The 1,153,433-nt window shown below is 43.5% G+C and overlaps 2 protein-coding genes and 1 long non-coding RNA gene across 8 annotated transcripts; all 3 read right to left on the bottom strand.

Moving 5' to 3' along the window:
* Positions 1-301: 301 nt before the first annotated feature.
* On the bottom strand, positions 302-350,373 carry C6H8orf34 (chromosome 6 C8orf34 homolog). Of its 6 annotated transcripts, XR_013217047.1 has the most exons (16): positions 349,982-350,348; positions 249,441-249,585; positions 230,361-230,492; positions 208,768-208,896; positions 207,010-207,038; positions 205,460-205,632; positions 188,963-189,129; positions 133,496-133,631; positions 119,944-120,029; positions 103,982-104,055; positions 66,220-66,340; positions 49,424-49,929; positions 33,894-33,987; positions 33,620-33,679; positions 4,493-5,458; positions 302-4,437 (listed from the first exon to the last, which is right to left on the bottom strand). XR_013217047.1 is itself a non-coding variant. In XM_077270640.1 (15 exons), the coding sequence occupies exons 1-14, from the start codon at positions 350,048-350,050 to the stop codon at positions 33,642-33,644; spliced, it is 1,890 nt and encodes a 629-aa protein (XP_077126755.1). In that variant the 5' UTR covers positions 350,051-350,373; the 3' UTR covers positions 302-5,458; positions 33,620-33,641. The 6 variants fall into 6 exon arrangements, 5 of the variants coding, with proteins under 5 accessions (XP_077126755.1, XP_077126753.1, XP_077126754.1 ...); XM_077270640.1 differs by having other exon boundaries at positions 302-5,458; positions 133,505-133,631; positions 349,982-350,373; XM_077270638.1 differs by having other exon boundaries at positions 302-5,458.
* Positions 350,374-392,738: 42,365 nt separating this feature from the next.
* PREX2 (phosphatidylinositol-3,4,5-trisphosphate dependent Rac exchange factor 2) lies at positions 392,739-880,705 on the bottom strand. The gene is made up of 40 exons (XM_077270643.1): positions 880,365-880,705; positions 747,424-747,495; positions 738,060-738,182; positions 731,051-731,155; positions 718,088-718,189; positions 705,604-705,765; positions 697,138-697,271; positions 691,906-692,009; positions 675,873-676,022; positions 670,714-670,858; positions 666,060-666,160; positions 639,339-639,442; positions 624,448-624,497; positions 611,777-611,852; positions 608,723-608,795; positions 608,379-608,521; positions 605,349-605,441; positions 597,317-597,465; positions 582,823-582,908; positions 579,649-579,785; positions 577,076-577,196; positions 576,797-576,981; positions 572,664-572,825; positions 563,456-563,678; positions 559,669-559,876; positions 536,869-537,042; positions 532,657-532,751; positions 529,923-530,005; positions 528,921-529,011; positions 525,901-526,029; positions 519,190-519,231; positions 512,187-512,404; positions 509,126-509,228; positions 500,210-500,353; positions 494,869-494,983; positions 482,820-482,886; positions 479,027-479,217; positions 429,835-429,937; positions 422,115-422,182; positions 392,739-393,344 (listed from the first exon to the last, which is right to left on the bottom strand). The coding sequence occupies exons 1-40, from the start codon at positions 880,503-880,505 to the stop codon at positions 393,299-393,301; spliced, it is 4,818 nt and encodes a 1,605-aa protein (XP_077126758.1). The 5' UTR covers positions 880,506-880,705; the 3' UTR covers positions 392,739-393,298.
* An 896-nt stretch (positions 880,706-881,601) lies between these two features.
* On the bottom strand, positions 881,602-932,559 carry LOC143781300 (uncharacterized). Its single transcript, XR_013216652.1, has 3 exons — positions 932,234-932,559; positions 882,654-882,831; positions 881,602-882,083 (listed from the first exon to the last, which is right to left on the bottom strand). It is a non-coding gene; the product is annotated as an uncharacterized LOC143781300 (long non-coding RNA).
* Between the last annotated feature and the right edge of the window lie 220,874 nt (positions 932,560-1,153,433).

Here is a 1,153,433-nt window from a genome sequence, read left to right on the forward strand (position 1 = left end):
CCGCAGAGTGAAGGCAAAAGGGCCAACAAGTGCTAAGCATCTCTGGAAACTCCTTCAAGATTGTTGGAAGACCATTCTCGGTGACTACCTCTTGAAGCTCATCAAGAGAATGCCAAGAGTGTGCAAAGCAGTCATCAAAGCAAAAGGTGGCTACTTTGAAGAACCTAGAATATAAGACATATTTTCAGTTGTTTCACATTTTTTGTTAAGTATATAATTCCACATGTGTTAATTCATAGTTTTGTTGCCTTCAGTGTGAATGTACAATTTTAATAGTCATGAAAATACAGAAAAATCTTTAAATGAGAAGGTATGTCCAAACTTTTGCTCTGTACTGTATGTTGGAAAGCGCTACATCCATCAAATATTTGGGCCACCCTGAAAAAATCATCGGGTTACTCCGTCACAAGTTACTCTACAGGGGAGATGAAAGTAAATATATTAAATGTCCATCCACCAATCTGAATCTTTACAATCAGCGTGAGCTGTAAAAGTTGGATGATGTAGACAATTATCAGAATATAAAAATACTATAATTTATCAATGGTGATACCTGTAGAGGTAACAGTCTAGATTGAAAGGAAAAACAAGCAATGTCACATTCTTTTGTATAGTGTACATCACATGACATAAAATATTTGCAATAAACCACAGAAACAAACTAATAAATTGCTTTAAACTAGTCTAGTGCAAATAAATAAAAGCTAAACTATTTTACACTTAAAGGATATTTTCTGCATTCCTGTAATATGCAAGTTGTGCATTTAATAAAGCAAAGTTGTTTCCTATAATCATTTTTGGTTGATACTGTTACATACTTTATCAGCAAATCAAATTCTAGAGTGATACACCTTGGTGTGAAAAGCATATATATAACATTGGAAAGCATGCAAAGAAAGCGCAATCTTCAGCACTGCAATGCTAACTCATACGAAATACATACAAATGAGTGCCTAACATTAGGGACCGCTGAAACCTCCTGTTGTCTCAAGACTAGTAAAGGTGCTTAATGAATTCCTCTGACTGACTGAGGCTAGGCTCACCTAGTCCTCACTATATAAGATGGTGAGATAAGGGGCAAAAAGAAATTCTTAGCTTCCCAACTACTCAACCACCTCTGCATAAAGTTATACTGCTTATGAAGAAACAGTATTAACAGGACATGTCATGTTTCAGATAGAAGAAAAATAGATCAGAAGGATACACAGACCAAACACTAACTGGTCACATCATTTTAATAAATTTTGCATAAATCAATAGATCCAGCAAATACAAGAAACTGTAATGTATCTTATCAGGGTAATATGCTTCTTTCTCCATTTTGAAGCCATTGCTTCATCTGCCTCCTGAACTCTGAAAAACTGTTGAAATCATTTTTTGTCATGACAAGAATGACTGCCAGAACAGTGAGGTGTCAGGTTAAACAGTATATTACACTTCATAGAGAGCAGATGGCGTAAGAGGAGAGAGGTGCTTATCCCAGTGCTGGATTCACAGTTACACTGCTCAGTGTGCTGTATATTTGTCCTCTGTGCATCTGCTGCTTCTGTCTATGTGCTATCAAAAGAGAAAAACAGTGATTCCTCTCACTGTGTATTTTGTGTATGGAAGACATCATAGTTGCTTATCTCCACTCACTAGCTTAGAGTCAATTGCAAATTAGAGACAGACTCTACAGAGGGGAAAACTGGTGAAAATGCAGAATACAAGTTATATAATTACAAGAAATTGCATTATTCCTCATGTACACATACGGCAAGTTATTCTGAAAAGTTACATGAAAGTATAGTTTGTCTTTTAGGCCTGGTTCCTGCGGTACACTGCAGATTTGGCCATTCAGTGTACAGAATGAGCACATGAAAAAGTACACTTTAATAGCAGAGTGATGCCAATCCCATTGCATATGTCTGCCTTTAAGTTTATTTTAAAAAAATACCTTAAATTGAACCTGTCAGCTCTTATTCTTGTAACTAAACCGCCACTATGTCTCATTTACATAAAGTGATACTTTTCTTTATAAACATGAATGTATAACAAATCCTTTGGCGCTAATCTTAGAAATCGCTTTTTAAAAGCTGTGCACTATATGTAAGATACCACTAAAGGGAATCTGTCAATAAGGTCACCCCAACCAAACTTCATTTATGGGCATACAGAACAAGTACAAGTTGATGGATTTACATTTCAATCTGTTCCAGATTTCATATGTAAATGAGGTATTAAGTGCTCTGGCCATGACATAAGGCGCCAGGCAAGGAAATCAGTCAGTGATAGATCAACCAAGCCAAAGAGACTGGTGCTGGGTGGGGAAACAGCCTTAGAAGCCAGTGGCATGTTAAGTGCTCTGTCACACCCAGAGCACTTAATGCATCATTTGTGAATGAATGAAAAGACTAATTACTCACAAATATAATAACAGATAAAAGATGTTAAGGTATTAAATTATTTATATCTCAAAGGCTTGTAAGGCCATGTATTGGGGTATGGGTTTCGGTGGAGGAGGAAGCTGATCTTACTGACAGATTCCCTTTATAGAATCATCTGAGTGGTGTCCAGATCAAATAGAGTAACGCAATTCTGGCTTTAACCCTACCCAACCAGACCTAATTGCCATCCCTTGGCACATGTGCCATTACCGGCAACTTTTACTAAATCTTTTGCAAACGCTGTTAGTTATGTGCAGTGTGTTCATTTTACCTCCGTACTGTACATGCATCTGTAGAAAGAAACATAGTGGCAAAGTTGGGCACAATACACCCCTTGTATTTCTTTTTTTAGGCATAACTGCAGTACAGGGGTGAAGCTGGGCAAAGTACAGGTTACTACATATGCCTACATGTACATGCACATGATTTGGTGAATGATGCTGATGATATCCAGAGGGTGATGCCAACCAGGCCAGAAAAGATGAGGCTGGAACCAAAGTTTACATATGGCAGAAAGCATTTAAAAAAAAAATTGTTTGGCTTCATCAGATTTAACACACAGAAACAGTGATATTTTCTTATTATAGCTTCTTGTTATATCAGTAATAACTCCTTATGATATATACATATACATTGGTGCTTAAACATTTCTGAACCATTCAAAATCTTCACTGTTTCTGCAAAAGTTTGACCAAAAATGACACAAAATTTCACAATCCCAAACGTAGAAGCTGTAAAAGCTTTCAAAATCATTTCTAAAGAGTTTGGACCTCACCAATCCACAGTGAGTTAGACTGCATGCAAAGGGAGAAAATTCAAGACCATTATTATCATCCCCAGGAGTGGTCGACCAACATAGATCTCTCCCAAGAGAAAGGCATATAATACTATGCGAGGTCACAAAGGAACCCAAGTATGACCTCTAAGCAACTTAGGGTCTTCCTCACATCCGCTAATGTTATTTTTCATGAGTCTATCATCTGAACGACACTGAACAATAATAGTGCATATGGATGGGTTGCAAGGAAAAGAACAGTGTGCTTCAAAAAGAACATTGCTTCCAATCTGCAGAACGCTACTGGGACAATTTTTTGTGTACCGATGAGACCAAAATGGAGCTTTTTGGTTTAAATGAGCAGTATGATGCTTTTAGACTATGAAATAAAGTGGTGGTAGTATCAATAGATTGGGCATGTTTTGCTCTATCTGGGCCAGGACAGCTTCCCATCATTGATGAAACAATTAATTCTGAATTCTACTAGCAAATTCTAATGAAAAATATCAGGACATCCATAAATGAGCTGAATCTCAAGTGAACGTGGATCATGCAGCAACATAACGACCAAAAGCACCAAAGCTGTTCTACAAAAGAATAGTTAAAGAAGAATAAAGTTAAAGTTTTGAAATGGCAAACTCAAAGTCCTGACATTAATCTTATAGAAATGTTGTGACAGTACCTGAAGTGAACAGTTAACAGGTAAACAAAACACCAGCATAACAAAGTCGTAGCTGTTTTTGAAGGGAGGAATGAGCTAAAATTCCTTCAAGTTGATGTGCAGGTCAAATTATCAAATTACTAGAAATCTTTAGGATATGGTCACATCAGTGTATAGTCTTTAATCTGAGAGAATCTGGCCAAATTATGCAATTTACACTCCGATCAAACTGATCAGCGTTTGATCCAATCTTCCCAGATGAGGAGAAGGTGGAAAAAAAATTCTCAATCTTCTCCATTCTATTAGTGAGTTGAAATTGGACTGCACCCAGATGTAAAAGTAGAAAAATATCCAGCTTGTTGAGTAAAATCCAGAAGTCCTTATTGAAGAATTAAAAAGTTGGACCAGTGTACACGGGCAGAAAAGGTATGCAAATCTAGCATACTCGTTTCGGAATTTAATCCTTATTCATTGCATCTGATGTCATCCGAGTGCAGTGAAAAGGACTTATTGACTTGCATGGCCAAGTTCGATCTGATAATCAGATTCAACTTGGGCATGTTGTAATTTTTTCCCTTGGACTGGCCAGATCAGAGGAAAAAAATTGGACATGGCACAGCACTCAGGAACAAGATTGGTCCAAGCGCGATCCGATGTTTCTTGGATCGTGCTCGGACCTAAAATACGGTCATGTACACGAGCCCTTAGATGTAGTTATTGCTACACAAGGGTTACACCAAACATTGAGAGCAAATATCTACATACTCTTGCCACTCACAGATTTTGAATCATTTTACTTAATAAAAAAAGACAAATATTTGTGCCTCGTATGTTTGATTTAATTCTCATTATCTACTTTATGACGTGTAAAAATCTGATAAAATCTGATATAGTTTTAGGTCAAATTTATCCAGAAACATGCGAAGGGTTTACAAACTTTCAAGCAAGCACCACTGTAGTGTCAATTATATGGCAAAACATTCTGTGGACCCAACACTGGTAACTGAAAAGGCAATGCAAGATGGATAACACCAGTCACAGTTATTATGAATGGACAACAGTGTAGTGGATAAGCCTTTGTACAAAAAAATCTTTCACTCCTTCTGATAAGGCCTGGTACCTTTTGATTATATTAGTACAAGTAGTATAAGTGCAGCATGCAAAGGACAATTTTTGTAAGTCTTTCTTAAAAAAAAAATTGCAAAGTTACCCTCCCCCCAAGAAAAAATTTGTATTCAATTATTATATACAGCATCCCAAGTATCTGAGGGACTGAACGTTTTCAAGAACACACATTAAAGTGTGAATTTTCTTACAAGAAAAACATTGAAAATATCATGTAAAGGTAAGAAATAAACTTGGAAGGTGCAGAAATGTGGCCAGTTACAGTAGAATAAAAGTTTTACCATAACTGCAATGTACTGAATAAGAAAATTAGTTTTACTTATGATTAAGACATTAATTCTATTACTAAACACTCTAAAAAAATAATCATTCTTGCAATTTATTGCAGTCAAATACATTGGGAAAAAAATCATCTTCTGTCCTAGTAGATTTTGTTCATTGGTTCACAGTTTGTCTTGTGGCATCACAAACCTAAAAAAAGAATAAAAAAGGTTACATTATTTATAGTAAAAATGTATTTCAACCTCAAGCATTGATCCAAGATGTTAAATTAAATTTAGCGTTTACTTTTGGTGACATTTTTATTTACTTTAACGCAAGTTTTTGGGGCTAAAATAATTTATGCAGTTGGGTTTCTTTAAAAAAAAAAATCCCTATAGCTTCTATAGCCACTTTGTTGTATCGTCTATTGCTGGTTGTAGAATGAGTTATCTAAGAATTGGGCAGGGTGGGTCCGATGATCTGAAAGATTTTTTTAAGGGTATGTGAACACAAAGCTTTATTGATTTTTTTTGCTAGAAAAATACAGGCTATTGCTAGAAAACTGCAATGAAAATTACACGCATTTTGATGTGTTTTTGAATTGTGTTTTATGCTTTTTTTGGTGCATAGTCAATTTGGTAACAGACAGCAGTAAAAACGCTGAAAGAAAAAACATTATGCTTTTTTATGAAACACAGAACAGGTTAAAAAAGAAAAAAAAAACACTCACAAGGTGTTATAAGATTTTATAAATATCATTAATACTGTAATTACTGTAAAATACTGCAATTTTTTGACAAAAAGAAAATGTACAAAAAAAGCATAAAAAAATGCTACAAGTGAACAAGTCTTATCTCTTTTATTCATCTTTTTTTCACTCCTTTTTCTGACCACAGACCACATAATAGTTGACTCTGCAGGAAAACAGAGTAAAAGGCCATAGGGTGAACATTTTTTAATGAATCCCAATTGTAAAAAAAATGTTTAGTTCCAAATACATGCATTTAAGTAAAAAAAATGTTTATGTCGATTAAAATAGTAATATTTTGTAATAGGGTCTACAGTGTTGTTTCTTTAAGACAGATCATTTTTAGGACACGTTCTGTATTTGGTCAGTATTTTCCATCAGTATTTGTAAGCCAAAACCCGGAGTGGAACAATCAGAGGAAAAGTATAAAAGAAACAAGTCACCATTTCTGCATTTTTCACCCACTCCTGGTTTTGGCCATTGTTATGTACAGTCTTGACAAAGAAAAGTAGGTTTTTAACCCCTTCCCGACATTTGACGTACTATCCCGTCGAGGTGGGGTGGGCCCGTATGACCGCCGACGGGATAGTACGTCATCACCGATCAGTGGCGCTCACGGGGGGAGCGCGGCCAATCGCGGCCGGGTGTCAGCTGCATATCGCAGCTGACATCCGGCACTATGTGCCAGGAGCGGTCACGGACCGCCCCCGGCACATTAACCCCCGGCACACCGCGATCAAACATGATCGCGGTGTACCGGCGGTATAGGGAAGCATCGCGCAGGGAGGGGGCTCCCTGCGGGCTTCCCTGAGACCCCCGGAGCAACGCGATGTGATCGCGTTGCTCTGAGGGTCTCCTACCTCCCTCCTCGCTGCAGGTCCTGGATCCAAGATGGCCGCGGCATCCGGGTCCTGCAGGGAGGGAGGTGGCTTACCGAGTGTCTGCTCAGAGCAGACACTTGGTAAGCCTGCAGCCCTGCACAGCAGATCGCAGATCTGGCAGAGTGCTGTGCACACTGCCAGATCAATGATCTGTGATGTCCCCCCCTGGGACAAAGTAAAAAAGTAAAAAAAAATTCCCCACATGTGTGTAAAAAAAAAATAAAAAAATATCCTAAATAAAGAAAAAAAATATATATATTATTCCCATAAATACATTTCTTTAGCTAAATAAAATAAAAAAAACAATAAAAGTACACATATTTAGTATCGCCGCGTCCGTAACGACCCAACATATAAAACTGCCCCACTAGTTAACCCCTTTAGTAAACACCGTAAGAAAAAAAAAAAAAACGAGGCAAAAAACAACGCTTTATTATCATACCGCCAAACAAAAAGTGGAATAACACGCGATCAAAAAGACTGATATAAATAACCATGGTACCACTGAAAACGTCATCTTGTCCCGCAAAAAACGAGCCACCATACAGCATCATCAGCAAAAAAATAAAAAAGTTATAGTCCTGAGAATAAAGCAATACCAAAATAATTATTTTTTCTATAAAATAGTTTTTATCGTATAAAAGCGCCAAAACATAAAAAAAATGATATAAATGAGATATCGCTGTAATCGTACTGACCCGACAAATAAAACTGCTTTATCAATTTTACCAAACGCGGAACGGTATAAACGCCTCCCCCAAAATAAATTCATGAATAGCTGGTTTTTGATCACTCTGCCTCACAAAAATCGGAATAAAAAGCGATCAAAAAATGTCACGTGTCCGAAAATGTTACCAGTAAAAACGTCAACTCGTCCCGCAAAAAACAAGACCTCACATGACTCTGTGGACTCAAATATGGAAAAATTATAGCTCTCAAAATGTGGTAACGCAAAAAATATATTTTTTGCAATGAAAATCGTCTTTCAGTGTGTGACAGCTGCCAATCATAAAAATCCGCTAAATAACCCGCTATAAAAGTAAATCAAACCCCCCTTCATCACCCCCTTAGTTAGGGAAAAATAAAAAAATTAAAAAATGTATTTATTTCCATTTTCCCATTAGGGTTAGGGTTAGGGCTAGAGTTAGGACTAGAGTTAGGGCTAGGGTTAGGGTTAGGGCTAGGGTTAGGGCTAGGGTTAGGGTTAGGGCTAGGGTTGGGGCTAGGGTTAGGGCTAGGGTTAGGGCTAGGGTTGGGGCTAGGGTTAGGGCTATGGTTAGGGTTGGGGCTAGGGTTGGGGCTAGGGTTAGGGCTAGGGTTAGGGCTAGGGTTAGGGCTAGGGTTAGTGTTACGGCTAGTGTTAGGGCTAGTGATAGGGCTAGGGTTATTGCTAGGGTTAGGGTTAGGGCTAGGGTTGGGGCTACAGTTAGGGTTGGGGCTAAAGATAGGGTTAGGGTTTGGATTACATTTACGGTTGGGAATAGGGTTGGGTGTGTCTGGGTTAGAGGAGTGGTTAGGGTTACTGTTGGGATTAGGGTAAGGGGTGTGTTTGGATTAGGGTTTCAGTTATAATTGGGGGGTTTCCACTGTTTAGGCACATCAGGGGCTCTCCAAACGGGACATGGCATCCGATCTGAATTCCAGCCAATTCTGCGTTGAAAAAGGAAAACAGTGCTCCTTCCCTTCAGAGCTCTCCCGTGTGCCCAAACAGGGGTTTACCCCAACATATGGGGTATCAGCGTACTCAGGACAAATTGGACATCATCTTTTGGGGTCCAATTTATCCTGCTACCCTTGGGAAAATACAAAACTGGGGGCCAAAAAATAAGTTTTGTGGGAAAAAAAAGATTTTTTATTTTCACGGCTCTGCGTTGTAAACTGTAGTGAAACACTTGGGGGTTCAAAGTTCTCACAACACATCTAGATAAGTTCCTTGGGGGGTCTAGTTTCCAATATGGGGTCACTTGTGGGGGGTTTGTACTGTTTGGGTACATCAGGGGCTCTGCAAATGCAACGTGACGCCTGCAGACCAATCCATTTAAGTCTGCATTCCAAATGGCGCTCCTTCCCTTCCGAGCTCTGTCATGCGCCCAAACAGTGATTCCCCCCCACATATGGGGTATCAGCGTACTCAGGACAAATTGAACAACAACTTTTGGGGTCCAATTTATCCTGATACCCTTGTGAAAATACAAAACTGGGGGCTAAAAATCATTTTTGTGAAAAAAAAAAGAAATTTTATTTTCACGGCTCTGCGTTATAAACTGTAGTGAAACACTTGGGGGTTCAAAGTTCTCACAACACATCTAGATAAGTTCCTTGGGGGGTCTAGTTTCCAATATGGGGTCACTTGTGGGGGGTTTGTACTGTTTGGGTACATCAGGGGCTCTGCAAATGCAACGTGACGCCTGCAGACCAATCCATTTAAGTCTGCATTCCAAATGGCGCTCCTTCCCTTCCGAGCTCTGTCATGCGCCCAAACAGTGGTTCCCCCCCACATATCGGGTATCAGCATACTCAGGACAAATTGGACAACAATGTTTGGGGTCCAATTTATCCTGATACCCTTGTGAAAATACAAAACTGGGGGCTAAAAATCATTTTTGTGAAAAAAAAAAAAGAATTTTTATTTTCACGGCTCTGCGTTATAAACTGTAGTGAAACACTTGGGGGTTCAAAGCTATCAAAACACATCTAGATAAGTTCCTTAGGGGGTCTACTTTCCAAAATGGTGTCACTTGTGGGGGTTTTTAATGTTTAGGCACATCAGGGGCTCTCCAAACACAACATGGCATCCCATCTTAATTCCAGTCAATTTTGCATTGAAAAGTAAAATAGCGCTCCTTCCCTTCCGAGCTCTGCTATGCACCCAAACAGTGGTTTACCCCCACATATGGGGTATCGTCGTACTCAGGACAAATTGCACAACAACTTTTGTGGTTTAATTTCTTCTCTTACCCTTGGGGAAATAAAAAAATGGGGGCGAAAAATCATTTTTGTGAAAAAATATGATTTTTTATTTTTACGGCTCTGCATTATAAACTTCTGTGAAGCACTTGTTGGGTCAAAGTGCTCACCACACATCTAGATAAGATCCTTAGGGGGTCTACTTTCCAAAATGGTGTCACTTGTGGGGGGTTTCAATGTTTAGGCACATCAGGGGCTCTCCAAATGCAACATGGCGTCCCATCTCAATTCCAGTCAATTTTGCATTGAAAAGTCAAATGGCGCTCCTTTCCTTCCGAGCTCTGCCATGCGCCCAAACAGTGGTTTACCCCCACATTTGGGGTATCATCGTACTCAGGACAAATTGTACAACAAATTTTGGGGTCTATTTTCTCCTGTTACCCTTGGTAAAATAAAACAAATTGGAGCTGAAATAAATTTTGTGTGAAAAAAAGTTAAATGTTTATTTTTATTTAAACATTCCAAAAATTCCTGTGAAACACCTGAAGGGTTAATAAACTTCTTGAAAGTGGTTTTGAGTACCTTGAGGGGTGCAGTTTTTAGAATGGTGTCACACTTGGGTATTTTCTATCATATAGACCCCTCAAAATGACTTCAAATGAGATGTGGTCCCTAAAAAAAAATGGTGTTGTAAAAATGAGAAATTGCTGGTCAACTTTTAACCCTTATAACTCCGTCACAAAAAAAAATTTTGGTTCCAAAATTGTGCTGATGTAAAGTAGACATGTGGGAAATGTTACTTATTAAGTATTTTGCGTGACACATGTCTGTGATTTAAGGGCATAAAAATTCAAAGTTGGAAAATTGCGAAATTTTCAACATTTTCGCCAAATATTCGTTTTTTTCACAAATAAATGCAAGTTATATCGAAGAAATTTTACCACTATCATGAAGTACAATATGTCTCGAGAAAACAATGTCAGAATTGCCAAGATCCTTTGAAGCGTTCCAGAGTTATAACCTCATAAAGGGACAGTGGTCAGAATTGTAAAAATTGGCCCGGTCATTAACGTGCAAACCACCCTTGGGGGTGAAGGGGTTAAAAGTGTAAGGGTTCATTCTGATGTCAAAGTAGTCCACGTTTTATTGTGTGTTTTTTTTACCTTCGGAGTTTGCTCAGAGTTTCATTAGTTATTCTAGGATGAAAAAAAAGACAAAAATGATGGAGGTTTCTCAATCGTCTCATAATAAATATTCTATGAAAAACAGATTGCACATGGATGGCATCCAATTTTTTCATAGACCCACAGACTTGCATGGACCAATAGACTTGCACTGGCGTATTTGATCTGAGACATGGATCAAAATTGGATAAGTCTCCATGATTTGGTGTGGACTATTTGGTCAGTAAAAATGCACGGCTATGTAAACAGTTCCATACAAGGAACAAGTTCTATCCGTGAAAACCATTGATTGATGCAGGCAATAACTGACCTCAGCGTGTGATGCACAACTATATTGGGTGCAGGTATTGCAATTGTATCTGGGTATTGGAGCTTGGGTATGAAGGAAAAGGATCGTTTGGTCCATAGGAAAAGACCAATTCTAAGGGACACACTTGGAGATTTTGCATTGGGGCCAACAAACTTCCAAGCTACCTCCCTGATCAGCGGTGATATTTTGATGGACAGTACATGACCGCTCAGAATTGTAAACTGTTGCAACAGTCATGAAAGATAGGTGTGATGTCATCTAAGACAGGGCAGTCCATCTTATTGGATAGATAGGCAATGGCTATATTCTTATTTTAAAACATTTATAGTGGCTAGAATTTTTTTTAGATCCTGAGATAATCCCTCATTGTGCAGTCAGACGGCCATATTACATGGCCAACAATCATATAGAAATGCTTGGACTGGCTGGCAGCTCTCCTGACCTGATTGTGACAGTATGTATTTCTATTAAGCTGTCACACTGGGGTCAGAAGAGCTGCCGACCAGTGTGTGCACTGCCATGAGATCATTCTCCATGTTACAGGGCCATCTGACTGCACCCTTAGGATTATCTTATTAGAGACAACACCTTTCAGATGGTAGCCATGATACTGATCAGATGATCACCAATGGTCTGACTCTCAGTACACCCAAGCAACAGCTAATTTTGACCATGTAAGCTTTTTCTGTAGTGTTACATGGCGGAAATGTAGTGTTATATGGCAGCCATTCACGTTTTTTTTTCGCAGACTTTTCATTCTGGCTCAAGTTAACAGATACCAGATAAAACCCATAGACAAAAGTGTTAGTTTCTTCAGTGAGTGATTTAATGCACTGCCATGTTGTGACACTTGCTACAAAAAATATATTTTCCAACATGGATGATCCCTTTAATTCATTGGGCAAAAAAGTGGCCAACAGAGATAGCTCCATGTTACATTCGGCTCTGCTCCACCTGCACAAAGGCTTTCTGTGCACTGGATTAGCACATCTATCCTATTATAAAAACAGCAAGTGTCTCTTTTATTTTGATAGTGTTTTTCAGATTTGAGAAATACGCAGTGTCTGTAATGGGATTAACATGTGAAAACAAACTCTGCGCTTCACACTTTGCTATGAAATTAGAGCATATTAAGCACAGTAGCTGTAACCACTTCCATGTGAAAAGTGTGTGGGAAAGAAAGTCCTCCAGGATTCCTAACCACAACTGAAGGGGGAACATTACGTATCTGAAACAAATGACATGTTTACTTAGCAGGTTTTACTTTCCCATAAGGGGGCTGTAGGAGCGCCAAGCACGGATTCATTCTTCTTACATGAAGGGAAAATAAGACAGTGATTTGGATGGTGCAACCACAGGAAAGAAGCGTCATGTGAAACTACTTGTAAAACTCTCGTTCTGGCCGCCACAGCTTCCATCTCTCGAGCTGTGCTATATCACTCCAAAGACTTACTTTGGACTCCCTGTAAGTTTGTTCGTTGGGTAATAATTTGGCAAAAACGTGTTTGTATGAATTTGCGATGGGCAGTAAATTATATAGTACATAAGGTAAGTGGTCTACACAAGAACTTCCACAACTTTAACTGATAACAGATCTGAAATTATTGAAACATGTGTAGGACAATGTCCATATTGTTTGTAGATAGACACTATTGTGGTTGGTGTGGAGGTGCTCAAGTAGGGTTTCCAGCCTGTATGTACTAACAAAATGAAGAACTTTGGACTCAATTAGAGATGTGGTGAAATAAGGTGTTATGATAGGGCTAGCGGAACGCACCTAATGAAAGTATATATTTTATTAGGATAGATGCGTTCGCAGCCCGGGGTCCACCGTGCAGGAGAACCTGCTGCTAGTAAATAGCGGAACTAATGGCAGTGTTAGCTAACTCTGTTACTTCACAGAGCAGCCATGAACACAAAGCGCTGCACCCTGTTAGACTCCACAGAGGCACAGGTTAACTGTCTAAACAAGAGCAGTCAGTGGTCTTGCACGCACACGAAACTCCTCGCCGGAGGTGCCAGCATTCTAAGGGCTTATTTCGGCCAGGTCCCTGAACACACAAGCATACGAACTCCTCGCTGGAGGTGCCAGCATTCTAGGGGCTTATTTCAGCCGGGTCCCTGAACACTCTCATAAAAGACCACACTGGCACAAAGTACATAAATGAAAGCAATACTAGCGCATGGCCGTGCGGCCATGCGAGCCTTATATAGCTGCAGCAAGTAAAAGACCTTCCCAGAAGGACCAATGAGAGGCTGCCATACCTGAGCATGTGACCCTAAATCTCTACTGAGATCTTGCCCTGGGCATGCTCAGTGTGTGGCAAGCAGGACTTAGTCCTAGCACCTACAGGACCTTCCTGAAAGGACCAATGGACTTAGCTGCAGTATCTGACCATGTGACCCTCGATCTCCACTGAGAGATCTTACTCAGGGCATGCTCAGAACGAGAAGAGCAGGACTTAGTCCCAGAAGCGTCTGCTCGACGCTGCCCAGCACTGACTTCAATGGCAGAAGCAGGAAAAGCAGCAGTAACTCTTTGTACAGAGTGGGACTGAGCAAGACGCTGAGACTGACGTCTCCGCTGAGCAGGCTCCACTGCGGCAGGAGAAGAATGGGAGACCGCAGCGGAGATGGCCCGAGATTCCCCCTGTGCAGAGGCGGGAACTTGACCCCTAACATAAGGTTCCTTTGATTATTGCATTCAAGGTTGTGTTAAATGTTTTCAGTCTTACATTAGACCTTCATCAGAACTGAATGCCTTGAAGGAGGAACCACAGAAGGTCCACGCTTGTGTACTGCGACCTGCATCATTTGTGAAGGTGCATTCATTTTTGAAGAAAGGAAGGGGGGATATGCGACTGTTTGATCACCTATTGTCATGTCCCATGATTTGGGAATCATACAGACAGTATAGAGCAGGCCGGAGCGAGCCGTCCCCTCCCCCCACAGATGGCGTATGTGCAGGCCGTCATGACAGGGGTTTGGGAGCAGAAGGGCTGAGTAAGTAGGGGTTAATTAGGGGTGGGGGGTTGTATTCATGAGGAGGGGGATATAGGGTAGAGGAGGGGTGGAGCTTACCAGTTCCCGCTCTGGAAGCTCCAAGAAGATCCTGCCCTCCCGCCCTGTTTTTGTGTTTTGTACTCTTTTATTTTATGGGTAGTTGTTTTTGGGTCATGGTGGCTCGAGGCGGTGGGAGGGGTCCTTGGAGTTGGTGATAAATTGGCCTGGGGGATCCGTCGGGGTACGGATTCTTCAGTGGTGTAAACTTTGGTTTCGGGTCTGGTGGTTCGGGGGGGATCTTGGCAACGGTGGGCCGGATTCCCAGGTTAATATGTGGACATGGTTAACCCTTCAGGGTATTTGGTGCTCCCGAGCCTGGGTGGTAACGGCTGGGAGTAAATTTATGGTATGTTTTTGTCCACTAGTTATATTATGGTTAACCACCAATTTGGAGCTTCAAGGACTCCTCCCTACGTTATTTTACTGTTATTGTATGTTTATAATAAAGGCCACTGTGGCCAATTATTATCCAAGTTTTGAGTCTGTCGTTATTTGGAATGGGTCATTTTGGCAAGAATATGGGGTTCGCTAAACAAAAGAAGGGGTGATCCTTCTGGATATCGACCAATAGCAATGTCATGTATTGTCATTGTGTTGTTGTTATGTTGCTATGTAAGAAGGTTTGCTCTTATTTACTATCTATCAGTCATCTTAGAAGCTCAGGTGTTTGCAGACCTGTTTGTGAAAAGCCTTTTTTACCTGCTGTATGTGTGCAAATCAACAAGAATTCAGCTGGAAAATACAAATTCTTCTTGAATCTTCATATGTGCCTCTTACAGTAGAGTTTCAAGCTATCTGATTATATATCTACGTGTGAGTACTGGTTTTATACAGAAGCAGCCTAGAAATGTTACTTCAAGAGCCCTACACTTGCAGCCTAGCTATGGAGTCAGAATACCTATACTATATGCTGCAATACTACAGTACAGCAATAAATAGCAAAATTTAAAAAAAAAAGTTTTTTATATGAAGCTTTACAATAGGACCTCCTTTAGCCTTCAGGATCCATTCTGCTGCATTAGTAAAAGAAGAACTCCTATCAAAGGTTTTGTACTCTTTAAAATATATTGAAGTCATCATATTATACTATGTATTTACAATTGCTCATTTTGCCTTTCAACCCAATAAATTCTTCTGTTTCCTGTGCTCTATGTAGAAACAGGAAGTCTCTTTTCATTGCAAAAATCATTCCCCTCGTCAGTGACTCGTGAGTCATGCAGGGAAAATTTACTTCCTGTTTCTACGTGATGCAATAGAGATAATGGAAAAGAGAAGAATTCGCTGGATAGAAGGGAAAAATGAGCAATTGTAAGTGCACATTGCTATATATGATGATTGCAATATAGTAAGAGTTTAAAAACTTTGAGATCCTCCTGTACAAAAGAGGCCACCACTGGACAAATGTGGTATTACATGCTTCCTTTCAAAACGATTACATGGGTGGCTCGAATTTGAATACTGTAGTATCTTCTATAGCTTATATAGAAGGGTTGTGATACAGTCAGTTCATATTCCCTAACTTTGTAATGATAAGTTCTATCTATCTCATTGATAGATATCTACGTTTGTTTCCCCCCTAATAATATTTTCTTGAATTTCTAAAATGCATAAAGTAAAACTGATTGAGCAATTTAAAGGCAGAAGACTTGACACAAGTCTCCACCACTCCTTAATCGACAGTGACAGAGAACATGACATTATATTTTTCTAACACTTCATTGAAAGATTTCCTTGGCAAGCCATTAGAATTTTAATCTGATTTGAGTGGTGAATTTCCTTTAGGATTAGTCAGAAACTTAAATCTTTGTTATGATGAAATGGGAGAAATGTTTGGAACCTCTACCCTCCAGGAATAAGAAAAATATTGCACCTCGTGAGATATTTACCCAATGATATGAATAAAAAAAACCTCATCATATCTGCCTTAGGTACAAGTACTTACAAAGAGGCATACAAGGGGTGTTCAACAATTTATCTATCTGACTATGAAAACAAAATTTTCAGAGAAAATTGAATCTACTACTTTTCAATATAATCCCTCTCGACTTCAATACCCTTATTCCACTTTGTGTCCAGCGATCGGATTCCCTCAGAATAGAACAAGACTTCTTGCTGCTGCAAGAATCCTACAACTGCCTCTTTGACTACATTATCATCATGCAGAAATTTCTTCAGGTTCAGAAATAATAATAATAATCTTTATTTTTATATAGCGCTAACATATTCCGCAGCGCTTTACAGTTTGCACACATTATCACCGCTGTCCCCAATGGGGCTCACAATCTAAATTCCCTATCAGTATTTTTTTTTGGAATCTGGGAGGAAACCGGAGTACTTGGAGGAAACCCACGCAAACACGGAGAGAACATACAAACTCTTTGCAGATGTTGTCCCTGGTGGGATTTGAACCCAAGACCCCAGCGCTGCAAAGAAATAGAAACTAATCACGGGGAACCAGGTCTAGACTGTAGGGTGGAAGGTTTATCTCCAGGAAACAGCATTCCCTGATTGCAGCATGTGATTTGCGATACTTTTAAGATGGAACATTGTCGTGAAGCAGCAAAACACCTGCCAATTTCTCACAGCATTTCAGTTTGATTGACTGGAGGTGTCTCCAGTAATTGTTGTCTTGTGTGGCATGAATTCTAGTCATAAACCGCCTTCTCTATCCCAAAATACTGTTGCCATGATCTTTGGTGGGTTGGTGATCCATTGTGCTTCCATTGCAAGGAATCTAGTTTGGTCTCTGGAATATTAGGTGGTGTGGCCATGTTTTATCATCCATAATAATTTGAGAATAGAAGTTTCCTGGATTTTCTTGTCTAAATTCTCTTGGCTAAATTGTTGGCGAGATGTTTTTGCTTAGTTGTCAACATTTGTGACACCCACCAGGAACTGATCTTTGAAATCATCAAAACATTATTAAAGATACAGAAATCTGTGCCGACTGAAATGCCTAATTCATGAGCTATAATAACGACTCTGACCCGACGATTTTCCAAAATCATAGTCTATAGTCATAGCTATAATGACTTTGACTCGACGATCTTCCAAAATCATGGCCTCCAGTTTATGACACTTTTCCTCTAAAAATGTTTTGACAGGTCACCCTGAATGGGGTGATCTTCATTTGATACACTACGTCATTTAGTAGTAGGAAGATGCATCATCATCATATACAGCAATCATCCTGGGGTAGATAACTTATTGAACAATCCTTGTACATAACTTAAAATGTTAAGTCTCTTCAGATTCCCTGTGTGACGGCTGCAGATGATAAACTACACAGAACTCAATGCAATACAAGCTATCTTGTGTTCTTACGGTATATATTCACTGCTAAAGTGTAGTGTCCATACTGTAGCACTTATGGGTAGTGTTGAGCATTCCGATACCGCAAGTATCGGGTATCGGCCGATACTTGCGGGTATCGGAATTCCGATACCGAGATCCGATACTTTTGCGGTATCGGTATCGAAACAACATTAATGTGTAAAATACAACATTAATGTGTAAAATAAAGAATTAAAATAAAAAATATTGCTATACTCACCTCTCCGACGCAGCCTGGACCTCACCGAGGGAACCGGCAGCATTGTTCATTGTTTGCTTAAAATGCGCACGTTTCCTGCCTCCCGCGACGTCACGGCTTCTGATTGGTCGCGTGCCGCCCATGTGGCCGCGACGCGACCAATCACAGCAAGCCGTGACGTAATTTTCAGGTCCTGGATGCCTAATTCTAGGCATTCAGGATTTTAAAATTACGTTCCGGCTTGTGATTGGTCGCGTCGCAGTCACATGGGCGACGCGACCAATCACAAGCCGTGACGTCACGGGAGGCAGGACACGCGCGCATTTTAAAATTACGTCACGGCTTGTGATTGGTTGCGTGCCGCCCATGTGACCGCGACGCGACCAATCACAGCAAGCCGTGACGTAATTTCAGGTCCTGAATGCAGAAATAGGCATTCAGACCCTGGGAACCATCAGGAATACTGTCCGATACTTGAGTCCCATTGATTTGTATTGGTATCGGGTATCGGTATCGGATTAGATCCGATACTTTGCCGGTATCGGCTGATACTTTCCGATACCGATACTTTCAAGTATCGGACGGTATCGCTCAACACTGCTTATGGGCTATTACACTGATTTTTTCAGTTTAGTTTAATAAATATATGTTCAGATTAGTGCATTTCTTATCAACACTAGTATTTTTATCCCTAGCTTTTACTGTCATCGTAGAAATAAAACGTAATTTAAACCATTAAAAAATATGAATGAATTCAATTTACCTGTATGGATAAGGCATGGTAAAGTTCAATATGACCAATCAAGGCAGAGGTGTCTGACAGCAACTTTCTAACCCTCTGGTTAATCAGAACAAAAAGGCCTGCTGCTCATTTGCCCTCACGATCCCTTTAGATGACCTTTGTGCCAACCTTCTCAATGAAAACTTTACAGTGGCTTTGAAGACCTTCACATATTTTTAAAGTGGTTTTCCAACCCTGGGGACATTTTTGTTGTGTGCTAATGGCTTAATAGAAAATTAAGAGAAGCCGATGAGTAGCTAGTTGGCACGTGACCGCAAGTATGCAATTCACATACCTATGATCATGTGATGACCATTGAATCCTAACAATGTGTATTGTACACACTATTAGGATTGGGTAAACGACAGCGCTTGCCAAAAAATTCACAGGGCTGGACAACCCCTTTAATACTCAGTAAGAATGTGTTGTGACAAATCTTTTCTCCAAGTGCAGCATGACCTGACTGTATGGTACACAAACAATACAATATCAATTATTTTTCCTAGTCTAAGGACTTTTTAATGACAGCACAATATGTATAGTAAGTTCAATTTAATCTATTTAACTACTATGTAAAAGTCTCAGATGCCTATTTGACTTTCACAGTGTATCCAAAATAATTGATATTCTAAGCATCTCTCTAAACCATAATGATGGTCTGAAAACAAAGTGGAACTGTCTTGTGGATTTATTTCTGCCTCCATAATTAGGCATTACCATGCTTTGAATGCCTGAGAAGTCATGTGAGGTGCTGTCATATAAATTGCATTCTCTTCCTTTGAGTTGACATTAAGCTAAACTACATAGCACTCACTGTCTGATCAGTTGACCCAGAATCCTCCTACACAAAAATCTGATACCATCTATCAATCTATGGGATTACTCGGCTGCAAAGATTATCAATGAGTGAAAACCTATTAAGGAATTTACAATGAGTCTTAAGGTACCTTCACACGAAACGACATTATAACGATATCGCTAGCAATCCGTGACGTTGCAGCGTCCTCGCTAGCGATATCGTTTCGTTTGACACGCAGCAGCGATCAGGATCCTGCTGTGATGTCGCTGAATAAAGTCCAGAACTTTATTTGGTCGTCCGATCGCTGTGTATCGTTGTGTTTGAAAGCAAAAGCAACGATACCAGCGATATTTTACACTGGTAACCAGGGTAAACATCGGGTTACTAAGCGCAGGGCCGCGCTTAGTTACCCGATGTTTACCCTGGTTACTAGCGTAAAATGTAAAAAAAACAAACAGCACATACTCACATTGCGTCCCCTGCAGTCTGCTTCCTCCTCTGACTCAGCGCCGCAAAGTGAAAGTGAAAGCAGCACAGCGGTGACGTCACCGCTCTGCTCTCACTGTACGGCGCTCAGTCAGTCAGGAAGTGGACGCAGGGGGACGTGAATGTAAGTATGTGCTGTTTGTTTTTTTTAGATTTTACGCTGGTAACCAGGGTAAACATCGGGTTACTAAGCGCGGCCCTGCGCTTAGTTACCCGATGTTTACCCTGGTTACCAGGGGACCTCGGCATAGTTGATCGCTGGAGAGCGGTCTGTGTGACAGCTCTCCAGCGACCAAACAGCGACGCTGCAGCGATCGACATCGTTGTCGCTATCGCTGCAGCGTCGCTTCGTGTGAAGGTACCTTTAGTGACGTTCTTATTCACACTTGGAATGCTGGAGTCTCCTATAATTATCACCTCACTGCTCGCTGACATCTCAGTCATTTGTGGTTTCCATTACTAACACCCATTAAACATAAATTTTCAATTGCTCATATCGACTGGGGAGGCCAAAAGACTATACCAATATATCTGCCTTTTTATCCACATACCCACTTTAATGTTTTATTTCATGAGGATATATATTATATGAAAACATGATATAGATTATATATATATACAGTGGGGCAAAAAAGTATTTAGTCAGTCAGCAATAGTGCAAGTTCCACCACTTAAAAAGATGAGAGGCGTCTGTAATTTACATCATAGGTAGACCTCAACTATGGGAGACAAACTGAGGAAAAAAAATCCAGAAAACCACATTGTCTGTTTTTTTAACATTTTATTTGCATATTATGGTGGAAAATAAGTATTTGGTCAGAAACAAACAATCAAGATTTCTGGCTCTCACAGACCTGTAACTTCTTCTTTAAGAGTCTCCTCTTTCCTCCACTCATTACCTGTAGTAATGGCACCTGTTTAAACTTGTTATCAGTATAAAAAGACACCTGTGCACACCCTCAAACAGTCTGACTCCAAACTCCACTATGGTGAAGACCAAAGAGCTGTCAAAGGACACCAGAAACAAAATTGTAGCTCTGCACCAGGCTGGGAAGACTGAATCTGCAATAGCCAACCAGCTTGGAGTGAAGAAATCAACAGTGGGAGCAATAATTAGAAAATGGAAGACATACAAGACCACTGATAATCTCCCTCGATCTGGGGCTACACACAAAATCCCACCCTGTGGGGTCAGAATGATCACAAGAACGGTGAGCAAAAATCCCAGAACCACGCGGGGGGACCTAGTGAATGAACTGCAGAGAGCTGGGACCAATGTAACAAGGCCTACCATAAGTAACACACTACGCCACCATGGACTCAGATCCTGCAGTGCCAGACGTGTCCCACTGCTTAAGCCAGTACATGTCCGGGCCCATCTGAAGTTTGCTAGAGAGCATTTGGATGATCCAGAGGAGTTTTGGGAGAATGTCCTATGGTCTGATGAAACCAAACTGGAACTGTTTGGTAGAAACACAACTTGTCGTGTTTGGAGGAAAAAGAATACTGAGTTGCATCCATCAAACACCATACCTACTGTAAAGCATGGTGGTGGAAACATCATGCTTTGGGGCTGTTTCTCTGCAAAGGGGCCAGGACGACTGATCCGGGTACATGAAAGAATGAATGGGGCCATGTATCGTGAGATTTTGAGTGCAAACCTCCTTCCATCAGCAAGGGCATTGAAGATGAAACGTGGCTGGGTCTTTCAACATGACAATGATCCAAAGCACACCGCCAGGGCAACGAAGGAGTGGCTTCGTAAGAAGCATTTCAAGGTCCTGGAGTGGCCTAGCCAGTCTCTAGATCTCAACCCTATAGAAAACCTTTGGAGGGAGTTGAAAGTCCGTGTTGCCAAGCGAAAAGCCAAAAACATCACTGCTCTAGAGGAGATCTGCATGGAGGAATGTGCCAACATACCAACAGCAGTGTGTGGCAACCTTGTGAAGACTTACAGAAAACGTTTGACCTCTGTCATTGCCAACAAAGGATATATTACAAAGTATTGAGATGAAATTTTGTTTCTGACCAAATACTTATTTTCCACCATAATATGCAATTAAAATGTTAAAAAAACAGACAATGTGATTTTCTGGATTTTTTTTTCTCAGTTTGTCTCCCATAGTTGAGGTCTACCTATGATGTAAATTACAGACGCCTCTCATCTTTTTAAGTGATGGAACTTGCACTATTGCTGACTGACTAAATACTTTTTTGCCCCACTGTATATATGTATATATTCAACAACAGAACCATATAAAAACAAATAGTATGGCTCAAGGAATGTAAAATATATATCTTTATTCACAAAATTGACAAGTGACAATAAAAACACAAAAATACCTCATAACACAGCTCAGCGTCACCCACGCCTAGGCAATACAATAAATCGTTGCTATGCCACACTGTTGTTAACTCCGTATTTGGACATTATTGATACATAGTAAGAGTGAACCAGAACTCTAAATCACATGTGCCCACTGGTATAACTATACCTAAGAGGGAACACAATAAAAGGAGCGCTCTCACGAGTTATAAGTCCAATCAGTGTCTAATGAATTCCGAAAAACATGTGCATAGATGACTGCAAGTATATTTACCGAGTGGCGTGCCACAGCCTGGATGAACGTCCCACCCCCGGGAGAAAAATCAGACAAACTGAACATTTTGCAACAGTACCTTAATTTTTGCCAGAGCCATATATATATATATATATATTCATACAAAAAAGGAACAGCACAACACTTTAAGACTTATCTTCTGGGTGCAAAGCCTTCAGGATGCCCGTCCGCCAGCTATCCAAAGTCCATAGAATTAAGCAAAAACCAGGCAGCACTCCATTATTTCTTACTTCAACGTGCAGTGTTCGTAATGAGAATTTACCTCATATAATATGGCCGACGTAGAATGCCACTATAAAGATGGCATATAGAGAAAATAATGGTATGCACTCTGATCAAAAGTAGTGCGAGGTGCTGGTAAGACAGACCCGAGGGTCCAAAGAGTCATGTAGCCAGGAAATTACCGCACACTCTGATTGGGTATGATGCAAAAAAGTGTTCAATACGTTTATTACAGAGAAAAGATTGCCATGCAGTGAACAGAGATACAATGATATCAGATTCGACCAAACCCAACGTTTCGACCCACAAGGGTCTTATTCATGGGATTACTTGGTTTCCGAAGGTGCGCAAATAGATAAGAAAGCAGGTAGGCAATTTTTTCAGTGTAAGTCCTGTCGCTAGTGTATCCAGGGGAGGCACATCCATGTGGATAAAGAACGAATCACTAGGGAGCCAGAGATAGCCTTTTAGCCCATATGTTCTGCCTGTTAAGGCTTGGGGCAGTGGTGCTTCTGTATAGAGTTCAATGTGGTATATAGAGGGAATGGGAGAGCCCAGAATGGATGTGTTGTACCTGAGTAGTCCTGGAACCATATGGTAGGTATGGTAGATGGTATAGACCGACAAGGCTCCCGGAAAACTGAATGATCTGGTGCACTAGAATGTAGGAGCGGCACTCCCGTGCCTTGCCTTGCACGGGAGTGCCGCTCCTACATTCTAGTGCACCAGATCATTCAGTTTTCCGGGAGCCTTGTCGGTCTATACCATCTACCATACCTACCATATGGTTCCAGGACTACTCAGGTACAACACATCCATTCTGGGCTCTCCCATTCCCTCTATATACCACATTGAACTCTATACAGAAGCACCACTGCCCCAAGCCTTAACAGGCAGAACATATGGGCTAAAAGGCTATCTCTGGCTCCCTAGTGATTCGTTCTTTATCCACATGGATGTGCCTCCCCTGGATACACTAGCGACAGGACTTACACTGAAAAAATTGCCTACCTGCTTTCTTATCTATTTGCGCACCTTCGGAAACCAAGTAATCCCATGAATAAGACCCTTGTGGGTCGAAACGTTGGGTTTGGTCGAATCTGATATCATTGTATCTCTGTTCACTGCATGGCAATCTTTTTTCTGTAATAAACGTATTGAACACTTTTTTGCATCATACCCAATCAGAGTGTGCGGTAATTTCCTGGCTACATGACTATAAAGATGGCAGTCATATGGTTAAATAAGGGACTTTGTAAGAGGACATATAGCACTGTGTGCGCAAGTGCCGTCCCATCCTAATGAGGATTTTCCTCACACAATATGGCCGATGGAGAATGCCACTATGAAGATGGCGGAACACTGTGTGTCTGCGCATGCGCGGACGTGATTGATTGGCTCTGGGTCCTACACAGTGATCTGACGTCGCGGACATGCGCAATAGAACTCAGGGAACGCTGAGAGACATGAGAACGTCCTCCATTACAGCCATGCAGCTCCGGGGGTAAGACACACGCAATAAGACAATCTGTTAAAGATTTTTAATATATGTACAAATAGATACACAATGAGGCACTTTATAAAGCACAAAAGCACTTTACTATAGTAATGAGCACAATCAATATATGTATACTGTTACACATGGACTGTATTAACCACCAATGGCAATAAGGTTAGTTATGGTTTTTAACCTATATATATGCACTGTAAAAGCTTACCCACTGCTTGAGAAAGGCTCATTTAGAGCCGAAACGTCGGACAGACATGTGGGTGTAATTAAACACTGCACGTTGAAGTAAGAAATAATGGAGTGCTGCCTGGTTTTTGCTTAATTATATATATATATATATATATATATATATATATATATATATATATATATATATATATATACATGTATATATATATATATATATATATATATATACATTTATATATATATATATATATTCTAACGCATCGGGTATTCTAGAATCTGTATGTAGTTTATATTTGAAGATTTAAGAATAATGCAATGAATACACAGGATTCGGCCAGCCGGCCGGGAGCGACCAATCAGCGAAGCATGGTTCAAATCCCGCGCCAGTTCGTGGCTGAGCGCGACCAATCAGTGCAGCCAGTGATGGCTCCAGGCTTTTGAGGGCCCCGGGCGAAAGAGTCTCAGTGGCCCCCCCTTTAATACATACCACAATTCATGATGCCAGATACAGCAGAGAAATTTAGCACAGCCACGTAGCATATAACACAGCCATGTAGTACATTGCACAGCCCACGTAGCATATAACACAGCCACATAGTATATAACACAGCCCACGTAGTATATAACACAGCCCACGTAGTATATAGCAGTCCACGCAGTAAATAACAGCCCACGTAGTATATAACACAGCTCATGTAGTACGTAGCACAGCCACGTAGTATATAACACAGCCACGTACTATATAGCACAGCCACATAGTATATTGCACAGCCACATAGTATATTGCACAGCCCACGTAGTATATAACATAGCCCATGTAGTATATAGCACAACCCACATAGTATATAGCACAGCACACGCAGTATATAGCACAGCCCACGCAGTATATAGCACAGCCACATAGTATATAGCACAGCCCACATAGTATATAGCACAGCCCACATAGTATATAGCACAGCCCACATAGTATATAACACAGCCCATGTAGTATATAGCACAGCCATGTAGTATATAGCACAGCCCACCACGTAGTATATAACACAGCCCACATAGTATATAACACAGCCCACATAGTATATAGAACAGCCCACGCAGTATATAGCACAGCCTACGCAGTATACAGCACAGCCCATGTAGTATATAACACAGCCCATGTAGTATATAACACAGCCCATAAAGTACATAACACAGCCCACGTAGTATATAGCACAGCCCGCATAGTATATAGCACAGCCCATGCAGTATATAACACAGCCCACGTAGTATATAACACAGCAACGTAGTATATAACAGTGTGGGCACCATATCCCTGTTAAAAAAAAAATTAAAAAAAAAAATTGTTATATAGTCACTTTCCGGTGGCCCCCGGATCCAGCCCAGGCCTTGCTCCCAGCAGGTCCGTTCACAATGGTGCTTTGCGGCAATAACCCGTGATGATGTAGCAGTCTCGTGAGACCGCTATGTCATCTGGGGTCATTACCGCAAAGCATTACTGGGACTGGAGCATCGCAAGGAGCTGCCGGGGACGCCGGAAGGTGAGAACATCACAATTTTTTTTATTATTATTTTTAACATTATATGTAGGCAGCGTTTCAGGGTCCGTCACTGAATGACGGCACATTGCTAGCGCATGCCCAGTATGGCATGCATTGGTAATGTGCCCGGTAACAGGGTTAACAGCAGCGTTAACAGACTGCGTTACACCATATTATGCCGCGGTTTAACGCAGTCCATTTAACGGAATGCTAAAATGCTATGTGGGCGCTGACTGGAGGGGAGTATGGAGGGGCACTGACTGGAGGGGAGTAGGGAGGGGCCAATTCGTGTCCGGACTGTGCCTGTCGCTGATTGGTTGTGCCCAGCCAGCTGCGACCAATCAGCGACGCGGGATTTCCGCGACAGACAAACAGACCGAAGTGGACTTTAGACGATTATATATAGAGAGAGATATACAGTATATATACTGTATATATATATACAGAGAGAGAGAGAGAGAGATAGATATATACCGTATATACTCATGTATAAGTCCACCAGAGTAGAAGCCAAGGCACCTAATTTTGCCTCGAAAAGCTGGGAAAGCTTATTGAATCGAGTATAAGCCGGGTATGCATTCTCCCCTGATCCCTATTCTGGTATGTATGGCTACTTGTCCCCATCCTGGTATGCATGACTCCTTGTTCCCATCCTTGTATGCTTGGTTCCTTATTCCCATCCTTGTATGCATGGCTCCTTTTTCCCATCCTTGTCTGCATGGCTCCTTATTCCCATCCTTGTATGCATCTTCCCTACATCTAAAATACCTTTTATGCTTGGGACTATTTCTGGCATTGTGATCACTTTCTAGATTCTTGTATGTGGCAATTGACTTTATAGCTTACATTTTACTGCTAATGCATAGCAAATGATCTCGTGATGCTCCATACTAGGACAAGTGTAGGTTAGTTGTCAGCAGCTTGGGATAAATGTCTATCTGCTGACCTATTCCTTGTGGGTATTTACTCTTTACTCACTTAGCCCTATGCGGGTGTTTACAGTGAGACATGTGTTTTATCTTTCCGGTGCATAATTATTTTCATCTACCGTATATACCTTTGCTAGCACCGGTCATTTAGCTGTTATTTTGTACATTACCTCACCTGATTACCTGCTTTTTGTCTTTTTGCTTGTTATATATGAGTAATAAAATTTATATTGACTTGCTAAAAATCCTCTGGTTTCATTGGATCTTGGGCTAAATATTTTCTATATCTTTACTAAATATAACTTTAAGATTTGTTCAAAGTTATTTAGAGCTTTATATCAGTAGATCAGTACTTTTAATAATTTGTTCTTTATTTCCATCCTTGTCTGCATGCTTCCTCATCACCATCCTTGTATGTATGGCCCCCATGAGAAAAGCATTAAAAAAAAAATCCTACTTACCTTCCATGCGTGCCCTCGCAGCATCTCGCTATGGCTTCCAGCAGCTCTTCCAGCAGGGCAATCACATGTCCCCGATCATTATTATTCACCTCTCTCCAGTCTATGGGAGTGGATAGAAGTGAATATTCATTACCTTAATGAGCGGGCACCCGTTAGAGCCCGGCAGCCACTGAGAGCTGGCGGCTGCCGCTGTAAATGTGCGCAATGTAAGAGAAATGAATATTCATTGCCAGTGCAGTGAATATTCATTTTTCTTAAGCAGTGGGCACAGGCTTTAGCTGCAGCCGCCAGCTCCTGCCTCCTGTGACCCGCTGCTCCGCCGCTCCCCCTCCCCTGCCATAAACTGGGGCAATTGAAACTTGAAACGCTTTGTGGTTTACACCAATATTTTTGTCCTGGCTTCATTTCAGCGCTCCTGTGATCGTGCTTGGTTTTTCAAGTTTCATTTGTTCCTTCTCGAAGGTGCACGGCTGGAGCTGCGTTAAATCCTGCTTTCTCTTTTCAATTCCCTTGCTGTCCTCACAGTGCTCCTAAGTAGTGTTGAGCATTCCGATACCGCAAGTATCGGGTATCGGCCGATACTTGCGGTATCGGAATTCCGATACCGAGTTCCGATACTTTTGTGGTATCGGAAATCAGAATCGGAAGTTCCCAGTGTATGGTTCCCAGGGTTTGGAGGAGAGAATGAGGAGTTTAGGACCTGCGATGACGTCGCGGCCTGTGATTGGTCGCGTGAGTGGTCACATGAGCGGCACGCGACCAATCACAAGCCGCGACGTCATCGAAGGTCCTAAACTGCTCATTCTTAGGAACGGAGGCTGCCGTTTACAATCGGTAAGGTCCAGGGGCCTCCGGAGGGGTGAGTATATCCATATTTTTTATTTTAATTCTTTATTTTTTACATGAATATGGATCCCAGGACCTGAAGGAGAGTTTCCTCTCCTTCAGACCCTGGGAACCATCCAGGATACCTTCCGATACTTGAGTCCCATTGACTTGTATTGGTATCGGGTATCGGTATCGGCGATATCCGATATTTTTCGGGTATCGGCCAATACTATCCGATACCGATACTTTCAAGTATCGGAAGGTATCGCTCAACACTACTCCTAAGAGACCGCTATTTTCCTGACTTATAAACTGGGGCAATGACTCGTGTATAAGCCGAGGGAGGCATTTTCAGCACAAAAAAAGTGCTGAAAAACTCGGCTTATACACAACTATATGTGGTATATATGCACACAGCGGGTGAAATAAGTATTGCACGCATCACCAATCATCTAAATTGTCTAAGCAAATATATTTCTAAAGGTGCTATTAACATGAAATTCTTACCAAATGTCAGCAACCCATCCAATGCACACAGGAAAAGAAATAACACCATAGATGCCCATAAATTAAGTTATGTGTAATAATGTGAAATGACATAGGGAAAAAGTATAGATTAAGTGGTAGTTTGCATGTGACATGTGTAGGGCCTGCAAACACTAATTTCATTGTGTGCATGATATTGTGACTCACCGCACAGCAGCATTGAGCGACTTGAGAGTGTGGACTGGTTGGGGGTATGTTCTCTGTTTAATCTTTAGTCTGAGTGAGAGGTGAATGTGAGAGCTGTAGAGTGATGTAGTCACCACCACCCCCTGTCATGGCAGCTAAGTGAGGGTCTGACTCAGAGAACTTCCATTCCAGCCTTCATTCCATCTTGCTCTCCACTAGGATTGCCTTTCAGAGCAATTGGTGAGGTAGATGGAACATCTGTAGGCGGACGTCTGACTGGTAGCCCAATGTCGTACAAATGCCTTCTGATGGTTTGTGGAGACAGTTTGGCATCTTAGGCCTGGAAATGACTAACTTCACTTGTAGACTTTGTAGTACAGAATGGATCATTATGCACCATTCTCGAAATTGCATGATACCACATGGGCAATGCCAAGAAAAGGCCTTCACGAGAGAACATCACACAGCTCAGTGTTTTATTGATTTGGTGGTGGAATCAGTGGCACAGCTTCTTTTTCAAGGTGTCTTAAGAGCCATCTTTCAAAACGACAATACCAAGCTTCATGTTGTTTGTGCTACCGTGAGTAGCCTAAGTGGCGTAAACGTGCTACAATGACCTGTAGCATCTCCGACTTTTTTCCCATAGAGCACATCTGGGACGTCATTGATCGACAATTGCAAAGGGAGCTAACAGCAGCACATCTTGATGATTTTCATGCACAAATATATTCCGCATGATAATTCAGCTATTAATAACCTTCTTGATAGCAGTCAATGTGAGTGTATATACTGTATATATATATATATATTTTCTCTTTATTATTATTTGTTGCTGATTGCTGATCGTGGGAGATCCTGATTCTGAGACTTCAACTGATCGCTGAAAGTGCACTTCTCAGGAGGCTGAAGATACACAGGAGTACTATACACAGGATTTGTAGACTTTCTATTGAGGCAATGCACTATGTGCATGCTCTAGCATCATAAGCAGCAAACTTTAGAGCTAATTTCTATTTGATCACTTGAGGTGTCAGGACATTGACCCATAATGATCAGCAGCAAGTGAAATGGAGTATAATAAATTAACAAAAGAGGTAGCTGCTCTTTAAGCACTACAGCTTCTTCATGTTTTTTAGCTGTATCGCAGGAAAATACAATATTACGGATGAGCGAACCTAGTGTCCGGTGCTAAACACCAAACACACACTTCTAAACGGAAATCGGTGTCACTGTTCTGGCTCTCCAGCAGAATAAAGCTTGTTGACAGGCTGAAGTGTAGCCAATAAAGAAGCTTTACGGCTTTGGGCACTTCTGGTCAATATTTGGCATGACTGTAATTGTCCGGCGCAATACGTGACCTGGCCTGTATAACAATGTTAAGGAAATAAATAAATGATTTAAAAAAACACTTGCGATCCCCTCTATGTTTTAAAACCAGTCAAGGGAAATCAGGCCCCTTCCTAGCCTAATAAGACCAGCCCTCAGCCACCCCAGAAATGGCGCATCCATTAAATGCACCAATTATGGCACTTAGCCTCTGCTCTTCGTAATTGCCCTGGTGCATTGGCAATCAGGGTAATAGTTTTGATGTAATGGGGTTGTCTGACAGACCTCTCTCCATTACTAACCCCTGGGGTTGATGTCAGCACGAGCCAATGCCAATGCCTCAGGACAGTCAGGGAGAGCCAAGGCTAAGTTGCAGATTTTGCACATCTAATAGATGCGCCATTTCTGGGTGGTAGTAGGCTGGTCTTATTAGGATGGGAAGGGGCCAATATCAATTGACCTTCCCAGCCTATTAATAACTGTCTGCTTTTGCTTAGCTGGTTATTAAAAATAGGGGGGACCCCATATTGTTTTTTAGATGTATTCAATAGGTTAAACAAGGATTAAAACACCCTGTAGTATCACATGAAAGGCGGCAAAGGGTGCTAATTTATTATATGTAGGGGATTATGACATTAAATATATAAAGAACATCTATCCTATCTGTTCTATCTATCCATCATTTACATATTCACATTTGTTTGTCCTGATTTTACCCCATTTTGCTTCATTTTGCATCCCTCAACACCTTACTACCCCCATTTTACAGCAACAAACTTCGAGTCCCCATTGCCTTCTATGGAGTTCAGGGTCAAGCTTGGGCCCCCGAACAAACGAGACCGAACTTTCACTGGTCCACTCATCCCTATCCAATATCAGTTACTATCTGTTCTGTTAAAGGACCTCACAACTGATGATATCTCTGCCATGATTCCAACAGATAACATTACGAGGGGCATGAGATTAGGAAAAAAGGACTGTTATTTTCCACGTGATGTACATGATGACGTAAAGCCATTTGATGTATTATGAAACTTCATAAATGCTGTATCCTTCAACACTAAGCATCATACACCTGCTTGGAATAGTAAAGCCATAATTAATTATATTCTTTTATTGGCTGTAATAAAGGAAGAAGCTTTCTCACTTGTAGAACAAAAAGAAGAATATATGAGATTTTTCCACTGCATAGATCATCTTAGAAACATCTTTGAGACTTGGCAATTCCAGTAACATTCAGATACTTTGACAAATGGTATAAGATGCTGAGGATAAGCCTTGTAAGGTGGATCTAGTTAGCATTATATAAGCAATCCCATTACTGCACTTATGTAAAATATACATTTTATAGGATGATGACATTTTTTCCAGCTGCAAGTTTAGATTTTGCCGTTATTATTGAACTCCACCATTATGAAGTCTGTATTATTTCCACAGAAATCTATGGCTCGCAGAGTCAGAAAACAGGTGTTAGTTAATGTTTATTTTTTTCTGAGCTCATAAATTGTGCCGGCCTGGCTTCCAGAATGGAAGATCACTAAAAGAGTGTTGTATGCTAACTCCAAATACAAGACTATAATGTATGCCAGGTGACATATTTATCAGCGGGCTGTTACACAAGCATGGCAAAAGCTGGCAAGACAAATGCTGGCCGGGCATCTTTGAACTATTTCTTTGGCCACAATAAGCACATTCTAATTCCAGGTGGATCCTATTACTAAATAATTATACTTGATGCCTAGTAATTCCCTGTATTTACATGCCACCTGCAACAGGACCGAGTCATGTTCCCCTCTAATACCTCCGTACAGATGATGATCTATCAGAAATATTCACCACATGCTTGGGACTCTACAGTGCTGTATAATGACTAAAGATCTCCTTCTCACCTCTGCGGACGCAAAGGAAGATTCTTACAAATGGTAGAACTTTCTACACAGAGCCTGTATGGCAATGTGATGGACATATACAGCTCTGTGGACTGATGTACAGGCCAATCAGAAAGGGTTTAACGGACTTTTCACTATATTATAACCAGCTCAATTTATATATCGCTAGCGTAACTATAACAGGTGCAGGAGCTGCAATAGCACCTGGGCCCTGGAGACTAAGGGACAAAAAAAAGTCTCTTTGAGCCACAGGAAAAGACTATTAGTATTAAAGACTTACATTAGTTGAAGGCCCTGTTGGAAATTTTGTGGTTGGGCCCACAAGCTTCAAGTTACGCCACTGATCATTACACAAAAAATATATCATAACAGTTTTCACCTATTTATTATTTCATTTCATCAAAAGAATGGTGATAAGTTCTGATCACACAGAAGACTTCCATATCTAAGCCATTCAGCCTTTCAGAACTTAGCCAGGATCCCTATGAGGGATTAGTGCATAAAGAGAATATGATGCATTCAAACAGATCCCATAGATTTAAAAGGGTTACCCGCTACTTTTTTTTTACAATGTGCCTAAGAATTAACAGGCAGGTAGTTTATAACCACCTGCCTGCTGTGCCTGGCAACGATCTCTGCCAGCACATAGTGGTCACAGACCGCTCCTGCCGGCGATTCAGCGTCTTCCACTAATGTAACGTTGACAGAGCAGCTGCTTCCCTTCATGACTGCTGAGTTCATGCTAATTGACAGCAGGCTAACTGCGGGGAGTCACCTGTCTGTCAGCATGACGTTGGCAGTCTTGCACTGTCAACACAGCAGCCCACAAGAAGAAGTGCTGCTTTGTTAACATGGAGCAGCTGAAACGCTGGCAGGAGCAGGAGTTGTTAATGACGGCACAGAGCTGGCGCCATGTACAACAGGCAGTTGCCTCTCTTAGCAACTACATGCCTGTTTTTGTCTGGTTTTTTTACTATATGTTTAAAAACAAAGTTCTGGACAACCCATTTAAAAAAGTCTACCAGCAGGAAAGGACTATTCAAACCAAGAACACCATTCATGTGGCCAAACTGTTATATGCACCACCACACCTACTTGTTTTCCATTTATCCCCTGCCTCCTCTTCTTTGAGTGACAACGACTTGACAGGAGCCAGAAAATGGTAGCGATAGATGCAAAACAAGTAGGTGGGAAAGTACACTGAACTGCTCAGTCACACCAAGAGTTCACAGAGCGTCTGTGCATGGTTTGAACAGTCATTTTTTCCTGACAAGCATCCCTGAAATTGACTCCTAGCAGGCTTCTGTCTGAATTTTATCAGACTGAACTGAACTGTTCGAATCAAATTTTCAAAATGGAGACTAAGACACGATTATGGTACACTGGGTGTAGTTACCAATTTTTTGTTTATATTTTAAAGTCTGCTCTGCTGCAAAAGCATTACAATCTTGCTGTCCTGTTTCCTATAGAATTAAAGTTCCATTAGTCTTACACCTACCTATAGTAAATTTCCATTAGTTCTACATCCAATGTTCAGTAATTCCCGATAGTCCAACATCTGTGCAAGAAAGTCCCAATATAACTGGTTAAACTCGTGGATCTAGAAAAGTATATCATATGCTATTATCTGATGAATAGTGTTATATGCCCCGATTTTCTCCTTGAAGCGTGTTTTTATGGGAGAGTTTGCAGAGAGAATGAACCTTGAGATTTTTCACTTGAATATGAAATGTGGACTTTCATACATGCATACAAAATAGAGTAAAACTTACGTTTTTCCTTTTCTGTCTCCACACCTTCACTCTCTGTGTCACTTGGAAGAGTCCATGGTTGACGAGAACCTTGCAGTTGTTCATAAGATTCCTCCTATCATGAAAGAAAAAAAAATGTGCTAAAATGGTTTTTCAGCACAAATAATAAATCCTTAAATAATTCCCACTAAAGCAAAATGCCAGCAAACATATGTATAATGTATGTAACATTATACTTCAAAATTCATTAAGTCAATGCTGGAAACAACGGCTATACAGTTATGGCTGTCTAATTGCAAAGCCTCCTGCTTGGCATCAGCCATCAAGATTCTTATAGCAAGTTGCTCACAATTACCGTATCTATCTAGATTGCCAGGCTGACTACTTTAGAGCCTAACTGTGATACTTAGAAAGTTGCTTTTGAAAATAAATCTGGCCTGTAATATTACCAAGTCTGAGGTGTTAAGAGCATAATGAGATTTCTAGGTTTTATGAGGACCCTGGAGACCTCGAACTCAGATTAAACCCCTGTCGTAATGTTCCTTATATTTCCCTTTTTCATATCGGCATCACTATTACATCACATAGCCCAGAAATCTCATAGACATTTCAGAAGCTGCATTGCTGGTTTTTAGGTTAGCTGCATTAGAGCAGAGTTATGATATGTGACTACAGTTTGGCTACAGTGTCTATAGGGAGTCTGTGGTAGTCTGAAACACACCTCTTGCCTCATCAATGGTTCTGGCTTCTACTCTACCTCTACTCTGTCCTTCCCCTGAAGCTACACCTTTACTGGATGGCTACTGTGTATAAATGTAAGTCAACTGCTTGGCCACCAAGACATTGGTGAATGTACAGCTGATTTTCATTGCAGAAAGAGCAGAATGATAATGGACAGACCAGGGCTGTAACAATGGTAGGCTAAGGGGTTGCAGTCGCACTGTAGACTTGGAACCTTTGGAAGCCCTAAAGGCCCCTTTGACCAATACTATTAAAGACACATTATATTTGTGGAACCTGTTAGAGATTCAAGTTGTGCTATTGCTACAGAGTACCGAACAATCAGAGATAATTATCAGGTAAATGGCTCATACATATTGAGACAAATCAAATTTTTAAGGGGGAGCCTAGATGGTGTCATGTCCTACGCCTAATGTCTCATTCATGAACATTCTGAACATACTGCTACCATCTCTGCCTTTGTCACATTGTTTCAGTTATGCTTTAGGAGAGCAGGGATTTGGTAAACTCCCTCCAGTTCCTCTGTGTTTTGCTGCAGAAAACTGGTTGGTAGATTAATTAACTCTCTGCTGGAAGCCATGACCAAAACTGCTTCCTATTTAAAGACCAACAGTCAGTCTCTGGTTGCCAGTAATAAGTTCTATTATCCTGGTTTACTCCTGTTACTCTGTATCTGCTAAGTTAATTTAAATCCATTACTGATCCTGGCATCTTCCCAACTACATCCCTGTCCTCTGAATTTGTCCCTGACTTTGACTTCAACAGTATGATCGGACTTTATGACACTTCTTTCTGCTGGCTTGCTCCACTGGCCAGCAGCCACTCCATGGACTTAACCTTGGGGAGCTGAGTAAGTCCTTATCCCTGTACATTGGTTAAAGGGTGAAGAACAGGATTCTCATGGAAAGTACTACATACAATGGATAGCTGAGAGTCTGTCTGTGAAAGCCTTTTTAAGAGTTACCAGTCTTTTCAATTTGTGGTGTGCATTACGCCTAATGACAGTTTGTCTAAAACTTCACGTGCCAGGTCCCACAGAGTTGGAGACCATTTTTGGACCCATGATGTTGGTATATAAATATATAAGTCTTTGCCAATGTGTAGGGTATGATGTGGTCATGTGGTTTTCAGATGTTGGCACCAAAATGCAGGAATGAATAGTGCATACATTGCAATAAATGAAAGTACAGTGTTTCTCACGAACACATGTAAATAAACACATTGCACATATGATAAATACCAGCCTATCTCCTCTTCAGTTCCTCTAGATTCCTGCAGTTAAAGGACTGTTGGTGACATTACGGTCTCAAAAAGGTCCTTAATCAGTCTTAACCCCAGAACCGAAATGCTGGAGGCCCTTAAGAGAATGGTGGCAATTGCCCAGTTTGTTTCCCATAATGCTGGTCCTGACTGTAACTAGGGCTTATTTTTGGAGTAGGGCTTATATTTCAAGCATACTCTAAAAAATCCTGTAAACCATGCTAGGGCTTATTTCAGGGTAGATCTTATTTTTGGTACAAGTAGGATAATCAAACGAGTGTGTACGTATTTATGTATTTGAGGGTTCCATTAATTTAGAATTTAAGAATAGAAGAAGAATTTATATCTTAATTTTGCAGCAGTTTACACTTTTACTGAATTCCAATTAATGAAAAAATATAGATGCAGTAGAAAGTAGAATATCCAAGTCTTTAAGAAAGATTTACCTCATCTATCATAAGAGACATTTTTGTGGCAGCCAACCCAAAAAAATTTGCAATTCGGAGATAAAATAGGATATGAATCTGAGCCAGGTAACATCTCACAGAGGACAATTTCCATGTTTTAGGGCCTTGAAAAATATGCCTGTGTGTGTTCTACCTAATCTTTAAATGAGATCTTGGCATATGTTTTAAAAAATAATTACATTTATTTAATCTCAGCTGGAAGGAGTTGCGTGGAGGAGTCGATTCAGGAATTCCACAATTCAAACCCTAAGTGAATATGATATCTGCATTTTTATGCAAATTTAATTAAAAATAAAACAGTTGCTGCTTCCTCTAGCAGAATGCAATCAGCTTCTAACTGTTTTTGGATGGTCAGGGAGATAAACTGTATCTCCAGTATGAAATAAGTAAGACAGCATGACATAATATATAAGGTTGAGAGACTGTGGTATTAGTGGGTTCTGGTTCATCGACGGGTCAGTAACTAAGGAAATCAAGAACATTTAAGTTTATCTACCTGAAATATTTTTTTATTCCTTTAACGAACTTGCCAAAGAAAGCAATTTTTGTGTATAATATATGTAGAAAAATTACATATTTACTGTATAATTAAAGGAAAAAAGAAAGTTATCCCATATTTACTTGCAAAGTCAGTTGTCAGGTGCAGATACTTCATGACTTACATAAGCTCCAACCACAGCAGAAAAATGTAAAAAAAAAATACATAGTTACACAGTGATGTTGACAAAAAGATTCATGTTATCATCATTCAATATTGGTCTAGGAAAAATAAAACAATATTATGAGGTCCTCAAGTTACAAGAAAATATACTCCCAAAATGGCAAGGAGTCAAATTCCTGGACCCATTTTGAATATTTTTTTTTACAAATAGCCTGTAATATAATAGGTTTCAAGAAAAGTATAAAGCTCTTTTAGAATCATTTGACGGCGACATCCATCGAATAAATTGTGGCACAACGTTCCGAAGTGTTACTAGCTTTAACCCCTTCAGGATACGGCCAATTTCCATTTTTGTGTTCTTGTTTTTCCTCACCTTCTTCCCAGAGCCATAACTTCTTTATTTTTCAGTCCAAAGATATCCATTTTTTGTGAAACGAGTTATAGTTGTGAATGACTGTTAGGGCTGGCGGAATGCACCAAATAAATATAAAGATAACAATTAGATGCGTTCGCAGCCCGGGGTCCACCGTGCAGAGATGGAACCTGCTGCTAGGTAATGGCGGAATAAGATGGTGGATGAACGCTGAACACACGTGGGTTAAACGTCACCCGGTGTGAATAGAAATTAATTTGGGATTTGCTCCCTTCTTGGTGAGGGCTACCAAGGGAGCTACCAATGTTGAGAAGTGAGGAATGAACTGGCAATAATAATTAATGAACCCCATAAAGAGCTGCACTGCTTTGAGAGAATGGGGTTCCTGCCAGTCCATCACAACCTGTAGCTTGGCAGGATCCATAGCCAATCCCTTGACAAAGATGATATAGCCCAGGAAAGGCAAAGACTCCTGCTCAAACACACACTTCTCCAACTTGGCATAGAGGGAGTTTGCCCGTAGGAGGTCGAAGACTTTGCAAACATCTCTCCGGTGGGAGTCTATATCTGGAGAGTAGATGAGAATATCATCCAGGTAGACTACAACCGAGGTGGAGAGCATATCCCGGAAGATGTCGTTTACAAAGTCCTGGAAAAGGGCTGGGGCGTTAGAGCCCAAAGGGCAAAATCAGGTACTCGTAATGGCCATCCCTGGTGTTAAATGCCGTTTTCCATTCGTCCCCTTCACAGATGCGAATCAGGTTGTATGCACCCCGCTGATCAAGTTTAGTAAAAACCTTCGCTCCCCGCAACCTATCAAACAACTCAGATATCAGGGGCAGAGGGTACTTGTTCCTAACGGTAATGGCGTTAAGACCCCTGTAATCTATGCATGGATGTAGTTCTCTGTTCTTCTTTTGCACGAAGAAGAACCCCGCCCCTGCAGGTGATACTGACTTCCTAATGAATCCTCTTACCAGATTCTCCTGGATGTACTAAGTCATTGCCTCTGGCTCCAGGAGAGATAGTGGATAGACTCGACCCCGGGGAGGCTCAGCACCAGGCAAAAGGTCAATAGGGCAGTCATAGGGGCAGTGAGGCAGAAGGGTCTCCGCGAACTTCTTGGCCAACTCCTCCGCATAGGGCCAATAATGTTTGAGGAGAGAGGAGAGATCTGCAGGTACCTCTGTAGTAGAAACCTGAACGCAATCCCTATGACATCTACCCTCACAAGATTTACTCCATCCCAGAATTCTCCCTGAGGACCACTCTACAGTATATGAGGAGAGTGGTAGCGTAGCCACAGTATCCCTAAGAGAACCTTATCAATTCCCTCGGGAATGACTAGGAGGGAGATGATCTGATGAGATGGAGACATGGATAGAGTAAATGGGATGGTCTGATGAGTTATCTGTGAGGGCAGTGTCGACCCATTTATCACTCGTACATCATCAGAGGAATTGTGTGCTGTTGGGCAAAGGCAGAAGACATAAAGGTGTCCTCTGTCCCGGAATCCACGCAAAGCTCTACCGTATGAGTGGATGGGCCAATGGTAATTGTCCCCTTGAAGGACAATTTGGAGGAAAACACCACTGTGTCTAGTGAGCCACCTCCTATGGTCACTAAATGAGGACATTTTCCCAACCGAGGACATCTGGAGGCAAGATGTTCTGACTGCCAGCAGACATGACAGACCTTGAGTGCACGAGCAGTTCGGGACTTAGATCCCGCTCGTGACACCTCCAAGGCCTCATGTCCGGACACCTGGACCGGAGATTCCAGAGGTTGGCAAAGGTGGGAACCAGCCGAAACCTCTGCCTACACTGGGCTTGCTCCAACCTTCGCTCATTAAAACGAAGGTCGATGTTAGTTGACACCGCTATTAGCTCCTCCAGTGTGGCGGGAATCTCCCTAGTGGTCAAAGCATCCTTCACATGGTCAGCCAGCCACCTCCAAAATACAAGGATGAGGGCTTTATCTGGCCACTCCAGCTCATGTGCTAAAGTCCGGAAGTGGAAAGCAAAATGGCTGACCATGGACAAGCCCTGTGTCAATGCCAGCAGTTGGAGCGCCATATCATGGGTGACTCGAGGTCCCAAAAAGATGTTTCAGAGTGCTCAGGAACTGCAGAGAACTCTGCACAACATGATCATCACGCTCCCACAGCAGCGTAGCCCACTTCAATGCCCTGTCCGACAGGAGGGATATTATGAATCCCACCTTTGCCCGCTCTGTGGGAAAATGTGCAGCCAGGAGCTCAAGGTGTATTGCACACTGGCTCATAATTTCCCTACACAGCTTCCTGTCACCAGTATACTTATCTGGCAACAGGAGGTGGGATAAGGTTGGAACAGAGGTGGCAAGGGACAAACTAGCTGCAGCCACGCTAGCAGCTTGAACAGCTACTGCGGTAACATCCACAGCTAAGGTTGTGTGCTCAAGAGCCGCCAACCTGCCCTCCAGTTGCTGGATGTACCGCTGCAGTCTCTGTTCATCTGCCATTACTAGCCAGACCCTGGCGCTAGTATAATGTTAGGGCTGGCGGAATGCACCAAATAAATATAAAGATAACAATAAGATGTGTTCGCATCCCGGAGTTCACCGTGCAGAGATGGAACCTGCTGCTAAGTAACGGCGGAATAATATGGTGGATGAACGCTGAACACACGCGGGTTAAACGTCACCCGTTGTGAATAGAAGTGGACTCTGTTACTCCACAGAGTCGCAATAGAAACGCTGTGCCCTGTTAGTCACAGGGTGCAGCAGGCAGATGCTAGTGGGATCCCTAAAATTCACCCCCAGTATGCTGGTGGTTGGACTCGATCTGACCCTTGGTGGCTTTTGAGCCTGCCCCTGAGGACGCCCTGAGCAGATGCTGAGTCCAAGCGGGAATTTCCACCCTATGATGAAAGAAGTGTGAACGCAGCTGTGAAGCCACTATTAGGCGCTTACTTATTTGCTCCACTCACATAATACCCAAACAACAACCAGAGGGAAGGGGATCATTTAGGAACATTCACCAGAGTCAATCTAACAGTATAGAAAAGAAAAAGATGCGCACTCTCGCTACAGTGGTGCTGACTGAACGTGGAGTTATTCCACAAAATGTAATCCCAAGGATAAACAGTCACACTCAGTATTCCTTTAAGTTTCAAACAATTTAGAATTTTATTTTCAAAACACCAAAATTAAATGATTCAGCGCATTTGAGACAATAAGGTATTCCAATGGTATAAGGTAATGTTTCGACCGACTGGGTCTTTATCAAACCTTACTCATAGTAGAAAGGCAAGGAGAGGAAATATTTCATGAGAGGTGCTGCTGGAGTCCCATTAATGGCTACTTGTATGCTGCATCTGGAGACTGCAGTGGTTGGAATCTCACAGCATACACATAAATTGTCAGGTCTATAGTAGCACATGGCCGAGTGGCCATGTGAACCTTTTATAGTCGAAGCCTTCCGGGACCTTCCTGGTGGTCCAATCGGAGCCACAACAGGACCTGAGCATGTGACCTCCGATCTCCAATGAGAGGTCGTCCCACGGTCATGCTCAATAGACAAAAAGCAGGACTTAGTCCCTGGAGCATCTGCTCGCCGCTGATTAATGCTGGTTACAATAGCTGGACCTGGAACAGCAGCATTAACCAGACAAACAGCATCAGTTCAGCAAGATGCTGGGACTGACGTCTCTGCTGAACAGACACCTCTGTAGCTGGGGAAAAATGGGAGACCGCAGAGGACATGGTTCGAGATTTCCCCTGTGCAGCAGCGGGAACTTGACAACTAACAATGACAGCATTCATTTTATCACATAGCGTATCGGAAAACAGGAAAAAATTCAAAGCGGGGAGAAATTGTGAAATAAAACACAAATTCTGACATTGTTTTTTGAGAATTGATTTTACAATGTACATAGTGTGGTAAAAAAGACCTGATATAATTCTCCTCATCAGTATAATTACGGTAATACTAAATATCCAGTTTAATCTATTATTTTAGTGCTAAAAAAAATTCAGAAGTTTTTTTAAAAAAATTTTTGGGATGTTGTATCACCATTTTCTGAGACCTGTAACATTTTCATTTATTTGGTCGATGGTGCTCTGGGATGGCTTATTTTTTGCAAGGCGAGACAATGTTTTTATTGATATCATTTTGGGATAGGTAGGACGTTATGAAATTTGGATCGCTTGTTACAGCATTTTTTGTGGTATTTTAGTGACCAAAAGAAAGGAATTTTGGCGATCTTGAATTTTTACCATTTACCAATCAGGTTTTTTGTGCTGAAAACGTCCCCCTCAGCTTATACACGAGTCACGGTCCCAGAAAACAGGCGAGGGAGGGGGAGCGATGGAGCAGTGGGCTGGAGCTAAAGCCTGTGCCACTGCTGTAATAGCGCACATTGCCAGCTCCCGGCTTCCAGCACTCATCATACTCACCTACTGGCGCGTCCTCGGTGCTGGCACTGCATCTCGTTCCGGCCGCCGGCGCCTGCAGCAGTTCCAGCTGAGCAATAACGTGGCTTCGCTCATTAAGGTAATGAATATGCACACCTCTCCACTCCAATAGGTTTGGCGCTCCTATTCATTACCTTAATGAGCAAAGCCACATGATCGCTTAGCAGGAAGAGCTGCTGGAAGCCGGAGGAACAAGATGCAGTGCCACCGAGGGCGCGCATGCAGGTAAATAATATATATATATACTAGATGGCAGCCCGATTCTAAAGAATCGGGAGTCTAGAATCCATATATACTTTATTTATTCAAATGTAAGAATAATACAATTAATAAATAATAGTAAGAAAGAACAAAAAATGGCTGCACTCACCAGCTCTTGACAATTCTTGACAGTACGGCACATTTCTGATTGGTCGCTCGCGGCAGGCGGCAACCAATCAGAAAAGTGCCGCGCACCACGAAGGCATATATCTTTGTCCACCCTGAGCGGGTGTGGGACGCTGGTGACGTCACTTATCTCTGGACATTATCTCCGGACAAAGCCACGGAAGTTGGCACAAATTGCCGGAAGTAGTATTCTAGGCAATTATATATTAGATTTTAATGTTATCAGTGTTTACCTTTGAACGTTTATATTGTATTGTCCTGTCACCAGCCATGTGTACGATTATCGTCCGAAAGCCTCTCTGGAACCAATAATCACCCCATGTAAAGAGGTATCTTTATAAGTTAAAGATTCAGAATACTATGACTTTTATCATATCCTGAACAGTCAAGTTTTTTATGAACCGTTAAGGTTTTCTGGTTGAAGTAAAAAAAACTCTGAGTGTTTACAGTTTGAAACCATAAAATGTTGAAAAATTATGTCATTCTTGAGTATATCACTCAATGGTGCTCATAAACGTGTCAAATTTGATCTATAATATACTTTAATATACGTTACTTTAATCTTTAATATACTTAAGAACAGGGCCCCAGACATCACACAGGGGGTCTGAAACACCGCACAGTGGTCCAAAATATCGCTGTGCTCTGCCTGGGGCCCCATATGCTGTCTGGGGCCCCTGTGCTCTGCCTGGGGCCCCATATGCTGCCTGGGGCCCCTGTGCTCTGCCTGGGGCCCCTGTGCTCTGCCTGGGGCCCCATGTTCTGCCTGGGGCCCCTGTGCTCTGCCTGGGGCCACTGTGCTCTGCCTGGGGCTCCATATGCTGCCTGGGGCCCCTGTGCTCTGCCTGGGGCCCCATATGCTGCCTGGGGCCCCTGTGCTCTGCCTGGGGCCCCATAGGCTGCCTGGGGCCCCTGTGCTCTACCTGGGACCACTGTGCTCTGCCTGGGGCCCCGTATGCTGCCTGGAGCCCCTGTGCTCTGCCTGGGGCCCCTGTGCTCTGCCTGGGGCCCCATGTTCTGCCTGGGGCCACTGTGGTCTGCCTGGGGCCCCATAGGCTGCCTGGGGCCCCTGTGCTCTGCCTGGGACCACCGTGCTCTGCCTGGGGCCCCATATGCTGCCTGGGGCCCCTGTGCTCTGCCTGGGGCCACTGTTCTCTGCCTGGGGCCCCATATGCTGCCTGGGGCCCCTGTGCTCTGCCTGGGGCCCCATATGCTGCCTGGGGCCCCTGTGCTCTGCCTGGGGCCCCTGTGCTCTGCCTGGGGCCCCATGTTCTGCCTGGGGCCCCTGTGCTCTGCCTGGGGCCACTGTGCTCTGCCTGGGGCCCCATGTTCTGCCTGGGGCCACTGTGCTCTGCCTGGGGCCCCATAAGCTGCCTGGGGCCCCTGTGCTCTGCCTGGGACCACTGTGCTCTGCCTGGGGCCCCATATGCTGCCTGGGGCCCCTGTGCTCTGCCTGGGGCCACTGTGCTCTGCCTGGGGCCCCATATGCTGCCTGGGGCCACTGTGCTCTGCCTGGGGCCCCTGTGCTCTGCCTGGGGCCCCTGTGCTCTGCCTGGGGCCCCATGTTCTGCCTGGGGCCCCTGTGCTCTGCCTGGGGCCCCTGTGCTCTGCCTGGGGCCCCATATGCTGCCTGGGGCCCCTGTGCTCTGCCTGAGGCCCCTGTGCTCTGCCTGGGGCCCCATGTGCTGCCTGGGGCCCCTGTGCTCTGCCTGGGGCCCCTGTGCTCTGCCTGGGGCCCCTGTGCTCTGCCTGGGGCCCCATATGCTGCTTGGGGCCCCTGTGCTCTGCCTGGGGCCACTGTGCTCTGCCTGGGGCCCCATAGGCTGCCTGGGGCCCCTGTGCTCTGCCTGGGACCACTGTGCTCTGCCTGGGGCCCCATATGCTGCCTGGGGCCCCTGTGCTCTGCCTGGGGCCACTGTGCTCTGCCTGGGGCCCCATATGCTGCCTGGGGCCCCTGTGCTCTGCCTGGGTGTAGGACACTGGTGACGTCACTTATCTCCGGACATTAGCTCCGGACATTATCTCCGGACATTAGCTCCGGACATTACCTCCGGACATTATCTCCGGACATTAGCTCCGGACAAAGCCACGGAAGTTGGCACAAATTGCAGGAAGTAGTATTCTAGGCAATTATATATTAGATGGGCATTTCCTGAAGGAAATACATGGTGCTTGAACAGCGCTACCAGCTTTACAGCAGCACTTTTCACACACGGGACTGGGGGGCGCGCTTACTTTTGCACACGGGGCCGGGGGCGTGCTTACTTTTGCACCCGGGGGCGCACTTACTTTTGCACCCGGAGGCGCACTTACTTTTGCACCCGGGGGCGCACTTACTTTTGCACCCGGGGGCGCACTTACTTTTGCACCCGGGGGCGCACTTACTTTTGCACCCGGGGGCGCACTTACTTTTGCACCTGGGGGCGCACTTACTTTTGGGGCCGCACTTACTTTTCGTGGGCGGGGCTCCTCGGCCTCCGATTTGGTTGGTGGGGCCCCTCGTCCTCCGATTTGGTGGGTGGGGACCCTCGGCCTCCGATTTGGTGGGCGGGGACCGGCCTCCGATTTGGTGGGCGGGGACCCTCGGCCTCCGATTTGGTGGGCGGGGACCCTCGACCTCCGATTTGGTGGGCGGGGACCCTCGGCCTCCGATTTGGTGGGTGGGGACCCTCGGCCTCCAATTTGGTGGGTGGGGACCCTCGGCCTCCGATTTGGTGGGTGGGGACCCTCGGCCTCCGATTTGGTGGACGGGGCCCCTCGGCCTCCGATGTGGTGGGCGGGGCCCCTCGGCCTCCGCTTTGGTGGGCGGGGCCGGGCCCCTCAGCCTCCGCTTTGGTGGGCGTGGCCGCTCGGCCTTCGATTTGGTGGGCGGGGCCGCTCGGCCTTTGATTTAGTGGGCGGGGACCCCTGGCCTCCGATTTGGTGGGTGGGGACCCCTGGCCTCCGATTTGGTGGGCGGGGCCCCTCGGCCTCCGATTTGGTGGGCGGGGCCCCTCGGCCTCCGATTTGGTGGGCGGGGACCCTCGGCCTCCGATTTGGTGGGCGGGGCCCCTCGGCCTCCGATTTGGTTGGAGGGGCCCCTCGGCCTCCGATTTGGTGGGCGGGGACCCTCGGCCTCCGATTTGGTGGGCGGGGACCCTCGGCCTCCGATTTGGTGGGCGGGGACCCTCGGCCTCCAATTTGGTGGGCGGGGACCCTCGGCCTCCGATTTGGTGGGCGGGGACCCTCGGCCTCCGATTTGGTGGGCGGGGACCCTCGGCCTCCGATTTGGTGGGCGGGGACCCTCGGCCTCCGATTTGGTGGGCGGGGACCCTCGGCCTCCGATTTGGTGGGCGGGGACCCTCGGCCTCCGATGTGGTGGGCGGGGCCCCTCGGCCTCCGATGTGGTGGGCGGGGCCCCTCGGCCTCCGCTTTGGTGGGCGGGGCCAGGCCCCTCAGCCTCCGCTTTGGTGGGCGGGGCCGCTCGGCCTTCGATTTGGTGGGCGGGGCTTCTCGGCCTCCGATTTGGTTGGCGAAGCCCCTCGGCCTCCGATTTGGTTGGCGGGGCCCCTCGGCCTCCGATTTGGTGGGCGGGGACTCTCGGCCTCCGATTTGGTGGGCGGGGACCCTCGGCCTCCGATTTGGTGGGCGGGGACCCTCGGCCTCCGATTTGGTGGGCAGGGACCCTCGGCCTCCGATTTGGTCGGGGACCCTCGGCCTCCGCTTTGGTGGGCGGGGCCCCTCGGCCTCCGATTTGGTGGGCGGGGTCCCTCTGCCTCCGATTTGGTGGTCGGGGACCCTCGGCCTCCGCTTTGGTGGGTGGGGCCCGTCGGCCTCCGATTTGGTGGGCGGGGCCCCTCGGCCTCCGATTTGGATGGTGTGGACCCTCGGCCTCCGATTTGGTGGGCGGGGACCCTCGGCCTCCGATTTGGTGGGCGGGGACCCTCGGCCTCTGATTTGGTGGGCGGGGCCCCTCGGCCTCCGATGTGGTGGTCGGGGCCCCTCGGCCTCCGCTTTGGTGGGCGGGGCCGGGCCCCTCGGCCTCCACTTTGGTGGGCGGGGCCGCTCGGCCTTCGATTTGGTGGGCGGGGCTCCTCGGCCTCCGATTTGGTTGGCGGGGCCCCTCGGCCTCCGATTTGGTGTGTGCTCTGCCTGGGGCCACTGTGCTCTGCCTGGGGCCCCATATGCTGCCTGGGGCCCCTGTGCTCTGCCTGGGGCCCCATATGCTGCCTGGGGCCCCTGTGCTCTGCCTGGGGCCCCTGTGCTCTGCCTGGGGCCCCATGTTCTGCCTGGGGCCCCTGTGCTCTGCCTGGGGCCACTGTGCTCTGCCTGGGTGTAGGACACTGGTGACGTCACTTATCTCCGGACATTAGCCCTGGACATTAGCTCCGGACAATAGCTCCGGACAATAGCTCCGGACAAAGCCACGGAAGTTGGCACAAATTGCAGGAAGTAGTATTCTAGGCAATTATATATATATATATATATATATATATATATATATATATATATTTATATTTATTTTTTAAACAGGAATCATACAGTACATAGTGATAAGGGGATAAAGAGCCATGCAAACCAGGACAGGGACTGGGGAACCATGCACACTAGGACAGGAACTGGGGAGCCATGCACACCAGGACAGGGACTGGGGAGCCATACATACAAGGACAGGGACTGAGGAGCCATGCACACCAGGACAGGGACTGGAGAGCCATGCACACCAGGACAGGATGGAGAGCCATGCACACCAGGACTGGGATGGGAGAGCTATGCATACAATGATAGGGACTGGGGAGCTATGCATAGAATGACAGGGATGGGGAAGCCATGCATACAATGACAGGGAAGGGGAAGCCATGCATACCATGATAGGGATGAGGGGACAATGCATACACAGCTTATACTCGAGTCAATAAGCTTAGCCAGTTTTTTGTGGCAAAAGTAGGTGCCTCGACTTATACTCTGGTCAGCTTATACTCGAGTATATAAGGTAATTATTTTTATATTAGATAAGACTTTTCTGGTCATAGTGATACCACATACAATCTGATATTTTTTTATTTTTATTTTTAATGGGGGGAAAAGGGGTTGATTTCATCTTCTATGTTTTTTCTTTTTTTCATATTTTTTACACTTTTTTTATTTTTCGAAATGTCTGCATTAAGAAATTGAGACAGTTAAAGCTTCTAGATTTGTCATATCCAGTAAGCCACCCGGAATACAAACTGAAAATTATACTTCAGTACTTTCATCCAGGTGAAAGTGCTTTAGCAATTCAATCATTTTCAATAGGAAAATTGCTGCAAACCATTTGTTTTAAAATGTCAATGTGATCATGAAGTCAGTCCAAAGCTGTATGTGTCGGTGCAAAGTGAATCACATTAGTGTTGACATTTTCTCTTAGTTAGACAGCCGCCCCAAGGTTATAAAGTCCATTGTACTCTTTTGCCTAAATTCCAGGTTTATTTCTATTACATTAACATCATGATAAGTTACGCACAGGGTTTGCATGTCACAAAGATTCCATTCTATGTTTGGTGACCATTCTATCATGCAATATGTAACAAGTCAGCGCTATTTTTCAGTGTTTACATTAAATTAAGAAACCACAAGGTTTCAGTGTATAGTCATTGATTGCTTCAATTACAATACTAAAATATAGCTAAACTGGGGTCATTCAATTTAGTTTTGCCGAGTGAAGACTGTTCCCAACTGTTTAGAGCTGCAATATCAGTATTAAACACTCACACAAGTCCTGTGGACTTGCTCTAAGAATAATATTTACACTTCTCAGACAACCTTGACTCAATCATAAGTTATATAACAACTATACTCACCTCTGGTGCCGACACCATTCCAGCGGTGTTGGCACTTGCTCTACTGTGGCTCGTGTGATATAACAATGATCGCTATGGCCAATGACTGGCCACTTCACTCTCCCCTTCTTCGAACATAAATGACATCCAAAGGAGGTGATGGAGCAACCACAGCTGTGACTTCCTCCAGATGTCAGTTACATAAGATGGGGAGAGTGAAGTGGCCCTGATTGTCCACAGGAATTATGGGACCTGACAATGTACCGCAAGCCCCAGGAGAGCCAGTGCTGACATTGGAGGTGAGTATAGCTGCTATTATTTTACTTGGGGAAACATAGTGCTTGAGAATAGGTTGTCCGAGTAATGGACAACTCTTTAACACTGTATTTTCTTATTCCTAACTTGTTCCTCCACCTAAAAAAAATTGAATAAATAGCTGGAATTTGGGCTGGCATTTCAAATCTTAAGTAAAAACTGAATTTTTAAAAACTGAAAACACATCAGTAGTGGGGATAGTGATGGCTGACATTTTGGGCCTTCCAACAATATGACTGAGTTTGTATAACTGCGAAGGAACATGACTGACTCACATAAAGATGATTGGAGCTTGTGCCGTTTTCCTATAAATTTGGCAAAGAAAAATATTTCCCTTATCTCCTACAAAGTTGGCAAATATTTTTTTTTTCAAATTATGGATGACAAAATGTTTATGTTTATGAAATGTGAACACAATATAAGATCAAATTTAGGCTCCCGCACTTTCAAGACTATCATATTATCAATTCTGACAGTCTTGACAATAGCCAGTCCACTTATGTTCCAAACTCATCCTAGTATGCACCCTTTTACTGCTATACAAGGAAATGGCGTTCGCTGCAGGGGTGCCTGGCTTAAATCAGAGGAGTAGCTGCTGTTCCAAAGGGCAAGAAGATCCATGAAGCAGAAAGAGTAATAAAAAAGTCTATGGGCAAATCCTAAAGGGTTAATTAGAAGACTAAATGCAAAACTAAGCCACATCAGTCAGATGCAATGCTTAATCTGATAATAAGCACACCCGGGTAGTGTGGAAATATGATAACTGACAACTGCAAGGAATGGTATAGGGTTCTAAATGGGATATTGTGCACCTCTATTGGCTGCAAACCCATCCTTTAATCGATCTACCGGTAGATGACCGACCAGCATGACCTAGACTGACATTCTGCCTACTGATATTATTGTCAATCACACTGCTCAGCATGGGCGAAACTGTCACCTCTGATGTCAGCACTGCACTCGGAACTGCATGTGGCAACCAGCAGGATAGACAGGCCCAGGTAAGTATGTTTCTTATACAGCAGTCAAATGAACTAAAAAACAATTGCTCTATTGAAACAGAAATAATTTTCATCATATAAATTTAATTGTACCTCTGCAACACTGTTTCGATGAGATGCCATTCCTAAAGTGTCAGCAGGAAGATGAACAGGAACTCCTGATAGTGTACTAGAAGTCCACCCAACTTGACTTTTAACAGTTACAGATCTACTTCTGTGTCCTGGGGAGATTCCTTCTTTGTTTCCCTGATTACTTGGAGTGAGGGGTCTGTTCAACAAGCTATTAGGAGTTCCTGGTCTGGTCAATGGAGTCACAGGTGTTTGAAGTTTACTTGTCTGTGAATTTGGAGTCTGTGGTCTACTGTTTGGTGCATTTGAACCATGAGTTCTGCTGTTACTTAAAGGAGGTGACTTGTTCCCTTGAAGTTGAAGCTGTAAGTTTTTTGTAGTTTGGTTTGGCACTTGTGGTTTTGTGTTTTGTACATTTGAAACTTGGTAAATTCCTTGATGGTCACTTCCAACTGTGCCAACTCCTTGTTGGTTAGCTGGGCTCCGTGACATACTTACTTCAGCTATTAGTGCCAAGTCTTTCTCAATATCTGAAACATCAAAAGAAAATTAACTTTTTTTTATAGAAGCAGTGAAAATAGTTTGAAATAACTATTTTTATTTCAGTTTCCTTTTCTATCACTTTTTAAACTTTGTTCTTCCCACAGAGCATGTCTTTGTTGTCTCTGCCACAAACCACTAAAGTCTGGTTAAACATGAACATTCTGGTAGTATTGTCTTTTAGTCTCTAAAAAAGTCAATATCATAATTGATAGCATATGAAGTTAAACAATTCAGAATTCAAGTAATCATCTAAAATCCCAGTTCCCGAATTCAAAAACTCTACGCCATAGAAATTTTGCCCAATCGTTTGACCTAAATTACATTATCTAGAAATTTGAAGCAATACATTGTTGTACACGGTGGAAATGCTAATTATGATGGAATAAATAAAACAATTTGTAAAATAAACAACTCAGATTCAGAAATGTGACAATTTACTGTTACGGTATAAAGTGTGCAAAAAAATAAGAACATAATACATTTTTTCTCACATGATTATTTATTGCAAAGGACTAATTTTTTCAAGAACTTATAAATCAAAAATAGTAATAGAATACATTTGAGTGTACATACCCCACATACAAGTCCAAACAAAGATTTAACAACGATGGGGTGGTGAAACTACTTTGACTATCTTGAGTGAGCATGGTGTGTCTCCGTGAAGCCATTTAATAATTTTAACAATTAAATAGGTAAATGTAAGAATTTATTATATGGGATTGTCCTGGGGAAAAAGGAGGATAGGCACCAAAACATAGTCCAGGAGTTTGTGATTATTTAACAGCCCTTTTAATCTCTTCTTAACAATTGGGGTTTCGAGATTGTTGGACAGTCCAGAACTCCAAAACTTATCAGTGACTTCTTATAGATACGATTATCCTTGAAACTACTACAGTGAACATCCCCTAATAGAGTCATCTACTGCCTCAGTGAAAACCCCGTCCCCGCTAATTGTTGGTGAGGCACACCTGGGGAGACAGTATTCACAATTGTGAACAAAAGCTGCACAATCCTTTATATGGCTGCAGCAATTTTACGTGATCAAAAACAAAAGACCCATTTTGCACACGTAATGTAGATTTCATGAGACAAATAAAAGGTAAATTGAGGAAATATTTTCATTTTATCATGGATTTCCTAATGTCAGCCAAACGCATCATCTTAGTCTGTGTGGTAAGGCTCAGTCACCATTTTGGTCTATCTGGCGAAGTTCCAAAAGTAAAACTTTGAGAAGCCTTATCTATTGTGATAGTCTTGGTACTTCTTCAGAGGAACATTTAGCAGCAAGACCATTGACCTAAATTAAACTAAAAATGGCTAATAAAGGAGGACATAAACTGTGGAGAAGCCTGTTAAGTCTCCTCCTCAAGATAAGATGGTAAAGCTTTTTACTGTATTTATGAAGATGACAAAGAGAATAAAGTGAGCTGCACAATTTTAAAAATAGAAAATATAATTAAAACTCTTAGGCCCAAACATGTTAGGCTGACTATTTCTTAAGGCCCCTCCATACACATTAGAGTAATGTCAGCCAAACCAGGTTTGGATGACACTCTAATGTGTATGGGGGTGCTAGCAGACTGATGGTTTGGGGAGATGATGATCATGCATGTCCAATTTCAGATGTGTCAGCCAGCGGCATTCTCGTAGGGAGCACATAAGTTTTGACCGACTGATCGCCCTTACGATCGTTCAGCCGACAGCCATCTTATGTTTCCTAATTACTCTCCTAAGTACATAATGGATTGGCAATATGACTGTCTTTGTGTGTTAGACTACAGTGGCATGTAAAATTTTTGGCACCCCTGGTGAAAATTACTGTTATTGTGAACAGTTAAGCAAGTTGAAGATTAAATGATCTCTAAAAGGCCTAAAGTTAAAGATGACACATTTCCTTTTGTATTTTAGTCAAAATATATCTATATATATATTTTCATCTTTCACATTTTAAAAATTACAAAAAAGAAAATGGGCCAATTCAAAAGTTTCGGCACCCTTGGAGATTTGTGTGCTCAGATAACTTTGACAAAGGAGGTTTCAAAATAACAGTAATTTTGACCAGGGGTACCCATCTTTTACATGACACTGTACACTGTATAAAATCTTTATAATTTTTTTTATTGAATTTTTAACAAAGGTGGAAGGGGAGGGGTATAACATTGGGAAAGGGAGTGAGTCAGTAAAAATTAGAGAACTCACACAAAATATCTCCAAATGGCTTAGTAGCAAAGTTACCGCAATAAACTATACTCCTGAACAGGTACAAAATGTAATTATGGTTAACAGAAGATGTAGACAAAAGAGAAAGTATAGGTAAATAAATCTACTCGTCAAAGTTCATCCACAAAGATCTTACAGGTAACTCGCGAATTACAAAATTTTAAGTTCCATATCTCCCACTTCTTATTGTATTTATTTATGCCATTATTATTAATAGCGAACCTCCACTCTAGAGAGCTGTGTAGGTGAAGTTTATCTAGTATGTCTGTAAATTTGGGCGTTTCGGGTTTTTTCCACCAATAAGCTAAGGTATTCTTAACTACTAAAAAAATGTGGATGATGATATATTTGATTGAAGAATCAAAGTGCTCCATGAAGATAGAGAGAAGTGCCCTTTGAGGGATTATCAAAAAGCTATTGTTAGAGAAAGAATTAATATGTTGTGAAACGTGCGTCCACAGTGTTTTAACTTTAGAGCACCCCCAAAATATGTGGTAAAGGTTGTCCTGCAGTCCGCAGTTACTCCAACATAATGGTGATTGATCAGGACTTATATGTGATAGTCTAATAGGGGTATAGTACCACCTTGACAACAGTGAGGAAAGACTCATGTAGAGTTATTGAGATATTAGAAGCATAGGTAGCATTGATAGCACTGTCCCATTGATCAGTCTGAAGAGTAATATTAAGGTCAGCCTCCCACCTTTTCATATATATATTCTTAAGAGTGGTAACATCTTTGTTAAAGTTGTTGTATATTTTTTAGACTCCAAATATTTTTGTTGCTTGTGTTATACAAAAGCAAAAAGAGGCTTTCAATATTCGTTGTTTTACTATTAAAAAGCTTTCAAATACAGTCCTTTACGAATGTGAATAACACCAACTCAGAGGAAGGAAGTTTGTACTTGGTTTTGATTTCACTAAAAGAGAGAAAGTTGTCACCGTAGTAAATATCCCCGTTTTTTTTTATCCCTGACTTGGTCCAAATATCTCGTAGAGAGAAACTGTAAATAGAAGAGAGCAAAGGTAGAGGAAGTTTTTTGATTTGTTCAACCTTAGTGAAGTTTTTAGAAGGTTTAATGAGTATTTTCCAGGCATGAATTAAAGCTTGAAAAATTGGGTTTGAAGATTCTTTTTGCGGAGTGTGAATTAAGAAATTTAAAAACATCTCTCGAATAGACATATGGCCGCTGTAAACAGATTCTAAGATGAACCACGCAGAGTGAGATTGGTCGTTGAACCAATGCCAACTTTGTTTAACCAGGGATGCAAGGTAATAAGCATATATATTTGGTAAACCAAAACCTCCAATACATTTATTGTTTGTACAAAATGTCAACCGCCACTCTAGCCCTTTTCCCGCTCCAAATGAAGGAGTTGATCATGCCTTGAATCTTAAAAATAAGCCGAGGAATAATTATTGGAAGAGTCCTAAATATGTAAAGGATTTGGGGTAGAATAAAGGATTTAACTGCCAATATTTTGCCTAATGGAGACATCTGAGTGCCCAAGATTAGTAAAGTCAACAGAGATAGTTTTATAATATTGCCTAGATTGGCATCAACAGTAAAGTGTAGCTTATTTGTAACAATGATGCCCATATAGACAGTTTCTTTCTCTTCTAGTGCAAAATCCGTTTGCTCCCTTGTAGAAGGGGGAAGTGCCCCAAAATGTATATCTTTACGTAGAGATGTGTTTAGTGATATAATTTTGCCATGTGTTCCACATGAGGCCCCCTCCTCCATCTTGCTCCATTTGCTGGTACAACAGGTTTCATTCAGGATTGAGGGGATGTACCTTTGCTAGTGGACAATAGACTTGTGACCTGATCTCCACACACCTGGGGCTGGACACACCTCTTCTTGGCTGGACATAAAAGGGACAACACATGTGCTTGGGGGTCTCTCTTACCTCTTGCTTCCTGGGATGGACACACATGGCCATGGCTGAGTATACTTTACTTACTAGGAAGCGGTGAAGACACAAGACGCGAAACGCGTGTTGGGGTAGCATTCCAGTGTCCAGACGGGTCATTACAGATATTTATGGGTAATTAACCCTTTTCACTTTTGCACCTTATCTTTTACATATTGTGGGGTGTTTACTTATGATGCACCACATGGTCAGTGCGGTTGTATTATCGCAATACTTATCTTTAGTTGGTATGCATCTACTTTCATTGCACATGTGTAGAGATTGGTAACACTCACGGCCACAATATATGATTTATTTTTGTCCCGTTCTGTGAACCTGCAGTACTAGATGCACTTTGGATATAGTCATTTGTTACTATTTATAACATGATGTTGTACTATATATGATGACATTTTAGGTTGAAATTGAAGTTTTCAATAAATTTGTTCTAATGTTACTCATATGGCTAGTTTTTGACTCTTGCCTCTCTAATATTAGCTAATTGTTAATTGAGTCGCCATGTGCTTTTAACTAACTGACGTTTATATCTGTATTTACTTACTAGGCCGTAGGGATAGATGAGACATAGGTGGGAGGACTGATATTGTATGTGTGATATGGGTGATTTGGGCAGTTAATTGTGGGTTTTTACTGTATGATATTGTTGTGATATTACTGGACATTGTGGGTTATTACTGTGTGATTCTGTTGGGATATCAGACAACACATATCAACACATCAGACTCTCGCCTACCATCGAAACCTTCAAAAAGACCCTGAAGACCCACCTCTTCCGACAAGCCTACAACCTGCAGTAACCACCGATCGACCAAACCGCTGCATGACCAGCTCTATCCTCGCCTACTGTATTCTCATCCATCCCTTGTAGATTGTGAGCCTTCGTGGGCAGGGTCCTCTCTCCTCCTGTACCAGTTATGACTTGTATTGTTCAAGATTATTGTACTTGTTTTTATTATGTATACTCCTCCTCACATGTAAAGCGCCATGGAATAAATGGCGCTATAACAATAAATAATAATAATAATAATATCACTGTATACTGTAGTGATATTACTGTATTAGAGTTGTAGTATCCGTATATTTGTATATATATATATATTTATAGTCGCCAGCTTGGGTATAAATATATATGTATGTTAGAGACTGCAGACTTGTGTGAATGTACTAAATATTCTTTATTGTTACACTGTTTTGTCTCAGTTAGTATATAGTATAAGGATAAGATAACGTTGAGGCATATTAAGTGGATATTAATTATTAATAGTCAAGTTTGGCGTTAATACACTGTGTTCCAAGTTATTATGAAAATTGGATTTAAGTGTCATAAAGATTTAATTGTTTTGTTTTTCAAATAAACTTATGGATGGTATTGTGTCTCAGGGCTCAATGGATCACTGAAATCAATCTTAAACACATGTGATAATTAGTTTTCCAGGTGATCCTAATTAAAGAAAAACTACTTAAAAATGATGTTCCACATTATTAAGCAGGCCACAGTTTTCATGTAACATGGGAAAGAAAAAGGATCTCTCTGCTGCCGAAAAGCATCAAATAGTGCAATGCATTGGTCAAGGGACGAAAACATTAGATATTTCCCAAAAACTTAAGCGTGATCATAGTACTGTTAAGAGATTTGTGGCTGAATCTGAGCACAGACTTGTTCGTGCTGATAAAGGCATAATGAGGAAGGTTTCTGCCAGGCAAGTTCATCGGATTAAGAGAGCAGCTGCTAAAAAGCCATTACAAACCAGCAAACAGATATTTGAAGCTGCTGGTGCCTCTGGAGTCCCTCGAACCTCAAAGTGTAGGCTCCTTCAAAGGCTTGCTTTGGTTCATAAACCTACTATTCTGCCACCCCTAAACAGTGTTCACAAGCAGAAACGGTTGCAGTGGGCCCAGACATACATAAAGTCTTGTTTACTGGTGAGTGTCGAGCAACCCTGGATGGTCCAGATGGATGGAGTAGTGGATGGTTGGTGGATGGCCACCATGTCCCAACAAGGCTCCGACGTCAGCAAGGAGGTGGATGAGTCATGTTTTGGGCCGGAATCATGGGGAAACAGCAGGTAGGGCCCTTTAAGGTTCCTGAAGGTGTGAAAATGACCTCTGCAAAGTATATAGAGTTTCTGACTGACAACTTTCTTCCATGGTATAAAAAGCAGAAATGTGCCTTCAGGAGCAAAATCATGTTCATGCATGACAATGCACCATCTCATGCTGCAAATAATACCTCTGAGTCATTGGCTGCTATGGGCATAAAAGGAGATAAATTCATGGTGTGGCCACCATCTTCCCCTGACCTCAACCCTATAGAGAACCTTTGGAGTATCATCAAGCAAAAGATCTATGAGGGTGGGAGGCAGCTCACATCAAAACAGCAGCTCTGGGAGGCGATTCTGACTTCATGCAAAGAAATACAAGCAGAAACTCTCCAAAAACTCACAAGTTCAATGGATGCAAGAATTGTGAAGGTGATATCAAAGAAGGGTCCTATGTTAACATGTAACTTGGCCTGTTAGGATGTTTTGGAGTTAAATAGCTTTTTTGTTCAGTGAATGTGACCTCCTAATGCTGCAAATTCAACAAATGAGCATTTTCAGTTCTTTAAAACATATCAAATGTTTAGAAATTCTACTGTGCCTAATAATCTGGAACAGTGCATTCTGAGTTTTTATTCATTTTGGAGATTATACTGTTATCATTGGGAGGTTTCTTCAATAAAATTCGATGTATACTCTAACGGATGATGAATTTTATTAGACTGACTGTCATTTGCACTGACCATTTAGGAAAATCGGAGAAAAATATCATTTGCATCATAATTTGGAACATTGTGTAGTTACTATTGGACCACAATAGAGGTGCAAGGAGAGTTCCCCCTTTGGACACTATAAGCTTAGTATATTTTTAGGGGGTAACCTGTCCTTTCACATCGCTAAAATCACCAATCTCGGCCTCGTTTATATTAAAAGTGATTTTGGACTTTTGAGAATTTATCTTGAAGTATGAAACTATAGAGAACGTCTCCAACTCTAGAGTTAGGGCTCTGATGGAGTTTATGGGATCTCTCATTGTTAGGAAAGATCGTCGGCAAACAAGCTAATTTTAAAAAGACGATCGGGAAAATTGAATTTGACCTATTCAGCCTAATTCTTTCTGCAAGGGGTTCTATGGTGAGAATGAACAGAAGAGGAGATAGCGGGCACCCCTGTCTCGTGCCGTTAGTGATGGGGATAGATTTCAATAAAAAATTATTTGCGTACATTTTTGCACTATGGCATGAATATAAAGCAAAAATTGTGAGTGGCTTTTAGGTATGCCCAGTTTAGCCTATGAAAGGCCTTTTTGGCATCTAGTGTTAGGAATATTCCTTGGGAGTTTGTAGATTTCAACAGATTTATCAAGTTTATTAACCTCCTGTTCCCATCTGGTGGCCCTTTTATAAATCCTATTTGGTCGTCTTTTATTAGGTATGGGAGTATACTTTTTAAACGTTCTGCCAGAATCTTTGAGTAAATCTTGATGTCAGAATTAGAGAAATGGGCCTATAATTTTGTATTGTCTCTGGATCCCCTTTAGCTTTCAGGATCATGATGATATTGGCTTCAAGCATCTCTTTAGGAAATGAGCCCAGAGAAGAAGCCAAATTAAAGACCGGAACTAAGTGGGGTGCTAAAATATTTGAAAATGAAATAAAATATTAATTGGAGAATCCATCTGGACCTTGGGATTTTTGGGGTATTAGTTTGCGGATGGTAATAACTATTTCCTCCTCGGTAAATGGTCTATTGATAAAGTCTCCAAAGATCCAATAGATCTATTTTGGGAAGGTTTAGACTGGAGAGAAAAGCATCTATAGAATCCGGATCTACAATAGGAGTAGAGAGGTTATCTTTCAGATTATACAAATTTTGAAAAAATTCGGCAAATTTGCCAACTATATCTTTTGGATGAACCATGGACTCACCTGAGGGGGATGTTATCTTGACAATTTTATTAATACACTCTTTTTTGAATCTCAACATCATAAATCTTGTTGGCTTCTTGATAGAAGAATACATTTTAAACTTTGAAGATTTAATAACTGTGTCATATTCAAGAAAAATTTCAGATCTCAGTTCCTGTCTGAGTTTTAAAATTTCCCAGTGAGTGGCAGAAGATGGTAAATTATTTTGCTGATCTTCTTTAATACTAATTTGTGTCTGTAAGTTAATGATTTTTTCTTTATTTCTTTTTTTATATCTGGATAAAATTTACACTGTATAAATTCTAAGCCAGTTTCACAATCTATGAGATAAAACTGAAGCACTACTATAGGGTCAATGACTTAATCAATTACCGTACTTAATCCTTAAGACTATTTCTGGTTTCTGAGAACTCATCTTTTGTGTTGAACTCAGTTGTCAATGTTTTTGAATACTAAAGGTATATTTTGATTCCCCTGTTTCTGCTTTTAAGGTAATTATAATCATATTCATAATCAAGAAGATTTTTCATTTTTGTGCTTTACTTTCCGATCTATAGTGTGTGAATGTATACAAATCCTAATGTCTAAGTTTTCACCTGTTGTATAGCAAAAATAGCTATTACTGTACAGTCTAAAATGTTAGTTTTTCTTCATCCCAACTCAACTGTAGTCAATAGGACACAATCCCAGAAGTCTTCTCACTTGGAAAACCATTCTGATACTGCCAACTGTAGTTTTTATTGATCCATGTGTAAAATTCTCAATTGTAGCTGTAAAAACTACAGTAAGAGCCAAGAATAATTTTTAAGCTTGTGCAATAAATTTGAAGACAGATGGAACATTGGTCCAAAACAATCACTAATAAAAGCAATGATTACTGCTCAATCTATTAAACTTGTGGTTAGATAAGCTGACCTAACTTAAAGGGACACTGTCACCCCCCTCCAGCTTTTATAAACTAAAAGAGCAACCTTGTGCAGCAGTAATGCTGCAGTCTAACAAGGTGACTCTTTTAGTTTTTGTTGCTGATATTCCCGGGTCATTCCACATCAAGTGGACCAGTTTTAAAAATCGTCCCCACTCGACCTTCTCCGATTTTGCTGAAAATTTATAAGGATGTACATGTATGTTTGAAAAGAGGTTCTGTACATTTTTAGGGCCAGATCTCAAATACATTGGGCACTGTTGACCTTTCACTGGAGGTTCCACCAAGCCTGCGGCTTCAGCTAAGAGGATTTTGCAAACTTTGGCACATAGCTATTAGAGTTCTATACTGGCTATGATGCTGAAATTTGGCATACTAGCTCAACTTTTGCTGCTAAACACGATTAAATTATTACCGGCTATGACAAAACAATATTTTGGCCGCAATTTTGTGTCAAAGTAGCTTGAAAAACGCGTCGCATAAAATTTATGCCAAAATTTGCCCATATATAACTCAAGACCAAAAACCAATAGTAACTGGTGCTTTGCCCTGTACACCAAACATCTACATGACTTTGCATTGCTGCAATATCACAATCAAAGCATATGTATTTGTGGAAATATTCACACCCACATATGATGAAAAACGTAAAAAAAACGAATTTTACCTATTTTTAGGTCAAATTTCTCAAAAAGGGTACCCCTAAAATATATTAATTCTGATATCATTAGAAAGAGCACATTTTTCTCTACAAGGATCATTGGGTTTTTTTTTTGGAGTCTCTCAGTTTAAGAAATGAAAAATGCCACTGAACATGGTGTTATTTATTAATACGCAATGAATGGTAACTGCACTATTCAAACCCTTGCGTTGGTCCATGGTGGTTATACCACAACCAATTCCCTAAGAATTGGTATTATAATCCTATTAAGAGTTGTAATAATGATGTCTTTCGAGAATTGGCAGCCCCATCGCCTAGGAGCCATGGCCGATAGCCGTGCAAGGCGAGCCTCGGGCGGTCTCTTTATCGCAGGTTCCGAAGCCTGAGGGTGGGTGTCTTTGCCTAGGATCCCAAGCCTAATATTGGGTATCTTTTGTTGGTTCCCAAGCCATAATGTTCAGTCTAACACTGTGTTATGCATTATGCACAGTGCGGGGCGGGGATTCAGTAACAGGGTGGCCGCACTGCCCGCACAGGCGCAGACCGGAACCCGGCATCAGAGCTAGGACGGCCAATGCTCTATGCGCCTGCTCCAGGCAGAAGAGCAGAGCGCAGGCGCCGGATTTAGGACGAAAACAGCGCTGAGGGGGTGGCAACAATCGCCCCAGAAGAGATGACTGACGGCAGTTGAGCGCTTCAAAGAGGAGGCTTCAGACCCGCCTCCAGGTACAAAGCTAGGTATTTGAGCAAAATTATAAATACCTTTATTGTGGGAATATCAGCAACGAAAACTAAAAGAGTCACCTTGTTAGACTGCAGCATTACTGCTGCACAAGGTGGCTCTTTTAGTTTATAACGGCTGGAGGGGGTGACAGTGTCCCTTTAAAAACGCATGTCCCTCCAACAGAAATTTACCTACATGATAGAACAAGAGGGAAATATGCAAAAGAAGGTACAATACATAATAGCACGTGTTCCGAAAAGAATGACTTCTAATAGTACATGAGAGTTGAGGCAAAGTAAAAGTGAGGGTGATATTTTACACCTGAAAGGAACTTCTGAATCTACCATAATTAGTTGTTAAGGTGACACGTAGTCACCGAAAACATGGCAATATTTAGGTTAAAGTTATATGCAAGGATTTTTTTAAATAAACTTTGCAGAAACTCTCCAAATCCTCCTTGAAATCTCAAAAGCCCTGAAAACTGCTCAGTTTCTCCTCTGACAACTCAGTGAGCACATAGCTTAAAGGAGTTTTCCCCTTCAAGCTTTTTCAGCCTATAAGCTTGCAATATCTAAAGATAATTAAATCAGCATTTTTGACCTTTCCTGGTTTCAGGATCACTGCATCCAGTGATTGTTCAAATTAAAGGGAATCTATCACCAGGCTTTTACTACCCCATCTAAGAGCAGCATGATGTAGGGGCAAAGACCCCGATTCCAGTGATGTGTCACTTACTGGACTGCTGTTGTCATTTTGATAAAATCACGGTTTTCTCTGCTGCAAATCTAGCAGTTCTCTGAATGCTGAGCTCAGTATAACCCCGCCCACACCATTAATTGACAGTTTCCTGTGTACACTGTGCATAAGCAGAAAGCTGCCAGTCAGTGGTGGGGCAAGTTTACACAGAGCTCATGAATATGGAAGACCACATGGTAGCGGGTTTACCAGTTTAATGATAATTTCCTGCTGCAAAAACAGTGTTTTTATGAAAACTACAATAAGCAGCTCAGTAATTGACACATTGCTGAAATCAGGATGTCTCACTCTATATTGTGCTGTTCTCAGATTAGATGGCAAAAAACTGTCTGAAAAGACATTGGTGCAGGATATATGAATATGAATCCCACTGCTACAGGGCAAGTGGGAAGAGCCAGGCAAAGTGCCAGAATTGGTGCATCTAATAGAGGTGCCTTTTCCGGGTGGCTGCAGGCTGCTATTTTTTAGGCTGGAGGGGCAACATCCAAGGCCTCTTACCAGCCTGAAAATACCAGCTCCCAGCTGTCTGCTTCAGCTAGGCTGGTTGTAAAACATAGGGGGACCCCACGCCGTTTTTTTATTTAAATAATTAAAAAACATAGCAAGGGGACCCCTCTATTCTTGATTAGCAGCCTTGCTGAAGCTGACAGCTGAGGGCTGCAGCCCAAAGCTGTCAGTTTACCTGGCTGGTTATCAAAAACACAGGGGAACCCTACATAATTTTTTTATTTATTTATAGAGCAGGTGATGGCTGATGAATACTCCCATCAGCCACCACCTGCTCTTGCTGTTAACAGTTGAATACAACTCTCAGCATTCTTCCCTGCTAGCTCTGATTGCAGTGTGAGCAGGGGACAGTGATATGAGCTGTCTTCACTTCAGCAACCAGCGCCGGGGAACAGCACAAATAGTACCACTGATTAACAGGCATCACTGTCACACAGGGTCAGGGATGTCATCCGTGTGCTATCAGTGTGCACATGTGCGGGACGTTTTGCAACCCATGCTGCAACCGGAAACACTGATGTCTGAAAGAGCCCTTAGTGAACGCGTCATTGACTGAACTTTGGCCAACTTTTGCCAATTTTTAGGAAAAAAGCTCAGGAATCTGAACACAAATCCGAATGTGCAATGCTCACGCTGAATTTGAGATTAGCAAATGTTTTCTGAACAAGTTCGCTCATCTCTAACCACCAGTACAGAACAAATTTGGCACAAATAGCTTTTCAATAAACTTAAGGTGTCATAGGCATATGCCTCCTTTATTTTGAGCAGCACTGGTTAAAGGGACTCTGTCACCCCCTCCAGCCATTATAAACTAAAAGAGCCACCTTGTGCAGCAGTAATGCATAACACACTGCGGGGCTGGGATTCACCAGCTGGGTGGCCGCACAGGCGCAGTCTGCGAGACTGCATCTGAGGTCAGACGGACAGCGTTCACTGCGCCTGCCCCAGGCAGAACAAAACAGCGCAGGCGCCGATTTTGATTTGAAAACAGCGCGGAGGGGGCGGAGCCCGGCGCCGAAGCCTTGAGTGACGGCAGTGTGGCGTGTGCAGCAGAGGGGTTAAGACCTGCCTCCAGGGCTAAAGACAGGTATTTTTGCGAAATTATAAAACGCTTTATTTCTGCTTTGACTGCACCAATAACTAAAAGAGCCACCTTGTCAGAATGCAGTATTACTGCTGCACAAGGTGGCTCTTTCAGTTTATAATGGCTGGAGGGGGTGACAGAGTCCCTTTAACATACATAGCATATTGTATATTTCACAATTTTCCCAATACTATTAAAAAAACAAGTTCACAGTAGATCTTACTATATATTGGAGTATGGCTGGTGCCTACAGGTGTTAAATCAGCTTGTATAGAAAACCAATGTTATATGATATAAAATAAAATGTCACTTTTTCCATTAGCTATTAAATAACTAAATAGAAATGATTACTGAAAACGATGCAAGCATCAAGACTTTTTATGATAATATTGTTGCACAAAACTGAGAAACTGAGAAATGCTCACGAGCTGACATGGCAGCAAAAAATGTGCCACTGTCAAACTCTTAAGTCTTCATGTGCTCACATTTCTTGCAGTGTGATGGCTCTCTAGGGCACAACACTACAAGCAATTCACTAGCAGGCAGTCAAGTCAAATGGAAAGGAGAACATGGTGTTTTGCCCATAGAGGGAATAATGATTCATGAGCGTAACCCACATACTGTTTAGTCTCGTCCCTGAGCAGAATAATTCAGGAAGTAATAAAAAGTGTGAAAATGTCATAGTTTAGAAAAGTTATATATTTTTATATTAGAATTCTTTTTAAAAATAAAATATATATATTCCCTATTCGACATTACTCTGTCATTAAAGACTGGCAGTATGCTATCCACAATTAACATATGACCTGAGCGCATCTACAAACCTTGCTTCTAACATGAGTATGGTGTAAGTGCAGGATGCTAAGCAGGGAGCCACTCATTGCTTCATGCGGCATCAAAAAATATATTCAGTTACTTTCTGTAGTGCAGTGGATTACTGTTATGCTCCCGCCTGCCTCGCCGCATGTGTCTCATACTTACCTCACTGCGGCCACCCGGCGCGTCCCTGCTCGCTTCTGGTCTTCTGCTCTTCCTGTGCGCTCGGCTCCTGGTCCTCCTCGGGTGCGCGTGCGCTCTGGGTTCTACGGCGCACGTGCACATATCACCCACTGATCCTGGCCATGCCTTCTGCGCCGCTCTGTGGACTCTGACCCGGAAGGTATGCCTTCGCTCCCCTTATCAGGCCGCCTCTTCCTCTCGGCGGTGTCTGATTTTCAATTGTGTTTCACACTTGCTCCTGGCCCCTCGTCCTTCTGGCTCTCTGCTCCTGCGGTTTTCCCTATTTGCCTATAGCCCTTTGTTTGCCTCGTTGCCTATTTCCCCTTTGTTCCTCTCTCCTTCGTTTTTCCTTATTGTGCCAGTCTTCCAGTTTCCCCTGTAAGTCTTTACTGCTGTGCCTTCATCGTTTCAGCCTGTCAGCTTCTCAGCCCTCTCCTGCCAGTCTCCCATGCTTTTTCCATTCCTGTCAGTCTGCTTCCTTATCCAGTCTGTGTGTCCTGTACTCTTCTGGTCTCCGCCAATAATACCTTCGTCTCAGTCCTGTCCGTCTTCCCTGTGCTCTTTCTAAATTTACCAGTAACTCTGTCCACTTGGTATTCCTGTGCCCCTGCCGTGTTACATTCTCTCCTGTACCTCTCCTCTGGGTACTAGCTGCCGCGGCAGTAGTCTCCCTTGGTCCTGCCCCAAACGCTCCCTGTATAGGGGGTGGTTCCACTGGGTCTACTCACCCTAGGAGGGTTCGCTGTCGTGTTCCAGCGGGTCCACCTTTGGAGTTCCTCTAGCGTTCTCACAATTATCCAGCCTGTCACTTTTATACTGGCAGGCTGCAAGATCTAGAAAGCATTGATCTATGGCAAAACCAGAGACCGTTGTTAAGCCTCCAGCTGTAACAGCAATTGACTCTTCATGATCAAGTTGTAGGGAGCCAGTGGAATGATCTCCCTCAGTGAATCTCCTTACATGCTGAGATCGTTACTGACTGCGGTATGTATGGAGTTATTTGAGCTTCTGCAAACACCTGAGAGTACTCATTCCCCTGTGTTATATCTAAGCTAGCAAGGAAGAATTAATGCTGCTGTAACACTGCCAAAGCCAAGAAGGCAAAAATTCTGTTGGGTATGTAAACTTTTGAGCACAACTGTATATGTCATTATACAGGAAAAAATGTTTCTTAACATTTTTTTCCTGTAAAATGCAATTTCTCGTCGCTTTGGAATGTTTTATTGTCAATCCTTAAAGTGGAGCAAAAGTCGGACTCCATTGTTCTTAGCAACGATCTCGGAGTCAGAGATGCTTCCAGGGGTCTTCTCCATGCTGTTCTCCTTCTATTCCGCACTTTTCCCATCCATGTTAGCATTTTCACTGCCCCCGAGACCTCCTTGTAGCGTTTGCAGGAAAAAAGCTTGGCTCTCCCATTGACTCCCATTAAGCTAGTTATTCGAAATGGGCATGCAAGAATTGGGAAATGCTCAGTTTGAGCAATGAGTAACCAAACTTTTTAGTGCTCACTCACCCCTAGTAAGACCCCACTCCTAGGATGTGAATATGATGTCACTTTGTTAAAGACTTGTGATTTTTGAGGGCCGACAAAAAAAAATGTCCCACACCATTTCCTCCGGTGATCATACATTTATCATCTCTGCTGTCGATTAGTGGTAAATGTATTTAGTGGGAAAGCCCAAGCTTCAGTGAAGGATCTGAATATCGAGATTCAGCGTGGTCATGTGAAGGAGAGGTGGACAGGGATAGAACCATTTTCTTAAGACACAGATAAAATTAAGGACACTGAAGTATAAGTTAATAAAATACAACCTGTCACATATGAATCTGTAGCATGGTAGTTTCAACAAAGACAAAGAAAAGGAATTTCCTTTAAAGAGAATCTATCACTAGGATCAACCCTCCTTAGCCATATATATTTGCATGTAGGTCATAGGAAGTTGAATAAAATTAGAGAAATCCACATTTTCCTTAATATGTAAATGAGCTCTTAGGATCTATGGGCCGGACATAGATCTCCCTAAGAATCTGCCTCCGCAGCTTATTGTAAATAAAAGGGAGTGTCGCCAGTCTGAGATATGTAATGACTGACAGTCTGCTCCCATGATCTACATGTATCACACTGATAACATGCCCTTTCATGTAAAATAGGAGGCAGAGTGTCAGGGAATCTATGTCCCACCCATATACCTTAACATCTCATTTACATATTACGAAAAAAGCATGGATTTCTCTGGAATAAGACATTGGATCGCAGATATTAAGGTATCATTTCATCCTACTTCCTATGACGTACGTGCCCATATAGACAGCTTAGGAGGCTTGATCCTACTGACAGATTCTCTGTAAAATCTAGCAATAGTCTGAAATTTGTGGGTGTTTTAAAATGAATTGTTCCCAGATATGCAGCTGGATGGGTTACTGAGCTCCCGCCTCAGTTTCAGCCTGATGAAAGCTCTCGTACACCTCGCACACTAAAGTGTAGTTTTCAGCACATACCAGCTAGATGCTTTTCCATGCTCTGCAGTTCCTTTGCGGTTAAAGCTTCTTTCAAGAGTTTTTGGTTCGGTGAGCCCCCACTTCTGGCAGACAAGACATCCAAGTCCCAGACTGGTTGACGCTAAAGAAGTTCAAAAAGTGAGAAAATGTACTTTTACAAACAAGTTGAAAATGGAAATAGGAAAGCAATAATTATATGTTCCTTGCACACTGAGATTTTTGGAAACAAGTTGTTTCCTATTAGAAGTGTCTGGTGTCCTGAGCACTTTCAGGAATAGGATGTTAACTGTGTAAAGCATCAATAATAAATCTTCCATCGAGCTACTCTGTAGATTTATCACACATTGAAAGCCAGGAATAAGTTACAACACATCTATGTCAGACAATCTCCATCGTGTGCCTTACTCAGATATCATTTTTTAGCTTCATTTCTATTAAATCAATTAGTTCAGTGTTGGATCTGGAGATTGCTATACTTATAAAGGCCTTGGTTTTAAAATGAGACAAATATGTATATGTCAACATTAGAGGTAACTCACAAAAAAGTGTTTCTTAATTATTGTCTCATTTCCACAACACTCCTCCATGTGTCCTTAAAGGGGTTTTCTCATTTCAGAAAATTCCTGTACCCCAGCTGTAGTTTGTTTACAAAACAAACTGTGCTTTACTCACCCTACCTGAGTCTCTCATGTACCGGTGATTGTCTGCAGTGCCGATGTCACATCAACAGTGCTACCGCCAGTAACTGAGCTCAGCGGTTCAGCCCATGTGACAACAGAAGCCACTCAGAACCGCTAAGCTCACTGATTGGCTGTCACGCTCTGTCAATGTGACATCAGCACTGCAGACAATAACAGACACTGAGAGCAGTGGAGGAGAGTCAGCACTGGACCCAGGGAGGGCGGGTAAAGATCAGGGTTTTTTGTTTTTTTTTAAAGAAAACAGCAGCTGGGAGAGAGACAGGTTTTTTTTAAACAGGAAAACCCATTTAAGGGCATATGGAAAGCTGTTGATTATTAATATAGGGAAAACCTTTATAATAGGTCATATAGATGTCATGGAATGGCTAATGATATTGTGGTTTTTAGTGCATATGAAGCCACTAAGTAGTGCCACACACTGTCCAGGTTCTTATTGATGCCCTGATTTACAGTGCCTTGAAAAAGTATTCATACCCCCATGTACTTTTTTAAAATTTTTTATGTTATAGCCACAAACTTAAAATGTATTTCATGTGATATACAAAAACAAAATAGCAGGTATTTAAGTATAAAAGAAATAATACATGGATCTTTAATTATTTTAAAAATATAAATCTGAAAATTATTACGTGAATTTGTATTCAGTCCCCTGTAGTCGGATACCCAAAATAAAATCCTGAGTGACCAATTGCCCCAAGAAGTCACATAATTAGTAAATTGAAATCACCTGTGTGTAATTTATTTTCAGTATAACTACAGCTGTTCTGTGAAGGCCTCAGAGGTTTGCTTGAGAACATTATGGATCAAACAGCATCATGAAAACCAAGGAACATACCAGAGTGGTCAGGGATAAAGTTGGTGAGAAGAATAAAGCAGGGTTAGGTTATAAAACTAAATATCCTATGCTCTGAACATATCACAGAGCACTGTTCAATCCCTCATCCAAAAAAGGTAGGGGGTATACCGCGACTGCAAACCTACGAAGACATGACCGTCCACCTAAACTGACATCCCAAGCAGGAGAACACTAATTAGAGAAATAGCCAAAAGGACCATGGTTACTGTGGAGAAGCTGCAGAGATCCAAAGCTTAGGTGGTAGAATATGTCGACAAGACAGCTATTAGTCACATACTCCACAAATCCGGCTTGGAAGAGTGGTAAGAAAAAAGTAATTTTTGAAAGCAATCCATAAGAAATTGTGTTTTCAGTTTGCAAAAAGCCATGTAGGGAACACAGCTAGCATGTGTAAGAAGGTGCTCTGGTCAGATGAGACCAAAGTAGAACTTTTTTGGCTAAATGCAAAATGCTATGTGTGGCGGAAAACTAACACCCTGAAAATACCATCCCCACCAGCAAACATGGTGGCGGCAGCATCATGCTGCTGGATGCTTTTCTTCAACAGGCACAGGTAAGCTGGTCAGAGTTGATGGGAAGATGGAGCTAAGTACAGGGCAATAATGGAGGGAAACCTGTTAGAGGCTGCAAAAGATTTGAAACTGGGGCATAGGTTCACCTACCAGTCAGATAACGACCTTAAACATACTCCCAGAGCTACATTGAAATCATTTAGACCAAAGCATATTTTTGTGTTTGAATGGCCGAGACCCAGACTACACCTAAATTCCATTGAGAATCTGTGGCAAGACTTGAATATTGCTGTTCAGAGACTATCTCTATCCAATCTCACTGAGCTAGAGCTAGTTTGCAAATAAAAATAAACAAACATTTCAGCCTCTAAATGTGCAAAGTTGGTAGAGACCTACCCCAAAATACTTACAGCAGTAATTGCAGTAAAAGGTGGTCCTACAAAGTATTGACTTAGAGGGGCAGAATACAAATGGACATCACAATTTTCAGATATATATTTTTAAAATATAAAAAAAATGTATTATTCCCTTTACTCTTCACAACTACCATATTTTGCGGTTTATGAGACGCACCAGATTATAAGACGCACCCCAAATTTTAAGGAGAAAAATAGGAAAAACCTTTTTTTAATAAAATGGTGGTGCTTCTTACAATCCAGGCGTCATATTGCTTACCGGGGGTGGTGGCTGCGATGAAGCAGGGACCCAGGGTCGCTGCTGGTGGAGGCAGGAATGGGGCGAAGCTGCAGACCCCAGACTGGGAGAAAGGGGTGTTTGGATGTGCAATGCTGCGGGTGTTCGGTCGTGCACACCGCAATGGAGCAGGGTCCCAGGGTCGCTGCTGGAGGAGGCAAGAGTGGCACTGCTGGTGGTTGCTGGTGTGGGGGCTCTGCCGACATTTTGTGAAAGTCCAGAGCCCCCGCACTGTTTACTATGTGGTGGACCCCGGGAAAATGGCTGCTGGGGCGGTGTATGCGCAGATGGAGATCTTGGCACTGAGATCTCATCTCCCGAGATCTTGGTGCCGAGAGCGCCGCATCCGCGGTCATTTTCTTGGAGACATCTCGTAGAGTCAGGCGCGGATGGATATCTTGGCTTTCCTCATCTGCGCCTGTGCCGAGTGAGAAGCCGGAAGCTGGATGCCGGACCCAGGAAGAAGAATGGCGGCCGCCATATGCCGCTGCCGCAGGGGTACTGCTCGCCACTGTACCATTATCGCAGGATCACCGCTCGCCACTGTACCACCACTGCACACCGCAGGACCACCGCACCACCACCGCAATACCCCCAGCTCCAGGCCTGCATTGACTCCTCGGTAAGAACAATGTTTAGTTTATAAGACGCACCCCTATTTTCCCCCTAATTTTGGGGATTATTAAAGTGCGCTTTATAATCCAAAAAATACGGTGCTTGCAATTTTGTGTTGGTGTATTACATAAAATCCAAATAAAATACATTTACGTTTGTGGGTTTAATGTGAAAAAATGTGGAAAAGTTCGTATGAATACTTTTTCAAGTCGCTTTAGGTCTGGGAGATCTCGCAAGACTAGTGTTGAGCATTCCGATACTGCAAATATCGGGTATCGGCCGATATTCGCTGTATCGGAATTCCGATACCGAGTTCCGATATTTTTGTGATATCGGAAATCGGAATCGGAAGTTCCTATAAGTTCCCAGGCATGTGCGGTGCGTATGGTTCCCAGGGTCTGGAGGAGAGGAGACTCTCCTTCAGGCCCTGGGATCCATATTCATGTAAAAAATAAAGAATAAAAATAAAAAATATGGATATACTCACCCCTCCGACAGACCCTGGACCTCAGCGGTGCAACCGGCAGCCTCCATTCCTAAGAATGCATTCCTAGGTTGCAGCGGTGACAGCCAGGGCTCGTCCGAGGGTGAGTATATCCATATTTTTTATTTTTATTCTTTATTTTTTACATGAATATGGATCCCAGGGCCTGAAGGAGAGTTTCCTCTCCTTCAGACCCAGGGAACCATCCAGGATCACTTCCTATATTTGTGTCCCATTGACTTGTATTGGTATCGGGTATCGGTATCGGCGATATCCGATATTTTTTGGATATCGGCCGATCCAATCTGATACCGATACTTTCAAATATCGGAAGGTATCGCTCAACACTACTCAAGACACTATCAACCATATCATCAGAAGTATGCCCAGTCATTGACAGGAGTAGCTACAGGCAGGTGAGGGTCATACACTCTCCTGAGTCACAGTATGAGTTGCTGTAATGAAATGCACAAAAGTGGGATCTACCTGTGCGTTCAATTTATTACTTGATTTTCAGCACTATTTGGAATCCAGCTCTCAAATAATTGATGATTTTGACTTCCATTGACCATTGATACATAATATTATTTGTAATGAATTACACAACTTTATAATCTCTAATTCATTGAGATCTGAGGTGTGAGACAAGTGTTCCCTTATTTTTCATTTTGAAACAGTGGTCTTTAGGTAAGCTCTAAGAGTGCAGCTCTACTTTAAGTGAAACGAGTCATTAGAAGATTATCTATTCTTCAAAGCAGGTTTTTAAGTTAAATGTGATTTTTAAAAAGCTTGATAGTGCTTTTCCTTGTTTTTATTTCCATGCTCTAGAGTTCCTTTGTGGTTAAAGCTCTTTTTTTTCAAGAGTTTTTGGTTCTGTGAGCCCCCATTTCATGTAGACATAACAACTAGGGTTGAGCGACCTTTAGTTTTTTTAGAGTCGAGTCGGGTTTTGTGAAACCCGACTGTCTTAAAAGTCGAGTCGAGTGAAATCGGCCGACCACCGTGAAAAGTCGGGTTTCGGCCGAAACACGAAACCCAATGAAGGATTTTTTTTTTTTCTCTCTCTCTCTCTCTCTCTCTCTCTCTCTCTCTCTCCCCCTCCGTCCCAGCACAGAAAATTTCGTTTTGCACATTCCAAATCCCTACTGCGCACAAGCGATAACATGACGATAGGCGTTCACTCCCCTAAGACCTATGTCATCACTCTGCCCACGCTCATTCATTGGCTGTAAAAATGGCGCTAAACGCGTCATACGAAACGCGACTTTGGCGCCAAGATCGCGTACCGCATGGCCGACCCCGCACAGGAATCGGGTCGGGTTTCATGAGACGCCGACTTTGCCAAAAGTCGGCGACTTATGAAAATGAACGACCCGTTTCGCTCAACCCTAATAACAACCAATCTTTAGGGTTGCCAAGAATTTCCAATTTTCCTATTTTTGCCTCAATGACTTACCATTAGACGGCAGACTGCTGCTTTTTTAATTTTCCAGATCACCATCTTTTTCTAAAAACACTAAACTCATTCTTACGGTTTTATTCAACAGCCAAATCTTACGGTTTTGTTCAACAGCCAAATGGCCATAGGCAGCAATATTCTGGTTCCAACTTTCTAGCCATGCTTTGATCTGGGCAACAGTCATTGCAAAGGGAGGAAATGAGCTGTAACATCTCCTATGGGGACCAGTGGATCGTGTTTTATCTACTGTATATACTAGTACTGTGTGTAATTGTTATTCTGCCTGTAATGATAATGGAACTTATGAACAGAACAGGAAATATAAGTCTAGTATTAGTGGCCAGTGGAGAAAACAATACTTGAGCCCTTTGAAGTCCAATAGCTCATCATAAAGCACAGGTCTACCTTGTATGGAGGTAGAAGTCGTCCCCTTACCTCTTGGGCCCCTGCACATATTGCACCAATGTTATGTCTGCTTGTGCAATCATCTTTCAGAACAAATAAACATTTGCCAAAATTGCAAACAATTTTATTTTTCATTTTCCTGTAGAAATAGCTACATGTGCTGAATGATCAAATCTAATATTGGGCAAGACATAAAAGGAATACTGCATAAATGATTTTCCTACTTACATTGATAGAAACCATACATTTCAACTCTATCAATCTTCACATTAGTCAAAACCATAATGTAGATCACAAACACTACGTGGAATTGTCACGATATTTGCAATTAATTTACAACAGAAAAAGTTTCGCTTTGATTTGGTTAAAACTTTTAAGTAGCCAATTGATTGCAAGAAGAGCAAAAAAGTGGATCCCTAACAAAAACAAATCTATTGTCCCAATTAAAGGGAATCAGTCATCAAGTCTTGATTACCCTTTGTGAGAGCACCATGGTTAAAGGGCAGAAATCATTATTCCGACGATGTGTCAATTACTGGGCTATGAGCTGCAGTTTTGATAAAATCATTTTTATCTACTGCATGTAGACCAGTTCACTGAATGCCGAGCTCTTTATAACCCCGCCCACACCACTGATTGACAGCTCTCTGTGTACACTGTGCATAGGCAGAAAGCTGCCAATGTGTGATGTGGGTGGAGATAAACAGAGCTCATAAATATAGCGGATGGAGGTTTATTAGTAGTGATGAGCGAGTGTACTCGTTGCTCGGGTGGTCTCCGAGTATTTATGACTGCTCGGAGATTTCGTTTTCATCACGGCAGGTGAATGATTTACAGCTACTAGCCAGCTTGATTACATGTGGTGATTCACTAGCAACCAGGCAACCCCCACATGTACTCAGCCTGTCTAATAGCTATAAATCATTCAGCTGAGGCAATAAAAACTAAATCTCCAAACACTAACAAATACTCAGAGACCACCCGAGCATTCTCGGGAAAAACCCGAGCAATGAGTATACTCGCTGATCACTATGTACTCGTCCTCTAATGTCTAATGGTAATGTCCTTCTGATAAAAGAGTGATTATATCAAAACTACAGCAAACAGGTCAGCAAGTGACACTGGAATCAGGGTCTCTGTCTTATGCTGTTCTCAAATAACAAGACAAAAACCTGTTGACAGATTAAATTTAAAGCACATACAATTGGGCTTAAATAAACTTGTACACAAAAAATAAGCAATTTTGCAAAGTATCTTCATTAAAATATCCAGTTTTGTGTACATAAGTCCTATGTAGATGGATGTGTCTCCATGGCAACAGAATACAAACAAACTCAGGGTAGGGTCTGATTCAGCAGTCAGATTTTAGGTTGTTAATACTGGTGGAAATGGAGTATAAATGGAGTATTCAGAAGTGCAATGAAGGTCTAGTCTGCTGTGCTTCACAACAATAGAAAATTTGGATTATCAGTCACGAGGTTGATGCTCTGCAGCTAGTTTTGTCTACAAATTGAACCAGAAGTTATTTTCCTATTTAGACTTGTCATGGACCTGATAACTCTAAATAGGAGCAATTGGAGGACCAATAAATTATAGCTTTGAGCTCAATTTGAGAGTATTAAAATTAAAAAAATAGTAAATAAAAGGTGCTTCCAGTGATTGTGGGAAGTTGGAACACAAGCCAAAAGTGTTTTTAGTGTTCAGCACGCAAAAATATAGAGTCCTCTATTGCCCTAGCCTGAAAAACCTTTACTAATCAATAAATAAAGATACATTTTAAAACAAAAGTTCCCAGGATGAGTTTTTGATGTTGCTTATTTTCATTGTGAAAAAATGAAGCGTCTTACACTTCCAGCAAAGTGGATGGAATTTCTACAAATTTCACGCATATTGTGATTTTTGTTACGCCGCGTAAACTAACCTACAATGCAAGTCTGAAATTTTTGTGGGACAAGTTGTAGTTTTAGGCTCTGTGCACACGATGCAGATTTTGCTGCGGATCCGCAGCGGATCCGCAGCTGCGGGTCCGCAGCAGTTTCCCATGAGTTTACAGTACAATGTAGACCTATGGGAAACGAAATCCGCAGTGCACATGCTGCGGAAAAAAAAGCGCGGAAACGCAGTGGTTTACATTCCACAGCATGTCACTTATTTGTGCAGAATCCGCAGCGGTTTTACACCGGCTCCATAATAGAAAACCGCAGGTGTAAAACCGCAGTGGAATCCGCACAAGAATCGCGGTAAATCCACGGTAAATGCGCAGGAAAAAAACGGTGCTTTTGCCCTGCGGATTTATCAAATCCACTGCGGAAAAATCCGCAGTGGACCATTCTACGTGTGCACATACCCTTAAAGAACACCAGTTTTAAAGAACACCATTAGTTTTTTTTACAGTGTACTAGAAAATGGGGAAAAAATCCAAGTGCAGTGATGTGGCAAAAACACAAAACACAATTTGACAATGTTTTTTGTGTTTTGTTTTAATGGCACTCATTGTGCAGTAAAAATGGCTGGGCAAAATGATTATTCAAGTGGCTACAATAGTGGTGATGCCAAACTTTTATATATTTTTTTTACTTTATTTATTTAAAGAAAAATCAGAAATTTGCTAATATAATTTTTTGTCACCATTTTCAGTGTAAAAAGACAATGACAGCACTGTTAATAGCTTATAGTGATACATTTTGCCGTCATGTTCCCTTACCTGTAGTCTGGGATAACAAAGTAAGGCTAAGTTCACACAATGCCTTTCAAAAACATCTCGAATGAAAGAACATGAGCACTTACATGGAAAAACAACTTGGTGTGCATATATTCAGGCTTTTGAATGTCTTCTATCACTTCAAGTTTCTAAAGGTACCTTCACACTAAACAACTTTCCAACGAGAATGACAACGATCCGTGACGTTGCAGCGTCCTGGATAGCGATCTCGTTGAGTTTGACACGCAGCAGCGATCTGGATCCCGCTGTGCCATCGCTGGTCGGAGCTAGAAGTCCAGAACTTTATTTGGTCGCTAGATCGGCGTGTATCGTCATGATTGACAGCAAAAGCAACAATGTCAGCAATGTTTTTACATGGAGCGTGAACGATAAGTGAGTCGCCGTTACGTCACTGGGTCACTCCTGCATCGTTCTGGAGCTGCTGTGTTTGACGTCTCTACAGCGACCTAACAGCGACGCTCCAGCGATCTAGTTTAGGTTGGATCGTTGTCTGTATCGCTGGAGCGTCGCTTAGTGTAACGGTACCTTAAGACACCAAGCTGTTAAAAAAAGTGAATCTGAGGTTTTCTGCTCGAAAGACACTCTACACTTTGTATTAAAAGTCAATGGGAAAGCTCAAAAGATGTTCAGAAGACTGGCAGATGCTTTTTGTAGCGTTTTGCCATCATTTTTGCTCATAAAAACACTAGTGGTTTCCTCATTATTCAATGGAGTGAAAAAAACAACTGAAAAACTACAGTAAAAAAAGGCTTCACAAGAACCATGAGAAAGCTCTCCAAACCAAAGCCACGGATGGCTTATACCCTAAGAAAACCTTCAAGAAACTATTGAAAAAAAATAGACAGAAAAGACACATCAAGAAAGGAAATACGCCAGAGTTTCTGAAGCGTCTTCTGCTAGAAAAACTAGTTGGAGTCGCCTTATTTTAAAAGACTAATGTAAAAAGGTAATCAGCGCTAAAATGCACCGGCAATGAAATGGCACAACACTGCTGGAATGAATCCTGCATTAAAAATGTAGGTAGGTGTGCAGATAAATGTCCTAACTACAGTTGTGTGAAAAAGTGTTTGCCCCTTTTTTTATTTCCTATTCTTTTGCACGTGACACTTAAATGTTTTAGATCGCCAAACATATTTAAATATTAACCCATTCATGACCAGAGATTTTTTCAGTTTTGCGTTTTCGTTTTTCATTTCCCTCCTTCCCAGAGCCATAACTTTTTTGTTTTTCCATCAATATGGCCATGTGAGGGCTTGTTTTTTTGCGGGATGAGTTGTACTTTTGAACGACACCATTGATTTTACCATGTCGGGTACGAGAAAAAAATTTCCAAGTGCGGTGAAATTGCAAAAAAGTGCAATCCCACACTTGTTTTTTTGTTTGATTTTTTGCTAGGTTCACTAACTACTAAAAATTACCTGCCATTATGATTCTCCAGGTTATTACGAGTTCATAGACACCAAACATGTCTATTTTATTTTTTATCTAAGTGGTGAAAAGAAATTCCAAACTTTGCTAAAAAAAAAAAATCGCCATTTTGCAATACCCATAGCGTCTCCATGTTTCATGATATCGGGTTGGGTGAGGGCTTTTTTTGCGCACTGAGCTGATGCTTTTAATGATACCATATTAGTGCAGATACGTTCTTTTGATCACCCATTATTGCATTTTAATGCAATGTTGCAGCGACCAAAAAAAGGTATTTCTGGCATTTGGACTTTTTTTTCTCGCTACGCTATTTAGCGATCAGGTTAATGCTTGTTTTTATTGATAGATCGGGCGATTCTGAATGCAATGAAACCAAATATGTGTATGATTGATTTTATTTTTATTGTTTTATTATGAATGGGGCAAAAGGGGGGTGATTTGAACTTTTATATTTCTTTATTTTTTAAATATTTTTAAACACATTTTTTTACTTTTGCCATGCTTCAATAGTCTCCATGGGAGGCTAGAAGCTGGCATAGCCTGATCGGCTCTGCTACATACAGGTGATGATCAGATCGCCTCTATTGCGGGCACAAGTCAGCTGTTCAAAACAGCTGATATGTCCCGGGAAAGATGTTGGCTCACCTCCGGAGCCCACATCAAAGGGAGGGTATCCAACATTGGCATACTATTATGCCCGATGTCAGAAAGGGGTTAACAACACTTAAATTTAGTCATATTTAAATATTAGACAAAAAGTACTCCAATATGTGGGTAATCCGGTTTCCAGTGAAAGAAAAATAGAAGTAAACGCATTTGGCCGTCGACTGTCGATTTCCTAGTGTGTGGATTATGGGCTTTCCAGGTCTATGGATGGTAGGGGTCTATATTAGATTTTTTCTGGCTTTTAGCAAGTTGAAGCAGATAGCTTGCTGCTTACTGCACTTGTGTGTACCTAGGGGTGGGAGTGCCAAAATATCTACATATATATGAGTTTAAAAGACAAAGTGCGAACATAGCCTAAATTTTGCTAAAACATTAAAAAAGTTGAAACTTTCACACAAGCAATAAACTTATTATTAAGGTAAATATAATTTGTATTGATTTCACATATTATGCCAGAACTTTAATACTTTTGACATTTGTATCAGGTGTCTGATTATATTACCCTAAATTTCACTTTATATGCAGAATTACAAGGTAACATAAATTCTCTCTGACATTTGGGTTATTTCTTACATTTCATTTTGAACATATTCTGCAGTAGAATACATTTTTACTCCCACACATACTGGATGATCTCCAGTCTGGCGTTGAACTTACATTCCCTTCTCGGTTTTGTATTGTCTGTACTAGCAACCATCTTCACAAAACAAAGCACAAGGTTTCCACATGCAAAATTGGAATTGTGGAAAAAGCCACGTATAAGAAAAAAACTTTCTTTGTTGCTTTGATTTGGCTAGGTGTGAGACAGTTGAATACAGGTCCATGGGGGAAAATTTCTCCTTGTGGACAGTCGGTGTAATAAGGCTTAGATCCCCTGCCAGAGGATGCTAACCTATCCAAATCAGACCTCCTGGTTTGCACTGTGAAGGGGCAAAAACCCTGAAACATGTGTCTGCAAATGGAGTGTCTGGTTTGGCTGTTTATCCTAAGTCATGTGGCAAGGCTCATTAAAGGGTCAAAAATAACCTTTAGGCTAAGTGCACACGTTGCAGAATTGCCACGGAAATTTCTGCAACTCTGCCATGGGTATATCGCATGTGGAATTGGCATGCATATTCCTAGCATTTTGCACGCATAATTAGCTTGCAGAATGCTAGCGTTTTCCAAGCGATCTGTAGCATCGCTTGGAAAACTGATTGACAGGTTGGTCACGCTTGTCAAACATAGTGTTTGACAAGTGTGACCAACTTTTTACTATTGATGGTGCCTATGCAGCATCAATAGTAAAAAGATATAATGTTAAAAATAATAAAAAAATTAAAAAATGGTCCTGCGATGACGTCACGGTCACGTGACCGCGACGTCATCGCAGGTCCTTCACACAAAGCATCTATAGGAACGGAAGCACCGCTGAGAGGCGGGAAGACTTCGGGGGCCATCAGAAGGTGAGTATATCACTATTTTTTATTTTAATTCTTTTTTTTACCAATTATATGGTGTCCAGTCTGTGGAGGAAAGTCTCCTCTCCTCCACCCTGGGTACCAACCGCACATGATCTGCTTACTTCCCACATGGTGGGCATAGCCCCATGCGGGAAGTAAGCAGATCAAAGCATTCCTATGTGTGCGGAATCCCCGCGTTTCCGCAAATTTAATGAACATGCTGCGTTTTTTTCTGGAAAGTGCTTCCGCTCAGGAAAACGATGCAGGATGTACACAAAAAAGGCAGATTGCATTCTATTAAATAGGATGTTTTTTTTCCGCGTTTTTTCGCTATAGAAAATGCTATAAATCCAAGAAAAAAAACGCTCATATTAAGCATCCTACTTAATAGAATGCAATCTGCATTTTTTGTGCACATGCTGCGTTGTTTTCCTGAGCGGAAGCGCTTTCCAGAAAAAAACGCAGCATGTCCATTAAATTTGCGGAATCGCAGGGATTCCGCACACCTAGGAATGCATTGATCTGCCTACTTCCCGCATGGGGCTATGCGGTAAATATGACATTTTGATAGCTTCTTATTGCAGCTTATTGCAATGTTGCAGCAGCCAAAAAAACTTAATTCTGGAGTTTCGATTTTTTTTCTTGTTACAGTGTTTATTGATCAGATGAATTTGTTATATTTTGATATATCAGATTTCTGCAAGCAGAGATGCCAAACATGTAATTTTTTTGTTTGCCTGTTTTATTTTCAATGGGGCAAAGTGGGGGGGGGGGGGGTGATTTGAACTTTTGTGTTTTTTTTATTTTTTCATATTTCTAAAAACTTTTTAAATATGCAAATTGCCTCTTCTGAGAAGAAGAGGACTTAACTCTATAGCGCCACCTGTTGGAAGTAGCGATCCTACAGGTGGCGCTATAGAGTTAAGTCCTCTTTTTCTCAGAAGAGGCAATTTGCATATTTAAATTCCCAGAGGAGCATTGTACGGAAAATAAGCCTCCTTACCTTGACAAGCCAGAGATGGTATGTCACTCTCCATAAGGAGAAACGTTACCCCTTAAAAACTTTTTTTCACTTTTGACTTTAATAGTTCCCTTAGGAGACTTGAATCTGCGATAGTCCAATCTTCTTTGCTATACATTTCACACTCAGAAGCATTTTTTTCAGGTGTAAGTCCTATCCCTCCAAAACCACCTTGATTATAATATCAATACTGTATGTTGTTATGTTAACTCCTTGAATTTAAATCCTTACATTTTTTTTCAATTTGTAATGATCACAGAAGACTGTCTCCAAACTAGGAACACATGCAACCTACAGAGTAGTGTCATCTTGCAGAAACACCATTACATAAATACCACATACACTAGGAAAATCATATTTCCAAAAACAGGAAAGGACCTGACATCATGTTTTAAACCATAGTATACACCTAGAAGAAAACATTTCTAAAGCACATATTTGCTTAACTACACACTCTAATGTACATGTGTATGGGTATAAAGTGCCCATTGGCCCTCTAGTTTACTGGTTTTTTTTTATAAAATTCAGCATCAAATGTAAAAAATTAAAAAAATCTATACATAGTTATCATGATGTTTCATAAATTTTTGTACTCTTTATTTAAACTATTATATTGCCAAAACCTTGGATCTAACCGTAACCCTAACTCTAGTTAGGGTTAGGAAAAGACTGTAAAAATGTAAAATTTATGATAAATGTGTATGTTTTTTCATCCACAGGAAAAACATTCATGCATTGGGTACAGCTCTCCATGGACGCTCCAATCTTCTCACAAAATTCCATTGAAAGGAAGGTCCATGCCCCAGCTGTAATGTAACAGAGTAAGGAGAATCTAGCACTGGTTGCTACCATCCTATCAGAAGAAGTCATTAAAACTTTAAAAGAATTTTCCAGAAATTAGACAATAATAAATTCACTAATAACTTTATTATGTAACTGATGCACACTTATTCTGGCTGGGGGTAATGTCATTACAATTGAGAAACCATCCTTGGAATATTAAAAGGAACGGTTGTGTGCCGCTCGAGGATTGGTGGTGAATATTACATTATTACACTGACGACAACACCCACCTCTGACAGTGACATACTGGAGTAATAATGACAATGGTAATTTTTACGCACCCTCCCCAGACAAAAGATTGTTTATTTGTGAATCTACTTTAGAGTCTCTCTTGGTGGACATTCACTTTAAAGCACCACTCCAGCTTTTTTTTTATTTCAGCTCTGGAGTGGTATCACTAATCTAAGTTCCCTGACGCTAGTTGATACTCACCAGCTGCCATCTTCAGCTCTTCCCGGCACCACTCCAGTCACGTACCACTATCTTGTGACCACAACTTCTGACTGACTGGAAGTCAGAGGTAACGGTAACAAGTGCTCAGTGTAAGTCTATGAGAGCCTTGTCCTGGCCTCACTCTGACTCTCAAAGATTTACATTGAGTTGTGATTTCCAAATAGCCCAGCAAACACTTGATTGATCCGTCAACTCGCAAACTGCTGGAGACCAACTGTAACAGCTTGGATAAAACATGAAGACCAACTGACAGAAATGTTAGTGAAACTAGGTCATCATTGCAGCTCAAGACGTGCAGGACCAGGGAAAGCCGTTGTGACCAAATGTTGTGATCCAGGGAAAAAAAGGAGAGATTCCAGCTCATTCTGTCAAGATCACATCTCACCACTTGCACGCTTGACCCGCTCCCATCCCACCTCATCCCTAACCTCGCAAAAGTCTTCATCCCAACCCTAACACAACTCTTCAACCTCTCACTTACAAACGGTGTGTTACCCTCATCCTTCAAACATGCATCAATCACATCTATCCTCAAAAAACCCTCCCTTGACCCATTCTCTGTGTCCTGCTATCGCCCAATATCCCTTCTCCCCTATGCCTCAAAACTACTGGAACAGCATGTCCATCTTGAACTGTCCTCCCACCTCTCCTCCTGCTCCCATTTTGACCGGCTACAATCTGGCTTCCGATCACATCACTCAACTGAAACTGCCCTAGCTAAAGTGACCAATGACCTACTAACCGCCAAGAGCAAGCAACACTACTCTGTCCTCCTCCTCCTGGACCTGTCTTCTGTCTTCAACACTATGGACCACTCCCTCCTGTTACAGATTCTCTCATCTCTTGGCATCACAGACTTGGCATTATCCTGGATCTCATCATGTCTAACAGACCGGACATTCAGTGTCTCCCTATCCCACACTACCTTCTCATCTCGCTCTGTCGGTGTTCCCCAAGGCTCAGTTCTAGGAACACGTACTATTCTCCATCTACACCTTCGGCCTGGGACAGCTCATAGAATCCCACAGTCTACAATATCATCTCTATGCTGATGACACGCAGATCTACCTATCTGGACTTGACCTCACTACCTTACTGGCCAAAATCCCACAATGTCTGTCTGCTGTTTCATTTTTCTTTTCTGCTCGCTTTCTAAAACTGAACATGGACAAAACAGAATTCATCATCTTTCCCCCACCTCAATCTACCCCTCCACCCTACCTATCTATCAATGTCAATGGCTGCTCACTTTCCCCGGTCCCGCACACTCGCTGCCTCGGGGTGATCCTTGACTCTACCCTCTCTTTCAAGCCACATATCCAAGCCCTTGCCTCCTCTGGCTGATTCTAACTCAAAAACATTTCCCGGATCCGAGCATTCCTTGACCATGAAACCACAAAAACACTAGTACATGCCCTTATCATCTCCCGCTTCAACTACTGCAACCTCCTACTCTCTGGCCTTTCCTCTAGCACTCTGGCACCACTCCAATCCATCCTAAACTCTGCTGCCTGACTAATCCACCTGTCTCCTTGTTATTCCCCAGCCTCTACTCTTTGCCAGGCCCTTGATTGGCTTCCTATTGCCCAGAGGCTACAGTTCAAAACACTAACAATGACATACACAAGGCTACAGTTCAAAACACTAACAATGACATACACAATCACAACCTGACTCCATACATCTGTGACATGGTCTCCCGGTACCTACCTACACGCAACCTTCGATCGTCTCATGATCTCCTTCTCTCTCATCTCTTCCTCCCACAACCGCATCCAAGACTTCTCCCGTGCTTCCCCTATACTCTGGAACTCTCTACCCCAACACATCAGGCTCTCGCTTATCATGGAAACCTTCAAAAGGAACCTGAAGACCCACCTCTTCCGACAAGCCTACAACCTACAGTGATCCTCAGTCTACTGAACCTCCACATGAGCAGCTCTACCCTCTCCTAGTGTATTCTCACCCATCCCCTTTAGACTGTGAGCCCTCGCAGGCAGGGTCCTCTCTCCTTCTGTACTTGTGTGTGCCTTGTTTTACTCGTGTTTATTGTATGTTAGGAATCGAGTTTCCTCTGCTGCACAGGGGGAATCTCGATCCGTCTCTGCTGCGGTTTCCCATTCTCCTTCAGCCGCAGTGGAGCCTGCTCAGCGGAGACGTCGGTCCCAGCGTCTCACTGAGTCTGATTCAGTGCAAAGGGTTTTTGCTGCCTCTCCAGGCTCTGCTATTGTACCCTGCACTGATCTACGGTGAACAGGCTTTTCTGGGACTAAGTCCTGCTTTGCACACACTGAGCATGCCCAGGGTAAGATCTCTCAGTGGAGATCAAGGGTCACATGTTCAGGTTCTGCAGCCAAGTCTATTGGTCTTTCTAGGAAGGTCCTGTAGGTACGCAGACTCAGTGGCAATCTCTCATTGGTCCTCTTCTTTAAGGTCCTGTACGTGCTGCAGCTATTTAAAGCGCTAGTATCTTCTAAAGTTACATGCTTTGCGCCACTGTGGTCATATGCGTGAATGTATTCAGGGACCCAGCTGAAATAAGCCCCTAGAATGCTGGCACCTCCGGCGAGGAGATTGTGTATGAGAATATTCAGGGACCCGGTTGAAATAAGCCCCTAGAATGCTGGCACCTCCGGCGAGGAGTGTTGTGTGCATGCATGACCACTGACTGCTCTCTTCTGGGCAGTTAGCCTGTGTCTCTGTGAGAGTTAACAGGGCACAGAGCTTTGCTTTCTCGGCCGCTCTGTGAAGCTAACAGAGCTGGTTAATACCGCCATATAGTGCTGCCATTTACTTAGCGGCAGGATATTTCCTGCACGGTGGATCCTGGGTTGCGAACGCACCAATCACATCAATAAATATATTCGGTGCGTTCCGCAAACCCTAACATTGTACTTGTCTAAATTTGCCCCGTTCACCATGTAAAGCGCCATGGAACAAATGGCGCTATAAAAATGTATAATAATAATAATAATAATAATTAATATTAAAAATTAAAAACTTTATTGGGAAAGATTAAAAATGGATAGCATTAAGCTGCGATATTGTTGAACTATGTACTTAAATTCCTCATGATATTGCCATTAATGCTTTGGAATTCCATAGTTCCAAGTATATCACTGTCCTGATTTATGTTCTTATATTGTTCTTGTTACACAGCTTATGAGTGACTCAACTTTTTCTTTTGATAATCAATTTTTTCTACAATGTAGGGAAGTATCCATGGATGCGAAGAACTAACCATCATTAGCGAATCTGGTAATATACTTTTAAGAAGAATGTTATGTTTATTCCAGTGACAATCCGTTTGCTTCACAATTGCTCTAGTATGTCAGATACATTGATGATAAGCTCTTCATCTGGAAGAGCGATGTATCTGTCATACCAAAATTTACACATCTCAATAATAATCATTGCAGCTTAACTTTTCTACCCATAGCCCACCCCTGACAGATTTGTTTTTGGATCTTCAGTTGGAGGGTATTCGTGAAACTCCCATCTCTACTTACACCTTTTTCAAACTATTATCAGGTAATACTATTCTTCATGCACATAGCAGTCATCACAAACATACAATTAAAGCAAAACACGCTAGTGAGGATGAGGTCATTGAAAAAAGTATCTATTATTTAGGATCAAAATCACACACCGCTTTTCGGCTCTGGACAGGAGCCTTCATCAGGTACTGAGCCGGAAATTGGATTGTGATTTTGGTCCTAAATAAAATGTACTTATTTTACTTACCGCATCCTGACTAACGTCTTTGCAAGCACAAACATAAGATTTATATGTATTTTTATCTTTCCCAGTTCCCATTAGTGTACCATGGATACTGTCTGGTGCCGCATCTCAATGCCTATGCTACAACCCTGCACCACTGGAAATAACAAGCCATTTTAGCACCACCGTCCCCATCTAATACAGTTACATCGATCCCAGTAGAGGAAATCACATGTATCAAGAGAACTTGTAATGATGGTGACAAATTATCCCATGAACTAAAGCTTTCTCATGATAAACTTCAAAAAAAGGGGGTTATCTTACTTGGATTTAGGCCTCCCATATTGTGCAACATAGGAATCACCAAGGTCTCATTACCTTTAATCATAATGTTAATCCCAGTATTGTTACGAAACCTGTATTAACCTTACAGTTCAGTCCTCAATTCAATCAAATCCATCATTTTGAAAAAATTACCGATGCTATATGGAGATGCTACACTCTACTCTGCTACAATCCGGTTGTTCAATTGTAGCTGAGATGGCTGTATCCCTTGGCAATGCAATTTTCTTTCTCCTAGCCCTTTTCACTCCAACATTCAACATAGAATATGGTTAAACTATTCAGGTTTTTATAAATGTGGCATGAATCGATGTAGAACCTTCAAATACTCTTCAGTTACCCATTTATTTACCAATCATGATGAATCACAGCAATTCACGATTGCACCTCCAGAGAATTAAACATATGTATCTCTGAACATTTAAAGGGCCACTGTCACCCCCCTCCAGCCGTTATAAACTAAAAGAGCCACCTTGTGCAGCAGTAATGCTGCATTCTAACAAGGTGGCTCTTTTAGTTTTTGGTTCAAGTATTCCCAAAATAAAGCGTTTTATCCAAAATACCTGTCTTTATCCAGGGAGGCGGGTCCTCACTCTCCAGCTTGAATCGCTACTCTGCCGTCACTCAAATCTTCAGGGACTTTCGGCACCACCCTCTCCATGCTTTTTTCGCTTCAAAACCGGTGCCTGCACTGTGTTTAAGCTCTGGCCGTCTGACGTCCCAGCCAGGCTTGCAGACTGCGCCTGTGCGGGCATTGCGGACACCCACCTTGGGAATCCCAGCCCCACAGTGTGTTATGCATTATGCACAGTGCGGGGCTAGGATTCCTGGGCATGCGCACCAGCTAGCAGGAAAGTTTCCAAGGTTGGTTCTTTCCCGGCGATTGCTAGGAGTAGGAGGCACGATCAGCAATACAGTATACAGACGCTGTAAGGCGGGGGACCTGTGTGACAGGCTGACACACGCAGTGCGCATGCCCAGGAATCCTAGCCCCGCACTGTGCATAATGCATAACAAAACAAAGTCCAGCTCACCATGATCGACTTCCCTGAAGATTCGGAGCACGGAACCGCTGTGTCAAGGCATGAACAAACAGGAAAAGGAAGGAGATCCAGCTCAACGATGTAGTGAAAAAATCCGTAACTTTATTCACTTCAATTCATATAGTGTGAAGGATAAAACATCAGCAAGCAATAAAAATAAAAACAAGAACCAAGATCAACGCGTTTCTGGTGACAAAGCACCCTTAATCATGATACCTGGTATATGTCATGTCTCATACTTTTATACTGATATCTGGTGAAAACACCGGTATTACAATTAGTTGACTTAATTAACCAGCGAGGTAGAGACACATGAGAATGAATACAAAACAGACATGATTATAAAAACAAGGCAAATATTTTAACTAGATGGAAATGCAGAGATGACAGTAATGCAAATGTGCAAAATTACATGCAAAAATTTAGAAAATTTAAAGATTTAAAGATATGCAAAATTTATTTAATTAAATTTAGTTCATATGATTATGCAGATCTGGAATAATCCAATGTGATAATTTATCTGATAGAGAAAATTATTAATTTATCTGATAAAAAATGATAAATGTATTAAATTTAGGTAGCAAGAAAATAAGAATCTAAAAACCAAACTCAAAAAATAAGAATAATTGATAATTTTGAGAGTTTATTGAAAAATAGTAATTTTGAAGCATGGTAATAATGATGATGATAATACATTGGTTTATACCCAATTTTAACCTATACCTGTGCCATTAAAACAAATGATGGCAGGTATGGTATTGTATGCCATGACTTACATTGTAAAAAGGAAACAACATACATCGTTCAATAAATTTGTATTTTAAATATTATTGTGGGTTTTGTTTTATTTTATTAGATTTAAATTTAAATAAACTAAGACATAAGTTCTCCAAGAGAAGCTACCTAAAATTAGACGTGAATCCTTGCAGATAGCGATATGCGCTTTCTTTATTCAGGAGCGTTGTATATAAAACCTCATAAGCAACCAAGCTGTAGACTTTTTTAGTTTGAGAATCACCCTTACGGTATCCATGGACTTATTGGTAGAAGAGCAAGACAGGCAACGGAAAAGCTCTCGCAAATTAAAGGCTGTCATATCCAGGATAAGTTCGAGCACAGCTGCGAGCGCCATCACAATGCCGATGCGGCCGGTTGGCAAGAAGGAATAAAAAGACAAATAGGTGGGTATACCATGAATAAGTATAATCAAGGGACCGATGATACTAGAATAATTTTATTTATGGCATCCTAGGGAAAGACATGTCCCTCCCTATAGATAAAACTACTAGGGTGGTGAAATAATTAAATAATTTTTTAAAAATTTTTAAATAATTAACTGGAAAAACACAACCAATATGAACTACAGACTTAATAACCAAATTAACGGGAAAACAACCCCGGTGCCCAAATGATGCCAAAAAGCTAGTAAAAAAGCATTATATCCTTCCTTTTGTTCAAACCATGTGGTATTCTGGTTCCGAGCTTAAAAATCCACCAGGTTTCTCTGTTTCTTATGGTTACCTCAATATCTCCTCCTCTGAATGGTCTGTGAGTTTTTTCAATCGCATAAATTCTGAGTGACTCAAGATTAGACTGGTGTTGGTTGATGAAATGTTGTGAGACTTGTGATGTATTTCTATTAATATTGATATTCTCAACATCATAGATGTGTTCCCGAATTCTTGTTTTTAAGGAACGTATAGTACTGCCAACATATTTAAGGTGACAAGCTATACACTCCATAATATAAACCACATTTTTGGTATTACAGTTCAGGAATGTCTTAATAGAGTACGTATTTTGATTGCCAACATCAGTGAAATCACAACATTTCAACGAAAATTTACAAGTTTTACATGCTACAGCGCCACATTTATAGAAGCCTTTTGTACTAAGCCAATGAGAGGGCTGTGCAGAAGGAACAATAAGAGAACTTGGTGATAAACTAGAGCCTAAGGAGGGCGCTTTTCTGGACACAATTCTGCATCCACTTTTCAATATTTCGGCTATGTCAGGATCCTCTTTTAGGATAGTGAGGTTATTTCTAATTAATTTTTTGATGGAAGCAAATTGATTACTAAACTGGAAGACCACAGTAATTGGATTTTGAAGAGATGTACTTTGATTTTGTTTATTTTGAAAACGTGGTCGTCGTGCGACGATTTTTTCTGCTCTTTGTAAATGCCATTTACTGTAGCCTCTCTGTGTGAGTCTTTCTTTTATGCCCTCAACTTCTTGGGAATAATCTTCCTGTATGCTACAATTACGTTTTGCTCTCACCATCTCACCTACAGGAATACTTTTAATTGTATGTTTGGGGTGGTGACTATTTGCACGCAATATCGTATTTCCTGCTGTAGTTTTACGAAAAGTAGAAGTGACAATAGGAGTGTTGGATATGCCCTTCAATTTTAGATCCAAAAACTCTATGCAACTGTGGTTTTGACGTGAAATAAATCTAAGGTTAAAAGGGTTGCAATTAAAGTAATCCGTCAAATCCTGCACGGTAGATACATCGGAATTCCAGATAATGATAATATCATCGATGTATCTACCGTACCAACATATACAATCTTTAAATGGGTTCTCAACATTGTAAATATATGATTCTTCCCACCAACTCATTACCAAATTGGCAATGGAAGGCGAGTATTTAGCGCCCATTGAGACACCACTGATTTGCATAAAATACATCTGGTTGAAACAAAAAAAATTAGTGGTCATGAGGAAAGAGGTAACCTCTATGACATAGTACTGAAGGTCCAAAGAAAAATCACTGTATTTTTGCATGTGGAATTTAAGTGCATGCAGCGCTACCTCGTATGGTATGGATGTATATAGCAAGGTAACATCTGAGGCAATCCATGAGAAGTTAGGCTGCCATATAAAATCCTCCATGAAATTGAGGACATCAGTACTATCCCTGAGATAGCCAGGTGTTCTCTGGATGAGAGGCTGGAGGAGCAGGTCCAGCCACTCCCCCAGCCTCTCATCCAGAGATCCAATACCCGACACAATTGGCCTCATAGGTGGTGGATGTTTATTTTTGTGGGTTTTGGGTAAAGCATACAATATTGGGGTCACCGGACTAGAAACTTTCCTTTTTATTAAAGAAACCCATACTGAAGCCATCATCTATAAGATTATAGATTCTGTTTTTTATTTGTAAAGTAGGATTAGCTGGCAGGCACTTGTACACAGTCGGATCCGAAAGCATGTTGTTAACCCATGAGATATAATCATCCTTGTCCATTACGACAATGGATCCCCCCTTGTCAGAATTTTTGATGACAAGGTTATCATTATTGTGTAATTCACGTAATGCTTGCTGTAATCTGGGTTTAAGATTATTACTGTCCAAGTGTCTGTCCCGCATATCCTCTGAGAGGCTTCTCAACTGGGATTCCATAATATTTTGGAATCTGTCCATAGCAGGTTTACGTGCTTGAACGGGATAGTAATGAGGGTTAGGCACCTTCATTAGATTTTTTGGAGTGGTTAAATCATTACTCACATCCAAATTTTCATTCTGTAGTTCTAATAATCACATGAGTGATAACTGATCTGCAAAATCAAAGGATTTAAAGACATTGTCATGGGAGTTAATGTTACATTTCGCTTCTGTTGGATCATCCTTAAAATGTAATTTGAGAGCAATATTTCTGATAAATCTATTCACATCGCATATGGTAGAAAAAAGGTCAAAATTACAACTTGGTACAAAATTAAGACCATATGACAAAAGTTCTTGTTGGTCATCTGTAAGGGAAATAGAAGAAATATTTACAACATTGAAATGTCCTAGCGTTGGTGTCTGAGATGATATCTCGGAGGATTTCTGTTTGCTTCGATGTTTCCTTCCTTTTCTCCGGTAAACCTTCTTTTGTTTGTTAATGGAGGTTTGCTTTTTTTGAAGTAGGAGTTTTTTGAACTTTGTGCAGGTTCAGAATCTGAGTCCTCTGTGACTCCAGTCAAAGTATCCAGATCTGATGAGCTGAACGTGACCTGTCTCTGCATACGATTTCTGTAAGTGCGGTTTTAAATATGCATAATGCATAACACACTGCGGGGCTGGGATTCCCAAGGTGGGTGGCCGCAATGCCCGCACAGGCGCAGTCTGCAAGCCTGGCTGGGACGTCAGACAGCCAGAGCTTAAACACAGCGCAGGCGCCGGTTTTGAAGCGAAAAAAGCGCGGAGGGGCGGCGCCGAAAGCCCCTGAAGATTTGAGTGACGGCAGAGTAGCGGTTCAAGCTGGGGAGTGAGGACCTGCCTCCCTGGATAAAGACAGGTATTTTGGATAAGTTTCAAAATGCTTTATTTTGGGAATACTTGAACCAAAAACTAAAAGAGCCACCTTATTAGAATGCAGCATTACTGCTGCACAAGGTGGCTCTTTTAGTTTATAATGGCTGGAGGGGGGTGACAGTGGCCCTTTAACTTATATTATCTGTTCCACCAGTTCTCTCCATTCTGCTTCTTATGCATCCAGGCATTTCATCACCTGTAGGTTTGCATTGAAAGAGTTGGAAAATCAACCAGGGGAAAAGATATCATGAGACGCCTCCTAACACGTGAGGCAACTGAATATGTAACCTCGGCAATTGCCATCTCAATGGTCTAAATTTACACAAAGAAATCATGTTTCACTATTAATTTTGTATTTCCCTTCCCCTCTCTTGTGATTTGTTTACTTGGTTCATGTTTTTAATCATGTGACTTCTATGACCATATTTATTGGATAGTCTTGTATAAAATGTGGGACTCGTTGTTACTCAGTTCAGACAAAGAACTCTGAAGTGGGTTCAAAACGTGTCGCCAATTAAAAGATGAAGACGGCGGTGTGTAAGTATGAGACTAAGGCCAGGGAACTTACATTGTTGGTACCACTCAAGCCCTGCATTACAAAATAAGCTATAGTGGTACTTTGAGTGAGGGAATATGCTCCATCAAAGTTTTCCATAAAACCACTTACCACGGTATTCTCACCCACTCATTTTTCATTGTGACTTATTTATTCTATTTTCCCTTCTGGTAAAAGAAAAATAAAGTATATTGCAAGTAAAAATGCAGCTGCCAAAACATGCTCTAAAAGTTGTGATTTCTGAGATTCCGCCAGTAAAGACGACAAGCAGCTAATAAAAGTGGTACAACCAAAACACTTCCCATGCATTAAAACATGAACAGAGCCTCCTCTAAATTATGGAAAAGGCTTTGAACAGTACTGGTGGTGTGAATAAGTGAGACTGCTAGTGAAAACAATGTACATGTAACATATAGGACTGTAACTTTTTAATTGGCGCCAAGATTTAATGAGCTTCTTGCCTACATTTTTACAAATAAACAAAAGATATTTCTACAAAGAGTGAAAGCCAATTGTCTGTGAATGCTGCAAATCATAGAGGAGAAAGTTCAAGAATTTACAGCCCTCTTTGATTCCATATTAGAAGAATGTATTAGTACAGCTGGAGCGCAGATGAAAGTTTTTATAATCTATTTCTTTTGAGCGCCATTTCAATATGCTTTGTGCTGTCTCCAACCACCAATTTAAAGGTACAGTAAATACAACCCTCTAGACAACTATTACATGCAGTCAGTGGAAAGTGCGTTTCTCATCGTCCCTTTTTCTTGTTTTATGCCCACATTTATTAGTTTACATAAATCAAAATTTAAAGAGCGATTTTTTTTTTAACAGAACTGGCAAGAAAAGTTGAATTAAATAGATAAGAAAACGGGAAGGTGTCATCAGAAAATGACCTATTTTTTCAATCAGGTTTTTATGTTCTATGCAGTTTTTAAAATGTTTTAATTTGTTTCAGGCTATTCTCATGCAGCTACATGTGCATAGGCAGCAACAGATTGGCTCGGACTCTCTGACTTCTACAACAGGCATGTTCTAATCAAGTCAGAGGTCATTGTGAAGACAGGAGGGGGAGGAGGTGAGCTGTGACCATCACTTATTGTGAATGTTGTATCCTGTGTTATCTACTGCATATAGAGGCTTTATCTGTGTTTTAATTAAATCATGCCTGTAATTATAATGAGGCTGTTGAATTCATTTGTATAGAACAAAGAAGGATGAATTGAATAGTAGACTTAATCTCCTTTGTGAAAACGGAGGAAAGATTTTAGAACTTATTAAAATAAATATTATATATATTATACATCATATAAGATTTAACCTCATCTCTCGGCATTTTATTGTTTGCATTTATATACCAATATGAGGTTGGGGTTTTTTCGGAACAAGGTGTACTTTTAAGTGACCCCATTCATTTTACATTATAATGTCTGGGAAAAATGGAAAAAAAATCCAAGTACTGTGAAATTATAATTTATAATAGTGATACATAAGTGCTTCTTTCTTCCTCTGAACGCTAAGTAGCCAGTAGACGAGAAGACAGAAGTGGTAATAAACCACTTCTCCCCATTGTCCTTGCCTGCATCTTATAAATGGGGACTGGCCTCGCTCCTGCTAGAATGTAGGTGCAGGAGCTTTAAGCCCGCACCATAAATTTACAATGGTGTGGGATTATGGTAAATATCTAGTACAAGCACCGTTAATTTATCAGGCAAGATAACAGATAACAGACATTTCTCAAAAAAAATAAAAATGACATCTTAGGCCTGAGGCACATGACTGAATTATGGCTCCATTTTGCATTTAGTAATTTTAAGCAAACATAGTTCATGTTGCTTTACTTTATGTCACTGTAACTTCAAAATGAAAAACTGAATACAAAAACAAAAATGATTTTAAAAAAATACCGTAGTAAAGTTGGAATTCATGTATTTGTTTATTACGTTTTTAAGTATTACTTTTAGCACATTAAGTGTCATCATGTCATCAGTATTTCCACATTCAGTGAGGTCACCTGGAAAAAAAACTAATTTATTTGCAAAAACAAGATCAAGTTTCAAAAGTCATAAAATTACAATACTGGCATTAGTTCCATGTCTGCTTTCGAAAATACTGTCCTTATCTAAATAGTGCAGTTTCCTTTAGCTGAGTCTTTAATGAACTGTGACAAACGCCAACACTGCTTTATTGATTTCTACACTTAAATCTGAAAGTTTAAAGTTTATTTCAAGTTTTGATAGGCATTGAGATTCAGATGAACACCTGCAGCTTCATGTTTCTTCCCATTTTATAACTGGCATGTTCCACCTCAACGTTAAAACGTGTCCAATCATATGGCCTCATTTAAACAGGTCAATTTATTAATTTGGTTGCTTAAAATATGCCAACTTGTAAGGTCAGCCATGTGTCAGTAAATGAAAGAATTTTAGTGCTCGGCTTCAATGATTGAGTGAGATCTTTAACATTTTAAAATGAATTCACATGATTATGATGGAATGGCGTCTTGCATATCATTTTGGCGATTTTTCAATTTAGCCATTTTGGACATTTGATGCATTTCTGACCTAACAGTTCTTTTCATAGCATTAGCTAGAAGTGAGCAGACATATAATAAGAATACAAAAACATGTTATATATTAAAGCAATAAATAAACAAAAATAAAAAGGTCATGTGACCAATAATTAAAAATTACATTTATTCTGATATCTAAAGGGGATGTCTAGGCATATAATATTGATGATCTATGATATCAGATTGGTGGGGGTCCGACGCATCAAATCGGTGGGAGTTTGACATTAGATATGTCATCAATATCATATCGTTGGGGGTCCAACACTATATTGGATCAGTGGAGGTCCAACACAACATCATATCAGTGGGAGTCCAACAGCTCCGATAGCTGTCAGATATGACTAGTAAATGAAACTGAACATGACCGCTATACGCAATGTGTGGAAGCCTTTTTTTAAACACTTTGGGGACATTTTTTTTTCTTTCAGCTTAAATGCATTCATTTTTAGCTAAAAATCATTTTTGCAATTAGCTTTCAATATAAATTTTGCACCGTTTTGCTTACAGGCTCTTTTTTTCCTGCAAGTTCAATTTTAGTGTGTTTAACTATATTTGGCATTTCAACTAACGCAAACAACACAAAGGAACTGCAGATTAATTAAATAGCATGGCAATTTATATAGCATCAGAGCATGTAATAGTAACTTCCTGACATATTAAAGTAACACACGATATCTTGGTACGACATAAATGTCAACAGATGACCACCTGCTCTTGCAGCTGCTTTGCTGTGAGGTGCTGCCAGCTTCATCTGACTGTAACTTAGTTTTATTAAGCAAACAAAGACCATAGGAAGTGCATCATATTGCATTAGCCTTGAACTCAGGGTCGGACTATTAAAATCCCAAATAGAAAACACTCAGGACCTGAAAATGAGTAAGGGCTCTTCTATCATGAGACAACATGAGCATCACGCTTCATCAAGCTGTCTCCCAGGGGTTGGCATTTTGCTGCTCTCCGAAGTGGAACTCAGCTGGTTCTCCTAGCCGGCTTAGTTACACTGACAGCAAACTCGGACAACAGGGATGCTCTCTGTATTCAATTGCATATGCATCATACGTAACTGAACACATCAGTGGTGCGTGTACTCCAAAGGAGGAGTGGTCAGCCCCTTGCCCTGATGTTCATCAGAGTGATAAGGTGCATCATGCTGCTGATGGAGCTTCAAATCTAATTTACCTTCCCTGGGTGGGATATTGCCTGGGGAACTTTTTTGTCAGGTAAAAGTAAGAACAAAGTGATGGTAACTTGATGGACCACAATGAAACCAAGGGTCTGTTTGTCAACATTCTTGTGAGTTATGAAATGATCCGGCACTGGCATTAAAGGGAATCTGTCACCTACTTTTTCATATTTAAGCTGCGGCCACCGTCATCAGGGGCTTATCTACAGCATTCTGTAATTCTGTAGATAAGCCCCAGATGTATCCTGAAAGATAAGAAAAACAAGTTATATTATACTCACCTGGGGGGGCGGTCCGGTGTGGTCTGGGTCCGATGGGCATCACGATCCGGATCCGGCACCTCCCATCTTCATGTGATGACGTCCTCTTCCTTGCTTTTGTCACGGCTCCGGCACAGGCAAACTTTGTCTGCCCTGTTGAGGGCAGCGTAAAGCACTGCAGTGCGCAGGTGCTGGGCTTCTCGGAGCTTTCCTGGTGCCTGCGCACTGCAGGACTTTACGCTGCCCTCAACAGGACAGACAAAGTACGCCGGCACAGGAGTCACGACAGAAGCAAGGAAGAGGACGACATCGTATGAAGATGGGAGGTGCTGGACCCGGACAGCGATGCCCATCGGACCGCACAGGGACCGCCTCTGGGTGAGTATAATCTAACTTGTTTTTCTTATCTTTCAGGTTACATTGGGGCTTATCTACAGCATTACAGAATTACAGGAGAGTAGTGCTGCATTGCCTGCTGGCTTTCTGCTTACTAAGGAGCGGGGTGTCTTGATCATTGACAGGTGGGACCAGCAACAAGGTTGTGTCACTGGCACGGGTATCAGATGCTCTTTTTTTAGAGCAGGTAGCTTTACTTTTGCAGCATTGTAAGCGTGCAAGGGGTTGGCTCCAGACTGCTTTACAGCAGTGCTTTTAAGCTCTATCTCAATGAGCGTGCATGAGATGGCCTACTTGCCTAAGAGACTGGCCACCTCTGATAGTCTGCAGAGGATGTTTAATAAGAGGTATTTTACAAAGCTGCTTGCTTCAACAAGCACTATGCAATTATACCCATTTAAGAAATTAAGGCATTACCTTTAATTGTCCGAGGTTGTAAACTATACTTACTGTATTTCCTTGCTCGGCCAGTGACACTTAAGTGGGCTTGTATGTCACACCTCATGCATCTACATTCCTGAGATTAAAATGTCACATTTCATTATGTCAACTGGCAGCATTATATCTTAAAGCAAAGACTGCAAAAGCAACACAAGATGAAATGCCATCCTGGAGTCACTTCAAAGCCAGTATACAATGCAGAAATCATTACAGAGGTTGCTTGCAGTTCTGTACTATGCAAATTGTGTGCCAGTATTTTCCATTACTAGAATAAATTCCAGAATGTCTTATAAATTATAACATCACAAGTGTAATATACATGTGAAAGTCTAACATAACTGCAAACACTTAAAAATGCGACAAGGTCAAATAAACAAATAATAAAACCTCTGTAAACGACACTGGCCTTCAAGAAGCGCTCCCATTGATTATTTTATTCATTGAATGTGTATGTATATGCATGTTATGTGGTGTGATTATAAACATACTTACCTACCACCGCTTTCTCCAGTGTCTAGAGCCTTACTGCTCCTCTTCTTAGTGACGGTACCGCAATTCTGACTAGTCGGCTCTTTCTATGCATTATGAATGATCCGCAAGTTATTTTTTCAATGAAAGCCTATGGTGCCTCGTTCAGATTCTCCTTACCGCTTCCGTTGTAAAGACTACTTCCAGGTAAAATGGAGCACAGTATGGCCTGGCCAGTCTGCAGAGTGGTGACATCACAGAGAAGTAAAGAAGAATAGCGCTGGACACCGGAGAAAGCGGCGGTGTGTATATTAAACACTCTCACAGACAATTTACCCCAAAGCTTGTTTTCACCTTGCTGACCAGTAGTGTTGAGCTTTCCGATACCGCAAGTATCGGGTATCAGCCGATACTTGCGGTATCGGGATTCCGATACAGAGTTCCAATATTTTTGTGATATCGGAAATCGGAATCGGAAGTTCCCAGTGTATGGTTCCCAGGGTCTGGAGGAGAGGAGACTCTCCTTCAGGCCCTGGGATCCATATTCATGTAAAAAATAAAGAATTAAAATAAAAAATATTGATATACTCACCTCTCCGGCGGCCCCTGGACCTTATCGATGTAACCGGGAGCCTCCGTTCCTAAGAATGAGGAGTTTAGGACTTGCGATGACGTCGCGGCTTGTGATTGGTCGAGTGAGTGGTCACATGAGCGGTCACACGACCAATCACAAGCCGCGACGTCATCGCAAGTCTTTCACTCGCTCATTCTTAGGCACAGAGGCTGCCGGTTACAGCGGTAACTACCAGGGCGCGTCAGAGGGTGAGTATATCCCTATTTTTTATTTTTATTCTTTATTTTACACATTAATATGGATCCCAGGGCCTGAAGGAGAGTTTCCTCTCCTTCAGACCCTGGGAACCATCCAGCATACCTTCCGATATTTGTGTCCCATTGACTTGTATTGGTATCAGGTATCGGTATCGGCGATATCCGATATTTTTTGGATGTCGGCCGATACCATCCGATACCGATACTTTCAAATATCGGAAGGTATCGCTCAACACTACTGACCAGGCCAATTTTTACAATTCTGACCATTGTCAATTTATGAGGTCATAACTCAGGAACACTTCAATGGATGTCAGTGATTCTGAGAATATTTTCTCATGACATATTGTACTTTATGATAGTGGTAAAATTTCTCTGATATGACTTGCATTTATTTGTGAAAAAAAACGAAAATTTGGTGGAAATGTTGAAAATTTTGCAATTTTCAAACTTTTAATTTTTATGGCCTTAAATCAGAGAGTCATATCGCACAAAATAATTAATAAATAACATTTCCAACATGTCTACTTTACATCAGCACAATTTTGGAAACATATTTTTTTTCCAGGAAGTTATAAGGGTTAAAAGTTGTCCAGCAATTTCTCATTTTTACACAATTTGCAATACCATTTTTTAGGGACCACTTCACATTTGAATTGACTTCGAGGGGCCTAAATGACAAAAAAATACCCCAAAATTATACCATTCTAAAAACTGCACCCCTGAAGGTACTCAAAACCACATTCAATAAGTTTATTAACCCTTCAGGTGCTTCACAGGAAGTTTTGGAATGTGGAAGGAAAAAAATAAACATTTACATTTCTTTCACAAAAATTTTCCTTTAGACCTAATTTTTTTTACTTTCGCATGGGTAACAGGAGAAAGTGGACAATACACTTTGTTGTGCAATTTCTCCTGAGCATGCCGATACCCAATATGTGGGGGAAATCTACTGTTGGGCACACGGCACAGCTCGGAAGGAAAGGAGCACCATTTCACTTTTTGAATGTAAAATTTGCTGTCATAATTACCAGACGCCATGTCATGTTTGGAGAGCCCCTGATGTGCATGAACAGTGGAAACCCCCTTACAAGTGACACATTTTGGAAACTAGACCCCTTGGGGAACTTATCTAGATGTGTATTAAGCACCTTGAACTCACAGGTGCTTCACAGAAGTTTATAACGTAGAGCCGTGAAAATAAAAAAAAAAAAATTTTCCCAAATCTTTTTTAGCTCCATATTTTGCATTTCATAAGGGTAACAGGAGAAATTACTGCATACAATTTGTTGTGCAATTTCTCCTGAGTATGTTGATACCCCATATGTGGGGAATACTACTGTTTTGGTGCATGGCAGGGCTCGGAAGGGAATGAGCGCCATTTGACTTTTTGAATGCAAAAATGTATGGAATAATTAGCAGACACCAGGTAGTATTAGGTCATGTGACTAAACAGTGTAACCCCCCCACAAATGATGCCATTTTGGAAAATAGACCCCTTATGGAACTTATCTAGATGTGTATTGAGTACCTTGAACCCACAGGTGCTTCACAGAAGTTTATAACGTAGAGCTGTGGAAATAAAAAAATCACATTTTTTCAAATCTTTTTTAGTTACAAATTTTGTATTTTCACAACGGCATTGTATTTTCACTGTGCTAGCATCAATCGTGGGTGTTGCTGTGGGGCGTCAGCTGCCACATACAGCTGGCACCCGCATCCGATCTCCGCCACGCTCAGCTTGAGGCTGTGCAATCGGTGCACCATACTAGTACTGCTGTTTGCGGGAGCGCAGTTCCTGCAGAGCAGTTCTAGTACGGCGCATATTGGGAAGGAGTTAATGGTTGATTATAATGTTGATGCTATATTGTGTATAGCTTTTACTCCTTATTTATAGTATCTATCTCTTTATATATACTCATCACTTTTGAGGTAATTGTAAGTGGGTTTAAGAAATTGTTACTGCACAGCACAGCTACTGTACACAATGGTGGTTTCTAGAACCCAAAACTGTGAATTGGTGAATTATTTGGGCTGGTTACAATGCATGCAGTATAATAGATTTTTGAGGCATGACAGATGTCATTATACAGGTAGTCAGACTGTGGCTACCCCCTTTATTATGGTGTACTTTTCACATTTCCCACTATGGAATCCTCATTGCAGAATGTTTTGCGACTGTTATTTTGATTTAGTTACTGTATTATCAATCACAATTTGGAGGAGTTACATTGTTAAAATGAATCTGTTGTAGCCCTCAAATTTTGTTACTTATATGCACAGTCTTTCCATAGCATGTGTAACTGGTTGATGGCTTTATTAGGCATGGATGATGGTGATCGAGTCCATTAATAGCGTCAAATGGCCTCTTGGTGGCAGTTTAGGAATCAGGTGGAAGTTGCAGACAAGATAAGGTGGACTCATTTTAACTAATAGAGGATGTAAAACCTCATGGTGGTGAACAGGCTCGGCTTTGGTGGCCAGCATTAAGGACGTTGTTATGGTAACATCAATCAGTGGTGGGCATGGTGGTTAAGCACAGGAGTGAGGATAATAGGGTCATTGGTTTACTGGCTTTGACTGAATTGCAAGCCAGTGCGTGCCGCCCCTTTATGGCTGTCTGTCCTGGTGCTGTATGTCAGACAGCTGGGGATATCACAGTACTAGCACTTCACCTGAATCCTACTGTGAATGTTTTAATCCTGTAATTTAAATAAAGTTGTGGCCATTTTGACAACCAAAATAATGTGTTTTGTGTATTTATTCCAGTGTCTTGGTTTACTGTAGTTATGGTTGTTTTAAGATGGAGTGGAGGTCCATCCCATATCCAAAAGTCATGACTGTATAAGCACGTTTTTCGGCACTGGAAATGGACCTTTAGTCAAGGTGGAAGGAATTATCAGTCAATTTTTTCAAAACAACTTTCAGTCCTGTGCAAAAAGCTGAAGATAAAGAGTAATTTCACCTTTCTGCAGGGCAACAACCCAAAGCATGCCTCCAAATCAACATAAGACTTTGCCAACAGAAGTTTTGGATTGGCTAAGCCAAAGCCCAGACTGGAACCAAATTGAAAATCTGTTGCTTGACCTGAAGAGGGTGCGATGGACAGGAGATGCTGTCATAATCAGACAGATTTCGAGGGCTACTACAAGGAAAAATGGGCAAAGATTGCAAATTCTACATGTGCCATGCTTATTGACTCCCACTCTAAACAACTGAATGCTGTTACAAATCCATAGGGTACCTTAACAAAGTATTACCATATATACGGTACTCGTTTATAAACCAAGTTTTTCAGCACACTTTTTTATGCTGAAAACTCCCCTCCTCAGTTTATACACGAGTCATTGTCCCAGAAGCTGGCGGGGAAGGGTGAGCTGCGGGTCACAGGAGGCAGGAGCCGGCGGCCCACTGCTAAAGAGAAATTAATATTCACTGCACTGGCAGTGAATATTCATTTCTCTTATAACATGCACAGTGTCAGCCGGAGCTGTCAGTTTCCAGCAGCGGCCGGGCTATCATAGGTGCCTGCTCATTAAGGTAACGAATAGTCACCTCTCTCCACTCCTATAGGCACGGAGAGAGAGATGAATATTCATTCCTTTAATGAGCGGCTTATAATCGGGTCGGCTTATACACTAGTACATACGGTATTTTATGTGTGTGCATATTTATGCAACCAAATTAAATTTAGTGCTTTAGTTTTGGTTTTCTACAGAAAAGGATTTCAGTTCATTTTTCAAATGAATTGTACGGATTATAGGCGACATTAAAGGTGGAAAAAGTTCGGAAATTATTCATCTTGGTATAATTTTTTACATGACAAAAATCAGACATTTTAACAGGAGTTAAAATTTGCCATTTTTCTTTTAATGTTGACATCTTCACATCCTGTATCTATTTCTAGTGTAAGAATAAAAGGATCAATAAAATATTGTAATTTCCATAGTTTTGACACTGAAGACGAGAGCAAATAAAAATTTAATTCAGAATGAAGATCACATGAATAAACTTGTATCTCATTATTTTGCTTTCTTAAGCATTTTTGATACTGTACCAAGATTGGGGGGAAGAAAGTCAATAAAGAGTCTTGTAACATCCTAGTGAACATGCTTTAAAGTTCTTTACAATGTAGATCCTTCAAGACCACTATCAAAGAAAATGTTAAACATAATAGTCCATAAAAGAAAGAACACCCCCTGGCTGGATATTACTTAACATTTGGTTCTAATCTAAGTAGACTGATTCGAAAGGCAGTGATATATCAAGTAGTCAGATGCATTGTGCATGCTTCTAATTGGATAATTACAGAAATAAGCTATAATAATGTACAACAATAACATCAAGGCGATGGATGTTCTACTTGCTTATGTTGGTTCTACTACAATGTTTAATTGCAGGAGGCACAACGGAAGGAAAGTGAGTTGTTTAAGGTCACAAAGTGCCATGAGAAAATCCCCAGAGATCTAATCACCGATTCCTGTTCTGGCTTTAACCTGCTCACCCTGCTGAACTATTCAACTGAATACTTTCTTATAAGTGGCCGTTCCCACAATCAAGTGTCTTCTGTACATAAAATGCAAGTCCCAGACAAGACAAATGCGACCATCCAAAGTAAATGCCAATTACATCGTGCAGGCCCCTATGTGGGATATGATTAGCCCATTATACAAGGTCACTTGTCATCAAATGGTACATGAGCTCAGATTTCCCTTACAAACATCAAAAGATATTGGACCCTTAAAGAAGCTTGATGCCAATAATTACATGGAGATAATTGTATGTCAGTCGTCTGTCATTTTCTACTCCGCACTGATCAATTTTAGAGTTTCCTTTACCAAAAATGTTTTATGAGAAATATATTTGAGAGTATTTTATGTGAATAAACCATGAGTTCTGACGGCTCAGCTAAAATACTTCAGAAAGTGCTCCAAGAAAGCAGTGTTAATCACCGTACTACACCAAAATCCTGCAGAAATGGGAATTTTTTTAACTTTCAGAAGTCACATCAGCAGCCTCCAAGGCCTGTATGTTTTTTTTAAGTAATAAAAGCAGCTTGGACATGAGGCCTCATATGGAATATGCAGTTCTGTTAACCAGTTAGAAAAGGTACAAAGAAGAGCCACAAAAGTGATTAATGATATCATGATATGAGGAAAGATTATAAGAATTTCAGTTTGTCTTAGAAAGGGGCAACTAAGGGAGGACATGTACATAAAGGGCCCATATGAAAAATATGGTCAAAATATTTTTTCATGCAAAACCCTTTCAAAACACATAGGAGGCACTACCCCCTTCTTGTAGAAAAGAAGGATCAATCTCCATAGGGGGAAAGCTTCCTTTACCATGAGAACTATTAATCTGTAAAATAGCCAAACTCAGGAGATGGTCACAGTGACCATTGATGTTATCAAAAAAGGCCTTGATGATTTCTTAGAAAAAGTCAATACATACTCTTATGTACTGTAAATGGATAAAAAATGGATAAAAGTGTTATTCTGATTGTTGATCCAGTTATCAACACTTGGGAACAGTAGGGAAAATGTGCTCCTTTCAAGCAGATTCATTCATTCCTTATGATTAGTGTTGAGCATCCCGATACTGCAAATATCGGGTATCGGCCGATATTTGCTGTCTCGGAACTCCGATACAGAGTTCCAATATTTTAGCGATATCGGAAATCGGAATCGGAAGTGTGCGGTGCGTATGGTTCCCAGGGTCTGGAGGAGAGGAGACTCTCCTTCAGGCCCTGGGATCCATATTCATGTAAAAAATAAATAATAAAAATAAAAAATATTGATATACTCACCGCTCCGGCGGACCCTGGCTCTTAGCGGTGCCTCCGTTCCTAAGAATGCAGGGAGTGAAGGACCTTCGATGACGTCGCGGCTTGTGATTGGTCGCGTGAGCGGTCACATGAGCGGTCACGTGACCAATCACAAGCCGCGACGTCATCGAAGGTCCTTCACTCTGCATTCTTAGGAACGGAGGCAGACGCTTGGACCGGTGAGAACCGGAGCCGTCGGAGGGGTGAGTATATCAATATTTTTTATTTTTAATCTTTATTTTATACATGAATATGGAACCCAGGGCCTGAAGGAGAGTTTCCTCTCCTTCAGACCCTGGGAACCATTCCGATATTTTGTGTCCCATTGATATGCATTGGTATCGGGTATCGGTATCGCGATATCCGATATTTTTTGGATATCGGCTGATCCAATCCGATACCGATACCTTTGCATATCGGAAGGTATCGACCAACACTACTTATGATCGTTAATGTATTTCTTCTTTTCATTCAATATCCTTTCCCACCCTTAGGTTGAAGTTTAGGCCTTTTTCCATCCATACTAATTATGGATCTATCCCTTATCCATTTTCCTCCTTACTAATTTATGTGACATCACACAATTAAATGGTCATAAAACGATGAGGTAATTTGTAACACAATTACGGAATCAATCACATGATAACCACAAATGTATTGATAATCCTAGGGTAGAAAAATGGCTGTCCAATGGCAGGGTTGCTAATTGTCCAGAAATTCCAGGACAGTCTGTAAAAATAGGGCACTTTGTTGCCTTGTCTGTAAAAAAATGTAAGGCGTCATCGATTTTTTGGAAGCTGAAGAAACTTATACGGATTATTTTGACTGTGATTATCATTTTACAATTTTCAGTAAATGCAGTTAATTTCTTCATATCAGAATTATGAGCTGTAGACATGTATCACTTATAATCATAATGATATATAATATTTTTCCCATGTGTCCATAAAAAATATTGGCTGCCTGTGATTTTTTGGTATGCTGTCCAGAAAAAATAAAAAAGTCAGCATTGGAAACCCAATCTAAGGGTTGTCTAACTGTATAATAATTCACTGCTAATGAGCCACTAATAATCTAGAGCAGTGTTTCCCAAACTCTAGTCCTCACGACCCCCAACAGGTCATGTTTTCAAGTGTTGCACAGGTGAGAGAATTTCTTATACCTTGATAATAATTCCATCACCTGTTCAATACTCCGGAAATCCAGAAAACATGATGTGTTTGAGACCTGTTAGGACTGGACTTTGGGAATCACTGATCTAGAGTTTAGATATCATTGGGCTCCGGAGTGGCCAGTGGGTAACTTCCTGCCAGTACAGGAAATACCCTGACTTCCTCTTATTCTCCAAAACCATACTAGCATCCATTTGTCCGTACAATTCTGAAACATATTTTACAGCAACTCCACTTTTTTCTATCATGTTGTAGTCATTAGCAGCATAGTAATTGTCTGTGTCATCCCCATTCTCAATACCATTATTTCAAATGTTATCCTTGTCAGTACCAATGTCATTTACTTACAGGTCCTGTCACTTGAGATGCACTTTCAAATTCTTCATCATCCTCCATTAATGTTTCTGCTCCAGGCAATGAATCTGTTCCAAGGAGACAAAAAAGAAATAGCTTCATGTTCATGTAATTACTTTGGAATAATTAATCTCTTGAAATATGTAAACCTCTAAATTTCATGCCAAGACTATATAAATAGGTTTAAGAGCAGGTTTTGAATTACAACGGTAATATGTTTTATATCTTTTCTGCCACGGAGCCTATTTTGATGAGTGAAGTCTTAATGGATTGAGGCAGCCTATCTTATTTGATCATGATGAAAACAAAAAAGGCAGTAGCGCCAAGAATTACCAGTGGGTAAGCCCAAATATTGTGATATAATAATTGATGCCTGCGGGATATTTAAGGTAGAAGAAGTGGGGCCCTTACTTTTAATGACAGCCTATCATCTGTCGTCTTTCACTTGTGATAAGTATGTATTCCATCTACAAATAAATGCTGTATGTATCCCATATATTTAATCACTATGGTACACAGATCTAAACATGCCTGTAATTTAATCACCGTGTTTACCTACTGTAATTGAATTTAATGGCTAGGAAAAGCAGATCTATTATTTGGCCCTTGACATGACAATATCCCCAGATGCTCGGGGCAAAACTTGCATGTTGTATTGTATCTACCTTGTATAATGGATAACTTGATTATAATGGAAGATGTTACAAGAAAATTTCAGAGAAAGACATCAGGAACACAACAGAGAGCCATGGAAGAACATGTCCACACGATTCATTACTGAGGGATCATAGTCATTCCAATGAAGGCTCAGTATAAATATTTTTCCATAGAAGCAAAATCCCTAGGAGATAATACCGTTGTAATACAGCATCCAATGGAGGATCACAGAATTCTGTATGAAATCAGAGGCCTCCAGAAGTACACTAGAACCTTCTATGGGTACTATTATTACTCTGTACAACTCACAGGTTGTACTAAGTCATAATTCCAAACTCTGAGTAAAGTCATATCCAAACCATAGCTATTTGTAACTAAACGAGTTGTTGGTTCAGTTAATCTATTTTACAAAGTGCTGAGAATGAAATAAACATTAATAAATAAAATGAAGTTATAATCATCTCAATAATCCTCTATCTCTCCCATTCTGACGCTGCCAGTCTCTACTGTCTGCTGCAACTCCCATTCTGATGACAGACACCACATTCTGTTGCTTCAATTCTGACGGCTACAAGGCTCTATGTTCTGCTGCAGCCAGTCTCTTTCTGCTGCAGCTCCCATTCTGACTATGACAGTCACTACTCTCTGCTGCAGCTCCATTTCTGATGCTGCCAGTCCACACTTTCTGCTGTAGCTGCTATTCTGACTGCTGCCAGTCTCTACTTTCTGCTGTAGTTTTCATACTGATGCTGCCAATCTCTACTTTGTGTTGCAGCTCCCACTCTGATGCTGCCTGTCTCTACTCTAGTTCCCATTCTGACGCTGTCAGTCTCTACTTTCCGCTGCAGCTCCCATTCTGATGCTGTCAGTCTCTACTTTCTGTTGCAACTCCCATTTTGATGCCACTAGTCTCTACTTTCTGCTGTAGTTCCCATTCTGACACCCCCAGTCTCTACTTTCTGCTGTAGTTCCCAGTCTAATGCTGCCGGTCTCTACTTTCTGCTGTAGTTCCCATTCTAACACTCCCAGTCTCTACTTTCTGCTGTAGTTCCCATTCTAACACTGCCAGTCTCTACTTTCTGCTCTAGTTCCCAGTCTAATGCTGCCAGCCTCTACTTTCTGCAGTAGTTCCCATTCTGATGCTGCCAGTCTCTATTTTCTGCTGTAGCTCCCAATCTAATGCTGCCAGCCTCTACTTTCTGCTGCTGTTCCCATTCTGATGCTGCCAATCCCTACTTTCTGTTGCAGCTCCCAAACTGACAGTTATAGAATTTCTACTGCAGTATTATATTTCAGTATTATATATAACAAATTACATAATTTGCTGCATTTCATTATTTTATTTAGAAATGTACCCCCATTATTTCGCAGGTTGTAGAACGCAGGCACAAAGGTTCTGTAGGTAATATAAATTGTCTACTCTGATGAATTAGTCAACTTCATTAATGTTTTTAAAAGCATTTAAATATATGTCAATGTTTAAAATGTAATATAAAAAGTTAAAAAAACACATGAAAGTAAAAATTTACAGAGTAGAAACTTCTAAATGTTTGCTCTTGAGGTGTCAATACTTAAATAAGCTATTATATAGCTACATCAACCACAAGTCTAAAAAATGACAGCACTTTTCACACGTAGGTCTATGTTTAGTCACATTGAGGAATATTCACTACCTAGACATGCTGCATCTAATCTTTGACTAGCAATCTAAAATTAAAACAAGACAGCTAATGCTGAATATTTTAACATTTGGGACTGATTATGATAAAATAAGCACATGTGAACATGCGCAAATAAAATTGTATATAATCAACTGAAAATTCTGCTTTAGCTATTTTTTATTCCATCAGAGATAGAGTATATGTTAAAAAATTTTTGAGGAGGAAGATGGGAGGCGCCGGACCAAGACCAGCGACACGCATAGGACTGGAACGTCCCCCAGGTGAGTATAATAAAAGTTATTTTTCTTCTTTTGCAGGTCGGATTGGGGGCTTATTATAGAATGCTGTAGATAAGCCCTGAAAGGCGGTGGCCGTAACTCATATCGGCCAAACCTGGTGACAGGTTCCCTTTAATATTAGCTCATAGATATACTTAGCATTTACTGGTTATTAAAAAGTGGCACCCCCACAAAAAATGATGTAGGTCCCCCTATAATTAATAACCAGCAAAGGCTCCTGTTAGCATCCCAGCCTGTTTACCAGCTTTGTTTGAGGTGTCCATTCATAGCTCCGGCTTTGATTAGTAAACCTGTGCTGCTTGCCCCGACCCCGGACAATCTGACTACGCTTCTTTCTCGTCCTTATGTACCTTGTACCAATGTCTCTGACCCTCCGGTCAGCTGCTGCTGACTCAAGGACTGCCCAGGATTGGTACATGGTGACGACCAGTAGCCCAGCCTATCCTCACCATCATAAGCTCTACTCAATATCTGGTAGTCACTTAGTTACGCCCCTCCAGGGTAAGCCTGGCCCATGGTGCAGTGGGTCCACACCCACCAGCGTTATAGTCTTTCACACTAAAACATAAAGCTACTATTTAATATAGGCCCAACAGTTCCCTTTTTGTGTGAAGTTTTTTCATCGTATTTATTCTTAAAGGGAATCTGACAGAATGATTCAAGTCCCCAAACTGTTAATATGGTCATGTTTCTCTCTCAAATATATAATACATGTTTTACTTATGCAATCTGTGGCTTCATGACTGACATATCTCTGTTTTAATGCATATTGTAGTGTGGCAGTGTTCACATCATGCGGTACTGAGGCAGTGACCCAGTAAACTTCAAAGCAAAATGTCTTTAATGTCCAAAAACACACAAATGAAAAGCAAACAGTATCCTCCAGATCACAGCCAAAAATAAAAGCCCATGCTGGGTTTTCTTAATTTTGCCTTGGGCAAATAGCTTGTTCAAGACGAAACTTATTTTTATTCTGCACTGCAACCACAGCTATGACTGTGACTGCAATGCACTCCAGCGGCCGTAATACCCTTCTATGCGCATCCTGGGGGACACATAGCGGCCCTCGCATATAACTTCCCTCACTGCCTCACAATATCTAAATTAATTTTAAGTGTTTTGTGCATATGAAAACACTTTCTAAGTCTGTCTCTCTTCCCCATCCAACTTCATCTTCCTCTAATTGACTGACAGCTGATAGGCTTGAGTACACAACCAGTGAGCTGTCGGTCAAGCAGAGGAAGACAGGGCTGGGTGGAGAATACAGCCAGGGAGGCAGAGGCTTGGGAAGGGCTTTGACACATACAGAGCACTTAAGGCTCATTTGCATATTTATCAAAACAGCTAATTTTCTGCTTGCAGCTAGCAGAAAATGTGCTTCCTGCATCATAAGAAGGGGCAAGAGATATATACGGTATATATACAGTGGGTACGGAAAGTATTCAGACAGCTTTAAATTTTTCACTCTTTGTTTCATTGCATCCATTTAGTAAGTTCTTGACTGAAAACAAACAGAAGTGTAGACATTTTTGCAAATGTAATAAAAAAGAAAAACTGAAATATCACATGGTCATTCAGACCCTTTGCTCAGACACTCATATTTAAGTGGCATGCTGTCCATTTCCTTTTGATCCTCCTTGAGATGGTTCTACTCCTTCATTGGAGTCCAGCTGTTTTTAATTAAACTGATAGGACTTGATTTGGAAAGGCACACACCTGTCTATATAAGACCTCACACCTCACAGTGCATATCAGACCAAATGAGAATCATGAGGTCAAAGGAACTGGCCAAGGAGCTCAGAGACAGAAATGTGGCAAGGCACAGATCTGGACAAGGTTACAACAGAATTCCTGCAGTACTCAAGGCTCCTAAGAGCACAGTGGCCTCCATAATACTTAAATGGAAGAAGTTTGGGACCACCAGAAGTCTTCCTAGACCTGGCCGTCCAGCCAAACTGAGCAATCATGGGAGAAGAGCCTTGGTGAGAGAGGTAAAAAAGAACCCCAATATCTGAGCTCCAGAGATGCAGTAGGGAGATGGGAGAAAGTTCCATAAAGTCAACTATCTTCACAGCATAGAAGATGTGAAGCATGTGAAGATATGAGATGTGCAGCATCTGAAACAACGGATACTGGAAGCCTGTGCTAGCATTTCTTCTGCGGTGTTGCTGTCAGTGTGTCAAGAGTGGGAGAAGAGGGTTGCATTGACAATCCAACACAATGGGCAGCACTTTGAACTCATTTTATAAGTGGTCATAAACTTGTAATTAACTCACAAAAGAATAAAGTTACGTTAAAACCAAGCACACCATTGTTTTTCTTGTGAAATTCTCAATAAGTTAGATGAGTCACATGACCCTCTTCTCATTGAAAAAAATAAAGTTGGATCCAAAATGGCTGACTTAAAAATGGCCACCATGGTCACCACCCATCTTGAAAAGTTTCCACCTCCTATATACTAATGTGCCACAAACAGGAAGTTGATATCATCAACCATTCCCATTTATTTAGATGTATCCATATAAATGGCCCACCCTGTAGAATAATTTTCCGGGCGATTAGAGGTTTTCAGTATTCACAAATAAATTTGCCAGAAATTGAATTAATTTGGAAAATTCGGGGAAGCCCGCGAAATTGAATTTCAAACAATCCGCTCATCTGTACTGTCAACATTTTCTGTTGAAGGTCTGGAAAAGTCCTTTACCCTAATAAGGGAACTTTACATATTTAAGCTTGACTTTCTAATCCATAATATTTGGCACCAAATATGAAACAAACATCATATGGCTGCCATTAATGTGGAAAATCTATTCAAAACAAAGGTCTTGCAGATAAAATGGAAATTCACTTTTCCAAAGAATGAAAAAAATATGGTTGACAAGCTCATCTTCAAGTTCCAAAAACATGTCATGAAGAAGACAAATGTAATCTATTGTTTTATATTGCAAGAGAGGCATTGATAGTAAGTCATCCATACTTATTGTCTTTGCTTTTCTTCAACTACTTCAGTTATATAAATCTACTCATAAGTGCTGACCACCAGTGCCAGGCTGATATACCAGAGATCAGGATATCAGCTCCCTGGGGGCCATCGATAGCAATCCAAGATGAGTGTCCTCAACATGTGCGGATGGCAGATGATATTCTTATCACAGGAGGTGATGGTCAAGAGAGGATTTGAAGACACTGATAAAGGGTAAGGACTTGTTTGATGTGCTGGTTCTGCTTTCTGTTTAGTTACAACAAAATGTATTCTATTGATCCTGAAAAGTGTCAGCCATCTCTGAAGACAAAAACTGTTTCCTAATAGCATAAATTACTTGTCTGGAAAAATTGAGTTGTTAAAGCTACACTCCAGCGTTTTGGTTTATTGCAGCACTGAAGTGGTGCAACTAATGCAAGCTTCCAGACCCTAGTCTCATACTGATCAGTCACCTTCTTCATTTTTTACCTGCGCTGCTACGGTTGTTCTTCAGTAGCTTGTGACCTGCTGGATCGCTCCAGTGTTTGCTGGGCCATCTGGAGGTCACTTTTCAATGTAAGTGAGTGAGAGACAGAACGAGGTGAGGATGAGGCTGCTAAAAACTTACATTGAGAGTTTGTGATTGCTACCTCTGACTTCTGGTCAGTTAGAAGTTGCGGTCACAAGATGGCACCGCGAGACTGGAGTGATACCGGGAAGAGCTGAAGATGAGAATTACATCATCACTCCAACACTGAAATTATGAAAAATGCTGGAGTGGTGCTTTACAATAGTGGCAAAAAAGTTTCTACCAGTATATGCATGTCATGAGTGATATTAGAAGTGATGGAAGCTATGACAAAAACAAATAAAATTAAACTAACATAAAGATCACCCTTGAAGGAGCCCTCACGTGTTGACATTTTCATTACCTCCCTAGGAAAGAGTAGCCCTATTTACACTGCATCACACATTGACACATACAGGTGCTTCTCACAAAATTAGAATATCATCAAAAAGTTAATTTATTTCAGTTCTTCAATACAAAAAGTGAAACTCACATATTATATAAAGCCATTACAGAGTGATCTATTTCAAGTGTTTATTTCTGTTAATGTTGATGATTATGGCTTACAGCCAATGAAAATCCAAAAGTTATTATTTCAGTAAATTAGAAGAATTAACAAAAACCTACAAAGGCTTCCTAAGTATTGTGACGTTTCCACAATCAGGGATGGTTTGGGGAGCCATGTCATCTGCTGGTGTAGGTCCACTGTGATTTATCAAGGCCAAAGTCAGTGCAGCCGTCCACCAGGAAATTTTAGAACATTTCATGCTTCCCTCTGTCAACAAGCGTTTTGGAGATTGAAATTTCATTCTCCAGCAGGACTTGGCACCTGTCCACACTGCCAAAAGTACCAATACCTGGTTTACAAACAACAGTATCACTGTGCTTGATTGGCCAGCAAACTCACCTGACCTTAACCCCTTAGAGAATCTATGGGATATTGTCAAGAGGAAGATGAGACACCAGATCCAACAATGCAGATGAGCTGAAAGCTGCTATCAAAGCAACCTGGGCTTCCATAACACCTCAGCAGTGCCACAGGCTGATCACCTCCATGCCACGCCGCATTGATTAATTGATGAAAAAGGAGCCCTGACCAATAATAGAGTGCATTTACTGAACATACATTTTAGTAGGCCAACATTCCAGATTTTAAAATAATTTTTCAAGCTGGTGTTATAAAGTATTCTAATTCACTGAGATAATGGGTTTTCATTGGCTGTAAGCCATAATCATCAACATTAACAGAAATAAACACTTGAAATAGATCACTCTGTTTGTAATGACTCTATATAATATATGAAATTCACTTTTTGTATTGAAGAACTGAAATAAAATTAGAATATCATCAAAAAGTTAATTTGTGAGAAGCACCTGTACAAACATTCTATGCATGTGCATTTTCAATTGGTAAAAATTCCTGACAATAGACATCAGGAGAATTTCTTGGTGCTACCAATCGAGATTTTGTCTTACAAAAAATCCCTTAAAATATAAATCTATATTTTAAAAATGAAAAAGAATACTAATCCACAAGCGAACATACAATTAACCCCTTTCCAACCTTGGGCATAATAATACTTTCTCAGCACATGTCAGCTGTTTTGAACAGCTGACATGTGCCTCTAACAGCCGCGGGTGGAATCGCGATCCACCTGCAGCTGTTAACCCATTAAATGCCGCTGTCAATAGCTGACAGCGGCATTTAACTTGCGCTTCCGGGAAGCGTGCCAGAAATCTCGTCCATCGGTGACCCCGTCACGTGATCGCGGGTCATCGATGGGTTGGCATGACAACCAGAGGTAGCCAGCAGACCTTTATGTTGGTCATAGCCTGATTGCTATGAGCGCCACCCGGTGGTTGGTGCTCATAGCAAGTCAGCATTTCTGATCATCGCCTGCGTGCAGCAGTGGAGATCAGAGTACTGCAGCTTCTAGACTCCCATGGAGACTATTGAAGCATGCAAAAAGTAAAAAAAGTTTTTAAAAATATGATAAAAATAAAAAATATATAAAAGTTCAAATTACCCCCCTTTTGCCCCATTCAAGATAAAAAAAATTAAACAGACATATTCAGAGCCAAGTTCAGAATTGCCTGATCTATCAATATAAAAAAAGATTTAACCTGATCGCTAAACGGCATAACGAGAAGAAAAGTCAAAACGCCATAAAATGCAATAACGGGCGATCAAAAGATTGTATCTATATCAAAATGATATCAATAAAAACATCAGCTCAGCGTGAAAAAAATAAACCCTCATCCCGCCCCAAATCACGAAAAATGGAAATGCTACAGGTCTCCGAAAAAGGCACAATTTTTTTTTTACCAAAGTTTGGATTTTTCTTCACCACTTAAATAAAAAAGAACCTAGACATTTTTGGTGTCTGTAAACTTGTAATGACCTGGACAATCTTAACGGCATTTAGCATTTAGTCAACATGGTAAAATAACAACAAAAACAACTGTGGAATTGCCCTTTTTTTGCAATTTCACCGAACTTTGGATGCTTTTCTTGTTTTCCAGTACATGATATGTCAAAACTAATGGTGTTGTTCAGAACTATAATTTGTCCTGCAAACAACAAGCCCTCACATGGCCATTTTAACCGAAAAATAAAAATAAGTTATAGCCCTGGAAAGAAGGGGAGCAAAAATGAAAACGCAAAAACGGAAAATTGTTCGGGGTTAAGGGGTTAAATACATAAGTATATGATCTGTTCATCAGCAGTTGCTTATACCTAACACATTCATAAGCAGATGATTAAGAGGATGCTATCCTTCTTTTCCTACTTTCTACCCTACCTTACCATGCACCATAAAACCATAATGGAATGGAGCGCCCGCTCTTCGATGACTCACCCTCCATTTCCCTGTGTAGTACTAATCGGAACTAGATAAACCCAGGGCTATCAAAGGATACAAATGAGAGGTGTGAGAGTTATATGTAGCTAATGGATGACACAGGAGGGAACAAGGGGAAGTTCGTATCCCAGGTATGAGTCATCATAAATTTAAAATGATAATATTAATAGTGTAACATGACTCATGCAAAAAATATTGCAATCTGGTTGTAATTATATGTAGTTGGTTAACTTAGTATAGCCAATTTATTGCACTAATACTAAAATAACGTCTGCTTATAGTTCTAAATAATGATTATACAACTGTTATGTAAAAAAAAATATTTTTTATATATGCAGCGCCCCAGGGTCTGAAGGCAATAAAGGAGATCTTCTTACCAAGCATCACAAACCACACAACACACTTCACACTCCAGCCCACCAGGGGGAGTTATGCTCCATTACATCACCCCAGCGGACCCCTAAGCAGCGTCGGTCACCCTGACCGAATACCACAGGTGGCGTCACGAACATACGTCCTTGAGGACGTGTCTGTCAGCAGCCGGGATCCGCCTCCTGATCCTCAATGGCGGGCGGAGACAAAGAAAAGGAAACCGCCCCAGGAGAAGAGAGCGGAAAAGGATGAGGAAGAAACAGACATGGCAGCCACCAGATACCGGAGTGGAGTCGCCCCGACCCAGCGCAGACCCCCGTCACCGGAGGAGTGTGCAGATATGCTGCCGCTGAAGATGGACCTCTTGGAGCTGCCAGAGGAGTCGCAATCTCTACCGCCGCTGATTCTGGCACCTTCCTCGAAGGAGCGGAATGGCGTCGGCGGAGCCACCTTGCGTGCAGGTACCAGATAGAGCTGCATCCCAAGTATCTGCCTGCCCCCCGTGGCGTTTATCCCGCACCGGGTATAATCCTGGACCTTACCCTTCCCAGGCCAGGGAGGATTACGTGCCAGGTAAAGCCCTGGAAGTCGTCTAAGTAGAGAAAAACCGACAAGATTGTAAATAGTTCTTAAAAACATTTCCTTTTCCTGCCTTTAAACCCGTCCAGGGTTATTCCTTAAAGGGGTCCTCAGTTTAAGGAGGATCCCATGTTTTGCACAATTTTTCTTATTATTACAACGAACTGCAGAATCAAGAACTGTGCATGATCACAAACTGTCCATTGTACATAGTTGGCACCTTCTTAAAGGTGCGTCCTACTGGTTTTACAAAGGAGGCTTTTGCAGAGACTGCCTCTTAACAGAAACTGCTGTTAACTTTGCTGTAAAAATAACTTTGCCATATAGACCTGAAGAAAAACCCATTGGTCTGGCAGAATTCCGGGTCAAAATTACATCTTGTAGCCCACCGAAGACCAACGTGGGGGTTCGTCACGGGACCCTCGCATCACGTCACTTTTAAATTGACTTGAATCTTGATGTGATTAATATACCTCATTGAGAGACTTGGGTTTCCTCGTAAAGGGAATGTTGAAGTATTGCACTTTTGCTAGACAAGTTAATATATCATAAAGTTGCTATAATAGATAGTGAGTTAATGCAATAAAGAGAATTGTTAATAATGTTTACATAGTTAATAGTATGAAGCCGGAAAGTTAGTTGATAATGTACTAAATGGGGCTTGTCTAGGAACATCAGCTAGGCGGAGCTGGTACGTAAGGAGAATAGCTGAGCAGACGTGGGAGTCTGTAGCTCCTGGTAAAAGTTGAGAATAAAATGTATATGATGTACTTTTGAATAAAATGCAGTGAGCCCGTGGGGGGTTAATAGACTGTTCTGCATTTAAATGAAGTAAGCCCGTGGGGGTTAGTTAATAAAATTATCACTTGAATAAAGATAAGATGTTTGCTTATGCACTTAGTAAATAGTATACCTGTAAGGGTAATTGTGTTCCGTAGCTAGATAATAATTGTTTTCTACTTGACTTAAAGTCGTACGCACAATGTAAATATGTTTTGTCTGTAACGTTCAAGTGTCCTCACCTCCCATAAAGGGAAGCAATAGTTAAATTAATTTGTTTTATAGCATTTTAAAAGTTTGCATGTCTTGTTGCTAATGTATTGTTGTTTTCTTTTCCCTGTCCGGGAGTACTGGATTTAACAGGGGGGCAGTGCAGCGCCCCAGGGTCCTGTTCATTGCAGTAATGTCGTTCTTCCACCAGGAAGAGTGATGTTATGTCTGAAGGCTATAAAGGAGATCTTCTTACCAGGTATCACAAACCACACAACACACTTCACACTCCAGCCCACCAGGGGGAGCTATGCTCCTATCTACTAGGGCACTCCTCACAATTAGGTAAAACTGGTGGTCTGGATAGGAAGTTAGGCAGAAGCTGACTGGGCTTCACCCAGGCAGCACCTGTCAGGCAGACAGAGAGGGAGGAAGACCACCTAATAGCTGCTGACAGAGTGGGTCCCTGACAGGGGTGGGATCATGTCAGAGGCCTAGTCAGAAGGCCACAGAGCTGCACCTGCCCGACGTGCGGCAGCATCCTAAGAAAGAGACATTAGAAGAGAATTGTATTGTGGAGGGTGAGAAATGAAGTCATAGCAAAAGGAGAGGAAACCAGAAGGAGTTCTGCCCTGCAAAAGGCTGCCTCCTTTCTGAGGCACAGGATCCGGTAGCCAAAACACCGAGGGAGTATCGTCTCCAAGCTTTGCTCCAGACACCGGCAGGACAGTTAATTCCATATTAGCTGCCCGACCCATACCCAGGAGGCACTGTGGCAACTTGTGGGGGCCGGGGCGTGCTAGAGTCCCTGTAAAAAGCCTCAGGCCACCAGTCATATGGGTGTGTCCTATCCATTCCATCAGGGGGACAGAGAGAAAGAGAAATAACATCTAGCACACCAACATCAGTTGTGAGGAACTTACCCAGATGCTCAGCAGGGAGGTACTACAACACCCAGGCGCTAGAGGAAGGTTACTGATTTCCACCTGGATAAGGGGGACTCTGGATTTGCCTTCAGACCGGCCGGACCCTGCCTACCCTGTGGTCTGTACCCAGGACTGTGGATGCTGAAGCCTTCAGTAAAGGTAAAGAGACTGCAACCTTGTATCCTCGTTCTTCACTGCGCCTCACACCATCCACCATCTACACTCTGGGAAGCCCTGGGGATACACTTCACCTGTGGGAAGGTATACCATCTAGTTGCCATTACATCTCCCCAGCGGACCCCTAAGCAGCGTCGGTCACCCTGACCGAATACCACAGGTGGCGTCACGAACATATCCCTTTAAAGACCTTTCTCCCATTTACAATGGACATCCCTAGGGCCACAGACCGGGTCAGCCACCGTGACATCCCCACTGAGAACCGAAGGATCCGGTACCGAGTACCCCATAGCCCTACTGGGGGCGCTCCATATATGTGTAATGTATTCCATTACCGTGTAATCTTGTTAATGACTTCCATGCATATATTTATTATTTTGAACATTATCACTTTATTATGCACGTAAACACCTACTTAGTCTTTCATCCCCTTTTTGTCATTTATTCTAATAGTGTCTGCACAGCATCTTGTCACAGAACCATAAAAACTTACACTTAAGCCCGTTATTCCTACGTACTATCAGCACATTAATATGGATGTTCCCGTCCTTTAGTTCACCTCCGGCAGTGTGCACTCCTGACGGCTTCCAGCCTGGCGTTGCCATGGAGACGCGTCTTTCCTGGTGCCTGTTCCGCCTTCCCCTCTGAGATGTTCTCACATTATGTGATGCCGGTCTGCGGTGACATCACGCCGGGTTGCTAGTGGAAGCACTGCTAACCAACCGCTGCCACCACTGAATTATACAGAGTATATAAGACTGACCTGTCAGTACACATACACTCCCCTGGATAAAGCAATAAGCGAAACGCGCGTCGGGGTTTTGCCAGCCACCTGCAGGTATTATTCTAAATCTATTTGCATTGTCTGCACTTTTTATGCCAATGACTTAGCCCTTTTTCTGCCCATTATGTCTAATTTAAATGTACCTTTAGGAAGCTTTTGCTCCAATACAGTTTTATGCACACATTGTCAATTAGGTCCCTACTCATGCTCATGTGATTACCACTTTTAAAGGGGACTTAACCCATTAATACTTACTCTTAGATGCATTTGAGTTTATTTATATGGAGATACAACTTCTTGAATATAACCTTTATTGTGTTTAGTTTTTTGGCATTAAATACAGCATAGATGTTGGATGTGACATTTAATACTACTAATTATAAAAGTACAGCATGCAAAAAATTTTCTCTTCCTTGAATTCTATTTAATTTAATAAATTCATTGTTGAAGTTGTACTACAACTTAGTATATATCCATGTATTTTGAATCCTCTATAGAGTTTGGCATTTCAAGGTTTATATATATTTTTTGTTTATAAGTATATCCCTGCTACAAGTGGTTTTTGTATGCACTAAGTATCCCTTTTATTTTAAACTTAAAACTCTTTTTAAATATTGTTGTGTAAATAAAGCTCGTGATTTCACGGCAATTTTTGCTTCCTCTTGTGATTTTTGGTTTATATATTGTTATGGAAGTGCCGCATATCTAGGCTATATATGAAATGTTGGGTTAATCTAGTTGTAATATAGAAGGGCACCCACACTATGTAACATACTGTGTCCCAGTATGTTTGTATCAAGAAATTCTAGAGAAACATGATTACAGTGTAAAGGTTTTTTCAAGTGCGGCAGTACTGATTGTAGTATGTGTAAGCAACTAGTAACACAAAAGTCTTTCCTAATCATAATAATACTCAAAGCTATAATATTAAACAGTTTATTAATTGTAATTCAAATGTAATTTATAAAATGAATTGTGCTCTCTGCAACCACGCTTATGTTGGTTGTACATCCTGCACACTCAAAACGCGGATTTCTGAACATTTACATGTTATTTCTAATATTACCAATTCTTTCACCAGCTTCCAAACATTTCATTACACTTCCCCAACAGAGTATTACATCCTTACAAATATGTGGGCTAGAACAGGTAGACAAACCTTTACGCGGAGAGAAATTAGAGGAAACATCTCCTTTCACGTGAGGCTTTCTGGATATATAAAACTGGGCACTATTAATGGTCTTAATGTCACAAAGAGGTTTTTGCAAATATCACCGACTATCGTGGCAGTGTCAGGGTGTATGGTAACCACAGATTTTTGCACTCTTCCTTGTAATCAGACCAGTGAGACTCGGGAGTCGACTCTAAGACTTGTAGCTCCTAGATAGGTTAGCAACAGTTACATCTCTGCTGAGCTAGGTTGTTAATCTCCTCTAGTCACATGTTTTGGGAGAACCAGTCATATCTTCTAACCGCCTATATATGCTGGCTTGACATATCCAAGCTTACCTAGTGTTGTTTCTAAGTTTGTTGCAAGCGATTTTTGGTGTAGCCTTTCCTCTCCTTTTGGTGTTTTTGTGTTGCTGTTTTGCCTCACTGGCTTTACACTTTTTGTTCTTTATTGTGTATTCCTGTGAGAGTGCTGTGTCTGTGCTTCTGTTTTGCCCTGTCTATCTTGTTTGTGTTTTCCCATACACTTCTGCCCTACCCCCCTGGGAAGTGAGGGGAGGGGGAAGAAGAAACAGATGAGCATTATTTAGGAGCATATCGATGACCCAGGCATCCCCACTATCAGGGGTAATCCTGGAGACAGTGATATCCTAGAGTTGCCTAGCCTGAGGTACAGATGAGGAGCCAGTTGTCCCTTGCTATCCCACAGTTCCACTGTGACACTTAAACATAATGAAATTTAATTTCATAATTTTAGTTTTTCACTTATTCCTCTTTTTTTTAACATTTTTTTACATTTTTGCTTTTATCTATTATATACACACATGTCATTCTGATTATGTGCAATATTAGTACCTTTCATATGGATGTCATGTGATTTGTCTGGGATTGATTTATTGGTCCTGCACCATATTTAAGCATTGCAGGTATTGAGGACTTGTAGGCTTTGATAAAGATCAGTGATTAAACCACGTTTCTCCTCATATGAGTGTTTTTTTAAAGGACTCATCTAATTATATATTATGGACTAAATAAACTTTGAATTTTTAAGGAGCTTGAACTAATCTTGCTTTTCCGTTTGCTTAATCACGTATCATCAGGATGGAGTTCCGTGCACTTGCCTCACGTAGATTGCTTGGGTGAGGTGGCTTTTTTTCTTTTCAGTAAATAAGTACACTTGTAATTTCTATGGATTTTTATAATAGTGCAATTCCAAGTGCAGTAAACTGATGAAAAAAAATATGATTTCTTCATTTTTCATGGCAGTAAAATGACCTGGCAACATGATGTAAAAGGTCAGTACAATTACATCAATACCAAACCAGATACTGTTCTTTTTTATATATACGTGATAAAAAAAATTGGAGATTTTCTAAGACATGCAATACTTTTATCTTTTTCAGCAACCTGTGTTAGGGCTTACATTGTGTGTGGCAAGTGTACATTATTATTGATATGAATTTGGCGTACAAGTTTCGATCGCAGTTTATTGCATTTTTTTAGGGACATGTAGCACCCAAATAAACAGTTTTGATTTTTTGTCTCTTTACAGAACTTACCATACTGGTTGATTAATTTTATATCTTCACAAATGAGATGTGTATGGATGTGGCAATGCTAAATATGCTTTTATTAATAAAGGGGGATGAGTGGATGATTAACGTTCTTTTCCTTTTCTATGTTTTTTAAAACCTTTTTTACTTCCTTTTTAAGTCCCATTATGAGAACTCAGATCATTTGATCACATCTTCTATGTACTTCAATACCATAGTATTTCAGTATATAGTAAAAATGTTCTCCCATGGACCCCGCCATAAGATCATAAGATCACATTGTAGGGGGACAATGGGAGTCCAGTGATCAAGGTAGATAATGAACCAACATTTTAACTTGCAAATGCTGTCTAAGGCTGTAATTCTGCTTAAGCTGCGGCTGAAGATCCATACTCACCACTTGCATTTGCTGCAGCTTTTACAGGAGCGGAACCCTCCTTTGGCACCACCTCTTCTCCCTGAGCTAGATTATCCCCTTGCAATCTAAAACACAGAAGCAGGGTTATAGAGCAGACCTGTGACTCATAAATGATATAGGTAAATATGACATGAGGCTCAGCATTAACATTAGGACTTGTTCACACATTGCAGACTTACTGCAGAGTCTCTATCTGGATTTACAGATGGCAAATCTCAGGCAGATTACAGTAGAAGCCGCAACAGTGGTTCATTGTTTAAGAAAACCAAAGAAAAAAATGACCCAAAAAATGTCGATATTCAAGATATAGCACAAATTGTGGACTAAAAGTTAGCATTAGAATTGTTCCAATGATAATACAGAAAATTACAAAGACACACAAATATCACAAGACAGATTGGAGTAACGCACAACTCCAGATTATTAGTGAATATGTCACAAAAAAAAGTGCATGCACTTTATCCCCTACCAGATATGGACTTACAATTCAAAACATGCCCCAAATCAGTCCATGTAACAATCAAATGCGGTTGTGAGGGACACTGCAGCTGGAATATTCCAGCTGCTGTCTCCTGACTGCTGGGCCCTCCTTCCATGCTGATAAGAGGTCTCCCATGAAGTGATGCAGGAGTGGAGGTGGCTTCCTTTCTGGGGTTGGCCCTGCCCCGATGGTTTATATCCACCTCTGTTCAGTACTTCTGGCCTCTCTGCTGAGACCCGGACCTGTTCCCCGCCCTCCCTCCCTGTTTATTGTGTGTTCTCCAGTAGCAGCTGCAGAATGGGTGGAGATTTTGGTGGTGATGAAACCTGCACCGGAAGACATATAATCTTTCTACACCCCGTTGGTAGGCAAACTATTGCCTGGCTTGAGCTGCGACCATAAAATTGTTGCCACGTTAAAAGATGAGAGTCCTTGTTACATCTCTCCAAAATAAAGCAGTTATGTTTTGACAAATAGTGTGGTGTCGCTTCATGGGAGTCAGGGGGTTTGGGTCGCGGTAGTCTATATTTTATATAAACAGTCAATATAGGAAAAGTCTCACCCAATTCCTTACAGTATTTACAGGTGCCTCAGATAGGTCTTCTGAACTAAATTATAGATAGGGCACAATTCAACAGCCCATCTGTCAATCTGTCATCCTGATTATAAATGAGAGACCGTGGACTATTACCAATACCTGTTCTCCTTATCTGGATTCATCAGGGGAGTACTACATAGTCATCTATCTCCTGCAGCTGAGTAACCCAGCCGTGTATCATCGTTATATGGAGCTTCCTGGCTATACCTTACCAATGACCCCATCTATTTCAATACACGCACGCCGGGCAGTCCATGTCACTTCATAAGCACCAGAGCACATCATACCAGGTAAATGGAATGCACCACTTAGTTGTGGTGAACGTCTGTTGCATCCTTATAAACCGCTGGCGTCACAGAAGGTTCGTGGAACGCAAGCTAATTTGTAAGTGAAGAACAAGGGAAGATCATCGGCACAACCATCCATATTATAATAAAAATATATCTTTATTGAAAGAGAACTGGTTAAAACATTAAAAATGAAATCCCAGAATCTGATTCATTTATGGTGTGAAAACCACCCTTAGGCTGGTGTCACACTTGCGAGAAACTCGCGTGAGTCTCTTGCATCAATTCCTGGCACTGCCACTGGTGGTTTGAACCGGAGCGTTCAGCTGCATAGAAATACATGCAGCCGCACACTCCGGTCTCGAGTGCCAGCGGCAGTGCTGGGAATTGATGCAAGAGACTCGAGTGAGTTTCTCGCATTGCACTCGCAAGTGTGACCCGGTCTTACTCATAGGATAGCTGATCTAAGGTATCAGCTTCTGGGGTTTCACTTTTAATGTTTTAACCAGTTCTCTTTTAATAAAGAAATATTTTTATCATCACCTGGACGGTTGTGCCGATGATCTTCCCTTTTACTTCACTTATTCATCTGTGATCACCAGTGGGTGCGGCACCCTCAGGAGGAACTCAGGTTAGAAGCTTTAGCATTTGATCTACACTGTGGTAAACTCCACAATCCCTCTCCCTTCTCCCCTACATTTAAGCTAATTTGTAGTCACCATCCCGCAGCAGCTCAATAGGGGACGAATATGGATATACAGTGGGTACAGAAAGTATTCAGACCCCTTTAAATTTTTCACTCTTTGTTTCATTGCAGCTATTTGGTAAATTCAAAAAAGTTCATTTTTTTCACATTAATTTACACTCTGCACCTGACTGAAAGAAACCAGATATGTAGTAATTTTTGCAAATATATTAAAAACGAAAAACTGTCGTTCATCCGGCCTCTTTAGGGTATGTGCACACGTTCAGTAATTGGCAGCGCATTGGACGCAGCACATGTCCACTGCATCCAAAGGACTGCTGTCTATTGTACGCAGGTGAATCCACATGTGATCACTGAACTGAGTGGATTCACTGCATCCAATACATTGCATAGGTAAAATTTATCTTGCGGAGGCTCACATTTCCGCAAGATAAATAGACATGCTGCGGTCTGGAGAGACAAGCCACATGTCCATCTCCGCGAGTGAGCTGCGGGCGTCTGTGCACGCATAGCGGACATGGGATTTTTTGAAATCCCATCCACTGCGCTGTAACATCTGGATGCTGCACAAGTACGCATCATTTACTGGCTGCGTGCACCTACCCTTACTCTGGCTGAGGAAGAATGATTGGTACAGATAGTCCTCGATACAGTATAAGGCAGGTGCCATATAGTACGTATAGTCCGGGTACTCCGGTTTCCTCCCACATTCCAAAGACATACTGATAGGGAATTTAGATTGTGAGCCTCAATGGGGATAGCGATGATAATGTGTGCAACCTGTAAAGCGCTGCGGAATATGTTAGCGCTATATAAAAATAAAGATTATTATTATTATTATATAGTAGAATGCACTCCTCATGGTCCTTGATAGAGTGTACTGCAGCCCCACTCATAGTATAATGCAGCCCGCCTCATAGAGTATAATGCAGTTCCCTCAGACTATAATGCAGCCCCCTCAGAGTATAATGCATCCACCTCAGAGTATATAATGCAGCCCCCTTAGAGTATACTGCAGCCCCCTCATAGAGTATAATGTAGTCCCCTCATAGAGCATAATGCAGCCACTCTCAGAGTATAATGCAGCCCCCTCAGAGTATAATTCAGCCCCCTCAGAGTATACTGCATCCACCTCAGAGTATATAATGCAGCCCCATTAGAGTATACTGCAGCCCCCTCATAGAGTATAATGTAGTCCCCTCATAGAGCATAATGCAGCCACTCTCAGAGTATAATGCAGCCCCCTCAGAGTATAATTCAGCCCCCTCAGAGTATAATGCAACCTCCTCAAAGTGTAATGCAGCCTCCTCAGAGTGTACTGCAGTCCCCTCAGAGTATAATGCAGTCCCCTTATGGAGCATAATGCAGCCCCTCTCAGAAAATAGTGCAGCCCCCTCAGAATATAAAGCAGCCCCCTCAGAGTATAATGCAGCCACACACACAGTATAATGCAGCCACCTCAGAGTATAGTGCAGCCCACCACACACACAGTATAATTCAGTGCCCCCAAACACACAGTATAGTGCAGCACCACCCACACAATATAATGTAGCCCCCCACACACAGTATAATGCAGACCCCTCAGAGTACAATGCAGCCACACACAGTATAATGCAGCTCCCTCAGAGTATAGTGCAGCCTCCCACACACAGTATAATGCAGCCCACCACACAGTATAATTCAGTGCCCCCCACAAACACACAGTATAGTGCAGCACCCCCCACACAATATAATGCAGCCCCCACACACACAGTATAGTGCAGCCCACACACACACACAGTCTAATGCAGCCCCTCCACAAACATTATAGTGCAGCAGACACACACAACACACAGGCAGTATAGTGCAGTCCTCTCAGAGTATAATGCAGACCCCTCAGAGTATAATGCAGCCCCCTCATAGAGTATAATGCAGCCCCCTATAGAGTATAATGTAGTCCCCTCATAGAGCATAATGCAGCCACTCTCGGGAAAAATGCAGCCCCCTCAGAGTATAATGCAGTCTCCTCAGAATATAATGCAGCCCTCTCAGGGTATAATGCAACCCCCTCAGAGTATAATGCAGCTGTCAGGACTCTGAACATTTTTTTTTACCTTTTTGCGCATTACTGCCCTTTTCCAAGATGGCATCTTTGGTCTCATGTGCACTGTGTTTTCCTGCTATAAAACTCCACCCCAGCCTTCAGTCTGTGCTAGAGTATTCTGCCTTGTACGCAGCTCCTGACCTCTGGTGACTCCCTGTCTATATACCTGCTCCTGTGAACCTGTGTGGTTATCCTGCTACTCTGCTCTGAGTTCCTGCTGCATACACCAGTTCCAGTAATCCTCCTTCATCTGCTGCTCGTGTTTACTTCCATCTGCATTTGCTGGACATGTAAGCTGTTGCTGCTTTGCAAGAACCTGAGACTGTTACCCAGACCTCCCTGGTTGAGCTAAGATATTGTTTGAACTGCCTTATAAGCATATCTATCTGTGTTTTGGACTAAGCAAGGACTTATTCGTGTCAAGTATCCTCAAGAATAATTGTGCTTCATAGACTTTCTGCGTGATTGCATTTTCCTCTGAAGTTTCCTATAGACTGCTGAGCTGCATTTGGTATTTGCACAAAGTGTTGTGGACTTGAGTTTCTCTCTGCACCTGTTTGAATCACCGTGTGATAATATAGACTTTACCACTTATAAAACTGTGTCCTGTAGTTGTCTTGTTCCACGCAAAGAGTCTCCTGAGTTATCCCCTATAATTATTACAGCAGCCCTCCCATGGAGTATAATGCAGCTCCCTCAGAGTATAATGCAGCCCCCTCAGAGTATAATACAGCCCCCTCATAGAGTATAATGTAGTCCCCTCATAGAGCATAATGCAACCCCTCTCAGAGTAAAATGCAGCCCCCTCAGAGTATAATGCAGCCTCCTCAGAGCATAATGCAGCCCCCTCAGAGTAAACTGCAGCTCCCTCATAGAGTATAATGTGTTATGACCCCAATGGTGAGGGTCTCAGAGGTACGTGGAAGTCTGCAGAATACAAAAATCCAGCTCATAGGGCAGTGGTAACTGGGTTGACCATATATCTACTCCTAACGCCAACACTAGAAGTAGCCGGGGATCATTCCTACGTTGATTCTAGATGACACGCTCCAGCCGGAGAATCTAGCTACCCCTAGTAGAGGAAAACAAAAGACCTTTCTTGCCTCCAGAGAAGGGGACCCCAAAGCTGGATAGAAGCCCCCCACAAATAATAACGGTGAGGTAAGAGGAAATGACAAACACAGAAATGAACCAGGTTTAGCACAGAGAGGCCCGCTTACTGATAGCAGAATAAAGAAAGGTAACTTATATGGTCAACAAAAACCCTATCAAAATCCACACTGGAAATTCAAGAACCCCCGAACCGTCTAACGGTCCGGGGGGAGAACACCAGCCCCCTAGAGCTTCCAGCAAAGGTCAGGATATAGATTTGGAACAAGCTGGACAAAAATACAAAACCAAAACAAATAGCAAAAAGCAAAAGGCAGACTTAGCTGATATAACTGGAACCAGGATCAGTAGACAAGAGCACAGCAGACTAGCTCTGATAACTACGTTGCCAGGCATTGAACTGAAGGTCTAGGGAGCTTATATAGCAACACCCCTAACTAACGACCCAGGTGCGGATAAAAGGAATGACAGAAAAACCAGAGTCAAAAAACTAGTAACCACTAGAGGGAGCAAAAAGCAAATTCACAACAATAATGTAGTCCCCTTATAGAGCATAATGCAGCCCCTCTCAAAGTATAATGCGGCCCCTCAGAATATAATGCAGCCCCCTAAGAGTATAATGCAGACCCCTTAGAGTATAATGCAACCTCCTCAGAGTGTACTGCAGCCTCCTCAGAGTATAATGCAGCCCCCTCATGGAGCATAATGCAGCCCCTCTCAGAGTATAGTGCAGCCCCCTCAGAATATAAAACAGCCCCCTCACAATATAATGCAACCCCTTCAGAGTATAATGCACCCCTCACAAACAGTATAATGCAGCCCCCTCTGAGTACAATGCAGCCACACACAGTATAATTCAGCCCCCTCAGAGTATAATGCACCACCTCAGAGAATAGTGCAGCCCCCACACACAGTATAATGCAGCCCACCACACACACAGTATAATTCAGTGCCCCCCACAAATACACAGCATAGTGCAGCACCCCCACACAATATAATGCAGCCCCCACGCACAGTATAATGCAGCCCCCCCACACACACACTATAGAGCAGCCCCCCACACAGTCTAATGCAGCCCCTCCACACACAATATAGTGCAGAAGACTCACACAACACACACATACAGACAGTATAGTGCAGTCCCCCCACACACAGTATTGTGCAGCAGACACACACACACAAACAATACTTACATCTCCTTGTCCCCCTGCTGCTCTGGCTTCTGCAGAGCATATCAGTGTCTGATCAGCTCCACTGCTGGCATACGCTGAGTCAGAGGCACAGGGGGAGTGCTGGGAGAGGGAGCATCCTTTGATGCTCTCTCCTCCATCACTGCCTTCAACTGTAGCAGCACCTATGATGCTGATAAGTTGAATGGGTGATGCTGTGGGGGAGCGGCGCAGCACCGGACCCCTCTTACTCAGGGGCCCTAGGCAGCTGCCTGGTCTGCCTGCCCGTAACGCTGGCTCTGAACTGTTTTTGTCCTATCCAGAGAAATACAACATGTCTCTAGCAATGTACTGTATATTCAGGAACAAATGCAAACACTAAAATCCTTCTTCTAGCTCATTTTGAGCCCATAACTCATTTCACTTAATTATCTCTATCAATCCACCAGTAGTTGTGCGCTACAAATTTTATTAGCCAAAGCCCTTATGTGCAATCTAATTCATAGAATGAAACTGCTTTTTAACAATACCAGTGGGCCGCTTAAACTACTGGGCCACTGTGCAGGAACACAGAGTGCAGCAACGTTACGTCTGACCCTATGTATGTGTGACTTTAATGACCTCTATGATATTAAACAATATGTCGACAATGTTTTTATAGGGTGCCTGCAGACGATCGTATGAAAAATTGTCCATAAAATTCATCCAGAAAACTCTTAAGATGTTTCCCTTTTTAACATCCACGTGACGTCTGCGTGAGATCCGTTTTCATACAACTGCATTAAAACATGTACATGATCACATATATTTCCTAGGTTTATAATATAAATCTCTCTGTAAGAATCGGATGCCACTCTGATGGTCCGTGTGGTATCTAATTTATTTCTTATACCCACAGACTTGAATGTTGTCCATGCAAAAAAAAATTTCTCACGGACACTTGGACAGAGGAAAAAAATCATTAATCATTAACATGGTTCAGATTAAAAGTCAGATAGCACATGCTCGTCTGCATGAACCTTTAGGGTATGTGCACACGTTCAGGTTTTTTTGCATTTTTTTCATGTTTTTTCACGTTAAAAACACTATAAAAACTCATTAAAAATGCATATATTATGCATCCTATCATTTAAAATGCATTCTGCATGTTTTGTGCACATGGTGCGTTTTTTTCAGCAAAAAAACCCCATCGCGGTAAAAAAAAGCAGCATGTTCATTAATTTTGTGGATTTTACATGTTTTTCCCGCAATTCTATGCATTTGGAAAAAAATGCACAAAAACGCGTCAAAAACGCATGAAAAAAACTTGAAAAAACGCATGCGGATTTCTGGCAGAAATGTCCGTTTTTTGTCAGGAAAATTTCTGCTAGAAATCCTGACGTGTGCACATAGCCTTAGACTGGGGATTCATACCGACAAGTCATAACTTCAATATCTTACTGCACCCACACTGGTTTACGAAACAGAGATGGGAATGTTTGCCAGGAATCTGTAAATTCATAGACAGTCTGTAAAACTAGGAAACTTCTGGTCGGTCTGTAATGACGAAATGATGCAGACATGATTTTGTTTTATGCCAAGGGGCTCGTATTAGCTATTGTACTTCTTAGTAAAGATTCTGCTTGACAAGTTCTGAGCTGTTTTGTACATTCCTTACACGCGAACTGTAGTGTAGATGTCCCCTGGCCTACTTATAACACTGAGAGTACATGTGATTAATATTCATGGAGATTTTTTTGGGGTGCATAGTTATAACACAGGGAATATATGTAAAAAGAATGTGGAGGTGTGAATGAGGAAAGAATGATGGTGAGGAAAAAGAGGGATAGTGCAGAGGGGAGGGAGACGGTAGGGAACAAGGGCTAATGTAAATCCTACTTTTGAGTTATTACTTTTACATACAGCTCTCTTACTATGTCTTTTTTCTGTTTTAGTTAATACTTGTGTTTTCTATGAAATAACAATTTTGTAGCATCTTTCCCCAGGATTTGTCATTGTGCCATTCCTCTATTTCCGCACATATTATGAGTGCAGCACAGAAGGAACACAGCCCTAAAGGGTATCAGTCACCAGAAAAAAAACGCTATTAAAATGCAGATATGGGGATAATCTGTAGGTTAATAGTGTTACTAACCTGCAAAGACTGAACCAATGCCGGTGCCGCCCTGTGACTGAAAATCAATGCTGAGAAGGAGAATAAGGCCGGATTCACACTACCATATAACACGGTTGAGCGCTATGCGATAAAACATATACGTGTGATTTGCATACATGCAGTCACGCGCCAACTAATTGGGCATGGCCTCGCTCAATGAAAGTGTATTAAGCAAAGCCGGAAACAGTCTAGTCAGAATGTGGCCGGGAGTCCACCTTTAGTCTGTTTTTGACATACGTATGGCATCCACTTCAATCTCCTATATAATCTTTGCAAATGATCAATTATTAATGGATACAGCATGGATGGTGTCAATATGGCATCTGTTTTATATTACGCTCATTCAAAGCTATGGGTGAGCATCATTAAAAAAAACCAAAAAGACTAATTCATAGTATATTTTTTTCACATGGGCAACTCGGTCTGTGTAGAAAAATACTTGTTTGAGCTAGCCCATTCACTGACATTGTTCCATAGGTTATTCATTTTGCACACAGCTCTCTGATCGCATATGCACTATATGCTCGTCTGAACTCTGCCCTATGGTTAGGCTTTATTACCTATCTACTAGCTAACATAATCTTCCCAAAACAAATGGAAAAAGATCTTAGCAATATTAACGTGTTGCAGTTTCGAATAATATTTTGTCAGAGTCAGAAAGTGACAGACTCAGCATTTATGACTGTTGGAATAAAAAATAGAAACCATAAGGAGCTTTTCTCAGAACAAGTCAATTTCTAATAATTTTAAACAACCATTAAAACTTTCAGAGAAATTGAAGCATGATCCTATATTATAGCAATAAAAACATTTAACCCCTGAATAGCTTGGCCCGTGTTCAGGTTGATAACCATAGAAAATATACAAGTTAGTTACCATTATGTGGGTAGGTTTACAAGACTTTGATAAGAGTTTGATCAAATTGTCATCAGTTTTTCTTGGACGTGGAGAGAAAAAAGTAGAAGTTTCTCCACCTTCTCCATTCTGTGAAAATCAGACCGCACTCGAATGTCACGGTCCGATTTCTTTCACAGACCCATAGACATGCATTGCCGATATTGATTGAACACTTTGATAAAAATTGGACATGTTTCTGATTTTTTTCTCAAACCACTCAGTCAGATGAAAAATAATCAGACATGTGCACAGCCCCATAGAATATCATAGTTACAAGTACTATCCGTGAAAACCACAGATAGCACTCATACGAGAAATTCAGTTGTGTACACAAGCTTTACTGTGAATTGGTGTCCAATTTGTCTTCACATGGGCAACAAACAATAAGAAAGTACAAGACTCTAATCAGGGCTGGATTGGCCATCTGACATTTCATCAATTAAGATTCTATTAATGGTATCGGCATCCTCCAGACACCAGTACTGTTAACAGCTGTGGCAGAGCATGTGTCCTCAGCTCAGAGTTCCGTCACTTACTCCAGTAGGCCACAGGATACTTTCAGCCTGCAGCCTTCTGGAGGCCAGCGCCGCAAAGGTGACATTGGCAGCGCGATGATATCACTGCATTGTGCCACCGGTGTCCACTGCAAGACATGATAAAACAGAAAGCAGCATGTGAAGTGGACGCGGAGATTGGATTAGGTGAGCATAAAGGATTTTTGTGAGCTGTGGTGTACATAATACTGTGGGCGACATCATACAGTATTGGGGCTGCAAAGGGGACAATCATACAGTATTGGAGCTGTGAGGGGGACCATCACACATCTATTGGGGCTGTGATGGAGACCCTCATGCAATGTGGGGACTGCAAGGGAGCATTGGGGCTGTAAAGGGGTTCATCATACTATTTGGTGGTTGTGGGGACTATCATTCTGTATTGGGGGTTTGAGGGTGACCCTCATACTATGAAAGGGCACTGGGGGACCATCATACTGTATTGGGGCTTTGAGGGGGACGATGATACTGTATTTCAGTAAGGGGGACTTTTATATTATATGGAATGCTATGGGGTGAAATTCATACTGTATAGGGGCTGTGAGGGATCATGATATTATATGGGAAACTGTAGGTGGACCATCACACTGCATTGAAGCTATGAAGGACCAGCATACTGTATTGGGATTGTGGTGGACCATCATACTATATTTGTGGACCATCATACTGTTTGGGGCAATGTGGAGGAACCATCATACTTTGTGGAGGGCTGTAGAAACCATCATGCTGTGGGGGCACCATCACACTTTGGTGAAACTATAATACTGTGTGAGGAACCATTATACTGTGTGGGTGACTGTGTTTGGACCATTATCCTGTGTGGGGGAACCATTATACTTTGTGGCGGGCTGTGAAGACCATCATTCTGTCATGGCACCATAACACTGTATTGGGGCTGTGGGGGACCATCATACTATTTGGAGGACTATCAGGGGACCATCAAATTATATGGGGAGGCTCCATCATACTGTATTTGGGATGTATGAGGGACAATCACAATACACATAGGGGGCAGTGGAGTAAACATTATGCTGTGTGGGGCTTTGTGTGAGAACCATCATACTGTGTGGGGTGCTGTGGAAACCATCATACTCTGGAAGGACCATCATACTGCGTGGGGAGAGCTATGGCGAACATTATACTGTGTTGGAATCAATGGTGGCAATCATAATGTGTGGGGGCAGTGGTGACTATCATAATTTGTGGGGGGTTAGAATGACTTATTGTCTGAAGTTTCTGTGGCCTTCATGCTGTGTAGCTGGAAGAATGTGGGAACATCATTCTGTAGAGGAGGCATCATACTCTATGGGGGCCATAGAAGGGGTATCATAGTGGGCGAGTACACTAAGGGGCTTCAATAGGGGCAAAATAAATGTGTAAGTCCGGCAACACATATCCTTCTCCATGTCTGAAAAGTTTGGAAGTATGACCTTCTGTGCCTATGTGCCGTGATAGGCCTTTTCACTCACTAGTCCAGCTCATGCAAATATTGAATGGAGGAGATGAAAATAGAATAAAAATCGTGTCCTTTATTAGTGCATCATAAAAACAAGATGATGCGTTTCAGGCAGTAGTGCCCTTAGTCTTAGCACAATGTTAGCCAATGGAGCCAATGGAGGGTTAGGGAGATTCAGAGAGAGTCCATAAAGTCCATTTGTCGTATATCAGACAAGAACAAGATATGAAGTTATGTTCTATATGACTAGAGATTATCAAAAGGATTTCCAGGACTGAAGCCCAGCAGCCACATCCGAGCCCTGCAAACCTCCTACTACCTGACAAACTCCCCAGTGCCCAGAGACACATTAGTGCAGCTTCTGCAGCCGCATAGCAGTCCAAGAGGTATTGTGGTCCAATTCTACTTCCAATGCTGTCAATTGCTTCTGTCATGGACTTTATTAGAGTGCAGTGGTTGCATGTAGCGTTCTTGTACAGGGGCCCTCTTCTGTCTATGTCAGCAGAAAAAGGGCACAAATCATAAAGAAAGTCACAACTCTATGCCACACAAGCCCTGGCATATAAAAAAAGTGTCATGATTTTAACCAGTTAATGGTAGTGGCACGGGTTATAGCGGAAAAAAAGTGCAACAAAAAATGTGTAACCACACACGTCAATGAAGTAGTCAAGCTTTAATAAATGTGTTCTTTCACTTGTAAACATCTTGCACATCGTCAGGAGTAGGACATGTCCTGCTGCAAAAACCCACTGCCACTTGGGAATACCAATGCCATAAAAGGGGGTGTACGTGGTCTGCCATAATCTTTAGGTATGTGTCAAAGTACTGTACATCCACATGAATGCCAGAATTTAAGGTCTTACAGGAGAACATTGCCCGCAGCCTTCTTCCATTAGTGCATCCTAGTATCATCTCTTTTCTAAGGCCACGTTCACATGTTCAGTATTTGGTGAGTATTTTACACCAGTATTTGTAAGCCAAAACCCGTAGTGGAACAATCAGAAGAATAGTATAATAGAAACACGTTAGCACTTCTGTATTTATCACCCACTCCTGGTTTTGGCTCACAAATACTGATGTAAAATACTGACCAAATACTGATAGTGTGACGGCAGCCTTAGTCACCAGTTATGTCCATAAAGTGACATAAAACATGATTTATCGGACTAAGAACAAACACTGTAGCAATTCCACATTTAGCACAATAGGAAAGAATAAGCTGGGGGAAGTAAATAGAATGTACAGGAAGTAGACAAAGTTCCTTTTGTACTCTGACCGCTCAGGGTGCTCCAGCTTATCTGCATGCATTATGCAAAATAGGGCAGAAGACTGAAATTGGAGGGATACTTTTATAAACCAGATGGCAGCACCTATGAGCCATGGCAAATGTTGACAATTAGTTGCTTCCACCCATTACATCAAGATTATTCACATATGTATAGCCAAGGCTTTACGAAAAATGATTCATATGTTAAAGGGGTATTCTTATCTCCAAAATATTATCCCAATATGTAGACGGTGTAATATTAATAATATTATCAAATACTTCCAATAAGAAAAGTAGTATAGTTTTTCTGATTTGCTATGTTTCTTTCCTCATTTGCAGGCATTGCAGGACCTTAGATACGTATGGTTACGACCACTAGCAACTAGCAAACTATCACTATATCAAAGGTCATAACCATGGATACCTAAGGTCCTGCAATGCATGCACATGAGGAAAGAGACTTAGCGAATCAGATAAACTATACTACATTTCTAATTGGAGATATTTGCTAATATTATTATTATTATTATTATTATTATTACACCTACTACATATTGGGATATAATCTTTAAGTTGTATTTTTTACTCTTTTATTCATACTCCTTAAAAAACAAACTCCAAATCATTATTTAACAACTTTACAAGTGCCATGAAAATGTTAAAATGTAAGAACAAATGCTTAAAAGGATAAAATATACTGGAGTGAAATCATTTGTTTTTCATGGTTCAAGTAATGCTGTTCTGCCAGATGCTATCTACTATGTTTACCTTGCACACCTTGAGCAGATGTTTAGAGTGACTTTTGCTTGAGGTTCAGTGGTGTAAGTGCTACGACCTTGGCTAAATTTGCTTCCAGATGGCATAAGACTGGTAACACCTTCCATTCGAAGATCATCAAGGTCCTCTGGAATATAAACACCCAAGATTACATTTCAATGATGCCTTATTAAAGCCAGCAAGTAATAATTTCCATGAGTAATCGTTTGGATTTCTATTCCTAATTATTTGTGTTCATGCATAATCTGGATGCGGAAGACTAGAACTAGGAACATCACATACAACATTGCATCAAAAAAGAACTAAAAACAAATTCCATCCATTCAATTGCACAATGAAATCATGCAAGTAATACATGGTATCATAAGATAAGTCATTACATGATGCATGTAACATAAACAACCCATTAATGGTATTGGGTAAAATAGGAATCTGAAGTTTTACAATGTTATCACACTATATTACACATATGGTGATAGCAAAACTTTAGACATCACAAAAGTAATCTTAAATAAAATGATAGTAAAAGTTATTCAATAGTCTGTGTCCATGGGATACAGTAGGTCACCAATATCAGATTAGTGGGGGGCAGACACCTGAACAGCTGTTTTCATTTCTACTCATGGCAGGATGTAGATGCCAAGGAGAACTGCTCTGCGCAGCTCTGTTCAATGCCTAGCAGCTGCTGCCAGATAGAGTTTTTTCAAACTTATTAAAAATATGTACCAAAACTTTATCTTCTGGGGAAGAATCATTACCATAAAAGCAGTAAGAAAATGCTTTTATTTCATAGTTGAATCAATTGACAGGTAAACTATAAATATTTACAAGTACGAAAGGGAATCTGTCAGCAGGTTTTTGTCTATAATTTAAAGGTTGCATGCTGTAGGGGTTAAAACACAGATTTCAGCAATGCCCCTCTTATCAATCTCTGTCCTGTTGTTTACTTGTAATGATTGTTTTAGCACCAGGAGTTATCAATGCTGGGACACAGCAGAATGTGCCTGGTAGTCCGACTCCACCCCTTCTGTGATAAGCAGCTAAGTGTTTATAGATTTTTTATATACAGAGCTTGGTGTGGGCGGGGGCAGCTTTCTCAGCTCTGCTGTGTTGGAAAATCTAAAAATTCAGATTGGCTGTACCCTGTAAACTACAGTGGCATGTAAAAGTCCAAGCACCCCTGGTCAAAATTACTGATATTGTGAACAGTTAAGTAAGTTGAAGATAAATTGATCTCCAAAAGGACTAGAGTTAAAGATGACACATTTCCTTTATATTTCAGGCAATATATATATATATATATATATATATATATATATATATATATATATATATATATATATACTGTATATATATATATATATATATATATATATAATTTTTTTTTTTCATTTTTTTACATTTTAAAAATTACAAAAATGAAAATGGTCCTATGCATAACTTTGGGCACCCTGCATGGTTAGTACCCAGTAGCACAGTTTGTAAACACTTTTTATAGACAGCCAAGAGTATTTCAATTCTTGTTTGAGGGATTTTCATCCATTCTTCTTTGGAAAATTCTTCCAGTTCTGTTAGATTCCTGGGTCATCTTGCGTGCCCTGCTATTTTAAGGTCTAGCCACAGATTTTCAATGACGTTCTGATCAGAGGACTGTGAGTGAGGGCCATTGTAAAACCTTCAGCTTGAGCCTTTTGAGGTTATCTCTTGTGGATTGTGCTTGGGATCATTGTCCGTTTATAGAAGCCATCCTCTTTTCAACTTCAGCTTTTGCATCAAGAATTTGTTGAAATTTCATTTAATCCATTCTTCCAACTACCCGTGAAATTTTTTCTGTGTAATTGGCTGCAATTCAACCCTAAAACATGTTTGATCCTTACTCAAGCTTATTAGTTGGAAAGATGTTCTTTTCCTGAAATTCTGAAATTATGTGCCCTTTTTTCTCCACACATACCTTTGATCATTGTGGCCATAGAGTTCTATTTTAACTTCACCATTAACCTCATTGTTTCCAAAATGCATCAGGCATCTTTTGCATACTTCTGAGGCTCAATTTTATTGTAAATGTGCAGAAGAGGTTTTATTCTAATAACTCTTCCATGAAAGTCATATTTGTGCAGGTGTCTCTGAACAGTAGAGCAATGTACCACAACTTCATAGTCTGCCAAGTCTTTCTGAAGGTCTTTTGCAGTCAAGCCGGGGTTCTGTTTTGCCTCTCTAGCAATCCTAAGAGCAACTCTCATTGAAATTTTGCTTGGTCTTCCAGACCTTATCTTAACTTCCACTGTTCCTGTTAACAGCCATTTCTTAATTACATTTCGATCTTAGGGAATAGCCATTTAAAAACACTTTGCTATCTTTTTATAGCCTTCTCCTGCTGTGTAGGCCTCCACCATTTTTTTTTCAGAGTGCTAGGCAGCTGCTCAGAAGAACCCATGGCTGTTGATTTTGGCACAAGCTTAGAGAAGGCTGGGTATTTATAAAGCAGAGAAATTTGTATCACCTGGCCTTTCCTAAAAGTGATAGGGAACAAACCATAAGCCCTAACAGGCTAATTAAGGTCTGAAACCTTGGTCAAAGTTATCGGAGCACACAAATCTCCAAGTGCCCAAACATTTGCATTGGCCCATTTTCTTTTTTGTAATTTGCAAAATGAAAACAAAATGACAATGTATATATTTTGCATAAAATATAAAGGAAATGTGCCATCTTTAACTTTAGGCCTATTAGGGATCTTTCCTTATCAACATGCTGAACTGTTCACAATAACAGTACTTTTGACCACAGGAGTCAAACTTTTATATGCCAGTGTAAAGGTACCTTCACATTAAGCGACGCTGCAGCGATAGCGACAACGATGCCGATCGCTGCAGCGTCGCTGTTTGATCGCTGGAGAGCTGTCACACAGACCGCTCTCCAGCGACCAACGATGCCGAGGTCCCCGGGTAACCAGGGTAAACATCGGGTTACTAAGCGCAGGGCCGCTCTTAGTAACCCGATGTTTACCCTGGTTACCAGCGTAAAATGTAAAAAAAAAAAAAACAGTAAATACTTACATTCGCGTCCCCCGGCGTCCGCTTCCTGCACTGACTGAGCGCCGGCCCTAACAGCAGTGCGGTGACGTCACCGCTGTGCTGTGCTTTCACTTTCACTTTACAGCGCTCAGTCAGTGTGGGAAGCGGACGCCGGGGGATGCGAAGGTGAGTATGTAGTTTGTTTTTTTTACATTTTACACTGGTAACCAGGGTAAACATCGGGTTACTAAGCGTGGCCCTGCGCTTAGTAACCCGATGTTTACCCTGGTTACCAGTGTAAAACATCGCTGGTATCGTTGCTTTTGGTGTCAAACATGACGATACACGCCGGTCTGACGACCAAATAAAGTTCTGAACTTTGTTCAACGACCAGCGATATCACAGCCGGATCCTGATCGCTGCTGCGTGTCAAACTAAACAATATTGCTAGCCAGGACGCTGCAATGTCACGGATCGCTAGCGATATCGTTTAGTGTGAAGGTACCTTAAGAGATACATTGTTGGATTCAGGGTCTCTTTGCTCTCAGATGAGGTAGCAAAAACCTGCTGACAGATTCCCTTCAAAGAACTGTTCAGAACTTAGATCCTGAGGACCACTCTAGTCATGAGTAAGACTGCCTAGTGCAGTTGAAACGCGTTGACTGGGTCATGTTGACCATGTAAATCTTTCTTTTGTATGCACTATATTTTCTTTTGAAAAATTAAAAGAAAAGGAAAATCCAGTCCTGTTGAGCTGGAATCCACTTTTTTCTATAATCCTCAGGATAGGTTATCAATATCAGATCGGTGGGGATCTGATATCCACCATCTCCACCAATCATCTCTTTGCAGCTCCTGTGGCAGCAGGAAGTGCAGATGTAGCCAAATTTAACTATGCAAATAATGCACCATCTTAAGAATAGTGATGAGTGAACATGCTCGGATAACGTCTTATCTGAGTATCTTGGGCATGCTCGTATATTATGTTTGAGTCCCCGCGGCTGCATGAATTGCGGCTGTTAGACAGACAACACATGTGTGGATTGCCTGTTTGTTAGGGAATCCACTTGTGTTGAGGCAGTCAAGCAGCCACAAATCATGCAGCGCAGCAGCCACAGGGACTCGAGCATAATATGCGAGCACACCAAAGACACTCGGATAACACCAGATTATGCTCACATAAGACGTTATTCAAGCACATTCACTCAACACTACTTAAGATCTTTTCTCTGCAAGTTCTCTTACTTAATCATTTTAAAGTGAACCTGTCACCCCCAAAATCGATGGTGATTCACCATCATCAGGGGCTTATCTACAGCATTCTGTAATGCTATAGATAAGCCGCCGATGTTACCTGAAAGAGGAGAAAAAGACATTAGATTATACTCACCCAGGGGCGGTCCTGCTCCGATGGGCGTCTCAGGTCCAGTACAGCACCTCTCATCTTCATTCCATGACGTCCTCTTCTGGTCTTCATGTCGCGGCTCCGGCGCAGGCATACTTTGTCTTCCCTGTTGAGGGCAGAGCAAAGTACTGCAGTGCACAGGCACCGGGAAGGTCAGAGAGGCCCAGCACCTGCGCACTGCAGTACTTTGCTCTGCCCTCAACAGGGCAGACAAAGTACACCTGCGCCGGAGCCGCGGCGTGAAGACCAGAAGAGGACGTCATGGAATGAAGATAGGAGGCGCCGGAGCGGACCTGAGAAGCCCATCGGACCGGACCACAGCGGGACCGCCCCTTGGTGAGTATAATCTAACCTCTTTTTCTCCTCTTTCAGGTAACATCGGGGGCTTATCTACAGAATTACAGAATGCTGTAGATAAGCCCCTGATGAAGGTGGGCTTACCTCATCATCGATTTTGGGGGTGACAGGTTCCCTTTAAGATAAATCAAAGGAGTTGTTACCTACTTGGACAAACCCTTCTGCCTCTACTCACATCCAGTCACGTGATCCCTGCAGTCAATGTCATGCCAGCCCCAGGAGACCCAGCACAGACATTGCTGGAATGGTGCCAGCATTGGAGGCGAGTACAGGCTGTCTTTATTTTACATGTGGGAATATAGTAATTAAGAAGGGATTGTATGAGTAGTGCACAACCGCTCTAACATTGCCAAAGCCATTGACTGATCTCAAGTTAGGCGTCAGATATCCTTTTACTGGTGCAGTGAAAAAAATCACCAGAGTGGTGCTTTAACCATGTAAATATCATTCAGAGACGGGACACCATATCTCCATATGCTGTGTAGTGGCTACTCTCAGGTGCTGCAGCTCAGTTTATATTTAAGTGAGCAATTGTGATGACTGAAACTATTCTTTCTGCTTAATGCTACGTGTTCCCAACACTGTACATCTGGACCAAAACATCTTGGTGAGCTTGACACGTAATTATTACATATACACTGCTCAAAAAATAAAGGGAACACTTAAACAACAGAGTATAACTCCAAGTAAATTAAACTTCTGTGAAATCAAACTGTCCACTTAGGAAGCAACACTGTTTAACAATCAATTTCACATGCTGTTGTGCAAATGGAATAGACAACAGATGGAAATAATTGGCAATTATCAAGACACACTCAATAAAGGAGAGGTTCTGCAGGTGGGGACCACAGACCACATCTCAGTACCAATGCTTTCTGGCTGATGTTTTGGTCACTTTTGAATGTTGGCTATGCTTTCACACTCGTAGTAGAATGAGACGGACTCTAAAACCCACACAATTGGCTCAGGTAGTGCAGCTCATCCAGGATGGCACATCAATGCGAACTGTGGCAAGAAGGTTTGCTGTGTCTGTCAGCGTAGTGTCCAGAGGCTGAAGGCGCTACCAGGAGACACGCCAGTACACCAGGAGACGTATAGGGGGCCGTAGAACGGCAACAACCCAGCAGCAGGATTGTTACCTCAGCCTTTGTGCAAGGAGGAACAGGAGGAGCGCTGCCAGAGCCCTTCAAAATGACCTCCAGCAGGCCACAAATGTGCATGTGTCTGCACAAATGGTTAGAAACTGACTCCATGAGGATGGTCTGAGTGCCCGACGTCCACAAATGGGGGTTGTGGTCACAGCTCAACACACTGCAGAACGCTTGGCATTTGCCACAGAACACCAGGATTGGCAAATTCCCCACTGGCTCCCTGTGCTATTCACAGATGAAAGCACGTTCACACTGAGCACATGTGACAGAGGTGACAGAGTCTGGAGATGCCGTGGAGAGCTATCTGCTGCCTGCAACATCCTTCAGCATTACCGGTTTGGCAGTGGGTCAGTATTGGTGTGGGGTGGCATATCTTTGGAGGGCCGCATAGCCCTCCATGTGCTCACCAGAGGTAGCCTGACTGCCATTAGGTACCGAGATGAGATACTCAGACCCCTTGTGAGACCATATGTTGGTGCGGTTGGCCCTGTGTTGTGAATTTACCTTTTGGCTCCCTCTAGTGGCTACTAGTGATTTTACTCTGGGTATGTCATTCATCCCTTGTATGCTCACCTGGGTCGTTAGGTCAGGGGTGTTGCTATATAAGCTCCCTGGACCTTCAGTTCAATGCCTGGCAACGTTGATATCAGAGCTAATCTGTAGTGCTCTTGTCTACTGATCCTGGTTCCTGCTTGATTAAGCTAAGTCTGCTTCCTTGCTTTTTGCTATTTTGTTTTGGTTTGCATTTTTGTCCAGCTTGTATATAATCTGTTTCCTGACCTTGCTGGAAGCTCTAGGGTGGCTGGTGTTCTCCCCACGGGCCGTTAGACGGTTCGGGGGTTCTTGAATCTCCAGCGTGGATTTTGATAGGGTTTTTGTTGACCATATAAGTTATCTTACTACATTCTGCTATTACAATTTAAAGAGCACCAGAGTTGTTTTTCTAAAAGGATATTTTATTAAACACGAATATTAGAAATATACCACACAGGGTAATAATAACAAAGAATTATTATTTCAAACACAAATAGTAAATATATTAACATGGACTAATTTGAGTATGTAATCTCGTAGGTTTCTCAGTTACATCTGATGCCTTTAAATCTATATGTCTGATTGCTGCTATATGAGATCTGGACCGCTGTGCGTACCTTAGCACATTTCTTGGGATCAAATTACATACTCAAATTAGTCCATGTTAATATATTTACTATTTGTGTTTGAAATAATAATTCTTTGTTATTATTACCCTGTGTGGTATATTTCTAATATTCGTGTTTAATAAAATATCCTTTTAGAAAAACAACTCTGGTGCTCTTTAAATTGCTATAGTTATTATTGAGTTGATAGATGTAACTTCTCATACTGCTGGTCTCCTTATATATTATATGCTTTTCTGTGTGTTTCCACAGCAAACAAATCCAGCCCTAACATGGACTTCAAAGCTAGAGAACAAACATGGCTCACACAATTAAAAAACGTATTTAGTGACGATCCCAAGGTGCCACTTTCAGGAGATGGTAAAAATTCCAGGGAATTAATTAAAAAATTGAAAGGTTTGCTCAATAAACGAACAAGAATTTGGTGGAACAAAGCTTTCCTCAATAAATACTTGGAAAGAGGCCTAATACCACGAGGCCTTAGGGTCCAAGTATTCCCATCTTTCGAAGTGGAGGATGTGATATTTAGGGAAAAATGGGAAGACCTGGCTAATGTCTGTTCGAGAGGTTTTATGGGTCTTTTAGCCCAAATGAACCAGACATCGTTGATTGATTTGGATTTGGAGATTGAGGGTATCCAAACACAATTAAAACAGGACTTATCAAGCGACACCATGATCTTACTAAACAAAGACTTAGACATGGAATTTACCAAATGGGAGAAAACCATTTGTGAGACAAAGACTAGAAAGTTCCAACGTGATGTCTTAGACCTCCAAACTAATTCAATTTATAGGTGGAACAAAAATCAGAAATATTATAGGAGATCCCCGCGTACTCGGTCTGCTTCTGCAATCTCTTTGGCATCAAGTGAGGATTCAATTAAATCTAAAACCGAGGTGCCTCAGTCCAGAGACATGAAGTCTAGCGGTGAGAGAATGACAACTAGGTTCAACAAATCCCACTCAGGTTTCCAGGAGAAGAGAAATAAATACGGGTCAGAGGTAATTAATTTGTCCAATCATATTTTGACTAAAGCCCACGTGGAGGTACTCCAAAAAGGGCTATCTTTTTCTCCAACCAATAACTTTAATTTATTTACAGCTACCAAAGACCTCTTTCTCTTCTCACGGAAACTAGTAATGAAGAAACTCATGTCCCGTGATGGACCACCAGATACCCTTACGGATGATCAGGTAGAACAGGAGGCATTAAGGGACTTGGAGGATCTCTTACGGGAGCAGGAATTGGATAAATTGGGTAAGTTTCCACCAAATGTTTGTCCTAAATCAACAAGGTTTCCCCCCTTGTCGGCAGTACCTGCAGTAGACATTTTTACACGTTTAGTTGCCCAGGATTTCAAAGAGATTGAAACAAAGCGTAGATATGATAATCTAACTCTTCGGCAACGACATGCCTTGCAGGAACTGCGGGACTTTGATGACATTGTCATCAAGCCAGCCGACAAGGGGGGTAATGTTGTCTTATGGCCACGGCACATGTACGAACGGGAGGCTAACAAACATCTGAGGGACTCTAACACATATAGGAGATTGGATAGTAATCCGGTCAATAAATTCCAAAGCCAACTTGAATCAATCCTTGAAGATGCGGTGGAACAGGGAATTATTCCCAAAAAAATATATGACGGACTAATAACGAAATTTCCCAAAATACCAACGTTGTATTTCATTCCAAAGGTGCATAAAGACCCTATGAATCCACCGGGGCGCCCTATTGTCTCTGGCATAGGGGGGTTGAATGACCCGGTATGTAAATTCATTGACTATTATCTGAAACCTCTGGTTGAGTCACTCCCCTCCTATGCCAGAGATACATCGGATGTTATAACCAGAATTAATGGCATACAGTTGGAGGATGACATGATCCTTGTAACTGCAGATATAGAAACCCTGTACACATGTATTTGGCATGAAGATGGTCTGGAGGCGGTCCGCTTCTTCCTGGGGACGAGCAACTGGGATGGCCAAACCTGCAATCTTATTTTAGAACTATTGGATTTTATTTTAACAAAAAAATTTTTTGTATTTAAAGACATTTTTTATTTACAAACACGCGGCACTGCCATGGGCGCGGCCTGCGCGCCATCCTTCGCCGGCCTCTTCCTAGGTTACTGGGAGCGGGGGATTTTTGGTGGGGATGGCGCCCGGGGCGCGGACCATGTGCAGTGCTGGTTACGTTATATCGATGATTTGTTTATTATTTGGCAAGGAACAGAGATACAGCTTCAGGAATTCATGCGGCAACTAAACCATAATGATGTCAACATCAGACTAACATATGACTGTAGTAAAAAATCAGTCAATTTTCTAGACATCAATATTTTTGCTGATCAGGAACTTTTTTTACAGACTGATGTCTACAGAAAGCCTACAGCAACCAATTCATTGCTGCATGCAAGCTCCAGCCATCCTTATAGTACAATTAAAGCCATCCCAGTTGGTCAATTCCTCAGGATGAGGCGGATCTGTTCCTCCGAACCTAATTTCCAACTACAGGCCAAGGACTTACGTGAAAGGTTCCTAGATAGGGGTTATTCCAAAAGATGTATAAAAGCAGGATACAATCGGGCTAAGGGATGCATAAGAGAAGACCTGCTATGTCCTAGGGCTAAATCTATTAAAAAGGAAAACCAGATTCGATACATTTCTACTTATAATAGCCACTGGCAGGAAATGAGAACCTGCATTCAAAAACATTGGAACATATTAAAATCAGATCCAATAGTGGCTAAAAATCTTGGTGATACCCCCCTTATGACATCTAGACGTAGCAGGAATCTGGGGGATATCTTAATGAACAGCCATTATGTACCGGCCATAGACCGTAACAGTGCCTTTTTTCCAGGTAGTCCCACAAGAGGATGTTTCTCTTGTGGGAATTGCGTAGCATGCAAAAATATCTTCCGTTCAAGGAAATTTCAATCTGCAGACGGAAAGAAACAATTTAACATTCGTCAATATATTACTTGTAATACAACTCAAGTAATTTATTACGCCACATGTACCTGCCCAAAGATCTATGTGGGTTTGACCTCTAGAAGACTAGGCACTCGTACTCGTGAGCATGTCTTGGACATAATGGCAGCAGAAACAGAGACTGATATCTCCCTTTTGAAAACCTTGCCACGTCATTTTCGCCAGTTCCATAAATGCAACCCAAAAGCTCTCTCTGTAAGAGGTATAGAGCATGTACAAAGCGGAGTGAGGGGCGGTAATATCAAACGCCTCCTAGCACAGAGAGAATGTTGGTGGATCTTTACCCTTGGATCCATGACACCTATCGGCCTAAATGAGGCCATGGGTTATGCTTCCTTTTTATAATTGTCTGATATTGAGCTTTCCCTTAGATTAAAGTAATATCACATATGATCTTCCATCTCCTGTTACGTTTTTAATGTCTCTTTTTAAAAATGTCCTTTTAATCTTGTTTTTGTTGTTGTTCTTTTCACTTTAGTTTTTATTAACCTTTCTGGCAAATCATACGAGAATAAAAATTGCAGAACAACTGACCCTGCGGATGACAATTCTTGGGAATATCCATTTAACAACTATTGGGGCTCTGCTTGGTGTTCTCACACAAGTATAGTGTGAAATCCACAATCGGTCTCTAATTTTCACTTTATGCACTTAATTGCACTGTTTCACTTTATAATGATTAGCGTGGCACCTTATCTTTATATATATAACTATTCAGATGTATTTACTCAGGTATTTTTGAAGCAACTGCTTTATACATTTTCTATGTATTATTTTTATTACAATATAATTGATGACTATGTATTTATTATGTAATTATGTATGTATCATATGTTAGCAATATATCACTGCTGTCACACATCTCTAAAATTCATTTTGTGTAACAATATGCGTGTTCTCATGCACATATACATCGCTTTACCCTCCTTAAAACCAATCACTATCATTGACCGATCGCATCCCCTTCTGTATTTTATATATGTTTTTAGTATTTATTTAAAAATATTTTTTCCCCTCGTTTGTCCTCTGTCTCGTGTGCGGGCGCTGCCATCTGGCGCTAATTGCGGTCCTTGCGCTCCCATGTTTCATGCCCGGTAAAGTGCGGTTGGGCGCCCGCCGCCGAATCGGACATGCGCATTGGGGGTGTGGGATCGTAGGTGCGGCGCTGGGGACAGCGTCCGCGCGTGCGCTATGACAAGTAATGCAATTGGCCTCTTACCGGTCAGATGACCGGAACGGCTCTGCATTTAAGACGGACAGCTAGACTTGTGAGACCACGCCCCCTTGAGGAAGTGAGGTTTATCCTCACGAAACGTGCGTCGGGGATAGCGGTCCGGTCCTTTACCATCTCACAGACTTCATGGGTAATTAACCGCTGATTTTTTATTGTTTATCTGCGATTTCTTATTGGCAGCAACTTCTTAGACTTAGGTACATGGTGACACTCCACTAAATTACTTTACTGGTTGCGGAAGGTGTCTCTCCCTTCCCTTCATTGTTATATAAATTCGGGGCTGTCTCTCGTAGGTTTCTCAGTTACATCTGATGCCTTTAAATCTATATGTCTGATTGCTGCTATATGAGATCTGGACCGCTGTGCGTACCTTAGCACATTTCTTGGGATCAAATTACATACTCAAATTAGTCCATGTTAATATATTTACTATTTGTGTTTGAAATAATAATTCTTTGTTATTATTACCCTGTGTGGTATATTTCTAATATTCGTGTTTAATAAAATATCCTTTTAGAAAAACAACTCTGGTGCTCTTTAAATTGCTATAGTTATTATTGAGTTGATAGAAGTAACTTCTCATACTGCTGGTCTCCTTATATATTATATGCTTTTCTGTGTGTTTCCACAGCAAACAAATCCAGCCCTAACATGGACTACAAAGCTAGAGAACAAACATGGCTCACACAATTAAAAAACGTATTTAGTGACGATCCCAAGGTGCCACTTTCAGGAGATGGTAAAAATTCCAGGGAATTAATTAAAAAATTGAAAGGTTTGCTCAATAAACGAACAAGAATTTGGTGGAACAAAGCTTTCCTCAATAAATACTTGGAAAGAGGCCTAATACCACGAGGCCTTAGGGTCCAAGTATTCCCATCTTTCGAAGTGGAGGATGTGATATTTAGGGAAAAATGGGAAGACCTGGCTAATGTCTGTTCGAGAGGTTTTATGGGTCTTTTAGCCCAAATGAACCAGACATCGTTGATTGATTTGGATTTGGAGATTGAGGGTATCCAAACACAATTAAAACAGGACTTATCAAGCGACACCATGATCTTACTAAACAAAGACTTAGACATGGAATTTACCAAATGGGAGAAAACCATTTGTGAGACAAAGACTAGAAAGTTCCAACGTGATGTCTTAGACCTCCAAACTAATTCAATTTATAGGTGGAACAAAAATCAGAAATATTATAGGAGATCCCCGCGTACTCGGTCTGCTTCTGCAATCTCTTTGGCATCAAGTGAGGATTCAATTAAATCTAAAACCGAGGTGCCTCAGTCCAGAGACATGAAGTCTAGCGGTGAGAGAATGACAACTAGGTTCAACAAATCCCACTCAGGTTTCCAGGAGAAGAGAAATAAATACGGGTCAGAGGTAATTAATTTGTCCAATCATATTTTGACTAAAGCCCACGTGGAGGTACTCCAAAAAGGGCTATCTTTTTCTCCAACCAATAACTTTAATTTATTTACAGCTACCAAAGACCTCTTTCTCTTCTCACGGAAACTAGTAATGAAGAAACTCATGTCCCGTGATGGACCACCAGATACCCTTACGGATGATCAGGTAGAACAGGAGGCATTAAGGGACTTGGAGGATCTCTTACGGGAGCAGGAATTGGATAAATTGGGTAAGTTTCCACCAAATGTTTGTCCTAAATCAACAAGGTTTCCCCCCTTGTCGGCAGTACCTGCAGTAGACATTTTTACACGTTTAGTTGCCCAGGATTTCAAAGAGATTGAAACAAAGCGTAGATATGATAATCTAACTCTTCGGCAACGACATGCCTTGCAGGAACTGCGGGACTTTGATGACATTGTCATCAAGCCAGCCGACAAGGGGGGTAATGTTGTCTTATGGCCACGGCACATGTACGAACGGGAGGCTAACAAACATCTGAGGGACTCTAACACATATAGGAGATTGGATAGTAATCCGGTCAATAAATTCCAAAGCCAACTTGAATCAATCCTTGAAGATGCGGTGGAACAGGGAATTATTCCCAAAAAAATATATGACGGACTAATAACGAAATTTCCCAAAATACCAACGTTGTATTTCATTCCAAAGGTGCATAAAGACCCTATGAATCCACCGGGGCGCCCTATTGTCTCTGGCATAGGGGGGTTGAATGACCCGGTATGTAAATTCATTGACTATTATCTGAAACCTCTGGTTGAGTCACTCCCCTCCTATGCCAGAGATACATCGGATGTTATAACCAGAATTAATGGCATACAGTTGGAGGATGACATGATCCTTGTAACTGCAGATATAGAAACCCTGTACACATGTATTCGGCATGAAGATGGTCTGGAGGCGGTCCGCTTCTTCCTGGGGACGAGCAACTGGGATGGCCAAACCTGCAATCTTATTTTAGAACTATTGGATTTTATTTTAACAAAAAATTTTTTTGTATTTAAAGACATTTTTTATTTACAAACACGCGGCACTGCCATGGGCGCGGCCTGCGCGCCATCCTTCGCCGGCCTCTTCCTAGGTTACTGGGAGCGGGGGATTTTCGGTGGGGATGGCGCCCGGGGCGCGGACCATGTGCAGTGCTGGTTACGTTATATCGATGATTTGTTTATTATTTGGCAAGGAACAGAGATACAGCTTCAGGAATTCATGCGGCAACTAAACCATAATGATGTCAACATCAGACTAACATATGACTGTAGTAAAAAATCTGTCAATTTTCTAGACATCAATATTTTTGCTGATCAGGAACTTTTTTTACAGACTGATGTCTACAGAAAGCCTACAGCAACCAATTCATTGCTGCATGCAAGCTCCAGCCATCCTTATAGTACAATTAAAGCCATCCCAGTTGGTCAATTCCTCAGGATGAGGCGGATCTGTTCCTCCGAACCTAATTTCCAACTACAGGCCAAGGACTTACGTGAAAGGTTCCTAGATAGGGGTTATTCCAAAAGATGTATAAAAGCAGGATACAATCGGGCTAAGGGATGCATAAGAGAAGACCTGCTATGTCCTAGGGCTAAATCTATTAAAAAGGAAAACCAGATTCGATACATTTCTACTTATAATAGCCACTGGCAGGAAATGAGAACCTGCATTCAAAAACATTGGAACATATTAAAATCAGATCCAATAGTGGCTAAAAATCTTGGTGATACCCCCCTTATGACATCTAGACGTAGCAGGAATCTGGGGGATATCTTAATGAACAGCCATTATGTACCGGCCATAGACCGTAACAGTGCCTTTTTTCCAGGTAGTCCCACAAGAGGATGTTTCTCTTGTGGGAATTGCGTAGCATGCAAAAATATCTTCCGTTCAAGGAATTTTCAATCTGCAGACGGAAAGAAACAATTTAACATTCGTCAATATATTACTTGTAATACAACTCAAGTAATTTATTACGCCACATGTACCTGCCCAAAGATCTATGTGGGTTTGACCTCTAGAAGACTAGGCACTCGTACTCGTGAGCATGTCTTGGACATAATGGCAGCAGAAACAGAGACTGATATCTCCCTTTTGAAAACCTTGCCACGTCATTTTCGCCAGTTCCATAAATGCAACCCAAAAGCTCTCTCTGTAAGAGGTATAGAGCATGTACAAAGCGGAGTGAGGGGCGGTAATATCAAACGCCTCCTAGCACAGAGAGAATGTTGGTGGATCTTTACCCTTGGATCCATGACACCTATCAGCCTAAATGAGGCCATGGGTTATGCTTCCTTTTTATAATTGTCTGATATTGAGCTTTCCCTTAGATTAAAGTAATATCACATATGATCTTCCATCTCCTGTTACGTTTTTAATGTCTCTTTTTAAAAATGTCCTTTTAATCTTGTTTTTGTTGTTGTTCTTTTCACTTTAGTTTTTATTAACCTTTCTGGCAAATCATACGAGAATAAAAATTGCAGAACAACTGACCCTGCGGATGACAATTCTTGGGAATATCCATTTAACAACTATTGGGGCTCTGCTTGGTGTTCTCACACAAGTATAGTGTGAAATCCACAATCGGTCTCTAATTTTCACTTTATGCACTTAATTGCACTGTTTCACTTTATAATGATTAGCGTGGCACCTTATCTTTATATATATAACTATTCAGATGTATTTACTCAGGTATTTTTGAAGCAACTGCTTTATACATTTTCTATGTATTATTTTTATTACAATATAATTGATGACTATGTATTTATTATGTAATTATGTATGTATCATATGTTAGCAATATATCACTGCTGTCACACATCTCTAAAATTCATTTTGTGTAACAATATGCGTGTTCTCATGCACATATACATCGCTTTACCCTCCTTAAAACCAATCACTATCATTGACCGATCGCATCCCCTTCTGTATTTTATATATGTTTTTAGTATTTATTTAAAAATATTTTTTCCCCTCGTTTGTCCTCTGTCTCGTGTGCGGGCGCTGCCATCTGGCGCTAATTGCGGTCCTTGCGCTCCCATGTTTCATGCCCGGTAAAGTGCGGTTGGGCGCCCGCCGCCGAATCGGACATGCGCATTGGGGGTGTGGGATCGTAGGTGCGGCGCTGGGGACAGCGTCCGCGCGTGCGCTATGACAAGTAATGCAATTGGCCTCTTACCGGTCAGATGACCGGAACGGCTCTGCATTTAAGACGGACAGCTAGACTTGTGAGACCACGCCCCCTTGAGGAAGTGAGGTTTATCCTCACGAAACGTGCGTCGGGGATAGCGGTCCGGTCCTTTACCATCTCACAGACTTCATGGGTAATTAACCGCTGATTTTTTATTGTTTATCTGCGATTTCTTATTGGCAGCAACTTCTTAGACTTAGGTACATGGTGACACTCCACTAAATTACTTTACTGGTTGCGGAAGGTGTCTCTCCCTTCCCTTCATTGTTATATAAATTCGGGGCTGTCTCTCGTAGGTTTCTCAGTTACATCGGATGCCTTTAAATCTATATGTCTGATTGCTGCTATATGAGATCTGGACCGCTGTGCGTACCTTAGCACATTTCTTGGGATCAAATTACATACTCAAATTAGTCCATGTTAATATATTTACTATTTGTGTTTGAAATAATAATTCTTTGTTATTATTACCCTGTGTGGTATATTTCTAATATTCGTGTTTAATAAAATATCCTTTTAGAAAAACAACTCTGGTGCTCTTTAAATTGCTATAGTTATTATTGAGTTGATAGATGTAACTTCTCATACTGCTGGTCTCCTTATATATTACATTCTGCTATTAGTAAGTGGGCCTCTCTTTGCTAAAACCCAGTTCATCTCTGTGTTTGTCATTTCCTCTTACCTCACCGTTATTATTTGTGGGGGGCTACTATCCTACTTTTGGGGTCTATTCTCTGGAGGCAAGAGAGGTCTTTGTTTTCCTCTTCTAGGGGTAGTTAGTCCTCCGGCTGGCGCGAGACATCTAGCGACCAACGTAGGCATGTTCCCCGGCTACTGCTAGTGTTGGCGTTAGGAGTAGATATATGGTCAACCCAGTTACCACTGCCCTATGAGCTGGATTTTTGTACGTCGCAGACTTACTTGTTTCCCTGAGACCCTCGCCATTGGGGTCATAACAGTTTGCCAGGCCAGTATTAAATGTTAAATGCATTGCAGAAGCGGGATTATAAGAAAGAAAGCTCTGAGTTTTTTTTTCTCTCTCTCATTTTTTTTTTCTTTTCCCCTTTACCTCTGAGTGGCTTGTGTTTGCTGCAGACATGAATGTCCAGACCTTGATTACAAGTGTGGACCAGCTTGCTGCTCGTGTGCAGGGCATACAAGATTATGTTATCAGAAGTCCTATGTCAGAACCTAAGATACCGATTCCTGAGCTGTTTTCCGGAGACCGATTTAAATTTAGAAATTTCAGGAATAATTGTAAATTGTTTTTGTCCCTGAAACCCCATTCATCTGGAGACTCCGCTCAGCAAGTAAAAATTGTTATTTCTTTTTTACGGGGCGACCCTCAGGATTGGGCCTTCTCGCTGGCGCCAGGAGATCCGGCATTGGCTGACATTGATGCGTTTTTTCTGGCGCTCGGTTTGCTTTATGAGGAACCCAATCTTGAGATTCAGGCAGAAAAGGCCTTGCTGGCTATGTCTCAGGGCAAGGACGAGGCTGAAGTGTATTGCCAAAAATTTCGGAAATGGAGATTCCCTGCCCTTGTCTATTGCTTCTTCTATGCCTTCGGAAGTTCCGGCGTATTTGTCTGATTATCAGGATGTCTTCAGCGAGTCTAAGTCCAGTGCACTGCCTCCTCATAGGGAATGTGACTGTGCAATAGATTTGATTCCTGGCAGTAAGTTTCCTAAGGGGAGACTGTTTAATCTGTCGGTACCTGAACATACCGCGATGCGTTCATATATCAAGGAGTCTCTTGAGAAGGGGCATATCCGTCCTTCTTCTTCCCCTCTTGGTGCGGGATTCTTTTTTGTGGCCAAAAAGGACGGATCTTTGAGGCCTTGTATTGACTATCGGCTTTTAAATAAGATCACTGTCAAATTTCAGTATCCTTTGCCGCTGTTGTCAGATTTGTTTGCCCGGATTAAAGGTGCCAAGTGGTTCACCAAGATAGACCTTCGTGGTGCGTACAACCTTGTGCGCATTAGGCAGGGCGATGAATGGAAAACCGCATTCAATACGCCCGAAGGTCATTTTGAGTACTTGGTGATGCCATTCGGTCTCTCTAATGCACCTTCAGTTTTTCAGTCCTTCATGCATGACATTTTCCGGAAGTATCTGGATAAATTTTTGATTGTTTATCTGGATGATATTCTGGTTTTTTCAGATGATTGGGACTCGCATGTGGAGCCGGTCAGGATGGTTTTTGAGATTCTGCGTGAAAATTCTTTGTTTGTAAAAGGCTCAAAGTGTCTCTTTGGTGTACAGAAGGTTCCCTTTTTGGGGTTCATTTTTTCCCCTTCTGCTGTGGAGATGGATCCAGTCAAGGTCCGAGCTATTCATGATTGGACTCAACCCTCGTCAGTTAAGAGTCTTCAGAAGTTCTTGGGTTTTGCTAACTTCTACCGTCGTTTTATCACAAATTTCTCTAGCGTTGTTAAACCGCTGACGGATATGACCAAGAAAGGCTCTGATGTAGCTAACTGGGCTCCTGCTGCCGTGGAGGCTTTCCAGGAGTTAAAACGCCGGTTTACTTCGGCGCCTGTTTTGTGCCAGCCTGACATCTCACTTCCCTTTCAGGTTGAGGTGGATGCTTCGGAGATTGGGGCAGGGGCCGTTTTGTCGCAGAGAGGCCCTGGTTGCTCTACTATGAGACCTTGTGCCTTTTTCTCTAGGAAGTTTTCGCCGGCAGAGCGAAATTATGATGTGGGCAATCGGGAGTTGTTGGCCATGAAGTGGGCATTTGAGGAGTGGCGTCATTGGCTCGAGGGTGCTAAGCATCGTGTGGTGGTCTTGACTGATCACAAAAATCTGATGTATCTCGAGTCTGCTAAACGCCTGAATCCTAGACAGGCCCGCTGGTCATTGTTTTTCTCCCGTTTTGACTTTGTGGTCTCGTATTTACCAGGTTCTAAGAATGTGAAGGCCGATGCTGTGTCTAGGAGCTTTGTGACTGATGCTCCTGGAGTCGCTGAACCTGTGGGTATTCTTAAGGAAGGAGTTATCGTGTCTGCTATTTCTCCAGATCTGTGACGTGTGTTGCAGAGATTTCAGGCTGGTAGGCCTGACTCTTGTCCACCTGACAGATTGTTTGTGCCTGCTAGATGGACCAGCAGAGTCATTTCCGAGGTTCATTCCTCGGTGTTGGCAGGGCACCCGGGAATTTTTGGCACCAGAGATCTGGTGGCCAGGTCCTTTTGGTGGCCTTCCTTGTCAAGGGATGTGCGGTCATTTGTACAGTCCTGTGGTACTTGTGCTCGAGCTAAGCCTTGCTGCTCTCATGCCAGCGGGTTGCTCTTGCCCTTGCCTGTCCCGAAGAGACCTTGGACACACATCTCTATGGATTTCATTTCTGATCTTCCGGTGTCTCAGGGCATGTCTGTCATCTGGGTGATATGTGATCGTTTCTCCAAGATGGTCCATTTGGTTCCTTTGCCTAAGCTGCCCTCCTCTTCTGATCTGGTTCCTGTGTTCTTCCAGAACGTGGTTCGTTTGCACGGCATTCCTGAGAATATTGTGTCGGACAGAGGATCCCAGTTTGTTTCCAGGTTCTGGCGATCCTTTTGTGGTAGGATGGGCATTGAGTTGTCGTTTTCATCCGCTTTCCATCCCCAGACTAACGGACAAACGGAGCGAACTAATCAGACTCTGGAGGCTTATTTGAGGTGTTTTGTCTCTTCTGATCAGGATGATTGGGTGACCTTCTTGCCGTTGGCTGAATTTGCCCTTAATAATCGGGCTAGTTCCGCCACCTTGGTTTCGCCATTTTTCTGCAACTCTGGTTTCCATCCTCGTTTTTCCTCGGGACATGTGGAGCCTTCTGACTGTCCTGGGGTGGATTCCGTGGTGGATAGGTTGCAGCGGATCTGGGGGCATGTGGTGGACAACTTGAAGTTGTCACAGGAGAAGGCTCAGCGTTTTGCCAACCGCCGCCGCGGTGTGGGTCCCCGACTTCGCGTTGGGGATTTAGTATGGCTGTCTTCTCGATTTGTTCCTATGAAGGTCTCCTCTCCCAAATTTAAGCCTCGCTTCATTGGTCCTTACAAGATATTGGAAATCATTAATCCTGTATCCTTTCGCCTGGATCTTCCGGTGTCGTTTGCCATCCACAACGTATTTCATAGGTCCTTGTTGCGGCGGTACGTTGTGCCTGTGGTTCCTTCTGCTGAGCCTCCTGCTCCGGTGTTGGTTGAGGGCGAGTTGGAGTACATGGTGGAGAAGATCTTGGATTCTCGTCTCTCCAGGCGGAGGCTTCAGTACCTGGTCAAGTGGAAGGGCTATGGTCAGGAGGATAATTCCTGGGTGGTCGCCTCTGATGTGCATGCGGCCGATTTAGTTCGTGCCTTTCACGCCGCTCATCCTGATCGCCCTGGTGGTCTTGGTGAGGGTTCGGTGACCCCTCACTAAGGGGGGGGTACTGTTGTGAATTTACCTTTTGGCTCCCTCTAGTGGCTACTAGTGATTTTACTCTGGGTATGTCATTCATCCCTTGTATGCTCACCTGGGTCGTTAGGTCAGGGGTGTTGCTATATAAGCTCCCTGGACCTTCAGTTCAATGCCTGGCAACGTTGATATCAGAGCTAATCTGTAGTGCTCTTGTCTACTGATCCTGGTTCCTGCTTGATTAAGCTAAGTCTGCTTCCTTGCTTTTTGCTATTTTGTTTTGGTTTGCATTTTTGTCCAGCTTGTATATAATCTGTTTCCTGACCTTGCTGGAAGCTCTAGGGTGGCTGGTGTTCTCCCCCCGGGCCGTTAGACGGTTCGGGGGTTCTTGAATCTCCAGCGTGGATTTTGATAGGGTTTTTGTTGACCATATAAGTTATCTTACTACATTCTGCTATTAGTAAGTGGGCCTCTCTTTGCTAAAACCTAGTTCATCTTTGTGTTTGTCATTTCCTCTTACCTCACCGTTATTATTTGTGGGGGGCTACTATCCTACTTTTGGGGTCTATTCTCTGGAGGCAAGAGAGGTCTTTGTTTTCCTCTTCTAGGGGTAGTTAGTCCTCCGGCTGGCGCGAGACATCTAGCGACCAACGTAGGCATGTTCCCCGGCTACTGCTAGTGTTGGCGTTAGGAGTAGATATATGGTCAACCCAGTTACCACTGCCCTATGAGCTGGATTTTTGTACGTCGCAGACTTACTTGTTTCTCTGAGACCCTCGCCATTGGGGTCATAACAGCCCTGGGTTCCTCCTAATGCAGGATAATGCCAGACCTCATGTGGCTGGAGTGTGTCAGCAGTTACTGCAAGATGAAGGCATTGAAGCTATGGACTTGCCCACCCGTTTCCCAGACCTGAATCCGATTGAACACATCTGGGACATCATGTCTCGCACCATCCACCAATGCCATATTGCACCACAGACTGTCCACGAGTTGGCGGATGCTTTAGTCCAGGTCTGGGAGGAGATCCCTCAGGAGACCATCCGCTGCCTGATCAGGAGCATGCCCAGGCATTGTAGGGAGGTCACACAGGCACTTGGTGGCCACACTCACTACTGAGCATCATTTCCTTGTCTTAAGGCATTTTCATTGAAGTTGGATCAGCCTGTAATTTGATTTTCCACTTTGATTTTGAGTATCATTCCAAATTCAGACCTCCATGGGATATTAATTTTTATTTACATTGATCATTTTTATGTTTTATTGTTCTCAACGCATTCCACTATGTAATGAATAAAGATTTGCAAGTGGAATATTTAATTCAGTGATATCTAGGATGTGGGATTTTAGTGTTCCCTTTATTTTTTTGAGCAATATACATACAAGTTCTATGTGTGTCTGCAAAACTTTGGTGACAAGTATTATTGGTTCTATTATATTTTTAATTTCCAAGCAGTATATAAAGCAATTGGTTTACCAAGTTTTCGGAATACGACCTACATAACTTTAGAGCTGAAAGCTGCTAACAAAAAAATCCCTAACTCTTGTTGCCCAGGATTATTCATGTGCTATATCGTGGACAACATATAAGGCTGGTAGACGTTTTTCCTGGTGCTATTGCTGGGTGATTCTGAATATGATTTGATGAGAAAAAGGATTGTCCTAATCAATTCGACTGCATAATTGGGTAGAATATCCACTTATTCCCTGGGATCTAACGGATATTGTTTCTCCTTGTGGAGAGTGACATGCCAGGTCTGGCACACCAGTAAGAGGAGACTTAATTGCCTTGCATGCTACTCTGGGAAATTAAATATGCAAAGTGTCTCTTCAGAAAGGAAGAGGACTTGATTTCTAGTACCACCTATTGGAAATAGCAATCCTACAAGTCATTGTTGACTCTTTGACAAGCCTTGCAATAGGACTTAGGATAAAAGCCAAATCAGAATCTCAATTTTCAGACACGGTGTTTCGGGATATTGTCCCTCGTCAGTGCAAAGTATGAGATTTGATTTGGCTAAGTGAGAGGCTAAGACTGGGATCTAAGGGGAGAGTGACATGCCAGGTCCCTGGAAATTCAAGGACATGGAAATTGTAATAAGATTAGATTAGTTAAAATTCTCGGTATCTAAATAAATATTGCAACATATTGGTAATGATTTAAGGATGACCATGCAAAGATGTATGTTCACTGGTGACTTTAATACTACCAGTACAAGAAATGTAACTTTTTGGTCCCTCAAACAGATATAAAACAATAGCTGAAAAAGTAAAAATCAATTAACAAATCCATAAAAGTATTTGCTGTGTCAGCACACATTATGCATAGGGATCACAGAATTTGGACAGCTCTTGATGGATTACTTGATAATTTGTTGTTTCTAACACAACTGCTCTTCAACTAGGTAGAACAATGAAAGACCGCCACATTCTTGAGTTTATAAGCCCTGCTAAGAAAGTGCAGAAATCTAGACAGGTAAAAAGACTAAATCGGAAAAGGCTGCTAATTAACAAAAATAAATAAAAAAACAAAAGTCGGCATTCTATAGCTGTAAACATTTTAAATCACAACTGTCCTTTAAGGGATTGTGAAGCTCCTGAAAGGGCTTGTAAGCTCCTCTTTTCACAGCATATAAGATATCCTCTGGACCTGTGCCCTCCGCAGCTATATGAATGTCTCCAAACCACGTCACCTTGGTAACCTATCGCCATGCATCGTGAGTGCCCTCTTCTCAACACTACAGAACAAGGAATCTTTTGGCAATACCAGTTTCCCATGCTTCTCTATCAATTGAAATGACCTGGCTTTTTGACAGACACTGTTTAATTATGAATGGGCCTGAGACTTCTTTAAGACCCGACAATCCCATTACCTTACACTTGCACCAAAAAGGAAGAAAAAAAAACAACTTTTTTACTATTATGTATTTGTTCTCAGTCGCAAGATTTATAGCAGCATGTGATTTTTTTGTTGGATGGGTAAATATTAAATTCCGCTTTATTCTTATTTCCATAGGTTGGTGGAAAACACCATCACGTTCATGGTTCCTGGTTTGCTGAGAAAAGTTGCAGAGTACGTTGTGAACATGCAAATTGCACTGGTGAGACCCTTCTGTATGGTGTGGCTGACAGGAGGAGAAAAGATAATCCAGGTCCGAGACAGGAAGATTCTATGGACCGAATACAGCTGACAGTTTCTTTTGAGTTTGGCCTCTAAAATTAGCGTTAAAAAAAGTTGAATATGCGTCTTTGGAAAAAAAACAGATATAGTTGTTGATCCGTTAAAAAATATAGAGTTATATTACCTAATTAGCAAACTACGCAACTTACTAATATACTGTACATTTATAAGGTGCCCCATTTAAAAATTGAACAAAGTTCCTAAGTTCTGACAGGTTCTCATCCGGTTGTGTACGACAGAGAACATCGTTTCCTGTGTGAGGACATATTCAGAGTTGTTTGCGAAGTGGGTGGGCTGACTGCCATATTTCATTACATAAAGCCAGGTTCCTTCTTGGTCTATACATCGGCTTACGCTTAATTAGTGAGCAGTTAGTCAACCACGTAACTCATGTGGATGATGTGCCAACACAGGAATCTTTCTGGTGCCAAGAACAAACCAAAAGACGAACTACCGGAACTTGTGATTGGAGCTTGCAACCAAATATGGTGGCACCTTTAAGACATAATGTATATTAGTCATTTACGTAACATAATAAAGCTTAGTTATCTACATTTATTTCTTTTTTATATATGGACAACCCATTTAAAGGAAGTCGGTCATCTCACAGTGAGGCTGCCGTCACACTATGTTACTTTATGGAGATAACTGGTGACTAAGGCTGCCGTCACACTATCAGTATTTGGTCAGTATTTTACATCAGTATTTGTAAGCCAAAACCAGGAGTGGAACAAATAGAGGAAAAAGTATAATAGAAACAATTTCACCACTTCTGTATTTATCACCCACTCCTGGTTTTGGCTTACAAATACTGATGTAAAATACTGACCAAATACTGATAGTGTGACGACAGCCTGATCGTGATATTAGGGCACAGAGTCACTATCAGCTGCACGCACCAAATTGGGCCATGATCGCCAGAATAGGGGACGACAAGTGTTGATAGCCATATACTAATTACAGTATCCAAACCCGTTAGATGTGCTCAGGTAACAAAAGTTTGTGTATTTAGAGATAATTTGCAATCAATTGCATCTTGGTAGAGACAGGTCAGAGGACACAATTGGCATATGGGTTGTCTAACTAGCTTCCTCTGGACCAAGGATCACATCGGTCACCTGGACCGTGTACTAATGACTGATGATAAAACCGGTCACATGGACCGTATATTAACCATATACTAGTGACTGATGGTAAAACCGGTCACATCGTCTGTATACTAATGACTGATGGTAAAACCGGTCACATGGACATACACTGATGATACACTCATCCAAAACACTGATGACACTGGTACAAATTATTCGTGCACATGTTTAAACACCGACGTTTGAATGATGACTTACATAAAGGGTACTGGGCCAACGTGTGAAAATGAAGAAGTACTGTATGTGTAAACTGGCTGCTGAAATAGGATAATTGCCAGACAAAAGATTTTTTATTTTACAATATGCTCCTCTAGCCTTTGTCACCTACGTTACCTCTACTTATTCACAAATTTTTTAAAAATTGGCTGAATCAAAAATAAGTTTAATTGCAATAGTGGTAAAATCCAGCTACGCCTTCACCCTCTCTGCCTTCACTAATAAACATCTTTTGCTCCCAGTTTCCAGTTGTCACTCTAACACCTGTCCTTTCATTCCAATTGCCACATTTTTTTCCATTTGGAAAACCCAAATATTTCATACCACAAATATACAAACACTATTTTTTTTATTAAGCACATTGTGTTGTCATAGCATTGCATTTAATTATTTTGTAGTAACAATTGCCCTAAAGTGATCCACGAGCAGTCTGCATCATGGCAATTGTCACTTAATAATATTTATACGTTTTTGAAAAGGAATAGATTTTTTTTTACTGAAAATACCTATTTTCATTACCATTGCTAGAATTTTAGAATGTGCGAGAACTACTCATACACAAAGTGCTGGGAAAACAGGTGTGAAGCCAAATGTGACAACTTCTCTTTAATCGTTCCAAAAAAAAGCCCGACACTTAAGGTTAGGCTCATATAAAAAGGTGCGAGAAGCCCTCATTGTGGAAGAATATAATCCAAATTAACTCACATTATTCAGTTTATTTTTTTGTTTTTAAACAGGTCACATACGTTTGTACAGCACCGGAGAACAATATGGGAGACGTCCACTTTAACCACACACGGGCATGAATACAATTTTGAAGAAAAAGAGGGGGCTTTATTTTATCCAAAGAGTTGCATCTGAAAAGTTCCGCACATGCTGAGCTCTGCATAAGGAATAACATACACCTGTGATATGCACCATTGTGAATATTAGGGGTCGTCGTAAAGACCACGTTCACACATTCAGTATTTGGTCAGTATTATACCTCAGTATTTGTAAGCCAAAACCAGGAGTGGGTGAAAAATACAGAAGTTGTTGCTATTATATGTTTCCTCTGATTGTTCCGCTCCTGGTTTTGGCTTACAAATACCAAGGTAAAATACTGACCAAATACTGAACATGTGAATGGGGCCTAAGTATGCTTGACCTGGAACGCCTGGGTGATTTCTAATTTTCTTAAAGGGAATCTGTCACCCCAAAATTGGCCTATAAACTAAGGCCACCGGCATCAGGGGCTTATCTACAGCATTCTGGAACGCTGTAGATAAGCTCCCAATGTATCCTGAAAGATATGAAAAACAGGTTATATTATACTCACCCAGGTATAGTGCCTGGATGACACAATGGATGGCATCTGATTACGCGGACTCATTGAATTGAATGTGTTATCCTCTTCTTTTTAGGTTTTTTTTGTGAACAGCCCTATTGACTATAAGGGGTACACATTCTATTGCAAACCCACAGCAAAAGGACTCAAAAAATACAACAGAAAAAAAGGCAGCCATATCTACCAACACAGGTCACAAAACTAATGCACTTACAGAATGCTGCAGCCCCCCTTGATAAAGGCGAAGAAAACATAGGTGCAAAACACTTATGAAACAACCACTCACAAACTACTAATTCATGGAGGAGATGGTTGCTTACTTTTAGCCTTGCACATGGATAAGGCTGGTATAAGGCGACAGTCACACAGATGTAATGCAGAGTCTGCCTTACGTCATGTTAGTGATGCCCATACTATTAGATCAGGCGGGCTGCGGAGCTTGCGTACTTTGGCCAAAATATCAACCAATACCTCATGCATAGTATATATATATTTTATTGCACTTTTTTTTATTTTTACATAGGATGCAGCCAGGCCCATCAATATCAGCTTGTAAACTAAGGTGTCTGTCCCTGTGAGGTGCACCAAGTGGTCAGTGGATATTGTGTAGATATGACTGATTGCAGGATCAAAATCGGCAATGCAAGTCTACGGGTCCATGAAAAAAATTGGACCACACTTGTATGACATCCGGAAAGGAGAAGGTAGAGATATTGTTTTTTTTCTCCATGTACCAGAAAAACTGATGACACTTGGACCACACTCTGATCAAAGTCTGTTTTTCTCGCAGGTGAGAATATCGGGATGTGTGAATGAGGCCTTAGGAATAGTTCTCTTTAGTATATTAAAAATGAAGCTGACATTTCACACAATGATTTCTCTCTTTCATATTAAACCGCTAATACACGACAATAAAATAAAAGTAATAAATATTATTTCCAATGAACAGAAGATCACTGCGTCTGACAGTAAAATCACCCAGAAGAGAGCGTGTTTGCATTCCTGGTGTGTGTACTGGCTCATCCAATATCATTTTACATTTAAATCCAATTAGTGGCCTGTGATGGTCCGACGTTCCCCGGCACAATGGAGGGTGATCAATGACATGCGTGTTGCTTTGTGCAGCACAGATCACAGGCAAAATAGGGGTGATTCATTGCACTTGTTATTCTATTTGCTGTCCACTGAACCGCGCACATTAAAACGAGAGGAGGCACCCTGATACTATTGGATTATTGAACCATCCTAATTTCTTTTCAGCTCTATGCAGCCCACACACACACAGCACAATAAAGTAACAGCGGCTCAGGCAGATGTATGGCGTTAAGAATCCTTTAAGGCATAAACCAATCAGCTAAAATATGGAGCATTTCAAATTTTTTTAGTATTAAACCAATCTTTTTCATTTGCTTACCCATTATTGTGGTGAAACCTCTATGTAGGATATTGACAGCACATTACAGCGGTGACGGTGACCATCAGGCAGCCGCCCCAAATAAATGCACTACTGCCCCCTTGTGGAGAAGCGGTTTCTATACAAGTGAATTCCCAAGTATTAATAATAGTAGCATACCTAGACTGATACACAAGACATAGAGCACTTGTATTAGATAACTCTGATCCTCAAAAAAATTGAGGTTCACACATTGCGGATTTGCTGTGGATTGTAAATTTGCAAATGTCTGGAGACGTTAGGAGCGGCAGATCTAAACAAAATAGTACAGATCTTGCTTCAGATCTCCCTAAAGATTAACAGCATATTAAAAAAATCAAAACATATGTGCAGGTAAATCTCAGGTCTCAGAGGACCCCAGCCTCTCTGCCAGCGTTCTGTCCTATGTGACTGATTTGCTTCCGCCTCCGATTGTCAGGAAGTTCTGAACATGTTGAGAGGCCATCATAGAAGCCCTTCTGGAACCAAAGGAATCACCATGGAGGTGAGGGGGTTTTCTCTTTTTAAATTTACTTGTAGATTTTGCTGTGAGTCCAAGCCACTGTACTGCGTGTTTATCGCAGATTGTAGCTACTGTGATGAGTGAGCGGGCTGGGATAAGGTGTTATCCGAACATGCTCGGGTTCTAACCAAGTGTCTTCAGTGTGCTCGGAAAATATGATGGAGTCCTAGAGGCAGTTAGATATCCGAAACACATGCAGGGATTTCCTGTTTATTAGGCAATACCTGCATGTGTTGAGTCTGTTGAACAACAGCGAGATATACGGGCTCTAGAACATATTTTTCAAGCATGCTAAAGTCACTTGGTTAGCAGCAGACCATGCTCAGATAACACCTTATCCCCACACATGCTCATCACTGTTAATCCCCCATTCTTATCTATGGGGAAAATTTACAATAAACAGTACTACAGTACATTATTTATGCAGGTGAAATTGATGTTCTGCGGAATGCCCATGGCAAAACCAACACATGCAAATGTACGCTTAGGATTTTCAGAAGTGATTAGTGCAGCAAATTCTATCCAAGTCTTCGTCAAAATCTGCATGCGTTAGAGATTTTCTCACAGGAATTGCAATGTGCGAAATTCACTGCATCAACTGACAACTGCAGATTTATAATTTGCATTGTAGGTCAATTACTGCAGCATGTGAGTGACATTTAGCAAATTCTTAGTGGTTAGCACTGTTGCTTTGCAGCGCTGGGGAATATGATGGCACTATGTAAGCAAAGCAAAATAAATAATCTTCTTTGGTGTGTATTTTACGGCCACAAGCCCAAGCAAAAGTCATGATTACCCACCTAGCAGACACTAAGGCCTATGCAAGGCAGTTAGTTAAGTTCAGGATACACGTCGGTCCGACTGGCCATTGCAATCCGAGCATGGAACATATATCACAGGCGTGATAATGCGGTCTAACGCTTTTCACTAGTTTCTAGATAAGCTTGCTCTTCACTAGAGATGAGAGGACCCATGACAGTCTGGGTTCTGGTGCCTGATCTAAAAAATTTTCCACAGTTTGGTTCTGGTATCAGAACTGTATCTGAACTTGAACCAGAATCCGAACCCAATTGAAAAGAAAGAGAATCCGAACTTTTGAGCTGGAAATTTTTCTCTCTTTGCAAAGTATTTCCAGGAGAAGTCCCTGACATTATCTGTCCGGTAAGAACCCCGAGCTTTTAAGTTCGGGTTTGGTTATCTCTACTCGTCACTGATTAATTTACACTAACACCATAGAAACTGCATCAAAAGTGAAGATAAGGGCTTATTCAGATGTCAACAATTCTTCTTGAACATAAGAAAAACAGTCAGTTTCCAAGACTAAACATTATTAATGAGGTCCTTTCCACCTATATTCTGGGTCTGTTCTACAACTTTGCACGTATTTCTTCGACCTACATTTCTACAGAGGACACCCGGCCTGAAGAATGCACAACAGCCTAGGCTTAAGGCAATGTCTCCATTGTAAATGTATCTCACATGAAGCCAGCCAAACATCCCGCCATTGTATAAGTTCTCATCAAGATGTCATAAAACCGTCTTTTAAATGCAGCATTTTCTATACATTTAATTAACACTTTTACTAAAAATCAGATTAAAAGGCAAATTCCCAGAGTCTTTTTATTTCTTTTTTGTTTTGGTCCAAGTGAAATCTGCCAAAATGTGTTTTATCCATTAAGGAACCCTGGCAGGAACACACAATGACACTAATTTTACTACCGACCTTACAAAAGCCAAGAAATCCTCTGAAAGCAGGGGGGCATGCCAACTACAGCTTATGTGAAACATTTCCAGTACTAAGGGGCTTGTAAAATGGGCAATTTTACTTTGAAACAGTATCAAACTTGATGAGCCGTGTGAGACTTCCAACACAAACAGGAATTCTGCTTTTGTCCATTTTTCAAATATATTAAAGGGGACAAAACACAGAATAGGTCACTATAAACTCATGGGGACTTTTAGATGTAAGTAATCAGCATTCCATGTTCCCCAACCATCCATGTGCTTCATGTGAACATGTGGGGAAAAAAGGCAAATACTTTTACAAAGTGATAATGACCACTGGGAATTTACACTTAGGCCTGGGTTACACATTGACTATGGTCTGAGGTTAAGGAAATGAGGCACTTAATCTTTAAAGTCCAGGGATTGCTATTTCTTCTTGTATAGAGGAGACTGGCATAGGGGAACTTATAGACCAGTCAGATGGAGGGCTTTTCTTTTTTGGAGAGGACTCTGGTTTAGCTAAATAAACTAGGCCCTGGTGACAAGGACTGGTATAAGATTGACAATGACGTAAAGGGAGACTGTCTCCAAAAGGTGACCGTAAAGGGTCAAGTTTGATCTTTTTGGACGAGAGACAATTTGTATTTTTTAAAAAAATAAACATAACTAGACATTGAAAAGATTGGGAGATGTACTTGACTATAAGTGCCATAATCCATAATTTTGGTGCACTTTGTGATAAAAAAAATGATTACATGGCTTAAACCCCATTTATAATCTGTTTTAGACAGGCTTTGTACCTTGCTCAACAAGGATCTTGGATTTAAAGGATCAAAATTTTGACCAACATCTTTGTTGCAAAGTAAGCAATTAAATAAGCAGTAAAAACTTGGATAAGTCATTCTAAAGACTCACCAAATATATTGAGCTGCATAAGCCACTGGAATAAAATTTGATGCACTTTGATATTGTCTAGTCTAAGGTAAATGTACATGACATATTTTACAATTATTCAGTAGGGAGATGCTTCTGGACATGCTAGAATCTTTTGCCTGAGGCATCATTTGGCATCTTTTGCCTGAAGTAACACTTGGTGTCTTTTGCCTGAAGCCTCATTTGGTGTCTTTTGCCTAAAGCATCATTTGGTATCTTTTGCCTGAAGCATCACTTAGTGTATTTTGCCTGAAACATCATTTCAGGTAAAAGACAACAAACAAGTATTTTCTTTTGTTTTTTGCAATGTTTTTAGTTACCAGCTTAAAAAAAAAAAAAAGTTATATTGAATAAATAAGGAAGTGCCGCCAAGTGGAAATTGCCAGAAGATGAGTCAGCACACTTCTTTTAATCACTTTGTATATTTGGAACCCGAAGTGGTTAAAAGAAGCTCAAAAGACTGTACATATGAACAGCAAGTCATTTTTACAGTGCAATGCATAGGTTTGTTATTTTAAGGCCATGTTCACACTTTGAGGGTTTTACCGCGGACCCGCAGCGTTTCTGCAGCTGCGGGTCCGCTGCAGTTTCCATTGCATTTACATTTACATGGAAACCCTATGGAAACCGCAAACCGCTGTGCACATGCTGCGGGAAAAACCGCGCAGAAACGCAGCGGTTTACAACCCGCAGCATGTCACTTCTTTGTGCAGAATCGCAGCGATTCTGCACACATAGGAATGCATTCATCAGCTTACTTCCCGCATGTGGCTGTGCCCACGATGCGGGAAGTAAGCAGATAATGTGCGGTTGCTACCCGGGGTGGAGGAGAGGAGACTCTCCTCCACGCCCTGGGAACCATATTTGTGGTAAAAAAAATAATTAAAATAAAAAATAATGCTATACTCACCTCTCAGCGCTGCACGCGGCCGTCCGGTCTCAGTTGCTGTGCGAGCAGGACCTGCGGTGACGTCGCGGTCACATGACCGTGAAGTTGCGGTCACAGCATCTTTGGAACCGGACCGCCGCGTGCATCGCTGAGGAGATCGGGACGTCAGAGGGTGAGTATATAACCATGTTTTATTATTTTTAACATTACTATTGATGCTGCATATTGCTGCATATGCAGCATCAATAGTATAGGAGTAAACCCGCAGCGGAAACCGCAAGACAAAACGTGATAAATCAGCAGGGATAACCGCAGCGGTTTTGCCCTGCAGATTTATCAAATCCACTGCGGGAGAACCCGCAGGGACCCGAACCTACGTGTGCACATGGCCTTAGTGCTTTTTCGGGTAGGTTATGCAACAGACCCACCTGAAAAATACATTGTTTGCATCTATAAGGGCTTTCATTGTCTAGAAATTAGGCAGTTTTAGTAAATATGCCCAGTGTCTTTTTTTCAATTGCCTGTTGTTATTATTATTATTTATTTATATAGCACCATTCCATGGTGCTGTACATGAGAAGAGGTTACATAAAAATTACAGATATCACTTACAGTAAGCAAACTAACAATCACAGACTGATACAGATGGGCGAGGACCCTGCCCTTGCGGGCTTACGTTCTACAGGATGGTGGGGATGGAGACAATAGGTTGAGGGTTGTAGGAGCTCCTGTGTTGGTGAGGCAGTATCTCTGGTAGTGGTGAGGAGGCAGCGGGGTCAGTGCAGGCTGTAGGCTTTCCTGAAGAGGTGGGTTTTCAGGTTCCGTCTGAAGGATCCGAATGTGGTTGATAGTCGGACGTGTTGGGGCAAAGAATTCCAGTGGTTGGGGGATATTCTGGAGAAATCTTAGAGGTGGTTGGGTGAGGAGCGGATAAGTGTGGAGGAGAGAATTATTCTGTTCTTAGTTTGAAGATTTTGAAAATGGTTATAGAGGTTATATTGGTTTATAATAGTTATATTGTTTATCTACATGGTTTAGGGCATGTTGGAGCCAAATTTTCATGAACTGTTGGGTCAGTAGACATTTATAACTTTGTGCATGGAGTTTGTGCATGTAGACCATCATTATTCAGTATGCTCCTTAGGGCTCGCTCACATGAGCATATAACTTGGACGAGTGCTAGCTGATGTTTTATTGGATTGCATTTGGAAAAATGTTATTCTATGGTGCTGATCAGAGTTTTTTTCTCATGCCAATTCAGCAGCAGAGCAAAAAATAGCATCATGTGGCAAATGGCTCCACAAATTGTATCACGTGCACCCTTTCATGTCTGTGGGTGCGTGTTAAACATCGGACTGCACTCGATATGAGTGAGCCCTTACTGTGCAAAAAGAAACCTCAGTACCTGCTGCTAATAGATCTTGCTGCAGGTCTTTTGCAATCACTCAAGGACTTTTGAACACTTGCCTCTTTAGGAATCTGGTGGCAGCCAGTGATCTTACACCTACTACATACTGTTGTTACTTCTCATGTAGATTAGTCTCCTCTCACAACACCCTATTCTGAACTCTGTTGCCTATTTAAAGGGAACCTGTCACCAAGTTTTTTCAATATAAGGTAAAAATAGTGTTCAATAGGGCCTGAGCTGTGCTGTACAATAGTGTCCTTATTATCCCCTGATTCCCCACCTTTGCTGCCAAAATACCTTAGTAAAGTCCCATTTTCGGCTGTCAATCACGCAGGTCTGGTCAAAAGGGTGTGGTGAAATGACTGTTTCTCCCTCACGTTTTGCTTATCTTCCCGGCATTGGCGTAGTGTTTTGCGCATGCGCAACAACCGAATGCACTGCGCAACGGCAAAAAAAGTGCGTGATCTGTGTTATTCAGAGGTTTATCGGTGGGGGCGGCCATCTTCCTGAGGCCGCGCGTGCGCAGATGGAGAGCTCTGCTTCCCGGGGCTTCAGGAAAATGGCTGTGGGATGCCGCACGTGCGCAGATGGAGATCGTGGCGGCCATTTTCCTGAAGCCGAGATGCGAACTCAGCTTCAGGAAAATGGCCGCCGCGATCTCCATCTGCGCCAATGCTGGGAAGATAAGCAAGAGGTGAGGGAGAAACAGCCATTTCACCACGCCCTTTTGACCAGACCTGCGTGATTGACAGCCGAAAACGGCGACTTTACTAAGGTATTTTGACGGCAAAGGTGGGGAAACAGGGGATAATAAAGACACTATTGTCCAGCACAGCTCAGGCCCTATTGAACACTATTTTTACCTCATATTGAAAAAACAGGGTGACAGGTTCCCTTTAAAGTCAATGGCTCAGTGGGGGACACATCTGAACCCTGTTTTTTGGGAATTTACATGGCAGCCCCTGAAGAAGTCATGATAGGGGGCACAAACGCAGACTAATCCTAGATTTACACAGACATCCCATTTACTGCCAGTTTTTTTCTTACCTGTAAAAGCTTAACACTGGGTGATTTAGCAGAGAGGACCCTGTTACTTTCCTATTAAGGGACCCATCTAACAAGATGCTCTGCTATCTTTATAAATTACATATGCCTTGAACTTTTGTGTGACAACACTAATGAACTGAAAATAGTAGTAAAGTAAGGCTTTCTTCACTTTTTCTTGTGGCTTCCATTTTTAAAAAGAACACAATGCTTTGTTAAATGCCTGGCATTAAAAGTAACCTGTCACCAGAAACAAAAACGCTATTAACCCGCAGATATGGGGTTAACCTGCAGGTTAATTGTGTTACTAACCTACACAGCACCCACACTTAGCCGAATGCTGCGGGCAGAAAATGAGCTTTATTCCCCCCCGGCAGCCTTTGGGTGTGGTGAATAGCGAGAAATAGTAGACATAGAGACCAATAGAGAAATGAAGGAAGGAAAGTGTGTGGAATATGTTTTGAGTTGTAAAGGAAATGTTCATAACATTGTGTACCCTCTATCCCTTGTATATATTTCCTACCAAGTTCCCATTCAGGAAAAAGTTTTTTTTTGAATGGTGGTCTCCCTCATTGAACTGTGAAACTTCTGGTCCTGGCAAATCAGCAACATCGGTTACATGCGGCCTGTACGGGCATGGAGCCCTCACAACACAAGTCCACACAACCAGACAGGGCCCCCATTTTCATGCAGCATGCCGGGGCGTGGAACACGAGTACCTCACCCATGGCTACCTCCCGGAGCCACATTACACTACAATGTGTGCACAATTACTAGGCAAGTGGTATTTGGACCATTTCATTACTTTTATGTAGATTTTCCAACTCCAAGCTGGATACCCTTGAATACTTATTGGATGAAGCAGATCAGGTGATGCAAATTTGTATAATGTGAGAGGGTGTGATCTAAGGATATCTACACAATTTGTACACGTGTGAAGAATTCTTAGGCAGCTTGTTTTCCCCTTGGTATAATGGGCCAAAAAAAAGATTTAATTGGCTCTGAAAAGTCACAAATTGTAACACGTCTTATAGAAGGATGCAGCACTCTTGATACCGCTAAGACATTGGCACGTGATTACAAAGACATCAAAACTTTTGTTGCAAATCGTCACAGGTTCACAAGAATGTGCTGAGAAAAAAAGACGCACATTAACTGCCAAAGATTTGAGAAGAATGAAATGTAAAGCAAGTAAGCCATAATCCTCCAGTGCTGACATATTCCAGAACTACAACCTCCCTAGAAAGCTCCAAAGTATAAGGTGTTCAGAGACATGGCCGAGGTAGGGAGGGCTGAAACCCGACCACCACTGAACAAAACACTTTGAAAAGAAATATCTGAAGACAGATTTTTCAACACCTTCATGGATTGATGAGATGAAAGTGCCTTATGATGGACCAGATGGATGGGCCCGTGGCTGGATCAGTAACGGCACAGACCTCTACTTCAACTCAGACACCAGCAATGTGGAGGTGGAGTTCTGCTATGGACTGATATTATTAAAACTGAGCTAGTTGGACCTTTTCAAGATGTTAATGGAATCAAAATCAAATCTCAAACCTTCTGTCAGTTTTTAGAAGACACTCTCTTCAAGCAGTGTTACAGGAAAAACTTTGCATCTTTAAAAAAAAAGAGAATGAGAGGAAGAAAGAGGAAACTTTAATTTTTTCTTAAATATTCAGGTTTATTAACCGTTTGGTGTGACCGACAAACATTGCAGTTGTTCAATAATAAAATTAATCATCAAAAATACAACTTGCCTACTAAATGTGCACACGGTGTAATTCTCCCATCAATATAGCGGAATCTGATGGGAAGGTCCGAATGGAGCTTTCGACACAGATCTGAACAAAGCATAAGGCCGGAGTCATACTTAGCGTAGGGAAATATGATCCGCTTTTTTTACAGGCGTAATACGCAGAAAAGTTCCTGAACAGTGATACGTATTCAACACGAGGATGCGATTTTTTCTCAAAAAATTATCCGTGTCATCCGTATGGCATCCGTGCGGTGAGATTTTCTCGCCGACTTGCGAAATGGACATAGAATGGATCCATGGGCTCAAATATTCGTGAAAACATATATACAGTCACATATATATGTCAGTGAGACACATTATATATATATATATATATATATATATATATATATATATATATATATATATATATATATATATACACTTTTATTTAATACAGAGCTAGATAGCAGAAAAGCCGGTAATTCAATTGCCGGCTTTTGCTATCTCCTTATCAAACCCAACAGGATATGAGACATGGTTTACATACAGTAATCCATTTCATATCCCTTATATTTTTACATATTCCTCACTACTAAAGTGTCTGTATGCAAAATTTGGGAGCTCTAGGTGTTAAAATAAAGGGTTAAATCACGGAAAAAACTGGCGTGGGCTCCCGCGCAATTTTCTCCTCCAGAGTGGGAAAACCAGTGACTGAGGGCAGATATTAATAGCCTAGAGAGGGACCATGGTTATTGCCCCCCCCCCTCGGCTAAAAACATCTGTCCCCAGCCTCCCCAGAAAAGGTGCATCTATAAGATGCGCCTATTCTGGCATTTAGCCACTCTCTTCCCACTCCCCTGTGGCGATGGGATATGGGGTAATAAAGGGTTAATGTCACCTTGCTAATGTAAGGTGATATTAAGCCTGGTTAATAATGGAGAGGTGTCAATAAGACACCTATCCATTATTAATCCAATATTAATAAAGGGTTAAAAAACACACACACATTAGGAAACAAGTATTTTAATGAAATAAATACACATGGGGTTGTAATAGCTTTATTACACGCTCAATCCAAATGATGAACCTTGTCTTCTGAAAAAGAGTTAAAATAAAAAAACACCAATATCCCATACCTGTCCAGCGTACAGTCATGTCCCACGATGTAAATCCATCTGAAGGATATTGTTTACAGTAAACAGGTTTACAGTGACTGACTGGTACAGAGGGGAGAGGACCCTGTCCTTGCGGACTTACATTCTATGGGATAGTGGGGAATGGACAGAAGGTAGGGGTAGGCGGCGGTTCTGGCCGTGGTGAGGCGGCAGCTCTGGCCGTGGTGAGGAGGCGGCTCTGGCCGTGGTGAGGCAGCGGCTCTGGCGGTGGTGAGACGGCAGCTTCTGGCGATGGTGAGGCGGCGGCATGGTTATTGTAGGCTGTAGGCTTTCCTGAAGAGATGGGTTTTCAGGTTCTGTCTGAAGGATCCGAGGGTGGTGGATAATCGGACGTGTAGAGGCATGGAATTCCAGAGGATGGGGATATTCGGGAGAAATCTTGGAGGAGGTTGTGTGAGGAACGAATAAGTGTGGAGGAGAGTAGGAGGTCTTGGGAGGATCGAAGATTACGTGAGGGAAGATATTGGGAGATTAGTTCAGAGATATAGGGAGGGGACAGGATGTGGATGGCTTTGTAGATCAGTGTTAGTAGTTTGAACTTGATTCGTTGGGGAATTGGGAGCCAGTGGAGGGATTTGCAGAGGGGAGAAGCAGGGGAGTAGCGAGGAGAGAGGTGGATTAGCCGGGCAGCAGAGCTGAGGTCAGACTGGAGTGGTGCAAGAGCGTTAGCTGGGAGGCCACAGAGGAGGGTGTTGCAGTAATCGAGGCGGGAGATGATGAGGGCATGCACAAGAGTTTGGGCTGAGGAAGGAATGGATTCTGGCAATATTTTTGAGTTGGAGGCGACAGGAGGTGGCAAGAGCTTGGACGTGAGGTTTGAAGGACAGGGCAGAGTCGAGAGTTACCCCGAGGCAGCGGATTTCAGGTGCGGGAAAGAGTGTGATGCCGTTTACCATAATAGATAGATCGGGTAGGGGAGATACGTGAGGTGGGGGAAAGATGATGAATTCGGTTTTGTCTACATTGAGTTTTAGGAAGCGAGAGGTGAAGAAGGAGGATATGGCTGACAGACACTTCGGGATTCTGGACAGCAGAGGTAGATCTGAGTGTCGTCTGCATACAGGTGGTACTGGAAGCTATGGGACTTTATGAGTTGTCCTAGGCCAAGGGTATAGATGGAAAAAAGTAGGGGCCCTAGGACAGAGCCTTGAGGGACACCAACAGAGAGAGGGCGGGGTGAGGAGGTAGTGTGGGAGTGGGAAACGCTAAATGTGCGGTTGGACAGGTATGAGGCAATCCAGGACAGGGCAAGGTCTTTGATGCCAAGGGAAGAAAGAATCTGTAGCAGTAGGCAGTGATCGACTGTGTCGAAAGCAGAGGACAGGTCAAGAAGGAGGAGGATGGAGAACTGTCTGTTAGCTTTGGCTGTGACTAAGTCATTAGTAATTTTTGTCAGGGCAGTTTCGGTGGAGTGGTGGGGGCGGAAGCCAGATTGGAGGTTGTCAAGGAGAGAGTTAGATGAGAGGTGGGAGGAAAGTTGAGCATGGACATGCTGCTCAAGGAGTTTTGAAGTAATATTTATTCAAAAATCTTGCCAAAAAATACTGCTTTAATTTCTGAAGATCTCACAGAATCAAAGTCTCTGGGGATCATTTTTTAGTTAGATATAATTAAGTCTCATGTAGCTAATTATATTCAGGCTATACGGCTGAGTAGTGCTGCCCTGGATGTCAGGATCATGGCAGGGTGAGCGAGCATAGGCCGAGCTTGTATATAGGAGACTGGGCTTAGATGGATGGAGCATCGCTCGGCCGACAGCCATCTAATGTGTATGGCCAACCTTAGGCTATGTTTGTTCATTCCACCATATATCTTCAGCTTGAATAATGTCCATGATAGAACTGACAGCACTCAGACCAATGTTATTCCATAGGGTAGATGACTTTCTTTTTCACAGTCAGAATGTCAGCGTGAAAAATCGCAGCATGCACTAGTCTCTTCTGTATGTCGGATGCGACTTGTATACTCAAGTGTACGGCTGCACAAAATAAAATCGGATCCCATTACGGTTCAACTGTATTCCATGTGCTTTTTACAAATATTTTGCAATTCTTTGAAAAATTGTCACATTTTCTGGAATAATTATTGACTACTGTGGATATAGTAGTAGAGAACAAATGTATGCTGGAGAAAGAAATACAATAAAAAGTAAAAAAGAAAAAAATTAAGAAATATGTGCATATAAAAATTTAACATAACATACCAGCCAGTAAAGGGAGCAGAATACACAGGAGGGCACAGCAAAGACTTTACAATCTTATCTTTCACATATGTTCAATACACGTGTAGCGCCCCCACTGCCGCAGGGCCGAGGGGTACCCGGTGCCGGGCCTCTGCGTCTCTGCTCCGGGGTTGTCACGGTGGCTAGGCCCGGTCCGTGACCCTGCCGAGGGGCGCACAGCGTACTAGGTACAACGGATGATGGTGATGAGGCTGTAGTGGTGCAGTGCAGTAAATAACGAGGACACCAGGTTGCAGTCTCTTTACCTCTTTACTGAAGATCTCTGGGTCCTCAGTCCAGAATACGGTTCACCAGGCTGCGCAAGTCCGGCCGGTCCGATGGCACCTCCAGAGTTCTCTTCACAGGTGGAAATCGGTGCCTTCCTTCTAGTGCTATGTGCTGTGGTCCTTCCCTGCTGTGCTTACGGAAAGTCCCCACAACTGTTGTGTCTGTTTCTTAAGTTCCCTCACAACTCAATTAGATGATGTTCTGCTAATCCTCCGTCCCTCCCTGGTGTTCTGGTTGGGACGGCACCCGTTTGACGGGTAGGCTCAGAGCTCTTCCGGGACCCTAGAGTCGCCCCTCTCCACAAGTTGCCCCCCAAGACTGCATAGGTGATTTAAGTTAGACAGCCCGCCTTAGACTGACTGTCCTGCCGCTGTTTGGAGTATTGCTTGAAGCTGAATGCTATTATACTCCCTCGGCGTTCCGGCCACCGGTAGTGCGCCTCAGTAGGATGTTGCCTCGGTCTTACAGCACGACCCCTACTGGTATTTCTCCTTTTGCGTGATCTCGTTTCTCACTCAGCACAATCTATCTCTCTTCTAGTCCTTCCTTGGGCACCGCCGCTACCCGGAGCAGGCACGGTCCCGTTACGTTCGTTCAAGTTGCCAAGCCTCTGTCAGGATCCCACCCCTGACAGAGACCCTACTGTATCTTCCCCCACAACACCCTCTGCCACAAGGTGTTGCCTGGTTCCAACCCAGTCAGCTTTCTGATCTAACTTCCTGCCTGACCCCCAGTTTACCCACTATGGTGGGGAGTGGCCTAATGAATAGAACCCTTAGCTCCCCCCGGAGGCCCGACTGTGAAATGTATTGGTGTCTGTGATACCTGATCAGATGAACTCCTTCAGTGCCATCAGACGCACTATAGCTCCCCTTAGTGGCGGAGCCATAGTACTGCAACGACCAGGACTCTGGGGCGCTGCACTCCCCCCTGATTAAACACAGTACTCCGGGACTGGGAAGAAAACAACAATACAAGTTAGCAAAAAGACATACAGTTTTGTTGAGTGCAAGAACATTAAGTATACTTAAACAGAGCTTCTCTTTATGGGAGGTGAGGACACTTGAACGTTACAAACATGGTTAGATATCATAGCAACATGCTATAATTAACTTTCCTTTTACCCAACCGGGTATTCTACTAAGTGCAAAATTGTTGAACAATAATTTAACATTGCCTTTAAGGACATACACTCTGCATCCACTAAAGACCTTCTTATAATCACATTATAAGGCCATTTAACTTTTTTCATTCTCCTTCTTTAAATCTGCAGGACCGCCTGTCCTAACGGCGCCAGACCTACTGCCTCTCCTTTCTTACAGGACCGCTCCTTTCAGCCCGAGCCTTCTGTCTTTTCAACTACTATACACAGTATAGAACATAACATACTTTCAGTTTAAGAGCACTGAGCCATCTCTACATGACTCCTATGAGGACTCAGGGTTTACCTTCTATCCTAATTATCTACCAACGTTATCAACCATTTTCTTTACACAACATCAAACCTTCTCATTATTTCTCTCACTAACATGCATGCTGGACACCACGTCTACCCCTACGGGCCCACTGCATCCTTCTACTATCTTTCACTTTTCCTTTTTAGAGAACATCATCAGCATTTCTTCACAATTAACTAGTTGAACACATATAACTTACTCATGTAAACATTATCATCGTTTTCTTTCGTCAAACATTATTGCTACCTATCTTAAAGCAATATCATCGTTTAAGTGCGACAAATGAACATCCCCTTTAAGAGGGGACCAAGTCTCTATGAGGTAGCACGCCTTCTCAAGCTACCAGTCCATACTCAACAAAGGTTCCAGTGTGGTATCTTCACAAAGAGTCCTTCTTTAAGTAAAACCAGTAGGGAGCACCTTTAATAAGGTGCAAACTATGTACAAGAAGTTCGGATCATGCACTGTTCATGATTTCAGCAGTTCTGGAAACTTTGTGCAAAAACTTGGAAAAAATCAAACAAAAAAAACAAAACAATAGGGATCCCGGGTCAACAGAAGGATCCCCTTGAGAGTTAACCCTGGACGGGTGTTAGCAGCATCAGAAATCAACAAACCAACAGTTAAGAACTATGTACATATTTAAAGCAGTCATGCTTACTCGGTCTCCGGGGAAGAAGGTGGTTTCCTCCCGGGCCTCACCAGACCAACGGGTCGTCCGGCTGGTTCAAGGATCGGGTCCCGCCCCAACAACGACAGGATCCCTCGCCGGGATGTTCTTTTCACCGAGGCTCCGGCGTGCCCCCAAGGTACATGGTGGGTCCGGGTCCCCCGCTGCTCCGCAGGATCAGGTTCTGTTGTCTTTTCGGCGGGATGTTCATCTTCGGGAGTTGCAGCGGCGGCCTGGAGCGCGACGCACCGCTGGATGCCCTGCGCCATCCAGCCAGCTTCGCCGGTTGCTCTCCTCCACCTGGTGTAAGTTACGGCATCACCTGGCACCAGGTCGCGAGCGAACCTTCCGCGGCAAGGTTCCACCTCCTCTCGGTCCACGTGGACTTGTAGCGGCTCCCCGATCTCCTGGATAACCCCTCTCCCATATCGGGGGTTAAAGGAGACCACTACACCCCAGTGGGACGATGGGATCTCCGCAACGCTGGTCAGATCAATCTGAGCTGCAGGCTGGGGCCGGCTCCGCCACGCCGTCATCAGGTGCCGCAGGTGTTCGGCCTCCGGCAGGATCCTCATGCCCTGCGTTTGCAGCGTATCTTCAGCCGCGGCCGGGTTGGGAGGAGTCGGGGACACTGGAGACAGACGGATCTCCGTGGGCTGGCCCAGCCGAGCGAGCACGCGGGCATCAGCCTCTAAGCGGCGTGCTATTTGTTGGGCCTCGGCCGCGGCCACACACTCCTCGGACATCCGCCAGTTGGGTCGACCCATCGGTGGTTCCGTAAGGGCCAGTTCCCGCAACGATGGCGTCTCCGAGGCTGTGTCTGGTGATGCGGCTCCATGCTGAGTCAGGTTATCCCCACGCGGGGCTCTCGGCGTCGCCATCTTTATCTCCTCTCCAGTGTCTTCTTCCCGCGGTCTCTTTCGTGGGCGGCCCCGTCTCCATGGTCTCCACCCTCCAAACAGGATGAGGAGGCGGACCTCAGCTGTTGACGGACACGTCCTCAGGACACAGAAATATTTAGACTGGGCGGCCATTGTTGTTCGCGCTCTCCAGCTTGCCTACGCCCACTCCACGCCCCTCTCCTTCTCCTGCGCTCTCCTTAGTGCTATAATGGCGGCGGATTTTGGCGGTAAATGGCGCAGCACAGTCTTTGTAATAAAGTACAGTCTAAGCACAACAAATCACAGTTCCAAGGCACACATGACCTGATTCTTCAGGCTTAAGTAGATCCTGTTCGTGACGCCAAATTGTAGCGCCCCCACTGCCGGTCCGTGACCCTGCCGAGGGGCGCACAGTGTAATAGGTACAACGGATGATGCTGATGAGGCTGTAGTGGTGCAGTGCAGTAAATAACGAGGACACCAGGTTGCAGTCTCTTTACCTCTTTACTGAAGATCTCTGAGTCCTCAGTCCAGAATACGGTTCACCAGGCTGCGCAAGTCCGGCCGGTCCGATGGCACCTCCAGAGTTCTCTTCACAGGTGGAAATCGGTGCCTTCCTTCTAGCGCTATGTGTTGTGGTCCTTCCCTGCTGTGCTTACGGAAAGTCCCCACAACTGTTGTGTCTGTTTCTTAAGTTCCCTCACAACTCAATTAGATGATGTTCTGCTAATCCTCCGTCCCTCCCTGGTGTTCTGGTTGGGACGGCACCCGTTTGACGGGTAGGCTCGGAGCTCTTCCGGGACCCTAGAGTCGCCCCTCTCCACAAGTTGCCCCCCAAGACTGCATAGGTGATTTAAGTTAGACAGCCCGCCTTAGACTGACTGTCCTGCCGCTGTTTGGAGTATTGCTTGAAGCTGAATGTTATTATACTCCCTCGGCGTTCCGGCCACCGGTAGTGCGCCTCAGTAGGATGTTGCTTCGGTCTTACAGCACGACCCCTACTGGTATTTCTCCTTTTGCGTGATCTCGTTTCTCACTCAGCACAATCTATCTCTCTTCTAGTCCTTCCTTGGGCACCGCCGCTACCCGGAGCAGGCACGGTCCCGTTACGTTTGTTCAAGTTGCCAAGCCTCTGTCAGGATCCCACCCCTGACAGAGACCCTACTGTATCTTCCCCCACAACACCCTCTGCCACAAGGTGTTGCCTGGTTCCAACCCAGTCAGCTTTCTGATCTAACTTCCTGCCTGACCCCCAGTTTACCCACTATGGTGGGGAGTGGCCTAATGAATAGAACCCTTAGCTCCCCCCAGAGGCCTGACTGTGAAATGTATTGGTGTCTGTGATACCTGATCAGATGAACTCCTTCAGTGCCATCAGACGCACTATAGCTCCCCTTAGTGGCGGAGCCATAGTACTGCAACGACCAGGACTCTGGGGCGCTGCACACGCACTGCTGATGAAGGCAATCCTATTCCAAGTTTTAACATGGGGTCAGCCGCCCTACAGACACAGGCCGCACCAATCTGCAATAAATGAATACTTTTTTCTGTATTAAGTTCCTTAATGGAAACCTGTCATCTTGGAAAACACTATTTACCTGCAGGTACTAGCACTGCAATGCTGCCCGACAGCCTTACTAAAAGTGAGAGAATGACCTCATTTCCTCTTGGAAGACACACCAGCTTTCAGTAATGAGGGTGCGCACAGAGCAGCTAGTCACCAATCACAGATCACATTACTGTAAGCACGCTCCGACACTTTCATTGAAGACTGTCTCTGCACCGCATCTGTGCAAAGCGGGCTGTCAATCAAAGTGTCGGGGCGACCTTACAGCCGCCACTCACAGCATGGTCAGCGGAGCTGTGAGAGGTGAGAATAGCCACCCTTTACACACTGCTATAACCAAAAGCGCTGCAGAATATGTTGGCACTATATTAATCAAATAATTTTTATTATTATTATTATTATTATTATTATTATTAATAATAAAAGCCGGTGGCTCCCAGGAGGATATAAGTTCATTTTCTTATAGTATTGTGGTTGTGCGAATACATATTAATATGTATGTTTTTTCCTGTTATTTAAAGTGAACCTGTCACCTGTTTGACCGATATGAGATACGGCCATCACTTTTCAGGCCTGATATACCACATTCTATAATGCTGTGTATATGTCCCCAACCCGACCTGCAAGACAAGAAAAACAGCTTGTATTATAGTCTCCCTGGCATCGCGCTCCTGCGCAGTACTCTGACTAGGACAGAGTAAAGTACTGCAGTGTGCATGCACCGGGGCAGCAGTGCGTATGTGCAGGGGCCCTTTGACCTTTCCCGGCCCCTGCGCACTGCAATACTTTGCTCTGTCCTCAAGCAAAGAAGGAGGAAGGCATCGCAAGAAGAATGGACACGCCGGACCAAGACCAACAACACCCGTCAGACTGGACCGCCCCGCAGGCAAGTATAATGAAAGCTGTTTTCCTTGACTTACAGATCGGCTTGGGGGCAGATATACAGCATTATAGAACTTTGCACTCTGTTCTTAGACTCTAGTCACCTTAACTGGCACCAGCTGTGGCTGCTTTTTAGACATATTGGAATATGGTCTTGTAGCAACCACTGAGACTGTAATCATTGAAATTTACTCTTTGTAATACACAACTTGAAATTTACACATTCTTGTGCATTGATATGTATCTCCCTGCGGTCATAGTGAGTCAAATAGAACATTAATGTTAATATACTCATTGTGATTCCTATGAGGTTTTTAGTATTTTACATGTGTGTGTGTCTGTCCACTATTTCATCCTTCTTCTCTGCTAGATTTCTGAAACTTAACATGGCCAAAACAGAATTCATCATCTTTCCCCCATCTCACACGACCCCCCCAACGAACCCGTCCATTACAGTAAATGGCTGCCCACTCTCCCCAGTCCCACAAGCTCGCTGTCTCGGGGTAATCCTTGATGCTGATCTCTCCTTCAAACCACATATCCAAGCCCTTTCCACTTCCTGCCGACTTCAACTCAAAAATATTTCACGAATCCGTACATTCCTCAACAAAGAATCTGCAAAAACCCTAGTCCATGCCCTCATCATCTCTCGCCTTGACTACTGCAACCTCCTGCTCTGTGGCCTCCCCTCTAACACTCTCACCCCCCTCCAATCTATTCTAAACTCTGCTGCCCGACTAATCCACCTGTCCCCCCGCTATTCCCCGGCCTCCCCCCTCTGTCAATCCCTTCACTGGCTCCCCATTGCCCAGAGACTCCAGTACAAAACCCTAACCATGACCTACAAAGCCATCCACAACCTGTCTCCTCCTTACATCTGTGACCTCGTCTCCCGGTACTTTCCTACACGCAACCTCCGATCCTCACAAGATCTCCTTCTCTACTCCCCTCTTATCTCCTCTTCCCACAATCGCATACAAGATTTCTCTCGTGTATCACCCCTACTCTGGAACTCTCTACCACAACACATCAGACTCTCGCCTACCATCGAAATCTTCAAAAAGAGCCTGAAGACCCACCTCTTCCGACAAGCCTACAACCTGCAGTAACCACCGATCAACCAAACCACTGCATGACCAGCTCTACCCTCGCCTACTGTATTCTCACCCATCCCTTGTATATTGTGAGCCTTCGCGGGTAGGGTCCTCTCTCCTCCTGTACCAGTTGTGACCTGTATTGTTCAAGATTATTGTGCTTGTTTTTATTATGTATACCCCTCCTCACATGTAAAGCGCCATGGAATAAATGGCGCTATAACAATAAATAATAATAATAATCATAATGTGTGGTATATATTCACAATCATTTAAGGTCTCTTGGACAATTTTCTCATTGTGATCATATATAGGGTGATCGATTAGCATCCACATTTGGCATGAGGCATCCTATTATGTTTTGTATTTTATCTATGCTATACTAATAAAAACTGTTTTTATTCTTATTTAATAGTCTTCTTGACCCAGGATTACCATATGGCGTCAGGGCATTTGATATGTTTCTTGAAGTGTGACCTTGCTAGTTCAAGGAAATAGTGACTGGTATGTTTGATGATTACTATGGTATATATAAAAATACACAGCAGTGAGATATAAGGTAAGACTAAGTAGTCATAATTAAGATGTTAAAGTAGGAATTAGTCATATATTACAAATACTTTAACAAATGTTCAGGTCTTAAGTCATCATATTAATAATGTAACTGAGGACAAAACATTCATTTTGCCAAATAAATCACTAGTTTTCACAGAATTATTTGATTATTTGCTCCAAGTAGTGTCAGGGTGGCAGTCATTTAATTACAAATGTTAACCACAGTAACGTTATAGAGTTCAGTATATTTTATTATGTATGCCGTTCTAGCAAGACTTTGCAAGTTGTCATGTGATGTAATATATTATTTGGTCACAAGATGGCAGTAGTGTATTTATTTTTTGTTACGACCTAGACGTCAGTAAGAAACATGATGTACATGCAATAATACCAACAGCCCAAATGTATTATATTATTATTATTATTATTATTATTATTATTATTATTATTATTATCATTATGGTGCCATTTGTTCTATGGCGCTTTACATATTGTGTGTATAATAAAATATAATAGTTGTTGATGGATGGGCAGCCTGTAGATCAAAATCGAATAGTTCTGAGTATATCACTTAAAGGGGTTATCCAGGAATATTTATTTATTTTTTTTACTATGGGCCTCAGAACTAACAGGCAGCTTAGTTGCTACCTACCTGTCTCGCCACGGACCACTCCTACCGGTGGATCAGCGGCTCCCACTGAAGTCCTGTTGACAGAGCAGCGGCTGTTCTTCTGCTCTGTTGATGGGACGTGACTGTCGACATCACGCTGAATGACAGCCAGCTTTCCACTACTAATCGTCAGGGAACAGGCTGTCAATCAGATGATGTCCCCCGTCACGTCGTAACGACAGAGCAGCCCGGAAGAGGAAGAGCTGCACTATTGACGTGCAGCAGCTGAATCGCCGGCAGGAGCAGCGGTGACCGCTCGCCCTGAGCTGACGCTGGGTAGAACAGGCGGGTATTTAGAAACGGTCTGTCTGTTAATTTTTAGGCCCATAGTGAAAAAAAACTAGTCCTGGACAATCTCTGAGTCTTACATGTACAATAAGGAGGTTTGAATCCACTTGTCTAAACTTTGGTTACATTCCTGTATCTTATTAGAAAAGCTGCCCACCTCTGGCATATACAGCGTAATCTTTCATCTACATAAGTCAGTAGGTGCACATGCAACAACAACTGATCCGCATATATTACAGCTCCACAAATGAACCATATACTCCTTCTTGATATATGTACACCTATCGGTTTGGTGCTATGCGCCACAATTGGGTGGGAGTGTGATATGTTTTAAGGAGCTCAGGCCCCTCTGCTTGCACTGGACGCTGTATATTTACCGGTATGTGTTTTTTCATTATGATGTCAATGTACGAATTTGTGTGCCATCTTTGCATCTCGTGGTGGCCTGTTCACCTAGTTTGGTACTGGAATATTTCTAATGTCTGCACTTACCTTTCTTTTATTCTGTTTTCCCACTACCAATAAAATCAAGAAAAAAAACCCCACACAAATAGGATTGTAACATTATTACCGCGTATTGCAGCAGCCTAAAAGCAGGCACAATCCAGGATGATATCAGCACTGTGGAGTCACCACAACAGTAGCAGCAGCATTGCACCAGCGCTCAGCCTATAAATCCTATACACTACGCTGTCATCATCACAATGGAGCTTCGCCTACGAATAAACACACACTATGGTAACATCGCCACAATACGGCTCACACATAAATCCACACAAACTATTTTGACATTGCAAAGAAGAGTCTATAAACATCTATAGAAACAACTATGACGCCACAACAGAGTATTGTCTAAAAATAACAAAAAGCAATTACCACACATACACAAACTAGAAAACCACACAAATACTGATGTCATGACAACATAGGTCAGCACTACAAAGCACAGCCTTCTTCTAATACAAAACACAGCCTACCGGTCATAGAGACAAATTAAAATCCATAAAGACATATCACCCTCACATTGAACATCTGTGATTAATTATAACTGGGGAAGTGAGAAAGAACTGACATTTCAACCTCCATTGAAGTAGGGACCTATTGTCATGAACAGGCAATTACAGCAGAGAACTGCTCTGAGAAGCAAGACTCGATTCATTTACACAGAGGCGGAGAAGTACACATCCAAGGCAAGAGCTTCCTCTGATCAAAGCACCGTTCTCAGACTTTCGTGAGCCAGTGGTCAGTGATGCCGGCTCAAATTGACAGTAGAAATAGCATACAGCCTTGTATTAGTAACATCCTCTATTAAAGAAAAAAAATGCGCCTTTAGTTTTCTTACCATTACCTATGTTCAGCAGAAACACAGAAACTGAAGTGTACTAATTAGGGTGTTTGGTGCACCTCTGGCATGGCTAAGAGGCTCGGGTCACCATTCCACCCACTGTTTGGCGTACCGTCACCTCCGTTTTATAATACAGGTGTCAACTATCCCCCAAAAGTAGCACTATATTGTGGTATCTCTGCATGAAATTTTATCAAAGCCGACAATAAGCTTATATAGTGCTCTCTACAGTGCCCTGTAATGATGCCCCTTTACAGTTTACTGTTAATGTGTGATGGGAAGAACTTAGAGAATATAAAAGTGGGGGACTAAAAATAAAAAAACAAATTTTGAAAGAAACATGGTTGACAATAATAGCATTTCCTTATATCCGGCCTTTGAGTTACATTAAAGAAGCACTCCTATAAAACTTTTTATCCCCTTAATATATTGCAGTCAGGATATTATATAGCACTGTGTACTTACAATTGCTCACTTTCTTTCTAACCAGCTAATTCTTCTCTTTTCCATTAGGTCTATGATATCATGTGATTACAAACTGACTAGCCAAATGCTCCTAAGCTCTATGTAGAAACAGGAGGTCAATTTTCCCTGCATGAGTCATAAGTCACTGCAAAAGTCAATGGCGGGGAGGGGGGAGTTGGGTCAGGAGTTGAAGAGGGGAATGATAAATGCAGGTAAAATACACTTCCTGTTTCTACATAGAGTAGAGAAAAGAGAAGAATTAGTTAGGAAGGAAGGCAAGATGAGCAATTGTAAGCATACAGTGCCATATAATATGATGCTTTCAATATATCAGGAGGTTAAGGACTTTTATTTAAAAAAATACATTAAAGGATATAAAAGAGCTTTCCCTAAGTGTGGGATGGAAAATACTAAAATGGTGTCATGAGTGTGTCACGTCCTCCTGGAAGATCTGCATCATTTCAGCTGCTTCTTATCTGGTCATTACCTTTCCCTATAAATCCTGGCCAGACCTTTTTTCCTTGCCAGTGAAAGCTTTGCTATCTAGCTCATTGGAGACGCTGTGCTGAATTGGAGATCATTGTTGCTGCTGAAGATTGTTGCATGCTGTTTTGGGTGTATGCTTTCCTCATTGTTCTATTCCTATTTGGTTGGTACATTCCTATTCTTCCCTATATCCCTCTCTAATAGGGTTGAGCGACTTTTCCTTTTTTGAGGTCGAGTCGGGTTTCACGAAACCCGACTTTCTCAAAAGTCGAGTCGAGTGAAATCGGCTGATCTTCTTCAAAAAAGTCGGGGTCGGGGATCGGCCGAAACATGAAACCCAATGCAAGGTAATGGAAAATCTATATATTTTTATATTTACTTCAGCGCGATATATGTGAAAAGCCGGTAATTCAATTGCCGGCTTTTCATTTCTCCTGCCTAAACCCGACATGATATGAGACATGGTTTACATACAGTAAACCATCTCATATCCCCATTTTTCTTGCATATTCCACACTACTAATGTTAGTAGTGTGTATGTGCAAAATTTCGGTGCTGTAGCTATTAAATGTAAGGGTTAAATCGCGGAAAAAATTGGCGTGGGCTCCCGCGCAAATTTCTCCACTAGAGTGGTAAAGCCAGTGACTGAGGGCAGATATTAATAGCCAGGAGAGGGTCCATGGTTATTGCCCCCCCCCCCTGGCTACAAACATCTGCCCCCAGCCACCCCAGGTGGATTGAGAGAACAATAAAATATTACAACAACCGCTGTGTTTATTTCATTAAAATACTTTGCAATATTGTGTGTGTGTTTTTTTAACCATTTCATACAATTGGATTAATAATGGATAGGTGTCATAATTGACGCCTCTCCGTTATTAATCTGGCTTAATGTCACCTTACAATAGCAAGGTGACATTAACCCTTCATTACCCCATATCCCACCGCTACACGGGAGTGGGAAGAGAGTGGCCAAGTGCCAGAATAAGCGCATCTTCCAGATGTGCCTTTTCTGGGGTGGCTGGGGGCAGATGTTTGTAGCCAGGGGGGGCCAATAACCATGGACCCTCTCTAGGCTATTAATATCTGCCCTCAGTCAGTGGCTTTACCACTCTGGCGGAGCAAATTGCGCGGGAGCCCACGCCAATTTTTTCCTCGATTTAACCCTTAAATTTAATAGCTACAGCGCCGAAATTTTGCACATACACACTACTAACATTAGTAGTGTGGAATATGCAAAAAAAAAGTGGGATATGACATGGTTTACTGTATGTAAACCATGTCTCATATCATGTCGGGTTTAGGCAGGAGAAATGAAAAGCCGGCAATTGAATTACCGGCTTTTCACATATATCGCGCTGACGTAAATATAAATATAAATATATATATATATATATATATATATATATATATATATGTCTCAATGATATATATATATAAAAAAAACGAAACCCGACTTTGGAGCGAAGATCGCCAACGGCCGACCCGATCCCACAGTGAGATCGGGTCGGGTTTCACGAAACCCGACTTTCCCAAAAGTCAGCGACTTTTGAAATTGGCCGATCTGTTTCGCTCAACCCTACTCTCTACCTTTAGTGAGTGTTTGTACGTTTGTTGCTTTCTGTTATCCCTGACTCTTACGTGTTGATACACTAGCATTTCTGTCCCAGGCATCCTGGGGGAGGGGAAGGGGACAGCGTAGGGAATATTAGGAGAACAATAAGTCTGGTGGCCCAACCTCTTCACTTTTAGAAGTACTTTTGGCAGTAGGGATAGTTAGGGCCCCAGTCCTAGGGACGATTCAGGGCCCCTTTCCCTAATCATGAACAGTCACAGCGTGACAAATGGTGAATGGCCTTTGGAACTGTGCTCAGATAACCAAATGTGGGAAGAAGAATTAAAGATGTCATACAGTAAAAAAGCTATTAAAGTGTAACTACATTTTTTTTATTATTTAATGTATCCTCCAGAAATTGCAAAGTTATGATATATTGTAATATCCTGTACTTCATTAGAATATTTTACATCTTCTCTTCCTGCTCCTTAGAAGCCGCCTTCAACCCTATTTTGAGACTTTCCCTGTCTGAGTCTCTCTGCTCTCCAACCTGGTACTCAGACATGGAAAGTAATAAAAACGAGTGTCCATAGAAAAATAACTGCAACTAACAATGTTTTGCATTTTCAGAGTGCTCACCCAAATCACACGTTAAATAGCATTCCGTACAGCCAAATGGTAAGGCTGAGAAAAATCAACAATTGTGAGGAAACCTATAAAAACCAAATTCATGATTTAAAACAGCGGTTTAAAAACAGGGGATATCCAAATCACATCTTGCAAGAGGCGGAATCACGAGCGGCTAATTTATCCCAAATGGACCTTTTGAAAAAAGGTAGGAATAATAAAAAATCAAAAAATTTTAATAGGGGAGATTGCCGCAATGAAAATGAGATTTTCAATTTTACATTCAAGCATAGTCCGCTTGATAACGAGGTTCACGCAGCTATACGCAAAAATTGGCACGTGCTGACAAATGATACGGATTTTCGGAATTTACCGGTGTGTATCCCTCAGTTTGCTTATAAGCGCTCGGTCAATATAGGGGATTTAGTGGTAAAAAATCGCCTTACGGCTAGTAACAACAACTGGATGAAAAAATCGTTACCGCAGGGCAATTTTAAATGTGGTGGCTGTAGTATGTGCCACCTACATAAAGTTGATAATCCTTTAAAGATAGGCACGCTGTTTCATACTGTGAGCAACTTTGTGACCTGTAAAAGTAAATTCTTGGTATATGTAATTTTTTGTCCTTGTAACCGATTTTATATCGGGAAGACAATAAGACCCCTAATGGTCCGTTTTCGCGAGCACTTTAATTCCATTCTTACAGGGAAGGGAAGAGTGCGCCTTGTAAAGCATATACAAGATACGCATGGTGGTGATCCCGCTTCTCTAAGCTTCGCTGGCTTGGAGATAGTTAAATTCCCTCAGCAAGGTGGTAACCACAATAAACTTTTGTTACAATGCGAAGCTAGATGGATTTTGAAAACAAACGCACAAGGACCATGGGGACTCAATGATAAATTAGACATGGCAGTGTTCATCTAATCCGTATAGAATTCAGAGGTAGAAGTATGAGTAATGTTGTTTTTAAATTAATTTTGTATGTTATATGTATGGTGTCTAGTCCTATAAAAGGAAATGACATCACGAACACAACTCACATGGACCCATAGAAGCGCGTCTAGCGCGAAACGGCCGTTGTCTGTCTCGTCTCTGCACGCTCCCGCACTGCTCCCTTCTCATGCCTTAGCCTGTATTGTACCAAGTCTGAAATGGTATGCCACGTTCAATAAAGGACATTTAAGAAGTGAAGACTTTGGGTGAGTGCCGCATTCTTTCTATTTCTTCGTTTATATATATATATATATATATATATATATATATATATATATATGTGTCTCAATGACATATATATATATATATATATATATATATATATATATATATATATATATATATATATATATATACTGTATATATAAAAAATGAAACCTGACTTTGGAGCGAAGATCGCCGACGGCCGACCCGATCCCACAGTGATATCGGGTCGGGTTTCACAAAACCCGACTTTCCCAAAAGTCAGCGACTTTTGAAATTGGCCGATCTGTTTCGCTCAACCCTACTCTCTACCTTTAGTGAGTGTTTGTACGTTTGTTGCTTTCTGTTATCCCTGACTCTTACGTGTTGATACACTAGTATTTCTGTCCCAGGCATCCTGGGGGAGGGGAAGGGGACAGCGTAGGGAATATTAGGAGAACAATAAGTCTGGTGGCCCAACCTCTTCACTTTTAGAAGTACTTTTGGCAGTAGGGATAGTTAGGGCCCCAGTCCTAGGGACGATTCAGGGCCCCTTTCCCTAACCATGAACAGTCACAGCGTGACAAATGGTGAATGGCCTTTGGAACTGTGCTCAGATAACCAAATGTGGGAAGAAGAATTAAAGATGTCATACAGTAAAAAAGCTACTAAAGAGTAACTACATTTTTTTATTATTTAATGTATCCTCCAGAAATTGCAAAGTTATGATATATTGTAATATCCTGTACTTCATTAGAATATTTTACATCTTCTCTTCCTGCTCCTTAGAAGCCGCCTTCAACCCTATTTTGAGACTTTCCCTGTCTGAGTCTCTCTGCTCTCCAACCTGGTACTCAGACATGGAAAGTTCTGCACACAGACCGATTATAATGTAGGAATCTTGCTAAGCAGCATCTAAAGAAAACTGAACTGGGCATTGAAACAGCACTCCAGCATAGTGACTGGGAGTAAAGGAAGCAAAATTTGGTAGTGAAGTATAATATAAAACTTCATAGCATTGTAAAGCTTGGATGATAGTTAAATAAAAAAATAGTTTAGCTAACATGGGTTATTTGGTATTTACATTACTGAAGGTGGTATACACATTGAGAAAGCAGGTGAGCAGATGGAAAAATGGTTTACTCTGATCAAGAATCACAATATTTTCCTGAATGCAACACATTATACATTGTACAATTGATAGGTGAAAAACTATGGGTAGTTCAGGGAAGCAGGGGGTGGAGGGGTTACTATATTCTAATATGGTGGTGATGTATTTTGGAAACATGTATGTATGAAATAAGATCATTTTTATTAATGTTAAAGGGAATTTGTCAGCAAATTGCTGCCGTTTAATCTTAGAGCAACAGAAAAAAACTTTTTGAAAGTGAGGGTGATCAATGAGTTGAACAGGCTGCCACAAAAGGTGGTGCATCCTCCTACAATGGAAGTCTTCAAACAGGGGCTGGACAGACATCTGTCTGAGATGGTTTAGTGAATCCTGCATTGAGCAGCGGGTTTGACACGATGACCCTGGAAGTCCCTTCCAACTCTAACATTCTATGATTTTATGATTCTAATATAGGGCAAGAGAGCCTGATTCCAGTGATGTTTCACTTACTAGGATGTGTGTTGCACTTTCAATACAATCAGAGTTTTATTAGCAGGGGATAATCCCTGCCTGACTAGGTCTCACGTGCACACTAGTCCATCTAATCTGTGTAACTCCACACCCACGACTGATTAGCAGTTCAATCAGTGGAGTAGGTGGATTATACACGCTTACCATTATGAGTACCACGACATCCCTTTGTAATCTATCAGCATGCTGTGGATCTGCCTTTCCATATGTTTGGACAGTAAATTAGGGATTGGGGTGCAAGCTCGATGTACAATTATCAGCAGTGACAGGCGATGTACCAGGTAGGATGGCATGTATTACACACCTCTAAGGTCAGCCTGCAATTTATAGACCCAATCACAATATAAAGTATTTACAGCACTAGAAATAAATCATCTTGTAGAGTCTACAGTGAGTGCAATATACACCCGCACAAATCAGAGAGAAGGGATCAGTCAGCACCCTATGACCCCATCCTGGACTTTACTCACTTAACAAGAGACTCAATCCCTCTCCTATCTATGCACATTATAAATAAATGAGTGCGGCTGTAAGTTACCTAGCAGTTCCATTGCATCATCCTCATTATCAATATCTTCCTCTGTGACAGACGCAGGGGTGCTGTGTACGGAGTCAAAGGAGTCTTGAGAAAGCATGGCTGCCAACAGCTTCTTATGTTGCTGCTGCTGTTGTTTCAGACCTTTGTTCTTTGGCTCCATCTTCAAACTAGAAAAGTAAATAATATTAGTGGCCGGTACATGGACGTCATTAGCAGAATGATGACCATAGACGGAATACAGAGCCAAGATCGGGTGGGAGGTTTTCACAACTTCTTAGAGTTACCATGTAACCTACACCCAGAAGCCACTCGGTGTTCAAACAGAATCACACAGTATAATGTATTACAAAGTGAGCGCACGGCCTGTGCTATAGTGAACAGAGCGCTGGCTGCTAATACTGCCCTGTGGTTTGTATAATTTGACATTTTAACAAAAAAGTAAAAAATAAAAATCTCTTTTGCTTATAAAGGTTTCTGGAGAGTGATTTTTATTTTTCAAAATGAGCTAAAAAAATTACCCACTGCTTGTTTTGCCACCAATGCCTGGTCCTCTGCTTGTTTCTGCTCCCTGCTACAGCAATGACATCCCGCTACAAGGAAATGTGACCGCAGACGTCAATCACGTGCTGCAGCAAAGATCCGCCATAGACAATAACAGCTCACATGTCCCTGAGATAGGACGTCACTGCTACAGCAGGAAGTAGAGATTGGTGGTGAATGAGCAGCACTGGAACGAGAGTTGTGGGGGACATGGTCGGACATAACAGTGGTGCAACCTGTGCAGTTGCATAGGGGTCCAAGAGGTAAAGGGGGGCCACTTCTACCTCCAAAGCAGCAAGTAGCACCTGTCACAGTCACATAAGCCAGTGCATTATTAGACAGCAAATTGCCCATATGCTATTCTTGCACAGAGACCCTCTTTTGTCTGTGTATGTCCCATTTTTTTACCTATTGCGCATATTTAAAAAAAAAAAATCAAAAAGTTCTTTATGTACTGTGCGATGCATGTGTATAGAGTCGGTAAAGAACCTTATTTGTATATAGATTAATAATGTGCAGCAGTCTGTTGCAGCTTTTGCCACATTTCCAACCACAGCAATGTATGAACTTCAAAATCCACAATCAACACATGCAGGTTTCATCACCATTTTCATATGGATTTTGGGTATAATTTAGTAGTGCTTTATACATGTGGTGCGTGATCCAAATCCTATTCTTTAGAAAAGAGTTCCTGCAGCAGCTGAGGTGTATTATACCAAAAGTACGCCACTTTTATAATCTAGAAAGAATGTTGGCAGTTACCCGAGGGTTTTGTGATCGGTAAGCATGCAATTGGCCTTGTTTTCATGTGATCACAAACCTCCTTGGTGACTTCTAATACTCCAGTTGTACCTCATACATTATGCATTTCTTTATTGGCAGACGTATTTAGAACACACGAGTTAGAAGAATCCTGTAGTTACATCAGTTATGTCTTTCGAGCATCTAGGGCCCTTCTCCTAGCTTGTAAATGGCCAAAACAGATGGGTTCATGTATTAAATCTCATAAAATCTTGCTATATGTGTGAAGACATGCCATCTGCTTGAAGTATAAATATTCAATGTTGCAGAATCTGGAGAAGGACCTAAATGACATCCTGCGTGTTACCTGGGCTGAAGTGCAAGGCGATTCTCAGCCTCACAAGGCAGATACAAATCCTGCGGCTGTAAACTAAAGCTTCAAAAGACTTTTTTTTTTCATGAACATTAAGGTTTATACCATGAATGGAGGAGTTCACAATCACACATGACCAATTTGGGCAGATTTTTAATACTTTTTTGTTGAGAATTGTTCCAAACCTTTTTTTTCTGTGTTTTCAGCAGGTAGCTGCTTTACACACTAATGTATAAGATGCAAATACTGATACATCTTTTGGGGGTCAAAGTTCTGATACTAAGACAATTTTAACCTAAAAAAAACCAGTTAGATGATAATATTAAGCTCCCTGTGGTAGTATGTGAAAAGGTATGTGCGTTTAGAGCGCCCCCACGTTAAGGGCAATGGGGTACTCGGTACCGGGTCTTTCGGTACGGGGAATGTCACTGTGGCCTGACCCGATCCGTGGCCCTTTGAGGGGCGTCCAATTAAAAGGTCTTGTTTGTCTAGTGTTCATGACTAGTGTTGAGCATTCCGATACCGCAAGTATCGGGTATCGGCCGATACTTGCGGTATCGGAATTCCGATACCGAGTTCCGATACTTTTGTGATATCGGGAATCGGTATCGGAACCATATTCATGTGTAAAATAAAGAATTAAAATAAAAAATATGGATATACTCACCTCTCTGGCGGCCCCTGGATCTTACCGCTGTAACCGGCAGCCTCCGTTCCTAAGAATGAGCGCGTGAAGGGCCTTCGATGACATTGCGGCTTCTGATTGGTCGCGTGAGCGGTCACATGAGTGCTCACGCGACCAATCAGAAGCCGCGACATCATCGAAGGCCCTTCACGCGCTCATTCTTAGGAATTTAGGAGTTTCCTCTCCTTCAGACCCTGGGAACCATTCCGATACTTTGCGTCCCATTGAAATGCATTGGTATCGGATATCGGTATCGGCGAGATCCGATATTTTGCCGGTATCGGCCGATACTATCCGATACCGATACCAATGCATATCGGAAGGTATCGCTCAACACTATTCGTGACGACACCTGTGGTATTCAGTCAGGGTGACCGAAGCGGCTAGGGGTCCGCTGGGGTGATGGAATGGCAGCTAGGTGTTGTAACTTCCCACAGGTGAAGTGTGTCCCCAGGGCTTCCCTTGATGAGTGGATGGTAATGGTGTAGGTCGCGGTAAATGACGAGGACACAGGGTTGCAGTCTCTTTACCTCTTTACTGAAGGCTTCGGCATCCACAATCCAGAGCACTGCTAACAGGGCTGGCTGAGACCGGCCGGTCTGAAGGTACATCCAGAGTTCCCTTTGCAGGTGGAAATCAGTAGCCTTCCTACTAGCGCCTGTGTGTTGTAGTACCTCCCTGCTGAGCACCACGGGATAGTCCTCACAACTGTCGTGTATGTTTCTGTTCTTTCTCTCCGTCCCCCAGATGATATGGATAGGACGCACCCGTATGACGGGGTAGGCCTGGAGTTATTTTATAGGGACCCTAGAGATGCCCCTCTTCCAAAATTGCCTCCGTTGTCTTCATTAGGTATAAAGGTGAGACAGCCAACCTAGAGTTAACTGCCCTGCCGTAGTTCAAAGTAATGCGTAGAGTCTATTACTTCCTCGGCATTCCGGCCGTCGGCTACGCGCCTCAGAAGGATGTTGCTGATCTTGGGGCACGACTCCTTCTGGTTCTATCACCTTTGTGCTGTGATCTCGTTTCTCACTTCTCCACAATTTACTTCGCTTCGTGTCCTTTCTTAGGATGCCGCCGCAATGAGGTGCAGGCACGGCTCCGTAACGATCTGTCTTGTGCTAGGCCACTGCCAGGATCCCACCCCTGACAGGGACCTCCCTGAATCTTCCCAAGCAACGCTCTCCTCTCACTAGATGTTACCTGGGCAAAACCCAGTCAGCTTCTCTCTAACTTCCTATCCAACCCCCAGTTTTACCAGAGTTACCAGTTTTGCTCCCCCTGGTGGCTGGAGTGTGAAGTGTAGTGTGTGACTGTGATACCTGGTCAGGTGAACTCTTTTAGTGCCATCAGACGTACCATCACTCCCCTTAGCGGCAGAGTGACGTTACTGCAACGACCAGGACTCTGGGGCGCTGCACAAACATTGTGTATTTGCCAAAGATGAAAAAATATGTGGCACTCCATGATGTAATAAAACAATCCTTTCTTTATTCAATACAAGTAGTACATGGATGGAGGGGAGCAAGTGCAGTGGAGCACGACGGCCGTTTCGTTTCAATCAGACGTTTCAACGGGTCCAGGTCACCCGCTTACTTGCGTTTTTTTCTCATATTTATTTGAATGGATGAAAAACGCTGAAAGAATTGACAAGGTGCCGATTTGAAAAAAAGATTTGATAGTTCGCGAGATTATAGAAAGCTCTTTCACTGTGCTCGACATGTAAAGCACAATCCTTGAAAAACATGCAGGAAAAAAAACCTGCAAAAACGCATGAAGAAACCCTAACAGAAATGGTGTTGCACTTACAGAAGCAGTCCAGCACTAATCTATAAGGGACATAGAAAGCTATCTAGTCAGGAGAATGGACAGTTGCTTAGAAGGAACCGGTCAGGACCCCGACGCCCCCAGAACCACCAGCAGTTGTGTCTGCATATATGGACACACTGCCTATCAGTCCCTGTGTTACATTACACACAAACAGATCTTTAGACAAAGCAATTCTAAACTCCATTTATGATATATAAATGAGGCCTCTGACCCGCCGATGGGGCTTTATTGTCCCCAGACTAGTCGGCCCACTTAGCAGGCTACAAGCGTTGGGGTAATCGCCAGCGGTAGACTTACTTCGTGCATGCGCGGCTTCTTTCCCTCACTGCATTGATCCTATTCAGCCAGGTGTATGCATGCCGGTTTCAGAGAGGCGCAGTGCACATGATCAGAGGTCTTCTAGACTTCCAATCGTGCGCCCAGGGACCTGACAGGATCTCTTTAAGTAATCTCTGCTTTTTGTCTTCATTTATTTACTGGAAGAAGCATTATAATTGGATACAATAGACCACACTATACATTGTAAGATATATAGTATACATGCAGCTGGGTAGGGTATTCTGCATGGATAAGTGTTGCAACTTTCTATGGCGTTCACTAAATTGTTAATTTTTCAGCTGTCATTTCTGGTGTATTCTTCAGGCCCTAATAACCAACCCTATACTCATCTTAGCAACAGTGTATCTGATATCCTCTGGAGCAGACACGGGTGAAGTGCAAATTCTGCCCTCTGGCTGTTCCAGTCCAGCCTATGGACCGAGAGAGCAAGATGAGTATGTGTTGTTTTTTTTTTCAGATGTGTATGGGATGTTTGCATGTATATAGGAGGTTATGTGGGGCTCACACTATAAATAGGGAAGCTATGTGGGGGCTCACACTATAAATAGGGAAGCTATGTGGGGGCTCACACTATAAATAGGGAAGCTATGTGGGGGCTTATACTTTATATAGGAGGTTATTTGGGGGCTCATACTGTATGTTGGGGGCTGATACTGTATATAGGTGGTTGTGTGGGAGTCTCATGCTGTATATAGAGGGTCTATGTGGGGGCTCATACTGTATGTTAGGGGCTGTGTGAGGGCTCATACGATATATAGGGGGGTGTCAACATACCTAATTTTGCTCAATATTAAGTGATACATATAAATATTAAGTGATACAATTAATATTAATATGACTATAATTATAAGAAGGGGGTGATAAAAGCGTTACTGAGTGTGGCAGACAGGCAGATAATATCTTAAGAAGAATTTAGTTAAAAGAATAAGGGATTCACATTTTAAATTCAGACAGATGTCTTCAGGCCAGGCATGTATAATTTTTTAACACATTCAAATGTGGGACTTATTATTATCATCCCAAGATCTATTGATTAAAATGTACTTTGTTTGTGGGGGAAAACCCTTTAAGGCTATGTGCACACGATGCGGATTTTGCTGCGGATCCGCAGCGTTTCCGCAGCTGCGGGTCCGCAGCAGTTTCCCATGAGTTTACATTACAATGTAAACCTATGGGAAACAGAAAACGCTGTGCACATGCTGTGGAAAAAAAAGCAGCTGTTAACATTCCTCAGAATGTCAATTATTTCTGCGGATTCTGCAGCGGTTTACCCCTGCTCCTGTAAGGAGGTTGCTTTCCCTGCTCCTTGCCTGGAACCACTTAGTCAGACAGCTGGGTTGTTGGGGGGAAGACTATCTGCCCTGGACAGAGGGGACCAGGTGACTGCTGGGAAGAGAGAGGGGTGTGGTCAGAAAAGAGGGGGAGAGCAGAGAGAAGGCAGCGCGCCAAAGAGAGGGCAGGCTGCAGCGCCGTGCTCCCCTAAAGGTAGTGCTCCCCGTGAGGGCACTGAGGCTGAGATACCCACCAGAGTGAAGGCTGGATGTGAGGGTGTAGACTCGGAAGCCTCCTGAATCAGAGACAGTGACTTGGGTGCAGCCCTGGTGACCGCAGTGACAAGCAAAGATCCCTGAGTGTGATAAGTAACTGCCCAGTGTGTGTGTGACATCGTTAATACAGAGAGACTGTCAGCCTGGTGCACAGAGGCTTGCAGCAAAGTGGCTGTGTGATTTCCTGCTTGCAGCTTCACTGGGAGAAAAGTCTTAACCCCGGAGTTTCCAGGAAACAGAGAAGAGACTTCTATTCCTTGGTCCCCGAAGTATCAGTACAGAGACTGTGTTTCTTGGTGAGAGACTTAACAGTGTGGAGCCCCTGATTCCTGGCTGTGCTGTAAAAGCTAAAGACTTCATCTTGTGAGTACATGAAAGCGGACTCTGCTGGTGACTGTACCCACACTGGAATTAGGACCCTACAGTCAGGACCTCCCTGGACTGATAGGTTACAAGAACACTCATTAACCCTTTTGTTCTCGCTTAACTGTTTACTGTTTGATTTACCTCTATTAACCCCCTGTTTACTCGCTGCGAGGAGAATCTTACTCCTGTTAATAAATTCCCCTCAACAGTTGGTCTGTCTGTTCCGTGGTGACATACGCAACCCTGCACCCTATTACACTCCAATAGAAAACCGCAGGTGTAAAACTGCAGTGGAATCCGCACACAAAAAGCGCAGTAAATCCGCGATAAATCTGCAGCAAAAACGCAGCGTTTTTGCCCTGCAGATTTATCCAATGCGCTGCGGAAAAATCTGCAGTGGACCATTCTACGTGTGCACATAGCCTTATGCTTCTGCATACAAGACAATATGCAGACAATTGCATGCTTCCATCCTTGAGGGCCACAGTTTGGGGAAAGCTGTTTTCTGTACTTATTTATTTATCTCACTTATCTAGCGCCACTAATTCCCTAGTGCTTTCCATCATCACAATCTAAATTCTCTATCAGTATGTCTGTGACGTGTGGGAGAAAACCCAAGCAAGAACATACAAACTCCTTGCACAAGTTGTCTTTGGCGGGATTCAAACCCAAGATCCCAGCGCTGCAAAGCAACATAGCTAACCCCTGATCCACCGTGCTGCCCATGTACCAGCATTAATGTGCCAAGTGCACAAAGCAAGGTCTATAAGGCATGGTTGGGGAGTTTGGTGTGAAAGAAGCTTAACTGCCCCCCCACCCAATAGGGCTTTCACCTCAACCCCATTGAACACTTTTGGGATAATAAAGAATACAGATTAAAACATAGGTCGTCTCATCCAGTATCACTCTCTGACCTCACAAATACTTTTCTGGATAAATGGGCAGAAATTCTCACTGACATACTCCAAAACCTTATAAACAAGCAAGATGGACTAGGGCCTACTCAACAGGACCTACTGAAATGTCTACACCCTATTCACCCCCGTAATCCCTCCCAAAAGTCCTTTTACACAAAAAACACTTGAAGCTATTTACTCTATAATTATTTGCTGCTCCTTTTTATGAATAGCTGAACCTCTTGTAGATACTATCAGAGAATCGTTTATTGCTCCATTTTTACTTACAGCACAACTTTTTGTGCTCCGGGATGTGAGAATGGAGATCAAGCATTCACTACAGACTTATACATTTATTTATTTCAGCAATTACAATACCTGCACCAAAGACTAAGCTTTCTTATTTCTGCTGTGATCATGTATTTGAAGTGTAATAGTTTTTTTAATCCCTTTGCCAAGCTTTTCCCATTAATGTGTGCTCATAGGATTTGACTAGTAACCTCTCATTTATCTCTTTTTATTGTTTCTCTTTTTGTGAAAGCGCCCTAGTGTTTTACACAAAGCCTTCAAATGTTTGATCTTGTAGTCTGTCACCGATATTGATCTCATCTAGAATTTCTAATGGAAATTCGATTTCTTTTGGGAATTTAGGTTTGTAATAAAAATATTTTGAGATCTTTTTAATCAAAGGATTCTTCTTTCCTAATAGTCCTGAGATATTGATCTTAACTATAAAGTCACGCAAACCTTTTGTAACATATTTCACTTATAAAGTGCAGAGGTTGTGATTATTACATATTTTATGGTATCAAATATTGATATACAATATTACTTAGCACACGGAACGTGATTTTCTGTTCCATGTGGTCACTTTACACAGCTGTCTTTCCTTAACTTTCCTATGAGATTGACATTTACTAAGGCAAAATATAACTAGCTTTATAAAAAAAAAGAACAAAAAAACATGATTTTGTAATATTCTGTCAGGAGTTGTTTATGCTATATTTGTAGCCAGGCAATGGTTGTGATCTGTATTACAGCCTGTAAATAGGAGGTTGTTATAATTGTTTGCTAAGTTAGGGAAACAGAATTATGGCCCGGTCATCGGTCTCCGTTTACTAGCTAATCTGTTACCAGGCGATTGTTATGTAAGCAGCATGATGTAGGACCAGAGACCCTGATTACAGTGATGTGTCACTTACTAGGCTGTGTGCTGCTTTTTCAATACCACTATTTAATAAGGAGGAGTTGATCATTACAGGACAATGGGCCTAGTGCATCCTAGTCCAACCTGACCCCACCACTGATTAGCATTAGTAATGAGCGAGTGTGCTCGTTAATTGGGTTTTCCACGCATGCTCGGGTGTTCTCCGAGTATTTTGGGGGTGCTTGGAGATGAGTCACCGCAGCTGCATGATTTGGGGCTTTTAGGCAACCTGAACACATGCAGAGATTGTCTGTTTGTTAGGGAATTCCCTCATGTATTCAGGCTGTCTAGCAGCCACAAACCCTGCAGCTGCAGCGACTCAAACATAATCTCTGAGCATGTCCAAAATACATCCCGAGCATGCGTGGAAAGCCTGAGTAACGAGCACACTCGCTCATCACTAATTAGCATCTCTATCTCTATACAAAGTACCCAGAAAGCTGTGCTGTGTGCGGGGTTATACATCTGAGCTCGGCTAAATTTGCAACAGAGGAAATTCTGACTCTCATAACTGCTGCACCCAGTAAAGTAAGTGACTGACTAGTGATGAGCGAATATACTCGTTACTCGAGATTTCTCGAGCATGCTCGGGGGTTGCCTGGTTGCTAGAGAACCCCCACATGTACTTATGCTGGCTAACAGATGTAAATCATTCAGCTGCGGCAATGAAAACTAAATCCACGAGCACTAAAAAATACTCTGAGGACCCCCGAGCGTGCTCGAGAAATCTCGAGTAACGAGTATATTCGCGCATCACCTTTAGTGACATTTTGCAACTGTCAAAGCTGGAACCTTTTCCTTTCTTAAATATTTTCTGGTGGAATACCAAAGTAATCTCTCACCGGATTTGACAATACAAATTGCATGCATTACTAACAATACATATCGCTAAGATCTGATGAAGCTGGTATACTTACTCCTTATTGTCTGACGCAGCTGTCAGTCATCCTAGACGGATGGAAACTGAATACACTTGTACCTGTGATCTCTCTCATTCTTTAGGTGGATTAATATCAGTGTTAGGCCACGGTCACACTCAGTATATGGTCAGTATTTTTATATCAGTATTTGTAAGCCAAAACCAGGAGTGGAACAAATAGAGGAAACGTATAATAGGAACACGTCACCACTTCTGCATTTTTAACCCTTTCCTGGTTTTGGCTTCCAAATACTGATGCAAAATACTGACCAAATACTGAACATGTGAACATGGCCTTAGCCAAGGGTCACACAAGCATATATTTTCTCATCCAAGAAAATTGGGTCAATTATGTGAGTCACACTCTGATCAAACACTGATCAGAGTGTGATCCGATTCACTCGGATAATGAGAAGATGGATAAAAAAAGTCTCCATCTTCTCCATTGTGTTAGTCTGTGGAAATCAGACTGCACTCAGATGTCACGCAGTACTATGGTTTCCACAGACTCATTGACTTGCATGGCTGAGTGCGAACCAAATATTGGATCAAGCTTGTGCATGCGGTGATCTGACATGGGACAACATTGGTTCGGGTGCGATCCAATGTTCGGTTAGAACCAATAATACGGTCGTCTGCACAAGCCCATACACAGTCATTCTAATATACATTCAAACTAAGTACACCAGCCTCTTCAGGTCTAAGAGATCCACTTAATAACATGCAATTTGCATTGTCAAATCTGACGACAGATCCAATTTAACTATTTAAATGTTTAGTGCTAAAACATTTGCTCTTAAAGTAAAGAAAAGCAACAAATATATTGCAACAACCCAAGTATTAAAAGTCATATTAAATGATAAGGAATCCATAGTCTAGTAAAGTTCTATTTTATCAGTGTGTTTTAAAAATTAATTCTCGTGTGACTAATCAAATTGATCTCCACGTCACTATTGTGCATATCACAACACATTTCTTTCAATGCAGAAAATATTGGTAGTTTTCTTTACAGGAAATAAACCCAGGGGGATAATGAACCGTGTTTGCTATAGTCTCAGGGCCATATAAACACGTAGCAAACCAGCCTCAGATTCTGCAGAATTATTTTCAATAGGGATACTCTATGAATATTTCATATTTGCTGTTGTTTGTTATCTGCTTATTTTGCCATCCGCTTGTACTAACGAGGGTGGGAGAACTTTCATTTTAGATTGAGTCTACAGGTCTTTCCATTAGAGTCAGCCTCCAATAATTGTGTTGTGGTTGAATTCATTATTAAATATTCTCCTTCAAAGAAGACCTTGGATACATTGGGGTATTTTAATATTATTTTCTGTTTTTGCTGCAGCACAAGATGATCCTGGCACTGGTATCAATGATTTAAAATGAATCCATAGTTGCATAAACCTGGTAAACATGTCAGCCGGGGAAATAATGAGATGGCGGATGGGATAGGTAAAAACAGTATAGTTTTTATCTAAAAGAAAAAAAAAAGTCAACTTCTATAGTGATTGTAAAGGAAGTTATTTCTATTGATTACCAACATCATAATTTACATTAATTTTAAATTGTTCTTAAAAAGGAACGTGTCATCAGAAAATTACCAATTATTTAAATCCCGTCTTTATGTAAAACTAGCTGTACTACCCGGCTTCGCCTGGGGTAATAACTGCTGTTAGCAAAATAGAATGTGTTAACAAAAATTTATTCTGCACAAAAAAACCACAAAACAAATAGATAGAAGTGTAATTATTAAAAGGCAAAAACTAAGCTAATAGAAGCATTTTACAACATATATTTCAACACCAGAGATATTCCATACAGATTTAACTAAATTGGCCAAGTAATGTGAAGTAATCTTCTACTACTTATTCGAGAGCCTTTTGATAAACAACATTCTTAGTTTTTCCTTCAGGTGCAAAGACAAACAGATTTTTGGCTGTTCCAACTCTTGAACAGGCCACATAAAGTTGACCATGAGAAAAGCATGGAGATTGTAAATCTAAGCTAGCTGAAGAGCCCGGCGTTGCCTGGGCATAGTAAATATCCGTGGTTAGTTATAGCACCTCACTTCTCTTATTTTCCCATCACGCCTCTCATTTTCCCCATCACATCTTTCATTTTCCCCCTCACATCTCTCATTTTCTCCCTCACACCTCTCATTTTCCCCCTCACTCCTCTTATTTTCCCCCTCGCTCCTCTCATTCCCCCCTAACACTTGTCATTTAGACCTCACATCTGTCATTTTCCGATCACTCCACTATTTTCCCTCACTCCTCTCATTTTGCACTCACACCTTTTCATTTTCACCTCACACCTCTCATTTTCACCTCAGTATATACATGTTTGTCATCTTCCTTATATATAGTATACACCTGTATGTCATCTCCTGTATATAGTATATACCTGTATGTCATCTCCCCTGTATATAGTATATACCTGCTGTGTGTCATCTCCCCTGTATATAGTATATACCTGTATGTCATCTCCTCCTATATATAGTATATACCTGTATGTAATCTCCTCCTGTATATAGTATATACCTGTGTGTCATCTCACCTATATATAGTATATATCTGTGTGTCATCTCCTCCTGTATATAGTATATACCTGTATGTCATCTCCTCCTATACATAGCATATACCTGTATGTCATCTCCTCCTATACATAGCATATACCTGTATGTCATCTCCTCATGTATATACTATATACCTGTAGGTAATCTGCTCCTGTATATAGTATATACCTGTGTGTTATCTCCTTCTGTATATAGAATATACCTGTATGTCATCTCCTGCTGTATGTAGTATGTACCTGTATGTCATCTCCTCCTCTATATAGTATATACCTGTGTGTCATCTCTCCTGTATATAGTATATATCTGTGTGTCATCTCCTCCTGCATATAGTATATACCTGTGTGTCATCTCCCCTGTAAATAGTATATACCTGTGTGTCATCTCCTCCTGTATATAGTATATATCTGTATGTCATCTCCTCCTGTATTAGACCTCGTTCACACGTTATTTGGTCAGTATTTTTACCTCAGTATTTGTAAGCTAAATTGGCAGCCTGATAAATCCCCAGCCAACAGTAAGCCCACCCCCTGGCAGTATATATTAGCTCACACATACACATAATAGACTGGTCATGTGACTGACAGCTGCCGGATTCCTATATGGTACATTTGTTGCTCTTATAGTTTGTCTGCTTATTAATCAGATTTTTATTTTTGAAGGATAATACCAGACTTGTGTGTGTTTTAGGGCGAGTTTCGTGTGTCAAGTTGTGTGTGTTGAGTTGCGTGTGGCGACATGCATGTAGCGACTTTTGTGAGATGAGTTTTGTGTGGCAACATGCGTGTAGCAACTTTTTGTGTGTCGAGTTGCATGTGACAGGTTAGTGTAGCAAGTTGTGTGCAGCAAGTTTTGCGCATGGTGAGTTTTGCGCGTGGCGAGTTTTATGTGTGGTGCCTTTTGAGTATGTGCAAGTTTTGTGTGAGGCAACTTTTGCATGTGTTGCAACTTTTGTGCATGTGGCAATTTTTCAGCGTGTGCAAGTTTTGCGTGTGGCGAGTTTTCCATGAGGTGAGTTTTGCATGTAGAGAGTTTTGCGCGTGGCGAGTTTTGAGCGGCGACTTTTGTGTTTCAACTTTTATGTGGCGAGGTTGGTGTATGTGTGGTGAATTGTGCGCTGAGGTTGGTATATGTGTTCGAGCACGTGGTAGTGTGTGGCGCATTTTGTGTGTGTGATCATATCCCCGTGGTGGTGTGGTGATTATCCCATGTCGGGGCCCCACCTTAGCAACTGTACAGTATATACTCTTTGGCGCCATCGCTCTCATTCTTTAAGTCCCCCTTGTTCACATCTGGCAGCTGATAATTTGCCTCCAACACTTTTCCTTTCATTTTTTCCCCATTATGTAGATAGGGGCAAAATTGTTTGGTGAATTGGAAAGCGCGGGGTTAAAATTTCACCTCACAAACATAGCTTTGACGCTCTCAGGGTCCAGACGTGTGACTGTGCAAAATTTTGTGCCTGTAGCTGCAACGTCTCCAACACTTTTCCTTTCACTTTTTCCCCATTATGTAGATAGGGGCAAAATTGTTTGGTGAATTGGAAAGCGCGGGGTTAAAATTTCACCTCACAACATAGCTTTGACGCTCTCGGGGTCCAGACGTGTGACTGTGCAAAATTTTGTGGCTGTAGATGCGACGGTTCAGATGCCAATCCCGGACATACACACACACACACATACACACATACATACACACATTCAGCTTTATATATTAGATTTCTTTTTTTTCTATAATTTTAGGCAATGTTTTTTTCCCCATATCACAATCTGTATTAAAAATAAAAATGAGAAATCTGGCAAGTTTTACCACTGGCCACTGGAGAAATTCTGTGCTCATCATCTGTCAGGTAATCCGCATGCATGTTAGTAGTGTAACATCCATATTTGTACCTGCGAGCACTACTTCTGTGGATGAAGTGAGGTGACAAAGAGCAGTGCTGGAATTTCTGGAACTTATAGTGTTATATAGGCAGGGAGCTTGTGGGTTAATACCTTAAAGGGGTTGACCGGCCTAAAGCTTCAAGCCTGCGGTCTTTCTGTTTGACTGCAGACTTGTGAATCTTCACATCGCACACACTGTGAGCTAGTATAGAAGAATAGGAGACAAAAAAGCGCATATAGGGTCTTATCCTCAGGACTGCTCTTAGAGAATTATGAGAGAACTGCTCACCTGATGGTGCAAAGTAAAGGCGTGTAATTTGTCAGCTGCTGCAGATCCACAGGTCGGCGCTGCGACCTCTTAGAGACGTTATAATAGATGAATGTGGATAAAATCTGCGCTGCTGTGACAAATACTGAATCCAGATATAGTTGTAAGGTGTTCAGGTGGTTTATTCAACGCGTTTCGAAGCTCATGGCTTCTTCTTCAGGAAGTTTCCACACAAAGATATCTTTGTGTGGAAACTTCCTGAAGAAGAAGCCATGAGCTTCGAAACGCGTTGAATAAACCACCTGAACACCTTACAACTATATCTGGATTCAGTATTTGTCACAGCAGCGCAGATTTTATCCACATTCATCTATTGTAACACACTGTGAGCTGTGAGGATTGTCCAATGCTGAGAGTGCTCACATTCTGATTACACTGTCAGGCCTCGCTCAATTACTTACATTAGGGGACGCCGCACACATCTACTTGCTGTCACCCACTGTGAGGATTCACAAGTCTGCAGTCACACAAAGTGCTAGGACAACCATTCTAACACAGTTTATCCAATTAGGGCCTTGGGCAGGGCCACACTCTGTGTTAACCACCTCCACACTGTCTGTGTTGCCAGTTATAGGTTGTACTTACCCTGGTTAATATTCCTGTTACTCTTCTCTGATTCCTGACACTAATCTTGGCATCCACTTGATGTCGTCCCTGACTTTTTACTTTGTTCCTGACTCTGACTTCCTGGACATGATCTTTAAGGCTACGTTCACACGTTCAGTGTTTGGTCAGTATTTTACATCAGTATTTGAAAGCCAAAATCAGAAGAGGAAAAGTATAATACAAACACGTCACCACCAGTATTTTTCACCCACTCCTAGTTTTGGCTTACAAATACTGACCAAATACTGAACGTGTGAACATGGCCTTACTGTGCCAGCTTGCTCCACTGGCTCTGCCATGATCCACTCTATACACAACCCAGGGAGTCATGCGTAAGTCCAGATCCCTGTACAGGGTTAAAGGTTAAAGGCCAGGGTTCCCTGTGCCCAGCTAAACAAAGTAGCAAAACTAGTCCATGCAATCCCTATTAAGAGCAGCCAGCCTTCTCTGTCAGTGCACTGTTACATGCAGCAATAGACTGACTCTGGCCCTATCTTTTATATTATAGAATATAATGAGCATGTGTAAAGGTCATTGAGAAGGGAGGGGGAGGTCGGATGTGACATGACCTATTGTGACTGATGGATCCTGTGTTATCTGCTATGTATCTGTGTTTGTTACATGTCATTATAATTCTGTCTATGATAGTAATGAGCACACTGAAAACTAACTCGTTCTGAAAGGCAAGATTGTCTAAAACAGCTGCAGTGGTGAGGGTGAAAACTGCAACATTTTTATTTTTTAATACAGATTGCGACATGAAAAATAAAATTGCCTACATTTAAAATAAAAAACAAACAGTAGGTCGTTTCCTGATAACATTCTCTTTGAAGGCATTGTCTTTGAGATGCAAGTCCTCTCCAGACGCTCTACCAAGGATACACACTTATATGCATATCACACTTTAGGAAGGGGTTATCCTGTGTTTTGATGCATGGGTCTTAATGAGTAAACATATAAAATATGTGTTTTACATTTTTCGTGACTTTTTCAAAATTGAAATTATTCTTTATTTCTGGCATTTTATGTTCTAACTAATGCTATTTTACATTTAGTTTTTAAGCTTACTTTACATAAGGTGGCAATTGCTGTGGGTTGGCACCAAGTACAAGCTCCTGGCACCATACAATATACACAGCTTATATCAAGAAATTCAAATAATTCAAGTAAAATAAAACAAACCATCCATGGCAAATAAACATCTTTCAGTTGATGTAACTCATATAGTCAAGTTGATAAAATCTATTTGTTTGCTTCTTTAAATTCCATCATTTCTCAATTACAACGGCTTCTTCCTTCTCATTTTCTAGAGGTGATACCAGGTAAAGGCCGCCATTACCGGTGTCCCCAAATGACAAGTTGACTCATTACGATGTAATATGATAACATAATATATTTTACTCGGTAGACTTGCCATTCCCCTTCTTCTCTAGTGTTATCGCTCTGAAGGTTACTAATGTAACATGCAGGTTCTCATCTCTTGCCATGTAAAGAAAGACTGTCGGAGGAACACTGGAGCCAACACTGCAAGAGCATGTATTATCCAGCCTCTTTTTAACATCTAGACAATCCCTTTAAACTCAATAATTGCAGCATGTGATATTCATTGCCTTTAACACTGAGAATATGCACTAGCTGTAAGCATTGTGCAGTGATACCGACCTCCCAGCAGGACTTGCACTGCCTTCATCCCCTTCACATTGTTCATTCTTATTTCTTGGTACAGGAGTTTGTATCATTTCTGAAGCTAAAGGGTCAACGTCATTGTCTTCTCGTCCAACCCATTCTCCAATCACGCAGGGTCTCAGAAGTGAGGAGTTAAATGCTCGTGTGTCCTTAAGATACCAAAAATGGAGAATTTATTTTAGTGATAACGTATAGTATCGTTAAAAACAGGGATGGTAAAGGTTGAAGTATGGGACTGAGGTTGCAGGTTAGTGACAAACCTCAATATAACCTTATAACTATACAAACCTGTGTCCATAGCTCGTCGGCCACATGCTGTACTACTGGCATCATAGCTCTGCTCTGGGCTGTGATGCTTATAAAGTACAATGGAAACACTGCAGCTACTGATTGGCTGAAAGGGTCACATGATGGCTGCTCATAAGTAAAGCTCAGACGGACCGCCAGAACTTTAGCTCTTGATCACCGGCGGAGGAAGAGATCAGTAGTGCTTTTTTTTTTTTTTTTGGTAGGGGGATTTAACATTGCCATTTTATTTATTTACATATAATATCTAACCCATTCTCTGCCCTAGGCTACTAGGAATACTGACATTAAAGGAAACCTGACAGCTGACCCATGCTGCCCGATGTAGGCAGCATGCATCAGGAAATGGCTGCCCGATCCAGGTGCAGCATGCATTAGGCACCAGCTGCCCGATCCAGGGGCAGCATGTATCAGGCACCAGCTGCCGATCCAGGGGCAGCATGTATCAGGCACCGGCTGCCCAATCCAGGAGCAGCATGTGTCAGGTACTGGCTGCCCGATCCAGGAGCAGCATTCATCAGGCACCGGCTGCCTGATCCAGGAGCAGCATGCATCTGGCACCTTCTGCCAGATCCAGGAGCAGCATGTGTCAGGCACAGGCTGCCCGATCCAGGCTGCCCGATCCAGAAGCAGCATGTATCAGGCACCGGCTGCCCGATCCAGAAGAAGCATGTGTCAGGCACCAGCTGCCCGATCCAGAAGTAGCATGCATCAGGCACCGGCTGCCTGATCCAGAAGTAGCATGCATCAGGCACCGGCTGCCTGATCCAGAAGTAGCATGCATCAGGCACCGGCTGCCTGATCCAGAAGTAGCATGCATCAGGCACCGGCTGCCTGATCCAGAAGCAGCATGTGTCAGGCACCGGCTGCCCGATCCAGAAGTAGCATGCATCAGGCACCGGCTGCCTGATCCAGAAGTAGCATGCATCAGGCACCGGCTGCCCGATCCAGGTGCAGCATGTATCAGGCACTGGCTACCAAATCTAGGAGCAGCATGTATCAGGCACTGACTTCCCGATCTAGGGGCATCATGTATCAGACACTGACTGCCCAATCCAGGGATAGCATGTATGAAGCACTGGCTGCTTAAACTCAGCGTGGTATATCATTAGAGGGTCTCCAGGGCCTATTAACTTTTAGCTACACCCTTGGATTTACATGCATTTCCAAAACATAGAAATAGTGAAAATAATACTACAATAAAAGTATTAAAAAGATACCTGTTCCAATTCATCTGAAACAGCAATACCTGTGAAAAAAAAAACAAGTTTAAAAAAATATTAGTTAAACCATGCAATATCTCTCATGTTTTGTAAAAAGAAACAAGTTACCCTAGAAATAATTTAAAGGGAAATATGTACACCAGGGGTCCCCAACCTGTAGCTCACAGGCCACATGTGGCTTGCAGTCCCATCAGTTGTGGCTTACGGTTGTAGCTTGGTTACCAGCTTGGTGCATGAGCTCCAGGTCTACCAAACAGGTAAAGAGAGCACATCTGAAAATGGTGAATTTCGTGAATGCATATGTAATGGTCTTAGGGGTTTAGAGATAATTTAAGCATACTAAGCTGTAGACAGGATGATACAACTGGTCAGAGGAGGTGCTTTGAGGACATGTGCACACGTTCAGTATTTTTCGCGTTTTTTTTCGCGTTTTTTCGATATGAGGCCATGTGCACACGTTCAGTATTTTTCGCGTTTTTTCGTTATAAAAACGTGATAAAAATGCGAAAAAAAACGCTAAAATATGCCTCCCATTATTTTCAGGGTATTCCGCATTTTTTGTGCAAATGTTGCATTTTTTTCCACGAAAGAAAAGTAACATGTTCATTAAATTTGCGGAATTTCCGGCATTCCGCACACCTAGGAATGCATTGATCTGCTTACTTCCCGCACGGGGCTGTGCACACTATGCGGGAAGTAAGCAGATCATGTGCGGTTGGTACCCAGGGTGGAGGAGAGGAGACTCTCCTCCACGGACTGGGCACCGTATAATTGGTAAAAAAAAAGAATTAAAATAAAAAATAGTGATATACTCACCCTCTGATGGCCCCCGGAGTCTTCCCGCCTCTCAGGTGCACGCTGCCGCTTCCGTTCATATAGATGCTGTGTGTGAAGGACCTGCAATGACGTCGCGGTCTTGTGATTGGTCGCGTGACTGCTCATGTGACCGCGACGTCATCAAAGGTCCTGCACACACACACCATCTATAGGAACGGACGCCGCTGAGGAGATCAGCTGTCTGCAGGTGAGTATAACCATTTTTTTATTTTTTTTATTATTTTTAAACATTTTATCTTTTACTATTGATGCTGCATAGGCAGCATCTATAGTAAAAAGTTGGTCACACTTGTCAAACACTATGTTTGACAAGTGTGACCAACCTGTCAATCAGTTTTCCAAGCGATGCTACAGATCGCTTGGAAAACTTTAGCATTCTGCAAGCCAATTACACTTGCAAAATGCTAAAAAAAACGCGAAAAAAAAGGGAAAAAAATGCAAAAAAAATTGCGGATTTCTTGCATAAAATTTCCGGTTTTCTTCAGGAAATTTCTGCAAGAAATCCTGACTTGTGCACATACCCTTAGTTTGTTGTGAGTGCTTGATGGGAGAATACTGAATGACGGTAATGTGGGAACCCCTGGATCTTGATTTTCGGCTTCGGGCTTATTTCTGTGGAAAAGATTTGGTTATCATCATACCCATAATGGGGCTTTGATTGCCTTTACTGTGAGGGGGGCGAGAGCTGGACGTGGCTCACAACCCTCTCTCAGAGCTTAATGGGGCTCTTTGAAAAGTTGGTGACCTCTGATGTACACTGTAAAGCCACACTCATTATATACTGTTTCCCATTGTACAAATGCGGGGAAATGACACTTAGGATCATTATCATGAATTGATGAGGAAAAGAGATTTATAATATTAGCACAAATTTTGTATTTACCAACTTTGCATGTTACACATCTGTTTGTGACTTACTCCTTGACAGATTCTCCAGAGCTTTCCCCAGTTTTTTGCTTTCCTGAAGAATGTGGTTTAACTCATCAAAATCTCGACTTTCTGGTTTTGTCCGCCAGTCCCATTTAGGGTGTTCAATAGATCTGGGCACTAAAGAAATGTAAAGAATTTATATTTAATTACTCTGAAATTAAACTCCTTAAAAAACATACAGTAGTATGTAAAACCATATAATAATGAAGACTTAATAACAATGTGATTAATTACAAAAAGATGTCTGAATCTGTCTAGACATATTACCATATTGTTATAATTTTATCATTGGTTTTGCAGAGATTTTTGTGAAAACTAATAGCTATGATCACAGCCTCTCAGATGGCAGATGCTGCAAATCAGGGATATTCTGCCCTAGGAATACTTCCACTATGGGAGAATATTTCCATTCTAACTTCAAGCAACTCTAAGATTGGTACAGATTGCTACAGGAAAAATAATACATGAGTCTGTAAGTCATTAGTTACTGTGGAGGCTTTATGTAACCCCTAGGATTTCTATTACACCTCCTATGGACTGAGGAGTTCAGGGGTCTTACATTGTACTCAAATGGCTACTTAAGTATAGGTTTATCTACACTGCGTTAAAGCGCCACTCTGGTATTTGTTTCATTTCAGCACTGGAGTGTTGTCACTAGCGTAAAGTTCCCTGCTCCTACTAATATACTAACCAGCCACTACGTGCCGCTCCACTTCTCGGCTCCAGTTGTCTTCTGCTGGATGTGACCTGCTGAATGGCTCGAGTGTTTGCTAGGCGAGCCGGCGTTCACTTCTCAATGTAAGTCTATGAGAGCAAGAACGAGGCCAGAAGAAGGCTCTTATAGACTAACATTGAGAGTTTATGACTGCTACCTCTGACTTCCGGTCACACAGAAGTTTTGGTCAAAAGAAGGCGGAGCATAGTCGGAACAAAGCCGTGATGAGAAGAAGACAATGGCTAGTAAGTATATTACTAGGGACAGGACAGAGCTAGAAAATAAATACTGGAGTGGGGCTTTAAAGTATCTATTCTGTGTCTATCAACTCTAAAGCAGAAGGGTACATCCACACAAGGAAAAGTCACACCATCAGCATGAGACTAGTCAAAATCAATAAAACACATTTTACATGCAGCTTTTTATCTCAGCACAGGAACATTTTATTTTAAACACCTCCAATTGAGGAACTTATTTTTATTCAAAAATCTATTGATTAAAACAAATTTTGTTTGGGGGAAAATCCCATTAATGGTATTTCTTTTGTTCATTCACTTTGCACTTTGCTAATTGAAAAAAAAAATGAACTGTTAACACTTTGGTTTTTTAAAGCATACTTAGTTTGCAGCATTTTTGCTTTGCACACCTGCCTATAACCTATATGATATACACCCACACACACATACAAGATATCTAGCAAAATATACTGAGAAGGGTCAATAAACTGGACAAAATTGATGTATGTTCTCAAGACTGAAAGTTGGGACCAACTCCATGTAACTCAGACTGCGCCTTTTTCCTAATTACTAAATGCAGGTTCACCCGGGGCAGTCTGCACGATACACTTATCAGTGTGCTCATTCAGTTACACAACAAACAGGTCTCTTTCATAAATATATTAATGACCTGCATCGCCAGGAACATGATAATCTCAGTAGAAGCCACTTCACTGCACAGCTAATTCATCTACTAGAAGCTGCCAGCATGTGCCAACTGGGAAAACTTCACCGACTAGCAGACTGTGGTCATAACAAAGCTTAACCATTCATGGTGCCACTGGTGGCAGCTTTGACTTTATAACTATAGTGCGTGGCTTTGAATTAACTATACAATATTCTTATTTCCAAAAGAGAACTACAGATGGGTATGGTGAGTAAATAAAAGACTACATAACTGTAATTAAATCAAGAAGAAGAAGGCTCCTGTTAGGGCTAGCGGAACGCACCAAGTAATAGAGAGATTGATACGAGGTGCGTTCGCAGCCCGGGCTCCACCGTGCAGAGATACCTGCTGCAAAGTAATGGCGGATGGACACTGAGCTCACACGTGGGTTAAACTTCACCCTGTGTGAAATGAAAGCGAGGTCTGTTGCCTCACAGAGTCGCGCTGTACACAGAGAATAATACCCTAACGAGGGTTGTGCTTGCTCTGGAACTCTTCTGGGCTAACCGCACACAAGAAGGAACCAGATGCTAAGCCAAGGCTAATTGCCCCCACTGACGCTAGCTGCCTGCCTGAGTGTACAGCACAAAGCTAAACAGACTCACACCACATATAAACTTAGTGGTAGACTATCCACTGGCAACAGCCAAACACAAATGATACTAGTGCATGGCCGTGCGGCCATGCAAACCTTTTATAGTTGTAGCTCTCCAGGACCTTCCTAGTGGACCAATAGGAGCTGCTACAGGACCTGAGCATGTGACCCCTGACCTTCAATGAGAGGTCTTCCCTTGGGCATGCTCAGAAGGAGAAAAGCAGGACTTCCTCCCAGGAGTGCCTGCTCACCGCCGAACAGTACTGGTTATAATGGCTGAACCTGGAAGTGCAGCAGTAACCAAACGTGCAGTATCTGTCCGAGCCAGGCGCTGGGACCGACGTCTCCACTGAGCAGGTTCCACTGCGGCTGGAGAAGAATGGGAGGCCGCAGCGGACATGGTTCGAGATTCCCCCTGTGCAGCGGCAGGAACTCGACACCTAACATTACCCCCTTCCTAGGCCCCCTGTTGTGAATTTGCTTTTTGCTCCCTCTAGTGGTTACTAGTTTTTTGACTCTGGTTTTTCTGTCATTCCTTTTATCCGCACCTGGGTCGTTAGTTAGGGGTGTTGCTATATAAGCTCCCTGGACCTTCAGTTCAATGCCTGGCAACGTAGTTATCAGAGCTAGTCTGCTGTGCTCTTGTCTACTGATCCTGGTTCCAGTTATATCAGCTAAGTCTGCCTTTTGCTTTTTGCTATTTGTTTTGGTTTTGTATTTTTGTCCAGCTTGTTCCAAATCTATATCCTGACCTTTGCTGGAAGCTCTAGGGGGCTGGTGTTCTCCCCCCGGACCGTTAGACGGTTCGGGGGTTCTTGAATTTCCAGTGTGGATTTTGATAGGGTTTTCGTTGACCATATAAGTTACCTTTCTTTATTCTGCTATCAGTAAGCGGGCCTCTCTGTGCTAAACCTGGTTCATTTCTGTGTTTGTCATTTCCTCTTACCTCACCGTCATTATTTGTGGGGGGCTTCTATCCAGCTTTGGGGTCCCCTTCTCTGGAGGCAAGAAAGGTCTTTGTTTTCCTCTACTAGGGGTAGCTAGATTCTCCGGCTGGCGCGTGTCATCTAGAATCAACGTAGGAATGATCCCCGGCTACTTCTAGTGTTGGCGTTAGGAGTAGATATATGGTCAACCCAGTTACCACTGCCCTATGAGCTGGATTTTTGTATTCTGCAGACTTCCACGTTCCTCTGAGACCCTCGCCATTGGGGTCATAACAGCCCCCCCTCCTTGGGCCTTGCTACGTTCAAAGACTGCAATGAGCAGTGAAGCCTGAATGTGCTCCACAGGTTCCCAGGTTCTGTCCTGTCCACCAGTCCACCAGATAGTATTTTTTGCCACGTACCACCTTGCACCCCAAGATAGAGTTCATCTCATACTCATTCATGGACGAACCTGATGTCCCGGCAGATGACTCGGAAAACCGGGACATATAGACGGGCTTTAAGAGGGATACATAAAAAGTGTCGATGATACCTAGGCGCGGAGGAATAGCCAAACGGTAGACCACAGCGTTAACCTGTTCCAGAACCTTGAAAAGGGCCTATGTAGCGAGGTACAAACTTAGTGGACTCAACTCGCAGCCTGACGTTATGGGCCGAGAGCCACACTACGTCGCCAGGAGCAAAGGTCGGAGCTGGGCGCTGGTGTGCATTGGCAGAAACCCTCATTCTTGCCAGCCCAGATGGCATCCTGCATGTGGTCGTAAATGTCACGTGCCTCCACCGCCCAGTCTGCCACCCTAGAATTGGTGGATGACACGGGCATGGGCACAGGGACACGTGGATGCTGGCCGTAATTAAGGAGAAATGGAGTCTGCCCGGTGGCGTAGGCTACGGCATTGTTCAAAGCAAGGTAACAAAGATGCCCAGTCATCCTGACAAAATGTCGCAGGTATGTGACCAGAGTCTGGTTGGGCCTCTCTACCAACCCATTCGTGTCAGGATGGTACGCAGAATAGAGATTTAGATCAATGCTGAGTAAACGACAGAGCTCTCTCCAAAACCGAGACGCAAACTGGGGACCCCGGTCACTGACAATTTTGTCAGGCATGCCATGTAGACGGAAAACATGTTTAATGAACAACGCCGCCAAGGCCCGTGCAGAAGGTAAACTTGGAAGGGGCACCAAGTGCACCATTTTAGAAAAATGGTCGGTGACTACCCAGATAATGGTGCAGCTACGAGAATTGGGTAAGCCCACAACAAAGACCATCCCGACCATCTCCCAGAGCCTGCCTGCCACCGACAGGGGGTAAAGTAGCCCAGCTGGCCGTTGCCGAGGAGACCGATTCTTAGCGCAGGAGACACATGCCCAAATATAATCCCCGACATCACGGGCCATACACGGCCACCAGTACGTCCTCGCCAGAAGATCAGATGTCCTCTTGGTCCCAAAATGTCAGCCCACCCTGGACAAGTGAGCCCAAGAGAGAACCTCCAGTCGCAAATTAGATGGTACAAAAGTCTTGCCAGGGGGCACAGACTCTAGCGAAACTGGGGCCACGGTTCTCAGGCTCTCAGAAGGGACAATTAGCCGAGGCTCCTCCTCCTCCTCTTCTGAAGACACCACTGAGCGAGAGAGAGCATCAACACGGATGTTCTTCTCCCCGGAAAGATAATGGAGAATAAAGTGGAACTGGGAGAAGAACAGGGACCACCTAGCCTGGCGAGAGTTTAGCTGCTGGGCAGTCTGCAAATAAACCACATTTTTGTGGTCGGTAAACATTTGGAAGGGAAAAAGAGCCCCCTCCAGGAGGTATCTCCATTCTGAGAAGGCCAATTTCATAGCTACCATTTCCCTGTCCCCGATGGAGTAATTCCTCTCTGCCGGTGTAAAGGTCTTGGAGAAAAAAAAGCAAGGATGCTTCCGACCTTGAGCATCCTTTTGGAATAGGACTGCTCCTGCACCGACAGATGAGGCATCCACCTCCATTATAAACAGCTTATCTACATCAGGACGATGTAGAATGGGAGCACTAGCAAAATGGGACTTAATAAAGAGGAAGGTTTTGGAGACCTCCTCTGACCACAATTTGGGATTTGCTCCCTTCTTGGTGAGGGCAACCAGGGGAGCTACTAAAGTTAAGAATTTAGGAATGAACTGGAGATAATAGTTGATGAACCGCATAAAGCGCTGCACCGCTTTGAGAGAATGGGGTTTCTGCCAGTCCATAACAGCCTGTAGCTTGGCGGGATCCATAGACAATCCTTGGGCCGAGATGATATAGCCCAGGAAAGGCAAAGACTCCTGCTCAAACACACACTTCTCCAACTTGGCATAGAGGGAGTTTGCCCATAGGAGGTCGAAGACTTTGCAAACATCTCTCCGGTGGGAGTCTATATTTGGAGAGTAGATGAGAATATCATCCAGATAGACTACAACTGAGGTGGAGAGCATATCCCGGAAGATATGGTTCACAAAGTCTTGGAAAATGGCTGGGGTATTACAGAGCCCAAAGGGCATCACCAGGTATTCATAGTGCCCATCCCTGTTGTTAAAAGCTGTCTTCCATTCATCCCCCACATGGATGCGAATCAGGTTGTAAGCACCCCACAGATCTAGTTTAGTAAATAGCCTTGCTCCCCGAAGCCTATCAATGAGCTCAGATATCAGGGGCAGTGGGTACTTGTTCTTAATGGTGATGGCGTTAAGACCCCTGTAATCTATGCATGGACGTAATTCTCCGTTCTTCTTCTGAACGAAGAAGACCCAGCCCCTGCAGGTGACACTGACTTCCTAATGAATCCTCTTGCCAGATTCTCCTGGATGTACTGAGACATTGCCTCCATCTCCGGGAGAGATAACGGGTAGACTCGACCCCGGGGAGGCTCAGCACCAGGCAAGTGGTCAATAGGACAGTCATAGGGGCGATGAGGCGGAAGGGTCTCCGCAGCCCTTTTGGAGAACACGTCCGCATAGGGCCAATATTGCTTGGAGAGAGAGGAAAAATCTGCCGGTACCTTAGTAGTAGCAACCTGAACGCACTCCCTCTGACATCTACCCTCACAAGATTCACTCCATCCCAAAATTCTGCCTGTGGACCACTCTATATGAGGGGAGTGGTACCGTAGCCAAGGTATCCCTAACAGGACCTCATCAATTTCCTCAGGAATGATGAGTAAACAAATAATCTCATGATGAGATGGTGACATAGATAGAGTAAAAGGGATGGTCTGGTGTGCCATCTGTGAGGGCAGTGTCGACCCATTCACCACTCGTACAGTCACTGGTTTGGCGAGCATCACCAGGGGTATTGTGTGTCGTTGGGCGAGGGCAGATGACATAAAATTGCCCTCCGCCCCGGGATCCACGCAAAGCTCTACCGAATGAGGGGATGGGCCTATGGTAATTGTTCCCTTAAAGGACAGTTTGAAGGAATGCCATGTCTAGTGTACCTCTTCCTACAACCACTAGACGCTGACGTTTTCCCGACTGCTGGGAACATCTGGAAGCAAGATGACCTGACTGCCAGCAGACATGACAGACCTTAAGTTCACGAGTGGTCCAGGACTTAGATCCTGCTCGTGACTCCTCCATGGCCTGATGTGACTCAGGCGCCTGGACTGCAGATTCCAAAGGTTTGGCGAAGGTGGGAGCCAGCCGAAACCTCTGCCTACACTGGGCTCGCTCCAACCTTTGTTCATTAAAACAAAGATCTATGCGAGTAGATACAGCTATTAGCTCCTCCAGTGTGGCAGGAATCTCCCTAGTGGGGAGGGGCCTCTCTGACCTTTCCTGGCCCCTGCGCACTGCAGTACTTTGCTCTGCCCTCAACAGGGCAGACAAAGTACGCATGCAACGGAGCTGCGGCATGAAGACAAGAAGATGACGTCATCATAAGAAGATAGGAGGACCGGACCGCGATGCCCATCGGACCCTGACCGCAGCGGGACCACCCCTGAGTATAATATAACCTGTTTTTCTCACCTTTCAGGTTACATTGGGGCTTATCTACAGCATTACAGAATGCTGTAGGTAAGCCCCTGATGCCAGTGGCCGCAGCTCATCTTCGATTTTTGGGGTGACAGGGTCCCTTTAAGAATCCAAATTAAACCATACTCACATCATCGCTCAGTCCACAGAAGCAATGATCTCCTGTAACAGAATTAAAATAGTAAACCACAATATTCCTTACCTGTCCACTGAGAAGATAATAATCAATTTGTCCCACAACAGGTCTCGCTCTGCTACATCTAGATGGCAGGCTGCATTGTTGCATGGCGTGACTGTACAGCCTGCCATCCAGCAGAGACATTGAGCAGCTTGTGCTACCGCTGCTTAGTATCTCGCGTTGAACTCCTATGACCTGACTGATGTCACTGCTAACATGAGAAAGTTCTCATGCTCGCACTGCCATCAGAAAGGTTCTGGGAGTTCACAGCCAATGTCAGCGTGAGCGCCATGGGAAAAAATATCACGCTGCAGTCCTGAGTTCACCGAGGTCACCACAGTTCAGGGTAACCTCGATGACACCGCTAGTCACTGAGGCTGCATTCGCAGCTCATTCCTCAGTGGTTCCCAGCCTGGACAGTTGATCTTGGCACCATCCAAGTTAAAAACTGTTTAACCCCAGACATGAGTTACGGAGTCAGGAGACCTTTACTTCAGTAGAATGGGTGATGATGCAAGTACGGTTTAATTTAGATTCATTAAAAGGAGTCTATGTAAATCTTTCAAATAAAGAACTTTATTTTGGATGTGTGTTTATTTACAATATAACTATAGGATTAGTAATGCATAGGTGTCTTGTAGATGCCTCTCCATTGCTAAGCCATGGGCTTGATGTCACCGGACAATACAAAGGTGACATCAACCCCACAAATATGAACCCTACTTGCCTCCGCTACAGGGCAAGTAGGAAGAGCTGAGCAAAGCGCCATAATTGGTTCATCTAATAGATGCACTTTTTCTGGGCGGCTGTGGGCTGCTATTTTTAGGCTGGGGGGCCAATATCCATGGCCCCTTACCAGCCTGAGAACACCAGCCCCAGCTGTCAGCTTCAGCTTGGCTGGTTGCCAAAAATGGGGGGGGCTCACAATCTAAAAGATGTGCCTTTTCTGGGATGTCTGCGGGCTGCTATTTTTAGTTTTTAGGCTGGGGCCAATATTCATGGCCCCTTACCAGCCTGAAAATACCAGCCCCTAGCTTTCTGCTTTATCTTTGCTGGTTGTGAAAAATGGGGGGTATCACACCCCATTTTCTTTAAATTATTTATTTAAATAATTAAAAAATACAGGGTGGGGACCTCTCTATTCTTGATAACCAGCACTGGTAACGCTGACAGCTGAAAGTTGCAGCCCTCAGCTGTCAGTGTTGCCTGGTTGGTTATCAAAAATACAGGAGAACCGCACATCATTTTTAAAAATATTTATTTATTTATAGCTTAAGCTGCGGCTGTTAACAGTTGAATAAAACACTCAACATTGTCCCCTGCTAGCGGTGATCGCAGCGCGAGCAGGGGACAGTGATGTGAGCTGCCATCACTTCAGCTCTCAGAGCTAGGGAACAGCCCCAAGAGTACCACTGATTTTCACACAGGCATGTCACCTGTGTGTCATCAGTGTACACGTGTGCGGGACCTTTTGCGGCCCGTGCTGCTACCGAAAACACTAACGTCTGAAATAGCCATTACTGAACTAGGTCATTTAACGAACTTTGGCCGACTTTTGCCGAATTTGAGATTGGAAAACGTTTTCCAAACAAGTTTGCTCATCTCTAATTAGTACTTATCTACAACAGTTTCTAGGGTTAGGCCATGGTCACAACTATCAGTATTTGACCAGTTTTTTACATCAGTATTTGTAAGCCAAAACAAGTGGAAAAATCAGAGGAAAAGTGTAATAGAAACACGTGCAACACTTATGTCATGTGTTTTTCACCCACTCCTGGTTTTGGCTTACAAATACTGATGTAATGTACTGACCAAATACTGAATGTGTGAACATGGCTTCATAAACAGTGTCAGATAATTCATCTAGTGTCCAGCATTACTAATGACATTGGAAGATAAAGTTGATAATTTCTGAAATGTCATTTACGGCTAAAATAACAAACAAACAAACAAAAAGATTTAAAATGGGATTGTCACATGAACAAATTTCATTGTAATCAATAGATCTTGGAATAATAATAATTTCCACAACTGGATGTGTTTAAAAAAATGTTCCTGTGCTGAGATAATGTTATACATGTGCCCCTGCTGTGTACTGTGTAATGGCTGTGTCTGACCATACAGGAACATGGTCTGATCATACCACAGCTCCTAGGCAGGGGAGGAAGTAAAAGGGTATACAGACAGGACGGCATGAGATCGCAAATAATTCTTTCTTTGAAGGAAAACATTTTTTTAAAACAAAAAGAATGAGCTGTGATCCCATGCTGTAATGTATATATATACCTTTTTGCATCCTCTCTGCCCATGAAAGGTGGTATGATCAGACCATGTTCCTGTACGGTCAGAAAAATGAAGCCACAGTCAGTACTCCTGCTGGCTTATGTCAGAACCCACTGTTTCTGGCTTGTAGAGATGTGAATCAAGATAGGAGGCGCATGGGACTACATGACTTCTAAGAAGACTGGGACAACCCACATGACTCTTCAGGACCTCTCTTTAAATGCTGGAATGCTCCATAAGATCGACTCATGGCCTGGCCGATCTGGGCAATCTAAACTATTAAATAGATGGCCAGTCATTTTAATTTCCACCATGTAATATTACATTTCCCCTGCAATTGCCCATAGCACCCCTTGCTATAATAGCGATTATCGGAAGTTAAAGAAGCCAGACTCAGTTCCTTACACTAGTTCCATTTTAAAAGAAGACTGTATGATTTACATTTATAGAACGCTATACAGATAAGAGTCACTGACCCTTTATAATATACAGTGCGTTGCGAAAGTATTCAGTCCCCTGGAACTTTTCAACCTTTTCCCACATATCATGCTTCAAACATAAAGATACCAAATGTAAATTTTTGGTGAAGAATTAACAACAAGTGGAACACAATTGTGAAGTTGAACGAAATTTATTGGTAATTTTAAATTTTTGTGGAAATTCAAAAACTGAAAAGTGGGGCGTGCAATATTATTCGGCCCCTTTACTTTCAGCGCAGCAAACTCACTCCAGAAGTTCATTGTGGATCTCTGAATGATCCAATGTTGTCCTAAATGCCTAATGATTAGTGTTGAGCATTCCGATACCGCAAGTATCGGGTATCGGCCGATACTTGCGGGTATCGGAATTCCGATACCGAGATCCGATACTTTTGTGGTATCGGGTATCGGTATCGAAACAACATTAATGTAATAATGTGTAAAAGAAAGAATTAAAATAAAAAATATTGCTATACTCACCTCTCCGACGCAGCCTGGACCTCACGGAGGGAACCAGCAGCGTTCTTTGCTTAAAATTCGCGCGTTTACTTCCTTCCGTGAAGTCCCGGCTTGTGATTGGTCGCGTCTGTCCATGTGGCCGCGACGCGACCAATCACAGCAAGCCGTGACGTAATTTCAGGTCCTTCAGTGATTTTAAAATTACGTTCTGGCTTGTGATTGGTCGCGTCACGGTCACATGGGCGACGCGACCAATCACAAGCCGTGACGTCATGGGAGGCAGGACACGCGCTCATTTTAAAATGCGCACATGTCCTGCCTCCCGTGACGTCACGACTTGTGATTGGTCGCGTCGCCCATGTGGCCGCGACGCGACCAATCACAGCAAGCCGTGACGTAATTTCAGGTCCTTCAGGATTTTAAAATTACGTTCTGGCTTGTGATTGGTCGCGTCGCGGTCACATGGGCGACGCGACCAATCACAAGCCGTGACGTCATGGGAGGCAGGACACGCGCGCATTTTAAAATGCGCGCGTGTCCTGCCTCCCGTGACGTCACGGCTTGTGACACACGGCTTGTGAAGAGAAGAATGTGCTCACATTTCAGATTAAAAAATATAAAAACAAGACCATAAATGTGGGTGTTTTCCGGTAAAGCCGAGGCTGCTCATGTGACACAAAATGAGTTTGACGCATCCTAGTAGATCAAAGAGCACGTGGGTTATATCGGCCTTTGATGTGCGGCGCCCGGAGGATGACGATGATGCGTAAATGAAGACAGGAAGCAGATAAAAGGTTACCTACTACAGCCGATTTTAAAATTACGTTCTGGCTTGTGATTGGTCGCGTCGCGGTCACATGGGCGACGCGACCAATCACAAGCCGTGACGTCATGGGAGGCAGGACACGCGCTCATTTTAAAATGCACGCGTGTCCTGCCTCCCATGACGTCACGGCTTGTGATTGGTCGCGTCGCCCATGTGACCGCGACGCGACCAATCACAAGCTAGAACGTAATTTTAAAATCACTGAAGGACCTGAAATTACATCACGGCTTGCTGTGATTGGTCGCGTCGCGGCCACATGGGCGGCACGCGACCAATCACAAGCCGGGACTTCACGGAAGGAAGTAAACGCGCGAATTTTAAGCAAAGAACGCTGCCGGTTCCCTCGGTGAGGTCCAGGCTGCGTCGGAGAGGTGAGTATAGCAATATTTTTTATTTTAATTCTTTCTTTTACACATTTATATGGATCCCAGGGCCTGAAGGACAGTTTCCTCTCCTTCAGACCCTGGGAACCATCAGGGATACCGTCCGATACTTGAGTCCCATTGACTTGTATTGGTATCGGGTATCGGTATCGGATTGGATCTGATACTTTGCCGGTATCGGCCGATACTTTCCGATACCGATACTTTCAAGTATCGGATGGTATCGCTCAACACTACTAATGATGTTAAATATAATCCACCTGTGTGTAATCAAGTCTCCGTATAAATGCACCTGCTCTGTGATAGTCTCAGGGTTCTGTTTGAAGCACAGAGAGCATCATGAAGACCAAGGAACATAACAGGCAGGTCCGTGATACTGTTGTGGAGAAGTTTAAAGCCGGATTTGGATACAAAATGATTTCCAAACCTTTAAACATCCCAAGGAGCACTGTGCAAGCGATCCTATTGAATGGAAGGAGTATGATACCACTACAAATCTACCAAGACCCGGCCGTCCCTCTAAACTTTCATCTCGAACAAGGAGAAGACTGATCAGAGATGCAGCCAAGAGGCCCATGATCACTCTGGATGAACTGCGGAGATCTACAGCTGAGGTGGGACAGTCTGTCCATAGGACAACAATCAGTCGTACACTGCACGAATATGGCCTTTATGGAAGAGTGGCAAGAAGAAAGCCAGTTCTCAACGATATCCACAAAAAGTGTTGTTTAAAGTTTCCAACAAGCCACCTGGGAGACACATCAAACATGTGGAAGAAGGTGCTCTGGTCAGATGAAACCAAAATCGAACTATTTGGCAACAATGTCAAACGATATGCTTGGCGTAAAGGCAACACAGCTCATCACCCTGAACAAACCATCCCCACTGTCAAACATGGTGGTGGCAGCATCATGGTTTGGGCCTGCTTTTGTACAGCAAGGACAGGGAAGATGGTTAAATTTGATGGGAAGATGGATGGAGCCAAATACAGAACCATTCTTGAAAAAAACCTGTTGGAGTCTGCAAAAGACCTGAGACCGGGACGGAGATTTGTCTTCCAACAAGACAATGATCCCAAACATAAAGCAAAATCTACAATGTAATGGTTCACAAATTAACATATCCAGGTGTTAGAATGGCCAAGTCAAAGTCCAGACCTCAATCCAATCGAGAATCTGTGGAAAAAGTTGAAAACTGCTGTTCACAAACAATCTCCATCAAAGCTCACTGAGCTCGAGCTGTTTGCCAAGGAAGAATGGGCACGAATTTCAGTCCCTCGATGTACAAAACTGATAGAGACATACCCCAAGCGACTTGCAGCTGTAATCGCAGCAAAAGGTAGAGCAACAAAGTAGTAAGTTAAAGGGGCCGAATAAAATTGCACGCCCCACTTTTCAGTAACCAAATAACCAATAAATTTAGTTTAACTTCACAATTGTGTTCCACTTGTTGTTGATTCTACACCAAAAATTTACTTTTGGTATCTTTATGTTTGAAGCATGATATGTGGGGAAAGGTTGAAAAGTTCCAGGGGGCCGAATACTTTTGCAAGGCACTGTATTTGGAATATATCTAAGCTAAAATGCTTCTCAGGGTCATTTAATGATTAGCAATAAACAAACCCTGGACCACTAGATTAGCTTCTTCTGCAGAGTACTCAAGCACAATATTAACTGACCCTTCTTTGCAACCTCTGCCCTTAATTTAGTTCTGCATCTGCAGTTTATAAATCCAAGATCTGGAACAGATGTATGGTGTCTGTTAAAAAAGACTCAATTTCATCCTCATAATCATTGATAAATTGGTAGACTATGCAAAGAATACATTATTAAAGGGAATCTGTCAGCAGGTTTTTGCTATGTAATCTGAGAGCAGCACAAGGTAGGTGCAGGGACCCTGATTGCAACGATGTGTCACTTACTGGGCTGCTTGGTGATAAAATCACTGTTTCTAGCAGTTCTCTAAATGCTGAGCTTTGTATATCCCCGCCCACACCTCTGATTGGCAGCTTTCTGTGTATTCAATCAATGGTAGGGGTAGGGTTAGACAGAGAAGGAAGACTACATGGCACGAGACAACTAGTCCTCTACTGATAATTCCCTGCTGATAAAACATTGATTTTATTGAACCTATGACAAGCAGGCCCAGTAAGTGACACATCACTGAAATCAGAGTCTCTGCCCCTCCATTATACTGCTCTCAAATGTATAGGAAAAACATGATGACAGATTCCCCTTAACATACATACGTGAAAAATAAAAGTATCATACTGAGAGTTAGAAAGGATATCTCATTAAAAAAAAGTCTTTGCTTAAGGCCGGTTTCACACATCAGTGGCTCCGGTACGTGAGGTGACAGTTTCCTCACGTACCGGAGACACTGACACACGTAGACACATTAAAATCAATGCATCTGTGCAGATGTCATTGATTTTTTGCGGACCGTGTCTCCGTGTGCCAAACACGGAGACATGTCAGTGTTCGTGGGAGCGCACGTATTACACGGACCCATTAAAGTCAATGGGTCCGTGTAAAACAGGTACCGCACACGGAAGTTCTCCGTGTGCAGTCCCTGTGCCGTGCAGGAGACAGCGCTACAGTAAGCGGTCCCCCCCACATGGTGCTGAAGCCGCCATTCATATCTTCTCTGCAGCAGCATTTGCTGCATAGAAGATATGAATAATAGTGTTTAAAAGAAAGATCTATCTATCTGCCGCCCCCCACCCCCTGTGCGCCCCCCCGCTGTTCTGAAAATACTCACCCGGCTCCCTCGTTGGCTGTCGCGGCTTCCTGTCCTGGCCACACCTTCTACTGTATGCGGTCACGTGGGGCTGCCGATTAGAGTCATGAATATGTGGCTCCACCTCCCATAGGGGTGGAGCTGCCTATTCATGACTGTAAATGAGCGGCCCCACGTGACCGCATACAGGAGAAGGTGCGGCCAGGACTGGACACTGCGAGGGAGGCGGGTGAGTATTTTCAGAACAGCGGTGGGGCGCACAGGGGTTGGGAGGGCGGGGGACAGATAGATCTTTCTTTTAAACACTATTATTCATATCTTCTATGCAGCAAACGCTGCGGCAGGGAAGATATGAATCGCGGATTCAGCACCAGATGCTGGTACGTGTGGTACCCAGCACTGAGTGTGGTACCCAGTGGGCACATGGGCGGCACACGTGTGCCGCACATGTGCCACACTGATGTACACCAGAAACGTAGGGGCACACGGACACGGATAATTCCGGTACCGTTTTTTTCCCGTACCGGAATTATCTGGACGTGTGAGACTGGCCTTAAATTGCACCCAGTCCAGCAATCAACTGATTGATAGAAGTCCAGCTTTTCAAAACTCCAGGCTACGGCCAACAATACATTTTCCTTGGAGAGACAAATAATGCAATAAAAGAACTGACTGGTCTACCAGAAGTAAAGCTCTTAACTTTAATAGAGGAGGACTTAAATAAAAGATTCTGCTCTATGACATCCATATGCCCTGACATAAGATCAGCCCTTTAATTCTTGTCCAACATTTAAGCTTATGAGTCCTATCAATGTATCAGCCCTAGTTGTCACAATCCACTAGTGCATCAGGTCATGTAATAATACCTAAGGTCTCATTCTTTGCCCTTTATATTAGTAGACCAGTATAGAATCATGGCCATTCCCCTGTAGACACAAACTACGTACGTATATATAACACTCCTTACACTCTATCTTGCACTTTATAAAAATAGCGTACAGCACAGCTCATTTATTCAAAGCAATCACAGCACAGAGCTATTCCACGGGAAGCTGACAGTTTCCTTTATTGGGTTGTCAGATTTCAAGCTCAATCCAGAGTTAAAAGGAAGAGCAGTCACAAGATACAAGAGATTAAAAGTGTCACGTGCTATCATGTATCAGTTTCTACAATCCAAGAAGAAATAATGATCGACTTGCCTGGTACATCATGAAATAGTAAGTGATGAAAACATGATGGAAACCATGATTATAGGATTACATTACAAAACACTATTGTTCTACCACATTGATTAGAACGGTACAAACTGTGTATGTAATTAGGTTTACAATATAATAAATCACACAGAAATCATCTATAAAAGGTTACATAAAGCTAGTCTACCGGTACTGGAAAAGGGCACATTACATTGTTCTAATAACGGAGATCCGGCAGTTCACCATGTTATGAAACGCTTTTATTCTTAATAAATAACAATTCGGGAACAAATTTGCTTGAGAGTCTGCATGTGGTCGTCTGTTATTCCTCCTGGGAAGTTAAGGTGGTACCAATCTCCTTGTCAGAAGGGTGCATCCCAAAACGCCCTGGCACAGTCCAATCAGCCAGACCTCCGTAAAAAGACACCTTAACCCCTTCACAACATGCGTCGTACTAGTACAGCACATGTTGTGTCTCCCCCTTTGATGTGGGCCCCGGCGCTGAGCCAGGAACATGTCAGCTGTTTTGTACAACCCACATGTGCCCGCAATAGCGACGGGTGGAATCGCGATCCACTCGCCGCTATTAACTAGTTAAATGCCGCTGTCAAACTCTGACAGCGTCATTTAACAAGCGTTTCCGGCCATAGGGCCGGAAATGCGCGCACTGGTGACCCCCGGTGATCGGGGGTGATCTGTGCACTGGCATAACAACCAGAGGTCTTCTGAAGATCTCTATGGTTGTTGATGCCTGATTTCTGTGACCGCCACCCTGTGGTCGGCGCTCATAGCAATACAGTAATTCCGGTACATAGGAGCGATCTGAGTATCGCTCCTAAGAAGCAGAGGCAATCGAGTTGTGGCAGCTTCTAGTCTCCTATGGAGGTTATTGAATCATGGCAAAAGTAAAAAAAAAATGTTTTAAAAAATATGAATAAAGTAAAAAAAATAAAAGTTTTAATCACCCCCCTTTCTCCCCATTCAAAATAAAACAATAAAAAAAATCAAACTTACACATATTTGGTATTGCTGTGTTCAGAATCACCTGATCTATTAATAAAAAAAAGAATTAACCTGATCGCTATAAGGTGTAGCAAGAAAAAAATGTAAAACGCCAGAATTATGTTTTTTTTGGTTGCCTCGACACTGCATTTGTATGGAATAACAGGTGATCAAAAGAACGTATCTACACCAAAATGGTATCATTAAAAACGTCAGCTCGGCACACAAAAAACAAGCCCTCACCCGAGCCAAGATGCTGAAAAATGGAGACACTACGGGTCTCGGAAAATGGCGCAATTTTTTTTTCTTTAGCAAAGTTTGGAATTTTTTTTCACCACTTAGATAAAAAAGAACCTAGTCATGTTAGGTGTCTATGAACTCATAATGACCTCATGAATCACAGTGGCTTGTCAGGTTTAGCATTTAGTGAACCTAGCAAAAAAGCCAAACAAAAAACAAGTGTGGGACTGCACTTTTTTTTGCAATTTCACCACAATTGGAATTTTGTTCCCATTTTCCAGTACATGACATGGTAAAACCAATGGTGTCGTTTAAAAGTACAATTCATCATCACGCAAAAAACAAGCCCTCAAATGGCCATATTGATGGAAAAATAAAAAAGTTATGGCTCTGGGAAGAAAGGGAGCGAAAAACGAAAACACAAAAAAGAAAAACGGCTGCGGCGTGAAGGGGTCAACTGTAAGACCACATTGACACGTTCCGTATTTTGTCAGTATTTTACATCAGTATTTGTAAGCCAAAACCAGGAGTGGGTGAGAAATGCAGACCTGGCGATGTGTTTCTATTATACTTTTCTTCTGATTGTTCCACTTCTGGTTTTGGCTTACAAATACTGAGGTATCCCCAACGTTTTACTTTTGATGCTGCCTATGCAGCATCAATAGTAAAAAAATCTAATGTTAAAAATAATAATAAAAAAGAAAAACCTGCTATACTCACCCTCCGTAGTCCGAGGATGCGCTTGCGCCTTCCGCCAGCTTCCGGTCCCAGAGATACATTGCGAAATTACCCAGAAGACTTAGCGGTCTTGCGAGACCGCTAAGTCTTCCGGGTAATTTCGCAATGCATCCTGGGAACGGAAGATGGCGGCAGCCGCGCGCACTTCGCCAGCGCGCCGTTGGATCCCAGGAGGTGAGTATGTAACTATTTTTTATTTTAATTATTTTTTTTAACAGGGATATGGTGCCCACACTGCTGTATACTGCGTGGGCTGCGTTATATACTACATGGGTGCTATATACTAAGTGGGCAGTACTATATACTACATGGCTGCTATATACTACGTGGGCAGTACTATATACTACATGGCTGCTATATACTACGTGGGCAGTACTATATACCACATAGCTGCTATATACTGCATGGGCAGTACTATATACTACATGGCTGCTATACACTATGTGGGCAGTACTATATACTATATGGCTGCTATATACTACGTGGACAGTACTATATACAGTACTACATGACTGCTATATACTACGTGGGCAGTACTATATACTACATGGCTGCTATATACTACGTGGGCAGTACTATATACTACGTGGGCAGTGTTAGATACTGCGTGGGCTGCGTTATATACTACATGGCTGCTATATACTACGTGACCAGTGTTACATACTATGTGGCCTGTGTTTTGTACTGTGTGGACTGTGCTACATATTGCGTGGCCTGTGTTATATACTACGTCGCCTGTGTTATATACTACGTGGCTGCTATGTACTGCGTGGCCTGTGTTATACAGTACGTGGGCTGTGTTATACACTGTTTGGGCTGTGTTATATACTGCGTGGCCACTGTTATATATTGTGTGGCCTGCATTAACGCATCGGGTATTCTACAATATGTATGTATATAGCAGCCACATACTATACAGCACAGGCCACGTACTATTTGTCTGCTATATACTACATGGCTCCTATATACTACGTGGCCTGTGCTACATACTATGTGGCTGCTATATACATACCGGTACATACATATTCTAGAATACCCGATGTATTAGAATCGGGCCACCATCTAGTTTTTAATAGCCAGCTAAGGGAAAGCAGACAGCTGTGAACTGGTCTTAATAGTCTGGGAAGGAGGAAATAACCATGGAGCTTCCTAGTCTATTATTAGCAGCTTACAGCTGTATGCTTAACATTTACAGGTTATTAAAAGGGGGGACTCTGAAAAAAAAAAAGGACATGGGGTCCCACTTATTTTTAATAACCAGCAAAGGCTAAGCACACAGCTCTGGGCTGATATTAACAGACTTGGAATGTCCATGGATATTGGTCCCTTGCCAGCCTAATAAGACCAGCCCTCAGCCGCCCCATAAATGATGCCTTTGATTCTGGCGCTTAGCCTCGACGCTTCCTGATTGCCCTGGTGTTGTGGCAATTGTTAATGGTTTGGGGGTTGATGTCAGCTGTGTATTGTCCAATGAATTCCCTGACTAAGAATAACAAAGAAATCGTTAGTTTACAAAGACCAAGTAGTGGCCTTAAATGATTGCCAATCATTAAACAATCAGTGGTCGCTTAATAGCCTTTTTATACAGACAGAGCAAACTAAACTGTCTGTAATAGATTGGTCAGTGTGCATAGGCTGCCATTACTCTCAACAGACAAGGAATAATGATGCGCACACAGTCTATGGCATGAGGTGCTGGTGGATGGGATGTGGGATCCCAGCAGTATATGTGGAGAAATTCACTGCACACTCTTTGCTTCAAGATGCAAATGCTTCTTTATTTATTTCAAATGTGTAGTAAATACTTCAATAGACATCAAGGTGCAGGAAGAAGTGTGACAATAATAACACGTTCCGACTACTGATGAGCAAATATACTCGTTACTCAAGATTTCTTGCGCACGCTCGGGGGTCCTCCAAGTATTTTTTAGTGCTCGGAGATTTACTTTTTATTGCCGCAGCTGAATGATTTACATCTGTTAGCCAGCATAAGTACATGTGGGGATTCCCTAGCAACCAGGCAACCCCCACATGTACTTATGCTAGAAAAGCATAAAAAGCAAGAAAAACTAAATCTCCAAGCACTAAAAAATACTCGGAGGACCCCTGAGCGTGCTCGAGAGATCTCGAGTAACGAGTATATTCGCTCATCACTAGTTCCGACTCTTCCTGGGTCTTGTTCACAGCATCACTTACCATATATTCTAGTGTATAAGCCGAGATTTTCAGCAAAGTTTTTTTGTGCTGACCCACGAGGCATTGTCCAGAAAGCCAGCGGGGAGGGGGAGCGACGGAGCAGCGCTAGGAGTCGGCAGCTGTGACATCATACTCATCCTCCTCGTGTGGTCACTGCACGTCCCTGCATCTCCATTGTACCATTGTATGCATGGAGTGCATATTCATTACCTTAATGAGCGGTTCCACGTGACCGCTCAGCACAGGAAGAGCAGCCATACTGGGACAACAAAGATGCAGGGACGTGCAGTGACTGCGCGAGGAGGGTATGATAGGGGAGGACGCCGAACCATGCATACAAGGGGAGGAAGGGGGAGGACACTGAGCCAAGCATTCAAGGGGGAGGATGAGGGAGGACTCTGAGCCATGTATACAAAGGGGAGGATGCTGAGCCATGCATACAAGGGGAAGGACAGGGGAGGACGCCGAGCCATGCATACAAGGGGAGGACGGGGGAGGATGCTGAGCCATGCATACAAGGGGGAGGATAAGGGAGCCACACAGAGCAGGACAGGGATGAGGGGACAATACATATCTGGCTTATACTCGAGTCAATAAACTTGCCCAGTTTGCTGTGGCAAATTAGGTGCCTTGGCTTGTACTAGGGTCAGCTTATACTCAAGTATATACGGTATTTTAATGTGGAGCATAAGCGCTACTGTGCCTTTGACTCGTAGACAGGTCAACGCACAGAAATGCAATGTATCGTCCCAATACACTTGTATCGTTGGACATCTAGCACAGGCTCAATGGGAGGCTGCAATGTATTTCATCCATCTTCTATCTTTTGGACAGTAATGATTGTCAACAGCACAGACGACTGAACAAGCTGTATATCTGTAAAGATGCCATATTGGTATATTAAACAATGGTGAATATTGGTTTTGATGTGGCCAACCCCTTTAAGTTTTCAAGCTCCTGGTTTGCTTTCATTAAAAGGAAAGATACACAGTTTACTTCCGGAGGATGCAAACGCATCCTGCTAATACAATGATAACACAGGTTACCATGTATCACCAATGTTTTTTGTATATTAGTGTTTTAGACATGAACAGTTGTCCCTGTGGTCAGACTTTCATCATTTAGATGTTTAGTGTAAGAAAATCCTTTTTAATCTGAAAAACCACTTTAAAAATGTTGTCCGAGACTTTTATGTTGATGGATGATCCCTAGGATAAGTTGTCAATATATGATCAACAGCGGTTCTTGAGGTTGCTGCAACCAACGCTGGCGGCAACTGGATGTACAGAGCTGAATAGCACAGGTCTGTCAACTGCATACAGGCTGCGGCCATGTACTGTAGTTCGAATAGGGGGTGGATCTGCAGTACCTGGCCATTCACAGAGCTGTGCTGTGCAGATCTGTAACTCAGCATGGCACCAGAAACAGCTGATCGGTGGGGATGTCGGGTGTTGCATCCCCACCGATCAGATACTCATAACCTATCCTAAGAAGTATATTGTTGTAGTTAAACCTATAGCAGGAAATAGTATATATTTCTAATTCAATACTATTAGTGGCATAAATCCGAGCAGGATCCCTCTAATAAAACAACAGAACATCTAGCAGCAAGATAACAATAGCACTATAACAGAAGACAGGCACAGTCAATTTACTTTTTGTTTATACTTACAGGATTTCGATTCAGGAGAAGGTGGTGAAATATTGCAAACTGCAAGATCGCTCTTTGACTTTTTTGGCTTCTTTGCATTTACTTGCCAGGGTTTGTCATAGCTCCTGAAATCCCTCCGAATCCCTTTGTACTCTGTAGGGGAATAAAGTGCATAGTGAGACATTCTTGTCAGCTACATTAATGTCAGCAGAATCAATGTGAAGAAGATGAAGCCAATCGTCACTACTCTCTATAGCAGTAATGCAGCTCAATATTCATTTATTCAATGTTCTCATATATCTAGGTGCTCTGAGACTGCAGCTGTATCTGTCTTTGTGCTAGCGTAATGCACCTATACATTAATTTTGCAAGGAGGTGCTTTTTGTAGTGTGCATTTGATGTTTAACTGATCTACACCATATTAGCCAAGCACTCCTTATATGTGCCAGATGTGCTACGGTGAGTAATAACTGGATCCTACCTGCCCTTTAAATCTGTAGGCCTAGGCCTAGTAGAAAGTTGATTAGTTTAGATTCCCAACTAACGAAGATGATTTTCCAGTGGTGGATGAGGTCACACAATTTGATTAAAATGTGTGATAAGTGCCTCAATTATATAAGTAAAATCTTTGGTTAGGTTCTGAAATACTTGGCCAGTGACATAAGTCTTGGCAATTTAGCTGTTTACCAAAACATATTCAAGATATAATTATATAATCAATAGTAAGGTATTCACATCCTAATTGGAGTAAAGGTACCTTCACACGAAACGACTTTGTAACGATATCGCTAGCGATCCGTGACGTTGCAGCGTCCTGGCTAGCGATATCGTTTAGTTTGACATGCAGCAGCGATCAGGATCCTGCTGTGATGTCGCTGGTCGCTGAATAAAGTCCAGAACTTTATTTGGTCGTCCGATCGCCGTGTATCGTTGTGTTTGAAAGCAAAAGCAACGATACCAGCGATGTTTTACACTGGTAACCAGGGTAAACATCGGGTTACCAAGCGCAGGGCTGCGCTTAGTAACCCGATGTTTACCCTGGTTACCAGCGTAAAAGTAAAAAAAACAAACAGTACATACTCACCTGCGCGTCCCCCAGTGTCTGCTTCCTGACACTGACTGAGCGCCGGCCCTAAAGTGAAAGTGAAAGCACAGCGGTGACGTCACCGCTCTGCTGTTATTGGATGTTTTCCTTTATTGGATGCTGCCCTTCCCGTGGTTGTTCCTTCCCGGGGAAAGGCCTGGCTGTTCACTGCTTGCGTTGAGAAACACGTGATGGTGTCTCCGCAGATATCCTACATGCTATTACAATGTAAGTCTAGGGAATGAAAACAAGACTCCATAGACTTGCATAGTAAGCTCACACGTAGAGCCCATTGTGAGCCTGAGAGTCGTAAAAGCCGCCACATGACCCAGAGGAGGATAAGTGAGAATATTACCACATTTCACTACTTTACATATACATTTACACAGGTTTGGCCAATGAAAAGCTTAATGAGAGTGCTTCCTTAAGGATTGGGAATTGTCCATTACTTTATTTTGCCTGCCGTCGCGCTGCAGGGAAATTTGGTGCTAGAATGCCATAATTACAGCTAATCAGTGTAAGGCCAGGGTCACACTTGCGAGAGCAATGCAAGTAACTCGCACGAGTCTCTCGCATCAATACCCGACACTGCCGCTGGCTCTGGGGAACGGAGTGTTCAGGTGCATAGAAATACATGCAGCTGCACACTCCGGTCCCGAGCGCCGGTGGCAGTGCCGGGTATTGATGCGAGAGACTCGCGTGAGTTTCTTGCATTGCTCTCGCAAGTGTGACCCCGGCCTATGTCCAAGCAGCAGGACATCTTATGATCAAATCATTTTTAATAATAATAATAATCTTTATTTATATAGCACCAACATATTCTGCAGCGCTTTACAGTTTAACAGTTTCAAATGCAAGTCATAAGTAACAACGTTAACAATACAATAATTAAAGCAAAATAAGACAACCCTGCTCGTGAGAGCTTACAATCTACAATGAGGTGGGGGAGATACAAAGTACAGGAGCTTATTTACAATGATGGTCCCGCCATCTTGAGGGAGTGGGGGATAGATGGAGATAGTGAATGGGCTACACACGCACCCTTACACATAAAATGACTTTGATAGGCCACTCTGAACAAATATGTTTTGAAGGCGCGCCTAAAACTATGCAAATTTTGGATGGTCCTAATTTCTTGGGGTAGAGCATTCCAGAGGATTGGCGCAGCGCGGGAGAAGTCATGGAGACGGGAGTGGGACGTACGGATTAGTGCAAAGATTAGTCGAAAGTCATTTGCAGAGGGCAGCGGTTGGTTAGGCCAATAGACAGAAATAAGGGAGGAGATGTAAGTGGATGCTGCACTGTGAAGAGCTTTGTGGATGAGAACAAGTACTTTGAATTGAATCCTATAATGAATGCGTAGCCAGTGTAACGACTGGCGAAGAGTGGTTGAATCTGAATACCGATTAGCCAGATAGATGACCCTGGCTGCTGCATTAAGGATAGACTGCAAATGGGAAAGTCGATTGAGGGTGAGGCCAATTAATAGAGTGTTGCAGTAGTCCAGGCGGGAGTGGATCAGGGCAACAGTGAGGGGTTTTTTTCGCTTCCATGGTGAGAAAAGGGAGGATTCTAGAGATGTTCTTTATGTGTAAGTGGCATGAGCAGGCAAGAGATTGAGAAGGAGAAGATTGGTGTCAAAGGTAACACCCAGAGAGCACGCCTGCTGCCAGGGTGTTATTATGCTGCCACCCATGGAGAGGGAAATGCCAGATTTAGGGAGGTTAGTAGAAGGTGCGAGCAGAAGAAGTTCAGTTTTGGAGAGGTTGAGTTTCAGATAGAGGGCGGACATGATGTCGGAGACTGCGGACAGACAGTCACTGGTGTTCTGTAGTACAGCGGGAGTAAGGTCAGGGGATGACATATATAGTTGTGTGTCATCGGCATAAAGATCGTACTGAAAGTCAAATCTGCTGATGGTCTGTCCAATTAGGGCTGTGTAGAGAGAGAAAAGAAGTGGGCCAATGACTGAGCCCTGAGGTACCCCGACAGTGAGAGGAAGAGGGGATGAAGTGGAGCTAAAGAACAAAACACTGAAGGAGCAGTCAGAAAGATAGGATGAGAACCAGGAGAGGGCAGTATCCTTAATCCTAGTGACTGGAGCCTAGAGAGTAGAAGATGGTGGTCAACAGTCTCAAAAGCTGCAGAGAGGTCGAGAAGAATGAGCAGAGAGTGGTCATCGTTGCTGTCAGAAGGTCATTGGTCACTTTCAGGGCCGTATTTAGAGCTTATGCCGCCCTAGGCACTTTTAGTGCTGCCTCCCCCATTGGCATGACTAATGCAGATACTGTCGACAGTGACTTAAGGTACCTTCACACTGACCAACTTTCCAACGATAACGATAGCGATCCGTGACGTTGCAGCGTCCTGGATAGCGATATTGTTGAGTTTGACACGCAGCAGCGATCTGGATCCTGCTGTGATATCGTTGGTCGGAGCTAGAAGGCCAGAACTTTATTTGGTCGTCAGATCGGCGTGTATCGTCGTGTTTGACAGCAAAAGCAACTATGCCAGCGATGTTTTACAATGGTAACCAGGGTAAATATCGGGTTACTAAGCGCAGGGCCGCGCTTAGTAACCCGATATTTACCCTGGTTACCATTGTAAAAGTAAAAAAAAAAAACACTACATACTCACCCTCTGATGTCTGTCACGTCCCCCGGCATCCGCACTGCTGCTCAGAGCTTCCTGCACTGAGTGTGTCAGTGCCGGCCGGAAAGCAAAGCACAGCGGTGACGTCACCGCTCTGCTGTTAGGGCCGGTGCTTACACAGTGCAGGGAAGCGGACGCCGGGGGACGCGAATGTAAGTATGTAGTGTTTGTTTTTTTACATTTAACACTGGTAACCAGGGTAAACATCGGGTTACTAAGCGCGGCCCTGCGCTTAGCAACCCGATGTTTACCCTGGTTACCCGGGGACTTCGGCACAGCGATCGGCATCGTTGTCTAGATTGCTGCAGCATCGCTAAATGTGACGGTACCTTTAGAGTTAAATCAGACTTTTTTGGGGAGGTGGAGAGGCACTAAACTTTATCAACATGCAGGAGAGACAAAACACAGCAAAGACTGCTTTTTGTAAGCAGCTTAAATGCAGCTTTAAATTTGCATTAAAAAAAATGCAACATGTGAACATAGACTAACAGTTCCATACATCCCGTCCCCACTATGTACAGCGCTGTCTAAAAGAAAATAGTGGACAAGTTGCTAAATATCAGAAATGTCACAATAAAAATCAGTCATAAATACTGACAACCCCACATGTAGGCGCAGACCATATGCCAGGGTAGTGTCATTATGGATGGCAGGGCTCATATTGGACCTGTCTATGACCTTCTAGGGACCACCTAGTATTTTCCCCCATAATGACCCTTAGGCTAAGTGCACACGCTGCGAATTCCATTATGGAATTTTCTGCAGCGGATTTCCAAAATCCGCAGTGAAAAACAGCTGCGTTTTTTACTGTGGATTTACCGCGGTTTCTTTTGCGGTTTCCTCTGCGAGTTTTCACCTGCAGATTTCTATTGGAGCAGGGGTAAACCCGTAGCGGAATCCGCAGAAAGAATTGACATGCTGCGGAAAATAAACCGCTGCGTTTCCGCGCGTTTTTTTCCCGCATGTGCACTGCGGATTTCATTTCTCATTGCTTTACATGGTACTGTAAATGCATGGGAAACCGCTGCAGATCCGCAGCAAAATCCGCAGTGTGTGCACATACCCTTACATGACAGGCGGCTGCAGACCATCTGCTGACGGTACAGTGACATGATGAAGGTGCCAGGACTTGCAGGCATTGGCAACCCCTGGAGGTGCACAGAGCAGTATCAGCCCCCATTCCTCCCCCAAGACGTTTCACACATCATTACCTTTCTCTCCAACACATAGACTCCTTTGATCAGTGCTCCCCGGCTATACCGCCCCCATCACAGAGCAGCCCCGAGCCCCTGCCGTGCACTTACACTATCCACGTCCCGGTAAAGAGAAGGCTGGCAGCATGATGGGCAGGATCACCCAGCCTGGATTCCTGGAGAGAGGCATGCTGGTGCCAGGTCTGTGCTGCCCTGCTGACCGCTGTCCTGGGCTTCAGCACTTCACAGTAAATTGCCGGGATCCAGGAGGAGGCTTCTCCCAACTCCAGAAGTTTCAGCTGCTCTTCTCCTATAGCCCAGGATGGTGCCCCCCACCGCCAGCCGCTCGCAGGTCCTGATGGGCAGAGGGCTTCTGCCTTTCCGATCCCCGGGTGAAGGCACCAGCAGTCCGGCCGGGGTACAGCAGAGGGACGTGATCCAGGATGTGATCCCCAGCAGCCAGGACACTGAGGTGGGCGGGTGCACTGTCAGGCAGCAACTGAATTTGGCGCCTGAGCGAGGAGGGGGCGGGCCCTATGATTTGACGTGTTTCCGCTTCTGGCTCCCTGTGCAGTACATTTAACTGCGTGGGATCTGAGACCCGCCGCAGCCAGAAGACGTAGGTGGGTGGAGGCGAAGGGAGCAGGGAGGTGGGCGGAGGTGGGCGGAGGTGGGCGGAGGTGGGCGGAGGTGGGCGGAGGTGGGCGGGCAAGCCCCGGACTATTGAAAAAAAAAACAAAAAAAACAAACCTTGTTCAGGTGCCGCCCCCCCCCCCGCATCCTGCCGCCCTAGGCACGTGCTCTCAAGTGCCTAGTGGCAAATACGGCCCTGGTCACTTTGATGAGTGCTGTTTCTGTCGAGTGTAGGGGCAGAAGCCGGACTGTGAAGAGTCTAGGAGGGAGTGAATGGAGAGGTAACAGGTAAGGCAGGAGTAGACTAGGCGCTCCAAGAGTTTAGAGAAGAAGGGGAGGTTGGAGACTGGTCTGTAGTTATTTGTGCAGGATGGATCGAAAGAGGGTTTCTTTAATAATGGAGTAATGATAGAGTGTTTGAAGGAGGATGGGAAGATGCCCGAGGAGAGGGAGAGATTAAAGATTGTAGTTAGATGAGTTGTGATGCCTGGAGAGAGCGACTGGAGGAGATGTGAAGGAATGGGTTCGGTTGTGCATGTAGTCGGATGAGAAGAAGAGAGGAGCTTGGAGACTTCTTCTTCTGTGATGGGATCAAATGTGAACAGTGAGCCAGGGGAAATGCAGGGAGGGATGGGAGTCACAGCACTTAGTGGCTGGGAGCGGATTTCCTGTGGGATATTATCTATTTTCTCTATAAAGTGGGAGGCCAGGTCATCAGCACAAATGTCTGTGATTGGGGCTTGTGATTTTGGCTTGAAGAGGGAGTGAAAGATGTCAAAAAGTTTCTTGGGGTTGTTGGATAGTGAGGAGATCAGGGTGGGGAATTTTTGGGGAATGCTACAAGAAAAATTGTTTGCCAAGCGTGGAAACAGCGGAATATTAAAGGGAATCTGTCACATGAATTTGGCGGGACCTGTTTTGGGTCATATGGGCGGGGTTTTCGGGTGTTTGATTCACCCTTTCCTTACCCGCTGGCTGCATGCTGGCCGCAATATTGGATTGAAGTTCATTCTCTGTCCTCCGGAGTACACGCCAGCGCAAGGCAATATTGCCTTGCGCAGGCATGTACTCCGGAGGACAAAGAATGAACTTCAATCCAATATTGCGGCCAGCATGCAGCCAGCGGGTAAGGAAAGGGTGAATCAAACACCCGAAAACCCCGCCCATATGGCCCAAAACAGGTCCCGCCAAATTCAGGTGACAGGTTCCCTTTAAAGTACCAATCCTCAGATACATCACTGCTTATTGCTCAGTCTCATCCATAAATGAACGGTGATCTCTTTTGGCTTTTCCTAGTTCAGTATTAGCAAGCTAATATAGGCACTATAGAAGATGTAATGATAAAATCAATGTAAACTAAAAATACAGAGCTAGAGTTGTAATTATTTGTATTAGTGCCCTTTGCGTGGCAGGGATCCATGTCTGTCTTTCCCTAATATGATGTATTATAGCTTGCGCTGGTTAAGACTTTAAGAAACAATTCCCCTCTTTCTTTCCATGTTATACTACACCGTTCACCTGTAAGGCAGACTATATTAGGAACTTAGCCTAATACATACATTAAAAGATAATTTTATTCTAATACCCAGTGGCAGAATACTTATATGATCATTTTCCTATCATCACCCAGTGATCATAGGTTTAGCATTGCATTAACTAGACATGAAAATGGGTCATTTATGCACTCCTATTACTGTGGACACTGTACATTTCATTGAAACCACATTTTATAATGTAAAGAAATTCAGTTTGTGTAATTGCTTAACCCAAAGTATTCAGCCAGCTATGTAAGCACATTCAGGTTATTTCATTTACAAGTTTCAATTTGCATAGTGAATGTCGGCAATGCAGCATGAATAGACGTAAACTGACCATGACCATGTACCACTGCCGTCATTTATTTTACTTTTCCCTCTTCATTAATTGCTTAAATTGAACATTTAAAGGCACCTTGACTGCAAAAGCTTTTATGAAAATTAATTTATAAATTCAGGAACAACAACAAATTCAGAAAATGCTTTTTTATCACCAACCAGTAGTAAGCAAAGTACAATGAACTGAGCATTTTGAGGATTTTTCAATGCCAGCGGTCATGTGACTGCAAATATGATATGCATACTCCAGGCCACATTCCCACTAGACTGATTCTGGCCTCTCTCTATACATTTGCATTGACAATGCAAAGTCAGGCACATCTAGTCAGAATGTGGCCAGGAGTATGCCTATCGTATATTTGCAATCACATGACCGAGAATCCTCACAGCGCATACGATATGAGAATTCATAGAGTGACTGCAGACTTGTAGTTTAAGACAGGACAGCCCCTTTAAGCTAGCCATACACATTAGATACGAGAGATAGCTGTCCATTGTAAGCTATATCTCCTGATTCCCCCATACACAGGAACACCAAGCTCTGCTGAACATTCCTGTGCTCTCTATGAGATAGCCACTATCCAACTTATTTGGTACCTGATTGTCTCCCTGATGAATAAAAACATTGGGTAATTGATTTCCAGCCACCTAATGCTTATGTCCCCTGACATAATTGTAGCGCCCCCACTGCCGCAGGGCCGAGGGGTACCCGGTACCGGGCCTCTGAGTCTCTGCTCTGGGGTTGTCACGGTGGCTAGACCCGGTCCGTGACCCTGCTGAGGGGCGTACAATGATAGGTGTGCGAGATAGTGATGATGTTGTGGTGGTAATGGTGCGGTGCAGTAAATAACGAGAACACCAGGTTGCAGTCTCTTTACCTCTTTACTGAAGGCTTCTGGCTCCTCAGTCCGGAATACGGTTAACCGGGCTGCGCAAGTCCGGCCGGTCCGATGGCACCTCCAGAGTTCCCTTCGCAGGTGGAAATCTGTGCCTTCCTTCTAGCGCTTGTGTGTTGTGGTCCTCCCCTGCTGTGCTTACGGGATAGTACCCCACAACTGTTGTGTCTGTTTCTCGTGTTCCCTCACAACAACTCGATTCTGATGTTCTTCTTAATCTCGTCCCCCAGATCTTATGGTAGGACGCACCCGTATGACGGGAAGGCTCGGAGCTCTTCCGGGACCCTTAGAGTCGCCCCTCTCCACAAGTTGCCCCCTATGTCTGCGTAGGTGATGTAGGTGAGACAGCCAGCCTATAGCTCTCTGTCCTGCCGTTGGTTTGAAGTAATGCTTAGAGCTCTGTACTTCCTCGGCGTTCCGGCCACCGGTTATGCGCCTCAGTAGGATGTTGCCTCGGTCTAACAGCACGACTCCTACTGGTATTTCTCCCTGTTGCATTGATCTCGTTTCTCACTCAGCACAATAAATCTCGCTTCTTGTCCTTCCTTAGGGCACCGCCGCTATGAAGTGCAGGCGCGGTCCCGTAGCTTTCTCTCTGATTGCCAGGCCTCTGTCAGGATCCCACCCCTGACAGGGACCCTACCGAATCTTCCCCCTACAACACCCTCTGCCACAAGGTGTTGCCTGGTTCCAACCCAGTCAGCTTTCTCACTAACTTCCTGCCTGACCCCCAGTTTTACCAGACTGTGAGGAGTGGCCTAATGAATAGTACCCTTAGCTCCCCCTGGAGGCCAGACTGTGAAATGTATTGGTGTCTGTGATACCTGGTCAGATGAACTCCTTCAGTGCCATCAGACATACCATAGCCCCCCTTAGCGGCGGAGCCACAGTACTGCAACGACCAGGACTCTTTGGCGCTGCATAATCTATCAGGGAACACATGGGAGGCCCCCATGCACATTAGATGGCCAGCTGACCCTGCCAAAATTGGTGGGTTCAGCCAACTTTTCTGTACAGAGAATAGCGTCCTTTAGGCTCAGTTACATTGCATTGTAACACTACTCTTGGCATTTGCACCAAGAAAGCTCTCGGCTCATACAACAAAATATTCATAGAACCCCATTGAACCAGAATACAGTATTGTTAGCATATTGGGCAAGCATGCGTTGGCATATCTATTTCTAATATATCTGTAATGCTCAAGGGCAAGAAGACTTAAATGTGTTGTTGGCCAACTCCAAGTAGTATGTGTCTCTTACCAGACTTACTTCTAAGTGTCGATAAAAAATATCCATATTTACCCCTGAAAAGCAGAGCTCTACGGCAGTATGTCTTGTTTAAGACTGTAGACACACAAGGTGCCTCAAGATGGATCAGTATTACAAGGATGGATATAATGCCAAGTGCATGATCCTTGAAGTTGGCAATACTCAATACATTTTCTACAGAGATGCCAATATTTGTTAACTCTCAGAAACTGACAAAAAGTCTCTTAAACTTCCTGCAGATTGCCAAGAAAAAAAGTAATGAACTTGTCTGTAGATTGGGCTGCAAACACTCAATGTACTGTATGTATGAAAAATTATTTAGGGTCACATTAGAGCCAAATAGTGAAATATGAATGAAGCTTCATATTCGATAATAAAAGAATAAAAGAGTCAGCTGTATTTCAGATTTAATAAAATATATTTACCGTATATACTCGAGTATAAGCCGACCCGAGTATAAGCCGACCCCCCTAATTTTGCCACAAAAAACTGGGAAAACTTATTGACTCGAGTATAAGCCTAGGGTGGAAAATGCAGCAGGTACCGGTGAATTTCAAAATTAAAAATAGATGCTCCATACCGTTCATTATGGCCCCATAGATGCTCCACATAAAGCTGTGCCATATATACAATGCTCTGCACCGTTGCCCCATAGCTGTGCCATATATATATAATGCTCTGCACCGTTGCCCCATAGCTGTGCCATATATATAGTGCTCTGCACCATTGCCCCATAGATAGCTGTGCCATATAGTGCTCTGCACCGTTGCCCCATAGCTGTGCCATATAGTGCTCTGCACCGTTGCCCCATAGCTGTGCCATATAGTGCTCTGCACCGTTGCCCCATAGATAGCTGTGCCATATAGTGCTCTGCACCATTGCCCCATAGCTGTGCCATATAGTGCTCTGCACCGTTGCCCCATAGCTGTGCCATATAGTGCTCTGCACCGTTGCCCCATAGCTGTGCCATATATATAATGCTCTGCACCATTGCCCCATAGCTGTGCCATATAGTGCTCTGCACCGTTGCCCCATAGCTGTGCCATATAGTGCTCTGCACCGTTGCCCCATAGCTGTGCCATATAGTGCTCTGCACCGTTGCCCCATAGCTGTGCCATATAGTGCTCTGCACCGTTGCCCCAAAGCTGTGCCATATAGTGCTCTGCACCGTTGCCCCATAGCTGTGCCATATAGTGCTCTGCACCATTGCCCCATAGCTGTGCCATATAGTGCTCTGCACCGTTGCCCCATAGCTGTGCCATATATATAGTGCTCTGCACCGTTGCCCCATAGCTATGCCATATATATAATGCTCTGCACCGTTGCCCCATAGCTGTGCCATATATATAATGCTCTTCACCGTTGCCCCATAGCTGTGCCATATAGTGCTCTGCACCGTTGCCCCATAGCTATGCCATATATATAATGCTCTGCACCATTGCCCCATAGCTGTGCCATATAGTGCTCTGCACCGTTGCCCCATAGCTGTGCCATATAGTGCTCTGCACCGTTGCCCCATAGCTGTGCCATATAGTGCTCTGCACCGTCCATTATTGCCCCATAGCTGTGCCATATAGTGCTCTGCACCGTTGCCCCATAGCTGTACCATATAGTGCTCTGCACCGTTGCCCCATAGCTGTGCCATATAGTGCTCTGCACCGTCCATTATTGCCCCATAGCTGTGCTGCTGCTGCTGCAATAAAAAAAAAAAAACACATACTCACCTCTCTTGCTTGCAGCTCCTCACGTCCCGTCCCGGCGTCTCTCCGCACTGACTGATCAGGCAGAGGGCGGCGCGCACACTATATGCGTCATCGCGCCCTCTGACCTGAACAGTCAGAGCGGAGAGACGCCGGGAAGATGGCGCGGCGCCCGGAGTCTGGAACGAGGACAGGTGAATATGCGATACTTACCTGCTCCCGGCGTCCCGCTCCTTCCCCCGGACAGCTGGTCTTCGGTGCCGCAGCCTCTTCCTCTATCAGCGGTCACCGGCACCGCTGATTAGAGAAATGAATAGGCGGCTCCGCCCCTATGGGGGGTGGAGCAGCCTATTCATTTCTCTAATGAGCGGTCCCACGTGACCGCTCAGGGGAAGAGGCTGCGGCACCCAGAGACCGTGGGACGGGCAGGGGGAGCGCCAGGAACGCCGGGACTAGGTAAGTATGCCTCAGCGCCCTCTCCCCCTCACCACCGATCATGACTCGAGTATAAGCCGAGAGGGGCACTTTCAGCCCAAAAATTTGGGCTGAAAATCTCGGCTTATACTCGAGTATATACGGTAGTTATGTATTTGTATCACCTAACTCTATAAACTGTATTAAAAGAGAACATCTCACCTGTCATAGATATACTGTATAATTTCTAATGTACCTTATATATTTGCCACTGTTCTCCTGAAATAGGTTTATTTTGTTCCTGAGTCTCTCTTCCTGAAATATGGCCCCCTCTGCTCAGCTTCAAAATTTAGTCTTGTTAGTCAAGCAGGGGGTTGGACACGATGACCCTTGAGGTCCCTTCCACCTCTAACATTCTATGATCCTAAGTGGTCATTGTCCTCAAGAAAAGCTAACAAGTAGATTTACATACAGAGAAGTGCAGGTCCTATGTCAGGGACAGAGAGGGGCAGGAGCAAAAAGAAAAACAAAGCCAGATTCAGGAGAACTGTTGTATTTATACCAGGTAAAAAGATTACAACTCTATAGCAAATAACAAGGTCTTCTGCAAGGCCTATTTTGGCCTTCGGGATGACAAAACAGTTTCATTTTATTCTACAAGGTGTTCATTAGCGCTAGATATACAGTATAGCTTTAAATTCTAATGCTTGTGAAATATATAAAGCTTGTCAAAAAGTTGTAGAATATATATGTATATTTACTACTTTTGTGCAAGAAAAGCCTTTTTCATGGAAAACTTTTTGCATCACCGCATTCTGTGAGCCATGATGTTTTAGTTTTTTGTTAACGTTGCTTGATTAGTATTTGTTTATGCATATTTTTGCAAAAAAAGTTATTTTAGGGTATACATAAAACGAGGATGTCACATGGTGCCCCAGAATTTTATTCTGGGGCGCTATATTGAGGACATCCTCGTCCTTTGGTCAGGTGATGGCCCTTCCGTTGAGAACTTTGTGATGTATCTGAATGACAATGATTTGGGACTTAGATTTACATGTGAAATAGGAGGGGACAATATTCCTGGATGTGTACATCTTGAGATGTCCTGATGGGCACCTCGAAACATCTATTTTCCACAAACCAACAGCATCTAATAAATCCAAACTGGAGAAATATCACATCTGCACCACCGTAATTGGTTAGACCCTTGCACCTCAGGAGTATGTAATGATACACCGTATAAGCCTTTTTGTCAAACAAAAATCTTTTATCACCATAAACGTTCCACCTGGGTGCCGCTTTTAAGAAAAAAACAGTTCATATGAGAATACCAAAAAGGAAAAAGTAAAAGCGCACTCACCGGTGATGAAAAAATGTGATTTATTCACACATAATTATGTGATGCAGGGAGGGTGGTGAACGCACGCGGAAGACAGCCGTTTCGTGCTATCAAGCACTTCAACAGGTCCAATGAACCTGTTGAAGTGCTTGATAGCACGAAACGGCTGTCGTCCGCGTGTGTTCACTACCCTCCCTGCACCACATAATTATGTGTGAATAAATCACATTTTTTCATCACCGGTGAGTGCGTTTTTACTTTTTCCTTTTTGGTATTAACAGCATCTAATAGTTTGCTGAGATTGGAGAGTTACCATCCGTTTACCATAAAAAAGGGGATCCCAAAAGGGCAGTTTTTAAGACTTAGAAGAAATTGCTCATCTTTCAGAGATTTTGAGTCCATATCCAACAATCTCAAGAAAAGATTTAAAGATCGTGGATACCCTGGAGATTTAAAGATCGTGGATACCCTGGAGATTGTGAATGAGGGCTATAGACATGCGGCTGGTTGCAATAGATCGGAACTCTTTATACCTAAAATCAGAAACGATAAAAACCAAATAACACGATTGATCGGGACCTTTGATGACCAAAATAAAAGGGTCATGGGAATCCTTAAAAGGTACTGGGGGGTTCTAAAAGCAGAGCCTGATATTGGTGGTGTCATTTCATATCAGCCCCCTGTCACATATAGGAAGGGGAAATCTGTCCGTGATTTTGTGTCCCATAGTCATTTTAATGCTCCCAAACCGTTAGGCACATGGCTGGATGTCAGAGAATCAGGCACATTTAGATGTGGTTCATGTAGCTTTTGCAAATATGTTAAACCTAGCAAAACCTTCACCGGTGCTGCTACAGGTAGAACATACCAGAATAGATGTTTCGCTAATTGCAAGACAATAGGGGTGGTGTACATGTGCACCTGCACATGTCCACTTGATTATGTGGGCAAGACAAAACGACAATTGAGAGTGAGAATTGGGGAGCATATTGTAGACATCACCCACAAAAGAGATACCCCTTTGGCTCGCCATGTAAATGACATACATTTGGGGGAACTCAAATCTATCTCGTTTAGGGTGATTGAGACTGTGCCACAGTCTGATAGACAAGGTAACTAGGACAAAAAGATCAACCAGAGGGAGACAAGATGGATCTTCTGGATGGAATCTACTAGTCCTGGGGGCTTGAATGAGCAACTCAATTTTGGGTGCTTTATCCGACATGGTTAACGTCGTCAAAAATGCTTCTTGCCAATGTTATATTGGTCCCTACAGACCATGACAAAATGTATCAGCATGTCACCCATATTGGGTGACCCCTTTTTTCTTTATGTGTATACGATTTTGGGACCATACGCCTGTTGATCTGTAACTGCGGTCTATTTAAATAGGGATCACAAAGTTATGCGGGATTTGAGCATGCCCTTAATCTTATGAATATGTGATGATAATTAAATACTTTACATATGATACTATGTACGCCATGTGTTTCTATCATCGTTATGATTTGATTTTAGGTCATCATATGCCGTTTTCTGTATCTACATTTAGGGCTCACCTAGGCCAAAAAAGGTTTTTCCAGCATTACATCATATCGTTAGCTTAGGAGCGCAATCGCGAGTCACTGATATTAAGAAGTGACGTGTTGGATATGCGCTCCACTTCAGCATATTATTCAGTGTTTATCATGGAACGTATTTAGCATTCCATCGCTACCGGAAGTGACGCACATTGCGTTCCACCGTTGCTTGAGGTGATGCCAAGGAATGCGCTCCAAACCAGGCACCATATCCATTACTGCATCTCAATAATACCGGAAGTCATTTGGGCACTTCCAGGGTTACCAGTATTTACCGCTGAGCATAACATGCTTTCAGATCCACGACTATCTGACCGCGTGCAGCGTCTTTGTATTTCTTGCTGCACATCGCCTATCACTGGCATTCCCCTGATGAACCCCTTGGGATCTCTTATGGGGGAAACGCGTCGGGATGGGATACCATTCCCTTGATATAAGTGTATTTTGACTTTATAACGGTGCTGTGAGTTTGGCTGCTTTGTATTATTTTTCTGCTTTACCATGCCGACCAGGTACATCACCATCTGTTTATTATGATGATTCTTTGCTTACTTTATCTCTGGCGATGATGCCATCATATTTATATATTTGGAATTTATTTTGATCAGTGACTCCTTTCTGGCGATGATGCCGATATACCTCTGGTTTTGATGCCTATATATTTCTGGCGTGGATGCCCCTGTGTTTCTGGTGATGATGCCATTATGTCTGTAATAGCCTATGATTTTTTTTCTGGTGATGATGCGGTCTATCTACAAATTTTACTAGTAAGAGGACACCTATAATACTGCATATGTGGTTTTGGACATTAAGGTTGAAATATCTCGTTCATATTAGTCCTCTTTAATATCACAATCAGCGGCCTACAGATATATTAATCACTGCTCTTCTCCACTGTATCATTGTATCCTGGTGAACAAGATAAGTTATAATGGCAGAATGATTTACAGATAGTTATATACGTTGATTTGTATTATTGATCTCTCATCACTTAGGCTATGTGCACACGTTCAGGTTTTTTCGCTTTTTTTTTGCGATAAAAACGTGCTAAAAACGCATAAAGAACGCATACATATGCATCCTATCATTTAGAATGCATTCTGCAATTTTTGTGCACATGATGCGGTTTTTTCTGTGAAAAAAACCGCATCGCGGTAAAAAAAAGCAGCATGTTCATTAATTTTGTGGATTTTTCGCATTTTTCTTGCTATTTAATGCATTATGAAAAAATGCAAAAAAACGCACAAAAAATGTGCAAAAAACGTGCAAAAAACGCATAAAAAATGCGAAAAAAACGCATGCAGATTTCTGGCAGAAATGTCCAGTTTTTGTCAGGAAATTTCTGCAAGAAATCCTTAATGTGTGCACATACTTTTATCACTATTATATTTTACATTCTATAGAGCTTATTGGGGCTCAATAACGTTATACAGATTGATACTACATTGCAGCAGCAGCACATTTTGATTTTTCTGTGGTGTGTTTGGTGGTGGCTTTTTTGGTAGGGATATCTTTTTAGGGCTTTTTAGGGTCAGTCTACATTGAGCGGGGGAGCCATTTCGTATCCCAGTGAGCCAACCTGCGCTGCAAGGATGGGACTTTATTAGGGAAAGGCACCACTATCTTCTGTAGTCCATTTTCCTAATAAGTTTCCATTATATTTATGGGAATATTATTATTATTTGACCCTATTATCATGTTCCCTGCCATTGGTTTCTTTATGTTTGGTTTCTATTTTTTGATATTTTAATCAGGAATATTAAAGATTTTTGTTTTTAGGTCTTCATTTGTAATTGTTGGTTCTCCTATACATAAAACACTTTCATTATTTTTTATGGGGAGTTAAATGGAACCGTCACCAGAAAAAAACACTATTAACCTGCATATATGAGATTAATCTGCAGAATAATAGCGTTTTTATGCTGGCTGGCGACTGCACATAGCTGGGCGCTCCGGGGAGAGAATGACCTTTATTCTCAATAGCTGCGCTTGGGTTTCAGTCATGGGGGTGGCACCGGGTCAATCACAGTGGCATGGCAGCTATAACCGCGCCCCGGCCCTAACTGACAGACGGCCCCAATGCAGAGCCAGTGTCAGTCAGGGCCAGGGCCTGGTTTCAGTCACTGTGTAGAAGCATTGGTTCACTCCCTGCTCAGAGTATACAGAGTGGTGGCTATAACTGCGTATTAGGACTGGCTTGCAGTCAGGGCCGCCGTTCTATATACTCAGAGCGGTGACTGTACCAGCACAGGCGCCCCCCCGTGACAAAAACGAGAATGGTGCTGGATGGAATAAAGTTAATCTTCTAAGTGCAGATACCAGCCAGAATAATAACATTATTAACATGCAGATTAAGCCCATATCTGCAGGTTAATAGCGTTTTTTCTGGTGACAGGTTCCCTTTAAGAGGAAAAAAAACAGCTATTTAGAAATTGTATTTGTTTTTTTCAAATGACTATTACGATGCAGTATAAATTTTAAGTTTTATATACAGTCATTATAGATGCAATAATCAAATGTGCACCTTTTTATTTTAAGCCCTCCATGACCGGAGCTTTTTTCAGTTTTGCATTTTCGTTTTCCGCTCCCCTCCTTCCCAGAGCCATAACTTTTTTATTTTTCCATCAATATGGCCATGTGAGGGCTTATTTTTGCGGGATGAGTTGCACTTTTGAACAACACCATTGGTTTTACCATGTTGTGTACTAGAAAATGGGAAACAAATTCCAGTTGCGGTGATATTGCAAAAAAGTGCAATCCCACACTTGTTTTTTGTTTGGCTTTTTTGCTAGGTTCACTACATGCTAAAACTGACCTGCCATTATGATTCTCCAGGTCATTACGAGTTCATAGACAACAAACATGTCTAGGTTCTTTTTTATCTACGCTAAGTGGTCTCCATTTTTTGTGATCTGTTGTCGGTGAGGGCTTATTTTTTGCGTGCCGAGCTGACATTTTTAATGATACCATTTTGGTGGAGATATGATCCCTTGGTCACCCATTATTGCATTTTAGGGCCAAAAAAGCGAAATTTTGGCGTTTTGATCCTTTTTTTCATTGATGGATCGGGCGATTCTGAACGCGGCGATACCAAATATGTGTGTTTGATTTCATGTTTATAGTTTTATTTTGAATGGGGCAAAAGGGGGGGTGATTTGAACTTTTATTTTTTTTTATATTTTTATACCCTTTTTTTTTTACTTTTGCCAACCTCGGGTTGTCATGTCGACACACCGGTGACCTGCGATCACGTGATGCAGGTCACCAGTGTACGTATTTCTGGCATGATTGCCGGAAGCGCCATTTAAATGCCGCTGTCAGAATTTGACAGCGGCATTTAACTACCGTAGTTAAAGGGAACCTACCACCTCGTTTTTTAAAAATTAGATAAAAATAGTGTGAAATAGGGACAGAGCTGGGCTTTACATTAGTGCCTCTTTGGTGCCTTTACACCCCCGTTAGGCTGCCCAAATACCTTTGTGAAGTGGCCGTTTTCTGCTGTCACTCAAGTGGGTCAGGTCGGATGGGCGTGGTCACAGCGCAGTTTGTCCCCCAGGATCCTGCTCATCATTACGTTGGTGGCGTAGTGGTGTGCGCATGTCCAAAGAAGATCCACTGCCCAGGAGATGAATAACGGCGCGGTCTTCGCTATTCAGCCGTTTACCGGTGGGCGCGGCCATCTTTCCTGTGGCCGCGCCTGCGCAGATGGAGCGCTCTGCTGCCCGGGACTTCAGGAAAATGGCCGCCGCGATCTCCATCTGCGCACGCGCGGAATCCCGCGGCCATTTTCCTGAAGTCCCGGGCAGCAGAGCGCTCCATCTGCGCAGGCGTGGCCACAGGAAAGATGGCCGCGCCCACCGGTAAACGGCTGAATAGCGAAGACCGCGCCGTTATTCATCTCCTGGGCAGTGGATCTTCTTTGGACATGCGCACACCACTACGCCACCAACGTAATGATGAGCAGGATCCTGGGGGACAAACAGTGCTGTGACCACGCCCATCCGACCTGACCCACTTGAGTGACAGCAGAAAACGGCCACTTCACAAAGGTATTTGGGCAGCCTAACGGGGGTGTAAAGGCACCGAAAAGGCCCTAATGTAAAGCCCAGCTCTGCCCCTATTTCACACTATTTTTATCTAATTTTTAAAAAACGGGGTGGTAGGTTCCCTTTAATAGCCGCGGGTGGACCATAATTCCTCCCGCGGCTATTGCAGGCACATGTCAGCTGTTCAAAACAGCTAACATGCCCCGGGAAAGATGTGGGCTCACCGCCAGAGCCCACATCAAAGGGAGGGATACTGACATCGGCGAACTATTACGCCCGATGTCGGTAAGGGGTTAATATCTTTGCAGTGAAATTTTGATTAGTAAAAACAGAATGCAGAAGCTTTTCAAGGCTTAAATATTCAGCAAGTTATTTAAACAATGAATTTGTGCTAATTATCAGCATCACATCTAGTAACTTACCTGATTCACTTTCTGCCCAAAGAGCAGCTGATCCAGACAATGTCCTAGGAAGTGGGCCAACATTTCCCAGCTTTGATTGGAGATGGTTAATTAAAAATGGAATTGGCTGGTCGGGTGTCTCTGTAATCAACTTAGTCATTAATTCCTAGAGGCAAAAAAAAAATAATAATAATAATTAGACTGCAGTAGAAAAATCATAATTAGGCTCCAATTTCAATGGTCTTCAAAAAAAGAATGTGCTTAAAATCAATTAAAAGCAGTAATGTATTAATTTGACATTGTGTAGTTTTAATAATATTATTGTATTACAAAAAGATATAGCATCCAAGATCAATATTGTATATCACTCCTTCACTGAACATCAAAATTTTAATGGACTGGTTTAATTGGATTTTGGAAGCTAAAACAAGACCTAGAGAGTCAGAAATGCCACATGTGAAGCAGATTCAGATGAAATGCAGTCTGTGTGGTCCGTCTCTGGATTCAAACACACAACTAGCAGCATGGCAGGCGGCAGCTTTAGCAATGAGCCACAGACAGAGATGTTGAGTAAAAAAGGATTATTCGTGTCTAAAGAGATATAACGGATGCTTCCTCTCTTCAGGTACAATATATACATACAGTACAGAGCAAAAGTTTGGACACACCTTCTCATTTAAAGATTTTTCTGTATTTTCATGACTATGAAAATTGTAAATTCACACTGAAGGCATCAAAACTATGAATTAACACATGTGGAATTATATACTTAACAAAAAAGTGTGAAACAACTGAAAATATGTCTTATATTCTAGGTTCTTCAAAGTAGCCACCTTTTGCTTTGATGACTGCTTTGCACACTCTTGGCATTCTCTTGATGAGCTTCAAGAGGTAGTCACCGAAAATGGTCTTCCAACAATCTTGAAGGAGTTCCCAGAGATGCTTAGCACTTGTTGGCCCTTTTGCCTTCACTCTGCTGTCCAGCTCACCCCAAACCATCTCGATTGGGTTCAGGTTTGGTGGGTGTGGAGGCCAGGTCATCTGGCGTAGCACCCCACCACTCTCCTTCTTGGTCAAATAGCCCTTACACAGCCTGGAGGTGTGTTTGGGGTCATTGTCCTGTTGAAAAATAAATGATGGTCGAACTAAACGCAAACCGGAAGGAATAGCATGCCGCTGCAAGATGCTGTGGTAACCATGCTGGTTCAGTATGCCTTCAATTTTGAATAAATCCCCAAGAGTGTCACCAGCAAAGCACCCCTACACCATCACACCTCCTCCTCCATGCTTCACGTGGGAAAATTGTAAATTCACACTGAAGGCATCAAAACTACAGAAAAATCTTTAAATGAGAAGGTGTGTCCAAACTTTTGCTCTGTACTGTATATAACTCGTTTATATAAATACAGGTGAAACTAGAAGTTTACATTCATTATATAAAAAGACACATATGCATGTTTTTCTCAATATCTGACAAGAAATCAGAATAAACCTTTCCTTTTTTAAGGTCAATTAGGATTCAAGTCTATGTCCCATCCCCTGATGATGCCGCTAACATGGTGAAACATGTTGGGGGGATGTTTGTGCTAAAATCTACAGTCCTATTCTGCCAGATGTGTTAGCATCCCGGGTGCCATACATGACTATTCTAATACAGAGCAGCAATCACTCTGTTAATTTCAAAATAATTTAGGCAGATTAGGGACTGAATTTTATACCCTTATTTTTCACATTTTAGTTTTCAAAATTAAAAGTTAAATTTTAAACTGAGGGTCTATTTGGGGTTCTCACCAATTTGTTAATTGAGATATATGTATTGTGACAGGGTCACTGACATAGTATATGAGGGGAGATATGTGTTACTGCAGAAAATGGCATCAGTTATGTGAAACCAGGATATTTTCCTCCAGCACACTATGTGTCGAGAGGGTGAAATTTTGAAAGTTGCATACATGGACTGGTTTTATGAGAGCACCAATAGAGCAGGTGGGAGGGTCCTCACCATATCTCCAATTGCCGCGCCTACACCGGCAGGTGTACTGACAGGACAAGGGGTGATGTCTCGGTCAGGTGATCATCACATGGTCTGGCTTAAATAGTTTGTCTATAGAGTCAGTGTGGGTTGTGTATTGGGAGAGGAGGAAGTCCCACCTAGCTCCAGGAGGAGCTGAAGACGTGCTACCTGTGTAAGCAGGTTGCGGGATGCAGTGACAGACAGGCGGCAGAGCAAGGGTTAACAAACAGGGTATTAACTCCTCACAGGGAGATAAATGGTTAAAGAATAGGTAGAAGAAACAACAAGTACAAAATATTAGCAGTCCAGTTAGTAAACTTATTGTGTCCTTAATGCTCCTTCACTGCAGATGATTCCCTAGGGGTTGTAGCACCAGCAATGGCTGGGAAGAGGTCCACAGAGGGGGTTTTTTGAACAATGATTCATCTTCTCAGCGGTTGGTCTCTGGTACCTTCCGCTGAGCCCCTAGTCCATCAACTTGTGCCGCCAGAGCAAACCAGGCCACAGCACTGTCGTGGTGGAACGTGGGTTGTCATCCAGCAAATGACAGGGTAGGCCGCAAACAAACGTCCGATACTCGGCTGTCTCTTCTCCGCACGTGTGCAATGCTTACAGTCTCTGAGTGCGCAACACCTCTCTCCTTCTCGGCCCTGCTGTTCCCGACAGGAGCCGACAGCATCAGCCTATCGCAATGCCGGTGCTCAGCAGGCGAAGCACACTGCTCACCCTGCTGCACGCTGTCTGTTCGCGCCAAACTGACAGCCACTGCGTGCGCTTTTACTTTTATAGCGCCCCTCCTACCAGGGTCATGAGGTTAGTCCGGTCCCTCATTCCTTCCCCCAGGCAACATGGGAGGCAGCCTCAACAGTTCCGGACCCAGCTCGGTACAGGTACCCGCAGCCCGGTCTTCCTCCTTACACCTGCAGGTGAATCCGGCTGGCAACAGACTGTTTTGGACGGTATCTTTGTTTTGTTTTACAGTTATGCCAGAAAGGCTCTGTTTTTTGTGCTGAACCCTGCTAAGGTTTTAAGCTGTCCATAATAAAACCAGCAGATTCCTGTGTCTACCTTGTGAAGCAGCCGAGTGTATCAACCCCTCACAGTATGCATGGCCTAATATTAGAAAGTAGCTAAAGGTAATTTGTCTGTCAGTCACAGGCAGCATGAATCAAAGCGTGGCTGCATAAGTGTGAAGAAAGTTTAAAGGGAACCTATCACCCCGTTTTTTTCGGTATGAGATAAAAATACTGTTAAATAGGGCCTGAGCTGTGCATTACAATAGTGTAGTTTGTGGACCCCGATTCCCCACCTATGCTGCCGAAATACGTTACCAAAGTAGTCATTTTCGCCTGTCAATCAGGCTGGTCAGGTCGGATGGGCGTGGTTTCTTCCCCCAGATATTGCGTAGTTTTCCGTTGGTGGCGTAGTGGTGTGCGCATGTCCAACGTCCCCAATCCTGCACGGGGGGGTGAAAATAGCAGCGATGTCCGTTATTCCATTGGTGGTCGGTGGGCGCGGCCATCTTCCTTTGGCCGCGCGTGCGCAGAAGCGGCCTCTGCTGGCCGCGGCTTCAGGAAAATGGCCGCCGCGATCTCCATCTGCGCACGCGCGGCATCCCGCGGCCATTTTCCTGAAGCCGCGGCCAGCAGAGCGCCGCTTCTGCGCACGCGCGGCCAAAGGAAGATGGCCGCGCCCACCGACCACCAATGGAATAACGGACATCGCTGCTATTTTCACCCCCCCCGTGCAGGATTGGGGACGTTGGACATGCGCACACCACTACGCCACCAACGGAAAACTACGCAATATCTGGGGGAAGAAGCCACGCCCATCCGACCTGACCAGCCTGATTGACAGGCGAAAATGACTACTTTGGTAACGTATTTCGGCAGCATAGGTGGGGAATCGGGGTCCACAAACTACACTATTGTAATGCACAGCTCAGGCCATATTTAACAGTATTTTTATCTCATACCGAAAAAAACGGGGTGATAGGTTCCCTTTAAAGATTGAGCCAGGACCACAGGGAGAAATGTGACTAGTCCAGCACTGCTCCTGACTTGTTTATCCCTGCTCCATTCTCATTGATTCATAGATCTCTCCCATGTGTGTATACAGGTAGAGATCTGTCAATTAACTTGAGTGCTATAGGGAGAAACCAAATGGGAACGCGCTGGACTAGTTAGGTCTATTCCTATAGCTCATGGCTGGATCTTTAAAATTATGTTTTTTCTCAGAGAAAATCATACCTGGCTTGAATCTTGTAGCCAGGCGCTGACTCATGCTGCCCGTGGTTTGGAAAGTATGAATCGACTGACAGGTTCCCTTTAAGACCATTATTTAATCATAACTTATTTTCAACGTAAACCGTCGGCAATTTATAAATTGCCTCTAAATGAATGTGTATTAAAAAAATAAATTCTTCATGCAAATGTGTAGTCTAAATACCCTCATTAGGGACTCTTACATAACAATAGACCATTAAGCGGCTTTTTAAAGTGCAGCTTGGATACAAGACTGTGGCTGTTTACAGATTTGCATACACATTCAATTAATCATGAATGTCAAGGCTGAATGTACAATTTCTTATAGTGAACTTCTGCAATCCACCTTCATTATAGGCTGAAATTATACATAACCACAATTGAGCGGTCATGGAGAGACAAGTAATTGTGCTTTGGAGGCTGCATATTTATCAGCTTAAAAGCAGCTCATTTTTTAAGTATAAAAGTAACATTAATTAATTCATCTCTTTGTTATACAGTGAATATCAATATCACAGTTTAGAGATTAATGCTTATTACATACAATGAATCAGATTCTCATCAGATCGTTCGATGTTTGAGGTCATATGCAGAAAAGGAAGAGAGGAAAATGGAGAGACAGTGCGGATATATTCACCACCCTGTCTGGTGATCCAGGACTGATTTTCTACTGAGTTCTAGAGACCCATATGTATGATCAGCTCTGCGGGAAAAGGCACACAATTCTCAGGGTCAGGGATGGACCAGCAGATGGAGTTAGTTCATTAGTTGCTGTTCTATAATATCCTTATAATGAACAGAATAAGCTCTGAGATAAGAATTTATTTTGCACCCCATAGAGAACTGATTGAATTTTTACATTCAGATTGGCTGATCAATAGCTCAGCACAGGGCATCGTTGCCTAGAGCGATGGTCTCCAGACAGTGGCTCAGGAGCCCTTGCTATATGTTTTGTCTTTGGATTTCAGAGTTGACAATATTAAAGGAGTAGTCCGGTCCAAATCGATAAGCCTGGAGCCACTCTGAGTGACTTCAGACCATCAATCTAGACTGGCCAATCCCTTTAAATGGACACTGGTAAAAATTGGAAAGTTTGTGTCATATATCTGTGCTGCCAGGTGATGAAGAAACATCAAATGCCAGAGATAATGTAAAAGAAGTTTTTTTTTTTCTGTGTGTTTCGAAGTGTAGCCCACTTCTTCTTCAGGAAACAAATAATCCATTTGTACAGCGATGGGTCTAGCTCTGCTACATTTAGATGACAAGCTGCATGGTTGAATGATGTGACTATACAGCCTGTCATCCAGCAGAGACACTGAGCATTGTGTGCTAGCTCTGCTTAGTGTTTTGCGGTAAACTGTGACCTGACTGATGTCACCGCGAGCGTGAGAACCAGTTTTCCCATGACGCTCAGCTGACTTCAGTGAATTGAACTGAGTTAATTGGCTGTGAACTGCGATGACCATTCTGACGGCATCACAAGCATGAGCACTTTCTCACGCTCACGGTGACATCAGTCAGGTCATGGGAGTTTACCAGGAGACACTGAGCAGAGCTAGCACATGCTGCTCAGTGTCTCTGCTGGATGGCAGGCTGTATATTCACATCATGCAACAATGCAGCCTGCCATCTAGATGTAGCAGAGCTAGACCTGTTTCAGGACAAATGGATCATTATCTTTTTGGAGGACAAGTAAGGAATACTATTGTTTATTATTTTATATCTGTTACAGGAGACATTGGCTTCTGTGGACTGGGCAATGATGTGAGTATGATTTCATTTAGATTAATTAAATGAGTCTGTGTCATTCTTTCAATTAGAGGACTTTTTATTTGCTCTGTGTTTATTTACAATATACCTATGGGATTAGTAATGGAGAGGTGTCTTATAGACACCTCTCCATTACTAACCCTTGGGCTTGATGTCACCGGACAAAACAAAGGTGACATCAACCCCACAAAAATGAACCCCGCTTGACACCACCATAGGGCAAGTGGGAAGAGCTGGGCAAAGTGCCAGAATTGATGCATCTAATAGATTTGTCATTTGTGGGTGGCGGCTGGCTGCTATTTTTAGGCTGGGGAACCAATATCTATGGCCCCCTTACCAGCCTGAGAATACCAGACCCCAGCTGTCAGCTTTAGCTTGCCTGGTTTTCAAAAATGCGTGGGAACCCCACATCGGTTTTCTTTAATTATTTATTTAAATAACTTTAAAAAGCCTGGGGATCCCTCTATTCTTGATAACCAGCTGAAGCTGACAGCTAAGGGTTGCAGCCTGTAGGGAACTCACGCCAATTTAAAAGAAAAATGATTTATGTATAGCCCAATTGATGAGTCAATTGATGCCTATTTTCCTGGTGTTTGCCCCTAAATGGAGATGTTTTGGCAGCTTTTTGGCCTCCCTGAAGACGTTGTCTACACGTTTGGTTTTGCCTCCCATTGAATTCAATGGGGTTCGGACATGTTTGTTGAACTGTGCGCCGAACATGTTCGGTGAACATTGGGACATTCATCGAGCCGAACCGAACTTTGAAAGATTCGCTCATCTCTATTCAAAACCAACAAATTGGCTCTTTGATACATGGATGAATTATTACATGGAAGTGATGAACTGTCATTCAACTATTGAAATGTAAAATTGCTATTAACTAATTTGAATTTATTTTTTTTCCACTAAAAACATGTCTTTTATATTTTTTTAGGATTACTTCATCTCAATAATAATGCACTTTAGACTTATGAATTAACTATATTTTTTATATAATAAATGAAAAGATAGAGATGTTCCTTATTTTTCTTGTTCTTTGGACTGAGATGTTTAATATTTACTTTTAATGGGTTGGTTGTTAAGTTCCCTTATAGCGATTGTTCTACATATTTTAACCCCTTCATGACCGGAGCTTTTTCATTTGCGTTTTCTTTTTTCGCTCCCCTCCTTCCCAGAGCCATAACTTTTTTATTTTTCCGTCAACATGGCCATGTGAGGGATTATTTTGTGGGACGAGTTGTAGTTTTGAATGACACCATTGGTTTTACCATGTTGTGTACTAGAAAACGGGAAAAAAATTCCAAGTGTGGTGAAACTGCAAAAAAAGTGCAATCCCACACTTGTTTTTTGATTGGCTTTTTTTAATTAAATGCTAAAACTGACTGGCCATTATGATTCTCCAAATCATTAGGAGTTCATAAACACCAAACATGTCTAGGTTCTTTTTTTTTGTGAGTGGGAAAAAAAATTCCAAACTTTGCTAAAAAAAAAATTAAAAAAAATTGCGCAATTTTCCAAATCCCGTAGCGTCTCCATTTTTTGTGATCTCGGGTTGGGTGAGGGCTTATTTTTTGGGTGCTGAGTAGTGTTGAGCGATACCGTCCGATACTTGAAAGTATCGGTATCGGAAAGTATCGGCCGATACCGGCAAAGTATCGGATCCAATCCGATACCGATACCCGATACCAATACAAGTCAATGGGACTCAAGTATCGGACGGTATTCCTGATGGTTCCCAGGGTCTGAAGGAGAGGAAACTCTCCTTCAGACCCTGGGATCCATATAAATGTGTAAAATAAAGAATTAAAATAAAAAATATTGCTATACTCACCTCTCCGACGCAGCCTGGACCTCAGCGAGGGAACCGGCAGCGTTGTTTGTTTAAAATTCGCGCTTTTACTTGGTTACGTGAAGTCCCGGCTTGTGATTGGTCAGGGCGGCCATGTTGCCAGGACGCGGACCAATCACAGCAAGCCGTGACGAAATTACGTCACGGCTTGCTGTGATTGGTCCGCGTCCCGGCAACATGGCCGCCATTAACCAATCACAAGCCGTGACGTCACGGGAGGCTGGACACGCGCGCTTTTTAAAATACGCGCATGTCCAGCCTCCCGTGACGTCACGGCTTGTGATTGGTTAATGGCGGCCATGTTGCCGGGACGCGGACCAATCACAGCAAGCCGTGACGTAATTTCGTCACGGCTTGCTGTGATTGGTCCGCGTCCCGGCAACATGGCCGCCCTGACCAATCACAAGCCGGGACTTCACGTAACCAAGTAAAAGCGCGAAATTTAAACAAACAACGCTGCCGGTTCCCTCGCTGAGGTCCAGGCTGCGTCGGAGAGGGGAGTATAGCAATATTTTTTATTTTAATTCTCTCTTTTACACATTATTACATTAATGTTGTTGCGATACCCGATACCCGATACCACAAAAGTATCGGATCTCGGTATCGGAAATTCCGATACAGCAAATATCGGCCGATACCCGATACTTGCAGTATCGGAATGCTCAACACTAGTGCTGAGCTGACACTTTTAATGATACCATTTTTGTGCAAATACCATCTTCTGATTGCCCATTATTGGATTTTAATGCAATGTCGCGATGACCAAAAAAAAAGTAATTCTGGTGTTTTGATTTTTTTCCCGCTACGCAGTCTAACGATCAGGTTAATTTTTTTTTATTGATAGATCATGCGATTCTGAATGCAGCGATACCATATATGTGTAGGTTTGATTTTATTTTTATTGTTTTATTTTGAATGGCGTGAAAGGGGGGTGATATAAACTGATATTTTTTTTTATTTTTTTCATATTTTTAATCACATTTTTGTTTACTTTTGGCATGCTTCATTCAATAGCTTCCATAGAAGGCTAGAAGCTGCCACAACTCGATTGGCTCTGCTACATAGAGGCGATGCTCAGATCGCCTCTATGTAGTAGAATTACAGCATTGCTATGAGCCTGACCACAGGGTGACACACATCAATCCAGCATCAACAACCATAGAGGTCTCAAGGAGTCCTCTGGTTGTCATGCCGATGCACCTCTGACCCTCAATCACGTGACAGGGTCAGTGGTGTGCGTATTTCCGGCCCGATGGCTGGAAGCGAGCGTTAAATGCTGCTGTCAGAGTTTGACAGTGGCATTTAACTAGTTAATAGGTGCGGGCGGATCGCGATTCCACAGGCGCCTACTGCAGGCACAGGTCAGCTGTTGAAAACAGCTGACATGTCGCGACTTTGAGGTGGGCTCACCACCGGAGCCCACTTGTAAGCGGGGCTTCTGACGTCAGACGTACTATCCCGTCTGACGTCAGAAAGGGGTTAAGCTTCTTGTCCCTAGTCTTATACTTACCACCGCCATCTTCACCTGTTATTGAAAACAGCTGACATGTTGCGGCTTTGAGGTGGGCTTACCGCCGGAGCCCACCTCAAAGCAGGGCTTCTGACGTCGGATGTACTATCCCGTCTGACGTCAGAAAGGGGTTAAGCTTCTTGTCCCTAGTCTTATACTTACCCACCGCCATCGTCACCTGTTATTGCCACCGCTCCGGTCAGTTTCCACCAGTTTTTGACCTGCTGGTGTTTCCTGGAGCGAGCTGTAGGTCATTTATCAATACAATACATTACAATACAATTTATTATACAATACAATGTCAGACTTGCATTGAGAGCTTGTGACCATTACCGCTGGCTTCCAACCAAAAGTTGCAGTCACCAGATGGCGCTGCGGGCAGAGACAGGGACCTTAGATGTCCACTCCAGTGCTTGTAAGAAAAACACTGGATTGGTGCTTTAACTGTGTTTTCCAGGCTTCCAAAAATGATGACCTACACTTGGTACATGATTCAAAATTTGATACTGAACACATTGAGATGTTTTGAAAATTTAATTTTCATTTTTCACCATTTCCATATATTTAACATTACTGTCAATATTATAATTTCCATAATTCCATATCTTTTTATTCTTGGTGTTGCAAAATCAATGTCGAGGAGTATGCATATATAAAAATGAAGGATTGATGAAGTCTTTAGTTGGGAAGCTGAAATGTTGCTCCGAGTCGGGTGAATAAAACTCCACATTTTCTTCACTTGGGCACCTTAAGTACTGCCTCTATTTTTGCTTTTTTTGTATATCTGGAGGACTTTCTTGGCTTTCCAAGGATGAATTGCACTACTGACTGAAGGTAGGTTACCATTTTTTGTTTGTTATGTCTTTATAGATTTAAAGTGAACCTCTTACATCAGATAAGACTATTAAATTGAAAATATAGGGTTAATCTGTAGGTTAATAGCACTAGGAAGATGTCAGGCCCCCGTTTTGAAGTGGACTCAGTTGTGCATTTGTGCACACGTGCTTACAGCTGCCACTCGCAGTGCTGTGAGCTATGACTGTAGCTGTGCCGACACGCTAGTATGACTGAAAGCCAGCAGCTCTCGGAAGGAATAAAGGCCATTTTCTCCCGGGTTTCACACTTTCAGTTCAGTGGCCAGGCACCACCGAATTAACCCCATATTTGCAGATTAATAGAATTATCCGATGTGACACATTCCCTTTAAAAAATGGCAGCGCTCATCCATAATATATGACTTACAGCCCTAATATTCTGGTTTTCTCTAATAAATAATTCATTTCTTTAATTATCTGCAAATTGCAGGTAACAGATTTGGATGGCCTTCAGATGCCATTATGCATGGGAACATTGATGGAAGAGATTCAATAGTTTGAAGGTTATAAAAGCATTTACATTCCTATATAACAAAGCAAACATCACAGAGTGTGATAGCATTGACCCCTCGAAGAGGCTGATTGTGCTAGAATAACATTTCTGCTCTTTTCACAGCTTGCACTTGAGAGTTATACATTCTCTGATTAAAGCTGACATAGATACAATAAATGTTTGAGTATGCAAATGAAAAAACAATAATAATCCAGCTAAGTATCAATGCCTGTTCCCGAGGCCACATCAGCATTACTTGCACATAAACTTGTGGGTTATAGAAAATAACTCTTGTATTCAAAATCTATGTACACCTTCGTGCAGATATTGAGTAATAAACTCCCACACATATTGCACATCAGTATTTAGGAAATGTAAAATAAATATTTTTTCTTGATACATATAAAAACACACAGAACAAAATGGATAATATGGAGAGTACATCCACAGACATATGAGCTACAAACTACTTGGGAAAGTATCCAAGATTAGTAGATCGATTCATTTAGCCTCGGTCAACAGTCCCGGTCAGTGCTCTCTGGCCATGGACAGGAGTTGCAGAAACTTCCTGAGCTTCCTGGTTCCCCAACACTGTGTTAGATTGATGGCTTGGCGTGACTTCTTCTGTGCGGTGTCCGGTGGACAAGTGACATCTTGCCAGTGCCTAATCATAAGTCCAACCTGAGACTCCAGAAGGTAAGGAAATGTGTGCAGCTCCTGTCCACGGCCAGAGAGCATTGACCTGGACCATCGACCGAAGTTGTGGGAAATGATCCACTAATCTCTAGCAGTAATACGTAATGAATAAATGATTAAGCTACAGTAACAGGTAAAGCATACTATATAAAAAGCCAGCAAGAGGAATGGAGTGTAAAGATGCCTAGAATATACAGTACAGTAACGAGCCAGTAAGCATACAAAGCAGTAGAGGTACATGCCAACTATGAGATCAGGCGTGGACAAAGCACTGGAGAATCACCAAAGGGCCCATATAATTGCTTTCACATGGGCCCTCTTCTGTCTGGTCCACAACTGCATGAAATGCAACTCAAATTTGAGCCACAAAAAAAAACACAAAACAGATAAGTGGTAATACACAGTATTGATTATAGGGTTAATATATAGTGACACAAGGATGCAAAAGGGGCAGTATAAAGGTAAACCCAGCAATAAACAGGGAGTGTAGCAGCGCCAAGTACTCATAAAATAGCCAACAAGTATAAAAAGCAATGCACAAAGGTAAATGCAAACCATGAGATGCAGCACAACTCTGAAGTAGGCTTGTAAGTCTCTGCACCACAGGCATATGCCGAGCAAACATTTGGTGCCAATAGCAACACTTGTGTGCCCATTCCAACTACACTTATCAGGATATCAGAGCGTGGACCCACAATTCTTTACTTACTCACATAGGGAGCCTTATAAACAATACCCTAATCTGCTAGACCCATCAGGATATGGTGTCTGCCGCTGCACCATCACTGCTACCATTCCATACATCATGAAGGTTAAAATAAGGTGAGCTATACTCAAGGGCAACCACTGTTATCAACCTGTTGTGAACTCCATTTTTGGGCTCCCTCTAGTGATCACAAGCGGTACTGTGTAGTGTTGTATTTCTGCAGGTTGGCTGCATCAGCTGGTTCGTTATCCTTGGTTGATTTCCTATTTAGCTCACCTGGATACTCAGTTCCTTGCCTGCTATCAATGTATTCAGTGCTCTTCAGATTCCTTGTGTCTACCTTGCTCCCAGTCTCTCCAAGACAAGCTAAGTTTTTGTTTGATCATTTTTTGATTATCAGCGTTCATCATGTTTTTATTCCAGCTTGCTAAAATGTGATTTCCTTGCTTGCTGGTTGCTCTAGGGGACTGAGTTTCTCCCCCCACACCGTTAGTTGGTGTGGGGGTTCTTGAAATCTCAGCGTGGATATTTTGTAAGGGTTTTTTACTGACCGCATAGACCCACTTTTCTATTTTCTGCTATCTAGTATTAGTGGGCCTCATTTGCTGAATCTGCTTTCACCCCTGTGTATGTGCCTTCCTCTTACCTCACCGTTATTATTTGTTGGGGGCTTCTATATCTTTGGGGATTATTTCTCTGGAGGCAAGAGAGGTCTTTCTTTCTCTCTAGGGGTAGTTAGTTCCTCAGGCTGGCTCGAGACGTCTAGGATTTTTAGGCATGTTCACCGGCTACCTCTAGTGTGTTTGGATAGGTTCAGATTTGCGGTCAGTCCAGTTTGCCACCTCCCTAGAGCTTGTCCTATGTTTAGTTTCTTAGCTGGAGTAATTTGTGATCCTCAACCACTAAGGATCATAACAGTATAGCAGGCCAACAAGTGTTTAATGCATCGCAGAAGTGGGATAAAAAGAAGACCTGAGTACATTTTTTTTTTTTCCTCCCGCTTTTCCTTTGCTGCAGTCTGTTTAGCTTCTTTCATCCCCTTGAACTCTGGGTGGTTTTGAGCTCAGCTGCAGACATGAATATTCAGACTCTGACTTCTAGTGTGGATCATCTTACTGCACGGGTGCAAAGTATTCAGGATTTTGTTATTCATAGCCCTATGTCAGAACCAAAGATACCCATTCCTGAGTTGTTTTCTGGAGATAGATCTAGGTTTCTGAATTTTAAGAATAATTGTAAGTTATTTCTATCTCTGAGACCTCGTTCCTCTGGTGATTCCGCTCAGCAAGTTAAAATTGTTATCTCCTTGTTGCGTGGCGACCCTCAGGATTGGGCTTTCTCTCTGGCGCCAGGAGATCCTGCATTGCTTAATGTAGATGCATTTTTTATGGCTCTTGGACTGCTTTATGAGGAGCCTAATCTTGAGAATCAGGCAGAAAAAGCATTCCTGGCTATCTCTCAAGGTCAGGATGAAGCAGAGGTGTATTGTCAAAAATTTCGGAAATGGTCTGTGCTTACTCAATGGAATGAGTGTGCCCTGGCTGCAAATTTCAGAGAAGGTCTTTCTGAAGCCATTAAGAATGTTATGGTGGGGTTTCCCACCCCTACAAGTTTGAGTGATTCTATGGCTTTAGCCATTCAGGTTGATCGGCGTTTGCGGGAGCGCAAATCTGCTCATCCTTTGGCAGTATTTTCTGAACAGAGACCTGAGTCTATGCAATGTGACCGAACTCTGACCAGAATTGAGCGACAAAGTCATAGACGTCAAAATGGGTTGTGCTTTTACTGTGGTGATTCTACTCATGTTATCTCAGCATGCTCTAAACGCCTAAAAAAAAATCGCTAAACCTGTCACCATTGGTACTATACAGCCTAAATTTATTATGTCTGTTACTTTGATTTGTTCTTTGTCGTCCTACTCGGTTATGGCTTTTGTGGATTCGGGTGCTGCCCTGAATCTGATGGATTTGTCGTTTGCCAGGCGCTGTGGTTTTGTCCTGGAGCCTTTGGAATTTCCTATTCCTCTGAGGGGAATTGATGCTACGCCATTGGCTGAGAATAAGCCTCAGTATTGGACGCAAATGACCATGTGCATGACTCCCGTACATCAGGAGGTGATTCGCTTTCTTGTTCTGCATAATTTGCATGATGTTGTCGTTTTGGGTCTGCCATGGCTGCAGGCTCATAATCCAGTTTTAGATTGGAAAGCTATGTCTGTGTCAAGTTGGGGTTGTCAGGGAATTCATGGCGATTCTCCGTTGGTGTCTATTGCTTCTTCCACTCCTTCTGAGGTCCCTGAGTTTTTGTCTGACTACCAGGATGTATTTGATGAGCCCAGGTCCAGTGCCCTGCCCCCTCATAGGTATTGTGACTGTGCTATAAATTTAATTCCTGGTAGTAAATTCCCTAAGGGACGACTTTTTAATTTGTCTATACCAGAGCATGCCGCGATGCGGAGTTATATGTATAAAGGAGTCTTTGGAGAAGGGACATATTCGCCCATCCTCTTCCATTCTTGGTGCAGGATTTTTTTTTATGGCCAAGAAGGACGGTTCTTTGAGACCTTGTATAGATTATCGTCTTCTGAATAAAATCACAGTCAAATTTCAGTATCCTTTGCCACTATTGTCTGATTTGTTTGCTCGGATTAAGGGTGCCAGTTGGTTCACCAAGATAGATCTCCGTGGTGCGTATAACCTTGTGCGCATTAAGCAGGGAGATGAATGGAAAACAGCATTTAATACGCCCGAAGGCCATTTTGAGTACTTAGTGATGCCTTTTGGACTCTCTAATGCTCCTTCTGTGTTTCAGTCCTTCATGCATGACATCTTCCGAGAATATCTGGATAAATTTATGATTGTTTATCTGAATGACATTTTGGTCTTTTCTGATGATTGGGAGTCCCATGTGAAGCAGGTCAGGATGGTGTTTCAGGTCCTGCGTGCTAATGCTTTATTTGTGAAGGGCTCAAAATGCCTCTTCGGAGTACAGAAGGTCTCCTTTTTGGGTTTTATTTTTTCTCCTTCTACTGTGGAGATGGACCCAGTCAAGGTCCAGGCTATTCATGACTGGACTCAGCCTACGTCTGTTAAGAGTCTTTAGAAGTTCTTGGGTTTTGCTCATTTTTACCGTCGTTTCATCGCTAATTTTTCTAGCGTGGTTAAACCTTTGACGGATTTGACCAAGAAGGGTTCTGATGTGACTAATTGGTCTCCTGCGGCCGTGGAGGCCTTTCGGGAGCTGAAGCACCGGTTTTCTTCAGCTCCAGTCTTATGTCAGCCAGATGTCTCTCTCCCCTTCCAGGTCGAGGTTGATGCTTCTGAGATTGGAGCAGGGGCTGTTTTGTCGCAGAGAAGCTCTGATGGCTCTGTGATGAAGCCATGTGCTTTCTTTTCAAGAAAATTGTCGCCTGCCGAGCGGAATTATGATGTTGGTAATCGGGAGTTGTTGGCTATGAAGTGGGCATTTGAGGAGTGGCGACATTGGCTCGAAGGAGCTAAACATCGTGTGGTGGTCTTGACTGATCACAAAAATCTGATTTACCTCGAATCTGCCAAGCGCCTGAATCCTAGACAGGCTCGTTGGTCGTTGTTTTTCTCCCGTTTCAACTTCGTGGTCTCATACCTGCCTGGTTCGAAGAACGTGAAAGCTGATGCACTTTCTAGGAGTTTTGTGCCTGACTCTCCGGGAGTTTCTGAGCCGACTGGTATTCTCAGAGAGGGAGTGATTTTGTCTGCCATTTCCCCAGATTTGCGACGAGTGCTGCAGAAATTTCAGGCGGATAGACCTGACCGTTGTCCACCAGAGAGACTGTTTGTCCCGGATAGATGGACCAGCAGAGTTATTTCCGAGGTTCATTCTTCGGTGTTGGCGGGTCATCCTGGGATTTTTGGTACCAGAGATTTGGTGGCTAGGTCCTTCTGGTGGCCTTCCTTGTCGCGGGATGTGCGTTCCTTTGTGCAGTCTTGTGAGATTTGTGCTCGGGCTAAGCCTTGCTGTTCTCGTGCCAGCGGTTTGCTTTTGCCTTTGCCTGTCCCGAAAAGGCTTTGGACGCACATTTCCATGGATTTTATTTCGGATCTTCCAGTATCTCAGAAAATGTCTGTCATCTGGGTGGTGTGTGATCGTTTTTCCAAGATGGTCCATTTGGTGCCCTTGCCTAAGTTGCCTTCCTCCTCCGATTTGGTTCCTCTATTTTTTCAGAATGTGGTTCGCTTGCACGACATTCCTGAAAATATTGTGTCTGATAGAGGATCCCAGTTTGTGTCCAGGTTTTGGCGGACATTTTGTGCTAAGATGGCCATTGATTTGTCTTTTTCGTCGGCCTTCCATCCTCAGACTAATGGCCAAACCGAGCGAACTAATCAGACTTTGGAAACTTATTTGAGATGTTTTGTTTCTGCTGATCAGGATGATTGGGTGACTTTTTGCCATTGGCCGAGTTTGCCCTTAATAATCGGGCTAGTTCTGCTACTTTGGTTTCGCCTTTTTTCTGCAATTCTGGTTTCCATCCTCGTTTTTCCTCGGGTCAGGTTGAGCCTTCTGACTGTCCTGGGGTGGATTCTGTGGTGGCTAGGTTGCAGCAGATTTGGAACCATGTGGTGGACAATTTGAGGTTGTCACAGGAGAAGGCTCAGCGCTTTGCCAACCGCCACCGCGGTGTGGGTCCCCGACTTCGTGTTGGGGATTTGGTGTGGCTGTCTTCTCGGTATGTTCCTATGAAGGTCTCCTCTCCTAAATTCAAGCCTCGTTTCATCGGTCCTTATAAGATCTTGGAAATCCTTAACCCGGTGTCTTTTCGTTTGGATCTCCCAGCATCGTTTGCCATTCATAATGTGTTCCATAGGTCTTTGTTGCGGAGGTATGTGGTACCTGTGGTTCCTTCTGTTGAGCCTCCCGCTCCGGTGCTGGTCGAGGGCGAATTGGAGTACGTGGTGGAGAAGATTTTGGATTCTCGTGTTTCTAGACGGAGGCTTCAGTATTTGGTTAAGTGGAAGGGCTATGGTCAGGAGGATAATTCCTGGGTTGTCGCCTCTGATGTTCTTGCGGCCGATTTGGTTCGTGCCTTCCATGCGGCTCATCCTGATCGCCCTGGGGGTCTTGATGAGGGTTCGGTGACCCCTCCTCAAGGGGGGGGTACTGTTGTGAACTCCATTTTTGGGCTCCCTCTAGTGGTCACAAGCGGTACTGTGTAGTGTTGTCTTTCTGCAGGTTGGCTGCATCAGCTGGTTCGTTATCCTTGGTTGGTTTCCTATTTAGCTCACCTGGATACTCAGTTCCTTGCCTGCTATCAATGTATTCAGTGCTCTTCAGATTCCTTTTGTCTACCTTGCTCCCAGTCTCTCCAAGACAAGCTAAGTTTTTGTTTGATCATTTTTTGATTATCAGCGTTCATCATGTTTTTAGTCCAGCTTGCTAAAATGTGATTTCCTTGCTTGCTGGTTGCTCTAGGGGACTGAGTTTCTCCCCCCACACCGTTAGTTGGTTTGGGGGTTCTTGAAATCTCAGCGTGGATATTTTGTAAGGGTTTTTTACTGACCGCATAGACCCACTTTTCTATTTTCTGCTATCTAGTATTAGTGGGCCTCATTTGCTGAATCTGCTTTCACCCCTGTGTATGTGCCTTCCTCTTACCTCACCGTTATTATTTGTTGGGGGCTTCTATATCTTTGGGGATTATTTCTCTGGAGGCAAGAGAGGTCTTTCTTTCTCTCTAGGGGTAGTTAGTTCCTCAGGCTGGCTCGAGACGTCTAGGATTTTTAGGCACGTTCACCGGCTACCTCTAGTGTGTTTGGATAGGTTCAGATTTGCGGTCAGTCCAGTTTGCCACCTCCCTAGAGCTTGTCCTATGTTTAGTTTCTTAGCTGGAGTAATTTGTGATCCTCAACCACTAAGGATCATAACATCAACCATCACAATAAATGCAATGCAATGAAAACAGCATTTACTTAAAAAAAATTTTTTCCCTTTTACAAAGTACCGGTATATAAAAAGTCAATTTTTTTTCATATCACAATTTTTATTTAAAAAAAAAAAAAAAAATCTTGCAATTTTCACACTGGCCATTGGGGTTATTTTATACTCATACTTCCTGTTATTTCAGGAAGAGGTTTCAGCAAGAGCATTACAGGCAGTGCTAGGACGCACTCAGGTGTGAATGTTTTTCACATACGCAAAAAAATGGTGCCGGTGTCATCAACGTTTGGTCAGTGTCTCACAGGTGATCCTGTTCCCCATCTCCTCAAAAATGACCCTTACATATGGATTCCCTTAAAGGACAGGAAATAGGAGTCTAAAATATCCCCAGGGAACAGGGTGAAAATTGCAAGATTACTAATTTTTACTTTTAATTTGGATTGTTATTTAAAAAAAAAAAATGTTTAAACACAAAAATCTGATTTATATAATAAGTAGTGTTGAGCATTCCTATACCGCAAGTATCGGGTATCGGCCGATATTTGCGGTATCGGAATTCCGATACCGAGTTCCGATATTTTTGCGATATCGGGAATCGGGATCGGAATGCATATTCATGTGTAAAATAAATAATAAAAATAAAAAATAGGGATATACTCACCCTCTGACGCGCCCTGGTAGTAACCGCTGCAACCGGCAGCCTCCGTTCCTAAGAATGAGCAAGTGAAGGACCTGCGATGACGTCACGGTCTTGTGATTGGTCGCGTGAGCGGTCACATGAGCGGTCACGCGACGAATCACAAGCCGCCACATCATCGAAGGTCCTTCACTCGCTCATTCTTAGGAACGGAGGCTGCCGGTTGCAGCGGTTACTACCAGGGCGCGTCAGAAGGTGAGTATATCCCTATTTTTTATTTTTATTCTTTATTTTACACATGAATATGGATCCCAGGGCCTGAAGGAGAGTTTCCTCTCCTTCAGACCCTGGGAACCATCCAGGATCACTTCCGATATTTGTGTCCCATTGACTTGTATTGGTATCGGGTATTGGTATCTGCGATATCCGATATTTTTCGGATATCAGCCGATACAATCCGATACCGATACTTTCAAATATCGGAAGGTATCGCTCAACACTAATAATAAGTCATTTTCTAATGACATATTACCTTTAAATGAGCATCAGAGATTTAATTATCACCCAAATTTTGAGTTTTTCCTGGAAAAAAATCCCTCTAATGCTTTGCTTTTGATCTAGTAAATACTTGTGGTCACAAATGTTACAACAAACTTACCGGTACATTTCAGTTATAAACTAATTGAACCTAATGAAATTAGCAAAAGTGTTGTTTGAAAAGGTAATTTATATTTTTCATTGCGGCGATTGTCCAGTAATTGGAGAACACCTTTTTTACGCCATTAGCAATAAACGTATATTTTTCTTTGATGCTAAATATTGATTTTCCATTTACTATGATTTTGACTGTGTAATGATAGATAACACTGGTCTACAAAAAAAACTAAAAAAAAAAATTCTGGCATGGACTTTAAGAACAGTTTTAGACTAATTTGAGGGTGCTGAATTCAAATCTGATCCTATAATTTCTGTATCACATCACATTTTTGCGCTATAGGTATATAGCCCATTTTCATGAATTCCATGATAAATATAAGTATTATATGAAAAGTGTCAGTTTATACGGTTCACTAAGGTAAATTTAGTTTAATTTGGGTGGTTAATTTGTGTTGATTTGAAAATGGTTAACTTTCTTTTGGGTCTGCAAGGAGGGTACACAAAACACCCTTGTTTTCCCTGCTACTGGGACAGTAGAGCTACAGCAGAGCATTGGGTGAAAACTGAATGGCCTCAGCGACAGAGTTTGGCATCTGGCGATAAGAATGTCATCCATGATCCTCTAGTGGATAGGAAGGACATTGTCTTTCCTCCCTTACACATAAAACTTGGATTGATGAAGCAGTTCGACAAAGCTCTCAATCACAGTGGAGAATGCTTTAACTATATATGTTCAACTTTTCCTGGTCTTAGTGAAGAGAAGAAAAAGGCTGGAATATTTGATGGACCTCAAATAAAAACACTTATGAGAGACCCAAATTTTATCACATCAATGAATGAGACAGAAGAAAGAACTTGGAATGCATTTTGTAATGTGGTGCAGAATTTTCTAGGGAATACGAAAGCAGACAACTATGAAGAGATTGTGGAAGAGCTACTAATGAGTCTGCGAAATCTTGGATGTAGAATGAGTATCAAGATTCACTATTTACAGAGCCATTTGGACTTTTTTCCAGAGAACCTTGGGGATGTGAGCGAGGAACAAGGGGAGCATTTTCATCAGTACATTAAAACAATGGAAGAACGGTATCAAGGCCGGAGGGACTCACATATGATGGCTGACTATTGCTGGAGCTAGATGAGAGACAACCCAGAAGCTGTACATCACAGATCAGCCAAGAAAAGAAAGTTCAAATAACTGCCATTTTGTCATTCATCTGTGTGCCATATATATGTGTTTTTATATTTTGTAGTTTAATTCTGTAAGTATATTTGATTTGCTGTACATAGACCTTGTAATCTTTGTTATTCCTTGATTAAAAATATACAAAATGTAGTACCGAAAATCATGTGTTTTTATCATAAAACATTAGGTGTAATTTTCATCAAAAATTGAAAATATCTCGAAATCCTGATGTGATAGCCAAAAACAGAGTTCATATTCGTAATCAGCAGCCAAAATTGACTTAAAATATGTTTTAAAACCTTTTGCCAGAAAAATTGCGTTGACCAGTGTAATAAGAGATCATAATAAAACAACAAGCAGTGAAAATGAATACATCAGTACTTCTGTTTCTACAAAGAAGTAGCAAAGAATAATATTGCCTTCTTAGGGCTAATGCACACTGCATTGCCATGTGCCAAGAATCTTCACATGGAGGCTCTCTGTGCAGCCATATGCTGCTTTTGTGAAACTCTAAAAATAAAAAAGCCAGAAACATAATAAGCAAATACCCAGCAATGAATAAGTAAACAGCAATAGTGCATGAAAATAATATTGGGCACTTAGTTTACATAATTTTGATTTAAAAACATGCAAAAGGCATCCCACCACTTTACGGTGACCCTAATCGTGATGATCCTAACTCTAATATGAAAACCTATGTGCTGCATACACACCAATTTATATCCCAGCTCATTTCTTTAGGCTTTTATCAGTCTATTTGCACCATGTGCACATAAAGGTGTGATCTGCCTTTTCTTTGAGCTGGACATTATATTGATGTGGATCCCCATGGCTGTGATTTTGCTGGACAGGCTCAGTTTTTCTCCGCCCTTATCCACATTCATGTCATTTGACAAACGGTAAGGTTTTAATATTAGAGTTAAGATAATCCTGATTAGGTTTTCTTTTGTGAAACTCTGAATACCTAAATAGAAGCAATGAATTAACAAGTGTACATCTTGTTTTCTAATTTCTTGAATAAAAAGCCTTTGGGCATTTTCAAGTCACATTGAAGGGTGTATCAGCTTATAGATGTCTATCTTCATCAGACTACAAACCCTTTCCAAATACCGTAGATCTGTGGTCATGGGCATCGGGACTTAGGGTTTTTGAGGAATTGAAGGGTAGTATGTGTGATAGAATAAAAATAATGTTCAAAACTCACTAGTTGAATGCATCACCACTCCAGGACTGCCACCTCTAGTGGCCACTGCTAGTCCTGTAGTGATGATGTCCCTTTAATCAGACGCAAGACTGCTGCAGCCAATCACTAGCCTCAGCAGTCATGTGATGTATATGCAGACAACATAGCTGACAGAGATCAAACAGGGGTGTTGGCTCATTCTTCCATGCAGATCTCCTCTAGAGCAGTGATGTTTTGGGCCTGTCGCTGGGCAACATGGACTTTCAACTCCTTCCAAAGGTATTCTATGGGGTTGAGATCTGGAGACTGGCTAGGCCACTCCAGGACCTTCATATGCTTCTTACAAAGCCACTCCTTCGGTGCCCTGGCAGTGTGCTTGGGATCATTATCATGCTGAAAGACCCATCCACGTTTCATCTTCAATGCCCTTGCTGATGGAAGGAGGTTTGCACTCAGAATCTCACGATATATAGCCCCATTCATTCTTTCATGTACACAGATCAGTTGCCCTGGTCCCTTTGCAGAGAAACAGCCCCAAAGCATGATGTTGCCACCCCCATGCTTCACAGTAGGTATGGTGTTCTTTGGATGCAACTCAGCATTCTGTCTCCTCCAAACACGATGAGTTTTGTTTCTACCAAATAGTTCTACTTTGGTTTCATCAAACCATATGACATTCTCCCAATACTATTATGGATAATCCAAATGCTCTCTAGCAAACTTCAGACGGGCCAGGACATGTACTGGCTTAAGCACGGGGACATGCCTGGCACTGCAAGATCTGAGTCCTTGGCAGCGTAGTGTGTTACTGATGGTAGCCTTTGTTACGGTGGTCCCAGCTCTATGCAGGTCATTCACTAGGTCCCCCTGTGTGGTTCTGGGATTTTTGAACACCGTTCTTGTGATTATTTTGACCCCATGGGGTGAGATCTTGTGTGGAGCCCAAGTTCGAGCGAGATTATCACTGGTCTTGTATGTCTTACATTTTCTTATTATTGCTCCCAGAGTTGATTTCATCACACCAAGCTGCTTGCCTATTGCAGATTCAGTCTTCCCAGCCTGGTGCAGGGCTACAATTTTGTTTCTGCTGTCCTTCGACAGCTATTTGGTCTTCACCATAGTGGAGTTTGGAGTATAACTGTTTGAGGTTGTGGAGAGGTGTCTTTCTATACTGATAACAAGTTCAAACAGGTGCCATTACTGAGTGGAGGACAGAGGAGCCTCTTAAAGAAGAAGTTACAGGTCTGTGAGAGCCAGAAATCTTGCACGTTTTTAGGTGACCAAATACTTATTTTCCACCATTATATGCTAAATAAATCTTGACAAATCAGGCAAGGTGATGTTTTCGATTTTTCTCAATTTTGACTCTCATAGTTGTGGTCTACCTACGATGGCAACAACTGGCCTCTCTCATCTTTTTAAGTGGGAGAACTTGCACAATTGGTGGCTGACTAAATATTTTTTTCCCCACAGTACATTTCTTTTTTTCCTTTTTAGAAAGTGTTTAAGTTATGTGTTTATCCATCCTGGTCTCTTCAGATGCTTTCAGTTCTTTTTTTCGGGATTATTATGGATTGTCCAGTGAGAATTTCATTTAGCAAAATCTCCCATCCTTCTTGGACATCTCTGTCCTTTAGAACATCCAACCATTGGACCTTTCCGAAACTTTTTCTGGGCCCATTAAAATATGCCTTTCTGAAGTCCAATCTTAAAGTCTGAGTCCTCTTGTAATCCAAAATTTGAGGATAGCATAATCGCTGCCTCCTAATTTCCCAGCCACCTTTACTACCTCAACCATTTCCTCCCTGTTGGTAAGAATTAGATCCAAGATGGCAGATCTTTTTGTTCTCTTTTTTCTCTTGAAAGATAAAGTTGTCAGTGAAAGATAAGAGTTTTCTGGACCCATTACTTTTGCCTGAGAGAGATTCTCAACAAATATCTGGATAGTTAAAATCTTCCATGATTACGATGTTATATTTTTTTTAAGAACAAAGACATTTGATGTAAAAAGTATTCATCCATATCTTTAGTCTATCCAGGTGACCTACAGTAAACACCTACAATAGTGTAATTTCTGTTCTTCTCTCATTGTATTCTTACCCAAACAGTTTCAATAGAGCTACCCTTCTCTGAAGCTTGGATCTCTGTGGAGATATATGCTTTCCTAACATACAATGCAACACCTCCTTTCCTCTTGTTAAGCTTGTTTCTTATAAATAAGTTGTAGCCTTCAAGGCTTGTAGTCCAATCATGTGTATTATCCCATCATGTTTCAGTGATGCTTATGACATAATATCTCTCTGCATGTTAGCAGCTCCAATTCTCCTTGTTTGTTTACCATGCTCTATGCATCTGTATATATACATTTTAGTTTGTTTTTTATTTTTCTCACCCCTCTATTTTAATTCAAAATTAGTTGTTTATGTTCTTTATTTCTACTTCTAATAGCAGGATTCTCAAAAGAATTCATTAGCTGCATATTTTTTCCTGGCGGTATACTCATCATCCTATATTACTCTAGTTTAAAGCTCTCCCGATGAGTTTAGCAAGGTGTCTATCAAATATGTGTTTTCCGGTTTTCGTAAGATAAAACCATTCTCTAACAAGTTCATTAAACAAGCAATTCACTCTGTGGTCTAGAAATGCAAATGGCACCATCAATATAGCCAGTTGTTCACCTGTAGAATCCTTTTCAATCTTCACAGATTTTAACATTCCGTGTCTAGAAGTTCCGTGTCTAGTACCGTAGTTTTTTATGTTCAGTGTATTCATTTTTGCATCATACAATATACAAAAAAAATATACAAAAAAGGTTGCACTCTATCGTGCTAAAGTATGTCGAATATGAAATACATGAAATATGAATAGCAAAATGGCTTTTGAACATTAGGAAAAATATTTATGAGACGCTTTGCACAGAATTTGGCCAAATAGTGTGCAAAGCGTCTCATAAATATTTTTCCTAATGTTCAAAAAGCCATTTTGCTATTCATATTTCATGTATTTCATATTTGACATGCTTTAGCATGATAGAGTGCAACCTTTTTTTGTATATTGTATATGGAGGTAGCTGCTCTTGGTATGCATCTATTCACACTAGTTTGGATGTGCCAGTCGTTTTTCTGTCATTTCATTTTTGCATCAACCATGAATTTTAGGCAAAAAATGTATATTTTCATCTTTTACATTCTAAATATTGCAAAAAAGAAAATGGGCTGATGCAAACGTTTGAGCACCCTGCATGGTTAGTACTTAGGAGCACCCCCTTTTGCAAAAATCACAGCTAATTCTTGTTTTCATCAATTCTTGCTCAGAAAATTCTTACAGTTCTGTGAGATTCCTGGGTCATCTTGCCTGCACTGCTATTTTGAGGTCTAGCCACAGATTTTCAATGATGTTCAGATCAGGGGACTTTGAGGGCCATTGTAAAACCTTCATCTTGTGACTTTTGAGCTAGTCTATTGTAATTTTTGACATGTGTTTAGGATCATTATCCATTTGTAGAAGCCATCCTCTTTTCAACTTCAGCAGTATTACAGGTGGTGTTATGTTTGCATGTAGAATTTGTTGAAATTTCATTAAATCCTTTCTTCTATCCACCTGTGAAATGTTCCCCATGCCATTGGTTGCAACACAACACCAAAGCATGATTGATCCACTCCCATGCATAATGGTTGGTGAGATTTTCTTTTCCTGAAATTCTGTGCCTCTTAATCTCCACACATGATCATTATGGCCAAAGACTTCTATTTTAACCTCATCGGTCCAGAAGACTTGTTTCCAAAATGTCTAAGGCTGGTTTAGATGTTCTTTTGCATACTTCTGATGCTGAATTTTATGGTGAGGATGCATGAGAAGTTTTCTCTTGATGACTCTTCCATGAAGGTTATGTTTGTGCAGGTGTCTCTGAACAGTAGAACAATGTACAACAACTCCAGACTCTGCTAAATCTTTCTGAAGGTCTCTTGAATTCAAGAGGGGGTCCTGATTTGCCTCTCTAGCAATCCTATGAGCAGCTCTCACTTAAATTTTGCTTTGTCTTCTAGACCTTATCTTGACCTCCACAGTTCCTGTTATGTGCCATTTCTTAATTACATGTCAAACTGAGGAAAGGGCGCCTTGAAAATGGTATGGTATCATCTTATAGCTTTCTCCTACTTTGTTGGACTCCACAATTTTCATTTTTATAGTGCTAGGTAGCTGCTTACAAGAACCCATGGCTGCTGTTTTATGGCACAAGGTTAGAGGAGGCTTGGCTTTTACAAAGCTGGGAAATTTGCTTCCTGTGGCCGCCCTTGCAAAGGGTGTCCAAACTTTTGCATCGACCCATCTCCTTTTTTTCTAATTTTTAAAATGTAAATATCTATCTATCTATCTATCTATCTATCTATCTAATACTTTCAAAAACGAGGCAGCACTCCATCATTCCAGTGTTAGATGTGCAGGATTTTAATCAACCCACTTGTCTGAGTGACGTTTTGGCTCTAAATGAGCCTTTCTCAAGCCTTGAGAAAGGCTCATTTAGAGTCGAAACATCGCCCAGACAAGTGGGTTGATTAAAATCCTGCACATCTAACACTGGAATGATGGAGTGCTGCCTCGTTTTTTGAAAGTACTGGGAAGCTAGGATATATGAGATGGATATCCTGGGGGCCTTGCACCCGAAGATAAGTAGAACTGTGCTGTTCCTTTTCTTAAACTTATCTATCGATCGATCTATCTATCTATCTATCTATCTATTAACTAAAATACAAAGGAAATGTGTAATCTTCAACTTTAGGCCTTTTAGAGATCCTTTCATCTTAAACTTGCTTAACTGTGCACAATAACAGTAAACAGTAATTTTGACCAGGGGTGCTCACATTTTTACACATACTCACAAACATCTACTATATAATTGTCTAAGGGTCACTTCCATCTGTCTGTCCTTCTGTCTTTCTGTCATGGATATTCATTGGTCGCGGCCTCTGTCTGTTATGGAATCCAAGTTGCTGATTGGTCTCGCCAGTTGCCTGTCATGGCTGCCGCGACCAGTCAGCGACGGCCACAGTCCGATTAGTCCCTCCCTACTCCCCTGCAGTCAGTGCCCGGCACCCGTTCCTTACTCCCCGCAGTAACCGCTCACACAGGGTTAATGCCGGCGGTAACGGACTGCGTTATGCCGCGGGTAACTCACTCCGTTACCGCCGCTATTAACCCTGTGTGACCAAGTTTTTACTATTGATGCTGCCTATGCAGCGTCAATAGTAAAAACATCTAATGGTAAAAATAATAAAAAAAAAAAAAAAATCATTATATACTCACCTTCTGCCGCCTTTCCCGCTCCTCGCGACGCTCCAGGCAGGTTCCGGTGGCAAGGATGGTCTGCGAAAAGGACCTGCCATGACGTCATGGTCATGTGACCACGACGTCAACACAGGTCTTGCGCGCCTGCGCGAGAAGGACCTGCCATGACGTCACGGTCATGTGACCACGACACGGTCATGTGACCGTGACGTCATCACAGGTCCTGCAGCCTGCGCGAGAAGGAGGCGACAGAACTACAAGGGTACCCTCGGAAGGTGAGTATATGTTTATTTTTTATTTTTTAACCTGTGACATACGTGGCTGGGCAATATACTACGTAACTGGGCAATATACTACGTGGCTGGGCAATATACTACGTCACTGGGCAATATACTACGTAACTGGGCAATATACTACATGGCTCTGTGCTGCATACTACGTCGCTGTGCAATATACTATTTAACTGGGCAATATACTACATGGCTGGGCAATATACTACGTCACTGGGCAATATGCTACGTAACTAGGCAATATACTACATGGCTGGGCAATATACTACATGGGCTGGGCAATATACTACGTGGGCTGTGCAATATACTACGTGGGCTGTGCAATATACTACGTGGGCTGGGCAATATACTACGTGGGCTGGGCAACATACTACGTGGCTGGGCAATATACTACGTAACTGGGCAATATACTACGTGGGCTGGGCAATATACTACGTGGGCTGGGCAATATACTACGTGGGCTGGGCAACATACTACGTGGACATGCATATTCCAGAATACCCGATACGTTAGAATCGGGCCACCATCTAGTCATATATATAAATATATATATACCGTACATACATAGCACAATATTCAACAGTTTTTCATTCTTAAGTAGCAGGAAATGAGCTAGCGTTATCATGTGTGAAATATAATCTTCTTGTGCAGGACTATTACTTACAAAATAAAATTGACACACACCTAACAATGGATGAAATATTTCCCTAAAGCCATAACCACCGTAGATTATGCAACATAAATGTATCTCCTATTATTCACAAGTGAAGAATATTGATGGACAGCATATGAGAGCCCTTATTTTACTATAAGCCCAGGTGACAGAGCCGTGTACTACGTATCAACAATAACGACAGCCTAATTGTGTAGAACATGGAGGTAATTGCTGGAGGCCATCAATTCTTCACACATCATTACTCATCAGTGATGAACGTCAGACACTACCTTCTTTTTTAGAATTCTGCTTTAGGAAAATGGCATTTTGAAATAAATAGACCTTTTAAGAAAGTGCACAGCATCAGTTTACAGTATAATGCTGTGGTTAAATGATTATTCTGAGGATGAGGAACTGATAAATGGTCAAAATTGTGAAGTACTTATTAAAACTAGCATCTTTGCAATTTATTCGTTACTAAAAATCTTCTACTTTCTCAAGAATATACCATAGTTGTTTTTTTTAGTTCCATAGTTTAATTCTCCTTGCTTAGTTTCCAGCCACAGCTGCAGTCTATCAGAGGTGGCCTGTCTCCTAGGTTAGGAAAGCAATGCTTGTAGTGCTACGTTAAATAGTTTGAAAGCGCTGCTCTGAATCTGGCCGAATCCCTGAATCTGGCCAGCTTTAATGCTTCTGTGCTCCTGTAAGGGTGTGAAAGGTGATGCCATTTGCCTCTCCCCCTAACATAGCAAGGAGTATATTTAAATGTGTTGTGACCTGGTTTTTGTATTTTGTGATTCTGCCTACAGTTCTATAGGCATTAAGTGATACGGTTACTGAAATGCAATGTGATTAGTGTGAACAATCTATAGCATATCGGGAAAGTCTAGGGTTAGGTTTAGAGTATAAGGCATATCATAGGACTTAGGGATTAAGTTAGAAAGGGGAATGTTTCAGTTGTGGGCATATTAAATATACAGAGAGCTGGGGCAGACAGAGTGAAGAGACAGTAAATCATTGGTTCAGCCCAAAGTGGGAAGGCCTAGAGCCAGTAGAGGGCAACCACTTCCTGGTTTAGTCTGTTAGTGAAAGCATTTGTTGGGAATAGTTGCTAGGCAAGTTTAAGGTGCAGTGGGTTGCTATCATGTACAATTTGTGCTGGGTGGTATGAGGCCTTATCAAACTGCCTGCGGATATTCCTGGAATGACTGAAGCTCAAGGCTCGAGTGGGTGGCTACACTCCTTCCCTCCTTCCATACAGAGGAAGTTGGATGTGGTGTGCAGGGTCAGCATTAGTGGCTGGCAGACTAGGCAGCTGCCTAGGGCCCCTGCTCTCCCAGGGGCCCCCAGTCAGTGGTGTGTCGCTAATAGCGGCACACCACACAGTCGCTATGGGTCCCATGAGTGTTCTCAGCAGCACATCACCCGGTGAAAACTGCAGATGTGCTGCTGATAACATGATACTTTACAGGGACAGATTGATCTATTAGTGTTTGTTCTTTCCCCTCATTATTCCTCAGCCGGTAGAAAGAGACCGGGAAACAAGCGTCGAACAATTTCAATATTGTCGATCACACTCGTTTAGCGGCCTGAACTCAGCGCACGTAAATACAACCGAAATGCTTCTGTGAGATGTGCAATATGTTAGCATTTGGGGCCCCATTTTAATCTTTTGCCTAGGGCCCCACTTTGCCTAAAACCGGACCTGGTGATGTGTGCTGAGGGTGCTGTGCCTGATAGTGTGTGATACAACCTAAAGTACTTCAATTGTCAAGTAAACTTTTAAATGTTAAAACCGGGTGTCCCCAGAGTTGTATGTGGCTGTTTTCTAAATATGCAGAACAGAAGACAGGAGAGTCCTATGGCCGGAAAGTGAGAGTGATCAACCCTACACGAGATAGCACACTGGGACAGGGACACAATATATTTGTAATGTGCCAGAGTGTGGGCACATAATACGCAGCCCCTCAATCATGACTATCGCCCTGCGCACCTTTCACTCCTGCAATTCTGCAGAGGCAAAACTGCCATGGCGTGCAGAAGGGGGTTCTCAAAGCATGGGCAGGTGCCTCATGCTGCTTCTGGACCAAATTATCAATAAGAAACGCACCGCCCCCAACAAGAGCAAGAGGCCAGAAGGCAGAGGAGACGTTGAGAATAACTCCAACATATAATATTGAGTAATACACAACAAAACTATTAGGACTCAATCACACATCAGTATTTTTCATTGGTGTTTGTATACCAAAGCCTATAGTGGAACTTACAAAGAAAAACTATAATTGAAAGACCGACAGCTGTTCTGAGTTTTGTGGACACCTCTGGTTTTGGCATTCAAATACTGATAAAAAATACTGATGTGTGAAAGACGCCTTACACCCAGAGAAGTTCAAAGCACATTATGCCTCTCTAAACACTCCTACCATGCTGTTCTGCAGAGGCCGGTGTAGAGTTCTTATCCACCATTGGCATATTTGGTAAATATTTTTTACTGTGAACCAGCAGCAGTAAAACGGTGTAGATTATGCTCCAACCATGCTGGGGATCTTGTCATTATAAAGGGGAAGAACTGCAGTGAAAATCTGCAACGTAAAATATTGTCAAATTTTCTCTGCATTGTATGAATGAGATTTCATTGCATCATATTGATAAAATAGAAAGCACTTAGTGGGACGCATGACAGTCAATAATAGCATTAGATGATCTAAGTATCAATGATATATGACTGACCAGGACCATCACGGACAAACTGCATATTCATGAAGAATGCAAATCTCAGAGAAAACGCAGTCAAAAAGTCCCAATATATAGAAATGTATAAACTTTATTGAAAAGATAACAATAAATACATACCGATGGTAGAAAATGAGTACACGTGCGCATCAAAAACCTGTAGGTTTTTGATGCGCACGTGTACTCATTTTCTACCATCGGTATGTATATATTTTGACTTTGTTATGTTACCATTGATATATGTTTAATTGTTTATATACATGCTGTGTATTGATGGGGGTATGATACCTATTACATTAGTCAGTGTGCATCATTACCTGTCCATTTGTGCATGTTGTTTTTGTCACGGGGGGGACTTCTCCCACTTTTACTGTGCACCTGTTGTTATCTTTTCAATAAAGTTTATACATTTCTATATATTGGGACTTTTTGACTGCGTTTTCTCTGAGATTTGCATTCATCATATTGATGCAACCAAGTCACAGCACTTTGGCTTCTTGCTGTATGACTGTGACATTTCCAATTCAACCGGTCATGAATGATTGATGAAATGTATGCCATATGCAAACTGCAAACACCGTGATAACATAGGACTGCTAAAAAACTTTTTTTTTTCAGGTACAAAGGTTTTTTGAATGGGTTTAGGGTATTTTGAGGGGGCTGAATTCAAAAATCTCATTACTTTTGCTGAATTGGTTCTAGTTTTATAGATAATTCATCCATGGAAATAATGCATTCCCCAGATGTGACTTGTGGGATAACAATTGCCATACCTTTTGGTCTTTTGATTCTTAACAGCATCTTAGGTAATGATAATGAAATATCCCATATAATTATTTTGTACTTCCATTTGCAGGCTTACAATACTATAAAAGTGCCTTTTTGAAGCCAGAATTCTACTGTAATTAATTAACTACTAAAATATATCAGAAACTAGAACCAATCTGGCAAAAACGAAGTCATATTCTTAATCAGTACCATAAACTTAATATAAAACAGTTCAGACATCGATGGCACCAGAATCACTGTATACCAGTATAATTAACATAAAAGTGCTACAATATTTCAAATTAAGTTGAGAACCTGATACGGATACAATTTGGACACCAGAAGGCAATAAACATCATTTTTTAGCTTTTTGTTGGATGCATCTGCAATGCATATATTGGACTCCTCCTATATTACAGCTCCCACAGATTCGTGCACCTGCAGGCTACAAGACTGCATCACATCATACCAAAATAGACAGCAAATCCTCGTACCGTGCTCTTCAGGATAATTAAATTTTGAGTAGGAATGCAAATTTATGACAAAATAAACCTCCAAACAGTTATATTGAAGATACATTTATGATTTTGTGTTTTCCTTGTAACCTATTATCTCATATGTAGTCATTTAATACATGATTTACATGTTTACTTAACCCCTTAATGACAGCCAATACGTCTTTTAAAGGGAACCTGTCACCCCGTTTTTTCGGTATGAGATAAAAATACTGTTAAATAGGGCCTGAGCTGTGCATTACAACAGTGTAGTTTGTGGACCCCGATTCCCCACCTATGCTGCCGAAATACGTTACCAAAGTAGTAGTTTTCGCCTGTCAATCAGGCTGGTCAGGTTGGATGGGCGTGGTGTCTTCCCCCAGATCTTGCGTAGTTTTCCGTTGGTGGCGTAGTGGTGTGCGCATGTCCAAGGTCCCGAATCCTGCATAGGGGTGTGAAAATAGCAGCGATGTCCGTTATTCCATTGGTGATCGGTGGGCGCGGCCATCTTGCTTTGGCCGCGCGTGCGCAGAAGTGGCGCTCTGCTGGCCGCGGCTTCAGGAAAATGGCCGCGGGCATCCGCGCGTGCGCAGAAGGCTAGCGCGGCGGCAATTTTCGTGAAGCAGAGTTCGCATCTCGGCTTCACGAAAATGGCCGCCGCGATAGCCATCTGCGCACGCGCGGATGCCCACGGCCATTTTCCTGAAGCCGCGGCCAGCAGAGCGCCGCTTCTGCGCACGCGCGGCCAAAGCAAGATGGCCGCGCCCACCGATCACCAATGGAATAACGGACATCGCTGCTATTTTCACACCCCTGTGCAGGATTCGGGACCTTGGACATGCGCACACCACTACGCCACCAACGGAAAACTACGCAAGATCTGGGGGAAGACACCACGCCCATCCGACCTGACCAGCCTGATTGACAGGCGAAAACGACTACTTTGGTAACGTATTTCGGCAGCATAGGTGGGGAATCGGGGTCCACAAACTACACTATTGTAATGCACAGCTCAGGCCCTATTTAACAGTATTTTTATCTCATACCGAAAAAACGAGGTGACAGGTTCCCTTTAACTGACCTGATATATAAGAGAATAGCCTACCCATACAGGTGACAATCCAGCAGCTGTTGGCTGTACACTATAGCTGACAACGTGCTGTATCAGCCACGATCAGTGTTTGCACTGTCCAAGTCTATTTAACCCCTTAGATGCTGCTGTCAATAGTGACTACATCATAAAAATGGTTAACAGAGTGTGAGGGTCCCCTCTTTATCCAAATTGGTGCCCTCAGATCATGGTTTTGTGGTCCTGATGTTTGCCGTGGCAATTCACGACCAAATAATGGCCTTAGAGTCTGACTGCTATAGTAATCTGATCAGAAGTTAGAGACATTTAGGTGCTAAAAAAACACATTTTCATTTCTGTCATACCATTTTGCATTAATTCCTGTAAAGCACCTGAAGGGTTAATAAACTACCTTACAGTAGTTTTCAATATGTCAGGGGGTGCTGTTTATTAAAATGGTATCATGTTTGGGGGTTTCCCAATATATGAGACCCCTAAAGTCACTTCAAACATGGATAGGTCCCTAAAAAAATAAATTTTGTAAATTTCCTTGAAAAAAATGAAAAATTGCTGCTACATTTTTAAACCTCCTAAAATGCTAACAAAATAAAATAACATAAATGTTACAAATGGTGCTGATGTAAAGCCGACATGAGGGAAATGTTATTTATTAATGGTTTGCTGTGGTATGACCATCTGGATTAAAGGGATAATCATTCAAATTTTGAAAATTGCTAATTTTTAAACATTTTTCTCAAATTTTTGATATTTTTAGTAAATAAACACAAAACATATTGACCTAAATTTACCATTACCATAAAGTATAATGTGTCACGAAAAAACAGTCTCAAAATCACTGGGATTTGTTGAAGCTTTGCAGAGTTATTACCACATAAAGGGACACTGGTCAGATTTCAAAAATTTGGCTCCGTCACTAAGGGGTTAAAGCACCCCAATTATTTCACACAAAAACAGAGTAAAAGCATGATCTTTCAACTCTTACATCCCACAAGTTACTGCTTTTGGTGAACAGACCAGTCTAGTAAGTGTAGGAACTGTCCAGATCCTAATGATTTGTAACTTTTAGTGGGTAGATTCTGGTAGGATTACATTACAATAATCTAAAAAGTGTAGTATAAATGACTTATTTGCTGATCCATTTCTTAGGCCATTATACTAAAATATTCTACTTATTTTAATTAGTAAAAAGGTAGCAGGTTCAGGTGACAATCTCTATTGACCGAGGGAACCAACGACTAAAGTTTTCTGTTTTTTTTTCATATTCAATTTTCAAAGCATAGACATGTATACATTACAAATATAAGGCGACAGTGACAGTGTATAAAGGCTCTATTTCTCTTGTTCTTTGTCATTAAACCTGTCGATGCGAAAACCCATACAAAAATATCCATAAAATTCCGAACACAAAATACCTACAGTATCATTTGAATTAATCATTTATAATCACAGGTACAAACATGTAGCAACCAGAATAGTTAAGTAAAGAAAATAAAAATGTACCATACATGCATAATTTCAAGAGAAAAACACAGGAAATGTTACAGTATATATGTTTAAGAAGTAAAAAAAAAAAGGATGTATCTAAATTACATCCAAGTGAGGTGTTTGGAAAGAAATATGATAGTTAAGAATCGCCACTATCATTTATACTGGTTGTCATATAAATTATATCATTTATTAAGCAATCCATGTTTTATTTCATGCAAATGGTCTAAAGAGTGTAAAAGTAAAATTATAAAATTATTGAATTTTAAAGTTAATTAAAAAATCGAATGTGATGCTCTGCAAGGTGTTCACTATCGAAAACTCAAAAGTAGTGGTGTGCACAAGTAAAAAAAAAATCGTAAAAAAAAATCAGCCACATGAAGCTTTTATTCATATACAGAACAAACACATAACTTTATTTACTCCAGAGTATGGAAACAGTAGATTATTTCCAGCATGTTGAACAAAGTAATTTTATTTGATTCCCAAGAAAATAGTTTTCAAGAAAGCCATAAACAGAAATAATATTGATACAAAAGCTTCACTTCTTGAAAAATCCATCTTTAACCTTGCGTGGGATGATAATGGCGCTGTTTATAAAACACTCTTCATTATTAAAAAAGGAAAATTACTTTTGAAGCAACTCTGAGAACATTTGTGAGATAATAGAATGATACTTTTTATCTTCTATTTCATAAGGACACAGAAAGTGGCCATACACTTTATACAGCTGTCGGACTAACGCTCCTTCGGCTGACAGTTATATTGAGGGGCGTATCTTACAAGGCATGATGTGTTATACTGGGCTTAGGGGGCTTTCAAAGAGGGAGTTACTAAAAGCCTAAAAGCAACAGTTACCAATAAGACAACAATCCATTGAGCAACTGAGATACTTACTATGTAGCCAATACCTGGGTTCAATCTTTGCAAAGGAACTCCCACTCACCAAATGTTCTAATTAGTCCATACCCTCTGGCTTATTAGAGACCCGTATAAAACACCCTTGGAAATACCTATCCATACCCTCTCTGAGGAAGCTGATGCAGCGAAACACGTGTAAGAGGGATAGTGGTAAACTAAATATGTGATCTCAATCTATATGTTTGCTTCTGGTTTTGGACAGGTTGTTGTGATCTTTGTTTTATCACCATGCTCATGATTTGTATGGCATAGCACTAGCATATACTGGATATTGCGTGACCATTTTCCCATGAACAGGAGGTTCTGATTACTAATGCACTTGCTCTGTGTCCTCATATTCTGTTAGAAGTTACTGTGACTAGGGTGCCACACTAGCTGATTCATCCTTAATGTTTTAGCCTTGGAGCTATAATTTGTACATATATACATATATAGATTATTATTCTTTATACATCAACAAGTGTGGCATACAATTGCCCCATTTCTACATTTACTTGTGGGGCAGCAAGTTTTTATTATACCTACCTCCACTATTGTATTTTTGCACACAATCACTAGATAGTACCTGTGCTCAACTTATCTATGCCTACACACAGATTGTTTGTGTAATGTTTTATGCAAGTATTGCCAAAAATTATGGAATATGATTAACTTTACATCTGTGTATTTATTAATTTATTTATTTGTAAATGGATTAATTACCACTTTTGTCTTTGTTGGAATTTCCCCTTTCCCTTATCTGTCTTTTATTTTAATGTTTTTACAATTTGCATAATAAAGATGAATTTATTTTAATATGTATACTTTTGTATCTGGGTCCCATATACTGTAACTGTTTCACCCCACCTTATGGAACCTAATTCATTGCGCACTATATTAAAAATGCACACAAATAAGGCTTGCACCCTATTGATGACGCCCATACCTTTACATCAGGTGGGCTGCCCAGCATCATATCAGTGCACCCCACAAGACGTACCCTCCAAGTCACACAACCAAAGGGCTAAACTAAAGTGCCTGTTGCATCTTGCATAAAATGGGCTTGGCTGCATTCTGCATAAAAATGGAAAAATGTGCAATAAAAAGATGAAAACTGATGTACAAAATACATGAGGTACAGATTGATATTTTGGCCAAATTACACAAGCTCACAACCCACGTTAAGGGTCCTCATACGTGCAAGAACCTACACTAAATGTAAAAACAGCTCACAGAAAAAAGTCATACCAGTAAATTAAAAAACATACAGAATAGAAATGGCCTTATCAACACCACTTCAGCTTACCATTGCACTAGCAGGATGCACCAGACCTCCATGATAATGGTGAGGACAGCACAGGTGTAAAATATTGATGAAACAATCACTCACAGACCTACTAATTCATGGACGGGGGGTTGCATTGTATTGAGCTCTGATGTCCTATCACTATTCTAAGTCACCCTAAAGTAGTTGCTGCATTCCCTGCCTAGGATTTTATATAAGCTATGATAGTCCCTTCTGATAGGCTTCACTACATCATGTGCTGTGAATATCTGTAAATCTCTGAAATACGTGATTCATACGGAACCTATGGTGGAAGATTCCCTATAATGAGGAAGATGGAGGCACTGTTGAAGACGTATGACCTGTGATCCGGCGGTGTGCGTCTTTTTAGGCATGCACAAAAGAGTGTCAGCTTTGTGCACTTCGGAAAAGAAGAACATCGCTGAACAGAGGCCACACGGAGTCAAGAGTAACTCTGCTGCCTCATTATAGTAAATGGCTCCCTCAGGGGTTTCATCTGAATCACGTCACTCAGAGATTTCGATGGAAATTCCAAAGTAAGTGCTCAGCGTAGAGAGCCGGATAAATGTGATCTCAAACGTTATGTGAAATGTTCCCAATAAAAGCTTCATCTACATCCACAAAAAAAGCAAGATCTCACTCCAGTCCGTCATCTCTTAAAGGAAATATAAGGGGCTTCCTCATTACTGGTAGCACAAAGGTTCTGGAAAAGCAAAATAGCTCCTCACTCGCCAAAAGAAATTCAGCAAATTCCCCTCTCCCAAATCCAAATGCCCCCTCCCTTCTGAGCCCCACTGTGTACCTAAACCACATATTGCCTCCACGTTTGGCATTTCTGAAGTGACTTACGGGTGCACACCTCCAGAAGCATGGGCTGGGCATAACGTACTTTTGACTGGAATGTACTAGTTACCAGTTACTGGGTACTGGTTTCTGTGACACACCCATGGTGTCAATATGATCACTGCACCCCTAGATGAATTCATTGAGAGGTGTAGTTTGTAAAATGGGGTCACTTATGGGGCGGTTCTGCTGTTCTGGCACCTCATGGGCTCTCTCAGTAGATCATGGCACCTGCAAACCGTAACAGTAAAATCTGGCGCTCCTTGACTTCTGAGCTTTGCCCTGTGCCTGAAAAATATTTCCCGATTACATGTAGGGTATTGGCACACTCAGGAAAAAATGGACCTCAGTTTGTTGCAAATTAATTTCCTATTAGTGTTGAGGAGAGCCATAAGATCAAATACTTAATTAACCTCAACACATAAGGTAATTGAGGGAAGCAACCTATAACATGTATTGTTTAACCTTACATAAGTTTTCCTCAGACAAAGTAAGACACTTAAGATGGCTGCCATCTCCTATACCAGAGCCATGCGGTCTGGTATCCAAGATGAACAATGAAGACACTGAAGATGGCTGCCATTTCCTGTTTTAGCAGACCATGCGGTCTGGTATCCAAGACGACGCCCACACTGATGACCTCATGGATCCACCCACAGCGACGCCCACCCTGATGAGCTCATGGATCCGCCCATGGACTTGCTCATGCCCAACCCACTAACCAATGGAATACATCCGATCACTCCCATTTTAGAGCTAACCGAGCCCCCTTACAGGAGATATATAACATTGTGTTTTCACTAATAAAAGCCCTTCTTGGAGCTGAGCCACACATTGATCAAGGAGAGTTACAGCTGACTGTGTCTGGTGTATTTCTTTAGTGCACATGATCAATATCCATTAGGCCAGGAGTAGGCAACTAGAGAATTGAACATTATATTAATTGTTCAACCCTAATATTTGGCCGCCCAATGTGGGGCCAGCAGAGGAGAGCCCTGAACCCTGTAAAACCGGCGGGTGGAACGGCTGGATGCACTGAGTACCCCGAATCTGGAGACTGATCACCTCTTTAACAGAACACGGTAAGTCTGCTGATTTTTTATAATCTGTAGTCTTTACCTGTGTCTTTCGGGGTATCCTGTGCAGATTGCCTGACCGTGTCCGGTTTTCTTGGTATCTGTAAGACGGCAGAAAGGGTATCTCCGCTGCTGGTCATTTAATTGCAAGAACCGTCACGTTTTAGTTGCCTACTGCCTGTTACATGTTGTGAAGAGGGGAGATGACTTAAAAGTTAAAAAGATGCAAGTTTTTTTTCTCTACAGAGGGCTAGAGGCAAGTGATAAAACATGAAAAACAGTTTTTTTCAGAGGGAGATGACTGGTAGTTAGGAAAAGCATTGTGTTTGGAACAGGAATAGCAGGATTCTAGGAAAGAATGAGCAAGTGTTTACAGAAGGAAAAGCATTGTGTTTGGAACGGGATATACAGGTTTTTTTGAGAAGCAAGCAAGTGTAGAAAATATATAAATAATTTTTTGTCTGTGGTATACGGTTGTCGCCTGTGATAAGATTTTCAGTTCTGTACAAGAGAGACTAGGACCTGGAGTAATTGACTCGGCCTAGGGGGGCCCGGTAAATCTTGGAGCAATTGGCTCAGTTCAGGCATAATAAATTGTGTAGCGGCTCATTGAAACTTGGAGCAATTGGCTCAGTTTGAGCCAATTAAATTTATAGTTTTTCTTTTTTTTTGCCCCGTAACATCGAGTAATTGACTCTGCACGGGGACCGGTAAGTTAGGGAGCAATTTGACAAAGTAGGGAATAATTGGTTTGTAAAGTACGGAGCACGGAAGTCAGACAGGGACCACGTGACAAGAAGCAATAGGAACTGGGTACTGCAGACTCAGTTCCCTTTAGAATCTCAGGTTTGAGTCATCTCCCCCGTCTTATTGTTTGATTGGTGTTTGTTATCTTGATAGATAGATATATATATATATATACTGTACATCTATAGAAAGATGGAGAAATTAATGCAGTTCTGCCGTATGGGCACTAAGCCAAATTCAGATGGCAAGTTAGACTCATGCACATTAGTGGAAATTGTGTGGAATGCCAGAAGGGGGGATGGTTACAGCCCCTGGAGTGGAAGATTGTCTTAGAAAAAAAAAAAAAAAAAAGGAAAGAAAGAAAAGGTATCCTAGAAGATAATGGATTGTTGTCTATTGCTAGGGCAGGAGAAAGAGTCTCTGAAAGTCTGTATTTAAAAAAAAAAAAATAAAAAAATAAATAAATAAATAAAAATTGGAAATTGGGTAGAAGAGAAAAGGAATAGAAAGAATAGAGTTTTGAGTTGTGTATTACAAAACCATTTTGTTAATGGCGAATGTGTTAAATGTGATAGCAGCCAAAATGGTGGCCCAGAGCCATGTGCTAAATGTAATGGCGGCCATCTTGTTGGTGGTAAATATAATTCTAATGGCGGCCATCTTGTTGGTGGTAAATATAATTCTGATGGCGGCCATCTTGTTGGTGGTAAATATAATTCTGATGGCGGCCATCTTGTTGGTGGTAAATATAATTCTGATGGCGGCCATCTTGTTGGTGGTAAATATAATTCTGATGGCGGCCATCTTGTTGGTGGTAAATATAATTCTGATGGCGGCCATCTTGTTAGTGGTAAATATAATTCTGATGGCGGCCATCTTGTTGGTGGTAAATATAATTCTGATGGCGGCCATCTTGTTGGTGGTAAATATAATTCTGACGGCGGCCATGTTGTGGATGGCGAATGTGCTGGTTCTGGTGGTGAACATCTCAGACTAAGGCTACACACCACTTCGCTAAATCCTTGTTACCCAGTAATGACCACTGATGGCCAATACTATATTCCTTCAGGAAATAAAAAGGCTTTACCCATGTTTCCTATCTCAGTGTTTCCAATGGGGCACCAACCCTTTCCCCTATCACTCCTGATGTGAATCCAGCAGTCCTCCCACCTGGATCGTCCCCAGCACCTACCCTTTCTACTGTCACTTCCACTGCCAATTTAGCCACACACCCACATGAGATGCTCCAAGCAGCGGCCTCTCCTCCCAATGCTTCCACAACAGCACTCTCACGCAGCCTACATAACCCTATGCCCGGTACCTCACAGGCTGTCTCGCAGCCAAGCGCACACCTGTATGGGACGGTGGCGACTGTATCAAGGGGGGGCTCAATCTGGGAGGGGGATACCAATAGCACAGGAAGCACAAAGGGGAGGGAATGTTGGCAACCTATTTTTGAAAAAGAACTTCCTGAGGGACCCTTGTTAGTGGTGGGAAAGGGTGACATGACATAACAATAGAGACAGACGCTATTGTTAATGCTGCCAATTCTCGGTTAGAGCACAATGGAGGTGTAGCTAGAGCTATAGTGGAAGCAGGAGGGGCGACTATTCAAGCTGACAGTCAAATCATTGTTGAGTCACGTGGTCAGATAGCTGTTGGGGATATAGCGGTGACTAAAGCTGGCAATCTCCTGTGTAGAATGATCATACACACTGTGACCCCTACTTATGACCCTATTCATCCAGATGTTAGTGCTCAACAACTTCATGCAGCAATAACTCGCATTAATGAGGACAGGACTGTTAAAGCTTTTAAGACTGCCTGCGTCACCTGGAGCCCATACCATGATACTGGAGCTGCCCAAATAGAGCCCCTCATTCCAGGACTGTTACCTCCTCCTGCTCCTCATAAACAAGGGACTACATCTGCACTCCCGGTGCCATCTCTACTCCCGCCTCAGGTGCCACCGCCAACAGTGCCAATGCTCATGTCTGAGGAGCCCACCATCTATGTCAAGTTTACACCCCAGCAAGCTGCTACTCTGTTGAACCAAGTTCTAGATCCAGAAAAACAGCTGATGCCTTTCTACAGGAGCATGACGAGACATGGGACTCTGGTGTTGAGTTCTGCCAAGAACCTAAGACAAGGGCCTCGGATGAGTTGGCTGACCTATCAATTATTATTGTCGCAAAAGGTTTCCAGATGCCTCAAAGCTGATGCAGCCATTGTACGATGACCTCAAGATGTCAGCGTTTCCACTATGAACAAAATCAGTGGAAGCTTTCTACGCTCTTAAACAGGCCATACAGTCTGCACCAGCTCTTGGAATCACAAATCCTGATATCATCTGAGGACATCCAGTTCTCTTAATGGCTCCACATGACATAATTGCTATTCTTGGAACCTAAACATCTGTTGGTGCAGCATCATATGAGACTCCAATGTTTGCTCTTGGTTCCGGACAATGTCACTCTTGTCCGCTGCAGCATCTTCAAACCCGTCCACGCTGCTTCCTCTTTCCAGGGGGGATGTGGATGATACTGATGCTCTCGGAGAAGATGCCTCTACACACTCAGAGGATCATGACTGTCTTCAACAAATGCATGAAGAAGTAGCCTCCCAGAAAAGCGTGTCTGAAGACCCACTCCCACATGCTGACCTGACGTTCTTCACTGATGGTTCCAGATTTGCAGATGAAACTGGAAGATTCCATACGGGGTATGCCGTGGTTACACATGACCAGGTCATCTCAGCTGGATCGCTACCACCGCACATGTCTGCACAAGAAGCGGAACTTAAAGCTTTGACGTTGGCTTGTCAGGAAGCGACGGAGAAGGTGGTCAACATCTATACGGATTCAAGATACGCTTTTGGAGTGGCTCATGACTTCGGCAGTATCTGGGCAGCCAGAGGATACCTAACGTCCAGTGGAACTCCTGTAAAACATGCTGCTATCATACAAGAACTTGTGGCCGCTCTAGATCTACCTTTGGAGGTTTCAGTAATCAAGATCAAAGCTCACGGGAGATTGGATTCTCCAGAAGCAAGGGGGAACTTCTTTGCTGACAAAACAGAAAAAAAAACCTATGCTGTGGATCCATTTGGGAAAGAGAAAGCAGCGGTGTACGTGTCACAAGACACTGAAGAAGGGACTAAAGGCTCTCTTATGAGGATCATCCATCTACATCAAGACAAGACATCAGATGATGAAAAGAAGTCATGGCAAGAAGGAGGAGCTAAAAAAAGGATGAAGATGGAGTCTGGAGGGTGAACACAAAGGTCTGTCTACCCCGTAATCTGTACCCTTCAGTGACAGAATGGGCACACGGTATCACCCACAGAGGCAAGAATCGGATGAATGACCTGATTTGGAAGACCTACATGGCACCTGGGATTTCTACTGTCACCCAAAAATATTGCAAGTCCTGCCTTGTGTGTGCAACATGCAATCCAGCACCGCCTCAGAAACATTTGGCTAAACCACTCTATCCCTTTCAGAGAGTTCAGATCGATCGTATTCAAATGCCAAAAGTAGGGAAGTACGAGTATGTACTGGTAGTGACTGACATGTTCTCAGGATGGCCCGAAGCCTATCCAGTAACCAACATGACTGCCAGAGTGACTGTTAAGAGACTGATGACTGAAGTAGTCTGCAGATATGGGGTCCCAGAGGTAATTGAGAGTGACCAAGTACCCGCATTCATTGCAGCACTGTCTAAGGAACTATGAACATTGGTTATTTGGGTTTACATACTCCATATCAACCCCAGAGCAGTGGGAAAGTAGGAAGACTGAATGGCACCTTCAAAAATAAAATACTGAAAGCCAGTCAGGAGGTCAGACTTCCTTGGACAGACATTTTGCCCATTGCCTTATACTCAGTCAGAAACACTCCAAGGGGTCCCACTAAACTCACACCATACGAGATTCTTTTTGGGGGGCCTCCGAGGTTGGGTCAATATTTTCCACAACAGCTAGCCTTAGGAAGTGATACTCTTGTAAAATATGTAATTGTTGTTACTAAAGAACTGTCAATAACACATGTACAAGTTTTATCATCCATTCCAGGTCCAGATTCCAGTGACGGTACCCATACTTTCTAACCTGGTGACTACATGCTGGTAAAGACGTTCATCAGAAAGACATTCCTGGAGTCGAGATTTGAGGGTCCCTACCAAGTGCTCCTGACTACTCCTACTTCAGTCAGGGTTGCTGAGCGCCTCCTGGATCCATCTCTCACATTATAAAATTGTTAGACAGTTAGGGACAGAGTAGGATCTGACCTGCTTGTCAAAGTCCAGCTACAAAGGGAGGTTTTCCACAAGGGAAAACTTGTCTCAAACTGGTGAAAACTCCAATTCCCCCCCTCCCGGGCAAGACGGTCAGATCTAGGATGTGTACATCAGGGTTAGTCACATGTGTATTTTAAGGAACCATGGAGATGGGAGATTGGAGAGTAATAGATCCAGCAGGTTGGGAAGTCCCGAGGACACTGGTAACACGCTCCGATATACCTCCTCAGTATACCCATAATTAGTCACACATTCTCTGGTGTCTATAGCATCCATATTGTCATGAAGCCTCTGATGTCATAATAACACTTAACATCGGTGGGTTAGGGAACCACGGTGGGATCAAGATAAAAGAAAAGGTTAATAAAGTATTTAGGGGGGACTGTTGAGGAGAGCCATAAGATCAAATACTTAATTAACCTCAACACATATGGTAATTGAGGGAAGCAACCTATAACATGTATTGTTTAACCTTACATAAATTTTCCTCAGACAAAGTAAGACACTTAAGATGGCTGCCATCTCCTATACCAGAGCCATGCGGTCTGGTATCCAAGATGAACAATGAAGACACTGAAGATGGCTGCCATTTCCTGTTTTAGCAGACCATGCGGTCTGGTATCCAAGACGACGCCCACACTGATGACCTCATGGATCCACCCACAGCGACGCCCACCCTGATGAGCTCATGGATCCGCCCATGGACTTGCTCATGCCCAACCCACTAACCAATGGAATACATCCGATCACTCCCATTTTAGAGCTAACCGAGCCCCCTTACAGGAGATATATAACATTGTGTTTTCACTAATAAAAGCCCTTCTTGGAGCTGAGCCACACATTGATCAAGGAGAGTTACAGCTGACTGTGTCTGGTGTATTTCTTTAGTGCACATGATCAATATCCATTAGGCCAGGAGTAGGCAACTAGAGAATTGAACATTATATTAATTGTTCAACCCTAATATTAGCACTTAGAAAAATTAAAAACTTGGGGCTAAAACAACATTTTAGTTGTAAAAATGTAATTTATTTTTTCTTCACCGCTCAGTGGTATAAAATTCTGTGAGGCACATGTGGTGTAAATATGATCACTGCACCCCTAGATTAATTAATTGGGGAGTGTAGTATATAACATGAATTCACATAGAGGGTGGTTTCTGTTGTTCTGGCACCTCAGGGGCTGTGCCAATGTGACATGGCACCCTCAAACCATTCCAACAAAATCTGAACTCCAATATGGTGCCTCTTCTGAGCTTTGCTCTGTGCCTCAAAAGTAGTATTCCTCCTCATATGTTGTATCGGCGTACACACATCTAGATCAGCTCCCTGGGGGGTCTAGTTTTCAAAATGGTGTCACTTGTGGGGGATTTTCACTGTTTAGGCACATCAGAGGCTCTCCAAATGCGACATTGCATTTGACAATTGTTGCAGCAAATTTTGCATTCAAAAAGTCAAATGGCACTCCTTCCCTTCCGAGCTCTGCCGTTCACCCAAACAGTGATTTTCTCCCTCATATGGGATATCGGCATACTCAGGAGAAATTTCACATCAAATTTTTGGGTCCATTTTTTCCAGTTACCCTTGTCAAAATAAAAAATTTGGATCTGAAGTAATTTTTTTGAGAAAAAAAGTTAAATGTTTATTTTTCTTTAAAACATTCCAAAAATTACTGTGAAGCACTTGAAGGGTTAATAAACTTATTGTAAGTGGTTTTGAGCACGTTGAGGGGTGCAGTTTTTAGAATGGTGTTACTTTTGTATCTTCTATCATATAAACCCCTCAAAATGACTTCAAATGTGATGTGGTCCATAAAAAAAAATGGTGTTGTAAAAATGAGAAATTGCTGGTCAACTTTTAACCGTTATAACTTCCTAACAAAAAAAATTTTGGGTTCCAAAATTGTGCGTATGAAAAGTAGACATATGGGAAATGTTACTTATTAAGTATTTTATGTAACACATCTCTGTGATTTAAGGGCATGAAAATTCAAAGTTGGAAAATTGAGAAATTTTTAAAATTTTTGCCAAATATCCATTTTTTTCACAAATAAACGCAGGTAATATCAAAGAAATGTTACGACTAACATGAAGTACAATATGTCACGAAAAAACAGAACAGTCTCAGAATCACCGGAAGCCATTGAAGTGTTCCAGAGTTATTACCTCATAAAGGGACAGTGGTCAGAATTGCAAAAATTGGCTTGGTCATTAATAATAATAATAATAATAATAATAATAATAATCTTTATTTATATAGTGCCAACATATTCCGCAGCGCTTTACAGTTTAACAGTTTCATTAACATGTCATTAACATGCAAACCACCTTGGGGGGTAAACGGGTTATTGATCAGGCCAATTTTTTTAAATCTGACAAGTGTCACTTTATGAGGTAATAACTCTGGAACACTTCAGCGCTGAGTCTGACATTGTTTTTTCGTGACATATGTACTTCATGATAGTAGTAAAATTAGTTTGATATCACTTATTTTATTTCTAAAATTATCACAAATTTGGAGAAGATATTTTAACTTTTATGTTATTAAACCAGAGGGTTATGTCACACAAAATAGTTAATAAATAACATTTTCCACGTGTCTACTTTGCAGCTGCTTTATTTTTAAAAAACATTTTTTTTAGGCACCACATCACATCTGAAGTGACTTTGGGGGGCCTATGTGACAGAAAATACACAAAAGTGACATCATTCTAAAAACTGCACCTCTCAAGGTGTGCAAAACCACATTCAAGAAGTTTACTAACCTTTTAAGCGCTTCACAGGAACTAAAGAAATGTGGAAGGAAAAAAAATGAACATTTTACTTTTTTTAACATTGTTTTCACAAAGATAACAGGAGAAAATACACCCCAAAATTTGTTGTGCAATTTCTCCTGAGTACGCCGTTATCCCTTATGTGGGGAAAAACTACTGTTCGGGCACACAGCGGGGCTTGGAAGGGAAGGAGTGGTGTTTTGGAAAGGAGACTTTGATGAAATGGTCTGTGAGCGTCATGTCGCGTTAGAAGAGCTCCTGTCAACTGAAAACAGCACAAAACCCCTAAAAGTGACCCTATTTTGGAAACTGCACTCCTCAAGAAATTCATCTAGGAGTGTACTGAGCATTTTTAACCTACAGGTGAGTCACAAAACTTTATAACATTTTAGATATGAGTACAAAAAGTACATTTTTCCACTAAAATACTAAATATACTGTTTTAGCAGCCAATTTATCATTTACACTAGGGGTAATGGGAAAAATTGGACCGCACAATTTGTTATGCAATTTCTCCCGAATGTGGCAGTATGCTATATGTTATAAAATTAAAACAAAAAGTGGCGCAAAGTATCACAAGGAAGTATCCTGCAGCGAAACCAACAATTCCCCACAACAGTGAATTGAAAAATAAGTCTAAAAATAATAATACATACACATGGCTGTGTAAGGGTTCGCGCTGGAAATGTGGCCGTATGTAGAAAATATATATATAAAATGGAGGAAAATACTAATGGTTTAGATAGAGGAAGATGATCGATAAGTCCAGAAACAGAGTTCATAAAAGCAAGGACACAGTGAATAAAAAAACGCTCACCCTACTTGTGGAGATGGTAGAGCGCATCCAATAGTCCCGCAACTGCTGAAAGGTGTCCGTCCGGAAAATCCTTTACAGATGAATAAGTCCAGGTGGGACAGAGTCCGTAGATGCAGGGAAAGTCGTGGCTACCCCGGCCGGTAGCAGCCACTCTTCACCTTATGGCAGAGAACGGCGAGGTCCAGTTGTGCCGGCGCCGCGTGTGGAGCGGGTGGTGCGCACAGCTACACTACAGGACCTACGAGACGTATCTGTTCACGTGACCGCCGCTAGTGCCGGGTGATAGGTGTACGGAGTGCGGTAAGGACCACTATCCTACGCGTTTCGGAGACGCCTGTCTCCTTCTTCAGGGATGGTCCGTTACCCCACTAGGAATCTTTATATACCGCCTCCCATAATCGGTTCCTTTATTGGAACCCAAATAGTTCAGCTCCCGCATTGAGGCCTCTTGGTGCAACAGTGTCCAATAGAAATATCCACTTGGTCTCTACTCTGGACATTGCTTTAATAAAGTTACCACCTCGCCAATGTTTTTGTACCACCGCAATGCCTGTGACTTCCATATCTTTGACCTGTCCCCCATGATATTCAATAAAGTGCTTTGAGAGTGGGTGGCCCATGAACTTAGTTTTTATATTTCGGATATGTTCATAAATCCTAATTTTCATTGGGCGTTTTGTTCGACCTACATACCCTTTCCCACAGGGGCACTTGATCATGTATATTACCCCTGTAGTGGAGCATGTAATAAAGTCTTTAATTGGAAATATTGTATTACCCTTCTCAATATCGGTTTGTTTATGTACTTTAATTTGTTTACACATTTTACACTTGTTACATGGGAAAAACCCTTTCAATATCCTATGGAAAAAGGAGGATGGTTGGTATATTGATTTTTCCTGGACAGTAGATGCAATACTATTGGCCAGGTTACGGGCTTTTTTGTAAACAAATTGTGGATGATCAGCTATTCTGTCCCCCAAAATTTTGTCATCCTTGAGTATATGCCAGTGTCTATAGACTATTTTACGGAGGATATTGGTATTGGCATTATATTGTACAATAATAGGAATTGAGTCCTCCGTATCCTTAGATTTCACAGTGTTGTTCCTAATAAGTTCTTTTCTAGATTTTTTCAGGGCAGTGTTTTTGGAATCTTCTAGCATCTTAGCATCATATCCTTTCTCCACAAATTTCTTTGTCAAAAGTTGGGCCTCACTGTTGAAATCCTGGGGTCTCGAACAGTTGCGGTGAATCCGCATATACTGACTCTTCGGAATATTTAACAGCCAGCTAGGGAGATGGCAGCTGTCAAGGGGGATAAAGCTGTTTGTGTCGGTGGGTTTTATAAATGTACACGTCTGGATTTCTGAATTTTTAATAAAAATATTTAAATCTAAAAAGTTTATATTAGTGGAACTGGTGGTTGAGGTAAAATTTAAAAAATATTCATTTTTATTAATATCAGTTAAAAATGTATTAAGAGTATCCAAACCACCAGACCAAATAAAAATGACATCGTCAATAAAACGCTGCCAGAGGACCAGGTTCGCGCGTAGATGCCCGCCGGGGTAGATGGTGGAGTCTTCCCACCTACCCACATATAGGTTGGCATAACTAGGCGCGAACCTGGTCCCCATGGCAGTACCCCACTGCTGAGAGTAGTGGTTCATCTGATACTGGAAATAATTGTGTGTTAAAATAAAAAACATAAGATCACCTAAGAAATCGATCTGTTCCAATGGTACCTCAGATAATTTGTTCAAGAAATATTTGGCCGCATCACATCCCTTTGTATGGTCAATGACCGTGTAAAGAGAGGTGATATCAAGGGTGCCCAATAGATAGTGATCTTGCCATTCAATATTCTGTAAGAGGCGCAAAACATGTGAGCTGTCCTTTAAGTAAGATGGTAACAGGGGTACAATTTTCTGTAAGTGGGAGTCTACGAATTTAGACATATTGGCTGTCAGGCATTGAATGCCCGACACGATCGGCCTCCCGGGTGGATTATTTAGATCTTTATGTATTTTGGGCAGATAATAAAATACTGCTACTCTGGGGGGCCCATCGTTTATGAATTCGAACTCCTGCTTATTAATGAAACCCCTATCTAAACCCAATTTGGTCAAATTTTTCATTTCCTTTAGGTACTCTTCGGTAGGGTCCCTATTTAACCTGAGATACGTGCGTGAGTCACTAAGTAGGCGCATAGCTTCTTTATGATATGCATCCTTGTCTAGTAACACAACCCCCCCTCCCTTGTCGGCTGGTCGAATGACCAATTCCCTATTTTCTTGTAGGGACACAATAGCTTTCCTTTCTCCATTTGTTAGATTATATTTATATTTTCTACACTTTCTATCATTAATTTTACGTATCTCATCGATAACGTTAGTCTGGAACGTTTCCATATGTTCCGAGTATTCATTCATAGGGTGAAAATATGATTTTTTCTTTAAATTAGTGTGGACAAAGCCATTGTCAGGGGTTGTGAGAGCAAGATTGGTCTGAGGATTTTTAATAAAATGTCTCTGGATGGCCAGTTTCCTCATGAATAATTTGATGCCCACATAGGCTCCGAATTTGTCCAAACCCTTAGCTGGGGCATACTTTAAACCCTTTTTTAAAATGGAAGTTTCCTCGGTATTCAACGTATGCTTGCTCAAATTAAAAATAACAGATTCATTAACATTGGAAGTTTTTACTTGCCTTTTCTTTTTGGAGAATTTCCCGCCTCTACAGCCCCGTTTACGTGTTTTTTTACACCCACTTGAAAAAAAGTATGTTTATTGATGTTTTTATTTTTATTTTGAGGTAGACTCAATGAGTTCCTGGGTCTACCCTTTTTAAATTGAGGTCTGGGTGCTAGAGTACTAGGACTCTTAGGGGGTCTTAGTGGCGATTGACATGTATTAGAAAGGGTCTGATAACGGTTCTGAATACCTGTAGAGGTGGAAGGGAGAGCGTCCTGGACACACTGTTGTTCGTTAGAATCAACTATTAAAGAATTAGAAATAGTATCTGGTGCTGTTTCATTAGAGTTCATAAAAGCAAGGACACAGTGAATAAAAAAACGCTCACCCTACTTGTGGAGATGGTAGAGCGCATCCAATAGTCCCGCAACTGCTGAAAGGTGTCCGTCCGGAAAATCCTTTACAGATGAATAAGTCCAGGTGGGACAGAGTCCGTAGATGCAGGGAAAGTCGTGGCTACCCCGGCCGGTAGCAGCCACTCTTCACCTTATGGCAGAGAACGGCGAGGTCTGTATAGAGGGGAGTGATTCTACTTTAGAAAGCTTTTCCATTCATTTGACACCTTCTCCCCCCTCTAATGAAACAGCACCAGATACTATTTCTAATTCTTTAATAGTTGATTCTAACGAACAACAGTGTGTCCAGGACGCTCTCCCTTCCACCTCTACAGGTATTCAGAACCGTTATCAGACCCTTTCTAATACATGTCAATCGCCACTAAGACCCCCTAAGAGTCCTAGTACTCTAGCACCCAGACCTCAATTTAAAAAGGGTAGACCCAGGAACTCATTGAGTCTACCTCAAAATAAAAATAAAAACATCAATAAACATACTTTTTTTCAAGTGGGTGTAAAAAAACACGTAAACGGGGCTGTAGAGGCGGGAAATTCTCCAAAAAGAAAAGGCAAGTAAAAACTTCCAATGTTAATGAATCTGTTATTTTTAATTTGAGCAAGCATACGTTGAATACCGAGGAAACTTCCATTTTAAAAAAGGGTTTAAAGTATGCCCCAGCTAAGGGTTTGGACAAATTCGGAGCCTATGTGGGCATCAAATTATTCATGAGGAAACTGGCCATCCAGAGACATTTTATTAAAAATCCTCAGACCAATCTTGCTCTCACAACCCCTGACAATGGCTTTGTCCACACTAATTTAAAGAAAAAATCATATTTTCACCCTATGAATGAATACTCGGAACATATGGAAACGTTCCAGACTAACGTTATCGATGAGATACGTAAAATTAATGATAGAAAGTGTAGAAAATATAAATATAATCTAACAAATGGAGAAAGGAAAGCTATTGTGTCCCTACAAGAAAATAGGGAATTGGTCATTCGACCAGCCGACAAGGGAGGGGGGGTTGTGTTACTAGACAAGGATGCATATCATAAAGAAGCTATGCGCCTACTTAGTGACTCACGCACGTATCTCAGGTTAAATAGGGACCCTACCGAAGAGTACCTAAAGGAAATGAAAAATTTGACCAAATTGGGTTTAGATAGGGGTTTCATTAATAAGCAGGAGTTCGAATTCATAAACGATGGGCCCCCCAGAGTAGCAGTATTTTATTATCTGCCCAAAATACATAAAGATCTAAATAATCCACCCGGGAGGCCGATCGTGTCGGGCATTCAATGCCTGACAGCCAATATGTCTAAATTCGTAGACTCCCACTTACAGAAAATTGTACCCCTGTTACCATCTTACTTAAAGGACAGCTCACATGTTTTGCGCCTCTTACAGAATATTGAATGGCAAGATCACTATCTATTGGGCACCCTTGATATCACCTCTCTTTACACGGTCATTGACCATACAAAGGGATGTGATGCGGCCAAATATTTCTTGAACAAATTATCTGAGGTACCATTGGAACAGATCGATTTCTTAGGTGATCTTATGTTTTTTATTTTAACACACAATTATTTCCAGTATCAGATGAACCACTACTCTCAGCAGTGGGGTACTGCCATGGGGACCAGGTTCGCGCCTAGTTATGCCAACCTATATGTGGGTAGGTGGGAAGACTCCACCATCTACCCCGGCGGGCATCTACGCGCGAACCTGGTCCTCTGGCAGCGTTTTATTGACGATGTCATTTTTATTTGGTCTGGTGGTTTGGATACTCTTAATACATTTTTAACTGATATTAATAAAAATGAATATTTTTTAAATTTTACCTCAACCACCAGTTCCACTAATATAAACTTTTTAGATTTAAATATTTTTATTAAAAATTCAGAAATCCAGACGTGTACATTTATAAAACCCACCGACACAAACAGCTTTATCCCCCTTGACAGCTGCCATCTCCCTAGCTGGCTGTTAAATATTCCGAAGAGTCAGTATATGCGGATTCACCGCAACTGTTCGAGACCCCAGGATTTCAACAGTGAGGCCCAACTTTTGACAAAGAAATTTGTGGAGAAAGGATATGATGCTAAGATGCTAGAAGATTCCAAAAACACTGCCCTGAAAAAATCTAGAAAAGAACTTATTAGGAACAACACTGTGAAATCTAAGGATACGGAGGACTCAATTCCTATTATTGTACAATATAATGCCAATACCAATATCCTCCGTAAAATAGTCTATAGACACTGGCATATACTCAAGGATGACAAAATTTTGGGGGACAGAATAGCTGATCATCCACAATTTGTTTACAAAAAAGCCCGTAACCTGGCCAATAGTATTGCATCTACTGTCCAGGAAAAATCAATATACCAACCATCCTCCTTTTTCCATAGGATATTGAAAGGGTTTTTCCCATGTAACAAGTGTAAAATGTGTAAACAAATTAAAGTACATAAACAAACCGATATTGAGAAGGGTAATACAATATTTCCAATTAAAGACTTTATTACATGCTCCACTACAGGGGTAATATACATGATCAAGTGCCCCTGTGGGAAAGGGTATGTAGGTCGAACAAAACGCCCAATGAAAATTAGGATTTATGAACATATCCGAAATATAAAAACTAAGTTCATGGGCCACCCACTCTCAAAGCACTTTATTGAATATCATGGGGGACAGGTCAAAGATATGGAAGTCACAGGCATTGCGGTGGTACAAAAACATTGGCGAGGTGGTAACTTTATTAAAGCAATGTCCAGAGTAGAGACCAAGTGGATATTTCTATTGGACACTGTTGCACCAAGAGGCCTCAATGCGGGAGCTGAACTATTTGGGTTCCAATAAAGGAACCGATTATGGGAGGCGGTATATAAAGATTCCTAGTGGGGTAACGGACCATCCCTGAAGAAGGAGACAGGCGTCTCCGAAACGCGTAGGATAGTGGTCCTTACCGCACTCCGTACACCTATCACCCGGCACTAGCGGCGGTCACGTGAACAGATACGTCTCGTAGGTCCTGTAGTGTAGCTGTGCGCACCACCCGCTCCACACGCGGCGCCGGCACAACTGGACCTCGCCGTTCTCTGCCATAAGGTGAAGAGTGGCTGCTACCGGCCGGGGTAGCCACGACTTTCCCTGCATCTACGGACTCTGTCCCACCTGGACTTATTCATCTGTAAAGGATTTTCCGGACGGACACCTTTCAGCAGTTGCGGGACTATTGGATGCGCTCTACCATCTCCACAAGTAGGGTGAGCGTTTTTTTATTCACTGTGTCCTTGCTTTTATGAACTCTGTTTCTGGACTTATCGATCATCTTCCTCTATCTAAACCATTAGTATTTTCCTCCATTTTATATATATATTTTCTACATACGGCCACATTTCCAGCGCGAACCCTTACACAGCCATGTGTATGTATTATTATTTTTAGTATGCTATATGTGGTTATACACTACTGTTTGAGCACACGCCAGGGATCAGATGGGAAGGCTGCGGTGATGCCCCATATGTAATCAGAAATGACTAGCCACACGTCAGGGATGAAAAGGAAGGAGCACTATTTGGCTTTTGGAGCACATAATTTGGTAGAATAGTTTACGGACATTCACGGAGCCCTGAAGGTGCCAGAATGTCAGAAATTATTCTATAGATGCAGTGACTATTTTGTAACATCTACGCCACGCTTTTTTTCTGGAGAACTGCAAATACATTAAGCCAGTTTAGTGCCCATACACTTGGGCCCCAATATATTTTAGCACCCCATACATTGTGCCCAGCTTGTATTTCTGGTGACAGGCACCTCGTAAGTTAAGTGCTCTGTCCACACTACAATAACACCAAACATGTGGCCAATTACTGTGGTTTAGGAACAGTGGGGCTCCGAAGGAGGGGGCATTTGGATTTGGGAGCGCATAATTCACAGGATTTTATTTGAGGGGGCGGGAGCCATGTCGCTTTTCCAGAGTCTTTGTTCTGACAGTAACGTGGGAACCCCCTATAGTTCGAGTGACAGATGACAGACATGAGTAGGGGCTGGATTTGTGCGGGATAAATTAAATTTTTTAACTGTAACATTTTAGGGTACATAATATTTTTCAATAGCTTCCAGAATAAAGCTGGGATCACATTCTTGTGTTCTACACTGAGCACTTATGCCTGGGTTTCTGTGTAGATCCCACAAAAAATGTTTAGGCATGAACAGATCTGTGTCGCCCACACTTGTGCGCTAAGAGGACACCTAAAATCATGGGACACTGTCAGAACACAGACCAGTCCAAAGTGATCCTATCTGCCTCTGCCTGCTTATAGCTGGATATCACAGGCCACCATACCCTGGGACATCACATGACCTCAGGGTACCATGGTAACCATCGGCATCCACATATTGCAGCCCCCTTGTAACTAAGTAAATACCGCTGTCAATCACGACTGTATTTAAGGAGTTAATCCGGCCGATTTTGAAGCCGATCAGGGACGATATCACAGGGTGTCGGCTGTCATTCACAGCTGGTATCTGCAGGAATGGCGCTATTTCCTTATTCCTGATTACTGTTTTAAAATGGCAGTGAGGCAATAAGGCCAGGTTCACATTGCATTAACAGCAGTCCGTTCAACACATGCGTTAATGGGCTGCTGTTAACGCAAGTGCCGATATGTCATCACGCTAGCGCAGAGAGAGCTAGCAGATGCTCTATCTGCACTAGCAGTGATGGACACGGAAACGCTGCAGCCCGCGTCCCAGGGTCCGTCACTCAATGACTGCACATGACTAGTGCACGCCCATTGTGGGCATGCACTAGCGATGCGTCCGACATAGGACATAATGGCTGCGTTAATGGACTGCATTACACCGCGTTATAACGTAGTCCGTCTAACAGACGCCTATAACGTAATGTGAACCCAGCCTAAGGCCACTTAACAACTGCCGTTTTAATGCCTATTGGTGGTTGTTAAGGGGTTAAAGTGGTTTCCCACTAAACCTACAGTAAATCTAAATGTGTGTACATGGTAGGTGATCAAATCAGAAGAAGTACCAAATGCATCATAAAATTGCAATAAAAGCTGAGTGATCTTTGGTCATCAATAAGTTATAGCATTACAAACTGGCTCCCATCATATGATGCCATCTGCCATCCTGTGCCAGGTATAGTGCACTGCTGCCAAAACTGTAAAATGACAATGTTGCTGGGACTACATACTACGTAGGAAGGAACACTTATAATCTCCTAATAGAGTAAATATTTCAGAGTGAGGACTTTGTTCTAGACTTCATTAACACAAATGACTCCACTTGATATAAAACTCCATCCGACACTAATTAAAATGATAGCGCTTTATAAACTCTGCTGAATACATGTGTCCGTATGTTTATCAGTTCTGAAGATAATGGACTAGCCATTAACTTCCAGAACACCTTACAGGTAAACTTAGACACAGCGAATTAAAGCTTCTTTGTAATTGAATTTGTGATTAAATGTCTGAGACTGACTCCATATTTTATTAAATGCCTGGACAGCCATCAGATAATTCCAAAAGCAATATTTGCAATGGATTAGATCTGAGAGCAAATGGAATGGTATTAAATATCAGAGCTAGATACTAAAATCACGACAGCTCATGATGACTAGTAAATAATAAGACTTCCTTTTGTTGCAAATCCCCAGATTTTGAATATATAAGAATTAGTAAAATTGCTCCTACTGTTTACATGTAAGAATACGGCCATAAAGAATAGCAGTGCAGCGCCCCAGAGTCCTGGTCATTGCCGTAATGCCATTCCTCCACCAGGGGGAGTGATATTACGTCTGAAGGTAATAAAGGAGATCTTCCTACCAGGTATCACAAACCATACACCACACTTCACACTCCAGACCACGAGGGGGAGCCTTGCTCCTATCTACTAGGGCACTCCTCACAGAAGGGTAAAACTGGTGGGCTGGATAGAAAGTTAGAGAGACTCTGACTGGGCTTTTCCCAGGCAAAACCTGTCAGGCAGACAGGGGGAATGGAGGAACATCTGAGCTGCAGACAGAGGGTCCCTGTCAGGGGTGGGATCCTGACAGAGGCCTAGTGAGACAGAAAGCTACGGAGCTGCGCCTGCCCCACGTGCGGCAGCATCCTAGGAAAGGACACGAGGAGAATTGTATTGTAGAGGGTGAGAAACTAAGTCATAGCACAAGGAGAAAACACCGGGAGGAGTTCTGCCCTGAAATAGGCTGCCTCCTTCTGAGGCGCGTAGCCGGTGGCCGGAACACCGAGGGAGTAATTGACTCTACGCATTACTTCAGAGACCAGCAGGACAGTCAATTTCAAGTTGGCTGCCCGACCTTAATACCTAAGAAGACACGGTGGCAAATCGTGGGGGTCGGGGCGTCTCTATGGTCCCTATAAACAAGCCTCAGGCCATCAGTCATAAGGGTTTGTCCTATCCATACCATCTGGGGGACAGTGAGGAAGAAATAACATCTAGAACATCTGCGAAAGTTGTGAGGACCTTACCGAGTTGCTCAGCAGGGAGGTACTACAACACACAGGCGCTAGTAGGAAGGCTACTGATTTCAACCTGGATAAGGGGACTCTGGATTTGCCTTCAGACCGGCTGGCTCTGCCTGCCCTGTGATTCGGTGCCTTGGACTGTGGATGCTGAAGCCTTCAGTAAAGGTAAATAGACTGCAACCTCGTGTCCTCATTATTCACTGCGCCTTGCACCATCACCATCTCCACTTCTGGGAAGACCTGGGAGTACACTTCACCTGTGGGAAGGTATACCATCTAGCTGCCATAACATCACCCCAGCGGACCGCTAAGCAGCGTCGGTCACACTGACCGAGTACCACAGGTGGCGTCACGAATAGTGTTGAGCATTCCGATACTGCAAGTATCGGGTATCGGCCGATATTTGCTGTATCGGAATTTCCGATACCGAGATCCGATACTTTTGTGGTATCGGGTATCGGGTATCGCAACAACATTAATGTAATAATGTGTAAAAGAGAGAATTAAAATAAAAAATATTGCTATACTCACCTGTCCGACGCAGCCTGGACCTCAGCGAGGGAACCGGCAGCGTTGTTTGTTTAAATTTCGCGCTTTTACTTGGTTACGTGAAGTCCCGGCTTGGGCGGCCATGTTGCCGGGACGCGGACCAATCACAGCAAGCCGTGACGAAATTACGTCACGGCTTGCTGTGATTGGTCCGCGTCCCGGCAACATGGCCGCCATTAACCAATCACAAGCCGTGACGTCACGGGAGGCTGGACATGCGCGTATTTTAAAAAGCGCGCGTGTCCAGCCTCCAGTGACGTCCCGGCTTATGATTGGTCACGGCGCCATGTTGCCGGGACGCGGACCAATCACAGCAAGCCATGACGAAATTACGTCACGGCTTGCTGTGATTGGTCCGCGTCCCGGCAACATGGCCGCCATTAACCAATCACAAGCCATGACGTCACGGGAGGCTGGACATGCGCGTATTTTAAAAAGCGCGCGTGTCCAGCCTCCAGTGACGTCCCGGCTTATGATTGGTCACGGCGCCATGTTGCCGGGACGCGGACCAATCACAGCAAGCCGTGACGAAATTACGTCACGGCTTGCTGTGATTGGTCCGCGTCCCGGCAACATGGCCGCCATTAACCAATCACAAGCCGTGACGTCACGGGAGGCTGGACACGCGCCCATTTTAAAATGAGCGCGTGTCCAGCCTCCCGTGACGTCACGGCTTGTGATTGGTCAGGGCGGCCATATTGCCGGGACGCGGACCAATCACAGCAAGCCGTGACGTAATTTCGTCACGGCTTGCTGTGATTGGTCCGCGTCCCGGCAACATGGCCGACCTGACCAATCACAAGCCGGGAATTCACGTAACCAAGTAATAGCGCGAATTTTAAACAAACAACGCTGCCGGTTCCCTCGCTGAAGTCCCGGCTGCGTCGGACAGGTGAGTATAGCGATATTTTTTATTTTAATTCTTTCTTTTACACATTTATATGGTTCCCAGGGCCTGAAGGAGAGTTTCCTCTCCTTCAGACCCTGGGAACCATCAGGAATACCGTCCGATACATGAGTCCCATTGACTTGCATTGGGATCGGGTATCGGTATCGGATTGGATTCCGATACTGTGACGGTATCGGCCGATACTTTCCGATACCGATACTTTCCGATATCGGAAAGTATCGCTCAACACTACTGGCTGTCCCTCAAGGATTCGGAGGGAGCCCCACGCAGCCCCACCTTGTCCAGTACATCTTGTGCACTCCATCCCGCCTGAGGAAGAGCTACCACCACCCCCACCAGAATGGACCACTGACCACGGCACCATAGATACCCCTCCTGGAGTGTACGGACTGAGGCCTTTGGCCCTCAGAAATACAGAGCAACGGCATTGCCACCTGCAGGATGTCTTAATTGATAGATACAAAGTGTCGGGATTTAGAGACACGGGGGCATTCCTGACTATCGCTGACCCCGTGTGGTTCGACCCGAGGCAATTCACCAGGGCCCGGGAATTCCCATTGTCCTGGCGGGGGGTGTCCGCAAATATATACAGCGATCTTTGGTACATTTGGGTTATGGTTTTGGAGAAAAACTGTGTTGGATTGGAGTTATGGGAGGACTTCCTGCAGATATCCTCCTTGGAAATGACATTGGGGAGTTACATAGTCAAGTTTGTGGGAGCAGAAGGTCCGTGGGCCTCTCACACTTCTGAAAGAACAATTTGAGGGAGATATCGCAGATACCGTAATGCCCATCATTCCCTACATTCTAGAGTTCAGGGACTGTCTCGCCCAGCTAGCTACCTTGGCTAATGAACATCAGCGTACAGCCCAGTCCAGTCAAAAAGCCTGGTATGACCGTAATGCCAGGACCCGGGAATTTGTGGACAACAAGTGCTCATGATTATTGCAACCCCTGCCACTGTACAAGGAACTATAAACTATTGAGCAATGTGGACTAAAGTGAGCAGGCCAGAGGTCTGTGTAGGTCTCATGGCATGCTCACTTATTATGAGGGGGGAGAAGTTGTGATGGTGGGATATGTTATGTGGGTATCATTTTGTGTATATTTATATTTTACTGATTATCATGGTGTTCTCTTGTAGGATGAGTTATTTGCCAAATTGATGAATTGCTATTATTTGCCATTTGAAATCAGTCCCCACATTCCTGTACTGTTATCTCTCCACAGGGTCAGTGAATAATGTTGTTTGCTAATATGCTAATGACATATTGAACTAGCTTGTTGAAACAATGAGCCCCTGCGACCCATCCCCCTAACCTGTGAATGAGGAGAGGGACTTGTAAATATCAAGGAGGTGACACACAGATGAGTCCTGTGTGGAATGATGATGGGTTCACAGCATATCAGTGAGAAAGAAGAGTATATGGACTATATTATCCTCTGTCTGCTGGATTGTTGGACTTTTATCCTGTGTGGTGCGGTGACCCACGTTACAGCCAGGGGGAGCTGTGTGTGTGCTTCAAGATGTGCTTGGATGCATAAATGTGATGAGACTAAATCCGGCAGGAGTGTTAATGGCCGGTGTGTGTGTTGCAGAAGAAGACACTCTGTGCTGTCAATCTGAAGTTTGGTTGGTGTGCTGGGACCTGTCGTCCCACAAGTAGTTGTGTAATGCTAATGGGAGATTGGCAGCGCTAGTTATGAGAGATGGGAGGGTCAGACTAGCCACACACACCCACACTCCCACCCAGGGGAGTGGTTACAGGTATGTAATGTGACCAGGGTGTGGGTCACATGTGCCTGTGTGGTTCCTGTGTATGGATCCGTTGGGTCCATGTGCAAGGTCCTGGACGGTCGGTGTTGGAGACTCCTGGTATTGGAGAAGTCCTGCAAGCACCTGAGACCGTGGACCTGATGTACGGTCAGTGTTGGATTGTCCTGGTATGGGCTGGAGACCTGGAGGCACTGAGACTGTGAGTCCTGCAATAGCCTGGGTGTTGGATTGTCGTGAAGTGGGCTGGAGTCCTGGAAGTACTGCTGAGGCTATGGACTGAATGCTCGAGGTGTTGGATTGTCCTGCTATGGACTGGAGTCCTGCAAGTGCCTGGGAAGAGTGAGTCCTGCAATAGCCCATGTGTTGGATTGTCCTGGGATGGACTGGAGTCCTGGAAGCACTGCTGAGGCTATGGACTGAATGCTTGAGGTGTTGGATTGTCCTGGTATGGGCTGGAGTCCTGCAAGCACCTGGTAAGAGTGTGAGTCCTGCAATGGTCAGAGTGTTGGATTGTCCGCTGATGGACTGGAGTCCTGTAAGCACTTGGTAGATCATGGACTGATGGCCTGTGTGTTGAAAGTGCCTGTGACTGGACTTCCTGAAAACACATGGAGAGGCTGTAACTACAGAACCTGTGACGGCGTCTGTATTGGGAAGGCTACAGTTCCTACTGTGGGTCTGGACTGTCTGAGGTGCCCTGGTCACAAGGACGGTGATCCCAGTGAGGCAGCTTTCCCCTGTAAACCAGCACTGGCAGAAGTCAGTGTGTGGAGCCGAAGTTCCTGTGAGGTAATCCCTGGTATGGGAAAAACCTGTGATATATGGCAGAGACGTATCTGCCATTGGAACAGACTGTTGGGGTTTAATATGTTCCGTTGATGCATGTAATGAACTGTAATGGAGAGAGATACCAGTGTGACCACTGAAGGCAATGTAAAACCGTATGTGATATGCTGATATGGCGGTATAATGAACTGTTTGTGTTATGGTTTATGACGTTTAATAAACCGGAATAGACTGTTTAAGTGGAGAAATCGTGCCTGAGTGCTTAAATCCCATGCCAAGCGAGTGTCCCCCAACACACTCAGGTAGCATTTCACCACACCTGTTACAGAACAGCATTTGTGTTCTGGACTATTTTATCCTTTGTGTGGGGGATCTTATATGGATCTTTCATATTTTTGCCTAAATAAAGGTCTTGGAATTGTTTACTATACTCTAGCTCTGGTGAATGTGTGATATCGAAGAAGGACTCTGTGACCTGCCCCTTCCTCAGTTTGAAATGGAATTAAGAAATGGCAGTTAATAGGAACAGTGAACGTCAAGATAAGGTCTGGAAGACCAAGCAAAATTTCAGTGAGCTGCTAACAGGATTGCTAGACAGGCAAATCAGAACCCACGCTTGACTGCAAAAGAGCTTAAGAAAGAGTAACCAGACTCTGAAGTTGGGGTACATTGTTCTACAGTTCAGAGACACCTACACAAATATGGCCTTCATGGAAGAGTCATCAAAAGAAAACCTCTCCTGAGTCCTTACCATAAAAGTCAGTATCGAAAGTATGCAAATGAACATCTAAATAAGTTTGGTGCATTTTGGAAACAATGAGGACTGTTTTTTCCAGGAGGACAATGCGCCATGCCACGCAGCTAGGTCAATCAAGGTGTGGATGAAGGACCACCACATCAAACCCATGTCATGGCCAGCCCAATCTCCAGACCTGAACTCAGTTGAAAACCTCAGGAAAGGAGTGGCATAAGGTCACCCAAAAGCAGTGTGAAAGACTGGTGGCAAGCATGCCAAGACGCCTGAAAGCTGTGATTAAAAATAATTATTTGATCCCTTGCTGATTTTGTAAGTTTGCCCACTGACAAAGACATGAACAGTCTATAATTTTAAGGGTAGGTTAATTTTAACATAGAGAGATAGAATGTCAAAAATAAAATCCAGAAAATCACATTGTATAAATTCTATACATTTATTTGCATTTTGCAGTGACAAATAAGTATTTGATCCCCTACCAACCATTAAGAGTTCTGGCACCTAGAGACCAGTGTTCATTGGCAAACTTCAGATGGTCCTGCACATGTGTCTTCTTGAGAAGGGGGAAAAGGGTGAAACTCGGTCAAAGGAGCGCCGAAAGGAAACTCTGACACCAGAATGGGGTTTAAGCCACAATGCGTTTCAACGGAAGTACTGTCTTCATCAGGTAGACAGACAGTACTTCCGTTGAAACGTGTTTTGGCTTAAACCCTATTCTGGTGTCATTCTGGTGTCATTCAGCCCTCCTTTGACCGAGTTTCACCCTTTTCCTGCTTCTGTCCTCCTTCGGAGGTGTTCGGCTGGAGCTGCGGGGGGACTGTGCGCCCTCCCCTCACTAGGGCTACCTATCCAGCGCTCCTAAAGAATCCACCTTTTACTGACTTTGTTCTTGAGAAGGGGGACCTTGCGGGCACTGCAGGATTTTAAACCTTTACGGAGTAATGTGTTACCAATGTTTTTCATGGTGACTGTGGTCCGAGCTGCCTTAAAATCATTAACAAGTTCCCCCATGTTGTTTTAGGCTGATCTCTCACCTTCCTCATGATCAAGGATACCTCATCATGAGGTGAGATTTTGCATGGTGCCCCAGATCGATGTCAACTGACAGTCATGTTGTATTTTTTCCATTTTCTTACTATTGCACCAGCAGTTGTCTCATTTTCACCCAGTATCTTTGTAGCCCATTCCAGCTTTGTGCAGATCTATGATCTTCTCCCTGACATCCTTATAAAGCTCTTTGGTCTTGCCCATGTTGTAGAGGTTAGAGTCTGACAGATTAATTGACTCTGTGGACAGGAGTCTTTTACAAAGGTGACTATGTAAGACAGCTGTCTTTAATGCAGGTAACAAGTTGGTTTGGAGCATTTAACTGGCCTGTAGGAGCCAGAACTCTTAATGGTTGGTAGGGGATCAAATACTTATTTCTCACTGCAAAATGCAAAATAAATTTATAGAATTTATACAATGTGACTTTCTGGATTTTATTTTTGATATTCTATCTCTCTATGTTAAAATTAACCTTAAAATTATACACTGTTCATGTCTTTGTCAGTGGGCAAACTTACAAAATTAGCAAGGGATCAAATACTATTTTCCCAACTGTATTTTTTTTTATTTTTCCTAAAATACAAAGGAAATGTGTCATCTTCAACTTTAGCCCTTTTGGAGATCATTTCTTCTTCAAATAAAAGGAAGTTGTCCACTACTTGGACAACTTGTTCTCATAACCCTCGCTTCGCCCCAACAAAATAATAAAGCTCATACTCACCTCCCATGCAATCGCCATTTCAGCGGCGTTGGCACTCCGTTTCCCGGACTCGCATGTGGTTGTTGTGAGCACTGTCGTCACTTTCTCCACCTTCAGACAACTGAAACATTAAGAAGTCTGGGCTGCAGCTGATCTTTGACTTCTTCTTCCTGCTCAATTTGACAGAATATGGGGACAGTGACACCAGCACTGATTGGGCGCTAGCATCACTTGTCCCAACAACCGTACGTGAGGCCCAGGAGAGAGAGTGCCAAGACAAGAGAACGGCGCTGGCATTATTTAATCGGTGCCAAACATTCTGATCAAGAAGGGGTTGTCCTAGTAGTGGACAATCCATTTAACTGTTCACAATAGCAGTAATTTTGACCTGGTGTCACCAAACTTTTACATGCCGCTGTACTTGCCACTGTAATTGCTAGAATCAGGGCTCCTGCTCTTAAATTTTGCTGATCTCAGAATGGGTAGCAAAAACCTTGTGATTCCCTTTAAAATGAAAAGAGGAGACTAAACGGACCGAATACTATCTACAAAGTTTACATACAGGACTTTCTGCAAGGTTCAGGTACAAACCTAATTATAGGAATCTGTAAGAGAAACAAGGTTCTTTTTTTTTTCTGGCTCTCTTAATTTCTGGCAGTTGACCATCAAACTGGATAGGTTTAAACCTTGCTTTCTTTCCACTGATGCTGTATGAACATTCCCTCGAAGGTGTCAACACACATAAAAAATATATATATTCACAAATGGATCCAGGTAAGAGCCTATTTAGCAGTCCTTTAAAATTAATCCAGCTCTGTATCTGTATAATTATTGAATACGTCACCAATTTTCTGAGTAAATATATTTCAAAAGGTGCTATGGAAAATAAATTATCACCAGATGTTGGTAACAACTCATTAAATCCACACAGGGAAAAAAGAAATCAAACCATATATGTCCATAAATTAAGTTATGTGTAACAATGAGAAATGACACCTGAAGAGAGGAGCAAAAAGCCACCGAAAGTCAGGACACCTGCTGAAATCTATCAGTAATTAGAGAACAATCCTGTCACTTAGTGAAAAAAAAATATCAGCTGGTTCAACTGATGCCTATAAAAATCCATCTCATTACCAAGATGCCACACAAGAAACATCTCATGATGGGTAAAACCAGTGAGCTTTCTCAAGACCTCCGCAATCTTATTGTTGTAAAACATACTGATGGCATTGTTAATAAACCAAACGGATATATATATATATATACGGTCAAGTATCTGTCAGAACATACAATACCTACAAATATGATACACAAACCAAAGAATTTTTATAAAAAGTAGTAAGTAGTAATTAGGCTTTACTCCATTTGTTATTCCCCATCTTTATATTTATTATTGCTTTATTTATTTATGATTGTTTATTTATTAAAATTTATTATCAATTTGATGTACATATTTATTATCCATACCCCCTGATGGAACCTTGCACTCTATTGCCACCTGGTGGTCTGTTCCCTAATTTTAATGTTGTGATTATTATGTAAACAATAAACTATATACTTTTTATAAAAATTCTTTGGTTTGTGTATCATATTTGTAGGTATTGTATACTGATGGCATTGGTTACAGAAGAATTTCTAAACAACTGAAGGCTCCAGTGAGCAAAGCTGGGGCCATAATCCGGAAGTGGAAAAAACATAATTTCACCATAAACTGTCCATGACCAGATGCTGCCATGCTCCTCACAAGATTTCAGACAGAGGTCTGAAAAGAATTATCAGAACAGTTGTCCAAGAGCCAAGGACCTGGAATCAGCAGGCACAATAGTGTTAAAGAAAACAATAAATAATGCACTCAACCTCCATGACCTATTTGAACGCTCACCACACAAGACTCCATTGCTGAACAAACATCATGTTCAAGCACGTTTCAAGTTTGCTAAGCAATATTTAGACAAGCCTGTGATATATTGCTAGCATATAGTCTGCTCAGATGAGACAAGATTTGAACTCCTTGGATGCAATAATTCACACTATTTTAGAGGCCAAAAGGCACTGCATATCACCCCAAAAACACCATACTATCAGTGAGTTTGGAGGTGGGAACATCATGGTGTGGGGCTGATTTTCAGCATATGGCACTGGCAAACTTCATATGATTGAAGGAAGGACGAATGGCCAATTCTACTGAGATAGAGATATTCTTGAAAAAATATCTGCTGCCACCTACCAGAATGATGAAGATGAAATGAGGGTGAACATTTCAGAAAGACAATGATCCCAAACACACAGCCAATTTATCTCTGAAACTGTTTCAGAGAAAGAAAATTAAGATGCTAGAATGGCCAAGCCAATCACCTGACCTGAACCCAATAGGAAATATATGGAAAGAACTAAAGCTCAGAGTTCACAGAAGGAGCCCACGGGACCTTCAGGATTTGAAGAGTGTTTGAGTGGAAGAATGGTCCAAAATCACACCTGAGCAATGCGTGCGACTAGTTTCTCCATACAGGAGGCGCCTTGAAGTTCTCATCACCAACAAAGGCTTTTGTGTGAAGTATTACGGTAATTCAATTTCAGTAAGTGTGATCAATACTTTAACTTACTGTAACATAGGAAACTATAAATGGTCCTGTAAGTGGCTAATAGCAGCTGAGTAAACATGCGGATTGCATACGGACAGCACATAAAGATCACACTGATGACAAGTGAGAGAAAAAGTGTACCACTTTTCTGGATGAAAATTGGACCGATATTTTATACTATTTTGTGACCCTAGGCTGACAGTGTACATATCCTTTAACGTATGGATACGTCCAGGCGATTTTGCACGCACAGGAGCTATGTGTGCGAGATCGCCGCCGAGTGATCAGATGATATCACAGCAGACACCAGGCACTCACTGCCTGCACCGCTCCAGGCAGATTAACTAGCTAAATGTTGCAATCGATGTCGATCGCAGCATTTAGAAGGAAGGCAGAGGGAGCGAGACACCTCTGCCCTCCAATCGGCGTCCCCGCAAAGTCATCTTTGGGCCCAATCGTTACTATGGTGACCTCATGACAACATCCAGGTCACCAGACTCAAGCAAGTTAGTTAGATCATGCACAGTGCATGTTCTAACTAACTTGTGTCAGTGAAGCACTGACAGTTACAAATCATAGCAATGCTCCTGCATTACTATTCATTATAACTCTGATCAGAGTGCTGAAAGTGAAAGTCCTATAGTGAAACTAAGTTAAAAAAAAAGTTGTAAAAGTGTTTTGTTTTTTTTTAATCAAAAAATAATTAAAAAAATACAAATATATTGTACCCATAAATATTTTTATGAAAAAACAAACAAAAAAAGTACACATATTTGGTATTGCCGCATCTGGAATGACCCACCCAATAAAAATGTTACACTAACCCATTCAGTGAACACCATAAAAATAATAAAAGAAAAAAAACGATGCTTTATAATCATTCCCCCAAACAAAAAGTGGAATAAAATACAATCAAAAAGTCAAAATAAAAATGGTATTTCTGTAAAGTTATCTTGTCCAGCAAAAAAGAAGCCACCATACAGCTCCATCAGCAGAAAAATAAAAAAGTTATAGCTCTCAGAATAAAGCGATGCAAAAAAATTATATAAATATAGTTTTTATTGTGTAAAAGTGCCAAACATGAAAAACTATACAAACGTGGTATCGCTGTAATCGAACTGACAGAAAGAATAAAGTTGCTTTATCAATTTTACCACACACAGAAAGGGATAAAAAAAAATCCTGAATTGCTGAATTTTGTTCATTTTGCCTTCTGAAAATTGTAATAGAAAAAATTGAAAGTTTGGAAATTGCTAAATTTTTACCATATTTCTGATTTTTCTCAGAAATAAACGCAAGTCATATCGAACCTATTTTACCACTATCATGAAGTACAATATGTCACAAAAGAAACAATCTTAGAATCCGTGGGATCCGTTGAAGCGTTCTAGAGCTACAACCTCACAAAGTGACACTGGTCAGAATTGTAAAATTTGTTCTGGTCATGAAGGTGAAAACAGGCTTGGCGGGCAAAGGGGTTAAGGTCCTTTTAGGCTTGTTCATTAAGGGATTAAGAATCATGTGTGTATGAAAAAGTATATGGCTCCCCACAATCACTGTTTCTGTGTTTCTGTGGGTGTTTGGAATGAATATATTTTGGGACAGGTTCTACATGGTCTTTTTATGTAGCGAGCCAACCTGCATTATGATGGATTAAATACGTGCAAGCTGCTGACTATGGAAAATCCAGTGGAAGATGTTTAAGGCATAAATTATATAACTTACAATTAAAAAAAAGAGAAAAAAAATCACAATTTGTAACTAAAAGCTGAGAAATGGAGAATTAAATCATTATGGCCTATAAAGAAAGGAGAGTAGAAGAACTTCCTTATCTGCTCTTCATCCCATCTGCAATGCTCCCTAAGGAGCAGAATTTAAATTCATATTACACGGAGCATAAAAAAGCACTTGTGAAGTATGAAATATTGATGTTTCCAGTAGGGTAGTATTCTCTCATTTCAGAAAAGTGATATACAAAGCTAAACAGAGTGTGGTAAACCTGTCTGTTTCAAGATAAATTATCTGTTTTCATTAATTAGATGCACACTTTGTTAAGTTCACACCAAGTGCCTGTTTCCTCGAGTCTTGGAATGATGATTCGGTTGGAGCGACAGTCTATTGATTCAGAGTAATTCGTTATTGACACTTTCCTAATATCCACTACAGTTGATAATCATGTTATGTTAATGGAACAGATACCCATCAGTCTTGCTCCTCAGACCATGAAAGGACTGTGGGTGCACAGATGCTCTGTTAACCAAGACATCTATAGGGTCATGTTTAGGGATTTACTGGTGGCCATCAATGGACCTTTTGTCTTTTTATCTTCTAAGATACAGAATAGTTTGCTTCTGTCTCTTTTCACTATATGCAGAAAAATAATGCACACCCATTTCTTAATCATTAATGTTTTTCATTCAGTCCTAGCCCCTCTCCATGTAGAACAAACATTTTGGGAAAGAATGGCTCATTCTATAGAGATCACTGAATTCGAGCCTGGTCCTCCAATAGGAGCCACGGTTGTAGCAAGCTAGTTCATGAAATGTCTTCTCTCCTAAATATTCCAAATCAACTGATATCAAAATGAACCTGTCACCATGTTTTTAGATATTAAACTGGTACCAGTGTGGTGTTAGTGAAGCAATGTGCATCACTAACTTGTAAAATAAAAGCTCCAAGTATTAAGTTTAAAGAACACTTTATATCATTAGATGATTCCCTCACACACCTTTTCTTTCAGTCATATGGGTGGTGAGTTTATCTTTTCAGTCACGAATTATTCAGTGTACTTTTGAAATGATGTACGCCCACAGCATTGCATTTGATTGTCGTGACTGGACCAAAGTCACAGCAACCATGTATCAAATCCCGCTTATGCGCACTGCACATCCACTCCCCGGGCATGTGCACTGACTCTGGGTGTACAACCCCAGCTTCATGTCAGATGCACGCATGCGTCGGAGTGCAGAGTGGAGGGGGACATAGTAGCGCTCACTCGTCAAACGTCCACTGACTCAGAGCGGCTTGAGCACATGCATGTATCTGACATGAAGCTGGGGCTGTACACCCATAGTCAGTGTGTATGCCCGGAGAGCAGATGGGAAGTGCGCACGCACAGGATTTGATATGTGGTTGCCGTGACTTTGTGGGAAGAGTTTGGGATAAGCCCTTTTCTGTTCCAGCACAACTTTGCCCCAGTGATCAAAGCAAGGTCTATAAAGGCAGAAGTTGGGGGAATTTGGTGTGGAAGACCATAACTAGACCATAACTAGCTGCACAGAGCCTGACCTCAACCCAAATAAACGCCTTTTGGGATGAAGCAGAACTAGACTTAGAAAGTTTCAACAAAATCAGAATAGTAAAAAGTAGATTTTCAATATGTCCAAAGCTATATATATATATATATATATATACATATATATATATATATATATATATATATATATATATATATATATAAATACATACATACATACTGTATATATATATATATATACATACATATATATGTATGTATATACAGTATATATATATATATATATATATATATATATATATATGTTATTTATATATATATTTTTTCCTCTTGGTACATTAATGGTTCAGTGTATTAGGCATTTCCAGATTTCATGGTTAATTTGACAAGTGAGATTTGCCCCATGCCTGTTTGTCTGTCTCAGTATGGTGAGAGGAACCAGAGAAGACTAGATGTACTTGTTGTTTTTTTTGCTCTTTATTTTGTAGGACCTCATCTTCTTTATTCAGACAAACAGAAGATAAAAATGATAGAATTTATAGCCCTACATAGCACATCAGCTATAGCACTGACCATAGCTATAATTCTGCTTTACTTGCTTTGTGCCGCTTACATGCTTATGGGATACACTAGATAAAGAAATAAATTGAAGTGCCTAGACTGTTATCTAAAAAACGATTTTGTCGCTCTCATCTTATAAAGAGATTGTTATGCAAGAAATCAGTAAGGAACAAAGCAAGGACGACTATTCCTAATAAACAGATTCAGAATTCACAAACTGCGCAAATTAAGCACAAGAGGAAGAATCTGAAGAACCAAGCTAATAAAGAATTGCGCTCTTTAACAATAAATCTGTACTGTAACACCAAAGCAGCTTATTTCCCCATGAATGTAAAGGTGCACGAGTCCGAGATTCACGGGAAAAAATGCAGCGATGGCAAGATGTTCATACAAAGCGTGTGTTATATTGCTCAAGAGCTGAATTGGTAATGCGGCCAAGGCTATACAACGACTCTGGTCATGTGACATAAAGATAATGGCGAGGCACTGCTTTGCCATAACTATAGTGGATGCAGGGGTCGCAATTGCACCCGGGCCCTTGAGAGTTGGAGGTGGCAAAAGGTCACTTTGACACATACGAGACCGGTAATATTAAAAACCTGTGATAGTTGGGTATCAAGATATTTGCATGCTGCCTGCACCTTGTGACCCTCCAGTCATGGAGATGCAGCTGTGAAAAACAAAAAATTTTTCCCCCTAGACTTTATTCCTGTAAGGCCCCCTTCACACATGCGTATATAAACACAGCTGTGTGGGATGATCTGTTTTGACCATCAATGCGTTTTATATCAGCATCCGTGTGTACAGTTTTTCAATTCGTCATCCGTGTGTGCGGCATCCGTGTGCAGTATGTGTTTTACATGGATCCAAAGACTTGTATGTGTCCGTGTGATCCGTGCTGCCGGTAAAAAACAGACATGTCTCTGTGCACTGCGTGGCCCCCTGTGGTGTCATGGATGTGGCTTGTTGTCATGGTGATATGATGGATGATGTTAGTCCTCCTTCCCATCATACATGGCACCTGCTGCCCGCATCATCATGAGAGGGCGGAACATCCTGTGCAGAAGAGCGCCAATTTGCTGTACTCCCACCTGGCGCTGACATGTTCCAGCATGCGATGCCTGACCGTCCCTGGTTGTGTGGCTCACCTGTTGCTGCAGTGATGCATTGGTGGACCGCCCCTCTTCCCATCATGCTTGGCTTGTGATGTTAGTGTCGTCACAGGGGGGTCAGGCTTTGCATGTATTTTGGGCTTTGACTGATTGCAGTTACTAACCTATATAAAGCACCCAATTTGTACTAAGCCACTCCTCCTGACAAAGCCCAGTGTGGTGAAACGCGCGTCGCGGTGCTTGCGCGTCCCCTACCCTATTCTCTCCCTGACATTCATTTTACCGACTCATCGTGTCTTTAGGTAATGGCTGTTTATGATACTTTCAGTTATGGAACTTATCTAAACTATGTATGCAGCTTGTAACATGATGTGAAATGGTGCCATTTGATAATTGTTTAGATGTAGGATCTATTGATAGGTGTCCATTATAATATTATTGCTGAATGCAATTTTAGATCAATTGGTCAGATATTTATCTGCATTTGAATACTTTGTCATTCATTGTATGCCAGTTTATATAATAATACTATATTATTGCTGCTATTATTGTTTTATTAAATATGTTTGCACTTTCTGGGAGAACATTTTCTTGGGGTATACTGTACATTGTCTCTTCCTGTCAGGAATCTATTGTTTTTTTCCTTTATCACCTTCCACCTTTATCCTGACAATATATTTGTCTTTTCGCAGACCTCTTTCACCTACTGTATATGTAATGTTTTTTGATAATTTAATAAACTTTATATCATATTACAATATTGGTTGCTCTTTCATGTCTTTTTGTCTTTTCTATTGGTATTTTTTCTTTTTTTTTCTCCATTAGATAGACTTTTTTGTTTTTGTACTTAGTTTATAAGGGGCTTCTTCTTGGTAATTACTGTTGGAGAACTTTTTGCAGGTTACTATGAATTGACATGCCATCGGTTTCAAAACTACATCACAGGACAATTTCCATTGTGGGTGTTTTTTTGCGCAGCATAAGGATGATCTCTTTAAAACCTCATCCTCAATAGTGGTAGCGCAATACACCGCAAATTGTCAGCATCCAGATCCAGGGATTCATGTCTACATCTTACGAGTCATGGGACAGGTGTAGACAACTGTAGATTCTCTCATCCGAGAGAATGGGGTCAATAAAGCAATTCACACTCTGATCAATCTCTGATTCAAATTTGATCACAGTCTGATTATAGTGTGACCCATTTCTCTCAGATGCGGAGAAGATGGAGAAAAAAAATTCTCCATCTTCTCCATTGTGTCAGTCTGTGGATATTTGGCTGCACTCAGATGTCATCCAAATGTAGTCCGATGGTTTCCACTGACTCATTGACTTGCATGGCTGAATGCGATCTGATTATAAGATCCAACTTGGGCATACAGCGATATAAGAAGAAATAAATCAGACATGTGGACAGCCCCATAGACTAACATGGGCCTGAATACAGTCTGTTTTGCTGGATGACAATCGAACAGAAAACGCGCTCGTCTGCGCCTGTCCTAAAAGTGTGCTAGCGGCCTCCAGACTTCACATTCTCACATGCTGCATAACTTACTAAACTGTGAAAGCCTCCAGCTCAGCAGGAACTGTTTTCAGACAATTGAGCATCTAATAGTGTGGACTATATGATCTTGCTATTTTCAAGCTCACCGCCCATGATACCGGGTCATTGAACACTTGTCTATAATTCATAAAACAAGTGACAGCAGTGGATTCTTGCTAAATAGATTTACTAATCGCATAGAAATGGTTTTTATCACTGTGATTTTACCTCCCACCAGTCACAATGATGAAGTCTATTTCCACAAATATACTGTATTTTACTCTCACTTCGTAGAGTAGAAAGGGACTCATGCCTCTGGGAAACATCAGTTATCTGGCAAATTGCACTAATTCCACCATCAGGAAACACAACTACATAAGACCATGCCACCTTAACTTCTTATTCTAAAAGGAATATGGCAATTGTCATGATCCAGGTCAGGGTTTGCTTCTTGCTTTTCCTTCCCGGGCCTGGTTATGGTGGGGTTAACCTTTCCTGCCTCTCTTTGGTTCGTGGGTGGCTATTTATTGGTGCCACTCCTGGTAGCATTTGTCAGTGATAGTTCCAGTCCCTGGCTTGAACAGCTGACCCATATACCCTAGTGGTCCTTCTGCCTCTGATTACCCGTATTTGTGCCTGACCCGTTCCCTATCCCTGACTTAGTGTGTGTTTGGTGGTTTCCTACAGTGTATGACTCGGCTTGAATTCTGAACCCTGCCTCCTGCTTTCCATCTCTGTTACTTCATTTCCTGTCTGGCTTTGACTCTTTGGCTCGTACCCCGACTACGTCTTTTGTCTTACGTTTTGTATCCTGCTCTCCCATCTGGTTCCGATTTGTGGCTTGTCTCTGACCACATGCATTGCCGTGGCTTCTGGTACTTCGTCTTCCTGTTTGTTGCTGAACGGCCTGTCTGACTACTATGCCGCCTCCTGGTGGCGCTCCTTGCTTTGCACTGTGGTGATACACGGTGAGTGCTACCTTTTTCCCCTTACCTGCACCCCCTGGTGGATGTTGCATTACAGGAATAATCAGAAACACAGTACATTACTTACTTTATAGCAGTTTTTGCAATTTTTTTAATGTTTTTGTGGCATGTGTTTTGTCTTGCAATCAAATCAAGATTTTGCTAAAATGTGACATGATCAGCATGTAAAAAAAACACATCCTAAAACACCTGAATACTGTGAGACTAGTGGTACCATAGGGCGTCAAAACAACCCCTGTAAGTGGTAATTGGAGCAGGAGGAGAATGTTAGAAGGCATAATCATAGGGGCAGGAATGACTAATATTTTTATTTTATATGTCGAATGAGGGACAATTTCAACCCCACTTCTGTTCGGTCTAAACTGGTCTGTCTGGTCTATGGAACAGTCCTCTGAATAAACAGGAGCTCATAGGTCCCTGTTTAAAAAAATAATTATTTGCTACGATCACCTATGTGCTGTGTGTACAGATTCACTATGGTGTTTTCACTGTGGGAAGATGCATCCGTCTATGGACAGATGTTGTATCACATGGCGACCTTTTATAAGAACTGGATCCATCATAACAGGATCTGCTTTTACATAGTAGCTCTCCATTCAGACTCATAGATCCATTACCTCCCAATACTGTTTATGAAACATCCCCTTTAATTCAGGAGTGGTCAAGTCATGATGTTTGAGACCATTCAGAACTGCTCAATGGTCAGTAAGAGCTTGTAAAATATCACATATGCTACATCACTCCATCAATTCTCACTTTGTTTTTTCCTCCCTTTCATCCAAGAGCCCAAGCTTTTTTTAATTTTTCCATCATCACAGGACTTGTTTTTTTATGGAGTTAGTTTTATCATATAATGCACTTAAAATAAGGAAAAAATGTCAAGTGGTGAATAATAATAATGATAATAATGCAATTCTGTACTTGTGTTTGACTTAAAATTTTACTGTTTCCTGTGTGGTAAAATAGATCTGTCAACACGATTCTTCACGTCAGTATGATTATGGCATTATCAAGTATGCAAGTTTTTTCAATTTTAGAAGTAAAAAACAATTGTGAAAGAAAATGGGTTGTGTCACCATTTTCTGAGACCTGTACCTTTTTTCTGCCAATGGATTTGGGTGAGGGCAATCTCTAGTTTTTATTTGTAGCATTTTGAGGGTACATGTGATATTTTAATTGCTTTTCTATTTTTTGGGAGAGGAGAAATGACTACCCAGTGGGGGCAGAGTGAGTATTGAAATGTGGAGCTGTGGGGTTCAGTGAAGGTTTTAACCTTTAAAAAAAAAAAAAAAAAAAGAACAAAAAAAAGAATAAAAAAGGAAATTAGAGCCCAATAAAAAGTAATTTTAACACCTAGGCACACAAAACATCAGTTATTAAATTAATTTAAAATTTGGAGTGTTAGTGTCTTATAGTATTAACCCCATAAACCCCCACCCAACCCCACCCCCCACACACTTCATGACCAGGCCAAATTTTACAATTCTGACAAATATCATTTTATAATGTAATAACTGTGGAACACTTCAACAGATTCCAGTGAGTCTGAGATTGTTATTTTGAGCCATATTGTACTTTTGATTGTGGTAAAATGTTTGATATGACTTGCGTTTATTTGTAAAAAAAAATTGAAAATTTGGAAAAAAAATATTGATAAATGTAAGACTTTCATTTCTTATGTCCTTAAACCAGAGAGTAATGGCACACAAAATAGTTCATAGATAACATTTCCCACATGTTTACTCTACATCAGCACAAAGTTAAAGTTGACCAATGATTTCTCATTTTACCAACAACATTTACAAAATCATTTTTTTGGAGACCACATCACATCTGAAGTGACTTTGAGGGGTCTTTATAACAGAAAATACCCAAAAGTGACACCATTCTAAGAACTTCACCCCGTTCAGCATCTTGAAGGAAAAATGAACATTTAGCTTTTTTTCACAAAAAATTTCACTTTAGACCCCAGGTTTTTTTTATTTCCACAAGGACAACAGGACAAAATAGACAACAAAATTTGTTGTGCAATTTATCCAGAGCACACTGATACCTCTAATGTGGGAGAAATATATTGTTTGGGGGCAAGGTAGAGCTCGGAAGGGAAGGAGTGAAGTTTTGGAATGCAGACTTTGATGGAATAGTCTTGAGGCGTCATCTTGTGTTTGGAGAGCCCCTGATGTGCCTTAAACAGGGGAAACCCCACAAGTTATCCCAATTTGGATCTAGACACCTCAAGAAACTTACGTAGATGTGTGGTGAGCACAAGTGCTTCACAGAAATTTTATAATGTTGAGCCGTGAAAATAAATAATAAATGCATTTTTGAAAAAAAAAAAATCACATTTTTCCACAAAAATGTTCTTTTAGTCCACATTTTTATTTTCACAAGGGTAATAGGAGAAATTAGACCCCAAAAATTGTTGTGAAATCTACTATCTACTATTTGGGTTCACGGTAGGGCTCGATGGCTGTATGATGCCCACACAGATGTGATTATTTTTTTCTGCACTATCTGACATTAGCCCCGACTAAATTTAGCAAAAAATACTGTAGTGGATGCTGATTACTATGGTATATTTTAAGTTATTTTTTAAAATCTTTTTTCACGTTAAAAAAAACAGTGATATGCATCTGATCAGCGGCTCGGTGTGGGGGGAATAGACAGGGAAAAATAGTCCTGGAAAACAGTGAGCACGGGTGTCAATTGGTAATTTGTGTCACTGATCAACGCTTGGCAGCTGCAAGATGCATGCATGGAGGTCATGCAAAAGGGGGTGGGAATAGACAGGGACTAAAAAAGTTTTGGAAAACAGCGAGCATGGATGATGATAAGTGATTTGAGTCACTGATCAGCGCTTGGCAGCTGCAGGATGCACGAACAGAAAAAAATGGCAAAATACCAGCGATTAAGTACTGATCAGCACTCGGTGGCAGAAGGGCGGCGGGGATTAGGTAGAGGGAAAAATGGGTGAAAAGAAGGAGAGGGGGATGGGGGTGGATTAGGAAAGATCAGGGATCAAGAACGAATCAAGGAAAGATCAGGAACTTTCTTCAACAGCAACACCTGTAGAAGTGATGGCACAGGCTTCAAAAAGTCTGTGGTACCACAATGCCCAGCAACAGAATGACATCATGAGGTCAGATCACCCCTGTGTGCACTCTGATTGGTGTAATCGACATCATCATCCGATCATACCAATCAGAGCTGGGCCTCGTAATGCTGTTGTTGCTAGGCTCCAGCATATGATTTAACCTAGGCTGAATATCACTGTTTCAAGAAATTATATTTCCTGAAGCACTGAAAACGCTGTGAGTGGTTGTTCAGAATTGAACAACCAATCATAGTGATCATAGTTGCGGGGGGTGGCGCCACTCCTCGGGATGACAACTCCAGGTGTCCTGCTACAAAATTCATCAAGCACCTTAATGCGGTAAGGGGTGCCATATTAAAGGTATGATGAATCCATACGTCCAAGGTCGAGAAGTACATACGAACCAGGACATGTGGATATGTCCAAGATTGTGAAGAAGTAAGTATACTACTCTAGAATAAAATGCAGATGCATACCAAATATTGTCTGTAGTTTTAGCATTATATAATTAAAACATTCATCTTAGAAATTAAGCATCTTTTACTCTTTTCGGGTCTTGACTGATGTGAACGTGAGGATATTTTTAAGTCATTCTCAGCGAGAGTGATTTTGACATTTCTGCATACGAGATGAAAACTTTAATTAACTGCAAGAGCCAAACACAGTAATAAACATGGTAATAGAGGCTGGATGCTGAGCCACATGAGAAAACGCCATGGAACATCCCTCGCTGAGCAGCGCTACAACTGTGAGCAGAAATGCTGTAAAGTAAGGGCAAAATCCCATACACTATCTCATTAGAGCCATGCTTTGCCTGTCACTCACTTACAAGCACGTACAACATTAGATCATGTATTTAGATGGAATTAATATAAATAGATATTATACCACTGGGTATACCAAAAACAAAAAAACACAAATACATACATCAGATCATCATAATAGTATAAACAGGAGAAAAAAAATAAGTCTATGGCCCTGATATTCAACTTTGTTATGCCGATACATGAGGATTTAAAGGGGTTGTATGGCTTTTGGTTACAAGCCTGCAGTTACTATATATGACTGGAGACTTAAAAATTTTCACAGCATGCACACTGCATCGGGTGCATGTGACCGCAAGTATGCAATATGAACACTTCTGGCCACATTCCAACTAGGCACATCCAGGCTCACTCAATTCTCGCATTAAGCAACACCGTGCATGTCTAGTTGGCATTTGACAGCTTGTATGCAAATCACTTACCACAAAATAGAATTCTTTTGGTTTTGTAAATTGTCTTGCAACATTTTTCCTGATGGGGAAAGTCAACAATTCCAAGAGGTTGGCACCCATCTGAGCACTGGCACTGAACACCCATGTTTTCAACACCCATACAGAACGTTTGTATGTGATATTCCTTGTTCAGTGTAACATCCCTGCCGGCATTGCTGCATGGCTTCCTATCTCCCCTCTTACTCACCACTCCAGGCCATGCTGTGAGTTCTGTCCTCTGCCAGCTCCATGCTCTGGGCCTCATGTCCTTGCTTGTTGCATACCTCCTGGCTGTATGCTTAGGGTGGTGGCCCCACCACTTCCTGTTTCTTATAATGACTGTGTGCACCTTGCTAGGGTGCCCCCTTACAATTGCCAAGAGGCATCAGGTACTTAAGGCATTCCTACCCCTAGGGGGATGCCTGAGCAATGTACTTCCTCAGTGTCTTGCTGCTGTGTTGCAGAGCCTATCTTGCTTTATCTCTCGTTTCAGCCACCCAGGGGGCTTTGTACCCTGGCCTGTACCTGTGTCCTGTGTCTCTCGTTTCTGCCTTCCCAGGGGGCTGCATACCCTGGTCTGAATCCTTGTTCCTGTACCTTATCCCATGCCTGACCTTGTCTGACCTAAGTCCTATACCTGTGTCCGTTTGTATCCCTGTCTGTAGCCTTTCCTATCCCCCTGTGTGTTTCCTTGTGTTCACTTCCTCTGCTCTTTGCTCCACATTCTGCGGCTCTGCACTTTGCTACTCAACTTGCGGCTCCGCTTTTTGCTCTGCAACCTGCGGCTCTGCTCTTTGCTCCACAACCTGCAGCTCAGCTCGCCGCTACCTGCAGCTCTGCCCTGCTCTCCACTACCCGCGGCTCTGCCCTGCTCACTGCTACTCTGCCCTGCTACCTGTGGCTCTGCTCTACGTATCCTGCGACTTTGCTCCTGCTCTGCGCCATGTGTGTCCCTGTCCCTCCTGTCTAGTTCTTACCTGTTCCTTTATGTCTCTAGTCTGAACTGGTTCCTATCTGTTTTGTTATACCACATGTACCTGCCTATGTTCCTGTCCTCCTGAACCTGTTCCAGTCCCTCTAGCCGTGCTGTACCTGCCTAGAGTGCCAGTCGTGCCCACCTGCCTGCCTATAGTGCCTATCTTAAAGAATTTTGGTATAATAGTAAGAGCACCTGGGCATGAAACCTGTCCTGGGTCAATGGATTCCCTTTGGCTCTGTATCACAAAGATGTATTCATACTGTATGTGTTACTAGGGTTGAGCGACTTTTATTTTTATAGGATCGGGTCGGGTTTCACGAAACCCGACTTTCTCAAAAGTCGGGTCGAGCGAATTCGGCCGATCCTATAAAAAAGTCGGGGTCGGGGTCGGCCGAAACACGAAACCCAATGCAGTGCAATGGGATACTATGGTTCCCAGGGTCTGAAGGAGAGGAAACTCTCCTTCAGGCCCTGGGATCCATATTAATGTGTAAAATAAAGAATTAAAATAAAAAATATTGATATACTCACCCGTCCGGAGGCCCCTGGACATCACCGCTGGTAACCGGCAGCCTTCTTTGCTTAAAATGAGCGCGTTCAGGGCCTTCCATGACGTCACGGCTTCTGATTGGTCGCGTGCCGCTCATGTGACCGCCACGCGACCAATCACAAGCCGTGACGTAATTCTCAGGTCCTAAATTCCTAATTCTAAAGTCTAATGATGAAACATAGATAAATAGGGGGACAACAGCGTAATATGGTCTTATCTTGGTATAAAAGTAAAAGGTGAAGGAACAAGTAGCTGCTCACTTTTTGGGTTTGTGCAACCCACAACTGAGGAATCAAGAAAAGGTCAGTTGCGGCAGCACCCTTCAGACAGGAAAACCTACCATGTATAGGATGTACTTGGATAGTAGTGGTGATCTGCACTGCCAGTGAGGTATTCCCAATAAAAATCCAAAGTACGTGATATAAGAAGGACAATTCATTAGAACCACTAAAATAATATTATTGTTGTTCTCCTGATGAAGACGTTAGTCCAACTTTGAAACGCGTTGAGAATTAACTGCATTGTCCTTCTTATACCACGTCCTTTGAATTTTCATTGGGCATACCTCATCGGCAGAGCAGATCACCACTCTTGTCTTCCAAGCAAGTGATGAAACATGACATTACTTTTTTCCTCATAGATCCCAAAAGAGAAACTTCATACAGAGGAACAAGTATGGTTTCTAGATTTCTAGAGGAAATATTTTGAGGGCTTGAATCATTATTAATATTAGGAAGTGCCACTGTGGACAGGAGTTTGTACGCTAAATAAGGGTACAGAACCTAAAACAAAAAAGTTAAAATAAAAATCAGAAGACCTTGCATGTAAGAAGGTAGGAGACAGTATAAGGCAGTAAGGTGCATGCTATATTATGAAAGTATTTTTGCCTAACAAGATTGCATTTATAAAATCAGTGACACCATTTAATGGCAAACAAACCCTGAGGGTATGTGCTCACGATAAGTAAACAATGTGGGTTGGATGCTGCGTTCTTGTGCAGTGTCCAACCCGCATCGTCCAGCTGTTACAGCATAGTGGATAGGATTGTCCACTATGGGTCCGTGGATGTCCGTGGCTCACCCACGGAGATGGACATGTGGCCAAACCGCAGCATGTCAATTTGTCTAATGGAGAGATGTATCGGATGTAGTGAATCCACATGGTTCAGTGAACAAATGCAAATTCACCTGCATTCAATAGATGGCAGCGATTTGGATGCACCAAACATGCGCTGAGTCGAAAGTGCTGCCAGTCCCGGATCATGGGCACATACCTTTAGGCATTCTGAGCACCAAAGTACAGGTCTGTGTACACAACATTCCTGTGTACATGAAACCTAAAGACCAATGTAAATTGTATAGCTGTGTGCCAATCATTCTACCAAGAGCTCTCTCCCAAGTCCCCCGCACACATGAATGTTGGTGCTATGATTGTGCTCACACACTAACACGGATAAAGGGAGGAAAAGAACTACCTAAAAGAGAAGCTGCACAGACTAGGAAAGGCCCTAGTCACAAAGCTAAATACATCTCCTAGGACCCGGCTCCCCAACAGGCCGTCGAGGGGTTTCACATACCTCCCGAGGAACCAAAGGGGAGGTTGCAACACAAAACCAAGAAAAGATAGACGAAAGTGTGAAGGAAGACATGCGAATGCAGGGTGAGAAACTAATACACGTTCAGAAAGGATAGACAGGGATAAATAAGGTGAACCAAAAAACAAACTGAATAAATTAAACCTCTCAAGACTCTCAAAAGTGGAAAACAAGGGAAAGGTGCTGGGGAGGAAAACTCATGGATTTGCAGCAGGAAAAAACAGCTGGAGCTTAACGGACAAGGAAAAATCCTACCTGAAGAGCTGGCTCTCCAAACACCTATCTAAATGGAAGTATAGGCAACAAGTGAGGTAAGTGAAAGGTGAACATATAAATCCACTCCCAAAATGTGATAAGACAGAGTCAAGCAGGAAAATGGAAATCGCCAAGCATCTGGACTGAGATGAAAAGGACGGTAGCCCAGTAGAGAGAGAAACTGACCACGCAGCAAAAGGTCACAGGTACGAATCCCGAAACCGAGTCATAACAGTTGGATTGGCCAAATGTTCAGGTGTTTTCAAAAGCGAAGAGAGGAGAAAGCCACTGTCAGACATCTTTAGCAGTGGTTTATCTCCTGAACAACAAAAGGGACAGGGGTTAAAATTCAAACTGTCCGGCCGTCATCTTCATCAACATCATGTCAGGGTAGAGTAGGAAAGTCTCATACACAGACTGTTAGTAAATCCTTCAGGTATTAGCGGATTGAACTGACTTTAGTCTTGTATACATGTGGTCCTTAAGGTTCTGCTAAAAAAGTGCATACACCAAACATTGGTCAGCTAGACTTTCCTGTGCAGAGGGATACTCTGAGGTTCATCAGCTCACACAAGCCTCTGTAGGTCTAAATGGTGTCATTCGCCAAAGGATTCCTTCAGAGGAATATATTGGGGATTGTTTCTCATCTATACCCCCAGCAGTAACAGAAAATGATATATGAACAGACTCTGAAGGCAGCTCAAGATATCTACTGAACATTTTGCTTAAATCTACAAAATCACACCTGGTCTAACTATCAAAGGCAATATGAGGTTTCATTCCTGGTCACCAAGCATAATCGTTCTCCAGAATTTTGCCAAACAATAGCGCCATAACAATAAGAATATGTCGAATCCCCCTGTTTAGTGCAAGTTCTGGCACTGAGCTTGCACCTTTCCAGGCACATGACAACTGATCTATACAGCTGACATGTGCCTGCAATTGCCGCAGGTAGAATCGTGATCCACCCGTGGCTTTTAACTACGGTAGTTAAATGCCGCTGGAAAAATCTAAATAACGGTAATAAGGTTTTAGTAACTTAAATTGCTCAAATTAAATCTAATATATATAAAATATATCCATTATTTTTAACAATTTAAAACACAGCAAACATATACTCATAACGCCTTACCAGGCAAATTGTCAAACCTCAAATTGTCAAGTAAATGGTGAGGAGAAAACCATAGAAAATCCTAGGTGACCCTATTTCACCCTAGTTCATCCCTTCCTTGCTGTGGAGGTTGGCACCCTAACTTGATCACAAAGTGGCGCCCCTGCTCACCGTCGACTAACCCTAGATACTTCCTGGAAAACCCTGGCTGCTACAATAAATAAAAGGGTCCCAAAGCACCAACAATCACACTTATCCCTTTATGGGTTACATTGCCCCCACATAGCAACCAGTGCTTGATGGATCCGAGGTGTTGAGGGGAAGATAAAAGAAGGGTAGGCGTACAGAGTGTCAATAAGATGAAGCCAAAGGAGGGTGCCCCCATGTGGGCTGACCATGCAGTTTTCAACCAAACCTTTGGAGCCTGTATCCTTAATACCATTTACATAACAGAAAATAAATATTCTATACAGTATAAGGTGCCAGATCCAGAGGCCAGTGGCGGCTGCCACTCTTTATCCATCTTATCTTTTATCTAGCCCAAGGCGTAGCCAGTCACCAGGGGGCAGTCACCCATGAGGAGAGTATAGTGACCTTCTGGTATAATGTCTCCACCCCAAGAGTAACATATCAATTTGACTATTGCCTCATAGTAGAATGCCCAGGACCTATGGCACAGTTTGACATCTGGTTATGCAAACAATTCATCTGTCACCACTGCTGAAACAGGGAAAGGTCAAACTGTGAGGATTGGTCACTTGTTGGATGGCACACTGGTGAAAGTGACTGGGGATATCAACCAGTCCAGGCCCTGCAACGCAAAAACAAATGGGGAACGAGCCTATTAACCCGCATGACCCTGACCAAAGCCCCCTTTAAGGGCCAGAGGGGCCTTGTGGGTTCAATATTCCCCATCTCTGACACTCATTGTCCCAAGGATGGATTCATAGTACCTCACCATTGACAATCCCTCAGATAATGACCAAGGGTTGCATGTACTAGGCTCAAGTACTAAACTTGGGAGAAAGGGGAATGGTGACAAAATGGGTACATTTTGGTTAAGAAACATAGACACCATTGGGGTCCCACAGGGAGTACCAAATGAATTCAAAGCCAGAAACGAGGAAGCAGTTGGATTTGAATCCATCATTCCCATGATTGGGATAAACAAGAATGTAAAATGGACAAACTACCTATACTATAATCAACAACAGATTGCAAAATACACTAGGGATGTCATAAAGGGACTTATTGGCCTATTAAATTTGCAATAGCTATTCTATGTGTTTTGATTGTATTAGCCTTAATTCTATGCTGCATAGCTCCATGCCCTAAGAAAATTATGATGAAAACCATGGAAACCACCATGATGACCATGCGCGCCAACTTCTAGATGCTGCTGTGCAACCATGAGAGGAATACCATATCCACCTCCCCTGGAATATGTCTGCCTCAAACATACTGATGAGGGAGAGAGTAGGATCTTGCTTCCTTCTGCACAAGTCCGTTAAGAGGGGTCCATCTACTAGAGATGGGTCATCTTGTACGCGGTGAAACAACCATCGGTGCCTGGGACAGAACGATGGGCTCAACGAGATTAGAGTTTGATTTTGCATATCTCCAAAGCACCGGGACTGTTAAGGATATGTATTTGATTTTGAAGATATCCAAAATGGACGCTTTGCTGAATATATACAGTACAATTATGTACAATTTTCATAGTCATGAAAATACAGAAAAATCTTTAAATGAGAATGTGTGTCCAAACTTTTGGTCTGTACCTGTATAAGATCCACAGAGACTGATTAATTTGTGTACGCACTAAAAGTCATACCTGTCAACAGGTTATACAACACTCAAGTGCACTCTGATATGATGGTTTGATCCACTGAGCTAATCAAGAATGAAGTAATACTTAGGATAAAAACAGGATAATAAAAGATAGCTGACCATATTGATTGACTTTGAAGATTATGTTCAAGACATGTCAGCTTGACCTAATTGATCAACCATTAGAATGACATGGGCAACAGACGTCAGCAATGATTATAAGCAATAATTATGAGATAAGGCAATGAGGTAATGTGTGGTTAAAGCCCCTCATTGTTTCCTATAAAATGTTGTACATTTCAACCAATAAAGCAGAATTCATTTGAAACACGACGCACTGTCTATGTCTTGTGATTTCTCCAGCCATAAACCTCCAATAACAATTTGGCGGCAGACAACTAACACGAGAACACACACATTTCGTGTGCACTAGCATTTGTCTCACTAGTAACTCCCCTTCATGTATAATAAGCTCTGGGGACAGAGTTATCTTCCAGGCACCATCTCGCCAGAGCCTGGAAGAGGTCACTTATATAAAGTAATAAAAGAGGATTTCTCTGCAACAACACAGCTGATATGAGACACACAGGTAGGACTGTTTTCAGCATTCTTTAGCCTGTGTGCCATCTGAAAATTGTGACATACATTTATATTCTGCCCCTTGTAGTCCAACATACCTAAATAAAATCCTAAATTACTAATTGCTTCCTGAAGTCAAATAATTACTACATTGAGTCTACCTGTGTGAAATTTATTCTCAGTATAACTACAGCTGTTCTGTAAAAAACTCAGAGGTTTGTTAGAGAACATTAGGGATCAAACAGCATCATGAAACCCAAGGAACACATCAGACAGGTCAGAGATAAAGTTGTGGAGAGACGTACAGCAGGGTTAGGTTATAAAAAAAAAAATAGCTCAAGCTCTAACCATCTTAGTGAGCACTGTTCAATTCACCATCCAAAACATGGCCGTCCACCAAAACTGACATCCCAAAGAAGGAGAGCACTAATTAGAAAATAATTCAAGAGGTCCATGGTCACTCTGCAGAGATCCACAGCTCAGATGGGAGAATCTGTCCACAGGACAACTATTAGTGTATTCAACAAATCTAGCCTTTATGGAAGAGTGGCAAGAAGAAAGCAAGCCATAAGAAGTCCTGTTTGCAGTTTGCAAAAAGCCATATAGGGGACACAGCAAGCATTTGGAAGAAGGTGCTCTGTTCAGATGAGTCCAAATGCAAAATTTATGGGCTAAATATAAAACAAACATTGCATATCACTCTGAAAACATCATCCTCAACGTTAAAAATGGTGGAGGCAGAATTAAGCTGTGGGGATGCTTTTCGGCAGCAAGGGCGGGGAAACTGGTCATAGTTGATGGAAACGTGGATAGAGCTAAATGCAGGGCAATGCTGGAGGAAGCCCTTTTAGAGGCTGGGGAAAATTTGAAACTGCCAGAGCTAAAATGGATGGTGATAAGTAAATAGCTGTAAAGTGTTCATGAAAGGCAGGAAGTAAGAATCTAAGAAAAGTTCCAGTGGCTTGTTTGAAAATAGCAAAAATTACCAATTTAGTTTTTTTTTATTTGAAGATATGCAAAAAAACATTTAAAGATACATATAACACACAAACCTGATTTAAGCAATAAGATTATACACTGATGATACACTCCCTTCACAACAGTGCTACAGATAGAGCATCTCTCTGGCGTTTTTGTAAAGATTAGTGAATTAGTCTTTGTGTGAACACACAGAACATTCCTAGTGCTGACGAGAAGAACGTGGCCTGTAATGAGGGGGCATTATTCAAAATGTGTCACCATTCTGACAACAGGGATGACTTTGGCAGTGAGCCACAATCTAAGTACAAGGCTGTTGACTCGCAGGAATTAATTAGAGAAGAGGAACAGAATGGTTGCAGATCGAGTCATGTGAAAAGCGCAAATTCCAAAATCTATGTGAGCATTTCCATTTCCAGTGCCAGAAATATTTTCATGCACATACTGAATAAATCATTGCAGTGCCATTCACATCCACAAAATATTTTCTCTATGTATCAGATTTGGATTTTTTTTAGAAATAGATCACAAATAGTGATGAGCGAGTGTACTCGTTGCTCGGGTTTTCCCGAGCACGCTTGGGTGACCTCCGAGTATTTGTTAGTGCTCGGAGATTTATTTTTCATCGTGGCAGCTGAATGATTTACAGCTACCAGCCAGGCTGAGTACATGTGGGGGTTGCCTGGTTGCTAGGGAATCCCCACATGTACTTAAGCTGGCAAGTAGCTGTAAATCATCCAAGCGTGCTCGGGAAAACCGGAGCAACGAGTACACTCGCTCATCACTAATCACAAATCATCATCTTATTTTGAAGCCGACTAAGGTGCCTACCATGTGGTCGCATTATGACACAGACCTGGAACTCAGGCGGTTCATCTGAACCAAAATCAAAATCACCAGAGAACCTATTTATCTCTGTAGTTCTGTTTAACATCACCAACAGAGTTCAAAATAAACCAGTAGATGGTGTAAAAAACATTATCCAGTCATTAATGACCATCACACTATTCGGGAGAATCCCATCATTAAACTTGTCAGATGTGAACCCAAGTGAATAATTCTATGCCGCATATGGTGACGTTGGCTGCAGCAGTGGCGGCGCCGGAGCTGTAGGGGCAGAAGATGTGCAGGTGGTGAAGGGAGGAAAACGAGAACGCTGCGTCCGCCATGGCCAGGCACCGAAACGTGCGCGGGTACAACTATGATGACGATTTTGATGATGATGATATGTAGTATGGACAGTCCGTAGAAGATGACTACTGTATCTCACCAGCAACAGCTGCTCAGTTCATATATTCTAAGCGGGACAGACATTCTAGCTTCACTGAGCCTTTGGAAGAAGAAGAAGAGGAAGATCAATATGAAGATGATAAATCCAAACCTTCCTGCTCGACCTTTAGATCAAGCTCGCTTATATTCCTGCCTGGATCAAATGAGAGAAGTCCTAGGAGAATCTGTGTCGGAGCAAATCATAACCGATGCAGTATTGCAATGTGGCTTTGATGTAGCAAAGTCCCTGGACTTCGTCTTCAAGCAAGATAGCAACACTAACAAGAATCCTGTTACCCAAGACTCCTCTATTGAAAGACCAGGAAAAGATGGAACCTGAAAACCCATCTCTTCAGGAAAGCCTACAGCCTACAATAACTGAGCCGCCGTCTCACCACCGCCAGAGCCGCCACCTCACCACCGCCAGAGCCCCCACCTCACCACCGCCAGAGCCGCCACCTCACCCCTACCTTCTGTCTCTTCCTCACTATCCCATAGAATGTAAGTCCGCAAGGACAGGGTCCTCTCCCCTCTGTACCAGTCCGTCACTGTAAACCTGTTTACTGTAAACAATATCTATAACCCTGGATGTAACCCTTTCTCATGTACAGCACCATGGAATTAATGGTGCTATATAAATAAATAATAATAATAATAATGTACACTGATGAGCAAAACAACGCAGTGACATGACAAGAATCTGCATAACTAATCACATGCAAAATAATTTTAAGTCAAAATTATGTATGAGATAGCAAAGATGATTGTCTATAAAATGATGGTAGTCTCATGTTCAAAGCAGTAGTGGATGGTTAGATATGGAGCCTGAAAGTCAAAAGTTCAAAACATTGCTACCCTTTTGCTCGTCAGTGTATTACAAATAGTTAGCAAAGGGGTCGTCTTCTCTTCACTCTATTAGGTCACATAGATGTCAAAGACTGAAGTACCCCCACACAGGACCCCCCTTATTATACAAGACAAAGGAAATGCCCTTCCATAGAAGAAGTTATTCAAAACTCAAGTCAGGTGGTAATGACTGAGCATGCCACATCAGCATTTATCTTTTATTTGTGATGATATGCCAAATTTAATTTCCAACTATAAATTTACTGTATCAAAATTCTATTTGATGTGAAGTTCTGCTGTGCTGTCTATGTGGTTTGTCTTTAATAAAAGTGGCTATAAAGACCATTTTATTTATTTTTTCTATGGACCTAAAAAACTAACAGGCAGGTAGTTGGTAACAGAGGCTAACAGAGTTCAACCTGGCGCCGGACAGAGAGAAAATGTGAGGACCTTGTGAGCGGTCTAAAGCAGCAAGGGACTACACCACAGCGCTAGAAGGAAGGCCTCCAACCCCACCCGGTAAGGGGGACTCCCAACTCGCTTCCAAGCTGGCCGGACCCTACCTTTACCTGTGATCTGGTGCCCTGGACAGTGGCTGCCCGAATTCACCAGTAAACCAGGTAAATAGACTGTAAACCTGTGTCCTCCATTTCTTGCTACACCACCCACCATCTTTATCTAAACACCGGGAGCCCTGGGGACCCAGATTCACCTGTGGGAAGCCATACCATCTCAGCTGCCATAATCACCCCAGAGGACCCCTTTAACCCATTCCCGACATCGGACGTACTATACCGTCCGATGTCGGGTCCCCTGCTTTGATGTGCGCTCCGGCGGTGAGCGCACATCAAAGTCGCGACATGTCAGCTGTTTTTTACAGCTGACATGTGCGCGCAATAGCGGCGGGTGAAATCGCGATCTCCCACCGCTATTAACTAGTTAAATGCCGCTGTCAAACGCAGACAGCGGCATTTAACTACCGCATCCGGCCGGGCGGCCGGAAATGAGCGCATCGCCGACCCCCGTCACATGATCGGGGGTCGGCGATGAGTCAGGAAGGTAACCATAGAGGTCCTTGAGACCTCTATGGTTACTGATCGCCGGTGGCTGTGAGCGCCCCCCTGTGGTCGGCGCTCACAGCACACCTGCATTTTAGCTACATAACAGCGATCTGATGATCGCTGTTATGTAGCAGAGCCGATCGGGCTGTGCCTGCTTCTAGCCTCCCATGGAGGCTATTGAAGCATGGCAAAAGTTTAAAAAAAAAAGTTAAAAAAAATGTGAAAAAAATAAAAAAAATATAAAAGTTTAAATCACCCCCCTTTCGCCCCAATCAAAATAAATCAATAAAAAAATATCAAATCTACACATATTTGGTATCGCCGCGTTCAGAATCGCCCGATCTATCAATAAAAAAAAGCATTAACCTGATCGCAAAACGGCGTAACGAGAAAAAAAATTGAAACGCCAGAATTAAGTTTTTTTGGTCGCCGCGACATTGCATTAAAATGCAATAATGGGCGATCAAAAGAACGTATCTGTACCGAAATGCTATTATTAAAAACGTAAGCTTGGCACGCAAAAAAATAAGCCCTCACCTGACCCCAGATCACGAAAAATGGAGACGCTACGGGTATCGGAAAATGGCGCAATTTTATTTATTTATTTTTTTGCAAAGTTTGGAATTTTTTTTCACCACTTAGGTAAAACATAACCTAGACATGTGAGGTGTCTATGAACTCGTACTGACCTGGAGAATCATAATGGCAGGTCAGTTTTATCATTTAGTGAACCTAGCAAAAAAAACAAACAAAAAACAAGTGTGGGATTGCACTTTTTTTGCAATTTCACCGCACTTGGAATTTTTTTCCCGTTTTCTAGTACACGCCATGGTAAAACCAATGGTGTCATTCAAAAGTACAACTCATCCCGCAAAAAATAAGCCCTCACATGGCCATATTGACGGAAAAATAAAAAAGTTATGGCTCTGGGAAGGAGGGGAGTGAAAAACGAAAATGGAGAAACGAAAAATCCCACGGTCATGAAGGGGTTAAGCAGCGTCGGTCATCCCTGACCGAATACCACAGGTGGCGTCACGAACAAATTTTATTCACAAAACCCCTTTAAAGACAATCCCTATTACATGGGCGCCCAGGGCCACAGACGGGGTCGCTGCTGCCATGACACATCCCTTTAAGTACTGAGTACCCCACGGCCCTGGTGGGCGTTCCAATAACATTTATAGATTGTTTGTGTAATGGGACAGGTCCTCCAGAGCGCTGTATTTACCCTCAATTCTGGCGTAAAGATAAAGATCATTAAGAGACGGCCCCCATTACTAAGAGTTTACTCTTCGAGTGCATGAGTTTTTTCTTACATCAGACTCCCCTTCACACAGCAAAGGCATTTGAAAGATCATCTGGCAGACAGTACGGGGTTACATCAGACAGAGTATGATTGACATTGATTCCTAAAGCCGCGGATGGAGGAATATTACTAATCCCATATTTATATTTTGCATATTCGTACAGTATGACATGTCTTTCATTCTTTGCTTGTGAGCTTTACAAATGTGATATGTTTCCTGGACACTGTTGCTGCTCCCATTGTATAAAAGGTTTGTATGATTGAGGGATATCTCTTTTTTTGTTCGCTGAATTCTCTTCATTGGCAAAGCTTACACACTGGTCCATCTGTGCCCTGGCAAATGTCTTGGTTGCCAGCCAAGCATCGCTAATAACTTAGAAAGTAGACAGGCGTTTCAGAGAGGATCTAACTGCCAGACATTGTACTGCAAATCAAGAGCTAAAGGTAAGCACCAAGTGACGGCGTTGCTTCTTGCCATCAATTTTACTGAACACATCAATTTTATAAAATAATAAATATGAAAATAACAATAAAAACAAAGAATGTTACACCCTGACTTACTTGTTTTGCATTAATACAATGTGCAGCACAAGTATCAATATTCTGAAGTACACAAATGTATCATTCATTAACTATCCTGAGCGCTGTGCCCATTAACTTCATTCTCTTCAGGTAAGCGCTGCCAACAATCCCTGGTTAATATTCAAAAGGCAAACGAATCTCAATAAAATACATAATGAAGTTTGATTGAGGTAAGTCCTGGCCAAAATGCTGCTGATTTAATTTGTAGAATTCCAAACTCTAATTATTCTCCTAAGCCAAATCAATAGGGACGGCGGTAAGGAAGGGAAGTTTGCTCTTGAAAGGAAAATTTAATGAGGGAGAACATTTCTGCAGTGATATATAATAGCTAATATAATATGTGTTACCAACGCACTGGACAAAAGCAAAGGGAAATATAGAAATATAGAAATCTCTTACACGGGTCACAAGAGCTTTCTAAGGGGATCGGTCAGTAGATTTTTATAATGAATATGCATTTGTCTTACTGTTACATCCTAAATGCTGATCTAATGTGACAATCTAAGATGCATGGGGGCCTCCTGATTGCCCCTCAACTGCCAATTCTGGTGAAAAAGCTGAGATGACACATATGGAATCTAGAATTTAAAAAAAAAAAAAAAGAATAATCCGAATAAAATGTACAGTATACTTTATAGCGCCTGGGTGGAATATGACAAGGTGGAGCATGGATCCACAGAATACAAAATGGTAATCAAAATGTAATGCACTTTTACCTTTGTCACTTCACTAGCATAACACAGTTAGTCAATTTTGTCTGGGTTATCGCTTTAAAAAATCCAAGAGGTTGTATAAAACAAACAAACCAAAAAAAAAAAAAACGGAAATCAGAAAGGGTTTGCACTGTGGCAAATGATCGACCACGTTCTAGAGGATCATACAATGCACTTGTATTTTCAGCTTGCATTGGACAATAAAAAAATCAGCCTGACGGAACACGTCATAAGTAGACCGTGTCCACCGTCAGATATTGTGAAGGGTTGTTGGCATATTTTCAAACAATGGTCGGACAAACTGATCAAAATCTGCAATTTCCGAAGACCTTTACCTTAGATGTGAGGGCAGCTCGTAGAGCAGGGGTCCCCAACCTGTAGCTCGGGAGCCACATGTGGCTCGCGGTCCCATGAATTGTGGCTCGCGGCTGTCTGTCAGCTTGGTGCATTAGCTCCAGGTCTAGCAAACGGGTATGAAGAGCACATCTGAAAATGGTAAATTTTATGAGCAGCCCTGTACAGTAGCGCAGATCTGGATGCACATTTACTGGTCTTAGGGGTTTTGAGATGATTTAGGTATGGTACGCTGGAGACAAGATGACACCACCCGTCAGAGGAGATGTTTGAAGCTGCATGTGACAGTGTCTTGGGAGTGCTTTATAGGAGAATACTGAATAGGGGGTATTGTAGGAACCCCTGGATTTTTGTATACTGCTTTGGGGTGATTGGTTTTTGTGGAAAAGCTTTGGTTACCATTATACCTATAATGGGGGCTTTGGTTGCAACTATTGTGAGGGGGGCAGGAGCTGAATGTGGCTCGTGACCCTCTCTCAAGGCTGGATGTGGCTCGCGACCCTCTCTCAGAGCTGAATGTGGCTCTCAAGGTCAGAAACGTTGGGGACCTCTGTCGTACAACCAAGATTACATAATTGTGTCCAGTATTCACAGTTTTGACACAGTGGTCATATGAGACAAAGAAGTTATTTCCTTAGAGAACTTTTCTGTTTGTGCTAAAGCTCCTGCCTTATGGAATAAGCTCTAATAGAAAAACTCCTCCAGCTGAAAATCCAGGTAAAAAATAGAACTATATTCCAGTACAATTAAAGAATGAATTACATCTTCAATTTCATCCAGCAATATAGTCTAAATTTCCTACGTGTTTCTGACTGTAAACCATCTCCTCCTCCTATTAGGCGCTTGCCTCGAGACTTGTCGAGTTTATAAAGAGTCAGTCTGCTTATTTGGGGAGCCACAATGCTCCTAAGGTGTCGACTGACTCTTCTAATGCACAGATAAGGAGATGAAATGCAATTATATTGGGGAACTAAAAAGGTTTCAAGACCATTTTGATACGTTTTTGCGATGGAAATGGAGCCAAATTGCCTAATGAAATGCTTTGCAAGTGTGTCATATCTTTAAATGCTGGACACAACTATGGAAAAAAAGAAAGTTTAATTAGTCTTTAAGGGTAAGTTCATGCGTTCCAGATTTGGACACTTTCTACATCAAATGCCCAAGTATCTGCAGTAGTCAGTAGTAGCAGATCCCCAAATCATGTCTTTCAGCAGACCTCCATGCGGATGAAAAGTATGAGACACTCACCCCTGTAGGTCATACTCCCGTTCAAGTGCAACTCGGTCTTTCGTGATACCATACTGTCTCATGTAACTGCTACAGCCTCTGATTGGGTGCAGTTCTCACACGGAAAGACCATCTGGGATGTGCATAGAAAGGCATAGAAGCTCAGCTGGAAGAGGTATATCAATGGGGAAACTTCACAACGAATACACATTATTTACACAGGTGAAGAATCTGCAAAACTGGTCAATTTCTAACATAAAAATAAAAGCAGCATATGGATGAGATTTGTAAATTCATGTTGGAAAATCTGCACCAGATACATGTGCGAACGTTCCATAACTGTCACGGGTTTACCATGACAGAGAGGAGCTAAAAGATTGCAGCGTCTGATTTCTCCTTTTCCTGCAACAATTAGAAGCGCTTCACCTTCTTATTAAACGGTGTCAATTTCTTTTGGCAGTGCAGGGGTTAATCTGCTCTGTTGAGCGCTCCTGGAGCGTGTAGGCTTTGAGCTGTGCACTGTTAGCCACTCCCATCTTCTATATAAACTAGGCTTTGGCTAGCACTCATTGTCAGAGCTAGCTTATACTGCATGGTTGGAGGCTGTTGTTGGTTGTTATTGGAGAAGGCATTTAGTGGATTTATCTGTGACTGTTGCTAGGTCTCGCGTGTGTGATAATTTCCTTTCTTCTTCTACTTTGGTTTAACCTCATTCTCCACTCCCCGGTGTTTTCCTCTGTTACATGTGTGAGTATATTTGCATATTTAGTATTTTTCGCTACTCCTGTTTGTATTACCTTCTTAGTCTGGTTGGTGTATTACAGTAAACTATTATTTCCCTCTTCCCTGGGTGGGGGAAGGGTACGGAGGGTATCAGGAGCTAAGGCAAGGTACATGGCCCCGGCATCTTCACCATCAGAAGTAATCCAGGGAACATGGTGAGCTAGGGCGCCCTTAGCGTTAGGGACAGGGAAGCAGCCCTTAGTCCCAGGACACAAGACAACAGTGTCGTGACACTAACATTATTCTATGACTTTCTTGTTAAAGAAAATGTTATCAGTTACATGTATTACCTCCATGAATGTCATGTTCAACAACAGAAGTCTTAACCTCGAGTATTTAGATTACAACTGAAAAAAGACATTTTGGGAGAATCCTGCATGCTGTGAAACAACCTGGTTAATATTAATTGCCCAATACACAGTAAACTATATTTCTGCTCTACGGGTAATTTCTAATCTTCAACTTTATGAAGTTTTAGGTCAGTGACATTTAACGAGTTTGTTTCAGGTTTTCCCTTATCAGGGAGCTATGGGTAACAGTTTATCAATGAGATGGGTCAAACGCTACTTGGAAAGAGTGAACCACTTGTTTATCTTGACACAAAGTAAGGCATTTTAACAAAGATTAGAAATTGATGACACACGCTTAAAAAAATAAATAAATTAGTGACTGTAAACTTTGTTCCTTCTTAAAATTCTCTCAACTCAACTTGGTCATGGCAGGCCAGGATAAGAGCTCTGATACACATCCAATTTTCTCACATACGAGAAAAATGGACTCTGATCAGAGTTTGGCTCGAGTGTCATCCCTTTTTCACATGTGGAGAAACTTGTATTTAAAAAAAGTTTCTTCACCTTTTCCTTCCTGATAGTCTTTCATCTGAGTGCGGTCTGATTTTTTTCACTGACTCATTGCCTTGCATTGCCGATTTTGATCTATCTCCGCGATTTTCCTGACATGTGAATGGCCCCATAGACTATCACAAGAACGAGTGATATCTGTGAAAAACATGGAAAACACTAGTATGTGAAAATCAGATATCTGAATGAGCCCTACGTATAACATTTGTAAATCTCACCAGTAAATTCCTTCCTTCCCTCTCTCCAAACCTTCATCCATTACTGCAGAATATACATGAACCTTGGCTGACACAGAACTTCCATACATGTACAGAAAGTTACAGCCAGCATTGAATGAATCTCCAGCATGGAGAGCTCACATTCTGCTGACTGAATCCCCCTCACATACTTGGTATCGTTTGTGTGTTTTATATGTTTTCATTGCAGACAGGAGAAAATGAGCCAATATATCACCTCTTTTCTTCCTAGAAAATGAAATCTATTGCAATAGTAGAAGAAGGAATATATAATAAAAACAGGAAAATAAATCACTGGAACATTCCAACACTATGCCATCGCCAATGGCTGTCCGACATTGTTGAGGTGCCAGCCCTATGATTACAGAGGTAGATTAACGGCCAACCACAAGCAAAAATGACAATATCGGAAATGTCAACATTTACAATTATTGAGAAAGTTTCATGCAAATGGTCATTATTGACATCAGCACATCTCCTGTGTACTTGGAAGGATATACAGCTTTGAACGCAGCACACGCCTTTTGAATGCAGCTGATTCCGCATGTATTCACTGAACATTGTACGCGAGTCTCCGCAAGATAAATTGACATGTTGCAGTCTGGAAAGACGCGCTGTATGTCTGTCTCCGCAGGCATCGGTGCAGGCATAGTGAGCATGGGATTTCTTGAAATCCTATCCACTATGCTGTAACATCTGGACGCTGCAGGTTGGACGCTGTGAAGGTACACAGTGTCCAACCTGCAGCGTTTACTGATCATGTGCACCTACTGTTAGGCGTCGAGTTCCTGCCGCTGCACAGGGGGAATCTCGAGCCATGTCCGCTGCAGTCTCCCATTCTTCTTCAGCCACAGTGGAGCCTGCTCAGCAGAGACGTCGGTCCCAGCGCCTGGCTCGGACAGATACTGCACGTTTGGTTACTGCTGCCCTTACAGGTTCAGAAATTATAACTAGTGCCGTTCGGCGGCGAGCAGGGGCTCCTGGGACAAAGTCCTGCTTATCCCCTCCCGAGCATGCCCAGGGGAAGACCTCTCATTGGAGGTTGGGGGTCACATGCTCAGGTCCTGTAGCAGCTCCTATTGGTCCACTAGGAAGGTCCTGAACTGCTACAGCTATAAAAGGTTTGCATGGCCATGCGCTAGTATCAGTTGTGTTTGGCAGTTGCCAGTAGATACTCTGCCACACTGTATATAAGTGGTGTGAGTCTGTTTGGCCTTGGGGCTGTACACTCAGGCAGGCAGCTAGCGTCAGTGGTTCCTTCATGTGTGCGGTTAGCACAGAAGAGTTCCAGAGCAAGCACAACTTTTAATTAGGGTTTTAGTCCCTGTGCACAGCGTGACTCTGTGAGACAACAGAGCTCGCTTTCATTTCACATGGGGTGAAGTTTAACCCACGTGTGAGCTCAGTGTCCATCCGCCATTACTTGCAGCAGGTATCTCTGCACGGTGGACCACGGGCTGCGAAGGGACCTCGTATCTATCACCCTATTACTTGGTGCGTTCCGCTAGCCCTAACACCTACCCTAAGGGGCTTGTACAGGATTACAGGATGCTTTCTTCTTCTGCAGGTTATTTGTGGTATCGCATCTTCGCATCTCAAACCCATTTATTTAAATGGAGATTCATTGAAATACCAAACATAACCTAAGGAGATGTGTGGCGCTGTTTCTGTAAAAAAGCAGCCATGTTATTCCGATCTCGCATAACCCCTTTAAAGATAGTAAATATGGCTGTACAGAAATACAACAGCCAGGAAATTACAGGCCAGTGAGCCTTACTTCTACACCAGGAAAGATCTTTGAACTATTAAAAAGCATGTATGTAAATGCTTGGATAAGAATACAGTAATTAACCAGAGCCAGCATGGGTTTGTAGCAAACAAGTCTTGCCAGACTAATCCAATTTCCTTTGATGATGGAATCACTGACTCGGTGAATGAGGGAAATGCAATAGACATGGTATATCTCGACTTCAGCCAAGAATTTGATAAGGTATCTCACACTATCCTTATTGAAAAATGACCAAGTATGGGATTAACAAGGCTATGGTTAGGTGGATTCATACCTGGCTCAGTGATCGTACTCAAGGAGTGGCAATAAATAGTTGCACATCCAATAGGAAGAGTGTTTCAAGTGGGGTACCACAAGCCTCTGTCCTGGCACCAGTGTTGTTCAACATTTTTATAAATTACCTAAATAAGGGAACTGAAGAAAAACTAATCATATTTGCAGATGATGCAAAGTTAGGAGGGACAGCTAACAATAGAGAAGACAGAGAAAAGATTCAGAAGGATCTAGATAAGCTTGAACAACGGGCAAAGACTAAGGTTGGTTTAACACTTACATTGGGCAGAGCTGCGGAGGGCTGCGTAGTAACTCCGTTAAGCCCTGCCCACTGCCGCACTTCTTCCATTCAGCTTCGCCTATGTCGGCATGCATCCTGCGTACCTATCTTTATCATTGGGTACGCAGGACATGCGAATGTATTTGAATGCCTCCCCATACGTCTTTTTAACGCTGTGTCGAACTGCGTCGAATGCAACATGTTGCATTTTGTTGCGGTCGGCGCAGTGTCAAAACAACGCATGCAGAGGCATCCGCATACATTCGCATGGGCTGCGTACCCAATGTTAAAGATAGGTACGCAGGACACATGCTGATGTAGGTGGAGCTGAATGGAAGAGGTGTGTCAGTGGGCGGGGCTTAGCGGAGGAACTACACAGCCCTCCGCAGCTATGCCCAACGCAAGTGTGAAACCAGCCTAATAGAATGATATTTAACAGGGAGAAATGCAAGTTCTACATCTGGGCAAGAGAAATTAAAATTACATCTACACAATGGGAGGAATAGAATTAAACAACAGTATGTGTGAAAAAGACTTGGGTATACAAATAGATCAGCAACTACACATACTATAAGTCAACAGTGTGATGCAGCAGAAAAGGCAAACACAGTTCTAGGATGTATTAGGCTGCCGTCATACTTGCAGTATTTGGTCAGTATTTTACATCAGTATTTGTAAGCCAAAACCAGGAGTGGAACAAATAGAGGAAAGTATAATAGAAACATTTGCACCACTTCTGCATTTATCACCCACTCCTGGTTTTGGCTTACAAATACTGATATAAAATACTGACCAAATACTGCTAGTGTGATGGCAGCCTTAAGAGAAGCATAGAGTCTAGATCACATGAAGTAATTATCCCCCAGATCTCAGCTGGAATACTGTGTCCACTTCTGGGCACCACATTTTAAAAAAAGACATCGATAAACTGGAGAAGGTTCAGAGAAGAGCTACCAGGATGGTGAGCGGACTACAAAGTATGTCCTACGAGGAACGGGTAAAGGATCTGGGAATGATTAGCTTACAAAAAAGAAGGCTAAGAGGAGACTTAATAGCTGTCTACAAATATCTGAAGGATGTCACAGCGTAGAGGGATCATCCTTATTCTCATTTGCACATGGAAACAGGAGAAGCAATGGAATGAAACTGAAAGGGAGAAGATACAGATTAGATATTAGAAAAAAAACACTTTGGCCATGAGGGTGACCAAGGAGTAGAACAGGCTGCCACGAGATGTGGCTAGTTCTCCTTCAATGGAAGTCTTCAAACAGAGGCTGGACAGACATCTGTCTGAGATGGTTTAGTGAATCCTGCATTGAGCAGGGGCTTAGACAAGATGACCCTGGAGGTCTCTTCTAACTCTAACATTCCATGAGTCTACTAAATCCAGTTGGGGCATAGTATTGGCAATTAGTGGGTTGTAATTGTCGTTAATTTTAATTTATTCACCCAACACTGAATATTACAATTGTCTGCTGTGAAACTACAAGTCAGAGAGTAACCCTAGACTAAATAGGGAAGTAACTCCATGTGGTGCCAAATAAATGCATGAATTTCCATAGCAGCATTTGGAGAATTAGTGGTCCTCATTTTACAAATCCCCAGCACAGTCAGTTTTAAGCCACATTCACATGTTGAGCATTTGGTGACATTTTTACCTCAGTATTTGTAAGCCAAAATCAGGAGTGGAACAGTCTGAGGAAAAGTATAATAGAAACATATGCACCACTTCTGTATTTATCACCCACTCCTGGTTTTGGCTTACAAATACTGAGGTAAACTAGTACTGACCAAATACTGAACGTGTGCACTTGGCCTAAGGGTGAGTTCAGACAAACATAATTTCTGCTCATGTGGAATACCAAGTGCAATGGTATCCGATGTGATAGAGGACATTAGCGATTTTCTCCTCAGTCCACAGGTTTGGGTGGAAAAAAGTTTGGTCTGGTCTGATATACGGACCGGACCAGGGTATGTAAAGCGCGAGCAGCTGCTGCTCCCGTCCGCACACAGAGACAGTCACATTGGAGTTTTGTGGATGTGACTGGTAATAATTTTACAATAACTGTCTGAAGTTAGGCCTCATTCATGTTTTTTGCAGATAGTACACGCACCCATTACAGTCTTTGGCACTGTTCACATGGTCATTTTTTTTGTCATACAAGAAAAACTGATGAAATTCTTATAGTAAAAACGGACACATGGACCAAACATCGATGAAACTGTGATCAAGACCATTGATGATTATTGTTCTGTTTTTAAGGTAGACTAGTAAAAAAGAAATGGAGGTGTAAGCAAGGTGTTAGGAGGTGTAGACGGCGGGGAGGGTCGGGAACAGACATTTATAGGAGAACACAGGAGTTTGAAAAAACTTTCCCTAAAAATAAAGCTGCTGATATGTCACATGTAGATACGTTCACACCTTCCTGTCAGAGAACGCTGATGCACCTGATAATGGAGGCTGCCATCTATTTCTTCACCCCGGACGTTCTGTCATTTTTAACATGGAAGTCAATTTTTATTACTTTTACATTTGGAGATTAAATTACCCGGGCCGTCACACTACGACAGCTCCGGGTGTAAGTGAACTCGGCCGCAACGCAAAGGATTCCCTCCATATCAGAACTGCTTTTAATAGATCTATGAAAAACAAATCTTTTCTCACACATACTTTGCTTGAAAAGAGAAAATGAAGGAAGAAAAATGAAAAAAGGTGAAAATGACCCTATCTGCAAGAAGTGAACTACAGTGATGATTATGAAGCTTACATTTTTATTAAGTAAGAAAAAAAAGCTAAGCTGGCAGATAACAGAGAACACTGTCTTCACAGAGCCTGAATATGAGGTGACACTAGTTGGGCTCTCCCACACTACACAGGTCACTGTCCCCACATGGCCGCTGGGGGCGCTGCCGAGGCTCGCACACACCTGGGCGCTGCTTGCTTCGCTATGGCAACAAGCAGGACGCTTTGGAGTCAGCATTTTCCTGCACACAAAGGCTCCATATAACAGAACCTCCCTGTGCTGTGCCCTCCAGAAACTGACAGTGGGCAGCAGCAAGACAGGAACCGTCTCTGCCAGCTGCACCCTCAGCACACAGTCTATCCATTACTCAGTGCCCAGCGCTGTGCATAGCAATCCCAGCCCACTGCATGTACAGGCTGCCCCATAGTGATCGCTGCTGTCATGGCTCTGCCATGTGATGTGCCGGCTCACACACAGCACATGTATGCCGGCACACATTCCCCCTGCACGGATCACTCACCTCAAACAGAGGACCGATTTTATTGGTCTCCAGGTAGATCTGAATCCGATTCTGCTGTCGAGACGCCATCAGGATCCCCCTTCCCCAAATGTATCCCGATCTCCAGCTGGAGGGGTGCAGGGCTGTCACCCCCTCTCCTGTGTCCCAACTTCACCAATGCAATCTAGTCAGTCAGATGGAGGAGGAGGAGGAGGAGGAGAGCCATTGCTCTGTGAGTTGCAATAAGGATGCAGAGCAGGGAAAGTGCATGGTGACTCGGAGAGAGCTGTGTGCTGCTCTCCCCGCCTCTCCCTCTTATTCTAGGTGCTTGGTTACAAGAACAACAGCAGCAGCAGCAGCTCCTGCCCACTCCCTGGCTGAGCCCTGCTGGTCCTTACAGGACAACTTCTGGCAGCACACAGCCCTTCTAGTGCAGCCTGTAAAGCAAGCCCTGATTGGGTGCTGGGGCTGAGCCCAGGATTGCCAGTGATCACCTGCTTGCCATTGGTTTGCTGCTCTTCCCCCTATCTGGCATTGTGTGTAAGGCAATATCATGAGTAATATCCATGTATTATGCACCTGTGAGCAATGTGCTCTGCAGGGAGAGGCACTCTGTGCTATGGGGCCCCAGGTAATCGCCAATACAGCAATGCCCCGACATGGAATCTGCATCACCTTAGAAGAGGTAGTGATAAAAAAATGACATTCAAGGGGCAGATGCAGGCGAGCGTATGTCTGGTCTGAGTGCGATCCGATAAAACATTGGATCCCATTTGAGACATCGGGGCCATGGACATGCCCTATGTTTTTCCTCGGACAGTCTTGAGTTGGATCCAATATATTCACATCGTACTTAGCCATGCAAGTCAATGAGTGCGTGGAAAATATCGGACTGCACTCGGATTGCATGATTTCCATGCATTGGAGAAGATGGAGACATGTTTTTCTCCATATTCTCATCTGCAAGAATCAGACCAAACTCTGATCAGAGTTTAAATAGAATGTCATTTGCATAATCAGCACTGATGAAAGTATGTCTGTTTGCACCTCCCCTAACAATGGGGCTTCATGGAGACCTGTGGTGCGACAAAAACATTGTTGCAGCGTTGTCTGGAACTCGCTGTCATGTGACTATTTTGGAGCTCTGATTTTGCTGTAAATACTGGTTGCAGTTAAGTCTCAGTCAAGCACAACTTGCATTGAAGTCTATGGCAGGTGTGCTGCATGTGACTTTCACTAGCTGAACCTCCATAAGTTCTTTTTTTGCAAGGGGAGGTTCCATTTACTGACACACTGATGGTAAAGTCTGAACACTGACCAATCTCTGCTGAAAATCTCATCCATAAAATTAAGTTCAGACCAGCGTATAAAAAATTGTCCAATTTTCATTCAGAAAAAAATAAGCATTTTTTTCCTCTGTTATCTATTTTTATACATCAGCAGTTATTAACACTTACAAGACCAAATACCGTTTCATGTGCTAATAATGGCAATGTATCCGGTTGTTCCATATAAGAACACATTTTGGGGGTCACCCAAAGACTTGAAAAGCTGAGTCTCATCTGAGATATGTATGAGAATAGTACACGCAGAGATTTTCTTCATGCCGATCTATAGTCCGTGTGAAAAACCAGTCATCTGAACAGCCCTATAGAATAACATTAACAATCCGAGTGCTGTCAGTTTTCCTTTTCCAAGGATAGCACTCAGACCACACATAGGGTAAGGCCAGGTGCAAACAACCCAAGATTCGGTCAACTGACGACTCAGGCTGAGCACGCAAATGACACTCTGATCAAAGTGTGATTACAATGTGCTCCGATTTCCTCGGATGAGGAGAAGATGGAGTTAAAAATGTCTCCATCTTCTCTATTATTTAGGGCTGAAGAAATTGGACTGAGGTGATCCGTAGACGGCTGTGGAGGCCTGGTGGGCATGGGATTTCTACATACACCATCCACTATACTGTAACAGCTGGTCGCTGCGGGTTTAAGTGCGCTGCGTTAAACGTGCAGCAACCCCGTAAGGGGTCTCAACATGCCAGGTTTTACCAAATGAAGGCGTCGAGTGGTCGCAGGGACAGAGCAAAAAAATACACGTGTCCATCTGTGTACAGAGCCAGTCTGATAGGCCCTAAGACAATCATGCTTTCTATTAGCAATACTGCTATATGCATAGAAGAAAAGATGCAACATGCAGAACTTTTTCTTCTGTTCTCAACACTAAAATTAAAACAAAAACAGTCACATCTCCTGCGGGCGCTGCTCCTGCGACGTCCTGCGACCAGGCTCCACCATAATCATTGTGTTAGTGGTGGTTGTGATTGGGGAGATGCGAAGACCAAAAGCTCTGGGCAGCGCAAGTGGAGCGCCCCCACTGCCGCAGGGCCGAGGGGCACCCGGTACCGGGCCTCTGTGTCTCAGGTCTGGGGTTGTCACGGTGGCTAGGCCCGGTCCGTGACCCTGCTGAGGGGCGTCCAGTGAAAGTTGAGAATGTGAGGATGTTGTGATGTGGTGTAGGTCGCGGTGAATAACGAGGACACCAGGTTGCAGTCTCTTTACCTCTTTACTGAAGGCTTCAGGATCCTCAGTCCGGAATACGGTTAACTGGGCTACCTGAGTCCGGCCGGTCCGATGGCACCTCCAGAGTTCCCTTTGCAGGTGGAAATCTGTGCCTACCTTCTAGCGCTTGTTTGTTGTAGTCCTTCCCTGCTGTGCTTACGGGATAGTCCTCACAACTGTTGTGTCTGTTTCTGAAGTTCCCTCACAACTCGATTATGATGTTCTTCTTCGTCCCCCCAGATGATATGGCTAGGACGCATCCGTATGACGGGTAGGCTCGGAGGTCTTCCGGGACTCTAGAGTCACCCCTCTCCAAATGTTGCCCCCTGTGTCTGCTTAGGTGATTTTGGGTGAGACAGCTTGCCTAGAACTGACTGTCCTGCCATAGGTTTGAAGTAAGGCCTGGAGCTCAATACTTCCTCGGCGTTTCCGGCCACTGGCTACGCGCCTCAGTAGGATGTTGCCTCGTCTTACAGCACGACTCCTACTGGTGTTTCTCCTTGTTGCGTTGATCTCGTTTCTCACTCAGCACAATAAACCTCGCTTCTTGTCCTTTCTTGGGGTACCGCCGCGATGAAGTGCAGGCGCGGTCCCGTAACATTCTTTTCTGCTCGCTAGGCCTCTGTCAGGATCCCACCCATGACAGGGACCCCCCCTGAATCTTCCCCTGCAACACCCTCTGCCACAGGATGTTGCCTGGTTCCAACCCAGTCAGCTTCTGACTAACTTCCTATCTAACCCCCAGTTTTACCAGATTGTGAGGAGTGACCTAATACATAGTACCCTTAGCTCCCCCTCGAGGCCAGACTGTGAAGTGTATTGGTGTCTGTGATACCTGGTCAGGTGAACTCCTTCAGTGCCATCAGATGTACCATAGCCCCCCTTAGCGGCGGAGCATCAGTACTGCAACGACCAGGACTCTGGGGCGCTGCACTCCCCCCCGGTTAAATCCAGTACTCCTGGACTGGGAAGAAAACAACAATACATGTCAGCAAAAAGACTACAATTTTTGAAATGCAATAACAAGTAAATTTGAACAGAGCTTCCCTTTATGGGAGGACACTTGAACGTTACAAACATGGTTAAATATTTTAAATAACATACTATTCTCTTACCCAACCGGGTATTCTACTTAGTGCAATTTCTGAACAATAATTTAACATTGCCTTTAAGGACGTATACGCTGAATCCACTAAAGACCTTCTTATAAAACACTATAAGGCTAATCAACTTTTCTTCATTTTCCACCTTTACATCTGCAGGACCGCCTGTCTATCTGCCCCAGGCCTACTGCCTCTTGCTCTGTTGCAGAACCGCCCCATTCCTCATCCGGGCCTACTGCCTTTCTGCTACTATACACAGTATAGAACTTAACAACCTTCTCTCAGTTTAGGATCGCTGAGCCATCTCTGTACGGCTCCTAGGAGGACTCACCGACTAACCCCCTACGGGTTCACTTCCTGTCCTCATTCTCTAACACATTATTAAACATTTCTTACAATTAACTAGCTAACTACATATAACTTCGACATGTAAGCATTATTCGACTTTAAGTGCTATTGGTGGACGTCCCCTTTAAGAGGGGACCAAGTCTCTCGGAGGTAGTGCAACTTCTCAAGCTGCAAGTTTGTATACAGCAAGGACTCCGGTGCTGTTTCCAAGAACAGTTTCTTCGCAAAGAGTCCTTTTCTTTGTAAAACCAGTAGAGGGCACCTTTAAGAAGGTGCGAACTATTTACAATAAGTTTGTAATCATGCAGTGTTCATGATCCAGCAGTTCTTTTCAACAATGATGAACAAGAAACAAAAGCAAAAAGGCAAAAATAGGGATCCCGGGTAAACTAAGGGATCCCTTTAAGAGTTAACCTTAGTCGGGTTGTAGCAGCAGAACAAAAAGATAAACAATCAACTATATACATTTCCGTGGTATCGAGGTTTATCCCTCTAAGTCTGGGGGTGGCTTCCGTGGGTACTGCCCACCACCGGCTACCACATAGAGTGCATCCGCACCCTTAATGGGGGTCTGTGTACTCACGGTTCTCCTCGGGGTGATGGTCCGCAGGCATTTGGCACACAAGGAGATTGGAGCAATGACCGCCGGTCCCGGGGAATCACAAGAAGGTGGCACAGTCACTTCTGGCTTGTACTTGCGCACGTGCAAAGCATACCACCCTTTGTCTCCCCAGTGGCGGGTGTACCGAACGCGGTCCCCCGGGTAAAGATCCCGGCCCGGGTGTCCCTCGATGAGGTGCGCCTCCACATCCCACCAGTTCACGAATACCTCCAAAGCGAGACCGGGCTCTTTGATGAAGCCCCAACCTCCCTGCAGCCGGAAGGTGCTGATGACTCCATGGCGCTGCGGGCCCCAGTCCTCCTCAGCCGCCCGCCTAACCTGGATTTTGGCCTGGAGGTCCTTTTCCTGCTCGGCCCGTCGTCGGAGTTCCTTCTTACGGGCCCACTCTTCCTCCTATCGGCGTAGCTGCTGGCGATATTCCCGTTGGTGGATAACCTCGATGCTCTCCCCCTCGGGCTGAGCCTCTCCAGGGAACACGATCAAGTTGGTGGTAGTGCGGGTCCACTTGAAGGTCATTCACTCACCCTGGAGGTTCACGGGCTGTGCAGCGGGCCGTAAGGGGGCATCGGTGGTCTTTAGCATCTGCAACGGCCGCTCGCATTCAAGGCGGCTACACACCCGTCCGGGTGGTCTGGGTGGAGGGGAGTCTATGTCCACAAGCAGGGGCTCTTCGGCCGCCCGGGCCGGGTTAATGGCGCCATCCGCCTCCGCGGTATCCCCGGCGTCAGCCCTCTTCTCCTCAGATTGCGGTACCAGCGCTTGGGGGTGGCGCGGCTCCTCACTGGTGGTGGCTTTTCGCCGACACAGACTCCGAAGCTGACGGCACAGCTCCTCCACTTCCGCCCCGAGAATTTCCCGGTCCTCGCAGCCTGGTGAGAGTTTGCTCAGCTCCCATTGGCTGGGACTGGTGCGGGCCTTCTCCCCCTCTTCTGGGCGACCTTCGCTCGTCATCTTGCCAATCTGGCTCTGCCCCGCGTCGTCCAGGGCTTCCGGCCTTCCCCCATCCGGAGGGCGGTTCCCGTTCCCGCCGCCGTCCCAGACTAGGAGGCGGACCTCCCTCATTGAAGGGCTTATCTCCTGAACATAGTAGAACTTGTGGGGGGCTGACTCAACTTTCGCGCCATTCCCCCAAGCTACTCCCACGACGACATGCCCCGCTCTTCCGGCACGCCACATGGTGCCGCAATGGCGGCGGTTTTGGCGGGAACTTTTGGCGGCAACTGGCAATGCACAGTCTTTGCAATAAGTCACAGTCCAAGTACAATAAATCACAGTTCCAAGGCACACATGACCTGATTCTTCAGGCTTAAGTAGATCCTGTTTGTGACGCCAAGTTGGAGCGCCCCCACTGCCGCAGGGCCGAGGGGCACCCGGTACCGGGCCTCTGTGTCTCAGGTCTGGGGTTGTCACGGTGGCTAGGCCCGGTCCGTGACCCTGCTGAGGGGCGTCCAGTGAAAGTTGAGATTGTGAGGATGTTGTGATGTGGTGTAGGTCGCGGTGAATAACGAGGACACCAGGTTTCAGTCTCTTTACCTCTTTACTGAAGGCTTCAGGATCCTCAGTCCGGAATACGGTTAACCGGGCTACCTGAGTCCGGCCGGTCCGATGGCACCCCCAGAGTTCCCTTTGCAAGTGGAAATCTGTGCCTACCTTCTAGCGCTTGTGTGTTGTAGTCCTTCCCTGCTGTGCTTACGGGATAGTCCTCACAACTGTTGTGTCTGTTTCTGAAGTTCCCTCACAACTCGATTATGATGTTCTTCTTCGGCCCCCCAGATGATATGGCTAGGACGCACCCGTATGACGGGTAGGCTCGGAGGTCTTCCGGGACCCTAGAGTCGCCCCTCTCCAAATGTTGCCCCCTGTGTCTGCTTAGGTGATTTTGGGTGAGACAGCCCGCCTAGAACTGTCTGTCCTGCCGTAGGTTGGAAGTAAGGCCTGGAGCTCAATACTTCCTCGACGTTTCCGGCCACCGGCTACGCGCCTCAGTAGGATTTTGCCTCGTCTTACAGCACGACTCCTACTGGTGTTTCTCCTTGTTGCGTTGATCTCGTTTCTCACTCAGCACAATAAACCTCGCTTCTTGTCTTTTCTTGGGGTACCGCCGCGATGAAGTGCAGGCGCGGTCCCGTAACATTCTTTTCTGCTCGCTAGGCCTCTGTCAGGATCCCACCCCTGACAGGGACCCCCCCTGAATCTTCCCCTGCAACACCCTCTGCCACAGGATGTTGCCTGGTTCCAACCCAGTCAGCTTCTGACTAACTTCCTATCTAACCCCCAGTTTTACCAGATTGTGAGGAGTGGCCTAATACATAGCACCCTTAGCTCCCCCTCGAGGCCAGACTGTGAAGTGTATTGGTGTCTGTGATACCTGGTCAGGTGAACTCCTTCAGTGCCATCAGACGTACCATAGCCCCCCTTAGCGGCGGAGCATCAGTACTGCAACGACCAGGACTCTGGGGCGCTGCACTAGCTCAGTCCATTCACTCACTACCTTCCAGTCTGTGCCTTCTAGTCTGCCAATATTGGTGTGTGAAGCTCCCAGCCTACTGACCATTCTGTTGCCCGTTGTTGTATCTTGTGTGCCTTCCTAGTTTCCACCAAGCTACTTGACCATTCTTGCGAACCTGCACCACCAAACATCATCAGACCCCTGTGGCGCCAGCCCAGAGGTCCCTGTGTAACACCACATCCCTGTTTATGAGTTCAAAGGAGAAGCCCAGGGCAACCCTTGGGATCTGAGGAATGGAGTGGCTAGTGCCAAGCTTGTTTGTGGTGTCTTTTTTTAAAGATGCCAGGTGACTACGAACCGTGCTCCCCATTACAGAATTCAAGACAGGTCACATAATATATAAATTGCTGTGCGGTTGCACGCTCCGCTCCGGAGTGCCGGCGCCAGGGCCGGTTTTAGGCAAAGTGGGGCCCTAGGCAAAGTTTAAAATGGGGCCCCAAATGCTAACATATTGCATTTCATACAGAAGCATTTTGGTTGTATTTACATGCGCTGATCTCAGTCAGGCCGCTAAACGAGTGTGATTGACAATACTGAAGTCGTTGGACGCTTGTTTCCCGGCCTCTTTCCACCATCTGAGAAAGAATGAAGGGGACAGAACGATCACTAATAGATCACTAACAGATCACCATACAGTATCATGTTATCAGCAGCACATCTACAGTTTATACCGGCGATGTGCTGCTGAGAACAATGATTTTTATTCCGGCATAAACAATCCAATCACCCAATGAATATGCAGCATTTTGCTTGTTTAGTATAATACACCCCATAGTCCTCTATATAATATAATGTGCCCCATAGTCCTCCATATAGTATAATACACTCCTCATAGTCATCCATATATTAAAACATACTCCTCAGTCCTCCATATAGCATAATACACTCCTCACAGTGCTCCATATAGTTTAGTGCACCGCCATAGACATCCATGTAGTACAATTCACTTCCCATAGTATAATGCACCCCATAGTTCTTCATATAGTATAACGTATTCCCCATAGTCCTCGATACAATATAATTCAGCCCACATATAGTATAATGCAGCCACCACCCCACAGAGTATAATGCAGCCACCCCAGAGTATAATGTAACCCCCCCACAGAGTATAATGTAACCTCCCCATAGAATATAATGCAGCCCCCCATATAGTATAATGTAGCCCCCTCAGAGTATGATGCAATCACCCCTCATAGAATATAAATATAATACAGCCCCTCCCATAGAATATAATGTAGCCCCGAACAGGATATAATACAGCCCACCTCCCCATAGAATATAATGTAGCCCCATCAAAGGGTATGATGCAATCATCCCTCATAAAATCTAATAAAGCCCCCCACAGAATATAATGCCGCCCCCTCCATAGAATATAATGTATAATGTACCCCCCAAATATATAACACAGCCACATAGTATATAACACAGCCTCCCCCATTGAATATAATATACCCCCATAGTATATAGCACAGCCCACATGGTAGTATATAGCACAGCCATGTAGTATATAGCACAGCCCACACAGTAGTATACAGCACAGCCCACACAGTAGTATACAGCACTGCCCACAGTAGTATACAGCACTGCTTACAGTAGTATACAGCACTGCCCACAGTAGTATACAGCACAGCCTACAGTAGTATACAGCACAGCCCACAGTAGTATACAGCACAGCCCACAGTAGTATATAGCACTGTCCACAGTAGTATACAGCACAGCCCACAGTAGTATACAGCACAGCCCACAGTAGTATACAGCACAGCCCACAGTAGTATATAGCACTGTCCACAGTAGTATAGAGCACAGCCCACAGTAGTATATAGCACTGTCCACAGTAGTATACAGCACAGCCCACACAGTAGTATACAGCACAGCCCACACAGTAGTATACAGCACTGCCCACAGTAGTATACAACACAGCCCACAGTATTATACAGCACAGCCCACAGTAGTATACAGCACAGCCCACAGTAGTATATAGCACTGTCCACAGTAGTATATAGCACTGCCCACAGTAGTATACAGCACAGCCCACAGTAGTATACAGCACAGCCCACACAGTAGTATACAGCACTGCCCACAGTAGTATACAGCACAGCCCACAGTAGTATACAGCACAGCGCACAGTAGTATACAGCACAGCCCACAGTAGTATACAGCACAGCCCGCAGTAGTATACAGCACAGCCCACACAGTAGTATACAGCACTGCCCACAGTAGTATACAGCACAGCCCACAGTAGTATACAGCACAGCCCACAGTAGTATACAGCACAGCTCACAGTAGTATACAGCACAGCTCACAGTAGTATAGAGCACAGCCCACACAGTAGTATACAGCACTGCCAACAGTAGAATACAGCACAGCCCACAGTAGTATATAGCACTGTCCACAGTAGTATATAGCACTGCCCACAGTAGTATACAGCACAGCCCACAGTAGTATACAGCACAGCCCACACAGTAGTATACAGCACTGCCCACAGTAGTATACAGCACAGCCCACAGTAGTATACAGCACAGCCCACAGTAGTATACAGCACAGCCCACAGTAGTATATAGCACTGTCCACAGTAGTATACAGCACTGTCCACAGTAGTATACAGCACTGCCCACAGTAGTATACAGCACTGCCCACAGTAGTATACAGCACAGCCCACAGCAGTATATAGCACTGCCCACAGTAGTATACAGCACAGTCCACAGTAGTATATAGCACTGTCCACAGTAGTATACAGCACAGCCCACAGTAGTATACAGCACAGCCTACAGTAGTATACAGCACAGCCCACAGTAGTATACAGCACTGTCCACAGTAGTATACAGCACAGCTCACATCCCCCTTCCCTCCCCGCCTCTCTCCTCCGAATGGCCGCACAGTCCAGTAAAAAAAAACAAAAACACAAGCTCCTTACCTCTCCCCGAGCCTGCTCTGCTCCCTGCTCCTGTGTCTGCGGCTGCCGCCGCACTGCCTGACACACAGTGAGTCCCGATGATGCGCACCCGCTGTGTCAGAGGCAAAGCTGGGAATGATGAGAGAGGGAGCGTCAGGTGACGCTCTCTCCTCCATCATTGCTTTGAACTGTACCGGCAGACGCCAGTATAGTTCAATGCGACGGGGGAGTCGGCGCTGGTGGCAGGCTGGCCCCCCTGCCTCACAAGGGCCCCATAGCAGCTGCGTGACTTGCCGCTAGCTGGGGGCCCCTGGGGGAGCGGGTGCCCCAGGCAGCTGCCTGGTTTGCCTGCCCCTAACGCCGGCCCTGGCCGGCACCAGAGCTGGGTTTTCACCTGCGAGACTCGGCCGTATCTCGCCTATGTGTGATCCCGGCCCAATAGTCATACTCACATCATCTCCAGTCCCCAAAGGAGCTCACAATGTAATGTCCTTCTCTGATACATACACTGGGGATAAACTCAAAGGATGCCAGTTAACTTATCTGCATGTAGTTGGAATGTGAGAGAAACCTACTCCTGGAAACTTAGGGAGAAGACAAAAATTCCATGTATACAGTGCGGACGGAAAGTATTCAGACCCCTTTAAATTTTTCACTCTTTGTTTCATTGCAGCCATTAGGTAAATTCAAAAAAGTTCATTTTTTTCTCATTAATTTACACTCTGCACCCCATCTTGACTAACAAAAAACAGAAATGTAGACATTTTTGCAAATGTAATAAAAAAGAAAAACTAAAATATCACATTGTCATAAGTATTCAGACCCTTTGCTCAGACACTCATGTCTTCACAGCAGATCATTGTGAAAAATTCTCGGTGTGGTCTTTAAAAAAAAATTTACTCCAGCAAAATGGTGCCGGTGGTGGCACATGCGCAGTTAGCATCTATTGCTTGCTTAACCAGGCATCATTTTAGTCAGTGTAACAGCGCCAATCTGACAATGCCTGTACTGTAGTTTACTTAACAAAATCATGAAGACAGGTTCACTTTAAGGGAATTGTCTCAAGTTGTTCAAAAGGAACGCACTGATTATATGAATTAGGCTGCCGTCACACTAGCAGTATTTGGTCAGTATTTTACATCAGTATTTGTAAGCCAAAACCAGGAGTGGAACAAACAGAGGAAAAGTATAACAGAAAAATTTGCACCACTTCTGTTTTTATAACCCACTCCTGGTTTTGGCTTACAAATACTGATGTATAATACTGACCAAATACTGCTAGTGTGACGGCAGCCTTAGAGTACCCTTAATTCATATAATCATTGAGTTGCCTGTCCAGCCTCTGTTTGAAGGATTCCATTGAAGGAGAACTCACCACCTCTCATGTCAGCCTGTTCCACTCATTAATTACCCTGACTGTCAAAAAGTTTTTTCTAATATCTAATCTGTATCTTCTCCCTTTCAGTTTCATTCCATTGCTTCTCGTGTTTCCATGTGCAAATGAGAATAAGGATGATCCCTCTACACTGTGACAGCCCTTCAGATATTTGTAGACAGCTATTAAGTCTCCTCTTAACCTTCATTTTCTGATTAGCCTTCTTTTTTCATTGACTGCCAGTTTGGGCCAGCTGTTTAGTTGCACCGCTGTTGAGAACTGTGAATCTTCTATTTTGTGAACCAGATGCTGCTTTGCCACTGCAGCATTGGAAAAGGTGAGGTGCACTAAAACTGGTCAGATCTAGAAATCTGGCCAGCTTCACAGCAGAGCTTGCAAGCTCTATTGCAAAGAGCTTGTAAAAACTGCACTCCTTGCTTAGGAGACCAGCAGCATTGGCCGCTAACCTTGGCAGCAAGGAATAAAATTAGAAAATCCCTCTATTCTTGAGATAGAAGAGGATTTTTTAATAACATGTACACAGAAAGGGTGAGAAACATAAAACATTACCTTCTTTATCGATATGGGAAGTAATAGTGATGCAGTTACAAGACATAATTGCAAGGATTCTATAATTTATCTAAAATAGTTTTACACATAAATAATAACTATAAATTGCAATTGCTACTATACTTGTTACAAATGTTATATTTTTGCCTAAGATTTTCCAGTGTTTTTAATAGTTTAAATTGGTTTTAAAGCTGTTATACTTTAGTAGGAACACATGAGATTCTTTGATCCATGACAGTAATATGTCATCATCTGTACTTCAAATAAGAACATTTTGATATCAATGCAGCTAAGAAGGGCAAATATACTGAGGAATACCTTAGGTTTGAAACCCACTTTGAGTCACATTATTTTACAAGTATTAAGACAAATGCCCTAATAAAGTGATTTGAAAAGTTTTAACAACTTTATCATAAGTGTAGTTACTCTTTAATTCGTATTACTAATCATTGTTATATGAGCTTGGCATAACATTTGTTTGCCATTCTACGGAGCAGAAATGATTGTGAAATTTTCTGGAAATTGGCACCGGTAAATATATAAAAAGGAACATAAGGGTAGAAATACACTGTTTCTCCTATACTACCAGCAATTCTGTGTAAAAAATGTTACTTTGTAATATCAGTACAAACACATTGTTAACTTCAAGATGACATTTAAATGTCAAATGGTTTTCTTTTTAATAGAAACTGGCGGTCTAAAATTGATTTTCACCTAGAAAATGAAATACAAGTCATCCATTTACACGCTTGTTACCCTTCAGTAATTTATGCCACAGAAATGATTACAAAAAAATAGACACAAATTTGTAAAAAAAAGGCATAACCTTTAATACAGAATCCAGTCCATTAATGAAGCTTACACCGGGGTGCATAACTATAAATAACAGAGGGTCAAAATCATAAGAAAATGTGCAAAAGTTCCTTTGCTGTAATTTGTCATTACGGTGTTAGAGCTCAGCTTCAAGAGGTGTTTATTAAAGCTTCAATAAATCTGCTATTATCCAATCTTCTATAGTAAGAGACTTACCAGAATACATGTACACATCAAATCATAATGCTGTAACGGGTATTTGCCTACTATGGTCTCTGTTCTAAAGTCTGTTTGAGGGAATGTTTATCATCATCCCTCCATTTTATGACATATTTTACTTAAGTTCACTATTGCAAAGATTTGGGTAATCCAGCATGGTTATGTGACTATTCTTCTCCCACTAAGGCCAGCGTCACACTCAGTGTATGAAAATACGGTCCGTATTTTACGGCCCTAATACGCAGAAATGTTCTAAAAATAGTGATCCGTATGTCATCCGTAGGCAGGGTGTGTCAGCGTATTTTGCACATGGCATCCTCCGTATGTAATCCGTATGGCATCCGTACTGCGATATTTTCTCGCAGGCTTGCAAAACCGACATCTAATGGATTTATGTGCTCAAATGTTCGTTAAAACATATATACAGTATATACTGTATATATATGTATATGTCATTGAGACACATATATATATATATTCTGTATTTATATTTAATTCAGCGCGAGACATGTGAAAAGCCGGTAATTCAATTGCCGGCTTTTTCTTTCTCCTTCACAAACCCGACAGGATATGAGACATGGTTTACATACAGTAAACCATCTCATATCCCTTTTTTTTTGCATATTCCACACTACTAATGTTAGTAGTGTGTATGTGCAAAATTTGGGCGCTGTAGCTGGTAAAAATAAAGGGTTAAATGACGGAAAAAAATTTCTCCACCAGAACGGTAAAGCCAGTGACTGAGGGCAGATATTAATAGCCAGGAGAGGGTCCATGGTTATTGGCCCCCCCGTGGCTACAAACATCTGCCCCCAGCCACCCCAGAAAAGGCACATCTGGAAGATGCGCCTATTCTGGCACTTGGCCACTCTCTTCCCACTCCTGTGTAGCAGTGGGATATGGGGTAATGAAGGGTTAATGTCACCTTGCTATTGTAAGGTGACATTAAGCCAGATTAATAATGGAGAGGCGTCAATTATGACACCTATCCATTATTAATACAATGGTATGAAATGGTTAAGAAAACACACACACATTATTACAAAGTGCTTTAATGAAATAAAGACACGGGGTGTTGTAATATTTTATTACACTCTTAATCCACCTGAAGACCCTTGTCACCTGAAGCAAAGTTAAAAAAAACAAAAAACAACAATATTCCATACCTTCCGTCGTTCTGTCTCATGTTGTAAATCCATCTGAAAGGGTTAACTAATTTTACAAGCAGAAGCCTGTTAATGCAGCCGCAACTGCCTGTAAAAACCCGGGGAATGAATGGAAAGCAGGGTGACCTGTAGTTACCTTGAGTCGCGGTGATGCGCCCCCTGCTGGATGTCCTCATATGAACTCGAGCGTGGGAAAAATTCATGATCAAAGGAATCACAAAGGAATCATGAGGCCCCATTTGTTCTTAAAAATCATTAGTCCTAATATTGGGGTTCAGCCTGGAGCCCTATTTGCTAATCTAAATCTTTTGGAATAAAACTGTGTTGCAGTGAGGAATCAGGAGGCTCCATTTGCTCATTAAAATCGTTAGGCCTAATATTGAAGTTCAGCCAGGAGGCCCTGTTTGATAATCCAAATAGTTTGTGATAACACTGAGTTGCAATAAGGAATCAGGAGGCCCCATTTGCTCTTAAAAATTGGAAGGCTTAAAATTGGGGTTCAGCCTGGAGACCCTATTTGCTAGTCCAAATCATTTGGGATAAAACTGTGTTGCAGAAAGAAATCAGAAGACCCCATTTCCTCTTAAAAATCTTTAGGCCTAATTAGGCCTAAGAATTGCCTAGCCTGTGCCTTTTTTTTGAGAAAGCAATGGATCACCCAAACTCAGTAGAGGCAAAAATTGCAATAATTTGACAACTACATACATGAACTAGCACATGCACATTCAACATGCCTTAGTCTGGAAATCTCACTGCACTAAAATGCAGACTAGCAGGCCTTGCCAACCTCCGGCCGTCCCATCAACCACATCTGCTGCTTCTTTCTCATCCATCACCTTGCCAAGTCTTTTCACACAGGTCTCCGGCCACAGAAACTCCACTTGTTTACCCCCTAGATTTGGGATGAGTGAGAGCCCATTGGCTGTTACGGAAGTGGACATGTCTGCTGTTTTTGTGTCACTTTGCACAAAACATCTTTCTTAACCCACCATAACATCTCCGCCTGCACCTCTCCCAGTACAGCAGCCAGCCCTCGGTCCTGCAGCTGTGGTCACATAAAATAATGTATCCAACACATGCCAAAGCTAAGAGCTTGAAGTCAATTATCTCCAATCTGTTGGCCACGGAAATGCTGCTTTTCCGGCTGGTGGATACAGATGGTTTCTGAAAGCTGATGGCCATCGCAATCCCCCAGTACTCAGTAACCATTAATTCTCTGAGAAAACTATGCCTGATCTACATGAGCATGCCACAGACATCACCCGTTCCCTGTTGTGAATTAGACTTTTTGGCTCCCTCTTGTGGTCACTAGTGATATGACTCTGGGATTTTCTTTCTTCAGTTTGGCACTCACCTGGGCCATTAGTCCAGGGGTGTCGCTATATAAACTTCCTGGATCCTTAGTCCAGTGCCTGGCATCGTTGTAATCAGATCCTTCTGTTGCTCCTGTCTGCTGGTCCTGGCTCTTGCAAAATTAAGCTAAGTCTTGCTTCTTTGTTTTTTGAGTTACTTGCTTTGCTACTATTTTTGTCCAGCTTGTACTAAATGTGATTTCTGACCTTGCTGGAAGCTCTAGGGGGCTGGGGTTCTCCCCCCGGCCGTTAGTCGGTTCGGGGGTTCTTGAATATCCAGCGTGGATATTTTAAAAGGGTTTTTGCTGACCATATAAGTCATCTTACTATATTCTGCTATTAGCTAGTGGGCCTCTCTTTGCTAAATACCTAGCTCATTCTTATGTTTGTCTTTTCCTCTTGCCTCACCGTTATTATTTGTTGGGGGCTTGTATCCAACTTTTGGGGTCTTTTCTCTGGAGGCAAGAAAGGTCTTTCTTTTCCCTTCTAGGGTTAGTTAGTTCTCCGGCTGGCGCGAGACGTCTAGAACCAACGTAGGCACATTCCCCGGCTACTTCTATTTGTGGTGCTAGGATTAGATATATGGTCAGCCCAGTTACCACTGCCCTATGAGCTGTTTTTTTGTGTTTGCAGACTTGGTATTTATTCCTGAGACCCTCTGCCATTGGGGTCATAACAGTATGCCAGGCCTACATTGAATGTTTAATGCATTGCAGAAGTGGGATTATAAGAAAGGAAATTCTGAGGTTTTTTTTTTTTTTTCCTCTCTTCCTCCCCTTTACCTCTGAGTGGCTTGAGCTTGCTGCAGACATGGATGTCCAGACCTTGATTACAAGTGTGGACCAGCTTGCTGCTCGTGTGCAAGGCATACAAAATTTTGTTACCAGTAATCCTATGTCTGAACCCAAAATACCTATTCCTGAACTGTTTTCTGGAGACCGATTTAAGTTTAGAAATTTCAGGAATAATTGTAAATTGTTTCTATCTCTGAGACCCCGTTCATCTGGAGACTCAGCTCAGCAAGTTAAAATTGTTATCTCTTTTTTACGGGGCGACCCTCAGGATTGGGCTTTCTCGCTAGCGCCAGGAGATCCGGCATTGGCAAATATTGATGCGTTTTTTCTGGCGCTCGGATTGCTTTACGAGGAACCCAATCTTGAGGTTCAGGCAGAAAAAGCCTTGCTAGCTATTTCTCAGGGCCAGGATGAAGCTGAAGTGTATTGCCAAAAATTTCGGAAATGGTCCGTGCTGACTCAGTGGAATGAGTGTGCTCTGGCCGCAAATTTCAGAAATGGCCTTTCTGAAGCCATTAAGAATGTGATGGTGGGTTTCTCCATTCCTACAAGTCTGAAAGATTCCATGGCGCTGGCTATTCAAATTGACCGGCGTTTGTGGGAGCGCAAAACCGCTAATCCTCTGGTGGTGTTGTCTAAACAAGCACCTGATTTGATGCAATGTGATAGAATTCAGACCAGAAATGAGCGGAAAAATCATAGACGTCAGAATGGGTTGTGTTTTTACTGTGGTGATTCTACACATGTTATATCAGCATGCTCTAAACGCCTAACAAGGGTTGTTAGTCCTGTCGCCATTGGTAATTTGCAACCTAAATTTATTTTGTCTGTGACTTTAATTTGCTCATTGTCCTCTTACCCTGTTATGGCGTTTGTGGATTCAGGTGCTGCCCTGAGTCTTATGGATCTGTCATTTGCCAAGCGCTGTGGTTTTGTTCTTGAGCCGTTGGTAAATCCTATCCCTCTGAGGGGTATTGATGCTACGCCATTGGCGGAAAATAAACCGCAGTTTTGGACACAGGTAACCATGTGCATGACTCCTGAACATCGGGAGGTGATTCGTTTTCTTGTTCTGCATAAAATGCATGATTTGGTCGTTTTGGGTTTGCCATGGTTACAGACTCATAATCCAGTCTTGGATTGGAAGGCAATGTCTGTGTCAAGTTGGGGCTGTCAGGGTATTCATGGTGACTTCCCACCGGTGTCTATTGCTTCCTCTACTCCTTCGGAAGTTCCGGAGTATTTGTCTGATTATCAGGACGTGTTCAGCGAGTCCAGGTCCAGTGCTCTTCCTCCTCATAGGGACTGTGACTGTGCCATAGATTTGATTCCAGGTAGCAAATTTCCTAAGGGAAGACTATTTAATCTGTCTGTACCTGAGCATACCGCAATGCGTTCATATATCAAGGAATCTCTGGAGAAGGGGCATATTCGTCCATCCTCTTCCCCTCTTGGTGCGGGATTCTTTTTTGTGGCCAAGAATGACGGATCTTTGAGACCTTGTATTGACTATCGGCTTTTGAATAAAATCACTGTTAAATTTCAGTATCCTTTGCCTCTGTTGTCAGACTTGTTTGCCCGAATTAAAGGTGCCAAGTGGTTCACCAAGATAGATCTTCGTGGTGCGTACAACCTTGTGCGCATTAAGCGAGGAGATGAATGGAAAACCGCGTTTAATACGCCCGAAGGTCATTTTGAGTATTTGGTGATGCCTTTTGGGCTCTCTAATGCTCCTTCAGTGTTTCAGTCCTTTATGCATGATATTTTCCGGAAGTATCTGGATAAATTTATGATCGTTTATCTGGATGATATTCTGTTTTTTTCTGATGACTGGGACTCGCATGTAGAGCAGGTCAGGATGGTGTTTCAGGTTTTGAGTGAGAACGCTTTGTTTGTTAAGGGCTCAAAGTGTCTCTTTGGAGTACAGAAGGTTCCCTTTTTGGGGTTTATTTTTTCCCCTTCTGCGGTGGAGATGGACCCAGTCAAGGTCCGAGCTATTCATGACTGGACTCAACCCACGTCAGTTAAGAGTCTTCAGAAGTTCTTGGGTTTTGCTAACTTCTACCGTCGTTTTATTGCTAATTTTTCTAGCATTGTTAAACCTTTGACGGATATGACCAAGAAAGGTTCTGATGTTGCTAACTGGGCTCCTGCAGCCGTGGAGGCTTTCCAGGAGTTGAAGCGCCAGTTTACTTCGGCGCCTGTTTTGTGCCAGCCTGATGTCTCACTTCCCTTTCAGGTTGAAGTGGATGCTTCTGAGATTGGGGCAGGGGCCGTTTTGTCGCAGAGAGGCCCTGGTTGCTCTGTGATGAGACCTTGTGCCTTTTTCTCTAGGAAGTTTTCGCCTGCTGAGCGGAATTATGATGTTGGCAATCGGGAGTTGTTGGCCATGAAGTGGGCATTTGAGGAGTGGCGTCATTGGCTCGAGGGTGCTAAGCATCGTGTGGTGGTCTTGACTGATCACAAAAATTTGATGTATCTCGAGTCTGCTAAACGCCTGAATCCTAGACAGGCCCGCTGGTCATTATTTTTCTCCCGTTTTGACTTTGTGGTCTCGTATTTACCAGGTTCAAAGAATGTGAAGGCTGATGCTCTTTCAAGGAGCTTTGTGCCTGACTCTCCGGGAGTCGCAGAACCAGTTGGTATTCTTAAAGAGGGAGTTATCTTGTCAGCCATTTCTCCGGATTTGCGACGTGTGTTGCAGAGATTTCAGGCTGGTAGACCTGACTCTTGTCCACCTGACAGACTGTTCGTTCCTGATAAGTGGACCAGCAGAGTCATTTCCGAGGTTCATTCCTCGGTGTTGGCAGGGCATCCGGGAATTTTTGGCACCAGAGATCTGGTGGCTAGGTCCTTTTGGTGGCCTTCCTTGTCACGGGATGTGCGGTCGTTTGTGCAGTCCTGTGGGACTTGTGCTCGAGCTAAGCCTTGCTGTTCTCGTGCCAGCAGGTTGCTCTTGCCCTTGCCTGTCCCGAAGAGGCCTTGGACGCACATTTCCATGGATTTCATTTCAGATCTCCCGGTGTCTCAGGGCATGTCTGTCATCTGGGTGGTATGTGATCGCTTTTCTAAGATGGTCCATTTGGTACCCTTGCCTAAGCTGCCTTCCTCTTCCGATCTGGTTCCTGTGTTCTTTCAGAATGTGGTTCGTTTACACGGCATTCCTGAGAATATTGTGTCTGACAGAGGATCCCAGTTTGTTTCCAGGTTCTGGCGATCTTTTTGTGCTAGGATGGGCATTGATCTGTCGTTTTCGTCTGCCTTTCATCCACAGACTAATGGACAAACGGAGCGAACTAATCAGACACTGGAGGCTTATTTGAGGTGTTTTGTTTCTGTGGATCAGGATTATTGGGTGACCTTCTTGCCGTTTGCTGAATTTGCCCTTAATAATCGGGCTAGTTCCGCTACATTGGTTTCGCCATTTTTCTGCAACTCTGGTTTCCATCCTCGTTTTTCCTCGGGACATGTGGAGCCTTCTGACTGTCCTGGGGTAGATTCTGTGGTGGATAGGTTGCGGCAGATCTGGAATCATGTGGTGGACAACTTAAAGTTGTCACAGGAGAAGGCTCAGCGTTTTGCCAACCGCCGCCGCGGTGTGGGTCCCCGACTTCGTGTTGGGGATTTGGTGTGGCTGTCTTCTCGATTTGTTCCTATGAAGGTCTCCTCTCCTAAATTTAAGCCTCGCTTCATCGGTCCTTACAGGATATTGGAAATCCTTAATCCTGTGTCCTTTCGCTTGGATCTTCCGGTGTCGTTTGCCATTCACAACGTGTTCCATAGGTCTTTGTTGCGGCGGTACGTTGTACCTGTGGTTCCTTCTGTTGAGCCTCCTGCTCCAGTGTTGGTTGAGGGCGAGTTGGAGTACGTGGTGGAGAAGATCTTGGATTCTCGTCTCTCCAGGCGGAGGCTTCAGTATCTGGTCAAGTGGAAGGGCTATGGTCAGGAGGATAATTCCTGGGTGGTTGCCTCTGATGTGCATGCGGCCGACTTAGTTCGTGCCTTTCACGCTGCTCATCCTGATCGCCCTGGTGGTCTTGGTGAGGGTTCGGTGACCCCTCCTTAAGGGGGGGGGTACTGTTGTGAATTAGACTTTTTGGCTCCCTCTTGTGGTCACTAGTGATATGACTCTGGGATTTTCTTTCTTCAGTTTGGCACTCACCTGGGCCATTAGTCCAGGGGTGTCGCTATATAAACTTCCTGGATCCTTAGTCCAGTGCCTGGCATCGTTGTAATCAGATCCTTCTGTTGCTCCTGTCTGCTGGTCCTGGCTCTTGCAAAATTAAGCTAAGTCTTGCTTCTTTGTTTTTTAAGTTACTTGCTTTGCTACTATTTTTGACCAGCTTGTACTAAATGTGATTTCTGACCTTGCTGGAAGCTCTAGGGGGCTGGGGTTCTCCCCCCGGCCGTTAGTCGGTTCGGGGGTTCTTGAATATCCAGCATGGATATTTTAAAAGGGTTTTTGCTGACCATATAAGTCATCTTACTATATTCTGCTATTAGCTAGTGGGCCTCTCTTTGCTAAATACCTAGCTCATTCTTATGTTTGTCTTTTCCTCTTGCCTCACCATTATTATTTGTTGGGGGCTTGTATCCAACTTTTGGGGTCTTTTCTCTGGAGGCAAGAAAGGTCTTTCTTTTCCCTTCTAGGGTTAGTTAGTTCTCCGGCTGGCGCGAGACGTCTAGAACCAACGTAGGCACGTTCCCCGGCTACTTCTATTTGTGGTGCTAGGATTAGATATATGGTCAGCCCAGTTACCACTGCCCTATGAGCTGTTTTTTTGTGTTTGCAGACTTGGTATTTATTCCTGAGACCCTCTGCCATTGGGGTCATAACAGTTCCATATATCTACCAGGGTGCATTTCACCACTGACACCTTGACGAGCAAACATGGTCAAGGGCATTACATCTCGCTGACTGGTCACTGGGTGACTCTAGTGGCTGTGGGCCAGGCGGTCAAGGGACTGCTCCTCAAGTCTTTAAATCCCCAAGGCTTGAGGGACAAACCTATGTATCTAACAATTTCTCCACTGTTTCTGGCTCCTCCATCTCCTCTAGGGCCTCCACTTACACCCTCAACCTCTCCCTTAATGAGACCCGCCTTTCAACAGTGCAGAGAGAATCCCCCACCCCCCTACTGTGCAGCAAGGGCTCACTTCAATCTGGCAGTGTTAAAATTAATACTTGGTGATTGCAGTCACACAGCTCAAGAGTTGTGGACAGCTATCCAGGCCGAGTTAAAGCAATGGCTGTCTCCACTGAACCTGGATCCACGGAAGGCCATGTGCGATAATGGTGTTAACCTGCTGGCAGCCCTATGCTGGGGCAACCTCATACATTTGCCTTGCATAGCTCACATGCTCAACCTGGTGGTACAGCAATTTCTCCACCACTTTCCCAGCCTGGATGCACCGCTGCAGAAAGCACGATGGCTGTATGCTCATTTCGCGACCGCACCTCGCAGGTTATCGACTTGCATCGCTACAGAGGTCTTTCGGACTACCAGTTAACAGTTTGCAATGTTCGGACACAGTGGAATTCCACACTTCACATGTTACAGAGACTGTGGCAGCAGTGAAGAGCCCTGGTGCAGTATGACCTTTTGCATAGCCAGGGCCCACACAGTACAGACTTGATACAAATCACACTTGCGTAGTGGGCACAGATGAAGTACCTCTGCACCCTCTGCACAGTTTTAAAACTGCCATCATCAGCTTCACTATTCCGGTCATCTACATGCTGGATCACACTTTGAATAGTCTAGGGGAGGAGGTGGTGGTCCCAAAGGAAGAGGTGGAGGCAGAGGAGGTTGTGGAAGAGATAACAATATTTCTAAGTTCTGTACTGTCAATGCACAGGTGCAATGGAAGGTTGGATTACAGCAATCAAGGGAGGATCAAGGTACTAGACAAACTGTTAGTGAAGGTGTAGGAGCCAAGGAACAAATTGATGAGGAGGAAGAGGTGATGGAAGCGCAACAGGGCTCTGTTGTTTTGGGTTGGTGGGAGGAGATGGAGGAAGCAACCTTGAGGGTTACCCTGCCACCAACACACCATGGACTTGTACCTAATAGGAAGCGTCTGACACATGATCACCTTCCTGCTGCGCTATCTTCAACATAATGCCCATATTCGTAGGGTTAGAAATAGTGCTGACTACTGGGTTGCATTTCTGTTTGATCCATGGCACAAGAATACATTTTGCCAGATGCTTCCCTCCCTGAAAAGGGACGCGCACATGCTGGAGTATTGAAACACTCTTGTAGACAATCTTAAAGGGAACCTGTCACCCCGTTTTTTCGGTATGAGATAAAAATACTGTTAAATAGGGCCTGAGCTGTGCATTACAATAGTGTAGTTTGTGGACCCCGATTCCCCACCTATGCTGCCGAAATACGTTACCAAAGTAGTCGTTTTCGCCTGTCAATCAGGCTGGTCAGGTCAGATGGGCGTGGTGTCTTCCCCCAGATCTTGCGTAGTTTTCCGTTGGTGGCGTAGTGGTGTGCGCATGTCCAAGGTCCCAAATCCTGCACAGGGGTGTGAAAATAGCAGCGATGTCCGTTATTCCATTGGTGGTCGGTGGGCGCGGCCATCTTGCTTTGGCCGCGCGTGCGCAGAATCGGCGCTCTGCTGGCCGCGGCGCTCTGCTGGCCGCGGCTTCAGGAAAATGGCCGCCGCGATAGCCATCTGCGCACGCGCGGATGCCCGCGGCCATTTTCCTGAAGCCGCGGCCAGCAGAGCGCCGCGGCCAGCAGAGCGCCGCTTCTGCGCACGCGCGGCCAAAGCAAGATGGCCGCGCCCACCGACCACCAATGGAATAACGGACATCGCTGCTATTTTCACACCCCTGTGCAGGATTCGGGACCTTGGACATGCGCACACCACTACGCCACCAACGGAAAACTACGCAAGATCTGGGGGAAGACACCACGCCCATCTGACCTGACCAGCCTGATTGACAGGCGAAAACGACTACTTTGGTAACGTATTTCGGCAGCATAGGTGGGGAATCGGGGTCCACAAACTACACTATTGTAATGCACAGCTCAGGCCCTATTTAACAGTATTTTTATCTCATACCGAAAAACGGGGTGACAGGTTCCCTTTAAGAGTGGTTTTCCCCAAGACAGCAGTGAGGCTCACTGTGTGTATCATAGTTCTAAATTTCTAACCAACAGAACATCAAGGCATCACAGCAAAAACATTAGCAGCAGCAGTGTATGTGGCATAAGCAATTTCTGTGAATCATTTTAGCCATTTTGTAGACCAGCCCATGCACTAGCAGAACAGATTACAAGTCTGAGATGTTGTGAACGACTTGAGAGGATAGTACAGGAGTATCTCAAGCTCAATATCAATACCATCAGGGGGAATTTGGACCATTTTGCATTTTGGTCTTCAAAAATGGAAGAGTGGCCTGAGCTTGCCTGTCATGCCTTGGAGGTTTTGTCAAGCCCGGCAGCCAGGGTTCTCTCAGAACATGAGTTCAGTGCTGCTGTTCGTGTCCTGAGCACATCCCGCTGTCCCCTGAAAGTGTAGACTTTCATCAATATGAACAAGTCATGGATCTCCAATGACTTTTACACCCCAGTCGCAGACTGGGCAGCCTAGGCGATGGTGTTGTTTTTAGTGTTATGCATTGATCTTGTGTTATTGCAGTCTGTGGCACCTTTGTCGTGGCTTCTGTGCCTGCTGTTGCTACAGCTGCTGATGAAACTTTTTTTTGAACTGTGGAGACTCCAAATTGGGTCCCTATCTGGTGGGTTGCCTGTAGTGGAAGGGGTGTCAGAGGCCTGTTATACTGTTTCTACTCTGTGTAAATTGATGCCACTTTAGTAGTGTTTGACAATATATATTTTTTTTAAATATGGAGAATCCAAGTTAGGTCTCCTTCTTGTGTTCTGCCTGTAGTGGAAGGTGTGTCAGAGGCCTATTATACTGTTTCTACTCATGTGGAGAATCCAAGTTGAGTCTTCTTCATGTATTTTGCCTGTAGCAGTAGGGCTCTCAGACAGGCATGCCTGCACTTACTTTCACTCAACTACCTGTGTTACTATCCTTACATTTTTCTACCAATAGTACTTTGTGAAACTGATGTTTGTACCACCTGAATGTGGCTGGAAAAAAAACATTTGAGCTGTTGCATGAGATACCAGTGCTCCCAGCAAAGAAGGCTTACATTTCTCCCTTAACCACCAGGTCTTAATTGAAACTTCAATTCAAAGCTCTAAATGCTGGCCCAGACCCTGGTACCTCATGCATGGCCAATGGCTGACAGCTTCTGTGCCATTATAAAATATTCTACTGTGGGTCAATTGATGCCACTTTTCATGGTGTCTGCCATTAATTTGAACGGTTTGGAAAGCTTTTCGTCACCCCTTAAGGTGGTATGTATACGTTTGGTTTGCCTCATATTGAATTTAATCGGGTTCGGGTAAGTTAGTCGAACTTTTCGGCAAACATGTTCGGTGAACTTCAGGACATTTGGCAAATTGAACCGAACATCAGAAGGTTCGCTCATCTCTTCTCACCATTTGTCCAGCGCTACTAGTGCCTACGAAATTATGCAGAACGTTCTGTTGCCTGCATGCACCAGAGGAAGGTGTTTTATTTGGGCAAGCAGCAGACACAGATTGTCCATGTCCTCTGTCTCCCTGAAGCAGCTACACCAACACCAGCAGCAACATGCCCATGCCTCCTATTTGATGCTGTCCTAATTGCTTTTAACCCAAAAAAGTGCAGAATATTACACAGCTTATGTATAGAGAGACAGTGGCTAGCAGATTATTACACTGCGTGTTTTCAGAGTACCCCCCCAAAGAAAACACAAATCCAGTGTTGACTACCTCCTCCTTCTCCTACGCCTCTTCCACCTACACCTCAACTTCTTCCTCCACTTCATCCTTCTCCTCCTCTTGGACCTCCGCCTCCTGGTTCTAATATAAGCAGGTGGTCTGAATGCGACAGCAGATACAGCAGGCAGGGATCAACAATCTACTGGTATTTTATTTACTTAACAGGGCAAATACAAGAAAGATTACTATCGTAAATAAATCACATGGACTAAGCATTCACAATAGTTTTCACAGGCAATTATATATACAGAGATACATTAGTTAATGCACAGCATGAAATATGTCTTCAATGGCAGTGCAGGATTTATTGGCCAACTTGTGACTGGCATGGAGATGACAAGCACTGTATTGGCAGGAACAGTCACTAAGGCACCCCGTGCGACTGCTCCGTCTTACTAGTCGCACGTTTTCTTGACAAAGTCTATCTGTCTCTCTGTGGGCCACTCTAGCATCAGCAGGACCCTGTCTGGCCTACAGTCCTCCCTCTGCCCATGCCGGTGTAATAATCTGCAGATATTGAGGATGTCGCCACGGATTTGAGGCAGACCAAGAATTAAAGGTTTATTTACAGGAATAATCACTCCACGCAGGGAGCAGCACTTGGGGGAGTAAATGCAACAGGTGATAGGTTAAGAGCACTTGGGGGTGTGAATGCAACAAATAATGGGTTAAACAGTATTTTTAGAAAATAAACAGAGGCAGATGTAAACTTATCAGTCAATAGAAGACTTGATTGAAGGGGTTTAATTCTCCAACGTTGGCACCGTCAACAGCGGCACATCCAGTCTTTCGGGTCCCAGTCTACGGCAAAGATACGGTTTCCAAAGCAGGTAACAGGACGGCATGGGGTGAGGCGAGGTCCTGCTCTCATCTGTCTTAGTCACAAATCTTTGTCCAGAACTAGTTACCACAGGAATGGTACTGCGCTCCTTGGTCAGTCCAAATACTCCTCTATGGGGCTCATGCCTACTACTTAGTTCACCGGGCCTGCCTACGCCAGCGTCTGCCTCTAACCTGTCAGTGGAGTCTTCTCCAGCCACGAAGGCTGACGGGTAAGTGTCAGTTTGGAGGGCGCTCACAGTTTCAAGCCTCTCTGCTCGAGTCCTCAGTCGGGGGGCCCTCATGCTCAATGACTGCCACGCAGCTGGCAGCTCACTTTCATGCACTCTGCACTTTCCTGCTCGGACTCCTGTGAGCTCCCCGCACACAGCGCCTTTTGACCAGTACCCGCCCCCTTCTATCACATGGGAAGGTCAGTCCAGGACAGGTAAACTTCCCCCCAGGAACACTGGTATCTGCCACGGTGGTTCCAGACATGGAGCAGAAGAGGCAACCCCATTTGAGTCCATCCTTCTCTTCATCCCCTTACACCAGTACCGTAAGTCTGTGCTGAAAGTGACAGCTGATCTCACACGTCACCAGACTTGGGTCTCTGGCTGGATGGCCTCAGGGCCTCTACGATTGTCACAAATGGGGAGATCCCCCACACTGTTTTTTTTCCATTATTTATTTAAATAAGTGAAAAAATCAGCATGGGGACCCCTCTATTCTTGATAACCAGCCTTGCTGAAGCTGACAGCTGAGAATTGCAGCCCCCAGCTGTGAGTTTTGGCTGGCTGGCTGTGAAATATACAGTAGAACCCATGCCATTTTTAAAAAAAATATTTATTTACAGGCCAGGTGCCGAATGATGAATACTCTTATCAGCCACTCCTGCTCTTGCTGTTATTAGTGGCTGCAGGCATAGGCTGATGGGAGCAGTAGTCCCATTAGCTGACACCAGTGACAGGAGATAAACTTTATACCTCCAATCACAGCTGATGATTTTACTGCCGATCAGAAGAAGTGTTTGCCACATTGTCATGCACACCTGGTTTTCGGGGGGCTGAACCTGAACAGTAACACAGACTTCCTGGTAAGGTCTGTGTTCGGTGTCTGTTAATGAACAGTAGGTGTTCAGTACAGATGCTGAAGTTTACTGTTCAGGTTCACCCATCTATTGTAGCGATGTTCTTAACTCTTGGTCAGGCCTTTGTCCCAGAGTAACCCACTTTCCTTACATCTGCAAGTTCATAGTCAGACTGCTGCAGCTTGAACCCACTCGTCTCTTGGACACCCCAAGATCTGAGCGGGCTTGCGTTCCCCTTCTATTTCTTGAGCTGACACCACAGCGGCTGTGAACCTGCTGAAGTCTAGGGTTTCATCGCCCTCAAGATCTTCATCTTTGTTTCTCTGCAGACCAACTGAGGTGATAATGCATCTGCATGTGAATTCTGGGCTTTTGATTGATATGAGATTTTGTATCGGTATTTGAACATCCCTGCAACCCACCTTTACTCCATTGCACTCAGCTTCACATTCTCCAGATCAGCCAGGGGACTGTAATCAGTCCATACCTGAACTTCTGATCCTGACAAGTATTCTGCAAGCTGCTCAGTCATGTCCCATACCAGCACCTGTAGCTCTAGCTTAAATGAGCTATACATAGTTACATAGTTATTGAGGTTGAAGGAAGACTTTAAGTCCATCTAGTTCAACCCATAGCCTAACCTAACATGCCCTAACATGTTGATCCAGAGGAAGGCAAAAAAACCCCATGTGGCAAAGAGTAACTCCACCATGGGGAAAAAAATTCCTTCCCGACTCCACATACGGCAATCAGACTAGTTCCCTGGATCAACGCCTTATCAAGGAATCTAGTGTATATACCCTGTAATATTATACTTTTCCAGAAAGGTATCCAGTCCCCTCTTAAATTTAATTAATGAATCACTCATTACAACATCATACGGCAGAGAGTTCCATAGTCTCACTGCTCTTACAGTAAAGAATCCGCGTCTGTTATTATGCTTAAACCTTCTTTCCTCCAGACGTAGAGGATGCCCCCTTGTCCCTGTCTCAGGTCTATGATCAAAAAGATCATCAGAAAGGTCTTTGTACTGTCCCCTCATATATTTATACATTAAAATAAGATCACCCCTTAGTCTTCGTTTTTCCAAACTAAATAGCCCTAATAATATAGTTATTGGGATTCTTCTCAGTTTCCCTTAACGACCGACTGGCGTATGTGATCACTCTTTCCTTCCCTTTCTGAACTTTAGCCAGCACTGCCCCTAATCCGTACAGACTTCCATCCATGTACAACATGAAAGATTGGGAAAAATGGCATAGGCCAGTATGGGAGCATTGGTCAGTGCTATCTTTAGAGCGTGGAAAGCTTCTTGTTGCCAGGGGGCCATTGGATAGTCCACTGTTTGTGCCCTCCTGCTGTCCATCTTAGGAGTTCATGGAGCGGAGCTGCAACCTTCACAAAGTCTTTGGTGAACCTTCCGAAATACCCCGCCAGACAGAGGAACTCTCTGAACTCTCTCAAGTTCGTAGGAGGGGGCCATTTCTGGATGGCCGCTACTTTTTCATGGGTAGTGTAAGCCCTGGCACCAGAAATGGTGTGTCCTATGTACTTGATCTCTCTCTGAAACAAGTGGCATTTTTGGGGGCTTATCCTTCAGCCCATGCCTTTGGAGCAGCTCCAGCACTTGCTCTAACCAAATGAAATGCACTTCCAAGGTAGGACTATGTCATCCAAGTAAATTATGGTTGCTTTAAAATTCAGGTCCCCAAGGCATCTCTCCATTAGCCTTTCAAAGGTCCCAGGGGCATTGGTCAGGTCAAAGGGCATCTGGTTACATTCAAATCTTCCCATTGGAAAGTGAAGGCAGTTTTCAGTCGGTACTTAGCAGTCATAGGAACCTTCCAGTAGCCACTGGCTAAATCTAGGGAAGAAAAGCACTTGTATTTTCACATAGTGGACAGGGATGTTTCAACCTTTGGCAGGGGGTAGGTGTTCCACGTGGAAGAGGCGTTCAAACGTCGGTAGTCAATGCAAAACCTCAAATTTCCATCTTTTATTTCGGACCAGCAGAATAGTCACGGCCCAGGGGGTCTGACTTTCCTGAATTTCTTTGCAGAATATGTGACAATAACTCTTTCACCTCTTGGTACATCTGGGGAGGAATCTTACGATAACTTTCTCTAATGGGAGCAGTGCTTCCCATGGGGATTTAATGCTGAATGGCCTCAGTGCACCCAAAGTCATTCTCATGACGGTCAAATACTCTTTAATAGTGCTGCAACAAGTTTTCTATTTGCCCCACATGTCCAGGGGAGAACTCTGTGAGATTAGCCTCCATTTTCTCCAGAAGGCGGCAGCCAGCCTTTCTTTCCCCTTCATTGTCTTTCACAATGAGGGAGACTGACAGGATCCATGGTTCTCCCTTTACCAGTGTCAACTCAATTGCATCATCCTTGGTGAGTGATTCCGCCATTACATGTACCTGAGTGATATCTTTTTGGGGGTTAACTGCAAGTTCGTTTCTCTCTAGTTGACACAGCGTATGGGCACATGCCCCTACTGCACTATGGTCAGAGTGCAAGAGACTAAGAGTCCAAGAACTGTCTCATCTTCTTCTATGGGATAAGTCTGTATTTCTACACCTTCTATTGGTAGACAGGCCTGCACCGGCATGATGAGCATGCTTTGTCTGGCAGGCAAGGTCATCGTAGCTTCCAAGGGCATGACTACTTTGCAGAGGAGCTGAGAGGTGTTAGGTAATTTATGGACTTGACTTACTTGCATAAGTTGCACGCATATTCTAATATGGAGTACCATAGCAGAAAAGAAGTGAAGAATTGATAATAATAAAATAAGTTTATTAACCAATTATTAAAAAATTGACAAACAATTGTAATAAAAAAGGGGGAGGAAAAAAACACCAGTACTTGAAGGAAAAAACTTAGCAGAGTACAAATCCAACTATAAGGTATCTAATAACCAGTAACCATATATTTTAAGAGAAAAAATGGCGGTTATATAATACAACAATAAATGCACAGGGATGTATAGAGGCGTCCATACAGGATTCGCTATGGTATGTATCAGTATATCCCTCCTTAAGCAAAGGGCAAACAAAAAGGTGTTATAAATCCAGAGACTGCAACATCCGGTTGCTAGTAGACTCAGGAATACCTATGTCTGTAAAGCCAGAAGGAAAGAGGGAGAATGTCATATCCCAGTAAGTTTTACCTGTAGGATCGCCGTAAAGTGGAAATCGCCGTGCAGCAAAGTGGGAGTACCAGTGTTAAGTTGTCCCTGGAGCCCGACAAGCGCCGTTTCGCAAATGCTTCTTCCGTTGGGGCTGAACAAGTTTCGGAAGGTATAAAGGGGTTTTTATGCGGTAAGCTCGAAGGATAAACCCGGAAGTGTTACTGTGAAGTTCATTGATGCGCGCGCATACAGGGCCGTCCCACCTTACCAAAGGACTTACAGGCATGCGCACCGTGGCACGCAGTGGAGCGCACTGCGGTCACGTGTTTCGGCGCTACCGAAAGTCAGAGGGGGCGCGGACCCTGCGCGTGCGCAAAGAAATCACAGGACATGCCAGGAGGAGATAGGACTCGCGCAGGCGCTTTAGCAGTAATGGGACACTTAGGGAATGGAAAGAGAAGTAATATTAGGATGGCCGTATATGAGGGGATATGGGAGGGGCTCGAAGGAGGGCTCACACTGCCAAAGCTGAAGTGATAATGAAAAAAGGAAGCAATTGCTACAAACACATACAATTATCAATTATCAATACGATATAACGCATTTACCATCCAAAGGAATGGGACATAAAGTGTTAAAAAATATTGATAAAAAAGTGTGAAAGTGGGAGAAAAAACATATGAATTAATCAGACAAAAAAAAGGAATGCTGTCCTGGAAACAATGATAGTGCTAGGGCGAGGCGTATGAATCAAATGGTGGTGATGCTCCAAGAAGAGGACGTGAGTGCGATGAGGGAATTAATGGTAAAGAGTGCAGTGCTCTAAATTAGAAAGACCTGATGGGAGTGTATATAGATTGAAACCTAAGAGGGAAGATAAGGTAAGAGGGAATGAGGCTGAACAGACAGCCAAAGGTTATACGGTAATGCACAGTCTATTATAGAATCAGTTTGTAAAGTGCTTTCACAGAGCAGACCCTCAAAATAATAATACTAAATAGGGAATACTAAATAGAAAATAAACAGGTAAAATATGAAATAAAAGTGAAAGGAATGGAGATGAATGAGCAAATAAAGGTTATACTAGGGTGTAAAGACCATTATAAAGTCAGTTTTTAGGGTGCTTCACAAGGCAGACCCTCCACTTTGTCTTTTTCCCTCCCAATAGCGAGCCAAACATTTTCCGAGAGAATCATCTAGAACTAGAAACCGGGTGTTGCAGTCTCTGGATTTATAACACCTTTTTGTTTGCCCTTTGCTTAAGAAGGGATATACTGATACATACCATAGCGAATCCTGTATGGACGCCTCTATACATCCCTGTGCATTTATTGTTGTATTTTATAACCGCCATTTTTTCTCTTAAAATATATGGTTACTGGTTATTAGATACCTTATAGTTGGATTTGTACTCTGCTAAGTTTTTTCCTTCAAGTACTGGTGTTTTTTTCCTCCCCCTTTTTTATTACAATTGTTTGTCAATTTTTTAATAATTGGTTAATAAACTTATTTTATTATTATCAATTCTTCACTTCTTTTCTGCTATGGTACTCCATATTAGAATATGCGTGCAATATTGTTGAAGTGACTTCAGCCAAAAGCTTTTTTGGACTATGGGAATAATTACTTGCATAAGTTGTTGGAACACTCCCCAGCATGCTATCTAGTCACACGATTCCAGTCACTCCATTGCCGTTCGTCAGCCAGAAACTATCCCACCTCCTTGAGGACATTCAACTCCAGGGTCTTGATGGATCCTGGGCCCATGAGGCCTTTAACCAACACAATTCCTTTTCTTCCCAACTTTTTTCCACAAATTCGAATGGCCATCCGCACCACCCTGGCCGCTGGCATGGGCAATTGGTTGGCAGCCACCAGTCTAATATACTGCCCCTTCGTACACCTGCATCAGGAAAGTGACATTGAAGGTATTTGTCTGGCAATGTGGTTACCTTTGACCCCGTATCCATCAAGCAGCAGATGCGCTCTCCTTCAAATTCAGCCAAGGTGATAGGCCTTTCAGAAGCAATATCTTTGGAGTCATCCTCTGCTTTTTTCAGGGTACTGGGCCCCATGGTCTGCTCCTCAACTGTGGGGCACATTAGTTTAACTGACAGCTTCTGCCTCTAGGGCCTCAGCTTGAGCAATCTTGGGATATGTGTCCCCTGCCGCTGCAGGTCCAACACTCCATTCTGCATTCTTCCGATAGACGACAAACTCGAGATGACAGGCCAGGTGAGGGAGGATATTCCCCATCATGTCTCCCTTTGTTCAGAGTTAGGCTGTCACATCTCTGAAGGTGACCAGAAGATCTGTTATACTGCAAAATTTCCCTCAGATGTCCCTTTTCTCATAACGTAATTCTCGGGCCCAGTCCGGTTTCTTGTTAGCTGCTGACGAAGGTATGGCCACTTAATAGCTGTACTTCTTTTTCTCAAGCTCAAGTCTCAGCTTTGACCTCCAGAAAACTCATGTCAAGGTTAGACTGCTGACGCTTTTCAGGGTCTGTCTCAAACAGGGGTCCCTCAGTCCGGCAACTAATTGGTCTCACAGCATTTTGTCTAAAGGACCCAGCCCCCGGCATTTTTCATGAGTTTTCTTGGCATTATGGGCCGTCACTTCCTGCAGGGTGTTGACATACTGCGCTACTGTCTCCCCTCCTCTTGGACTCGGCAAATTTGTAAATCGTCAAGGTTTGTAGTGTTTCTGTGCATGTCCTGTAAGATCTTAATCACCTTCTCTACAGTGTCACGATCTTTGGTTGTCGGTACATATCGGTTGCTTGCTCCTCTCTGTTGAGAGTCAGTAAGGCCTGCTTGGCCTTACAGAGGGGTCATGGGATACATACGCAACATGCTCCACAGCCTCCCCACCCAATCCAACAACTGCAAATTATTCCCTTTGACCTTTGGGAGGTTACTAAGCATTGCCCTCAAGGGAATACTTCCCCTGGTGGAGCTGTTTCAACCTGATCCACCATTTCCACACTAGAATGTTGCATCCTGATGACTACGCCAAATGTAAACAGGTAATCTGAATGCAACAGCAGATAAACTAGGCAAGAATCAGGAATCTACTGCTACTTTATTTACTTAACAGGGTTAAAACAAGAAAGATTATTATTGCAAGTAACTCTCATGAACAAAGCATTCACAATACTATTCACAGGCAAGTATATATACAGAGATACATCAGTTAATGTGAAATGTGTCTTCAATGGCAGTTCAGGATTTTTGGGTCAACTTCTGTCTGGCATGGAGGTGACCAGCATTGTATTGGTGGGAACAGTCACTAAGGCACCTCTGCGGCTATCTGGCCCCTGTCAAGGGCCAATGCTCCGTCTCACTAGTCACACATTTTCCTGACAAAGTCTATCAGCTCTCTGTGGGCCTCTCTAGCGTCAGCTGTACCCTGTCTGGTCTGCAATCATCCCTCTGCCTACGCCTGGTAATGTAAGGCTGCCGTCACACTAGCAGTATTTGGTCAGTATTTTACATCAGTATTTGTAAGCCAAAACCAGGAGTGGAACAATTAGAAGAAAAGTATAATAGAAACATATGCACCACTTCTGTATTTATCACCCACTCCTGGTTTTCGCTTACAAATACTGATGTCAAATACTGCTAGTGTGACGGCAGCCAAAGTCTCATGGCTGTTGACTGGCGGCATCTGGGTCAGGAGCCTTGACTATCATAGCTCTGGTCTTCAGTGCTTGACAGTCATCTGGGCTTTGCTGGCTGCGGCCAACTGTCATGGCTGATGGAGCTGCAGGAGTAACTGTCACCTCCCTTGGTGACAAATTTTCTCTCTTTTGGTGTGCTGGCCTTTTGTATCAAAGGCTGACTTCATCACCATCAGCTGACCAGGAGCACTGGCTAATTCCATCCCTCCTGCAACTTCTCTCCTTCGGATCAGTTCTGCATAGTTTTGTTCAAGCGTGCTAGCTGCACAGCATTGCAGTGTTTAATCCCCTGCACTCCGTTCTCCTACAATAGATTGTTTTTTTTGTTTAACTCTATGTTCTTTTCAGTCAGTTCACTAACACAGACAACCCCCTTCCCACAAAAACAGTGTTGGATTCCTCCTCCCCTGTCTCTTCCACCTACATCGCCAAGTAAACCTTCTCCTCCTCCTCCTCCTCCACTTGGACCTCCACCTCCTTGTCCAAGATTACATATTTTTCTTTTTTTTTATTCTGTGATATTTTAAGTAATTTCCCTATCCAAATTTGTTTTAAGGGCAATTATCCTGCCTCTACCCCGATTTAGCTTCCATTTGCAGCCTCCTAGCCCTGACTATGACCATTTTAAAGCACCAAAGTTCAGGTCCCCATTGACTTTCTGTTAGGTTCAGGTCCGGGGTCAAGTTCAAGATCCAGATCAGACCCAAACCAAACTTTTTACTGTATGTTCATTGAATCCGGTGAACTTGAACATCCGTTGGTCCTTTCCACTACCTGTTCAAGGTGCACAGTGCAGATCAGCTCCTGCTGAAATTAACACATATTCAAGATTAATGAGCTACGTGTTATTGATGTATAGACTCAAAATCTGTCCTTTTATGAGCAAATATATCAAAAAGGATTCCTTCGGATATATTTCCGCTGCTGTAGGGAAGGGCAGGAGAGCAGCACAGCTACAACGCAGCCGGAATGTCCCTCCACGTGCGTCCTGTTTCCAGGTGGAAAAATAGCGTGACGGACAGGGAGTCTCTGGTGAGGAGAGAATAAAATCACCAGAGACTTCCTGTCCGTCACTCCATTCCTCCGCCCGGAAACAGGACGCTCGTAGAGGAAAGTTCCGGCTGCGCTGTAGCTGTGCTGCTCTCCTGCCTCGTCCCTACAGCAGTACGGAAATATATCCACAGGAATTATTTTTTATATAAATACCAACGGTCACTCACTGACAAAACTTAATTCAGTTTACAGGATAAGACCATATTTGCGCAGTTTTTTCCATGGATTCTTTATCGCGAATCAGCAGATATAATTACATGGTGTAATGAAAAGATCTATAATTTTACACATCAGTATTTCTTTCAATTGCTTTTTGTTTCCTGGTGGATTTTTTACCTTCCATTTCTTTCATCAGTGTGACATCAATTCAATAAAGCTAAAAGCAGCAGCCATCAGTGTAAGGCTAGTTTCACATTTGCGGACGAGGGCTTTGCGGAGTACTGCTTAGTTCCTCAGTTAAGCCCCACCGACTGCTGCGTCCCTTCCTTCAGCTCCGCCTACATCGGCATGCGTCCTGCGTACCCTATCTTTAACATTGGGTACGCAGGCCAGGTGGATGTATGCGGATGCCTCCGCATGCGTCGTTTTTCACGCTGCAACTACTGCAAAAAAATGCATGTTGCGTTTGACGCAGGTCAGGGAAGCATGAAAATGACGCATGCGGAGGCATCTGCATACATCTGCATACATCTGCATGGCCTGCGTATCATATGTTAAAGATAGAGTACGCAGGACGACGTAGGCGGAGCTGAAGGTAGAAGCGCGGCAGTGAGCGGGGCTTAACAGAGGAACTACGCAGTTCTCCGCAAAGCCCTCGTCCGCAAATGTGAAATCAGCCTAACCAAGGACGAGCACTACTCATAGGGAAGGCATTTCCAAGGAATCTTCAGGTGCTCACTTAACCTTTGCCAGTTGTTTGAAAAAACAGCCAGAACAATTCCCTTTATTCACTTCTGCCTAGTTTCCATTCACATCATAGATCAGAAGAATTACGCAAAACACGCAAAATGTAATTCCAATACTCAAACTGTAATGTTACTTTTATCTCCAGAAGGCCGTTGCCGCTGCTCAGTGGGATGCTATCCAGAACTAGGGCAGTCTGTATATCCTGCATGAGTCCTGGCAGGATTCTGCAGCTAGTTGTTTTATGATGTTGCTTTTTATATACAATACCATTTTTCAGAACAAACTCGCATTTGTTTTCCTGTTCCAAAATTAATGATGTTATGCATTAGTTATTATGACTATTTACAGGCAAAAAAAAAGAATCTGGGCTGGGCGCAAGAAGCAATAGAAAAAATCCTTTTGGTTTGTTCACATACCAGATTTCTCTAAAATTCCATCATGGAATCCTTGACAGAAATTTCTGCTGGCTCTTTTTGCCTTGAAATTGCAGCGTGTCAGGCCTTTGCTTTGCACCCATTTGCCCCATTTTTAAGGCTACCTGATGCTGTTTCTTCACAAAATTAGCATAAAGCAGTGAATTGTTACTTCGTTTTCATGCACATGAATAAAAGAACAATAGAAGACACTGCAGATGTGGAATTCACATGGATTTTGGCACAGAATATTCACTGATTCCGTGAAATTCAAATGTAAATCTGTGATATAAACATATCCAAAGGGCTCATTCTTATGTGAATGCTTTTTCTTATAGGCAAACATTTTCACCAGTGTTTTGGATCATATTTTCATGAATATTTGGAGTTTCATCAGTGATTTTCTCATATGAAAAAAAATAGATACTGAATTGCAAATCTTCTCCTGCCCTTTCACCCATTATTAAGGGGTTGTCTACCATTGGATACATTTATTTTTACTAAAAATATTTTTTGCAATTTAATTTCATTAAAGGGAACCTGTCACCCCCAAAATCGATGGTGAGGTAAGCTCACCGTCATCAGGGGCTTATCTACAGCATTCTGTAATGCTATAGATGAGTCGCCGATGTTACCTGAAAGAGGAGAAAAAGACGTTAGATTATACTCACCCAGGGGCGGTCCCGCTCCGATGGGCGTCTCAGGTCCGGTACAGCACCTCCCATCTTCATTCCATGACGTCATCTTCTGGTCTTCACGCTGCGGCTCCGGCGCAGGAGTACTTTGTCTGTCCTGTTGAGGGCAGAGCAAAGTACTGCAGTGCACAGGTGCTGGGCCTCTCTGACCTTTCCCGGCGCTTGCGCACTGCAGTACTTTGCTCTGCCCTCAACAGGGCAGACAAAGTACGCCTGTGCCGGAGCCATGGTGTGAAGACCAGAAGAGGACGTTATGGAATGAAGATAGAAGGCGCCGGAGCGGACCTGAGACACCCATTTGACCGGACCGCAGCGGGACCGCCCCTGGGTGAGTATAATCTAACGTCTTTTTCTCCTCTTTCAGGTAACATCGGGGGCTTATCTACAGCATTACAGAATGCTGTAGATAAGCCACTGATGACGGTGAGCTTACCTCACCATCGATTTTGGGGGTGACAGGTTCCCTTTAAAACAATTTGCATTGTTTGACTTTTACAGAACCCCTACAGACAGCACACAGCATGACCCATGAAGGAAGGAGCGCTATTTGACTATTGGAGCACAAATCTTCCTAGAATAGTTTGCAGGCTTCATTTGCAGAGCCGCTAAGTGCCAGAAAAGCAGCATCCCGTCTGAAGTGACCCCATTTTGGAACTGACACCTCTCTGGGAATTCATCTATGGGGGTAGTGACGATATTCACTCCATTGATGATTTCCAGAAACAAGCATGCGGTGGATGTTTTAGAGCAAAAACTGCAAATATGCCATTGTGGCGCCCAATATATTGTGCCCAGCTTGTGTCTCTGGAGACATCTGAGTTGCCCGCCAGGGCCGTGGGGTACTCGGTACCGGGTCTGGTACTTGAAGGTGATGTCACGGTGGCGGCAACCAGGTCCGTGGCCCTGGGCCCCCAAGTAAAAGGGAATGTCCTTAAAGGGGTTTGGAATAAAGTTTGTGTTCGTGACGCCACCTGTGGTATTTGGTCAATGGGGACCGACCCTGCTTAAAGGGGTCCTCTGGGGTGATGTTATGGCAGCTAGATGGTATAACTTCCCACAGGTGAAGTTGGGTCCCCAGGGCTCCTGGTGTGTAGGTGAAGATCGTGGGTGTTGTGGTAAGAAATGGAGGACACAGGTTTGCAGTCTCTTTACCTGGTTTACTGAAGGCTTCAGGCAACCACAGTCCAGGACACCAGATCACAGGTACAGGTAGGATCCGGCCGGCAGAGTCCCCTCTACCAGGTGGAGATGAAAGCCTTCCTACCAGCACTTTGGTGTAGTCCCTTGCTGCCTGTGGCTTCTATCAAGGTCCTCACAGTTCTCTCTGTCCTCCATAAAGGTGGGACACAAACCCGTATGACAGGTGGCTCGAGCCTTTTTACAGGGTCTCTATAATGACCCGGGTTCTATGTGCCACTGTGCCTCCTGGGTGTTAGGGCGGACAGGTTACATGTAGTCCAACTGTCCTGCCAGTTTCTGCTGTGCCACTTAGAGTCCGACACAACCTCGGTCTTCCGGCTACCAGAATCTGCGCTCCGTAAGAAGGCAGCCCAATCGCATCTGTCCTCCCCAGTTGTCACTCTCCTGTGCTTCGCTCTCCTGCACGCTCACTATAAATCTGTTCACTTTTCTGTGTTATATCTGTCCAGGAGCTGCAGCTCTTTCTTGTGGATGCACGGCCCCTCAGTCCTTTGTCTCTCTTTCTGCCAGGAGCTGCAGACTCCCATGTCTGCTCAGCTACACTCCTCTCGTACCAGCTCCGTCTAGCTGATGTTCCTTGACAATCTCCCTTCTGGCAATCTCTCTCTAGCCCCCTCTGACAGGGAGCTCCCACTTAGCACATCTTCCTGCTTCACTGTCCTCTGACCAACTGACCTTCCCTCCAGACCAGAATGTATATCTAGGGAAGTTCCCCTTAAATCGGGTTAAGAGCTCACCCTTCTGGCCTGGAGTGTGAACATGTTGTATGCTTGTGTTTACCTGATGAAAGAGATCTTTGCTCGCTTCCAAGCGTGACATCACTCTCCCTGTGAGGAAAGCAATGCCACTGTAACAACCAGGACCCTGGGGTGTTACACATCCACCCGGGGAATTGTCAAGCGAGCTCTACCCGAATGTCTCATCACTAAATAAACCATAAGCTTGAATATTTCCATGGAAATTTTTAAAGCCATCCTGTCACCAGGATTTTGCTAAGTAACCTATAGACACTATCAAGTTGGCAACTGATTAAAATGATAGCTAGGTTGATGAAATCCCTCCTGTGGTTCTTGTGTAATTAGTGTTAGAAGTTTTCAGTTAATGCTATGCCTGTGCTCTGGGGCGGAACTGTAGGCAGAGTCTTATCTTCCTGCTCTTTGCCAGAGAAAGCAAGGAAAACCTGCCCACAGCCATTAAGTGTGGGGAAAGATGCAGGCTCAACGTGTGAGACCGCTCCACAGTTGATGAAATACATGGACGTTATCGATCGTTAAGGATACAAGCCAGGGGGACCATTACTGGCACTGAGTTAATCTCAAGTAAAGTAAAAAGAAAATTGATTAAACTGTATTCATTTTTCTTGACTTACAAGATTAAAGTTATAAAATAAGGTTTCTATTATTCATTTTCACCTTAGAAGTACCAGAAGCTGGATCAGCGGCATATTCACATGCTATTCCCTATACAATCATAATGTTTTTGCCACAGATCTCCATGTATCCTGTATCTGGCTGTCTTTTTCATGCAGCTATCACGTTTTTGCAGCTGTGAATGAAATCTAATAAATAGAACAGGGCATCAGACAAGGACAGATGACTCACATCGGAAAGAAGATGTTGGTCAAATTCATTACAATTTTCAGTTCTTACAGATCACTATGAGGACATTGAACAAACAGGAACAAAATACTTAAGAAAATCCATACTCCTCATTATTCTCACAGTGGGTGAAGGGCCTTTATCCTATCTTTCTATAAAGCAGTAACAATCTGTATGCTAAGAAGATCTCCCTCCTTGTCTATGTGACTGTTTAAGTAAATACTTACCATTTCTGCTGCACATCTTCATAGTTTTTCTCTTTTCTTATTCCTCCTTGAAATGTATGAATGAACTATCAACTGGATGTTCCCATTTGTCAATATGGTGAGCACAGTATCACAATGTCAGTATTAATGGAAGTGTGAATGAATGTGCCTCTTTGACCTGGGAAAAACCTCTGTCCCATTAACAAGGGCCAGGGAATATAACTGTAGTGGGTACAGGGGTTGCAATCGCATCCATGTCCTGTAGTCTAGGGGGCAGAAAAGAATACCAATACTAATAAATACTTGTGTTAGGTGGGGGCACTGTTGAAGATTTTCCATTAGGGACCACAGGCTTCAAGTTATGTCACTGACATCAGGTTGTCAATTTATTTATGCATTTACTGGAGGAATAACAAAGGAACAGCACAATGTAGATTTTTTAAAGAAATTATGAACCAAAATTCTTATTTTATGGAAATCAAGAATTAGCTGAAATGGACCTGACAGGAGAGCTGAGTGATCCTCCTTAGCTATGTGCTTCCAAAAAAAGCATTTGCTTTATACTTCCCTGGTTACTGGAGATGAGCAGATTTGCCAAGATTCAAATTCAGCAAATCACGTGGATTTTACAAGGAAATGCTAGCAAACTATCTGCAAATTCAATGTTCCTTATTATGATCTGCTGTCTCTCCAGACCCCTTCAGTCCAGTGCACCTAGGCCTCAAACATCATTGCATGACTTGCTGTCACTTCAGTGAAGCAAGTCACAACATCATGGCATGCAGACCAGGAATGTCAGAAGAATAGTTGTGCTGGAAGTCCTGGCCTGAAGTGAAGAGGCTGAAGAGGATACACATGGCAGGGAAAAGAGAAAATAAAAAGTGTGGAAGATGAGATTCAGGGGTGGCGGGACTGGAGAGTATTATTATTTTTTTTAACTGTTTGCCTGGCCTGATTCAACAAAATGGCTGACACTGCAAATTACAAAAAAAAAAATAATATTCTGGAGAACACACATTTTTAGAATTTATAAAATGAGCTAATCTCAACTAGATAACTTTCCATTTCTCTTCTAAACACACTGCAGTCAGTAGCCTTAGATTGTATGGGGGAACAAGGAGTAGACATTTTGCTGGCTAGTCTACTTCTTTTGCACTAATGAAAGTAGCATCATTGGTGGTCGGCAGTCTATCTTCTATTAGGGCTGCTAACCATCAGTGGACAGCTTTAAGCATACCCAGGCAGTCAGTCCCTCATCAATGTGATGACCTTAGCAATAAGCCTTCACAACCGGTGATGATAAAGTCCCATATATAACAGAATATAAAGCTGCCCTGCATTTTTTTATGGCATCATTCCTGTACATTCTATAAATGGTGAAATGATACCACTTGTTAAATGCAAGGAGAGGTCAAGACTTAATCAAGCACCGATGCTGTGTGGTGACACTAACTGCTGATCTATGGTAGAAACTTTAATTAGACTATCTATTCTAATTAATTGTCATTTAGAAAAATTTACTGACAAACTAGAACATCCCTTCATCACTTCTCCAACATATTGACATTTCAGACAGTTAGTTGCAAGATCCTTAATAACCATGCATCATTAAATCTACGATCACTTGTTCAACCCATGGAAATCTGGACTTTAGGCAGCAGACAGATGAATTTATTTATTTTTGCAGATGTTGTCCTTGGTGGTATTAGAACCCAGGATAACAGCACTGCAAAGCCGCAGTGCTAACCACTGAGCCACCATGCTGACCACAGTCAAAAAATTATGATAATTACTAATGTATTAGACTGGTTACAGATGTTCATAATATCTGTACATTTTTGGCCAATGTTATGGCCGCAGATCCTGGCCATGACCACATTTCTAATGACCCAAAATATTAGCATATCATTTTATTATTAGTGGAGAGATCATGGAACCTGGGCAGTGCTTTGCAAAAATGAAGAATCCTCAGTGGTATACAATGAAGGTTTTTTATTATCCAAAGCGTTTCGGCGCCAGACTGGCATCTTTTTCAAGGTAAAGAAACAAGAATATTATAAAAATAGGTATCTGATGTTGTCCATTCCGATCACTATTATTACGTTTGGACAGGATTTTACACTAACACTTTCACTTGCATAATATAAATCAAGTCCTCCAAACCCCCACAATTCGCAAGAGATGGCATATCCTTGTAAAATGCAAACAATTTCTACAACTATAATAGCCTTTTAAAAAGAACCAGACAAATTCACGATACCTGAACCACGAAGCAACTATTCAAACAAAACATACTTTGAATAGCCGACTGGGGAATATGAGAATTTGAGGGATGAGGCTTTTCTCTGCCCAATTCCCTTTGACTGACAGGTCGCTCTATACGTGTGTTTAAGGTCACGGTCACACCTTGAGTATTGGTGAGTTTTTTACCTTAGTATTTGTAAACCAAAACCAGGAGAGGAACAATCAGAGAAAGAGTGTAATAGAAACACGTCACCACTTCTGCATTTTTTACTCACTCTTGATTTTGGTTTACAAATACTAAGGTAAAAAAACTCACCAAACACTCAACGTGTGCACGTAGCCTAATTCCTCCCAAACAAATTCAGTATGTTCTATAAAACAGCTATCAAGTTCATTAATTAAAATTGTGAAAAAAGCTACACATGGTGTAAGTAAAAAGTGCAGTTTTTGGCACTTGTACAGAGAGACAGATGAGCCAAGCACAATGGCTGCTTCTTATACCACACTTAAAAAATAATGGAAATTTCAGAATTAATAGTAAAAAATTACAAATTGTTTGTTGTCAATAATATCAATCTATTTAATGTATTGCCCAAATATTTTACATTATTCATGGGTTAATTAGTTATAAAAAGTCTATTTCTTCCATTTTTTTCTCTATAGCAAAGTCATGTCTTGAAGGGAAAGTCCACATGGAGTGATAATGAACTGTGCTTTACGTTCTACAGAATTATGACATATATTATGTATGTAGCAGTTTATTGATAGCAAAGTAGATATAAATGTTTCCTTTAGAAATATATTTCCTTTTTCACTGACATAATTAATACAAATATTAAAGTAAGTCTTGTCTGTACGTGGAAAAAAAAGCTTGAAATGAAAATTTAAAAAAACAAAGTCCTTGTTGATTTTTTTTACAACACGTAAGTGCTTCATCCAGTGGGATTCCAGTGTACAAAATATGCCGCTGACGAATAGTCCTCATAGCTCGTAATGAAGTGTCTTGTCCGCTGAAGAGGAGTTTCAGGTTCTTATATACTGAATATCCACATTGACAAGAGCAGTCAAAAAACAAGTTCTGTTAAAATAATCCTCTCAGAATCGATGGTGGGTACATTCAGGGCTCATCATCAGCAGGGGGCGGCTGGCACAGCCGGTACAACCTAGAAAAAAACACATAGACAGTATTAGTATTTCACTTGGGGTCATGCTTTATGATTAGGTTCGTGACAATAAATTCCTCATAATGATGTAAAAATTGCCACACGAACTGCTTGGTTAGCATTACTTCCTAGCCTTGCTAAGTTAGAGTTGAAATTACCAACACTTTCCATAGTGATGCCTAAATATTGTCATTGACTTTCTCAATCCCTCTCCTAGATGGTGACTACAATGAAAAAGAAGACACTTTTAATTGCAATTTAAAAAAAAAATATGGATTTTTTAAATTTAACCCCTTTCTGCCATCGGATGTACTATCCCGTCCATGTGACCTGGGACTTAATTCTCATCGACGGGATAGTACGTCATACGTGATCAGCCGCGCTCACGGGGGGAGTGCGGCCGATCGCAGCCGAGTGTCAGCTGATTATCACAGGTGACATCCGGGACTATGTGCCAGGAGCGGTCACGGACCGCTCCCGGAACATTAACCCCCGAAACACTGTGATCAAATAAGATCGCAGTGTTCTGGCGGCATAGGGAAGCATCGTGCAAGGAGGGGGCTCCCTGCGTGCTTCCCTGAGACCCTCTGAACAACGCAATGTGATCGCATTGTTCCAAGGGTATCTTCCGTTCTCCTCCCTGCAGGCCATGGATCCAAGATGGCCGTGCGGTCCTTCTGGGTTCTGCAGGGAGGTGGCTTGTCAGCTAAAAATCATTTTTGTGAGAAAAAATGATTTTTTATTTTCTTGGTTCTGCGTTATAAACTGTAGTGAAACACTTGGGGGTTCAAAGTTCTCACAACACATCTAGATAAGTTCCATGGGGGGTCTACTTTCCAATATGGGGTCACTTATGGGGGGTTTCTATTGTTTAGGTACATCAGGGGCTCTGCAAACGCAACATAATGCCCGCAGACCATTCCATCTAAGTCTGAATTCCAAATGGCGCACCTTCCCTTCCGAGCTCTGCCATGTGCCCAAATGGTGGTTCCCCCCACATATGGGGTATCAGCGTACTCAGGATAAATTGGACAACAACTTCTGGCTCCAATTTCTCCTGTTACCCTTAGGAAAATACAAAACTAGGGGCTAAAAAATATCATTTTTGTAGGGAAAAAAATGTTTTTTTTTGTTTTCACGGCTCTGCGTTATAAACTGTAGTGAATCACATGGGGGCTCAAACTTCTCACAACACATCTAGATAAGTTCCTTCAGGGGTCTACTTTCCAATAGTTGGTCACTTATGGGGGGGTTTCCTCTGTTTAGGTACATCAGGGGCTCTCCAAACGCAACATGGCGTCCGATCTCAATTCCAGTCAATTTTGCATTGAAAATTCAAACGGCGGTCCTTCCCTTCCGAGCTCTGCCATGTGCCCAAACAGTCGTTTACCCCCACATATGGGGTATCAGTGTACTCAGGACAAATTGCACAACAACTTTTGGGGTCCAATTTCTCCTGTTACTCTTGTGAAAATAAAAAAATGGGGGCAAAAAGATCATTTTTGTGAAAAAATATGATTTTTTCTTTTTACAGCTCTACATTATAAACTTCTGTGAAGCACTTGGGGGTCAAAGTGCTCACCACACATCTTGATAAGTTCCTTAGGGGGTCTACTTTCCAAAATGATGTCACTTGTGGGGGTTTCCACTGTTTAGGCACATTAGGGTCTCTCCAAACATGACATGGCGTCCTATCTCAATTCCAGCCAATTTTGCATTGAAAAGTTAAACGGTGCTCCTTCCCTTCCGAGCTCTGCCATGCGCCCAAACAGTGGTTTACACCCACATATGGGGTATCTGTGTACTCAGGACAAATTGCAAATCAACTTTTGTGGTTCAATTTCTCCTGTTACCCTTGGTGAAATAAAATAAATTGGATCTGAAGTAAATTTTTTTGCAAAAAATGTTAAATGTTCATTTTTTTAGGGATCCAAGAAGTATCATTTCTCCTTCCGGAGAGTGACATGATAAGCATGTCGAGGTGAGGAAACTTAAAGCAGCAATACTCCTCTGGGAAATATGCAAATTGTTCTCCTCCTCTCTGAAGAGACAATTTGCATATTTCCCAGAGGAGCTTTGCGGCTTTAAGTCTCCTCACCTTGACATGCTGATCATGTGACTCTCCGCAAGGAGAAATGATACTTCTTGGATCCCGGTCAGATGCCTCTCAATCAGCCAAACCAGATCTCCACTTTGCACTGACGAGGGGCAGTACCCCGAAACACAGTGTCTGCAAATTGAGATTCTGGTTTGGCTTTTATCCTAAGTCATGTGACAAGGCTCGTTAAAGGGACGACATTGACTGTTAGGATTGCTACTTCCAATAGGAGGCACTAGAGTTCTAGTCCTCTTCCTCTCTGAAGAGACAATTTTCATTTTTTTTTTAAACATTACAAAAATTCCTGTGAAGCACCTGAAGGGTTAATAAACTTCTTGAATGTGGTTTTGAGCACCTTGAGGGGTGCAGTTTTTAGAATGGTGTCATTTTTTGGTATTTTCTATCATTAGACCCCTCAAAGTGACTTTAAATGTGATGTTGTCCCTAAAAAAAAATGGTGTTGTAAAAATGAGAAATCGCTGGTCCACTTTTAACCCTTATAACTTTCTAACAAAAAAACTTTTGGTTCCAAAATTTTGCTGATGTAAAGTAGACATGTGGAAATGTTACTTATTAAGTATTTTGTGTGACATATCTCTGTGATTTAAGGGCATGAAAATTCAAAGTTTGAAAATTGCGAAATTTTCAATTTTTTTTCCAAATTTCCATTTTTTTCACAAATAAACACAAGTAATATCCAGCAAATTTTACCACTAACATGAAGTACAATATGTCACGAGAAAACAATGTCAGAATCACCAGGATCCATGGAAGCATTCCAGAGTTATAACCTCATAAAGGGACAGTGGTCAGAATTGTAAAAATTGGCCTGGTCATTAACATGCAAACCACCCTTGGGGGTGAAGGGGTTAAACTGAGCACCTCTTCCAATTGCCTGTGTTCTACTGATTGCTTGTGAGAACATAGTAATATATATTGTGAAGTACTCTGTGAATACTGATATGCATCTACCATCACAGGAAGGAGAGCCTGAAAGAGATAATGGAAAACTTGTATGTAGGAAGACAACTTAAACTGCTCAGCCACGCCCAGGGTCCACCGAGCACCTTATTAACAAATTTGAATTAAGAACGATTTCTAGCAAATGAAGCAATGGACTTAGACATTTAAGGGTAGGTGCACACAATCCAAAGTTGCTGTGAGTTTGACGCTGCATACTTATGCAGTGGCAAACCCACATTGGTGAGAAATCCCATGCCCACTAAGCGTGCACAGATGCCTGCGGATCACCCCGTGGAGATGGACATGCGGCACTTCTTTCAAGACTGCAGCACGCCAATTTCTCTTGTGGAGACGTGAGTCTCCGCAAGAGAAATTACATCAATAGAATGTATTGAACGTGGTGAATCCGCACAGCTCAGTGAACTCTATCGGAATCACCTGTGTTCAATAGAAGGAGCGCTTTGGATGAAGTGAACATACGCTGCGTCCAAAGCGCTGCTACTTCTGAATCGTCTTTTATTAGGGCTAAGTCCTCCGCAAGGTGCTGTCCTTGGTTTGAGTAGTCATTTTGTGATAACAGACTCCCTTTAGCACATAGAGGCCAATTCATCCAAAGTTTTTCACTACAGTTCCCATAGATGCACGCAAATTTGCAACTTTTGGAGTTTTTACACCAGTCCTAGCCAGCTCTGCCATCTTTTTGGAAAGTGTGCAAAGCTTAGAAGGAGAGTGTGGTTGACTAATTAATCATAATTTGCACTTTAAATTAAGACAGAAATATGCTACAATCCCTGACTGGAGTACAATGCTTGTGGCGGTGCACGGCAGCTGAAAGGGGCCTCAAATTTGTGAGCTCAGAGAGCAGGAAGAGTAAGTAAGGTTACAGGAAGGTGACTATGGGCCGGTCCCTCCAATTTCCAGATAGCCATCTACACAGTATGACTCGACCTGCCCCAATCCACAGTTTGCTGACATGTGTGCTAACATTTTTCTTTATTTTCACTGAAGGAAAAGCAAAATTTAGGAATATATTTATTATGTCCCCTAAAATAACATGCAAGAATATAACTTATAGCATTGATTTTAATGCCTTATTTAATTCTCACTTTTAAATCTGCTTTTACTTTTATATAACTGTGGATTTGATATTCTTGATGAATGAAGCGGGGATAAGTCAGTCACATGCAGGTGACAGGAAATAAAAGTAAAATAATCGCAAAAATACTTCTTTAGTCAGAGTGAAACATGAGCTCGGAGGTTCACTGGTCTCAGCCATGACATTATTACTGAAGAGATTCATATTGGTGTCTCTGATAAATACTGCTTTCTTCTGCTACTTCTGAAGTGATAGACTATAGTGTGAAGACATGAAGCGCTCAGATGCACTAAGCAACAAATGGCTTATCCTAAAATATCTACATAGTGGCTCCGAAGGGGAGGCAGAGGGAACTACTGGCTGCAGCATATGACGGGCCAGTAACTGACATCCAGACGAGGTGAGAGCAGCTGCTGCTCTCTAACTTCATCCGGACGTCCAATTGGTTCAAAATAGAAGCGAGTGAATCCAGCGCTGATTGGCCGCAGGGATCGTGTGACATAACAATACTAGGCGAGGCTCGGCAGAGGAAGTGCTGACACCGCTGAACGGTCCATGCAATAGAGGTGAGTTTAACCCCTTCGCGCTCGAACAGCTGTGGGCAGAGCTATTAACCTGTTAAATCCCACTGTCAATCTCTGACAGTGGCATTTAACACATGCCAGCAAGGAAGGCGCGTCGTTCCACACTCCCATCAGCGAGCTTATGGGGTAATCATGGGGGCGCAGATGGGTTGTTATGACAGCCGGGGTCTGCTGATAACCTCCGTGCCTATTATTACGATTCTCCTGTGAGAGCCAGTACGTAGCCGGCGTTCACAGGAGATCGCAGTTTCCTCTATACATAGTAGAAAAACAACACCACTTGGAGCTGTCTTAACAGCTACTTAAAGGTCATCGACAATCTATATTATACCAATAGGAACCCTTTATGTACTAAAGATAACACAGATAAAATATAGCTTTTAATTAATATACCAATTAAAACCATGCCACAAATACAACCAGATAAATACATAAAACACACAACCGTGTACTCTGGGATAACCCTGCCAGACAATACCTCTTAGTACTGCCTACCTATCAGTGGAGGTTGGCACCCTAAACACAGATACGAGATTGGCGCCCCCACTCACCGTCGGCTGTCCCTATATCTCCTAGTATGGATCCTAATATAGGTGTCACATACAGACCAGCACGTGCACTAGACAGGAAAAAGATAGGCAGACTAACTGACTGATTGTATATATATATATATATATATATATATATATATATATATATTTATGAATAATAATATATATAAACTAGGTTTGTGACAGGGTGAGATACACGGACTAAAGACCAACAATGTGCATAACAAAAAAGTGCTCGTGTATTAAAAATAGGCCTCACTACCTCTGTCCCCTACTGCTGTGCAGCCTGCCTAGCTGTGGGGGTTGGCACCCTACTGGTCAGCGGAATGGCGCCCCCACTCAGCGACGACTGGCCCTGGGAAGCCCTAATATCAAATCCCAGCCTGATAATAATTGGACACAGATGTGTAAATACACAAAAAAATGGCAAGGCACAAAAGCATATATAGCTACAGCCGAAGATAGCCTAGTGCTTAGATAAATGCATGGTATACAGAGGGTGAGACCGATACTTATCAGTGTTGATATTTCATACGCCTCTACGCGTTTCACCTCAGCGGATCATCAGGAGGCCTTGATATGTAGATGCTGCATGGAATCATGCTTGGTGCACTTAAATACATGTCATAATGAGCTTACTAATAATGGGGCGGTGTGAGCATACCAAACACCAGAGCATGGGACGACGCCATTTTGGAGTAGTCCTAATATGATAGAGGGATAGCTAGAGCCTATAGACTAATTGATGGCCGCTGCCTGTCATCGCAGACATGTTAGGGAGCGCGCTATAGTATATAGATTAGCCCCTACCATAGCGTTCTGCTCCATACAGGCAGGAAGTACCAGTGTGCATTGCAAAAAAAAAATAAAAAATTTTAAATTAGCACACCAAGCACTCAGATTTACAGGGAGGAGGGGTGTGTGCTCTCTCACATATGTAACCGGCGCCTGCGCACAGGAACCCGGAGTAAACAGATTACACTCACCAGCGCCGAACAGTGACGTCACCCGGCCATTCCACCACTAGCCCATACATACGCTAGATGTCCAGATGGGGACAAACCTCCATAATAGCGGCATGTGCATGAGCATGACCGTGTCCACAGTACATGCGCCAGGTACCCCCAGACGTGGGATTGATGCCAAAGACATACTATACAAATGCGCCACCACGCATGCGCGGACTGCGCGAAACCGAAACCATGGCAACGGCACCACATTTACCGCGCATGCGCCTACCGCTGCGTGTCTCAGAATGGTGCAAGCATAGCTCATAGGTCCTGCCAGTGCAGCATACTGTGTGCACAGACACAGCCAATGGCCGCATTGCTGATAAAGACAGCCATACTGCTGAAGATATAGCATACCCCACTTAGGGGGAGGAAAAGAAAGGGTTAAAGGCAATACGCTAATACCTATCACTTTATTATATATGGACGTATTCCTACCAAAAACATGTACAGCTGCTTTAGTTGTGGGACAGTTGTAATTATATACACCGCCAAAGATAGAACATTTAAATGACCGTAATATTCTGCCCTTATGCTGCACCACCATGTATATAGTATATATCAATACAATGCATATCATCTCAGATGCTATACCACATGACAACACATGGGATTTGATATATATTAGATGGCCACAGTCAATCCTGTCTATCCCTGTGAACTCACAGGGTATATAATGGTGGCATGGTCAGCCGCGATTTAGTTTGTCGGTGCCCGAAGACTTAGAAAACGAAAGACACCAATGCTAGAGTCTCACACATCCAGAGGGAAAGAGAGCATGGGTATATCAGGTCATAGGAAGCATGTATATGAGACATATTCATTGAGGCCTAATGGGGCCAAACAATTGACCCGATGGATCCAGGCACATTCTTTCTGTAGTAGAAATCGGTCGAAGTCACCACCTCTAGGGTTCGGTGTATATACCTCAATGATACTGAAAGTTATTTCATGGACATTACCACCATGTTGGTCATTCATGTGTCTTGCTATCGGGGTGTCACGTTTGTGCTTGATATCGCCTATGTGCTCCCCTACACGCCTCCTAAACTCCCTCCTCGTTTTGCCAACATAGTCCATAGGACAACTGCATGTAGCCATGTAGATGAGCCCACTTGTCTTACAGTTAGCAAAGTTACGTAGACAGAATTTTTTGCCAGTTACGGAACTGATCACAAATTTACCTGGTTTCATAAATTTACAGTTAACACATGCTCCACATTTGAAAAAGCCACACGTCCTACGGTCCAGCCAGGTACCCTCTGGGGTAGATCTCTTAAAGTGGCTATGAACCAGATCATCTTTCAGAGACCTACCTCTCCTGTATGTGATCAGAGGCCTGGGACCCACCCATTTGTTCAAATCAGGGTCAGATGTCAAAATGTCCCAGTGTTTAGCCAACACTTTGACCACTCTCTCATTCTGACTGTCAAAGGTCCCTATGATTCTAGTCGGGTCCGGATCACTGGCTGCGGGTCTACTACATGATTGTAAGAGAGTACTTCTATCCAGAGAAAGGGCATGTTTATATGCCGCTTCAATAACCCCTCTGGGGTAACCTTTTTCTAGAAATCTCATCTTCATATCTCCTGATTGTTGGATGAACGTTCCTATCTCCGAGCAGTTCCTTCTCAGCCTTATAAATTGGCCCCTGGGGATACCACGTTTTAGGGCTCTGGGGTGATGGCTATCCCATCTTAACAGGCTGTTGGTGCTAGTGGGCTTCCGGTAGATTTGTGTGCTAAGGCAACCATCTTCGTTTTTTTGGATGTGTACATCCAAGAATGGCAGGGTCTTATCATTGATGTCAAAGGTGAACATCATGCCGATGTTATTCGTGTTAAGTTCTTGAATAAACTCAGTAAAGCCCTGTTTTGGACCCTGCCAAATGACGAAGATGTCATCGATGAACCTATACCAGACCCCCACAAATTGATGCCACCACTTCCTTTCATCGGTAAAGACTATGGTTTCCTCCCACCAGCCCAGGAACAGATTAGCATACGATGGGGCACAGGGACTCCCCATTGCGGTGCCCCTGAGCTGGTGGAAGTACTTCCTGTCAAATATGAAAAAGTTTTTTGTGAGAGTAAATTGTAGAAGGTCTAGTACAAATCTACTGTGGGCCCTATGTTGAACTGCTCTAGATCTAAGAAAGTGGTCCACCGCTTTTAATCCCAGATGATGTGGGATATTGCTGTAGAGGGCCTCCACGTCTATGGAGGCCAAGAAGGAACCCTCAGCAAATTGTATCCCCTCAAGTTTGAGGAGTAGGTCAGATGTATCCCTTATGTATGAAGGAAGGGCTAATACGAATGGTCGAAGTACCTCATCAATGTAGACACCGCAATTTTGGATCAGTGAGTCCGAGCCAGACACTATAGGACGACCTTTTAGTGGTTCAAGCCCCTTATGTACTTTAGGTGTGGTATAAAAAGTAGCTGTAAGGGGGTGGGTTGGTAAGAGGAAATCATGTTCATTTTTAGAAATTAACCTCTCGGTGTGTGCTGCTTCAAGTAAATCCGTCAATTCAGTTTTGTATTGAATCATGGGGTCAGAGCTTAGGATTTCATATGTGGTTGAGTCACTGAGGATGGCATTACACATTTTGATGTAATTAGTTTCTATCATAATCACCAGGTTGCCCCCTTTATCAGAGGGCTTGATTATCAGTTTATTAACTTTCATTAATTTTTGTAATGCCTCGTATTCACCCTTAGATAGGTTGAAGTCTCTTGGGCCCGTAGGTATTTTTTTCAGGTCCCTTTCTACCAACTTCAGAAAAATGTCTATGCTGGTAATATCACCCTGTGGTGGCATTTTTTTACTTTTGTTTTTAAGGGTCGTGAATGGGCCCTCCCCTTCATTACGGGTGTTTTCATCTAGCAAGTCAACCAAGGCTGAACATGCATCCATATCCTCTTCACTGAGACCCAATTGATTCAGTGTGATCTGGTTATTATGTGCAAAAAACTTTTTCCATTTCAGCTTCCTGCAAAACAAGTGTAAATCCTTCGTCCAACCGAAGCTATCATATTTATTAACGGGAACGTAATTAAGGCCCTTTTTCAATAAACTATATTCATCACTTGATAAGACATAGTCAGATAGGTTTATAATCTGGCCCTGATTTAGGCCACCTTGGGTCTTAGGTAATAGCCTGTATTGGCACTCCTCTCTAAAAAAGAGGAAGAGGGCGCAGAAGAAGGTGCTGAGGAAGAGGGACCATTTGCAGTGTTGGGGCCTCTGCCATCGTATTGTGACTGTACATTTTTGGGGGGGCCTCTGTGGAAGTTTCTGCCCCTGCCTCTCCATCTTTGCCTGAACCTTTTGCCACCTCTATAGGGGGCACTTGTTTGCAGTCGCTCAGTATCGGAGTTATCAATATCCGAGGTTGAAATATCAGAGATACTGTTTTGACTAAATTTATAGGCCTGATTCTCACTAAAGGCTTTCAGATCTCTTTGAAATTGTGACTGTTTTCTCTCTTTAATGAAAGATTGATATTTCTCTACTGACGTCTGCAACAAGCCCTCCCGTCTGTTGAAATCTGGATCACTTTTTAGTCGTAGGATGTTATCTATTGATTGATCTGGCTCGGACTCACTGATCCAAAATTGCGGTGTCTACATTGATGAGGTACTTCGACCATTTGTATTAGCCCTTCCTTCATACATAAGGGATACATCTGACCTACTCCTCAAACTTGAGGGGATACAATTTGCTGAGGGTTCCTTCTTGGCCTCCATAGACGTGGAGGCCCTCTACAGCAATATCCCACATCATCTGGGATTAAAAGCGGTGGACCACTTTCTTAGATCTAGAGCAGTTCAACATAGGGCCCACAGTAGATTTGTACTAGACCTTCTACAATTTACTCTCACAAAAAACTTTTTCATATTTGACAGGAAGTACTTCCACCAGCTCAGGGTCACCGCGATGGGGAGTCCCTGTGCCCCATCGTATGCTAATCTGTTCCTGGGCTGGTGGGAGGAAACCATAGTCTTTACCGATGAAAGGAAGTGGTGGCATCAATTTGTGGGGGTTTGGTATAGGTTCATCGATGACATCTTCGTCATTTGGCAGGGTCCAAAACAGGGCTTTACTGAGTTTATTCAAGAACTTAACACTAATAACATCGGCATGATGTTCACCTTTGACATCAATGATAAGACCCTGCCATTCTTGGATGTACACATCCAAAAAAACGAAGATGGTTGCCTTAGCACACAAATCTACCGGAAGCCCACTAGCACCAACAGCCTGTTAAGATGGGATAGCCATCACCCCACACTGGGACATTTTGACATCTGACCCTGATTTGAACAAATGGGTGGGTCCCAGGCCTCTGATCACATACAGGAGAGGTAGGTCTCTGAAAGATGATCTGGTTCATAGCCACTTTAAGAGATCTACCCCAGAGGGTACCTGGCTGGACCGTAGGACGTGTGGCTTTTTCAAATGTGGAGCATGTGTTAACTGTAAATTTATGAAACCAGGTAAATTTGTGATCAGTTCCGTAACTGGCAAAAAATTCTGTCTACGTAACTTTGCTAACTGTAAGACAAGTGGGCTCATCTACATGGCTACATGCAGTTGTCCTATGGACTATGTTGGCAAAACGAGGAGGGAGTTTAGGAGGCATGTAGGGGAGCACATAGGCGATATCAAGCACAAACGTGACACCCCGATAGCAAGACACATGAATGACCAACATGGTGGTAATGTCCATGAAATAACTTTCAGTATCATTGAGGTATATACACCGAACCCTAGAGGTGGTGACTTCGACCGATTTCTACTACAGAAAGAATGTGCTTGGATCCATCGGGTCAATTGTTTGGCCCCATTAGGCCTCAATGAATATGTCTCATATACATGCTTCCTATGACCTGATATACCCATGCTCTCTTTCCCTCTGGTTGTGTGAGACTCTAGCATTGGTGTCTTTCGTTTTCTAAGTCTTCGGGCACCGACAAACTAAATCGCGGCTGACCATGCCACCATTATATACCCTGTGAGTTCACAGGGATAGACAGGATTGACTGTGGCCATCTAATATATATCAAATCCCATGTGTTGTCATGTGGTATAGCATCTGAGATGATATGCATTGTATTGATATATACTATATACATGGTGGTGCAGCATAAGGGCTGAATATTACGGTCATTTAAATGTTCTATCTTTGGCGGTGTATATAATTACAACTGTCCCACAACTAAAGCAGCTGTACATGTTTTTGGTAGGAATACGTCCATATATAATAAAGTGATAGGTATTAGCGTATTGCCTTTAACCCTTTCTTTTCCTCCCCCTAAGTGGGGTATGCTATATCTTCAGCAGTATGGCTGTCTTTATCAGCAATGCGGCCATTGGCTGTGTCTGTGCACACAGTATGCTGCACTGGCAGGACCTATGAGCTATGCTTGCACCATTCTGAGACACGCAGCGGTAGGCGCATGCGCGGTAAATGTGGTGCCGTCGCCATGGTTTCGGTTTCGCGCAGTCCGCGCATGCGTGGTGGCGCATTTGTATAGTATGTCTTTGGCATCAATCCCACGTCTGGGGGTACCTGGCGCATGTACTGTGGACACGGTCATGCTCATGCACACGCCGCTATTATGGAGGTTTGTCCCCATCTGGACATCTAGCGTATGTATGGGCTAGTGGTGGAATGGCCGGGTGACGTCACTGTTCGGCGCTGGTGAGTGTAATCTGTTTACCCCGGGTTCCTGTGCGCAGGCGCCGGTTACATATGTGAGAGCGCACACACCCCTCCTCCCTGTAAATCTGAGTGCTTGGTGTGCTAATTTAAATTTTTTTTTTTTTTGCAATGCACACTGGTACTTCCTGCCTGTATGGAGCAGAACGCTATGGTAGGGGCTAATCTATATACTATAGCGCGCTCCCTAACATGTCTGCGATGACAGGCAGCGGCCATCAATTAGTCTATAGGCTCTAGCTATCCCTCTATCATATTAGGACTACTCCAAAATGGCGTCGTCCCATGCTCTGGTGTTTGGTATGCTCACACCGCCCAATTATTAGTAAGCTCATTATGACATGTATTTAAGTGCACCAAGCATGATTCCATGCAGCATCTACATATCAAGGCCTCCTGATGATCCGCTGAGGTGAAACGCGTAGAGGCGTATGAAATATCAACACTGATAAGTATCGGTCTCACCCTCTGTATACCATGCATTTATCTAAGCACTAGGCTATTTTCGGCTGTAGCTATATATGCTTTTGTACCTTGCCATTTTTTTGTGTATTTACACATCTGTGTCCAATTATTATCAGGCTGGGATTTGATATTAGGGCTTCCCAGGGCCAGTCGTCGCTGAGTGGGGGCGCCATTCCGCTGACCAGTAGGGTGCCAACCCCCACAGCTAGGCAGGCTGCACAGCAGTAGGGGACAGAGGTAGTGAGGCCTATTTTTAATACACGAGCACTTTTTTGTTATGCACATTGTTGGTCTTTAGTCCGTGTATCTCACCCTGTCACAAACCTAGTTTATATATATTATTATTCATAAATATATATATATATATATATACAATCAGTCAGTTAGTCTGCCTATCTTTTTCCTGTCTAGTGCACGTGCTGGTCTGTATGTGACACCTATATTGGGATCCATACTAGGAGATATAGGGACAGCCGACGGTGAGTGGGGGCGCCAATCTCGTATCTGTGTTTAGGGTGCCAACCTCCACTGATAGGTAGGCAGTACTAAGAGGTATTGTCTGGCAGGGTTATCCCAGAGTACACGGTTGTGTGTTTTATGTATTTATCTGGTTGTATTTGTGGCATGGTTTTAATTGGTATATTAATTAAAAGCTATATTTTATCTGTGTTATCTTTAGTACATAAAGGGTTCCTATTGGTACTCTATACATAGTAGGGCTAATGTATAGTACAAACGGTTAGATGATCACAGCTACATGTCCGCTAAGAGGACTATTAAATGCACTAAAAAGTGAAAAAAAAAATGTTTTTCAGAATATGAAAAAAATTAAAATACACAAAAGTTCAAGTCACCCTTCTTTTCCCCCATTGAAAATAAAACGAAAAAAATGCACACATTTAGTATCGCTGCATTCGTAAAAGTCTCATCTATCAAAATAAAAAATAAATTAATGCAATCGGTAAACGGCGTAATGCAAAAAAAATAAAAAAATGCCTGTATTACAGGTGTTTGACTGCCGCAACATTTTTTTTTTTTTTACAAATTTCACTACTTAAAGTGGTCCACAACATTGTATATTTAAACCTTTCAAATAAGACTTTTTCTACATACCCTATGTTGACATATTTGCCTCTGAGCGGCGCTACCACTGCTCGATCAGTTCAGATCACATGACCCCCAGCTGCAGCCGCCGGTGATATCCGGTGATTTCATGTCAACTTCTGGACTCTAGTAGTTAACTTTGCATTACTGAGGCATGACCCAGTCTCACTTACCCCCCGAATGCCTGGGCTGCAGGCGGTGTTTCACCACATGTCACAGCCAAAAAGCGGTCTGCACAATATTTAAATAAAAAAAAACTATACATGTTCATTATCTGCATACTTGTAGTGTTTGTAGAATTACATTGCCAGGTTAGTTTAACTACGGTATATAGTGAACATGGTAAAAAATTGCACTTTTTTTGTTATTTCTGTGCACTTGGAATTTTCCCATTTCGGCCACTACATTATGTGATAGAATAAATGGTGTCACTCAAAAGTACAACTCATCCCACAAAAAACAAGCCCTCATACAGCCATATTGATGCAACAATAAAAAGGTTATGGCCATGTTTTGAAGTGGATAAGCGAATACTGATGACCATGTGATATTTCAGTTTTTCTTTTTTTAATAAATATGAAAAAAATTCTACATTTCTGTTTTATTTCAGTCAAGATGGTGTGCAGAGTGTACATTAATGAGAAAAAAATGAACTTTTTTGAATTTATCAAATGGCTGCAATGAAACAAAGAGTGAAAAATTTAACGGGGTCTGAATACTTTACCTTAAGCTTAGCCTTCATCTGCTATGTCAAAGTATCAGGCAGGAAAATATCCTGATGGTAAAACTAGATGAGCAAAAATTCTCCTTCTCATAAAAAACAAACAAACGTGCAAACAAGAAATGTAAATAAGAACTTGGAACTTGAAATAATAGAAAAGTATTGAATATTACAGAAGAGCCTTGAAAATGACAGTGCTATCCTGGCAATGCTTTAATAATGATCGCTGAAGTAATATCAACATTTCATTCTCCTAGCTGGTCAGTTTCCCGTCATTACGGTCAGGACCCCGCTGATTTCCTGCTGTTTTATTGCACTGTTTGTTTACCATGGTTATAAGTAATCGTATAATATCCTGTCCCCTGACTTTCTGTAATGCGACCTCTCGCACACAAGCTGGGGCGGCCATAGATCTTGTAATGCCGTCCTGTGATTCCTCTCGTTATATAATAAGATGTATGTCATCTCAGCTTCACCGAGGCATTTATTGTTCCTGCTGTCTTTTACAGCAGAAAATCGTAGTGCAAAAAACAATCACTCATCTGTAGAAATACTTTATCGGAGATGAATACAGTAGGATCGGCTGCAATGTTTAATATTAGTAAAGCAAATCCTCTGAATATTTAGGATCTAGTTTACACCTGTGGAAATTGCATCTAATATTGCACCAAAATGGTGACATTTGTCTTTCTAGTTTTATTAGTGGCAAAGAAGCCATTACTAGGCTGTGTTCACACATGGTCAAGATGGTTTGACCAACAACATGTAAATGTCGCCTTAGGCAATGTTCACATGATGCAATTTTCGCTGTGCTTTTTTTCTGAATAATGATAAAATTGCTGCATTTTCACAGCATTTCCATTTGCTTTCCACTATGTAGGCTTTCCATTGCAGGAGCATAAAGCTTATGGACCTCTTTTGTCTAAACTGTCCTACAGAAAAGCTGACCTGGAGGACAGATTGGGGCAACAGACTGGAACGTTTTGCTGGAAGTAGTCACCAGTGGATGTGGGGGTTGTGACTATAAAATGTTCTCCTTGGTCAGCACAATGTGTGCCAGCCATAATATTAGACCACTGTTAGCCTAAATGGTGGACACAAGGCAAGAAGTATCTGTAAATTGTGATAATGCATGCAGCATGGAGCAGTGGTCGCAGCAACTTGCTGGTCACAATGTGACCACATTCACTTACATTGTGCCGCGGCCAAAGTCGCCATTTAACCCTGGCATTGTGTAGTATAGAACTGGGTTCATACCAAGTTTTTTCATTTTGCTGATAGAAGCTGGACCATATTTAACTAGACTGTCTTATTTTTAAACAGTGAAAACTTATACAAGACAGTCATAAAGGGAAGCTGTCACCGGCAGAAAAGCTGCAGATATAGCAGCAATCTGCAGATGAATAGCATCATAGTCACGTCTGGTCGGCTTACTGTAAGTGCGGCTACAGATCTAGTCTGGTCGGCTTACTGTAAGTGCGTCTACAGATCTAGTCTGGTCAGCTTCCTGTAAGTGAGCCTACAGATCTAGTCTGGTTGGCTTACTGTAAGTGCGTCTACAGATCTAATCTGGTCGGCTTACTGTAAATGCGGCTACAGATCTAGTCTGGTCGGCTTACTGTAAGTGCGGCTACAGATCTAGTCTGGTCGGCTTACTGTAAATGCGGCTACAGATCTATGCTGGTTGGCTTACTGTAAATGCGGCAACAGATTTAGTCTGGTTGGCTTTCTGTAAGTGCGTCTACAGATCTAGTCTGGTCGGCTTACTGTAAGTGCGTCTACAGATCTAGTCTGGTCGGCTTACTGTAAGTGCGTCTACAGATTTAGTCTGGTCGGCTTACTGTAAGTGCGTCTACAGATCTAGTCTGGTCGGCTTACTGTAAGTGCAGCTACAGTTCTAGTGTGGTCGGCTTACTGTAAGTGCATCTACAGATCTAATCTGGTCGGCTTACTGTAAGTGCGGCTACAGATCTAGTCTGGTCGGCTTACTGTAAGTGCGTCTACAGATCTAGTCTGGTCGGCTTACTGTAAGTGCATCTACAGATCTAGTCTGGTCGGCTTACTGTAAGTGCGGCTACAGATCTAGTCTGGTCGGCTTACTGTAAGTGCGTCTACAGATCTAGTCTTGTCGGCTTACTGTAAGTGCGGCTACAGATTTAGTCTGGTCGGCTTACTGTAAGTGCGGCTACAGATCTAGTCTCGTCGGCTTACTGTAAGTGCGGCTACAGATCTAGTCTGGTCGGCTTACTGTAAGTGCGGCTACAGATCTAGTCTCGTCGGCTTACTGTAAGTGCGGCTACAGATCTGGTCTGGTCGGCTTACTGTAAGTGCGTCTACAGATCTAGTCTGGTCGGCTTACTGTCAGTGCGGCTACAGATCTAGTCTCGTCGGCTTACTGTAAGTGCGGCTACAGATCTAGTCTGGTCGGCTTACTGTAAGTGCGGCTACAGATCTAGTCTCGTCGGCTTACTGTAAGTGCGGCTACAGATCTGGTCTGGTCGGCTTACTGTAAGTGCGTCTACAGATCTAGTCTGGTCGGCTTACTGTCAGTGCGGCTACAGATCTAGTCTCGTCGGCTTACTGTAAGTGTGGCTACAGATCTGGTCTGGTCGGCTTACTGTAAGAGCGGCTACAGATTTAGTCTGGTCGGCTTACTGTAAGTGCGGCTACAGATCTAGTCTCGTCTGCTTACTGTACGTGTGGCTACAGATCTAGTTTGTCGGCTTACTGTAAATGCGGCTACAGATCTAGTCTGGTCGGCTTACTGTAAATGCGGCTACAGATCTAGTCTCGTCTGCTTACTGTACGTGTGGCTACAGATCTAGTCTGGTCGGCTTACTGTAAATGCGGCTACAGATCTAGTCTGGTCGGCTTACTGTAAATGCGGCTACAGATCTAGTCTCGTCTGCTTACTGTACACGTGGCTACAGATCCAGTCTGGTCGGCTTACTGTAAATGCGGCTACAGATCTAGTCTGGTCGGCTTACTGTAAATGCGGCTACAGATCTATGCTGGTTGGCTTACTGTAAATGCGGCAACAGATTTAGTCTGGTTGGCTTTCTGTAAGTGCGTCTACAGATCTAGTCTGGTCGGCTTACTGTAAGTGCGTCTAAAGATCTAGTCTGGTCGGCTTACTGTAAGTGCGTCTACAGATTTAGTCTGGTCGGCTTACTGTAAGTGCGTCTACAGATCTAGTCTGGTCGGCTTACTGTAAGTGCGGCTACAGTTCTAGTGTGGTCGGCTTACTGTAAGTGCATCTACAGCTCTAGTCTGGTCGGCTTACTGTAAGTGCGGCTACAGATCTAGTCTGGTCGGCTTACTGTAAGTGCATCTACAGATCTAGTCTGGTCGGCTTACTGTAAGTGCGGCTACAGATCTAGTCTGGTCGGCTTACTGTAAGTGCGTCTACAGATCTAGTCTTGTCGGCTTACTGTAAGTGCGGCTACAGATTTAGTCTGGTCGGCTTACTGTAAGTGCGGCTACAGATCTAGTCTCGTCGGCTTACTGTAAGTGCATCTACAGATCTAGTCTGGTCGGCTTACTGTAAGTGCGGCTACAGATCTAGTGCCATGCCCTCAGCCACAGGTCCGGTCTCCGCTGCGCAGGGAGACCGGCGCCTATTAAACAGCCTTACTCACCCGGTCCATGGCTCCAGACGATCAGCGGCTTCTTTCTCTGCTAGGAACCTGTATCCTCTTGGCAGGTCTCCTGAATATGCTCTTAGGAGCCGCGCCCCGCTTTCTGCACATACTTGAAACAGCAGGGCACCTGTTCGCTATTAGGGCTGTCTATTTTATGATGCTCTGTGCATAAAAAGCACCCTCCTCTTAAGGGAGGTGCCTGGGCAACGTGTCATTCTCTGGATTGTTGCCTCAGCTTCAGGCCATGCTCTTCTGTGCTCTGCACTTTACTTATACCTCTATTTTCACAGAGTCCTCTTCTGGCGATTCCCATCCTGGACTCCTCTGGTCTCTCCAGTTCCCACTCCAAGTTGTCTTGCCTCTCCTCACGGAACCCTCCAGACCCTGCTACTAGAGTTGAGCGACTTTTACTTTTTTAAGATCGAGTCGGGTTTCGCGAAACCCGACTTTGTGAAAAGTCGGGTTGAGTGAAATCGGCCGATTATTGCGAAAAGTCAGGAATCCACCGAAACACGAAACCCAATGTAAGTCAATGGGGAATCAAAGTCGGCAGTGAGTGGAGGACAGGAAAACACCAACCGTGCCAATTTTAATGTCAAAAACATCAATTCTTGTCACTTAAGCTTGTGAATCTTAATTTACCTTATAATAATAGTTAGGCATTGAAAATTGGGGGTCATTTGGCTAAAGTTGTGGGGAGAGGGTAGGGCTGGCTCAAGTTTTTTGTGGGCCCAGGAAACGCGTACTACGTCTCGGCGGTGGAGCCGGGAAAGGTAAGTATTAAAACTTTGCAAGTGCTGTGATCCCGAGCAAGCAGGGGGGGCCCACTCGTTCGCATTGGCACTAGCACAGGGCCCCTCAAAGTACGGCGGTGTGTTTGACGGCGGGGGCGCCTCTCACCGGCAGAGACACTTTTGCATACTATGAGGGGCCCTGTGCCAGTGACGTCGCCAACGAGTATGCTCCCCCACCTGATGAAGGAACCTGCACTTTCATCTGCACCTTCCTCTTTGTCCCCGTGTAAGGTGGTATAGTATGCGGGACGGAGAACCTGACTTTCAGCAGGGTCAGATTCTGGCTGTGTAGAGTGCAAGGGGAATGTAGTGGTCTGGGTCAATGTACCAGCAGACTCATCTAGCAGTGGCTGGTCAATGGGCAGGATGAGGAGGGAACAGAGATATAGTCCCAAAGAATAAATTAGGCTAAATGCAGTTCAAAATTGGTAACAGGAGTAAACAGGCAGCACTGCTTTGTTCATTGGAGGAGAACACCAAGCAGCGGCAGACACCGTTATTAGGCCCAACCAAACAAGTAGGCCAAATGCAGATTAAAATTTCCTATAGGCGGGAAGCCTGAAGACTGAAGCTCAGCTTTGTTCAGTGGAGGAGACAAGCAAGGAGCGGCAGACACCGTTACTAGGGCCCAACCAAACTAGTAGGCCAAATGCAGTTTAATATCTGATATAGGCCGAAAGCCTGAAGATTGAAGCTCAGCTTTGTTCAGTGGAGGAGACAAGCAAGGAGCGACAGACACCGTTACTAGGGCCCAACCAAACTAGTAGTCCAAATGCAGTTTAATATCTGATATAGGCCGAAAGCCTGAAGATTGAAGCTCAGCTTTGTTCAGTGGAGGAGACAAGCAAGGAGCGGCAGACACCGTTAGTAGGGCCCAACCAAACTAGTAGGCCAAATGCAGTTTAATATCTGATATAGGCCGAAAGCCTGAAGATTGAAGCTCAGCTTTGTTCAGTGGAGGAGACAAGCAAGGAGCGGCAGACACCGTTACTAGGGCCCAACCAAACTAGTAGGCCAAATGCAGCTTAATATCTGATATAGGCCGAAAGCCTGAAGATTGAAGCTCAGCTTTGTTCAGTGGAGGAGACAAGCAAGGAGCGGCAGACACCGTTACTAGGGCCCAACCAAACTAGTAGGCCAAATGCAGTTTAATATCTGATATAGGCCGAAAGCCTGAAGATTGAAGCTCAGCTTTGTTCAGTGGAGGAGACAAGCAAGGAGCGGCAGACACCGTTACTAGGGCCCAACCAAACTAGTAGGCCAAATGCAGTTTAATATCTGATACAAGGCCGAAAGCCTGAAGATTGAAGCTCAGCTTTGTTCAGTGGAGGAGACAAGCAAGGAGCGGCAGACACCGTTAGTAGGGACCAACCAAACTAGTAGGCCAAATGCCGTTTAATATCTGATATAGGCCGAAAGCATGAAGATTCAAGCTCAGCTTTGTTCAGTGGAGGAGACAAGCAAGGAATGGCAGACACCGTTACTAGGGCCCAACCAAACTAGTAGGCCAAATGCCGTTTAATATCTGATATAGGCTGAAAGCCTGAAGATTGAAGCTCAGCTTTGTTCAGTGGAGGAGAACACCAAGCAGCGGCAGACAATGTTAGTAGGCCCAACCAAACAAGTAGGCCAAATGCAGTTTAATATCTGACATCGGATGAAAACTGAGGCTCAGCTTTGTTGAGTGGAGGACAACTGTAATGGGAGGCAGACACAGTTAGTAGGCATAAATAAGAAAGTAGGCACAATGCAGTTCAAAATTGGTTAGTGGAGTATACAGGCGGCATAGCTTTGTTCAGCGGAGGACAACTGTAATAAGTGGCTCAGACAGACAGAGTAGGCCTACAATTAAAAAAGGTGGCTAATTGCAGTTCAAAATTTGTAATAGGAGTACACAGTCGGCATAGCGTGGTTCAGCGGAGGAGGACAAGTGTAATTAGTGGCGCTGACACACTGAGTAGGCGTAAAATAAAAAAGAACGATATATGCAGTTCACAATTGGTAAGAGGAGTACACAGGCGGCCTTGCTGGGTTCAGCGGTGGAGGACAACTGTTGTGAGAGTCTGACACAGTTACTAGGACAAAATATAGAAGTAGGCTATATGCTGTTCTATATTGGTGAGAGCAGTACACAGGCGGCCTAGCTTGTTTCAGGGGGGGACAGTTGTAATGTGTGGCGCCGACAGACAGACAGACAGAGGCCTAACCTAAAAAAAGGTGTCTAAATGCAGTTCAAAACTGCTAGCAGGACTAACCAGGCGGCCTAGCTTGTTTCAGGGGGGGACAGTTGTAATGTGTGGCGCCGACAGACAGACAGACAGACAGAGGCCTAAAATAGAAAACGGTGGCTTCATGCAGTTCAAAACTGCTAGCAGGACTAACCAGGCGGCCTAGCTTGTTTCAGGGGGGGACAGTTGTAATGTGTGGCGCCGAAAGACAGACAGACAGACAGAGGCCTAAAATAGAAAACGGTGGCTTCATGCAGTTCTAAACTGCTAGCAGGACTAACCAGGCGGCCTAGCTTGTTTCAGGGGGGGACAGTTGTAATGTGTGGCGCCGACAGACAGACAGAGGACTAACTTAAAAAAAGGTGTCTAAATGCAGTTCAAAACTGCTAGCAGGACTAACGAGGTGGCCTAGCTTGTTTCGGGGGGGACAGTAGTAATGTGTGGCGCCAACAGACAGACAGACAGAGGCCTAAAATAAAAAACGGTGGCTTCATGCAGTTCTAAACTGCTAGCAGGACTAAGCTTGTTTCAGTGTGGGAGGACAACTGTTATGAGAGGCTGACACAGTTACTAGGCACAAATAAGTAAGTAGGTTACATGCAGTTCATAAGTGGTAACAGGAGTACAGAGGTGGCATAGCTTTGTTCAGCGGAGGTCAACTGTTAGAAGTGGCTGACACAGTAGGCCAAAATACTAAAGTGGGCTAAATGTCAGCCAAGGAATTGGTCATAAATAAACTGGTGGCATAGCGAGGTACAGGGGTGGGCTCCTCTGCAGAGTTGCAGACAGGGGTAGTTGGCGCAAAGTATTAAGGGGTCTAAATGGAGGCCAGGGCCCCTGTATATTTTTACTATCATCGATCATTGCAACAAATTTGTTATTGCAGTGCCATTTAAGGATTTAACAGCACAGACTACACAGTGGTGGGGCAGGGAAAGGTAAGTTTTGCAAGTGGTAGAGCACAGTTCGAGCTGGGGGGCAACACTCTCTCGTGGGCGGCGGTACTGGCCTAGGGCCCCTCATATTACGACGGTGTGTCTGACATTGGTTGTGCACCACCACCATCAGAGACACTTCATTGTACTATGAGGGACCCTGTGCCTGTGCCATGGCCCAAGAGTGGGCACACCCACCTGTCCAGGCAAACGGCACTCGCACGGGTGCTTGCGCCACGTTGTGACCACGGCCCTGTGGGGGGAGTCAGCCCATTTAGGGAGGTATACAAATGGCCTATGGTGGACATTCGGCACCTGCAAATGGCGGAATTGGAGCAGTCAGTAAGAAGAGGCCAAAAACAAGAAATTTTTCTGGCAAGCTACGTGTCAGCAGGGGAAGGTGGGGCAAAATAATTCAAAATCCATGATTGGTTCATTTTAATGACGGTTAGAACATCAACATTTCGGGGAGCCAGACGAGTCCTTTTTTCGGTCAGTATTGAAACTGCACCACTGAAGACTCTTTCTGAGAGCACACTAGCAGCTGGGCAAGCGAGCTCCTGTAATGCATATTCTGCCAATTCGGGCCAGGTGTCTAGTTTAGATGCCCAGTAATCAAAGGGGAATGACCTGTGAGGGAGAACATCGATAATGGGGAAAAATAGTTGGTAACCATACTGGACAAATGCTGTCTCCTGTCACTTTGAATCGATGCAGCAGTACCTGCCGTGTCTGCGGTCATTGCAAAATCACTCCACAACCTGGTGAGAAATCCCCTCTGTCCAATGCCACTTCGGCTTTGTGCACCTCTAGCACCTCTGCCATGTTGCCCCCTACAGCTCGTGTGAGAACCATCAGTGCCGCTGTGTGCTAGGAATGCCTGAACCAAACCGTCTACAAGAGTTGCTTGTTTGGTAGCTAATATTTGCTCAAGGTTCTCATGTGGTATGATATTTTGTAATTTGCCTTTGTATCGTGGATCCAGGAGGCAGGCCAACCAGTAATCGTCATCGATCATCATTTTGAAAATGCGGGGGTCTCGTTTTAGGATACGCAAGGCATACTCTGCCATGTGGGCCAAAGTTCCAGGTGTCAATGCACTGCTTGTGCTTGGTTGAGGAGCACTTTCTTGAAAATCTACCTCACTTGTGGCCCGCAAAAACCCTGTACCTGACCTTGCAATGCCACCAGTTTCTATTGCCCCCTGAGAAGCATCCTCCTCCCACAAATATTCAGCCCTATCATCCTCCTCCTCCTCCTCCACTTCATCCGCCACCCTGTCCCGGAGACTTCCCTGACCAGACAATGGCTGACTGTCATCAAGGCTTCCCTCCTCCTCGGCCGTAGACGCATGCTCCTTGATGTGCGTCAAACTTTGCATCAGCAGACGCATTAGTGGGATGCTCATGCTTATGATGGCATCGTCCGCACTGACCAGCCATGTGCATTCCTCAAAACACTGAAGGACTTGACAGAGGTCTTGGAGCTTCGACCACTGCACACCAGGCAACTCCATGTCTGCCATCCAACTGCCTGCCCGTGAATGTGTATCCTCCCACAAATACATGACAGCACGCCTCTGCTCGCACAGCCTCTGAAGCATGTGCAGTGTAGAGTTTCACCTTGTTGCAACGTCTATTATTAGGCGGTGCTGGGGAATATTCAGTGATCGCTGATGGTTAAGCATACGGCTGCAGTGGACGGGTGACCGGCGGATGTGGGAGCAAAGTCTGCGCACCTTCAGGAGCAGGGCTGGTAAATCAGGGTAATTCTTGAGGAAGCACAAGGTTCAAGGTGTGAGCCAGGCAAGGTATGTGTTTCATTTCGGAAAGGGCTATGGCAGCCATAAAATTCCTTCCGTTATCACTGACTATCTTGCCTGCCTCAAGATGTACACTGCCCAGCCATGACTGAGTTTCTTGCTGCAAGTACTCGGTCAGTACTTCCGTGGTGTGTCTGTTGTCGCCCAAACACTTCATTTGCAGCACAGCCTGCTGATTCTTACCACTAGCTGTTCCATAATGGGACACCACGGGTGCAACACTGGCAGCTGCGGATGGAGTGTTCGTGCGACTGAGCTCTGTGGACGAGCTTTCGCTTCTGGAGGAGGAGGAGGAGGTGCAAACACCTACAGCCAACAGTTTCTTAGACCGTGGGCTAGGCAGAACTGTGCCAATATGGCTGTCCCCTGTGGACCCTGCATCCACCACATTAACCCAGTGTGCCGTGATGGACACGTAACGTCCCTGGCCATGCCTACTGGTCCATGCATCAGTTGTGAGGTGCGCCTCTCTAATGACCGATTGCCTCAGTGCATGGACAATGCGTTCTCTGACATGTTGGTGGACTGCTGGGATGGCTTTTCTTGCAAAGAAGTGTCAACTGGGTAGGTCATAGCGTGGTACTGCGTAGGCCATCAGGGCTTTGAAAGCTTCGCTTTCAACCAACCGGTAGGGCATCATCTCCAACGAGATTAGTCGAGCAATATAGCCGTTCAAACCCTGTGTACGCGGATGAGAGGAAGAGTACTTTCTTTTCCTATCGAGAGTCTCCTGTAGGCTGAGCTGGACTGGAGAGCTGCATACGGTGGAACTAACGGGGTGGTGGTGGACATGGCATATTGCGAGAGGCTTGGTGATGGTATTCTTGATGTGGGCCTACCTACAGGGTTTCCAACCAAGAACCTTGTGATTCCCTGACTACTTTGGCCTTGCGACAATACCTCCACATTTGTTACTGGTGGTGTCATAACTGGTGGGCTTCCAGTGAGAGAAGCAATGTTGGGTTGCTGACTAACTTCAATTTGAGCAGGTGCATCAACGGTACGGGAAGTTTGGTAGTTAGTCCATGCTTCCAAGTGCCTGCTGGTTAGATGTCTACGCATGCACGTTGTATTTAAACTTTGTAGATTCTTCCCCCTGCTAAAGGTCTTGGAGCATTTCTTACATATAACTTTGGACTGATCATTCGGATCTTGGTTAAAAAATTGCCACACTGCACTCGTCCTACTATGGAATACCTTTTCAGGCTTTGCACGCCGTGCTACTGTCACCGGATTGCAACGCTGTCCTACACCTGTTGTGGTTTTCGGCACACGTCTTGGGCCTGATGCGGGCCTGCCAGATGATAGCTGTTGCGATGTTGATGCCTGCTGCGGCTCATCCTCCTCCGCTTCAGAGCTACTTCCAGCAGCACCCTGTTCCCCCAATGGCTGCCAATCGGGGTCAACAACTGGGTCATCTATCACCTCCTCTTCAATGTCCTGTGCACCTTCCTCTGTGTCAACATGTAAGGTGCTATAGCGTTTGGGACAGGGCACCATAGTCTCATCAGGGTCAGATTCTGGCTGAGTACACTGCGCGGGCAATGTTGTGATCTGAGTCAATGGAACAGCATAATAATCTAGCTGTGGCTGTGCATCTGTACACTCCATGTCCAATTCATCTTGTAATGGGCTGTGAACTATTTCCCTTTCTAACCCTGGCATGGTATGTGTAAAGAGCTCCATGGAGTAAACTGTAGTGTCGCCTGCCGCATCCAACACTTTTGCTTTGGGTGAAGGACACAAGGAAGTGACTTGTTCCTGACCGTGATCATCCACTGACGACTCACTGCTTTTAAATTTGGAACTTTCGGAAGAGGAGGCGAAAGAGCTAGAGGCTGAGTCAGCAAGGAAAGCCAAAACTTTTTCCTGCTGCTCTGGCTTTAAAAGCGGTTTTCCTACTCCCAGAAAAGGGAGCCTTCGAGGCCTTGTGTAGCCAGACGATGACGCTGGCTCAACAACTCGAGCCTTAGGTGCTATTTTGCTTTTCCCACTACCACCAGATGCTCCACCACCACCACCACCACCACCACCATCATTACCAGCTGGCAATGACCGCCCACGGCCAAGACCTCTTCCACCAGACTTCCTCATTCTTAGGAAAATGTAACCAAACTAACAACCGTTATATGGTACTGTAAAACAAGGTAGAAGGTGTATGTAAACTTGTTGTGAATTTAAATCTCCCTTTCTATATGTGTGGGGGACTGCAGCAAAATTCAGGCCCACTGTATTACACTACACAGTATAAGTGGCAGAAAGTGACTGGCAGATATACGCCAAACAGGACTGACGCAGATGCACTTAGTGGCAATATAAATCTCTCTTTTTATGTGTGGGAGACAGCAGAAAAATCAGGCCCACTGTATTACACTACACAGTTTGAGTGGCAGAAAGTGGCTGGCAGATATGCCACAAACAGGACTGACGCAGATGCACTCAGCGGCAATATAAATCTCCCATTTTTATGTGTGGGAGAATGAAGGAAAAAATCAGGCCCACTGTATTACACTACACAGTTTGAGTGGCAGAAAGTGGCTGGAAGATATATCAAAAAATACAAGGGCTGTAGTAGAATTTCAATCTCCCTACAATGATCAAAGGACAAGTATGGCAGCAATAAAAAGGACTGCTGCACACAAGAGTGTGGACAAAGAAACAAGAGAACTGTGCAGAAAGAAGCAACAGGATTTTTGCTTTGAAAAAAGCAGTTGGTTTGCACAGCGGCGTACAAACAGCAATGCAGCTATCAGGGAGCCTTATAAGCTACAGAGCTGATGCACAGAAATCTAGCCTCCACTGTCCCTGCAAAGAAAAGGTGGTGTTGGACAGTGGAAATCGCTACAGCACAAGCGGTTTGGGGGTTAATCTTTCCTCCCTAACAATATCCCTGCTTCTGACGAAGCTGCAGCAACCTCTCCCTATGCTCAGATCGGCAGCAGTAAGATGGTGGTTGGCGTGCACGCCCCTTTATAGCCCCTGTGACGCCGCAAAAAGCAAGCCAATCACTGCCATGCCCTTCTCTAAGATGGTGGGGACCGAGACCTATGTCATCACGCTGCCCACACTCTGCGTCCACCTTCATTGGCTGAGAAATGGCGCTTAAAGCGTCACACGAAACGCGACTTTGGCGCGAAGATCGCCGACCGCATGGCCAATCCCACGCTGGGATCGAGTCGGGTTTCACGAAACACGACTTTGCCGAAAGTCGGCGATTTTTGAAAATGTCCGATCCGTTTCGCTCAACCCTACCTGCTACCGGTGGGATCAACCTTTCTGGATTTCATGGAGCTTCTGGGATTCTCTCCACCACCAGGCCCAAGTATTCTACAGTGTTGCTAGTTTGTCAGTACGGGTTGTCCTCCGGTCCCGGTTTCATGGAATTCAGGCCACCTGGTGTTGTGACTGGGGAATCCCTGTATAGGGGTACACCTTGCCCGGTGCTCCACTACGTGGTATATTGTTGCGATCCAGAGGTTCTTTCCCTCTGACACCTTTTTCCCTTTTTGTTTTTACCTTGTTAATAAATATCTTTTGGTTTATGAGATCCACTCTTCTGTCTTTTGAGTATCGGGTATACAGCCGCCACTGCACCATCAGTGGTCTAGTGAGTCCAATATACCTTGTCACACCCTGTGGGCGTTACATCTAGTCTGGTCGGCTTACTGTAAGTGCGGTTACAGATCTAGTCTGGTCGGCTTACTGTAAGTGCGGCTAAAGACCTAGTCTGGTCAGATTACTGTAAGTGCAGCTACACAGAGAAAATGAAGTTATATTCTCCCTGCAGTTGCTCACTTCCAGTCGTTGGGGTGCTGTAATGAGCTGTAACACTCACAACTCTCTACACAGTGATAGTGCTGTTATCTTTGCCCGGCACATTGAATGACAGCTATCACTGCACACATGCGGCATAGCAGGCTGACAATCAGTGTGCGGGGGGAATGATGACACTGCACTCTATGTGTAGTGAGTGGTGATTGTAGCAGCCCCCTGCACCTCCCCGATGACTGCAAGTCTGTAGCTGCAGGGAGAATATGACTTCACTTTTTCCCTATAGCCATGCCTCCAGTAAGCCGCCGTACTATATCTGCAGGTAAGCAACGTATTTAAAGGTGACAGGTTACCTTTAAAGGGACTCTGACATCTAAAAATGACTGTTCAGACCAAGTACAGGAGCTCGGTGCGCCTTTGGTGTTGCCCAACAGTTCAGTGCACCTTCCCACCTACTTGTTTTCCATTTGTTTTCCGAATGTGGAAAACAATGGTCTGAACATTAATTTTATGCTAACAGACTCCATTTAAAATGCGCAAAATTTATTAAAGTGATTCACGCTGTTTGATGATCTTGGTAAATCTCTCTGTGTGTCCCTTAGGCTTATACCACTTATTAGTTGGTGTCCCGTGTCACATTTAATCAACGAGCGCTCTCCAACAGGTCATGCCCCATTGTTGGACAAGACACAGACAGTTTTGTGGTGTGATACGTGTCCAGGTTGGGCTCCCTGGTATTGAACATGCGCCCCTGTGTCCATTGAGACTTTATTACCTGCAAAGGATAAGGGTGGGGTTTTGTCTTTTTTTGTTTAAGACACAGACAGTGTCTAAAAGCATAATAAATATTGCAAAAGTCATGAAGGACAGTTTTTGGTACAAATTGTGGCACATTTAGCAATTGGACCGAAAAATGAATCAATGTCCTTTTCTTCTGTCCAGTTGAAGGGCAGTATCCAGACAGATTCAGTTTTCTCTACTATAGAAGACAATTGACAACCGGATACAACTCACCTAAAATGTATAGTTTCCTAATGAATGCTAAAGCTCTGCTCATACGTCCCTCTCCATTGGGATAAGATCCCCCCCTCATAAAGTCGTTATTTCCACCAAGACATAGGAGCCTGATCAGTACATCAATACATTTTATCTTCATTAGTTATGTGTATAAAATCATGATTTTGTTTCCTGGGACCTAAGTTCAAATGACCACACCATATGTAAGTGCCTATGATATCAGTTCTAGTGCTTTTATACTGTACCTTGGAGCAGATGTTGGTGTCCTGTCCCTAACACCCAAATTCTTAGCAGTGTTCTGAACCCTTGCTCCCTGCAATGTAAAAGAAACCAAAACAAGATAATAATGTACATGACATAATCATTAATATACAGCAAAAGAGCACAATTTTATCAGGTCTAGTAATTAAAGTTTTCAATGATCGCAGTCACAGATTGTGCCATTGCAACCGGGACAGTGAGTGAGGGGGCTCATTGGGACTTCCAGTTGAAAACCATTGTAGAGCAGAGAGCCACTGTCTCCCTACCCCACACTTACTCTACTGTTGCTGGCCTAGCAGAGGCCCACAGCTGCAGGGCATGCCAGGGGGCTTATACTGTGACAACGGCACGGCGTGACATCATTAAGTCGCCTGCAACAGGATATCGGCATGCTCTACAGATTTAGACCCCACAAAGGGGAAGTGTGGGGTGGGGAGCCAACTGGGACAAAGAGGAAAACAACAATAAAACCATTTGGCGTGTGTGGGGACAGGTGAGAGATTTGGTCTTTTTTATTTAATAGTAGTGGAGCACTGTGGGAGCAGATCGAGGGGGCATAATGGGGGCAACATAGGAGAAGGGCAATGGTACTTAATGGGACCATAATAGGAGTACAATATCAATTTATGAGTGTCAAAATTGGAGGACATTATTATCTTATGGGGGCCAGAATTGTAGGATATCATTAATATGTGACAAACAGATAGGGGATATTATTACTATACTGGGGGCCACATAGGGGAACATTATACTAGATGGGGCCACAAAGGGAAATATTATATACTATTGCTATAATACTATTATATTGGCACCAAAATGAGTGAACAATACTTTTGTAGGAGTGCCATGGTGGAGAAATGTAACTGGACATAAAGGAGACATTAGCATTACTACTGTACAACGGACACATAGGGGAACATCACTACTGTATTGTATTTTATTTTGGGGGATTCTGCTACTGTGAGAAAAAGAGAGTTAATGTTACTGTAGAAGTGGGGATGGTGCTCTAGAAGTGATCAGCCATAGATATCTGTGTGTTACATTTTGCAAAGACATGTCCTGGCTAGAAGAAGCCATAGTTGTCTACATGGATGAAGAAGAAAAGCGGAGATGAAGGACTTCAATTCGAGACATCACTGGTGAGTATACGGAGTTACCTATATGTAAATACTGATACCTTTGACCAGATGGTCATTGTATGGGGTAACATTATGTTAGTATTGCAATTCTTAATAATTAGAATGATGATATTATTTGGTCACTGTGTGGTGGTAATTTGTGGTCTGGTCATGGTGTGGAGGTATTTTTCCATCAATGTGGTAATATTGGTATACTGGTCTTAGTACAGTGGGTTTTGTTCAGTAACAGGATGTGGTTACATTCAGACACTATGTGGTAGTAATATATGATAATGGTGTGGTAGCATTACTTGTTTCTTACATATAGAATTATTGGTATATTGTTCTTGATATAATGGGTTTTGTTCAGTATTAGTATGGGGATAAAATCTATTATTCTGTAACTATATGACTAATATTTAAGCATATTATGTGAAAAAATATCTTATTGTCATGATTTTGTCAGATTTCTTGGTATCTGGAGCCTATGAATCTGATCAAAATGCTAGTGAGAGATGGTTGGGGGTAGTCCAAATCTTGCCCTGGGGCAATTTTCTAGTTACAGAACTGCTTAGAAGAATATTACTAGTTAAAGAAAATGACTTTCTGCTTGACAGAGAAGGAGTGATTGGAGCAGGAGTACATAACTGATGAGAATTCACATGCATTATACATTTTCTTGAATTAATGGAGCTTTTCCAAGGACATGCTGGCAAATGATGAATAGCAAGATACCCAACGGGTCATATGATAGACTTGTTCCTTATATTAACATTGTAGTGGAAAGTGCAGATTCCCTGTTATGTATGGTTAGAATAAAGTCTCTACTTAGTCCACTTCCATAGATGACACTAGAGATGGTAATGCTTTTTATAATGCACTTTAACTAACTAACATTAAGTTTAATGAAATATAAGCCTCAAGTATTCAGGTCGTAATCAGCTCAACTGCATGTGTAATAACCCAAATATGGCTATTACTCATTTACTGTTCTTTACAGCTGTTATTAATAGTATTTAAGGTAATAATGTTTATGTTCTTTTAATTAATATGACTTTGCAGATTACACATATCCATGGTTTTCTTAGTTAGTTAATTAAGCCTTTGTTTTAAATTGTATTTCATGAATCAATAGTAAACCTGAAAAGCAGATAAACTTGGTGACGTCACTGTATATGGGGGCTGAGAGGACTGTTGTTCTATAGGATGGGCATGTATAAAGAGGAGCTGAGAGGATTGATGTACTGCAGGATCGGACTGTATGTATAGAAGGCTGAGAGGAGTAGTGTGCTGCAATAGGCTGTACATAGAGGAAGATTAGAGGAGTGACATTCTACAGGAGGATACTGTATTCAGTGGGGCTGAGAGGAGTGATATATAATTACATAGTTAATATGTCCATCAAGTCCAGATAAAACTGTATGTCATTGCGGGTTTAACAAAGGGAGTAGGGGGAGCTGAGCTTTCTTCAAACATGTCTGATGCCGGCCATTTTTTCATTGCTGTTGACTGTTTAAATACCACTGTCAATCTCTGCCTTCAATTTTAAAGGGCCAGGCTCGACTCCAATCATCCCCTGCAACATGATTATGGGGCATTGATGAATTACCATGGCAACTGGGGGCCTGTTTGATTTTCACCTAATTGTTTTCACGGGTTAACCGTAACAGAGAGGGGCCAAAAGACCATGGTGTCTTCTTCCACATACTACTGCACTGATTAGAAGCATCACACCATCATATTAAATGTTGAAGGGTTTTGCTAGCAGTGCAGGTTTAATCTGTTTAGTTGAGAGCTCCTGGAGCTTTCCTGCTTTGATGATCTCAGCTGTTCGGTGTTGGCCACTTCCCTCTGCTATATATACTCACCTCTGGCAATCAGAATTGCCAGCATTAGTTTTATACTGCCTGGTGTTGAGTTAGAGGCATTGTTGAGGAGGAGTTTGGAGTGTTGTTCAGGAGACTGTTGCTTGATGACTTGTCTGTGTGCATAGACTCATCCTCTCCTATTTGGTTGTTCTTTCCTTTTACTTCCCAGTGTTCCACTCTGTTGTTTGTGAGTGCATATTCGTATGATTGGTATATTCATTTATCCCTGTACGTCTTCCTTTGTTAGTCTGGTTTGTGTATTCTTATATACCACTACTACCCATTTCCCTGCGTGGGGGACAGGACAGATAAGGGCGGATTCAGGAGCTCAGCATCGTACGTGACCCAAGCATCTTCACCTTTACAAGGAATCCAGGGAGCAGGGATAGCTAGGGTACCCCTAGCTTTAGGGATAGCAAACTACAGTCCCTACAGCAGTTTGGTGTTTGTGTAATTTTACTGATCTGGAGAATCATATTGCCACATTATTACATTGAATTATTATTGCCACACAATGCATTCTGTAAAAACAAAACCCAAAAGACAATTGTGGAATTATGTTTTTGCGCAATTTCACACCATATGGAAGGGTTTAAAAATAAATGTGTATTTACTGTGCTTTGTGAAAAATAATGCGATTTTGAGACTAAACGTTTAAGTGCAGGAACCTGCAATAACATTGACCTGGGAGGATGACCCATGCAATGAGATGCTGTAGGGCCCTGGAAGTGATGCTAACATGGTTGTGATGTCACTGTTCTCTGGAAAGCATGATTGGGATTTTCTATGGCAGATGTTATTAAGGGGTCACTGTGACTATAACAAAGTGCTGATACTAATTATTCCTGATTGCTCTGTGGCTTCATTCAGGATATATAGATGACAGTTTCTAGTAATTAAGTGAAACAGTTAAACTCTGTACTAAAATATAAACCACCCAAAGCCTCGCTGCTTTTAAAACAGATTTACTAAAGTATGTTTTGATCAAAGCCAAGACTATTGATTAAATGATCAGCGTTTACAGACATTGCCAAAAATTGCATTAGTGGTGTATCCATTACAATAAGTGCTGATGTCAGCAGGATGTTCTTTTCCAAAGATTCTGAACCAGTTTTATAATATAAATCACTAAAATGTCCAATTAAGTTGTCATGGATAGAGGAAACTCCACAGGCACAACTGTTTTGGGGTTAAAGTAAATTGGACGCTAAATGACTGTTTGAAATATTAAAGATCGATTTTCTTGAGGTTTTACAGTAGCTTTATATTAGTCAATTAAGTCAAATAATTTATTTTATTTAAAGCAAAATGCACCAGTAGTAGTTATTACATTGGGGTTATTTAACCCCTTAATGACTGGGGGTATTTCAGTTTTTTACTCCCGTTCTTCCTAGAGCTATAACTTGTTTTAGTTTTTGGTCAATATGGACATGTGAGGGCTTGTTTTGTGTGGAACAAGTTTTACTTTTTCTATGACACCATTGGTTTTAACATATTTTGTACTGGAAAATGGGAAGCAAATTCCAAGTGTGGTGAAAAAATTGCAATCCCATAGTTTTTTTTTTTTTTTTTTACCATGTTTGCTAAATGCTAAAACTGATCTGCCATTATGATTCTACAGCTCATTATGAGTTCATTGACACCAAACATGTCTAGGTTCTTTTTAATTTAAGTGGTGAAAAAAAACTGTAAATGTAAAACTTTGTTTAAAAAAATGGCGCTATTTTTCGAGACCTGTAGCGTCTCTATTTTTCATGATATGGGGTAGAGTGAGGGATTATATTTTGCGTGCCGAGCTGACGTTTTTATTAATACCATTTTGGTGTAGATACAATATTTTGATCGCCCGTTATTGCATTATATAGCAATGTAGCAGCAACCAAAAAACGCAATTCTGGCGTTTTGAATTTTTTCTCATTACACCGTTTAGCGATTGGGTTAATTCTTTTTTTTATATTGATAGATACCAAATATGTGAATATTTGATTTATTTTTTATTGTTTTATTTTGAATGGGGTGAAAGGGCATTGATTTGAACTTTTCCTTTTTTTAATTTTTTAAATATTTTTAAGAACATTTTTTTTTTACTTTTCGCATGCTTCAATAGTCTCCATGGGAGACTAGAAGCTGCAGCATTTCGATCACGTCTGCTACATACTGGCAATGATCAGATCACTTGTGTGTAGCAGAAATGCTCACTTGCTGTGAGCGCCGACCATGGGGTGGCGCTCATAGCAATCCGGCCATGGCAATCATGGAGGTCTGCTTCAGACCTCTTGTTATCATGCCGACCCATTGGTGACCCGCGTTCATGTGACAGGATCACCGATGGGTGGGATTTATGATGCGCTTCCTGTAAGTGCAAGTTAAATGTCACTGCCGGAGATTGACAGCAGCATTTAACTAGTTAATCGCCGTGGGTGGATCGCGTTTCCATCCACGGCTGTTGCGACCACATGTCAGCTGTACAGATCTGTTGTCATGTGCCTGGAAAAGTGCGAGCTCAGCCAACACCACCAACAAGGGTAAATCGTGAAATCCCCTTCCATATGCCCCAAAAGACCCGGATCCTCCTCTATAATGTTACCCCAACCACACAGTGGCTTTCACTTTGGCAGAAGAAGTACTTCCATATATTGCTTGGGCTTGGTAATAACTTAATCTATTATTTCCTTTTCATCAAAATGCCACCAAATGCAAACGCTACCAATTTCAGCGGTAAAACACTTTTTTCCTCCCTATCATAAAGGGAAACTAAATAAAAACAGATAAGTCACAATTTTCCTTATCATACATCATAAGACCTCCTTCACACGTCCTGGTGATTCCTGTACAGGAAAAACCAGTACCGGTGAGATCCGTGGTCTGTGTCCATGTGTGCGTATGCGACACCTTTGTGCAGTCTGTGTGCTGTTAGTGTGTCTGTGTTTGCTGTCTTTGTGTGACATTCGTGTGCCATCTGTGTCACATGCACTGATCTCAGCGTGACCAGGAGACAATGTTTGGAGCAGTACTTAGCAGCAGCTGTGCACCTCCTGTGTAAAATAAATAATTCAATAAAAAAACTATAAATAAAGAAAACTCATGGTGCTCCTGATGATCTCATTGAGGTCACCGCAGTTCATTGTGCTGCTCACAGTGAAGTGAGGGAACACAGCTAATGAACGGCAGTAAACTCTATGGCATCACTGCTCTTCACTGTACCTCAGTCTATCCTGCTCTTCATCCTGGATGGTCAAATCATGGCACTGTCCACATTGTAAAGCACTTATCTCTTGGGTGGATAACAGCGTGGGACAGTATGTCGGACAGCTGAGGGATATGGTTGTTTATTTTTTGCTTTTTTTTACAGGGGATGTGGGCTTCAATAGAATGGGTGTAGGCTGACTATATGTTTGTTTATTATTTTTTGTTTTATTACAGAAGACACAGGCTTCAATGGAATGGGCGTAAGGTGAGTATAAATATGTTTTTTATTCTTAAATGAATGTGTTAAACAGGGTGTTTTGTATTATTTTAAATAAATGATTTTTATTCTTGCTCTGTGTTTATTTACAATATGACTATGGGTTTAGTAATGGAGAGGCGTCTTATAGACACCTCTCTATTACTAACTCCTGGACTTGATGTCATCTGTCAATAGAAAGGTTATATCAACCTGGGGGGGCAATATCTCTGACCCCTTCCCAGGCTATTAATATCAACCCACAGCTGTCTGTTTAGGCTTTGCTTGCTTGAATTTATAGGGGGACCCTGTCACTTTTTCTGGGGTCCCTCGTAACTTCTCCAGGAAAGGTTAAACAAACCGATGTGGGCTGTTATTAATAGCCTAGGAACAATATGGGTTATTGTCCCTTGTCCCAGGTTATTAACATTAGCCCTCAAACGTGGGCTTTCCCTCTGCTGGTGATGAAAATTGTGTGGGAGCCCACAACAATTTTTTCTTTATTTATTTTACACAGGAGGTACCCAGCTGCTGTTGAGTACAACTCGCATCATTGAGATCAGCGTGACCAGGAGACAATGATGAGGGCTGCCTACAGAAGCCAGCCAGAGCCAGGGAACAGAGAGAACTGTACCGCTTGTTCCCAGGGGTTGATATGTGTCAAGCTGATGACACACAGATGTCATCTGTGTGTCATCAGTGTGCACATGTGCATCACACATTTGTCTGTGCTGCACAAACAAAATTGACATGTCTGCAGTTTTCTCACATGGACACACAGTCCGTATGAAAATCCTGACATGTGCATCACCGTTGAGTACAATGGGAGTGTATATGTTCGTATTTACGATCCTTAAAAAATGGACCGCATACGGACAATATTTACAATGCTATTGTCCCCTGCCATAATAATGCAAAATCATACTGAATAGATGTCTCCCAGCACCACAAAAATAATCCACGCTCTCCATTTTTGCACCTTTTTTTGCCCATATATATTTTTGTCTCTATGTGGCCTTAACCCAAGCCAACCCAAGCAGATGCCAAGCGAGTGCTTATTCTGATAATAAATCAGAGAACGGTATTGCTTGATGAAAGTGTAATGGCATTGAAAAATATTGTTTTGTATCAAAAGTGAGCAGGTGTGCCTTTAATGTCAGCACAGCTTTTTTGGACAGCGAACTCCTTACTTAGATGAAGCTGGCATGGCAATCTGGGAATTAATTATCAGCAGGGAGCTATTGTCGATCAGTTGATTGAATGTCTAACAAACCTGTTTTCTCATGACATCTGTTGCTTGCATGATGTACCGGGGAGGCAGCCCGTGACTCCGTGCGAGAATAAGGGCCTGTTCAAGGGTGACACTCAAAGTGCATCTGGAAGAGAAGGAAATCATAGATCATGTCAGTCTGAATCCGACACAGAAAATAATGATTATAGCAAAGAAAAGACATTAGGACACATCCAATCATTATATCTGTAACCGGAGGAATATAAATCTTGTCACATATATTTTGCATTAAACAAGAAGCCTCTTCCGTAATGGAGTAATAGTTAGGTAGTGGATGCTTACAAGCTGCTCCATAGTTTTATATGAAAACGGTCAATGCTCACACCAGTCTACAAACAAATCATATATATTATAAAAGTCAGTGTTTATTTCATAGCTGCTCTTGGCCAAGATGTCACCTACACAACTAGCAAAGGCAGGCAACTCCTGTGCTATACAATGTATTATCTTCTGGGCTGAAACAGTTGGAAAGTCGTGGCGTAAAGGAGATTGAAATTGTCAATGTTCACAATACAGGGTGGGCCATGTACAGGGTGGGCCATTTATATGGATACTCCGAAATAAAATGGGAATAGTTGGTGATATCATCTTCCTGTTTGTGGCACATTAGTATATGGGAGGGGGAAAACTTTTCAAGATGGGTGGTGACCATGGCTGCCATTTTGAAGTCGGCCATTTTGGATCCAACTTTATTTTTTCCAATGGGAAAAGGGTCATGTGTCATCAAACTTATTGAGAATTTCACAAGAAAAACAATGATGTGCTTGGTTTTAACGTAACTTTATTTTTTCATGAGTTATTTACAGGTTTCTCTTTGCTGACATAATGTTCTGTGTAAACTGAGGGTCCTGTACCAATTTTTGTTTTGCCCATTCTGCAAATTTAGCGTGCCAATCTGTCATCAGTCGAACATCCCTTCGGCTGATATTAGCTACTTACAAATGGCACCCTTACAAAATCCAGCTGCTGCAGCATCTCAACGAAGATGACCCAGATCGGCGCTCTGAATTTGCAGAATGGGGAAACAAAAATTGTAACAGGACCCTCAGTTTACGAAGAACATTATATTCAGTGATGAGGCAAAATTTTTTGGGTGGGCCATTTATATGGATACACCTAAACAACATGGGAATGGTGACAGGTTTCTTGCGTAGTATTCTGCCACTGATATACGTGGATGAGATGTGTCTGAGGGATGTGATCACGAATCTCTGTATAAACAATGGCGGATAGCGTTACTCGCCAACCTGTGCTCCTAGTCCTTATCAGCTGCGCGTGGTGGTCCGGAAGGATGATGCAGTGATGAATTTAACAGACTTTATTTACAGTACCTTGATGAGATGAGATGAGAAGTCAGGGAAGATGAAGGAATGAAGATGAGGTAGGAGTGAGGACTGTAGGTTAGAGCTGTTATAGAAGCACCAGATTAGAGATAATAGAAGCTCCAGGTTAGAGGTAACAAGAGAATCCTTTCTCCAGCTCTGCAGCACATGTGTGTTCTAAGATGGCACAGAGTACAAACAGGAAGAGAAGGAAAAAGATAGGAGGAGCTATAGACAGAGAGGCATTATGGGAAAGTACCATAACAAAATATTGCAGTGTAATACAGCAATGGCCAGTAGATGGCAGTAAAGTATAACAAATACAATAGATGATAGAACTAAGTATATTACCATTACATAAATGTCCATGTATGGCTGAAAGTCTATCAGAATAAACTGAACAGCACATGTAGGGTGTCTTGCGATGAAATCTGATGCAATGACCCGGGTACTGTGTTCACCAGACATCAACACAATTTCTATCCGCTCCTCACGTGTTAACGACTTTGACATGTCAATGGTTGTAAACAAAGAGAAACTTGTAAATAACTCATGAAAAAATAAAGTTATGTTAAAATCAAGCACATCAGTTTTTCTTGTGAAATTCTCAATAAGTTTGATGTCACATGACTCTCTTCCCATTGGAAAAAATAAAGTTGGATCCAAAATGGCCGACTTCAAAATGGCCGCCACGGTCACCACCCATCTTGAAAAGTTTTCCCCCTTCCATATACTAATTTGCCACAAACAGGAAGTTGATATCACCAATCATTCCAAGTATTGTAAAAAGCATCTTTAAAAATTGTCCACTGTTCTTCAACGCTGGTCTCGTCTGACTGCAGTGTGTCTAACAGTTTGCTGTCAGGTGAAATTTTTCTCACAGCTGAGATGTGAGAGTAACAGAATATTTAAATCCAACGTTTCGGCATTGTGCTTTTTCAAGGATATCTGTGTCATATCTGCAGTGCCGAAGGTTTTTTTTTTTCTGGATTTGATCTCTTATTCCTTTAGTGTCCCTATATCTGTCTATCAGGAATGTGAAACTTCTAACTCCACATATTGAGTCTGCCATCAAGGTCATTTGAAAATTCCTCTGCAGCTCTGCTACTTTGCAGCTTGGAAATATTGAGCCTCATTGTAGTCTTCTGCCCTTGGGGTCTACTGAACTTCAGAAGGCGAAGCCTGCACTTAGACACAATGAGTGAGTGGTTGGACCAGCAGTCAGCACCACACATTGCTCTCGTTACTCTAAAGTCCATCCTATCCCTCTTTCTGGAAATGACATAGTCAATCAGATGCCAGTACCTTGAGCGTGGGTGCATCCACAATGTCTTCTTGTGAGTGTGTAGACAGAACAGAGTGCTGGTGATAGCAAGGTCATGTGTGGTACACATCTTGAGGAGCAGAAGGTCATTACTGTCACCCTTGCCAATGTCGTGTCTCCCAATGACTCCTTCCCAGTTGATAGTCTGTTCCCATTCTGGCACTAAAGTCTCATAGTAATGAGCTTGCCTGACTCTGGGATTACTGAGATAACTGTGTCAAATTCCACATAGAACTTTTTCTTAATGTTATTTGGGTAGGTCATAGTGGGAGCATAGACACTAATCAGCGTTGCACGCTGCTTATTTGTAAGTGGGAGCTGAAGTGTCATCAAGCGGTGATTGATGCCCCCGAGAAGCTAGTCAAGTTGACAAACAAGGTGAAATTTGATAGCAAATCCCACGCCTGTTTCTCATAATTCAGTGCTACTTTGACCACTCCAGAAAAGTGCGTATGCACTACTACTACACTCTGATAATGCCTCTCCATTACTAAATTGCAGCCTTGATGTAATAAAACAGCTAACATCAACCCCACAAATAATAGCCCCACTTGCCACAGGGCAAGTGGGAAGAGCAGGGCAAAGCATCAGAATTATTATTATTATTATTATTTATTTATATAGCACCATTGATTCCATGGTGCTGTACATGAGAAGGGGTTACATACAAGTTACAGATATCACTTACAGTAAACAAACTAACAATGACAGACTGATACAGAGGGGCGAGGACCCTGCCTTTGCGGGCTTACATTCTACAGGATTATGGGGAAGGAGACAGTAAGTTGGGGGTAGCAGGAGCTCCGGTGTTGGTGAGGCGGTAGCTTCAGTAGTGATGAGGAGGCAGCGGGGTCAGTGCAGGCTGTAGGCTTTCCTAAAAGAGATGAGTTTTCAGGTTCCGTCTGAAGGATCCGAATGTGGTTGATAGTCGGACGTGTTGGGGCAGAGAGTTCCAGAGGATGGGGGATATTCGGGAGAAGTCTTGGAGGCGATTGGATGAGGAGCGAATAAGTGTGGAGGAGAGAAGGAGGTCTTGGGAGGACCGGAGATTATGTGAGGGAAGATATCGGGAGATTAGTTCAGAGATATATGGAGGAGACAGGTTGTGGATGGCTTTGTAGGTCAGTATTAGTAATTTGAACTGGATACGCTGAGGGAATGGGAGCCAGTGAAGAGATTTGCAGAGGGGGGAAGTGGAGGAGTAGCGAGGAGAGATGGATCAGTCGGGCAGCAGAGTTAAGGATGGACTGGAGAGGTGCAAGGGTGTTAGCAGGGAGGCCGCAGAAAAGGATGTTGCAGTAGTCAAGGCGGGAGATGATGAGGGCATGCACAAGCATTTTAGTAGATTGAAGGTTGAGGAAAGGACGGATTCTGGAGGTATTTTTGAGCTGGAGGCGACAGGAGGTGGAAAGAGCTTGGATGTGCGGTTTGAAGGACAGGGCAGAGTCGAAGGTTACTCCGAGGCAGCGGACTTCTGGTACGGGGGAAAGCATTATGTCATTGATTGCGATAGATAGGTCAGGTAAGGAAGATCTGTGGGATGGAGGAAAGATGATGAGTTCAGATTTGTCCACATTGAGCTTGAGGAAGCGAGAGGAGAAGGAGGATATGGCTGATAGGCACTCTGGGATTCTGGACAGCAGAGCGGTGAAGTGTGGGCCAGAGAGGTAGATCTGAGTGACATCAGCATAGAGGTGGTACTGGAGTCCGTGGGACTTTATGAGTTGTCCCAAGCCAAGTGTATAGATTGAGAAGAGTAGGGGTCCTAGAACAGAGCCTTGGTGGACTCCAACATAGAGAGGGTGGGATGAGGAGGTAGTGTGGGAGTGGGAGACGCTGAATGTGCAGTTGAAATGGTACGAGGCGATCCAGGATAGGGTGAGGTCTTTGATGCCAAAGGAGGAGAGGATCTGTAGTAGGAGGCAGTGGTCTACTGTGGTCGAAAGCGGAGGACAGGTCTAGAAGGAGGAGTACAGAGTATTGTCCAGTAGCTTTGGCGGTAAGTAGGTCGTTAGTGATTTTGGTCAGGGCAGTCTCAGTTGAGTGATGGGGCGGAAACCAGATTGTAGATTGTCGAACAACAAGTTAGATGAGAGGTGGGAGGAAAGTTCAGCGTGGACGTGCTGCTCCAGGAGTTTGGAAGCGAATGGGAGCAGCGATATTGGGCAATAGCTGGACATAGCAGTTGGATCGAGAGTTGGCTTTTTAAGGATAGGCGTGATTGTGGCATGTTTGAACGCAGAAGGGAAGGTGCCAGAAGTTAGTGATAGGTTGAACAGGTGGGTTAGGGATGGGATAAGTGTGGTGGTGAGGTTGGGGAGGAGGTGGGATGGGATGGGGTCGAGCGCACAGGTGGTGAGGTGCAATTTGGAGAGAAGACAATTAAGCCCCCCTTCAGTGATGTTGGATAGGGAGGTTATGGGGTTTGGGCATTGGTCTGGTATACAAAGGGGTTGTGGTGGTTGAACAATAAAGACTTGCTCTGTCTGGTCGATCTTATTTTTAAAATGTGTGGCAAAGTCCTCAGCAGAAATGAGGGAGGTTGGAGGGGGCAGTGGGGGGCGGAGGAGGGAGTTAAAGGTTTTGAATAACTGTTTGGGGTTGTAGGATAGGGAAGATACGAGGGTTGTGAAGTAGGCCTGTTTAGCAGAGGTGAGAGCATATTTAAAAGCGAGTGTTGCTTGTTTGAATACAGTGAAGTCATCTTGCGAGTGTGTTTTCTTCCAATGCCGCTCCGCAACCCTGGATACTTGCAGGAGCTTTTTAGTGGTGTTATTGTGCCAAGGTTGTCTATTGATACGTCGCACTCTGCCATGGACCAGAGGGGCAACCGTGTCAATAGCTGATGCGAGAGTGGCATTGTAGAAAGCAGTGGCAGTGTCTGTGTCGTGAAGTGAGGATATGGATGCCAGTGGTAGGATGGAGTCAGAGAGTGTGTGGGTGTCTAGGTATGAAAGGTTTCTGCGGGGGTGCGCATGTTGCTGGACATGGCTGACCGGTGAGGAGGACAGGGATGAGAAGGTGAGCAGATGGTGGTCGGATAGAGGGAGAGGGGAGGTGGTGAAGTTAGATAGAGAGCAGAGACGGGTGAATACCAGGTCTAGTGTATGCCCGTCTGTGTGGGTGGCTGCGGAGGACCGTTGAGTAAGTCCAAAGGATGAGGTAAGGGACAGAAGTTTGGAGGCTGTTGACTGAAGGGTATCAATGGGGATGTTGAAGTCACCCATGATGATGGTGGGAATGTCAGCAGAGAGAAAGTGATGAAGCCAGGTGAAGAATTGGTCAATAAAGGCAGTGGCTGGGCCTGGAGGTCGGTATATGACGGCCACTTGGAGGTTGGAGGGAGAGTAGATGCGGACAGAATGGACTTCAAATTGGTGCATCTAATAGTTGTACCTTTTCTGGGGTGGATGCGGGCTGCTATTTTTAGGCTGGAGGGGCAATATCCAAGGCTCCTTACCAGCCAGAGAATACCAGCCACCTGGTATCTGCTTTACCGTGGCTGCTTGTCAAAAATGGGGGGACCACATGCCGCTTTTTAAAATTATTTATTTTATTTATTAAAAAATTGGCTTGGGTACCCCTCTATTCTTGATATCCTGCCATGATAAAGCTGACAGCTGAGGATTGCAGCCCACAACAGTCAGTTTTGCCATGCTGGTTATCAAAAATACAGGGGAAACCACACCGTTTCTTTTTAAAAAATGTATTTATTTATTGCACAGGTGTCGGCTGATGAATACTCCCATCAGCTGCAGCCTGCTCTCGCTGTTATTAGTGACAGCAGGCGTATGCTGATGGGAGTAGTACTCTCTCTTGTCAGCTGACACCTCTGTGACTGGAGGTAAACTTTTTAAAGTTAGGTAAAGTTTTTTAACCATTTAGCTGAACCCACAGTACTCGTACATCTAAGGGTTTGCCCATCACTAACAGCGTGTATTGCAGCGCACGGACCCCAAAACAGTTCAGTTGAATGTGCATCAGAGGATGCACATCCAGTTGAAGTTTGCACTGGTGTCGGCGGCCCCTCACTCGCACAGGTCCAGTCACGACCTCTGCGACTGCGATCGTTACATCCGTGCCAAGGGCGGATCCCAAAGTCAGGCCAATTTTAGGTTTACCATTGCTTTTACCTGAGGTAAAAGATGAACCTACAGAGCAAATATGACAGTGACAAGGACACAACAGTAACATGACAGTCAATGATGATATTCTGTCATTAGGCATCAAATTGGATCAAAATGTTGTAATTTTTATTGCCATAGTGTAACATTACGCAGTCAATTACTTTAATTTATGATGCGTGATATACAGTACATTTTTATTTCCTTACTGTTTATATCAATGGATATGATCATATAATTCTCATTTATGACCCCTGTATTGTAAGAAGCAAGTAGTAGAGTTGGTTTGTAGGAGTAATGTTGACAGATCCATAATAAACAGTGATGACATAAAATGCTGAATTAAACCTTCTGCTGTATATTTCTTTATAGCACGTAATTTCTTGAACAAGCAGGGAATAAAAGAACTAATAGCAGCATTTTGCTTAGGCAAGTGAACTTAGGAGAGGATTTTCAAGATGTGAATTACACTGCAGCACATAAAAAGTATTTTCCAAAGATTAGATTGTAAGGCTTTTAGCTGAATGAAAAAAGGCTGGCTTGTGCACAGCTACCTCCGAGAAGACCTGATTCAGTGCACCCCAGACACTGGCAATACTTACTCAATTACTTTCCTCAGGCTACTGCAGACTAAATGCTGCACATGTTCCTGCTGTTAAGGGGAGCAGAACAGAACACGGTTGTAACAAATTCTTGAGCCCTCTCTGGAAATATATTACTGAACAAACATCATTCCCCCTTCGCGTTCTCTGTGTTATCGCCTGATTTTTTTTTATCAATATAGGAGCTTTTAAGATTCTGAATATATTATACAAATTATCCTTTGCTGGGAATATAAACCTGAAAAGCTGCAATATCTACACTTAATTATATATTCTTTTTATAAAAGCATTTACACCATCTGGAATAAAATAACTATTGCATCCAAAAACTGAGACTCTGTAGCATATACAGCTCAGTTGTATCTCAGCTTACAAATAGGGTCTTATGTATAGAGACAACGGCACACAGATGTGCAAATAGAGCCACATTCTTCATTTTAGGGCTGGCTCTGGGGGACATATGAGGGGCTGGCTATGGGGGACATATGAGGAGCTGGCTTAAGGAGACATATGAGGGGCTGGCTATGGGGGAGATATGAGAAGCTGGTTTTGTGCGACATATGAGGGGCTGGCTGTGGGGGACATATGAGAGGCTGGCTGTGGGGACATAAGAGGGGCTGGCTGTGGGTAACATATGAGGGGTTGGCTATGGGGACATAGGAGGGGTTGGCTGTGGGGGATATAAGAGGGGCTGACTGTGGGGGACATATGAAGGGCTGGCAGTGGGGGACATAAGAGAGTCTAGCTGTCAGGGACATATGAGGGTCTGGCTGTAGGGAACATTAGAGAGGTTGGCTGAGGGGACATAAGAGGGTCTGGCTGTGGGGAACATAAGAGGGGCTAGCTGTGGGGGACATATGATGGTCTGGCCATGGGGTAGATATGAGAGGCTGCCTTTGTAGGACAGATGAGAGGCTGGCTGTGGGGGACATATGAGATGCTGGCTGTTGGGGACATATGAGGGGCTGGTTGTGGGGGGACATATGAGAGGCTTGCTGTGGGGGACATAATAGGGTCTAGCTGTCAGGGACATATGAGGATCTGGCTGTGGGGAACATTAGAGGGTCTGGCTGTGGGGAACATAAGAGGGGCTGGCTGTGGGGGACATATGAGGGGCTGGCTATGGGGGACATAGGAAGGGCTGGCTGTGGGGGACATATGAGGAGCTGGCTATGGGGGACATATGAGGGGCTAGCTGTTGGGGACATATGAGAGTCTGGCTATAGAGTAGATATGAGAGGCTGCCTTTGAGGGACATATGAGAGGCTGGCTGTTGGGGACATATGAGATGCTGGCTGTGGGGGCATAAGAGGGGCTAGCTGTTGGGGACATAAGAGGGGCTGGCTCTGGGTAACATTAGAGGGGTTGGCTGAGGGGGACATAAGAGGGGCTGTCTGTGGGGGCCATAAGAGAGGTTGTCTGTGGGGGACATAAAGGGCCAGTCCAGACGAAATCATAAAATTAGAAAAACACTCAGGGTATGGATTTTCAGATATGTGATGTGCACATCACCACAGACACTCGCCACACAGGACCCGCAGCTCCCACCAGGACTATCGTCCCTTTCCGGATCCACTCATATATTGCCATCTAGTTCCACCTGTGAGTCCCTATACTCTACTGCGGTTCCTTTCCCCTACTCTTATCTTCATTAAAAGTGAGGTTTGATAAAGGCCCATTACGGGGTTGAAACATTACCTTGACACTTTTTTACTACTGTGGTGACTCCAATTTAAAAACAGTAATATGTATCCATATCTCTTTTCATCTATATTGGGGTCTGTTTAGTTTCCATTAGGGCATCGGCCAAATGTTTGACACTTTAATTGAAACCAAATGGCCCCAATTATAGTTAAGTTATATTTGTCTCCATGACCATCCTTGAGTCTGACATTTAAAATAGGGATGAGTATCTCTATTTATCCCTTGCATTGTGTAAATGGTCTGCAAACAATGAATAATTCTATGTCTAACATTGAAAACACACTCTCTGTTGAGCCTCACCCCTAAAGTACATAATTTGTTTTTACTTTCGCTAGTAATTTTTGGTGAAAATGATGAGGTACTTTAGGGGCCCTGTTGCCTTAGTCTCTGACCCATTACTTTACTTGGGTGCTGAGGGCTCATCACGGTGGGGTTTGCTATCAACTTCATCTACCTAGACCACCAAAATACTTTGTCCCGGCCCTATGACCGCTATCTATTGGAATAAACTATATTCTTATTACAACCATCTTATGATGTCAGTCATTCTTAGAATGCTATATAATGTTAGAATGTTAGAATATTGTTGTGGTGGTAAGAATAATAAATTACACATTTGGTATCCATTCAAATTAGATTATGAGCCTCAATTTGTAACCATATGAATAACTACGATCTGTGTAGATCACAATTGTACATGCTAGCTCTATAAAAGTGAGAGAAAAAACCCTAATAGTAAATGATACATTTTATTAATGGATCTCTTTATGACTGCCATTCTTAATTTCATCATGTATTTTAGTTTGGTGAGAAGCTTAGGAAGCAGTAACGTAATAAGAAGCTAAAATGTTTTTCATGCTTGCAGCAATTCCAGTTTGTTTCCCTGTTTTGTGCTCTACACATGGCAACTACCTAATTACTGAAAGATCTGTACTCTATCAATCAGCAATGAAAAGCCCCTAAATGTTCGTGGCTCATTACATTAGATTTGCTTTATATCCACATTGGCAATGTTTCAGCCAAAGTATTTCACAGGAAACTATTTCCTTTACTTAATTTTATTTAGAGGCAATATGAACACTGAAATAAACTTTTCAGTAAGTTGTAAAGGGAATCTGTTATTAAGGTAACCCTCACAAACTGCAAATATGGACATGTAGGTCTTTGAAATGAAAATCCATGAACAACATTATAGCTTCTAACTGTTCCTGCATTCCTGTGTAATTAGTGTTTACCTTCATATGCAAATGAGGTGTTGAGTGCTCTGAGTGTGACAGAGCACTTAAAGGGAACCTGTCACCGGAATTTGGCGGCGGCGGCGCTTGCACACTAATGCTTTTCAGCTTTGCCCGCAGTTGGGAAAAGCATACTGCGCGTGCGTAAGGCAAGATTGCCTTGCGCAGGCGTGTACTACGGAGGACAGAGAATGAACTTCAATCCAATATTGCGGCCAGCATGCAGCCAGCGGGTAAGGAAAGGGTGAATCAAACACCCGAAAACCCCTCCCTTATGACCGACAACCGGTCCCATCAAATTCAGGTAACAGGTTCCCTTTAACAAGCCTCTGCCTCTAGAGGTTGTTTCCCCACCCATCACCAGCCTCCTAACTTGATTGACAGCTCATGTCTAATTTCCTTGGCTGTTGCCTGACATTACGCAGACAGTCACGCCAAGAGCATGTAAATGGGTATTCTCAAATTTGTAAGTTATCCTCTGTCCACAGGATAGGAGGATAACTCTCCAACCACTGAGGGTCTAACCAGGGACCTACTTAGAAATCTTTGGGCCCAATAGCAAGAGTTCTAATTTCCCCTGCTCCTGCCCCCTTCCAAAAAAGAATATTTGGTGGGGTCACAGAAGAGCACATATCACAATTTTGCAGCCCTTATGAAGAAATTTTCACACTATTTAAGCCTTTAGATTTCCTTCCATTGCCCCCATAATGTATAATGCCAACACAAGTGCCCCCCAAATATAGTATCATACCCCCACAGTGAATTCCTTCACAGTACCCTCCACACGCATCATAACTCTACTTTATACCCTAGCAAAGTATGGTGACCCCAACACAGTATGATGTCCCAACTAAAGTATAATAGCCCCAACATAACCCTCCATACAGTACGACAACCCCAACACAATCCACACAGTATGATGGCCCCTACTAGCCCTCCAAAGAGCATAATGGCCCCCACACAGTCCCCCAAACAGCATAATGGCCCTCGCATAGTCCTCCAACTGCATAAAGGCCCCACATGGCCCTCCATAAATGATAGACTGCACACAAATCTTCACACTGTAACATTGCTCAGATACTATATAATGGCCACTATCATGGCCCTCCAAACAGTAAAATGGCCCCCTCAATAGTCTTGCAAACAGTATCATAAACCCCCACATAGCCCTCTAAGCTGTATAATGTCCCCCCACATAGCCCTACGTAAAGTATAAAGGCTTCCGCATAGCACTCCATGTAGTATATTGGCCTCCCATATAGCCCTCAAAATAGTATGATTGCCCCACATAGCCCTCCAAATATTATAATGGTCCCCACATAGTATAATGGGTCCACATAGCAATAAAAATAGCATAATGAACTCCCACATAGCCTAACATATAGTAAAAGGGCCCACATAGTCCTCCACATAGTATAATGGCCCTCACACAGGCCTTCAAATATTATAATCGACCCCATATTACCTTCTATATTGTATAATGTGACCCACATAGTCTTCCATGTAGTATAATGTGCCCCACATTACCTTCCATGTTGTATAATGGGCCCCCATTGCCTTCCATATGGTATAATGGGCTCACACAGTTCTTCATACAGTATAATTGCACAACAGTGTTCTCACTGATAAATAAAAGGACAAATAAATACCTCTCCCATGTAGGCTGAAGCGCTGCACATCTCAGTGCTGAAGACTCCATGTAGGGATGTCATTGTGCCCACTGCGCTGAGACTTCAGATCTCAGACGCTGAGTGAGAATGATGAAGGAGGGAATGGACAGCCCCCTCCTTCATTATTGCTTTTAACTGTATCGGTATCCAGGATGCTGATACAGTTGAATGTATGATGCTGGTCGGGGTGGTGCCGGCACTGGCCCCCCTCCCCCCACCTCCAAGATCCAATAACAGCCGCGTTGCCTGCCGCCACTGGTGGTACATCACTGGGTCGAAACGCTTAGGCCACCAGTAATCCAGAGAACTGGGGTTCTGAAGAGCATTGTGTGAATGGAGCGGTGATCAATCATGCGCACTGCTGTTCCATTCAATCTAATGAGAGCGCCGAAGACCAACTAAACCTCTCTGATGCCCCCATTAAAAGTGAAGAGAGCTGCAATGTGCAAGATTGACTACTGCTCCATTTATGGTTGTCGGGATCTCTGGAGGTGCCAAAGGTCGGAAAGTTATGCCAAAACTTTTAAACTTGAACATATCGCTTTGACACCTCATTTGCATATGAATGAAAACGTTACTTATCTGGGAATGCAGCAACAGATAGCAGATACAGATGTAGCGCCCCCACTGCCGCAGGGCCTGAGTCTCTGCTCTGGGGTTGTCACGGTGGCTAGACCCGGTCCGTGACCCTGCTGAGGGGCGTACAGTAATAGATGTGGTGGGTGGTAGTGGTGCGGTGTAGTGCTGGTCGCAGTTAATAACGAGAACACAAGGTTGCAGTCTCTTTACCTCTTTACTGAAGGCTTCTGGGTCCTCAGTCCGGAATACGGTTAACCGGGCTGCGCAAGTCCGGCCAGTCCGATGGCACCTCCAGAGTTCCCGTTGCAGGTGGAAATCTGTGCCTTCCTTCTAGCGCTTGTGTGTTGTGGTCCTCCCCTGCTGTGCTTACGGGATAGTACCCCACAACTGTTGTGTCTGTTTCTCGTGTTCCCTCACAACTCGATTCTCATGTTCTTCTTCTTCTCGCCCCCCAGATCTTATAGTAGGACGCACCCGTATGACGGGAAGGCTCGGAGCTCTTCCAGGTCCCTAGAGTCGCCCCTCTCCAAAGGTTGCCCCCTATGTCTGCGTAGGTGATGTAGGTGAGACAGCCAGCCTATAGCTCTCTGCCCTGCCGTTGGTTTGAAGTAATGCTTAGAGCTCTGTACTTCCTCGGCGTTCTGGCCACCGGTTATTTACGCCTCAGTAGGATGTTGCCTCGGTCTAACAGCACGACTCCTACTGGTATTTCTCCCTGTTGCATTGATCTCATTTCTCACTCAGCACAATAAATCTCGCTTCTTATCCTTTCTTAGGGCACCGCCGCTATGAAGTGCAGGCGCGGTCCCGTAGCTTTCTCTCCGTTTGCCAGGCCTCTGTCAGGATCCCACCCCTGACAGGGATCCTAACGAATCTTCCCCTACAACACCCTCTGCCACAAGGTGTTGCCTGGTTCCAACCCAGTCAGCTTTCTCACTAACTTCCTGCCTAACCCCCAGTTTTACCAGACTGTGAGGAGTGGCCTAATGAATAGTACCCTTAGCTCCCCCTGGAGGCCAGACTGTGAAATGTATTGGTGTCTGTGATACCTGGTCAGATGAACTCCTTCAGTGCCATCAGACGTACCATAGCCCCCCTTAGCGGCGGAGCCACAGTACTGCAACGACCAGGACTCTGGGGCGCTGCACAGAGGTGTCAATGAATTAACATTTCAAAGACCTGCATGCAAGTCTATGCAACTTCGGGTGTTTATCTTACTGATATATTTCTTTATAAGCTTTGGTTCTGCCATGTTAAAGTTTCTGCATGATATGTAAAAATCTGTACAACTTCTCACAGTCTCCTTAGCAACAGACAAAATGTTTTATTTGGTTTGGATCAACACTAAGGCCATTTTGACACTTTCATGTTTTTGTCAATACTAAACCAGGATTGGCTCAAAAACTATAGACGTGCAAATTTTTCCATTTTAGTTTTACTCTGTGTGGATTCCACTCCTGGTTTAAGCTAAAGAATAACTTAACTTTTTTAATATGATATTGATCAGCCTTTGCAAAGTTTAGATTTTTTTGTAATATACGGTATATAATTATCTTATTTTACTCCCTTCTCTCCCAAAGATTTATGCTGTTTCAAATCCCAATTCAAATTCCTTTTGAAGCTCCTCTCAATTGCTGCTCAGCAAGATCCATACACTGCATTCAATCAATCTGTTTAGGGGACTTTACATATCTCAGTACAGAGGAGGAGTGTACAGAGGTTCTGAGAGGGAACATCTCCTGCACAGATATTTTTAATGTAGTGTATACATGTTACTGAGCAGTGGTTGAAAGGAGCTTCCAAAAGAGTTTCACCTGGGGACTGAAATCACATTGCAGCATAACGTTGAAGGCATAAAAGCTAAATAAAGTAATTAAGTACAGTACAGACCAAAAGGTTGGACACACCTTCTCATTTAAAGATTTTTCTGTATTTTCATGACTATGAAAATTGTAAATTCACACTGAAGGCATCAAAAGTATGAATTAACACATGTGGAATTATAAACTTAACAGAAAAGTGTGAAACAACTGAAAATATGTCTTATATTCTAGGTTCTTCAAAGTAGCCAACTTTTGCTTTGATGACTGCTTTGCACACTCTTGGCATTCACTTGATGAGCTTCAAGAGGTAGTCACCGGGAATGGTTTTCACTTCACAGGTGTGCCCTGTCAGGTTTAATAAGTGGGATTTCTTGCCTTATAAATGGGGTTGGACCATCAGTTGTGTTGAGCAGAAGTCTGGTGGATACACAGCTGATAGTCCTACTGAATAGACTGTTAGAATTTATATTATGGCAAGAAAAAAGCAGCTAAGTAAAGAAAAACGAGTGGCCATCATAACATTAAGAAATGATGGTCAGTCAGTCCGAAAAATTGGGAAAACTTTGGCAGTGTCCCCAAGTGCAGTTGCAAAAACCATCAAGCGCTACAAAGAAACTGGCTCACATGAGGACCGCCCCAGGAAAGGAAGACCAAGAGTCACCTCTGCTTCTGAGGATAAATTTATCCGAGTCACCGGCCTCAGAAATCGCAGGTTAACAGCAGCTCAGATTAGAGACCAGGTTAATGCCTGCCACACAGAGTTCTAGCAGCAGACACATCTCTACAACTGTTAAGAGGAGACTTTCTGCAGCAGGCCTTCATGGTAAAATAGCTGCTAGGAAACCACTGCTAAGGACAGGCAACAAGCAGAAGAGACTTGTTTGGGCTACAGAACACAAGGAATGGACATTAGACCAGTGGAAATGTGTTCTTTGATCTGATGAGTCCAAATTCGAGATCTTTGGTTCCACCACCGTGTCTTTGTGCGACGCAGAAAAGGTGAACAGATGGACTCTACATGCCTGGTTCGCACCGTGAAGCATGGATGAGGAGGTGTGGGGGTGCTTTGCTGGTGACACTGTTGGGGATTTATTCAAAATTGAAGGCATACTGAACCAGAGTGGCTACCACAGCATCTTGCAGCGGCATGCTATTCCATCCGGTTTCCGTTTAGTTGGACCATCATTTATTTTTCAACAGGACAATGACCCCAAACACACCTCCAGGCTGTGTAAGGGCTATTTGACCAAGAAGGAGAGTGAAGGGGTGTTACGCCAGATGACCTGGCCTCCACAGTCACCAGACCTGAACCCAATCGAGATGGTTTGGGGTGAGCTGGACAGCAGAGTGAAGGCAAAAGGGCCAACAAGTGCTAAGCATCTCTGGGAACTCCTTCAAGATTGTTGGAAGACCATTCCCAGTGACTACCTCTTGAAGCTCATCAAGAGAATGCCAAGAGTGTGCAAAGCAGTCATCAAAGCAAAAGGTGGCTACTTTGAAGAACCTAGACTATAAGACATAATTTCAGTTGTTTCACACTTTTTTGTTAAGTATATAATTCCACATGTGTTAATTCATAGTTTTGATGCCTTCAGTGTGAATTTACAATTTTCATAGTCATGAAAATACAGAAAAATCTTTAAATGAGAAGGTGTGTCCAAACCTTTGGTGTGCACTGTATATTACAAAGATTTTAAAATTTGCAAAGGCTGACTCATAATTGTATAAAAAAAAAGTTTAGTTTTTAAATACCAAAGCAAATTAGTCAACAAAATACACAAATGTAAAATCAGCCAAAAATTGGCAGAAATTGGCAAACATTTTAATTAAAAAAGTATTAAAAAGTATTAATTAAAAAAGTATCATGTTTACATATTGTAGCTATATACTGTTTAATTCATACATAGTCCACTCGAGATTGTCGTAAATGCCGTCATGCTCTGCCTAAAAGGGAAATAGGCAGATATCTCATTGACAATTGGCGCTGGTAAGCTATAATGGGTACGAAAAGTATTCATACCCCTTTAAAGTTTTCACTCTTTGTTACATTGCAGCCATTTGGTAAATTTAAAAAAGTTAATTTTTTCCCATTAATGTACACTCTGCACCACATGACTGAAAAAAAAACAGAAATGTAGTCATTTTTGCAAATTTAATAAAAGGAAAAATGAAATATCACAATATTTACCAAATGGCTGCAATGAAGCAAAGAGTGAATAATTGAAAGGGGTCTGAATACTTTCCGTACCCACTGTATATAATTTATTATTTGACCATATGAAAATTAAAGGGGATGTCTGGTGAAAACAAGTTATCACCTTCTCAGGATAAATGATAGCTTACAGATCTGTGTTGGTCTGACAAATGGGTTACCCACTGATCGGCAGAACAGGGAATTTTAATCTGCGATAGGCCACCTATATTCCTATACTCACCCAGCAATTATACCCATCACTGCTGAGCCACCTTTCGTAAACTATAGACAGAAGGTTCTGAGCCACTACCCTAGGCAACATGTGTTTCTATTATTGATACTGCTTCATTATAAATGAAATAATATATTATAAAGAAAAATTAGGATCCATTTGTCCTCTTGCAGATATAGCAGTAAGGATATCTGCTTTGTAAACCTAGGGGAATGGTTTAATACTCACAGTTCATACTGATGCTAAATAATAATAAAAATAATAATAGACAATGAGGCCTCCATTGCAAGGTGTTCAGGGTCACATATACAGATACAAAACAATATTGCTAAAGTCATTACAGTTCCATTGTATTTGACTACACAAAGCATATATTTGATCTGAGTGTGTGCAAACCAAATTCCAGCAAATTGAATTTTCTATCTCTTGTTATTTAAACTGGAAATTGTTCTCCATGGAAATATCCATATACTAAAAGACTATAAATAGAAGCTGCAGGGACTCACTATAAGATGTCTCTGTGCTTCACATACAGCCAGTGTAACTATGCAGAGTTATATTTAAAATTATATAAAAATTATATATTGAATCAATGCTATGCTGTATGCAACTCTTCTATTATATATTATGCTCTGTGATATGTTCAAGAAGGTATCAGAATAATACCACATTAGTATGCAGGGCCAGGCTTCCATATTTACAGTAAAATGGAGTTTAAAGGGTTGTCCACTACTTAGCTATTCAAAATCTATTTGTAGGATCATAAATATCAGATCCATCTGACACCCAATCATCTGTTTGCAGCGTTAGTGGCAGCCGGATAAAAACGAAGCTCGGAACCAGGACAGAGTGGCTTAATTCACTAGGTAGTTGCCATTTTCTGCAGCTTGAAGCCTACTCACTTCAATATTTAGCAGCTTCCTCTTCATGATGACCACTATTTGGCCTGTTATGGAATGCTACTACTGGATGCTACCTTACAGGATGCTACTATGGGATGCTACTTAGCTTTTAATCTCATTCAAATATGGAAAAATATTAAAATGATGTATAAATCAAACAAACTAAAAATAGACTAAAAAACAATATAGGGACTAGTGATGGGCATACCCCTAGATGTTTGGGTCCAGTGGGTTCAGCCGAACAGTTCAAAAAAGTTTGGTTCAGGTACCAGTATAGTACCTGAACCTGGACCCCATTAGATGAATGGGGAGCCAAAGCATCTGTTGTTTGCGATGCTGCATGACAGTGCAGCAAACACTGCCTCTGATCGGCTGTAAGACCATTACCACTAGTCAAAGAGCTGCGGTTCCCATGCTGTCAGATGACAAAGTGAGCCAGAAGCTGTGACAGGCGGTAAAAAGTTTACTTTTGGTAACAGAGGTGTCTGCTGCTGAGAGAGTACTACTCCCATCAGCCTACGCCTGCTTCTGCTAATAACTCCGCAGCCGCACCTGCACTATAAATAGATATTATTTTTTTTAAATGACATGGGATCTTTCTATTTTTGATAACAACCATGGAAAAACTAACAGCTGTGGGCTGCAACCCTCAGTTGTCAGCTTTATCATGGCTGGTAATCAAGAATAGAGTGGTCACCACACCATTTTTTTTTAATTATTTAAAATAATGAAATAATTGAGTTTACTTAAGTTCACTGTGAGAAATTTCTTACGGTGAACTGTGGTGAACACACTGAGCTCAGCGCTGCACCATGAGACTTTTCCTCATAATGTTAGCGGTGATCTCACAGAGGTCACCACAGTTCAGCGGCCTGGCTCACACTGGAGTGAGCTGGGAACACAGTCTCAGTGACCTGCAGTAACCTTGATGACATCACCACTAGTCACTGACGCTGCGCTTGCAGCAGCTCATTCTCCCATGGTTTTCTGCCTCAAAAGTCACATCTTGGCACTATCCAGGTTGAAAACCAATTATCACAGACATAGATTACTGCATGGAGTAAGCTATAATAGAAACACGTCACCAAGTCTGTATTTTTGACCCACTCCTGGTTTTGGCTTACAAATACTGATGTGAAATACTGACCAAATACTGATAGTGTGACTGTAGTCTTATTTGCAGCAGCAGGCATAGGGTGATGGGAGTAGTACTCACATCAGTCGACGCCTCTGTGACTGGAGGCAAACTGTTTATTGCTGGTCACAGCTGCTGGCTCTCTGGCTGGTGGTAAAGATCTTACCGCTGATCAGAGCCAGCAAAGTTTGTCACGCAGTCATGCAGATTACAGCATGGGAAACACCCGGTCTGATGTTCGTGGGGCTGAACCCGAACAGTAAGGCCACGGTCACACATTCAATATTTGTTTAGTATTTTACCTCAGTATGCACAGTGACACCATCTGCAGCAAGTTGATGCTGCAGATCTCTGGAGGTGGCCTGAGGATTGTCCTTGACTGATCTCACCATTCTTCTTCTCTGCCTTTCTGATGCTTTTCTTGGCCTGCCACTTCTGGCCTTAACAAGAACTGTACCTGTGTTCTTCCATTTCCTTACTATGCTCCTCACAGTGGAAATTGACAGGTTAAACCTCTGAGACAGCTTTTTGTATCCTTCCCCTGAACAACTATGTTGAATAATCTTTGTTTTCAGATCATTTGACAGTTGTTTTGAGGAGTCCATGATGCCACTCTTCAGAGGAGATTCAAACAGGAGAACAACTTGCAAGTGGCCACTTTAAGTAGCTTTTCTCATGATTGCATAGACCTGGCTATGAAGTTCAAAGCTCAATGAGGTTACAACACCAAAAAAAGTGCTTTAGTAAGTCAGTAAAAAGTAGGTAGGAGTATTTAAAACAAGAAAATGATAAGGGTGCCCATACTTTTGCACCTGTCAAATTTTGTTTGAATGCAGATTGCACATTTTCTGTTAGTACAATAAACCTCATTTCAAGGCAGAAACATTACTGTGTCCAACAGTTATTAGATATATGAAACTGAAATAGCTGCTGCAAAAAAAAAACATTTTTATAAAACATTAAGCTTAAGATTAATGGGGTGCCCAAACTTTTTCATATGACTGTATGGTTCCCTGGGTCTGAAGGAGAGGAAACTCTCCTTCAGGCCCTGGGATCCATATTAATGTGTAAAATAAAGAATCAAAATAAAAAATATTGATATACTCACCCTCGGACGCGCCCTGGTACTAACCGGCAGCCTTCCTTCCTAAGAATGAGTGCGTGAAGGACCTTAGATGACGTCGCGGCTTGTGATTGGTCGCGTGACCGCCCATGTGACCGCTCGCGACCAATCACAAGCCGCGACGTCACCGCAGGTCATTCACGCGCTCATTCTTAGGAAGGAAGGCTGCCGGTTAGTACCAGGGCACGTCCGAGGGTGAGTATATCAATATTTTTTATTTTGATTCTTTATTTAACAATTAAATATGGATTCCGATACCGATTCCCGATATCGCAAACATATCGGAACTTGGTATCGGAATTCCGATACCAGATTCAGAAGATCGCCGACCTCATGGCCGACCCCACACAGGGGTCGGGTCGGGTTTCATGAAACCCGACTTTGCCAAAAGTCGGCGACTTCTGAAAATGGCCGACCCGTTTCGCTCAACCCTAATTCTGTGTGGTCTGTATGGTACCTCATTATTAAGCCAAAACCAGAAGTGGAACAATCAGAGAAAAAGTATACAACCCCTTACAATAATTATGTAATCACCGGCCTTGGAGGATGTTCATTCAGTTGTTTAATTTTGTAGAAAAAAAGCAGATCACAGACATAGCACAAAACTAAAGTCATTTCAAATGGCAACTTTCTGGCTTTAAGAAACACTAAAAGAAATCAAGAACAAAAAATGTGGTAGTCAGTAATGGTTACTTTTTTTATCCAATCATAGGGGAAATATTATGGAGTCACTCAATTCTGAGGGAAAAAATTATGGAATCACCCTGTAAATTTTTATTCCCAAAACTAACACCTGCATCAAATTAGATCTGCTCATTAGTCTGCATCTAAAAAGGAGTGATCACACCTTGGAGAGCTGTTGCACCAAGTGGACTGACATGAATCATGGCTCCAACACGAGAGATGTCAATTGAAACAAAGGAGAGGATTATCAAACTCTTAAAAGAGGGTAAATCATCACGCAATGTTGAAAGATGTTGGTTGTTCATAGTCAGCTGTGTCTAAAATCTGGACTAAACACAAACAACATGGGAAGGCAAACATACTGGTAGACCAAGGAAGACATCAAAGCATCAAGACAGGAAACTTAAATCAATATGTCTCCAAAACAGGAAATGCACAACAAAACAAATGAGGAACGAATGTTTGGAAACTGGAGTCAACGTCTGTGACCGAACTGTAAGAAACTAAACAAAATGGGATTAACATACAGAAAAGCTAAATGAAAGCCATCATTAACACCTAAACAGAAAAAAAACAAGGTTACAATGGGCTAAGGAAAAGCAATTGTGGACTGTGGATGACTGGATGAAAATTGTATTCAGTGATGAATCGTGAATCGGCATTGGGCAAGGTGATGATTCTGGAACTTTTGTTTGGTGCCGTTCCAATGAGATTCATGAAGATGACTACCTGAAGAGAACATGCAAGTTTCCACAGTCATTGATGATATGGGACTGCATGTCAGGTAAAGGCACTGGGGAGATGGCTGTCATTACATCTTCAATAAATGCACAAGTTTATGTTGATATTTTGGACACTTTTCTTATCCCATCAATTGAAAGGATGTTTGGGGATGATGAAATCATTTTTCAAGATGATAATGCATCCTGTCATAGAGCAAAAACTGTGAAAACATTCCTTGAAAAAAGACACATAAGGTCAATGTCATGGCCTGCAAATAGTCCGGATCTTAATCCAATTGAAAATCTTTCGTGGAAGTTGAAGAAAATGGTCCATGACAAGGCTCCAACCTGCAAAGCTGATCTGGCAACAGCAATCAGAGAAAGTTGGAGCCAGATTGATGAAGAGTACTGTTTGACACTCAGTAAGTCCATGCCTCAGAGACTGCAAGCTGTTATAAAAGCCAGAGGTGGTACAACAAAATACTAGTGATGTGTTGGAGGTTTTTTTTTGTTTGTTTGTTTTTCATGATTCCATCATTTTTTTCCTCAGAATTGAGTGACTTCATAATGTTTCCCCTATGCTTGGTTAAGAAAAGTAACCATTACTGACTACCACATTTTTTGTTCTTGATTTCTTTTAGTGTTTCTTAAAGCCAGAAAGTTGCCATTTGAAATGACTTTAGTTTTGTGCCATGTCTGTGATCTGCTTTTTTTCTACAAAATTAAACAACTGAATGAACATCCTCCAAAGCCGGTGATTCCATAATTTTTGCCAGGTGTTATAATAGAAACACGTCACCACTTCTGTATTTATCACCCACTCCTGGTTTTGGCGTACAAATACTGATGTAAAATACTGAACGTGTGAACATGGCTTTCACACTAATAATGGGGCTATGCAGCAGTTTTCCTGCACAGGTTAGGTGAATGAGGCTGAATGGCTGGGAGTGTCAGGACTCTGAACATTTTTTATTACCTTTTTGTGCATTACTGCCCTTTTCCAAGATGGCATCTTTGGTCTCATGTACACTGTGTCTTCCTGATATAAAACTCCACCCCAGCCTTCAGTCTGTGCTAGAGTATTCTGCCTTGCATCCAGCTCCTGACCTCTGGTGACTCCCTGGCTATATACCTGCTCCTGTGAACCTGTGTGGTGATCCTGCTACTCTGCTCTGAGTTCCTGCTGCATACACCAGTTCCAGTAATCCTCCTTCATCTGCTGCTCGTTTGCTTCCATCTGTATTTGCTGGACATGTAAGCTGTTTCTGCTCTGCAAGAACCTGAGACTATTACCCAGACCTCCCTGGTTGAGCTAAGATATTATTTGAACTGCCTTATAAGCATATCTATCTGTGTTGTGGACTAAGCAAGGACTTATTCGTGTCAAGTGTCCTCAAGAATAATTGTGCTTCATAGACTTTCTGCGTGATTGCATTTTCCTCTGAAGTTTCCTATAGACTGCTGAGCTGAATTTGATATTTGCACCAAGTGTTGAGGACTTGAGTTTCTCTCTGCACCTGTTTGAATCACCGTGTGATAATTTAGACTTTACCACTTATAAAACTGTGTCCTGTAGTTGTCTAGTTCCATGCAAAGAGTCTCCTAAGTTATCCCCTATAATTATTACAGGGAGGTTCGCTGCATCCGGAAAGTTTAGAAGGGGTTGCAGCTCTAAGGGTATGTGCACACGTTGTAGATTTACCTGTGGAATTCTCTGCGCAGATTCTTCCTCTCTTGGCAGAAAACGCAGGAGAAAATCTGTGTGGATTTGATGCGTTTTTTTAATGCGTATTTGTATGCGTTTTTGTAAGCTAAATAAAAATATATATTTAACAAAAAAAAATAATTGTGATGTAATTTCTTTGTCCAACCTCTTCTTTTACATACTCCATTGAAGAATAATGTTTACACACATAGATAGATCTATAGATAAATAGATAGATAGATATAGATAGATAGATAGATCTATATAGATAGATATAGATAGATAGCTAGATAGATAGATAGATAGATAGATAGATAGATAGATAGATAGATAGATAGATAGATCGATACATAGGTGCCAAGTCCTGCTGGAGAATGGAATTTCCATCTCCAAAAAGCTTGTCGGCAGAGGGAAGCATGAAGTGCTCTAAAATTTCCTGGTAGACAGCTGCGCCGAATTTAGTCTTAATAAAACACAGTGGACCTACATCAACAGATGACATGGCTCCCCAAACCATCATTGATTGTGGAAACTTCACACTGGACTTTAAGCAGCTTGGATTGTCTGTCTCTCCACTCTTCCTCCAGACTCTGAGACCTTGATTTTCAAGGTCTAGTGTGAAGTTTCCACAATCAGTGATGGTTTCGGGAGCCATGTCATCTGCCGGTCTTGGTCCACTGTGTTTTCTCAAGACCAAAGTCAGCGCAGCCGTCTATCATGAAATTTTAGAGCACTTCATGCTTCCATCTGCCAATGCACAGCCACGCAGACCACGAAAAATAAGCGCGGATTTGCTGCATTTTGTTTTCCACAGCATGTCAATTCTTTTTGCGGATCTGCAGCATTTCTGCACCCATTGACTACCACTGAGTCAGGCAAATCCACAGCAAAACAGCAGGTTTAAAAAGATCTGTGGTTTTGCTGCGGAGCTGCGTGCGAGAAACACTGCAGATCGGGAGGAAGAGTGTGTGGGTGGAGACTATGTGTGTGCAGTGAATATGTGCGGGTGTCTGTGTATATGTGTTTGTGTGTGTGTGGGGGGGACTGCGAGGATGTGTGTGTGTGTGCGGGTCTGTATGTAGGCAGGCATCATCCGATGGGACTACTATGTTGAGAGCAATAAAACCTAAAAATGATCAACGTAAATCACACCTAATATCCCACGAAGGTCTGGAGTTGGAATGATGCTCAAAATCAAAGTGGGAAAAGAAGTTACAGGCTGATCCAACTTCAGTGGAAATGCCTCAAGAAAAGGAAATGATGCTGAGTAGTGTGTGGCCTCTATGTGCCTGTATGACCTCTCTACAACGCCCGGGCATGCTCCTGATGAGGCGGCACATGGTCTCCTGAGGGATCTCCTCCCAGACCTGGACTAAAGCATTCGCCAACTCCTGGACAGTGTGTGGTGCAACGTGACATTGATGGATGGTGCGAGACATGATGTCCCAGATGTGTTCAATTGGATTCAGGTCTGGGGAATGGGCGGGCCAATCCATAGCTTCAATGCTTTCATCTTGCAGGAACTGCTGATACACTCCAGCCATATGAGGTCTGGCATTGTCCTGCATTAGGAGGAACCCAGGGCCAACCGCACCAGCATATGGTCTCACAAGGGGTTTGAGGATCTCATCTCGGTACCTAATGGCAGTCAGGCTACCTCTGGCGAGCACATGAAGGGCTGTGCGGCCCTCCAAAGAAATGCCACCCCACACCACCATTACTGACCCACTGCCAAACTGGTTATGCTGAAGGAGGTTGCAGGCAGCAGATCGCACTCCATGGCGTCTCCAGACTCTGTCATGTCTGTCACATGTGCTGAGTGTGTACCTACTTTCATCTGTGAAGAGCACAGGGCGCCAGTGGCGAATTTGACAATCCTGGTGTTCTGTGGCAAATGCCATGCATCCTGCATGGTGTTGGGCTGTGAGCACAACCCCATCTGTGGACGTCGGACACTCATAACCATTTGTGCAGACACATGCACATTTGTGGCCTGCTGGAGGTCATTTTGCAGGGCTCTGGCAGTGCTCCTCTTGTTCCTCCTTGCACAAAGGCTGAGGTAGCGGTCCTGCTGCTGGGTTGTTGCCCTCCTACGGTTCCCTCCACATCTCCTGGTGTACTGGCCTGTCTCCTAGTAGCACCTCCAGCCTTTGGACACTACGCTGACAGACACAGCAGACCTTCTTGCCACAGCTCGCATTGATGTGCCATCCTGAATGAGCTGCACTACCTGAGCCACTTGTGTGGGTTTTAGAGTCTGTCTCATACTACCACGAGTGTGAAAGCGCAACCAACTTTCAAAAGTGACCAAAAGTTCAGCCAGAAAACATTGGTACTGAGATGTGGTCTACGGTCCCCACCTGCTGAACCACTCCTTTATTGATTGTGTCTTGATAATTGCCAATAATTTCCATCTGTTGTCTATTCCATTTTCTCAACAGCATGTGAAATTGATTGTTAAACAGTGTTGCTTCCTAAGTGGACAGTTTGATTTCACAGAAGTTTGATTTACTTGGAGTTATATTCTGTTGTTTAAGTGTTCCCTTTATTTTTTTGAGCAGTGTATATATTCACCTTTGGAACTGTTTCTTATTGCTCCAATGTACCAATGGATCTAAAATGAAAAATGAAGGAATTATAAAATATTTGCTACTGTAAATAATATGTTGCTGTTGTCTTGTGCCTTAAGAGCCATTGCATGCCAATGTGTCTACTTGGTTACAGACTTTTTGCACTCCTACCAAAAGATGATCAGAAGTAGGGGATAGATTTAATGGAGCATAATTGTGAGATATGACGAAGCACATTTTGATTGAAGCCTTTAATCATGAAAACAGATAGGTCTGCATAGGAGCTGTATATGAAATAGTAAAATATGTTCAGTGGTTAACATTGCAACCTTGCAGAGTTTGGGTCCTGGGTTCAAATCCCACCAAGGACAGCATCTGCAAGGAGTTTGCATGTTCTCTCTGTGTTTTCCTCCGGGTTCTCCAGTTTCTTCCCACATTCAAAATATGTAACGATAGGGAATTTAGATTTGTGAGCCCCAATGGGGACAGCGATGATAATGTATGTAAAGCGCTGAAGAATTAATGGAGCCATATAAGTAGCATGAATAAATATACTAATAATTTGTAAAGTTGTTTTTTTCCTCTTTAGATTTGACAAACTGCTTGTTTAAACTAAATTAACAAACTAAATAAAAAATATGAATTTTCCTCATATATTTTTCTTGTTTGAACTGGAAGAACATTTAGATTACCCTGGTCTTATTTTGTTAAACTGTTATAAGAAGCACGAATGCTGAGGTTTTGCTGTCTGTAACAATACTAGTAGTTTCCGGGTCATAACACTACAAGGAGGGTCTGTACATAGGAAGATAACCCTTATCATTCCAATTTAAGATAAATTGTTATTGCCTCAGAAAAAGATTTCTTGCAATTAAATAAATAGTAACAAATATCCAGTCACGCTCAGCCTCAGAGATCACCTGACAAATGTATATGGGTCAATGACAACTCGCTCATAAAACTGCTTTTCGATGTCATAAAGCAGAAGAGCCATAAACCATGCTATCGCCGAGGGGGCTACTTCTAAGTAGTAATGCCACATCTCTTGTTATATGAACTCATGCAGTGAGCCAGGAATACTGGAAAAGATTCAGTTGACAAGCCTGCCGGAGAAAAAAAGTGATACAAATCTGGATTGTTTATTATGTGAATTGGCTTATACGGTATTTGATTGAGGAGGTGGCCTGCCACAGTCTTTATTAAAAAAGAAACCCTTATGTGAATGCCTTGTAATGATTCCTATATGAACTTCACTTTTTAGCACAGTGAAGCCTCTTTGAGAAAACTATCCAAAATTGCAGAAGCAAATGGTATTTTAGAGGAGTTTTCTTCTAATATATTGGAAAAATTTAGCAGATTTATCGGTACTAATTCTTAGACAGCGCAAGCTTAGAACAGAGAGTCTTAAAATGCTCCAAATTTATCAAAGAGGTTCATGCTTTTTGAGAAATCTAATTTTTAAGATGGTCTAGTCTTCAGCTGCATTTACACTGCAAGATAATTGTGAACAAGCGGGTACTGATGTCACCACTAATCAGAATTGCCGGCTCCCGCTGGGCTCCACAAAGCCTGGCGGCACTGAACAGCGGTGACATCACACTACACCGCTCATCGAAGCTATCAAGTCTCATAAAGGGCAGCATGACTTGGTAACTCTGATGAGCGGTATAGTTACTGACATCACGGCCGTTCAGAGCCGCAGGGTTTCACTGACAACTTTGATTAGCGGTGACATCAGTACCCGACGCCTGTGAATAGAAGTATCGTTCCTGCTAGTCACAGTCGTCGGCACCGGATTTAAGGAACACTGGACTATGTCAGATCTGAATGGCAACATTTTATGGAATTAACTGGTGAACGATGAAGAGTGTATTGTCTATTTTCCTCTCTTTTTATGTCTTTCAGGTTTCCATTTGTGGACTACAGCAGACTCCCTGGACTATGGCGGATCTGCATGGCTTTTTAAAAAAAAATAAATTGGTGAACCAAATGTTTATTTCTCTGTGTCTGTCTATTTATTTGTAAATACTGGGTTAGTAATTAGTGATGAGCGAATATACTCGTTACTTGAGATTTCTCTAGCACGCTCGGGGGTCCTCTGAGTATTTTTTAGTGCTCAGAGTTTTAGTTTTTAGCGCCGGAATGATTTACATCTGTTAGCCAGCCTGTGTACATGTGGGGGTTGCCTGGTTGCTAGGGAATCCCCACATGTAATCAAGCTGGCTAACAGATGTAAATCATTCAGCTGCGGCGCTAAAAACAAACTCCGAGCAATAAAAAATACTCGGAGGACCCCCGAGCGTGCTCGAGAAATCTCGAGTAACGAGTATATTCGCTCATCACTATTAGTAATAGGGGTGTCTGACAGATGCCTCTTCATTACTAACCGTAGGGCTTGATGCTGGCAGTAAAATTTGACAAATCACCGCTGACATCAACCCCAACTACCATTACCCTGATTGCCACCGCACCAGGGCAATCAGGAAGAGCTGTGCAAAGCGCCAGAACTGGCACATTTAATGTGATGCGCCACTTCTAGGGCTGATATGAGCTTGCATTTTTAGGCTGGGAAGGACCCAATATTCATGGACAATATCAGCCCCCAGCTGCCTGCTTTTCCTTTGCTGGTTATAAAAAATAGGGGGGCCCCCACATCATTTTGTTTTCTTTATTTAGTTATTTATTAGGTTAAACAAGACTAGTAAACCCCCTTTAGTGTCACATAAAAGCCAAAATTTATCCAGAACTTTGTGAGAGGCCGATAAAAGCAAACAGTGAAAAACCACTTCTAGTTATTTCTGTAAGGCTGGTTCTACAAGATATAGATTAATTGGGTGTACTGTTTTTTCACACACTGTTACTGAATTTTGGGCTAGTCTTTAGTAAATAAATAATGGCACAATGTAATTTGTGTTAATGTTCATGTGAGGTTGTATGTTCTTATTTTAAGATAGTCTAAGAACCAGTTGTTATTTAAAGGGAACCTGTCACCCCCCAAAATCGAAGGTGAGCTAAGCCCACCGGCATTAGGGGCTTATCTACAGGTTAGATTATACTCACCTGGATGGTCAGTCCGATCTGATGGGCATCGTGGTCTGGTTCGGGGCCTCCCATCTTCATAGGATGACATCCTCTTCTTGTCTTCACGCTGCGGCTCCTGCGCAGGCGTACTTTGTCTGTCCTGTTGAGGTCAGAGCAAAGTACTGCAGTGCTCAGGTGCTGGGCCTCTCTGACCTTTCCCGGCCCCTGCGCACTGCAGTACTTTGCTCTGCCCTCAACAGTACTCCTGCGCAGGAGCCGCATTGTGAAGACAAGAAGAGGACGTCATCATAAGAAGATGGGAGGCCCCGGACTGGACTGAGATGCCCATCGGACCGGACCACAGCGGGACCACCCCTGGGTGAGTAAATCTAACCTGTTTTTCTTATCTTTCAGGATACATCGGGGGCTTATCTACAGCATTACAGAATGCTGTAGATAAGCCCTTGATGTCGGTGGGCTTAGCTCACCTTCGATTTTGGGGGGTGACAGGTTCCCTTTAATATGTTCTAATATATGAAAGAATGTATACTCAGTTGTTATTATGACTGTAGGCATTTTGTGTGTGGGTGCCAGTTTTCACTATATTATAGTTGTTTTTAAACAATTTTGTGTCATCCTTTGTACTATTGCTTTAAGAAATAAATAAATAAATAAATAAATGCTATTTAAATAGACCAGCTCTCTTTTTAATGGTGCACAGATTAATATCTGACTTGCAAAACTGCAATAGTCAGCAGCAATGTGCATCCCATTAAATGTTTAGCTGTGCCTTTCACCTCCAACCAAAAAAAAATCAGTCGAAATTCCCATATAAAAAGAAGAAATTCCCATATACTTAATCCTAATTTAACAATATTGTTCTACCTAATGAATCCTATATTTGCTAATCATACAAATCCGCAGAGATACGAGAGTAAACATACTGAAATGTTCATCACCAAACATTATTTTAAATGATGTCTAAGCAGTTTCGCACAATCACAATGATGTTTGTCTGTGCAGACAATTGGAAGTGAATTGCATTTGGAAATACATACAGTATACAGATCTCCACTAAAAACAAATGACATGATGCAACTACTAATAATTCAGAGGCACAAAGCCTATGCAACCGGCACAGAATCCGCACAATCCACAGAATAGGCCCCTACTACTCAAAGCAATTTCCATTCATGCAGAATTTCTATTCAATTTATTTTCAAAAGAAACCCCCAGATCCCTAAATAATCTGATGTATCAATGAAAATGTGTGATAATAAGCGCAGAGCACGATGCAGTCACTTGGTAAAATACAGCAGGGTCTCCTGGGTAATAATGTCAGGACCACAAATGTGTCCACAGGTCCCTTCCAGCCCCAAGCAATCTATATAAAGCTCCTCTTGAAATCTTAGATCATTCTGAATTGCTGTGCTTGCTCTGCGCCAAGCATAATCAATTTAACATAAGTATCGTGGTAGGGAAGAAAAGGCAACAAACATAAACTGACCCTCTATTGCCTACTGAAAGCGCAAGTTTATTCCCGCTCTGCAGAGGTCTCGCTTCATATTCACTATTTATGGAGATTAAATGTATTTCCCTCACCGGCATCGCAGTCATCTACATTATGTAACACACTGTCAAACTTCACTGTCAAAGTTTCCATTTCTTTCTTAGTGTATCAAATAATAAACCTATTACTGTTCTATAATTGAAGAAGGGAAATATGTCTGTAGGAAAATGCCTCCCATAATTAAAGCATCCATAAGATGAACTATTAAACAGTGATATTCTTCCTGGAGGAGGTACCACTGCAGTATTAAAAATGGAGCCTCCCTCTTAGCATTGACTGTTAATGGGAATCTTTCAATAGGGTTTGCTATGAAATGTCATGGCAGCATAAGGTAGCAGCTTATACACTGATTTCAGGGATGTATCACTTATTAGGCTGTGTTCTGATATTTTAATACAATGAATGTTTAATCAGCAAGAGATTATCTTTGCCCGGATTGGTGCTCGCATGAATCCTGGTCACGCCATACCCTACCACTGATTAGCAGTATGCTGTGAATATACAATGTACACAGACAGCGGTGGTGTGGGTGGATAGGAAAGGCTGGAGCCCTGGGCTTGCCCAGTGGTCGGAGGCTGGCATGGTGATAGTTTAGAAGAAGGCGGGGCAAGGATTAATTAGTGATAGGGCATTTATAAAGGGGGTTGGGGGAGGAGTTTATTACTTTTCCGCTTCTTGGTCACATAGCAAGCCACCCCACCTTAGAATGTCGTTCATGGACCAGTTCCTAAAAGGCCTGAGAACAGCGGCCAGCGCACACCCTCTGGGATGGCTTCATCTCTGCAGGAGCAGTGCTCCATGGCATCAGCGCAGGAGCCCCTCAAGGGACCCTTCAACCTGAGTGCTACGTTCCGGTTGGTCTGCCAGGTCCTGAGCTGGGAGGAATTCAGATGTGAGGCCTAGCTGTGAGGTGGTTAGCAGGCCTCTGCTTGTGACAGGGTGAAGCCTGCTACTGAGGCACCAAGAAATATGGGCAGCTTGCTTCTGCCATCAATAAGGATCTTCTCCAGAACCAGGCCTTGGCAGTATCTAACTGTGGACTGGCTTCCTGAGGTTCCCCCTCTTTATATCTCAGTCTGCTGGTTCACTCTCTCCATCAGCGCAATTTCCCAGTATCTCAGGGATATGGTCCCCCTCCCTTATCCCCACCTGCTGAGGATCCATCTGTCAGCAGTTCTGTCACTGATGTACATGACAGCCATCTGGATGCTGGATATTTGGCTAGTGGGACCACTGCTCCCATGTGGCCTGATGAGTATTATTCTATGTCTTGACCATTTCCCCTTATTCTTATGTTCCAGGGTGTGTCAGTAGTCAAAATGCAGGTGTGTTAGTCGCATTGTTGGGTACAGGGAGTGTTTTGGCTTCTCCTTTCCCCTTTAATTTTGTCTCAGGGCACAGTTGGCATCACGATGTGTCACAGAGTGGATTAGCAATCAAAGTACGTTGCAGCATGTAGTCAGTAGTCAAAGTGTGGGTGGTAATTTAGTACGGATCGGGGTTAAAGATATATTAGCTAATGTCAAGGAAATTTTGGCAAGACTGGAAGGTGGCGGGTGATCCCCGGCACAATTGTCTGCATGGGTCAGGTCAGTGGTGGGCACGGCCATTGATGTTAATAGTAGTTTGGGTAGGCCATCACAGGTGGTGGGCAGGTGTCAGTAACAGTACAGAAGGAAAGAAATAAAGGCAATAAAATTCATTTCGATGACAAGATGGGAACAAAGTGTACCTTTGCTTCGAAGGCCTGTCCACCTTAAAAAGAAGTGAGGGATTAGATTTGGAAAGATCAGTATGTCAATTTCTTTCCCTTTTGCCTCCTGAGAAGTTTAATTTAGGCAAAGGGAAAAAGGATGATAGTAAACAAAGAGTATGAGCAGAAGCGCAGATGGCCATTGGTACCACAAACGTTCAATAATTTAATGCAAGCAGTTGTGATTTTGGCAAGTGTCATAGGTAGGAAAGCACCTGAGAATTGTTCCCCCCTTTTTTGTTATTTTGATTCCATAAGTGAAACACATAGGGTTTATGGGGGTCAGGCATGTCTGAGGTATGACAAACTGTTTAGTCAGCGAAAGGCTATCATTCCGCCACTAGGTGAGATCAAAAAGATATTGGTCTTAATTTAAGAGTGATGGCCCCATCTAGGCATCCTTTTCAAATGAGGGCCGGTTCGGCCAGCCAATCAGGGAGTCAGGGAATGGGTAGCCAATCTGGATAGTAGGGAGGGAAGAAGCAAGGTTTGTGCTGGCAATTTAATGAGGGCCAATGTAAATTTAGATCCAGCTGTAAGTTTAAGCATCTCTCCTCCCATTGCAGCGGGACTTCGCATGGGCCGGACAATGTTTTTAGTAGACCAAGGGAAAGGTTACTCCCAGTAATTCCAAGGGGAGTGACACCGGTGAAGTTAACCACGATGCTTCCCTCTCTAAAAAGGTTCCCCAATAGGGAGAAGGCTGATTTACTGACATCAAGTTTCGATGTTAGTTTTCGGATTCCACCGCCTTCGTTTGAGATTCCTTGTAATTTAACCCCTTCACCCCCGGAGCTTTTTCCGTTTTTTCGTTTTTCGCTCCCCTCCTTCCCAGAGCCATAACTTTTTTATTTTTCCGTCAATATGGCCATGTGAGGGCTTATTTTTTGGGGGACGAGATGTACTTTTGAACGATACCATTGGTTTTACCATGCCGTGTAACGGAAAACGGGAAACAAATTCCAAGTGTGATGAAATTGCAAAAAAAGTGCAATCTCACACTTGTTTTTGTTTGGCTTTTTTGCTAGGTTCACTAAATGCTAAAACTAACCTGCCATTATGATTCTCCAGGTCATTACGAGTTCATAGACACCTAACATGTCTAGGTTATTTTTTATCTAAGTGGTGAAAAAAAATTCCAAAATTTGCTAAAAAAAAAAAAAAAATTGGCGTGATTTTCCGATACCCGTAGCGTCTCCAATTTTCATGATCTGGGATCAGGTGAGGGCTTATTTTTTGCGTACCAAGCTGTCATTTTTAATGATACCATTTTGGTGTAGATACGTTCTTTTGATCACCCGTTATTGCATTTTAATGCAATGTCGCGGCGACCAAAAAAACGTAATTTTGGCGTTTTGATTTCTTTTCTCGCTACGCCATTTAGCGGTCAGGTTAATCCTTTGTTTTTATTGATAGATCGGGCGATTCTGAACGCGGCAATACCAAATATGTGTATGGTATGTTTGATTTTTTTTTAATTGTTTTATTTTGATTGGGGCGAAAGGGGGGTGATTTGAACTTTTATATATATATATATATTTTTTTATATTTTTAAACACTTTTTTAAAAAATTTTTGGCATGCTTCAATAGCCTCCATAGGAGGCTAGAAGCATGCACAACTCGATCGGCTCTGCTACATAGAGGTGAAGCACAGATCACCTCTATGTAGCAGAAATCCAGGTGTACTTTGAGCGCCGACCACAGGGTGGCGCTCAAAGCGATCGGCCATCAACAACCATAGAGGTCTCAAGGAGACATCTGGTTGTTATGGCAATGCACCGCTGACCCCCGATCATGTGACGGGGGTCAGCAGTGCGAGTACTTCCGGCCGCACAGCCGGGAGCGCTAGTTAAATGCCGCTGTCAGCGCTTGACGGCGGCATTTAACTAGTTAATGGGCGCGGGCGGATCGCAATTCCGCTCGCGCTCATTGCGCGCACATGTCAGCTGTACAAAACAGCTGACATGTCGCGGCTTTGAGGTGGGTTCACCGCCGGAGCCCACCTCAAAGCAGGGGATCTGCCAGCTGACGTACTATTCCGTCAGCTGGCAGAAAGGGGTTAAAGAATTTGTGATCTGCTTACCATCAGTCTGCAGTGGTTTCAGAAACAGTGGCGAAGGAGGTAGCACTCGGCCAGATGGCGGGACCTTTTGATATGTGCCAATTCCTGTTTTGATAGTTTACAATGGTGAAAATGAATATCGAATCTGCCTTTAGGTTGTTTAGGTTACTTGGTTGTTTTTGGAACAACTTTGTTTATCCATGGGTTGATCACTTTCTTGTTCTTTGTTTGAAGTGTTTAGTACTTTTTTGGAGTGGGTGGTCCGTGATGTTTCTGTATCAATCATTAATTATTTGGATGATCTTTTGTGTTTTGGTCCTATGGATTCCCCGTTATGCGGGTCCACGCTTCATACCATGGAATGGTTTGCTAAGCTTTTAGGAGTCTCTTTGGCTCCAGGTAAGACGGAGGGGGCAACTATGTGTATTTGTGTTTTGGGCATGGCCACAGATTCTGAAAAATGGGAATTTCGACTCTTGGAGGAATACGTTTCCGCTCTTAGGTTGGAATTGGCTAGGGCCATGCGTCTAAAAAAGCTCACCATCCAAGCCATCCAATCTCCTTTTGGAAGCCTTAACTTTGCATGTACAGTGATGCCAATGGAGCGGGTTTTTTCAAATAGGTTAGCTAGTTTGACATCAGGGTTTGGGCCCTGCATAACTAGGTTGGATGAGCAAAAGGAGGATTTAGCAGTGTGTGAGAGTATTTTGAAATGTTATAATGGTTGCTCATTGTTAATGGATAAAGTTGTTGAAAGTTTGGACCTGGACTTGTTTACGGATGCAGCCAGCAGTTCAGGCTTCAAGGCTTATTTTTAAGGGCAGTGGTGCTCTGGTATGTGGCCGGAAGCATGGCGATTGTCAAGTCTAATGAAAAATGTGGCTCTACTTGAGATTTTTCCAATACTGATGGCAGTGACATTGTGGGTGCAGCACTTTAGGAAGAAATGTATTTGTTTTAATTGGGATAATATGGGCCTAGCATTAGCAATTAACAGTGCTATCGCTTCTTACCTTCCTGTGGTTCGGGTTCTTCGGTGACTGGTGTTGGAGTGCTTACTGTTAAATGCTTGTGTTGCAGCATCACATGTGCCATGTATTCAGTATTTGATTGTGGATTTCCTCTCTCATTTTTAGTGGGATCACTTCCATGCACTGGCTACGGACACGGAGATCAAAGGGTTGGACAGTCCTCCTTGGGTATAGATCTTGTCTTTCAAGCAGCTGAACCATTGATTAGGGCATCCCTTTCCGCTGGCAAATGGGCAGCATATCAGTCAGTTTGGGAGTTGTGGAAGAATTGGATAAGATCATTTAGTCGCGTGTTGTCTGAAGATGATCAGGCAGGATTATTGTTGCTATAGTTAAGTGAGGGAGAGTCTAAAAGGAGGTCAGCGTCAAAAGTATATAGTTCGGGTTGGCTTTTGTTTTTAAACTGCGTGACAATAGGGATTTAACAATATATGTTTTTTGGCAAAACAGGCCATTAGTGGTTTTCGCAGGGTGGGATGCGGAGAGATAGCAGTCCATTTCTTTTGGTTTGCTTGAATGTTTGGGTAAGGAGCTGTTGGTAGTGTGCAGTTCTGATTTAGAGGTAAAATTGTTTAAATTGTTTTTTTGGCATTTTTCGGGGGCTTTAATGGTCAGTGAGTTGGTCAACCCACTAAAAAGAAAAATGAAGTTCTTTTGGCAAAGGATGTGGTGGCTGCAGGTAGAGTGTTGGAATTTTGAATTCAAAAGTCAAAAACGGATCAGATTGGAAGAGGGAAGCGGGTGTTTTTAGGGGTTGCTCATGACTCGGTTATGTGCTCTTTACGTACCTTTGTGTGTTTTAGGAGGCTTTGCAATAAAGTGTACAGCCCGTTGTTATGTCATGAGGATGGTGCATTTTTGTCAAGGTACCATTTACCAGAATTATTTACGAGGTGTTGTTTGGGTTAGGATCCTTCTAGTTTTGCTCTTCATTCATTCCATATAGGTGCTGTTAGCCAAAGCTGCAGTTTGCAGTTTAAGTTCTGAAATAGGCAGATTTGAAGTTTTTTTATTGTATGCTAGACCTCATCCCTTGGTTGTGGTTTATTCAAATTTAGGAAATCACTTTAAGTATCTTAGAACTCCTTATGCCATTGTTTTTAGATAGGTTCCCCCCTTTTGATATGGATTATGGACCATGCCTGTCCAACATGTATTGGGGTGCTGCTCAGGCAAGTGTTAGAAGAGATGGGAGGCAGAACAGTTTTCTGAGAATAAGGCCGGAGACACACTGCTGCGAGATACAGCCGAGTCTCGCTGGTTAAAAGCAAGCTGTGGCACCTGCACTCCGGAGCGGAGCGTGCAGCTCCATGTATTGCTATGCAACTGCACGCTCCGCTCCGGAATGCAGGTGCCACAGCTTGCTTTTAACCAGCGAGACTCGGCCGTATCTCGCACCAGTGTGTCTCCGGCCTAAAGGCGGTTATCAGGTGGCTTGGTTTCATAGGGATGGGGTGGAACAGGGTTTTGAAAGAAGTTCACTGGTTTATTCGTTTATATCGGCCCTCAGATATTTTGTTTTTGCACATGGAGGGTAATGATTTAGGGGTTCACCCATGCAAGGCTTTGGTCAGAGATACTAAGCATGATTTTTAAAGCTTCAGACATCTTTTTCTGAGATTATTATAGTTTGGCCTGAGATCGTTCCCCATAGTGGAATGCCTGCTCAGTTGAGAAGTTGAATAAGACTCAAATAAAGGTGAAAAGGGCAATTTCACAAATGCTGCACCCAGTAAACTAAGTGATACATCACTGGAATTAAGGTCTTTTTTCCTACACTATGCTGCTCTCAGATGAGGTTGCAAAAACCAGGTGACAGATTCACTTTAAAGGGTTATTATTACCATTTCATTAGTTTAATTTATGGTATATCCATAACTCTTTTCTCGGGGAACAGTGTTCAGCACATGAAGAGAGAAGGGACTCTAGTGCCAACTATTTTTAATAGGAATCCTAAAAGTCAATACCGACTGTTTAAAAATCCTTGTCACATGATGTAGGATTAAAGTAATCTGCTGTCCCTTCCGCATAGCATAATAAACACCGCCATGTCTGTAACATGCACTCATGCAATAATCATCCCCCCCTGAAATTATACCCACACAACACCTGTAGTATAATTAACCCCCATCCCAGATTATAATCTAGTCCCCCACACATAGCACCCATCTTGTGTAAATATATACATTACACCAAAATTAATTGTTATACCTCCCATCCCAAAAGATCCAGAGTGCTGCCACATTAAGAACATAAGTTTAGTGCTGCCATCTGTGTGACACAACAAGATGCACAAAAACAAGTGGCAAACAAAAAGCCGTGCTCAGCAACCGGAGTACTACAGTGTGGGTGATCAAGCTCACCTGGTTGTGTCACAACCAGCCATGCAGAGTGGAATCTCCGAGTCCACAAGCACTGTGCTCCTCTTCAGTATGAGGCATCTAGAGGGGTGATGCTGCATGCAGAGACATATCTAGGGGGGTGAGCAGCCAGGGCACGTGCCCCGGGCGCAGACGACAGGGGGCGCAGTCGGGCCGCCTAATGTGGCGGTCTGACGTGTCTCCCCCTGCGGCTTCATTCTGTCACACCCAGACTGGGAGTCGGCCGTTCTTTGTGTCGGCTGTCAAGCTGACAGCTGGCACAGAGAAGCTGCAGCTCGCTGGTTCCCAGAGATCAATTGTACTCACAACTTACAGACACAAATACAATTGAAGCTTTGAATGCTGGGTCAGAGTGATGTCAGCAGTGTGATCATGTCATATGATCATGCTGCTGACATCACTCTCTGGCCCTGCAGAGGCGCAGATTGATGGTAAGATAAGGGGGATTGTATTTACCGCGTGGGGGGAGTATTTACTAGGTGTATGAGGTGTTTACAGGGGGTGCATTTACTATGTGTGTGTGTTTGGTTGTATTTAGTGTGTGAGGGTATTTACTGTGTGTATGGGGGGGTATTTACAGAGTGTGTAGGGGTAATTACTGTGATGGGGGTATTTAGTGTAACAGGGCTGGGGGAGATTTCGTGTAACGGGGGATGATTTGAGGACACAAGTTTGGGGAGTAAGGAAAGGACAGGTGCAGAGTACCTGGGGAGTAATTTGAAGACACAATATGAGGAGGAAGGTATGAGATGGGGGCATGTAAGGGGGATGGGTGCAGACACGGTATGGTGAGTGATGGTATGGGTGCGGACACAGATTGAGTAACGAGGGAAAAATGTATGCAAACACAGTATGGGGAGCGAGGGTGACGGGTTGGGTGCAGACACAGTATGGGGAGTCGGAGGGATGTGAAAGCAGGCAGTATGGATAGTGAGAGGGTAAATGTATGAGCAAGGAGGGGAAATATGTGAAGATACTATTGAGGGGAATAGTGCGAGGAGACAGTATGGGGGAAAAAAGTGTGAGTGGGCACAGAATAGAGACTGACTAGTGGGGGGTATAGCATGGGGAAACAGTGTAAAAGCATAGCCAGGAGGTCAACAGTATACCAAGCAGAGGGAGTGTGATGAGGGGGCACAGGTTAGAGCAGAGGCTGGCTGGCAAATTTTAGCCTGTGGGGCAAGCACACAGCAGTGGCCCATGAGTAGCGGCCCATCCTTAAAAGAGTTGTCAGATCTTAAGCTACATGTCTACAGTCACTCTGTGTGAATCCTCATATCGTACGCACTGTGCGCTGTGAAGATTCTCTGGTGCCGGTGCCGGGAACAGGTGGTCTTGTGACCGCAAGCATGCGATATATATTCCCTGCCACATTCTGACTAGATTGTTTCTGGCCTTGTTCAATACAGTTGCATTAGGCCATGCAAGTCTAGTCAGCATGTGACCCACATGTTTGTAAATCACAAACTTGCAGTCACACACCCTATGAATAACCACAGCACTGTGAGCAATGTAAGGATTCACAAGTCTGTAGTCACATAGAATGACAGAGTGAATGCACCAATGACACACACACTGTGACACAGATGCACAGCCCCACTGTATAATGACACACACACGCACAGCCCCACTATATAATGACACACACACACACAGCCCTACTGTATAATGACACACACACACATGCACAGCCCCACTGTATGACATATGCACAGCCCCACTGTATAATGACACACACAGCCCCACTGTATGACACACACATGCACAGCCCCACTGTATAATGACACACAAATGCACAGCCCCACTGTATAATGATGCACACACACATGCACAGCCCCACTGTATAATGACACATGAACAGCCCCACTGTATAATGACACACACAGCCCCACTGTATGACACACACACGCACAGCCCCATTGTATAATGACACACACAAATGAACAGCCCTACTGTATAATGACACATGCACAGCCCCACTGTATAATGACACACACAAACGCACAGCCCTACTGTATAATGAAACACACACACAGAGACCCACTGTATGACACACACCCACAGCCCCACTGTATGACGCACACAAATGCACAGCCCCACTGTATAATGACACACACACGCCCAGCCCCACTGTATAATGACACATATACACACACACAGGAAAACACACATACACACAGGATAACACACCCACACACATAGGAAAACACACACACACACACACACATAGGACAACACACACCGGAAAACACACACACACACACAGGAAAACACATACACATGCATACACACAGGAAAACACACATACACAAACATAGGAAAACACACAGAGGAAAACGCACATACCCAGAAAAAACACATACTCTGACCTGTCATTTTAAATTTGTCAAATGCCCCCTCCCTCTGCTACTTAGCACAGCAAAAGTTGAGATGGGCAGCTGGAGAGGTTACCCAGAGTGTGCTGGGCAGTGGGCACACAGGACAGCTACCTCTCATCTTCTCCTGCTGTCCTGTGCTGCTGCCCTCTGCAGGCTGATGCTCCTCCCCCTCGAGGTCCTGGCTGAGCGGACATCGGAGACAGATCTGCACACAGAAGAGGAGGATGCTGTGTGCCATCACTATGTAAGTAATGCACCCTCCTCCTCTTCTTAGTTGTGTGCCAGGAGCTGCCCCGTCTCACCGCTGCATGCACATTACTGAAGCCGGCCATGGCTCCAGCCACAGGTGCAGGCTGCACGTCCTTCTCCTTCTGGGCCTGCTCATCACATACTGCTGCAGCCTGCATGTTGGGGCAGCTGGCGGGATGACGCAACCGCACACTACAGGTGCACTATGTATTAAAATCACTGCCGGACCTCCAGCGGCCCTGTGCAGCTGCTTAGGCACCGGCCCGGGGGGCATATGCATTCCTGCCACCCGGCCCAGCCAGCCCCTGGTTTAGAGACTGGGCCCTATAGGGGGTCTCAGTGTGAGAGGACAGTGTGAAGAGGGGACCCAGTATGGACAGGAGGGGGAAGTGTGGAGGGCATGTCCTATAATAGAGACAGTGTGGGGTAATATTTTGTGCAGGGAATATAGAAAGGGACAATTATTAATTCAGGGGCTCAGCATAGGGCAGATATTTTCATTCAGGAGCATAATAATTACACTGCTATCTTTCAGGGCATCATGTGGGGATGTGCTGCACAAGACCGGAGAAAATGGAAGTCTGTAGCGCCCACTGTGGATGAGAAAACTCATGAAGTCTGGACAAGATGAAGAAGAAAAGAAAGAGAATGACTCTAGAGACAATATAATTTATAAAGTACTTGGATGGGAATGTTATTTGTGATACTGACTAATTCTCATGCTTTTATTTATTATATGAGCAATAAAGAGGTTGTCTAAGTTTGTGATGAATTTGTAGTCATTCTATGTGACTGCAGACTTCTGAACTCTCACACTGCGCATTAAACGCTGTTAAGATTCTCTCGTGCCAGCGATTTGCATACATGCGGTCACATGCTGACTAGACATGCGTAACTTCACTCAATGAAAATTAATTGAGTGTGGCTGGACAAGTCTACTTGGAATGTGGCCAGAAGTATACAAATCACATACTTGGCAAAGGGAGAATCCTAAAAGTCTGCCTGCAGCCACCTATAGTGACTGCAGTCTTTCATCTGAAACCTGAATGCAAACTTTAATTATAAAATGAAACCCTGCAGCTAATCCTAACAGCGTGTAATATCCTCACTGTCATTATTCAGTTTTGCTTGCAGATCCTATCACATGACCACTGCACTCATATGCGATTTTCAGCTGTAAAGTGACAACGAGCTTCTCTTCCTGCTTCTCTCAGTTTTTCACTGAACATTGAATTAGGTCGAGCAGCTCGCCGGCATGTGACTAAGTGTGCAAATCGCATATGTTCTCGGGGGGCTCCAAACTGAACTCTTGCCTCGGGTGCCAGAAAACCTAGATACGCCTCTGGCTGCATGAGTCCGACTTACAGATTGTGATGCGATCACAGATGATTTACTCATTTTGGCCCTCTCCATATAATATGCCATGCAGAAGTACATCGCTTCTGAGCACTGGTGTAAACAATCCCATCCTGTAATTCATTGCTCCTCTGTCTCTCTAGGTGCAGTCTCATCCTGCAGAATATCACTCCACTCAGTCTCTCTAAATACAGCTCTTCCTGCAGTATTTCAGTCCTCTCAACCCCTCTATACATCCTTTTGTGAGTTCCTTTCAAACCCTCTATATTTAGCCTCATCCCACAATATATTACTCCTCACATCTTCCTCTATATACAGTTGCAACATGCAGTATATTACTTCTCGCAATAAATATATCATTAGAAAGGGTAAAGAGAGGGCGCAATAGCGCAGTTGCCAACATAACAATTAGTTTACTGTAAGGTAAAATTCTCACCTTTACATGTTGTGGGTATGCACAACACATATAGTAAGTATGATAGGAGGGCTGCAGATGGCACCGAACTCGCAAAGGATCTTCAAGAAATTCTGGATAGGATATTCAAGATGCCGACAATTCCGCGCTCCGCCAAAATCAGGCAAGGGAATCACAGAGTTCAGAAGAGTTGCATACTTTATTTAAGGCTATAAAACTATGCATTTCGTGGACGTCCTGTCCACTTCCTCAGGTACATAGCCTATGTAACGTGTAGTTTTATAGCCCCGAATAAAGTATGCAACTCTTCTGAACTCTGATTCCCTTGCCTGATTTTGGAGGAGCGCGGAATTGTTGGCATCTTGAATATCCTAGGCATCTTGAATATCCTATCCAGAATAAATATATAATCTAATGTGGCTGCACCATAGCCAGCCCGGTCCATGCACAATGACATCTCCTGAGTCCAGACCATAGTCGCCTGTGCTCATGTTTGGTGGGTGGCAAAAAGTGCATTTTCAACACAAGCGCACAACATGCTACTGCATTAGTGTATATTATAGATTCTGATGCAATTGCACATTTAAAGGTACTGTGCTGCTAAAGAATAGGTGGCTGGATGATCCTGAACAATTCCTGTACTTGTACCTATTAAGGCTTGTCATAGTGCTTTAGCAGCGCTATACTTTTCTTTAACTTTTAAGACTTAAGAAACAGAGGGCATCGCTAATACATAACTGAACTGAAGGGGTTCTCCTAAAGCATGCTGCATGGCAATGGAGAAAATAGAAAAGAAAAAGATGCATGCTAAAAAAATAGGGAACTCCCAGGAAAATATATAAAATTTGAACTTTATTAATGTAAACAACAAATCACGTGCAACAAGACAGACTCATAAAAACATTTAAAAAACAAAAACCGGTTCAATAGCTGGTTATGAGGTTGGTACGGCAATAACCTACCTCCACAGAAGTTCACAAAAATCCAAGTGGCAGTATATCAGTATATAATACAAGCAGAAAAATTTCATATAAACAAAGATTCATGAGAAAACAGAACATTGATATGTACTCTTAGTAAGTGGTTAAACCCATGAACCCATAGATGCGAAAAAAACATGCACAATATGAAGACAGTAGAAGGCTAAATAACCCTATTCACAACACCATATCAGGATTTAAGGAACAGCAGCTGTGACTGAAATCCAAAAATGGCAGCTGGTTGTGGACTACCAGAAGGTTTAACCCCTGAAGAAGACACGTATTTAAGCATCATAATGGTTTTCAGCCCCACAAAAGTAGTTGACTCAACTGTTTTCATCTCTGAACCAATCTGGCTCTAGAACAGTGTATTTGGATCGCACTTGGCCATGCAAGTCAATGAATAATTATAAAATCTCGGACTTCTCTCGGATTACATCTGAGTGCATTCGAATTTCCTCACACTGAGACAATGAAGAACATGGAGAGCTTTTTTCTTCAGCTTCTCCTTATCCTAGAGAATCAGATCGCACTATGCTCACACTCTGACCGGAGTTTGATCTGAGTTTAAATTTCCATAATGGACCCGATTCTCCTGGATCAGAAAATTTATGGTCATGTGCACCTGCCCTCAAAGCTATATTTTCACAATTTCTCTGCATAAACAATGTGCGGTAAAATTTATGACTTTTTAATACCAAAAAACTGGCACAAAAGACCAGATATACTGTATTTTCCCCAAAGTGCACACTCTACAATTTATTACAATTTAGTAGCTTGCACCACAAAAAGTCTCAACTCAGTTTCTAATGGGAACCTCGTAAAATTTGACAATAATGTAAAATAAAATGCAGCTTCTTCCTAAAAAGTTGCCTTTTGTTCCTTTGTCTTTTACATTCTGCGCACACTTTCTGTGTTTCTCCCTCATAATAGCTTATAATAACTGAATCCCACTTTAAATTGACACTTCTGTTTAGAACCACGTTACTAATCTCCTAACACAATCTTGTACAACCTATTAAAAATTACAATGCGGTGAAGGTTTATTTGAATCTTCTTGTGAAAGCACAGCATATTATAGGAATAGGTCAATTTCTCTTTTATTGAAGAAGAACATGGCATATTTTAGTCAGTAGTAACGGGACCAGGAGGAGGAAGGTAGAGAACGTTGCCCTCATTAATACACTGGACCCATATAACTCTATATCCGCTGTATTCTGGGTCAATCATTGCATCCCAGATTTCACTACCACTGTCCACCTAAACAAGTGATGTTACGAAACACATCATTTACCATTATGTTCGTCATCTAGCTTTCCCAAAACGTGACAAATCGTCCAAGAGAACTCTAGAGAAACATTATACAAGATTACGTTCACTTATCTTCATTAACCACACAATTAGACCTCATTACAATAATTATTGCTTACATAATTACAACCTACTTTTCTTTAATCATGTTTTACTGCAGCCTTAAACAGGCAATTAATTCCTTCCATATCATTTACATTAAATATGCAGATTTTAGCATTACAGTTATTAACAATTAGCATATATGTTTTTCAGTCTAGTTAATCCGAGTACATCTGTTCACTGCCATTCATAAGAGAGTAGATGTATTAGCGACGAATCCATCTCCCGATGCCCCTGTGTACAGTTAATGAGCTGAAATTGGCACTACATATGTTGAGTGCGGGAAGAAGCTACACGCAGCTATTAGCTTCCACATATTCACTACACTCCTGGGTTACAAAGGGTGACTGACTAATAGCCAAAGGTTTTCTACCAAGTTGGTTAATTATTACAGTAAATTTCCAAAGTGAATATATTTTATCCATTGGAGATTTGCTTGAAGAATCATTGTAGGATGCCCCAAAGACTGCAGTTACTGATGCAGCATCTCTCATTTAGAATCAAATTAACAAATAAATGCTTTGTCTACCACTTCTAATAGCAAAGAAATGAAGCAATGCTGCAAATATTTCTTAGCCGTTATTTAAAATGCCCTACCACTTTCTGCATACAGATTCCATAAGGACCTTTATGCACCAGGTTGATGCAACTGCCGCTCTTTGGTAAACACTGCATGAACTTGTTTGGTAGTTTGACCTTCCAGATTGTATTCCTCTTGCCCTTTTGTCGCATTATTCTTCTGACCTATATCAGAGCAATGTGTAGGCATCTATGGTCACTGGAGGTCAGTGTTCGTCACACACAGCATGTGATATGTTATAGCATGTTTTTATAAATTGTAGCACACGAATAGCCATGTCAGTGTATGAATGTCAAGACTGAAGAGGCAACCTCACAGGCTAGAGAAAAGAAATCATGCTTCAAAGGTAACACCCACTGAGCTCTGAACTTGCAGCTTCACAAGCAGTAATGTCATAGGAAGCAGGTCATAAAAGATAAAGAAACAACACAGAACCTAATGGAAAAAAAGGAACCTTTTCAAGTACACGGGCTGGAATCTAAATTCCTATATGACATTCTTAACATAGTTGTCCAAGTTAAAAGAGTATTTTCATGTTATGAAATCGGTATACTCGAAAGCTTAATAATAAGCAATTGAGTGGCTTTATCTATCAGGTGTAATTCTCCTGCAATGAGCATTCTTACATAGCTTACAGCTTGTTGAAGGTGAAATGATCTATGTAATTCCTAATATTAAAGAATAAAGATGACACATTTCTTTTGTATTTTAGGCAAAAAAATATTGTAATTTGTTTGCATTAAAAAAATTACAAATAGGGAAATGGGCTGATGGAAAAGATTGAGCACCCCGCATGGTTAGTACCTAGTAGCACTCCCTTTTCAAAGTGTCATAGCTAGAAAATGCTTTTTGTAGCCATCCAAGACTCTTAATTCTTGTTTGAGGGATTTTCATCCATTCTTCCTTGGAAAATTCTTCCAGTTCTGTCAGATTCCTGGGTCGTCTTGCATGCACTGCTATTCTGAGGTCTAGCCACAGATTTTCAATGATGTTCAGTGGACTATGTGGGCCATGACAAGCCCCTCTGCTATTGTGTGTTAAATTCCAGTGTTAGAGATTGACAGCGGGATTTAACATGTTAACAGCTGTGGGTGGAGCTCCATTCTACCCACAGACCTTAGAGGCAGATGGTGGCTGAATAATTCAGCCATCAGCTGCCGGTAAAGATAAAAGCCCGCATTGAAGTCAGGGACCCGACATATGACATAACAGAAGACAGGGGTTAATTTATAAACATATATATTTTCATCTTTTACATTGTAAAATTTTAAAAATTACAAAAAGGAATATGGGCCAATACAAAAGTTTGTGCACCCTTTAGAGATTTGCATGCTCAGATAACTTTGACCAAGGCTTAATTAGTCAGTTAGGGTTATGTATAAAGATGTTGCATGTAATTAGAGAACAGTTCATGAATTTATGCACCCGCTATCTGCTGTATGTAATTCCCACCAAGTTATTGTTCAGTAAAATACAGTTTATTCTTAAGTGGTGGGTTCCCTCTTTGAACTTTGCAAGACCTGTCTTGGCCAGCCAAAGTCACTGGCAGCATGCAGCCTACAGCAAGAGGCGCCGACCTAAAGAGAGTGAAGTGGAAAGTATGATGGAGAACAACAGGAGGAGATGCTAGAAAATGGGAGGCGCGACATAGTAGACCCACACCCTGTGAAAGGAGGAGCAGAGACCCATGATGCACGGCAACAAGAAAGTCAGCTGAATAACAGGGTGCCAGGTGTTGCACCCCCACCGATCTGGTATTGATGACCTATCCTAAGATAGGTCACCAATATTAAAAACCTGGACAACCTTTCAAGCCTGGTTATGAGTGCTACCTTTGGACCCACTGTAGCTACACCTCTGACAGCTCACATAAATCATAGAAACATAGAACAAGGGGAACTAAATACATGAAGGTGATTTTTTTTTAAGACAGAGCCTTCATTAAAATTTCCTTGATTGATAGTCATCTTTTTCTTATGACTTGAACATATCCGTCAGATGGTCAGCCCTTATGTTAATTGGTAAGCACACTGTCACTGGCAATCTGAAGGTTGAGCCTTATTATAGCTAATAGGAAGAAATAAGAACACTTACAAACAATTTTAATCCAGTTTGAAAAGCAATCTCATTTTAGAAATTAGTATAACTTCAAAACAGACTTAATTACTGCGTAATTTTACAATTATAATGAGCACTGATGGCAAAGAGAGCTCAGTGCATGCGGATATGCTTACTGTGTGGGTAATGGGCACTGAGCCAAACTCAGAGGAAGATGTCCTACTTGGGCAGTAGATAACTAACACAATGATATCAAACAAACAGATAATATTACTCTATCTACTTTTTTATATATTTCTAATTTGAAAACTATATCACCGAGGCCAGAAAGTTTCCTATTTTTAGTTTGTCGCAATCTGTATCATCTAGTAGCACAAAATCTCATATTAGGATTATGTAAAGACTTGACTTTTGAATTGAAAAGGTTAAAAAAGTAAATTTGTCATCAAGGAAAACAAACAAAAAAAACCTACACAAGTAATTTGTGAGAATAAAAGATTACTAAAGTAATGAATCACAAGAGAAACATTGTGGTTACACTTGTGAATGTCCATTGCTAATAGTCCAACAAATTCATTAATTCTAAACGTCATGTTTTCTATTGAACACATCTTTTTTTATGCCTAATTAAGAGTTAAATGAGACATTCCGAAGATTTGTATTATGTTTGTCAGCTTTGTACTTTTAAAAGTCAGCTTGGTCTAAAATCTACTTTCCCATATAAATTGTGAAAAAAATATATTTATTTTTCAAACAAAATGTCATTCTGCACTTAAGAATAACAACAAGCATAGCTATTTTTTAACTCTACTTTTGGTATGTCAAAGACATACGGTATATAAAAAATTGTCATTCATGGTGGTCTATGTTGGAGACCCCAGAATGGAGACGATGCATTGCTCTCGTGAGCACCGTGCTCCATGGGCTCTGATCAGAGTCATTTAACCTTTTTTTGGATTGGGTGAAGAAAAGCCATAGAATGTAATGTCCAAAGCCTATTTTTTACATTTGTCAATTTTTTTATAGGTAAAAAACAGAAGTAAAGCCTTTAGGAAGGACATTCATAGCTCAAAGGTAAACATATATGGTCCAAAATGGGTTATAAAAAAAATTAAGCAAAATTTCACAATCCCACCACTCCCCACTGCCTGGCATTGCGCTCTCATTTTTGGCACTGCCTGGTCCTCTGGTCGCTACTTCCTACTGCAATGATGATGTCTCCAACTTAAATACGTGTGTCCACTGTAGCCAATTACTGGGTATAGTGGTCACAAAGACATTGTTGCACCAGGAAGTAGAGACTGGTGGGGAACCAAGCAACATTGAAATGGGAGCATCTGGAAAATGGTGAGTTAAGGATTGCTCCTTTTATTTTTTTTCACACATTTTGAGATGGATGTAAAAATTCCTCCCCTCCAATTTCCTATCCCTGGAAACCATTGTTTCGCTCTTCTGAATCTAATCCCCATTAAAAAATTCAATGTGTTAAATGGACCTTACTGTGCAATGATAATGTACCTGTTATGCTGCTGCAATGTAGGTAGGTGCAGGCTTCACTAGATGGCAGTAGAGAGGACGCAGGAATGCACTTAAACAGAGCTGACCTGCAGTGCAGCAGTGAGGCTACCACAGGTGGCAGCAGAATAGTCAAAACAAGCCTGGTCATATCCTAGACTGAAGTGCAGTACCAAAGGAATAAGCAAACGCGCGGTCAGAGACAAGCCAGGGGGTCAGTAACGGTCAGGAGTGGATAAGCCAAAAGACAAATGACAGAAACGGGTCAGGATACAAGCCAAGTCAAACCAGGGAGTCTGCACACTAACAGGAAACACTGAGTCAAGACGGGAACAGGGGAAAACAGAGACACGGGTTCAGGCAGCAAATGCAGGAGGGCCAATCAGAGCAATCAGAGTCAGCGACAGCAGCACTAGTCAGAACCTATAACTGACATCGCCTGCAGGACACATCGGGGATAAATAGCCAACCTGAGACTAGATTGAGGCTGAGAAAAGTTAACCCCTGACATGATCAGACCGGGAAAAGGGGAGACAGGACTCAAAATCCGGTCTGGATCATGACAATACCATTCCAACTATTTATCTCCATGGGTTCTCATTGCTTGTATGTTTATTTGCATCAGGATTCAGGAAGTATATAATTATTAACATATGAAATATTGTTGTTATTTTGTGTGTTCAGCAACTGATAATTATTTCTATCATAACTACAAATATAAATGTAATAACAGAGAAGATCAAATCAGTGGTTTTACATACCTGTGCACCCCACTATTGCACATTATAACATGGCATGCTCCAAGCCGGTTGCTAAGTTCTGAAGACACTGAGAGCAGACCTACGCCTGAGGCACTGCAGGCTGTGTAGGCGCATGCTGCTGTACGCTTTGAGTGTATGAATGAATCCACCAGCCGATACAGTTCATCCAAAGCATTGAGCGGCCTCATCAGCTACAACATGGAGACATAAAAAAGGTGATTTTCTTGTAATATGTGGCAGTATACATCATACATGCAATACATGTGAACGTAAGGTATTGTAGTCAGAAAATATGTAGACCATGGAGTCATTAAACTCACTAATTATTTTATTCATGGAAGTATATTGAGATAATGTTTGCTATGTGACATGATTGCTCAAGATCCAAGAAGTATTGTTTCTCCTTGCGGAGAGTGACATGTTAAGCATGTTGAGGTGAGGAGTCTTAAAGTCGCAATGCTCTGTTAGGACTGGTGGAACGCACCAAATAATAGTAATAGGGAATATGAGGTGCGTTCACAGTCCGGGGTCCACCGTACAGAGATGACACCTGCTGCTGAGTAATGGCGGACGGACGCTTGCTCACACGTGGGTTAGACCTCACCCAGTGTGAATAGAAGCGAACTGTGTTGCTTCACAGAGTCGCCACAAATATGCTGTGCCCTGTTAGCAGTCACAGAGTGCAGCTGAAAGACACTAGTGGGATCCCTATGAATCACCCCCACTATGAATCACCCCCACTAAGCTGGTGATTGGACCCGCTCTGACCCTCGGTGGCTTTTGAGCCCGCGCCTGAGGACACCCTGAGTCAGATGCTGAGTCCAAGTGGGAATTCCCACCCTACACTGACAGGCTGTCAGGAAAGCGCCCTGATTGTGCATGGTGCCGTAAAAGCGGGCACTGCAAAGGCACTGCAACGTGTGCTTAGTGTGCAGATCGCACTGTCGGGCGCTAGATAGAAAACATCCACCATACAGAGCAAACAACACTAGGAAGGGAGATGATTAAAGTGCGACTTTCACACATCTACACATACAGGATTTCAAGTATACACTAGCGCATGGCCGAGCAGCCATGCAAACCATTTATAGCAGTAAGTAGTGCTACGGGACCTTCCAGATGGTCCAATAGGAGGTGCAACAGGACCTGAGCATGTGATCCCCGACCTCCAATGGGAGGTCATCCCGTGGGCATGCTCAGTATGGAAAAAGCAGGACTTAGTCCCAGAAAGACCTGCTCGCTGATCAGTGCTGGCTACAAAGGCAGAGCCTGGAAAGGCAGTGGTAACCAGTTGCACAGTATCAGGTTGAGCCAGACACTGGGACCGACGTCTCCTCTGAGCAGGCTCCACTGAGGCTGGAGAAGAATGGGAGACTGCAGCGGACATGGTTCGAGATTCCCCCTGTGTGGAGGAGGGAACTCGACACCTAACATGCTCCTCTGGGAAATATGCAAATTGTCTCTTCAGAGAGGAAGAGGACTAGAACTCTAGTGCCACCTATTTGAAGTAGCAATCCTAACAGTCAATGTCGACCATTTAACATAACTAAGTCATGTGACAAGGCTCGTTTAAGGGTCAACATTGACTGTTAGGATTGGTACTTCAAATAGGTGGCACTAGAGTTCTAGTCCTCTTCCTCTCTGAAGAGACAATTTGCATGATTGCTCAAAGCAGTCACTGGTAAACAAATGTGCATGGTCAGCAACAATATTTAGGTAGAAATTGAAGTGATAGGGCTTTAAAAATCCTATTCTACCACAATTCAAGCAGGAGCCATGAATTCATATTTTATAATGCATAAATGTGGCAAGGCTTGTTAAAGAGTCAATATTGACTCTTATGATTGCTAACCACAATAAGTGCCACTAGAGTTTAAGTGCCCTTCTTACCTATAAGTCTTATTTTGCTGGCTTCGTACTCTCCACAAGGAGAAACATATTCCTTAAACCATATGCCAGAGACCTCTCATCTAGCCAAACCAGAACTTTTGCTTTGCACTGATGAGGAGCAGACACCATGAAACATGTATATCTGTAAATGGAGTTTCTGGTTTGCCTTCTTATTCTAAATCATGTGACAAGCATTGTAAAAGGGTCTATATTGATTTTTAAGATTTCTTCATTCACGTAATGGCACTAGTTTTCTCTTTCACTCTGAAGAGGCTATTTGTATGATACAGAAAGAATCAATGATCCTCTGTCATGAGGGTATCACATCCCCCTGGGAGACTTGGAGTTAGAAGGTCACTACAGGCAAAGAATCGCAGATCCTCTTTAGAGACGGTATGATTCATGTCCCATTTTAAATGTATTTCCTTTCCATCAGAGCTGAAAGGGTTAAGGACTCATTTCATGCTGGCTGGGAATACACAACATTGTTGATCTCAGCTGCCGCTGCTGATATAATTTTTCTCCCTATAGACACTAGGTTTGTGCGCTTCTTCCTTGCCGGTAAAAGAGTATTCTTCCTGGCAGTGTTGAGTTGTGTAGTGTTGGAGTTCAGAAGTGTTTATCTCCTCGTCCTTATTTCTATTTAGTTTGTTTGTTCCTCCCTTTCCCTATCCCCCTCCCTATTTTTGGTGAGTGTTTTGTATGACAGTGGTTTCCAGTTACCCCTGTCTGTCTTTGTGTCTTTCACTTACATTTCTGTCCCCTGCCACAAGGGGTGTGGATGGAACAGATTAGGGTTTAACAGAAGCATAGTAAGGTAGGAGACCAAGGCCTCTCTACCATCAAGAGTACGACTGGGACAGGGCTATCTAAGTTCCCCGTTTCAGGGACAGTTTTAGGTCCCTTTTCATTACTTCAAACCATCACATCGTGACATCCTCAATCCATTTTCTAGCCAGCAACTTTAACTTGAGGTCTCTGTAACAAATCTGGTATTTTGTCTAGAGCTACATGACCACTTCAGCTGCAACACTTTTCAGATGGCTAAAACTGACATGACGCTGGTGGTACTTCGCATCATAATTTAAGTGAATATGGTAAAATTGCCATCATGAAGTTGCTGCAGCTTCAACACACAAGAAGCAAGAAATCCAAATCTGCAGGACTCTTTGTAACTTGCATGTCACGGTAAGTTGATGGTTGCAATGCCACTTATACTATGGAGCTATGAAGCATCGGCAGTGTGTGATCTTTTGCTATGGGACATGCGATGTGGTCAAATTCGCTGTATAGCCGAAGCCTTCAGTTGTTAACACACTGTTGTGCGAAGGTTGTCAGTTTCTCACATACGGAACAAACCAAATTAGTTACTTTGTTCACATGTTCGTATTTCATCTACATAACAGCTTATCATGTTATTGTGCATTAAGTAAAAAAAAATGATTGATTAGTTATTTTATTTAGTTGATTAGGCAAGTGCATTTTTATGTTGCCATAAGGCAAAAAAAAAAAAAAAAAAATCAGAAAAACAAATTGGAAATCACCCTTATTTTGGTGAATTTTTAAAAATCAACATTTTATGTGAGTTTCCCATAACTATAGAAATGTCCTCCATATTTATCCATTAGGCCACTGTGGATTACATTTACCTATCATGCTGACTTACTTTTGGTTCTCTACCAACCATGAAAGCAGAACTAGCAGAACATCACACAAGCATGCTTAAACAATTGATTTCGGGAGCCTGACACATTTATTCAATAGAATGGAACAAATTGTGCAGGTTTAGACAGGTTTTTATTGTCGGTATTACATTGAGATCTGCATATATATGACTTCTTATCATGCCATTACTCTAAATTGTGATATGTAAATGTTCTCCTTAGCAACATAAATGATTTACCTTATCAATGTATGCAGCTTTCGATGTGGTATTTGGAGGCAGATTTGTTTTATCCAAGTAAAAGGCTCTAAAAAAATTAATACATATTAGACATGAATAACAATGAATTGACAGAACTAAAAAAAAAATTACGGGTGGACAGGTTTGTGCTACTGTAATAATGATATAAAATTGGAGTAGTGAATCCAAAGCAGCAGCTGGATGAGCCTATACCTGGGCTGAAGATGCTGCTTGTTGTTTCTCTGTCCCTGTGACTATATGACCCTTATAAAGTAGACTAGCTTGTTGGCACCACCTGGCATCCAGCACCTTGGGCACTTGCCTTACCACTAGTGTTGAGCATTCCGATACCGCAAGTATCGGGTATCGGCCGATATTTGCGGTATCGGAATTCCGATACTGAGATCTGATACTTTTGTGATATCGGGAATCGGTATCGGGATCGATATTAATGTGTAAAATAAAGAATAAAAATAAAAAATATTGATATACTCACCTCTCCGACGCAGCCTGGACCTTACCGATGTAACCGGCAGCTTCCGTTCCTAAGAATGAGCGCTTGAAAGACCTTAGATGACGTCGTGGCTTGTGATTGGTCGCGTGAGCGGTCACGTGACCGCCACGTGACCAATCACAAGCCGCGACGTCATCTAGGGTCTTTCAAGCGCTCATTCTTAGGAACGGAAGCTGCCGGTTACATCGGTAAGGTCCAGGCTGCGTCGGAGAGGTGAGTATATCAATATTTTTTATTTTTATTCTTTATTTTACACATTAATATGGATCCCAGGGCCTGAAGGAGAGTTTCCTCTCCTTCAGACCATGGGAACCATACAGGATACCTTCCGATACTTGGTGTCCCATTGACTTGTATTGGTATCGGGTATCGGCGATATCCGATACTTTTCGGGTATCGGCCGATACTATCCGACACCGATACTTTCAAGTATCGGACGGTATCGCTCAACACTACTTACCACCTTTTTTAAGTTATACCTCTGGGTTAACAACCCAAACACAGAGAGAACATACAAACTTCATTCAGATGTTTTCCTTGGTCAAAATTGAAGGCAATAGTTCCGTCATGGTGCTGCTCCCTTTTCCATGAAGGGGTATTCCCAACTCCAAGATTCACTCTATCACAATATGTAGTAGGAGTAATAATAATAATATTAGCAAATACCTCCAATTAGAAATGTAGTATATTTCTTCTGATTCGCTATGTTGTTTTTGCCTCATGTGCAGCACATTGTAGTAACTTAGGTTTCCTTGGTTATGACCACTTATACAGTGACAATTACTTAGTTGTTAGGTGTCGTAACCATGGATACTTAAGCTGCTGCAGTGCCCTGCAGATAGGGTAAAGGACATAGCGAGTCAGAAGAACTATACTCTACATACCTACTGGATGAACGATGGCTATACTCAATGATCTGACAGATGTCAGAGGCACGGATGATCAGGCATGCCGGATTTTAACATGCCCAATCCTTTATTTTTTCCAAATTTCCTATTTCCCACTCTCATTTGAGAACATATGCATCTCGGACAAACAAGTGTTGTTTTAAGTATGTGGCCAGCTTGTAATGTTTTTCATATCTCTTCATCTATTCAATGATGTGCCTTATAACATACGGTATACTGTAAAGCATCGTATTAAAAAAAAAAAAGAAAAAAAAGAAAACAAAGCTCGCACATGCGGTGTTTGCTAATAGTGTGACTAACTCCAAAGCCACTCACAATATCAATAATCAAAATGCTTTACATAAACACTTTACAATATTTTTTCTAAAGAATTAAAGAAAACCTGTCATCGGGTCAATAGTGGACAGTTCTTAGCCTTATTTTAATCCCGAGGCTTCCTTTAGCATTCCATTTTATTTATCAGCCATGCAGTCTCCGAAATATGGACCTTTTTATTTAGTGCTAATTTTATTGTATTTTCCAACGGTGAGCAGCTCAAAGGATTCTCTGGGAGCACATCTTTAGTCAGCTCTGCATTATTACCCTGTGGTCAATTTCCCCCTGGGTACAGACCATGGGCACTAATTAAAAAGGCCAATATCTATGGAACCGTAAGGTGGTTTAAAAAGAAAACAAATAACAGAACACTCAGGGGAGCAGCGGGAAAATGAGAACAAAAATTGTGCATTACTATCCCTCAGTTCAAATGTATTTGTGTGTTTTTTAGTATTTATTTTAATGGCTGTTAAACAGATTATCTTGGTAGATTTTTTCCATTCATGACAAAAGTGTTAAAGTATTCTGCATAGTACTTTAAGTGGTGGCATGTAATTTTGTCATTTATAGTTATGACACATCAGAAGATGTTTTTCAACTAGATTTGGTCTTACTTACAATTCTTAACACTTCATGTCAGATCACCACTGACACCCATATACTAATTTGCATTTAAATGGAATCGATCAGCAGGATTTTTTAATGTAATTCTTGAGCAGCACAACACAGGATCAGAGGTCCTGATTCCAGCGATGTGTCAATTAAAATCAGTGTTTTATCAGTAAGATAATTTTGTAATGTCTATGTAGTTTAAAGCTAATTTACAAACTAATAAAGAAATATTACATACGGAGATAGATAGATAGATAGATAGATAGATAGATAGATAGATAGATAGATAGGAGATAGATAGATAGATAGATAGATAGATATGGAATCGATAGATAGATAGATAGATAGATAGATAGATAGATAGATATGGGATAGATAGAATATATAGACATCCTGTAGACATATAATTTCACAAGCCCCCTACATATAATAAAATCGTGCCCTTTAGTGCCTTTTATGTGGCACTAAAGGGTGTTTAGCCTTATTTATCCTATTAAATAAATACATTATTTTGAAAAATGATGTGGGGTCCCCTTTATTCTTGATAAACACTCAAGTTTTGGGTGGCTGAGAGCTGATGTTTGTAGGCTGGAAAGGGCCTAATAACCAGGGACCTTCACAGCCTGATAATTTTAGCCCTAAGCCGTCTGCTTTAGATTTGCTGGTCATAAATAGGGGGGACCCAAGTCGTTTTATTTATTTATTAAGTTAAACAAAGCTAAACACCCTTCAGGGCCACATTAAAGGCACAAACCTGTGTAAGTTTGTTATATGAAATTATATATCTACAGAATATTTCTCTATTCTATTTATGTATTCTATATATCTATCTATGTATCTATCCATCCATCTATTCATCCATGCATCTACCTATTATCAGGGTTCTGACTGTGATTTGACTGTATTTGGCTGATGAAATTTGGTGGTTCCTTTGTGATGTGTGCATAAAAACTTTCTCACACCCATTCACCTGCATTGGCGAGTGGGGTATGATTCTCACATCCACTTGCAGCATGCTGCGATTTTTTCCTCAGTCCGATTACAGCTGAGGAAAGACCGTATTTTTTGGACCATAAGATGCACTTTTTTCCAAAAAAATTTGGGAGGAAAATGGGGGGTGCACCTTATAATGCGAATGCAGGCTTACCGGGGAGGTTGCTGCAGAGGTGTGGCGACGCTGTGGTGGTGCGGAGTGCACCTGAGCAAGGTCCCTTCTTCAGGATACTGGTGGCAGAAATGTGGCGATGCCATGGCCCAGTGTCCACAGTGAGCAGAGCCAAGTGCATCACCGGTTTCCCTGCGGCCATCTTCTTGAAGCTGTGGGCTGCCGGAGGCTTCAGAAAAATGGCTGCCGGAGTCCGTGCATGCACAGATTGAAATCTCGGCGGCACTCGGCTTCAGGAAAATGGCTGCCGAGATCTCAATCTGTGCACACGCGGCACAGATTGCTCCTGCTCCATGCTCTGCCTCACCACCGACACCAGACCTGCAACATCGCACCCCAGGACTGCAGCATTGCCCCACTTCTGCCGCCGCCGGCTTCCTGAGGAAGAGACCATGCCTTCTGTGACCCCGCTGTACCACCGCCGACCCTAAGGTAAGATACTTTAAATTCGAACAATAAGAAGGTCGCCCATCCTATAAAAATCTTTTTTCTGCTATTTTACACCCCAAAATTAGGAGTGCGTCTTATGTTCCGGTGCGTCTTATAGTCCAAAAAATACGGTACTTTCAAATGAGCACTGAATCACTGTATAACATTGGTCAGAGTGCAATGCGATGTTTTCTCGCTTTGCACTCGTATCGCCCAGAGCGGGGTACTCAGGTCGCTGGGCAGCGTTGGATTCAGGGGGTCATGGGGATGGCAGCTGTGCCCGATGCCTGTGGATTAAAAATAAAAAGAAAAAAAGTAAAACAAAAATTAAAAAGAATAGTTTGTGATGCCAGTTGGAGTGTTTGGCTGTAAGATGGCAGGCATTGCAGATGATCCCTGGGGGGTAGGTGATGATGGCAGTGCAGGTGTTTAACCCCCTCCAACTAGGGCTGGCCCCCAAGGATAATGATGGAAGTAGATGGTGCAGAGTAATAAGGCAGGAGACAGAGAAAGTCAGTATACCATTTAATGAAGTCCAGATGCAGTTTTAGAGGATGGACTACAACTCTCACTAGGTATACAGTCATCTCTGCACGATGGGAATTATCTCCCTCTTTTTTGATTCAGTATAAACTCCCAGCTGCTCTAATCCTTTGTGGGACAAAGATTTCCTGGAGTCTGAAACTTCCAGTACAGCCACGTACTCAATGTGTTTTCTCCCCTGGCAGCCAGCAGCGTAAATTCTATGTGAAGCACATGTTTCTTCTTGCACAATCCCCTCACTGATTCTCTGTTGCTATGGAGCTCCTGGGAAAAACACTTCACTGCTGGTTATGAAAACCACACAGCATCTCAGCTTGCCACCCGACTCTGGAAGCCTGGATGGCCTAGGGGCTGATGCCCTGATCCTTCTCAGCACTGTCCCTGGAGAGAGCACATGTCTCTCCTCCATGAACATTCTCCATTTTCATTTCACACACTGTCTCCTCACAGACTAACTATGCTCCTCCCAGTTAGGGTATCTCTGCAAAGTTCTAAGCTTCAGACAGAGTAAGGGAGCGGGGTAAATTGTGTGGGCAGTTGTCCCCAGCAGAGAAAGCATAACTCCCATAATTTACAATACACATATAAAATAGTACATGTTTGACCATTTTGTGGCGACACAGACACAGGGCGTCACACACTCGTCCATTTTATATGCTCGTATGAGCGAGCCCAAAAGCTGCCAATCTGTGGTGTGATCGGAGTTATGCACAGCTCAGCATTCAGAGATCTAGTTGATCTACAGAAGAAAAATAGTGATTCTAGCAATATGCTGTTCAGAGATTACATTGCAAGAAAACCTGGTGACAGATTCCCTTTAATCAACAAATGATTGTGGTGTTATAGTTTTAAATCAAAACGTTCACCCCTTGCACACTATCCCAGATACAGAGAATACTATCCCGGATAGACAGAGAATACATTTCAATGCACTTCACTTAATTACAAGAAGCATATGCTGCCGGGTTAATCACATTTTATGAGAAATTCCTAATGGAAATGCTGGCTTCATGCCAATTTCGACTACTGAATAGGAAGCAAGGTTTTCAAAGTGTTTCTATAATAGTAAAAGAATAGAATAGATTAATGGAAGCCTGACAGGAGATTTATTCTGCCTGAAATACAAGCAGCATGAGACCGGAACAGCCTCCTTTTAGAGACAACAGTTAAAAAAGGATTCAGATATGGTGAGAAGAGTTAAACGAACAGTAGTGTACGGATTCTCACAGCCTGTCTTGGCGTAATTACCAGGGGTCCACCATGTCCACCGAGTGTAGCTAAATGAGGACATGACAAATGCGCGATTACCTCATTCTTCACTATGCCCGTATATTTTCTTCTCTCTTTCCAATGATTTGCATTGAATTTTCTACTGTCTTGTTAACTCACTTGTTACATTTTCCACCATGATTACTAATTGATATTCTACTGTGACTCCATGTTGGACCTCAAGTTGCCAGGTCTCACAGCATCTGCTATGCCTACGATCCTGGTAATGACTAGACATGAGTGGATCAAGCAAAATTTGATTTCACCTGTTCATTCCAATTTTCCCTGGGAATCTGATTTACAGAGAAGTTATTCTCCACAAATTTAATGGCCCGTATTACATAAACATTGGATGTAAAAAAATGCATACAAAACATTTATACTCCCCTTAATGCTCAGCTCATTGGCTCCTCTACTCCTCATCATCACACGTCCAGTCCTTGTCGCATCTTCTCACCCCCATGAGTGTTGAAATGCCCACCTCTTACACCAAGCCGGTAAATAAGTCTTTGAAGAACCCTGGGAGGGTTGTGCGCCAGCACGCGAAAGGCCACGAAGTCATAAAGTCATGTGGTGCACTGTGAACTTTGGATTTCAGCAGTTGTGGTGACAGTAAGAAGATGCAATGAGGACCAGAACAGTAACAGATAGGAGTGCAGGGGCCAGAGAAGTGCTTGATAAAGTGAGAACTGTTTATTTTACATTTTTTAACCTTCTGATGGGTGTTTGTGGATCAGAGAAATAGTGGACATTTAGCTGAAAAAATTGTGCAACGCAGATTTGTGGAATATTTGTGTAGAATTCAATTTCACTCCAATATATATTCTCACCTCAAGTAGTGCATTTTACAATTGATCAGATTGTCCACATTTATTAGATAAGTGTCTTCAATGGTGCAATGGAGTAATCCAAATTGTCACCAAGAGCGATGTTCCTATACACAAACCCACTTAGATTCCACCAGTTTATAGAATGGACAGGTACATTCTATAATTCAGTTTGAAAGTGTAAAAAAATATAAAGGTTATGATCCTGAATCATTTTGCATTTCCACCTTTTTTATCTACTTTTTGATGTTTTTTCCACTTGTAGTCACTAAACATTGGCACAAATGTGCTCCAGTCACTCCTTGGAATGATTTTATCTACACCTGAAACTAGCACATTTTTACATCATTTTAGCGGAACATGCAAGTAATTGTTCCTCTAAAATGATGTAAAAATGTGCTAGTTTCAGGTGTAGATAAAATCATTCCAAGGAGCGACTGGAGCACATTTGTGCCAATGTTTAGTGACTACAAGTGGAAAAAGCATCAAAAAGTAGATAAAAAAAGGCAATGAATTCCACAGAACAAAAAAAAAGTGAGTAAAAAACCTCTATAAATGATGAATCATGTATGCACCCATAAAACCCAGCCACAAATTACTAGACACATAACACGAACCAGATTTGATGCTGTGATACCGACAGCTCTTCTTATACTTCATATTCCTGAATTACGCTATGTTTCTCAGTTTACTGCAGGACCCAGGAATAATCTCTAATCAGAGCTATAAATCTTAACCAAGACAGATCTCTGATATATCCTCGGCCAGGCTACATGTCATAAAGTACTCTGTGCTATGTATAAATACATACAGTAAATGTCCCTCATCTATTTACTGCTCCCACTGGCATTTTATTAAGACAAAGTGAATCCATGGATTTTATAATTTCATTCTGAGCGCATTAAACGGATTACTTTCGGGAGTAATAAGTAAATTAATTGTAAAGATCTCCTCCACTTCGACTTTTAATTTAAAAGAATCATTTTTATTGTTTTTCACAAACGCAAAAGACGTTCATTTATCTCCAGAATGTTTAGTTAATCAGAAGAGCAACATCCTTGACGTGCATGTCGAGGTTCTCATGGGGCCTTTTAGGAGTAAAGAAGCCGGCGTCACATTCCGAGAACTGGGGGACAGCTCTCCTCTTGTAGTCTTATGCATTTCATTAAGAATGTTCACACTATCTTAAGTTCTCATTAATCATTAATATTTAATCCATTCCTTACCAGAAGCTTAACCAAGGCCTGTTCTAGGAATTTGAAGCCCACTGAGACCACTGAAACCCCAAGTCTTAAAGAAAAGCTTACTTGTGCCCATTATTTAATAGAATTACAACTAAAAAGATGTAAAAAAAAAGTTAAAATGTAATAAAACATTAAAGAGGCCAGCTAAAAGTCAAGAGTGGCCAGATTGTGCTCTTATTTTACTCCCACTGCTTTACTGAGTATTTAAATTTTTGCCATTTTTAAATTCGGCATACAATTCTACAGCTATGTGCCATTTTATTCAGAACTCATTTTTATGATTTTTAAAGGGGTTGTCCATCCTTAGGATTCAAGTCCACAGTAAGTCTCTATGATTGCAGACTTCTGAATCCTCATAGCACTCACTGTGAAGATTCTCTGGAATGGTGCAGAATGTAGCGGGTGCGTGACCGCAAGTATGCAATTTGCATACTTGCAGTCAAGTGCCAACTAGATGTGTGTGGCCTCGCTCAATATAAAAGAATTGAGCAAGGCTGGACACGTCTAGTTGGAAAGTGTCGGAAAGGGTGAAAATTGCATACTTGCAGTCACATGTCCACCTGCTCCAGTGTTTGCAGTGGAGAATCTTCACAGTGCATTCTGCAATGATTCACAAGTCTGCAATCACATTCGGTGACTGCAGACTTGTATCCTAAGGCCGGACAACCTCTTTAAAGTGAAACTGTCATTTGAATTAAGTTGGCGCAGTTACACTGATTAAAATGATACCTGGGTTGATGAAATCTGTCTTGTGGTTCTTGTTTAATCTGTATTTGCAGTGTTCAGTTAATGACATTCTTGTGCTTTGGGATGGACCTGCGGACGGGCCTTTATTTGGTGCTCTGTTCATCCTTATGGACTTAAATCACGGGTCACTGAACTTTCAGTGACCTGCTTCATATTTTAAAAACTTTGCTTGTGCAGTTCATATTGTGGTCTTTGGAAAAAAAGAATGAAATACAGCAAAATGGCACCAGCACATGCACAGTAGCATCTATCGCTTTCCGATACATGATACTGAACATGCACCACTGGCAGCTCCATGTGGTTGGAGGAAAAAAGATTTGGCTGCAGAAAAATGGTGCCAGTGGTGCATGCGCAGTAGATCTATCGCTTGTCAATAGATGCTATTGTGCAAGCGCTGGCGTCATTTTGCTGGAGGAAAAAAAATTTGGCTGCAGCAAAATGGTTTCGATGGCAGTGCTTGCACAGTAGTATTTATCGACAAGTGATAGATGTTACTGCGCATGCAACACCGGAGGCGCCATTTTGCTGTAGTTACATCTATTTTCTTAAAGACCACAATATGAACTGCGCAAGCGCAGTATTTAAAATTGGAGGCAGGTCACTGATGGTTCAGTGACATGTCATCTAAGCCAATAAGGATAAATATTAGAACAGACCACCAAAAAAAAGACCAGCACGCAGGCCCACTGCAAAGCACGAGAGTCTCATTAACTGAAAACTGCAAATACATATTAAACAAAAACCACAAGACGGATTTCATCAACCCAGGTATCATTTTAATCAGTGTAACAGCATCAACCTGACAGTGCCTGAAATTTATTTAGCAAAATCCTGCTAACAGGTTCGCTTTAAGGGGATGTGGCTCCCAGGATTCTCTGGAGGCATATTTTTAGGCTGATCTAAATAATTACTCTATGACCACCGCCCCTTTGTAAAGACCATAAAAACTTACACTAAATAAAAAGGCTCATATCCCCAGAACCATATGGCAGATTTAAAAAAACAAACAAATAAAAACAACCTAATTACTCAGGTGACCAGCAAGAATAAAACAAGATAAAAAAAATGGAAACTTTTGAACTGCTGATGACAGTGATCAACAGATACAACCTGGGACAAAATTGCGCTGTTTCCTAGAGTTTCCTACATGATTCCCAAATATTTCCTGGGATTACAAAAAAAGGTTGCTGCCTATCTTAGAAAATGTACACTTTTGTCCATGGCTGTATCTGTTCCTGTAGCACATCCTCATTCTATTAAATGGGATCGAGCTGCAATACCAAAAACAGCCATTTACAAATGGAGTACTGCCTCAGGAAAAAAGCAGACATTTTTTTCAAGTCCTGGACAACTTGTTTACGAGCACTTGTCATTACTTAACCCATCATGGACATCTTGTACGTGTCTCCCCACCATGGCCAGTGCTAGGCTGCAGTGGTCTATGTCTCGTTAAAGCTGCAGACAAGCAAACAGTGACCTGCACAGAGGCAGCACTGGAACAATAAGTGGTTTTAAAAAGTTTGTATCATTTTAGTACATTTTCCACTCTTGGTCAAATTTTGTCCATTCTCAGAAAACATCTAAAGTAAAATATGTTCAGCTTTTCATCTCCATAAAAGTGTTGCTTAAAACTACAGGTACCGGTAAGTGGCAGATTGGCAGAATGCTCTGTACAGATTGTTGGCTTGATGCATGGTAGCATTGCCAGTGATGTCCTAGTTATTCCATATGCTAGAGATTTTATACTTGTGGCAGAATGTATTTGGATACTTTTGAAAAATGTTTTTCTGTAATAGAAGATGAATATATTATTGCATTGAAATCTTGACAAGAGATGGGCGAACCCGAACAGTAAACACCTACAGTTCGGGCACAGACAGCTAACACGGACTTCACCAGGAAGTCCATGTTACTTTTCGGGGTCGGCCACCCCGAACACCGGGTGTTTGTCACGCAGCAACACTGCTTTTGATCGGCGGTAAAATCATTACCGCCAGTCAAACAGCTGCAGTTCCTACACTGTCAAATGACAGCGTGAGCATGCAGCTATGATCGGAGGTATAAAGTTTACCTCCTATCATTGGTGTTGGCTGATGGGACTACTGCTCCCATCAGCTGCCACCTGCTGTCTCTAATAACAGTGAGAACAGGAGTGGCTGATGGGAGTACTCATCAGCCACAGCCTGCTCTGTAAATACATCATTTAAAAAAACACGGTGTGGGTTCCCCTGTATTTTTGATAATAGATGCACATTTTCTGGGCGACTGTGGGCTACTATTTTTAGGCTGGGGGGGCAATTCCATGGCCCCTTACCAACCTGAGAATACCGGTCCCCAGCTGTAAATTATTTATTTACATGGCAGGTTCCGGCTGATGAATACTCCTTGCTCTCACTGTTATTATCAGCAGCAGACGTTTGCTGATGGGAGCAGTAGTCCCATTAGCTGACACCAATTACCGGAAGTAAACATTATACCTCCAATCACAGCTGCATGCTCCCGCTGTCTTTTGACAGCATGGGAACTGCGGCTGTCTGACCGGCGGTGATGATTTTACCACCGATCAGAAGCGGTATTTGCCGCACTGTCATGCACATGACAGCAGGGGAATCACTGGATGTTCGGGCCCCCTATTCAAAAGTGAAAGGGTTCATGTACTGTTCTGGTACCCAAACTATTCGGCCAAACCCACCAGACCATCCAGATGTCTGCCCATCTCTAATCTTAAAGGAGTTCTTTGAAATTGAAAGATTATAGGGGTTGTTTGGCGTTAGGGTACAAGTCTGCAGTCACTTTATGTCACTGCAGACTTATGAATCCTCATAGTGAGTGGAATATGTGTTGTGATGATTCTCTGGTGCTGACGCCGGGAGAGGGCGGTCATGTGAGTTGCATACTTCTGGTCACATTCCGACTAGATGTGCCCATTCTTGCTTAATGCACTTGCATTGAGTGAGCCGTGCACGTCTAGTCGGCACGTGACAGCATGTATGCAAATCATATACTGTATATTCAGTCAGCCACTGCAGCTCCCGACGCCAGCGCTGGAGAATCCTGGCAGGTTGCAAAGAGCACTCTGTGGGGATTCACAAATCTGCAGTCACATAGAGTGACCTGATGCCATGGCTTAAAAATACTGTATATGGTGAAAGAATACTAGAGTGCCATACGCAATGTAGTGGCTATTCTTTATTACTACAGCTCAGCTCCAATTCCAGTGAATGTGATCTGAGCTGTAGTATATGCGCATTGATTGACTAAGCCAAGTGACTGTAATTGGAAGTTGAGAGAGAAAGGTCCGAGTGATTACAGAATGTCTCTCTAGTGTAATGTTATGGGGCTGCTAAATTACAGGGTCGCTTTCCATTTACTACCAGTTAGTAAAGCTGAAACATCTTTCATCATCAGCTTAAGGAGTGAGAAGAAGCAGAAGACATGAATGGCTGCAGATGAGCGTAAATCACTGGAGGACTCACCTTAGCTTCTGATTGTACTGTTTAACTTTCTCGAGTGAAGCAGCATTAATCTGGGCCTGAAATTCTTCAATAGAAACATTATCCTTGTAATAATAGCCATCCATACTCTCCAGAGCTGAAATAGGAAGAGATATTGCTCTTATTTTTTCTCCATTGTAGTCTGGAACATTGCACAGTTTCATGCTATTCTGATTTTATAGTCTCAGTGAGATTTTTAAGAAGAGCAGCCATCAATTGTAGGGATCATTAAAAGAATAGACATGGAAAGCAAGAAATAGGATAACATCTATAGGCAACTTCTCAATGAAATGTACTAGAATATGTAATGTCCAGAGACGGCTAATAATAAAGATGATAGGATAATTAATCATTTTATGTCACTTGCACATCCATACTCTACACTTGGTCCAGTCATATAAACTATGGTTGCAGGATTTTTTCACGGAGTTCACAGACCTTTTGCAGCCCTTTGTAAAAAGTCCTATTAGGGCAAGTTTAGGTATTTAAGGCTCCCAACATGTTTTAACATCCTTTAAATTGGCATTAAACAAGATGGTGCCACCTTATGCCTATCCTGTAGCACCCTCTTGTCATAGATGTGCACTGCACAAAGCAAAAAAAAGATCTGTTTAACAACAGAATAATTAGTCTCCTTTCAAAGCTTGCTGCCAAGGCAACCGGCCTCCCTAGGGTCCCAGAGTGGCTGGTTACCTAGGTAAGGAGTGTGCACCTCTACTAGGCTCTATGTTTTAGAATAGTGCTCCCCAACTCCAGTCCTGAAGAGCCCTCAGCAGACCATGTTTTCAGGATTTCATTAATAATGCATAGATTATGAAATTATCACCTGGGCAATACTAAAGAATGTCTGATGCCAAGACTCAACTTGTGAGGTGGATCCTCTAAGCTCCCAATCTGGGTGGGCACATGGATCCTGAGAGTTGATGGAGCAGCAGGAAGGCACATGGAGTGAGGACTTGGAGCACTGGAGGCCGCAGGTAGACAGGACACAGGAAAGCAGGGATGGAGCAAGGACTTGAAGCAGTAGAGGCCGTAGACAGACAGGATGCATGAAATTCCAAGACAATGCAGACAGAGGTAGGGCAGGAACAGGTAATAGTGCACAGTAAAACTAACAGAACCAAGAGACTTAATACCATGACACATGTCTGTGTCTTGATGAACCTTTTATAGGCCTAAGCAAATGAAAACATAGGAGCACGCCAGGTCACTTGTAAAACCTGACATGGAGCCAGGGTCGGTTTTAGCCAAAGTGGGACCCTGCACAAAAGGTTAAAGTAGAGCCCTAAATGCTCACATATTGCACCATCACACTCAAATATTTTAGCTGTATTTACATGCGCTGAGTTCAGATTGTTAAATGAGCACGATCGACAATATTGAAGTCATTTGGTGCTTGCTTCCCGACCTCTTTACACCGGCTGAGGAAGTATGATGGGGACAGAACAGTCACTAGTAGATCGATAAGTCCCCATACAGTATCAAGTTATTAGCAGCACATCTGCAGTTTACAGCGGGAGATGTGCTGCTGAAAATACAATCCAATCACCCAATGAATGAGCAGCATTTTGCTTATTTGTTGGGTAATTGCCAACATGTTTACACCTATGAACTCTCGTCTACACTGCCAGATTTTATAACTTTACATACACTGTATGTGATACACACAAAGTATGTTACTTAAACATATGCATACACACATGTATACACACATGTATACACATGCATGCATACACCGAGCACACACACATAGGTATACACACACATAACACACACGCATGTATCCATAAACACACATATATATGTATACACAGAGCACATACAAATATGTATACAGAGCACATACATACACAGATGTCTTCACACATAGCTATATACACCATCAAGAGTCCATACATTCTAGGCTAAACCACATCCACAGAGACAGACAGAGACACACACATATCCATTCACATCATTGGGCTGTCTGTGTCATACAGGTCAGGTCCTCCAGAGAGAGAAGCTTATACTCTGACCAAGAAATGAGGATTCTGAACACAGAACTTCTTATATTAATTAAGAATGACCTGAAAAAGTTTAATAAAATAGGTTTTACAAACTGGTCAGTAAGAAAAACGTTTTCATAGGATCATCTACTTCAATTAAGTTAAATTTGAATTGTTTAGCCCCTTCCCGGTGTTCCAAAATCCTGGGCTATTTTCTGTTTTTTCCTTCCCTTTTTCCAAGAGCCATAGTTTATTTTTCTGTCCACATATGAGGGTTATTTTTTTTGAGGGACAAGTTATACTTTTAAATGACAACATTCATTCCATAACATAGTTTAAACTTTGTTCAATATATAGTAAAACTAATCTAGTAATATGATTCTCCAAGTCAGGATGAGTACAAAGATAACAAATATACCGTATTTTTCGGCATATAAGACGCACCGTAATATAAGACGCACCCCAAATTTGGGGTGAAAAATGCAGAAAAAAAGATTTTTTTATAAGATGGGGGTCCGTCTTATTGTCCGAGTTTAAAATCTCTTACCTGAGGGCAGGCAGTGGCAGAGCAGGGTCACAGGAGGCATGGTGGTGGCAGAGGTGAGGTGATGCTGAGGTGCGGTGGGCGGAACGGCATGCACCTGAGCAGGGTCCCATCCTGCTTAGGTGGGCGACGCCATGGCCTGGTGTCCATGGGGAGGTTGCTGTGGCGGTGGCAGACATGCGGTCACTTCCTCAGGTGGCAGCGGCCAGGGTCCCTTTCACATTTGAGGTGACGCCACAGCAGTAGTGAAGGAGAGCAGCAGAGCTGGGTGGTTTTCCTGGTGGCGGCGGGCTTACCGGCATTGTGGCGGCGACAGAGGTGCGGGCATGATGTGGCACGGTGAGCTGTATGGCGTGAGCAGGTCCCATCCATATTTGAGGTGAATCCGCGGCCCGGTATTGATGTAGAGCAGCAGCGCTGGTGAGTTACGGTATTTTCCGGTGGCGGCAGCCATCTTGCTGAGGCCGCGCGTGCGCAGATTCACTACTCTGCGTCCCAGGGCTTCCGGAAAATGGCCGCCGCGATCTCCATCTGCGCACGCGCGGCCTCCCGCGGCCATTTTCCTGAAGCCCTGGGACGCAGAGTAGTGAATCTGCGCATGCGCGGCCTCAGCAAGATGGCCGCCGCCACCGGAAAATACCGTAACTCACCAGCGCTGCTGCTCTCCATCAATACCGGGCCGCGGATTCACCTCAAATATGGATGGGACCTGCTCACGCCATACAGCTCACCGTGCCACATCATGCCCGCACCTCTGTCGCCGCCACAATGCCGGTAAGCCTGCATTCCGAATATAAGACGCACCCCCCATTTTCCGCACAATTTTTTTGGGGAAAAAGTGCGTCTTATATGCCGAAAAATACGGTATATAGTTTTCCTTTATTGAAGAGTTGAAAAAAATTCTGAAATTTGTAAAAATAAAATTAATTTTTGACGCCATTTTCCAAGACCTGGAATGTTTTAATTTTTCGGGATATGGAGCAGTGTTTTGACTTATTTCTTGTGCCCTTAGCTGATGTTTTTAGTGATACAATTTTGGGACAGATACGATGTTTTAACCTCCTGTTATTGAGTTTTATTGCAATGTTGCGGAGGCCAAAAAAATGTAATCATTTCGATTTTTTTCTTGTTACGCCGTTTACTGATTGGATTAATTTACTTTTTATATTGATAGACCTGACTTTTATGAAAGCAGCAATACCAAATATGTGTATTTTTTATTTTTGTAATTGCTTTAATGCTATAATCAGTGCATCTCTTGTTGTAGAGGCAGGGGGCCCCCAAAGGTGTGGGGCCCTGGGCAATTGCCCAGTTTTCTTTCCCCTAATGCCAGCACACCATGGAGAATAACAGAGGGCAGTGGCCATAGGGGAAGGTGATAAAGTCCTGGTGACGTGTAACACCTGAAAACATGATCTGTTTGTGGCTCTTGAGGAATATTTGTGCCACTATGAAGATGGCCAGATCTCTGTATCTGACCAGCTTCAGTCCCCTGTGCTTCTCCCATGCTGAAGAGGCAAAGCTGTCTCTGCTAAAAGTCTGGGAGAGCATATGGATTCAACCAATCAGGTGACCATGTTACTGGTACAAACTGCCAATCTTCAGGAGTGCACCATACCCAGCAAAGCAGGAAACTAGTTGCGGGGGAGAGTGAATTCCTGAAAATAGAAGATTAGAAGAACCCTTTTACTATGATGGGTGCCGGGTGCCCAATTGAAAGTCTTTGATACGATCGATTTGTTGGTCATGTTCAAAAGACCAATCCTGATGGAAACTTATGAAATATAAACAAATGGATATTTGAAGGAAGTCCCATTGAAAATCCACAGTTACGATAATTAATCTATTTGAAAAAATAATCAAACAGACATTTTACAAGGATACTAAAATATGATGTCAACTTAGCTTAAATACATGATTACAGCAATTTTCACAAAATGTTCTCAAAAATTCTGCTTTAAAATCAGGAGATCAACTTTCCTTGCTAGAGATTATGGTAGTAGACCTCTAGAGGACTATAGTCAGCTAGTAGATTGTATGAATGATGGCTATAGAAAACTATTTCAGCATTTTTTATAATGAGCTGAGGAAGATTAACAGCTCTGTGCTCATTTGGGCTTTAACTTTACTATCCCCTGACACATGTGTGCTAGACTTGGTGAAATTTGATGTGTAATGAATAGAAGGAGAGAAGTAAAGAACCCATGAACATTAGAAAACGGCCTGACAAACTATGGTTTGTTGGTAGAATGGTCATTGGTTTGGCGATGGCCTCAGTGACATTCCAGGCTATATCAGACAATGTTGGAATTTTTTTTGGCCAATTACACAGCCAGTGTAGAACAAAAAAAACTAACACAATGTTTAACAACTTTCATTAGTTTGTAAGTGGTCAAAAACAAAAGAACATTTGTCTCATCAACTTTGATATAAAGTGTATGGATTCCCTAAGTTGCTACCTGATACCTATGGAGACAACTTGTCTTCCCAGTAAGATAAACAATATCACCGTCAACATTCTAACCCCTGACATCATCGATCATCTATTGTCGGCAGGTCCATTTGGAATTGTTGGGTTTGGCAAACCTTTCTATAATTTGAAGGGGTCTTTTGTCAGTGCAGCAAATGTTTGTTTGTTTTTTACATGGAGTTAATATTTCTTACCTAAAAATGTAGTTTGTTATTTTATAGTTACAAGTAAAGTGCAAATCACAGGAAATGATAATCCAATTTTCAGAATACAAGCCCTATCTTTTTTTTGTGGCACGAAAATATAAAAACAAAAAGTGTTCACCTTGAGAAAAAAGGACAGGATGAATTTTAAATCCTCCTCCGTTCTTCAGCCTTTGTGGAAGATGCTCAAAATGATAAATATCTAGGTAGAAGTAAATTTTCAGAGCTTGTCGGCTACCTTCTGCCTGATAGGTAATAGGAACATCTGAGAATACAAGTGAAATGCGTTAGTAATTTCTCATACAAAAGCAGAGTGTGATAGTTTATCGGCTTTATAGTCCAGTCACGCTGATCTCCAGATTGATTGTGTAGCACCAAATGGATGTCCTATAAGAGGACCTCTTTTATAAATGTTTGCATTATGGTGCATGCAATAAGTGCATTGGACTTTAATAAGCTCTATCGGTTAAATGAAATTCTTTTTCATAATCTTTACTTATGAACTATTATATGCAGTATGGTATTTACAATCAAAGATGGTGATATGCTCAGTAATTATCACAACTTATTCCAGTACCGGAATAGAGAATTTGGTGCATTAATGCCGCCATGTCAATTAGCCAATGGGAATAGAAGAGTCTTTCATTTCACCCAGTAAACTCTTTATATAACCTCAGTAATGAGGTCTAATCGATTTTCTGTTACCACTCGCACTTACAAGACATTTTGACATTTAAAGGATATAAGGACCTTTGTAACCTTGCAACCTTTTATTCTTTATTACAGTGCATAATATATAGACAGTGCCTTGCGAAAGTATTCGGCCCCTTGGAACTTTTCAATCTTTTCCCACATATCATGCTTCAAACATAAAGATACCAAATGTAAATTTTTGGTGAAGAATCAACAACAAGTGGAACACAATTGTGAAGTTGAATGAAAATTATTGGTTATTTTAAATTTTTGTGGAAATTCAAAAACTGAAAAGTGGGGCATGCAATATTATTTGTCCCCTTTACTTTCAGTGCAGCAAACTCACTCCAGAAGTTCATTGTGGATCTCTGAATGATCCAATGTTGTTCTAAATGCCTAATGATGATAAATATAATCCACCTGTGTGTAATAAAGTCTCCGTATAAAGGCACCTGCTCTGTGATAGTCTCAGGGTTCTGTTTGAAGCACAGAGAGCATCATGAAGACCAAGGAACACAACAGGCAGGTCCGTGATACTGTTGTGGAGAAGTTTAAAGCTGGATTAGGATACAAAAAGATTTCCAAAACTTTAAACATCCCAAGGAGCACTGTGCAAGCGATCATATTGAAATGGAAGGAGTATCATACCACTGCAAATCTACCAAAACCCGGCCAATTTTTGTGGACATGTTGCGTTTTTTTCCGCGGCGGAATCGCATTCCGGAAAAAAACGCAGCATGTTCATTCTTTGTGCAGAATCACGGGGAGGAATGCATTGATCCGCTTACTTTCCGTATGGGGCTATGCCCACCATGCGGGAAGTAATTGGATCATGTGCAGTTGGCACCCAGGGTGGAGGAGAGGAGACTCTCCTCCAGGCCCTGGGAGCCATATAATTGTTAAAAAAAAAAAAGAATTAAACTAATAAATAATGATATTCTCGCCTTCTGGCATCCCTCGCAGCGTTCCCGCTCCTCGCGATGCTTCCGTTCCCAGTGATGCTTTGCGGCAATGTCCTGTAATGACGTAGCGGTCTCGCGAGACTGCTACATCATCACAGGTCATTGCAGCGAGGCATCGCTGAGAATGGAAGCTGCCGGGAGCATCGTAAGGAGCGGGAATGCTGCGGGGGACGCCGGAAGGTGAGAATATCACAATTTATTATTTTTTTTATTATTTTTAACATTAGATTTTTTACATTGTATGTAAAAATTAATGTAATTATGTTAATTGTTGCCAGGAAAAACACAGCATAAAATATGCACATTATTACAGCATGTTTGCTCTGTCTATGATTTTTTTTTTTACATGCATCTTTGATGCATTTTTTTCCCCATTTATTAGAATAGGTGAAAAACACTACAAAAACATTGAAAGAATTGATATGCTAGAGATTGGAGCTGCTTCAAATCTGCAAGGTAAAATAAACAATATGCGAATGATATTTCAAGAATCTAATTGATTTTTCTGGTAGTAGGAAATCCTTAAATTTTCATGACAAAACTGCGCTGGGAAAAAATGCAGCAAATACTTAAAGGGATTCTGTTAGTAGGATCAAACCTTCTAAGTCATCTATATGGGCATGTAGGTCATAGGCAGCTGAATACAATGATAGCTTGATAAATGAGATCTGATGTCTTGTTCCATAGAATTGTTCTTTCTTATATGTAAATGAGCTATTTTGCACTATGACATGCACAGTGATCTGCATAAGAATCTGCCACCAGGGATTATTTTACATGTAGGGGTCTGTTATGGATCCCAATGGCTAGGGGATCGCACTGGACAAGCAAAAATAACTAAAATAACGGACGAGCTCTAGGGTGATGGAACCTGGGCTGACCGCTGCCCTACTCTTGACAAACACAACTAGAAATAGCCAGGGAGCGTGCCTACGTTGATTCTAGATGCCTCGCGCCAGCCTAAGAGCTAACTAGCACTGCAGAGAAAATAAAGACCTAACTTGCCTCCAGAGAAATAAACCCCAAAGGTATAGTTGCCCCCCACATGTATTGACGGTGAAAATGAGAGGAAGGCACGCACATAGATATGAAAATAGAGTTAGCAAAACGAGGCCCGCTATAACTAGAAAGCAGAAGGATACAAAAGGGGTCTGAGCGGTCAGCAAAAAACCCTAATCAAAAACCATCCTGAGATTACAAGCACCCATGTGCCAACTCATGGCACATGGGGAGCACCTCAGCCCACTAGAGCTTCCAACTAGCATAGAGTAATATTTAGCAAGCTGGACAAAAAACAAAACAACTGAAAAGCATAACTTAGCTTATCCTGAGAGATCTGGAAGCAGGTAGTCAGAACCAAACTGAGAACACCTGAGAACATTGATAGCCGGCAAGGGAATGACAGGGAAGCCAGGTTAAATAGGAAACACCCAGCCTCTGATGGACAGGTGGAAACCAGAAACCGCAACCCACCAAAGTCACCCAGTACCAGTTGTAACCACCAGAGGGAGCCCAAAAACAGAATCCACAACAGTACCCCCCCCCTTGAGGAGGGGTCACCGAACCCTCACGAGAACCCCCAGGGCGATCAGGATGAGCTCTATGGAAGGCGCGGACCAAATCAGTCGCATGAACATCAGAGGCGACCACCCAGGAATTATCCTCCTGACCATAACCCTTCCACTTAACCAAATACTGGAGTTTGCGTCTGGAAACACGAGAATCCAAGATCTTCTCAACAACATACTCCAATTCTCCCTCCACCAGCACCGGAGCAGGAGGCTCAACCGAAGGAACAACGGGCACCTCATACCTCCGCAATAACGACCGATGGAACACGTTATGAATAGCAAACGATGCTGGGAGATCCAAACGAAAAGATACAGGGTTAAGAATCTCCAAGATCTTATAAGGACCGATGAACCGAGGCTTGAACTTGGGAGAAGAGACCTTCATAGGGACAAAACGAGAAGACAACCACACCAAGTCCCCAACACGAAGTCGGGGACCCACACGGCGACGGCGATTAGCAAACTGCTGAGCCTTCTCCTGAGACAACTTCAAATTGTCCACCACCTGATTCCAAATCTGATGTAGCCTGTCCACCACCACGTCCACTCCAGGACAATCCGAAGGCTCCACCTGACCAGAGGAAAAACGAGGATGAAACCCCGAATTACAAAAGAAAGGAGAAACCAAAGTAGCAGAACTAGCCCGATTATTAAGGGCAAATTCGGCCAGTGGCAAAAAGGCAACCCAGTCATCTTGATCAGCAGAAACAAAACACCTTAAATAAGTGTCCAAGGTCTGATTAGTACGCTCCGTCTGGCCATTCGTCTGAGGATGGAATGCAGACGAGAAAGACAAATTAATGCCCATCTTAGCACAAAACGTCCGCCAAAATCTAGACACAAACTGGGATCCCCTGTCAGAAACGATATTCTCCGGAATCCCATGCAAACGAACCACGTTCTGAAAAAATAAAGGGACCAACTCAGAGGAGGAAGGCAACTTAGGCAAGGGTACCAAATGAACCATCTTAGAAAAGCGGTCACACACAACCCAGATAACGGACATTTTCTGTGAGACAGGGAGATCTGAAATAAAATCCATGGAAATGTGCGTCCAAGGCCTCTTCGGGATAGGCAAGGATAACAACAACCCACTGGCCCGAGAACAGCAAGGCTTAGCCCGAGCACACACTTCACAAGACTGCACAAAGGTACGCACATCCCTTGACAAGGAAGGCCACCAAAAAGACCTGGCCACCAAGTCTCTAGTACCAAATATTCCCGGATGACCAGCCAACACAGAAGAATGGACCTCGGAGATGACTCTACTGGTCCAATCATCCGGAACAAACAGTCTTTCTGGTGGACAACGATCAGGTTTATCCGCCTGAAACTCCTGCAATGCACGTCGCAAGTCTGGGGAGACGGCGGACAATATTACCCCATCCCTAAGGATACCAGTAGGCCCAGAGTCTCCAGGAGAGTCAGGCACAAAACTCCTGGAAAGAGCATCTGCCTTCACATTCTTTGAACCTGGCAGGTATGAAACCACAAAATTGAAACGAGAAAAAAACAACGACCAACGAGCCTGTCTAGGATTCAGACGCCTGGCAGACGGCAGATTCAAGGTAAATCAGATTTTTGTGATCAGTCAAGACCACCACACGATGTCCAGCACCCTCAAGCCAATGACTCCACTCCTCAAATGCCCACTTCATGGCCAAAAGCTCCCGATTACCCACATCATAATTGCACTCGGCGGGCGAGAATTTTCTAGAAAAGAACGCACATGGCTTCATCACCGAGCCATCGGAACTTCTCTGTGACAAAACCGCCCCCGCTCCAATCTCGGAAGCATCAACCTCAACCTGAAAAGGAAGTGAAACATCTGGTTGACATAACACAGGAGCAGAAGAAAACCAGCGCTTAAGTTCCTGAAAGGCCTCCACAGCCGTAGGAGACCAATTAGCAACATCAGCACCCTTTTTAGTCAAATCAGTCAAAGGTTTAACAACACTGGAAAAATTAGCAATGAACCGACGATAAAAATTAGCAAAACCCAAGAACCTCTGAAGACTCTTAACAGATGTAGGTTGTGTCCAGTCACAAATCGCCTGAACCTTGACGGGATCCATCTCAATAGTAGAAGGAGAAAAAATGTACCCCAAAAAAGAAATCTTCTGGACTCCGAAGAGACATTTCGAGCCCTTCACAAACAGAGAATTGGCCCGCAGGACTTGAAACACCTTCCTGACCTGTAGAACATGAGACTCCCAGTCATCAGAAAACACCAAAATATCATCCAAATACACAATCATAAACTTATCCAGATATTCACGGAAAATATTGTGCATAAAGGACTGAAAGACTGAAGGAGCATTAGAAAGTCCAAAAGGCATTACCAAATACTCAAAATGGCCCTCAGGCGTATTAAATGCGGTTTTCCACTCACCACCCTGCTTTATCCGCACAAGATTATACGCACCGCGAAGATCTATCTTAGTGAACCACCTAGCCCCCTTAATGCGAGCAAACAAATCAGTCAATAATGGCAATGGATACTGATATTTGACTGTAATCTTATTCAGAAGGCGATAATCTATACAAGGCCTCAGGGAACCATCCTTTTTAGCCACGAAAAAAAAACCTGCTCCCAGAGGGGACAAAGATGGACGAATATGTCCCTTTTCCAAGGACTCCTTAATATAATTCCGCATAGCAGTATGCTCTGGCACTGACAGATTAAATAAACGACCCTTAGGGAACTTACTGCCAGGAATTAATTCTATAGCACAGTCACAATCCCTATGAGGAGGGAGCGAATTGAGCTTAGGCTCCTCAAAAACATCCCGATAGTCAGACAAAAACGCAGGGACCTCAGAAGGAGTAGATGAAGCGATTGAAATCAGAGGTGCATCATCATGAACCCCCTGACATCCCCAGCTTAACACAGACATTGTTTTCCAATCCAGGACTGGATTATGAGTTTGTAACCATGGCAGACCAAGCACTAGTACATCATGTAAATTATACAGTACAAGGAAGCGAATCACCTCCTGATGAACGGGAGTCATGCGCATGGTCACTTGTGTCCAGTACTGCGGTTTATTCATAGCCAATGGTGTAGAGTCAATTCCCTTCAAAGGAATAGGAACTTCCAGAGGCTCCAGACTAAAACCACAGCGTTTGGCAAATGACCAATCCATAAGACTCAGGGCAGCGCCCGAATCCACATAGGCATCGACGGAAATGGATGACAGTGAACAAATCAGAGTTACAGACAAAATGAACTTAGACTGCAGAGTACTAATGGCAAAAGATTTATCAACCTTTTTTGTGCGTTTAGAGCATGCTGATATAACATGAGCTGAATCACCACAATAAAAACACAATCCATTTTTCCGCCTATAATTTTGCCGTTCACTTCTGGACTGAATTCTATCACATTGCATAGTCTCAGGTGCCTGTTCAGAAGACACCGCCAACTGGTGCACAGGTTTGCGCTCCCGCAAACGCCGATCAATCTGAATGGCCATAGTCATAGACTCATTCAGACCTGTAGGCGCAGGGAACCCCACCATAATATCTTTAATGGCCTCAGAAAGACCATCTCTGAAGTTTGCAGCCAGGGCGCACTCATTCCACTGAGTAAGTACCGACCATTTCCGAAATTTTTGACAATATACTTCCGCTTCATCATGCCCCTGAGAGAGGGCTAATAAAGCCTTTTCAGACTGAATCTCCAGGTTAGGTTCCTCATAGAGCAATCCCAGTGCCAGAAAAAATGCATCCACACTGAGCAATGCAGGATCCCCTGGTGCCAATGCAAATGCCCAATTCTGAGGGTCGCCCCGCAGGAAAGATATTACAATCTTGACCTGCTGAGCAGGGTCTCCAGAGGAGCGAAATTTCAAAGAAAGAAACAATTTGCAATTGTTCCTGAAATTCAGGAAGGTAGATCTATCTCCAGAAAAAAACTCTGGAATAGGAATTCTAGGTTCAGACATAAGAGTGTGAACAACAAAATCCTGTATGTTTTGAACTTTTGCAGCGAGAGTATTCAGGCTGGAAGCCAAACTCTGGACATCCATGTTAAACAGCTAAGGTCAGAGCCATTCAAGGGTTAAGAGGAGGTAAGAAGCAGCTAGACAGCAATTAAAGGCTAGGCAGCAAAACTCTGAGGGAAAAAAAAAAAAAATTTCCCTTCAACACTTCTTTTTCTCCTGCTTCAGCCCAAACAATTAACACTTTGTAGGCCGGCTATACTGTTATGGATCCCAATGGCTAGGGGATCGCACTGGACAAGCAAAAATAACTAAAATAACGGACGAGCTCTAGGGTGATGGAACCTGGGCTGACCGCTGCCCTACTCCTGACAAACACAACTAGAAATAGCCAGGGAGCGTGCCTACGTTGATTCTAGACGCCTCGCGCCAGCCTAAGAGCTAACTAGCACTGCAGAGAAAATAAAGACCTAACTTGCCTCCAGAGAAATAAACCCCAAAGGTATAGTTGCCCCCCCACATGTATTGACGGTGAAAATGAGAGGAAGGCACGCACATAGATATGAAAATAGAGTTAGCAAAACGAGGCCCGCTATAACTAGAAAGCAGAAGGATACAAAAGGGGTCTGAGCGGTCAGCAAAAAACCCTAATCAAAAACCATCCTGAGATTACAAGCACCCATGTGCCAACTCATGGCACATGGGGAGCACCTCAGCCCACTAGAGCTTCCAACTAGCATAGAGTAATATTTAGCAAGCTGGACAAAAAACAAAACAACTGAAAAGCATAACTTAGCTTATCCTGAGAGATCTGGAAGCAGGTAGTCAGAACCAAACTGAGAACATCTGAGAACATTGATAGCCGGCAAGGGAATGACAGGGAAGCCAGGTTAAATAGGAAACACCCAGCCTCTGATGGACAGGTGGAAACCAGAAACCGCAACCCACCAAAGTCACCCAGTACCAGTTGTAACCACCAGAGGGAGCCCAAAAACAGAATCCACAACAGGGGTCGTTATCAGTGTGCTGAGTAATGGCCGCTCTCTGCTCTCCTGATCTCGCTGCGGAGCTGTGTGTGATGATACCTGACACAGCTGAAGGTTCCTCTCAGCTTCCATCTCACAGGCAGACAGGGCTGCAATATTGTTACAGGAAAGCAGAGCTCAAGAGCTGCAGCAAATGTGTTTGTTATGTGACAAAGTTCAGTTGTACAGTTCTGTGCTAGTTTCACATCTCACACGGGTAAATCTCCCTTTCATTTCAAATAATCTCTGGAGGCAGATTCCCATGCAGATCAGTGTCCGGCACATAGGCTGAATAGCACATTCACACATAAGAAAAACATGGATTTCTCAAGGAACAAGACATCAGATCGCAGATATCAATGTAACTTTTTTTTCAACTTTCGATGACATACATTTCTGCTACCATAATTGTTCTCTTGTGTCTACAAGACTGGGGAGTTACCCACCACTCCTCTTGGGCTATCTGCACAAAAGCTGTGCCACTCAGCATGTCCACATGGACTTTTCCTCTCTGAACCCTGTTCACACAGGTAATATACAGATGATCAGGTTTTAAATATATCAGATAGGGATTGCATACATCAGATAGGACTGCTCTGATATGGGTATACCTTGACATATGGTGGAGCAGCTTAGTATACATTTTTTGCAAAAAACGCATCAACCAAATACCCTGTTCTTTACATCTTTCTACTAGCACTTGCGGATTACTGTGATTTTTTTAAACTGAGTGTTTTTGGTTATACTATGCTCTTTTGTGTCTTCATATAGATGGCTTAGTAGGGTTGTTCCTTTTAACATGTGCACATACCCTATTACTGATTTTTCATCTTAATACATACTTGCAATTTGTGGCCCGTTTTCTGCTTTTCTAAAGTAAAACATGACCTTCTCCAAATCGAACAGAGCAACAAGTGAGTCCTCCAGCATAGCTTGTTCATCTGTCTATAGAAGAAAAGAAACGTCGGAAGCAGGAGATGAAAAACGACTGCATAATACGCCCACACAGCAATGCATATAAAGAATTAATATAAATCCAATAACACAAGCACAATCAGCATAATAAATGGCAGTGTGGAAGTGAAGATTAGAAGAACCGTATTACATTATAGGGCATTTCATAATACGCACAATGGAGGCTACCAGAACAATGAAATACAAGATGAATACTGCCATTAGGTATCAGTTGGTACACGTGCTTATCGAACGCAACAGTCATTTATTTGCTCTTCTATCAATCTCTCATTTTTTTTACAAACTGCTTGTTGAAACATTCACAACATTATGAAGAACATCTGCCAAATCCAACCAACAAAAGATTTCATTTCAGTCAAAAGAAAAATAAAAAAATCTATTATCATATATTACGTTAAGGGAAAAAAATATTCCCTAAACTAGAAAAACGGTAGCAAAACCCTTTTGCTTGAAAAGTGTTAAAGAAGTATTCCACCTCAGTAAATGATGATGTATCGTTAAGGTATATGATCACTTAAAACAGAAGTGTCTCAAACAAAAGTATATTTTAATGAATAGATCTTGGATTAATAATAATTTCTACAAATGGATGTGTTTAAATAAAATGTTCCTGTGCTGAGATAATCTTATACATGTGTCCCTGCTGTGTGTTGTGTAATGGTCGTGTCTTACCGTGCAGGGACATGGTCTGATCATACCACAGCTCCTGGGCAGGGGAGGAAGCAAAAGAGAGGATATAGACAGGACAGCAGGGAATCATAAAACATTTCCCAGCCTGTTTTTAAACAATATTTTACCTCAAAGAAAGAGTCAGCTGTGATCCTGTGCTGTAATGTCTGTCTAGTCTTTTGCTTCCTCCCCTGGCCAGTAGCTGTGGTATATCCGACCTGTTCCTGCACAGTTGGACACAGCTATTACACTCGGCACATTTTTAATATTATAAGATTTATAAGATTATCTCATCTCAGCACAGGAACAGTTTTTTAAACACATCAAATTGTGGAAATTATTATTATTACAAGATCTGTTGATTAAAATGTACTTTTGATAGTGACACAACCCCTTTTATGATCATCCGACCTATGGGAACTCCATTTTTGCTGTGAATGAAATGCCTATTCGCTACTGAGTACAATACAAACTTATCTCTCTCACCCACAAAGCGCTCCACAGTTCTGCTCCGCGTTATATCTCCTCCCTCATTGCTGTCCATCACCCTACCCATACTCTCAGTTCTACAACTGATCTAAAACTACCATCCTGCATAATCCAAACGTCCCACTTCTGTCTCCCAAGATTCTCTCATTCTGCTCTAATTTTCTGGAATGCACTATCCCAGCCCCCATATTTTTTAAGAGTGTATTTAAAACACACCTCTTTAGACAGGCCTACTAATCTCCCCTGTCCCCTCTGTAAATGTTCCTCAGAATCTGGTCCTCCTATTCTTCTGTCTCCACGTCCGCCATGCGCCCAATAGCACTTGGTAACCATTTAGATCCTGGCTGGTGACCGGATCATGTAGCCTTATATGATAACCTCTATCTATTATAATGATGGCTGGACTGCACATAACAAGAACAATCCATATATTGTGTTCCCCCTATTTCCTTATAGATTGTACGCTTACAAGTAGGGCCCTCCCTCCTACAACTGCTGAGCTATGACTTACTTTGTATTGTCATTAATGTATGTACATGTCCTCGCTAAATTGAAAAATGCCGCGAAATATGTTTGCGCTGTATAAATAAAATTATTATTATTATTATTATTATTGGTCCTCAGTGCTTCCTCGGGGCTTTGTCTTCTTCACAGTTTCTCCCAGCTAGTCAGCTTTGCTGAGATCTACAGCCAGTCCCATTCACTTGAATAAAGCAGCGCTGCAGTAGATGGTCGGGAACAACATCATGCAGTCCAGGAGGTTGGATTTCTACCAAACATTAAAGGCATTTGCATTTTCAGAAAACCCTTGTCCCCAGGAGCAGTTTGTGTAAAATAAATAAATAAAATGCACTTTGCTCTACTAATCCGGGTCCGGTGCTGACTCTCCATTGCTGCCTCCATTTCCTGTTATTATCTGCAGCACTGACATCATATTGATAGCGCTGCAGCCAATCAGTGAGCTTAGCAGATCATGCCGTCTGCTCAGGAAGCGCTGCTGAGCTCGCTAATTGGCTGCAGCGCTATCAATGTGACTCAGGGCTGTAGACAACAACACACAACAGGAAGAACGTCGCAGAGACAACCCTGGACCCGAGGAGTGTGAGTAAATAAAAAGCCCCTTTAATTGATTGCATATCCTATTGATAAGCCTCCATTTACTGAGTCAGGAATACCCATAATGCTCTCCGTCTGTACAGCAAATCTTTTCAAAACAAACTTAAAGGGGTTTCTGGTACTAGAGATAGTAGAACCCTATACTTGATATTTCACTGATTGCTCAGGGTCCCACCGCTGCTGCACCTCGCACCGATCATAAGAATGGGGGTCTTGTGTATGTGAATGGTGCAGTATTTGAGCATATGAGATGGTGATTCGCGTCCATTCTGGGAAAAACATCTCAAAATATTGATGACGATACAATTTGATTCTAGACGTTCTGACCGTCTTGCTTACACAGATACAGCACCATACATACAGTTGTGCCTTGTGCTGCAGCTGTGTTAGCTTTATTTGAGCAACACTATCAGATTCACAGCCACCATAGCCAATCTAATGTGCCTGTGCAAAAAAAATGGGGAAGGAGCACCCCCTTTATTTTGCTCAAATGCCTCCCACCAGTCACATTTGAATGGCTTATCCATAAAAGGTTCTTCCACTCTGCGGACTGACAATGGTTCCTGGGCTTGGACTTTACTATAATTTTGGAAAGGTCATCTTCAGTAACAGCATCCAGTTATTAGTAACACGCAGGGAAGTAATAGCCATTACCATGTTTGGGGAGAGAAGAGACTGGAAGTGGAAAAGAACCCCGGCATTAGCAATCTGCTCCAGCCATCTTCTACTGGCTTCTTGTGTTTCCACTTCATATTCTCGGTTGCTGTCATACATGTGATTTAATGCAGCCATAAGCTGTTCAGAGAAGGCACAGATGGTGGCCACTATACTCTGACAAAACACCATATCTCTCCTCAGCTGTACTTCACTATCTGCAGAGACAAATGCAAGAAAAATCTGTCATAAATCACACAACTCTCAATAAAGGGAATGTGTCATCAGAAAATGATCTAATGCTTAAATCATATTTTTATGTAAACTATATATAAAAAATAAAAATGTTTGCAATTTTTCATATTACCAACTACCGTACATTAAAAAGAGTTTTGTGCTTTAGTATGAGAACAGCATGATGTAGGGGCAGAGTCCCTGCTTCCAGTGATGTGTCACTTGCTGGGCTGCTTGCTGTCATTTTGTTTCAATCACAGTTTTCTCTGCTGCACATCTGTTAGTTCTCAGAATGCGGAGACCTGTTTTACCACACACACCATTGATTGGCAGATTTCTGTGTACACTATACATGGACAGAAAGCTGTTAATCAATGGCAGTAGGACCAAGAGGCACAAGGCGGTTTGTCCTGTAGTGATAATCTCCTGTTGATAAAACACTGATTGTATTGAAACAGCAATATACAACCTAGTAAGTGACACATCATTGGACTCAATGTCTCATCCCTTACATCGTGCTGCTCTTAGAGTACATAGCAAAAACCTGCAGCCAGAATAATTTGAGCACTAATATTTGCCCATATCAGATCATGCCTAGAAATCTCTACTATAGAAATGAATGAGTCAGTCTCGGTCTATTGCTGATGTGGCTGCTGAAAAGAACAGGAAATGTCACTAAGTATGTTTTGCCTCTGCTTCCTCAAGGATCCACCCCTTGAGGAAGCAGAGGCATACGTAGACAGCAGTAGGGTATTAGTCTGATAAATATCACCATTTCCTTAGTATAGTCTAAAAGATTACACTTTATAAAATCTAATCCTACAGTGTCTCATAATATATATAATGAATTAAGCGCTTATGGCCTAATATATTTAATCATGCTTTATGTATGCATTTTTTTTAGAAATGCATTTGCTATTTTCAGTGTAAGTTTTGCTTACCTTGCATTATGCACTTAAAAATGTGATTTATCTGAATCGATGAACATGTGAGACGACTTTTATTTTGTGATTGTCTTGTGCATACAGAGACATTGTATATGTATATACAATCCATATAGAATAAAATCCATCTTTATAATGCATATAAAATTGTATATATGGATCACTTACCCCTTTAGATTATCTTGTTTGGAGTGTTCCTTTTCCACTTTTTTAATTGTGCTTATTAAAGGTGCATAATAACATTTATTTTGAATTATTGGGGTAATGGGAGTGGCTGTTTCTTGTGGGGTGAGCAATTATCATTGACATCAAATAGAATTTTGTGTTTTTTGGAAGCTCTGTGGCTTTGGCCAGTTACGTACGTTCCATCTATAATACCGTATATACTGTATAGTACAATTCATATATAGTGTTAGTCAAAAGTTTGGACACACCTGTTTATACAGTAGTTTTCCTTGTTCTTATTCTGTTGGAAGTTAATATTTTTTTTCATTAAATGTGTGTATATGTGTATGGTGTGTAGTGTGAGTGTGTTAATATACTCACCTACTCCGGCTTTCTCCAGGATCCAGCCCCGATCCGCCCCTCTGCTCTGTGACGTCTCTGAGCGTGACCTGGAAGTGGCTTTTACCGTGTAAGTCTCTGGAGTGTCAGGATGAGGCTCCATTGCTTACATTGTAAAAGAGGCTTTCTGCTGACACATAGATAATAGAGCCATCCTGGGCGTCTGGATCGCAGTGACGTCAATGAGAAGAGGAGCAGAACGGCGCTGGAAACTGGAAAGAGCAGCAGTTGGTGATTATATTAATGCAGTCACACTACATTACCTACATATATACACACATTTAAAGAAAAAAACTACCATGGGAAGCTTCTTTAACTAATATTTAAATGATTAGTTGGATAAAATTCAGTTTTTATGTACTTTAGTCTGCAAAGGGATACATTGTATTCATACATGATGCGACAATGTCGATTTTCAATATGGTCCCATGCTTCAATGTATTTAGGCTATAGCACAGGGCACTTTGCGTGACAGAAACTGATCTGTTACCCATGTAGAATACTTTTTATGCATTTTACTGGAATTCTCAAAGGTTTGGACCCATCTACTCATGCAGTAGATAACTTGTTAACTTGTTGAACATTGTAGATTCATACTTAAAGAAGCAAAACCACAAATTAAATTTATATATATATATATATATATATATATATATATATATATATGTATATATATATATATGTATATATATATATCCAGAACACTTGAAGTTATCTTCAAGAGCAGTCATGAAAATCATCAATGACTATGAAGATACTGGCTTTTATGAGGGCTGCCCTAGGAAATGAAGACCAAAAATTACCTCTGCTGCAGAGGATAGGTTCATCACAGTTATTAGCCTTAGAAAATGCAAATTGACAGGATTTCAGATAACAGCCGTTATAAATGGTACACCAACATCAAGAATCAGACATATCTCAACATCAACTATCCAGAGGAGAGAATGAATGAAAAGTAGACCTTTATGGTCAAACTGGTGCAAAGGAGCCTCTATTGGGGACCACAAACAAGAATTATAGACTTGTTTGGGCCAAACACCACAAGGAAAAGACATTAGTTTATTGGAAATCTGTACTGTGTTCTGATGAGTCAAACTCTGAGAATTTTGGCACCAACATCCAATTACAAGCAGAAAATGAAAAAACAGAACGTGTCACAGACAGTGATGTGTTAATTAAAATTTGGAATCCAACATATTATCTATTAGAATCAAGGGATTCATTGCAATACACACCATGTATTGTATTGTGTAGAATGTAATCTATGCACGGTGCGTTATATAGGTTCCACATTTAGAAAATTGAAACAACCAATTTTGGAACATCTTGCCAATATATATAAGGCCGGTTTCACACGTCAGTGGCTCCGGTACATGAGGTGACAGTTTCCTCATGTACCGGAGCCACTGACACACGTAGACACATTGAAATCAATGCATCTGTGCAGATGTCATTGATTTTTTGCAGACCGTGTCTCCGTGTGCCAAACACAGAGACATGTCAGTGTTCGTGGGAGCGCACAGATTACATGGACCCATTAAAGTCAATGGGTCCGTGTAAAACACGTACCGCACACGGACCTTGTCCGTGTGCAGTCCGTGTGCCATGCAGGAGACAGCGCTACAGTAAGCGCTGTCCCCCCCTCATGGTGCTGAAGCCGCCATTCATATCTTCTCTGCAGCAGCGTTTGCTGTAGAGAAGATATGAATAATCCTTTTTTTTGTTTGTTTCTCGTGTTTAACATAAAGATCCATGTCCCCACCCCCCTCCCACCCCCTGTGCGCCCGCCCGCTGTTATTAAAATACTCACCTGCCTCCCTCGTAGTGTCCTGTCCTGGCCGCAGCTTCTCCTGTATGAGCGGTCACGTGGGGCCGCCCATTACAGAAATGAATATGCGGCTCCACCCCTATGGGAGGTGGAGCCACATATTCATGACTGTAATCGGCGGCCCCACGTGACCGCTCATACAGTAGAAGGTGCAGCCAGGACAGGAAGCAGCACCAGCGAGGGAGCCGGGTGAGTATTTTAATAACAGCGGGCGGGTGCACAGGGGGTGGGAGGGGGGTGGGGACAGGGATCTTTATGTTAAACACGAGAAACAAAAAAAAAAAGGATTATTCATATCTTCTCTACAGCAAATGCTGCTGCAGAGAAGATATGAATGGCGGCTTCAGCACCACGTGGGGGGGACAGCGCTTATCTCTAGCGCTGTCTCCTGCACAGTGCATGTGGTACCCAGTCGGCACACGGGCGGCACACGTGTGTCGCACGTGTGCCACACTGATGTGCCACAGAAACGCACGGGCACACGGACATGGATAATTCCGGTACCGATTTTTCCGGTACCGGAATTATCTGGACGTGTGAGACTGGCCTAAAAAGGATCCTACTCTGGTGCTGTGATGCATTTTGTCACCATGCACAATGGTAACACTACATATTTAAGATTTTATGGCATGCAGTGAGTTGCATGTCCTACCAAAAGAGGCAGCTGACAGAAACGCCTCACTTTAAGTGAAGCAATTTGGATATATTAACTCTTGAAGCAAAATATCCACAGAGCATGAATATAAAAAATTATTTATTCTATATGTATATTGCTTTTGATTCAAATTTGATTAATGTTTGTATATAGATACGGTGTTTTTCACTTATTGGTTGAATATACTTTTTTTTAATATCGTTTGTAATTGGTTCCACCCAACTTAAAATGAGAATCCCCTTATTCGTTCGATACACTATGAATAAAGGCGTTTAACACACCAGAAACGCGCCCGTGTTTTAGGGTAAGTTCACACAGGGCGCTTTTGTTGCTTTTTTTTTCTGCAGCAAAACCTGATCTTCTTGGCAGGAAAGAAACTACGTCAAAAATACAGGGTTAGGTGCGTTTTTGGTGAGTTTTGTTGTGTATTTGGTGCATTTTTTTGGTTCATTTTTTTTCTCTTTGTCCATGCTAATGTCCTTGGATTTTCAGCAGCAAAAACCCAGCAAATAATGATACCTGCGTTTTTGGTGTGGTTTTTCAACACTCATTCAAGTCAATGGGTGAAAAAATGCAGCAAAAACGCTCTATGTCCAAAAAATGCAGCAAAGCACAAAATACTGATCAAACAAAAAACCAATGTGTGTGCATGGGATTTCTGAAATCTCATAGGCTTTGCTGGTACTGTAAAAAGCAGCTGAAAATTAGCATAAAAAAGCAGCAAAAAAATGCAGCAAAAACGCCCTGTGTGAACTTACCCTAAATCTTCCCTTGCGTTCCTTCATTTTTAATGGATTACCAATAAAGGATTACTGGCTTTTTAGATTTCCGGATGGAAGTGCTAATCTCTCCTTCTTCTGTTTCGTAGTGGGATCATAGTTTGTGTTGCAACAGGACAATGACTCAGAATGCAACACCAGGCTGTTAGGCCACATTCACACATTCAGTATTTGGTGAGTTTTTTACCTCAGTATTTGTAAGCCAAAACCAGGAGTGGAACAATCAGATGAAAAGTATAATAGAAACATGTCACCAGTTCTGTATTTATCACCCACTCCTGGCTTTGGCTTACAAATACTGAGGTGAAACACTCACCAAATACTGACCGTGTGCATGGAGCCTAAGGGCTACAGTATGTGACCAAGAAGTAGAAGGACAGAGGGCTGCGTCAGATGACATGACCTCCACAATCACCAGACTCAAACCCAATTGAGATATGTTTGAAATTAATTTGATGCAAAATGAAGGCAAAACAGCCACAAAGTGCTCAGCAACTCTGGGAACTCCTTCATCACCGTTTAAAAGCCATTCCAGGTGACGACCTGCTTCTGCTGCTTGAGAGAATGCCAGGGGGGTGTAAGCTCATATGGGTTGCATCCTAGTGCCAGTTTTTGGCCTAGGAAACGGCTTCTTTTGCAATGAGTGTCTTTTTTATTTGTGTTGTCTAGATATTTGTGTTTATCACAGACATATTATTTATTATAAGAGCAGTGAGATAATGGACCCCATGCCACACGATGCTGTAATGGATGCTTCACTAAAAAGATTCAAAGAGGGCCTGGTCACCTTTCTTGAAAAACATAATATTACAGGTTCTGGGTACTAGATTCTGTTATGGGATGTTGATCCAGAGAACTAGTCTGATTGCCATATGTTGACTTCAGAAGGAATTTTTCCCCTAATATGGGGCAATTAGCATCTGACTCATGTGGTTTTTGCCTTCTTCTGGATCAACATGTTAGGGTATGTGTTGAACTCTTACTTATGTCTACCTTCAACCATAAAAAGTGTGATACTGTAAAACAATTATTTTATTACATTTTAGGAAGTGTAGCTCTTCATTTGTACCTGTATTTCCTTTTTTGAATTGTTAGGGGGTGTAAAGCTGTCAAAGAAAAGGGGGGTACTTTACTAGGTTTAACACATATTCTACGAGTTTCTTAACTGCTTATTTCCATATGTGTCCTTTGCGGTTTTGCTGCCTTTAGTCTGATTCTCTAATGTGCACATTCCAAAAAGAACAAGGAAAACCACTGGATGAACATGTGTGTCCAAACCTTTGACGGGTACTGTATATACAAAGAAGTGAAAACGTGCGTTGGGGAAGCGGGGACGCCACACAAACCAGTGTTTCATCCATGTAAGTACTGTCTTCTAATTAATTTATTCACTGCCAGACATATAATTCTACAGGGACATAACTATTTATGTACTACTGGCCTCACGTGCACTAGATTTTGTATGCACTTTTACCACTCTGTACTCCACATTTGTGTTGGCCACCCCTGCGTGGTTAGCAGTCACCTTGATTATACTAGTTATTTGCATATTTTTTAATTATGTTGAAGAAAATCTGTTTTTATTGGCAATTTACACTGCTGTTCTCTGTTGTTTATACGATACTGTACATTTATATGTCACTTTGGTAAAATATCACTGATATAGCAAGTATAATATATTATAATTACCACGTAAAAATCTATGAAAGTCATATTTCTAAATTATTCTACCTACATCTTACTCATTTCCTCATGGGATTCATTAGTTCTTATTAGTTCTCTGATCTTCACATTAGTTTATCTCTTGATACACTTTCACGCTTCTTTGAATAGACGTCAGTGGCTTAAAGCCATTTAAAATATCAATATAAATCCTTTAAAAACCTAAAGAAGTGTAGACTTCAGTAACGTTATTTAATGTTTTTTATATAAATATGCATAGCTTCAACTTAGAAATTACTGATCGAAATTACATCATAAAAGCCGCCATTATTCTTACCTGTATATTCCAGGAGGGCCAATAGTATCCGTGTCTCTACCTCTGAAATGAATAAATGAGTTATTAAGTCAAGCAAGCCCTTGCATCAGATTAAATAATCATGGGATTGTTAGTGCGAACAATCCCACCAGCAACAAAAGAGGTAACACTGGCCAGTCAGGAAGCCAATTTTAAAAAAAAAATAAACTCATGTTCTGCAAAGTGGAAGATCATCGAACTGAGTTCGGCCAAGACAAATGTAAGTAGTTTCAGGCAAAATGTTACAATCTGGCAAATCTAATTTTTTGTCTTATGTCGGCCATTCCATAAAATGTTCAAACAATGGTTGTCCAAATACGAAAAATCTGCTCTTTTGGTCAAATTTTATCTTACCCCTGTATTTTCTACAGTTCTCCTTGGTGTATTTATTCATCAAGCAGTTATGTTTCTCATCAAAATTCAAGATTGTAACCTCTATAAACTTCTTGTACATTAGTTGAATCTCATGCAATTCAGATGACAGAATCAGCTAGATACTCTTTAATGACAGACTAATCAAAAGCAACTTTTTAATGGTTCAGGGCATTTTTTTCCAATTGGAGATCTAGAGCTGTGGGAAATCAGCTAATGTGAGACCGCGGAAAGCTGCTTTAATCTCTCTTGGATTTCGGTAAAATAAACATACTCATAAATCTTCTAAAGAATCATTTCCTTGCTACCAAAATGCATTACAGTAAGTGCTGACACTGCATTCTTCTTGGAATTACACTACAGTGTTATACGTTTGCATCCAGCAATGAAATCTCATTCTTCATATAAAATGATGCTGACCAATCATAACCAGGTAGCACTACCGTAGCTTAGAACAGGCTCAGTGTGAGAAATGTGTTGACAAACAGTACTGATGTGCAGTAGGGCTCTTTTTTGTAACCTGGCTCAATTGGCTCCACTCACCAAGAAGAGCCACCTCTTTTGGATCCTGAATAGATCCCTTTTAAATATGTGTTCACGCCTGGTAGACACATATTTAAAGTGAACGTGTCAGCAAGATTATGTTAAAAAAAACTACAGACACTGTCATGTTGGAGTTGTTACACTGATGAAAATTATACTTGGGGTGAAGAAATCCTTCTTGTGGTTCTTGTGCAGTCAGTGATAAAAGTTTTCAGTTAATGATATGCCCGTGCTCCGGGGCAGGACTGTAGGAAGAGTCTTATCTTGGTGCTCTAGGCCAAAAAAACAAGGAAAGACCAAGGAGAGACCTGCCCACAGGCCGCCCCGAAGCACAAACATGTTCCTCATCCTAGAGACTGAGAGACAGATAGACTGTGTCTCTCTCTCTTCTAGATCAACCACTAATACAGACACAGCCCCTTCCATAGACCCTGCCACAGCAGCACAGAGTATGGTCAGCGACCCAGGCCACAGAATCTCTCTCTCTCTCTGTCTGTCTCTCTTTGTCTCTCTGTCTGTATCTCTTTGTTTCTGTCTGCGTATCTGTCTCTGTCTGTATGCCTCTCTCTGTGTGTCTCTCTGTGTCTGTCTCTATCTGTCTGTCCTGTGTGTGTGTCTCTGTCTGTCTCCATCTGTCTCAGACATGGGTCGCTGACATATTCTGTGCTGCTGTTGTGGAGTTGCTGGCACTCGGTGCTGCTGTGGCATGGGTCGCTAACATACTCTGTGCTGCTGTAGTGGAGTCACTGATGTACTGTGTGCAGCTGTGGCAGGGAGAAAGAGAAAGAGACAGATAGAGAGAGAGCCAGAGATAGAGGGACAGAGAACGAGACAGAAACACACAGAGAGACACACACAGACAAATATAGACAGAGACAGAGAGAGAGACAGACAGAGAAACAGAGAGACAGACACATACAGAGAGAGATAGACAGAGAGAGAAAGACACAGAGACAGACAAAGAGACAAAGAGAGACAGAGAGAAACATGGACAGAGTCACATACACAGACAGAAAGACAGACACAGACAAATAGAGAGGGATACACAGAGGAATAAAGAGAGACAGACAGAAAGAAACAGAAAGAGAGAAAAATTCTGTGTGAAGAGACTTCCGACCATGAGCAGTGCGCCTCTCTGAAGCCGGGACGTGTACACTAGAGATGAGCGAATATTTAAATGTTTGGTTCGGCTCACGATCACCAAATTTGCCATATTCGCCGATTTAATCATCGACGAATATAGCCGAACATACACAGCACAAACGTCTGTGTTTCCCAAGCTGTGTGATAGCATGGGAAACACCAGCATATCGCTTCTGATTGGCAGTGAAATCATCCCTGCCAGTCAGAGAGTTGCGGTTCCCACGCTCAGCTGTGATTGGAGGTATAACGTTTACCTCCAGTCACTGGTGTCAGCTGATGGGACAACTGCTGCCATCATCCGACATCTGCTGCTGCTAATAACAGTGAGAGCAGGATCAGCGGATGGGAGTATTCACCAGCCGCTCCTGTGCTGTACATAAAAACCTGGCGTAAGTTCCCTTGAATTTTTGATAACCAGCCAGGCAAAACTCACAGCTAGGGGCTGCAACACTCAGCTGTCAGCTTCAGCAAGGTCGGTTATCAAGAATAGAAGGGTCCCCATGCCGTATTTTTAATTATTTAAATAAATAATTAAACAAACGGCATGGGGTCCCCCCATTTAAAAAAAAAAAAACAGCCTTGCTAAAGCAAACAACTGGAGGCTGGTATTCTCAGGCTTGTAAGGAGCCATGGATATAGCTCCCCCAGCCTAAAAATAGCAGCCCGCAGCTACCCAGAAAAGGCACATCTATTGGATGCGCCAATTCTGGTGCTTTATCCGGTTCTTCCCACTTGCCCTGCAGCGGTGGCAAGTGTGGTTCATATTTGTGGGGTTGTTGTCACCTTTGTATTGTCAGGTTACATCAATCCCATGGATTACTAATGGAGAAGTGTCTATAAGACACCTATCCATTACTAATCCTATAGTTACATGGTAAATAAAGACACAGCCAGAATAAAGACATTTAATTGAAAAAATGACACCGACTCTTTTAATAATCTTAATTAAACCATACTTATGACCTCGCCTAATTCCATTGAAGCCCTCTTTCTCCTGTTCCCAGCCTGGCTGAACTGCTGTGACCTCGGTGAGATCCCCGCTAGCATCGTGGAAAAAAGTCACTGAGTTCACTGCAGTTCAAGCACAGTGGCTGACATTACCACTGACTTTTTCCTATGTTGCTGAGGTCATGGCAGTTCAGCCCTTCTTGGAATGCAGCCTCAGTGACCGGAGGTAACCTCAATGACATCATCGCTAGTCACTGAGACTGTGCTCGCAGCAGTTCATTCACCATTGGTTGTCAGCCTGGATGGTCGCATCTTGGCAACGTCCAGGTTGAAAACTATTAATCCCCCAAACATGGATTACAGCATGGGACAGAATGACAAACAGGTATGGTATATTGTTGATTTTTTATTTTAGTTTTATTACAGGAGAACGAGGGCTTCAATGGAATTAGGCAAGGTCATAAGTATGTTTTAGTTAGGATTATTAAAAGAGTCTGTATCATTTTTTCAATTAAAGGACTTTATTCTGGCTGTGTCTTTATTTACCGTGTAACAGTAGGATTAGTAATGATTAGGAGTCATACTGATGCCTCTCCATTACTAACCTCAGGGGTTGATGTCACCTGACAATACAAAGGTGACATCAACCTCACATATATGAACCCCACTTGCCACCGCTACAGGGCAAGTGGGAAGAGTCAGGCAGAGCACCAGAATAGGTGCACCTAATAGAGAAATAGTTTCTAACCTGGACGGTGCAAAGATGCGAACATCCAGGCTGAGAACCACTGGTGAATTAGATGCTGCGAGCGCAGCCTCAGTGACTAGCGGTGACATCACTGAGGCTCTGTTTCCAGCTGGGTGTAACTGCGGTGACCTCAGTGAGATCCCCGCTAGCACTGTGAGAAAGTCGCATGATGCAAAGTCGAGTTAACTGCAGTTGAAATTCACCACAGTGAAATTTTCCCGGTGAACTCGCCTCTGCACCATGTGACTTTCTCACAGTGCTTGTGGGGATCTCACTGAGGTCACCACAGTTCAGATCGGATGGGAACAGAACCTCAGTGATGTCACTGCTAGTCACTGAGGCTGCGCTCGCAGCATCTCATTCACCAATGGTTCTCAGCCTGGATGGTCGCATCTTAGCACCGTCCAGGTTGAAAACTGTTTATCCCCAAGACATGGATTACAGTGTGGGACAGAACAACAGACAGGTATGGTATATTGTTGTTTTTCTATTTTAGTTTTAATACAGGAGATCGAGGGCTCGGGTGGAATAGGCGTTTGGTGAGTATAACTGTGTTTGTTATTTTAAAATAAAATGAAGGTGGGAAGAGAGAGGCTAAGTTCCAGAATTGGCGCATCTAAGAGATGCGCTTTTTCTGGAGTGTGTGAGAGCTGCTGCTTTTAGCTGGGGGGAGTATCCATGGCCCCTTCCTAGGCTTTTAATATCAGCCAGCAGCTGTCTGCATAGCCTTTGCTGGTTGTTAATTATAGGGGACCCTATGTAATTTTTTTTTTAAGTCCTCCATTTTAATAGCCAGTAAAGGCTAAGTATACAGCTGTGAGCAAATATTAATAGCCTGGGAAGCTCCATTGGTATTACCCCCTTCCCAGGCTATAAACATCGGCCCCTCAGTCATCAGCTTTCCATCTGCTGGTTACGAAAATTATGCAGAAGCCCAGGCCATTTTTTTCAGAAAAATAAACTTTTATTAATTAAATACATGTACAGTAAGCTGCACACACACTGTGCCAATAGTGTTTGTCACTGACATCTATATATCTACCAATTCTATTTGTATTTACTGTGTGTAATCCATCTCTTCTATCCTGTCGGCTTCTGCTATGTTTTTACACTACCGCTGCTGCTAAATTGCCGGTTTTTCTTCTATCTATCTATGTATGTAATATATATATATATATATATATATATATATATATATATATATATATATATATATATATGTACATATATGTGTGTCACTGACAGCTGTATGTTTATGTGTATGTATCTAGTCTATCTATTCTATTCTAACCTGTCACGCTGTGATTTTACTGAAGGTGGCACATGAATTACTAGCATTTATTCTATCTTTCACCGAATGTTAACAACTTTTTCTAATTTTAAGAAAAATGCTCATGTTACCAATCACGAATCCGAATGTACCATATTAGTGCCGAATTTATGTTTGGCGATCATTTTTTGAACATATTCGCTCATCTCTAGTGTACACCCAGCTTCAAAGGATCAATCATGAGAGTGGAAGATGCCACACGCCTGCTTGAGGTAAGCATAGCGCTTGCGATGACACAGACGCTTGTAAGTTATGTTATCAAGACCACAGTGGCATGATAACATCTAAGTGGATTGACTAGTCTGAGGACACTAATGCCACCTTGACTAATCAAAGCCCTCAATTTCATATCATAAACGGACTTTAGAAATACGGTTCTCTTTCTAAAGGTCTGTGTATGTGTGTAATGTAATACAGAGATTGTTAGGCAGGGAATTTATATATTCAGACACAACTGTTGGTGGTTCTGGGAGCACGGGGGACCTGAAAATTAATGTTTAGGTGCCAAATAATTTAATACCTCTGCAATGGAGAGGTAAAATTTAAAAAAAGAAACATTTCCCCCACACCAAAAAACCCTAAAACATTGTATTTTTGCATTTTGCTCTGCAGCCACCTTTTAGATGTGTCCAGTTCAACATGAAACATTTGATGAAAGGTCCTCTTTGAGTCAACAGTGAAATGTACGGTACCTTGGTGGCCCAAATAAATGTTTGTGCCTGATCATTAACTGTGTAAAGAGGCCCTGTGATGAAAGGAGCACTGAACAAAAAAAATGATTTTTGCTAGCGTTTGCATACTTTATGTAGACATAAAAATTGTTTTTTGTCAGTAGCACTTTGCCCAGTATAGACAACAATATAAAAAGCGTGATAGAAACGATCATGCAATTCATTGTTCTTGCATAGGCCTCCCAACCATTGCCACTCGTAAAACACTAATGAACAAGTGCTGAGAAATATGAACATCATCATTCGTTGTGGCAATCTACCCACCTGTGTGAACCATAAAAGTCCTTTTAAATGGTCCGATAATGATTACCCATATCGAGTGCTCATCAGCAATCTGGCATGCCATTGGCGCTCGTTTATGCCCCCATACAGTTGCCCATTCTTGGCAGCACATTCTCTGTTTACACAAAAGGATGTGTTGCTAATCAGCATTAATTTTGAATTGCATAAAAGAAGCGATTTGCCCAAATAAGCGAGCATTTTCCCTTTTATCAGCTGGTTGATGCCATGTTTATACTGGCAATGATCGGGAAAGTGCCAACCTATAAACAGTTATTTGGCCAATCACTAGCATGTTAAAATGGGCCTTAAATACTTTTTTCCTGTGATGGACATCAGATATATACAGTATATAACAGATACAATGGGGAAAGTCAATTCAGAGATAAAAAGATTGGACAAAAAGGAAAGCTTGACCAATTTATTACAAGGATATAGGACACAGCATTGCAAAAGAGAAGAAAAATATACAAAAATACAGCTGTCATCATCACATCAGGAACTGTCCAAATGGTGTCACTGTTTCTTTAATGGGAAAGATTTGATTTATACTTCATTGTAGTCAAAGAAATAGCAAAAATTCACAAATGATAGCTCACCTTCTACAAACTTTCTAATGTTCTGTGCAAGAATGCGAACACTACTGGGCAAATTCCAGGGGTCCTGTTTAATGTGAAGTCGTAACCGCTTTGGACAGCTTAATTTAGGTTCCATTTCCTGTTGAAATTCTACAGAATGCAAGAAACAAACGAGTGATCGGCATGTAAACAAGAAATCTAAGCTGAAATCATTAATCATTTTAACTCTGTATGAGACCTGAGTAAAGTGCACTCAGAATTGGAAGAACAGCGCTCCAGCCGGGTGTTATGGTCCAGTAGAAGAAATCTTTATTTCAGCCATGATAAAACAGCAACGTTTCGACCGCAATCGGTCTTTTTCAAGCAATGCTTGAAAAAGACCGATTGCGGTCGAAACGTTGCTGTTTTATCATGGCTGAAATAAAGATTTCTTCTACTGGACCATAACACCCAGCTGGAGCGCTGTTCTTCCAATTCTGAGCATAGGTTTTACCCAGGAGGGTTCCCTGGTTTTGGAACGAGTGCCCTAAGAAGTGAGTGCTGCTAGTCACCTATACATTGTAACTGAGTAAAGTGCACTGTGAAAACAGTGGAAAACGGGCCATGTCCTCCCCCTGGCTATCTGCACGCTCAGGACAGGACAGACTCACCGACTCCTTCTCCCACCAATCAGCGGGTACGACTGAGACAGCAGTCACGATGACGTCACTACATCGTGTCTGCTGTGTGGAGAGTCAGTGCACTGGTGACCGTAGCAAAATGCCAGGGGAGCGGGAGTGAGGTGAGTATGTGCTTTTTTATGTGTGTAGGATATGTGCCTATAGAGGGATGTGTGGAGGCTTAAACTGTATATAGGAAGGCTATGCGAAGTCTCATTCTGTATTTAAGAGGCTATGTTTGGGCTCATACTATATATACAGTGATGAGCAAAAGGGAAACAAAGTTTTGAACTTTTGACTTTCAGGCTCCATATCTCACCATCCACTACTGATTCCAATTTGAGACTGCCATCATTTTATAGACAATTATCTTGCCTATCTCATACATTTGACTTGCAACTATTTAGCATATGATTAGATATGCAGATTCTTGTCATGTCACTGCAGTGTTACTGTTTTGCTCCTGTTGGTGGAAAAATCTTTTTCTTCCAGTATACTACAAAATACAACCTGTCCTCACATTCCCCAATAGCTCAGTGTCTTATTACGTTGATTCTGGAGAAAAAGGTCACTGGTTTGAATCGAGGAGTAGCCAGGAAGAAGATTTTCAAAGAAAAGAGAAACAGCATCATCCAGCTCACTGATAGCAGTTTATCAGCCAAGAAAATTTCTAAACTGCATCATGTAAGTATCATGACAGTTGGAAAACAATAAAATGAGTCAACAAGTCTGCACATTACAAGGTCTATCAGTATTGGTGCAACAAACACTGCAAGCACCGTGCAAAACACACTACACAAGTCTGGATTGGTGGCTCGAAAACAGGTAAAGATAAAGACACCTCGACTTCAATATTGTCATAAGAAAAGTCAGACTGAGTTTGTAAAACAGTATGAAAAGTGAACAGTAGAAGATTGGAAAAAGGTAATTTGGAGCGATGAGATAAAAATCAATAGGCTAGGCTCTGATGGGTGCAAATGGGTCTTGAAAAAAAAAAAGAAATTGAAGGAACTGTCAAGAGGAACCTGATGATATGATTTTGTTTTATAGCCAAAGGCTTTGGATACTTGACCAGGATCGATGGTGGTCTCAGTGCTGAGCTATATCTGAGTATCTTACAAGATGAGTAAGTTCATACACTCAAGTATTGTGAGTATGAAAAGAATGACATAGTGTTCCAGCAGGACATCGACCCGAAGCATATTTCAAGATTAGTGAAGAAATGGTTCAATGACAATGAAGTTGAGGTGCTGGATTGGCCCCAACAGTCCCCAGATCTCAATTCATTTGAACACTTGTGCGTAGAGTTAAATAAAAAACTGTATAAATACCCAAGTGAGGCAACCTGTATGCACCAACTTTGGGAACGTGTAGAAGAGACCTGGCATTAGATTTCTGGCGAGACATACTTGAATCTGATTGAGAGCATGCATAGAAATATTCAGGCAGTGTCAAAAGCCAAAGGTAGAATTAGAAAATAATAAAAATTAAAATATAGATTTTTAGAAACAAAACAGTAACAATGCAGTGACGTGACAAGAATCTGCATAACTAATCATATGCTAAATAGTTGCAAGTCAAATTTATCTATGAGATAGCCAAGATGATTTGCTATAAAATGATGGTAGCCTCAAGTTTGAAGCAGTAGTGAATGGTGAATTATGGAGCCTGAAAGTCAAATGTTCAAAACATTGTTACCCTTTTGCTTGTCACTTTATGGGACTATGTGGGAATTCATGCTGTATATAGAGGACAATGTTGGGGCTCATGTATGTAGGGGGCTATATGGGGGCTCATATTGTATACAGAGGGCTGTGTCAGGGCTCATACTGCATACAGGGGATGTGTGTGGTCTCATACATATATAGGGGTGCTGTGTGTGGGCTCATACCATATGTAGGGTGGTGTCAGTATACTTAATTCTGCTCAATATTATGTGATACAAATAATATTAATATAGAATAATGACTATAATTAATATATAAATATTGAGCAGAATTATGGTAATTATAACCTATTGATTTGGCCCTGCACAACTATCACAGTCTCTCATATGGCCCTTACGGAAAATTAATTGCCCACTCTATAGCATTGTAGAGTGTCCGTTTCTACAATTCCCTCAGTCTGTCAAACAAATGTATGGACAATCTTGTAACACATGGTTGGACCAATCCCAACATTCTCCAGAATAACTTGAGGCTCCCAGGCCCTGACGCAAAATATTTAGCATCGTTTTAAAGTTGATTCATCCATATCCCATTCACCCTTACTGTTTATGTGTTGTTGACTGGACACAATAATGAGAGGTTTCAATTGGAAATCATTAAAAAATGTTTTTTCTAGTTCATAAGAGACAAAATGATGTACTGTGGGTATCGGCACCTTGTAAACTTCGTCCAGGTGTGAAATATTTTGTTTGTTCAAATGCTCTGGCCACAGCCGGTCCTCTGAGAAGATTAGTTATCGATTCCACCTAGAAGAACACAAGGTTTTCAATGTAAAAAAATAAGGAAGGAAAATTATAATCTTGTTTATTAAAATGTGGAAATGCTAATGGTTTACAATGCGTATTGGTATTCATGGATATTTTTATCATTGTTTATAGTTATCTTGCAGAACTATTACCAGGTCTGATCCCAATCACCTCACCCCCAAAAGACATAGGGTTCTCCCTATTATGGCGTATAGATGTCAAAGAAGGAGGTGTTCTATTCAGGTCTCACTCAATGGCCCAAAGTGAAGAGGTACTGACAAGGGCCGTCCAGTTAATTAACCTTATTCCCAGAATTGTTTGGTAGCTTGCTGACAATGCACAATATAGACAAAAAGCTGTCAAACGGTGTGGGCGTTATACACAGTCCAGAAGTCTTAGCTTTGCTACAGCTACATCCCTTTAAATGTGTCATAATTATTAACTATAAATAAGGTTAATTTGTGCCAGCAATTTGCTGTTAAGCATTGGTGCTTTTTTGACTTGCTCTGTCACATCTTGGGCTAGTACACTCTCTATTAAGCCACATCCCTTTGCAAAAAAAGTCAAGCCCACTTGTCAGACAAGACGCTGAAAATTGTCTAAAATAATTTCACGCTGCAAGTAAAAAAGGACAATTTTTTGAACGCAAATTGATCCAAAATTCTGCCACATTCAGTTTAATTTATCTTCTGTGCCTTGTGGTTTCTTATATGCGATTCCATAAATCAGTTTTGTAAGAGCATTTTCTAAAGCTACTTATTTATTGAAGAAAACAAGGCAAAAACTACAATAGAACCAGATATAGGTGACATTCGGTTTCTTATATTGGTGATGCGGCTTCAGCCTTGGTTTTTCATCACATGTAAATATTGCCATATAAGAATAAATTTGTTACTGTCCGTATTACGCACCTGGCTGAAAAGATGTTCTAGGCAGCTGTGTAATTTGTCCTGCTTCTCATGAGAAATCCGTACATTTAAGGGCATCTCATCTCCTAAAGTAGAAAAGTTTGAGATGCTGTAAAAACACTAAAAATAGCAAATCTATTTTTTTTAACTCTTATTTATTAACAGGGTTTCCTCATGAAGACTACTAAAGACATACAGTAATAAGAAAATACCGGTATACCAATGTATAAGTTTTTATAGATACTAAAAAAAAATAACACACATTACTTAAAAAATATATTTAAAACACTCCATAAAAAGCACAAAAATGCAGTGTGATCCCATTATGACAGAATATAGTATGTATTAAGAAAGTCTAACATCTCAAATCGAAGAGAACCATTACAATACCCACCTCTAGCCAAAATTAGTGGACCATATGATTCACACTGCCCAGTACCCCAACGTGCGTTTCACGTATAGTTTCATCAGGTATTCACAAAACACGTAGAAGGTTACTGGGCAGTGGTCCAGTAATTATGTGTGGTTGGTATTATAATGGTTCTCTTTGATCTGGGGTCTTTTGGCAATTTTGCTACTTTTGTGTTTCACTCCTTTTGGGGCAGTTCCTAATTAGTGAGTCCATTTTATATTATTGATATTATTGTTTGGTCTCTTGATTCAAGGCATTCCTCTGTTGATATTATAGTCAGGATCTCTAAGAAAATTATTTTATCATACTTACTATCATCTATTATAATCATGGATTGTAAAAAAAAAATTGTATTTTGTCTGTTTAGGTTAGTACTGTTATGCACGTACCACATTCACACACGGGTAAAGGGAGTAAGAGAGAGGGAAGAGAGAGAAGATATAGAGAGAAGTCATACCTACACCCAACTGCTCCATGTACAAACTAGTTAGTCCCTATCTCCACAAGTGAAAAACACCACTTCGGGCCTGACTCCCTAAAAGGCCGTGGAGAGGTTTCTCGTGCCTCCCGAGGAACCAGAAGGGAGTCCGTAACACACTGCCAACATGGGGAGAGGAAGGTGTGCAGGTGGACAAGAAGACCCAGGGTGGGAAACTTAAAGCACATTCATGAAAATGGAGAGAGGGAACAGTAAGGATAACCAAAAAAAAAATAAAACTAGAATAACCTCCCAGAAACCTAAAAGCGGTAAAAGGAAAAGCTGCTGGGAAGGTAGACAAACAGAAACACAGCAAGAATATAAGCAGTGTAAGTCTAGCAGGGTAAATCCTTTCACTAAAGGGCTGGAAGTACTTAGCACAAATCCACCTTGAAGTGTAACCAGCAAAGAAGTGCAGTGAAGCGATAATGTATGAAACCCCATCCTTAGGCTATGTGACCACGCTCAGGATTTTTAGCTTTTTTTAGCGTTTTTTGGGTGGTTTTCTGCTGCAAAAATGCTTTAAAAAGCTTACATTACGCATCCCATTATTTTAATGCATTCCGCAAATTTTGTGCCCATGTTGCGTTTTTTTTCCGCGAAAAAAACGCATTGTGCAAAAAACGCAGCATGTTCATTAATTTTGCGGAAAAATCTGCGGATTTGCCGCTATATTATTGTATTGGGAAGCTCTGGAAAAGAAACCCAAAAAGTGAGGAAAACGTGCAAAAACAGCGCAAAAACGCGATAAAAACGCGAAATAAACACGAGCGGATTTCCTGCGAAAGGAGTCCGGTTTTGATCAGGAAAATTCTGTGAACAATCCTGAACGTGGGCACATAGCCTTAATGTGATAGGGCAAACAGAAATGGGAGAATGGAAAACATCTGGAAAGTTGCAAATCGAAAAGGGAGAATAAAGACAATAGGAACAATCAGCATTTGGACAGGGAAGAAAAAAGCAATAGTTCAACAGGCAGAAGAACTACGAAAGCAACAGATTCCATGATCAAATTACCAAACCGAGCCATGACAAGTACTTTTTATTATACCCTTACTGCACTATTGATATAGGTTATACTTTCAAAATGTATACTATATTTTGCCATCATGGGATTTACCACTGGTACACTGCCTTTTTGGATTTTTATGGGGGTTTTTTAATAGATTTTTTTTTCCATAATTGTGTGTTATTTGCTATTGTGTTCCTATTCCTAATAAAAAATTATACATTTGTAAATGGGTATTTTCTATTATTTGTTTGCTTTAAGAGCCATTTATAGGTAGTTTCTGTTATTTGGTACTTTTTTATTGCTTTCTATATTTCAGACATGGGTGTCAGACGCCAGCCCAGCCATAATGTGCTGATATAGCAGAGGTGACTGTCTTTACAGATTTTCTGTAATTAGAATTTTATCAGACGGAATAATGTTTTAAATCAAAGTATTTTTGAGTCTCCTTTCATCCTGCATTGAGCAGGGGTTTGGACATGATGACCCTGGAGTTCCCTTCCCATTCTAACATTCTATGAGTCTATGATTCACAGCAAAAAGTATACATCAAAATGGCTTCCTTACCATCATTTTGCCACAGTCCGAATCTTTATAAAAGGGTACTGCTTTTACTTTTATGCAAATCTAACGCCGAGACACAGGTATAAGATACAAACTTTTTTGTTACATAATTCTTTTCAGCTATTGAGCAGGAAATGAAATACCCAAATATCACCGGAATGATCTAGATTTGTAAAATTGCAGATTATCTAGAAATGATATCATAGAAACCAGTTCTTGAATTTTCTAAACGATCAGTCTTTGTATTTATAGAACAAAAAGAAAGTGGGTTTACCAGAATCCATGTCATCGCTGTGAAGGTAAGAACTACACTGGCTGCTGCAGACACTTGTGAACGAGGCAATGGAGTTTCTATTGCTGTTGCAATCACTATAAAATGAATGGAAAACATATCTAAAATGACGTCTACTTAATTCAGCAATTAAATTGTTATGTTAAAACCAGATACGTGCAATATTTTCTTAATTCATGTAAAGCAAAGTTTAACACTTTAAATTGCCGCACTTGCTGAAGAGTAATTGTCCATGTGACACTATCACTAGTATCAATATTTCTGTGCTTAAAGGGGTTGTCCACTTTCAGGAAAGTGGGCCCAATACTGTTTAAAATACAAAGAATAAACTTAGCATGTATTCACCCTCCCTCGGTCCAGTGCCAGCTCTCCACTGCTAATCTAGTCCTGGTGTTTTTTCTAATGTGGTGGCGTCACATCATCAGGGCGCGTCACTGCTATAGCCAGTCCCTGAGCTCAGAGGGGCACGCTGGTAACCACAGCATAGCTGCTGAACACAGGCAATGAAAACTCTACTTTTATTTTTTGTCTGTAAATATTGTAGCTATAGATATTACTGCATCCATGTGTCTCCAGGTAAATGATGCAGGCACAGATATTACTGCCTTCATGTCTCTCCAGGTAAATTAAACAGGCAAGGAAAACTCTGCTTTTATTTTTTTTCTGTAAATATAGTAGCTATAGATGGTACTGGCCCCATATCGTGCTAGTTAAGTGATATAAAACCATCTTCATGTTTCTCCTGTAAATGATGAAGGCACAGATAGTACTGACTCCTTGTTTCCCTTGTAAATTATATCATTTTACATTGTATTGCCACTATGTCTCTTCTGGTAAATTTTATAGACACAAAAACTAAGCTACCTAAAAGAAAGAATATTCATATAGCACTGCTTTCTTTTCACTAGTTATAAATGATGTTGGCTTATGCTCATGTTTACACTTGCATTTGTTAGCTCTGGTGTAGGAGCAGAGAAATGCAATTCATGTGGAACATGAATCCTTTACAAATGGATTCAAACTACACTGCTCAAAAAAATAAAGGGAACACTAAAATCCCACATCCTAGATATCACTGAATGAAAAATTCCAGTTGTAGATCTTTATTCATTACATAGTGGAATGTGTTGAGAACAATAAAACAAAAAAAATTATCAACATAAATCACCACTAAAATCCCACGAAGGTCTGGATTTGGAATGATGCTGAAAATCAAAGTGGATAATGAAGTTACAGGCTGATCCAATTTCAGTGGAAATGCCTCAAGACAAGGAAATGATGCTCAGTAGTGTGTGTGGCCTCCACATGCCTGTATGACCTCCCTACAATGCCTGTGGGCATACTTCTGATGAGACGGCAGATGGTCTCCTGAGGGATCATCTCCCAGACCTGGACTAAAGCATCCGCCAACTCCTGGACAGTCTGTGGTGCAACGTGACATTGGTGGATGGTGCGAGACATGATGTCCCAGATGTGTTCAATCGGAGTCAGGTCTGGGAAACGGGCAAGCCAGTCCATATCTTCAATGCCTTCATCTTGCAAGAACTGCTGACACACTCCAGCCACAAGAGGTCTGGCATTGTCCTACATTAGGAGGAACCCAGAGCCAACCGCATCAGAATATGGTATCACAAGGGGTCTGGGGATCTCATCTCAGTACCTAATGGCAGTCAGGCTACCTCTAGCGAGCACATGGAGGGCTGTGGGGCCCTCCAAAGAAATGCCACCCCACACCATTACTGACCCATTGCCAAACTGGTCATGCTGAAGGATGTTGTAGGCAGCAGATCACTCAACACGGCATCTCCAGACTCTGTCATGTCTGTCACATGTGCTCAGTGTGAACCTGCTTTCATCTGTGAAGAGCACAGGGTGCCAGTGGCGAATTTGCCAATCCTGGTGTTCTGTGGCAAATGCCAAGCGTCCTGCACGATGTTGGGCTTCGAGCACAACCCCCAACTGTGGACCTCGGGCATGCAGACCATCCTCATGGAGTCAGTTTCTAACCATTTGTGCAGACATATGCACATTTGTGGCCAGCTGGAGGCCATTTTCAGGGCTCTGGCAGTGCTCTTCCTGTTCCTCCTTGCACAAAGGTGGAGGTAGGGGTCCTGCTGCTGGCTTGCTGCCCTCCTACTGCCCCCTCCACATCTCCTGGTGTACTGGCCTGTCTCCTGGTAGCACCTCCAGCCTCTGGACACTACGCTGACACACACAGCAAACCTTCTTGCCGCAGCTCGCATTCATGTTCCATCCTGGATGAGCTGCACTACCTGAGCCACTTGTGTGGGCTGTAGAGTCCGTCTCATGCTACCACAAGTGTGAAAGCACAACCAATATTCAAAAGTGACCAAAAGATCAGCCAGAAAGCATTGGTACTGAGATGTGGTCTGTGGTCCCCACCTGCATAACCACTCCTTAATTGAGAGTGTCTTGATAATTTCCAATAATTTCCATCTATTGTCTAATCCATTTGCACAACAGCATGTGAAATTGATTGTCAAACTGTGTTGCTTCCTAAGTGGACAGTTTGATTTCACAGAAGTTTGATTTACATGGAGTTATATTCTGTTGTTTAAGTGTTCGCTTTATTTTTTTGAGCAGTGTATATTGGGGACCACGTCGTTTCTGGACGGAACAAGATGCACAACATGCTAGCCCTTTTAGTCTATTCAAGGGACGGACACATGACGAAAACCAGACTCCTCATAGTTAATGGGCCATGTCTGCCTCAGTTTGCTTCTTTTTGTTATGGATCTGTATTCCACATGAATCCTGTTTCAGCAAAACAGAAATCAAAACAGAGGTGAACAGAATATTTTTTGCATCAGAGCATAATTTTGCAGCACCCACTTGGAGATGGCTATGCCAAAGTTGACAGCATGCAATGCTGAGCTCAGTGACTGGGTATAGAGGTGAGTAGCTTTGTTGATGTGATGTCACCATTGTAGCCAAAATACTAGGTCTATAGTAATGGCAATGAGCCGCCGATAGACCCAATGAGGGTGACTACCTGCTATGTTTGTTATTCTAGGCAATTTTACACAATGTAATGGGAGATGCCATTATAGGCTAGAGAAGTGTAAGAGCATATGTAGCATAGGGGCGGTGTGCTATGTCTGCTGGGCAGAGGTAATCTTATAAGAGGCAGGTGTTCCCATTAAAGAATTCAATGCATAGGCTGTGGCCCTAAAAGATAACAAGGTTTGGCAAAGACCCACAGAGAGAATTAGACCTGAGCCTCCCCATGCTCGACAGTGAATAATTGGAGACTTGTAGAAGGTTTAGCAAGCGTTAGAGCTATTGTCAGATGGAGGGTTTGCACTTTACCTAGGGTTAGGGCTTTGATAGAGACCTACATTGGACGATCAAGAATTCGGGTCCCTTCAGCAGAGAGGTCAGTATGTATGTATCAAGAATTCGGGTCCCTTCAGCAGAGAGGTCAGTATGTATCAAGAATTCGGGTCCCTTCAGCAGAGAGGTCAGTATGTATGTATATATGCCATGAATGAGGAAAGACACACAGTCCAAAGAAGTAGTGCAACAGTAACCATTAACTTTTATGGCCGTTAATGAAGAGTCTTTGTCCCTGTGCCCTCCTATGAAGAGATCCTTGAGTATAGCAAAATTTGTTTCTCAGTACCCGGCGGTGACAGGAACTTGTTCATGGTGACCCCTCCTGCTATAATATTGCATTTGGGCAATATCTTACATAAGTACACATAGTGCTGCTTCTCCGTTTAAGGCCACAGTCACACGTTCAGTATTTGGTGAGTTCTTTACCTCAGTATTCGAATCGTAAGCCAAAACCAGGAGTAGGACAGTCAGAGGAAAAGTATAATAGAAACATATGCACCACTTCTGCATTTATCACCCACTCCTGGTTTTGGCTTACAAATACTGAGGTAAAATACTCACCAAACACTCGACGTTTGCATGTGACCTAAATCATTCACACAACACTGAGCCGTAATGGGGAACTTCATAATGGAGAAAACAGTGAGGAAAAGCATTTGTAATAGTAATTTTATAGTTTCTAATCTATGGAGGAGGGAGATATTACTTGTTTGTATAAAATATGCTCATTCATACAACTGAAGAGGGCTGAATATATTAGATAGATTTTATGCCTACAGTATACAGCACACCCAGAAGCCTTGCCTCAGTCCTAGACTCAGTAGAAGTAGGAATTACCTGTAGGAGTCCCTGTTGCTGATGGTATCATGTCCCGAGTCCTCCTGCTCCTCTCCTGCAACATTGAAGCAGACTCTCTTGCCGTTCTTCTCTCCCTTCTCATCGCCATCCAGTGCTATTACGTTTTCTGTTTTTCTCTCACATTTGGGAGAGCAAGTTATTGAAGACAACAGTCTGCCATAAAGACAAAAAATGTATACTTTCTTAGGAAAGCTTAATTTTTTTTCTAAAGTGAATGAGTTTATTTTAGTTTTTGCCACTGCCCAAATCTGTCTGCATGACCATAACATTCAGTATTTGGTCAGTATTTTACATCAATATTTGTAAACCAAAACCAGGAGTGGAACAATCAAAGGAAAAGTATAATTGAAACATATGCACCACTTCTGCATTTTTCACTCACTCCTGGTTTTGGCTTATAAATATTGATGTCAAATACTGATCAAATACGTGTGAACGTGGCCTTAGGACTAAATGACTAAATACATGAAGAAGCTGTTTTCTTTACTGAGGGCCAAAGTGGTTGATTTATCAATACAATGGTGAAGGAGAAGACAAGATCAACTAGATGTTTTCCTCTGTCAACTTATCTCACTGAAGAACCCTTATACACTGGGCACCATCAGAACCTAGTGAATCCTACTATATTGGGTCCATCACATTTTTGTCATGTTGTCCAGTATTTGACCAGACAACATAGTACAACAGAATAACTCATTTTTGCCTGATAATTTTGAGAGGAATCCAAAGCATCCAAAGTGAACAGAAACTTCCTCTTTGGGTATGTTTGCATGGGCACAAACTGGCAGCACTTTGGACTGTCTGCTCCGTCCAAAGCACTATCAGCTTTTGTAGGCATGGTGATTCCGCATGTGTTCATTGAACCATGTGGAATCACCGCGTCCTATAGGTATAACGGTGCTATTTATCTTGTGGAGGCTGAGCATCTCTGCAAGATAAATAAACATGCTGCAGTTTATAAAGACGCACCACATGTGCGTATACACAGGGAAGCCAGAGGCGTCCCTGCACGTATAGTGGAGATGGGATTTCATAAAATCCCATCCACTATGCTGTAACGTCTGGCCTCTGCAGATTGGACGCTGCAGATGTATGCAGCGTCCAATCCGCAGCGTTTGCGGACCTTGGAAACATACCCTTATACTTATGTGTGCAGAGTTGCCAACTATCCAGAACATTCTGGAAACATAGGGCACTTTATTCCTCTGACCGTAAAAAAAAAGGTTGATTCATCTGTGATTTGTTGAAAGCTTAAGAAACTGATACAGATTTGAATTACTTTTTTCAGTTCACAGTGAAGCAGTTATCCCCTTAGGCTAGTTTCACACTAGCGTTTTGAGGAGCTGCGGAGGACTGCGGACTTCCTCCGTGAAGCCCCGCCCTCGGCTGCACCTCCACCGCTAGCTCCACCTACTTCTGCATGCAGCCCGCATGCGGCCTGCGTGCCTATCTTTAACATTAGGTACGCAGGTTGAGCGGCTTTATGTGGATGCTTCCGCATGCGTCGTTTTGACGATGTGGGGAAAAAAAGAAATTGCAACCAGCTGCGTCCTACGCTGGTCACTGCATCGTCAAAATGACGCATGCAGAAGCATCCGCATACAGCCGCACGACCTGCGTACCTAATGTTAAAGATAGGTACACAGGCCGCATGCAGGCCGCATGCAGAATTACGCGAAGCTAGCCACGGAGGTGCGGCTGAGAGCGGGGCTTCACAGAGGTAGTCCGCAGCTCCTCAAAACACTAATGTGAAACTGGCCTAAGTGATGGAGCCAATTTGCATCTTAATGACGAGGCCAATTTTTACAATTCTGACCACTGTCACTTTATGAGGTTATAACTCCGGAATGCTTTAACACATCCCGCTGATTCGGAGAGTGTTTTTTCATGACATATTGTACTTCATGATAGTCGTAACATTTCTTTGATATTACTTGCATTTATTTATGAAAAAAAAAACAAATATGGCAAAGCATTTTAAAATTTTGCAATTTTTAAACTTTGAATTGTTATGCTCTTAAATCAGAGAGATATGTCACACAAAATAGTTAATAAATAACATTTCCCACATGTCTACTTTACATCAGCACAATTTTGGAAACAAAATTTTTTTTATTAGGAAGTTATAAGGGTTAAAAGTTGACCAGCGATTTCTCATTTTTACAACAAAATTTACAAAACCATTTCTTTAGGGACCATCTCACATTTAAAGTCACTTTGAAGGGTGTACATGACAAAAAATACCTAAAAGTGCCACCATTCTAAAAACTACACCCCCCAAGGTGCTCAAAACCACATTCAAGAAGTCTATTAACCCTTTACGCGCTTCACAGAAACTGAAGCAATGTGGAAGGAAAAAAATTAACTTTTAACTTTTTTTTTACAAACATTTTTCTTCAGAACTAATTTTTTTTATTTTCACAAGTGTAAAAAGAGGAAATGAACCAAAAAATGTGTTGTTCAATTTCTCCCGAATACACCGATACCCCATATGTGGGGGTAAACCAATGTTTGGGCGCACAGCAGAGCTTGGAAGAGAAGGAGTGCTGTTTGACTTTTTCAATGCAGAATTGCCTGGAATTGAGATCGGACGCCATGTCGCATTTGGAGAGCCCCTGATGTGCCTAAACAGTGGAAACCCCCCACAAGTGACACCAGTTTGGAAACTAGACCCCTTAAGGAACTTATCTAGATGTGTGGTGAGCACTTTGAACCCCCAAGTGCTTCACAGAAGTTTATAATGTAGAGCCGTGAAAATAAAAAATCTTATTTTTTTCTACAAAAATGACCTTTCGCCCCCAAATTTTTATATTCACAAGGGTAGCAGGAGAAATTAGACCACAAAAGTTGTTGTGAAATTTGTCCTAAGTATGGTGATACCCCATATGTTGGGGGTAAACCACTGTTTGTGCGCATAGCAGAGCTTGGGAGGGAAGGAGCGCCATTTGACTTTTTCAATGCAGAATTGGCTGCAATTGAGATCGGAAGCCATATCGCATTTGGAGAGCCCCTGATGTACCTAAACAGTAGAAACCCACCACAAGTGACCCCATTTTGGTAACTAGACCCCCAAAGAGCTTATCTAGATGTGTGGTGAGCACTATGAACCCCAAATGCTTCACGGAAGTTTATAACGTAGAGCCGTGAAAATAAAAAATCATATTTTTTCCACAAAAATGATCTTTTCACCCCCAAATTTTTACTTTCACAAGGGTAACAAAGGAAATGGACCATGAAATTTGTTGTGCAATTTGTCCTGAGTACGCTGATACCCCATATGTGGGGGTAAACTACTGTTTGGGTACATGGCAGTGCTCGTAAGGGAAGGAGCTAAGTTTTGGAATGCAGACTTTGATAGAATGGTCTGCGGGCGTCATTTTGCATTTGCAGAGCCCCTGATATGCCTAAACAGTAGAAACCCCCCACAAGTGATCCCATTTTGGAAACTAGACCCCCAAGGAACTTGTCTAGATGTGTTGTGTGAACTTTAAACCCCCAAATGCTTTACAGAAGTTTATAACGTAGAGCCATGAAAATAAAAAAACTTTTTTTCTCACAAAAATGGTATATTAGCCCGTAATTTTTTATTTTCACAAGGGTAACAGGAGAAATTGGACCCCAGTAGTTGTTGTTCAATTTGTCTTGAGTACGCTGATACTCTATATGTGGGGGGACAACTGTTTGGGCACACGTCGGGGCTTGGAAGGGAAGTAGTGATGTTTTGGAATGCAGACTTTGATGGAATGGTCTGCGGGCATCATGTTGCGCTTGCAGAGCCCTTGATGTTCCTAAAGAGTAAAAAACCCCCACAAGTGACCCCAATTTGGAAACTAGACCCCCCAACGAACTTGTCTAGATATGTTGTGTGAACTTTGAACCCCCAAGTGCTTCACAGAAGTTTATATCGCAGAGCATTGAAAATAAGAAAATCTTTTCTTTTCCACAAAAATAATTTTTTAGCCCCCAATTTTTTTTATTTTCCCAAGGGTAACAGGAGAAACTGGACCACCAAAGTTGTTGTCCAATTTGTCCTGCGTACGATGATGCCCCATATGTGGGGGTAAACCACTGTTTGGGGGCACAGCAGAGCTCAGAAGAGAGGGAGCACCATTTGACTTTGATTCCAGCCAATTTTGCGTTCAAAATGGTGGAGCCATGTCGCGTTTGGAGACCCCCCTATGTACTTAAACAGTGGAAACCCCCCAATTCTAACTCCAACCCTAAACCCAAAACACACCCGTAACCCTAATCCCAACCCTAACCATAATCCTAATCGCAACCCTAACCCCTACACACCCTTAACCCTAATCCCAACCATAACCATAACTCTAATCACACCCCTGACCCCAACACACTCCAGCCCTAATCCCAACCATAACCCTATTCACAACCCTAACCCCAACTCACCCCTAATCCTAATCACAACCCTAACCCCAACACACCCCTAACCCCAACCCTAACCACAAGCCTAACCATAATCCCAACCCTAATCCCAACACACCCCTAACCCTAATCCCAACCCTAACCATAACCCTAATCCCAAACCTAACCCTAATCCCAAACCTAACCCTAACCCAACCCTAACCCTAACCCTAACCCCATCTCTAACCCTAACTTTAATTTTAGCCCCAACCCTAACTTTAGCCCAACTCTAACCCTAATGGGAAAATGGCAATACATTTTCTTTATTTTATTATTTTCCCTAACTAAGGGGGTGATAAAGAAGGGGTTTACTATTTTTATTTTTTATTTTGATCACTGTGATAGGGTTTGTCACAGTGACCAAAATGAACCAATAGGAAAAATGTTCCTATTGTTGCTGGGTGTCGGCCGGCAGATCTCGGCGGGTGCATGCATTCCCAGGCGGCGCCCATGTGGGGAGGGAAGCAGGAGGGCCGAGGAGCACTGGGAGATACCGGGGGGGATCGGGGACCCTATTTCTCTTCTCTGATGTGTGATCACATCAAAGGAGAGAGAAATTAAATGGCACATCGGCCTTTTTTGTGGTCGCCGCTATACGATTAATAGCGGCGATCGCAAAATCGGGGTAGATAAAACCGACCCGAATCATGTTCTCTGGGGTCTCGGCGACCCCAGAGAAAATCTGACTCTGGGGGCGTTATACACTTTTTCCACAGCGCCGTTAATTAAGTACCCTTAACTACTGACGTTAAAAGGTGTATCGGTGGTCTTTAAGGGGTTAAAGAGGTTGTTCAGGCATACATACTGAACACCGCTAGGATTCTCTGGTCGCTGTGGTGAAAGTGGGAGGTCATGTGACCACGAGAATGAAATATGCACACTTCTGGACACATTCCGACTAGACATGTGCATCCTCCCTAAATACAAGTGAATTTTGTAAGGCTGCGTATTTCAGGTCAAAATGAGGCCAGATGAATACATATTGCATACTTCCGCTCACATGACTGCCCGCTCTTTCTGCCGACACTGGAGAATCCTGACACCGTGTCACATAGAGTGACTGCAGAGTTTTATCAAAAGACCACATAACCCTCACAGCAGTTATGGGCTTTACTGTAGACACATAGCACTTAAAATTTTAATGATTTACTGTGATAATCCAATTTTCTGTAAACAAATGGAGGCAATCCATGATTTTTTGGAAAAAAAAAATATAAAGTTGGCAACACTAGATGTGTGCAATATCTAAGACATTAAATATTTATAGATGGTGCCACTCAGGGAAAGTAGATATATGTAAGCCAGGAATACAGTAAGTACATTCTGCAATGTCAATGGCTGTGGTGTGAGACCAGTTATTAGAGAACTTATGACAGATCAGCTCTGGGTAATCTGTGCACTGGAGCCCAAGAGATTTAATCAAAGTGAAAGTCTGCGATTGGCTACCCTGTGTCCTCGCAGGCATATGTAGACAGGATGGCCTTATTCAAAGCCTTAGGACTTGAAATTAAATATGTCACATGTTATTGTGAACTTGCTAATTAATCAATATGTAACGATTCTTCTTTCCTTTTAAGCAAACTTTGTATAAAAAACAAACGTCACCAGAATTATTTTTTTATGCATTGAATATTAGTAGGCAGGTGCCCTTTAAACTTACACATATAAAACGTGCTTGTGTTCGCCAGTCCTCGAAGCTGTGAAGAATATGTGCTAAATCAACACTTCACACCCTGACTGCTGTGAACCTCGATTTTCCTGTTTGCCCTTTGCAGATCCTTTAACTAGATCCTTTGGGGCTTTCCATTTCCTTAAAACAATTTGATCCAAGGTAATTGCCAGACAGATACAACTTACAAGCTGGCACCTAGTCTCAACAATCCTGACTAACGCGCAGATATGACTAATACTATATGTATACATTTCATAATACTGTGTGTGTGTGTGTGTGTGTGTGTGTGTGTGTGTGTGTGTGTGTGTGTGTGTGTGTGTGTGTGTATATTTCTATTTATGACTAGTGTTGAGCATTCCGATACCGCAAGTATCGGGTATCGGCCGATACTAGCGGTATCGGAATTCCGATACCGGGATTCCGATACTTGGCGCGTATCGGATACCGGAATCGGAAGTTCAATGATTCAAAATTCAGAAATTCAGCCAATGAGAAAGATTCCAAGTGTGGGCACATCCTGTTTAGCATGGAGGGCATGAAACTACTGGCAAGGCGGAGTTGCTCAGGAATAAGCACACAAAGCCGTTAGTACTTTTCTGCTTATCTTTATCAGTCAACCAAGATGAAGAAGGCAGTGAGTAAGGCACGTGGGCGTGGGCGTGGGCGCGGAGCAGGGAGGGGACGTGGGGATTCTGTGCCTGCTGCGGGCACCGGTGAGTCATCAGCACCCACTTTCACAAGGGAACAGTCGTTCATGCGCAGCTTTGTCGCCGAGCACCGTACACCGCTGCTGCGTGAAGACCAAATTGAAGCCGTTGTGGGATGGATGGCAGCTAATGCATCAACTTCCATTAGTGCCACATCCTCTCAGACACAGAGCACTGGAGAGCAGCCATCTGTCTCTTCACCACCTGCAAAATTGCCCAGGCAGACAGAGATCCCAGGACAGGAGCAGTCTCTACTTCTGTTCTCTGAATCATCTCTTGGCTTGGAAACAGGGGGCCAGCCAAGCAGCATTGGAGAAATGGAAGAAGAGGCAGGGTGCAGTGATGCCCAACAGCTTTTTCTGTCTTCCTCTGAAGAGGCGGGTGGGCCAGTGGCTCCGGTCACCACCTCGCAGGCCGCATCAGCTGGCATCATTTGGTGTCAGGCTGGCTGCGCCTGTGCGGCCACGCTGGCCGAGAGCCCGCCTCGCAGTGTCTTCTGATTTAATCCCACTGGGGGCCTGGGATCTATGGACATGCGCAGTGCATATCTGAACCTCCACCTCTCACTCATCTCCCTATGGCTTCTTCAGACTGTTCGGTGTCAGCTGGTCCCTAATAGCATGCCACGGCCGTGACACCGCACAGTCTGAAAAAGAAGCCGTAGGGAGGGGAGTGAGAGGCGAGGATATGCACTGCGCATGGCCATGGATCCCAGGCCCCCAGTGGGATTACATCAGAAGACACTGCGAGGCGGGCTCTCGGCCAGCGCGGCCGCACAGGCGCAGCCAGCCTGACACCAAATGATGTCAGAAGATGGGCAGCGCTAAGTGTGCCTGGCCACGGGATAACATAACAGCGCAGGCTCCTCTCCTCTCACTCCCCTCCCTACGGCTTCTTCAGACTGTGCGATGTCAGCTGGTCCCTAATAGCATGCCACGGCCGTGACACCGCACAGTCTGAAAAAGCCGTAGGGAGGGGAGTGAGAGGAGAGGATATGCACTGCGCACGGGCACGGATCACAGGCCCGCGGTGGGATTACATTAGACGACACTGCGAGGCGGGATCTCGGCCAGCGCACCCGCACAGGCGCAGCCAGCCTGACACCAAATGAGGTCAGAAGACGGGCAGCGCAACATGTGTGCATGGCCAAGGGCTAACCTAACAGCGCAGGCTCCGGGACAGATTCAAACAACGCTGAGGAGGCGGCGCACGGCGCCAAGGGGGTAAAAATGATGGCTGTGCTGCGTCACACGACAAAGGAAAGTTCCACCTACCGGACGGTTTAACGCTGTGAGGAGACACATTTCATAAATGTTAGGTTCCGCATGTACAAGGACCATAATTAAAAGAGCTAAGTTTACCTTTTCCAGCATTAGTGCTGTACACAATGGCTCTTTCAGCTACAAACGCCTGGGGGGGGGGGGGGGTTAAAGGTTTCCTTTCAACTTGCTCGAGTGCAGGCTTCGGCCTACACTCCGCTCCCCCTGCTCCTCCTGCTGACCCTGGGCTCTAACACCGCCAGTTTTTGCCCAGATGTGCTAGCTGCACAGAGAAAAACACCAGCCAATGTGTCAGTGGGGTTCAGCACCGCCAGCTGTTCCCCTGCTGTGTAGCCGGCAACGTGTCCTGCGACCGCCACGCAGACACAAGAACTGAAATTGAAGGGAACCTGTCCCCCCTCCCCCAGGTGTTTCTATGTTTTACAGCTACCTTGAACAGCAGTAATGCTGCATGTGTTCAAGGTGGCTCAGAAACGTATTCTCCTCGCACATGTGGAACTGAAAACACGTCTGAAATGTGTCCTCTGTGTGACCATTTAACCGTCCCGGTGGTGTGACTTTCCTTTGTAATGACACGCTGCAACCCCCTTGGTAGCGCTGCCCGTCTTCTGGCATCATTGTTTGGCTGCCTGCGCCTCCGCGGCCGCCCTGACCCACACAACGCCCCTCGTTGTCTTATTTATTGGGACTGCGAGGGTGTGATTGACGGGCATGATCAGTGCATCAGTTCGCCTGTCCCTCATCTCCTTCCGCCTTCTGCGGACTGTGCGGCTTCATGGCCGTGGCATGCGATAAGGGATCAGATGACGCCGCACAGTCTGAAGCGGGTGTAAGGACCCGAGTGTCAGAGGCGAACATATGTGCTGCGCCAGGCCCTGAATCCCAGCCCCGCAGTGTTTTAACAATGTTAAGACACTGCGGGGCTGGGATTCATGGTCATCGCGAACCGCACCGGCCGACATTAAATGATGCCAGAACATGGGCAGCGCTAACAGCGCTAGGCCAGGGGATCACACGACAGCGCAGACTCCTGTACAGCAAATAACATCGCTCGGGAGGCTGCACCCAGCACCAAGGTGGGATTCTTGACACCTGTGCTGCGTCTCATTACAAAGGGAACTCTCGCCTCCATTACACAGTTTGACTGTATAAAGGGCTAAATGTTATACGTGTTCCATTCAGCGTGTGCAAGGAGAAAAATTACAAGAGCAACCTTTGACTTGTGCAGCACTGCTGCTGCATAAGCTGTGGCTCTTCTACTTTGTAACCCCTGAGGGGGGGTTAAAGGTGACTTTTGAAATCGGTTCAATTAGGCTTCGGCCTACACTCTGCTCCACCTGCAGAGCCCGGGCTCCAACAACGCTAGTTGCTGTCCGGAAGTGCTGGCTGCACAGAGCCAAACACCTCGCCAATGTGTCAGTGGGGTCCAGCACCGCCAGCTGTTCCCCTGCTGTGTAGCCGGCAACGTGTCCTGCAAAAGCCACGCAGACACAACACACCCAAAGCTGCCGCCTGTGCAGGCTTCGGCCTACACTCCCCTCCCCCTGCTCCTCCTCCTCCTGCTCCTCCTCCTGCTGTCCCTGGGCTCTAACACACCGCCAGTTGGGGCCCAGATGTGCTAGCTGCACAGAGAAAAACACCAGCCAATGTGTCAGTGGGGTCCAGCACCGCCAGCTGTTCCCCTGCTGTGCAGCCGGCAACGTGTCCTGCAAAAGCCACGCAGACACAAGAACTGAAATTGAAGGGAACCTGTCCCCCCTCCCCCAGGCGTTTTTACGTTATCCAGCCACCTTGTACAGCGGTAATGCTGCATGTGTGCAAGGTGGCTCAGAAACGTATTCTCCTCGCACATGTGGAACTGAAAACACGTCTGAAATGTGTCCTCTGTGTGACCATTTAACCGTCCCGGTGGTGTGACTTTCCTTTGTAATGACACGCTGCAACCCCCTTGGTAGCGCTGCCCGTCTTCTGGCATCATTGTTTGGCTGGCTGCGCCTCTGCGGCCGCCCTGACCCACACAACGCCCCTCGGTGTCTTATTTATTGGGACTGCGAGGGTGCGATTCATGGGCAGGATCAGTGCATCAGTTCGCCTGTCCCTCCTCTCCTTCCGCCTTCTTCGGACTGTGCGGCTTCATGGCCGTGGCATGCGATAAGGGATCAGATGACGCCGCACAGTCTGAAGCGGGTGTAAGGACCCGAGTGTGAGAGGCGAACATATGTGCTGCGCCAGGCCCTGAATCCCAGCCCCGCAGTGTTTTAACAATGTTAAGACACTGCGGGGCTGGGATTCAGGGGCATCGCGAACCGCACCGGCCGACATTACATGATGCCAGAAGATGGGCAGCGCTAACGGCGCTAGGCCAGGGGATAACACGACAGCGCAGACTCCTGTACAGCAAATAACAACGCTCGGGAGGCTGCACCCAGCACCAAGGTGGGATTCTTGACACCTGTGCTGCGTCTCATTACAAAGGGAACTCTCGCCTCCATTACACAGTTTGACTGTATAAAGGGCTAAATGTTATACGTGTTCCATTCAGCGTGTGCAAGGAGAAAAATTACAAGAGCAACCTTTGACTTGCGCAGCACTGCTGCTGCATAAGCTGTGGCTCTTCTACTTTGTAACCCCTGAGGGGGGGTTAAAGGTGACTTTTGAAATCGGTTCAATTAGGCTTCGGCCTACACTCTGCTCCACCTGCAGAGCCCGGGCTCCAACAACGCTAGTTGCTGTCCGGAAGTGCTGGCTGCACAGAGCCAAACACCTCGCCAATGTGTCAGTGGGGTCCAGCACCGCCAGCTGTTCCCCTGCTGTGTAGCCGGCAACGTGTCCTGCAAAAGCCACGCAGACACAACACACCCAAAGCTGCCGCCTGTGCAGGCTTCGGCCTACACTCCCCTCCCCCTGCTCCTCCTCCTGCTGTCCCTGGGCTCTAACACACCGCCAGTTGGGGCCCTAGGAAGACAAGCTTGAATAGGTCCCCATCCGGGTTCCAGTACCGTCAGCTGGTTCTCGGCAGTGTCTTTTGCTCTTGTACCTTCTGCTCCCCATCCTGGTTCCAGTACCGTCAGCTGGTTCCGGGCAGAGCCTTTGGCTTAGGTGCCTCCCTCTGGGTATCCGAGTTCCACCAACGTCAGGTGGTCCTTGGTAGTGCTTTCAGGCACGGGTACCTCCTGCTTAGTAACCGGGTTCCAGTAACGTCAGCTGGTCCTCGGTAGTTCCATTGGCTCTTGGACCTTCGGCTACCCATCCGGGTTCCAGTACCGTCAGCTGGTTCTCGGCAGTGTCTTTTGCTCTTGTACCTTCTGCTCCCCATCCTGGTTCCAGTACCGTCAGCTGGTTCCGGGCAGAGCCTTTGGCTTAGGTGCCTCCCTCTGGGTATCCGAGTTCCACCAACGTCAGGTGGTCCTTGGTAGTGCTTTCAGGCACGGGTACCTCCTGCTTAGTAACCGGGTTCCAGTAACGTCAGCTGGTCCTCGGTAGTTCCATTGGCTCTTGGACCTTCGGGTAGCCATCCGAGTTCCAGTTCCATCAGCTGTTTCTCGGCATTTTCTCAGCCTTCTTGTACCTTCTGCTACATTTCCAAGTTCAAGACCCGAAAGACGATGACCCGGAAGACCACCCCTAAGATGATGACGACACCAGAGACGACAACCACCGAGATGACGACGACCCTGGAGACGATGACCCTGAAGACGACCCCGATGACGACGACCCCGATGACGACGACCCCGATGACGACGACCCTGGAGATGACGACCCTGGAGATGACGACGACAACCTGGAAGACCGAGAAGCAGAAGAACAAGAGGCTGCAGAACAAAGAGCAGAAGAACATTAAGCATAAGACTAAATATCAGAGCAAAAGATATTATCTAAATTATAAGCAGAAGAAGACTAAGCAGTGTATGGGGGTGAGTCCGTTCCTCCTCGTGGTGCCCCTGGATAAAGCCTGATGCTGCAGGCCAAACTGAACGCGGACAAATGTAACTGTTTTGTGACAGGCAGAACGGAAGGTGTAATCTTCAAACTTTTATAGATAACAACTACGGGAATGCCTGTCACAAATAAGAATATGATGAAGAAGTTGAATATAAAAAAGATAATAGTTAAATAAAAAGAATATGAACAATGTAAAAAAAAAAATATATATATACGTAGAAAAGAAGAAGATGAATAAGGTGAAGAAGTTGATGTCACAGAAGCTGATGATGAGGATAATGAAGAAGAAAGTGTGGGAGAAGTAAAAAATAGGGTGAAGGGCGTGGAAGTAGTGAAACATCAATATCTGACAAAATAAATAAAAAATTAACATAGTCAAATTCTTTCTAACGCCGAACGTCATAAAAAAATTAAAAATACTGCTATTCTATTTGATTGGGATAAACCCCTGTGCCTTTAATGTCTCCGCCACCTCCCCCAATACATCCTACATTATTCTTAGTTGTTTTCCTTCATGTAGAATTAACCTACAAGGAAAGAAAGGGTTTATTTTAATTCCGATATTTTCGTCCCATTGACTTGCATTGGGATCGGGTATCGGTATCGGATTGGATTCCGATACTGTGACGGTATCGGCCGATACTTTCCGATACCGATACTTTCCGATATCGGAAAGTATCGCTCAACACTATTTATGACATATGTCACACATTGCTAGATTATGGATAAAAGGGAAATAATGTACAAAAAAATAAAGAGCTGTAGAAATATATTCATGTGTTGAAAAATACAAAGACAAGGGAAGAGCAAAAGAAAAATCAGTAATGGTACATAATGTCCTGTCTGATATTAAAGGGATTGTCTGCTCCAAATCAATAAGTCTGCAGTCACTGTGTGTAGCTGCAGACTTATGAACCCCCCAGTGCATTTGCCAGTTTCTGAGCAGGGAGGGTATGTATCAGTTATACATACTCCCTGCCCGTGGGCGAGCCTTGCTTCCATACACTTGTATAGTTGGCCACGCCCACTAGATGGTCGCATCTCTACACAGGGTGCCGCCTCGCTCAATACAAGTGTATGGAATGAGGTTACGCTCACTAGATGTACTCCTTCAAACACCAGACTGGCACTGACTCTGAACCTGACACCTTCAACCACATGGAAAACCCGGCCAGGAATAAAACGGACTGTAACACCACCACCCTGTAGTCCATTTCAAAACGCAAAAGCCTAGAACAGTTTTCTTAAATCTGCCTTGGACAAATAGTTTGCCCAAGACTAACACTTTCTTTTATTCTGCATTCACGCCGGTGACTACATTGCACTCCCATGGCCTCAATACACCTCCGTGCGGATCCTGGGGGGAACACACAGTGACCCCTACATGTGACACCAGTCACTGCCTCACCATACACATATATACATACTGTGAGGAGTTGACTCACTCAGCTCCTCCCAGAAGTAGACACAGGAACAATTCTTGTGGTAAATCAAATGCTAGTTTATTATGGAACAGCATAAACTATAGCAGCAAAGTAAACTCAGACCACCATGTGTCTCTTCAGCTCTACCTGGAGCCACATCTGGAGTCTCTCCTCTGCAAACCACAACCAGAGAAGAAAAAACAGTGGCTGTGCAGTCAACATCCCAGACACACCCTTGAGGTGGCAATAAGGTGAGTAGACGTCCCGTCCATCTCTTACCTACTCACTTACAAACCCGTTCCATAACATGGCTGATTAACTCCTTCAGCACATAGCATGCTGGAGAGAAACTTATGGGTTTCTAGATGACGGAAGAAAGCAATCTTCGTGACACATATCTCCCTTCACGTACAGTGTCAGTGACCCTATCACAATACACACACATATATATATATACATATATATATATATATATATATATATATATATATATACACACACACACACAAGCATGCGTGTGTATATTGAGTACATCAACTGTTGTACACCCGTCCTACATTTAATAGTATACACAGAGTGGACAGGACACGGTAATCTATTCTAATTATGGTATGCACACATATTGTAACGAGGTTCTGTCCGTGGCCACCTGGTATCTGTAAAAATGGCTGCCATGGACAGGCTTAGTCATTCTGTTTACCAGATCCAAGGGGTTGCCCTGGCTTTCCCCCTTTAATCCCTGTACGTACAGAGATCTCGACTTGCACATCTGTATTACAGTTTATGGACACCTCTTGACTTCATTAGTCAGATGTAATATTACATATTTCACTGGACATGTGGATGTGCCAGCAGCTGTGAGCTAAATGGGCAGATATTATGCTAACGCTTACTAAGGGGCTCTGTAAAACTATAGCGGCTCCATTAGACTCCATGAGGATGGAGACACCTTCTTCTACAAGTAAAGCTAAAGTAATTCAAATTACATGAAATCTATCACCATAAAATGCATTTTAATCTGCAGGCACCATGTTATAGAGCTGGGAGCACGGAATAGACCCATATATAGTTTTGTAAGAAAAGATTCAGTATAACCTGTTTTTCATCATTTAATCCTCTGCTCTTTCCTGGATTCTCGCTCCTGTGGGTGGTCCTATCAGTGATTGACAGTTGTCTCTCTATACACACTTATACATAGACAGCTGTCAGTCACTGATAGGACCACACACAGGCCCCAGAATCCTAGAAAGAGCAAAAGGATTAAATGATGAAAAACTGGTTATACTGAATATTTTCTCACAAAACTACTGTATATACTCATGTATAAGCCGAGTTTTTCAGCACATTTTTAGGTGTGGAGAGAGGTGAATATTCATTCCCTTAATGAGTGGGGACACGTGATAGCTTGGCCGCAGGAGCTGCTGGCACCGGAACGAGATGCTGCAAGGGAAGGTAAGTAGGATGTTTTTTTTTATATTTTTCTCATGGGGGGCCATACACACAAGGACCGGGATGAGGAACCATGCAGACAAGGATGGGAATAAGGAACCATGCATACAAAGATGGGGATAAGGAGCCATGCATACAAGGATGGGAATAAGGAACCATGCAGACAAGGATGGGAATAAGGAACCATGCATACAAGGATGGGAATAAGTAGCCATGCAGACAAGGATGGGAATAAGGAACCATGCATACAAGGATGGGGATAAGGAGCCATGCATACAAGGATGGGAATAAGTAGCCATGCAGACAAGGATGGGAATAAGGAACCATGCATACAAGGATGGGGATAAGGAGCCATGCATACAAGGATGGGAATAAGGAACCATGCAGACAAGGATGGGAATAAGGAACCATGCATACAAGGATGGGAATAAGTAGCCATGCAGACAAGGTTGGGAATAAGGAACCATGCATACAAGGATGGGGATAAGAAGCCATGCATACAAGGATGGGAATAAGGAGCCATGCAGACAAGGATGGGAATAAGGAGCCATGCAGACAAGGATGGGAATAAGTAGCCATGCAGACAAGGATGAGAATAAGGAACCATGCAAACAAGGATGGGAATAAGGAGCCATGCAGACAAGGATGGGAATAAGTAGCCATGCAGACAAGGATGGGAATAAGGAACCATGCAGACAAGGATGGGAATAAGGAGCCATGCAGACAAGGATGGGAATAAGTAGCCATGCAGACAAGGATGGGAATAAGGAACCATGCATACAAGGATGGGGATAAGGAGCCATGCATACAAGGATGGGAATAAGTAGCCATGCAGACAAGGATGGGAATAAGGAACCATGCATACAAGGATGGGGATAAGGAGCCATGCATACAAGGATGGGAATAAGGAACCATGCAGACAAGGATGGGAATAAGGAACCATGCATACAAGGATGGGAATAAGTAGCCATGCAGACAAGGTTGGGAATAAGGAACCATGCATACAAGGATGGGGATAAGAAGCCATGCATACAAGGATGGGAATAAGGAGCCATGCAGACAAGGATGGGAATAAGGAGCCATGCAGACAAGGATGGGAATAAGTAGCCATGCAGACAAGGATGAGAATAAGGAACCATGCAAACAAGGATGGGAATAAGGAGCCATGCAGACAAGGATGGGAATAAGTAGCCATGCAGACAAGGATGGGAATAAGGAACCATGCAGACAAGGATGGGAATAAGGAGCCATGCAGACAAGGATGGGAATAAGTAGCCATGCAGACAAGGATAGGAATAAGGAACCATGCAGACAAGGATGGGAATAAGGAGCCATGCAGACAAGGATGGGGATAAGGAGCCATGCATACAAGGATGAGGATAAGTAGCCATGCAGACAAGGATGGGAATAAGGAGCCATGCAGACAAGGATGGGAATAAGGAACCATGCAGACAAGGATGGGAATAAAGAGCCATACAAACAAGAATGGGAATAAGGAACCATGCAGACAAGGATGGGAATAAGGAGCCATGCAGACAAGGATGGGGATAAGTAGCCATGCATACAAGAATGGGAATAAGGAGCTATGCATACAAGGATGGGGATAAGGAGCCATGCAAACAAGGATGGGAATAAGGAACCATGCAGACAAGGATGGGAATAAGGAGCCATGCAGACAAGGATGGGTATAAGTAGCAATGTAGACAAGGATGGGAATAAGGAACCATGCAGACAAGGATGGGAATAAGGAGCCATGCAGACAAGGATGGGGATAAGGAGCCATGCATACAAGGATGAGGATAAGTAGCCATGCAAACAAGGATGGGAATAAGGAGCCATGCAGACAAGGATGGGAATAAGGAGCCATGCATACAAGAATGGGAATAAGGAGCCATGCATACAAGGATGGGGATAAGGAGCCATGCATACAAGGATGGGAATAAGGAACCATGCAGACAAGGATGGGAATAAGGAGCCATGCATACAAGGATGGGAGTAAGTAGCCATGCAGACAAGGATGGGAATAAGGAACCATGCAGACAAGGATGGGAATAAGTAGCCATGCAGACAAGGATGGGAATAAGGAGCCATGCAGACAAGGATGGGGATAAGTAGCCATGCATACAAGGATGGGGATAAGAAGCCATGCATACAAGGATGGGAATAAGGAACCATGCATACAATGATGGGAAAAAGGAGCCATGCATACAAGGATGGGGATAAGTAGCCATGCATACAAGGATGGGAATAAGGAGCCATGCATACAAGGATGGGAATAAGGAGCCATGCATACAAGGATGGGAATAAGGAGCCATTCATACAAGGATGCGAATAAGGAACCATGCATACAAGGATGGGGATACGGAGTCATGCAGACAAGTATGGGGATAAGTAGCCATGTATACAAAGATGGGAATAAGAAAAAAAGCATACAAGGATGGGAATAACGAGCCATGCATAAAAGGATGGGAATAAGGAGCCATGCATACAAGGATGGAAATAAGGAGCCATGCATACAAGGATGGGAATAAGGAACCATGCATAAAAGGATGGGAATAAGGAGCCATGCATACAAGGATGGGAATAAGGAGCCATTCATACAAGGATGCGAATAAGGAACCATGCATACAAGGATGGGGATAAGGAGCCATGCAGACAAGGATGGGAATAAGGAGCTATGCATACAAGGATGGGTATAAGGAGCCATGCATAAAGGATGGGAATAAGGAGCCATGCAGACAAGGATGGGAATAAGGAACCATGCATACAAGGATGGGGATAAGGAGCCATGCAGACAAGGATGGGAAGAAGGAGCTATGCAGACAAGGATTGGAATAAGGAGCCATGCAGACAAGGATGAGTGTTGTGAATTAGACTTTTTGGCTCCCTCTGGTGGTTACTAGTGATATGACTCTGGGATTTTCTTCCCTCAGTTTGCACCCACCTGTGCCGTTAGTCCAGGGGTGTTGCTATATAAACCTCCTGGATCCTTAGTCCAGTGCCTGGCATCGTTGTAATCAGATCCTTTTTGTTTGCTCCTATCTGCTGGCCCTGGTTTGTGCAAAATTAAGCTAAGTCCTGCTTCTTTGTTTTTTTCAGTTATTTGCTTGCTCTCATTTTTGTCCAGCTTGTACTAAATGTGATTCCTGACCTTGCTGGAAGCTCTAGGGGGCTGGTGTTCTCCCCCCGGGCCGTTAGACGGTTCGGGGGTTCTTGAATTTCCAGCGTGGATATTTTTGATAGGGTTTTTGCTGACCATATAAGTTATCTTACTATATTCTGCTATTAGCTAGTTGGCCTCTCTTTGCTAAATACCTAGCTCATTCTTACGTTTGTCTTTTCCTCTTACCTCACCGTTATTATTTGTTGGGGGCTTGTATCCTACTTTTTGGGGTCTTTTCTCTGGAGGCAAGAAAGGTCTTTCTTTTCCCTTCTAGGGTTAGTTAGTTCTCCGGCTGGCGCGAGACGTCTAGAATCAACGTAGGCACGTTCCCCGGCTGCTGTTATTTGTGGTGCTAGGATTAGATATATGGTCAGCCCAGTTACCACTGCCCTATGAGCTGGTTTTTGTGTTTGCAGACTTAGTCACTATTTCTGAGACCCTCTGCCATTGGGGTCATAACAGATGAGAATAAGGAGCCATGCAGACAAGGATGGGGATAAGTAGCCATGCAGACAAGGATGGGAATAAGGAGCCATGCATACAAGGATGGGAATAAGGAGCCATGCATACAAGGATGGGAATAAGGAACCATGCAGACAAGGATGGGGATAAGTAGCCATGCAGAACAGAATGGGGATTAGGGGACAATGCATACCCAGCTTATACTCGAGTCAATAAGTTTTCCCAGTTTTTCAAGGCAAAATTAGGTGCCTCGGCTAATACTTCAGTCTGCTTATACGCAATTGTATACGGTATACATAAATCTTTTCAGCTCGCCCAGCTCTATTACATGATACTTGCAGATTGGACAGCATTTTCATGGTGACAGGTTCCATGTAAAGGAAATTTATCAGCCCAAAATGACTGCTCAAACCAATTACAGGTGTTCGGTGCACCCTTGGTGCGGCCAAACAGTTTAGTGCACCTTTTACCAATTATCTCCACCTTCCTCCTCTAGCTCCTGCAAATTCAGCAATATTAAGGAGGAAGAGAGGAGAGACAGAAGCGAGAGAGATAGGTGGGAAGGTGCGCTAAACTGTTTAGCTGCCCTGAGCACCTTTGGTTGGTTTCAGTACGGTAATTTTGTGCTGACAGACTCCCTTTAAATTGAAAGTTTACAGTCAAATTCTGCAAACTGTGTGAATGAGCCTGTAAGGTTAAATGCACACTGAGTCTTTTTTGCTTAGTGGTCGAAGTCTTTCTGGTAATATTTTTCCTTCCATTAAATAATGATGAAATTACTATTATTTTTCTAAGCAAAAACTATGACAAATGACGATGACGATCATCTTTTGAGCTTTCCTATTGACTTGTATTGCAGACTACAGAGCACCTTCAGAGCCATAAGCAGAATAGACATGTCACTTCTTTTAAATGCTCGGTGTTTATACAATCCTAAAGTGGTTAAAGGATGGTCAAAAGCCTGAACATATGTACAGTAAGTCATTTCTACATACAAATGCATGTGGTAATTCTTTCCAACGTTGTTTGATGTTTTTTCAGGCACTTTCTGTCTGCAAATGATGTTGTGTGCACATAGTCACTGCATAGTTACTGCATCAAAAATGTCTCAAAAACCTTGGTGCGCTCGTATTCTAAGGATGTTTTTAGAATGTGGAAAGACCAAGTCTAACACAGCAATAATGTTGCCATGGTATGGTAAGATTTATATCAGACTCCCCACTGATAATACATGCTATATATTCGGCTTGCTGCATCATATTACAACATTTATCAAGCTACAATAGTGTAACAAGCAAAAGTGTAACAGTGACCTTTTTTACAGAAAACATAAGCATAGGAGTGTACTGGAGAGATAAGAGTACGGCCATTCATTAGGAACAGTTTTTGTCACACTGTAACATGTTCTGCTCCTGCAGTTTTGTCCTCTGCTCTTATCTTTAAAAATACGGTAAATCAAGAGGATTAGTAATGACTGCTGTTGACTCAAGGAAAAACGAACATATATCTATCTATGTATCTCTCTCTATATATATATACAGTATATATAGATATATTGATTTGAAACAGGAAAAATGGGTAAAGATGGCTAAATGACTGGGTTAGAGTATTTCCAAATTGCAGAACTGTAGCTAGGCATTTTACCTGGGAAAAAGGTTCAGTTTTCTTCTCTGGCCCATTCTTCAAATATACTTTGGAGACTCAAGAGGACGGATATTGTATTCTCGTTTGGAAGTTGTCCCTTATTCATAAGATAGGGAATAACTTCCTGATCACTTGGGGTCCAACTGCTTGGACCCACACTGATTCTGAACACCGGTGCTCTGAATGGAGTCATGGTTGATCATGTATACTTCCACTCCATTCATTCTTATAGCAGTGCCGAGGACCAGCAGATCAGAGTATTTGGCTACCTCTGGCAGTCCCACTAGAAATGAAGCAAAGCTGTGCATGATCCACCACTGCTCAATTCACAAGGTGTTAGGTGTCGAGTTCCCGCCGCTGAACAGGGGGAATCTCGAACCATGTCCACTGCGGTCTCCCATTCTCCTCCACCCGCAGTGGAACCTGCTCAGCAGAGACGTCGGTCCCAGTGTCTGGCTCAAGCTGATACTGTGCACTTGGGTACTGCTACCTTTCCAGGCTCTGCCTTTGTAGCCACCACTGTTCAGCAGCGAGCAGGCGTTTCAGGGACTAAGTCCTGCTTTTCCCACAATGGGCATGCCCACTGGACGGTCTGGTCACATGCTCAGGTCCTGTTGCGGCTCTTATTGGACCATCAGGAAGGTCCCAGAGTGCTACTGCTATAAAAGGTTCACATGGCTGAGCAGCCATGCGCTAGTGTAAACTTATTAACGTGTGTGTGGAAGAATGCCTGTTGATGGATGAAAGCTCCGATCATTCCCATCCCTAGTATTGTTGCCTGCTCGCGAATGGTAGAGCTACCTAATGCCCGACAATGCTATCCTGCACAATTGCACAAGTTGCTGAATCCAGTTAGCAGCGACCGCCAGAGCGGCGCCGTGTGCAGATAGTGCGCTTTCCTGGCCCTACTTAGGGTGGTTAGTGGCGTCCGCCAGAGCGGCACTGCACGCACTCCTGTGCGGTTAATATTTACTTTACTTTGTTTCCCTGGCACCGCAGTAGCGGTGTCGAGCACAAGAGATCTCTTGGGGCAGAGTTGTGTGTCGCCTTGCTTGCGCTCTCTGTGCGGTATCGTGGCCCTGTGACGCAATAGGGTTCACTTCCTTCATACCAGGTGAAGCTAACCCGTGTGTGTACTCACATTATACCGCCATATAGTCTTGTCTGTCATTACCAAGCAGCAGGTGTCTTAGCTGCACGGTGGACCCGGACTGCGAACGCACCTTATATCATCCCAATTATTATTTGGTGCGATACGCCAGTCCTAACACAAGGGATCTTAAGTTTGGTGCAGGTGCCATTGGACCCACAGTAACCACCACTTTAATTTACAAATTATTATGAAATATATAGACATATGACAACTCAGAAACAATAGAGTATAATTAAGATTGAGGCAATAAATATATTTGGAAACCAGGCAAATAAAATGGACAGAAATAACATTTACCTAACACATTTTAATCCAAAGATTTAAAAATGTGGCCATTGATTGATGTGTCTTGGGAAATATCTTTGTTCCTGTTTACTCAGCCATGAAATGTCCTGGGAGTGTTCATATCAGGAGACAGGTCACTTTGTGGTGCACACTTCCTACCTCCTAACAACTTAACATGAAAAATGTATGTGTGACCGGACCTGCAAGGAAATCTAGTATATCACCCCATATCCCAGGGTCATAATCATAGGTATGCAGTGAGGAGTAAACTGAAGAAACTCTCTATTGAGCAATAGCTATTAATTGTGAGGACCTTGAAAAAAAAAAGGTCTTGGTTCAGCATTCTACACTTACATGAGCTGAGTGGGAATTTAAGGCTAAAAGGGGTATTCTTGTCTCCAAGATCCTATCCCAATATGTAGTAGATGTAATAATAATAACATTGTAGGACCTTAGGTATCCATGGTTACGACCACTGATATAGTGACTTAGTTAGATAGTTGCTTGATGGGGGGTGTGCTGGAGTCAGACGCTCCTGATTCATTGAGAGGTGCAAGCCTCTTATTGAATCTGGTGAGTCTGGAATGTGGCATGCGCCTCACCACAAATTTTACTCCAGTTGATGACTGAAGCTACGATTTGTAGAGTAAGGAACGCCACCGCTCATCATGAAATTGAAAAGGGTTTACCACACTTCATTTTGCCCCAGCATTTCCAATTTCATCAGAGCTGGGGTAAAAATGGTGTGAGACTGTCACTAAATTTTTGTGTGGCCTCGTTTTGCTCCACAATTGTGCAAATGTACTTAGCTTTGTTGAATTGGGCGACAAGTATCTACCCACAAAGACATTTTTATAAGTCTGTGAATGAATTCTAATGCCAATGAAGGATTAATTTTGGGATGCAGTTGAAACTTTTTTGTGGATGGTGAAAAATATAGTCAATAGAATCAGGTAAAATGAGGCGCTAGGTGACTACTTTACTCATGGATGTGATTGTCAAACTAAACATATGAGCTTTTGTTCAACGCTTAAACTGAGAGGCAAATCTAGCCATTTTTGGCCAGCATGTGGACCATATTGTCCAAGCAAGAAGTCATTTCATGGAAGTGAATTGGCTTTTATGATATCTGATCAAGATCCAAAATAGATACTAAATATTGTATGGATTACTTACTCATCAATTTGAGATACACATGTTTCCACCTCTGCCAGCGCGGAATGGAGTTTGCATAGTAATTTGTGATGGATATCTTGTGTTTCTAAATCTTCATTGCTTAGCAGGTATCTCAGTCCATGACCATCTCTTTGACCCAGTGAATGTCCCGATGGTGCAGCCATTGTGGTTATGGTATGTTGTATATATACCATAGGATTTAGCTTGCCTAAAGAGTATTAGCGAAAGTCAAATGGTAACATAGTAACACATTTACATTAAAATATTCCTAAGAAGAACAAACTACACAATAGTAATTATTACAATTTGGATTAAAGGGAACCTGCCACCTCGTAAAACCCAATTTACTTGCAGACGTAAATCCACCTGAGGAAGGTAGCAGTTCGCTGCCGAAACGCGTAGTGGTTCAATAAAAGGATTGTTTACCACTAATCTATTGCTGTGTGCTCTATAGCCATAGCGCTCCTTAAATTGACCACATTTTTTCCAAAAAAAGGGTTTACATTCCCCTTGAGGGATTGTGGCTGGAATAGCTTGGGACCATAAATCTCACCTCCAGGCAACAGGACCTGAAGTGAAGTCACATCCTGTGAAGTTGCATCACGTGACTGGACCTTGGGCCCACATGACCAGACAAAGAAGCACAGCACAGGAGCAGTCTCAGAGCAACAGAGCAGGATTGCATGGAGAGGTCCGCTACCGGAGTTGTGCAGGGGTGCACAACCCTTCCAGGTGAGAGGCTAATCCCCCCACCTTCCATTGCAACATCCCAATCAAACCACCTGGTGCTTCTCATGCTGCGCTCTTCTATGTTTATTGTATTAGGCTGGTTTCACACTTGCGTTTTGATCTGCAGCGTTTTTTAAAAAAACGCATGTGGTGAAAAAACGCATGAAAACGCATGCAAACGGTGCATTTTTTTGATGCATGCGTTCTTGCGCCAAAAAAAGCGGCAAAACGCGGCGTTTTCACGCGTTTACATGCGTTTTTTCCCGCGTTTGCGTTTTTGAAACGCATGCTGAGAAGTGTGTGACAGCTGCCAAACATCAAAATCAACTAGAAGACACACTATTAATAGAATTAGCTAGGGTTAGGGTTAAGATCCCTAGGGTTAGGGTTTGGGGTAGCTTTTTATTAGAATGTCCTGGTCATCAGGTCACTGATAAGCCACCCCCCACCATCAAGGTGATAAAGGGATCCAAACCCTAACCCTAACCCTAAGCCACCCCCCCACCATCAAGGTGATAAAGGGATCCAAACCCTAACGCTAACCCTACCCCTAACCCTACCCCTAACCCTAACCCTAACCCTACCCCTAACCCTACCCCTAACCCTAACCCTACCCCTAACCCTAACCCTAACCCTACCCCTAACCCTACCCCTAACCATAACCCTAACCATAGGGATCCAAACCCTAACCCTAACCCTAAGGGTTCGGATCCTAACCCTAACCCTAAGGGTTAGGGTTAGGATCCATAGGGCTAGGGTTAGGGTTAGGATTCCTAGGGTTACTAGGGATCCTAACCCTAACCGTTACCCTAGGGATCCTAACCCTAACCGGGTTAGGATCCCTATGGTTAGGGTTAGGGTTTTCTTGTTTTTTTGTGTTTTCTTGTGTTTTTCTAAAAAACGCATGCGTTTTTAACGCAAATAAACGCATGTGCTTAAAAACGCATGCGTTTACATAGACAGCAATGCATTTTTTTGCCGCAAAAAAACGCATGCGTTTTTTTGCGGCAAAAACCGCCGCTACTACAGGTTGCATTTCTGCAAATGAACGCACGCGTCAAAAAATGCATGCGTTGCCGAAAACGCGTCAGAACCCATGCGAAAAAATGCATGCGTTTTTAATGTTAAGTATAGGAAAAAAACGCATGCTTTTTTTGCATTTTTTAGCTCTAAAACGCAGCTTACAAAAACGCAAGTGTGAAACCAGCCTTACATGACCATCTATTTGACCCAGTGAATGTCCCGATGGTGCAGCCATTGTAGTTATGGAATGTTGTATATATACCGTAGGATTTAGCTTGCCTAAAGAGTATTAGGAAAAGTCAAATAGTAACATAGTAACACATTTACATTAAAGTATTCCTAAGAAGAACAAACTACACAATAATAATAATTACAATTTGGATTAAAGGGAACCTGCCACCTCGTAAAACCCAATTTACCTGCAGACGTAGGGATAATCTGCAAGTTAATAGTAATAGTATGCCAGTGGGCCTCTTCACTGGAAATGAGGCTACCAGGAGAAAATTAGCTTGTTTCCTCCCAGGAGCTGCTGGCTTTCAGTCATGCGGGCGTGCATGAAGTGTCTACAGTCACTGCTCACAGCACCACTCACTATACTGTAAGCACATGCCGATACATTGACAGCTTGCTCTGCACAAATGCTCTGCAGAGCCGGCTGTCAACCAAAGTGCCTGGGTGTGCTTATAGTATAATGAGCGGTGCTGTTAACAGTGACTGTAGACGCTCCATGCACACCCCCATGACTGAAAGCCGGAGGCTCCCGGGCGGAAATATGTACATTTTCTTCCTGTAACCACATGTTCAGTGGAGTTCAACCATTGGGAGCCCCACTGATTCAGAGAATGGGGCTCTAAAATGCTTTGCTAGAATAGAGTTATACTTGTCTGTGTTTGGCAGTATTGATTTGATAAATGGCATGCATGCCCAGTAGTTGATAGTTGTATAGGTGGGAATAATCCCTAAATATAATGATCTGTCTAGGAAAGAATTACATTTATAGTACAAAACAACATCATGGCGCATAAACAAAAAAAACAGAATTGTGCTAGGTTTTTAGTTGATTTATGCTATACTGTGTTATGAATGATAACGTCATCTGTGTATAACTATAGGATGGATAGAAATGCTCTTTTATCATGCTATCTAGTCTTTCTGTTGTGGAATATATGACCACTGTATACATAAAGCTTATCATTATTATTATCAGCATCAAATATTTATTCTCAATGGTCCCTATAATCAGATCAGTCACTCAAAATGTCAAGATCATCACTACTAGATATAAATAACTAGTGGCAAAATGTATATTACTTCTAGGAAATCTTCCCCGTGAAGCATGTGTGATGCATTATATCGCATTACAGGCTGCACCATGCACTTAAGGCAGCAGCTCATAAGTAAGGCTCCAGAATTGTAATCCTAGTGAGAAACAATTTCAATAAATATTGGTCTCGTATGAATTTCAGATATTGAGAAGTCAAAAGGTCAAGATAAATCCAATTTACATTCCTCCAAGTGTAATGTACTTGACTCACAAAATCAATATATACTCAGTTAGAAATGGTAGGAGCAGACAGATGTTCTCCAGACTTCATGAATGGCAACAACCCACAAAACATTCTGCAAAGATGTGATTTTTACTATACATAATATGTTTTGGGTATTAAGAAATTAAGAAATGTAATATTTTAAAAAATTCAAAGGAGTGGTCAGAAACAAGAAAATATTTTAATCCTAAATCTCTATCTACTAAATGTCATATTCTAATCCTTTTTTTCTATATACTTTAATTAAATGTTTAATTAATGTTACTTCAGGTGGTGGAATGCAGCAGGTAGCTTGTGGCCACGCCAAGGAGCTCCGATTGACATATTAAAGCATGTTTTTTATTTCCTTGTCAGCAAATGCAGTAAAATCTATAACACAGGAATTATTTTTGTGGAGGCAAAGTCCCCCTACATGACTGAACAAGCAGTATAATTCGAGTTTTCGAGGTGACAGAATCCCTTTAACACTCAAAAGTATCCAAGGTCACCTTGCTCTGTATTTTTATTTTCTTTGTCTTGCAATGGTTGTTTTCTACTGTCAAGCTGGACCCCAAATGCGCTCCCAAGTGACGTCAAGGTTTTGGGGTATGATACCTCCATTACATTGAAATGACAGTTAGTTGGGCAGAAGTCACTGCTATGTAGAGGCGAAATTTTGGACTTGGCTTGTTTGAATGTAGGCCATGCTCGGTTTTTCAGGACCCTTGAAAACTAAATGCAAACAAATAAAAAAATAAAAAATAATATGAAGCAGTTTTATCAAAGTTATTACAGTTATTATCAATATTCTAAAGTAGAGTAGGCTGTAGGTAATAGACATTTCTGTCTTGCATGTGGACATCCTAGAGGTGGTGCCGCTCAGTATCTCTCGCTCGGGGTAACTGGTCTGTCCATTTATTACATGGACGGTCATTCATTTGAACACACACATCTAACATTACATTTTCACTGTTGTGACTGTAGTGGGGAATAAAGAAAACCAAGCAACTGTGACGGCTCTCATATCAAAGGGATTGTCTGTGATGAGAAAATGTCTCTCTAAATACCTTCTAGTTAAACCAGCAGTAAATTGTCTCCATTTTTACTAATGAGATTTACCATTTGGGACACTGGTGATAACCAATGTGGGAGTAGTAATAGAGACTTTTAAAAAACCGACTGGAGAAACAGAAAACTAAGAAATGGATGAACATACTAATGAATTGGAGAACTCACAATTACTGACAAGTGATAGGTTTTTTTTTAATAAGAAATAAAAACACCATGATAAAAAATAGGACAAATATTAAACACACACAAGATTAGGAAAAACATAAGTGCACAGAGATTAGAATAAGGAAAACCTTGTAGAGCCTTAGGGCTTAAAGGAGTACTCCGGGGAGATAAAAAAATATCCTAATGCTCATACCTTCAAAACTATTCAGATAACATGAATAGTGCTGCTTTCCATCCACACAGTGGAAGTAATTATGTGAACGTAAAGCTGCTCCTTGGTGCTCCCCCTCCATTTTGGGACATTATGTCACACATAAGGGGCGGGGCCTACTGGCTGTTAGCAGCAGCCTGCCCCTGATGCCATATGCTTCTATTTAGTCCGATATCAGGGGGCATAGCCTACTTCTTGCTGCTAGCAGCAGCCTGCCCATGATACCATCTCCTTCTATTCAGTCTACTATCATCTTCCAGTCAGATAAGACCTCCCAAAGGTCCAAAACTGGCACCCGGAGGCACACTCGGAGCGAACAGAGCTCTCCCATAGCCTCCCATGACACATCTAACCATGCCCCTTGGATCAGTTTGGCATCTGGATGCGGGTCACAGGGGAATAGGATGCGCCCACAGCTAGGATTCAAATGCGAACGCCCCTCCATGCGATGCGTCTGGCCACGTCCATTAAACTCTTGGACCCCCACCAGAACAAAGGGAGGCACATCCTGATTTGCTGCTTTTCTAAGGATGTTGTTATTGGAATATCCCACACTCTAAAGCAGGGGTCCCCAACAGGTAGCTCGGGAGCCACATGTGGCTCGCGGTCCCATGAATTGTGGCTCGCAGCTGTCTGTAAGCTTGGTGCATTAACTCCAGTTGTAGCAAACAGTTATGAAGAGCACATCTGAAAATGGTGAATTTTGTGAGCAGCCCTGCACAAAAGAGCCGATCTGGATGCACATATACTGGTCTTAGGGGTTTTGAGATGATTTAAGCATGGTACGCTGGAGACAAGTTGACACCACTTGTCAGAGGAGGTGTTTGAAGCTGGATGTGACAGTGTCTTGAGAGTGCTTTATAGGAGAATACTGAATGGAGGTATTGTAGGAACCCATGGATCTTTGTATACTGCTTTGGGGTGATTGATTTTTGTGGAGATTGATTTTTGTGGAAAAGCGTTGGTTACCATTATTGTGAGGGGGCGGGAGCAGAATGTGGCTCGCGACCCTCTCTCAGAGCTGAATGTGGCTCTCAAGGTCAGAAATGTTGGGGACCTTTGCTCTAAAGTAACCAAATTCCAGAATCTAGATCAGGTCATTTTTAAGAATGCAAGGGCTTTCAATGGGAACTGCACAAACATCTGGAACATTTTTACTTAAATGCAACTTCTGAAAAGTGCACAATGTACAGATAAATATACGGTGAATGGATTATTTATACAATTCACACACAAAGCGTTCAAGCTTTCTTTGCAAATTTGGCTGCTATGGTTACGTTTTTACCTCTGATCAAAAAGTCCAGTACAGAGTCATAGCAACTTCCAAAATTTTTCACAAACTATAATAATATAGACCTTTTTGTTTCCATTGATCAGTAATTATATATTCCGTACATATAAAAAGATCTTTTTATGTAACAAAAAGTAGTTAAACAAACTAGTTTAACCGTTTAAGGATGCAGCATACTTTGGTGCTGAATGACTGCAATTTTTTTTTACCTCTGCATTGAAAATCTATAACATTTTTTCCCTCCAATATAGTTTTATGAAGGCTTGTTCTTTTTGTAAGACCAATTGCATGTCTCACTTTAAGGGCTTGTTTCCATTTGCGAGAAACACGTCCGTGTCGCGCATGTGGAAACCAAGCTCTGGTGCCGGCACTTGGGAGCGGAGCGTGCGGCCACATAGGAACACATGGAGCCGCACGCTCCGCTCTGGAGTGCCGGCACCAGAGCTTGGTTTCCACATGCGAGACACGGACGTGTTTCTCGCAAATGGAAACAAGCCCTAAGGTTATTTATATGTTGAGGGAGTAGGGTAAAAGCAGTGACTGTGCCATTGTTTTTTAGAGCTTCGTTTACTGTGCATTATATAAGATATCATAATTGTTAGAGATGGGCGAACCTGAAGAGTAAAGTTCGGTGTCCGTACCGAACACCTACTGTTCAAGCACGGACACCGTAGACGGACTTCACCAGGAAGTCCGTGTTACTGTTTGGGTTCAGCTGCTCAAACACCGAGTGTTTGTCACGCTGTCATGTGCATGGAAGCGCCACAAACACTGCTTCTGATCGGAGGTGAAATCATCCCCGCCGGTGAGAAAGCTGCGGTTCCCACCCTGCCAAAAGACAGCGGGAGAGTTCAGCTGTGATCGAAGGTTTAAAGTTTACCTCTGGTCACTGGTTTGAGCTAATGGGACTACTGATCCCATCATCTGACACCTGCTGCCGCTAATAAACAGTAAGAGCAGGAGCAGCGGATGGGAGTATTCATCAGCCACTCCTGCACTGTAAATAAATAATTAAAAAAAAGGGATGGGTTCCCCTGTATTTTTGTTAACCAGCCAGGTAAAATCACAGCTGTCAGTTTCAGCAAGTCTAGTTATCAAGAATAGAGGGGCCCCCACGCTGTTTTTTAATTATTTAAATAATTTAAAAAAACGGCGTGGAGTCCCCCTCATTTTTGACAATCAGCCTTGCTAAAGCAGACAGCTGGGGTCTAGTATTCTCTGTATATTGGGGATATACAGATATATACATAAGAAAAACAATGGACTAGCTCATAAGGAAAACATAAACCTATGCTCTTGCTATAAACTATGATATTGTGCTTAACTATGCACTTATCTGCAGCCCCCGCATTTAATATGCAGCTTCCGCCCCACTCAACAAAGTGCAGATGCAGCTGAATTGCTGAGAGAAGCAATTGGTAACAACTCTGATCCGGCACAGTGTTTAACAGATAGGTAGTTACCTTTGTTATCACCTATCTACCTGCCTAGTTTTTAGGCCGTTAGTAAAAAAATAAATTAAATGGTCCTGGACAACCCCTTTAAAACTAGCACTCTTCATTAGTGATGGACAAACCTATGGATGTTTGAGGTTAGCGCGTTCGACTGAACAGTTAAAAAAAAAGTTCGGTTCGGGTACCAGAAAAGTACTCGAACCCGAACACAGACCCCGTTCAGATGAATGGTAGGGCCGGAACATCCATTGTTTGCCATGCTGCATGACAGCACGGCAAGCATTGCATCTGATCAGCTGTGAGATGGCAGCACGAGCTAGCAGCTGTGATCGGCAGTAAAAAGTTTACCTCCAAACACAGAGGCGTTGGCTCATGAGAGAGTAATACTCCCATCAGCCTACGCCTGCTGCTGCTAATGACAATGAGAGCATGAGCGGCTGATGTGAGTATTCATCAGCTGGCACCTGCTCTATAAATAAATAAATAATGAAAAAAAGGAAGTGAGGTCTTTTAAATTTTGATAACCAGCATGGCAAAACTGACTGCAGCTCAGTTGCCAGCTTTACAATGGCTTTATAATCGCTGTTTTTTTAAAATGATTTAAATAAATAATTGTAGAAAACGGTGTGGGTCCCCTATTTTTGACATCCAGAAAAGCTAAAGAAGACAGCTGGAGGCTAATATTATCAGGCTGGTAAGGGGCCATGGATATTGGCCCCCAGCCTAAAAATAGCTGCCCACTGCCGCCCCAGAAAAGGAGCATCTAGATGCGCCAATTCTGGCCCTTTGTCTGGTTCTCCCCACTTGCTCTATCGTGGTGGCAAGTGGGGTTCATATTTGTGGGATTGATGTCACCTTTATATTTTCAGGTGACATCAAGCCAAGCAGTTAGCAATGGAGAGGTGTCTATAAGGGCCTATCCATTAGTAACCTCAAAGTCATATGGTCAGTAAAAAACACCCTGAATAAAGTCCTTTATTTGAAATAAAAATACATTCCGTTTTACAAATTTATTTAAAAATAACAAGCACAGTTATATTCACCTTCCACAGATTCTATTGAAGCCCTGGTCTCCTGTAATAAAACTAAAATAAAAAACAACAATATCCCTTCCCTGTCTGACATACTGTCCCATGCTATAGTCCAGGTCTGCAATAATTGGTTTTCATCCCATACTGTGCCAAGATGTGACCATCTAGGCTCAAAACCACGAGAGAATGACCTGTTGCAAGCACAGCATCAGTGACTAGCGGTGACATAATCGAGGTCATCACAGGTCACTGAGGCTGCATTCCCAACTCACATCTGATGTGAGCAGGGCCGATGAATTGCGGTGACTTCAGTGAGATCACCGCTAGCACTGTGAGAAAAATTCTCACGGTGCAACGCTGAGCTCAGTAAATTCATCACAGTTCATCATGAGACATTTCTGAAGCTGTCTGCTTTAGCTTGGCTGGTCATTAAAAAAGGGGAACAGCTCACCGTTTTTTTTAGTTACTTAAATCATTTTAAAAAATGGCATGGGGACCCCTCTATTCTGGATAATCATATATGGTAAAGCTGACAGCTGAGGGTTGCAGCCCATAGCTGTCAGTTTTGTCATGCTGGTTATCAAGAATAGAGGGGTCCACACACCATTACTTATAGTGCAGGCTCCGGCTGATGAATACTCCCAGCAGCCACGCTTGCTCTCACTGTTATTAGCATCAGCAGACGTAGGCTGATGGGAGTATTGCTAATATAAGCTGATCCAAGCAAAGCAAGCTTTTTTACTTATTTATTTTCATTAGGGTATATGCACACATTGTCTTCTTTTGGTTTTGCTTGTTTCTATGGCCAGTGTGAACATGCCTTTACACCATGCATGTTTTCAAGTCATACTCCGGTTCAGTTTTCTTTTTGTTGCTTTTTGTTTTTGCTTTTTTTTAATTCCAACTGATGCCTCAGTGACGGGAGGTAAACTTTTTACTGCCAGTCACAGCTGCAGGCGGATCATAGCTGCCGGTGTTTCTCGCGCTGTCGTGCAGATGACAGCTTGGGAAACACCTGATGTTCAGGGTGCCGAACAGTAAAATGGACTTCCTGGAGAAATCTGTGTTCGGGGTCCATGTCCAAACAGTATGTGTTAGGTACGGACCCTGAATTTTACCGTTCTGGTCCGCTCATCACTACTCTTCATACAACATTATAGTAGCGCAGTAAAGCTGTATGTCACTTGTCTGACAACCACCTCGTGTACAGTTTCACATGGAAACCAGCAAAACTTTGAATGCCACTTTGGAGAATAATGAGTTCTCATAAGCAGGAATACAGAGCTCAAAATTCCTTTAATGAATCTTAATATGATAAAATTGCAACTGTAGTCATCCATCACTAGAGGGAGCCGAGAAGCTTGCTGTATATGATTTAATATTAGCTCCCTCTAAGGCTTCTTTCACACTAGCGTCGGGCTCGGCCCGTCGCTGTGCGTCGGGCCGACGTTCCCGACGCTAGCGTGGTCTCCGCCGCACAACGGGGGCAGCGGATGCATTTTTCCAGCGCATCCGCTGCCCCATTGTGATGTGCGGGGAAGTGCGGGGAGGTGGGGGCGGAGTCCCGGCGGAGTTCCGGCCGCGCATGCGCGGTCGGAAAAAGCGGACCGTCGTGAGCAAAAAACGTTACATGTAGCGTTTTTTGCTCCCGACGGTCCGCCACTGCACGACGCATCCGTCGCAGGACGGGTGCGACGTGTGGCAATCCGTCACAATGCGTCGCTTCATGTTAATCAATGGTGAAAAAACGCATCCTGCAAACACTTTTGCAGGATGCGTTTTTTCGGCAAAACGACGCATTGTGACGGAATGCAGTTAACGCTAGTGTGAAAGTAGCCTAATGGTGGCTGAAGGCAGTAAAAATACCATCCGTGCTTAGGATTTGGACTTTGAAGAATTAAGTGTTTTCTTTCTTAAGTATCATTTATGCACACAGGGAATAAACCTAAAAAAGATCTGAATTCTTGTAATGAAGTTTAATATATGTTCCTGTTTTTAATTACTCCTGAATTCAATGTACATTGCGCTATAGATGTGTCACATTCACTGTTATAAAATATTCTCTTTGAAAAAAATTAAATACTGCTGTAAAGTAAATATGCCGCGCTATGATAAACCGAATCAAAGCTAAAATCCTCTGCAAATCTTCACAAGTCAAAAGCTCAAGAGAAATCCAAAACAAGTTATTACCATCACTTTTAGATCTAATACCAGATTATTAAAGCTTGTTCTGCCCAAGGGACAGTGGTTGGTGTCCAGGCTATGGAAAACTAAAACTCCAAGCATCACCTCACAGTCTGTGAATATCAGGTAATGCTGGGAGTTGTGATTTTTCAATGGCTGGATATACATAGGCTGGAGACAAGAGCCTTAGAATTTCATTTTTCCTCGGTCTGTACATACAGTATATATTTAGTTTTCTGGATTTGCCTAAAAAGTAATATTTCTGGAAATTACAATTAGATTTTATGTTATACCATGTCTCTCACGAATATCTACTGGTTTCGGTTTGGCTTTTGACTGACCATAGGAAATCTAAAATACTCCAGTCTTCATACAAGCAGACAAAGTGGCACGATTGCAAGTGAAGAAGACTTCCGAACATGAGCAGTGCACCGCTCTGAAGATGGCACGCGTACTCCCGGCTTCAGGGGATGAACGCAATGAGGGAAAGCTGCGCACATGTGCTAGGCAAGGATAGCACTAGCGATGATGCCGGCACATGTAAGTTATGTTATTACGTCACAGGAGCTTGACAACATGCTAAGTGGGCAGACTAGTCTGTGGACACTATCGCCCCATCGACTGGTCAATGGCCTCATTTACATATTATAAACAGGCTGTAGAAATACTTTTCTATAAAGATTTGTGTATGTGTGTGATGTAATACAGGGACAGTTAGGCAGGGTATGGTTCTGGGGGTGCGGGGGACCTGACAGTTTCCCTTTAAACAAAACCATTCTGATGCATAGACTTGATTTTCACTCTCGAATTTCTGCCAGAATTATCATATCTGCATCAGCTTTGCTAGAGAAGGGGACTGGCTTAGGTAATGAAGTAACAGCCCCTTTTGGTTACATAATTTGTAACATGCAGACACAGTGGGACAAGACATAAAGTGGATGGACATAGAAATCCTGGGTATATTACAACACTTAAAGGGATTGTTCACAGATGCCACACTTCAGTGACTCTCCCAGTGCTTCCTATGACACATCAGAAAGTTTCATCATCAGTGCTGACTGTAGGGGACAGGCTGCCTGGCTTATTTTAACAGCTACCCCTTCCCCATTCTCAGCTGATGTAAAGATGGATATAGGAACTGGCAAACTATTAAAAAGGGCAGTCAGTCCACCTTCTTCATGCACAGCTCTGATAATGTACAGGACACTGGAAACGCTTCCTAACGTGAAGCATTGGGCAAGAAGTTTTGGGGGCTAAGTTAGCTACTGAAATGACCAGGTAGCCAGCCCCCTTTACAAACACTGGTTATGAAACTCCTGTCTGTCGGAAATTGGAAGTGTTGCTGGTCGGACCCACATTTAGGCCTCATTCAGATCTTGATTTTTTTATGCACGAGAAAAATGGACTGAGCTTCATCAGTGATTTTTGGGTAGAGTTTCATGAAAGTTTCGTCCGATTGTCATCAATTTTTCTCGTACGGGAAAAAGAAAAAAAAAATCTCTGTTCTTTTGATATGTAACAGTCTGCCATCCGATTATTGACTGATTTTGTCACAGACCCACAGACTTGCATTGCTGATTCTGACTTGACACTCACATCATAATCGGACATGTCTTCGCAATTTTGCATGGACTTCTCGGTCGGTGGAAAATCACGGACATATGAAAAACCTCTTTAAAGGGAACCTGTCACCTGAATTTGGTGGGACCAGTTTTGGGTCATATGGGCGGGGTTTTCGGGTGTTTGATTCACCCTTTCCTTACCCGCTGGCTGCATGCTGGCCGCAATATTGGATTGAAGTTCATGCTGTGTCCTCCGTAGTACACACCTGCACAAGGCAATATTGCCTTGCGCAGGCATGTACTCCGGAGGACAGAGAATGAACTTCAATCCAATATTGCGGCCAGCATGCAGCCAGCGGTAAGGAAAGGGTGAACCAAACACCTGAAAACCCCGCCCATATGACCCAAAACTGGTCCCACCAAATTCAGGTGACAGGTTCCCTTTAAGTTCCCAGACATTGCCCAGCGCATCTCTCATCAGACACAGACTGATTTACAAGTGTCTACAATCTGGAGTCCTCGCAGTGCAGAGCTTACTGACAGCATTATGTCTGCAGGCTCCTGAAAAATTTAGGACATGTTCTGCAGAACTGCATCATTAGAGAAACACCTTTGCTGCCGAGCAGGTTATATGAGGCATTACTGCATTATATTTACTGGCTAAAGAACTGTTAATAAAGTATGTGAACCTGGTAATACATATTTACAATAGTGTTTAAAAAAAGAAAAGTAGTAAAACCTTAGTTACCTTCCTATAGCTAGTGATCCGCCTGTAGATGTGTTCAATTTTTTCCCGGCAAATAATGTTAAATTTATTCTGCAGTTCTGGTGGAATGACTTCATGTAAGGAATGGAGATTGCTGCAGTTTTGTACAAATTGTTCATCGCTTTTTGCAAGAGCATCTAAGATCTGTGTAAGAGAAGAAAATACATTGTTATATAGAGCATGGAAAATGTCTCAGTTCTTAAATGGAGTTTCAATGTTACACAACTTATTTCAGGGCAGATGAAGTGGGATCCAGGGCCAGTTTGCTGTGGTCTGGAACTGAGTTCTGGTTGCCCTGAAACCCCTCTGACCTCTTCTAAGCAGGAATCAGTCATGACTCATGAGTGTGTGATGAGGTGGAATTGTTTCTTTACTCCCTGGTCCTTCAGGAGTACGTTCTACCTCCCCATCCAAGGGTTTGGGTCTGGCAATAGCTTCAGACAAGACAGGAAACCTAGGGTCCGGGTTAACAGGTTCAATTATACTGTGCAATTCGGTTACACATGGCTGCAGAATACAGAATAGGACAGAGTCCCATTTTAATGATCTTTCCTTTGTTTCTTGGCCTGTCAGTCTTCGCCTCCTTCCTGCCCTACTTGTCCATAGCCCAACTGTCCTATTCGGCCCTCGGAACTCTCTTCCTGGCATAACAGCTTCCCTGAGGACCACCATCCTTTACTTTAACTGCGACCCAGCCAACATCTTCCTCACAGAGGGGACAGGGGTATGGCTCTCAATACCCCTTCCAGACCTAAAGCCTAAGACTTTCCCAGTGTCCAGATGAACCTCAGAATGTGTCTGTCAAGCTGCAGCTATGCAGGTAACTGCAACTTCCACTAGATGGCAATAGAGTGGAATGATAGTAACAAGTCTGCAAGGGCAGACCTGCAGTGCTGCAGCGAAGCTACCACCAGGTGGCAGCAGAATAGTCAAACAAGCCGAGTCAAAACCTAGACCGTCATGCAGTACAAAGGGAAAACACAAGCACAAAGTCAGTGGAGAGCCAAAAGGTCAATACAAAGCAAAAGGCAGAAGTACCAGGAACCAGAGGCAAAGTAAAGTCAGAGTCCAAGCCAAGTCAAACACCGGGAAATCAAAAAGCAATCAGGAAACACTAAGAAAAGACTGGCAGGGAAGGAGGAATAGACAAGGGCAAGGTCAGAAAGTGCAGCAGGACCAATCTGGGTACTACCAGAGTCAGATACTCACACCATAGGCAGAAAATATAACTGACACAGCTTGCAGGATAGGGCGGAGCTAAATAGCAAACCTGAACCCAAAATGAGACAGAGCAAAGTTAACCCTTGACATGATCAGCCCGGGAAAAGGGCAGACTGGACTCAAAACCCAGACTGGATCATGACAGTGTCCTCATGCTGTGTGGAAACCTGGACTGACAGCATCGGTTCGGATCTGCTATATCTGCCTCTTCTTGCTCCTGTTAAAGGGACTCTGTCACCTGAATTTGGAGGGAACAATTTTCAGCCATAGGGGTGGGGTTTTCGGGTGTTTGATTCACCCTTTCCTTACCCGCTGGCTGCATGCTGGCTGCAATATTGGATTGAAGTTCATTCTCTGTCCTCCATAGTACAAGCCTGTGTAAGGCAAGATTGTACTGAATGTCATACAGTATGCATATTCTACAGATAGTTGCGACTGCTACCACTAGAAGTGCAGCGCCCCAGAGTCCTGGTTGCTGCAGTAGTATTGTTCCTCCACCAGCGGGAGCAATTTTACGTCTGATGGCAATAAAGGAGATCTTCTGTCCAGGTATCACAGCCACACACAGCACACTACACACACCGGTCCACCAGGGGGAGCAAAGGTTTTATCTACTAGGCCACTCCTCACAGATAGGTAAAACTGGTGGGTTGGTTAGAAAGTTAGGGAGTTCCTGGCTGGAGACCGAGAGAGAAAGGTCTCCAGACCGAGCTGGCGGGAATGATCTCCAGTCAGATCCAGACTACGGTCTGAGGAGGACGAGGGTCCACGGAGCTGCGTCTGCCCCATGTGCGGCAGCATCCAAAGAAAGAGACATTGAAAGGAAGTGTTTTTTAGTGAGTTAGAAATGAAGGCATAGCAACAAGTGGATACCAGAGAGGATAGTGACTGAAGAGAAGCGGCATCCTTCTGGTGCGCGTTCCGGTAGCCAGAATACCGAGGGAGTAAAGTGCTCTATGCCATTGCTTCAGAGACTGGCAGGACAGTCAATTCCAAGTTGGCTGCCCGACCTTAATACCTAAGAAGACAGGTGGAAACTTGTGGGGGTCAGGGCGTCTCTAGGGTCCCTATAAACCAGCCTCAGGCCATCAGTCATACGGGTTTTGTTCTATCCGACCACGGGGAACAGAGAGAGAAGAGTAATAACAGTGAGGACCTCATTAGAGCTTAAGCAAGTGAGGACCTACTGTGTTACTATGCGCATAGGAAGGCTACTGCATTCCACCTGGATAAGGAGACTCTGGATTTGCCTTCAGACCAGCTGGACTCTGCCTACCCTGTGATCCGGCGCCCAGGACTGTGGACACTGAAGCCTTCAGTAAAAGGTAAAGAGACTGCAACCTTGTGTCCTCATTCTTTACTGCGCCTCGCACCATCCACCATCTACACTTCTGGGAAGCCCTGGGGATACACTTCACCTGTGGGAAGGTATACCATCTAGCTGCCATAACATCACCCCAGCAGACCCCCAAGCAGCGTCGGTCATCCTGACCGAATACCACAGGTGGCGTCACGAACACTATCCCTTTAAAGACCTTTCCCTTTCAATACGGATGCCCCTAGGGCCACGGACCGGGTCAGCCACCGTGACATCCCTGCCGAGCACTGAAGGACCCGGCTCCGAGTACCCCACTGCCCTACTGGGGGCGATCCAGAAGCATAAAGGAACACTGTATGCCAGCTTTCCCAAATTGAAATTAAAGGAGTTTTCCAAGAGAATAAAAATTACTTTTAGGATTTGCTCACACTCTCTCATGTGAGGGAGAATCAGACCGATTATGCTAATGTCACTGGGATAAAACTCTTGATCCAAGTGTCACCTTAATGTGTTCTGATTCTCTTGTATGAGAGAACCGTACCACAGGTGCGGAGAAGACAGAAAACTTAATTTCTCCATCTTCTCCGGTCTCTGTGTCCACCATAATCAGAGATGGCATTCGAGTGCAGTCCAATGTTTCACATGCACTGATAGTTTTGTATGGGTGCGCTTGATCCAATTATTGGATGCAGTCTTGTTTTCTCATGCCGAATCGACATTTTAAAAAAGCGCTATTCCACACTGCCCCATAGTATAACATTGGGCCGAGTGCTATTCGATAAAACACTGGATAACATTCAAGCGTGTTATATGCTAGTGTGAGCGCACCCATAGAAGGGTTCACATTGGTTAAGCAAAAATAATACAAATATTACTGTACCCCTGATCAGATCCCAAACTTAATTTAGAGAAAGCCAAAAATTAATTCAGATGGATAAATTATTTCAGACTTCATATTAGAAATCTAAACTCACTCAGACCAGGTTACTAAAGTAATTAAAAAACAAAAAGACCCTTCTATAAACTGAGACAAAACAAATGGAGACCCCAATATTAATTCTGACACGTTCTAACGTTCAGCATTTGGTCAGTATTTTACCTAAGTATGTGTAAGCCAAAATCAGGAGTGGAACAGTCAGAGGAAAAGTATAATAGAAACATATGCACCACTTCTGCATTTATCACCCACTCCTGGTTTTGGCTTACAAATACTGATGTAAAAGACTGACCAAATACTGAACTTGTGAATGTGGTCTAAATGTATTAAGACCACAAGACCCTTAAATCTATTTAGACCCTTGACCAGATCTGCATTCAATTCTAAGAAGGTGTTCACACTTATGCAACCACATAATTTTAGTTTTGTCATTTTATTTTACCCTTCAAAATTATTTCAGTTTGTTTGCAATTGAATTGTACATATTATAGGTGAAAGTAAAGGTGGAAAAAGTTCTGAAATTATATTTCTTGGCGTGATTTTTTTTACATGACAAAAATCTGGCATTTTAACAGATGTGTGAAGAGTTTTTGTGTCTATATATATATTGCATATATCTACTCTTTTTACACTTCTCACCTTAGCACTTAAGTTGAAAAATCCCTTTGGTTCCACCATCTTCTCCACTACATGACATTTGATTCCTGCAGTGCTGTCATATTCATAAATAACTCCATACTCCAGGTGAACGTTATCCACTGTGAGGCTTACATGATCCTTCTTCCCGTCTATTATTGCCATGGTACTGAACTTGTCAATAACCTCTTTGGAAGAAAAAACAGACATGAATCAATGATGTGCAGTCAATAAAAGTGCAATTTTAAAAATGTAATGTTGAGAAGTAAAACTGGACTGTACCTTCCACTTTGCAATCAAATCCATCCCCATCATTGTCCCCTAGAGGTTTGGGATGTGTGGGTTTTAACATGTCTTCCTTGGCACTTTCAATACTGTCATAAATCCACTGTATGGAATCTTGCTGAAAAATATACACACCAAAAAAGATTTTTAGGATATATGCACAATATATTTTTTAGGGTGATTTTACTGTGGAAACCGCCTGAAAAGCCAGATAATGCTCAAAAGAATGAACCAGGGGCCCACCGATGCCATCAGAAAATGTGAAGGATGCACATCCAGTTGAAGTGTATTGTGGTGCACAGACATATCGGGTCCACGTGCCACAATACACGCTGCTGGCTAATCAGAGGCCAGCAGCTGACATCGGCGTTCACATGACCTGGCGCATGACGGTAACCTCACAGAGTCACAAAGTCAGCTGCCAGCTTCACAAGAGGACACCTGCAGCGTGGGAGTGAAGGGAAGGTGAATTTTATTTAAAAAAAAATCAATGGCCTTACTAGTTCCCTGGATGACTATTGGGTGCATTATACTTTATGGATGACTATGACGTGCATTATACTTTATGGGTGACTATGTGGTGCATTATACTTAATGGATGACTATGGGGTACATTACACTTTATGGATGACTATGGGCTGTGCATTATATTTTATGGATGACTATGGATGTGAATTATACTTTATGGATGACTACGGGGTGAATTATACTTTATGGATGACTATGGGGGTGCATTTACTTTATGGATGACTATGGGGTACATTATACATTATGGATGACAATGGGGTACATTATACTTTATGGATGACTATGGAGTACACTATACTTTATGGATGACTATGGGATTAATTATATTTTATGGTTGACTAAAAGGGTGCAATATACTTTATAGATGACTATGGGGAGCATTATACTTTATGGATGATTATGTGGTGCATTATACTTTATGAATGACTATGGGCTGTGCATTATACTACATGGATGACTATAAGCTGTGCAGTATATTATATGGCGGACTATGGGATGCATTATACTATAGGGAGGAATATGAGAGTGGATTATACTTTTTCTATGGAGCCCCATGACTTCTTTGTATGCCCCTAGTGAGTATAATGGTTTATTTTCCTCTAAACATTAAAGAACAGCGGTCGAACGGGGGACATACACCAAGATTGGGTATACCGTATACATACCAGAACGGGGCCCAGGATGAGGGACATATAGCACAATGAGCTATATATACCAGGATGGGGCCAGGATGAGGAACATACCGTATATACCAGGATGAGAGGATGAGGGCACATATATATATATACATAATTTATTCAGGATAAGGGGAGGGTCCCAGTCCAAATCTTCCACCTGGGCCCATCAGACTCTAGTTATGCCACTGGAATGAACATGAATTTGTATGTAAAAATGACTTGCTGTGCACATGTTCAGGCTTTTGAATGTCTTTCAATCACTTCAACTTCGGATATGTGCACAAGTTCAGGTTTTTTCGCATTTTTTCACGATAAAAACACTATAAAAACTCATTAAAAACGCATACATTATGCATCCTATCATTTAGAATGCATTCTGCATGTTTTGTGCACATGGTGCGTTTTTTTCCGCGAAAAAAACGCATCGCGGTAAAAAAAGCAGCATGTTCATTAATTTTGCGTTTTTTTCACGTTTTTCCTGCTATTCTATGCATTGGGAAAAAACGCACAAAAAACGCATCAAAAACACGGTAAAAACGCGGTAAAATCGCAGTAAAAACGCATGCGGATTTCTGGCAGAAATGTCCGTTTTTTGTCAGGAAAATTCCTGCCAGAAATCCTGACTAAAAACCAAGGGAAATCCCTAAAATAGCCGGTGGTCAAAACAATTAAAAACAGTCAGGAAATGACAGAAAAAAATTAAACAAAAGACAATTCTTGAAAAGAAAAAACACCAGAATTTCCTGAAATTTCTTCAACTTGAAAAACTCAGTGGCTTTTTCTGAGTTTAAAAGATGTTATGCACGCATAGCCAAATCCGTCTAATCACTTTTCACTTTTTCCTTTTATAGAAAAAGGTATAGAAAAAAGGAACCTACACCAAATTATTCATGTTGAACTTAGAACACAATGTAGTGCAGTGGAGTGGAATAAAACATTTTTGTTTGTTTTTAATTTTGCTTCTCCATTACTGAGAAAATTTGAGACCAAATAAGTTAAGTTTTGTTAAGGGCAAGTGGGTGTGATAACTAGTTTTCATTGGGGGCATGTATTTCTTCCCCTATGTGAGTTGCCCAATCATAAGCAAGCGGGAACACAGATGAAAAAGTTTTTTCAGAGTGTAATGATACAGCTTTCGCTAACTGTTCTAACCTTTTGCAGCATGTCAATACTGGTTGCAATTTATGAGAACATACCATACAACTGACTTAACTAAGTTTGCAGGAACTCCCTCCTTGCATTATATATACACACATATTTATATACATAGATATATATACACATATATATTACTATCAGAACTCTATAAGCATTAGCTGTGCCAATGTTATATCATAAATTGGAATATTCATGGCATAACCTAACCTGCATGGGGCGCCGATACTTCCTGCAAGCAGTCACATGGGCGATAACACTAGCGTGACTCTCCTTGCTGACATTGATCCCATTCACTTTGATGATGCACTGTCCAGGGTGAAGACCAGAAGTCGCTGCCACTGTCCCTACAGAACCCAACATGAACAATTACCAATCTCAATTAAAATGACATTTCTGCTATTGATTTACAATCCAGCTGCTGATTAAGGAGAATGTTGCTTTTAAGAACAGAAAAGCAATTTTGAGAAGATGACACGCTGCTGAGATATATCAATTTAAGCACTCAGGAAAAAAAAGTTTAAAGCAGTGCACTATGGGTAAGGTCAGAACTGCGGCAATGACTGTTTTGCAACCTTGATGACACTGAGTAATTGGATTATTTCACCAAAAACCCTGTGAAGCAATTTGAAATATGTTGTATCTGTGGAGTAGGAGAAATACATCCATACATCATCTGCAGGAATATACGGTGAGACCTAGAGTATTATTGCTTAATATACAGTGAAGCTTGTTCTTCTTCCTTAGACTATCAGGCAAGAAATGATAAACCACCATATTATGGAACATTTGGGGGATGGGACAAAGCCTGATATTATAACATTACTTCTACAACATTTTGTTGATGTGTATTTAAAACCGGAGATTAAATTACATTAAATCACCACTCCGGTGTATTTTTTTTTTATTGCAGTGGTGTTACTATTCTATGTTCCCTGCCCCAGTCTTATACTTTCCAGCTGCCATCTTCATCTTTTATCTGCGCCGCTCTGTTTGGTCTTCAACAGTTTGTGACCTGCCCGACTGCTCCAGTCCCAACTCAATGTAAGTCTATGAGAGCCAGAACGAGGCCAGAACGCGGCTCTCATAGATTTACACTGAGAGCTTGTGACCATTACCTCTAACCTCCGGTCAGTCAGAAGTGGCGCTCACAAGATGGTGCCGGAAAGAACTGAAGATTGCAGATTGTAAGTAGAATACTAGATTAGTAGCACCACTCCAGCGCTGCAATAAAAAAAACGTTGGAGTGGTGCTTCAAAGAAATCATAAATGTAATCTTACAGTATACCACTAGTAATGATATACTGTATATGAATGTGTGGCTTACATTGCAATATAGGATATTGCATTTTTGCAACCTAATTTACTACTATACAAACTGGATTCATTCACACCTACCAAATAGTAACATCCAGTGCATCGAATTTCTTGGGAGTTGCTCTTGAAACTCTGTTGCGAAATGACTTACCACTATTTATGGCTATTTCATGGTTGACTTCCAATTATACTGGAGCACTTGGTTTGGGATAAACCTGCAGCTAACAAAAGGATCAGCCATTGAAATTCAACAGGCTGGATCCTTCTCTACTTTGGCATAATCTGTCGAGGAAGAGTTGGGATTCCTCCATAAACGTTACATAGCTGTCAAATCCCACCAAAATTAGTGGGTTCAGATAACTTTTATTCAAAGTGTATGGTAACCACAAAAGTACAAAACAATACTGCAGATAATACAGTTGAGTCCTGACTATGCACTCTATGGAAATAAATGTGCACTTTATATTCAGTCAGCCATGAAAAGGAAATGAATCATTTTCCATCATCCAAACCATCAGTGCCATTCTGACACTTATGTTATATCTATGGGAGATGAAACCATGGCATAAGGACAGTAGCATCCCATATCTGAACACCAACACCATTCTGGTTGAGGGTCTAATTGGAACACAGGTGGAAAACCAAAGAGTGGAGAACTCTGGATTTCCGGAACAGGGCATTTGTCTGGGGTTGCACATTGTGGACATCGGAGCCATTCCTTGAAGAGTTTTAGGTTCTAACACTAGTGTTGAAAGGATCAAAAGCCAAAGAATTAGCAAGGAAAGACTGTCTGTGGCTGATGGAGTGAGCTAGGGCTCTGTACCTCATGAAAGAAGTGAAGCAACTGCCTGGGAGTACATTCTTTGACCTAATGCCAAACTGTTCCTGGCTTTTCATGAAGCAAGAGTCATCAAAAGCACCAGGGATTCCAATAGGTAGGAAGAGGTTCCCAAGGCTCTGGTCATTCAGTCTGCCGACATGGCTGCAGGACCAAGATACTGCGAATATTTTTGATTGTCTCTAAAAGCTGAATTTTTATAAACCAAGTGAAAAAGTTGGCACTTGCATCTTCATAAAAAATTTGTGTTATTTAGTTCAGACTTAAAGGGCCACTGTCACCCCCCTCCAGCCGTTATAAACTAAAAGAGCCACCTTGTGCAGCAGTAATGCTGCATTCTAACAAGGTGGCTCTTTTAGTTTTAGGTTCAAGTATACCCCAAAAAAAGCGATTTGATACTTAGCCATAATTGGTGTCTCTAGCCACGTAGGCTGGTCCCCAGCTTGGCCAGCTCCTCTGCCGTCACTCACATCTTCTTGGTCTTTCTGCGCCGCCCCCTCAGCGCTGTTTACGTTTTCAAACCGGCGCCTGCGCTGTGTAGTACTGTTCTGCGCAGGCGCAGTAAGCTCTGGCCGTCTGCCGTCCAAGCCAGGCTTTCACACTGCGCCTGCGTGGGCAGTGCGGCCCCCACCTTTGGAATCCCAGCCCCGCACTGTGCATAATGCATAACACAGTGCGGGGCTGGGACGGCAGACGGCCAGAGCTTACTGCGCCTGCGCAGAACAGTACTACACAGCGCAGGCGCCGGTTTGAAAACGTAAACAGCGCTGAGGGGGCGGCGCAGAAAGACCAAGAAGATGTGAGTGACGGCAGAGGAGCGTTTCGAGCTGGGGAGGGAGGACCAGCCTACGTGGCTAGAGACACCAATTATGGCTAAGTATCAAATCGCTTTTTTGGGGGGTATACTTGAACCTAAAACTAAAAGAGCCACCTTGTTAGAATGCAGCATTACTGCTGCACAAGGTGGCTCTTTTAGTTTATAATGGCTGGAGGGGGGTGACAGTGGCCCTTTAAAAGCAGCGATGGTAGACACAAGCAGGGCAAACAAAAAGCAAATGGCAGGAGGGTAACACATGTAAGCCTCCATCTTTTCTCCTGCAATCCTGATTTTTGCTTTATTAATATTTGGTGGGACATAGATACATAGATAAATAGATAGATAGAAAATAAATGGTTTCCCCATGTTTGTAAAATGACTGGGATAGTAGCATAACAAAACATAACTGTACCTCTACCCACAGCATGTACAACCGATGGTCCAAAACCCCTTATCTGGAAACCGAGTCCCTCTGGTGAATCTGGGATTTTTACCGTCCTGGCAAAGAAATGAAGTAATAGTGTAGGCATTATATGTTAACATGAGAAAAGTCCAAAAATATTAAATTATGACTTTCAATTCAGCTGAGCATCTACTAATAATAATATACAGGTGCTTCTCACAAAATTAGAATATCATCAAAATGTTAATTTATTTCAGTTCTTTAATACAAAAGTAAAACGTATATATTATATAGAGTCATTGCAAACAGAGTGATCTATTTCAAGTGTTTATTTCTGTTAATGTTGATGATTATGGCTTACAGCCAATGAAAACACAAAAGTCATTATCTCAGTAAATTAGAATACTTTATAACACAAGCTTGAAAAATGATTTTAAAATCCGAAATGTTGGCCTACTGAAATGTATGTTCACTAAATGCACTCAATATTTGGTCTGGGCTCCATTTGCATCAATTACTGCATCAATGTGGTATGGAGGTGATCAGCCTGTGGTACTGCTGAGGTGTTATGGAAGCCCAAGTTGCTTTGATAGCAACCTTCAGCTCATCTGCATTGTTGGGTCTAGTGTCTCTCATCTTCCTCTTGACAATACCCCATGGGGTTTAGGTTAGGCGAGTTCGCTGGCCAATCAAGCACCGTGATACTGTTGTTTTTAAACCAGGTATTAGTACTTTTGGCAGTGTGGACAGGTGCCAAGTCCTGCTGGAGAATGAAATTGCCATCTCCAAAAAGCTTGTCAACAGAGGGAAGCATGAAGTGCTCTAAAATTTCCTGGTAGATGGTTGCGCTGACTTTGGTCTTGATAAAACACAGTGGACCTACACCAGCAGATGACATGGCTCTCCAAACCATCACTGATTGTGGACACTTCACGCTAGCCCTCAAGCAGCTTGGATTGTGGCCTCTCCACTCCTCCTCCAGACTCTGCGACCTTGATTTCCAAATGAAATGCAAAATTTAGTTTCATCTGAAAACAACACCTTGGACCACTGAACAACAGTCCAGTTCTTTTTCTCCTTGGCTCAGGTAAGATGCTTCTGGGGTTGTCTATTGGTCATGAGTGACTTGACACAAGCACTGCAACACTTGTAGCCCATGTCCTCAATATGTCTGTGTCTGTTGGCTCTGGAGGCAATGACTTCAGCAGCAGTCCACTCTTTGTGAATCTCCTCAAAATTTTTGAATGGCCTTTTCTTAACAATCCTTTCAAGGCTGCGGTTATCCTGGTTGCTTGTGCACCTTTTTCTACCACACTTTTTCCTTCCACTCAACTTTCCATTAATGTGCTTGGATACAGCACTCTGTGAACAGCCAGCTTCTTTAGCAATGACCTTTTGTGGCTTACCCCCCTTGTGGAGTGTGTCAATGACTGCTTTCTGGACATCTGTCAAGTCTGCAGTCTTCCCCATGATTGTGGAGCCTACTAAAACAGAATAAGGAAGCCTTTGCAGGTGTTCTTTTGTTAATGATTCTAATTTACTGAGATAATGACTTTGGGGTTTTCATTGGCTGTAAGCCATAATCATCAACATTACCAGAAATAAACACTTGAAATAGGTCACTCTGTTTGTAATGACTCCATATAATATACTAGATGATTTCAGCCAGCAAACGCTCGGCATGCTCATTGCTATCTAATTAACGCTGCTGGTGATTAAACTGAAGTAAATAATGACAACATTCAATAGCGCTTACGCAGGTGGTAAATTAACTTAAAATGAAGTTAATAACAATAGTGTGGTGATGTGTTGGGGGCGGGATTATGTGTGGTAATGTGGTGGGGGGGCAGGATTGTGTGTGGTAATGTGGTGGGGAGGCAGGATTATCTGTGGTAATGTGGTGGGGGGTGGGATTATGTGTGGCAATGTGGTGGGGGGCGGGATTATCTGTAGTAATGTGGTGGGGGGTGGGATTATGTGTGGTAATATGGTGGGGGCAGGATTATGTGTGGTAATGTGGTGGGGGGGCGGGATTATCTGTGGTAATGTGGTGGAGGGGCAGGATTATGTGTGGTAATGGGGTGGGGGGCGAGATTATGTGTGGTGATGGGGTGGGGGCTGGGCTTGTGTGTTGTAATGTGGTGGGGGGTGGGATTATGTGTGGTAATGTGGTTGGGCAGCAGGATTATGTGTGGTAATGTGGTGGGGGTGGGATTATGTGTGGTAATGTGGTGGGGGTGGGATTATGTGTGGTAATGTGGTGGGGGCGGGATTATCTGTGGTAATGTGGTGGGGGGCGGGATTATGTGTGGTAATGTAGTGGGGGGCGGGATTATCTGTAGTAATGTGGTGGGGGGCGGGATTATCTGTAGTTATGTGGTGGGGGGGTGGGATTATGTGTGGTAATGTGGTGGGGGCAGGATTATGTGTGGTAATGTGGTGGGGGCGGAATTATCTGTGGTAATGTGGTGGAGGGGCAGGATTATGTGTGGCAATGGGGTGGGGGGCGAGATTATGTGTGGTGATGGGGTGGGGGGGCGTGATTATGTGTGGTAATGTGGTGGGGGGCGGGATTGTGTGTGGTAATGTGGTGGGGGGCGGGATTATGTGTGGTAATGTGGTGTGGGGCAGGATTATGTGTGGTAATGTGGGGGCGGGATTATGTGTGGTAATGTGGTGGGGGCGGGATTATCTGTGGTAATGTGGTGGGGGGCGGGATTATGTGTGGTAATGTGGTGGGGGTGGGATTATTTGTAGTAATGTGGTGGGGGCGGGATTATGTGTGGTAATGTGGTGGGGGCGGGATTTTGTGTGGTAATGTAGTAGGGGGTGGGATTATCTGTGGTAATGTGGTGGGGGCGGGATTATGTGTAGTAATGTAATGGGGGGGTGGGATTATGTGTGGTGATGTGTTGAGGGTGGGATTATGTGTGGTGATGTGTTGGGGGGCGGGATTATGTGTGGTGATGTGGTGGGGAGCGGGTGTATGTGTGGTAATGTGGTGGGGGCGGGATTATCTGTGGTGGGGGGGCGGGATTATGTGTAGTAATGTAATGGGGTGGCGGGATTATGTGTGGTAATGTGGTGGGGTGGCGGGATTATGTGGTGATGTGTTGGGGGCGGGATTATTTGTGGTGATGTGTTGGGGGACGGGATTGTGTGTGGTGATGTGGTGGGGGCAGGATTATGTGTGGTGATGTGGTGGGGCAGAGCTACTGTGCAGTGGGTGGGATTAGCGAGTAATCACGATGCCTCTTAGGCTAGGTTCACATTGCGTTAGTGGGTGATCGCTAACGGACAGCGTTGCACGGCGAAAATGTCGCAATTAACGCCATGCAACGGGTCCGTTAGCGCACCCATTGACAGCAATGTAAATTTCGCCTGTAGCGCATCACTAGCGCGTGCCTATTTCGGCTCGCGCTAGCGATGTGCCATTCTTTTGTAGCGCGCCTCGGACGCTGCTTGCAGCGTCCGCGGCGCGCCCGACGTCCGTTCCCCGCTCTCGCAGATCGGGGATCTGCGAGAGCGGGGACGTTAGCGCGACCCCTAAACGCGGCCCCTACAAAAACATTGCGTTAGCGCAATCCGCAAGCGCTAGCGCTAAACGGATTGCCCTAACGCAATGTGAACCTAGCCTTTTATATATATAGATGAGTTTCACTTTTTTGTATTGAAGAACTGAAATAATTTAACTTTTTGACGATATTCTAATTTTGTGAGAAGCACCTGTATTTCAGCATAATATCATGTATAAGCCATTTTTATGGACATAAAGAAAAATATGATCTCTGAAATAGAATTCTATTATGAACCATTTTCTAAAAAAATGAAATTATTTCTGCAATACAGCAAACACAAGCCAGTGTGTAAGTAATATCAAGAGAACAAAGAAACAAAAATACAGACTTTAGATCAAAAGGTTTAAAGCATAAACTATAATACCATTTATTTTATCACGTGATATACTGGAGTGCTTCAAAATTGTCAAAAAAGCGCAATTCGACAATTGTTTTTTATTTATAGCATTCATCATATGGTAAAAAATACCTAGTAATATAATTCTCTAGGTCAGTATGATTACGGAGATGCCAAACATGCATAGTTTTTTTAATTGTGGTGAAAAAAATTTGAGTTTTGTAAAAAAAAAAAATTGCTTGAGTTGCCATTTTCTGAGACCTGTAATGTTTAAAATTTTCAATCGATCGAGCTGTCAGTTTCTATTGATACCATTTTGGGATGGATTCAATGTTTTGCATGCCGCTTATTGCATTCTTTTTGTCATTTTGCGGCGTCCGAAAAACAGTAATTCTTGCATTTAGACTTTTATTTCTCTTTTCACAGTTTACCAATTTGGCTGATTAATTTTTAAATTTTGATGATCGGAATTTTACAATACCATTTATTTTTAATGGGAGAAAAAAGGGCTATTTGAACTCTTATGTTTTTTTATTCTTTTCATATTTAAAAAATTTTTTTTTACTATTCAAGGGACTTGAACTTCCAATATTGTGGTATTGTTGTATATAGTACAAATCACGGTCTCTTAGGAACATCAGCCAGAAGAATCATGACAAGCATGGGGGTCTTCAGCAGACCGACAGCTGTCATGGCAAACCATTGTTGCCCTGTGATTATGTAACGGGAATACCAATGGGTGCATAGAACAATGAATATCCCTGCCAGCACCTATAAATGCTGCTGTCAGACATTGATATGGGTGTAGCTCTGCTGCATGCATTACTGTTAAAGGCAGAAGAAGGTTGAATATCACAGCCATCATCAGCTAGCAAAGATATGTCCTTGGTTCGGGAGCCCACATCAAACCCACCAGGGTACTGGCATATCATGTCAGTAAGGGGTTAAAAGTTATAAAATGATTCTTCTTGGAATGATTTTTTTAAGTAACAAAAACTTGGCATATTACCAGGTATGTAAATGTGATAACAGTAAAACTCCATTAAAAATATACAGGTTTCACACAGTTTCAGCTACCATGTCATTTATTAGGGACATTAAGTTAAAAAGCTGATGACTATAGCACATATTATACAGTGGGGAAAATAAGTATTTCATACACTGCTGATGTTGCAAGTTTTCCCACCTACAAAGAATGGATGACCTAGAAAGACAATGACCCGAAACACATAGCCAGGGCGACTAAGGAGTGGCTCCATAAGAAGCATTTCAAGGTCCTGGGGTGGCCTAGCCAGGCTCCAGACCTGAACCCAATAGAAAAACTTTGGAGGAAGCTGAAACTCAATGTTGCCCAGCGACAGCAACAAAACCTTAAAGATCTGGAGAAGATCAGTATGGAGGAGTGGGCCAAAATCCCTGCTGCAGTGTGGGCAAACTTATTCAAGAACTATAAATATATTAAGTTCTGTTTTTCTATTAAATCAAATACTTATTTCATGCTATAAATAAAAATTAATTATGTAAAAATCATACAATGTGATTTCCTGTTTTTTTTCTGACAGGTGAAATATACCTACAATAAAAATTACAGACCTCTCCATTCTTTGTAGGTGGAAAAACTGTGTATGAAATACTTATTTTGTCCTATGTATATGGGGGAAACAGCCATTTGCTGTCCTGCGACATAAGATTGTAAATTTGCTGCGCCACTACTTTGTAACTTATGATAATGAATGTGACCTCATTTTGTCTCTCTTCAGTCTGACAGCTGTCAGAAACCCAACCACACTGCATTTCTGCTTAACCACATTCACTAATGCTAGTTACATCTGGCCGATTGACATTTCTGATCTTTATGTCCCTCAGACACAAGTCGTTCTTTACTCCTAGCCAATATTTTGCATGAGTGCTCGGAACGACTATCCACGTGCCCTTGTTTTAAAAAGGACTCAATATATCTTTGCTTTGGCTTTTGAGTCTGTTTCTCGATAAAATATGAGTTCAGGGATTCCTGTAAAATGGGTTTCATCTCAAGTTGCCCCGTCTACATCAAAGTGTGTTTCTGTCAATGTGGACCTGGGACTTGAGTAATTCTCCAAAGGAAATAACGTTACAGGTGGAAATAGAATTAAGCAAAGTTACTGCAAAAACAATTAGATACCGGAGCCAGCAAACCTAGTGTCCATGGAAAACACAAGTCTGCACCCAAAACACCAAGATATAAAAGAACAACATGGGCTTGGTTGGAAAATACATTCTACTAAGTCAAGGTCTGGGAGACAGGCTAGGCTCCTGGCTGGAAAACATAGAGGTTTACTATGTAGCTTTCATGGTATTACGGCTTAAATCCACAATTCCTGTAATATCTTATTAAAATATACGAAGATTAAAGTGGTTTTCTGGGCTAAACATACATTTCTGTGGTCAGTCTATCTGTTATGTGCTGCTGATCATCTGATGAGCAAGCAAAACGCTTGTTCATAAGGAGAAATGATGTTCTGCGTAATGCAGAAAAGTCTTGGTTCTCAGTGGTGCATCATTTTGGGTAAACAGGACTCGTGCTGCCGAGAACTATGGCAGCATATGGGCACTGAGTGATCTATTACAGTTTACTTTAGTCCGTCTTTGTTAAAAGCCATTTAAACAATCGTCAATCAGTAAAAATGTACCACCAGTTGGTCCATGTAAGTAGGATCTAACAGAATGATATATGCATACTGTCAGGATTCCCCTATGCGATGTACATACTGGTGTTCATGGGCCAACCAGTAATTTTTCCTGCTTTTCTCAGTGTTCTATTAAAAAAAAAAGTTGCACGTGCAGAGGGGAATCCTGGCAGCGAGCAAATGGCATGCGTTTAGGATTCAGTATTCAGATAAGCTGAAGAAATCTAAAGTGTAACCGTCGTTTATATTTTTTGTTCATAAATCAATACTACACAAGAAGATAAGAAACTTTGCAATATATTTTAGAAGTCTACTTCTTTCTCCGTCAGGACTGGTCACTCATTCTCAATTCATGGGTAAAATCTGTATTAAGTAAAGACTGATTCTCATTAAGCTGAGATAGGAGATGATACTCTATGGCTGGGGTGGGGAACCTCAGGCCCCAGGGCCATTTACGGCCCTCAATAACATTTTATCCGGCGCCCTAGCAGATTCTCAGTGACCGCATTCTTGGGCAAGGAGCTGTATTTTGATTGCCACCAGCTCATTAATTTCTTCTTGCTCTGATAGCACACACACGCAGGGTTCACTACTGAACACTGAAGGGCATGCAATGAAAGATTATGTCCTGACACAAGTGCCAGGGTCAGGATGTACTTTGTGGGCAGAGTTTGTACGGCCCCCGAAGAATGGTATAAATATCCAAATAGCCCTTGGCAGAAAAAAGATTCCCCACCCCTGCTCTATGGAGAGAGGAGTAGGGAGGAGCTGGAGGCAGATTCAGGCATTCTGCTGCAAGGTCTCCTGAAAAAACTGTTACAGTCCTCCATAAAACTTTATGAGCACCAACTGCCATCACTTATTTCAGTAATGGGAACAACTTAATTCACTGAATACAGATTAAATCTGTGAATTGAGAATTTTGAAAAAGGGTGATCAACCCTGGAGGAGAAAGAAGCAGATTTATATATATATATATATATATATATATATATATATATATATATATATATATATATATATATATATATATATATATATATATATATATATATATATATATACTGTATATATATATATATATATATATATATATATACACGGTATATTACAAAGTTTCTTATTTCCATGTGTAGTATTGATTTATGAAATAAATAAATAAATAAGCCTCTATAAGGTTAGCCTGGAAAAGAACTGCTGCTCTACTCCATGCTGTTTAATTTATGTCTCATCTAATAATATCTGGCTGGGGGAGAGATTGCTGCATCAGAAACCTTCTCCTCCATTCTGCAATAATGGAGACCATTAGTGATGAGCGAGTGTGCTCGTTACTCGAGTTTTCCGAGCATGCTCGCTTGGTCTCCGAGTATCTTGGGTGTGCTCGTAGATTATATTTTGTCCCTGTAGCTGCATGATTTGTGGCTGCTAGACAGCCTGAACACATGAAGGGATTACCTGTTTGTTAGGGAATCCCCTCATGTATTCAGGCTGTCTAACGGCCGTGGGGACTCAAACATAATCTACGAGTACGTCCAAAATACTCGGAGAACACTCGAGCATGCTCGGAAGGCTCGAGTAACGAGCACACTCGCTCATCACTAGAGACCAGACAAAGCTTAGCTAAGCCCCATCCTGTCTACCAGGTACAACCATGAGACGGGAAAAGCCTGGCTTCATTTTGTATTTAGTTGACAGACACATTTGTAAGTTCAGTTTGCAGCAATGTATATAGACTGGAGTATACAGGTGTAATGTTTTGAACAAGCATTATCATAAGAAAACAAGTGTACAGTTCACAGTCTGCTGCCTGCTGTACACTGATAATGTAGCTGTATCATTTCCCACTGCCAAATACTGGTCCCTGAATGGAAACCCTGCATCTAATTATGATTCACAGCGGGAAGCAGCATCTGACCTTCATACACTTCTATATACTGGAGATTAAATTAAAAGCAAACAAAATAATTAAGCATATACTACACCGTAACATTGCTGCCTCATTTATCCACACTGAGAGCTTTAAAGGGAACCTGTCACTGGATAAAATGCTATTAAGCTGCAGATATGGGATTAGTTTTGAGGTTGATTGCGTTCTGAACCTACCCAGTGCCGTCACTTAGTCCCCCTCTGCCAGGAAGAAATTAACTTTATTCCTCCCAGCAGTGTTCAGGTTTCAGTCACGGGGTGGCGCTGCCTCTGCTTCAGTCACCGTTCTGTGTATAAAGAGCGGCAGCTATAACTGCATTCCTGGCCCTGACTGACAGCCGGCCCTAATGCTGAGCTGCTGTCAGTCAGGGCAGGGGGTGCAGTTACAACTGTTCTCTATACACAGAGCTGGGACTTAACCCATGCCGGCGCTGCCCCATGACTGAAGCCTGAATGATGCAGGGAGGAATAAAGTTCACTTCCTACCTGCATTCTGGGTTTAGGTGCCAGCGCCAGGCAGGTTTAGAATGCTATTAACCTGCAGATCACCCCATAGCTGCAGGTTAGTAGCAGACACGTGACAGGTCCCCTTTATTAAAGACTGCCAGACACTCACACATCAAGGCAAGAGATTACACATTAAAGAAACACTGTCACCAGGTTAAAAATGACCAGATTTTATTTTATTCCCCCTGATCACCTTCTTTTTTAAATTAATTTATTTTTTTTAAATCTGCTGTAAGGTCACAGAAAGATGGGCCTTTTTATTTAGTGCTATTTTTTGACACCGGATCAGATCAGATAGATAGTATGTAGAGATGAGCGGATCTTTGCAAATTTGAATTTGTTAATTTCGCTCAATTTTTCCCCAAAATTTCGATTTGCGGCAAATAAATTTGTGCAGATTATAATTCCAGAAAGCTTGTAATTGCTCATAAAATACATGTAGGGGAGAAGAGAGAGACAGAGAAGCTCGCTGAACCATAAGACCTTATACCTTACAGGTGAGGGGGAGAGAAGACCACGCTGACCATAGAAGCTTACACTTTACAGGAGGGAGAGGACCCTTCTGGCGGTAAGAGCTTAAAGGGAATCTGTCATCCCCGGGACATATATGACCTATTAATATGGGCATACAGGTGATAGAAATGTTACAGTAGTCCTACCTGTGTATGCCTCATATTAACGGTTTTGATGCTGAAAAATGTTATATTCTGTCTATTTCTTCCAGGCTTCAGGGCGTGCGGTGCCTGGAAGAAATCCCTGCCTTCTCTCCTCATTGTAATATTTACTCCCTCCCATACATGTCAGTGATTGCCCCGCAATCCCGCGCCTGCGTCCTGCACTCCCTCAGAAATCCATACCTCTTCCTCCCTTCTATGGGCACTGCATTCAGAGATCTTCTGCACAGGCGTCAGCAAGTCACTGTGACCTTCGGTGTGCGCTCCAATAAGGTGTTCTCTCCACTTCCTCCCTGCACAATCATCGCTAGGAACCATATGTACATAGCCATGACTATAAGGGGAGGAAGTGGGGAGAGCACCTTGTCGATGCGCACACCAGAGGTCACTGGAGTGGAAGTCATTAGCGCCTGCACAGAAGATCCCTGAATGCAGTGTCCATAGAAGGGAGGATGAGGTATGTATTTCTGAGGGAGTGCAGGGCGCAGGCATGGGATTCCAGGGCCATAACTGACGTACATGAGAGGGGGATAGTTTTACAATGCGGAGAGGAGGCAGGGATTTCTTCCAGGCACCACATGCCCCGGATCCTGGAAGAAATTATTAACATAAAGACAGAATATAACATTGCTCAGCATCAAGACCATTAATATGAGGCAGATAGGTAGGACTAGTATAACATTTCTATTACCTGTATGCCCATATTAATAGGTCATATACATCCCGGGGGTGACAGATTCCCTTTAAACTCTACAGGAGAGAGACAGTCACTCAATTACTGTGTAAGTTGAAAACAACTTTGCTACACAAACAGTTCTCCACTGGGAACCAGCGATTTGTGGGCCTCAGTACTGACCACCACTGTACAAGGTATGATGATCCGTAAGATGTCATAGCTGCAGAACAATATAGGGAAGCCCACATGACAATGCAATACAATGCCTGCTGTTATGAGCTGGTGGTTTAGGAGCAACATGGGACATGCTCTGGAGGAGGTGGTACCTGTACTGACCGCAGTTCCTGAGCTTAACACAACACTAGAAGTAGCCGTGGGATGTTCCTGTCACTCCCTAGACACCTCGTCACAGACGGAGGACTAACTACCCCTAAAGATAGAAACAGGAAAGCTATCTTGCCTCAGAGAAAATCCCCAAAGGATAGGACAGCCCCCCACAAATATTGACTGTGAGTGGTGTTATGATCCTTAGTGGTTGAGGATCACAAATTACTCCAGCTAAGTAACAAACATAGGACAAGCTCTAAGGAGGTGGCAAACTGGACTGACCACAAATCTGAACCTATCCAAACACACTAGAAGTAGCCGGTGAACGTGCCTAAAAATCCTAGACGTCTCGAGCCAGCCTGAGGAACTAACTACCCCTAGAGAGAAAGAAAGACCTCTCTTGCCTCCAGAGAAATAATCCCCAAAGATATAGAAGCCCCCAACAAATAATAACGGTGAAGTAAGAGGAAGGCACATACACAGGGGTGAAAGCAGATTCAGCAAATGAGGCCCACTAATACTAGATAGCAGAAAATAGAAAAGGGAATCTATGCGGTCAGTAAAAAACCCTTACAAAATATCCACTCTGAGATTTCAAGAACCCCCACACCAACTAACGGTGTGGGGGGAGAAACTCAGTCCCCTAGAGCAACCAGCAAGCGAGGAAATCACATTTTAGCGGGCTGGACTAAAAACATAATGAACGCTGATAATCAAAAAATGATCAAACAAAAACTTAGCTTGTCTTGGAGAGACTGGAGCAAGGTAGACACAAGGAATCTGAAGAGCACTGAATACATTGATAGCAGGCAAGGAACTGAGTATCCAGGTGAGCTAAATAGGAAACCAACCAGGATAACGAACCAGCTGATGCTGCAACCTGCAGAAAGACAACACTACACAGTACCGCTTGTGACCACTAGAGGGAGCCCAAAAATAGAGTTCACAACAGAGTGGAGAGGGAAATGACATACGCAGAATGAAACCAGGATGTAGCAAAGGAGGCCAGTCTAACTAGATAAATAGAACAGGAAAGAATACTGTGCGGTCAGTATTAAAAACTAGAAAAATCCACCACAGAGTTTACAAAAATCTCCACACCTGACTAAAGGTGTGGAGGGTAAATCTGCTTCCCAGAGCTTCCAGCTTAACTGAATAAATCCATACTGACAAGCTGGACTAGAAAAAACATAGAAAGTGCAGAAAGATTAAGTCCACAACAAGTGGACTGCAAAAGAACACAGCAAGGACTTATCTTTGCTGAACTGGTCAGAATATCAGGGAAATCCAAGCAGAGATGTGAATCCAACCAGGAACCATTGACAACTGGCACAGGCTGAAGGATAGAACCAGGCTAAATAGTCGAGCCAGAAAGACAATCAATGAAAGCAGCTGCTGACTACTAAATCCAAGGAGCAGCAGTACCACTTAAAACCACCGGAGGGAGCCCAAGAGCAGAATTCGCAAAAATGCCACTTACAACCACCGGAGGGAGCCCAAGAGCGGAATTCACAACAGCCTGCCTGCTCTCTGATACATTAGCAATTGTGTCGGCCAAGTTTTTATTGTGGACCATGAATCAAATCTCAAAATGTTTGAATTTGTGTGAAACCGCAAATTTGACTCAAACTCGATCCTGCACAAATTGTTCTGCTCTCTATTTTTTTTACATGTCCTGTGGGTTATAGTTAGGTAGTGATCTCTAAGAGTCTCCAAAACTGTATTCTACGACAGCATTAATTATATACAGCCGTGACGTAATATCAGGTCCTGATGCCTATTTCTGCATTCAGGACCTGAAATTACGTCACGGCTTGCTGTGATTGGTCGCGTCGCGGTCACATGGGCGGCACGCAACCAATCACAAGCCGCGACGTAATTTTAAAAATGCGCGCGTTTCCTGCCTCCCGTGACGTCACGGCTTTTGATTGGTCGCGTCGCCCATGTGACCGCGACGCGACCAATCACAAAGCCGGAACGTAATTTTAAAATACTGAATGCCTAGAAGGACCTGAAAATTACATCACGGCTTGCTGTGATTGGTCGCGTCGCGGCCACATGGGCGGCACGCGACCAATCAGAAGCCGTGACATCACGGAAGGAAGGAAAAGCGCGCATTTTAAGCAAAGAACGCTGCCTGTTCCCTCGGTGAGGTCCAGGCTGCGTCGGAGAGGTGAGTATAGCAATATTTTTTATTTTAATTCTTTATTTTACACATTAATGTTGTATTTTACACATTAATGTTGTTCCGATACCCGATACCACAAAAGTATCGGATCTCTGTATCGGAATTCCGATACAGCAAATATCGGCCGATACCCGATACTTGCGGTATCGGAATGCTCAACACTAGTGATAACTTAATGACTGGTGGGGGTCTGCCCATGGGACCCACATGAATCAGTAAAAGGGGGCACTTTTATCCTTTTTAGATTGGAATGGCAGTGCACATGCTCGAAAACCACTCCATTCAATTCCTATGGGGTTGCTGAGCAATGTGCTTGGCTTTTTCCAGTAGCCCCATATGGAGTGAATTGAGGGATAAAACTGCCCCATTCTGCTAAACCACATGGGTACCAGTGAGCGGACCCCCACAGTTCTATAAGTTATAAGGTTGGAAAATGTCACTCAGCCATTTACTGTCAGATAGGGGTCACTGATGAAGCGGGGGCTGAGCAGTAGTATCGATCTAATAATAACCTCTATGGGAAACTTCAATCTTTTCTGTAGCATATTGTTAGAATCTGTTTAGTTTGTTACTATCCGCTATTTTCTTGTGGAGTTCTGGATGCTGGTCTTTTTCCTCTGGTGCTGGGTTTGTCTTGGGTCAGGTGTTTGTATCACTCTTTATTAACCAGCACCTGCCTCCCATTCCTTGCTGGACAACAGTGTTAATCTGCTTTAGTTCTGGCTTGGTGCTTTGCTTTGTCTTCTGTGTGTATAATTTGTGCAGTACTGGGAGCTCTGGTGCTGCTAGTCTCAGTTTCTGTTTTCTGTTTGCATCTGCAGCCTTCTCTGTGTTTTTCTATTAGGAGGTGACCCGTTTTTGTACCCAGTCCTTAGATCTTTTAGGGAACCCCTTCCCCAGATCTATAGGTCTTCGCTTGAGATTAACCAAGGATCGTCGGTGGTTCTATTCGCAAGGAATGGGTCACCCACTCCATCGTTGGGTACCAGTCTAGTCATAGTGCAGGGTCAGTTTTCCCCCTTCTACCCTAGTCCTGTGTTGCAGTTCCGTAACACATATGTTAAAACATCATAAATGATTTAAGCTCACTCATGAATCAGTATATATTATTTTTTTTTAATTAAGCCTGCCTCATAAAGTCAGAAATTGCTCAAAAGATACAAATTGCACCAATTTTTATGTTTCTGCACCATGCTCTCCAAAAGTTGGAAACATGGGAATGATGTACAAGGAGGAACATGATCAATTTTTAGACATCAGATTTTGGTTAATTGTTACCTGCTTGTAGGAAATGTACTGTACATTTCATTCTAAAACAACAGGAGAGTCATAAAAGTTGGCAAACTTGCTTAGTGACTAGTGCAATCTAAAAAAGAGATTTGGAGAAATTTTCTCCCCCCAATTTTTTTTTTTTTTTTTAAGACTGATCAAATCTTTTTTCTTTGAATTTTGAGTGCCAGGTTTTTTTAGACTACAAATCTGCCCCACTGCCGTTAGACCAATTAAGATGGATTTAAAGAATTAAGGCAGTTAAAGGGTTAAGTACGGCTGGCACGAACAACACTGTAAGGAAATTAAAAGGTGTATCTACATCTTAAAATAGAAAGGACAAGAGTTGACTTACTCCCTTGGTTTCGTGCTCATGAGAATCCTCAGAGGTTTTCTGCTGTTTAAGCAAGTCCTCAGAAAACAATCCACTTCATGAAACGGCCTCAGGAAAACAAGGTCACCATTTACAGCATAGATTTTTTTTCCGACCGCCATTCCTGACAACTGGGAGCAAATGACAGAAATAGTTCCTTTATTAACACAAATCTTTCCAGCCCAGAACACAAGAAATAACGATCCTGGAGTCACCCCAACAAGCCATCTGCACTTTCCTCACCACATTAAGCCCCATAATTAGCATTAATGTCCAAGTTGTCAATGATATGACGGAGACTAATATCAGGGAATGTACACTGTCCGTACAGACATAGTGTATAATCAATGTACTGTGTATACCGTAGATTCAGTCTATGCAAAGTGTAATAGGAAAGCGCACACAATCAGGGCACATACTGTACATGTGATCTTAGAAAAAATATACAATTAGATCGAGTAAGACTAGGGTCATAGGAGAATAAATTCTCTCATCTGAAAGAATCGGGTCAATTATGCAAATCACACTCTCATCAAACTCTGACCAGAGTGCGAGCATTGTGTGAACCGATTCTCTCGGATGAGAAGATGGAGAAAAAAAATTCTCCATCTTCTCCATTCTGTGAGTCTTTGGAAATCAGACTGAACTTAGATGTCATCATAGTGCAGACTCATTGACTTGTATGGCCAGGTGTGATCCAAATCATACTCGGGCATGACGCAATTTTATACATGGACTGGCTCGGTCCGAGGAAAAAATCGAACATGTGCACGGCAACAAAAAATAACATTAGTCCGGGTGCGATACGATCTTTTGTCAGATCACACTCAGACCGAAAATATGCTCTTGAGCACCTGCCCTGTTCAGCGTTTATTATAAATGGGCAATTACAAAAGTAAGGAAATGTCATTATTGGGGCAATGTTTTAGCTTTACTGTTCAGCCTCACGCACAGACCATATTATAATTCTGTTGTATGGATTCCTAATACAGCACCCACAGGCCACTATTGGCCACACTGTGCCATTGTCTACCTGTGAATTTTTACAAAAACTAACAGAGTTTTTTCATGGTAGAGTCTTACATAATAAATGCTAATAAAATAGGCATGTTACATTGCATCCTGTATTATGAAGGTATTCTACCCCAGAGTTGCTGCTAGGAGAGAACACAGTGCCTCAACACCATCCAGTTAGTACAGTGCTGATATGTCAGAGCCTGGCTGTGATTGCAGCAATGTATGTTTTACGGATCATGCAGACAAGAATATCAATGGGACGTGTACTGTCCGAGTTTTAAACAGATAACATATGGACAACACACTGACCCATCTGACAGTCCATTAGAAAAAAAATTGCATATTGCACTGCTTTCTTCCGAATCTTCAATGAGGTTCACCCATTCAAGTCTATGTGTGTAAAAAAAATTGGATCCCAAACGGAATGCATTTCTATTACAAACCTAGGAAACTGTATGTGATGATGTGTAAACGGTGTGGACTGGACTGTCACGTTCCTAGCACTGAAGACACCAATCGCGTTGTGTGCCTTATGTCTTGTGTCTATATATAGAGTCATGTGAAGTATAATATATGTAGTATATAAGTAATGTTAGTAACGTATAGTGTACATGTACAATATAGGATAAGTGTAGGGTAAGACATAGTTTAGGGTTTAGTACATAAGGTAGGTAGTAGAAGATTGTGACTAAAGTTTAGGTAATGACAAGGGTAAGGGTAGGGTAAGGATAATGTTAATGTTTGGGACTAGCCCATAGGGCTTAGTGGTAGGGCAAGTAACTTCTTCCTGTGGATAGTTAGGGTCAAATTCATGTAGAAGTAGGACGTGTTATGTGAACTACTGGAAAAGGAAACTAAGGGACAAGGAAATAGCGAGATCTTGACATGACTAATGGGACAGAGTGGCCTTCCAGAAAAAGGGTCCTTGGATAGCACGATGTGTCACAACAATCCTTGAGCTTGCAAAATGGCGAAGGTAATGGACCTAAACAGGGCTAAGATTGTGGGACTAGTGGGGGTCACGAGCGGTAGATCCGGGCACCAGTAGTAGAAGAAGTAGGACACAAAACCGGTGAGTGATTAGAGGACTGTCGTGGTAAGCTAGGTTGTGACGAAGTAGGGGAAAAAAGGTTTCCTCACTAGCCCTTGAGTAGACTACAGTGGAAGGATACTATGTGAATGAAAATGCTTCATACTACAAAAGAAACGTCTATAAGTATTTGTACCCGCTATCCCTTGTACAAGACCCTTCTCAAGTTACTGTTCAGTAAAGACTGTGTTTTAGAATGTCAGTCTCTTTTATTGAACTATGAAACCTATGGTCATGGCCAGCCAACACCACTGGCTACAGGCAAGGCTTTTACAGCAATAAAGCCAACACCCAGGCAGGACCAACATATAAAAGGAGGAGACAAGTGAGTGCCCATGGCTACTGCCCGTGCCACGGAATAAATTTCATTTTTTAGTGTATATATATATATATATATATATATATATATATACAGTATATATATATATACACATGGACATCACACAGATGTCACATAAACATAAAAACCGGACACATGGATGGACCATGGATAAAAATTGGAGGAAAATTAGAAAATAATCGTCTGAGTTTTAAAGATGAAACATAGTTTGAAAGGCTGCTTGGGAAGAATATGGAGAGGCTTGACTAGTCCATTGCTGTCCCCTCCTTGCTCCAGTTGATAGACAGGTGAGCAGGGCGGGACTGGCCATCGGGCAGTTCTGGCAAATGCCAGAAGGGCCGGTGGCAGTAGTGGGCCGCTCGAGTGTGCCGCTGTCGGCACACTCCCCCCGCTGTCGGCGCACTCCCGGCCCCGCATTCAACTATACCCGCGTCATAGACGCCGGTACAGTTGAATGCAATGATGGAGGAGAGAGCGTCTGCTGACGCTTCCTCTCCCATCATTCCCCGCTCTGCCTGCCGCTGACACTGCGGGTGCGCGATGACATCATATCATCGCGCACCTGCTGTGTGACCGGGCGGGCAGAATGCGACTGCTGAGACCGGAGCCAGAGCAGCGCGGGGCAGGAGGAAAGGTGAGTAGAGTGTTGTTTTTTTTTTTTTATCAATGAGTGATGACTGGATTGTGGAGCTATTGGGGGTGGGGCTGTGCTGCATTCCATTCTATGGGCCTGTGCTGCATTCCATTCTATGGGCCTGTGCTGCATTATATTCTATGGGCCTGTGCTGCATTCCATTCTATGGGCCTGTGCTGCATTGTATTCTATGGGCCTGTGCTGCATTCCATTCTATGGGCCTGTGCTGCATTCCATTCTATGGGCCTGTGCTGCATTGTATTCTATGGGCCTGTGCTGCATTCCACTCTATGGGCCTGAACTGCATTCCATTCTATGGGGCTGTGCTGCATTATATTCTATGGGCCTGTGCTGCATTGTATTCTATGGGCCTGTGCTGCATTGTATTCTATGGGCCTGTGCTGCATTGTATTCTATGGGCCTGTGCTGCATTGTATTCTATGGGCCTGTGCTGCATTCCATTCTATGGGCCTGTGCTGCATTATATTCTATGGGCCTGTGCTGCATTCCATTCTATGGGCCTGTGCTGCATTATATTCTATGGGCCTGTGCTGCATTCCATTCTATGGGCCTGTGCTGCATTGTATTCTATGGGCCTGTGCTGCATTCCATTCTATGGGGCTGTACTGCATTCCATTCTATGGGGCTGTGCTGCATTATATTCTATGGGCCTGTGCTGCATTGTATTCTATGGGCCTGTGCTGCATTGTATTCTATGGGCCTGTGCTGCATTGTATTCTATGGGCCTGTGCTGCATTCCATTCTATGGGCCTGTGCTGCATTATATTCTATGGGCCTGTGCTGCATTGTATTCTATGGGCCTGTGCTGCATTATATTCTATGGGCCTGTGCTGCATTGTATTCTATGGGCCTGTGCTGCATTCCATTCTATGGGCCTGTGCTGCATTCCATTCTATGGGCCTGTGCTGCATTGTATTCTATGGGCCTGTGCTGCATTATATTCTATGGGCCTGTGCTGCTTTCCATTCTATGGGCCTGTGCTGCATTATATTCTATGGGCCTGTGCTGCATTCCATTCTATGGGCCTGTGCTGCATTGTATTCTATGGGCCTGTGCTGCATTCCATTCTATGGGCCTGTGCTGCATTCCATTCTATGGGCCTGTGCTGCATTGTATTCTATGGGCCTGTGCTGCATTCCACTCTATGGGCCTGAACTGCATTCCATTCTATGGGGCTGTGCTGCATTCCATTCTATGGGCCTGTGCTGCATTATATTCTATGGGCCTGTGCTGCATTGTATTCTATGGGCCTGTGCTGCATTGTATTCTATGGGCCTGTGCTGCATTCCATTCTATGGGCCTGTGCTGCATTATATTCTATGGGCCTGTGCTGCATTCCATTCTATGGGCCTGTGCTGCATTATATTCTATGGGCCTGTGCTGCATTCCATTCTATGGGCCTGTGCTGCATTGTATTCTATGGGCCTGTGCTGCATTCCATTCTATGGGGCTGTACTGCATTCCATTCTATGGGGCTGTGCTGCATTATATTCTATGGGCCTGTGCTGCATTGTATTCTATGGGCCTGTGCTGCATTGTATTCTATGGGCCTGTGCTGCATTGTATTCTATGGGCCTGTGCTGCATTCCATTCTATGGGGCTGTGCTGCATTATATTCTATGGGCCTGTGCTGCATTGTATTCTATGGGCCTGTGCTGCATTGTATTCTATGGGCCTGTGCTGCATTGTATTCTATGGGCCTGTGCTGCATTCCATTCTATGGGCCTGTGCTGCATTATATTCTATGGGCCTGTGCTGCATTGTATTCTATGGGCCTGTGCTGCATTATATTCTATGGGCCTGTGCTGCATTCCATTCTATGGGCCTGTGCTGCATTACATTGTATGGGGGCTGTGCTGCATTACATTCTATGGGGCTGTGCAGCATTACGTTCTATGGGGCAGTGCTGCATTACATTCTATGGGGGCTGTGCTGCATTACATTCTATGGTGGCTGGCTGCATTACATTCTATGGGGGCTGTGCTGCATTACATTCTATGGGGGCTGTGCTGCATTACATTCTATGGGGGCTGGCTGTATTACATTCTATGGGGGCTGTGCTGCATTACATTCTATGGGGCTGTGCTGCATTACATTCTATGGGGGCTGTGCTGCATTACATTCTATGGGGGCTGTGCAGTATTACATTCTATGGGGCTGTGCTGTATTATAGTCTATGGGGGCTGGCTGTATTACATTCTATGGGGGCTGGCTGCATTACATTCTATGGGGCTGTGCTGTATTACATTCTATAGGGCTGTGCTGTATTATATTCTATGAGGGCTGGCTGTATTAGATTCTATGGGGCTGTGCTGTATTACATTCTATGGGGCTGTGCTGCATTACATTCTATGGGGGCTGTGCTGCATTACATTCTATGGGGCTGTGCTGTATTACATTCTATGGGGCCGTGCTGCATTACATTCTATGGGGGCTGTGCAGCATTACATTCTATGGGGCTGTGCTGTATTATAGTCTATGGGGGCTGGCTGTATTACATTCTATGGGGGCTGTGCTGTATTACATTCTATGGGGGCTGTGCAGCATTACATTCTATGGGGCTGTGCAGCATTACATTCTATGGAGCTGTGCTGTATTACATTCTATGGGGACTGGCTGTATTACATTCTATGGGGGCTGTGCTGTATTACATTCTATGGGGACTGGCTGCATTACATTCTATGGGGGCTGTGCTGCATTATATTCTATGGGGGCTGTGCTGCATTACATTCTATGGGGACTGAGCTGTAATGCTGGATACAGCTGTAATTATATGTTATATAGTCGTGTTACACTCCCCTCACTTCTTGTAGCCTACAAGTGTACAAAGATATTATACAGTCACCATGTGACAAGTGGGCCTGTGTGACTTCAAATGCCAGGGCTGAATTTTAGTCCCAGTCCGGCCCTGCAGGTGAGTACAAGTTTCCTTTAGGGCTCATGCATATGAGAGTATAAATCAGATGCGTGATACTCAATTTTTTTATTTTACTAGCACACTGACCCATGTTATTCAATAGTGCTGCTCACATGAATAATTGTTTTCTCGGTCCAACTCCATGAGAACAAAATCACACTACTTTTAACTGAGTCTCAGGCGAGACTCACAAATTCAAGACAATGGGTGAAAAAAATTATCAGATGTTTTTTCATATGCTCGTCTACAACTGGTCTTAAGGCTACCTGCCCATAATGATTATTTGATGCCTTTTTGATGTTGCAGACTTTCGTCAGCAGTTTTGCACCTATTAGGTAAATCAGGTTACTTGCGTTTTTTGTCTGCAGCTTTTCCTTATTTCATTCAAGTCTATTCAGAAAATCGGCAAATAAACCACATATTTACTTCAAGAGAAATTAAAAACTCCATCACTGGCCAGTTTCTGCTGTGTTAGTCCACTCAACTTATTCACGTTACACCGAGACACTGAAGCTGTGCTATCATGCGCAGCTGAGTGTCTCTCCTGGCTGCCAGGCTTAATGCTCGCATCATGCAATGTTCAGTGTAGCAGCACTAGACTCGTCGCGGGACAACTGGATTATCACCTTGTTGTACAGTTGAGGATTATGGTGGTTCATCATTTTTTTTTCTTTTACAGGGGACATGGGCATCAGTGGATTACAGTAGGCATAAAGGTGAGTTTTTTTATTTTGATTTCTAATAAAGGTGTCAGTGTCTTTATTTTAATTAAAGAACTTTATTTTTATTTACAATACGACTATGGGGTTAACAATGGGGATGTCTTCTAAACGCCTCTCCATTACTAACCCCTGGGCTTGATGTCAGCTGGCAATACAAATTTGACATCAACCCAAATACTCTTACCCCACTTGCCACCATACCAGGGAAAGTGGGAAAAGTGGATGCTAAGCACCAGAATTGTCGCATCTAATGGATGCACCATTTCTCAGGTGACTGACAGTTGATGTTTTTAGTCTAGGAAGGGGACAATATCCATGGCCCCTTTCTAGACTATTAATATCAGCCCGCAACTGTTTGTCTAGCCTTTCCTGGTTATTAATTATAGCTGGGGCCCTATGTCATTTTTTGGGGGAAGGGCCCATTTTAATAATCAGTAAAAGCTAATTGGACAGCTGTGAGATGATATTAATAGCCTGGGAAGCTCCATGTTTCTCCCCTTCCCAGGCTAGAAACACCTGCCCCAGCTGTCCGCTTTCCCTTTGCTGGTTGTTAAAATTTCAGGAGACTCCAAGCCATTTTTTTCTTTAAGTTATTTATTAGCTAAATCCAAGAACATTAAACTACACACGCACTGCAGTAATTATATATGTGACTGACATCTTTCTATCAATTCAATATATATATCTATTCTATATATTCTACTCTGACGGGTCACATTGTGAATTTACTGTACTCGGTTGATGAAATGTCGGGTTTTCTAGAAGATGGGTGGGTAAAAATCACACAGCATATGCATGGTACGTGTGCTGTACAATTTTTTTTCTCACACCCATTGACTTGCATTGGCGAGTCTCGTCCGATATATGTGGTAAATCGTAGCATGCTGCGATTTTTTTTCTCAGTCAGATCTGAGCTTAGAAAAAAAATGCAGATGAGCAGGGAATCATAGAATAACATTATTCAGAGTGCAATCCGATTTTCTATCAGATTGCACTTGTCCATTTTTCACGCAAATGAGTATGAGCGCTAACCGAAAAAATGTGATAACAGATTGACAGGCATGTCAATTTTATTTCTGATAGAATCTTTTGCTATAACTGCTGCATGTTCTGTTTTAATTCTGATTGCAAAAAAACAATTTAAAAACTATAGAAAATAAATAAAGACAGTAAATAGAAAAAAAAATATTTTCTAAAAAAAAATATTTTCTTTTCCATTGACTTTAAAGATAAACAATAGATTCATTTTTGGGATAAACTAAGGCAATCTCACCTCTGCGCTGGATCCCCGTTCAATGTATTTAACAATGGGCACTTTATTTTTATCTTCTAGTGCAAAACCATAGCTCCCATCACTGGGTTTTACCTGGAATAGAAAATTGTAGACTCATATCAGTAAGTATTTTGTGATAGATAGTGCCATAAACTAACAAGAAAAAAACGGCTTGACAATAAATTGTATTTTTATTCTCTAGACTTTCCCAAACATTATGCAGATAAGCACAGAACAGAACATGTCCTAAGGATAAAAAAGTCTAAAATCAGTCGAAAACATCATGTGCCTTATGTGACAGATACAACATGTGCCTCCCTACATCTTAAAAAAATTAAAGGGTTTTTTGTTTTGGTAAAAATATTAAAAAAAAAGGCAAAACAATTTCTATCACCCGTGTTGTTTAGTGCTTACATACCATAAACTGTATTTTTTTTTTTTTAAATACATATAATCCATCTCCAACCTTGCAGCTCTGCTTGTTCACATCCTAGTGCAACAGGGACCAGCATTTCACTGGTTTAGCAGGTTGCACTGCATTACAAAATTGGAGATGGGGATGGAGGGTGCCCAGGGCGCTACTGAGTAGCTGTACTAGAGACTGAAATGTTGCTCATTAGGAGCAAGTTGCTGGTGATATGGTTGGGTTAGACAGTGTTTCTCGCTTCTCATTTTCAGGATTTCCTTAGTATTGCACAGGTGATAATTTCATCACCTGCTCAAGCATTAATTCCATCGCCTATGCAATACTAAGGAAATCCTGAAAACATGACCTGTTGTGGGGTCTTGACGACTGGAGTTGAGAAACACTGGGTTAGAGGATGGCATAGGGTCAATGACATCAATACTTCCACACCATCTGTTAGCGTATGTTCTGCCAGTAGAGATCAGACGCCTGCAAGCAGCGCAGACAGGCAGGAAGAAGAAAAGCTGTGTGGCAGTAGACAATACACAAGCACTATATGTAATAAGTAGGGGTAATAAGAACTCAGTGAAACGGTGCAGTCTGCGTACTTTGCCCCAGTGCTGTCATATGCAAATATCAATTAAAATGATGGTTTCTTAGAAATGCAGCATCAGATATAAGACATAAAGGAGTTGATTGATTTATATCTCAAAGACCTGACTGCCCATTTGAGCAGTTTGGATAGAAGGGTTAATCTTGCTGATTAGTAATGAGCGAATATACTCGTTACTCGAGATTTCTCGAGCATGCTCGGGGGTCCTCCGAGTATTTTTTAGTGCTCGGAGATTTAGTTTTCTGCGCCGCAGCTGAATGATTTACATCTGTTAGCCAGCATAAGTACATGTGGGGGTTGCCTGGTTGCTAGGGAATCCCCACATGTACTTATGCTGGCTAACAGATGTAAATCATTCAGCTATGGCAAGAAAAACTAAATCTCTGAGCACTAAAAAATACTCGGAGGTCACCCGAGCGTGCTCGAGAAATCTCGAGTAACGAGTATATTCGCTCATCACTATTGCTGATATATTCCCTTTAAGTCCCCCTCCTACTGATCGGAGTTCCTCATAAAATAGATACACAGCTTCCCTGGTTCCTTTATTATAGGAACATGTATTTTGCTCATAGCTAAACTTGCCCTTAATCACAAGGAGCAGATAAATATATGATATTATGGCCGCTATTATCACACAGGACATGCCGTTGTGCCTATGCGTTACTTTACCCGCTATAACCTTTCAGGAGAAGCATTTACTCAACTTATTTTTATAGACGTTACTTTCACCAATCTAAAGTAATTTATGTCATTTAGTAGCGATTCAGAGAAACTTTGTACTTATGTACTTTGCATTCCTGCACAGGGAACATTTCCATTTTCAGTACAGGGTGTTATCTGGGATTACATATGTAAGCTTTATAAACTGTTCGGTAATTGCCTGATTTCTGTCAAATTCACTAAGTGTTGATCTCAGGGACCAGGACTGCAGCTATTTTCCTATAAACTGTCACTGAGAAAGAATAATTATGACGCAGGGCTTCTCCGCAATACACAAACGTCATCCCAACCTATTCTCCTTGTCTCTCAGCTGGATTGTTCTTGTTTTCAATGGTTGGCCTTGCTGGTAAAAGGTGAGGGGTTTCTACTGAGGGGTTTGCCCTGCCCTCGTCTTGCCAAGTCCACAGATACATACATTAGAACGTAATGCAAAATGTGATATTTTATATTAATCGCATGTTTGATCCATTGGGTGCTGCGATACTGCTTAGTTACACTCCTATGTGACTTTTTATATTAATCTGTGCACCACTGTGGTATACAGTATATACTGGATATAAGCAGCACTGTGGTCAGGGCTTCCTGCATTGTTCTTACGGGATTGATTTGTATTGTCCTGAGGGGTTGTTAATCTGCATGCTATTATCATAATTACCGTATATCTATGGATTATTCTCCATAAATAAATTAATACAGCACATATTTATTTCTAATTCTGTGGGTTATTTGTTTGTGGCTGATTTGTGTAAAGTCTGTTAATTTCATCAGGACTATCTGTGGACTGTGCTGGTGGATTTATAGGTTAAAAAGTTCCAGTAAAAATATTGCTCCCAAAATTCCGGACATGTTCCTGGTCAGGGGAGAGGCAAAAGAGTATACAGACATGACAGCACCTACAATCCCCTGCTGTCCTGTCTGTATACTCGTTTTCTCCTCCCCTGCCCAGGAGCTGTGGTATGATCAGACCATGTCCCTGTACGGTCAGACACGGCCATTACACAGTACACAGCAGGGGCACATTTATACGATTATCTCAGCACAGGAACATTTTTTTAACACATTCAGTCATGTAACTTACTATTATTCCAACATCTATTACGGTAATTAAAATGTACTTTGTTCGTGGGACAACTCTTAATCAGGTAAGTAATGTTTGTTCATGACATTTACCATCTTTGATCCATTTGAAGTAATAAATACATCTCAATTAAAATGGATATGAAAATTCATTTGAAAATAAGAAAAATGTACAGTAAGGACTTGCAGTCCTCCTCTTTAGTCCGGTACCTACCAATAGAGATTTAGCAATAACGTTCTCAACAATTTTCAGGTCATGTTTCATAAGTCTGTGCTTCATATTGGATCCTTCCATTTCTTCATCAGAGAAGAACCGAAATAACAGAGGTTCATCCTTGAACTCACTCTTCTCCAACACTAGACAATACGTAGTACGACAAATGAAAAATCCCATTACACAGAAAACACTCTGGTACATATGATTTATATATTTATAATAAAGTATTGTAACAAACATATATAAAACACATGTAGTAAAAAGAAAAATTGGAAGGTCAATTAAAAGATATATAACTGATATCTTTAAAAAAATGCATAAAATAATGAAACATATAATACCGTGATGCATGAATCCATTATCACAAAGTGCTACACCAAGAATGATTGCTTCCTCTCTTGTGCGGCAGTCACCCTGCAATGTTATAAGCATATGAAAACATGTTTATACAAACTGTCCATTATTATTCAAAATACTAACGTTGGGCATTTCTAAGCCATTATGGATGTTCTCGAAGTCTCATCAAAATATTATACCACAATCCGCCCTAACTATCCATGTAATGTAGTGTAAGTGTATTAAAATACTTGAATAGATCGCCGTCTTCCCCAGTTTCCAGCGCAGCTCCACTTCTCTTCTGGTGAATGGGACCTGAAAGCAGACTAAGCAGCTCATACAGGGGTTTGTGTGCCCACCGGAAGTCACTTTCTTAATGTGAGTCTGTGGAGCCTTGTTCCGAGTCTCATAGACTTACACTGAGACAGCACATTACATGAATAATTAAGAAAGATTATGGAATAAAAAATCTGTTAAGACTTCTTTAAAGAGTATCCATCATTCTAATTGGTTTTTTTTTGTATTTATAAATCAATAGTACACAAAAAAATAACAAACATAATATATTTTATCAGATAAATCTTCTCTCTCCTCCTGGATTGATCAGTCATTCTCCACATTCGCTGCATGATCTCAGCCAGACATGTTAGACTATGAAAAGCTGCGGAGACCTGTCAATCCAGGGCAGTAGGTGGGGAGACGCCGCCCCGAATCGCATGTTTGACCGGAGTCTCTTGCAGCTCAGACCACGGCAGCCTTTACAATTAGTTTTTCTCTAAAACTCTGTAGTGTTTCAGAGTCACACATACCTGGCTGACATCATACAACCAGTGGCTGATACACGTTGCTCCTGAATCAGGAAACATTTATCGCTGTCAGGTTCCTTTTAAGTACTGAATGTATAAATGCAGGAGCATCATTTAAGTTTCATGCTGTATTAGACAAAACACATTTTGAGTCATTGATCTAGCCGGTCTTGATTAGAAGAGTATAAATCGTACCGCTATAAGAACACGGGTATAAGGGCATTTTGATCTGTACCGTAAGTCCAAGTTAAGTTTGATAATAAGTTAAGAAACTGTCATAGGAAAGAACTGTAATATTTTAACAATTGTCAATAGTAGTACTATGCAATGTGGTTCATTTAATAAAGAGAGGAGGGTGTAAAGCAAATCAAAATGATACATTTCCCCATCTTTAATAACTATCTTTCCTTTTTTGTCTTAGGTCCTCCTCTGTTGAACAGGTATACAGCTAACTGTAGCTCTATGGCCTTCATGGCATGGATTCCTGTACTGTACATTCAGATAGATAGATAGATAGATAGATAGATAGATAGATAGATAGATAGATAGATAGATAGATAGATAGATATAGGTAGATAGATAGATAGATAGATAGATAGATAGATAGATAGATAGATAGATAGATAAAGAAAAAATGTGGTTTTATTTCAAACCCACATGGCGTGGCAACGTTTCGGCTCACACTGAGCCTTTTGAAAAAGGCTCGTTGCCACGCCATGTGGGTTTGAAATAAAACCTAATTTTGTCACTTTTATCAATGGAGTGCTGCCTTCATTTTTTTCTTTAACTGGATTGGGGCAGGTATTGGATGGTTTGCTGAGCAGGCTTGTGCACCCACTTATTGGTATTGTGCTGTTCCATTTTTTTGTATAGAAAGATAGATAGATGATAGATAGATAGATAGATAGATAGATAGATAGATAGATAATAGATAGATAGATATTACATAGATACAGTAGATAGATATTGTTAGAATGAAAAAAAGAAATGGTACAGTTGGTGAAAGATTGGGCAGTTATGCAATACTGAAAGTTAAGTATGTTGGAGTTTTTTTCACACTTGAAGTATGCAGAAGTGCAGTGCTGTGTGAGGGCACTAGAGCACACGTCTCAAGAATTAAGTGCCTGGGGTAGCGCCAATAAACCACTTTTAGAAGCTTGGCTAGGGCAGTGTGTAAGAGGGTGACAGGAGCTGTCATTCACATCTCCCCCTAATGCCCATGTGTGAAGAGTTAATGTGTGGTCATGTAAATAATGTTTTACGTGTATCGTATTCCTATTGATGTAGTTATTATAATGTGTACGAGTTTTATATCTACTTTGTATGTTTTGATATTGTGGTAAGATTAGGGAGATATATGAAGGATAGGATTGGGTATAGTTTGATGGGGCACACTAGAGTTAGGGAACTGGAGTACCAGTATAGGAATAGTTTTTCTGAGGGAGTTAAAGTTTAGTGGGGGAACTAATAGGTTAAGTTAGGTTCACATGTCAGGGAACATTCCTTAGTGGGAGGGCCAGAGCAATGTAAGTTGGGCCACTTCCTGGGGTGAGTTAGTTAGTTAGAGAATAGAGAGTGGAACAGCAAGGTTGTTAGAGAAAAGAGTTTTAAGAAGAGGAGCCCAGCAGCCCAGGGCCTCGGGACTGGAAGTCACACAAGCACCAGAGAACCAGAGCAGCATAAGAGTGACAGCAGCTAGGCTTAATGGGAAATCCCAGGATGTCCAAGACCTACAGTCTGAGAAGGATTGGCAGCGCCAGCCTTTAGTTTCGCCCATGGAGAGGAAAATGGATGTGGAACTCCAGGTACAAGATAGCTCGGCTAGTCAGGGAGCTGCAATATCGGAAGATGAGGTATGGGAATGAGAGATTAAAGGAAGAACAAGGGACAGCACAGAGAAAGGAATGTATTTATCTGCTGAGGATTGCTATGCGGTGCTCGTGACTGAACTGGACAAGCTGAGTAAAGTTGTGTTGTTGAAAATGTACTTGGACTCTGATAATCATTGTGTGATGCTGATGGAAACCGGGATGCTACAACCTGAGGAGCACTCTAACTCAAAAGTGAGTGATTGGCACTGCACACACATCACACAACAGACGGGACATTATGTTTTCTTTGCGGGGTGCCAGAGAGTGGGAGCACAACAGCCCCTCGCCATGACTACCACCCCTGGCACCTTACAAGTGGACTGAGCCTTTGTCACAAGTGAAGGAAGCCTAGCTTATTGTTTGCTGGAAAATCTTTTCATACCTGTGCAATAAGCCAGTCTATTAGCTTGTTTGCCATAACCACTGACTTGTATGTTCTCAGATGATAGTCTTTATCCCTGAAAACAAATATAACACACAGAAAACAAAGATCAGGCCAAAAAATATATAAATATAGATAAAGGCAAAACTAATTCTATATTCAAATTAAAATATTGTATTTCTACAAAATATTTTTTTTGCCAGATGAGACATTTATAATAGTATTTCTGTATGTTTGAAATGTCCTAATATTAGGATCTTTATAAAAGATGGAAACTTTTTACTTCTGAAGACTGATGTAAATTGGTTACTGAATTCTCCTTGATAAGACTTTGGAATATGACACTTCATTGATGCTGAATATCACTATGGTACAAGACCGCTTTCCTGGATTTTAGGTTTAGTGATTTTAGCACCTGTAGAGGCAGTGTAGGGCATGCAAACGCACGGTTCTTTGAAGAATAAGAAACATAAAGTCTTTAAAAACCTATCATCACTTCTTTAAATATGGTATAACTGTGTAGCACGATCCCATGTGCCAGTCAGAAGAAATACAGCATAGAAAAGTTATGCAAATCAGACCGGAAGTGCATTGCGGGTGTGTCAATGCACTCAAACTTCCAGCCTCATTTGCATATGACTGATCTGGTAGATTTCTGATGACTGAAACATTGGATCCCTAAATCAGATGTATTATTTTATTTTAGTCCACTATTTCCATATGAAAAAAAACATGCTGACAGGTTCTATAAGTAATAGCGCGCTGACAGGTTCCCTTTAATACATAATTACAGCTACAACGTTTTGTTCTGTCCAAGGATAAGCCGAGCCATAAAGTAAATAAAAAATGAGTAAAAGTCAGTAGTTTGTGATTGAGGCTCCATTTTTATAATGATGGTTGATTATACACAGCACCTATACAGTTTTTTTTTTGTGTTTTTTTATTTACCGAACATTATAACATTTATAGCTGTTGCCATTTTCTCATAGAGAACAAAGCAAGTCAGTTATAGGTAGAAAAATTTATAAAAGGTGCTTTAGTATACCGTACATTTACATTTACTTTTATTAACTTACTCCTTACAGAATATAATTGCTTGATATTGAAGGTCCAAAGCCTGAGGCTGCGAGACTGTCGAGAGCTTCTGATGTCAAGATATCTCCTTATGCCGTCTGTCATGCACATTATAGCCATTGACACCTTGTGTAGACTCATATCACTATCCACACCAATATTTATATCTAATCTAGTCTGAATAGTGTGTGTATATATATATATATATATATATATATATATATATATATATATATATATTAGAATGTACTGTGCATATAATAACAAAACCAACCTACAATAAATAACAAGCATGAGTGCCCTGGTAAATTAATATGGAAACAAAAGTGTCTATACAGACCATAGACTCATGGAGTAGTACTTCTGTTCCCCAGCCACACACCATGACATATTGTATTATGTAGTATATACATTGAGGGCAGCTAAGGGTGGCCCAACTAGTTATTAGGTTTAGAGGGCCATCAGGATTTTCACACAGGGCCCTGTAGGTTTGGATTTCTTTTTCCCTTAATAATAAAGATCTTCATTTAAAATCTGCATTTTGTGATTACTTGGGTTATCTCTGTCTAATATTTAAATGTATTTGGTGATCTGAAACATTTACGATAAGTGTTACACACATGCAAAACAATAAGAAATAAGGAAAGGGGCAAACACTTTTTCACACAACTGTATATACCCACATAAATAAATTACATATACTGTATATATACTGTATATACATACCGTATGTACCGTATATATTATTTTGTGTTGTTTCTAAAGTCAACTGTGTTTCATAAACTGAGCATTTTGTGTTGCATTTTGATATTTTTCTCAATGAGATCATGACATTTTGGAATATTATTATTGTTGATGAACCTTGACATTTGGTATCTTAAGGCATTGGCTGTATGATATGGTCTTTTCTTCTAAAATTGCATCTATATGACATTATGCCTCCTGCAAAGCAAGTCCACAAAGTGCTTATCAGGAGGCTAGAAAAATACTTGCTACATAGCCTTGCTACCCTTATCCCTACCGCAGGTTTACACTGCTCTTGATCTATATACCAGCCTAACATGAATAAACCTGATTCTCATGCTCTGTAACTCGTTATCCATTAATTTTTAGTGAGTGGTTCCTCTAAAATAGCATTTTGCCAGCACTATATGATTTTAAATTTTTCTTATTCCCCATTTTCCAGCAAGCATTTCTCCTTCCAATGGCTTGCCTGCTCTAAACGCTCACCTTTTGGTTATGGCTGTGTGTCATTTACTTGGCATAACCTTTTGGTTTTGACAGTGTACCGATGCTCCTTTTTCCAGACAGGAGGAAAGGAGTATTGAAACAAATCAGTCTCAGTGTCTCTGCTACTAGGATGGATTACACCTGACAACAGGCAGCAGATTGCAAGATTAACAAATGTAAGACAACTAGCGGTCAGCACTGTGGAGTGATTTGTTGGTAAGAGAAATTAATTAAAAAAAAAGCGATTGTGGATTGTCTGTTTATCATAAAGTTTATCAAATGAGAGCATGTGAAAGTGTGGGGGCCATTTATCAAACACAATTGCACCTAGCTATTAGAAAACAAGATGACAGAGTCTGAAGAGAGCCACATCTCATTACACGGGTACTTTACATTCATCCTGCAAAGGTTAGAAAATTGTATATTTCGTGGAAACGGCATTCTGTATGTATGAAGAATCACTGCCTGCAATTACTTTTTGCACTTGGTTCCTTATGAGTATAGATATATTACAAAGGCATTGTTATTTCACAGTTCATTAGATCCTCATAATGTGACAACACAAGTGCGGGAAATGGAGAGAAAGGACGAGTCACGTGTCCTCAGCTCTAAATTAATTATTACATTTCTAATGTGAACATTACAACCATTGAGGCTTCGGCACCACAGCTCATCTCAAGCCTCACAGGAAGGAGAAAATATATTCACAGAATAAAACAAGATCTCCATTTTTGTTACCCATTTCTTTTGGGCTCAATAAAAAAAAAAAGACAAAATTATTTCCAGAAAGCTCGACAATTCAGGCATGGCAGAGCATAAGATGATATCCAGCAGAACTGCTAAACGACTCCATTTGTATAATATGTAATTGGAGGCAATGTGCTTACAGGAATACTAGGACATGAAGGATAGAGTTATTACATTTTTTGTCTGACTTGACATAATGTCTGGCAATAGACTGCTGCTTGGAGAGAAGCAGAATAGATCCTTATTGCTTTGTGCATAAGACAAGCAGACAGCTCATTCTTTCCCAGTAGGTACATGAGACCATTTATACTGCTAAAAGTACATTTTACTCCTTCATATATTTTAATTTCCAGAACTTTGTGCACTCATGCAAATGATACATATCCTAATCAATTTCCTCCCTTTTAATTGTAATGGCGGCTATAGGCAGGTCAGAAATGGCACATGGTGCTGCGCATGGGGGTTTAGTTGCCTCCATCTTGTGCACTCTATCCAATGATCTGCACAAGTCTGTTTCTTATTAGATCAAAATATAGCTGGATTCAACATTCCCAAATTCATTTGGAGGCCTATAGCCACATTTAGAGGGGGTAGAGCTCACAGGTGGGCTCACACACTTTGATCAAAATATGCTCTAATAACAACTGATGTTTGTGTTTAGCAAAAAATGTAATTCATGTGTTCAATGTTTGCAAAGTTTTTCTATTGTCTTGTATGCGTCTGTTTTGCTGCCATGTTATAGGTCCGTACCGGAGTATATATTTGATTCTATAGGAAGGACTGTCTATTTTTTGCCTTTCTGCAAATTTGATGCCGCAAGGCAGAACATTGCAATGAAGAAAGTCATTCATGTTTCAGGGACATCATATTATTGTTTGCACCTTCCATTTCTACAACCTCTTGTAGCTAAATCATGTACATTTACAGATGGCTAAACTTTATTTAAAAGTGTTTTCAGGTCTAGTGACATTAATGACTTATCCTTAGGTCTAGGGCACTGCAGTTGAGTAGGATCTGACCTGAAAAACTCTAGTATGCCGTATACGGAGCTGTGCTGTTCCAGCTCTTGCACTGTGGACACCCAGCCACCAGCGCTGCAATCCGCTGATCTGTGGGATGCCGGGTGTTAGACCTTCAATGATCTGATATTGATGACCTAATCCCATTAATATTGAATGTATAAAATTCATCCACTATATATGTATAAAACCGCAAACCAGGTGCCAAAGCAATTCCTAAAGGAATAAGTTTTCTGACTTTTTCTTCTCCCGATTTTCTGCTGAGAGTAGTATATTACATAAAATAAGATTACTAGGTATTGACCATGAATGAGCTGCTTGCTCACAATCCTCATATATTAGTCAGAGATGAGAGTTGCTACATATAGCTACTCTCACTTTGGAAAACCCAATGTAACAGGCCATAGTATACCCTAAGTCCAGACTATACACAGGGTTAAAGCGGCCTAGGCTTGACTATACCCCTGGTATATTATGGCCTAGGGCTAGGTCAAGTTATACTCCAGGGTATAGTCTGGACTCGAGGTATACTATGGCCTGTTTGGTCTTCCAAAGTGAGAGGAGCTATACTGTATGTTACACAAGCACAAAATACCATGATACCATACATTCTATTGATTTCAATGGGAACTTTGCAATGTGGTTATTGAGAAATTAAACAATTACTGCTGATTTACAAAAACAGTCTATTGATTTCAATGGGAACTTTGCAATGTGGTTATTGAGAAATTAAACAATTACTGCTGATTTGCAAAAACGAATACAGATAATCCGAAAGAGTTGTAACAATGGGACAACCTATAATCAGCCTTATGCTGATGGACTGATCTTACAAAAAGGCTTTTCTCCAAGGTGGACTGTCCCTATAAACTGGAGCTTCAGTAGCTCTAAGGTCCACATTGTTCTGCCCACTTCAGAATGTTAACCAGTTAATTATCAGTAAGTTAGCACATTCTTTTCCTACGTTGCCAAGTATCATAAAAGGCGTATTTTTATAATGAAACAAAAATGGTATAAGACTTAGGGTATGTTAACATGGGGCATTTTTGCAACATTTTTTTCTGCACCAAAAGCCAGATTGATGTTATCTAAAAAGCGCTGCATATAAGGCTGCTTTCACACATCAGTTTTTTGCCGCCAGGCTCAATCCGGCGAATTTTGAAAAAAATTGATCCGGCGAATGATGCCGTCAGATCCGTTTTTTTCTCATAGACTTTTATTAGCCGGAAAGAATGGACAAAGTAACTTTTTTTGTCTCCAGCATTTGATAGAATGGAAGCCTATGGGTGCCGGATTCCGTTTTTTTTAACTAAGCATGCCCCGATACAATTAGCCAGGCCCCAATTAGGAAACTGATATAAAGCCTGCCAGATAGGCCTTCACTCATCCATTTATCAGCCAGCAAACAAGCAAGACAGGCTTGCCGCCAGAGCTGAAACCTGCCGCCAGAGCTGAACCTGCCGCCAGAGCTGAAACCTGCTGCCAGAGCTGAAACCTGCCCAAGGCCAGCCAGCCACAGCCTGCCAGCAGCCAGCCAGCCACTGCCTGCCAGCAGCCAGCCAGCCTCAACCTGCCAGCCACAGCCTGCCAGCAGCCATCCGCATCCAGCCACAGCCTACCAGGCCAGCAGCCAGCCATGTCTTCTTCTGGGAGCCCTCCCCCGTGTCGTCAGCGCTGTGAGGTAAATGTTTTTGGTTTTTTTCGTTACATGAAGCTGCTGGCGAGGATGTAGCTTTTCCTTTATCCCACCCCTCTGACACTGCTGCCACCTCTAAAACACCTATGGGTTCTGGGCGGCAGCGCCAGAGGGGTCAGGAAAAGAGCTATGTGCCCGAGTTCTTGAATCTAAATGCATCCTTCCAGAACTCGTTGAAACTGTTGTCTGAGCAAATGACTGCAGGATTTAATTTGCTCAACAACAGTATTCTTGAGTTGCACACGCGTCTGGATAGGATGCATTCAGATGCAAATAAATTGCCAAATCATTCCTTTTTCTAGGCAGTAGTCGAGTGCATAGACAAGCTATCTCCTGACCAGCAGAAGCATGTAATGCAAAGCTGCCAGTTTGCCCTAGCGCATGTTAGCTCCCAAGCCCCTCCACCCGCCATGGTAGTTCCTCCCGCACCTGCCCCCTCCAGCCACAGTCCCTCCTCCTACCCCTATAGAATACCAGCTTCCTGCCCCATACCGGCTTTCTGCCCTGTACCAACATCCTGCCCCGTACCAGCATCCTGGCCCACACCAGTTCCCAACCACATCATCTGTGCCTCCACTCCCTGCCTAACCTCTACTCCCTGCCCACTACCACCAGTCTCCTTCCACACCCATCATGCCCCAAAGACAACCCTCTTCTCCACCCACCACCTCTTCTGCCTCCCAATCCCTTAACTCCACCCCTCAAAACTTCCAAATTCCCATTTCTAATCCCAGTCTTATGTCCATCCGTTTTCTTTCTTTCTCCACCCCTTCACCTTCTGTTTTACCTACTGATCCCTCACCACCACCATCATCTCACCACACTCCCACTGTCGAAGTGGTCGAATCTGTCAGCCCCTCCAGTATTATCTCCACCCCACACTACCTAAATTTATAAATGTACGTATGTAAGTTGTAAATAAAAAAATACTTTTTTTGTTTAAAAATGTGTGTCTTTCATTTATTTAATTATAAAGTTAAATACTTTGGGTAAAAAAAGGTACAATACTTTGGGTAAAAAAGATAAAATACTTTGGGTAAAACCCAACCAGGTACAATACATTGAGTAAAAAAGGTACAATACTTTGGGTAATAAGGTCCAAGACACATTTTTCAAACTCTCTCATCCTGCCAGTCTACTCTTCCTTGAGGTGAAATAAAGTATTCAGCAAATTTGTCCCTCATTCTGGGAACTGGCACAGAAGTTCTAATAGTAATGTTCTGATAATCATTCAAGGTGGTTTCTTCAAAGTGGTCATCAATGGAAATCTGTTCCTTGCATATAACGAAATTGTGCAGGACCACACAAACTTTCACCACCTTGTCAACAGTGTCAGTCTTCAGGTTTATAGCAGTCAACAGAACTCGCCATTTGGATGTTAGAATCCCAAAAGCACACTCCACCATTCTTCGTGCTCGTGTTAGGCGGTAATTAAAAATTATTTTAGCTGGCATCAATCCACTACTTGAGTATGGCTTCAGCAGGTGTTCCGAGAGTTGGAACGCTTCATCTCCAACACATACAAATGGCATTGGTGGCCCAGAGGTTTCAGGCAGCAGTCTTGGGGGGTGGAAATTGGAAGGTGTTTCCATAGAGATTGCACCCCATTGTAGACACTTTAAAAACTTGCGAATCGTTTGAGCAACCATAGGCCCCAATATCAACCTCTATAAACTTGTATTCTGATTCATCGATGGCCATGAGCACAATGGAGAAATATTTCTTGTAGTTGAAATATTATGAGCCAGATGCAGCAGGTTTGACGAAGCGGATATGTTTCCCGTCCACAGCACCCAAGCAATTGGGAAACTGACAAATTTGTTGGAATTTCTCTGCAATATCAAGCCAACTCTCCATTGTGGGATGTGGGATAAATTCTTCATGCAAAGAGTCCCACAATGCACGGCAGGTGTGCTTAACAATCCCCGATATGGTGGAAATCCCGAGCCTGAATTGGAAAGGAAGTGACGAAAGGGATTCTCCAGTTGCAAGGAATCTGTGAAAAAAGGCAAGGCAATAATTAGTACAAAATACCAGCAACAACATTACAGTTATAAGTGTGCTTTAACAGTAGGAGATACAATAAAAATGGCTTACCGAAGAGTCACCATCAGACGCTCTGCCGGTGAAAAGGAGAAGCCGCAATATCTGTCACTTCTTCAGATGAGGTGTCCAATCCGTTCCGCCAATAAATCAAAGTTCTCCATTTGCATACGAACATATGAGAAAAACTTCTCGGGGTTTCCATTTAACTCCATGTATAGTGTAGAATACACCCCATGAGTCATTCTCTGTGCTGTGATTGGGTGGATCCAAAAATGTAGTTGGCGCAGATGCATGATGCGCTGTCTTTCTCGCTACTTCTCCATAACAATCGCTTTCAAATGATTAGCCTCAAAAGTGAAATCCACATAAATCTTCAGAATGTTTGCCATCACGCCTTTCATCTTCGCCACTTGCTCTACAACCTGTCAAAGATGGGCTGTAGAAACACTGTATATATAGGTTTTCAGTAGCCAATAAGGTTTGGGAGCCTCTCATGGGTGTTTTTAAAAAACGGCCGATACCCGATACTTGCGGTATCGGAATGCTCAACACTAGTCGTAATCCATCATAAAACGAATCAAAAAACGGAAGAAATGGATGAAAAACTCATGAGACGGATCCTTTTTCTTTGCCAGATCCGCTAGCCGGATCCAGCGGAAAAACGGATCCGTCGCATCAGTTTTTCACAATTTACGACAGATCTGTCTATCCGTCGAGCAACCGGATTGAGCCAGTCGGCAAAAAACTGATGTGTGAAAGCAGCCTAATACGTGTATTTTGACACGTTTGTATGTGCATTTTTATCTGCATTTTCTCCTATTTATTTGAATGAGTGAAAAGAGCTGCAAAAACGCTGAAAGAATTGACATAACACATCTTGGCAGGTCCCCAAAAATACACATGAAAAAAACCGCAGCATGAGCTTTCAGAAATGTAAGTGATTTTACTGATATTGTAAAACATTACATATTTTACACACCAAACTCGCTGCATAAAACACAAAGCAAAAACCTCAGTATGTGAACATACAATGGGAAAAGGGCCCATGTGTAATAACAATTTCTATACAGGTGCTTCTCACAAAATCAGAATAGCATCAAAAAGTGAATTTATTTCAGTTCTTCAATACAAAAAGTGAAACTCATATATTATATAGAGTCATTACAGAGTGATCTATTTCAAGTGTTTATTTCTGTTAATGTAGATTGAAGAACTGAAATAAATTTACTTTTTGATGTTATTCTAATTTAGTGAGAAGCACTTGGACATTTGAAACAAATTACAGCTAATGTTTTTCATAGTGATCCAGATAGGTTTCTGGATATTGCTGGCAAAAGTAAATGTATAATGGAAATTGTAATGTCTGATTGTTCATGTCCGTGCAAGTCGATGGAGAGCTACGCTAATGATTTTCTTATTTGTATACATTTGTTTAATCCCATTTATATGTAAATCCTGTGCACTGAGCTATGCAGTAAATGGCATTTCTATACATTATTAGAAGCAGGTTTGGACAGGGATGATGTTTAGCCTCAGAGCTGATTTTCTTGAAAATAAAAATAAGGAATTTTGATTCAGGTCAAAGTAAAATGACTGCTCTGTAAGTGAATTAGTGCAGACAGCAAATTGCTCTTATAGATGTGCCATTGTCTGGACCAGTTCCGATGAATTATACAGATCATCAGCAGAGTGCAGAAAAATCCACTCGCTATTGCTTTGCTTAGACCGTAAGCTCTAGATATTTCTTTGTCTCATTATTCTATGTATAGCTCATCATTATCACTGACAAAGAGCCAAGGGCAATATTTAATAAATGATTCCTGGGCATATATTTAGCCAGCCAGTGGCCATGCCAATTAGCTATATCTCATACATCATGGGATTATCGAGAAGGATATGTCCTAGTTGTTCTTAAAAGTAACTACAAACCATACTGGTATATCGTAACCTGCGAGTTAGGAAACGGCTTGTCACTTGGTATAAAGCTTTCTCTGTTTTCTTACTAAGGTGGCCATAAACATTAGACTTAAAGGGGTGATCCGATACTCAAATTTATTTTAATCCCAAATATATTTAATGATATAATCTAATCTCTTTTGGAATATTCTTTACAGGTCCTTCTCAAAAAATTAGCATATAGTGTTAAATTTCATTATTTACCATAATGTAATGATTACAATTAAACTTTCATATATTATAGATTCATTATCCACCAACTGAAATTTGTCAGGTCTTTTATTGTTTTAATACTGATGATTTTGGCATACAACTCCTGATAACCCAAAAAACCTGTCTCAATAAATTAGCATATCAAGAAAAGGTTCTCTAAACGACCTATTACCCTAATCTTCTGAATCAACTAATTAACTCTAAACACATGCAAAAGATACCTGAGGCTTTTAAAAACTCCCTGCCTGGTTCATTACTCAAAACCCCCATCATGGGTAAGACTAGCGACCTGACAGATGTCAAGAAGGCCATCATTGACACCCTCAAGCAAGAGGGTAAGACCCAGAAAGAAATTTCTCAACAAATAGGCTGTTCCCAGAGTGCTGTATCAAGGCACCTCAATGGTAAGTCTGTTGGAAGGAAACAATGTGGCAGAAAACGCTGTACAACGAGAAGAGGTGACCAGACCCTGAGGAAGATTGTGGAGAAGGACCGATTCCAGACCTTGGGGAACCTGAGGAAGCAGTGGACTGAGTCTGGTGTGGAAACATCCAGAGCCACCGTGCACAGGCGTGTGCAGGAAATGGGCTACAGGTGCCGCATTCCCCAGGTAAAGCCACTTTTGAACCATAAACAGCGGCAGAAGCGCCTGACCTGGGCTACAGAGAAGCAGCACTGGACTGTTGCTAAGTGGTCCCAAGTACTTTTTTCTGATGAAAGCAAATTTTGCATGTCATTCGGAAATCAAGGTGCCAGAGTCTGGAGGAAGACTGGGGAGAAGGAAATGCCAAAATGCCTGAAGTCCAGTGTCAAGTACCCACAGTCAGTGATGGTGTGGGGTGCCATGTCAGCTGCTGGTGTTGGTCCACTGTGTTTCATCAAGGGCAGGGTCAATGCAGCTAGCTATCAGGAGATTTTGGAGCACTTCATGCTTCCATCGGCTGAAATGCTTTATGGAGATGAAAATTTCATTTTTTAGCACGACCTGGCACCTGCTCACAGTGCCAAAACCACTGGTAAATGGTTTACTGACCATGGTATTACTGTGCTCAATTGGCCTGCCAACTCTTCTGACCTGAACCCCATAGAGAATCTGTGGGATATTGTGAAGAGAAAGTTGAGAGACGCAAGACCCAACACTCTGGATGAGCTTAAGGCCGCTATTGAATCATCCTGGGCCTCCATAACATCTCAGCAGTGTCACAGGCTGATTGCCTCCATGCCACGCCGCATTGAAGCAGTCATTTCTGCCAAAGGATTCCCGACCAAGTATTGAGTGCATAACTGAACATTATTATTTGATGTTTTTTTTGTTTGTTATTAAAAAACACTTTTATTTGATTGGACGGGTGAAATATGCTAATTTATTGAGACAGGTTTTTTGGGTTATCAGGAGTTGTATGCCAAAATCATCAGTATTAAAACAATAAAAGACCTGACAAATTTCAGTTGGTGGATAATGAATCTATAATATATGAAAGTTTAATTGTAATCATTACATTATGGTAAATAATGAAATTTAACACTATATGCTAATTTTTTGAGAAGGACCTGTAATTAAAAAGTCCCTACAACTCCCTCACTACTCTATCTGTTTTATTATTTTTTTTTACTACTTCCTCTTTGATGACCGTTTTTTCATAGTCCCAGTGCATGCTGGGAAAGTCAAATGAGTCATCATCAGGGCGCAGCTTCTGCCAACTTCCTGAAATGAAGCATTATCAGTAACCTCCATTTCCGGGGCAGGGCTAGCCGATGTTCTACTGAACATGCATCGGTTGTCAATTCCAATGTATGCTTAGCAGATTGTCACTGAGCAGTATGTTCAGAAACAATGTGCTCACTCACTGTCTCTGATCAGAAGTAACGAGCCAGCAAGAGAGTGCACTGTCAGCGTGCAATGAAAGAAGATTACCTGGCGTGCAGGAAAAGAAGACACTAACCTTGCCCCACAAGTGACATTACTTGCAGGGCTGGTGCTGGTTTCAGCTCACTCATTCTCTCCTTTCAATGTATACTGACAGTGCAATCTCTTGTCAGCTTGTTACTTCTGATCAGAGCCAGCGAGGGAGAGCACTGTCACAGTGAATATTGCACAGTGACAAGAATTTAATGAGCATGCATTGTATCTAATCTCAGAGACAGAGTTCTTTCTCCCCTGCACAGTGCAGTGACATCATTGCATCCCCTGCAGCAGCATGTGGTCTATAGGATGTAGAATAGTGGGGGTTATCTGAGCACACAAATCACCAAAGGTGCCCCCTTTTGCATTGGTCCATTTTCTTTTTTTGCAATTCTTAAAAAGTAAAAGATGACAATATATATATACAGTACAGTACAGATCAAAAGTTTGGACACACCTTCTCATTTAAAGATTTTTCTATATTTTCATGACTATGAAAATTGTACATTCACGCTGAAGGATATCAGGATGTCATGAATCTGCACTAGGAGAGGTCATTGTGCTATTGCTATAGTGCCACACTTCTCTATGCCTACCTAGGGTCCATTGGTCAGTTTGTAGAGGGGTTTTTATTGTTAGAAGAATCTGCACAAAATCTTACACTCATAACCCAAATAAGGCTGGTGGTTCACATTAAGCTTTTTTTCTCATTAAACACTGCATAAAAAACACTTGCATGGAATATAATAACAATTACAAAAAAACAGAACATTTTCCAATACTTTACCTAATTACTGGAGTAAACAGACTGTGCAGTCGGCAGTATAGTCTAACACCCTGAAAAGAAAGGATAACATTTTATTTTAACATGAAAAACATTTAATGGCCTATTTATTTACCACAGTTATTTGAATATAATGATGGAGAGAACAAACATATCTCCTGTCTTAGCCTTGCAGCAAGTATGACAAAAGTAGGGTACATTCAATTGCACCTTGTACTGCGTAACATTAGTCATACCGCCAAATATTTCTGGGTATGCACTATCTATCCTGGATAAGTTATAACCAAAAGGTAGCAGGATACACAAACTAGTTTTATTCTTTACTGGAGTCTGATACATGATTCGTTATCCTTGATTAAAAAATAATTCCAAAAGTAAGATACGGCGTATAATAAAAAGAACGCAGGTGGCCCCTGACGTTCATAATCAGTAGCAGCCGCCATCTCCTACATAGATGGGAGGAGCTAGAGACAGAGCTCCTCCCTCCTAAATAGTATCTTATCAGTAGCAGCCGCCATCTACAGTATAGATGGGAGGAGCTAGAGACAGAGCTCCTCCCTCCTACATAGTATCTTATCAGTAGCAGCCGCCATCTACCGTATAGATGGGAGGAGCTAGAGACAGAGCTCCTCCCTCCTACATAGTATCTTATCAGTAGCAGCCGCCATCTACCGTATAGATGGGAGGAGCTAGAGACAGAGCTCCTCCCTCCTACATAGTATCTTATCAGTAGCAGCCGCCATCTACAATATAGATGGGAGGAGCTAGAGACAGAGCTCCTCCCTTCTATGTAATCAGTGGTAGCCGCCATCTCCTATCTCAGAAATAGGAAAGTCTGTTTCCACTGAATACAAATTTTACCTCAGAAATGAGAATTTTGATAATAAGTGAGCATTTCTGGCAGAGAAAGAAGCAGCTTTCCCTGATAAGATATATTACGAAGTTGCTTATTTTCACTAGCACTATTCGTTTATGAAATAAACATTAAAATTACGGTTAGTCTTTAGCAACATCTTCATAAAGTCATTCATAAAAAGAGGAAAAATGATCCAGCACTTCGAATAAAACTCAAACCATGATGATGATGAATAAGAAGATTCACTTCATAACGAGTCAACCAGGACTTTGAATCTCTTTTCTTTTGGAACTTTCTCCTCGGATGATATATTTACCGTATATACTCAAGTATAAGCCGAGATTTTCAGCCCAAATTTTTGGGCTGAAAGTGCCCCTCTCAGCTTATACTTGAGTCATGATCGGCGGTGGGGTCGGCGGGTGAGGGGGAGAGAGGACTGTCACATACTCACCTAGTCCTGGCGCTCCTGGCGCTCCCCCTGCCCATCCCACGGTCTTCGGTGCCGCAGCTTGTCCCCTGTTCAGAGGTCACGTGGGACCGCTCATTAAAGTTATGAATATGGACTCCACTCCCATAGGGGTGGAGCCGCTTATTCACTCCTCTAATCAGCGGTAACGGTGACCGCTGACAGAGGAAGAGGCTGCGGCACCCGGAGACCAGCTGTCCAGGAAAAGGAGCCAGGGACGCCGGGAGCAGGTGGGTATTACATAGTTACCTGTCCCCTTTCCACACGCCAGGCGCGGCTCCGTCTTCCTGTCCTCTTGCTCTGACTGTTCAGGTCAGAGGGTGCGATGACGCACTAATCTGTGCGCCGCCTGTTATGACCCCAATGGCAGAGGGTCTCAGAAATAATTACTAAGTCTGCAAACACAAAAAACCAGCTCATAGGGCAGTGGTAACTGAGCTGACCATATATCTAATCCTAGCACCACAAATAGCAGCAGCCGGGGAACGTGCCTACGTTGGTTCTAGACGTCTCGCGCCAGCCGGAGAACTAACTAACCCTAGAAGGGAAAAGAAAGACCTTTCTTGCCTCCAGAGAAAAGACCCCAAAAGTTGGATACAAGCCCCCAACAAATAATAACGGTGAGGTAAGAGGAAAAGACAAACGTAAGAATGAGCTAGGTATTTAGCAAAGAGAGGCCCACTAGCTAATAGCAGAATATAGTAAGATGACTTATATGGTCAGCAAAAACCCTATCAAAATATCCACGCTGGATATTCAAGAACCCCCGAACCGTCTAACGGCCCGGGGGGAGAACACCAGCCCCCTAGAGCTTCCAGCAAGGTCAGGAATCACATTTAGTACAAGCTGGACAAAAATAAGAGCAAGCAAATAACCAAAAAACAAAGAAGCAGGACTTAGCTTAATTTTGCACGAACCAGGACCAGCAGACAGGAGCAAACAGAAAGGATCTGATTACAACGATGCCAGGCACTGGACTAAGGATCCAGGAAGTTTATATAGCAACACCCCTGGACTAACGACCCAGGTGGGTGCCAAACTGAGGAAAGACAATCCCAGAGTCATATCACTAGTAACCACAAGAGGGAGCAAAAAAGTCTAATTCACAACAGTACCCCCCCTGTTGTGAATTTACCTTTTGGCTCCCTCTAGTGGCTACTAGTGATTTGACTCTGGGTATGTCATTCATTCCTTGTATGCTCACCTGGGTCGTTAGGTCAGGGGTGTTGCTATATAAGCTCCCTGGACCTTCAGTTCAATGCCTGGCAACGTTGATATCAGAGCTAATCTGTAGTGCTCTTGTCTACTGATCCTGGTTCCTGCTTGATTAAGCTAAGTCTGCTTCCTTGCTTTTTGCTATTTGTTTTTGTTTGCATTTTTGTCCAGCTAATATATATAATCTGTTTCCTGACCTTGCTGGAAGCTCTAGGGTGGCTGGTGTTCTCCCCCCGGGCCGTTAGACGGTTCGGGGGTTCTTGAATCTCCAGCGTGGATTTTGATAGGGTTTTTGTTGACCATATAAGTTATCTTACTACATTCTGCTATTAGTAAGTGGGCCTCTCTTTGCTAAAATCTAGTTCATCTCTGTGTTTGTCATTTCCTCTTACCTCACCGTTATTATTTGTGGGGGGCTACTATCCTACTTTTGGGGTCTATTCTCTGGAGGCAAGAGAGGTCTTTGTTTTCCTCTTCTAGGGGTAGTTAGTCCTCCGGCTGGCGCGAGACATCTAGCGACCAACGTAGGCATGTTCCCCGGCTACTGCTAGTGTTGGCGTTAGGAGTAGATATATGGTCAACCCAGTTACCACTGCCCTATGAGCTGGATTTTTGTACGTCGCAGACTTACTTGTTTCTCTGAGACCCTCGCCATTGGGGTCATAACACCCCCCCTTAAGGAGGGGTCACCAAACCCTCACCAAGACCACCATGGCGATCAGGATGAGCAGCGTGAAAGGCACAAACTAAATCGGCCGCATGCACATCAGAGGCAACCACCCAGGAATTATCCTCCTGACCATAGCCCTTCCACTTGACCAGATACTGAAGCCTCCGTCTGGAGAGACGAGAATCCAAGATCTTCTCCACCACGTACTCAAAATGACCTTCGGGCGTATTAAATGCAGTCTTCCATTCATCTCCTTGCTTAATGCGCACAAGGTTGTACGCACCACGGAGATCTATCTTGGTGAACCACTTGGCACCTTTAATCCGGGCAAACAAGTCCGACAACAGAGGCAAAGTATACTGAAATTTAACAGTGATTTTATTCAGAAGCCGATAGTCAATACAAGGTCTCAAAGATCCTTCCTTCTTGGCCACAAAAAAGAATCCCGCACCAAGAGGGGAAGAGGATGGACGGATATGCCCCTTCTCCAGAGACTCCTTGATATACGAACGCATTGCGGCATGCTCAGGTACCGACAGATTAAAAAGTCTTCCCTTAGGAAATTTACTACCTGGAATCAAATCTATGGCGCAGTCACAGTCCCTATGAGGAGGCAGAGCACTGGACCTGGACTCGCTGAATACATCCTGATAATCAGACAAATACTCAGGAACTTCCGAAGGAGTAGAGGAAGCAATAGACACCGGCGGAGAATCAGCATGAATTCCCTGACAGCCCCAACTTGACACAGACATTGCCTTCCAATCCAAGACTGGATTGTGGGTCTGTAACCATGGCAGACCCAAAACGACCAAATCATGCATTTTATGCAGAACAAGAAAACGAATCACCTCCCGATGTTCAGGAGTCATGCACATGGTTACCTGCGTCCAAAACTGCGGTTTATTTTCCGCCAATGGCGTAGCATCAATACCTCTAAGAGGAATAGGATTTACCAACGGTTCAAGAACAAAACCACAGCGCTTGGCAAATGACAGATCCATAAGACTCAGGGCAGCGCCTGAATCCACAAACGCCATAACAGGGTAAGAAGACAATGAGCAAATTAAAGTCACAGACAAAATAAATTTAGGTTGCAAATTACCAATGGCAACAGGACTAACAACCCTTGTTAGGCTTTTAGAGCATGCTGATATAACATGTGTAGAATCACCACAGTAAAAACACAACCCATTCTGACGTCTATGATTTTTCCGCTCATTTCTAGTCTGAATTCTATCACATTGCATTAAATCAGGTGTTTGTTCAGACAACACCACCAGAGGATCAGCGGTTTTGCGCTCCCGCACACGCCGGTCAATTTGAATAGCCAGCGCCATGGAATCGTTCAGACTTGTAGGAATGGGGAAACCCACCATCACATTCTTAATGGCTTCAGAAAGGCCATTTCTGAAATTTGCGGCCAGACCACACTCATTCCACTGAGTAAGCACGGACCATTTCCAAAATTTTTGGCAATACACTTCAGCTTCATCCTGGCCCTGAGAAATAGCCAGCAAGGCTTTTTCTGCCTGAACTTCAAGATTGGGTTCCTTGTAAAGCAATCCGAGCGCCAGAAAAAACGCATCAATATTTGCCAATGCCGGATCTCCTGGCGCTAGCGAGAAAGCCCAATCCTGAGGGTCGCCCCGTAAAAAAGAGATAACAATTTTAACTTGCTGAGCTGAATCTCCAGATGAACGGGGTCTCAGAGATAGAAACAATTTACAATTATTCCTGAAATTCCTAAACTTAAATCGGTCTCCAGAAAACAGTTCAGGAATAGGTATTTTAGGTTCAGACATTGGACTACTGGTAACAAAATCTTGTATGCCCTGCACACGAGCAGCAAGCTGGTCTACACTTGTAATCAAGGTCTGGACATTCATGTCTGCAGCAAGCACAAGCCACTCAGAGGTAAAGGGGAGGAAGAGAGGAAAAAAAAAAAAAACTCTGAATTTCCTTTCTTATTATCCCACTTCTGCAATACATTAAACATTCAATGTTGGCCTGGCATACTGTTATGACCCCAATGGCAGAGGGTCTCAGAAATAATTACTAAGTCTGCAAACACAAAAAAACAGCTCATAGGGCAGTGGTAACTGAGCTGACCATATATCTAATCCTAGCACCACAAATAGCAGCAGCCGGGGAACGTGCCTACGTTGGTTCTAGACGTCTCGCGCCAGCCGGAGAACTAACTAACCCTAGAAGGGAAAAGAAAGACCTTTCTTGCCTCCAGAGAAAAGACCCCAAAAGTTGGATACAAGCCCCCAACAAATAATAACGGTGAGGTAAGAGGAAAAGACAAACGTAAGAATGAGCTAGGTATTTAGCAAAGAGAGGCCCACTAGCTAATAGCAGAATATAGTAAGATGACTTATATGGTCAGCAAAAACCCTATCAAAATATCCACGCTGGATATTCAAGAACCCCCGAACCGTCTAACGGCCCGGGGGTGAGAACACCAGCACCCTAGAGCTTCCAGCAAGGTCAGGAATCACATTTAGTACAAGCTGGACAAAAATAAGAGCAAGCAAATAACCAAAAAACAAAGAAGCAGGACTTAGCTTAATTTTGCACGAACCAGGACCAGCAGACAGGAGCAAACAGAAAGGATCTGATTACAACGATGCCAGGCACTGGACTAAGGATCCAGGAAGTTTATATAGCAACACCCCTGGACTAACGACCCAGGTGGGTGCCAAACTGAGGAAAGACAATCCCAGAGTCATATCACTAGTAACCACAAGAGGGAGCCAAAAAGTCTAATTCACAACAGCCGCCCTCTGCCTGAACAGTCAGTGCGGAGAGACGCCGAGACGGGACGCTGAGGAGCTGCAAGCAAGAGAGGTGAGTATGTCTTTTTTTTTTTTTATTGCAGCAGCAGCATTATAGATGGGGCTCAGCTTTCTATGGCACATCTATGGGGCAACAATGAACGGTGCAGAGCATTGTATATGGGGCACAGCTTTCTATGGCACATCTATGGGGCCATAATGAACGGTGCAGAGCATTGTATATGGGGCACAGCTTTCTATGGCACATCTATGGGGCAACAATGAACAGTGCAGAGCATTGTATATGGGGCACAGCTTTCTATGGAGCATCTATGGGGCCATAACGAACGGTGCAGAGCATTATATATGGCACAGCTTTATGTGGAGCATCTATGGGGCCATAATGAACGGTGCAGAGCATTATATGTGGCACAGCTTTATATGGAGCATCTATGGGGCCATAATGAACGGTGCAGAGCATTGTATATGGCACAGCTTTATGTGGAGCATCTATGGGGCCATAATGAACGGTGCAGAGCATTATTTGTGGCACAACTTTATATGGAACATCTATGGGGCCATAATGAATGGTATGGAGCATCTATTTTTATTTTTGACATTTACCGGTAGCTGCTGCATTTTCCACCCTAGGCTTATACTCGAGTCAATAAGTTTTCCCAGTTTTTTGTGGCAAAATTAGGGGGATCGGCTTATACTCGGGTCGGCTTATACGCGAGTATATACGGTATCAATTTCAGAATGTGGATTTTCTCTGGAATCATGTTTTTACTGATGGAATATTGATGGAATAAAAGTTTAGCATTTTATTCGAAGTGCTGGATCAACTTTCTTCTTTTTACGGACTGCCTTTCCTGTGAGCTGATCGCAATCTTTTTCATTATATGTAAAGTCATGATGTATAATAAAACAGCGTAAAATTAGCAGAAACCTGTTTCAAGGGGGTTGGTAACAAAATGTAACAGTAAATCTAAACAAATTCATAGGCATTCTCCCTGCTAGGCACATCATACTCCTGGCAGGCTGACCAAAACTACCGGTATATGCTTATGCTTTCAGTTTTCATAACGCTCATAGTAATACACCAGATGTTATCAGATCATCCTGCCAGAAACGTCTTAACATAAAGATGCTGAAGAGCAGAAAGGCAGGTGTGTGCATAATATCCCTATGTAGTATGTTACACCAGGGCCATGATTTGCATACATAGTGTAGCCATAAAACGGTCTGTGGCAATTCTATTGTAGGACATTGTCTGGGATGAATTGTACATATTTAGGGATGCGCTGGAAACATTTCGTCATCTTAAAGGGGCAGTCAATGCAATTGAATCGGAATTAAGCTGCAGTTTTCGTCAATGGCCACTAAACAGTACATGGAGCTGTGCTGTCGCCACTCACTGTTTGTGTTCATCGGCCTAAGAGCTGCAGACAGCTGATTGGTGGGGAGCCGGGTTGCGGGCCCCCCACCAATCTAATATTGATTATCTATACTAGGGACTGTTCATCAATATAAGGCCAGACAACTCTTTAATTTAACTGTGAGGTTAAAGTAGTCTCTGGTATAGAAAATCCATTTTCATGTATCACAATCAGTAGTTATTAGTCATAAGGGAGAGCAACTACAGAAACCATTCCTCACTATGGTGTACCAGGCATTACATACACTTTCAACAGGAACTTTATTTGTGATGCTAAAAGGTAACTAGACCCATTTTCCAAGGTTTCCCAGAGATTATTGCTAATAGCTGGGGGTTGCATGCAGACCATGTGATTGCCTTAGCATTAAGGGGAACCTATCACCATGAAAATGCCATCCAATCTGCAGGCACCTTATTATACAGCAGGGGGAGCTGAGTGGGTTGATATGCAGTTTTGTGAGAAAATATTCAGTATATCCATTGTTTTCATCATTTAATCCTCTGCTCTTTCGGGGATTTTTGGTCCAGTGGGAGGTCCTATCAGAAACTGACAGCAATCTCAGTATTCACTCCTACAAAGGAAACTGTCAATCACTGATAGGACTGCCCACTGGAGCAAACATTCCAGAAAGAGCAGAGGATTAAATGATGAAAATGGGTTATACTGAATCTTTTCTCATAGAACTAAATATGAACCCACTCAGCTTCCCGGCTCTATAACATGGTGCTTGCATATTGGACTGCATTTCATTGGAGACTGGTTCCCTTTAAAGATCCCTTCTAATAAAAACAGATTGTCCAAGGTGAAAAGTCCCTTTCACAGATGAGTAAATTCTGATGGACTATGTATTCTTATAAAGGATCAGTGAATATTGAATTTTTGCATTGCTTCCATGGATCGGTGACTTTAGAGTTCTAGTCCTCTTCCTCTCTGAACAGAGTATGTGCATATTTATATTCCCAGGGGAGCTTTGTGTGGCCTATAAGTCTCCTTACACTGACATAGCATTCTCCACAAGGAACAAAAAATATTGCCATTTGGACTCTCTATAAGTGATTAAGACACATTATAGTTACCCGGTTTACTCCCAAGCTTAATCTAATGTGTAGTATATGTAATATAATGCTTTTAAGTAAATATTTCCCAAGAATTTCAGAAGAAGACCCTGCATTACATTATCTTTAATTGGCCATAGTTGTGCCAGGCTGGATATAACCTCATGTAGCCCCAAGATCTTACATTATAAGCTCTGTGAATTCTTTATGAATGAACTTACACAATTCTTTTCTGCTTTCAGCGTATCTACTGTCAACCTGCTTCCTTTTTAAATGTTCATCTCAAGTTATGATGTACAAAGTTATATAAAAGTTACAAACTTTGGGTAATCCATATTCGTTAGTTACTATTAAGTTAACGTTGGCTGTTTCTTGTTTTCCAGCTATCTTCTCTTGGAGCACAGCTATGGATTAGGGTCACGGACAATAGTTCACCTGGGAGTCAAACTCAAAATGCATTAGAGGTTAAAGGGTATCTGTCACCCCAAAAAATCGTATATGAGATAAGGCCACCGGCATCAGGGGCTTATCTACAGCATTCTGTAATGCTGTAAATAAGCCCCAGATGTAACCTGAAAGATAAGAAAAACAGGTTATATTATACTCACCCAGGGGCGGTCCGGGTCCGATGGGCGTCACGGTCAGGCTGAAAACCTAAAAAGTGGCGCGTGCAATATTATTCGGTTCCTTTAGCTTAATACTTTGTTGCGCCAACTTTGCTGCAATTACAGCTGCAAGTCGCTTGGGGTATGTCTCTATCAGTTTTGTACATCGAGAAACTGAAATTCTTGCCCATTCTTCCTTGGCAAACAGCTCAGCTCTTTCCACAGATTCTCGATTGGATTGAGGTCTGGACTTTGACTTGGCCATTCTAACACCTGGATACGTTTATTTGTGAACCATTCCATTGTAGATTTTGCTCTATGTTTGGGATCATTGTCGTGTTGGAAGACAAATCTCCGTCCCAGTCTCAGGTCTTTTGCAAACGTCAACAGGTTTTCTTCAACAATGGTCCTGTATTTGGCTCCATCCATCTTACCATCAATTTTAACCATCTTAACTGTCCCTGCTGAAGAAAAGCAGGCCCAAACCATGATGCTTCCACCACCATATTTGACAGTGGGGATGGTGTGTTCAGGGTGATGAGCTGTGTTGCCTTTATGCGCCAAACATATTGTTTGGCATTGTTGCTAAAAAGTTAATTTTTGGTTTCATCTGACCAGAGCGCCTTCTTCCACATGTTTGGTGTGTCTCCCATGTGGCTTGTTGGAAACTTTAAATGACACTTTTTATGGATATCTTTGAGAAATATCTTTCTTCTTGCCACTCTTCCATAAAGGCCAGATTTGTGCTGTGTACGACTGATTGTTGTCCTATGGACAGACTGTCCCACCTCAGCTGTAGATCTCTGCAGTTCATCCAGAGTGATCATGGGCCTCTTGGCTGCATCTCTGATCAGTCTTCTCCTTGTTTGAGAAGAAGGTTTAGAGGGACGGCCGGCTCTTGGTAGATTTGCAGTGGTATGATGCTCCTTCCATTTCAATATGATCGCTTGCACAGTGCTCCTTGGGATTTTTAAAGTTTTGGAAATCATTTTGTATCCAAATCCAGCTTTACACTTCTCCACAACAGTATCACGGACCTGCCTGTTCTGTTCCTTGGCTTCATGATGCTCTCTGTGCTTCAAACAGAACCCTGAGACTATCACAGAGCAGGTGCATTTATACAGAGACTTAATTACACACAGGTGGATTATATTTATGATCATTAGGTATTTAGGACAACATTGGATCATTCATAGATCCACAATGAACTTCTGCAGTGAGTTTGCTGCACTGAAAGTAAATGGGCCAAATAATATTGCACGCCCCACTTTTCAGTTTTTGAATTTCCAAAAAAATTTAAAATAACCAATAAATTTCATTCAACTTCACAATTGTGTTCCACTTGTTGTTGATTCTTCACCAAAAATTTACATTTGGTATCTTTATGTTTGAAGCATGATATGTGGGAAAAGGCTGAAAAGTTCCAGGGGGCCGAATACTTTCGCAAGGCACTGTATATGACTGAACAAGAAACTTATTTTAGTGTAAAACAAGTAAATGGATGCACAATATAGCTGAAATAATGCACACTGAAACACAAGAGTAACTCAGAGCTGCCACTCTATTACCCCGGTTAGGGGAAATTTTCCTCTTATGAGGGAGAGGATGTCAAAACGAAAGGAAGTGTAAGTGGCAAAGGCAATATAAAGTGCATGAACTACATAACATGCATAAGTAATGCCGTGTAATAAAGTGCATATAGTATACTAGTACTTACAAGTAGAATTAGTGACCAGATAGCCAGGCCTGCCGCCCCTATGCATGCTTCGCCGTAACTTCATCAGGAGGCGTGACCAGAGTAATGGAGTGGCAGCTCTGAGTTACTCTTGTGTTTCAGTGAACATTTACTTGTTTTACACTAAAATAAGTTTCTTGCTCAGTCATATATGTGAGCTTTGACAGTACATTCTGTTACTTGGACCCCATTCTGTGCCTGCTTAATTAGTGTTGCTCTGTTGGTATTTTATGATATATCATGATTTGTTAATAAAATTTATATACCTAGTGTAATATACTCTCTGACCACCTTTTTGCTCGAATCAGCCTGTTGGCGTTCGTTGGTACCTGTTTCATTGTATGTAGGTATTCATCATTCGGCCATCTATATTAGTGATGAGCGAATATACTCGTTACTCGAGATTTCTCGAGCACGCTCGGGGGTCCTCCGAGTATTTTTTAGTGCTCGGAGATTGTTTTTATTGCCGCAGCTGAATGTTTTACATCTGTTAGCCAGCATAAGTACATGTGGGGGTTGCTAGGGAATCTCCACATGTACTTATGCTGGCTAACAGATGTAAATCATTCAGCTGCAGCAAGAAAAACTAAATCTCCGAACACTAAAAAATACTTGGAGGACCCCCGAGCATGCTCGAGAAATCTCGAGTAACGAGTATATTCGCTCATCACTAATCTATATCTAGAGATATAAATAAATCAAATCAGGACATTGGTAAGGACTGGTGTTGCTCTGTTTGTATTTTATGATATACTAGCTGTACTACCCGGCTTCGCCCGGGTTAATGACTGCTGTTAGCAAAATAGAATGTGTTAACAAAAATTTATTCTGCACACAAAAACCACAAAACAAATAGATAGAAATGTAATTATTAAAAGGCAAAAACTAAGCAAATAGAAGCATTTCACAACATATATTAGCTTTGTTATACTGAGAATGTCTTTGTTGCCTATATTAACCAATCAGAGCTCAGGTTAATTAACTGTAGCAAAATAGAAGCTGAGCTGTGATTGGTTGCTATTGGCAGCCTGATAAATCCCCAGCCAACAGGAAGCCCTCCCCCCTGGCAGTATATATTAGCTCACACATACACATAATAGACAGGTCATGTGACTGACAGCTGCCGTATTTCCTATATGGTACATTTGTTGCTCTTGTAGTTTGCTTATTAATCAGATTTTTATTTTTGAAGGACAATACCAGACTTGTGTGTGTTTTAGGGCGAGTTTTATGTGTCAAGTTGTGTGTGTTGAGTTGCGTGTGGCGACATGCATGTAGCGACTTTTGTGAGATGAGTTTTGTGTGGCGACATGCGTGTAGCAACATTTTGTGTGTTGAGTTGCATGTGACAGGTTAGTGTAGCAAGTTGTGTGCAGCAAGATTTGTGCATGGCGAGTTTTGCGCGTGGCGAGTTTTATGTGTGGTGCATTTTGAGTATGTGCAAGTTTTGTGTGAGGCAACTTTTGCATGTGGTGCAACTTTTGTACATGTGGCAATTTTTCTGTGTGTGCAAGTTTTGCATGAGGTGAGTTTTCCATGAGGTGAGTTTTGCACGTGTGGCGAGTTTTGCGTGAGCCTAGTTTTGCATATGGCGAGTTTTGCATGTAGCGAGTTTTGAGTGGTGACTTTTGTGTTTCGACTTTTATGTGGCGAGGTTGGTGTGTGTGTGTGGTGAAATGTGTGCTGAGGGTGGTATATGTGTTCAAGCACGTGGTAGTGTGTGGCGCATTTTGTGTTTGTGTTCATATCCCCGTGTGTGGTGAGTATCCCATGTCGGGGCCCCACCTTAGCAACTGTACGGTATATACTCTTTGTCGCCATCGCTCTCATTCTTTAAGTCCTCATTGTTCACATCTGGCAGCTGTCAATTTTCCTCCAACACTTTTCCCTTCACTTTTTCCCCATTATGTAGATAGGAGCAAAATTGTTTGGTGAATTGGAACGCGCGGGGTTAAAATTTCACCTCACAACATAGCCTATGACGCTCTCGGGGTCCAGACGTGTGACTGTGCAAAATTTTGTGGCTGTAGCTGCGACGGTACAGATGCCAATCCCGGACATACACACATACATACATACACACATTCAGCTTTATATATTAGATATACCTGTATGTAATCTCCTGTATATAGTATATACCTGTGTGTCATCTCACCTATATATAGTATATATCTGTGTGTCATCTCCTGTATATAGTATATACCTGTATGTCATCTCCTCCTATACATAGCATATACCTGTGTCATCTCCTCCTGTATATACTATATACCTGTAGGTAATCTGCTCCTGTATATAGTATATACCTGTGTGTCATCTCCTCCTGTATATAGTATATACCTGTATGTCATCTCCTCCTGTATGTAGTATGTACCTGTATGTCATCTCCTCCTCTATATAGTATATACCTGTGTGTCATCTCTCCTGTATATAGTATATATCTGTGTGTCATCTCCTCCTGTATATAGTATATACCTGTGTGTCATCTCCCCTGTAAATAGTATATACCTGTGTGTCATCTCCTGTATATAGTATATAGCTGTATGCCATCTCCTCCTGTATTAGCCCTCGTTCACACGTTATTTGGTCAGTATTTTTACCTCAGTATTTGTAAGCTAAAATGGCAGCCTGATAAATCCCCAGCCAACAGTAAGCCCACCCCCTGGCAGTATATATTAGCTCACACATACACATAATAGACTGGTCATGTGACTGACAGCTGCCGGATTCCTATATGGTACATTTGTTGCTCTTGTAGTTTGTCTGCTTATTAATCAGATTTTTATTTTTGAAGGATACCAGACTTGTGTGTGTTTTAGGGCGAGTTTCGTGTGTCAAGTTGTGTGTGTTGAGTTGCGTGTGGCGACATGCATGTAGGGACTTTTGTGAGATGAGTTTTGTGTGGCGACATGCGTGTAGCAACTTTTTGTGTGTCGAGTTGCATGTGACAGGTTAGTGTAGCAAGTTGTGTGCAGCAAGTTTTGCGCATGGCGAGTTTTGCGCGTGGCGAGTTTTATGTGTGGTGCCTTTTGAGTATGTGCAAGTTTTGTGTGAGGCAACTTTTGCATGTGTTGCAACTTTTGTGCATGTGGCAATTTTTCTGCGTGTGGCAATTTTTCTGCGTGTGCAAGTTTTGCGTGTGGCGAGTTTTGCACGTGTGGCGAGTTTTGCATGTGGAGAGTTTTGCGCGTGGCGAGTTTTGAGCGGCGACTTTTGTGTTTCTACTTTTATGTGGCGAGGTTGGTGTATGTGTGGTGAAATGTGCACTGAGGGTGGTATATGTGTTCGAGCACGTGGTAGTGTGTGGCGCATTTTGTGTGTGTGTTCATATCCCCGTGGTGGTGTGATTATCCCATGTTGGGGCCCCACCTTAGCAACTGTACAGTATATACTCTTTGGTGCCATCGCTGTCATTCTTTAAGTCCCCCTTGTTCACATCTGGCAGCTGTTAATTTGCCTCCAACACTTTTCCTTTCATTTTTTCCCCATTATGTAGATAGGGGCAAAATTGTTTGGTGACTTGGAAAGCGCGGGGTTAAAATTTCACCTCACAATATAGCTTTGACGCTCTCAGGGTCCAGACGTGTGACTGTGCAAAATTTTGTGCCTGTAGCTGCGACGCCTCCAACACTTTTCCTTTCACTTTTTCCCCATTATGTAGATAGGGGCAAAATTGTTTGGTGAATTGGAAAGCGCGGGGTTAAAATTTCACCTCACAACATAGCCTATGACGCTCTCGGGGTCCAGACGTGTGACTGTGCAAAATTTTGTGGCTGTAGCTGCTACGGTTCAGATGCCAATCCCGGACATACATACATACATACATACATACACACACACACACATTCAGCTTTATATATTAGATGATGATTTGTTAATAAAATGTATATACCTAGTCTACTATACTCTCTGACCACCTTTTTGCTCGAATCAGCCTGTTGGGGTTTGTTAGTATCTATACTGTGGTTTGAGTTTCCTGACTTTTTACCAATCCCATTTTCCAGGGAAATCTTGGTGTCTAATACAATGAAACAGGTTACAGCCATTCATTAATATTTACCAATAATAGTCATTACCTTGGATATCACATCTTGCATTTCATTCCTTGGATAGTAGGTCCCATCATCATAACGAAATCTATACAACATCTGCTCCGATTTAAACTGGTGTTTATCTGTCACTAAAAAAGAAGACATTTTTCATATTAGTAGGTCTTGAACTTTTCCTAGTGTATACTGTGCCTATGTTTGTACCCCCTGGCCCCTGGTGTTTCTGCATCTACCCAAAATCCTATAGTAAAGGTAAGATGGATCCCAAGCAATCTGAACATTTCCTACTGTTCTTGTCGTTTCTCACTTTTGGAATGAATTACTAAAAATTCTGTTTCTTAAAGGGAAATCTCGCAGTCTAGGATCAAAACCTCTGCTGAAAATCTTGCAGTCTGAGATCCTATGTCCATGGTGTAGTATGCGTCAATGACAGATTTAGCACCAGATTGTTGAAAATGCACAGATGAGGGACTTTGATTGCTGGGAAAGTACATTAAATGCACTGGCTTTATGGGATTGTCCAGGATTTATATTTTGATGATCTCACCTTGGGATAGGTCATCAATATATGATTGTTCAAGGGAATCTGTCAGTAGAGTTTTGCTTTGTAACCTGAGGACAAACTGAGGAAGGGGCTGAGACACAGAGTTCATGGCTGCATCACTTATTAGGCTGTGTACTGTTGTTTCCATACAATGAATATTTTATCAGCAGGAGATTATCACCGCCAGACTAAGCAAAGCAGGAGCTGCATTTTAAGTGTGGTCCTGCAGTTACATATATAGTTAAACATAATATAATAGTGACATGGAGGCGGGGAGGATCAGGACTCAGAAGTAGGCAGTTGGGTAACAGTTAGAAGAAGTGGTAGAGGTTAAAGTCCCGGGGAGCTCAGTCCTGGTCTGGCACAATCTAGTAAATATGCCTGTTTGGCTGATATTAGGAATACAAGACCAGGACTGGAATCACTACAGCATGACATTGCTCCTAGCAACAAGGAAAATGGCTACTGTAGGAAGGAGGGGAAAGGAGTGCAGAAAAGGCCAGATAGATGATGATGGTAGAGGACTTTATAATTAGGCGGACAGACAGGGTCATCTTCTGTTGAGACAGTGAATGTCAAACAGTGTGTTGGATAGACAGATTGCTGGGAGAGGCTGGGGAAAGCCCTACGGTCACAGTACACACTGGTATCAATGACAAAGTTAGAGTTAGGTGGAAGTTCGATAAAAATTATTACAGGGAACTTTGAGAGAAGCTGAAGGCAAGGATCTCGAAAGTAGTGTTTTTAGAAATACTGTCGATGCCACGAGCGACACTAGAAAGACAGTGGGAGCTTAGGGAGATAAATAAGCGGCTTAGAAATTGATGACTTGGTGCATGAAAGAAGGGTTTGGCTTCATGGAGAACTGGGCCACCTTCTCTGTTGGTTACAGACTCTACAGTTGGGACTGGCTGCACCTCAATGGGGTGGGAAGAGTGCTGGAGAAAAATGGTCAGATTGATGGAGGAGCTTTTAAACCAGGATCTGGGGGAGGGAGAGTAGTTGTGCAAATAAGGGGATTGATAGAGTAGACCAAGAGAGTGAGACAGTAGGTTCAATGAAGATTTAGGGGAGCTAAGACACACAACTAAAGTAGGGAGGTGAGGAGTAATAAATGTGATAATAGGATTACATGTCTGCTGGCAAATGCAAGAAGTCTTGCAAACAAAATTAATGAATTGGAGACTCTTAGGGTACCGTCACACAGTGCAATTTTGATCGCTACGACGGTACGATTCGTGACATTCTAGCGATATCGTTACGATATCGCAGTGTCTGACACGCAGCAGCGATCAGGGATCCTGCTGAGAATCGTACATCGTAGCAGATCGTTTGGAACTTTCTTTCGTCGCTTGATCACCCGCTGACATCGCTGGATCATTGTGTGTGACAGCGATCCAGCGATGTGTTCGCTTGTAACCAGGGTAAACATCGGGTAACTAAGCGCAGGGCCGCGCTTAGTAACCCGATGTTTACCGTGGTTACCAGCGTAAAAGTAAAAAAAAAAAAACCGTACATGCTCACCATCTGATGTCCGTCCGGTCCCTTGCCGTCCGCTTCCCGCTCTGACTGTCTGCCGGCCGGAAAGTGAGAGCAGATCACAGCGGTGACGTCACCGCTGCACTCTGCTCTCACTGTACGGCCGGATCTGTCAGAGCAGGAAGCGGACGGCAAGGGACCGGACGGACATCAGATGGTGAGCATGTACGTTTTTTTTTTTTTTACTTTTACGCTGGTAACCACGGTAAACATCGGGTTACTAAGCGCGGCCCTGCGCTTAGTAACCCGATGTTTACCCTGGTTACCCGGGACTTCGGCATCGCTCCAGCGCCGTGATTGCAACGTGTGACCGCAGTCTACGACGCTGGAGTGATAATCATACGATCGCTGCGACGTCACGGATCGTGCCGTCGTAGCGATCAAAATTGCACTGTGTGACGGTACCCTTAGGTCAGCTACAGATTACGATGTGGTCATTATGGAAACCTGGCTAGACTGAATGACAAGCGTAGAGGGTTACACTACATTAATAAAGGACAGGAAAGACAGTAAAGGTGAATGGGGTGTATAATTGTTAAATCCAACTTAAAACTTGTGCTCCATGCTGATATTGGGGGGAGCTGCAAAAATGTAAGGTCTGTGTGGGTAAATGTACATGAGGATGGCAATAAAGCTGCTAATACATCTGTGCTACAAACCTTCTAATATAGCGGAACAGGTAGAAGAGGAAATACTGCAGAAAATTAAAAAAGCAGCAACTATTAATAGGGTCCTAATTATAGGGGATATTAAACATCCAGACATTCAGTGGGATATAGAATCTTCTGGTTGTGCTGAAAGCTGAAAGTTCTTATCCACAATTCAGGACTATCATCTCTCTGAGCTTGAACCAACCAGGGGAGATAATCTACTGGATCTGGTTCTGTCAAATATACTAGATATAATTTTTGATCTACAGGTCAGGGAGCATTTGGAAAGCAGTGATCATAATATGGTAAGTTTCAATGTGATATTATATAAAACATTTCAAAGGGGAAATGCAAAAACCTGCAACTTTAGGAAAGCTGATTTCAACAAATTAAGGGAAGAGTTTAATCGTGTAGAATGGGATCATGTCATGGTAACTGGGCATACCGAACATAAATGGGGCATATTTAAGAAAATACTACTGGAAACCTGTAGAAAGCTTATACCCTATGGTAATAAAATGTCCAGGAATAAAAATAAATCATTACAGATAAAAAGACAGTACAAAATTTAATAAGACAAAAACAAAAGGCATTCAAAATCTTGAAGCCGAGAATGCAGAAATACCATTACAGGAGTATAAATAAGAAATGTAAAAAGGAAATCAAGCTAACAAAATTAGCTACTGAAACAAATCGCCAGCGACATTAAAATAAATCCCCCAAAATGTTATAAATACATCAATGCCATAAAGAAAAGAAATTACCGTATTGGTTTCGGCCTCTTAAAATATGATAATAACAAATATAGAGGACAAAGAAAAGGCTGAGATATTAAACAGGCACTTTTCATCTGCGTTTACCAATGAACTGACTGTTTCAGGGATCATTTAACAAGGCAAAAATCAAAGTTCATCACCTGATAGATCTAGTTTAACACAAGAAGAAGTAGGCCTGCATCTGAGCAAATTAAACATCGTCAAATCCCTCAGGCCAGATGGTATTCATGCATGGATACTGAAGGAATTGAGCTCAGTAATTGACAGACTGCTGTATCTTATATTCTTAGACTCTCTTGTAACAGGGTTGTTGCCACAGGATTGGATGATGGCTGGTGTTGTACCAATATTTAAAAAAGGTAACAAAGTGGAGCCAGGCAACTACCGTCCGGTAAGTCTGACATCAGTAGTGTGCAAAGTTTTTGAGGCCATTATAAAAGATGACCTACAGAAACATATTGCATAGAATAATATAATAACTGACAACCTGCATGGATTTATGAAAGATAAGTCTTGTCTGACCAACATGTGGGGTTTCTATGAGGAGGTAAGTGCACCTAGGATGGAGTAATTCTAGTGCGCCATATACATTAAATGGGAGTGTACTCAGGACTACAGAACAGGAGAAGGACTTGGGTATTCTTGTTACAAGTGACCTGAGCAGCAGTACTCAATGTCAAGCAGCAGCTGCAAAAGCAAACAAGATTTTAGGATTATAAAAAGAGAGATAAAATCCTGTGATCCCAATGCATTGTTACCCTCTTTAAATCACTGTAAGGCCAAAACTACAATATGGGATCCAGTTTAGTCTCTGCATTTTAAAAAGGATTTTCAGAAGTTACAGTCAGTTTAAAGGCAGCAACTAGATGATTACAAGGGATGGAAGGTCTCTCATATGATGAAAGGTTGGAAAAGTTGGGCTTGTTTAGCTTAGAAAAAAGATGCCTCAGAGGGGATCTCATTTATACGTATAAATACCTGTGTTGTCAGTACAGAGGACTGGCACCTGACTTATTCCTTCCAAAGACTGTACTAAGGACCAGGGGGCACTCATTATGGTGGAAGGTGATTCCACAGCTAGAGCAGACAGAACGTGGAATGCCTGACCAATGGCAGACACTATAACCGCTTTTAAAAAAGATCTGCATGATTTCCTCAGCATAACATGGTGGTTTATAAATAATTTAGTGACAAAAATGTATAATTGATGGAGAAAGGTTGAACGTGGTGGACTGGGGTCTTTTTTAAACCTATGTAACTATGACTACAACTCCGCCCCCAGCACTGTTTAGCAGCTCACTGTCAATATACAACGTACACAGAAAGCTGTGATCTGGGCAGGGGCAGCTTTCTGAGCTCTGCTACATTTAAAAAGTCCAATTGTATCACAACTGTTGCACTCAGTCTCTGTTCCTACATTAGATGACCTGGGAAAGGTCATTAAAGGGTTTCCCTTTAATATCCTACACCTGCATCCCCAGTGATCAAATATTTGCATGCTTATACATAGGATAGGTCATGAGTTTCTGAACGGTGGGGGTCTCACACCTGGTAACTCTACCGAACAGCTTTTTATAGCTCCTGTTCTGATGATAAAGCATTGTTATGTAAGTCCTAAACAAATCCTTTAAGATATACCGTACTTTATTATGAGGCCATATTAATAAATAGATGGCTAATGTATTTTAGTTTTTTTTCACTGGTGCCCTAATTTGTTTAGATACCTAAAGGTGTTGTTTGACATTAGAATAACATGGCTTCTTCCATCCAGTAACAACGTTTGTAGTTTGTGTTTAGAGCAGTAGCACATGGCCACTGAAGTGAATAGAAGTGAACTGCAATACCAAATACAACCTGACGACAAATGTGGCACTGTTTCTGTTGTTGTTTTTTTTTATAGCAGTAATCTTACACTAGCCATTGGTAACATAAGGCATAAGCAGCAATTCCCTAACATATTGGTCTAGTATTCAATGGAAGTAATCTAAAAAAGGAGTAAGATAGATGAAGAAATTCAAACTCCCCATGATTCCCTTACACTGTACGGATTTACTGCTGTACAATTCATTCATATTTTACATGGATATATTTTAGAACCAGAAGTTCACTTAGGATCAGGAGCCGCAGTTCATCTAAGTCAAAACATCCACTTGGTGTCAGTCGACCGGCCGCCGTATAGGATTCCTGGGCAGGACACAGATTTTCTACTGATACACCGACTGCTGCAACAATGATATAACAAAAGAAAGCTGCTCACAACATGCTGACCTACATCCGCTATGAAATACTTTGATCGCTGGCAGTTATTTCTTCCAGCTGTTTTTCGCATGTCTTGTAGTGCAGCCTTCACCAAAACAAGACTTTCTACATTAAAAAGAATGACTTGCTGAAAAGGAGAGTACTAGAGAAATGATCGACGCATTTCACTCTAGAGTATTCCGGGTTGTTACCACCACTGTCTCTGATAGTACCAAAAATGGATTTGGCAAGTGAAAAAAGTTCATTTCTATTCATGCGTACAATGACCCGGTATTAATGGTACTATAAAAAGCAATAGTAATATTAATTAGTTTTAATAATTGTATTTTCAAAGATGGACATCTGCATCTGCGGTCTGTTTTTGGAAAGAAGCAAACAAGTGTTACCAATCTGGTTCAACTTAAAAGGGTTTTCCACCTTCAGGGACAAATTTTTTTCTTCCTAAACTATATGCAATTAGGGCTAAAAATACTTTGTGCAAATAGATTTAATTAAAAATGATGCACCGTTTTCCTGCTATTACACTATTTCTTTCTCCAGAATGACTTAACTGGGTCGGCCACATTATTTATTAGATGTGTTGGGGACATGATTTTGGGACACTTACAGGTGCATCTCACAAAATTAGAATATCATGCAAAAGTTAATTTATTCCAGTTCTTCAATGCAAAAACTGAAACTCCTATATTATATAGAGTCATTACAGACAGAGTGATCTATTTCAAGTGTTTATTTCTGTTAATGTTGATGATTATGGCTTACAGCCAATGAAAACCCAAATGTCATTATCTCAGTAAATTAGAATACTATATAACACCAGCTTGAAAAATGATTTTAATATCCGAAATGTTGGCTTACTGAAATGTATATTTAGCAAATGCACTCAATACTTGGACGGGGCTCCTTTGGCATCAATGTGGCGTGGCATGGAGGCGATCAGCCTGTGGCACTGCTGAGGTGTTAAGGAAGCCCACGCTGCTTTCATAGCCGCCTTCAGCTCGTCTGCATTGTTGGGTCTGGTGTCTCTCATCTTCCTCTTTACAAAAGAGACACCAGACACACTCTTTACAAACGAGTTTGTTGGCCAATCAAGCACAGTGATACTGTTGTTTGTAAACCAGGTATTGGTACGTTTGGCAGTGTGGACAGGTGCCAAGTCCTGCTAGAGAATGAAAGTTCCATCTCCAAAAATCTTCTCGGCAGAGGGAAGCATGAAGTTCTCTAAAATTTAAAATTTCCTGGTAGACGGCTGCCCAGAAGGGGAAGTATATATATATATATCTATATATCTATATATATATATATATATATATATATATATATATATATATATACACTAGATGGTGGCCCGATTCTAACGCATCGCGTATTCTAGAATATGCATGTCCATGTAGTATATTGCCCAGTCACGTAGTATATTGCCCAGCCACGTAGTATATTGCCCAGTCACGTAGTATGTTGCCCAGTCACGTAGTATATTGCCCAGCCACGTAGTATATTGCCCAGCCACGTAGTATATTGCCCAGCCACGTAGTATATTGCCCAGTGACGTAGTATATTGCCCAGCCACGTAGTATATTGCCCAGTGATGTAGTATATTGCCCAGTCACGTAGTATATTGCCCAGCCACGTAGTATATTGCCCAGTCACGTAGTATACTGCCCAGCCACGTAGTATATTGCCCAGCCACGTAGTATATTGCCCAGCCACGTAGTATATTGCCCAGCCACGTAGTATATTGCCCAGCCACGTAGTATATTGCCCAGCCACGTAGTATATTGCCCAGCTACGTAGTGTATTGCCCTGCCACGTAGTGTATTGGCTAGCTACATAGGATACAGCACAGCGACGTAGGATATTGCACAGAGCCACATAGTATATTGCACAGCTTTGTAGTATATTGCCCAGCCTTGTAGTATATTGTCCAGCCACATAGTATATTGCCCAGCCTTGTAGTATACAGCAGAGCCACGTAGGATATTGCCCAGTGACAGGTCCAAAAAATAAAAAATAAACATACTCACCTAACGATCCGAGGGCCCCTTGTAGTGTATCATACTCACCATTCTTGGCGCTGCTCCTCCGCATCCCGCCTCTCCTCTTCCTGCGATCCTGTGCAGATGGTAGTGCTCGGCTTCAGGAAAATGGCCGCGGGATGCCGCGCGTGCGCAGATCGAGATCGCGGCGGCCATTTTCCTGAAGCCGAGTTCCATTGCAAGTGCCAGGGCTGGTGGGAGCAGGACCTATGAAGACGTCGCGGTCACATGACCGTGACGTCACGGCAGGTCCTTGCCGCACACCAGCCCTGGGACGGGACCTCACCGCAAGCTGACGCTTGTAATGAAGCGGTCCGGGGAGCGTGGCGAGGAGCGAGAAAGGCGGCGGAGGGTAAGTATAGCAGTTTTTTTTTTTATTTATTATTTTTAACATTACATTTTGTACTATTGATGCCGCATAGACAGCATCAATAGTACAAAGTTGGGGACACACAGGGTTAATAGCAGCGGTAACGGAGTGCGTTACCCGCGGCATAACGGGGTCCGTTACCGCCGGCATTAACCCTGTGTGAGCGGTGTATGCGGGCGCCGGGCAGTGAGTGCGGGGAGTAAGGAGCGGCCATTTTTTTCTGGACTGTGCGCATCGCTGATTGGTCGCGGCAGCCATGACAGGCAGCTGCCGAGACCAATCAGCGAACGAATAACGGTGACAGAAGGACAGACGGAAGTGACCCTTAGACAATTATATAGTAGACTAGATGGCAGCCCGATTCTAAAGAATCGGGAGTCTAGAATCCATATATACTTTATTTATTCAAATGTAAGAATAATACAATTAATAAATAATAGTAAGAAAGAACAAAAAATGGCTGCACTCACCAGCTCTTGACAATTCTTGTTATTTAAGGTACAGTTACACAGGATCCATGAACATGCTTATGAGGGGAGTGATGAAAGACATCAGACAACAACTTTGCGTGTTGTGGCAAATGCCACAACAACGGTTCTTTGCTTAAGAACAATAATGTAAATAATAAATAATATGTATCAATAACTATGTATATTGGTATGTTCTATGACATTTTAAAATATTTCATTATTATGTGGAAAAGCTCTTAGTACCCATACTGGCGCATACTTGTGTGCCCATCAGGTATTTTCACAGTAATTTTACATCTGATGGGTTGGTATGAAACGTTTTTAATCATCTCTTGGGCTTAGCTAAGCCTTCATTTTAAATAATTCTAATAAGTACAACAGAAATAAAAGCCTTTTTGTGTATCCATATTTTTGGTGTTTATTTTTACAGAAGTGTAAAATTTAAGAAATCAACGTTCATAGTACACCGATGGGCTAATATAAGCATGCCCATCAACCACGTCACGGTAGCCTTTGAACTGATGGGTCCTAACTAACTGATTCCTATTTCTTAATACTCAAACCTCTTTCACATCTGCATGTTTCTGATATTTGCAGAAGTAATGTTAAAAACAATACAACTTCCACACTTGGCACCAAAGAACTGACCTACAACACACTTTCAGCAAGTGCCATGCAATGTAGATGAAGCTTGGAGTTAACTTGCAGTAAATGCGGCAAACGCGGCTTCGACAATTGCATTAAATGCAGCCACAACAAAAACACTGGTAAGTGGAGATTTTGTGGCGAAAACTGCAGAAACCACATGTGCCGCACCTGCCGCAAGTGAAGTACAAATTCCGTATACATTGCATGCAACTTACAGCAAGAGTGGCGTGGGTCAGCCCTTAGGCAGGAAGTGCAGAAATAGCCTTTTTTCCCCCATAAATTCTCCAAATAGCAGAAAAATGTTGATGTGAAAGCAAAATCTCTATTCTTTCCCTATCTATCTAAATATGTACCTATCTATATATCTATTTCTATGTACAGAACACACCTGGAGATAGAGATGTGTGTGAACAGCCATCCCACCCATCTCTTACCTGTTCACAAAAACCTCACCCTTTTTAAAAACAAAATGAAATCTCTCAGCAGCTATACTGCTGGAGCTTCAAATACAGGTTCCTATCACCAAATACAGGCATTTGGATGATACACATCTTACATCTTGTACTTAATGTGTGTTCTACTTACCTATAAAAATATGTATTGATATATCATATTTCTAAATTTATGTAGATATGATATAGAGTTATTAACCCTATATGCTAATGAGTACGTATGTTATATACGTATTTCCTACATAAGTACTTAAAATCTATATGTCTATGGCTACACTAATGTTTTTTTGTTTTTGTTTTTTTTCCTTATCTCTATACATAGAATTTGCCTATTGCTGTCTATGTTATTGGAAAAACTGAATAATGAAAAAAAAGAAAAGTAACTTTAAACTAAAATATTTTTGTAGATAATATTACGTGTGAAGACTTTAGTACTATCAGCCAATAATTGTCCTTGAAGTGGTGTATTAACCACTTTAACCCTCACATTGCAACATTGCTTCACCCTGGAAAAAGCAACATACAATTGACCATGGGCAAAAGCAGGTTCTGGTAGATAAATGCCAACTCGATGGAGGGTCTGGCCTTGAGATTTATTTATGGTCATTGCAAATGCGGGCTTGATGGGAAATTGTCTCCGTCTTAATTTAAAAGGTAATCCAGTCTCTGATGGACACAAATCAATTCGTGGAATGAATACCACATTTCCTGCTGCTGACCCACTAATTACTTTAGCCAGTATGATATTGGCATGTAAGGCAGTGACAATGAGCCGCGTACCATTGCAGAGACCTTTGTTCGTGTTCAGATTACGTAATAACATGACAATGGTGCCAATTTTAAGTTTCAGCCGATGTGAAGGCATTCCAGTTGGTGTTAGTGAATTCAAAAACTCAAGTGGGTATTGATCGAGGTCATCAGCTTCATCAGGATCGATGGAATCATCACTGATATATTCAGTATAGTCACCTATCAATAAATCCATGACTTGGGAATTGACTTTCTCAACGTCCTCATTTTTTGGACATAAAATTGCATGAGATGCAGCTGTATTTATGCTTTCGGTGTCATTCACATCAATACAAAGATTATCTCCAAAAATTTCAATTATTAAAGAGCCAGTGCATACCATGTCTGGAGGAATTTCAATTACATCATCTCCAAGGTTATGTTCATTAGATAGTTCACCATTTCCCAGTTGAAGCAACCAACTGCTGTAGTGAGGATCAATGGAGCGCATGTTGTTAATAAGTGGCAGGCGAGTAAAATGTTGCCAGTGTTGTGAATATTTTATACAGCTCTCTACAACATCAGTTCTTGTCCCATGAGGGATGACAGGAAGACATTGTCTAAAGTCGCCTCCGAAAACAATCACTTTACCTCCAAACGGTGTTTTTTCTTTGTGAGCTACATTTGTTGTCATGACATCACGTAAAACTCTATCAATGACATGCAATGCATATTTGGATAGCATTGTGCACTCATCAATAATAAAAAGTTTAGTGCTGTGCAAATCTTTTGCTGCATCGGTATCATTCTTAATCCTGGAAACAGATGTTTCATTCACAGGAATTGGAATCCCATAAAGAGAATGAATGGTTCGTCCACCTTGTAGCAAGTTGGCGGCAATTCCAGTAGTGGCAGCAGGTGACACAATGTCTCCTTGTCCTCTTAGCTGATGTAGGAGTAGATGATATAGGTACGTTTTTCCGCTGCCACCAGGACCATCAAGGAAAAAACACTTTGCTGTAGAATTAGTGTCTTCTAAAGCTTCAGTGATAGCATCAAAAGCAAAAAGTTGGTCCTCATTTAGAGTAGCTTTCATTTCAGCAGCTGCTGATAACTCATAATCTTTATCATACTGTGGGAGGAGGTGTTGTTTCTTGACTGGACGTGGCAAATTAAAATCAGTATAAGTTTTGCCATGAGCTTTAAGAACATGTTGGACATCTGTCATAGCATACCCTTCACAATTGACACACTCCAGAGTGTCAGAGTGGTATGCATAGCAGTAGTCTTCTACAAAGTGTTCCTTAAATTCATCCCATAAGTCCCGAGGTTTAGCTGGAGGACCAAAAATACAAATGTAGGCAAACATGTCACGTAGCTGTGCTGGCATGTTGAGAATACTGGCATCAAGTAATGTATTTCTCCACAGACTATCATCAAATAGTAAGCCAAGAGCTAATGCCGCATCTTTGAAGGTTTCATGTGTGACTCCGTGTACAGTTTTTATGCTGTCAAAACTGGTTGCACCTTTGACATGTAACAATAACAATCTTAAATAGTAGCGTTCTTGGTCTTTCACACTGACAGTATACATTCGTCCAATCACAGAACCACCTGCTCGCTTTCTAACTTCCCAAGAACCTTCTTTCCAAACATAGTTTTCGGGAATTTCACGGTATAAATAAATATGAGCATGATGGTCGTTCTGATTAAGCTTGAAGTAGGCCATAAGTGTAGAATTTTGATGGAGCTTTTGTTTGATGTTTCCAATAGAGTCATCCTCATGAAAATAGAGTGGCTGAGAATGCGGTAGATGTACAGCAAGGCGAATGATGCTATGAGATTGTTTATGCATTGGATATGAGAATATTCGCCAAGCTGCCTCTGGTGCACTGACATATCTTGAATCCATGAATTGGTGTGTTTCATCATGTTGGATGTTAGTCTGGCAGATTTCAAGATTGGCTTTATCATGTCCTTTGTAGACGTATTTAAATAAATATTTCACAGCCTGAATGGAACCACAAACTTCGACATTTATATGGCACTTGTATTTTAATAGCAGGAACGGATTATATGGAACCACCCACGAATTGTCAATCATGTTAGAATGGTGTTGAAAAGATGGGCCAAAGTGTCTGCGATAAGTAGGATAGGCGTCCTTAGCTATGATGGTTCTTCGTTGCAAATCTTTAGGGAAACCTTTTGTACACTTCCCCAGATCCATACAGGGAGAATTTGGGTTGTGTTCTCCACACGGACCATGAATCATATGTTGGAGAACAATTTTATGGAGCTGACGGTAGTGGGTAGGATTGGGAATTTCAGCCCACACTGTATTGTCTATGTCCTCCTCAGTCCTTAATTTGGAGTTGCTGTCCAGAATAATCAAAATGTGAGCGTGTGGAAGGCCACGTTTTTGAAATTCAATTACATGAACCATAGCGCAAACTTTCCCAAATAATCCGTTGTTAATGTCTTTTAAGAGTGCTTCCAGTTTTATTTTGAAAACACGTGCCACCAAATCAGGTCTATGTTCCACACGCTGCCAAGGTTCCAAATTCTCAGTAATCTCATTCCATTTCGGATTACAGGTCATGGTGATGAATAGATCAGGACGACCATATTTAGTCACAATAGCCATGGCATCCTGGTACCGCTGCTGCATATTCCTGGGACTGCCTTCAAACGAAGATGGTAAAATGACCGTTTTTCCAATGGGGATGCCCTTCTCAATGGATTTTTTCTGGAGATGTTCCTGGAGTACACAATAATCCTCTACTTTCAAATCCTTTTGGTGTTGACGGATATAATTTAGGCGATTTGCCTCGATTTTCACATAAGCATCCACTAAGTACTGCTGAGTGAGTTTGCCACCATTCAGGAGTGGATTAAACTGATTACGGACAGACAGCACATAGCAGTAATATTGCAGTTGTGTAACTCTGCGTGGACTTTGCCCTTGTTGCTTGAGGCCATCATGCCAGCCCTGGTCTCCGTAAGGGAAAAATAAAGGATAGAGTAAAGCATCTAAATTACTGTGTAGAATGCTGACCTGTTGTGTTCTTGGCGCCAAAGGATTTTTGGGGTCCGGTTGTAAATGTATTAAAATATCACGATTAAATGGTGGCTCTCCATTGTCATTTTCAAATACGACAGCAACTTCATTGACAGTTGGATTATTATATCGGCGAGGGTCTTGATTCCGATCTTGTTTAAGGGCCATGATGATATTTGGCATGAGAGTGCCATTAGCTTCAGCTTTAAGATGTTCTTCATGTTCCACATCTCGTAACATTTTGTAGGCAGCAACAAAGGGATTCACATTGTCTAACTGAAGAGCAATTATACTCATCAAAGTGGGATGACATTTTTGATTTTGTTCACAGTTTAAACGTTGTTCATTCGCGGTAGCGGTATCCAAAATATACAGTTGGGCATAAGCTGGAACTTGATCATCACTGGGATGTAGGGTTCCAGTACGATGATATATTTGTCCATGTATACGGAAACAGTAAGGGCCATGTCCAGGTGGGGATATATTGGCACCCATGGAGGCGAAAGCAAATGAGCTGTTAATACTACAAATATTTTCCATGAGATTCTTACTGAACTCACTCTCCCCTGTCAGCAATCGTTTAAAGACCTCGGGATATTGGGGTATAGGTATATGCACTTTACTCTTGTGACAACACAGAGTAAAATTTTTATCTGCTGGTATCTCAGCATTAAAATGTAATGCTTGACAATGTTCATATAAATAGTTAATAGGACCACAGGAGTGTTCTACTATGGTACTGTCATCATTAGTAAAACCTGTAGGATGTTGAGGTACAGGTTGTGGTGACGGAGCAATGGAATGTTTCTTTAAGCCAACATATATAAAGCGTGGACCTGGTAGAGGATCTTCACTGTCCACAGATTCAATCACTGAGGAGTTGGAAGGTGTATCGTGGTCAGGGTTTATTAATATGGAGGTGCAAGCGGTTTTTTTGCGCCGTTCACGGCGTGCACCAGCTGCATTTGGTAATGGTTTGTTTGTTGCCTTAGAAGAGTCAGGTGTGAAGCATGTCTTATAAGCAGACTTAACGGTGTACAGGCGACGGCGTTTATCATTTGGAGTGTAAGTAGGACAGTGTTTGCGCTTACGTGCAGATTTACCAACGGTTAAAGGAGCTTCAGGCTGCACACATTCTATGAATGGAGACAAAGAAGCTGTATTGTGGGCAGAATCTATGACTGAGGACGTGGAAATATTATGTTTGCAACGTTGAGAGCGTGCAGCAGCAGCTTTATTACTTAATCGATTAGTTTTGTCCTCAAAAGACTCATTAGTAATGCGTTTATTGCAAGCAGCATTAACAGTGTCCAAGCGCTTCTGTCTGTCCTCTGTAGTCTCGTTAGCACGCTGTTTGCGCTTACGTGCGGCATCGGCGGCTTTTCGCTCTGCGTCATTGGTATACTTATTATCAGACCTGATGTTACGTGCGTCATCAGCAGCTTTGGGCTCTGTGTCATTAGTATACTTAACAGTGTCCAGGCGCTTGCATCTATCCTCTGTACTCTTGTTAGCACGCTGTTTACGCTTACGTGCAGCATCGGCGGCTTTTCGCTCTGCGTCATTGGTATACTTATTATCAGACCTGATGTTACGTGCGCCATCAGCAGCTTTGGGCTCTGTGTCATTAGTATACTTAACAGTGTCCAGGCGCTTGCATCTCTCCTCTGTACTCTTGTTAGCACGCTGTTTGCGCTTACGTGCAGCATCGGCGGCTTTTCGCTCTGCATCATTACCATACTTTATATCAGACCTGATCTTACGTGCGCCATCAGCAGCTTTGGACTTTGTGTCATTAGTATACTTAACAGTATCCAGGCGCTTGCATCTATCCTCTGTACTCTTGTTAACACGCTGTTTGCGCTTACGTGTGGCATCGGCGGCTTTTCGCTCTGCATCATTACCATACTTTATATCAGACCTGATCTTACGTGCGCCATCAGCAGCTTTACACTCTGTGTCATTAGTATACTTAACAGTATCCAGGCACTTGCATCTATCCTCTGTACTCTTGTTAACACGCTGTTTACGCTTACGTGCGGCATCGGCGGCTTTTCGCTCTGCATCATTACCATACTTTATATCAGACCTGATCTTACGTGCGCCATCAGCAGCTTTGGACTCTGTGTCATTACTATACTTAACAGTGTCCAGGCGCTTGCATCTATCCTCTGTACTCTTGTTAGCACGCTGTTTACGCTTACGTGCGGCATCGGCGTCTTTTTGCTCTGCATTATTAGTATACTTTATATCAGACCTAATCTTACGTGCGCCTTCAGCAGCTTTGGGCTCTGTGTCATTAGTATCCTTACTATTAGAGCTCATGTTGGCTAAGCTAAACAGCTTTAAGCGTGGTGGTGGCAAACAACAGGTTAATAAGAGGCAGTGTCAGGTAGTAGGAAAATAGCCAGTTAATAATAGGCAATAGTTCTTTGCAGGAATACAGATATTAATAAATAGGCAGTTTATATTGCAGAGAAATTGCTGGGCAATAATGGACAATGTCTTTATGTGGCAAATAATAGAGCAATATACCCAGTGTGGCAAAGAAGAGGTTAATAAACGGCAGTCAATCAGTATAACAGTCAGTGAATAATAGGCAGTATATGGAGAAAACACCAAACAAAAGTTCAAAATTGGTGTGAAAATGTCACTGAACCACTTCACAACTAAATATATATAGTTTTGGTAAATGGTATTATCATTTTTTTGACGAAATTCGGCAGGAGCTTGAAGAGCGACGTCACTGGGACCGCCTCCATGCAGTAAAAACTTGCTGTGAGGTAAAAATTCAAAAATCACACCAAAATGGCGGGCGGAGTGTGTCACAGTACGGCACATTTCTGATTGGTCGCTCGCGGCAGGCGGCAACCAATCAGAAAAGTGCCGCGCACCACGAAGGCATATATCTTTGTCCACCCTGAGCAGGTGTAGGACGCTGGTGACGTCACTTATCTCCGGACATTATCTCCGGACAAAGCCACGGAAGTTGGCACAAATTGCCGGAAGTAGTATTCTAGGCAATTATATATTAGATTTTAATGTTATCAGTGTTTACCTTTGAACGTTTATATTGTATTGTCCTGTCACCAGCCATGTGTACAATTATCGGCCGAAAGCCTCTCTGGAACTAATAATCACCCCATGTAAAGGTATCTTTATAAGTTAAAGATTCAGAATACTATGACTTTTATCATATCCTGAACAGTCAAGTTTTTTATGAACCGTTAAGGTTTTCTGGTTGAAGTAAAAAAATCTCTGAGTGTTTACAGTTTGAAACCATAAAATGTTGAAAAATTATGTCATTCTTGAGTATATCACTCAATGGTGCTCATAAACGTGTCAAATTTGATCTATAATATACTTTAATATACGTTACTTTAATCTTTAATATACTTAAGAACAGGGCCCCAGACAACACACAGGGGGTCTGAAACACCGCACAGTGGTCCAAAATATCGCTGTGCTCTGCCTGGGGCCCCATATGCTGCCTGGGGCCCCTGTGCTCTGCCTGGGGCCCCATATGCTGCCTGGGGCCCCTGTGCTCTGCCTGGGGCCCCATGTTCTGCCTGGGGCCCCTGTGCTCTGCCTGGGGCCACTGTGCTCTGCCTGGGGCCCCATATGCTGCCTGGGGCCCCTGTGCTCTGCCTGGGGCCCCATATGCTGCCTGGGGCCCCTGTGCTCTGCCTGGGGCCCCATAGGCTGCCTGGGGCCCCTGTGCTCTGCCTGGGACCACTGTGCTCTGCCTGGGGCCCCATATGCTGCCTGGGGCCCCTGTGCTCTGCCTGGGGCCACTGTGCTCTGCCTGGGGCCCCATATGCTGCCTGGGGCCCCTGTGCTCTGCCTGGGGCCCCATATGCTGCCTGGGGCCCCTGTGCTCTGCCTGGGGCCCCTGTGCTCTGCCTGGGGCCCCATGTTCTGCCTGGGGCCCCTGTGCTCTGCCTGGGGCCACTGTGCTCTGCCTGGGGCCCCATATGCTGCCTGGGGCCCCTGTGCTCTGCCTGGGGCCCCTGTGCTCTGCCTGGGGCCCCATGTTTTGCCTGGGGCCACTGTGCTCTGCCTGGGGCCCCATAGGCTGCCTGGGGCCCCTGTGCTCTGCCTGGGACCACTGTGCTCTGCCTGGGGCCCCATGTTCTGCCTGGGGCCCCTGTGCTCTGCCTGGGGCCACTGTGCTCTGCCTGGGGCCCCATATGCTGCCTGGGGCCCCTGTGCTCTGCCTGGGGCCCCTGTGCTCTGCCTGGGGCCCCATGTTTTGCCTGGGGCCACTGTGCTCTGCCTGGGGCCCCATAGGCTGCCTGGGGCCCTTGTGCTCTGCCTGGGACCACTGTGCTCTGCCTGGGGCCCCATATGCTGCCTGGGGCCCCTGTGCTCTGCCTGGGGCCACTGTGCTCTGCCTGGGGCCCCATATGCTGCCTGGGGCCCCTGTGCTCTGCCTGGGGCCCCATATGCTGCCTGGGGCCCCTGTGCTCTGCCTGGGGCCCCATAGGCTGCCTGGGGCCCCTGTGCTCTACCTGGGACCACTGTGCTCTGCCTGGGGCCCCATATGCTGCCTGGGGCCCCTGTGCTCTGCCTGGGGCCACTGTGCTCTGCCTGGGGCCCCATATGCTGCCTGGGGCCCCTGTGCTCTGCCTGGGTGTAGGACATTGGTGACGTCACTTATCTCCGGACATTAGCTCCGGACATTAGCTCCGGACATTAGCTCCGGACATTATCTCCGGACATTAGCTCCGGACAAAGCCACGGAAGTTGGCACAAATTGCAGGAAGTAGTATTCTAGGCAATTAATCTCCGGACATTAGCTCCGGACATTAGCTCCAGACATTAGCTTCGGACATTAGCTCCGAACATTATCTCCGGACATTAGCTCCGGACAAAGCCACGGAAGTTGGCACAAATTGCAGGAAGTAGTATTCTAGGCAATTATATATTAGATACTAGCTGTACTACCCGGCTTCGCCTCGGTTAATAACTGCTGTTAGCAAAATAGAATGTGTTAACAAAAATTTATTCTGCACACAAAAAACAAAACAAAACAAATAGATAGAAATGTAATTATTAAAAGTAGAGTTGAGCGAAACCCGACTTTGTCAAAAGTCAGGTCGGGTGAAATTGGCCGATTATTGCGAAAAGTCGGGGATCCGACTGAAACACGAAACCCAATGCAAGTCAATAGGGAAGCAAAGTCGGCAGTGAGTGGAGGACAGGAAAACACCTACAGTGCACATTTTAATGCCAAAAACATCAATTCTTGTTACTTAAGCTTGTCAATCTTAATTTACCTTATAATAATAGTTAGGCATTGAAAATTGGGGGTCATTTGGCTAAAGTTATGGGGGGGTAGGGCTGGCTCAAGTTTTTCGTGGGCCCAGGAAACGTGGACTACATCATGGCAGTGGAGCAGGGAGAGGTAAGTATTTCAACTTTGCAAGTGCTGTGATCCTGAGCAAGCAGGGGGGGGCACACTCGTTCGCATTGGCACTGGCACAGGGCCCCTCAAAGTACGGCGGTGTGTTTGACGGCGGGGGCGCCTCCCACCGGCAGAGACACTTTTGCGTACTATGAGGGGCCCTGTGCCAGTGACGTCGCCAATGAGTATGCCCCCCCACCTGATGAAGGAACCTGCACTTTCATCTGCACCTTCCTCTTTGTCCCTGTGTAAGGTGGTATAGTATGCGGGAAGGGGAACCAGACTTTCAGCAGGGTCAGATACTGGCTGTGTAGAGCGCAAGGGGAATGTAGTGGTCTGGGTCAATGTACCAGCAGACTCATCTAGCAGTGGTTGGGCAATGGGCAGGATGAGGAGGAAACACAGATATAGGCCCAAAGATTAAAGTAGGCTAAATGCAGTTCAAAATTGGTAACAGGACTAAACAGGCGGCATTGCTTTGTTCGGTGGAGGAAAACTGTAATGAGTGGCAGACACAGTTAGTAGGCCCAAGTAATAAAGTGGGCCAAATGAACTTCAAAATTGGTAACAGGAGTAAACAGGCAGCACTGCTTTGTTCAGTGGAGAACAACAAGCAGCAGCAGACACCGTTAGTAGGCCCAACCAAACAAGTAGGCCAAATGCAGTTTCATATTTGATATAGGCTGAATGCCTGAAAATTGAAGCTCAACTTTGTTCAGTGGAGGAGAACAACAAGCAGCGGCAGACACCGTTAGTAGGCCTAACCAAACAAGTAGGCCAAATGCAGTTTAATGTTTGATATAGGCTGAAAGCTTGAAAATTGAAGCTCAGCTTTGTTCAGTGGAGGAGAAAAGCAAGGAGCGGCAGACACCATTAGTAAGCCCAACCAAACAAGTAGGCCAAATGCAGTTTAATATTTGATACAGGCTGAAAGCCTGAAAATTGAAGCTCAGCTTTGTTCAGTGGAGGACAGCTGTATTGAGTGGCACAGACAGACACAGGTAGTAGGCCTAAAATAAAAAATTTGGCTCAATGCAGTTTAAAATAGGTTACAGGGGTACACAAGCGGCATTGGTTTGTTCAGCAGAGGACGAGTGTAATGAGTGGCGCAGACACACTTAGTAGGCCTAAAATAAAAAAGTAGGCTAAATGCAGTTCAAAACTGGTAACAGGAGTAAACTGGCAGCATAGGTTTGTTCAGTGGAGGACAACTGTAAGGAGTGGATGACACAGTTAGTAGGGCAAAATAATAAAGAGAGGTAAATGTCTGCCAAAATTTTTTCATAAATAAACAGGTGGCATAGCTACGTACAGGGGTGGACTCCTCTGCTGAGTAGTAGACAGTGGTAGTTGATGCAAAGTATTAACTGGTCTAAATGGAGGCCAGGGCCCCTGTATATTTTTACTATCATCTATCATTTCAACAAATTTGTATTGGCAGTGTCATTGAAGGATTTATCAGCACAGACTACACTGTGGTGGAGCAGGGAGAGGTAAGTTTTGCAAGTAGTAGAGCACTATTCGACCTGGGGGGAACACTCTCTCGTGGGCGATGGTACTGGCACACGGCCCCTCATATTACAACGGTGTGTCTGACGGTGGTTGTGTGCCACCACCGTCAGAGACACTTCATTGTACTATGAGGGACCCTGTGCCAGTGCTGTCACCCAAGAGTGGGCACACCCACCTGTCCAGGCAAACGGCACTCGCACGGGTGCTTGAGCCAGGTGGTGACCATGGCCCTGTGGGGGGAGTCAGCCCTTTTAGGGAGGTAAAAAAATGGCCTAGGGTGGACATTCAGCAGCTGCAAATGGAGGAATTGGAGCAGTCAGTAAGAGGAGGCCAAAAGCAAGACATTTTTCAGGCAAGCTACGTGTCAGCAGGGGAAGGTGGGGCAAAATAATTTTAAATCCATGATTGGTTCATTTTAATGAAGGTTAGATCATCAACATTTTTGGTAGCCAGACGAGTCCTTTTTTCGGTCAGAATTGAACCAGCAGCACTGAAGACTGCTGGTTCAAAGAGTGCTGACTTTTGTGTTTCGACTTTTATGTGGCGAGGTTGGTGTATGTGTGGTGAAATTTGTGCTGAGGGTGATATGTGTTCAAGCACGTGGTAGTGTGTGGCGCATTTTGTGTGTGTGTTCATATCTCCGTGTGTGGTGAGTATCCCATGTCGGGGCCCCACCTTAGCAACTGTACGGTATATACTCTTTGGCGCCATCGCTCTCATTCTTTAAGTCCCCCTCGTTCACATCTGGCAGCTCTCAATTTGCCTCCAACACTTTTCCTTTCACTTTTTCCCCATTATGTAGATAGGGGCAAAATTGTTTAGTGAATTGGAACGTGTGGGGTTAAAATTTCGCCTCACAACATAGCCTATGATGCTCTCGAGGCCCAGTCGTGTGACTGTGCAAAACTTTGTGACTGCAGCTGCGACGGTGCAGATGCCAATCCCGGACATATACACATACATACACACACACACACACACATTCAGCTTTATATTATATATATATATATATATATATATATATATATATATATATATATATATATATATATATATATATATATATATATATATATATATATATATATATATATATATATATATATTACCTAAAATACAATGAAAATACCTTTAGTCCTTTTGGAGATTATTTCATCTTCAAATTGCTTAACTGTTCACAATCACCATAACAGTAATTTTGACCAGGACTGCCCAAGCATTATAAATTGTGACAGGGTCACTGGCGCCATACATGAGGAGAGATATGTGTCGCTAAGGCTACGTTCACATTTGCGTTGTGCGCCGCAGCGTCGGCGACACAACGCACAACGCAAATGTAAACGCATGCACAACGCAGCGTTTTGTGACGCATGCGTCCATTTTTGCATGGTTTTGAAAACCAAATCATAAACTGCAACTTGCTGACGCCCTGACGCATGCACCACAGTGACGCATGCGTCACAAAACGCAAGTGCAACGCATGTCCATGCGCCCCCATGTTAAATATAGGGGCGCATGACGCATGCGGCGACGCTGCAGCGCCCGACGCTGTGGCGACGAACGCTAATGTGAACGTAGCATAAGGTTGCTATCCTGCATGATGAGAAAGTTGTGAGTTTTCCTCCGGGATGACGTGCTGAGATCAATTCAGTCACTATATTGGGTCTGGCTTTCATGATGGGTAGGTCAGAGATAGGCGAGCCGGGACGCCTACCCACCATATCTCCACCTCCAGGGTATGGCTGCAGGAAGATAAATGTCCAGCCAGTGTTTTTTTCTCAGTCTGTCATTTGGAGGAAGGAAGCCTCCAGACTGAAGCTCCTGCAGGATCTGCCGTATATATTGTCCCAGAAAGCGGGAGCCATACTGGGAAAGACTGCAAATGGACTTTTTACCTTCATTTGAGCCATAAAGGCTGTTTTTCTGTTACTAGTTTGGGCTTATTAGTTTATGATGCAATAAACCACCCAGAGACTTTACTCAAATATGTTCCTGTATCTAACTCTGGGAGCAGCTAAGTGAGCCGACGTTCCACAATATATATCTCATTAATGTAAGTCATGTAACTATATACTGATTTTAAAATCTGTCAGCAGGATTTCACAACCCAAAACTATTTACTGTATACTCAGACAAAGACAAGTCCATCATTACCTTTACATGGTTAGACTGTTTCTCCATTTCTGAGAAATCACCGCTTGAATTGATATGCAAATGAAGCTGAAGAGCTATTTCTAGATCTGAAGCCTCAGTCACTCCAGCTCTATTCCCTGCCCAGTGGTGTCTCCTCCTGCTTGACTGACAGTTTCTTTGCCTGAAGTCGCACAGTATAGAGACTGTCAGTCAAGTAAGATGAGGCAGCGCTGGATGGGAAACAGAGCTGGAATGACAGAGGCTTCAGACCTACAATATCCATTTACATATCAATTCGAACGCTGATTTATCAGTAACCGAGGAACAGACTGGCCATGTGAACGTGTTTCTCGACTTGACTTTGACAGCGCTACATGAGCATATATTTAGTTTGAGGAGTTTTGTTTTTTTTAAGTAAACCCAAACGTGTCATTAACATTATTATGATACCAAAAATATTTGAACAAGTGTTATTTAATAGATCCATTATTCTTTACCAAGTGAAGCATAAAACATTGTGGGAACATTAATAACAGTATTTGCAATCAGCTTTGTCTTCTATAATTGTCCTGTTATGTATTAGGAAAAAAAATGATAAAAGTAAGTCACACCTAACAAAAAGACAGAATTAATTAAGATTTCAGATGAAACAAAATTGTGATTAGTTTCACATCAGTAGAGTGCACCAACCTCTAGATAAAAGCAATTACATTTCAATATATTTGTGTACCGCGTTCATTAAAAGATCAGCCAAGTGGAAAAGAAAGCTCTGCTAAAAGACTGAATGTATTAAATTGTAAACCAGCAATGCTCTTATGGAGGCAGCTCATAAAAACATACACGTCCTTTAGGAATGTGTACATAATTTTTGAGGAATGCAGCAAGTCATTAAAATGTTAGAAAGCTATTTTATGAAAAGTTTATAACATCTGTTCACATTGCAAAGACATATTTTATATGTTGAAAGTATTTACTCAGTAAGTCGTTTCACTCTCTTTATTGCTATGGATTTATACATCTGTTTATCGGCACTTTCACACATTTTATTGGAATCACCACAAACACTATCTCTCCATTTCTTGATTTAAAGCCCCAACTAGGCCAACTGAATGGAATTAGGCATTGAGTGGCTGCGACAGAATATGGCCAACTTTGGTTATGTGCTGGAGAGAAGCATACAGGAATAAAAGTAATTCTTAAAAAGGCAATGAGATCCATTGCAACAAGATCTATGGAAGTTCTCAGTTGGCACAGAGGGTTCACCAAGCGACCAGTGGACATACTGTATGTGGAAGTTAGAACCTGTTGCGTGAAAAAAACGCTATTTTCCTGAAGATATGGGGTTAATCTGCAGGTTAATAACATTCTGAAACTGCCCAGGGCCACACTTAGACCCCTGCTGCTGAGAGGAAATGACTTTATTCCTTTAAGCAGCATTTGGATTTCAGTCACACGAGTGGTGCCGGCACGGGTTCAGTCACCGCTGGCTGCATTGTGAGCAGCGCCTGAAACCGCGCCATTGGCACTGGCTGACAGCTGACCCTAATTCTGAGCCTGCAGTCAGTGAATGCCAAGGCACGGTAGGTTACTATGACTCCGCCACTGTCATCTTGATCCTCCTGTGAAGCTCAGCTACAGTGCCTTGCAAAAGTATTCGGCCCCCTGGAACTTTTCAACTTTTTTCCACATATCATGCTTCAAACATAAAGATACCATCTGTAAATTTTTGGTGAAGAATCAACAACAAGTTAAAAACAATTGTGAAGTTGAACGAAATCTATTGGTTATTTTAAATTTTTGTGGAAATTCAAAAACTGAAAAGTGGGGCGTGCAATATTATTCGGCTCCTCTAACTTAATACTTTGTTGCGCCACCTTTTGTGCGATTACAGCTGCAAGTCACTTGGGGTATGTCTCTATCAGTTTTGTACATTGAGAGACTGAAATTCTTGCCCATTCTTCCTTGGCAAACAGCTTGAGCTCAGTGAGGTTTGATGGAGATCGTTTGTGAACAGCAGTTTTCAGCTCTTTCCACAGATTCTCGATTGGATTGAAGTCTGGACTTTGACTTGGCCATTCTAACACCTGGATACTTATATTTGTGAACCATTCCATTGTAGATTTTGCTTTATGTTTGGGATCATTGTCTTGTTGGAAGACAAATCTCCGTCCCGGCACAGGTCTTTTGCAGACTCCAACAGGTTTTCTTCAAGAATGGTCCTGTATTTGGCTCCATCCACCTTCCCATCAATTTTAACCATCTTCCCTGTCCCTGGTGAAGAAAAGCAGGCCCAAACCATGATGCTGCCACCACCATGTTTGACAGTGGGGATGGTGTGTTCAGGTTGATGAGCTGTGTTGCCTTTACGCCAAACATATTGTATGGCCTTGTTGCCAAAAAGTTCGATTTTGGTTTCATCTGACCAGAGCACCTTCTTGCACATGTTTGGTGTGTCTCCCTGGTGGCTTGTTGCAAACTTTAAATGACACTTTTTATGGATATCTTTGAGAAATGGCTTTCTTCTTGCCACTCTTCCATAAAGGCCAGATTTGTGCAGTGTATGACTGATTGTTGTTCTATGGACAGACTGTCCCACCTCAGCTGTAGATCTCTCCAGTTCATCCAGAGTGATCATGGGCCTCTTGGCTGCAACTCTGATCAGTTTTCTTCTTGTTTGAGATGAAAGTTTACAGGTTCGTCCGGGTCTTGGTAGATTTGCAATGGTATGATACTCCTTCCATTTCAATATGATCGCTTGCACAGTGCTCCTTGGGATGTTTAAAGTTTTGGAAATAATTTTGTATCCAAATCCGGCTTTAAACTTCTCCACAACAGTATCACAGACCTGCCTGTTGTGTTCCTTGGTCTTCATGATGCTCTCTGTGCTTCAAACAGAACCCTGAGACTATCACAGAGCAGGTGCATTTATACGGAGACTACACACAGGTGGATTATATTTATCATCATTAGGCATTTAGGACAACATTGGATCATTCAGAGATCCACAATGAACTTCTGGAGTGAGTTTGCTGCACTGAAAGTAAATGGGCCGAATAATATTGCACAACCCATTTTTCAGTTTTTGAATTTCCCAAAAAATTTAAAATAACCAATAAATTTCGTTCAACTTCACAATTGCGTTCCACTTGTTGTTAATTCTTCACCCAAAAATTTACATTTGGTATCTTTATGTTTGAAGCATGATATGTGGGAAAAGGTTGAAAAGTTCCAGGGGGCCGAATACTTTCGCAAGTCACTATATAGGTTTAGACCAAGATTTTCAATTTTTACTACAATACTGGGATATTGTTAATATATAATATAAGCATTCAAACTCTTGTAGTTTGATGTCCCGTAGGGGACTAAAAATGTTAAATTTAAAAGTTTAAAAATTAAAAATTAAAATTAAATTAAAAATTTAAGTTAAATTAAATTAAAATTAAATTAAAAATTTTACAATTTTAAAGTTTAAAAATAAAGAAAAAAGTGTTTAAAAATATAAGAAATACAAAAGTTCAAATCGCCTCCTTCTTTCCCTGTTAGAAAAAATAATAAATAAATAAACATGTTTGTTAACACCCCATTTATAAAAGTCTGATTCATTAAAATATGGAATTAATTAGCCCAAATGGTAAACACCGTAAAGAGAAAAAGAAATCAAAATGCCAGAATTGCGATCTTTTTCTGTCACCTCCCTAGAATATGCAATAAACAATCAAATCATTATACATCATACAAAATTGGTATGGGTAAACACATAAGCTTAAAACACAAGCCCTTATTCATCAAAAGTAAAACTCATCCCGCAAAAAAATACAGCTCTTGTATGTCTTTGTTGACAGAAGAATAAAAAAGTCATGGCTCTTAAAATAAGCCTACTAAAAAAGAAAGTGCAAGAACAAAAATTTCTCTGGTCCATAAAGAGTTAATCACCTTACTGAAGAACTGCAAAGACCAGCACGGAATGTGGGCAGCATCAGGGGCAGTAAGTAGAATGTGTTGTTTTTTTTTAAAGAGTCTGCTGCTTGCTTTAAAAAAATATCAGGAGTGGAATAATGTTTTGGACTTTTCACATATTCTTTTTAATATATAAATTTATGTATAAGAAATATTTGTGTTCTAACTTTTGTATTAGGCAGAATGCGTTTTAGGATGCAAATTTTACCATGATGAATTATTCCGTTCTCTAGTAAAGCTTGGCCGAGGTTAACACCTTCTTCAGGTTTGTGAATTTCTCCAATTTCCAATAGCCACTCCACAAATTCACTGCAAGAAAACGGAAACAAATGAAGAAACAATTCCACAAAGTGTTAATTCTTCCCATTTACAACTGTGTGGGGATTTTTTATTAGTGACTACTATGAGATCAAGTGTCTGTAAATTCCGGAACAGTTAATAAAAATAAGAGACTTATTTTTTCCAATGTCAATTTTTAAAAAAAAGGAAACAGAAGGAAAAGCTTTTGCCCTTGTTGTGATTATAATAATCCATATTTTACATTCCATTGTAAATACTGTTAATGTGCTCACATTAGTATTATGGACTGTTTACTGTAGGCAAATTACGAAGACTAAAGTATAAGGACACACCTTTTGAACTTTGAATTCAGGTTTTTCATACAGTCCCATAGCCACTGGTGTGTAAAATCTAATTCATAGCCAAGCAGTCTGTTTTTACAAATAATTGTGAAATAATGAGTCTTTCTAAAGAGCTCACTGAATTCCATTGTGGTCCTGTAATAGGACTCTACTGTTGTTCCCTCCTACATAAAGCTAGTGTGAATAGTTTCGACATCCCATTCCACTGGCCACGACGTTAGTTTGTGGCCGCTGCATGGGAGAGGGATATCTGTGACTCCTATTTTGATTAGCAAACCAGTGCAGCACACTGCTACAATGATGACGCGCCAAGCCGGCTAATCAAAACCAGAGCCGGGGATACCAACAAGTAAGAGGCAGTACTCCTGTGCAGTGGCCACAGACCAATTTTGTGGCTGTTGGAATGGGATATGCAAATGGATTTGGGCCAACTCTACTCTTAAATATTCCACCATCACTTGTGAAAGGTATTATTGAAAAGTGGAAGGATTTAAAAACCACAGCATCTCAACTGCAAAATGGCAATTACATAGTAGGGTTGCCGAATGCTGAAGTGCATAGTGCAAAAAAGTCGACAATGCTCTGCTAATTCAATAACTGCACAATTCCAAACCTATTATTGCATAAACATCAGCGTAAAAACTGTGCTCCAGGAGTTTCATGACATGGGTTTCCATGGCCGAGCAGCTGCATATAAGCCTTACAGCGCCAAGAACAATGCCAAATGTCAAATGGAGTGTTTTAGCTAGAGAAAACAGTCATTGCGCTCTGGAGAAGTGCAAACTCATTATGTAGATGAATCACACATTTATATCTACAGTATCAGCCAGATGGACGAGTCTGGGTTTGTTAAAAGCCAGAAGAGCATTCACTACCTGTCTACATTGACTGCATTGTGCCAGTTGTACAATTTGCTGAAGGAGGAATAAAGCTTTGGGGTTGTTTCTTGCAGGATGGCTTAGGCTCCTTATCTCCAATAAAGGGACTTCTTAAAGCGAACCTGTCAGCTATTGGCCGATATAAGATGCGTCCACTGCCTTTCAGGGCTTATCTACAGCATTCTATAATGCTGCAGATAAGCCCCGATGAAAGATAAGAAAAACAAGTTTTATTATACTCACCTGCAGGGCAGTCTGGTATGATGGGTGTCGCAGGTCCAGGTCCGGTGCCTCCCATCTTCTTGCGATGTCGCCCTCCTGCTTGCTTCACAGGCTCCCTGGCATCGCGCTCCTGCGCAGGCGTATTTATCTGCCCTGTTGAGGGCAGAGCAAATACTGCAGTGTGCAGGTGCCGGTAAAGGTCAGAGGGGCACGGCACCTGCGCTCTGCAGTACTTTACTCTGCCCTCAACAGGGCAGATAAGTACACCTGCCAGGAGCACGATGCTGGGAAGCCTGTGAAGCAAGCAGGAGGGCGGCATCGCAAGAAGATGGGAGGCACCTGACCCAGACCGGACCACCCCCTCGGTGAGTATAATCAAACTTATTTTTCTTATCTTTCAGGTTGGATCAGGAGCTTATCTACAGCATTATAGAATACTGTAGATAAGCCCTGAAAGGCAGTGGCCGCATCTTATATAGGCCAAACCTGGTGACAGTTTTGGTCCTCACTGATCCACATTTCACATTTCAAGACCATTTCCACTAAATTGTGCTGCTCAATCAGACCTACAGCTTAGAGAGTCCATCTTACCTATTGAGCCCTTAACACCTTCACAGAAGAGTAAAAGCTACAATAGCTGCAAACATCAGACTAACTCGATATCAATACCCTTGGACTCTTGGACTTGTAATAGGATTTCATAAAAACTCATGGAAGTGTGATGTGAATGTGTCTCAATAGTTTTATTTACAGTGGGTACAGAAAGTATTCAGACCCCTTTACATTTTTCACTCTTTGTTTCATTGCAGCCATTTGGTAAATTCTAAAAAGTTAATTTTTTTCACATTAATGTACACTCTGCACCCCATCTTGACTGGAAAAAAAACAGAAATGTAGAAAGTTTTGCAAATTTAATTAAAAAGAGAAACTGAAATATCACATGGTCATAAGTATTCAAACCCTTTGCTCAGACTCATATTTAAGTCACATGCTGCCCATTTCCTTGCGATCCTCCTTGAGATGGTTCTACTCCTTCATTGTAGTCCAATTGTGTTTAATTAAAGTGACAGGACTTGATTTGGAAAGGCGCACACCTGTCTATATAAGACCTCACAGCTCACAGTGCATGTCAGACTAAATGACAATTATGAGGTCAAAGGAACTGGCCAAGGAGCTCAGAGACAGAATTGTGGCAAGGCACAGATCTGGCCAAGGTTACAATAGGAATTTCTGCAGTACTCAAGGTTCCTAAGAGAACAGTGACCTTCATAATCCTTTAATGGAAGAAGTTTGGGACCACCAGAAGTCTTTCTAGACCTGGCCGTCCAGCCAAACTGAGCAATTGTGGGAGAAGATTCTTGGTGAGAGAGGTAAAGAAGAGCCCTAAGATCATTGTGGCTGAGCTCCAGAGATGCAGTAGGGAGATGGGATAAAGTTCCACAAAGTCAACTATCCTTTCAGCCCTCCACCAGTCTAGCCTTTATGGCTGAGTGGTCTGACGGAAGCCTCTCCTCAGTGCAAGGCATATGAAAGCCCGCATAGAGTTTGCTAAAAAACACATGAAGGACTCCCAGACTATGAGACAAAGATAGACCTTTTTGGTGATAATTCTAAGTGGTATGTGTGGAGAAAACCAGGCACTGATCATCACCTACCCAATACAATTCCAACAGTGAAACATGCTGCATCATGCTATTGGGGTGTTTTTCAGCTGCTGGGACAGGACGACTATTTGTCATTGAAGGAAACATGAATGCGGCCAAGTACAGAGATATCCTGGATGAAAACCTCTTCCAGAGTGCTCTGGACCTCAGACTTGGCCGAAGATTCACATTCCAACAAGACAATGAACCTAAGCACACAGCTAAAATAACAAAAGAATGGCTTCAGAACAACTCTGTGACCATTCTTGACTGGCCCAGCCAGAACCCTGACCTAAACCCAATTGAGCATCTCTAGAGAGACCTGAAAATCGCTGTCCACCAAAGTTCACCATCCAACCTGATGGAATTGGAGAGGATCTGCAAGGAAGAATGGCAGAGGATTCCCAAATCCAGGTGTGAAAAACTTTTTACATCATTCCCAAGAAGAATCATGGCTGTACTAGCTCAAAAGAGCGCTTGTACTCAATACCGAGCAAAGGGTCTGAATACTTATGACCATGTGATATTTCAGTTTTTCTTTTTTAATAAATTTGCCAGAATTACTACATTTCTGTTTTTTTTTCAGTCAAGATGGAGTGCAGAGTGTACATTAATGAGAAAAAAAAATAACTTTTTTTGAATTTACCAAATGGCTGCAATCAAACAAAGAGTGTATATAGTATATATTACGTAACATGTTTAGCTGTCAGTGGTATTCTTATAAATTGTCCAGAAAAAGAAAAAAAATCTAGTTGCCAATCTTATCCAAACCTACATTATACAGTAAGTCAAGTAAGAATGTAGCAATTGATTGTTTAAAAAATTGTGTCTGATGATTATGTCCAACAGGATGTTCATCTTTTCGTTGCACAGCATGTATGTAAGTGTCACCATGATGATCATTGATGTTTCCAGATCAAAACACCAAAAACACAAATTTTTCGTGTGGTGCAAGCTATGATTGTAGATGGCCGAGTGCATGTTGCACGGTATGCAAATCTACCACTCCATTCTGATGGGGCTTTCAAACCTCTCTCTAGGGATTAATGGGGGTCTCTACTATCAAACCCCCAGAAACATAAAAGTTATTCACAAATCCTAACTTTCAAAGTCGTCCTTCAAAATTATTTATGTTATGTAGAATTTCTTGTGATTATTGATTAAAAGAAAATGAAGAATGGTCTTTTGAGTTACCTTTTCTAAAATTAAGCATCACCTGCATCAACTAACATTTTGAGTGAAGCTAACAGGCAACCAACATTTTGTAAATATGGGCCCATCAAAACAAATTAACTTTGTAAGTAAACACCATAATTGCAAAAAAATGTACTAATGCTTTACCTCCATAGTCACTATGTGGCCTTTTTTACATTAAATGGAAAGCCTCTATTTTTTGTTATGTAAACACAATTACATAAAAAAAATATATAACAACAAGGTATAGCAAAAGGGGTAGTGATAAATTGTTACATGGTTACCTGCCAAGAAAACACTTTGGGATCGTTGTAAGCTTCTTTTTTCTGTCTTTGATTAGGTTTCCGTGTTTGCACATCATTTTATAAAGTTTTTCTCCTTGTTCTGATATCATCATCCAGGTATCCTGTTCCATACCTAGTGTTAAACCTGTGGCAATCATAAACATTTTTTTTTTAGAATTATTACGTTTTCTAAATTAGTGCATTTATGTGAGTAACTGGATGACCGAATACAGTCTAGTTCACTATACTCAACATCTTACTTTGGAAAAAAAGGCGCAATGTACGTAAAGTTCTTGCAGAAAGATTCATAAAGAAGCACTCCTCCCATCACCATTTTTATCCTCTTAATACATTGAAATCATCATGCCATATTGCACTGAATATTTACAATTGCTCATTTTGCCCTTCTACCCAGTTAATTCTCCTCTTTTCTCTGCTCTATGAAGAAACAGGAAGTTTATTTTCCTGCACGAGTCATCCCCCTCTACAACTCTTGACCCAGCAGATCCCTTCTCCCCCCTGCCAAGGACTTTTGCAGTGATAACCCGTGCAGGGAAAATTGACCTCCTGTTTCTACATAGTTCTAGGAAAGATTCATCTAATCTATTTTTAATCACGTGATATCATAGACTTGATGGAATAGAGAATAATTAACTGGCAATTGTAAGTACACAGTACTACTGTATATAATATGATGTCTGTATTATAGTAAGAGGATAACAATTTTGATAGGAATGCATCTTTTAATGGCAGCACACAATATGTATGCAGTAGTGTAATTTGGAGTTGTCGGCCACCTCCTATCGCTATACTTTAGATTCTCTATATTGGATTAGACATGAAACATGAGAATTGATGCATCTAATATGAAAAAGATACTGCACTTGTTATTAAGGCAAACCCTCATCAAAGGGAATGTTCGAGAACATGTCATTATGCAAAATGTAATTAATTGAACCTACTTAGATGCCTTAGTTATGAAATTGACATAAATTTCTCTATCTCAGCCCCCTCTTACAACCCTGGCGGTTCTACTTTTGTATTTCTTCTTACCTGTTCTGAGAGCTTTCCCTCTTGGCATGTGATGGGGACTGGCTGTCTGGCTCAGTTGGTTAAATAGGGCTGGAACGGGCGCAGCTAGTGTAAGCCTGGACATGACAGGCGTTTGGAAGTAGAAGGCTAGGTAAAGGTTAACTGTTGGTTTTGCATGTCCAGATGTTTAGTTAGAGGGCAGGGGTTAGAGGATAGGTCACATGGGGCTGCAGTAGGTCAGGATTGGGCAATTTGCTATGGGGATGTGGAGTTTCTTAGGTAACCTTAAAAGAAGAGAAGGACCCATGGACCAACGGCTACCATTCAGATCCAGGACCTGTGAGCATCCTTTTCACCAGCCCCTCCTTTATGTTAGTTGGTTTTGTACGAGTTTTGATGGTGCGAAGGATTTGTCTTTTGTTACAATTATGTCATAGAAGTGAGAGAAGCGAAGGTCAGGGACAGCCTTTGTCAATGATGTCGGGGTCACATCAGAGGTATGGTGATTGGTGACCCTTCAATACTAATGATGGTTAGTTCCCACTGGGATGGTTCCTGGGGAACAGCATATTATTGTATGGGCAGTACCATGACAGTTTTCCACCCTGAGTTAGAAGGGGATTATTGTATTCGGTACTGTCCAGTGTTAATGGGCCATCCAGGATGACATCAAGAAACTAATCGTGTGTTTTCATACATGTCATAACTAATAATAATTTCCATGTATTACTTAATTTAGGTGAAGATTACCTTTAAATGTCTGAATGAGAATGTTAATAGGTGTTATCATATATGATAGTAGTTTGCATTCTTTCCATTCTTTCCAAGGTGAATCGTCCAACAATTTATATAGGGTGAGTGGTAGAAAAAGGATAGGACATGCTGGGCTTTCATCTGTATGACCATTTTGTCTCGAGATGAGTCAAAAAGCACCATAGGAATGGCTAAGAAGAATGATATTCCTAGAGGTTCTACTAATTTCACACTTCTTGGATTCATTGCTTAGATGTTCTCACAACTTTTGAATATGAGTACGATGTAGAGCAGCACATAAAGCATTAAAAGTATCTCTACGGTTTGTTGCCAGCAACAAGATTTAGATGGCACATGGCTACACGATACATCTAGTGGAATTTTACCGAATATGATATCCATTGTTTAGGTTGTCATGGATGTTGTTTATTGACCACTACACGCAATGGAAGTTTAACAATGCAGAATACAGTAGGCGGAATGATCTGATCTCACATAAGACATACCTAATTTGGGGAGACTGTTTACAAGTGTTATGCTATTTACAAGAAGCTTTTTTAGCAATGACTCATATGGCATCCTGTGCTAAATGAAGCACAAAGTTAAAAACAACACTTAAATAGGGATTACAGGAACACAGAAGAAACATGTCAAACCGAGCGAGCATGGGTCTAGACTTTCATTTCAGCTCCATATTCTTTACATCAGGAAACACTTGCTCACAATGATTTAGTGCATATTGTGGGATATATTACAGTATGTGACCACTCAACTATGACGCTAAAATACCCAACTGATGTTCTTGTTTATATCCAGGGACTAGAAAAAGAAGCAATACAGACAGACCGAACACTTCCCACACCAACAGTGGCGTTACACAGTAGATGATTCAAATATATTAGCCAATTATCATTTTTAAATATTTAACTTTTTTAAGTTTGCCATGGCATCACAATGACCTGTTGCTGAAATTGTCATTATTTTGTATTAAATTGGAGGCACATTGAAGTATTGTTAGATTTTCAGGAGTGATATATTACATGTTTGTTTGGCTGTATAATTATTAACCCTTAACTCCCGGAGGTATTTTCGTTTTTGCGCTTTCGTTTTTGCTCCCCTTCTTCTTTTTATTTTTTGGTCAATATGGCCATGTGAGGGCTTGTTTTTTGCAGAACGAGTTGTACTTTTGAAAGACTCCATTGGTTTTAACATATCATGTACTGAAAAATAGGAAAAAAATTCCAAGTGCGGAGAAATTGCAAAAAAAAAGTGCAAGCCCACAGTTGTTTTGGGGGTATTTTTTACCATGTTCACTAAATGCTAAAACTGACCTGCCGTTATGATTCTCCAGATCATTATGAGTTCATAGACAACAAACATGTCTAGGTTATTTATTATTTAAGTGGTGAAAGAAAATTCCAAAGTTTGTTAAAGGAAAAAAAAATTGTGACATATTCCGATAGCATCTCCATTTTTCATGATCTGGGGTCGGTTGAGGGCTTATTTTTTTGCGTGCCGAGCTGATGTTTTTAATGATACCATTTTGGTACAGATACGATCGTTTGATCGCCTGTTATTGCATTTTAATGCAATGTTGTGGCGACCAAAAAACCTAATTCTGGCGTTTTGCCTTTTTTTCTCGTTACGTCATTTAGCGATCGGGTTAATTCTTTCTTTATTTTGACAGATCGGGCAATTCTGAATGTGGCGATACCAAATATATGTATGTTTGATTTTTTTTAATCATTTTATTTTGAATGGGATGAAAGTTGGGTGATTTGAACTTTTATATATTTTTTAATATTTTTAAAAACTTTTTTTAACTTTTGGCATGCTTTGACAGTCTATGGGAGACTAGAAGTTGCCATAACCCGATCGGCTCTGCTACATGCAGGCGATGATCAGATCGCCTGTATGTAGCAGAATTGCTCACTTGCTATGAGCAATGACCACCGGGCGTCGCTCATAGCAATCCGGCAGTGACAACCATAGAGGTCTGCTGGAGAACTCTGGTAGTCATGCCAACCCGTCAGTGACCCACGGTCATGTGACACGGGCGCCAATGGATGGGATTTCCGGTGTACTTGCTGGAAGCACGTGTTAAGTGCCAGTGTCAGAGTTTGGCAGCGGCATTTAACTACTTAACAGCCACGGGTGGATCGCGATTCCACCCGCGGCTGTTAGAGGCACATGTCAGCTGTTCAAAACAGCTGACAAGTGCCGGAAAAGATGTGGGCTCAGTGCCAGAGACAACATCAAAGGGAGGAGGTCCAACATCGGTGTACTATTACGCCCGATGTCGGAAAGGGGTTAATACACATTTCCACATTAAAAAGGTTACACCATAAGAGGAAGTTATCACCTACCCATTGGACTAATCAAAAAAATATTGCTATTGAGTACCCTGTTTGAATGGAGTGATGATGTTGCATCAAGCTCAATTCATGGTTTTAGGGATAGTCCCCTACAACACACCCATAGACAATAAATTAATTGTTGCAAGAGGAGTGGAACCATCACTCCATTCCAATAGGGAACTTCCGACCCCCATTAATAGGAATGGTGGAATTAACAGTGATCAACAAGTTTTTACCCATACTTTGCAGGGGAGACAATTGCTCTGTAAGCTCCAGGCTGATGCATTTTATTGTTACTTAATGAGGTTTTCCTACAAACAAAAGTTCATTTTAATCAATAGATCTTGGAATAATAATAATTTCCACAATTGGATGTGTTTAAATAAAATGTTTCTGAGCTGAGATAATCGTATAAATGTGCCCCTGCTGTGTACTGTGTAATGGCTGTGTCTGACCGTACAGGAACATGGTCTGATCATACCACAGCTCCTGGGTGGGGGGGGGGGAACAAAAGAGAGTATACAGACATTACAATACGGGATCACAGCTGATTCTTTTTGTGAGGTAAAACATTTCCCTTCCTGTTTTTAAACAATGTTTTACTTCAAAGAAACAATAACTTGTGCTCCCTACTATAATGCCTGTATATTCTCTTTTGCTTCCTCCCCTGCCCAGGAGCTGTGATATGATCAGACCATGTTCCTGTATGGTCAGACTCAGCCATTACACAGTACACAGCAGGGGCACATATATAAGATTATCTCAGCACAGGGACATTTTATTTAAACACATCCAGTTGTCGAAATTATTATTATTCCAAGATCTATTGATTAAAATGGACTTATTTTCATAAGAAAACCCCTTTAAATATTGTTCCAATTGTAAGAAACTTTCATCTATGAGAAACATTAGGTCAGTATGGAAATGTTCACACAGTGAGATTAGTAATTTGCTTTTTAAGTGAAATCCACAATTGGATTAATAAGGTAGTAAGATCCTATTGAGGCCTGTACTCACTTTTTCTCCTCTCCCTTTCTTTCAGGATCGCTTCCAGCCACTCTTGCTTCTCCTCAGGTGTCTTTGCCATACAGACAAACCACTTGTTTTTTGCTGTGTTGTGTATTTTCCAGCCATTGACGACAAGGTTACCACTGCTATGGAAATCGGCTAAAAGGGACAAATATGTAAATCCAATTAACACAATAGTACACTCAGGATTTCATTAAGACATGACGACAACATATCAAGAAATGTATTAAATGTACAGCAAAATGTATTCTTCCATTTCGATATATACACATCATATATATATATATATATATATATATATATATATATATATACAGTGCCTACAAGTAGTATTCAACCCCCTGCAGATTTAGCAAGTTTACACATTTGGAATTAACTTGGCATTGTGACATTTGGACTGTAGATCAGCCTGGAAGTGTGAAATGCACTGCAGCAAAAAAGAATGTTATTTCTTTGTTTATTTTTTTTTTAAATTGTGTAAAGTCTTTTCAGAGGGTCATTTATTATTCAACCCCTCAACCCACCAGAATTCTGTTTGGTTCCCCTAAAGTATTAAGAAGTAGTTCAGGCACAAAGAACAATGAGCTTCACATGTTTGGATTAATTATCTCTTTTTCCAGCCTTTTCTGACTATTTAAGACCCTCCCCAAACTTGTGAACAGCACTCATACATGGTCAACATGGGAAAGACAAAGGAGCATTCCAAGGCCATCAGAGACAAGATTGTGGAGGGTCACAAGGCTGGCAAGGGGTACAAAACCCTTTCCAAGGAGTTGGGCCTACCTGTCTCCACTGTTGGGAGCATCATCCGGAAGTGGAAGGCTTATGGAACTACTGTTAGCCTTCCATGGCCTGGACAGCCTTTGAAAGTTTCCTCCCGTGCCGAGGCCAGGCTTGTCCGAAGAGTCAAGGCTAACCCAAGGACAACAAGGAAGGAGCTCCGGGAAGATCTCATGGCAGTGGGGACATTGGTTTCAGTCAATACCATAAGTAACGTACTCCACCGCAATGGTCTCCGTTCCAGACGAGCCCGTAAGGTACCTTTACTTTCAAAGCGTCATGTCAACGCTCGTCTACAGTTTGCTCATGATCACTTGGAGGACTCTGAGACTGACTGGTTCAAGGTTCTCTGGTCTGATGAGACCGAGATCGAGATCTTTGGTGCCAACCACACACGTGACGTTTGGAGACTGGATGGCACTGCATACGACCCCAAGAATACCATCCCTACAGTCAAGCATGGTGGTGGCAGCATCATGCTGTGGGGCTGTTTCTCAGCCAAGGGGCCTGGCCATCTGGTCCGCATCCATGGGAAGATGGATAGCACGGCCTACCTGGAGATTTTGGCCAAGAACCTCCGCTCCTCCATCAAGGATCTTAAGATGGGTCGTCATTTCATCTTCCAACAAGACAACGACCCAAAGCACACAGCCAAGAAATCCAAGGTCTGGTTCAAGAGGCAAAAAATCAAGGTGTTGCAGTGGCCTAGTCAGTCTCCTGACCTTAACCCAATTGAAAACTTGTGGAAGGAGCTCAAGATTAAAGTCCACATGAGACACCCAAAGAACCTAGATAACTTGGAGAAGATCTGCATGGAGGAGTGGGCCAAGATAACTCCAGAGACCTGTGCCGGCCTGATCAGGTCTTATAAAAGACGATTATTAGCTGTAATTGCAAACAAAGGTTATTCCACAAAATATTAAACCTAGGGGTTGAATAATAATTGACCCACACTTTTATGTTTAAAATTTATAAAAATTTAACTGAGCAACAAAACTTTTTGGTTTGTAAGATTTATGCATCTGTTAATAAATCCTGCTCTTGTTTGAAGTTTGAAGGCTCTAACTTATTTGCATCTTATTAAACCTGCTAAATCTGCAGGGGGTTGAATACTACTTGTAGGCACTGTATATATATATATATACATATATACAGTGGTCAGCATAATTGAGTAATTGAGTACACCCTCTTAAATAAGATTTTAATCGATACCTCACTGAACACAAGAACTATTTCCACAATTTTGATAGGACTGAAGTTCTGACTAAAAGTAAGGTTATTAATATAACTTTAATTACAAAATATTCATTTTTAATCAAATTAGTTGGCACAAAAATGAATACACCCCACATAAAAACTACTACCTCTAGTATTATGACCTCCATGATCCCTAAGGACAGCACCAAGTCACTAAGGAAAAAGCCATTTTCATCTGTGAATAGTAAGTTGTTAAGTAAGTTTAAGTATTATACCTCCACATTAAAAGAAGCTGTGCACAAATTATGGCAGTTTTTAAGTCTTGAGTGATGTCAATGTCTTTTCATGGAACAAAGAATCTACAGTCAACAATGGATTACTGTACAGTTAAAGAGCTGTACGAGGTTTATTTTTCTATGGACTCTTGTCCATGGGTTGTCCAATCGTTGGCCTTGCACATACGTCTTTACATTCATTATTCCTACACTAAACATGGGAGTAAAGGTCCACAAATATATACAGTGTGGAAAAAAGTATTTAGTCAGCCATCAATTGTGCAAGTTCTCCCACTTATAAAGATGAGAGAGGCCTGTAATTGATATCATGGGTAGACCACAACTATGAGAGTCAAAATGAGAAAACAAATCCATAAAATCACCTTGTCTGATTTGGCAAGATTTATTTAGCAAATTATGGTGGAAAAAAAGTATTTGGTCATTAACAAAAGTTCATCCCAATATTTTGTTATATATCCTTTGTCTTAGTCTTCACAGGGTTGGCACACACTGTTCGTGGTATGTTGACCCATTCCTCCATGCAGATCTCCTCTAGAGCAGTGATGTTTTGAGCCTGTCGCTGGGCAACACAGACTTTCCACTCTCTCCAAAGGTTTTCTGTGGGGTTGAGATCTGTAGACTGGCTAGGCCACTCCAGGTCCTTCATATGCTTCTTATGAAGCCACTCATTCATTGCCCTGGTTGTGTGCTTGGAATCATTATCATGCTGAAAGACCCATCCGCGTTTCATTTTCAATGCCCTTGCTGATGGAGGTTTGCACTCAAAATCTCATGATACATGGCCTCATTCACTCTTTCAAGTACACAGATCAGACATTTTGGTCCCTTTGCAGAGACATAGCCCCATAGTATGATGTTGCCACCCCCATGTTTCACAGTAGGTATGGTGTTCTTTTGGATGCAACTCAGCATTCTGTCTCCTCTATACACGACGAGTTTTGTTTCAACCAAACAGTTCTACTTTGGTTTCATCACACCATATGACATTCTCCCAATACTCTTCTGGATAATCCAAATTCTCTCTAGCAAACTTCAAGCGGGCCTGGACATGTACAGGCTTAAGCAGGGGGGGCATGTCTGGCACTGCAGGATCTGAGTCCCTGGCAGCATAGTGTGTTACTGATGGTAGCCTTTGTTACGGTGGTCCCAGCTCAATGCAGGTCATTAACTAGGTCCCCCTGTGTGGTTCTGAGATTTTTGCTTGTGATCATTTTGAGCCCACGGGTTGAGATCTTGTGTGGAGCCCCAGATCGAAGAAGATTATCAGTGATCTTGCATGTTTTCCATTTTCTTATTATTGCTCCCACAGTTGATTTCATCACATCAAGAGGCTTGCCTATTGCAGATTCAGTCTTCCCAGCCTAGTGCAGGGCTACAAATTTGTTTCTGGTGTCCTTCGACACCTCTTTGGTCTTCGCCATAGTGGAGTTTGGAGTGTAACTATTTGAGGTTGTGGACAGGTCTGTGAGAGCCAGAAATTTTGTATGTTTTTAGGTGACCATATACTTATTTTCCACCATAATTTGCAAAATAAATTTTGCCATATCAGACAAGGTGATTTTCTGGATTTGTTTCCTCATTTTCACTCTCATAGTTGTAGTCTACCTATGATGTCAATTATAGGCCTCTCTTATCTTTTTAAGTGGGAGAACTTGCACAATTGGTGGCTGACTAAATACTTTTTTCCCCACTGTAATAATGCACAGGGCAGCTCATCAAACAGGCGGTAGCATGGTTAAGTGGGTCTTATCATGATCACCATTAATGTTTGTGCAGTGGAAGGTGGAACACCATTTCTATGCATGCATTCTCTATAGTTACGGACTATAATTGTCTTGCCATACTTCTTTCTTACTAATAATTGAGGTGACATTAGTGCACCATGTGCGTGCGCACACTATATATAGTGGCTACCACATTGGTTGTACTTTCATGGATTTTATGTCTGCACAAAGCACTTTATGCATTTATATAACTACAATAATGATCATATGGTGATAGAGAGGCCCATAGCTTCCCCAACCGGACACATTGTTGATTTCCTGTTTTATACTCCTGAGTCTTTTCTGTTTTTCACTTTTCATGATTTTTTGTTATATGTATTTATGCCTTGCATCGTTATAATAAACTTTATTTGATATTATTATATATTTGTGGACCTTTACTCCATGTTTTGTGTAGGAAAAATGTATATTGGGAGTGTCCTAACGGACTGTTTCTGGCCATTTCTATAGGCGTATGGCCAGATTGATCTTATATGTAGAATGTCACTGATTCAGTAGATATTGATTCTATCTTTACATTCTTGTGGGCTCTATGATCATCACTGCAGTCATAAACAAAACCATCAGGACCACTTTAGCTGTAAAATACAGATAAAAAAATGATCCTGAGCCTACTTTTAAATAGACCTGGAGCAATGAGTCCTAACCATGTTCACTTGGAGTAGCGAGAATGTAGTGACATATTGTATTCTCAAGCTGGGAAACGTCAGCTTCTTTTAGAATTTATTAACAAGTCTATCAGGAAGTGGATGACTACATATTCCATCTCCATGCTGCTCTCCTGTTCCCAACAGATGTGATTGTATGTTTCCAGGGATAAAAATGTGGAGCAATTATGTGCCCTATTGTACAGCCACATTCCAGAACTCAGAGGAACGGTATCTGCCATCAGAGCAAGAGTAAATTAGCTGTTAAATAAGAGATCCACAAGGTCTATACCAAGAGAACAGGAACATATACAAGAGAAGAGGAACATACACATCAGGCTGACAGGGCAGTAACCTCTGCCGATTATCATTTTGTTTCCACATATTATACATTGAATTGGAAACAATTCAGCTTAATCTCCTCAAAGAGACCCATTCCTTACAAGAACTGATGTAACAGACAGCCTGCTAGTGTTGACTAGTCTTTATTTTAATAATAAAAGATTCTAGAAATTACATCCAATAACTATTAACATCATCTAGTAATAAAAGGTCTACTAGCTTAGAGCACTGATATTAACTGATGGTCAGATTCATAGACTTCCCCTGAGGGACCAAGCATCCAAATTTCCAGGTGATGGTTTAAATTAGTAATGATAACAGAAGCTTAGTTAGGGACAAACACACACCTTTTAAAAATGAAAGTTGGCAAAGTCAACTGAAGGGTCTTCAGATTCCTAAATGTCTCAAAACATTTGATAGCTGTCGATTGAACAATTGATTGGTTGACAGCTATCTGCCAATCCTCTTTCCTGACTTAATGTGTAGGGGGGATGTCAGAAAGACTACTGTTCCTGCTGATATTAATGGGTCTGGCTGACTTTATTCTAATGTCTACATGGGCCTTTAAAGTGCATTATGCTTAGGTGGAGAAAGGCAAAGTAATATTACTAATAAAATGTGCCAACTGTATAATTGTCACATAGTACACCTATAATCCTGAATGCACTGTTAAAACACACAAAAAAACAAACGTTGAACATCATAACAACTATAATTTTAGTGGTGGCAGCAGGGGATCCTTTGTCATGAGTTTATGAATCCGTGCCATGTAAAGGGTACATTGCTTTGAAATCTTAAAAGACCTTGGTTATGTACCAACCTACTCCAGAAAAACCATTCCCGGAGCCACGCATTAAGGTGAAGGAGCATAATGTTAAAGTAGTCAAAAACTTCATTTGTTTTGGTGGCATACTCTTCTGCGTATGGGTTGTTATGACAACTGGGAGTCTACAAAAGTGCCTGTCATTACGATACTCCTGTGAACATTGGCCCATGGCCGTCATTCACAGGAGATCATAAATTCTGCTATACAGTGAGTACGGAAAGTATTCAGACTCCTTTAAATTACTAAATTTCAGGTTTTTTCAGTCAAGACGGGATGCAGAGCGTACATTAATGAGAAAAAAATGAACTTTTTTGAATTTACCAAATGGCTGCAATGAAACAGAGTGAAAAATTTAAAGGGGTCTGAATACTTTCCATACCCACTGTACATAACACAGGAGATCGAATGATCGCTGCTTTAAGTCTTTTAAGAGTACAAAAATAAAGTTTAAAAAATTACTAAAAAAAACAAAAAACACAAAAGTTCAAATTTCCGTCCTTTGCCCATTGAAAATAAAACAATTAAAAAAACACATATATTGTATCACCACGTTCAGAAATGTTCCATCTATCAAAATATAAAATAAATGAATCCGATTGGTAAGTGGCATAAAAAAATATCAAGAAGCCAGAATTACATTTTTTTCAGTTGCAGCAAAATTACAATAAAATTCAATAACAGGCGATCAAAATATCGAATCTACCCCAAAATGATATCAATAAAAATGTCAGCTTAGGATGCAAAAAAAAAACCTTCACCTAGCCCCAGATCACAAAAAATGAGAACGCTATGGGTCTCAAAAAATGGCGACAAACACAAAAATACTTTTCATACAAATTTTGGATTTTTTTTCACCACTTAAAGGGAACCTGTCAGCAGGATTGTGCACGGTAACCTACACACAGTGTCAGGTCGGCGCCGTTATACTGGTTAAAATGATGCCTTGGTTGATGAAATCCGTCGTGTGGTTGTTGTTTAATCTTTACTTTTAGTTTTGAGTTAATGATATGCCCGTGCTCCGGGGCGGCCGGAGGGGGGGACTTTATGTGGTGCCCTGATTAGGTATTCATAATGCAGACTGCTGACAGGTCACTGATCTCTCACTGACCTGCCCCCTAGTTTACATAATGAATACCTGTACATACTGGAAAAAAAATAAAACGCAATAGCAGGCATGCGCCAGCCATGGCACCTGCGCTGCAGCATAATTGCATGTTTAGTGTCCTAGTAATAACTATTCTTCATGTTATTGAGCATGTACAAAAAAATAAATACATTTTAAAATGTCACTTGCCACACCTGCGCAGTATAGCAGCTACCAGTGTTTATAGACATATGATAGCTGCTATTGCGCAGGCGCCGGCTGTGCCATCTTGCTGGAGAAGAAAAAAAAATCAACCTCCAAGATGGCACCACTCACACCTGAGCTCTCGGAGAGGCCACCCAAAGAAGAGGAGCGCAACGTGCGTCGGGGCAGAAGGACGCCAACATGTGCCCAGAGGTTCAGCCTAACAGGTAATAAAGTGTACATATTAGGTTTACTTACCCCTTGTCTTGATCACAGTACTATAGATGCACCTTACTGATGGCACTTTACTATGGGGATCTACATAAGTAACACATTTATTGCCTGTCAGCTCTATGTTAGTTCAGTTGAATGGATAGGACTTACTTACCTATTGTCTTGATCACAGGACTATAGATGCACCTTATTGTTGGCACTTTATTACAGGGATCTACATAGGTAATACTTTTACTGCTTCCTTAACTGTTTTGATAGTAAACTGTGAACTGCCACTATATGTATGGCATACCTTGGAACATGTTCCCTTTTTTCTTTCCTAGCACCTTTCTAATTTTAATGGATTTTATATATTTTGGCAAATAAACTATGTTTTAACACTGATTATGTACTTCTTTTTTTTACTTTGAGGACATTCATTTTTGGTAAATACTTGTTTAAGATTGTTTATAGTGAAGTATCATCTACCGCTATGTGGTAGCTTTACTTAAAAAAGGATTAATACTGTTAATAACTCTTTAAGCTATTGTAAACTTCTACTAATTCTACTATTACCCATGTGCTATTATTAGATTGGTATTTTACTGTTCTAACCATACTTTCTGCCTGATCATTCTTATGGAATAAATTAGCCCCTGCTGTGGTTTGACCTTTGTGTGTGTAAAGCCCCCGTCTCACATAGCGAGATCGCTAGCGATATCGCTGCTGAGTCACAAGTTTTGTGACGCAACAGCGACCTCAGTAGCGATCTCGCTATGTGTGACACGTACCAGCGATCAGGCCCCTGCTGTGAGATCGCTGGTCGTGTCGGAATGGCCTGGACCTTTTTTTGGTCGTTGAGGTCCCGCTGACATCGCTGAATCGGTGTGTGTGACACCGATCCAGCGATGTCTTCACTGGTAACCAGGGTAAACATCGGGTTACTAAGCGCAGGGCCGCGCTTAGTAACCCGATGTTTACCCTGGTTACCAGCGTAAATGTAAAAAAAAACAAACAATACATACTCGCCTTCTGATGTCCGTCAGGTCCCTTGCCGTCTGCTTCCTGCTCTGACTGAGATCCGGCCGTACAGCGAGAGCGCAGCACAGCAGTGACGTCACCGCTGCGCTCTGCTCTCACTGTACGGCGGCTCAGTCAGAGCAGGAAGCAGACGGCAAGGGACCTGACGGACATCAGATGGTGAGTATGTACTGTTTGTTTTTTTTTACATTTACGCTGGTAACCAGGGTAAACATCGGGTTACTAAGCGCGGCCCTGCGCTTAGTAACCCGATGTTTACCCTGGTTACCCGGGTGCTGCAGGGGGACTTCGGCATCGTTGAAGACAGTTTCAACGATGCCGAAGTCGTTCCCCTGATCGTTGGTCGCTGGAGAGCGGTCTGTGTGACAGCTCCCCAGCAACCACACAACGACTTACCAACGATCACGGCCAGGTCGTATCGCTGGTCGTGATCGTTGGTAAATCGCTATGTGAGACGGGGCCTTAAGGGTACTTTCATATTGCGTTTTGACACCCATTGAGTGGTCTCGTCGGGCCTAAGTCCATACCCCCACAAAATGAAATTCAGACATATGGGCTGATGGAGCCATAGACTATAGTGGTGCCGACAGAGCAAATGTGGGCTCTCAAGTGCATCATTTTCTGGCATGTACATCTATTCATTGCGGACACCAAGACATAGTAGACTGCATCTGGGTGTCTGCCTCCAGTAGGCGTATACGTCAGAAAATTATGCATGTCAAATCTCACTTGGGGGCATGATTGGAGGAGACACCAGGTCAGGAGACAGCTGTGGCACAGTTAATAGTTATAAAAGGGCCAGAAGGACCAAGTAGGGAAGGAGTCAGCACCTGGGCCTGTAGCAACATGGTCATATGAGTAGTGGAGTTGGCTTATAGCTGCCATTATGAGAGACCAGACCCGATTAAACAAATAGAGAGACTAGACCCGGGTGAAGACCCAAGATAGACCAGACCCGGGTGAAGACCCAAGACAGACCAGAGCTGGGAGAGCTGATTAGAATGAGAACTGAGAGAGAGGCGACTAGACCACAGTGAGGTGTGTTCATGTGAGCCATCGCTTACAGAATACAAAGTGGGAACTGGGGACATGCTTCAGAGAACAAATGCCAGAGTGCCGATTGTGCAGAGTAACCCAACAATTTGGGATTTGTAGCCTGGTGAGCAGTATCGTCGACCCCCCATTAGGGCCTGTGTGATGTTCTGCTCTGCCTAGAGAAAGACCACAGTGACGAGCCCGGTAGCGATAGTGATGCCCTTTTGGCTACAGTATTAAGACTAAGACCTCTCTGGCGATAACAGTTGTTTGATATTGATACTACTGGGTGGGCCATTTATATGGATACACCTAAATAAAATGGGAATTGTTGGTGATATCAACTTCCTGTTTGTGGCACATTAGTATATGGGAGGGGGATACGTTTCAAGATGGGTGGTGACCATGGCGGCTATTTTGAAGTTGGCCATATTGGATCCAACTTTATTTTTTCCAATGTTAAGAGGGTCATGTGACACATCAAACTTATTGAGAATTTCACAAGAAAAACAATGTTGTGCTTGGTTTTAATGTGACTTTATTCTTTCATGAGTTATTTGCAAGTTTATGACCACTTATATTTTATAAGTGGTCATAAACTTGTAAATAACTCATGAAAGAATAAAGTTACATTAAAACCAAGCACATGTGTTCAAAGTGCTGCCCATTGTGTTGGATTGTCAATGCAACCCACTTCTCCCACTCTTGACACACTGATAGCAACACCGCTGAAAAAATGATAGCACAGGTTTCTAGTATTCATTGACTTCGAAATGGCCGCCATGGTCGCCACCCATCTTGAAAAGTTTTCCCCCTCCCATATACTAATGTGCCATAGACAGAAAGTTGATATCACCAACCATTCCCATTTTATTTAGGTGTATCCATATAAATTGCCCACCCTGTACAATGATATTGTGCCAATGGCATTGTGTCAATATCCTGCAAATTTGAATGACTATTCTCCTTATAACATAACTTGTTTAATTTTTCACAATTTACGCTATTTCCTGATATTGTTCTACAGGCACCGATTTAATGGTGTTAAATAAATAGTTGTTGGTTTCATTGTCTGCACTGTTGCATCTGCATACGTGTTAACACCTGTCTGACTACTCTATGTCCAATTATTCATCCTAGCTTCCTGGATTCTGACCTAACTATCAATGACTATGTTTTTTAATCTACTTCTATTCAGTGTAACTAATTCTTTGGTTTGTTTGTTTTTTCCCTCACTTCTCTTTGCCGGTCAGCAGTTACTTTGCAGCTGTAACCTAAGAGCCCCCTGCAGAAATGACAAGTATATGGTAAAGTGGTTAAGGAGTAATAAACAGTGCACCCCTCAGACTCAGCAGAGTAACCAGCTCCAAGCCTGACCATGGAAAGTTTCTTTGAACTGATGGATGGTTATAAGTCCCATTTACTAAAATGTCAATGCCCAGCACAGTTGTTATGAACTGGTGGCCTAGGAGCGGCATGAGACGTACTCTGGAGAATGTGGTAACTGTACTGACCGCAGACCCTGGACTTAACACCGCAACTAGAAGTAGCCGTGGGATGTACCTACCAATCCTAGACACCTCGACACAGCCGGAGGACTAATTAACCCTATAGATAGAAAAGGGAAAACTATCTTGCCTCAGAGAAAATCCCCAAAGGATAGGCAGCCCCCCACAAATATTGGCTGTGAGAGGAGAGGAAAAAACATACACAGGCTGAAAACAGAATTTAGCAAAGGAGGCCAATCTAGCTAGATAGAAAAGATAGGACAGAGAACTATGCGGTCAGTATTAAAACACTATGAAATGTCCACCACAGATAATACAAAAAACTCCACATCTAACTAAAGACATGGAGGGTAAATCTACCTCTCCAGAGATTCCAGATTGGCTGCATAAATCCTTACACAGATAAAGCTGGACAAGAAAAAACATGCAATGCACTGAACAATGAGGCCCACAACATGTGGGCAGGAAAACAAGCAGAACTTATCTTGTAGAAATGAACTGCAAGCAGGAGCGACCAGGAAGGGATGTGAATCCTCCAGAAACAATGAACAACTGGCACTCACTAAAGGGTGATGCCAGACTAAATAGCCCCATCCGAAGTGGCAGCATCTGATGACTGCTGTGAAGGACAAACAGCAGCACTACCACTTATAACCACCGGAGGGAGCCCAAGAGCAGAACCCACAACAGAATTCACAACAGTCAAAAGTGATTTTAGGGTAAAAAAAAGAAGACCCTATTCTTAAGTGTCTTTTTTATTTTAGTACTTTTGCTAACTGCAAAGAATCTAAAACTGAAAAATAACAGCAAAAAATCGATAGTCACTGGACAAAGTCTATGGGAAGGATAAATATTAGAATTGATTTCAGCACATTGTGATACAACATGGTATCAGTGACATTAGTGTTAATTATTTTTCCCAAAAATATAGCTTTATCCATTATATCCTCTGACCTCCACCTGCTGTAATAATAGGAAACGAACTGGTGAAGATTAAGGAGACTGTAATGGAAAAGTGACTGCAAGTCAGGGTGTAAGACCATTTATACAGCTTCCATCAAGGCAGCTGTAATCCTTTGTGTAGCACGTAATGCAATTTATTTGCTCATTTAAAAGCATCAATATGCAATTTGTATTACAGATGAAGCTCCCGAAACAATAAAAACGTAATAAAGTAACAGAGGAGCCATATTTCCAATTATTAATATATCAATAAATGTGTGACGTACTTACAGCTGCATAAAGTGATATAAATTGTGCACCGTAAGTCCAGTAATTAAACGTCTCTGTTTATCAAATCAGCTACCTAATGCTTTGCTATAACTGATTTGTATCAGTGAGGAAAATGTGTTTATTTCCAGTCTCATCTTCTTCTCTTCAGTGACGCTCCGGACTGTTGCGGCACCACATCACTGCATTTGTGACCTGCCAAATTAACATGTGTGGTGCAGAGATCAATTTCAGAATTTTCTAAATACAAGTCTATGAGACTGACTATGAGGCTACAGTGCTTCATTCTGAGTTTCAGACTTGGGGCTCGCTCACTCGAGAGAATCACATCGATTATGATAATGACATGAGGCTCAAACTCTGATCAGAGTGTCAGTTTTCTGTGATCTGATTGTCTCACATGCGAGAATCTGATCGCAGGTGCGGAGAAGACAGAGAATTTAATTTCTCCATCTTTTCCATTGTCTGTGTTGGCATAAATCGGACTGTACTTAGATGACACGAGAGTGCAGTCCGATGGGTTACATGAACCCACAGAGTTGAATGTGTGCGCGTAATCCAATTTGTGGAGCCATTTCTAACATGCAGCCATTTTTTTCTCACTGCCCCCCATAGAATAGTATTAAAATAAAACATTGCATAACCCTCATTCGATGTAAACACTCAAACATTGAGTAACTGCATCTCCACACGACGCTGGAGCCAACCGGAATGTTGCTGGATCTGTGAGAAGACGACAACCGGTGAGTATGTTACTACCGTCATGATGCTTACATACATGATTCCTAGCAAAGGGAATAAAAATGAAGGGGAGCTTTAAGTTAGGCCTCCTTCACACGTCTGTATAAAACACATGCGTGACAAACCGGTAGCAGTGTCGTCAGTGCTTTCCATCGGTGTGACATCCGACTGTCTGTGTTTGCCATTAGTGTTTTTTACAGAATGGTTAAAGAAATAATTAAATTCCACAGCTTCTCCTATACATTGCAATGTTAAACACGTACAGCACATGGACAGAGCATGGATGGCACATGTATGCAATCCGTGTGCTGTATGTGTTTTTCAGGGACCCATTCACTTGTATTGGCCCTTGTCATCCATGCTGCCGGAAAAAAGGACATGTCTATGTGTGTTTTGCATAGACATATGGTCCGTGTAAAAGCATAGACGTGAGCAGCCCCATAGGTTATAATAGGTACCTGTGATATTTGTGAAAATTGTATTTACACACATACTGGAAACAAAGACGTGTGAAGGAGGCCTTAGACTTTTTTAATTCAGGATGCCATGAATATGTTAAGAACCCCTACTTATATCTACAGGACATGAGATAACGGCAGTTAAATGCAGCTTTGGTAGTGCCAACCACCAAACTATTTCTTGCTTCATCATTTATTATCATCTTCATATTCTAACAATTTATAATCCTGTGTTTTCCTCGTACTGTACAAGAGAGGAGATTTATAAGGCTAAATGTGCCTGATTTCCGGCCCAAATATGATCAAAAGGTAGCTTGTAGGGAAAAAAGTATCTAAAAAGATGTGCCAAATCTATCACACAGTGCACAAAACTCTTATTAAGTGGTCTAACTAAGGTCGTGTGCTCACAACGAGTCTTTGGTTAGCTTTTTAGTCTGCATATTTTTGTTGCAATACAAAACGCAGTGTCTAAGAGTTCCAGCAAGCGGATGGGATTTTTAGAGATCTCGTGGCCATTGTGCTTTTTTTTTACTCAACATAAACTGACCTGCAGTGTATGTTTCAAATATGTCAATTTCTCTTGCGGTACCGCTGAGTTATATGTGCAGATTTTTCCCCCTAGATTTGCATTAGATGTGGGAATTCCGCAGGTACAAAATGCACATGCGTTATTACATTTCCGAAGTGGAAACACATCAAGAAACATATGTAACCACACATGACTATGTGAATATAGTTTTGTCAAAGCCAAATACCAGGAGGTATTATTTTAAGTAAAGCAGCTTTACTTAAAACAAGACACACCAACAGGAGACAAAAAAACGCAGCGTCAAAAATGTGGTGAAAACACACAAATAAAACATTAAAATGCAATGAAAAACACAAGAAATCTAATTTACATCACAGGTGCATAAATTGTGCAGAAAACGTGTAACATCAAAAACTCTACTAAAACTCATTGTGGGAATGTAGCCTAATGTGTTTTGTTCTCCTAATATAAGCATTTAATATTTTAAAAACTACCCAGCAGCTATGTGCACACGTTGAGTATTTGCTTGCAGAAATTTCTGCAAGGTTTCTGCATCTCTTGGCAGGGAAAATGCTGCAGCAAACACACGCGTTTTTGGTGCGCTTTTGTATGCATTTTTTGCATGTGTTTTTGCATGCGTTTTTGTACACCTACACAAATATTGTCACCAGCCTATGTAGGACCATTAATAGAATGAATGTACATAGGCTGTAACCAAACAGCAACTGTTAATTTTAAAGAAAAAAATGGAAAATAAATTGCGTGGCTCCCGTGTAATTTTAATAACCAGCAGAAGGAAAGCTGACAGCTGAGGGCTGATGTTAATATTCTTGGAAGGAGCCAATAGCCATAAAGGTTCCCAAGCTATTAATATCAGCTCACAGCTGTTTGCTTAGCCTTTACTGACTAGTTTACAATGTGACCTAAGAAAAACAATTCACATAGAGTCCCCCTATAAAATCTAACCAGCAAAGGCTTGGCAGACAGCTGCAAGCTGATATTAATAGCCTAGGAAGGGGCCATGGATATTGGCCCCTTCCCAGACTAAAAACATCAGCTCTCATTCACCCCAGAAAAGGCGCACCTACAAAATGTGCCAATTCGTGTACTTAGGCTCACTCTTCCCACTTGCCCTGTAGCGGTGGCAAGTGGGTTCATATTTGTGGGGTTGATGTCAACGTTGTAATGTCAGGTGACATCAAGCCCACACAGGTTAGTAATGAATAGGTGTCTATAAGAAACCTATCCATTACTAACCCCATAGTGATATTGTATAAAAAATATCCCTGCAGTGCTCTGACTGACAGTCTTACCGGATGTAACATTACCGCCGATAAGAACCTCTGCACCAATGTTTCCTATGCTGTCACACAGATAACAGCGTGGGAGACACCATAGGAAGTACATGAAAACGCAAACAAAACTCAGCAGATCCGCAAACATTTTTATACCTGCATTATTGCTGCAGATTTGACTGACTCAATTGACTTCAATGGGTGAAAAACACTGCAGAAATGCACAAAGAATTGACATGTTGCAGAAAAAAATTCACTGCAAATACTCAGAAGGAAATTTACTGTTCATGTGCACAGCAATTCAGGATTCTCATTGATTTATCTTGCTTAAGGATTCCATAGCGTTTTTGGCCCATTTACGTGCGGAAAAAAATCTGCAAAAATGCATAAAAAATGCACCGTGTGCACACAGCCTGAAAACCCCAAATTCCAGCTCTTTACGTTCTCTTTTGCCCTTACAGACATGTGACCATTGTAGCGTTAACATGTTTGGCTGAAAGAGGAGCGTAGGGGGATCAGTAATGTGAATTTCCTTTTTTTTTATTTCAAACATTTCTAACAGTAGAAATAAGTAGCTATCACATTCAGATGAATATCCCAATAAGTATTTAGGAATACTTGTGTCTGAGAAATGCATATACATAATGCCTAATGGTAAATCTGTGGTGTGAGAGCCATCACTCTGCATGGAGAGAGCTGATTTGGGCATGGCATGATTTCTCTACTGTATTCACTTGCCAGCTTGCACAGTGGGAAATCGTTGGTTTGTCGGCACTGACAGTCACTTTACGAGGATTATTTATATACACACCTGTTCCATCATCAACATTTTCAACCTCCATCACTTCTGTGTTTATCCGGCCTCGGAAGAGATAGCGGAGCCCATCTGTGGATGCTTTGCTGTTCTTCAAACGTCTTTAAATTAAACAAAATCTAAGTGAATTGATGGAAGGGGAAATATGACATGACTCTCTACTAGATACCACAAGACTTGCAGTGCTACATTTATTTTTTGCAAATAAAAAAACAATTAAATTGCACTAAAACAAGAATTTGCAATATATCATTGCTCAGACAAGCAAATTTCTTACACTTTACTCCAAATTTTCAGATAAAATATTTGTTAGGCGACTTTTGCATGTCTGTATTGCTGGTGCATTTTTTAGGTCTGTATTAGGCTTGGAGCAGAATGTATATTCTTTCATTGGGTCAATTATGCAAATCACACTGTGATCAAACTCAGTTCATGTGTGATATCATTTCCTCGGATGAGAAGATGGAGAAAAAAAAAATGTCTCAATCTTCTCCATTCTGTCAGTCAGTGAAAATTGATGACGTCTGAGTGCAGTCTAAGGGTATGTGCACACGTCCGGATTTCTTGCAGAAATTTCCTGAAGAAAACCGGAAATTTTCTGCAAGAAATCCGCATTTTTTTTTGCATTTTTTTTCCGGTTTTTTCGCATTTTTTTAGCATTTTGCAAGCGTAATTAGCTTGCAGAATGCTAAAGTTTTCCAAGCGATCTGTAGCATCGCTTGGAAAACTGACTGACAAGTTGGTCACACTTGTCAAACATAGTGCTTGACAAGTGTGACCAACATTTTACTATAGATGCTGCTTATGCAGCATCTATAGTAAAAGATAGAATGTTTAAAAATAATAAAAAAAATAAAAAAATGGTTATACTCACCCTCTGAAGACAGCGGCGTCCGTTCCTATAGATGCCGGTGTGGTTCAGGACCTTCGATGATGTCGCGGCTTGTGATTGGTCGCGTGAGTCACATGAGCGGTCACGCGACCAATCACAAGACAGCGACGTCATCACAGGTCCTGAACCACACCATCTATAGGAACGGAAGAGAAAGCATGCACCGGAGAGGCGGGAACACTTCGGGGGGCATCAGAGGGTGAGTATAGGACTATTTTTTATTTTAATTCTTTTTTTTTTTTACCAATTATATGGTGCCCAGTCCGTGGAGGAGAGTCTCCTCTCCTCCACCCTGGGTACCAACCGCATATAATCTGCTTACTTCTCGCATGGTGTGCACAGCCCCGTGCGGGAAGTAAGCAGATCAATGGGCTCTTAGGCACAGACTGGTTAAAAAAAAGGGAAAAAAAGTAATACTCGCCCTTACTGATCCCAAGTATCTCATGTTCTGATGCTTACCGGTCACTGCTGGTCTATGCTTCCCTTTCTCATCTCGACACTTGAAAAATGGCAGAAAGTAATAACTAAGACAATCACTGTCTACAGTGGGGGCCCGCCTCACCCTTTCAGAAAGCTGTGAAGTATCTTTACAGGTGAGTATTCTTTTAACCAGTCTAAGCGCTTTAAAAAAAAACTGTTTTAATTCCCTCAAAAAACCTCAATACAAGGTAAATTGGGCGATTAGTGCTTTAAGCAATTAACACACATCACTTCCATAAAAAAATTCTTAAGAGATGTCCAGAGGGTTCCCATTTTAAAGTGGGTTCCAGATATAAGTCACTTGTTGTAATCTACACTCTCCCACTAAACATGTCTGGGTCTGGACAAGGACCAGATTATTTCTACTGTGGAAACACTAGAAATAACAATTTGAAACCTATTTCCTTAGCCTCCAACTATATTGGTGATTTTTCGCCATCATGATTTCGTCAGTGCCAGTTATATACACAGCCAAAGAGAGGACAGTATATTTAATATTGTTAGAATACAACTGTCAGCAACTTTATTTGCTATCAATATCCCTTGTTTCCCTAAGGAAACACAGGAATGTAGATTATTTATCTTAAGAGAAGTGGAGGGCTCAATGCACAAATGCAAACAATTTACATAGCTCTGAAAACTTCCACATGACTTCCTTAATGCCATAGTCTTCAGGACACTATATTTGGAATTGTAGATACAGCCAGCTTAGTATATGATTGAATAGATCATTTACTGAAGCTTTATCTCGCCCATGGCTTAAAAAATCTAAATAAGAATTTAAATTCTTTAACCCAAAATTTAAGCAGTGTGCAGATAGGTTCCTACATTTTATAAAATGTCTGTTTTTGTGCTACCTTTATGTAAAAATATACAGCATTGTGCAAAAGTTTTAGTCAGGTGTTGAAAAAATACTGCAAAGTAAGAATGCTTTCAAGAACAGAAGTGTGAATAGTTTATTTTTATCAATTAACAAAATGCAAAGTGAATGAATAAATGAGAAATCTAAATCCTATCAATATTTGCTGTAACCACCCTGTGCCTTCAGGATATGTGCACACGTCAGGATTTCTTGCAGAAATTTCCTGAAGAAAACCAGAAATTTTCTGCAAGAAATCCGCATGTTTCTTTTTGCGTTTTTTCCCCGGTTTTTTTGCGGTTTTTTTTTAGCATTTTGCAAGCGTAATTAGCTTGCAGAATGCTAAAGTTTTCCAAGCGATCTGTAGCATCGCTTGGAAAACTGATTGACAGGTTGGTCAAACTTGTCAAACATAGTGTTTGACAAGTGTGACCAACTTTTTACTATAGATGCAGCCTATGCAGCATCAATAGTAAAAGGTAGAATGTTAAAAATAATAAAACAAATAAAAAAAATGGTTATACTCACCTTCTGCAGACAGCCGATCTCCTCAGCGGCTTCCGTTCCTATAGATGGTGTGTGCAGGACCTTCGATGACGTCGCGGTCATGTGACCGCGATATCATCGCGGTCATGTGACCGCGACGTCATCGCAGGTCCTTCACACACACCAGCTATAGGAACGGAAGTGGCAGCATGCACCGCTGAGAGGCGGGAAGACTGCGGGGGCCATCGAAGGTGATTATATGACTATTTTTTATTTTAATTCTTTTTTTTTTACCAATTATACGGTGCCCAGTCCGTGGAGGAGAGTCTCCTCTCCTCCACCCTGGGTATCAACCGCACATGATCTGCTTACTTCCCGCATGGTGGGCATAGCCACATGCGGAAAGTAAGCAGATCAATGCATTCCTAGGTGTGCGGAATCCCTGCAATTCCGCAAATGTAATGAACATGTTTCTTTTTTTTCCGCGATGCGATTTTTTTGCGGAAAAAAATGCAACATTTGCACAAGATATGCGGAATACACTGAAAATAATGGGAGGCATATGTAAGCATTTTTTTCGCGTTTTTTTCGCATTTTTATCACGTTTTTATAGCGAAAAAACGCAAAAAATACTGAACGTGTGCACATGGCCTCAAGGTAGCATCAAAGCTAGGAGGGATAGCTAACACTAGAGAAGACAGAGAAAGCATTCAGAAGGATCTAGATAAGCTTGAACAATGGGCAGCGACTAATAGAATGGTATTTAACAGGGAGAAATGCAAGATTCTACATCTGAACAAGAAAAATGAAAATTACATCTATAGAATGGGAGGAATAGAATTAAGCAATGAAAAAGACTTGGGTATACTGGTAGATCACAGACTGAACATGAGTCAACAGTGTGATGCAGCTGCAAAAAAGGCAAACACAGTTCTAGGATGTATTATGAGACTCATAGAGTCTAGATCATGTGAAGTAATTAATCTACCTCTACCCATCCTTGTTCAGGCAGCATTTGGAATACTGTGTCCAGTTCTGGGTACCACATTTTAAAAACGACATAAAAAAACTGGACAAGTTCAGAGAAGAGCTACCAGGGTGGTGAGCGGACTGCAAAGTATGTCCTACAATGAACAGTTAAAGGATCTGGAAGAGTGGAACAGGCTGCCATGAGATGTGGTGAGTTTTCCTTCAGTGGAAGTCTTCAAACAGAAGCTGGGCAGACATCTGTTTGAGATGGTTTAGTGAATCTTGCATTGAGCAGGGGGTTGGACACAATGAACTTGAGGTCCCTTGCAACTGTAACATTCAATGATTCTATGAAAGCATTCATTCTTTTTTGCACACTTTCACTCAGTTTCTGAAGGAACTTGGCAGGAAGGTTGCTACAAACATTTGGGCGAACTAACCGCAGATCTTCTGTGGATGTAGGCATATGCAAATCCATCTGTCTCTTCATGTAGATCCACAGAAATTCGTAGATGCTGAGATAAGTGCTATGTGGTTGCTATGTCATCACTTCCTAAACTTCTTATTCTTTTTTACACTAAAGATAGTTGTTAATGACACTGGCTGTATTGGCAGGGTGTATGGTCAGGGTTGTAGTCTTGCTGCAGAATACATTTGGGGCCAATTAGATTCCTTCCTGATGGCATTGTATGATGGATAAGAATATGCCGGTATTTCACAGCACTGAGAACATCAAGGAATGGCCAATGTTGAGGACAATAGATGTGGTGGTTGGCCAATGTAAAACTGCAACATGAAAGCAGCATCATGCTTACTTCCCTTCAAAATAAGAAGATGTCCAGCATTGTCATAAGCTCCAAACTGGCAGCCACTTTGTAAGACTCAGCTACACCAGTCTACTATTCCAATTAATCTTGCTAGAAGTTTTTATGAAAGAACTGCGGCCAAAAGCGATATCTTCAATACAACTAAACATGGTCAAGTGACTCAACCATGCATGAAAAAATAGGAACATTGGTGCATAAAAACAGAACAGCATGGATCGCAGCTGAGTCCTTCTTTCTTAAAAACAGGCAGGGAAATATTTTCCCTCACAGAAAGAATCAGCTATGGTCCCCTGCTGTCCTCTCTGTATACTCTATTGCATCCTCTTCTGCTCAGGAATCATGGTATGATAAGACCATGTTCCTGTACGGTCAAGCCCGGCCATTACACAGTACACAGCTGGGGCACATTTATAACATTATCTCAGCACAGGAACACTTTTTCACACATCCAATTGTGGAACTTTTATCTGCAGTATATCTTTAACATACTGTACATTTACAGATGTGGCAGTCTCCAATATGAATGAAAATGGTCTCTCGATAGAAATTCCCTGGATTGTTGGAAATTTTATAGTGTTAACATAAAAAAGGTAAATTACAAGAGTGAATTGGAGTAAACTACAAAATACAGAGTTAAATATGTAATTTAAGTCCTACAAAATGAAAAGGAAGCATTTGGAATAATTCAGCTATTTATGCTGTTTGCTAATACTTACCGATGTTTTCTTTTGCAATACACTAAAAGGTTATCAAAGAGAAAGAAAATCCGCTCCTGGATATTCCCAGAGGAAATTTTTAAAAGAACTCCTTGCATCAGCATTTCAGTGCAAGTATCGGTTATGCTGGACCCCTAACAAAGCAGACAAGAAGAAAAGAAAAAAGCATATCAACTGCTGAATGGAAACAGTATTGTTGTGCCAGAAAATTGTATTTTTATCATAGCAATCAGTACAGCTAAACAAAAAAATAACAGGTTTCATAGGCAATGGTCTCTCCCAGTACGTCACTCATTTCTTTATCTTTTTGTATGCTTTAAAGAAGCTGACAATGTGTCATTTAAATAATAAAAGCAGTGAATAAGAGCAATAATAAAATGCAGAAAATGGATAGTAAAGCAGAACGATAAGGAACAAATAGAGCATCTCTCCTGGAGTTGTGTAAATATGGATTCGTATCATCTCAGGAATTCATTTCATTCATTCACTGCATAATTCATCAACATTGTTTTTCTTTGTAAGATCATTTTCATACAAAAACAAAGAACTGCTGACATTTTTGCACCAAAATTTGAAGGCTTGTGTCCTAAAATGTGACCTACTCATGAAATCCTTAATGATGCAACCAACTGTATTTGGGAAATTTGCACACAAATCTGTCGGGTTACATTTTAGGTATCAGACTCACCCGGATCCCGGATAACATGAGTATCAGATGCTTGTTTTTAATTTTAATAATAATTGTAGGGGGACTGTAGGGACATCATACTGTGTGGAGTCTACAGTGGGGGCCATCGTACTTTGTATAGGGGAGCTATGATGGGCATGATTCTGAGTATGGGGGAGCTGTGGGCTCATCATACTGTGTATATGGGAGCTGTAGGGGCATCATACTGTATATAGGTAAGGTGTACAAAACTGAGGGGACAAAATGTGGGTAGTGTGCCTAGGGCACTTGCACTGGGCATAAATATTTTCTGAAGGACAATATTGTCAAATACAGTTATATGAAAAAGTTTGGGCAACCCTATTAATCTTAAGCTTAATGTTTTATCAAAATTGTTTTTTTGCAACAGCTATTTCAGTTTCATATATCTAATAACTGTTAGACACAGTAATGTTTCTGCCTTGAAATGAGGTTTATTGTACTAACAGAAAATGTGCAATCTACATTCAAACTAAATTTGACAGGTGCATAAGTATGGGCACCCTTATAATTTTCTTGTTTTAAATACTCCTACCTACTTTTTACTGACTTACTAAAGCACTTTTTTTGGTTTTGTAACCTCATTGAGCTTTGAACTTCATAGCCAGGAGTATGCAATCATGAGAAAAGCTACTTAAAGTGGCCACTTGCAAGTTGTTCTCCTGTTTGAATCTCCTCTGAAGAGTGGCATCATGGGCTCCTCAAAACAACTGTCAAATGATCTGAAAACAAAGATTATTCAACATAGTTGTTGAGGGGAAGGATACAAAAAGCTGTCTTAGAGATTTAACCTGTCAATTTCCACTGTGAGGAACATAGTAAGGAAATGGAAGAACACAGGTACAGTTCTTGTTAAGGCCAGAAGTGGCAGGCCAAGAAAAACATCAGAAAGGCAGAGAAGAAGAATGGTGAGATCAGTCAAGAACAATCCTCAGACCACCTCCAGAGAGCTGCAGCATCAACTTGCTGCAGATGGTGTCACTGTGCATCGGTCAACTATACAACGCACTTTGCACAAAGAGAAGCTGTATGGGAGAGTGATGCGAAAGAAGCCGTTTCTGCAAGCACGCCACAAACAGAGTCAGCTGAGGTATGCAAAAGCACATTTGGAGAAGCCAATTTCTTTTTGGAAGAAGGTCCTGTGGACTGATGAAACCAAGATTGAGTTGTTTGGTCATACAAAAAGGCGTTATGCATGGCGGCAAAAAAACAACAGCATTCCAAGAAAAACACTTGCTACCCACAGTAAAATTTGGTGGAGGTTCCATCATGCTTTGGGGCTGTGTCGCCAATGCTGGCACCGGGAATCTTGTTAAAGTTGAGGGACACATGGATTCCTCTCAGTATCATCAGATTCTTGACAATAATGTTCATGATTCAGTGACAAAGTTGAAGTTACGCAGGGGATGGATCTTTCAGCAAGACAATGATCCAAAACACCGCTCCAAATCTACTCAGGCATTCATGCAGAGGAACAATTACACTGTTCTGGAATGGCCATCCCAGTCCCCAGACCGGAATATCATTGAACATCTGTGGGATCATTTGAAGAGGGCTGTCCATGCTCGGCGACCATCAAACTTAACTGAACTGGAATTGTTTTGTAAAGAGGAATGGTCAAAAATACCTTCATCCAGGATCCAGGAACTCATTAAAAGCTACAGGAAGCGACTAGAGGCTGTTATTTTTGCAAAAGGAGGATCTGCTAAATATTATTGTCACTTTTCTGGTGAGGTGCCCATATTTATGCACCTGTCAAATTTTGTTTGAATGCAGATTGCACATTTTCTGTTAGTACAATAAACCTCATTTCAAGGCAGAAACATTACTGTGTCCAACAGTTATTAGATATATGAAACTGAAATAGCTGTTGCAAAAAAAAAAACAATTTTTATAAAACATTAAGCTTAAGATTAATAGGGGTGCCCAAACTTTTTCATATAACTGTATGTCTTTGTTGTAAACTCTACAGACGAATTGAGGCTGGAAGAAGATGTTATGCCGGTCTGGGCCAGATGGAAAAGATGAGAAAGTGAAATATAACACCATCCAAAGGTATTGGAAAAGGGGTTTTCTAAACTAGACAACTCCTTTTAAGTAAGGATTTGCCTTTGCTTGATCTTACAATGATATGAAAGCTCAAATATTCTTAGGGAATGATTAAGTACCAACTTAGTATTATCTTTGGTGTGACTCCCCTTACAAGTCAAAGTGTTTATATCACATAGGAAGGAAGAGAATTCAGTTACCATGTGGCTTTCCTGTCAGGCTACAGGCGACTGTGTAAAAAGTCTTCTGCTCCAAAGGTAGAGCACAGGAATCCTACAGTCTGCTGATAGATATGACAGAATCCTACATGTAAGATGCCATCACTGAGGAGGGCAATTCACTACTAACAGCTAGAGATGAGCAGATCAGGCAAAATTTGAATTCACTTGCCGGTGCAGATGTTTCTATGAAATTCGACTGAGAGAGAAGTTGCTCTTCATGAACTGTATTTACCTTATTATGCTACGTGGTCTATCCAGACCCCAGGGCATAAGAAACATAAAATATAAAAAATAAAAAAAATGGTTGCATTCACTTTACCAATCACTTCTCCGATCCATCTATTCCTCACCATGACCCGACCGCTCCTCTTTGGTTGCATCTTCTAATCACCACCACAGGCACTGAATCCCCAGGCCTCATCCTGTTATGTCATGATTTTCAGCTCTTAAAATTCCTGAGACAGTTCTGCACAAGACCGCATAAGGTCACGATGTTGTGTTGTGCACTGTCACCTTGCATGCCCAGAAATGTCATGGGGATTTCAGCTGTTGCAGTGATGATAAGAAGATGCAACAAGGACCAGACTGGTGGCAATGAAGAATGGAAGAGTTAGGGGAGCGGTAAGGAAAGTATAAGTATTTATTTTTTTCTCTTTAGATGGCCCATTACGGTTCAGCAAAATGGCGGTTAGAGTCTGTCATTTTACTGACTCCTCACGGAAGTGAATTACAAAAAAGTCAGGTGAAAGCAGATTTTTGTCATATTCGTGTAGAATTCAATTCCACTAGAATAAATTAGCTTATCTCAACTGCTATTTGTGAAACTATCTACCTTATTACCACTTTACACACTTTTATGAAGGGTTTTTCCTGTAATTTCAAAAGCTTATCAAAAATAAGTAAATTATATATTTTCTTGTGACCCATTCCTCTTTGGGCCAAAAACCAACATAAAAAATTACTATGAAAACAACGTCAAAAGATCAATATGTGAATCCAGTGTTTGGCCTTATTCAGACATCAGCAATTTTTCTTGCATGCAGAAAATAGTCCAATTTCCATCAGTGTTTTGGATCTTATTTTCAGCAGTATTTTGTCAGGGTTTCTTCACTGAATTACAGAATTAATATAAAATAAAAAAAAATATTATAAAACTTCTCCTATTCAGCACATAGATGGTACATGGATTGCTGTGTGCAGGTAGTGATCTTTCGCAGACCCATAGATTTGTATGGTTAGTTTTGATCTGGATTTATCACTGCGGTGCAAAAAAACATCAACATGTGAACAGCTTCGTAAACTATAATGAGAAGGTATTCTTTCTTGATAAACTCTGATAAATAACAAATGTGAAGCACGGGTGTCTGGATGAGGTCTTGCTATTACAAAAAAATGTGTCCATCACCAAGGATTTTTAGTACCATAATCATATTTGCTGCACCCAAAATTTTTATTTCTTCCTCTTCTCCTTAAAAAAGCAGTTTTATACCATAAGCAGGTAGAATATTTATTTTTCATCTATGAAGGGGGTTCAGCACTGTGGTACCATTCAGGCGACAGAGGGTCATATTTCAGCAGATGGTCACGTATTGCCGGGATGTTCATGCTCATAAACCGGCTCAGCATATTGCTAGCGATGGGAATTGAGGCCAGGCTTTGATCCTCACTGGTTCTAAAGATAACTTCTTCTATTCCTTGTAAAGCCTTGCCCTCCTTAAATGTTTCCTTCTGGTAGGAAATCACTTTGTTTCTTCATGCCACTTTCTGGAGCACAACTGAAAAGCAGATGTTTATTTAAAGGAGCCTAATATGATACAATGGGGAAGATTTATTTGAGAAATGTATAAAATGGTTATGGCAAATCAAGGCTATATTTTACTCAAAAATAAGTGAGTTAGGTGTATTTTGGGTTAAACCTGAATGCTACTTTAAAGTTGATAAAACGTTTCTTAAACAGGATCTTTCACCACTTTTTTCATGGTGAACTGGACTCAGGATGTTGCAGAGTGGAATAAAACGTTTTGTTTGTTTTTCATTTTCCCCTCTCCAATACAGAGACATTAGCAATCAACACATTTAGAATCTAATTAATTAACTGTTGTCCAAGTTGGTGTTAGCAGAGAGTTTTACATGTGGGTGTCAGATTCTACCTGTATGAAGCTGACCAATCATCAGCAGGCAGAAATACACTAGAGAAAGAAGAACACACCCAGGATTTTCCATATGTGAGATGTAATGGTATAACCTTTGAAGATCCACAACGACTCCCTATTTATCAATCTCTGGAATCTATACAGTTTTCTCAGGTATATGCTCCAATATTGTTCAGGATCTTTGCAGTGTACATGAGAGAAATGTCTAGATAAACTGTGATTCCTAATTCCATTTCATATATTGGACCTATGTTTGTTCATTCTACTATGAACCGGTTGGATGGTGCGTTCTGCAAAATTGATAACTGGATATTTGTTTGTGTGGTCCCTCGTCTATATTATTGATCCACCTCGGTGCAATGACACTTTTTAAACTTATGTTTCTCCTGAATATTATAGCGGGTTTTTTCCTGGCAATGCTTTAGACAAGACTGGATCATGATGCATTATATACCAATATTTTTGGAGTATCCTTTTATTACCCTGTATGATTTATTGTACGTGGTGATAAAAATGTATCTGTATTTTTGGTTCTGTATCTGTGTGATTCTTCTTTTTAATTCATAGTTTTGGTTTTGATGCCTTCAGTGTGAATTTACAATTTTCATAGTCATAAAAATACAAAAAAATCTCTGTACTGTATATATATATATATATATATATATATATATATATATATATACTGATCCATACATAAAGCACTTCTGTTTTTCCTTTGTTTTAAGCATGATAATGACATCTTTGAGCAGGCAGTGTGGGGGAAGGGCCAGTACAGAAGAGGTGAGAGTAGGAGAGATGATAAAAGGATGTTTAATGTGACACATTTAAACTCAGCTATGATGCCCTACCCCACACTGACTGTCAGGACCTTATCTGAAATGTGTCAGATATATGTGCTCCACTCCTAGCATTTTGTAATCATGCGGAATGTTAGACCAGGAGATCAGAGCTGTATCATTACATCTCACACATTGAGAAACCTGCTCTAAGCTATTGTGGGGGCATGTTCTTCTTTCTCCAGTGCATTGCTGCCTGCTGATGATTAGTGACTGAGGCATCATACAAGAAGCAGAAGTACACCCCCAGTGCAAACTATCTGAAAACTTTATGATAACACCCACTTAGACTTACTTTGATTGCTACTATTATCACAACAGAAAGGGAAAATTAAAAAAAGAAAAAAAATATTCTTTTCTTCAGCTATAAATACAAGTTACGTCCAGTTTAACATGAAAAATTTGGTGAAAGCAGGGCCGTAATGATCGCGGTCACATGGGTCACAATCCGGCCCACGCTGGTGAGGGGCCGACAAACGCCAGAGAATACTTCAGCAAAATATAATTTCGAGGACGCACATTAAGCTGAAATATATTGCGGCACAAAGTATCTGTGGGTCCCTGTACTGCAATGCATGCTGCCAGCCAATCAGAAGCCTGCAGCTGGCATGCAAGTGACTGGGGGCACATGGCAATGATGTCACGTGCTTTCCGTTTATTACACGTTGAAGTCACTTGCTGAGGACGCCGCGTGGCAGGCGAACGGAGGGAAGGTGAGTAGAATTGTTTACTTTTTTTTAATGCCTTATAGGACAGCGGCAGAACAGGGGGCATATACAATGGTGGGCAACATATGTAAACCAGGATGGGGATCTTATATATACCAGGATGAGGAACATATTCTGTGTATACCTGGATGGGCCCAGTATGGGGAACATATACAGTATACAGTCATGGCTGAAAGTGTTGGCAACCTTGAAATTGTTCCAGAAAATGAAGTATTTATCCCAGAATATTATTGCAATTACACATGTTTTATTATGCACATACTTATTTCATTTGTGTGTATTGGAACAATACATAAAAAAGAGGGGGAAAAAAGGAAATTGGACATAATTTCACTTCAACCCAAAAAATGAGCCGGACAATATTGTTGGCACCCTCAAACTTTCTAACTGCAATCAATCACTTCCTATAAACAGCAACAAGTTTCTTACATCTCTCAAGTGGAATTTTGGACCACTCTACTTTATAAATTACTCCAGGTCTCTCATATTTGAAGGGTGCCTTCTCCAAACAGATTTCTTGATGCCTTGCACAGAGTCAAGGCACCCACTGCCAGAGGCAGCAATGCAATCCCAAAACATATTTGAATCTCCACTCCACCATATTTGGCTGTAGGTACTGTGTTCTTTTCTTTGTAGGCCTTATTCCATTTTTGTAGAATGATGTGCTTTACAAAAAAGTTCTATCTTGGTCTCATTTGTCCACAACACACTTTCCCAGAAGGATTTTGACTTTCTCACGCACATTTTGGCAAACTGCTTTCTAGCTTTTTATGTCTTTGTATGAGCAGTGGGCTCCTCCTGGATCTGCTGCCATAGCAGATTATTTCACTCAAATATTCACAGCTAGTTTTTGCTGACATTGATGCACCCAGAACCTGCAGGAGAGCTTGAACATTTTTTTTAACTCAATTGGGCTGCTTATCCACCATCTAGACTATCCTGTGTTTCAATCTTTCATCAGTTTTTCGTAAACTTCTTGATTATGTTGCGCATTGTGGACAAAGGAACATTAAGATCTCTGGAGATGGACATGTAACATTGGGATTCTTATTTTTCAACAATTTGTGTTCTCAGGTCCTCAGACAGTTCTCTTCTCCTCTTTCTGTTCTCCATGCTTAGCGAGGCACACAGACACACAATGCTTTATGTTGTTCCAGTACACATAAAGGAAGTAAACCTGTGTATAACAAAACATGTGTAATTGCAATAATTTTCTGGGAAAAATACTTCATTTTCTGGAATAATTTCAAGCATCCCAACACTTTCGGCCATTACTGTATTTGAATAAATGATGATTTTTTTTGTTCAGGAATAAATGTAGATTGTTGTTCATGGAAAACAAAAATAAGACTTCCCCTAAAAATAAGCCCTAACTTATCTTTTAGTGAGAAAACTAATATAAGACTAAGTCACAGCAAAAGGAAACCAGACATTGCCGGCATATCTTAACGATATTTCGCCATGAATACGAATTGTAATAATAATCTTTAGAGCCAGTGCTTTGATTTATGATGCTGTAGGGCCAGGTATGGAATAAAAAAAAATTTAATAAAAAAATACATGACTTTATTATTGTTTCATCATACTTTTGTATAAAACTATATAAACACATTTGCAATAATAAGACAACGTTTGTTACCGGTGTTGGTTATTCTTTTTCGGTACATGGTATAATCCTTGTTAAACTTTTTTAATGCTTAATAAAGGAATATTATACACAATGCATGCCTTTAAACAAAGTGATGCTGGTAACACTATTAATATGTGACTCACCTCCCATCCCTCTATATGGCTCTGCCATTCTTCTAGCACTTCTAACTTTTCCATCTGTCTCTTGGCCTCATTAATGTTGGAGCATACGGCCTTCATTGCCTGTAAAGCCTCCACCACAGACATATAATCGCTGTGTCTCTTCGGTGTTCTCTTCAACAACTCCTGTAGGGAATTTAGAGAGAACATTACAGTTTCTGCATCTGTATTTGTGACTTTTACTGGACCTCATTTTGTGTGATGTTTTTCTTATCCAGAATTCCCATTTATTGGCACCTGAAGGACTGGTGTATAGTTCAAAATCGTCTTATACCATAAAATACAAGACATTAAATTATCCAGGAAATAAAATATTATAATTGTCTGGCACATCAAGGCCTAATATACTGTACCGATGTTTCAACCTAAAATACTGAAAAATACTTTAATCCAAAAAGAGCAGGACCTTAAATGTACAGGATTACCAGATTTTCTGGATTTTAAAATGTAGAAATCCTTTATCGAAAACAGACCAACATGAAACGTTAGCATGAAATCATTGTTTTTACAAAAACTTTGTTTTTAGAGAAACCTTCTAATTGATTTTCTCAGTTCAGTCTTGTATTTCTTTTTTTTACTTTAAAGTCTATGAAAATTATTTTTGTTCGCATTATACAGTCATCTCTGCAGTTTTAATGGATTTATAGGATATTTTCCTGCAATTTTTTTTATTCTGAGAAATGACATATTTCTACCAGGCAGTGTACAATAATTTAATGTAGAACTAAAATCTCCACTAAACTATTAGGGTGAGTGTCCACGTTCAGGAAACGCTGCGTGTTTGACGCTGCGCAGAGCTGCAGCGTCAAACACGCAGCGTCCAGATGTTCCAGCATAGTGGAGGGGATTTTATGAAATCCCGTCTCCACTATGCGTGGTAACACGCATCCGTCAGCCCTGCGACTCCGGACATGCTGCGCGTCTTTAAAGATCGCAGCATGTCCGTGTTCCTTGAGGTGATGCTGCACCACCGCAAGGAATAACACAGGGCCCTATGTGTGGGGTGCGATGATGCCGGATGTGTGCAATGAACACATCCGGCATCATCGCGTCCCAGAACGGGGCGGGGCTTAGCGCCGAGACGGTTTGCCGCTCCGACGATACCGCCGTATGTACGGTACATAGGCTACCGTAATGAAAAATAAAAAAAATACATAAATAAAAAAAAAACTCATGCAATGCAGTAGTTGTTTGTTTGGGACTAACCGCATAGGAAAGTGCAGTAGGTTGTGCTTTTTCATGCAGTAAAAAATCATATTAACATATATTTGTTTGGTTAATTTTTTATGCCAATTATGGTAGATCAATAAATAAGCAGAAAAAAAGGTTTTCTAAGTTATGTACACGTTTTAAGGGAACCTAACACATATTTTGTCCATAAAGGAGCAGTGGTATAGAGTATAGATGCTTAGTCCCCCAAAAAATGATCTTTTTTGTTGAGATCTGATGTGCCAATCTTGAGAAATATAGTGCAGAAGCCATATGTAAATAAGGCTGGAAGTGCATTGGGGGTGTCAATGTACTGTACAGTGACAGCTTCTTTCCTCTTCATTACTCCCCACTTGACTCCACCCTATTCTCCCTGATTGACACCTGGCCGCATCTGCCCACATAATGTACTGCATACGTGCCAGCCCAGGCCAGCAAGGTTTACTTCCTTTTAATGTGGAAAAAGAATTGTAACTTTTTCATTTGACACAGAGCAATGCATAAAAAAATGAAAACAAAATGAAAATGTATTATATGGTTATAAACATACAGTATATTAAGGGAAATTTCCCATATTAGACATATTTGGCATATGCTTATTAATGTAATATCACTCTTAGGACATCATGGCACCATAGATTTATGTGGATTGCTTGCCGCCCTGTGCCACTAATTGCTCTATTTGGGTTCGCTCACATTAGAGTATAAATATGCCAAGTGGAATGAAAAAAAAATCTAATTGCATCAGCACCAATGTTATTCATTGAGTCAGCGCTGATCTACCAGTTTTTCCTCAGCTGGAATCGGGCTGATGAAAAAATTGCAGCATGCTGCGAGCGGTCACAGATATCAGACAAGACTCGCCAATGCAAGTTATTCAGTGCATGAAAAAAAAAGAACAGCACACGGACCATCCGAATGCCATCCGATTTTTAAGGAATCAAGAAATTGCATCAGCCATGCACAGAAAGTTCACAGCCAGAAACCTCCTGGAAATCAAGAAAAAAAATCTTATGAAAATATTGATACTGTAGATAGATGATAATAAACAATAATAATACAGGTCAACAAAAAAAAAAAATTTTTCTGGTGTCCAAAATATTTTAATGAATTTGGGGTATTTTTGGGGTGCTGATTCTGAATATGCTATCAGTTTTGCCAGATTGGCTCAAGTTTTTGAGATTTTTGGTATCTTATTTATAGCACTTGTTGGTAAATGCGACGCATCATCTCATTAATTTCTTTGGATTAGTACTTGAACTGAGCAGTTCTCAATATAGTTTTGTGTTAATTAGTGTTCTAAAAGTTTGTTCATAGCTTGATTTTTGATCTAACTTTATGTTGTTGTCTGTTTTACAGTGAAAAGCATGAACTCATCAAGAAGAAGTTGTCTTAACGATCCAGACTCATTCTGTTACATTTGTGGTGAATACACACTGCCAAAACATAGAAGAAACATAACAGACTTCGTAAAAAAAGTGTATTTTGCCTATTTTGGGGTTATGCTTGGGGACCAAGACAAGTTTTGGGCACCACACATAGTGTGCAAAGCATGTATCGAATTATTACGAAAATGGAGCAAAGGACAAAGAAAAAGCTTCAAATTTGGTGTTCCAATGGTGTGGAGAGAGCCAAAAAATCATCATGATGACTGTTATTTCTGTGCAGTGCAAGTGCAAGGATTCAATAAGCATAAGAAACGAAAATGGGAGTAACATGGAATCTGAAAGAAGGCCTGTCCCTCATTGTGAAGATGTGCCTGTACCTGTGTTTACCATAAATAACAGTCATCATGATGATTTTTTGGCTCTCTCCACACCATTGGAACACCAAATTTGAAGCTTTTTCTTTGTCCTTTGCTCCATTTTCGTAATAATTCGATACATGCTTTGCACACTATGTGTGGTGCCCAAAACTTGTCTTGGTCCCCAAGCATAACCCCAAAATAGGCAAAATACACTTTTTTTACGAAGTCTGTTATGTTTCTTCTATGTTTTGGCAGTGTGTATTCACCACAAATGTAACAGAATGAGTCTGGATCGTTAAGACAACTTCTTCTTGATGAGTTCATGCTTTTCACTGGAAAACAGACAACAACATAAAGTTAGTGCAAAAATCAAGCTATGAACAAACTTTTAGAACACTAATTAACACAAAACTATATTGAGAACTGCTCAGTTCAAGTACTAATCCAAAGAAATTAATGAGATGATGCGTCGCATTTACCAACAAGTGCTATAAATAAGATACCAAAAATCTCAAAAACTTGAGCCAATCTGGCAAAACTGATGACATATTCAGAATCAGCACCCCAAAAATACCCTAAATTCGATGAAATATCTTTGGCACCAAAAATGCTGTTGACCAGTGTAATGATAGATAGATAGATAGATAGATAGATAGATAGATAGATAGATAGATAGATAGATGTCTATTTTCAGTAAGCCAGGAGGCATAGACTGTTGATTCCTTTTGTAGGTTGAATTGATATTTCTAAATTGATGAATGTTTGTTATTTACCTCCTATATCTGCTCCAGCAGTTTATTGTACTGTTATATTTGCAAAACAGAGATGCAGGGTCACTGAACAATGATGTTTGCTGATATGTGACTACACATTATACCAGGCTATGCAGTGTGTAGACTTGCAAACCTTGAAGGATAAACTATAAATAATTAAACAATGTAAGTTAATCTCATCACCCCTTCCCATTGACCTGTGAATGATGTCTTGAAGAACAGTTGTGAACTATAAAAAGGGATATGCCTCTGTAGCAATACATCCAAGACATCCAGAAATCCAAAGAACCAGAGACTCTTTACAAAACCACATCCAGGAACAATCTACATGATAGCTGCCAGATAATGGATCCATCACAAGGGAGACAGATTTGGCATTCTACAGGATATCAGCTTTGGGGACCACAGCCCCAGCTGAAAGAATACAGATCTGCTCCACTGACCATCACTGAACCCATGGATACATTTGGAGTAGTCAGGATTTGGACCCACTGGTCGAATGAGCCCTTTGGATATATTTGGGAGAGCCAGGATTGGGACCCACCAGTCACCTAGCTCCATGGAGATTTTCGGAGAAGCCAGGTTGTGACTCACTAGGCACCTGGCTTTCTACCTCAATGGACTGTCAGCTTCCTAAGCTTGTCGTTACCTCCTCTCTGTGCAACAGACAGGTGTGGGCAGTCGGTCCTGGAAGCTCTAAAGTCACAGCTGCTCTTATCCCAGCGAGTCAGCGGAAGAGTGAGACTCTGTAATTTTGCACCATCTTGGGTATTTTGCTAGGTCTGTTCTACGTGGTATTTGCCTGTTTTGTGGTTCAATAAAGTATTGCCACACTGTTATACCCTCACCCTGTGTTGTCTGAGTAGTATTATGCCCATGGTAAAAGGAGAGCAGGCGTCCAGTGGGATGAGCCCTTGTCCATGCAATTTCGGCTAGCAGACCAGAGCACCTGCTGATTCCCCCGTGTCTTCACAGATATACTATCTAGTATCTATTTTTGTATATATCTACTTATTATCTATCTATTATATATCAAATATCTTTCTATTATCGTTATCTATATCTTCATGTAAGATTGCTTTATTATTTATGACAACTAGCTTTATTTTACATTTTAATTTACATACAGTATTATTGTTTGCAAAAGATGATGTTATAAAAATGCATTGCATACGTATGTCATACAGATGCAAGTTGAGAAAAAAATTGTGCACACGCATATCATTCGCATGACATACGGAATGATATGCGCTTGATACTCGTCCTACTTTTCAGTATGAGAAATAGAGCAATTTTTTTATATGCACACGTGTGAGAACCATTAAAGAGAATCTATCAGCAGGCTTTTGCTATGTAATCTGAAGACAGCATGAGTAAGAGGTTAAAGCACAGAATTCAATGATGTATCACATATCAGGCCATGTGCTGTTGTTTACTTAGGCCCCTGTCACATTGCGCTCTTGTCCACATTCAATGATCCCGTCAGGGCTTACCTCAGATCCCACGCATATCGGAATTCAGATGTATGCGCTGATGAGGCCGACAGAATCAATGTGTGCTCTGTTGTGCATAATTTTTAGGCGTACATGACTACTGAAGGCGGACATTGGTGTCTACCTCCAGTAGACATTTACGCTGAAAAATGATGTGTGACAGAGCACATGCTGACTCTGTCGGGTCCATTATAGTCAATGGCCCATCGGTTCATACACTCAAATCCCGTTTTGTGTGGGGGTTCGGACACAAGCACTGGCAGGATCACTAAACGTAGTGTGGTAGATCGGCTCACTCAGATGTACATGGCGGTAGACACGGGTACACTGTCTCTTTAAAATCTTCACTGGTTTATTATATATGTGGCGCAAACCGTGGTGACTTAAAAATAAACACGGCCCTTTGGGCAAAACAGGGAAACAAATTGGTAGCACAAAGCACAGTCCTTGAGGTAGCGGGGATCCGTCCGCTCAGGGTTAGCAAAATACAAGGTTCAGGTTAACATAAACACGAGCACCTCTCTGGAGTTAGCCTCTCCAGACACAGTGAATACTGAATGCCTCAGGAGGCCGACTATTTAAACCCCAGACCACACCCTGGGGTGGGGATAAGGTAGACAACCTCCCACCCACTCTATGGTTATCCACAAAAACGCAACCCTTAAAATGGTCAATTAACCCCTCTCAACACACACACAGTGTGCTGGAGCAAACTTCTGGGTTTAAATTCACTGGAACTAATAGCCTCAGTGAAACGTATCTACCCTCCAGCACTTTGCCAGTGACTTTGTCACAGTGGGCAAGATGCAATGTGAAAGCAGTCTTACACTGAAGATTTTATCACTAGGACATTATCATTGCTGTGATTAGCTGGCACGTGCCTTCTGGTTCGACTCCTCCCCTCCTGTGATAAGCATCTCACTGTCAATGGACAAAGTACATACAGAGCCTGGTGTGGGTCGGGGCAGCTTTCTGAACTCTTCTGCATTCTATAGCTAAAAAGTGTTGTGTTAGAACGGCGGAAACTAGTAAACTAAGTGATACATCATTGGATTCAGCTTCTCTTTGCCTACACCAGGTTACTCTCATATGAAGAAACGAAAACCTGCTGACAGGTTCCCCATAATGCCAAAATGGACATGTATAAAAGGGCACGGCTCTTTACATTCAAGTAATGTGAAAGTTTAGCATTTAGGGTACATCTCCATGGGGCCTTTTCACTACGGACTTACCAGCAAAACATTGCATCAGCAAAATATACCGCTTATTTACTGCAGATGATAATATTTACCAAAACTAAAGCAGGCAAACCACACCCTTCACCTTTTGTATTGCAAATTGTGGAATCTGTGGGAATATCCTTGTGGATATTTTTACCAATGCATGCATACGATTTCTTAAAGGGGTTGTCTGGCAGGCTTGTGAATCTGCACAGCATGCGCACTCCACCCTGTGAGAATTTGCCGGGAGCAGGTGTCATGCGACCTTAAGTATGCAATTTCCCACATTCTGACTAGACACGTCCAGCCTCACTCAATGCGAGCATACTGAGCGAGGCCGGACACCGCCTAGTTGGAATGTGGCCATGACATTGGTATTGTCGACCACCATGAATAAGTGCCTCCCCCTGGGGTCTCCGACCCCCCTGTCTTCCCAACCTGAATAATGACATGAGTCTCAAGTTGGATATAATTGGCCACAGCAGCCTTTATTATAAACAAACAAAACATAACCGTAACATGAGCTGGGAAGGGGTTGAAGCTAAAAGTCTGGTGTTAACCATAGCATAAACAAGTGGACAGGAAAACCAACCGTAGATTACTCTCAGCCGTTACCCCACAGGCTCGAGAGCACCAAAATACCCCGAAGGGTTACCATTGTCCACTTCCAACTTAGGAATCTGGCCCACCGTTACCAAGATTCCCTCAAATCACCAGACCCGCAACCAAAACTTATACCAACTGGAGAATCTGTATGCCGACGGATCCCCCAGGCCAATTTAGCACCAACTCCAAGGACCCCTTCCCCCGCCTACAGCCACTATGACCCGAAAACATTGTACCGACCAAGCATTACCAATCACAACAACATACAGGGCGGGTGGGCGGGACTGCTCACGAGTCCTCAGAGCGGGAAGTGACCAGCTCCTCCCCCACTCACCCCATAACCCTCTCTGGCCAAAATTATCCCTCCCCTTGGAGCGAACCCCATGCCCCCTTATTCAGGCTCCAAACCCCCTGTCATGGCGGCTTCCGCGCACGCCGCCCGGGGGAGGGGGTGGGGCAGCTCGCTCCAGCCTGATCTTGACATTGGTATTGTCGACCACCATGAATAAGTGCCTCCCCCTGGGGTCTCCGACCCCCCTTTCTTCCCAACCCAAATAACGACATGAGTTTCAAGTTGGATATAATTGGCCACAGCAGCCTTTATTATAAACAAACAAAACATATAACTGTAACATGAGCTGGGAAGGGGTCCTTGAAGCTAAAAGTCTGGTGTTAAGCATAGCATAAACAAGTGGACAGGAAAACCAACCGTAGATTACTCTCAGCCGTTACCCCACAGGCTTGAGAGCACCAAAATACCCCGAAGGGTTACCATTGTCCACTTCCAACTTAGGAATCTGGCCCACCGTTACCAAGATTCCCCCAAATCACCAGACCCGCAACCAAAACTTATACCAACTGGAGAATCCGTATCCCGATGGATCCCCCAGGCCAATTTAGCACCAACTCCAAGGACCCCTCCCCCCGCCACAATGAGGATACTTGACCCCCTCAAGTACCCGAGACTGCACCAACCTTAACCGCTATGGCTTGTTCAATTCCAGACTGCAGCCCGAGGGACCACAAATCAAAGCCCACTGCGTTCAGATGAACGCCATTACCCAAAAGAAATTGGTCACCCCTACGTTCCAACTCAAAATGATGCACGGCCAAGCCCCCATTCCGCACAACAAAACCAGACACGGCCCGATTCACCTTGATGCGGGCTTTATTAATCCTGTCCACCGACCTAGCATGCCTCCAGGATTTTCGGGGAACAATCTCCGACCACACAACAGACATTTCCTGAAAGGAAACCCATAACCTAAGTAAGTCATGTTTAATGTCCTGAATCAACTCACGACAAGGGCGAACACCTAAGTCATTTCCTCAAACATGCAAGACCAAAATATCAGAGGGCCTGTCCAAGCGAACGCCATTGTATATTTCCTGCATGACTCTGTTCCAACTTAAGCCCTGAAACCCCAGCCACCTGATGACGGCCACATCCCTGGAAAAGCCGAGCTGTCTTCCATCCTGTTGGACGTCTGCCCGCTTTGCGCCCCAGTACACGTAGGAGTGGCTGACAATCCAAACCAACAGTGAGGATGAACCAGAAAAATATAAACAACTTAGACAATAGCAAACCATGAATAAAATAACCGATCAGTCCACGCCTCTCACGGCCTCACGTAACTCAGATAACGGCTGGACTCCCACCGACCTATCCTCTGTACCACCACAGGAGCCAAACCATTCAGCGCTGCCTCCGTAGCAGCCCCAATCCGAAAAGAATGAGAGGCAAACCTGGAAGAATCCACACCAATGGCCTCCAAAGACTGCCGAAAAACCGCTACAAACTGGTATTTAGAAAGAAAAGACCCATCCTCGTGACGTAAAAAAGGCCCGTCACAACGCGTTGCAAAATTCTGCCAACAACGTACCGGACACATAACGGAACCCGGAACGGCACCCAAAACCACCTTTTTACCCCGTCCCGCCTGATCCATCTTAGACTTCCAAATCCAAAATTGCAACGACTAGTGTTGAGCATTCCGATACTGCAAGTATCGGGTATCGGCCGATACTTGCTGTATCGGAATTCCGATACCGAGATCCGACATTTTTGTGATATCGGGTATCGGTATCGAAACAACATTAATGTAAAAATGTGTAAAAGAGAGAATTAAAATAAAAAATATTGCTATACTCACCTCTCCGACGCAGCCTGCACCTTACCGAGGGAAGCGGCAGCGTTCTTTGTTTAAAATTCGCGCTTTTCTTTCCTTTACGTGAGTCCCGGCTTGTGATTGGTTGCGTGCCGCCCATGTGACCGGGACGCAACCAATCACAGCAAGCCGTGACGTAATTTCAGGTCCTTCAGGATTTTAAAATTACGTTCCGGCGTTGTGATTGGTTGCGTCGCAGTCACATGGGCGACGCAACCAATCACAGCAAGCTGTGACGTAATTTCAGGTCCTTAAGGATTTTAAAATTACGTCCCGGCTTTGTGATTGGTTGCGTCGCAGTCACATGGGAGACGCAACCAATCACAAGCCGTGACGTCACGGGAGGCTGGACACGCGCGCATTTTAAAATGGGCGCGTGTCCAGCCTCCCGTGACGTCCCGGCTTGTGATTGGTTGCGCCGCGATCAACCAATCACAAGCCGGGAGGCTGGACACGCGCGCATTTTAAAATTTTAAAATGCGCGCGTGTCCAGCCTCCCGGCTTGTGATTGGTTGACCGCGGCGCAACCAATCACAAGCCGGGACGTCACGGGAGGCTGGACACGCGCCCATTTTAAAATTTTAAAATGCGCGCGTGTCCAGCCTCCCGGCTTGTGATTGGTTGATCGCGGCGCAACCAATCACAAGCCGGGACGTCACGGGAGGCTGGACACGCGCCCATTTTAAAAAGCGCGCGTGTCCAGCCTCCCGTGACGTCACGGCTTGTGATTGGTTAATGGCGGCCATGTTGCCGGGACGCGGACCAATCACAGCAAGCCGTGACGTAATTTCGTCACGGCTTGCTGTGATTGGTCCGCGTCCCGGCAACATGGCGCCGTGACCAATCATAAGCCGGGACGTCACTGGAGGCTGGACACGCGCGCTTTTTAAAAAGCGCGCGTGTCCAGCCTCCCGTGACGTCACGGCTTGTGATTGGTTAATGGCGGCCATGTTGCCGGGACGCGGACCAATCACAGCAAGCCGTGACGTAATTTCGTCACGGCTTGCTGTGATTGGTCCGCGTCCCGGCAACATGGCCGCCCTGACCAATCACAAGCCGGGACTTCACGTAACCAAGTAAAAGCGCAAATTTTAAACAAACAACGCTGCCGGTTCCCTCGCTGAGGTCCAGGCTGCGTCGGAGAGGTGAGTATAGCGATATTTTTTATTTTAATTCTTTCTTTTACACATTTATATGGATCCCAGGGCCTGAAGGAGAGTTTCCTCTCCTTCAGACCCTGGGAACCATCAGGAATACCGTCCGATACTTGAGTCCCATTGACTTGTATTGGTATCGGGTATCGGTATCGGATTGGATCCGATACTTTGCCGGTATCGGCCGATACTTTCCGATACCGATACTTTCAAGTATCGGACGGTATCGCTCAACACTAGCAACGACCCCTCGGTAACAAAAAAGTCCCCAGCCCAAAGGCCCCCTTGACAAACAGTAGTAGGAGACACCAGCTCCCCAATCCTCAAAGCTCCAAAAAATGCCAACGAAAAGTATTGGCACCCTCAGCCTAATACTTGGTTGCACAACCTTTAGCCAAAATAACTGTGACCAACCGCTTCCGGTAACCATCAATGAGTTTCTTACAATGCTCTGCTGGAATTTTAGACCATTCTTCTTTGGCAAACTGCTCCAGGTCCCTGATATTTGAAAGGTGCCTTCTCCAAACTGCCATTTTTAGATCTCTCCACAGGTGTTCTATGGGATTCAGGTCTGGACTCATTGTTGGCCACCTTAGAAGTCTCCAGTGCTTTCTCTCAAACCATTTTCTAGTTCTTTTTGAAGTGTGTTTTGGGTTATTGTCCTGCTTGAAGACCCATGACCTCTGAGGGAGACCCAGCTTATTCACACTGGGCCCTACATTATGCTGCAAAATTTGTTGGTAGTCTTCAGACTTCATAATGCCATGCCCATGGTCAAGCAGTCCAGTGCCAGAGGCAGCAAAGCAACCCCAAAACATCAGGGAACCTCTGCCATGTTTGACTGTAGGGACCATGTTCTTTTCTTTGAATGCCTCTTTTTTTCTCCTGTAAACTCTATCTTTATGCCTTTGCTCAAAAAGCTCTACTTTTGTCTCATCTGACCAGAGAACATTCTTCCAAAACATTTTAGGCTTTTTCAGGTAAGTTTTTGCAAACTCCAGCCTGGCTTTTTTATGTCTTGGGGTAAGAAGTGGGGTCTTCCTGGGTCTCCTACCATACAGTCCCTTTTCATTCAGATGCTGACGGATAGTACAGGTTGACACTGTTGTACCCTCGGACTGCAGGGCAGCTTGAACTTGTTTGGATGTTAGTCGAGGTTCTTTATCCAACATCCGCACAATCTTGCGTTGAAATCTCTTGTCAATTTTTCTTTTCCGTCCACATCTAGGGAGGTTAGCCACAGTGCCATGAGCTTTAAACTTCTTGATGACACTGCGCACGATAGACACCGGAACATTCAGGTCTTTTGAGATGGACTTGTAGCCTTGAGATTGCTCATGCTTCCTCACAATTTGGTTTCTCAAGTCCTCAGACAGTTCTTTGGTCTTCTTTCTGTTCTCCATGCTCAATGTGGTACACACAAGGACACAGGACAGAGGTTGAGTCAACTTTAGTCCATGTCAACTGGCTGCAAGTGTGATTTAGTTATTGCCAACACCTGTTAGGTGCCACAGGTAAGTTACAGGTGCTGTTAATTACACAAATTAGAGAAGCATCACATGATTTTTCAAACAGTGACAATACTTTTGTCCACCCCCTTTTTTATGTTTGGTGTGGAATTATATGCAATTTGGCTTTAGGACAAGTCTTTTTGTGTTTTTTCATTTAAGACAAATTAAATGAAGATAATAATAACAAAGAATTTGTGTTTGCAATCATTTTCAGAAAGAAACTGAGTATTATCTGACAGAATTGCAGGGGTGTCAATACTTTTGGCCATAACTGTGCACATACAAAATCTTACACAAAATAAATTCTTTAAAAAAACGCAGTGTACATGGACAAAAATGTTTTTCAGGGAATGCATGTTAAGAAACTGAACACAAGGTGTGCTTTGCATTGATGAGACTGCACCACAATGGTCACTGTTAGATGGTATGTTTTCGAGCCAAGTTTTGCTCTGCATAATACACAGCCTGTTAAAAGAAGGGAAATGATGGCATGAAAGAGATTTAAATACACTGAGCCGCATGCTTCAGGCGTCTAACAGCATCCCTTGGCAACCGATGCGTACTTACTCTCAAAAGAAGTGGGTACTTGCATATTCTCTGTATTGGTGCAACTAAATATCCTTCCAGTGGAACATCTGTGTTTTTCCGTCCACCCAGAAGCATGCAGTTCTGAAACACAAACACATTCAGTTTTCAGGCAAATCTCAGCCTTGTCATTCACTTTTTCCATGCTGCGATATTAAACCGTGGGCGTCTGCAATGTGCTCTCGCAGGATGCTCGCATGTTTATGTGCGGTTTACTGGTCAAACAGCAACTATTTGCTAACACATGCTAAAAGAAATGTGTTTATTATCTGTAAGACAACTAAATGTGCATAACCTCACTGATGCCCATATCAAAATATCTAGATCGATAAATAAGTGGTTATTAAAGACTAAGCTTTTGCAGTTTGTCCCTAAAGTTTACATTGGCAAGTTTAGTTTATAAGGTGTTAATTATATCCTCTTACAAGTCCATATATTCTAATGCCAGCTCTACTGTGACCCTAAGGCTAAGGCTATGTTCACACGTTGCATTCTTGCAGTGTTTTTTTGCTGAGTTTTTTATGCAAATTTTACGCTGTGTTTTACAATATCAGCAAAGTCTACGAGTTTTCAGAAATGTCATACACACACGTTGTTTTTTTTCCTGACTGATTTGGAAAACTGCTTTTTTTGCAAACTGCAGCATGTCACTTCTTTCAGTGCTTTTTAAAGTCTTTTAATTGAAAGAATGACACAGACTCCTTTTAATGAATCTGAATTAAACCATACTCACGTCATCACCCAGTCCACTGAAGCTAATGTCTCCTGTAACATAATTAATTTAAGAAACAACAATATTCCTCACCTGTCCGCCAAGAAGATAATAATCCATTTGTCCCAAAGCGGGTCTAGCTCTGCTACATCTAGATGGCAGTCTGCATTATTGCATGAATGTGACTATACAGCCTCTCATCCAGCAGAGACACTGAGCAGCGTGTGCCAGCACTGCTCAGTGTCTTGCGGTGAACTCCTATTACCTGCCTGACATCACCGTGAGCATGAGAAAGCATTCACATTCGCGGTACCGTCTGAAAGGTCCTGGGAGTTCACAGCCAATGAACTCAGTTCAGCTCACTGATGTCAGTGAGAGTGCCGTGAGAAAAGATGTAAAGGCACTCGCACTGACGTCAGTGAGTTGTACTAGCTGTGAACCGCGATAAAGTTCTCATGGTTGCTGTGCTGTCAGAAAGGTCCTTGGAGCCCACAGTCAATGAACTCAGTTCAACTCAATGATGTCAGCGCTAGCGCTGTTACAAATTTTCCCACGGCGCTCATGCTGATGTCAGTGAGCTAAACTGAGTTCATTGGCTGTGAACTCCCAGGACCTTTCTGACAGCAGAACTTTCACAGGTTCGGGGTGATGTCAGTCAGGTGACAGGAGTTCACCACGAGACACTGAGCTGAGCAAGCATGCACAGCTCGATGTCTCTGCTGTACGGCAGGCTGTATAGTTACATTAAATTCAATATATTTATTTAAGAAATATTTTTTTTAAAAGGATTTTTTGAACAATAAAATAGACAAAGAAATGGGGGCCTCCAAATACCAGGGGAGACCTATGAAGCACAAATACCAAACAGTATAGTAGGTAAAAGAAATGCAGACCTCAATGTCACTACTGCTTTATGAGTCACCAAAGTATATCTGATGGTATTCAGCGCACAAGGCTGTTTATGTATAGTATATTGTGAAACAGTGCTGTATTTACCACTTATAGCAATGTAAAGGCTCCACACCCCTTTCTGAGGAAGCTAAATGCGAAACGGCGCTCGTCAACAGGGCGTAGGGGAACCTTGATAGCACTCCTACCGTAGCGCACAGATCCTGAAGCACCCACCATCTGCACTTGCAGGTAATTTACCTTTATGTTTGTGCCTTGTATTTCCCTACTCTGCAACATTTAGGCAGTGTAGTGTGTCCTTCTCACTCCCCAGGTACAATAGCAGGTAACGCTGCATTTTTGGGCTCCCTTTTGCCTTTACATTGCTATAAGTGGTAAATACAGCACTTTTTCACAATATACTATACATAAAGAGCCTTGTGCGCTGAATTCCATCAGATATACTTTGGTGACTCATAAAGCAGTAGTGACATTGAGGTCTGCATTTCTTTTACCTACTATACTGTTTGGTATTTGTGCTTCATGGGTCTCCCCTGGTATTTGGAGGTTTCCGTTCCCCCATTTCTTTGTCTATTTTATTGTTCAAAAAAATCCTTTTTAAAAAAAATATTTCTTAAATAAATATATTGATTTTAATTGAAATTTCCGCTCACTTTGTTTCTTTTATGGTACCAGCCATATTGGAATATGTTTTGATATAATGTTGAAGTGACTCTAGCCGTAGCTAAATTAGGAATAAATGTATAGTTACATTCAGGGCCGGCATTTGGCACAGGCAGATGCCTGGGGCCCCCCACCAACAAGGGGGCCCCCTGCATCTGCAACCCCTGTATGAAGTGCCCAGAGGGTTTTCAGCAGTGAATAATGCTGTGCATTGCTCTGTAGTCCCAGAACATGTCTCCCAAACCCCCCTTGAGACCCCCTCAGTGCAGTGATTTACTCACTGTGGTCCCGGAGCTCTGTGCTGATTGCTGTAGGATCAGGTTTCACAGTCACATACAGCAGCCATCAGCATCGGCTCTGACCACAGTCACTGAATCATTGCTTGTAATCTGACAGGGCGACCTGCTGTCACTATTGTCAGGGCATTTATTATATAGAAACAAATGAATTCCCACGTGAAATAATAAGGGTAAATCACACACATATATAGTACAGGTGTGCATAGGAATCAGCGTTTTTGGTGCATTTTTTTTGCAGCCAAGACATGGTCTCTTGGCAGTAAAAACACTGCTTTCAAAGCACTCATTTTTTAGGGTACGTGCAGAGGATCCGGAAATGGCAGCCCTTTGGATGCAGTGGACATGTGCTGCCATGTTTTGAACACAGGTGATTCCGCGTGTGTTCATTGATCTGTGCGGAATCCCTGCATCCTATACATTGCAGGGGTGAGATTTCTCTTGTGGAGACTCACGTCTACGCCATATAAATTGACATGCTGCAGCCTGGACAGACGCGCCCCATGTCCGTCTCTGCGGGTGAGGTGCGGGTCATAGTGCACGCATAGTAGAGATGGAATTTCTTGAAATCCCATCCACTATATTGTAACATCTGGCCGCTGTGGGTTGGACGCTGCACAAGTACACAGCAGCCGACCCACAGCGTTTACTGATTGTGGGCACACACCCTTAGAGCTTTTGCTGTTTGTTTTTTACAGTATGCATTTTGTAAACTTTTTCATTGCTTTCTACGGGTGAAAAAAATTGCTGAAAGTGACACACTGCTGTTGTGAAATCCAGTCGGGGAAAATAAAAGGGTGTGCAGGAGATTTCTGAAAATCTCAGTTTTTGCTTGTGCTGTAAAATGCTGGAAACTTCTTATTTGCAGAAGAAAAAGCTGCAAAAATTCTGCATATGAACATGGTGAAAAGCTGCTTTTCAAAGTGCCAGCAAAACATAGGAGATTTCCGAAATCTCCTGCAGGCGCTTGTTTGTTTTCTGACTGGTTTCCAGAACTGTAGCGCTTTTTAAATCTGTAGTGGGTCACTTCTTTCAGTGTTTTCACCCGTAGAAAGCAATGAAAGAATAAAAAAGCTGCAGATATCGCAACGGCATTTTTCACTGCAATTTTTTAAGTGGTTTTGGTGAATTAAACTATTAGGTCTCGTTCACATGTTCAGTATTTCACATCAGTATTTGTAATGCAGAAACAGCAGTGGAACAATGAGGCTATGTGCACACGTTGCGGAATCTGCTGCAGATTTTTCCACGCAGATTCATAAAAAATAATGGCGGAATTACCGCGTTTTTTGTGCGGTTTTCAACAGCGTTTTTACACCCGCTTATTCCTATTATGGAGCAGATGTAAAACACTGCGGAATCTGCACAAAGCATTGACATGCTGCAGAAAATACAACGCGTGGTATTTTCCGCAGCATGTGTACTGCGGATTTTGTTTTCCATAGGTTTACATGGTACTGTAGAACGCATGGAAAACTGCTGTAGATCCACAGCAAAATCCGCAGCGTGTGCACATACTCTGAGAAACATGTCACCACTTATGTATTTCTCACCCTCCTGGTTTTGGCTTACACATACTGATGTGAAATACTGACCAAATACTGATCGTATGAATGTGGTCTTAAACATACTGTAGACAAAGCAAACATCCTCACTCCAAAAAAAGCTGAAAAAAGTGTGAAGAACACCACAAAACAAGCTGAAAAACAGGTGTTTTGAACGCAACGTTTTTACTGCTAATATAAAAGGTTTTGGCTACTGAAAAAAATGCTGCATGTGAACATAGTCTTACTCTGAAACGCTATGTCTTTCTGTGGTGTTACATAGGACTGCAGGTGACATCTACTAAATTATCTGAACTCAGAGAGTTATCACTGTATTATGTGTGGTGTTAAAAAAAATTAAGAGGGGGTTGGGGGCAACTCTTTGTCTTGGGGCTTGTGTTATGATCCGGTGACCTTGGAGCCGCATGAAAACTTTCTCTGGAGTCGGTGGAACCTGTACTGACCGCAAATCCTGAACTAACACCGCAACTAGAAGTAGCCGTGGGGTGTGCCTAACAAACCCTAGACACCACAACACAGCCGGAGGACTAAATACCCCTATAGATGGAAATAGGAATGCTATCTTGCCTCAGAGCAGACCCCCAAAGGATAGGCAGCCCCCCACGAATAATGACTGTGAGTAGGAGAAGAATAGACACACGCAGGTAGAAAACAGGATTTAGCAAAAGAGGCCACTCTAGCTAAATAGGAAAGGATAGGACAGATTACTAGGCGGTCAGCATTAAAACCCTTCCAAAAATATCCACAACAGATAATACAAAAAGTTCCACAATCTAACTAAAGACATGGAATGTATATCTGCCACTCCAGAGAATCCAGCAAGACTGAGAAAATACTGACACAATCTAAGCTGGACAAGAAAACACAAAGAATAGCACTGAATTGTGAAGCACACAGCATGTGTGCCACAGGAAAAAAAAAACAGACACTTATCTTTGCTGATTTGGCAGAATGACAGGAGGAACCAGGCAGAGGTCCAACACCTCCCAACAACAATTGACAACTGGCAAGGACTAATGAATCCTGCACACCTAAATATCCCAGTCAGAACTGCAATCAGCAGACACACCTGACCAGGACTGCAACCCAGGGACAACTGCATTACCACCTACTACCACCGGAGGGAACCCAAAAGCAGAATTCACAACAGTACCCTCCCTTTGAGGAGGGGTCACCGAACCCTCACCAGCGCCCCCAGGCCGATCAGGACGAGCAAGATGAAAGGCATGGACCAGATCAGCAGCATGGACATCAGAAGCAAAAACCCAAGAATTATCCTCCTGGCCATAACCCTTCCATTTGACAAGGTACTGAAGCCTCCGCCTCGAAAAACGAGAATCCAAAATCTTCTCAACCACATACTCCAACTCCCCATCAACCAAAACAGGGGCTGGAGGATTAACAGAGGGAACAACGGGCACCACATATTTCCGCAATAGAGATCTATGGAAGACATTATGGATAGCAAAAGAGGCCGGAAGCGCCAATCGAAAAGACACCGGATTAATAGTCTCAGAAATCCTATAAGGACCAATAAACCAAGGCTTAAACTTAGGGGAAGAGACCTTCATAGGAACATGACGGGAAGACAACCAAACCAAATCCCCAACCCGAAGCCGGGAACCAACACACCGACGACGGTTAGCAAAACGTTGAGCCTCCTCCTGAGACAACACCAAATTGTCCACCACATGAGCCCAAATCTGCTGCAACCTGTCAACCACAGAATCCATACCAGGACAGTCAGAAGGCTCAACCTGCCCAGAAGAAAAACGAGGATGAAAACCAAAATTACAAAAAAAAAGGCGAAACCAAAGTAGCCGAACTAGCCCGATTATTAAGGGCAAACTCGGCCAATGGCAAAAAGGCCACCCAATCATCCTGATCGGCAGACACAAAGCATCTCAAATAAGTCTCCAAAGTCTGATTAGTTCGCTCGGTCTGGCCATTTGTCTGAGGATGAAATGCAGAAGTAAAAGACAAATCAATGCCCAGCCTAGCACAAAAGGCCCGCCAAAACCTAGAAACAAACTGGGAACCTCTGTCGGACACAATATTCTCAGGAATACCATGAAAACGAACCACATGCTGAAAAAACAACGGAACCAACTCTGAAGAGGAAGGCAATTTAGGCAAAGGCACCAAATGAATCATCTTAGAAAACCGGTCACAAACAACCCAGATAACCGACATCCTCTGGGAAACCGGAAGATCAGAAATAAAATCCATAGAAATATGCATCCAGGGCCTCTCAGGGACCGGCAATGGCAAAAGTAACCCATTAGCACGGGAACAACAAGGCTTGGCCCGCGCACAAGTCCCACAGGACTGCACAAAAGAACGCACATCACGTGACAACAAAGGCCACCAAAAGGACCTACCAACCAAATCTCTGGTACCAAAAATACCAGGATGACCAGCCAACACAGAACAGTGAACCTCAGAAATCACTCTACTAGTCCATCTGTCAGGAACAAACAATTTCCCCACAGGACAGCGGTCAGGTCTATCAGCCTGAAATTCCTGAAGAACCCGCCGTAAATCAGGGGAAATGGCAGAAAGGACCACCCCTTCTTTCAGAATGCCGACCGGTTCAAGGACCTCAGGAGAATCAGGCAAAAAACTCCTAGAAAGGGCATCAGCCTTAATATTCTTAGAACCCGGAAGATACGAAACCACGAAATCAAAACGGGAAAAAAACAAAGACCATCGAGCCTGTCTAGGACTCAGCCGTTTGGCAGACTCGAGGTAAATCAAATTCTTATGATCGGTCAGGACCACAATACGGTGCTTAGCTCCCTCAAGCCAATGTTGCCACTCCTCAAACGCCCACTTCATAGCCAACAACTTCCGATTGCCGACATCATAATTGCGTTCAGCAGGCAAAAACTTGTGGGAGAAGAAGGCACACGGTTTCATCAAAGAACCAACAGAATCCCTCTGAGACAAAATGGCCCCTGCCCCAATCTCAGAAGCATCAATCTCAACCTGAAACGGAAGAGAAACATCTGGTTGGCGCAACACCGGAGCAGAAGTAAATCGGCGTTTAAGCTCCTGAAAGGCAGAGACAGCCGCAGAGGACCAATTCGCCACATCAGCACCTTTTTTCTTCAAATCAGTCAAGGGTTTAACCACGCTGGAGAAGTTAGCAATGAACCGGCGACAAAAATTTGCAAAACCCAAAAATTTCTGAAGGCTCTTCACGGATGTGGGTTGAATCCAATCATGAATGGCCTGAACCTTAACCGGATCCATCTCCATAGATGAGGGAGAAAAAATAAAGCCCAAAAAAGAAACCTTCTGCACCCCAAAGAGACACTTAGACCCCTTCACAAACAAAGCATTGTCACGAAGGATCTGAAATACCATCCTGACCTGTTCCACATGAGACTTCCAATCATCGGAAAAAATCAAAATATCGTCCAAATATACAATCAAGAATTTATCAATATAAGTCCGGAAGATATCATGCATGAAGGATTGAAAAACAGATGGAGCGTTAGTGAGCCCGAATGGCATCACAAGGTGTTCAAAATGGCCTTCGGGCGTATTAAACACAGTTTTCCATTCATCACCCTGCTTAATACGAACAAGATTATATGCCCCCCGAAGGTCAATCTTCGTAAACCAACTAGTCCCCTTGATCCTAGCAAACAAATCGGAAAGCAAAGGTAAAGGGTATTGAAACTTGACCGTGATCTTATTCAAGAGGCGATAATCAATACAAGGTCTGAAGGAGCCATCCTTCTTAGCAACAAAAAAAAAACCTGCTCCCAACGGTGAAGAAGATGGCCGAATATGCCCTTTCTCCAAAGACTCCTTAACATAACTCCACATGGTGGTATGTTCAGGCACAGACAGGTTGAAAAGTCGGCCATTAGGAAACTTACTGCCTGGAATCAAGTCAATCGCACAATCACAGTCCCTGTGCGGTGGAAGGGAACTGGACTTGGGCTCATCAAATACATCCTGAAAATCAGACAAAAACTCTGGAATTTCAGAAGAGGAAGAAGAGGAGATTGACATCAAAGGAACATCATTATGAACCCCCTGACAACCCCAACTAGTCACAGACATAGATTTCCAATCCAACACAGGATTATGTACCTGCAACCACGGGAAACCCAGCACGATAACATCATGCAAATTATGCAACACCAGAAATCGACAATCTTCCTGATGGGCTGGCGCCATGTGCATGGTCACCTGTGTCCAAATCTGGGGTTTATTTTTAGCCAACGGTGTAGCATCAATCCCCCTTAAAGGAATAGGGTTCTGCAAAGGCTGCAATGGAAAACCACAACGCCTGGCACACTCAAAATCCATTAAGTTCAAGGCGGCGCCTGAATCCACAAACGCCATGACAGAAAATGATGACAATGAGCAGATCAAGGACACCGATAACAGAAATTTAGGTTGTACAGTACTGATAGTAAATGAACTAGCAATCCTTTTTGTCCCCTTAGGGCAGACTGAAATGACACGAGAAGCGTCACCACAATAATAACACAACCTATTCTGACGTCTGAATCCTTGTCGTTCCATTCTAGACAAAATCCTATCACACTGCATTGACTCAGGACTTTGCTCTAAGGACGACGCCACAGCGCGCACAGTTTGACGCTTCCGCAAACGCCGATCAATCTGAATGGCCAGAGACATAGAATCACTCAGACCGGAAGGCGTGGGAAACCCCACCATAACATCTTTAACGGATTCAGAAAGACCCTTTCTGAAAATTGCCGCCAAAGCATCATCATTCCATTTAGTCAACACAGACCATTTTCTAAATTTCTGACAATACAATTCTGCCGCCTCTTGACCCTGAGACAGGGCCAACAAGGTTTTCTCCGCTTGATCCACAGAATTCGGTTCATCATATAATAGTCCTAAAGCCTGAAAAAAGGAATCTACATTAAGCAAGGCTGGATTCCCAGATTCCATGGAAAATGCCCAATCATGTGGATCGCCACGCAGCAGGGAGATGACAATTTTAACCTGCTGAATGGAATCACCGGAGGATCGCGGTCTCAGAGCAAAAAACAGTTTACAATTGTTTTTAATACCCAAAAATTTGGACCTATCACCAAAAAACAAATCAGGAGTAGGAATCTTCGTCTCTAAAGCAGGAGTCTGAACAATATAATCAGAAATATCCTGTACCCTAGCAGCAAGCTGGTCTACACGAGAAGCTAATTCCTGAACATCCATGCTGGCACAAGACTCCTCAGCCACCCATAAATAAAGAGGGAAGAGAAGACAAAACAGACTGCAGAAAAAAAAATGGCTCAACACCTTTCTTCCCTTCTTCTGAGATGTATTTAACTCATTATTGGCCAGTTGTACTGTTATGATCCGGTGACCTTGGAGCCGCATGAAAACTTTCTCTGGAGTCGGTGGAACCTGTACTGACCGCAAATCCTGAACTAACACCGCAACTAGAAGTAGCCGTGGGGTGTGCCTAACAAACCCTAAACACCTCGACACAGCCGGAGGACTAAATACCCCTATAGATGGAAACAGGAATGCGATCTTGCCTCAGAGCAGACCCCCAAAGGATAGGCAGCCCCCCACGAATAATGACTGTGAGTAGGAGAAGAATAGACACACGCAGGTAGAAAACAGGATTTAGCAAAAGAGCCCACTCTAGCTAAATAGGAAAGGATAGGACAGATTACTAGGCGGTCAGTATTAAAACCCTTCCAAAAATATCCACAGCAGATAATACAAAAAGTTCCACAATCTAACTAAAGACATGGAATGTATATCTGCCACTCCAGAGAATCCAGCAAGACTGAGAAATTACTGACACAATCTAAGCTGGACAAGAAAACACAAAGAATAGCACTGAATTGTGAAGCACACAGCATGTGTGCCACAGGAAAAAAAAAAACAGACACTTATCTTTGCTGATTTGGCAGAATGACAGGAGGAACCAGGCAGAGGTCCAACACCTCCCAACAACAATTGACAACTGGCAAGGACTAATGAATCCTGCACACCTAAATACCCCAGTCAGAACTGCAATCAGCAGACACACCTGACCAGGACTGCAACCCAGGGACAACTGCATTACCACCTACTACCACCGGAGGGAACCCAAAAGCAGAATTCACAACAGGCTTGGGCCCCCAATCTTTTCTGACCCTAGTAACGCCCCTGCATACAGCTAACAGTGGCAGACCTGTTTGCCGATATTAGGCCCCTAAATATGGGGGCCACAGTGTGAGCACTGGCTCCAGGCCCCTCCTCCAAATGTATCCGCATCCTGCTCATGTAATGTAACTTAAATGTTTGTGTGATTTTACAATGTTAGCATTTGGGACCCCACTTTAAATTTTTGCCTAGGGCCCCACTTTGTCTAAAACCGGCTCTGGTTACATTATCCAACAATGCAGCCTGCCATCTAGATGTAGCAGAGCTAGACGTGTCATGGGACAACTTAATTATTATCTTCTTGGATGACAGGCAAGGATTATTGTTTATTATTTTAATTCTGTTACAGGAGACATTGGATTCAGTGGAATGGGTGATGATGCAAGTATGGTTTAATTTAGATTCTTTAAAGGAGTCTGTGTCATTCTTTCAAAAAAAGGACTTTATTCTGGGTGTGTGTTTTTTTTCTTACAATGTCACTATGTTGTTAGTAATAGGGGTGTCTTATAAATGCCTCTACATTACTAACCTCTGAACTTGATGACACCTGACAATACAAAGGTGACATCAACCCCTCTATCACCCCACTTGCCACCGTATCAGGGCAAGTGGGAAGAGCTGGGCAAAGCATCAGAATTGGCGCATCTAATAGATGCTCCATTTCTATGTGGCTGCGGGCTGCTAATTTTAGGCTGGGGGAAAATATCCATGGCCCCTTACCAGCCTAAGAATACCAGCCACAGCTTTCTGCTTTAGCTTGGCTGGTTGTCAAAAATGGGGGGAACCCTATGCAGTTTTGTAAAAAATAATCCAGCCTTGCTAACGCTGACAGCTGAAGGTTGCAGCCCACCTGTCAGTTTTGCATCGCTAGTTATCAAAGGTACAGGGGAACCCGCATCAATTTTTTTTTAAATTATTTATTTATAGCACAATTGATGAGTCAATTCATGATACATTTCCTGGTGTCTGCTCTTAATTTTCACTATTTTGGCAGCTATTGGTCCCCCTGAAGGTGTTGTCTATGCGTTTGGTTTTGCCTCCCATTGAATTCAATGGTGTTCGGCGAACTGTTCGCTCAGCATGTTCGCTAAACATTGGGAAGTTCGGCGAACATAGTCGAACCGAACATTAAAAGGTTCGCTAATCTCTACTGGACCAATCCAAAGAATATATTTCATGAGATGAAGGGGGAGGGGTGATGTGCTTTGCCCCCAATGTATTACAATACTATTTTTCCATTATTTATTTATTTACTTTTTATGCTTACTTATAGATAGCTTCAATCGATAGGTCATCAATATTTTGTGCCTTGACAACCCCTTTAAAAGACATTAAAAGATCTGTCCACCTTAGCAATTATTGTTGTATGGCACGAATGCATAAAAATAAAAAGTAACACTTATAGTGGCCTGTAGGACATGTGCCCTGTGTGCATGGTTCAAAGAAGAGCGGGCAGCAAGCCACTCTGTCTTTCATATCGTAGTTAGGGTAAGGGCCATGACACTTATCTTGAAAACTCCCTGGTAAAAGGAAACTTTAGCTACAACTTTGGTCTTTGTAGACTTTTGTATCTCAATGGTTAGAAATCAAACACTCTATACAGTCTGATTAAAAATCATTCTCATCTTTCACCACCAGATGAAAGGGAGTATAAATGCAGGATCAGACTACAAAGGTTTGGTTGTAGTCTGTAACCACGGAAATACATAGGTCTGCAACAGAAGCTGTATACACAAAATAGTAGTAAGATTATTGAAAAAGGACTTTGCAAAGTTGTTTACTTTATTTGCATTAAAGCAATAATAATTAGTTACAAAGGTGAAGACGTTCTTTAAGACGTCACAGGAAATAACAAAACAAGGTTGGAATCACACATGCCATTTTGGCGCAGCTTTTGAGCCAGAAGTGGTTACAACAGGAAGAAAGGCAAAATTCCTTCCTATATGTTTCCCTTTCCTTTTGGCTTTGGCTCTCAAACAAAAAATTGGAGTTGATAAAGTCTGCAAAATTATTTGATTATTCTTAGAAGTGAATAAAATGAAAATGAAGAGCTGTGTCGAAAAGCAAATAAAAGAATAATAATAATAAAACATAGTAATATTATCTGTCTCAGGAGTTAACATAGCTCTGTAGCTAGTGAGAGCTTTTACAAGTTTTTCAATAGCCTTTAAATCAATAACCACATAAAACATAGCATAATATTTCCATCCAACAATAGACTTAAAGAGGTATTCCCATCTCCAATATCCTACCCCAATATGTAGTAGGCGTAATAATAACAATATTAATTCTGATTCGCTTTGTCACTTAAATCATGTGAAGGGCAATGCAGTAGCTTAGGTATCCATGGTTACAATCACTTATATAGTAACAGTTAGTTAGCTGTTAGTGGTCGTAACCATGGATACCCAAGCAACTGTAATGCCCAGCATGAGGAAAGCCACATAGCGAATCAGAAGAACTATACTACATTTGTAATTGGAGGAATTTGCTAATATTATTAATATAGGGATAGGATCTTGGAGATGAGAATACACTTTTAAGGTACAAATACTGAAAATAGACTAAGTGAAATAAAATATCGCCTAAATATACCATCGGCCTATAACACAGAAAACCATGTAGTAGGATCGCCATTCCTTACCAGTAGAAAAGTCCGGACTGTTCTTATCTTGTTAAGTTCTAGCAGAAGTTTCTGTGCCTTTTCGTGATTGCTGCAGTATTCATCATAAATGGCAAAACGCTCTTTCTACAGTTTACAAGGATATAGTGAATAGATTAGATAACATGGTGTCAAAAACTCAAAGCTTTGATATAATTATTATAGGCTTCTCTGCTTCATAAAAGTCTGTGCAAGTGAACCAAAGCACATACTGCTCTGTGTTACATATGATGCACTTTACATAGCAGAAAGCAACTGAACAGCCCTGGCACAGTACCGCATCTCTTTGTATATAGTGTATATAATAGGCGGAGGCAAGAAAAAAATGGGCTTGAACGCAATTTGTACAAGTTTTCCTTTCTTATGCTAGCAGGACTGCTACCTAGTTTTCATTCATTCCACTCAAAAATAGTTAAGAACTTCTGTTATAACCTAAGTTTACCGAGAAGATGACAACACAATTTTGTAATGTAAAGACACGACTATAATGGTGCTGTAACACTGATTACATTGATACCTTTGGGGAAGCAATCCGCTTTGTTGCTCTTCTTTAATTACTATTTGAGGTTTTTTACTAATCAGTTTTTGGTGCACAGGGGCCGGACTGTACACTGGCCATGTCTTTACTATACATTGCAAAATTGTGCTGACAGGTTCTCTTTAAGTGACGTCAACATTATGTTTCAGCTCTAAATTTGCAGTATATTTTATATATATATATATATATATATATATATATATATATATATATATATATATATATGTATATATACAGTATATACAGTATATATATCTAATATATAATTGCCTAGAATACTACTTCCTGCAATTTGTGCCAACTTCCGTGGCTTTGTCCGGAGCTAATGTCCGGAGCTAATGTCCGGAGCTAATGTCCGGAGATAAGTGACGTCACCAGTGTCCTACACCCAGGCAGAGCACAGGGGCCCCAGGCAGCATATGGGGCCCCAGGCAGAGCACAGTGGCCCCAGGCAGAGCACAGGGGCCCCAGGCAGCATATGGGGCCCCAGGCAGAGCACAGTGGTCCCAGGCAGAGCACAGTGGCCCCAGGCAGAGCACAGGGGCCCCAGGCAGCATATGGGGCCCCAGGCAGAGCACAGGGGCCCCAGGCAGCATATGGGGCCCCAGGCAGAGCACAGCGATATTTTGGACCACTGTGCGGTGTTTCAGACCCCCTGTGTGATGTCTGGGGCCGAAGAGGCTTTCGGCCGATAATCGTACACATGGCTGGTGACAGGACAATACAATATAAACGTTCAAAGGTAAACACTGATAACATTAAAATCTAATATATAATTGCCTAGAATACTACTTCCGGCAATTTGTGCCAACTTCCATGGCTTTGTCCGGAGATAATGTCCGGAGATAAGTGACGTCACCAGCGTCCTACACCCGCTCAGGGTGGACAAAGATATATGCCTTCGTGGTGCGCGGCACTTTTCTGATTGGTTGCCGCCTGCCGCGAGCGACCAATCAGAAATGTGCCGTACTGTCAAGAATTGTCAAGAGCTGGTGAGTGCAGCCATTTTTTGTTCTTTCTTACTATTATTTATTAATTGTATTATTCTTACATTTGAATAAATAAAGTATATATGGATTCTAGACTCCCGATTCTTTAGAATCGGGCTGCCATCTAGTATATATATAAATATATATATATGGGTCCATAAGCTAATCAGTGAATGCTGACAGATACATTTCACTTGAAATTAAAAGAGCATAATCAACTGAACTTTTTCACATTACTGCATATAGAAAAACATGCACCAACACGGAAAATGTAAAACATAGAAAGACAAGCTAATGCTATGCCAGTCTTGACAAAGTGCACGGTGCCAAATTCATTATAAGGTGCCACTTAATCAGATGACTCTACAATTTGATAAATTGTCCCCTGCTCCTCCCCAGCTCCACCCATTTCAGCTGAGCTTATCCAAAGTGGCGTGAAATAGATAAAAGTTGCAAAAAAATTGATATGCCTCTGGCAGTGAGTCCGTACCTTTTCTGGCACATGACAGCTGATCTGATCAGCTGTCATGTGCCCCTAAGAGCCACAGGTGTAAACACGATTCACCCACGGCTGTTAACATGTTAAATAGCGCTATCAATCTCTGACAGCGGCATTTAACACGATCGCACTGGAAATGCATCGCAAACTCCACCTTTCGATGCCCCTGTCACATGATCACGGGGCGCCGATGAATTGACATGACAACTGGGGGTCTGCAGAAGACCCCTGTGCTTGTCATTGAAGAACGCAGATGATCGTAGCTTCAAGTTTCCTAAGGAGACTATTGAAGCAAGCAAAAAGTAGAGAAAAAGTATTTTTTAAAAATATAAAAAAAAAAAAAATGAAAGTCCAATCACCCTCCTTTTGCCCCATTCAAAAAAAACAATATAAAATACAAAAATTATGATATGCCTAAAAATTGTGCAGTGTTTATACTTCTTTCTTTAAATAGGAAGTACTCGAGCACTCCATTTTGGTTTGATAAAAAAAAAATTATAGCACTGCAGTGTGTGCTTCATTTTTTTATTTAAGGTTAGGTAAACATTTTTGTGAGATTTCCTTAACTTTTCATTCATCTCTGTACACCTGCCATATGAAATTTGGCAGTAGATAGAAGGCAAATTCCACAATCTCACTGCCAATCCCAAAAAGCAATGTAAGTTCATATTCTAGAAAATAAGCTGACTATAGTCATGAAAAATGGAAATACAGCCAGAAAGAGTAATTACAGTGCACACTGCAAATAAAATTCCCTAAACTAATGGGAGCAAAAGCATCCTGGTGATTACTGTCGATATTCTAGTCAAATGCTAGTATCTCTAACTGCTCTTCCTTGATGTATTTTCATGTTTAATGACAACAATCAGATCATTTTTTAAAATAAGCCTTTTTTAATCGGATATTTTAAAAAATAGTATTACTTTATTTTATTTTATTGTACATCATTTTACATAATAATAATACAAAATGGAAGATGACACGTGAAGCTCTTAATAACTGATATTAAACAGGGGTCTAACTACATTGAAATCTAGTGTCCCCATTTAAGTCACTCTTCAGGCAATAGAAGGGAATTCAATATTATTGAGGATAGGAGATTCCAACTAAAGCCTAAAACTAATACTTACTCATTACCACTTGTTCAGAGATTAAAGTGATTCTACAAGAATGTGTTAAAATGTAATTCATCAACATATAGTTCAAACTGCAGCCTACCCTAGTCATGTGTCTTTAGTGTACAGGTGGCAATATGAAGAAATATGGCTCCTGAGACCTATGTCTAAACTGACACAAGACCAGTATCATAAGCACACATACTAGAACTTCCAAAGAAGTGTGTGACAGGAGAAAGAATACATCTTCTCCTTGGCTGACTGAGCAAAGAGGACTGAAGCTGGAAAAAATCCTTTGTGCTTAGTCACTGAGAAGATGTTTTTCTTTTGATGTTTCAGTCCTTCACATTTGCTCACAGAGCTACATTATGTATAATTACCATACAGCTTCTGTCAGTTGAGACACAGAACTTGGGAGCAATGTATCTTCAGACTAAGGTCCGCCCTTATAAGTGACTAGGATGGGATGCTGTTTGAGTTATATGACTTAGATCCTCTTTAAAGTGGATATTCACTTAAGCCACTTATGTAGCCTGATATCTAAAAAAAAACCCCATATACGACACAAATCTCTGAGTATACATGCCTAGAGCGATAGATCCTCTACACCAGGGATCCCAAACCTGTGGCTTGTAATCAACCATTGATGTGTATCTCACAGTTGTCTGCCGGTTTGGTGTAGTAGCACCATCTCTAGCAAACAGTTATGAAAAGCGGGTCTTTGAAGGGTGAGTTTTGTAGCCCTGCACAAAAGAGCAGATCTGGATGCACATACACTGGCCTTGGTATTGGAGAGATAAATAAATCAAGCGCTAAGCTAGAAATAGGAAGATACTGCTAGATAGAGGTAGTGCTTGAAGCTGGATGTGATAGTAGGGTGGCAATGCTTGATAGCTAACATAAATAAACCTCTAAAAAATACCATTGAATAATGTTTCATTAAAATAAGTGATAATTATCCCAAACAGACACAACATGTATACACTATATTAAATCAGATTGAAAAAAGATACTAACAGCACCCTAGTGAAGGACCTGTTCTGTATTCCTGCCTGTCAGCGGAGGTTGGCACCCTATTACCTGCAACAGTGGCACCCTGCTCCTCTGCGGCTGTCCCTGATATCCCTATTCCGCCCTACATAAGAAGGAAAAAGGCAGGAAATTAGATAGATGAACAAGTACTAAATACTAAAACCCCAGATTGGACTGCAACATCACAGTCATCCTTAAGGTACCGTCACACTAAACGATATCGTTAGCGATCCGTGACGTTGCAGCGTCCTCGCTAGCGATATCGTTTAGTTTGACACGCAGCAGCGATCAGGATCCTGCTGTGATATCGCTGGTCGCTGAATAAAGTCCAGAACTTTATTTGGTCGTCCGATCGCCGTGTATCGTTGTGTTTGACACCAAAAGCAACGATACCAGCGATATTTTACACTGGTAACCAGGGTAAACATCGGGTTACTAAGCGCAGGGCCGCGCTTAGTAACCCGATGTTTACCCTGGTTACCAGCGTAAAAGTAAAAAAAACAAACAGTACATGCTCACCTGCTCGTCCTCCAGCGTCTGCTTCCTGACACTTACTGAGCGCCGGCCCTAAAGTGAAAGTGAAAGCACAGCGGTGACGTCACCGCTCTGCTGTTAGGGCCGGAGCTCAGTCAGTGTCAGGAAGCAGACGCTGGGGGGACGCGCAGGTGAGCATGTACTGTTTGTTTTTTTTACTTTTACGCTGGTAACCAGGGTAAACATCGGGTTACTAAGCGCGGCCCTGCGCTTAGCAACCCGATGTTTACCCTGGTTACCCGGGGACCTCGGCATCGTTGGTCGCTGGAGAGCGGTCTGTGTGACAGCTCTCCAGCGACCAAACAGCGACGCTGCAGCGATCGGCTTCGTTGTCGCTATCGCTGCAGCGTCGCTTAATGTGACGGTACCTTTATGGAATTGGTGTCTTATTGTTGGTGACCACCAAACCACTAACAAAGGTGGGAAATCCACTTATGTAGATGCTATGTCAAAGCGCTCCCAAACCTTGGGAATATACCCACCCACAGTGACCCCAGAGGCCTCACAGAGCTGGGGAAGGGTCTAAATATCTCAATAAGGTCACATCTGGATGGTTAAACTATCTTACCCTAGTGATGCCTATTGGCTGGCTGAAATATCTTTATGATTTCCGCTCATCTAATCAAATATTCTATAGAAGTAGACACAATGCGCGTTCAATAATATCAGCCCATGTCCCAAACAAAGCTCATATTAAGATGATGCATAGGTTGAATAAACCACAGGGCTGCAAAGTGCATTGCTTACCACTGAGCTAGTGCTTCATACTAATTTAAAAAGAATGATTTTGATTTAACATTTATTTTCTTACAGAAATACTGAGGTGTTAAATCCTTGCTCCTCCACAAGTTTGTGTAGGTGTTGTGGTATACTATTTATCTTCTAAACCTCACCCTGGGGTGGAGATATGGTGAACAGCCTCCCCCCCACTCTTCAGCTGTTGTTCACTAAACCTAGTGCTTAACATGGCCGACTAACCCCTCTCAGCACTTAGTGTGCTGGGGAATTTTCCTAGGTTCATATGACTGAAGCTAATAACCTCAGTGACACATATCTCTCCTCCAGTACTTTGCCAGTGACTTTGTCACAGTCTTCAATGGCTCACTGCAGAGCTCATGTGCATGTATATCTACGTGACTTCAGTATAGCATGAGACAGCCGAGGTCATGGGCTGACTGCAATGGTGGAGCAAAGTAAAGAAAGACTGGCAGGGACTGTTGGAGTGATGGCGCTGAGGATGATCAGAATTTAAAAAATGAGTATGGTTATGTTTTGTTTTTGAAGAGAAAAGAAGTTAAATCCTTGAAAACTTGTTTAAAACATAAATATGGGAAATCAATGCATGGTAAATGGGTGGTCGGAAACTAACATTTATTTTATTCCTAAATGTCTATATATTTAATGTCAAAATCAAATCTCTTTTCTTACTTTAATAAAAAAATTCCTATTGTTCCCTCACTACACTATCTAACTGATTTATTCATTTTTTTTACTTTATTCCTGTTTGATTAAATTTTGTTTGAGAAGTGCATGCTGGGATACATAAATGAGCCATTATCAAGGGGCAGAGGCTGTGGTCATTGCCACAGCCTCTGTCCCCACTCTGAAACGAAGAGTCAGTGACGTCTGTTGCAGGGGCTGGGCTAGTCCCTGCTCTACTGAGCATGTGCCAGTTATCAATTCTGATGTATGCTAAGCAAGATCTTGTCACTGTGTGATATGCACAGTGACAGTGAGCTCATTGGCTCCCATGAGGGGTGACGAGTTGGCAAAAGAGAGCACTGTCAGTATGCATTGTAAGGAGATTACCCGGCGTGTAGGAAAAGCAGAGACCAGCCCCGTCCCTACAAGTGATGCCACCTGTGAGGGTGGTTCTGGTCTCTGCTCACCAAGTTGTCTCCTTACAAAGTACACTGACAGATGCGCTCTGTTGCCAGCTCGTCACTGTTCAGCAGACTCGGCAAGGGAACACACTGTCACTGTGCATATTACACAGTAACAAGATTCTACTGAGCATATGTCAGAACTGAAAACCGACTTATGCTCAGTAGAGCAGGGACCCCCTGATAACTGTTCATTTGAGTATCCCAGCATGCCCTGGGGGTTGTCAAACACAGCGTAATCTCTAAGGAAGAAGGTAAATAAAATAAATAAAACACTAAAGGAACAATAGGGACTATTTAATTAAAGTATATTGGAAAAGAGATTAGTTTATGACTTAAAAATGTTAGTTTTGGACCACTTTAATGAAAAAAGGGAATCATAAATATGAAATCCAACTTACAAATCGTAGAAAGGAGATTCCAACGTCTCGATGAGCATTAAGTTCTGGATGCAAACACTCCTCAATGAGCAATAAAAAGTCTCTGTGTACCATGAGAACATCCTCAATGTTGGAGAATAACATCTAGAAAGATCAATGTTATACAGTGATATAGTCATTGTATTGTAAGAACGTGTTAACAGATTACCACACAGTTGTTGAAAACAACAAGATCTACTGTATAATGCTACTTTCTGGTGTAGTTTTATTTCATGCCTAAATTTCAAAATAGAAACATAATTAATTCACTTCACAAGGAATAAGCCTCTGATTATCCCCAAAGTTTCTGGCTGAAGAAGAAAGGATTGGACAGGGTAATTTGTACCATACCTGATCATCTGTACTCCGGAGAGTCTCTAGAGAAGACTGACAGACAATTTTCACACTTTGCCTATTAAAATGAGCATGTGCCCTTCCACTACTGCATTTTTAAGACAAAGTAGGGATCATATACGACTAAATAACTTCATGACTTGAAAGTATTTGGGAAATGTTACACTTCATACAATTGTGAAAAAAAAATTATTGTTTATAATATCAATAGTTTCACCAGGATTTGAATAAATCTGTGTTTTTCCAGCAGAAACAGCACAACAGCATTGGCTGTCTCTTTCTTGTATTGTAGTTCAGCTCAGTTGGTCTCATTGCACACAACACATTTATAGGCTATGTACACATTCACATATAATTTATGTTATTCTTCATTGGCCTACTAAATGCAGAGCTAAGCAACAGATAGTCTTCATTAAATCAATAAAACATTCCTGCTATTGCAAAGTATGAGTCCTTTAACCAGCTGAGGGCTTTTGCAAAACTTATCGAAACCCTCAGACCTCCTACTCTTGGTTCTCTAGTCATTCTTCACCCCCATCTCTCTTCTTTCAGTGTTAGAGATAGCCAGTGGAAGGAAAAGGGTGTTGTACTCAAATCTACAGTGGAGAGGTGAGAAAGCATCTAAAGTCTTATGGAGAACAGAGAAACAGTCTTTAGATGACATTAATAGCACTTGTGGAGCAAATAAATGCTGTTTTGGAGCTGTGCTGATACATCAAAACAAATGAAGATAGCAGAACCCTGGATATACACACACATAATATCCATCCTATATTACTGGGAGAGACACTCCCACAAGAGAAAAATCTGAAAATTTGACCAGGCTGCAAACTGCATATCAAGGGGTCTAGATTGCACCCTGAGATTTAGTGTAGCTAAAGTTACAAGTAACTGATCCTTTCCGTGCTGCTCCGTGACAAAGTTGGAAAAACTGCATAAAATTGTTAAAATAAATTCTACTTTACAAATCCCCTGTAGATTTACGCAAATGACTTTCCAGTCATAAGTCAAGTGATACCTTTAAACTTTCTCATTTTCCCTATAGAGTATACATTATGGAAGAAATAAGTGTAGAGGCATAAATATCATGTAATAATCCAGCTTTCAGTGAGCTCTGGTTCCAGTACAAGATTGCTTTACTCTTCTATACTTTCCATATATTTGCTTTCTAATAGACTGGATGATGTGTCATAATATAAATGTATTTTATATTCCCTGTGGTTTCTGTAGTTCCCCTTTCACAGTGTACACCGACTGTAAAGCACAGTATTGTATATTCTTTGTATCAGAATGTGCCTGAAAAATCACCTCAATATCCACATTGCTCTCCCCAGGGTCCTGATAATGCCGGGAGAATATATTTGTCGGTGCTGGATATATAGCACTGTAGAGGCTGTATCACAATCAGATAAAAAGATTAATGCTTGGGGAGCGAAAATGTATTCTGCACTAAGTTGAAGAATGCTTGCACAATGCCTTGTATGCGGAGGACAGGGAGCACTGCAATGAATACCAAGCAAAGGAAATAAAGAAAACATTTCGGACTGCTATTTGGATTAAAAAGAAAAAACTGTAACTCGGAATCTTGCTACCCAGCATTAAAGGGACCTGAAAGGACTTGAAAAAGGCATTCTGGATTATTGGTTGGTTAGAAGAAGGCGTTTCAATTTCCCTGCAACAATCGAAAAATATCTAAACAGTCCACATAAAAATGACTAAAGAAATATAAACATAAACACTAAAGAAATATAAAGATAAACACTAGAAACCATTGGTACCACGGTATAATTCTTCATTCTAAGCACAGAAAGTAAAATTATTATTAGTAACATAAATCAAAGGCAAAAGCTATCAGGTTACCGTGAGAGCAGGTTCTCTAAAAGTGGCTGGTTTAGATATCTAAGCAATAAAGTGTTAAATATATATGAAATGTTTGCAGAAGATGTCTCACAAACAATGCATTTCAATATATTCTGCTTTTCTACACTGTAACCATTTCTTTTTTTAGGCACTGTAACTAGCAGAATCTTTTAAAGGGGATCAGGCTTAGGTTATATTTTTCTCCAATGAATTTGGAAAGAGTAATATTCGGGAATTATACCCTATTTTTTTAAAGGCGTATTCTCAGAACGATTCACTAAACCACAGGATAGGGGAGAATTTACTGATCGCTTTATCCAGCAGTCCCATGGAGAATGAATGGAGCAGAAGATGAGCATGTGTGCCATTCAAGACTGGCCTCTGCAGAGCTAAATTGCCAGGATCCCCACTTTCGAGATTGCTGGGTGTCGATCCTATGGAATTAAAGTTATCCTAATAACCCATAAAATGTAATTTGTGAAAATACCACTCTAAATAAATCTAGTGTATTTGGTAATGTCTGACCAAATTTTTTTTTACATCTACTATTGACAGCCATGCATTTCCACCACTAAATTATGCACGTTTTATTTCATATTTTAGATATGTATTCATTTACAGTTTGACCATGGCAATATGCAATAGGTTACTCTATGGTGTTGTTTATCAGTTTATAAGTGTTTTTAATCTTTGTCCTTGTATTTGATTTTTTTTATCTAATAAAATTGATGTATTTTATGTACTAGGGTGTGTATATACTGTGCTAGAGGGGCTCACTTGGCTGTACACGGGAACACTGCGGTTATTTGTATTAACAATATGGAGGGCACCATGGAACACACTGAAGTCCAGTAACAGGGTCAATCCCACAGCGTACAAGGAACAATAATGAATATACAAAGAAAAAGAATACGCTGACTGGGAGACCACCAAAATGTATAAACAATTAAATCTTTATTACAAAGTGCACACAGACCTACAAGAAAAGTTATAAAAACACTTAAAAAACACATCAGTAGAGCAATCCTCTATATGATGTACGCTCACACACCCCCTCCCCTGTTTATAGTTTAAATAGATACAGTTATATGAAAAAGTTGGGGCACCCTTATTAATCTTAAGCTTAATGTTTTATAAAAATTGTTTTTTTTTGCAACAGCTATTTCAGTTTCATATGTCTAATAACTGTTGGACACAGTAATGTTTCTGCCTTGAAATGAGGTTTATTGTACTAACAGAAAATCTGCAATCTGCATTCAAACAAAATTTGACAGGTGCATAAGTATGGGCACCCTTATCATTTTCTTGTTTTAAATACTCCTACCTACTTTTTACTGACTTACTAAGGCACTTTTTTTGGTTTTGTAACCTCATTGAGCTTTGAACTTCATAGCTAGGTATATGCAATCATGAGAAAAGCTACTTAAAGTGGCCACTTGCAAGTTGTTCTCCTGTTTGAATCTCCTCTGAAGAGTGGCATCATGGGCTCCTCAAAACAACTGTCAAATGATCTGAAAACAAAGATTATTCAACATAGTTGTTCAGGGGAAGGATACAAAAAGCTGTCTCAGAGATTTAACCTGTCAATTTCCACTGTGAGGAACATAGTAAGGAAATGGAAGAACACAGGTACAGTTCTTGTTAAGGCCAGAAGTGGCAGGCCAAGAAAAACATCAGAAAGGCAGAGAAGAAGAATGGTGAGATCAGTCAAGGACAATGCTCAGACCACCTCCAGAGAGCTGCAGCATCAACTTGCTGCAGATGGTGTCACGGTGCATCGGTCAACTATACAACGCACTTTGCACAAGGAGAAGCTGTATGGGAGAGTGATGCGAAAGAAGCCGTTTCTGCAAGCACGCCACTAACAGAGTCAGCTGAGGTATGCAAAGGCACATTTGGAGAAGCCAATTTCTTTTTGGAAGAAGGTCCTGTGGACTGATGAAACCAAGATTGAGTTGTTTGGTCATACAAAAAGGTGTTATGCATGGTGGCAAAAAAACACAGCATTCCAAGAAAAACACTTGCTACCCACAGTAAAATTTGGTGGAGGTTCTATCATGCTTTGGGGCTGTGTGGCCAATGCCGGCACCGGGAATCTTGTTAAAGTTGAGGGACGCATGGATTCCTCTCAGTATCAGCAGATTCTTGACAATAATGTTCATGAATCAGTGACAAAGTTGAAGTTACGCAGGGGATGGATCTTTCAGCCAGACAATGATCCAAAACACCACTCCAAATCTACTCAGGCATTCATGCAGATGAACAATTACACTGTTCTGGAATGGCCATCCCAGTCCCCAGACCTGAATATCATTGAACATCTGTGGGATCATTTGAAGAGGGCTGTCCATGCTCGGCGACCATCAAACTTAACTGAACTGGAATTGTTTTGTAAAGAGGAATGGTCAAAAATACCTTCATCCAGGATCCAGGAACTCATTAAAAGCTACAGGAAGCGACTAGAGGCTGTTATTTTTGCAAAAGGAGGATCTACTAAATATTATTGTCACTTTTCTGGTGAGGTGCCCATACTTATGCACCTGTCAAATTTTGTTTGAATGCAGATTGCACATTTTCTGTTAGTACAATAAACCTCATTTCAAGGCAGAAACATTACTGTGTCCAACAGTAAATAGATATATGAAACTGAAATTGCTGTTGCAAAAAAACACAATTTTTACAAAACATTAAGCTTAAGATTAATAGGGGTGCCCAAACTTTTTCATATAACTGTATATTATGGTTTTTCAGGGAACACTGTGGCTTTAAGAACTTCCTTTGGTTTATTATGGACTGCATAAACCATGGTGTAGTAAAACAAATACAGCCCTCTGGGCAAGACAGGAAATCAAAACAAATCAGTAGCAGAAAGCACAGTCCTTCTGAGAGCAGGGTTCCTCCCACTCACCGCTAGCAGAACACACACGGTTCAGGTTTTAGAATAAGCTCTGGAGTGTTCCTCTTCAGACACTAAACACTGCTGCCTTTGGAGGCTAGCTATTTAAGCCCCAGACCACACCCTGGGGTGGAGATAAGGTGGACATCATCCCACAAGCTCTATGGATGTCCACATAAAAGCTAGCCCATTATGCAACTCACTTAACCCCTCACGACACTTAGTGTGCTGGAGGAAAAACTGTAGGTTTTATATAACTGATGCCATTATGCATAGTGAAACATACAGTATCTCCCCTCCAGCACTTTACCAGTGACTTTGTCACAATAACTATTCTTTGAAGTGTCCCTTTAGTTGTTCTTGTCCTATATATGCTTTGATACATCTTTGCCGCACCGCTATTAGATATTGGTGGGTGATGCCCCTCAGGACTCTTTTTTTCATTATTATCATTATATTGTGACATCACTTTTCACATTATAAGATGACTATGTTTAGTATACATATACTGTGACATCACTATTCACAATAAAGAGTTCCCATATTAAATCTTCCAGAGTGCACTGCTCCCCTGTCTCCTGCTTCCTGTGTGTCAGTGCTCTCTTATCACCTAAAAGTTGACAGCTTGGACCAACGACATGTTGACTGAATGATGAGCTCTTTAATGCTACAACCATAGGGAGCTTTGCCTCTACAGTATTGGAAGAGTGCAAAAGCTGGTTGATTCGTGCTCTCCAATAATCTGGCCAGCTTTAGATTATCGCTTACAAGCTTTATTAAAAGAGCTCATAAGCACTAAGCATGCTTGGCCACCGCTGCTTGACTGTAGCAGTGGACTGTAAGTTAGATAATAAACAGCAAACAATAAAGTTAAAAATCCTTTTGTCCTTGAGAGAAGAGAGGACTTTTAATGTTAAGTGAATTGAAAGAAAATGTGAGTCTTCTTACAAACACTTTGAAATTTTAAATATTTTTCATGTTAAGGTACCGTCACATTAAGCGACGCTGCAGCGATATAGACAACGATGCCGATCGCTGCAGCGTCGCTGTGTGGTCGCTGGAGAGCTGTCACACAGACAGCTCTCCAGCGACCAACGATGCCGAAGTCCCCGGGTAACCAGGGTAAACATCGGGTTACTAAGCGCAGGGCCGCGCTTAGTAACCCGATGTTTACCCTGGTTACCATTGTAAATGTAAAAAAAAAACAACACACACTCACATTCCGGTGCCTGTCACGTCCCCCGGCATCCGCTTCCCTGCACTCCTCCTGCATCCTGTGTAAGCACCGCCGGAAAGCAGAGCGGTGACGTCACCGCTGTGCTCTGCTTTACGGCCGGCGCTGACATAGGATGCAGGAGGAGCGCAGGGAAGCGGACGCCGGGGGACGTGACAGGCACCAGAATGTGAGTGTGTGTTGTTTTTTTTTTACATTTACAATGGTAACCAGGGTAAACATCGGGTTACTAAGCGCGGCCCTGCGCTTAGTAACCCGATATTTACCCTGGTTACCATTGTAAAACATTGCTGGCATCGTTGCTTTTGCTGTCAAACACAACGATACACGCCGATCTGACGACCAAATAAAGTTCTGGCCTTCTAGCTCCGACCAACGATATCACAGCAGGATCCTGATCGCTGCTGCGGGTCAAACACAACGATATCGCTATCCAGGACGCTGCAAAGTCACAGATCGCTATAGTTATCATTCTAAAGTCGCTCAGTGTGAAGGTACCTTTAATACTATTCCTTTAACCCTGTACTATATTATCACTTTGTATCATATATTTACAGTACGGACCAAAAGTTTGGACACACCTTCTCATTTAAAGATTTTTCTGTATTTTCATGACTTTGAAAATTGTACATTCACACTGAAGGCATCAAAACTATAAATTAACACATGTGGAATTATATACTTTAAAAAAAAGTGTGAAACAACTGTGTATGTCTCTTGATGAGCTTCAAGAGGTAGTCACTGGGAATGGTTTTCACTTCACAGGTGTGCCCTGTCTGGTTTAATAAGTGGGATTTCTTGCCTTATAAATGGGGTTGGGACCATCAGTTGTGTTGTGTAGAAGTCTGGTGGATACACAGCTGATTGTCCTACTAAATAGACTGTTAGAAGTTGTATTACGGCAAGAAAAAAGCAGCTAAGTAAAGAAAAATGAGTGGCCATCATTACTTTAAGAAATGAAGGTCAGTCAGTCTGAAAAATTGGGCAAACTTTGAAAGTGTCCCCAAGTGTAGTGGCAAAAACCACTAAAAAAAAAAAGGGCTACAAAGAACCTGGCTCACATGAGGACTGCCCCCGGAAAGGAAGACCAAGAGTCTCCTCTGCTTCTGAGGATAAGTTTATCCAAGTCACCAGGCTCAGAAATTGCAGGTTAACAGCAGCTCAGATTAGAGACCAGGTCAATGCCACACAGAGTTCTAGCAGCAGACACATCTCTAAAACAACTAAAATAGCTGTTAGGAAACCACTGCTAAGGACAGGCAACAAGCAGAAGAGACTTGTTTGGTCTAAAGAACACAAGGAATGGACAACAGACCAGTGGAAATCTGTGCTTTGGTCTGATGAGTCCAAATTTAAGATCTTTGGTTCCAACCACCGTGTCTTTGTGCGACGCAGAAAAGGTGAACGGATGGACTCTACATGCCTGGTTCCCACCGTGAAGCATGGAGGAGGAGGTGTGATGGTGTTGGGGTGCTTTGCTGGTGACACTGTTGGGGATTTATTCAAAATTGAAGGCATACTGAACCAGCATGGTTACCACAGCATCTTGCAGCGGCATGCTATTCCTTCCGGTTTGCGTTTAGTTGGACCATCATTTATTTTTCAACAGGACAATGACTCCAAACACACCTCCAGTCTGTGTAAGGGCTATTTGACCAAGAAGGAGAGTGATGGGGTGCTACGCCAAATGACCTGGCCTCCACAGTCACCAGACCTGAACCCAATCGAGATGGTTTTGGGTGAGCTGGACCGCAGAGTGAAGGCAAAAGGGCCAACAAGTGCTAAGCATCTCTGGGAACTCATTCAAGATTGTTGGAAGACCATTCCCGGTGACTACCTCTTGAAGCTCATCAAGAGAATGCCAAGAGTGTGCAAAGTAGTCATCAAAGCAAAAGGTGGCTTATTTGAAGAACCTAGAATATAAGACATAATTTCAGTTGTTTCACACTTTTTTGTTAAGTATATAATTCCACGTGTTAATTCATAGTTTTGATGCCTTCAGTGTGAATGTACAATTTTCATAGTCATGAAAATACAGAAAAATCTTTAAATGAGAAGGTGTGTCCGAACTTTTGGTCTGTACTGTATATATATATATATATATATATATATATATATATATATATATATATATATACACATATATATTATATATCTTGTAAAGGAACAGGTGGTAAAGTCCTGGACGGGAGATATCTGTCACTAAGGTGGCCAGCCTCGGTGGTGTAGATCCTGGAGATGAAGGCTCCAGCTATGATAGATTGGTGAGGGTTTTTTGTTTATTGGTATCAGATTTTTGGTCTTGGATTTAGGGACGGGTGAAAATGGCGGCTCCCATATCTCCCATGCATCTTTTGCAGCTCCTATTAAAGGCTGCTAAATTGGCTCAGGTGGATGTAGTTTTGGAGAGGCAGTCTGTTTGCAGATCCAAGTGATTGAGGAACAAGATCTGTGTCGCTGCAAGGATGAGAGACCATTTGCTTAACCTGCCTACCTAGGGAGGGACTGTGCTGTTTTCCCTTTGTTACTTTCATTTGAATCCTGTGAAGGTTTATGATGATTAATAAACCTCACCCAGTGCCTGTGTCTACCTGAAGTTCTGCAAGAAAGTGAGTGGTCCTCACAATACTGTATGTCACCGTTATCGTGGGATGTAAAAAACAGCATTCAAAATTTATAAGGAATTGATTCATTATAAGAAAGAAAAAGACATACATTCTTCAATAATGTGTCTTTTTATTTCTGCTGAAAAGTAAGGCCACACGCTGAGCGTGACTTTTTGTCTCGTGCGTTTCTCTGGTTTGATTTTACTTTAAGCATGAGCAAGTTAGTGGTATTTTAAATGCTGAGATATTTCACCAATGTAGGGCTGAGAGGTCTTCAGACAAACCAAACATGTCACGACTCTTGTTATGTTGTTCCAAATAAACCTATTAGTGGAGTCAAAACACATCAACATGAGCTGAAAATAGAAAACAACCATCAAGAATTTCAGGACTAACCTTTACAGTTTCCTCTGTGACATTTTTATCAGATTTTGAAGCTGCATATTGCAACATTCGGTGGAAAAACGCCTAGGAAAAAGAGAGAAATGTCTTGTTAGAGTTTTTGCTATTGCTACCTGAAGGGAAAGAATAACAGTTTCTTAGCATTCAACTTTTCCCCAATGTTCTAATGATAATCCAAAAGACTAAAATAAAATATTTGAATATCTAGCCAAACTGAGAACAAGATCTTATTTAGTACAGACAAAATGAGTAACTGCTTCCTATAATAATTTGCTAAGTGAAGATGGACTGTAGTGACAGGAACATCAATCAGTTTATCCAAACACTAAGCAGCAGGGCCTGCCTCATGTTAGATGTGATACCTCCTATTAGTGGCCCTCCTCACTGCACATTATACAAGTATCCAAATTTTAGCCAAAATATTATTCTGCTCAGTTCCTTAGAGCAGCACTATGGCATTGTTTTTTACTTCAGAACTGGAGTGGTGCTACCAAACTAAGCTCCCATCCCCAAGTAGTATACTTACCAGTCACCATCTTCTCCGTCTATCACCAGTAGAGATGGGAAGACGTGCATTATCCGAGTATCTTTGGCATGCTCTTATATTATGTTCGAGTCCCCGCGACTGCATGATTTGCGGCTATTAGACAAACACATGTAGGGCTGGCCTGTTTATTAGGGAATCCCCACATGTGTTGAGGCTGTCAATTCATGAGCCACAGGGGCTCCAACATAATATACGAGGATGCCCAAGATACTCGGATAACACCCGAATATGCTCGGATAAGACGTTATCTGAGCACTTTCACCCATCACTAATCGTCACCACTCCGGTTGTCTACTGCAGTTTTTGATCTGCCAGATTACTCCCGTGTTTGCTGGGTGAGCCGGAGGTGACTACTCAACGTACGTCTATGAGGGCCAGAATAAAGCTCTCATAGAATTACATTGAGTGCTTGTGACATTACCTTTGACTTCCGGTCAGATTGAAATTTTGGTCACAGGATATTGCACAACATGCACTCACTAAGTAAACAGCTCCATGCTAAAAGTAACTCAGTTAAAAGACTCAGCATGCAAATACTCCAATAGAGCTTTATTATGTCTTAGAGTCACAACCTCCTTATGTGTCTGCAGACTTGTGAATCTTAACATTGCGCACACTGGGCGCTGTGGGGATTCTTTGCTGCCGGAAGCAGTGGGTGCGTGACCTCATCTATGTGATTTGTATACATGCAGTCACATGCTGACTAGACATGCTCAGACTCACTCAATACAAGTGAATTGAGTGAAGCGGGACATGTCTATTAATGTGACTAGTAATGTCGCTGAAAGTATGCAAATCGCATACTAACCGTCACATGACCACCCGATCCCAGCTCCGGAGAATCCTCAGAGCACATGATGTGAGGATTCACGAGTCTGCAGTCACATAGAGAGACAGCATACTTACAGACTAAGGCTTGATAATCCCTTTAATGATGCTGATATATAATTAATAGTAATAGTGAGTCCAGTGAGTGATTCTCATGCACCAGTGATAAATCCGTGCAAACTCGGTGTGATACCCCCCACAAGGTCCAAAGAAGTAAAGATTCCAAAGATTCCGAGGCCCCAGAGAATGTAAATAGAGATAAAACATAGCTTTCATTCCATCCTTAAAATCATACGGTCAAAATACAAGCCAGAAATACAATGATAAGAATTCAGCTGAAAGAGGAATAGAGGAGATGCCGGATCAAGACTAGAGATGCCCATCGGACCAGACCTCACTGTATTTGAGTATAAGTAAAGATCTTTTATGTACCTTGTAGGAGTGATTGGGGACTTACATACAGCATTCTAGTATGGTGTAAAAGAGGGCTTAAATTTGCTCGCCGTACTTGGTATGGGGAAAACCTGGTGACTAGTGTTGAGCGATACCGTCCGATACTTGAAAGTATCGGTATCGGAAAGTATCGGCCGATACCGGCAAAGTATCGGATCCAATCCGATACCGATACCCGATACCAATACAAGTCAATGGGACTCAAGTATCGGACGGTATCCCTGATGGTTCCCAGGGTCTGAAGGAGAGGAAACTCTCCTTCAGACCCTGGGATCCATATAAATGTGTAAAATAAAGAATTAAAATAAAAAATATTGCTATACTCACCTGTCCGACGCAGCCTGGACCTCAGCGAGGGAACCGGCAGCGTTGTTTGTTTAAAATTCGCGCTTTTACTTGGTTACGTGAAGTCCCGGCTTGTGATTGGTCAGGGCGGCCATGTTGCCGGGACGCGGACCAATCACAGCAAGCCGTGACGAAATTACGTCACGGCTTGCTGTGATTGGTCCGCGTCCCGGCAACATGGCCGCCATTAACCAATCACAAGCCGTGACGTCACGGGAGGCTGGACATGCGCGTATTTTAAAAAGCGCGCGTGTCCAGCCTCCCGTGACGTCACGGCTTGTGATTGGTTAATGGCGGCCATGTTGCCGGGACGCGGACCAATCACAGCAAGCCGTGACGTAATTTCGTCACGGCTTGCTGTGATTGGTCCGCGTCCCGGCAACATGGCCGCCCTGACCAATCACAAGCCGGGACTTCACGTAACCAAGTAAAAGCGCGAAATTTAAACAAACAACGCTGCCGGTTCCCTCGCTGAGGTCCAGGCTGCGTCGGACAGGTGAGTATAGCAATATTTTTTATTTTAATTCTCTCTTTTACACATTATTACATTAATGTTGTTGCGATACCCGATACCCGATACCACAAAAGTATCGGATCTCGGTATCGGAAATTCCGATACAGCAAATATCGGCCGATACCCGATACTTGCAGTATCGGAATGCTCAACACTACTGGTGACAGATTCCCTTTAAAATCTTGTACTTAAGGAAAGAGACCTCAAATACTAAGAGTAGAGGGTGAACAGTTAGCGCACTGTGCTGATGTCAATAAAGCTGATGCATTGTGAGTAGTGATGAGCGAATATACTCGTTACTCGAGATTTCTCGAACACGCTCGGGTGTCCTCCGAGTATTTTTTAGTGCTCGGAGATTTAGTTTTCATCACTGCAGCTGAATGATTTACATCTGTTAGCCAGCATAAGTACATGTGGGGATTCCCTAGCAACCAGGCAACCCCCACATGTACTTATGCTGGCTAACAGATGTAAATCATTCAGCTGCGGCAAGAAAATCTTAATCTCCGAGCACTAAAAAATACTCAGACACACGAGTGTACTTGAGAAATCTCGAGTAACGAGTATATTCGCTCATCACTAATTGTGAGCTGCTAAAAGCTTTCCAGGTTGGAAATTGGACAATATACTGTGCAATACATACTGTTGGCATAAGGTGTAACAAAGAGTTCTGGTGACTATCATAGATATTTCTAAAATTGTAATACTTAACCTTGAAGAATCCTAGAATAGGTAAAGGTAAAGCAGAATGACTAGTTATACTAACAAAATGGATGTACCGGTAAATATTTTGAGAATTAAAACAAGCCTATTTATACTTGAATTATTATGTTTCAATGATTTGGTGTGCTGTTTATATTAAATTTGAAAAATATATTAAATAATGTCAGTTGGCATCTTAGGCTTATTAGATGTGTTTTTTAATAACTTCTACAGCATATTAAAACGTACTAAAGCTAAATCCATAAATAACATTATTTTGTGGCCTTTCCTTTTTTTAGTTATTGGTTCTGTAATATGCAGTAGGTCAGTGGTTGAGCTGTATTGAGTGATTTGTGGGTCTTATGGAATTGATTCACAATCAATCATGAGCTACATTTTACTCGGCAAGTGTACAATGTTCTTGTCAATAGGCAGCTAGAAAAAAAGGAGGGAATAAACTATAGAAGTGTTTTATTTGCTTATGTCTTATTCATTCTTTTAGTCATATGGATAAGACAATTGTATTTTGGAAAATGGCAAGATAATTTGAATGAGGACGACACATGAAAAAAATGAGGTAAGCTTGCCTCTCAGGACCAGAGATGTTGAACATCCTAGCTTTTGGCAATTTGGCCCCTGGTTTAAACCTAATAGTACAGTCATAGGGGCGATGTGGTGGTAATTCTGAGCAACCCTTCTCTGAGAACACATCCGTGAAATCCAGCAGTGACTCAGGAATGCTTGGAGTCACAGCGGACACACATGTGGCCAGGCAATTCTCCTGGCAAGATCCGCTCCACTGAATTATGTCATGAGTTTTCCAGTCAATAACCGGGTTGTGCATTGATAACCATGGAAAACCCAGAACCATTTGTGCAGGAAGATTACTGAGCACCCTACATGTAACCTGCTCAGAATGTAGGACCCCAATGTGGAGTTTCACCTCAGCCACAAACTCAGTAATCTCCCCCTGTGGGAGAGGGGTAGCATTGATGGTGACCACACGGATAGGATAAGGCAATTTTTCGACCGTGAACCCGGCCGTGCGCGCAAACTCCTCGTCAATGAGATTAGTGGCCGAACCACTATCCACAAAAACAGTGATTGGCAGCTCTCTGCCAGTGACCATAACTCTGGCAGGGAGCATACATTGAGAGACCACCATGGAGGATATGCATAAGCTCGGATTGGCCTCCTCCGCACCCTCTGAGCTTAGAAGTTTTCCGCCATTGCGCTTTTCTTAGAAAACAGAGGATAAGCATTTACATAATGCCCCTTTTTACCACAGCAAAAACAGGCTCTCTGCTTCCTGAGCGAGGGGGCTTAATGATGTGACACCCTTGCGATTTGCATAGGCTCCTTGGGCTCACCTGCAGCATCCTCACGTGCACCTACGACCTCCCCCATAGGCGGCGTCTCTAGCGCCCCCTGACGCAAGCGGCGATCAATGCGGACAACAAGACTCATGGCAGACTCTAGAGAAGCAGGAGTCTCATACATCAGAAGGGCTTGTTTAACCCTTCTTGAAACCCCATTGTTGTGATCCTAGTGGATTAGGATCACAAATCTAACCAGCTAAGTAGAAGATAATAGGACGAGCTCTGGGGATGTGGTAACTGGACTGACCGCAAACCTGATCCTAACCGCAAACACTATAGGCAGCCGTGGAACGTTTCCTGAAATCCTAGACGTCTCTTCACGGCCTGAGAAACTGACTACCTCTAAAGAGAAAGTAAAGACCTCACTTGCCTCAGAGAAATAACCACAGAGATATAGAAGCCCCCCACAAATAATAACGGTGAGTTAAGAGGAAAAGACAAACGCAGAGATGAAACAGGTTGAGCAAATGAGGCCCGCTAACGCTAGATAGCAGAAAATAGCAAGGGATCTGTGTGGTCAGTAAAAAACCCTATGCAAAAATATCCACGCAGAGAATGCGAGAACCCCCACACCAACTAACGATGTGGGGGGAGCAACTCAGCACCCCAGAGCACCAGCAAGCAAGGAAATCACATATTAGCAAGCTGGACAAAACTCATCATATACTAGGAGACATCTTGAACACAGATGAGCAAAAATAAGCTAACAAAACTTAGTTTTTCTTGAGAGACTGATAACGGATGTAGACAGGAGCAATCAGAATAGCACTGAATACAACGACAACAGGCAATGAATGAAGGAATAGGTGGATTAAATAGGAAACCTGACTAGCAGATGACGAGACAGCTGATCCGAGCCAGAAACCTGCAAACTAACAAAAAGAGCCACCAGGAGGAGCCCAAAGAGAGAACTCACACAGTACCACTCACGACCACAGGAGGGAGCCCGGAAACAGAGTTCACAACACCCCATATACAAACTGACTCCGCAGCGCCGGGTCATTCCATTCTGTGTCCACCGCCCAGCGGCGAAATTCAGAACAGTAATCCTCCGCCATTCGCTCCCCCTGGCGGAGAGCGCGTATTTTAGATTCTGCTAGAGCCAATCTGTCAGGATCATCATATATGAGTCCAAGAGCAGGAAAAAAACTCTCCACTGAGTTAAATGCAGCTGAATCAGAAGGTAATGAAAACGCCCATGCTTGGGGGTCTCCGTTCAGTAATGACAAAACCAAGTCCACACGCTGAGCCTCATTACCTGAGGAAAGCAGGCGCACACGAAAATATAATTTGCAAGCTTCACGGAAAACAACAAATTTATTGCGTTCCCCAGCAAACCTCTCAGGTAAAGGGATTTTTGGCTCTGCAACTCTACCTGCAGTTTCCACTTGCTCATTAAATACCACAAGACCCTGTTGCTGAACTGCCCCCTTCAATTCAGTGACCTGTAAGGACAGCGCCTCCAACTGGCAGGTTATGGAAGTCATGGGATCCATGACATACAAAAAATATATATATATATTTTTTCTTTTGGGCCGATTATAATGACACGGGGGTACTGGGTAGACTAAGGCTGATTACCCGGGCCCCTGCGATATCCCTCAGGCTAGGGAAACCCTGTCTGTCCCTTTCCAGAAGTTATACTAAAGGTGTGCATGTCTGGGCCGCCAGGCCTGACCCTGACTCCTGTTTCAGCCCTAAGCTGAAACCACCACCCGCCACCCAGTGAAGAGACCACACACCAATCCCCACAGAAAGCACAGACAGGGAAAACTGAAAAACGCACCACGCCGCAGACACACAGGAATACACTATAATGTGCACAGGGCAAAACAAATACAAATAAAGGAAGGAGGAATAAGACAAAGGATAATACACCACCAGATACGATAATCCTACAACAAGACCACCACTCCAGACCGGAATCAATAGGCACAAAGCACAAGCTATAATCGGCGATGCCCCAAAGTCCAGCACACCTATTTAAAGGCCGTGGGCGTGTCCCAGCCTCCAACCTGATTACCAGCTAAATTAACCCCGAGCAAGCTGGATAAAGTCTAGCCGACGCCACTGAGCGTGTAGTGGACGTATGTGGAATTACCGCTGTCTGTCGGACGCCCTAGTGTGAACAGCGTCCGACATGACACTCAATCTATAAACCTTGAATGCTGTTCACACTAGGGCATCCGACAAGACAGTACCCCGCCTTCTACGAGGGACCCCAGGGCCCTCGCAACTTATAGGACCCGGCTTGTCCGGAAGGTGGCGGTGAAACATATTGACCAGCCGGTCCACATATATGACCGAGGCTGGTACCCAGGACCTCTCTTCCGGCCCATAACCACGCCAGTGTACCAGGTACTGTAATGAGCGGCGCACTACTCGAGAGTCAACCACCTTGGAGACTTCAAACTCCAAATTGCCATCCACCAAGACTGGAGGTGGCATAGGCGCCGTGTCCACAGAACCCACCACCTTTTTTAATAAAGATCTGTGGAACACGTTGGGTATTTTATATACAGTAGGGAGCGCCAAACGGTAGGCTACCGGGTTAATGATGGCGGCAACCCTAAATGGACAAATAAACCTTGGACCCAATTTCAAGGATGGAATCTTGAGTTTTATGTTTTTTGTGGACAACCACACCCAGTCACCCACACTCAGGTACGGACCTGTCACACGTTTACTGTCAGCCACTCGTTTGTACCTTGCAACTACGCTTAGCAAGCGCTGTTTCACTCTCCTCCAAACGGATGACAGTTGTGCTCCTAACTGGTCCTCCTCCGGGATGCCAGTAGAGCCCCCCTGATGCAGAGTATAAAACTGAGGATGGAGCCCATAAACACAAAAGAACGGGGACTCCCCAGACGATTCCTGACGGTGATTATTTATAGCAAACTCAGCCAAAGGAAGGAACGTCGACCACTCCTCCTGATTGTCAGAAACAAAACAGCGTAAGTACTGCTCCAAATTCTGGTTCATACGCTCGGTCTGACCATTTGACTGAGGATGAAACGCAGAAGAATGCGAAAACTTGATCCCCAGCCGTGAGCAAAAAGCTTTCCAAAATTTTGCCACAAACTGAGTACCCCTATCAGACACGATGTCAGATGGGACCCCGTGAGGTCTGACCACCTCCTGTACAAATACCTGAGCCAGAGTCTTAGCGTTAGGCAACGAAGGCAAAGACACAAAGTGCGACGTCTTTGAGAACCGATCAACAACCACCAGAATGACCGTGTTCCCAGCAGAGGAGGGCAAATCTGTGATAAAATCCATGGAAATCTCTGTCCATGGCCTACTGGGTACCCCGAGAGGATGTAGTGTGCCAGCAGGATGGGAGCGGGGCGTCTTAGCCCTAGCGCACGTGGTACATGCTGATACGTATGAGACCACGTCCTGTCGGATTTTGGGCCACCAAAACCGACGCGACACCAACTCCAAGGTACTCCTAACCCCTGGATGGCCAGCCAGGACAGCATCATGATGCTCACCCAACACCTTTAGGCAAAGATGGAGCGGTACAAACGATTTGTTAATTGGAAGCTCTGGTGGTACCTCCTCCTGAGCCTCAGCAATCTCAGCCTCAACCTCGGTCGTGAGAGCCGAGACCACTACACCCTTTTGGAGGATGGGTACCAGATCTTCCCGAGGTTCGCCCCCTGGAAAACACCTGGACAAAGCATCCGCCTTAGTGTTCTTAGACCTAGGTCAGTACGTAACAAAAAAGTTGAACCGCGTGAAAAACAATGCCCAGCGAGCCTGCCTGGGGGACAGACACTTGGCTGACTCCAAATACAGCAGATTTTTATGGTCGGTGATAACTGTAACCTGGTGGACCGACCCCTCCAAGAAGTGTCACCATTCCTCAAAAGCCAACTTGATAGCCAACAACTCCCTGTTGCCGATATCGTAATTACGTTCGGCAGACGACAGCTTCTTGGAAAAGTAGGCGCAAGGACGCAACTCGCCCAAGGATGATCCTTGTGACAGCACCGCCCCCACTCCAACCTCAGACGCATCGACTTCCACAGTAAATGGTTTTGATACGTCCGGTTGCACCAGAATGGGGGCCGAAGCAAAACTGTTCTTCAGAAATTCAAATGCGCGCACAGCAGCCTGAGGCCAGGCGGAGAAATTGGTACCCTTTTTCGTCATGTCAGTAAGTGGTTTAGCAATGGTAGAAAAATCTTTGGTAAACTTTCTATAATAGTTGGAAAACCCAAGGAACCGCTGGAGTGCTTTTAGGTTATCAGGCCGTTCCCACTGCAGCACCGCTTGCACCTTAGCGGCGTCCATTTTAAACCCTGAAGCAGACACAATATAACCCAAGAAAGGCAACTCCTGAACCGAAAATACACATTTCTCAAGTTTTGCATAGAGCTTATTTTCCCTGAGTAGCTGTAACACCTGCCTCACATGCTCTAAATGAGTATCACGGTCGCATGAATAAATGAGAATGTCATCTAGGTACACAATAACGAATTTCCCCAGAACACGCGAGAATACATCATTTATGAAATGTTGAAAAACTGCAGGCGCATTTGTCAACCCAAATGTCATCACCAAATTTTCAAAATGACCCTCAGGAGTATTAAAAGCTGTCTTCAACTCATCACCTTGACGGACTCTTATGAGGTTGTACGCCCCCCTGAGGTCAAGCTTGGAAAACCACTTAGCACCAGCCACCTGGTTGAACAAATCAGGTATCAGTGGCATAGGGTATGGATCACGAACCGTAATTTGGTTTAACTCCCTGAAATCCAGACATGGGCGTAGTCCACCATCTTTCTTTTTAATGAAGAAGAACCCAGCTGCCACAGGCGAGGATGAAGGCCTGATGTGCCCTTTGCTCAGACTCTCAGCAATGTAGTCTTTTAAAGCTTGCCTCTCAGGACCAGAGATGTTGAACATCCTAGCTTTTGGCAATTTGGCCCCTGGTTTAAACCTAATAGTACAGTCATAGGGGCGATGTGGTGGTAATTCTGAGCAACCCTTCTCTGAGAACACATCCGTGAAATCCAGCAGTGACTCAGGAATGCTTGGAGTCACAGCGGACACACATGTGGCCAGGCAATTCTCCTGGCAAGATCCGCTCCACTGAATTATGTCATGAGTTTTCCAGTCAATAACCGGGTTGTGCATTGATAACCATGGAAAACCCAGAACCATTTGTGCAGGAAGATTACTGAGCACCCTACATGTAACCTGCTCAGAATGTAGGACCCCAATGTGGAGTTTCACCTCAGCCACAAACTCAGTAATCTCCCCCTGTGGGAGAGGGGTAGCATTGATGGTGACCACACGGATAGGATAAGGCAATTTTTCGACCGTGAACCCGGCCGTGCGCGCAAACTCCTCGTCAATGAGATTAGTGGCCAAACCACTATCCACAAAAACAGTGATTGGCAGCTCTCTGCCAGTGACCATAACTCTGGCAGGGAGCATACATTGAGAGACCACCATGGAGGATATGCATAAGCTCGGATTGGCCTCCTCCGCACCCTCTGAGCTTAGAAGTTTTCCGCCATTGCGCTTTTCTTAGAAAACAGAGGATAAGCATTTACATAATGCCCCTTTTTACCACAGCAAAAACAGGCTCTCTGCTTCCTGAGCGAGGGGGCTTAATGATGTGACACCCTTGCGATTTGCATAGGCTCCTTGGGCTCACCTGCAGCATCCTCACGTGCACCTACGACCTACCCCATAGGCGGCGTCTCTAGCGCCCCCTGACGCAAGCGGCGATCAATGCGGACAACAAGACTCATGGCAGACTCTAGAGAAGCAGGAGTCTCATACATCAGAAGGGCTTGTTTAACCCTTCTTGAAACCCCATTGTTGTGATCCTAGTGGATTAGGATCACAAATCTAACCAGCTAAGTAGAAGATAATAGGATGAGCTCTGGGGATGTGTGTTGTGAATTTGGATTCTGGGCTCCCCCGGTGGCCGCTTGTGGAATTGGACTTGTCATCTTCTTTCCTGTTTCACCTGGTTCCATCAGTAGTGGGTGTCGCTATTTAAGCTCATTTCTCTGGTGGTTTCTTGCCGGTCAACAATGTTATCTGATGCCTCTCAGTGCTTGTTCCTGCTTCTAGACTACTACTAGATAAGTTGGACTTTTGTCCATGTTTTGTTTTGCCTATTTGTTCCAGTTCACAGCTGAAGTTTTGTTACTGTGTCTGGAAAGCTCTCGTTGATCAGGGATTGCTACTCTGGCGTTATGAGTTAATGCCAGAGTTTAAGGTAATCTCTGGATGGTGTTTTGTTAGTGTTTTTCTGCTGACCATGAAAGTATACTATCTGTCTTCTGCTATCTAGTAAGCGGACCTCAAATTTGCTAAGACTATTTTCCTGCTGCGTTTGTTGTTTCATCTGAACTCACCGTCATTATATGTGGGGGGCTACTGTCTTCTTTGGAATATTTCTCTAGAGGTGAGCCAGGTCTTATATTTCCCTCTGCTAGCTATTTAGGTCTTAGGCCAGAGCTGGGCATCTAGCTATAAATAGGAAATGCTACCTGGCTATTTCTAGTTGCGCGGCAGGCTTAGTTCATGGTCAGTATAGTTCCATCTTCCGAGAGCTTGTCCCTCTATAGGCTTGCTATGATCTCTGCCTGCAGAGATCATGACAGTTTGACCGGCCCATAAAGTGTTAAAGACCCAGGTTGAGAAAGGAGAGTTATAAGAAGTCTGCTGGAATTTTTTTTTTTTTTTTTTTTTTTCCTCCAGTCTGCCTTGCTGCAGTCTTTTTTCTCTCTCTCCTCCTAATCTCTGTATGGCTCTGTGTGCACCTGACAATAATGGATCTCCAGAGTGTAACTGCGGGTTTGAATAATCTCATCACGAAAGTACAAAATTTACAAGATTTTGTGGTACATGCTCCGGTATCTGAGCCGAGAATTCCTTTGCCGGAGTTCTTCACAGGGAATAGAGCTAGCTTCCAGAATTTCCGAAATAATTGTAAGCTTTATTTGTCCCTGAAGTCTCGTTCAGCTGGAGACCCTGCTCAGCAGGTTAGGATTGTGATTTCCTTGCTCAGGGGTGACCCTCAAGATTGGGCCTTCTCATTGCCAGCAGGGGATCCTGCGTTACGCGATGTGGATGCGTTTTTTCTGGCCTTGGGCTTGCTTTATGAGGAACCTCATTTGGAACTTCAGGCAGAAAAAACTTTGATGGCACTATCTCAGGGGCAAGACGAAGCTGAAGTTTTCTGCCAAAAATTCCGTAAATGGTCTGTGCTTACTCAGTGGAATGAGTGCGCCTTGGCGGCAACTTTCAGAGAAGGTCTCTCTGATGCCGTTAAGGATGTTATGGTGGGGTTCCCTGTGCCTGCAGGTCTGAATGAGTCCATGACAATGGCTATTCAGATTGATAGGCGTCTGCGGGAGCGCAAACCGGTGCACCATCTGGCGGTGTCTATGGAAAAGACGCCAGAAAGTATGCAGTGTGATAGAATTCTGTCCAGGAGCGAGCGACAGAATTTTAGACGGAAGAATGGATTGTGTTTCTATTGTGGGGATTCTACTCATGTTATATCAGCATGCTCTAGGCGTACAAAGAAGCTTGATAAGTCTGTTTCCATTGGCACCATTCAGTCTAAGTTTATTTTGTCTGTAACCCTGATTTGCTCTTTGTCATCCATTGCCACGGACGCCTATGTTGACTCTGGCGCCGCTCTGAGTCTTATGGATTGGTCCTTTGCCAATCGTTGTGGTTTTGATTTAGAGCCTTTGGAGACTCTTATTCCTCTGAAGGGGATTGACTCCACCCCATTGGCTAATAATAAACCACAATACTGGACACAAGTAACCATGCGTATCAATCCGGATCACCAGGAGATTATTCGTTTCCTGGTGCTGTATAATTTACATGACGATTTGGTACTGGGATTGCCATGGTTGCAGTCTCACAACCCAGTCTTGGACTGGAGAGCAATGTCTGTGTTGAGCTGGGGATGTAAGGGTATTCATGGGGACTTACCTTTGGTTTCTATTTCGTCGTCCATTCCCTCTGAAGTCCCTGAGTTCCTCTCTGATTATCAAGACGTCTTTGACGAACCCAAGCTTGGGTCGTTACCTCCGCACCGTGAGTGCGATTGTGCCATAGATTTGATACCGGGTTGTAAATATCCCAAGGGTCGTTTGTTTAATCTGTCTGTGCCGGAACATGCTGCTATGCGGGAATATATAAAGGAGTCTTTGGAAAAGGGACATATTCGTCCATCTTCTTCTCCCTTGGGAGCTGGGTTTTTCTTTGTCTCAAAAAAAGACGGCTCTTTGAGACCATGTATTGATTATCGGCTTCTGAATAAGATCACTGTTAAGTATCAATACCCATTGCCATTGCTTACTGATTTGTTTGCTCGTATAGAGGGTGCTAAGTGGTTCTCTAAAATTGATCTTCGTGGGGCGTATAATTTGGTGCGGATCAGGCAGGGGGATGAGTGGAAGACCGCATTTAATACGCCCGAGGGCCACTTTGAGTATTTGGTCATGCCTTTTGGTCTTTCTAATGCCCCTTCAGTTTTCCAGTCTTTTATGCATGATATTTTCCGCGATTTTCTGGATAAATTTATGATAATATATCTGGATGATATTCTGATTTTTTCTGATGACTGGGACTCTCATGTCCAGCAGGTCAGGAGAGTTTTTCAGGTTCTGCGGTCTAATTCTTTATGTGTGAAAGGGTCTAAGTGCGTTTTTGGGGTCCAGAAAATTTCCTTTTTGGGGTATATTTTTTCTCCCTCTTCCATTGAGATGGATCCCGTCAAGGTGCAAGCTATTTGTGACTGGACTCAGCCCTCCTCTCTTAAGGGTCTTCAGAGATTTTTGGGCTTTGCCAACTTTTACCGCCGATTTATTGCTGGTTTTTCGGATGTCGTTAAACCACTGACTGATTTGACCAGACAAGGCGCTGATGTTGCTAATTGGTCCCCTCATGCTGTAGAGGCCTTTCAGGAGCTTAAGCGCCGTTTTGCCTCTGCCCCTGTGTTGCGTCAGCCTGATGTGAATCTGCCTTTTCAGGTTGAGGTTGACGCTTCGGAGATCGGAGCTGGGGCAGTGTTGTCGCAGAAAGGTTCCGACTGCTCCGTCATTAGGCCTTGTGCCTTCTTTTCTCGCAAATTTTCGCCCGCAGAGCGGAATTATGATGTTGGGAATCGGGAGCTTTTGGCCATGAAGTGGGCGTTTGAGGAGTGGCGCCATTGGCTCGAGGGGGCTAGGCATCAGGTGGTGGTATTGACTGACCACAAAAATTTGATTTATCTTGAGACTGCCAGACGCCTGAATCCTAGACAGGCGCGCTGGTCTTTATTTTTTTCTCGCTTTAATTTTGTGGTGTCATACCTACCGGGTTCTAAGAATGTTAAGGCAGATGCCCTTTCTAGGAGTTTTGACCCGGACTCTCCTGGTAATTCTGAACCCACAGGTATCCTTAGGGAGGGAGTAATTTTGTCGGCCGTTTCTCCTGATCTGCGGCGGTCCTTGCAAGAGTTTCAGGCGGATAGACCGGATCGTTGTCCGCCTGATAGACTGTTTGTTCCGGATGATTGGACCAGCAGAGTCATCTCTGAGGTGCATTCTTCTGCGTTGGCAGGTCATCCCGGAATTTTTGGTACCAGGGATTTGGTGGCAAGATCCTTCTGGTGGCCTTCCCTGTCACGAGATGTGCGAGTCTTTGTGCAGTCATGTGACGTTTGTGCTCGGGCCAAGTCTTGTAGTTCTCGGGCTAGCGGACTGCTGTTGCCCTTGCCTATTCCTAAGAGGCCTTGGACACACATCTCGATGGATTTTATTTCAGATCTGCCTGTTTCCCAGAAGATGTCTGTCATCTGGGTGGTCTGTGACCGTTTCTCTAAAATGGTCCATTTGGTTCCTCTGCCCAAGTTGCCTTCTTCTTCTGAGTTGGTTCCTCTGTTTTTTCAGAATGTTGTACGATTGCACGGTATTCCTGAGAATATTGTTTCTGACAGAGGTACCCAATTTGTGTCTAGATTTTGGCGGGCATTCTGTGCTAGAATGGGCATAGATTTGTCTTTTTCATCTGCTTTTCACCCTCAGACTAATGGCCAGACCGAGCGGACTAATCAGACCCTGGAGACATATCTGAGGTGTTTTGTCTCTGCTGACCAGGATGATTGGGTTGCTTTTTTGCCATTGGCAGAGTTCGCCCTCAATAATCGGGCCAGCTCTTCCACCTTGGTGTCCCCGTTTTTCTGTAATTCGGGGTTTCACCCTCGATTTTCCTCCGGTCAGGTGGAATCCTCGGATTGTCCTGGAGTGGATGCGGTGGTGGAGAGATTGCATCACATCTGGGGGCAGGTTATGGACAATTTGAAGTTGTCCCAGGAGAAGACTCAGCGTTTTGCCAACCGTCATCGTCGTGTTGGTTCTCGGCTTTGTGTTGGAGATTTGGTGTGGTTGTCTTCTCGTTTTGTCCCTATGAGGGTCTCTTCTCCTAAGTTTAAACCTCGGTTCATCGGCCCTTATAGAATATTGGAGATTCTTAATCCTGTTTCTTTCCGTTTGGACCTCCCTGCGTCCTTTTCCATTCATAACGTTTTTCATCGGTCGTTATTGCGCAGGTATGAGGTACCTGTGGTACCTTCAGTTGAGCCTCCTGCTCCGGTGTTGGTTGAGGGTGAGTTGGAGTACGTTGTGGAGAAAATTTTGGACTCTCGTGTTTCCAGACGGAGACTCCAGTATCTGGTCAACTGGAAGGGTTACGGCCAGGAGGATAATTCTTGGGTCAATGCATCTGATGTTCATGCTTCTGATCTTGTTCGTGCCTTCCATAGGGCTCATCCTGGTCGCCCTGGTGGATCTGGTGAGGGTTCGGTGCCCCCTCCTTGAGGGGGGGGTACTGTTGTGAATTTGGATTCTGGGCTCCCCCGGTGGCCGCTTGTGGAATTGGACTTGTCATCTTCTTTCCTGTTTCACCTGGTTCCATCAGTAGTGGGTGTCGCTATTTAAGCTCATTTCTCTGGTGGTTTCTTGCCGGTCAACAATGTTATCTGATGCCTCTCAGTGCTTGTTCCTGCTTCTAGACTACTACTAGATAAGTTGGACTTTTGTCCATGTTTTGTTTTGCCTATTTGTTCCAGTTCACAGCTGAAGTTTTGTTACTGTGTCTGGAAAGCTCTCGTTGATCAGGGATTGCTACTCTGGCGTTATGAGTTAATGCCAGAGTTTAAGGTAATCTCTGGATGGTGTTTTGTTAGTGTTTTTCTGCTGACCATGAAAGTATACTATCTGTCTTCTGCTATCTAGTAAGCGGACCTCAAATTTGCTAAGACTATTTTCCTGCTGCGTTTGTTGTTTCATCTGAACTCACCGTCATTATATGTGGGGGGCTACTGTCTTCTTTGGAATATTTCTCTAGAGGTGAGCCAGGTCTTATATTTCCCTCTGCTAGCTATTTAGGTCTTAGGCCAGAGCTGGGCATCTAGCTATAAATAGGAAATGCTACCTGGCTATTTCTAGTTGCGCGGCAGGCTTAGTTCATGGTCAGTATAGTTCCATCTTCCGAGAGCTTGTCCCTCTATAGGCTTGCTATGATCTCTGCCTGCAGAGATCATGACAGATGTGGTAACTGGACTGACCGCAAACCTGATCCTAACCGCAAACACTATAGGCAGCCGTGGAACGTTTCCTGAAATCCTAGACGTCTCTTCACGGCCTGAGAAACTGACTACCTCTAAAGAGAAAGTAAAGACCTCACTTGCCTCAGAGAAATAACCACAGAGATATAGAAGCCCCCCACAAATAATAACGGTGAGTTAAGAGGAAAAGACAAACGCAGAGATGAAACAGGTTGAGCAAATGAGGCCCGCTAACGCTAGATAGCAGAAAATAGCAAGGGATCTGTGTGGTCAGTAAAAAACCCTATGCAAAAATATCCACGCAGAGAATGCGAGAACCCCCACACCAACTAACGATGTGGGGGGAGCAACTCAGCACCCCAGAGCACCAGCAAGCAAGGAAATCACATATTAGCAAGCTGGACAAAACTCATCATATACTAGGAGACATCTTGAACACAGATGAGCAAAAATAAGCTAACAAAACTTAGTTTTTCCTGAGAGACTGATAACGGATGTAGACAGGAGCAATCAGAATAGCACTGAATACAACGACAACAGGCAAGGAATGAAGGAATAGGTGGATTAAATAGGAAACCTGACTAGCAGATGACGAGACAGCTGATCCGAGCCAGAAACCTGCAAACTAACAAAAAGAGCCACCAGGAGGAGCCCAAAGAGAGAACTCACACAGTACCACTCACGACCACAGGAGGGAGCCCGGAAACAGAGTTCACAACACCCCATATACAAACTGACTCCGCAGCGCCGGGTCATTCCATTCTGTGTCCACCGCCCAGCGGCGAAATTCAGAACAGTAATCCTCCGCCATTCGCTCCCCCTGGCGGAGAGCGCGTATTTTAGATTCTGCTAGAGCCAATCTGTCAGGATCATCATATATGAGTCCAAGAGCAGGAAAAAAACTCTCCACTGAGTTAAATGCAGCTGAATCAGAAGGTAATGAAAACGCCCATGCTTGGGGGTCTCCGTTCAGTAATGACAAAACCAAGTCCACACGCTGAGCCTCATTACCTGAGGAAAGCAGGCGCACACGAAAATATAATTTGCAAGCTTCACGGAAAACAACAAATTTATTGCGTTCCCCAGCAAACCTCTCAGGTAAAGGGATTTTTGGCTCTGCAACTCTACCTGCAGTTTCCACTTGCTCATTAAATACCACAAGACCCTGTTGCTGAACTGCCCCCTTCAATTCAGTGACCTGTAAGGACAGCGCCTCCAACTGGCAGGTTATGGAAGTCATGGGATCCATGACATACAAAAAATATATATATATATTTTTTCTTTTGGGCCAATTATAATGACACGGGGGTACTGGGTAGACTAAGGCTGATTACCCGGGCCCCTGCGATATCCCTCAGGCTAGGGAAACCCTGTCTGTCCCTTTCCAGAAGTTATACTAAAGGTGTGCATGTCTGGGCCGCCAGGCCTGACCCTGACTCCTGTTTCAGCCCTAAGCTGAAACAACCACCCGCCACCCAGTGAAGAGACCACACACCAATCCCCACAGAAAGCACAGACAGGGAAAACTGAAAAACGCACCACGCCGCAGACACACAGGAATACACTATAATGTGCACAGGGGAAAAACAAATACAAATAAAGGAAGGAGGAATAAGACAAAGGATAATACACCACCAGATACGATATTCCTACAACAAGACCACCACTCCAGACCGGAATCACTAGGCACAAAGCACAAGCTATAATCGGCGATGCCCCAAAGTCCAGCACAACTATTTAAAGGCCGTGGGCGTGACCCAGCCTCCAACCTGATTACCAGCTAAATTAACCCCGAGCAAGCTGGATAAAGTCTAGCCGATGCCATTGAGCGTGTAGTGGACGTATGTGGAATTACCGCTGTCTGTCGGACGCCCTAGTGTGAACAGCGTCCGACATGACACTCAATCTATAAACCTTAAAAATTATTCTCATCATCAATCTTCAGAAGCGCACCAGTCCCCTGCCTTCCAGTTTCCTGCCTAATGTGGGGTAATGATCTCCTGATTGATTGCAAGTTTGGACCAGCGGCATGATTGCTGACCGAACAATGCGGTTTTGCCTGTGCAGCATTTGTGGAGCATGGGTGTCTAAGCACTGCACTCCTTGTCTAGGAGACCAGCTACAAATCATAGACTGCAACATTGGGCAGTATCCTAGGGGTTTTAAGGCCAAGTAATTTACAAAGTTGCTTGATTTTACAAGCAATTTTGATCATTTGTGATATTGGGAAAACCCCTTTTTGCACCTGATGTGTTTTTATCGTTATAGCCATTCTGACTTATTCACTAATCTTTGTGCAGAGATACTTTCTCATCACTTGGTTAAGACAGATAGTCAAGAAAGGCTACCATAAAGCCATAGAGAAACCTCATTTTTTATCATTTTAACAACCTAGTACAGGTCAACTTTGGATTAGGATCTAAAAAGAGAATGAGATCACTTCAATACCCAAGTATATCAGCCTCAATGATTCGGTTTTTATATTCCAGATGCTGTTTTAAGGGTCCAATATGATTGACTGCGTTCTTGATTTTCGAGCTGGCTCAACATGATGTGGGCATGCACAGAGATTTGGCACTGGGTCTAAATTGCAGCAGTGTAAAAACAAGTACAGAAGCAAATCAAGAAGCTTATTTTATTGGACAAATTTTAATTTTATCACTGGTAACCCCTTTAGGAGGATATACAGCTTGCTCCTTCTTATATATATTGTAAGGCAGCGACATTCACTTCCATGCGGCAATGGGGTAGTAGTGACCCAAGAAAGTTCAAGTTAAATATTTATATTTGCCAACTTATAAAATAAATCCAAAGTTAATCATCCGATTCACAGCCGGGATGTCCGCGTCAGTGCATTGTGACTACACCACCATATCACTGGCTTTGCTCTAGTCTCTGGTCTATGTTCAGTCTCACACAGACAGGCATATGCAGAGCCTCCTGCTCTAATGCTTGCAAACCAATACTGACACACCCAACCCTTACTTGCAGGATTAAATGGGAATCGTGGCAATGGGCCACTTGCAAGACCCAGAGTGGAGGGAGAGATCCGTACCACTACCTTCCTACAGATCTCTCCAAAAATAAAAGCTCATGTCAGGTTTTCCTAAATCTGACTTGGTCAAATAGCTTGACCAAGCCCTCACTCACTTTTAGTTCCTGCTGTAACCACAGTTGTGGCTGTAATTACAACGCTCTCCAGCAGGTTGAGTAAGTTTCTATGCACACCCTGGGGGAAAAATAACGACCCTCGTATATGATTCCCCTCACTGCCTCACTATATATATATTGTGAGGTACCAAGGGGAGAAGTACTAGAAAACAGATATGTTTCTCCCCGTTTCATTTCCTATGTTTCCAGGTATTAATTGTGAAGCTGTTTTTTCAATGTAATCCGGTCCTGGTTTCTTTAGTAATCAGCGTGAAAAGGACTGGTGCCTCCCCTCCACACATACAATCCAGGTTTTGACTCCTGACTGTTTTCAGCTGATATAATCAGTAGCTGCTGGGATTTCACTCTCATCTGCTGGTCTGGGAGAGCTGACACAGTAAGACTGCATGAACTTCTTTGTTATTTGTAGGTTTATTTTGTAGTTAGAATCTTGTTGTTAGTTAGTGGCCAGATGGCCTTAGACATTTTATTTCATGTTTGATAAGTGCAACATTGTATGACAAGTGTGCACAATAAATACGCCTGGCTCACACCTGTGTGGAACTCGCCAACCTGCTATTGTACATTGTGACTCCATAGCAACTTGCTTGGGCCAAAGCAAACATCCCTGCTGAATCCTATTCCCACAAATGGTGTTGAGAATGCGGGCATAGTGGCTGTTGGACTGTGATTGCAGAGAAAGCGCTCTGTGTATGTCATGGCTGAAAGCTCCGGTGCTTTTGAAGAGCCAAGAGTCCAGTAATATGGAGGAACTAGTGAAACAGTTATTGCAGGCAAATGTTCAACAACAGCAGACCAATACTAACTTACAGCAAGCCCTGGACCAGCAAAACCAGATTCAGCAAGAGCAGTTGAATGCAATAAAGCAGGCTTTGGTTCGGCAACCCCGAGATGAGGAAGACCGTACACAAAGTGTTGCTAGTGCGCGGAAAGCCGTACAAAAGACTCTGCTTAAAATGACTGCTGACGATGATGTGGAAGCGTATCTCACCGTATTTGAACGTATTGCAGAACGTGAGCATTTACCGGTGGACAGATGGGCTGAAGTGGTTGCTCCATTTCTGAGTGGAGATCCACAAAAGGCCTATTAGGATCTAAGTGGAGTGGATGCTATGGATTATACCAAACTAAAAGGCGAAATCCTGGCAAGGCTGGGAGTAAACACATATGTACGAGCACAGAGGGTACATTTGTGGACTTTTGTGGAGCATCAGCCAGCCCGCTCACAAATGCATGATCTCATCCATTTAGTAAAAAAATGGCTACAACCAGAGACTTTGACATCCGCACAGATGGTGGAACGTGTTGTTCTAGACAAGTACCTATGGTCCTTACCTGCTAAGATACAAAGGTGGGTGGGACAGGGGGACCCATCTACAGCGGACCAGTTGGTGAATATGGTCGAACGCTATAATGCTTCTGAAAGCCTACTCCAAGGGACGTTATCTCCTCGCTGGGCTCCCAAGAAATCGCCAGAAAATCCTGCGAAACCTACTTCATCTTCAAAAGAAGAGAACGTTGCAATGAAGGGTAGCTGACCCACAAAGGACTATGGAGGCGGTGCGGTCTCACAGCAAGCCAGCAGACCCTATCTGGGGTCCCCAGCGAGGAGGCAAGGACCTATACAGTGTTGGCGATGTCGCAGGCTTGGCCATGTAGCAGCTAACTACCCAATGACTACAGAGCCAATGGACTGTAATGCTATGAGGTGTCTTTCGTTATATGTACAGTCGGTCTGTGTTGCAGAGGTCCTTACAGGAAATGAACGACACGTGTGTTGCCTTGAAGTCGACGGCCATAGTGTGAATGCCGTCTTGGATTCCGGCAGTCAAGTAACTCTGGTACATGCCGGTTTGGTGGATCCTAGAGCCCTAACAAACTTAACCGTGGGCATTAGTTGCATCCATGGTGATATTAAAAACTACCCCACTGCCTGGGTCACCCTTGCCATGCCAGTGGGAACCAAAAGACATCAAGCGGCAGTCCTAAAGTCTATGGGACATGACGTAATATTGGGGAGAGACTTTCCCTTATTTTGGGACTTGTGGAGCCTTAAAAATGGCATGAACACTCTAGTTGAAGACGGTGCCGTGGGGCTACCCCCTGACCCATTGCAGCAAGATGAAAGGGGGCCCATCTCAGAGGAAACTCCAGAATCTGTAGACTCTCCTCTGGCTGTATATGCAGGCGAGGCAGATGAACTATATGAGGCTATAGAAATGCCAGGCCTTGAGCTGACCTGTGGTAAGTTCGGGACCGCTCAACACCAGGATCCTACTCTGGCAAGGGCATGGAAAAATGTAAAGGTCTCTGAGGGAAGACCATTGTACCCAGGCGCTCAAAATGAGTTCCCACATGTCGCGGTGCAACAGGGTATGCTGTATCACATAGACAAAGTGCGAGGAGTGATGGTAGAGCAACTAGTGGTGCCCAAGTCCTTCCGCCAGGTAGTTTAGGGTCTGGCACATAAACATCCCTTGGGGGGACACCGGGCCGGAGAAAAAACAAAACACCGTATTCTGCAACGTTTCTTTTGGCCGGGTCTAGGGGGAGACGTGACCCAGTATTGTCAGTCCTGTCCTACGTGTCAATTGACCGCACCCATGTCACGTTTTTGAAGCCCCCTTTTGCCCTTACCAATAATAGAGGTGCCCTTCGAGAGGATAGCAATGGATATAGTTGGTCCATTAGTTAAATCTGCCAGGGGTCATCAGTACATTTTGGTAGTACTAGATTATGCCACTCGTTATCCTGAAGCAGTACCCCTGCGGAATACCAATGCGAAAGCAATTTCAAAGGAACTTGTTAATATGTTTTCTCACACCGGCATTCCGAGGGAAATACTAACGGATCAGGGGACCCCCTTTAGGTCTCGTATACTTAAGGACTTATGTAAACTATTAAAAATCTCCCACTTGCGTACTTCAGTATATCACCCTCAGACTGACGGATTGGTGGAGCGATTTAATAAAACCCTGAAGGGAATGTTGAAAAGGGTGGTAGACAAGGACGGGAGGGATTGGGATGCTCTCCTACCATATCTCCTGTTCCCTATACGTGAGGTCCCCCAATCCTCCACAGGCTTTTCGCCTTTTGAGTTTTTATGGGCGATGTCCTAGAGGCCTGTTAGATATTGCCAAAGAGACTTGGGAACAAGAGGTGACTCCTTATCGTAGTGTAATTGAACACGTAATGCTTATGCAAGATAGAATTGAGGCAGTCATGCCAATAGTTAAGGAATGTTTAGAACGTGCACAACATGCCCAAAGCACGGTATACAACCGAGCGGCTAAAACACGAGTCTTTCAACCCGGAGACAGGGTGTTAGTATTAGTACCTACTGTAGAAAATAAATTTCTTGCGAAGTGGCAGGGCCCATACGAGGTCTTGGACAGAATAGGTGAAGTGAATTATAAGATACACCAACCACATAAGAGGAAAACCGAACAAATCTACCACATAAACTTGCTTAAGGCCTGGCGGGACAGGGAGAGCCTAATGGCAGGGGCTGCCCTTGATGATGGACCTTGAAGGGTACCACCGTCTATGATAAATGACCCCCAGATAGTACTGCCAGAAGTGGGTATTGCAGAGACACTATCCGAAAGTCAAAAATGAGAGACCAAGGAATTCATACAGAGAAACGCAGAAGTTTTCTCAGAACTTCCTGGCCGTACTTACTTAATTAAACATGACATTGTTACTGATCCAGAGGCGCGGGTACAGCTAAAACCATATCGAATTCCAGAGGCTCGGAGACAAGCCATTGCCCAGGAAGTCGAGAAAATGTTAGAGCTAGGGGTCATTGAGGAGTCCCGGAGCGGTTTGGCTAGCCCAATCATACTGACGCCCAAACCCGATGGGACTATTCGATTTTGTAATGATTTTCGGAAATTAAATGAGATATCGAAATTTGATGCCTACCCAATGCCAAGAGTTGATGAACTTATAGAGAGACTGGGTTCGGCCAGGTACATATCTATTATTGACTTAACAAAAGGTTATTGGCAGATTCCCCTCACGGATTCAGCCAAGGAGAAAACTGCCTTTGTCACGCCCCAGGGACTGTTCCAGTCCCGTGATATGCCATTTGGGTTGCACGGTGCCACAGCCACCTTCCAACGTCTAATGGATATTGTCCTAAAAGCCCATGTCCAGTATGCATCCGCATACTTGGACGATATCATTGTCTTTAGTGATGACTGGGACACACATTTGTCAAAAGTACAAGCCGTCTTGGACTCGCTAAAAATGGCTGGGTTGACTGCCAATCCCAAGAAATATACTTTGGGATTGGAAGAGGCTCGCTATCTGGGATATAGCATAGGGCGAGGAGTCGTAAAGCCACAGTCCAATAAAGTGGACGCTATTCAGAATTGGCCACGACCGGTCACCAAAAAACAAGTTGGTGCTTTTTTAGGGATCGTTGGTTATTATAGGCGCTTCATCAAACATTTTGCCACCATCGCTGCCCCTCTTACAGATCTTACCAAGGGGTCGAAATCTGTCACAGTAAAGTGGAACGCAGAAGCAGAGGAGGCCTTTCAGCATTTGAAAACGGTCTTCTGTGACCAACCAGTGTTGGTTGCCCCTGACTTTAAATGGGAGTTTGTTGTCCAAACGGAAGCCTCTGGTGTTGGCCTCGGTGCGGTGTTGTCACAGGAAGTGAATGGCGAAGAACACCCAGTGGGCTATCTAAGCAGAAAACTTACAAGGGCAGAAAAGAATTACAGCGTGGTTGAGCGGGAAGCCCTGGCTGTGAAATGGGCCTTATATACCTTACGCTATTATTTACTAGGTCGCCAATTTAGGCTAGTGACGGACCATTCACCCCTAACGTGGATGTCCAGGGCAAAAGAGGGCAATGCGAGGGTGACACGCTGGTTCTTAGCATTGCAAGGTTTTAAATTTTCCGTTGAGCACAGGGCAGGGGCAGCGCACGGGAATGCAGATGCGTTGTCTAGAACAGGGGTGTCAAACTGCATTCCTCGAGGGCCTCAAACCATGTGTGTTTTCAAGATTTCCTTCTCATTGCACAAGGTGCTGGAATCATTCTGTGCAGGTGATTAAATGATCACCTGTGCAATACAAGGAAATCCTGAAAACATGACCTGTTTGCAGCCCTTGAGGAATGCAGTTTGACACCCCTGGTCTAGAACGCACTGCTTAGTGACTCGTCGTGTCCGACCCTACGGGCTCGAACAGAGCAAGGGGGTGTGTGAGGTACCAAGGGGAGAAGTACTAGAAAACAGATATGTTTCTCCCCATTTCATTTCCTATGTTTCCAGGTATTAATTGTGAAGCTGTTTTTTCAATGTAATCCGGTCCTGGTTTCTTTAGTGATCAGCGTGAAAAGGACTGGTGCCTCCCCTCCACACATACAATCCAGGTTTTGACTCCTGACTGTTTTCAGCTGATATAATCAGGAGCTGCTGGGATCTCACTCTCATCTGCTGGTCTGGGAGAGCTGACACAGTTAAGGTACCGTTACACTAAACGACTTACCAACGATCACGACCAGCGATGCGATCGTTGGTAAGTCGTTGTGTGGTCGTTGGGAAGCTGTCACACAGACAGCTCTCTCCAGCGACCAACGATCAGGGGAACGACTTTGGCATCGTTGAAACTGTCTTCAACGATGCCGAAGTCCCCCTGTAGCACCCGGGTAACCAGGGTAAACATCGGGTAAGCGCAGGGCCGTGCTTAGTAACCCGATATTTACCTTGGTTACCATTGTAAAAGTAAAAAAAAACACTACATACTCACCTTCTGATGTCTGTCACGTCCCCCGCCGGCGGCTTCCCTGCACTGAATGTGTCAGCGCCGGCCGGCCGTAAAGCAGAGCACAGCGGTGACGTCACCGCTGTGCTCTGCTTTACGGCCGGCCGGCGCTGACACATTCAATGCAGGTTAGCCGCAGGCGGGGGACGTGACAGACATCAGAAGGTGAGTATGTAGTGTTTTTTTTTACTTTTACAATGGTAACCAAGGTAAATATCGGGTTACTAAGCACGGCCCTGCGCTTAGTAATCCGATGTTTACCCTGGTTACAAGTGAACACATCGCTCCAGCGATGACAGCGGGTGATCAGCGACGAAATAAAGTTCTAGACTTCTAGCTCCGACCAGCGATATCACAGCGAGATCCAGATCGCTGCTGCGTGTCGAACACAACGAGATCGCTATCCAGGCCGCTGCAACGTCACGGATCGTCGTCGTTCTCGTCGTTCTCGCTGCAAAGTCGCTTAGTGTGAAGGTACCTTAAGACTGCATGAACTTCTTTGTTATTTGTAGGTTTATTTTGTAGTTAGAAACTTGTGGTTAGTTAGTGGCCAGATGGCCTTAGACATTTTATTTCATGTTTGATAAGTGCAACATTGTATGACAAGTGTGCACAATAATTACGCCTGGCTCACACCTGTGTGGAACTCGCCAACCTGATATTGTCCTTTGTGACTCCATAGCCACCTGCTTGGGCCAAAGCAAAGATCCCTGCTGAATCCTATTCCCACTATATATATATATATATATATATTTATATATATATATATATATATATATATATATATACATTGTACATGGGTAAGAAATAAAGGGGGCGTAACTAAAATGAAGCCAGGGTGGGACATGCTTCACCTAATAGCTGCAGAGTGCTGACTTATGTCAGAGTATAAGGCAACTCCTTTCACACAGCCCAATGAGATGCAGAAGTAGTTTTTAATGCCAGTAATGCTAAGCATGTAAAGGAAATATCAGTTCTATTATCTTAACCCTGCTGTTCTGTTTAGATTTCACATAAAAAAATTGTACCAAATAAAGTAAACAAAAATTAAAAAAAAAAAAAATTCCCACAGAGAGTACCCCCCTAATGACGAAAAGTCAGGGACCCTCAAGTCTCAGAATCACACGCTGAATTTTTATAACATTATAGAATTTCAAAAACGGTCATTTTTTACCTAACAGAACAGCAGGGTTAAATGAACATAGCGACTCCACATTGATAATCATAAAAAAATATGTCTGTAATTTCACTATCATTGATTCTATCAAATACAATATATTTTTCTTCCTCTATGGACAACTAAAATACACATAGGGCTTGCTTCTTCCTAGTCATATTGATTCCAATTTCCAATGAGAATACCTTTCAATAATCCTATCAGAGGAAATGGATGCAGTATACAGTCATTATAACATATACTGGGCAACCGGCATCCCAAGCAATTATTGACAAGCTGCAGAATGTTATTATTAAATGGCATGATAATTAGATACCATATCTTTGACAAATGTTTGCCGGCGACATTATTCCTCAGTAATATGTTGCATGTGCCTTATGTAGAAAGTCAGGTACCTAAGACCATCTGCAATCCTTATTTATAGCACTGTCTTCATTGTACCTATAGAATGGCAGCTTTCCAGAGATCACGTACGCTCTTCTTTTAAGACTTTTTCAACATAGATGCCAGAACCAATATTTGCATAACATTTCGAAAAACAATTACAGTAACGTTGAACTGAATATTATTATTATTATTATTATTATTAAAAAAAAAAAAAAGATCTGGATGGTTCCAACATCCATATTCCTCAGTCATTGTTTGTCATTGTCAAGATAAGCAAGTTCTTAAAGTGAATCTGACAGCAGGGTTTTCTGCTATGTAATCTGAAGACAGCAGAGAGTGAAGCACTGAATTGTGTCACTTATTAGGCTAGGTTCACATTGCGTTAGGGCAATCCGTTTAGCGCTAGCGCTAGTGGATTGCGCTAACGCAATGTTTATTTAGGGGCCGTGTTTGGGGTCGCGTTAACGTCCCCACTCTCGCAGATCCCCGATCTGCGAGAGCGGGGAACGGACCTCGGGCGCGCCGCAGACGCTGCAAGCAGCGTCCGAGGCGCGTCACAGAAGAACAGCACATCACTAGCGCGAGCCGAAAAAGGCACGCGCTAGTGATGCGCTGCTGGCGAAATTAACATTGCTGTCAATGGGCGCGCTAACGGACCCGTTGCACGGCGTTAATTGCGACATTTTCGCCGTGCAACACTGTCCGTTAGCGTGCACACATTAACGCAATGTGAACCTAGCCTAAGGCTGTGTTATGATACTGGTGATGCTCGAATGCAACCCAATAGCCAAAAAGCACTAGCAGGAAACAGCAGGCACTGGTAAAAGTAATTGCAGGTAGCATTGCAGGTTGTAGCAACAATCCAGAGAGGAGTGGGAACAGTCTGGGTAAGATACTTCTCAGAACAAGGAACTGAAGACTGAACTAGACTAAACAGCTAGACACTCAAGCAATGAGAGAATGTTACATGAGGCTTTAAGTGGACCCACACAAAAAACAAGATGGCTTCCACAGGTTCAGAATGTGCTGTCACAGTAAAGGATGATTTCAGAACAAAACAGCAGCCTCCAGTGGTAAGGAGTGGAAATGCAGCACAATTATCAAGGTTAAGAATAGCATTCACTAGTGGTCAATCCACAGAACCACAAGCGGAATCCTAACAGGCTGTGTGCTATTGTTTTCTTACAATGAAGGCTTTTCCTCTAAGACATTATCACTGTCAGGTTGGATGCTCACATGAATGCTAATCCATCTCTGCCTCCTCCTGTGACAAGCAGCTCACTGTCAATAGACAATGTACATAGAGAACTGAGCGTACATCACTGGAATCAGGGTCTCCTTTTCTACATTATGCTGCTCTCAGATGAGATAGCAAAACCCTGATGACAGATTTTCTTTAAATACAATAAATTTCTAAAGTGATCTAAACTCCAGATTTTCCACCCCACCTTCCAAAATTCTAATGGTCTAAGTATGTTTATACGCTTTTTCCCAGGGATCTGACCGCCAGGTTCTCTAGAATGCACAGTAGATACCCGCTATTTTTCTCTAGCTTGTATCCTCTTCTCTCCATGCAGTGAAATGGCACGTGTGCCAGTACATGTCTACAAGGTAGACATGCACTGTCTGTACTTGCCATTTTCAAAGAAGTTTAATAAGGATCAAAGTTCAATAAAGCTCATAACCACTGTCTGTGTGTCTATTACTCAACCGAGCAGAGAAGTCTACTGAGTACTCACTGAGCAATGGATGCTGATAGACACATAATGAGTTTCTGGAAATAGTGGTTTCCCAGTCATGTGACCTCAGACTACCAATCCTGAACTAGAAAGACAGCAGTACCAACATGAGATAAGAGTTAAAACTATGTGTAGGAGAAGCAAATTATGGATATCGTGGATTGCAGGTGGACGTTGAACTTGGGAATATATAATTTTTTTAGAGTTTGATTCAATATGTATTATGCCAATATACATGGAGAAACCTCATGTATCCCCCTTCCCACCTGTAAAGGAGTGGAAGAGCAGACAGCACGACTTCTGAAAACGTTTGTATTAATGCAATGCATTGACCTGCTTTGACTATGTTGTTTTATCTACTTTGGAGTCTGCCGCAGTTAGTTAGCCTACGAACAGGGTTAACTATAGAGCCAGCCCATGGTGGGAGGAAATAAGCAGGCATTAGGAAACATTTGTCCTGTTTGTTAGAAGTTAGAGAAGTTACTGAAGGAGAAGGATGTTTTGCTATGAGGGACACAAGTGGAGAGTGTGTTTAGTCCAGAAGAACTAAAGATAGCAAGTTCGAGATTTCTACCAGAGACTGATTTTCATACGGCCGGAATGAGGAGTACCTCAGTAGCATATCAGAGCTATGGGAGGCAGAATACCCCAAAACAGTTAGCAGGAGTGAGCTAGCAATTCCTATTCTGAACTTAAAGGCTTTCTCTGTGAATCCTGACAATTTACAGTTTTTAGCATGAAAATACTGAACTTATAGAAATAAATCAATCTCACGGACAGCATCTCACCTTTTTGTCAAAAAGAAAGTTATATAAACAAAATGCCACCCAAAGCTAAGACCACACTGTCCCCATTTTAATCATCATGGCAGTATCCTGCGTTGGCAATACTTCTCTGCTGGAGAAAAAATACCGAAATATCTTATGTGGAAACCTGCTGCAGTGAATAAAAGATCTGCAATGTAAGAAATAAACTAATTATACGAGAATACATTGAACCTAATCATACAATCTTGCAAAAGAATGGGTTAAACAGGCAATGTTCAGAGCCCATACTGACAAGCTCTTACTTACAAGCCTCACTTTTCATTGGTGTGGACGTGCCTTTAACATCGGTGTTTTTGGTATGCCAAACAGGGAAACTCATGGCCATCAGGAAAGGACAGAGGATCGCTATGTTTGGTTGAGGTATAAAGTTTACAGTTCTGCTGCGTCCATCTTATGACAGCCCTGCTATGTCTAGTAATAACCTATTTCAGATTGTAATTTGTTTTTTATATTCTGGCAACCATTAAAATGGAGCAAACAAGCCTTATATCTGAGTACTGCCGTGTTCAGGGAGCTGGTATCAGATGCTTATACTTGGGTTTCATCCCTGACTTTGAACTGCATTTTCTGGCAATAAAGCAAGATGTGACGCGAGTCAATCTAGTAAATGTCAGATGTGTCTTCCTTTGTAAGCACTGACAAATGGCTTTGAAACGGAATGACAATAATTGGCTTGGCAGCAGATACCCATAAGCCTTCCTAACACTTTATTAGGCAGCTCGGATTGCATAGAAGCCAACTCTTCATTAGAAGCTGTTAAACATGCCATTTGGGCAGGTTGCATCCAGCTGTTTGCTTTGTTTCGGTAGTTTGTCTCTCACATTGTCCTCATGTCTTTTCAATAGGTGGCGGAATAAATTATATGTGGCTAATAATTAACTATCATTCCCATGGGTGTCACACTTTAATACTTTGTGAGGCAACATAATCTAACTAGTGCACTAGTCATTTGGAAATCAAGTGCCAGGCGTTCAGTTTGCCCTGTGCCCACTATATTCAATGAGCTGAAATACTGAAGACAACATTTTTCAGAAATTGAGTTGTTTTAGCCAGTATTTAAGTTAAAGCTTCACTGATTTATTGACAATACATTGTGACAAATTTATGACCCCAGGTAATATATAGATGTTACTTTTATTCATATTTGCAACTGTTTTTGTAATTTTTTTCGAAAAATGGCAGAAGTATGTCTAAATCCTGGGCAAGCTGTTAACCATGCCAACGTTTTGCCCCACTTCTTTTCTTTAACAAGTTAGATATAAAAGTAAGTAAGATGCGAAAGTCTCAACATTTTGGTGCAAATGGCTAAACAAATAACTCATACTGGAGATAAGATACTACTTTGAAGTAAAATATCTAAAACAAAAGAGCAAATACATTGATGAGCATGGGCCTAAGCTTCCCAATTCATTACTACTGAATAAATTAATGAGTCTTTACTAGTGATGGGCGAAGCTGTGGATGTCCGTGTCCTTCGTGTTTGTCCAAACATTAAAAAAAGTTCGGTTCGGGTATCAACACAGTATCCAAATTCAAACACAATTCTTGACCCCATTCAAATGAATGGCGGGGCTAAACATCCGGAGTTTCCCACGCTATCATCTGTATGACAAGGCAAGAAATTGTATGTCTTCCAATTTCTTACTATTGATCCCACAGTTGATTTCATCACACCAATCTGCTTGCCTAATGCAGATTCAGTCTTCCCAGCCTGGTGCAGGGCTACAATTTTGGTTCTGGTGTCCTTCGACAGCTCTTTGGTCATCACCATAGTGGAGTTTGGAGTGTGACTGTTTGAGGTTGTGGACAGGTGTCTTTTATACTGATAACAAGTTCAAGCAGGTGCCATTACTACATGTAATGAGTGGAACACCACAAAGAAAGCGGTGTACTTGTCCCAAATGGTATAAAATGTACAACCTTTATTGAAATACAAGTATATAAGATCAAACAGAGGCAGTAAAGTGTTAAAAATTGGCAAAACATCCGTAATTACATGATAGGGGGACAAGGTGGCATCCACGCTACAGCAATACACATCAGAAGTAATTTAATACTCCATCACGGTTATCAAGCACTCCTATATATAATATATGTAACAAACCAGTGGAAATAAGGAGAACATAACTAAGAATGTAGAGTATTCAACTGATAACTGGTGACATACCATATGATGATGAACGCTGAGCTGCGAGCCACGTCGTCCCCAGACCCTCCCAATGTAATGAGTGGAGGACAGAGGAGCCTCTTAAAGAAGAAGTTACAGGTCTGTGGGAGCCAGAAATCTTGCATGTTTTTAGGTGACCAAATACTTATTTTCCACCATAATTTGCAAAATAAATCTTGCCAAATCAGACAAGGTGATTTTATGGATTTGTTTTCTCATTTTGACTCTCATAGTTGTGGTCTACCTATGATGTCAATTACAGGCCTCTCTCATCTTTTTAAGTGGGAGAAATGGTACAATTGGTGTCTGACTAAATACTTTTTTCCCCACTGTATATTTGGATGAGGCTGGTTTGGTGGAATTGCAGTGGCATCACACAGCTATAATTTCAACTCTACCAAACACTTCTTGAATTATTTGGGACAATGATTACGAGTTAGACCTTCTATGTTCAATATCGGTGCCTTAACTGATGAATGTTCTTGTGGAAAGCTTTTCTGGAAGAAGGGTATATGTTATAGCCAAAAAAGGAACCCCGATCCCTCATTTACTGTATGCTCTTAGTTTTGGAAAACTATCATTTTCAAGTAGGAGTGAATAACTTGTTTTTGGTGTGTAACAATAGCTTTACCTATAAGTCTGCAAAGGCACTTCATACAAAAAAGTTCAGATTTTGTTTTTAAGTAAAAACTATTCATAAAGTTGAAAAGTTTTTTGAAATCGTTTATGTATTACAATCACGCCATAACTCTTAAAAGAAACCTAATCAACAAGCTAAACCACTAGACTAGACTTCTACTGGGAATATTTTCTAAAGTACTAAAAGCATTTTGCTGTAGAGTTCTGATCACATTATGATTTGTAGCAATGGAGAACACTCCAGCCAGGCCATCATTTCTCGAGGTCACTCATACATAAGGTCTCATGCTGGTTTTGAGCCACTAAAAGTCAGACTCAAACAGAAAATCAATATGTGTCTCAAGTGAGTAGGTCACTTTCAGAACCATTACACCTACTCAGTTAGCAGAGGAGCTGTTCTCCATTGAGCTGCCAGGTTCACCACGGACCGAGAGCAATTAGAAACAGGGAACATCTAATGGAACATACGGTAACTACAGGGTTACAAAGCATGAGAAAACAGAGGAACTGTTAAAAATGTACAGCCTATTGTACAAGCCATCATCAATAATAATAATAATACTGTACAGATATTTATAAGGTACCTGAAATGACTTGATGACCAATATGGAGGACAGAAAGCTTTAGTAAAATACAACCAGACTCAGGGTAGCCAAGTTTACTTTTTATTTTGTCTGGACAGCCTATCAAAAAAACAGACAGGCAATATTTTTTTACAGACACATAAAACCATAATAAATCATTACAGGGGGTTTCCAGGACTTTAACATTGATGGTCTAACCTTAGGATAGGTCATCAATGTCTGATCGGTGGGTATAAAATATCTGGCATCGCTGCCGATCAGCGGTATTGACGGCTGACAGACCTTCTCAGTTGCACAGCATAGCTTCATGTACTGTATAGTGTTGACGCTTGGGCACTGCACATCCACACCCTATTCCAATCAATAGACATTACTATAGTAGATCATTAGGCACTGTTTGCATATTGTCCCTTTAATTATGGCAGTGTCTGATAATTACACATCTGAAGCTATCAGAGTTGCCAACAGTACAGAAATTCCCGGGAAGTCCGTTAAAAAAGGACAATTTTTGCCCTGCTCATAAAAAAAAATTAAGGTGTCCATGATTTTTTTTTGAGTCTGAAGATTATTTTGACTGTAACTATCATCATTTTACAGTTTACAGTGAATGCAGCTGATGTATTCATATCAGAATTATGGGCTGTAAGACATGTATCACTTATAATTTTAAAGGGGTTGTCCGGGATTTTAACATTGATTGCCTATCCCCAGGATAGGTCATCAATGTCTGATTGATGGGGGTGTGACGCCTATTGTACTGTATACAGAACATTGTATCAGTCTCTTGATCATGTTATGCTGTGTCACCTTTGTCACTGTGTTCTTGGCCCATAACCTGTTGCTGATTTTCAGCTTTCAGCAGAATCATTCAGCACTCAATATTGTGGGAGAATTAACTGCTTTGCTTGGAGCATGCATCAACCATTATCTTCATCATTACAACATGGAGTATAAAAGGAAGTAAGGATTGGTTGTTCACATATGAGCCGGCATGATGACATTGGTTTATGTGAACAACGATGGAAGGCTCATCCCCTGAAAGTCACTTGAATGGCATAAAATGGCTCTCACTGGAGATAAAATGATGCTGGCTGATTAGGAAATGAGACTGGAAACTCAAGTACCAATCACCTCATTTTAAAAACATGAAAATCGTGCTTCTATTGGTTACCTTTGGAGGACAGGATTTTGACCGCATCATGATTTAACCCTAAATATTGTGTTCACCCTGCATGTCAGGTGGTGCTTAATAGAGGCTATTTGGAATGCAAAAAAGAACAGCTCTTTTTGAGCCAAATAATCCATTTAAAGAGTTGAAGTCGTAATTACTAGGAGGAAGTGAATCATGGTTACAGGCCATAGTTTTGACAAACTCACTGCGCTATCTGTTGTCTGTTTAAGACAGTACTTCAACAGCATAAGCCTGCACATATAGCACATTTTGGCAAGAAATAAGTTATATAACTCATTGTATCCAGTGTTGGACTGGGGTGACAAGGGCCCACCAGTAACCAACTCCAGGGCACCACTTTTCACCTTCAACCAAATGTGACAATATCGTCAATCACAAATTTATATAACAATAAATTGGGTAAATTAGTAAATGAGTAAGATGCTGCCTTGGTCTGTAATTAGGGATTAAAGTATCTAGTGCCACGTACTGGTCATATAAGAGGGTGGTTGCCCACTCCTGCACAGGGCCCACTGGAGGATTCTCCTGTTTTCCTGTCGGCCAGTCCAAGCCTGTTTGTATCTATTCCACTCATTTATTCTATCCTGTGTAGTTCATTGAATAACTCTACTGTATTATGTTTATGGGGAGGCTGAAGTATAAATCTAACTGAAAAAGATCAGAAATGAGTTCTACACAGCGTGATTGATCTGCTTGTCATTGATGGATAACAGTAAATTTAACCTAACATTCGATCATCAAGTTCAGCAGATTTCTTTTATCTTCTTTCTTCCCATGGGATTTATAGTTAATGTTCTTGGTTTAATTAAATGCTTTCTTAGAAAAATAAAGTCATCTCTTTAAACAAGACCATTTCTTCATTACTAATTGTTCCATATTATTTTAATATAACGCAGCTTTATATCTGTGCCTTTGAATTTCTTCCTTTTAATTATATTAAAGATGAAGAGATGAAGATTAAAGAGTGGGAGGGCTTCTTAAAGAAAAACTAACAGGTCTTTGAGAGCCAGAATTCTTGCTGGTTGGTAGGTGATCAAATATACTTATTTCTTGCAATAAAATAAAATTATTCATGTAAAAATAATACAATGTGATTTTACTGGGTTTTTTTTTTAGATTCTGACTCTCACAGGTGAAGAAGAGTACCCTACGATAAAAATTACAGATCTCTCTATTCTTTGTAGGTGGGAAAACTTGCAAAATTGGCAATGTATGTCTTTTCTAAACACCTTCACAAAGTGTCTAGCAAGGTGGAAACAACTGTGCTTTTGGCACAGATAATTAAAAGGATTTTAAAATATGTTTATAATGGTTAGAGATGAGCGAATCTTTGGAAATTCAAATTTGATCTTTCGCGAGTAAATTTGTGGGAATTTTAATACTGGAAAGTTTGTAATTGCTTATTAAATGCAAGTGAGGAAGAAAAAGGACCCTGCTTACCATAGGAGATTACACTTTACAGGAAGCCGAGATGAGCCCATTAACTATGAGTCTACACTCTACAGGAGAGAGAGTACTCTGCTGGACATAAGAGCTCATACACTACAGAAGAGAGGACCCCACTGACCATAAGAGCTTACATTCTACAGGTAAGAGAGATAGGACTCAGCTGACCCTAAGAGTTTACATTCTACAGGTGAGAGAGGACCCTGCTGACCCTAAAAGCTTACTTCTACAGGTAAGATAGGACTCCGCTGACCCTAAGAGCTTACTGTACATTCTACAGGCAAGAGAGAGAGGACTCTGCTGGCCCTAAAAGCTTACATGCTACAGGTGAGAGAGGACTCTGCTGACCGTAAGAGCTTACATTCTACAAGTGAGAGGACCCCGCTGACCCTAAAAGCTTACATTCTACAGGTGAGAGAGAGAGGACTCTGCCGACCCTAAGAGCTTACATTTTACAGGTGAGAGAGAGAGAGGACTCCGCTGACCTTAAAAGCTAACATTCCACAGGTGCGAGAGAGAGGACCCCACTGACAATAAGAGCTTACATTCTATAGGCAAGAGAGAGAGAACTCTGCTGACCCAAAGAGCTTACATTCTACAGACGAGAGAGAGGATCCCGTTGACCCTAAATGCTTTCTTCTGCAGGTAAGAGAGGACCCCACTGACCCTAAGAGTTTACATTCTACAGGCGAGAGTGAGAAGACTCGGCTGTCCCTAAGAGCTTACATTCTACAGGCGAGAGAGAGAGGACACCATTGACCATAAGAGCTTACACTTTTCACGAAAGAGACTTACTCAGTGACTCTGAGAGATGAAAAATAACTCTGACATACTAATTGTGCTCCACTGAGAACCACCAATCTGTAATGACTTTGACCACCACTGTAAAATGTATGATAATCCTCTATTAATAATAATAATAATAATCTTTATTTATATAGCGCCAACATATTCCGCAGCGCTTTACAGTTTAACAGTTTCAAACAACAATCATAGGTAACAATGTTAGTGGAGCGCCCCCACACCGCCGCAGGGCCTAGGGGTACCCGGAGCCGGGCCTCTGGGTCTCAGTCCTGGGGTTGTCACGGTGGCTGGACCCGGTCCGTGGCCCTGTCCGTCAGTGGGGGACGTCCGGTGCAATAAGTGATGATGATGGTGCAGTAACGGTGGTGTAGCGGTGCAATTGTGGGGTGCAGGTCGCGGTAAATAACGAGGACACCAGGTTGCAGTCTCTTTACCTCTTTACTGGAGATCTCTCAGTCCGCAGTCCAGAATACGGTTCACCAGGCTGCGCAAGTCCGGTCGGTCCGATGGCACCTCCAGAGTTCTCCTCACAGGTGGAAATCAGTGCCCTCCTTCTTAGCGCTATGTGTTGTAGTCCTTCCCTGCTGTGCTCACGGAAAGTACCCCACAACTGTCGTGTCTGTTTCTTAAGTTCCCTCACAACTCGATTCACTGATGTTCTTCTCGTATTCCATCCCTCCCTGTTATTCAGGTTGGAACGGCACCCGTTTGTCAGGTAGGCCTGGAGTTCTTCCGGGACCCTAGAGACGCCCCTCTCCCGCAATTGCCCCCCAAGACTTCATAGGTGATATGTGGTAGACAGCCCGCCTTAAACTGACTGCCCTGCCGCTGTTTGGAGTATGGCTTGAAGCTGTATGCTATTCCACTCCCTCGGCGTTCCGGCCACCGGTAATGCGCCTCAGTAGGATGTTGCTCCGGTCCTACAGCATGACCCCTACTGGTATTCTCCTTTTTGCTTGATCTCGTTTCTCACTCAGCACAATCTATCTCGCTTCTAGTCCTTTCTTGGGCACCGCCGCTATGCTGAGCAGGCACGGTCCCGTTACGTTCTTTCCAATGCCAAGCCTCTGTCAGGATCCCACCCCTGACAGAGACCCTACTGTCTCTTCCTCCACAACACCCTCTGCCACAAGGTGTTGCTTCGTTCAATCCAGTCAGCTTTCTCCTCTCACTTCCTGCCTGACCCCCAGTTTACCCACTATGGTGGGGAGTGGCCTAATGAATAGCACCCTTAGCTCCCCCCGGAGGCCCTGCTGTGAAACATATTGGTGTCTGTGATACCTGGTCAGATGAACTCCTTCAGTGCCATCGAACGCACCATGGCTCCCCATAGTGGCGGATCCACAGTACTGCAACGACCAGAACTCTGGGGCGCTGCACTCCCCCCTGGTTAAACACAGTACTCCGGGACTGGGAAGAAAACAATAATACAGGTTAGCAAAAAGACATACAATTTTGTTGAGTGCAAAACAATAAGCATACTTGAACAAGCTTCCCTTTATGGGAGGTGAGGACACTTTAACGTTACAAACATAATTAAATATCATAGCAACAGGCTACAATTAGCTCTCATTACCCAACCGGGTATTCTACTAGATGCAAACGTTATTGACCAATAATTTAACTTTGCCTTTAAGGATATACACTCTTAATCCGCTAAAGACCTTCCTATAATCACATTATAAGGTATTTTAACTTTGCATTCTCCTACTTTGAACCTGCAGGACCGCCTGTCCTAACGGCACCAGACCTACTGCCTCTCCTTTCTATTACAGGACCGCCCCGTTCAGCCAGGGCCTACTGCCTTTCGCTACTATACATGGTATAGACATAACATTCCTTTCAATTAGAGAACATTGAGCCAGCTCTATTTGGCTCCTATTAGGACTCACTTTCTAACCCCTACGGGTTCACTCTCTGTCCTTAGTAACGAACGAACTTTCTATGGGGACTCAGGGTTTACCTTCTATCCTCACCTTCATTACTACTTTCTTTACTTTCAACTAAGCAGAACTCTAAATCTACCCCTACGGGCTTTCTGCATCTTTCCTTTTAAAGAACATTATCTATATTTCTCACTTTAACCCCTTCACCCCCAAGGGTGGTTTGCACGTTAATGACCGGGCCATTTTTTACAATTCTGACCACTGTCCCTTTATGAAGTTATAACTCCAAAACGCTTCAACGGATCTTAGCGATTCTGAGATTGTTTTCTTGTAACATATTGTACTTCATGATAGTGGTAAAATTTCTTCGATATCACTTGCGTTTATTTGTGAAAAAAAAGGAAAATTGGCGAAAATTTTGAAAATTTGGCAATTTTCCAACTTTGAATTTTTATTCTGTTAAACCAGAGAGTTATGTGACACAAAATAGTTAATAAATAACATTTCCCACATGTTTACTTTACATCAGCGCAATTTTGGAAACAAAATTTTTTTTTTTTAGGAAGTTATAAGGGTTAAAATTTGAACAGCAATTTCTCATTTTTACAACATAATTTACAAAACCATTTTTTTTAGGGACCACCTCACATTTGAAGTCATTTTGAGGGGTCTATATGGCAGAAAATACCAAAAAGTGACACCATTCTGAAAACTGCACCCCTCAAGCTGCTCAAAACCACATTCAAGAAGTTTATTAACCCTTCAGGTGTTTCACAGCAGCAGAAGCAACATGGAAGGAAAAAATTAACATTTTACTTTTTAGTCACAAAAATGATCTTTCAGCAATAATTTTTTTAATTTCCCAAAGGTAAAAAGAGAAAATGGACCTTAAAAGTTGTTGCCCAATTTGTCCTGAGTACGCTGATACCCCACATGTGAGGGAGAACCACTTTTTGGGTGCACGGCAGAGCTCAGAAGGAAAGGAGCGTCGTTTGACATTTTCAAGCTAAAATTGGCTGCAATTGAAATCGGACGCCATGTCGTGTTTGGCCAGCCCCTGATGTGCCTAAACAGTGGAAACCCCCCATAAGTGACCCCATTTTGGAAACTAGACCCCCTAAGGAACTTATCTAGATGTGTCGTGAGCACTTTTATCCCCCAAGTGCTTCACGAAAGTTTATAACGCCCGGGTGTGAAAATAAAAAATCTCATTTTTTCTACAAACATGATCGTTTAGTCCCCAATTTTTTATTTTCTCAAGGGTAGCAGGAGAAATTGGACCCCAAAAGTTGTTGTCCAATTTGTCCTGAGTACGCTGATACCCCATATGTGGGGGGGAACCACTGTTTGGGCGCATGACAGGGCTCAGAAGGAAAGGAGCGCCCTTTGACATTTTCAAGCTAAAATTGGCTGGAATTGAGATCGGAGGCCATGTCGTGTTTGGCGAGCCCCTGATGTGCCTAAACAGTGGAAACCCCCCATAATTGACCCCATTTTGGAAACTAGACCCCCTAAGGAACTTATCTAGATGTGTGGTGAGCACTTTTATCCCCCAAGTGCTTCACGAAAGTTTATAACGCCCGGGTGAGAAAATAAAAAATCCTATTTTTTCTACAAACATGATCGTTTAGTCCCCAATTTTTTATTTTCTCAAGGGTAGCAGGAAAAATTGGACCCCAAAAGTTGTTGTCCAATTTGTCCTGAGTAGGCTGATACCCCATATGTGGGGGGGAACCACTGTTTGGGCGCATGGCAGGGCTCAGAATGGTAGGAGCGCCCTTTGACATTTTCAAGCTAAAATTGGCTGGAATTGAGATCGGAGGCCATGTCGTGTTTGGCGAGCCTCTGATGTGCCTAAACAGTGGAAACCCCCCATAAGTGACCCCATTTTGGAAACTAGACCCCCTAAGGAACTTATCTAGATGTGTCGTGAGCACTTTTATCCCCCAAGTGCTTCACGAAAGTTTATAACGCCCGGGTGTGAAAATAAAAAATCTAATTTTTTCTACAAACATGATCGTTTAGTCCCCAATTTTTTATTTTCTCAAGGGTAGCAGGAGAAATTGGACCCCAAAAGTTGTTGTCCAATTTGTCCTGAGTACGCTGATACCCCATATGTGGGGGGGAACCACTGTTTGGGCGCATGACAGGGCTCAGAAGGAAAGGAGCGCCCTTTGACATTTTCAAGCTAAAATTGGCTGGAATTGAGATCGGATGTCATGTCGTGTTTGGCGAGCCCCTGATGTGCCTAAACAGTGGAAACCCCCCATAAGTGACCCCATTTTGGAAACTAGACCCCCTAAGGAACTTATCTAGATGTGTGGTGAGCACTTTTATCCCCCAAGTGCTTCACGAAAGTTTATAACGCCCGGGTGAGAAAATAAAAAATCCTATTTTTTCTACAAACATGATCGTTTAGTCCCCAATTTTTTATTTTCTCAAGGGTAGCAGGAGAAATTGGACCCCAAAAGTTGTTGTCCATTTTGTCCTGAGTACGCTGATACCCCATATGTGGGGGGGAACCACTGTTTGGGCGCATGGCAGGGCTCAGAAGGAAAGGAGCGCCCTTTGACATTTTCAAGCTAAAATTGGCTGGAATTGAGATCGGATGTCATGTCGTGTTTGGCGAGCCCCTGATGTGCCTAAACAGTGGAAACCCCCCATAAGTGACCCCATTTTGGAAACTAGACCCCCTAGGGAACTTATCTAGATGTGTCGTGAGCACTTTTATCCCCCAAGTGCTTCACGAAAGTTTATAACGCCCGGGCGTGAAAATAAAAAATCCTATTTTTTCCCCACAAAAATGATCTTTCAGTCCCCAATTTTCTATTTTCCCAAGGGTAACAGGAGAAATTGGACCCCAAAAGTTGTTGTCCAATTTGTCCTGGGTACGCTGGTACCACATATGTGGGAGAAAACTACTGTTTGGGCACACTTCGGGGCTCGGAAGGGAAGAAGTGACGTTTTTGGAATGCAGACTTTGATGGAATTGTCTGCGGGCATCATGTTCTATTTGGTGAGCCCCTGATGTGCCTAAACAGTAGAAACCCCCCATAAGTGACCCCATTTTGGAAACTAGACCCCCTAGGGAACTTATCTAGATGTGTCGTGAGCACTTTTATCCCCCAAGTGCTTCACGAAAGTTTATAACGCCCGGGCGTGAAAATAAAAAATCCTATTTTTTCCCCACAAAAATGATCTTTCAGTCCCCAATTTTCTATTTTCCCAAGGGTAACAGGAGAAATTGGACCCCAAAAGTTGTTGTCCAATTTGTCCTGGGTACGCTGGTACCACATATGTGGGAGAAAACTACTGTTTGGGCACACTTCGGGGCTCGGAAGGGAAGAAGTGACGTTTTTGGAATGCAGACTTTGATGGAATTGTCTGCGGGCATCATGTTCTATTTGGTGAGCCCCTGATGTGCCTAAACAGTAGAAACCCCCCATAAGTGACCCCATTTTGGAAACTAGACCCCCTAGGGAACTTATCTAGATGTGTCGTGAGCACTTTTATCCCCCAAGTGCTTCACGAAAGTTTATAACGCCCGGGCGTGAAAATAAAAAATCCTATTTTTTCCCCACAAAAATGATCTTTCAGTCCCCAATTTTCTATTTTCCCAAGGGTAACAGGAGAAATTGGACCCCAAAAGTTGTTGTCCAATTTGTCCTGGGTACGCTGGTACCACATATGTGGGAGAAAACTACTGTTTGGGCACACTTCGGGGCTCGGAAGGGAAGAAGTGACGTTTTTGGAATGCAGACTTTGATGGAATTGTCTGCGGGCATCATGTTCTATTTGGTGAGCCCCTGATGTGCCTAAACAGTAGAAACCCCCCATAAGTGACCCCATTTTGGAAACTAGACCCCCTAGGGAACTTATCTAGATGTGTCGTGAGCACTTTTATCCCCCAAGTGCTTCACGAAAGTTTATAACGCCCGGGCGTGAAAATAAAAAATCCTATTTTTTCCCCACAAAAATGATCTTTCAGTCCCCAATTTTTTATTTTCCCAAGGGTAACAAGAGAAATTGGACCCCAAAAGTTGCTGTCCATTTTGTTCTGAGTACGCTGGTACCCCATATGTGGGAAAAAACTGTTTGGGCACTTCGGGACTCAGAAGGGAAGCAGTGACGATTTGGAATGCAGACTTTGATGGACTGGTTCTGAGGGCGTCATGTTCCGTTTGCAGAGCCCCTGATGTGCCTAAACAGTAAAAAAAACCCACAAGTGACATCATTTTGGAACCTAGACCCCCATGGAACTTACCTCTTTGGAACGAATCTACTGGTTCCTAATTAGTAGTGCATGGAGGTGTGGTACAATTTGAAGCAGTCCTTCATACACAGGCCAGGTTTGTCGGGGCAGGTGTCGCATTGATAGATGGTGTCCTTGCGTACTCCTCGTTTGTAGCACACTCGGCACCTTTTTTGCGGCTTACCTTTTCTACCAGTTGGCGGGACCACCCCCGGAAAATGCTGACCTGGTACAATACGAGCACCCTCAGTTCCGGAAGTACTGGGGCCCGCTCCTTCCCTCGTGCCAAACATCAGGGCCTTAACCACTACCTCCTGGAACTGAAGGTACGTCGTATCGGTGTGGCGTGCACATCGTGACAGCAGGAAAGCGTTAAGCATTGCCATTTGTACGATGTACACCGACAGCTTTTTGTACCACACCTTGGCCTTCCTCAAAGCACTGTACGGTTGGAGGAGTTGATCGGAGAGATCAACGCCCCCCATGTTTTTGTTGTACCCCAGTACACAGTCCGGTTTGCAGACCTGTGTAGAGGTACCCCGTACAGTGCTGAGGGCGCTGCCATCACCGTGTATGGTGGTCAACAGAAGGACATCCCTCTTGTCCTTGTACTTGACCACCAGCAGGTGGTCGCTACATTGGGCTTTGCTCTCACCTTTTCTGAGCATCTGCCCAAGTAGCGTCTTCGGGAGGCCTCTCTGATTTTTGCGGACAGTACCGCAGGCTGCGGTACCTCGCGCAGAGAGGGATTTGTAGAGTGGGATGCTGGAATAAAAGTTATCGGTGTAGAGGTGATAACCTTTATCCAGCAGTGGGTGCACCAAATCCCACACTATTTTCCCACTCACTCCCAAGACAGGGGGACACTCAGGCGGTTCAATCCTGCTGTCCTTCCCTTCGTAAACTCTAAAGCTGTGGGTGTACCCTGAGGTACTCTCACACAGCTTGTAGAGTTTGATTCCGTACCTGGCCCTTTTGCTGGGCAGGTATTGACGGAATCTGAGCCGCCCCTTAAAATGAACCAAGGACTCATCCACACAGATGTCCCTTTTGGGCACGTACACTTCAGCAAACTTTTTGCTGAAGTGTTCGATGACCGGCCGAACTTTGAAGAGACGGTCAAAATTGGGGTCATCTCGTGCGGGACACTGTGCATTATCGGAATAATGCAGGAATTTGTGGATGGCCTCAAAACGCGTCCGAGCCATGACCATTCGGCACACTGGAGTGTTATATAAAATATCCACACTCCAATATTGCCGAAGTTCTGGCTTCTTCACGATCCCCATGTGGAGGACCAGGCCCCAAAACTGCATCATTTCTACTGCGTCTACAGGAGACCAGTTAGAAAATGATGAACCGCGGTTTTGCTCCAAAAATTGCCGAGCGTACAAATTAGTTTGCTCCACCATGAGGTTAATAAAATCCTCAGAGAAAAAGACTTTGAAAAAGTCTATTTCTGTGAGGCCGGTGGTGTCAAACCTGATTCCTGATTCTGCCACAAAATCAGGAATCAGTGGCTCGTAATTTTCGGGGGGCGAGGTCCACATGGGGTCCGAAGAAGGGCGCGCTGGTTCATCTTCAGGAGTGGGTGCTGCGTCATCTTCTCTCCTGGGGCGTCTGCGAGGCGGTTCCGCAGGACCCGAGGAGGAAGATGAGGAGGAGGGGGAGGAGGAGGAGGAAGAGGATGAAGAATCTGACGAGTAAAGGAATGTGGGATCCTCTCCCTCGCTATCAGTGTCGGAGGCAAGAAAAGAATATGCCTCCTCTGCTGAATAGCGCTGCTGGGACGAACGGGGCGAACGGGGCGAACGGGACATTTTTTGTGTGAGTATGGTGCTTGGGTGCAATTTATTGGAACTGTGTGTACGTGTGGGGGGGATAGTGTTTGGTGCAAACTTCTGAAAAGTAAAAGCTAAAAGAAAAAAAGCAAATAGGGAAAAAAACTACCTGTGAAAGGAAAAGTCTAAAACAGCAGGCCCTAGCTCTGATAAGTGAACTGCGTCACTTATCAAAGTTCGGCGCCTGCTGGGTGTGTGAATGGGGATGTGGAAAAAACGCCAGGCACGAGAGCTCTGATAAGTGAACCGAGTCACTTATCAAAGTTCGGCGGCGGCGGCGGCGGCTGGGTGCGCGGACGGGGATGTGGGAAAAAAAAAGAAACGAAAAACACGAAACGAAAGGCACGGGTTCAGACGCAGCGGCGGGGTGCGCGCAAGGGGATGTGGAAAAAAAAACCACGAAACGAAAGGCACGGGTTCAGACGCAGCGGCGGGGTGCGCGCAAGGGGATGTGGAAAAAAAAAAAAAGAAACGAAAGGCACGGGTTCAGACGCAGCGGCGGGGTGCGCGCAAGGGGATGTGGAAAAAAAAAACACGAAACGAAAGGCACGGGTTCAGACGCAGCGGCGGGGTGCGCGCAAGGGGATGTGGAAAAAAAAAAAAAGAAACGAAAGGCACGGGTTCAGACGCAGCGGCGGGGTGCGCGCAAGGGGATGTGGAAAAAAAAAAAAAGAAACGAAAGGCACGGGTTCAGACGCAGCGGCGGGGTGCGCGCAAGGGGATGTGGAAAAAAAAAAAAAGAAACGAAAGGCACGGGTTCAGACGCAGCGGCGGGGTGCGTGGACGGGGATGTGGAGGAGAAAAGTGAGCACGAGTGTTGATCGGTGAACTGCGTCACCAATCAACGCTCGGCGGCACTAAGGGGGGTGAAAAAGAAAAGAGCACGAGTGTTGATCGGTGAACTGCGTCACCAATCAACGCTCGGCGGCTGCTAAATTTGGGCACGGACGGACGTGGCGCAGTGAGGGTGGAGGGGGAAGTGGGGATGGGGGTAAGGGGGGATGGGGGGGGGGGGTAAGAAAGATCGGGCCGGGATCGGGGTATCAACACTTACGGTTGTAGTCTGTCTTCTTTCTTCTGTTTTCTTTCTTCTGTCTTCTTTCGTTTTTTAGCGAGAATTATGGTGTCACAGGCTACTGTGGCACCACAAGTCTCAGCACAGGAGGGGGATCTGACAGCGTGACCGCTCTGCAGGAACCCTCACCAAGTGTGAGGATTCCTGAAGAGCGGTCAGACAGGTCAGGGACAGGTGAGACAGGTCACAGAGCGGTCACACACCGCTGCTGTGACCTGTGATTGGTGGGATCGATGATCACATCGATCCCACCAATCAGGGGAGGCCCTGGTGACGCCGGTGTTGCTAGGCACCAGCCTATGATCGGAGCTCACAGCTCCGATCATAGGCAGGTCACCGGCAGGTCACCAGTAGGTGACCGGCAGGTGACCGGTAGGTCACCCCCAGGTCACCATCAGGGCACAGCGCGGGCACACCGCTGCTGTGCCCTCTATCCGGAGGTGGCAGGGAGATGAGGCAGGGCCCAGGCAGTTATATTCAAGCAGGGCACAGCGCGGTAACACCGCCGCTGTGCCCCGCCATTGGCGCGATCGATGTGATCGTCGATCGCGCCAATGCGGCGGGTCTGTGCCCTGATTGACGCGATCGACGATCACATCGATCGCGCCAATCAGCTGCAGGATCCGGACCGATGAGGAGGCAGGGCAGGGCAGAGGGGGCGCCGGTCCAGGCAGGGCACAGCGCGGTAATACCGCCGCTGTGCCCTGCGATTGGCGCGATCGATGTGATCGTCGATCGCGCCAATCCGGGGGGTTTTGGTCGGTGCCTGGCGTTGCCAGGCACCGGCCCCAGGATCGAGTACATCGGTACTCGATCCTAGCCTGGGACCTCACTGTTTCAGCCAATCTGATTGGCTGAAACAGTGAGAAAGGCTGTGATTCGCTGTTCAGAATTGAACAGCCAATCACAGCGATCGGGAGGCCGGGGGGGCGGCGCCATACCCCGAAATGCCGAGGCCATCTTCCCCCAGGTGAGATGGCGTCGGAATTTTAATGCGATCACCGCGACTTAAGTCGCGGTGTCGCATTAAAGGGCATGACGTACTATCCCGTCGGCGGTCATGGGGGCCCACCCCACCTCGACGGGATAGTACGTCGGATGTCAGGAAGGGGTTAAACAAATTAAGCACACATAACTTTTCTTCATGCAAAACAGTTACATTTCTTTCCAGAGCATCATCATCAGTATTTCTTCACATTTAACTAGTTAAAACACATACAACTTTTCTCGTTCAAACATTATCATTGCATTACTGTTCTAAAACAGTATCTTCTCATAAGTACGCTGTTGTACATCCCCTTTAAAAGAGAATCAAGTCTTTCTGAGGTAGCTCGTCTTCTCAGCCTACCAGTCTTTGCTCAGCAAAGGTTCCAGAACGGTATCTTCGCAAAGAGTCTTTAAATAAAACCAGTAGGAAGCGCCTTTAATAAGGTGCAAACTATTTACAAGAAAGTTTGGATCATGCACTGTTCATGATTTCTCAGTTTGTAAAACTTGTGCAAAACTGGTAGGAAAAGCAAACAATAGGGATCCCGGGTCAACTAAGGGATCCATAAGGAGTTAACCCTGGACGGGTTTAGCAGCAAACAGTACTCAAACAGTTAACTAGAAAACTATTTACATTTTCAGGTTTCCAAGGTTTACTCTTGTTCAGGTGGCTGGGGGTCCTTACGGGCCCGGTCCTTGACCGCCAAATCCTTTTGATGGTGGGCCTCCCGCCCAGCCTGATGTATTTTCTCCTCCTCTCGCCACCGTTGTTCTAGCTGGATTCGGTACTCCTCCCAACTTAGAGCCTGTACCATCTCCCCCTTCTGGGTCTCCACCCCGGGGAACCCCATAAGATTGGATCCGGGATTCACCCAGCGGCACACCGTGCGCTCCGCGTGGACCTCACACAGCAAGGGAGTAGGGGTGATTGGGGCTCGCATACGGTGTTCCATGCCCGTGGCTTCCTCCCATGGTAGCAGGCGCTGGAGTCTATGGGTTCTCGGGAGAGGTGGTGCCGCTACGGGACCCACTAGCACCCCCTCGGCTGGCGGGGCAGGATCGGCGGACTCACCAACTGGTACGAGTTCACTTTCCGTAACAAGTCCCGCTGGTTCCTCCGGTGAGAACTTCGATGTCCGGGAACCCTCTGCCGGCTCCACCGGGTGCGGAGCCTGGACTCTCACATTCAGTTGGAGGAGCTGGTTATATAAGTCCTCCATCTCGGCTCTCAGGAATCTGGTGTTATCCACGGAGGCCGGGCTGCAGGGCTCATCCGGGTAGTCGGGGGAGACTTCCACTTCAACCCCACTGTCAGGTTCAGAGCTGCTGGCCATTGCGTCCTCCACGTGGGTCACTTCCTGGTCTTTTTCCCGCTCTCTCCTTCAGGAGCGGTTTCATTTTCTCTGCCTCCGCCCCCCATTAAGGATTAGGAGGCGGATCTCTGCTGCTGACGGACACGTCCTCACCGTGCAGAAATACTTAGACTGGGCGGCCATTGCTGTTCGCGCTCTCCAGCTTGCCTACGCCCATTTCACGCCCCTCTTCTCTTCCTGCGCTCTCCTCAGCGCTACAATGGCGGCGGATTTTGGCGGCAACTGGCACAGCACAGTCTTTGCAATAAAGTACAGTTCAAACACAATAAATCACAGTCTCTAGGCACACATGACCTGATTCTTCAGGCTTAAGTAGATCCTGTTCGTGACGCCAAGTTGGAGCGCCCCCACACCGCCGCAGGGCCTAGGGGTACCCGGAGCCGGGCCTCTGGGTCTCAGTCCTGGGGTTGTCACGGTGGCTGGACCCGGTCCGTGGCCCTGTCCGTCAGTGGGGGACGTCCGGTGCAATAAGTGATGATGATGGTGCAGTAACGGTGGTGTAGCGGTGCAATTGTGGGGTGCAGGTCGCGGTAAATAACGAGGACACCAGGTTGCAGTCTCTTTACCTCTTTACTGGAGATCTCTCAGTCCGCAGTCCAGAATACGGTTCACCAGGCTGCGCAAGTCCGGTCGGTCCGATGGCACCTCCAGAGTTCTCCTCACAGGTGGAAATCAGTGCCCTCCTTCTTAGCGCTATGTGTTGTAGTCCTTCCCTGCTGTGCTCACGGAAAGTACCCCACAACTGTCGTGTCTGTTTCTTAAGTTCCCTCACAACTCGATTCACTGATGTTCTTCTCGTATTCCATCCCTCCCTGTTATTCAGGTTGGAACGGCACCCGTTTGTCAGGTAGGCCTGGAGTTCTTCCGGGACCCTAGAGACGCCCCTCTCCCGCAATTGCCCCCCAAGACTTCATAGGTGATATGTGGTAGACAGCCCGCCTTAAACTGACTGCCCTGCCGCTGTTTGGAGTATGGCTTGAAGCTGTATGCTATTCCACTCCCTCGGCGTTCCGGCCACCGGTAATGCGCCTCAGTAGGATGTTGCTCCGGTCCTACAGCATGACCCCTACTGGTATTCTCCTTTTTGCTTGATCTCGTTTCTCACTCAGCACAATCTATCTCGCTTCTAGTCCTTTCTTGGGCACCGCCGCTATGCTGAGCAGGCACGGTCCCGTTACGTTCTTTCCAATGCCAAGCCTCTGTCAGGATCCCACCCCTGACAGAGACCCTACTGTCTCTTCCTCCACAACACCCTCTGCCACAAGGTGTTGCTTCGTTCAATCCAGTCAGCTTTCTCCTCTCACTTCCTGCCTGACCCCCAGTTTACCCACTATGGTGGGGAGTGGCCTAATGAATAGCACCCTTAGCTCCCCCCGGAGGCCCTGCTGTGAAACATATTGGTGTCTGTGATACCTGGTCAGATGAACTCCTTCAGTGCCATCGAACGCACCATGGCTCCCCATAGTGGCGGATCCACAGTACTGCAACGACCAGAACTCTGGGGCGCTGCACTAGCAATACAATAATAAAGCAAAATAAGACGACCCTGCCCGTGAGAGCTTACAATCTACAATGAGGTGGGGGAGATACAAAGTACAGGTGTGTATTTACAATGATGTATTTACAATGATGGTCCAGCCATCTTCAGGGGGAGGGGGATAGATGGAGATAGTGAAAGGGCTACACACACACAAACATAAAATGACCTTGGTTAGTTAATGTGGTAGGCAGCTCTGAACAAATGTGTTTTGAGGGAGCGCCTAAAACTATGCAAGTTGTGGATGGTCCTAATATCTTGTGGTAGAGCATTCCAGAGGATTGGTGCAGTACGGGAGAAATCTTGGAGTCGGGAGTGGGAGGTACGGATTAATGCCGAGGTTAGTCGAAAGTCATTTGCAGAGCGCAAAGGTCGGTTAGGCCGATAGACCGAAATGAGGGAGATGTATGGGGGTGCCGCACTGTGGAGAGCTTTGTGGGTGAGAACAAGAACTTTGAATTGTATCCTGTAATGAATGGGCAGCCAGTGTAATGACTGGTGAAGAGCGGATGCATCGGAGTAACGATTAGCCAGATGGACGACCCTGGCTGCTGCATTAAGGATGGACTGGAGAGGGGAAAGTCAAGTAATGGGGAGGCCAATTAATAGAGCATTGCAGTAGTCCAGGCGGGAGTGGATCAGGGCGACAGTGAGGGGTTTTGTTGTCTCCATGGTAAGAAAAGGGCGGATTCTAGAGATGTTCTTTAGGTGTAAGCGGCACGAGCGGGCAAGAGATTGTATATGGGATGTGAAGGAGAGATTGGAGTCAAACAAAACACCCAGACAGCGTGCCTGCTGCCGGGGTGTTATTATGGTGCCACCCACGGAGAGGGAAATGTCAGATTTAGGGAGGTTAGTAGATGGCGGGAACAGAAGAAGTTCAGTTTTGGAGAGGTTGAGTTTCAGATAGAGAGCGGACATGATGTTGGAGACTGCAGACAGACAGTCAGTGATGTTCTGTAGTACAGCGGGGGTAAGGTCAGGGGACGATGTGTATAGTTGTGTGTCATCAGCCTAAAGATGGTACTGAAAGCCAAATCTGCTGATGGTCTGTCCAATTGGGGCCGTGTAGAGGGAGAAGAGAAGGGGGCCAAGGACTGAGCCCTGGGGTACCCCGACAGTGAGAGGAAGAGGAGATGAAGTGGAACCAGAGAACAGAACACTGAAGGAGCGGTCAGAAAGATAGGAAGAGAACCAGGAGAGAGCAGTGTCCTTAATGCCTAGTGACTGGAGCCTAGGGAGTAGGAGAGGGTGGTCAACAGTGTCAAAAGCTGCAGAAAGGTCGAGAAGAATGAGCAGAGAGTGGTCACCTTTACATTTTGCTGTCAGAAGGTCATTGGTCACCTTGATGAGTGCAGTTTCTGTCGAATGTAGGGGGCGGAAACCGGACTGTGAAGGGTCTAGGAGGGAATGAGTGGAGAGGTAACGGGTAAGGCGGGAGTAGATCAGATTTCTAGATTTCATAGTTGCAAGGCATTATGGAACAGTCCACATCTTCTGTATTTAAAAGATGTGCTTACAGGTTCCCTTTAATGTGTAACTCTCAAGAGGAATACCTTATAGATACCCGTGCAGAATACTAGTCTGCAGCTATTACAGTCATTAAAAAAGGTGCTTGTAGTTAGTTAATCTAGACTTTAGCATTGTTACAATGAGTGTAAAACATTCTCTTGGTCAGAAATTACAGTTACAGCCCTCAGACCGCATTATCATACTGGGAACAAAGTCACTTATTGGAAATGTGGTTACATGCTTTCAGCTGAATAATTAATATTATGCGACAGCAGAAACAAGAGTAAGCAAACAATAGACACAATGGGGTAATTTGTAAATATCAGCTTTCTGCAATATGTGGAGCAATAAATTCGTAGTTATTCCATAATGACAAGCAGATGGGTGAGGTTCTATACTGCTTATTTGTGATATTCTTCACTTGTACTTCAGTCTATCACCATGTGTTGAATGTCTTTATAGGGCTCTGACATAATTTTATTGATTGTGGAAGTAGTTAAAAATGAAGCAATTTTCTCCCTCAATTTTTACATTTTACAAATTTTTGAACTACTTTTAACTATTGGTGGCTAATGGCAGGTCTGGCTTTTAAAAAACATATCTAATATGCAAAATATGCTTGCATTATAACAAATACCATAACTTATTTTGCAACATTTCATTTTTATTCCCTATCATGTGTGAGGGAAATATTTACAAAAGAACATCACATAATTAAGTAAAATAGAAGAGTATTTACACCATAACAAATTGTACTTCTACCTCTCAATGTTTAATAAATGCAAAAATGGACTCATTAAGCAGCGCAGCACAGCAATTATTTCTTCTTAGACCACGACCAATCGCAGCCCCAGTATGTCGAATTACACTCACCTGATTCACATCATCTTTCACATTTGAAATTTTTTCACACCTACTTACTGATAGAAAACACTAGAGATATATATGAGATGAAGATCGTTATGTGGTGACCTATTCCCTTTCTATAGGACAGCCATGGCCTAACAAGACTCTTTAAAAAATTTGTAACACGGCATTAAAGGGGTTGTCCGGTCCAAATCAATGAGTCTGCAGTCACAATATGAGACTGCAGACTTAATAATCCCTCAGTGCACGCACTATATGAGTTATACAGTGGGGGAAATAAGTATTTGATCCCTTGCTAATTTTGCAAGTTTGCCCACTGACAAAGACATGAACAGTCTATAATTTTAAAGGTAGGTTAATTTTAACATTGAGAGATAGAATATTAAAAAATAAAATCCAGAAAATCACATTGTATAAATGATATACATTTATTTGCATTTTGCAGTGAGAAATAAGTATTTGATCTCTTGCCAACCATTAAGAGTTCTGGCTCCTACAGACCAGTTAGATTCTTTTAATCTACTCGTTACCTGCATTAAAGACAGCTGTCTTACATAGTCACCTTTATAAAAGACTCCTGTCCACAGACTCAATTAATCAGTCAGACTCTAACCTCTACAACATGGGCAAGACCAAAGAGCTTTATAAGGATGTCAGGGACAAGATCATAGACCTGCACAAAGCTGGAATGGGCTACAAAACCATAAGTAAGATGCTGGGTGAGAAGGAGACAACTGTTGGTGCAATAGTAAGAAAATGGAAGAAATGCAAAATGACTGTCAATCGACATCGATCTGGGGCACCATGCAAAATCTCACCTCATGGGGTATCCTTGATCATGAGGAAGGTGATAGATCAGCCTAAAACTACATGGGGGGACTTGTTAATGATCTAAAGGCAGCTAGGACCACAGTCACAAAGAAAACCATTGGTAACACGTTACGACGGTAAGGTTTAAAATCCTGCAGTGCCCACAATGTCCCTCTGCTCAAGAAGGCACATGTGCAGGCCTGTCTGAAGTTTGCCAATGAACACTTGGATGATTCTGTGAGTGATTGGGAGAAGGCGATGTGGTCAGATGAGACAAAAATTGAGCTCTTTGGCATTAACTCAAATTGCTGTGATTTGAGGAAGAGAAATGCTGCCTATGACCCAAAGAACACAGTCCCCACTGTCAAGCATGGAGGTGGAAACATTATGTTTTGGGGTGTTTCTCTGCTAAGGGCACAGGACTACTTCACCTCATCAATGGTAGAATGGATGGAGCCATGTACCGTAAAATCCTGAGTAGCAACCTCCTTCCCTCTGCCAGGACATTAAAAATGGGTCATGGCTGGGTCATCCAGCAAGACAATGACCAAAACATATAGGCAATGCAACAAAGGAGTGGCTCAAAAAGAAGCACATTAAGGTCATGGAGTCACCTAGCCAGTCTCCAGACCTTAATCCCATAGAAAACTTATGGAATGAGTTGAAGCTCTAAGTTGCCAAGCAAAAGCCTCAAAATCTTTATGATTTAGAGATGATCTGCAAAGAGGAGTGGACCAAAATTCCTCCTGATATGTGCCCAAACCTCATCATCAACTACAAAAAAGTCTGACTGCTGTGCTTGCCAACAAGGGTCTTTCTTGATTGACAGAGGGATCAAAAACGTATTTCTCACTGCAAAATGCAAATACATTTATATATGTTATACAAAGTGATTTTCTGCATTTTATTTTTTATATTCTATCTCTCAATGTTAAAATTAACCTACCCTTAAAATTATAGACTGTTCATGTCTCTGTCAGTGGGCAAACTTACAAAGTCAGCAAGGGATCAAATACTTACAGTCCCTTGCAAAAGTATTCGGCTCCCTGGAACTTTTCAACCTTTTCCCACATATCATGCTTTAAACATAAAGATACCAAATGTAAATTTTTGGTGAAGATTCAACAACAAGTGGAACACAGTTGTGAAGTTGAACAAAATGTATTGGTTATTTAAAATTTTTGTGGAAATTCAAAAACTGAAAAGTGGGGCGTGCAATATTATTCGGCTCCTTTAACCTAATACTTTGCTGCGCCACCTTTTGCTGTGATTACAGCTGCAAGTCGCTTGGGGTATGTCTCTATCAGTTTTGTACATTGAGAGACTGAAATTCTTGCCCATTCTTCCTTGGCAAACAGCTCGAGCTCAGTGAGGTTTGATGGAGATCATTTGTGAACAGCAGTTTTCAGCTCTTTCCACAGGTTCTTGATTGGATTGAGGTCTGGACTTTGACTTGGCCATTCTAACACCTGGATACGTTTATTTGTGAACTATTCCATTGTAGATTTTGCTTTATGTTTGGGATCATTGTCTTGTTGGAAGACAAATCTCCGTCCCAGTCTCAGGTCTTTTGCAGACTCAAACAGGTTTTCTTCAAGAATGGTCCTTAATTTGGCTTCATCCATCTTCCCATCAATTTTGACCATCTTCCCTGTCCCTGCTGAAGAAAAGCAGGCCCAAACCATGATGCTGCCACCACCATGTTTGACAGTGGGGATGGTGTGTTCAGGGTGATGAGCAGTGTTGCCTTTATGCCAAACATATCGTTTGGCGTTGTTGCCAAAAAGTTTGATTTTGGTTTCATCTGACCAGAGCACCTTCTTCCACATGTTTGGTGTGTCTCCCAGGTGGCTTGTTGCAAACTTTAAACAACACTTTTTATGGATATCTTTGAGAAGTGGCTTTCTTCTTGCCACTCTTCCATAAAGGCCAGATTTGTGCAGTGTACGACTGATTGTTGTCCTATGGCCAGACTGTCCCACCTCAGCTGTAGATCTCTGCAGTTCATCCAGAGTGATCATGGGCCTCTTGGCTGCATCTCTGATCAGTCTTCTGCTTGTTTGAGATGAAAGTTTAGAGGAACGGCCGGGTCTTGGTAGATTTGCAGTGGTATGATACTCCTTCCATTTCAGTATGATCGCTTGCACAGTGCTCCTTGGGATGTTTAAAGTTTTGGAAATCATTTTGTATCTAAATTCGGCTTTAAACTTTTACACAACAGTATCACGGACCTGCCTGTTGTGTTCATTGGTCTTCATGATACTCTCTGTGCTTCAAACAGAACCCTGAGACTTTCACAGAGCAGGTGCATTTATACGGAGACTTGATTACACACAGGTGGATTATATTTATCATCATTAGGCATTTAGGACAACATTGGATCATTCAGAGATCCACAATGAACTTCTGGAGTGAGTTTGCTGCACTGTAAGTAAAGGGGCCGAATACTATTGCACGCCCCACTTTTAAGTTTTTGAATTAAAAAAAAAAAAGTAAAATAACCAATAAATTTCGTTAAACTTCACAATTATGTTCCTCTTGTTGTTGATTCTTCACTAAAAATGTACATTTGGTGTCTTTATGTTTGAAGCATGATATGTGGGAAAAGGTTGAAAAGTTCCAGAGAGCAGAATACTTTCGCAAGGCACCGTATTTCCCACACTGTACATACTCCTGGCCAGTGGGCGCCGCCTCACTTCATACAAGTTTATGGAGAGCAAGGCCGTGACCTCTGGCCGGGAGTACGTATAATGCATACATGCCCTCCGGAACCCGGCGAATCCCCGCAGTGCACACTCCTTGCACTGGGGGGATTCATAAGTCTGCAGTCACTTATTGATTTGGACTAGACAACCCCATTAAGGCCATTTTAAAATAGTCTGTACAGGCTGTTCGATCTGATGTTACTCATGAAAGATGCAACTACTTGTACAGTTGGGGGTACCAATATTAATCAATGGGACTCCTATATGGTTATCTCTGGACATGAAAAGGTTGTCTCATCATCATTTATTCCACCCAAGGTGTAGCCATGTATCTCCACACCTGATATTAGAGTGGATATTAGAATATTTCTGCACAACTGTGTATTGATTCTCATTGTCATGAGAACATATTTAGTTACTATTTCTTCTGTCAGTGGTCATTGTCATCATTTTAAGGCTCCGTGCACACTTGTGTCTTATAAGATCTAAATAGGTATTTTCAAGTTGTCTTTTCAGCATCTCAGAGCAATGTAATGTCTTTACAAATTAATTGCTTCCTAGTTTCTAACAGGGTGGTCTCTCCTCCTTAAGCTTTGGTGAAGTGTAATACTGTAGTATTAATAGAATTATAAAGCCCATCAAAAGTTCTCCAATAACACATTTAGCTCTCACTGGTTTGTTCTGGAGTGTACACTGCTATCCCTGTATATTCACATGGAGATAACAAGGCATTTGAGCAAGCACACAGGTCACAGGTCTGGACCTAGAGAGCAGAGAGTGAGATTAGGAGACCTGCTGTGAAAGCTGCTGGGCTGATGATTTATAACTGCATCTCTTCAGAAGATGAGGGTGAGAGGAGGGAGAATAAAGGATGTGAGCATCTAACTGCTGTACAGAAATCAATGGGTTGGACAGAGCTGACTGGGATGTTAAGAGTTGACCCCTCTCCAGCAATGTAACTACTGTGAACTCTGGCAGGCACCAGAGGCTGGGCTCCATGGAAACAAGCTGTACACCATAAAAGATAAAATCTCTCATTTTGGGAGAATGACAGCAGATAGAAAAAGTAAGTCAATTGGAAATGTGCTAATTTTCATGCTGTATAACTAATTAAAGCAATTTAAGAGCAAGAGAACACTAGGTATGACAAGAGGCCTTTACAGGCCTTGTATACTTTATATTTTAATTGATTATTGCTGTTTTGGCGGAATATACACAATAATAGACAGGTAGGTGCTGGATCTGAGCAGTTCTAATTTTGAGGGGAGATGGCATTGCAGATGTCTGTTTGAACACAACTTATCTCCCTCTTTGTAAACATGGTGAGCATTGCACAGTACTGATAAGTCTCTTTTTCCACATTCACTACAATGTAGGAAAAAGTTAGAGAAAAAGATTCTATATCGGCAGCACGGTGGCTCAGTGGTTAGCACTGAAGCCTTGCAGCGCTAGAGTCCTGGGTTCAAATCCCACCAAGGACAACATCTGCAAGGAGTTTATATGTTCTCCCAGTGTTTGCGTGGGTTTCCCCCGGGTTCTCCGGTTTCCTCCCACATTCCAAAGACATACTGATACGGAATTTAGATTGTGAGCCCCATCGGGGACAGCGATGATAATGTGTGCGAAAACTGTAAAGCGCTGCGGATTATGTTGGCGCTATATAAATAAAGAAATTATTATTATTATTTATTCTACAGGCTCTCTCAAAATAATATTTAGCCTTAAGTTCATTACGATTAATGCTTATAAGCATGAGTTTATTTGTGAATGAAAAATTGTCCTGTACCCACAGAAAATTCTGCAGGAAATTGAGCAATTAAAAACCACTCAACTAGGACAAATTTGTTTGAGCAAATGTACTCATTAAATAGATTTATCATCCTATTTTTCCAAGTTTGACCTGACACATAAACTCTTGGGTAGATTTTAATTTGTGTATTCATGTCGGTTTGTTGTTTGTTACTTTCAGCACATGAAAAAGTGCTGAGAACAGATACAACGCTTCCATATGGAATAAGAATTGAAGTAAATGTTCTGTGAAAAAAATATGAAATATGTGCTGAGGTTTAAACATCTCAAAATGTTCTGTTCCTCTGAGAGTAATCTCTGGAAACTTGTAACTAGCAGTGAATAAAGGCTGTTGTGGAACGCTGGGGAGATAATTTCTCTATAAATATACAAAGGAAATGTATTGATTTAGAACTTGCGGAGAGAATAAGGTCGTAATATTAATGAAAGTTGTAAGCATGTAAGGTATTTCTGAAGGGACTTGAATCAAAGTTGCCTGTGTTGGATGATAATGGACTTTTGGAATATGAACAGAATTTCTAGTAAATAACATTAACGCTCAAGTCCTACAAACAAGAGCAAATACAAGACTATGGGCCTAACTCTCCACACTGTAGCTACAGCCTATAGTGATTTTTTTATATATGCATTTCAATTGCTGACCAAATTGACATAATTTGGAATCCGATGCACCTGTCGGACGGATTTTCATCCACTTTCATCTGCTTAACGCATTCATAATGTAAAGTACCATGCTGTGCTGGATCCATCATGTGATGAATAACAATAACACCAGGCAGATGGAAGAATAACGTTACATGTAGCATAATTATTGTCGAAAAATATGAGTGGGCTACCGATGAAGTCTGCAAACAATCTCCAATGGCAGAATAATTTGTCCACTGCACTCAGTCATCACATATGCTGGATGCCTGCAGCATGTGATGTCCACAAAAAGTTGTCAAATATATCCTTTTCCCCCAGCAAAAACACCAAGATGATTTCCTGATAGTAAGGGCAGGTCTTACTCTGCCAAATTGAATACAGGCATAAAAGAGTCAGCCTATCAGTTCAGGCCAGTAATCCATTGGCTAATGATAGGATCAATGCATGTTAGGAACTTAGTGAAGGAAAGAAAGTCCCAGCACCTAAAGTACAGGTAGAATTCTTATGGACAGGAACCACCCACTGAAAAGAAGTGGATGGAGAGTTACAAAACTAACTAGCGTTGACGTATATCGACCGTGGGCGGTCATGAAGAGGTTAAAATCCTGCAGTGCCCACAAGGTCCCCCTGCTCAAGAAGGCACATGTGCAGGCCCGGCTGAGGTTTGCCAATAAACACCTGGATGATTCTGTGAGTGATTGGGAGAAGGTGCTGTGGTCAGATGAGACAAAAATTGAGGTCTTTGGCATTAACTCAACTCGCCGTGTTTGGAAGAAGAGAAATACTGCCTATAACCCAAAGAACACAGTCCCCACTGTCAAGCATGGAGGTTGAAACATCGTTTTGGGGGTGTTTCTCTGCTAAGGGCACAGGACTACTTCACCACATCAATGGGAGAATGGATGGAGTTACAAAACTGAGATAGTTCTGTACATATTCAACTGGTGTATACAGCAGTTTTATCATGCTCTTTGTTGCAAAGGGAAAGAACTCATATCTAATTTTGATTGTTTTTTTTTTTTTTTAAGAGATAATCCATAAATATTATGAAGAGTATCTTTCTCATATATCGTCAGGTGCTAAGAGCTACCATTAACCACATTTCCTTTAATTGCAATTTACAAAGTTTGTGGCTCATAATGATTATTTTATCTATTTCATTCACAATATCCTGTAATTAGATCTCCACTAATGGCTTTTAAGAAAGCTTTCCATCTATTGTACAATGGGCCCATTATCATAACTGAAGACAAAGGATGATCACGGTAAGTGAATTGGCAGCATCTGGCTGAGAAAGTGTTAAAGATCCGATTGCTTCTAGAACTGTAGCTGTAATACACTTTCCTAAGTGGAAGTAAGCTTTCAGAATGACAGCGGCGTGAATGACAGCCACTCTCTCTGAAGGCCACAATATCCTTTTGTGCTTCTCACAGTGGGCTTCCCGCTCTTCATTATTTATTACAACACAAAAAAACTCCAGCAGAAAATGTGATTTTCTTCTAGATCTGGACATCTGAAAGAAGATGAGCGAAGGAGAAAACCTGAGAACAGCTCTGTTAGGATCTGGCATATCTGATTACGTTCCTGTTACAAAGGGATCACAATAAATGGCATGTGAAGCTTTGGAGTAAAACGCCCAACTAAAATGTTGTCTACATTTAATTTGGATGTAATATGGGGGATGAAGGAAGTAGAGAGTGTGCATAATGGCAGGCCACTTGCCAATGGAACTCAGGTTATAAAGTTCACATACTTTTCCCATGGTATGGGTGTGAACATTTAATCCCCTAAACAACCCTACCAATCTGTTCTGAACAAGCCCTGGAACCCACCATATAAGTATCTGAGATACTGAGTAACTACAGCAATCTGTTGTAATATGACAAATCTTTTTTGGATCAATAAATTACAGAGATGAATCAAATTTAGAGTATGTCTTTTTTGCTATTTGATCACCATACATCCTTTTGCTGTGTTGATTTATATCATAAGCAGGAATGAAAATGCAAGTTTATGATTTGGGGCAGTATCATGGCTTAGTAGCTAACATTGTTGCCTTGTAGTGCTCCTTGGTACAATTCTGGGCAAAGTCAATTGAGTTTGTATGTTCTCATTCAGAGGTTGTCACAGACTTTAACATTAATAGCCTATTGTTAGGATAGGCCATCAGTGTGTGATCGGTGGGGTGGGTCACCCCAGCAATCAGCTGTTCACTATGCTGGCGGAAGCTGGAACTGCTCAGTTGCGGAGCTGCACAGCACAGTTCCATCGACTGTTTAGTGGCCACAACCGAATTCTGCACATCTCACCTATTCAAATCAATAGGGGTGGTTGTGCAGTAACCTATTTCGATAGATACACCTATAGAAGAGTCCTGTAATTTAAAGTCTTAAAGTATACATATAAATATAAAGCTCACCAAAAAAAACAAATACTCCATGATTAGACCATAGTACGTTTAAAATAGTATTTTATTAATTTTAATCTAAAAATATACAAATGATATAAGTCAAAAAGAATGAAAGCCACAGATGGAAAAAATTGGTAGAAACCTGAACCACAAAACAATCACATAATATGAAGAAAAGAATATATAGCAAAAAATAGTACATATAAATACCAATAATGATTAGGGATGGGCGAACCTGAACTGTAAAGTTCAGGACCGTACGAACACATAGTGTTCAGTCACACGGTCCCGAACACGGGTTTCCATGGGAAACCCGTGTTACAGTTCGGGTCCAGTTCGGGCTCTAAAAAAAAGCAGAAAATTAGTCATAAACATTAGAATTATACTTACCTGTCCAGCGACGCGTCCTCCCGTCCCGCTGTCTCCCGGCCGTATCTGCTTCCGGGGCCGCTCATTACGTTCTGCTGGTATTCACTGCACTTGGCAGTCTTTGGCTGCCGAGTGCAGTGAATACTGCGGGCAGTTAATTAGCGGCCCTGGAAGCAGATGCGGCCGGGAAACAGCGGGACGGGAGGACGCGTCGCTGGACAGGTAAGTATAATTCTAATGTTTATTATTAATCTTCTGCTTTTTTTTTACAGCTCGCCCTCCCCATCCCATATATGTAAAGTCCGAGTTCGGGGTTCGAACGCAAGTTCGTGCCATCTTCGGCCCCGAACTCGAGCTTTACAAAAAACTCGGACAAATCAAATGTATCAAATGGATACAAATGTATGCTGAGTATGGGAGTATGGAATATTTAAGCTATACACATACTGTATATACTCGAGTATAAGCCAACCTGAGTATAAGCCGAGACCCCTAATTTTGCCACAAAAAACTGGGAAAACTTATTGACTCTAGTATAAGCCTAGGGTGGAAAATGCAGCAGCTACTGGCAAATTTCAAAAATAAAAATAGATACCAATAAAAGTAAAATTAATTGAGAAATCAGTAGGTTAAATGTTTTTGAATATCCATATTGAATCAGGAGCTCCATATAATGCTCCATACAGTTCATGATGGGCTTCATAAGATGGTCCATACAAAATACGCCCCATATAATGCTCCATAAACTTCATGATGGGTCCCATAAGATGCTTCATACAAAAATATGCCTCATATAATGCTGCATAAAGGTTAATGATAGCCCCATAAGATGCTCCATAGAATAATATGCCCCATATAATGCTCCATAAAAGATGATGGCCCCATAAGAAGCTCCATAGAATAATATGCCAGATATGCTGCTGCTGCAATTAAAAAACAAAAAAATGACATACTCACTTCTAGCCCCCAGCCGGTGTCCTGGGCAGGCGGGGACACCGGCGCTATGGGGGCAGGTGCGGGAGTCGCCGCTGGCTCAGGACACCGGCACTTGCAATATTCACTTGTCCCTGTTCCAGCGCTGCATGCCGCTGTGTCCTCCGGTTCTCTGCAGTGACTGTTCAGGCAGAGGGCGCGCACTAACCACGTCATCGCACCCTCTGACCTGAACGTCTCAGCCAGAGGACACGGAAGACAGAGCCCGGCGGTGGAATGGGGACAGGTGAATATCGCATGGCTCACCCTCCCCCATCATACTCACCCCATCCTGGCGCGGTCTCTGCTTCTCAGATGGTCTCCAGCACCGGCAGCTTGTTCCAGTGTTCAGCGGTCGCATGGTACAGCTCAATAAAGTAATGAATATGCACGCCACACCAATGGGAGTGGAGTCGCATCCATATTTATTACTTTAATGAGCGGTACCACATCACTGCTGAACACAGGAACAAGATGTCGGCACCAGAGACCATCGGAGAAGCAGGGACTTGCAGAGATCGTGCCAGGAGGGGGTAAGTATGATGTGACAGCCGCCACTCCTGCCGCTCCCCCTCCCCGTTGACCCCCTGGGACAATGACTTGGGTATAAGCTGAGATGAGCACTTTCAGCTTAAATAAATGGGCTGAAAATCTCGGCTTATTCTCGAGTATATATGGTATCTAAAAAAATATTATAGTAGTAAAGTGGTAATTCACATACCCTAATAGCTGCCAAGTGGAAAAATTCAATTATATGAGAGATCACATGTGCAAGTAAAGTGCATAGTGCCATACCGAGTACCTACAAAGTTCACATGTAAATAAACAATTGTTACCTAAGTAGATGCCACTGGTCCGAGCATCCTCTGGATGAAGCAGTAATTGTGAAACGTACGGGTGTGGTGGACGCTCGGACCAGTGGCACCTACTGAGGTAACAATTGTTTATTTGTTGCGGTATCGTTAGCTGCTGCATGTCCGTGGTCAGATTGGGTGAGGCTCCTAGTGATGCCCCTCTAGGTCTTCCTTGGGCTTTGGTACAATGCCATCAACACTGGGAACTGCTGATTGGTGTGAGGTGTCACACCCCCATTGATCAGACATTGATTACCTTTTCTAAGGTAAGCCATCAATCTTAAAGAGGTTCCTTCTAGATCAAAATGTTTGGCCCCGATAAAATAAAAAAGCTTAAATTCACCTCTGTGCCAGCACAGTTCCAGCAGTGTCAGCACTCATGGTCCTGGGGCTCTCGTGCTGTTGCATGATACTTGGTGCCCGGTGCCCAATCAGCGTTGGCATCACTGTCTCCGCCTGCTGCCGAATTGAACATGAGGACGAAGTCTGGACTGCAGTTGATCTCTGATTTCCTCGCCTGTACGGGAAGTGAGTATAAGCTTTTTTATTTTATCGGGGTCAAAAATGTAGATCGAAAAGGGTTTGTCCTAGTAATGGACAATCCCTTTAAAGTCCCTGGCAACACATTTAATGTCTATGTTTTCCCTTTGGTTACTCTGGTTTAGTGTAATAAGTGCTGTTAAAAAATAAATCTTAAAATTACACTATTTTAAGAAAATGATGGTTCCATAACATTAAAGAATAAGCAAACAAAGGTGGAGAGGAATCCTGATGTAAATAATATTAACAGACAAGTTGCTCTTCATCTCCAATAATGTGGAACTATGGAAAGACAGAAAAAAATAATAAGATTGAATACTTTGGAGAGCGCTCTGTTTGATCTTGATGCTATAATATTGATCTAATTATGTATTAATTGGATGATTTATTATAAACACTTTTTTTACACCATTCTTATATTAAAGGGAACCTGTCAGCAGGATTTTGCTGAGTAAATTACACACATGGCCATGTTGGCGTTTTGATACTGATTAAAATAATACCTGTCGTGAAGAAATCCATTTTGTGGATTTCATGTAATCAGCGTTTGAGCTGTGCTGTGCAGTTTCGCAACTGAGCAGTTCCGGATGCCACCGACACTGGGAACAGCTGATCAGCGGGGGGAGTCCGGGGTGCAGCTCCCCAATCGATCAGATATTGATGACCTCTCCGGCTGATGTGCCATCACCATCAATGTTAAAATCATGGACAACACCTTTAATATCTATGTTGTTACTCCCTTTGGTTACTCTGGTTTAGTGTAATACTCCAAAAACTTACTGAAAGATGACAAAGGCTGATGTGAACGGCGTCAATTTTTGTACAGTCCTATGAAACATAATAGTGCTAAGAGCAATGGAAAATAAAATAATCTGAAAAAAAAATATTAATCTATCACACCAACAATTCAGTATGTGAAGAGATTGCAGTTGGCCGGTGCTAGAAACATGTGATTAGGCTTGATGTAGCACTAAGATTAGAGTACGGTACATTGGAACAGTTGGAGTCTTTCGGGACCTTGGCAGGTCCGATAAACAGTGCATCCGGGGTTAAAGACATTTCCTTTTTTAAATCCACATATTGAACCAACGCCAAATCTAAGATTCTTTGGCATCAAGATAATTTCTTCTTGCTTCACAGTGAAATAAAAAATAATGAAGTGGAACATATAAAAGATAAAGCAAAGAAAAAACATCAACATGAATAATAATGTTTGCTTGAATACTACAGTATATATTAATGGGACGTAGAATATTTCAGGCTGCCTAACTATAAGCGACGGACTATGGCTACATAAGCTTCTATGTAAGTAGGGGGGATGCGTCTTCGGGCCTGATGTTCTCACTTGTAAGACTTTTCTCAGAAATGAACTGAATGGAGCCTTTAATTGTATAGAGATTGTGTTTGCATTTCCTTTCCACATTTCCTGACGTCCACTGACCACTTTACATAGGAAAGGAAGAGGAAATCACACAGCCTTATCGTTAATTACAGCAAGCCAAAGCCCTTCCCTTCTATTCACTGGACATTTTGAAATGTATAATTATCCCCCCATTCCATTTTAGAGTTCAAAATATGTATAAGAGTTTAAGCAAAGTTTATTTAGGTAGGGAGTGTCATTGGTGTCAGAGATACAGCATCATTAGAATACATCCTATTTTGGTTTGAGTGTCATCGCTTGGTCTGTCAAAGCCTTCTGGCTAAGACTTGGGATTTTAAACAATAAAAGGTCATTGGGAGGAAATCTACAACCTTCGGAAAACTGGAGCACTAAGCTAATTAAACACATGCCATGTTACAGGATGGGTTTTAGCATCTTCTGCCTTAAATTATGGTTTAATTGTTCTTAACAGACTGCCAAGGTATTATGTGTTCAAGCAGATGTTTCCAGCTAAAACTTCCATGACTGTAAAAAGAAAATTCCTATTGCTCCATTATCAATTTTAATTATTTCAAAATTTTAAAATGTGTTATTCAATTGCAAGCTCCTCAGGGGCGGGAACTGTAGAAAATAAATGGAATTACTTTTGCAGCACAAGTGAATATGTAAGCAGTAAAATTAAGGTGCTAAGTAATAAATATTAGTCACATATGATTCATCTTCCAATGTACTTATTCAACATATTTTGTCTTAATAGAGATGAAGCTAATAATATTAGACATAAACATTCAAAAACTTTTGGCAAGCAGCAAATATGCCAGACTAGCTGCCAGCTCAGCTTGAAAAAATGCCAAACACCTCACATTTTATTTATCTGAACGGACTACGGCAGATCGGATAAGCTACAATTCTACCAACTGATATCTTATTTTCTACAATGGCAGACATCAGGGGGCTCTCAGCAAAGCCTCATAGACATTAGATTGTTTACAGATATCATTGAGATTTGTAAGATCTGCCAACACAAATATGTTTATGGCTAGCTTACATTGGTCATCGGCCTGCTAATTCTGCATTCAGTCAATTGAGCGACAATATACTTTTGGGATGAATAAATTCAGTCAGGTTGGTTGTCACCAGACTAGAAATTAATTTTTGCCAAATTGACCGAAGACGACACTCAAAGTCTACTTTTTCCAGGTGATTAGAATGTAATTAGTTATGTGAATATTCATTTGCTTCTCATACTTTCACCTGTTAATGTCATTGTAAGATTTTTTTTAACTATTTTAAGAAGCAGATGGTTTAAGGACATTAAATAATACTGACAAATAAAGGGGAGAGGAACCCCAATATAAACAATATTAACAGACCAGTTGAGAAAGAAAGAAAGAAAGAAAGAAAGAAAGAAAGAAAGAAAGAAAGAAAGAAAGAAAGAAAGAAAGAAAGAAAGAAAGAAAGAAAGAAAGAAAGAAAGAATAAAAATATTTTTGGAGAAAGCTCTGGGTGATCTTGATCTATAATGTTGATCTGTTATTTATTCAGTGTATGATTTATTATGCACACTTTTTTATACCCATCTTATATTATGGTTCATTTACCCTGAGATGTGACGCGATAAACAGCCGCCAATCAGAAAAATATCTGCCATTCGGCAGTTGTTTAATGGATGCACACCGAATGATCAGTAACATTGATGAGTGAACCCATGGATGTTCGAGTTCTCCGAATATACACTAAAAAGTTTGGTTCGGGTCCAAACTTGACCTCTAACTTGACCCCGGACCTAAACTCAATACAAGTCAATGGGCACCAGAACTTTTGTGCTTTAAAATGGCTGTAAAAGGGTCATAGTCTGGGGGGTTGCAAAAGGAAGCTAAATGTAAGAGCAGGACAATTTCTTTGCAAATAAATGTGGATAAGGAAATGACTTACAGGAAGTAAATGAAAGACATAAAAATCTTAACAGTGCCCTCACAGAGACTGAGGCTTGCTATTGCCAATCCAATTAAAAATGTCATCCAAAGACCATAGGGTAGAGTACCCCCACAGAAACAGCTTATACATTTTACCCACAGAGCATGGGGCAGAGTACCCCCACATTAGCAGCTTACAAATTTCATCCAAAGAGCATGTTTTCACATTTCTCTAAGAAAGCTAATTAAAAATTTCACACCCAGACAATAGGGCACAGTACCCCCACAGCTCAAAATTGACTGCTCCAGTATCGTAAGTTACAAATGCCGATAATGAAAAGCTGTTAATGTGATCTTGGATCGACCTGGAAGTCCACTGTGAGGCTTGCTACTGGAAGTCCAGTTAAACATTTCACCCACAGAGCATGAGCAGAGTACCCCTACAAAAGCTGCTTACAAATTTCACCCACAGAGCCAAACTTTTATCTTCAGTAACATACAGTAAAGCAGCCGCAGATAAAAAGCTTGTAGTTTGATTCTGGATAGAGCTGGAGGTCCACCATGAGGCTTGCTGCCTCCAGTCCCAGCCCTTTTGCCTTGGGATGCCTCCCCAATGCTGTTGCCTTGGGGTCACTGGGGCTCAAAGTGTTTCCCTTGAAACTATTAATGTTCAAAGCAGGCAACCAGGCCTGAATACTTCAGCCTTCGGTAATGGAATTGTACTCCGTTTCTATTTTCTTATTTGTTCTAACTGTGGCCATGAATAAGAGGAGACCAGGTGTAACAGAAAGTAAAGGAACTAGAGGCCTTCTCAGCCATCCAACCTCAAGCTGCCCACAGGCGGGAATGCAGAGTACACAAGGGTAACGGAAAATCAAGGTTCTATTCTGGAAAGGCAGTTAGAGAAACGTGTACCACACCCAAGGAAAGCAGCAGTAAAGCAAATTAACCACTTCTTAACAGTTGATAATTGTTCATTAAATCCTTAGCATTAGGCATGGCCACAAAAGTAGAGTAAAATTATTTTTTAGGCACACTACTCATACAGACATGGCCGCACAGCACACAGACGCTTTTGGACACCTTACCCCAACAGAAGCTAATAACAATTTCCTTGAGAAAGCTGTTTTAAAATTTCACAACCAGACAATGAGGCACAGTATCCTCACAGGCAGGGTTGTAGAGTGCATTTGTAAGGGGTCTGCCAAAGCTACGTGATGTACCTCACTGCCCTTGCCCGTGTTTGTGTTATGTCATGCATGTGTTGTAATGCTGCTACTGTATAGTGTAATGTGTAAATATGTATGTTGTAGGGAAAGTGCAGTACTTAAGTTAGCCCACTAGATGGAGACATATAAGCACAATAGGGTATACAGTTAACTAATAGGAGGAGTCTGCTGTGGGTAAGCCAGGAGCATTTCCTGTTTTTAGTCAGAAGTGCCAAGGAGCCCAAGGCATCCTGTAGGGCTTTAGAGCCCGGGACAGCGCAGTGACTCCGCAAAGTTCAAGTTAAGAGCCCATTTGGTCCAGGACTGGAGGGAAGCCGAAGGTTACAGCAGAAGTGAGAGCTGCAGTGACAGCAGAACAGAGACGCAGATCGCTCCAAGATGTGGCAGCTTACTACATGGGCAGATGCCCTTATGTCTGGGGCAAAATGGACAGGGGAATTCCTGAAAGTAGTTAAGCTGAACAGGTAGGACGCTGCAGTACCGAACGGGTCAGTACATCCCGGGGACACCCTGGGATGAATGAGGGAAGACAAAGGGAAAGCGAAGGATGCATACTGTGTGGAACATTATGACATGGCTGTAACTGAAAGGGACCTACTGTGTACTGAAGCAAGTACATTTTTTATTGTTGAGTTGGACCTGGACTCTCTTTTTGTATACCAATGCCAGAAGCAGAACTTCAGCCGCCCAGATGGGACCCTGACGGTGCAGAAGGTGTAGCCGAATGTAGGCTGCAAAGGGGACATTGTTTTCATTTGGTGGAAGGCCAGGGGGCATGTAAACAGATATTCTCAGCCACGACTACGGCCCTGGCACACCCTCACACATTCAGTGGCATAAAGGCACAGTACTCCCACAGATATGGATTAAAGAATGCACACAGCGGCTTTTGGAAAAGTACTATCACAGACATGGTTTCATAAGAGTAGAAAAATGTGCTTTGACTCACATAATTTCCACTGACATAGTTGAAGATTATAAAAACTTTTGATTACTCACTTTACTATCACACACACACTGGTGCAGAGTACACATGCGAACAATATGTTCCAACTGAACACTTGCCGCAGGGCAGGCCAGCACCTCCAATGCATTAATGGCAAGCTCAGACCATGTGTCCAATTTGGAGACTTTGAAGTTAAATTGGGCAGATCCCTCTGTTAGTACGTGCAGATGTGTGGACATGTACTCTTTCACCATGTTGTTGTAACGGTGCCTCCTAATATGGGCAGTAACAGATGGTGTTGCTGGATGTTGTGGCATGCTCATAAAGTTTTGCCACAGCAGTATTGGTGACTTTCTGCTCTGCCTCTTGTTCCACTGAGTGCCCGCTGTCAGGTGGAAAGGCCATTAGTAGCACCAGAGTGTGCTTGTATTCCTTATTTTGCGATCCCTCTCTAGTGATGGAAGTAATGATGGTACGTTGTTCTTATAGCAGGGATCCAATAGGGTGGCCACCCAGTAATCAGCACTGGCAACAAAATAGGCAACTCAGCAGTCATTGCGCAGGCACTGCAGCATGCATTGGCTTAAGTGTGCCAGCTGCCCAGAGACAATGACAAACTGTCCTCATGCACATAGTTGTTCCTCTTCCTCTGCTGCCTCCTCTTCATCATCCTCCCAAACTGTCCCCTGGCGATACAGTTTGGTACCTGGCCGATGTTGAGATACTAACCCATCTTCCGAGCCATGTGTGGACGACAGTCCTGATAACACTGTGAATTGGCTGTGCTCCTCCTTATGCTCCTCTTCCTCCTGTTCCACTACCTCATCCATCATGGCCTGAATTGTTTTCTCCAGCAGGCATATGACTGGATAGTAACACTGATGATGGCATCATCAGCGCTGGCCATATCAAAGCAGCACAATACACCACACACTTTCTCGCTTGGAGGACTACTAGTACTCATTGGTGGTGAAGTGTTGTTGTTCAGCAGAGTTGAGCATGCTGCATCTGATACTCCACTATTACCTGCCGTTGCTTGCACAGCCTCTCCAGCATATGCAAGGTGGAGTTCCACCTTGTTGGTACGTCACATATTAGCCGGTGAGCGGGAAGGCAGAAGTGACACTGCAGCACAGACAGGCGAGCGGCAGCAGGGAGAGGACACATACTTCTTGCACTTTCAGCAGCAGCTCCGACATGTCTGGGAAGTTTTCAGGAAGCTCTGCACCATTAAGTTTACCACATGCACCAGGCAAGTGATGTGCATCAAACTGCAAACCAAGAAAAACATTTTTTACTTGGGATCCTAGATGCCAACAAGAACCAGAAAAACAAGGATCCCTAAAATATAACTTTTAATCCATAAAGTTAAAAACAATTATTCCAAATTTGAAGACATTAATACACATAGGTTACTATAGGGAAAGTAAGCAATTTATATGTGAACTATCAGACCCTGTTGATCCCCTAGTACTGGTCCCCGCCTGACTGTGGAGGTTGACACCCTAAGTTTCAGCGGTAGGCGACTTGCCCTGCTAACCCTAATCAGTCCCTATGGTCATAAAAAAACTGTGTCCCAATACACCTATTGCCCAAAAAAGAAAGAAGTAAAAAAAACAAGCAAAATTGAAGAAAAAAATAGAAAAAATTAGGAAAACCAACAAAACAAAAAAACAAAATCTGTTTTTTTTGCCCTTAGAGATCCCTAATAGGGTCCAAATATATGTAAATGCATACCATCTGGGCAAAACAATGTAAAAATGTATAATTTGTCCAAAATATTTAAATGAAAAAACTCTGCTTCAGATAGCTTATAAGTCAATCCTACCCATCACAGACGTATATCTATCATTGATGGCCATGTCCTTTTTTATTCCCAGCCAACATGGTCCAATGACCCCTCAAAAAATGGGTAATAATCAAAGCAGAGAGTAATGAAAAAAGCAAAACCCACAGAGGCCAACAATCAGGCTTCCTGCATATACTTATTTAGATATCGGTGCCCCATTTGTGAACCTTAAACATCAATTTCCATAATAGGACTGCACACTGCCCCATAAATGATTATTTGAATCCACATAAGCAGTGAACAAAACCCGTTATACTCATCTGTGCCAAGCTGCACCATCTTTAGTGCAAGGGACACCGTTCAGCAGAACCATCAGTGAGGCTTCATATGGGAAAATCATCCCTAGCAATGCCCAACGCGTTTCCCCCCGTGGGAGTGACGGGAGTTCATCAGGGGATACTGACCATCCAGATGATAGGAGGATGATTTTCCCATATGAGACCTCACTGATGGTTCTGCTGAACGGTGTCCCTTGCGCTAAAGATGGTGCAGCTTGGCTCAGATGAGTATAGCGTTTTTTTGTCTGCACAAACGGTTAGAAACCAACTCCATGAGGATGGTCTGAGTGCCCGACGTCCACAGATGGGGGATGTGCTCACAACCCAACACCATGCAGGACGCTTGGCATTTGCCACAGAACACCAGGATTGGCAATTTCACCACTGGCACCTTGCTCTTCACATATGAAAGCAGGTCCACACTGAGCACATGTGACAGACAAGACAGAGTCTGGAGACGCTGTGGAGAGCGATCTGCTGCCTGTATCATCCTTCAGCATGACCGGTTTGGCAGTTGGTCAGTAATGGTGTGGGGTGGAATTTCTTTGGAGGGCCGCACAGCCCTCCATGTGCTCGCCAAAGGTAGCCTGACTGCCATTAGGTAACGAGATGAGATCCTCAGACCCCTTGTTAGACCATATGTTGGTGCGGTTGGCCCTGGGTTCCTCCTAATGCAGGACAATGCCAGACCTCATGTGGCTGGAATGTGTCAGCAGTTCCTGCAAGTTGAAGGTATTGAAGCTATGGACTGGCCCACCCATTCCCAAGACCTGAATCCAATTGAACACATCTGGGACATCATGTCTCGCACCATCCACCAATGTCACTTTGCGCTACAGACTGTCCAGGAGTTGGCGGATGCTTTAGTCCAGGTCTGGGAGGAGATCCCTCGGGAGACCATCTGTTGCCTCATCAGGAGCACGCCCAGGCATTGTATGGAGGTCATACAGGCACGTGGAGGCCACACACACTACTGAACATCATTTCCTTGCCTTGAGGCATTTCCACTGAAGTTAGATCAGCCTGTAACTTCATTTTCCACTTTGACTTTGAGCATCATTCCAACTCCAGACCTCCGTGGGATATTAATTGTGATTTACATTGATCATTTTCAGGTTTTATTGTTCTCAACACATTCCACTATGTAGTGAATAAAGATTTACAAGTGAAATATTTCATTCAGTGATATCTAAGAGGTGGGATTTTAGTGTTCCCTTTATTTTTTAAGCAGTATATTTATAGCTGTGTATTATCTCTGTAGACTGGTAAAATGGTGATGAGAAATGGGAAGATAATATCTACCAACTGGACCTCCAGTGTTGAAGATATCTTGTAGGTTGGGGGTCTTATACAATTCTATCACATCTAGCACATCCCAAAACTTGCCCCCCATAAGCTCTCTAAGTGGGGTATTTGGGCATAACCTAGATCTAATAAAAAGCAAAATTTGGATTTGGCTGTTTGTCAATCCTGGAAGGTACATCTTTCGGGTTCTGTCTGTTTTCCTAAGGAATATCTCCCTTGGCTAAGTTCTGAGCCATTACCGTGACAACAGGTTTAGTCATTTTCATTTCTTATCACTTTTATCCTATGTAATTGTATATACTGTATTGTTTGTTCCCATTTTGTATCATCTTTGTATACTTTTTAAAAACACTGCTACCTTTCCAGATTCAATATATAACATGTAATATCTTTGTTCCTCTTGCTCTGTAAACCGCACCCCTGAAGCCATACTCTACATGTAATTGGTGTACAACTGGCCTGTATAAATGATTGGTAGAGGCAGCTTGTAGTTCTTTTGGTATTGTGGAGTTGGCAGTGACTGCATATGTATATACAGTATATATATATTCCATGAGCTGGAATTGGAGGTATACATACCATATAGTCACTGTGAGTTCCACAATAGCTGGCCTAATAGTGGAAGCAACCGTGTCCTTGTCTATCACTCATCAGTCAATTGTGTATTGTCCTGAGGACTGGAGGCAGCGGAGTTGCGTCCCCTGACAAATTGGTGACAGAGGTTGGATCTGTGGGATCTCACTGGCTGTTTTCCCTGACAAAAAGTTGATTGCAGTGCTATCTACATGACCCCACCAGTGTTATCGTTAACACAATTTAAAAATGTAAGGCAACTAATTTCAAACAGCTTGGCAATTTAACAGTCCAACAGTGCTTCACATAAATTGCATAATTTTACTTGAATTGCAATGGCTAAGACATACTTCAACATCTTCAATAAAGTTACAATATGTATTGATCTAGCCTCCACTGGGTGGCATAAAGTGAAAAAAGAGTTGCTCATCACTAGTTAGTTCACTCTTCTTTAAAGGGGTTGTCCACTACTTTCAGTTAACGCCCCAATGTATCCCCCCGGAGCCCCTAATGAATTTTATAAATACCTTCTGTTGCCGTTTTCGCCTGTGAGCGGCGCTATGGCGGCAACTGGGTCCAGGTCACGTGACCTCCATGCTGCAGCTGACGCTAATTTCCGCCCATGTCACGTCAATTTCCAGACTCTGGAAATTGACATGACGTCAGCAACAGGTGTGACCAAGCCTCTACAGACAGCAGCCACTCAAGAGTAACTGGGCTGTGGGTGGGGCTGGGGGCTGTCTGCGGGGCTGTGCTGGGGTGGGCGGGGCTGTGCTGTGGGTGGGTGGGGCTGAGATGTGCAGCCGGTGCGGTGGCAGCAGCGGACGGTGGCGGCCGGGGCGGTGGTGGTGGCGGCAGCCAGTGCGGTGGCGGCGTCCGGTGCGGTGGTGGTGGCGGTGGCCGGTGAATCTGCCGAAGGTGCTGGAGTGTGCGGGCGGGGGTCTGTGGGGCTGTGCAGTGGGGTCATTGGTGTGTGTGTGTCTCTGTGTGCAGGCATCGTCCGATGGAACTACAAGTCCCAACGGGCTCTGCCTGCTACAGTGACAGTGAGTGACACATTAGCCAATGATGGGACAGTAGTAGTCCCATCATCCGGCTAATGTGTTGAATGTAAAAAAAAACAAACACATACACATATACAATACATACATACAACATACATTACACACATAAAGAACATACATCATGCGACATGCAACATGTGACGACATGTGACAACATGCAGCATGTGTGTTGTGAACTCTATTTTTGGGCTCCCTCTAGTGGTCACAAGCGGTACTGTGTAGTGTTGTCTTTCTGCAGGTTTGCAGCATCAGCTGGTTCGTTATCCTTGGTTGGTTTCCTATTTAGCTCACCTGGATACTCAGTTCCTTGCCTGCTATCAATGTATTCAGTGCTCTTCAGATTCCTTGTGACTACCTTGCTCCCAGTCTCTCCAAGACAAGCCAAGTTTTTGTTTGTTTATTTTTTGATTATCAGCATTCATCATGTTTCTTGTCCAGCTTGCTAAAATGTGATTTCCTCGCTTGCTGGTTGCTCTAGGGGACTGAGTTTCTCCCCCCACACCGTTAGTTGGTGCGGGGGTTCTTGAAATCTCAGTGTGGATATTTTGTAAGGGTTTTTTACTGACCGCACAGACCCCTTTTCTATTTTCTGCTATCTAGTATTAGTGGGCCTCATTTGCTGAATCTTCTTTCACCCCTGTGTATGTGCCTTCCTCTTACCTCACCATTATTATTTGTTGGGGGCTTCTATATCTTTGGGGATTATTTCTCTGGAGGCAAGTGAGGTCTTTCTTTCTCTCTAGGGGTAGTTAGTTCCTCAGGCTGGCTCGAGACGTCTAGGATTTTAGTCACGTTCACCGGCTACCTCTAGTGTGTTGGATAGGTTCAGATTTGCGGTCAGTCCAGTTTGCCACCTCCCTAGAGCTTGTCCTATGTTTTGTTACTTAGCTGGAGTATTTTGTGATCCTCAACCACTAAGGATCATAACACATATGACATGCAACATGTGACAACATGCAGCATGCGACATGCAACATGTGACAACATGCAGCATGCGACATGCAACATGCAACGAGCGACATGCGACGAGCGACATGTGACAACATGCGACATGCACCATGCGACATGTGACATGCACCATGTGACATGCAACATGCAACATGTGACATGCACCATGCGACATGCACCATGTGACATGCGACATGCACCATGCAACAACATGCACCATGCGACATGCAACATGTGACGACAAGCAGCATGTGACATGTGACATGTGACAACATGCGGCGACATGCAGCATGCGATATGCACCATGCAACATGCAACATGTGATGACATGCAGCATGCAACGTGTGACGACATGCGACAACATGCGACGACATGCGATGACATGTAACATGCAGCATGCAACATGCGACGACATGCGACATGTGACAACATGCAACATGCTGCGACAACATGTGACAACATGCGACATGCAGCATGTGACATACAACATGAGACATGCAACATGAAACATGCAACATGTGACATGCAACATGCGACATGTGACGACATGCGACATGTGAAAACATGCAACATGTGACAACATGCGACGACATGCAGCATGCGACATGCGACATGTGACATCATGCGACATGCAACATGCGACATGCAACATGCCACATACAGTACATACACACAGTACATACATACATCATACATATAGACATACAGTATATATAACATAGAGTACATACTCACCATCACTTGTCACTTTGTTCCCCGAAGCCAGTGTCACCTGTAAAAAATATTAAAATAATAAACAAACACTATGCTCCCTGATCCGCAGAAATCCAATTAAAACGAGTGTCCCTCGATGATCTCCTGTGGAGAACAGCAGCCTCAGCTGATGCGACCGCTCTCCAGGGGCTCCAGGAATACAATGATGTATTCCTACGCCCCTGTGAGAAAATAATCCCTAGTCTCACTTCTGGCATTGCTGTGTGAGAAAGTTCCCACACAGCTTTTGCCATAAAGTGAGACTTTGAACTATAGTAACCTCATTGATGCACTGCAGGAGCTGCGGACTGGTATGTGTAGCTAGGGGGGGCAATAACCATGGCCCCTCTCTAGGCTATGAATATCAGCCCGCAGCTGTCTGCATAGCCTTTCTGGCTATAAAATATAGGGGGACCCCACAACATTTTCTGGGGGGGTCCCCCTATTTTAATAGCCAGTAAAGGCTACGCAGACAGCTGTGGGCTGATATTCATAGCCTGGGAAGGGGCCATGGGTATTACCCCCTTCCCAGGCTACAAATATTGGCCGTCAGCTTTCCCCCTCTGGCACAGAAAATTGCACGGGAGCCCACACCATTTTTTTTTTTTTAACTGAAACATATTGTTCATTAACCCGTTTCTGCCAGCTGACGGAATAGTACATCAGCTGGCAGTATCCCCCGCTTTGAGGTGGGCTTCGGCGGTGAGCCCACTTCAAAGCCGCAACATGTCAGCTGTTTTCAATGCAACCAAAAAATTTACATGATCGCTAAACGGCGTAGCGAGAAAAAAAAATCAAAAGCCAAAATTATGTTTTTTTGGTCGCTGCGACATTGCATTAAAATGCAAGAACAGGCGATCAAAAGAACGTATGTGCACAAAAGTGGTATCATTAAAAACATCAGCTCGGCACGCAAAAAATTAGCCCTCACCCGACCCAATATCTCAGAAAATATAGACGCTACAGGTATCGGAAAATGGCGCAATTATTTTATTTCTTTTTAGCAAAGTTTGTAATTTTTTTCACCACTTAGATAAAAAATAACCTAGACGGGTTTGGTGTCTATGAACTCGTAATGACCTGGAGAATCATAATGGCAGGTCAGTTTTATGCTGTGTGCACACTTTGCAGATTTGGGTGCAGAATTCTCTGCACAAAATCTGCATCTCCTTGCAGAAAACCCAGCTGCGTTTTTGATGCATTTTTTTCACGTTTTTTTCATGGCTTTTGCGTGGTTTTGATGCAGTTCTTGGTGTGTTTTTTTGGGGCGTTTTTTTGCGCAGTTTGATTCAGTTTTTGGTGCGGTTTTGATGCAGTTTTTGGTGCGGTTTTGATGCAGTTTTTGGTGTGGTTTTGATGCAGTTTTGATGCAGTTTTTGGTGCGGTTTTGATGCAGTTTTTGGTGCGGTTTTCATGCGTTTTTGATGCAGTTTTTGCTGCGGTTTTGATGAAGTTTTTGGTCCAGTTTTGATGCGTTTTTGATGCAGTTTTGATGTGTTTTTGGTGCATTTTTTGCGCAGTTTTGATCCATTTTTATTTTTATTTTTTTTTGGTGCGTTTTTTGCTGGGTTTTTGTGTTTTTGTATGCGTTTTTGAAAGCTAAATAAAGATGTATTATTGAACAAAAAAAAAGATTTGTGATGTCATTATTGTCCAACCTCCTCTTTTACATTTGTCCAACCCACACTCAATTACACACAGATAGATAGATGATAGATGAAATTGATAGACAGATCTACATATAGATAGATCTATAGATGCATATATCTGTCTATTCATATATCTATCTATAGATATATCAGGATAGATATATCTATTGATAGATGTCTGGATAGTGTAGGGTGCATGTCCACTGTCCGGATTACATCCGAATTAGCTGCAGATTGGATGCTGCATACTTGTAGTCCCATCAGATGATGCCTACACACCCCCCCCCCCAAAAGACCCTCTGCACAGCCCCGCACACACCCGAACAGCCCCGCACAGGGCCGCACACATCCGAACAGTCCCGCACACACCCGAACAGTCCCGCACACACCCGAACAGTCCTGCACACACCCGAACAGCCCCACACAGGGCCACACACATCTGAACAGTCCTGCACACACCCAAACAGACAGGCACACACCCGAACAGTCCCGCACACACCCGAACAGTCCAGCACAGTGCCGCACACATCCACACACATCCGAACAGCCCGCAGACCCCGCACGCACCTGAACAGTACCGCACACACCCGAACAGCCCGCAGACCCTGCACACACCTGGACAGTCCTGCACAGTGCCGCACACATCCGAACAGCCCGCAGACCCCACCCGCAAACACCCAAACAGTCCCGCACACATCCAAACAGCCTGCAGACCCCACCCGCACACATCCGAACAGCCCGCAGACCCCGCCCGCACACTCATACACGCACACTGTCACCGCCCACACACTTCCCTCCTCCCGAACTGCAGCGTTTCTCGGACCCACATCCGCAGCAAAACTGCAGATCTTTTTTACATCTGTGGTTTTGCTGCGGATGTGCCCGACTCAATGAAAGTCTAAGGGTGCAGAAACGCTGCAGTTCGGCACAAAAGAAGTGACATGCTGCGGAAAAAAAAAGCTGCGTTTCGGTGCGGCTTTTTCCGCAGCATGTGCACAACAAGTCTGCGGCTCCCATAGACTTACATTGGTTGTGCACCACACTGCGAATTTGATGCAATTCTGTGCAGCAAAAAACCCTGCGGATCTGCAATCAAATCCACAACGTGTGCACACGGCCTTAGCATTTAGGGAACCTAGCAAAAAAGCCAAGCAAAAAACAAGTGTGGGATTGCACTTTTTTTGCAATTTCATCGCACTTTGAAATTTTTTCACATTTTCTGTTACATGACATGGTAAAACCAATGGTGTCGTTCAAAAGTAGAACTTGTCCCGCAAAAGACAAGCCCCCACATGGCCATATTGACGGAAAAATTATGGCTCTGGAAAGAAGGGGAGCGATAAACGAAAAAAGCTCCGGGGTGAAGGGGTTTAGAAACATGGATATGGACATATCTATGGAAACAGACATAGATATATAGATATCTGTATGTATCTATCTATCTATCTATCTATCTATCTATCTATCTATCTATCTATCTATCTATCCCATATCTATCTGTCTATCTATCTATTATCTATCTATCTATCTATCTATCCATCCATCCATCTATCTGTGTGTAATGGAGTGTGGGTTGGACAAATTTAAAAGAGGAGGTTGGACAGAAATGACATCACAAATCTTTTTGAAGATAGAGGGGGGAGAGGAGGGAGGGGTTGGGGTGTGTTTTGGAGTGGGTGTGGTAGATTCGAGCGTAGTGGCCAGTGCAATGCATCATGGAACTTGTAGTATTAGAGCACAATAACTCAGGAGAAAGGAAGTTGTCGATTAACCCCATGAGAGATGGATCCATCACTGAGGATGTGCTGCTACAGCATGATAAAAGGTAATATTGCTAAAATAAACACAGTGGATGTTTTCAGTGGCACATAATAGCAAGATTTATGAAAAAAAAAATTTTTTGTAGTGGACCACTTCTTTAACATTTTGAAAAAAAAAAAAGAATATTTGCCTAAGCTTAAAATGCAAAAACAATGACATCATAAGCTTACATTTCTGACCTTATTAAACCTTGCTGCTACCTACTAGGGTCTGAGTCCATACACCAAGAACGATGTCTTAGATGTCTTTTTGCTCTAAATATGATTGGGCCCTTAATATTATAGGGGCTGGACTTGGATTTTGTTTTAGGAGGCGGCACATCACTTCATGATGGTACCATGTTAGTGTCTCTTCAGATGTTGTGCCCCCATTCATTTTTTTATAGCATGAAAGAATAAACCTTGAATGGTATTTATTATAGCGAAAACTCATCCATTTCATTGAAGAGTCTTTATTACAACAAGAGGACTTTTGCAGACTTTTCTTATTTTTCTTGGCAGAGTCTCAGTCCAGGAAAACCACTATATCCTGGGTCATGAAAAAGATCAACTTTAGAAGAGCTGCCATATGTTTTCCAGATGACATATACAAAAATGAATGTAGCATAACAATATTTGCATAAAAGATGTCTAGTAGTAGATGAGAGAGTGCCATGTGTACTTGTCAAAATGTATGCGTGTCATCAAAGCACTAATCTTTATTAATTTATGGTTCCAATAGCAAAAACTAAATATAATTAAGCTGGCTATGCTAAGAGAGCTATCGTCCCTGACTCCTCCCTAAGCATTGATGCTCAGACTGGCTAAGTGAACTTGTAATTCAGCTGTAAATCACCTAAGCACGGATAGGGAAAGCTGTCAGTCACTGATTAAGACTGACAGGCACAGAAAGTACAGGGATTTCAATTAATAAAATAAAAATCATAAATAAATAAGTCATACTAAATGTTTTCCCACAAACCTATATATGAATGTGCTCAGTTCCTTTAGCTCTTCAGATTCCAAAGCATCTCCAAACTGATAGGTTCCCTTTAAAGGTGTTGTTCATGACTTTAACATTGATAGGTCAGCCTACCCACCGGCATCCCTGTCAATCAGCTGTTCTCAGTGTCGGCAGCTGATCGAAATGCTTACCTCCAGAGTTGCACTGTACACTTCCTTCAATGGAATACTGGCCCTGGCCAGGTACTTCAAAACCGCCCCTATTAATTCAAATAGGGGCAGATATGCAGTACCCAGTTGCGGCCGCTTTACAGCTGATCGGCAGGATGCCTGGTGTCGCCAACAGATAGCCCATCAACATTAAACTCCCGGACAGCCTCTTTAATGAAAATATCCTACTGTTGTATATAAACAACTATATGTTAAAAAGACATGAGTGTTAAAAAGGTGAGCAAAGAAAAAGACATTTTTTGCTATTTGCAGATCTGCGTGTTTCCTTGACTACAAACCGCAAATTTGTGTGTACTTTAATTCTGCAGTTAAGCTGGCCACATTAGATGACTGCAGGCCAAACAAGGCATTGACCCATCAATAAGTCAGCAGCCATCACTGCTGTATCGCGACTTTGCTGTTTGGTGTACCGGGACCAGAAGCTCCTTCTCTGTCCCTAACGCTACGGGCACCATAGCTTGCCCTGTTACCTGGATTACTTCTGATGGTAAAGACACCGGGGCCACGTACCTTGCCTTAGCTCTTGAATCTGCCCTCAGTCTCTACACTTCCCCCACCCAGGGAAGAGGGGAGTAGTAGTGTACCGTAATACAGCACAAACAAAGGAGGTATATACAGGGGTGTAGAGGATGGGGTAAAACTAAAGTACGAGAAGAAGGGGAATTAGCACACATCCAAAAGATAGCAACAGTCAAAGATAAATCCACCAAACACCTTCTCAAATAACAACCAACAACCTCTAGCCATGTAGCCAAAGCTAACTCTGACAATGAGTGCTTGCCAGGGCCCAGATTATATAGGAGATGGGAGTTGCTAACAATGAACAGCTGAGCCTTAATGCAAGAAAGCTTCCAGGAACTCTCAACTGAGCAGATTAATTCCTGCACTGCTAAAAGAAACCTGCAGCGTTTAAAACGAAAGTGAAGTACTTCTAATTAGTGCAGGAGTAGGAGAAATCAGATGCCGCAGTATTCTGTCTCCTCTCTGTTGTGTTAAACCCATGACAGTACCCCCCCTTCTACGAGAGATCTCCAAAACCTCAGAACCCAGTTTATCAGGGTGTGCCATGTGAAAAGAGTGGATCATCCTGGCCGCATGGATGTCAGATTCTGGTACCTACATCCCCTCTTCAGGACCATATCCATTACAGTGTACCAGAAACTGAAGAAACAGACGAACTAAGCAAGAATCAACCATCCTAGCTATTTGAAATTCCAAATTTCCAAATTTCCATACACAATGACCGGAGATGGTGGTAACGGTGATGGTACAAAGGACACAATATTTTTTGAGTAGAGTTCGATGAAACACATTATGGATCCTACAAGTGGGCGGCAAAGCAAGACGGAATGCTACCGGATTGACGATGGTCACAATCTTATGAGGACCGATGAACCTGGGACCCAGTTTCCAAGAAGGAACCTTCAACTTAATGTTCCTTGAGGAAAAGCACACCAAGTCACCAACACTTGGGTCCACAAAACGTCTCCGATCAGCCACACTATTATATTTTGGAGCCCATCTACCTCATATTAATTCAAGAACCCATGGGCGGACATACCGCCGGTTCAGCCGGTGCAGCTACACAGGGGTCCCAAAGGAGAGGGGGCCCAATAAGCTGTTGAAGTGTTTTGTTCTTTCATAAAGCCAGCGGCAGCATCTCCACTAAGTGGGGAGGAAGGGGGCCGGTACCGGAGTCATTTGCTGTCAGAGACGGCCCTGCACGCTGCACAAGATGCTGTAAGGGGCCCCCTTCCTCTCCTCTTGATGCTGCTGGCTCTATGAGGCAGGAGAATCACAGCATCGCTTCCCAGTTCCACATGCAGGGGCGTGGCTAGGCAGCATATACATTTTAAATAAAGTTTGTTTCGATTGCAAACTTCAGCCTCTCAGTGAGTGGCTGAGTGCACCCACGCTGCCCTGGTCTGCACCTGACCCTGCTCCTCCTCTGGGTCCTCTGCTTGCCACAGGTCTCCTGCAGCCTCTGTGTTCCAGATCTCAGGGCCTCTTCTTCCAGATCACAAGGTGAGGGATGGCCGGGAGCTCTCACTGCTGCTGGTTAGTATCCCCCGAGCAGCAGTGTCAGGAGGCACCATGTCCATGATGACAGCAGTGACTGTGTGCTCGGTGCTTCCTGGTCGGTGCAGTGAGTGGCTGAGAAACCTGATCCTGCACCGATCAGATAGCAGGGAGCTGCATCACAGGCACTAATTCACTGCTTGTAATCAATGACCCCAGACACCTCCTGCCATTACTGCAGCAATAACTCCAGGCTCAGAGTGGCTCCTGTCCCCATCCTTCCTCCGATGCAGCATTTGTATTGCTTCACATAATATATACCGTATATAGAATTCTACTGTATCTGCACATACCCTTAGCCTCCTCCAACAGAAAAAAAGCTTGAGGGTATGTGCACACGCTGCGGATTTTGCTGCGGATCCGCAGCGGATTTGACACTGCGGATCCGCAGCAGTTTTCCCAAAGTTTACAGTACCATGTAAACCTATGGGGAAAAAAACCCGCTGTGCATATGCTGCGGAAAAATCCACGCAGAAACGCAGCAGATTATTTTCCTCAGCATGTCACTTCTTTCTGCAGATTCCGCAGCGGTTTTCAACCTGCACCAATAGGAAAGTGCAGTTGAAAACCCGCAGAGGAATCCGCAGAAGAAACCGCGTGAAAATCCGCAGTGAAAACCGCAGTGGTTTTGCACTGCGGATTTTCCAAATCCGCTGCGGAAAAATCCGCAGCAGAATCCGCAACGTGTGCACTTACCCTTATCATGCTCCATCAGTTATCATTTCAGTGTATAACTAACAAAACAGGGCACTATACAAGTGTAGTGTATAGTTACTATACAAGTGTTAGTGTATAACTAACAAAACAGGGCAGTATGAAATAGACCAGGGCACTATAAATAACTATGCTGTACATAACGAGAGGGCAATGTGTAATAAGTGACGGCGTTACACATAACAAGAGAAGGGACTGTGTAATAACGGGTGGCAATATACATAATGAGAGGAGACTATGCAATATGCCGTATTTTTCGGATTATAAGACGCACTTTATTCCCTCAAATTTTGGGGGAAAATGGGTGTACGTCTTATAATGTGTATATACCTTACCGGTACCTTTGCCGCTGGCTGGGATGAGGGGGTGTCCGGCGGTGCTACAGGGGTGTCCGGTGCTGCGAGGGTGTCTGGCGATGCTGCCCGTTGCTGCGGCGGGTGTCTCCGGTGCTGCAGGGGGCTCTACCGACATTTTGTGAAAGGCCAAAGCCCCCCACAGTTCCATGGTTTCCTGTGTGGTGGACTCCAGGAAAATGGCGCTGGGGCGGCGTATGCACAGATGGAGATCACCCGCAGCAGCACGGCCGGACACCCTCGCAGCGCCAGACACCTGCAGCACCGGAGACACCCGCAGCAGCACCACCGGACACCTGCAGCAGCACCGGACACCTGCTGTGGCGCACCCACATCGGAACACCCCCTCATCATTTTTTCAAAATGCAGCATGTCCTTAGGGTATGTGTCCACGTTCAGGATTGCATCAGGATTTGGTCAGTATTTTACCTCAGTATTTGTAAGCCAAAACCAGGAGTGGAATAATTAGAGGAAAAGTATAATAGAAACATATGCTCCACTTCTGCATTTATCACCCACTCCTGGTTTTGGCTTACAAATACTGATGTAAAATACTGACCAAATCCTGATGCAATCCTGAACGTGGACACATACCCTTACAGTGCAGAAAGAACGCAAGGACAGCGCAGGTGACCTGCCAGTGACCTCAGGTGCAGATTTGATCAGGATTTTACTTGCATAAAATCCTGACCAAATCCTGATGCAATCCTGAACGTGGACACATAGCCTAAGAAGCACCACCATTTTATTAAGAAAATTTTTTTTTCCTGTTTTTCTCCTCAAATTTGGGGTGTGTCTTATAATCCGGAGCGTCCTATAATCCGAAAAATATAGTATGTATATATCTGTACATTGGTAGCCATAAAAGGAGGGGGGCCCAAACACATTTCTTGCACAGGGGCCCCAACTCGTCTGTGTCCGCCCCTGCAAGAACCCCTTGCCACACAGACGTAAATGATGATCAAAACCATTCTTCTTCAGTTATTCCAGAAGAACGATTCCTATTTTATTAGCTGAATTGAAGATGACTCCCATATGCCCCCCAAAACGGGGACTTTTGACGGATCCATGCAAAAACCAGTGGACAAAAAACATATCGTAGAAAAGGAATCTCTTCAATCGAGAACATACATTTCTCTGGTTTGACAAATAATTTATTGTCTCTGAGTAAGACCTGCCTGACATGTACCTGATGTGACTCCAGGTCAGGTGAATAAATTAATATGTCATCAAGATAGATTACAACAAATCTACCTACCAGGTGAGTAAAGATGTAATTTACAAAGTGCTGAAAGACGGTGGGTGTATTAATCAACCCAAATGGCATCACAAATTTCTTGTAGTGTCCCTCAAGCGTATTGAAAGCTGTTTAATATGAATGAGATTATACGCCTAGCTGGGATCCAGTTTAGAAAAAACATTTTGCTCCTACAATATTATTAAATGAGATGGGTGAGAGGGAGCTGTTTCGGATCCCAAATGGTAATCTGACTGAGTTTGCGGATGAGTTTGCGGAAATCTAGGCAGGGGTATAACACCCCCGTCTTTCTTATACACAAAGAAAAACTCTGCAGCAATGGGGGATGAGGATGGTCTGATATGAAACTTTGCCAAACTTTCCATGATATAGTCCTTCTTCACCTACCTCTCTGGACCAGAGATATTATATAGTTTGCTCTTTGGCAGCTGGCCCAAGGAGATTAACGGAGCTGACAATGGGGAGGAAGTTCTTGGCAATCCAGCTCTGAAAACACATCCCAAAGTCAAAAAGGTATTTAGGCACAGACTAGGTGTCCACCCTTGAAAGTCGGATACCCAAGCAGTGTCCTTGACAATACTCACTCCACTTTACCACCTCCCGTGTCTGCCAATCTACTACAGGATTGTGCAGTGTGAGTCAAGGTAATAATAATAATAATCTTTATTTATATAGCGCCAACATATTCCGCAGCGTTTTACAGTTAAACAGTTTCAAACACAACCGTCATAAGTAACAGCGTTAACAATAATATAATGATTAAAGCAAAATAAAACAACCCTGCTCATGAGAGCTTACAATCTACAATGAGGTGGGGGAGATGCAAAGTACATGTGTGTATTTACTATGATATATTTACAGTGAAGGTTCAGCCATCTTCAGGGGGTGGGGGATAGGTGGAGATAGTGAATGGGCTACACACACACACTCTTAGGGTACTGTCACACAGTGGCACTTTGGTCGCTACGATGGCACGATCCGTGACGTTCCAGCGATATCCATACGATATCGCTGTGTCTGACACGCTACTGCGATCAGGGACCCCGCTGAGAATCGTACGTCGTAGTAGATCGTTTGAAACTTTCTTTTGTCGTCTAGTGTCCCGCTGTGGCGGCATGATTGCATCGTGTGACAAAGGTGTGCACGATATTATATACGATGTGCGCATAATAACCAATGGCTTCTACATCGCAAATACGTCATGAAATTATCGCTCCGTGCATTGCAAAGTGTGACCGCAGTCTACGATGCTGGAGCGATAATCAAACGACGCTGCAACGTCACGGATCGTGCCGTCGTAGCGACCAAAGTGCCACTGTGAGACAGTACCCTTACACATAAAATTACTTTGATTAGGGAACGTGGTAGGCCGCTCTAGACAAATGTGTTTTGAGGGAGCACCTAAAACTGTGCATGTTGTGGCTAGTCCTAATTTCTTGGGGTAGAGCATTCCAGAGGATTGGAGCAATGTAGGAGAAGTTATGGAGTCGGGAATGGGAGGTACCGATTAGTGCAGAGGTTAGTCAAAAGTCATTTACAGAGCGCAGCGATTGGCTAGGCAGATAGACAAAAATGAGGGAGGAGATGTAAAGGTACCTTCACACTAAACGACTTTGCAACGATAACGATAGCGATCCGTGACGTTGCAGCGTCCTGGATAGCGATCTCGTTGAGTTTGACACGCAGCAGCGATCTGGATCCTGCTGTGATATCGCTGGTCGAAGCTAGAAGTCCAGAACTTTATTTGGTCGTCAGATCGGCGTGTATCGTCGTGTTTGACAGCAAAAGCAACGATGCCAGCAATGTTTTACAATGGTAACCAGGGTAAATATCGGGTTACTAAGCGCAGGGCCGCGCTTAGTAACCCGATATTTACCCTGGTTACCATTGTAAAAGTAAAAAAAAAACACTACATACCCTCTGATGTCTGTCCTGTCCCCCGGCGTCCGCGCTGCTGCTCAGAGCTTCCTGCACTGAATGTGTCAGTGCTAGCCGTAAAGCAAAGCACAGCGGTGACGTCACCGCTGTGCTTTAGGGCCGGCGCTTACACAGTGCAGGGAAGCTGAAGGCGAGGGACGCGACAGACACTGGAATGTAAGTATGTAGTGTTTGTTTTTTTTTACATTTACACTGGTAACCAGGGTAAACATCGGGTTACTAAGCGCGGCCCTGTGCTTAGTAACCCGATGTTTACCCTGGTTACCCGGGGACTTCGGCATCGTTGGTCGCTGGATAGCTGTCTGTGTGACAGCTCTCCAGCGACCACACAACGACGAAACAGCGACGCTGCAGCGATCGGCATCGTTGTCGATATCGCTGCAGCGTCGCTTAATGTGACGGTACCTTAAGGGGGTGCCGCACTGTGGAGAGCTTTGTGGGTGAGAATAAAGGTACCTTCACACTCAGCAACTTTACAACGAGAACGTCAATGATCCGTGACGTTGCAGCGTCCTGGTTAGCGATCTCGTTGTGTTTGACACGCAGCAGCGATCTGGATCCCGTTGTGATATCGCTGGTCGGAGCTAGAAGTCCAGAACTTTATTTGGTCGTCAGGTCGGCGTGTATCGTCGTGTTTGACAGCAAAAGCAATGATGCCAGCAATGTTTTACATGGAGCTAACGACCTGTGAGAACGATAAGTGAGTCACCGTTACGTCACAGGATCGCTCCTGCATCGTTCTGGAGCTGCTGTGTTTGACGTCTCTACAGCGACCTAAACAGCGACGCTGCAGCGATCGGCTCGTTCTCTATATCGCTGCAGCGTCGCTGAGTGTGATGGTACCTTTAGTATTCTGAATTGAATCCTATAATGAATGGGCAGCCAATGTAACGACTGGCGAAGAGTGGAAGGTAGTCCAAGAATCACAGGAGAGGGCAGACCCTCTAGCACATAAGAGCCAATAGCTTCTGAGAGCTTGGCCCCTACCTGTAGATGTAACTCTCGGACGACTTGAGTAAATTACCCGTCTCAAGGGTGCGGAGTCGATGGCAATTATTGGTGTAGATCTGGACAGTGTATATAGTTTGAGGCCCTGGACCTGGCCAAACCTAACATCGATCAAGTTAAACACAATCCCACTGTCCAGAAAGGCAGAAATAACCACCTTATTTTTGCCCAGATGGATTTCAGTAGGCAGAAAAAATTGTGTTCTACCCACAGAGCAAATATGTACACCCCGGTTGCTAACCTCCCTGCAACCCGGGCTCCTTCATTTTCCCACGACTGTTTATAGTGAGGTCGGGAACGACATGCACCCACAAAATGGCCCTTTCTGTAACAGTAAAAACATGCTCCCCTTTACGCCAAACTACAGTAAGATTTCCAGAATGAGTTGCACTACCCAACTGCATAGGATGCTCAGATGACTCAGACCATGTTTCCTTTGGCCCCAGACCTCCTGCAAATTAGGGTGTCTCTTTATGTCTCTGGCGAATATGGCGATCCACCCGGATAGCCAAAGACGTGACCGCCTTAACGGAAACTGGAGTCTCATACAGGGCTAAGTCATCGTTCACCCTTACTGATAGCCCTTGACAGAACAGGCTACAGAGCACGGGGTCATTCCACTTAGTGTCAGTGGACCAGAATTCTCTTGTCGGGTGTCCTGGGACCAGGAGCTCCTTCCCCGTCCCTAGAATTGGGGGCACCCTAGCTCGCCCTGTTCCCCAGATTACTTCTAAGGGTGAAGAATCCAGGGCCACGTACCTTGCCTTATCCTGAATCCTCCCTCAGTCTGTACCCTTCCCCCACCCAGGGAAGAGGGGAGTAGTAGTGTACCATAATACAACAACCAGACTAACAAGGTAATACAAACAGGAATAAAGGAAAATAGCAATCATACAAATATACACAGACAAACAAAACAAGTATACAACGAGGAGTGAAGGATGGGATAAAACCAAAGTATTAGAAGAAGGGGAATTAGCACACACCCAAAACCTAGCAACAGTCACAGATAAATCCACCAAACACCTTCTCAAATAACAACCAACAACCTCTTGCCATGCAGCAAAAGCTAACTCTGACAATGAGTGCTTGCCAGGGCCCAGATTGTGTAGAAGAAGAAGGGGGTGGCTAACATTGAACAGCTGAGCCTTAAAGGAGGAAAGTTTCTAGCTAGTAGCTCTCAACTGAGCAGATTAACCCTTGCACAGCTAAAAGAAACCTGCACCATTTAATATGAAGGTGAAGTGCTTCTAATCAGTGTAGGAGTAGGAGAAAACAGATGCTGCGGTCTTCTGGCTCCTATGTGTCAGGTATCATTCGCTATCCTGGGCACTCCTGTGTTCTCTATAAGAAAGCCACTGACATACATCTCTTTCTGACGGCTTATCTAAGGGAGAAGATAGTGATCAGCATAAATCAGACATGCCCAATTGGCATCTCTCCAACAATTATCCAGTTCCCCATATGCATTAGAGTATTGGCAGGTTCTGCTGACAATTATATGATGTGCCTTAAGTCGTTTTTCTGCTCCCTTTTCATGCTAAGCTACATAATGCGTATTGATGACCTCCCAAAAACAAGTCACCTGAGGTCTAAGGCCACTTATTGACTTCAAGGTATATTGACTGTGGTTAGAACATCATCAATCCCTGTAGAGGCAAAGGGATTACAGTGCTAAGAATTATTTCTATCTCACTGTGTTTTCTAATGATCTACACTCTGTAAAGTTTTCTAAAGTGGACAACCAATTTAAAGGGAACCTGTCACCCCATTTTTTCAGTATGAGATATAAATACCGTTAAATAGAGCCTGAGCTGTGCTTTACAATAGTGTATTTTTTGTCCCCTGATTCCCCACCTATGCTGCCGAAATACCTTACAAAAGTCGCCGTTTTCGCCTGTCAATCACGCTGGTCTGGTCAAAAGGGCGTGGTGAAATGGCTTTTTCTCCCCCACCTCTTGCTTATCTTCCCGGCATTGGCGTAGTGGTTCTCGCATGCGCAACAGCTGAAAAAGAGCGTGATCTGTGCTATTCCCCTGGTTATCGGTGGTGGCGGCCATCTTCCTGAGGCCGCGCGTGCGCAGATGGAGTGCTCTGCTTCCCGGGGCTTCAGGAAAATGGCCACGGGATGCCGCGCGTGCACAGATGGAAAGCTTGCAAACATATTATTTTCTGGTTAGCCAATAAAGGTATCACTCCTAGAATACTTCTGTCATCATTAGGCAGAAAAGTATTCACATCGAATGTATTGTTAATAAAATCAACTGTTTTATACCTACAGTATATACTCCTCTATTTTCCTTCTCTAATAATAATAATATAATAATTTTATTTATATAGCGCCAACATATTCCGCAGCGCTTTACAACTTATAGAGGGGACTTATACAGACAACAGACATTACAGCATAACAGAAATCACAGTTCAAAACAGATACCAGGAGGAATGAGGGCCCTGCTCGCAAGCTTACAAACTATGAGGAAAAGGGGAGACACGAGAGGTGGATGGTAACAATTGCTTTAGTTATTTGGACCAGCCATAGTGTAAGGCTCGGGTGTTCATGTAAAGCTGCATGAACCAGTTAACTGCCTAAGTATGTAACAGTACAGACACAGAGGCTATTAACTGCATAAAGTGTATGAGAACATGATGGAGGAACGTGATTATGTTGTTGTTTTTTATTAATAGGCCACACAGGGATAATTAGGTTAATGCGTTGAGGCGGTAGGCCAATCTGAACAAATGAGTTTTTAGTGCACGCTTAAAACTGTGGGGATTGGGGATTAATTGTATTAACCTAGGTAGTGCATTCCAAAGAATCGGCGCCGCACGTGTAAAGTCTTGGAGACGGGAGTGGGAGGTTCTGATTATTGAGGATGCTAACCTGAGGTCATTAGCAGAGCGGAGGGCACGGGTAGGTTGGTAGACTGAGACCAGAGAGGAGATGTAGGGTGGTGCTGAGCCATGGAGTGCTTTGTGGATGAGGGTAGTAGTTTTGTACTGGATTCTGGATTGGATGGGTAGCCAGTGTAATGACTGGCACAAGGTAGAGGCATCGGTGTAACGGTTGGCGAGGAATATGATCCTGGCAGCAGCATTCAGGACAGATTGGAGTGGGGAGAGTCTGGTAAAAGGTAGGCCAATTAGTAGAGAGTTACAATAGTCCAGACGAGAATGAATAAGTGAGACAGTAAGAGTTTTTGCAGAGTCGAAAGTAAGAAAAGGGCGAATTCTGGAAATGTTTTTGAGATGCAGATAAGAAGAGCGAGCCAGTGATCGGATGTGGGGGGTGAATGAAAGCTCGGAATCAAGGATGACTCCAAGGCAGCGGGCATGTTGCTTTGGAGTAATGGTGGAACCGCACACAGAGATGGCAATGTCGGGCAAAGGTAGGTTTGTAGAGGGAGAGAACACGAGGAGTTCAGTTTTTGACAGGTTCAGTTTCAGATAGAGGGAGGACATGATGTTAGAGACAGCGGTAAGACAATCACTGGTGTTTTCTAAAAAGGTCGGCGTGATAACAGGAGAAGAGGTATATAATTGGGTGTCGTCAGCATAGAGATGGTACTGGAAACCAAATCTACTGATTGTTTGTCCAATAGGGGCAGTATACAAAGAGAAGAGGAGGGGGGGCATATAATATGGGGGCATATAATATGGAGTTGGTGTTTCTTTTTGGTTTTGTGTTCTTTTGAACTATTTAGTGCTAATTTCCCTACTTTGACCAATATGTTTCCTGGTTTTGTTACCACTGATATATAGAAGTTGTTTACAGGGTTCCTCACACTCCCTATGATGTAAAGGAAAAACTAAAGTCACCTTTTGGCTAAAATCAAGTATATTATCTGTTCTTAGGGCTTCACCAGTTCGTCTCGACATGGAGTGAAATCTTCTGAAATAAGGCATCCTAGAGTCACCAAAACAAGGATCTTTCTAAGCTCTGCCAAGAGGTAGCTGCCTACCCTAATCCTTACTTTGGCATTCTAGTCTGGCGGGATGAGAAAGCTTTCATGGGGCCATTTTTTTGGCTTTCAATAGACCACATTCTTTTCTATTGTGGCACAATGCACTTTTCTTGCACCTGGGTGGAAAAAGCCACATTCTCGGGCTTTCAAAAAAAATCTTCCTGGACGTGTGTAGATGTGACTGGTAAACTAGTAGTATACATGCAGTACCACAGCATACATTGGTAATCAGATAACAACTGTAGAAACAGATGGGCAATTGCTAATTATAACAAGAACTTGAATATGTGGACATTTTCTTGGTTACGGCAAAATCGCTCCTTGGAAAATATTGCACAGAAGGTTTCATCTTGTGCTCAGAAAGAAAATGTCAAGAACAACTGTTCAGACTTGTGAATAGAGACCAGAACAGGACAATCCACACTTACTAACTTAATGAATGTGCTCCTTCCTGAATGGAGCCAGAGACATAAATGTCATTGGAGTCCAGTGCTGGCACAGAGCTAATTTTCCAGGGACAATGGAGATGCAATTAGCAGGAGTACCTGACCAAGCTAAGGACGGGGTGTTGGAAAGGAACATTGTTAACTCTTTACTGTATGAGAAATAATATTTTTTTTCAACATACGGTACTTAAACCAAGACTCTATTGATAATTGTATTCTACTAAATGTTAGATACACATAAACAAGGATACTTGTACTACCTATCAGTATATGTGGCAGCTGTTCTTTGTATAAGGCAATATTAACCAGAGAGAAATAATGTAAAATGTCTTATGTGTAATAAAAAAATCAAGAGACACAACTCTGAGCGGATAATGTGCTCACAGCAGGTATAAGTGCCAATTTGGAAATAGAAAGCTTTGTATTATCCTTATTTCTCAGAAATCTAAAAAGTATGTACAACAGTAAAATCAACCAATTTTGGACATTTAAAAAACTTATTAATATGTAGTATTTCTGAAAAAAAAGTTGAATATGGATTGTGCACCCTTATTCAGATTGCAAGTTCCAAAGAAAAATATTGACATTGGGGGTGTACATGCTGGTAGACCCCACAATCGGAGGTCATCACTAAAGGGATATATTCAAATTCACTGCACACTCCTTGGACGATGCAATATATATATATAGTACTTTATTAATAGTCGGTATCATATATGCACGATAAAGGAATATTTTGTGCTTAAAGCAACAGTCCTAAAGATGCCCTCATCATTTCTGTATTATATTAACTGTATTAATGAAACACATTCGTCTTGCATCATCCAAGGAGTATGCAGTGAATTTGAATACATGTATTAAATGGAATCTGTCACTAGGATTTTGCTAGCTCATCTGAGAGCAGCATAATGTAGGAAAAGAGACCCTGATTTCAACTATGTAACGCTTAGTTTCCAGTGTGACACAATCAGAGTTCTTAAATGTAGCAGAGCTCATAAAGCTAATACGCCCACACTACAGCTTTCTGTGCACAATGTATAATGACAATAAGCTGCTAATTAGTGGTGGGGTGGCGAAATTGGACCAAGAATCAATTGGGCACCAGTCTGGCAATGATAATCTCCTGCTGATAAAACATTCATTGTATTGCAACAACAGCACACAGCCTAATAAGTGATACATTCCTGAAATCAGTGTCTCGGGCGCTAACTCAAAAACCTGCTGACAGATTACCTTTAAGAGACCCATCCTGATCTGCTTGCGACTCCATCTACAGGACACTGAATGCACTCCCAATTTCTCTATACTTAAAGGGAACCTGTCACCACGTTTTTGGAAGATGGGATAAAAATAGCGTTAAATAGGGGCAGAGGTGGGCGTTACATTAGTGTGTTTGTTATGCGTTTATTACCCACCTAAGTTGCCGAAATAGTTTTGCAAAGTCTCCGTTTTCGCCTGTCAATCAGGCTGGTCTGGTCAAAAGGGCGTGTTGTCTTCCCCCAGATTTTGCGTAGTTTTCCGTTGGTGGCGTAGTGGTGTGCGCATGCCCAATTTCCCGAATCCTCTGCCAGGGGATTTAAAAGAGCGCGCTGTTCGTTATTTCATTGGTGATCGGTGGGCGCGGCCATCTTCCTTTGGCCGCGCGTGCGCAGAAGCGGCGCTCTGCTGGCCGCGGCTTCAGGAAAATGGCCGCCGCGATATCCATCTGCGCACGCGCGGCATCCCGCGGCCATTTTCCTGAAGCCGCGGCCAGCAGAGCGCCGCTTCTGCGCACGCGCGGCCAAAGGAAGATGGCCGCGCCCACCGATCACCAATGAAATAACGAACAGCGCGCTCTTTTAAATCCCCTGGCAGAGGATTCGGGACCTTGGGCATGCGCACACCACTACGCCACCAACGGAAAACTACGCAAAATCTGGGGGAAGACAATACGCCCTTTTGACCAGACCAGCCTGATTGACAGGCGAAAACGGAGACTTTGCAAAGGTATTTCGGCAACTTAGGTGGGTAATAAACGCATAACAAACACACTAATGTAACGCCCACCTCTGCCCCTATTTAACGCTATTTTTATCCCATCTTCCAAAAACGTGGTGACAGGTTCCCTTTAATTGAAGAATTAATCGCCAATAAAGGACATGCACTGATATCAAGTGTTGAAATATTAATTTATTTGTATTGCGATTCCCACAAATAAAAGATGTGATTACCATCAGATTAAAATATAGAGGATTATTACAAAATAGACAATGTATTTAGCTATTCCTTATAGCAGTAAGTGAGAGAATAAAACATGAATAATAGGGTATATTAAGTACTAAGGCCTTGTGCACACAACAAATAAAACTAGAGGCAAATGGAGATACAGTAAACCCACATAGAAGTCTATGTTGTCGTTGACTCTGTATCATTAATAAGTTGTATAAATCCATGTTACGGACACTAAAGGCCAGCGACGCTCTCACTTCCTTTGGATAAAAATGAGATATCTGTGAGAACTACATGCATGACCAGCTCTACCCTCTCCTGGTGCATCCTCACTAGTGTTGAGCATTCCGATACTGCAAATATCGGGTATCGGCTGATATTCGCTGTATCGGAATTCCGATACCGAGTTCCGATATTTTTGTGATATCGGAAATCGGAATCGGAAGTTCCTATAAGTTCCCAGGCGTGTGCGGTGCGTATGGTTCCCAGGGTCTGGAGGAGAGGAGACTCTCCTTCAGGCCCTGGGATCCATATTCATGTAAAAAATAAAGAATAAAAATAAACTAGATGGGTATTTCCTGAAGGAACTACAGATAGTGCTTTGGAATGGTGCCCGGGCTGCCCCTGCAAGACTTTCACACTTGGGTGCCCCTCAGGCGGTCCGATTTGGTGGGTTGGGTCAATCTGGGTCTGATTTTGTGGGCGGGGTAAATCTAGGTCCGATTCGGTGGGCGGGGTCACTTTTGGTCCGATTCTGTGGGCGCGGCCACTCTGGGTCCGATTCGGTGGGCGGAGCCACTCTGGGTCCGATTTGGTGGGCGGGGCACCTTAGGGACCAATTTGGTGGGTGGGGTCACTCGGTCCGATTTGGTGGGCTGGGCACCTCAGGGTCTGATTTGGTGGGCTGGGCACCTCAGGGTCCGATTTGGTGGGTGGGGTCACTCTGGGTCCGATTTGGTGGGCGGGGTCACTCTGGGCCCGATTTGGTGGAAGGGGTCACTCTGGGTCCGATTTGGTGGAAGGGGTCACTCTGGGTCTGATTTGGTGGAAGGGGTCACTCTGGGTCCGATTTGGTGGGCGGAGCCACTCTGGGTCCGATTTGGTGGGCGGGGTCACTCTGGGTCTGATTTAGGGGGCGGGGTCACTCTGGGTCCGATTTGGTGGGCCGGGCCCCTCGGGGTCCGATTTGGTGGGCCGGGCCTCTCGGGTTCCGAATTGGTGAGCGGGGTAATCTACTATCTAATTATCTAAGGGCACTTCCGTCTTTCTGTCTCACAACACCGCTACGTCATCATCTCGTGAGACCGCAATGCACTCTTGGGACCGGAGCGCGCAACAAGCATCGGGTACCGGCCACTCCAGGTGCAACAAGCATCGTGTACCGGCCGCTCTAGGAGGTGCAACAACCATCAGATACCGGCCGCTCCAGGAGGTGAGTATGTAACTTTTTTATTTTAATTCTTTTTTTTTTTAACAGGGATATGCAGTATACTATGTGACTGGACAATATACTACGTGACTGGGCAGTATAACTACGTGGCTCTGCGCTGTATACTGCGTGGCTCTGTGCTGTATACTGCGTGGCTCTGCGCTGTATACTACGCGGCTCTGCGCTGTATACTACGCGGCTCTGCGCTGTATACTGCGTGGCTCTGCGCTGTGTACTGCGCGGCTCTGCGCTGTGTACTGCACGGCTCTGCGCTGTGTACTGCGCGGCTCTGCACTGTGTACTGCGCGTTCTGCGCTGTATACTGCGCGGCTCTGCGCTGTATACTGCGCAGCTCTGCGCAGCTCTGCGCTTTGTACTGCGCGGCTCTGCGCTATATACTGCGTGGCTCTTCGCTGTATACTACGCGGCTCTGCGCTGTGTACTGCGCGGCTCTGCGCTGTGTACTGCGCGTGTCCGTGCTGTGTACTGCGCGTGTCTGCGCTGTATACTGCGGGGCTCTGCACTGTATACTGCGGGGCTCTGCGCTGTATACTACGCGGCTCAGCGCTGTATACTGCGCGGCTCTGCGCTGCATACTGCGTGGCTCTACGCTGCGTACTGCGCGGCTCTGCGCTGTATACTGGGTGGCTCTGCGCTGTGTACTGCGCGGCTCTGTGCTGTGTACTGTGCGGCTCTGCGCTGTGTACTGCGCGGCTCTGCGCTGTGTACTGCGCGGCTCTGCGCTGTGTACTGCGCGGCTCTGCGCTTTATACTGTGCGGCTCTGCGCTCTGTACTGCGCGGCTCTGCGCTGTGTACTGCGCAGCTCTGCGCTGTATACTGCGCGGCTCTGCGCTGTGTACTGCGCGGCTCTGCGCTGTGTACTGCTCGGCTCTGCGCTGTGTACTGCGCGGCTCTGCGCTGTGTACTGCGCGGCTCTGCGCTGTGTACTGCGCGGCTCTGCGCTGTGTACTGCGCGGCTCTGCGCTGTGTACTGCGCGGCTCTGCGCTGTGTACTGCACGGCTCTGCGCGGTATACTGCGCGGCTCTGCACTTTATACTGTGCGGCTCTGCGCTCTGTACTGCACGGCTCTGCGCTGTCTACTGCGCGGCTCTGCGCTGTGTACTGCTCGGCTCTGCGCTGTGTACTGCGCGGCTCTCCGCTTTATACTGCGTGGCTCTGCGCTTTATACTGCGCGGCTTTGCGCTGTGTACTGCATGGCTCTGCGCTGTGTACTGCGCGGCTCTGCGCTGTGTACTGCACGGCTCTGCGCTGTGTACTGCACGGCTCTGCGCTTTATACTGCGCGGCTCTGCGCTGTGTACTGCACGGCTCTGCGCTGTGTACTGCGCGGCTCTGCGCTGTGTACTGCACGGCTCTGCGCTTTATACTGCGCGGCTCTGCGCTGTGTACTGCACGGCTCTGCGCTGTGTACTGCGCGGCTCTGCGCTGTGTACTGCGCGGCTCTGCGCTTTATACTGCGCGGCTCTGCGCTTTATACTGCGCGGCTCTGCGCTGTGTACTGCGCGGCTCTGCGCTGTGTACTGCGCGGCTCTGCGCTGTGTACTGCACGGCTCTGCGCTTTATACTGCGCGGCTCTGCGCTGTGTACTGCACGGCTCTGCGCTGTGTACTGCGCGGCTCTGCGCTGTGTACTGCACGGCTCTGCGCTTTATACTGCGCGGCTCTGCGCTGTGTACTGCACGGCTCTGCGCTGTGTACTGCGCGGCTCTGCGCTGTGTACTGCGCGGCTCTGCGCTGTGTACTGCACGGCTCTGCGCTGTGTACTGCGCGGCTCTGCGCTGTGTACTGCGCGGCTCTGCGCTTTATACTGCGCGGCTCTGCGCTGTGTAATGCGCGGCTCTGCGTTGTGTACTGCGCGGCTCTGCACTGTGTACTGCGCGGCTCTGCGCTGTGTACTGCACGGCTCTGCGCTTTATACTGCGCGGCTCTGCGCTGTGTACTGCGCGGCTCTGCGCTGTGTACTGCACGGCTCTGCGCTTTATACTGCGCGGCTCTGCGCTGTGTACTGCACGGCTCTGCGCTGTGTACTGCGCGGCTCTGCGCTGTGTACTGCACGGCTCTGCGCTTTATACTGCGCGGCTCTGCGCTGTGTACTGCACGGCTCTGCGCTGTGTACTGCGCGGCTCTGCGCTGTGTACTGCGCGGCTCTGCGCTTTATACTGCGCGGCTCTGCGCTTTATACTGCGCAGCTCTGCGCTGTGTACTGCGCGGCTCTGCGCTGTGTACTGCGCGGCTCTGCGCTGTGTACTGCACGGCTCTGCACTGTATACTGCGTGGCTGTGCAATATACTACGTGGACATGCATATTCTAGAATACCCGATGAGTTAGAATCGGGCCACAGTCTAATAATTATAAGACTACGGATAGTGGTTTGGAATTGTGCTGTACTGTCACTTTAAGAGCTGATATTATCTGACAAAACTTGTGACCTGGTGAGCTGATGTAGATTTCATAGGAGTTGGCATAGTAACTGGGTCTGACTGCGCATATCAATGAGCTAATCAGCCAGGTGGCAGTTATTTTTAGAAATTGCCTCAGAAACCAGCCCATTATAAACGTATAGGAAAATTTCTCCATTGAAACGCATTGAAAGACTTTTTTCAAACACAAAGTGCGCAAAAACTACAAATCCGATCGACACGAAAAATACTTAGCACACCTCTCAGGAACGCTGGCTTCGAAATGACACCTCACTGGAGTCTGTGAGTTTAGCGGTTCGGGCCGCATTACGTGCGGACTGAATAATAAGAATAAGAAGAAGTTTACCACGGTGGAATAACAGTATAGTGCTTTGTTCCAAAGCACTATAAAAATATGGCTATACTCACCCCTCCGACGGCCCCTGGCTCTCAGCGGTGCAACCGGCAGCCTCCGTTCCTAAGTATGCAGTGAGTGTAGGACCTGCGATGACGTCGCGGTCTTGTGATTGGTCGCGTGACCGCTCATGTGACTGGGATGTCATCGCAGGTCCTACACTCACTGCATTCTTAGGAACGGAGGCAGACGCTTGCACCGCTGAGAGCCAGGGGCCATCGGAGGGGTGAGTATATCCATATTTTTTATTTTTATTCTTTATTTTTTTACATGAATATGGATCCCAGGGCCTGAAGGAGAGTTTCCTCTCCTTCAGACCCTGGGAACCATCCAGGATACCTTCCGATACTTGTGTCCCATTGACTTGCATTGGTATCGGGTATCGGTATCGGCGATATCTGAAATTTTTTGGATATCGGCCGATCCAATCCGATACCAATACTTTTGAATATCGGAAGGTATCGCTCAACACTAATCCTCACCCATCCCCTGTAGACTGTGAGCCCTCACGGGCAGGGTCCTCTCTCCTACTGTACTTGTGTGTGCCTTGTTTTACTCATGTTTATTGTACTTGTCTATATTTACCCCGTTCACATGTAAAGCGCCATGGAATAAATGGTGCTATAAAAATGCATAATAATAATAATAATAACTACAGCACGTTAGTGACCATTGATTAGTTGCAGTGCTCAGGAGGAATAAAAATGCCACAAAGCCCCAGAAGACCCAGCGCTAACACCACGGGAATGGTGCCGAAACAGGAGGTGAATATCAGTTATTATTATTTTACATGGAGGAAAATAATATTTAAGATAGGGGTTGTCCAAGTAGTTGATAATCGCGTTAACTGTTTTTGGAACTCTAAGGCTATGTGCACACGTTCAGGATTTCTTGTAGAAAATTCCTGAGAAAAACCTGAAATTTTCCACAAGAAATCTGCATGCATTTTTGCCGCGTTTTTGGTGCGGTTTTTTCCGGACATTTCCCAATGCATTTTATAGTGGGAAATCCGCAAAAAAAATGCAAAATTAATGAACATGCTGCGTTTTTTACCGCGATGCGTTTTTTTCACGGAAAAAAACCGCATCATGTGCACAAAAATTGCGGAATTCATTCTAAATGATGGGATCATATTGTATGCTTTTTTTTGCGGTTTTATAGCGTTTTTATCGCAAAAAAAGCGAAAAAAACCGCGAAAAGTCAGCAACGTGTGCACACAGCCTAACTGAATGGAGAACAACGTGATACTGCATTCAACCAGGAAAAGTGCAATGCGGCAAGAAAACGTTCTACCCACACATACGGTTTATGGATACATATAACTTCACATGAATTTCTCCTTTCATTTACATAGCTGCTTTCAAAATCCTGTCTATTGCCACTCTGCTGTGACCTCAGTGACATCTGGCCCCCCTCTGCTCTCTAGTAACGAGAAACCAGTCAAATTCAGAGCACAGATGGACCTTAAGTGGAAAAGAAGACATCATGTAACTCAGGATTGGAAGGAGATAAGTCAATCACCATAAAGGTAAATTACAAGTCAAAACTGTTGCAGATATTTGTACAATTGCCCCTTTCATCTCGATGGATCCAACTAAACTCAAAAACCACCTCATTCATATGCCCTGTAAAGATTTGGGATTTGAAGACATTTCTGCCAAATCTGTTGAATGCAAAAAATACCCCAACATAAATCTTCTCAACCTTTTCTACAAATGTGAAATTTGGTCAAAAACGAGTATTTCGCAAAAATTTGTGGAAAAACACAAAAATGGCCATCAAGTACATTGAATGAGGATTTGTTACCCCAGCAAGTATTCTGAGTCTGGAGGCACTTTCCTCTCTTTACCTAGATTATGAAAGTTTTCTAATTCTTTTCAATATCCAAAATCAAAGGAGTCGGGGAACTCTACCAGTGGAAAATGAACTTCATCCTTGGCATTTGTAAAAATAGCTTTTATCAATGGTGAGGAAAAGCCTATTCCGATAAGAGCATTCAGCAGAGGAAATTTTAAGGAAGTTTATATCCAGTCACTTAGGAGCCAGAAGTGCAGATTTTAGAGTCTATGTTCCATTATTTGTCCGTTTCCTACATTTCGCCTGTGGCTCTTTTTCCATTGAACATACAATTATGTTACCCAACCCCCTCCAGAACACTCTGGGGATCTATCCCCTGTGGCTAGCTTCCTGCCTAGGTTGCTGCCTTTTATTAACTTGTACTGTGATACAATGTTTCTGTCTCTGGTATACATTCTCTTGTATTGGGAAGTAATATGTCATTAGCGGTAATTATTCACGGTCCAACTATTAAACCAAACATAATGGAAGCAAATGCCAATAATATATTTTTTAGGAAAGAAAACTAGAATAGAATTGACAATTCGTTTTTCTTTGGCACCGCGCAGCCTTGGAGAATTTAACCTTTGTTTCTTCTCTCATCAGTATGCAAACACGGTGCCCAACTACTCTTTCGTCTTTGACCAATGCATGTAGAACTCATTACACTGGATGAAAGAGATACTACAGGCACCATTACTGAGAAAGAGAGACAGAGATCAAGCTCAAACCACTAGGGCAGTGTTTTTACACCTGGAAATTACCACACCAGCAAAGACTCATTCTGGATTATTCCTAAGGGACAGCTACGTTGGAATACAAATAGATGTTAAATTACCTCATTAACATACTCATGTACAGTGAATACCATCTAGCCCGGATCCTATTTATTTCCCATTATTAGATGCTGCTCTTGGTCAGATTTGAATTTACGACTCCTGAGCTATAAGGCCATGTTCATAAGCAGCATTCTGTATGCAAATAAGAAGCTTAGAAGCTGCGCTTATACAGCACCAGGAAAAGCTACGAGATTTCAGGAATCTCTCGCATAATGACTTTTGGGTTTTCATTAGCTGTAAGCCATAATCATCAACATTAACATAAATAAACACTTGAAATAGATCACTCTGTTTGTAATTACTCTACATATAATATATGAGATTCACTTTTTGTATTGAAGAACTGCAATAAATTAACTTTTTGATGATATTCTAATTTTGTGAGAAGCACCTATATGTTTTCCCCCGTGTTTGTGGTTCGCTTCCACACTTCAAATACAGTACATACTAATAGAGCATTTATATTGTGGGGACAGGGATGATACTGTCTGTAGAGCTCTGTGGAATTAATGCTGATATTTAAGTGATAAAAATCAAAAATAGTTCTTCTGGCTTTTTATGACAACAGTGTAATGGAGAGGAAAACTGCATCTCTGCCACATTGTTTTGTGGCCACTTGAAAACTCCAGATATTCCTTCACACTACTTATGTCCAGCTGCTGCTGAAGCTGCTAGCAGAGGATTGATGGAGGTTGGGTTTGGACCACCATCAAGGTAACGTACCTACCTGGGGGCAGAAGGGGCTTAGAGGGGTTCCACTCCAACCTACCGCTACAACTAACTGTGATATAGTTAAACTCTGCGGCAGAGGGAGAAATTGTCTCCCTGCACTGCCACATTAGTTTCTGTAGGCCGCAGGTCAAAGACAGAGCAACTCGATGACGTCATCGAGTTGCAACACAACACACAGTACATCAGAGTCCCGATGCGATGACGTCATCTCATTGGTCTCCCCGGCCACCTGCCACTGTTTCCTGCTGGACTCACTGCGCTAAGGTGAGTATATGAAAGTACTCAGCATGAGAAACCATAAAAATTAACTTTGACTAAGATATATTAAAAATACTCAAAATCACAAAGACTGTTGTAAAGCAAGTAACACTTATGACAACCATTATATAGAAAAGCGCCCACCAAGACAACAGTGCCTGTGGAGATCAATAACATAGGACAACTCTGGAAAAGGAGAAGAAGAACAATTTGGTCCCTGTTATCCCCTGTCGTGCCCTATGTAAATGACTCCTGCCCTAACAAGGGCAGTACCCAAGTGATGTCCTTATAGTAGCAAACCCAAAACATTCTCTACGCGTTTCGACCTTTTTGCATTGACGTCATCAAGTGAGAGTATAGCAAGGGGAGAATATATATATAGAAATAGATGACTTGAGTAGTGCAGTGGTGATAAAATCTCAGAGGGGTATTAGAATCTTGCCTAACATGTGCCTGATAGCAACTAAGCTGTAGTCTGCCTGGGACCTGCCACTGTTTTCTCCTGGACTCGCTGGGGTAAGGTGAGTTTATGATTTTTTTTTGTAATTGTAATATTGTGTGAGGGCCATTATGTGTGAGGACTACTAAGAGGACCCATATAAATAGTGGGGGCTACTAAGGAGGCCCTCTCATACATAATGGATTCTACTAAGGGGGGCCATAATATATCATGGGAGCTGCTAAGGGGGCAATCATAGAGAGTGGGGGCTACTAAGGGGACCATCAAAGTGTGGGAGCTACTAAGGGGGTCAAGATAGAGTGTGAGGAATACTAAGGAGCCCAAAATACATAGTATTTGCTACTAATGAGGCCATGATACAGAGTGGGAGATATCAAGGGGCCATGATACAGTGTGGGGGCTACTAAGGGGGGCATTATACAGTATGGGGCTCCTAAGGGGACCATGATAAAGCATGGGGGTAACTAATGGGTCCATGATACAGTGTGTGGGCTTCTTAGGAGGCTATGACACAGTGTGGGGCCTACTAAAGGGGCTATGATACAGAGTGGAGTTCTCCTTTGAGGGTGATCATACAGTGTGGGAGCTAATGTGGGGCAATTGTATTGTGTGTGGGCCATGAAACAGTGTAGGGGCTACTAAGGGGCCATCATATGGTGTGGTGGGTAATAAGGGGCCATTATACAGTGTGGGAGCTAGTTTGGGGCTATTGTACAGTGTGTGGGCTTTGGCCATTAATAAATGTTAGGTAGGCAGTTATTGTTATGGGGCACTCAGGCGCTGTTATTGTGCCACACAACACAGCAGGTGCAGTAATGAGTACACATACGATAGTAGCAGCTCAGCATTGGGGTATCAGCAGGATCAGGAGTTTGTGCAGGTTGGAAATAGATGAGGATCATGCTGGTAATATGAGAAAGGGGTCTTTGTAGTATTTAAATGTGTTTTTGTTGTAATCTCTGCAGATGAGTTGTGAATGGAAGATGTTGTGTAATGATAGGCAAGATGGAAAAGATGGGAAAAGTCCATCAGAAAGAACATCAGCTATAATTTACTATATATAACTGTGCTGTGATCTCTTATATATGCTGCAGGACTGATATCTACTACTATATGGTCACCGTATGGCTGTGATATAAGTGGTGGTCTTTCAGTAGAGATTTATTAAACGTGGTTACCTCGTTAGAGGTCCACTCAGTAGTTTCAGCCCCTGTGAGCCAAATTCCTAACTATGCCTCTGTTTCATCAATTTGATATTGATGAATAGGTAACCTATTTCATTGTAGACTAGAAGGTTAATTAAAATGATAAGATAAAGACTATAAAGTTAATTAAAACGAAAAAGATAAAAAGAAAATTAGCAAATACCCTGCATTAAATAAATAAATAAATAAAGAGCAATACTGCATGAAAATAACATAGGGTACTTCATTAACATAATTTGGACAAAAAAAAAAATGAAAAAGCCATCCCACCACATCAAGGTGACCCTATTCGGGACAGTCCTAACCTCTAGCATTAAAACCTTGTCATATGTCAAGTGATGTAAATGTGAATAAAGGCCGAACAGGACCAAGACCCCACCAAATAGACACCCTGTCACTACTAATAAAATTTACACCAGGCCATCACTAGATGACAATGATGTCGCCAACTATTCTAAAACAGGAGTCTGAAAAAAAAAAATCTTCTGAAGTAAAAGCATTTTTACAACACTTAATCCTATCAGTCTCCAAAGGCTGCCGTATACATCATATTAACGTCAGCTAAATGTGAAAATATAAGCAGGACAGGCCAACCATCTAATTTCTGTTGGAATTTAACATGCCTACTCCTTTGTTCTCCTAGCAGATAAGCAATCACCTAAAGTGTCTGATAGCTGCTTCTTTCCCTTTCAATTTATGAACAGGGAACATGTATGATGCACTCTCAATACAATTGTGCATGTGCAGCGCCCCAGAGTCCTGGTCGTTGCAGTACTGTGGCTCCGCCACTATGGGGAGCTATGGTGCGTCTGATGGCACTGAAGGAGTTCATCTGATCAGGTATCACAGACACCAATACATTTCACAGCTGGGCCTCCGGGGGGAGCTAAGGGTTCTATTCATTAGGCCACTCCCCACCATAGTGGGTAAACTGGGGGTCTGTTATGGTTACCCCAATGACCATGGGAAAAAGAATACAAAACGGACTAGCTCTCGGGTGATGGAAACTAAGGTCGACCGTGACCTGAACCTGACCCAACACTTACAGTAGCCGGGGGATGTACCTACGATGCCCTAGACACCACGCGCCAGCCGGAGATCTAACTACCCCTATAAGAGGAATATACAGGCCTGCCTTACCTCCAGTGAGGAACCCCAAAAGATGATAGTAGACCCCCACAGATATTGACGGTGAGTTCAGAGGAAATGACATACGTAGGATGAACAGCAGATTTAGCACAGTGAGGTCCGCTTACTAGATAGCAGAAGGACAGGAAAGTGTTACTTCACGGTCGACCTAAAAATCACTATTCAAAAACACCATCCAGAAAATACTTTAAACTCCAGTGACAACTCATGCCACTGGAGTAGTAATTTTCTGTCCACAAGAGCTTCCAGCACTGAAGAGTCACATTGCAGATAGCTGGACAAAAATAGCAAAACAAGAAACAAAATTCAACTTAGCTGAACTGGAACTTGAGGCAGGTGAATGCAACAGAATGCTACTAGCACATTGTTGGCCGGCATGTGACTAACAGCCAAGCAGCCTTAAATAGGAAACTCCCCAAGAGGGTGGCGACAGGTAATCAGAGATGGAGGAAGGCACATAAGAGACACTACCATAACAGACCACCGGGGGAGCCCACAAACCGAATTCACAACAGTACCCCCCCCTTAAGGAGGGGGCACCGAACCCTCACCAGAACCACCAGGGCGACCTGGATGAGCACTATGAAATGCACGAACCAAATCGGGAGCATGAACATCGGATGCTGTCACCCAAGAATTATCCTCCTGGCCATAACCTTTCCACTTAACCAGATACTGAAGTCTCCGTCTGGAAACACGGGAGTCCAAGATCTTTTCCACCACATACTCCAATTCACCCTCAACCAACACAGGAGCAGGTGGATCAGCAGAAGGAACAACCGGTACCTCATACCTCCGCAATAATGACCGATGGAAAACATTATGGATATTAAAAGATGCTGGGAGGTCCAAACGAAAGGACACAGGATTAAGAACCTCCAGAATACTATAAGGGCCGATAAACCGAGGCTTAAACTTAGGAGACGAGACCTTCATAGGAACAAATCGAGAAGACAGCCACACCAGGTCCCCAACACCAAGACGAGGACCAATACGCCGATGACGATTAGTGAACTGTTGAGTCTTCTCCTGGGACAACTTCAGATTGTCCACAACCTGTCCCCAAATCTGATGCATCCTATCAACCACAGCATCCACTCCAGGACAATCCGAAGACTCCAATTGACCGGACGAAAACCGAGGGTGAAACCCTGAATTACAAAAAAATGGAGAAACCAAAGTGGCAGAACTAGCCCGATTGTTAAGGGCAAACTCTGCCAATGGCAAAAAGTCAAGCCAATCATCCTGATCAGCGGACACAAAACACCTCAAGTAAGTCTCCAAGGTCTGATTAGTACGCTCAGTCTGGCCATTAGTCTGAGGATGGAATGCAGACGAAAAAGACAAATCGATACCCATCCTGGCACAGAACGTCCGCCAAAATCTAGACACAAACTGAGTACCCCTGTCAGACACTATATTCTCAGGAATACCATGCAAACGCACCACATTCTGAAAAAATAGAGGAACCAACTCAGAGGAGGAGGGCAATTTGGGCAAAGGTACCAAATGAACCATCTTGGAAAAACGGTCACAAATCACCCAGATGACAGACATCCTACGAGAAACCGGAAGGTCAGAAATAAAGTCCATAGAAATGTGCGTCCAAGGCCTCTTAGGAATAGACAAGGGCAACAACAACCCACTGGCCCTAGAACAGCAGGGCTTGGCCCGAGCACAAACATCACAAGACTGCACAAACATGCGCACATCTCGAGACAAAGAAGGCCACCAGAAGGACCTAGACACCAAATCCCTGGTGCCAAAAATTCCAGGATGACCTGTCAACGCGGAAGAATGAACCTCCGAGATAACTCTACTGGTCCAATCATCAGGGACAAACAGTCTACCAGGCGGACAGCGATCAGGCCTATCCACCTGAAACTCCTGCAAAGAACGCCGCAGGTCTGGGGAGACAGCTGACAATATCACCCCATCCTTCAGGATGCCGGTAGGTTCGGAATCACCAGGCGAGTCAGGCTCAAAACTCCTAGAGAGGGCATCCGCCTTCACATTCTTGGACCCAGGCAGATATGACACCACAAAGTTAAATCGGGAGAAAAACAACGACCAGCGCGCCTGTCTAGGATTCAGACGCCTGGCCGACTCAAGATAAATTAGATTCTTGTGGTCAGTGAGGACCACCACCTGGTGTCTAGCACCCTCAAGCCAATGACGCCACTCCTCAAACGCCCACTTCATGGCCAGAAGTTCCCGATTTCCCACATCATAATTTCGCTCAGCGGGCGAAAACTTTCGGGAGAAAAACGCACATGGTCTCATTACTGAGCAGTCAGGATCTTTCTGCGACAAAACTGCACCTGCTCCGATCTCCGAAGCATCCACCTCAACCTGGAACGGAAGTAACACATCAGGTTGGCGCAACACAGGGGCGGAAGAAAAGCGGCGCTTAAGCTCTTGAAAGGCCTCCACAGCCGCAGAGGACCAATTAGCAACATCAGCACCCTTTTTGGTCAAATCAGTCAAAGGTTTAGCAATGGCAGAAAAACCCGCTATAAATCGGCGATAGAAATTAGCAAAACCCAAGAACTTTTGCAGACTCTTCAAAGAAGTAGGTTGCATCCAATCACAAATAGCCTGAACCTTGACAGGGTCCATCTCCATAGATGAAGGGGAAAAAATATATCCCAAAAAGGAAATTCTCTGAACTCCAAAACTACACTTTGAGCCCTTTACAAAAAGAGAATTAGCTCGCAAAACCTGAAAAACTCTCCTGACCTGTTGAACGTGAGATTCCCAGTCCTCCGAAAAAACAAGAATATCATCCAAATACACAATCATAAACTTATCCAGATATTCACGGAAAATATCGTGCATAAAGGACTGAAAAACGGAAGGGGCATTTGCGAGACCGAAAGGCATTACCAAATACTCAAAATGGCCTTCAGGCGTATTAAATGCGGTCTTCCACTCATCCCCCTGCTTAATCCGCACCAAATTATACGCACCACGTAGATCGATCTTAGTGAACCACTTAGCCCCCTTTATACGAGCAAACAGATCAGTAAGTAAAGGTAACGGGTACTGGTATTTAACTGTAATCTTATTCAAAAGTCGATAGTCGATACAAGGTCTCAATGAACCATCCTTTTTACCTACAAAGAAAAATCCTGCCCCTAGTGGAGACAACGAGGGGCGAATATGACCCTTTTCCAAGGATTCTCTGATATACTCCCGCATAGCAGTATGTTCAGGTACAGACAAATTAAACAAGCGACCCTTAGGAAACTTACTACCGGGGATCAATTCAATAGCGCAGTCACACTCTCTGTGGGGAGGGAGAGAATCAACTTTAGGCTCTTGAAAGACATCATAAAAATCTGACAGAAATGCTGGGATCTCAGAGGGAGTAGATGAAGAAATAGGAACCAAAGGTGCATCCCCATGAATACCCCGACATCCCCAGCTCAACACAGACATAGATTTCCAGTCCAAGACGGGATTATGAATCTGTAACCATGGTAATCCAAGCACTAAGACATCATGTAGGTTATATAATACAAGGAAACGAATAATCTCCTGATGGTCTGGGGTAAGACGCATAGTCACTTGTGTCCAATATTGTGGTTTATTGCTAGCCAAAGGTGTAGAATCAATACCCTTCAGGGGAATAGAAACTTCCAACGGCTCCAAATCAAACCCACAACGCTTGGCAAAGGACCAATCCATGAGACTCAGAGCGGCGCCAGAATCCACATAAGCATTCACAGTCACAGATGATAAGGTACAAATCAATGTCACGGACAAAAGAAATTTTGACTGCAAGGTACCTGTAGAAAAAGATTTATCAACCTTTTTATCAACCTTATTTATACGTTTAGAGCATGCTGATATAACATGAGCTGGATCTCCACAGTAGAAGCACAATCCATTTTTGCGCCTGTAATTTTGACGTTCGCCTCTAGACAAAACACGATCGCATTGCATATGCTCTAATGCCTTTTCAGAGGTCACCGCCAAATGGTGCACAGGTCTTTGCTCAGAAGACACCGCCATATGGTGCACAGGTTTTTGCTCAGAAGATACCGCCATATGGTGCACAGATTCTTCCTCAGAAGACCCCGCCATATGGTGCACAGATTTGCGCTCCCGCAAACGCCGATCAATCTGGATAGCCAATTTCATGGCATCATTCAGACCTGTAGGCACAGGGAACCCCACCATGACATCCTTCACGGCATCAGAGAGACCTTCTCTGAAATTAGCTGCTAAAGCGCACTCATTCCATTTAGTAAGCACCGACCATTTACGGAATTTCTGGCAGTATATCTCAGCTTCATCTTGCCCTTGGGAAAGAGCTATCAAGGCTTTCTCAGCCAAAATCTCCAAATTAGGTTCTTCATAAAGCAACCCCAAAGCCTGAAAAAACGCATCTACATTTAACAACGCAGGATCCCCTGGCGATAATGCAAATGCCCAACTTTGTGGGTCGCCGCGCAGTAGAGAGATAACAATTTTAACTTGTTGAGTCTGATCACCAGCAGAGTGAGATCTCAGAGACAAAAACAATTTGCAATTTTCTCTGAAACTCAAAAACCGGGATCTGTCTCCGGTAAAGTATTCAGGCAGAGGAATCTTAGGTTCAGACATTGGAGCACGTATAACAAACTCTTGTAGGTTCTGTACTTTTGTCGCAAGGTTATTCAAACCTGCAACTAAACTCTGTGGATCCATGTTTCAAATGGGTGTAACCCAAGCATTCAGAGGTTAAGAGGAGAGGAGAGAAAAAAAAGTCTGAAGACTGCAGTTTAAGCAAGGAATACAAATGATCAAACTAAGGTGCACTTTCAAACACAGAAAAAAAAAAAAAAAAAAACCTTTTCTTCTCCTTCCTACTTTAGTGCATATTTTAACACATAGATTTTTTATAGGCCGGCCAAACTGTTATGGTTACCCCAATGACCATGGGAAAAAGAATACAAAACGGACTAGCTCTCGGGTGATGGAAACTAAGGTCGACCGTGACCTGAACCTGACCCAACACTTACAGTAGCCGGGGGATGTACCTACGATGCCCTAGACACCACGCGCCAGCCGGAGATCTAACTACCCCTATAAGAGGAATATACAGGCCTGCCTTACCTCCAGTGAGGAACCCCAAAAGATGATAGTAGACCCCCACAGATATTGACGGTGAGTTCAGAGGAAATGACATACGTAGGATGAACAGCAGATTTAGCACAGTGAGGTCCGCTTACTAGATAGCAGAAGGACAGGAAAGTGTTACTTCACGGTCGACCTAAAAATCACTATTCAAAAACACCATCCAGAAAATACTTTAAACTCCAGTGACAACTCATGCCACTGGAGTAGTAATTTTCTGTCCACAAGAGCTTCCAGCACTGAAGAGTCACATTGCAGATAGCTGGACAAAAATAGCAAAACAAGAAACAAAATTCAACTTAGCTGAACTGGAACTTGAGGCAGGTGAATGCAACAGAATGCTACTAGCACATTGTTGGCCGGCATGTGACTAACAGCCAAGCAGCCTTAAATAGGAAACTCCCCAAGAGGGTGGCGACAGGTAATCAGAGATGGAGGAAGGCACATAAGAGACACTACCATAACAGACCACCGGGGGAGCCCACAAACCGAATTCACAACAGGGGTCAGGCAGGAAGTTAGAGCAGAAAGCTGACTGGGTTGGAACCAGGCAACACCTTGTGGCAGAGGGTGTTGTAGGGGAAGATACAGTAGGGTCTCTGTCAGGGGTGGGATCCTGACAGAGGCTTGGCAACTTGAACGAATGTAATGGGACCGCGCCTGCTCCGGGTAGCGGCGGTGCCCAAGGAAGGACAAGAAGCGAGATAGATTGTGCTGAGTGAGAAACGAGATCAAGCAAAAGGAGAAATACCAGTAGGGGTCGTGCTGTAAGACCGGAGCAACACCCTACTGAGGCGCACTACCGGTGGCCGGAACGCCGAGGGAGTATCATAACATTCAGCTTCAAGCAATACTCTAAACAGCGGCAGGACAGTCAGTCTAAGGCGGGCTGTCTAACTCAAATCACCTATGCAGTCTTGGGGGGCAACTTGTGGAGAGGGGCGACTCTAGGGTCCCGGAAGAGCTCCGAGCCTACCCGTCAAACGGGTGCCGTCCCAACCAGAACATCAGGGAGGGACGGAGGATTAGAAGAACATCATTTAATCGAGTTGTGAGGGAACTTAAGAAACAGACACAACGGTTTTGGGGACTTTCCGTAAGCACAGCAGGGAAGGACCACAACACATAGCGCTAGAAGGAAGGCACCGATTTCCACCTGTGAAGAGAACTCTGGAGGTGCCATTGGACCGGCCGGACTTGCGCAGCCTGGTGAACCGTGTTCCGGACTGAGGACCCAGAGATCTTCAGTAAAGAGGTGAAGAGACTGCAACCTGGTGTCCTCGTTATTTACTGCATCGCACCCCCATCTACATCATCCACACCTATTATTCACTGTGCGCCCCACGGCAGGGTCACGGACCGGGGCCTAGCCGCCATGACAACCCCAGAGCAGAGACTCAGAGGCCCGGTACCGGGTACCCCTCGGCCCTGCGGCGGTGGGGGCGCTACAACTTGGCGTCACGAACAGGATGTACTTAAGCCTGAAGAATTAGGTCATGTGTGCCTTGGAACTGTGATTTATTGTGCTTGGACTGTGACTTATTGCAAAGACTGTGGATTGTCACTTGCCGCCAAAAGTTCGCGCCAAAACCGCCGCCATTGCAGGGTCACAGGGAGCGCAGAGGGAGACGGAGGGCGTGCCATGGGAGGAGACTGCCAAAGCGGCGCCAGAAGTAGTGACCGCCCCCTCCAACTCCTGCTGCGAGAGGATGACCTGCCCAGCAGCAGAGAAGAACCGCCCCTTGACTTGCAACGGCGGGAACGAGGTGAAGGAGGAACTCGACCTCGGAGAAATGGCAGTCAGATGCATGCATTGCCGCCGAATGCCGGACAGCGACGATGAACAGCAGGAGCCCGAACAACGGCGAGGTGATCCCGGAGGGAGTCATCCTCCGGTGGGAGGCCCCCCGAATTGGGCTGGATGGAGTCCGGCGAGAAGGGCACACCATTGCCGTGCTGAATTGGGAACAATATAGGCGGTATTTGATCCTACAATGGAAGGACTGGAAAGAGAGGGAACAAACTACCGCCGCATCAGCCGAGGACCAAGGGCTGAAGCCTGCACGGTCGGGAGATGTCCACCATCAGCTGATGTCTGGCAACCTACCAAGAGAATAAACCTCGATACCATGAATATGTAAATAGTTTTAATTGTTTGTTTCCTGATTTTTGCTGCTGAACCCGTCCAGGGTTAACTCTTAAGGGGATCCTTCTGTGGACCTGGGATCCCTATTGTTTTGTTTTCGTTTGATGTTTCCAAGTTTTTGCACAAAGTTTCTAGAACTGCTGAAATCATGAACAGTGCATGATCCGAACTTCTTGTATATAGTTTGCACCTTATTAAAGGCGCTCCCTCCTGGTTTTACTTAAAGAAGGACTCTTTGTGAAGATACCACACTGGAACCTTTGCTGAGTATGGACTGGTAGCCTGAAAAGGCGTGCTACCTCATAGAGACTTGGTCCCCTCTTAAAGGGGATGTTCATTTGCGCTTAGACCGTGATATTGCTTTAAGATTGGAAGCAATAATGTTTCGACCAAAGAAAATGATGATAATGTTTACATGAGAAAGTTATATGTATTTAATTAGTTAATTGTGAAGAAATACTGATGATGTTCTCTGAGAAGAAGAAGGATGCAGTGGACCCGTAGGGATAGACGTGGTGTCCAGCATGCAAGATAGAAAGAAAGATAATGAGAAGGCTTAATGTTCAATAGAAAATGTTTTTGATAATGCTGATAGATAGTTAGGATAGAAGGTAAACCCTGAGTCCTGATAGGAGTCATGTAGAGATGACTCAGTGCTCTTAAACTGAAAGTAATGTTATGTTCTATACTGTGTATAGTAGTTGAAAAGGCAGTAGGCCCTGGCTGAACGGGGCGGTCCTGTAACTGAAAGGAGAGGCAGTAGGTCTGGTGCCGATAGGACAGGCGGTCCTGCAGATTTAAAGAAGGAGAATGGAAAAAGTTAAATTACCTTATAATGTGATTATAGGAAGGTCTTTAGTGGATTTAGAGTGTATGTCCTTAAAGGCAATGTTAAATTATTGTCCAATAATGTTGCACTTAGTAGAATACCCGGTTGGGTAACAGGAGTTATTTATAGCCTGTAATTTATAATGTTAACCATGTTTGTAACGTTCAAGTGTCCTTACCTCCCATAAAGGGAAGCCTGTTCAAGTATACTTATTGTTATTGCACTCAACCAAACTGTATGTCTTTTTGCTAACTTGTATTGTTGTTTTCTTCCCAGTCCCGGAGTACTGTGTTTAACCAGGGGGGAGTGCAGCGCCCCAGAGTCCTGGTCGTTGCAGTACTGTGGCTCCGCCACTATGGGGAGCTATGGTGCGTCTGATGGCACTGAAGGAGTTCATCTGATCAGGTATCACAGACACCAATACATTTCACAGCTGGGCCTCCGGGGGGAGCTAAGGGTTCTATTCATTAGGCCACTCCCCACCATAGTGGGTAAACTGGGGGTCAGGCAGGAAGTTAGAGCAGAAAGCTGACTGGGTTGGAACCAGGCAACACCTTGTGGCAGAGGGTGTTGTAGGGGAAGATACAGTAGGGTCTCTGTCAGGGGTGGGATCCTGACAGAGGCTTGGCAACTTGAACGAACGTAACGGGACCGCGCCTGCTCCGGGTAGCGGCGGTGCCCAAGGAAGGACTAGAAGCGAGATAGATTGTGCTGAGTGAGAAACGAGATCAAGCAAAAGGAGAAATACCAGTAGGGGTCGTGCTGTAAGACCGGAGCAACACCCTACTGAGGCGCACTACCGATGGCCGGAACGCCGAGGGAGTATCATAACATTCAGCTTCAAGCAATACTCTAAACAGCGGCAGGACAGTCAGTCTAAGGCGGGCTGTCTAACTCAAATCACCTATGCAGTCTTGGGGGGCAACTTGTGGAGAGGGGCGACTCTAGGGTCCCGGAAGAGCTCCGAGCCTACCCGTCAAACGGGTGCCGTCCCAACCAGAACATCAGGGAGGGACGGAGGATTAGAAGAACATCATTTAATCGAGTTGTGAGGGAACTTAAGAAACAGACACAACGGTTGTGGGGACTTTCCGTAAGCACAGCAGGGAAGGACCACAACACATAGCGCTAGAAGGAAGGCACCGATTTCCACCTGTGAAGAGAACTCTGGAGGTGCCATTGGACCGGCCGGACTTGCGCAGCCTGGTGAACCGTGTTCCGGACTGAGGACCCAGAGATCTTCAGTAAAGAGGTAAAGAGACTGCAACCTGGTGTCCTCGTTATTTACTGCATCGCACCCCCATCTACATCATCCACACCTATTATTCACTGTGCGCCCCACGGCAGGGTCACGGACCGGGGCCTAGCCGCCGTGACAACCCCAGAGCAGAGACTCAGAGGCCCGGTACCGGGTACCCCTCGGCCCTGCGGCGGTGGGGGCGCTACACATGCGTATGGGTGAGGGATTGGGAGGAGTACCTGTTAACAGCTATCAAAATCATATGCAGCTACATTGTACTCAACTTGTAGATCAGGAATATCGAAGGAACAGGATTTCAAGTTTTTACTGAATAAACCGCATTAAAATTGCATGTAGGACAATTGGCTCAAAGCTCATCTCACGCCTCCAGTTATGAACTTAAGTAGAAGGATAAAATAAAACTTTGTATTCTAGGTTATAAAATTTAAAGCCTTCAGTAAGAAATTGAACTATAATAATTGAGAGAGACTCAAAGTGTCTATGAAATTATTCATGTCCCAATGCCAGTCAGGCATAAAAAAATGAATAGACAATGGGAGCCTAAAGTTTTATCATCCCTCAAGGCCTATGATAATTGTAATTCCATATTATGCAAAAAGGAGAACTAATGACAAGACATTCAGGGTCCTCTAATGGAGAACGGATGTGGTTTGCATGGTCCTTTTTCATATTGCACATCTTTTGGGGTACAAAAAACTCAAACAGTTATAATTTACTGAGGCTAATTTACAGCAGACAGAGAACAGACAGGACAAACACGTAAAAGTTTTCTATAAATCTCACATCACACAGACAAGAAGAACTACACAAAAGGAATTTTACTTGTGATGTTTTTGTATTGTGTACATTATTATAAAAAAACAACATCCAGTAAAAATATACCAACTTCATTCTTTAAAGTACTAGACAGTGGTGTCTGCTGGAAGAACCAGAAAATCCCCCACGTTAAATCACGGCCCTTCACTCAGCCGGATTCAGTTCTACATTGATGACCTGGCAGCAACCTGATTTAACATTTGTTAAAGGGTCAGGCATTACCTTATAGGGTAGCCACCTCTCTTAGGTGATACTTGCAAAACAGTTTATTTCATTCTCCAAGTGAGTGAATTTGCATACTTTTCTCCCATGGTGCTCATAACATTCTATACTCAGCTGTTTGCTTTATGAAGATCCAGTACTTCCATCACTTTAGCTGTTTTCAAGTAATTTAGCTGTTTTCAGTATTTTCTTTTTGCTTTAACAGTTCCTCCTTTCTTCTGCTGTTATTTGGTACTGCTGGAAGCAGGTTCTGGGCAGAATCAGTCTCCTTCCCCCTCTGGCAGCTGACAATATAGTTCATATTTCTTACCTTTTAGAAAATGTCTTTTTAGCAATACTGTCACACTACTGTTCTTCTGAGGCTCTGCGGTAAACCATTATAATCACCTTGAAAGCTGACCTCTTCCAAAAAGCTTATAACCTCTCCTACTGACTCATCTGCTATCCTATAACTACCTCCACCTTGCAAGCATAGTGCCGCTTGCTTATTACCTCGATGCCTGTATCTGTAATATGTAAGGATAATCAGTCATGCTTCCACATACTACTGAACATATGTAAGCAATAATGACACGAGATCTAGATCAAAGAATAATTCATCACAACTCAAATATAAACTTTTAGAGGCTGGCGATGTCTTCTGTTTTTAATATAAGAATTTGTTTTTTACTTGAGGCAAGGAAAGTGTGTATTACGTCAAGACACAGTGACTCACATACAAGTTAAAGACCTAGAAATCAAGTAATCTTCCATGAAAATGACAAGAAACTCAGAAATCCCAATATGAAAGCTGACCCCCAAATGTTGCCTTAAAATGAATTGCAAAAACAACATGCTCTGGAGAAGTGAAAATAATGTAATCTGTCATATATACTTCTTTTAGATTTTACTATTTATTTTGCACTCGCCTTCCTGTCTGATTATATACCTGTCATGTGTTCAAATAATGGTTTATGGATGAAATCCTAATGCCACTGATTTCAATAAAATAAAAGAGAAGAATAAGCTAGTCTTTCCTTTCATTCAGAGTAGATGTCAGCTGTCTGTTGGGCTGTCATCATACATATTATAGTGTTCAAATTAAGTATTGGACAACCTTAATCTATTAGTATGAGAAGCTTAAAACCAATTTAATGTATCCTTTCTTCCATGTATCTATATGGACTGATGTGTTCTTTTACGGCCTCTTCCATTTATACCACCCTCCCCAAGGAAATAATGGATGATAAAGTAATTGAATATTTGTTGTTTGCTTTGTTCTGTCTTAGAGCTTCTATATATTGTGAGGCAGTGACCCCTGTTACAGCTAGGGGGCGCTGTTTGGGCTCTCCAGAATGCACGCAGAGGCGTAGTGAGGCCATGAGGGCGTACTGCAGACACAAGTGTAGCTGTAATTAGAATGGTGAAGCCGTGACTGATTAAAAGCACTGTAGTAGAGGGGGAGGTGTGTCAGTGTTGGTTTGGAGGCAGGCAGAGCAGTTGTCTGCAGAGCACTTTCTGTGTGGAGCAACACAAGGGCAAGAGGAACCAAAGGGACTGACTCCCTGTGTCCCTGGCTGTCTTATGTTTACCCGGCTGCAATCCAGAGAATAAAGAGTGCTGTGCACTGTATGAGTACAGAGACTTGGTACCGGCGTGTGGTTGCCCAGGGAAACTGGACAGCGGGAAGTCCGGCCTATTTATTGACTGCAAACTAAAGCCGTATATTTCTAATGGACTGTATGAAGAAGCCGTGTATTGCATAGACTGCGTGAAGTAACACAATAAAGGAACGTTTTGTTTGAACTTGCTTGGGTCACTGCCGTTTCACTGCATATGGTCTTACCGCTGCATCACAATATTTATTAGACTAATGTCATCCAAACCCGCTGATGTCGATAGGTTCAGCTGACAGTATAATATACAGGGTGGGCCATTTATATGGATACACCTAAATAAAATGGGAATGGTTGGTGATATCAACTTCCTGTTTGTGGCACATCAGTATATGGGAGGGGGAAAACTTTTCAAGATGGGTGGTGACCATGGCGGCCATTTTGAAGTCGGCCATTTTGGATCCATCTTTATTTTTTTCAATGGGTCATGTGACACATCAAACTAATTGAGAATTTCACAAGAAAAACAATGGTGTGCTTGGTTTTAACATAACTTTATTCTTTCATGAGTTATTTACAAGTTTATAACCACTTATAAAATGTGTTCAAAATACTGCCCATTGTGTTGGATTGTCAATGCAACCCTCTTCTCCCACTCTTGATACACTGATAGCAACACCGCAGAAGAAATGCTAGCACAGGCTTCCAGTATCCATTGTTTCAGAGGCTGCACATCTCAGTATCTTCACAGCATAGACAATTGCCTTCAGATGACCCCAAAGATAAAAGTCTAATGGGGTCAGATCGGGAGACCTTGGTGGCCATTCAACTGGCCCACGAAGACCAATCCACTTTGCAGGAAACTGTTCAGCTATGCACTGAAGATTGCGTGCTCCCTGAGTTTTTCCAGCAAGATGGTGCACCAACACATTATGGGTGTCAGGTCCGAGCATTCCTACATGAGCAGTTTATTCTTTCATGAGTTATTTACAAGTTTACTTTTCACTTTTCATGTGGCCAGTGGGCAGGTCCCTGGACTCAGCAATGCTCTGGCGGCAGCCGTATATCCTGCCGACTGCCGTCCCTTTAACCCCCAAGTGCACGGCACGCAGCATTCATTACAGAATGCTGCCTGCCTGCACTTGAATGATGACGTCATCTGGGTGGGCAGGGTTAGTGCTGTGGTGGGTGGGGTTAGCACCCAATGTGCTCCTGTCCTGGAAGAGGAGCTGCTACGCTGCCGCCTGCCACAGACTCCAGAGCGATCTCTGTGCTGGCAGCTCTGTGCCTTCCCTGGGATCTCTGTGCCGGCAGCTCAGTGCCAGTCTGCTGGTGATCTGTGCCCCTCTCTGTAACCCCCAGCTTTGTGTCCCATGTGATCTCTGTGCCCCCAACTATATGTCCCCTGTGACCTCTGTGCCTCCCAGGTATGTGCCCAATGTGATCTATGTGCCTTCCTGTGATCTCTGTGGCCCCAGCTATGTACCTCCTGTGATCTCTATGCCCCCAGCTATGTTCCCCATGTGATCTCTATGCCCCCAGGAATCTGTGCCCCAGCTATGTGCCCCTATAATCTCTGTGCCCCCAAACTATATGCCCACTGTGATCTCTGTGCTTTCCTGGTATGTGCCCCCTGTGATCTCTGTGCCCCCCTGTGATCTCTGTGGCCCCAGCTATGTGCCCCCTGTCATCTCTCTGCCCCCCCAGCTGTATGCCCCCTGTGATTTCTGTGCCCTCCATATATGACCCCCTGTGATCTCTGTGCCCTCCAGCTATATGCCCCCTGTGATCTAGGTGCCCCCAGCTATGTTTCCCCATGTGATATCTATGCCCCCTGTGATCTGTGCCCCCAGCTATGTGCCCCCTGTGATCTCTGTGCTGCCCTGTGATCTCTGTGCCCCCTAGCTATGTGCCCCCTTGTGATCTCTGTGCCCCCCAGCGATGTGCCCCCCTGTGATCTCTGTGCTCCCCAGCTATTTGCACCCCTGTGATCTCTGTGGCTACCAGTTTTGTGCTCCCTTGTGATCCCTGTGCCCCCTGTCATGCCTGTACCCCCTGCCATGTACCCCCTGTGATATTTATGGTCCCATGTGATCTCTGTGCCCAATGTGATCTCTGTCCCCTCCAGCTATGTGCCCCTCTGTGATCTCTGTGCCCCCCAGCTATGAGTCCCCTGTGACCTTTGTGCCCCCCTGTGATCTGCATGCTACCCCCTGTGATCTTCGAGCAACCCCCTGGTGATCTCTGTGCCTCCCTGGTGATGCCTGTCCCCCCAATGCTGTATACTCCCCCCAGGGCTGTATGTACCTCCAAGTGATGTGCATATTCCCCAGTGCTGCATTTACCCCAAAAGTAATGTAAATGCCCCCCAGTGCTGTATATCCCCCCACCTGTGCTGTATATACAGTCATGGCCAAAAGTATTCACACCCCTGCAATTCTGTCAGATAATACTCAGTTTCTTCCTGAAAATGATTGCAAACACAAATTCTTTGGTATTATTATCTTCATTTAATTTGTCTTAAATGAAAAAACACAAAAGAGAATGAAGCAAAAAGCAAAACATTGATCATTTCACACAAAACTCCAAAAATGGGCCAGACAAAAGTATTGGCACCCTCAGCCTAATACCTGGTTGCACAACCTTTAGCCAAAATAACTGCGACCAACCGCTTCAGGTAACCATCAATGAGTTTCTTACAATGCTCTGCTGGAATTTTAGACCATTCTTCTTTGGCAAACTGCTCCAGGTCCCTGATATTTGAAGGGTGCCTTCTCCAAACTGCCATTTTTAGATCTCTCCACAGGCATTCTATGGGATTCAGGTCTGGACTCATTGCTGGCCACCTTAGAAGTCTCCAGTGCTTTCTCTCAAACCATTTTGTAGTGCTTTTTAAAGTGTGTTTTGGGTCATTGTCCTGCTGGAAGACCCATGACCTGTGAGGGAGACCGAGCTTTCTCACACTGGGCCCTACATTATGCTGCAAAATTTGTTGGTAGTCTTCAGACTTCATAATGCCATGCACACGGTCAAGCAGTCCAGTGCCAGAGGCATCAAAGCAACCCCAAAACATCAGGGAACCTCTGCCATGTTTGACTGTAGAGACCGTGTTATTTTCTTTGAATGCCTCTTTTTTTCTCCTGTAAACTCTATGTTGATGCCTTTGCCCAAAAAGCTCTACTTTTGTCTCATCTGACCAGAGAACATTCTTCCAAAACGTTTTAGGTTTTTTCAGGTAAGGTTTGGCAAACTCTAGCCTGGCTTTTTTATGTCTCGGGGTAAAAAGTTGGGTCTTCCTGGGTCTCCTACCATACAGTCCCTTTTCATTCAGACGCCGACGGATAGTACGGGTTGACACTGTTGTACCCTCGGACTGCAGGGCAGCTTGAACTTGTTGGGATGTTAGTCGAGGTTCTTTATCCAACATCCGCACAATCTTGCGTTGAAATCTCTTGTCAATTTTTCTTTTCCGTCCACATCTAGGGAGGTTAGCCACAGTGCCATGGGCTTTAAACTTCTTGATGACACTGCACACGGTAGACACAGGAACATTCAGGTCTTTGGAGCTGGACTTGTAGCCTTGAGATTGCTCATGCTTCCTCACAATTTGGTTTCTCAAGTCATCAGACAGTTCTTTGGTCTTCTTTCTTTTCTCCATGCTCAATGTGGTACACACAAAGACACAGGACAGAGGTTGCGTCAACTTTAATCCATGTCAACTGGCTGCAAGTGTGATTTAGTTATTGCCAACACCTGTTAGGTGCCACAGGTAAGTTACAGGTGCTATTAATTACACAAATTAGAGAAGCACCACATGATTTTTCAAACGGTGCCAAAACTTTCGTCCACCCCCTTTTTTATGTTTGGTGTGGAATTATATCCAATTTGGCTTTAGGACAATTCTTTTTGTGTTGTTTAATTTAAGACAAATTAAATGAAGATAATAATACGTGCATGTAATCCCTTTTAAAACTTCACTTTTAATAATCTAAATATAAAAAACCTAGACCCAATACAGAAATTGGTTAGATACCATGTAAGATATAAAATACCACCAAATAGATAACCTATTAAGGTCCTACACATAACCTACTGCTCATGCCTGCCTTGCAGTGGAGGTTGGCACCCTAAGAGACGATTTATTGGCGCCCCCACTCAAACGAAGGCTGTCCCTCTCTTCCCTATGATATCCCTCTCAATATAGGTGGGAAAACAAAATAGTCAAGAGCAGTGGTGAAAAAAAGGCACACAAATATGCACAAAAATAGTTAAAAGGCCTCAACAGGCACCCCCAAATACCATTAATAATGATCCAACACACCGCATAGATAACGGCTCAAACCATCAGAATATGTTCAGTCCAAATGTGGCTATAGTAGTCCAATACCCATCATGGACAAAATATATTGCAAACCATAGTCCATTCAGGACCCACATCAACAGATAGAATATTTTGATAGGTAATGATGAAAATGACTTAGCGTGTGCTGGTATCAACCCGACGCGTTTCCCTGTTCATACGGTTCATCAGGAGGAAATCATGTGGTCATTGATAATGCCGGATGCTAAATAGATGAGTAGCTACTCTACTCTGCTCTTGACTATTTTGTTTTCCCACCTATATTGAGAGGGATATCATAGGGAAGAGAGGGACAGCCTTCGTTTGAGTGGGGGCGCCAATAAATCGTCTCTTAGGGTGCCAACCTCCACTGCAAGGCAGGCATGAGCAGTAGGTTATGTGTAGGACCTTAATAGGTTATCTATTTGGTGGTATTTTATATCTTATATGGTATCTAACCAATTTCTGTATTGGGTCTAGGTTTTTTATATTTAGATTATTAAAAGTGAAGTTTTAAAAGGGATTACATGTACACACTGAGATTTATTAGTTCCTATTCCATTTATTTTTGATTAATGTCTTGTTGAAGATAATAATACAAAAGAATTTGTGTTTGCAATCATTTTCAGGAAGAAACTGAGTATTATCTGACAGAATTGCAGGGGTGTGAATACTTTTGGCCATGACTGTAGCCCCAGATATGTATGTGACCTCACCAGTGATGTATATTTCCCCAGGGACATATATACCCCCAGTGCTGTCTGTGCTTCCTAGTGATGTATATAGCCCCTCAGTGATGGCTATTCTCTCCAGTTTCCTTGATGATGAATATGTCCCAGCATCTCCTGTGATGTCTATGCCCCCCAGCCCCTCTTGTAATAAAAAACCAAGAGTCTCCTGTGATGTATATAGAGCAGTCTCAATGTTTCCTATGTTATGTATGTACAGCAGTCCCAGTGTCTCCTACGTGATGTATATACAGCAGTCCCAGCTTCTCCTATATGTATATACAGCATTGCCAGTGTCTCCTGTGTGATGTATATACAACAGTCCCTATGTCTCCTATGTGATGTATAAACAGCAGTCTCAATGTTTCCTATGTTATATATGTACAGCAGTCCCATTGTCTCCTATGTGATGTATAGACAGCAGTCACAGTGTCGCCAATCTGGTGTATATGCAGCAGTCCCATCGTCTCCTATGTGGTGTATATACAGCTGTCTCAGCATTTCCTATGTGATGTATATACAGTAGTCCAGCGTCTCCTTTTATGCACTATGATTGGTAAAATACGGAGCGTTTTACAGTAGCGGCATAATTAAAAAGATTTCTGAAATCTCATGAGTATGCTGCATTTTTTTTCCTGCTCGTATTTGGGACCCTATTATGTTTTTGCCAAGATGCAGTAAGTCGATTCTTTCAGTGTTTTTCAGCCACTAACATAACTGGATAAAAAACTAAAGTAAAAATAAATGTAAAAATGCACATAAAAATACCACAAAAATGTGTATATTGTACAAAGCTTTTTCCCAGTCACTACTGTGGCTTTTGATGCAGAAAAAACTGCTGCAAAAATGCAATGTGTGAACATATCCTAATTGAGGATATGTAATGGTACTGTCACACAGTGGCACTTTGGTCGCTACGACGGCACGATCCGTGACGTTCCAGCGATATAGTTACGATATCGCTGTGTCTGACACGCTACTGCGATCAGGGACCCCGCTGAGAATCGTACGTCGTAGCAGATCGTTTGAAACTTTCTTTCGTCGTCAAGTGTCCCGCCGTGGCGGCATGATCGCATCGTGTAACAAAGGTTGTATACGATGTGCGCACAGTAACGGCTTCTACATCGCAAATACGTCATGAAATTATCGCTCCAGCGCTGTGCATTGCAAAGTGTGACCGCAGTCTACGACGCTGGAGCGATAATGGAGCGACGCTGGAGCGTCACGTATCGTGCCCTCGTAGCGACCAAAGTGCCACTGTGTGACAGTACCCTTAGGATTCCTAAGTCCAAAGAGTCCAGGGGATTTTACATAGAGCGATAACACAGGTCAACAAAAAAAATTTTTTTTTCTGGTGTCCAAAATATTTTAATGAATTTGGGGTATTTTTGGGGTGCTGATTCTTAATATGCTATCAGTTTTGCCAGATTGGCTCAAGTTTTTGACATTTTTGGTATCTTATTTATAGCACTTGTTGGTAAATGCGACGCATCATCTCATTAATTTCTTTGGATTAGTACTTGAACTGAGCAGTTCTCAATATAGTTTTGTGTTAATTAGTGTTCTAAAAGTTTGTTCATAGCATGATTTTTGCACTAACTTTATGTTGTTGTCTGTTTTCCAGTGAAAAGCATGAACTCATCAAGAAGAAGTTGTCTTAACGATCCAGACTCATTCTGTTACATTTGTGGTGAATACACACTGCCAAAACATAGAAGAAACATAACAGACTTCGTAAAAAAAGTGTATTTTGCCTATTTTGGGGTTATGCTTGGGGACCAAGACAAGTTTTGGGCACCACACATAGTGTGCAAAGCATGTATCGAATTATTACGAAAATGGAGCAAAGGACAAAGAAAAAGCTTCAAATTTGGTGTTCCAATGGTGTGGAGAGAGCCAAAAAAATCATCATGATGACTGTTATTTCTGTGCAGTGCAAGTGCAAGGATTCAATAAGCATAAGAAACGAAAATGGGAGTAACATGGAATCTGCAAGAAGGCCTGTCCCTCATTGTGAAGATGTGCCTGTACCTGTGTTTACCATAAATAACAGGGCCGCGCTTAGTAACCCGATGTTTACCCTGGTTACCATCGTAAATGTAAAAAAACCAAACACTACATACTCACCTTCTGCTGTCTGTCACACGTCCCTCGCCGTCGGCTTCCTGCACTGACTGAGCGCCGGCCGTAAAGTAAAAGCAGAGCACAGCGGTGACGTCACCGCTGTGCTGTTAGGGCCGGCACTCACACAGTGCAGGGAAGCGGACGCCGGGGGACGTGAATGTAAGTATGTACTGTTTGTTTTTTTACATTTTACACTGGTAACCAGGGTAAACATCGGGTTACTAAGCGCGGCCCTGCGCTTAGCAACCCGATGTTTACCCTGGTTACCCGGGGACTTCGGCATCGCTGGTCGCTGGAGAGCTGACTGTGTGACAGCTCTCCAGCGACCACACAACGACTTACCAACGATCACGGCCAGGTCGTATCGCTGGTCGTGATCGTTGGTAAATCGTTAAGTGTAACGGTACCTTTACTCTGAGCTCTTATCCTAAAGGGTGGGGGTGGGGGTTATTTTATCCTCAGTAGACAATTGCCATAGTAGTCTATCCAGTTTCATTTTCAGTCCAGCTGGAGAGAGAGCAGAAAGGACATATACAGACAACAGTTCTAAAGGATCATCTTTACAGGTATGTAGCAGATAAACTATTTTTTTTTATTGTCAAAGTATTCAATTCTTTTGATTAGATGGTATAGTGTAAAGCAGCAATTGATAGAATGAGTGCATGCTTATATGGATGGTCTTGTTTGCGATGCTACCGCATCAGAATCGCAGGGGATTTCTCAATGTTTGATGGGGCCCTAATTGTGTTTATTGTTGTAAAACTGGTAATAGTTGGTTCTCTCATTGTATTATTATTTTTTATGTATATTTTATGTTTTCATTCCAGAGTGTTGCCTCTTTGCATAATGAGAAAACGTATAATGACTGAAAAAGATTTGGAGGACTTTGTAAACGCCTTAAATTCTGATGATGATGATGCCCCACCTGAGAATGTGTCAGAAGAGGAGGACCACATAAGTGATGGGGAATCCAATGCAGAGCAATCTGATTCTGAAAAGACATGTCAATTATACCTGTGACAATTGCAAACAGTAAATTTTGCACCGTGTGACTTATTTATCATTTTACATAAAAAAAAACTGAACCGTTATTTTTTTTTTTTTAGGGGGGGGGAAATATTATAATTACATTTATTTTATTGTTATTAGTTATAGTTTACAGTTGGATGAATAATTATTTTTGTATGTGCAAATATGCAATATGTATAAATATTCCAATAAAGCCAAGTTAAATGTTAAGACACACAAAAAAATAAAAAGTACCGTAAGTTTTTCTTTCCATTTTTCATTTGTTCATAAACAACCAGGTTCACATACAATATAATACTGCAAAAATTATTCAATTAAAACACTTAAATTAGCTAAAAATCAAAACTTTATTAGGTCGTGTCAAAAATGACCGGAAGATAACAAGTGTATAGTGGTAACCAGGAGAATAGCAGGGTTTTAATACTGTTTATATTTCTGCACTTGTTAAATGGTCACTGTCATTTATACTTAGTTTGAATAAATTAATACAATAAACAAAGATAAGAAACTTTGCAATATATATTATGAGAGAAATGATCACTCAAAACTGCTATAATTCATCTAAGTCCTGAAAAAAGACAGCCTGCCAGCTGACTGAGGGATCAACTTAAGCTGTCTATGAGGAAGAGGTGTAAGTGACAGAAAGGCACAGAGGCAATTGGTCATTTTGTTGCTTTTTATCACTCCAGACAGTGCTGGAATCACAGATACACTGCTCGTTACTAAGGAATAATATAATCCATGCTTCTGCACATTATCTAGAGACAGGAGAGTTGGAATTCCTGTGTGATCGGAGTACGGGAGACATCATAGGATGAAGTCACCACCCACGACCTCAGAAACAACTGACAATTAGAGATATAGCATGCCATGTTGTCATGGCAAATCAAGGTCATCATAACAATCTACAAGTCTTCTAGCTATGGTAGGCTGTTTAGAACAGGCAAGGAGCATGGTCTACAATGCTTTTGTCAATGTATCACTGACAGTTATAATGCATTGCAGTGCTGCTGTATTGCAATCCATTCTACAAGCGATCAGAGTAATAAATGTTAAAGTCCCACAGAGGGACTAAGTAAAAAAGTTACTAAAAAAGGTTTTAAAAATAATGTAAAAAAATATCACAAAATAAACTGAAAAAAAATTATATGAATAAATATGTATATTTATGTAAAAACAAAAATAAACAAAAAAAAGTACACATATTTGATATCGCTGCGTCCGGAACGACTGGAGCTATAAAACCGTCACACTAGTTAACCCCCCTTCAGCTACCCGGTAAAAAAAGTGGCAAAAAATCTATGCTTTTTCATCATACCGCCGAACAAAAAGTGAAATGAAATGCGATCAAAAAGTCGAATGTGGGCAAAACTGGTCTAGATGACCCGCAAAATGCAAGCTACCATACAGCTCCATCAGTGGAGAAATAAAAAATGTATAGCTCTCAGAATACAATGATGCAAAATGAATTCATTTTTATATAAAATAGTTTTTATTGTGTAAAAGCGGCAAAACACAAAACAAACTATATAAATGTGGTATGGCTGAATTCTTACTCACCCGAATAAGAAAAGCTGTTTGTTCACTGTTACAAGATAGTTAATGGCATAAAAAACTCAAAAAACAATTCCGAAATTGCTGGCCTTTTTCATTCTGCCTCCCAAAAATCAGAAATCAGAAAGCGATCAAAAATGTTATGTGCTCACAAATGATACCGATACAAATCGTCAACTCGTACCCCAAAAAACAAGTCCTCACATGAATTTGTCAGCGGAAATATAGAAATAGTCCATGCCCTCATCATCTCCTGCCTTGACTACTGCAATCCTCCTGCTCTGTGGCCTCCCCTCTAACACTCTCGCACCCCTCCAATCTATTCTAAACTCTGCTGTGCGCTTAATCCATCTGTCCCCTCCACTATTCCCCGGTCTCTCCCCTCTGTCAATCCCTTCACTGGCTCCCCATTACCCAACGACTCTAGTTCAAAACCCTAACCATGACGTACAAAGCCATCCACAACCTGTCTCCTCCATACATCTGTGACCTCGTCTCCCGGTACTTACCTACACGCAACCTCCGATCCTCACAAAATCTCCTTCTCTACTCCCCTCTTATCTCCTCTTCCCACAATCGTATACAAGATTTCTCGCGCATCCCCCCTACTCTGGAACTCTCTACCACAACACATCAGACTCTCACCTACCATCGAAACCTTCAAAAAGAACCTGAAGACCCACCTCTTCCGACAAGCCTACAACGTGCAGTAACCACTAATTCACCAAACCGCTACACGACCAGCTGTGCCCTCACCTATTGCATTTTCACCCATCCCTTGTAGATTGTGAGCCCTCACGGGCAGCGTCCACTCTTCTTATGTACCAGTCGTGACTTGTATTAAGATTATTGTACTTGTCTTTTATTATGTACACCCCTCCTCACATGTAAAGCGCCATGGAATAAATGGCGCTATAATAATAAATAACAATAATAACATTCTTTCTTCATCGTCCAATGGTGCAATATTTTGCGAGGCACATGTGGTGTCAACATGCTCACTGCACCCCTAAATCAATTCATTGGAGGGTGTAGTTTGTAAAATGGGGTCACTCATAGAGGGGTTCTGTTGTTCTGGCACCTCAAGGGCTCTGCCAATGTGACATGGCACCCTCAAACCATTCCAACAAAAACTGAAATCCAATATAGCGCTTCTTACCTTCTGAGCTTCGCACCCTGCCTCAAAGTAGTTTTCGACCACATATGGGGTATCGGTGTACTCAGGAGAAATTGTACCATTCTTTTTCCTCCTATTAACCTTTTTGAAAATTGAAAACTTGGGTCCAAAGCAAAATTTTAGTGGAAAAATGGTAATTTTCCATAGACTCGGCACAATGTTATACAATTCTGTGAATCGCCTGAGAGTTAAAAATTATAACAAAACCCCTAGATGACTCACTCATGAGATGTAGTTTCCAAAATGAGGTCACTAGTGGGGGTTTCTGCTGTTCTGGCACGTCAGGGGTTCTTCAAGTGTGACATTGTATCAGCACTCTATTTCAGACAAAATTGTGCTCCAGAATTAAATTGATACTCTTTCCCTTCTGAGTCCTGTCATGTGCCCAAACCGTACTATTTCACCACATATGAGGTGTCAGTGTGGGGCTAAAGCAACATTTTATTGAACATATGGGTTTCAAGGTGCTCACCACAACTTTAGATAAGTTCCTTGAGGGGTGTAGTTTCTAAAATGGGGTCACATGTAGGGAGTTTCCACTGTTTAGGCACATGAGGGGCTCTTGAAACGCAACATGTCGTCCGCTATCTATTTCAGTCAATTTTGCACTTGAAAAGTCAAATGGTGCTCCTTGCGTTCCAAATCATGCCATGCACCCATTATTACTTTTCCACCATACATGCAGTATCGGTGTGCTCACGAGAAACTGCAAAACAAATAGTATTGTCCATTTTTTCCTGTTACACTTGTTGAAAATGTAACATTTGGAGCTAACGCAACATTTTTGTGGGAAAAAAGTAAAATTTTAAAATTTTCATTTTTTCCTTCCACATTGCTTTAATTCTTGTGATGCTCCTAAAACGTTAATGATCTTATTGAATGTGGTTTAGAGCACTAAAAAGGGTGCATTTTTAAAAATGGTGTTTCTTTTTGGTATTCTTTGTCACGTAGGCCTCTTAAAGTCACTTCAAATGTGATGTGGAGCCTAAAAAATTATTGGATTTTTAAATTTTGTTTGAGAAATGAGAAATTTCTAATAAACTTTTAACCCTTCAAACTTACTAACCAGAAAAATGATGTTTAAAAAATCATGCAGATGTAAATCAGACATGGGGAAATGTTATTTATTAACTATTGTGTGTGTTACTGTATAACTACCTGGTTTAAGGGCATGAAAATTCAAACTTTGAAAATTGCAAAACCTTCACATTTTTTGTTACATTTTTAATATTTTCCTAAATAAACGCAAATCATATTGACCAAAATTTGAAAAAATTGGCCTGATCAGGAAGGTGAAAACAGACTCTGGGGTGAAGGGGTTGAAAAGTAACAGTTGTTTTAATTTTTTATTTCATAAATCAATAGTACACATGAAAATAAGCCACTTTGTAATGAATCTTATCACAGGAATCTGCTTCTCTCTCTTCCTGGACTGATCAGTCATTATCAGAATTCTCAATTCTGAGGTAAAATCTATGTAGATAGGAGGGGGAGGGGAGGAGGGCGGAGCTCTGTCTCTAGCTCCTCCCTCCTTTATAGAATCTCATCAGTAGCATTGCCATCTTCTACCTCAGTAATGGGAAAGACGTTGGCCTTTTTATTTATTGATCATTTTCATTGTCTTTATTAAGTGAATGTGCCTCACATGATTTTCTGGGGGGGGTTCTTCAGGATGTTCTGTATTATATCATGCGTGCAACATCCCCTCGGTAAAGGCCAGAAAGAATAGCACTCAATAAAATGGCCCTCATGTCTAGAGTAACATAGCAGATTTAAAAACACCAAATAGAAACCGAAAACTCACAGGAGCCGCAGTAATACAATAAGAGCAAAAACTAGCGACTTTTGACCTGGTGACTGGTCCTCTTTAAATCCCCCATAAACACTGTATAGATTGTATTCAGCTAAACCACATGCTCGCGTGTCCTGTATGATAGAGCCGCTGCAAGGCTCCTCTGGCAGAGGCTCATCTGGAGGGAGAATAAAAGGATTGGCCATTGACCAGATCCTTTTCCAGCTCGTCATTGTCTATTAAGAGATGATCAGGATACCCCCTTACACATTACGCTGTCAGCCAGTCCCGCCTATATCTGCTGGTTCTGTTGACTTTAGTCTATGGTGTATGGGGGGCCTTAATAATCATGAGCTGCCAATTCCATGAAGACTTCAAAACTGCATGTAGAGGCAACACCTGAGACATACAACCATGTCATTTAGAGGGCATCTGTCCTGACTCTTTTGCTATGTAATCTGATCACAGGATGACATAGCGACAGAGACCCGGATTCCAGCGATGTGTCACTTTTTTTTACTGTCTGCAGCAGTTGTGACACAATCACAGTTTTCTGCACTACAGATCTAGCAGAGATCAGTGGTATGAACATGATTGGACCAGGACACACAAGACATCTAGTCCTGTAGATAATCTCCTGCTGATAAAACACTGATTTTATTGAAACAGCCCAGTAAGTGACACATCGCTGGAATCAAGGTCTCTGCTGACAGATCCCCATTAATAGTGTGAAAAAGTATTCCTTGTTTTATCTGTTCAAAATAAAACTATCAACAGTGCAAACTCAATGGTGTTGTAAGTATTTCTGGAAATCATGTGAATAATAGTAGATTTGTGTGGGAAGTAGACTCCGGATCTTTTCAGCAGGAATAGCTCTATTGAGACGTACTGTCTATATTTCCATCCTTTTTATTGCCCCTCTTACAGAAGTGTCCAGGATGAGCCTGTGCCCAGGCATGCATGTACCACGGCCTTCACACTGTCCCTTTATTCTCCTCAGTACAATTGGGCACTGTGTGCTTTGTGTTACAGGGGACATGGCATCACAACACATTCTCAGTCCATAAAACAATCGGGTTGAAAAGGAACCACAAAAGGTGAAAGCTGGAGATCTGTTATATTATCCCCTGCTATTCTGTCTATGAACAATTAAAGGACTGCCTGATGTCTCCTCACCGTCCATCTCTGCTCCTCATTACATAGCATGCAGTACTAAAATCAAGGAAATCCAGAATGATGAATAATTTGGGTCAATTACAGGAGTTATAACTTCATGATCAGCAGCAGTGACAAGGTTTATGGGCATCTGTAGAAAATAGCTCAGAGAGTTGGCAGGCAAAAACAGACTTCTAGGAGCACTGACTATCCAGGTCCAAGGTTTGTCCAACCTTTCTAAAGACATTCACACATACCTTTTCAGATTTCTTTTTACTAACTGAGAAATAAAACTGTTTTAGATCTTTGGTGGACATCCATAACTTGACCATCTAGATTCATGTGGAACTGGTATGAGTGGTGATAAAAGCGGGGCCAAGGGGTCGAATATTGAGAAGTCCCAAAGTCCATCATCCATGACCCCTTGGCCCTGCATACTCTGTATATGTGACCACCTCTATTTACTCCAATTGTTTTTGGAGGGTTGGTACCTGCTCATGTGTGACTAGTACCTCTCCCATATGCTATGAATGTAATGTACTGCTCCAGTTACAAGGTGATAGATGCTACTGATGCTTTAGCAGAAGTTATCTCCAGTATAAATTGCTACAGAATAATCAATGGAAGGTAATGTGAATGGTGACTTGTCCTGTACATCCAGAATAAATAGTAAAATGCTGCCAAATACAATCTGAACCATTTTGGATATGAGCAAGGCTAGATATTACATACTAGTTATCAGGAGCATCAATTCCATGATTGACCCACACAATACAGACATGATCTACACCTGGGGATGGTCAGCTCGCAGAAGGGACACAATTTATGGTCCTTTGGTGAGTATAGATTTTATAACCTGGTGGCCCAAAAGTAGGTCTACAGCTGAATCATGGAAATTCTATGACATTTTATAGGTACAAATATACATTGCCACATCCAACAACACCTATGAACTTCTTTTTTAGGGATGCAGTAAAGAATAAGGTTCTTGATAGAAAATCCCAGATGAATTAAGAAAGTCAATCTTGGATATTGATGCCAACCGGAATATATGTCGTACCATGGGTCACAGTGTACCGGACAGGTTCAAGGAAGTTTGCTTTGTTGGTAGACAATTAGAGAGTTGACAAGATTAAACAGTGTGAAACAAATGTAAATGTGAGAAAAAATGTGATAAAATGCAAATATACATCCCTTGTGAGAAAAATTTAATTGATTCACCTGTATACCTACTTTTGGGCCACTTGGTAATTATTTTGTTGGTGTATTTATATTATTACTTTGTGCCAGTTCTGCAAACTTTTTAAAAAGGTCTATATAACTAGTCTACCTACAATGTGAGGTACTGTAGATAATTAGATGGACTAGGCTACCTATAACGTGAGGTACTGTAGATAATTAGATGGACTAGGCTACCTATAACGTGAGGTACTGTAGATAATTAGATGGACTAGGCTACCTATAAAGTGAGGTACTGTAGATAATTAGATGAACTATGCTACCTATAAAGTGAGGTACTGTAGATAATTAGATGGACTAGGCTACCTACAAAGTGAGGTACTGTAGATAATTAGATGGACTAGGCTACCTATAAAGTGAGGTACTGTAGATAATTAGATGGACTAGGCTACCTATAAAGTGAGGTACTGTAGATAATTAGATGGACTAGGCTACCTATAAAGTGAGGTACTGTAGATAATTAGATGGACTAGGCTACCTATAAAGTGAGGTACTGTAGATAATTAGATGGACTAGGCTACCTATAAAGTGAGGTACTGTAGATAATTAGATGGACTAGGCTACCTACAATATGAGGTACTGTAGATAATTAGATGGACTAGGCTACCTATAATATGAGATACTGTAGATAATTAGGTGGACTAGACTACCTACAACATGAGGTATTGTGGGTAATTAGATGGACTAGGCTACCTATAAAGTGAGGTACTGTAGATAATTAGATGGACTAGGCTACCTATAATGTGAGGTACTGTAGATAATTAGATGGACTTGGCTACCTATAACGTGAGGTACTGTAGATAATTAGATGGACTAGGCTACCTATAACGTGAGGTACTGTAGATAATTAGATGGACTAGGCTACCTATAACGTGAGGTACTGTAGATAATTAGATGGACTAGGCTACCTACAATATGAGGTACTGTAGATAATTAGGTGGACTAGACTACCTACAACATGAGGTATTGTGGGTAATTAGATGGAGAGAGAGAGATTATAGACAGACAGATACAAATTAAAAATGGAAGCAGAACTCCAAAAGTAGTGCAAATTATGTGGCAATGTTTCGGTTCATAGTATAAACCTTTCTCCGGAGAAAATTTCACGCTATGAACCGAAACGTCGCCACATGGGCCATTAAGGTCCTATAATTTGCACTATTTTAGAAGTGCTGCTTCCATTTTTGTTGCTTCTATTCGGGTTAGGCTTATGCCTGGGAAGCTTTGTAACCCAATTTGCTCTTTAATTATGTATATCTATCTCTTGTACTGCTTTTTCCTTTTTCTAGATAGATATTATTAACCTTTGTTTTAGTTCTGCATAATATCCATAATCTAATGATCCCTGCCTGTCCTGGGGACAATTATTCTGCCCAGTCTATTGTTGAGGTTTCTATGGGGCTTTCCAATAATCCTGTTACTCAGGCTGACTGAGCAGTGATAGAAGACATCCCCTCCCCCATGTCCCCATCACACAACTCACCGAGACAAGAAACTCCAAGGTCCCCACATAGTCCCTCTCAGTCTTGAGGAGCTCGCTGAGAACACACACCCTGAGACGAAGCTGCCTCTCCAGGTCTTTGCTGCTCTCCACCTTTCCATCAGGTCTATGTTCTTCTGTCATGTTATATCCCAGGGCTCAGTGCTGATCCTCCAGTGATCACTTCACTCAAGGCAGAAAAGTTCTCCAAAGTGAGATCCTCCAAGTCTAATAGTGTGCTGTCTCCTTCACATTCAGACTCATCTTGCCCTGATCAAATAGAATCAATCCAGATGGAACAGAGAAAAGTTCCTCTGTGCCTGCAGATTTCCAGTCAGTGCTTTGGGAGCAGAGCAAGTAATTTGGACATTAATCAAAAGATTGTCTCCATGTGACTCCAGCCCCTTCATCCTGGAACCAGCCCCCATCACCCACCCTCTGCTCCAGTGTTGTCCCCTCCTTCATCCTCCAATGAATGGCAGGAAAGAGAGCAGAAACCTTGGGAAGTAGAATGTGCCAACAATGCCCCCTCTGCACAGTCCCAGAGCACAGGGCTAACAGGGGGCATGGGTGTCAGGAGGATGTCAGGAGCCTGGGTAAAAAGTACAGGGCAGACTGCAGCCCCTCGTCCTACTACTCTGCCTCCATACAGGACACTTGTAAAGTTGTTCAGGAGTCAGAGTTTTACTTCTCCAGATTCATCACTTCTGCTAATGTCATCTCACACAGGAAAGGAAAGTCATTTGCTGCGTTCTCTGCTGTTTGGGATTAGATGCCTCCCTGGGATGGAATCATTCAGATGTTAGCACACGGGAGGGAACACAACAACTTTTCTATAAAATAGAAACTTTTTCTTCCCCTTTAGAAAGTTATAAAAATATAAATGTACAGTTTTCGGATCTCAATTAGTTTGAGAAATCTGGGTGACACCTCAATCTACGCCATTGTGACTGGTACTGTATAAAATTGCCAGAAGCAAATCTCCAAGCATGATAAATAGGAAGTGTATTATTATATTCCTGGGCAGCTTTACCACTCAGGATGCTTGGAAAGCTGGGTAACCCCCCGCCCGAACACTAATGGCTGTCATATTGATTATCACCAAGCTTTTGCACTATAATAACATAAAAATATGAACGATCTAAAAAAAGAATTTTAAACTTTGAATAAATTTAATTTGAAAGGGAAATAGGAAATAAGGCAAATATAGAAAGTTGCAGCTCTCTTGTTTCCTCCCGATATATGTGGTTCACCTGAAGACATCGAGAGTGAAGACAGCTCTGATTGGCCGCAGGTTCACGTAACACAGAAATGTTATGCATCCAAAGCGCTGCTACTTCCGGATCGTGGGCACATAGCCTCGGAGTTATCGTGTCAGGACCAGTACCCTCTTGACTATGAAGTCTGCATTATATGGACCACCATCTCCATCGGAATATAGGTGTATTTTATCACTTGACTCGGTACAGAAAAAAATGCTGTAAGGCCCCGCAGCTGTTATGGGACCCAATAATTAAGGGAGGCAAATACTTTGATAATGGAAAATGTGAATCCGTTTAGGAAGAAGGGGCCCCAAAATAATCCTAAGGACAAAATCTGCATGGAGTTTGTATGTTCCCTCTGTATTTGTGTGGGTTTCCTCCGGGTTCTCTGGTTTCTTGCCACAATCCAAAGACATATTGTGAGCCCAATGGGGACAGTGACAATCACGTCTGCATAGCACTGTGGAATATAATGGTGCTATAAAAGTAAAATAATAATAATAATAAGAAGAAGTAAACTTTACATATCATGAACTTAGCTTGAGTGGAACATGTCGGAGTGGTAGTTTTACTAAGGGCCCAATGTTCTGATCTTAATGTGTACATATTATATACATTATATTTATTTGTACAATATGTACCTATATTGTAGAATACCCCTTGGCTCATATTGTACAGATATATTTCCAGGGGAGTTAAGTTCAGAACATTGAGCCCTTAGTAAAACTACTGACATGATTATGTTTCGCACAATCTAAGTTCAGGATATGAACAGTTTTATGTCTGATTAAGTGGCAGAAAAAATGCCTTGAGTTTCGTATAATTTGTATCAAAACATTAATTTGAGACATTTGTCTCTATAAAACATTTTGATATTATGCTGCTATTGTAATGTAACATGTACTCTGCCACCAAATCAGAATGGAAAGGCTGAAATAATGTTTGCTGCTATTCAGAGACATCATTAGAGAGAACCTTTCAGCCATTGTTGGTTCTTCAGCAGTGACAAGGTAGAAGAGATGTAACAGACCTAATGTACAGCAGTCAGGGGGCTTCTCCATTGTGCCTTCTCATGACCCCTCCATCACACAGTGGGTCCTGCCATGGAGATGTGACTAATGTTAGACAGTGATGGGTTTTGTTGTTCTGTGGCTGCCATTAGTGCCTCGTCCTTTAATGCCAGGTCATATTGCGTCCTTTGAAGACATCTACCAGGATAAACAAAAAAAAAAACAGATGGCAGAAAGTAACAGATAAAATCCCTCTTGGTTCAGTCTGTCAGTGGGTGCATGATAAAACCCAAATTCTCCAGGTTGGGAGTAGGCAGCAAGAGGTTAAAACAAACAACTCTGGAGTATGGCTATGTGCACACGGTGAGGATTTTGCTGCGGATCTGTAGCTGTTTTACATGCATTGTACAGTACCATGTAAACGTATGGAAAACCAAAATCCGCAGTGCCCATGCTGCGGAAAAAAACGGGCGGAAACGCTGCGTTGTTTATTCCACAGCATGTCAATTCTTTGTGCAGATTCCGCAGCGGTTTACACCTGCTCCTCAATAGGAATCCGCAGGTGGAATCCGCACAAAAACTGCGGTAAATCTGAGACAAATCCACGGGTAATCCGCAGTGCGGTTTACCTGCGGATTTTGCGAAAACAGTGCGGAAAAATCCGCACACCATTCTGCAAAATGTGCACATAGCCTAAAACCAACAATTGTTGAATTATATATTTTTTTGCCACCTGAAGGGCAGGTTCACCTGAGCGTATAAAAAAATCGTTCAGAGTTTACTCCAGAAAATTAAGACAATTTTTGAATCACTTGTCATGTCATACATGTACAATCTCTGTTTTTTTTCATGACAGTTTTTACTTAGCCACTATTAATCATTTATGAGACCTTTTACACTTTCCTATTTCACAGAATTGCAATGTATGTGTAAAAATTGGTACTGTGGCTCCATACGGCATCCGATTTGTTTGTGCACCCATAGACTTGTATGGGCGAGTCTCTTTGTATGGGCTCCTTTCCACTTGCGAGATAAATGTCCGAGTCTCGCATGTGAAAACCAAGCTGTGGCGCCGGCACTCCAGAGCGGAGAGTGCGGCTGCATAGCAACACATGGAGCCGCACGCTCCGCTCCCAAGTGCCGGCACCAGAGCTTGGTTTTCACATGTGAGACACAGACGTTTATCTCGCAAGTGGAAAGAAGCCATATGGAAGAAACTAGTGTGTGCTGCGATTTTTTTTCACACACAGATTCGGTCAGTAAAAAAAAAAATTAATGTTCACTTCCCCATTGAATAATATTGGTCCGAGAGCAGTCCTTTTGCAAAATTACTTAATTACATGGAATTACACGGTTGTATTAACGAATCCTACCAACGAACATCTGATTTTTAGCCTTCTTAACATAGTATTATTTCTGGCGCTATCATTGTTATGTCACGTGAACTCCACAGCCTATTAGGGTATGTTTCCATGTTCAGGAAACCGAGTGTTTTGGATGCAGCGGATGGCCTGCTCCGCCCAAAGTGCCGCCCCCTTTGTAAGCACGGTGATTCCAGATGTGTTCATTAAACACAGGCAGAATCACCACATCCTATACATCAACTGGGTTTTTTATCTTGCGGAGATGGTGCGCCTCCGCAAGATAAAAAGACATGCTGCAGTCTAGAAAGACGCGCCACATGTTCGGTTACACAGGGCCGCCGGATGCGACCGTGCGCACATAGTGGAGATGGGATTTTATAAAATCCCCTCCACTATGCTGCAACACCTGGACGCTGCGGATTGGAAGCTACGGCTGTACGTAGCATCCAATCCACAGCAAATCCTGATGTAATATGCCATGTGGAAACATAGCCTTAGGGTACTGTCACACAGTGCAATTTTGATCGCTACGACGGCACGATTCGTGACGTTCTAGCGATATCGTTACGATATCGCTGTGTCTGACACGCTACTGCCATCAGACATCACGCTGAGAATCGTACGTCGTAGCAGATCGTTTGGAACTTTCTTTCGTCGCTTGTTCACCCGCTGACATCGCTGGATCGTTGTGTGTGACAGCGATCCAGCGATGTGTTCGCTTGTAACCAGGGTAAACATCGGGTAACTAAGCGCAGGGCCGCGCTTAGTAACCCGATGTTTACCCTGGTTACCAGCGTAAACGTTAAAAAAACAAACAGTACATACTTACATTCCGGTGTCTGTCCCCGGCGTCTCAGCTTCTCTGCACTGTGTGAGCGCCTGCCGGCCGGAAAGCGAGCACAGCGGTGACGTCACCGCTCTGCTTTCAGGCTATGGTGCTTACACAGTGCAGAGAAGCTGAGACGCCGGGGGACAGACACCGGAATGTAAGTATGTACTGTTTGTTTTTTTAACGTTTACGCTGGTAACCAGGGTAAACATCGGGTTACTAAGCGCGGCCCTGCGCTTAGTAACCCGATGTTTACCCTGGTTACCCGGGGACTTCAGCATCGCTCCAGTACCGTGATTGCAGAGTGTGACCGCAGTCTACGACGCTGGAGCGATAATCATACGACGCTGCGACGTCACGGATCGTGCCGTCGTAGCGACGAAAATTGCACTGTGTGACAGTATCCTTAGACCGGCTGATGGGCTGCAGTTTTCCGACAGACAGAGTTCCATTTGATTTATACAGTATTGAAAAACCCCTTTAAGGGGAAGTTCACACATTGGATGTTTGTTAAAATGTGCACGTAAAACGAAAAACTCAACGAGTGCATGGGATTTTGGAAATGGTGTTGTAAAACGCTCTGCATGTTATGCACCAATTACACTGTATAACATACACCACAAAAACTCTGCAAAACTGCCACGTGTGAACATACCCTTATTGTTCAGCTGATGATGGCTGACTATGTATGATCATTTTAAGCTTATTTAATGTCTGTGACAAGTTTAGTCATCTGAAAATAGTGGCTTTATCTCCAAAGACTGTATAAGAAGACCATTGTTAGATCTTTGTGTAGATTGCCATTGTGCTGTCTGATCCCTTTAATGTTTTTGCTTCCACCATTATCACACCTTTATCTGGGAATGTTAATTGTTTAAATGAGTCCCTATAATCTGCATAAAGCATCTTATTACAGGTAATCTGGCATTGTATTCTTCTTCAAAGAAGACGTAATGTTAGACCAATCACGAAATATTGACACTTTCCTCAGTCTTCAGACTGGGGGCCCCAGGGCCAATTCTTGTTTTCCTGCTGCCTGAGGTGAAAATTAGAAAGGCGCCCCTCCCCACAGGGCAATATAAACCTGCAGTGAATTAACGCAATTTCACCATTGCTCTTTTTTGTCTTATTTTTTTCACGTTATTCTTTATATTTTAAAAATAATCTGAAAAAATGTTTGTTTTTTTCAGGTCAATATGATTGTGTTAATACCAAAATTGTATAGTTAAAAAAAAAAAGAAGTGGTAAAAAAAATTCCACAATTTTGTAAAAGAAAAAAAATGTTAGTTTGTGGCACCATTTCTGTGACCCATAATGTTTTTATTTTTCTGTTGATAAATATGCTTTTTACTGCCTGGTGAGCTAAAAGTTTCATTGGCTCCAAATTGGGGTACATACAATGGTTTGATTGCTTTGTATGCATTTTTTTAGGGAACTGAGGTGACATGGGGTGTGGGATCACAGTTGCAGATATCAGCACCTATTTCAGCTGAATGTGTGTCCAAAGACATTGTTATAGGATGGGGGATATTATACCAGGAAGGGCCCATTACAGGACATAAAACCAGAATGGGGAACATTATTACAGTATGGGGCCCAATATAGGGGACATTTTACCAGACTGGGAGACGTTATTACTGCAAAGACATAAGTATGGGGGACATTCTACCAGGAAGGAGCCCATTACAGGACATAATACCAGAATGGGGGACATTATTACAGTATGGGGCCCAGGATAGGGGACATTTTACCAGACTGGGAGACGTTATTACTGCAAAAACATAAGTATGGGGGACATTATACCAGGAAGGGGCCTATATGCGCATATTCCTCACTGTAATGAGCGGTCCCACGTGACCGCTCACACAGGACAAGGGGCCAGCGCTGAGAGGAGAGTGGAGACATCGCGGGAGCTGGGTGAGTATTTCTTCTGCAAGGGGCCGGGTGGCACTCTGAGGATGGGAGGCGGGGGTCACATGCAAACTTTATTTTTCACAAAAAATAACAAAAACTTGATCTTTCATCTCTTCTCTCCTGCGGGGGAGAAGAGATGAATGCCGCCTTCAGCACCACAGCGGGGGGGGACAGCGCTTATTGTAGCGCTTTCTCTCCTGCGGGCGGTACGTGCACACGGAGGAGAGTGCACACTGTTCTCCGTGTGCATGTGTGCAGGACGTATTGCTGTACGTGCTGCCAGAAAAAAACGGACATGTCTACGTGTTTTGCACACGGACATACGGTCCGTGTGAAAACACGCACATGTGCAGAAACACATAGATTCTAATGTGTCTACGTGTGTCAGTGTCTCCGGTACGTGAGAAAACTGTCACTACACGTACCGGAGACACTGACGTGTGAAAGAGGCCTAAGAGATTTCTTATCTCATGGCATGACTGCAGAGAGACCCTGGTGCTAAAACCCAATTAGGCTAGGTTTACATCTTCATTAGGAATTCTGTTTTTCTGTTGTGTAGGAAAAAAGGAATTCTGTTCGTTCCTCACTTTCAGGTCCAGTATTTTTCCTTCTAAATGTATATAGAATTTCAACTTCACTAAATTATTATGTGAGGTTATATCAGGTTAGAATAATATGGCTTCTATTGCCTGGAAACTACTTCACTCTATTTGTGCCCTGGGTCTGATACTGCTCCTTAGCCTCTTCATGGTGCTGACCTGCAGTACTTGCGATTTCATGATTTCAGGTTATGTTATATACATGTGAAAATGTGCTGTTTGAAGTTTGGAAAAAAACTCAATTAACTAAACTATTGAAAAGATATCCTGCCTGGGGGTGTACTGTACTGAGCATATAATAAGGCTCATATGGCAAATTGTGCGCCCAAGCTGAGTGACTACCAATGTAATGGATGCTCTTATTGAGTTTAATTTGATCACATGTAGTATGTACTTGTAAAGAGTGGGTCAGGTGATGTGGCTTGTCCTTTAAAAAGTATTAATGCATTGACCCTCATTGGACACAGTGGGTTCCCTACACAAGAATGTCAAATGTAATACAGATGGATATCAGCACCAGTTCAAGTGGATTTTACTCACTGGGTAGGTAACAAGCTTGATGGTTAGGGCTCATACTCATTTGCGAGAAAAACGGATGAGTGCAATTAGATAAGAAATCGGATTGCACTCTGACCAATGTTATTCAATGGGTTACATCTCATCTGCAATTTTTTATTCTCAGCTGAAATCGGACTGAGAAAAAAATCGCAGCATGCTGCGATTTGCCGCGTATCTCGGACGAGACTCACCAATGCAAGCTTATGAGTGGGAGAAAAAAATTGCACAGCTCTCGGACCATGCAAGTGCTGTCCAATTGTTATGCACAGATGTCCTTGGAAAATCTGGCAATTTATCTGCCGCATACAGTAAAATCATACTGACAGGTTAGAAAAAAATATAAAGAATAAATATAAACACATAGAATACATAGATATATAGATGTCAGTGACACACACACACATATACATACACACACAACCTGTCTCCTCCATACATCTGTCCCCTCGTCTCCCGGTACTTACCTGCACGCAACCTCCGATCCTCACAAGATCTCCTTCTCCCCTCTTATCTCCTCTTCCCACAATCGTATACAAGATTTCTCTCGCGCATCACCCCTACTCTGGAACTCTCTACCACAACATATCAGACTCTCACCTACCATCGAAACCTTCAAAAAGAACCTGAAGACCCACCTCTTCCGACAAGCCTACAACCTGCAGTTGCCGATTGACCAAACCGCTGCACGACCTGCACTAACCTCACCTACTGTATCCTCACCCATCCCTTGTAGATTGTGAGCCCTCATGGGCAGGGTCCTCTCTCCTCCTGTACCAGTTGTGGCTTGTATTGTTTAAGATTATTGTACTTGTTTTTATTATGTATACCGTTCTTCACTTGTACAGCGCCATGGCATAAATGGCACTATAATAATAAATAATAATAATATATATACACTGCTCAAAAAAATAAAGAGAACACTAAAATCTCACATCCTAGATATCACTGAATGAAATATTCCAGTTGTAAATCTTTATTCATTACATAGTGGAATGTGTAGAGAACAATAAAACCTAAAAATTATTAATGTAAATCACAATTAATATCCCACGGAAGGCTGGAGTTGGAATGATGCTTAAAATCAAAGTGGAAAATGAAGTTACAGGCTGATCCAAATTCAGTGGAAATGCCTCAAGACAAGGAAATGATGCTTAGTAGTGTGTGGCCTCCACGTGCCTGTATGACCTCCCTACAACACCTGGGCATGTCCCTGATGAGGCGACGGATGGTCTCCTGAGGGATCTCCTCCCAGACCTGGACTAAAGCATCTGACAACTCCAGGACAGTCTGTGGTGCAACATGACGTTGGTGGATGGTGCGAGACATGATGTCCCAGATGTGTTCAATCTAATTCAGGTCTGGGGAACAGGTGGGCCAGTCCATAGCTTCAATGCCTTCATCTTGCAGGAACTGCTGACACACTCCAGCCACATGAGGTCTGGCATTGTCCTGCATTAAGAGGAACCCAGGGCCAACCGCACCAACATATGGTATAACAAGGGGTCTGAGGATCTCATCTCGTTACCTAATGGCAGTCAGGCTACCTTTGGCGAGCACATGGAGGGCTGTGCGGCCCTCCAAAGAAATTCCACCCCACACCATTACTGACCAACTGCCAAACCGGTCATGCTGAAGGATGATACAGGCAGCAGATCGCTCTCCACGGCGTCTCCAGACTTTGTCTTGTCTGTCACATGTACTCAGTGTGAACCTGCTTTCATCTATGAAGAGCACAGGGCACCAGTGGTGAGTTTGCCATGTGTGGACGTCGGGCACTCAGACCATCCTCATGGAGTCGGCTTCTAACCATTTTTGCAGACACATGCACATTTGTGACCTGCTGGAGGTCATTTTGCAGCACTCTGGCAGTGCTCCTTCTGTTCTTCCTTGCACAAAGGCTGAGGTAGCGGTCCTGCTGCTGGGTTGTTTCCCTCCTACGGCCCCCTCCATGCCTCCTGTTGTACTGGCCTGTATCCTGCTAGTGCCTCCAGCCTCTGGACACTTTGCTGACAGACACAGCAAACCTTCTTGCCGTCTCATGCTACCACGAGTGTGAAAGCAAAACCAACATTCAAAAGTGACCAAAACATCAGCCAGAAAGCATTGGTACTGAGATGTGGTCTGTGGTCCCCACCTGCATAACCACTCCTTTATTGAGTATGTCTTGATAATTGCCAATAATTTCCATCTGTTGTCTATTCCATTTGCACAACAGCATGTGATATTTATTGTCAAACAGTGTTGCTTCCTAAGTGGACAGTTAGATTTCACAGAAGATTGATTTACTTGGAGTTATATTCTGTTGTTTAAGTGTTCCCTTTATTTTTTTGAGCAGTGTATATTAGATAGATAGATAGATAGATAGATAGATAGATAGATAGATAGATAGATAGAAGAAAAGCCAGTAATTCATCTGCCGTGGACTGTAAAATTACAGCAGGAGCTGACAGGATAGATGAAATGGATTACATACAGTAAATACATATAGAATAGGTAGATATATAGATGTCTGTGACAAATACAATTAGTACAGTGTGTGTGCATCTTACTGTACATATATTTAATTATTGAAAGATTATTTTTCTGAAAAAAATGGTGTGGACTCCCGTGTAATTTTCTTAACCAGCAGAGGGAAAGCCGATGGCTTGGGGCAGATGTTTATAGCCTGGGAAGGGGGTAATTCCCATGGAGCTTCCCAGGCTATTAATATCACCTCACAACTGTATATTTAGTCATTACTGGCTATTAGAATGGGGGATCACCCCAAAAAATGACATCTGGTCTCCCTATAATTAACCCCTTAATCCCGTATGACGTACTATCCCGTCAAGGTGACCTGGGACTTAATTCCGGGTGACGGGATAGTACGTCATACGCGATCGGCCGCGCTCACGGGGGGAGCGCGGCCGATCGCGGCCGGGTGTCAGCTGCCTATCGCAGCTGACATCCGGCACTATGTGCCAGGAGCAGTCACGGACCGCCCCCGGCACATTAACCCCCGGCACACCGCGATCAAACATGATCGCAGTGTACCGGCGGTATAGGGAAGCATCACTGTTGTGAAATTGGATTCTGGGCTCCCCCGGTGGCCACTTGTGGAATTGTACTTGTGTGCATCATCCCCTCTGTTCACCTGCTCCTATCAGGATGTGGGAGTCGCTATATAACCTTGCTCCTCTGTCAGTTTCATGCCGGTCAACAATGTAATCAGAAGCCTTTCTGTGCATGTTCCTGCTACTAGACAACTCCCAGCTAAGTTGGACTTTTGTCCTTGTGTGTTTTTGCATTTTGTTCCTGTTCACAGCTGCTGTTTCGTTACTGTGTCTGGAAAGCTCTTGTGAGCGGAAATTGCCACTCTGGTGTTATGAGTTAATGCTAGAGTCTTAAAGTAATTTCTGGATGGTGTTTTGATAGGGTTTTCTGCTGACCATGAAAGTGCCCTTTCTGTCTTCTTGCTATCTAGTAAGCGGACCTCGATTTTTGCTAAACCTATTTTCATACTACGTTTGTCATTTCATCTAAAATCACCGCCAATATATGTGGGGGCCTCTGTCTGCCTTTTGGGAAAATTTCTCTAGAGGTGAGCCAGGACTGTCTTTTCCTCTGCTAGGATTAGGTAGTTCTCCGGCTGGCGCTGGGCATCTAGGGATAAAAAAACGTAGGCATGCTACCCGGCCACTTCTAGTTGTGCGGCAGGTTTAGTTCATGGTCAGTATAGTTTCCATCTTCCAAGAGCTAGTTCTCATATATGCTGGGCTATGTTCTCTCGCCATTGAGAATCATGACAGTTTGACCGGCCCAAAAAAAAGGGTTAAATTACTGGCTGAGAAAGGAGAGAAAAAAGAAGTCTGCTACAATTTTTTTTTTTTTTTTTTTTTCCTCTAGTTCTGAGTGTGCTCTTAATTGTATCACTTGCTAGTCTGCCTAGCAAGAAAAAATGGGTTGTGCTTCTATTGTGGTGATTCAACTCATGTTATATCAGCATGCTTTAAGCGTACTAAGAAGCCTGACAAGTCTGTTTCAATTAGCACTTTACAGTCTAAGTTTATTCTATCTGTGACCCTGATTTGTTCTTTGTCATCTATTACCGCGGACGCCTATGTCGACTCTGGCGCTGCTTTGAGTCTTATGGATTGGTCCTTTGCCAAACGCTGTGGGTATGATTTGGAGCCATTGGAGGCTCCGATACCTCTGAAAGGGATTGACTCCACCCCATTGGCTAGTAATAAACCACAATACTGGACACAAGTGACTATGCGTGTTAATCCGGATCACCAGGAGGTTATTCGCTTTCTGGTGCTGTATAATCTACATGATGTTTTGGTGCTGGGATTGCCATGGCTGCAATCTCATAACCCAGTCCTCGACTGGAGAGCTATGTCTGTGTTAAGCTGGGGATGTAAAGGAACTCATGGGGACGTACCTTTGGTTTCCATTTCATCATCTATTCCCTCTGAGATTCCTGAATTCTTGTCTGACTTTCGTGACGTTTTTGAAGAACCCAAGGTTGGTTCACTACCTCCGCACCGGGAGTGCGATTGTGCCATAGACTTGATCCCGGGTAGTAAATACCCTAAGGGTCGTTTATTTAATCTGTCTGTGCCTGAACACGCGGCTATGCGAGAATATATAAAGGAGTCCTTGGAAAAGGGACATATTCGTCCTTCGTCATCTCCCTTAGGAGCCGGTTTTTTCTTTGTGTCTAAGAAAGACGGCTCTTTGAGGCCGTGTATTGATTATCGACTTTTGAATAAAATCACGGTTAAATATCAATATCCGTTACCACTGCTTACTGATTTGTTTGCTCGTATAAAGGGGGCCAAGTGGTTCTCTAAGATTGATCTCCGTGGGGCGTATAATTTGGTGCGAATCAAGCAGGGGGATGAGTGGAAAACCGCATTTAATACGCCCGAGGGCCATTTTGAGTATTTGGTGATGCCTTTTGGTCTTTCAAATGCCCCTTCAGTCTTCCAGTCCTTTATGCATGACATTTTCCGCGATTATTTGGACAAATTTATGATTGTGTATCTGGATGATATTCTGATTTTTTCGGATGACTGGGACTCTCATGTCCAGCAGGTCAGGAGGGTTTTTCAGGTTTTGCGGTCTAATTCCTTGTGTGTGAAGGGTTCTAAGTGTGTTTTTGGGGTTCAAAAGATTTCCTTCTTGGGATACATTTTTTCCCCCTCTTCCATCGAGATGGATCCTGTCAAGGTTCAGGCTATTGGTGATTGGACGCAACCCTCTTCTCTTAAGAGTCTTCAGAAATTTTTGGGCTTTGCTAACTTTTATCGTCGATTTATTGCTGGTTTTTCTGATGTTGTAAAACCATTGACTGATTTGACTAAGAAGGGTGCTGATGTTGCTGATTGGTCCCCTGATGCTGTGGAGGCCTTTCGGGAGCTCAAGCGCCGCTTTTCTTCCGCCCCAGTGTTGCGTCAGCCTGATGTTGCTCTTCCTTTTCAGGTTGAGGTCGACGCTTCTGAAATCGGAGCTGGGGCGGTGTTGTCGCAGAGAAGTTCCGACTGCTCCGTGATGAGACCTTGTGCTTTTTTTTCCCGTAAATTTTCGCCCGCCGAGCGGAATTATGATATTGGGAATCGGGAGCTTTTGGCCATGAAGTGGGCTTTTGAGGAGTGGCGTCACTGGCTTGAGGGGGCCAGACATCAGGTGGTGGTATTGACTGACCACAAAAATTTAATTTACCTTGAGTCTGCCAGGCGCCTGAATCCTAGACAGGCGCGCTGGTCGTTGTTTTTCTCTCGGTTTAATTTTGTGGTGTCTTACCTACCGGGTTCTAAGAATGTTAAGGCGGATGCCCTTTCTAGGAGTTTTGAGCCTGACTCCCCTGGTAATTCTGAGCCCACAGGTATCCTTAAAGATGGAGTGATATTGTCTGCCGTTTCTCCAGACCTGCGGCGGGCCTTGCAGGAGTTTCAGGCGGATAGACCTGATCGTTGCCCACCTGGTAGACTGTTTGTTCCTGATGATTGGACCAGTAGAGTCATCTCTGAGGTTCATTCTTCTGCGTTGGCAGGTCATCCTGGAATCTTTGGTACCAGGGATTTGGTGGCAAGGTCCTTCTGGTGGCCTTCCCTGTCACGAGATGTGCGAGGCTTTGTGCAGTCTTGTGACGTTTGTGCTCGGGCCAAGCCTTGTTGTTCTCGGGCTAGTGGATTGTTGTTACCCTTGCCTATCCCGAAGAGGCCTTGGACGCACATCTCGATGGATTTTATTTCGGATCTGCCTGTTTCTCATAAGATGTCTGTCATCTGGGTGGTGTGTGACCGTTTCTCTAAGATGGTCCATCTGGTTCCCTTGCCTAAGTTGCCTTCTTCTTCCGAGTTGGTTCCTCTGTTTTTTCAAAATGTTGTTCGTTTGCATGGTATTCCGGAGAATATCGTTTCTGACAGAGGGACCCAATTCGTGTCTAGATTTTGGCGGGCATTCTGTGCTAGGATGGGCATAGATTTGTCTTTTTCGTCTGCTTTCCATCCTCAGACTAATGGCCAGACCGAGCGGACTAATCAGACCTTGGAGACATATTTGAGGTGTTTTGTGTCTGCGGATCAGGATGATTGGGTTGCTTTTTTGCCTTTGGCGGAGTTCGCCCTCAATAATCGGGCCAGCTCTGCCACCTTGGTGTCCCCGTTTTTCTGTAATTCGGGGTTTCATCCTCGATTTTCCTCCGGTCAAGTGGAATCTTCGGATTGTCCTGGAGTGGATGCTGTGGTGGAGAGGTTGCATCAGATTTGGGGGCAGGTGGTGGACAATTTGAAGTTGTCCCAGGAGAAGACTCAGCTTTTTGCCAACCGCCGTCGTCGTGTTGGTCCTCGGCTTTGTGTTGGGGACTTGGTGTGGTTGTCTTCTCGTTTTGTCCCTATGAGGGTTTCTTCTCCTAAGTTTAAGCCTCGGTTCATCGGCCCGTACAAGATATTGGAGATTCTTAACCCTGTGTCCTTCCGTTTGGACCTCCCTGCATCCTTTTCGATTCATAATGTTTTTCATCGGTCATTGTTGCGCAGGTATGAGGTACCGGCTGTGCCTTCCGTTGAGCCTCCTGCTCCGGTGTTGGTTGAGGGTGAGTTGGAGTACGTTGTGGAAAAGATCTTGGACTCTCGTGTTTCCAGACGGAAACTCCAGTATCTGGTCAAATGGAAGGGATACGGTCAGGAGGATAATTCTTGGGTCACTGCCTCTGATGTTCATGCCTCCGATCTTGTCCGTGCCTTTCATAGGGCTCATCCTGATCGCCCTGGTGGTTCTGGTGAGGGTTCGGTGCCCCCTCCTTGAGGGGGGGGTACTGTTGTGAAATTGGATTCTGGGCTCCCCCGGTGGCCACTTGTGGAATTGTACTTGTGTGCATCATCCCCTCTGTTCACCTGCTCCTATCAGGATGTGGGAGTCGCTATATAACCTTGCTCCTCTGTCAGTTTCATGCCGGTCAACAATGTAATCAGAAGCCTTTCTGTGCATGTTCCTGCTACTAGACAACTCCCAGCTAAGTTGGACTTTTGTCCTTGTGTGTTTTTGCATTTTGTTCCTGTTCACAGCTGCTGTTTCGTTACTGTGTCTGGAAAGCTCTTGTGAGCGGAAATTGCCACTCTGGTGTTATGAGTTAATGCTAGAGTCTTAAAGTAATTTCTGGATGGTGTTTTGATAGGGTTTTCTGCTGACCATGAAAGTGCCCTTTCTGTCTTCTTGCTATCTAGTAAGCGGACCTCGATTTTTGCTAAACCTATTTTCATACTACGTTTGTCATTTCATCTAAAATCACCGCCAATATATGTGGGGGCCTCTGTCTGCCTTTTGGGAAAATTTCTCTAGAGGTGAGCCAGGACTGTCTTTTCCTCTGCTAGGATTAGGTAGTTCTCCGGCTGGCGCTGGGCATCTAGGGATAAAAAAACGTAGGCATGCTACCCGGCCACTTCTAGTTGTGCGGCAGGTTTAGTTCATGGTCAGTATAGTTTCCATCTTCCAAGAGCTAGTTCTCATATATGCTGGGCTATGTTCTCTCGCCATTGAGAATCATGACACATCACGCAGGGAGGGGGCTCCCTGCGGGCTTCCCTGAGACCCCCGGAGCAACGCGATGTGATCGCGTTGCTCCGAGGGTCTCCTACCTTCTTCCTCCCTGCAGGTCCCGGATCCAAGATGGCCGCGGCATCCGGGTCCTGCAGGGAGAAAGGTGGCTTACCGAGCGCCTGCTCAGAGCAGACACTTGGTAAGCCTGCAGCCCTGCACAGCAGATCGTCGATCTGACAGAGTGCTGTGCACACTGTCAGATCAATTATCTGTAATGTCCCCCCCTGGGACAAAGTAAAAAAGTAAAAAAAAAAATTTTCCACATGTGTAAAAAAAAAAAAAAAAAAAAACTAAATAAATAATAAAAAAAAAATATATATATTATTCCCATAAATACATTTCTTTATCTAAATAAAAAAAACAAAACAATAAAAGTACACATATTTAGTATTGCCGCGTCCGTAACGACCCAACCTATAAAACTGCCCCACTAGTTAACCCCTTCAGTAAACACCGTAAGAAAAAAAAAAAAAACGAGGCAAAAAACAACGCTTTATTACCATACCGCTGAACAAAAAGAGGAATAACACGCGATCAAAAAGACTGATATAAATAATCATGGTACCGCTGAAAACGTCATCTTGTCCCGCAAAAAACGAGCCGCCATATAGCATCATCAGCAAAAAAATAAAAAAGTTATAGTCCTGAGAATAAAGCGATACCAAAATAATTATTTTTTCTATAAAATAGTTTTTATCGTATAAAAGCGCCAAAACATAAAAAAATGATATAAATGAGGTATCGCTGTAATCGTACTGACCCGTCGAATAAAACTGCTTTATCAATTTTACCAAACGCGGAACGGTATAAACGCCTCTCCCAAAAGAAATTCATGAATAGCAGGTTTTTGGTCATTCTGCCTCACAAAAATCGGAATAAAAAGTGATCAAAAACGGTCACGTGTCCGAAAATGTTACCAATAAAAACGTCAACTCGTCCCGCAAAAAACAAGACCTCACATGACTCTGTGGAGCAAAATGTGGAAAAATTATAGGTCTCAAAATGTGGAGACGCAAAAACTTTTTTGCTATAAAAAGCATCGCTGGTTTCACACTTGCGTTTTTGTCTGCCGCGTTTTTTGCACAAAAAAACGCATGCGTTTTTTCCCTATATTTAACATTGAAAACGCATGCTTTTTTTGTACACGTTTGGTCGCGTTTTCAAACGCATGCGTTTTTTTTCTGCATGTGTTCATTTTCAGAAATACAGCCTGCAGTATTTTCTTGCGTTTTTAAGCACATGCGTTTGTTTGCGTTAAAAACGCATGCGTTTTTATCGAAAAAAAAACAGAAAACACACTGAAAAGCCACCCACCACCATCAAGGTGATAAAGGGATCCAAACCCTAACCCTAACTCTACCCCTAACCTCACCCCTAACCGTTTAATGAACATTTTCTGACAGTCATAGTGCCACGTATTTCAGTGCCACGTATTTCAGTGCCACGTATTTCAGTGCCACGTATCACGTATTTCAGTGCCACGTATTTCAGTGCCACGTATTTAAGTATCACGTATTTCAGTGCCACGTATCACATATTTCAGTGCCACATATTTTAGTGCCACGTATTTCAGTGCCACGTATTTCAGTGCCACGTATTTCAGTGCCACGTATTTCAGTGCCACGTATTTCAGTGCCAAGTATTTCAGTGCCACGTATTTCAGTGCCACATATTTCAGTGCCACGTGCCACGTATTTCAGTGCCACGTATCACGTATTTCAGTGCCACGTATTTCAGTGCCACGTATTTCAGTGCCACGTATTTCAGTGCCACGTATTTCAGTGCCACGTATTTCAGTGCCACGTATGACGTATTTCAGTGCCACGTATTTCAGTGCCACGTATTTCAGTGCCACGTATTTCAGTGCCACGTATTTCAGTCACGTTTAGGGTTAGGGGTAGGGTTAGGGTTAGGGCTAGGGTTGGAGGTAAAGTTAGGGTTAGGGTTGGGGCTAAAGTTAGGGTTGGGGCTAAAGTTAGGGTTAGGGTTTGGATTACATTTACGGTTTGGATTAGGGTTGGGATTAGAATTATGGGTGTGTCAGGGCTAGGGGTGTGGTTAGGGTTACCGTTGGGATTAGGGTTAGGGGTGTGTTTGGGTTAGGGTTTCAGGTAGAATTGGGAAGTTTCCACTGTCCAGGCACATCAGGGGCTCTCCAAACGGGACATGGCGTCCAATCTCAATTCCAGCCAATTCTGCGTTGAAAAAGTAAAACAGTGCTCCTTCCCTTCCGAGCTCTCCCATGCGCCCAAAAAGGGGTTTACCCCAACATATGGGTTATCAGCGTACTCGGGACAAATTGAACAACAACTTCTGGGGTCCAAGTTCTCTTGTTATCCTTGGGAAAATAAAAATTTGGGGGGCTAAAAATCATTTTTGTGGGAAAAAAAAGATGTTTTATTTTCACGGCTCTGCGTTATAAACTGTAGTGAAACACTTGGGGGTTCAAAGTTCTCACAACACATCTAGATAAGTTCCTTGGGAGGTCTAGTTTCCAATATGGGGTCACTTGTGGGGGGTTTGTACTGTTTGGGTACATCAGGGGCTCTGCAAATGCAACGTGACGGCTGCTGACCAATCCATTTAAGGCTGCATTCCAAATGGCGCTCCTTCCCTTTCGAGCTCTGTCATGCGCCCAAACAGTGGTTCCCCCCCACATATGGGGTATCAGCGTACTCAGGACAAATTGGAAAACAAATTTTGGGGTCCAATTTATTCTGTTACCCTTGTAAAAATACAAAGCTGGGGGCTAAAAAATCATTTTTGAGAAAAAGAAGAAAAAAATTATTTTCACGGCTCTGCGTTATAATCTGTAGTGAAACACTTGGGGGTTCAAAGCTCTCAAAACACATCTAGATAAGTTCCTTAGGGGGTCTACTTTCCAAAATGGTGTCACTTGTGGGGGGTTTCAATGTTTAGGCACATCAGGGGCTCTCCAAACGCAACATGGCGTCCCATCTCAATTCCAGTCAATTTTGCATTGAAAAGTCAAATGGCGCTCCTTCCCTTCCAAGCTCTGCCATGCGCCCAAACAATGGTTTACACCCACATATGGGGTATCAGCATACTCAGGACAAATTGCACAACATTTCTTGGGGACCAATTTCTTCTCTTACCCTTGGGAAAATAAAAAATTGGGGGCGAAAAGATCATTTTTGTGAAAAAATATGATTTTTTATTTTTACGGCTCTGCATTATAAACTTCTGTGAAGCACTTGGTGGGTCAAAGTGCTCACCACACATCTAGATAAGTTCCTTAGGGGGTCTACTTTCCAAAATGGTGTCACTTCTAGGGGGTTTCAATGTTTAGGCACATCAGGGGCTCTCCAAACGCAACATGGCGTCCCATCTCAATTCCAGTCAATTTTGCATTGAAAAGTCAAATGGCGCTCCTTCCCTTCCGAGCTCTGCCATGCGCCCAAACAGTGGTTTACCCCCACATATGGGGTATCAGCGTACTCAGGACAAATTGTACAACAACTTTGGGGGTCCATTTTCTCCTGTTACCCTTGGTAAAATAAAACAAATTGGAGCTGAAATAAATTTTGTGTGAAAAAAAGTTAAATGTTCATTTTTATTTAAACATTCCAAAAATTCCTGTGAAACACCTGAAGGGTTAATAAACTTCTTGAATGTGGTTTTGAGCACCTTAAGGGGTGCAGTTTTTAGAATGGTGTCACACTTGGGTATTTTCTATCATATAGACCCCTCAAAATGACTTCAAATGAGATGTGGTCCCTAAAAAAAAATGGTGTTGTAAAAATGAGAAATTGCTGGTCAACTTTTAACCCTTATAACTCCGTCACAAAAAAAAATTTTGGTTCCAAAATTGTACTGATGTAAAGTAGACATGTGGGAAATGTTACTTATTAAGTATTTTGTGTGACATATGTCTGTGATTTAAGGGCATAAAAATTCAAAGTTGGAAAATTTCGCAATTTTCAAAATTTTCGCCAAATTTCCATTTTTTTCACAAATAAACGCAAGTTATATCGAATAAATTTTACCACTAACATGAAGTACAATATGTCACGAGAAAACAATGTCAGAATCGCCAAGATCCGTCAAAGCGTTCCAGAGTTATAGCCTCATAAAGGGACAGTGGTCAGAATTGTAAAAATTGGCCCGGTCATTAACGTGCAAACCACCCTCGGGGCTTAAGGGGTTAATAACCAGCAAAGGCTAAGCAGACAGCTGCGGGCTGATATTAATAGCCTAGGAAGGGGCCATGGATCCCGCCCCAGGCTAAAAACATCAGTTCTCAGCTGCCCTAGAAAAGGCGCATCTATAAGATGCACCAATTCTGGCACTTAGGCTCGCTCTTCCCACTTGCCTTGTAGCGGTGGCAAGTGGGGTGATAGTTGGGGGGGTTGATGTCACCTTTGTATTGACAGGTGGCATCAAGCCCCAAAGTTAGTAATGGAGAGGCGTCAATAAGACGCCACCATTACTAACCCCAAAGTAATATTGTATGAAAACACAGACACTCAGAATAAAGTCCTTTAACCCCTTAACGGCCAGAGTTATTTTTGTTTTTGCATTTTCATTTTTTGCTCCCCTTCTTCCTAGTCATATCTTTTTATTTTTTTGGTCAAAATGGCCATGTGAGGGCTTGTTTTTTGAACGGCACCATTGGTTTTAACATATAGAGTACTGGAAAACGGGAAAAAAAAAGTGCTGTAAAATTGCAAAAAAAGTGCAATCCCACAGTTGTTGTTTTTTTTTACCATGTTCATTAAATGCTAAACCTGACCTGCCATTATGATTCTTCAGGTCATTACAAGTTAATCAACACCAAACATGTATATTTAAGTGGTGAAAAAAATTCCAAAATATGATTAAAAAAAAAATGCGCCATTTTCCGATACCCGTAGCGTCTCCACTTTTTGTGATCTGGGGTTTGGTAAGGGCTTTTTTTATGCACGCCAAGCTGATGCACCATTTTGGTGCATATACGATCTTTTGACCATACTTGCATTTTAATGCAGTGTTGGGGCATGCAAAAAAATGCAATTCTGGCGTTTTGACTTTTTTTCTCATTACGTCATTACGCTTTTTTCTCATTACTCGCACGAGTCTCTGGCATCAATACCCGGCACTGCATAGAAATACATGCAGCTGCACACTCCGGTCTGAGTGCCGGCAGCAGTGCCGGGTATTGATGCGAGACACTCGCTCAAGTTTCTCGCATCACACTCGCAAGTGTGAGCCCGGCCTAATGGTGGATCTCTCATCCAGGAAGGCTAATCTTTTTCTCCTGGGGTACACTTCTTTCATGCTCCTTTTTACGGCTCTAACTAGTTCCTTGGGATGAGACACCAATTTTGGGATTCTTGATTTTTGCCTTTAGTTTGTTTGCAGATTCTTCTGAGCTCAAGTAAAAAACAGGAGAACTCACTCTCTTTACAAATCCAGGGTTTCTAGGTAGACATGCTAAAGCTAACACCACACTCACTATGACTTTTCATTGCATGCCGATCAAAAAACTGTGGAGAAAATAGAGCAAATAGGGTCCTATCCGATAAAATTACACAAGTCTTATCAGATAATGCTAACCTGATGTATCCGATGCTTGGGATTTTAGGCGTAAATGACAGCTGCAGCAGATCCACGGGTCATCATGTGACTGTTGGTATCTAGATCAAAAAAGGAATGTTTTGGCTATATTTCTACGCTGCTGAGTGAATGAAGACGTCAGTTCAGAGATTGGTGGATAAAAGATATTTGTGGTTTATTCTACACGTTCTGAAGGCTCAATCACTTTTCCTTCAGGAAGCAACCATAAATATCTTTTATCTACCAACCTCTTGACTGACGTCTTCATTTACTCAGCAGTATGTAAATGTATCCACAAAAATCCTTTTTTAATCTTCATTTCATGCAGCAGCTCATTGTGCTAACTCTTTATGCCCTGGGTTTATCACTTTAGATTTTACTCCTGCTACTTAGTGGGATCCTACATATACATATTAGGGCACTTTTCCTACAGAATATGTTGTTGTACACAACACCACTTTCTCACTTGTGATTGTGGCGTTTCACTATATCTGTTGCCTAGTTGCTACGGTATACATATAAATCATGGCAAAGTACAACAAACAAGCATTATATAAGAAATAATAACAATAATACATGTACCGTTAGGTCCTGAAATATTTGGACAGTGACACAAGTTTTTGAATTTTAGCTGTTAACCAAAACATATTCAAGATCCAATTATATAATCAATATGGACTTTAATGGGCTTCATGGGCTAGTCCCTCATTAATGCATCATCAATTAAGCATATAAATGGTCTGGAGCTGATTCTAGGTGTGGCATTTGCATTTTGAAGCTGTTGCTGTGAACCCAGAGTGTTGTGAAATTGGATTCTGGGCTCCCCCGGTGGCCACTTGTGGAATTGTACTTGTGTGCATCATCCCCTCTGTTCACCTGCTCCTATCAGGATGTGGGAGTCGCTATATAACCTTGCTCCTCTGTCAGTTTCATGCCGGTCAACAATGTAATCAGAAGCCTTTCTGTGCATGTTCCTGCTACTAGACAACTCCCAGCTAAGTTGGACTTTTGTCCTTGTGTGTTTTTGCATTTTGTTCCTGTTCACAGCTGCTGTTTCGTTACTGTGTCTGGAAAGCTCTTGTGAGCGGAAATTGCCACTCTGGTGTTATGAGTTAATGCTAGAGTCTTAAAGTAATTTCTGGATGGTGTTTTGATAGGGTTTTCTGCTGACCATGAAAGTGCCCTTTCTGTCTTCTTGCTATCTAGTAAGCGGACCTCGATTTTTGCTAAACCTATTTTCATACTACGTTTGTCTTTTCATCTAAAATCACCGCCAATATATGTGGGGGCCTCTGTCTGCCTTTTGGGAAAATTTCTCTAGAGGTGAGCCAGGACTGTCTTTTCCTCTGCTAGGATTAGGTAGTTCTCCGGCTGGCGCTGGGCATCTAGGGATAAAAAAACGTAGGCATGCTACCCGGCCACTTCTAGTTGTGCGGCAGGTTTAGTTCATGGTCAGTATAGTTTCCATCTTCCAAGAGCTAGTTCTCATATATGCTGGGCTATGTTCTCTCGCCATTGAGAATCATGACAGTTTGACCGGCCAAAAAAAAAGGGTTAAATTACTGGCTGAGAAAGGAGAGAAAAAAAAAGTCTGCTACAATTTTTTTTTTTTTCCTCTAGTTCTGAGTGTGCTCTTAATTGAATCACTTGCTAGTCTGCCTATACTGCAGCCTTCCTCTCTTTCTCTCCTTCTTATCGTTGAATGGCTCTGTGTTCACCTGTTTCAAATGGATCTTCAGAGTGTAGCTACAGGTTTGAATAATCTCGCCACAAAGGTACAAAATTTGCAAGATTTTGTTGTTCATGCACCTATGTCTGAGCCTAGAATTCCTTTGCCTGAATTCTTCTCGGGGAATAGATCTCACTTTCAAAATTTTAAAAATAATTGCAAATTGTTTTTGTCCCTGAAGTCTCGCTCTGCCGGAGACCCTGCACAGCAGGTCAGGATTGTAATTTCCTTGCTCCGGGGCGACCCTCAAGACTGGGCTTTTGCATTGGCACCAGGGGATCCTGCGTTGCTCAATGTGGATGCGTTTTTTCTGGCCTTGGGGTTGCTTTATGAGGAACCTCATTTAGAGCTTCAGGCAGAAAAGGCCTTGATGTCCTTGTCTCAGGGGCAAGATGAAGCTGAAATATACTGCCAAAAATTCCGCAAATGGTCTGTGCTTACTCAGTGGAATGAGTGCGCCCTGGCGGCGATTTTCAGAGAAGGTCTCTCTGATGCCATTAAGGATGTTATGGTGGGGTTCCCTGTGCCTGCGAGTCTGAATGAGTCCATGACGATGGCTATTCAGATCGATAGGCGTCTGCGGGAGCGCAAACCTGTGCACCATTTGGCGGTGTCTACTGAGAAAACGCCAGAAAATATGCAATGTGATAAAATTCTGTCCAGAAGCGAGCGGCAGAATTTTAGACGAAAAAATGGGTTGTGCTTCTATTGTGGTGATTCAACTCATGTTATATCAGCATGCTTTAAGCGTACTAAGAAGCCTGACAAGTCTGTTTCAATTAGCACTTTACAGTCTAAGTTTATTCTATCTGTGACCCTGATTTGTTCTTTGTCATCTATTACCGCGGACGCCTATGTCGACTCTGGCGCTGCTTTGAGTCTTATGGATTGGTCCTTTGCCAAACGCTGTGGGTATGATTTGGAGCCATTGGAGGCTCCGATACCTCTGAAAGGGATTGACTCCACCCCATTGGCTAGTAATAAACCACAATACTGGACACAAGTGACTATGCGTGTTAATCCGGATCACCAGGAGGTTATTCGCTTTCTGGTGCTGTATAATCTACATGATGTTTTGGTGCTGGGATTGCCATGGCTGCAATCTCATAACCCAGTCCTCGACTGGAGAGCTATGTCTGTGTTAAGCTGGGGATGTAAAGGAACTCATGGGGACGTACCTTTGGTTTCCATTTCATCATCTATTCCCTCTGAGATTCCTGAATTCTTGTCTGACTTTCGTGACGTTTTTGAAGAACCCAAGGTTGGTTCACTACCTCCGCACCGGGAGTGCGATTGTGCCATAGACTTGATCCCGGGTAGTAAATACCCTAAGGGTCGTTTATTTAATCTGTCTGTGCCTGAACACGCGGCTATGCGAGAATATATAAAGGAGTCCTTGGAAAAGGGACATATTCGTCCTTCGTCATCTCCCTTAGGAGCCGGTTTTTTCTTTGTGTCTAAGAAAGACGGCTCTTTGAGGCCGTGTATTGATTATCGACTTTTGAATAAAATCACGGTTAAATATCAATATCCGTTACCACTGCTTACTGATTTGTTTGCTCGTATAAAGGGGGCCAAGTGGTTCTCTAAGATTGATCTCCGTGGGGCGTATAATTTGGTGCGAATCAAGCAGGGGGATGAGTGGAAAACCGCATTTAATACGCCCGAGGGCCATTTTGAGTATTTGGTGATGCCTTTTGGTCTTTCAAATGCCCCTTCAGTCTTCCAGTCCTTTATGCATGACATTTTCCGCGATTATTTGGACAAATTTATGATTGTGTATCTGGATGATATTCTGATTTTTTCGGATGACTGGGACTCTCATGTCCAGCAGGTCAGGAGGGTTTTTCAGGTTTTGCGGTCTAATTCCTTGTGTGTGAAGGGTTCTAAGTGTGTTTTTGGGGTTCAAAAGATTTCCTTCTTGGGATACATTTTTTCCCCCTCTTCCATCGAGATGGATCCTGTCAAGGTTCAGGCTATTGGTGATTGGACGCAACCCTCTTCTCTTAAGAGTCTTCAGAAATTTTTGGGCTTTGCTAACTTTTATCGTCGATTTATTGCTGGTTTTTCTGATGTTGTAAAACCATTGACTGATTTGACTAAGAAGGGTGCTGATGTTGCTGATTGGTCCCCTGATGCTGTGGAGGCCTTTCGGGAGCTCAAGCGCCGCTTTTCTTCCGCCCCAGTGTTGCGTCAGCCTGATGTTGCTCTTCCTTTTCAGGTTGAGGTCGACGCTTCTGAAATCGGAGCTGGGGCGGTGTTGTCGCAGAGAAGTTCCGACTGCTCCGTGATGAGACCTTGTGCTTTTTTTTCCCGTAAATTTTCGCCCGCCAAGCGGAATTATGATATTGGGAATCGGGAGCTTTTGGCCATGAAGTGGGCTTTTGAGGAGTGGCGTCACTGGCTTGAGGGGGCCAGACATCAGGTGGTGGTATTGACTGACCACAAAAATTTAATTTACCTTGAGTCTGCCAGGCGCCTGAATACTAGACAGGCGCGCTGGTCGTTGTTTTTCTCTCGGTTTAATTTTGTGGTGTCTTACCTACCGGGTTCTAAGAATGTTAAGGCGGATGCCCTTTCTAGGAGTTTTGAGCCTGACTCCCCTGGTAATTCTGAGCCCACAGGTATCCTTAAAGATGGAGTGATATTGTCTGCCGTTTCTCCAGACCTGCGGCGGGCCTTGCAGGAGTTTCAGGCGGATAGACCTGATCGTTGCCCACCTGGTAGACTGTTTGTTCCTGATGATTGGACCAGTAGAGTCATCTCTGAGGTTCATTCTTCTGCGTTGGCAGGTCATCCTGGAATCTTTGGTACCAGGGATTTGGTGGCAAGGTCCTTCTGGTGGCCTTCCCTGTCACGAGATGTGCGAGGCTTTGTGCAGTCTTGTGACGTTTGTGCTCGGGCCAAGCCTTGTTGTTCTCGGGCTAGTGGATTGTTGTTACCCTTGCCTATCCCGAAGAGGCCTTGGACGCACATCTCGATGGATTTTATTTCAGATCTGCCTGTTTCTCATAAGATGTCTGTCATCTGGGTGGTGTGTGACCGTTTCTCTAAGATGGTCCATCTGGTTCCCTTGCCTAAGTTGCCTTCTTCTTCCGAGTTGGTTCCTCTGTTTTTTCAAAATGTTGTTCGTTTGCATGGTATTCCGGAGAATATCGTTTCTGACAGAGGGACCCAATTCGTGTCTAGATTTTGGCGGGCATTCTGTGCTAGGATGGGCATAGATTTGTCTTTTTCGTCTGCTTTCCATCCTCAGACTAATGGCCAGACCGAGCGGACTAATCAGACCTTGGAGACATATTTGAGGTGTTTTGTGTCTGCGGATCAGGATGATTGGGTTGCTTTTTTGCCTTTGGCGGAGTTCGCCCTCAATAATCGGGCCAGCTCTGCCACCTTGGTGTCCCCGTTTTTCTGTAATTCGGGGTTTCATCCTCGATTTTCCTCCGGTCAAGTGGAATCTTCGGATTGTCCTGGAGTGGATGCTGTGGTGGAGAGGTTGCATCAGATTTGGGGGCAGGTGGTGGACAATTTGAAGTTGTCCCAGGAGAAGACTCAGCTTTTTGCCAACCGCCGTCGTCGTGTTGGTCCTCGGCTTTGTGTTGGGGACTTGGTGTGGTTGTCTTCTCGTTTTGTCCCTATGAGGGTTTCTTCTCCTAAGTTTAAGCCTCGGTTCATCGGCCCGTACAAGATATTGGAGATTCTTAACCCTGTGTCCTTCCGTTTGGACCTCCCTGCATCCTTTTCGATTCATAATGTTTTTCATCGGTCATTGTTGCGCAGGTATGAGGTACCGGCTGTGCCTTCCGTTGAGCCTCCTGCTCCGGTGTTGGTTGAGGGTGAGTTGGAGTACGTTGTGGAAAAGATCTTGGACTCTCGTGTTTCCAGACGGAAACTCCAGTATCTGGTCAAATGGAAGGGATACGGTCAGGAGGATAATTCTTGGGTCACTGCCTCTGATGTTCATGCCTCCGATCTTGTCCGTGCCTTTCATAGGGCTCATCCTGATCGCCCTGGTGGTTCTGGTGAGGGTTCGGTGCCCCCTCCTTGAGGGGGGGGCACTGTTGTGAAATTGGATTCTGGGCTCCCCCGGTGGCCACTTGTGGAATTGTACTTGTGTGCATCATCCCCTCTGTTCACCTGCTCCTATCAGGATGTGGGAGTCGCTATATAACCTTGCTCCTCTGTCAGTTTCATGCCGGTCAACAATGTAATCAGAAGCCTTTCTGTGAATGTTCCTGCTACTAGACAACTCCCAGCTAAGTTGGACTTTTGTCCTTGTGTGTTTTTGCATTTTGTTCCTGTTCACAGCTGCTGTTTCGTTACTGTGTCTGGAAAGCTCTTGTGAGCGGAAATTGCCACTCTGGTGTTATGAGTTAATGCTAGAGTCTTAAAGTAATTTCTGGATGGTGTTTTGATAGGGTTTTCTGCTGACCATGAAAGTGCCCTTTCTGTCTTCTTGCTATCTAGTAAGCGGACCTCGATTTTTGCTAAACCTATTTTCATACTACGTTTGTCTTTTCATCTAAAATCACCGCCAATATATGTGGGGGCCTCTGTCTGCCTTTTGGGAAAATTTCTCTAGAGGTGAGCCAGGACTGTCTTTTCCTCTGCTAGGATTAGGTAGTTCTCCGGCTGGCGCTGGGCATCTAGGGATAAAAAAACGTAGGCATGCTACCCGGCCACTTCTAGTTGTGCGGCAGGTTTAGTTCATGGTCAGTATAGTTTCCATCTTCCAAGAGCTAGTTCTCATATATGCTGGGCTATGTTCTCTCGCCATTGAGAATCATGACACCAGAGCCTGCGGTCAAAGGAGCTCTCAATGGAAGGGAAACAGACCATCTTTGTCATGGTAGTGGACAGGGTTCCTTCCCTGTCCTCTCAAGGTTAATTTTATATGGCCTCCTTTTGGTTTGGGGAGGGCTATATTTACCCACCTTCATCTGGGGATCCTTGTCAGTGATACATCTGTTCTGGATGTGTGTCTGACCCCCTGGTGTGCTTGCATACTGTGTAGTCCGTTTGCTTTCTCGTGTATGATCAGGTCCGTGTTCTCGTTCCGTGCATTGCTTTGTCATTCTGTGCTTACTGTCTGTTTCTGGCTCTGACCTTCGGCTTGGTACTCTTGCTAATCTCCTGTCTGCCCTGTTTGTACTGCTCTCTCAGCATCTCATCCTTTAGTACTTCATCGACCTCCTGGCTTGACTTCGGCACGTTCAGACTACTCTCTGGTTTCGCCAGTCACGGCCGCTTCTCGGCATCTGGCTCCGCTTCCGGTCCCTCCCCCAGTGGTCACGCTTTTCAGGTCCTGCGCTCCTGCAGGTAAGCTCGCCGCAGCGCTCCCCTCTCACCCCCCTGTCCTTCTGTATCTCGTGCACAGACTCCTGCTGTAAGTCTGCAGCAGGGTACTTGATATTATTACTGACCTGAACATTTAAACGGGGTTTTGTACCTTTTTTTAAACTTTTGGTCATGGATCCACTGCATGCTCTCTCTGAGTAAGTGAATGGCCTCATTCAAATGATGCAAAAACTATCTGTGTAGCAGCTAACCCTTGCTCAGTCACACCAACAAGTTCAGAGGGGGGTTGCTGATGCCGTGTGGGTTACTTTTTCTTTTCGGGCTCAGGATGAGGGTGCTACAGAGGTTTCCTTTGTTTCCCCTGAACCACCTGTTAAGTTACCCAACACCTTTTCAGGGGACAAAAAATAATTCAGGGTGTTCAAAAAGGGGTGTAAATTGTTTTTCTCTCTGTGTCCACGCGCCTCTGGGAATTAGAGTCAGAGGGTGGGAATTATTATTTCTTAATTAAAGGGGGCTCCATGAGCTTGGGCTTTTTCTCTCTCCCCCTCTGCTCCGGAACGTATGTCTGTGGATCTGTTTTTGAGGCTCTTGGGCATATTTATGATGAGCCTGACAGAGTGCATCTGGCTGAGGATATGGTGATGAGAGTGACACAGGGGAAGCAGTCAGTGGAATGGTTTGTTCCGAGTGCAGACTCTGGGCAGCTGATATCCTGGAATGATGCCACCTTAAGAGGGTTGTTCCACGGAGGCCTGTCCAACCATTTGCAGAATGCACTGGTGTTGCATCCTCCCCCATATACCCTGGAGGACATCATGATCCAGGCTGTCCGTATGGACCGCAGGCTCCATGCCAGAGGGGTGATGCAGCAGGAAACCCCTTAATACTCCAGCTCAAGGGCCACCTATTCAGAATGCCAAAATAAACTACCATAGAAAAAATACGAAAAAACACCCAACACAATTTGTAATAAAAAATATACAAATACTTTATTAAATATAAATACAACACAAAATAATGAGGCCAGGGAGGGAAATAGGAAAAAACTCAGGTCACAATGTGCACCAAGAAACGGCCAGGGGTACAAGCATGTGGACCATGTAAATAGAAACAGTTAGTATCTAGGTTCCAAAGAAGGACTCCTAAAATTGGCCATGGCAGGAAAAGAATACCCTGATAGGGAATAATTCTAAGAAATACAACAACGCTGGCTGCTATTTAAGATGGAACATAATTACCTGCACAGGAACAAAATAGACCACGGTCCACAGCGTGCACCCACCCCAACGCGCGTTTCGGCGTGATGAGCCTTTCTCAAGGGGTAACAAGTAAAGTGAAGTGACGGACATAAAATAGAGAACAGCCAGCAATCACTGCTCGGTGCATCAGCTGAGTAGTATCATGACAATCAATATGTGCTGGAAAGGTGATGTCATAAGTGCGCACATTAGCCATGTTACCATGGAGATGGATCACGCTAGACCGCGCCAGCATGTGATCTTAACAGGGCAACACCGCCCTTCACATATCACCTCACATGGCCGCCACTACTGTGTCCCGTCCACCAATAGTGACGCGTACATCACCGAGGCAACACAGGACGCTGAGCGGCGCCGGCGTCTGACGCCGGGAGGGAGGGAAAAGTCCCTCACTCCCCAGCGAAGGAAGACGCCGGAAGCCGGACAGCGGACCGAGCGCCGCGGTGCGCACGCGTCTAGGTGAGGGGCACAATAAGAAGAGTGGATAGCGGCGGCAAAGTGTACAAAGAGTATGTGAAATAGTAGTATGGGCGCGATAAATTACATCCGAACTAAACTCATACAGATGAAACCATAGAACAGCACATATATATACTACAATGTCCTAATAACTATCACCATAAAGTCTATGTGTATACATAAATTGAAATATGCAGCAGTCATGTACAATGTCATAATAAAATAGACATATGGCGACAGAGTATAAATGGACACAATATTCAGAAATAAATCCAGATGTTCTAGCATCCATATATATATATAGAAGCGATGACCAATCCATCCAGTAATGCACAGAATGTCCAAACGATTTAGTTGCCGTGCAAAAACCGAGCAGAAGAGAGGTGGATGGTTACTAAATAAAATGAATAAAAGAGTTAAAAACAAAGAAAACGCCTACATGTGCACATACACAGTGGAAATCATATAGAACATATTACAGTATAGGCCCAAAGAGAGAGGACTATCTCATAAAAACGGAACAAAGCTAATTGTTTCATTTAACCCCTTGGGCTGGACCGTGTCCAAAGCCCAGATCCACCTTGTCTCACAGCGTGCCAGTTTCTGACTAAGGTTCCCCCCACGGATCCCGGGAATGATCATATCAATTCCCCTGACCTTTAGGAGGGAACTGTCACAATCATGATGAAGTTTAAAATGACGTGGTAAAGTCCTGAGCGTGGCTACATCCTCATGGCGATTGGACTAAAATATAACTTTTAATATACAAATATTAAAAAAGACTAACTGTGAAAAACATCACCACGTGATATGAAACTCTACCACCAGCTCAGGGGCACCGCGATGGGCAGCCCTTGTGCGCCATCGTATGCAAATTTGCTCCTGGGCTGGTGGGAGGAAACAATGGTCTTTGGTGATTCTACGTTATGTCTCGATGATAAAGTCATATTATGGCTTCGATACATCGATGACATTCTGGTCATTTGGAGAGGGAGTTCTCTGGAGTTTGGCTCATTTGTTGAAGGCCTTAATACAAATACCATAGGCCTTAGTTTCACGTATGAAGTGAACCCCAATAAATTGTCCTTTTTAGACATCTGCATCGAAAAAACCTCCAGCGGAGCTCTAACGACAAGAACACACAGGAAGAGTACTTCAACCAACTCTCTCCTGAGATGGGAGAGTAACCATCCGGTCCCTCTTAAAAGAGGGATACCGAAAGGACAATATTTGCGTATGCGCAGAAACTGCTCACAACCCGAAACATTTCGAGAACAGGCCAACGATTTGCAAATGAGGTTTCTGGAAAGGGGATATCCTCAAAGTATCTTGAAAAAAGCCTATAAAGAATCTGCAGCAACAGACAGGAGGGATTTATTGGTCCCCAGAATAAGAGATGAATCTGATAATAAGGTTCGCTTCATTACAAGGTATTCAAACGGGGCTAATCACATTAGAACCATCTTGCAACGACATTGGTCGATTTTAGCAATGGACAATGACATCAAAGGTCTTCTCCCGGAAATACCACAGATCACGTATAGAAGGGGAAGATCCCTAGGTGACCGTCTGGTCCACAGTCACTTTCAATCCAATCAGGGGACTGGCAATTTTTTGAGAAATCAAACTACAGGCTGCTTTAAATGCGGGAGGTGTAGGGCTTGCGACTCTATTCTTCCTAGTAAGTCCTTCTGCGGCAATGTCAGTGGTACCTCGTACTCCATCCGACACTTCATCAACTGCCGCACCAAGGGGGTGGTCTATAAGGCCACCTGCACGTGCGGGATGGAGTACGTGGGAAAAACCAAAAGAGAATTCCGCAAAAGGATTCGCGAACACGTCCGGGATATCCTGAATAAAAGGGATACCCCGGTGGTGAATCACATGAATACACATCATAATGGTGACCCCAAGAAAATTAAATTTGTCGGGATCGACAAAATTGTACCTTCACCCAGGGGGGGCGACTGGGACAAACAAATTCTTCAAAAAGAATGCAGATGGATCTTCAATTTGAAAACCACACAGCCATACGGCCTGAATGAACAATTGTCATATGGCTGTTTTTTGTGAATTTTGCAAATCTTGCATACATTCTAATATAAAATCATATGTCCCAGCCTCACCCCCCATATTCCAACCCTCCCCTTCCCTCTCCCTATAATTGTATGTCCCCTGGTCATACATCTCTTTCTCCATCTCTGGAATTATAGGTGGTAATAGGGACAATACAGGGATAGCCGCCGTGGAGTGGGGGCGCCATAATACGTACACTTTTTAGGGTGCCTACCCCTGCTACAGGTAGGATATCAGCAAGTAGGTACCTCAGCATAGATGTTGCAGTAAATTTCCTACAAGCTCTCAGCACGGTATATATCCCTTCAATACCAACTTTATACCATCTTGGTGGTCACCCCTACCATAATTCCCCACACTCATCTCATGCATTACATATCCCCCTGTCCCCCTATTATCAGGGTTATGCAGGGATGAGTAGACAGGGACAGCCGTCGTTGAGTGGGGGCGCCATTTGCGCAGGTTCTGTAGGGGTGCCAACCTCCGCGTTAGGCAGGGTACAGCAGAATAGCTGGCCTTTTAGGGTATATAGGCTTTATAGGGGTCCGTGGTGTCCCCGATTACGAATTGATGTTAGCCTGAATGCCTGTAATCTTTTTTCTATATACATATATTTTTTTCAAATATTTTTTTTTTTTTTTTTTTTTTTTTTTAAATATGTGGTATTATTCACAGTTTTTCAATTATTTGGTTTTTATTTCCTCTAATTCTGGCCTCCTTCTCACCCCATTAAGAAACGATTTTGTACTGTCTGACACCGGGGTATAATCCGGACCATACCCATGGATAAATGGAACAACTTTGTATAATTTTCCAAAAACAAGTTGTTTCCAACTAGTGTGGTTGTTTCAACATTGATAATGTATACTTTAGGAACAACCTTATGGGTAAAACTCTTCTGTAATTACATTTCTGGAGAGGTCTACCTTTAATTATCATGTCCTCAACAAAATATATTCCGGATCATCCTGCTGGATGATAACTATAGAACATGATGTTTGCGGTTCATTGCGCAGGGCTTATGCGTTCCAAACCAGCGCATGCGCAAACTGAGCACTGACAAAACCGGAAGTGAGGTCATGAGGACCGGAAGTGGCACGCACGCCGAGAACAACGTGCCAGACATCGCGGTCCCTATTACATCGCCTATAAGGGAGGCACAAGCGGACGTCAGGTAACGCAGCTCCGCAGGTTCCCTGTCATTCCCCTGATGAGTCCTGGATAGGACGAAACGCGTCGGGAGACGCTATCTGCCATCTACAAACTCTCTCTCCATAACACATCAAATGGGTGAGATTACTCCAAGCTGCCTGTGTTATAGGCGCTATGGTTGAATTCATTATTGACTGACTGTTATATCATACCTCTGCGATATAAGTGGTAACCCATGGCATGGGTATGCAAATATTCCACAAAAACGCATGTATTCCTTTGATTATTCCAGTCAGGAATGTGTTCTTTTGCTGCTTAATACATGTTTACATTTGGTTTATGGCATACGGCTAGGTTGATAGTCTATAGGACTGAATGAGCACTTTGGTTGGAGGTACTGTGCATGTACAAGGATAATTGGGGTCTGAAGCCCTATGGTGAATCATTATAGACATTGCATATTTCACCATTGTGCATATGTACCTGTGCCTGTCCGACTCGCTAGCATTGCTATCTTTGTCATACAGAACCATTGTATGTTGCTGGATCTTTGTATGAACGGAGCAGCACATATATTTTTGTTTTTTCCTACGTACCTTTTGTGTCTTAAGGGGGCACGCCAAACCCCCCCTTTTTAAGTCCCCTGTATGTGTCATATCACGTGGTGATGTTTTTCACAGTTAGTCTTTTTTAATATTTGTATATTAAAAGTTATATTTTAGTCCAATCGCTATACACATCAATAATATTTTCATTGGAATCTATCCTGCTACTTGCTACATCCTCATGGCCGGCCGCCGCCTGGATCCCCAAAATATGTTCGCGCACCCGCACCTTCAGTTGGCGAGTGGTCATACCAACATAAATTAAATTGCAGGGACAGACAGCAAAATAAACCACATAACATGAATTACACGAAATGTGTTTCCTAATATCATATGTCTTAGTGCCTGCAGAATTTAAAAAGGTGCGAGTGCGCTCGATACTGGGGCAGGCAACACACCGGCCACAAGGAGTGCAGCCACACACAGGACGACCCATATCCAAAAAAGTGGATATAATTTCACCTTGGTAGTGGCTGTGTACAAGGTGGTCTCTCAAATTCCGTGAGCGTCTAATCGTGACACTAGGAGTGGCGGGCAACAATTGATTTAAGACCGGGTCGGTCTGAAGAATCGGCCATGCTTTTTGGAGACAACTCCTCATTCGTGAGAACTGAGCGTGATAGTTCGTGATAAATCTTATCTTTTGATTATACTTGGGGGTTTTATTCTTATAGAGCAAGGATTGCCTGGTGGTATGTCTCGCTCTATTATATGCTCTCTTAATGGAGCGTCCACTATAGCCCATTTCACGGAATCTCACTCTCAAATCCTGTGCTTTAGTTTTAAAATCATCCTCATCGGAACAAATCCTGCGGAGGCGCAGGAATTGACCGATCGGAATGGAGTTAATGAGGGGCTTTGGATGGGCAGAGGAGGCATGCAGCAACATGTTGGATGCAGTCTCTTTCCTAAAGATAGTAGTCTGCAAGGTGTTCTCAAGGTCCCTCCATATCTTGACATCGAGGAAATCAATACTATCAACATCATGATGATAAGTGATGTGGATATTTTTATCATTCAAATTGATCACCTCCATGAATGCAGAAAGTTGTGAATGATTCCCCTGCCAGATCAGGAAAATGTCATCGATGTACCGTACCCAAAAGGGGATACGGTCCATCGAAAGAACCCGATCTGACAGGGGGAGGTCCCTCTCCCACAGCCCCAGGAACAAATTGGCATAGGCCGGAGCAAACGCCGCACCCATGGCAGTGCCCTGGAGCTGCAGGAAGCAGGACCCCTTAAAAATAAAAAAATTGTGTGTAAGGGAAAAATGGAGGAGTTCCATAATCAGGTGGATGATCCCCATTGGTAAATTCGACATATCCAAGAAAAATTTGGTTGCGGCCAGACCATCCTCATGTTTGATATTTGTATACAGGGATTCAACATCACCTGTTACAAGTATGGTTTCCGGCCCAATATGGAGACCATCCACCCTCTTAAGGAACTCCCCAGTATCCAACAAGAATGAAGGGAGACTTTCAACAAGCGGTTGTAGTTTAGAATCCAACCATAAATTTACTTTTTCAAGATAATTACCTGAACCCGAGATGATCGGACGTCCCGGGGGAGCTTCACGGTTCTTATGTATCTTGGGTAACAAGTACATAGTGGAAATGGTTGGTTCAACAACTTGTAGTGCCGAAGCCAGCTCTTTGGTAATAACCTCCTTGTTGATGGCAATTTTGAGAATTTTGTTAAGTTGGTCAGTGAAGGACGACAGTGGATTATATGTCAAACGTTTATAACATGTCCTATTACCCAACTGGCGAAAGGCCTCATTTTCATAGGAGGATTTGGGCCATATGACAACATTGCCGCCTTTATCGGCTGGCTTCAGCACTACGTCCGGAAGCTCACGCAGGACCTCCAACCTCTCACGCTCAGTGCGAGTAAGATTATCTTTACCAACCCCTCTGGGGATACTGTTAAATTGCCTTGTAACAATCTGCACAAATAAATCTATCGCTGCACATGTAGATAGGGAAGGAAACTTCTTAGACTTGACTCTGATGGATAATGGGATCTTACCTCCTTCCCCGGATTGATGTTCCAAGGCCAAATCCTCTAGATCCTGCAATGCTATTTGTTCCTTCTCTGTGGGAAACAAAGATTGCAAATGGGGATCAAAAAAATGTCTTTTAAATATCAATGTCCTGGCAAACAAGTGTAAATCCTTGATTGCCGTGAACATATCAAATCTCGATTTTGGCGAGAAGGTAAGACCCCTACCCAACAAAGTCAAATCAGTGTCAGTTAGAGGATGAGAACTGAGGTTAATTACCTGGTTATTATTCTTTTTACGTTCAGGTGATCTATTTTGCACCCGTTTGTACGGATGAAAATCCACATCCCTTATTCTTTTATTTCTGGGTCCAGAACGTGTCACAATAGAGGAGGTAGACCATTCAGATGAATCACTGATATTAGATAGTGAGCTCACAGACGGAGCACCTGCCAATCGAAGGGTATAAGAATTGGCCTTCCTCCAATGGTAGACATTATTAGTTGTAAAGTCTCTTGTGTCCCTCTGAAATTTAGAGGCCTGCATGTCAAGAATCTTCTTAACGCATGCATCCAGGCTCTTCTCGATCTTAGATTCATACCCGTTGAGTTTATCAACCGGGCATATTGCTTTGAAGTTACGCTCAGCCTCATCAATAGTTTTGTCAAGACTGGATATCGATTTAGTATTTAGTATTTAATTCCACCAATAATTGCATGAAGGTGAAAGAACATGTGCCGCATGCCTCCTCCCATTTGTTAACAAAGTCATCATCCTCCACAGGGAATGTGGGGATGACCCGCACCCTCAAGCCTATTCAGAATGTCGCAGAGATAACCAGCTGTGCTTCTGCTGTGGAACACTGGAAATTAGACTGTCCTTCTTGTCCCTCCTCATCTAAGATGTCGGGAAAAGCCTAAGTCTGGGTAATGATCGAGGATGTTGCCCAGACTCCCAGGTACAATTTTCCTCATTTGCTAAAATCCTTCTCCAGATTGTTAGGGGTCGAGTTCCCTCCTTTGCACAGGGGGAGTCTTGAACCATCTCCGCTTCTGTCTCCCATTCTTCTTCAGCCGCAGTGGAGACGTCGGTTTCAGTGTCTGGCTCAGTCTGATACTGTGCGGATGGTTACTGCTGCCTTTCCAGGCTCAGCCATTGTAGCCAGTACTGGTCAGCGGCGAGCAGATGTCTCTGGGACTAAGTACTGCTTTTCCCCTTCTGAGCATGCCCAAGGTAAGACCTCTCATTGGAGGTCAGGGGTCACATGCTCAGGTACTGCAGCAGCTCCCATTGGTCCTCTAGGAAGGTCCTGAAGTTGCTCAGGTACTGTGACAGCTCCCATTGGTCCTCTAGGAAGGTCCTGAAGTTGCTGCAGCTATAAAAGGTTTGCATGGCCGCACAGCCATGCGCTAGGATCAGCTTATGTCATGAGCTTTTGCTATTCAGTGGTCTTGTCTGCTTGTGGTCAAGGTTCGGCTGAAATAATCCACTAGAATACCGGCACCTCCGATGAGGAGTTTTGTATGGTGAATTCAGGGCTGGCGTAAAGCCATTACAATTCCGGCTCCACCAGAGAGGAGGTGTTTGTGTGCTCCCTGACTACTGATTGCTTTTGCTCTGTTAGGCAGCTGTGTTCCCCTGTGACGCTAACAGGGCACAGCGTTTTCCCTTCTGTGCGACTCTGAGAAGTAACAGAGTTCGCTTATACCGCCATATTGTGCCGCCATTTGCTAGCAGCAGGTTCATCTCCTGCACGGTGGACCCTGGGCTGCGAACGCACCAATAATTATATCTAAATATACTCGGTGCATTCCGCCAGCCCTAACACAGATGGAGTTGGAGGTTGGTGGTGGTCCCGTTTTGACTACCGCTTTTGTTGACTGTGGATCTACCATCAATTTAATTGACTCTTGTATTGTGACTCTTTATAAGATAGGGACAGTTAGGCTTGAATCCCCAGTCAAGGTGGTGGCCATTGACTCCTCTCCTCTATCCTGAGAGGGAATCTGTTTTGTATCCGAGGTCTTCTCATTAACAGTGGGCCCTGCTCATGTGGAAAACATAAGCTGTTTTGTCTTGAATAATTTGCCTGTGGGTCTGGTATTAGGTATGCCTTGGCTTCAATGCCATAACCCTGCTATTGATTGGGTAACTGGGAAATTGTTCAATGGTGGTCCAGTTGTACCAGTGTGTGTTGCAATTCTGTACCAATGTCCACCCTGTTAAAATCTGTATCTGTGTCGTCTGTCGGTCTGGAGGGTATTCCGGAGTACCTAAAGGACTTTCAAAATGCGTTCTCCAAAAGCGAGGCTGAGGTGCTTCTACCACATAGACCTTTCAATTTTGCCATTAATTTAGTTCCTGGGGCTAAACTTCCCAAGGCTCGTTTGTTTAATCTGTCCAGGCCTGAGCGCCAAGCCATGAAGGAATGTATTGCAGAAAGCCTCTGCAAAGGGCATATTCATCCTTCTGTCTCGCCTGTAGCCGCTGGGTTCTTTTTTGTTTAAAAAAAAAAGATGGTGGTTTGCGGCTATGCCTCGACTTTCGGGAACTTAATATGATTACCATTAGAAACACGTATCCAATACCCCTCATTCTGGATCTGTGTAACCAAATTTCGGGGGCCAAATGGTTTTCCAAGCTTGATTTATGGGGGCCTATAACCTGATAAGGGTTCATGAAGGGGATGAGTGGAAAACGGCATTTCTCACGTCTGAAGAACTGTTTGAGAACCTGGTCATGCCTTTTAGTCTAACTAACGCTCCTGCTGTCTTTCAAAATTTTATTAATGTCGTTTTTTCTGATCTGATTGGGTGCTTTGTGGTCATCTATCTCGATGACATTTTAGTGTACTCCCCTGATAGTCAAACTCACTTGCACCATCTGCAAACGGTTCTTCTGAGACTTAGAGAAAACCATTTGTATGTTAAGATGGAGAAGTGCTCGTTCTTTGTACAGGAATTGTCTTTTTGAGGTTTGATTGTCTCTTGTGAAGGATTTTACATGGATCCAAAAAAGTTTAGGCTGTTACGGATTGGTTTCAACCTCATGATTTAAAGGGTTTGCAATGCTTTCTGGGTTTCGCAAATTACTGTCTTAAGTTCATTAAGGGTTTTTTACAGGTGGTTAAGCCCCTGACTGATCTCACACTCAAGGGGGCTGATGTTAAGAATTGGTCTATGTTGGCAAAAAATTATTTTGTGACTTTAAAAAAGTGTTTTATTTCCGCCCCAGTGTGGGTTCAGCCAGACCAGTCAAGACCTTTTATCGTGGAGGTCAATGCTTCTGAGGTGGGAGTGGTTGCAGTGTTGTCTCAAGGTCCCGCTACGCTGACCAACCTCAAACCTTGTGCCTTCTTTTCCAGAAAATTATTTTCCACCGAGAGAAATTATGATATGGGGAATAGAGAGCTTCTGGCAGTCAAGTTGGCCTTTGAAAAAAGGAGGTATTTTTTGGAGGGGGCTGTTTATCATGTCACCATAATCACCGATCATAAAAATTTTGCACATATTGAGTATGCCAAGAGATTGACCCCCAGGCAGCCCCGGTGGTCACTTTTTTTCCCAGGTTTCAATTTTCTATAACTTTCCATCCAGGGTCTAAGAATGTTAAGGCAGATGCATTGTCCCAAAGCTTTGATCCGGTGTCTCCTCCTGAACCCCCATCCTCCATTCTTCAACTTGGGGTGGTGGTGGCTGAAATCTTGTCTGATTTGGAGAGAGAGATTTTTGAGGCCCTGGCTCTGGCTCCCAATAATAAACCTGTGGGTAAATAGTTTGTACTGGAACACTTCCATCTTAGACTCCTGCAGGAGTTTTATGAGTCTGCATTGAGTGCTCATCCTGGGATTTCGGCCACCCAGGAGGCAGTTGCTAGGATTTTCTGTTGGCCTTCTTTTTTTGCAGATGTTAATACTTTTGTGTCTGCATGTGGGGTTTGTGCCCATTCTAAAAATTCTCATTGCCGGCCAGCTGGGAAATTGGTGCCTTTGCCAATTCCAGATAGACCATGGACACATTTTTCCATGGATTTTATCACTAATCTCCCTCATCCAGTGGTAACTCCATTGTATGGGTGGTGGTGGATAGATTCTCCAAACAGGCTCATTTTGTAGCTCTGCCCGCTTTACCATCTGCTGAAACCTTGGCCAGGTTGTTTGTGCAGCATGTGGTCCATCTGCATGGTGTGCCTATGAATGTGGTGTCTGACAGAGGTGTGCAGTTTGTGGCCAAGTTTTGGAGGGCTTTTGGTAAGAAGTTGGGAATCACTCTGTCTTTTTCCTCTGCCTATTATCCGGAGTCTAATGGGCAAACCAAATACAATAATCAGTCCCTGGAGCAAATTCAGAGATGTTTGGCATCTTCCAGACAGGAAGACTGGTGTAATGTGTTACCTGTAGCAGAGTTTGCTTTCAATGGTCGTATGAGTCAGTCTATGGGAATGTCTCCCTTCCTGGTCAATTATGGGTTTAACCTGCATTTTGGGGAGTTTCCTCGCATAGACTCAGACTGTCCAGGGGTGGAGGATTGGTTAGTTTAGTGACTATGGTATCACTGCCACTGTCTCACCTGAGTTAGGTATAATGGAAAGAAGCTATGTTTGGGGTTGGGCTTTTTGAAAATATTGGCAACCTTGATGTTGGATAGAGGGTTTACAACCTACTGAGGCCAAGGATCTGCCCTGGCTAGCGTTTGCAATTGGCCTGTGAGAGGTTTGGATATTTGAACTGGTTGTAGACCATGTACAGCCTATAACAAGTGTCAAGGGCAGTTATTGGCTATAGGAGTGGATTGGGTTGGTAAGTGAGCTAGTAGATTGGTAGCTGGGCTCTGCAATTGCTGGCTGTGAGTTATATTGTGAACTATGTAAAAAAAAATTCCATTTGCTGCTTGTAACTATCAAGCTTTGTACCTCCACTGGGACCTGTAACCACTAGGCTTTGTGCCTTTGTGTAACTACCAAGATTGCTCCTAAATTGAAAGACTGTAACCAAACTCTTCAAAATCTTGGTGTATATGGGCATGCCACACCTGAGTCTGCAGGTGTGAGGTGGGGTCAGAAGATGAGGCATCTACACACCTAGAATCTGGCTGCAAAAATTAACGAAGCGAGCAAACTACTATTGATGATGTTTAACCTTTTAGATGCTGCTGTCAATCACTCATGGTGGCATTTAAATGGAGCGATCACCAGTGAATGGCTTCCATCAGTCTTCCACGACACAATCACTGGATATAGATGGGTTACTATAGAAGATGGGGGCCTTCCATGGCTGCCATCTTGGTATTCCGGTGAAGACCTGCCACTATCATTTACAATACATACTGCGATTCTGAAGTAGAGCAGGATATAGAACAAGCAATCAAAGTAAAAGAAATATTTTTTCATATTTCAGCTACTTCATCATGATGTAGCCAATTTAGCAGATAAAATGTGGTGAAAGAACTCGCTTTAAGTTCAGTGAATACATATAAATACAGAACACTATTAAAATTAAACTTCTTTTCATATATCCCTACTTCTTGCTTCCATATTCAATATATGCAAATAAATGGACTGATGAAAGGAACATGGCTGCAAAATCACCTACACAGGAGCCGTATACACAAATGATAATATAATCTGTTAGAACAATTAAACTTTATATTACCATATGAATCTAATACTATCATTAGACTTGTAACGCCCACAGGGTGTGACAAGGTATAGTGGACTCACTAGATCACTGATGGTGCAGTGGCGGCTGTATACCCCATACTCAAAAGACAGGAGAGTGGATCTCATAAACCAAAAGATATTTATTAACAAGGTAAATCAAAAAGGGAAAAGGTGTCAGAGGGAAGAACCTCTGGATCACAACACTGTACCACGTGGTGGAGCACCGGGCAAGGTGTACCCCTGTACAGGGATTCCCCCGTCACAACACCAGGTGGCCTGAATGCCACGAATCCAGGACCAGAGGATGACCCAAATTGACAAACTAGCAATACTATAGAATACTTGGACTTGCTGGTGGAGAGCATCCCAGAACCTCCATGAAATCCAGAAAGGTTAATCCCACCGGTAGCAGGGTCTGGAGGGCTCCGTGAGAAGAGGCAAGACAACTTGGAATGGGAACTGAAGAGACCAGAGGAGTCCAGGATGGGAAACGCCAGAAGAGGACTCTGTGAAAATAAACATGAAAGTAAAGTGCAGAGCACAGCAGAGCGTGGCCTGAAGCAGAGGCAACCTTCCAGAGAATGAACACGTTGCCCAGGCACCTCCCTTAAGGGGAGGATGCTTTTTATGCACAGAGCATCATAGCACAGACAGCCCTAATAGCAAACAGGTGCCCTGCTGTTTCAAGTATGTGCAGGAAGCGGGGCGCGGCTCCTAAGAGCATTTCCAGGAGACTTGCCAAGAGGATGCAGGTTCTTAGCAGAGAAAGGAGCCGCTAATCGTCTGGAGCCACGGACAGGGTGAGTAAGGCTGTGTAATAGGTGCCGGTCTCCCTGCGCAGCGGAGATCGAACCTGCGGCTGAGGGCATGACAAGACTATTAATACTATTGTTCTCCCCTTGTTTGCGTGGGTTTCCTCCTGGTTCTCCAGTTTCCTCCCACATTCCAAAGATATACTGACAGGGAACCTAGATTGTGAGCCCCATCGGGGACAACGATGATAACGTGTGCAAACTGTAAAGTGATGCAGAATATGTTGGCGCTATATAAAAATAAAGATTATTGTTTATTATTATTAAAAATCTTGCCTTATGTTACTAAATATTACGTAACAAAATGCCAACGAAAAAGAGATAGGTACATAGATGGCATAAAGATTGCTCTTGCTTTTCCACTCTTTTAAAATTGCAAACAAATGATTTGGGAATGTTTGGCATTTTCTACTGTGGTAATATGGAACACTCCTCAATTAACATACCAGCTGTTTATATAGCAAGACTAATAAGCTAAATTTTGGGAAAGTTCAATTTATTGCAAATATTTGTCCTAATACTATGGGAAAATAAAACAACTGTGATTGCACAAGGCTTCTTACCTTTGCTACTTTTCTGGATTGCTCAAACCTTTGTGGCCTTTTCAATAGTTTACGGTCATAAATTTCTTATCTGCAGTTTCTTCATGTATAATTTTTTTCTTTTAATTAAAATTCATCATCAGTTATATTTTTGATGCTGGTAATTGTGACAATGTTTATTGACATTTTAATGCATTGTTCCAAGGAATCAATTATGCTTGTCTTCTCCTTTTGCAAGAAAGTGCATAATAATGAGATTACACTGACAGCAACAAAGGGATCCACAAAGTAAAATAGTTTTCCAAAAATTAAATAAAAGACTACCCAAGGGCAACCTAAGTCCAGAACATTATTCTCAAAGTCATTTTCCTTAAGTGGATTGAGGTTCTCATACCAAACATTGTTTAAATTATTAAGTAGCTCAGAAAAAAACAAATCTAAAAACAATATTATTTTCAGCTCCATCCATCCTCATTTTTTGGACTATTTCCCAAATGAATAGTATAGTAGACACACATAATATCTTTTAGCCACGCATAGTTATTGTTTTGGTGTGAGATAAGCCAGGTCTTCCAATGTGGGACCAATTCTTATATTGCAGTTCTGCCATAATTAGAAAGTCCCAAGTGGTTACCCCTCTGAAATCTATATGTTATAAAAGGGAAATAATCAGGGGTGGTCTTCCTGGGACAATACCTAACATTTCCCAATGCAATAGATATATTGAATTTTGATACATTACGCTGTATGTATTTGGCGATACTTGGCGACAATCTGGAGTTTATATTGGGATTGGTCAATTAATCATTGATTAAGTATTACAGAAAGGGTGTGTTTTTTTGTTTCTCCTATGCTCCATTTGGCAATATGTCACATGCTGACCAATTTTTCCTGATCCAAATTCAACACTCAGGAAATTGGAAGAAATGCCAGCTCAGTCAATAACAGGCTGAGGAGCGTCACTGTCTAAGGCTACTTTCACACTAGCGTTTGTAGCAGCTGCGGAGGGCTGTGGACTTCCTCTGTGAAGCCCCGCCCTCGGCCGCACCTCCGCCGTGCCACCACACGGGCAGCCTGTGCCACCACACAGGGGCTGAAGAGATAAGAGGGCAACTTCATCCTCCAAAGCAGGTGGAATTGTGCATTATGATGAGCTTTTGCACTGCAAAGGGTCCATATATTGTTCATGCACAGGAGCAAAAAAAGGCCAAACAACTAACAAGAGGCATGGAGAATCTTAGTTGTAAGGAAAGACTAAAGGTACCTTCACACGAAACGACTTTACAATGAGAACGACAGCGATCCGTGACGTTGCAGCGTCCTGGATAGCGATATCGTTGTGTTTGACACGCAGCAGTGATCTGGATCCTGCTGTGATATCGCTGGTCGTTGAATAAAGTTCAGAACTTTATTTGGTCGTCAGACCGGCGTGTATCGTCAGGTTTGACACCAAAAGCAACGATACCAGTGATGTTTTACGCTGGTAACCAGGGTAAATATCGGGTTACTAAGCGCAGGGCCACGCTTAGTAACCCGATGTTTACCCTGGTTACCAGCGTAAAAGTAAAAAAAACAAACAGTACATACTCACCTGCGCGTCCCCTGCCGTCCGCTTCCTGCTCTGACTGAGCGCCGGCCCTAAAGTGAAAGTAAAAGCACAGCAGTGACATCACCGCTCTGCTGTTAGGGCCGGCGCTCACACAGTACAGGAAGCGGACGCCGGGGGACGCGCAGGTGAGCATGTACTGTTTGTTATTTTTACTTTTACGCTGGTAACCAGGGTAAACATCGGGTTACTAAGCGCGGCCCTGCGCTTAGCAACCCGATGTTTACCCTGGTTACCCGGGGACCTCGGCATCGTTGGTCGCTGGAGAGCGGTCTGTGTGACAGCTCTCCAGCGACCAAACAGCGACGCTGCAGCGATCGGCATCGTTGTCGCTATCGCTGCAGCGTCGCTTCGTGTGAAGGTACCTTAAAAGAATGAAATTTATTTAGCTTTAGGAAGAGTCGTTTAAAGGGGAGACATGATTAACTTGTACAAATACATTGCAAAAAGTATGGTCTAAAGTTGTTTTATGTAAAACTTCCTCAAAAGACAAGGGAGAGCTCTCTCTATCTAAAAAAAGAAAGGTTCAATCTCCAGAGGAGTCAAGCTTCTTTACCATAAGAACTATTAAGCTGTGGATTAGACTACCTAGATAGACAGCAGAAACCATTTGATAGTTTGAAAAAATCTTAGATGCTTTAGATGTTTTTTTAAAAGAAAATAGAACAAATGCTTATGTACAAAGTCTAAAGTTCTTTTCTGAATGTTTAGTCTAGTGGATCGACAGTTGGGATTAGGAGGGAAATAATATTTATTCTCGGGCAGACTGGATCAGTTATTATAGTTATATATATATATACATACCGCTTCCTTTTACCCTTTCCCATCCCTTGGCTGAACTTGATGCATTTTTTTTTATTAACTATGTAACTATACAGGTTGAACTTGAAGGACCAATATTTTTTTTAACCTATGTAACTCTTCTATTTGAGGTAGAAGCACACACCAAAATATGGTGTAAAAGGGTTCAGTTTTATTGACACTGAAGGAAAAAAAAACATAAAAATCCATAAGTTAAAGAAGTTGTCCACTACTATGACCTTTTTTTTCATAAATCTTGCTATTATGTGCCACTGAAAACATCTACTGTGTTTATTTTAGCAATATTACCTTTTATCATGCTGTAGCAGCACATCTTTAGTGCTGGATCCAGCTCTCATGGGGTTAATCGACAACTTCCTTTCTCCTTACTTACTGTGCTCTAATACTACAAGTTCCATGATGCATTGCACTCGCCTGTAACTCTGCAGCTGGCACACCCACTCCAAAACACACCCCAACCCCTCCCTCCTCTCCCCCCTCTATCTTCAAAAAGATTTGTGATGTCATTTCTGTCCAACCTCCTCTTTTACATTTGTCCAAACCACCCTCCATTACACACAGATAGATGAATGGATGGATGGATGGATAGATAGATAGATAGATAGATAGATAGATAGATAGATAGATAGATAGATAGATAGATAGATACAGATATATCTGTGTCTATTTCCATAGATATGTTCATATCCATGTTTCTAAACTGGAGCTTTTTTGTTTTCGTTTATCGCTCCCCTTCTTTCAAGAGCCATAATTTTTCCGTCAATATGGCCATGTGGGGGCTTATCTTTTGCAGGACAAGTTCTACTTTTGAACGACACCATTGGTTTTACCATGTCGTTTTTTATTAAATACCTCTAAAATAATACAAACAAATACCCAATTGTGAATACACACCAGCACCAGATTATAAAATATATAATACAGAGGCACCCAGGGGAGGTGCCTGTCCCTATATATTGCCTGTCTCACCCTGCCTGACAGCGGAGGTTGGCACCCTATGTCCTGCGCTATGGCGCCCCTACTCAACGGCGGCTCTCCCTGTCTGCCCTATTATGCCCAATCGTGGCAGGGGAGTGAAAAAAGATGCCTAAAAGGGTGAGAAAGATAGTACTAGGGGAATATGCCGTTTGCTTATGGGTCCTGTGATAAAGCTAGCTAATACTGGTCTAATTACTAGACTAGCTATATTCTGTTCTCTAGAACTCTACATACATTAGTGAGCTTCTGTATATTTGTTAATGTTGATGCTTGTCGTACTGAAGAGTCTTCTTGTATTGATCTCTAACTGCTTAATAAATACGCAGAGGCTAAATAGATATCATAATAAGAACCTATTGTCTATAAGTAGACAAAAAGTAGAGTAGAAAATAGTTAGAACAATATCTTATCTTATCTTATTATATCACATATAAATGCCAATGTGGATACACCATATCCCAACCTAACTGTTCAATGGTAAAGGTTGTCCAAACACTTGACACTTGATAGTGTCAGCAGTTATCAATATGGTTATAGTGGCATATTAAATATTGCCATGCAGTACACAAGCTAGAAAACCCCTAGGCATAGTAAAATATACACAGAGACACAGCATATTCACTCCTTTTCATATAGTGGTACAGTAACAGGCAAGCACTGCAACCCACGGTAGTGCAACAAAACACACTAAAGCACTGCAAATGACGGTAGTGCAACAAACCCACACTCAACGCGTTTCCCCTCTACTGAGGTTCATCAGGAGTAGATAGTTCAAACATAGCCAAAAGGCTTAACCTTGTTGCAGAACATAGATGCAAGGTAACCAACAATACTTAGCTTGGCAGCGATATTGATAAGGCAGGCATGATGGCCGGACTCAGCGAGACAATGCTCCCCTGTTTATGATGCTTGGCCAAGATATTCATAGCCTAGAGAGGGGCTATGGATATTGGTCCCCCCCGGCTACAAATACCAGTCCGCAGCCGCCCCAGAAATGGTGCATCTGTAAGATGCACCAATTCTGGCACTTAGCCCCTCTCTTCCCACTCCCGTGTAGCGGTGGGATATGGGGTAATAAGGGGTTAATGTCACCTTGCTATTGTAAGGTGACATTAAGCCGGGTTAATAACGGAGAAGCATCAATAAGACGCCTATCCATTATTAATCCAATAGTAATAAAGGGTTAATAAAACACACACATTAGGAAAAATGTATTTTAATATTCTTCCTTTCACCATACTTACCATACTTCAGCGCCTGCAAAAAACGTAAAATAATAAACCATATACTACCTGTCCGCCGTAGTCCAATTAATAACGAGTGTCCCACGATGATCTCCCTTATAGAACAGTGACATCGGGTGATGTCACTGCTCTATAGGACCTTCAGTGACACACTGACAGGAGACAATGGCTCCTGCAGTGCATCACTGAGGTTACCTGAGTTCAAAGTCTCACTTTATGGCAATTGCTGCCTGGGAAAATGTATCATACAGCAATGCCATAAAGTGAGACTAGGGACTATTTTCTCACAGGGGCGTAGGAATACATTGTGAGGAATACATTGTGGAAGGCTACCTTCCATCATTGTGTTCCTGGAGCCCCTGGAGAGCAGTCGCATCAGCAGATGCTCCTGCTCTCCACGGGAGATCGTCGAGGGACACTCGTTTTAATTGGATTTCTGCGGATCAGGGAGTATATTGGTTGTTTATTATTTTAATATTTTTTACAGATGACAATGGCTTCGGGGATCAAGGTGACAAGTGATGTGAGTATGTACTCTATGTTACATGTACTGTATGTCTGTATGTATGTTGTATGTATGTACGTACTGTATGTGGCATGTTGCATGCCACATGTTGCATGTCGTCGCATGTTGCTGCATGGTGCATGTCGTCGCATGGCGCATGTCGTCGCATGGCGCATGTCGTCGCATGGTGCATGTCGCATGTCATATGTTGCATGTCGTCACATGGTGCATGTCGTGGCATGGTGCATGTCGCATGTCATATGGTGCATGTCGTCGCATGGTGCATGTTGTCTCATGGTGCATGTCGCCGCATGGTTCATGTCTGCCGCATGTCGCCGCATGGTGCATGTCGTCGCATGGTGCATGTCGTTGCATGGTGCATGTCGCATGTCATCGCATGGTGCATGTCGCCGCATGGTGCATGTCGTATGTCGTCGCATGGTGCATGTCGTCGCATGGTGCATGTCGTCGCATGGTGCATGTCGCATGTCATCGCATGGTGCATGTCATCGCATGGTGCATGTCGTCGCATGGTGAATGTCGTCGCATGGTGCATGTCATCGCATGGTGCATGTCGTCGCATGGTGCATGTTGCATGTCGTCGCATGGTGCATGTCATTGCATGGTACATGTTGCATGTTGTCGCATGGTGCATGTTGGATGTCATCGCATGGTGCATGTCGTCGCATGGTGCATATCGTCGCATGTCGTCGCATGGTGCATGTCGTATGTTGCATGTTTTCACATATCGCATGGTGCATGTTGTCACATGGTGTGTGTTGTATGTATGTATGTATGTACTGTATATGTGTATTTTTTTTTTTTTACATTCAACACATTAGCCGGATGATGGGACTACTACTGTCCCATCATTGGCTAATGTGTCACTCACTGTCACTGTAGCAGGCAGAGCCCGATGGGACTTGTAGTCCCATCGGACAATGCCTGCACACAGAGACACACACACACACACACCCCAAAGACCACCCCCCCAGCAGACACCAGTACATACTGGCCCGCACAGTGCCGGCCCGCACAGCACCGGCGCCGGCCCGCAGAGCACCGGCGCCAGACCGCAGAGCACCGGCGCCCGCACAATCATCCCTGCCTAGCCCCGCCTGCACATCCCTGCCTAGCCCCGCCTGCCCCCAGCACAGGCCTGCAGCCACCAGCCCCGCCCACAGCCCAGTCACTCTTGATGAGTGACTGCTGACTGTGAGGCTGGCTCACGCCTCCTACTGACGTCACGTCAATTTCCAGAGTTTGGAAATTGACATGACATCAGCGGAAATAAGCGGCAGCTGCAGCCTGGGGGTCACGTGACCCCGACTCAGCCGCCGGAATAGCACCGCTCACAGGTGAAAACGGCAACGGAAGGTAATTACACAATTCATCAGGAGCCCCGGGGGGATACATTGGGGGGTTAATTGAAAGTAGTGGACAACCCCTTTAAGGAATATACTACATGTCACATGCCTTGTACCTTACTCATGCTGCACTTAAATATAGTGTGCATGCAAGCGGTTAATAAAAAAAAAAGAAAGGACAGTTGGCTCTATATAAATACATAGATGAAATATCAAATGTGAAAATTGTAATAACTGGTTGGTTCTTGAAGCACAAAAAGTATAAATAGTATAAATAACTGCAAACCTAATGTGTACAAAACAGTGATAAAGAAGCAAAATGTATACAATACCCCTACTTGTAGATGAACACAAGATAGCAGCGTGACAATTTGTCAACACGTTCTCTGGGATTATCCACCTTTGGGAACGTTTTTTATACTTAAATTCATTCAATCAGGGTTAAAAATTAATTATGCAATTGATTTTCTTTAAAAAAAAAATTGTACCATTTGCCTTCTATTGCGTTTGTTGCACTTTTTGTTGCTGACTGCTGAATGGGTTACCCGAGAGTCTGTCTATCATGATGGCCTGACAGGGAGTTTGTGACTCTTATCTGTTTCTTTATGAGCTCCTCACAGCAGATTTTTGAACACTGACCACATCAAAGCTGAATATATGGGAAAATAAAAGGCCTATAGAAGCCAAAGGGTGCAATGTATTTAACCCCTCTCCAACGTTGGGCGTAATAATATGCCCACGTCAGAATCCCTCAATTTGATGTGGGCTCCATAGCTAAGCCCACATCATTCCAGGCTGTTTTGAACAGCTGACATGTGCCTCTAACAGCCGCGGGTGGAATCGTGATCCTGTTAAATGCCGTTGTCAATCTCTGACATCGGCAGTTAACTTGCAACTTTTATCATTGTTTTACTGCTCCACTATTTCTGATTCACATAAAGGTGTTTTACCCATAACATTTGGGAAATTTTTTGACTATAGGAAGCAGTTTTTTTGATACTAATGGAATCCCTTGTTGATCCACTAAGTACCTGTATGTAACCTTTATGTATGGATATAAGGACAATCTTCAGAGACTCGTTTTCATATATATTAATTGAAAGTGCTATGTGTATCTCCTTGGACTCTTATCATCTACTATTGGATTGAACTGTCTGGCCTTCTACATTCATGTTTGGAAGTTAATATTTAACTCCTTATATATACCTAGTTTTTCATACTGGCCTATCCTTAACTTAACCCTAAGTCAAGAAATATAATGTATTTTACTAATGGCACATCACTTTTAAAAAGTGGCTTACTTTGCATTTGTTGTCCCTGCATTATTTTAAATTATTCTTTCATATTTTGTCTCAATAAAATTTTATGGCATATAGCTTCCCACTTATTTTTTTGATTTATATTCTTATTTGGAAGTGCCATATATCTAGGCAGTGTTGTTTTTGGATGTTGGATGTAATATAAATCAATAACAGATGTTTGAAAATCAATTACCCTAATATATTTCATAGTGTTTAATGATTCACAATGCTATATTGGTGAGCGTAAGTAAACATGTAGTGTGGAAGCAGCATGCTGGACACCATGAGCGATGTCTGCTCTACAGTAATGTGAAAAGATCTTTGGGATGAAATCTTAAGTCATCAATGTGCACATACACAGCGAGGTCTAAGGCTACGTTCACATTTGCGTTGTGCGCCGCAGCGTCGTCGCCACAACAAAACGCATGCGTCGTGCGGCCCTATCTTTAACATTGGGGCCGCATGGCGCCGCATGTACATGCGTTGTCATGCGTTTTGGTGCGTCGTACGCCGCATGCGGCGTTAGGGCGCACCTGTCAGGGCGCGGCAAACGCAACATGTTGCATTTTTTTTGCGGCGCTGACTTTTTAAAAAACGCATGCGTCGTGTTTGCGTCGCTTTTGCGTCGTCGATGCGCCTTTTTTCCCATTGATTTGTATTGACAACGCAGACGACGCAAGTACTTGCGTCGTGGTGCGTTGTACGACGCATGCGTTTTCCAATAAATATGCAAAACATTGTATAGATTTTGGGGGGGCGCATGCGGCGCAAAACGCAGCGTTTTTTGTTCAAAACGCAACTGCGTTTTTGTTTGCGTTGTGCGTTGCGGCGCCGACGCTGCGGCGCACAACGCAAATGTGAACGTAGCCTAAGATACTAATTAAATTGTAAGACTTACTAAAGAGATGACGTACAGTATGCGTGTAAAGTGCTACAAACAAAAGTATGGACCGGCCTAAGGACTGATATTCTGAGAGTACAGTGCCAATAAAGACAGGCTAATAAGATAAGTCAAACATTGGTGAACTGAGAATACATGTATGCCCAAAAACAAACGAGGATATACTGTACTGTCTCAGTGACAGTGCTTGTACAAGGCAAATTGGAATTCAAATTCACTTGTTCATGCAGATTTTAATTAGAAATTCGATTAGCAGAGAAGTTTTTTTTTTTTTTTAATGTTTTTATGTTATGGCCTCTCTTTAGACACTAGAGCATAATAAACATAAGATGTAAAAGATAAAAAAAATACATTTATATTCACCGCTCACCTGTGACCCCTCCGCTGCTCACCGTCACCTGTCTGGTCCTCGTCACATCGCCTGCTTGCTGCCACGAGTGCTGAATCATAAAATCATGACATTTTCGCATGCGCCGTAACCTTGCGCACCCATGTGCAGAACTGTCCTGAGCCTCATCAGCCGCCACCATTTTGCTGAATCCACTTCTTGGTTCCGTTTGTGATTGGTAACCGTACATTTTTACTCCATAAAAAGACAGATACTGCCAGAACTGATGCCAGACGGAGTACAAAGTGACTGTTTGCCTCATTCTTGTGAATGGCTCAGTTGGGGAAACTGTCCAAATTCCATTTTTCAGAGCTACAGAGGAAAACATAATTTGAACATCACCTCATTACTTCAAGGGGCACAAAGGGAGGTTTTAACATTTATTACTGTAGGGGGAAGAAAGGGTATTATTACTGTATGGAGGCACAAGATACAGCACTATTACCATGGAGCACATAGGAAGCATTATAGCTATGTGGAAACACAAAGGAAAACAGGAATTTTTTACTGTGCAGTAGCAAAAAGGGGACAGATATCAGGTTTCGGAGAAGAGAGGAAGTAATATTGTCTTGTGTTGAATGCCGTGGAACAATTATTACCACTTGGGGGCATTACTATTGTCTAGGGGCTCTAAGAGTGGCATTAAGGATCGCACCGCAATTAGGCATTTGTGTGAACAGGCAGGTTGGGAATCGAAAAAGTATTTATGGTGGCCTTGGTCCTAACGCAGAGGATAAGCAATAGTGAGTAGTGAGGAAGACATCATTTGTGAGTCACTGGATTTACTTTACGATGTGCAGACCTGGCATCTGATTATTACTAGAGGGCTACTACTATACATTAAATTGATCCTCTGAATCTAAAAAAAATTCTGTGAGAATCCAAAGTGAACTTTTTACACCAGGGCTCATGATACTTACACTTTGCTCTGAAAATATGAATAGTTACAATAAGTAGCTTAAGAGTACCAGAGTTTCCTTTAAAATATTTTTGCTTAGTAAACCATCATTTCAGTTTAACTTTACTTTGCATGCGCTCACCTCCCGTTATCCCTCTCTGTGAAATCAGCTGGATAGTCACGCAGACAAGAGTTCTCTAAGATGCATGAACATTGAACAGCAATATTTTTCATTCAAAATGGAAATGAGGTGATGGTGCAGAATAAAGACTAGAAGCCAAACACTGCCAGCAATTACCATGTAAAAAGCTAAAGTAAACATTTATTAGCATCTGTTTGATTCACCCATTACCTGGCTCATTTCAGAAGGAAAAGGCATTAGGGGGGAATTGTAACACTCTGATAGTGATCAGAACTCCCCGGGTGAGTACTGATTCTCCATAAGAGACCAGCTGAGTATAGACTCTTACAGGCTAAGATGGGAGAAAAGTTTACAAATCATCCCTCTCTGAATAAAAAAAAATCTTGCAAGTACCACATAGGAGAGGTAGCCAACCAGTAAGTTAATGTCTGACCCTTTACAAGGCTTGCAGCATTTCCAGGGATAAATGCCAAGCCAGAGCTTATATACTGCCTTTTTCAAGGTGTTTGCTGCTCTTCAGTGTAGAGCAGATTCTGGCTGAGTGCGACGCTTTTGACACAATGTTGAGGATGTACTTGGAGTCCTAAATCTCTTTAAGGAGGGACAGTACTTCTGTCATGTTGCCTTAAAGGGGTCTTCCCATTTCCAAGATCCTATCTCAATATGCAGTAGGTGTAATAATAATAATAATAATAATAATAATAATAATAATATTAGCAAATACCTCCAATTAGATATGTAGTATAGTTTTTCTGATTCACTATGTCGCTCACCCCATGTGTAGGGCATTGCAGTGGCTTAGTTACGACCATATATATTGACAGTTTGTCAGTTATTTAGCTGTTAGTGGTCGTAACAATGGATACCTAAGCTACTGCAATGTCCTGTCCTGTCCAAACGAGACATTGTGGAACCAACGGAGGGAGAGTTTTAGGGAGGAAGAGTTTGAATGCAGCACCAGGTCAGGTGACCTTGATGGTGCCGCTCCCCAATATAAAAGGCTACCGCAATAAAAATAGGAGGAGATTTGGAAAGGAATGGTCGGGACATGTATCAAGGAAGACACTGAGACTGGTCACTAGTCATGGCAGAAGGCCCAAAGCAGGAGGTTGGCCATGAGTTCTGGAATCCAGACGATGCCAGTTAAGGCCCAAGACACTGAGACTGGTCACTAGTCATGGCAGAAGGCCCAAAGCAGGAGGTTGGCCATGAGTTCTGGAATCCAGACGATGCCAGTTAAGGCCCAAGAACCCGACCTGCTACGGTCAAGATCCAAAGTCCAAACTATGCCAGTCAAGAGGCGGGGCTCAGCCCTCATTCCACCAGGTACCAGAGACATTCACTGTCGGTCAAGCAGTGAAAATCCATGAGAAAACTCCACTCGAGGAAGGAGGCCCATGGTGATGAATGGGGGGCTCGAATGAGCAAGGCCATTGCTTCCAGCACCAACATATGTTACAGGGGTTGCTCCGGTCTAGTGCAGCACACTGGGCAGTGGCCGTTTGAGGCAAAGACCCAGCGAGCCTTTTTAGACTTTGTCAGGAGGACTTGTGGCCTAGCTGGAAGAACTGGAGACCCCCACTAGGACCTGTGTTTAGGAGAAGAGATAATATAGTGACTTTCCCTAGTACTGGTATCATTTCCTTTGTCAGAGGTTATAAGCGCTTTTAACAAGAGACTGTTATAGCAGTTAGAGAGAACCCGAAGATTCAATGTATATTTGTTAATGTATATTTCCTGCAGTAATTATTCTGTTTAACATTGTTTGTCATTGCTATAGTTACCACAATTCCCAAAATATCAGGGAAATAAACAGTTTTAGTGGCTACTTCCGCCTAGTGCTTTGTCTGTGCTTTGCATTCAGTCACCTGCTTACATTGTCACTATACAATGTACACAGAAAGCTGTGGTGTGGGCGAATTTAGCCTTTGAGCTCTGCTACATCCAAAAACTCTGGCTGCTCTCATATGAGCTAGCAAAACCTGCTGACAGATTCCCTTGATTAACTGCAATTTTCCCACAAACGTAAATATCTTTTTTTAAGTATTCCACCACATTGCCTCAAAGTTGTTGCACTTCCCTGACCAGACTTAGGAAGTCAAGTTTTTGGCTTGGGTTGGACATTGACTCATAGGGTAGCCACCTCTACTAAGTGGTACAAGATAATTGATTTTTTCTGTAAGAGCTCTAATTTGCATACTTTTCTCCCATGGATCATTGTCTGTAAGACGCCATGCTCAGCGTGTCTCTTCAAGAAGAACTAGTACTTCCCAACAAACACCAGAGGAAGTGTGCATTTTTTTCAGATTACATCCAGTCCATCTCATGTCTTTATGAGTCAGCTGTGTTGTCTCAGGTTGCTGTATATATTTTATGGTATATATCATTATGTATGTGGGACAGGATATTAACCCTGTTATTCCAAGCATAGTTTGGGCTTTGCGTTGTATTCTACTTAAGTGACCAGGTAGTTATTTTATAGTTATCCACATGTTGCTTAAACAGATATAACCAGTAGCGTAGCTACCGGGGGGGCAGAGGGGGCCATCACCCTGGGTCTGGTGCTCAGAGGGGGCCCACCCGGAGCTACGCTACTGTAACTGTATCGTTGTGCACATTGCGCCGATACAGTTACCTTCTGAGGCAGAGCAGGGATAATCGATCTCCCTGCACTGCTGCCTGCTATGGGGCCCCTGAGCAGGCCAGGGGTGGCCCGGTGCCAGTAGTGGGCCCCCCACCCGCACTGATGAAGGAAGGAGCGCAGTGCTCCACCCGGCGTCAGAAGATGAGTGGGAGGTCGGAGCACCGCTGGAGGAAGAGAGGTGAGTATATATTGTTTTTTTTATGGGGGCTACCTTATTCTTCAGGATCTGCCTATAGGGGGGCTGCCTTATACTTCAGGATCTGCCTATAGGGGGGCTGCTTTATACTTCAGGATCTGCCTATAGGGGGCTGCCTTATGCTTCAGGATCTGTCTATGGGGGCTGCTTTATACTTCAGGATCTGCCTATATGCATGCTGCCTTATACTTCAGAATCTGCCTATGGGGGTGCTGCCTTTTACTACAGGGTCTGCCTATGGGGTGCTGTCTTATACTACAGGGTCTGCCTATGGGGTGCTGTCTTTTACTAGAGTCTGCCTATTGGGGTCTGCCTTATACTACAGGGTCTGCCTATATGGGTGCTGCCTTATACTTCAGAATCTGCCTATGGGGTGCTGCTTTATACTACAGGATCTGCCTATGGGGTGCTGCCTTATACTACAGTGTCTGCCTATGGGGTGCTGTCTTATACTACAGGGTCTACCTATGGGGTGCTGTCTTGTGCTATAGAGTCTGCCTATGGGTGCTGCCTTGTGCTATAGAGTAGGCCTATGGGGAGTGCATTCTACTATATGGAGTCCTATGGGGAGTGCATTATACTATATTGAGTCCTATGGGGAGTGCATTATACTATATGCAGGCTTATGGGGAGTGCATTATACTATAGGAGACCTATGGGGAATGCATTATACTATATTTAGGATGATCTGGTGCATTATACTATATCGAGGCCATCTAGTGGACCATCATACAGTGTGGAGATTACAGTGAAGGGGCCATCATACAGTGTTGGAGCTATCAAACAGTTTGGGGGCTGCTACTAAGGGGTCAGTATACTGTGTGGATGGTACTATACAGTGGAGGGGCATTATACTGTATAGGGGAGCTGTACAGGGGGGAGACTCGGGACATTATTAAATATAAAGTGGGCACTTCTTGTTATAGGGGATCTCCAGTTACTGTGACTATAAAAGGGGCACACATGGCAATATTACTTTCTAGGGAGCAAAATGTGTTCTAGGGCATGTGCACCCGGCATTACTATATTATAGAGTGGTGCTTTAGAATTTTGAAGGCACAGAGAAATGCACAGCAGGTGCAGTAATAGGGACACATACGGCAGCAGCGGCTCAGTATTGGGTATCAGGTGCAGTAATAGGGACACATACGGCAGAGGCTCAGTATTGGGGTATCAGGGGCAGTAATAGGGATACATACAGCAGCAGAGGTTCAGTATTGGGGTATCAGCAGGATGAGGAGTTTGTGCAGGTTGGGAATAGATGGTGATGGGGCTGGAATATGAGAAGTGAAACGTGTCTTTGTTGTATTCTCTGCAGACGAGTCCTGGCTGGAAGAAGTTGTCATGTCGGTCTGGGCCAGATGGAAAAGACGGGAAAAGTGAAAGATTCCATCAGAAAGGACGTCAGCGGTAAGTCATTATCTGTAGCTGTGCAGTGATCCCTTATATGTTCTGTAGGACTGGTATCTACCACTGACCATATGGCAGTAATATCCATGTTGATCGTTATATAGAGATTATCTTCAGTAACAGCGTGGTCATCTGCTGAGGTTCTCCTTCAATATTAGGGCGCGTCACCGAATTGTAATGAAGGTTACCTGGTTAGGGGCCCACTCAGAAGCTTCGCCACCCTGAACCAAAACCCTAGCTACGCCTCTGGCTAGAACTGTTATTTTTTTATGCAAATAACATGATTTAAAACCTTTTATATGATTGATTGGCATTATATCATATGTTTTTGACATACATGGCAAGAGGTTTATCAAGCAAATTGGGCCAGAGTTCTGGCACAGAAAATTTTATAAACTAAATGCGGCAAAATGTGCATGTGTTTTAGACACTCTTGAAGCCTTTACAGTTTTAAAAAGTATCTAAAGAAAAAGTGCACGAAGAGTCATGAAATTATTTTTTTGATGGGTTGAAAAATTTTGTTCCTGCAAAACATAAGTGTGTAAATAACTAGTACACGCAAATAAGGACACAAAATGCTGAAGGTGCTGCTGCTTTTAGTATATGATTTATGTCACTCCAGTGCTTGATTCACAGATATATTAATCATGATGTTCTCCATGCTGCTGCTTCTGAATGCTATCTACATGCCAGATGGCAAGTGGAACAGAGAAGACAAGGACAGCAGGCAAACAAGTGGAGCAGAGAACACCAGAAGACTAGTGTTGAGCCATACCTTCCAATATGCAAAGGTATCAGTATCGGATTGGATCGGCCGATATCCAAAACATATCGGATATCGCCGATACCGATACCCGATACCAATGCATATCAATGGGACACAAAATATTGGAATGGTTCCCAGGGTCTGAAGGAGAGGAAACTCTCCTTCAGGCCCTGGGATCCATATTCATGTATAAAATAAAAGAATAAAAATAAAAAATATTGCTATACTCACCCCTCCGACGGCCCCGGTTCTCACCGGTCCAAGCGTCTGCCTCCGTTCCTAAGAATGCAGAGTGAAGGACCTTCGATGATGTCGCGGCTTGTGATTGGTCGCGTGACCGCTCATGTGACCGCTCACGCGACCAATCACAAGCCGCGATGACATCGAAGGTCCTTCACTCCCTGCATTCTTAGGAACGGAGGCACCGCTAAGAGCCAGGGTCCGCCGGAGGGGTGAGTATATCAATATTTTTTATTTTCATTATTTATTTTTTACATGAATATGGATCCCAGGGCCTGAAGGAGAGTCTCCTCTCCTTCAGACCCTGGGAACCATACGCACCGCACACTTCCGATTCCGATTTCCGATATCGCAAAAATATCGGAACTCGGTATCGGAATTCCGATACAGCAAATATCGGCCGATACCCGATATTTGCAGTATCGGAATGCTCAACACTACAGAAGACACAAAACCTGGAGAACTGAAGATCTATGATTGATTCTTGACTTGCTTCAGTTTTTATAATTCATGATGAGCAAGAGTGCTTAGCACTGCACGACTCTCGATTAAGATTTGGGGTGCTAGGGCATTCTCTGTCATCGATCGAGCATCCTTGGTGCTCGTGCACATGCTCGAGTCCCTGCCCCATGTGGCGCCCCTGTGGGTCCTGTCACCATAGAGTGCTGCACCTCACCCAGAGGTGTGGGACTTTACTCTCAGATAAGGAGGGGCACGGCAACAGAACCCTACACCTACATCTAACACAGACAATTCAGTCAGGGCCAGGCTGGATAGGAAAGGGTGTTGGAGGATTGGGTGGGGTAGGTAGAGTAGCGGAGAAGCTTGCTGAGGAACATCAGCTTAGGCGGAGTAGGTAAGAGGAGTGGAGCTGAGCAGACGTGATGGTCTGCAGCTCCTGTGAGACAGAAAAGACTGAAACAGACAGAAAAGAGTTCCCCGAAAATGATGGAACTGAAGGAAAGGAACTTGACAGAAAGAACTGAAGGAAGGGGTCCTAGAGGCACGGGTAATGAGAAGTCCACCTGTGGGGCTCATATCCACGCTGACCATCGCCAGGTGGAGGGACCAGGTCGCAGTGAGGGATCGGCCCTCGAACTAGTGGAGAAACTAAGAACTCAGCTAGATAACTGGAGGCTGTGGCATTTGCAAGAAGGACACTCATATATGCACACATTCGCTGAAAAGGTAGCTGTATTGGATTCAGGGAGCACTTACCGCCCAGAGGAATCTGTGGCTGGTGGCTTGGGACACTGTGTGGCAGGTGCAGGGCAGGAGGGCGAGAGCCAGCACAGAAAGATGGCCAGAGAAAGGAACATAAGAAAGAGGGTTCTGGAAAGTTCACCCAAATTGCTTGAGAGCTGGCTGGATCACTTACTCGGAGGAGACAGCACAATAGCTGGGGCAACTAAGAACAGTGAGAATAGCTTTGGAAACTGCACCTTGCTGTGTCCTCACATTTATTTACCACGCCATCCACCCTGCACCACAGCTACTACAACTGCCACTAGCACCATCTTCACCTTTAACACTACAACTTCCCTGGGGTTTAGCTCTACCTATGGAGAGCTGTACCAACTTTGCTGCATCACCATCAGCCCCAGCGGACTTCTTTAAGCAGCGTCGGCTAACACCTTTATTGCCAAGTACCACAGGTGGCGTCATGAACAAACTTCATAAACTTTATTCCCATTTACATTGATCCCCTTTTATTGGACACCCGGTACCGAGTACCCCACAGTCCTAGCGGGCGCTCCACCCACGTTTTATGGTTGTTTTTCAGCCACTAAATAAACAGGGATTGCTTGGCAATCATGGCAATGCAGTAACCATAGACTGCAACACTCAGCGGTCAGCTTTAGCAAGACTGGTTATCAAGAATAGAGGGGTCCCCAAGCCGCTTTTTTAAATTATTTAGAGAAATAATTTAAATAAAAGTTGTATGGTCCACCCCGTTTTTCATGAACAGCCAAGCTAAAGTAGACAGCTGGGGGCAAGTTTCCTCAGGCTGATAAAAGGCCATGGATATAGGCCCCAGCCTAAAAATAGCAGCCCTCAGTCAACCATAAAAGGGGCATCTATTAGACTCGCCAAATCTGGTCTCAAGGTCTTAAGAAAGAGGGACGCTACCCTCGAAATGCATCGGGATTGGCCCCTGTACACGTCCGTCAGTTACGGACAGGTGACGTCACCAGTTTACCACGCCCCCTGCTCACCTCGCGACGCTGTCGGCAGCGCCATCGGCCGTGGCTCAACGCTGACACACGACGGCGGAGGTTTTCTGACTCCGGGGGACTGTAACCTCAGGGAGGACGCTCCCATTGCTAAAGATCCCTGGACTGTGAGGAAGGACATCGCCAGACAAGTAGCTACTTTTTTCCAACAGGACGTTACTTCATGCTGTAAGTGCCGTTCAGCGCGGCAACCTTTACAATACTTATTTAAAAACCAGCTGAAGAGCCCGGCGTTGCCTGGGCATAGTAAATATCTGTGGTTAGTTATAGCACCTCACTTCTCTTATTTTCCCATCACACCTCTCATTTTCCCCCTCACATCTATCATTTTCCCCTCACATCACTCATTTTCTCCCTCACACCTCTCATTTTCCCCTTCACTCCTCTTATTTTCCACCTCACTCCTCTCATTCCCCCTCACTCCTCATTCCCCACTAACACTTGTCATTTCAACCTCACATCTGTCATTTTCCGATCACTCCACTATTTTCCCTCACTCCTCTCATTTTACACTCACACCTTTTAATTTTCACCTCACACCTCTCATTTTCACCTCACACCTCTCATTTTCCCCTCAGTATATACATGTTTGTCATCTCCCTTATATATAGTATACACCTGTATGTCATCTCCTGTATATAGTATATACCTGTATGTCATCTCCTGTATGTAGTATATACCTGTATGCCATCTCCCCTGTATATAGTATATACCTGCTGTATGTCATCTCCTCCTCTATATACCTATGAGTCATCTCCTCTTTTATATAGTATATACCTGATGTATGTCATCTCCTCCTGTATACAGTATATACGTGTGTCATCTCCTCCTGTATATATTATATACCTGTATGTCATCTCCTCCTATATATAGTATATACCTGTGTGTCATTTCCTCTTGTATATAGTATATACCTGTAAGTCATCTCCTCCTGTATATAGTATATACCTGTGAGTCATCTGCTCCTGTATATAGTACATACCTCTATGTCATCTCCCCTGTATATAGTATGTACCTGTGTGTCATCTGCTCCTGTATATAGTATATATCTGTGTGTCATCTCTCCTGTATATAGTATATACCTGTGTGTCATCTACTCCTGTATATAGTATATACCTGTATGTCATCTCCTCCTCTATATACCTATGAGTCATCTCCTCTTTTATATAGTATATGCCTGATGTATGTCATCTCCTCTTGTATACAGTATATACGTGTGTCATCTCCTCCTGTATATAGTATATACCTGTATGTCATCTCCTCCTATATATAGTATATACCTGTGTGTCATTTCCTCTTGTATATAGTATATACCTGTAAGTCATCTCCTCCTGTATATAGTATATACCTGTGAGTCATCTGCTCCTGTATATAGTACATACCTCTATGTCATCTCCCCTGTATATAGTATGTACCTGTGTGTCATCTGCTCCTGTATATAGTATATATCTGTGTGTCATCTCTCCTGTATATAGTATATACCTGTGTGTCATCTCTCCTGTATATAGTATATACCTGTGTGTCATCTACTCCTGTATATAGTATATACCTGTATGTCATCTCCTCCTGTATATAGTATATACCTGTAAGTCATCTGCTCCTGTATATAGTATTTACCTGTGTCATTTCCCCTGTATATAGTATGTACCTGTATGTCATCTCCTCCTGTATTAGACCTCCTTCACACATTATTTGGTCAGTATTTTTACCTCAGTATTTGTAAGCTAAATTGGCAGCCTGATAAATCCCCAGCCTACAGGAAGCCCTCCCCCCTGGCAGTATATATTAGCTCACACATACACATAATAGACAGGTCATGTGACTGACAGCTGCCGTATTTCCAATATGGTACATTTGTTGCTCTTGTAGTTTGTCTGCTTATTAATCAGATTTTTATTTTTGAAGGATAATACCAGACTTGTGTGTGGTTTAGGGCGAGTTTCATGTGTCACGTTGTGTGTGTTGAGTAGCGTGTGGCGACATGCATGTAGAGACTTTTGTGAGATGAGTTTTGTGTGGCGACATGCATGTAGCAACTTTTTGTGTGTCGAGTTGCATGTGACAGGTTAGTGTAGCAAGTTGTGTGTAGCAAGTTGTGTGCAGCAAGTTTTGCGTGTGGCGAGTTTTATGTGTGGTGCGTTTTGAGTATGTGCAAGTTTTGTGTGAGGCAACTTTTGCATGTGTAGCAACTTTTGTGCATGTGGCAATTTTTCCCCGTGTGCAAGCTTTGCGTGTGGCGAGTTTTCCATGAGGTGAGTTTTGCACGTGTGGCGAGTTTTGCGTGAGCCTAGTTTTGCATGTGGCAAGTTTTGCATGTGGCGAATTTTGCGTGTGGCGAGTTTTGAGCGGTGACTTTTGTGTTTTGACTTTTTTGTGGCGAGGTTGGTGTATGTGTGGTGAAATGTGTGCTGAGGGTGGTATATGTGTTCAAGCACGTTGTAGTGTGTGTCGCATTTTGTGTGTGTGTTCATATCCCCGTGTGTGGTGAGTATCCCATATCGGGGCCCCACCTTAGCAACTGTACGGTATATAGTCTTTGGCGCCATCGCACTCATTCTTTAAGTCCCCCTTGTTCACATCTGGCAGCTGTCAATTTGCCTCCAACACTTTTCCTTTCACTTTTTCCCCATTATGTAGATAGGGGCAAAATTGTTTGGTGAATTAGAAAGCGCGGGGTTAAAATTTCGCCTCACAACATAGCCTATGATGCTCTCGGGGTCCAGTCGTGTGACTGTGCAAAATTTTGTGGCTGTAGCTGCGACGGTGCAGATGCCAATCCCGGACATACACACACACACACACACACACATTCAGCTTTATATATTAGATAACAAACACATTTATACTCACATAATGCTCATTCCACTGAAGCCATGTTCTCCTGTAAAAAAAAAATAAAAAATAGAAAACAGCCATATCCCTCACCTGTCCATCTTTCTGTCCCACCCTGTAATCCATGTCTGGGGATAAACAGTTTTTAACCTGGACAGTGCCAAGATGCGACCATTCAGGCTGAGAACCACTGGGGAATGAGTTGCTGCGAACTCTGAATGAATGACTAGCGGTGATGTCATCAAGGTTATCGCAGGTCACTGAGGCTATATTCCCAGTCAGTCCCCTGTACTGCATGGATCTTGGTAAGATCATCACTAGCACAGTGAGAAGAAGTCTCATGGTGCAGCGGTGAGTGAGAACTGCAGTGAACTTAGCATCGTCCAGGTTGACAACTGTTTATCCCAGACATGGACTATGGCATAGGACAGAACGATGGACAGGTGAGGGATATGGTTGCTTTTTATTATTATTTTTACAGGAGACCATGTTTATTTACTGTACAACTATAGGATGAGTAATGGATAGGCATATTATAGATGCCAGGGCAAGTGGGAAGAGCGGGGCAAAGCACCAAAATTGGTGCATCTATTAGATACGCCTTTTCTGAGTGGCTGCGAGCTGCTATTTTTAAGCTGGGGAGATCAATATTCATGGCCCTTTACCAGCCTGAGAATACCAGACCCCAGCTGTCTGCTTTAGTTTCGCTGGTTGTCAAAAATGAGGAGGAAACCAAGCAGTTTTTTAAAATTATTTCAATAATTTAGAAAAAATGGCATGGGAACTCCTCTAGTCTTGATAACCAACCTTGCTAAAGCTGACAGCTGAGGGTTGCAGCCTGCAGCTGTCAGTTTTGCCTGGTTGGTTATCAAAAATACAGGGGAACCAACGCCATTGAACAAAAAAATGTTTATTCAAAGCGCAGGTGCTGGCTGATGAATACTCCCATCAGCCGCTACCTACTCTTGCTGTTATTTGCAGCAGCAAGCATAGGCTGATGTGAGTAGTAGTCCCATCAGCTGACACCAGTGACCAGAGGTAAACTTTTTCCCTCCGATCGCAGCTGCTGGCTCCCGCTGTCATTTGACAGTATGGGAGCCGCAGCGCTCTAACTGGCAGTAATGATTAGAGATTAGCGAACTTTTCAAGGTTCGGTTCTGTTTGATTCGCTGAACGTTTAGACATTCGCCAAACATGTTTGACGAACGTACCCGAACTCGATGAGATTCAGTCAGAAGTCAAACCAAATGTATACACAACATCTTAGGGGGTAAAAAAAAGCTTCCCAAACAGCTAAAATTAAAAACTGGCATCAATTTGCAAATGGCACAGCAGCAGTCACCCATGGAACATGCATGAGGTATCAGGGTCTGGCCCATCATTTACAGCTTGGAATTGAAGTTTCAATTAAGACATGGTGGCTAAGGGCTGTCCCACACGTCCAGATAATTCCGGTACCGGAAACAATCGGTACCGGAATTATCCGTGTCCGTGTGCCCCTACGTTTCTTGTGTACATCAGTGTGGCACACGTGTGCCGCCCGTGTGCCCACTGGGTACCACACGCACCGTGCTGGGTACCACACGTACCAGCATCTGGTGCTGAAGCTGCGATTCATATCTTCTCTCCAGCAGCGTTTGCTGCAGAGAAGATATGAATAATAGTGTTTAAAATAAAGATCTATGTGTCCAAAGCCCTCCCACCCCCTGTGCGCCCCCCCGCTGGTCAGAAAATACTTACCCGCCTCCCTCGCTGCTTCCTGGTCTGGCCGCGGCTTCTAGTGCATGCGGTCACGTGGGGCCGCTCATTTACACTCATGAATAGGCGGCTCCACCCCTATTGGAGGTGGAGCCACATATTCATGAGTGTAATCGTCGGCCCCACGTGACCGCATACAGTAGAGAAGCCGCGGCCAGACCAGGAAGAAGCTACAGCCAACGAGGGAGCGGGTGAGTATTTTCAGGACAGCGGGGGGGGCGCACAGGGGGTGGGGGGCGGCGGACAGATAGATCTTTCTTTTAAACACTATTATTCATATCTTCTCTGCAGCAAACGCTGCTGGAGAGAAGATATGAATCGCGGCTTCAACACCATGTGGGGGGGACAGCACTTACTGTAGTGCTGTCTCCTGCACGCAAACGGACTGCAGACGGAGAACGTCCGTGTGCGGTCCGTGTTTTACACGGACCCATTGACTTTAATGGGTCCGTGTAATACGTGCGCTCCCACGAACACTGACATGTCTCCGTGTTTGGCACACGGAGACACGGTCCGCAAAAAATCAATGACATCTGCACAGATGCATTGATTTTAATGGGTCTACGTGTGTCAGTGTCTCCGGTACGTGAGGAAACTGTCACCTCACGTACTGGAGACACTGACGTGTGAAACCGGCCTAAGGGAGCGGTGTTAGCCTTCTTTGTTGGGAGCCCTGATACCTCATACAACAGCTCAATTTTTTTTCCCAGACAGACTCAGGTAGCACAAATATCAGCTTGGTAGAGCACTAATGTTAGAAAAATGTAAGGATAGTTACGCTGGTAGTTGACTAAAAGTACAAATAAGTACAGGCCTGCCGGTCTGTGTCACCACACATGAAGGAGACCCAACTTGGAGTATAAATATTTCCCAAAATAAGGGGCAGACAACAGGAAATGTGGCATCAATTTACCTACAGTAGAAATTTGATAATGGCACAGCAGAAGCCAGCCATGTACCATGAATGAGGTATCAGGGTCTGGGCCAGCATTTACAGCTTGGAATTGAAGTTTCAATTAAGACATGGCAGCTAAGGGGGCAGTGTAGGCCTTCTTATCTGGGAGCCCTGATACCTGATGCAACACCTTTTTTATTTTTTGCAGCCACACTCAGATGGCACAAACATCAGTTTCATACAGTACTATTGGTACAAAAATGTAAGGAAAGTAACACAAGTAGTTGACTGAAAGTGAGTGCAGGTCTGCCTGTCTGGGGGCCCTACTTACACAGGAAACCCACCAAGAGGAGAACCAACTTGAGTCTTCACATTTCAAAAAGTTATTGTCACACACCACTAAAGTGGCATTATTTTCCACAAAGTAGAAACATTATAATAGGCCTCTGACACACCTTCCACTACAAGCAACCCACCGGTTTGAGACCCAATTTTGAGTCTCCACATATAGTTCAGGATTTATGTCAGCAGCTTGATCATCTGACCTGAACCTGCTGCTGGAGGTCAGACCATCAATTGTTTTCATGACTGTACGGTGTGAGTATAGTTGAAAGCTGGGAGCTCAGATATTCTCTGATCTGGCTGTCCTAAAAATTTTGGTGAAATGATATCCGGCACTCTGTAAGTGGACTAAAATCTTCAACTTTATTTCAGGAACATAAATGTAGACAAGACAGCTGTTAATGTTTAAGACCTTCTGATCAAAACACATTTTTTGCTGACTGAGCTGTTCTGTCTACACTTATATTCCTGAAATAAACTTGAAGATTTTAGTCCACTTATGGAGTGCCGGATATCCTTTCACCGTTAATGTCTGACAAGTAGTGTTGAGCGATACCGTCCGATACTTGAAAGTATCGGTATCGGAAAGTATCGGCCGATACCGGCAAAGTATCGGATCTAATCCGATACCGATACCCGATACCAATACAAGTCAATGGGACTCAAGTATCGGACGGTATCCCTGATGGTTCCCAGGGTCTGATGGAGAGGAAACTCTCCTTCAGGCCCTGGGATCCATATTAATGTGTAAAATAAAGAATTAAAATAAAAAATATTGCTATACTCACCTCTCCGATGCAGCCTGGACCTCACCGAGGGAACCGGCAGCGTTCTTTGCTTAAAATGTGCGCGTTTACTTCCTTCCGTGACGTCACGGCTTGTGATTGGTCGCGTGCTGCCCATGTGGCCGCGACGCGACCAATCACAGCAAGCCGTGACGTAATTTTCAGGTCCTGAATGCAGAATTAGGCATTCAGGACCTGAAATTATGTCACGGCTTGCTGTGATTGGTCGCGTCGCGGCCACAAGGGCGGCACGCGACCAATCACAAGCCATGACGTCACGGAAGGAAGTAAACGTGCGCATTTTAAGCAAAGAACGCTGCCGGTTCCCTCGGTGAGGTCCAGGCTGCGTCGGAGAGGTGAGTATAGCAATATTTTTTATTTTAATTCTTTATTTTAAACATTAATGTTGTTTCGATACCGATACCCGATACCACAAAAGTATCGGATCTCGATATCGGAATTCCGATACCCGCAAGTATCGGCCGATACCCGATACTTGCGGTATCGGAATGCTCAACACTACTGACAAGCTCATGTGCCCGTGCACCTGTATGAGGATTCTACTGCAAGCCTGGTGAGCTGGTAAGATTTAGAGATTACTGACTACAAAGGCGGATATTAGGCTTCAATGAAAACTAGATATTCAATAAAGCATATTCACAGAATTCATTTTTAAAAGCACCTGGCTTTTTTGCTCTCTGCTTCCTGCATGCCAAGGAGGAGGGGGAAGATGGACAGTGTGCTGTGGAATAACTGACAGTTCGGACCAGCAGCATTTGCATGCTACGATGCTACAAGCGGCGTCAATTTTGCCTCTGCAGCATTGGAGCACCACAGGCCAGTGAAGTTGGCCGGATACAGCTGTCATTTTTAGGGGAACCTTTGCAAACTCTATTGCAAAAAGATTTAATTAGCCTCTCCTTATACATTGAGCTGACGTCTGTTTTTTGTGCCTCATCGATCATTGAAGTAGGTTACCTTCAATTAATCAACTTGTTTGTTCTGTCTAGTGCTTTTCAGTTGGAAGTGATATGCTACTATTGGTATGATGCAATCCATAGAATTGGCTATAGAGGAGAGATATACGGTATTAATATGCAGTGTAAGCATCTATAAAATTCATGGATTTGTCTCCACACGTCAAATTGCATGTGTTAACACCTATATAACCGATAAACCCAATAAAGTTTGATAAAATCCCAGAAAGAAACAAGTCATCGATATATCGCAAATACAAACTTATGAGGGCAATAGAGCTGACACTTATAGACAAACTGAAGTTGTTACTTTTAAAGGTGTTCTCTGACCCAGGACTTCACTCCCAACTCCAGCACTGCTGCCCCAAGACTTTCGAATTAACCAGAAAAGTTGACCTTACTAACCACCAGTCACCTTAACGCTTCAGAAGCTGATATGGGTCAGAGCTAATCAGCAGCTGTAGTGGTCTGGTTATTGGTGGTTGGTATGTCATTACTTGTAGTCTGTCGGAGAGCACAAAATTGGCATTGCTAGTGTGTGGAAGTATCCAGGGGAGAATATATATTTGTTTTTACTGTTTTACCAAGACTGCTTTCCTCTAGCATATGTAACAATTGAATGGAGAATTCCTTATTGACACTGTGGCTAAAGGCTCCTTTACATATGGGGATCGGACAATCGTTGAGACCCATACAGTTTGTTACTAGTGAAGAAAAGGCCCAAATCTGCCCAAATCGATAGATAGGATAGATAAATAGATAGATAGATAGATAGATAGATAGATAGATAGATAGATAGATAGATAGATAGGTTCATGCACACTGTGCACACTATAGAATGATCAAAAATAAAAATTCAAGCTGTTCTCTGCATGGAGAAAATGCTGCAGACCCAGTTAAACAGATTTATCTTGGGGCCTGTTATTTTGGCTGTCTCTAACAATTCCTGAAGAAATGCCTGTATGGTGCCTCGAATTCCTTATAAAAATGTGGGGCCGCGTCTGTCCCTTTTTAGACAATACAGTGTGAAAGGTTACTAGAGACAGACATGAGAAAGGCGGTGAATACAAATGTAGCACTTTTATCCACTTCAAAGACTGTCATAATTTAGAATGTTCTCTCCCACACAGAGGTCTGAATACACTTTTTGCGGAGTTGAAAAAAAAATCAATTAAAAAATGACTGATTGTTCCTTAGTTCTAGGACCCATACAAACTATTTATCTTTCTTGTTTTGTATCACAAATATTGCATCATTTCATTCCCTATGTGAAATTCCTAACAACATCTAGTCATGTCTTTCAGATTGTGCAATACACTAGCTGTGTTCCAGTACTTTGTGAATTAGAACTTTTGTGATGTCCTGTACCAGGACATCCTAGTCTATCTGGGTGACATACTAATCTTCTACAGAAACATTTGAAGGGAAAGACAATTCAAGGCTTGGGCTGCCCTAACCAAAATGAAGATCCTTGATCCAATACCAATAGTATAGTATTTGATCAAGCATGGGACAGAATGACTGCAGGTGTGGTTGTTTTTTATTTTTGTTTTATTACAGGAGACCATTGCTTCAGTGGAATGGGTGATGACATGAGTATAGTTTAATTTAGATTTATTAAAGGAGTCTGTGTCATTTTTTCAATTAAAGGACTTTATTCTGGGTGTGTGTTAATTTATAATATAAATATAGGAATAGTAATGGAGAGGCGTCTTATAGACGCCTCTCCATTACTAAGCCGTGGGTTTGATGTCACCGGACAATACAAAAGTGACATCAACCCCACAAATATGAACCCCACTTGCCACTGCTACAAGGCTAGTGGGAATAGCCAGGCAAAGCATCATAATTGGCTTATCTAATTGATTTGCCTTTTCTGGGGTGGCTGCAGGCTGCTTTTTTTAGGCTGGGGGACCAATATCGATGGCCCCTTACCAGCTTGAGAATACCAGCCCCCAGCTGTCAGCTGTAGCTTTGCTGGTTGTCAAAAATGAGGGAAATCCCACAATTTTTTAAAATTATTTATTCAAATAATAAAAAAAAAACAGCTTGGGGATCCCTCTATTCTTGATAACCAGCCTTTTTAACTCAGACAGCTGAGGGTTGCAGCCCGCTGCTGTCAGTTTTTCCTGGCTGGTTAACGAAAATGCAGGGGAGCCTACATCAATTTTTTTAATAATTATTTATTTCTAGTGCAATTGATGAGTCAATTGATGCCATTTTTCCTGGTGTCTGCCCCTAATTTTAGCTGTTTTGGCAGCTTTTGTACTCCCCTGAAGGTGTTATCTATGCGTTTTTTTTTGCTCCCATTGAAGTCAGAGGGGTTCGGGTATGTTCTTCGAACAATTGAGACGTTTGCTGATCTGAACTGAACCTACTGCTGAGCACAAAATCCATGGCATCTTAACGCTAATTAGAGATACAGTGGGGAAAAAAGTATTAAGTCAGCCACCAATTGTGCAAGTTCTCCCACTTAAAAAGATGAGAGAGGCCTGTAACTGACATCATAGGTAGACCACAACTATGAGAGTCAAAATGAGAAAACAAATACGGAAAATCACCCTGTCTGATTTTGCAAGATTTATTTTGCAAATTATGGTGGAAAAGAAGTAATTGGTCACCTAAAAACATGCAATATTTCTGGCTCTCACACACCTGTAACTTCTTCTTTAAGAGACTCCTCTGTCCTCAACACATTACCTGTAGTAATGGCACCTGTTTGAACTTGTTATTAGTATAAAAGACACCTGTCCACAACATCAAACAGTCACACTCCAAACTCCACTATGGTGATGAAACGCCCGTCAGGGCCGTGGGTTACTCGTTACCGGACCCTTAAAGGGATGTGTCACGGCGGCGGGAACCCGGTCCGTGGCCCTGGGTGCCCATGTTAAGGGGAAGGTGTTTAAAGGAGTTTGAATAAGGTTTGTTCATGACGCCACCAGTGGTATTCGGTGAGGGATGACCGACGCTGCTTAAAGGGGTCCTCTGGGGTGATGTTTTGGCAGCTGGGATGGTATGGCTTCCCACAGGTGAAGCAGGGTCCCCAGGGCTCCCGATGTAGTAGAGGAGATGATGGTCGGTGGTGTAGTAAGAAAACAGAGGACACGAGGTTGCAGTCTATTTACTTGCTTTAAGGCAGCCACAGTTCAGGGTATCAGATCATAGGTGCTGGTATGGTCCGCCCAGCTTGAAAGTGTCTCAGGAATCCCCCTCACCAGGTGGAGTTGGAAGCCTTCCTTCTAGTGCTGTGTTGTAGTCCCTTGCTGCCTTAGGCCTCATACAAGGTCCTCACGTTCTCTCTGTCCCCATTTAGGTAGGGCACTAACCCATGTGACAGGTAACTCGTGCCTTTTTACAGGATCTCTATCATGACCCAGGCTCTATCTATTACTGTGTCCTCGGGTGTTAATGGTGGACAGATAACTTGAAATCTAGCTGTCCGCCGGTTTCTGCTGTGGGGCATGCAGTTACCCCCACAACCCCGGTCTTCCGGCTACCGGTATATGCGCTCAGCATGGAGAAAGTTCAGTAGCAATTTCTCTCTCCAGCTCTTCACTTCACCTTTGCTCCTTCCGCCTTTCAGTCTTTTTACAAGTTGCTCTACTCTCTTTTTCCTTCCCAGGAGCTGCAGAATTACTCGTCTGCACGGCCCCAGCTTTCCTTGCTCTCGCCTCGTTCTCCTCTCACCAACTGTCTAACTCTCCCCAACTGCCTAGCAACTGACTCCTCCTTCTGACCAGAAAGAGCAGCTCCCCTGAAGTTGGGTGTAGAGCTCCCCGCTCTTGCCTGGAGTCAGAATGCTGTTGTATGTGCTGAATACCTGTTAAAGGGATCCTTCCTTGCTTCCAAGCATGACATCACTCTCCCCGTGAGGAAAGCAATGCCACTGTGACAACCGGTTACCAGGGGTGTCACAGTGAAGACCAAAAAGCTGTTGAAGGACACCAGAAACAAAATTGTATCCCTGCACCAGGCTGGGAAGACTGAATCTGCAATAGGCAAGCAGCTTGGTGTGATGAAATCAACTGTGGGAGCAATAATAAGAAAATGGAAGACATACAAGACCACTGATAATCGCCGTAGATCTGGGGCTCCGCGCAAGATCTCACCCTGTGGGGTCAAAATGTTGACAAGAATGGTGAGCAAAAATCCCAGAACCACACTGGGGGACCTAGTGAATGACCTGCATAGAGCTGGGACCACTATAACAAATGCTACCATCAGTAACATACTACGCCACCAGGGACTCAGATCCTGCAGTGCCAGACGTGCCCCCCTGCTTAAGCCAGTACATGTCCAGGCCAGTCTGAAGTTTGCTAGAGAGCATTTGGATTATCCAGAAGATTATTGGGACAATGTCATATGGTCTGATGAAAGCAAAGTAGAACTGTTTGGTAGAAACAAAACTCGTCGTGTTTGCAGGAGACAGAATGCTGAGTTGCATCCAAAGAACACCATACCTACTATGAAGCATGGGGTGGCAACATCATGCTTTGCAGCTGTTTCTCTGCAAGGTAACCAGGATGACTGATCCATGTACATGAAAGAATGAATGGGGCCATGTATCGTGAGATTTTGAGTACAAACCTCCTTCCATCAGCAAGGGCATTGAAGATGAAACATGGATGGGTCTTTCAGCATGATAATGATCCCAAGCACACCACCAGGTCAACAAAGGAGTGACTTCATAAGAATCATATGAAGGTCCTGGAGTAGCCTAGCCAGTCTCCAGATCTCAACCCCATAGATAACCTTTGGAGGGAGTTGAAAGTCCGTGTTGCCCAGTGACAGGCCTAAAATATCACTGCTCTAGAGGAGATCTGCATGGTGGAATGGGCCAACATACCACCAACAGTGTGTGCCAACCTTGTGAAGACTTATAGAAAACCTTTCACCACTGTCATTGCCAACAAAGGATATATAACAAAATATTAAGATGAACTTTTGTTAATGACCAAATGCTTGTTTTCCACCATAATTTGCTAAATAAATCTTGCAAAATCAGACAAGGTGATTTTCTGGATTTGTTTTCTTATTTTGACTCTCATAGTTGTGGTCTACCGATGATGTCAAGACAGGCCTCTCTCATCTTTTTAAGTGGGAGAACTTGCACAGTTGGTGGCTGATTAAATACTCCCCCCCACACTGTATGCCTCTGTAGCGCCCCCACTGCCGCAGGGCTGAGGGGTACCCGGTACCGGGCCTCTGAGTCTCTGCTCTGGGGTGGTCACGGTGGCTAGACCCGGTCCGTGACCCTGCTGAGGGGCGCACAATGATAGATGCGATGGTAATGTTGCGGTGCAGTGTAGGTCGTAGTAAATAACGAGGACACCAGGTTGCAGTCTCTTTACCTCTTTACTGAAGGTTTTAGAGTCCTCAGTCCAGAGTGTGGTCAACAGGGCTGTCAGAGACCGGCCGGTCCAAAGGCACATCAGGAGTTCCCTTTTCAGGTGGGAATCAGTGTCTACCTTCTAGCGCTGGGTGTTGTAGTTCTTCCCTGCTGAGCTCCCGGGATAGTCCTCACAACTGATTCTGCCTGTCTCTGATGTTCGTTCTCTCCGTCCCCCAGGTGATATGGTAGGACGCACCCGTATGACGGGGTAGGCCTGGAGTTCTTCCGGGACCCTAGAGTCGCCCCTCTCCCACAGCTGCCTCCGTTGTCTGCTTAGGTGATTTGTGTGAGACAGCCAACCTATAATTGGCTGCCCTGCCGTGGTTTGCAGTAGTACTTAGAGTCTCTTACTTGCTCGGCGTTCCGGCCACCGACTGTTTGCGCCTCAGAAGGATGTTGCCTCGGTCTAACAGCACGACTCCTTCTGGTCCTAATTCCTCTTTACTGTATTCCCGTTGTTCACTGGTTAGTTCTGTGTTGTGAATTTGGATTCTGGGCTCCCCCGGTGGCTACTGGTGGAATTGAACTTGTGACATCATCTTCCCTGTTCACCTGTTCTGATTAGATCTGGGTGTCGCTATATAACCTGGCTTCTCTGTTAGATGCTTGCCGGTCATCAATGTTATCAGAAGCCTCTCTGTGCTTGTTCCTGCTCCCAGACATCTACTAGATAAGTTGGACATTCGTCCATGTTTTGTTTTTGTATTTTGGTTCCAGTTCACAGCTGCAGTTTCGTTACTGTGTCTGGAAAGCTCTTGTTGATCAGGAATTGCCACTCTGGTATTATGAGTTAATGCCAGAGTCCTAAAGTAATTTCTGGATGTGTTTTGTTAGGGTTTTCTACTGACCATGAAAGTATGCTTTCTGTCTTCTGCTATCTAGAAAGCGGACCTCAAATTTGCTAAAACTATTTTCCTGCTGCGTTTGTTGTTTCATCTCATATCACCGCCAATATATGTGGGGGGCCTCTGTCTCCTTTTTGGGCATTTCTCTAGAGGTGAGTCAGGTCTTATATTTCCCTCTGCTAGCATTATTTAGTTCTCCGGCCGGCGCTGGGCATATAGGGATAAAAAGTAGGACATGCTACCTGGCTACTTCTAGATGATGCGGTAGGTTTAGTTCATGGTCAGTATAGTTACATCTTCCAAGAGCTTGTTCCTATTGAGGCTTATGCTAGTTCTCTGGCCATGGAGATCATGACAGTTTGACCGGCCCACTAAAGGGTTAAAATCCTTGGCTGAGAAAGGAGAGAAATAAGAAGTCTGCTGAGAGTTTTTTTTTTTTTTTTTTTTTTTTTTTTTTTTCTCTGTGCTCTTAATTGGATCACTTGCCAGTCTGTCTATGCTGCAGTCTTTCTTTTTTTTCTCTCTCCTTCTAATCTTTGAATGGCTCTATGTTCACCTGTCTATAATGGATCTACAGAGTGTAACTGCAGGTTTGAATAATCTCGCCACGAAAGTACAAAGTTTGCAAGATTTTGTTGTTCATGCTCCGGTATCAGAGCCGAGAATTCCTTTGCCGGAATTCTTCTCAGGGAATAGATCTAGCTTTCAGAATTTTAGAAATAATTGTAAGTTATTTTTGTCCCTGAAATCTCGTTCTGCTGGAGACCCTGCACAGCAGGTTGGGATTGTGATTTCCTTGCTCCGCGGCGACCCTCAAGATTGGGCTTTTGCATTGGCACCAGGGGATCCTGCGTTGCGCAATGTGGATGCGTTTTTTCTGGCCTTGGGCTTGCTGTATGAGGAACCTCATTTGGAACTTCAGGCAGAAAAAACTTTGATGTCCCTATCGCAGGGGCAAGATGAAGCTGAAATTTACTGCCAAAAATTCCGTAAATGGTCTGTGCTTACTCAGTGGAATGAGTGTGCCTTGGCGGCTACTTTCAGAGAGGGTCTTTCTGATGCCATTAAGGATGTTATGGTGGGGTTCCCTGTGCCTGCAAGTCTGAATGAGTCCATGACAATGGCCATTCAGATCGATAGGCGTCTGCGGGAGCGCAAACCAGTGCACCATCTGGCGGTGTCCACTGAGAAGACGCCAGAAAACATGCAGTGTGATAGAATTCTGTCCAGAAGCGAGCGGCAGAATTTTAGACGGAAAAATGGGTTGTGTTTCTATTGTGGGGATTCTACTCATGTTATATCAGCATGCTTTAAGCGTACTAAAAAGCTTGATAAATCCGTTCCCATTGGCACTTTACAGTCTAAATTTATTTTGTCTGTGACCCTGATTTGCTCTTTGTCATCTATTGCTACGGACGCCTATATCGACTCTGGCGCCGCTTTGAGTCTTATGGATTGGTCCTTTGCCAATCGTTGTGGGTATGATTTAGAGCCTTTGGAGACTCTTATTCCTCTGAAGGGGATTGACTCCACCCCATTGGCTAATAATAAACCACAATACTGGACACAAGTGACTATGTGTATTAATCCGGATCACCAGGAGACTATTCGTTTTCTGGTGCTGTATAATCTACATGATGATTTGGTGCTGGGATTGCCATGGCTGCAGTCTCACAACCCAGTCCTTGACTGGAGAGCTATGTCTGTGTTGAGCTGGGGATGTAAGGGGACTCATGGGGACGTACCTTTGGTGTCCATTTCATCATCTATTCCCTCTGAAATCCCTGAGTTCCTGTCTGATTATCGTGACGTCTTTGAAGAACCCAAGCTGGGTTCACTACCTCCGCACCGTGAGTGCGATTGTGCTATAGATTTAATTCCGGGTAGTAAATACCCAAAGGGTCGTTTATTTAATCTGTCTGTGCCTGAACATACTGCTATGCGAGAATATATAAAGGAGTCCTTGGAAAAGGGACATATTCGTCCATCGTCATCTCCCTTAGGAGCCGGTTTTTTCTTTGTGTCAAAAAAAGACGGCTCTTTGAGACCATGTATTGATTATCGGCTTTTGAATAAAATCACGGTTAAATATCAATACCCATTGCCGTTGCTGACTGATTTGTTTGCTCGCATAAAGGGGGCCAAGTGGTTCTCTAAGATTGATCTCCGTGGGGCGTATAATTTGGTGCGGATCAGGCAGGGGGATGAGTGGAAAACCGCATTTAATACGCCCGAGGGCCACTTTGAGTATTTGGTGATGCCTTTTGGTCTTTCTAATGCCCCTTCAGTCTTCCAGTCCTTTATGCATGATATTTTCCGCGATTTTTTGGATAAATTTATGATAGTGTATCTGGATGATATTCTGATTTTTTCGGATGATTGGGACTCTCATGTCCGGCATGTTAAGAGGGTTTTTCAGGTTTTGCGGTCTAATTCTCTGTGTGTCAAGGGTTCTAAGTGCGTTTTTGGGGTTCAGAGAATTTCCTTTTTGGGATATATTTTTTCTCCCTTTTCCATTGAGATGGATCCTGTCAAGGTTCAAGCTATTTGTGATTGGACGCAGCCCTCTTCTCTTAAAAGTCTTCAGAAATTTTTGGGCTTTGCCAACTTTTATCGTCGATTTATTTCTGGTTTTTCGGATGTCGTTAAGCCATTGACCGATTTGACTAGACAGGGTGCTGATGTTGCTAATTGGTCCCCTGATGCTGTGGAGGCCTTTCAGGAGCTTAAGCGCCGTTTTTCTTCTGCCCCTGTGTTGGTCAGCCTGATGTGACTCTTCCTTTTCAGGTTGAGGTCGACGCTTCTGAGATCGGGGCTGGGGCAGTGTTGTCGCAGAAAAATTCTGACTGCGCCGTGATGAGGCCTTGTGCCTTCTTTTCCCGTAAATTTTCGCCCGCTGAGCGAAATTATGATGTTGGGAATCGGGAGCTTTTGGCCATGAAGTGGGCGTTTGAGGAGTGGCGCCATTGGCTCGAGGGGGCCAGACATCAGGTGGTGGTATTGACTGACCACAAAAATTTGATCTATCTTGAGACCGCCAGGCGCCTGAATCCTAGACAGGCGCGCTGGTCATTATTTTTCTCTCGGTTTAATTTTGTGGTATCGTACCTACCGGGTTCTAAGAATGTTAAGGCGGATGCCCTTTCTAGGAGTTTTGAGCCTGATTCACCCGGCAACTCTGACCCCACAGGTATTCTTAAGGAGGGAGTTATCTTGTCAGCCGTTTCTCCAGACCTGCGGCGGGCCTTGCAGGAGTTTCAGGCGGATAGACCGGATCGTTGTCCGCCTGATAGGTTGTTTGTTCCTGATGATTGGACCAGTAGAGTCATCTCTGAGGTACATTCTTCTGCATTGGCAGGTCATCCTGGAATTTTTGGTACCAGGGATTTGGTGGCAAGATCCTTCTGGTGGCCTTCCCTGTCACGAGATGTGCGAGGCTTTGTGCAGTCTTGTGACGTTTGTGCTCGGGCCAAGCCTTGTTGTTCTCGGGCTAGTGGATTATTGTTGCCCTTGCCTATTCCTAAGAGGCCTTGGACACACATCTCGATGGATTTTATTTCAGATCTGCCTGTTTCTCAGAAGATGTCTGTCATCTGGGTGGTGTGTGACCGTTTTTCTAAGATGGTCCATTTGGTTCCCCTGCCCAAATTGCCTTCTTCTTCCGAGTTGGTGCCCCTGTTTTTTCAAAATGTTGTTCGTTTGCATGGTATTCCTGAGAATATCGTTTCTGACAGAGGAACCCAATTTGTGTCTAGATTTTGGCGGGCATTCTGTGCTAGGATGGGCATAGATTTGTCTTTTTCGTCTGCTTTTCACCCTCAGACTAATGGCCAGACCGAGCGGACTAATCAGACCCTGGAGACATATCTGAGGTGTTTTGTGTCTGCTGACCAGGATGATTGGGTTGCTTTTTTGCCATTGGCGGAGTTCGCCCTCAATAATCGGGCCAGCTCTGCCACTTTGGTGTCCCCGTTTTTCTGTAATTCGGGGTTCCACCCTCGATTTTCCTCCGGTCAGATGGAATCCTCGGATTGTCCTGGAGTGGATGCGGTGGTGGAGAGATTGCATCATATCTGGGGGCAGGTGATGGACAATTTAAAGTTGTCCCAGGAGAAGACTCAGCTTTTTGCCAACCGTCACCGTCGTGTTGGTCCTCGGCTTTGTGTTGGAGATTTGGTGTGGTTGTCTTCTCGTTTTGTTCCTATGAGGGTCTCATCTCCTAAGTTTAAGCCTCGGTTCATCGGTCCGTATAAAATATTGGAGATTCTTAACCCTGTTTCCTTCCGTTTGGACCTCCCTGCATCCTTTTCTATTCATAACGTTTTTCATCGGTCGTTATTGCGCAGGTATGAGGCACCGGTTGTGCCTTCCGTTGAGCCTCCTGCTCCGGTGTTGGTTGAGGGTGAGTTGGAGTACGTTGTGGAAAAAATCCTAGACTCCCGTGTTTCCAGACGGAGACTCCAGTATCTGGTCAAGTGGAAGGGATACGGCCAGGAGGATAATTCTTGGGTCACTGCATCTGATGTTCATGCCTCTGATCTGGTTCGTGCCTTTCATAGGGCCCATCCTGATCGCCCTGGTGGTTCTGGTGAGGGTTCGGTGCCCCCTCCTTGAGGGGGGGGTACTGTTGTGAATTTGGATTCTGGGCTCCCCCGGTGGCTACTGGTGGAATTGAACTTGTGACATCATCTTCCCTGTTCACCTGTTCTGATTAGATCTGGGTGTCGCTATATAACCTGGCTTCTCTGTTAGATGCTTGCCGGTCATCAATGTTATCAGAAGCCTCTCTGTGCTTGTTCCTGCTCCCAGACATCTACTAGATAAGTTGGACATTCGTCCATGTTTTGTTTTTGTATTTTGGTTCCAGTTCACAGCTGCAGTTTCGTTACTGTGTCTGGAAAGCTCTTGTTGATCAGGAATTGCCACTCTGGTATTATGAGTTAATGCCAGAGTCCTAAAGTAATTTCTGGATGTGTTTTGTTAGGGTTTTCTACTGACCATGAAAGTATGCTTTCTGTCTTCTGCTATCTAGAAAGCGGACCTCAAATTTGCTAAAACTATTTTCCTGCTGCGTTTGTTGTTTCATCTCATATCACCGCCAATATATGTGGGGGGCCTCTGTCTCCTTTTTGGGCATTTCTCTAGAGGTGAGTCAGGTCTTATATTTCCCTCTGCTAGCATTATTTAGTTCTCCGGCCGGCGCTGGGCATATAGGGATAAAAAGTAGGACATGCTACCTGGCTACTTCTAGATGATGCGGTAGGTTTAGTTCATGGTCAGTATAGTTACATCTTCCAAGAGCTTGTTCCTATTGAGGCTTATGCTAGTTCTCTGGCCATGGAGATCATGACAGTTCTGCTCTTAGGAGTCTGCCAGGATCCCATCCCTGACAGGTCCTCTCACTAGCTCTTCCTAGTTACTTCTCTCCCTGTCTTCCTGTCCAACCCCCAGTTTTACCAGAGTGTGAGGAGTGGCCTACTAGATAGAACCACCCCCCCTGGTGGCCGGAGTGTGAAGTGTAGTGTGAGTGTTACCTGGTCAGAGAAACTCCTTTAGTGCAATCAGACGTAACATCACTCCCCTTAGTGGCAGAGCGACATTACTGCAACGACCAGGACTCTGGGGCGCTGCACCTCCATCTCACTGTGTCTCTGGCCAGGGGTTCACTTTAGGCTGAGGCTTCTGGCTGCAAATAGGCTCCAGAGCATGAGCAGTGAACTCCAGGGCCTGCTTGGGGCTGGAAGTCATGGACTATTATAAACTTTATTTCGAAGATGCGGTGTAACAGCGGACGAGACAGCGGGCAGGACGAAATGGAAATGTCAGAGGGGTAACCGGCTGGCAAAAGGTTATAAAGTAAAAAGAAAAACATACTCATCTCACCATTCACCTTACTGATCATCCCTGCTGGTTAAAGCCTGCTGAATTTTTGTTTTTACATTTTAAACTTTTGCTGCCCCTCTACTGTCCAGCGTTGATATACCACTCCATTATGTGTGTGTCACATAGTTACATAGTTACATAGTTACATAGTTATTGAGGTTGAAGGAAGACTTTAAGTCCATCTAGTTCAACCCATAGCCTAACCTAACATGCCCTAACATGTTGATCCAGAGGAAGGCAAAAAAAACCCATGTGGCAAAGAGTAACTCCACCATGGGGAAAAAAATTCCTTCCCGACTCCACATACGGCAATCAGACTAGTTCCCTGGATCAACGCCTTATCAAGGAATCTAGTGTATATACCCTGTAATATTATACTTTTCCAGAAAGGTATCCAGTCCCCTCTTAAATTTAATTAATGAATCACTCATTACAACATCATACGGCAGAGAGTTCCATAGTCTCACTGCTCTTACAGTAAAGAATCCACGTCTATTATTATGCTTAAACCTTCTTTCCTCCAGACGTAGAGGATGCCCCCTTGTCCCTGTCTCAGGTCTATGATCAAAAAGATCATCAGAAAGGTCTTTGTACTGTCCCCTCATATATTTATACATTAAAATAAGATCACCCCTTAGTCTTCGTTTTTCCAAACTAAATAGCCCCAAGTGTAATAACCTATCTTGGTATTGCAGGCCCCCCAGTCCTCTAATAACCTTGGTCGCTCTTCTCTGCACCCGCTCTAGTTCAGCTATGTCTTTCTTATACACCGGAGACCAGAACTGTGCACAGTATTCTAAGTGTGGTCGAACTAGTGACTTGTATAGAGGTAAAATTATGTTCTCCTCATGAGCATCTATGCCTCTTTTAATACATCCCATTATTTTATTTGCCTTTGTAGCAGCTGCCTGACACTGGCCACTGAATATGAGTCTGTCATCCACCCATACACCCAGGTCTTTTTCATTGATGGTTTTACCCAGAGTTTTAGAATTAAGCACATAGTTATACATCTTATTACTTCTACCCAAGTGCATGACCTTACATTTATCCCCATTAAAGCTCATTTGCCATTTATCAGCCCAAGCTTCTAGTTTACATAAATCATCCTGTAATATAAAATTGTCCTCCCCTGTATTGATTACCCTACAGAGTTTAGTGTCATCTGCAAATATTGAAATTCTACTCTGAATGCCCCCTACAAGGTCATTAATAAATATGTTAAAAAGAAGAGGGCCCAATACTGACCCCTGTGGTACCCCACTGCTAACCGCGACCCAGTCCGAGTGTGCTCCATTAATAACCACCCTTTGTTTCCTATCCCTGAGCCAGCTCTCAACCCACTTACACATATTTTCCCCTATCCCCATTACTCTCATTTTATGTATCAACCTTTTGTGTGGCACCGTATCAAAAGCTTTGGAAAAGTCCATATACACTACGTCCACTGGGTTCCCAGTGTCATCCTAATAATTTGGTGCCTTCACTTTTGCAGATTATTAGTACTAGACTACTGACTACTTTTTTTGGCTATGTACATTGTATTATTTTCTCTCATAGTCTAGGTCGCACCCCTTGTTCTTGGCAATTATGATTTCTCTGATGACATTGGGATCATAAATCTGGGTGTATTGGATCTTTTGGTAAAGTAACATGAGTTTGTCCCACTGATAGTTGCCCATCTACATTGCTGGTTATGTTTATTTTTGATGTTTCAGCGTTTTATTCACTTGAAGGGGATGGTTTTAGAGATTGTAAAATTAAATATGGATTTTAAAGGGTTTTCCTTATTGTGTCTTACTATTTTATGCAGTGAAATTATGACATCTATTGAGTAAATGACATCGATTAAGCTGTTGATGTTGTATATGAATGGCTTAAACCATTTTTCCATTTCTATCCCTTTTTTACATGACTGCCTGTTAGGTTGTCTGTTAGGCTCAACTGGTGAGGCGGATTCACAAAACTGCAAGTGTAGTTGGGCACATTTATCCAGAGTGTTGGCACAGCAGACAGGAAGGCACATAGAACAGTAAGGACCTGGATAACATGCTATTCTGGAAGGCAATATACATTTAACGAAACAGAACCAGGAGTTGAGTTGCAGATGACACTGACAGATATGAAGCTGCATACACATGTAAATAGCAATATTTAAAGCAGATTATAGCTTAATATGAAAAGTCTCTAATAACAGTTTGAGATTCTTGTGACAAATGATAGGTTGACCAGAGCAGATGCAAGCTATAGAATCCACGGCAGATTGTACAATAATGAGAACAGTTACCTAAATAAACAAAATGGAACATAAGTTGGTGTGCATGGGATATGTAGGCGTAGATGTCTGCAGGTTAATAGCATTTTTTCTGGTGACAGGTTCCCTTTAATACTCAGACACAGGGGGGGCGTCAAATTAGGCTTTGAATGGCCTTAGGCGATCATGTCACTTTGGAAATCTTGGCTATTTGTAAGACTCAAAATGGAGCAAAGCTAAATTTTTCAGGTTTTTTTTTGTTCAACCATTCATCATTAGTGTTGAGCGATACCGTCCGATACTTGAAAGTATTGGTATCGGAAAGTATCGGCCGATACCGGCAAAGTATCGGATCCAATCCGATACCGATACCCGATACCAATACAAGTCAATGGGACTCAAGTATCGGACGGTATTCCTGATGATTCCCAGGGTCTGAAGGAGAGGAAACTCTCCTTCAGGCCCTGGGATCCATATAAATGTGTAAAAGAAAGAATTGAAATAAAAAATATCACTATACTCACCTGTCCGACGCAGCCTGGACCTCAGCGAGGGAACCGGCAGCGTTGTTTGTTTAAAATTCGCGCTTTTACTTGGTTACGTGAAGTCCCGGCTTGTGATTGGTCAGGGCGGCCATGTTGCCGGGACGCGGACCAATCACAGCAAGCCGTGACGAAATTACGTCACGGCTTGCTGTGATTGGTCCGCGTCCCGGCAACATGGCCGCCATTAACCAATCACAAGCCGTGACGTCACGGGAGGCTGGACACGCGCGCTTTTTAAAAAGCGCGCGTGTCCAGCCTCCAGTGACGTCCCGGCTTATGATTGGTCACGGCGCCATGTTGCCGGGACGCGGACCAATCACAGCAAGCCGTGACGAAATTACGTCACGGCTTGCTGTGATTGGTCCGCGTCCCGGCAACATGGCCGCCATTAACCAATCACAAGCCGTGACGTCACGGGAGGCTGGACACGCGCGCTTTTTAAAATGGGCGCGTGTCCAGCCTCCCGTGACGTCCCGGCTTGTGATTGGTTGCGCCGCGGTCAACCAATCACAAGCCGGGAGGCTTGTATAATACATCAGCTGAGAGGTGATACATGGGAATGTGAGACACATCCTGCAAATTCGACCAAACTTATTATGCAATAATTGATGTTTTGACAACATTGGCAGTTTCCCCTTGTTTGGTTTAGTTCATCCTCACTCATTTTGTGCGCCGCGGTCAACCAATCACAAGCCGGGAGGCTGGACACGCGCGCATTTTAAAATTTTAAAATGGGCGCGTGTCCAGCCTCCCGTGATGTCCCGGCTTGTGATTGGTTGCGCCGCGGTCAACCAATCACAAGCTGGGAGGCTGGACACGCGCGCATTTTAAAATTTTAAAATGCGCGCGTGTCCAGCCTCCCGGCTTGTGATTGGTTGATCGCGGCGCAACCAATCACAAGCCGGGACGTCACGGGAGGCTGGACACGCGCCCATTTTAAAATGCGCGCGTGTCCAGCCTCCCGTGACGTCACGGCTTGTGATTGGTTGCGTCTCCCATGTGACTGCGACGCAACCAATCACAAAGCCGGGACGTAATTTTAAAATCCTTAAGGACCTGAAATTACGTCACGGCTTGCTGTGATTGGTTGCGTCGCCCATGTGACTGCGACGCAACCAATCACAACGCCGGAACGTAATTTTAAAATCCTGAAGGACCTGAAATTACGTCACGGCTTGCTGTGATTGGTTGCGTCCCGGTCACATGGGCGGCACGCAACCAATCACAAGCCGGGACTCACGTAAAGGAAAGAAAAGCGCGAATTTTAAACAAAGAACGCTGCCGCTTCCCTCGGTAAGGTGCAGGCTGCGTCGGAGAGGTGAGTATAGCAATATTTTTTATTTTAATTCTCTCTTTTACACATTTTTACATTAATGTTGTTTTGATACCGATACCCGATATCACAAAAATATCGGATCTCGGTATCGGAATTCCGATACAGCAAGTATCGGCCGATACCCGATACTTGCAGTATCGGAATGCTCAACACTATTCATCATCTACTTGTAAAGAATCACACCACATAGAGAATACTGTTTCTTTCTAACATAACAAACCACTGGACGTTTTTCCTTCTTTTTGCCCTTTTATCAGTCATACAAGAACATGTTACACTTAACTTCACAGGGGGATATTTGTTAAGTGCCTTGTTCCAATATTCAATTCCTATTGTACATCTAAAGATTATTTTACGCTGTGTATTATTTCTGTCTTTAACAGTAACTTGAGTTGAATCTATCAGAAGCAATCAGAAGCATACCAGCTGAGACAAAGCAATGTATTGATTCAGACAGACAGTGTAGGTGTAAAGCCCCCGTCTCACATAGCGAGATCGCTAGCGAGATCGCTGCTGAGTCACTAGTTTTGTGACGCAACAGCGACCTCCATAGCGATCTCGCTATGTGTGACACGTACCAGCGATCAGGCCCCTGCTGCGAGATCGCTGGTCGTGTCGGAATGGCCTGGACCTTTTTTTGGTCGTTGAGGCCCCGCTGACATCGCTGAATCGGTGTGTGTGACACCGATCCAGCGATGTCTTCACTGGTAACCAGGGTAAACATCGGGTTACTAAGCGCAGGGCCGCGCTTAGTAACCCGATGTTTACCCTGGTTACCAGCGTAAATGTAAAAAAAAACAAACAGTACATACTCGCCTTCTGATGTCCGTCAGGTCCCTTGCCGTCTGCTTCCTGCTCTCACTGACTCCCGGCCGTACAGTGAGAAGTGAGAGCACAGCAGTGACGTCACCGCTGCGCTCTGCTCTCGCTGTACGGCGGCTCAGTCAGAGCAGGAAGCAGACGGCAAGGGACCTGACGGACATCAGAAGGCGAGTATGTACTGTTTGTTTTTTTTGGTAACCAGGGTAAATATCGGGTTACTAAGCGCGGCCCTGCGCTTAGTAACCCGATGTTTACCCTGGTTACCGGGTGCTGCAGGGGGACTTCGGCATCGTTGATGACAGTTTCAACGATGCCGAAGTCGTTCCCCTGATCGTTGATCGCTGGAGAGAGCTGTCTGTGTGACAGCTCCCCAGCGACCACACAGCGACTTACCAACGATCACGGCCAGGTCATATCGCTGGTCGTGATCGTTGGTAAATCGCTATGTGAGACGGGGCCTTTAGGTTTAGATTTGTTTTTGCTCAGACTCCTTTGTCATAGTTTCCCAGGTGGATAGACATTACTGTCTTCTCTATTTCCTTTACTGTTCCTATTACTGTAGAAATAGTTATCTATGGGTTTTTGTGTAAAGTAATTCTCAGAATTCTTTCACTTGTTACATTCATTGAAAAAGTATGAAAAACTGGAGGAAAAGGAGTAATGAATGAAAATGAAAAAGTGTAATGAGTAATACACATTAAAAACAGCTAATGATACAAAAACAAAAAAGTGTGTGAGGCAAAACAAAGATAGTCAAACGAAACACCAGCCATAAGTCATTACATTATCTTAGGTAAAGTTATGAGAGGGTATAACAGGGTGGAAGTGAGGCACATCCATAGAGGAAAAAACAACGCCAACAAGCCAAGTGGAACTGCAAGTGTATAAGCACTGTAAGGCTGCAGTAGCATCGTACGCAGTGAAGAGGCAGTGACCCACAAAGTTCCAACACAAAGTCTCTTTAATGTGTTTCCTCACAGCATTAAAGTCTAATTCACACAAATGCATATAACTTCAGTCTATATTATCAGTGTCCAGTTCACACCAGTTCATAGCAATACATATCATATGGCTCTAAATTGCAGTCCTTAAACAGGCCAAACATCCCTTGTCCAGTTTCCCTGGGTGACCGCACGCCATATTAAAGTCTCCAAACACACAGCTTGACATGTTGCAGACACTACACACACCAGCCCTCCTCTGACTGGTTCTCTTGGGTGTCCTGCATCGCTGTATCCCAGTCTCTTTACTCACACAGCCATACAGAGCCCAGGATATCCTCCAGATAGCAGCCGGGCACCTTATCCACCTGTTTGCAATTGTTACACATGCTAGTCCTCTTTCGGGCACAGGACATCCACCTCTGGGCACAGGACTGTTTATATCCATCTCTTTCGGGCATAGGACATCCAACTCTGGGCACAAGACTGTCCACATCCGACACCAGTCACCATGGACGACTTGCATCACTGTATACGCTGCGGGTGCCAGGCTATTCAGCTGCCCTGGGTGCTGGCTCCGCTGGCCTGTGTCTCCATGCACTCAACCAATGCTCTGCAGGCCTCTGCTCTGCACACCAGCACACGCCAAACTGACACTGACGTTGAACCTGACACACCCATACCCCTTACTGCAGGGCTTTTAACACACAAACCTGTGGCCTTCAGCCACATGGAAAACCCGGACAGGAAATCCGTGACTCCCATGCACACCTATGGACTTCATCCTTGTCCATGCACAACCTGGGGACAACACACAGCGACCACTACCTGTGACACAAGTCACTGCCTTAGATTGCAATCACAGCTACACCTGAGACTACCATGCACACCTATGGCCTTCATATGCCTCTGTGCGCATTCTGGGATGCACAAACAATGCCACCTAGCTGCTGTAACAGGGGTCACTGCCTCACAGCACTAATAAGGAGATGCATCTTACCTGGCAGGTGAGGGGAGACTCAGGCTGGAACAAGGCAGAGAGAAAGCCTCAACGCATGTTTTGCATGTTTAGTAAGTCGCTTTCTCAAGCAGATTTAATTGAAAAAGGGCTGTAGCAAAATCCAATGGATTTGCATAGCAGTTTTTCATTTCCAATTGTTGACTGGTGGCATTATCAGAATATTGCTTCTGGAGAAGAAAGCATTTCCAATTTGAGAAGTACAATGAAATCTACCCAAAAGATCAATTTTTTAACAGATCATATCTTAGAAATAGACTTTCTGTGACATATTTTCACCTTTCTTATATTCTATGTATATTGACTTCTTTGTGAGGACCAACCTCTTAGGCTACGTTCACATTAGCGTTAAGCTAATGTGCGTCGGGTTTGCGTCGGCGACGCAGCGGCGACGCATGCGTCATGCGCCCCTATACTTAACATGGGGGACGCATGTGGTTTTTTTTGTTGCGTTGTGCGACACATGCGTCTTTTTTGCCGCAAGCGTCAGACCAAGAAAACGCAACAAGTTGCATTTTTCTTGCGTCCGATTTTCGGCAAAAACCGACGCATGCGTCGCAAAACGCAGCGTTTTTGCGTGCGTTTTGACACGTTTTTGCGTGCGTTGTGCGTTGCGTCGCCGACGCAGCGGCGCACAACGCTAGTGTGAACGTAGCCTTAGAACACCAGGTTTCCCTGAATTAGTAATTGAGTATATTTGGGGCACCTACCTCTTTAACATAATAGATTTCTCAGCAATCAGTTAATCACTGTGGGCATTTCATCAAGGAAAAATACAGTTGTTTTCTGACTTTGGAAAACCCCTGTCCCATAGCCACAGTTTGTTAGAAAAACAAGCTGCACTTTTCTCATACTCTCTGGGAGTTGAGTCTCCACCACTGCACCAGGTGTCTGCTACTGACAGCGGCATTGAACTCAGCAGTAGTGCCTGAGTTGACAAAATGAACCACTCTGAGCCGTTGAACTCACGATTAGGCTACAGCACTATCGACATGATGTCAGCCCTGCAGACAATTACATAACGGAATTTGAGACTCACTACTGGACCCGGTGAGGGTGAGTAAAAAAGAATTTGGTTGTTGTTTTTGTCACGCTGAGTTGGGATAGTCAAGGAGTCTGAGGTCAAAAGCCAGGATGGTATGTCATAAACAGAGGAAAGAGACAAAGGCTTAGTCAGGTAACGATCTGAGTTCAAAATACCAGGAGAATAGAGGATCAGGGAAAAGGGAGACGGAGAGTCAGAAAGAGGTCCAAGGTCATGCAATGAATGATCATCAAGAATACTGAAGCTACATCTGGCAGAGGTCTGGGACTAACAGCCCAGCTAAGTACCTGGACAATCTCTTGGGACAATGAACACCTGGAGACAACTCAGCACCTCCCAGTCTCAGATTGGAAGGCTGAGTTGTCGATCAAAGCACCAACAGCTCAGCAAACCCCTTCACCAGACTGTACACTGAGCTGTTAATCAAAGAACTGACAGCTTCAGCACATCCCTGTACCAGATTGGAAGGCTGAGCCATCAGTAACTGCATCCCAGACACACTGAACGGTAGAATCGTGACAGCTTTGTTTTAAAGCAAACTGGAGTCGGGAGGGCAGAGGTTTTTTTTAAGTCAGAAGGCCCCTTTACAGAAAGTTGCTTGTGGCTGTTACATGTATGCACATATTCCATAGTTACTAACATTTCCAGTCTTACTTGAACAATCCTAAGAAAATGAAGCAGGGTGAATTTAAGGTAAAGCATATATAAAAGTGGGAGTTTCCATGCATTAGTGGCAGTATTGAGTGATTAAGAGGCAGATTAAGAATGTTGATGAGTATTGATGATGATAATCAGCCAGGCAATACTTTGGGCTGCAGCCTTCAGCTGTCAGCTTCAGTAAGGCTGGTTATCAAAAAATAGAGGGGTCCCCATGCCATATTTTTTAATTATTTAAATAAGTAATTTAAAAAAGAGTGTGGGGTCCCCTACATTTTTGGACAGCCAGCCAAGCTACAGCAGACAGCTGGGACTAGTATTCTCAAGCTGGTAAGGAGCCATGGACATTGGCCCTGCAGCCTAATAATAGCAGCCCGCAGACACTCCTGAAAGGGCAAATCTATTAGATGCTCCAATTCTGGTGCTTTGCCCGACTCTTCCCACTTGCCCTAGTTTTGGGGTTGATGTCACCTTTGTACTGTCATCAAGCCAATGGGTTAGTAATGGAGACGTGCCATGGAAAAAGTTGTAATGGACTTTCTGACGGCACCATGAGCATGAGAACCTTCTCACAGTTGTGGTGCCGTCAGTCAGGTCACTGGAGTTCACCGCGAGACACTGAGCAGCACCAGCACACGCTGCGCCATGTCCCTGCTGCATGGCAGTCTATATAGTTGCATCATTATAATGCATCATTATAACGCCCTGCAGAAAAATATTTGCCCTGTGCTGTGCCCCTGAATAAATAAATGCCCCTCACAATGTACTGTCCTCTCATACTTTTCCCAGCCCATACTGTGCCCTTGCACTTTGCCCCCTTTCCCCTCACACTCTCCCCCTACACTGTCCCCTCACACTTCTTCCACTATATTCTCTCCTCACACTTCCCCCATCCTGTCTCATTACACATTTCCTCATACTGTCTCCTCTCACTTTTCATCTCCTCATACTGTCCCATCACATTTTCACCCCATAATGTCCCCTTACACTCTCCTCCTCACTGTTCCTTCACACTTCTTCCCACTGTACTGTCTCCTCACACTTTCCCCAATACTATTCCCTCACACATTTTCCCCTTACTGCCTCCTCACATTTTCCTCCATGTTGTCCTCTCACACTCTCCCATATATTCTCCTGACAGTCCCCCATACTATTACATCACACCATTACATCATATTATCCCCTCACAGTTTTCTACCCCTTACTGTCACTTCATACTATTCCCCAACACTGTCCCCTCACACTTTACCCCATTCTGCCATCTCACACTATTCCCTTCCATACTGCCCCTACACACTTTTTTACCTGATACTATTCCTCTATTCTGTTCCTCCCAAATACTGTTCCCTCACACCTCCCCAAACTGTTCCCTTATGCTGTTATCCCCAAACTGTCTCCTCACACTTTTCGTCCTGTACTGTCCCCTCACACACCTCCAACACTTACACGCTCCCCATATTGGTTTCGCATACTACCCCCCTTATACTGTCCCCACACACACCTTCAAGTACTGTCCTCTCACACTTTTCCCTCCCATACTGTCACCTCACACTCTTTGCTCTCCTTTTTCCTGACACTTTTCTCACCCATACTGCCCCTCATACTTCCTCCCTAATATTCTCACTTCACAGTATTCCTCCTCCCATACTGTTACCTCACACTATTCCCTCATACAGTGTTAGGGTTGGCGGAACACACCGAGTATATATATGTATTAATAGGTGCATTTGCAACCCGGGGTCCACCGTGCATGAAAGGAAAATGCTGCTGGCAAATGGCGGCGCTATATGGCGGTATAAGTGAACTCTGTTAACTCCACAGATTCGCTAGAAACAAGACGTTGTGCCTTGTTAACCTCACAGAGGTACACAGCTACCAAACAGAGCAAAACTGTGGTCATGCAGTCAGAGAAACCGGAAAACAACTCCTCACCAGAGGTGCCAGTATTCTAGTGGCTTATTTCAGCCAAGGCCCTGAATACACACATACAAACTCCTCACCAGAGGTGCCGGTATTCTAGGGGCTTATTTCAGCCAAACCCTAACCACATCCAGACATGACCACATTGGCGCTGAGCTCATAGACTTTGGTTTGACACTAGCGCATAGCCGTGCGGCCATGCGAACCTTTTATAGCTGTAGCAGACAAGGACCTTCCAAGTGGTCCAATAGGAGCTGCTACAGGGCCTGAACATGTGACCCCCGACCTCCAATGAGAGGTTCTCCCGTGGGCATGCTCAGTGTGTGCAAAGCAGGACTTAGTCCCAGAAAAGCCTGCACACCGCTGACCAGTGCTGGCTACAAAAGCAGAACCTGGAAAGGCAGCAGTAACCCTTTGCACAGTATCAGGCTGAGCGTGACGCTGGGACTGATGTCTCCGCTGAGCAGGCTCCACTGTGGCTGAAGCAGAATGGGAGACCGCAGCAGACATGGCTCAAGATTCCTCCTGTTCAGTGGCGGGAACTCGACTCCTAGCATACAGTTTCCTCACTTCTCCCTTCATTCTGTCCCCTCACACTTCCCCCTATGCTGTCAATTCAACGATACTCTCAGAACCACCACCAATAAAGCTCCTCTCTATCTTTTGGTTCCATTGGAGCACTTACCTTATTGACAACATCATCCACTATGGTGCAGGAGTGATGTCAGCACTATAATTAGGTGACCTAATCACACTGCGGACATTGCATGGACCCCAGAAATGCTTGCTGTCAGAAGTTAAATTCCACTTGAGTCTGACAGATGCAAGTACAGTAGAATTGAATGCAGGGAGCTGGAGCTTTACATATTCTCTAAGCTGGGGTGAGTTTGACACTTTTTCCCTTATATTGTCTGTGAGGAGCTGGCCATGGACTTTTTCCAGCATGGAACATTGGTACTTTGATTTTATTGTTGTGTTTATTAGAGATTTGCTTTCTCGTAAGTTTAATGTGCACAAATCTCTCCTGGAAAGTGTTAAGCCTCACAAATCAATATTTCCATTTCCAGTGACAGTACGCAGAGGAAGATATAGGGTACCGTCACACAGTGGCATTTTTATCGCTACGACGGCACGATTCGTGACGTTCTAGCGATATAGTTACGATCTCGCAGTGTCTGACACGCAGCAGCGATCAGGGACCCCGCTGAGAATCGTACGTCGTAGCAGATCGTTTGAAACTTTCTTTCGTCGCTGGATCTCCCGCTGTCATCGCTGGATCATTGTGTGTGACAGTGATCCAGCGATGCGTTCGCTTGTAACCAGGGTAACAGGGTAAACATCGGGTTACTAAGCGCAGGGCCGCGCTTAGTAACCCGATGTTTACCGTGGTTACCAGCGTAAAAGTTAAAAAAAAAAAACCGTACATACTCACCATCTGATGTCCGTCAGGTCCCTTGCCGTCCGCTTCCCGCTCTGACTGTCTGCCGGCCGGAAAGTGAGAGCACAGCGGTGACGTCACCGCTGTGATCTGCTCTCACTGTACGGCCGGATCTCAGTCAGAGCAGGAAGCGGACGGCAAGGGACCTGACGGACACCGGAATGTGAGTATGTACGTTTTTTTTTTTTTACTTTTACGCTGGTAACCACGGTAAACATCGGGTTACTAAGCGCGGCCCTGCGCTTAGTAACCCGATGTTTACCCTGGTTACCAGCGAACCTCGGCATCGTTGGTCGCTGGAGAGCTGTCTGTGTGACAGCTCCCCAGCGACCACACAACCACTTACCAACGATCACGGCCAGGTCGTATCGCTGGTCGTGATCGTTGGTAAATTGTTATGTGAGACGGTACCCATACAGGCTAGATCTAATGTATACATAAGGCCTATATTAGCATTTATGTCCTGTATCTGGTTGAGGCATGTGTATCATTGTTCTTCTATGCAGGGGGCATCCCTAGTACACAACCCTGTAGACAGGCTGGAGACTGGACTTCTGGAACATTCTTCAGCAAATGTTGAAGAGGGAGGGTTTGAAAACTTTTGCCCATCCAGGAGGCTGATCCCAGGAAAGGGAGGACAATAAGCCACATGTTTAGTGAATGGGTTGGTGATGTGACATTGAGGGACGAGGATCTGTTGCTGATGTCCTGATGCCCATGTATGGATGGCTAATGGAGATTGGAGATCGGTTGCTGGTTGGAGCCGGATACATGTGCTACGGTAGTGTTATATGTCATCTGGAGGAGTGTGAACTGTGACTGCAGACTATACTGATGTGAGATGAAACTGCTGTGGGTCAACCAAAAGTTGTGAGACAGTGAGTATCGCATGGTATGGGGGCAGTGAAACTAACCGCCCCTATTGGGATCTTGTGGACTGGGAGGCAATGTATTTTGGCCATCTATCCAGAGTTGTTCTAAGACAATGGGCATCTAATATATAATTGCCTAGAATACTACTTCCTGCAATTTGTGCCAACTTCCGTGGCTTTGTCCGGAGCTAATGTCCGGAGCTAATGTCCGGAGCTAATGTCCGGAGATAAGTGACGTCACCAGTGTCCTACACCCAGGCAGAGCACAGGGGCCCCAGGCAGCATATGGGGCCCCAGGCAGAGCACAGGGGCCCCAGGCAGCATATGGGGCCCCAGGCAGACCACAGGGGCCCCAGGCAGAGCACAGGGGCCCCAGGCAGCATATGGGGCCCCAGGCAGAGCACAGTGGCCCCAGGCAGAGCACACACCAAATCGGAGGCCGAGGGGCCCCGCCAACCAAATCGGAGGCCGAGGGACCCCGCCAACCAAATCGGAGGCCGAGGAGCCCTGCCCACCAAATCGAAGGCCGAGTGGCCCCGACCACCACATCGGAGGCCGAGGGTCCCCGCCCACCAAATCGGAGGCCGAGGGTCCCCGCCTACTAAATCGGAGGCCGAGGGTCCCCGCCCACCAAATTGGAGGCCGAGGGTCCCCGCCCACCAAATCGGAGGCCGAGGGGCCCCGCCTACCAAATCGGAGGCCGGGGGTCCCCGCCCTCCAAATCGGAGGCCGAGGGGCCCCGCCCACCACATCGGAGGCCGAGGGTCCCCGCCCACCAAATTGGAGGCCGAGGGGCCCCACCAACCAAATCGGAGGCCGAGGGGCTTCGCCAACCAAATCGGAGGCCGAGGAGCCCCGCCCACCAAATCGAAGGCCGAGCGGCCCCGCCCACCAAAGCGGAGGCCGAGGGGCCTGGCCCCGCCCACCAAAGCGGAGGCCGAGGGGCCCCGCCCACCACATCGGAGGCCGAGGGGCCCCACCCACCAAATCGGAGGCCGAGGGTCCCCGCCCACCAAATCGGAGGCCGAGGGTCCCCGCCCACCAAATCGGAGGCCGAGGGTCCCCGCCCACCAAATCGGAGGCCGAGGGTCCCCGCCCACCAAATCGGAGGCCGAGGGGCCCCGCCAACCAAATCGGAGGCCGAGGGGCCCCGCCCACCAAATCGGAGGCCGAGGGTCCCCGCCCACCAAATCGGAGGCCGAGGGGCCCCGCCCACCAAATCGGAGGCCGAGGGTCCCCGCCCACCAAATCGGAGGCCGAGGGACCCCGCCCACCAAATTGGAGGCCGAGGGTCCCCGCCCACCAAATCGGAGGCCGAGGGTCCCCGCCTACCAAATCGGAGGCCGAGGGTCCCCGCCCACCAAATCGGAGGCCGAGGGTCCCCGCCCACCAAATCGGAGGCCGAGGGTCCCCGCCCACCAAATCAGAGGCCGAGGGTCCCCGCCCACCAAATCAGAGGCCGAGGGTCCACACCATCCAAATCGGAGGCCGAGGGGCCCCGCCCACCAAATCGGAGGACGAGGGGCCCCACCAACCAAATCGGAGGCCGAGGGGCTTCGCCAACCAAATCGGAGGCCGAGGAGCCCCGCCCACCAAATCGAAGGCCGAGGGGCCCCGCCCACCAAAGCGGAGGCCGAGGGGCCTGGCCCCGCCACCAAAGCGGAGGCCGAGGGGCCCCGCCCACCACATCGGAGGCCGAGGGGCCCCGCCCACCAAATCGGAGGCCGAGGGTCCCCGCCCACCAAATCGGAGGCCGAGGGTCCCCGCCCACCTAATCGGAGGCCGACGGGCCCCACCCACCAAAGCGGAGGCCGAGGGTCCCCGCCCACCAAATCGGAGGCCGAGGGTCCCCGCCCACCAAATCAGAGGCCGAGGGTCCCCGCCCACCAAATCGGAGGCCGAGGGTCCCCGCCCACCAAATTGGAGGCCGAGGGTCCCTGCCCACCAAATCGGAGGCCGAGGGTCCCCGCCCACCAAATCGGAGGCCGAGGGTCCCCGCCCACCAAATCGGAGGCCGAGGGTCCCCGCCCACCAAATCGGAGGCCGAGGGTCCCCGCCCACCAAATCGGAGGCCGAGGGTCCACACCATCCAAATCGGAGGCCGAGGGGCCCCGCCCACCAAATTGGAGGCCGAGGGGCCCCACCAACCAAATCGGAGGCCGAGGGTTTTCGCCAACCAAATCGGAGGCCGAGGAGCCCCGCCCACCAAATCGAAGGCCGAGCGGCCCCGCCCACCAAAGCGGAGGCCAAGGAGCCTGGCCCCGCCCACCAAAGCGGAGGCCGAGGGTCCCCGCCCACCACTACGGAGGCCGAGGGGCCCCGCCCACCAAATTGGAGGCCGAGGGGCCCCGCCCACCAAATCGGAGGCCGAGGGTCCCCGCCCACCTAATCGGAGGCCGACGGGCCCCACCCACCAAAGCGGAGGCCGAGGGTCCCCGCCCACCAAATCGGAGGCCGAGGTTCCCCGCCCACCAAATCGGAGGCCGAGGGTCCCCGCCCACCAAATTGGAGGCCGAGGGGCCTCACCAACCAAATCGGAGGCCGAGGGGCTTCGCCAACCAAATCAGAGGCCGAGGAGCCCCGCCCAACAAATCGAAGGCCGAGTGGCCCCGCCCACCAAAGCGGAGGCCGAGGGGCCCCGCCAACCAAATCGGAGGCCGAGGGGCCCCGCCCACCAAATCGGAGGCCGAGGGTCCCCGCCCACCAAATCGGAGGCCGAGGGGCCCCGCCCACCAAATCGGAGGATAAGGGGCCCCGCCAACCAAATCGGAGGCCGAGGGTCCCCGCCCACCAAATCGGAGGCCGAGGGGCCCCGCCAACCAAATCGGAGGCCGAGGGGCCCCGCCCACCAAATCGGAGGCCGAGGGTCCCCGCCCACCAAATCGGAGGCCGAGGGGCCCCGCCCACCAAATCGGAGGATAAGGGGCCCCGCCAACCAAATCGGAGGCCGAGGGTCCCCGCCCACCAAATCGGAGGCCGAGGGGCCCCGCCAACGAAATCGGAGGCCGAGGGGCCCCGCCCACCAAATCGGAGGCCGAGGGTCCCCGCCCACCAAATCGGAGGCCGAGGGGCCCCGCCCACCAAATCGGAGGATAAGGGGCCCCGCCAACCAAATTGGAGGCCGAGGGGCCCCGCCAACCAAATCGGAGGCCGAGGGGCCCCGCCCACCAAATCGGAGGCCGAGGGTCCCCGCCCACCAAATCGGGGGCCGAGGGGCCCCGCCAACCAAATCGGAGGCCGAGGGGCCCCGCCCACCAAATCGGAGGCCGAGGGTCCCTGCCCACCAAATCGGAGGCCGAGGGGCCCCGCCAACCAAATCGGAGGCCGAGGGGCCCCGCCCACCAAATCGGAGGCCGAGGGGCCCCGCCCACCAAAGCGGAGGCCGAGGGTCCCCGCCCACCAAATCGGAGGATAAGGGGCCCCGCCCACCAAATCGGAGGCCGAGGGGCCCCACCAACCAAATCGGAGGCCGAGGAGCCCCGCCCACAAAATCGAAGGCCGAGAGGCCCCGCCCACCAAAGCGGAGGCAGAGGGACCCCGCCCACCAAATCGGAGGCCGTGGGGCCCCGCCAACCAAAGCGGAGGCCGAGGGTCCCCGCCCACCAAATCGGAGGCAGAGGGACCTCGCCCACCAAATCGGAGGCCGAGGGGCCCCGCCCACCAAAGCGGAGGCCGAGGGTCCCCGCCCACCAAATCGGAGGTCGAGGGTCCCCGCCCACCAAATCGGAGGCCGAGGGTCCCCGCCCACCAAATTGGAGGCCGGTCCCCGCCCACCAAATCGGAGGCCGAGGGTCCCCACCCACCAAATCGGAGGACGAGGGGCCCCACCAACCAAATCGGAGGCCGAGGAGCCCCGCCCACCAAAAGTAAGTGCGGCCCCAAAAGTAAGTGCGCCCCCGGGTGCAAAAGTAAGTGCGCCCCCGGGTGCAAAAGTAAGTGCGCCCCCGGGTGCAAAAGTAAGTGCGCCCCCGGGTGCAAAAGTAAGTGCGCCCCCGGGTGCAAAAGTAAGTGCGCCCCCGGGTGCAAAAGTAAGTGCGCCTCCGGGTGCAAAAGTAAGTGCGCCTCCGGGTGCAAAAGTAAGTGCGCCCCCGGGTGCAAAAGTAAGCGCGCCCCCGGCCCCGGGTGCAAAAGTAAGCGCGCCCCCCAGTCCCGTGTGTGAAAAGTGCTGCTGTAAAGCTGGTAGCGCTGTTCAAGCACCATGTATTTCCTTCAGGAAATGCCCATCTAATATAGAATTGCCTAGAATACTACTTCCTGCAATTTGTGCCAACTTCCGTGGCTTTGTCCGGAGCTAATGTCCGGAGCTAATGTCCGGAGCTAATGTCCGGAGCTAATGTCCGGAGATAAGTGACGTCACCAGTGTCCTACACCCAGGCAGAGCACAGGGGCCCCAGGCAGCATATGGGGCCCCAGGCAGAGCACAGGGGCCCCAGGCAGCATATGGGGCCCCAGGCAGACCACAGGGGCCCCAGGCAGAGCACAGGGGCCCCAGGCAGCATATGGGGCCCCAGGCAGAGCACAGTGGCCCCAGGCAGAGCACACACCAAATCGGAGGCCGAGGGGCCCCGCCAACCAAATCGGAGGCCGAGGGACCCCGCCAACCAAATCGGAGGCCGAGGAGCCCTGCCCACCAAATCGAAGGCCGAGTGGCCCCGACCACCACATCGGAGGCCGAGGGTCCCCGCCCACCAAATCGGAGGCCGAGGGTCCCCGCCTACTAAATCGGAGGCCGAGGGTCCCCGCCCACCAAATTGGAGGCCGAGGGTCCCCGCCCACCAAATCGGAGGCCGAGGGGCCCCGCCTACCAAATCGGAGGCCGGGGGTCCCCGCCCTCCAAATCGGAGGCCGAGGGGCCCCGCCCACCACATCGGAGGCCGAGGGGCCCCGCCCACCAAATTGGAGGCCGAGGGGCCCCACCAACCAAATCGGAGGCCGAGGGGCTTCGCCAACCAAATCAGAGGCCGAGGAGCCCCGCCCACCAAATCGAAGGCCGAGCGGCCCCGCCCACCAAAGCGGAGGCCGAGGGGCCTGGCCCCGCCCACCAAAGCGGAGGCCGAGGGGCCCCGCCCACCACATCGGAGGCCGAGGGGCCCCAACCACCAAATCGGAGGCCGAGGGTCCCCGCCCACCAAATCGGAGGCCGAGGGTCCCCGCCCACCAAATCGGAGGCCGAGGGTCCCCGCCCACCAAATCGGAGGCCGAGGGGCCCCGCCAACCAAATCGGAGGCCGAGGGGCCCCGCCCACCAAATCGGAGGCCGAGGGTCCCCGCCCACCAAATCGGAGGCCGAGGGGCCCCGCCAACCAAATCGGAGGCCGAGGGGCCCCGCCCACCAAATCGGAGGCCGAGGGTCCCCGCCCACCAAATCGGAGGCCGAGGGTCCCCGCCCACCAAATCGGAGGCCGAGGGACCCCGCCCACCAAATTGGAGGCCGAGGGTCCCCGCCCACCAAATCGGAGGCCGAGGGTCCCCGCCTACCAAATCGGAGGCCGAGGGTCCCCGCCCACCAAATCGGAGGCCGAGGGTCCCCGCCCACCAAATCGGAGGCCGAGGGTCCCCGCCCACCAAATCGGAGGCCGAGGGTCCCCGCCCACCAAATCAGAGGCCGAGGGTCCACACCATCCAAATCGGAGGCCGAGGGGCCCCGCCCACCAAATCGGAGGACGAGGGGCCCCACCAACCAAATCGGAGGCCGAGCGGCTTCGCCAACCAAATCGGAGGCCGAGGAGCCCCGCCCACCAAATCGAAGGCCGAGGGGCCCCGCCCACCAAAGCGGAGGCCGAGGGGCCTGGCCCCGCCACCAAAGCGGAGGCCGAGGGGCCCCGCCCACCACATCGGAGGCCGAGGGGCCCCACCCACCAAATCGGAGGCCGAGGGTCCCCGCCCACCTAATCGGAGGCCGACGGGCCCCACCCACCAAAGCGGAGGCCGAGGGTCCCCGCCCACCAAATCGGAGGCCGAGGGTCCCCGCCCACCAAATCGGAGGCCGAGGGTCCCCGCCCACCAAATCGGAGGCCGAGGGTCCCCGCCCACCAAATCGGAGGCCGAGGGTCCCCGCCCACCAAATCGGAGGCCGAGGGTCCCCGCCCACCAAATCGGAGGCCGAGGGTCCCCGCCCACCAAATCGGAGGCCGAGGGTCCCCGCCCACCAAATCGGAGGCCGAGGGTCCACACCATCCAAATCGGAGGCCGAGGGGCCCCGCCCACCAAATTGGAGGCCGAGGGGCCCCACCAACCAAATCGGAGGCCGAGGGTTTTCGCCAACCAAATCGGAGGCCGAGGAGCCCCGCCCACCAAATCGAAGGCCGAGCGGCCCCGCCCACCAAAGCGGAGGCCGAGGAGCCTGGCCCCGCCCACCAAAGCGGAGGCCGAGGGGCCCCGCCCACCACATCGGAGGCCGAGGGGCCCCGCCCACCAAATTGGAGCCCGAGGGTCCCCGCCCACCAAATCGGAGGCCGAGGGTCCCCGCCCACCTAATCGGAGGCCGACGGGCCCCACCCACCAAAGCGGAGGCCGAGGGTCCCCGCCCACCAAATCGGAGGCCGAGGGTCCCCGCCCACCAAATCGGAGTCTGAGGGTCCCCGCCCACCAAATTGGAGGCCGAGGGGCCCCACCAACCAAATCGGAGGCCGAGGGGCTTCGCCAACCAAATCAGAGGCCGAGGAGCCCCGCCCAACAAATCGAAGGCCGAGTGGCCCCGCCCACCAAAGCGGAGGCCGATGGGCCCGGCCCCGCCCACCAAAGCGGAGGCCGAGGGGCCCCGACCACCACATCGGAGGCCGAGGGGCCCCGCCCACCAAATCGGAGGCCGAGGGTCCCCACCCACCAAATCGGAGGCCGAGGGTCCCCGCCCACCAAATCGGAGGCCGAGGGTCCCCGCCCACCAAATTGGAGGCCGAGGGTCCCCGCCCACCAAATCGGAGGCCGAGGGTCCCCGCCCACCAAATCGGAGGCCGAGGGGCCCCACCAACCAAATCGGAGGCCGAGGGGCCCCGCCCACCAAATCGGAGGCCGAGGGTCCCTGCCCACCAAATCGGAGGCCGAGGGGCCCCGCGAACCAAATCGGAGGCCGAGGGGCCCCGCCCACCAAATCGGAGGCCGAGGGGCCCCGCCCACCATATCGGAGGCCGAGGGTCCCCGCCCACCAAATCGGAGGATAAGGGGCCCCGCCTACCAAATCGGAGGCCGAGGGGCCCCACCAACCAAATCGGAGGCCGAGGAGCCCCGCCCACCAAATCGAAGGCCGAGCGGCCCCACCCACCAAAGCGGAGGCAGAGGGACCCCGCCCACCAAATCGGAGGCCGTGGGGGCCCGCCAACCAAATCGGAGGCCGAGGGTCCCCGCCCACCAAATTATTCTTACATTTGAATAAATAAAGTATATATGGATTCTAGACTCCCGATTCTTTAGAATCGGGCTGCCATCTAGTAAATAATAAAAAAATAGATGCATCGTTAACCTGCCTATGTGATTATTACAACCCAAACCATCACATCTTCGCATTGTCCCCTCATACTGTTATCCCCTATGCTGTCTCCTTACACTTTTTCCCCTATACTGTGCCCTCACACTTTTGTCCTCCATCCTGTCCTCTGCCCTTATGTGCATAAGTAAACTAAATGCAGGCAGCTGGCGTTTTACATGTTCTCTGAGCAGGCTGTCAGTTTAATAATCAGCTCAAAGAATGGCTAAATCCCACATCTGGGGGTTGGCAAAATGCCATCACCTGAGATACACCTCGGACCACCACATTAGGTGATGCAACAGGAACTCCCATCTGACCGCACCAGAGTCAAATGCCCTACCTACCCTCCCAAAGTTATGCTCCTGAGGACAATTATACTTTAAGGACAAAAATGAGCCTGATGCTACAGATCTCATCAGTAGCAAGAAACAATGTGAGACCCCAGCAGAAATTAAGTGAAACTGAATCCAGCTATCATAACAAGGGAACCTAATATAACAAACAACCAATAGAAAGGGGAGTACAGAGACTTACAAAGTTAATTACTATTGTGCATAGTTATACAAGTGGGCTGTTCAAGAAACTATTGCTATAGAAATTAGAGTTGTGAGGATATAATGCTTGAAAGCTCATTTGAAACTAGTTCACAACGCTGTGTCTTTTGTGTTTTACTTTGCTGGCTACATACTTCCCATTAACTAAACATTTAGGCTAAATTCACACTGGGTGTTTTTGATGCGTTTTTATGAGTTTTTGTAATGCAAATTTTCAGCTGCATTTTACAGTACCAGGAAAGCCTATGAGATTTCATAAATTTCATGCACACACATTGTTTTTTTCATCATCAGTATTTTGTGCTTTGCATGTTTTTTTGGACATAGAGCATGTCACTTTTTTCAGCATTTTTTCAGTATTTTTCACCCATTGACTTGAATGAAAAAATGGTGAAAAAATGCACCAATAACGCAGGTATAATTTTTTGCAGTGTTATTTGTGCCAAAACCGCATTCTACTTTTTTTTTTCAATACTAAAATTTACCACAATGCGCAAGAAACAAATATAGCATGCCAAAACTGCTGCAAAAACACGCAAAAGATGCATACAAAATGCAGCAAGAAACCAGGTTTTACTCCAAAAAAACCATGCAGCAAAAACGTCCAGTGTGAACTTAGCCTTACAGGCAACGACTACATTAGCTTAAAAGTTGCCATGTCCTGCTGCACCTTAGAACTGAAAAGGGGTTATCAAACTAAAACAACCTATTTAACCCCTTCCTTACATGCACAGTACTAGTACTGCACTGTGGGAACTGCAGTACTAGTACAGCGCTGCTATTTCCGGTCACCGCGCTGCATCACGCGGTGATCGGGTGAGGATGGCTGCTGTTCCTGATAGCAGACCATCCCGGCACGTCACCACGTGGGGCTGATCCGCCCCCCCCCCTTGGCGATCGCTGTGATTGGCTGGTGAATTCTCACCAGCCAATCACAGCAAAGATAGCAATAAAGTTGTTGAAAAAAAAAGCATGTGACAGGCTGTGATCTGTGCGCTGTGCCGTAGCACCAATCACAGCCATCACAGTGGGTGGGGTGATCACCACGTTGCCTCACCTGATTAACCCCTATGGCGCTGATTGGCTGAGCAATAGCTTCTAGCCAATCAGCACCAAAGGGGTTAATCTAAAATAACGATCACCGCCCTGCACGCCATCTTTACCTCAGATTTGTGCAAAGCGGTTGTCTAAGCCCCTCTGTGTCACCTGAGAGAGAGAATCCATTGGTGGCCAGTGCGATCAACCCGGCGATTTCCTGCCTCCAAGTGCTCCTCCTTCATTGAAATCTCCTGCGATCTGCCTGCTGTGTGACTCCTGTGATCACAGCAGCAGCATCACCTCCCCCACCCCTTTCCCAGTCCCCCCATCCCTGTTCCAGTACCCCCCTCCAATTGAATTTTTAGCGCACTTTTTTGGGCTTTTTTCCTGTGCGCACCGTCCCGCGCAGAGCACCTGTGCTCTCCCTGTGTCCGCAACACTCTGATCAGTATCACTGCTGATCAGAGACTGCGCGACAGGAATTTTAGTCTAAGCGACGTCCTATTTTTTTTTAGAAAAAAATAATAGTACTTAGTACAGCATAGTTTTAGCCATAGCAAGGTAGCGTAGCCGGCGTCACATCGTTAGTGACGACCAATCTTGTTTTAGAGAAAAAAAATTGTACAGCGTAGTTTTAGTGGTAGCATGCTAGTATAGCCAGCGTCACAGCGTTAGTGACGACCGATCTTGTTTTAGAAAAAAAAAAAGTACAGAGTAGTTTTATAGGTAGGGAGGTTTTTTTTTCTTGCATAAAAAGTGCATTAGCGGAGCGTACGTCACATTGTTGGTGACGTCCGTTTTTCTTTTGCAAAAAAGAATTTGCGTCAGGTAAATTTATAGGGAGGGCATTAATGTAGTGAACGTCTGTATGTTTTTTATACAAACTTTTTTTTAGATCTGATTTTTCTTTCCATTTTTTCTTCTACGTTTTATCTCTCTACTTTTTTTCTCTCTCTGTTTTGTCAGAATAAAGAGTACCCTATTAAACAAGCCCCACATATTACATGTGTAAAAGCACCACTTACATACACATCCCCGAGGTTTGGAAAAATTAAAATAAAATGGCCCATTGGTCAACAAGGCGCTATTCACCAGAGGAGGCTTACACCATCATTGCGTCCAACACAGATTCAGCCAGTGAGGAAGATCCCACATTCCTCTATTCCTCCTCCTCCTCCTCATCTAGTGAGGAAGGATCCCCAACAAGGCGCCCTAGGACCCAGGCAACTCCTGCAGCAATCTATACCATATGGATTGCACCCCCCGAAAATTATCAGCCCGTCTTTCCGGATTTCAGCAGCAGCTCAGGAATCCAGTTTGACACCACTGGCCTCAGTGAAATTGACTTCTTCAATTTCTTTTTCAGTGATGAAATAATAAATCTTATGGTGGCCCAGACAAACCTGTATGCCCAACGATTTTTCACCCAAAATCCCAGATGGACCCCCGAAAATGCAGCAGAGATGATGACATTTTGGGGAATTGTGCTGCATATGGACATAATAAAATAACCAGAGCTTCGGCCATACTGGAGTACTGATATTCTCTATAGTACACCGGTATTCCACATGGCCATGACAAGGACATGATTTGATGGGATCCAAAGATTTTTGCATTATAGTGATAATGCACAGTGTACTTCCCAAGATGATCTAAACTTTGATCGTCTATATAAAATTTGGCCAGTGGTTGAACACTTCAGCAGAAAATTTGCTGAGGTGTACACCCCAGAGGGACATCGCTATTGATGAATCTCTTGTTCACTTCAAAGGGAGGCTGAAATTACAACAATACCTGCCCAGTAAGAGGTCCAGGTACAGAATAAAGCTGTACAAACTGTGTGAGAGTACCTCAGGGTACACCCACAGATTTAGGGTCTACGAGGGGGATGACACCCAAATGAACCCCCCTGAATGCCCCCCCCCCCCCCCGTCCTGGGGGTGAGGGGGAAAATTGTGTGGGAATTGCTGCACCCACTGCTGGATAAGGGTTATCACTTCTACATTGATAACTTTTACACCAACTTCCCACTCTTCAAGGCACTCTCTGCCAGAGGTACAGCTGGATGTGGCACCGTGCGAAAAAATCAGCGAGGCCTCCCTAAGCCGCTAATTGGGCAAATGCTGAGAAAAGGGGAAAGCAGAGCCCAATGCAGCGACAATATGCTGGTGGTCAAGTATAAGGACAAAAGGGATGTCCTTGTCTTGATCACCATACACCGTGACAACAGCACCCTTGTCACTGTTCATGGGACCACAGCACAAGTCCAAAAACCAGATTGTATCTGGGATTACAATCGGTACATGGGGGGTGTGGATCTTTCAGATCAGGTCCTCCAACCATACAGTGCCATGCGAAAAGCCAAAGTATGGTACAAAAAATTGACCGTGCACATTGTACAGATGGCACTGTACAATGCTTTTGTGCTGTTCCGATCTGCAGGCAATATGGGGACCTTCCTTCAGTTTCAGGAGGAAGTCATCAAGGCCCTAATTCTTGGCACTCAGGGAGGCGAGGGCCCCAGTACTTCTGAATCTGATAGTGCCCGTATTGTCCAGGTAATTTCCCAGGACAGGTTCCCCAAACAGCGAGGACAGGCCGATCACAAAAACGGTGCAGAGTATGCTCCAAGAGGGGAATCCAAAAGGACACAACTTATCATTGTGAAACCTGCCCTGAGAAACCTGGCCTTTGCATTAGGGCTGTCCCACACGTCCAGATAATTCCGGTACCGGAATAAATCGGTACTGGAGTTATCCGTGTCCGTGTGCCTGGGAACTCATGGAGGCCATACGTGCGGCACACGTATGCCGCCCGTATGGCGAGTGGGTACCACACGGAGCGTGTGGTACCCACTCTGCATGGTGCTGAAGCTGCGATTCATATCTTCCCTGCAGCAACGTTTGCTGTAGAGAAAATATGAAGAATAGTGTTTAAAATAAAGATCCATGTGTCCGCCGCCCTCCCACCCCCTGTGCGCCCCCCCGCTGGTCAGAAAATACTTACCCGCTCCCTCGCTGCTTCCTGGTCTGGCCGCAGCTTCTCCTGTATGCGGTCACGTGGGGCCGATCATTTACAGTCATGAATATGTGGCTCCACCTCCCATAGGGGCGGAGCCGACTATTCATGATTGTAAATGATCAGCCCCACGTCACCGCATACAGTAGGAGGCGCGGCCAGACCAGGAAGGAGCGAGGGAGCGGGTAAGTATTTTCTGACCAGCGGGGGGGCGCACAGGGAGTGGGGGGGCGGCGGACACATGGATCTTTATTTTAAACACTATTCTTCATATTTTCTCTATAGCAAACGCTGCTACAGGGAAGATATGAATACCGGCTTCAGCACCATGTGGGGGGGACAGCGCTTACTGTAGCGCTGTCTCCTGCATGCACACGGACCCCAGACGGAGAATGTCCGTGTGAGGTCCGTGTTTTACGCGGACCCATTGACTCTATTGGGTCCGTGTAAAACGTGCGCTCCCACGAACACTGACATGTCTCCGTGTTTGGCACACGGAGACACGGTCCGCAAAAAATCAATGACATCTGCACAGATGCATTGATTTTTATGGGTCTACGTGTGTCAGTGTCTCCGGTACGTGAGGAAACTGTCACCTCACGTACCGGAATCACTGACGTGTGAAACCGGCCTTAAGGATTGTTTCAAACCATACCACACGTCCACAAATTACTAAAATTAGTTTATACCCTGTTGACACAACACACTTTTATAATCTGATGTACCCGCACATCTTACACATAACACCCCATTATAAATTCATACACCATTAAAACCAAAAGCATTATAATTATTACTATAAAACTATGCCTCTAGATAAATTACTTCAGTGGTGTAGTTTCCAAAATGGGGTCAATTGTGGAGGATTTCCACTGTTAAGGCACATCAGGGGCTCTGCAAACACAACATGATGCCCGCAGACCATTCCATCAAAGTCGGCAATTCAAAACGTCACTCCTTCCATTCTGAGCCCTGCCGTGCACACAAATCGTGGTTTTCCCCACATATGGGGTATCAGCGGACTCAGGAGAAAATGTGCAACAACATTAGTGGTCTATTTTCTCCTGTTACCTTTGTGAAATTAAAAAAATTGGGGCTAAAAGATAATTGTGGAAAAAATGTGATTTTTTTATTTTCATGACTCAACGTTATAATTTTCTGTGAGGCACTTGGAGGTTTCCGGTGCTCACCACATATCTAAATAAATTCCTTGGGAGGTCTAGTTTCCAAAATGGGGTCACTTGTGGGAGATTTCCACTGTTTAGGCACATCCGGGGCTCTGCAAATGCAACATGATGCTCGCAGACCATTCCATCAAAGTCTGCAATCGAAAATGTCACTCCTTCCATTCTGAGCCCTGCTGTGCGCACAAACAGTGGTTTTCCCTCACATATGGGGTATCAGCATACTCAGGAGAAAATGTGCAACAACTTTTGCTGTCTATTTCCTCCTGCTACCTTTCTGAAAATAAAATTGGAGCTAAATATCATTTTTATGGAAAAAATGTGATTTTTTTTTCACGGCTCTACGTTATAAACTTCTGTGAAGAGCCTAGGGGGTTCAAACTGCTCACCACACAGCTACATAAGTTCATTAAAGGGTCTAGTTTCCAAAATGGGGTCACTTGTGGGGGTTTTCCTATGTTTAGGCACATCAGGGGCTCTCCAAACGCCACATGGCGTCCGCTCTTAATTCCAGCCAATTTTGCATTCAAAAAGTCAAAAGGTGCTCCTTCCCTTCCGAGCTCTGCCGTGTGCCCAAACAGTGGTTTTCACCCACATATGGGGTATTGATATACTCAGGAGAAAATGTGCAACAACTTTTGTTGTCTATTATTTCCTGTTACCTTTGTGAAAATAAAAAAATTGGGACTAAAAGATGATTTTTGTGGAAAAGATGTGATTTTTTATTTTTTCACAACTTTACATTATAAACTTCTGTGAAGAGCCTGGAGATTCACACTGCTCACCACACAACTACATAAGTTCATTAAAGGGTCCAGTTTCCAAAAATGGGGTCACTTGTGGGGGTTTTCCAATGTTTAGGCAAATCAGGGGCTCTTCAAATGCAACATGGCATCCGCTCTCAATTCCAGTCAATTTTGCGTTCAAAAAGTTAAAATGCGCTCCTACCCTTCCAAGCCCTGCTGTGCGCCCAAACAGTGGTTTTCCCCCCACATATGGCATATTTCCATATTCAGGAGAAATTGCTTAACAACTTTAGTTGGTCATTTTCTCTTTTACCCTTGTGAAAATAAACAAATTTTTGCCGAAAGGTCATTTTTGTGACTAAAAAGTTAAATGTTCATTTTTTCCTTCCACATTGCTTCAGCTCCTGTGAAGCACCTGAAGGGTTAATAAACTTCTTGAATGTGGTTTTGAATACCTTGAGGGGTGCAGTTTTTGGAATGGTGTCAAATTTGGGTATTTTCGGTCATATAGACCCCTCAAAGTGACTTCAAGTGTGAGATGGTCCCTAAAAAAAATGGTTTCGGAAATTGTATTGAAAAAATGAAAAATCGCTGGTCAACTTTTAACCCTTATAACTTCCTGACAAAAAATATTTTGGTTCCAAAATTGTGCTGATGTATAGTACACATGTGGGAAATGTTATTTATGAACTAATTTTTGTGACATATCTCTCTGATGTAAGGGCATAAATATTCAAAGTAAAAAAATTGCTACATTTTCAAAATTTTCGACAAATTTCCGTTTTTTTCACAAATAAACGTAAGTCATATCAAAGAAATTTTACCAGTATCATAAAGTACAATATGTCACGAGAAAATAATCTCAGAATCACCAGGATCCATTGAAGCTTTCCAGAGTTATGGCCTCATAAAGGGACAGTGGTCAGAATTGAAAAAAATGGCCTGGTCAGGAAGTTGAAAACAGGCTTCAGGGTGAAGGGGTTAATCCCACAGACTTTTTGCTCCAATACTTATTCCTCATGGACTATAGTGAGGGTTACAAATTATCCCGATATCAGTTCTTTTTTATGTTTGCTATCATTTGGGTAGATGCTAGAAACCACAGTATTTGTTCAGAACTGAGAAGGGAATGGACCCAGTCCGACGTGATTTCATCAAAGGGATGCCGATTGGGCAATGGGAGTGGGCTGAAGCCTAGCATTTGTGGACTTTAGCTGGTTATAAAATTTAATTATATAGAATTAAGTAAAAATATTATAGAACCTTAGAATACGTTTTGGGATTACTTATCTATTAGGGAAAATTCTGGAAGGGTTCATGCAGTATTTTACTAGTTTTAGAGTTCTCTCACACTGGCATATGTTCTCCCATGAGAGAATCTGACTCTGTCAGAGGGTAAGCCTGAGTGTCATCTTACGGTGAATCGATTCTTTCAGATGAGAGCATTGCAGCACAGGTGCGAAGAAAACGGAGAACGTAATTTCTCCATCTTCTCCATTGTCTCTGTGAGTGTACATCCGACTGCACTCTCATGACATCGGAGTGCAGTCTGATGCTTTACACACAGCCATAGACTTGCATGGGTGCACTTGATCTGAATATCGGAGCCACTCACAGTATGCTGCCATTGTTTTCTCTTGCTGAATTGGCATGAGAAAATAATCGTAGATCTGCACTGCCCCATAAAACACGGGGCCAGGTGCCATCCGATAAAACAGCCCTTGGCCATGTTGTACGGCACTGTGAGCCAACCCTTAGAGGTGTTGCATCAGTATGAGTTGTAGGCTAGAATACATATGTATTTTGGGTTGCCGTAAGGGTGGCTGCTAGGTCAAAAAGCAAATCAATTGGGTTTCAAGGCAAAGAAAAAGACCATGATTTGGAGTCCTGAGAAATGATGGCGCATAATGGGTCTCCAGAGTTTGAATTAGGGCTCATACTCATTTGTGAGAAAAGCGTACGAGTGCAATCCGATGAAAAATTGGATTGCACTCGGACCAATGTTATTCAATGGGTGACATCTCATCTGCGATTTTTTTTCTCAGCTGAAATCGGACTGAGAAAAAAAATCGTAGCATGCTGTGATTTGCTGTGATTTGCTGCATATCTCGGATGAGACTCGCCAATGCAAGTCAATGGGTGCGAGAAAAAAATCGCACGGCATACGGACCATCCATATGTCGTTCGTTTTTTACAGATACCTTACCATCCCGTGGCACAGAACACTGTAAATGGTCATGTAAATGATTGTAGAAAAATAGTAGCAGAGAAAAAAACGCATTAGATACGCATGTCATACGGATGTCATACGGATGCTATGTGAGAAAAATCGCATTGTACTCGCATGACACTCATCCATTTTTTTCGGTCCAGATTACAGACGTTTTTTTTTCTCGCAAATGGGTATGAGCCCTTAGGTGTACAATATGCAAATCCTCTATGCAAGGTGTAATGATTGGGGGTTTCATCTTTTTTTCGTAAGAGATTTCATGTTTATTCTATTCGTGATTGCCAGTGTGAAAACATTCTAAACTCTATATTGGATTTCCTCAAACAGGCAAATGTGACCGGCTATAAGTGCTCGACTTTTGTTAGTCAGTTAGTCACCTCTCTGTTTATAAACATTTAGAAAGTTATGACTACCAAAAACATGGACGTATAACGCCCCTTTTGAAGGACAACTCAAAAGGGATGTAAATATAGTGTCACCTTCAAAAATATTTGGAATTGTCTTACATAGTCATTGTCACAGCTAGCACGAGTGGGGCATACTGATACATTTGTCTCATGGTGTCCTTTATTAGAGCATTTTGCAGTACAATGACGAATTTTGGTTAAAGTCACACAATTTAAAGCATAGTTCAATACTGCCCCCTAGTGGCTGATAGATATGAACACTATTGAACTTTCTCACGACATTGCTCAGTATTTCCCCACATTGCAGATGAAAATCCACAACCCTGAGAGCGCCAACGCAGTGACACAGACAAAAATGAATCAATCAATTAATAAATCAATACTTTGGCAAAGCTTTAAGGACTAAGCTCAGTTACCATAGTTTAGATACTGAGCTGTAGTAGTATTTAAAACTCAGGATATGTAAGGCAGGTACAGGTAGGACTAGTTTACCAATTCTATCCCCTGTATGACAATATTAATAGGTTATTTATATCCAAGGAGGTGACAGATTGCCTGTAATACTCACATATGGCACCATCACACTCAAACACTCCAGTTGCATTTACATTACACAGGATGAAGAAGGATGTTGAGCACAGAGCAATCATTAATTGATCAGTCAGTCGCCATACAGTATCATGTTATCAGCAGCATATTATCTGCAGTTTACACAGGGTAATGTGCAGTTGAGAAAAATGTTTTTTTTTCTGCATAAACAATCCAATCACCTAGTGAATGTGCAGCATTTTGCTTGATTGCCAACATGTTTACACCTATGAACGCCCGTCTGCGCTGCCGATATTTATAAATGTGGATACTACTTACACTCACATATGTATACACACACACACGCATGCACACACAGAGCTAAAGGCGTAGCTAGGGGTTCGGCTCAGGGTGGAGGCGATACACCTGAGTCAGCCACTAACCGGTAACCCTGATTACAACTATAGTGGTGCACTGTAATTGTGGTTATAGGGGAACCTCAGCAGATCACCGCACTGTAAACACAAAGACCAACACTGATATTACCGCCATATATTGACATAGATGTAGATATCAGTCCTGCAGAACATACAAGTGATTATGGTAGTTATACATAGTGACTTACAGAGGATGTTCTTTCTGATGGAGTCATTCACTTTTCCCATCTTTTCCATCTGGTCCAGACTGACATGACGACTTCTTCCAGCCTCAACTCATCTGCAGAGATTTCAACAATAGACATATTTGACTTCTCACATTACCAGTATCATCCCCATCTATCCACAAGCTGCATACAAGCCTCATCCTATTGATACCCCAATGTTGAGACACTGCTTCCGTATGTGTCCATATTACTACAACTACTGTGTGGCACAATAACAGCGCTCCTCTAAGGGTACCGTTACACAAAACGATTTACCAACGATCACGACCAGCGATACGACCTGGCCGTGATCGTTGGTAAGTGATTGTGTGGTCGCTGGGGAGCTGCCACACAGACCGCTCTCCAGCGACCAACGATGCCGAGGTCCCCGGGTAACCAGGGTAAACATCGGGTTACTAACGTGACGTCACCGCTGTGCTCTGCTTTCACTTTACGGACGGCAGTCAGTCAGTGCGGGAAGCAGACGGCAAGGGACCTGACGGACACCGGAATGTGAGTATGTACTGTTTTTTTTTTTTTACATTTACGATGGTAACCAGGGTAAACATCGGGTTACTAAGCGCGGCCCTGCGCTTAGTAACCCGATGTTTACCCTGGTTACAAGCGAACGCATCGTTGGATCGGTGTCACACACACCGATCCAACGATGACAGCAGGAGATCCAGCGACGAAAGAAAGATCCAAACGATCTGCTACGACGTACGATTCTCAGCAGGGTCCCTGATCGCTGCTGCGTGTCAGACACAGTGATATCGTATGGATATCGCTGGAACGTCACGGATCGTGCCGTCGTAGCGATCAAAGTGCCACTGTGAGACGGTACCCTTAGAGCCTCACATAACAATACTACCATTGTGCCTCTTATATAGTAATAACACCTCATTTATGCCCTCTAGATGCTAAAAGGGCCTCCAAGAAACTATTAATGCCCTGTGCAAATGCCCTAAAAAACAGTCCCCACAAAGTAACAATGCCCTCTTTGCACATTTGAGGGGCACACTACTCTGAGTGCCCCAATAATGCTTCTTAAGTGCCCACTTAACATTTAACCCCTTAGTAACCAAGCCAATTTTGTCCTTATTGACGAAGCCAATTTTTACAATGTTGACCACTGTTGCTTTGAGGTTACAGCTCTGGAATGCTTCAACGTATTCCACTGATTTTGAGATTGTTTTTTTCGTGACATACAGTTGTGCTCAAAAGTTTACATACCGCTGCAGAATTTTTGCTTTCTTGGGCTTTTTTCAGAGAATATGAATGATAACACCAAAACTTTATCTCCACTCATGGTAAGGCTGGCGTCACACTGGCGAGTTTTACGGACGTATGAGCGCAGAATATACACCCGTAAAATACGCATAATACACGGCCCAATGATTCCCTATGTCCCAGCTCCTATCAGCCGTATTTTACTGATCCGTATTATACGGTCTTGAATCGCAGCATGCTGCGTTTGACACCGTATTGCGCAAAAAAAATCGCCAATGAAAGTCTATGGGGGCGAGAAAAATACGGATTCCACACGGACCAGCAGTGTGACTTGCGAGAAATACGCACCGGTGTTAGAGAGAAAAGCCGGTAATTCAATTGCCGGCTTTTCATTTCTCCTTCCCAAACCCGACAGGATATGAGACATGGTTTACATACAGTAAACCATCTCATATTCCTTTTTTTTTTGCATATTCCACACTACTAATGTTAGTAGTGTGTATGTGCAAAATTTTGGCACTGTAGCTGCTAAAATAAAGGGTTAAATGGCGGGAAAAATTGGCGTGGGCTCCCGCGCAATTTTCTCCGCCAGAGTGGTAAAGCCAGTGACTGAGGGCAGATATTAATAGCCTAGAGAGGGTCCATGGTTATTGGCCCCCCGTGGCTACAAACATCTGCCCCCAGCCACCCCAGAAAAGGCACATCTGGAAGATGCGCCTATTCTGGCACTTGGCCACTCTCTTCTCACTCCCGTGTAGCGGTGGGATATGGGGTAATGAAGGGTTAATGTCGCCTTGCTACTGTAAGGTGACATTAAGCCAGATTAATAATGGAGAGGCGTGAATTATGACACCTATCCATTATTAATCCAATAGTACAAAATGGTTAATAAAACACACACACATTATTACAAAGTCCTTTAATGAAATAAAGACACAGGTTGTTGTAATATTTTATTATTCTCTTAATCCAGCTGAAGACCCTCATTCTGTGAAAAAGTAAAAATAACAAATCAACAATATTCCATACCTTCCGATGATCAGTCACGTCCCACGAAGTAAATCCATCTGAAGGGGTTAAATCATTTTACAGCCAGGAGCTGTGCTAAAGCACTCACTCCTGCCTGTAAAACCCCGGGTACTGAATGGAAAGCAGGGTGATCTGTAGTTACCTTGAGTTGCGGTGATGCGCCCTCTGCTGGATGTCCTCATGAACTGGAGCCTTGGAAAAGTTCCCACACTCGAGTTCATATGAGGACATTCAGCAGAGGGCGCATCACCGCGACGCAAGGTAACTACAGATCAAACTGCTTTCCATTCAGTACCCGGGGTTTTACAGGCAGGAGCGAGTGCTTTAGCCCAGCTCCTGGCTGTAAAATGATTTAACCCCTTCAGATGGATTTACATCGTGGGACATAACGACGGAAGGTATGGAATATTGTTGTTTGTTTTTTTACCTTTGTTTCAGGACGATGGTCTTCAGGTGGATTAAGAGTCTAATAAAATATTACAACAACATGTGTCTTTATTTCATTAAAATACTTGTAAATAATGTGTGTGTGTTTTATTAACCATTTCGTACTATTGGATTAATAATGGATAGGTGTCATAATTGACGCCTCTCCATTATTAATCTGGCTTAATGTCACCTTACAATAGCAAGGTGACATTAACCCTTCATTACCCCATATCCCACCGCTACACGGGAGTGGGAAGAGAGTGGCCAAGTGCCAAAATAGGCGCATCTTCCAGATGTGCCTTTTCTGGGGTGGCTGGGGGCAGATGTTTGTAGCCGGGGGGGCCAATAACCATGGACCCTCTTTAGGCTATTAATATCTGCCCTCAGTCACTGGCTTTACCACTGTGGCGGAGAAAATTGCGCAGGAGCCCACGCCAATTTTTTCCGCGATTTAACCCTTTATTTTACAAGCTACAGTGCCCAAATTTTGCACATACACACTACTAACATTAGTAGTGTGGAATATGCAAAAAAAAAAGATATGAGATGGTTTATGTATGTAAACCATGTCTCATATCCTGTCGGGTTTGGGAAGGAGAAATGAAAAGCCGGCAATTGGATTACCGGCTTTTCACATATATCGTGCTGAATTAAATATAAATACAGAATATATATATATATATATATGTGTCTCAATGACATATATATATATTTACTGTATATATGTTTTAACGAACATTTGAGCACATAAATCCATTAGATGTCGGTTTTGCTAGCCTGCGAGAAAATATCGCAGTACGGATGCCATACGGATTACATACGGAGGATGCCATGCGCAAAATACGCTGACACACCCTGCCTACGGATGACATACGGATCACTATTTTGGGGACTTTGCGCTGCGTATTACGGCCGTACAAAACGGACCGTATTTACATACGCTGAGTGTGACGCCGGCCTAAGTGGTTGGGTGAAGCCATTTATTGTCAAACTACTGTGTTTTCTCTTTCTAAATCATGATGAAAACCCAAAACATCCAAATAACCCTGATCAAAAGTTCACATATCCTGGTGATTTGTGGCCTGATAACATGCACAGAAGTTGACACAAATGAGTTTGAATGGCTACTAAAGGTAACAGCCTCACCTGTGACCTGTTTGCTTGTATCAGAGTGTGTGCATAAAAGCTGAGTGAGTTTCTGGGATCCACATGGACTCTTGCATCTTTCATCCAGCCACTGACATGGCTGGATTGTGAGTCATGGGGAAAGCAAAGGAATTGGCAATGGATCTATGGGAAAAGGTAGTTGAACTGTATAAAACAGGATAGGGATACAAAAATATATCCAAGGAATTGATAATGCCAGTCAGCAGTGTTCAAACTGTGATTAACAAATGGAAAATGAGGGGCTCAGTGAAAACAAAACCACGGTCAAGTAGACCAACAAAAATTTCATCCACCATTTATCCGGAGGACAATGAGTAAATACCAAAAACAAATAATTCAAATATAACAATTATTTTTATTTTTACTGACATAAACTTGTTTACATCCAAAATAAATACATAGGTCTTAATAAAAGATTATGTGAATCACACCAAAGTGTTTAGATGTGACACAGGATGGAGCATATCAGACTATGGTTACTAAATAAATAAATAATGAGGGATCCTTAATGCTTTTAACTGGGTGCCAATGAGTCCACTGGAAACAGTGCATCACTAATTGTGATTGCACTCCCTCCTACTCATACCAAAGTATTCACACCATATACTATAGATAACAAAGATAGATGAATCACTGGTTGCCAATGCAGCCCCTCCTATTTATAACCTGTAACTTATACACATATGCTACGATTAGCTAATCCCTCATCAGTATACAAAAGTAACAACTGTATTTACCCATGATAAGGTCCAATGTCCAACTCCAAACTGTGTCAGGAACCCCAACGCGCGTTTCGCGTATAAAATATGTCGCTTCCTCAGGGGAATTTATTTATTTAGTAACCATAGTCTGATATGCTCCATCCTGTGTCACATCTAAACACTTTGGTGTGATTCACATAATCTTTTATTAAGACCTATGTATTTATTTTGGATGTAAACAAGTTTATGTCAGTAAAAATAAAAATAATTGTTATATTTGAATTATTTGTTTTTGGTATTTACTCATTGTCCTCCGGATAAATGATATATTTATGAGTTATTATACCTACATGGGTCCGTAGTAATTTCTGGTGCCGTATAGAAAAAATTTCATCCACAACTGCCAGGAAAATTTTTCGGGATGCAAAGACCCACAAACCTACAAATAACATTAGCTGAAATACAGGACTCTCTGAAAAATAGCGGTGTGGTTGTTTCAAGATGCACAATAAGGAGGTACTTGAAGAAAAATGGGCTGCATAATCGAGTCACCAGAAGAAAGCCATTACTACGCAAATGCCACAAGATTTCTCGCCTACAAAATGCAAAATAGCACAAAGACAAGCCTCAAAACTAGAGTTGAGCGACTTTTACTTTTTTCAGATCGAGTCGGGTTTCGCGAAACCCAACTTTGTCAAAAGTCAGGTCGGGTGAAATCGGCCGATTATTGCGTAAAGTCGGGGGCCGACTGAAACACGAAACCCAATGCAAACCCAGCCATGACTGAGTTTCTTGCTGCAAGTACTCGGCCATTACTTCCGCGGTGTGTCTGTTGTCGCCCAAACACTTCATTTGTAACACAGCCTGCTGACGCTTACCACTAGCTGTTCCATAATGGGACACCTCCAGTGCAACACTGGCAGCTGCGGATGGAGTGGTCGTGCGACTGTGCTCTGTGGATGAGCTTTTGCTTCTGGAGGAGGAGGAGGAGGAGGAGGGGTGGCGAACGCCTACAGCCAACTGTTTCCTAGACCGTGGGCTAGGCAGAACTGTCCCACTATGGCTGTCCCTGTGGACCCTGCATCCACCACATTAACCCAGTGCGCCGTGATGGACACATAACGTCCCTGGCGATGCCTACTGGTCCATGCATCTGTTGTGAGGTGCACCTTTCCACTGACTGATTGCCTCAGTGCATGGACAATGCGGTCTTTGACATGCTGGTGGAGGGCTGGGATGGCTTTTCTCACAAAGAAGTGCCGACTGGGTAGGTCATAGCGTGGTACTGCGTAGGCCATCAGGTCTTTGAAAGCTTCGCTTTCAACCAACCGGTAGGGCATAATCTCTAACGAGATTAGTCTAGCAATGTGGGCGTTCAAACCCTGTGTACGCGGATGAGAGGATGAGTACTTTCTTTTCCTAACGAGAGTCTCTTGTAGGGTGAGATGGACTGGAGAGCTGCATATGGTGGAACTAGCGGTGGTGGTGGTGGTTGACATGGCGGATTGAGAGAGGGTTGGTGATGGTATTCTTGATGTTGGCCCACATACAGTGTTTCCTACCAAAAACCTTGTGATTCCCTGACTGCTTTGGCCTTGCGACGATACCTCCACATTTGCTGCTGGTGGTGTCCTAACCGGTGGGCTTACAGTGAGGGAAGCAATGTAGCATTGCTGACTACCTTCATTCTGAGCAGGTGCACCAACGGTACGTGACGTTTGGTAGTTAGTCCAGGCTTGCAAGTGCATGCTTGTTAAATGTCTACACATGCACATTGTATTTAAATTTTGAAGATTCGTCCCTCTGCTAAAGGTCTTTGAGCATTTCTTACAGATAACTTTTGACTGATCATTCGGATCGTGGTTAAAAAATTGCCACACTACACTCTTCCTACTATGGAATACCTTTTCAGGCATTGCACGCTGTGCTACTTTCACCAGAGGGAAACGCTGTCCAAAAACTGTTTTTGTTTTTGACACACGTTTTTGGCCTGATACAGGCCTGCCAGATGACAGCTGTTGAGATGTAGATGGCTGTTGCGGATCATCCTCCTCCGCTTCTGAGCTACTGGCAGTGGCACCCTCTTCCCCCAATGGCTGCCAATCTGGGTCAACAACTGGGTCATCTATCTCCTCCTCTTCAATGTCATGTGCACCTTCCTCTGTGTCACCGTGTAAGGTGCTATAGCGTTCGGGACGGGGCACCATAGTCTCATCAGGGTCAGATTCTGGCTGAGTACACTGCGAGGGCAATGTAGTGATCTGAGTCAATGGAACAGCATAATAATCTAGCTGTGGCTGTACATCAGTAGTGTCACCTGATGCATCCTTCACTTTGGTTTGGGTGAAGGACACAAGGAAACGTCTTGTTCGTGACCGGGAGCATCCACTGACGACTCGCTGCTTTTATATTTTGAACTTTCTGAAGAGCAGGTGAAAGAGCTAGAGGCTGAATCAGCAAGGAAAGCCAAAACTTTTTCCTGCTGCTCCGGCTTTAAAAGCGGTTTTCCTACTCCAAGATAAGGGAGCCTTCGAGGCCTTGTGTAGCCAGACGATGATGCTGGCTCAACACCTCCAGCCTTAGGTGCTATTTTGCTTTTCCCACTACCACCAGATGCTCCACCACCACCATCAGTACCAGCTGGCAACGACTGGCCACGGGCTCTTCCACCAGACTTCCTCATTTTTGGGAAAATCTAACCAAAATAACAACCGTTATATGGTACTGTAAAACAAGGTAGAAGGTGTATATTAACTTGTTGAGAATTTAAATCTCCCTTTTTTTTTGTGAGACTGCACCAAAACTCAGGCCCAGTGTATAACACAACACAATGTAAGTGGCAGAACGTGGCTGGCTGATATACGACAAACTAACAGAACTGACGTATATCCACTTTGTGACAATTTGAATCTCCCTTTTTTGGGGGGGAGACTGCACCAAAACTCAGGCCCAGTGTATAACACAACACAATGTAAGTGGCAGAACGTGGCTGGCTGATATACGACAAACTAACAGAACTGACGTATATCCACTTTGTGACAATTTGAATCTCCTTTTTTTGGGGGGAGACTGCACCAAAACTCAGGCCCTGTGTATAACACAACACAATGTAAGTGGCAGAAAGTGGCTGGAAGATATATGAAAAAATAAAAGGACTGTAGTACAATTTCAATCTCCCTACAATGATCTCAGGACAAGTATGGCAGCAATAAAAAGGACTGCTGCACACAAAAGTGTGGACAAATAAACAAGATAACTGTGCAGAAAGGAGCAACAGGATTTTTGCTTTTAAAAAAGCAGATGGTTAGCACAGCAGCGTGCAAACAGCAATGCAGCTATCAGGGAGCCTTATAAGGCAGCCTAATAAGCTACAGAGCTGATGCACAAAAATATACCCTCCACTGTCCCTGCAAAAAAAAGGTGGTGTTGGACAGTGGAAATCGCTACAGCACAAGCGGTTTGGGGGTTAATCTTCCCTCCCTAACTATATCCCTTCTTCTGATGAAGCTGCAGCAACCTCTCCCTATGCTAAGATCGGCAGAAGTAAGATGGCGGTCGGCGTGCACGCCCCTTTATACCCCCTGTGACCCGGCAGAAAGCAAGCTAATCACTGTCATGCCCTTCTCTAAGATGGTGGGGACCGAGACCTATGTCATCACGCTGCCCACACTCTGCGTCCTCCTTCATTTGCTGAAAAATGGCACTGAACGCGTCATATGAAACGCGACTTTGGAGCGAAGATCGCCGACCTCATGGCCGATCCCACACTAGGATCGGGTCGGGTTTCATGAAACCCGACTTTGCCGAAAGTCGGCGATTTTTGAATTTGTCCGATCCGTTTCGCTCAACCCTACTCAAAACTTCTGGATCAAGGTAATTTGGAGTGATGAGACCAAAATTTAACTTTTTGGCCACAATCATAAACGTTACATTTGGAGTGAAGTCAACAAGGCCTATGATGAAAGGAACACCATTCCTACTGTAAAGCACAGAGGTGGATCGCTAATGTTTTGGGGATGTGTGAGCTACAGAGGCACAAGAAACTTGTCAAAGTTGAAGGAAAGATCATGCAGAATGTTATCAGCAAATACTGGAGGAAAATTTGCAATCATCAGCCCAGAAGCTGCGCAAGGGACGTACTTGGACATTCCAACATGACAACAATCCAAAACACAAGGTCAAGTCGACCTGTTATTGGCTACAGCAGAACAAAGTGAAGGTTCTGGAGTGGCCATCTTAGTCTCCTGACCTCAATATCATTGAGCGACTCTGAGGAGATATAAAGTGCGCATTTCATGCTAGACAGCCCAGGAATTTACAGGAACTGGAAGCTTTTTGCCAAGAAGAGTGGGCAGCTTTACCATCTGAGAAAATAAGGAACCTCATTCACAACTACCACAAAAGACTTCAAGCTGTCATTGATGTTAGAGGGGGCAATACACGATATTAAGAAATGGGGTATGTGAACTGACATGTCCCTGCCGGAGCACGCATCTAAGTAGGGGTTCTGCCAACGGACGTATTATTCCTATTGCTTTTCAATAGGTTTCTGTAATAATATGCCCATCTTAAATTTATACTTTTACGTCCAGAGAATCAGTACATTCTTCACCTAAAGTGGAAGTAAATTTCATGTTCTCTGTATTTTTTGTATTTAAATATGGAACAAATTCAGTAAATTGCTCTTTAGTTCCATCCCATACCATAAATACGTCATCCATATATCTTAAGTATGTACATACATATTTAAGGTAGGGGTTCTGGATATTTGAGATATGTTTATCCTCAAAGTATGCTAGGAAGAGAGTACCCATGACTGTGCCAACTTGCGGTAGGCAACATTTTTCCTTAAATTTAAATGCATTGTGTGAGAGTGTAAATTGTAATGCTTCTACTACAAATGCTATATATTCTGAGCATTTGCTTGTGCCCATGAAAATATTTTTTATTGCTTCAATTCCTAGATTTTGAGGAATTCTGGTGTAGAGACTTTCTACATTGCTCGTTCCTTATGCAAAATCTTGTAGCCATTCTATATTTGACCATTTTAGATGAGAGGGGATCTCATCAAGGAATTGTTTTAGTAACCAATCTAAATAATGGGAGAGGGAGAGTAGTTCTGTTAATGAACCACTGCCCAAAATTATGGGGCTACCTGGTGGTGATATTAATGACTCACGTATCTTGGGAATACTGTACCAAGATGGTTTCAGAGGATATTCTGGTAATAATTTCTCTGCTTTTCTTTTCGATAACATGCCATTTTGTACATATTTTCTTAATAAAGATCTTACATTTTTGAATTTATATGTAGGATCTTTTGTTAAAGGTAAGTAGGTGTTCCTGTCATTTAGTTGTTTTAATGCCTCTGTAATATAGTATTCTCTAGTGAGAACTACCAGATTGCCGCCCTTATCCACTCTGCGAAAAATATCGTCATTCCATTTTTTCATTTCTTGTAGGGCTTGATATTCTGTTTTATTTAAATTCTGAAAGGGGATCTATAATATAGTGCTTCCACGTCCTTAATAACTAAGCCTTGAAAGAGGTCTACAGCATTGCCAGGAGATATTGGAGGCATGTTATTTGAGGGAACTCCACCTGTAAAAGGTGCTTTATTAGTTGTAGTTACAGTCTGAGATATAGAAGTATGGGTTAAACTTAACAGAGTAACCATATCATTGTATAGATCAGACCTGTACAAAAACGTAAAAGACCCAATGTACTAGGAATTTCACCTGGAGGATAAATTTGAAAGTTGACAACTTTATTATTACTATATGCTTTACACAAATGCATTTTTCTTGCATTCTCGAATAAATCTATTTTAAAGTATGTTAGGTCAAAGGTTTCTGGTAGACATAAATTGAGCCCTTTGAAAAGCACTGCTAAATGGTCCTGTGTCAATTCATTCTCTGTTTGTTAAATTTACCACTTCATTGCCGAGACTGCTGCTAATTACTTCCACGAAACCTGCTTTCGTTTTATGCTAATTCCTGAGTTTTTTTCTGCCCCTTCTGGTGCGTTTCCTAAAGGGGTTGAGGTTGAGGTGTTATTGAATCTTTTTGAGCCACTGGTGTCCGCTTTAACATGATCTTGTGCAGCACTTGAGTCTGCTTCAGCTGTCCAACCATCCAAGTTAGTTTTTCTTTTTTTTGAAAATTTTGACTGCAATTTTTTCTGTTATTAAAGCGTTTTTTATTCTAGGTAAAAATATGGCCCATATCATAATAATTTGTATCCCATAGAAATGTTTATTTTTTATTTTGTTTTACTACTGTTTGTGTCAGTATAAGTTTCTTTTCTAATTTATTATAGAAGGTTTGCGTTTGATTTTCTGTTAGCCGTATCCATAATTCAGTTTTAGCGTTATTTAACTGATCATTGAGGTCTGAGTAGTATTTTTCTTTACACAATAAAACGAAGCGTAATAGATTTTGAGAGCATTGCATGTGAATTTGTTCCCATTTTTTCAAGAATAAAGAATTGTCTTGAAATTGGGAAATCTCTTTGAAGACTCGTGAGCCTCTAGGGACACGTTGAAACTCAATGTAGGATTTTAAAAATTTGATAGTCCAAAAAAGACAAATTTCTTTTTCTGCAAGAAAATTAATTTTTGTGTCTAATGCCCTTGAACTAATTATTTGCAGTTCCTCTTTTTCGGTTACATTCTGCAAAAAACTCATCCGCATCCTCCCAACCTGCTAGTACACCAACTTTAACCTCTGTAGACTCAGTTTCGTCTGTATTGCAATCCACTCCCATTGTAGAATACCGAATACCTGTGCCTCGTTACAAAAGGGTATACAAGGAATTCATCAATGAAAAAGAGAGTAACGGGACCAGCAATCTGCACGGTTTTAGTAGCTTTATATCCACAGAGCTGTAATGGTAAAATGAAAGGTGTTTTGTGCTCAGCATAAAAGAGATTATCAATGGTAACTTGAAACAAGAATATGCAGCACTCACCAACTCAATGAATGTGAAATTCCTTTATTCCGAACTCAGAGCATGGACATAGTTGCGGTGTGCAGGTTACAGAGACGTGCGGGAAGAGGCAGATAGGACATCGGCCGTTTCGCGTAACGACGCTTCAATGAGTCCAGGTGCATAATTACTAAAAGGTCACTCCGTTTTTAAAGGCTGACCCACAAGTATTTAGTGATAAAGAAACATAGTGATTTAAAAATGCATATATACATAGTACATATCATTGCTGCAGAAGAACACATAAAGTGAGAGAAATACTGCTAAAACTAATCTATCTTTAAGACCTATAGGACCCTGTACATTGGTATTCTTAATCCATCCTTGCTTCATGCCTCAACAATAGATTATTGTGATTGCCTCCTTGCGCTGGACATTTAACCACTTCGGGGCCGGCAAAGCACTAGGTTTCTGGATTAGAATTATGTTTTTCTTGCACGTGTTTTATTAGTCTCAATGATCCTTTACCTGAAGAATAGTGATAGCGCTCACAAAATCTTGTGTTTAAGGGTCTAATCGTTTTACCGATATAATAATCACATGGACAAAAAATAATATGAACAAACAATTTTGTCTTACAAGACATGAAATCAGTGACTTTATGTTAAACAGAGCCAATACGCAGAGGATTTGTTATCATATGTACGAGACAACTCGGGCAATCTCCACATTTAAAGTTCCCTTTAGGGTTATGGTTATCCAACCAATTGTGAGTAATAGGTAGTATTCTATTATGGAATAAACTATCACCTATATTATGATTTCTCCTGTAAGAAAACATTGGTAAATTTAATTTTTGTAGGTCTTTATCATTATTGACTACATGCCATTTTTTCCTAATTGCAGAATTAATTGCATTATCCATTGAGCTTAAAAATTTAATATATACCACTGTCTTTTTTGGTGAGCTTGATAATTATTGGTAACTAGATGGTGGCCCAATTCTAATGTATCGGGTATTCTAGAATAAGTAGGTAGTATATAGCACAGGCCACGTACTATATTGCACAGTCACGTAGTATATAACACAACCGACGTAGTATATAACATAGCTACGTAGTATACAACAGAGCCATGTAGTATATAACACAGTCACGTAGTATATAACACAGCCACATAGTATATTGCAGAGCCACGAAGTATATTGCACAGTCACATAGTATATTGCACAGCCGCGTAGCATATTGCACAGTCACGTAGTATATAACACAGAGCACGAAGTATATAGCACAGCCACGCAGTATATTGCACAGTCACGTAGTATATTGCACAGCCACATAGTATATTGCACAGCCACGTAGTATATAACACAGAGAACGTAGTATATAGCACAGCCAAATAGTATATTGCACAGTCACGTTGTATATTGCAGTCACGTAGTATATTGCACAGCTACGTAGTATATTGAACAGCCACGTAGTATATAGCACAGAGCACGTAGTATATTGCACAGTCACGTTGTATATTGCACAGCCACGTAGTATATTGCACAGCCACGTAGTATATAACACAGAGAACGTAGTATTGCACAGTCACGTTGTATATTGCACAGTCACGATGTATATTGCACAGTCACGTAGTATATTGCACAGCTACGTAGTATATTGCACAGCTACGTAGTATATTGCACAGCCACGTAGTATATAACACGGAGATGTAGTATATAACACTGCGCATGGAGTATATAACACAGGTTACGTAGTATAAAGCACAGCGATTTAGTATATTGCCCATCTACATAGTGTATAGCACAGAGAAGTAATATATAACAGAGCCCACGCAGTATGCAACACAGCCCACGTAGTATATAGCAATGTGGGCACTATATGCGTGGTAAAAAAATAATTAAAATAAAAAATAAACATATACTCACCTTCCGAAGGCCCCTTGAAGTCCTGGAGCCTGTGTGCGGTGCACACGGCAGCTTCCGGTCCCAGGGTTGTTATGCGCTTAGAACCTGTGATGACGTCGCGGTCACATGACCGTGACGTCATGGCAGGTCCTTCTCGCATAGCAACCTTGGCCCCGGAACTTGCCGCTTGCACTGCCGAGGACAGCGGGCCACGTCGGAAGGTGAGAATAACCATTTTTTTTATTATTATTATTATTATTTTTAACATTAGATCTTTTTACTATTGATGCTGCATAGGCAGCATCAATAGTAAAAAGTTGGTCACACAGGGTTAATAGCAGCGTTAACGGAGTGTGTTACCCGCGGCATAACGCGGTCTGTTAACGCTGCCATTAACCCTGTGTGAGCGCTGACTGGAGGGGAGTATGGACGGGACACTGAGTGCAGGGCAGTAAGCAGCGGCCATTTCGCTGCTGGACTGTACCCGTACACTGATTGGTCGTGGGTGTTTTGCCGGGACCAATCAGCGACTTGGATTTCCGTGACAGACAGAGGCCGCGACCAATGAATATCCATGACAGACAGACAGACGGAAGTGACCCTTAGACAATTATATATATAGATGTCTTCTTTTTTCTTTCTTGATTAATATAGTAATTGTGTTTGTGGAATTTGAGAAAGTTTATTATATGCCTTGTCTAAAATATGGGAAGGATAGCCTCTTAGTAAGAAACTATATAGTACTAGATGGTGGCCCGATGCAAATGCATCGGGTATTGTAGAGTATGCATGTCCACGTAGTATATTGCCCATTTACGTAGTATATTGCCCAGCCACAAAGTATATTGCCCTGCCACGTAGTATATTGCCCTGCCACGTAGTGTATTGCCCAGCTACATAGTATACAGCACAGCGACGTAGGATATTGCGCAGCTACGTAGTATATTGCACAGAGCCACATAGTATATTGCACAGCTTTGTAGTATATTGCCCAGCCTTGTAGTATATTGTCCAGCCACGTAGTATATTGCCCAGCCTTGTAGTATACAGCAGAGCCACGTAGGATATTGCCCAGTGACGTAGTATATTACCGAGGCACGTATGTCACAGGTCCAAAAAATAAAAAATAAACATACTCACCTAACGATCCGAGGGCCCCTTGTAGTGTATCATACTCACCATTCTTATCGCTGCTCCTCTGCGTCCCGCCTCTCCTCTTCCTGGGATCCTATGCAGATGGTAGTGCTCGGCTTCAGGAAAATGGCTGCGGGATGCCGCGCGTGTGCAGATCGAGATCGCGGCGGCCATTTTCCTGAAGCCGAGTTCCATTTCAAGTGCCAGGGCTGGTGGGAGCAGGACCTATGAAGACGTCACGGTCACATGACCGTGACGTCACGGCAGGTCCTTGCCACACACCAGCCCTGGGACGGGACCTCACCGCAAGCTGACGCTTGTAATGGAGCGGTCCGGGGAGCGTGGCGAGGAGCGAGAAAGGCGGCGGAGGGTAAGTATAGCAGGATTTTTTTTTATTATTATTTTTAATATGCATATTTTTACTATTGATGCTGCATAGGCAGCATCAATAGTAAATAGTTGGGGGACACACAGGGTTAATAGCAGCGGTAACGGAGCCCGTTACACCGCGGGCCGTTACCGCTGCCATTAACCCTTTGTGAGGGAGATTACGGAGCGGGCACCGGGCAGTGAGTGCAGGGAAGTAGGGGAGGGACTAATCGGACTGTGGCCGTCGCTGATTGGTCGCGGCAGCCATGACAGGCAGCTGCCGAGACCAATCAGCGAACAAATAACGGTGACAGAAGGACAGAAAGACGGAAGTACCCCTTAGACAATTATATATATAGATTATGCACCCGGTAAGCAATCTCTATATTGTATAATGCACTCCCCATAAGCAGACTCTACAGTATAATGCACTCCCCATAGGCCTTTATACAGTATAATGTCTTCTTTTTTCTTTCTTGATTAATATAGTAATTGTGTTTGTGGAATTTGAGAAAGTTTATTATGTGCCTCATCTAAAATATGGGAAGGATAGCCTCTTTGTAAGAAACTATATAGTATTATGCATCCAGTAAGCAGACTCTATATTGTATAATGCACTCCCCATAGGCAGACTCTGCAGTATAATGCACTCCCCATAGGCCTTTATACAGTATAATGCACACCCCACAGGCAGACTCTGTATATTATAATGCACTACCCAAAGGCCTCCATACAGTATAATGCACTCCCCATATTGAGACTCTATATAGTATAATCCACGTCTATAGGCAGACTCTATAGAGTATAATGCACTCCCCATGGGCAGAATCTATATAGTATAATGCACTCCCCATAGGCCTCCATACAGTATAATGCACTCCCCATAATCAGACTCTATATAGTATAATGCACTCCCTATAGGCAGATTCTATAGAGTATAATGCACTCCCCATAGGCAGAATCTATATAGTATAATGCACTCACCATAGGCAGACTCTATATAGTATAATGCACTCCCCATAGCCAGACTCTATATAGTATAATGCACTCCCATAGGCAGAAACTATATAGTATAATGCACTCTCCATAGGCGGACTCTATATAGTAGAATGCACTCAGCATAGGCAGACTCTATATAGTATAATGCACTCCCCATAGGTGGACTCTTTATAGTATAATGCACTCTCCATAGGAAGACTCTATATAGTATAATGCACTCACCATAGGCAGACTCTATATAGTATAATGCACTCCCCATAGGCAGACTGTCACGATCCATGTTTGGATCTGTGGCAGATCTGGGTTTCCTCTGACTAAAACCTTTTTTTCTTTCTGGCCATAGGGAGTTAATGCAGTTTATTTCCCCCAGTGGCCGCTGGTGTTATTGCATTGTTTTGCTGCTGGGTCAGCTGATGGTGGTGACCACTCCCACCATCCTTCATAAGGTCACCTGGTGCATCAGCTGACTGTTGGTTATACAGGTCCTTCTGGAGATCAACCAAGCAGGTGGAAGGAGTTTTCTGAGTGCAGTGGTTCTTCTGCTGAATATTCATACCTGGTGCATTACTCTGCTGTACTGTGCATTGCAGCAGAGAAAGCTAAGTGTTTTTTGCTGATACCTTGTTTGTCTTTCTTTCCCTTTGTGTTGTATTAGTGCAGCGGTGGGACCAGTGTTCTCACTAGCCAATTCCCTACCCAGTGATAGGTGCAGGGCGAGTGAGGGCTAAGGTATCCAGCTCAGTGACAGGTTGAAAGAACCTGTATAGGGACGTCAGGAAGATTAGGGCACATCCTTAGGAGAGTGCAGGAGGTGCCCATTTCCCCGTTCCTTATCACAGGGCCTACTGTTGTTATTGTGTCCCCGGTGTTCCCTTGTGAGTCTCGCCGCTTTATGACCAACCACCCGTTGGGTCATGTCACTCTTGGACAGTCACCTTGTGACATTATAACCAACCATCCCATTTTTTTCTGGTGAGTCATGGCTCAAATGCAGGTCTTTGCCCAATTGCTACAGACCCTCACCAAGGAGTGTAAGGTGCTGCGTGGTGAGGTGGTGCAGCAGCTGCAGCAATTGTTGGGGTTCTGGGCCTCGGCTCAGGTACAGGCTCAACCAGAACCCAAGATATCTCTCCCAGACAGGTTCTCTGGAGGGAGAGATACATTTTTGGTCTTTAAAAAAGCCTGCAAGCTATACTTCAGGCTCTGCCCTCGTTCATCAGGGAGTGAGGAGCAACGGGTGGGAATCATCGTTTCCCTTCTTAAGGGTGATCCCCAATCCTGGGCCTTCTCCCTGCTGACCGGTTCACCATCCCTATGGTCGGTGGACGAGTTTTTTACGGCTCTGGCGCTGGTGTATGGTGATCCTGATGGCGTCTCCCTGGAGGAATCCTGACTCCGTAAGATCAAGCACGGGGGCTGGACGGCTGAGGAGTACTGTTCAGAGTTCAGGAGGTGGGCCACAGACACACAGTGGAATAACTCTGCCTTTAGGAGCCATTTTGTGCAGGGTCTGTCCCCTAGGTTGCAAGATACTCTGGTGCAGTACACCGCCCCCAGGTCGTTGGAGGCCGCCATGTCTCTTGCCATCCGGGTGTATAGACGATTGAGGGAGAGGCATACACCAAATGTTCCCCCTGTAGTCCTTGCTAGGGAGGAGGACACACCTGGGCAGGTGGATGAACCCATGCAGGTGGGAGGAGTTGGTTCCCAAACTGGGTTGTCTGTGGTTCGCCGTGGAGTGGGGGGCATGTTTTTACTGTAGGCAGACCAGTCATTTTATCAATGTCTGCCCAGCACGTGCCAAAGTACCTGCACCATCTAAAGAGCCTCATCCCCCTGGTCGTATTTAGGGAGGTGACCAGGGTGTATATATTTCCTCCATTTTCTCGTCTCAGTGTACCTTACCTGCTGAGGTGGTTGTTGGTGGGGTAACTGAGAATATTCTGGTGCTAGTGGATAATGGAGCAGGAGTCAATCTGGTGGATGCTCATTTTGTCCAGACAGAGTGGCGTGATGAGTAGGACACTAGCAAGACCCCTAAGTGTCCAGGCCATTGACTCTGCCCCGCTCAGCCAGGGGAGCATTACCCAAGTAGACAATTTACATCTGCGTATAGGGGCTTGTCATGAAGAGTCTTTGTCATGCTACATCTTGGAGAGCATACCAATTCCCATGGTTTTATGACTCCCTTGGTTGAAAAGACACAACCTGGTCATAGACTGGCGGTCCAGGGAAGTGGTCAGCTGAGGTCAGTCATGTAAGGACTGCTGCCTGGGAGCTACGATCTCTGCTGTTCTTCTACAACCTACCCCTTTTTCTCCAGTGGGGGCAGCAGAGATGATGCCAGGAAGTAGGGGCAAGACTTTACCCTCACTACATGTTAACCCGGTGGATCAGAGACCTCTAAGGAGGAGGTGTCAGATGACGGTGGCGGTTCTCTCGGTGCGTAGTGGGGGTGTGAGTTTGGTGACACAGGGGGACGCCTCTGTAGTCGGTTCTATAAAGAGTTCTGTTGTGAGTTCCGTTCTCGGGCTCCCTTCTGTGGTCGTGAATGGTACTTTGGTGAGTTCTGTCCTTGGACACCCTCTGGTGGCTTTGAGTGGAACTGCTGATCTTTGAGGTTGGCTTTCTCAGCTGCCCTCGTTTATTGCTGCTGCTGGCTTCCCTATTTAACTCTGCCCAGGTCGTTAGTCCATGCCAGCTGTCAATGTCTCAGTACTGGTTCAGATCTCTCTTGGAATTCTCAGATGACCTGACTACTCCAGCAGAAGCTAAGTCCTTGCTAGTCATTTGCTGTTCATTGGTTTTTGAATATATTTTTCAGTACATGCTATGTTTCAGTCCAGCCTGCTATTATGATATTTCCTTGCTAGCTGGAAGCTCTGGGGGTGCAGAGCTGCACCTCCACACCATGAGTCGGTGTGGAGGTCTTTTTGCACACTCTGCGTGGTTTTTGTAGTTTTTAATACTGACCGCATAGTTCCCTTTCCTATCCTCTGTCTTTCTAGAGAAGATTCTGCCTCCTTTGATAAAATCTGTTTCATTCCTGTGTTTGTCACTTCCCTCTTAACTCACAGTTAATATTTGTGGGGGGCTACCTTTACTTTGGAGAATTTCTCTGAGGCAAGGTAGGCTGCTATTTCTATCTTTAGGGGTAGTTAGCTCTTAGGCTGTGAAGAGGCGTCTAGGGAGAGTTAGGTACGCTCCACGGCTATTTCTAGTGTGTATGATAGGATTAGGGATTGCGGTCAGTAGAGTTACCACTTCCTCAGAGCTTGTCCCAGGTTTTCTGTTTTAACCATCAGGTCACTTCAGGTGCTCCTAACCACCAGGTCATAACAGAGTTCATCATCTTGTGACAGACCCATGCATGAAAATTAAGTTTAGGTCCGGACCTGTGTGTGAATGAGTACGTATGGGTGTCCTCCAAAAACATCAGGTGGAAGTGTGCAACTGTTACCTGGAGTTCCAGGGTGATTGGGCCATATCAGGTGTCAGCCATTTTCAGCCCGGGGACTTTTCTGTTGGCGTTACCCCCAGTTATGCATGTACACAACTCATTCCCCAGGTCGGAGCTCTGGAGATTTGTGGCGCCTCCGGATCCTACGTTGGTGGCATTTTCATCAGGCCATGTGTTATGATCCCGGTGGCTTAGGATCACAAATCTAACCAGCTAAGTCAGAGATAATAGGACAAGCTCTGGGGATGTGGTAACTGGACTGACCGCAAAACCTGATCCTAACCAAACACACTAAAGGTAGCCGTGGAACGTTTCCTGAAATCCTAGACGTCTCTTCACGGCCTGAGAAACTGACTACCCCTAGAGATAAAGTAAGACCTCACTTGCCTCAGAGAAATAACCCCAAAGATATAGAACAGCCCCCCACAAATAATAACGGTGAGTTAAGAGGAAAAGACAAACGCAGAGATGAAACAGGTTAAGCAAATGAGGCCCGCTAACACTAGATAGCAGAAAATAGCAAGGGATCTGTGCGGTCAGTAAAAAACCCTATACAAAAATATCCACGCAGAGAATGCGAGAACCCCCACACCAACTAACGATGTGGGGGGAGCAACTCAGCACCCCAGAGCTACCAGCAAGCAGAGAAATCACATATTAGCAAGCTGGACAAAACTCATAATATTCTAGGAAACATATTGAACATAGATGAGCAAGAATAAGCAAACAGAACTTAGCTTCTCATGGAGAGACTGATAACGGATGTAGACAGGAGCAATCAGAATAGCACTGAATACAACGACAGCAGGCATAGACTGAGAGTCCAAGTGAGCTTAAATAGAAAACCAGCCCACAGATAACGAGACAGCTGATGCCAGTCACAAACCTGCAGAAAGACAGCACTCACACAGTACCACTTGTGACCACAAGAGGGAGCCCAGAAATAGAGTTCACAACAGCCATGTTCGCCAAAAACCTGGGAGTCAGGTAACTGCAAAGGTGAATTCTGGTAGATCGAGACATCCTCACTGTAGGTTTTTATCTGGTGAGGTGTGGTGTTGAGTGTCCAGAGGCCCCTCATTGAAAGTGGGGTACTGTCACGATCCATGTTTGATCTGTGGCAGATCTGGTTTTCCTCCGATTAAAACCTTTTTTCCTTTCTGGTCATCTGGGGTTAATGCAGTTTTCCCCCCATGGTGGCCGCTGGTGTTATTGCATTGTTTTGCTGCTGGGTCAGCTGATGGTGGTGACCACTCCAACCATCCTTCATAAGGTCACCTGGGGCATCAACTGACTGTTGGTTATACAGGTCCTTCTGGAGATCAACAAAGCAGGTGAAAGGAGTTTTCTGAGTGCAGTGGTTCTTCTGCTGAATAATCCCAGTGTTCCTTTGTGAGTCTCGCCGCTTTGTGACCGACCACCCATTGGGTCGTGTCATGCTTGGACAGTCACTTCGTGACACAGACTCTATATAGTATAATGCACTCCCCATAGTCAGACTCTATAGAGTATAATGCACTCCCCATAGGCAGAATCTATAGAGTATAATGCACTCACCATAGGCAAACTCTACATAGTATAATGCACTTCCCATAGGCAGACTCTATAGAGTATAACGCAGTCCCCATAGGCTGACTCTATATAGTATAATGCACTCACCATAGGCATACTCTATATAGCATAATGCACTCCCCATAGGCAGACTCTATATAGTATAATGCACTCCCCATAGGCAGACTCTATAGATTATAATGCACTCCCCATAGGCAGAATCTATATAGTATAATGCACTCACCATAGGCAGACTCTATATAGTGTAATGCACTCCCTATAGGCCGAATCTATATAGTATAATGCACTCACCATAGGCCTTCATACAGTATAATGCACTCCCCATAGGCAGAATCTATATAGTATAAAGCACTCCCCTTAAAACAAAAAGAATAAACACAATATTCACCTCTCCTCCTTGTTCCCCTGCTGCTCCAAGCACCCACTCATCTTAGGACGTCATTGGATCTTTGATATCACCTTCACAATTCTTACATGCATTGAATTTGTGAGTTTTTGCTTCAATGTCTTTGTAGGATGCCAGAATAGCTCCCCAGTGCTGTTTTTTTTTATGTGAACTACCTTCCACCCTCATAGATCTTTTGCTTGAGGATACTGTGGTATCCCGGTACAATGTGTCAGAATTAGTTTGGGCACTGTGAGTTAAGAGATGTAATATATTGCATTGTATACTGACTTTTCATAAATGTGCTTTGCCGTCATCTACTGGCCAATGTGTGTATACGAAAGTTAAGTGATTATTCTAACAGCAAGCTGCATAAGGAAGGCATAGGAGGCAGACACTACTGCTCCCAGGATATTTTTCATACCAGTCCACACTGGGGGAACATCTTTCTCCTCATAATCTCCCCCACAAAAGAGTGAAGCCTCATCCAATCAGGAGAGATAAAAGCTGCACATGTGCTCTCCTGCATCCTGGTTATCCTGTTTGTTTCTAGCCAGGACCAGATGAATGTGGCTGCCATGCCACCGACTTTGTTTAACCTATCCCCTGGAAAAGTGAATGGTAGTACGTCCACACTTTAATTGTGTTTCCACCGAGAGTCAATCTGTGAAGGTCCCTCCATCAGTGTAATATTTCTTGGACTGTGCATATCAGTTACTGCAATAGCAAGTGAAGAGAACTCTGCTCCAGCCTCCCTGAGAGGCCATAGCCTTGATTGTCTCATGGAGAGAACCATTACTTTGATATGCACAATATACTGTGAACTTTGCCTTAAAGACAGAGACTGAACGGCGTTACTTCTTTCAGTAAAAATTTTATGTTTACAAGTTCACCTGCGTGTCTGGCTACGTGATGGCTGCTTGAGATTGCACAAACACCATGGGAGCTTCAAAACCTGCACCCAGACACAACCGCTACAGGAGTGCCCCCAGGGAGTCCTATACCATCCAAAAGTGCCACCTCCCGCTATTGACAATTGTTGTGCACACGAGGGAAGTGTTGAGGGATCCAGCTACCCACTTCAGCTACCGTGACATCATTATCTGCTGCCAGTGGGACTACATGCCCCAGTTGGCCCTTCTACAACATCTGGCGCCTCCCCAGTGGCCCAGCACAATACTACAAAGGTTCATAATAGGGTTGATGCAAGGGGTGATCACAACATGACTTTCTCTCCTTTTATGCCCATAGCAGCCAATGACTCTGAGGTCTTTGCCAAAAAAAAAGATGGTGTGTTGTCATGCATGAAGATGATTTTGTTATGTTATTTTGTACCATGGAAGAAAGTGGTCAGTAAAAAGCTCTATATACTCATTTTAATACCTTCAGGGACCATAAAGGGGCCTACCAACTCTCTTCCCATGATTCCAGATGAAAACATAACTCTGACACCTCCTTGCTGACACTGCAACCTTGCTGGGACATGATGACCATCCACTAACCATCCATAACTACATTAATCTGGACCATCCTGGTTTACACAGCACTCATCAGTAAACAAGACAATTTTAAAATTAAGCTTCATGTCTGTCTATCCAGACTTCAACAGTTTTTGCTTGTTAGCTCTGTTTAGGGGTGGCTGAATTGTAGGTTTATGCAGAACTGGTATATTAGCAGCTGCTATCTTAATATGATGAATTTATCTGGCAGAAACCTTCCTTATTATGCCTTTATCTGCACAAACCCATCTGTGCTTTTGTATCTGCCACAAATATCTTCAGTTTGATGATCACACTTAAGTTTTCATGAAATATCTAATGTTTTCATACCTCCTCCAAGACATTGCACTATTTGATGTTTCTCGGCAGCAGAGATAATCTTTTTCTTTCCCATATTGCTTGAAACCTATGTCCTGCTTAATAATGTGGAACGTCCTCCTTCTGTAGTTTTCTTTTAGTTTAGCTCACCAGGTAAACTAATTATCACAGACGTTTGAGATTGATTTCCGTGATTCAAAGAGCCCTGAGCCACATGGCCACACAAGGCCCATTCATACAATAAAAACGCCAGAGACAAAAAGTGGAAGTAATGGCCGTGTCATTTATTTTGAGTAACTTTAAGATCCATAAAACACATTTCTCTTTCTTTAAATTATTAACTCTTAAATAACCGAAAGATTACCCACGATACAACCAATCCACCCAAAGGGCGATTTTCCTCGCAAATAAATGAACACGACAGGGTAGTACATAAATAGGGGAGGGTGGGCGGGATCTTCGGTTTCTTCAGAATAACCGTCGACTGAGGAGAAATTCAAACTGCAGGGCTTTTTATACCACCACAAAAGCCCGCCAAGACCGTAACCGCCAATGAAATTCCTTTAAATTTAACCGCCAAAATAAGATAAAACCAGATAAAACCTGCTCTTGGCGACCATGTCAAAGCTTACCTCAGCAAAACCATAACCAAAATTAACCAAAAACCTGTATAATAAATTTCCTTCAGGGCCTGTGAGGCCATGAGACCCCCCCTATAATGTAAAATTATGGACGGGGGAGGGCTAACATGGCCACACAAGGCCCATTCATACAATAAAAACGCCATAGACAAAAAGTGGAAGTAATGGCCGTGTCATTTATTTTGAGTAACTTTAAGATCCATAAAACGCATTTCTCTTTCTTTAAATTATTAACTCTTAAATAACCGAAAGATTACCCACGATACAACCAATCCACCCATTGTCTGCAGGTCTAAATTAAAAATGTCCAAACCTATATCGGAGAGATGAGCTAAATCGTTTCTGTATAAACCGGGTAAAAAACCCTCCAGTTCTACATGTCTAAAAGAGAAGCCATTAATCATTGGGAGAAATCTGCACAAACCTCTGTTGACTCTTTTTCGAATCCTTTCCAGAAAAGATAGTTCTTTCATAGACCAGATTAACCTAGGGATGATCTCAGAGAATGCAAAACAAGTAAAAGGAGAAGATTGCTTAAAATAAACAAAATCTGATCTCAAAATGGATAAAAGATCCAAAGTTTTGGTTCTCCCAAGATCATTTCCACACAGGTGAAAAATTACCAAATCCGGGGGAGGAAATTTAACAAAACATCTATTCAATTCGGGGGCTAAATTAAACCAAGACAAGCCTCTAACGCTGTGCCAAAAAATTAAGACCGAATCTTGGCTGAAAGAAAGGTTTTCAGAATAAAAGCGTTGGTTGGCTCTCTTCTGCGCCCAAAACACATATGAGTGTCCCACGATCCATACAACCCTGGCACCTGAAATGAAATCAAAGTCAGTTATCATACAGATCATGTCTAACGTACAGTTTAAATCTTCCCGACTCCCATCTTCCCAGGTGCATAATTTGAGAATTTTGCAGACCAGCTCTCGCTGCCTCCGTTGCCGCTCCTATTCGGAAGGAATGTGAGGTAAATTTTAAATGATCTTTATTTAAAAACCGCAAACATTTTTTCAAAACCAAGTTGAATTGGAAGATTGTTGCAGGAGAGCCATCTAAATGCATAAATAAAGGGCCAGGAAAGGAAGGTCTAATGCGAAGCCAATTGCTGGTATTAGATACTGGACAGAAGGTTTCTTCAGGTTTGGCCTCGATTCTCAGCCTAACACCTCTTCCTAACTGGTCAGTTTTGGAGCGCCTAACAAATAAAAACAAATGCGAGTCCATAAGGGACACGTCCGAAACCATTAGACCCGAAGGATTACGTTTCCTTGCCGAAACTAATTCCCCGACCCGTAAAGCCCCGAAATACGCTAAAGAAAAAGCCGAAGAAAACAAAACAGCTTCGAATGAATTGGTACAAACTTCATGAAGTGATAAACAAAGGTCTTTTAAAAACGAAAGGGAAATCGGGCGTCTACTGTCAGGTTTAAAACTCGACCTTTTAAATCCTTTCAAGAACTGTTTGATGGGAAATAAGCCTGTCAACGGGGTTTTGCCGAGTAGTTTCAGAAAAAACGAAATCCCTGCCAGGGATTTAGCCACCGCCGAAAAAGATAAACCTTTATTACAAAGAAACTCAAGAAATCTCAAACCAGAAATAGGACTGGAGATAGTGAAATTAAAATTATTTAAATTGCAAAAGTTAATCCATTGTTGCCATGCGGCTGAGTAATCAGCCCATGTTCGAGCTGACAATGAATTCTCAATAAAATGAGGAATCAATTCAGAATTATTTCCCAAATCTGTTGAGGGCAAGCTGTAGGATCCAGATCTGCTGAAGGAACCTGTTGGCGAAAAATTTGCCATTGTTGATAGCAGATGGAATCAGTGATTACGGCTAATTTACTTGTTCCAATTTTTGCTTTCAGCCAGATATTTAACCTCAGACAGAGCAGGACTAACTGCCTTAGAATTTTCATGGCCCACCGATTCTTGGATGATAGAGTATTGATTCCAAGAATAACGCCCGCATTGTTAGACAAAATCAGAATCCTGTTATCCCTCAGCAGGTGCCCCCACAAAGTTAGGCCAAGAAAAATGGAAAAGAGTTCCAGAACCATAGAATTTTCAACTATCCTGTTCAGGACCCAAGAATCTGGCCATTTGTGGAAGAACCAATGAGGTGAAAAAAGGACACCGCAGCCTAAATCCCCTTTGCAAGAAAAGGCAAAATTCAAAGTATCAGCAAGGATAAAGGCCGATTGCCAGCAACATTTACCGTTATAGCTTGTTAAAAATGTCTGCCAAATCTTGGCATCTTCTTTTAAATCAGACGATACTCTGATATGCGACTCGGGGGAAGAAACTCCAATGGTAGAGTCATAGAGCCATCTGGAAAAACTCCTACCCATCGGAATCACGCGTAATGCGAAGTTCAAAAGGCCCAATAGAGATTGCATTTCTTTTAAAGTAACCTTCTTACGCTGCAAGAATTTATCGAGGGTAGCGCATAATTTTAAAATTTTTTCTTCTGGAAGTCTACATTCCATTTGTATTGAATCTAAGGTAATACCTAAAAATTCAATTACATTGGTAGGTTGGCAGGTTTTGTCATGAGCTAAAGGAACCCCGAATCGGTCGCACATTGATGTAAAACTATTCAGCGTCGCTAGGCAAGAATCCGAAAAAGGAGGACCGACAAAGAGGAAGTCATCCAGGTAATGTAAAATTCCAGCATCCTGAATGCTTGATTCCAACACCCAATGCAGAAAAGACGAAAAACTCTCAAAATAAAAACAGGATAACGCAAAACCCATGGGTAAACACTTATCAAAGAAAAATTGATTCTCAAAATGAAAACCCAAAAAATTGAAGCCAGAAGGGTTAATGGGAAGCAACCTGAAAGCGGATTTTATGTCGGCTTTCGCCATCAAAGAGAATCTGCCAAATTTCTTAAGAAGATCAATGGCAGAATCGAACGATGAGTACGATGCAGAACATACAGCCTTGTCCACCTCATCGTTCAGAGAGGAACCCAATGGAAAGGACAGGTGATGAATTAATCGATAATTCCCAACTTCTTTTTTGGGGACAATCCCGAGGGGGAGACCCGGAAATTTACAAAAGGGGGGTGAGAAAAAGGGCCCGTGACCCTGCCTAATTCTAGTTCCTCTAAAATCTTTTTTCTTGCCACCTCGTGGTGATGGTTCAGCGAAGATAGGTTCCTAACCACAGTACATCCGGGGCCTTTAAATTGAGGGACATCAAAGCCAAAACAGAAGCCATTAAACAGAAGTCTACTAGTCTCCTGTTTTAGGTAAATGTTTAACCACCAAAGCATTTCTAGTAGATTCACTGGCGTCTGTGCTTTTAGAAATGGGCTCTTTTGAAGTTGAGTAGGATGCCTGCTTACGAAAACACTTGAACACTTGAACAGGGGGTGTGAATTAGCACAAAATGAGCACTCGTGGCGAAACCTGCACGAATTACCCCATTTGCATGCCATTTCATTAAATGCGAAGCAGACACCCTTTTTTTAAAAGCTGGAAACTGTTTGTTTGTTAGAATAATGCCTCTGTGGAAGCATCAAATTAATCCACAAAACTACATCTTTCACTCCCCAATTAATATCTGGGTGGACAGCTAATTTTTGTCTAAAAGCCTCATCGTAGTGGAGCCAAGTGACACCTCCAAAGTTATGATAGGCTTCCAAAATAATATCAATATGTTGGAATAATTTAGAACAAAGATTGGGAAACCTCTCCTAGAACAGCTGAATAGATCGAGAATGCCTGAATCCAATTGTTAAAGGACTTCAAAGAGCCCCGTTTAGAATCCTCACTCTCAGGTTTAAGTTCTTTCTCTGGTCTATTCAGCTGATCCTTGCGAGGAAGTAAAGAGAATAAGTCCACATAGCTATTACTCCAAATAAGATCTTTGACAGATGAGCTCAAGTGAAAACCAAGCGGTGAGAGCTCACATGTCAAAGCCTCCTTGAAAGTGTTCTGAGGTATCAAGTTGAACTCAGGATTAGGGGATGATAAAGAGTTAGAGGGTACATTAACAACATCCCCTAAAGACTCTGCCAAAACACTTTTTATAATGTCCCTGAGTTGGTCAGGATAAACAGACAGGGGTACATTAAGCATCTCACCCCTTGAATGTACACTCCCTCTGGGCATCTGGTCTGAATTGCAGCCGGCGCTTGAGCCTTGTAAGGAAGGCGAGCACAGCTGAGGATATCTTGATGCAGGAGATATTTGAATGCTGACCGGGTCTTCTGTTTGTATGCTGCTGGACGACGCTGGAGTCTGCAGGCTGGAGTTCTGGGTTGATACCGCCGCCTCCGCCTGAGTGAAAGATGACGCTGCAGCGCTTTTACGGCTGCCAGCGGCGAGCAAGATGGTGGCGCTTAAAGATGAGGTAGAAGGCGCCTCTTGATGCTGGGATAAAGAATCTCGCGGGATACTGCGGGAATCAATTGATGGAAGGCGCCGCTTCTTACTCACGTCCGGTTCTCGGCTGGCGGGGCTTGTTGGCGGAAGTGACGGGGACATTGATCTCCGGGGCGTCTTCCTCCTGGAACGACCCGGAGCGCGCGCTGTAGCAGTCGCCGCTATATCCTGGACCGGAGGCTGCATATCACTATTCGGCTCCGAGGGAAGGGGACCGGCAACTACCGGCGAAGGTAAAGATTCCGTGGCGAGGCAGTTTCTTAGCCAACTTTCTCCATCTTCTTTACCGGCTCTTAGCAATAGCTGCTGCATAAGGTTCTCCATCCCTCAATCTTCGGTTTCTTCAGAATAACCGTCGACTGAGGAGAAATTCAAACTTCAGGGCTTTTTATACCACCACAAAAGCCCGCCAAGACCGTAACCGCCAATGAAATTCCTTTAAATTTAACCGCCAAAATAAGATAAAACCAGATAAAACCTGCTCTTGGCGATCATGCCAAAGCTTACCTCAGCAAAACCATAACCAAAATTAACCAAAAACCTGTATAATAAATTTCCTTCAGGGCCTGTGAGGCCATGAGACCCCCCCTATAATGTAAAATTATGGACGGGGGAGGGCTAACAATACCATATATGAGTTTATTTGAAAAACAAAAAAATACATCTTTATGACACTTAAAACCAGTTTGCAAAAAAATTTGGAATTCGATATAACGTAAAGATACCGGTGGTGAAGCTGCCACAATGTTGGTGGCAGAACAACCAGTGAAGATCACCATCTTTTTCCTGAAGTGGCTTTACCTTGGAAAACTCAGTGATTCTGTCTTAAAGAGTTGTTTGAAGATGTGTTTGAAAGCAGTAACTGAGAGTAAACTTTCCAAAACTTTCCCAAAACCTTGGTGTTTCTGTTTAGTTTCCGTACCACAAACTAGGGTTTCTACTTAGTTTCCATAACAAAAACTAGGTTTTACTGTTTTTTCTTCCTTTATACTATAGAAGCAATTATTTGTTTAGAACATAATACATTTTACATTTAGTTTATGGTATGCCAAGTTCATGAGAGTAATAAAATACACATTGAGAGGCATTTTTTATTTTAGCATGGACTATCCCATATATCAACAGGCATCAACTTAGACTATTTGACAAGCCTAAAGTTTTCTTTTATCTGTCTGGTTAAGAAAACTTGAATGTTGGGCCCCTGTAACTTCCAGCACTTGTTGACAAACCACAATATAACCCAAAACACTGGAATGTGTAAAATCTACATAATTACAGTGAACATCCCATTCAATTGAAAACAACTAGTGTTGAGCATTCCGATACTGCAAATATCGGGTATCGGCCGATATTCGCTGTATCGGAATTCCGATACCGAGTTCCGATATTTTTGTGATATCGGAAATCGGAAGTTCCTATAAGTTCCCAGGCGTTTGCGGTGCGTATGGTTCCCAGGGTCTGGAGGAGAGGAGACTCTCCTTCAGGCTCTGGGATCCATATTCATGTAAAAAATAAAGAATAAAAATAAAAAATATGGATATACTCACCCCTCCGACGGACTCTGGACCTCAGCGGTGCAACCGGCAGCCTCCGTTCCTAAGAATGCAGTGAGTGTAGGACCTGCGATGACGTCGCGGTCTTGTGATTGGTCGCGTGACCGCTCATGTGACTGCGACGTCATCGAAGGTCCTTCACTCACTGCATTCTTAGGAACGGAGGCTGCCGGTTGCACCGCTGAGGTCCAGGGTCCGTCGGAGGGGTGAGTATATCCATATTTTTTATTTTTATTCTTTTTTTTTACATGAATATGGATCCCAGGGCCTGAAGGAGAGTTTCCTCTCCTTCAGACCCTGGGAACCATCCAGGATAGCTTCCGATATTTGTGTCCCATTGACTTGTATTGGTATCGGGTATCGGGTATCGGTATCGGCGATATCCAATATTTTTTGGATATCGGCCGATCCAATCCGATACTTTTGAATATCGGAAGGTATCGCTCAACACTAAAAACAACATATTCTTTCAAATATGTCTTTTATTTGTTTGAACTAGAACACAGTCTTTCCTGAAGGCGCTGTCTCAGTCAATAAAGAGTCAGACTATCCTTGAGCACTATTAGTTTTGTAGTATTTAGGTGGATTAACAATTGATTGTATCTGCTATTCACTTGTCATCCTCCAGCAAAACTCACAGAAATGTATCCTCTTAGATATTTACTTGTTCATCTATTAGGAAATTGTAGTATTTTTCTCTTTGTCTTTCTCAATTTTCTTTACTTTGATTTTAATCATGCTCAGAAAATTATCTTTTTATAGATTATCTACATCCATGCTACAAATAACTTGGCTTCCTTGGGTTTTTTTTTATGATTATAGATGGTTTTAATTATTCCTACTATTATTCTATTTGGAAGTCTTGAAGCATTTCATTTCAGTCATAGATTTTTAATTTATCAATCAATAGTACAAATAAACATATAAAAACATTGATCTCATCTTAGAGAAACATGCTTCTTTCTACACTTTCCAGCCACTTTTTCTGGAGAATACAGATTGTTTGTAGTTCTCCAGCTGTGATAGCCATCTTACTGAACAGTAGAGAGCTGGCAATAGGTTAGAAAGGAAAAAAAACATGATTATTTCATTGCTCACCTCTCTATCCGCCTCCTGCTGCTCCCTGCCTGATGTCCGGTCCTCCACACATCCATTGAATCTCATCTCTGGCACAGTGTTCACTCTAGGTCGGGGTTTCAGACTGCAAGATAACCCCAGAGTTCACTGGGCCTGCTCTGGGGCAGTACTTGCAGCCAAAAGTCCAAGCCTAGAGTGAAATGCTACTGTCTGCTGTAGCATGTGCTGCCAGTCCACAGCGTCACTACTTTCTTTATCTTTCACTACTGCAATCCGCATTACTGATGGAGGTCATGTGTTGACTGAAACATCTGCATTTATGTTTCGATTAGCTTGCACTTAATAAATTTCATCAATACCGAGTTTTGAGTGCCAAGTTTTATCTATGGTTATTTAGGGGATATGATCCTACTTTATCACTGAACACAGGCGTGCTATGTCCACACTCTCTAGAGTGAACACCAGGCTATCGATGCAACATGAAAGGTGTACAGAGGAATGGATAATGGGCAATTAGCAGTAGGGATGGGTGGAAAGGTCAGCTGTGAGGTATGTTTTTTCTTTTTAAATTATGCTGGTCACTTACCAATCTGAGCATCCCCGCTGCTCCCTGCCTGCTGTCTGGTCCTCTGTATTTCTGTCACACCATATCTCCGTCCCAGTGTTCACTCTAAGCTGGGCCTTCTGGGCGCAAGCAGACCTTGGAGTTCACAGCAAATGCTGAGGGGCCTACTGGAAGTCCCAGCCTAGAATGAACACGTTCGGAAGTCACTGCACATGTGTAGTTAACTCTAGAATATGCCCACAGCCAGTTACCCTGGCTAAGAGTGAAAACCAGACCAGAGATGTGACGCAACGGTGGAACGGAGGACCTGACAGAGAGCAGGGAGCAGAGAGGAGAGCTGTGAGATGAATGTATGTATTTATTTTTTTTTACATATTGCATTAATTATGTTCTGGCGTCCGGAGAGAACCCACACCATAATAAGGGACATTAATTTAATGGAGAATAACTTTTTTGCAAATTGAATTTCTTGGAAAATTCATATGAACAGGCGAATTTGAATTTGCCTGATCTGCTCATTTTTCATTTAGGGTATATGTGAGGTGCCCTGCAAAGACAGGCATCACAAATTTCTGTGAACTCTGATGGTGTGAGAAACTAATTCTTCGAATCTTCAGCGATTTTTACACATACACATGTAATTAGTGTAAGGGCTATTGTGAAGTCTGGTGGGTAACAGCCCCTGCAGGAAAACTACTGTATAAGCCCAGGAGAAGAAATTCTGTGCCGCTGGGATTGGGTGATGCTGGAGATCAAGGAGGCCAGCCAATGCCTTTGCTGTGGTAGCTGTAGGGCTTCCAGCAAAATCTGTGCAGCAGCATTGGACATAGTGTCCCGCACGGTACAAGAAGTGCCCAACTGCCAGATGACATCAGTTAAGGATCAGACGATGGATGTCTTAACACGATCCTTAGTTGTCAGCGGTGAGAAGAGAGCTGATGTACTTTCCTGTTAAGTCTGAGGTGCCATAGATGCCAAGGTCCAGGCTGAGAGAAGACGTTTTAGTGCACGTATAGTGTTATATGCAGTGAGAGTGGGGAGAGCTACAACACCTTGCCAGAAAAGTGCTTGGGTTCATCACACCATGAGTGGCTGTTGGCTCAGTGTTACTAAATAACTGTGGAGAGCAGTAATCGTCATCAACTGTTCAAGTAATAGCAAGTTTTTCTTCCTGTTGCACCTGAGGTCTGGACATTGCTTATTGAGACAGGCTGATCCTGCATCCCTTTCACAACTTTACCTTTTTTTAATTCTGCTGAGGATGGCCCACCTGCCCGCAAGACCACTGTGACAGTTGGCCACCATTACACCCCGGCTTGGTGAAGGCCGACAAAGACCCAGAGGCGTAGCTAGGGTTTTGGTTCAGAGGGGCGAAGCTTCTGAGTGGGCCCCTAACCAGGTAACCTTCATTACAACTGGGTGACGCACCCTAATAGTGGAGGAGAACCTCAGCAGATGACCGCGCTATTACTGAAGATAATCTCTATACAAAGACCAACATGGATATTACCGCCATATGGTTAGTGGTAGATACCAGCCCTACAGAACATATGAGATCACAGCACAGTTACAGATAATGTCTTACCGCTGACGTTCTTTCTGATGGAATCATCACTTTTCCTATCTGGACCAGAACGACATGACAACTTCTCCAGCCACGACTCGGCTGCAGAGAAAACAACAAAGACACGTTCCACTTATCACATCCCAGCCCCATCACCATCTATTCCCAACCTGTACAAAATCCTCATCCTGCTGATACCCCAATACTGAGCCGCTGCTGCCGTATGTGTCCCTATTACTGTCCCTGATACCCCAATACTGAGCCGCTGCTGCCGCATGTGTCCCTATTACTGAACCTGATACCCCAATACTTAGCCGCTGCTGCCGTATGTGTCCCTATTACTGCACCTGATACCCCAATACTGAGCCGCTGCTGCGTGTTTGTCCCTATTAATGCACCTGATACCCCAATACTGAGCCGCTGCTGTTGTATGTGTCCCTATTACTGCCACTGATACCCCAATATTGAGCCACTGCTGCGGTATGTGTCCCCATTACTGCCCCTGATACCCCAATACTGAGCCGCTGCTGTTGTATGTGTCCCTATTACTGCCACTGATACCCCAATATTGAGCCACTGCTGCGGTATGTGTCCCTATTACTGCCCCTGATACCCCAATACTGAGCCACTGCTGCCGTATGTGTCCTTATTACTGCACCTGATACCCCAATACTGAGCCGCTGCTGCCGTATGTGTCCCTATTACTGCCACTGATACCCCAATACTGAGCCGCTGCTGCCATATGTGTCCCTATTACTGCACCTGATACCCCAATATTGAGCTGCTGCTGCCGTATGTGTCCCTATTACTGCACCTGATACCCCAATGCTGAGCCGCTGCTGCCGTATGTGTCCCTATTACTGCCCCTGATACCCCAATATTGAGCCGCTGCTGCCGTATATGTCCCTATTACTGCCTCTGATACCCCAATACTGAGCCGCTGCTGCCATATGTGTCCTTATTACTGCACCAGATACCCCAATACTGAGCCGCTGCTGCCGTATGTGTCACTATTACTGCAACTGATACCCAATACTGAGCCTCTGCTGCCGTATGTGTCCCTATTACTGCACCTGATACCCCAATACTGAGCCGCTGCCATATATGTCCCTATTACTGCACCTGATACCCCAATACTGAGCCTCTGTCGTATGTGTCCCTATTACTGCCCCGATACCCCAATACGTACTTCTGCTGCCGTATGTGTCCCTATTACTGCACCTGATATCCCAATACTGAGCCTCTGCTGCCGTATGTGTCCTTATTAGTACACCTGATACCCCAATACTGAGCAGCTGCTGCCATATGTGTCCCTATTACTACACCTGATACCCCAATACTGAGCCACTACTGCTGTTCGTGTCCCTATTACTGCCCCTGATACCCCAATACTGAGCCGCTGCTGCCGTCTGTGTCCCTATTACTGCACCTGATACCCCAATACTGAGCCACTGCTGCCGTATGTGTCCCTATTACTGCCCCTGATACCCCCAATACTGGAGTAGCCTCCAAACTGTTTGGCTCCAACACTGTAATCCCCACACTGTATACTGCCCCTCTACTGTATATAGCCTCTTTATAGTATAATGCACCAGATAGTCCTCAATATAGCATAATGCACCAGATACCCCTCAATATAGTATAATTCACTCCCCATAGTCCTACTCTATATTGTATAATGCACTCCCCATAGGCAGACTCTGTAGTATAAGGCAGCACCCCATAGGCAGACCCTTAAGTATAAGGTAGCACCCCACAGGCAGACCCTGTAGTAAAAGCACCACCCCTATAGGCAGACCCTGTAGTATAATACAGCACCCCTATAGGCAGACCCTGTAGTATAAGGTAGCACCCCTATAGGCAGACCCTGTACTAAAAGGCAGCACCCCTATAGGCAGACCATGTAGTATAAGACGTACCCCCATAGGCAGATCCTGTAGTATAAGACAGCACCCCCCATAGGCAGACCCTGTAGTATTAGGCAGACCCCCCATAGGCAGACCCTGTAGTATAAGGCAGACCCCACACAGGCAGACCCTGTAGTATTAAGCAGACCCCCCATAGGCAGACCATGTATTATAAGGCAGACCCCCCACAGGCATACCCTGTAGTATAAGGCAGACCCCCACAGGCAGACCCTGTAGTATTAGGCAGATCCCCCCATAGGCAGATACTGTATTATAAGGCAGCCCCTTAAAAAATAAATAAATACTCACCCCTCTTCTTCCTGGTTCCTGCGCTGCTCTGCGCTCCCGCTCATCTCCTGACAGCCGGCTGTTGTGAATTCCGTTCTTGGGCTCCCTCTGGTGGTTGTAAATGCACTTTTGTGAATTCTGCCCTTGGGCTCCCTCTGGTGGTTTCAAGTGGAACTGCTGCTCCTTGGGTTTAGCATTAGCAGCTGTTTCCACTTATCTTCTCTCTTGGCTTTGCTATTTAACCTGACTCTGGTCTTCAGTCCGTGCCAGCTGTCAGTGTTTCTGGGTTGGATTCAGATCTCTCCTTGGATTTCTCTTATGGCCTGTCCATTTCAGCAAAAGATAAGTTCTTGCTAGTTCTTTTGTTGTCCATTTGTTGTGGACTTAATCGCTCAGCTCATGTTATGTCTCTTTTTGTCCAGCTTGTCAGTATGATTTATTCAGTCTAGCTGGAAGCTCTGGGGAAGCAGATTTGTCCTCCACACCGTGAGTCGGTGTGGAGATTATTTTTGTAAACTCTGCGTGGACTTTTAGTTTTTAATACTGACCGCACAGTATCCTTTTCTATTCTGTCTATCTAGATTAGTAGTGGCCTCCTTTGCTAAAATCTGTTTTCATTTCTGTGTATGTCATTTCCCTCTCCACTCACAGTCAATATTTGTGGGGGGCTATCTTTCCTTTTGGGGTTTTTCTCTGAGGCAAGATAGCTTTCTGTTTCCATTTTTAGGGGTAGTTAGTTCTCAGGCTGTGATGAGGTGTCTAGGGAGTGACAGGAACATCCCACGGCTACTGCTAGTGTTGGTGTTAGGATTAGGAACTGCAGTCAGTACAGATACCACCTCCTCAGAGCTCGTCCCATGTTGCTCCTTAACCACCAGGTCATAACAGCCGGCGCCGGGCAGTGACATCATCGCGCCACCTGTCAGCGTTGCTGACGTCAGACGCTGACAGGGGGATGATGGGGGAAGGAGAGCAGTGCAGCACTCTTTCCCTCATCATTGCGGTCAGCTGTATCGGCTAAATGCCGGTACAGCTGACCCTGCGATGACAGGCGGGGGGCCCATTGCTGGCACCGGGCCCCCCACCTGCTCAGGGACCCCTTAGCTGCGTGCGCCGATACAGTTACCGTAACGTAGCTCTGGGTGGGCCCCCTCTGAGCACCGGTCCCGGGGCGCCCGCACCCTCTGCCCCCCTGGTAGCTACGCTACTGCATTTGACTTTCAGTTATTATTTGATCTAGTTAACAAGAGCTATGCTCAAAACAGTCAGATATACAACAAGATACATAGCAATTATATAACCATATTCCGTAAATGGTAAAGAGTTGGTACTCATATCTAAATGTGTTTGTGCCCAATGTTACCGGTGCAAACAGCAAAGATTAAATACACTGCGTCTAAGGACATGTGCGTTTGGTTGCTGGGAATGCTACCAGCTGGAGCATTTTCAACAAGACGGGCACTTATCAGCAGGAGGATTTCTAGATGTATATCAAGCTAAATAACAGACATTCACTGTTTAACTGGGAACTGTATTTTCAATGGACAAATAAGACATTTTGTAACATATCTTATCAAAGAAATCTGCTATTTTCTCCACTTATAAGATACTTTTTCCTCTCCCCCATGCCTCCCTAACTCACCATACATTTGGGAAAAAAAAACAGCTCAAATTTGTTTAGCTGAGAAAAGTCAGACTTCCAGCTCATTCTGGTGTCATGTGACATAACCCATTACACTCTCTGGAGAGAGGAGCAGAAGGAGGAGAGAAGAGCAGAGTGAGGAAACAAGCAGAGGAAGACACAAAAAGATTGAGTTGAGCTTTGTAAGAAATATTTAACCTACTTAACTAGTGGATTCATAACTACACTGATCCTGATGGCTTTATAATGTCATTCATGCTGTAGCTGTGCTTTTCTATGTGCTAAAATAGGATGAAGAGCAGGAATCCCTCTATGTGTGCTGTGTGATGTACAAGAGAGAGATAGTGATAGTGGATTGCAAATTAGAAAGAGAGCCTGCAGAGAGGAAAACTGGTGAAAAATGAAGGATACAAGTCATATAATGGGCCAAAATAGTATTATACCTCATGTATGCACAAAACACTGCTTATTAAAAAAAAAAGTTATTTGAAAGTACAATTAACATGAAGATACATTCATCACATCACACTGACAGACTGAAACAGCCATCGAGCAGCATGGCATTAGTCTTTAAAAGAATGAGAAACCCCTGACTTTATATGCCCCCTATCCCAGCTCAAATCATCTCATTTGTTGTGCTTCTTTATTCACGAGACTACCAGGGCATGAGAAAACGTAGGAGTTGCTTTTTTGAGTTATTTTCTCTAATTATGTGCTTGTTATTCTGGTCAATGGTAGCATTGTTTTATACATCTGTATACCAAGCGTGTTGTGCTTTATATATTAGATTGATGATTGTAAAGATGTTCAGATTTTAAATGGGAATAGGTGTCAACTTTGATTGACCCCATCACACGATTCTCATTCATCCACTCGCATTCTTAAGGTAGCTTCACACTAAGCGATGCTGCAGCGATACAGACAACGATGCCGATCGCTGCAGCGTCGCTGTTTGGTCGCTGGAGAGCTGTCACACAGACCGCTCTCCAGCGACCAACGATGCTGAGGTCCCCGGGTAACCAGGGTAAACATCGGGTTGCTAAGCGCAGGGCTGCGCTTAGTAACCTGATGTTTACCCTGGTTACCAGTGTAAAATGTAAAAAAACATCCCCCGGCGTCCGCTTCCTGCACTGACTGAGTGCCGGCCCTAACAGCAGAGCGGTGACGTCACCGCTGTGCTGTGCTTTCACTTTACGGCCGGCGCTCAGTCAGTGCAGGAAGCGGACGCCGGGGGACGCGAAGGTGAGTATGTACTGTTTGTTTTTTTACATTTTACACTGGTAACCAGGGTAAACATCGGGTTACTAAGCGCGGCCCCGTGCTTAGTAACCCGATGTTTACCCTGGTTACCATTGTAAAACATCGCTGGTATCGTTGCATTTGCTGTGAAACACAACGATACACGGCGATCGGACGACCAAATAAAGTTCTGAACTTTCCTAAACGACCAGCGATATCACAGCAGGGGCCTGATCGCTGCTGCCTGTCACACTCAACGATATCGCTTAGCCAGGACGCTGCAACATCACGGATTGCTAGTGATATCGTTTAGTGTGAAGGTACCTTTATGTACTATTCTGTTTTTCAGCTGCCAAAGAGACCCATACATCCTTCTACAGCTAGTAAACTGAGCCTGGGGGAGCTAGTACTGACATCAGTTTACCAGCTGATTGTGCAAATTGTAGGCTTACACATCAGTAAAGTGAGGAAGAATGTGTCTTCATCAGACAGAAAACTTCATAAAACTAGTTCCCACAGGTCTAAATTAACAGGAATTTAGGATCTCAGCTGTGAGCCAAGAGTCAACAGATCAACAAAATTACAAAGAGGAGTCTAAAGATGTTATCTTTCTTTTAATAAACTTTGTTTTATTTTCTTTAGTCTACACTAAAGTCTTGTTGAAGCAAAGGTTGGTCATCTTTGGAATGAAGGTCTATAAAAGAAGAAATATTACTGTACTGACTGTACTGTACTTCACACAGCCATGTCATTTTAGTAACAGATCTACAGATTTGGACTAGTATAAATTTGTAAAATCAGGAGTACTGATTTTGAGAGCCGGCTCAATCTTTACAGGACATGTCCATATAAACCTTTTAATTGCAAAGTAAACTAAAGAGATCATATAATGAATAGTGATGAGCGAATATACTCGTTACTCATGATTTCTCGAGCACGCTCGGGGGTCCTCCGAGTATTTTTTAGTGCTTGGAGATTTCGTTTTTCTTGCCGCAGCTTAATGATTTACATCTGTTAGCCAGCATCAGTACATGTGGGGATTCCCTAGCAACCAGGACCCCCGAGCATGCTCGAGAAATCTCGAGTAACGAGTATATTCGCTCATCACTAATAATGAATAAAGCCTGACATAGTACTGAAGTAGTCTCAATAGTTCTTAGCAGTAAGCAGCTGTCTCCAAAACAACTTCAAATAGGATAATTGTCTTCTGGATCTTTGGGCCTAGTATTGGAACATGGCATCAAAACAGGTATTTCTGATATTCTGGTTACCCATTTTAATCTACCTGATTATTAAAAACTGCATTAAATATTGTCTAAATTGATTTATTGTCAATCTATCTTTATTTAAAATGTTTTGAAAATTAAGAAGCACGAACAGACATTGAATAAAAAGTATAATAAAATAAAAAAGTAAAGTCAGCACTCGAATATGTTGATAAATATATAAAATGGCCACAACCAAGTCATATGTGACATAATGAAGTAAGTAAACATCAAAATAAATGATTATTTCAATCAAATACAATCTTATAATTCCCACAAATGTTGTACGTTAGTGAGTGAATCAATTTGACAAATCATAAGTATGAAATAAACAAAATATGAAAAAAACAAAGCCAAAGAGAAACAAAAGGTGTGATAGAGTAGGATATAGAACACGCTATGCACAATCAAAATTATACAATGACTCCAGAAGTCTTTGGCATACTGGAATTGATTGGAATAACAGCTAGGATGCCTGAGTATCAGTAAATAGCTGGGAGGATTCTTCTTATTCTTCCTCCGGTAAATCTTCCATCCTTACCATGTGATCCATGTCCCTGAGCTACTTAAAAATTGAAGGTTGTTCTGTCTCTGCAGGTTGTTCTGTCTCTCACCAGTAATGAGGTATGACAGAGGAAACTACAGTTAGAACATGATGGCAAATTCTTTTTTTGTACAAAGATATTGAAATTGGAATCATAGACAGTAGTGCAATTTAGGGGTTTTCTTTGGCTAAATCGATTCCACATACTGCATTATAGAGAGAAAAGATCTTTTCCCACAAAGGCTTATGTCTAGAACAACTCCAACCAATGTGATTCATAGTACCAAGCCCTCACCATTCTCTGCAACAAGAGGCAGAAATCAAGATAAAGACTAGAGTGGAGATAAGAAGGACATATGTTCCTTCTGTATTTCATGAGCAGCACAGTCTGTATGTAGTTTTTGAGCGAGGATGAAGGCCGTTCCCCAATCATCTACCGCTGTTGATTCTCCCAATTAGTTTTCTCAGGACCTACTGATATATTTATAAAGCCCAAAAAGACCCCATACAGGGTTGATACAATTCTCGTGGGTATTGATTTAGATAGAAAAAGATACTTTAAAAAGGCCCCTCATTTTTAGAAGCATTAAAGCACTTCAACTAAATATATGCACCAAGAAATACATTGGTAGAAAGGGAAAAAAGCAGAACTTGGACTGTAGGTGGCCAAGCTATTAACTTTGCATATCATCTTACCAGGCATCCAAGAAAAATCAATATATTTTTCGTGGTATTCTAACAAACACTCTCAACTTTCTCATTCAATCCTTTTGGGACTAGGCTTTGAAATTTAAAAATCCAATATGACATGGATCTTCAGTTTCTGTAGCCTGTTTTCCTCAGTCTCTTTGTTCAACTCTGTGCGAGTGATGGTGATAATGGAACATTCTTTATTAGAATTAATAATGATGTGTCTTCGATAGGGTTGATCGATCACCCTAAAAATTGGATTGGAAAGGATCGGTCCGATCACACTTGAAAATCGGCAATCGGGAATTCCGATTTCCGATCCTCATTGAAGTCAATGGGGATTAAAAAAATTGGAATTCCTAAAACACCTATTTTACATTGTGGTGTTTTCAAAATGACTAAAAACGCCAAAATAACATGTACAGTAGAATTGGTAATCGGAGGCAGCGGAGCCAGAGAAATCAAAAAATAATGGGCACAAGTACTGTTTTTAGTATGAATAGCGGTTATAATGGGGCACATTTGGTCTACGGGTCAAAATAATAACGTAATGCTTGGCAAACTCTTTGGAATTTACTTTTTCTTCATTCATTTCATTTTATTCTTCAACGGTGGGCACGGCGTTGTAGATACCATTATCACGCCTGTGGATCTCCCAGGCCGAGGTGCCTGCTTCGCTATTGTTTCCGCTAAGATCAAGAGCAAAAACGGTTTTTAAATGATTGTCTGTATCTTCCACTGCAATCTACGCCTGAGATGCAGGGAGGCCATACACTGGAACCAGGGGGGAAAACCACAAAATTCACTATAGATACTGATGACCCGAAATCACACCAACATCTTTATGACTCATGTCGCACACGACAAGATGCTGGAAGGTTCTAGTCTACAGCTAACGCCCAGTCGCCACAGGCAATAAAAATGTTGAAGAGATCTAAAGCTGCACATCACAATCCAAAATAGAGTGCGCTGTAGCAAGAGTCCTGCCTACATTTTTATCTGCAGATCATTCCGAGGCAGCAGCATTGATGCCATGTTTGCTGTTCCTTGCCCTGGGTACAATAAATGGTACCGAGTTCTGCCCACTATTCATTTCAATTTTTTTTTTTTTGTTACCTTTCATCCTTTTTTAAAGAGCTCATTCTGTTAGCTTTTTTAAGAAAATGTGTTTATTGTTAAAAAAAAAAATAATAATAATTTTGCTTGCCCTATTCCTCTGTTGTGTCGGAGTAGGTTGAAATATAAGAACTTTGCATGGTTTAGTGACATTTGAAAAATACACTTTCCGGGAGGCCTGTCTCAGGGGACTCTCACCAGGAGGGGTCCGTGTTCAGCTTGCCCCGCAGCAGCAGGGAGTCTCCAGGGGTAGTTTGAGGAGGAATGGACTCACCCCCATACACTGTTTCGTCTTCTTCTGCTTAGACTTATTTTTTTCTTCTTCTGCATTTTATCATTCTGCTTATTCTTATTCTGCTTATTCTTTTTTTTCCTGGTGTTATTGTATCTGGTTCTTCTGGTTTGGGTGCTTTGGGTACTGGTGCTTCTGGTTCTTCCATTTCCTAAACCTTTGCTTCTTCTTCTTCCTCTGGTTCTTCTTCTTCTTCCGGGTCTTCTTCCTCTTGTACCGGTTCTTCTTCCTCTGGTTCTTCGTCCTCTGGTTCCGGTTCTTCTCCCTCTGGTTCTTCTTCCTCTTGTTCCGGTTCTTCTTCTTCTGGTTGTTCTTCTTCCTCTGGTTCAGGTTCTTCTTCTTCCTCTGGTTCTTCTTCCTCTTGTTCTGGTTCTACTTCTTCCTGCTGTTCTTCTTCCTCTGGTTCCGGTTCTTCTTCTTCCTCTGGTTCTTCTTCCTCTGGTTCCAGTTCTTCTTCCAGTTGTTCTTCATCTGGTTCTTCTTCTTCTAGTTCTTGTTGTTCTTCTTCTTTTGGTACTTGTACTTATAATTGTAATTTGTGAAGCATGTAGTTCAGGTGCACCGAGGAACAGCAAGAAGTACCAGTGTCCGAAAGCACATTCGTGGACCAGCTGATGTTAATGGAACCTGGATACACAGTAGAAGGAACCTGTGGCAAAGACATTATCGAGAACCAGCTGGTGGTGCTGGGACTCTGTTATTAAGCAGAAGGTATGAGTGCCATTGGCACTAGCAAGAACCATCTGGTGCTGCTGGAACCCTGTTATTAAGCAGAAGGTATAAGTGCCATTGCCACTAGCGAGAACCATCTGGTGCTGCTGGAACCCTGTTACTAAGCAGAAGGTATAAGTGCCATTGGCACTATCGAGAACCGTCTGGCGGTTCTGGAACTCATATTGGACTGCAGGGTTAATATGTGTTACTAACCCCCAAAATAAAGGACAGCTTCTGTTACTGGAACCCGGAGCCACAGCAGGAGCCACCTGGACTACCTGCACTCTGGAGACCCAGCTAACTCTACTGGGGCACGGAGCAGAAGCAGATCAAGTTGTGCATCTCCCCTATTACCAGTCTATGTTACTGGAACCCAGAGCCAAGCTAGGAGACAACTGTCCAACAGCGGGTGGTGCTGAGGCCCAGTGGTACAGGATTTATTGTAGGTGGATAGGAGAATTTGAATTGCCAGTAACACAGCCAGAGTCCAGCTTGCGTTGCTGAACCCCGACAACACGGCAGCGGGTATTCACTGTGCTACGTGCACTTCCGAGCAACAGCTAGCGGTGCTGAGGCCCAGGCAGACAGGATTCATTGTAGGTGGACAAGAGAATTTGAATTGCCAGTAACACAGCCAGAGTCCAGCTTGCGTTGCTGAACCCCGACAACACAGCAGCGGGTATTCACTGTGCTACTGACACTTCCGAGCAACAGTTGACAGTGCTGAAGCCCAGGTGGACTGGAGTATTTGTAGGTGGACTGGAGTATTTGTAGGTGAACTGGAGTATCTGATTTGCCAGTGGCACAGCCAGAGTAAAGCTTGCGGTGCTGAACCCCATAAACAAAGCAGCGGTTGTTCACTGTGCATTGTGTACGCTCAAACGGCGCAAGTGAGCGCACTCACCACGGACCTTGTGCAGAAGATCTTCAAGATACGGATAGCTTTTAAGAAAACTCTGCACAACCAAATTTAACACATGTGCCAGGCACGGGATGTGAGTCAGATTGGCTAGACCCAGAGCTGCCACCAGGTTTTGCCCATTATCACACACCACCATACCTGGCTGGAAGTTGAGCGGCCCAAACCACTGGTCGCTCTGCTGCTTGATGGCATTCCACAGCTGCTCTGCAGTGTGGCTTATATCCCCCAAACTAATTAATTTCAACATGGCCTGTTGACGTTTGGCCATGGCAGTGCTCAACTTGGTCGTGTCAGTGGATGGTTCACCAATCCTTGTGGATGTAGATGGTGCCAACTGCTGTGCGGAGGAATCTGAGGAAGTGGAGTAGGAGGAAGAGGCAATGCGAACAGACGAAAGTCCTGCAATCCTTGGCGTTGGCAGGACCTGTGCAGTGCCACTATCCACTTCTGTGCCTGGCTCCACCACATTTATTCAATGGGCAGTGAGGGAAATGTAGCATCCCTGATCGTGCTTACTGGTCCACGCTTAGGTGGTCAGGTGGACCTTGCTGCTAATGGCGCTAAGTAGCGCACGCTTAATTTTTTTCCCCTCATGCTGTTGCAGGGCAGGGACGGCTTTTTGACTAAAATAATGGCGGCTAGGAACACAGTATTGTGGGACTGCCAATGCCATGAGGTTGCGAAAGGCATCCGTGTCCACCAGCTTGGATGATATCATTTCAAGGGCCAGCAGTTTTGAAATGCTAGCATTGAGGGCCTGTGCTTGGGGGTGGCTTGCTGGGAATTTCCTTTTTCGAGCCCATAACTGTGGGATGGATGGCTGCAGGCTAGACTGGGACTATGAGGATAACCAGGATTATGAGGTTGGTGGCGGTGTGACAGTGACGATGGCTGTCTGTACACTACTGCAGGAGGACGTTCCCTCTCTTTCCTGGGAGGAACAAGCTACAATGTTTGCGGAAGAGGTGGCACATGGAGCTGCAGGTTGGGCAAGCTTTTTATGTGACTTGTCCACTCCGCAACGTGCTTGTTCCTCAAATGCCTCAACATATAGGTGGTATTGAGGTTGTGGACGTTTTTCCCTCACTTCAGAGTTAGATGACACAGATTGCATCTGACTGTTGTAATGTCATCAGCAACTTGGTCAAAAAAGACCCAGGCACCACATCTCTTTGGAGCACCCCTTGCACTAGTTTTTGCGTGGGTCCTGCTCCTTCCGGGTGCCGAAGTGGAGGCTACAGGCAACCAACTCTCGCCCCTCACTCTACTCCCTTTTTTGGCCCTCTGCTGCTGTAGTGTTGTGGGAATCTCTTCCTCTGAGCTGCTACCACCACTTTGCTGTCCCTCACACCATGATGGATCAAGGACCTCATCATCTGTTGGACCCTCTTCCAACACCTCAGACGATTGCTCCTCGTGGGTCGTTTGTATACTGCAGGACGCACCAGCTAATGCCGCCTGAGTTTCATCATCATCTGATGCATACTGTGGTCGGCTGACTGTGTGCAAAGGGCTACCTGCCTCTTCTTCTTCTTCTCAGAGAAATAAAAGTTGGGCATCACTGCTTAAAAGCTCTTCTTCCTGTTATCAAATACTGCCTGACTGGCCCCCTGATCCACAGCCAACAGATTCTTCAAACAGAAGAAAAGATAGCTCCTGTACTGGTCCCTCTAACTCCCTGGGTAATTTGGCAGGTGGTGGTGAAGAAGCTGAGCGTTGCTCTACACTGACATGAGCGGACTCTGTGCTCTGTATCTGGGAGGATGAGGATGAGGAACGAATTGAAGTCGATGCCGCAGCTGCCATCCATCCAACAACGGTTTCAATTTGTTCCTCCCCCAGCAATGTGATACCACGACCTCCAACAAAGCTGTGCATGAAGGACTGTTCCCGGGAATAGCTAGTGGCTCAGTCACTTGTGCCCGCAGCAGGCAAAGATTCTCCACGTCCTCTCCCTGCAACACCTCCGTGACCGCGACCACATCCTGTTGCAGAGTGCGTCTTCTTGCAGTCACCGCTGTAGTTAGGAGAGCTTCAATCAGCAAGATATATTGAGTAAACAGTATTTACTTCATACTGGATAAACATGAGATACAATTCAGTGTCACACAATCCGTGCACTGAGGCATATAACACATTCAAGAAGAAGAAAGAGAAATCAGGAAGTAAGAAAAACAACCAACAACAGAGAGCTTCCCTCCCCACATTACAGCAAGTATATAACTTTACACACTATCGCCATCTGCTGTCTGGTTAGTATAAAGTCCTCCTTTCACGTATAATAAGTCCTAATCTGTTGCATATGCCAACACCCTTTCTCAACAGTAAGGACTTATTCAATCAAACCCAACTTTTTTATTAGTCTCTGATGTTTATCAGCATTCAACGCCTTCGTGAGGATGTCTGCTGTCATTTCTTCAGTAGGACAGTACTCTAACTTCAAGACTCCTTGTTCCTGATGGTCTCTCAAGAAATGATATTTCACATCATTATGCTTGGTTCTTGGATTGACTCTTTCCATCTGAGCAAGAACAAGGCATCCTTGATTGTCCTCTTTCAGTTTTGTTGGTGCCAACTGTGGTTGTCCTAATTCTGTCAACAATTGTCTTAACCACAGTACTTCTTGACCCGCATGTGCTGCGGCAACATATTCTGCTTCTGTTGAAGATAGTGTCACAATTGACTGTTTCTTACTTGTCCAACTTATTGGTCCACCTGAGAGAAAAAAAATATGTCCACTGGTAGATCTTCTGTCAGTTGGATCTCCAGCCCAATCTGCATCAACATATCCTGTTAAAATGCTATCATCACTTGTGGGTAATTTCAGCTTAACATTGCTAGTTCCTTTCAAATAACGCATTACTCTCTTCACGGCATTCCAATCAGCTTTATTTGGTTTTGATACCTTTCTACTCAGGATTCCTACTGCTGCTCTGTATTCTTCATTATTTGGTAGCATATTTTTTTCACTGTTCATCTCTTTGAGATAATTAGTTTCCATTGGAGACTTTACTGTTTTTGCATCCTTTAATCCAAATTTTTGTTGTTCTGCTTTCCATATGGTACAGTCTTTCTTTAAATGACCTTTTTTCTTACATCTGAAGCATTCTCTTGTCTCTTTATTATAGGGTTTTTTGAATTCTGTAGCTTTAAGAGCGTGTTCACTGTCCTTTTCAGTAGAAGAATCATTTCTTTGTTCTTTTCTTCTCTGATATTCATCTATTAGTCTTGTTTTCACAAAATCTAATGTAATGTCAGTTTCTGGTCTCGTCTCAAGGGCATTTATCAAGGCTGTATACGAATCTGGTAAACTGCACAACAATATAGCTGCTACATGACTTTCTTTAACATCTTCACCAATAGATCTTAGCTGTGATATCACTTCCATCATTGAGAATATGTGCTTCTGCATATCGTCATTTGCACTCAATCTCATACTGTAAAGCTTTCTTAATAAAAATAACTTGTGATTCAAGCTAGGTCTTTCATACAGTTTTCTTAATGCTTCCCACATTCCCTTAGCTGTTTCTTCATTTCTTATATGTATCAATTGAACATCATCCACTAATAAGCTAATGGTGGCTTTAGCTTGCATATTCTTATTATCCCATGTCTGATTATCTTGATCTGGTCTTGCTGTAACAATTACTTCCCATAGATCATCCTTAGATAACAACATCTCTACTTTGAATTTCCATAACTGATAATTTTCACTATTCAGTTTAGCTACTGTAAATTTCAGTTCTGTGTTAGGCTGGTTTCACACTTGCGTTTTTGTCTGCATGCGTTTTTTTAAAAAAACGCATGTGTGAAAAACGCATGTAAACGCGGTAAAACGCATGCGTTTTTTAGACGCATGCGTTTTTATAGAAAAACACAAGAAAACACAAGAAAACACAAGAAAACACAAGAAAAAACAAGAAAACCCTAACCCTACCCCTACCCCTAACCCTAACCCTAAACGTGACTGAAATACGTGGCACTGAAATACGTGCAACTGAAATACGTGGTACTTAAATACGTGGCACTCAAATACGTGGCACGTGGCACTTAAATACGTGGCATGTGGCACTTAAATATGTGCCACGTGGCACTTAAATACGTGGCACGTGGCACTTTAATACGTGGCACGTGGCACTTAAATATGTGGCACGTGGCACTTAAATACGTGGCACGTGGCATACGTGGCACTGAAATACGTGGCACGTGGCATACGTGGCACTGAAATACGTGGCACGTGGCATACGTGGCACTGAAATACGTGGCACGTGGCACTTAAATACGTGGCACGTGGCACTTAAATATGTGCCACGTGGCACTTAAATACGTGGCACGTGGCACGTGGCACTGAAATACGTGATACGTGGCACTTAAATACGTGGCAATATGACTGTCAGAAAATGTTCATTAAACGGTTAGGGGTGAGGTTAGGGGTAGAGTTAGGGTTAGGGTTTAGATCCCTTTATCACCTTGATGGTGGTGGGTGGCTTTTCAGTGTGTTTTCTGGTTTTTTTCTATAAAAACGCATGCGTTTTTAGCGCAAACAAACGCATGTGCTTAAAAACGCATGCGTTTACATAGACAGCAATGCATTTTTTTGCTTTTTCGCGGCAAAAAAACGCGCAAGAAAATACTGCAGGTAGCATTTTTGAAAATGAACGCATGCAGACAAAAAACGCATGCGTTTGAAAACGCGACCAAACGCATGTGCAAAAAAACGCATGCGTTTTCAATGTTAAATATAGGGAAAAAAAACGCATGCGTTTTTTGTGCAAAAAACGCTGCAGACAAAAACGCAAGTGTGAAACCAGCCTTACTCATCATCTTTATATAGTCTTACTTGTTTAGAGAGTTGTACTGAAGATATTCTCCTGTATGTCCAGCTCCTGGGATCATGAATTCCTCTGTCACTCTGTATTTATTTCCTTCTGTTTACAGAGCTTATCTGTGTGCTCCATTATCTGGGGATATAAACCAGAATCCTTCTGCCGGGCTTGTAGTACAGAACTGTAGTGTCTGGGTCCATAACCTGTTGCAGAGTGTGTCTTCTTGGGGTATGTGCACACGTCCGGATTTCTTGCAGAAATTTCCTGAAGAAAACCGGAAATTTTCTGCAAGAAATCCGCATTTTTTTTTTTGCGTTTTTTTCCGTTTTTTTAGCATTCTGCAAGCGTAATTAGCTTGCAGAATGCTAAAGTTTTCCAAGCGATCTGTAGCATCGCTTGGAAAACTGACTGAGAGGTTGGTCACACTTGTCAAACATAGCGTTTGACAAGTGTGACCATCTTTTTACTATAGATGCTGCCTATGCAGCATCTATAGTAAAAGATAGAATGTTTAAAAATAATTAAAAAAAATAAAAAAATGGTTATACTCACCTGCAGGCGTCCGTTCCTATAGATACCGGTGTGGGTCAGGACCTTCCATGACGTCGCGGTCACGTGAGCGGTCACATGACCGGTCTCGACCAATCACAAGACCGCGACATCATCGCAGGTTCTTCACCGCACACCAGCTATAGAAACCGAAGCGGCAGCATGCAGCGGAGAGGCGGGAAGACATCGAAGGTGAGTATACAACTATTTTTTATTTTAATTCTTTTTTTTTGACCAATTATTTGGTGCCCAGTCCGTGGAGGAGAGTCTCCTCTCTTCCACCCTGGGTACCAACCGCACATAATCTGCTTACTTCCCGCATGGTGTGCACAGCCTCGTGTGGGAAGTAAGCAGATCAATGCATTCCTAGGTGTGCGGAATCCCCTGCAATTCCGCATTTTAATGAACATGTTGCTTTTTTTCCGCGATGCGATTTTTTCGTAGAAAAAAAGGCTACATTTGCACAAAAAATGCGGAATACACTGAAAATGATGGGAGGCATATGTTAGCGTTTTTTTCGCGTTTTTATCACGTTTTTATAGCGAAAAAAAAACGCAAAAAATACTGAACGTGTGCACATGGCCTTGCAGTCACTGCTGTAGTTAGGAGAGCTTCAATCAGCAAGATATCTTGAGTAAACAGTATTTCCTTCATACTGAATAAACATGAGATACAATTCAGTGTCACACAATCCGTGCACTGAGGCATATAACACATTCAAGAAGAAGAAAGAGAAATCAGGAAGTAAGAAAAACAACAAACAATTGAGAGCTTCCCTCCCCACATTACAGCAAGTATATAACTTTACACACTATCGCCATCTGCTGTCTGGTTAGTATAAAGTCCTCCTTTCACTTATAATTAGTCCTAATCTGTTGCATATGCCAACACATCCCTTACTCCCTGCTTTCCTCATCTCTCTAGACTTAGATGGGCGGAAAGGCAGAAGAGTTCTCCTATTTAGTGTGCCTAAACCTGTAAAGCTGCAGACAGGTGTAGGAAACACTAATTGGATCTAGTTTGGCGTAAACTTTTTTTTTTTTTTTTGAATTTTTTTTTTAAGTTTTCAAATAACAAAACAGAAAACAAACATAGAAGCTCACGTAACAAATTTCAGAAGTGTGCTGGTACAGTAAAGACTTAGATGCATTAAATAGATGCACGATAACAGAGTAGGCATATCTGGATGAAGACAAGTGAGCCTAAAAAACAATAACAAAAACATGATCAGGCCTAGAAAGGTTAGCCTAAAATATGAAAGTTAAACAAAAATAGTAAATGAATAGGACCATAAGATGTGACGGTAGGAATCTAAATAAGCATTTTATTTGCTTCTGAGAGTGAGGGAGGACATGAGGCTTATATAAAAGACGAGTCGGGCTTAATGACTGAACAGCCCGGGTGGTGCGCCGGCCTCGGCACGGCATCAGGAGATCTAGGGAGAGGGGAGGGAATTATTAGAGACGTGAAGGTCGGAGCTTGTCGTTGTCAGGGAGAAGAGGGGGGGAGACAGACAAGTCTGATAGATTAGGATTAGAGTTTTTAAATTTTTCGTGGGAGTGAGTTTCCCAGCTAGAGAGTTCCTCCAGGCGATACAGGTCATGGGCCTTTGAAGTCCACTCCTGCAGTGTCGGAGGGGTTATTTGCCTCCAATGTGTAGAGATCAGGTGTTTAGCAGCAGCCAATAGGATGGGAAGCAGGTCATGTTTCCTTGGTTTAAAAGTAGTGGAAGGGAGGGAGAGTAATACATCTTGGGGAGTCAAATCTTGCGACATTAGCCCCATACTGTATAAAGAAAAATTTATATCGGTCCAGAATTGCGATAGACCCGGGCAGTACCAGAAAATATGTAGAAGAGTCCCTGTAGATTGGGAGCATCTCCAGCTCAAAGGAGAGTCTGTTAGCCCTAAGTGGAATAGTCGTTCCGGGGTTCTGTACCATCTGGAGAGAATTTTAAATGCGTTCTCTTGAAATAAAATACATCTGGAGAACCCGTGAGAGTTAGCGAGTACCTGCTGTATTTCTCGGGAGGATAGTGTAATTTTTAGTTCTGTCTCCCAAGAAGAGAGATATAAAGGTTTAAATTGGTTTGGGGAAATGAGGAGGTTTGCCTATAACTTGGAGACCAATTTAGGGATTGGCGCTTTCAGTTTGACCAGAAGTTCCAGCCAGAGCCAGTCAAGGGGTTGTCTCTCAATTAATTTGAGTTTGTACATGATGTGATGGATATGGATTTTCTGAAGAAAATTAGAGGGTTGTTGTGTCGCATTGGATGGCCAATTATCAAGGCAGGGAACCTGTTTGGACAAAAATTGGGAGATTGTGACATTAAGCAGAGAGTCCCCGAGTCCAAATGCATCTTTATAATTAGGGTCCGTTATCCAGGGAGTCACTTTAAGCGGAATATTATCAAGAAAAAAGCAAAGTGGAAGACGGTTTGGGATAAGGGAGCGTCTAATAAATAAGGTATTATGGATTTTGTCATCGAATTTTTGGTGCGGGGGGGTAGCAGACGTCCAGAGATAGAGGTCAGCCTCCTTCCCCAACAGCGCTATTTCGAGTTGTGTGTTTATATTGTCTGGGTTAGGTTTTACTAAATTCAATCATCTAGCAAGGTGGATTGCTTTGTGGTATGTGCGGAAGTCAGGCAGGTCGAGACCACCCTTGCCTCTGGGTAGGGAGAGAATTTTTAGAGGAAGTCTAACTTTTTTGTATTTCCACACAAACTGGGAGACCAATTGATTAATCAAGAGGAAGAAAGAGTTAGGAAGAGTTATCGGGACCATGTTCATGATGTAGAAAATTTTTGGAAAGATATAGGATTTTATGACGTTTATCCTGCCTATCCAGGATAGATATGGAAGGTCGTAGTTTTTTAAGTCTAGCTGTAGGGTAGATAGGAGGGGAATGTAATTGTTCTTATAAAGGGAGGAAGGATCTGCCGTTAAATAGATTCCAAGGTATTTTAATTTTTCTAAGGGCCAGTTAAAGGGGGTATCTTTTTTCAATATTGAGATGTCTGAGGCATTTGCTGAGACATTTAAGGCTTCTGATTTATTCATGTTTATTTTGAAATTAGAAATCTCCCTGAACTCAGCAAAAATTGACATAAGTCTGGGAAGGGATGATCTTGGGTTAGAGGTTAAAAGCAAGAGATCATTGGCGAAAGCAGCCACCTTGACCTCCGTCTCCCCCACTCTAAGGCCTCTAATATCGGTGTCTTGCCTTATCCTCTCCATCAGGGTCTCCATTACCACGATGAAGAGGGCAGGGGAAAGAGGACAGCCCTGCCTGGTGTTTGGCGTAAACTTTAATAGAAACTGGTGTGGCCTAAACAAATATGAACTGGTGTTGTGTGAACTGTATTTATGAAAATATGAAAGTATCACAGAGTTTTTGTAGCAGTTGCACCATGGGGGCATAATCTACAGTGCAAAAGTGGAATTTACAAATATTCTGCGAATACTAGGTGAGAATGTGCAAGGCAGCACAATCCCACAACAAAAATACGATACTGTGATTACACCTCGACTGCTGCACAGAGGTGTAAACCAACACTAATTGAAAGTATTGTGGTGATTCCAATTAGAGTGCAATTACACACAAAATGCAGTTGATAGTATTAGGAATTTTTTGCAGCAGTTGCACCGTGGGGGCGTAATCTACGGTGCAAAAGTGGAAGCTACAAATATTCTGCTAATACTAGGTAAGAATATTTCCCAATTCCCACACCTCTCCCCTCCCCAGTCCTCACTAAGAGGTATAGGATCACCCAACTAAATAACTTTTGTTCCCTCTATCTATCTATCCAATTCTCAACGGCTGCAGTCCGAACAAAATAAAAGATTGGTGGATGGTGTGCTGAAACAGCAAAAAGACAGGCGCTGCAATCTGCAGAGAATGCAGTAAGCAGACCAGTGTATGCTGCACAGTGACGCTGCTGGCTCCACAGAACTCTGTGCAGGTCATAAGAAAAAAAGCACAGGGTACTGAACCACAGTCAGTGAAGGTACTTTAACACAGGAGGTGTTAAAATAGATAGGACAAAAATGCTAATAGAGACACAATATTTTCGCTCTCTCTCTCTAATTACAGAGACAAGCTCTCCCTAACTGAATTCACAGTAGAGTGAACACAAAATGGCGGTGCCAGCCTTTTATAGTGCCTGATCACAGCCATTCACAGTCATGCCAGTAGTTAAAATGCCTACTTGCGTTTCAGGATGTGCCCACACTTCACAGGCTCTTCATTGGGTGGTTCATGTGTCAATTGTGCAAAAAAACCCTGCACTTCTGATTTCCGATTTCCGATCACATTCAAAGATTGGAATCGGGATTCGGAATTCCGATCATAGTGAAAATCGGTATAATTCCGATTTTACATGATCGGATCGAGCAATCCTAGTCTTGGAACATTATGTAATATTAAAATACTTTTAGTGTTTGAGATATGTTTACCAATGTGGGCTCACAGTGTCTGTTTTGTACAATCAATGTACTGTAGCCTGCAGCTGTAATACAATAAATAAATCACATACTGCAAGGAGGAAATCAATATAATCTTTTAATTGGAAGGATTTACCTATTACATTAGAGCAGACTTTGGCGGAATGAGACAGCCGAGGGGCTGAAAACATTGGCTCTGGCCCACAGGCTGCACCATGTCCTCCCTAGCCTGTCTGCCACCACCCACTGTCACCGCTCTCTGCATCCTTGGGATGCAGACAGCGTTGAATGCATTAGTGGAGGAGGGGTCGTTGGCCCCTTCTTCCACCAATCAGCATGTGAGGCAATTGAAGCGATGTTATTTTATCGCATCAGCTGTGCACTGTGCAGAGTCAGTGCATGGGAGAGAGCAGAGTCACAACAGGAGCGAGATGAGTATGTGGTGTTTTTTTCATGTGTATGGGATGTTTGGCTGGACATGGGGAGGCAATGGGGCTCTCATGCTGGACATGGGGAGGCTATGGGGCTCTCATGCTGGACATGGGGAGGCTATGGGGCTCTCATGCTGGACATGGGGAGGCTATGGGGCTCTCATGCTGGATATGGAGAGGCTATGGGGCTCTAATGCTAGACATGGAGGGGCTATGTGGCTCTTATGCTGGAAATGGTGAGGTTATGGGGCTTTCATGCCAGACATGGAGAGACTATGTGGGATCTCATGCTGGACATGGGGAGGCTATGTGTGGTCTCATGCGGAACATGGGGAGGCTATGGGGCTCTCATGCTGGACATGAGGCTATGGGGCTCTCATGCTGGACATGATGTGGCTATGGGGCTCTTATGCTGGACATAGGGAGAAGCTCTGGGGTCTCATGCTGCATGTGGGAAGACTATGGTGCTCTCATGCTGGACATGGGAAGGCTATGGGGCTCATGCTAGACATGAGGAGGCTATGGGGCTCTCATGCTGGTCATGGAAGGCTATGGAGCAATTATGCTGGACATAGGGAGGCTATGGAGCAATCATGCTGGACATGTGGAGGCTATGTGGGCTCTTATGCTGGACATGGGGAGGCTAAGTGGGGTCTCACGCTGGAAACAGTATTTCTTCATATTGTTTTTTATATCTTTATGTGTCGAGTTGTATGCTGTAATAGAATTACATGAGAAATCTGAATTGGCTGAGTTGATGAATTTTTATTTAGTTACCATTGTTTTCCTACTTAATTTTTCAGTTTTAGCATATGTTCCTTGTTAGAGCATTCTTGGATAGTTTCTTACATGGAAACATTTTTTAGGATTTTTTTATCGGTTAAACATAGGTCATGTATGAATCATCTTAAAATACTAGATTTCTCACAATTTTGAGTTATATATAATGCAAGGGAACTCAAGAGACCCCATATATAGATTTGCATATCTTGGAGTGAATCAATCCCCCACCGTAGTACCCCCTATGTTAAAAATTTCTGAATTCAAACAATAAAATATTATGTATTAATATAAAGAGGATGGCTTTCAGAATTCATTTTATTTGTCTCCCCGGAAGATCACTGTCCTGTTTCAGAAAATGTGCTTCTTCATGAATTCCCTAATGGTACAATATATTTGAATAGAGTGCTATGACCACTAATGTAACTAATACATAGCTCTACTGCCATGGTATTTCTTCTAATTCATCTATTGACTGGCTACTATCTTTCAGATATGATGGTAGCCGACATACATATTCTTGAGCTTTGAGTACATTATGATAAAAGTTTTTGTTGTTATTGAAGATATACATCAATATAATGAAAGACTGCTACTTAAAAAAAGATTCTGGAAATTTTGAGTCAATCAGGTGGATTATATAATTATTTATGGATTTTAGGGTGATGGTAAAAGAAGGGCAATTGTGGTTCTGGTAATTGCATTGACTTTGAAGGAGGGCAAAATATGAAGCAAACAAGTGTAATTTCCTGGGGAAGATAATGAACTAGGGGACATGGGTATCCAAAAGCCTAGATATTTTTAGAGGTCTCTCCTAGAAATAGCAGAGTGCCATAAATGAAGTACACTGATGGAGCAAAGGGTTAACAATGTTGTGAACTTTAGACTTTCAGGCGCCATATATCCCCATTCACTACTACTTCAAACATAAGACTACCATCATTTTATAGACAATCATCTTGGTTGTCTCATACATAAATTTGACTTCCAACTAATTAGCGTATGATTAGTTATGCAGATTCTTATTATGTCACTGCATTATTACTGTTTTGCTCCTAAAAATTTTAATTTTAATTTGTATTATTTTGCTAGTATTTTGTAATTCCACCTTTGGCTTTCAACACTGCCTGAATCCTTCTGGGCATGCTGTCGATTGGATTCTAGCATGCTTTGACCGAAATCTGATCTCAGTTCTCTTCTACACATTCCCAAAGTTGGATATTGGTCGACACTAGTGTTGAGCATTCCGATACTGCAAATATCGGGTATCGGACGATATTCGCTGTATCGGAATTCCGATACCGGTTTCCGATATTTTTGTGATATCGGAAATCGGAATCGGAAGTTCCTATAACTTCCCAGTGTATGGTTCCCAGGGTCTGGAGGAGAGGAAACTCTCCTTCAGGCCCTGGGATCCATATTCATGTAAAAAATAAAGAATAAAAAAAAAAAAATATGGATATACTCACCCTCGGACGGGCCCTGGCTGTCACCGCTGCAAGCGTCTGCCTCCGTTCCTAAGATTGCAGTGAGTGTAGGACCTGTGATGACGTCGCAGTCTTGTGATTGGTCGCATGACCGCTCATGTGACCGGTCATGTGACCGCGACGTCATCGAAGGTCCTTCACTCACTGCATTCTTAGGAACGGAGGCAGACGCTTGCAGCGGTGAGAGCAAGGGTGCGTCCGAGGGTGAGTATATCCATATTTTTTATTTTTATTCTTTATTTTTTACATGAATATGGATCCCAGGGCCTGAAGGAGAGTTTCCTCTCCTTCAGACCCTGGGAACCATCCAGGATATCTTCCGATATTTGTGTCCCATTGACTTGTATTGGTATCGGGTATCGGTATCGGCGATATCCAATACTTTTTGGATATCGGCTGATCCAATCCAATACCGATACTTTCAAATATCGGAAGGTATCGCTCAACACTAGTCGACACTGCACAGTATCGCAGATGATTCTTTGTTTGAGGTAAAACATTGATTAAAAACAGGCAGTGAAATGTTTTGCCTCACAATAAGAATCAGCTATGATCCCGTGCTATAATGTCTGTATACTGTTGTGTATCCGCTTTTTGGGCTCCCCTGGTGGTTGCTGGTGGTACTGGTGACTTGTTTGCACTTTGCTGCTTCTGTTCACCTGCTTCCATCAGTGTTTGGGAGTTTCCTATTTAGCCTTGCTCTCCAGTTATTTCCTTGCCGGTCATCATTGTAACCAGAGCCTTCGGTTGCATGTTCCTGCTACTAGTCTGCTGATCAGCTAAGTGGACTTTGTCCTTTTGTTTTGTACCTTTTGTCCAGTTTGCAGTTTTTGTAATTCTCAGTGCTATCATCTTTTGGGGTATTTCCCTAGAGGTAAGCCAGGTCTGTTTCTTCCTCTACCAGGCGTAGTTAGTCCTCCGGCTGGCGCGTGGCATATAGGAAGCCGTAGGTATGCTCCCTGGCTACTGTTAGTTGTGTGGTAGATTTAGCTCACGGTCAACGCGAGTTTCCATCACCCGAGAGCTCGTTCGTTACTTATATGTTTCTTACGTTCCCTTGCCATTGGGAACCATGACAGTATGACCGGACCGTGTTAAACTTATTGGCAGAAGAAAGGAGAGAAAAAAGAAGTCTGTAAATTTTTTTTTTTTCCCTTTTTCCTCTATGCTTGCTCCATAGTTGGATCAGTTGTATTTCAGCTTTAATTACAGCCTTTGCCTTTCTCTCCTTATAATCCTTGAATGGCTCTGAGCTCACCTGTTTAAAGATGGATCCTCAGAGTTTGGCTGCAGGTTTAAATAATCTTGCTACGAAGGTTCAAAATTTACAAGATTTTGTTATACATGCTCCTATTTCTGAACCTAAAATCCCTACACCAGAGGTGTTTTCCGGAGATAGATCTCGGTTTTTGAATTTCAAATATAATTGTAAATTATTCCTTTCTCTCAGACCTCACTCCTCAGGAGATCCTGTCCAGCAGGTTAAGATTGTAATCTCTTTGCTGCGAGGTGACCCTCAAAATTGGGCATTTTCATTGGCACCAGGGGATCCTGCGTTTTTCCTGGCTTTAGGGTTGCTTTATGAGGAAACTAATTTGGAGATTCAAGCTGAAAAAGCTTTGATAGCCCTATCTCAAGGGCAAGATGAAGCGGAGATATACTGCCAAAAATTTCGTAGGTGGTCTGTGCTTACTCAGTGGAATGAGTGCGCCTTAGCGGCAAATTTCAGAGAGGGCCTTTCTGATGCCGTTAAAGATGTTATGGTCGGGTTCCCTGCGCCTACAGGTCTGAATGAGTCCATGACAATGGCAATTCAGATTGATCGGCGTTTGCGGGAGCGCAAACCCGTGCACCATTTGGCGGTATCTTCTGAAGAGACGCCAGAGAAAATGCAATGTGACAGAGTTATGTCCAGAAGCGAGCAGCAGAATTATAGGCGTAAAAATGGGTTATGCTTCTATTGTGGTGATTCTGCTCATGTTATATCGGCATGCTCTAAGCGTACTAGGAAGGTTGACAAGTCCATTTCAATTGGCACTTTACAGTCCAAATTTATTTTGTCTGTAACCTTGATTTGTTCATTATCAGTTATTACCGTGGATGCCTATGTGGACTCTGGCGCCGCTCTGAGTCTTATGGACTGGTCCTTTGCCAGGCGCTGTGGGTTTGATTTAGAGCCTCTGGAAGTCCCTATACCTCTGAAGGGTATTGATTCTACACCTTTGGCTTGTAATAAACCACAGTTCTGGACGCAAGTGACTATGCGTATGACTCCAGACCATCAGGAGGTGATTCGCTTCCTTGTGTTGTACAATTTACATGATGTTTTGGTGCTTGGATTACCATGGTTACAGTCTCATAACCCAGTCCTTGACTGGAAGGCTATGTCTGTGTTAAGCTGGGGATGTCGGGGGGCTCATGGGGACACTCCTATGGTGTCCATTTCGTCATCTATTCCATCTGAGATTCCGGCATTTTTGTCTGATTATCGTGATATTTTTGAAGAGCCTAAGATTGGTTCACTCCCTCCCCACAGGGATTGGGATTGCGCCATAGATCTGATTCCTGGCAGTAAATTTCCAAAGGGTCGTTTGTTTAACCTATCTGTACCTGAACATGCTGCTATGCGCGAGTATATTAAGGAGTCCCTGGAAAAGGGACATATTCGTCCTTCTTCCTCACCTTTAGGAGCCGGTTTTTTCTTTGTCTCTAAAAAGGATGGCTCTCTGAGGCCTTGTATTGATTATCGACTCCTGAATAAAATTACAGTCAAATATCAGTATCCGTTGCCTTTGCTGACTGATTTGTTTGCTCGCATAAGGGGGGCTAAATGGTTCTCTAAGATTGATCTTCGTGGGGCGTATAATTTGGTGCGAATTAAGCAGGGGGATGAGTGGAAGACCGCATTTAATACGCCTGAGGGCCATTTTGAGTATTTGGTAATGCCTTTCGGCCTTTCTAATGCACCTTCTGTCTTTCAGTCCTTAATGCATGATATTTTCCGAGAATATTTGGATAAATTTATGATTGTGTACTTGGATGATATTTTGATTTTTTCTGATGACTGGGAGTCTCATGTTCAGCAGGTCAGGAGGGTTTCTTCTCCCAAATTTAAGCCTCGGTTCATCGGTCCTTATAGGATTTTGGAGATTCTTAACCCTGTTTCCTTTCGTTTGGACCTCCCGGCATCTTTCGCTATCCATAATGTGTTCCATCGGTCGTTGTTGCGGAGATATGAGGTACCGGTGGTTCCTTCTACTGAACCTCCTGCTCCTGTGCTGGTGGAGGGTGAATTGGAGTACGTCGTAGAGAAGATCTTGGACTCCCGTATTTCCAGACGGAGACTTCAATATCTGGTTAAATGGAAAGGCTATGGTCAGGAAGATAATTCTTGGGTAACTGCCTCTGATGTTCATGCCTCGGATTTGGTTCGTGCCTTTCATAGGGCTCATCCAGATCGCCCTGGCGGTTCTTGTGAGGGTTCGGTGCCCCCTCCTTAAGGGGAGGGTACTGTTGTGTATCCGCTTTTTGGGCTCCCCTGGTGGTTGCTGGTGGTACTGGTGACTTGTTTGCACTTTGCTGCTTCTGTTCACCTGCTTCCATCAGTGTTTGGGAGTTTCCTATTTAGCCTTGCTCTCCAGTCATTTCCTTGCCGGTCATCATTGTAACCAGAGCCTTCGGTTGCATGTTCCTGCTACTAGTCTGCTGATCAGCTAAGTGGACTTTGTCCTTTTGTTTTGTACCTTTTGTCCAGTTTGCAGTTTTTGTAATTCTCTGTAGCTGGAAGCTCTTGCGGGCTGAAATTGCCACTCCTGTGTCATGAGTTGACACAGGAGTCTTAAAGTAATTTCAGGATGGTTTTTGAAAGGGTTTTCAGTTGACCGTGAAGTCCTCTTTTGTATCCTTCTGCTATCTAGTAAGTGGACCTCTCTTTGCTAAATCTACTTTCATACTGTGTATGTCTTTTCCTCTTAATTCACCGTTGTTACATGTGGGGGGCTGCTATCATCTTTTGGGGTATTTCCCTAGAGGTAAGCCAGGTCTGTTTCTTCCTCTACCAGGCGTAGTTAGTCCTCCGGCTGGCGCGTGGCATATAGGAAGCCGTAGGTATGCTCCCTGGCTACTGTTAGTTGTGTGGTAGATTTAGCTCACGGTCAACTCGAGTTTCCATCACCCGAGAGCTCGTTCGTTACTTATATGTTTCTTACGTTCCCTTGCCATTGGGAACCATGACAGTATACTCTCTTTTGCTTGCTCCACTCCCAGAAGATGTGGCATGATCAGACCATGTCCCTGCACGGTGAGACACGGCCATTACACAATACACTGCAGGGACACATGTATAACATTATCTGAGCTGAGGAACATTTTTTTTAACACAACCAATTGTGAAACTTGCTTTTATACCAAGATCTATTAATTAAAGTGTACTTCGTCGGTTGAGGACAAAACTAACATCTTGGAGTATAACTTTATATCTACATTAACCCCTGCATGACCTTTGACGTACCTATATATCATGGTCGGGTAGGGGTTTTTGATCTTTGGCTTAGTTACTAGTGATGATGAGCGAATGTGCTCGGTTAATGTCTTATCCGAGCATGCTCGGATGTCATCAGATTATCTGGTAGTGCTAGTTTATTATGTTTGAGTCCCTGCTGCTGTATGATTTGCAGTTGATAGACAAATAAGATGGATAAGATGTTATTTGAGCATGTTCGCTCATCACTAGTGTTGAGCATTCCGATACTGCAAATATCGGGTATCGGCCGATATTTGCTGTATCGGAATTCTGATACCGAGTTCCGATATTTTTGCGATATCGGAAATCGGAATCGGAAGTGTGCGGTGCGTATGGTTCCCAGGGTCTGGAGGAGAGGAGACTCTCCTTCAGGCCCTGGGATCCATATTCATGTAAAAAATAAATAATAAAAACAAAAAATATTGATATACTCACCCCTCCGGTGGACCCTGGACCTTAGCGGTGCCTCCGTTCCTAAGAATGCAGGGAGTGAAGGACCTTCGATGATGTCACGGCTTGTGATTGGTCACGTGAGCGGTCACATGAGCGGTCACGCGACCAATCACAAGTCGCGACGTCATCGAAGGTCCTAGTTCACTCTGCATTCTTACGAACGGATGCAGACGCTTGGACCGGTGAGAGCCGGGGCCGTTGGAGGGGTGACTATATCAATATTTTTTATTTTTATTCTTTATTTTATACATGAATATGGATCCCAGGGCCTGAAGGAGAGTTTCCTCTCCTTCAGACCCTGGGAACCATTCCGATATTTTGTGTCCCATTGATATGCATTGGTATCGGGTATCGGTATCGGCGAGATCCGATATTTTGCCGGTATCGGCCGATCCAATCCAATACCGATACCTTTGCATATCGGAAGGTATCGCTCAACACTACTCATCACTAATCATGTCATGACGATTGTGCGGGCACAGGAGCAGTGCGATCGCCACCAGGAGCTCGGCTTATATGGTAGCACCGGCTGTCACAGCTAGGAGCAGTGCCCGCACCACCCATCTGTTTAACACCCTAAATGCTGTGATTGATATTGATCGCATCATTTAGGAGGCTGGGAGAGGGAGGGGGCTCCCTATCTCACCTGATCGGTGCCCCCATGGCGTCATCAAGAGAACCCGATCATTGTCATAACTACCCTAAGCTCTTATGATGACTTCTGGATCTGTTTAGACCATGCCATGCTGTAAGACGATTCTGTCAGTGTAAGGGCTCGCTCCAACTTTAAAAATTGGATTGCATTCATACCAATTTAATCCTATGCTTCTGTTTATTTGTTTTTCCTGCTCCAATCGGATTGCGATCTGACAGGAAAAAGAATGCAGCATGCCGCAATTGCATGCCAAATTTGGATTGTATGCACCCATATAAGCCTATGGGTGCTTGTGAAATAAATTTAATTCACAAACCATGGATCACAGACATAGTTGCCTAAGAGTGATGAGCGAATATACTCGTTTCTCGAGATTTCCTGAGCATGCTCGGTTGTCCTCCGAGTATTTGTTAGTGCTCGGAGATTTAGTTTTCATTGCCTCAGCTGAATGATTTACAGCTATAAGCCAGGCTAAGTACATGTGGGGGTTGCGTCAGCACCCGGGCAAGTGCCAGGGCCTTGAGCAGGCAGGCAGGGGGCCCACTCGCCATCAGGGACACTGGCGCGCTATAGTGCCAGCCCCCACGAGTGGATCCCCTGCCTGCTCCGGGCGCCGACACTTGCGATACTTACCTCTCCTGGTTCCAGCGCTGCAGCGTCTTCCATCCTCTGACTGTGACGTTCAGGTCAGAGGGCGCGATGATGTCACCAGTGCGCGCCCTCTGCCTGAGCAGTCGCAGCACAGAGAGCAGGAAGACACCGACGGTAAGGAGTCCAGAGCAGAGCAGCGTCAAGCAACGAGAGGTGAGTATTTCATTTTTTTTTTAATATTTGGAGCAATATATGGGGACCATCAGAAGGGGCCCATATATGGAGCATTATATGGGGATAATTCTATATGGAGCATCTTATGGGGCCAATAATATAGGGAGCATCTTATGAAGCCAATTCTATAGGGAGCATTATATGGGGCCAATTTAATATGGAGCAGTATATGGGGCCCATTCTGTAAGGAGTATTATATGGGGCCCATTCTGTATGGAGCATCATATGGGGCCCATTCTGTATGGAGCAATATATGGGACTCAGTATACTGTATGGGTGTATGGGGCCAATCACATACTGTATGGAGCATTATATGAGGCCCATTATATATGGAGCAATTGATGGGGCCATCATACACTGTATGGAGAATTATATGTGGCTCACTATACTGTATGGAGCACTATATGTGGTCAATTCCGTATGAAGCAATATATGTGGCTCATTCTGTATGGAGCACTCTGTGGTGCCCATTATGCTGTATGGGGCATTATATGAGGCTCATTATTCTGTATGGAGCATAATATTGGGCTCATTATTCTGTTTGGAGCAATATATGGGGCTCATTATTCTGTACAGAGGACTATACTGTCCGGTTTCTGAGCTAGTGTAGAATGCACAATAGATATCACTCATGTAATGCAAGAAGTAAGTGAAATCTTTGGCATTGAACTATACCTATATTTCTCTGCCGTATCTGTGCATTATGAATTGTGGTATGTGTTCAAGGGGCCTACTGGGACTCTTTCGCCCAGGGCCCATGAAAACATGGAGCCGCCCCTGGTTGCCTGGTTGCTAGGGAATCCCCACATGTAATCAAGCTGGCTAATAGCTGTAAATCATTCAGCTGCGGTGAAGAAAACAAAATCTCCGAGCACTAAAAAATACTCAGAGGACACCCGAACATGCTTGGGAAATCTCATGTAACGAGTATATTCGCTTATCACTATTGCCTAAGACTAGAAATTATTTCTACCACCTACTCAGTTGAAGATTCTAAAAAGTTTTGGGTATGCACGGTACTATCACAGAGACGGGTGCAGAGCTCACATAAAGAGTGTTTTTGTAAAACTGCACACATTCAAAACCTAATACTGTCCTTCACTACAGCAGTATTCTGTCCCTACGCCATGCATAGTAGAAATAAAAAAAATAAGAATCTTGGAACAGTTCCAAGTGGAGGAGGAGGTGGACATGGCGGTATAGGTGAAAGAGGCAAAGGAGGAGGTAGCCAACACAGTTTTTTGTGTTTTTTTATTTGTGGAGGAGGCCCCCAAATGAAATCAATAGCAAATAGAGTTGAAAACTGGCTGGATGCAGCTGTTGTAGTTGTCTAGGTATGAACAAGTTGTGTGGGATACACGCCTGGATCATTTTAAGGAATGTTAGGTCAACCACGTTCCCACAGTACACTTGCTGCAGGGCAGGCCAACACCTCCAAACCTTAAAGGGCAATCTCAGGTCATGTGTCCAATTTGGAGACCAAGAAGTTAAATGCGGCAGACCCATCTGTTAGTACATGGAGACAACTAGACAGGTAGTATTCCACCATCTTGTTATAACGCTGCCTCCTGCTTATCATTAACATATCAGATGGTGGTGCCGGATGATGTGGCATGCTCATAAAATTTTTCCACATTTCTGGCATGCTAACTCTGTCTTCTGAGGTGCTGGTAGCTACATTGGCAACTTCCTCCTCCGCCTTGTTATTCCCAGAGACGTATCTAGGGGGGCAGCCGGGGCATGTGCCCTGGGCTCAGCCTTTAGGGGGGCGCAGTCACGCTGCCTAATGCAGCAGTCTGCAGTGTCCCCCCCGGACTGGGAGTCTGCTGTTCTCTGTGCCGACTGTCAAGCTGACAGACGACACAGAGAAGCTGCAGCGCGCCAGCTCCCAGGGATCAATTGTACAGGAGCAAGTACAATTGAGGCTCTGACTGCCGGGTCAGAGTGACGCCAGCAGCGTGATCACATCATGTGATCACGCTGCTGAAGTCACTCTCCGGCTCTGCAGAGCAGAGACTCAGATCGGTGGTAAGTGCTCCAGTGGAGCTGAAGACACCGAAGGTGCAGGGGGGGATATTTAATGTGAGTGGGGATGGGGAGATTTAATGTAAGTGGGGATGGGAGGATTTATTGTGGGGGGATTTAATGTGAGTGGGGATGGAAGGATTTATTGTGGGGGGATTTAATGTGAGTGGGGATGGAAGGATTTATTGTGGGGGGAGATTTAATGTGAGTGAGGATGGGGGGATTTATTGTGAGGGAGATTTAATGTGAATGGGAATGGGGGATTTGTGTGTGGGGAGAATTTGAGTGGGGATGGGAGGATATATTGTGTAGGGGAGAATTTGAGTGCGGATGGGGGATTTATTGTGTGGGGGAGAATTTGAGTGGGGAAGGGGGATTTATTGTGTGGGGGGAAAATTGTAGTGGGCATGAGTGTGTTTAATGTGTGTGGGGAGAATTGGAGTGGGGATGGTGGATTTAATGTGTGTGGGGAGATATGGAGTGGAGTTGGGGTTATTTAATGTGTGTGGGGAGATTTGTAGTGAGGATGGGGGATTTAATCTGTGGGGGAGACTTGAGGACACAAAATGAAGAGCAAAGGGTGAGATGGGACATGTATGAGGAAACAGTACGGGGGAATTGGTGCCATGTATGAGGAAACAGTACTGGGGAATGGTGGCATGTATAAGGAAAAAGTACTGGGCAATGGGGGCATTTATGAGGAAACTGTACTGGGAATGGGGGGCATGTATGAGGAAACAGTATAGTGGAATGGGGCCATGTATGAGTAAACAGCATGGGCGAATGGGGCCATGTATGAGGAAACAGTATGGGGGAATGGGGGGCATATATGAGGAAACAGTATGGGGGGCATGTATGAGTAAACAGTACAGGGGAATGGGGGGCATGTATGAGGAAATGGAGCGACCCCAGACGCAGGGCCGCGGGGTACTCGGTACCGGGCCTCTCTGTCTCAGTTCTGAGGTTGTCACGGTGGCTAGACCCAGTCCGTGACCCTGCTAAGGGGCGTCCAATGAAATGTGTGATGATGGTGCGTGGTGCAGGTCGCGATGAATAACGAGGACACAGGGTTGCAGTCTCTTTACCTCTTTACTGAAGGCTTCAAGGTCCTCAATCCAGAGTACGGTTAACAGGGCTGTCTGAGACCGGCCGGTCCGATGGCACCTCCAGAGTTCCCTTTGCAGGTGGAAATCTGTGCCTACCTTCTAGCACCTGTGTGTTGTAGTACTTCCCTGCTGAGCACCACGGGATAGTCCTCACAACTGTTGTGTCTGTTTCTGATGTTCTTTCCCACAACTTATGTATATTCTGATGTTCTTCTCTGTCCCCCAGATGATATGGATAGGACGCACCCGTATGACGGGTAGGCCTGGAGTTCTTCCGGGACCCTAGTGACGCCCCTCTCCCACAGTTGCCCCCTATGTCTGCTTAGGTGATTTAGGTGAGACAGCCAACATATAATTAACTGTCCTGCCATTGGTTTGAAGTAATGCTTGGGACTTAATACTTCCTCGGTGTTCTGGCCACCGGCTACGCGCCTCAGTAGGATGTTGCCTCAATCTTACAGCACGACTCCTACTGGTGTTATCTCCTTTTTGCTTTGATCTCGTTTCTCACTCTCCACAATAAACCTCGCTTCTTGTCCTTTCTTGAGATACCGCCGCGATGTAGTGCAGGCGCGGTTCCTTAACGTTCTTTCCTGTTCGCTAGGCCTCTGTCAGGATCCCACCCCTGACAGGGACCCCCCTGAATCTTTCCCTGCAACACCCTCTGCCACAGGATGTTGCCTGGTTCCAACCCAGTCAGCTTCTGTTCTAACTTTCTATCTAACCCCCAGTTTGACCAGATTGTGAGGAGTGGCCTAATACATAGCGCCCTTTGCTCCCCCTGGAGGCCAGACTATGAAGTGTATTGGTGTTTGTGATACCTGGTCAGATGAACTCCTTCAGTGCCATCAGACGTACCATCACTCCCCTTAGCGGCGGAGCATCAGTACTACAACGACCAGGACTCTGGGGCGCTGCACTCCCCCCCGGTTAAATCCAGTACTCCCGGACTGGGAAGAAAACAACAATACATGTCAGCAAAAGACATACAAATTTTGAAATGCAATAAACAAGTAATAAGTGGAAATAACAGTGCTTCCCTTTATGGGAGGTGAGGACTCTTGAATGTTACAAACATGGTTAAATATCTTAAATAACACACTATAAATAACTTCTATTACCCAGCCGGGTATTCTACTGAGTGCAAATGCTGAACAATAATTTAACTTTGCCTCTACGGACGTGCAAGCTGAATCCACTAAAGGCCTATGATAAAACTCCTAAAATATAAATTAACTTTTCTTCATTTTTCTCTTCTAAGTGCAATATTTTCCTTTTATTCTCTGATTTGTCTTATGCAGGACCACCTGACTATCTGCCCAGGCCTACTGCCTCTTTCTTAGTACAGGATCACTGAGCCATCTCTTTATGGCTCCTAGGAGGACTCACCCACTAACCCCTATGGGTTCACTTTCCTGTCCTCATTCTCTAGCACATTATTAAACATTTTCTATAATTAAATAACTGGCTACATATAACTTTTCTATGTAAAATATTATTTCTATTTACTTTCCTTTAAGGCAACATTATATATTAAATGCAACTGTTGAGCATTCCCTTTAAGAGGGAACCAATTCTCTTTGAGGTAGTGCAACTACTCATGTTGCAAGTCCGTGTAAGGCAGGAACTCCAATGCTGTTTCCAGGAACAGTTTCTTCGCAAAGAGTTCTCTTTCTTGTAAAACCAGTAGAGGGCACCCTTAAGAGGGTGCGAACTATTTACAGAGCAGTTTGTGAACCATTCACCGTCCATGATTCGGTAGTCTTTAAAACAGTGGTAAACAAAACAAAAAGGCAAAATAGGGATCCCGGGTCAACTAAGGGATCCCTTTAAGAGATAACCCTGGTCGGGTTATAGCAGCAGAAAAACACAAAAAGACGAACAGTTAACTATTTACATTTGCAGAACTTTAGGACTCATTCTGACTGATCAGGAGGTCGCCTCCTTCCGGGCTTCACCTGGCAAATGGCCCGCGGTGGTATAGGGAGGGCCGATCCCCGTCCAGGCAGCGACAGCACCCCTCTCTGGGCCACCCTCCTCAACCAAGAGCGAGCGCGCCCCATAGATACACGGTGAGTCGGGATATCCTGGGGTTCCGCGATGGTGGGTTCCGTTACCTTTTCCACAGGGGATTCATCCTCCTAGGTCCCAGCAGCAGCCTGGAGGGTGACGCACCGCTGAACGCCCCGAGCCGTCCAGCCGACCTCCCTCCTCCATCGGGTATAGGTCACTGCGTCCCCGGGCTCCAAGTCGCGGTTCTTATCATATCTTCCACCGCAGGGCTCCACTTCCCTCCGGTCAACGCGGACCTGCAGCGGCTCTCCAATCTCCTGGATAACTCTCCTTCCTTCCCGGGAGTTAAAGAAAACCACCACTCCCCGGTGTGACGGTGGGACCTTCTCAGCATCCATCAGTTCGATCTGGGCCGCAGGTTGGGGTCTATTCCTCCACGCTGTCATCAGGCACCGCAGGTGTTCTGCCTCCGGCAGGATTCTCAGGCCCTGCGCCTGCAGCTCACATTCGGCCACGGCCGGGATGGAGAGGGCGGGGGACACCGGAGTTAGGCGGACCTCCGTAGGCTGGCCCAGCCGGGAGGTCACACGATCATCGGCCTCCCGGCGGCATGCTATCCGCCGGGCCTCAGCTGCAGCCACACACTCCTCGGATGGCGGCCAGTTGGGTCTGCCCAGCGGTAACTCCGTGAGGGCCAGTCCCTGCAGTTATGGCGAACCTGGGGCTGTGACGGGTAGTGCAGCCTCATGCTGGGTTGGGTCGTCCCCATGCGGCGCTTCCGACGTCGCCATCTTTGCCTCCTCCTCAGTGTCTCCTTCCCGCGCTCTTTTCGTGGGTGGCCCCGTCTCCATGGCCTTCACCCTCCAAAGAGGATCAGAAGGCGCACCTCAGCTGCTGACGGACACGTCCTCAGGATGCAGAAATACTTAGACTGGGCGGCCATTGTCTTTCGCGCTCTTCAGCTTGTCTACGCCAACTTCCACGCCCTTCTTCTTCTCCTGCGCTCCTCTTGGCGCTATAATGGCGGCGGTTTTGGCGGGAACTTTTGGCGACAAGTGGCAATTCACAGTCTTTGCAATAAATCACAGTTCAAGCACAATAAATCACAGTTCCAAGGCACACATGACCTGATTCTTCAGGCTTAAGTAGATCCTGTTCGTGACGCCAAGTTTGGAGCGCACCCAGACGCAGGGCTGCGGGGTACTCGGTACCGGGCCTCTCTGTCTCACTTCTGGGGTCGTCACGGTGGCTAGACCCGGTCCGTGACCCTGCTAAGGGGTGTCCAATGAAAGGTGTGATGATGGTGCGTGGTGCAGGTCTGTTATGGACCTGGTGGTTAGGAGCACCCGGAATGACCTGATGGTTAAAATGGAAAACCTGAGACAAGCTCTGAGGAGGTGGTAACTCTACTGACCGCAATCCCTAATCCTATCACACACTAGAAATAGCCGTGGAGCGTGCCTAACTCTCCCTAGACGCCTCTTCACAGCCTAAGAGCTAACTACCCCTAAAGATAGAAATAGAAGCCTACCTTGCCTCAGAGAAACTCCCCAAACTAAAAGGTAGCCCCCCACAAATATTGACTGTGAGTTAAGAGGGAAGTGACAAACACAGGAATGAAACAGATTTTAGCAAAGGAGGCCGAATCTTCTCTAGAAAGACAGAGGATAGGAAAGGGAACTGTGCGGTCAGTATTAAAAGCTAAAAAAACCACGCAGAGTGTGCAAAAAGACCTCCACACCGACTGACGGTGTGGAGGTGCAACTCTGCACCCACAGAGCTTCCAGCTAGCAAGGAAATATCATAATAGCAAGCTGGACTAGAAACATAGCATGTACTGAGAAATATTCTCAAAAACAAATGAGCAACAAATGAACTAGCAGGGACTTAGCTTCTGCTGGAGTAGACAGGTCATCTGAGAAATCCAAGAGAGATCTGAACCAGTACTGAGACATTGACAGCTGGCATGAACTAACGATCTGAGCAGAGTTAAATAGGGAAGCCAGCAGAAGCAATAAGCGAGGGCAGCTGAGAAAGCCAACCTCAAAGATCAGCAGTTCCACTCAAAGCCACCAGAGGGTGTCCAAGGACCGAACTCACCAAAGTACCATTCACGACCACAGGAGGGAGCCCGAGAACGGAATTCACAACAGTACCCCCCCCTTGAGGAGGGGTCACCGAACCCTCACCAGAGCCCCCAGGCCGATCAGGACGAGCCAAATGAAAGGCACGAACCAAATCGGCAGAATGGACATCGGAGGCAACAACCCAGGAATTATCCTCCTGACCATAACCCTTCCATTTAACCAGGTACTGAAGCTTCCGTCTCGAAACACGAGAATCCAAAATCTTCTCCACCACATACTCCAACTCCCCCTCAACCAACACTGGAGCAGGAGGATCAACGGAAGGAACCATAGGCGCCACATATCTCCGCAACAACGACCTATGGAACACATTATGGATGGCAAAAGAAGCCGGAAGGGCCAAACGAAACGACACAGGATTGATAATTTCAGAAATCTTATAAGGACCAATGAAACAAGGCTTGAACTTAGGAGAAGAAACCTTCATAGGAACATAACGAGAAGATAACCAAACCAAATCCCCAACACGAAGTCGGGGACCAACACAGCGACGGCGGTTAGCAAAACGTTGTGCCTTCTCCTGAGACAACGTCAAATTGTCCACCATGTGAGTCCAAATTTGCTGCAACCTGTCCACCACAGAATCCACACCAGGGCAGTCAGAAGGCTCAACCTGCCCTGAAGAAAAACGAGGATGAAAACCAGAATTACAAAAAAAAGGCGAAACCAAAGTGGCCGAACTAGCCCGATTATTAAGGGCGAACTCAGGCAATGGCAAGAAGGTCACCCAATCATCCTGATCAGCAGAAACAAAGCATCTCAGATAGGTTTCCAAGGTCTGATTGGTTCGTTCGGTTTGGCCATTTGTCTGAGGATGGAACGCTGAAGAAAAAGACAAATCAATGCCCATTTAAGCACAAAAGGACCGCCAAAACCTAGAAACAAACTGGGAACCTCTGTCAGACACAATGTTCTCCGGAATGCCATGCAAACGAACCACATGCTGAAAAAATAATGGAACCAAATCAGAGGATGAAGGCAATTTAGGCAAGGGTACCAAATGGACCATCTTAGAAAACCGATCACAAACCACCCAGATGACGGACATCCTTTGAGAGACAGGAAGATCAGAAATAAAATCCATGGAAATATGCGTCTAGGGCCTCTTCGGGACAGGCAAAGGCAAAAGCAACCCACTGGCACGAGAGCAGCAAGGCTTGGCCCGAGCACATGTCCCACAGGACTGCACAAAAGAACGCACATCCCGTGACAAGGAAGGCCACCAAAAGGACCTAGCAACCAAATCTCTGGTACCAAAAATCCCAGGATGACCAGCCAATACTGAACAATGAACCTCAGAAATAACTTTAGTAGTCCATCTATCCGGGACAAACAGTTTCTCCACTGGACAGTGGTCAGGTCTATCAGCCTGAAACTCCTGCAGCACCCGCCGCAAATCAGGGGAGATGGCAGACAGAATCACCCCCTCTTTGAGATTACCAGCCGGCTCAGGGACTCCCGGAGAATCAGGCAAAAAACTCCTAGAAAGGGCATCAGCCTTCACATTCTTAGATCCCGGAAGGTATGAGACCACAAAATCGAAACGGGAGAAAAACAGCGACCATCGAGCCTGTCTAGGATTCAACCGCTTGGCAGACTCAAGGTAAGTCAGATTCTTGTGATCAGTCAAGACCACCATGCAATGTTTGGCTCCCTCAAGCCAATGTCGCCACTCCTCGAATGCCCACTTCATAGCCAACAACTCCCGATTGCCAACATCATAATTACGCTCAGCAGGCGAAAACTTTCTAGAAAAGATAGCACATGGCTTCATCAAAGAGCCATCAGAACTTCTCTGAGACAAAATAGCCCCTGCCCCAATCTCAGAAGCATCAACCTCGACCTGAAAAGGGAGCGAAACATCTGGCTGACGCAACACAGGGGCCAAAGTAAAATGACGTTTAAGCTCCTGAAAAGCCTCAACGGCCGCAGGGGACCAATTCACCACATCAGCGCCTTTCTTCGTCAAATCAGTCAAAGGCTTAACCACACTAGAAAAATTAGCGATGAAGCGACGGTAAAAATTAGCAAAGCCCAGAAACTTCTGAAGACTCTTCACAGATGTAGGTTGAGTCCAATCATAAATGGCCTGAACTTTAACAGGGTCCATCTCGATAGTAGAAGGGGAAAAAATGAAGCCCAAAAAGGAAACCTTCTGAACTCCAGAGGCATTTAGACCCCTTCACAAACAACGCATTAGCACGAAGGACCTGGAATACCATCCTGACCTGCCTCACATGAGACTCCCAATCATCCGAAAAGACCAAAATATTATCCAAATATACAATCATGAACCTATCCAGATACTTCCGGAAGATGTCGTGCATTAAGGACTGAAACACAGATGGAGCATTAGAAAGCCCGAATGGCATCACCAGGTACTCAAAATGGCCCTCGGGCGTATTAAATGCTGTTTTCCATTCATCGCCCTGTTTAATACGCACAAGATTATACGCCCTCGAAGGTCAATCTTGGTAAACCAACTAGCCCCCTTAATCCGAGCAAACAAATCAGACAGCAGAGGTAAAGGGTACTGAAATTTGACCGTGATTTTATTGAGAAGGCGGTAATCTATACAGGGTCTCAGAGAGCCATCCTTCTTGGCCACAAAAAAGAACCCTGCTCCCAACGGTGACGAAGACGGGCGAATATGCCCTTTCTCCAAGGACTCCTTTACATAACTCCGCATAGCGGCATGTTCTGGCACAGATAAATTGAAAAGTCGGCCCTTAGGGAACTTACTACCAGGAATCAAATTAATAGCGCAAACACAGTCCCTATGAGGAGGTAGGGCACTGGACTTGGGCTCATCAAATACATCCTGGTAATCTGACAAAAACTCAGGGACTTCAGAAGGAGTGGAAGAAGAAATTGACATCAAAGGAACATCACTATGTATCCCTTGACAACCCCAACTAGACACAGACATTAATTTCCAATCCAGTACTGGATTATGAACCTGTAACCATGGCAAACCCAACACGACAACATCATGCAAATTATGCAACACCAAAAAGCGAATATTTTCCTGATGTGCGGGAGCCATGCACATGGTCAGCTGAGTCCAGTACTGAGGTTTATTCTTGGCCAATGGCGTAGCATCAATCCCCCTTAAGGGAATAGGACTCTGCAAAGGCTCCAAAGAAAAACCACAGCGCCTGGCAAACTCCAAGTCCATCAAGTTCAGGGCAGCGCCCGAATCCACAAATGCCATAACAGAGTAGGACGACAATGAGCAAATCAGAGTAACAGACAAGAGAAATTTAGGCTGTACAGTACTAATGGTGACAGACCTAGCGAACCTCTTAGTGCACTTGGGACAATCAGAAATAGCATGAGTGGAGTCACCACAGTAAAAACACAGCCCATTCTGACGTCTGTGTTCTTGCCGTTCAGCTCTGGTCAAAGTCGTATCAAATTGCATAGGCTCAGGCCTCCGCTCAGAGGACACCGTCAAATGGTGCACAACTTTGCGCTCGCGCAAACGCCGATCAATCTGAATGGCCAAAAACATTGATTCATTCAGACCAGTAGGCGTGGGGAACCCCACCATAACATCTTTAAGGGCTTCAGAAAGACCCTTTCTGAAAATTGCTGCCAGGGCACACTCATTCCATTGTGTAAGCACAGACCACTTTCTAAACTTCTGGTAATATACTTCTGCTTCATCCTGACCCTGACATAGAGCCAGCAAGATCTTTTCTGCCTGATCCACAGAATTTGGTTCGTCATAAAGCAATCCAAGCGCCAGAAAAAATGCATCTACATTAAGCAATGCAGGATTTCCTGGCTCAAGGGAGAATGCCCAGTCTTGCAGGTCGCCACGCAACAAAGAAATAACAATCCTTACTTGCTGAATGGGGTCACCAGAGGAGCGGGGTTTCAGAGCAAAAAACAGTCTGCAATTATTTTTGAAATTCAAAAATTTAGATCTATCCCCAGAAAACAAATCAGGAATTGGAATTCTAGGCTCTAACATCGGATTCTGAACTACATAATCTTGAATACTTTGTACCCGTGCAGTGAGTTGATCCACACAAGAGGACAAACCTTGAATATCCATATCTACACCTAAGTCCTGAACCACCCAGAAGTTAAGGGGAAAAGAAAGACAAAACAAGCTGCAAAGAAAAAAAAATTGACTCAGAACTTCTCTTATCCCTCTTTTGAGATGCATTAACCCCTTCACCCCCGGAGCTTTTTCCGTTTTTCCGTTTTCGTTTTTCGCTCCCCTCCTTCCCAGAGCCATAACTTTTTTATTTTTCCGTCAATTTGGCCATGTGAGGGCTTATTTTTTGCGGGACGAGTTGTACTTTTGAACGACATCATTGGTTTTACCATGTCATGTACTAGAAAACGGGAAAAAAATTCCAAGTGCAGTGAAATTGCAAAAAAAGTGCAATCCCACACTTGTTTTTTGCTTGCCTATTTTGCTAGGTTCACTAAATGCTAAAACTGACCTGCCATTATGATTCTCCAGGTCAGTACGAGTTCATAGACACCTAACATGACTAGGTTATTTTTCACCTAAGTGGTGAAAAAAAATTCCAAACTTTGCAAAAAACAAAACAAAACAAAATTGCGCCATTTTCCGATACTCGTAGCGTCTCCATTTTTCGTGGTCTGGGGTCAGGTGAGGGCTTATTTTTTGCGTGCCGAGCTGGCATTTTTAATGATAGCATTTTGGTGCAGATACGTTCTTTTGATCGCCCGTTATTGCATTTTAATGCAATGTCGTGGCGACCAAAAAAACGTAAATCTGGCGTTTCGATTTTTTTTCTCATTACGCCGTTTAGCGATCAGGTTAATGCTTTTTTTTATTGATAGATCGGGCGATTCTGAACGCGGCGATACCAAATATGTGTAGGTTGGGTTTTTTTTTAATTGATTTATTTTGATTGGGGCGAAAGGGGGGTGATTTAAACTTTTATATATTTTTTTTTTTTCACTTGTTTTTTTACTTTTTTTTTTTACTTTTGCCATGCTTCTATAGCCTCCATGGGAGGCTAGAAGCAGGCACAACGCGATCGGCTCTGCTATGCAGCAGCGATCATAAGATCGCTGCTACACAGCAGAAATGCCGGTGTGCTGTGAGCGCCGACCACAGGGTGGCGCTCACAGCCACCGGCGATCAGTAACCATAGAGGTCTCCAGGACCTCTATGGTTACAATGTACAAGCATCGCCGACCCCCGATCATGTGACGGAGGTCGGCGATGCGCTCATATCCGGCCGCACGGCCGGATGCGGTAGTTAAATGCCGCTGTCTGCGTTTGACAGCGGCATTTAACTAGTTAATAGCGGCGGGTGATCGCGATTTCTCCCGCCGCTATTGCGCGCACATGTCAGCTGTAAAAAACAGCTGACATGTCGCGACTTTGATGTGCGCTCACCGCCGGAGCGCACATCAAAGCAGGGGACCCGACATCTGACGCACTATACCGTCAGATGTCGGGAAGGGGTTAACACTTTGTGGGCCAGCTGTACTGTTATGGACCTGGTGGTTAGGAGCACCTGGAATAACCTGATGGTTAAAATGGAAAACCTGAGACAAGCTCTGAGGAGGTGGTAACTCTACTGACCGCAATCCCTAATTCTATCACACACACTAGAAATAGCCGTGGAGCGTGCCTAACTCTCCCTAGACGCCTCTTCACAGCCTAAGGCTAACTACCCCTAAAGATAGTAATAGAAGCCTACCTTGCCTCAGAGAAACTTCCTAAAGGAAAAGGTAGCCCCCCACAAATATTGACTGTGAGTTAAGATGGAAGTGACAAACACAGGAATGAAACAGATTTTAGCAAAGGAGGCCGAATCTTCTCTAGAAAGACAGAGGATAGGAAAGGGAACTGTGCGGTCAGTATTAAAAACTACAAAAACCACGCAGAGTGTGCAAAAAGACCTCCACACCGACTCACGGTGTGGAGGTGCAACTCTGCACCCAGAGAGCTTCCAGCTAGCAAGGAAATATCATAATAGCAAGCTGGACTAGAAATATAGCATGTACTGAGAAATATTCTCAAAAACAAATGAGAAACAAATGAACTAGCAGGGACATAGCTTCTGCTGGAGTAGACAGGTCATCTGAGAAATCCAAGAGAGATCTGAACCAGTACTGAGACATTGACAGCTGGCATGAACTAACGATCTGAGCAGAGTTAAATAGGGAAGCCAGCAGAAGCAATAAGCGAGGGCAGCTGAGAAAGCCAACCTCAAAGATCAGCAGTTCCACTCAAAGCCACCAGAGGGTGTCCAAGGACCGAACTCACCAAAGTACCATTCATGACCACAGGAGGGAGCCCGAGAACGGAATTCACAACACAGGTCACGATGAATAACAAGGACACAGGGTTGCAGTCTCTTTACCTATTTACTGAAGGCTTCAAGGTCCTCAATCCAGAGTACGGTTAACACGGCTGTCTGAGACCGGCCGGTCCGAAGGCACCTCCAGAGTTCCCTTTGCAGGTGGAAATCTGTGCCTACCTTCTAGTGCCCGTGTGTTGTAGTACTTCCCTGCTGAGCACCACGGGATAGTCCTCACAACTGTTGTGTCTGTTTCTGATGTTCTTTCCCACAACTTATGTCTATTCTGATGTCCTTCTCTGTCCCCCAGATGATATGGATAGGACGCACCCGTATGACGGGTAGGCCTGGAGTTAGTGTGAGACTAATTGTGCAAATCGCATATGTCCTTGGGGAAGGGGGGGCACCAAACTGAATGCTTTCCCCGGGTGCCAGAAAACCTAGATACACCTCTGGTTATTCCACTGAGCCCCAGCTGTCAGGTGGGACAGCCATTAGTAGTTTACATTACCAACATGTGCTTAGTATTGGCATTCTAAGCCGCGTAACACGGCACACACGTCCCGCATGGAGGCCCATATATTGGTGGTGAAGTGATGTTCTGCAGAGCAACCCAGCTGTGCGACCTGCAGCTGAAACTTCATTATTGTCTGCTGTTGCTCGGACAGTCTCTCCAGCATATTCAAGGTAGAGTTCCACATTGTTGGTACGTCACATTTCCTCCAGTGAGCGGTAAGGCAGAAGTGATGCTACAGAACAGACAGGTGAGCAGCAGCAGAGTGAGATTGCCGAAAGTGCACACACACTGCCCGTAATTTCAGCTGCAGCTCTGGGTAGTGTTTCAGCAAGCTCTGCACCACCAAGTTTAGCACATGTACCAGGCAAGGGAGATGTATCAAACTGGCTAGGTCCAGAGTGGCTACGAAATTTCACACGATATCGCACACCACTAGGCCGGGTGAGAAAGCTACAAGATCAAAAAGCAAAACATGCATTGGGGGCTTTGTCTGATCCACTTTGGTGCCATTTTCCCCATCCGATATTATTGGTAAGCGTTGTGTGAGATACATTTCTTTGAGACCACTTGGTCTTAGTACCTTTGCATATCATGTAGCAAAACGCCTTCCATTTCATTTGTATTCTATTATGGGGTACCTGGCACCAGTGATCATAATCATAATCCTTTCTGACTAATATGTAGTGTTGTCACTGTAACTTTTTATATGAGATGATAATAATAAAATACTTTTGTTAACCAGAAATACTCCTATGTTCTTTGATTTTTTCGGGTGTCACACGCAGTGTAGGAAAGGCTAAGTGCAACATGAAGGGATAAAGGGAAGGGGATCCAACACTAGGGAAGGGGAGAGTGGAGACCCCTAGGCAGATCTAATGTCACCCTGTCTGCCCTAAGTGTCCCTATATAGGTTCCCCACCTATCGCCGAGCAGGATACCTAAACCCTGGCGATAAGCCCTGTATAGGGAAGGACAGCACTAGTCAATCCCCACTACTACTAAAGACATATGGGATACACAAACAAGTGGAACACTTAGCTTGAGTAGACTCAGAAAAAACACAGGTGTCACTGTCTTCCAAACACCAAAAAGGAAGAGAGCTGACTGCTATAGCTCCAAGCCTCAACAGGGAAATGGAAATATTACTGGCAACTCTCAGCAGCAAGCTGGGAGTTATAAACACCCCGGTCCAGGTGTGTCAACTAGAGCCAGGGGAAGGCTGCCACTGGGTCCTAGAGTCAGAAGGACCAGGAAAAATTCTGCAAAGCAAACTGCTAAGACCTTCTGCAGTTATTTGCAGAACAACGGTCTGCAGCCTCTGACACACCCGTAACAACAGATTTGAGGTTCTCCGGCACCAACCACTGATGTGTCTGCTGTTTGACCCAGTCTACAGTTCTTGCACATTGTGGAATTTGACCCCAAACAGAGAAGTTTAAGAAGAGCCTCCAGTCATTTCCCCTTGGCTGTGATGAAGTTGGTCATGCAGGTCTTCCTGTGAATGGATAAGGAGGAGGAAGCAGAGTAGGAGTAGGAGGCAACCTGGACAGATAAACGTCCTGCAATACTAGGTGGTGGTAGGACATGAGCTAGAACGCCTTCCTCCTCTGTCCCAGCCACCACTACATTTACCCTGTTGGCAGTTTCGGAGATGTAACATCCCTGGCCATGCTTACTGGTCCACGTATTGGTGGTTATGTGGACCTTGCCATTAATGGTGTTGTACAGTGCACACCTGATTTGATCTGCAACATGTTTATGCAGGGCAGGGATGGCCCACCTGGAAAAGTAGTGTCAGGACAGCTACCGCCTTCAGTTTTTAAAACTGTCCATTCTTCACCAGCCAGAATGGCAGCATTTCAAAGGCCAGTAATTTGGAAATGCTGTCTTTCAGGACCATGTTCATGGGTGGCTACGAGGTTATCTCCTCTTTCTGTCGAAGTTTTGGAGGATGGAAAGCTGAACACTTTCTCTCAACTGACACCTCAACCCTGTCCTCCTTGCGGTTCTGCACACTGCAGAAATATGTTATAGTTGGCAACTGAGTTTTGTCATCATCCAACATATGTTTAGCTGGTTGCCTGACCATGTGTACTACCCCTCCCACGTACTCATCCTGAAGCATAACAATTCGTTGGGCATCTGTGCACTCAGTCTCTTCCACTTCTGGGGAAGGGCCAGGTGGATGGGCCATGGAACCCCAACCAGCAGACTCATCAAAAAGCAGAAGAGACTGCTGCATGACTTGTGGCTCAGTCTACTTGACTGACTTGCAAGGGGGTGAGGTGGAAGCCAGATGACCATGGACCTCAGGTGCCAATTGTGCATTTTCTGCACTGCACCAGCTGGAAGATAAAGTGAAGGAATTGGAGCCACTTTCACCAATCCAATCTAACACCTTTTCAACATCTTGTGGCCTCACCATTCGTGCAGCAATATTTGGGCATATAAAAGGAAGCGTAATGTCCTATTGCCTGCGAGCACCAGATTATTGTGTTGTATTTGGGCATGTAACATGTACAGAATGACCACGTCCTCTCCCTGCAGCAACTACGCTTTTACCACCATCAGCAGTTACACCAGCTTCACCATGGTCACGGCCACGTCCCTTATTTGATGCTCTCTTCATTTTTTTAAAGAGATTTTTCTGCACACTACTTGCAAAGAGATGGCTAAAGAGTAGATTTATTTATTTGCAACAGTACTAGAAGACACTCATAGGTACAGAAAAAATATTTCATGTACAGAATAATTATTTGTCATAAAAATGGCAACGAGACTAGTGATGCAAAATATATATTTCCAGTCTACTGGATGACACACAGTGGTACAGAAAAATTATTTATTTGGCTAACTAATTGCACCGAGACAGCTGATGTCAATTATTTATTTCCCAGACTACTAAATAACACTTAGCAGTTCAGAAATTTTTTTTGTGTGGCATAAAAATTGCAACAAGATGGCTGATTACACTTATTTATTTTCAAAAGTGCTAGAAAACACACACTGGTACAGAAAATGTATTCTTTGGCCTACAAATGGCCATGAGATGGCTGATGCCAATTATTTATTTTCCAAACTATGATAAACAACACACTGGCCTGGAAAAATTATTTATTTGGCCTAGAAATGGCAACAAGACCACTGATGTCAATTATTCAGAGTCAGAACACTGGAGAAAGGAGCAGAGCGCAGGGAGAATGGGGTCAAGGTGACTATGCGGTTGTTTTCTTTTTCATGTGTATTGGATGTTTGTATATAGGAGGCTATGTGGGAGGCTCATACTGTATATTGGAAGCTATATGGGGGCTTATAATGTATATAGGAGGACATGTGGGGCTGATACTGTATATTGGAGGCCATGTGGGGCTCATACTGTATTTTGGAGGCTATATGGGGCTCATACTGTACAGCTCTGGCAAAAATTCAGAGACCACTGCAAAATTTTCAGTTTCTCTGATTTTTCTCTTTATAGGTATATTTTTGAGTAAAATGTAAATTGTTTTTTTAGTCTATAAACTTCTGACAACATGTCTCTGAATTTCCAAGCAATACATTTTGTATTTTGTTTCAAAGAAAACAAATTTATAATCATATAATCATTTAGAAACAACAATACTAATGTTTTAACTCAAGAAGAGTCCAGAAATCAATATTTTGTGGAATAGCCATGATTTTTAATCACTGCTTTCATGCGTCTTGGCATGCTTTCCACCAATCTTTCACACTGATTCTAGTGCAAAAATGTAAGCAGTTCTTCTTTGTTTGATGGCTTGTGACTATCCATCATCCTCTTGATTATATTCCAGAGGTTTTCAATGGGGTTCATGTCTGGAGATTGGGCTGCCCATGACAGGGTTTTGAGCTGTATATAGAAGGCTATGTGGGGCTCATACTATATATGGAAGGCTATGTGGCAGCTCATACTGTAGATAGAAGGCTAGTGGTTGCTCATACTGTATATAGTAGGCTATGTGGGGGCTCTTACTTTATATAGGGAGCTATGCTGGGGCTCCTACTGTATATACAGGTCCTTCTCAAAAAATTAGCATATAGTGTTAAATTTCATTATTTACCATAATGTAATGATTACAATTAAACTTTCATATATTATAGATTCATTATCCACCAACTGAAATTTGTCAGGTCTTTTATTGTTTTAATACTGATGACTTTGGCCTACAACTCCTGATAACCCAAAAAACCTGTCTCAATAAATTAGCATATCAAGAAAAGGTTCTCTAAACGACCTATTACCCTAATCTTCTGAATCAACTAATTAACTCTAAACACATGCAAAAGATACCTGAGGCTTTTAAAAACTCCCTGCCTGGTTCATTACTCAAAACCCCCATCATGGGTAAGACTAGCGACCTGACAGATGTCAAGAAGGCCATCATTGACACCCTCAAGCAAGAGGGTAAGACCCAGAAAGAAATTTCTCAACAAATAGGCTGTTCCCAGAGTGCTGTATCAAGGCACCTCAATGGTAAGTCTGTTGGAAGGAAACAATGTGGCAGAAAACGCTGTACAACGAGAAGAGGTGACCGGACCCTGAGGAAGATTGTGGAGAAGGACCGATTCCAGACCTTGGGGAACCTGAGGAAGCAGTGGACTGAGTCTGGTGTGGAAACATCCAGAGCCACCGTGCACAGGCGTGTGCAGGAAATGGGCTACAGGTGCCGCATTCCCCAGGTAAAGCCACTTTTGAACCATAAACAGCGGCAGAAGCGCCTGACCTGGGCTACAGAGAAGCAGCACTGGACTGTTGCTAAGTGGTCCCAAGTACTTTTTTCTGATGAAAGCAAATTTTGCATGTCATTCGGAAATCAAGGTGCCAGAGTCTGGAGGAAGACTGGGGAGAAGGAAATGCCAAAATGCCTGAAGTCCAGTGTCAAGTACCCAGTCAGTGATGGTGTGGGGTGCCATGTCAGCTGCTGGTGTTGGTCCACTGTGTTTCATCAAGGGCAGGGTCAATGCAGCTAGCTATCAGGAGATTTTGGAGCACTTCATGCTTCCTGGCACCTGCTCACAGTGCCAAAACCACTGGTAAATGGTTTACTGACCATGGTATTACTGTGCTCAATTGGCCTGCCAACTCTCCTGACCTGAACCCCATAGAGAATCTGTGGGATATTGTGAAGAGAAAGTTGAGAGACGCAAGACCCAACACTCTGGATGAGCTTAAGGCCGCTATTGAAGCATCCTGGGCCTCCATAACATCTCAGCAGTGTCACAGGCTGATTGCCTCCATGCCACGCCGCATTGAAGCAGTCATTTCTGCCAAAGGATTCCCGACCAAGTATTGAGTACATAACTGAACATTATTATTTGATGGTTTTTTTGTTTGTTATTAAAAAACACTTTTATTTGATTGGACGGTTGAAATATGCTAATTTATTGAGACAGGTTTTTTGGGTTATCAGGAGCTGTAGGCCAAAATCATCAGTATTAAAACAATAAAAGACCTGACAAATTTCAGTTGGTGGATAATGAATCTATAATATATGAAAGTTTAATTGTAATCATTACATTATGGTAAATAATGAAATTTAACACTATATGCTAATTTTTTGAGAAGGACCTGTAGTAAGTTATGTGGATGCTCTTGCTATATATAGGGGCTGTGTGTGGGCTCATACAGTCAGGGCCGGTTTTAAGTAAAGTGGGGCCCTGGGCAAAAGTTTAAAATGGGGCCCCAAATGCTAACATCACACACAATCATTCTGTTGCATTTACATGCACTGAGTTCAGGCCGTTAAACGAGTGTGATCGACAATGTTGAAGTCTTTCGACACTTGTTTCCTGGCCTCTATACACCAACTGAGAAAGAATGATGGGAACAAAACAATCGCTGTTAGATCAATCTGTCCCCATACAGTATCATGTTATCAGCAGCACATCTACAGTTTACACTGGCGATGTGCTGCTGAGCACAATGATTTCTATTCCAGTATAAACAATCCAATCACTCGATGAATATGCAGCATTTTGCTTGTTTTGTATAATACACCCCATAGTCCTCCATATATTATAATGTGCACCACAGCCCTCCATATTGTAAAATGCACACCCCATAGTCCTCCATGTAATATAATGTGCCCCATAGTTTTCCATATAGTATAATACACTCCCCATAGTCCTCCATATAGTATAATACACTCCCTATAGGACTCCATATATTAAAATACACTCCTCAGTCCTCCATATAGTATTATACACTTCCCATAGTCCTCCATATGGTATAATACACTCCTCATAGTCCTCCTTGTTGTGAATTTGGTTTTTGGGCTCCCCCGGTGGTCACTGGTGGTACTGGACTTGTGTGCTTCACTTTCTCTGTTCACCTGTTTCCATCAGGATATGGGAGTATCCTATTTAGCCTTGCTGCTCAGTTATTCTAGTGCCGGCCATCAATGTAACCAGAGCCTTTCTGTTGCATGTTCCTGCTTCTAGACTACTATCAGCTAAGTTGGACTCTTAGTCCTAAGTTTGTTTGCATTTTTGTTCCAGTTCACAGTTATGTTATGTTTCTGTAGCTGGAAGCTCTTGTGGGCCGAAATTACCACTCCGGTGTCATGAGTTGACACATGAGTCTTAAAGTAATTTCTGGATGGTATTTTAATAGGGTTTTCAGCTGACCGTGAAGTTCCCTATTGTATCTTCTTACTATCTAGTAAGCGGACCTCGCTTTGCTGAACCTACCTTCATACTGCGTATGTCTTTTCCTCTGAACTCACCGTCAATATATGTGGGGGGCTTCTGTCTCCTTTTTGGGGGAATTTCCCTAGAGGTAAGCCAGGTCTGTTCTTTCCTCTATTAGGGTTAGTTAGTTCTCCGGCTGGCGCTGGGCGTCTAGGGATAAAACGTAGGTACGTCACCCGGCCACTGTTAGTTGTGTGGTAGGTTTAGCTCACGGTCAGCTCGAGATTCCATCACCCAAGAGCTAGTCTGTTATTTAAGTTCTCTGACGTTCCCTTGCCATTGGGAACCATGACAGTATGGCCGGCCAAGGGTTAAAACCGTTGGCAGAAGAAAGGAGAGAAAAAGAAGTCTGCAGATTTTTTTTTTTTTCTTCTGAGCTTGCTCTATAGTTGACTCAGTTGCATTTCTGCTCTAATTGCAGCCTTTGCCTCTCTCTCTCCTTCTAATCCTTGAATGGCTCTGATCTCACCTGATTAAAATGGATCCTCAGAGTTTGGCTACAGGTTTGAATAATCTTGCTACGAAGGTTCAAAATTTACAGGATTTTGTTATTCATGCTCCTATATCTGAACCTAGAATTCCTATACCAGAATTTTTCTCCGGGGATAGATCTCGTTTCCTGAATTTCAAATATAATTGTAAATTATTTCTTTCCCTGAGATCTCGCTCCGCTGGAGATCCCGCACAGCAGGTTAGGATAGTAATTTCCTTGCTGCGGGGTGACCCTCAGGATTGGGCATTTGCGTTGGTACCCGGGGATCCTGCGTTGCTCAATGTGGATGCGTTTTTTCTGGCTTTGGGGTTGCTTTATGAGGAACCTAATTTAGAGATTCAGGCTGAAAAAACCTTGATGGCCCTATCTCAAGGGCAAGATGAAGCTGAAATATACTGCCAAAAATTTCGTAAATGGTCTGTGCTTACTCAGTGGAATGAGTGCGCCCTGGCGGCGAATTTCAGAGAGGGTCTCTCTGATGCCATTAAAGATGTTATGGTGGGGTTCCCGGCACCTACAGGTCTGAATGAGTCCATGACAATGGCTATTCAGATTGATCGGCGTTTGCGGGAGCGCAAACCTGTGCACCATTTGGCGGTGTCTTCTGAGAAGGCTCCAGAAAATATGCAATGTGATAGAATTCTGTCCAGAAGCGAACGGCAGAATTTTAGGCGAAAAAATGGGTTGTGCTTCTATTGTGGTGATTCAACTCATGTTATATCAGCATGCTCTAAACGTACAAAAAAGGTTGATAAGTCTATTTCAATTGGCACTTTACAGTCTAAGTTTATTCTGTCTGTGACCTTGATTTGTTCATTATCGTCAATTACCGCGGATGCCTATGTCGACTCTGGCGCCGCTTTGAGTCTTATGGATTGGTCCTTTGCCAGGCGCTGTGGGTTTGATCTAGAGCCTCTGGAAGTTCCTATACCTCTGAAGGGTATTGACTCTACACCATTGGCTAGTAATAAACCACAATACTGGACACAAGTGACTATGCGTATGAATCCAGACCATCAGGAGACGATTCGCTTCCTTGTGTTGTACAATCTACATGATGTTTTGGTGCTCGGATTGCCATGGTTACAATCTCATAACCCAGTTCTTGACTGGAAAGCAATGTCTGTGTTAAGCTGGGGATGTCAGGGGGCTCATGGGGACGTACCTTTGGTTTCCATTTCGTCATCTATTCCCTCTGAGATTCCGGAATTTTTATCTGATTATCGTGATGTTTTTGAGGAGCCTAAGCTTGGTTCACTACCTCCTCACAGAGATTGTGATTGTACCATAGATCTGATTCCGGGCAGTAAATTTCCAAAGGGTCGTTTATTTAATCTATCTGTACCTGAACATGCTGCTATGCGAGAATATATTAAGGAGTCCCTGGAAAAGGGACATATTCGTCCTTCTTCATCTCCCTTAGGAGCCGGTTTTTTCTTTGTATCTAAAAAAGATGGCTCTTTGAGGCCGTGTATTGATTATCGACTCTTGAATAAAATTACAGTCAGATATCAGTATCCTCTGCCACTGCTGACTGATTTGTTTGCTCGAATAAAAGGGGCTAAGTGGTTCTCTAAGATTGATCTCCGTGGGGCGTATAATTTGGTGCGAATTAAGCAGGGGGATGAGTGGAAAACCGCATTTAATACGCCCGAGGGCCATTTTGAGTATTTAGTAATGCCTTTTGGTCTTTCAAATGCCCCTTCAGTCTTTCAGTCCTTTATGCATGACATTTTCCGGGAATATTTGGATAAATTCATGATCGTGTATCTGGATGATATTTTGATTTTTTCGGATGACTGGGATTCTCATGTCCAACAGGTCAGGAGGGTTTTTCAGGTTTTGCGGGCTAATTCCTTGTGTGTGAAGGGTTCTAAGTGTATTTTTGGGGTTCAAAAGATTTCTTTTTTGGGGTACATTTTTTCCCCCTCTTCCATTGAGATGGATCCTGTCAAGGTTCGGGCTATTTGTGATTGGACGCAACCTTCTTCGCTTAAGAGCCTTCAGAAATTTTTGGGCTTTGCTAATTTTTATCGTCGATTTATAACTGGTTTTTCTGATGTTGCTAAACCTTTGACTGATTTGACCAAAAAGGGTGCTGATGTTGCTGATTGGTCCCCTGCTGCTGTGGAGGCCTTTCGGGAGCTTAAGCGCCGCTTTTCTTCCGCCCCTGTGTTGCGTCAGCCTGATGTTACTCTTCCTTTTCAGGTTGAGGTCGATGCTTCCGAGATCGGAGCTGGGGCGGTCTTGTCGCAGAAAAGTTCCGATTGCTCCGTGATGAGACCTTGTGCGTTCTTTTCTCGAAAATTTTCGCCCGCCGAGCGAAATTATGATATTGGTAATCGGGAGCTTTTGGCTATGAAGTGGGCTTTTGAGGAGTGGCGTCATTGGCTTGAGGGGGCTAGACATCAGGTGGTGGTATTGACCGATCACAAGAATTTGATTTATCTTGAGTCTGCCAGGCGCCTGAATCCTAGACAGGCGCGCTGGTCGTTGTTTTTCTCTCGGTTTAATTTTGTGGTCTCATACTTACCAGGTTCTAAAAATGTGAAGGCGGATGCCCTTTCTAGGAGTTTTGAGCCTGATTTCCCTGGTGATTCTGAACCTACAGGTATCCTTAAGGATGGGGTGATATTATCTGCTGTTTCCCCAGATCTGCGACGGGCTTTGCAGGAGTTTCAGGCGGATAGACCTGATCGTTGCCCGCCTGGTAGACTGTTTGTTCCTGATGATTGGACCAGTAGAGTCATCTCGGAGGTTCATTCTTCTGCGTTGGCAGGTCATCCCGGGATCTTTGGTACCAGGGATTTGGTGGCTAGGTCCTTCTGGTGGCCTTCTCTGTCTCGAGATGTACGAGTTTTTGTGCAGTCTTGTGATGTTTGTGCTCGGGCCAAACCTTGTTGTTCTCGGGCTAGCGGATTGTTGTTATCTTTGCCTATTCCAAAGAGGCCTTGGACTCACATCTCTATGGATTTTATTTCTGATCTCCCTGTTTCTCAGAAAATGTCTGTCATCTGGGTGGTGTGTGACCGTTTTTCAAAGATGGTTCATTTGGTGCCCTTGCCTAAGTTGCCGTCCTCTTCCGAGTTGGTTCCTCTGTTTTTTCAAAATGTGGTTCGCTTGCATGGTATTCCGGAGAATATCGTTTCTGACAGGGGGACCCAGTTCGTGTCTAGATTTTGGCGGGCGTTCTGTGCTAGGATGGGCATTGATTTGTCTTTTTCGTCTGCGTTCCATCCTCAGACTAATGGCCAGACTGAGCGAACTAATCAGACCTTGGAGACTTATTTGAGGTGTTTTGTGTCTGCGGATCAGGATGACTGGGTTGCCTTTTCGCCGTTGGCGGAGTTTGCCCTCAATAATCGGGCTAGTTCTGCCACTTTGGTTTCTCCTTTCTTTTGCAATTCGGGGTTTCATCCTCGCTTTTCTTCTGGTCAGGTGGAGTCTTCGGATTGTCCTGGAGTGGATACTGTGGTGGATAGTGTTATGACCCCAGTGGACAGGGTCTCAGAGGAACGTGTAAGTCTGCGAGATTCAAAAATCCAGCTCATAGGGCTGTGGTAACTGGGTTGACCAAATAGCTACTCCTAACGCCAACACTAGAAGTAGCCGGTAGGGTTGAGCGACTTTCATTTTTTTAAGATCGAGTAGAGTTTTGGGAAACCCGATTTTGTCCAGAGTCGAGTCGAGTGCAGTCGGCCGATTATCGCTAAAAGTCGGGGATCGACCGAAACACGAAACCCAATGCAAGTCAATGGGGAAGCATAGTCGGCAGTGAGTGGAGGCCAGGAAAACACCTACAGTGCCCATTTTAATGCCAAAAACATCCATTCTTGTTTCTGAAGCTTGCCAATCTTAATTAACTGTATAATAATAGTTGGGCATAGGGAATTGGGGGAAAGTTGTGGGGGGAGTAGGGCTGGCTCAAGTTTTTCGTGGGCCCAGGAAATGCGGACTATGTCACGGCGGTGTTGCAGGGAAAGGTAAGTATTTAAAAGTTGCAAGTGCTGTGATCCTGAGCAAGCAGGGGGGGGCCCACTCGTTCGCATTGCCACTGGCACAGGGCCCCCCAAAGTACGGCGGTGTGTTTGCATGGCGGGGGCGCCTCCCACCAGCAGCGACACTTTTGCGTACTCTGAGGGGCCCTGTGCCAGTGACGTCGCCAACGAGTATGCCCCCCCACCTGATGAAGGAACCTGCACTTTCATCTGCACCTTCCTCTTTGTCCCTGTGTAAGGTGGTATAACATGCGGGAAGGGGAACCTTACTTTCAGCAGGGACAGATTCTGGCTGTGTAGAGTACAAGGGGAATGTAGTGGTCTAGGTCAATGTACCAGCAGACTCATTTAGCAGTGGCTGGGCAATGGGCAGGATGAGGAGGAAACAGATATAGGGCCAAAGAATAAAGTAGGCTACATGCAGTTCAAAATTGGTAACAGGACTAAACAGGCGGCATTGCTTTGTTCAGTGGAGTAGCAAACCCAAGAGCAGCAGACACTGTTTCAAGGGCCTAACCACACTAGTAGGCCAAATGCAGTTTAATATCTGATAGTATAGGGCGAAAGCCAGAATGTGGAAGCTCAGCTTTGTTCAGTTGAGGACAACACCAGGGAGGGGCAGACACCTTTAGTAGGCCGGAAAAGCCTATTGCATTTTTTAAAATGGTAATTTGGAGCAGAAGGTTGAAGCTCAGCTTTATTTAGTTGAGGGCAACACCAGGGAGGGGCAGAAGCCGTTAGTAGGCCCTAACCACCATTTTTTTTTTTAAAACCACTTAATGAGAGCCGGAAGGTTGAAGCTCAGCTTTATTTAGTTGAGGACAACACCAGGGAGGGGCAGAAGCCGTTAGTAGGCCCTAACCACCATTTTTTTTTTTTAAAACCACTTAATGAGAGCCGGAAGGTTGAAGCTCAGCTTTATTTAGTTGAGGACAACACCAGGCAGGGGCACACAGACAGACACCTTTAGTAGGCCGGAAAAGCCTATTGCATTTTTCAAAATGGTAATTTGGAGCAGAAGGTTGAAGCTCAGCTTTATTTAGTTGAGGGCAACACCAGGCAGGGGCACACAGACAGACACCTTTAGTAGGCCGGAAAAGCCTATTGAATTTTTTAAAATGGTAATTTGGAGCAGAAGGTTGAAGCTCAGCTTTATTTAGTTGAGGACAACACCAGGGAGGGGCAGAAGCCGTTAGTAGGCCCTAACCACCATTTTTTTTTTTAAAACCACTTAATGAGAGCCGGAAGGTTGAAGCTCAGCTTTATTTAGTTGAGGACAACACCAGGGAGGGGCAGAAGCCGTTAGTAGGCCCTAACCACCATTTTTTTTTTTAAAACCACTTAATGAGAGCCGGAAGGTTGAAGCTCAGCTTTATTTAGTTGAGGACAACACCAGGGAGGGGCAGAAGCCGTTAGTAGGCCCTAACCACCATTTTTTTTTTTTAAAACCACTTAATGAGAGCCGGAAGGTTGAAGCTCAGCTTTATTTAGTTGAGGACAACACCAGGCAGGGGCACACAGACAGACACCTTTAGTAGGCCGGAAAAGCCTATTGCATTTTTCAAAATGGTAATTTGGAGCAGAAGGTTGAAGCTCAGCTTTATTTAGTTGAGGGCAACACCAGGCAGGGGCACACAGACAGACACCTTTAGTAGGCCGGAAAAGCCTATTGAATTTTTTAAAATGGTAATTTGGAGCAGAAGGTTGAAGCTCAGCTTTATTTAGTTGAGGACAACACCAGGGAGGGGCAGAAGCCGTTAGTAGGCCCTAACCACCATTTTTTTTTTTTAAAACCACTTAATGAGAGCCGGAAGGTTGAAGCTCAGCTTTATTTAGTTGAGGACAACACCAGGGAGGGGCAGAAGCCGTTAGTAGGCCCTAACCACCATTTTTTTTTTTAAAACCACTTAATGAGAGCCGGAAGGTTGAAGCTCAGCTTTATTTAGTTGAGGACAACACCAGGCAGGGGCACACAGACAGACACCTTTAGTAGGCCGGAAAAGCCTATTGCATTTTTCAAAATGGTAATTTGGAGCAGAAGGTTGAAGCTCAGCTTTATTTAGTTGAGGGCAACACCAGGGAGGGGCAGAAGCCGTTAGTAGGCCCTAACCAAAGTTGAAGGCCAAATGCAGTTTAATTTCTGATACTATAGGCCGAAAGCCAGAAGGTGGAAGCTCCGATTTAGACAGTGGAGGACAATTTGAATTAGGGACTGCAGACAGACTTAGTAGGCTGTCCCCTGTGGACCATGCATCCACCACATTAACCCATTGCGCCGTAATGGACACGTAATCTTCCGTGGCCATGCCTACAGGTCCATGCGTCTGTTGTCAGGTGCACCTTTGTACTCACAGATTGCCAGAGTGCATAGACAATGCGGTCTTCTACATGCTGGTGGAGGGTTGGGATGGCTTTTCTCGCAAAAGAAGTGTCGACTGGTTAGCTTGTAGCGTGGTACAGCGTAGTCCATCATGGCCTTATTAATAGTAAATAAAATATATAACTAGGCTCTATGAACTTTTAAATAGGTTCCAGGGGTACACGGGCAGCATTGGTGTGGTCAGTGGAGGAGTATTGCAAGTAGGGGCCGCAGACAGGCTATCAAAGGCCTAAAATAACAAACAATAGGCTCATGGCAGTTTTACAGCGGTTACATGGATACACGGGCAGGCAACTTGGTGGTGGTGAGTGGAGGAGTATTTAAAGTAGGGACCGCAGACAGGCTATCAAAGGCCTAAAATAACAAACAATAGGCTCATGGCAGTTTTACAGCGGTTACATGGATACACGGGCAGGCAGCTTGGTGGTGGTGAGTGGAGGAGTATTTAAAGTAGGGACCGCAGACAGGCTATCAAAGGCCTAAAATAACAAACAATAGGCTCATGGCAGTTTTACAGCGGTTACATGGATACACGGGCAGGCAGCTTGGTGGTCAGTGGAGGAGTATTTAAAGTAGGGACCGCAGACAGGCTTCAAAGGCCTAACATAAGAAAATGGGCTGGCTGTAGGCACTTTATAATTGGTTCCAGGGGTACACGGGCAGCAGTGGTCTGGTCAGTGGAGGACTAGTGGAAGGAGGGACCGCAGACAGGCTTCAAAGGCCTAAAATAACAAATAATAGGCTCATGGCAGTTTTACAGCGGTTACATGGATACACGGGCAGGCAGCTTGGTGGTCAGTGGAGGAGTATTTAAAGTAGGGACCGCAGACAGGCTTCAAAGGCCTAACATAAGAAAATGGGCTGGCTGTAGGCACTTTATAATTGGTTCCAGGGGTACACGGGCAGCAGTGGTCTGGTCAGTGGAGGACTAGTGGAAGGAGGGACCGCAGACAGGCTTCAAAGGCCTAAAATAACAAACAATAGGCTCATGGCAGTTTTACAGCGGTTACATGGATACACGGGCAGGCAGCTTGGTGGTCAGTGGAGGAGTATTTAAAGTAGGGACCGCAGACAGGCTTCAAAGGCCTAACATAAGAAAATGGGCTGGCTGTAGGCACTTTATAATTGGTTCCAGGGGTACACGGGCAGCAGTGGTCTGGTCAGTGGAGGAGTATTTAAAGTAGGGACCGCAGACAGGCTATCAAAGGCCTAAAATAACAAACAATAGGCTTATGGCAGTTTTACAGCGGTTACATGGATACACGGGCAGGCAGCTTGGTGGTGAGTGGAGGAGTATTTAAAGTAGGGACCGCAGACAGGCTATCAAAGGCCTAGCATAACAAACAATAGGCTCATGGCAGTTTTACAGCGGTTACATGGATACACGGGCAGGCAACTTGGTGGTGGTGAGTGGAGGAGTATTTAAAGTAGGGACCGCAGACAGGCTATCAAAGGCCTAAAATAACAAACAATAGGCTCATGGCAGTTTTACAGCGGTTACATGGATACACGGGCAGGCAGCTTGGTGGTCAGTGGAGGAGTATTTAAAGTAGGGACCGCAGACAGGCTTCAAAGGCCTAACATAAGAAAATGGGCTGGCTGTAGGCACTTTATAATTGGTTCCAGGGGTACACGGGCAGCAGTGGTCTGGTCAGTGGAGGACTAGTGGAAGGAGGGACCGCAGACAGGCTTCAAAGGCCTAAAATAACAAACAATAGGCTCATGGCAGTTTTACAGCGGTTACATGGATACACGGGCAGGCAGCTTGGTGGTCAGTGGAGGAGTATTTAAAGTAGGGACCGCAGACAGGCTATCAAAGGCCTAAAATAACAAACAATAGGCTCATGGCAGCTTTACAGCGGTTACATGGATACACAGGCAGCTTGGTGGTGAGTGGAGGAGTAGTGCAAGGAGTGTCTGTCCCAGTACTCCCAAAATATAAATAGATGTTAATGTCTCGCAAAACAACCACAACAAAAAAAAAGGTGGCATACTTAGGTACAGGGGTGGGCTCATCTACAGAGTTTCTGACATAGTAATTTGGCAGTAACTATTTAATGGTGCCAATATAGGACACAGACACAGACTACTTTAAGTTGCATCATAGATGTCTACAAATTTGTATTGTCAGTGCCAGACATTGAATGATGTCAGCGAATAGACTAAAGATTGGTGGAGCTGTGCGACATAATTTTGGACGTGGTAGAGCACATTTTGAGCTGGGGTAGGGGGGAACTCTCTTGAGGCCGGCGGGACCGCCCCAGGGCCCCTCATGTTACAACGGTGTGTCTGACGTTGGGTGCGCACCACCACCGCCAGAGACACTACATTGTACTATGAGGGACCCAGTAGCAATGCCGTCAACCAAAAGCGAGCACACCCACCTCTTCAGACAAACAGCAGTCTCACGGGTGCTTGCGCCAAGTCGCGATACCACGGCCCCGTGTGGGGAGTTTTGCCATTTAGGGAGGTGTAAACATGTCGTATGCTGTACAATCAGCTGCAGCAAATTAGACATTAGAAAAGTAATTCACAGGCAAGAGCTTTTCATAGGAAAGCTAGGTGTCGGCCGGGCAAGGTGGGGCAAAAGATTTCGAAATCCAGTTGTGGTTCATTTTAATGAATGTTAGATCGTCAACATTTTGGGTAGCCAGACGAGTCCTTTTTTCGGTTAATATTGAACCTGCAGCACTGAATACTCTTTCTGATAGGACACTTGCTGCCGGGCAAGCAAGCTCCTGCAATGCATATTCTGCCAATTCTGGCCAGGTGTCTAATTTGGAGGCCCAGTAATCAAATGGGAATGACGGTTGAGGGAGAACATCGATAAGGGATGAAAAATAGTTAGTAACCATACTGGACAAATGTTGTCTCCTGTCACTTTCAATTGATGCAGCAGTACCTGTCCTGTCTGCGGTCATAGCAAAATCACTCCACAACCTGGTCAGAAAACCCCTCTGTCCAACGCCACTTCTGATGTGTGCACCCCTAACACTCCTAGTCTGCTGCCCCCTGGAGCTCGTGTGAGAACGATCACGTGCGCTGTGTGCTGGGAATGCCTGAAGCAAACGGTCAACAAGAGTTGATTGTTTGGTTGCTAATATTAGTTCCAAGTTCTCATGTGGCATAATATTTTGCAATTTGCCTTTATAGCGTGGATCAAGGAGGCAGGCCAACCAGTAATCGTCATCGTTCATCATTTTCGTAATGCGTGTGTCCCTTTTTAGGATACGTAAGGCATAATCCGCCATGTGGGCCAAAGTTCCAGTTGTCAAATCTCCGGTTGTGATTGGTTGAGGGGCAGTTGCAGGCAAATCTACGTCACTTGTGTCCCTCAAAAAACCAGAACCCGGCCGTGACACGCAACCAATTTCCTGTGCCCCCGGGAAAGGTTCGGCATTAAAAATATACTCATCCCCATCATCCTCCTCGTCCTCCACCTCCTCTTCACCCGCTACCTCGTCCTGTACACTGCCCTGACCAGACAATGGCTGACTGTCATCAAGGCTTTCCTCTTCCTCTGGTGCAGATGCCTGCTCCTTTATGTGCGTCAAACTTTGCATCAGCAGACGCATTAGGGGGATGCTCATGCTTATTACGGCGTTGTCTGCACTAACCAGCCGTGTGCATTCCTCAAAACACTGAAGGACTTGACACATGTCTTGTATCTTAGACCACTGCACACCTGACAACTCCATGTCTGCCATCCTACTGCCTGCCCGTGTATCCTCCCACAAATAAATAACAGCACGCCTCTGTTCGCACAGTCTCTGAAGCATGTGCAGTGTTGAGTTCCACCTTGTTGCAACGTCTATGATTAGGCGATGCTGGGGAAGATTCAAAGACCGCTGATAGGTCTGCATACGGCTGGCGTGTACAGGCGAACGTCGGATATGTGAGCAAAGTGCACGCACTTTGAGGAGCAGGTCGGAGAACCCAGGATAAGTTTTCAATAAGCACTGCACCACCAGGTTTAAGGTGTGAGCCAGGCAAGGAATGTGTTTCAGTTGGGAAAGGGAGATGGCAGCCATGAAATTCCTTCCGTTATCACTCACTACCTTGCCTGCCTCAAGATCTACTGTGCCCAGCCACGACTGCGTTTCTTGTTGCAAGAACTCGGACAGAACTTCCGCGGTGTGTCTGTTGTCGCCCAAGCACTTCATAGCCAATACAGCCTGCTGACGCTTGGCAGTAGCTGGCCCATAATGGGACAACTGGTGTGCAACAGTGTCATCTGCCGATGGAGTGGTTGGCAGACTGCGTTCTGTGGAAGAGCTGTAGCTTCTGCAGGAGGACGAGGAGGAGGAGGAGGAGGGGGTGCGAACGCCTACAGCCAACTGTTTCCTAGACCGTGGGCTAGGCACAACTGTCCCTAAATTGATGTCGCCTGTGGACCCTGCATCCACCACATTCACCCAGTGTGCCGTGATGGACACATAACGTCCCTGGCCATGCCTACTGGTCCATGCTTCTGTAGTCAGGTGCACCTTTGTACTCACAGATTGCCTGAGTGCATGGACGATGCGCTGTTTAACATGCTGGTGCAGGGCTGGGATGGCTTTTCTGGAAAAAAAGTGTCGACTGGGTAGCTCGTATCGTGGTTCAGCGTACTCCATCAGGGCTTTGAAAGCTTCGCTTTCAACTAACCGGTAGGGCATCATCTCTAACGAGATTAGTCTAGCTATGTGGGCGTTAAAACACTGTGTACGCGGATGCGAGGATAAGTACTTCCTTTTTCTAACCAGAGTCTCATGTAGGGTGAGCTGGACTGGAGAGCTGGAGATCGTGGAACTTTCGGGTGTGCCGGTGTACATGGCAGACTGAGAGACGGTTGGAGACGGTATTGTTTCCGCCGGTGCCCTAGATGCAATATTTCCTCCTACAAAACTGGTGATTCCCTGACCCTGACTGCTTTTGGCTGGCAAAGAAACCTGCACAGATACTGCCGGTGGTGCGGAAAATGGTGGCCTTACAGTGACGGAAGGGATGTTGCGTTGCTGACTAGCTTCATTGGCCGAGGGTGCTACAACCTTGAGGGACGTTTGGTAGTTAGTCCAGGCTTGAAAATGCATGGTGGTTAAGTGTCTATGCATGCAACTAGTATTTAGACTTTTCAGATTCTGACCTCTGCTTAAGCTAGTTGAACATTTTTGACAGATGACTTTGCGCTGATCAGTTGGATGTTGTTTAAAAAAATGCCAGACTGCACTCTTCCTAGACTCGGATCCCTTTTCAGGGATTGCAGACTGAGCTTTAACCGGATGGCAACGCTGTGCTCCAACAGGTTTTGGCTTTGACACGCGTTTTGGGCCAGATACGGGCCCGGCAGATGGAACCTGTTGCGATGTTGATGCCTGCTGCGGCCCCTCCTCCACCTCCGCTTCTGAACTACTGCTGCCTGCACCCTGTTCCCCCAATGGCTGCCAATCGGGGTCAATAACTGGGTCATCTATTACCTCCTCTTCGAGCTCGTGTGCAACTTCGTCTGTGTCACTGTGTCGGTCGGTGGTATAGCGTTCGTGGCGGGGCAACATAGTCTCATCAGGGTCTGATTGTGGATCTGTACCCTGAGAGGGCAATGTGGTGGTCTGAGTCAAAGGAGCAGCATAGTACTCTGGCTGTGGCTGTGCATCAGTGCACTCCATGTCAGAATCTACTTGTAATGGGCATGGCCTGTTAAATGTTTCACTTTCTAAGCCAGGGACGGTATGTGTAAAGAGCTCCATGGAGTGACCCGTTGTGTCGCCTGCTGCATCCTTCTCTCTTGTTGTAGTTTTTGCTGAGGAGGACAAGGAAGCGACTTGTCCCTGACCGTGAACATCCACAAGCGACGCGCTGCTTTTACATTTACCAGTTTCGGAAGAGGAGGCAAAAGAGCTAGAGGCTGAGTCTGCAATGTAAGCCAAAACTTGCTGTTGCTGCTCCGCCTTTAAAAGCGGTTTTCCTACTCCCAGAAAAGAGAGCGTTCGAGGCCTTGTGTAGCCTGACGACGAAACTGGCTCCACAGCTCCAGACTTAGGTGGAATATTTTTATCCCCACGACCACCTGATGCTCCACTACCACTACCATCATTACCAGCTGACAATGAACGCCCACGACGACCTCTTGCACCAGACTTCCTCATTGTTTTAAAATCTTAACCAAAGTAACTTTATTTGTTGCTGTCAAACAACTTACACGGTGAGCTATAACTTCAGTATGATTTCAATATCCCTTAACAGGTTGGTGAGACCACAAGGAAAATCAGGCACAATGTTACACACTCTGTTTTCTGTGGCACAAAATCACAGAGATGACACACACGCAGGACTGTCACTCAAGCACTAATGTCAATATTAATCTCCCACCTAATTTATGTATTTTTTTTTTCAGGGAGACTTTAGAAACCAAATAATAAGAAAATAAATAAATAAATAAATAGGCTTTCTATAGCCCACTGAATGAGAGATAGCACACACAGCAGTGGCACACAAGCCCTGACTGAGGCCAATATTTTTCTCCCACTGATTGATGTAGTGTTTTTGTGTTGAGGTAGAATTTAGAACACAAATCACGGGAAAAATAAATAGGCTTTCTATGGCCCACTGAATGAAAGGGAGAGAGGTGGCACACCCAGGAGTCAAGACTGGCACACAAGCTGAAAGGGCAATATTACTCTCCCACTGTTTTTTTATGTATTTTTTGTTTTTTAAGGGAGACTTTAGAAACCCAATAATATTTAAAAAAAAAATAAATAGGCTTTCTATGGCCCACTGAATGAAAGGGAGAGAGGTGGCACACCCAGGAGTCAAGACTGGCACACAAGCTGAAAGGGCAATATTACTCTCCCACTGTTTTTTGTATGTTTTTTTTTTTTTTTTCAGGGAGACTTTAGAAACCAAATAATATTAAAAAAAAAAAATAAATAGGCTTTCTATGGCCCACTGAATGAGAGGGAGAGAGGTGGCACACCCAGGAGTCAAGACTGGCACACAAGCTGAAAGGGCAATATTACTCTCCCACTGTTTTTTTATGTATTTTTTGTTTTTTAAGGGAGACTTTAGAAACCCAATAATATTTAAAAAAAAAAATAAATAGGCTTTCTATGGCCCACTGAATGAGAGGGAGAGAGGTGGCACACCCAGGAGTCAAGACTGGCACACAAGCTGAAAGGGCAATATTACTCTCCCACTGTTTTTTTAGGTATTTTTTTTTTTTCAGGGAGACTTTAGAAACCAAATAATATTAAAAAAAAATAAAAAAAAAATAGGCTTTCTATAGCCCACTGAATGAGAGATAGCACACACAGCAGTGGCACACAAGCCCTGACTGAGGCCAATATTTTTCTCCCACTGATTGATGTAGTGTTTTTGTGTTGAGGTAGAATTTAGAACACAAATCACGGGAAAAATAAATAGGCTTTCTATGGCCCACTGAATGAAAGGGAGAGAGGTGGCACACCCAGGAGTCAAGACTGGCACACAAGCTGAAAGGGCAATATTACTCTCCCACTGTTTTTTTATGTATTTTTTGTTTTTTAAGGGAGACTTTAGAAACCCAATAATATTTAAAAAAAAAAAATAAATAGGCTTTCTATGGCCCACTGAATGAGAGGGAGAGAGGTGGCACACCCAGGAGTCAAGACTGGCACACAAGCTGAAAGGGCAATATTACTCTCCCACTGTTTTTTTATGTATTTTTTGTTTTTTAAGGGAGACTTTAGAAACCCAATAATATTTAAAAAAAAAAATAAATAGGCTTTCTATGGCCCACTGAATGAGAGGGAGAGAGGTGGCACACCCAGGAGTCAAGACTGGCACACAAGCTGAAAGGGCAATATTACTCTCCCACTGTTTTTTTAGGTTTTTTTTTTTTTTCAGGGAGACTTTAGAAACCAAATAATATTAAAAAAAAAAAAAAAAAAAATAGGCTTGCTATAGCCCACTGAATGAGAGATAGCACACACAGCAGTGGCACACAAGCCCTGACTGAGGCCAATATTTTTCTCCCACTGATTGATGTAGTGTTTTTGTGTTGAGGTAGAATTTAGAACACAAATCACGGAAAAAATAAATAGGCTTTCTATGGCCCACTGAATGAAAGGGAGAGAGGTGGCACACCCAGGAGTCAAGACTGGCACACAAGCTGAAAGGGCAATATTACTCTCCCACTGTTTTTTTAGGTTTTTTTTTTTTTTTCAGGGAGACTTTAGAAACCAAATAATATTAAAAAAAAAAAAAAAAAAATAGGCTTGCTATAGCCCACTGAATGAGAGATAGCACACACAGCAGTGGCACACAAGCCCTGACTGAGGCCAATATTTTTCTCCCACTGATTGATGTAGTGTTTTTGTGTTGAGGTAGATTTTAGAACACAAATCACGGAAAAAATAAATAGGCTTTCTATGGCCCACTCAGTGAGAGATGGCACACACAGGGATGGCACTGTAGCAGAAATGCCAATCTTAATCTCCCACAAAAAAAAACAAAAAAAAAAAAAAAACTGTCCTACAATTACTATCTCCCTGCAGTAATGTAAGCCAGGTATGGCAGGCAGCAATAGGAGTGGACTGATGCACAAATTAAATAAAAAGTGTGGACAAACAAAAAAGATAGCTGTGCAGAAAGGAAGGAACAAGAGGATATGTGCTTTGAAAAAAGCAGTTGGTTTCCACAGTGGCGTACACACAGCAATACAGCTATCACGGAGCCTTCTAGGGCAGCCCAATGAGCTACAGCGCTGAGGGGAAAAAAAAAAAAAAATAGCTTCCACAGTCCCTGCACACCGAAGGTGGTGTTGGACAGTGGAAATCGCTGCAGCACAAGCGGTTTGGTGGTTAGTGGACCCTGCCTAACGCTCTCCCTGCTTCTGACGAAGCGGCAGCAACCTGTCCCTAAGCTCAGATCAGCAGCAGTAAGATGGCGGTCGGCGGGAACGCCCCTTTATAGCCCCTGTGACGCCGCAGACAGCAAGCCAATCACTGCAATGCCCTTCTCTAAGATGGTGGGGACCAGGATCTATGTCATCACGCTGCCCACACTCTGCGTTCACCTTCATTGGCTGAGAAATGGCGCTTTTCGCGTCATTGAAACGCGACTTTGGCGCGAAAGTCGCGTACCGCATGGCCGACAAGCACAGGGGTCGGATCGGGTTTCATGAGACGCCGACTTAGCCAAAAGTCGGCGACTTTTGAAAATGATCGACCCGTTTCGCTCAACCCTAGTAGCCGGGGATCATGCCTACGGTGATCGCTAGATGACTCGCGCCAGCCGGAGAATCTAACTACCCCTAGGAGAAGAAAACAAAGACCTCTCTTGCCTCCAGAGAAAGGGACCCCAAAGCAAGATACAAGCCCCCCACAAATAATAACGGTGAGGTAAGAGGAAATGACAAACACAGAAATGAACCAGGTTCAGCAAAGAGAGGCCAGCTTACTAATAGCAGAATATAGCAAGATAACTTATCTGGTCAACAAAAACCCTATAAAAATCCACGCTGGAGATTCAAGAACCCCCGAACCGTCTAACGGTCCGGGGGGAGAACACCAGCCCCCTAGAGCTTCCAGCAAAGGTCAGGATACAGATAGGAACAAGCTGGACAAAAATACCAAACAAAACAAAAGCAAAAAGCAAAGAAGCAGACTTAGCTTGAAAAACAGGAACAGGATCAGAGGACAAGAGCACAACAGATTAGCTCTGATTTCAACGATGCCAGGCATTGAACTGAAGGTCCAGGGAGCTTATATAGCAACGCCCCTGAACTAACGGCCCAGGTGAGGATATAGGAAAAGACAGACGCTCCAGAGTCAAATCACTAATGACCACTAGAGGGAGCAAAAAGCAAAATCACAACAGTACCCCCCCCTTAGTGAGGGGTCACCGAACCCTCACCACGACCACCAGGGCGATCAGGATGAGCGGCGTGAAAGGCACGAACTAAATCGGCCGCATGAACATCAGAGGCGACCACCCAGGAATTATCTTCCTGACCATAGCCCTTCCACTTGACCAGGTACTGAAGCCTCCGCCTGGAGAGACGAGAATCCAAGATTTTCTCCACCACGTACTCCAACTCGCCCTCAACCAACACCGGAGCAGGAGGCTCAGCAGAAGGAACCACAGGCACAACGTTCCGCCGCAACAAGGACCTATGAAACACGTTGTGGATAGCAAACGACACAGGTAGATCCAGGCGAAAGGATACAGGATTAAGAATTTCCAATATCTTGTAAGGACCAATGAAACGAGGTTTAAATTTGGGAGAGGAAACCTTCATAGGAACAAAGCGGGAAGAAAGCCACACCAAATCCCCAACACGTAGTCGGGGACCCACACCGCGGCGGCGGTTGGCAAAGCGCTGAGCCCTCTCCTGTGACAACTTCAAGTTGTCCACCACAAGATTCCAGATCCGCTGCAACCTATCCACCACAGAATCCACCCCAGGGCAGTCAGAAGGTTCCACATGACCCGAAGAAAAACGAGGGTGGAAACCAGAGTTGCAGAAAAACGGCGAAACCAAGGTGGCGGAACTAGCCCGATTATTAAGGGCAAACTCAGCTAACGGCAAGAAGGTCACCCAATCGTCCTGATCAGCAGAGACAAAACACCTCAAATAAGCCTCCAAAGTCTGATTAGTTCGCTCCGTCTGTCCATTAGTCTGAGGATGGAAAGCAGACGAAAACGACAAGTCAATGCCCATCCTACTACAAAAGGATCGCCAGAATCTGGAAACGAACTGGGATCCTCTGTCTGACACAATATTCTCAGGGATGCCGTGCAAACGAACCACGTTCTGGAAAAACACAGGAACCAGATCGGAAGAGGAAGGCAGTTTAGGCAAAGGAACCAAATGGACCATCTTGGAGAAGCGATCACATATCACCCAGATAACAGACATGCCCTGAGACACCGGAAGATCAGAAATGAAATCCATGGAGATATGTGTCCAAGGTCTCTTAGGGACAGGCAAGGGCAAGAGCAACCCGCTGGCACGAGAACAGCAAGGCTTAGCTCGAGCACAAGTCCCACAGGACTGTACAAATGACCGCACATCCCTAGACAAGGAAGGCCACCAAAAGGATCTGGCCACCAGATCTCTGGTGCCAAAAATTCCTGGGTGACCTGCCAACACCGAGGAATGAACCTCGGAAATGACTCTGCTGGTCCACTTATCAGGCACAAACAGTCTGTCAGGTGGACAAGAATCAGGCCTATCAGCCTGAAATCTCTGCAACACACGTCGCAGATCAGGAGAAATAGCTGACAAGATAATACCATCCTTAAGAATACCAACAGGTTCAGCGACTCCAGGAGCATCAGGCACAAAGCTCCTGGAAAGAGCATCGGCCTTCACATTCTTTGAACCTGGTAAATACGAGACAACAAAGTCAAATCGGGAGAAAAACAATGACCAGCGGGCCTGTCTAGGATTCAGGCGTTTAGCAGACTCGAGATACATCAGATTTTTGTGATCAGTCAAGACCACCACACGATGCTTAGCACCCTCGAGCCAATGACGCCACTCCTCAAATGCCCATTTCATGGCCAACAACTCCCGATTGCCCACATCATAATTTCGCTCCGCAGGCAAAAACTTCCTAGAGAAAAAGGCGCAAGGTCTCATAACAGAGCAACCAGGGCCTCTCTGCGACAAAACGGCCCCTGCTCCAATCTCTGAAGCATCCACCTCAACTTGAAAGGGAAGCGAGACATCAGGCTGGCACAAAACAGGCGCCGAAGTAAACCGACGTTTCAACTCCTGGAAAGCCTCCACGGCAGCAGGAGCCCAATTAACCACATCGGAGCCCTTCTTGGTCATATCCGTCAAAGGTTTCACAATGCTAGAAAAGTTAGCGATAAAACGACGGTAGAAGTTAGCGAAACCCAAGAACTTCTGAAGACTCTTAACTGACGAGGGCTGAGTCCAATCAAGAATAGCTCGGACCTTGACTGGGTCCATCTCCACAGCAGAAGGGGAAAAAATGAACCCCAAAAAGGGAACCTTCTGTACACCAAAAAGACACTTTGAGCCCTTGACAAACAAAGAATTTTCACGCAAAATTTTAAAGACCATCCTGACCTGCTCCACATGCGAGTCCCAATTATCAGAAAAAAACAGAATATCATCCAGATAAACGATCAGAAATTTATCCAGATAGTTCCGGAAAATGTCATGCATAAAGGACTGAAAAACTGAAGGGGCATTAGAGAGCCCAAAAGGCATCACCAAGTACTCAAAATGACCTTCGGGCGTATTGAATGCGGTTTTCCATTCATCCCCTTGCTTAATGCGCACAAGGTTGTACGCACCACGAAGGTCTATCTTGGTAAACCACTTGGCACCTTTAATCCGGGCAAACAAGTCAGACAACAGCGGCAAAGGATACTGAAATTTGACAGTGATCTTATTTAAAAGCCGATAGTCAATACAAGGCCTCAAAGATCCGTCCTTTTTAGCCACAAAAAAGAATCCCGCACCAAGAGGGGAAGAAGACGGACGGATGTGTCCTTTCTCCAGAGACTCCTTGATATATGAACGCATAGCGGTATGTTCAGGTATCGACAGATTAAACAGTCTTCCCTTAGGAAATTTACTGCCTGGAATCAAATCTATTGCACAGTCACATTCCCTATGAGGAGGCAATGCACTGGACCTGGACTCGCTAAAGACATCCTGATAATCAGACAAGTACTCCGGAACTTCCGAAGGCGTAGAAGAAGCAATAGACACAGGCAGGGAATCCTCATGAATACCACGACAGCCCCAACTAGACACTGACATAGCCTTCCAGTCAAGGACTGGATTATGGGTCTGTAACCATGGCAGCCCCAAAACAACCAAATCATGCATTTTATGTAGAACGAGAAAACGTATCACCTCGCGGTGTTCAGGAGTCATGCACATGGTAACCTGTGTCCAATACTGCGGCTTATTTTCTGCCAATGGCGTAGCATCAATACCCCTAAGAGGGATAGGATTTTCTAATGGTTCAAGAATAAAACCACAGCGCTTAGCAAATGAGAGATCCATAAGACTCAGGGCAGCACCTGAATCTACAAACGCCATGACAGGATAAGATGACAGTGAGCAAATCAAAGTTACAGACAGAATAAACTTAGGATGCAAATTACCAACGGTGACAGGACTAACAACCTTAGATATACGTTTAGAGCATGCTGAGATAACATGTGTAGAATCACCACAGTAGTAGCACAAGCCATTCCGGCGTCTATGAATTTTCCTCTCATTTCTAGTCAGGATTCTATCACATGGCATCAAATCAGGTGTCCGTTCAGACAACACCATGAGGGAATTTGCGGTTTTTCTATCACATTGCATCACATCAGGTGTCTGTTCAGACAACAACATGAGGGAATTTGCGGTTTTGCGCTCCCGCAACCGCCGGTCAATTTGAATAGCCAGGGACATGGTATCATTCAGACCTGTGGGAATGGGAAAACCCACCATAACATTCTTAATGGCCTCAGAAAGGCCATTTCTAAAATTAGCGGCCAGTGCACACTCGTTCCAATGTGTCAGCACGGACCATTTCCGAAATTTTTGGCAATACACCTCAGCCTCGTCCTGGCCCTGAGACATAGCCAGCAAGGCTTTCTCTGCCTGAATCTCAAGATTGGGTTCCTCATAAAGTAAACCGAGCGCCAGAAAAAACGCATCAATATCAGCCAATGCCGGATCTCCTGGCGCCAACGAAAAAGCCCAATCCTGAGTGTCACCCCGTAAGAATGAAATAACAATTTTTACTTGTTGAGCAGAGTCTCCAGACGAACAAGGTTTCAGGGACAAAAATAATTTACAATTATTCCTGAAATTCCTAAACTTAAATCGGTCTCCTGAAAACAGTTCAGGAATCGGAATCTTGGGTTCAGACCTAGGATTTCTGGTAACATAATCTTGTATACCCTGCACACGAGCGGCAAGCTGGTCCACACTTGTAATCAAGGTCTGGACATTCATGTCTGCAGCAAGCTTAAGCCACTCTGAGGTAAAGGGGAAAAGAAAAAAAAAAATGAGAGAGGGAAAAAAAACCCTCAAAATTTTATTTCTTATAATCCCACTTCTGCAATGCATTAAACATTTAATACTGGCCTGGCATACTGTTATGACCCCAGTGGACAGGGTCTCAGAGGAACGTGTAAGTCTGCGAGATTCAAAAATCCAGCTCATAGGGCTGTGGTAACTGGGTTGACCAAATAGCTACTCCTAACGCCAACACTAGAAGTAGCCGGGGATCATGCCTACGGTGATCGCTAGATGACTCGCGCCAGCCGGAGAATCTAACTACCCCTAGGAGAAGAAAACAAAGACCTCTCTTGCCTCCAGAGAAAGGGACCCCAAAGCAAGATACAAGCCCCCCACAAATAATAACGGTGAGGTAAGAGGAAATGACAAACACAGAAATGAACCAGGTTCAGCAAAGAGAGGCCAGCTTACTAATAGCAGAATATAGCAAGATAACTTATCTGGTCAACAAAAACCCTATAAAAATCCACGCTGGAGATTCAAGAACCCCCGAACCGTCTAACGGTCCGGGGGGAGAACACCAGCCCCCTAGAGCTTCCAGCAAAGGTCAGGATACAGATAGGAACAAGCTGGACAAAAATACCAAACAAAACAAAAGCAAAAAGCAAAGAAGCAGACTTAGCTTGAAAAACAGGAACAGGATCAGAGGACAAGAGCACAACAGATTAGCTCTGATTTCAACGATGCCAGGCATTGAACTGAAGGTCCAGGGAGCTTATATAGCAACGCCCCTGAACTAACGGCCCAGGTGAGGATATAGGAAAAGACAGACGCTCCAGAGTCAAATCACTAATGACCACTAGAGGGAGCAAAAAGCAAAATCACAACAGGATAGGTTGCATCGGATTTGGGGACAGGTGGTGGACAATTTGGAGTTGTCCCAGGAGAAGACTCGGCATTTTGCTAACCGCCGTCGTCGTGTTGGTCCTCGTCTTCGTGTTGGGGACTTGGTGTGGTTGTCTTCTCGTTTTGTCCCTATGAGGGTTTCTTCTCCTAAGTTTAAGCCTCGGTTCATCGGCCCGTATAAGATTTTGGAGATTCTTAACCCTGTGTCCTTTCGATTGGACATCCCGGCATCTTTTTCTATCCATAATGTCTTCCATCGGTCATTATTGCGCAGGTATGAGGTACCGGTTGTGCCTTCCGTTGAGCCTCCCGCTCCGGTGTTGGTTGAGGGTGAATTGGAGTACGTTGTGGAGAAGATCTTGGACTCCCGTGTTTCCAGATGGAAACTTCAGTATCTGGTCAAGTGGAAGGGCTACGGTCAGGAGGATAATTCTTGGGTGACAGCCTCTGATGTTCATGCCTCTGATTTGGTCCGTGCCTTTCATAGGGCTCATCCTGATCGCCCTGGTGGTTCTTGTGAGGGTTCGGTGCCCCCTCCTTGAGGGGGGGGGTACTGTTGTGAATTTGGTTTTTGGGCTCCCCCGGTGGTCACTGGTGGTACTGGACTTGTGTGCTTCACTTTCTCTGTTTCCCCTGTTTCCATCAGGATATGGGAGTATCCTATTTAGCCTTGCTGCTCAGTTATTCTAGTGCCGGCCATCAATGTAACCAGAGCCTTTCTGTTGCATGTTCCTGCTTCTAGACTACTATCAGCTAAGTTGGACTCTTAGTCCTAAGTTTGTTTGCATTTTTGTTCCAGTTCACAGTTATGTTATGTTTCTGTAGCTGGAAGCTCTTGTGGGCCGAAATTACCACTCCGGTGTCATGAGTTGACACATGAGTCTTAAAGTAATTTCTGGATGGTATTTTAATAGGGTTTTCAGCTGACCGTGAAGTTCCCTATTGTATCTTCTTACTATCTAGTAAGCGGACCTCGCTTTGCTGAACCTACCTTCATACTGCGTATGTCTTTTCCTCTGAACTCACCGTCAATATATGTGGGGGGCTTCTGTCTCCTTTTTGGGGGAATTTCCCTAGAGGTAAGCCAGGTCTGTTTTTTCCTCTATTAGGGTTAGTTAGTTCTCCGGCTGGCGCTGGGCGTCTAGGGATAAAACGTAGGTACGTCACCCGGCCACTTTTAGTTGTGTGGTAGGTTTAGCTCACGGTCAGCTCGAGATTCCATCACCCAAGAGCTAGTCTGTTATTTAAGTTCTCTGACGTTCCCTTGCCATTGGGAACCATGACATCTCCTGTCACGATCCATTTTTGGATTTGTGGCAGATCTGGTTTCCCTCAGATTAAAACTTTTTTCCTTTCAGGTCATCGGGGGTTAATGCAGTTTCCCCAGGTGGCCGCTGGAGTAATTACATTGCTGCCTAGTCTCTTGATGTAGTTGGTGACCACTCCCACCATCCTTTAAAAGGTCACCTGATGCATCAGCTGACTGTTGGTTATACAGGTCCTTTTGGATACCAACCGTGCTGAAGACTGGGGGGTTGCTGGTTCAGTTGTGCTTCAGTTGAATGCAGTAATTTGGTGCCTTACTCTGCTGTGTGGTGCATTTCAGCAGAGAACAGCTAAGTGTTGTTTTGTGTTTCCTTTTCCCCGTGGTTTTTGTCTTACCTTATCTTTTGTTGTCTGAGTGCAGCAGTGGGACCAGTGTTCTCACTTCCAATTCCCTACTTCGGGATAGGAGCAGGGCAAGTGAGGGATTAGGTATCCTGCTCGGTGACGGGGTGAAAGAACCCATATAGGGATGCTAGTAAGAGCAGGGCACATCTTCAGGTGAGTGCAGGGGGTGTCCATTCCTCATTCCCTACCGACAGGGGCCACCGTTGTTAAAGTGTCCCCAGTGTACCCTTTTGTGTTTCGCCGTTTTGTGACCATCCACTCGTCTGGTCGTGTCACGCTCCGACAGTCAGTTCGTGACACCTCCATATATTAAAATACACTGTTCAGTCCTCCATATAGCATAATACACTCCTCATAGTGCTTCATATAATATTATACATTCCCCACAGTCCTCCATGTAGTATAATACACTTCTCAGTCCTACATATAGTATAATAGATTCCTCTGTCCTCCATATAGTATAATACACTCCTCATAGTGCTTCACATAGTATAATGCACCGCCATAGTCATCCATGTAGTACAATTCACTTCCCATAGAATAATGCACCCCACAGTTCTTCATATAGTATAATGTATTCTCCATAGTCCTCGATACATTATAATGCAGCCACCCCACAGAGCATAATGCAGCCACCCCACAGAGTATAATGCAGCCACCCCACAGAATATAATGTAGCCCACTCAAGAGTATAATGTAACCCCCATAGAATATAACGCAGACCCCCTCATATAGTATAATGCAGCTCCTCCATAGAATATATGGTAGCCCCCTTGTAGAATGCAATCTAGCCCCCATAGAATATAATGCAACCACTCTACAGAATATAATACAGCCCCCTTATATAGTATAATGTAGACCCTACATAGAATACATTGAAGCCCTCTTCATAAAGTATAATGCAGCCTCCCATAGAATATAATGTAACCCCCTCATAGAGTATAATGAAGCCCAAATACAATATAATCTAGCCCCCCATAGAATATAATGCAGCCCCCCCATAAAATACAATGTATCCCCCTCATATAGTATAATGCAGCCCCCTCAGAGTATGATGCAATCCTCCCTCATAGAATATAATACAGCCCCCTTATAGAATATAATGTAGCCCCCATAGAATAGAATACAGCCCTCCTCCCCTTAGAATATAATGTAGCCCCCATAGAATATACAGTGCCTACAAGTAGTATTCAACCCCCTGCAGATTTAGCAGGTTTACACATTTGGAATTAACTTGGCATTGTGACATTTGGACTGTAGATCAGCCTGGAAGTGTGAAATGCACTGCAGCAAAAAAGAATGTTATTTCTTTGTTTATTTTTTTTTTAAATTGGGAAAAGTTTTTTCAGAGGGTCATTTATTATTCAACCCCTCAACCCACCAGAATTCTGTTTGGTTCCCCTAAAGTATTAAGAAGTAGTTCAGGCACAAAGAACAATGAGCTTCACATGTTTGGATTAATTATCTCTTTTTCCAGCCTTTTCTGACTATTTAAGACCCTCCCCAAACTTGTGAACAGCACTCAAACATGGTCAACATGGGAAAGACAAAGGAGCATTCCAAGGCCATCAGAGACAAGATCGTGGAGGGTCACAAGGCTGGCAAGGGGTACAAAACCCTTTCCAAGGAGTTGGGCCTACCTGTCTCCACTGTTGGGAGCATCATCCGGAAGTGGAAGGCTTATGGAACTACTGTTAGCCTTCCACGGCCTGGACAGCCTTTGAAAGTTTCCTCCCATGCCGAGGCCAGGCTTGTCCGAAGAGTCAAGGCTAACCCAAGGACAACAAGGAAGGAGCTCCGGGAAGATCTCATGGCAGTGGGGACATTGGTTTCAGTCAATACCATAAGTAACGTACTCCACCGCAATGGTCTCCGTTCCAGACGAGTCCGTAAGGTACCTTTACTTTCAAAGCGTCATGTCAAGGCTCGTCTACAGTTTGCTCATGATCACTTGGAGGACTCAGACTGACTGGTTCAAGGTTCTCTGGTCTGATGAGACCAAGATCGAGATCTTTGGTGCCAACCACACACGTGACGTTTGGAGACTGGATGGCACTGCATACGACCCCAAGAATACCATCCCTACAGTCAAGCATGGTGGTGGCAGCATCATGCTGTGGGGCTGTTTCTCAGCCAAGGGGCCTGGCCATCTGGTCCGCATCCATGGGAAGATGGATAGCACGGCCTACCTGGAGATTTTGGCCAAGAACCTCCGCTCCTCCATCAAGGATCTTAAGATGGGTCGTCATTTCATCTTCCAACAAGACAACGACCCAAAGCACACAGCCAAGAAAACCAAGGCCTGGTTCAAGAGGCAAAAAATCAAGGTGTTGCAGTGGCCTAGTCAGTCTCCTGACCTTAACCCAATTGAAAACTTGTGGAAGGAGCTCAAGATTAAAGTCCACATGAGACACCCAAAGAACCTAGATAACTTGGAGAAGATCTGCATGGAGGAGTGGGCCAAGATAACTCCAGAGACCTGTGCCGGCCTGATCAGGTCTTATAAAAGACGATTATTAGCTGTAATTGCAAACAAAGGATATTCCACAAAATATTAAACCTAGGGGTTGAATAATAATTGACCCACACTTTTATGTTTAAAATTTATAAAAATTTAACTGAGCAACAAAACTTTTTGGTTTGTAAGATTTATGCATCTGTTAATAAATCCTGCTCTTGTTTGAAGTTTGAAGGCTCTAACTTATTTGCATCTTATTAAACCTGCTAAATCTGCAGGGGGTTGAATACTACTTGTAGGCACTGTAATACAGTCCACCTCACCATAGAATATAATGTAACCCCATCAAAGATTATGATGCAATCCTCCCTCATAGATTATAATACAGCCCCCCATAAAATATAATGTAGCCCCCATAGAATACAACCCCCCAGAATGGCCCCACAATCCAGTACTCACTCACTGATATATTTAAAAAAAACCTGCAGTGTCAGATGCAAATGGGAATGATGGGAGAGGGAGCATCATCTTATGCACCCTCCTCCATCATTGCTTTGAACTGTACCGGTGTCATTTACGTGTCATAATTCAATGTGGCGCCGGCTGGGGCAGTCGGCACTGGCAGCAGGCGGGCCCCCCTGACTCACAGGCCCCATAATGGCTGCATGATGTGCCACTATTAGTGGCATGCCACTGGCTGGGGGCCCCTGGGGAAGCGGGGGCCATAGGCAGCTGCCTGGTCAGCCTGCCGCTAACACCGGCCCTGCATACAGTATATATGGAGCTGTGTGTGGGTTCATACAATATATAGGGGGATGTCAGCATATTTCATTCTGCTCATTATTAAGTGATACAATTTATAAATTGTAAATAAAGTAATTATAATTAATATGGTAATATTTATATTGAGCAGAATTAGTTTCAGCCTATAGGCCTGGCCCTACAAAACATTCACTGTATCTCTTGTGGCCCCTTGGGTAAACTAATTGCTCACTCCTGCCCTAAAGGGTTTATAAACTTCTTGAATGTGATTTTGAGCAGTTTGAGGGGTGTAGTTTTTATGACAGTGTCAATTTTGGATATTTTCTGTCACATAGGTCCCTCAAAGTCATTTCAAATGCAATATGGTCAATAAAAAAAATTGGTTTTCTAAATTTTGTTGTAAAAATGAGAAATTGCTAATAAACTTTTAACAGTTTTAATTTACTATCAAAAAATTATGTTTAAAAAATAATGTTGATGTGAAGTAGACATGTTATAAATGTTATTTATTAAATATTTTGTGTGGTGCACCTATCTGGTTTAAGGGCATTGTCAAGAATCACGGCCAGGGAAGGTCGCACTACTCTACCCACTGTTATCTTTTTGTCACAAACAGTTCTCTGCTGCCCCCTATTGTCTGGACAATTACACGATTGATAGATAATTAACAGAGGAGACTGCAGGCTGTTTCCACAAATAGGCCGGTTATTAGGAAACTAACAGTGAACATATTGTATATACACCTCCGATTCCAACTCATGGAATATATGTATATACTCCTGGTACGGTCTCTGCTAATTCCCTGATAACAACTACTCTCTGCCACCACCAGTCATATATACAGGTTGCCCGGGCACCTGACAGGTAGCGAATGGCTTTCAGGAGTATGGTTTACAGAACAAAAGGAACAGAACTATTACATTTTATATTTAATCCAAAAGGATATGCAGTGTTTATAAAAAATATACAGAAGATTTTACAAAGTTGACAAAAAATATAGCATATTCAATTACATAAAATAAAAAAGAATAACCTAAGAAACTTACTACGCTGATCACAGAAATGATTCAGATTAGCAAAGGAGAGCACTTTTATTGGAAACGTCCCATGAATCATAATCATGCTAACACCAATGTGTATCTCTCTACAAGAATACAGATCATAATTCACCTTGACCTTTTATCAGCACCTAAATTGCACCCACACACTACCCCCCTTGCTGACCTCACATGGATTGAGTTGTGGGAAGTTCTCAGCCATTAAAGGATTTTATGAAATTTCCAAAATCAACAATAACTTCCCTCCAGATGATCACAGACGTTTGAGATTGATGCCATATTTTTTTTATCATGATTTTACCATTACCCAGAGACCAAACATGTCATGGCTGTTGTCAGCAATCTGCCCACTACTGATTTGGGGCTCATAGGCAGGTGTCACGGTTATGAGAAAACATGCATATTCTTTTATTAGTCCTGAAGTTGAAAATGTATGCCCCATCTCTATCAGATCTATACAAATTCCAATATTCATAACTTTCCTTCATAGACATAAAGTCAGGGGAAGTTCTTTCATCATAGCAGCTTCATCCTGGAGAGATCTTAAGGCTGAATCACACATAACGATATCGTTAATGATATCGTTGCAACGTCACGCTTTTGGTGACATAGCAATGATCCCGCTAACGATCTCGTTATGTGTGACAGCGACCAACGATCAGGCCCCTGCTGGGAGATCGTTGGTCTTTGGGCAATGATCAGGACCATTTTTTGGTCGCTGATCACCCGCTGTCATCGCTGGATCGGCGTGTATGACACCGATCCAACGATGTGTTCACTTGTAACCAGGGTAAATATCGGGTTACTAAGCGTAGGGCCACGCTTAGTAACCCGATATTTACCCTGGTTACCATTGTAAAAGTTAAAAAAAAAAGTACATACTCACATTCTGATGTCTGTCACGTCCCCCGGCGTCCACAGGGTTAAAACTGCTTTCGGCAGGAGCGCTGCTAATGCACGCTGCTAATACCGAGTACCCCGCGGCCCTGTGTCTGGGGGCGCTCCACACGCGCTGCTGCCGAGAGCTTCCCTGCACTGACTGTGTCAGCGCCGGCCGTAAAGCAGAGCACAGCGGTGACGTCACCGCTGTTACTGCCGGCGCTGACACATTCAGTGCAGGGAAGCTCTCGGCAGCAGTGCGTGCAATAGCAGCGCTCTTGCTGAAAGCAGTTTTAACCTTGTGGACGCCGGCGGGGGACATGACAGACATCAGAATGTGAGTATGTAGTGTTTTTTTTTTTTTACTTTTACAATGGTAACCAGGGTAAATATCGGGTACTAAGCGCGGCCCTGCACTTAGTAACCCGATGTTTACCCTGGTTACCCGGGTGCTGCAGGGGGACTTCGGCATCATTGAAGACAGTTTCAACGATGCCGAAGTCGTTCCCCTGATCGTTGGTCCCTGGAGAGAGCTGTCTGTGTGACAGCTCCCCAGCGACCACACAACGACTTACCAACGATCACGGCCAGGTCGTATCGCTGGTCGTGATCGTTGGTAAGTCGGTTAGTAACCCGATATTTACCCTGGTTACCATTGTAAAAGTAAAAAAAAAAAAAAAACACTACATACTCACATTCTGATGTCTGTCACGTCCCCCGCCGGCGTCCACAGGGTTAAAACTGCATTCGGCAAGAGCGCTGCTAATGCACGCGCTGCTGTAGAGAGCTTCCCTGCACTGAATGTGTCAGCGCCGGCAGTAACAGCGGTGACGTCACCGCTGTGCTCTGCCTTACGGCCGGCGCTGACACAGTCAGTGCAGGGAAGCTCTCGGCAGCAGCGCATGTGGAGCGCCCCCAGACGCAGGGCCGCGGGGTACTCGGTACCGGGCCTCTCTCTCTCAGTTCTGGGGTTGTCACGGTGGCTAGACCCGGTCCGTGACCCTGCTAAGGGGCGTCCAATGAAAGGTGTGATGATGGTGCGTGGTGCAAGGCACGATGAATAACGAGGACACAGGGTTGCAGTCTCTTTACCTCTTTATTGAAGGCTTCAGGATCCGCAATCCAGAGTACTGCTAACAGGGCTGGCTGTGACCGGCCGGTCCAAAGGCACATCCAGAGTTTCCTTTGCAGGTGGAAATCAGTGCCTACCTTCTAGTGCCTGTGTGTTGTAGTACCTCCCTGCTGAGCACCACGTGATAGTCCTCACAACTGTTGTGTCTGTTTCTGATGTTCTTCCTCACAACTCGTATCTGTTCTGATGTTCTTCTCCGTCCCCCAGATGATATGGATAGGACGCACCCGTATGACGGGTAGGCCTGGAGTTCTTCCGGGACCCTAGCATCGCCTCTCTCCCCCAATTGCCCCCTATGTCTGCTTAGGTGATTTACGTGAGATAGCCAACCTAAAATTAACTGTTCTGCCGCTGTTTGAAGTAATGCTTCGAGCCTAATACTTCCACGGCGTTCCGGCCACCGGCTACGCGCCTCAGTAGGATGTTGCCTCGATCTTATGGCACGACTCCTACTGGCTTTATCTCCTTTTTGCTGCGATCTCATTTCTCACTTCTCCACAATAAACCTCGCTTCGTTTCCTTTCTTAGGATGCCGCCGCAATGGGTGCAGGCGCGGCTCCGTAACGTTCTGTTCTGTTCGCTAGGCCATTGTCAGGATCCCACCCCTCACAGAGACCCCCCTGAATCTTCCCCCCGCAACACCCTCTGCCACAGAATGTTGCCTGGATCCAACCCAGTCAGCTTCTGCCTAACTTCCTATCCAGCCCCCAGTTTTACCAGATTGTGAGGAGTGGCCTAATACATAGAACCCGTTGCTCCCCCTGGTGGCCAGAGTGTGAAGTGTAATGTGTGACTGTAATACCTGGTCAGGTGAACTCCTTAAGTGCCATCGGACGTACCATCACTCCCCTTAGTGGCGGAGCGTCAGTACTGCAACGACCAGGACTCTGGGGCGCTGCACTGTTGTGAATTCTGCTCTTGGGCTCCCTCCGGTGGTTGTAAGTGGTACTGCTGCTCCTTTGGATATCAGCAGTCACCAGGTGATTTCACTTACTACCAATTCTGACTGGGCTATTTATCCATGGTTTTTGGAGGATTCACATCTCTGCTTGGTTTCTCCTGCTATACTGTCCAAATCATCAAAGATAAGTCCTGGCTTTGTTTTTGCAGTCCACATGCTGTGGACCTTATAGCTCAGTGCATTTCTATGTTTTTTTTTCCTGTCCAGCTTTGTCTGTGTAAGGATTTATTCAGCCAAGCTGGTAGCTCTGGAGATGCAGAGTTACCCTCCATGCCTTTAGTTAGGTGTGGAGATTTTTGTATTCTCTGTGGTGGATTTTTTGTAGTATTTTAATACTGACCGCACAGTACTCTGTCCTGTCCTTTTCTGTTTAGCTAGCCTGGCCTCCTTTGCTAAATTCTGTTTTCAGTCTGTATATGTAATTTCCCTCTCCTCTCACAGTCAATATTTATGGGGGGCTGTCTATCCTTTGGGGATTTTCTCTGAGGCAAGATAGTTTTCCCGTTTCTTTCTTTAGGGGGTAATTAGTCCTCAGGCTGTGACGAGGTGTCTAGGGAGTGACAGGAACATCCCACGGCTACTTCTAGTTGCGGTGTTAAGTTCAGGGTCTGCGGTCAGTATAGTTACCACCTTCTCCAGAGCATGCTGCTCCTAGGCCACCAGATCATAACAGTACAACTGGCCCACAATGAGTTAAATGCATCTCAAAAGAAGGGAAGAAAAGTGCTGAGCCATTTTTTTTTCTGTAGTCTATTTTGTCTTCTCTTCCCTCTTAATCTCTGGGTGGTTCAGGAGTTTGGCGCTGGCATGGATGTTCAGGGTTTGGCTTCTCGTGTGGATCAACTTGCTGCAAGAGTACAGGGTATTTCCGATTATATTGTCCAGACTCTGGTTTTGGAGCCTAGAATTCCAATTCCTGATTTGTTTTTTAGGGACAGGTCCAAGTTTTTGAGCTTTAAAAATAACTGCAAACTGTTTTATGCTCTGAAACCTCGTTCCTCTGGTGATCCCATTCAGCAAGTTAAAATTGTCATCTCTTTGCTGCGTGGTGATCCTCATGATTGGGCATTTTCCCTGGAATCTGGGAATCCGGCCTTGCTTAATGTAGACACCTTTTTTCAGGCGCTAGGGTTATTGTATGATGAACCTAATTCAGTGGATCATGCAGAAAAGACCTTGTTGACCCTGTGTCAGGGTCAAGAAGTGGCAGAATTATACTGCCAGAAATTTAGAAAATGGTCTGTCCTCACAAAATGGAATGAGGATGCCTTGGCGGCAATTTTCAGAAAGGGTCTTTCTGAATCCATTAAAAATGTTATGGTGGGGTTCCGCACGCCTGCTGGTCTGAGTGATTCTATGTCTCTGGCCATTCAGATTGATCGGCGCTTGTGCGAGCGCAGAGTTGTGCACACGATGGCATTGTCCTCTGAGCGGAGTCCTGAGCCTATGCAGTGTGATAGGATTTTGTCTAGAGCTGAACGACAAGGATTCAGACGTCAGAATAGGTTGTGTTTTTACTGCGGCGATTCTGCTCATGTTATTTCCGATTGTCCTAAGCGTACCAAGAGACTCGCTAGCTCTGTTACCATCAGTACTGTACAGCCTAAATTTCTGTTATCTGTGACCTTGATCTGCTCATTGTCGTCATTTTCTGTCAGGGCATTTGTGGATTCAGGCGCCGCTTTGAACTTGATGGACTTAGAATTTGCCAAGCGTTGTGGTTTCCCCTTGCAGCCTTTGCAGAATCCTATTCCTTTAAAGGGCATCGATGCTACACCTTTGGCTAAAAATAAACCTCAGTTCTGGACACAGCTGACCATGTGCATGGCGCCAGCACATCAGGAAGATTGTCGTTTTCTGGTGTTGCATAATTTGCATGATTCTATTGTACTGGGATTTCCATGGTTACAGGTACATAACCCGGTGCTGGATTGGAAATCTATGTCTGTGACTAGTTGGGGTTGTCAGGGGGTTCATAATGAAGTTCCTTTGATGTCTATTTCCTCCTCCCCCTCTTCTGAAATTCCTGAGTTTTTGTCAGATTTCCAGGATGTATTTGATGAGCCCAATTCCAGTTCCCTTCCGCCGCATAGGGACTGTGATTGTGCTATTGACTTGATTCCAGGCTGTAAGTTCCCTAAGGGCCGACTCTTCAACCTGTCTTTGCCAGAACATACCGCCATGCGGAGTTATGTGTTATGATCCTTAGTGGTTGAGGATCACGAATTACTCCAGCTAAGTAACAAACATAGGACAAGCTCTAGGGAGGTGGCAAACTGGACTGACCGCAAATCTGAACCTATCCAAACACACTAGAAGTAGCCGGTGAACGTGCCTAAAAAATTCCTAGACGTCTCGAGCCAGCCTGAGGAACTAACTACCCCTAAAGAGAAAGAAAGACCTCTCTTGCCTCCAGAGAAATAATCCCCAAAGATATAGAAGCCCCCAACAAATAATAACGGTGAGGTAAGAGGAAGGCACATACACAGGGGTGAAAACAGATTCAGCAAATGAGGCCCACTAATACTAGATAGCAGAAAATAGTAAAGGGGTCTGTGCGGTCAGTAAAAAAACCCTTACAAAATATCCACACTGAGATTCAAGAACCCCCGCACCAACTAACGGTGTGGGGGGAGAAACTCAGTCCCCTAGAGCAACCAGCAAGCGAGGAAATCACATCTTAGCAAGCTGGACAAGAAACATGATGAATGCTGATAATCAAAAAATGAACGGGCAAAAACTTAGCTTGTCTTGGAGAGGTTGAGAGCAAGGTAATCACAAGGAAACTGAAGAGCACTGAATACATTGATAGCAGGCAAGGAACTGAGTATCCAGGTGAGCTAAATAGGAAACCAACCAAGGATAATGAACCAGCTGATACAGCCAACCTGCAGAAAGACAACACTACACAGTACCGCTTGTGACCACTAGAGGGAGCCTAAAAACAGAGTTCACAACAGTACCCCCCCCTTGAGGAGAGGTCACCGAACCCTCATCAAGACCCCCAGGGCGATCAGGATGAGCCGCGTGGAAGGCATGAACCAAATCGGCCGCATGAACATCAGAGGCGACAACCCAGGAATTATCCTCCTGACCATAGCCCTTCCACTTCACCAAATACTGAAGCCTCCGTCTAGAGATACGAGAATCCAAGATCTTCTCCACCACGTACTCCAATTCTCCCTCGACCAGCACCGGAGCAGGAGGCTCAACAGAAGGAACCACAGGTACCACATACCTCCGCAACAAAGACCTATGGAACACATTATGGATGGCAAACGATGCCGGGAGATCCAAATGAAAAGACACCGGGTTAAGGATTTCCAAGATCTTATAAGGACCGATGAAGCGAGGCTTAAACTTAGGAGATGAGACCTTCATAGGAACATACCGAGAAGACAGCCACACCAAATCCCCAACACGAAGTCGGGGACCCACACCGCGGCGGCGGTTGGCAAAGCGCTGAGCCCTCTCCTGTGACAATTTCAGATTGTCCACCACATGGCTCCAAATCTGCTGCAACCTATCCACCACAGAATCCACCCCAGGACAGTCAGAAGACTCAACCTGACCCGAGGAAAAACGAGGATGGAAACCAAAATTGCAGAAAAAAGGCGAAACCAAAGTAGCAGAACTAGCCCGATTATTAAGGGCAAACTCGGCCAAAGGCAAAAAAGTCACCCAATCATCCTGATCAGCAGAAACAAAACATCTCAAATAAGTCTCCAACGTCTGATTAGTTCACTCGGTTTGGCCATTAGTCTGAGGATGGAAGGCCGACGAAAAAGACAAATCAATGCCCATCTTAGCACAAAAAGTTTGCCAAAACCTGGACACAAACTGGGATCCTCTATCAGACACAATATTTTCAGGAATGCCGTGCAAGCGAACCACATTCTGAAAAAATAGAGGAACCAAATCGGAGGAGGAAGGCAGCTTAGGCAAGGGCACCAAATGGACCATTTTGGAAAAACGATCACACACCACCCAGATGACCGACATTTTCTGAGATACTGGCAGATCTGAAATAAAATCCATGGAAATGTGCATCCAAGGCCTTTTCGGGACAGGCAAAGGCAAAAGCAAACCGCTGGCACGAGAACAGCAAGGCTTAGCCCGAGCACAAATCCCACAAGACTGCACAAAGGAACGCACATCCCGCGACAAGGAAGGCCACCAGAAGGACCTAGCCACCAAATCTCTGGTACCAAAAATCCCAGGATGACCTGCCAACACCGAAGAATGAACCTCGGAAATAACTCTGCTGGTCCATCTATTCGGGACAAACAGTCTCTCTGGTGGGCAACGGTCAGGTCTATCCGCCTGAAATTTCTGCAGCACTCGTCGCAAATCTGGAGAAATGGCAGACAAAATCACTCCCTCTCTGAGAATACCAGCCGGCTCAGAAACTCCCGGAGAGTCAGGCACAAAACTCCTAGAAAGTGCATCAGCTTTCACGTTCTTCGAACCAGGCAGGTATGAGACCACGAAGTTGAAACGGGAGAAAAACAATGACCAACGAGCCTGTCTAGGATTCAGGCGCTTGGCAGACTCGAGGTAAATCAGATTTTTGTGATCAGTCAGGACCACCACACGATGTTTAGCTCCTTCGAGCCAATGTCGCCACTCCTCAAATGCCCACTTCATAGCCAACAACTCCCGATTACCAACATCATAATTTCGCTCGGCAGGTGAAAACTTTCTTGAAAAGAAAGCACACGGCTTCATCACAGAGCCCTCAGAGCTTCTCTGTGACAAAACAGCCCCTGCTCCAATCTCGGAAGCATCAACCTCGACCTGGAAGGGGAGAGAGACATCTGGCTGACATAAGACTGGAGCTGAAGAAAACCGGTGCTTAAGCTCCCGAAAGGCCTCCACGGCCGCAGGAGACCAATTAGTCACATCAGAGCCCTTCTTGGTCAAATCCGTCAAAGGTTTAACCACGCTAGAAAAATTAGCGATGAAACGACGGTAAAAATTAGCAAAACCCAAGAACTTCTGAAGACTCTTAACAGACGTGGGCTGAGTCCAGTCATGAATAGCCTGGACCTTGACTGGGTCCATCTCCACAGTAGAAGGAGAAAAAAAGAAAAAATAAAACCCAAAAAGGAGACCTTCTGTACTCCGAAGAGGCATTTTGAGCCCTTCACAAATAAAGCATTAGCACGCAGGACCTGAAACACCATCCTGACCTGCTTCACATGGGACTCCCAATCATCAGAAAAGACCAAAATGTCATCCAGATAAACAATCATAAATTTATCCAGATATTCTCGGAAAATGTCATGCATGAAGGACTGAAACACAGAAGGAGCATTAGAGAGTCCAAAAGGCATCACCAAGTACTCAAAATGGCCTTCGGGCGTATTAAATGCTGTTTTCCATTCATCTCCCTGCTTAATGCGCACAAGATTATACGCACCACGGAGATCTATCTTGGTGAACCAACTGGCACCCTTAATCCGAGCAAACAAATCAGACAATAGAGGCAAAGGATACTGAAATTTGACTGTGATTTTATTCAGAAGACGATAATCTATACACGGTCTCAAAGAACCATCCTTCTTGGCCACAAAAAAAAAAAACCTGCACCAAGAGGGGAAGAGGATGGGCGAATATGTCCCTTCTCCAAAGACTCCTTTATATAACTCCGCATCGCGGCATGCTCTGGTATAGACAAATTAAAAAGTCGTCCCTTAGGGAATTTACTACCAGGAATTAAATTTATAGCACAGTCACAATCCCTATGAGGGGGCAGGGCACTGGACCTGGGCTCATCAAATACATCCTGGTAGTCAGACAAAAACTCAGGGACCTCAGAAGGAGTGGAAGAAGCAATAGACACCAATGGAGTATCGCCATGAATTCCCTGACAACCCCAACTAGACACAGACATAGCTTTCCAATCTAAAACTGGATTATGAGCCTGCAGCCATGGCAGACCCAACACGACAACATCATGTAAATTATGCAGAACAAGAAAGCGAATCACCTCCTGATGAACGGGAGTCATGCACATGGTCATTTGTGTCCAATACTGAGGTTTATTCTCAGCCAATGGCGTAGCATCAATTCCCCTCAGAGGAATAGGAAATTCCAAAGGCTCCAGGAAATAACCACAGCGCCTGGCAAACGACAAATCCATCAGATTCAGGGCAGCACCCGAATCCACAAAGGCCATAACCGAGTAGGACGACAAAGAACAAATCAAAGTAACAGACAAAATAAATTTAGGCTGTATAGTACCAATGGTGACAGGTTTAGCGACCTCTTTTAAGCGTTTAGAGCATGCTGAGATAACATGAGCAGAATCACCACAGTAAAAGCACAACCCATTTTGACGTCTATGACTTTGTCGCTCAATTCTGGTCCGAGTTCGATCACATTGCATAGACTCAGGTCTCTGCTCAGAAAACACCGCCAAAGGATGAGCAGATTTGCGCTCCCCCAAACGCCGATCAACCTGAATGGCCAAAGCCATAGAATCACTCAGACTTGTAGGGGTGGGGAACCCCACCATAACATCCTTAATGGCTTCAGAAAGACCTTCTCTGAAATTTGCAGCCAGGGCACACTCATTCCATTGAGTAAGCACTGACCATTTCCGAAATTTTTGACAATACACCTCTGCTTCATCCTGCCCTTGAGAGAGGGCCAGCAACGCTTTTTCTGCCTGATTCTCAAGATTAGGCTCCTCATAAAGCAGTCCAAGAGCCAGAAAAAACGCATCCACATTAAGCAATGCAGGATCTCCTGGTGCCAGAGTGAAAGCCCAATCCTGAGGGTCGCCACGCAACAAGGAGATAACAATTTTTACTTGCTGAGCGGAATCACCAGAGGAACAAGGTCTCAGAGATAGAAATAACTTACAATTATTCTTAAAATTTAGAAACCTAGATCTATCTCCAGAAAACAACTCAGGACTGGGTATCTTTGGTTCTGACATAGGGCTATGAATAACAAAATCCTGAATACTTTGCACCCGTGCAGCAAGATGATCCACACTAGAAGTCAGAGTCTGAACATCCATGTCTGCAGCTGAGCTCAAAAACCACTCAGAGTTCAAGGGGATGAAAGAAGCTAGACAGACTGCAGCACAAAAAAAAAAAATGTACTCAGGTCTTCTTTTAATCCCACTTCTGCGATGCATTAAACATTTTTTTTTGGCCTGCTATACTGTTATGATCCTTAGTGGTTGAGGATCATGAATTACTCCAGCTAAGTAACAAACATAGGACAAGCTCTAGGGAGGTGGCAAACTGGACTGACCGCAAATCTGAACCTATCCAAACACACTAGAAGTAGCCGGTGAACGTGCCTAAAAAATTCCTAGACGTCTCGAGCCAGCCTGAGGAACTAACTACCCCTAAAGAGAAAGAAAGACCTCTCTTGCCTCCAGAGAAATAATCCCCAAAGATATAGAAGCCCCCAACAAATAATAACGGTGAGGTAAGAGGAAGGCACATACACAGGGGTGAAAACAGATTCAGCAAATGAGACCCACTAATACTAGATAGCAGAAAATAGTAAAGGGGTCTGTGCGGTCAGTAAAAAAACCCTTACAAAATATCCACACTGAGATTCAAGAACCCCCGCACCAACTAACGGTGTGGGGGGAGAAACTCAGTCCCCTAGAGCAGAGGTCCCCAACCTTTTTTGCACCAGGGACCGGCTTTAAGCAAGACCAGTTTTCCATGGCTCGGTGGGGGTGGGGCAGGGGCGGGGCTTTGGTCACATGGGGGTGGGGTTATGGAGGGATGGAGCTTATATTATAACTATCCTGCACTGATACATTATGACGAACCCTCTGCTGTGTGATGGTTCACTAATAATATTGTAACTCAGATGTAGCAGGGCTGGATTTGTTCTTTTTCTTTCGCTCCTTGACAGATTCCTGATCATTCCATAACATTTCCTCCGGCACGGCGGTGCAGATGTAGCAGACCTGTGTTAGTCATTGATCATGTGCTCTCAAGAGAAGTTATCGGTCCACACTGCACTGATAAAAGTACCACAAAGCTTTAGCATGAGGCCAGATGTAGCAGAGAGGAATGTGTCACTTGTAGATTTCATACACAGAGTGATTCATTTGTCGGGTTTATGAAACACTGAACACAGATGTAGCAGAGCTGATGGTGTCACAGCAGAGTACATTCATTAATCATTAATGAATGTACTCTGCTGTGACACCATCAGCTCTGCTACATCTGTGTTCAGTGTTTCATAAACCCGACAAATGAATCACTCTGTGTATGAAATCTACAAGTGACACATTCCTCTCTGCTACATCTGGCCTCATGCTAAAGCTTTGTGGTACTTTTATCAGTGCAGTGTGGACCGATAATTTCTTTTGAGAGCACATGAGAAACAAACAGTAAATAACAAACTCAGCTCTGCTACATCAGTAAAAAACCAATTGATTAATGATTAATCAATTGGTTTTTTACTGATGTAGCAGAGCTGAGTTTGTTATTTATTAAGTTTCATGGCCACTTCATGAAATCCTAACAACAAAAAAATATTCAGCACTGCTACATCTGCTATACCCCAGCTCCCCACACACGGACCCTGCACAGCCGCCGGTAATACCTTCATTCAGAGGGGCCCAGCCCGCTGTTCCCGCACACGCTTGTTTACTGCTAAACTCCTTATTAATGACTGCGGCACTGGGCACCTCCTGCCCCGTCATCCTCGGTGCAGCGCCCGGGCACAGGCTGGCTCCATGCTGCTGCAGCCCGCCCTCCATGTGCACTTGTGTGGCACACGTAACATGGCTGGCAGTGCCCTGGGCAGCACCAGGTGGAGGAGAGCGGGCTGCTGGAAATGTACTGGCCGGCCCCATGCTGCACGCTGGGGAGATCGCTGTGGGGGGCGTGGCCGGTGTTTACCTTCTGGAGCCCGCGGCTGAGGCGCCCACCTTCTCTCAGCAGCAGCTGCCGCTCCGGGCACACAGCCCCTGCCACAGCCGCCTCAGCCCGCGGGTGTGTGCCCTCTGCCTAAGTAGCTGTCAGCGGCGCCGCGGACCGGCTGAAAAACCCCAACGGCCCGGTCCTGGTCCGCGGACCGGCGGTTGGGGACCTCTGCCCTAGAGCAACCAGCAAGCGAGGAAATCACATCTTAGCAAGCTATACAAGAAACATGATGAATGCTGATAATCAAAAAATGAACGGGCAAAAACTTAGCTTGTCTTGGAGAGGCTGGGAGCAAGGTAATCACAAGGAAACTGAAGAGCACTGAATACATTGATAGCAGGCAAGGAACTGAGTATCCAGGTGAGCTAAATAGGAAACCAACCAAGGATAATGAACCAGCTGATACAGCCAACCTGCAGAAAGACAACACTACACAGTACCGCTTGTGACCACTAGAGGGAGCCTAAAAACAGAGTTCACAACAGTTATGTTAAGGAGTCCTTGGAGAAAGGGCATATTCGGCCATCTTCTTCACCTTTGGGAGCGGGTTTTTTTTTGTTGCCTGGGATCCATATCAATGTGTAAAAGAAAGAATTAAAATAAAAAATAGGGATATACTCACCCTCTGACGCGCCCTGGACTTTACCGCCGTAACCGGGAGCCGTTGTACCTAAGAATGCGCGCTTGAAGGGCCTTAGATGACGTCACGGCGCTCTGATTGGTCCGTAGTGGTCGCGTGACCGCTACGCGACCAATCACAAAGCCGTGACGTCACCTAAGGTCTTTCAAGCGCTTGAAATACCTTAGAAGACGTCCGCAGCTTCTGATTGGTCGCGTGACCGCTGCGCGACCAATCACAAAGCCGTGACGTCACCTAAGGTCTTTCAAGCGCTTGAAAGATTTTAGGTGACGTCACGGCTTTGTGATTGGTCGCGTAGCGGTCACGCGACCGCTACGGACCAATCAGAGCGCCGTGACGTCATCTAAGGCCCTTCATGCGCGCATTCTTAGGTACAACGGCTCCCGGTTACGGCGGTAAAGTCCAGGCTGCGTCGGAGAGGTGAGTATATCCCTATTTTTTATTTTAATTCTTTCTTTTACACATTGATATTAATCCCGATACCGATTCCCGATATCACAAAAGTATCGGATCTCGGTATCGGAATTCCGATACCCGCAAGTATCGGCCGATACCCGATACTTGCGGTATCGGAATGCTCAACACTATTTCTGATTTGTTTGCTAGGATTAAGGGGGCTAGTTGGTTTACTAAGATTGACCTTCGAGGGGCGTATAATCTTGTTCGTATTAAACAGGGTGACGAATGGAAAACTGCGTTTAATACGCCCGAAGGCCATTTTGAATACCTTGTGATGCCATTCGGGCTCTCTAATGCTCCATCTGTGTTTCAATCCTTCATGCATGATATCTTCCGCAATTATCTTGATAAATTCATGATTGTATATTTGGATGATATTTTGATTTTTTCCGATGATTGGGAGTCTCATGTGAAACAGGTCACGATGGTATTTCAGATCCTTCGTGATAATGCTTTATTTGTGAAGGGGTCTAAGTGCCTCTTTGGAGTGCAGAAGGTTTCTTTTTTGGGTTTCATTTTTTCTCCCTCGTCTATAGAAATGGATCCGGTTAAGGTTCAGGCCATTCATGATTGGATTCAACCCACATCTGTGAAGAGTCTTCAGAAATTTTTGGGTTTTGCTAATTTTTATCGCCGTTTCATTGCCAACTTCTCCAGTGTGGTTAAACCCCTGACCGATTTGACGAAGAAAGGCGCTGATGTGACGAATTGGTCCTCTGCGGCTGTTTCTGCCTTTCAGGAGCTTAAACGCCGATTTACTTCAGCCGGACGTTTCTCTTCCTTTTCAGGTTGAGGTTGACGCTTCTGAGATTGGGGCAGGGGCCATTTTGTCTCAGAGGAATTCTGATGGTTCGTTGACGAAACCATGTGCCTTCTTTTCCCGAAAGTTTTCGCCTGCGGAGCGCAATTATGATGTCGGCAATCGGGAATTGTTGGCTATGAAATGGGCATTTGAGGAGTGGCGACATTGGCTTGAGGGGGCCAAGCACCGTGTTGTGGTCTTGACCGATCATAAGAATCTGATTTACCTCGAGTCTGCCAAGCGGCTGAATCCTAGACAGGCTCGATGGTCCCTGTTTTTCTCCCGTTTTGATTTTGTGGTCTCGTATCTTCCGGGTTCTAAGAATGTTAAGGTTGATGCCCTCTCTAGGAGCTTTTTGCCTGATTCTCCTGGGGTCCTTGAGCCGGTCGGCATTCTGAAAGAAGGGGTGATTCTTTCTGCCATCTCCCCTGATTTACGACGGGTTCTTCAGGAATTTCAGGCTGATAAACCTGACCGCTGTCCAGCGGGGAAACTGTTTGTTCCTGATAGATGGACTAGTAAGGTGATTTCTGAGGTTCATTGTTCTGTGTTGGCTAGCCATCCTGGGATTTTTGATACCAGAGATTTGGTTGGTAGGTCCTTTTGGTGGCCTTCTTTGTCACAGGATGTGCGTTCTTTTGTGCAGTCCTGTGGGACTTGTGCGCGGGCCAAGCCCTGCTGATCCCGCGCTAGTGGGTTGCTTTTGCCTTTGCTGGTCCCTGAGAGGCCTTGGACGCATATTTCTATGGATTTTATTTCAGATCTTCCGGTTTCCCAGAAGATGTCTGTTATCTGGGTGGTTTGTGATCGGTTTTCTAAGATGGTTCATTTGGTACCCTTGCCTAAGTTGCCTTCCTCTTCTGATTTGGTTCCGCTGTTTTTTCAGCATGTGGTTCGTCTGCATGGCATTCCTGAGAATATTGTGTCTGACAGAGGTTCCCAGTTTGTTTCTAGGTTTTGGCGGGCCTTTTGTGCTAGGCTGGGCATTGATTTGTCTTTTTCTTCTGCATTTCATCCTCAGACAAATGGCCAGACCGAGCGAACTAATCAGACCTTGGAGACTTATTTGAGATGCTTTGTGTCTGCTGATCAGGATGATTGGGTGACCTTTTTGCCATTGGCCGAGTTTGCCCTTAATAATCGGGCTAGTTCGGCTACTTTGGTTTCGCCTTTTTTTTTGCAATTCTGGTTTTCATCCTCGTTTTTCTTCTGAGCAGGTTGAGCCTTCTGACTGCCCTGGTGTGGATTCTGTGGTTGACAGGTTGCAGCAGATTTGAACCCATGTGGTGGACAATTTGGTATTGTCTCAGGAGAAGGCTCAGCATTTTGCTAACCGTCGTCGGTGTGTTGGTTCCCGGCTTCAGGTTGGGGATTTGGTCTGGTTGTCTTCCCGTCATGTTCCTATGAAGGTCTCTTCCCCTAAGTTCAAGCCTCGCTTTATTGGTCCCTATAAGATTTCTGAGATTATTAATCCAGTGTCTTTTCGTTTGGCCATTCCAGCCTCCTTTTCCATCCATAATGTTTTCCATAGATCTTTGTTGCGGAAATATGTGGTGCCCGTTGTTCCCTCTGTTGATCCTCCTGCTCCGGTGTTGGTTGATGGGGAGTTGGAATATGTGGTTGAGAAGATTTTGGATTCTCGTTTTTCGAAGCGGAGGCTTCAGTATCTTGTCAAGTGGAAGGGTTATGGCCAGGAGGATAATTCTTGGGTTGCTGCCTCTGATGTTCATGCTGACGATTTGGTTCGTGCTTTTCATTTGGCTCGTCCTGATTGGCCTGGGGGCTCTGGTGAGGGTTCGGTGACCCCTCCTCAAGGGGGGGGTACTGTTGTGAATTCTGCTCTTGGGCTCCCTCCGGTGGTTGTAAGTGGTACTGCTGCTCTTTTGGATATCAGCAGTCACCAGGTGCTTTCACTTACTACCAATTCTGACTGGGCTATTTATTCTGGCTAGATCCTGGAGTTCTTCCGGGACGCTAGCGTTGCCCCTCTCCCCCAATTACCCCCTATGTCTGCTTAGGTGATTTAGGTGAGACAGCCAACCTAAAATTAACTGTCCTGCCGGTGTTTGAAGTAATGCTTGGAGCCTAATACTTCCTCGGCGTTCCGGCCACCAGCTACGCACCTCAGTAGGATGTTGCCTCGATCTTACGGCACGACTCATACTGGCTTTATCTCCTTTTTGCTGCGATCTCGTTTCTCACTTCTCCACAATAAACCTCGCTTCGTTTCCTTTCTTAGGATGCTGCCGCAATGGGTGCAGGTGCGGCTACGTAACGTTCTGTTCTGTTCGCTAGGCCACTGTCAGGATCCCACCCCTCACAGAGACCCCCCTGAATCTTCCCCCTGCAACACCCTCTGCCACAGGATGTTGCCTGGATCCAACCCAGTCAGCTCCTGCCTAACTTCCTATCCAGCCCCCAGTTTTACCAGATTGTGAGGAGTGGCCTAATACATAGAGCCCTTTGCTCCCCCTGGTGGCCAGAGTGTGAAGTGTAATGTGTGACTGTGATACCTGGTCAGGTGAACTCCTTAAGTGCCATCGGATGTACCATCACTCCCCTTATAGACGGAGCATCAGTACTGCAACGACCAGGACTCTGAGGCGCTGCATGTGCATTAGCAGCGCTCCTGCCGAAAGCAGTTTTAACCCTGTGGACGCCGGGGGACGTGACAGATATCAGAATGTGAGTATGTAGTGTTTTTTTTTTTAACTTTTACAATGGTAACCAGGGTAAATATCGGGTTACTAAGCACGGCCCTGCGCTTAGTAACCCGATATTTACCCTGGTTACAAGTGAACACATCGCTGGATCGGCGTCACACACACCGATCCAGCGATGACAGCGGGTGATCAGCGACCAAAAAATGGTCCTGATCATTCCCCAACGACCAACGATCTCCCAGCAGGGGCCTGATCGTTGGTCGCTGTCACACATAACAAGATCATTAGCGGGATCGTTGCTACGTCACCAAAAGCATGACGTTGCAACGATATCGTTAACGATATCGTTATGTGTGACTCAGACTTTAGAATGTAAGCTCTTTTACCTACTGTGAATGCCCCCTCGCTAGAGTGGCTTCATGGATTTTAATGTTCTCTATGACAGGTATAAAAATTCAATGTTTGAAAATTGCTACATTTTCAATTTTTTTTTTAAATGTTCAATATTTGTATAAATAGGCGCAAATCATATTGACAACAATGTATCCCTAACATGAAGCACAACATGTCACAAAAAAAAAGAAACATCTCAGAATCACTGGGATATGTTGAAGCTTTCCAGAGTTGTAACCTCATAAAGTGACACTGACCAGAATTGAAAGAATTGGCCTGGTCAGGAAGGTGAAAGCAGGCTGGGGTGTGAAGGGGTTAATTAAAGAATTAGTGTAATAACTAGAACAATGGGTGGTATCCTTTCCTGGCTTGAGAATAACTGTCATGTGTGGCCTGTTTTAGAAAAGAGATTAAAGTAGAAATTAAGTTCAAAACCTTCCCTAGAAAAAAAGATGTTCCTGTAAAGTTGTAAAGAAAAGAGGGGAAAATCCATCTTACCTTGACAAGCCAGATAAGGTATGTCACTCTCCACAAGGAGGAACCTTAGGAACCCCTTAGACCCCAGTCCAGAGCCTCTCACCTAGCCATATCAGTTCTCATACTTTGCACTGACAAGGGCAAATAGTCAGAAACACTGTATCATCAAATTGAGATTCTGATTTGGCTTTTATTCTAAGTCATATTGCAAGACTCGTTACATGGTCTATTGTGACTTGTAGGATCTCTACTTCCAACAGGTGGTGCTATAGAGTTCAAGTCCTCTTTCTCTCTGAAGAGGCAATTGGCATCTATTCCCAGTAATTTACTTTCTGGTGTTTTTTTTTAATCATGTTTACTTTTTCCTACTCAGTGAAATTTGATTCCAATGAATTTAGAATTTCAAATGGAATTTGTAGAAGGGTCCTTTAGGTAATATAATCTCTCATTTTAGCGTGGAAAGTCAGGTTGGGGAGTGTCTGTAAACAGCGATTTTCAAGCCTTGCCACAGAATCACACTTAATGGGATTTAGGTCTGAACTGTGACTAAAGGTACCGTCACACGAAACGACATCGCTAGCGATCCGTGACGTTGCAGCGTCCTGGCTAGCGATATCGTTTCGTTTGACACGCAGCAGCGATCAGGATCCTGCTGTGATGTCGCTGGTCGCTGAATAAAGTCCAGAACTTTATTTGGTCGTCCGATCGCTGTGTATCGTTGTGTTTGAAAGCAAAAGCAACGATACCAGCGATGTTTTACACTGGTAACCAGGGTAAACATCGGGTTACCAAGCGCAGGGCCGCGCTTAGTAACCCGATGTTTACCCTGGTTACCAGCATAAAAGTAAAAAAAACAAACAGTACATGCTCACCTGCGCGTCCCCCAGCGTCTGCTTCCTGACACTTACTGAGCGCCGGCCCTAAAGTGAAAGTGAAAGCACAGCGGTGACGTCACCGCTCTGCTGTTAGGGCCGGAGCTCAGTCAGTGTCAGGAAGCGGACGCTGGGGGACGCGCAGGTGAGCATGTACTGTTTGTTTTTTTTACTTTTACGCTGGTAACCAGGGTAAACATCGGGTTACTAAGCGCGGCCCTGCGCTTAGCAACCCGATGTTTACCCTGGTTACCCGGGGACCTCGGCATCGTTGGTCGCTGGAGAGCGGTCTGTGTGACAGCTCTCCAGCGACCAAACAGCGACGCTGCAGCGATCGGCATCGTTGTCGCTATCGCTGCAGCGTCGCTTCGTGTGAAGGTACCTTAAGCCATTCACACACATAATAGTTTCATTGTCCTGCTGGAAGGTGAGCCTATGCTCCAGTCTCAGGTCTTTTGCAGCCTCTAACAGGTTTTCCTCCAGGATTGCCCTGTATTTAGCTCCATCCATCTTTCCAACAACACTTACCAGCTTCCCTGAGAAAAGCATCCCCACAGCATTATGCTGCCAACACCATGTTTGACAATGGTGAATGGTGTTTTCAGTGTGATGTGCAGTGGTAGTTTTCCTCAACACACAGCATTTTGCACTTAGGGTACTGTCACACAGTGCCATTTTGATCGCTACGACGGCACGATCCGTGACGTCGCAGCGATCGTATGATTATCGCTCCAGCGTCGTAGACTGCGGTCACACGTTGCAATCACGGCGCTGGAGCGATGCCGAAGTCCCCGGGTAACCAGGGTAAACATCGGGTTACTAAGCACAGGGCCGCGCTTAGTAACCCGATGTTTACCCTGGTTACCAGCGTAAACGTTAAAAAAACAAACAGTACATACTTACATTCCGGTTTCTGTCCCCCGGCGTTCTGCTTCTCTCCACTGTGTAAGCACCATAGCCGGAAAGCACAGCGGTGACGTCACCGCGTCACCGCTGTACTCGCTTTCCGGCCGGCAGGCGCTCACAGTGCAGAGAAGCTGAGACGCCGGAGGACAGACACCGGAATGTGAGTATGTACTGTTTGTTTTTTTAACGTTTACGCTGGTAACCAGGGTAAACATCGGGTTACTAAGCGCGGCCCTGCGCTTAGTTACCCGATATTTACCCTGGTTACAAGCGAACACATCGCTGGATCGGTGTCACACACAACGATCCAGCGATGTCAGCGGGTGATCAAGCGACGAAAGAAAGTTCCAAACGATCTGCTACGACGTACGATTCTCAGCAGGGTCCCTGATCGCTGCTGCGTGTTAGACACTGCGATATCGTAACGATATCGCTAGAACGTCACGAATCGTACCGTCGTAGCGATCAAAATGGCACTGTGTGACGGTACCCTTAGTTCCAAACGTTCTACTTTAATCTCATCTGGCCAGAGCCCCTTCTTCCACATGCTAGCTGTGTCCCCAACATAGCTTTTTAGAAACGGTATTTCTTAGGCTATGTGCACATGTATAATGGTCCACTGCGGATTTTTCCGCAGCGGATTTGATAAATCTGCAGGGCAAAAACGCTGCGTTTTTGCTGCAGATTTATCACGCATTTACCGCAGTTTTTCTGCGGACTTCACTGCAGTTTTACAACTGCGGTTTTCTATAGGAGCAGCTGTAAAACCGCTGCGGAATCCGCAGAAAGAAGTGACATGCTGCGGAATGTAAACCGCTGTGGTTTTTTCCGCAAGCAAGTGCACAGCGTTTTTTGTTTCCCATAGGTTTACACTGTAATGTAAACTCATGGGAAACTGCTGCGGATCCACAGCGTTTTCTGCATTGTGTGCACATACCCTTAAAGCTTGCTTTAAAAAATTACCACTCTTCCATAAAGACCAGACTTGTGGATTATGCAAATAATAGTTGTTCTTTGTTCTGTGTACAGATTTTCCCACCTGAGCTGTGGATCTCTGCAGCTCCTCCAGACTGACCATGGGCCGCTTGACTACTTCTCTATTTAGTGCTCTCCTTGCTTGGGATGTCAGTTTAGGTGGATGGCCATGTCTTGGTAGGTTTGCAGTTGTACCATTCTCTTTTCATTTTAGGATGATGGCTTGACAATGAACAGTGCTCCTTGAGATTATCAGAGCTGGGGCTATGCATTTTATAACCTAACGCTACTTTACTCTTCTCCATAACTCTATCCCTGACCTCTCTGGTGTGTTCCTTGGTTTTCATAATTCTGTATCTCTAATGTTCTCAAAAAAACCTCTTAGGCCTGCACAGAACAGCTGCAGTTATACTAAGAATCAGTAGCGTAGCTACTGGGGGGGCAGAGGGGGCCGTCGCCCCGGGCCCTGTCACATGAAGGGGCCCACTGGGAGCCAGGGCCACTTCTGTTGGGAGGCAGAACACCGCAGAGGAGCAGAGCAGTATAATGTCTGCTCCCGTGCACGCTATTTGCACAGTGGCCGGCTGCAGTCTCCCTCCTGCAGTGAATGGTTTCGCCCCTCTGACCTGATCATTAAGCTTTTCCCTGGCTGTAGTTTTTCTTCACTCTGTGCACGCTGGGATTGGCTCAGGCACGCTGGGTCCTAGTGCCCACATCTTTTATTTCACCTAGACACTTCCTGGTCCTGCCTGCAAACTTTATCAGTAAGTGCCGTTGGATGGAACTTGTTAGGTTTCTTAAATTCAGGTATGTCACTGTGAGACCATTGGGGTATTATGGGGGCTGAAAGTGAGTGAGGGGGACAGGGTACTGGGGGGGTGAATGTGAGACCATGGGGGTATTGTGGGGGAGGGGAGACAGGACACTGGGGGGTGAATGTAAGACCATTTGGGTGTTGTGAGGGCAAAAGGTGGGTGAAGTGGGACAGGGCACTGAGGGGGTGGATGTGAGATGATGGAGTTGATGGGGGTATTGAAGTGGGGGAGTGGGACAGGTCACTGGGGGCTGAATATTATAATGCTTAGTTATGATATTATATGTGCTCCATCACGTAATATTTGCTGTCTGGGGAGGCTGGAGATGGGGGGGGGGTTAGGGGGCTTTTGATACGTACTGCCTGGGTCTTTTATGAGTATTAGTATAAGGAGCCGGCATACAGTAACCAAGAGCTGCATCACATTTACAGCACCACTCCAGCATTATTTTTTATTTCATTGCTGGAGCGGTGCTGAAAATCCACGTCCCCTGCCCCCTGTCTGATACTCACCTTCTGGCGTTTTCATCTGTTTTAGGGTATGTGCACACGTATTGTGGAGGACTGCGGTTTTTCCTGCAGATTTATCGCGGTTTCTATTGCGGATTGCGCTGCGGGTTTACACCTGCAGTTTTCTATTGGAGCAGGTGTAAACCCGCAGTAGAATCCACACAAAGAATTGACATGCTGCGGAATGTAAACCGCTGCGCTTCCGCACGTTTTTTTCCGCAGCATGTGCACTGCGGATTTCGTTTCCCATAGGTTTGCATTGTAATGTAAACGCATGGGAAACTGCTGCGGATCCGCAGCGTGTGCACATACCCTAAGTCTCCGCTCGGCTCTGTCTCCTGCAGTTTGTGGCCTGTCCACGGCTCCAGTGTGTCATGGAGCAGCGCAGAGGTCACTAATCAATGTAAGTCTGTGGCAGCCTCGTTCTGGCCTTTTTCTCACTCTCAGGGTATGTGCACACATTGCGGATTAGCCGCTGCGGATTCGCAGCAGTTTACCATCTGGTGTACAAGTACCATGTAAACCTATGGAAAACGAAATCCGCAGTGCACATGGTGCGGAAAATACCGTGCAGAAACGCTGCGTTGTATTTTCCGCAGCATGTCAATTCTTTTTGCGGATTCCGCAGCGTTTTACACCTGCTCCTCTATAGGATTCCGCAGGTGGTAAAACGCAGGTGAAATCTGCACAAAAAACACAGGAAATCCGCGGTAAATCTGCACACAAATCCGCAACAAGTGCACATAGCCTCATGGTCTTACATTGAGCGCTTGTGACATAGCTTCTCACTTCTGGCCTGTCAGAAGCTGCGCTCACAAGTTTGAGCAGCGACACTGCAGCAGTCCCACAAAATAGTGAATACGCCGGAGGATGAGTAAATGACCAGGGTATCCAAATCATGACAGGGAGCTGTGAGTCCATCATACTGTGTATAAGGGAGCTGTGAGTCCATCATACTGTGTATACGGGAGCTGCGGGCCCATCATACTGTGTATAAGGGAGCTGCAGGCCCATCATACTGTGTATACGGGAGCTGTGGGGTCCATCATACTGAGTATGATTGGCCCGCAGCTCCCGTATACACAGTATGATGGACCCGCAGCTCCCGTATACAATGTATAAGGGAGCTGCGGGCCCATCATACTGTGTATAAGGGAGCTGCTGGCCCATCACACTGTGTATAAGGGAGCTGAGGGCCAATCACACTGTGTATAAGGAAGCTGCGGGCCCATCATACTGTGTATAAGGAAGCTGTGGCCCCATCATACTGTGTATAAGGGAGCTGCGGGCCCATCATACTGTGTATAAGGAAACTGTGGCCCCATCACACTGTGTATAAGGAAGCTGCGGGCCCATCATACTGTGTATAAGGGAGCTGCAGGCCCATCATACTGTGTATACGGGAGCTGTGGGGTCCATCATACTGAGTATGATTGGCCCGCAGCTCCCGTATACACAGTATGATGGACCCGCAGCTCCCGTATACAATGTATAAGGGAGCTGCGGGCCCATCATACTGTGTATAAGGGAGCTGCTGGCCCATCACACTGTGTATAAGGGAGCTGAGGGCCAATCACACTGTGTATAAGGAAGCTGCGGGCCCATCATACTGTGTATAAGGAAGCTGTGGCCCCATCATACTGTGTATAAGGGAGCTGCGGGCCCATCATACTGTGTATAAGGAAGCTGTGGCCCCATCACACTGTGTATAAGGAAGCTGCGGGCCCATCATACTGTGTATAAGGAAGCTGTGGCCCCATCATACTGTGTATAAGGGAGCTGCGGGTCCATCATACTGTGTATAAGGAAGCTGTGGGCCCATCATACTGTGTATAAGGAAGCTGTGGCCCCATCATACTGTGTATAAGGAAGCTGCGGGCCCATCATACTGGGTATAAGGAAGCTGTGGCCCCATCATATTGTGTATAAGGGAGCTGCTGGCCCATCATACTGTGTATAAGGGAGCTGCTGGCCCATCATACTGTGTATAAGGGAGCTGCGGGCCCATCATACTGTGTATAAGGAAGCTGCGGGCCGATCATACTGTGTATAAGGAAGCTGTGGCCCCATCATACTGTGTATAAGGGAGCTGCAGGCCCATCATACTATGTATATGGGAGCTGCGGGCCCATCATACTGTGTATAAGGGAGCTGCAGGCCCATCATACTGTGTATAGGGAACTGTGGGGGACATCATACTGTGTATAAGGAAGCTGTGGCCCCATCATACTGTGTATAAGGGAGCTGCGGGCCCATCATACTATGTATATGGGAGCTGCGGGCCCATCATACTGTGTATAAGGGAGCTGCGGGCCCATCATACTGTGTATAGGAAACTGTGATGGCATATTGTGCATATGGGAGCTGTTGGCCCATTACACTGTATATAGGGGAGCTCTGGGGGGCATTATACTTTCTATAGTGGAGTTCTGTCAGCATTATACTGTGTATAGGGGAGCATTGGGCTCATACTATCTATAGGGGAGCAGTGGTATACTGTGTAGAGGGGAGCAGTGGGAACATCATACTGTGTATAGGGGAGTTATAGAATCATCATAATGTGTATAGGGGAGCTGTGGGGGCCTTAGACTGTGTATAGGGAAGCTTTAAGCTCACCATACTGTGTATAATGGAGCAGTACATGGGGGAACTTGGGGGACATTATTATTGTGCATATGGTCCAATATGGCGGTAAAGTCAATGTTCGTTTTTGTATATAGATTTATTTTCAATAACAGTAGGGTCATATTCTGAGGTTCCCCTATATTCACAATAAGAGTGCACAACCATAGCAATAATCAGGGTTAGCTGGTTAGGGGCCCACTCAGATGTTTCGCCCCCCCCTAAGTTGAAACCCTAGCTACGCCTCTGCTAAGAATACATTACGTACAGGTGGACTCAATTTACTAATTATTTGACATCTGGAGGCAATTGGTCACTCATGATTTTAATTACGAGTATCAGACTACAGGGGACTGAATACAAATGCACATCACAATTTTCAGATTTATATTTTAAAATAATTAGAAAACCATATATTATTTCATTTATGCTTCACAAATACTTGCTATTTTGTGTTGGTGAATTACAAAAAAAAAATTGCAAATCACATTTAGTTTTTTGGATGTAATGTGTTAAAATGTGGAAATTTTAGGTGATATTGTTAGGTGTCGAGTTCCCGCTGCTGCACAGGGGGAATCTCGAACCATGTCCGCTGCGGTCTCCCATTCTCCTCCAGCCACAATGGAGCCTGCTCAGCAGCGTCGGTCCCAGTGTCTGGCTCAAGCTGATACTGTGCAGCTGGTTACTGCTGTCCTTCCAGGCTCAGCCATTGTAACCAGTACTGATCAGCGGCGAGCAGGTGGTCCTGGTTTTCTTCTTCTGAGCATGCCCAAGGGACGACCCCTCATTGGAGGTTGGGGGTCACATGCTCAGTTCCTTTAGCAGCTCCTACTGGACCACTAGGGAGGTCCTGGAGAACTTCCGCTATAAAATGTTCGCATTGCCGCACGGCCATGCACTAATATAAATCAGTTATAGTGTGTGTGTGTGTGTGTATGTATGCCTGTTCTGGTGAAAGCTCCGAATCATACCATCCATCCCTAGTGTTTATGACTGCTCGCGAATGTTGGAGCTATCTAGTGCCAGTTAGTGCCATCCAGCACCAGGCACAATCTATAGCGACTATCTGCAGTGTTAGCCTGTGTGGCACCGTGTGCAACCAGTGAGCTTACCTGTCCCTACTTGGGCAGTTAGTGGTGTCGGCCAGAGTGGCGCTGCGCGCACCCAGTGCGCTAAGTCTATTTTGTGTTTTCCCTGGCACCGTAGTTCCGGTGCCGAACTCAAGTGGTCTAGAGGGACTCTAACCCCGTGTCTTGGGGCGGAGTTCTGTGACTCAATACTTGCGTTTACTTTGTGGTTTTGTGGTCCTGTGATGCAATAGGGTTCGCATCATTCATACCTGGTGTACCTAACCCGTGTGTGTTCTGATTATACCGCCATTTACTGTCCACCATTACCTAGCAGCAGGTATCATCCCTGCATGGTGGACCCCGTGCGTTCCACCAGCCCTAACATTATACTAGCGCCAGGGTCTGGCTAGTAATGGCGGACGAACAGCGACTGTAGCGGTACATCCATACCCCTAACTTCACTCTCCAAAATCTCTGAAGGGGAGCTTAATCACCTTCTCTCCAAATCACACCTCACCACTTGTGCACTTGACCCCATCCCATCCCACCTCCTCCCCAACCTCACCACCACACTAATCCCATCCCTAACCCATCTCTTCAACCTTTCACTAACTTCTGGTACCTTCCCCTCTGCCTTCAAACATGCCACAATCACACCTATCCTCAAAAAGCCATCCCTTGACCCAAGCGGTATGTCCAGCTATCGCCCCATATCTTTGCTCCCATTTGCTTCCAAACTCCTTAAGCAGCATGTCCATGCTGAACTTTCTTCTCACTTTGCATCTAACTCTCTCTTCGACAACCTACAATCTGGCTTCCATCCCCACCATTCCACTGAGACTGCCCTGACCAAAATTACTAACGACTTACTTACAGCCAAAGCTAACAGACAATTCTCTATACTCCTCCTCCTAGACCTGTCCTCTGCCTTCGGCACAGTTGACCACTGCCTCCTACTACAGATCCTCTCTTCCTTTGGGGTCAAAAACCTTGCCCTATGCTGGATCTCCTCATACCTTGCCAACCGCACATTTAGCATTTCCTACTCCCATACTACCTCTTCATCTCGCCCCCTCTCTGTTGGAGTCCCCCAAGGCTCTGTCCTAGGACCCTTACTCTTCTCAATCTATACACTCGGCCTGGGACAACTCATAAGGTCCTATGGCTTCCAGTACCATCTATATGCCGATGACACTCAGATCTACCTCTCTGGCCCAGATGTCAACTCTCTGCTCTCCAGAATCCCAGAGTGTCCATCAGCCATATCCTCCTTCTTCTCCTCTCCCTTCCTCAAGCTCAATGTGGACAAATCTGAACTCATTATCTTTCCTCCATCCATAGATCTTCCCTACCTGATCTATCTATCAAAATAAATGAAATCACACTTTCCCCTGTCCCCAAAATCCGCTGCCTCGGAGTAACCCTTGACTCTGCTCTGTCCTTCAAACCGCACATCCAAGCTCTCGCCACCTCTTGTTGCCTCCAGCTCAAAAATATTTCCAAAATCCGTCCTTTCCTCAACCCACATTCTACCAAAATGCTCGTGCGTGCCCTTATCATCTCCCGCCTCGACTACTACAACATACTCCTCTGTGGCCTACCTTCTAACACTCTCGCACCCCTCCAGTCCATCCTTAACTCTGCTGCCCGACTAATTAATCTCTCTCCTCGCTACACTCCTGCTTCACCTCTTTGCAAATCCCTTCACTGGTTCCCAATTTCCCAGCGTATCCAGTTTAAATTACTAACACTGACCTACAAAGCCATCCATAACCTTTCTCCTCCGTATATTTCCACACTAATCTCTCAATATCTTTCCTCACGTAATCTCCGGTCCTCCCAAGACCTCCTCCTCTCCTCCATGCTTATTCGCTCCTCACTCAATCGCCTCCAAGACTTCTCCCGAATATCACCCATCCTCTGGAATTCAGTGCCCCAACACATCCGGTTATCCACTACTTTTGGATCCTTCAAAAGCAACCTGAAAACCCACCTCTTCAAGGAAGCTTACTGCCTGTAAAGACCACACGGCCACCTCAACACCATTGGAGCTACTGCAACCCTCGACCTACTGTCTCCTTCCCCATAATCCTGTAGAATGTAAGCCCGCAAGGGCAGGGTCCTCTTCCCTCTGTACCAGTCTGTCATTGTTAGTTTTGTTTACTGTAAGTGATATTTGTATTTTGATGTAACCCCTTCTCATGTACAGCACCATAGAATTAATGGTGCTATATAAATTAATAATAATAATAATAATAATAATAATAATAATAATCCAGCAGCTGGAAGGCAGGTTGGTGGCTCTTGAGCACACAACCTCTGCTGTGGATGTTACCACAGTTCTAAGAAGAAAGACGTGCACTCTGGGGGTATATGACTGGTGCAGGCTGAAACTGGATAGAATCCAGACAACTCAAAATTGAAGAAAACAACCGCACTCAGGATATGAATTTGCATCATAAATGTGAAATTTTTAATAGGGAACACCACAGTGATTTAATCAAGTGTTGAGGTAACGTTTCGACCCCTTGTTGAGCCTTTATTAAACCTCACTTTCAAGTAGAGGGCAATGGGAGGAGAGGAGAACAATGTCCAGGACGGACACAGCGGCTCCACTTGAGAGAAGAGGAAAAAACGGGGGTCCGGAATGGCATGGACAGGGAATGAGATCCCTACAAGCACTATGGGTCCAGAGGCAGGAGGATTGGCGGTAGTGTCAATCCTCCTGCCTCTGGACCCAGAGTGCTTGTAGGGATCTCATTCCCTGTCCATGCCATTCCGGACCCCCGTTTTTCCTCTTCTCTCCAGTTTAGCCGCTGTGTCCATCCTGGACATTGTTCTCCTCTCCTCCCATTGCCCTCTACTTGAAAGTGAGGTTTGATAAAGACCCAACAAGGGGTTGAAACCTTACCTCAACACTGGATTAAATCACTGTGGTGTTCCCGATCAAAACTTTCACGTTTATGATGCAAATTCATATCCTCAGGGCGGTTGTTTTCTTCAATTTTGATGTTACCACAGTAGCTGTTCAGGCTGCTAGCATGGCTGCAGCTAGTTTGTCCACTGACCCCCCTGTTCCGACCTTATCCCGCCTCCCATTGCCAGATAAGTTTAATGGCGTCAGTAAGCTGTGTAGGGGATTCGTGTAGGGGATTCGTGAGCCAGTGCGCAATACACCTCGAGCTCCTGGCTGCACGTTTTCCCACAGAGCGGGCAAAGGTGGGATTCATTGTACCCCTCCTGTTGGACAGGGCATTGGAGTGAGCTACGCCGCTGTGGGAGAGTGACGATCATGTGATGCAGAGTGCTCCGCGGTTCTTGAGCACTCTGAAACAGGTATTTTTATGAACTCGAGTCACGCATGATACGGTGCTCCAACTGCTGGCATTGACACAGGGCTCGTCCATGGTCAGCCATTTTGCCATCCACTTCTGGACTTTAGCATCGGAGCTGGAGTGGTAGGATAAAGCCCTCATCCCTGTATTTTGGAGGGGGCTGGCTGACCATGTGAAGGACGTTTTGACCACCAGAGAGATTCCCACCACACTGGAGGAGCTAATAGCTTTATTAACTCGCATCGACCTTCGTTTTAACAAGCGAAGTTTGGAGTGAGCCCAGTGTAGGCAGAGGTTTCAGCTGGCTCCCACCTTCACCAAACCTCTGGAATCTCCGGTTCATGCGTCCAAGCCATGTGAGGCCATGGAGGTGTCACGAGCAGAATCTAAGTCCCGGACCGCTTGTGCACTCAAGGTCTGTCATGTCTGCCAACAGTCAGGACATCTTGCCTCCAGATGTTCCCAACGGTTGGGAAAATATCAGCCTCTAGTTGTTGTAGGAGGAGCTACACTAGACATGGCGACGTTTTCCTCCAGACTGTCCTTCAAAGGGACAATCACCTTAGGCCCATCAACTCTTACAGTCGAGGTTTGTGTGGATTCTGGGGAGGAGGGGAGTTTTATGTCCTCTGCCTTCACCCAACGCCACGCTATACCCCTGGTGATGCTCGCCAAGCCGGTGACTGTACGAGTGGTGACTAGGTCGACTCTGCTCTCATAAATAACACACCAGACCATCCAATTTACTTTATCCATGTCTCCATCCCATCAGGAGAATATCTCCTTGCTATTCATTCCCTAGGGAATTGATGAGGTTCTCTTAGGGGTACCATGGCTATGCTACAACTCTCCTCATATAGAGTGGTCCTCAGGGAGAATTCTGGGATGGAGTAAATCTTGTGTGAGTAGATGTCTGAGGGAGTGCGTTCACGTTGCTTCTACTGAAGAACCCGCAGATCTTTCCTCTCTCCCCAAGCACCATTGGCCCTAAGCAGATGTGTTCTCCAAGAGGGCGGCGGAGACCCTTCCACCCCACCACCCCTATGACTGTCCTATTGACCTTTTGCCTGGTGCAGAGCCTCTCTGGGGTCGAGTCTATCCCTTATCTCTCTTGGAGATGGAGGCGATGACCCAATACATCCAGGAGAATCTGGCAAGAGGATTCATTAGGAAGTCAGTGTCACCTGCAGGGGCTTGGTTCTTCTTCGTTCAGAAGAAGAACGGAGAATTATGTCCATGCATCATAGATTACAGGGGTCTTAACGCCATCACCGTTAAGAACAAATACCCTCTGCCTCTGATACTGAGCTATTCGATAGGTTGCGGGGAGCGAGGGTATTTACTAAGCTTGACCTACGGGGTGCTTACAACCTGATTCTCATCTGTGAGGCGGACGAACGGAAGATGGCATTTAACACCAGGGATGGGCATTATGAATACCTGGTGATGCCCTTTGGGCTGTGTAATGCTCCTGCCATTTTCCAAGACTTTGTGAATGATATCTTCCGGGATATGTTCACCACCTCGATCGTAGTCTATCTGGATGATATTCTCATCTACTCTCTAGATATAGACTCCCACCGGAGAGATGTTTGCAAAGTCTTCGACCTTCTATGGGCAAACTCCCTCTATGCCAAGTTGGAGAAGTGTGCGTTTGAGCAGGAGTCCTTGCCCTTCCTGGGCTATATCATCTATGCCTGGGGATTGGCCATGGATCCTGCCAAGCTACAGGCTGTGATGGACTGGCAGGAACCCAATTCTCTTAAAGCGGTGCAGCACTTTACGGGGTTCATTAATTATTATAACCAGTTCCTTCCCCACTTCTCAACTTTGGTAGCTCCCTTGGTTGCCCTCACCAAGAAGGGAGCAAATCCCAAATTGTGGTCGGAGGAGGTATCCAAGACCTTTCTCTCAATTAAGTTACACTTCGCTAGCGCTCCCATTTTACATTGTCCTGATGTTGATAAACCATTCATCATGGAGGTTGATGCCTCTTCTGTCAGTGCTGAAGTAGTCCTCTTCCAGAAGGATGCTCAAGGTCAGAAGCATCCTTGCTTCTTCTTCTCCAAGACCTCCTCCCCGGCAGAGAGGATTTTCGGGGACAGGGAGTTGCTAGTTGGCCTTTTCAGAGTGGAAACACCTCCTGGAGGGGGTTTGCTATCCCTTCCAAGTATTCACCGACCACAAAAATTTGGTATATTTACAAACCGCCAATGGCTAAACTCTTGCCAGGATAGATGGTCCCTGTTCTTCTCCCGGTTCCACTTCACCCTCCATTTTCTCTTCAGGGAGAAGAACACTCGTGCCGATGCTCTCTCCCGCTCCTTAGTGTCATCGGCGGAGGAGGAAGAGCCTAGGTTAATTGTCCCTTCCGAGAGCCTGAGGACCATAGCCACAGTTTTGCTAGAGTCTGTGCCCCCGGGCAAGACTTTTGTGCCATCCAATTTGCCACCGGAGGTTCTTTCTTGGGCTCACCCATCCAGGGTGAGTGGACATTTTGGGACCAAGATGACATCTGAGCTCCTGGCGAGGACGTACTGGTGGCTGCATATGGACCGTGATGTCAGTCTATATTCGGGCGTGTGTCTCCTGCGCCAAGAATAAGTCTCCTCGACAATGGCCTGCTGGGTTACTTTACCCCCTGCCGGTGGTCAGACAGGCCCTGGGAAATGGTTGGGATGGACTTCGTGGTGGGCTTACCCACGTCCCGTAGCTGCACCATTATTTGGGTAGTCACCAACCATTTTTCCAAAATGGTGCACTTGTTGCCTCTTCCATGGCTACCTTCTGCACGGGCCTTGACAGCATTGTTTATTAAACACATTTTCCGCCTACACGGTATGCAGACAAAATTGTCAGTGACCGGGGTCCCCAGTTTGCATCTCGGTTCTGGAGGGAGCTTTGTCATCTACTTAGCAATGAGCTGAATTTCTCTTCCACATATCTTCCCGAGAAGAATGGGTTGGTAAAGAGGGCCAAACAGACCCTGATCACATGCCTGCAACATTTTGTTTCAGCAAGCAGGATGACTTGGCATCCTTGCTACCATGGGCGGAGTTTGCTCTGAACAACGCCATAGCCGACTCCACTAGGCAGACCCTATTCCTCCTTAACTACGGCCAGCATCCGCGGATTCCTGTGCCCATGCCCGTCGACTCCAGGGTGGCAGACTGGGCTGTGGAGGCATGTTATGATCCCAGTGGCTGAGGATCACAGAATATACCAGCTGAGTTACTGAACATAGAACAAGCTCTAGGGAGGTGGAAACTGGACTGACCGCAAACCTGATCCTATCCAAACACACTAAAGGTAGCCGGTGAACGTGCCTAAAATCCTGGACGTCTCGACGCAGCCTGAGGAACTGACTACCCCTAAAGAGAAAGCAAGACCTCACTTGCCTCAAGAGAAATAACCCCAAAGATATAGGAAGCCCCCAACAAATAATAACGGTGAGGTAAGGGGAAAACACATACGTAGAAATGAAAACAGATTCAGCAAATGAGGCCCGCTAATACTAGATAGCAGAAGACAGATAGTGAACTGTGCGGTCAGCAGAAAACCCTACAAAATATCCACGCTGAGAATTCAAGAACCCCCCACACCAACTAACGGTGTGGGGGGAGAAACTCAGCCCCCTAGAGCTACCAGCAAGTAAGGTAATCACATATTAGCAAGCTGGACAAGAAACATATTGAACACTGATGATCAAAAAATGAGCAAACGGAAACTTAGCTTCTCGTGAAGAGACTGGTAGCAAGGTAGTCAGAAGGAATCAGAATAGCACTGAATACATTGACAGCAGGCATCAACTGAGAGTCCAAGTGAGCTTAAATAGAAAACCAGCCCACAGATAACGAGACAGCTGATGCCAGTCACAAACCTGCAGAAAGACAGCACTCACACAGTACCACTTGTGACCACAAGAGGGAGCCCAGAAATAGAGTTCACAACAGTACCCCTTCCTTGAGGAGGGGTCACCGAACCCTCATCAAGACCCCCAGGGCGATCAGGATGAGCCGCATGGAAGGCACGAACCAAATCGGCCGCATGAACATCAGAGGCGACAACCCAGGAATTATCCTCCTGACCATAGCCCTTCCACTTAACTAAATACTGAAGTCTCCATCTGGAAATACGAGAATCCAAGATCTTCTCCACCACGTACTCCAATTCGCCCTCAACCAGCACCGGAGCAGGAGGCTCAACAGAAGGAACCACAGGCACCACATACCTCCGCAACAAAGACCTATGGAACACGTTATGAATGGCAAACGATGCTGGGAGGTCCAAACGAAAAGACACCGGGTTAAGGATTTCCAAAATCTTATAAGGACCGATGAAGCGAGGCTTGAATTTAGGAGAGGAGACCTTCATAGGAACATACCGAGAAGACAACCATACCAAATCCCCAACACGAAGTCGGGGACCAACACCGCAACGGCGGTTGGCAAAGCGCTGAGCCTTCTCCTGTGACAACTTCAAATTGTCCACCACATGGTTCCAAATCTGCTGCAACCTATCCACCACAGAATCCACCCCCGGACAGTCAGAAGGCTCAACCTGACCCGAGGAAAAACGAGGATGAAAACCAGAATTGCAGAAAAAAGGCGAAACCAAAGTAGCAGAACTAGCCCGATTATTAAGGGCAAACTCGGCCAATGGCAAAAAAGTCACCCAATCATCCTGATCAGCAGAAACAAAACATCTTAAATAAGTTTCCAACGTCTGATTAGTTTGCTCGGTTTGGCCATTCATCTGAGGATGGAAGGCCGATGAAAAAGACAAATCAATGCCCATCTTAGCACAAAAAATCCGCCAAAATCTGGACACAAACTGGGATCCTCTGTCAGACACAATATTTTCAGGGATGCCGTGCAAGCGAACCACATTCTGAAAAAATAAAGGAACCAAATCGGAGGAGGAAGGCAACTTAGGCAAGGGCACCAAAGGGACCATTTTGGAAAAACGATCACACACCACCCAGATGACAGACATTCTCTGAGATACTGGAAGATCTGAAATAAAATCCATGGAAATGTGCATCCAAGGCCTCTTCGGGACAGGCAAAGGCAAAAGCAAACCGCTGGCACGAGAACAGCAAGGCTTAGCCCGAGCACAAATCCCACAGGACTGCACAAAGGAACGCACATCCCGCGACAAGGAAGGCCACCAGAAGGACCTAGCCACCAAATCTCTGGTACCAAAAATCCCAGGATGACCTGCCAACACCGAAGAATGAACCTCGGAAATAACTCTGCTGGTCCATCTATCTGGGACAAACAGTCTCTCTGGTGGGCAATGGTCAGGTCTATCAGACTGAAATTTCTGCAACACTCGTCGCAAATCTGGGGAAATGGCAGACAAAATCACTCCCTCTCTGAGGATACCAGCCGGCTCTGAAACTCCCAGAGAGTCAGGCACAAAACTCCTAGAAAGGGCATCAGCCTTCACGTTCTTCGAACCAGGCAGGTACGAGAACACGAAATCGAAACGGGAGAAAAACAACGACCAACGAGCCTGTCTAGGATTCAGGCGCTTGGCAGACTCGAGATAAATCAGATTTTTGTGATCAGTCAAGACCACCACACGATGCCTAGCTCCCTCGAGCCAATGTCGCCACTCCTCAAATGCCCACTTCATAGCCAACAACTCCCGATTACCAACATCATAATTCCGCTCGGCAGGCGAAAACTTTCTTGAAAAGAAGGCACAAGGCTTCATCACAGAGCCATCAGAGCTTCTCTGCGACAAAACAGCCCCTGCTCCAATCTCAGAAGCATCCACCTCGACCTGGAAAGGAAGAGAGATATCAGGCTGACATAAGACTGGAGCTGAAGAAAACCGGCGCTTCAGCTCCCGAAAGGCTTCCACTGCTGCAGGAGACCAATTAGTCACATCAGAACCTTTCTTGGTCAAATCCGTCAAGGGTTTAACCACGCTAGAAAAATTAGCGATGAAGCGATGGTAAAAATTAGCAAAACGCAAGAACTTCTGAAGACTCTTAACAGATGTAGGCTGAGTCCAGTCATGAATAGCCTGGACCTTGACTGGGTCCATCTCAATAGTAGAAGGAGAAAAAATAAAACCCAAAAAGGAAACCTTCTGTACTCCGAAGAGACATTTTGAGCCCTTCACAAATAAAGCATTAGCACGCAGGACCTGAAACACCATCCTGACCTGCTTCACATGGGACTTCCAATCATTAGAAAAGACCAAAATGTCATCCAGATACACAATCATAAATGTATCCAGATATTCTCGGAAAATGTCATGCATAAAGGACTGAAACACAGAAGGCGCATTAGAGAGTCCAAAAGGCATCACCAAGTACTCAAAATGGCGTTCGGGCGTATTAAATGCTGTTTTCCATTCGTCCTCCTGCTTGATACGCACAAGGTTATACGCACCACGAAGATCTATCTTGGTGAACCAACTGGATCCCTTAATCCGAGCAAACAGATCAGACAATAATGGCAAAGGATACTGAAATTTGACCGTGATTTTATTTAGAAGACGATAATCTATGCAAGGTCTCAGAGAACCATCCTTCTTGGCCACAAAAAAAAATCCTGCACCAAGAGGGGAGGAGGATGGGCGAATATGTCCCTTCGCCAAAGACTCCTTTATATAACTCCGCATCGCGGCATGTTCTGGTATAGACAAATTAAAAAGTCGTCCCTGTTATGACCCCAATGGCGAGGGTCTCAGAGGTACGTGGAAGTCTGCAGAATACAAAAATCCAGCTCATAGGGCAGTGGTAACTGGGTTGACCATATATCTACTCCTAACGCCAACACTAGAAGTAGCCGGGGATCATTCCTACGTTGATTCTAGATGACACGCTCCAGCCGGAGAATCTAGCTACCCCTAGTAGAGGAAAACAAAAGACCTTTCTTGCCTCCAGAGAAGGGGACCCCAAAGCTGGATAGAAGCCCCCCAAAAATAATAACGGTGAGGTAAGAGGAAATGACAAACACAGAAATGAACCAGGTTTAGCACAGAGAGGCCCGCTTACTGATAGCAGAATAAAGAAAGGTAACTTATATGGTCAACAAAAACCCTATCAAAATCCACACTGGAAATTCAAGAACCCCCGAACCGTCTAACGGTCCGGGGGGAGAACACCAGCCCCCTAGAGCTTCCAGAAAAGGTCAGGATATAGATTTGGAACAAGCTGGACAAAAATACAAAACCAAAACAAATAGCAAAAAGCAAAAGGCAGACTTAGCTGATATAACTGGAACCAGGATCAGTAGACAAGAGCACAGCAGACTAGCTCTGATAACTACGTTGCCAGGCATTGAACTGAAGGTCTAGGGAGCTTATATAGCAACACCCCTAACTAACGACCCAGGTGCGGATAAAAGGAATGACAGAAAAACCAGAGTCAAAAAACTAGTAACCACTAGAGGGAGCAAAAAGCAAATTCACAACAGTACCCCCCCCTTAGTGAGGGGTCACCGAACCCTCACCACGACCACCAGGGCGATCAGGATGAGCGGCATGAAAGGCACGAACTAAATCGGCCGCATGAACATCAGAGGCGACCACCCAGGAATTATCCTCTTGACCATAGCCCTTCCACTTGACCAGGTACTGAAGCCTCCGCCTGGAGAGGCGAGAATCCAAGATCTTCTCCACCACGTACTCCAACTCGCCCTCAACCAACACCGGAGCAGGAGGCTCAGCAGAAGGAACTACAGGCACAATGTACCGCCGCAACAAGGACCTATGAAATACATTGTGAATAGCAAACGACACAGGAAGATCCAGACGAAAAGATACAGGATTAAGGATTTCCAATATCTTGTAAGGCCCAATAAAACGAGGTTTAAATTTGGGAGAGGAGACCTTCATAGGAACAAAGCGGGAAGAAAGCCATACCAAATCCCCAACGCGTAGTCGGGGACCCACACCGCGGCGGCGGTTGGCAAAGCGCTGAGCCCTCTCCTGTGACAACTTCAAGTTGTCCACCACATGATTCCAGATCCGCTGCAACCTATCTACCACAGAATCCACCCCAGGACAGTCAGAAGGCTCCACATGACCCGAAGAAAAGCGAGGATGGAAACCAGAGTTGCAGAAAAAAGGCGAAACCAAGGTGGCGGAACTAGCCCGATTATTAAGGGCAAACTCAGCCAACGGCAAGAATGTCACCCAATCGTCCTGATCAGCAGAGACAAAACACCTCAAATAAGCCTCCAAAGTCTGATTGGTTCGCTCCGTCTGTCCATTAGTCTGAGGATGGAAAGCAGACGAAAACGACAAATCAATGCCCATCCTACTACAAAAGGATCGCCAGAACCTAGAAACGAACTGGGATCCTCTGTCTGACACAATATTCTCAGGGATGCCGTGCAAACGAACCACGTTCTGGAAAAACACAGGAACCAGATCGGAAGAGGAAGGCAGCTTAGGCAAAGGAACCAAATGGACCATCTTGGAGAAGCGATCACATATCACCCAGATAACGGACTTGCCCTGAGATAGCGGAAGATCAGAAATGAAATCCATGGAGATATGTGTCCAAGGTCTCTTCGGGACAGGCAAGGGCAAGAGCAAACCGCTGGCACGAGAACAGCAAGGCTTAGCTCGAGCACAAGTCCCACAGGACTGCACAAATGACCGCACATCCCTTGACAAGGAAGGCCACCAAAAGGACCTGGCCACCAGATCTCTGGTGCCAAAAATTCCCGGGTGACCTGCCAACACCGAGGAATGAACCTCGGAAATGACTCTGCTGGTCCATTTATCCGGGACAAACAGTCTGTCAGGTGGACAAGACTCAGGCCTATCAGCCTGAAATCTCTGCAACACACGTCGCAGATCCGGAGAAATAGCTGACAAGATAACTCCATCTTTAAGAATACCAACAGGATCAGCGACTCCAGGAGCATCAGGCACAAAGCTCCTAGAAAGAGCATCGGCCTTCACATTCTTTGAACCTGGTAAATACGAGACAACAAAATCAAAGCGGGAGAAAAACAATGACCAGCGGGCCTGTCTCGGATTAAGGCGTTTAGCAGACTTGAGATACATCAGATTTTTGTGATCAGTCAAGACCACCACACGATGCTTAGCACCCTCGAGCCAATGACGCCACTCCTCAAATGCCCATTTCATGGCCAACAACTCCCGATTGCCCACATCATAATTTCGCTCGGCAGGCGAAAACTTCCTGGAGAAAAAGGCACAAGGTTTCATAACAGAGCAACCAGGGCCTCTCTGCGACAAAACGGCCCCTGCTCCAATCTCTGAAGCATCCACCTCAACCTGAAAGGGAAGTGAGACATCGGGCTGGCACAAAACAGGCGCCGAAGTAAACCGGCGCTTCAACTCCTGGAAAGCCTCCACGGCAGCAGGAGCCCAGTTAGCTACATCGGAGCCCTTCTTGGTCATATCCGTCAACGGTTTCACAATGCTAGAAAAATTAGCGATAAAACGACGGTAGAAGTTAGCGAAACCCAAGAACTTCTGAAGACTCTTAACCGACGAGGGCTGAGTCCAATCAAGAATAGCTCGGACCTTGACTGGGTCCATCTCCACAGCAGAAGGGGAAAAAATGAACCCCAAAAAGGGAACCTTCTGTACACCAAAGAGACACTTTGAGCCCTTGACAAACAAAGAATTTTCACGCAAAATTTTAAAGACCAACCTGACCTGCTCCACATGCGAATCCCAATCATCAGAAAAAACCAAAATATCATCCAGATAAACAATCAAAAATTTATCCAGATACTTCCGGAAAATGTCATGCATAAAGGACTGAAAAACTGAAGGCGCATTGGAGAGCCCAAAAGGCATCACCAAGTACTCAAAATGACCTTCGGGCGTATTGAATGCGGTTTTCCATTCATCACCTTGCTTAATGCGCACAAGGTTGTACGCACCACGAAGGTCTATCTTGGTGAACCACTTGGCACCTTTAATCCGGGCAAACAAGTCAGGCAACAGCGGTAAAGGATACTGAAATTTGACAGTGATCTTATTTAAAAGCCGATAATCAATACAAGGTCTCAAAGATCCGTCCTTTTTTGCCACAAAAAAGAATCCCGCACCAAGGGGGGAAGAAGACGGACGAATATGTCCTTTCTCCAGAGACTCCTTGATATATGAACGCATAGCGGTATGTTCAGGTACCGACAGATTAAACAGTCTTCCCTTAGGAAACTTACTGCCTGGGATCAAATCTATAGCACAGTCACAGTCCCTATGAGGAGGCAGTGCACTGGACTCAGACTCACTGAAGACATCCTGATAATCAGACAAATACTCCGGAACTTCCGAAGGCGTAGAAGAAGCAATAGACACAGGCAGGGAATCCCCATGAATACCACGACAGCCCCAACTTGAGACTGACATAGCCTTCCAGTCCAGGACTGGATTATGGGTCTGTAACCATGGCAGCCCTAAAACAACCAAATCATGCATTTTATGTAAAACCAGGAAACGTATCACCTCGCGGTGTTCAGGAGTCATGCACATGATAACCTGTGTCCAATACTGCGGTTTATTTGCTGCCAATGGCGTAGCATCAATACCCCTAAGAGGAATAGGATTTTCTAATGGTTCAAGAGTAAAACCACAGTGCTTAGCAAATGACAGATCCATAAGACTCAGGGCAGCACCTGAATCTACAAACGCCATGACAGGATAAGACGACAGTGAGCAAATCAAAGTTACAGACAGAATAAATTTAGGTTGCAAATTACCAACGGTGACAGGACTAACAACCTTAGCTATACGTTTAGAGCATGCTGAGATAACATGTGTAGAATCACCACAGTAGTAGCACAAGCCATTCCGGCGTCTATGAATTTTCCGCTCATTTCTAGTCAGGATTCTATCACATTGCATTAAATCAGGTGTCTGTTCAGACAACACCATGAGGGAATTTGCGGTTTTTCTATCACATTGCACCGAATTAGGTGTCTGTTCAGACAACACCATGAGGGAATTTGCGGTTTTGCGCTCCCGCAACCGCCGGTCAATTTGAATAGCCAGTGCCATAGTATCATTGAGACCTGTGGGAATGGGAAAACCCACCATAACATTCTTAATGGCTTCAGATAGGCCATTTCTAAAATTAGCGGCCAGTGCACACTCGTTCCAATGTGTCAGCACGGACCATTTCCGAAATTTTTGGCAATACACTTCAGCCTCGTCCTGCCCCTGAGACATAGCCAGCAAGGCCTTTTCTGCCTGAATCTCAAGATTGGGTTCCTCATAAAGTAAACCGAGCGCCAGAAAAAACGCATCAATATCAGCCAATGCCGGATCTCCTGGCGCCAGCGAAAAAGCCCAATCCTGAGGGTCGCCCCGTAAGAACGAAATAACTATTTTTACTTGCTGAGCAGAGTCTCCAGATGAACAGGGTCTCAGGGACAAAAACAATTTACAATTAATCACAAAATTCCTAAACTTAAACCTGTCTCCGGAAAACAGTTCAGGAATCGGTATTTTAGGTTCTGACCTAGGATTTCTGATAACATAGTCTTGTATGCCCTGCACACGAGTAGCCAGCTGGTCCACACTTGTAATCAAGGTCTGGACATTCATGTCTGCAGCAAGCATAGCCACTCTGAGGTAAAGGGGAAGAAGAAAGAAAAAAAAAAAAAAAAAACTCAGAATCTTCTTTCTTATAATCCCTCTTCTGCAACGCATTAAACATTTAATACTGGCCTGGCAAACTGTTATGACCCCAATGGCGAGGGTCTCAGAGGTACGTGGAAGTCTGCAGAATACAAAAATCCAGCTCATAGGGCAGTGGTAACTGGGTTGACCATATATCTACTCCTAACGCCAACACTAGAAGTAGCCGGGGATCATTCCTACGTTGATTCTAGATGACACGCTCCAGCCGGAGAATCTAGCTACCCCTAGTAGAGGAAAACAAAAGACCTTTCTTGCCTCCAGAGAAGGGGACCCCAAAGCTGGATAGAAGCCCCCCAAAAATAATAACGGTGAGGTAAGAGGAAATGACAAACACAGAAATGAACCAGGTTTAGCACAGAGAGGCCCGCTTACTGATAGCAGAATAAAGAAAGGTAACTTATATGGTCAACAAAAACCCTATCAAAATCCACACTGGAAATTCAAGAACCCCCGAACCGTCTAACGGTCCGGGGGGAGAACACCAGCCCCCTAGAGCTTCCAGCAAAGGTCAGGATATAGATTTGGAACAAGCTGGACAAAAATACAAAACCAAAACAAATAGCAAAAAGCAAAAGGCAGACTTAGCTGATATAACTGGAACCAGGATCAGTAGACAAGAGCACAGCAGACTAGCTCTGATAACTACGTTGCCAGGCATTGAACTGAAGGTCTAGGGAGCTTATATAGCAACACCCCTAACTAACGACCCAGGTGCGGATAAAAGGAATGACAGAAAAACCAGAGTCAAAAAACTAGTAACCACTAGAGGGAGCAAAAAGCAAATTCACAACACGTCCCTTAGGGAACTTACTACCAGGAATCAAATTTATAGCACAATCACAATCCCTATAAGGAGGCAGGGCACCGGATCTGGGATCATCAAATACATCCTGGTAGTCCGACAAAAACTCAGGGACCTCAGAAGGAGTGGAAGAAGCAATTGACACCAAAGGGACATCGCCATGAATCCCCTGACAACCCCAACTTGACACAGACATAGCTTTCCAATCCAAAACTGGATTATGGGCCTGCAGCCATGGCAGACCCAAAACTACAACATCATGCAAATTATGCAGCACAAGAAAGCGATCACCTCCTGATGTACAGGAGTCATGCACATGGTCACTTGAGTCCAATACTGAGGCTTATTCTCAGCCAATGGCGTAGCATCTATTCCCCTCAGTGGAATAGGAAATTCCAAAGACTCCAGAACAAAACCACAGCGCTTGGCAAACGACAAATCCATCAGATTCAGGGCAGCACCTGAATCCACAAAAGCCATAACCGAGTAGGATGACAAAGAACAAATTAAAGTAACAGACAAAATGAATTTAGGCTGTATAGTACCAATGGTGACAGGTTTAGCATTTTTTTTAAGCGCTTAGAGCATGCTGAGATAACATGAGTAGAATCACCACAGTAAAAGCACAACCCATTTTGACGTCTATGACTTTGCCGCTCAATTCTAGTCAGAATTCTGTCACATTGCATTGGCTCAGGTCTCTGTTCAGAGAACACCGCCAGAGGATGCGCAGATTTGTGCTCCCGCAAACACCGATCAATCTGAATGGCCAAAGCCATTGAATCACTCAGACTTGCAGGCGTGGGAAACCCCACCATAACATTCTTAATGGCTTCAGAAAGACCTTCTCTGAAATTTGCAGCCAGGGCACACTCATTCCATTGAGTAAGCACTGACCATTTCCGAAATTTTTGACAGTACACCTCAGCTTCATCCTGACCTTGAGAGATAGCCAGCAAAGCCTTTTCTGCCTGGTTCTCAAGATTAGGTTCCTCATAAAGCAGTCCAAGCGCCAGAAAAAACGCATCCACATTCAGCAATGCAGGATCTCCTGGCACCAGAGAGAAAGCCCAATCTTGAGGGTCGCCGCGTAACAAGGAGATAACAATTTTAACTTGCTGAGCGGAATCACCAGAGGAATGAGGTCTCAAAGATAGAAATAATTTACAATTATTCTTAAAATTCAGAAACCTAGATCTATCTCCAGAAAACAACTCAGGAATAGGTATCTTTGGCTCAGACATAGGGCTATGAACAACAAAAGCCTGAATGTTTTGCACCCTTGCAGCAAGATGATCCACACTAGAAGTCAGACTCTGAATATCCATGTCTGCAGCTGAGCTCAAAACCACCCAGAGATTAAGGGGATGAGAGAAGCTGGACAGACTGCAGCAAAGGAAGAGAAAAAAAAAAAAATTGTACTCAGGACTTCTTTTATCCCACTTCTGCGATGCATTAAACACTTTTTTTGGCCTGCTGTACTGTTATGATCCCAGTGGCTGAGGATCACAGAATATACCAGCTGAGTTACTGAACATAGAACAAGCTCTAGGGAGGTGGAAACTGGACTGACCGCAAACCTGATCCTATCCAAACACACTAATGGTAGCCGGTGAACGTGCCTAAAATCCTGGACGTCTCGACGCAGCCTGAGGAACTGACTACCCCTAAAGAGAAAGCAAGACCTCACTTGCCTCAAGAGAAATAACCCCAAAGATATAGGAAGCCCCCAACAAATAATAACGGTGAGGTAAGGGGAAAACACATACGTAGAAATGAAAACAGATTCAGCAAATGAGGCCCGCTAATACTAGATAGCAGAAGACAGATAGTGAACTGTGCGGTCAGCAGAAAACCCTACAAAATATCCACGCTGAGAATTCAAGAACCCCCACACCAACTAACGGTGTGGGGGGAGAAACTCAGCCCCCTAGAGCTACCAGCAAGCAAGGTAATCACATATTAGCAAGCTGGACAAGAAACATATTGAACACTGATGATCAAAAAATGAGCAAACGGAAACTTAGCTTCTCGTGAAGAGACTGGTAGCAAGGTAGTCAGAAGGAATCAGAATAGCACTGAATACATTGACAGCAGGCATCAACTGAGAGTCCAAGTGAGCTTAAATAGAAAACCAGCCCACAGATAACGAGACAGCTGATGCCAGTCACAAACCTGCAGAAAGACAGCACTCACAGTACCACTTGTGACCACAAGAGGGAGCCCAGAAATAGAGTTCACAACAAAGGCACGTGACATTTGGGACCACACACAGGATGCCATCCTGGCCTCTAAGGAGAGAATGAGGGTCTCCGTCAATGCACATCGGCGCCCCGCTCTGACCTTTGCTCCTTGCGACTTAGTGTGGCTCTCCGCCCGTAATATCAGGCTGCGAGTTGAGTCCACTAAGTTTGCGCCTCGCTACTTAGGCCCCTTCAAGGTTCTGGAACACGCTAATCCTGTGGTCTACCATCTGGCCCTTCCTCCATGCCTGGGTATCACCGACACCTTTCATGTCTCCCTCCTAAAGCCCTTTCACATGTCCCAGTTTTCAGAGTCATCTGCCGGGACATCGGGTTCGTCCATGGACGATTACGAGGTGAACGCTATTATTGGGTGTAAGGTGGTACGTGGCAAAAAATTCTATTTGGTGGATTGGAAGGGTCATGGCACAGAGGACAGGTACTGGGAGCCTGTTCAGCACATTTAGGCTCCGCAGCTCATTGCTGCCTTCGAGCATAGCGAGGCCCAAGGAGGGGGGTAATGTTAGGTGTTGAGTTCCCGCTGCTGCACAGGGGGAATCTCGAACCATGTCCACTGCAGTCTCCTATTCTCCTCCAGCTGCAGTGGAGCCTGCTCAGCAGAGACGTCGGTCCCAGCATCTGGCTCAAGCTGATACTGTGCAGCTGGTTACTGCTGTCCTTCCAGGCTCAGCCATCGTAACCAGTACTGATCAGCGGCGAGCAGGTGCTCCTGGGATTAAGTCCTGCTTTTCTTCTTCTGAGCATGCCCAAGGGACGACCTCTCATTGGTCGGGGGTCACATGCTCAGGTCCTGTAGCTGCTCTTATTGGACCACTAGGAAGGTCCTGGAGAACTTCCGCTATAAAAGGTTTGCATGGCCGCACGGCCATGCGCTAGTATAAATCAGTTATTGTGTGTGTGGATGTATGCCTGTTCTGGTGAAAGCTCCGAATCATACCCTTCCCTAGTGTTGATAACTGCTCCCGAATGTTGGAGCTATCTAGCGCCAGTTAGTGCCATCCAGCACCAGGCACAATCTATAGCGTCTATCTGCAGTGTTAGCCTGTGTAGCACCGTGCACAACCAGTGCGCTTACCTGTCCCTACTTGGGCGGTTAGTGATGTCTGCCAAAGCGGCGCTGCGCACCCAAATCTATTTTGTGTTTTCTCTGGCTCCGCAGTTCTGGTGCAGAATGCAAGTGATCTAGAGGGACTCTAACCCCGCGTCTTGGGGCAGAGTTCTGTGACTCAATACTTGCGTTTCCTCAGCGGTATTGCGGTCCTGTGACGCAACAGGGTTTGCTTCATTCATACCGGGTGTAGCTAACCGGTGTGTGTTTTCATTATACCGCCATTTACTGTCCGCCATTACCTAGCAGCAGGTATCATCCCTGCACAGTGGACCCCGGGCTGCAAACGCACCTTATTCCATCTTTATAATTATTTGCTGCGTTCCGCCAGCCCTAACAGATATGAATATTTTTTTCAAGGCACTGCATATCTGTCAAGCACAACGATATTCCAGCTTGACGCTTGACAAACCTTTGAAAAATTTACGGGGACTGAGATGTCACTTTTATATTCATTGGGGAACGAAGAGTGCCACAAGATAAAAATATTAAGATAAAACGCCAGGCTTATGTCGGAGGTAGAGGGAGATGCAAATGCAGGCCATGCATGCTCTTTGAATGAATAACATTTCACTCTAAAAATATTAGAAAAATCCTTTATTTTGTTGATGACATAATGTTAGTTTTCGCTATTTGACTCTTTAAATTCAAAAATTGTATATTTGCAACCAAGTAGATTGGGAATAAGTACTGGTATATTTTATAACCAGACCACTGTCTGTGTTGTACCATAAGTTATTAATATTGCAAACTTGAGAACAATAGCAGTAGACTAAAAATAATGTCTTATTCCATAGATCACGAATGCCAAAACTAAATCAAACCCATTGTCCAAACAAGTAAGTAATTTAATTTAAATAGTTACAATGAAGAGCACATACAGGATTTATGAGGAAATGAAAAAAAGACACAAATAATATAATACTGTCCTAAATGTTTTGCTCACTTTCACATGTCTAATGCATATTTCTCACGCTAAAAGTTTTATAAACTCAAAAATTAGAGGGGAACCTGAGTAATCACAATTGAATAAATCTGCTGTACACTTGTGATAGAGTTTTGGTCTATGCCTACCAACTGCCTCCCATTCCCGGCTTCAAGACTGCTCCCACGTTGCGCCAATCCTCTGGAATGCTCTACCCCAACAAATTAGGACTATCTACAACTTACACAGTTTTAGGCTCTCCCTCAAAACACATCTGTTCAGAGTGGCCTATAGTGTTCCCTAATCAAAGTTCTTTTATGTGTGTGTGTGTCCCATTCACTATCTATCTGAGAATAATTCTCCATGAAACTTCACCGCACCCAACATTACCACAAATATTGGCTGGTGACTAGCTCATGCAGCCTTTATCTATCCCACACTCCCTCAAGATGGCTGGACCATCATTGTAAATAAGCACCTGTACTTTGTGTCTCCCCACCTCATTGTAGATTGTAAGCTTTCACGAGCAGAGTCGTCATATTTTACTTTAATTTTTGTATTATTTTAGACGTTGTTACTAATGACTGTGTATGAACTGTTAAACTGTAAAGCGCTGCGGAATATGTTGGCGCTATATAAATAAAGATTATTATTATTATTAACTGAGCTGAGCATGCATGTTTTAACTATGGAGATTTTTAATGTGACAAGTTTGTGAGCATAAGTGCACATGTATGAGTCTTAAAGGGGTCACACTTTGTTATGAATCCCCTAGTGCGCGCACTGTGAGCTGCGGGAGGATTTGTATGAGTTATACATACTCTCATCCAAAGCTCATCGAGTGGGTGTGGACTCACTTTCATACACTTGCACGAAGCAAGGCTGCGCCTTTAGTTGGCTACGTCCACTGGATAGCCACATCTCAGGACGGGACATGTCCTCGCTCAATAGAAGTGTTTGGAGTGAATCCGCGCCCATTGGTCGGGCTCTGGCAGGGAGTACAGTATGTATAACACATACAGTACATACCCTCCGTTGCTGGCTCAGAAACCGACAAATCCCCATAGTGACTGAAGACATTCATTTGGAGTGGATAATCCCTTTAAGAAGATGTAGTGGATGTTTCATGCACTTTTATAGAAGCCCTATTATGGATCTTTATAAAATGGAGCTATAACATGGCTGTGTGTATAAGCCCTTAGCCTCTCAGTCCTTTGGTCCTTACTTTTTCATAAAACTGTATTGTTTTAAAACATTCAATGGGACTGATTCTACAAAGTCTTTATACCAGAAAACTGAAGTAAAAGCTTTGAAAAATGTTTTGTACAACATGGAGTTACATAAAAATATTTTTATTTTTGGCATTGTCATGCCAGTTTGAAGTAACTTTGCCACAATGGACAAAGCTGGTTATGGATGGGAAATAACCTCATCCGCCCATCAAATTAATTGAAAATGCCAACGTTTTTCATTCCAAAAATGCTACTGCTATCTCTGGCAAGTTGAATTTCTGGAAGCTGCAAGCCACTTAATGAATGTGGCGCATCGTCTATATGGCATCCCCAATGTACTCCCTTTATTAAGACTGACATGCCCCCGTGAGTTTTGGAGCAAAGTTAAATATAGGAGTTATACAGCTTTGAAGTGCAAGAAGATATTTTTTATGTGCATAGATGGTAAAAATTTTAAAAAGGTCGTACTTTAAGGTAAAAACCATAAATATTAGCAGTAAATAAAAAGGCCCATATCTCTGAAACCATTCGGTGGATTAGAAAAAAATGAATTAAAAAACAAACAATAAAAAAACGGACTACTCAGGAGCAGCAGAAGTAAAATAAGAAAAAAATGGCCACTTTTGGTCTGCTGACAGGTCCTCTAAGTGCATGGGAACAGCATAGTCTCATTTACGTATGCACTGTTGTGTTTGGATACATGGTCTCTGTAACAGTCCCATGAGGTTTTCAGACAGCACAGCCCCTGAACTTAATGAGAAGAAGGCTGGGTTCACATCACATCTGTGTCCCACCAATGGCTTCCATATGAATCTTTACAAATGGGATTTAGATGTGTCCCTGACTGAACCTTTGACATCAATGAGGCGAAAAGAGTCAATTATATGAAATATTGGACTCTCCTTGGCCTCCTATCCGGCGGTATCCGCCTTTTTAGCAAGAAACAATAGCATATTCTATTACAGATGTTATGGCTGATCCTCAGTATGGTGCAGTCGGGAGTGACAGGTATCTAATGTGTATGACGAGCTTAAGAGGCAATTTTTCAATCTCTTGTTGTGACTCAGCTCTTACAATAAAATTTAGATGTCGGCTCTTGTCAGAAAATGAATGGAAGCAGATGTTTCAAAATTTGCTTCCAAATGGCTTCTGCTGATTTCTATGCAAATCCTCGGTAAAAAATGCAGTTATTTATGTGCATTCTCAGTTGAATTAGCAAAGTACATTTTATGTACAGGTTTTTAAGAGAAATTCGGTCTATTTTCTAAAGGTAAAGTCATTTGTGAAAAAATGTATTCTCATATATTTTATAAAATCCAATCTCTACGAGAACCTGTTCTGACTTTTGGATCTTCCATTTGCATAATAAATTCTTCCAGAATTGAAAGGAGTGAAAGTGAATGCAGCATGGCAGCTGAAAAGTTTGCATTATATCTCTAAAAAGCCTTAGATACTTGTGTGCTCTCACCATATCCACTGGGAATCTCTCCTGAGTTAAATAAGAGACTACAACCCACAACTCGCTTAATTATCGATATTATCATTTAAAGTGCCAACATTTAACCTGAATACTAAGGTTTTAGTTTGAAAAAAGTTTAAAGAGCGGGGGTTAGTGGTGGCAGCAGACAGCAGCCACAGACATGAGCAGGGGTACTAGCCTGCAGATGTAAAGGAATATGCCTCCTATCCTGGACCCACATCCTTGTATATGCCCCTACCCTGGTATATGCACCCCTATCCTGGTATATGCTCCCCCAATCTATGTACATGCCCCCCAATCCATATACATGCTCCCCATCCTGGTATATGCTCGCCAATGCATGTATATGTTGCCTCAATTCATGTATATGCACTTTCATCCTAATTTTTGCTCACCCATCCTTGGATATGCTCCCTAAGACCATGTATATTCCCCCATTTTTTAATATGCTCCCCCAATCCTTGTATATGTTCCCCCATCCAGGTATATGCTCCCCCATCCTTGTATATGATGCCCCAATCCATGCATATGCTCCCACATCCCTGTATATGCTCCGTAATTCTTGTATATGTTGCCCCATCCCTGTATATGCTCCCCCACCCTAGTATATGCTTCCCAATCCATGTATATGCCCCATCATTGTATATGCTTCCCCATCCTTGTATATGCTCATCCAAACCAAGTATATGCCCCCTTGCTAACATATGCTCCTCATTCCTGGCATATGCCCTTCATCCTGGTATATGCCCCCATCCTGGTATATGCACCCCCATCCCAGAATATGCACCGTTATCCAGGTATATGCTCTCCCCCCCATCCTGGTATATGTTCTCCCATCCTGGTATATGCACCTGTGATGCCCCAGGGTCCTGGTTGTCACAGTGGCATTGCTTTCCTCACGGGAAGAGTGATGTCACGCTTGGAAGCGATGAAGAATTCCTTTTAACATGTAATCAGCACATACACCACCATTCTGCTTCCAGGCCAGAAGGGGGAGCTCTACACCGGACTTCAGGGGGAGATTCTCTCTCTGGTCGGGAGGAGGAGTTAGTTGCTAGGCAGTTGCTAGGCAGGTGGGAAGAGTTAGACAGTTGGTGCCAGCCAGCAGACGGGAGCAGTCTGAGGCAGAAGGACAAGTGAGGGGCCATGTAGCCTGAAATGCTGCTGCTCCTAGATAGCGAGATACAGAAGGAAGATCAGCTAGTAGCGAAAGTGCCAGAGAGCGAAGCAAAGGAGAGTGACAACAAGGGAGAATAGCAGTGACTGGGCTACATCACTGACAGAGCGCAGATACCAGTAGCCTGGAAGACCGAGGTTGTGTCATACTCTAGGAGGCACAGCAGAAACCGGTAGGACAGCTAAACTACATGTAACTTGTCTGCCCTTACACCCAGGAGATACAGTGACACATAGAGCCCGGGTCATGATAGAGACCCTGTAAAAAGGCTCGAGTCACCAGTCATACGGGTTTGAGTACTACCTAAAGGGGGGCAGAGAGAACTGAGAGGACCTTGCAAGAAGTCTTAGGCAGTAAGGGTCTACAATACCACCGCGCTAAGAGGAAGGCTTTTAACTCCACCTGGTTAAAGGGGACTCTGAACTCGCTCCCAAGCTGGCTGGACCCTGCGTGTACCTGTGATCTGGTGCCCTGGACTGGGGCTGCCTGCTACCATCAGTAAACCAGGTAAAGAGACTGCAAACCTGTGTCCTCCGTTCTTTATTGCACCACTCACCATCTTCATCTACTACACCGGGAGCCCTGGGGACCCAGCTTCACCTGTGGGAAACCACACCATCCCAGCTGCCATAACATCACCCCAGTGGACCCCTTTAAGCAGCGTCGGTCATCCCTGACCGAATACCACAGGTGGCGTCACAAACTTTTTATTTCACAAATCCCTTTAATGTCCTTCCCTTTAACATGGGCACCCAGGGCCAAAGACCGGGTCGCTGCCACCGAGACATCCCCCTGTGAGCACCGGACCCAATACCGAGTACCCCTGGCGGGCGTTTCATTCTGGCGTCACGAACAGGATAGGCAGACCCAGCAAACGGATCTTGTGCGCCTAAGAGACTGTGTTTAATTGAGGAACTAGAGAGACTTTATTGAATTGTGTACCTGAGAATTTAATGAGCTTTTAAAACATCGCCATCAAAACATCGCCATAACTGCGTAACATGGTGTGCGGTTTATTTTTCAAAATAGCTGCCAAAAACAAAGCGCCAGAAAGAGCACCACGAGGAGCGCAGGAGAAAGAAAAAGGGCGCCATCGTGGGCGGGGACTAGCTGTGCAGCGCAAAAATAATGGCTGCCCACTCCAAAAACTATTGCACCCTGAGGACATGCCCATCAGCCAGAGAGAACTGGAGCGGCCCCCAAAAGCAGGGCAGTGGGGTACTCGGTACCGGGTCCCTCGGTCTCGGTTCTAGGGGTGTCACGGTGGCCCGACCCGGTCCGTGGCCCCGCTAAGGGGCGCCCAAGTAAAGGTGTAGGTGAGAGTTTGTCAAGTGTTCGTGACGCCACCTGTGGTATTCGGTCAGGGTGTCCGACGCTGCTAGGGGTCCACTGGGGTGATGGAATGGCAGCTAGATGGTGTAACTTCCCACAGGTGAAGTATGTCCCCAGGGCTTCCCTTGATGAGTAGATGGTAATGGTGTAGGTCGCAGTAAATGACGAGGACACAGGGTTGCAGTCTCTTTACCTTTTTACTGAAGGCTTCGGCATCCACAATCCAGAGCACTGCTAACAGGGCTGGCTGAGACCGGCCGATCCGAAGGCACATCCAGAGTTCCCTTTGCAGGTGGAAATCAGTAGCCTTCCTACTAGCGCCTGTGTGTTGTAGTACTTCCCTGCTGAGCACCACTGGATAGTCCTCACAACTGTCGTGTATGTTTCTGTTCTCTCTCTCCGTCCCCCAGATGGTATGGATAGGACGCACCCGTATGATGGGGTAGGCCTGGAGTTATTTTATAGGGACCCTAGAGATGCCCCTCTCCCACAATTGCCTCCGTTGTCTTCATTAGGTGTAAAGGTGGGACAGCCAACCTAGAGTTAACTGCCCTGCCATAGTTCAAAGTAATGCGTACTTCCTCGGCGTTCCGGCCGCCGGCTACGCGCCTCAGAAGGATGTTGCCGATCTTGGGGCACGACTCCTCCTGGTTCTATCCCCTTTGTGCTGTGATCTCGTTTCTCACTTCTCCACAATATACTTCGCTTTGTGTCCTTTCTTAGGATGCCGCCGCAATGAGGTGCAGGCACGGCTCCGTAACGATCTGTCTCGTGCTAGGCCACTGCCAGGATCCCACCCCTGACAGGGACCTCCCTGAGTCTTCCCAAGCAACTCTCTCTCTCACTAGATGTT

The sequence above is a fragment of the Ranitomeya variabilis genome, chromosome 6, assembly GCF_051348905.1.
Source record: "Ranitomeya variabilis isolate aRanVar5 chromosome 6, aRanVar5.hap1, whole genome shotgun sequence".
NCBI classification, from domain to species: domain Eukaryota; kingdom Metazoa; phylum Chordata; class Amphibia; order Anura; family Dendrobatidae; genus Ranitomeya; species Ranitomeya variabilis.

Bases quoted from the DNA above. Each gene is read 5' to 3' on its own strand.
- C6H8orf34 (XM_077270638.1), bottom strand. From the start codon at position 350,050: ATGGCGTCTCGACAGCAGAATCGGATTCAGATCTACCTGGAGACCAAT. The intron at 230,493-249,440 runs GTAAGTTACTAG...ATTCCCCTACAG, and splicing joins TTGGGCAGAAAGTGAATCAG to AGTACAAAGGGATTCGGAGG. The intron at 33,988-49,423 runs GTACAATTAAAT...CTTTCATGATAG, and splicing joins ATCGAAACAGTGTTGCAGAG to GAGGAATCTTATGAACAACT.
- PREX2 (XM_077270643.1), bottom strand. From the start codon at position 880,505: ATGACAGAAGAACATAGACCTGATGGAAAGGTGGAGAGCAGCAAAGAC. The intron at 670,859-675,872 runs GTGAGTACAGGC...TGATTGCCACAG, and splicing joins AGAAAGGGAGAGGAGAAAAA to GTTTAACACTAGGTATGGAA. The intron at 494,984-500,209 runs GTGAACACTTTT...TTCCTATTTCAG, and splicing joins TCCTGTCCTTTTTTCTCAAG to CTCTGGAGAGTATGGATGGC.